The 1,153,433-nt window shown below is 40.9% G+C and overlaps 2 protein-coding genes and 4 pseudogenes across 8 annotated transcripts; 5 read left to right on the plus strand and 1 right to left on the minus strand.

Moving 5' to 3' along the window:
• The first annotated feature begins 103,813 nt into the window (after positions 1-103,813).
• Positions 103,814-162,159, plus strand: LOC149128491 (large ribosomal subunit protein eL15 pseudogene; annotated as a pseudogene).
• Positions 162,160-275,939: 113,780 nt separating this feature from the next.
• On the plus strand, positions 275,940-963,218 carry FAT3 (FAT atypical cadherin 3). Of its 7 annotated transcripts, XM_089312004.1 has the most exons (31): positions 276,521-276,570; positions 366,245-366,326; positions 371,596-371,717; positions 421,869-425,177; positions 593,361-593,675; positions 764,959-765,020; positions 823,914-824,228; positions 826,948-827,158; positions 827,577-827,645; positions 834,892-835,031; positions 853,695-853,970; positions 856,297-856,507; positions 861,370-865,443; positions 869,985-870,181; positions 871,805-871,958; positions 874,113-874,346; positions 902,422-902,811; positions 905,371-905,585; positions 906,948-907,085; positions 907,970-908,113; positions 911,047-911,244; positions 914,066-914,864; positions 925,105-925,239; positions 927,687-927,844; positions 935,223-935,691; positions 948,938-949,091; positions 950,839-951,500; positions 954,439-954,552; positions 956,510-956,569; positions 957,124-957,159; positions 957,780-963,218. In XM_089312004.1, the coding sequence occupies exons 4-31, from the start codon at positions 421,886-421,888 to the stop codon at positions 958,400-958,402; spliced, it is 13,845 nt and encodes a 4,614-aa protein (XP_089168130.1). In that variant the 5' UTR covers positions 276,521-276,570; positions 366,245-366,326; positions 371,596-371,717; positions 421,869-421,885; the 3' UTR covers positions 958,403-963,218. The 7 variants fall into 7 exon arrangements, with proteins under 7 accessions (XP_051706303.3, XP_051706295.3, XP_089168133.1 ...); XM_051850343.3 differs by lacking the exons at positions 366,245-366,326; positions 371,596-371,717 and having other exon boundaries at positions 275,940-276,570; XM_051850335.3 differs by lacking the exons at positions 276,521-276,570; positions 366,245-366,326; positions 371,596-371,717 and adding an exon at positions 275,940-276,467.
• On the plus strand, positions 752,874-753,680 carry LOC149128492 (phosphatidylinositol N-acetylglucosaminyltransferase subunit C-like; annotated as a pseudogene).
• LOC149128493 (U2 spliceosomal RNA) lies at positions 775,256-775,354 on the minus strand (annotated as a pseudogene).
• An 87,592-nt stretch (positions 963,219-1,050,810) lies between the features above and the next one.
• Positions 1,050,811-1,070,356, plus strand: MTNR1B (melatonin receptor 1B). Its single transcript, XM_017344057.4, has 3 exons — positions 1,050,811-1,051,249; positions 1,064,853-1,066,104; positions 1,068,298-1,070,356. The coding sequence occupies exons 1-2, from the start codon at positions 1,050,871-1,050,873 to the stop codon at positions 1,065,722-1,065,724; spliced, it is 1,251 nt and encodes a 416-aa protein (XP_017199546.4). The 5' UTR covers positions 1,050,811-1,050,870; the 3' UTR covers positions 1,065,725-1,066,104; positions 1,068,298-1,070,356.
• A 52,493-nt stretch (positions 1,070,357-1,122,849) lies between these two features.
• On the plus strand, positions 1,122,850-1,123,244 carry LOC149128494 (transmembrane protein 14A pseudogene; annotated as a pseudogene).
• Positions 1,123,245-1,153,433: the final 30,189 nt, after the last annotated feature.

Below are 1,153,433 nucleotides of genomic sequence, written 5' to 3' on the forward strand. Positions count from 1 at the left end.
TGCAAATACCACTGTGAATTTTTTTTAATTTTATTTTTTTTTGTTTTTTTGCTTTTTTGACAGGCAGAGTGGACAGTGAGAGAGAGAGACAGAGAAAAAGGTCTTCCTTTGCTGTTGGTTCACCCTCCAATGGCCGCCGCGGCCAGTGCGCTGTGGCCGGCACACTGAGCTCATCTGATGGCAGGAGTCAGGTACTTCTCCTGGTCTCCCATGGGGTGCAGGGCCCAAGCACTTGGGCCATCCTCCACTGCACTTCCCTCGCCACAGCAGAGAGCTGGCCTGGAAGAGGGGCAACCAGGACAGAATCCGGCGCCCCGACCGGGACTAGAACCCGGTGTGCTGGCGCCGCAAGGCGGAGGGTTAGCCTAGTGAGCCACGGCACTGGCGAAATTTTCTAGTAGATATAATTATCCTTCCATTTCATCAGAACCTCATTGAAATCTTTGTATCCAATAAGGTTAAGAAAAATTTGTTGACATTTATCATCATCCTTCAAATTTTAGCCTTATGCTATTTTCACTAATTTACAGTTCTAGATTATATTTATAATGTTTTAATATAAATGCCATGTATTTTTCTTATTAATCCTAGATTGAATGTTTGGTAAAGAAAAGTACAGCATCATGTCTACATCCTAAGAATCCTGTAGCTAGTAGGTGATTTTTAAAAAGTTGTGAATGAAAGAATGCCTAAAAGAATAAATATTGCTTTCACAACTATTTCAGCTGATTTGAACACCAGGAATTCATCCTGTGGGCAACAAACTATGAGAATGATTAACAAGCAGATAAGAAGACAATTCTAGCAGTTTAATTTAAAAGTAAAAAGTCGGAATCTCCTAAACCTGATAGACCAAGTGGGCATCTCAGAAAGGACTGAGTGCAATACATATTCAGACTGCAGTTTTTTTGAGTATTACTAGCTGTGAAAAAAAATGAAATCCTGTCATTTTCAACAAGATGAATGCAACTGGAAACCGTTACACTTAGTGAAAAAATCCAGTCTCAAAAAGACAGACATCAGGGCCAGCACTGTGGCTTAGCAGGTGAAGCCATCGCCTGTGGTGCCAACATTCCATATTGGAGCCAGTTGGGAGTCCCAGCTGCTCCACTTCTAACCCCGCTCCCTGCTATGGCTTGGGAAAGCAGTAGAAGATGGCTCAAATCCTTGGGCCCCTGCACCCACATGGGAGACCCAGAGGCAGCTCCTGGCTCCTGACTGCGGATTGGCACAGCTTGGCCGTTGCAGCCAACTGGGGAGTGAACAAGCGGATAGAAGACCTCTCTCTCTCCCTGCTTCTCTGTAACTCTGCCTTTCAAATAAATAAATAAATCTTTTATAAAAAAGACAGATATCATATGTTTTCCCTGATCTGGGGTAACATATAGAGTACCTAAAATGTAATGAATTAAAGTGAAATGGACATTTTGAGATTCAATGATTGTTTATAGCCCTTGTTTCTTCTGTTGAGGAACACAGTTTTTTTTTTATATATATATATACTATTTGTTGAACTCTTATTTAGTGTAATGTTAACCTTATGATCATTAAGTAAACTGAAAGTAGATCTCTGTAAAAATCAAGAGTGGGAATGAGAGAGTGAGGAGCATGAGTGGGAGGGAGGGAAGTATTTATGCTCCTAAATCTGTATATGAAATATATGAAACATATAACAAAATTTTAAAAAAAAGAAAAAACAGATTAGAGTTTTTATGGACATAGTATGGGTTCCTTGTTTGTTCTCCTCTCTTCCATCATCTGGGAAAGCATAGATGGGGAATGTCTGGATATGGCATTCTCCCCTAAACGAACCCCTCCGGACAGTACTGGCCATTAATGCTCTTACCTATAGGAGAAGAAAATGACTCCTGTATCTCTTCTCGGCCTTTTGGCTAAGATCAAGTGTAAATGACTGCCGTAATCCAGCAATTAGAACCTTGCTGGGCTAGCTGTATCATTACGTCAAGTCCATGAATTCCCTTTGATAAAGGACAGGCTAGGGGACCTTGGGCTAAGGCAGACAACAAGAGGTTGGGTCCTGCTTTCAGGACTTATCTCTTGATTCGATTGCACACAAATTTATTTTCTTTGAAAATTCTCAATTTCTTTAGCATCTCTTACACACATAAGTTAATATCTATTTAGCTACCTTTTATGCTACTAGAGTAGGTTTTGGTTTTCTCTAGTAGTTCTCTGAAATGGATGGAATGTTTTTATCCCTCAGAATTCATGTGTTGAAATCCTAACTTCCATGATAATATCAGGAATTGGGATCTTTGAGAGGTGAGTAGATAATAAAATACTCTTTTTTATTTATTTTTAAGGAATACAAATTTCATAAGTACAACTTTAGGAATATAGTTATTCTTCCCATCATACCTGCCCTCCCACCCACTAGAAAGAGGTTCCAGAGATGTATCATGCTACTTCCACCATGTGTTTGTACCAAAAGAAAACAGCTGACTATGAGGATAGAGGACCTCCTCACCTACCAAATATATTAGTGTCTTAATCTTGGACTTTTCAGTCCAAATTAAGAAACACATTTAAGTATTTATGAGCTAACTATTCTATGGCATTTTGTTACAGCAGCCTAAAAAACTAACAGACGTATTTTTTAAATAATCACTATATATTATGCTTCTTAATTCCTAATATATAACAGAGATACATAAATATAATCATTTTTGTCAAGATTATCTGAGACACTGTGTCACACTAGAAGTGACCACATTGATTGTTGTTTCTGGTCCTCATAAGGCAACATCTTTGATGTACTGTTGAGCATTACATACCTGTCCATCTCCGATAGTAGAGTGAAAGATCCTGGATAGGGAAATTTGGAAAGAAGCTCAAAGATAGCTATGGCAATTCCCCACAAAGATCACAGCAAGGATGTCCTGGAGGTATAACCTTTGAAGAATGTCATCTTACCACTCAACAGCTTGAAGAGCCAGGACTGTGTTACAGCTATCTCAAATATGTTCCTCACTCTACCCTACTGGTTTAAAAATAATAATAATAAGTAGTTTGGTTCTCCATTATTATACATGTGCTCAAAGAAAGAGTATATATACTTCATAAACTTGTCCGTAATCTACTAGCAGAGTTCTGGGCACCTGTTAGTTGGTATCATCTTAAATGCAAGTAATGAACTAAGGGAAATGACTTCCTTAACTTTATCAGCATAGCTCTGTGCTGAGTCTAGCATTTAAGGCTTTAAAGTATGTTCTGTCTTCATGGAGAACATTTGAGTCAGTGAACGCTTTTCTATAACAATTCTTTAGTAATTGTGTCTGTATGTTAACAAGGAGAGGGGATGACTTACTTTAGTTAAATGCTTTTTCTCCTGACAATAGGAGCTGCTCTATTTTAAGTGTCTGATATTAACATTCATTGAGCACAAACACTGAGTTAGGAACTGTATTGCATATCAACTCCTTCTTGTTCTCAGTTGTTGCACTATATTGGTTACCAGTGGAATAATTTCACAAGTGGCATACTTGCAATATGAATTATGTAAAAACACTGACTTGGGTAAGCCTCAAAATACTCTTATGAAAAAGCAAACTGGCCAGCATCAAGTGTACGTGTTCTGGCACTAAATGTTATTCCTTAGAACCTCTTGAGACTTATTTTCTTTTCTTCTGATTTTCAGCATCTAGTACTGGCTTTGTAGGGACCAGATGCTTTAATATAATATATGCTTTTTAATGATGAACTCATTGTGTTTCTTATTTCAGTACAGCAACCAAGAAACCATCATTATCATTAATAAACTTTGTATTATGCCTCTACTTGCACTACATCATCTAAACCTCCCAAGTGTCATTCGAATTGAGACTTGCTTCAGATGAGGAACCTGAGGCACATTAAGAAGTTGTGATTTTCCAGGTATCATAGTGTTAGTAAATGACATAAATGGAATTTTAACATAAGTAATATGAATTCAAATCTTGCACACTTTACACAACTTTAATAAGCCACAAGAAACACATATTTGTTTTGAGGCCTTGTATGAGAAAGTTGATTTTGCTTTGGAGAACAAGTAAGCACAAAATTGTATGATAAGTAACATTGATTCTCAATAACCTTAGAATTTATTAACAGTGGTAGGAAAAATACAGCATGGCTGTAAATAGCCATGATGCTGTGAAATATGGAATAAATGACACATTAGTCATCTGCTCTAGAAATAAGGTCATGTTTAGCAAAGAATTTGTTTAGAAAGTGTCAAATAAACTGAACAATGTTTGATAAATGTGTACAGAAGCAAGCAAGCAGGATGAAAGTTTAAAGTAAATGAAGTGGTGGAAATCCATGAGGAGTTAAAAATGTTTCAAACTACTATGTAAGGATAGAAAATCCAGGAACATGTGGAGGCAGCTGTGTGTGGTGTGAGGAATCACAATACTCAAGTTGGGTTGGGAAACCCTGAAGAGTAGTGAGAGTTCTTTTGTAACATGTATGGCCCGGTTTGAACAACTCATTGTACCTCTGGATCTCAGTTTTATCATCTATCAGAAGGAACTAATAACAGTCTTCCTGCCTTCATCTCAAGTTTGTAGGAGAATCTCAAAAGGATTATTGATTTCATTGACTAAATGTCAAATAAACCTGAACCATTGTCTACATGGCAGATGTAATGCCAGATGCTAATAGGAGGGCAAAGACAATAAAATATTGCAACCTAGACCTATATAGTCCAGACAACCAGTGCAAACATCCAGTCATTGATTTATCCAATGTTCTTGAGAATCTACCAGGATCTAGCCATTATGCTTTTCAATGGAGATCCTAGGTAAAAAAAAAAAAAAAAAAAAAAAAAGTGTTAGAAAAAAACACAGCTGTAACTGCTATCTTGAGTTGGGTTGGTAATAACTTCCTAGATACAAGCTCTAAAATATAAATACAGATAGGACTAAGAGCCAAAGGGATCACAAAAACAAGACTAGTGTCTGCAAATACTAGCTGATAGAATAAAAATGGAGAGAATGATCCAACATGGGAAGTGAGATACATAGCAGACCCACAGAATGGCAGATGTCCTAAACAGCACTCTGGCCTCAGAATCAGCCCTTAAGGCATGCGGATCTGGCTGAAAAGCCCATGAGAGTATTTCAGGCATGGAAAGCCAAGACACTCTGGAAAAAAAAAAAAAAAAAAAAACCAACAACAACTAAATGAAAGATCTCCGCAAGTGAGATCCCAGTCGAAAGAACGGGTCATCAAAGAAGGAGGTACCTTTCTCTGAAGGGAGGAGAGAACTTCCACTTTGACCATGGCCTTGTCTAAAAATTATCAGAGTCAGTGAACTCAGGGGGCTTCCATAGCCTTGGCAACTCATGACAAGAGCCTAGGTTGATTACTGATGCCATAAACAAGAGTGTCAATTTGTTAAGTCAACAACAGGAGTCACTGTGCACTTACTCCTCATGTAGGATCTTTGTCCTTAGTGTGCTGTACATTGTGATTTAATGCTATAACTAGTACTCAAACAGTATTTTTCACTTTATGTTTCCGTGTGGGAGTAAACTGTTGAAATCTTTACTTAATGTATGCTAAACTGATCTTCTGTATATAAAGAGAAACAAAAATGAATCTTGATGTGAATGGAAGGTTAGAGGGAGTAGGAAAGGGGAGGGTTGCGGGTGGGAGGGACGTTATGGGGGGAAGCCATTGTAATCCATATTCTGTACTTTGGAAATTTATATTCATTAAATAAAAGTTTAAAAAAGATAAATAAATATAAAAATGGGTCTACCAAATGACCCAGTCATCCCTCTCCTGAAAATACACACAAAGGAAATGAAATCAGTATGCAAGTTTTACCTGTACCCCCATATTTATGGCAGCTCAATTCTCAATAGCTAAGACATGAAATCATCCCAAATGTCCTCCAAACTGATGAATAGATATAGAAAATGTGGTATATACACATGATGAAATACTACTCAGCCATAAAAAAGAATGAAATCCTGTTATTTGCAACAAAATGGATGCAACTGGAGACACAGTATGCTTAGTGAAATAAGCCAGACCCAAAATGACAAATATCAAATGTTTTCTCTGATTTGTGGGAGTTCATATATGGAGTACTGAAAAACTTAGCGTAATTCATGACATTGACATCCTAGGATTTGATTTTGTTTACAGTCCTTGTCTATATTCTTGCTGAACAGTGGTCTTTCTATTTTTGACTTTTGAACTCTATATTTCCTGGAGCATTAAGCCTGCAACCACAAAGTAAATTAAAAATGTTACCCCAAAAATTAGAAAAGAAAGAAAGGAAGGAGGGGAGAGGGAAGGAAAGAGGGAAGTACTATTATATTCTTAGAATTGTATCTGTGAGATACATGAAATTTGTTCTCTTTATAATAATAAACTAATTTACATATTATAAATATATGATGCTGGAAGTACAAGATACTGTGAACTTCATCCAACTTACAAACTTCTGTTTTTCAAAGTATTCTATCATAAAAATGAAAAGACAACCCAGATAATGGTGGAGAGTATTTGCAAACCATATATCAGATAAGGGTCTAGCATCTAAATACATACTGAACTCTTATAACTCATAAAATGGTAAGTAACACACTAAAAATAGGCAAATGGTTTGAATAAACATTTGTCTATAGAAGACATGCAAATGATCAAAAAGCATTTGAAAATATTCTCAATGTCATTTGTCATTACTGAAATGCGAATCAAAGTTTCAGTGAGATACCACATCATACCCACTGGGATGACTATAATTAAAAAGATGGAAAATAAAAACTGTTAACAAGGAGGTGGAGTGCCTTAATCCATTTGAACTGCTATAACAATGCCTCACATGTAGCAAGTTTTTTTTTTAACTTTTATTTAATGAATATAAATAGCAAGTTTATAAACACAGAGTAATTCTTTGTTTTCTGGAGACTGAGGAGTCCAAGATCAAATTACTAGCAAATTGAGTACTTGGTGTGGGCCTGTGTTTTCGGTTATGGCATTTTCCCACTCTGTTTTCATAAAATGAAAAAGGAAAGCAAAATCTCTGGGACTTCTTTTAAAATGGCAGAATCCCATTTATGAAGGCTCCAACTCATACACAACCTCATTCAAATAAATAAATAAATCTTTTTAAAAAAGAAAATGTATATTCACACAAAAACATTTGCAAAGATATTTTAGTAGCATTATAAATATCCATCAACTTATGAATGGATAAATAAAACATGAATTTTATTGAGCCATTAAAATAAAACACTGATACACGCTACGATATGGGTGAACCTTGAAGATATTATGCTAATTGAAAGAAGCAAGTCACAAAAGACTATATACTGTATGATCTAATCTAAATGATATGTCCAACATAATAAATTTCATAAAGATATAATATAGAGGGGCCGGCACTGTGACTCATCAGATTAAAGCCCCAGCTTGCAATGCCAGCATCCCATATGGGCACTTGTTCAAGTCTCAGCTCCTCCACTTTTGATCCATCTCCCTGCTAATGTACGTGGAAGGGCAATGAAGGATAGCTTAAGTGGGAGACATGGAAGAAATCCTGGCTTCAGCCTGGCTCAGTCCTGGCTGCTGTGGTCATTTGGGCAATGACTAGAAGAAGGAAGAATATTCCCTTTCTGTCTTTCCTTTTTTCTCTTTCTCTCTGTAACTCTGTCTTTCAAATAAATAAATAAATCTTTTTTTTTTTTTTGAAAAAAAAAAAGAATGTAGAGTAGCATTGCTAGGAACTACAGGGGTAGATGATAGAGACTGATTACTAATGGGCATGGACTTCTTTCTTTTCAGTAGTGAAAATGTTCTGGAATTAAGTAATCAATGATGGTTACAATATCTTGTGAATAATACTAAAGTATACATTTTAAAAGCATGCATTTAATATTATGTGAAATATTTCTCAATAAAAAAAGACAATACACAATCATTCTTAGGCATTTAAAAATTAACAGAAAAGTGATCTCTGTTAAACATAGAAGTAGGAATAAGAGAGGGAGGAGATATGTAGCTCGCCACAGGCTCACTCGGACTTACCTCCAATGGTGGAACTAGAAATGTGCCAGGGGATTTCAACTCAATCTTATCAAGGAGGCATGTACCAATGCCAGTGCACTTGGTAAAGTGATAAGTATAAGTACACAACTGATCAAAAAGGATAGGGTAAGTGTCGAAGAGATTTTACAAACAAGACCAGTGTAAGCAAATAATGAAGGATAGAATTAAAAGGGAGAGAATGATCCTGCAGGGGAGGCAGGACACACAGCAGACTCATAGAATGGAAAACGCCCAAAACAGCACTCTGGCCTCACAATCACCCCTTGGGGCATTTGGATCTGGCTAAAAGGCCCATGAGAGTCTCACAGGCATGGAAAGCCATGACACGTGGCAAAAAACAATCTAAATGAAAGATCCTGGTGAACAAGACCCCAGCGGAAGGAACAGGCCATCTAGGAGGGAGGCACCTTTCTCTGAAGGGAGGAAGAAACCTCCACTGTGATATGGCCTTGACTAAACAAGTTCAGAGTTGGTGAACTCAAGGGGCTTCCATAGCCTAGACAGCCCATGGCATGAGCCTGGTTATTATTTTTTTTTTAAAGGCAAAAGATAACTAACTCTGGCAAGTATGTAGAGAAAGGAACCCTTTTATTCATCATGGGAATGTAACTCATTACAGCCATTGTGGAAACACACTATGAAGAATCTTAAAAAGCCTAAAAGCAGAATTACCATTTGGTCCAACAATCCCATTACTGGATATATAACCAAAAGGAAAAAATTTTTTCTATAGAAGAGACTTCTGCACTCCCATATTTATTGAAGCAGTATTCACAATAGCCAAGAAATGGAAACTCTGTCTTTCAAGTAAATAAATAGATATCTAAAACTAAAAAGCTAAGTCCTCTCTTAGACTTCTGCTATCTACCACCTAATAGCTGTCTGCCAAGTCTGTTTCTTCTCTGTAAAATGGGTACAATAATACCAGCTTTGTATGGATGTAATGAGAATTGAGAGAAACAACACAGAGTATACATTTAACACTAGGCTTAGAACAAAGTTAATGCCAATTAATAGCAGTTATTACCATAGGAAGTGTAAATGAAATACTTATTGATATGAAATTTTGCTGTTTCCTTCCCAAGGGAAATAAGAGAAGTTACTTGGTTAACACACCACAATTTCAAACCTTACAATTTCATTTTTTTTTTAACAGGCAGAGTGGACAATGAGAGAGAGAGAGACAGAGAGAGAGGTCTTCCTTTGCTGTTGATTCACCCTCCAATGGCCGCCGGGGCCAGCACACCACACTGATCCGATGGCAGGAGCCAGGTACTTATCCTGGTCTCCCATGCGGGTGCAGGGCCCAAGGACTTGGGCCATCCTCCACTGCACTCCCTGGCCACAGCAGAGAGCTGGCCTGGAAGAGGGGCAACCGGGACAGAATCCAGCGCCCCGACTGGGACTAGAACCCAGTGTGCCGGCGCCGCAAGGTGGAGGATTAGCCTATTGAGCCGCGGCGCCGGCCGACAATTTCATTTTATTTCCAGTCCCTGTAATATAATGACTTCACGTTTTCTCACTATAGTTTGAATTTGCACTGTGAAAGCTTGAATTTTATCCTAAAATCTACTTGCTGTTCATTGGAGCCTTCACCTCCAGAGGAGCAGTCTTTCTTTCTTTCAGCTTTGCCTTTTTGTCTGGTCTGAATTGAATTTTCATTCCGGACTATCAAATTCATCAGTGTCCAAGCTTTCCTCTGTGGAGGTGAATGCCAAAGTATTACTATGATTCCCTGTCCTGCTCTAATGATTTCAAATGCATTCCAGGTTACAGGGTTATCCCTGTTAAAGGTATTTTTAGAAGGATCTGGTGTTTTGCCAGGAAAAGGTGTATGGTCCAAGTGCCAAAACACATGACAGCAAACATCTGACAGAAATTCAGGCACAAAATATCGGCTGCCAGACTGGCACTTCTGCCAGTGCTAGTGACACTGCACAGATTGGAACTTGACACTGGATAAAGGCTTCTACTTAACCAAGAAAGATTCATGCAGGTGGGGAAACAGCTTCTCTATGCACAGCATCAGGAGTAGTCACATCATCAGAGAAATTTCAGGCAGTAGCCCTATGGAATTGATGTGTAGCAGGAATGTCTTGCTGTCCAAACGTACCCTAGTACGCCAAAGTACTTCAGATAGTGAACTGACTTGCCGTATTTCCCTCATTGGTCTCCAGCTTGTCTGCATAATATTCACACACCAAGGTGAAAAACACCTCACCAGTGCTTTTCCTATGTAGAACAGATGTGTTCTTTCGTTCATGCATTCATTCATTTATTTATTCATCCAGTGAATATTCACTGAGTATTTAGCAGGTGCAAATGATATCAGCTTGAAGCTGAATTTGAATAAACAGGTCTAAAGTAGATGATTGAATTTAATCCTTGTACACTATAAATTCTATCCCATCCCTGTAGCATAAAACTATTTAAAAGAGAAATTCTGGGGAGAAAATGTATCTTACTTCAAGTAAATCATTGAAAGTGGAGATATCGACATTCTGGACATTCTTGAATCTTCCCACGACATGTTACTTAATAAGCTGGCTCTTTAGCATAGAGAAAGGCTGAGACTCTGCATGCACAGTGTGGAAAGTAGCAACATTGAGACCCCAGTGCCTCAAATGAACCCTTGGTCGTGCTAATCTACATACCAGACACCTGGTGGAATCGGTGTCCTATGACTATTTCACACTCTGTGAAATGGGAATGCTGTCACAGGTAAGGCTGGCAGGTACTGGGAAGGCAGGAAGCACTGCTATTTGCATATCTAATGGATTCATTTACAACTGTTAGGTTCTCTTACATGTTTCAGATATCCAGCCAATAATAATGAGATGGGATGTGACAACTAAAACTCTCCAATTTAGCAAGATTCATTTTGCAAAATCATCCCAGAGCATCTGAATCACTGCCTAGCAGAGTAGAACAACATCTGGCAAACAAGCAGTGATGTATTATGATGTTTTTAACACCATATGGCAATATGTCTTCATAGTCACCTGCAGTTTCAAATGAAAACCCATTTTATAACTACCTCAGGAAAATGTAGGAAGGGACAGAGAATCAAGAAATACATTGGAATAATACTATTTGGATACTGAAAGCAGGTGCTGCTAAGTAGTAAAGCAAATGTTGAAATAGCAACACATTATTAAGAAGGTGAAACAAGTCATCTAAAACCTTTAATTAACATGAAATACAACAAACAAAAGACCCATTTATTGAATTATGAGATCATATTACCCAGGCCCAATTAAAAGTGATTAACAGTTACCATGGTCAGCCATAATTAGAATTCTTACCCTTTGATATGAGAAACAAAATTTGAAAGCCAGATAGGAATGTATTAAGTGTTAGGTGAGTTTATATAATTTTTGTTTTTTTTTTTAAAGATTAGATACAGAAATTCTAAAATGTTCCTTCTTCCCTTCATATTAGTTGAGATTACTTTCCATCATTTAAAAAAATAAATTAGGTGGGATGGTTGTGGGTGGGAGGGAGGTTATAGGGGGAAAACCCGCTATAATCCAAAAGTTGTACTTCAGAAATTTATATTTATCAAATAAAAGTTAAAAAATTAAATTTGCAATAATCAAATATATTTACAGGCTTCTGTGTGATATTTCAATACATGTATACAGTGTGAATTGATGAAAACAGGGTAATCAACGTTTCTCTTTCTTTCACATTACCTACAGTTGGAGTCTTGGAGCTTCTTCTACTTGTCACACAATATATACTAGTTTGTGTAAACTATAGTCTTCGCACTAACTGTTTAACATTAGGAACTTACTGACAATGAACTATAGTCTCCCCACTGTCTAACATTAGGAACTCACTTGCCCATTCTCCGGAAAAATGAAAGCGTCCTGAAGAGTTGGGGAAATCTCTCTATCCAGCTATCCTCCACCCATTCTTCTGCACGCTACTGTTTTCCTAAGCCTATTTCTGGTCATCACTATCTCAATGTGATCAGTGTTACCCTGTATCATATCAGCTTGAGGGATGAGGGTAGGAGCAGCAATCAATAAGAGGCACAAAACAATAACTAAACATCAACTGGTACTCCTATGTACTCCCCAGCTCTCCCCTCAGCAATTTTTTGCCTTCCACTCTTTTACTCTCCTACTAGTCATGGCTTCTCTGTACGGGCCTTCTAAAGCAATATGTGCTGCACAACCCACCTGTCCCTAACACAGATGCCAACAGCTCATACCACTTTTATTGTTCCAAATGTGGTATGTGTGATCAGTGGCTCTGACCATTAGATTCCATGGTCAGTTGGCTTCCTATGACTTCACACCCAAGGATCCTATCAGTCTGTCCTATCACCCACGATAGTTTCTTGTTCTCAGCAAACCACATAAATTCACTCCCCTGTCACATTTGTCCTTAGGTCTCAGGAATGACTCTTTGGGGTTGTCTTGCCAGAAAACACAGCTGACCAATATTTCTGCACTCTGACCCTCACCCACTATCTTTAAACCAAGCATAAAAATACTGGTAATCAGGAGTGAGTGTTGTGGTACAGTGGGTTAAGCCCCTACTTTTGATGCATTAAATATCAGAGTGCCAATTCAAATACTAGAAACTCAACTTCTTCTTCTTTTTTAAAGATTTTATTTAATGAATGTAAATTTCATATGTACAACTTTAGGAATATAGTGGTTCTTCTCCAAATTCCCACCCTCCTACTCTGGCTCCTGTCCCACTTCCTACTCCCTCTCCCATCCTATTCTTCATTAAGATTCATCTGTAATTTAACTTTATATACAGAAGACCAACTCCATACTAAGTAAAGATTTCAAGAGTTTGTACACACACACACACCATATAAAGTACTGCTTGAGGACAAGTTTTGCAGTTAATTCTAATAGTATAACTCATTAAAGACTGAGGTCCTACATGAGGAGTAAGTGCACAGTGACTTCTGTTGTTAATTTTACAATTAACATTTTATTTATGATGTCAGTGATCACCTGAGGCTCTTGCCATAAGCTGCCAAAGCTATGGAAGCCTTTTGTGACCACAAACTCAGTCAGTATTTGGACAAGTCCATAGTCAAAGTGGAAGTTCTCTCCTCCCTTCAGAGAAAAGTACATCCTTCTTTGATGGCCACTTCTTTCCACTGGGCTCTCACTCACAGAGATCCTTCATATACAATATTTTTTGCCACAGTATCTTGGCTTTCCATGCCTGAAATGCTTTCATGGGCTTTTCAGCCATATCTGAATGCCTAAAGGGCTGATTCTGAGGTCAGAGTGTTACTTAAAGCGATTGTTGTTCTATGAGTCTACTGTGTGGACTGCTCCCCTTTTTGGACACTCCCTCCTTTTTAATTATGTCTATTATTATTACCAGGCACTTGATGCTCTTTATATGATCACTTGAACAATCAAGATGGCATTTTTACCACCAATTTTATGGAATTTGGAATCCCATGACAAATTTTTAAACTGTATCCTTAGAAGTAAGTCCATAAGACTGTATGCAGAACTATACAGCTTTGCAGTTACAAACTTCCTCTTCCCTCTCTTATTCCCCCTCTTATTTTTTTGCTGGGATCTATTTTCAATTGACTTTATATACATATGATTAACTCTATGTAAGTAAAGAATTCAATATTTAGTATGAAGAAGATAAAAGAAAAAAGATAAGAAATAAAAATTAAAAATTGTTCCTCAACAGTCAAGACAAGGGCTGTTCAAGTCATTGTTTCTCAAAGTGTCAATTTCACTTCTACAGCTTTCGTTTTAGGTGCACTATTAGTTCTCCCAGATCAGGGAGAACAAATGGTATTTGCCGCTTTGGGACTGGTTTATTTCACTAAGTATGGAGTTTTCCAGATTCAGCAACCCAGCTTCTAATCCAGCTTCCTACTAGTACATCCTAGGAAGTAGCGATGATGGTTAAAGGACAGGGGCCCCTGTCACCCACATGTGGAATACTTTAATGGAGTTCCTGATTCCTGGCTTTGGCATGGCCCAGCCCTGGCTGTTGCCACCATTTAAGGAATGAGCCAATGGCTGGAAGATCTCCCTCCATCTCTCTCTCTCTCCGCCCCCCTCCACTTCTCTCCCTCATCCCCATGTGTGTGTGTGTATATCCTTCTTTCTTTTATTCAGCCTTTCAAGTAGATAGAAATAAATAAGTAAACATTTCAAATACCAATACTAGAGGAGTAATAACAATAGTTGTAATTGGCAAGCACTTTATCAAGCACTTTCTATACATGATGTCAATTATTATCTCAATCAATTAGAGATGTTGTAAAGTTTAATAGAGCTAAAAGAGTCAGGACTCTTTTCAAGCCTGATTTACTATAGATACTGTCTTTAATTCATTAATTTCTTCATTTAAAACATGATAGCTTTCAGATAAATTTTAGGCACTCATGGAAACAGATTTTAGAATTGTGAATATGGCAATATATGGCAAGAAATATATATGCATTCTGGATGAGTAACACAGCTTAATTTCTCAATTTCAGGCCTCAATACAATAGAAAACACCTTTTATTTGTGATTATTCATACTTTACAAAAATCTTAGCTCATTTTCTACTCATACCAACTCTGATCTTGGAAGAGCAAAGTAATACTCCTAACACACCAGAGGATCAGAGTCCATGCCAAAGTCTTTAAGTAGAACATGAACTAAGAACTTTTGAGTACTCTGCTCTTTTCAAGATCTACATTATCTTCCTTGTGCCACATGGCAGGCAAAACAGCCACCCCTGTGTGGGTTTTTTAGACTTTATTTTCATATGTTCCCAACACGCATCCTCTGCTACCACCAGAGTAGAGAGACTTTTTTCTATCCTTCCCCACCCCTAGATCTGCAACTTTGTTAATTCCATCTTAGAATGCTCTCTGTCCCACTGATGTTCCCAAATCCCAACACCATGAGTGAAGTCTCTCCTTGACTCTAATGTAGGAGTTTCCTCTCTCCACTTGTATAGGTTATTGTGTGTATCCTTGGGTGGCAGTCATTATAAACTTCTGGTTAATGTGATTGCTGGAATATTCATGTGAACTTAAATAGTGACTGCACTGGCCTCAGTCAGCTGAGATGTTGTCCATGCTGTGAAGACACCTTGCAGTTGGTCCCAAGGCAGTTCATCTTTTCAGAGAATCTCAAACATAACCAAGGCAACATCAGATATGGACAGGGAATCATCTACTGTATCTGAAAAGGAGTGAGTTTTACTTCCTAGGACCATTGTGGAGTGATTAACAACTCCACTGTTTGCTTCTCTCTAAATGTATATCAAATACCAAGTCAGGATGAATGTAGGATTGCAAAGTACCTCACAGTCAATAATCAAGTATGTTAGCTATTACTAGGAGTTCTTTGGTTTTCAATGAAATATTTTTTGACTTTCAATATGATTGATAAGCATACATAAGCCTATATTATTTTGAACCTGATTCATTGCATTATTTACTCTGTAAGATAAGTGTAACACCTGCAAAAGGCTTGCACAAGAACCAACTCAGGCAACTGACTTGTTTCTGGGTTTAACTCCTCAATTTGACTAGCTGAACAAAGTCAATCCGGGTCTTCCACATGGATAGCAGGGAATCTAATTATTAAGCCATCATCACAACCTCCTAGGCTCTGTATTAGCAGGAAGATGGAGTCAATAGCCAAAGGTTATTTTTTTTTTTGAAAGGAAGAGTGAAGAGAGAGAGAGAGAGACAAAGGTCTTCCTTTTGCCATTGATTCACCCTCCAATGGCTGCCACAGTTGGTGCGCTGCAGCCAGCACATCGCGCTGATCCTAAGCCAGGAGCCAGGTGCTTCTCCTGGTCTCCCATGCGGGTGCAGGGCCCAAGCACTTGGGCCATCCTCCACTGCACTCCCAGGCCATAGCAGAGAGCTGGCCTGGAAGAGGGGCAACCGGGACAGAATCCGGCGCCCGACGGGACTAGAACCGGAACCCGGTGTCAGAGGATTAACCTATTGAGCCATGGTGCCAGCTGCAAAGGTTATTTTCAAACTCAGGCACTCCTATATGCATGCAAAATAGGCATCTATAGTGGCAACTCAACCACTTGGCCAACCATTATCTCCATCCATTGTTTCACATTGAAATTTTGTCAAGGGAAGGGCTCAGCTTTTCATCTTTATACCCCTTTGCAGTACCCAGAGAATTTTCCTTTCCCAGAGCAAAATTTGTCATCTGAGGAATTCCAATAATTTTGATTTCTGATCCTTTATTAATGTTTTATTTATGATCAACTGTACATTCCTTTTCCTCGAGATTCACCATATTTTTCTCAGAAAAAAAAAGAGTATTTTGAAGTCATTTGGAGTTTGTATTTTAATCTCCCATTCATGGAGTTTGCCTTCCAGTTGTTTTAATATGTTCTTAAGAAATCTATTTCCTTATGGTTTTATAGCCTTGAAAAACTTTATTCTACATAAAAAACCCTTGATTATTTATTGAGGCTGATTCATATCTATTGAATTTATATTATTTTCTTATCAAAAGAGAATATCCAATTACATTTCAGCCAAATTATTTTCATTTTATTCAAGTTCCACATGATTTATGACCTACATTTTATATTTAGGAAAATTACATTTTGTATAGATCCAATAAACATATTTAGCATGGCTATTTTATACAGCTTACACATCAGAGGTGCTCTGCCAGGTTCTGGCTTTCAATGCTTTTCAGTAGCAGCTGAATATGCTTCCCAGACGGGACTACTGAATGAGCCACATGGTAGACCTCTACCCTTGCACTGAGAGCTCACCTCTGCCTCACATGGATCTATTGGTTATCATGCACAGAACTCTTACTTTTCCTACAGAGTTTAGAGAAAATTTCCACTGAAGCAAATGCAGTGTTTCAAAAGCATACTGCAAAAGTTTTTGTTTTTCTCGCTTGTTTTGCTTTAACTTATTTGTTAATGCAAGCAAATGATAAGTTTTTACACCAAAGGGTATACAAAGAAAAGTGTGCACTATTTCATCTAGTTCTTAGTTCCACACTCTGGAGACAACCATGTTAGTGTTCTTTGTTTACTCTAGAATAGTGGTTTAAAGGAAAAGGGAAAGCTGATAAATGACAATTCAAATCAACTAGTAAATCCACATTTGTGTTTTGAGCACCTACCAGCTTCTAGTACCATACAAGGTTCTGTTGTTGGGTCCCTCCCACTTCACAAAGCTTCTACCTAAGGGGAGTACCACAAGCAGGATGTTAGACCATGGAATAATCGGTGCAAAAATTGTAGAAGTGCCAGGTGCTAGGGGAAAACACAAACTTCCTAGAAATGATAAAATCCCCTACATGGTTCCAGTAGGAAGGATTTTTGTCAGACAAAGAGGAAGGAAACAATCTCTACAGATAACTTTTGCAAAGCCAAGAGTTAAGAGTAAATGTCTAGAAAGTTTCACAAACTGGAAAAAAAAAAAAGGTCAATTTGGTTGAAATTTGTGAGGAAAGAAAGGACAAAGAAAAAGAGACTACAAAGGGAAAAAGTAACTTGGTAGCACATTTGGACTGCCCTTGTTATCATATCATTGAACAAAAAAATTGCATGTGGAATAAGAGAACCAAGTTTGAAATACTGGTTAGTTACCTGAAAACTTCAGTTGCTTCATGTACAGTGGAGAAGAAATCAAATTCGCCTCACAAGGTTATGAAACAATTAAGTCAATTATATAATTCATGTAGGATGCCTAGAATTTCTTCTGGCACATCTTCATGTGGTAAAGCATCACATGTAAAGCTTTGAAGTGCCAGGACACTGATTGCGAGGGAGTCCATTATCCCAAGAAATCTGAGAGGCCATGGTCTGCTGTCTTAGTGGTTCTACCTTAAAGCCTGGGATATGTTTGGAACTCTCCAAAGTGTATGGTAAGGTATTACACTGCCTGCCTCCTAAGGCTGGTATTACTTAAAACATTGCTACTCAATCAAATGAAAACACTATCACACCTGGGAGATGGCAAAACATCTCTATAGCTTGGGAACCAAATAAAGCTCAAATCAAATCTTCTGATTTTCAGAGACATTATATAACTGGCAAATGTTTAATTTTTTAAAGACTGGTTGTAGGCTGGTGCCGCGGTTCACTTGGCTAATCCTCTGCCTGCGGCGCTGGCACCCCGGGTTCTAGTCCTGGTTGGGGCGTCAGATTCTGTCCCGGTTGCTCCTCTTCCAGTCCAGCTCTCTGCTGTGGCCCGGGAAGGCAGTGGAGGATGGCCCAAGTGCTTGGGCCCTGCACCCGCATGGGAGACCAGGAGAAGCACCTGGCTCCTGGCTTTGGATTGGCGCACCGTGCCGGCCATAGCGGCCATTTCGGGGGGGGGGGGGTGAACCGATGGAAAAGGAAGACCCTTCTCTCTGTCTCTCTCTCTCTCACTGTCCATTCTGCCTGTCAAAATAAATGAATAAATAAATAAATAAATAAAGACTGCTTGTATTCTTGCATATTTGCTTCTTGTGTAGAAAGAGAAATAGAGCACTCGAGTTCTTTAAACGGTGATGCTTGGTTTATCATCTTTATTGAGAATTTCTGTGCAGCAACTGGTTTTGTGCAGAAGACTGAAGAATCGCATCGCTATGTACTTTTGCCCTCTAATTACTATTAATTTGCACCAGAGTGCTTACAAAATGAGTGTGAAAAATGAAAATTAAGTAGTAATTAGAGGAGAGGAGACATACTTGTGTGATTTCTGACATCCAGCACAGAATTCCAATAGTAAGGGCAAATTAACTATTTATAGTTCAGGCATCTGATCCACTTTAAACCTATGATGAAAGCAAGGGAAATCCCAGGAGTTAGAATTTTGAGAGTTGAAGAGACAAGACTCTACATTTGAACATATGAACTTGTAGTCAGTCCATAAGTTTTACAATATTAGAACTTTATAACTTCTTTAAATAACCTTGTATGTGTCTTATATGCATATGAAGAAATACGTAGACCTCTTTCTAATGACTGGGTATTGTTTACAGTATGCCAGAATCAATAAGTAGGTGATTTTAACCTTGCTACAGACAGCAATTCCTTCACTTCTTCATTCACTCATTTATCCAAGTCATGGGCATTTCTTGAGCACCTACTAAAAACTTAGGCAAGATACTAGGTCCTGGAGAGTCCACAATAAATCAGACATGATATCTAACTTCAAGAAACTCATAACATAGTGTACCAAGAGCTACAGAAAAAAATTAACCACTACTGCTTTTTTTATAAAGAAAGGGAGGGGAATAATTTGATCAGGTATCGAACATGCTAGATACATGGTTGATCAGGATATAAAAATAATAAAATAGGGGCAGCATTGTGGCATAGTGGGTTAAACTGCTGCCTGTGATGCAGGCATCCCATATGGGTGCCAGTTCAAGATCTGGCTGCTCCACTTTCTATCCAGCTCTCTCCTAATATGTCTGGGAAAGCAGTGGGAATATGCTCTGAGTGCCTGGACCTCTGCACCCATGTGGGAGAACCAGAAGAAGCTCTGGGTTCCTGAATTCAGTCTGGCAAAGCCCCGGCTGTTGCTACATTTGGAGAATGAACCAAAGAATAAGATTCTCTCTCTCTTGCTTTCACTCTCGCTCTCACACTAGCTCTTGCTCTGACACTCACTCTCGCTCTTATACTCACTCTTGCTCTTTGTCTCTCCCTCTCTCTCTCTGTAACTATACCTTTCAAATACATAAAAATAAATCTTTAAAATAAGTAATAAAGTAATTATTAATTCAAATCCTATGCATTTATCAATGCATAGAGATTACTGTAATGTTGACTCTAAATAGAAAATCAAGATCATTACCCACCTAAAACAAAAAGGAAACACTTGATATAGAATAGTATTTAGTGACTCTTACAGTTTCAACCATAGAGTAGATCTAAATTATTTGATAAAAAACATATTAATTTTTAGGTAACAGTATCTTGAGTTTAGTACCCAATATTCAGCCATATGGAATTTTATCCACTGCAACTCTCTTGATCTCTGCAACCCAAAGTTAAGCCCTCTAGGCTGGCGCCGTGGCACAGTAGTTTAATCCTCTGCCTGCAGCACTGGCATCCCATCTGGGTGCCAGTTCTAGTCCTGGCTGCTCCTCTTCCAATCCAGCTCTCTGCTGTGGCCTGGGGAAGTAGTAGAAGATGGCTCAAATGCTTGGACCCTGCACCCGCATGGGAGACCAGGAAGAAGCAAGCTCCCGGCTCCTGGCTTCTGATCAGCATAGCTCTGGCCATTGTGGCCATTTGGGGAGTGAACCAATGGAAGGAACACCTTTCTTTTTGTCCCTCCCTCTCACTCTCTGTAACTCTACCTCTCAAATAAATAAATGAATCTTAAAAACAAACAAACAAACAAACAAAGTTAAGCTCTCTATACATGAGGCTATTGCAAGAGAGGATGCTGCTAAGTTCCAAAGCTGAGGAAGGAGACAAAGAATACCCTCTGAATAAACACAGAGTTATTAAAAATAGAAAGTTAGTATGACAGTAATTAATGCTATCATTTTTTACATAGGACACGATGCTGGGAGTTGCTTACGTGTGCCTCTGGTCACCTGCCTGGAATTCATATTCTGGTGAAACTTAAGTTGCTCTCTACAAACCAGCATATCTTCTGGTAAATTAACAGAAGCAAATAAATAAAATGCATTGCAATAGTTTAGTTTGCAGAAATCCCTTGGCCTGACATTGTGTTGCAACAGGTTAAGCTGCTGTCTGTGATGCCAGCATTCCATATGGGTGCCAGTTCCTGTCCTGGCTGCTCTACATCCGATCCTGTTTCCTGCTAATGGCCTGGAAAACCAGCAGAAGACAGTACAAGTATTTGGGCCCTTGACACCCACATGGGAAACCCAGAAGAAGCTCCAGGCTCCTGGCTTCAGCGTGGCCCAGGCCCTGTTGTTGTGGCTATCTGAGGATTGAACAAGCATATAAAAGATCTCTCTCTCTCTCTCTCTGATCTCTCCCTCTCTCTGTATGTAACTCTGACTTTCAAATAAATACATAAATATTTTTAAAAAGATACATTCCTTTGAGTTTCTTTTAAGAGTACTTTAAAAAAAGATTTATTTTATTTATTTGAAATGCAGAGTTACAGAAAAAAAGGGGAGAGATGGATAAAGCCAGTAGTCTGAAACTCCATCTAGGTCTCCCATGGGGGTGTCAGGGGCCCAGGTATTTGGAACATCTCCCAGTGCTTTACCAGGTGCATTAGCAGGGAGCTGAGTGGAAAGTGGGGCAGCCAGGATTTGATCCTGCACTCATACAAGATACAGGTATCAGAGGCTGCAAGTTAACCCACTGTACCACAATGCAGGGCCCTTAAGAGTCTCTAAAAGCCTCCCCCTCACCTTCTTTAATAAGAATACCTCTTTTCCCAACATGGAAGGAAAAGAAGTTTTGAAGACTCCAAACTAGCCCTTCTTGATAAACCTTTTTTTTTAGGGATGTTCAAGTTCACACTAACCATACATGCTTCATTGAGTAATATACATATTTGAAGTTGTGTTAAAAGTGATTTTATTAACCTTTGCTATACCAGTGTTTTTCAATAAATCTCTCAAGATGATACTTAGGGTTGGATAATTTCTTATTCATATGTTACTATGTAGTGAGTAACATGTAACCAAAATGGGAACTGGAACACATAATTACCTTTTTGTGCAAAAACTTTTATGTAACTAGAAAAGTCAAATATATCATAACAGCATAGGAAAGAATTTGAGACAAATCAGTGGCTTACAGTCTGTCCAAAGGAAGGTGTCTTACAAATTACCCAGATCTCTCATTTTAAATTCAAGGAAAGTTAAACCAAGGTGGTTTAACTTGGGCTACATAGCTCATAGCAAAGATAAAAATAGACCTGTATCTTTTGACCCTGCTTTGTATCACATGCTTAAAGGGTAGTAATGGTTTGGGGATGAAATATTCCCAATCTATCTCTAACATATCTAATATATGATGCTAAATGCCACACATCTAGAAACAGAAATTCAATGATAAGTTCAATAAATGGTGTAGGATGATGAAGCAAGATTATATAAAGAAGGCTATTGTCTTTATGATTATCCTTAAGAGACCTATAAAGTGTATGTTAATGAAAGAGTGAGGATAGTCTAGGTAAAAACCAATTTGGAAATTATATACCAGATAATGTTCTGGGAACTGGAAAACCATGATCAATGAAAACAAGATCTCCACCCTGATACAATCTAACAAGAGTATTTATTTGCACACAATGGATAAAAATCCTGCTTGAAGCAAGGTAGACAAGGGATTATTCAGGGTATTCTGAAATGAGAAGGCATAGGCTCAGAAAAAATGATGTAGAGGTGGTAATGCTTAATCAAGTTTGAAGGACAAGCATTTTTTTAGGAAGAAGGAGAAGGCAAGAAGGCCTTCTTAGCTGAAGAGACTCAAAGTATGAAGATACAGGGTCATGAAAAGACACACATCACTGGGGAACTCCAAGAAACTAGATGTGGAGGTGGACCTTTGGTGCACTGCTTAACATGCTGCTTGGGATGTCCACGTTCCCCATGAGAGTGTCCGGGTTCAAGTCTTAACTCCATCCTACTGGAAAGCCCATCCTTAGAGTGATGCAGCAGATGATGAATCAAGCACTTGGGTCCCTGCCATTTACACGGGAGACTCAAATGGTTTTCAAGTCTCCTGGCTTTGGTCTGGCTCAACCTGGTTGTTATGGGAATTTGGGGAGTGAAACACCAAATCAGAGATCTGTCTCTGTCCATGTACTTCTACATTTCCAATAAATAAAAATGAACACAATTTGCATCAGAAAAGAACATCCATGTGTCTGTGAGGAGATGACAGGAGTGAGGTTGGAGCATGGTGGTCTTTATAGGTGGCAGAAAAGACTTCTAGGAACAAGTGGAAACCCTTTTGCAGATTTTTACTTACTCATTTTTTTTGCTTCCTAATGTTCTAGAATAAGTTCAAGACCTTAAAATGGTTAATATCCTGTAAGGAGAAGGACAGATGGAGGCCAGATCATGATGAGGCTTGTGTACTCCCGTGCTGTGCTTGAACTTAATTCTGAAAAGTATGAGTTACTGTAGCATGTGAAGCATGGAAATTGTTAGATCAGATTTGTATTTTAGAAACGTCAGCTTGGCAGAAAAGTGGAAGATACGTTGGCAGGAAAAGAGATTGGGAACGGAGAATCTAATAAGTAAACTGTGACAATAATCCAGGTTATCAGAGGTAGGACCCAGAGTAAAGCCAGGATACGAAGACGTGAGAGATAAAAGCTACAGGATTTGAAGGACAAGGAAACGTTATGTTCAGCAGGGCTGCAAGGATGAGGAAGAGGGAAGAGAGTGTGCTTTGTTGAATTTCCATGTTTCTTGTTTGAGTGACTGGGAGGAGGCGTTGTCTTTAACTGCAAAATGGGAAGCACTGAACTTATCAACATGTGTGTGGTGGTTGATGCCACAGAGGAGATGGGACTTTCCAAGGAGGATATCCAGTAAAAAGATGGAGTGAGATGTCCTTAAGGAACTAGCATAAAGAGGCAAGGAGAGGATTGTGAAGGGAACTGACAAATATTGTTGGGAGAAAAACCAGAGAAACATAAAACAAAGGGATCAGAGAGATAGGAATAAGGAAAATGTGGTGTGGAAGGAAAAATTGTGAGAATAGCTTAGTTGGAGCAGAGTGTAGGTAATGGGTTTGTAACAGTTCTTTATAGGGCAAAGTCCAGTGGAGAGGGGATGGTAGCCTGTGTGAGGAATTTGTCCAATGTAGAAAACACTGCAGTGCTAGTAATTCAGTACATTTTCTTGGTAGCAGTAATAATGTCTTTTTCTTTTGCCTTATCCCATTTTTAAAGTTCTTTCACAATCATTAATGTTCTCAATGTGTACTCACCATCTCTTCTGGGGAGACAGGGAAGAGCTAATTATCCCTCCTTCACAGATAAGGAAACCAGCTCCCAGAAATAGCTGAATGGTTCAACCTCACTTACATAGCAATTAAGGGCACAGCCAGGACTGGAATTCTGATTCCCTGTGTCTCCATCAAATACTCATTCTAATGTACATCCTGCCAACCCTCAGGCCTTGGAAGCACAGCAGAATGCATGTCTCTCCTGTTACCCAAGGAGGGCCACCACCCCTCTGCCACTCTCCTGAGTCTCCCATGACAGCCAGAAATATGTGAAGCCATAACCCTCATGTGGCTTCTTGAGAGAAATCAAGCAGAACCTCCCCTAATCCCCTGCTCCCCTCTGGCTGCTCTGGATGCTCTCCAGAAAGGCTGAATTTGCAGCCACTGCCGCTGGTTTTCACATCCTGCCTCATGAATGGCAAGGAGCCACCAGGCTGGACATGTGGGGAGCAGTTCTGGTTTAGAACTCAGTTCAGACACACAATTCTGAGGAGTGCAATTAACAAGGTGAAAACAAAGCTCAATTCTTCAACACAGTTCTGCACGGACCAGTTATCACAGCCTTGCCTTGTGGCCACACTCTGAAACCAATTCCTATTTGCTCAAATGCACACCCCTTGCCAAAAAGGTTAGTAGGTAAGGGACTGACAGAAGGTTGTTGCATGCATGGAAATCCATTCCTGCCACAATAAAAATACATAACTTGTTTAAAATGTCAGAACTTTTGGAAGAAATCCACAACACTCTGCCATCAAGAGTTTGACTCTGGGGCTAAAAGCCCTGAGCTGTGATTTCTGAATATTGAAATCACAATGAAATAACTTTAAAAATGTGCAAGAAAGCACTTGGACATTCTGGTTTCTACTCTGTGTCATTCAGAAGCTAATAAATCTGGAGAACCAAATGGATTCTATTCTTGAATCTCCCATTAAACCTTTTAAGATCTTAAAACTACATGCAGTAAGTCCAAATCAATTTCATAAAATAACTAGTAAAATAGAACCAAAATTTTAGCTACAAAGGAAATGGAAAGTATACAAAAATACTAGCTGAAATGCAAGCAACCTTACTCTATGCCCTGACTAACTAGAATAAGACAGCTGTGGAACATGAAGAATCAAAAAAAAAAAAAAAAAGGCACACTGGACATGGTGCCTGCAAGTGTGATAGAGACCCAGGAACAAGCAGAGCAATGGTAAGCAGGAAGTGTGGTGAGGGGATCTTCAAGACAAGGAAACTCACATTGATGTGTTAGGAGTCAGGATAATACAACTGATTTTTATATGCTTCTCAAATGTCAAGGGTTCCTGCTACCTTTAATAGCCTTGGTTCCATTGGATTTCTGAACCAAGCTTAATTAGAACAAAACTAGCATTTTGCCAACTGCCTTACCAGGAGGGTAAGAAATTAAGCTTGAAGTCATAGACCCACCACAACAAATCAGTTTGTTTGAGGACAAAATTGCTGATTCATTCACAGTATACCAATTACTGTTGTTTTGGACCAATCCATATGATTGGGCTTCTATTCTACTTCCTGTTTATGAGTACAGCTTCCTGAAGATCAAGGATCTGAAAACTGCAGCCCCTAGGCTAAATCCTATCCTCAACCTACTTTTGTAAGTAAAGTTTCAAGTCACACCCATTTGCTTAGGTATTGTTTCAAGTTGAGTTTTTGACCTGTGATGATAGAACTGAGTAGTTAGTTATGACAAAGACCAGGTGACCTACAAAACCTAAAGTATTTACCATCTGGTTTGGTAGGAAACAATTTGTCAGTCACTGCTGTAGTGATGAAAACTCTGACCCAAATCCCAGAACATAGATCAAGCACTCTCAGGCACTATGGGTTATTGTACATACTCCCTGCCAGACCTGGTTATCCCATACCTCCAGTCACTCTCTAGGTGGCAGCATTAAATGGAGAGAATGCTGGAACCAACTCCTCTGGAGATAAAACCTAGAACAAATCAAAGTGGATACACTACAAGGCCCAAACTGAGCCATTCCACATCCACAGTGCATACAAGAAAACTCTCCTGGGTTTTGGGAGGATGATCTGAAAGGGCTACATTCATGAACTCCTATCTCAAAGCATGAGATAAAGATGATAGATGGGCATTTATTTTTCTGCCCTTCTCAGTAGCCTTGGCAGCCATCTAGGACCCTTGACTGAAGTCACGGAGTCAGCTAGGCAGCTCTTTCCACAGAACATCTGTCTCCAGTTTCTGAAAATTGCCCCCACCCCTAGCTCCTTGGGCTTGCAGATTGTTATGGCCACCACTATTACTAATTCAGTGAATTGCTCTATCCCTTTTCATTTTCCACATTCTGCCCATATCCTTGTTAATGATTCCTTTATCAAACTCTCCATAATTATCCAGTTTTACACTACCATCTATTTCCTGTTAGAATGCTAACTGGTATGGCAATTGGACTCGGGATCCCAAGAAGCAGACTCGATTATGAGTCACTTACATAACTGAGGACAACATAGACAACTTCCAGCAGCAACAGAAGCTTGTATAATCCACAAAATCTGTGGCAATGAAATCACTCAAATTATCACCAGTATTGTCATGAGGACAAAATGCAGATAGAGGGCAGGCAGGCTACCACACTTAGTTGCCATAATCTCAGAAGAGATTATGGAACCATCTACCTTCTCCTCACAGTGCTAGGAAGCCAAAAGAAAAAAATAGAGAAAAATAAGAAATCGAAAGCTATTCAATTAAGGATACACTGAGGAAAACCATAAAGCTTTAAACAACTTAGAAGGATTTCCCACTTATGAAAATAGTCACAGAGTAGCTGTTACTGACATCCCAGACCTGATGGTAAGAGTAGAAGAAAAGCATTTCAACATAGAGCTAAAGCCCACCAGATCACTTACACACTGGTTTGGAAAAAAACAGGACCTTGAGATGTATCCTAAATCTACTTGTAATATTTTATTGGCAAAAGAGACCTGTTTCCCGCTGTGGAAAACCAGACTTTACCAGTGTGGAAGTTGGGCAATGACTGAAGCTCGGACAGTGCTTCACCAATGGTGCCAATTTTCCTGAGAGCCCCAACACAGCATTGATTATTGCCTGCAGGGCTCAAGTGAAATGGGAGTTAAATTCCAATAGAATCCAGATGGAGAAACACATGGGTTTCTCAGGAATAAGATCGCCTGTATACAGAAAGATTTCTACAACCACACCATTCTCTATCTCCATCAGCTTGCAGCTTATGTTATAGGAGTAAATTCCACATTCAACAAATAGAAGAAAATTTAAGTCATGATCAGCTCTAATTAAATGAGATGTATTTATTTGACCTAATATTTCCACAAATGCATGAGACTGACATTAATTAACGGGTAGGTGGTTTATAGTTAATGAGATAAAAATGCCAGAAATTTCCTGATATGCCTTAGAGGAAAATGACTGTATCAATCATGTATTTATTTTCTATACCTTTTGATGTGTTGACATCTTGCAGTCATGTGGAATGAGTGAGGGACTGCCCTTCCCAAAGATAGCCAATTCCTAGAGACAGCAAACAACTGGCCTAAAACCATGCTGTGATATGGAAACCAGGCATATACCCAGACACGTCCTTTACCAACCCTCATACCATGCCACTATTCCCCCTAGGTTTAAACATCTAAGAGTCAGGTACCTGAAAACTGGGGATGCCCCCCCAATATCCAGTGTCCCTTGAAATTATCCAAATTCTCCAAACCTAAATTTACTCAGCATACCTATCTTTCCTTGATAATTTCTTCCCATGAAATCTATAATCTCTCCTCTGCCTCCTAACTGACGCTGGTTCAGATCCCCTATGTGGCTCTGAAAGACAAGGCATGCCCTCCTTTTTTAAAGAACTGTAAATGATAAACTCTTCTTTCAAGGTAGTTCCATATCTGTCATCTTCCCATGCCTGATTGAAATAAATTCCTGGGTAAATTTTAGAACATCATCTAAAGTCTTAGAGAGTAATAGAATGAATCAATTGTGTGTTCTTTAATCACATAAACTATATTTTACTGAAGGTCCCAGAAGATACTTGTTTTGACTTGAAAGATATTAATGATGGAGAGCAGAGATGATCAGCTTTCACAAAAAGAAACTGTCTTGCTGTCCTCTATGATGGAAATTGCTACACTGAACGGTTTTGAATTCAAAGGGATTAATGGAGTGCTAACCTAGGTCATGACACTTAATTCTCAGAGTAAAATTGAGTGCACCTATAAAATATGGAACAATGCTTATCACAAGTATCTTTTTAAAGATTTATTTATGAATTTACTTGAAAGAGTTACAGAGAGAAAGGAGAGGCAGAGAGGGTGAGAGAAGGAGAGGGAGCTTCCACCTGCTGGTTCACCCTCCAGATGGCCACAATAGCCAAGCTGGACCAGGCCAAAGCCAGGTGCCAGTAACTTCATCCTGGTCTCCCACATGGGTGTCAGGGACCCAAATACCTGAGTTATCTACCATTGCTTTTCCTAGGCCATTAGCAGGAAACTGGATTGAAAGTGGAGCAGTTGGGGCACAAACTGGTGCCCATATGGGATGCTAACATTGCAGGCAGTGGCCTTCACAGCTCTGGCACAATGCCAGCCCCATCAGAAGTATTTTGACCCATAGAGATCTGTTGCAATAGCTAATTGATCACAGGTTTCCTAGGAATAGTATAAATAAGTAGCCCAGTAAAACATAACTTTGCACACATAGAGTTCCAATGGTCAGAAACGTAATTCAAATGTCAGTAGTGAGGATTCACAATGTTTTACACAATTTCCTGATATAAACCAGTTAGGTGGCTGTGTCCATTCAACTAAGGAGGAGTTAAATGGTTTAATGAAGAAGTGGCATGGGGCTGGCGCTGTGGCGCAGCGGGTTGAAGCCCTGGCCTGAAGCACCAGCATCCCATATGGGTGCCGGTTCTAGACCAGGCTGCTCCTCTTCTAATCCAGCTCTCTGCTATGGCCTGGGAAAGCAGTGGAGGATGGCCCAAGTCCTTGGGCCCCTGCACCCACGTGGGAGACCCGGTAAAAGCTCCTGGCTCCTGGCTTCCCATCGGCACAGCTCCGGCCGTTGACGCCATTTGGGGAGTGAACCAGTGGAAGGAAGACCTTTCTCTCTGTCTCTCCCTCTCACTGTCTGTAACTCTACCTCTCAAATAAATAAATAAAATCTTTGAAAAACAGAAAGAAGGGACACTAATTTGAGATTTTTAAAAATTTTATGTACTTTCATTTTATTTGAGAGAAAGAGAGAGAGAGAGAGAATCTTCCACACCCCTCTGGCTCACTCCCAAAACGCCTACAACAGCCAGGCCTGAGCCAGGACAAAGTCAGGAGTCTAAAACTCAAACCAGATTTCTCAGGTAAGGGGCAAGCACCTAAGTACTTTATTCATCATCTGCTGCCTCCCAGGACACATTAACAGGAAACTGAATCAGAAGTGGAGGAGCTGGCATATGAACAAGACACTCTGATATGGCACACAGGCACTCCAGCCAATATTTTAACTCTCCACCTCTCAAATATATTTCTGAATGTTGAATTTTTAGAGAACAAATCAACTCAGTTCTTGGAAACTGATATGCAGTTTTTAACTTAACCCATGTTTTCCCCATCCCTATCACTTTTTAAAAGCAATCAAAACCAAGTGTCCTTAACTTGACATGGAAAAAAGCGTATGTTTGCTACCATGTCTGAGAGCTTTATCAGTTTTCCTGTTTCCTTTCACATAGGTCAAAAGGAACTTCATTATCTTACTAATTCACAGAACACCATGCTGTCAATTATATCAGTGGCATATAGACTTGATAAAGTGATAGTACAGACATATACTTATGGTCAGTAATGATTTCTCAATATATCAAGTAGAAAAACATGTTATAACATAGTTCCTGTATTATAATTTTTTCATAAAGAGTTTATTTTTGAATGGAAATATATATATACAGTAAAGACTTCATAAATGTCATCTTCAGATGTAAACATTTATCCTTTACTTTTTGTATCTTTGAATTTTTAATAACAATTTTATTTCTTTTTTTTTAACTTTTATTTAATGAATATAAATCTCCAAAGTACAGAATATTGATTACAATGACTTCCCCCCCATAACGTCCCTCCAACCCGCAACCCTCCCCTTATCCACTCCCTCTCCCCTTCCATTCATGTCAAGATTCATTTTCGATTCTCTTTATATACAGAAGATCAGTTTAGCATACATTAAGTAAAGATTTCAACAGTTTGCTCCCACACAGAAACATAAAGTGAAAAATACTGTTTGAGTACTAGTTATAGCATTAAATCTCAATGTACAGCACACTAAGGACAAAGATCCTACATGAGGAGTAAGTGCACAGTGACTCCTGTTGTTGACTTAACAAATTGACACTCTTGTTTATGGCATCAGTAATCACCCTAGGCTCTTGTCATGAGCTGCCAAGGCTATGGAAGCCCCCTGGGTTCACTGACTCTGATCATTTTTAGACAAGGCCATGGTCAAAGTGGAAGTTCTCTCCTCCCTTCAGAGAAAGGTACCTCCTTCTTTGATGACCCATTCTTTCCACTGGGATCTCACTCGTGGAGATCTTTTATTTAGGTTTTTTTTCCCCCAGAGTGTCTTGGCTTTCCATGCCTGAAATACTCAATTTTATTTCTAATAAGCATTTTTTAAAAACTAATTCAAATTTAGAAACATGCAAGAAGCACTTTCCAGAACTTGAGTTCAACATTTGAGAAAGACCTGTGTCACAACAGAGAATAAAGAATTTGAATAAGCTTTGTACAACCTCCCTAATGAAATATGTAGGCTAATAACTCATCCTGGAATGAACATACAGTTGATGATTAAATGGATCCTTCCAGGGTAATTGTGGACATTCAGGAGCAGGGATGGAGGAAGGGGCTATGAGTTCTCCTGTCAGAATTTCTAAGGTGGCAGTGAGCATTGGCATGCCACACTCCACATCAGAATGCCCGGATTTAAGTCTGACCCTACTCTACATGCCAGCCACCTGCTGATGAGCACCCTGGGAGGAGGCAGGTTATGGTTAAAGTGGTTGGGTCCTTGCCACCCATCTGGGAGATGCACATTGAGTTGCTGGCTCCTGGCTTTGGCCTGGACCAGCCCCAACTGCTGCAGGCATTTGGGGATGGAGAAATGCTTGGAAGACTTCTCTGTCTGTCTTTGATTCTGTCAATGTATCTCCTTTTTTTCAACTAAATAAGACAAAATTTTTAAAATGGTACAAAGAATTCCTAAGATATGTATACCCACCAGTGTTCCCACAAGGGGAACAGAACCATGAGGAACTGCAAACTCTGAATGAAAATAAGGAATAAAGTACATATGTCTCACAAAGTTAATAACCCCTGCCTCCTGATTAAATATAGAATTCTTTCATCCCACATATACATCTCAACTAATTCAATTTTACTGTGTCAGGCACTGTACTGGATATCATACATAAAAATCTGAACAGAACAGAAAAATTGAACCAGCTCCTGTCTCCATTGAACTTTAATCTAGTAGAATTCAGGACAAAGGACAATTATAATGCACTCAAATGACATGAAGAGAAAGTGAGGTGGTAAAAAAAGGCACAGCATTGGACCTGACCAGTATTATAGTACAGAGGGTTACACTGCTGCTTAGACGACTGCATCCCACATGGGAGTACCTGGTTCAAGTCCTGACTACTCTATGTCCCCAATCCAGTTTCCTCCTAATGTACCTGGGAGGCAAAACATGATGGCCCAAGTACTTGTTCCTGCCATCCATGTGTAAGCTATACAGCACTGGTTGTCACTCTGCCTTTCAAATAAATATTTATGAATGCATTTTAAAAATAGCATAGCATTATTATATGCAGTATTGGATAAATTCTAGAGAAAGGAAACATTTAGTAAAGGATCTGAAGAGTGAATGGGAGTAAATAGTTGTAGTGAGAGGGGAAATAGAAGGTGATGTTGGGGTATAAGAAGTGAGTCTTGTAATTGGAAAAAATTTAAAGTTCTCTAATCAAAGTCTTTTTCTACTATATGTATATTCCCTGTAAGTACTTATGCTTAAATATTTTTAGCAATAGGAAATTGCTTCCTCTCAAAACAGTCAGTTCCATTTTGGACAGCTCTGCATGTTTGAAAGCACTTCCTTAAATAGAGCTGCACATTGCATCTCTACCCACTGACCTTCTACACTTGGAGGTTGTACACAATGAGTCAAATTCCTCTTCCATGTAATATTCTGTCCTGTATTGGAAGTCCATCAACAGATCCTCTGCTCACAACTCCACTAACAGTTCTCTCCTCTTCTTTCTTCATGGTCTAATTTAAAGCTCACTCAAAATCCTAGTGATTGTCCACTAGACATCCTATGAGATGCCAAGTTGCTTCGTAAATATTTAAAAATCAGGAACAATAATGTTGCCAGTGACATGAAAGGGCTAAGGCAAACATATGATTAATTAAATGGGCAGAGTTTCTGACCATGTGGGGCTTATATTCTAGTAGAGAAAAGATTAGATAGACTTATATATAGATGATAAACAGGTAGATAGACTAACATATCATTTTAATTTGTGAATCGTATTACTGGTGGGCATAACGTTTTGTATTTTGTGCATTCCTTGTTCATATCCTTTTTCATTATTCTGAAAGTGTTTTATTCATGTCAAATATTTGTATACTTTGTCACATGACATTAAATTTGTTTCTGCTATATGTTAAAAACAGTTTATCACACAGAAGTATTTGGAAGCCTTAGATTTTATCACTGTAAAACCTATCCTTCATTTTCCTCATACTTTCTGGTTCTGGTTTCCATATAGTTCTTAGAAAATTCTTCCCTATGCTGTCATATAAATATCCATCTATAATTATTTCTGATTCTTCTATTAATTTTAAATACTAATAATATTTATTTATTTATTTATTTTAGTAAATATAGTAAAGTGAGAACCCTTGGCTTTTTTCTCTTAGGAGAACATTCCAATCGTGTCAACAGTATTCTAGCCCCATTTATTTTATTTTATTTATTTTTAAAGATTTATTTATTTATTTGAAAGGCATAGTCACAGAGAGGCAGAGGCAGAGAGAGAAAGAGAGAGAGAGAGAGAGAGAGAGAGAGAGAGATTGAGAGTTCTTCCATCCCCTAGTTTACTCCCCAGATGGTTGCAATGGATGATGCTGTGCCGATCCAAAGCCAGGAGCTAGAAGTTTCTTCCCGGTCTCCCACACAGGTGCAGGGGCCCAAGGACTTTGGCCATCTTCTACTGCTTTCCCAGGCCATAGCAGAGAGCTGGATCAGAAGTGGAGCAGCCAGCTTTACTTTTTACTTGCTATGCCACAGTGCTGCCCCCCCCCCCAATTATTTTAAAACTCCATTGATCCTTCTATTTATCATTGCATCTGAATAGATCACATGTAGATCTAGATTTTTTAAGTATGAAAAACAGACATACAAGAAACTCATTCATCCACAGCTCTATCTGCATAATGGCTGCCTCTTTTAAACGAAGCATATGTGAAGTCTGCCTCTCACTACAAAACCAGGCACCACTCTGCTCCTGTAGGTGAGTGTGGAATTCTGCCATAGAACACTTTCATAATCATCAAGATTGTAACTCTACTGAATATCCATTTAAGCTCCGAAACACCTGGGACCCTAAAAATCTTACTGATATTAATAAGAATGCCAAAACCTTTCGCTACAGTAGCAACACCTGTACATCTGGAGAAAAGTAGCTGGGATTCGGGTGCTACAGCTTGCTCCCACACGGAAGTGGCTGCTCTGAATTTAAGTGGTTCCTGAACAGAGGGAAGGAATCTACAGTTACAGACATGCCAGGGTGCTGATAAATGCAGGTGTCTAATTTAGTTCTACAAAATAAACTAGATAATACGACTAGATAAGAGTTGTAAATTGGTACTTTTTCCTCTTCATTGGTTTATGCGTGTTCCTTATGTATACACCCAGAAGCTACTGCTGTGGTATATTCTTCATCAGGCAGTCACAAAATCAGCACCCTTAATGCAGGTAAAATGCTCCAAGTTCTAGGGAAGCCTCACAAAAAAAAAAAAAAAAAAAAAAAAAAAAAAAAAGCTTGTGGCCCCACCATCACAATCAGCTATCACGTAATGGAAGTGAGGAAACAAATGAGGAAGCAAATGGAAATGCAGACTGTGCCATCAGGATTGGCAGCCCAGGTATCTCCTGCTGTTTTCTAAGCCTGGAAGGATCGCGTGAACCTGGCACTAGTCCCAAACATAAACGACATCTTAAATAACAAATGTCTTAGCAAGATGACTCCAAGAAGCGCATCTTCAGAATTAGGAGCAAAAGAAATTAACTCTGCAGTTGATGGTAAGGAGGAAGGCATGGGAAAAATTGAGAGGAAATAAGAGAGGAAGAAGGAAGGGTAGGAGCACAGGTGGGAAGTATCGCGATGTTCCTGAATCTGTATATATTAAATACATGAAATTTATATATCTTAAATAAAACTGAAAAAAAAAGAAATGCAGGAGCTTTAAATAAGAAATTGCCCTTTGTAATGTGGTGGGCCTCATCCAATAAGTTGAATGTCTGAGTAGCACAAAATGTGTGGCTTTCTCCAGAGGGAATCCCCAGCAGACTTCCACTGGACTTCCTCTGCATCCCTGGCTCTCCTGAGTCTCCAGGCCAGCAACCTTTGGACCAGAACACACCTTCAATGTTCCTGCCGCTTGAGCACACCAGCACACACTGCAGATGTCAAGTTTCCTGTCTCCAAATCTCATGAGCTAATTCCTCATATGAAACCTGCTTCTTTACATGTGCACACCAGGTTGATCCCATTTCTCTGGAGATCTCTGACTAATGCAAAGGTTAATTTTCATTAGGGAAATTTTTAAAAAGTCATCGTACCTCATTACCAATTAGTGATCCACCTCCCTAGCCTCTGGAAAAAAAAAACATACACAAGATACATAAGCTCCATGTAAAAGGCAAAAATAAACAAAAACTCAAATAAAATAAATTCCCTCCTGCTGCAGATATCTGAGCATCTGAAGGGCCCCAGAAAAATCATAGACATGAAAGGGAAGATGTGGAGGAAAGCAATGGGACTGAAGGCAGACTAGCTAGCATTTATTTTCCTTGAGCAACGCCTGAAAGTGGTAAATAAGAAGTAAATGCCTAAGATGCCAGCATTAGTGGACTGTGTTGGAGTCCACAGATCAGAGTGATGTGAGTCACAGGACAGAAAAGTCATAGGTGATCAGTCTGTATTAGAGAGATCACTGGACAAGAACAACAATGCTGAAGAAGCTATGGCATGTACTAGATCTTTATGAAATCATATTTTTAAAAATTAGAGAGTGAAAAAACAACAGTGGGCACTTTAGTAGTCTTACACATGGTGAAATTAGAAAAGAAATTATTTCTTACACTTGCCATTCATGAGATCATGGGTAAATTATGATCCTAATCTATCAAAAACAATGGAAAATAATTCCTACTCAGATAAATAAACATTATTAGTTAGATAAATGTTTCTAGTGCTATAGACTCTAAATATCAGATTCTTTAATTCAGATCCTAATGTTAAAATTCATATCATAGAATTTTCCTTCTAAATATTGCTCTAATTTTGAACTCTGGCCTAAAACACAAGTCATTATGAGATTTTCAACAATCAAATGACTGCCACTTCATGCCTTTCCTGTTGTGAGAGTACCAACAGGCCTGTTTGGTACAGATGAATTTTTCAAAATAAATGAATCACTGGTATCCCTCCAGTCTCGACAGTGCCTCCCCCAAGTTATCTCTCACATTTGGTTGGTCCCTCAGTCCTCTGCATCTCACCTCCACGATGTTCACCTCCATGTTCCTCCCTTTGCTTCATTCCCAAAATAGTTCAAGTCTCCTTATTGCTTGTCTTCACTATGACACTTGGCTCGCAAATAAACCTTTCTGAAGCTTAGGTCAAATGATGCCATCCTGCTACTTCGTCTTCCCTGAAAAATACAGAGATAATATTAAAAAAAAAGATTAAATGAAATAATACCTATAAAAGCTTTCAAAAGTTACCTAGTTACGGCATATGAACACTTGGCTCTCATCATTATTATTTGTAGCATCATAGTCATCATCATTATCATCACCATTGTTATTACAAAGAAAAGAATAAATAAGTCTGTTGCTTAAGGGCCTCTTAGGGCTAGTCTCAGCCTATGTTTTCACCCAAGAAACAAGCAGTGAGGAACTGCCTATCCCACCCTCACCCTGGGACCAGCATTTGATGAAATGGTAAAGTTCCAGGTACCCTAGATATCTAACAACGGTTCCAGGTGTCTGGTAGACAAGCAGGAAGGATGCAGAAGTGTCAGAATTTCTGTACTGAGACACACAACATCTGTGTATTTTTGAATCCCATTTATCATTCTGGTGAAACCTAGTAGCTCTTGCTATTCTGGTGATGAAGCTACAATTGGCTGAGAAGAGGAGGTGGGGCAGCCTTCAGAAAGCCTACACTCATTCATGCCATGGTAGTCTCCCATTCTGTATAGAAACACAACAAATGCAAGCACACACAACAAGCTCCAGGGTCTTTTAACCTGACTTCTGTAGCTCATTATAATGTGGCATTAGACTAGTATTTAACACCTCTCTGTGACTCAAATTTCTCATGATAGAAACTGTATCACAAAGTTTTGTGAAAAATAAATGACTTAATGGCTACAAAGAATAGAAAACAGTTCCTGGCATATGATCAGAACTCAAAAATATCACGTACGACTGCAAGGACTTGTCCCCTGCATCCCCTGCCTCCCAGGGACTGCTGTACTGCTACTGCCTCTTTCCTCATCCTAATTCCGGGCAGTGGGTTCTGTAGCTATCTGATGACTCTTGTCACTGTTGCAGTTTTTAATTTCTGTGTGTCACCGTAAGACTGTCTTCTTCCCCCAAGTAGATTTCATCCTCACTAGAACGGAGATGACACCTGTTTATTTACTTCTGTACACCCACTGACTAACCACTAGAAGAAATTCAGAAAACGTGCTAGAGAATCGAGTAAATTAATGAATAAATCACAAAAAGAAGATAATTCTAAAATATGATGCAATTTTTCTAAATATTGTTTAAACTAGAAGGCCCTCACACAATTAGTATCTCTAATGTTTTTCTCAGAAAATATACAGAATTTATTGAACATTTCTATTACATTTCAAAATTTCTATTCCATGATAACATGTAAGTAGTTTGCCTTTATTAAAAACAAAGGAACAAGGGTAAACATAAGAAATTTAAAACAACCACAATTCAGTAGTCAGAGGTTATTATTATTTATTAGTAATATATATGTGTGTGTGTATATTTTTCTATGGTTTTCAATAAAAAATGGAGAAACCCTGACATTTTAAAAGAAATACACTCCTTGTTATGCTTACTTTATCAGGAACATATTACTCCTCTAATAAAGAATTTAAAATAGGATTTAGTCACTACATTGTATTATTTTTCATGGATGTGTCATAACTTGTTTTCAGAATATTGTAAATCTTTTTCTTTATGGCACTAAAATAAGTTCATGGCTAGCATTCTCTATTTAAAAAATCCTGGAAATTAAAACTTTGTGAATACACTTGATGATTTTCTTGGAATAAATTCTTATATTTGGAAGTGTGGGTCAAAGTGTATGCAAATTTCTAAAGCCTTTGGCACATGCTGCCAAACTGCCCCCAGGAAGGTTGCAATAACTTGTCTCCATCCACAATGCTGAGATGCCTGCTTCTTTGCCCCTGTGGCAACACTGGATATCATCTGCTTTTTAAATTTTTGCTAATTTGATAAATAAATATTATCTCCATGCATAACTTGGAATTCTTTAATAAATGTGGCCAAATATTTTTTCTGATGTTTATTGGGATCCATGGATTTTTTTTTTTTTTTTGGTAAATTAATTCTATTCTTCTCTTGATGATGCAAGGTTTCAGTTAAGAATGTGAAGTAATTTTTTAAGATGAAGGGGATGTGGAGGTGTTTCTCCATACTCTCAATAGTTTAGCATGAACTTTCAGATTTTCTGTTTCTGCTCATTTTAGGACAAGAGAAGGGGTGTAGGAGGGGTGCTCAACCTCACAGAACCATCAGCACACAAAACACCGAGGGGCCTACTTGCCGAAATCAAGGGGGGAATCTCGCCAGTCCATCACACTGTCTCTCCGTCAGCCACATTGGGCGCCAGATGTTGCTGTGGATTCGTTCTGAGAGGAGAAGTGTGGTGGAGGCAAGAGTCGTGGAGTCACCAGACACCGGGAATCAGGTGAAAGTGGGCTAGTGACGAGCAGATCACAGACTCGTTTATTTCAGTTGGTACAGTAGCTTATGTAGTTGAGGCAGCCAATCTGGTCAAGGGGCGGTTTATGCCCTAACCAATCACTGCCTGTTGCCAGGCAGGCTCCTTTGCCAGGTGGGTTCCATCACCATTTCCTGAATAACTGAGGCTCGCTCACCAGCGCCATCTAGGCACGGCCTTATTATTCCACCGCATCTCTTAACTGTGCATCAGCTATCATTTCTTTCTACAGCCCTTACGTATTGCCACCAGTTCATTGTACTTCCTTTTTCATATATTATTTCTAGTTTTCCACCTGCTAAAATCACAAATTAAAAATTAGAAAAAAAAAACAAGCTTAAGACAGTAGCAAATGAATAGAAATGTCCCACATAATGATGTTTGAAACATTCAATTGTAGGGTCAGCACTATGGCACAGCAGATTAAAGCCCCATCCTGCAGTACTGGCATCCCATATGGGCACCAGTTGAAGTCCCTGCTGCTCCGTTTCCAATCCAGCTCCTTTCTAATGTGCCTGGGAAAGCAGCAGAGGATGGCCCAAGTCCTTGGGCCCTTTCACCCGTGTGGGAGACCTGGAAGAAGCTGCTGGCTCCTACCTTCTGATCGGCTCAGCTCCATCGTTGCAGCCATTTGGAGAGTGAACCAGCAGAGGGAAGACATCTCTCTCTGTCTCTACGTCTCTCTGTAACTCTTTCAAATAAATTTTTTTTAAAAAAAAAAATTCAGTTGCAACAACTATTCTGGTAGTTGAGTATAACAAAAGAAAATTTGTAGAACTGCTATCATGGAAAATAAAATTTGTATCAGTTCAGTTTAAAAATCAGAAAAAATAGCAAGATATTCAACTTTGTTAAAATCTTGCCAACAAAATGTAAAATGATTCTGAAATTAACTCAGGAAACCCAACTGCTGCCCAGGCCTCACTGTGACCTGCTTCTTGGTGCTGATGGTGCCGCAGAAAATGCACGTGGCCAGGTAAATTCTTCTGAATGAATAAGAAGTACTGGGTTTGCATTTGTATCTTCCTTGTCTAATGGAAACTATCTAGGGTTCTGAAACACTGAAATCTCTGAGAAATTTTGTCAGTCCACAATTGTTGGGAAACAAGTACCAATTAGAACCAAAAAGCCCTGAGAATCCCCTGGCAGCTTTTCCACAAGAACATTCTGGCCAGCCAGGGAAAATCAGAATAGCTCCTGTCTGCCTCATCATGGGCTCAGATTAGCAAGAAGAAAAAAAGTTCTCAGGAGGTCTTACCACTAAATTTAGTCACTGACTTTCAGACACCTTCACTGCATAAATAGGCTAAGCCAGATTGTTCCAAAAGCTTCTGAAAAAGAAAGTCAGATAAACTGTAACAAACTTGAAAATGAGCCAGAAGGATTAATAGAAGCTGTTTCATTGCTGTCTTGTTTCTCTTTCTAATTAATATTTATGTGCACATATTCCAAAGACACTGGTGTTTGCTTAAGAATACACTATTGCAATATTGTAGGCTACAGCTGTTTTTGCAATAAGCATTCATTGAGCAGCCTAAAATTGACAGATTAATACTCTGGTAATTAAATTTCCTAAATGGGAGGAGCTATTTCTCCCCCCCAAAAATGGGGAGGGGGCACTAACAACAATAGGTGGAGAAATATCATAGATCTTGAAATGCCAAAAGGACTTTTGGGAATCAGAAGCATGTTAAATTTCTCTTCTCAAAGCACTGTTATGGGATGAAGACTCCTCAGGGTGAGTTCTTGTTTTCCAGGGGCAGGACAGACTTGAGGGTCAGGAGGGACAGGAGAAGCAGGTAGAGTAAGCAGTTGTGAAAAGTCAATGCCCTTTTTGAGAACCAAGTTTGTGCTGCTAGCAATTGCTGAATATATTTACAGTGGTTTTATTATCACAGCTCCACTACATTGATCAATCCCATTATCAAGAAGTTTCATTCATACCAATGAGTCATGAAGCAGGAGGGTTTTGACGCAGCAGCAAGAATTCAGAAGGGTCAGGAGCATCCTGTGGATTGCAGTGCCTCTAACAATAACACAGGGAAGTTATCCGAGGACTTCTGTGCCAGAAAAACCCCTAGGAAATCCATTGTGGTTTATGGTGAAGATCCAATGTCACCCAGACACCTGAAAACCAATAACCTTTCTAGCTGTCTGCTGGCAAAGCTACATTTGGCTACAATCCTCAACCGAATTCCAGCATTTTTGTTATTTAACATTTATATAAATCTTAGTACTTTCCAAGTGCTCTGAAGTCATTGATTAGTTATTAGCCCACTCATGATGGATGAGCACATAGTTCCTAAATTACACTCTGCACCAAGCGACGCAGACCAAATGAATCAGTAACTCCCTCTCCCTCTCCCGTTCTCCATCATCTTCCTCCCTGCCCCACCCCCAGTTGCACGCATTCATTTTGGTCTGATCCACTCTCAGCCTGATGAGGAAGCTCTCCATCATGGCAAACCTGGGCTCCCAGAGCCTGTGACTCTGTCCACCCAAAAGACTTCCCCCAGCTGCAACTTGATGCTGAACAGTAAAGTCCCGTCTATCACCAGGCCTGTCAGTCACACGTCTCTTGTTGGATGTTACAGTTTGGTGTCTTTTGCCCTCCCAGACTCCAATAGCTGGGAACAGATAGTGCTGTAACTGCTTGTTTATTAATAAAACATTTGCCTCCCTTAACACAAGCAGTAAGTAATTCGAAGTGACATTGCTGTTATGTTCACAGCTATTTCTCAGTACCACTGAGAAATGTATATATTTGTCTCTGTTTTGGGAAAGTCAACTTTACACCTTTAGTTTTTTTGTTAAAGGCACACATCACCCTTTGTAGTTTGCCTGCCTTTTCAGCTGCATGTTTTGGTTTGTGCCATGTCTGTAGGTAACTGTCACTAGAGATACTTGGGGTAAGCAGAAGAGAAATATTGAGCATTTTGAAATCTTACCAGAGGCACTGTGCCATCTTTTCCTCTCTTTCAAATGATACTTTTAATTGCATACAGATTCCAAAATCTGGTGGAAGTATTTGTTTTGTTACATACCCTGAGTGATCTTTGATATGATCTCACTCTTTGTCTGAAAGTTGGTTTAATATCAACTTTGCAGTTGCTTACAGCAGCATCGAGGGAACACACCGGCTCCAATGCCACCACTGGGTCTCAACAATCAGACCCATTTCAGACATGTGGCATCTCCTCCAGGTTTCACTTCTTGCCTCCAATTCAACAATTACTTTGTATGAAAGTGTAAGGCTTTAATTGCTCCCCCTTTGCTGGCTAACACCAAGAGTAATAATTCAAAGAAGCATTCTTGCAGTATCCCCACTGATTCCAATTAATTTGCATTCATGAGGGTCTTACTTCCTGGTATCCTGACTAATTGCTTATACCCAGTCTTCACTTGAATTAGGAAAAAAAAAAAAACTTGTAAGGAAAACATCATCAATGTTTTCTGTTTGAATTTTTTTTAGCATACTTGAAGCTTCTGAATGCTCTTTTCCCAGAGGGATTTCAGACCAAAGGGATCGTCCTTAAAGCAGAGATCAGTTGCATCCATAATATTCCTGGTAACGTGTGCATTAGTAATGCTGTCAACTAATTAGCCTGGGCTATACAGCAGGAGCAAATCTTGTTGCTTCAACTGCACACCAAATAACCATCTTTGCTCCTTCGAGAAAACTGATTAACCTTTATCTCCCAATTTAAGAGTCTAGAATAATGTTACAAACAATTACCTCTTGAATCAATCATAATTAGTTCACTTGTTTGTAGTGAAATAATACCTTGAAATTCTAAAATTCAGATATTTATTAATTTGCTAAAATATTTATTGAGTACTCACTATTTGTCAGGAATGGACTAGATTTTGGGGTTGTCAGAAAATTGATGAAGCAAGTAGTAAATGGTCTATGGCAATAGATTTACAGAGGGAATAATCAGAGAAATGGCTGGTAAGCAGAATAATGGCATATAAAGGTTATACTCTAACCCCACAATGAAGAGATAGTAGTGTCTTAGTGAATATGTTGCTTTATTTGACATGGATGCTTTTCAAATGTGTTCAAGCTTACAGCCTTGAGATGATTATCCTGGATCCAATCTGTAAATAAAAGTCTTTTAAAACTGGAAACCTTCCCTAACTGCATTGCAAAAGAGATACAATGATGGATCAGGATCAGAGAGATGCTGTATTATTAGCTCTAAAGAAGGAAAAGGGGACCTTTAAAAGCTGGAAAAGGTAGGAAAGCCAGTTCTTTCAGGGAACCTCCAGAAATAAGTAATGACACTCTATATACCTTCATGTCATCATGGCAACAGCAGAAAGCAATCTTGGAGTTTTCTGGATTTAAAGAACACCTGTACTGTTAGCTGTGCAATTTGAGCATTTTGATCTTCTCAGTGCCTCAGTTTCTTTATCTACATTAGAGATGTTTCCTTTACTGGCTCATGATGAGAGGAACAGTGAGGACCATGCCAGAAAGTCATGAACATTCAGTGAATATTACTGAATGTATTACTGAAACACAACTCTGGAAGTCATCTCTACCAAGTCAGAAACACATTTAGTATAATGTGTTTATCTATGTTAGAGATGTTATAAATAAATGTCTTGTGCAGACATAGAACCACACATGTTTCAAGTAGCCAACAGAAGTGTAGAGATGATTTAGGAATGGGAGAAGAGGACCCTACCAACCATGAATTCAATAGAGAATATGCTACAAAAATGTGCCTGATTAAGGCACATGATAGCTTTTCTCATTACACCATAGCTCTTGAGATATTCCATTGCTTGTGCCAGGGCCACCACTATTTATCAGAGACTACAATCTATATCCGGCTGCATTCCTGAGCACCTACCAGAGTTAAAGCACACATCTAACTACATAGTGTTACTGGTTCCTCTCCATTCATATCAATTCTGTCAGTAGTGAAGATGCAACTGAGGCAGCACTACAGAGAATCCATAATAAAGAAAGTGATCTGGATGTCCCAATGACTTATATGGTTCTCCTGACATTGGTCGACAGTCTCACAAACTAAGAGCAGAAGTCTGGTGAAATGAAAATATAAGCCCACAGAAAACAGATTTTTAGTTAATTAAAGAGCCTTTTCATTGGCAGAAAACTTAGTGGTTACTGGGCTCAACCTATTATGGATAAGGCAGGAATGGAAGGAGGGAGCAGTTCACGCGGTTCGAGGAAGACTGGTGAATCTCCAAGGGACGCAAGCTGGTGACAATATTTTAGCATGGCTTTCCATAAGGTGTACATTGAAGATTAATAGCTAAAACCTCATAAAGATCATATATTTTAGTTACCCATGAAACTCAATTGTTATGAAAATTTTCTCAAATGGAATGTACTATTTATAAGGAATAAGAAGTAGAATCTTCAAACAGAAGAAAGATTACAGAAAATATTCTTGAATGTGTAAGAGAAGATGAGGTCATACAAAAGATAATTTCCAAAGTTAAAATTGGATGTTACTTTGAATATATCCTTAGCCTTTTGAGATTATACACCTAGAAAAGAACCTTTTTGAATAAGAGGTTAACCTAGTGAGATATATACTTAAGAACAACAAGGAACTTTAAGTACTCTTTAAATTTCCCACTGATTTAATGTTAAGTCCTAAAAGAAAAACTGGCTAGTTTCTTGATATTTTAAAACATACTAGAGTTCTAGCAAAAATGTTTTAAGCTCCACTGGAAAGAAGAAAATAATCAAAATTGGCCAAATAAAGCAGCACAGTTTTGCTGGAGAAATACCATCCTAGAGGCTGGAAAATAAACTCTTTAAGGAAGAACAAATAAATTTTGCTTTTTAAAGAGGCATTAATTATGCAGCTCAAATGCTTCAAGTATGTATCTTCTCTTTAGATCAAATACTTTTTACAGAATCTCTTCTGTGACCTTCACAAAAGAGCTGTCTGAAATCTCCTTTCCCAATAGTTTCCATGCTCCCAGCACAGAAATAAAAGTCTTGTCTTTCTGTTTATTAAATCTCTTCTTCTCACTTCAACTTTCATCCAAGAAACCCCCAATCTGGAAAGTCATTTATTTTTCCTGGCGGCAAGACATTATATATCTTTGTGACTTTGATTAAACTCCTTCACTTCCAAAATTAGTATAAAACTACCTATTCCTGAATGATTTTAGTTCTCCTCCAGTCCCTCCACATATTTTAAAGTGTTAGTATGAAATACCCTATGAAGTCATTTTATTTAGTCAATGTGCAATTCATGTACCCAAACTATGAGCTTCCACCATTCTTGCCACTGATAATTGGACTTGTACACAGCCGATTTCCAAGACACTGTCTCAAGAACAATTTCTTCTGACCCAGCTCTGTTCTACTTATTTTTTTAATATTAAAGGTTTGTTTATTTATTTGAAAGGCAAAGTGACATAAGAGGGAAAGAGACAGAGAGAGACCTTCATCCACTGGTTCAGTCCACAAAGGGACACAACAGCCAAGACTGTGCCAGATCCAAGCCAAGAGCCAGGAACTCCATCTTGTTCTCCTACATTTGTCACAGTGGCCCAAGTACTTCGATTACCTTCTGCTGTCTTCCTGGGTGCATTAACAGGAAGCTAGATCAGAAGAATAGTGAAGTCTTAAGCCAGCACTTTGATACAGGACGCCATATCCCAAGCAGCAGCTTAACCCATTGTGCATAATATCATCACCCCTGTTTCCTTTCTTGACACACCACCACTAACTGCCTTTGTTGATAAAAGTCACTGTTTTGATGTACTCAGGGTCATTACCAGTTATCATGGTTATGATCACCAACTCCAGCCTCAGAAGAGAAGATAGAGCTATTCCTTTTGAAAATATTGCCATTAAAAAATTAAAGCAAAGAATAAGATATGACGGTAGAAGTATGGCCATGAGGCAGGATAGGGTGGAAAGTATCATTATGCTCTTAAATCTGCAAATGTGAAACATATGAAATTTTTTCACCTTATATAAATAAAGTTATATAAAAATATTGTTCCAAATGCACAACATTCCCTTTTCTTTAATTTCTTATACAATATGAAAGACCAACCTATAACTTATAATGGAAGATCTAGGAATAATGGAATACAAATAAATAAGGCAAAGAATGGTTTTCGGCAAAATTGCATGAGTGCAGATAGCTCCTGATGTCTCCTAGCAGCAATATCCCTGCCTCCCTGTGACTGCCTCCCTGTAGCCAAACGTTCATTCCTATTTTTTTCATTTTACTTTTATCCTTTTACCCAGGGAAGGGCAAAAGCTTTTCCCTTAGTTCACCATGAAATCTGTATCTTAAGATGACACTTTTTATGTTAATATGCTCTTCCTTCCAGAACAATTAGATAATAAATTGAGGCTGGTCCTTCAGGATTTTAAGACAATTATGGAAAATCTCAAATCTTTGTATTTTTCAAGATGTGTTATCATGCTGTAAAGTCTAATTGACAGGTAAAAGTGGTGTTGCAAAACCAACTCCTCATTACTGAATTCATAACTTGGGCCTCTTGTTAAACACATCACACAGACTCAAGTTGATACACAGTAAAGATCCAAGTATGACAGTGGTTATCCCAGGTTTGTGAACAAACTTAATGTACAAATCACATTGGGCTCCACCCTACCATGGAAGATATTCTTTCTAATAATATGCAGATAAATACTGAGTGGTTTGAATTTCCTCTATCTGTACATATCAATCACATGTATGTTTTTATGGCAAAACAGAACAAAAATTAACATTCAGAAATTATATGAATTTTTAGACCTATGCAAGAGACAAAGTAGAAGATAAACTTTTTCAGTCACAGGAAAGAATAAGTTGCCTTCTGAAAATCCATCAGCTTTTTAAACACATTATTCAGCAGCATATATCAAAGCCAGAATGGAAAAGTGGAAATGGAGCTAAAATTTGATGAAAGCCAAGTGTATAGGAGTGAAATTGACATTTTGAGATACAATGACTGTTTACAGCCCTTGCCTCTACAGTTGAAGAACAGTGTTTTCCTATCATTATTATTATTTGTTGAACACTTTACTCAGCATATGGTTAATTTTATGAGTGTAAAGCAACTAAAAGTAGATCACTGTAAAAATTAAGAGAGAGGAAGGAAGAGAAAGGGTAAGAGCATGGTGGGAAGGAAGAGGGGTGGGAAATATACTATGATCCTAAATCTGTATAAGAAATACATGAAATTTGTTTACCTTACAATAAAATCAAAAATTAATAAAGAAAAAAAGGGGTAAACTTTTTTACATAAGTTATCTAATTTAATCATAACAACAAACACTTGAAAGCTAAGCCCTCTTTTCCCCCCTGTGATGGATTTTATCTTCGGACTATGTCACTGTGGATTAGTAGAATGTCTGCTCTTTCAGTGATTACCCTGAGGCATGTGTTTGGTGTGGCCATAAAGCTCTGTACAGTGTTCAGGGTGAGGGGAATGTCCAAAGTAACACCCAAAATGGGTGTGGTAAATCTCTCCTTTTTTTTTTTATCAGAAGGTAGGATTAATCTGCTCTGTTGGCATAGCCTTATGTTCCTCTCCACTCCTCCAAGAGACCAATACCTGGTCACTACCCCACAGTGGGTATAATATTTGTTCACACCACCACAGAACCACACAAAGGATCTTTGCAGTCCTCAGCATAAGTACAGATCCTGCAGCAATGACCCTCACCAGGGAATCAGAGAACCCCAAACATGTGGAGCTGTCCACAGTGACTACCCAAAGACCCAGCCACACCCTGCACCCTCACACACAGCCACAGTGTTTTCACAGTCCCAGCACACAAAGCTCCCACAGTCAGCCTCCTGTCAATCCTTGTCTCCACTTGACTGGTTGCTGGACATGTGGACACAAGCTGGTGCAGCTGTTATGTATGTCCAAAATGGCACCTGCCCTCTCTTGGCTAGTTTTAGGACACTAGTGCCGGATGGTTGGGGAGAGACAAACATGCCATCTTTTTCCTTCCTCTAGGTTGGCAGGTACACTGACATCCACAGGGCTCCAAGACATACTCAGCCAGGCTCTTCCCACAGCTTTATCTCCAATGGCTTGGGCTACTGCAGTCTGGTCTGATTTTATTCTTCAAAGCTGGTGCTGAGGCTCTTGGCCGCTGGAGTCCTGAGCTGTGCATGTCCACACCCTCCACAAAGGTTCACAGTTTCCCTGTAATTTGCATGGAGTTTCTTCAGCTGTTTTCTACCTAACTGTTCCCTGAGGGGGAAAAGTAAAACAAGTATCTCCACAAATGCCCAAAAATAAACACAGCAACTGAAGAAACAAGAATAAGGAAGACAACATGATGCCTCTAGAGGAACACAACACTTCAATACTAGAATGTGAAAATGAAGAAATGCTGAAAACAGAATTCAAAAAATTGATCATATGATAACTTAGAAGTACTCAGAAGCAAATCCATGAATTAAAGAAATCCATACATGACATGAATGAACATTTTTCCCATGAGATTGAGATTTTAAAGAGAAATCAAAATGAAATATAGGAAATGAAGAAGTCAACAGAACAAATAAAAAATGTGATGGAAAGCCTTATCAACAGACTTAGTGAGGTAGGCAAAAGAATATCCAGGTTAGAAGACAAATCTCTGGAAATTTTACAGGCAGACCAAAAATAAAAAATGAAAAGGGAAGAAATTGGAAAACTAAAACACAAACAGTGTTGGAGATTTATAGGATAGAATCAAATGACCCAACATATGGATCTTAGGAGTTCCTAAAGGTGTGGAAAGAGAGAATGGATTAAAAGGTGTTTTTAATGAAATAATTACAGAAAACTTCCCTGATTTGTAGAAAGAAAGGGATGTTCAAGTACAGGAAGCATATAGAATTCCTAATAGACATGACCAGAAAAGCTCCTCACCACGACACACTGGCAAACTCTCCACAGTAAGACAGAATGAAAAGATTCTTAAGTGTGCAGGAGAGAAATGCCAGATTACTTTCAAAGGATCTCCAATTAGGCTCACAGCTGGCTTCTCATCAGAAACCCTACAGGCTAGGAGAGAATGACGAGATATATTCCAAGTCTTAAGAGGAAAAACTGTCAACCCATAATATTGCATCCTGCAAAGCTCTCATTTATGAATGAAGGTGAAATAAAAACCTTCCATAACAAACAGGAATTGAAAGAATTTGTCACCACTCATCCAATCTTACAAAAGATGCTTAAGGATGTGCTATACATAGAAACATGGTCATCACTATGAAAGAAGGTAAAGATAGAAAATCTCCCAATAAAAGTACAAAGTAAATCCAAAGTAAACAATAGGGATATTTATGGAAAAATGGCAGGGAAATTGAACTTACTCTGGTTTTTCTTCTGTAGTTCCTTAGATTTCAGAATATCCTGACACTGGGAATCTAGCCATGTATTAAGGCAATGTTTTTGAATCTTTTTAAAAAGAAGAAATTTATTACATTGGTACATCTTTTTTTTGTCCTTCTCTTATTAAATACCATTTGGTGCTTCCAGTGTTAAGTCTTAGTTCTTATGTCTTTGGGCAGAAGAGTGTATCAGTTTTCTTAAATGAATTTTCCCTGCCTTTGAAGATCAGTCCACAAGTGTGTTGTTGGCGCAAAAGAAATACTTGGGTTTGCATTACTTGACTACTTGAAAACTGAAATTGATAAGATACACTATGTAATGGATTAAGTTTTTGTTTCTGGATAAAATTAGAAATGAAATAAAGATTTGAACTACTTTAAAGGATGAAAATAATGATAGTGCTTATAAGCACTGAGAACCCTTTTGTGTCTGAGGCGTCCAAAATTCAAGTGTTTACTAGATTTTTCTCCTGAAATCCTGCTCTTCTTTTCTTTGCTTCGTGTATTTGCTCTTACTATTGATGTGAAAGAGCAGGGTTAAAGTGTCATTATACCTGTGTTCATTATGAATCCCATAGCTTTTCTAGTTAGAAAAGAAATAGTGCCAAAAATACTCATAGTGTCATTTTTGTTCATATTTTACCCACTAATGGTATTTTAGATATCTTTAATCATTTAATAAGAAGTCTATAAAAATTTGAAACATTACATATTGTATTTGAATTTGTTAGTGAAGAGTAAGAAAAAGAACTAGCTTATTTAGACTATAGATGTTCCATGAGTTAAATTTTAACATTTTTAATAAAGGAACTCTCAGAGATAGGTTGAGACCCAATGGTATCCATAAAACTAGCTCCTGTGACGTAGGAAGAAGCAGCAGAGGACATGTGAGGGCATTTACTTGTAAGGTTGCAGATGTGGTGTGTTCATATACTTAAATACAGGTAGTGACACACTGACATTTTTGTTGCCAATAATCTGGAGAAGTGTCCTGAATTTATCTGTACTAAATTAACTAAATTAATGGAATCTACAAAGAAGAAATTTTATGACTATACTGTATTTGGGAGCCTTTGTACAGCTAGGTAAAGTTTCCCTGATACAAAATATTTGGATTTTTAAAATTCACTATTATAAGGAAGAAGACACTGCATTATTCCCTATGTTTTAATGATAATTTGTGGCCGGTGCCGCTGCTCAATAGGCTAATCCTCTGCCTGCGGTGCTGGCACCCCAGGTTCTAGTCCCTGTCAGGGCACCAGATTCTGTCCCGGTTGCCCCTCTTCCAGGCCAGCTCTCTGCTGTGGCCCGGGAGTGCAGTGGAGGATGGCCCAAGTCCTTGGGCCCTGCACCCGCATGGGAGACCAAGAGAAGCACCTGGCTCCTGACATCGGATCAGCGCAGTGTGCCGGCCACAGTGCGCCGGCCGCAGCAGCCATTGGAGGGTGAACCAATGGCAAAGGAAGACCTTTCTCTCTGTCTCTCTCTCTCACTGTCCACTCTGCCTGTCAAAATAAATAAATAAATAAATAAATAATAACTTGCTTATTGAGTTTCAGAAGAAAAAAATATGAAAGGAGTAATTTTCACTGCATTAGCTATAATGTGAAATTAGCAAGTCCTAGCATAAAGCTTAAATCCCTGCTTCTTAAATATGAACCAAAGTAGTCTAATGCTGCTTTGTATTTACTGTAAATGCTACAAATAGTCTCAGCATTGAACACGTATTGATACCTCTCAAATGAATGTAAGCTCTGATGTAGGTGTTTCGATATGCCTCAGAAAATATCTGCGTGTCTGCAAATTTGTTAATCTGCTTGATAATGAAGATACTTCCTTTTTTTTTTTCTGTTGTTGTTCCATATTTCCATGTTTAAATTTGATTTTTTACATGTTTACTACTGTTATTTTAAGTACAATTTGTTCAATGGTTAAAATGGACTTGTTAGTAAAGAAATTTAACAACAGCCTCATTCATGGGACTGCCTAAGTAAAAACTACATTTTGTGCTCTATGTTCATACACTTTTAATTATCTGTAACTCTGTTTAAATATAGATGATGATGTTTAGGTTTTATTTTTATTTAATAAGGATTTTTATCATTGAATAAATGAAGAACTGTATCTTTTTGAATATATTTATATTCTATAAACAAAAATTGGTGGAAACAATAAAAAAAGAAAGAAATAAAAAAGTAAGTTCTGTTATTCTAAATTTAATGAATAAGAAGAATGAGATTCATAAAGAATATTCAACTTGGAAAGTGTCATGGAATTAGTAAATAGAAAAGTTTAGATTATTTAAAACTTCTCCTTGGCAGCAATGACTGTGGTCTGTCTTTAAAACATCTACTAAGTTGTAAACATTAAGTGAAATTGAGATCGGGGTAACTATTTTAAATTTTTTGTAAAATAAATCTTTATTTGTTTATTTATTTTGCAGAATTTCCGTGGCCACAGATAACTTGAGCTTCCATGTGATGTGGTTCCATAAGGGATGCTTCATTAGCTCCTGTTGTAAGTGAGGAAATGGCCTGAAGGTTGATGAGGGCTTGCTCTCCAAGAGAAGAAGAACGAATTGCAAAATGAAAATGTCCAGGTTGTTTGGTACATCAACATTAGTGAAAACAGAACCTACTGTTGTCTGATTTCCTGACAATTGACTAGAATTTTAGAATTACAAACACCATATAGTTGCTAAGAGCTCCTATTTGAGTTCATAAATCCTGTGAGACCCCTGCCAGTGAGGTACATATGAATGATATTTATTATGTACACTTTATAGGTGAGGAATCTGTAAGGTGAGGAATCAATAAGGGACAAGAATCAAATCCAGCATTGTCCAATTCCACGTTATGAGAATTTTACTCCACCTTACAGAATCAGAGATTTCAGGCACCGTTTACAATTTGATATGGTCAAGAACAGGAGAGTGTACATGTATCTGAAAGAAAAATTCACTTATGAAGCCGAATGATCAGTGGTGCAGCACACAAGTCAGTGTACCATGAACAGATTTTTCCAGGGGCATTTCAGGACAGGAAGGCTTACTGGTTTGTCAGTTAATAGACCCTAGGATCATTTATCTCCTGGGAGTGGAGCAGTAATACCAGTATGGGTAGCACACTAAAGAAACAGAAACAAAAAAGTTATGTTAAAAATTAGAGGAAAATATATAAACCAAAGCAACGAGACCAGTAACATAAAACTTTCGTTTCTGAGGAAACTTTTTCCCAAATGCTAATGGATGAATATATAAAATATTAAATATGAAGCAATAAATATTAAATTCAAAAAGCAAGAAATCCTGTATAATTTACAAAAGGAAAACACTACCACCAACAAATAAGTGTATTGCACCAACAAATAAGTGTATTGTGCTATGTCTTTACTGTCACTATGTAGTCAAGAATTACTTGATTTAATATTTTTAAATAAACATATTTTGGGGCATTACTCTTATCAATCTGGCTAACAGGCTTAAAAAATGGATCCTTCAAATAATTTGTCAGAAGGAAGAGCATATTACAATTGGCTTAGGAAATGATTTAGATACTTTAAAATGATATGGTTGCTTTCAGTTATATCCTTGATTTAGTGCTAAAGATAGAAGAGTATGTAAAGGAAAGAGAAACAAAGCAAAACCTATACAAGTATTCATTGGACGTTTCTTTTAAATATGAGGGGTAAATGCATATTACAAAAAACTTACACATGGATTTTTAAAAAATTTTAGCCAAACAAACTTATCTTTTTTGATCCAGGAATTTAGCCTAGTGGTTCAGTCACCCATGCCTCATAACATAGTTCCTGGTTCAATTCTTAGCTCTGGTTTCTGATTCCAGCTTTCCTACAATTGCAGATCCTAGATGGCAGCAGTGATAGCACAAGTTAGGTTACTTCTGCCCTTTATGGTTGACTTGTATTTTAGTTCCAGCTGGTGACTCTGGTCCCAGTCCAGCCCTGGCCATTGTGAGCACTCAGAAATTGAACCAGAAGATGGTATCTCTCTCTCTCTCTTTCTCTCTCTCTATCACTCTTGCTCTCACTCTTTCTATTTACCTATCTATCTCTACCTCTCCCCTCTCAAATATATTTTTTAAAATAAGTTAGTTTATCTTTTAGTTCCATTTCCCATGAGTGTTCTAAGGTAATCTCATACACATCAAAAGAAGAGGGGATGAGAAAATAATTAAGGTTAAAAGTTCAAAAAGCCTAAAACGTGTCTCAATTGTTTCTGTCCTTAACAGTCACAATGAACAAGTGAACAAGTTTTCCTGTGTTAGGTTGCAACACATTCTAGCCATTGCGTGGCTTGATCCTTGTTAACACATGAGAAAATCTTCAACAAAAAATGAAGATGGTTATGTAGTCTGGTAATAAGAGAGAAAGTATCTGAATTTAGAAAAAAATGTTTGTATCATCTATGAAAAAATTCAGCCACAAATATTTCTAAGCAACAGTTATGTGTCATTGTACACACCATGCGAATCTGCACAGCCTTTGACTGATGTTGAATTCTCTACCCTGTAACTCCAGCTCACAAATAATTAAGGGCACATGAGGTGAATTTGAATTTTTAAGAGGACTAACTGACATTTCTACCATCAAGAATAGTATTTTGAAGGAGTCCCCTTTCCTACAATGATGGATTAACTGGTACCAGACTTACCTTCCTGCCATAAACAAACGTTTCGTAAATTATGTGGGGCTATGGGTGTCAGACATTGGCCAACAGCATGACTCTGGAATCCCAGAGGAGTAAGCTCCAGGAACTCTACTGCTGTTTTTCTGGATAGGGAAAATTTCCCAACCACCACACCAAGAAATAGAACCCAAGAACAGCTGAGCTAAGGAGTAAAAGATCAGCATCAAGCTTCCCAAAGCACTTGGAAGCTGTAGCACAGATTACCACAGAGGAGGAAGTTGTAATGCGGGAGACAGCAGGATAACATGGGAAGGCCAAGGTGAATGGTGCTACAGAGTGGAAACACTTTGTTATTACCTTGATAGGGTAACTGAAAGACCAGAATTACCATACGTCACTATGTAAAACCATATTTCAGTGGGAAGTTGCCCTCCACCTGCCTTTACAACAACCGGAGCCTCAGTAGAATGAATGGCACCTTCCAGGATGGAATAGGCTTCCAGAACAAAATTTAGGGCTTATAAAAGAAGACAATATACCCCCAACTCTCTGAAAGGTATATTATTTTCAATGTCCAGCATAATTTTTAAAACATTCTAGACATATAAAAATGCAGAAAAATATGGTCCATAATCAAAAAGAAAAAACTCAAAGTAAAAAAGTACTGAAAGATCCCAGATGTTAGAATTAGTAGAGTTATCGTAAAGCAGGTATTATATATGTTGAAAATTTTAAATAAAAATATAGTGTTCATAAATTTTCTGATAGGGAAGCTGTTCTGGGAAATGGAAAATGTTTTGTAAATCTGGTTAGAAATACTAACTTGGAAAATTTCTGCTATAGTTGGAATGGATTTTTGCTCCTACCCGAATTCTGTGTTGGGATTATCTGTCCCTTAAATTCATCTGCTGAATTCTGATCCTTAATGCAATGGTATTAAGATGTGATGATAATAGAGATCAGAGTTGTGTTTGTGTGAGGAAAACTTTGTATTTCCATTCTAAAGGAATATTCTAAAATACTAACAGGAATGATCTCTTTCTGGATTTACACTTTTTTCAGGATTGAACTCTGTGCCCAAAATCTGTGCATATCTTCTTACATAAATTATGGGAGGGTAGAAGGGAGGGTGGGACATATCATTATGTTTAAAACTATATATATGCAATGTCTCTTTATATAAAAAATAATTAATCTTTTAAAAAATAGTATCTTTTAAATGTAAAGGAACCTAAGATAATCACAAAGAAAAAAGAATATTACCCATAATCCTGTCATGCACAGGTAATTATTTAAATTTTTATATATATATGTATCTTTCCATAAGTTTTCATACTATAAATAACATTCCATGGCCTTTTCATTTTAAACTTTAGCAGTGTTTAAAGCATTTTGCATAAATAAATGTGCTCTGTTTCAGCATTTTAAAATGGTTACATAGTATAAATATCACTGAATTAAAGGTTCATTTAGATATACAAAATACGTAAATGTATTTAAAATTTCTACTGTTGAATTCTCCCACTGAAGATTAAACTTTTAATTTTGCCAATTGAAAGCACCACCATGTTTGTATTTAAAATATTCACTTCAGGATAATTTCTTTCAGGATTTCTTCCCATATCTCTTGGATACTCCTTCCCAGGCTGCTGTCTCAGTGCTCTGATGATACTCTTGTGGAATTAAGTGAGGGACATCTGGGTCTTATGATGTAACATGCGTGTTTTCAGGATTCACTAGATTGCTGATTACCATGACTGGTCAATGGTTGTCCTCCCCCAGTGTCTGATATCAGGTATGGGAAGTTCTGTCTGATCTTTTCAAAGGCGCACTATGGTCCAGAGGTGAGGACTGTGGATATTGCCCTTTAAGTCCTTGCAGTTAATCTTTTTGTCTGCAATCAAGTCTCTCACCATTTGTAAATAATATATAAAATACTAACCCTCTGAGTTGAAAATCTGATTGTTAATTTTGAAGTGAAATTATTTGAAACCCAAAGCAATGATGTCATGCTCATTTTCTTTCCAGAGTCAATAAGCTCAATCTGAAGGCCTACTGGTAATGGTAAAGGATTGTAGGACCAGGACCAACCAAGAAGGAAAAATACATTATGCCAAACATCAAAACAGATTCCGGTTCCAATAACATTCCACAGAATCCATGCCCCCAAATGTGTTTTATCTCTCTCCTACTGTTGCACATTTAGGTTGCTGCTCATTTTCTTTTTTCATTATCTTTTTACCTAAAAGGGGAATTTTCAAAAGACTCGAGAGCAGGGCTTCTAGAGAGACAATACAAAGATATGGGTAGACAAACAAGCCAGTGTCGTCACAGAATCCTTTTCCTGTGGACGACTCACTGGCCTTGCCCTTGGAACCTTGATTTGCTGCACAATGAAGAATTCAGAGTAGAAATATATTCTTCGGTATTCCATCAGAACTTCTTCTAACAAGCTCTTCAGTGCCCTGATACATGGCCTCATTTCCTCAGATACAATCCTTATAATGTCATGGCAACCCCAGTCAGCAGTTCTCTATATGAGGAAAAAAATAGATTTACAATCCACAGTGACTTACCATTTTTAATAAACTAAATGCCAGGCATGGACTCAATAGGTGTTTTTGAAGACATTTAAATCATTTACACTTCTTCTTATTGAAGACCTATTATCTATTGAACATACCCTTACCCTACTCACCACACCTTATCCATCACTAAGTCATGTAAAATCTGCCTCCAAATTCCTTCTCAGGTCTTGTGTACTGCTCTTCATATCCAGATCCATTATGCTGGTGTCAGTTACATCTGTTTCTTCCTTGAATTCTATACATTCTGATGACAGTTTTGGTAGCTTTGGGATTCGCAAGGAGGGAAGGCCTGTACTTCCGGGAATGGAAAGTTCCTACCTATACTTTCAGGGAAGAAAAGTCCTTGTCAAGGTCCCTGCGGGTGCCTAAAGGTCAACCAATGAGGACCAGACCTGCCTCAACCTTTAACCCCCATGCCCTGAATCTATAAAAGGAGCACTCCCAATCTCTGACACGCGACTTCCCCGGCCAGCACTCTGTTGCTCTGTTGGGACCGGGGAACCTCGCCCGGGAGCAGAACCCCAATAAAAGCCTGTGACTTAGTCAATTCATCTGCCTGGGAAGATTTGTTATGTGCCGGACACCTCGCAGATGGTGCCGAAACCCGGGAGCTGAGGTTAGAAGATTTGTTACGCGCCAGACACCTTGCAAGTAGTTTTTCTTCTTAGACCCTACAGCCTTTACGTAGCAGCTAATCACCTTATAAACACAAAACAGAAGCTCCTCCTATTCTGTTTAAACACTCAGTGCTGTAAAAAAATGCAAATAACCTATCTAGAAAGGCAGTGAGTGATCTGACTTCTGCCTTCCACAATTCATGTCATATCCCCTTTGGAAATAATTTCTCAAGTCAAATATGGTTCCTTTCTGTTCCTTAAACAGTGAGAGCTCTTTGCTGCCTTTGGAACTTTACATGTGTTTTCTCTTCCACCTGGATTCCTCTTCTTGCTGACACCATAGTAGACTTCTTCCCATCCTCAAGTCTAACATCAAATGTCACCTCCTTAGAGTGGCCTTCCTTTGCTAATACTATCAATGACTCCCAAGAAATTCTTGTACTTCTCTCATATTCATCACCATCCAAAGTTATTTTTGTTGGTTTTGCTCCTCATTGGTTATTTGCATCTGTTTCCAATCAAGACTTTAAGGTCTCTAAGGAAATGCACTTTGATGTGTTCATTCCTATATACCTAGTGCCTACCTGCAACTTGACACATAAAGGTATCTTATGTAAATAGATATATGTTAAATGAATGCATTAATTACTTTGTTTGGTTCTCAAAGTGCCATAATTCTCAATGTGGGCTCACTGACCAGAGGCATCAGCATACTCTTGGAACATATTAGCAATATAACTCATGGACAACACCTCCACCAGACCTACTCAGTCAGAAATTCTGGGTGTCCTAGCCATCTGTACTTTAGAAAGTCCTCCAGTTATAATTAATATTTTTTATCTCCCCCACTTTGCAAATTAAGAAACCAAGAGGGGTTGAATAATGGTTCAAGCTAGACCTGGACCTCCGAACCATGCTGCTGTAGGGCTCAAAAATTTAAATAGCAGTAGAATAAAGTGTCTGCCTTCATGATCCACACAATGTGCCAAACATTTGGATAGATAATTGTAAATCTATGGGAAAATGTCTACTGTTTAGACTTTTTACAAGTTTCTAAGGGAGCATTGGGGCAAGACAGTAAAAGTCTGCCTGGAAGGATGACAGCAGTTTAAATCATACTTCATTACAGGTGTGCCTTTCATAACAGGTGATAATGAGCTTAACAGAAAAGGAACAGTGTGGGCCATTCCACTTACTTTGAAACCGTGGCTGAGCTGAATTGGGGAAGTGACAGAATTTGAAAGACCGTAAGATGCGCCAGACTCTAAGTGACCCTGAGCTACACTGACTTGGTCTACAATGACAAAACATCCAATGCAGGGGGCTTACACACAGACACTCTTTTTCTCAAAGTTCTGGAGGCTGAGATATCCAAGATCAAGGTGCTGGCTAATTCAATTCCTTCTCAGATAGTTTTACTGGCTTGCAGATGACCTCCTTCTCACTATGTCCACACACACCTTTTCCCCTGGGTGGGCATACATATGGGGAGAGAGAGAGAGAGAGAAAGATAAAGAGAGATATACTTTCGTGTACAAGGCCACCAATCCTAGCAGATTAGGACCTCAACCTTTTGACTTCATTTAAATGTAATTGCACACTGATAGTCTTAACTCCAGACATTGTAGTATTGTAGGTTAGGGCTTCAACATATGAGTTTGGAAAAGACATAATTCAGTCCACAGAGTTCTAACCCTAGCCCCCAAATCAGTGTCCTTTTTGCATGCAAATAGAAATATTATACCCCAGCAAATCCAAATGTCTCGACCCATTGCAGAATCAACTCTACTGAGTAAAGACACCCTGAGGCAAAATTCTTGTCTATCTGTGAAGCTATCATATACTTCCAAATTACATACTTCCAAATTATATTGGTGGACTTTCCAACTTGAACCCTGTAGATTGGCCCCAACAAAGAGGGGAGTCAAGAAGAAATGTCATTCCATCACCAATGAGAATGCATCATCACCATTACCAAATGTGGCTATGGAGTGGGCTGCAAGAAGTGTAAACTTGAGGTACTTAGAGAAATTCATATATTTACCATGAAGAAGGGGGATATTCTGTATGTATACATTGATATCAGGCCCAACAAAGCTGTATGAGCCAAAAGGATAGGACTATCTCATGCTGTATCCATGTGAGGTTGTCCAGAAAAGCATAATGAGAATAAAGATTCAAGAAACAAGTTCTCTACTTCATTTTCCGTGTATCCATCAGCATTTTCAAAAATCCATTGGTATTCAATGTGAATGAGTATTAACTTAATTTTCAAAGTTATCAAAGCACAAAAAAACGTATGGATGGAGGAGAGAGAGCTCCAAGATGGCGGAATAGGGAGGGAGCACACTGATACTCCGGGAAAAGATAGTTTAATAAAAGTGGAGATACTATAGTCTCAGGGAAGAGTTAGGGAAAATACTGCAGAGGAAACTCTTCTGGAACTAGTGGGACATGGTGGACCTATGTGGAGGGCATGGGTGCCCATGGAAAGGGAGGTGAAGTGAAACCACAGTAGCCAGTGACACTGGCAGAAAAGCAGCAGGAAGAGTCTAGAGGGAACGAGGCTTGAAGCCACATGGGGGAAAGTTCACCAGCCTAACTAGAGGAGAGAAAAAAAAAATAAAAGGGACCAGTACAGACATGATTCTCTCTCTCCACTCACTGCACAAAGGTGGGGAAAACATTACAGCAGGCACTATTTGGGATATACCTAACAGCTGTGCCAGCTCAGTGCTGTGCCTGCCCTCAGTCAAGCAGAAAAACCTGACTCTGGTGGGGAGAAATAACAGGAGGTTAAGCCCTAGTGAATGTGTGGAGCTTATGAACTGGGACTGTGAAAAAAAAAAACAAAAAACTGAGGGTGTGTGGGAGAACTCATGGTGTGCCTGAGACATACTCTCAGTGGGAGACTCCACAAACTCAGTAACCTTGACAACCCAGTGGGAGACACTGCAGGGGAATCTGAGCTTACACTGAGGAATGCACAGATCCGTTGTGTGGTCCTTGGGACAGAGCAGACGAATATTATACCCACTGGGACTAGTGCTCAGGCACTGATTGCATTCAAGGAGAATAGATCAGCTGAGCAGAATTACTTCCTTTCTGAATAGAGAGAGAGAAAGAGAGAGAGAGAGAGAGAGAGAGAGAGATTTACCACACCAAACCTGGGTGTGTCAAATTTGGCAAACCCTTAACCCTGAAGAACAGAACTGAACAGAGCTCGCTGGCCACATTCACCACAAGCCTCTAGAGTTCACCAAAAGCAGAGAGTCCACTTAATCTAGATTCATAGTATAATGAGAAAAGCCATGACAGCAAGTAAAAAAAAAAAAAGAAGAAGAAGAAACCAAAGAATATCTCCACAATGCCAAACAGCAAACACAGAAACCGAGGAAACAAGAACAAGGAAGACATTATTATGCCCCCAAATGAACATGACAATCCAATACAAGATTATGAAGATGATGACATAGAAGAAATGCAAGATACAGGTTTCAAAAAATTTATGATAAGAACATTTAGAAGTTGTCAAAAACAAATTCATGAACTACAGAAATCCATACTGGACAGGATAGAAAATCTCTCATGAAAATTAAATTTTAAGGAGGAATCAAAATGAAATGAAGAATTTAGTAGGACGTAAAATTGTGATATTGAACAGAAATCCAAATGAAATGAAGAAATCAATGGAACAAATGACAAACACATTTGAGAGCCTTAAAAAGAGATGTCAGTGAGATAGAAGAGAGAATATTGGACATAGAAGACAGAGCACAGGAAAGTATACAGTCAAAACAAAGAAAAGAAGAGGAAATTAGAAATCTAAAAAATATTGTTGGGAATCTACAGGATACTATTAAAAAAACCAACATTCGGGTTCTAGGAGTTCCTGAAGGCATGGAGAGAGAGAAAGGATTAGAAGGTCTTTTTAGTGAGATACTAGCAGAGAACTTCCCGGGTTTGGAGAAGGACAGAGATATCCAAGTACAGGAAGCTCATAGAACCCCAGTAAACATGACCAAAAGAGATCCTCACCACGATATGTTGTAATCAAAGTCATCACAGTGAAACATAAAGAAAAGATTCTAAAATGTGCAAGAAAGAAATGTCAGATTACTCTCAGAGGATCTCCAATTAGACTCACAGCAGACTTCTCATCAGAAACCCTACAAGCTAGAAAGGAATGGCGAGACATAGCCCAGGTACTAAGAGAGAAAAACTGCCAGCCCAGAATACTACATCCTGCAAAGCTCTCATTTGTGAATGAAGGTGAAATAAAGACTTTTCATAGCAAACAGAAATTGAGAGGATTTGTCACCACTTTTCCATCCCTGCAAAAGATGCTTAAAGATGTGTTACACACAGAAACACAAAAACACGGTCATCAATATGAAAGAAGGTAAAGGAAGGAAACCTCCCAGTAAAAGATCACAGGAAGCTCAAAGCATATATTAGAAAATATCTTTGGGAAAATGGCAGGGCAAAGTTACTACTTATCAATAGTCACATTGAATGGTAATGGCATCAACTCTCCAGGTAAAAGTACAGACTAGCTGAATGGATTAAGGGACAAAACCCATCTATTTGCTACTTGCAAGAAACACATCTTTCCAACAAAGATGCATGCAGACTGAAAGTGAAAGGTTGGTAAAAGATATTTCATGCCAACAGAAACCAAAAAAGAGCTGGTGTAGCCATCTTAATATCAGACAAAATAAACTTTAACACGAAAACTGTTAAGAGAGACAAAGAGGGGACTCTGCGGCCAGGGGCCACGTCAGGGCTCAGCCCCCGGGGCCGCACGTGCAGTGGGCCTGGGGTCCCAGGGACTCCAGGATGGAAGGGCGCTTGGGATGCTGAGCCCCAGGTTGGGGGCGATGGCAGATTAATTCAACAGGAAGTTGTAACTATTATAAATGCATATGCACCTAATTACAGGGCACCGGTTTATTTAAAAATATGTTAAGGTACTTAAAGGGAGACATAGACTCCAATACAATAGTATTTGGGGGACTTCGATACTCCAAATTCAGAAATAGACAGATCAACTGGACAGAAGATCAACAAGTAAATAACAGATTTTTTTTTATTTAATGAGCATAAATTTCCAAATACAGCTTATGGATAACAATAGCTTCCTCCCTCCTGTAACTTCCCTCCCACCCACAACGCTCCCCTCTCCCACTCCCTCTCCCCTTCCCCTTCACATCACGATTAATTTTCAATTATCTTTATATACAGAAGATCAATTTAGCATATGTTAAGTAAAGATTTCCACATTTTGCTCCCACACAGAAACACAAAGTGTAAAATACTATTTGAGTACTAGTTATAGCATTAATTAAACACCTAAGAGTAATTGTGTATTAATTACAGAGTTCAACCAATAGTTTTAAGTAGAATATAAAATGCATCATTTGTATTGTTGTGGCTTCCCCCCCGGCCTCCCTCCCTCCCGTGGCCCTCCCCTCATCCACTCCCTCTCCCATCCCACCCTTCATCATGTTTCAATTTTCAATTACCTTCATATACTGAAGATCAACTTAGTATATACTAAGCAGGGATTTCAACAGGTTGCACTCACACAACCGAACCAGGTATAGGGTATTGTTTGACTAGTAGTGTTGTTTTTGAGTTTCATAGTTAAATATATTAAGGACAGAGATCCTGCATGGGGAGCATGAACCCAGTGACTCCCATTGTTGATTTAACAATTGGCACTCTTATTTATGATGTCAGCAATCACCCGAGACTCTTTGCTATGAGCTGTCTAGGCTATGGAAGCCCCTTGAGTTCACCAACTCTGAATTTGTTTAGTCAAGGCCATATCACAGTGGAGGTTCCTTCCTCCCTTCAGAGAAAGGCGCCTCTCTCCTTGATGGCCTGATCCTTCTGCTGGGGGGTTGTTCACCAGGATCCTTCATTTAGATTGTTTTTTTGCCACCGTGTCATGGCTTTCCATGCCTGTGAGACTCTCATGGACCTTTTAGTCAGATCCGAATGTCCCAAGGGTTGATTCTGAGGCAGGAGTGCATTTGCCATTCTATGAGTCTGCTGTGTGTCCTGATTCCCCCGCAGGATCATTCTCTCCCTTTTGATTCTATCTTTCATTATTTGCTTACACTGGCCTTATTTGTGTAATCTCTTCGACACTTACCCTATCTTTTTGATCAGTTGTGTATTTATATTTGTCACTTTACCAAGTGTGCTGGCATTGGTACCTGCCGCCTTGGTAAGGTTGAGTTGAAATCCCCTGGCACATTTCTAGTTGCACCATTGGAGGTAGGTCTGAGTGAGTATGTGCCATCCTATATATCTCCTCCCTCTCTTATTCCCACTCTTATGTTTCACAGAAATCAATTTTCTATTAATTTTTAAACGCTTAAGAATGGTTGTGCATTGATTGCAGAGTTCAACCAGTGGTCTTGTGTAGAGCAAACCGAGCAGCAACAACAACAACAAAAATACTAAAGGAACAAAATAGTAAGTTGTTCCTCAACAGTCTAGACAAGGGCTGCTCATGTCATTGTCTCTCATAGTGTCCATTTCACTTCAATGGGTATCATTTTCGGTGCTCGTTTAGTTGCCATCAATCAGGGAGAACATGTGATATTTGTCCCTTTTGGACTGGCTTATTTCACTCAGCATGATGTTTTCCAGCTTCCTCCATTTTGTTGTAAATGCCAGGATTTCATTGTTTTTTACTGCTGTATAGTGTTCCATAGAGTACATATTCCAGAGTTTCTTTATCCAGTCATCCGTTGATGGACATTTAGGTTGATTCCACATCTTAGCTATTGTGAATTGAGCTGCAACAAATATTGAGGTGCAAATGGCTTTTTTCACCCCTTTAATTCCATTTGGGTATATTCCAAGGAGTGGGATGGCTGGGTCCTGTGGTAGTGCTATATTCAGGTTTCTGAGGATTCTCCAGACTGTGTTCCATAGTGGCTTTACCAGTTTGCATTCCCACCAACAGTGGATTAGTGTCCCTTTTTCTCCATATCCTCGCCAGCATCTGTTGTTGGTTGATTTCTGTATGTAAGCCAATCTAACCAGAGTGAGGTGGTATCTCATTGTGGTTTTGATCTGCATTTCCCTGATGGCTAAGGATCCTGAGCATTTTTTCATGTGTCTGTTGGCCATTTGGATTTCCTCTTTTGAAAAATGTCTGTTAAGGTCCTTGGCCCATTTTTTATTGGGTTGTTTGTTTTGATTCTGTGGTGTTTTTTGATCATTGTGTAGATTCTAGTTGTTAATCCTTTATCTGTTGTGTGGTTTGCGAATAACGTCTCCCATTCTGTTGGTTGCCTCTTCACTTTCCTGACTGTTTCCTTTGCTGTTAAGAAACTCTTCAATTTGAGGTAATCCCATTTGTTTATTTTACCTTTGATTACCCGTGCCTGTGGGGTCTTCTCCAGGAATTCTTCGCCTATTCTGATATCTTGAAGGGTTTCCCCTATGCTCTCAATTAGTTTCATGGTGTCGTGGCGCATCTCTAGTTCTTTGATCCATGTTGAGTGGATTTTTGTATAAGGTGTAAGGTAGGGGTCTTGCTTCATACTGCGACATGTGGATATCCAGTTTTCCCAGCACCATTTGTTGAAGAGGCTGTCCTTGTTCCAGGGATTGGTTTTAGGTCCTTTGTTGAATATGAGTTGGTTATAGATGTTTGGATTGATCTCCGGTGTTTCTATTATGTTCTATTGGTCTATCCATCTGTTTTTGTACCAGTACCAGGCTGTTTTGCTTATAACTGCCCAGTAGTATGCCTTGAAGTCTGGAATTGTGATGCCTCCGGCCTTGTTTTTATTGTTAAGGATTGCTTAACTATTCTGGGTCTCCTGTTTCTCCATATGAATTTCGTTTTTTCTAGGTCTTTGAAGAATGACTTTGGTATTTTGATTGGTATTGCATTGAACTTGTAAATTGCTTTTGGGAGAATGGACATTTTGATGATATTGATTCTTCCAAACCATGAGCATGGCAGGTTTTTCCATTTTTTTGAGTCGTCTTCTATTTCTTTCTTTAGTGTTTTGTAATTTTCATCATAGAGGTCTTTGACCTCCTTGGTTAAATTTATTCCAAGGTACTTTATTGTTTTTGTGGCTATTGTAAATGGGATTGATCTTAGTAGTTCTTCCTCGGCCCTGGCATTGTCTGTGTACACAAAGGCTGTTGATTTCTGAGCGTTGACTTTGTATCCTGCTACTTTACCAAACTCTTCTATGAGTTCCAGTAGTCTCTTATAGGTAAATAGCAGATTTAATTGACACTATAGCCCAAATGGATCTAACAGATATCTATAGAACTTTTCATCCTACTCTTAAAGAATTTACATTCTTCTCAGCAATACATGGAACCTAATCTAGGACTGAGCACATATTAGGCCATAAAGCAAGTCTCAGGAAATTCAAAAGTATTGCAATCATACCATGCGGTGTCTCAGACCACAGTGGAATGAAGCTGGAAATTAGCAACTCAGGAATCCCTAGAGCATATGCAAACAGATGGAGATTGAACAATATGCTCCTGAATGAACACTGAGTCATAGAAGAAATGAAAAGAGAAATCAAAAACTTTCTGCAAGTAAATGAGGATAACAACACAACATACCAAAACTTATGGGATACACAAAAGCAGTGTTCAGAGGAAAGTTTATAGCAATAGGTGCCTACATCAAGAAATTGGAAGGGCACCAAAAAATTAGCTTTCAATGCATGTCAAGGATCTAGAAAAACTGCAGCAAACCAGACCCAACTCTAGTAGGAGAAGAGAAATAATTAAAATCAGAGAAGAAATCAACAGAATTGAATCATAAAAAAAATTTCATAATATCAGCCAAACAAAGAGCTGTTTTTTTTTTAATAAACTAAATTGACACCCCATTGGCCCAACTAACAAAAGAACAGACCCAAATCAATAAAATCAGACAGGAAAAAGGGAATGTAACAACAAACACCACAGAAATAAAAGTCATAAGAAATTACTACAAAGAGTTCTATTCCAGCAAATAGGGAAATCTATCAGAAATGGATAGATTCCTGGACACATGCAATCTACCTAAATTGAACCATGAAGACATGGAAAACCTAAAGAGACCCATAACTGAGATAGAAATTCAATCAGTATTAAAGTCCCTCCTAACAAAGAAAAGCCCAGGACCGGATGGATTCACTGCTGAATTCTACCAGACATTTAAATAAGAAGTAACTCCAATGCTTCTCAAAAAATTCAGAACAATCAAAAAAGAGGAAATCCTCCCAAATTCTTTCTATGAAGCCAGTATCACCTTAATCCCTAAGCCAGAGAAAGATGCAGCATTGAAAGAAAATTATAGACCAATATCCCTGATGAACATAGACACAAAAATCCTCAATAAAATTCTCGCCACTAGAATGCAACAACACATCAGAAAGATCATCCACCCAGACCAAGTGTCTATTCAACAAATGGTGCTGGGAAAACTGGATTTTCATGTGCAGAAGCATGAAGCAAGACCCCTACATTACACCATACACAAAAATGCACTCAACACTGATTAAAGATCTAAATCTATGACCCAACACCATCAAATTATTAGAGAACATTGGAGAAACTCTGCAAGATATAGGTACCGGCAATGACTTCTTGGAAAATACCCCAGAAGTACAGGCAGTCAAAGCCAAAATTAACATTTGGGATTGCATCAAATTGAGAAGTTTCTGTACTGCAAAAGAAACAGTCAGGAAAGTGAAGAGGCAACCAACAGAATGGGAAAAAATATTTGCAAACTATGCAACAGATAACAGATTATTAACCAGATCTTCAAAGAGATCAAGAAACTCCACAACATCAAAACAAACAACCCACTTTTAGTATTTTTTTTGTTCTACTTAATACTATTGGTTGAACTCTGTAATTAACACACAATTATTCTTAGGCATTTAAATTTAACTGAAAAGTGATCCCTGTTAAATATGAGTGGGAATAAGAGAGGGAGGAGATGTACAATTTGGGACTAGCTCAATCGGACTTGCCCCAAATGGTATTGTTAGAAACATGCCCGCCGGCACCGTGGCTCAATAGGCTAATCCTCTGCCTTGTGGCGCCAGCACACCGGGTTCTAGTTCTGGTCAGGGCACCGGATCCTGTCCCGGTTGCCCCTCTTCCAGGCCAGCTCTCTGCTATGGCCCGGGAGTGCAGTGGAGGATGGCCCAAGTCCTTGGGCCCTGGACCCGCATGGGAGACCAGGAGAAGCACCTGGCTCCTGGCTTCGGATCAGCACGATGCGCTGGCCGCAGCGTGCTGGCCATTGGAGGGTGAACCAACAGCAAAAAGGAAGACCTTTCTCTCTGTCTCTCTCTCTCACTGTCCACTCTGCCTGTCAAAAAAAAAAAGTTTAAAAAAAAGTTTAAAAAAAAAAAGAAACATGCCTGGGGATTCCAACTCAATCCCATCAAGGTGGCATGTACCAATGCCATCTCACTAGTCCCAGTGATCAATTTCAATTCACAATTGATCACACTGATAGGTCTAAGAGTCAAAGGGATCACACAAACAAGACTAGTGTCTGTGAATACTAACTGATAGAATTAAAAAGGAGAGAACGATCCAACATGGGAAGTGAGATACACAGCAGATGACTCATAGAATGACAGATGTCCTAAATAGCACTCTGGCCTCAGAATCAGCCCTTAAGGCATTCAGATCCAGCTAAAAATCCCATGAGAGTATTTCAGGCATGGAAAGCCAAGACACTCTGGCAAAAAAGAAAAAAAAAGAAGAAAATACCTAAATGAAAGATCTCTGAGTGAGATCCCAGTGAAAAGAACGGCCATCAAAGAAGGAGGTACCTTTCTCTGAAGGGAGGAGAGAACTTCCACTTTGACTATGCCCTTGTCTAAATAAGATCAGAGTTGGTGAACTCAAAAGGCTTCCATAGCCTTGGCAACTCATGACAAGAGCCTAGGGTGATTACTGATGCCAAAAACAAGAGTGCCAATTGTTAAATCAACAACAGGAGTCACTGTCTACTTACATCTCCATTTAGGATCTCTGTCCTTAATGTGCTGTACCATGTGAGTCAATGGTATAACTAGTAATCAAACTGTACTTTACACTTTGTGTTTCTGTGTGGGTGCAAATTGTTGAAATCTTTACTAAATATATACTAAATTGATCTTCTGTATATAAAGATAATTGAAAATGAATCTTGATGTGAATGGAATGGAAGTGGGAGCGGGAGATGGGAGGGTTGTGGGTGGGAGGGAATTTATTGGAGGGGGGGCAATGTAATCCAAAAGTTGTACTTTGGAAATTTATATTTATTAAATAAAAGTTTAAAAAAGTTATCACAGCACAAAAGAAAAAAATTTGCAGTTGTGGGACATGATAGGATAGATTCCTATGCAAAATTATTAAGTAGGATAAAAGAAAGACTATGGATTTAAAGCAAGACAAAATACTGCTAGGGCAAACACTATTAGTTATTAGGGCTCAAGAATACTCTACTTTGACTTGATGTCTTACCTTTCAAGTCCACTGTGGCAACAGAATCATCCTCTTGTCTCTGCAGGAGCAGCCCTAACCTCGCCTGGGTGAGGTACTACCACTACTGCTCTCTGTAACAGCATTGCCCACACAACTCTCTGTAGTGACTCTATCCTCTACAACTGAGAAGAACACAGTCTTGACCCAGAGCCTGTGATGGAAGTAATAGCCCTGATCCTGAATTCTCTTGGAGGCATTTTTGCCCTTTCCTTGAAAAATAGCGCATATTCACAGCTTAATAGCTCCTTGGTATGTTCTTGTAAAAGCTAAGAAATGCAACAGCCTTCCTTCATCCCACTTTCTCTGTCCACATGTGTTCACACTATTATTGTTGCTGCTGGCATAATATCATGTCCATTTATAACTTCTACTGATAAACATAATAGATAATTTTTATATGGACTAATTGGCTACACTACTGGTGTTCTCTCTGGAGTAAAAATCCTCATTTACTACACTATGGCCAGTCTGAGAATTAAAAAAAATTAAAGTTCTCTTTTCCTTAATAATTCTTTCTCAATTTATCCTACTCCATTCAAATTTACCAAAAGCATTCAGGAGGAATCAAGCTGCTTCTTCAACACTTAACATATAAATCTCTTATATTAAAATCCAATTTCATTGCTTATGAGTTCTATCCTCCACAAAACAATGTAGTACAAATCAGCCACGTTTTTTGCCACCTTATAACAGGAATTACCCCTCATACAGCTTCCAATTAACATGTCCTTCATTTGTGTCTGAGACCTCAGCAGAGGCTTGTTTATGTCCATATTTGTGTTCATGGAAATATAAGGTTTTTTCTAACAGCCACATAAAAACTCTTTGGCTTCTAATTTATCATTACTCAGTTCCAAAGCCACTTCTACATTTCTAATCATTTGCTATATCAGCACCTCTAATTCCCTGTATGAAATTCTATTCTGGTCTACTAGGGTTGCCAAAAAAACATACAATAAGCTTAATGTGGCCTAAGCAATATGAATTTATTTCTTACAGTTCTGATGGCTGTGAGATACAGGATCATGGTGACAACAAGGTAGCTTCCATTCTTGGTCTTCTCTTGGCATGCAGGAAAGCATCTTCTTGTTGAGTCCTCACATAGCAGGGGACAAAGGAAAAGAGGAAAGAGATTGCATAAGCTTTTCTTAAAAGACCAATACCAGAAAATTAGGAATCCACCCTTGTGACTTTATTTAACCTAAATTATCACCTGAAGACTACATCTCCAAATACAGTTAATATTGAGTGTTAGATATTCTACATTTGCATTTCAAAAGGATACAATTCAGCACATAACCAATAAGGAATTGTTGATTTTAGTAAAAAGGCAACCACAATGATTCTTTTCCTATTCCCTCTCAGCAAGGATATACTATTTAAATTCTTAAAAGTTGGTTCAATATAATTCTAAATAAATAATGAGGCAGCAATGGAGTCATGACTACTCTCGCCGAACTGAAGTTTAGAGCAAATTTCCCCCTAGGGAACTTGTCAGAGGCACCTTCACACTCTTAGTCACTTGGATTCTGCACTGACTTCTCTATACTTTTTTTAAAATCATACTCTACCCTTCATTGGGAACTATGTTGTATTTGGGAATTAAGCATAATTAAACATCATTTCATAAAACAATCTGCAACTGATGATAAAGGGAAGTGACCATTCTAAATTATGTGACCTTTGTATAATGAGGAAGCTTGTGGGGACTGACTTTCCCAAATGCATTGGTCATAAATTAGGAATTTTTTCATGGAGTCATGGATTGTTATTTTAAAATGCGTGTATAAAAATTACATGTACTTTGCAAATAATTTGACAGGTACCTGCAATTATATGGCAAACTTTTAACTGTTTGTTCTTAGTTTTTTTAAAAAAAACTTTTATTTAGTAAATATAATTTTCCAAAGTACAGTTTATGGATTACAATGGCTCCCCCCCCATAACTTCCCTCCCATCCGTACCCATCCCATCTCCCACTCCCTCTCCCATTCAATTAACATCAAGATCCATTTTCAATTATCTTTATATACAGAAGATCAGTTTAGTATATATTAAGTAAAGATTTCATCAGTTTGCACCCACACAGAACATAAAGTGTAAAATACTATTTGAGTACTAGTTATAGCATTAATTCACATTGGACAACACATTAAGGACAGAGATCCCACATGAGGAGTAAGTACACAGTGACTCCTGTTGTTCACTTAACAATTTGACACTCTTGTTTATGGCGTCAGAAATCTCCCAAGGCTCTTGTCATGAGTTTCCAAGGCTATGGAAGCCTCTTGAGTTCACCAACTCTGATCTTATTTAGACAAGGTCATAGTCAAAGTGGAAGTTCTCTCCCTTCAGAGAAAGGTACCTCCTCCTTTGATGGCCCTTTCTTTCCACCAGGATCTCACCCACAGAGACTTTCATCTAGGTTGTTTTTTTTTTGTTTTGTTTTGTTTTGTTTTGTTTTGTCAGAGTGTCTTGGCTTTCCATGCCTAAAATACTCTCATGGGCTCTTCAGCCAGATCCAAATGTCTTCAGGGCTGATTCTGAGGCCAGAGTGCTGTTTAGGATATCTGCCATTCTATGAGTCTGCTGTGTATCCCACTTCCCATGTTGGATTGTTCTCTCCCTTTTTTATTCTATCAGTTAGTATTCACAGACACTAGTCTTGTTTGTGTGATCCCTTTGACTCTTAGACCTATCAGTGTGATCAATTGTGAATTGAAATTGATTACTTGGACTAGTGAGATGGCATTGATACATGCCATCTTGATGGGATTGAATTGGAATCCCCAGGCATATTTCTAACTCCACCACTTGGGGCAAGTCCAATGGAGCATGTCCCAAATTGTACATCTCCTCCCTCTCTTATTCCCACTCTTATATTTAACAGGGATCACTTTTCAGTTAAATTTCAATTTGCTTGGAGTTTTCATCATGAAAGGGTGTTGAATTTTATTGAATGCTTTCTCTGCATCTATTGAGATAATCATATGATTTTTCTTCTGAAGTCTGTTAATGTGGTGGATCACATTCATTAATTTGTGAACATTGAACATCCCTGCATACCAGGGAATAAATCCCACCTGATCTGGGTGGATGATTTTTCTGATGTGTTGTTGTATTCTATTGGCCAGAATTTTATTGAGGATTTTTGTGTCTATGTTCATCAGGGATATTGGTCTGTAATTTTCTTTCAATGTCGCATCTTTCTCTGGCTTAGGGATTAAGGTGATACTGGCTTCATAGAATTCGGGAGGATTTCCTCCTTTTCTATTATTCTGAATAGTTTGAGGAGCATTGGAGTTATTTCTTCTTTAAATGTCTGGTAGAATTCAGCAGTGAATCCATCTGGTCCTGGGCTTTTCTTTGTTGGGAGGGCCTTTATTACTGTTTCAATTTCTGTCTCAGTTATGGGTCTGTTTAGGTTTTCTGTGTCTTCATGGTTCAATTTAGGTAGATTGCATGTGTCCAGGAATCTATCCATTCTGATAGATTTCCCTGTTTGCTGGCATACAAGTCCTTGTAGTAATTTCTGATGATTCTTTTTATTTCTGTGGTATCTGTTGTTATGTTTCCTTTTTCATCTCTGATTTTATTGATTTGGGTCTTTTCTCTTCTTTTTTTAGTTAGTTGGGCCAATGGGGTGTCAATTTTGTTTATTTTTTCAAAAAAACAGCTACTAGTTTTGCTGATTTTTTGTAATTTTTTTGATTCAATCCTATTGATTTCTTCTCTGATTTTAATTATTTCTCTTCTCCTACCAGATTTGGGTCTGGTTTGCTGCAGATTTTCTAGATCCTTGAGATGAACTAAAAGCTCATCTATTTGGTGCCTTTCCAATTTCTTGATGTAGGCACCTATTGCTATAAACTTTCCTCTGAACACTGCTTTTGTGTATCCCATAAGTTTTGGTATGTTGTGCTGTTATCCTCATTTACTTCCAGAAAGTTTTTGATTTCTCTTTTCATTTCTTCTATGACCCATTGTTCATTCAGGAGCATGTTGTTCAATCTCCATCTGTTTGCATATGCTCTAGGGATTCCTGAGTTGCTAATTTCCAGCTTCATTCCTCTATGGTCTGAGAAACTGCATCGTATGATTCTAATTCTTTTGAATTTCCTGAGACTTGCTTTATGGCCTAGTATGTGCTCAGTCCTAGAGTAGGTTCCATGTGCTGCTGAGAAGAATGTAAATTCTTTAAGTGTAGGTTGAAAAGTTCTATAGATATCTGTTAGATCCATTTGGGCTATGGTGTCATTTAAATCTACTGTATCCTTGTTGATCTTCTGTCCAGTTTATCTGTCTATTTCTGAGAGTGGAGTATTGAAGTCCCCCAGTACTATTGTATTGGAGTCTAAGTCTCCCTTTAAGTCCCTTAACAAATCTTTTAAATAAACCGGTGCCCTGTAATTAGGTGCATATACATTAATAATCATTATAACTTCCTGTTGAATTGATCCCTTAATCATTATATAGTGCCCCTCTTTGTCTCTCTTACAGTTTTTGTGTTAAAGTTTATGTTGTCCGATATTAAGATGGCTATGCCCACTCTTTTTTCATTTCTGTTGGCTTGGTGTATCTTTTTCCAGCATTTCCTTTCGGTCTATATGCATATTTGTTGGAAAGATGTGTTTCTTGTAAGCAGCAAATAGATGGGTTTTGTTCCTTAACCCAATCAGCCAGTCTGTATCTTTTACCTTGAGAGTTGATGCCATTAACATTCAATGTGACTATTGATAAGTAGTAACTTTGCCCTGCCATTTTACCAAAGATATTTTCTAATATATGCTTTGAACTTCCGGTGATCATTTGCTGTGAGGTTTCCTTCCTTTACCTTCTTTCACATTGATGACCTTGTTTCTGTGTTTCTGTGTGTAACGCAACCTTAAGCATCTTTTGCAGGGCTGGACAAGTGGCGACAAATTCTTTCAATTTCTGTTTCCTATGAAAGGTCTTTATTTCACCTTCATTCACAAATGAGAGCTTTGCAGCATATAATATTCTGGGCTGGCAGTTTTTCTTAGTACCTGGGCTATGTCTCGCCATTCCTTTCTAGCTTGTAGGGTTTCTGATGAGAAGTCTGCTGTGAGTCTAATTGGAGATCCTCTGAGAGTAATCTGACATTTCTTTCTTGCACATTTTAGGATCTTTTCTTTATGTTTCACTGTGGTGACTTCGTGGTGAGGATCTCTTTTGGTCATGTTTAATGGAGTTCTATGAGCTTCCTGTACTTGGATATCTCTGTCCTTCTCCAAACCCGGGAAGTTCTCTGCTAGTAACTCACTAAAAAGACCTTCTAATCCTTTCTCTCTCTCCATGCCTTCAGGAACTCCTAGAACCCGAATGTTGTTTTTTTTTTAATAGTATCCTGTAGATTCCCAACAATATTTTTTAGATTTCTAATTGCTTCTTCTTTTCTTTGTTTTGACTGTATACTTTCCTGTGCTCTGTCTTCTATGTCCGATATTCTCTCTTCTGCTTCACTGGCCGTATTTTAAAGGCTCTCTAATGTGTTTTTCATTTGATCTATTGAGTTCTTCAATTCATTTTGATTTCTCTTCACTATCACACTTTCCTGTTCTGCTAGTTTCTGCATTTCATTTTGATTCCTCCTTAAGATTTCATTTTCATGAAAGAGATTTTCTATCCTGTCCAATTAGGATTTATGTAGTTCAAGCATTTGTTTTTGAAAACTTCTAAATGTTCTTATCATAAATTTTTTGAAATCTGTATCTTGCATTTCTTCCATCTCATCATCTTCATAATCTTGGCTTGGGGTGTCTTGTTCATTTGGGGTGTCATAATGTCTTCCTTGTTCTTGTTTCCTTGGTTTCTGCACTTGTTGCTTGGCATTGTGGAGGCATTCTTTGGATTCTTCTTCCCTCGCTGTGGTGTTTTTTTCTCTTTATACTATGACTGTATTAATGGAGTGTCTGCTTTTGGAGGAGCCTTAGAGGGTTGAGATGGGTGTGGCCAGAGAGCTCTGTTTGGTTCCTCAGGGTTAAAGGTGTGCCAAAGGTGACATTCCCAGGTTAGGTGTGATAAATCTCACTCTCTTTCTTTCTTCTTTTTTGAATCAGAAGGGAAGTAATTCTGCACAGCTGAGTGGAATTGAAGGTAGTCAGCTTCCGATCTCTGGCTGCTGTGGGTATAACATTTGCCTGCTCATTTCCAAGGACCACACAGGGAATCTGTTCTGCCCTCAGTGTGGGCTCAAATTCTCCTGCCGTCTCTCACTGGATTGCCAAGGTTACCAAATTGGAGCGTCTCTGGAGAGTACTCACATGAACTCCGTGATTTCTCTCACCCACCGTTTCTTTTTTCACAGTCTCAGTTCATTAGCTCCACACATTCACTAGGTCCTAATTTACTGTTATTTCACCTTCCCCCTCCCCAGAGTCAGGTTTTTCTGTTTGGCTGTGGGCGGGCACAGCCCTGAGGTTGTGCAGCTTTTACATATGATCAAAATGGTGCCTGCTCTTTGCCTTGCTCACCTTTGAGAGGTGAACAGAGAGAGAGAAACTTGTGTTCATACTGGTCCCTTTTTTTTTCTCTCTCTCCTCTAGTTAGCCTGGTGAACTTTCCCCCACGGGACTTCAAGCCTCGTTCCCTCTAGGCTCCTCCTTCTGCTTTCCTGCCAGTGTCTCAGGCTATTGAGGTTTGGCTCACCTCGTGTTCCAGTGCTGGTGTATAGATTCTGCCACTGTTGTCCCAAGCTGTGGGCTCCCACTCCCTCCATGCAGGTCTACTGTGAATCACTAGTTCCAGAAGAGTTTCCTCTGCTGTTTCTTCCCCAACTCTTCCTTGAAACTGCAGTATCTTCACTTTTATTAAACTGTATCTTCCCGGACTACCAGTGTGCTCCTTTCCTATTCCACCATCTTGCCTGAAAAATCTGTTCTTAGTTCTTAATATGCAAATTCATTCTATGTATGAAGCGTCTTATACTCTGAACATTTGAGAAATAACACATTATCCAGAAAATTTCTTGAAAAAATTCTGGAAAAATTCTACACACACAAAGATTTTAATGTGAGGTATTTTAATGTAGTCCTCATCAACCACAGATCTCTTTGTTGCATCATGAGTATGACTCTATGTGAATTGTGAAAAAGAATCACATCACTGGATATGAGTAAGACCATCTGATTTATGGAGATTCAATTCAGTCATAAATAGAAAACAATATATGAATGAGTCAGGTACTCAGAATTGCATCACAAATTGGAACACAACTATGAAACTACATAAAAAGTCAAACAAGTTTAACTTTTAAATGCTGCAAAATGTGTGATTCATTAAGGCCTATCATCTTCCAGAAGACATTCTTCAGGCTCAAGCTGAGTTACAATAATAGCATGCTCCCAAACTGAGCATCATGAACTTTGCAATCATTTTGCAATTGGAAATTCTTTGGAAATTTGCTGTTAAAATTGATTCCTTCCTCTATTTTTCCATGTCACCTACACAACTTGAAAGCAAATACAGACTTACTGGAAAAGATGGTATATTGTAATTTTGATTTTCAAATGTATACACTCAATTAAGTGGAAGTGTACCAACTGATTAAAATTGACTCTTTTGGGTTTTTTTCCCTCTAAATTTAAAATGAATCTAACATAAGTTTTGAAAAATACTGATAGATCTGAAAGACTTTGACTGTTCCCAGGGCAGGAAATGGGAAATGTACAAATTCAAGAATCGAGCAGGAACCCTTCTGTTTCCCTGTTAGTGTCTTTCTTTTAATCCTAAACTTATAGTGTGGAATTTAACTAAATCTAAGATGCCACTAGTTAATTTACACACCTCACCCCATTGTGTTCATTGAATGTACTGGATCTCGCCTGATCCTCTGGGCTATTCTGCTTCTCCTCCTGCCATGTTCAGAGTCTACAGCTGTTCCCTGGTTATAAGGATGTGGTTAATATCTAGCTCTATGCTTTCCAATGCAAAGAGCCAGATTCCATTGTGTTCACTGTGGTGGCATCTCCTCAACCCCAGCTCACAAAGTCAATCCACCCAGATGCCCATAGGCCTTCTCTTCACGAGAATTTTCCTGAAGAGATCAATAACACAACCCAGAAGTGGGGTTTTAGTTGTTTTAGCCCATGAGAAATAGGTTATATGAAGGAAATTGTTCACAATTCCACTACACACATCTAAATATTCCTCAATAAAACGGTTCCATGTAGATTTGGTAGACCCACACTATCTGAACTGGAAGTGGCTGGTTCTCTTGTGAAGAAGCTATGACCTGATTGATAATTTATCTCCCATCTTGTTTCTCTGCTTTCCTGACTCATTCTCCCTTTGCACCTCTCTTCAGGATTGAAGCTGTTACCTCTCTCCAGTCCCCGTTACAAAGCATCAGTATGAATTCTTCATCTCAAGCTCTATTTTTTAGCTAATATGGCTGGACACAATGGTTTTAAGTGAATTCTCAGTTCAGATATGTTATAATGCACTGATGCTTCTAAAGCTAATGTCAGGCATTGTGCTGAGCATGCTGCAAATTATTGTTTGATTCCCCATTGTCTCTATTTGACGTAGGTAGAGTTTATGTGACTTGTCCGAGATTGTAGACGATTAGTTGACACAGTCAGATGAGAACCCAGTTGTGTGTGTGTCTTATGCAAAATCACAGGCTTTAATATCTACACAATACCTTCCATGCCCTCTTTTTCATCGACATTACTGATTCAGCTTAATTCTAGAAAAAAACAGTCAGTGTGTGGCCACTGGGCCCCTCACTTGCTTAAAATACCTATTTTAAAAATGTATTTGTGGGCCGGCACCACGGCTCAATAGGCTAATCCTCCACAAGTGGCGCCAGCACCCCAGGTTCTAGTCCCGGTCGGGGTGCTGGATTCTGTCCCAGTTGCCCCTCTTCCAGTCCAGCTCTCTGCTGTGGCCCGGGAGTGCAGTGGAGGATGGCCCAAGTCCTTGGACCCTGCACCTGCATGAGAGACCAGGAGAAGCATCTGGCTCCTGGCTTCGAAACAGCGTGGATCAGTGCACTGGCCACAGCGGCCATTGGAGGATGAACCAACGGCAAAGGAAGACCTTTCTCCCTGTCTCTCTCTCTCTCACTGTCCACTCTACCTGTCAAAAAATGTATTTGTGGGGGCCAGTGCTGTGGTACAGCAGGTTAACGGCCTGGCCTGAAGTGCCAGCATCCCATATGGGTGCTGGTTCGAGACCCGGCTGCTCCACTTGTGATCTCTCTCTCTGCTGTGGCCTGGGAAAGCAGTAGAAGATGGCCCAAGTCCTTGGATCCCTGCACCCACGTGGGATACCCAGAAGAAGCTCCTGGCTCATTGTCGGAGCTGGGCTGATACAAAGCCAGGAGCTAGGAGCTTCTTCCAGGTCTCCCACATGGGTGCAAGGGCCTAAGCACTTGGGTCTTCTTCCAATGCATTCCCAGGCACATTAGCAAGGAACTGGATAAGAAGTGGAACAACTGGGAATTGAACCAGCACCCATATGGGATGCCTGCTCTACAGGTAGCAGCTTTACCCATTATGCCACAGGGCTGGCCTTTATCATAATTCTTGCAATTACTCACCTCAGTCAATTATTCAGACTCTGGAGAACAATTTGTACATTTATTATTACACTATAAAGGGGCTGGTAAAGCATCATAAGTAATCCATTATCAAAAACAATCTATGATTTCAAGATATAGCTGATACAATTAACTATCTGATTATCTTACTCCAATAAATATTTGGGATCTCAACTTTTTTTTAAAGATTTATTTATTTATTTGAAAGTCAGAGTTCCACAGAGAGAGGAGAGGTAGAGAGAAAGGGAGAGTGGTCTTCCATCCAGTGGCTCACTCCTCAATTGGCCACAATGGCTGGAACTGCACCGATCCGAAGCCAGGAGCTTCTTCCTGGTCTCCCAAATGGGTGCAGGAGCCCAAGGACTTGGGCCATCTTCTACTGCTTTCCAGGCCACAGCAGAGAGATAGATCACAAGTGGAGCAGCCGGGTCTCAAACCAGCGCCCATATGGGATGCCGGCGCTTCAGGCTGGGGCTCAGATCTCAACTTTTTAAAAGCAGTTATTAATTCCTTAGGACAGCCATGAGCACTGGATCAACCACTTTCAGACTGTTGACTTTAGCCTCATACACAGATTCCTAAATGCCAACTGGCATTTCACTGTTTCACTGCCAACTGGCATTTAAGTGTGTATGCAACGCTGGTGGGCTCATGTGAAGCCTTCTACAGAAACTGATTTTTTCCTATACAGGATAAGATTATTTCTTCACATCAAAACCAGTAGGGAAATGGAAATAATTCCCTGAAAGATAGATCTGCTTTCCTTTATTTTTTAACTATTAAGTTATTTCAGTCTGATTAAATGATGTATGGAGTTGTGGAATGAGATGTCCCAGCAATAAAACTCCACACCCTGCAGGTCACTCTCCCATCAAACTAACAACCTTGATTTCCAACATTACAGAAAAATCCAGGGAAGGTAGGCTACAGAAATTGGGGAAAGGGGAATAGCAGGATAAGCATAATAGGTTTTTTCTAATGACACTAGATTTATATCTTGAATAATACGGTACTTGACTTAGCCTCCAGAGCCAAAAATAGCATAAGCTTATTTTGCTTGCCTATTATAACTCCAAATCTAATTTATCATCCTTTAGCAAGACTCCAAGGTCTTTTTCACTATCACAGCTTTCCAGGTTTTTCTAAGCCATTTAATATCTGTGTTTTACATTATTTTGTCCCATATGTATCAGGTTGCATTTGCCCAGACTGAATCTTTTTCTATTGGTTGCTGTTGCTGATACTGACCTTTTCAGACTCCCTCTTATGACTTTTCCAGAAAGAGCCCTCACCACACTCCAGTACAAAGCCTGTCTCATTTTTGATACAGTGCAATGTGTTTGCTGACCAGTGACCCTGTATAATAATAAGTATAATAGCAATTCAGCCTCCATATGCATACTAAAATAATCCAGATCCCTGGGCACCTATCACACACACTGAAATGCACCCCAGGCTATTTTCTTCTAAAGGCATGCATGGATATACACTCTGGAATGAGTTCTTTGCCAAACCATAAGGATTATCAGGAATTGCAGTACTCAGTTAACAATCATTGACCTTGCAGACACATTAACCTGAAAAAATAAAGTGACTTTATTATAAGTTCCAAAATCCTGAAATTAAATATGCAGCATCTTCTAATTCAGGTTTTGAGTCTCAAAGTTTTAATCTTGGATACAAATAAGCATTGACTTAAATACTTGCTTCCCATTTCAAACCAAATATTAACTATATAATCCCCTTAAAAGTCAAGTGATATACTGAATACAATAATCCATAAGAAAAATAGAATTATCCAAGTGATCTGACAGGCTAGAACTCTGAAAATTACAATGGATATAGTGTCTTCCAATTGTAGAAATGTGTTTGCCTGCTCTGACATTTTCTGATTGGTAGGCATCTTGACGGGTGGAAAACAGTATCATTCAAGGGGGAAACTCCATGACTAGCATTCACTCATGAACCTCCTACCTTGCTAGGCAAGTCAATTCTTCTCTTGTCTGCATTTTCACTAGTAACTGCAGGGTGAAGCCAGGCCATTTTAAGAATAGATAATAATGTGGTATTTTGCAATGTATTTTAAATCTATTGAATTCTGCAATAACTCAGTAAGGTAAGACTGGATAATAATTTTTCTTATACATAACCAGTAAAATCAAAAGTAACTTCAAGAACATAGGTATATTATCTTTTTAAATAAAGTATCTGTATTTTTGTGAAACAAATTTTATATCTTTAAATAATATTGTAACTAGAGTGTGACCAATTCTCATTGTATAGAAATACATTTTAACTTTCAAATACTTCCACTCCCAAAACTTCTAATGTAAAACTCTTACCATAACTATTTTATTGGAGACTTGTTAAGCAACAAGAGCCAATACACTAGACATCTATTTTATTTCTATTAATAACGATGAAAATCCTTTATCCTATCTGTGAATTAGATAAAATGAGACCAATTAACCTGTCAGAGTCATAGTATATATGTCACAATTCTAATATATAATGCTAAAACTAAACTTTTATATTTTGCATTGAGTCATTGTATAGTCCCTTTATAGAATAATACTTAAGAGACCTAAAAACTTCAGTAAAGAGAGACAAAAACATGCCACTGTTGTTGCTATGAAACTTTAAAGTTAGGTGCAATGGAAGGCAATTGGCTTCGATTTAATCTACTTCTTTCCAGGTAGTATATCATGTATATGAGAGCAGTTATGAGGGATTCTCCATGACATTTCAACTCATGTCATTAATTTTACCTTAAACACTAAAGAAATACTGTAATCAGAATCTCCAAGTCTATCACAATTTTACAATGGCAGAGTAGAAAGCTCCAAGTGGGTGAGTGACTTGCTGATGACCACTGAAGTTTCAGTAAGCACAGGATCTGTGCTGTGGCTGGACTCCTGGGCATATCCTCATAAAAGTACTAAATGTCAACTTTAACCTGTTAGCTGTGTGTTAATGAGGCAAATAACACTGAAGGCTTTCTGATACTTACCTTTGTAATGCTTGCTGAAGGGCTTATCACCGAACTTAACAAGAACAAATTCTGGACTGTCTAAACACCTAGCCTAAGACTAGCCTAGAAAGTAGCAGGCCCAAATGTAATGAAAACTCCAGTGGTTTGAATTTGGAAAGATTAAACTAGGATTCCAGTTCCGTTGTCTGCTTTAACCCCTAAATCTCTTGATTTGCTCATCTGTAAATTAGGATTATTGTGAAAAGCACCAGAAATGTGGTTATGTACTGAATTTAGTTGTACTCCATCATTCATTTTTATCCAACTGGAGTCTTCACAAGATGAAATTTTATGTGATAATAATACATTTTAACAGTAGCCCTCATCATAGACCCCATGTTAGGATGATGAGGAGAGTTAAAAAAATATATATCTGTGCCCCAACACCAGAGGTTTAGAGTGGTTGGATTTGGAGTGGAATTGGGCATTGGGCATTGGGTTTTGTATAAGCTCCCCAGGTCATTCTAATGTGCAGCTAATGTTAAAAGTTAGTTAATGAATCCTTGTAGACAATAAGCATCACCACGTTGTAAAGCATTAATACTCACAACTTTACATGGTAATGCTTTTGTTTTGCTCAAGAAGAAATTATGACTCCATTAGATAACTTTTAAAAAGTCACACAAGTAGGAAATGGGTTGTAAGCCCCTGTTAGTAGCTAACAGCTAATGCCATGAAGTCACAGACCATGTGTATGACACTATGAGTCACATTCTCTGTTTCTCTGAATTGTTAGCATCACATTCACACTACAGTGTAAACAACAATACTTTGTTCCTAAAAGGAGCTAAGCTAGACAACAGGAATCAAATCACAGGCCAACTATAATTTGGCAGTGCCAAAATTTTCTGCTGTTTAAACAGCAGAGACCTATACAGAAGTAGAATGCATCCCAGTCTTTTGCATGTTTCTCTGACTCTATTTGCTGATCACCTTTGCCTGCCGCCTCATTCCTCATTCAACCACATTGCCAAATGGATCAATGGAAAATTACAACTTGGAATCACTCAGTGTCACTCCAAATGTGCTTGGCAGGAGGGAGGGCAGGGTGGAGGGAGTTGGTGGTAAATGAGATTGAATGACAAGCAGAAGCCTTGTCAGAGAGACTCAGAACAGGGAGACAATTGATTAATGCCCAACTCCAGCAGGAAGCTGAGGGTGGAAGACATATTGTCTGACACAGTGCAATAGGTCCCCATTATTTTCATCACCTCCCATTTAGCATCTAAGTCTCTCAGGGGTTCACTCTAGTTATTGGCCCTTGTCTAACATAGAGTGCAGTCAGCGGAAAATTTTAAGTATTCAGCCACATTCAGGAAAAATCTGAACTTCCTCTCAAGAGATTTTCTCTGACTTTCTATGACTTTAGACCCCCATTATAAGACTGAATTAGAAACTTTCTAAGAGACAAAGGGCTACATCAGTAACCTTAGAACAGTTAGGTTGGACATTAAGCCCTGGGTAACCCAAGCTTCCTTGTCATTAACATTTGTATCCATCATTCATTCTTCAGAGGAAGACTCTGATCCATCAGAGAGAGAATTTCATTGGAAGACTGACATTCTTATATTGGTAAAATCAGCACAACTTAGTAAAATGAGAGGAAGGTGCACATTCCAGCTGACTGCATTGTATGCCTGTGAACTTGAGCAAGTCCTTTAAACTCACATAAATTGAAGATTAAGTGACTTCCCCCCAGGGTTGTTGGAGAAGCAAATGGACTAATGTATAAGACGGTCCTTACAAAGCACTTGCCATCATAAAGATTAGCTGCTGTCTCCTGCAGCTGCAGAGAATCTGTACCTGTAGTTAAATTAAAAGTCCCTGCTGCCAACCACACTGAAGCAGGCAGCACAGAGAAACCCAGCTGAGAAGCAGCCTCCACACAGATCAATGGAGACTATTGAAAGCACCTACCCTGGCGACTTTCACTTTAAGGCTCTATTTGAAAGCATCATAGGTTTTCTCATTTGTGTGCCATTGTTTCCCTGGGTCCAAACCACAGAGTTCTTCAGTGATCCTCGGTTTTAGCAATTGCAGAGAATGACTCTTAGTTGCTCTCTAGAACCTATGCAAAATTAAATCTTGCATATGCTACATATATTCATAACTCACATTATACAATTCCTAACACACCATCAAAAATTGGTGAAAACCCATCAAGCCATTTTTACAAGCTGTGGGAATTGTCAAGGATATAGGAAACTAATCAGTTTGATTAGCATTCAGTTAATCTTTTTTTTTTGAGATTTTTATTGATTTATTTGAAAGGCATTGTTACTGAGAGAAAGAGAAAGAGAGAGAGAGAGATCCTCCATCTGCTTGTTCACTCACCAAATGGCCAGAATGACTGGGGCTGGGCCAGGCGAAAGCCAGATAGGAGCTTAATCTGGGTCTCCCAAGTGGCTGCAGGGGCCCAAGCACTTGGGCGATCTACCACTGTTTTCCCAGGCACATTAGCAGAGAGTTGGATTAGAAGTGGAGCAGCTATGATTTGAAGCGGTGCCCATATGGGATGCCGGAGCTGCAGACTGTGGCTTAACTCACTCTGCCGCAGCACCAGCCCCAATATTCAGTTAGTCTTAATAGGCTTAGTTGATGATGCTATGGTACACATTATGCTGTGTGCTAGAAATATAACAGGACATATTTCCAAACTTATGGATACCCAATATAGTGGGGAATACTTACAAAAGAGGTAAGTTCATTTACTAAGGCATGTTCTAGATTGATGCTTATCCTAGATGCTACGGGAATACTTTGATGGGTGTAAAATATTAAGAGAGACAAGTGGTTTGCTTGGATTAACAAGTTTTGACTGATCTATTTTTTAATCCTAGGGTGAATCTAAGCACATGATATAAATATACAGGTACTTGTAAAATCTGGGAAAGTTATACTTTTATAAAATTGTAGGCATTTCTTTGCTCTTTCAGTCATTCATTCAATATTAATACCAAGGATCCACTAAGTGCTAGATGGTGTGCTAAGATTTGAAGGTAAACAGAAATGCAACATATTCTTTGCCTTCAGTGCCTTACTCTCTAAGGAAAAAGGAAAGCATGTGGTGGAATAGATGCAACACAGTGTGATAAATTGAATAATAAACAAATATACAAAGCATGTTGTTGGCCCAAAGAATTTTCAGATTGAGACTTCTTTTGTTGGTCAGGAAAAACATCATTGACAAAGAAACATTGAACTGAGTTCTCAGAGGCCCCAGATAAGGTGGAGTAGAGCCCAGAAGAGGAGGGACAGGGAACAACACATTGAAGGCAGAGAAACAGAGTCACACAGTATTCCCCAGGGAATGAGAGCCGCCATTCCAAGACAACTTACTTCCCCTCAACCCTCATCCCTGTGTGGCATGTTCACTGAGTATATGACAGCATGTCTCTCACACAAAACCTAGGAAATGATCCTGAGCATTAAAACATGAGTGATTGTGTCCCTGTTTGACCTGGCTTGTCACGTAACTGAATATGTCTCATTCCCCTTTTGAGTCTCCCTGGCTAATGGTCTCAGTTGTCCCCAACTACTCAACATCTCAAGCTTTAAACAAAGTTATTTTTTAATAGATTGGAAAATGAAACCCAGAGAAACCTGAGTATGTAAGTAGTTGGTGACAGAAAGATTAGAATCCCAGGCTCCTGACTTTTAAGGCAATACTTTTTTTACCATGCCGAGGCAATGAGACTGGAGTGCAAATGAGATACTGGACATTCTCAGTTCACCCTTCTCAGTCCACCTTCTGCCCTGCTCCCCTCTGTTCTCTGCAAAGAGCTGATTTCTATAGACTGTGTTAACCATACCTGTCTGATTCTTGGCTTCCCATCGGCCTCAGTGGGTCGTAGAGAAAAGACCAGAAGAGAAAGGGAGGCAGAGGTGAGGGTATTTACCCTCCTTTACCCTGCTTTCCCCCTTCTTGGGGATTTTCCTCTGGCAAAGGCCATAGCCCTTGTGCAGTGGCCCTCTGCGGGGGACTCAGATAAAGTGCCGGGAACTACACCTTCCGATGACACTTCAGACCTGGCAGTGCTTATGATTCCTCAAGACAGCAAGTGCAACAATGCTTATATTCGTTTCTTTTTGCTGTCCCACTATCGCCATGAAATTGGGTAGCTTAAAATAGCAGTAATTTATGGTCTCACCATTTTAGAGGTCAGCAGTCTTAAACTCAGGTGTCAGCAGGACAGCACTCCCTCCACAGGCTGTAGAAGAAAGTGCATTTCTTGCTTTTTACAGCTTTTAACAAATGCCTGCATTCCATGGTTTGAAACCACATCACAGGTATCTCTGCCTCCATCTTCACATTGCTACCTCCTCTTCAGTGCTCTCTCCCTTTGCAGCTTTCTTGCAAGGACACTTGTGAAGGCATTTAGGAGTCACTTGATTAATTGCAGATAGTTTCTGTATCTCAAAATCCTTAATTACATCTGATACCATACAATATATTAGAAGCACTATTTACAGTTCCGGGAATCAGGACATGGACACAGGCATTGGGAAGGCTACCATTCAACCCACTACAGTGCTACCCTAGTCTGTTAGTTTCCCTTAGCTCTCCATTCCCTATTCAAAATAGTGCCTTAACTAGACACTTGTAATTACTCTCTTTCATTGTGCCATCATTTTTACTTAATCTACTGTAAATATTCTTTGGCTAACCTTGTGGCATTGATGCGAGTATGGGTATAGGAAAACAGAATTAAAATAACGTACCTGTTCAGTAATCAATTTTATTTAACAGCAAATTCAAAATATGACTTTTCTATTTAAAAACATAGGAATTATGTGAAATATATGTGACTTTTAGAGATAAGACATAATTTGAAGGAAATAAATTTTCCAGTGAAAGTCATTTTTGGGGGCCAGTGCTGTGGCACAGCAGGTTGAAGACCTAGCCTGAAGTTTCAGCATCCCACATGGGTGCAGGTTCTAGTGTCAGCTGCTCCTCTTCCGATCCAGCTCTCTGCTGTGACCTGGGAAAGCAGTAGAAGATGGCCCAAGTCCTTGGACCCCTGCACCCACTTGGGAGACCAGGAAGAAGCTCCTGGATCCTGGCTTTGGATCAGTGCAGCTCTGGCCGTTGCGGCCACCTGGGGAGTGAACCAGTGGATGGAAGACCTCTCTCTCTGTCTCTACCTCTCTCTTTTCCTTTGTCTTTCAAGTAAATAAAATAAATCTTTTTTTAAAAAAAGTCATTTTTAGCTATACTTTCTATTGCTTTCATCGAAACCTAAAACAACTTGACTCTTCTCTGCTATAAGATTAGAGTGTACCCTAGGATAGCTCACCTTCAATTTTTGGTATATTTGCTGGTTTTAATGATTAGTTTACATGTTTGTAGGGTTTTGTCCATGAAAAATAGGGGTTTTATAGTTCTGATCCTTTTCCCTTGGGGACTAAAAAACTCATTTCACCCCTTTCTCTGCTTTAACTGCTTGTGCAGTGAGTAAGATGATCAGGTTGGGTAATGAGGCTATTTTGGTCATATTGATGAGATTTTCAGTACTGGATCATGGGAACACTTTCATTAAAGGGAATCTGGATAAGTAGTCATTCTACTGTTATAGTCAGAGCTCTGGTTTCCAGATGATGAGTAAAAGGCAAAAGTGAATGACTTACAATTTAGACGACAAGTGACAACAAAAGTCATATGTTTGCAAAATCCAACAATTTTGGATTGGCCTCCATGCCAAGAAGACATTACAAAAGAATCATAAAACAATACATTATCTCCCCTAACATACACTTCAGTCACCTAACTTTGCAATTTTCAGTACCTAATTTTGCCATTTCTGACTCTTTCTTCTTTGGCATGTCTCACATGTAATCCATCAGAAAATCTTGTTAGATCCACATTAAAAAAACAAATCCAGAATCCAGATACTGCTTACAAGCTTCCTGAGCTACATTCACTCTGTATGATTCCAGAGCATACAAAAAAAAAAAAAAAAAAAAAAAAAAAAAACCACTGCTGCTTCTGCTCTTCACTCTATAGATGATTTTAAATACAGCCAAGAGGTCTTTCAAAAATAGGAACTGGATCATGTTCCTCTGATGAAAATCTTCCAGTGGCTATCCACATCACTCCTAGCAAATGCCAAAAACCTTGAAATGGTTTTCAAAGTCTCCACTCAGTGTTTCTCAGTGAGGTGGTGATGCAATGAAGGAGGCCTTTGTAAAATCCTTCAGGACCTGGCTGGCACCCAGAGTGCCACTCCTCTGCTGCAAGATAGCCTGCCGTGAGTGGATGTCCTGCACACTGAAGAATCCCCGTGCCTCCTGCATGACTTCCTGCTATCCTTTCTGGAAACTATGCATTGCTGCATTTGATCTTTATCAAGAATTGTTCTTTTAACAAAGTTGTATCCACAATGGCAATGAAACTTATGATAGTTGAGTCACTACTATATCACAGCTTCAGCCATCTACATTTTTATATCAAATTTATGGTGATTCTGACTAAAAGTGAAGCTTTTGATTCCTTCATTATTTCTTTTGGTGTAATCAAACACTAGTTTACATATTTCTATTAATTTCTGACATACATTACTATTAGGGGGTTAAGTTATTCTAAATTATGTATATAAATAGATCATGTTATCTATGAATTGCAGGTAAGGATAACACAATAGGTATCACAAAATATTTGTTATGGAATGGGTTGTTATGTCTGACAGGTGATTTATCTGCCCTGTGTAATTTGTAGTGTCTACAAGACCCTATCCCTTTCACCTGCAGTAGTCTCCTTACATAGGGGCTTAGCACTGGCTTTTTTTTTCTGCTTAGAATGCTCTCTTCTCATATATTCTCATGAGTATTTGAGTTATTTCATTTTTTAATATTTATTATTTTAATTGAAAGAGTCACAGATGGATCACTCCCCAGATGACTACAACCGCCAAGGCTGGGCCAGAATGAAGCCTGGAGCCAGCAACTCTATCCAAGCCTCCCACACGGGTGGCAGGGACTCAAGCATTTGAGTCAACAACTGCTACTTCCCAGGTATACAAGCAGGGAGCTGGATCAAAAGCTGAGTAGCCAGGACTCAATCAGGCACTCCAATTTGGAATACATTCATCCCAAGCCGTGGCCTATCCTGCTGCTCTACAAGGCCTGCCCCTGAGTTACTTCAAGTTTCTGCATAAACATTAAGTGGGCAGCGAGGACTTTCCTGACAACCCTTTATAAAAGTGCAACCTCCTATTCTAGGAATCTCCCTACCCCATTTTACTCCACCCTAGCACTCATCACCCAGCTGAGAATCTCTGTGTCACCCGATACACATTTGATCATCATCTCTCTCTCCCTTGTGCAGAGTCAAAGTTTTTTTCTTCTATCAGTGCTTAGACCACAGCTGGCACATAGCAAGCATTTACTATGTGTTTGTTGAGCAAAACTATTGCTCTTCATATTGCTTTAAAATATTGACTTAAAGCTAAAAAATATCTTACAATCAGTGATGTAGGCAGGGAGGTAGCGAGAGAAAAGGAAGTGAGGACTACCAGCAACTGCACTGTAGCCCCACTTGCACCACTCAAGCCCCACCCTCTTCCACACAAACACAGCTGCTGGAGTTTCGCCACCTAGAAATAACCAACATGGCTGCAGGATGGGTTCCAGGACAACAATTAAAATTACCATGCCCACACTCCTATTATGCACACGATGCTGTGACACATCTGAGATTTCCAAAAAAAGTGTGAAAATGGCTAATTCAAATCCTGACCAAGACTCCACTCCCGATAAAGGTGGAGCCCTCAGACACCTCCTGTCCTATAAAAACACCACCCCAGACTGTTAATTGCAGCTCTTTCTCATGAGATTGCCAGCACGTCATCTGAAGTGTATGCTTACCCTCTGCTTTTAAATAGATTTGCTTCCCTGCTCACTTGTGTCTATGTCTCCTTGAATTCTTTCTTGAATGGAGATAAGAACTAAGACCAAGCCTAGCCAGGGCCCACCCTCTCAACACACATACACACACACACACATTTATTTAGGAACTCTTTATTGTTTGCTACATGGTCTTATTTTTTATAGTATCCTGATCTTATTTCATGAACATATTTTCATGACTCTAAAGATGTTAATGGTATTTTTATTTGTGTTGTAATAATTTCATCTTGCATTTTCTGTAACTGGCACTATGCAATGAAGAGTTACGTGTACCCACCATTTTCTGTCCCAGGCCTCAGGATTTCACCTTTCTGTGCTTGTCATGCCATCTCCCCTCTCTGATTCCATTCAGCCAACATCACTAGTTTATTTTGGATATAAACTATATAGAGGGATACATCGCTCCTTATAAAGAATTTCAAATAAATCTGTCTCACACACACATTTTATTTTAACTCCTTGGTGCTTAGTACTACAAATCCATCACTGTACAAGTTTGTGGGGTAGATCATGGCGTTTCTCACAGGTGTCACAGTCTGCAAACATTTACTTTAATTTTCCTCTCTGTCGTGAATTGACTTATCATTCTTCCATTCGTCACAGAGCTGCATGGAAGACAATGTTTGTGCTTTGTCTTTCGATCTCCTTGTTTGGGGGTGATCTATAAATAGCAGGGAAAAAGTAAAGTCTTTACTCCACGATTTTGAAATCACTTGTCTTTTATGATGATGTATAAGATAGAAAATGGGGAGATTTTGTTTTCATTTTTATATCATCAAATACTGTTTTTCTTGGTTTCTTCTGCTGTCTAATTCACTTGACATAATATTCTTTGAGTGGCCAATGTGTGTTAAATGATGATTGGACACTAGGATAAGTCAGGTAGACACAGCCTCTGCTTCCATATGGGATTTACTGCAATGTGGAGACGGGCACCAACTTGAAGTCACATGTGAGGAACGTTCAGAATGCTATGCAATCATTCTGAAAGGTACTTATCACAACTTAAAGTATTAGAAATGATGACTAAGCTGGCTTAATGCATCAGGTTTTGAGGTTGGGGTTTGGGACAGGTGTAGAAAGGAGAAATAGACCATCCAGAGGAAGCAAGAGCAAACCAAAGCAGCAGGCAGGACCTAGCCCAGGATTTTCAAGGATCTGAGAGAAGTCCACTAGTGAGGAAACACAGACAGGGTCAGAAAAATGATTCTGGATAAGAATAAGAAATAGGACGAGATCATATTTGACTCTCAGATATTAGTCTAAAAGTACCAGGAAGTCATCACTCCAACCAAGGATTAGCTATTTGGTCATGTGTGTTACCTTATATGTGTGTACATGTGTTCATTTAATATTAAATGCTAAATATAATTAATTAATCTTAATTCACAGGGGTTCTATTTTTATATAGGATTGGGGCGGGGTGGGAGGAATGTGCCTATCTCGATTTTCTTTTCCAAACAGAAAAATTTTCAACATTTACAATGCCTCTTCAGCCACATATAAATTGTTACATAAACTCAAGTTGCCTCTGAATTATCTATTCTATTTCACTGATCTCTCCTACTATTCTTACACTAATTCACAAGATTTAAATCATTCTGATTCTCAAATATCTGCTCACACTGGCAGATCAATTTCTTTCTAATTACTCTCATTCAGCATTGAATTGAATTAGAAAAATCTTGATGAATTTATATTACTCCACCAGAAGATTTTAAGTCTACATATACAGTAAAATTTCTATTTTCTGATCAATTTCAGAAAATGTAAAGAGCAACTCATGTCAAAGAACCATCTCATTTTTAGATAATAGCAACAGGAACAAGCACTTGTTCGACACTTAGCACTCTACAAAGTGATCTGTATGCACCAGCTAGTGTAGCGGCCCTCTCCCTGCTTGGCAGTCTTCCCATGTCCCAGTCCCAGTCAAGTCTCCCCATGGAGACAAGTTCTTTAACTATCTCCAATTTTCAGTTGAAGAAACTAAGGCTTAGATAGATTAGTTAATTCACCCATAAAAGGTCACCTGGTCAACAAGAGATAAAATCTGATGATCTTTCTTTTTTCATATAAATGTACTCTATAGTGCATATCAATTTTCTATTCCCAATACCCTAGAAGCCATGTGTTTAAGTTTCCATTACTGCCCTTACAGTGCTCATTTGCATTCATGTGTTTTTTCATGTCTCCTGCCACACCTGAGAGGACAGACCCTTTATTCATGTCTATGTGCCGATATATAATACAGTGATTTCATTGTCACCAGGCAAACACTTGTTGAATGAATTAACTGTTTACTTTTGCTTAAACTGTACCAGAAGACTGAACAATTAAGACTGGAAGTCAAAGGCGGGCATAATAAACAGTAAGAACAAGAAATGCAATACCTTCTATACAATCTTACTAATTGATTGGTCTAATACAAGCAGTTATGGCTCCTGCTTTACCTCATAAAGAATGAACATTAGACCAATGGAAAAGCATCTTGGAATCAGTACATGTGTGTCTCCACAGCCCAAACCCCAGACGCAAAAGACCTTACATTGTGACAGCTCACCTCTGTCTAATGCTAGAAATATTTCAACATTGGCAGCTGCAGACTTGGAGTTTATTTAAGTTTAAATTCTGGGTAATGATACACCCTTCATATATTAGCTGGTGCCCTACACAGAGGTAACCCCAAATGAGAAAGAAATACATTGTCTTCATAGTTTCAATGGTGTTTTATAAAATTTCCATCACTTAGCAACCAGAGCTACTTTATCCTCCCTTCAAGTTCCATTGCTATCCTATTAAAACCAATAATCAGTTTCAATATCTCAGAAAATCTCCATCAACTCAATTGATATTTGAGATGAAACTAAAAGCTGAAATCATATTTATTTATAAGCATGTTTCGTCTTCAATTTAGAACAGCAGAACAAGCTAAGTAGCTTTCTTTTGAAAGAGATGTCAATTTTTCATGCTGCCAGGTATTCTATATTATATATTCTTATTAGAAATGTACTAAACATGTACTAAATGGCTGTTAGTGTGGGGTGCACAGTGGAGGATACCAAGATGAATAAGACAATGCACTTGTATATGGGATTTGTAACCTTAAGGGAAATGAAAACACAGGAAAAAAATTAAATTAAATTATAACAGGATAAGGAATTTTAAAAAATATGAATAAAAATTTGTGACAAAAGTGTTCTTGTCAGCTTGGTAGCAGAGTAAAGGCTTCACAAGAAAGATCCCCTGCATCAACAACAGGTGGCTAAAAATTTGGCTAGCAGATGTGAGGGTAAATTTTTTTGATGACTAGATAGAGAGGAGAGAGAAAGAGAGAGAGAAGGAGAGAGAGAATCTTCCATCTATCTGCTGGTTTACTCCCCCAAATACCCACAGCAGCTAGGGCTGGGCCAGGCAGAAGCCAGGAGCCAGGAACTCCATCAGAGTCTCTCACATGGGTAGCAGTTTTTCAGGTACTTGAGCAATCATATGCTGATTCCCAGACACATGAACAAAGAGCTGGATTGGAAGCAGAGCATCTAGGACTCAAACTGGCACTCTAATATGAGATAAAGGCATCCCAAAGGGACACTTAACCTGAGGCAGCGGAGCCTATCTCTAGATATCAACTTAATCAAAGCATTAGCTAATTGTTATTAAACAGATGTCATGTGCCGCACACTGTGCTAAAAGCTTTATGTGGATTTTCTCATTCCACAAACAACCCTTTATGAAAAATACTTTGATTCATTTCATAAAAGCCTCGTGACTGAATACCATGTCCCAGCTATTGTTCTGATTGGTAACATCACCCTTAAAGATGAACAAGTTGGGACTTAGAGGATCAGGACAATTAGGATTGGAACTCAAACAATCTGCAGGCTGACAGAAGCACTCTCCATTACTAACTCTCACAGAGAAGCATTCTAAATCTGGCTGTCCAATCTGGGAGCCACTAGTCACATGTGGTGACTGAACACTTGACATCTGCTGGTCTGAGCTGAAATGTTCTGACTGGAAGTGTAAAAGCACACCAGATGTTAAAAGCTTAATGCATTGTTAAAGCTCATTTCTTCCAGTATTCTATTTTTTTAACGTGATGAGTAGAAATTTAAAATTTCAAATGTGGCTTACATCATGGTTTTATGGAACTGCCCTAGAGTTGACAAAAGTGAGTACAGGGATGCCTACAAGATGACTGCATTGCAACCTGGTGAGGGGATGGGATTGTGTACAGAGCTGTACAATACAATCCAAGGCAGCACTGCCAGAGTGGGGTGCATAAATGCTGGTTTTATTTAATGAGTCCACAGGAGACAGCATTTTCTTCTGACTAGGATAATTGGGTAACTCTCTTGTCTCGGTTATAATTGAATTTTCATAGCATTCTAAATCCAAATATTTTTTCTAACCCATGGGTTATCATGGAAATATGAAGAATCCCGAAAGCTTAAAGGAAACATCTGATTACGAATTCTGATGGCTCAATCAAGACTGAAAATAAAATAGATCAACAAAATTCATGGCAACTCCATAACCCAGTTAGTTCAGAACTAATAAGTAGCAAATTTCCTTCATCTAGAAAATTTCTTCAGAGACTACCCAAACTAAGACTAAGAGATTATGATCATCATTGCCCTAGAGGGTCCATTTTGCCTTCTCTGTGCACACATTACAGATTATAATGATAGGGAGAGAACTGAACAAAGGTAAAAATGGGTACAAGATGGAAAGTGGGGGAAAGCAAGTACTCTGAAAAATCCACAATTTCAGCTAAGTAGCCTCTGAAAATTAACTACATCCACATATTTCTATTGGGACTTTTCTGGCTTTTTATTTTTTATTAATTTAAAGATTCCCAATCTATTTTATGAACCAGCAGGATGTTTTGAAATATAAAGAAAGCTGTTGGCCATTTGAATTTTTCCTGGCTTTGTCCAGCTCCAATTTCAAGTTTACCTCATTCTCTCAATTGTTATGGACTACTTACTCTTTGACAACTCAAAGAACCAGATGTGTTTCAAACCAAGAGGCCAAATTCTTCTCCTGAGAATTCTCCTCCACGGGAATTCCTATAAAAGGTACTATAAAAAGTGAATCTTCCTGGCAGCATTTTGAAGGAGAGCTCTTTACGCCACATGGCATCAAGTTACCTGGAGACTGCTCAGCGTTTATGGTTCCTGAGCCATAATTTTCAAATGCAAATGTGATACAAGCAAGACCACTTGAGACGTGAGAACATATTGAGATGTCATTGTAATTACATAGGACTCAGACCTGGACAGCAAGCCAGGACTATGTACATGCATGGGTGGTTTGCTTCCAGCTAGCTCATCTCCTCAACTCCCAGAGGTCTAGACAAAAACACAGACAAACCAAAGCAGCATGAGTACTTTCTAGAATTGTAAACACTGACAACAAACCCTCCGAGTGTGAGCCAACACACTCTCTACCATATGCCAGGCACACCACTAACTTCAGTTCTTGCAACAGTGCTAATTAAAAATTATTACTTTCCATTTTAAAAATTAAGAAGCTGTGGTCCACATTGTGGCATAATAGGTAAAGCTGTTACCTGCAATGACACTATCCCATATGGATGATGGTTTGGGTCTCAGCTGCTCCACTTTTGATCCAGCTCCCTGCTAATTTGCATGGGAAAGCAGAAGAAGACAGTCTGAGTGTTTGGACCCAGACACCCAAGTGGAAAAACTGGAAGAAGCTCTGGCTCCTGCTGTTATCTGGCCCAGCCCTGGCCATTGTAGCCATTTGGAGAGTGAACCAGGGGTTGGAAAATCTCTGACTATCCCTCTCACTCTGTATCTTCAACTTTCAAATAAAAAAGATAATAATTAAGAAACTGAAATACAAAATGACTAGGAACCATAGAATGAGTTAAAATATTTTATTGTTTTTTTTTTTTATAAAAAGATTTATTTATTTATTTGAAAGAGTTACACAGAGAAAGAAGGAAAGGCAGAGAGAGAGGGAGAGAGGTCTACCATCTACTGATTCACTCCCCAGTTGGCCCCAATGGCTGGAGCTGCGCCGATCCAAAGCCAGGAGCCAGGAGCTTCTTCCTGGTCTCTCACGCAGGTGCAGGGGCCCAAGGGCTTGGGCCATTTTCTACTGTTCTTCCAAGCCATAGCAAAAAGCTGGATCAGAAGTGGAACAGCCAGAACTCAAACTGGTGCCCATATGGGATGCCAGCACAGCAGGCGGTAGCTTTACCCACTACACCACAGTGTCAGCCCCAAAATGTTTTCTTTTAAAAATGTAAAATTGTATGCTATCTTTCATTTTGCAAGGCAATTTTATATAATTGATCAAATTAAGACATGGGTTAGTTATGTTTCCTATCTTTTGAATGGGTCAATGGTAACAATCCACCATAATATCTGGTTCTTAAGAGGTTACATGCAGTCCTTTATTTAATTTAAATGCTTTATTTTGTTTAATTCACTTAATTCTACTGAGGGTTTGCAATGACTAGACAAGTTAAATAACCCCTCTGGGCCCCCATTCTCCATCTACAAATAAGGGTAGTAACACCAACCATGTACCGACACCTGGAGTTGCTGAAATGAAATAACGCATCTGAAAACACTATTGCTAGGTGCTATATTAGTGTGATTTTACAGGTAAGCATGGGAGCTGATGAAGAGTTACAGAATCCAGGACCTTGTTTGATTTCTTCTCTTAACCCATAAAAAAGACGAGTGAAGTGAAACTGAACACTTCATTCTCTTGTTTTTCTTTCAGTTACCCACAAACTTGGGATGTGTTTCTTTTAGTTAATTCATCCTGACACTCAGAGCTTCTTTCCAAGGAAAGATGATGGCAGGGCTCATCCCAGAACCTACTACCTGCAGGAATGTTTCTAGAGCAGAGGGTGACTACTGAATGGGCAGCTTTGGGTTACTTCGCAGAAATCCCCCAGGTATTGTTTTCAGGACAGCTCCATTCTACAAGTAGGGTCAGAGAGTAAAGTGAAGCCCTCACAGGTAAATATTGAACCAGGTGTTAAAACACCACCAGACACCATACATAAATAGCAGCTGCTAGATGGAATGTGGAGACCTCATCACCTGGCAACTGCTCCAAATAAGGCTTCCCCTTGAGAGATGGTAGGAGAAAGAAAATCAAACATCCATGGTGTGTGGCCAGCCTTCCATGTCTGCACACATCGAATCTTCCTCAAAAATGCAAAAGGGGTTACTTAAGGACTATTAGCAAATGGCAAGGCCGTGGGATGGGAGTGTTGTTCTTCTGAAATAGGAAGTAGGAACGGAGTAGGTCAAACTCTTTTCTGCACTTCCAATCTTTCTATAATTCTTTGTTCAGCAATATCATTGGGGAAACTTTTCCTGATATGGCTCAGATTTTCATCATGTAAAGTTTGTACCAATGTCACACATATAGGAGAGAAATCGAGGAATTAGCATTTATCGAACGCCTACCATGTGCCATATCATGTGCTAGCTGGTTACCTCCCATTGTCTCATTTGATTCTCACAAGAACTTCACAGTTACTCTGAAACCGAGACTTGGAGTTATGCTCAGACTACAGCAAGTCAGAATTCAAATCCAAATCTCTGTTTTTCCAAAACCCCATATTCTTTCCACTTTACCATGATCCGACATTGTCTCAGTAGTAGCTATAACTAATTGAACTTTCGTTCATCTATCATGAAATACATGATATGAAGGGCCAACATTGTGAAGCAGCAGGTTAGGCCTCTGCCTGAAATGACAGCACCCCATATGGATGCCAGTTCGAGACCCAGCAGCACCACTTCCAATCCAGCTCCCTGTTAATGCATTTGGGAAAGCAGCAGAAGACGGCCCTAGTCAATGGGCCTCTACACCCATGAGGGCGACCCAAGAGAAGTCCTGAGCTCCTGGCTTCAGCCTGGCTCAGCCACAGCTATTTGGGGAGTGAACCAGCAGATGGAAGATATCTATCTCTCTCTCTCTCTCCTCTCTCCTCTCTCCTCTCTCCTCTCTCCTCTCTCCTCTCTCCTCTCTCCTCTCTCCTCTCTCTCTGGCTCTTCTCCTCTCTGTGTAACTCTGCCTTTCAATTAAATAAAAAATAAATTTTATAAAAAAGAAATACATGATATGAGACCTGAACTAGGATCTTGAGCTGAGCCCTGTTAAACCATGATCTCTGGTCCCCTAAAAGTTTGCTCTAGCATGACTCAGGTGTCTATTTACTCTATTTTGTTTGTATCCAAACAGGGTTTCAGGTGTAAATCCTGTAAATCTATGGATATAGAAGACTATTGCTTAAAGGGTGGTAAAAAAAATTCTTTAATTTTAACAATGAAAAAACTGAGATACTAAAGGTATTAAGAATATTGATTTGGGGTCACATTCTTAGTAGAAGATAAGAACAGAGCCCAGGGCTATGTCTATATCTGGATACTTTAATATTGTGTGTGGTATCATCTAAAAGCCATAGGAATAAGTGGAATAAATCTATACACACATACAAGAGATCTTCAGTTTATGGAAAATTCACAAAAAATGTTGTGTGTGTATGTGTGTGTGTGTGTGTGTGTGTTTGGGTATCTCCCATCAGATGTTAATTGTTTTTACTGTTTCCATCTAAAGGGAAGACTTATTAAGCATAATTCATAACAGGAAAAAGCCAAAAACATAAACTCAAGTGATCTGGATTTAAATTCATTTGCTTTGTGATTTTTTTCCTGGACAAACTTTTGTTGTAACCTGCAAGTCTCCCTCCCAGGCTGCCTCATAGCTCTCCTCAGACCCAACGCAAGGCAGGCTGACCACATCTTGTACTTTGAGGTGGGGGAGCATCCTCACCTTTGGCCTCTGCCCCAGGACACCAGATCTGCTGTAGAATTAGAATTTGTAAACCTGTACCAGGATCAGGGCTAACATCCCACCAGTTGGCTCTGGCCAAGATGCAGGGTCTGGGCAGCTCCTAAGACTCCGTGGGAGCCCCAGAGTTCATGGACAGGAGGTACTGCCACAACCCTCTGCTTAGGACTCAGGAAATAGGGGTGAGAAACACCAAAACCCTGCGGAGGTATCTACTGGGGAGAGTAGAGCTTAACTGGGAGAAGGCAGAGAGCCAGGCAAGATTTCCTCTGGCCTCTCTCCTTGGGGGCAGTGCTGCTAGTCCCCTTGGCCTAACCCAGAGCCAGGGCCCCCTTGCATTCACACTGGCCAATAGGAAGCAAAAGCAGTGAAAACAAACTTAGTTGTCAGGAAAAAAACAACAAAACAACCCTAAATATTAAAAAGTAAACTTCACACTGAAGTCACTGAGCCAGCAGTGAACTGAGGGGACCTTGATTGCAGACGCAGCACCCACCTACCCCCATCCTATCTCTCCAAGCCCTGGGGTCCCCAAAGACAGGCAGAGGGAGCAGTGGGGCTGGGTCTGTCCCTTCCCAAGAGGCAGCAGCCAGGGAAACAAAGGCTAGGGTATAGGCATCAGGGTGTCCCAGCCCAGAGTGCCTTTCTGGATAAAGAAGGAGCACTGTGGCGAGGAAAGAACGCAAGCCAGCACTCAGGGTCAGGCACAATGATCCCTGCCGAGGGGCTGAGTGTGAGGGGCCAGAATGGGGCATGGTGGGGAGCTGGATACAGGGGGCCAAGGCTCTGCAGGTACTTTTGCTCGGCCCCTGATCAGCATCTGGACTCTTCCTGGGCAGTGAATTAGCCCGTGACCTCCCCTCCCTAATTGAATCTACCAGGTCAGCTCAGGCCACACTGCCCAGCCCAGGACCAGAGGTCAGGTGAGTTCCCACAAGGCCTCACCCCAGGCCGGGGGCAGAGCACCTGCTCCCAGAGTGGGTGACTGAAGGATGCAGTCGAGGACTGTCAGGAGAGCCTTTGAGGGCCCAAGGCTGAGAGCAGCACCTGCAGGCCATGCAGGGGCCCTGAGGACTGGACCAGCTCACCCCCCTGGTTAGACAGATGCACCTGATTCTTCACTGGTGGCACACCCAGCTGGCTTCCATACCTGCTGCTTCCAGAGGCAGGCAGGTCTGGAGCCAGGCCAGCTCCCTTGGTAGATGCTGGAGCAAATAGCCAGGCTCAAGAGTGGTGCACCACAGCAGAGCCTTCTCTGTTCACACCAGGGTCCCTGTCAGCAGCCACCAGGACCACGGCTGAGTGCATGTGTGCTTGTCAGACCACAGTTCAGGCTTCTGGGGGCGCACCCAGTCCCCAGAATCCCCTTAGAACAGGGCATGCTGGAACCGGCAAGCCTGAGCTGTATCTGAGTCTCACTTGTAGAGTTCTCAGAGGCCAGCATCTCCTGGAGTTGCAATTCCCCAAAGCCATTCTACTCAGCTCTCAGGACCAGCTTTGACCATGATTTCCACAGGATCAGGCCCCAGTCTTTTCAGGGCTGGGCCTGACAGCAGGACCTGGGGCTTCTATCCCCCAGAATCAGGAGCCCTGATGACTTTGGGGCAGGCCCTCCCTCTCCTGGTCATGGCCAGGCCCTGCCCTCAGCACCCTTATCTCCTGCCCATACCTTTAGTCCAACTGCATGAAGGGGCTGCAGGGGAGGCCCACTGGGTGCTGAGACCTCCAGGCAGAGCAGCAGTGGTGTGACCTGCGGTCAGGATCTGGGCTGGCAGGAGTGACTGAAGGGTCAGAGAGGGGTTGTTCTTCCAGAGGGCATTCATTCTCGTTGGGCTGAAGGGCTCTGGTAGATGGGGCAGGACCAGATGGTTCCCAGGATGCATGGCCACCAGTGGCTATTCCATCTCGCTCACCACCAAGCACAGGTGGTCGAAGCTGGCCCACAACTTATAAGCACAAGCCCAGGCCCCGACAAAACACACATCAAAGGTGAGCCCCTCAGCAGCCTCCATCAGCTCCACCTTCAGCCCTCCAGGATAACGAGGCCCAGGAGCTGGCGCCTGGCATGGTCATTGAAGTAGAAGAGTGTGTTGTGCACGGCAGGAACCAGTGATGCTGGGAGGCCACAGGAGCACACCCTGCTTGTGCCAGAAGCCAGCGTGGTCTACCTGCTCATCACACGTGGTGTCAAAGGCTAGGTAGTGTTCGTTCAGCTTCATGGCACTGAGCCTGGGGCCTGGCAGACTTTCAGAGCCTCCTAGGCCTCTGCTCTCCTAGACTGTGCCCTATGCCCACATCCAGGCTTGGGTCCCTCTGCTCCAGGCTCAAATATTGATTCTACAGGCCCTGGGCTGGGTGACTGCAGGCAAGCTTTTAGTTGTTCTGGATCTCTCCTTCTTTGTGTCCTGTTTACCAGCTCTCGGGCAGAGAGTGTGGTGTGAATTCCTAGCCAAGTAATAGGTGCTCAGACACCTCAATCAAAGAAGTCGGAAAAGCAGGTGCTGGGATTGAGCCCCACTGCCTGTAAGTCCCCTGGCTGTGGGTGTGGAAGAAAGGTTGTGATCAGCCAGGCTCACCGCGCTGATGTAGGTTGTCCACAAGACTGGAGGCACAGAGCTGGGGGCTGGCCCAGCCATGGCACAGGATGCGCTTGGTGGCCATGGAGGCCTTGTTTTATTTGCTATTTGTGGTCTTGAAGAACCTATTTAACACCTTGAAATTTTGGTTTCCTTTTACATAAAGTGGGAATGTTGATGATTTTTTAAGATTTCCTGATATAATGCAGAAAAAATACCTGGTACATAGTAACCACAATTCAACTTCAGTTCATTCCTCTTACAAATTTGAGAAAGGAAGTGATGGCATTAATGTAGTGGTGAATAATATTTTTTCAGCACACTTAAATTCTAGAACTATGTGTGCAAACTTAAGGGAAAAACCTCACGACTACAAGTTTTAGACTGGTAAACAAAAACAACTACCCAGTAACTACTACACATAAAAATGTAAAACCATTCTGGTGAAAGTAGCAATGGTTATCCCACTACACTGTCACCTGCATATTAGTATTGAGTCTTATTTTATTTATTTATTTTTTTTGACAGGCAGAGTTAGACAGTGAGAGAGAGAGAGAAACAGAGAGAAAGGTCTTCCTTTTCCGTTGGTTCACCCTGCAATGGCCGCTGCGGCCGGCACGCTGCAGCCTGCGCACCGCGCTGATCCGAAGCCAGGAGCCAGGTGCTTCTCCCTGTCTCCTATGCAGGTGCAGGGCCCAAGGACCTGGGCCATCCTCCACTGCACTCCCGGGCCACATCAGAGAGCTGGACTGGAAGAGGAGCAACCGGGACAGAATCCGGCACCCCAACGGGGACTAGAACCTGGTGTGCCAGCGCCGCAGGCAGAGGATTAGCCTCGTGAGCCGCAGCACCGGCCAATATTGAGTCTTAATACACATCAATTTCTTTTTTTAATTTTCCTAAATGTGCTCACCAGGTGGATGTCTAAACTGATATATACCAGATATGTCTTCCTTTGGCACCAGTTTGACATTACACTCTGCCTTTTCCTTTTTGCAACAATAAAATTTCAATTTTATTTCAATCAACCTATACCATGTCCCTAAAACAATGTATATACTTGGATGTAGCAAAACTAAATGGTACTAATTAAAGGCAGCAGCACACCTATGAAAGCAACCAGTGCCTAGCTATGAATGAGGCAATGGTGTGCAAGTGACCTGCAAGATCAGCCTGCTAGTGGGTCCAGATTCATCAAGACTGAGAAATCTATAGAAGCCACTCCACCCAGAATTTAGAAGTCTGTTTGAGTCCTAGCTACCCAGGATGGAATTTAGGAAATGTCCCAGTATCTCACTTTCTACTTCCTTCAGATATGAATGACATCTTACTGTCTACAAATCAGTATAGTACTCCAAAAATGAAATCTTTTAAGGATGACTTTAAGAATTAAGTTTTTAATTATATAGATTATGTCTCTAATATTGTCTTCTTCGTACAGAATCTCTGCATTTGACTCACAGAAAGTGGCAGGTCATTCTTTGCCATCTAGGATATTAGTTCAAATCTGTCATTGCAGATAACGACAGGCAATTGTCTCCAACTGTGTGCTCTGTTTGTTGGTTTTAATTGAGTGTACACTGAGCAAATATTCATTGTCAGGGAACTAACTCCACTTGATCTCCCTGGCATTTCCAGCAGTGAGAATGAAGATAAAGAGAGGGTGACGGGAGGAAGGGAGGGCAAGAAGAAAGAGGGGGAAAAAGAAAATTAAGCTCTTCTCACCTGCCAAGATTCAAAAAATTCTGAATGTCATCAGTAAGGATACTAGAATTGAAATGGAAAGGTTGGCCCACACTTTATAAAGGTGTCTACAGGCCACTTTATGAAGACATGGTTTCTTGCCTTACTCTGCCTCACCTGTGCCCACCCACTTGGGATACATCCTAAAAGGCTCCCTCCCAGAGAACTTAGCATTAAAGAAATCCTCTCTACTTGTATGTCAGACCTCATTATTGGGTTTCTTTATTTTTTCCTGTGATCAGGTTATACATCTTGTATTCTTATCCTAGAATTTGAGTTCACATCCTTTCCAGGATTAAATCCCTGCACCTCCAAAATTATCAACTAATGAATCATTTATTTAAAGAACAAAATAGAGTTATCCATATGAGTTGAACATCATGTAAAATAAACCTTTGTACCTTATTTTGACCCTCACAAAATCAGTTGAAGACAGGTATAATTATCTTCGTACTGTAGAGAATACGGAAGCTTAAAGGGATCACTTAGGAGTAGTAGGTAGGACAATGGGATTTGGAATAGTTTTCCACTCTAGAAACTAATTTGTTTTTAACTGCACACCACAGTACCTCCCTTATTCCTGCCTTTCTGGGAATCTTAATGTAGCACTGCATGGAGACAACAAAATAAAGAGCACATGAACTTGATGACAGGTGCATGTAAACCATGTCACATTAGCAGGGGAAGAAACAATTCATTCTTCCTAGTGAGCCTGTGGAAGGCTGCTTTTTAAGAGGAAATTGAAAGAAGAGGAGGAAGAAACATGAGGATGGGATTTCAGGAAAAAGGAGATGCACAAACATCCAGTAGTAATTGAAGGTCAGAATTAAGGTGTTTGGTTTCTATGTGGTTCCTACGTTCTTACGTGGCAATGGAAGAAGCAAGAATGATGTTGGATACTGATTAGAGAATGATTTCAACATTGCTTTCAGAAAGGGAGGATTTTAGTAAAAACTCTCTTTGCTCAGTTTAGAAGACAGATGAGAGCCAAGAGAAAGCCAAAGCAGAGGAGCTTTTAAAACACATACTAGGGGCCGGCGCTGTGGCACAGTGGGTTAATGCCCTCGTCTGAGGTGCCAGCATTCCATATGGGCACCGGTTCGAGACCCGGCTGCTCCACTTCCTATCCAGATCTCTGCTATGGCCTGGGAAAGCAGTGGAAGATGGCCCAAGTCCTTGGGCCCCTGCACCTGTGTGGGAGACCCAGAGGAGGCTCCTGGCTCCTGGCTTTGGATTGGCACAGCTCCCACCGTTGCGGCCAGTTGGAGAGTGAACCAGTGGATGGAAGACCTCTCTCTCTCTCTCTCTCTCTCTCTCTCTCTGCCTCTCCTATCTCTGTGTAACTCTTTCAAACAAATAAATAAATCCAAAAAAAAATGCACACTCAGGTTGCAAAGCCTGATTTGATCTGTTGTGGGAGAGTAGAGGAAAGACAGTTTGGATATTAGATTTGAAGTTCTGTAATTGATGGCCAGTTGAGTTAAAAGGATTGAGGGTGAAGCATAGTTGAAGTTTCTAATTGGTCAATAGTACCAGAAAAGTCACTTCCCTCAAACTAAAAGGTTTACATCTTGAAGCACTGAAAGAGTAGAATAAGAGAAAGTACCATATAACCACATAACATTCTTAGGAAATGTGTAAACTCATGAGCAGCTACTCTAAAGAAGTGCTTCTCAAAATTAGTATGCACCCAAATCATTTGCAAAAATTATTCAAATGTGTATTCTGGTTTGATGGTGCTGATGTGAGGTCTAACATTCTGTATTTCTAATAAACTTCTAGTGATGCTGATGCAGATGTTGGCCCAAGGCCACACCTTGCAGGACAAAAAGATTTCAAGGCTTTTATACAGATGAGGTAGACGTTTTATGCATCAAGAAACAAAATAGGAATGGAGGGTTTGGGGGTGTAAAGGGGTAGAATTCAATCTTTTCTTCTGAAGATGCTCTGTAGAGACTAGCCAAGGCTTCTAGTGTCCTGACTGCTACCTGTGGAGGCCATCTTGGCAGCTCTTCCTGGGGGTCTTTCCAATGGATGAGATGAAAGAAAGAGCTCCTGGTGACTGCAGAACTATTTCCATCACAGCCAAGAATGTTGACCTTCTATAAAATAGAGGGTCCCTTGGCCTCTTCCTTCGTCAAGACTCAAATACTCACACTGGAGGTGGAGATGAAAACATTTAGCAGTAGGTTCCCTGAAGGTATGCTGAAAATATACCCCAGGGATCTTTACCTAAAATTTAATAATTATTGTTTGACAAGTGGTTGGAGTAATGGATGGAACATTCCATAAATCCTATTTCCTCTTTACTTGCCCATGGCTATCTCCTTATGTTAGTTTAGAGGGGGTTATTTTTAAGTATTGTTTTTTCTTATTTTTATTTTGTTTGAAAGGCAGAGGTACAGACAGAGAGGGAGAGACAGACAGAGAAATCAGACATCTGTTGGTTCACTCTGGAATTGGCTGCAATGGCCAGGACTATGCAAGGCCAAAGCCAGGACCTTGGAGATTGTTCTGCATCATCCATGTGGGTGAAGGGGCCCAAGCACTAGGGCCATCTTGCTGCTTTCCCAGGTGCATTAGCAGGGAGTTGGGTTGGAAGTGGAGCATCTGAGAATTGAACCTGCACCCATATGGGATGCCGGTATCACAGGCGGTGGCTGAACCTACTATGCCACAATGCCATCCCCTTAGAGTTATTCTTGTTGTTATTGTTTGTTGGTTTGTTCCATTTTAACCTGGTTTCTTACAAAGGTATCTAATAAAAATTAGACTCCTTAAATGTGTCATTTCTATAAAATTAACAGCTCCAAATATTGAAGAGAACCTTTAAAATTAGCTTAGTGCTTCTATATTGATATTCAGCTAAGTGATTGACTGCACTTTGCTTGAATATCTCCAGTGCTGGTCAGCTCAGCACCACTCAAGAGATCACACTACACCTTCATAAAGCAATTTTGGGAATTTTAATTTATGTTATCCCAAGCTGGATTCATGAATCTTTCAATGATTGGTCATTGTTTCACAAAGAAAATTGTAACCACTCTCCCAAATAGTAGTTCTGTAAATGTTGCAGACAACTACTACGGTCTTGTAGAGCCCTCGTGTATCCAGGTTAAAAATTCTTTGTTCTTGTAACTGTTCCTCATATAAAATGAATTCAAATCTCTTCTGTACCTGATAACCTGTACCCTAAAAATGCTCCACTTTCCTCTTAAACCGTGATGTTCTCAATCAAAGGTAAAACTCCCAGTAGGACTCTGAGTAGCTTAGACTAACATAGGCCTTCAATTCATCATTTTTGTCACCATAACATATCTTGAGACCACACTACAGACTCAGGAAGAGAAAATGAATATGGGTCCACAGGGAGAAAGAGAGAATGAGGAGATGGACCTGAGATTAGTAAAACAGCTCCAAATCTTACTAGCTATCTGAACAAGTTCTTTAATCTTCCTAAACTGAACATTTTTTTATTTTTTTTAACTTTTATTTAATGATTATAAATTTCCAAAGTACAGCTTATAGATTACAACGGCTTCCCCCCCATAACATCCCTCCCACCCACAACCCTCCCTTTTCCCACTCCCTCTCCCCTTCCATTCACATCAAGATTCATTTTTGATTCTCTTTATATACAGAATATCAGTTTAGCATACATTAAGTAAAGATTTCAATAGCTTGCTCCCACACAGAAACATAAAGTGAAAAATACTGTTTAAGTACTAGTTATAGCATTAAATCTCAATGTACAGCACACTAAGGACAAAGATCCTACATGAGGAGTAAGTGCACAGTGACTCCTCTTGTTGACTTAACAAATTGACACTCTTGTTTATGGCCTCAGTAATCACCCTAGGCTCTTGTCATGAGCTGCCAAGGCTATGGAAGCCCCCTGAGTTCACCGACTCTGATCATATTTAGACTTGATCAGCCCTCATCCTGACTGTTGATGAGCAACTTAATATGTTATCCCTCTTAGTATTTTTGTTTGTTTGTTCTACTTAATACTTTTGGTTGAATACTGTAATCAATACACAATTATTCTTAAGTGCTGAAACTAAACTGAAAAGTGATTGCTATTAAATATTTTTATTTTTTGACAGGCAGAGTGGACAGTGAGAGAGAGAGAAAGGTCTTCCTTTGCCGCTGGTTCACCCTCCAATGGCCAGCATGCTGCGGCCGGCGCACCGCGCTGATCCGATGGCAGGAGCCAGGTACTTATCCTGGTCTCCCATGGGGTGCAGGGCCCAAGCACTTGGGCCATCCTCCACTGCACTCCCTGGCCACAGCAGAGAGCTGGCCTGGAAGAAGGGCAACCAGGACAGAATCCGGCGCCCCGATCGGGACTAGAACCCGGTGTGCTGGCGCCACAAGGCAGAGGATTAGCCTAGTGAGCCGCGGCGCCGGCCCCTAAGCTGAACATTTCAATCTACAAAATGACAAAAGTTAAACTTAGAAACTAAGGATGGACCTGAGATCCACAAATAAAATATGCAAAGACCCTGACATTACCTGACACAGAGTAAACATTCATAATTATTATTAATTTTGAAATTTTGCAAGACATATTTCTCTTCAATCTATATAACGGATAAAAATTTCTAAATCCTTTCATTTATCACATTTTACTAGCATAATTATTTTACTGTGAAACTAGTGACAAAAATCAATTTAGCTTTAGCTTTATACATTTATTTCTTTCAAATGTTAAACTGTTGCTTCAGTGTTCGGTGAGTTCTTTATGGATAATTGTGGATCCAAATATTTTAAATGCTCTTCTTAAATTATTATCAGATATAAATTCTGGTGTTTTTTTGTTTTTTGTTTTTTTTTTTTTTTTTTTTTTTTTTTTTTTTTTTTTTTTTTTTTTTTGGTTTGACAGTGAGAGAAGAGAGAGACAGAGAGAAAAGTCTTCCTTCCTTCCATTGGTTCACTCCCCAAATAGCCACCACGGCCGGAACTACACGGATCTGAAGGCAGGAGCCAGGTGCCTCTTCCTGGTCTCCCACCAGGTTCCCTATGGGTTCAGGGGCCCAAGCACTTGGGCCATCCTCCACTGCCCTCCCTGGCCACAGCAGAGAGCTGGACTGGAAGAGGAGCAACAGAGACTAGAACCCGGCGCCAATATGGGATGCCAATGCCGCAGGCAAAGGGTTAACCAAATGAGCCACGGTTCTGGCCCCTAAGATAAAAATTCTGATAAGCATCATGTTCTGATTTAAAATATCATGCTTAAAATGTAAGAAAAATAATAGAAAAGGGAACATGGACACAGTGCCCCCTATACACACACACACAGGTTTGAAGACAAGTCTGGTGGCTCTAGAAGAGTCATAGTTCAAGTGTTCATCCTTTGAATCTAGCCCTCAACCTTTCTGTGGATTAATTTATTTATACTAAATCATCTCACTTTTTTCACCCAGTCACAAAAATGTCACGAGAGACTAACTTCATGTTGAAATCCAAATATGTGCTATGTATGCCTGAGTCACCAAAAGGAAATGATTCTAACAAGTGCGGCTTGTGTTTTATGAACCCAAGAGTCTAACAGTCATGACTGCTTCCTTCTCCAAATACTTGTAAAATCTCTTCCTAACAGTCCATTTTCAGTTCTTGCTCAGAATCCCAAAAAGCAAGTTCTGTGTCATTAATTTGAAATAAGAAAAATGATTTCACATATCCTTTTAACAGAATTTCTAATCTAGCAAGATATTCTTCAAACACATTTTACAGACAGACTTATTCTAGAATGATGCTCGATTTAAAAAGGTATTTTATAAGTTTTTCAAATAAGCTTGGGAATGGCTAAAAAGCTATGAATGTTTTGGTGAGTCTAAATCAACATTATGAAAGACTCTAAGAATTCTTGTAAACAAATGAATTTCCTTTTTTATTTATATAAAGGAAAAAATTCATGTCTTCCATATATACTTTTTAAGAATATAGTGATACTACCCTCTTTACCCTCCCTCCCTCGCTTTCACCCTACCTCCACCTTTCTTTCTTGTTTCTCTGTTAATTTTTACAATGATATATTTTCTTTTTTAAGATTTATTTATTTATATGAAATTTAAAGCTACACTGAGAGAGAAGGAGAGGCAGAGAGAGAGAGAGAGAGAGGTCTTCCATCCACTGCTTCACTCCCCAATTGGCTGCAATAGCCGGAGCTACACAGATCCAAAGCCAGGAGTCAGGAACTTCATCCGGGTTTTCACACATGGGTGCAGAGGCCCAATGACTTGTGCCATCTTCTACTGCTTCCCTAGGCCATAGTAGAGAGCTAAATTGGAAGTGGAGGAGCTGGGACTTCAACTGGTGCATATATGGGGTGCCAATACTGCAGGCAGCAGCTTTACCCACTATGCCACAGTGCCGGCCCCTACAATGACATATTTTCAAGCTTGCAACTTCTCAATATGTTGGGCCTCAAAATTATACTTTGTAGGTTCCATATGGATGCATCCTTAGATTTCTTATTTAATTTTATTTGGTTAGTTCACATACTGTAAAATTTCAAAGTATTTAGATTAATTGAGACTTGTCTTATGGGCTAACAAATAGTATATCTTGGTAACTATTTGTCACATAATTACAAAGAGTACATATTCTGCCCATGTTGGATGCAGTGCTCTATACATGTTAAGTCAAGTTATTTCTGATTTGATCTCTATTTTGTATTCATAGATGCTGAGAAAGAACTTTGAGATCTCCAAATATAATTGTACTTTAAATCTGCTTCATTTTCAGCTCTGTCAGTATTTGCATCATATATTTTGAAGCTCTTTTATTAAGAGTGTTGAGATGTGTTCTGTCTTAATGATGATCTATCTTCTTAATCATTAGGAAAATCCCCTCTTTATCATGAGTAATGTGCTCCATTTTTGAAAATACTTATTCTGATACGAATATAAGCTATTTTTTATGCTTTTGTTTCATATTTGCTTTTCCATTAGTTTAACTTAAAGTAACATGTAGGTTCGTATTTAACTGGATTTTATTGCATATAATATTTTTAATCCTGTGTAATGATGTCTTTTTAAATTTTCATTAATGTAAAGAAAACAGATTTCATATATTTCATAGCTACAATTCTAAGAAGATAACCATACTTCCTTCCTTTCCTCCTTCAATCCCCATCCTTCATTCTTTTTTCCCTTTAGTTTTAGCAATAGCATAATTTCAATTTACTTTATACTCACAGGCTTAATGCACCACTAATCATAATGTTCAACAAGTAAAATGTAGAAAGATCATTGTTCCACAGATGTACATAAGGCCTTAAAACAATAATAAAATCATAAGATGTCAGTTTCATTTTTACACTTTGTTGTATTCTATATTAACTACCACATATCAGAGAAAACATGATATTTGTCTTTCAAAGACTGGCTTATTTCACAAAGCATAATGGTCTTCAGGTGCACCCATTTTGTAGCAAAAAACAGGATTTTATTCTTTTTAATATGTCTGAATAGTGTTCCATTGTGTTTATGTATGTGTGTGAGTATATATAATATATATAACATTTAACATATAATATATATAATATATACATATATTTTATATATAAGGTTTTATGTACACACTTATTAGTGGATAGATATTTGGGTTGATTCCATATGTTAGCTATTGTGAATGTAGCTGCAATTAACATGGGGATACAAATAATATTTTCACATTATGATTTAACTTCATTTGGGTAAATTCTCAGGAGTAGGATGGCTTGGTTATATGGCAGATCTATTTTGAGATTTCTGTGGAATCTCCATACTATCTTCTATAATGGTTGATCTAGTTTACATTCCCATCAACAGTGTCTTAGGGTAGCTTTTTTTTCCACCTCTTCACCTCACCAGCATGCATTATTTTATGATTTTTGAATGATAATCATTCTAACTGGAGTGAAGTGAAATCTTATTGTGGTTTTATTATGAATTTCCATGATGTCTGGTGATATTGAACATTTTTTCATGTATTTTGGCCATTTGTATTTTTTTTTTTTTACAGGCAGAGTGGACAGTGAGAGAGAGAGACAGAGAGAAAGGTCTTTTTCCGTTGGTTCACCCCCGCAGTGGCCGCTGCAGCCTGCACGCTGCGGCAGGCGCACCATGCTGATCCGAAGCCAGGAGCCAGGTGCTTCTCCTGGTCTCCCATTCAGGTGCAGGGCCCAAGGACTTGGGCCATCCTCCACTGCACTCCCGGGCCACATCAGAGAGCTGGACTGGAAGAGGAGCAACCGGGACAGAATCTGGCGCCCCGACCGGGACTAGAACCTGGTGTGCCAGTGCCGCAGGCAGAGGATTAGCCTATTGAGCCATGGCGCCGGCCTATATTTCTTTTCTTTTTTTCAAATATTTATTTATTAATTTGAAAGTCAGAGTTACACAGAGAGAGGAGAGGAAGAGAGAGAGAGAGGGAGAGAGAGAGAGAGAGAGTTCCTTCATCTAATGGTTCACTCCCTAATTGACCGCAAGGGCCAGAGCTGCACCCATCTGAAGCCAGGAACCAGGAGCTTCTCCCAGGTCTCCCACGGGGGTGCAGGGGCCCAAGAATTTGGGCCATCTTCCACTGCTTTCTTCGGCTATAGCAGAGAGCTGAATCAGAAGTGAAGCAGCTGGGTCTTGAACCCGCCCCCATATGGGATGCCCGCGCTTCAGGCGTGGGCATTAACCCACTATGCCACCACACCGGCCCTAGGCCATTTGTGTTCCATCGTTTGAAAAATGCCTGTTAATATCCTTTCCCCATTTCTTAACTGGATTCCTTGTTTGTTGTTTAGTTTTGAGTTCTTTATAGATCCTGGGTATAATCCTTTATCAGATACCTGATTTGTAAATATTTTCCCCCATTCTGTCAGTTACCTTTTCATTTTGTTGATTGTTTCCTTGGCTGTGCAGAAAGCTTCAATGTAATCCCATTTATCTATTTTTGCTTTTATTATCTGTGTTGCTGGGGCCTTTTCCAAGAGGTCTTTGCCTATGTCAATATCTTGTATAGTTTCCTCCATGTTTTCCTCTAGTATTTCTTGGTATCACATCATAGATTTAGATCCCTGATGCGTTGTGAGTTGATTTTTGTATAAGGTAAGGGAGAGGTCTTGTTGCATATTTCTGCATGTGGAGATTTAATTTCCCCAGCACCATTTGTTGAAGAGACTTTCCTGTCTCCAGACATTCATTTTATCGTATTTGTCAAAGATTAGTTGATTATAGATGTGTAGATTAATTTATGGGGTTTCTAATCTGTTCCGATGGTCTACACGTCTATTGTTGCATTAGTATCAGGATGTTTTGATTAAAGCTGCTCTGTAGTGTGTCTTAAAACTCGATATTCTTATGCCTCTGGCTTTTTGTCATTTAATATTGTTTTAGCTATTTGGGGTCTCTTTGTTTCCATATGAATTTCATAATCATTTTTTTTCTAGAATTGAGAAGAATGTCCTTGGTATTTTGACTGAGATCATATTGACAATTAGATGATATTAATTCTTCCTATTCACAATCATGGAAAATTTTCCCATTTTTTGTGTTTTTTTTTTTCTATTTCTTCCTTTAATGTTTCTTAATTTTCATTGTAGATATCTTTCACATCTTTTGTTAAACATATTCCAAAGTATTTAATTTTTCGGTAGTTGTTGTAAATGGTACTGATCTTACAATTTCTTTCTTAGCCACGGAATTGTTTGTTTACAAATGTCATTTTTTGTGTGTGGTGATTTTATAACCAGAAACTTTGCCAAACTCTCTCATGAGTTCCAATAGTCTGTTTTCATTCCCCTATTTATAGGATCATGTCATCTGCAAACAGGGATAATTTGACTTCCCCCTTTCCAATTTGTATCCCTTTGATTTTCTGTTCTTGCCTAATGGCTCCAACTAAAACTTCCAGAGTTTTATTGAATGGCGATGGTGAAAGTAGGCATCTTTGCCAGGTTCTTGATTTAGTGGAAATGCTTCCAGCTTTTCCCAATTCAACATGATGCTGGTTGTGGATTTGTCATATATAGCTTTGATTGTGTTGAGAGATGTTCCTTCTATACTCATTTTGCTTAAGGTCTTTATCATGAAAAGATATTGTATTTTACCAAATTCCTCCTCTGTTCAAATAATCGTGTGGTTTTTATTTGTCAATTTGATGCTTCACATTGATTGATTTGCATACGGTGAACCATCCCTGCATCCTTAGGATAAATTCCAGTTGGTCCAGATGCATGATAATTTTGATGCGTTATTGCATTCTGTTAGTTAGTGTCTTGTTGAGGATCTTTATATCTATGCTCATCAGGGATATGGGTCTATAGTCCTTTTACTTCATTGTATCTTTATCTAGTTTGGAACTAATGCAATTAAGTACTCATAAGATGGAATTTGGGAGGATTTCCTACCTTTCAATTGTTTGAATAGTTTAAGAATTCAGAGTAGTTCTTTTTTAAAAGTTTGGTAGAATTCAGCAGTGAAATCATTTTTAAAAGGAATACTTAGACAATATATGTTTAATGTAATTATCAACATGATTAATTTTAATTGATATTTGTTTTCCACTTATCTCTTCTATTTTTAATTCCTTTTTCTATTTTTTCTGCCTTCTTTTAGTTTAAGTGAATTCTTTATGATTTCATTATATTTGGAGGGTTTATTAGCTATGTAATTTTATTTTAAAGTAGATGATCTAAGGTTATATATGCATCTTTAACTTACAAAGTAAAATGCAACTTCACATAAAATGTAAAAATTTGACAACATGTTTTCATTTCTTCCTTCTGCTTTTTTGTGCTAACACTTTAATATATTTTATTTATACTTGTGTAATAAGTTCCAAAGGATATTATAATTATTTTTGCTGTTAACAGTCAGTTATCATTTAAAGAAAAAGGAAGAAAATTCATTAATGCTTATCATTTCTTCTGCTTTTTGTTCTTTTGTGTAGATCTATGGTTCCATCTGGTATTGTTTTCCTTCTGTCTGAAGAATTTCCTTTAATATTTTTTTCTAGTGTAGATCTGTCAGCAATGGATTCTGTCAGCCTTTGTTTTCTGGAAAAAGTCTTTATTTTGCTCTCATTTTTAAAATGTGATTTTGTTGGATATAGATTTCAAGGCTGAAAAATGTTTCCTCTAATCACTTTTAAACTAAGATAATCGAAAATGAATCTTGATGTGAATGGAAGGGGAGAGGGAGTGGGAAAGGGGAGGGTGGTGGGTGGGAGGGACGGTATGGGGGGGAAAGCCATTGTAACCCATGAGACGTACTTTGGAAATTTATATTCATTAAATAAAAGATTAAAAAAAAATAAAAAAAAAAAAGAAAAGAAAAGAACAACAACAAAAAAAAAAAAAGATTTAAAAATCTACCCTGAAGATGTAAAATGGTTCAGTATTTTCTTAAGTGTACTTCATTTAATAAAAATAATTTTAATCATATTTAGTATGAAATAAAATGTTAATTGTGTAATAAATTTGTGAAATAACCAATAAAAAAAAATATCTATTGTTCTCTGACTCACATTGTTTTGCATAAAATTCTGAGGAACTTCTTAATCTTTTTCCATCTTTCTATAAAATTTTCTTTCTTTTTGTGTTTAGTCTGGTTATAGGTGATTGAAATTCTTGTAGGCATGTATATATAACTTACTTCAGATTCTCACTCTCCAACAAAGTACTATAAAGTAAGGAGTGACATATTTTTCTCACATTTTTCCCTGCTGCCTCCTGGGTTTCAATTGTACATTGACCAGCAGGTCACAGAACTTCTCTTCAATTTTTTTTTTTTCCTGCTCTGTGCTTCAGTTTGGATATTTCTGTTGCTAGGATTTCTAACTCAGCAAACTTTTCTTCTGTGAAATCTAATCTTTTGCAAGTTGACCCAGTGAATTTTGCATTTCACAACTAAATAAGACCACTATGTCCTATTTGCCTTGTGCCCTCCTTGCCACGGTTTATAAATTGGTTCCAGAAAGAAAGTTAAAGCACTTGATGAAGGCACATCCTCACATTCTCCCTTTCTTGGGGATCATATACTTATATAGCTGCTTTGTCAAAAAACAATGGTTTCATGCATTTTCTCAGTGTAATTGAAGTTTACATTATAAAGACAAATCCCCTATCAGTTTCTGCTTCATGATTAGAAGCAGAAACCTTCTGTGTAATTTGGGTAATGCTGAACTAGAGAATTTACGTAGATGCTTTGGGAGTTTTCTGTATTTCTGCTACTCCTACTTTCCGGTAATTTATTAGAGGGTGATAAATATTCATAGGAATTTTTAAAATGCAAAGTTTATGCCATAAATTGGTATTTAATGGCCAGGAGACAAATGGCATGTATATCATTTGAGGAGGAAAACACTTAAATTAAGTCAAAATATTTTAAATATAGCTGATCCAGGAGACACAAATAGTAAGATCATATTGCATTTAATTTATCAGAAATTCTTACTCAGTTATTAAAGAAATTATTCTTGTGAGTTCCTTAATTAAAACAGTTAAGTCAGCCATCCAAGAGATCACCCAGTATTAGAACTGAAAGAAATATGTGCATCATCCTTTACAACCCTCACATTTCACAACTTTGGAAAGGAGAGTCAGAGAAATTAGGGAACTTTTTCATCCAGACAAACAGCATAGCCTACAATTGGAAGAGCCAATGCTTCCTAACTCCCAGCCCCTTGTATCACACACTGTTCACTTTCACCTCAGAATTCATGGTACTGATGAAAGAATAATCAATGTAAACCAATAAAGTGTTATCTCTCTAAGAATTAGAATTAATTTCAATTATCTTTATGCTGTATTTTCCTTAAATTGTTAATTAAACAAATATTAGATTAAATTCTAGTACATATTGCATTCTTTACAGCCAATTACAACTTCTACAAAAATTAAACAGTGAAACATTGGTGCAAAGGAAGTGGGAAAGGGATATATCTTTTTGAAACCATTTGTTTCATCTTTTCATTCTTTAGCACTTTGCAATGTTACATTAAGCTAAAGTCAAAAAAAAAAAAACTGTTATTGTTTGAGCCAATGGAGAGTTTGTATGGAATCACATTTTTTTGAAAAAAACCCATGTCCTTATAAAACATCTGATCCCCTCAAGAGGCCGCTCAAAGTTTTATTTTTATGATTTTACTTATAAAGCATTTAAAGAAACAATTCATCTAAGATATCTACATAGTTGAGTAGAATCTTCAACAAGCTTGGTTAGAGCGATTAAATAGTGTCCTAAATGATGTTTAAACAATTTATAATTAGTGATTATAAAAGAAGCTTATAATTTCCATCACTTATTTCAATGAGCCTTGACTAATATCTGAAATACAGAAAATAACAAATCCTGGCAAGGATGTAGAGAAAAGAGAACACTTATACACTATTGGTGGGAATGTAAATTAGTTCTGACACTGTGGAAAACAGTATGGGGATGTCTTTTAAAACTAGAAATAGACTTGCCATATTATCCACCAATACCACTTCTGGGTGTGTAGCCAAAAGACATGAATACATTGTATCATGTTTTAGAAGCACTGTTCCCAACATCCGAAACATGGAATCAACCAAGATGTCCACCATCAGATGAATGGAAAAAGAAAATATGGTACATGTATTAAACAGAATCTTATTCAGCTATAAAAAGAATGATACCTTATCATAGCAAAATGAATGCAGCTGAAGGACATCGTGTTGAGTGAAATAAGCTAGATACAGAAAGACAAATACCACACTCTCTCCCTTATATGTAGAAGTTAAAATTAAAATTAAAAAAGAAAAAGCAATAAAAAAGCCAAAAAGAGAGAAAGAAATGACTATGTATACCAGTATTGATGCAAATAGTTTTGTTGAACTTTGTTTTATATTTTTGTCAAACCAATGCTTAAGAATGTTATACTACTATAGTTTTAATGACCTTTGATGATCTTATTTTTTTTTTAATTTGATTTAAATTATGCAAGTTTCATGTATTTCATATATACAAATTAGGAACATAGTGCTACTTCCCACTCTATCCTCCCTCCAGCCCATGCTCCAACCCTTCTTCCTCCTTCTCCCATTCCCACTCTTATTTTTACAAAGATCTATTTTCAGTTCACTCAATGATCATAAAGTTAACCACACAGTAAGTAAAAGAGTTCAACAAATAGTATGAAATAAAATCTCTTCCTCAAAGGAAAAGACAGGGCTACAATCATCAAATCTCAAAATGTCCACTTCACTCCAATACATTACATTTTAGGTACTCTATTATTGATTACCTCAGATCAGGGAAAACATATGATATCTGTCTTTTTGGTACTGGCTTATTTCACTAAGTATATTGGTTTCCAATTGTGACCATCTTATTGCAAAATATAGGATTTCATTTTTTATAGCTGAGTAGTAATCCCTAGTGTATACATACATCCTAATTTCTTTATCCAGTTAACAGCTAATGGACATTTGGGTTGATTCCATATCTTAGCTATTGTGAATTGTGCTGAAATGAACATGGGAGTACAAAAAAACTCTTGTATACACTGATTTTTTTGTTTGTTTGTTTGGGTAAGTTCTCAGGAATGGGATGGCTGGATCATATGCTAAGTGGATATTCAGATTTCTGATGTATTGCCATACTGTATCCCACAGTGAGTACACCAGTTTACAATCCAACCAACAGTGGATTAGGGTACCTTTTTCTCCACATCCTTGCCAGCATTTGTTGTTTGTTGATTTGTGTTATGAATGCCATTCTAATGGGAGTGAGGTGAAATATCATTGTGGTTTTGATTTGCATTTCCCTGATGACTAGTGATCCTGAGCATTCTTTCAAGTGTCTGCTGGCCATTTGAATTTCTTTTTTGAAAAAAGATTTATTTATTTATTTGAAAGAAAGAGCTACAGAGAGGCAGAAGCAGAGAGAGTGGTCTTCCATCCACTGGTTCACTCCCCTGATGGCCACAACGACAGGAACTGTGCCCATCTGAAGCCAGGATCCAGCAGCTTCCTCCTGGTCTTCCCACATGGGTTCAGGGGCTTAAGGACCAGGGACATCCTCCACTACTTTCCCAGGCCATGGCAGAGAGCTGGATATGAAGTGGAGCAGCCGGGTCTCAAGTCAGCACCCATGTGGGATGCTGGCACAGCAGGTAGCGGCTTTACCTGCTCTTCACTTTATAGCTAAGTAAACTGATAGTCAAGGACTCTAAGTAACTTGACCAAAATGAAACAACTAGCTAAGCACAGTAAGGATACAAATCTATCTGTGCTTATCTCCAAAACCTGTGTTATTTACTAGGTTCTATATGCTTCATGACAATAGTTACTATTTGTTTAACACAGGCCTGTGTCAGGCTTTGCACTACGCACTTCACAAATATCCTGTAATTTAATTCTCATTGTGACCCAATTATAAATAATGTTGTTATCACCAGTTTTCAAACAAGAGGTCTGAGGCTCTGCAAATATAAGACACTCATTCAAAGCCACATAAAGGAAATTAGTAGTGAGAGGAAACAACCAGATCCATCTGGTTTATCAGTCTTTCTGCCACATCACGCTGTTGAAGGAGAATGTAATGGGGCCCCAAAATTGCACATCAACATAACATTCCTTTGCTATCCATGAATGGGAACTTGTATTTTCTGTTTAAGAATTTTTGGTGACAAGGTGCTCACTATTCCATGATCTGGTACACTTTCCAGTTGGATATTCTAGTAGTAAGGAATGTATTTATTCTGATTCAAAATTGCCCTTATTTAAACTTATTTTGGGGATTCTATTGTTTGTTTCCCAAAGAGCAACAAAATGTTTTCTCTGACTTTTCCACAGCACAGCTATCTGAGTATTTCATTCCTTTCCAACTCTTTAGTTTACATCTACTATGTGCTATACAGTGGCCGAGAAGCTACAGATATAATAGTGAGAACACAGACACAATATCACATAGCTTACTAATAAACTAATGAAATAATTATACAAATTGAAACACAACTACAAAATATGGTAATTAACGTATTAAGGAAAAATATAAAGGTTGTGAGAAGTGCATTTTAGGGGAACTTAGTGTACATTGCGTTGTGATGACGTCCTGGAAGGCTTCCCAAAGATAGGATATTTAAAGACTGAGTAGACGTTAATAAGGCAAAGATTAAGTTAATAGCAATTTCAGTGAAGATTTAGTAATAAGAAAAGCACATGGAAGTCTTTGAGGCTGGAGAAAGCACAGGACCTTTCAGCCACAAAAGGAAACACAATGAGGTTAAGCAAAAAGAACAACTGAGAGGTTCAATTCAGATAAGTTCACAGAGGAATGCAGGATGTGGATCAGGCATGAAGCTCCTTACCTGCCAGGGTAACAATTTTGATCTTCAGTAACAAGTAAATTTGGCACACAGATCTTGGTCTCTGATACTGTTTTCCAACAAGAGGAATCAAAGCTCCTTGGCTATAGTGATATCAGAGAATGACCCCCTAAAATCTATACAAAAATGTGGCCCCTTAAAGTTCTCTAGAAACTCCATCTGGGATGCCACATATGCTAGCGGAATTTGGGGTGCCATACGATATCACCATATGCTTACTAATAAATCCCCAATATTAATAAGACTGAGAGGATTCTTGCCTAATATTTAGAGAAGAATTCTAAATACCGGCATCCATAAATGAGGCAGCATGGTGCATTTTAGGCTTGGCTAAGGTATCAGGTGGGGTTTGAGGTCACACAGGGCATGGTGAAGCCGTGGTCTTCCAGCTCAGAAACGTAATTTATTTTAACCTATATGGCTGCCTACTTCAATAGTAGTAGAATAAGAAATATAAAATGGCCGGTGCCGTGGCTCAATAGGCTAATCCTCTGCCTTGTGGCGCCGGCACACTGGGTTCTAGTCCCGGTCAGGGCGCCGGATTCAGTCCCGGTTGCCCCTCTTCCAGGCCAGCTCTCTGATGTGGCCAGGGAGTACAGTGGAGGATGGCCCAAGTGCTTGAGCCCTGCACCCGCATGGGAGACCAGGAGAAGCACCTGGCTCCTGCCTTCGGATCAGCGCGGTGCACCGGCTGCAGCGCACCAGCCATGGTGGTCATTGGAGGGTGAACCAACGGCAAAGGAAGACCTTTCTCTCTGTCTCTCTCACTATCCACTCTGCCTGTCAAAAAAAGAAAAAGAAAGAAAGAAAGAAATATAAAAGGTGAATTTATAATATAACATGATGTCAGACAGTAAGAAAGTGCTAAAAGAAATTTTTAAAAATATGGAAAAATAATGTTGGGACTATGTCAAAAGGACACAGGAGGCAACTGAAAGAATTTGAATAAAACAAAAAATAAAGTGCTATTGGATTATAACTCACAGTATAAAATAAGTATCCATGAGTCTATGTTCATACAAATAAATGATTTAGTCAATACAGAAATGAGAGAAACTAAAACATCTCCCTATGCACAAGAATTCCAAATAATTTATGTAAATGCTCTGCCCTCAAGAAGATAAAACATAATTCCCATTCTGCAAGTATGTGCTATACATAATGACATCCTTCCAAAGGGATCAGTAGGGAAAAGAAACAAGATATTTTTGAAGTAGAAAACTGACAAACACTATCGCGTCCAGGTGACTGAAGTCAGCATTGACAGACATAAATCGTATTGACGATATGTGCTTTGACATGACATGATTAGAAGGATACTTAACATTGTGATCTTCACAAAAATCCATATCCCCCACCTAATCAGGAGAAAAAGATCAGACCAATCCCAACAGAGGGCCATTTTACACCTTGTTGACTTTAAGTCCCAACCTTTCCCCTCTCCTTGATTTTCTCAAGGGGAATTTCTTCCCACCTGAAAAGACTGTCCATTCAGCTCTAACTTCCTCAGCTTCCCTCTCTCTGTCCCGGCAGGACCACCCTCCCTTACAACTGTTCTCATCCTGCTCACATGCTTGCTCTCTCCAACATCTTCTCATCTTCTCATCTTTCCCAAGAAGGAAACTCTCCAGGAGTTTTCACTGCCACCATTCCCCACCCCTCAAGGTTATTTGAGAGTCCTCTCATTTCCTGAATGTCTTGTCTCCTTATCTTTTCTCATGATCTCTCTCTCTCTTCTCTCTCTCTCTTTCTTTTTCTACTTCACACTATTCTACATTCACTTCTCCACTTGGCCTTCAAGCTTTTCTTCATCCTAAAGAACAAGTTTTGGTCAAAGTACACTTCTGATTGTCAAACAGTGATATTCACTTCATTAATAATTTATATGTTATTTTGTTTGCTAAGCAATTTTTTTCAAATATGAATATAAGCAAAGAGGAAATATGATAATAAAGCAAATAACATACTGGCATTGAAAATGTGAGAACCACAAGCTGAGATGCTCTATAGCTGCATCTCAGATTGCATGTTCCATAATTCAACGCTAACTTATTCATTTGTCTTTCCAGAGCTTCTGGACAGGGACATTGCTACAGAGCTTACATCATCCTGTCTCCTATTTTATTAGGTTGTTGACTTGTCTAAAATTTTCCTGAATGAAGCTTTCCTATTATATTTATCTTTAACATATGATCTGATGTTAATTAGTCATTATAGAAAAAAGGATGAACTTTGTTCCAAGGTATCTTTTACTATTAACTTTTTTTTTTTTTTGACAGGCAGAGTGGACAGTGAGAGAGAGAGAGAGACAGAGAGAAAGGTCTTCCTTTGCCGTTGGTTCACCCTCCAATGGCTGCTGTGGCCGGTGCGCTGCGGCCAGCGCACCGTGTTGATCCAATGGCAGGAGCCAGGTACTTATCCTGGTCTCCCATGGGGTGCAGGGCCCAAGCACTTGGGCCATCCTCCACTGCACTCCCTGGCCACAGCAGAGAGCTGGCCTGGAAGAGGGGCAACCGGGACAGAATCCGGCGCCCTGACCGGGACTAGAACCCAGTGTGCCGGCGCCGCAAGGCGGAGGATTAGCCTATGGAGCCGCGGCGCCGGCTACTATTAACTTTTAATTTTAAATATTTTATTCCTAAAAGGATTTGAGATTTTTCTCTTCTTATTACAAAATATAAAGAAATAAAATTGAGCACAGCCCAAAGACCTAGATGATATAGAAAATCACCCTCGCAATCCATTTGATATAGATTCTACAAGCTACCCAGGTAGGTTCTTGAGAGCAGGACCTATTTTGCTTTATCTTTTGTGCAGTGCCTAAGTCAATCGGAATTCATGGCAAATAAATCAAGGATGAAAGCTATGCAACTGATGGATACAGACAGTTGAGACTCCTATCATCTATTTTCAGCTGCAGAATTGCATAGATAGCCTTTGGCCTCAAACATGGGGCTTTGAAAGTTAAATTCTTAAACCTCAAAATCAGAAATGATACATGCACACTTAGCCGGTTTCAAATGATTTTTCTTAGGGTAATGACCACAGAAGAACAAAGTATTGCTTTTTACTGAGCAGAATAAATAAATAGCCTAGAATCTCAGTGAGTTCTATACAAATATGACAAAACACATTCTATCCATTCTTCAAACTTCTTTGCTTCCAAATAGTTGTATTTGTATTCCTCTTTAATTAGAGCTGCTGGTTTTTCATAGTTGCTTAATTAATTTTAGAGAATATCAATTTTCAATGCCTTTAGGAAAGTGGTTGCAATTATAGGGCCAATCTGTTAGAAAAAGTAAAAAGAGGCCAAAATATTTTAATAGCAAAGTTACTGGGAACAAAGGATGAATATAATAAGTTATAGGCATACTCAATAATTAGTCTTTCTATTAGCTATGTTTTACAAGAGTTTCTCTAAGAATTTAACTTGAAACTCTTATATGCAAGGGATAGGTATGCAATTTAGCACACAAGTAGTTGTATGGTCTACTTTAGTGGTCATTTGTAGATACCATAGTGAAGGTAAAGCATTGCCCATGCTATGGCAGATCAGACACTTAGCACAAGTAGTAGATAGGTCAACCTTATCCACAGGGACCCAGTCCATGCTGTTGAACTCTTTCATAGTTCTCATTTGTGCCACCCCAACTGCTCCCTTGTTGACCCATTGTGCAATCCTGGGGTGACTAAAGACAGAAACTGGCCTGCATCACCCAAGCCATCTGACTTTTCAATGCTTTTCTGTAATATAAACTCTCTATATTAGTTATTTATTGCTTCTTAACAAACTAACTCGAAAACCTGGCATAATAAAACAGTGTGTGTGTATTATGTCAAAGTTTCTGTAGGTGAGGTATTCAAGCATATTTTTTCTTGGTCCTCTGCTTAAAGCAAAACATCAACAAGGTGTCATTCAGGGCTGCAGTCATATCCAAAAACTCCATGGGAAAAGGCTCTGCGTCTAAGCTCAGATAGTTGTTGGCAGGATTCATTTCCTTGCAGTGACATTAACTTACCTTTGCCACAATATACTGATTGAACATAGTAGCTAGGCCATATCATAATTAAGGAGGAAGATTATACAGGGTATGGATTATAGGAGACAGTGGTCATTTGGGATAATCTTAGAATACGCGTACCAAAGTACCCATTCACACACATGTTTCCCAGCTCTCCCTGACTCTTCTCTTCCAATATGGCTCCTCCAGGCTCTTGAGCAACAAGCTAAGACATTTGACATTGCTCAGGAATCTGTGTGTCATCAGCCTTACCTCTGATCGTCTTCCAGAGAAAGTGGATGACTAGATGACTCTTCAAAGCTCTGCACACTGGAAGGATTTCCCCTCACTGTTCTCTTTCACCTCTGAGTAGAGTTGTCATATAGAACACTCTATTAGCTCACACTAACATGTTAAGCCAATATATTCATGTGCTAAGCCTAGTTTTTGTCTTGACTTTTCAGTTTAGTTTTGGTTTTAAAAGTGCATTTATTACACTATTCCTAGTTTCAAATGACATGTTTTAACTATGGATGTATGGATAGTAAATCTAAACCAATAAAAGTGTAATCATTTGTGACTACCTCCCAGAAAAAAACAAATACTTGTGTGTGTGCATGTATATGTGTGCATACATGTTTGTGTGTGTGTGTGTGTGTGTGTATGGAGAAAGAGAGAGAGAGTTGGGTCTGGTATTTGATTTGACCTCTGCTGCTGCTGTTTAAAGATACAGGCAGGAGACATAACCTCCTGGGTCATAGACCAAGAATTTTGTAATTCAAGCAGCCTGAACATCTACATAGTATACATATTTGCATAGCTCCCCTTGTGCTCAAGTCCCATGGGAATAATTTGGCAAGCTTAAGTTTTTTCCATTTCTATCAGGTGAACAGAGAACCTACCCCCACCAAAGATGAGTATGAGCTGAAGTTGAGAAAAGGAGTGGTGCTATAACAGGTGTAGGTAACTTGGTATTCTGGGATACTCATTCAGGTAAATGACCATGTCTTCCAGACTTGATTAGATCTGATTTCTATTGTACAGTTTCCTTCATATAATGAGTTCTTCCTATGTCTTCCCAAATATGTGACTTGTATGATCTGACAATACTCTTGATGGATAATTCCAGTTGTATAGTCACTTGATGGTCCATGGTCAGGAATTTAGTCACTGTTAAGAACCAAAGCCCTTTGAATAGTGATTAGATATGCTACAAAAGGAATGCCCTTGTTCTAGAGCTTTGATAATCTGCACTAAACCTAGTTAATTAACTAAGTTAATATTTAACTTTCTCATTAAAGGCAGATGTCTTTTTTTAAAAATGTATTTATTTATTTGAAAGTCAGAGTTATACAGAGAGAGAAGGAAAGGCAGAGAGAGAAAGAGAGAGGTCTTCCATCCACTGGTTCACTCCTCAGTTGGCCACAACTGCTGGAGCTGAACTGATTCAAAGCCAGTAGCCCGGAGCTTCTTCTGGGTCTCCCACACAGGTGCAGGGACCCAAGAACTTGGGCCATCTTCTACTGCTTTCCCAGGCCATAGCAGAGAGCTGGATCGGAAGTGGAGCATATGGGATGCCAGCACTGCAGGTGGTGGCTTTACAGGCTACACTTGTCTGCCGGCCCCATAAAGGCAGATGTCTTTAGCACCAATGTATCCATTCAGTCTTATTGTCCAAGAGGCAGAACAACACACCACAGTCTCAATTTGTTTCAAAGCATCAGTTTTTCTGAATCTGACTCAAAACTGCCAGATGTCGCTGTCACATTATAAATAGGTTTGAGCAGTATTTTTAATGGTAGTATAAGGTATTTCCAGGCTGGTATTGTGGCATGGTGGATAAAGCTGCTGCCTGCAGTGCTGGCATCTCATATGGGTGCCGGTTCAAGTCTCAGCTGCTCTACTTCCAATCCAGCTCTCTGATATGGCCTGAAAAGTGGTAGAAGATGGCCCAAGTCCTTGAGCCCCTGAACCCCATGTGGGAGACCCAAAAGAAGTTCCCGGCTCCTGGCTTCAGATAGACCCAGCTCCGACTGTTGTGGCCATTTGGGGAGTGAACCAGTGGATGGGTCTCTCTCTCACTCTCTCTCTCTCTTTCTGTAACTCTTTCAAATAAATAAATAAATCTTTTAAAACAAAGCTATTTCCAAAAATGTCACACACGTCTATATTTTATTCTTTTTTTTCTTTTTTTTTTATTTTTTATTTTTGACAGGCAGAGTGGACAGTGAGAGAGAGAGAGAGACAGAGAGAAAGGTCTTCCTTTGCCGTTGGTTCACCCTCCAATGGCTGCCGCGGCCAGCGCGCTGCGGCCGGCGCACCGCACTGATCTGATGGCAGGAGCCGGGTACTTATCCTGGTCTCCCATGGGGTGCAGAGCCCAAGCACTTGGGCCATCCTCCACTGCACTCCCTGGCCACAGCAGCGAGCTGGCCTGGAAGAGGGGCAACCGGGACAGAATCCGGCGCCCCGACCAGGACTAGAACCCGGTGTGCCGGCGCCGCAAGGCAGAGGATTAGCCTAGTGAGCCGCGGTGCCGGCCTATATTTTATTCTTAATGGTTGTAGTTACATATGTGAAATTCATGTCTTTAATTTTTAAAATAATTTCCTTATATGTCCTAGACTACTTTATCAATAAGCAAGCCTCTTAAACACTGTAAGGTTATCTTGCATGCTCTGGTACCTTTCCTGGGAGCTCATACATGTGTTTGCTACTTTCTACTCACTGTATCAGATTGATTTGATATCATCAATATAGTAGACCAGGGAAATGCTGGGTTGGAATGCACATGAATGGCAAATGTCAAAGGGAGACAGTCAATTCTGTGGAGATAGTCTCTAATCCTAAAATACTTTAACTTGGGAAAAGAGAAATATAAAAAGCAAGTAACAATAGATTTTATGCAGTATTTGTCAAATTTGTAGCTGGGACAAAAATTATATTAGTTTAAAGGAAGGCAAGTGCATTATAAATTGGATGGTTATATAACACAACACATAGACCCAGACTTGCATATTGGCTTGGACACTAATGAGTGTATTTTTTATACACACACACACACACACATATTTCAAAGAATTTCCAAATCAGCAGGAGGAGTCTACTACACATCTATGCAGAAATATAGGCATGTAAAAAGTTTGCCAGGCTCATTATCTGCTTTTCTGTTTCACCCTGGATGCTATTAGTGGAAAGGAAGCAGTTTCATGTATACACTAATTTTATGGATCTGCGAGAGGTTCACCTTACATTCACTCTCACATTCTATTGGCTTGAACTCAGTCAAAGAGCAAAGCTAACTATAATCAAAGTTAAGAAATGTGTTTTAGCTACATGGTCGATTACACAATTAGCAGGACCAGTTCAAAATGGAAATATGGGGACCTATTTTCAAAAAGCAAGAAGAACTGCATTGTTGTCAAACATGGTAACATAAAAATATTTTACCTTCTTCTACGGTCTCCTTTATTTGTCACATAGTTTTTTTCTTATTACTGGCACTGAATGTCATTTTAAGTAGAGAATTAAAATTTTAAACTACCAGCATAAATTCTGCTATTCATCTTTATGTTGTGCAATGTCAGCATTAAATGGGAAAAAAGTATTTGATTCATAAGTGGAATCATTAAAATTCAAATTTTGCATCATAGCTTGCATATGTATACATATTTTTTCTTAACAGAACAGTGGACACAAAACTGTATGGAATGAGTCAACTATCAACTATTTTTATTTCACCTCTTGATACAGTACAGTCTGCCAACACTCTCTATGTTTAGCTTAATAAGGAAGAACTGAAAGATAAAGTCTTTATATGCATCATGTTCAGTGACACTTATTACACAATACAGGGAAGGAACATAGGAAAGGATATAATGGAATTTCCTAGAACATTAATTTCTGCTCTCAACACAAGTTCGGGTTGGAAGGGAAAGCCTGATCTCTCAAGGTGATCAGTAACCACACTCCTTTAATCACAGACATAACCCACCTACTTTGTCCTTGAGCTGAGTTCCACATACCTGGATACATCAGAATTGTGTACTCAAGAGACACTGAAAACACAATGTGTGAATAGTGCAGCCAGAAACAATAGACAATTAAATGACGTGTAATCTCTCTGATCCAACACATGTTCTACTGTGCCATTGGATTTCACTTACAAGACGAAAAATAAAATTAGTGAGATGTTTTAGGATGGTGACAGAGAGAATCAAACAAGCACAGGTGCCTTTGAGCACACTGCACTTGCATGGGTTGTACACTCACAAGGTCAGCCTTGTCTAGTTGTGTGTCCAGAAAGATGTTAAGAAAAATTTCATCTTATGAAGTGAAAGCTCTATGTAATAGTTGATGCCTGAGAAAATCCCAGTATGTAAATCATTCCCATCCTTTATTTATTTGCCATTTACAATTATGGAAGTCATACATTTAATGTACGTTAGATATACAACCATTGCAGGAATTGTCTCTAACTTGCAAAACTCTGAAAACATTCACATTCCTAACTACAGATGAGAATCTGAGATTCATAGATATTATGAGGTTTCTCAGAGCCACCAAGCCATCAAAATTAGTCAATGTCCATTTCACTATAAACTCTTGCTCTTTGTACTGACCTATCCATGCCATATACATTGCCAATAACCAAATTAAATCATTTTTCAAGATCTTTTCATTACCAACAGCATTCACATTATCTTCATTATCTTCATCATTTGTTTCCTGTATATAAATGGTCAAAGACAACCCCAATTACGGGACGTTTGGTCTAATGAAAATGATTCCTTTCTATTATCACAGTAAGTATTCATCAATTGTTTAACTCTTCCAAGTGTTGAAAAACTTATTTATTCTCAGATAGATATTCCATTAACAGAAAGCTCTCATCAAAGTAAATTCAAAGCAAATTAAGTGCAAAAAAATTTTAGACTGTACATTTTCAAGTCATAAAACACTATTCCAAAGTAACATTAAGCTAAGGAAACACTATATTTTCAGGAACACCTATGCAATAATATTGTTTGAGGGACATGGAAAATTCTTGTTCTTCTATTCATATCAGTGATATCCAGTGCAATAAGTTCCCAATGAGAGAACAGCCCGGCTGGCAGACAGCTGGGGTACAGGTGAAGGAGCTGCAAAGGCAGTAGTCTCTTGCCTTTCATGTCCTGCCTTTTGATGGGTTTGTGAGACACAATGTGAGAAACAGAAAAGAGCAGAGAGGAGGGTCTGAAAGGCATCTGGATTCGAATCTCAGTTCCTCAGCTCATTCTGTGTCTCACTATCCACGTGCAGCTGGAGTAGAAACGAGCTGCACCTGGGCTCTGCTTCCTCATCTGGAGATGAGGAAAGTTTCATGATCTTGACATAATCATTAGGTGCACCAGATGGAGTCAGACAAGTTGATATACATGAGTCATCTTTATAAATAACAAGGTGCTACCAAAATATAGATGTCATCATGACCTCCAGTACTTAAACCCTGTGAATAAATGTGAAAATAAACTGTAAATGGGAGATACTGACTAAAAGCAGTGCCAAGAGAGAAGAAGAATGAAAAAAAGTGGATGACTGAAGTTGGGAAAGCAAACAATAGACAAAGAGGACAGCTGTTCTGCACTCTGCTTTATTAACATCATTGTAGGCAGTATTGCTAAATGCTATTGGAAATTTTGTGAAGTAGTAGAAAAGATAGTTCTGATCTTAATGAGGGATTCTACTTCAAATTTGATAACAGAAGACCTCAGCTTCTTGGTTACCTGACTTGTCCTGTGATTGTGGTCAATGATACAATCAATTTGACCTTCTTTTCCTCATCTTTAAAATGGGAATGATAAACATCTATATTCCTGAATTGTTAATGAAAATTAATTCAGAAACCATCTGGGAAGATATATTATGAATATGTTGGCTATTACTGTGTTTCTGTTGATAAGCACAGATGGGCTGGTAAAAATATTGACAGGGAAACAATTCGGGTAGGCTAGGCAAGGACTGCAAGGCTGTGCTATTACCAAATGATATCTGATGCATGAACCAGGGAGAAGCAGAGCCATGATCAGAATAAAGAATCTTTGAGAAATCATATTTATCTTCCTGTGCAAGTACAGTTAAGATTTTGGACTTGAGCTCAAGGGGAGAGAAGGGAGAAAGAGGAAGAGGAAGAAAAATAGAGAGCAAGAGAGCTAATGCCATCAGGCTGTGTTCCAGAATTTCAGATTCCAAATATACACTTGGAAGTCCTCATCTTTGTTTGACAAATACAGCCATAAACCTAAAACAGGAGAGTCAAACAAAATTAAAAACTAGATGACTGTTCTGTAATGAGAAGAGATATTTTTCCATTTTTAGATCTTAAAGCCTTGAACATTGCAATCTTGCCTAAGAATATTAATACAAGGATACAATTCAGGTAGAGAGATGGTGATTTCAGTTATACTTGTTTTTTTACCCTTTAAATTCCTTTCAGATCAAGTTCTTGGACTTTTGTTTCCCCCTGGTGCTAATTCAGAGTATTTAAACTCAGGGGATTTTGCTTATTTGTTCATTGCCATAGCATTCTTTGTTTCTCTGTAAAAAGCATTCTTATTTACTTTGGTATAATTGGCTTTTTAACCCCATGTGCTCCTGATGGACCATAAATAATGACATCATTACTTTTTAGAGAGGAAGATTCAAGTTTGCTCAGTAAGATATTGAGTGAATTGACAAAAGAATTGAAAAATTGGGTATAATTGACTTATTTAGTAGTGTTATCTGATGAGGCTGTGATTAACTCTTCCTGCCTGGATTTCCCAAGAATTCTCCTGCTTTAAGGCACTTCTAACAGTGGTTTCACAAATGTTCCTATGAGGTTTTGAGTAAACTCATATACTTCCACTACACAATTTACTTGCTTAAGTTAACCAGAATAGGTTTATGTTGCTTACAACCAAAACAAACAAAAAAATGCAATGATAGACTAATCTGGTAGTGCTGAAAAGCTGTTATCCCAGTCAACTATAAGACTTGTAAGAACAAGTATTATTCTAATTTATTTTCCCATTGTACTATTCACACAGCAGAAAATCTGTAACTAAAATTATCCATCTTTACAAGGCATGAATTCCAGATGTTCTTGTTTCACAGATGAAAGAATATTCTTTGGTGGCATTTAATAGACCAGTTGAACACAGTCCAATATATCTATTTTTTAGCCTCTGTTTTTGATGTCATATCTAAGAAATCACATTATAATTTGAAGTATGAACTTTTTTTACATTTTCTTTTAGAGTTTTATAGTTTTAGGTCACATGTTCAGTTATTTCATCCATTTTGAGTTAATTTTTGTATATTACATAAGGTCACAAATGGAAATTTAAGGTCTAATATACAGGTAACTATAGTAACAACATTGTAGTGTATACTGAAAATTTGCTGATAAAAGAGATTTTAAATATTCCCATCACAACAAAAAAAAAGCCATGTAAAGTGATGGATACATTACTTAGATTTATTGTGGTAGTAATTTCACATTGTATATATAAATAAAATCATCATGTGTACACATTAAATTTATGTAATTTTTGTTGATTTAAAACAAAATGAAGAAAAAAGTTAGATATTTTGTAATAAAGAAAAAACACTTAAACATAGATGCTATTATAGCTATTATATAAGAAAACTGGCACTCTTTAGTAAAATTTCTGACAAAGTTTGTCTATTGAATCAGGATCGTTAAGTAGGAAGGAATACTGTATTGGCAGTTGAGATAGTTCTTCAGGCATGGATAAGGAAACATGGGTTTGGTAAGTGTGGCTTTGACACTTTCCCATAAACTTTATAAGAATCTAAGGTGCCCTTCTAGCACTCAAGTCCTGCCTTCTCTTTATCCTTCAAGGTCTACTCTCCGGATTTCAGACAAGCCATCACCAAGGCAAGTACTAGGAAACAACATTTATGGAGCACTTGATGTGTGCAGGAAATTTTATTATCTCCCTTAATAGCATTTGAAAAGTTTGTTCTTATCTGCTAAAGACATGACTGCAAGTGCATTAAAACAAAGAACTCAAGGATTAAAAACAACTTTCAAGCCTATTTATTCCTTCCCTCATATATTCATTTGTTCTTGATTTTTGGTTAAAAAAAAAAAAACTTAGCACCAACTATGCCCCAGGTACCATGTTGAAATTTAGAAATACAGCTATTAAGAAGCCCAAAGAAAACATAAATTCTAATGTGGATGGTAGAGATTATGCAATGATTCATAAATATAAAAAATATTGACAATGGTAATTGCAAATATCATATTTTTGTGCAAATACTTGAGTAAAAAATCTTGTGCCTATATCTCATAGTATTCTATTCATGAGGTCTGTCCACACTCTGTTTCTATCATTTATTATGGATATAATTGAAAGTGAAGCCATAGTATTAGGAATTTTTACTGGGTCAGAGACCAGATGGTACAAATAAGCAGGAGGAACCAGACCACCAGACCACTGTGTCTCCTAGAATATCCAGTTACAATTCAACTCAATAATCCCTTATTTTCATCATGTCTCTCATCAAAAGATGACTTCCCACTGAAAGTTCAATCAAAACAAATATTGAAGTGTGTCTCTATGCTAACTGCACCCCGAGCCACAGGTGTCACTGTGTGGATGGCTAACACGTCACCTGGTTCCCTCCATTTGGCACCCTGACTTTGTCCACACTCTTCAGTCGCCATCTCAGGCACTAAAAGGTGTCCTAATCTTGTATTTTAAAGCAGATGTAAATCCACAATGGAGGTAGCCTATGGTTTCATGAAGGCGTTTTCCTGAGATAGATGGCAAAACTTGCTTTTTATAGAGGTTTTGATTTTTTTAAAATCAGCATTTGGTTTTGTTTTTGTTCCTCTTTCTTTTCCCGGCAATTTCTGTATTTGTTTTATTTCATTTTTCAGTGTGGGGTAGGCTTTTTCTCAGAAGGCTGGCAGGCAACTCCAGGAGGCAGTGTCCTTCAACATTTTCCTGATGCCAATCCCACAGGGGATTGTCAATTTAGAAAGGACGGCAAATTCAAACTGAGCCAGATGACTCATTTGATCAGAAAATGAATACGCTAAACCCAACTGCTCTGCATCTCAGCTGAGAATGGGGAAAGTGAATGGTCTGTGAGGAAAGCATTTGCAGACAATGGAAAGATATCTAAAGTGGATCAACAGGACAGACACACCCATACTTCATGTTTTCCGACACACACAGACACTTTAGCACCACAATGGCTTGTATTCAAAAGATGTCAAGCTAATGAAAGCTTTCCTCAGACTTTTTGAAATATCTCTCTAATGAGAAATTAAAGCTAAAAGAGCGATAGTTATCAGAGAGATTTTCCCCCCTACTTTCTTTTGATTGGGAAACAAAATCCCTGAATACTCTTTTGTGACTGGACTTACTGACCATTTCTGGAGGCCTGGAGGAATTTCTTTATGCAGTCATTTAGAAGACTTGATTCAGGTGGGAAAGGTTGGGAGGTGTCAGCTAATTCATCTTTCCCCAGAGAGAGTTCAAAAGGAAGAAGAGAGTGAACACTGATAGGCAACACACAGGAAGTGCTATTTGCTGGGTTCAGAGGTGGTCTTACTTTGTCAATATCCTATTTTCATTTATTGAGCAACTGCACTCCACAAGGCACCTGCTCAAACATTGACCCAACTGAGATTTCAGCTCCTAAATCATAAAAAAAATGAGGCAGAAAGCAAAGGCACAGAAAGATGAGAACATGAGAATCCAATCTACCTAATCATGCAGGATTAGGTAAGCTACAGAGACCAGCCTTTCGTCTGTTTCCTGAAGAAGTAAGAAGCATAAATGACCTAGTTTGGAAATGCAGCAATTCAAAATTCAAGTTACTTTTCTTCCAAGTAGATAAGCTGACTACCACACAGCAGCCTGATCTGTGCAAATGTAACTCATTAAAATTCAAATTTATACATACTCACAGAATACATTTAAGATTTGGAGGCCTCTTGTCGTTGAATCAGTGGTATGACCTAGTGTCTGAGGCCCACTTTGCAACCAGGATAGACCCTGGCTGTCTCATTAATCATTGTGTCCCCATACCTGAAACACAAAACACAGTGCCTAAAACACAAAACACTTTCAAAAAAATATAAGATAAATGAAGAAAAGACAGAAAATAAAAGCCAACAAACCTAAAGCTATTATCGGTACGTGTTCTGTGACACTGACTTCAATTTGATTAGAACTCTGGCCACTTCTTCAAGTTTGACTTTCCTTTTCATTTAATTTGATAGACTAGAAGTTCAAATACCAAAAGATGTTTTTCTTTGTTTTAGATGAAGGCTGGGGGCACAGACCATGGAAATCATATTGGGTCCTTCCAGCATGACAAGAGCTTCTCCTAATTTTTGTCTGCATATCATCCCCTCTCGCCACCCTAAGGGTATAGACATACTCATGTTTCTAAGAGGAAGAACATTGTATAAGGACATAGCAATCAGACTCTGGAGCAAATATATCCATGCACCAAAGCAATAAGAAGGGGTGTTCTGGCCATCTGTCTTTTTCCCTGCTTTTGCACTGAAAGGAAGCATCTGTTCTACAAGCCTTAGGAAATGAGGTAAGTCCCATAGATTGTTTCCCTTCTTTCTCATCTGTATCCCCTACCTGAATTCTCCCTGCCATGCATTTTCTTTCTTTCATGCTATCTTTAATTCCTTTCTTTGTTTGTTCTTTTCTAAAAGTTTCATTTGTTTATGTTTCTCAAAGTCAGAGAAAGAGAGAGATGAGAGAGAGACAGAGAGGATTGGATATACCCAATGTGCTAAGTCATCCCCAAATCCCACAAAAGCTACGGCTGGGCCAGGCCAAAACCAGGATCCAGGAATTCAGCCTCAGAGGGACTCCCACATGGGTGGTAGGGACCTGACTACTTGAGCCATCATCTTCTGCCTCCCAGAGTGGCCATTATGAGGAAACTGGAATTGGGGACAAGGCCAGGACTCCAACCCAAGCATGCTAAGGTGGAATGCAGGTGTCCTAAGCAGCATCTTAACCTCTGTGCCAGATGTGTGCCCCAGTGGTCTTTCCTTTCCTTCTCATGGCGAGAGTGGTGAATTCCCCTTGTTCACACAATACTCTCCTCTAGGAGGCTCTGAAGCAGAGGCTGATGCGGCTCTTCCTCTAGATCTCTGTTGCTTGTCCCATGTAAGCTGTTTGACCTGTTTAGATCTATTTATTTATTTATTTTGACAGGCAGAGCAGACAGTGAGAGAGAGAGAGACAGAGAGAAAGGTCTTCCTTTGCCGTTGGTTCACCCTCCAATGGCCTCCGCGGCCTGCGTGCTGCGGCCGGCACACCACACTGATCCAAAGCCAGGAGCCAGGTGCTTCTCCTGGTCTCCCATGTGGGTGCAGGGCCCAAGGACTTGGGCCATCCTCCACTGCACTCCCGGGCCACAGCAGAGAGCTGGCCTGGAAGAGGGGCAACTGGGACAGAATCCGGTGCCCCGACCGGGACTAGAACCTGGTGTGCTGGCGCCGCAAGGCAGAGGATTAGCCTAGTGAGCCCCGGCCCCGTTTAGATCTAAGTGTGGATGGGGTTCAGCAGTTCTCCTCCAGATGCCACTTAGATTACCTGAAAGCTCTCCTACACAAAAATTCCTGTCCCTAGGCTGCCATCCCAGCATGCTGTCCTCCCACCTAGCCCAATAAGCTCTCATTCCTTCACTGAGGCAATGCTAAAAGGATCAGCAATAAAAGGCCAGTTCTGTCTATGACAGAAATGATTGCTTTTTTTATTTTTAATTTTTACTTATATAAAGGGAACAAATTTCATATATACAGCTTTAAGAACAGAATGATGCTTCCCACCCTACTCTCCCTCCCTCCCTCCGCCTTCCTTTCTTATTTTACTCTTAATGTTTGCAAATGACACATTTTCAATTTACTTTATAATCACAAACTTAACCCTCAACTAAATAAAATATTCAACAAGTCATAAGTAGAAAAACCACCATTCCTCAGGAGTATAGACAAGGGCTATAAACAATAATCACATCTCAAAATGTCAAATTTGCTCATATACATTACATTATTTTGTATTCTGGTTTATTGTCAATCAGTATAGTGCAGTGATAAAAAACATAAACTGTGAGCTCACACTGTGGAATTTCTTTTTTTTTTTTTTTTTTTTTTTTTTTTTTTTTTTTTTTTTTTTTTTGGGCAGGCAGAGTTAGACAGTGAGAGAGAGAGAGACAGAGAGAAAGGTCTTCCTTCCGTTGGTTCACCCCCAAGATGGCCACTACGGCCAGCGGGCTGCACCCATCGGAAGCCAAGAGCCAGGCGCTTCCTCCTGGTCTCCCATGAGGGTACAGGGCTCAAGCACCTGGGCCATCCTCCACTGCCTTCCCAGGCCACAGCAGAGAGCTGAACTGGAAGAGGAGCAACCGGAACAAAATCCGGCACCCTGACCGGGACTAGAACCCGGGGTGCCAGTGCCACAGGTGGAGGATAAGCCTAGTGAGCTGCAGCACCAGCCCACACTGTGGAATTTCTATCTCAAGTCCTTCATTTACCAGCTTTCAGACCCTGAACAAGTTACTCCTCTCTGTCCCTTAATTTTATTATCTTTAAAAATAGGTTTAACTATAATACCTATCACCTATGGTTGCTGTAATGACTGAATGAGGATAGATACACAATTAATATATATCTATATATCAATGTACATGAATTTATACATAGAATAATAATTGGCACATAGTATTCAAGATGCCTTCCCTATCATTGTTATTATGTAGAGCTTTAGAGTATTAAGTACAAGGCAGGGAAATCACATGAAACCTAAGAACCAAGGTAATCCAGAAGGTCAGGCCTATCAATCAAATAGTAAAAATAAATCATATATTTTCAACAGGACATCAGTCTCTCAATAATTAGACAGTTGGTTAAGTGCCAAAGAGCTCACAGGGATTTAGGGTCAATAAACAGGTTAACATGCACAATGCTTGACACAAAAAGCTTGCAAAAAAATTAGCTATCTTTTTTCATCATCTTCGTTGCGTGGTCAGGAAGTCCATAGTGATAAGACAAACTTTACTTTGTGTTTTCGCAGTGTGGGTTCATAAAGGGCAAGAAGACTCCTTCTACCCTGAAAACAGCTATGATAAAGCATACTGGGGTTCTACTTTCAGAGGGCTCGCAGCATCCTTGTCTGCGGTTGGAAAGCACAAATATGTTTTTGCACAGTAATCATACCACTGTCATTTGGCATTCTGTGGTGCAGCCCCATGACAGTCATTTGCAGTGCAAATTCGAGTCACATCCCAGCAATTTTGCTATCACTCTTAGTGTAAAGTCACCTTGCAGGTTTCCTCTATGAGGCTATGATAATTTTTCAACTTTATTGCTAAGCTGATTTGTTTTCCATTTGCTTATTGATGAATTTTGCTGTTAACCAAAAGTATTTGTTTAGTGATAGTAATAAGTCCAGGGAATCTTTACAGGACAAACCTTATGAACCAGCAGGAAAAACTAATGGGAATCCAGCTCTCATTGTTCATTCTGCGGCTACTGTTCCAGGCACTTCTCCATTTATTCTACTGATAAGAATGGCAAGCTCACAACAAAGTCATAGAGAGTGAAAAACAATACATCTGTGCCCATTATTTATTCATGCCAAACCACATAGATGACAAATACTAACCATTACCACCAGAGTGGTAATCTTTTATGGTAATTGTGCCTTTGCTTTCTTTACCACTGACCTCCACGGTTGCTACATGCAGCAAACAAATGGTGGTTTGCTAATTAGTTATCAGTGACTCCTCCTCCTTAAATGTGGGTCCAGAGAAAATAGTGTCTGACTGTATCTATATTGATGCAATAAAATACACAGATGATGGAATTCAGCCCAAACTATAATCTACATAAATGAATGTGTTCTACATGCAAGTCAACATAGATGTCATAGATGTGTTGTCATGGTTTATATCTTAGGTTTCTAAAGTTTATTTAGGATTAAACTGATATAATCATATTTAGGAATTACTCCAAATAGTATGTTTAAAAATTTTGATGCTTTTTGTCCCTCCAAAAATACTTACTATTTTTTTTGACAGGCAGAGTTAGACAGTGAGAGAGAGAGAGAGAAAAGTCTTCCTTCCATTGGTTCATTCCCCAAATGCATGCTGCGGCTGGTGCACTGCGCCGATCCGAAGCCAGGAGCCAAGTGCTTCACCATGCGGGTGCAGGGGCCCAAGCACCCAGGCCATCCTCCACTGCCCTCTCAGGCCACAGCGGAGAGTTGGACTGGAAGAGGAACAGCTGGGACTAGAACTAGGCACCCATAAGGGATGCCGGTGCCAGAGGCAGAGGATTAACCAAGTGAGCCATGGCGCTGGCCCCTTTGCCTCTTAAATAAAAAGAAAAATAAGTAAATGTTAAAAATATTTCCTGGGCCGGCGCCGTGGCTCACTAGGCTAATCCTCCGCCTAGCGGCGCCGGCACACCGGGTTCTAGTCCCGGTCGGGGCACCGGATTCTGTCCCGGTTGCCCATCTTCCAGGCCAGCTCTCTGCTGTGGCCAGGGAGTGCAGTGGAGGATGGCCCAGGTGCTTGGGCCCTGCACCCCATGGGAGACCAGGAAAAGCACCTGGCTCCTGGCTCCTGCCATCGGATCAGCGTGGTGCGCCGGCCGCAGCGCGCCGGCCGCGGCGGCCATTGGAGGGTGAACCAACGGCAAAGGAAGACCTTTCTCTCTGTCTCTCTCTCTCACTGTCCACTCTGCCTGTCAAAAAAAAAAAAATATATTTCCTGCTTCATAAATTTATCATTATTGTATAAATGTGATATTATTATATGTGATTAATTAAATTAAATTAATTAAATGTGATATTGTTATATATTTAGTACATTATTTCCTTTACACTAATATGACTTTTATAAAAAATAGATATCATCTTCATATCAGTTATATATCTTGTTTCTCAAAAGTATTATTTAGCAACATTGGTGAGGAAATCATAAAAATGATTACCTACACAAGGGTAGCCATTTCAGTTCTGACTTTTGCCATTGTTTAAAGCAGAACAGTGTGGACTGCATCTCTGGATGGGTAGGCACTCCTAGGACCTATGGCAGCATTCTGGTGAGGGACACTTGGAGAATCCTTTTATCAAGAAGTTATAGATTGCAGCAGGAGATGAGGGGACAAAGTGCAGAGGGCAGCATGAGGAGAAAGGTAGAACTGAACAATAATTTGACAAAAAGAAAACCAAGGTACTCCTGCTCATTACACAGATTCCCATGCTAGAAAAGATTAGAAAAGTTTCTGTATAATGATGGAACAATTAGAATGAGTTTAAGGCAGCCTTGTTATTTATGATTGAGCAAGGTCAACCTGATTAAGTCTCTTCCATTATTTATAAGTTTATATGTGATTATTGTAAATTCTAGGTGTTTTGTATGTTATAATAAAATTCGTGGTAATGTTATTTTGGGCCCTCATGATGCAGCTGTTTACCCCAAAATTTTAGTCACTAAACCAAAAATACACACAATATGCTCTGACATTAATCAAGGCAGAGCAAAATAAGCTTTGGCATGCTAATTATTTTTTTAAAAAACATAGGATAATGAAAAGCATAGTCATTTTTATTCTTTGTCCTTTAATGGTGGAAAACAATTTTTAAAGTAGTTTACATCACACTCTTTGCTTGAATTTGTTGACATGCTGCTTTTGGTGGCCACTTATAATTAAGCACACAACTCCTATGATTAATCTCAATGTGGTGAAATGAGTCAATTGTTAAATCAGATATAGTCATGAAATGTAGGAATAAGCAATGAAGGAGCATACACCTCTAAATTTGCCTAACATTTTCACATCAATAGGGGAGTTTGTTTATTGCATCTATTTCAGACACATAAGAATTTGATTAAACTATCAACCACCATGGAACAAATATCAACACAAGAAACCATGACCTAACTGTATTATGAATTTTAAACCAGAGATAAAAGTTGTTCTCTAAGTCACTCATATTCACTGGTTTCATTTCCCAAAAAGTCAGCAACTATATTAGAAGTGAGATATTCTCCAGCAACACAGGTAAGGGAGACTAATCCCTGATGTATTACCAATTTTTGTCAGCATCATCTAAAATACAATTTAATAACAATGCAAAGATTTAGTTAAAGAAGATCAGAAGTTGAAGGAAGGAAGGGAGGTTACATTGAAAGATAGGGCAAAAGTTTTCATAATTCCTTCCTAGCAGATGAAAGATGAATCCAGATTCAGAGCCTTGACCTTGTAATCCCACCTGTTCTCTGACTGCAAAGGAGAGGAGCTGTGGGTGTGTGTATGAGGGACAGGGATAATTCAGAGGAACAGTTAGTGCTGCCATAAGGGAGCCCACGCTGTCAGTTTCCCTTAAGTTAGCTCTAAATAGTCTCTAGAATGTGCTGGTAGCTCAAAGACCCATTACTGGATCCGGAGCCTTTCTCACGGTACCTGAGAACAGAGTGTGGAAACGAGGTTATCCATCAGTCTTCCTGTTTAAGTTATATATGTAGTTATGATCATTCAGAGGTGGAGCAATACTGGAAGATGAAAGTCTAGTGGGGGGGGGCAGCAGGGCAGCATTTGGAGCAGTGTTTAAGCCATTCTTTATGACACTCGCATACCTTATCGGAGAGCCTGGGTTTAAGTCCCAACATTTGACTGATGTTCACCCTGCTAATGTGTACCCTGGGATCAGCAGGTGATGACCCACTTGGCTGAGTCCTTGCCCCCCACACAAGGGACCCTGGTTTTTAGTTCTCAGCTCCTAGCTTCCGCCTGATGCATTCCTGGTTACAGCAGGCATTTAAGGTGTGAACCAAAGATGGGAGAGCTCTATCTGTCTCTCTGCCTTTCAATTAAATAAATAAATGCAAATTTTAAGAATAGAACAGCAAGTTCTGTATTTGCCATTGTGAGCAATAGGATGTCATCTTTATGGAATATGCTAAGTAGGTTCTCACTTCTCATGTCTCAGGCATACTGCTCTCTCATCCTGCCATACCCATAGGATGTATGAGTTCTGTCTTATTTACTGCCTTATACTCAAAATTGATTGATCTCTTGCTAAGAAAACAATGGATAGCTAACTGAAAAGAAAAGACAGGATTGTCATTTTATGAAATGATACTACCAAATCACAGCTGCAAGAATCTTGTTTGCCATTAATCTAGCAACAGGATCACACATCTCACTGCTCCACACATTTGTTCTATATACTTGGTACTGCAGCCACGCCTTACTCAGACACGTGTACTTATCTTTATCTCCCAGACTTTGCTCCTGCTGGGTGCTGGTCCTTTGCCAGATGCCCTCCCTGTGCCTCTTCTCCATCTGGCAAATTCACAGTCTTGCCTTCCTGTCTAGCTTGGGTATCTAACCAGGCTGGTCCTCCTTCTATGCTCCAAAGTATTTGCACACACAAACTCTTCAACTGCCTTAGCATGCTGCATTCTGACTTACTGAATGTATTCATGTGTTCTTTTGATTATGAATTCCACCACAAAAGAGATCTTGATACAAAGACAAATCAATTCATGCAAAAATATCTTCAACAGAGCTATCTTTCAATAGCTCTGGTCTTTCTTTAATTAAAGTAGGTGTAACTTGGGGGAAAGAGAAGGAATTAATATTCCTGTCTTCTTTAGAGACCCTTTTCTTAACAATGAACAAACCATGCTAGGTTCTCAGTCTACCACAGTATGAGAGTAGCACAATAGCCCATTAAATAGATTGGTCACCTGTGGTGTTGAAACCACATTAATACTCACAGGGGAACTCAGAGATTCAATTTATTTTGAAGGACACTGTGCAATGGAAATAAGGGTTACAGACTAGCTATATCATTCACTCTGGGCAGGTAATTAGAGGTATAATAGGTATCTGTACAGGACTGGTATCTGTAACAGTAACCTAAGGATGAAGTCCCAGTCCTTTGTCAAACAGAATATTTAACTTTGTGTTCGTGGCATGCAGGATTGGCTAACAAAAATGTGTAACTATTTAAGAACTGCTACAAAATCAAATGAAAATTCACAGTATTTTTTCATCCCTTTAATATTCCATATCGTCCTTTCTAGGTAAATAAGCTAAGAGAAACTTTTCTGTAATTTATGGAGCTTTAAAAGAGCTGAACTAACACAAAACAGAGCAGTTATATATCAGATTGCAATGAAAATAAACTAGGGAAAGTCAGAGATCTATAATCTTCATGAAAACACATGGTTTGTTTTTTTTTTTTTCCTCTCTGCTGATATGCTCATGGAAAAATCCCACTTAAAACAGGATCCCTATAACCAGCAAGCTTGTGGATGGGTTGCAGTTGCAGTCTTTTTTTTTTTTGTTGTTGTTTTTGTTGTTTTTTTTTTTTTTTTTGGACAGGCAAAGTGGACAGTGAGAGAGAGAGACAGAGAGAAAGGTCTTCCTTTGCCATTGGTTCACCCTCCAATGAGCGCCACGGCCAGCGCGCTGCAGCTGGTGCACCACACTCATCCAATGTCAGGAGCCAGGTACCTATCCTGGTCTCCCATGGGGTGCAGGGCCCAAGGACTTGGGCCATCCTCCACTGCACTCCCGGGCCACAGCAGAGAGCTGGCCTGGAAGAGGGGCAACCGGGACAGAATCCGGTGCCCCGACCGGGACTAGAACCTGGTGCGCTGACGTCGCAAGGCAGAGGATTAGCCTAGTGAGCCACGGCGCCGGCTGGGTTGCAGTCTTCTTAGCAATCATTAAGGTCCATATGCTTCCTCACAGCTGCTCCTTACATTGATTTTTTTCATTGCTAGGAAAAATAATGCATTGGAGGAAGAGACTTTGTTCCATGAAATTGTAATGTACAAAAACCCAGAAAAGAACCATTCAGAACTGGGTCAAAAGTTCTCTTAGAGTTAAAGGGATCACGCAAAGAAGACTAGTGTCTGTGAATACTAACTGATAGAATAAAAAAGGGAGAGAACAATCCAACATGGGAAGTGGGATACACAGCAGACTCATAGAATGGCAGATGTCCTAAACAGCACTCTGGCCTCAGAATCAGCCCTGAAGGCATTCAGATCTGGCTGAAGAGCCCATGAGAGTATTTTAGGCATGGAAAGCCAAGACACTCTGGGAAAAAAGAAAAAAAAAAAAAAAGGACCTAAATGAAATATATCTGTGAATGAGATCCCAGTAGAAAGAATGGGCCATCAAAGAAGGAAGTACCTTTCTCTGAAGGGAGGAGAGAACTTCCACTTTGACTATGACCTTGTCTAAATAAGATCGAAGTCAGCAAACTCAAGAGGCTTCCATAGCCTTGGCAACTCATGACTAGAGCCTTGGGAAATTTCTGACGCCATAAACAAGAGTGTCAAACTGTTAAGTGAACAACAGGAGTCACTGTGTACTTACTCCTCATGTGTGATCTCTGTCATTAATGTGTTGTCCAATGTGAATTAATGCTATAACTAGTACTCAAACAATATTTTACACTTTATGTTCTGTGTGGGTGCAAACTGATGAAATCTTTACTTAATATATACTAAATCGATCTTCTGTATATAAAGATAATTGAAAATGAATCTTGATATGAATGGAATGGGAGAGGGAGTGGGAGATGGGAGGGGTGCAGGTGGGAAGTTATGGGGGGGGAAAGCCATTGTAATCCATGAACTGTACTTTGGAAAATTATATTTACTAAATAAAAGTTTTTAAAAAAAGTTCTCTTAAGTACGTAATATACAGATCCAGAAGAGCTGTCCATGTTAACAATCTGTGATTCCACTCTCTCCAGTGTCTCTTAAATCCACTGCATTCAGAATCTTGCTCTGAACCTCCCTCATTCTTCTCAAACTCACCATGACTCCCACATCACTAAACCCAATACCCACTTCTCAGTCCTCATCCTAGGAATCTACAACAGTATTTAACACAGCTGCCTCACATTCCCACTGATGTTCTACCCCCACTCACTGGTATTTCCACCTCCTTTTCTAGATCATCCTTTTCTCCAGCCTTTTATATGGGAGAACTCCAGAGCTCAGTTTTTGCTCACCATCCCTCTGCTTGATAAACTCACCTAGCCATGGTCCTGTAAGTACCATGTTCATGCCAGTGAGTCTGAAACATATACCTCCAACATAGACTCCTCAAAGTCCAGTCTCACCCTCCACTACTCACCTCAACATCTCCACTCACATGTGTACACAAAAATGTCAAACCTAACATATCAGCAACTGAATTTGTTCTGATCTTCTCCTTTGAGCTAATTTTAAGTGTTCTCTTTTGCTGTTCATAACAATGTCATCTGTCTAGTTGTTTAGGCTACATATTACAGGTATGCTTGACTAATTTCTTCTCCAGACTCCCACATCCACTTCTTCAGCCCATTCTTTGGGCTCTACCTTCAAAATATCAATCCAAAGAAGCAATCATTTCAGAAATATCCATGGGAAGAAACCACAGTTTTCTACATCAAAATATGCATATAATGTAAGCATCACTCCATGCCCATCATCACATGGACCTCTGTACCATGTAAGATCCCATTGAACAAACTGCATCTGCCATCTGAGACAATCATGCCTGTGACCATGCAAAACAAAAGAACACTCTTTGAGCTTAATGTCTGCTTTAATTTTTTCAAAATATCTTTATTCTATAGTTATCATAATTAATTCAATATTAGAAAGTAGCTTGTATTTCCATCCCCCTCCCCACAGAAGAACATACTACTATTACTTTGGCATTCCATGGAGTCTTTTAATCCAATTGAAAGTATGGGAGAGTAATCAAAGACATACCACTTTTAGCTTAATGTGCCTGCATAATAATTAGTAAGAAAGAAATCATTGATTACCACTGTTAATGATTGCATATTTCTTGTTTTTATTTTTTCTATCTAATGATAAAATGCATATTTATACTCTAAAGCAAACATGTTACTCTTTTTCTCTGTGTGCGTAAGACACATTTTAGATCAGACAGGGTTGCAACACTGAAAATAGTGAATATTAACACATTTGTCTCCATATTCTATATAAAGAATATAGTAAATGAACTTAGCAACACTCATCCTTTGCATTTATTAATCTATTTAACAAACATGTTTTAAATAAATATAATGTACCAGGTACTTTGCTAAGAACTGGTGATTCAATTGTGATCAATGCAAATATACTCTGCTGCTAAGTACAACTCAAAAATCTAAGGGATAGTTACAGACAGAAAAATGGATCATTATACCACCATGATCTACCTGTTACCTATTGAGATGGGTGAAGAATGGAGTTTCACAGAAACACAAAGGAGGGAGACCAAGTATCAAATCAGCAACAGCCTATTAGAGAAAGTTACTTTCAAAATATGATCTGAGTGATAACTAGGAAGAACCGGCTTATTAGGGAGGGAGAATAATGTTTTAGTTAGAAGAAATATCTTGTGCAAAAGACCCAGAATTGAAACAACACAGTCTTTAAAATCCTAGAGGTTTAAAGTATTCAAAGAAGAAAGGGGTACTGAGAAAATGAAACTGAAGATAAACTAGGACCAATATAAGCCATGGCAAAGAAACCTCACTGTATACTAAAAACAACAGAGAAAACTTAGGCATGAAGGTAAACAATCAAATGTGTGTTTCAGAAAGATCACCCTCACTGTTTTGTAAAGAAAATAATAACAACGAAACAAGATTGGAAGCAGGAAAACAGAGAGCAGTTGGCATAATCTTAGAAATCATGGTAGTCTAAACTAGGACAATGAGACTAGGCAGAGGAAAGTGATTAAAAAAAAAAAAAAAAACAAACTCCTACAAATTTTAATCATTGCCAAACAGAAGTTTAGCAGCACTGGAGATCGTAAATTTTAACAACACATTCGCTCAAACCTGTTGAGCATGTATTATTAAAGTATGCAAACCATCATCTGGAAAATAAGACTCCAAGATATTAATTGAATTAATTAAGGTCACACAGATAATTGCTGGCATATCTGAGTCTAATATAGGTCTTCTAGTCCAGTGATTACAGTTCAATATTTTATATGTAAAAATGCTCCAGTTACCTCAATAAAATGAATTCACACCCACTCATCTAAAATGTTACTGAAGTAAGGTTATGAACCACATGTTTAAAATGAGCTTAATTCTGATCCTTAAAATTCACATTTTAGAAATGTAATTTGGCTGAGCACCTTCTCCCAAATAGTTGAAGTCCCTTTGAATTAGTCTGTACATACAATTTCATCTTCAACCAAGAATAGACTAATACTGTCTGCCAGAGGCTGCCTCTGGCCATGCCAGTCAATTGTTAGCACCATTAGCAGACAAATTTATCACACGCATTAACCTGCTGCCTTGAATAGAAGGTTACTGAAATAATGACTAGGAGTATCAAAATCATGAATAAAATATGGGAATCAGTACTGCAAGTTCTGATAAAGTTCTCTTATCAAGCCTATAGACTACATGTGCTTTCAAATATGGTGGGCACTTCCACCTTGAGTGATATAGATACATTATAATGCTCATTTTAAAAAGGGTAGAAGAGCAGATTAGCACCTTAGGTTGGATTCTGTTAACGTTGTTATCAGTTAGATCCAAATAAAATGTGTTATTTTTTAGTGTGTGTTTTCTCAGAGTTCTCAGCTGTGAAAATGGAGGTGTCTTGTGGAGCAGAAGATATTAAAAAGTGAAGATAAAATAGGTCTTCCAGGAGGCAAAAAGAATATGGCAAATGAAGAGAATATTTGGTTAAAATGAATTTTTTCTTAATGCAGAGATATATTATTAGCTTGCTTAGAGAGAGTGAGCACGGAAAATACAAAGTACATTTGCCCTGCTCGTGTGTGATGGGTAGAGGAAAAAGGTGTGGCATTGTCCCACAAAAGGAGAAAGTCTGTATGTTTAGACTTCTGATTTGGCTTCTCTAGATAAGCTTTAATGAAGCCACAAATATTTTTAAGTGGTCCTGCTGACTCCTTACATATTCATTCATAATCTAAGCACTTCAGAGAAGCTGACAACTTTTAAAAGCCTTACTGCTGGGGCTGGTGTTGTAGCTCAGAGGGTAAAGGCTCTGCCTGCAATGCTTGCATCCCATCTGAGTGCGGATTCATATGGCCGCTGAGCTTCTCATCCATCTACCTGCTCACATGCCTGGAAAGGCAGCAGATAATGGCCCAAGTACTTGGTCCCCTGACACCCACATGGGAAATCTGCACTGATTCCAGACTTCCGGATTCAGCATAGCCCAGCTGCAGCCATTGCAACCATTTAGGGAGTGAACTAGCCAATAGAGCATCTCTCTCTCTCTCTCTCTCTCTCTCTCTCTCTAATTTTGCCTTTCAAATAAATCTAAAAAAAAAAAAAACAAACAATAAGTCTTACTGAGAAGGTTCAAATTAAGCAGACCTGACTGCCTGCTGTCTGTTTTGTGCTCAGGCTCTGTCATGAGGGTCAGCTTTGAGTCTGCTTGATCTCCAGAGCAACTCGGCGTGTTTGTGGAACTTGATAGGGAACCACAGTCTGTGCTTGAAGGCAAGGGCTTGGTTGTTTTTAATTACAGGTAAAGAAAACTTTCACTAATTCTTTACTTATTTGAAGGTGTGATTTTTCACCTTTGAATCAATATCTTTGTATCAGGCAGGTAAAATCATCATTTGTACAACACGGTGAAGAGTAATCTTTACATTTCTTACAGGAACTCAGTGCTTTCAAGTCCTTTAAAGTACCAGTTTACAGAGAAATTGGAATGGCAGTAGCTCAGAGAGGAAGGCCCAGCCTATTATTAGGTGCTTCCTAACATTAGACAGTGAAGGAATGTTTGTTCCTTCTCACATCTGCCTCAAAAGTGTAGACCTTAAAAATTCTATCTCCTCCTTATATTTCAGGAAGGATTCATTTCAATCCTCTAAGAGTAGTTTCATCTTTTCTTCCATACCTAATTATTTAAAATCTTTCAGTGAATCTTTACAGCATTGCTAACAAGTAGGGTTAGTTATCTTCATCCTGAGGTATTTACTCCTTCAACAAGTGTTTATTCAGTACCAGCTCTGCTGGAGGTGACACTATCAATAATGGGTGACACTGGAATTATTAACAAATCTGATGTTGGATGTTTTCATCAGACCAACTTGTATGGCAATCTCCTTAGTTTAGTAACTTTATGAATTAGGCAAGTTTCCTAAATTTTTTGAAACTCAATTTCTGCATCTATACAATGGGGTTAACAATAGGACCCACTGCACTCCCTGTAAGATAACTCATGTGAAGAGTGCTGGTGTTGGCTTTAGGCTAAAAGCGCTGTGCATTTCCCTTTACTCTAATCGGAGAGGATATATCGGGATCAGACTCAACATCTTCTAGTCACTTAGCCATCAAGTGGAGTCACCCAGTAAAATTTAAAGGCCATTATGTCTGGCTTGATCTGGTTCTCTTTAATTTTTACCTGGCATCTATGTAGGAAAAAACTCAGGGTTTGCTTGGTTTTGCTCTTATTCTCTGTCTCTCTCACTCTCTCTCTGTCTCCCCACCCTACCACTACCACTACCACCACCTTTCCACATTTTTCTGAATTCCTTGGCAAAAGGAGGTGAAGGAGCTAGACTAGACTAGCTCTGGTCACTGGTGAAACCATCTGTCTTTTTCTGTCTCTACTACCACTTCCTGTTCCTGGCAAATTTGTTCTGGCTGGCCTTTCCTCCCACTAACAGGAAAGAGAATAAGCTCTGGTTTGAGTTTGGGAAAAGTTGGAAATGCTGATCTTGCATCTCTTTCCTTCTGGAAGATTTTATCCTAAATAGTTCAAGGGGGAAATAGCCCTTTGGATTAGCTAGTGGGCCAGTATAACTTGCTAGACCGAAGTCCTGAGAAATAGAGTTATTTCAACAGGCTTCAATTTCTTTTTGCATGGACTAACCTTAGGCGCTTCATATCAAGGAAGCAAGGCTGAACAAAAGCAAAACAGTGTGTCTGTCTTAGGCCATTTTGTACTGCTACAATAGAATACTTAAGACTAGATAAATCAAACTCATTTGGCTCACAATTTTGGAGGCTGAGAAGTCCAAGAGCATGACACCAGCATCTGGTGGAAGCCTTCAAGCTGTGTCATCCCATGGTGGAGGCCAGAAGGGAAAGAGAGGGTCAAAGAAAGACAGCAAAAAGAGGCTGAACTCACTATTAAAACAACCCATGCTTGAGACAACTGAAGCTCGCCAATACTAATAACACTAAGCCATTCCTTAAGGCAGAACTCTCATGGCGTAATCATTGCTTATTATCCCTACCTCCTGAATCTTTGTAAGTGGAGATTCATTTTCTAATGCATGAAATTTTTCCAACACATTCATATAAAAACAGCTATCACAATACTCTTCTATTATTATCTCAATATATGTTATAGTCACTAACAAACTATTTTTCTCCTAGTCCCAGTTTCTGTAATGTGGAGCAAAGCCTTAGTGGTTTAGTTTATCTATGTGTTTATGATTTTAATGACTGCTCCTTTTATAGAATCAACATTGTATAAAAACAAACTAATTTTAAATGCCTCTTCCAGGTTAATATGTAGTTGCTAACCTATACCATACCAAGGAAATGTCTTCCTGAGTAATTCTTTAAAATGGCACTTCATTTTGTAAAGTTTTATGTATTTGAAAGGGTGAAAGAGAGAGAGAGAACGAGAGTGAGAGTGAGAGAGGTGTCATTCATCTGCTGATTCACTCCCCAACTAGCAATATTTGCAATAGCTCTGGTTAGGCTAGGCTAAATCCAGAGGACTAGAACTCCCTTTAGAATTCTCATGTGGATACTGGGGACCCAAATACCTAATCCATTAACTACTGCCTCCCAGGGTGCACATTAGCAGGAATCTAGATTTGATGCAGAGGCAGGACTTGATCCAAAGCACTCTGATACAGAATGTGGGCATCCCAAGTAGCAGCTTAACACTAAGCCACTATGCTCATCCACTGTCTATAATTTTATCTCATTGTAAAAATATTACACTTTTGTAATATACATTCAGACCTTTCACTAATTTACACTGGCCTTTCTCCTAGTCAACCCTAAATGTTGTTATTTTTGACTCACAGGCTTTCTTTTAACCTTTATTTATTTCAATCCCAGACTCTGTTTTATTATCCCTAAAACAGGAGTGATGGAACAAGGTTTATTTCCTAGCACATGGAATTCTCTAAATAAAAAATGCTGTGTTCCAATAAAATGCTTTACAGTAAGGGTGTAATGTGACTGAATGAAGCATGGAGAAATAGTCACACACTTAGAGCTTGAGTAAACAAAATAACACAGACATTTCAGTTAAAATTACCTTCTCATTACAGAAACTCTGCTGACATAAGCTCTGTTCCAATTGTGGAAAACTTGATTTTATAATCAAGTATTAGCCTTATGGGTTTTCCCAGCAAGCTGTAAGATTTCATAGTATCATTTTTAGCTATATAATCAAATGGCCATAACCCAAGATAGGCAAGTGGCTTTAAGTGGCACTCCTGATACAAAATCTTTCTAAATTATTGCTTCTTTTAAATATACAAACTCTGGAAACAAAGGAGACTTGAGGGATAGGATCTAACCAGATGAATAAAAGATCCAAATATTGTCATAAAGATAAAGTCATTGAAATGCTTGATTTACAGGCATAGTGATCTATGATTGAAACATCTTTTAATTCAGCAAGCATTTATTAAGTGCTTACAACATGACAGCCTGGAACTAAGTTACACTCAAGAGTTACAGGAGCAAATTATCCATGACTCCAGTCAGCAGGCATTGCTAAGTTAGTGGACATCATTACACTTGTATACTACATTGGGGCTGGAATAAGTACTCATTGTCTACACATGAAGCTCGAGAGTAAGCTGCACTCAGTTCAGGGCGATTTTGTACCATGAGTTACATATTTCCAAACACACTTTCCTGGGTAGCAAAAGAACAGATGCATTGAAATATGAGGAACCAACATTTATTGACTACCTGGAGCATCATATGCATCATTTCATTAATTTTTCTAGCAGGCCTAAGAGGCAAGACATTATTATCCTTCTATGGGTAAAGTGATCCAGGCCCTGTGCCTAACAATTGTCTCGCTTCTCCTGCTATTTCTATATGGCAGTCCTGTGATGCATGCCCAGATAGGTTTGTTTCCAAAGCTTGGTTCCTTCTGCTGCTCCTCATACCTTCCAATATGGGTGGGGAAGTCAGGCTTGATCTGAATCTTGTCGGGAGGGGAGCCCTTACTTCTGTTTCAGAGAATGCACATGGTACATGGGTCAAATTGGCTGCAAAGAAAACAGCCAAGTAACCCACTTGGCTCAAAAAAAAAAAAAAAAAAAAAAAAAAAAAAAAAAAAAAGCAGGATCCTGGCACCACTCAATATACATAAATAGATGGCTGATGATGCATGGACCATGTTTCCTAATTTGCCATCCTTTCTTGCCCAGAATGTTGCAACATACAAGAAAAGGTCTGAGGGGCCCGTGCTGTGGTGCAGCAGGTTAATGCCCTGGCCTGAAGCACCGGCATCCCATATGGGTGCCGGTTCTAGTCCCGGCTGCTCCTCTTCCAATCCAGCTCTCTGCCGTGGCCTGGGAAAGCAGTAGAAGATGGCCCAAGTCCTTGGGCACCTGCACCCGCATGGGAGACCCAGAAAAAGCTCCTGGCTCCTGGCTTCGGATCAATGTAGCTCCAGCCACTGTGGCCATCTGGGTAGTGAACCATCAGATGGAAGACCTCTCTCTCTGTCTCTACCTCTCTCTGTAACTCTGCCTGTAAAATAAATAAAATAAATCTTTTTTAAAAATGAAAGAAAAGTTCTGATATGCAAAAGGGCAAAAAATGGCAATAACAGTTATATACTATATTGTCTATTACAACAGTCATAATAGATTAAATAGTGCATCTTTACTGTTAGCCCAAATATAAGCACTGGCTCCATGTCTGGTTCCTTGGCAAAAGCTTGGCAACTGACAATGATTTCACACAATAGAGTCTTGATATTTGTTGAAAGAAAGAATGAATTATTACATAAGTGATAGAAAGAAGCACACAGAAAACATCTACCTCAATACAAATTGCAAGCCATGTTTTTCTTTCTTAGTCCAGTGACCCAAGATCAGTGATTGGGCTTGTGAGAAAGCCTTTGGCTCTGATGCACAAGCTCCAATTTACTTCCTTACAGACATCCACTCTCATCTGCATCTTCTTGTAATTTCTCTATTGCTCAGCTGTAGCACCTGCTTAAAGGGCACCCTTGATTCTTACCTTAGAACTTAAATGCCCAGCAGTTGTAAGAATTCTCGGAAAGCTCTTCTGTATTTTTTTATAAGGAGACAGAGCTTTCTCTCAAGGCATGTCTAGTCTACAAATCAGCATAGGTAAATAAATAATGGTGCAATCTCTCAGAATCTTCAGCCCTGTCTGTTCCTGGGAATCAATCTAATTACCACTAGGAGTGCTCGATTCGGCAGTACATATACTAATTACCACTGGGAAGAAGCAAATAAGAACTCTTCAAATGACCTTCCCTGTGTGAATGAGTACAGAGAGAGAGGTAAGGGGAATGAAACAGGTAGGGTGCTTCAGCGTCAGAAAAGCCATTCGTGTGCATTACAGGAGTTTTTGCATTAGCTTCACTGTGGTCATAGGAGGTTAAAAGATAAAAGCGAGCATATCTGGGAGGTAGTATGAAGTGGAAAGAACCTGGGCTTTGATGACTTACAACTTGGGTTCAAATTCTACCTCTGATAGCAGCTTTGCCATTTGACCACGGACAGGTTATTTCACTTCTCTGGATTTAAGTGAACTCATTCATCAACATGAATCATGGCAATACCTTTGTGGGTTATGGTAAGACTTAACTGGATAGAACTATGAAATCAAAATCAAAAGTACTTCGTTCCTAATAAAAACCTCACAGACATTAGAATCTTTCATTTCTCTCCCTTCAAAAAGAGGGAAACATCATTGCTGAGATGTTCCTTAATTTGGGGGTTTTCTGCTCCCTATTTGCTGAGAATCAGTTTTGTCATTATTGCTAAATCCAGAACTAATAATCAAGTCATAACATTTAAGGAAACTTTTCTGATAATCTATTAGAGACCTTGCTCATCTTGTCCTGACTACATCAAAAATACTGTCAGAAAAAGCCCTTACCACAAAGCAAATACCATTATCATTAAGATTTTCAATGATCTGTATGTGAAATTGGTCACAGTAGCCACAGCATCCATGTAGAGAGCACACTATCAAGAAGGCAGAGTTTCCTGATAATTGGGAATGTGGATTTTGGAAATCTCACTCACCTACCAACTAACTGCATTTTTCTGGGCAATTTATCTTTCTTCTTTAAGCTTTGGTCACCATACTTATTGGTGTAATGTGAGAATAGGGACAGGGTTTACTTCATGGGATTGTTGTGAAGACTAAATGAGATATATATAAGACAGGCATTAGAGTAACATCCACTCTGTGGTACATGCTCAGTACTTGTTAACTTTTAATGCTATTTAGTTGATACTACAGACACCTAATTTAATAATTTGGATCCACTGCAGTTGAGGCCACTACAATTCAGAGAAGTTAAGGAATTTTCCCAGCCTCCCATACTGTCTTTTTTTCTTTATTGATTGTGCTCCTTCCATTAGGTAACTTCTTCAAAACTGTCCAGAGCAGATAGTCAACTGCAGAATGAAAAGAGCACCCAAGTAGGAGCTGTGAGACAAAGTTTAAGCAGTGATTACTCCACTTATGGCTGCATACATGGCAACTCTCTTCACCACTCTGCAAATGAGAAGGTTTGACAAGGTGTCTGCTCAGGTCCCTGCTGGCTCTGACACGTGGATTTCATGTGACAGGCTTAGAGGCTAGAAGCAGCACACACATCCCCAGGGACCTGTGTAGGCCTAATTGATAGTGATGACATTACTGGGATCTTCACCCTGCTTCCTTTGTTGTTCCACACAAGGATGGCCCTGTCAACCCTCTTCCCACAGGGAATGGAATGAGGTTCTCATTAGAATTCAACTTCCTCATCTGGAAAAGCATATTTCCAAACAACAATCAGGTTTCCATATGTAGCAAAGAGCCATTCATTTCCTCTTTTTGCTTCCTTTGATTTTTCATCTTCAGTCTGGGTTGTCACAAGTTGGGCTTCCTTGGATATGTTCAGGTTATTGCCAATAGAAAGAATCACAATAGCCAGGGACATAAATATTAAAATCATATATATCATTGTGAATCCTAATTCTAAGGGTAGATTTAGATTACATTGATTCCGAGGAGTGGTTCTCATTTAATACTAAGATTAAAATGTAAAAGTAGTATTAGATAAACTATTTAAACTAAAATGCTGATAATCTCAACATACAGGTAACCTGTATTATTTATTGCCTTATAGTATTTAACTATGTGTCATACACTATGCTAAGAACTTCGTAAGACCCATATTTAATTTTCACAGCACCTGATTATTCCTGAACTGCTAATAACTTCATTTTATATATAGGAAAACTGAGAGAGAAAGACAGACAAAGAGAAAGAGAGCTTCCATCCACTGTTTCACTATCCAAATGGTCCCAATGGCTAGCGCTGGGCCAGACCAAAGCCAGGAGCCAAGAGCTTCTTCCAGCTATCCCACATGGATGCAGGGACTTGGAGCCTTCTGCTGCTTTCCCAAGCACATTAGCAGGGAGCTGGGTCAGAGGTGGAGAAGCCAGATTCAAAGCAGCACTCATATGGGATGCTGGTGTCACAGCACTCAGCTCAGTCTGTTAAGCCACAGCGCCGGCCTCAAACATATGTTTCTTAAAGCAGAAGATGACTTTATCTGAAAGGCTGCAGGAGCTGGCTCACAGCACTGAAAGTTCCTGAGGCAGCCAGTGGCGCTATGCAGTCTGTACAACTGGATGGCGAGAAGCACGGCCATATTCTTTATAAAGCCATTGGTTTAGAGCCCTTTTTCTGTCCCCTGTTAATTTTCTTGAGCAGACAATAAAACTTAACAGAAGAGAGGTCAGTAATGCCAAGGTTTCAGACGGCAACTGCTGAAAGACAAACTCCCTCTCAGCTGAATTCACTTACACACAGATTACGCTTAAACACTGGTCATTATGCAGGCCTAGATAAGATTTCCAGATGTGCACATATGGGATACTGCATGTTAGAAGACCGGACTGAACTGTGTTTTCTCTGATGATGGATGATCTCTTCACCTGTGGATTAACTCTCCGGGAAGATAGGGACCATCATGTCTGGTCACCACAGGGCTAATCCCCAGGTCTGAGGCATATGTGAGGCTCCCATCCCAGCTAAGGCAAGACCCTCATCCATCAGTGAAAGGAAATCTTTAGTTCTTTAGTGCTGTAAGTTACTTAGGAGACTTGGAATGTAGGAGAGTGGGGTGGCTAGAATTCTGGATCAAAATCTAGAGTTCTCTCTTCTTGTGCATACTCTAAATCATTCAGGGTATAAAACGCTGCCCCTTTATCTCCTCTGCTACTTTTTTTCACTAATAAAAATGGAGTTGTGATAGTGATACCTGTGTCTAATTATAGCAAGGGAAAGGATTATGTAACACAGTTCAGTCAAGATGGTTAAAGCACTTTCAAAATACAGTTCAGCCATCTTCTCAAGCTTCTCCCATACTCATAAGCCAATTTCTGAATGCTAAAATTATTTTAACAGGCACAGAGCATGGTACATTAATAAATGATCAAAGAGGGTGCATTTTCTAATGTCCCTTTGGCCTCCATAAAGAAACAAGCAAATATTCCATTAACCACAAGCCATGAAGTCATTTTTTAAACTTGAAAGGTATTTCCCCCATCTCATGCTGAAGGTGGGTCACAAGGATTGCTTAGTTTATGCACTTGAAAACTGGCTTCTTAAAGAAAAAGGTTGCAATGGATTATTTATGAATAGGCGTAAATTATGTAGTGATTTCATTGAGATTTCTGGGACTTCTATGAAGTAGAATGTCCCCTGTGGTGGCCACATCTCATTTAATCCATCCATTTCATCTTTTCCTCCACTTCAGAGACTTCCCATATTTTAAGGCTCACTTTGAAACAATAGTTCATTTTGAAATGTAATTTAGAAATATATTTATTATGTGTTCTTGTGTAGCACAAAACACTGCCTTATGAAAAAAAAAAAGAAATCTATGCAGTACACATGAAAAGGAAACTGTACTTGGGAATAATCATTCATGATAAGAAGATATGTGTGTAGGGGGGCTAATAATATCAGACAAATGGCATTAAGCAAGAACAATGAGGAAAAGTGAAAAATAATAGACTAAATCAAGCTATGTGCAGCATCATTCTTTCTGTAGTTGCATAAATTCTCCTATCTCCACTAGCAAGGATGGAAGCAAGTTTAGTTCCATTTTACCAGGTAAATATTCAAGAACATAGAGTTAAATCACACACCATTCCCACAAAAATGAATCACTTGCAGAATAAACATCAGAAATCTACAAAAAGTATTATTTTCATAGATGAACTTCCATAGGGAAAGGACTCTCTGATGAAACAGGTAATCCAAATATATGAATGGGTGAATGAATGAATATTTGCATCCATTGAATTGCCTTCTTATTCCCACATTCCAATCCTTCAAAAATGTTTCAAATCCTATCTCCATTGGAAACTCTGGTTTATCTCAACCTGAAATAGTTTCATTGATATTCTTCTTTATGAATAAACTATTTGTAGTAATTTTCACTGCTCTGTGCAATTCTCTTATAATTGTTAACTTTATTTGTCAAGTTGACTGAGCTATGGGACAACAGATTGAAAATTATTTCTGGGCAGTTCTATCAATGTGTTGTTTCCAGATGAGATAAGCAATTGAATCCGTGGACATGGTAAACTGCCTTCCTTTTGTGGATAGGACTCAGACTGGATTTACGACACTGGCTTTCCTGGGTCCTCATATTTCTGACTGCAGATCATGGGACTTCAAGCTTCCTTAGTCGTATGAAACCATTCCTCATAAAAAATATCTTTTAATCTATCATTTAAAAAAGTATTATTTTCCAGCTGCAGAGTTATAAGACGTGAATGACTGGGTCTCTTTTTTGACCACATTCCAAGAAACACTTCCATATAAACAGTTAAATGAATTTGCATAGTTAAACTCTATGTTTACGTATGTTTATCATTACCTGATCACACAAGCAGTATCTAAAGAGGTAATATTGCAAAAATATGTCCATTAAGCATTTTATTACAAGTTTTGGAAATGACTTCAATAATTATCAAAAGATTACATTCACTCAGTAAAACGCCAAGTAGAAACTTAAAATATCTTGAGATTGGGGCCAGCACTGTGACATAGCAGGTAAAGCTGGCATCCCATATGGGTGCCAGTTCCAGACCCTGCTGCTCCACTTCCTATCCAGCTCTCCGCTATGGCCTGGAAAAGCAGTAGAAGATGGCCCAAGTCCTTGGACCCCGATAACCCATGTGGAAGACCTGGAAGAAGCTCCTGGCTCCTGGCTTCAGATTGGCACAGCTCTGGCAGTTGCAGCCAATTGGGGAGTGAACCACTGGATGGAATACCTCTCTCCCTCTTTGGTTCTACCTATCTCTATAACTATGTCTTTCAAATAAATAAAAATAAATCTTTTAAAAAATATATCATGAGATGAAAATCTTTATTGACATAGAAAAATGTTCTTATATTGTTGAAAGAAAACTAGATATCAAAATAGCACTTAAGTTGTGATATTTATAAAGAAGAATTATGAAAAACCCTGGCAGATCATGCACAAAATTTTAACAGTATTTATCTTTAGTGGTAGAATTATGACCAATTTTTTCATTTCTCTATAAATTTACGTGATTTCTAACAGTAATATATTATTTACTATGTTTGAAATAAGAGGAAAATCACTTTTTGAAATATAAAAAAAATACTTTATAGAGAGGACACGCCTTGTATACCAATTAAATGATGTGGGGGATTCTAGGGATTTTGTTCTAGAACTTCACAAGTTTTGCACTGGTTAAATATGTACTTATGGCTTTGATGCCCTGGCTATCAACTCAAAAAGGAAAAGATCAGGATTTTCAAAGGCCTCCTCCTTAATTTTCAAAATACACATGATACATAAAATGAGGAAAATTTGATGTGGAGATCTTCATAAATCTACAATTCAAAGCGTTCATGTTCAGAAGTCATCAAGAGATGCCACATAAGGCTTTGAGGTTATTATCATTCAATGTCTAAGCTGGTTCAATTGTTTAGCTTAGTTCAACCAATATTTATTAAATATGTAATAAATGCCAGCATGTGCCTAGTGAATGGCGGGGGAGGGGATCAGGGGATCAATAAGACAATGTGCTTCAAACTCCATTGTGAAGGCTGTGTGTAATGCAGAAAAGCATAGGCTCCTATGTTAATTCAGAAAATGGGTCTAAATGCACTGGGGGTTATGAGAGTAGAGTAAGGTTCGCTCTAGCTGATAGTTTGCTACTAGTGTAGTTATGTGATAGAGCTTGAAGTCAAAGACAAATAGAATTGACATCAAATGTTATTTTCTTTCTTTCAAATGTGCTGGCTCCCACTCATGCTATCATGACCAAGCATAATTCTTCCTGTAGTTAAATTACTTAAAGAACAAATAGAGAATGGAAGAAAGAGAAGTCACAAAACAGAATTGTGAGGACACCAATATTTAAAATAATAAAGGGAAGAAAGTCCCAAAAAGAAAACGATAACAAGTCAGTTATGGTTTTATAGACCTGAGTTCAGGATTTGGTCAGGGCTTATTGTCACAGAAAGCAGTGACATAAGAACCAACTCTCCACTGGAGGCAGCAAATGGGATGGAGCAAATTGGAAACCACTGGTGGTCTAGAAAAAGGCTTTTCCATGGAGAATTTTAATGAAAGGCAAATTATTACAGGTCGGGGAATAAATGAGAAAGAGATGATAACTTAGAAGTGAAGGGAAAGAGAGGAAGCAAGAAATAGAGAATTGGTAGTCAGGGTCAAGGGAGAATTTTCCTCATGATTTTTACCTTATACTTGTGGAGGAGTAGGAATATTTTAGTCTGAGAGAGGAGGAATAGCAGACATTGAGGAAACAGAGCAAGGGAACAACAGAGGAAATCAGATCTTGGGGTACAAGAAGTGCCCAAGCAGAGATTGTAGGATTAGCTTGGGGCTGCCTTCTTCTGAAATGAGAACAATGTAAAGAAAGGCGGTTGAGATAAATAAGACTCTTCCACATTGTAAGAATTAATCGCCTCTGAAAGCTATGTGGATTATGCTGTGCTCAACAGACCCTTGGGCTTAAAGATTACTTAAAAAACCAACAAAAAAGAGATTCTAGCATTAAAATATTTTAAAGTCTATAACATATTTAAATAAATTTGTTCAATCATTTTTCCATCCAGAATATTATTCTATTACTCTAATGGAAGAATCAAGAAGTAACATATCATCTCTCTCATAAACCCTGCTGATCTTTAAAAAAAAAAAAAACAGAAATTTTCTGAGGCCAAAACAACAATTAAAATCATAAATATGTATTGCTACATCAAGTCAAACAATTGGAAACTCATTAAGAATATTTTAGTCACCTCATTACTTCTGTGACATGGTTGTGTAGAAATAATATAAACTCTTCTCAGCTTACGTTGAAATAAAGCACTTGACAAAACAAGTCAGTTTTTGTTTTGTTGTGTTTTTTTCCCAAGGTAAAAGCTAAAAGACTTGGGTACTTCCTAAGGGATAAACCTTTCAACAAGGAAATAGGATGAGGAAAGGCATATGGACGCAATGACATTTTGGTTTAATTATTGAGAACACTGTACAAACAAGTGTTGTTAACAACAAAACAAGTCTACTACCAGGTTGCTGTAAACAGATAAATGAAAAATGCCACCCACAGATGATACCTCTAATGTAGAATGCTAAAAGTGGCCTTTTCAGGCTTCACAATTAACTTGGTTGCTGGAGATTCACTTAGAGCTGTCTTCACCTTGCTGATGCACAAGCTTCCCCGAAGGACTTGGGATGGACAGCCCTACATCTGCATTGCAGCAACTATCAAGGAAGTGGGTGGAGTCGTGCATACAAACATCACCCCTCTCTTCATCTCACTTCTCTCTCCCCACCCTGCCCACTCTAGGCTGGCCATCAGTCTTTCTTTCCAGCCCCAACCACAGGAGAAAAAGGAGTAGCTTTCCAAAATAACAAATACATATTCTTGCTAGAGTTTCAGTTGTTAGCTTTGCAGTGTGCTACATCACGTTATACCATCGGCCTCCAGTCTGGTGCAACAAGATGTATTTTCAGAGTCAATAGGTAATGGAAACAATGTGAATAAGGCTTTGCTTCACATTCACCTGAGAAATAAGGAAGGTTTCTCGCCTCTGCAAACCCAACAGTGTCACTGCCACCAATCACCAGTACACTCAGCCAGGGCAGAGCGAGGAAAGTTTTCTAGGAGATGAGTGGTTAATATTGCACTGTGCACACTGCCAGCAGAGATGAAGGTTGTTTGCTCTCATTGATTTTCCTTTACAAAATTGCCAGTGCTTTCAGTCCAAGAATGGTTTAATAAACATGCTTATTTAAAAACTGTTATAACCTTAGAAAATATATTCTGTGTATGTTAAAAACACATTTGGCCACTCATCATGCTTCTTTTTATAGCAGAACAAACACAAAAGGTAACTTACCCCTGACCAGACCAGGAAAAGTTTTTTTGAATATAAAAAGGCTTTCAAGAGTTAAATATCACTGCCTCCTAGGGCCAAAAGCCAAAAGTGGGTGAAGAAAGATTTTAGCTTCAAATGTAAAGAAAAAAAGTAGTGCATGTGTCAGGTAGGGGTCACAGAAATGATTTTATTCCATAGCCAATGTCACTGAAGTGACTGATGGCAAAGATAGGACCTCTGTCCTAAGATGATTTAAGACCCAACGTTAGCAGAAGCCTGGGTCCTTCTATCCATCCTGTCTCTGCTCTATCTTCCCCTTACACCCGTGCCCAGGACACCTCAGACAATCTGCCCAGCAAGTGATCATCACTCCTGAGACAGATAATAGACACCCTGAGCCCAGTATCTTTTCAGAACACTGAAGAGAAGTCAGAGGAAATCTGAACAATGTCCAGCATGTGTCCATTCATTCACTTTTTCAGTTGACAGTCTCAAAATGTTTATCAAATAACTTATGAGCTTGATGCAACTCAGAATAGAGTGAGGGTTACAAAAGGTAAATAGCTCATATTGCTGAACAATGTGATCACTGCAGGAATAGCAGCTTTGGGGGATGGATGAACAATGGGAGTTATAAGAGCCAGAATCATGTTGGTTTGGTTCATCACTGTTTACCAGCACCTCGCAGATTCCCTAGAACCTGGGAGATACCCAACACACAACACTGAATAAGTGTAAAGCAACCTCATAAGTGTGCTAGGCACTTCGTGAAGTGGGGAAACAACAGTGATAATGGACACCACTGCCACCTTGGTAGGGCTTACCACTCAGTGGGATCATGGGGTACCAACCCAAAAAATAGTTCAGAGACATTGAGTGCTCAGTTCTATGGGATCCGTGTTAATCTTGGATGGAGTGGAAGTGGGAATGTTAGCAGAAAGAGCTAAATTTGAACTTAGATCTGAGTCATAAATGACTGAACTGAACCAAGGAAAAGTCCTGATGTGAGAGAGAATATGGAGCAATCAGGGAACTGGTCCAAGTGGCTATAGGGCAGAAAGGCAGAAATGGACCCAGAGCATGCAGTATACATGCAATAAATGTTTCAAATGAACAAATGAGTGAACAGGTAACCAATTACATAATCTCCCAGGATTCCAGCCATTTCCTCATCCAACAATACTCAATAAAATCCCACATATTTATTTATTCTGCCATCTTCTAGTTTGCTTTTTTAAAATCCAAGTTTAAGGAAAGTGGGGAACTTTGATGGGAAAAAAAATTAACAAACAAAACAAAAACAGGGCCACCTTCTCCAAGACATGCAAACCACTATGGGAGAGAAGTGAATGCAGAGCCAGGGCCAACAATTCATGCACACACAAAAAGCAGAGTGTTCTGTACTTCAACCAACATTTATTGGGAAAACATTTAAGCAAATTTATTTTTTACATTAATTTTACTTTTTGAAAGACAGGGTTATGGAGAAATGTATGGACAGTGACGGGAGGGGATGGAGGGGGGTCTTCCATCTTCTCATTCATTCCCTCCCCAAATTGCCTTAATGGCGGAGCTGAGTTGATCCAGAGCTGAGCTTATCCAAAACCAGGAACCAGGAGCTTCTTCTAGGTCTCCCACTTGGGTGCAGGGATGCAAGGGCTTGGACTATCCACCACTGCTTTCCCAGGCTTATTAGCAGGTAGCTGGATTGGAAATGCAGCAGCTGGGACTTCAATCAACACCCATAAGGGATGCTGGCCCTGCAGGCCAGGGCTTTAACCCACTGAGCCACAGTACAGGCCCCTAAGCAAAGTCATATAACTGTTCACTGTTCAGTTCAACTAATAGGTTCCAAGCATCTGCTTTCTGTTGGCACTTGCTAGATATTCCGTTATATATATATGAATATGAGTATGAATATAAGGACTTCAATCAACACCCATAAGGGATGCTGGCCCTGCAGGCCAGGGCTTTAACCCACTGAGCCACAGTACAGGCCCCTAAGCAAAGTCATATAACTGTTCACTGTTCAGTTCAACTAATAGGTTCCAAGCACCTGCTTTCTGTTGGCACTTGTTAGATATTCCGTTATATATATATGAATATGAGTATGAATATAAGTATAAAATAAAGTTGTTCTTGTTTCAAAGCAACTCAGAATAGAGTGAGAGTCACAACAAGTAAATAGCTCCTCTTTGCAGGACAATGTGATCACTGCAGGAACAGTATTTGGAGGTATGAATGGGCAATGGACATCCTAAAACCCAGAACTGGTGGTATTGTTTATTACTGTTCACCAACAGATCACAGATTCCCTAAGACCTGGGAGATACTCAATATAAAGTACTGAATAAATATAAAACAACTTCATAGGTGTGCTAGGCACTTTGTGAGGTGGTTCCATATGCATCATCTTATTTAGTCCTCACAACAGTCATAAAAGATAGCCATTATTACTGTCATTGTTAAAGGAGCAGAAAGATTATGTTACGTCGCATTAAGTCCTGAAACTTGAGTCCTATGCAGGTCCATTTTTGAGATTAGTGATTCTCCACTGGGGCAGTTTTACCCCCAGAGGAATATTTGACAATGTCTGGAGACACTTCTGTTTGTCACAAATTGTGGATAGAAACCAGAAGGGCTGCTGAACATCCTACAAGGCACAGAACAGCCACAACCAACAACGAGTTACCAGGCTGAAAACAGTGATAGTGCCCAAAGTGAGAAATCTCTCTTTACACTCTCTTCTGTCTTTGCAAAAATAATTGTTCCTTTCTGCCTGCTGGCAGCCATCAGGTAAGCCAAGACATATATATCCAGGAGCTATGGAGAAAGAACTAGCGGGAAGCGATACACTTTCTCCTGAGGGTCAACTGCTGGCAGTGCTACCAGTTCTCCTCCTGCCCAGGGTGGACTCCCTCACCCAGCCCAACAAGCTGCACAGACTGGGATACAAAGCCACGGAAGGTTATGTCATGTATAGGGTTCATGTGTGCCCAGTTCCTAAGGGTATAACCTACGGCAAGCCTCTGCATCATGGAGTGAACCAGCTAAAGTTTGCACTAAGGCTTCAGTCTCTTGCCAAGGAACCAGCTGGGTGTTACTGTGGAGCTCTGAGTGTCCTGAGTTCTTACTGCATGGGTGAAGATTCCACATACAAATTCTTTGAGGTTATCTCACTGATCCATTTCATAAAACTATCAGAAGAAATCCTGACATACAGTGCATCATCAAACAGTCCACGAGCACAGGGAAATGTGTGGGCTAACATCTGCAAGATGTAAAAGTCGTGGTCTTAGAAAGGGCCACAAGTTCCACCACACTACTTAGGGGTTCTCATTGTGCAGCCTGGAGAAGGCACAATACCCTTCAGCTGCACTGTTACTGCTAATACAGATAATGTTCGTAAAATTCATGCCTAATAAACCATTTAGGACAGTCAAAAAAAAAGAAAAATAATTGTTTTGCATCCCCACAGCAGCACAAATTAATGCCTTGCAGAGAATTATGCAACCATTAAATGGTGACTTTTTTGTCAAATTTATTCTTATTCTCACTGCAAAAATACTTTGTAGCACAAAGTAGATACCCAGTTATCATGTATTCTTATTGCATTGAAATTGGTTAGTTATTTGATAAAAGGGGTTTAGTGTCTTCCAAGTTGAAGAGTACAGGACATACTATCAAGGCAAAGTGGTTTACAGTAGCCCAAGGTCTTGTCTGGAGTGAGACATTTTCTCAATGTCAGAGATAACCAGGATTATAGGAAATTATAACTACAAATAGACTCAAAATGTTGTGTCCTAAAAAAATCATAGCTCTAGAATCAACATGGTCTCCATGGAAGAATAAACTCCATTTACACTGCAGATTAAAAAGACATTTTTCTTTTTTTAAGATTTATTTATTTATTTGAAAGTGAGAGTTACACAGAGAGAGGAGAGGCAGAGAGAGAGAGAGAGAGAGGTCTTCCATCCACTGGTTCACTCCTCAATTGGCCACAGCAACTGGAGCTGTGCTGATCCGAAACCAAGAGCTTCTTCTGGGTTTCCCATGTGGGTGCAGGGGCCCGAGGACTTGGGCCATGTTCTACCGCTTTCCCAAGCCATAGCAGAGAGCTGGATCAGAAGTGGAGCAGCTGGGTCTCGAACCAGTGCCCATATGGGATGCTGGCGCTTCAGGCCAGGGCATTAACCCACTGCGCCACAGTGCTGGCCCCCTAAAAAGACATTTTTCAGCTCCCCATTTCTCCTACCTCACAGTCCCTGGTCACAACCCTTCTAATATCTATTTCTTCGAGTTTGACTTACTTATTTACAATAATTTTTAAAGGTAACCACAAAACAGCCCAACTTCCTAAAAATTTAATTAATTAATTAAAAATTTATTCTATTTATTTGAAAAGCAGAGAAATAGAGATCTCCCATCTGCTAGCCCACCCCCCAAAGACCCAAAACACACAGAGCTGGGCCAGGCCAGAACTAAGAGCAACAAACTCAATCCAAGCATCTTATGTCAGTGGCAGAGAATCAACGCTTTGTGCCATCACCTCCTGCTCTCCAAGGTGCACATTAGCAAGAAGCTGGAATGGAGTGCAGAGACAGCGCTTGAACTCAGTCATTTTGATATGGATTGTGGACATCCCAAGCAGTATATAACCCACTACAACAAAGGCCCACCCTGAGACTCAATTTTTTTAATTCCACATGTAAGTGAGAAATACAGTGCTTGTCTTTCTGTGATTGCTTACTTCACTGAACATAATGTTCTCTAGGTTCATATGTGTTGTCACAGATGGCAGAATGCTTTCTTTGTTAAGGCAGAATAATATGCCTTTATATACTTACTGCATTTTCATTACCCATTGATGGATATGTACAATGCTTCCATATCTTCAGTTGACAGATTGTGAAGCTATTGTAAGCAATGCTTCAGTTAACATGGGAGTGCATATTCACACAATGTACATTTTAATATATGTATGTACAATATAACTGGGGAAATGCATTCCAACAAATTGGTACAGCCACTTTGGAAACAGTTTGGCAATCCCTTGAAAATTTAAACACAGAGTTATCATATCATCCAGTAATTTTGCCCAGGGGTACATACCAAGAGAATTAAAAACATATGTCTACACAGCTATTTTTACATAAAGATTTATAGCAGAACTATTCATAAGTTAAAAAATTGTAAAGTACTCCAAATATCATTTGATAAGTAGGTAAGAAAAATGTGGCAAATCCATACCAGCAGAACATTATTAAGCCATGGGACGGTAAAAGTTACCATACATGCTATAATATGGATGAACTTGAAAGCATTATGCTAAATGAAAGAAGCCAGACAAAAATGCCACATAGTATATACATGTATTTATATGAAATCTCCAAATAGGCAAAACCATAGATACAGAAATAGATGCATAGTTGCCAGGGGCTGTGGGAAGAGGGACTGGGGAGTGGCTACTCATGGGAGAATACTAATTGTGGGGTGATGCAAATGTCCTAAAATTAGATAGTGGTTTATGTTGCACAACTTCATGAATATACCAGAACCACTAAACTGTACACTTGGAAAGGATACCTTTTATGGTATATGTTAGGATATACTAACAACTTCCATATCATTCTTAGCTCTTTGAAGTGTTTTGTTTGTTTATCTTTAAATAGATAACAGTGATTCCAAATCCATTTTTGACTTTGTGATTGAAGATTACTGTTTCTGAAGGTAACTTTGCCTGCCCCATGGAGTTGCATTCCTTAAAGGACCTTTCCCACCCTCATTCTCAGAATAGGCTATTCCTCTCACTTCCTCAAGGCTCCCACCCTCAGGGATGTCATCCCTGTGAGCTGCCCTAAGGGTGTCACAGGACCAGACCAGATAGAACTGAAAGCTGAGAGGTGAAGACCCTATGCTGTTTGATCAAAAATCATTATTAAACCACTGCCTAGAGAGTGAAAGTACCTGTTTTTTTTTCTTGTGTCATCTATGTTGAAATCTTTTCAAGATTACCAGGGAAACTATATTTTGAAAAACTACATCTATTCTCAAAGTCCAATCACTTCTAATCCTTCAGCATTTCCATCCTGGTGTTTATTAACTATATTAGTAGGGAGAACTTTAAAGATTAAATTGTAAAGGACACTAAGATGCCATTCCCACTCACTATTTCTTACAAACCAGTGGTCTCTCTTATACCTTTGCCAACCAGTACCTGCCAAGGAAGGGAGGAAGCAGTCATGCACTTTTTGATTTTTCCTAAGTTCCTTTTCTGAGCCCAGAATAGTCAATCCTTTAAGACATTCAGCAGAAAAAGGAAAGACTAATGCAGAGAAGATAGTGGGTTCTGAAATTCTAACTTCCACATCAAAAATATTGACAATGAGCACATCACGCAATGGGTAGCACCATGATGCCACCTGGAGCACTCGAGTCCTTCCTACACTGCAGGGATCATTGACGCCTGGAGGTGTCAGAGGCTCAACTTGTCATGAAAATACAGAATTCTGGCCAGCGCTGCGGCTCAATAGGCTAATCCTCTGCCTGTGGCGCTGGCACACCGGGTACTAGTCCCAGTTGGGGCACTGGATTCTGTCCCGGTTGCCCCTCTTCCAGGCCAGCTCTCTGCTGTGGCCCGAGAGTGCAGTGGAGGATGGCCCAAGTCCTTGGCCCTGCACCCGCATGGGAGACCGGGAGAAGCACCTGGCTTGTGGCTTTGGATCAGTGCAGGTGCGCCAGCCGAAGCGGCCATTGGAGGGTGAACCAACAGTAAAGGAAGACCTTTCTCTCTGTCTCTCTCTCTCTCTCTCTCTCACTATCCACTCTGCCTATAAATAAATAAGAAAATACAGAATTCTTTGAAAGGAGGGCTGAACATGAAATTTCAAATCTCACCCCAAAAGTAATTATCTAGCCAATATCTTCATAATACCAGAATGAGAAACTCACTACATGGGAGTAAAGTAACTTAAACTTTCTTCCCTGCTTTAGGATTAATGCAACCAGGTAACCTTTTGTAGCAGTAGTTAAGATGCCATGCGAGACCACATCCAATATCAGCATCCCTGCATTTTACTCCTGAAACTGCTTGTGATTCTGGGTTCCTGCTAATGCTCACCTTTGGAGGCAGCAGGTAATGACTCAAATACTTCCATCCCTGTCACTCACAAGGGTCGTCCAAACTGAGTTCCAGGATCCTGACTTCAACCTTGCCCAGCTATGGCATTCAGAAAGTAAACTAGAAGATGAAAGAATTATCCACATTTAAGATAAATTAAAGCATCCAGCAATGTGGTGCCGTGGGTTAAACCACTACTTGAGAAACCATTATCATGTATCAGAATGCCAATTTGATTCCCAAATGCTCCACTTCCAACCCAGCTTCCTGCTAATGTGCCCAGAAAAGCAGCTGATTACACTCAAAGTGCCTGGACCCCTGCCACCTACATTTGACACCCTATTGAAATTCCTGGCTCTTGGCTTTGTCCTGGCCCAGCGCCAGCCAATGGAGCCACTTCAGGATTAAACCAATGGATAGATCTCTCTGTTTCACCCTCTCTTTCTGTTACTCTGTCTTTCAAATAAGTAAATAAATCTTTAAAAGAAATAAGATATAAGTAAAATAAAATTATAAACATAGAGCATGTTTTCATCTAAAGTTTAATTGTAATTTTAATTTTATCACTTACCAATTATGTAATCAATATTATACCTTGTTATTATTCCCCACTCTCCCTTTCAATCATATTCCCATCTTCCCTCTCAGAAGAAGTGGTGGACCATGTAGAAAAGTCAGAAATTTTGTGTTGACTTTCTGCCCACTTCAAGTCTGTAATAGGGCCAGTGCTGTGGCTTTGCAGGTAAAGCCACCACCAGCAGTGCTGGCATCCCATATGGGCGCCCATTCAAGTCCTGGATACTCCACTTCCAATCCAGCTCTCTGCTATGGACTGTGAAAGTAGTAGAAGATGGTTCAAGTCCTTGGGACCCTGCACCCACATGGAAGACCCAAAAGAAGTTCCTGGCTCCTGGCTCTGAATTGGCTCAGCTCCGGCCACTGCAGCCATATGGGGAGTGAACCAGCAGGGCAGTGAACCAGAAGACCTGCCTCTCTGTCTGTCTCTCTCCCTCTCTGCCTCTGCCTCTCTGTAACTCTGCCTTTCAAATAAATAAATAAATAAATCTTTTTTTAAAAAGTCTCCAAATAATAGAGCAGGGCAACTGATTAGTAAACACTAGCGATTACCATACATCCTTAAGAAAATCAGATAGGGAGCTTGCCTCCATCTAAATCTATTCCAAGAAAGAGAAGGCCAGGTTGCACTGTGTAATTTAACTGCCACCATTCAGAAGACTGAATGCAATCTGGTCACTGCCCTTGAGAAGGAGGCCTTAAGCAAATAAGAGGCAGAGCACGCATGAACATACAGAGGAGAGTCTGAGCTATGGCATCAACTCTTTCACTGTGTTTCAAGATTTCATTTAGGTTTAGGGGGGATATTTTTCCCTAATCATATGCTATATTATAGATTAATGAGTGGAAGAGAAGGAAAGAAAAATCCATTTAATATTTATTGAGTAACTATAAAGTGCCAGATTCTATGTCAAGGTAGATTACAACCAAGTCCTTACCAAGGCAACAACTAAAACCAGAAGGTAGAACTGAAGCTAGATATTGAGGCACAAGCCAAGAATCTACTCTACTATTGAAGCATTCTCCAGCCCTCATCACTACCAGAGTATCAGTCAGACTAACCTGTGTCAGTAACCAATATCCTACTTGAATCTCTCATTTTAAAGCCCAAAACAAGCAGTGCAGCTTATGAAAGTTTCCCAGTACAATCCTAATTCTGAGATGGAGGAAACCAAGAGAAATTATTTCAACAAAATGAAGCAAAGACTCCCCAAAACTCACAAGTAGCCACTCCTTGAATGCAGCAAGTGCAGCACCATAGCATGGCTCACTATTCTGTCTCTGGGACAGTCTATGCTCTGTAAGTCATTCAGTGAAAATGTTTTGTGTTTTACTGTGCCAGGCACAAAGTAGGCACTTGATTATAAGCAAAAATTTGTCTCTGTGTTATGGAGTTAGTTCTTTTTCAAGAAAGTTTGGAGCGTACAGCTATCTCTGAGAATTGAGATGTTGCCGGGTACTTCAATAGAGTCTAAACAAGCTGACAATACAACCTAAAGGAAAAGATCAATTTCTACTGCAGCAATCCAGTAAGCTTTCCCCCAAGCTCACCCTTAAGAAAGGCCTAAGTAGGGTACAAGGTCATTATTTGTAGAAAACATAGCATTAATGTCATAAAAGTGTTTGAGAAGTTATGAAGTTTTGTAGATTACTTGATTATGAAGAACATACCTTGTCATTGAATAAAACCACTGTTAGAGTACACCAGATTATGTTAGCAAGCTTGGCAGCTGTCATATTTTGATTAGTGTTAACACTGATACTGAAAAATGTAGAATGGATTCACCGGGGAATGAGAAGTCAACAATGTCCTTGAACAATGTCTTAATATTAACAATACTATATTCTTTTCTTTTTTTAAATATTTATTTATTTATTTATTTGAAAGTCAGAGTTACACAAAAAGAGGAGAAGCAGAGAGAGAGATGTCTTCCGTCTGATGGTTCACTCCCCAGATGGCCACGCTGATCCGAAGCCAGGAACCAGGAGCTTCTTCTGGGTCTCCCACATAGGCTCAGGGGCCCAAGGACTTGGGCCATCTTCTACTGCTTTCCCAGGCCATAGCAGAGAGCTGGATTGGAAGAGGAGCAGCCGGGACTATAACTGGTGCCCAGGATGCCAGAGCTTCATGCCAGGGCGTTAACCCACTGAGCCACAGCGCCAGCCCCAAACAATACTATTTTCAAAGAGCAATTATGAGCTGGGAGAACCTGGACTGACTGGCCATGTGAAGTGATTTTCAGCTGAGTTTGGATACAAATTCAGCAACTAACAATATTAATGTTAATCCTAGCAAAGGCTAAACCTTTCCCTCAAAGGTGAGTAAAGATGAAAAGGCAGCAGAGCCGAGGGCACATTTTTAGCAACATCTTAAAATCTGGTTTATCCAACAATTAAATAGTACATTTGATAGTAAGGTTTGATTAAGAACATTTTGAATACTATATATATATATTTTTTTGAATACTATGTATATTATATATATATATATAATTTCTCAGGAGATCTTAAAAAGCTCCCAAAGGTTTTGCTTAAAATTTGTTGGTCAAAGTTTTTCTTAATGAGGTTGATACAGACAACCGAAGATAGGAGTGTTTAGAAAAAGAATGGAAAAGAGAAGATCAATGGAATGCTGTAATAATAACTAATTTTATTGGAGCATGTAATTACTTTTATATGCAATATTCCACTTAAAATTTACTTACAAAGTCAAAGCTTACTTGGTCTTCTTTGAGGAAACTATGTGAATGAACTATGTGTGAGAAACTATGTTGATTATGACTCACAGCTTCAAAACTGTAGAGCTGAGACATATCCATCCGAAACAGTATTTAAAATCCCAACACAGGATAGCTCCTGACATATAGTAAATACTTAATGAAAATATTGAACTACTTTATTAAATTCTTGAAATTTTATTAAACCATGTTAATCCCAGGTCCTAGATACAACATATATTCAAAGAATATTTTTCTAATTTTTGCACATAAAAATTGATGTATTATTCTGTATTCTAAGTTCAGTTGGGAATATGTCTTGCTCAAATTCATGGAGAGCCAGGAAATGCATCTGATTCATCTTTATATGTATCACAAGATGTACAAAATAGTGCCCACCACAGAGAAGAGATTTGGCAAACATATGACGAATGAGTGAATGGATGAATGAGTAAATGAGTAACATTTGCTAAGTCATCTCTTCTTTTCAGCGCAGGTAAATTTCAACAAATTTTCATGAAACACCCAAGGCATATAATTGGCTCAGAGTTCTCAATCAGATAATTCCTTCCATTTTCTTTTCTGATGAGAATCTTTATTGGATGTTACTTAATATAATCAGTACATTCATACTTTCTTTATAAAAGCCCAGAGGCTCTAAGGTAGCAGGTTTTGTTAATTAAATTAAATCAAATAATAATGATTTTTAATTTCCTAAAATCAGGATCATCGAGCATGTGAGAAGCATTATTTGACACATTTTTATGATGTTCTTATTTTTATGTTAACAGATTTATGGGTGGGCTGTTTCTACTCAAGACCTAAAAAAGTCTCATTTTTACTCTCACACCAATTTATCCCTCTCCCACCAACTTATCCCTCTGTTTAAAATTATGCCATCAATATAGTATTCCTTTGAGTCAACAGGGTTCCCTTTCAAAATGCAAATAAACCTTGTCAGGGAAAGCAAAATATCATGAGATTTATCATTTTGCTTTTGTCTTTTTCTGCACAGGGGAAAAAAACAAGCAAATATTTATTCAGCAACATCTATATAGTAGGGTTGTACTAGGGACTTAAAATTCATCATCTCATTTAAAATTCACAACTCTATGAAGTATTTCTTTAAAGGTGAGACATCAAGGCCAGCTCTTTGGCTTAGTAGGTAAAGCTGCTGCCATGGGCACCATTTCAGTGGGACTCTACTCCCAATCCAGCTCCCTGCTAATGCACTTGGGAAAACAGCAGCGAATGGCCCAAGCGTGTGTGTATCCTCTCTCTCTCTCTCTCACACACACACACACACACTCAGCCTTTCAAATATATAAATAAATCTTTTTAAAAAGTAAAAAAAAAAAAAAAAAAAAAAAAACTTTGTCTCTCTCCCTCTCAGTGTCCACTCTGCCTGTCTTTCTGTCCAAAAAAAAAAAAGTAAAAAAAAAAATTTAAAGGTGAGATCCCTAAAACTCAAAGAAGGTAGATAAAATGGACAATAGAGAACAGCTGAACTGGGGTGTTGGATTTGTTTTTTTCTGACTTGGTAGTTCTTTCTACTCTATTGTGCTACCTTCTCTCTTTTATATGTGCCATTTCACTTAATTTTCACTTAGAATACAAGAATGACATAGTAAGCCTATACCAGAGCCTATAACAAGAGACTGAACTTCTGGTGGACACCTGGGGTGATTGAAAGGATTCCAGGAGAAAGAGAGATAGTTCGTTATGGGAGCAGCACTGTAGCATAGCAGGCAAAGCGACTATCTGCAGTGCCGGCACCCCATATGGGCGCCAGTTCAAGTCCTGGCTGCTCCACTTCTGATGCAACTCTCTGCTATGTCCTGGGAACGCAGTAGAAAATGGCTCAAGTCCTTGGAACCCTGAACTCATGTGGGAGACCCAGAAGAAGCTCCTGTCTCTTGGCTTCAGATCAGTGCAGCTCCAGCCATTGTAGCTATCTGGGGAGTGAACTAGCAGATGGAAGACCTCTCTCTCTCTCTCTCTCTCTCTCTACTTCTGCCTCTCTATAAACTCTGCCTTTCAAATAAATAAATAAATCTTTAAAGAGAGAGAGAGAAAGAGATGGTTACAAGATTCCCTGGCCATAGAATACCATAGGTCAACTTTCTTTATGGGATGTCTGAAGGTTGGTTAGTAGCAGCAGATGCTTGCTGACAAGTCTCATTCTTTATGTATATAATAAGTCAGAAAATGAAAAAATATATATGATAAGATATTGCATTTTTAACCTAGTTCTTTGTGAAGAATCATATTTGAGGGATCTCCCCAAAATTTTAACACATTTACACACCATTGATTCTGAAATATTCAGAGGTCTATGATGTAGATTGTGAAGGTAGAATGGAAAATTATTCAGCCATACGAAAGTTGTACCAACATTTCAACCTGACTCAGAAACAAAGACTTCTTAACCTCATTCAGAATGATATGTGACATATAGTCTGAGCCTTACAATCAAACATGCCCCCAAGAGAGTGGCCTGCATAAAACTTGCAAGATATTAGAGCTACTTGTTCAGCTTTAGTGCCTTTTCTGAAATGGGCTCAATCAGCCTGCATTTCTCCCAGTTGCAATTTTTTGGCAGCGTTTCACTTTCAATTTTACAAAATTCACTTTGGAAAAACTGTGATTTTATATTTTTCAGTGTAAATTAATTCTTCACTCTTATTTTTTTGTGGTTATCAATAATAATTATAGGATTGGAATGGGGGAATGTTAAGTAGCTAGCAAAGTTAGCAAGTTTAAAGAGCAACAATATCTAGATAAAAACAACATGAAATTTTATCTTGGGTTTATATTTTATATCTGAAGGAATTGCTTCTGCCCAAGTCCTCCTACAATCTACCCCTACGAGTGGGAAATGGCTCCAGTGAAACATGTACATCATTTTGTGGTAAAGCCATTGTGAGCTGCTGCTTACAGAGACACCACAGGGTCAATATTGCAGGGCATTCTCGTGCACTATATTATTGTTAACATCCTGCTGGCTAGCATTCAGATTTTCATTTAATTGTATTCTCATTTAAAATGTCTGCTGCACTTGTAGCCCACTTGATAAGTATTAGCTACTTACCTTTTATTATGTACATTTATCAACAATGAAAACTTTAGAAAAATTTTTGCAGAGATGCAGACATCATAAATCATGAGATGATAACATCTCACATGAAAAGAAAGTCTTCAATAAAACCAACCCAGTGTTGTAAATATTGAATTTACCAGCAATGCCATATCCCTATGGAGGCTGGACAATAGGCCATGTCTTAAATGGCAAAAGGGATGAGCTCCCTTCTTTATCTGTATTCACTTTTCCTTTTATTTCATTCCTGGGAAAGAGAAATGCCAGAGGAGAGGCTTAAAACAGATTAGCCTGTGAGTACTGTATATAGGCTATTACATCATAACTGTCTTTGAAAACTCTCAAACAGCTGACCTGTTTATATTACAAGACAGGGTCAATTTCCATTCTAGCGACTCTTTTGATGTTTGTGAATACTAATGCTCTCCCCAGAATACTGGCTTTAGAATAACAGCAATTGAACCATTCAGCCTTCTCTGATGCAATCTTTCTGCAGCTAGATAGGATTCTATACATGGATTTCATTGAGCCACACAGCTTGGCATGATCAAAAGCTTTGCTGGAGCCGTCAGTAAATGATGTTTCAAATAATATAGTCATGCTGATGCCTACAGTTTCTACTCTAGACACTGAGACTGTGTGTGTGTGTGTATGTGTGTGAGTGTGCGTACATGTATAACACAAAGCCACAATATTGCTGCTGTTGGAACTCAGTATGATTAAACATCAAAATGATACAACAGGGTCATTTTCTTGGCAAATGTCTGAGTAAACAAAAGAGCTGTACAGCTACAGAAAATATTATACAAACTGTGTGGCTTTAGTGCAAGCAAAACACTGGTTTGACTTAAACTTCCACATTTTGCCAACTGTGGGAACTCAAGCAATTTACTTGACCTAGGCCCTTGATGCCTTATTTCTAAAATGGAGATGACATCATGAGCTTCTCAAGCTTATAAAGCAGAATAGCATACAACAGCAAAATAACAACAATCATAATGGTCAACATTTCCTGGAAAATTCACGTTTTCAAGACAATTTATGACCATTATCTCAAACTATTCTTCATACCAGTCTCATGAAGTCAGCACTATATTTATTCCATTCTACATATAAAGAAACTGAGACTTAGAAATAAGATGTTCATCAATGAATAAATGGTTTTCCATACATACCCATTCCCCTTAAGATAAACCGAACAAGCAAGTTATTATTTTCTGCATGTGTAGACCTGAGCGATTGCAGGCTCCTTAATAAAGAGACTGACTCTTCCACTCAACATTTTATCTTTGAACATCAGCATTGGAAATTTCTTTAGAGTTTGTGCAGTCCCAAGCCTCAAAGTAAGAATTCAGATATTGTCATCCCTGATCACCATCCTCTTCACCACCTTTCAGCACCAAAGATCTCCACCTCACAAATAAGTCTATTCCAGAGTCAGAGAATGCTCCTTGTTAGGAATGGACTTTAATCTGTTCCATGCATACTCGACCCCTCAGCTCTCAGGAGCTGAAAATATCTGCCCTTCAGTTATTGAAAAATAGTCTTATTTCCCCTAGATGTTCTCAGGGCTGAGCACCACTGACGCCCCAACTGCTGCTCACTAATTGCTATCACATTCTCCAAACGCATCTCCATTTTTCAGTATTCTCCTCAAATATGACAACCACTTTCTAGCCTTAATAAGCCTGCATTCTCTTTGTATTGTGCTTTTTAATTGAAAGTAATTGGTAGTAGTAGCTATTTTGGAGATTTATTTTTTAAAAATTCAACTCTTCATTTCTAGAATAATCTACACAGATTCCAAATATTCTTCTCTCCATGACTTAGTCTTCTATTGGAAGCTTCACTGCCACTTCCACTTGCACCAGAGAGGTCTTGCTATTCAGAGGGAGGCAAATTATGAATTATTTAAATTGTATTTAAATACCTTTCCAGAGTTTAATCTTCCTCAGCCAGCTGGGCACCAAATGTCTGATAGCTTCAGTGTTGTACTGGCAGGTGAATCAGACAGAGACTTCCAATGGAAATACTGACTCTAAAAGCTTAATCACTGAAATTATTATTTGCTCCCTTTAGGGCAGGTAGGGGACCTGAATTAAAGACATTTTCTTGCAAAGTAAGGGATTCTTTTTTATGGCAATGGTCCCATGGTTCAAATTGATTAAAATTTTATAGTATTTTTTATTCCACTTTGAGATAGTAGAATATTTCAGTTCTGTTATTATCTGGTCTTACTCATATTACTGTGAGTACTTTTGTGTATCAATTCTTCATCTATGGAATGGGTATAATATCTATCTAAACAAGTGTGCTCTGATAATTAAGCAAAATATTTTATATGAGAATATAAATATTTTAATATAATTACCAGTGGGAAGGAGAAGGGGCCATGAGGTAAGAGAAAGATGTGGCAGAAAGAAGAGGAGGAAATTAATATACCAGAAGGGGACAGTCAATCATTTTCTTTGCAACAAGTTAATTTACTCATGAACAATGTATTGTATGTGTATGGTTATTTTGCTTTTATCTATACCTTTTAATGAACCTTAAAACAGTCCTGCGATTCATGTCGATCCATGCCACCATACAAAAAAAGTCCACTTGCCACTTTACAAGCATGGAAAGAGAGGCTGGAAGAGATTAAGTATCAAATCCCTATGATCACTGAACCCAATGAGACAAAGCTAGACAAATTATACACCAAGCTTCAGCTTCAGTTATATTTTCCATAAGATTCCAATAATAACAGCTATTTTTCAGCCAGTGGTCACAGGAGAAACTATATACATAGAGATACATATGTATAGCTTACACTATCTATCTATATAGATTGATTGATAGACACTTAGGAACATATATAGATACAGATACATAAAAACAGAGACTAAAGAATGGGCACACAGTTGTGGGGAGGAGCAAGTCTGAAATCCCTAAGGCCAGCCAATAGGCTGGAAATTCATACAGAATTTCTGTGCTACTGTCTTGAGCAGAATTTTTCTTCCCCAGGAAGCTTGGTTTTTCTCTTAAGTCATTAAATTGATTGGTTTAGGTGCATTCACATTATTGAGGATAGACTTTTACTTAAAGTCAACTAATTATAAATGTTCATCACATCTACAAAATGTCCTCACAGCAACATTTAGACTAGTGTTGGTCCAAAGAAATGGGTACCATGTCCTAGACAAGTCCGCACATAAAATTACCTACCGCAATAACTTATAGAGTGTTTGTTAGATGTAAAAGAATTATTATGTGTGTGGCTCAAAATAGTGAGAGCTGGTAATAAGCATAGGGCAATCTGGGAATCAATGAGTTGCTTAAGATACACACAGAGTATCAGGACAGAATTCCCAAGAGAAGACATGTTTCAAAAAGTCCACTTGCCACTGCCTAGTGTCCACAGTCAGAGATGGGTTCAGGCATAGAAGGCCTAAAACATCTACATTTTGGAAGTCCTTCTTTAATAAAAAGTAAGTATAGAGGTGAATATTTATGTATAATGAAAAAGAATCACAATAATTACAAACATAAAGCAAATGAAAAATTACACAATTACAATTTGAAGAACCATGACTCATTCTTTCTTTTGTTCTCTTAAATTTACTTATTAAAGAATGGTGAAAAATCACAAGTTAATATATGAAAGAATTGTGAATAAGACAAACACTGTACTCAAAAACCATTTGGCATGGAGTGAAAAATTGCAAAAATATTTGTTTCAAGCTATACTCAAGGTAGTAACTTACTAAGAAAGAGAGATGTATTTTGAATGGCAGTAATGAATAGACTTCAAGACTATTTGGTAATCCAGTTAATAGAAAGGAGCAATTCATATGACATTAGCAAAATATTTTAATTCTTGTTGATTTGATACTTCAATTAGAAAGACATATCATTAACTTTCTGGATTTTGTAATGCATGAGTACTATCAGATTATTTTTGGGGGGGGAACAGACAGAGTGGACAGTGAGAGAGAGTGACAGAGAGAAAGGTCTTCCTTTTCCGTTGGTTCACCCCACAATGGCCGCTGCGGCCGGCACATCGCGTTGATCTGAAGCCAGGAGCCAGGTGCTTCTCCTGGTCTCCCACGCAAGTGCAGGGCCCAAGCACTTGGGCCATCCTCCACTGCCTTCCCGGGCCACAGCAGAGAACTGGATTGGAAGAGGAGCAACCGGGATAGAATCAGATGCCCTGACCAGGACTAGAATCTAGTGTGCCGGCGCCGCAAGGTGGAGGATTAGCCTATTGAGCCGCGGTGCCGGCCAGCTATCAGCTTTTAATCTTGTATTTTTGAAATTGAATTCACTGAATTATTGAGAATCTTCCAGACAGGAGAGAAATGCTTTTACCAAGTATCAGAAAGAAATGAATTCTCTGCTTACAATTTTGTATGCATGATGTTCAGAAGAATTCTCCATAGATCAGTTTCTGGCTGCATACATATTAAACCTCCCTCTCTTCCACTACCCATGTGCTTCCAGTGATGGGTCATGGTTATGTGGGATGTGCTCTTATTACAAGGTAACTTCCAGTCCTGAATTTTTGCTTCATACCTCTTGAGTCAGCAATGAGCAACAAGAATATTCTTGGAAATTGTCCCTGCATCAAGATGACTAGCAATAATTTAACCTCACAGAGAACTGACTGTGAACCACATGTCTCTGACCCACCACATGCAAATTCTCCAGCAAGTCCATTACCTGTTGCCACCCCTGTCCAACACAGGGTGGAGAAAAATGAACTACTAATAGTAGCACAGTCCTCTACCTAAGTTCACCCATAATGACATAAAAGGCAACTTTTATGGCTCTCCTCAGATTTCTGGGATCCTGATCACTTTATCCTGCTGCCATAGAAAAATCACTGGGAAAATCTGGAAAGCTCTGCCTCCTCAAGCCAAATAGTTCATTCTGATCATCCCTAACTCCTCACATTAACAACTTCTGGACTCTTATGAACTTTCATGTAACAGGATTTGAGATTTGAAATCTATACATGGGACAAATTATAACCAGTTGCAGACAGGATAAAGGGGGGAAGCAGAAGATAAATTTCCTCTGCCTTGCTCCCACTGATGGTCAGACTGCAGGTACTGTACTGTTTGTCTGGAGACATCCTACAAGGTTGTGCTGTTGTGCCTAGCAATTGTAGGTCCTTATGCCATAGTGACAGCACAGCACTACACCCTATGGCATGATTTTTCTAATTGCTTCTCTCGTTTTTTCATTCCCAACATCTAGAAGGGCATCTCCCAAAGAAGGCACTAGCAATTAATCACTTTCTCAGCCTCTGTATTTTATAGAAATTAGGCTAAGACTGATACCATTAATATTGCTATTCTCCCTCTTAAACATGAGGAAATTGAGAGTCAAAGAGGATAAGTAATACTTCCAAGGTGTCATAGCTGAGTGAAAAACTCAAGATGTCAAATAAGGATTTTGTTTCTCAGCTACAAAGTCTACATTTTCTTTTGTTCCTTCTATATCATGCGGCTTCCTTAAGAAGTGTAGGACCTAGGAAAATTGAAAAACAGGGCTCTACTCCTAACTGCACCAGTGAATTAAATAAATAACTACTGGTGATTTAATACAAGTGGCAATGTGATAATATTAATAAGTATTCAACAATAATAATTTCATTTTACATAATAATAGCTAACAGTTATTGAGTCCTTAGCATGTGCCAGGCTCCTTTTAAAGTAATTTATATGTGCTAATTTAATTTCTTTAATTTTCATTCAGCCTTATACTATATTTATTTATTTACTTTTTACTTATTGGAAAAGGAAATCCCAAGAGAAATTTCTCATTCAGTGATTCACTCCCCCACATGCCTGCCAATCACTGGGTTTGAGTCAGGGTGAAGCCAGGATTCTAGAACTCAAGCCAATTGGCAGGGATACAAGTTCCTGAACAATTATCACCTGCTGCCCTCAATGTTGCACATTAGCAGAAAGCTGGAATTGGCATCAGAGTCAAAGAGATGCAGGTAACCCAAGCAGTTTCTTAATTGCTGTGTCAAACTCCCACCCCCAACCTCATAGTATAAGTAGCATTATCAGTACTGTATGGGTGAGGATAGACGGCACAGAAGACTTAAAACCAAAGTTTCCACAGATATTAAGTGGTGGAGTCTTTGTATGCCTCATTTTTCTTGCCTTTTAAATGTGGACGTAATTCCTCTCGTTTCAAACTTACAACATTCTTAATCAAATCAATGAGGAATGTAAAATACATGAGCTCCATGATAGGCCACTGTTGATTTGCCCCTGGACAAACTAATCACAATTCGGCTCTGATGACTCCCTGATTGGTTCATGTAGAATATCTCATTAGCATACACCTCAACCAATCAGATGAACTTCCTTGTTTAGAAACCTGTAAAAATCCAAGTCAAGCAGACCTGACATACAGCCAATTTTAACTCTCAGCTTTGAATCCTGGCCTTGTTCTTTTCCCTACGTCTCAGAAACCAGTCAAATTCCTTTATATCATATTTTACATATCAGCTGCATAACTAAAGAGCACATAGTACAATGCTCTCTAAATGGTAGCATTAAACATTGTGGGCTGTACTTGAAATGAAATTATTTCTCAATTGTATCCTAAAATTCATGATTTTGTTTTGATGTCAGTTGCTATAGTTTATTTCTAAAAACTGAAAATGTAACACTCAGCTAACATATAAGTTGTAAAGTTTTATGAAGATAGAGACTGCTCCTTTTCTCTAAAGTCTGCTTTATCTGATAGTATCATAAGCACACCTGCTTTTTTTTTAGATTGATTTATTTATTTGAAAGTCAGAGTTACACAGAGAGAGGAGAGGCAGAAAGAGAGAGAGAGCTCTTCCATCCGATGGTTCACTCCACAATTGGCCACAACAGCCGGAACTGCACCCATCCAGAGCCAGGAGCCAGGAGCTTCTTCCAGGTCTCCCACATGGGTGCAGGGGCCCAAGGACTTGGGCCATCTTCTACTGCTTTCCCAGGACATAGCAAAGAGCTGGATCGGAAGTGGAGCAGCCAGGTTTCAAACCGGTGCCCATATGGGATGCTGGCACTTCAGGCCAGGGTGTTAACCTGCTGCACCACAGCACCTGCCCTACACCTGCTTTTTAAAAACTTGTTGGTTGGCCAGCACCATGGCTCAATAGGCTAATCCTGCGCCTTGCAGCGCTGGCACACCGGGTTCTAGTCCCGGTCGGGGTGCCAGATTCTGTCCCGGTTGTCCCCCTTCCAGGCCAGCTCTCTGCTGTGGCCAGAGAGTGCAGTGGAGGATGGCCCAAGTCCTTGGGCCCTGCACCCCATGGGAGACCAGGAGAAGTACCTGGCTCCTGCCATCGGATCAGCACGGTGCGCCCGCCGCAGCGCGCCAGCTGCGGCGGCCATTGGAGGGTGAACCAACGGCAAGGAAGGAAGACCTTTCTCTCTGTCTCTCTCTCTCACTGTCCACTCTGCCTGTCAAAAAAATAAATAAAAATAAATAAATAAAAACTTGTTGGCATAGTGTAACTTTTTCCATTCTTTCACTTTGAACCTACCTATGCTGTTGTATTTGAAGTGAGTTGCTTGTAGACATCATAAAATGAGATCATGTTTTTATCCACTTTGGCAATCCTTGTCTTTTAATTGGTATATTTAGATCATTTACAGTTGTTGATAATGATAAGGCTTACATCTGCCACAGTATTTGTTTTTTTCTTTGTTTACTCTGTCCTTCATCCTATTGTTTCCCTTTTTTATGGGTTGTGTAAACATTTTTTAGGATTCCTTTGTGATTTGTAGTATTTTTTTAATCTCACTATTTGTTTTCTTAGTAGCCTCTTGCTATTGCAACTTATGTTCTACTAATGTCCATATTTTATCACTTCAAGTGAAGTATATAGATTTATTTCGATATAGGTCTCTTTGTTCTTTCGATGTTGTAAATATACAGGTGGTCTTTAATTGACAATGATTTCCTTTCTGATTTTTCAACTTTGCAGTACTACAAAAGTACACCCATACAGCAATGTTTTCTAATTTTCAGTATGTTATTCAATGAATTACAAAAGCTGTTCAATACTTTTAATCAAATACACTTTGTCGTAGATTATTTTACCCAACTATAAGTTAATGTAAATATTTTGAACATGTTTAAGGTAGGTTAGGCTAAGCTATAGTATTTGATAAATTTGGTGTAGTAAGCATATTTTGCCTTATGATATTTTCAACTTATTTTCAAGGTAAGGGTAGAGGCTGTCACTGAGCCTCAGTGGAACCAACATGGTAAAGAAATCAGAGTACTCCCTGCTTCTTCTGGATGAATGCTAGAAGAGAGAGTTCCATTCAGTCTGCAAGCACCATCTGGTGAGAGTTGGAATGCTACCCACCTGCCTCTTCGAGGCAGCTTAGTTGGCCCAGCTGACATCAACCAATGGTGAACTAGGCATACAATGTCTATTTCTACAGGGTGGGAAATGGAATGCCATATTATCTAATATTTAGTCAGCTGAAAGTCTTAGAAACATATGGTATGTTTTTATTTTCAATTGATGTTTGGCTGGATTAGGGTAGATCTTGCCAAAAAGGTTCTATGTTGTATGGTACTTTTTTTGTAGTCTCTTTTTCTAATGGTAAAATTCCTGTCTTGGAGATTTTTCTCTGTGCCTTTTAGTGATTCTGGCTTGAAGCCTTGTGCAACACCTTATCAACTTACCACCACAGTGTTCTTTCTGTTCCTTGAGTCTTGATATCCGTAGGAACTTCACCTTTTCTTTCCATCTTTCAGACTTGCTAGGCTAATTTGTTTTGTCAAAGTTGTTTAGTCAAAGGAGGGAGAATCTGGGAAGAATAGTGCTATTCCATCTTGCCTGACCTCTAAAGACCATTCCTTGTTCTGAAAGTTTGTGTACATTAAGAGACTATCTAGCATGCATTAGACATTTCAATAAATATTTAACCTATGAATGATAGAGTTACAAATGCAAAGATGAATATAGTACACTCCTTTCCTATAGTAGTTCAGATCTGAATTCTTTCCAGTCAAAATTCACATTCTAGATCTATAAGTAATCAGCTTGTGCAATGTCTTAAACGCTTTAAGATTTATTATCTATAAGATATATATTCTAACCATTCCTGTTGGGAGTAAGTGATCTTACCCAACCCTGAGGCTTCTTTCTATGTCAAAATTGCTTCTTTACCAGGATAAGCCTGGCCTAGCTCTCTAACTTCCTTCACTCCACACCTGGCAAGTGGAATGATCTACCTGATCAGTGAGTTTGGAAGAATAAGTTGAGTGTGCATATTGAAATTGTAAGTTCAATATACAAATTATCCATACAGGTGCCAATAGCACTGGACAGGATCATGTCTCTCACCACAGCATCAGAACCTCCCCTGTAGGATCAAGACATAATGCTTGTCTCAACCAAACATTTTATTTCAAAAGAGAAGAAGATGACAAACTCTTCATACCTGGCACCAGCATCCCCTATGGGCACCAGGTTCTAGTCCCAGTTGTTCCTCTTCCAGTCCAGTGCTCTGCTGTGGCCCGGGAAGGCAATGGAGGATGGCCCAAGTGCTTGGGCACCTGCACCCACATGGGAGACCAGGAGGAAGCACCTGGCTCCTGGCTTCAGATCAGCATAGTTCTGGCATAGCGGCCATTTGGGGGGTGAACCAATGGAAGGAAGACCTTTCTCTCTGCCTCTCTCTCTCACTGTCTAGCTCTGTCAAATAAAAAAAAATAGTTTATAAACTTCTACCTCTCCCAATTCACTGTAAGTTCCTTTAAACTAGCAATAAATCATTTAAAAAATACTTCTGGAGAACTGACCAAGGGCCACAAATTGCGTTATACAATGACAAATATGTTAAGATGTCTACCAGCATAGCACATAGTCTATTTGGAAAATTGGAAATATAAATAGTAATAGGCAAATAACTTCTTAAATGCCATAACAAAAATATGAAAAGTATGGTGAATTGACCCAAAAGTGTAGAACAGATATAAACTTTGACACACATTAACAAATTCAACAGAGCTACTCCCCACTTACCCCCCAAAAAGCCATGGGAATTAATTGTAGTAATAACCTCAATATTATAGATATTAGATTAGATAAAGGGCTAAGTGCTTTATATACATGTATTTCTTAATTATCACAGTAACACATTAAGGTTGGCATTTTCCTACCTTCATTATATGCTAGAGAGAACTAAAGCACAAAGGAGTGAAGCAGGTTTCCCAGGATCACATAGGTAGCTAACAATGGGCGTACCTATCATCGAAGGTATCATTTTAACCACTCAGACACACTGCCTGTTGTGCCAATGAAGACATTGTAGCTTAGTTTTATTCATTTTTGCATGCCCAGTACTTTACAGCATTTCTGGCAAATGTCAAGAATTTAACAACTATTATGAGATTAAAAAAAAAAAAAAAAAAGAGGGAAGAAACACAGAAAGGGAGATTCTCTGACTTAGAAAAAAAATCATCAGCCAGAAAAACAGAATGATATATGCATGTGGCTTTTGTGATAGTGGTAGGACAATTGTCACCAGGAAGCAGTCATTGAAGGACAACATATTTGCAAATATTTAGCATTCTGGTTTGACTTGAAAAGGGTATCCTGCATATACAGCTGCTTTCACTTTTGGACATGTGTTTGGTCTATAAATAATAGCAGTGTGGTATAGTGATGGTTCTGAGGCTATGCATAGAAATTATTCCTGGGTTCCTTATCTCACCCCCAAGCATCCCAGATTTCTGTGCCTAAGTCTACATCACAAAATAAAGATGTTCTATGCTATTCAACCCTGGACAGAGAGTTGGGACAACATAGACCCTCATCAGAGGAATGATGGAAAGCTTGGAGATTAATAACAATGGTCAATGCTTGATTTTCATTAAGTAAAAAAAAGTGTTAACTCCATGGAGCCATATTTTATTTATGATTTGCACTTTTAGTTCAAATTAATTAAAAGTTTTAACGCCAATTAGAATTAATTAATTTTCAGAAACATTGTAGTATTTTGGTTATTTTTAATTATCTTTCCTCTCCCATATATTATATTAAATTATTCTCGTGTGTGCCTGTCTGACGTCCTGGATATTCACACTGTATTGGCAAAAGATGAGTTTTTGTTTTATTTTGTTTTAAATGTCTTCATCCCCTGTTGTCTGCATAATGAGGATATAAAATGATGCATGAAATCACTCAGTAAGTGACTGAGAAAAGGATGAGTAAAGTAATCTTTAAATATTCAATTTGTCCTCATACCTCCCAATGTAGACTATTAGGAGGCTGAGTATTTTACTCAGAAATGAATGTAGGACTTAACGTGCCCTCAGCTCCTTCCTTCGCCACCTTCTCCAATCAATCCATTCAATCTTCTGAACCCATTTCCTGCACATCACCTTCAAAACAGGAGATTGGGCTGCATATTTTCTAAAGCTATGTTTTCTCGCACGGTATCCTCTATTCACAAAACTCTGTTTATATTTAAATTGGTTAACCTTAAGTTATATTAAATATTCAATACTTCATTCACACATGTGCCATTTTACAGGCTCCATAGCCTCACATGCCGACAGCTACTGCAGGGGTAGTACAGATGAACAACACTTCTGTCTTCACAGAAAGCTCCCACAGATGGTGCTGTTCAAACCACCCCGTTCAGCCCTCAGCTCTTATGGTCACAACTTCATTGAGAGGCTGGTTTACACTTCTCTCATATACATCTATGTTTTAAAATGCACAGAGATGCCTGTTACAATTTTTCAGAGTAACCTGGAGGCAGACGCAGAACTGGTAAGAAATGTCTAGGGAGCTATTGATAAAAGAACAGACTGATGGAAGTGTCTGGGAATGACTGGGTTCCACATGTGAATCAGCTCTCTCTAGGACCTGTGTTACTTGAGCAATTACATATCTAGGGTTAGATGATTTACATTCTAATGAGGTTGAGGGGTCAGGTCAAAGAACAGTGCATCACTCCATTCTTCTCCTGCAATGTGAGAGAGTGAGTGTGAATCATTTATATTTTCCCATAAATATTTATAGCAGGTAATATTTATGTATAGATATATGTATATATTTACTCTATGTATATCGTTAACATTCATCTACATTAGATTTGAAAGACTTAATGTTTACAGGCTGCAACAACTGTTGTGCGACTAGAAATCACTTTGAAGGAAGGAGTGTTGGGAGGATGCCCTTGCTGAGGCAGAGCTGCCAGGGGTGAGCAGCCTGCAAACAATATGCCTTTTCCCGAGTCGTGTTTTTTCTACCCTCCCATCATTGGTATTGAAACTGTCACTGTGGCTCTGTGGAACTGTCTGCGTAGTTCATCATGGTGTCCCCATGATTGTCAGGATGCTCACTCCCATCGCTTCCCTTGTGGGAATAAACCATAGAATTTCTTGCTATCCACTCACTTGAAAACCACTTTGATGGGAAAAAAATGCTTTGCTGAAATAGGTTGGTTTTCAACATTGCTTTATCTGTATCAAATGGAAATATTGCTTCATTTACTGTGAATTTATTGAATGCTGACTGCTTACCGTACCCTAGGTTTATTGGACCAAAAAGCTTACTTGATCATGAAGATACTCCATAAGGGCAGTATTAGTAACATACCCATTTGAGAGATAAGGCTATTGAAGCTGTGATAAGTATCTTTTCCAAGATCACACAAGGTAACTTTCAAGATTCTGATTCAACATAAAACACACCATTTTAAAGACATTAGAAAAGTGGGTGAATCGGAATAGAGGAAAGAGGCTCTGGTGTTGTACATCTTTGTGATTTATGTGTGCGACAGAACTGCCATTGTCTAGGGACACTTGCCTAATGTGGAAAGGCCATTCGTGCCCTGAACTTGACACTGACTCTATAGTGTGTGTTCCTGCTGTTATTTCCCCGTGGACATGTTCATTTTTCAACCACGGTCTTCCTCCTTAGTTCTAAAACTGGTACTGTGCACAGTGGCAGAGCAGAACACAGGTTTGTAGATTGGTGAATTCCCTGTGCACATTCCTTAATTTCCTCAGCTTTCATTTTCACACCCCTAGAAAGAGGCAGTGGCAGACACCTAGGGAGAACAACTGAGCACAGGACTCTCTCTGGTTTCAGATAATACTATTCACAAAGACAAAAGCCTGGATAATTTAACAAATGCAGGTACAAGCAGTCAGTTCAGCCTACCAGGGGCAGGAAAAATAGATTACAGTGTCAACTTAATCAATGGTTCATCACTGCACTTTTTCAGTGTTTGAACCTTATTAGGATTGAGGCTGCATTGCCTGGCTGAAAATCAATCTGGAATTTTTCAAACAGCTCCAAACTGCAGAAATACAATTGCAAATAATTGATAACTTTTCAAAGGGCCTTGGGAAAATCCGGACAAACATAAGCGAGGCTGGTTCATGGATGTCTCCGACTGGGGCTTAGGGGTTGGAAAAGAGCAAGAAGAAGTCAGCAGAGTGCATGGTACAGGCAAATTAACTGAACTCAGTGTCTTGGGTCACTTTTGAAGATGCAGTGACTGATTCAGTGGTATGAAGGTTAGGCTCTCTCAATATAAAAACTGACTTTAGGCTAAGATTGGAGTAACAGATCTCTTACAAGAATCATTTAATTTCTTGCTGAACCTGACTAAGCATCAGAAATGGCTCCAGGGATGTTATGGATTGCCAGGATGGAGGAAAAGGGACAAAGTGACAATGAGACATGAGATGACCTAACAGAGGGGTGAAAGAGAGTCTTTTTTTATGATTTAGTTATTCAGTTGAAAGGCAGAGTTGCATACACAGAGAGAGAGAGAGAGACAGAGACAGAGACAGAGAGAAACAGAGACAAAGAGATCTTCTATCCTATTTGCTAGTTCACTCCTCACATGACCACAACAGCCAGAGCTTGATCAATCTGAAGCCAGAAGCTAGGAGCCAGGAGCTTCCGCCAGGCTCCAACATGCTTACAGTTGGACCATCTTCCACAGCTTTCCCAGTTGCATTAGCAGGGAGCTAGATCAAAAGTGGAACAATGGAACTTGAACCACTGCCTATATAGGATGCTAGTGCTACAGACTGCAGCTTTACCTGGTATACCGCAGAGCCAGGTCTGAGGGACAGTCTTACAGAACTTAGCTGAACCCAAGTGTGTAGGCTCAGTTAGGCTATAACTAAATATATGACATAATGTTCAATGTAGGCATTGGGTGAAGAGCCTCTAAAGTTATGAGACATAGGAATTACAATATAGTTTATAGGCTCACAAGTGTTAGAAAAGAGAAATGCTTGCATGTGGACCTTCAAAATCAGTGAGATTAAATCCAAGCCCCATCATTTAAGTACAGAAAATGATATTTAAATTCTTTGAGTTTCAATTTCACAACTGTTAATAATTCCAACAATTCCGGAATTCACCACTCAGCCTTGTTGATAAGGTGAATAGAAATAATTGAATTCTGAAAGCCATTATTGGCATATAATGTATTCTCAAATGGTAGGCTTCAATGTTACCATTATTGGAAAAGCAAATATAGGATTTTGGTGTATTCATTGTTAGGGGTTGAATTGTATATCTGCCAAAACATGTATGTTGAAGCTCTAACCCCTAATGTCTGAAAATGTGACCATATTTGAAAATAGGCTTTTTGTAGTTGTAATCAAGTTCACATAGTGTCATCAGAGTAAGTCTTAAACCTATCTGGCTTATGTCATTATAAGAGGAGGAAAACACATAGATATGCACAAAGAACAGATGAGACAGGGACATACAGAGAAAAGATGACCATGAAACCAAAGATAAAGATTGAGTTACCCAGCCTAGAGCCAACAAATGCATGAGGATAAAAGAAGCCAGAAGATCCAAGAAAGGACCATCTCATGAGATCTCTGAAGGGAGGGTGGTCTGGCTAACACAATGATTACAGACTCTGGCCTCCAGAACTGTGAGAAAACAAATTTCAGTTATTTTAAGCCAGCCTGTTTGAGGTATTTTTTTAGAGCAGACACAAGAAACTAATACAGTCATAATTCTCAGCCAGGAAAATCTCTCCACTTAACCAGGAGTCTATTAATTGTCTATCAGCTAAAAGTGCTTTGGTTCACTAGGAAAGTATGCAAAAATACAGGAAGAATGTTGTATCTTGCTGATGCAAAAAGTATTTTGGTTAAGCCTGTTAACTTGGATTGCCATAACAAAATACTATGGACTGGATGAAATTTATTTTCTCACAGTCTTTGAGGCTGGAAGTCCAATATCTGTGAAAGAGGGGTGAGGTTCTGGTGAACATGATCTTTCCTTTGGTGGAAGGCTATGGACAAAGAGAGAGGAAGTTCTCTGGTGTTCTTATTCTTCCTTTTTAAATTTTATTTAAGGTATACAAATCTTATGTATTGCATGTATACAGATTTAGGAACACAGTGATGTTCTCTCCACCCTACCCTCCCTCTTGCCCACAATCCCACCCTTTCCTCCTCCTTCATCTCCTATTCCATCTCTTAATTTTTCAATGATCTAGTTTCAGTTTATTTTATACTCATAAGATTAATCCTACACTAAGTAAGGAATTCAACAAATAGTAAGAAGAAAAAAAACACTTTTCTTTAACAGTAGAGACAAGGGCTGTAAATAATCGTGGACGCGCAAAATGTCAATTTCACTACTATATATTACATTTTTGGTACTCTATTAATTACCACAAATCAGGGAAAATATTTGTATCTGTCTTTTGGGGACTGGCTTGTTTCACTAAGTATAATGGCTTCCAGTTGCATCCATTTTGTTTCAAAAGACAGGAATTCATTTTTTTTATGGCTGAGTAGTATTCCATAGGGTATAAATATCATAACTTCTTTGTCCAGTCATTAGTTGATGGACATCTGGGTTGATTACATATCTTAGCTATTGTGAATTGAGCTGCAATGAATATGGGGTACAAATAACTCTTCATGTGCTAACTTCACTTCATTTGGGTAAGTTCTGAGGAGTGTGATTTCTGGGTCATATATTAGATCTATTTACAGATTTCTGAGGAATCTCCATATTGTCTTCCACAATGGCTATACTAGTTTTCATTAATGGATTAGGGTACATTTCCCCCCACATCTTCACCAGCATTTATTGTTTGTAGATTTCTGTATGGGAGTCATTCTAACTGGAGTGAGGTGAAACCTTGTTTTCTTAGAAGGGCATTAATCTCTTCCTATAAGTGACTAGTATCCCATTCTCATGACCTCATCTAACTCTAAATACAAACCTAAACCTATCTCCCAATATCATCAAATTGTGAGTTAGGGCTTAAAAGCATGAATTTGGAAGAGAAATATTTAGTTCACAAAATATGTGCTAAACTAGCAAGCTGTGTATCATCACTTTCTCTCCCAATTATACTATGAAATAAACTCAATGAATTTCAAATAACTTTGGTGGAGAGGGACATAATATTCCAGGGATGAGTAAGACATACTCCTGTGTCCCCTTCCCCTAGTCATCTTACTAATGGGAGAGATTGGTTGGTAAAAGGACTTTCTGATATAATGTGGTAGGTGCAGGGCTTGGGGGAGCCCCAGGAGCAGGAGAAATGAATCTTCATGTGGGAGGCCACTGAGCTAAGTAACCATGTCTCATTGTTTTTACCCATGATAGAGCCTAGAATCCTGTAGTTGGTACCTAATAAATACTTGAAGAAATGAGTGAATAAATAAATGAAGCATATTGTCATTAAACAGAACACCTAAAATCTTAACTGAGTTCAAATGTATTCTATATCAAGATCCCACTATAACATTCTGAAGCATGGACTGATGTAATGAAGGTAACATATTGGAGAAAACACTGAACTAGAAATTTGAAGAGTAGGTTTTAGTGCTGACTACCTTTAACTAGCCCTGGGACCCTGAGTAGGGGACTGAAGGATACTCATTTATTTAAGAGTGAAGGGATCACACAGCTCTAGCCAGGTCTAAAACTGTGATTATGCAATTCCCTCCCTGAATCCTGTCTAAAAACCCTAATACCATTTGAAATGTTAAAGGGAATTCTTTAATCACTTTAAGGTGGTAACCCCTAAATGGGTCAAAATAATCCAAATAATTGTCACAAAATAAACATTTGTTGAATCAAAAGAATAGTATTCATTTAACTACAGTGAAATGTCATCCTAGAAGCCAGATAATGATATATACACATATTTATGTCTTTATATAAAGGGATACATATAGCTACACACACATAAATTTTTAAATACTAAACTGTATTTTCCCCAAGAAATTTTCTAAAGGAGTCTTCAAACTTTTTAACCTGAGTGCTCTATTTCCACAGTCTCCAATTACTATCATTCTAAGGCAAGAAATTCCATCTAATGCTTTCAGTGCTTGGCTCTTATATCTGAACCATGTGGTTGTTGTAGTTGACAGACCCAAAAAATAGCTTTTACTCCCCCTTAGAATTTAGAAAGTCTAAATAAAGTTTATACTTTATGTCCAGTTTCTTGAGAAGTCAGTCTGTTTTGTAAGTCTCTTTGCATTCAAGTCCTTTTCTTTTTTTTTTTTTACTTTTATTTAGTAAATATAAATTTCCAAAGTACAGTTTATGGATTACAATGGCTTCCCCCCATAATTTCCCTCCCACTCGCACCCCTCCCATCTCCCGCTCCCTCTCCCATTCCATATACATCAAGATTCATTTTCAATTATCTTTATATACAGAAGATCAATGTAGTATATATTAAGTAAAGATTTCATCAGTTTGCACCCACACAGAACATAAAGTGTAAAATACTGTTTCAGTACTAGTTATAGCATTATTTCACATTGGACAACACATTAATGACAGAGATCCCACATGAGGAGTAAGTAAACAGTGACTCCTGTTGTTGACTTAACAATTGACACTCTTGTTTACGGCGTCAGAAATCTCCCTGGGCTCTAGTTGCCAAGGCTATGGAAGCCTTTTGAGTTCACTGACTTTGATCTTATTCTGACAGGGTCATAGTCAAAGTGGAAGTTCTCTCCTCCCTTCAGAGAAAGGTACCTCCTTCTTAAATGGCCCTGTTCTTTCCACTGGGATTTCACTCGCAGAGATCTTCCTTTTAGGTCTTCTTATTTTTTTCCCAGAGTGTCTTGGCTTTCCATTCCTAAAATACTCTCATGGGCTCTTCAGCCAGATGTGAATGCCTTCAGGGCTGATTCTGAGGCCAGAGTGCTATTTAGGACATCTGCCATTCTATGAGTCTGCTGTGTATCCCGCTTCCCATGATGGATCGTTCTCTCCCTTTTTGATTCTATCAGTTAGTATTAGCAGACACTAGTCTTGTTTGTGTGATCCCTTTGACTGTTAGACCTATCAGTGTGATCAATTGTGAACTGAAATTGATCACTGGGACTAGTGAGATGGCATTGGCACATGCCATCTTGATGGGATTGTATTGGAATCCCCTGGCAAGTTTCTAACTCCACCATTTGGGGCAAGTCCGATTGAGCATGTCCCAAATTGTACATCTCCTCCCTGTCTTATTTCCATTCTTATATTTAACAGGAATCACTTTTCCATTAAAATTTAAACACCTAAGAATAATTGTGTGCTAATTACAGAGTTCAACCAATAGTACTAGAACAAAAAAAAAATACTAAAAGGGATAAAGTATTACATTGTACATCAATAGTCAGAACAAGGGCTGATCAAGTCACTGTTTCTCATAGTGTCCATTTCACTTCAACAGGTTTCCCCTTTGGTGCTCAGTTAGTTGTCGCCAATCAGGGAGAACATATGATATTTGTCCCTTTGGGACTGGCTGAATTCACTCAGCATTCAAGTCCTTTTCTGTGCCATTCAGGTTCCCTTCTGACCATCTTCTACATCCTAAAGAGATAATAGAATTTAATTGTAAAAAGGAAATGTCAATCCAAGCCTTGTCTACTCTCTGATACAAATATTCACAGAATCTTAATGATAAAGTGCCCATAATTTAATCCAACCTCATTTTACAGATAAATGATCAGTTTTAGAGGAATGAAGCAATTACCCATGGTCATTCAACTAACCACAAGTAGAGCTGAGATTACAGCCAGATCTCCTCACATTGAGCACACAACCTCTCCATGAAACCATGCAGCCTAATTGCTTTGTTTATTTCTGTCTTTTGCATAATTTGGCTCATGAATATAGACAATCTCAGATCTCTGCCATCCATCCTATCTGTCTACCTCAGGGACTTTTTCAAACTTTTTCTATTATGGGCAATATAGTAAATTCTTTAGGTTTTGAAGCCCCTGTGGTCTTTTGTGTTATCTACTCAACCTGCCATTATAGTACAAAATCAGCCATATACAATATGTAACCAAATACATGTGCCTATATTCCAATAAAACTTTATGAAAACAGAAAGTGAGCCTGATTTTGCCAGTGGGCCATGGTATGGCTAAGTTCTATATTTTCTGCTCCTCATACTAGAAGCCTATTTCTTCTGCCTGTCAGGGATATGAATTAATATATAGTCTTTCTAGCCAGCACCGTGGCTCAATAGGCTAATCCTCCGCCTTGTGGCGCCGGCACACCAGGTTCTAGTCCCGGTCAGGGCACCAGATTCTGTCCCGATTGCCCCTCTTCCAGTCCAGCTCTCTGCTGTGGCCCGGGAGTACAGTGGAGGATGGCCCAAGTGCTTGGGCCCTGCACTTGCATGGGAGACCAGGAGAAGCACCTGGCTCCTGCCTTCAGATCAGCGCGATGCGCCGGCCGCGGTGGCCATTGGAGGTTGAACCAATGGCAAAAGGAAGACCTTTCTCTCTGTCTCTCTCTCTCTCTCACTGTCCACTCTGCCTCTCAAAAAAAAAAAAAAAAAGATACAGTCTTTCTTCCCTTACTGTAACATATGATTCTGTCAATTTAACACAGGGGCTCAACAAAAGTCTAATGAACACCTAGTTTATGGAAAAAGAGTAAAATTAACTGTACTACTAGTATTTTATCTATTAAAATTCCTTGCATGTCTCAGTTAACATTACCAGACAAAGTACTTTAGGTATATGTCTTTCATTATCCTATTAAAATCTCTTATTACTGCTAAGATATGTAAGACTCTGCAGATCTAAGAAACTCATTCAAAGGCACAAAGCTAGAAAGTCCTACTGCTGGAATTTTAATACAAATCTACTTTGCTCTTGCCAACGTCATCTACTGACATCTTGAGATTATGAGTGGTTTGGTTTCTTGTTATAAAGAAAGCATAGCTTTATACTTGAGTCCAAATTACCTGTGTTAGTGCAATGGTTGCATCAATCTATTCTTCCACCTTTGCTACTTTGTTTGGCATTCATATGTGTCCACAAAGCAGTAAATTACTTGAGCTATTGAAACAAAGAACAGAAAATCATGGTTGTATATTAGTCTAGGTTCACAAAGAAGTTGATAGAAAATACAAATATATGGGTATGCATGTGTGTGTTTGTACATCTGTGTGTACTACAGTGATCTGCCTAACAAAACACAATTTCAGGCACTGCTACTCATACAAGCAAGATTTTGGATTGGAGGCTAAGGACTTCAGCTATTTAGCATAATTAGGGCCACCACCCTGAATATTGGTCCTTATCCATACTCCTTTAACAAAAAAAAGAGAGAACTTGGGTAAACCTTTAAAGCTCCTTCTGGCTCAAATAGTCTAGTTAATCAGTTTACAAGGAAGTTTAAATGCTACACAAGCAGCCTTTATGGGCTTTGGAATTCTTTCATGAATTATTCCTGCTCCACAGTGTCTTATTTCAAATAGTTCTAGAAACTAAAAATCAATGACGAGCCCACAACTTGTATGCAAGGGATGCACATGCATGAATGTGATACATATATGTAGACATTTTCCCAACAGTATAATATCTTGGTTAATAGCACGGACTTGGGTGTCAAACAACCCTAGTGCCCTACCGTGACTTGATCACTTATAACTGCATGCCTCCTGCAAAGGGAGCATTTAACTAGACTGGACAATGGATCTTTCCTAGATAAGATTTGAAAAGAGGAGGACTTTAAGGGCTCAATGTAGTAAAACATTGAAGCACTGGTGACTATGGGGGAAATGTCAGGTCCAAATACATCTTAAAAGAAAAGGAAATTAATACAATGGCAGTGAGTTTCTTGTCTATGGAAGAATTCACATACAGCTAGACAGTAACTTTTTGAAAGTTATGAAAAGGGAATTCAGGTACCTGTTAAGGATGTTTCTGAATCTGAAATTCTGTGACCCATGGAAGAATGAAAGTTATACACTTGCTCATCTCATCTCTGAAAAAAAAAATAAAATATAGAATAGTCTAAGGGTCATTTAGATATAGATTCACTGTCTTAGAGGATCATGAAGAACACTTAGCAAGGCCTTTGAGCATCCTTCAAGGATATTATCTTCCTGCCTTATTTCACTAAGTATAATAATTTCTAGTTGCATCCACCCTGTTGCAAAGACAGGATTTCACTCCCTTTTATGGCTGTGCAGTATTTCATAACATATATATATATATATATATACACACACACCATAACTTCTTTATCCAGTCATCAGTTGATGGACATCTGAGTTGATTCCATATCTTAGCTATTGTGAATTAAGCTGAAATAAACATGGGGTACAGGTAACTCTTTCATATGCTGATTTCATTTCATTTCATTTGGGTAAATTCCAAGGAGTGGGACATTTGGGTCATATGTTAGATCTATTTACAGAATTCTGAGGAATGACCATACAGTCTTCCACAATGGTTGTACTTACAATCGCACCAGCAGTGGATTAGGGTACTCATCAGCATTTATTGCTTTTTTAAAATTTCTGTATGATAGTCATTACAACTGGAATGTTGTAAAATCTCATTGTATTTTTATTTGCATTTCCCTGATGGCTAGTGATGCTGAGCATTTTTTCATGTGTCTATAGGACATTTGAATTTCATTCTTTGAAAAATGTCTGCTCAAGTTCTCTGCCCATTTCATAACTTGATTTTTTTGTTGTTGTTAAGTTTCTTGAGCTCTTATAGATTCTGGATATTAGTCCTTTATTAGTTGCATAGTTTTCAAATTGTTTCTCCCATTCTGTTGGTTGCCTCTTTGTGTTTCCTTTGCAGTGCAGAAGCTTCTTAGCTTGATGTGAGAGTGAGAGTGTGGGTGGGAGGGAGGGTAGAATGGGAAGTATTGTTATGCTCCTGAATCTGTATATATGAAATAAATGAAATTTGTTCACCTTATATAAATTTAAAAATTAAGAAAATAAATGTGTGCCAAGATGTTGCAATGTAAGAGGTTGAAAAAATGAAAGCATAAGAGTTAATTTATCCCTACTACATCATGCCTTATCATTCTTTCCCTTGATATTTTAGCTGTTCTCCTATTGTGTAAAGAACTATGCTACCAAAGACTTAAGATGTGAGTGCTGTAGAGAGTGTTATGTAGGGTTCCCTAAAAATTTATTCAACTGATTTATTCAGGAAGTATTCCCGGAAATAGAGAATGAATGAGATAGGATAAATTAGGAGAAGAACAATCAAATAGTCTCAGCTAGACAGTATTTTCATTCTAATGTCGCAGGAAAGCTCTAAATAACACATTGTACAGACTCAGTCCCAGCCTGTGGCAAGTGGGTTAGCCTTTTAAATTACTATGCCAATGAGTCTTCAACTGAAGATTTCCCTAAAGCAGGAAGGGAAAGAACAGATAGTCTTGCAGGTGAGACGGCTCTTTTTCAGACTATTGCAGTTCTCCAAAGAAGGGGACACCTGTGCATTATCTTAGCCAAGATCACCAGCAGGAGAGTTATGAGTACACAGGTTGACTAAAGGATTTGGGCCAGACATCAGCGGAATCCATAGTAACTTCACTTCTTCCAGATATAGCTTCTTCATAATTATGAAAAATTCATATTTCTCAGAGAATTTACATGAATATGATTAATCTGGATGAAATTTCCTGCTACTGGTGCCATTAAGGCATAACTGATATAATCACAAACTTCTAATGTCATTTTAGAAATAACTTTTCTTGGACCAAGATTTTCACGAATCTATATGAAGTATCTGGTGGTTTGCTCCAAATTTTTAGCCCTAAATTATCTGAAACCCTGGATATTATGTTCTTACTAGGCCAGGCTTGCTGTTTTCCAATTTTCAGTTACAAATGGGATGCTATTGCCAAGAAATGCCAAGGTGAATTATAATTGTGCTAAATATATTCCTCCTTGACTTTATCATGTGGAAGCAATCCTTCTACTTCATAATAATCAGGTCAAGTATTGCTGGCACTTTTTAACTTTTTTGCTTTGGTTGACAACCAACTAATTTGAAAATGGCTAGCACGATCATGTGACATTCATAGGTTTAGGTTTGTAATATTTTTATTGTATCCTCTGGCATAAACATCCCCTTCTTGGGCTTGGAACCTCTAAACCTATGTATGGATTTGAAAAATTTTTGCACCAAAATGGCTTTTAATTCTGTCCCACATGGTACTATTGTTGCATGTATAGGCAATATAAATCAATTGAGAAGTTTGTGTAACTGATTTGGATGTTTACACTATCACTTAACATGATCCATTGGTTTTGGTAGGCCTCAGAATGACAAAGGGTATGATGGAAATCACCAATCCTAAGGTCAGTAAGTTTTCCTGTTTTTGTTTATTTAAGGAGACAGTTTTGGTGATTTCATCTTGGCCTTTCTTAGAATAGTCTTTACTGTACATAACAAGGAACCAGTGTAAGGGTTCTGTTAACTGTTAAGCATGCCTCTTCCAATTTTTTGTTTGGAAACATAGATGAAGACATGGATTTGTGACATTAGTGTACCCACATATTCTCTAAGACCACTGTATCTTCAGACTATCAGACAGATCATGGTGGTACAAATCAATATAAACTTAAGCCAAAAGCTACAGAAGCTCTCAAAAGATTTAGAATTTATGTATTCCCCTTTTCAAACTGTATACATACTCAAGGAAATAGCAATTAGGGAAGAGCCACAGGAATTATTATTAAATACACTTGCCATAACATGTCAGAGTCCTTCACTATGGGGACCAGCCTCTTTAGCTGATGGCCTCTGAGACTGGAATATTCTCAGGTACAGAAACTACGTAGGATATTATGGCTTCCATTAGGGCAGTTAACCTCAGCCTTTTGTTCACTGATTTGTAGTCTCTTAAGTAAATCTATTAAGAAGAGAAAGGAAGAAAGGAGGGAAGAAAGGAAGGAAGAAAAGAAAGGAAAAAAAGGAAAGAAAGAATGAAGGAAGGGAGGAACAGAAGAAAGGAAAATATATTCTTAGAGTTGTACTTATCAACTACATTGAATCCTTTAAAAACTAAGAAACAAGAAATAAATTTGTAAAAATAAATATATTTTAGCTCCTTATTTCACTCATTTATGAAATCCATGTTCAACAAACCATATCCATATGCAATCCTGGGCGAGGTCCCACCTTACCCCTGGCTGACTTCCAACTTGGTTACCCATGACAGTAATTACATCTCCTTGTATCTGATTGTTAGGTGCTATCACCTGTCCTCTGTCATGATTCCATCATCTTGCTGCAAGCACAGAGACCAGTTCTGTAACAGAATCTTCTATTCTCAGCCTTAGTCTGTACAGAAGAGTGACTAAGATCTTATCAATGATATCAGAGCTTCACTTACCAACACATTCCTTATTAGCCAGTCAATGAGGTATCTTCTCGGATTTCCTGAGGAACATCATCATTTGTTGACTTTTCAAGTCTTTTGTAGTTGTCCAATTCCAGCACACCTAGTTCTTTGAACATTTTATTCCTCCCTCCACAGTTTGCCACAGAAATTCTGGCATTCTGTTTTGTTTAATGTGGACCACTGCTTATTTCCAACGGTGGGAAAAAAGAGCATCCCAACACTCTGAGTACCTGCCAAGGCACTAAATCCTGTGTCACTGCCCCTTGTTTCATTTTGGACTCTATCCTGAGGAGCTATTCACAAATACACTTGTAGTCCTCAATTCCTAACAATACATATTAGCACTGTCCTGAAGCTATTCCTGCATATAGTCCCTCTCCTAACTTTGTATGAGAGCTGGATTATATTTTAATTTGGCCCTGGTTATGCATATGGGGACAAGAGTAGTTAGGGAAGGTTCTGTGTTATCTTGAAAGGTACCTGAACCATTTAAGGTTTTCATGGTCTTCAAGCAAGGGCCAGGATGGCAGTACTCTGTCTCCAATAAAGTGAAAGAAGTTACCTCTTTTAGCCAAAGGATTCAGAGGAATTTGGAGACTCAAGGTTCTCAAGGACATCCACTAGGTTTCATTATTGCAGGTCTCAGAATCCCATGTCTTTTTATGAGACAGAGAAGTCTTGATTTTGGCACAGAAGTCTTACATGGGCTGAGATTTCAACTTTCTCTGAACCTTAAGCTCTCTTCTAGTTATGTCTGTTCCCAATTTTCATATGTGCTTCCTCAGCAGACAAGGACTGTTTTTTAAAAACTTCCCAGGAAATACTTTGCCGCTCACTTTACTTTAAATCGCTGATAGCTATGTCTGAGACTCATTTTCTGCTGTGCATGATTCAGTGGCGCTTAGGACAGCTACCTCATTCTGTAATCCTTGTAGTTGCTGTTTCCTCATACATGTCCAACATCCAAGATATTGCATCAGCTAGTACATCTCTTCCACATGTAGTCTATCCCAGTTCAACTCAGGCAAACATCTTGGCAACTGCACTGCCACTGCACGCCAGAGACTATCAAGACCCCACTTAACACCAGTAATGGAATTCTCATCACCATCCTGCCAGTGAATGATCCTGTGCCAGTTTCCTATCCCAGGACCATTTGTAGTACCAGCTGCCCCATATCTTGAAGCAGAGCCTGAAAGGGAAAATAGAAGTGCTCTCAAGAGAATGACAGCAATAGAAGCAGGGTTGGGGACACACAAATGCTAAGCAAGAACGTGACCTCAGTTGAAGACAAGCTTTGATTTGATCCCACAGGCACAGTGAAGCGCACAAACAATGCAGTCAACTTCACCTCCAGGCAAGTGGGCTGGCCTTTTACAGACCTGTGCTAGTCTGTCATTATCTAAAATGTGCAGTAGGTAAACAGAAGGAGCACAGCAGTGACCACTCTAATTTGCCCAATAGGTAATTCTGTAGAGCCAGGGCAGCTGTTAATTGGAATAATATAATCCTCACTACAGCTGGTAGAATTGGTGTACAGCAGATAAGGGGAATCTGGCTGAGCCCCAACAGCATCCATTATACAGGACAGTAGGATTCTGTTCAACTAAATTTCAAAGCTTCTAATAGAATTAGCTATTTATTAGCATATTACTAATAAAATAATTGATTTTAAGTTAATTGAGTCATCACCAGCAAGGTTGAAGTCCTTTTCACTAGAGATGCAATCTGTTCTGGCTGGTCATTTGGAACTGGCAAGTCGTAAGTGCAGCTGGACTTTAAGTTCCGTCCCACATTCAAGAGAGAAATACCATATTTCAGTGGAGAAGAAAAGACATGAGTCGTGGATTAGGAAAGAAAATGTGTTGAGAGGAGACAGAAGGATATCAAAGAAGAGCATATTTTTCTGGAATCATCAATCACGGACAGGTTTGAGGGTGCTTATGAACCCTTGAAATGTTATATTAAATTGTGTTTGAATGCGAGAGAACATCTTAGCAATAAATTAGTTCATATTTTCTTTTAATATCATCAGAAGGGTCTGTGCTATAAGCATATATTAAGAACACAGTGATTAGGGAGTCCTTCTTAGAGAAGTGGAAATTCCTCACTGGGTACTTCTACGTATCAGGGCTGGGCTTCCCTTGCACTGTTTTGAATAAGTGTTGACTGAATTTCTCTGAGAGAATGAAATAAGAACAACAGAGAATAGTCTATTTTTTCATAGAGCTAATAAGTTTTAGACTGAAAATTTTCAAGATTATAACGCTGACAGAGATAAGGAGATCAAAGTGACTCAAGAGATTTCATTTGTGCTAAATCTGAAATAGGGTCACGCCTGGTGACTGCTACCACAACATAATAACCCATCCCTTTGCCATATATATTTTAACTCTGACTTCAGGGGGAGAAAGCTCAAATTTGGGAAGAAAATTACAAGGGGGATGAGGAAGAATTGCCTTAGAGAACAGAAAAATCCCACTGTATAGGTCACACATTTCTCTGGAATCCAATATATCTCCACTCTGGGTCTATAGCTCACGGGAAGAGGAAAAGACGTGCAGTTCTTCTTCCTCACTCAGCAGCCCCACTGCATAACTCAGCAATGAGCCTGGATCTGACCTGCAGGACATGCCCTTCTGTGGTTTTTATGATGACAGCCTTGATTTGGTTTATTGGATTGACTCTCAAAAAAGACTTTGTGATTCATCTAAACGATTTCCTCATTTTCCCAATAAATAAGCTGAGGTTCACAGTAAAGAAGTGTCATGTTCAAGCATGGCTGAAGTGAACTTAGTCACAGATAATATTGTTCAGAACTGAGAGCAAAGATCCTGCAGCCACATTGCCTGGGACTAAATCCCGTGTCTGCTGTTTACTTCACTGCAGGTTATGGGATTTGCAGCAAGCTGAGTAACTTCACAGTTCACTCACGTGTAAAATGGGAATAATGATCCTGCAGAACCCTAGTGCATGACATTGCTTAGCACAGGTATACTATACAGTAAGAACTCAGTTAATATTAGCTCCATTGTTGTTATTTAAACATAGATCAGCTGACTCCAAAGCAGAAAAATGTCTGCTCAGATCCTTTGATCTCTTTTAAAATTGAGTTATTTGGAATTTCCTATTACTTGAGTTCTTAATCTACTTTAAATACTAATCCCTTATGAGATTTATGATTTGCAAATATTTCCTCCCACTTGGTAAGTTGTCTCTTGACTCTCTTCATTGCTTTCTTGGTTATGCAAATGCTTTATTTAATACAATTCTATTTATATACTTGATTTCATTGCCTATGCTTTTAGAGTCTTAAACAACAACAACAAAACCTTGCCCTTGGGACACTGTGGCACAGTGCATTCAAATACTCCTGGCAATATCAGTATCGGTTTTTGAAGCACCAGTTAAAGTCTTCGCTGCTCTACTTCTGATCCAACTCCCTGTTAATAGGCCTGGGAAAGCAGCAGAAAATGGCCCAAGTACCTGGGATCTTACCACCTATATGGGAGTCCTGAATAGAGCTCTGGACTCCTAGCTTTAGCCTATTCCAGTCTCATCTGTTGTGACCATTTGGGGAAACCAGCAGATGGAAGATTTCTCTGCTTTCTCTGTCTCTCCCTCTCTTTCTCTGTCACTCTGTCTGTTATTAAATAAACAAATAAATAAATATTTTTTTTGAATTTCCCAGACCAATTTCAAGAAGTTTTATCCTATCTTTTCTTTTAGATGTCTTTTATTTTCATGTCTTAGTTTAAGTCATTAATCCATTTTGAATTAATGTCTGTGTGTAATGTAAGGTAAAGGTCAATTTCACCCTCTGCAGGTGGCTATTGGGATTTCACAGTACTATTTATTATAGTCCTTTCCCCATTGTATATTCTTGGCATTCTTGTTGAAGACAAGTTGATCATAGATATGTAGATTTATTTATGGGCTCTTTCTGGGTATAATTGGTCTCTGTGTCTGTTTCTGTGCTAGTAGTATACTGTTTTGAGTAATGTATATTTGTAATGTAAATTGATATCAGGAAGCATGTTGTCTCCAGCTTTGTAATTCTTGCTCAAGATTATTTTGGCTACTAGGTATCTTTTGTGTTTCACATGAAATTTTTTATTGTTTTTCAATTTTTGTGAAAATATTAACAAAATTTTTTTAGGGTTTTCATTGAATCTGAAAATTTATTTGTGCACTATGACCATGGTAACAATATCAATATTTCCCCAATCCATGAACGTGGGGTAGCTTTCCATTTATTTATGTCTATTTTGACTTTTTTCATCAAAATCTTATAGTCTTTGCTATACTGATCATTCACCGTCCTTGATAAATGTATGCCTAACCATTTTACTATACTAGATGTAATTGTAAATGAATTATTTTTCTTAATTTCTTTTTTCAGAGAGTTTCTTGTTGCTATGTGGAAATACAACTGATTTTTGTTTGTTGACTTCTGTATATTGCCATGACTATATTTGTTAATTTGTTCTAACTGTGCTTCAGTGGAATAATCAGTGTTTTCTATATATCGTATAAGTCACATCAACACAAAAGAGAGACAATTTCACTTATTTGCAATTTGAGTACTTTTTTTTATTGCCTAGTTGCTCTGGCTAGGACTTCCAGGTCTATGGTAAATAAAAGTGGTAAGGGTGATCATCCTTTTCTTTTTTCTAATCTTAGAGGGAGAGCTTTAAAATTTTCATCATCTAGTATGATGCTCACTATGGCCTTATAATATATGGCCTTTATTGTGTTGAGGTACATAACATCTCTAATTTGTTGAAATATTTTATCATGAAAGGTTGTTGAATTTTTTCATGTGTTCTTTCTGTATTTATTGAGATGATCATATGTTTTTGTCCATTGTATTAATATGATAATATATATTATATGGAGATATTCAAGATGTTCATTCCTCTCAAGATGTAGGAAGTATTCAGCAATTGTTTCTTTTTTTTTCCAAAGTACAGCTTATGGATTACAACGGCTTCCCCCCCATAATGTCCCTCCCAACCGCAACCCTCCCCTTTCCCACTCCCTCTCCCCTTCCATTCACATCAAGATTCATTTTCGATTCTCTTTATATACAGAAGATCAGTTTAGCATACATTAAGTAAAGATTTCAACAGTTTGCTCCCACACAGAAACATAAGTGAAAAATACTGTTTGAGTACTAGTTATAGCATTAAATCTCAATGTACAGCACACTAAGGACAGAGATCCTACATGAGGAGTAAGTGCACAGTGACTCCTGTTGTTGACTTAACAAATTGACACTCTTGTTTATGGCCTCAGTAATCACCCTAGGCTCTTGTCATGAGCTGCCAAGGCTATGGAAGCCCCCTGGGTTCACCCACTCTGATCATATTTAGACAAGGCCATGGTCAAAGTGAAAGTTCTCTCCTCCCTTTAGAGAAAGGTACCTCCTTCTTTGATGACCCATTCTTTCCACTGGGATCTCACTCACGGAGATCTTTCATTTAGTTTTTTTTTTTTTTTCCCCCAGAGTGTCTTGGCTTTCCATGCCTGAAATACTCTCATGGACTTTTCAGCTGGATCCACATGCCTTAAGGGCTGATTCTGAGGCCAGAGTGCTGTTTAGGACATCTGCCATTCTATGGGTCTGCTGTGTATCTCACTTCCCATGTTGGATCGTTCTCTCCCTTTTTTATTCTATCAGCTAGTATTTGCAGACGCTATTCTTGTTTATGTGATCCCTTTGGTTCTTAGTCCTATCATTATGATCAATTGTGAACAGAAATTGATCAGCGGGACTAGTGAGATGGCATTGGTACATGCCACCTTGATGGGATTGAATTGGAATCCCCTGGTATGTTTCTAACTCTACCATTTGAGGTAAGTCAGCTTGAGCATGTCCCGAATTGCATATCTCTTCCCTCTCTATTCCCACTCTTATATTATAAGCAATTGTTTCTTTAAATAAACTTTCTCTCCCTCTCTCTTTCTCCTTCTCTATCTTTCTATCTCCCCTTCCTCCTCACCCCTCTCCCTCTCCCTCTTTCTCTGACCTCTTTCTTAGACTCCTGTAAAGCACACAATGGTTTCCTGATGGTATCTCATTAACTCTAGCGCATTTCTTTATTTTTTTAATTCTCCTTTCTTTTTTCTCCTCTAATTGTATGATTCGAAATGACTGTTTTTTCAATTCTCACATTCATTTTTCTGGTTAATTGAATCTGCTGTCAAAATTCTCTATTTAACTTTTCATTTCTGTCATTAGATTCTTTAGCTCCAGAACTTCTTTTTCTAATTTCTCTTTGTTCAACTTATTTTGTTCTTGTGTTGTATCCTAATTTCATTATTTGTCTCTTTATTCTCTTGCAACTATTCAAGTTTCATTAAGACCATTATTTTTAATTTTATGTCAAGAAATTCATAAATCTCAATTTTGTTGTGCTTACTTACTGGAAAATTAATGTATTCCTTTATTTTTCATTCCTTTATTTTTCATATTCCTTGAATTTTTAGTTTTGTATCTTTGCATTTGAAGAACAATGGTTCTTTTTTTGATTGACCTCGGGAGAGAATGAGCTTTATCAGTCAGCTTGTCTAGAAATTCCTGGGGTCTCTCAGACCTTTTCTATGGATAAACTTCCTCCACTGTTTTTAATCCACAGTGTAGGGGGAAGTTTTAGGATTGATGCCTTCTCTTAATCTTAAAAAACCCAGATGGATGTTGGTTGCAAGTCACTTATTTTCCCTGACTTAATGCCCAGAACTGGTTACAATTAAGTGCCTTCCTCCAATCCAACAAAATCAAACTAGCTGTGTGTGTATGTGTGGGTGTGTGTGTGTGCACACATATATGTGTTTATATGTGATCTATAGAGGCTTGCACATGGCAGTTTTGATGTTGTGGGAGGGAGCATGCATTACTGGGGCATGCATGGTTTAGTTGGGTGGTAGAGCCACAAGTGATATACTCAGCTAGGTCCATTGATATACCCCTTGGTGGAATTATAAAGCAGTTAGTAGAAACCATGCCCTGCTTTTTGTGAACCCCACCCTTTTTCCTTATGCTTAGTTGCCTCTACACTGTTAAGTCATAATGATCTGCTCAGTGCTCTGAGTGAGGTAGAAAAAAAATAAAGAAAGTTGGCCTCTTTGAAGCAGATCACATGGCAGGGGGAGTTAGCCTCTCTCTGATCTCCTGCTTTCCCAAATGAGTGAAATTGGAGGCAGACAGGGAGCTTCCTTGCCTGTGAGCTGGGATACAATGAGAGAAGGGTGACATCAATAAGGTAAGAGTATTCTTTTTATCCTCTTCAATGTATTTATTCTCATATTTTTATCCAAAAGAACTCAGGGATCTCTTTTCTGAACTCCTAGGCTCTTGTTTGTGGACAGGTGTGAAAATAGTATTTGCAAGGTGTTGTAATGATACAGTGAGTTAAGCTGCTGCTTGGGACAACCCCAATCCACACCAGAGTGCTGGTTGAAGTCCTGGCTACTTTGCTTCCTTCTGATGTACCTGGGAGACAGCACAAGATGGACAAATTACCTACATGGAAGATTCAGATGAGTTCCAGGCTCTTGGCAGGAATTTGAGAATGCTAGTGGATGGAAGACATCTCCCACTCTCCCTCATTCTCTCTCCCTCTCTCCCTCTCTCCCTCTTTCTCTCTCCCACTTCCCCCATTCTTCTCGCACTCCTCTTTCTGTTTAATTTCAATTAAATAAATAATAGTAGAGCTTCCGTGAAGTAATGACAGCTGAAAATTCTGTCACCTTGAAGACTTTTTCAATGTTTTACATGATAAATCACATATAATTTCCACAAAGAAAAATCTGAAGGGGAAAATATTAACATACTCAACCTCTGGATGAATATATTTAGGCTCAAAGCAGTGAAGTAATTCGCCCAAAGACATTCAGCTGTTAAAGGATGGATGAGATGGGATTCAAATTGAAATCCAGGTCCTGAGCTTAAGCTCTTAAACACCATACTAAAAAGACAAGCTAATAAACTTTATAAAGCTGAAGTAAGGGCCAACAACAAAAAAGCCCACTTCTATAAATACAAAACAATTTTACAACATATGAATGGAGCTCAGTAGATGGGCTTTGCCTGGCCTGAATTACATTACCAGAAAAAAATAAAATATTTTTAGTTTATGGTTTTGTCATCTTCACATATGGATACTGTCTCCATTTCAAAGTTTTACTGAGGAATCTGAAGCGATTTATGATCAAGTTTACCTAAGTATTTATACCTCAGCTAGAATACACCACTTAAAAAAAAGAAAAAAAATGGCTTCTAAAGACAATGACCCTCATCCCTGGGTATTCTAGAAAGGAAATTAAAATAACATTTCAATGGAAAAATTTGAATTTATAATCTTGTGTATTTCAATCTGTTCTTTTGGAGCTTGGCAGTATTACAGATTTATAGGCACCTTCTTTAAGGAAAATACTGTTGGAAATCTGACTGGATTATTTTTACATAGCCATTCTCATACTGGCCCTATTTAGAAGAGGGTAATCTTGAGGAACATTTATCTCTATTTTAGCTTAAAAACAAATCAGAATAATTTCCCTTCTCCCAGAGAAAAAGTTTTCAATGCATTTTAATAAGGCTCAAACTGTCCTCCCATGTACTTTCCCTCCAGTTTTCCAATTTTAATTGTCTCTAGATCTTGGCATCTTGATGCCATGGATAGGAACTGTGGCTCTATTCTTTCAGTCTCCCCCACCTCCTTCCTCATATGTTCACTGAAATAGGCTTAGCAGCCATCTGCATCTCTATGTGGAGGCAGGCTAAATGTCACCCTCCTGTTGGCTTGACAGAAGAGAGCTCAGTAAGACCTGCTGCTCTTGCACCCAAACTGCCATGGCCCTTGCTTTGTTGGGTTGTTTTTTTTTTATTATCATTATTAATATTTTAGCACTTCAGTTGCATGTGCTGGAAAAGCACTTTTGTCTTGGTAGGGAGCAAAAGATAATCTCAAGTCCAGAGAGTTTCTCTCATAGATAGAGTACTGCCACTTAAATATGAATAAAGACTACAGTCTCACTAACTCTTCTCTGTTGGGGGGTTAGAGGGACTAAGAGTTCATTTTAAAATTTAAGAAAGGCAATAGAGAAAGGGGGAGAAATATAGATGGAATAAAATATTGAGTACAAGAAAAGAATGGGAGGACATGATAATGGAAAAAGCTAAGATAGAGAAGGCAGAAAAGAAAGTAATAATTGTGAAGAAGGATGATGACAGAAGACAAGGATGTAGGGCCTATGCTTAGTATTGAGTTTCCAATGTTAAGTAAACATAAGTAGAAAGGAAATAGTGGTAAGAGGAGACAGGAAGGAAAGAAGAATGAAATGATGGTATCTGTCATGCCTACTATGTATCAGGCATGTGTTTGGGGCTTATGATATCCACTTCCATCCCATCTTCACCACAAGCAGACTAAGTAGGTATGAAGAGAGTTAGGCATAGAAGATTTTCAAAGTTACCTAAATTTCAAAGCTAATAGCATAATCACAATTTGTTTAACACCTTTTGAAGAGACGCCATATGCTGTGCCAGTTGTTCAAATAAGAGATACACCGTCCCTACTCTCCAGAACATCACCATAAATTAGAACAGATTTATTTGACAACAGGTGGAAGTCTAAACTCAGGTTGACTTCACAGAGCTCACAATCTGGAACAATCTGTACAATGGAAACTGGCCTCTGAGTTTCAAGATCCAATTAAGAGGTAAGGTTCATTTTGGGTTGTATGGAGTTGTTCTATGTTGTTCACACTGTTAATGGAAGCTCCTTAGATGTAGAGTTTGTGTATTACCTCAAACTGGAGGGTTTATCTGAGGTGACTGTTTCCCATACTTGGGAAAGTCATTCTTGAACATATTTGGCTCACAGTATTAGACCTCAAAAGACTCTCAGTCTTGTCATGTGAAAATGAAGAAATAGTTAAGAATGGCTGAATCTAAAGGAATAGGAAAGAATCAGATAGACAAGCAAAGATTGTAAATTTTTGCAAGTATTTTAGATTTTAACCTAAATATAAAAAGAAGCCATATCATATTTTAATCAGGGAAATTCTGTGACCTAATTGTGTGTTCGGAGGTGACTTAGGATGGTGGAGAGAAGGGCAGATGAACCACTAAGGAAATGAGAGACTATTTGGCAAAGCAATTTAGAAATCTAGGTAATAAAAATACGTGACTGGAACTGGGCAGTAACAGTGGAGATGAAGTGAAGAGGTTCAGATTCATAACAGTGATGTGGTCAATGGGACTATCTGATCACTCAGATGTGCGGGGAGAGAACAGAAATGGAGGATGATTTTTGTTTCTAGTTTGGAAAACATAGTGGAAAATGGTGTATTTACCAAGACCTGAAAGAGTGGTTAAGAAAAGAATTTTCCATTGTTGTTGTTAAGCAGTGATTGGCATGTAGAAACAGTAATTTTCTCTTGGACTTTTTAGTTTGAAATGCATGTTAAATACACAATTGGAGAAAACTAGTAGGCAGTTAGACATGCAAGTCAAAATTTAACTGGAAAATCTGGAAAGAGGCACAAATTGTGAAGTTTTCAGCATACGCATGAATGGCGGTATAGACAGACAAAAGGGGAGACCAAGACCTAAGGCACGATGTACCCCAACATCTAATAGGCCAAAAGAGTAAAAGGAACAAGTTCAAGTTCAGAAAGGATCACTTTTTCTTGCTGAGAGGTAAGAAGAAAATTAGGAAATTTTGGTGTCAAAAAGAAAGAAAAAGAAAAGAGAGTGTTCTTCTAGGAAAGGAGTGGTCAGAGTGAGCTATATACTGCTAAGAAGTTCTGGAAAACGAGAGCAAGAGATAGCCATTAAATTGGTCCCAGATAGAGATCACTGGTGATATTGAGAGGGGCAGTTTCAGTGGAGTGCTTATTTTGGAAATATGATTAGAACAGTATGAGCAAGGAAACAAGGGAGAATTAGAAGCAAATAAAATTAAATCAGAAGATTAAAAAATCTGTAAAGGGGCTAGAGCAGGTGGACATTTTGCACAGCAGTTAAGATGCTGCTTGCAATGTCCCCGTACTCTATCATAATGCCTGGGTTCAAGTCCCAACTCTGCTCCTGACTCTGCTAATGCGCATCCAGGAGGGCAGCCATGATGGTCAAGTCTCTAACATCCACGTGAAAGACTTCGATTGAGTTCTTGGCTCCTTTCTTCAGCCCGGCCCAGCCTGTTATTCAGACACTAAGGGTGTGACCCAGCAGATGGGAGATCAGTGTCTGTCACTGTCTGTCTCTCCCTCTCTCAATTTCTCTGTCTGATTGTCAAATATATAATGCATAAAAAAGGAGCAGAGTTTAGAGATGAAACCACAATTAAGAGAGTATTTTTTTCTCCCCTCACAGTGCAGAAGGTGTTGAATTAGGTTTCCTTGAGATGAGAATACATGTGCAAGTAATTTGTGGTGAAAGCATTCCCAGATGAGCCAGCATTGTGGTGCTGAGATTAAGCTACTGCTTACAATGTCTACCTTTCATATTGGAGCAATGGTTCAAGTCTTGGTTTGTCTGCTTCCAATCTAGCTCCCTGCTAATGTGCCTGGGAAGACAGCAGAAGACGGCCAAGTATTTGGAGCTCTGTCACCTGTGGGAGATCTGGATGCAGTTTCTAGTTTCCGGCTTTGGCCTAACATTGACTGGGCTGTTAGAGCCACTTGGGGAGTGAATCAGCAGATGGAATCTCTCTCTCTCTCTCTCTCTCTCTCTCTCTCTCATTCTAACTCTGCCTTTCAAATAAATGAATAAATCTTGGAAAAAGAAATAAAAGAAAGCATTCCCAGGAATACTAATAAGGGAGGGCTGGGAACAGGATGAGATGAGAGGAAATCCAACAAGGATAAGATCCTTGGAAAAGTCCTGCTGGGAGTAGCACCAGCCTGATTCCTGGAAGAAATTAAACAGTGTGAGATACTCTCACAGCTTTCCTGACCAGAGGCAGAGGGAGCTGGGCTCTCACAACCCTGCCTTCTCCCCACCCTAAAAGCATATTCCAGGTATTTCTGGATTCCTAAGAGGACTTTAGAAGAACAAAGTTCAAAGGAAACAGAGGGGGTCTCAGAAGAACACAGGATAAGGGACTGATCTCCTTTCCCGAAAGGAACTTCAGGGAAGACATGACATATCCCCTCCCAGGCCACTCTGTCCTCCTATGTAACGAAGATTTTCATTTCAAAGATATTTACTGAAGACATAGTACGTGTTTGCAATGAATTTGCACTGCCATATAGGTGGGTTTGCCGAAAGGCATGGTTTTGGGGGGTCTCGCTATACCAGGCTGTGTGATTATCTTAATGCGAATGTAATTACATGCAGTCCAAAAATGAAAATTTGCAAGGATCAAAGTGCTTTAATCATGACTTTAATACCCATTCACAGTTTACCTCTTTTAACCTCAAGCCCTGAGTACTTACCTGCTGTTTAGTTTTTTTGTTTTTTTTTTCTTTTTAAAAAGTGATTTTCTTCCTGCCTTTGTCCAGAAATAAAGATTTTAGAATTCAAACTCTGATGACAATTTAGTTGTTGGCATGAGAGAGATAATGGATTCCTTCTCTCCCACTGTTCTATTGATGAACGAAGAGCATAGCTAACACCCACAACTTGCAGGAAAAAGACAAGAGGATTATGCAGTCCAATTTCATACACCCCTGCTTTAAGTCATTTTGGGTGACAACAAAAACACATATTCAATCTTCAGTGTAGCCTATCCTCTTTGGTACTTAAACTGCAGAGATAAGACATAATCTGCTTTTGAAAAGCTAAACAAAATCCAAAGATAATGCAGAAACATGTACTCTCAGCAGACATCAATCTAGAACTATGTTTATCCATTCTCATTTCTGTCCTTTATAAATTGCTCATTAGCATTCACTCTGGAATACTGTGACATAAAGTTTTCTTAATCTCACTGTTTGGTACTTCCTTTCTTTTCCCTAGCCAGAACTGATGGTATATTTTAAAATTTTGTTTTCTTGAACAAAGAAACAAAGAGTGATAATACCCCCAAAAGAGTCCTAGACCACCTTGAGACCCAGCTCTATAATGTTGCTTAGTATTTAGGGTAAGAGAGTAGGCATGCTTCCTGAACAGGTGCAGATCTGCTCCCTCTGTCAGTTTCTTCAGACATTCTCAAGGTAGCCTTATGTGACTGTCTATTTCATTGCAAGGAGGTATAGCAACATCAGAGGTGTAAGAGTCAGTCAAGGACTCTGGCAAAAGATCTCTGTGAGTGAGATCTCAGTGGAAAGAACAGGTCTTCAAAGAAGGAGGTACCTTTCTCTGAAGGGAGGAGAGAACCTCCACTTTGACTATGACCTTGTCTAAACAAGATAAGAATCGGAGAACTCAGAGGGCTTCCATAGCCTTGGAAACTCATGACTGGAGCATAGGGAGATTACTGATGCCACAGGCAGGAGTGTCAATTGGTAAAGTCAACAACAGGAGTCACTGTGCACTTACTCCTCATGTAGGATCTCTGTCCTTAATGTGCTGTGCATTGAGATTTAATGCTATAACGAGTACTCAAACAATATATTTCACTTTGTGTTTCTATGGGGGTGCAAACTGTTGAAATCCTTACTTAATGCATACTAAACTGATCCTCTGTAAAAAAAAAAAAAAAAGAAACTATCAACTCCCAACTTGACTCTCACTGGGATTAAACAGGACAATAGGTCTGATCTGATTTCATCATCATTTAAAAAAAATCATCTATTATTTTTCACTTTATGTTTCTGTGTGGGAGCAAACTGTTGAAATCCTTACTTAATGTATACTAAGCTGATCTTCTGTATATTAAGATAATCGAAAATGAATCTTGATGTGAATGGAAGGGGAGAGGGAGTGGGAAAGGGGAGGGTTGTGGGTGGGAGGGACGGTATGGGGGGGAAGCCATTGTAATCCATAATTCGTACTTTGGAAATTTATATTCATTAAATAAAAAAAAAAAAAGAATTTAAACTGCAAAAAAAAAAAAAAAAAAAAAAGAGTCAGTCAAGGGTGGCGTAGAGAAAACTCTGAGCCAGCATTGGTCAAAGCTGGAACGTAAAGTCTCCTCCACCCAGCAGCATCCTGGAATTCTTTCTGTAATGCTGTGATGTACCCATACTGGCCCCAGTCCAGGAATGAGGCATGCATCGCATTGCTGCCCACTGTGCTGGCAACTGTATTCCTTTCCTAAACTGCAAAAACAAAATACCTCACAATGGCTGACTTCAACAACAGAAATTTGTTTTCTCAAAGCTCTGGAGGCTAGAAACCCAAAACTAAAATGTTGGCACTGTTTGCTCCTTAGGAGGGTTGTGAGAGCTGAGTGTCTGTGAGCTGAACATCCACTCCATACATCTCTTCTAATTTCTGTCACCTCAGGCATTCCCTGGCTTATAACAAGCAATCTCCCACGACTTCATAATATCTTCCCTCCACACGTAGCTGTTTCTATGCCCAGATTTCTCCCTTTTAGTAGGAACACTGCTCATATTGGATGAGGGCCTAACCTGTCGAGCTCCTAAATTGAATCACCAGCAAAGACCTTTTCCCAAATAGGTACACATGACAGATGCTGCAAGTTAGGACTTCAACATCTTTTGGAGGTGGCACAATTCAGCCCACGACAACAACTGAGAGCTCACAGATAAAAACCCTCTGGATGCTACTGTCAGCTAAAGAGAGCCAGCTCTCCCAAGCTGCCCTTTCCTGTGTCAACTGCATCCTCCGAGTGGTCAATGAGGGAAAAAAAAGGCCTAGACTGCCAGCCCTGATTCGGAAAAATTCTGAAGGATTATCTCAGTTCCAAATCTCCCTATGATTCGCAGCGATCTCGCATGGTCTTTATTCTCTTACTTCTCCTAAGGCTGGAGGACATACCATAATAAACTTCCTGCATGCGAATACCCAGGCCAGCCTCTGGTTCCCCAGTCATACCACTTGTAGCAGTGCTTCTCTAAGCTTGTCCTGTGTAAGGTGTTGCCATGTCCTGCCCTCTGAGAGCTTCTCCAACATCAGAAATAGGATCCAGTGTAGAAAGAAAAGCTTGGCTCACACAAGACCTGCGTTTCCTGCCTCCACATTACTTGTTCTTCTCTCTCATCCCCACCAATGATCACATCCTTCTTCCTCATCAAAACTTATTCTAGAATGAATAAATAAAGACAAATTATTGTCAAAGCTGACCTTGAGCTACACATTTTATATGCAGGCTCATTTAATTCTCCCAACAATCCTATTGCCTTCGTGGTGCAATCAGAGACACAAAATTTCTAAGAGGATCAATTATCAAGGGCCTATAATTCTTGTTTTTGATAGCTCCAGCAAGATTAGGATCCAAGTCTTTTGACTGAAAATTCTGTGCTCTTTCTACCACACCATTGGCTCCCAGACCTACATTATATAGGCCCAGTGAATTTTTTTGAAAGTTGGCATACACAAATAGAGTTAGTAATTTTGGATTTTCGTCAGAAACATTAAAAAGTAAAAACTTCAATCTACTAACACTCTCATTTCATAAGAAACGGGGCATTTAAATCCAGGAAATGTAGCAAATCTCAAAATAGAGAATCAGCACTTAAAATTAAATGAATTTAGTTTCATGGGACTTACCATATTGTCCTTCATTTTATTCATTTTGCCACAAAGCGGTGTACATTTTTAAAGATTTAAGATTTTAGAATTAATTACAATCATAAAATACAGCTTGGAAATCATCTCTAAGAGGTCTAGGTTTTATTCACACGGAAGTGTAAATGACCTTTTAGAAAAGTTATTTAGCAAAATATTTTGAGTGTTATGGAAGTTGTATCTAAGTTAATTTAGATATGATCAAACATAACTCCAGGCTACAAGGGAATGCTACATTTCAAGGAACAAAGTGAAACCAAAAGGAAATAATATTTTATAACTTAGCTATTTTCTTTCCCCAGATCCCAAAACTCTCTCAGAACTCAAGAGCTGGCAGCGGTCCAGTCTTCAATCAGAAGATTTTGCTTTGACCCTATCCATTTCTATTTGAATTCCTTTTAAAAGTTACCTTCAACAATTCTTATTCCACCATGTTAACTCTGACAGAGAACAAAGGTCAGAATTCACATTGATAACGGAAAGCTTGTAAAATGCCAGATCAGAATTGGAAATGGATACACTCTATAATGTTTGTTGCACAGGGTTTCTAATTATTGGGAGAAGTATAATGAGCTAATATATTCAGTAGTGGCAACAACTGTCTTGTGCAGGAACACTGACTTACCTTTATAAGCATTTTTTATCCAGAGGGCTCCCAAAGCACCTCAGAGATGGCATAAAGATCAGCAGCCTGCCAGTAAAAGGCGCATGCCTTCGGGTGAAAACTCTCATGTCTGAGGTTTTATTAGTGCACAGAGCACACTGCAGTATTAACTTGGGTGAGGCTCTAATTCCCCAAGTATTACAGATTTAGAACTGACGTGAGATTTCGTTTGAAGAACAGAGTATTTTAAGAAGGCTGAGTGCAATTTTGAAGTGGCAATCATTCCTTACAGGCAGCTTGTCATCATCGAAAGAATGAAGCCTCAGGAGTTCATCAGAGCTGGGTCTGACTCCGAACTCCACTGCTTTTCCAGCGGAGTAACTGGGAACGCAGCCCACTTCCTCTTTGCAAAAGTGGGGATGATAATGGTGCCTCCTCGGGAGCTTGCTGTAAAAACGGAATGAAAGATTGCACCCAGGAAGTGATAGCTGTTGTTATTATTTTGTCTGTGGAATGGAGATAGTGTGGATTTGAAAGTGTTGTCAGATTAATAAAAATGACAGTGAGAAACGTTTAGTGAGGAGTTATGTGACAAGGAATGTGTTCAGTGCTTTACATGCATTATCTCATTGTGTCCTCACAATAAATGCAGTTTCACATATTTAGAAATCGGGTCATAAGAGAGAAAATTACTTAGCCAGGGTAGCTGCACAGTTAGCAAGTGCATAGTGTTTAAGTGCATGGATAGGACCAAACAAATGATATTTAGTTAATGTCATTAGAGAATGTCTTGGAATGCCTTCATCTTTCATTGCTTTTTCCAAGCTGCCCTACTGCTGAACAATCCTATCAGCTCTCACTGCCAGTAAAAAAGCCATATGACCACAAGGTTCGCCTTAAACTTCTTCCCACTTATCTTTCCAACTTGATCTTTTCCCTTCGTTCCAAGCAGAAGGGTCTACACATTGTTGCCAAGCATGAGATAAATATTATCTCTACATCTATGGTAGAAAAAAAAGAGCATTGCACACATTGCACAACTTGGAGCAATCTAATGCCTATTATCATTTCAAATTCTAGGATTGATATCACCTCCAACTTCTGGACAGCTCCTGTTGGCCTATTATCTAGGTCCTGCTTCCAAAGCTTGATATCCCCAGCAGACTATGCTGGACTCTCAGCACTTGCTGGCAATTCTGTGTGCGTCTAAATGTCTTCAAATAAATTCTCTTTTGCCCAAGTGATCAAGAGCATTTATGTTGATTTTAATTATACAGCGCATGGCTTACTTGGTTAATTCTCCGCCTGTGGTGCCGGCATCCCATATGGGCGCCGGGTTCTAGTCCTAGTTGCTCCTCTTCCAGTCCAGCTCTCTGCTGTAGCCTGGGAAGGCAGTGGAGGATGGCCCAAGTGCTTGGGCCCTGCACCCACATGGGAGACCAGGAGGAAGCACCTGGCTCCTGGCTTCGGATCGTCGCAGCACTGACCATGGAGGCCATTTGGGGGGTGAACCAATGGAAGGAAAACCTTTCTCTCTGTCTCTCTCTCTCACTGTCTATAACTCTACCTGTCATATATATATATATATGTATATATACATACATATATATACATATATAGATATATAGATATATAGATATACAACTCTAACTCAAACACAATTTTCCCTTCAGCCTTTACTCTCCCTTCCTTTCCTTGGACACTTTCATTCTTCACACCCTCTAAATTTTCCCCAATTAAATTGTAAGATCTTTTAAAGCAGAGATCATGTATTATAATTTTTACATGCCTCTCCAAAGGCCTGGGATAGTTTCTTGAATAAAACATATGTGATTTGGGGCCTGGGATAGTTTCTTGAATAAAACATATGTGATTTGGGGCCAGTGCCGTGGCTCACTTGGTTAATCCTCCCCCTGTGCTGCTGGCATCCTATATGGGTGCCGGGTTCTAGTCCCGGTTGCTCCTCTTCCAGTCCTGCTCTCTGTTGTGGTCCAGGAGTGCAGTAGAGGATGGCCCAAGTGCTTGGGCCCCTGCACCCGCATGGGAGACCAGGAGGAAGCTCCTGGCTCCTGGCTTCAGATCGACGTAGTTCCAGCCATAGCTGCCACTTGGGGAGTGAACCAATGGAAGGAAGACCTTTCTCTCTCTCTCTCTCTCTCTCTCTCTCTCTCTCACTGTCTAACTCTGTCAAATAAATTAAAAAAAATATATGTGATTTGGTTGGGTAATTCACTACCCCCAGGGGTTCAAGGTCACCTTTCTGGCCTCAGTATAAATTGTCCCTAACATCCTGACATCAAACTAGTTCTGGAATTTTCCAAATCATTAGTAAACTTTTACCAAATGAAACTAAACTGTGATGGACAGGAAGCATCCCTGTCTGTAACATTTCCCTGATGCTGTTGCTTATTAAAGATTGCAGCCCTATGAACATCTGCTTAACCACAAAAAAACAAATTACTACAGATTAACTTGATTTCTGATCTTCCTCAATAAAAATTTTAGACTCCAGTACTCATCAAAGCATTTTTAAGTCCCACACTGCCACTGCAGAACACAAACTCACCCCTTTTCCTATGCTCAGGTGGTGATGGTTGGGCTTGAGTCACAGGCCCTCTCTGCAGCTCACCAGCCTCCATTCAGTGCCATGCTCATTATACAAAGTATGTACTCTTGGGTACCAATGCTGATTTTTATGAGTGGAAAGAATGTTGATAAACCAAGTGAATTTACTATGAATCCTATGAATCTTGCCTTTCTAATTACCATATGAAAAACACACCAAAATCATATTACAAAAATATTTTTAATCTTCCTTTTGCAATTTCATATTACTTTAAAAGTAATTTCACATATACTTTAGAAGTATCTATTTCTACAGAAAGAGATTTCAGAACACCTGGTACAAGGATTTGAATCTAAGCTATTGAATTTTGATCCTGTTTGTATAGCTCAAATCCTCAGACCTTTCTCCAGAGAGTTTGGAACATATACCAAGTAGGTACAAACATAATAAGTGTAACTCAGTCTTGGACAAAAATTTTGAAAATGTTCAGTAAATTTTAGTGTAATAAAAATATCTTTCCTTCTTAATTCTTGTCTCTTCACTCTTTAGTCCCTGGGAACTTTAAAAATGGGGGTGTACATATATGCAAATACTGATAACCTTCAAGATTGGACTTAAGGATTGACAAGGAAAATTGTGCTCAAACCTGAAGCAATCTCAGTGATGGTTTTTCCTTGCAGGTAACATTTCTTCTTTGATATTGTAAAAGAATTCATCTCGGGGTTACATTAAGAATAAACAAATTATCTTCTAGAGATCTTAATGCTAGAACTCAGACAGTGAGTGACACAATTTAGATTTCATATGAAGTCTGTCTCCATCAAGAATTCCTTAGACAACCAAGTACTACTTTTAGAGCTCTTATTCTCTCCAGCACAATTGAAAGTGTCATATGCACAAAAAAGCCAAAGTTTAATCATAAGAAAACAATGTGACGATGTCTTGCCTTCCTTCTTTATCTGACTACTTCACTGCTTATTACTATTATTATTTATAATAAGCATTCTGTACCAGTAAAACATTCACAGAACTCTTTATCTATAAGCTGCTTCTCAACCCTTGCATGAGAGGAATCCATTATATACCTATTTTATTAACAGTAAAACAAAGACTGAGGCTTAATATAACTTGCTACTTCTAAAATTCTTTCATTTAACAGAAAGAAATTAGAATCAATATTTTTTGCCACACATTAACACCCTGAAATACTACAAGATACAACATGCGCATGAAAAATCCACCAATTTATTGAGGTTATGTTGTTGACAAATAACCTCAAAGATGCTTCCCTGAGTCCACAGCTTTTTCTCTTCAATTTTATCAAGGAGAACAAATGTTAACATTGTACCTAGCCTTATCTTAAGCCTCTCTGAACAATTGCTTGAAAATGCTGCTTTTAATTGTGAAATTTAAAGTCATTTGTGACAGAAACCTTGTTTTATTCAGAACGATGGAGCAGTCTAGCTGTGAAACCAACTCAGCTGTCAATATATCACTCATCACAATACAGAAAACACACAGTGTCTCTGGCAGCTCAGTAATGCATGGGTGCAATTCCAAAATAAGACATTTATCAATTGCTTGTTCCTAAAACCCAAAATGCTAAAAGCAGAACTACAAGGTATTTTCAAATGTTTGTGGAAAATGTCTATCATGAAAAAACTTTGCATGATTTTCAAAAATTTCCTACCAAAATAAATGTATCTTTTGATTTCATTTTCTAAAGACTTCTTGACATATCCTGGTGCTGGGTGATTCTACCCCTTAAAAATAAAAAAATTTTAAAAATGGTGTTAGCTCATCATTTCTTTAAACACAAACAGTTGAAAGAGAGAGAAGAAAAGAAGAAAGACAGGTGTGGCTTTGGATATCTGTTGCACACCCAGTGCCAGTGATCACCTTCCTCCTGCAAGAGATTATGTACCTAAGCATCTAACATAGCGTGTGGCTTGCAGACAGTAATCAGTAGGCGATAAAGCATTAACAGAAAGAGGAAGGGGCAGTACTGTGGTACAGCAGATTAAGCCCTGGTTTATGACAGCAGCGTCCCATATCAGAGCAGCAGTTCAAGTCGCAGCTACCCCAGTTCTGATCCACCTCCCTGCTAATGCGTCTGGAAAAGCAGCATAACAGCTTCTGCTGGGGCCTACTTAGGCCCTTGCCACCCAAGTGAGAGACCAGTATGGAATTCTTGGCTCCTGGCTTCAGCCTCAGCCAGATCTGGATGTTATGGCCATTTGGGGAGTGAACTAATAGAATGGAAATTTATTCCCTCTCTCTCTCTCTCTCTCTCCCCCTCTCTCCATTGCTCCCTTCCTCTGTCTTACTGCCTTTCAGATAAATAATTCTTTTAAAAGATGAAAAAGTCAATGAATTTCTCCTCTAATTGGCATTTGACTGGTGTAAATGCAATAGGCATTTTTTTTTCTTCTTGTCCTCTGTTTATTTCTAGAAGACTTGCTGTGCTGACTGAGTTATAGTAAGGCCCTCTGTTGTCTCTAATTTACCCATATGCTTTAAACCATGTAAGCAATATATTATATAGTTTTTTAAAGACAGAAAAGAGTCATTTTTGGAATTGTGATGGAAGTAGAGAATCATGTCAGCTCACAACCTTATGTTCCTCGTCCTATTCCCAATGTAGAAGAACAAGGCTACCCAATAGCCACTGTCCACCAAGAAACTCCTGCAGAAGATCCAGTGATCAGCCATAGGGATGGCCCTGCCTGGATGCTTGCTACATGGTAGCCCTGTAAGATTTCCTGGCAAGCATACAGGACTTCAGAGTAGACACAACTTACAGCAGGTGCAGCCTTTGATGACTCCACTGGCTTTTCCAGTGGTGGGAGAAACAGAGTTGTACTGATGGGTATCAAGGGATCACTCTGACTAATAAATGTAGTGACAACTGTGGGCATTAGTGCCACACTGACCGGCCTTTAGGAAGGACTCAGACCTTCACAGTGGGCTCGGTCACCACTTCCTAAGTTTGCTGGCCGCTCCTTGCTGCAGCTATTCCCTTGGACACAGGAGCTTTTCCTTATTGTTGTCTCCCCTGAAACCTAGGAAAAAGGGCTAAGAGCTTAATAGCTTTTCCTATACTCAACTAGAGAAATATAGTAAACTATAACAATCTTCTGCTTGAGTAATATTGACCAATGTAAAGAAACCTGGTTTTTTCTTCTATTCTTTTCATGTCAAGGCACATCCATTAAATGGCCCTAATTTTGGCCTTTATGACTTCCATTATTCTTTACTTCTAATTAAGATCAAAATGATCCTTTGTAGGAATATTCTTGATATACAGACTGGCATATACATTACTTTTTCTGATCCTTTAGTTTAAATAATTGCAAATAGAACATTAATATTAGACATATATAGCATTTTTCCATTCAGTTAATAATGAGCAGTTTTGTAAATGCCAGTGATTAGCAAGGCAGAGCTGCCTACTGCGCTTAAGGAGACAAAAATCTATCTTCAGGATATTAAAAGGATTCAATGCTTTTGCCAACCTAAATTCTTCTAAAAGGAGAAAGCGTCACAACCAGTAGGAATTCAGCAGTGTTTAACTGATGGTGAAGAATCATCAGTCCCTCATGGAACTGACCCAGTATTCCAGAAATGTCACTATAAGTGCAGACTCCTTTTTAAGCTTCTCTTATCAAAGTGAAACTTCACCTCAACATATTGGCTGCAATGTGCACACAGGTCCCTTACCTAAAAGTGTAGACACGCACCTTGCAGCATGCTGAAGACACAAATCCTGGCATTGTTTCAGCTGCACATTTCAATGTGGCATTATAGTTCCATACAGGGGGAGAAACAAAAAACTCTTGATTGTACCAGAGACCACCAAAAGCCTACAAATCATGAACAATTGATCATGTTCCACATTGATCCCAAGACTCGAAGTTACTTAAAGAAAAAGCAAGGGCCTTCATTGTGCTCCATGTGGGGACTCAGCAGTCTCAGGTCCCAGGTGTCTCAGGCTTAGATGTCTACAGTAGCTTCAATTAGAAATTGCCCTAGGCTTCCAAAAGGACTCCATGAGTTGAAATCAGCTGAAGCCCAACTCTCCAGTTTGTCACCTAGAGTAGGCCTATTGCTGTGCTCAAATGCTCCCATAGCTCTTATCTTCTTAATGCACATTCCCTCTATGCTTCAGGAACTTTACGCATGGTGGGATTTTCCTAGACAGACAGACACACACACACACACACACACATACACACATGTGCACACACCCATGCATGCACATGCACATGCTTGCACACAGACACACATATACACTTTATCACCAGGGAAATTCTTAATTATCCTGAAAAGCATGTACCAAATTTTGATTCCTCTATATCAAAATCTCAGGGACAGCATGCCCCTGTACAGTATTCACTTTTCCAATTAGAAATTCCGCATGCTATATTGTAATGTGACCCTCTCCACATACATAAAGGTTCTCCAGCTAGACAGTAAAATCCTCAAGGCAGGAAGTGGAGCCTATTTACCTTTTATCCTTAAAGCCTCACAAGGTGCTTAGAGCTCAGCAAGTATGTATGAAATATTGAATGAATAAATGCATGAGTGAAAAAAGCAAAACTCTCCCATCCAAGATTATTTCATAGCCCTGTGACCCCAATGGTTATCTATCCAGACAACCATTTTCTTTTTTGGGGGGCGGGGGACTTTTTTTTTTTTGACAGGCAGAGTTAGACAATGAGAGAGAGAGAGACAGAGAGAAAGGTCTTCCTTCCATTGGTTCACCCCCTAAATGGCCGTTATGGCCGGCGCGCTGCGCTGATCCAAAGCCAGGAGCCAGGTGCTTCCTCCTGGTCTCCCATGGGAGTGCAGGGCCCAAACACTTGGGCCATCCTCCACTGCTTTCCCGGGCCACAGCAGAGAGCTGGACTGGAAGAGGAGCAACTGGGACTAGAACCTGGGGTACTAGCGCCGCAGGTGGTGGATTAGCCTAGTGAGCCACGGCGCCGGCCCCAGACAACCATTTTCAAGTAGAACTACATTCACTTTAGATCTGGAGCTAATCTTGAGAACATCAGACTCTGTGAGACTTTGAGATGTCAGCCTTAAGTTTTTAAAATTATAGCTAAATATAAATTAATAGAGATATGGATGTGGATATAAAAATAGATACAGATCTAGGTATGGATATGGATATGATATAGATATTCCAAGAAGCTCTGGAGGGTTTGGGAGAGTCTGAAATTCAAGGAAAAGAAATGTTCCATCTCTGGCACAATCTCAAGGACCGAGGGCTGAGACTTCTTAATGAAGTGCTAACAAAGCGTTAGCTTAAGACCAGAATGTTGTTAATTTGCACACTTCTTGGTTAATAATGTTAAAATGGGATTTCACAGATGCTAAATCTTGTTCATTTTATGGAGCTAAAATGCCTGTTAATGTTATGGATTCTGTCTCTTAGTACAGAATAGTCTAGTAAATTAAAACATTCATTTCCTTACTGCAAAATGGTTATAATTCTAAATTTCAAACAATACATTACTTAATTGTTTTCAGAAACTTAAAGACTCGATGGCCTAGAATTTCAGAGACAACATCTTTTTCCTAAGACTTTGAGATTTTTTAAACTGAAGAAAAAATTAATAACCAATAGGCCCAAAGTAACCACAGAAGCATCAAGGCATTAAGTGGCACTGGTCAGATTGTATCACTGTATTTTGGAAGAGTAATTACCTTCTGAAGTATACTCCATCAGTAAAGTTATTTGCATAGTAAGTACACATAAGGTAATTGCCGTTTGACTTCCTCAACATTTTCCAGAAGATGTTCTCTTGTTCCATGTCCACACCTACTTCCCTAGTTTAAATTTTTATCTTGTCTCTTCTGGAGCACTCCCACGCTCTGTAACTTCACTATTTTCTCTTTTGAATCCATTCTCCAATCTGTTATCGGTGATTTATCTAAAATCCAAACATATTTCCTGATGTGAAGCCATCCAATGATGGCTTATAGGACACATTACTTATAGGACAGGTTCATATGGCAATAAAGAAGTGACCCTGTATATCTTTCAGTCTCATCTCCAATGATCCCATGTATTATTTTTATTTTTTCAAAGATTGATTTAACACCCAAATTCCACATGGGTGCTGGTGAAGTCTGGCTGCTCTACTTCCAACCTAGCTCCCTGCTAATATGCCTGAGAAAGCAGAGGAAGGTGGCCCAAGTTCATAGTCCCCGAACTCACATGAGAGACCTGAAAGAAGCTCCTTGCTCTTGGCTTACAGTCAGCCCAACTGCAGCCGTTGGGGCCATTTGGGAGGTGAACCAGCAGATGAAAGATTCTCTCTCTCTCTCCCTCTCTCCCCCCACCTGTTTCTCTCTCTCTCCTCGTCTCTGTCTCTCTTTCCGTAACTCTGGCTTTCAAATAAAATAAGATTTATTTATTATTTATTTGAAAGGCAGAGTGAGCAGGAGGTGGGGAGGAGAAAAGAGAGAAAGATTAATCTTCCATCTGCTGGTTCATTTCCCAATTGACTGTAACAGCCAGGACTGGGCCAGGCTGAAGCCAAGATCTTGAAACTCCGTCCTGTCTTTTAATATGGATGCCAGGGGCCCAAGCACCTGTGCCATCATCTGCTACTTTCCCAGGTGCATTAGAGGGAGCTGGATTGGAAGCAGAGCAGTCAGGACTCAAACTAGCATGCCAGTATGATATGCCAGCACTGCAAATGGCTGTTTAACCCACTGTACCACAATGCCAGAGCTGTTGTTTGTCCACCAAACACTGAGCTCTGTGAAGGCATGAGCTGTTTTATTTATCCTCCAACCTAACACATTGCCTGGCAGATAGTTAAATGAGTAAAAGAATGGAGACATTATCAATCACTTGTTACTACTCTTAAGAAAAGAATGCATTCAATTCTTAGGCCACAGTGGCTGGATGAAGTTCTACCACCTGCTTTTGTGTCATTCTTCTCTCCACTGTTCATTTATTTCACTAATTCTCATAATTATGCTTTCCTCTTCCCTTGTCTTAGAGTTTATAAAACTAATTCCAGAAATTAATGACTTAAAGATGGTTTTCATTACTTTTGTTTTTACAGCTCTAAACACTTAATTTTCTACTGGATATAGCAATTCAAGATTATAAGGCTGAGGGCCAGTGTTGTGGCATAGTGGGTTAAGCCACCACTTGTGACACTGACACCCCATATCAGAGTGCTGGTTCAAATCTCAGCTGCTCTGTTTCCAATTCAGCTTCCTGATAATGTTGTTGGGAAGGCAGAAGAAGGCAGCTCAAGTACATGGTTCCCAAGCCACCGATGTGGGAGATCAAGATAGAGTTTCTAGCTCCTGCCTTTGGACTAGCCCTTGCCCAGCTATTGAACTAGAAAATAGAAGATATCTCTCTCTCTTTCTCTGCCTCTCTCTCTCTCTCCCCCCCCCACACCCTTCTCCTGCTTTTACAAATAAATAAATATTGAAAGAGATGGAAAAGGATAATAAACACACTCTGCCTTCACCTTCCTAGTATACTTTCTAACTTAAATATTACCTGAACGATGTCCCCAACTGAGCAGAAATAATTGCCCCATGCATGAATTTTGGCATTATACTAATGTACAAGGACCTGAAATACAGCAGTGAATAGTGTATTATCTTATTTTCATTGGAACATGTGAAAATAGTTGTAATTCAGTTGTGCACCAGAGTTAGTTTTGGAGCTGGAGTCTCAAAGACAGGGAGTTCAGGTGAACAACTGATCTCCACCAGCAGTCAGTACCCACATTGCTGTAACACTGCACCGCCTGCTCTGCCTTATGCCCAACAGAGGAAGGCCCATCAGTGTCCCAGAAATGATCAGTAGATGTGTTTAAGCTCTTCAACCACAAAACAAAAAAGCAAACTGCTGGCACTGCCTTCACAGAGTAGCCTGTTAGGAGGACCTGCAATTCTCAGGATAGAATTTCAGATGACTCAAGTGAGAGGCACCTCCTCAAATTCCTGACTGTGCTCCTTTAGAAGAGAAAATGATCAAGCCCTGGCTCAACTTTGATTCATAGATCAGAACAGCAGTTCCCTTAAGATTCATGAAAGTGTTGACAACTAAGCCACTGCTTGGAAAAGACCAAGGTAACCAGCGCCGCAGCTCACTAGGCTAATCCTCCGCCTGCAGCGCCAGTACCCCAGGTTCTAGTCCCAGTTGGGGCACTGGATTCTGTCCCAATTGCTCCTCTTCCAGTCCTGCTCTTTGCTATGGCCCGGGAAGGCAGTGGAGGATGGTCTGGCTCCTGGCTTTGGATCGGCGCGGTGCACCGGCCGCAGCACACCGGCCACAGTGGCCATTGTGGGGTGAACCAACAGAAAAAAGGAAAACCTTTCTCTCTGTCTCTCTCTCATTGTTCATTCTGCCTGTCAAAAAAAAAAAAAAAAAAAAAAAAAACCACCAAGGTAAATTTCTTAAGTCTGTTAACCAACTAGTTAACCTAATCCTGAAGAAACTTGGGACAGATACATGAAGTTCTTTCATGTATTTACACATTTATTCACTTAATAGATATTTATGAAAAGACCTCAGAGTATGAGGAAATGAGGTAGAAAATGGGGAGACAATTATTAATAAGACAAAGCCTCTACCCTCAAAGGTCTACCACTTACCAGTTCAAGCAATCTGAAAATTATAATAGAATATTCCAAGTGCACAGGATGCCGTGTGACTCTAGGAATGGAAAATAACCCACGCCTGGGGTATCATAAAAGCTTCTCTGTCAAGGTAATCTCTACATTCAATCTTGAATGAATAAGAGAAGGATTTATGGACTGACTTCCATTTGCCCTTGCAATGTCCAAATGTCTCAAATCTCCTTTGATACCCCTGTGTATCCATTATGCTGAAATGCGGGGAATCTTCTCCTGAAACAAAGGGAGACAATTTGCAGAAGCAGAGAATGGGGTTCTCTCTCCGTGCAGTCTTGCTAAATGAATACCAGTCCCAGTTGTATTGGTTACAGAGTAGATAAAAATATGGAAATGCTTTATTATTGTAAAATTATTAATGAATATATTCTTCATACAAACCACACTCCTCTTTATCTAAACTTGTGAGGCACAAAAATTTCTGTCTTAATCCTGGAAATCTTTACCTATATTTGCCTAATTGAATGAGCCAGTAACAATGAGGACAAAATTATATATTTATAACTTTACCAACTGTATTGATTTAACCAACTTTATTGGTTCTGAAATGAAGAGTTGTTAGATACATTATGTTTTTCTATAGAAAGACTTTAGTATTATTTCTTATTTTTAACCACAGCTTAATAATCATACATATGAATTTAAAAATACTTTAGTGAACAGTTGTCATTGTTAACAGTACAAAATCTCCTATAATGTACTATCAATATTTTCTTTTTGTGATGGGCCCTTAAATTGTTGAAATTAAATAGCTATCAATATTGTTGTCTTGTGGTTAAAATGCCACCTGGGTTGCCTGCATCCGATATTGGAGTGCCTGGATTCAAGTATTGACTCTGCTCTTGATTCCAGTTTCCTGTTAATGCACACCTTGGAAATAACTTGGTGATGGTCCAAGTAGTTGGGTCCCTGATACTGAAGTATAGAGACCCAGATAGAATTCTCAGCTCCTGGCTTCAGCCCGGTTCAGCCCTGGTGCTGTGGACATTTTCAGAGTAAACCAGCAAATGGGAAGTCTCTCTCTCTCTCCTTTCCTCTCTTCCCATCTCCTCCTGGCTCTCAATAACAGTAAATAAGTTTTTAAATCTGTCAAAAGAATCACATATATGGTATTGGGGTAAGTTTCATTTTTCAATTTGAACATTTCAGAACTTGGACTCTTTTTTTGTAGTAATGAAAACCGTAATAAAGATGGAGGCCATGACACCAAATTTTAATTCTACTATAGGATTCAAAAGAATATAACATATTTCCCATTTCTGGAAAGTTTTTTTGTTACAGAAGACAGATAATTATAAAGAAATATTATATTAACTAAGATTCCAGGTGTAACATTGCATTTAAAACTAAGCCCATATGTTATTACCATAATCTCCCTTTTCCATGGGTATCAGAAATATTGTGTATGAGAGCTGTAACACCATCAGCAAAAGAAAACATAAAAATAAATGAGCAGATAATTATGATGACACCAGTTTAATCTCTCCATTAAAGGGCACCCTCATTGGCATATTTCCAGTTATGAGTCAAATAAGTGAACAAGGTGACTGCCTTTAAATTTCTGAAGTATTTTCTGTGTGCTAAATCTTAGAATTATGAATTCTTCAAAGAAGAATCATAAAAAAGGCATGGGACCATCTACAAGAGTAACACAAGTTATATGAAATAGATTTAAAAGAAATCAGGTACTCTCTATATGACCAGGCCATGGTCTCGGAAAACATAGGTTGACATCAGAGCAACTAGCTGAATGTGAAAATAAAATATTATTTATGGAAATACACAAATTTTCATAGCATGCAGTGGGATTGTCAGCAATTTAATCTGTAATTGATAGAACAGAAATAAATGGCAGAAGCAATAACCTAAGGTAAGATCATGTGATTAGATTATTTTACCAGCCTAGTCAATGCATACAACTTATTGTAAACCACTGGGATCCAGGAAATCAGTAGATGAGAGTTCTAGTGATGCCTTTAGTATTAGCTGCAACCTTCAGAAACATACTTCATGTCTGCAACATGAAGATGACACTTGCCTTTGGGCACCATAAGGCATTTAAGGGTGCAGCCAAGGACTTCTTGCAAGCACTTGAGAAAAGTCAGAGTTCTTTCATTAGGGAAAGAACAACTTTACCAAAAGATACTACTACTTCCCAAGCTCCTACTAAAATGGGTTGGTCTTCTGATTCATCTTTGTTGTGAACACTCTTAACTTGCATAGCAAATGATGACTGCCTACCTCATGTCTGATGCCTAAAACATATGGAATGGCTGCACCCAGGGCAATTGCAAGAGAGTTCCATTATGAATTGTTTGCGATGTAGCACCTGCCAGGGACTACTTTAAGATATTAAGACATTAGATGCTTGAAAAGAACAGTCTAATGAGGATGTTAAAATATTCATCTTTCTAGATTATAACACTTTAAGTTAAATCTTCAGGAAGCAACATACCTGAATCAAATTAACACAGTTCTCCATATAAATGCCTTCACTGATTGATGATATGAGGTTTTACCCTGAGCCTTTACAAAGAGTCGATATGAAAACTGTCTCATCAGTATTTCTGCTGTTTTTTGTGAAACTGTTGTCAGGTTGTGTCCACCATGCTGGCAAATATTGGTTTTTTTAAAGGAGTCCACAGAAAATCACTTCACTTCATTCCAAGAAAAGGATTGATTCGGTCTGCAAACTGTATGCTTTCTTTTATCTGCAGTGAACACAATTTAATGTTAACATTAATTTAATTAGCTTTCCCTTTCACCTTAGATAGCAGGAAACTAGGAACTAGATTCACATACTCCTTAGAAATTAACTCGCCTTAGGTTATGGTACTATGTTCATAGTGGGGGTTATTTTATTTCCACATAGTTTCTACTATTACAATCATCAAAATCCATTTTGTGTGTTTAATGTAGAAGCTGCTTTCTATTTTTTCCAAATTCTATAGGAATATAAATGAGGACAAGCAGAAAAGGAAACAAAATTCATTAAACATTTACTTTGCACAGGTAGTTTACATATATAGCCTTAGGGATTTAGATAACACGATGTCTTGGTTTAAATGAGATTCAGGCACATCAAGTGTATTTCAACTAATTCTTTCTGTTTTTGTCCAAGGTACATGCTTCCATTTAAGGTATAATGTATAACTATCATACAGGACTTCTTAACTGCTATAATCTTGTTATGAGCTTGATTATAAAGTTAACTGAATAATTAACTTAGTACCTATTCCCCTTTGCAGTATTGTGAAAAAATAAAACTAAGGAAATGAAAGCACTTTGAAAAATTGTAAAATGGTTTACAAATATGAGGTGTTTGATTATCTGTTGTTCTCCTATACTTCCAGTTGCAAGGTTTGAATCATTATATGAAAACTTGATGGTACAATGTAAATATGAAATTCTAAATCTTGAATGTTCCACTATTCACTCTATTAGTACTCTCAACAATGACTTTCAACCAACTGGAAAGCCAAACCCAGTTTAGATAAAAGTCCTTGGATGTGAAATATTTTATATGAGTTCATCCAAAAATGACCTTCTAAAATAAACTTCAGTTCATAAAATTTCTGTTCTGGTAAATAAATTATTCCTACAGCACATATATAGTATCTTCCTGCAAGCCAACTGAAGCCATTCACCTGGAAATCCTACAATGGTCCTCTGACCCACAAACAGATATATTCTCCGTGTGTGTCAAAAAAAAAAAAAAAAAAGCGGGCTAAAGAAACTTCCTTTCCTGTGTCCTGAGAAACAGCCTCTGACTTGATGAAATGATCAACCTTCTCTAAACACAGACAAGAATTGTCTCTTCACTCTTTATCCCAGCCCAAATCCTCAGCCAATATTAAATGCAACCTCATCAGACTTGATTCTATTTCATTAATAAGTTTCATTCCCTGCTCTCATTCCAGTTCTTTATCCTTCCAGAAAATGACTTTTGCTATTGGAACTCTTGATGCTAATTATGTTTCTCACTTGGTGTGTGAGTCTTAGTTCCCTTAGCTTGTCAGCAAGAAAATATTTGAAAATATACTGCCTTTAAAAGCCTGAGAATTCTTCCAAGCCTCAACTACAAGCATCATACAATGAAAACATCACTATATTGAAAAGATGTTGGTGCTGTTAACTATTAAAAAGACAAACAACTCAGGAAGCAGACTGCAGGACTGGGTGCTATTTAAATAAAGCCTCATTCTTTCAGGAAAATACTACAGAAACTGTTGACTGAATATTTTTTCTATCCTATTTTTAGCTTAATGAATTGCAATAATATCCTCATCTAACCTTTGAACATACTTTATCATTACTGGTTGTGGGAATGAGGGTTTTTTCTAATCTCATTTTTCTATGTATTATCAGGGGTCCTTGGGCAGCATCTAAATCATGTGGTTAGAAATGTCATGTAGGCTTCTGGTGCCATATAAGTCATAAATACAAATGAAATAATAACAACACATGGCTTTTGGAACCAGGATAACAGTACTTTTCCAGTGAGTCACAGGGTTAGAGTAGTGGCAGAAAGAAACGTTTAGACTACAAAGATGAGAAGGGCCATCACTTTCCGAGAGGAGTAGCACTGAACCCACAGACCAACTGAGTGTCAGTCCAGGAAGTGTGGTGACTCCTTCAAAGCCATGGGGAACACAGAAAAAGTAGCCAATGAGCAAAGAAGCTGGTGAGTGTGCTTGTCAGGTTCCCTGGAATTGGAGCCTAAGGCAGAGATCAGGGATGTAACTGGTGACAGAGGGAGGGGAGCAGAACATCAAATAGAGAACCCAGAAAGGACTTGGTTCCGGTGAAAGCCATCCTTGGCCTGATGCTTTCCAGATAAGTGAGGCTCTAGAAAAGCAGTCAGCACACTTTGTGTGTGTGTGAGGGCTTGCACCTCTGCCATGGCAGCATGAAAACAGTTAATAGACAATCAAATAAATTAGCCTGGCTCTGCTCCAAAACAAAAACAGTGTGCTTAGTTTGATGATTTTCTGACTCCTTCTCCAGAGTGCAAATCACATCCCAGAGTTTCCACCTCCCTCTAACCACAGGGGCAGGGAGTTTGGGCTGCTGTGTCCTGTATCAGTCAGTCACCAGCTGTGACAACGGGGCGGGCGTGGCATCTAACCTCCCAGGCAATGTGGTCACCATCATTTGCACATGGTGTCAAACTTCTCTGTGAATCAGAGTCCCATAGAAAGCCTATTAAAACAGATTTCTGCACCACAGCCAAAGAGAATCTGATTCAGTCGTTCTAGGATGGGGCCTGAGAATTTGCAGTCTAGCAAGTGTCCAGGTGATACTCATGCTTCTCATTTTTAAGTCACTCTGAAATCACTGAGCTCAGATAATTCTCTGGATTAAGCGGAACCTATGGGCTTTGTTGAGCCTTAGTGGCCTAGAGGCCAGATGTACTGGCCTGGGAAAGGAATCTAAGCAGGGCATCAATACCATCCAGAAACCAAGTGGCTGCATGGAAAAATGTGGATTTTAAAAATGTTCATTCATACCACACTCTATTTTTTGTGACACTGCTCAATTTTGAACTGTCCTTCTTGCCTAATGTACTCTGATCCAGCTGCTTCTTAATATTTAGATATGTCCTTCTGAGCACGTATGCTCATTTCTTCTTCCATTCCTTGGTATGCACCGGCATACGAATCTTTGTTAGGTACTAATCTCCTTGAGAGCACAGACCTTGTGTTTTCCTAATTTTATAACTAACACTACCAAGAGTGGAGAATTCCATATACTTCATCGCTTCTCTGAATCAATATTTCCCCAGGGAAAGTGAAACTGGTATCGCTGAGAAAGTAAGTGCTCTTTTATTTAGTTCTTCTCATAATTTTGTTCTTCCTCTCTATTTCTGTTATCATAAAATACATTCCCAAACAATTGACATTAACAGTGTAAACAGCGAATCTCTCCATAAACTTATCCTCTAACATATTATAGCCCCTTGTTAATTCCTTCCCATGAGCACTCTAATTCTGTTTCATGGAGTTGTGGTAAGGAGATCAAAACAGGGGAAAAAAGAATAATCTCAAAGTGTGCCTTATGAAGTCAGCTCTCTGAGGCTCTTATAATTTAAGGACAAAAAAATAGATTACTGCGTCCTGGACCGTGTACCTAAAAACTGACTTCATCTTTCCTAACAATCTTGAAGAAAATGCAGAAAAAATGTGGCTTGCTACTGTGACTAGTTAACTAGATCGGCTTTTTTTTAAGAGTAAAATTATGTTTACCTAAAAAATAATGTTATTTCTATTCAGTGGTCAGATATAGCACACACAGAGTAAGCCAAGGAATAACTCTCAATTGGTATGCACTGGGTTTTGGAGACTGAGGAGATGAATAAAATGAGATGTAGCATACCACATAGATGGAAGCAATACAAGCTACAGGAGCAATCTCAGGCCAAAATATTTTAGGAAGCTCTTGAAGTCAAAAGTCAAACAAATGAAGTAATAACATCAAAAGAGAGAAGAGGAGGTGGAACGTAAGCTATAGAAGAAGCCAAAACCCATGTTTAAAAGAAATAGATGGGGTTAGAACATGAGCTCATTTAAAAAGGAAGGCTAAACACATGGACATACATGATAACAAAAAGGAAGGAAGATAAACACGAATGATGTGTGATGCTTTCCATGTTTAAAAGGTATAGGGGCATACATTAAAAATCAAGGCAAAGTTTTTATTTAGTGAGATCAAATGTTAGCATAAATGCCGTACAACCTGGCAACAATTCTAGATATATGTTATAGAAACCCACTAACATTAACTGACAGATGTGGGCAAAAGTGTTCAAAATGGGGGTGTTTGTAAAAATAAATAACTAGAAACAACCCAAATGCCCATTTATAAAAGAAGAGATAAATTGTGGTATCTCTGTTTAGTGAAATATTATACAATGGGGGAATGAACTTTAACTACATATGACAACATGAATGAATTTTAACAATTTAATGATGGGGGCCAGCATTGTGGCGCAGCAGGTTAGCTTCCACCTGTATAGGCACCAATTTGAGTCCTGGCTGCTTCACTTCCGATACAGCTCCCTGCTAATATCCATGGGAAAGCAGTGGAAGATGGTCCAAGTGCTTGTGCCACTGCATCCACATGAGAGACCCAGAAGCAGCCCTGGGATCCTAGTTTTGGTCTGGCCCAGCCCTGGCCACTATGGTCATTTGAGGAGTGAACCAGTGGATGGAATATCTCTCTCTCTCTCTCACACACACACACACTTCTTTGTCACTCTGTCTCTCTTTCTCTCTCTCTCACTTCTCTGTCACACCGTCTCTCTTTCTCTCTCTCTGCCTCTCTGACTTTCCACTTCTCTCTGTACCTCTGCCTTTCAAATAAACTTAAGAAAAACACTATAAATATAAATATGTGTGTGTGTAAAATGTTGGGTGAAAAACGTAAGTCATATAAATCCTATTTAACTCTAGAAAACTGCAAGAGAATGTTGTTCCATACTAATAATAAGTGAAAAGAACACATAAATACATAATCATAACATTTTTTGGAACCCATCAGGGAGATAAGGTCATAAGGCAACCATGCGAACTGAATTCCAAAGAGATTAGACCTTCCAAGGATAGACAAGACACAGAGATTATTTTACCTTTGTCAGAGCACAAGAGAAATAAGGAAGCCACTGTAGAAGGTGAGAAGAAATTAGCTAATATTTTCATAAGTTGCTAATGGCCAAATGTGGGCTAGCAAATATATTCAGAATAACTAAGGGTCTCAGACATGAGGGTAGTTCATACTCACACACAAGTTCTTCTCCAGGAATTTTGAGTAGACACTCTCAGGAAAAGTTATAGGACTTAAACACTAGTGAGAAGTCCCTTCTATGGTGTCAGGTTGCAGTAGGTGAGCTTCTGCTTAGATTCAAGCACAAAGCAACATCCACTCCCCTAGACCCTCCTCTCATTAAAATCAGAGGCCTTAAGCCACTTGAGGAGAGACAGCAAATCTTACCACTGCCAGAGTCAACAGGCAAAGTCAAGAAGTAGAACAGATCTGCCTTTGGAGTACCAGCATGACACAGTCTTTCTGTTTTGGAGAAGAGAAGAAACGAAGTTGCCTTTCCTGGGGAAGAAAAAGGAAAACCTGTACATCCCAGCAACCTGCTCTAATACAAAGAAGACGTCTTGCCCAAGATGTTGAGCTAGGCAATGGATATACAATTATGAATAAGACGCCATACTTAACTTTGAATAGCTTACAGCATGGTGGGCAAGTCCACTGTCAAGTCTCTTGAAAATAATACTTTGACTTTGATTTAAAATCACCCGAGGATGGGGATCAGAAGGGTGGAAAGAGAGAGAGAGGTATTTGGACAGACGGAGTAGGATCAGGTACAGATGAAACAAGGTTGGCCATGTATTGACAATTTTTGAATCTATGTGATGGGTTCAAATGTTCATTAAACTATTCTTTCACATTTGTATATGTTAGAAATTTGTTCTAAAAAAGAATTTATTCTGTTTTTATTTAAAAGACATCTTGTTTACTGCCTTCAAATAAACAGGAGGATGAGAAATTGGTAAACATTTAAATCAACAGTGAAAATACTGGGTAACAGCTTCATTTTGCAAATTTTTGACAAGCTAGGACAAAAGTTTAAATTTTAAAAAAAGAAAAATGCAATACAAAGGCAAGAAAAAAGAAAAAAAGACATGCAAGTTAGAAAGGAAAGCAGAAAACTGTCTCTATTTGTAAATGCCATGATTTTCTATGTAGAAAATTTCCAAGAACCTAAAAATGCTATTAAAACTAATTAGCGAGTGTATCCAGGTTAAAGAATGGAAGATCATTATAATAATCAATCATATTTCCATGTACCAGCAGTGAATAATCATACATCTGAATTTTTGAAGGGCCATTTTTAATAGCTCCAAATAGATTCAGGATAGTTATATATAAATCATATGAAATAAGCACAGGTTATGTATGTTAAAAACTTCTAAAACATTAAGGAAATCAAAGAAAACCTAAATAAATGGACAGACTTATGAGTTCACAAATCAGAATATTCAATATTGTTAACATCAGTTTTTCACAAACTGAGCTATAGATTCAACATAATGCCAACAAAATTTTCAGAAGGATTATTATTTTTCTTTTGACAGGCAGAGTGGACAGTAAGAGAGAGAGAGAGACAGAGAGAAAGGTCTTCCTTTTCCATTGGTTCACCCCCCAAATGGCCACTACGGCCGGCACACTGCACCAATCAGGATTATTTTTAGAAATCAAAAAACTATTTTTTAATTTATATAGGAAGTCAAAAGAATTGGAATAGTGAAAACAATTTTTTTAAAAAGAAGAACACACTTGAAAGTTTTACATTACCTGATTTCCAAACTTACTAAAAAACTACAGAAGCCAGACCTCTGGAGAAAGAAACCATAGGTATATAAAGAAATGGAATTTGAAGAAAGTCAGAAATATACCCATACATATACTACAAATTAACATTTTGTAAAGGCTCAGAGGCAACTCAATGGAGAAAGGTTTTTGTAGCAAATGATGATCCCACAATTGGATAACAATAGGAAAAACTTTAATAAACCTTAAAGCATTCTTTCCACTCTATAAAAACATTAACTAAATGGACAGTAAATTGAAAAATTTAAAGCTGTAAGAATTCTAGGAAGAAATTCTAGAAGAAAAAAATAAGAGAAAATCTTTGTCTTCTTGAATTAATGAATTATTAGATATAACATCCAGAGTGCAGTCCAGAAAAGAGAAGATTTGACAAACTGTATGTACTTGAAATAAGAAGGTCTACTTTTCAAAAGACAATGCCAGCAGAATCAAAAGAAAAGCCACTGGCTTATGCTGCGGCACAGTACGGTTAAGTCTCCACCTGAGGTGCCAGCATCGCATATGGGTGCTGGTTTGAGTTCTGACTGCTCCACTTCCAATCTGGCTCTCTGCTATGGCCTGGGAAAGCAGTAGAAGATGGCCCAAGTTCTGCACCCATGTGGGAAACCCGGAAGAAGATCCTGGCTCCTGGCTTCAGATCGACATAGCTCTGGCCATTGCAGCCATCTGGGGAGTAAACCAGTGGATGGAAGACCTCTCTTCTCTCTCTGCCTCTGCCTCTCTGTAACTCTGACATTCAAATAAACAAAATCTTAAAAAAAAAAAAAAAAAAAAAAAAAGAAGTACCCATGTAGAAGAACTATGAGAACTAATAATTAGTTCAATGCAAATAAACACTTTTGGGTGTGGTCGAACAAAAGGCCTATTCAAATCTATTAAGATATACAAAGTTCAGAATTAAGGATGAGAGTTGTACCCTGTTGTTCTGTAGTACTGAGATCAGATCTGGGGCAGTAACTCAGTACCAGACCAGACAGTAAGTAGATACAAACCAAATACCACTCCAGCCCATGTGAATCCACCACATGGCCATTCACCACAAAAGGTATTCAAACAGAGGTGAATTTTGAGTGACTTTATGAAGTCAGAATGTAGGAATTGGGCTTGTTTTTACATCCAAATCAACATCAATAAAAACACCTGCACTAGACCAATAACTTTATAGGCATGAGAATAAGCAATGAACAAAGTAGACGTATTTCCAGTGAAGCCAAGATCTGGTTGAAGTTGGAAAATTAAACATCTTTTCCATAATCTCTACAAATAAGATAGAATTGCAGAGAGCAGAACCTCCTGACTTATTTTAATTATGTCAGGAAACCTTAAAGTAGACATGATCATGAAAAGTCAGCCAAATTCTAATTGAATGCTTGTGCTGTAATTCACTTCTTGTTTTGGTCTGTTCTGTTCTGTGTTTGTATCTTGGATACTAAATCTGGACTTTCTCAGCATGCTCACTTCTTACCTTGAACCTCTCTCCAATTAGTATTTAAAATGCTGTGACTACCAAAGCAGAGACAAGCAGTTTATCATATACCTTTGCTTTTACTGAATCTCATTATATGCTTGATGGCATGTAGAACAAAAACCTAATAATGGTCTTGTTCCATAGCTTTGGCATTCCAAGTAGAAGCTTTTTCCACTCTATAACACATTTGTCATATTGCACAATGATTAACTTTATACATCTGGCCATGACTTTCCCTTGCAAATGCACATCTCTTTGTTAATAATTTCTTAATCACTTAGAATTTATTATAATTCATTTATCAACTAATTAGCTCACCTGCATTTATCAAGTGACTACTATGTGCCACTTAAACCACTAGGGTTTCAGGTACCAAAACATAATTGTTTCACAAAATGGGAAAAATTATTTTGTTTTAGTAGCTCAGACCACTGGAAAATGTATTGGTGATTTCATCTTCAAGCTGATAGCTTTTTCTTTTTCAAGCTGATAACCAACACACAAATATTTAATTCACAGTAGGTAAACCTACATTTCACATGACACACACACACACACACACACAAGTAAAACACTTGTTCCTCACTTTTTCTCGTGGATATCCATTTTAGTTTTTTTTAAAAAAAAAAACACCTCATTTGTGAAGGTTTCTCCAACTTTCTTTTTCTTTTTATTTTTATTTGTTTGACAGGCAGAGTTAGACAGTGAGAGAGAGAGAGACAGCGAGAAAGGTCTTCCTTCCGTTGGTTCACTCCCTAAATGGCTCCTATGGCTGGCACGCTGCGCCAATCCGAAGCCAGGAGCCATGTGCTTCCTCCTGGTCTCCCATGCGGGTGCAGGACCCAAGTACTTGGGCCATCCTCCACTTTCCCAGGCCACAGCAGAGAGCTGTACTGGAAGAGGGGCAGCCGGGTCAGAACCGGAGCCCCAACCGTGACTAGAACCCAGAGTGCCAGTGCTGCAGGTGGAGGATTAGCCTAGTGAGCCACTGGCGCCGGCCCACCTTGACTCTTAAATAGTACACCTTGACTCTTAAATGATCAGTGATCCTACCATTTATTTCCCCTCTCCTCACTCACAGAGAATGTTCCTACTATCAGTGCCAAATGGGTGTATTTGTGTTTCACCCTGTATATTGTTAGCTTGTACAATACTTCTTTTCTTCATCTTTGGACCATGATTTCTGGTATAATTTTTGTTTGGTTTCATTTTCTCAGTGATCTGTCATTGTCTTTCTTTTTTTCTTCACAAAAATAATAATATTTTTCACTAATATTGCTGATTTCCCACCCTCCAATTGTTCCCTCTATTGTCAGTTATATACCCCATTCTCTTTCATAAGGCCTTTTTCACAGAGTCTTCTGAAATTCTTGCAATTTACAACATTTGTTTTCTAGACTTATAACAAAAGTTGTCATTACAGGGTATATCTATCATTCTCTCAGCTCAGTCCCACAATTTCTTGATGTTGTTCTCCTTTGTTGGTTTTCAATAACATTTTTCTGGAGTCCAGTTTTTAGGAAGAGTGCATGGAAGTGTGGTGTGAAGGACCTACACTGTGAATGTATGAAGAGATTTTTAATTTTCCCCAAAAATACTGTGTCTGAGATTGGCATTCTAGAATCCCAAGTTTATCCTGTAGAATAAATAATACTAAAGGCATCTTTCTGTGGTCATCTTAAGTCAGTGTTGTTAAGAATTTCTGCCCACTTGATTCCCCTACGACTGTAGGTAACCTGTTTTGATTTTTCTCTCTCCAGAAGCTTTAAATAACTTCTCTTTTTGTTTGACATTTTGAATTTCATGGTGATTTATCTCAATGTGTCAGTCAGGATCCCAATAGGAATAGTCAGCATATTCAAATCAATTAAGGCATTAAGTGAGATTGAGCACGGAGTTTATTTATAAAGGCATTGGGATGGGAACAGTAGCAGAACCACCCAGAGTGATGAGAATGCCATCACGTGGGATTCGTAATTGCAGAGCTGCTCCCAATTCTAAGCCTAAAGGGACGTGGAAGCATGGACTCACTAGAACCTGGAAAGAGGGAGCCACCCACAGAAGACCACTTCAGGAAGAACAGTCACCTGTGTTTGAAGAGCACGGTCAGCCTGAGGGGATGCCATAAAGGAGAAAGGAAATCGACACCCCCCACCTGCCCTTCTGCCTCCCTCCCATCACTAAGCACAGTGTCCTGTGGACAAACCCACCCGAGGACTCAGAGGATGAAGACCAGATGGTGTCCTCTACGCACGTTAGGAAGTGGTGAGCAACAGGGAGTGAAGGCAGAGGGACAAAGAGAAGGGAGCCAATGTACGCTTTATGGCCTATTTCATCTGTCTTGCTCGGTACTGAATGGGTTCTTCCAATCAAAAGGCTTCTCTCAGCTTAGCTCTGGGGAGGTTTGTTCTATTTTTTTCTAACTCCCTCCCCTTCCCATCCAACCTCGTTCTTCCCTTTGTACTCTGAACTCTTTTCTTTCTCCTTCGGCAACACTTTATTTTTTTGTTGTTGTCACCAAACTAAACTTCAGGAATACAAATTCCTTAATATCTTGTCTACAAAGGCAACCAGCACAGTAGCTTGAATACAAATGGCCCTAAGAAAAATGTTTTCTAAATTGAATCAAGTGTAAACAGTTTTCACTTTAGGAGTGGATGCTGCATAATGTTTGAACCATGACCATAAGTATTTAGAAGGAAAGGCCTGCAGTAGTAATATGTACAAACTGTATTTTAATTCTGAATTTACTTTCAATTTGATATTAACATTGGCTCACAAAAGAATCATGGGTGATTTGTTAGATGCTTGAATTAGAATGAGAAATGATTATATAATTATTAATTTAAAATGCACATAACACTTAAATCTTTACTAAAGAGGTAATAAAGAACTAATAAATTATTGAATTTACACTTCATTTGAAATAAACTTTAAATATTTTAAAGACCCTACTGGGATTTTGTAGTACAATTTAAACTAACATGATGCAATCTGTGAGTAGAATCCTTTATTATTACACTTTGCTATTTGAAATCTTGAGTTCTTTCATTGGCAACAGATATTTAGAAACCAATCAAGTTGTTTTTGCCTGATAACAGTAGATCATGTAATTCCTCCCAATCCAAGGTTTGTATTCTAATATCACCCCTCATGCATTGAGAGCAATCAGTCATATTATTATCTCTGAATCCCAAATTCCTTACTTGCAAAGTAGCTCAGATGACAATTAATTGTGAAATTATGAAAAATACCTTGGTGTCAATTCTGTCAGTCACCTCTCCTTTTGGATTTGCCCTCACACATGTAACTGTTTAATAGAAAAGACAGACAATTAAGTAAAGGAATTACTTAAATCAGAAAAAAAAATATAGTGAGGATATGACTGGAGATGTTTGGAAGATTGAGTACAGAAAACAAAGGAAGCGGTTTTAGGAGGGCAGATCATAATAATGAATATGGGCTGGCGCCGTGGCTCAATAGGCTAATCCTCCACCTTGCGGCGCCGGCACACCGGGTTCTAGACCCGGTCGGGGTGCCGGATTCTGTCCCGGTTGCCCCTCTTCCAGGCCAGCTCTCTGCTATGGCCAGGGAGTGCAGTGGAGGATGGCCCAAGTGCTTGGGCCCTGCACCCCATGGGAGACCAGGATAAGCACCTGGCTCCTGCCTTTGGATCAGCATGATGCACTGGCCGCAGCGCTCCGGCCACAGCGGCCATTGGGGGGTGAACCAACGGCAAAGGAAGACCTTTCTCTCTGTCTCTCTCTCTCTCACTGTCCACTCTGCCTGTCAAAAAAAAAAAATAATAATGAATATTACGAGTGGACTAGGATGGAAACATCGCGTTGGAGGCATATGGAACACCAAGTGTGTGGCATGTAGTTAGTGCTCAAAACAGGTAGCAAATATTATTCAGGTGCCTACTAGAGTGATGGGCATAAAGGTAAGTCATAGAACAAATAAACAAGGCTCATAGGGCAGTGCTGGCACCTCTGTCCTCTGACAAATCATATGATCTGTTCTTCCCTTGAAGTGAGTTGAAATCTCAGTCTCCAAAGCTTATCCACCCACTCTTAATATAATATGTGCACACACGCATGCATACACAGAAAAATATAAACTAGTTACCATCAGTCCAAAAATGTTCTTGCTTTAGTAATGAATATCCCATTTCAGTATGATAAAGTTAGTCAAAATTAAAGCTTCTGTGAGCTACTTCTTTCCTCCCCTCTCCACTCCCTGGGCTATGTAGGTTCCTCCAGAGTAGAAGCCAAGGAAGAGAAAAGGCATAGAGAAGACATAGGGGCAGTGCACTGATGTAAACTACAATACTAATAGTAGGCTTAACTGACAATGTTAATCTACGTTTGGTTTCTGCTGGATTTGGAGCAAGTGTAAAACTAAGTCTCTTTGGATCTGGGGTTTTCATGGACAGCATCATTACTGGCATCTTTCACTTGAGTCCCTGTAACCAAATCAATGCCTCATCTGCCTGGTGCCTTAAATTCCCCCACCTGAATCTATTTCCAATAGCCTCTCCTTTTAGGGGCTCATCACCCTTCCTTTTTGGAAACAACCATTTAAAAACAGGTCTGGCACATTTGGGTTCTTGATTGGTCTATACCTCCTACTCTGGTAGCTGTCATTCCCTCAAACAATCTTGGATTCAGATTTCTCACACTCCATCTCTCTTCACTCCTTATGGACATGAATAACCACAGTCTCCTAAACGTAGGTCTGTCTAGGTTGACCTAGAGCTTCAGAAGCATAGGACAGGTTCTACTGGTGGTGGCTTTGAGGCTCTTCTCACCCAATGTGGGATGAATGTGGATGGAGTGGGGAGTGAAATGAGTGAAAATGCCACAATATTCCAAATATATTCTCTAATTGCCACCTATAAATTCTTTTAAAGGCGAGTGTTTAAAAACTGGAGTTTAAAACCTCTTTGCAAATTCAACACATTTACTCACAGAAGGACATTTGCACCTGCTGATTTGGGGTCTCATCCAAAACTAATTCAGGAATGGTCCTTTTTTTTTTTTTTTTTTTTTTTTATTTTTTATTTTTTATTTTTTTTTTGACAGGCAGAGTGGACAGTGAGAGAGAGAGACAGAGAGAAAGGTCTTCCTTTGCCGTTGGTTCACCCTCCAATGGCCGCCGCGGCCAGCGTGCTGCGGCCGGCGCACCGCGCTGATCCGATGGCAGGAGCCAGGAGCCAGGTGCTTTTCCTGGTCTCCCATGGGGTGCAGGGCCCAAGCACCTGGGCCATCCTCCACTGCACTCCCTGGCCACAGCAGAGGGCTGGCCTGGAAGAGGGGCAACCGGGACAGAATCCGGCGCCCCGACCGGGACTAGAACCCGGTGTGCCGGCGCCGCTAGGCGGAGGATTAGTCTAGTGAGCCGCGGCGCCGGCCAGGAATGGTCCTTTTTAAACATACTATAACTCTTAGACTCAATAAATAATATTCTGCCAGTAATTTGAGTGGGAGATGATTCCAATATGATGTAAAATAAGCAGACACTAGGGAATAAAGTGTCAAAAAGATAAAAATATTGTAAGGCACTGGTACTAAGGATTGCCCCTATTGGGGAAAATTGAAATAAATAATAAAACTTACAATACTAAATAAAGTAACAATAGTTACCAGTTAGAATTTATTGTATTCAACCACAATGTCAAGCATTTAATAAATAGGATCTTTTTTGAACCTTAAGCAACATTATGAATTAAATATTATTGTCTTAAAATTCACAAAAAGAAAACAAGGCTGGGAGAGGCTGAACAGCTTTTCCAAAGTCATGGTTTTATATGTGTAAGTTATAAAATCCTTGTATAATGATGTATAAGGATTGAAAGTCCTCCTGTAAAGACATTTTGGGATATTGTTAAATGGACGATTTGAATTCGTAAGACCCAAATGGCCATCAAAAGCCAAGATTCTGGAGCCTGTGCTGTAGGTCAGGTAAAAAACAGCAATCATTTGAGTAACTAAATCATTTCTACTTATGTGAGGGTACTTTAAAAATGTTTATAAAAAGTAATTAAAAAATAAGTAATACACATGTTCATGAACTTTTTAAAGACCACTCATGTTTATGTCATCACATTGTAAAATATTCATTTGTAGAAAAGAAACTAAAAGTATCTTCAGAGACTTCATAAGGTAGATCTTCTAAGATATAATTTCAATATAAGTTGAACCATGTAACTGGATTTTCCCCAATTTAACCCCTAGCCTTTTTTTCTGGTTTAAGGAAAAACCATTTTTAATAAGCAGGAAAAAATCAAATATCAGGCTTTTCCTACAATTCATATGGTGTCCTTGTAGAATTTCCTGACACGATATGTCTCTGATGATTCAGTGTGATTTGACAGAAGTCCCTTTGAATGCTATTCTTGCATCTATGTTATAGTTCCCAAAGCTCTTTTGTTTCTTGGCTATCTTGTTGCCTGTCATATATGCTTTAATTTGCTTTCTGAGGCTTTAAATTTACCTTTTATGTTAGTCATCTGGAAAGAATATAAGTAGTGAGATCAACCTCACAGCACCACACGTGAAAATACCAAATACCAAATATGATTAAATAAAAGCATTCTTAACCTTTTACTCATCACTGCCAAGCACCCACCAATCCCCAAAGCCAGCTCCTCCTCTACTCTTATTTGAACAATGAAGATCAATAAATACAACTCACAGGGGTAATGCCTCTGACAGGTGTTCAAATCCATTCCAGTTCCTTCCTCCTGAGTCCTCAAACCCCTCCATCAAATCACATCAGTATCCTGCCAACTTTAACAACAACAGATATCTCCGCTCTCTACCACCCTGTCCCAACCACCAGCATCTCCCCAGCCTCCAAAGTGACTCCTTCTAGGTTTGTTCTGGCTCCTAGTGCAATCCAGCGTCCAAGTAACAGCTACAAAAGGCTTTTGAAAATGCATTCTATCATACCTCTGTTAAAAACCTTCATAGACTTCCTCCTACATGCTAGACAAAAATTAATTTTATAATGACCTAAAACATCCTATATGATCTTCCCTCTAAAAACTATTCCAAGCCTTTGCTGAACTTTCCTCTCAGCTTGTATCCCAGTTTGTAAGTATTTGAGTTCTTGGTGTTAAATTTGTCTCTCCTAGCAGACTGTAAATTACATGAAGGCAGACAGTGATCATTTTATTCATCACTTATCATTCCCTGCAGCAAAACACCTGGCAGGCAAATTCTCCATACATTTTTGTTAAATTAATGCAAGAAGGCGGGCGCGCCACGGCTCACTAGGCTAATCCTCCACCTTGCGGCGCCAGCACACCGGGTTCTAGTCCCAGTCGGAGCGCCGGATTCTGTCCCGGTTGCCCCTCTTCCAGGCCAGCTTTCTGCTGTGGCCAGGGAGTGCAGTTGAGGATGGCCCAAGTCCTTGGGCCCTGCACCCGCATGGGATACCAGGAGAAGCACCTGGCTCCTGGCTTCGGATCAGTGCGGTGAGCTGGTCGCAGCGCGCCGGCCACAGCGGCCATTGGGGGGTGAACCAACGGCAAAGGAAGACCTTTCTCTCCGTCTCTCTCTCTCTCACTGTCCACTCTGCCTGTCAAAAAAAAAAAATTAATTAACTCTAGCAAAAATTACTATAATGAGTAGGAAATATTTGTCACATGCAGCCAGTAAAATTAAAACAGACATAATAGAGAAATATTTATAATATATTGTATGAGAAAAAAATAGGTAATATTATATAAAATACATAATTATATGGAATATAATGCATATAACACAATGATTCATATAACATTTAGAATATGTACATGTTGTACATAAACATTTACAACATGATTCAGTCCATTAGAATGTGGAGTAGGCTTGTTTACATACATTTTCAATCTGATTTTGTCCATATAAAGGAGATCTATTTTAAAATTTATAAGCAGATCCTGCCTTCTGAAGTGGAAATCAGTTTGTCCTAAGAGTAGATGATCTCTGAGTCTCAAGGGTTGTTTTGATATCCATTTTGTCCATATGGCTAGAACAAAAATCATTCTCTGAAATGGGAAGATGTGTGGAGTTTAACCATTCTGCAGGTTAGTGAATTTGTCTTCAATGTAAGTAGAGTTATATCTCTAGATTTTGTTTCCTTTTTGGAAAAACTCTCTGGAGCCTGCCCTTTTCCTTCCTCACCATGGGTAGCAGAGGTGGAAATGATCTTTCAAAGAAGCTGGGACTTGAACACTTTGTAGAGGCAAGGCCTAGGAACTGGTATGCTGAAGCCAGGTTATGATGGCTCCATTAGGAAATTTTTAAGGATTTTACTAGATAATTGCTAAATTCAGGCATTATTAAAATTAAATTATATAATTATAACATTTAAATAAATTTTGTTCAAAATAAAGAAAAAAATCCCAGAACTCACCATTCCTTAAACATAATGCTGTACTTTACTATCATATTTATTGTTGAAGTTATTTAGATTTCTTATGTCTTTATAATAGAAATACTATATAATAGCAAAATATCTCTTCTTAATTCTATGTTTGGTTAAGCCATGATGGTTATATTTTTAATTTTTAATTTATTTGCTTTCATTTTGTTTGACAGGTATATAGTGAGAGGGAGAGAGGGTGAACCAGGGCTGGGTAAGGCTGAAACTTGGAGACTGAGATTCAATCTAATTCTCCCACATGTGTGGCAGGGACCCAAATCCTTTAGCCATCATCTTCTGCCTCCCAGATGGTGCACTGGCAGGAAGATGGATCAAAAGTAGAGTAGCTATGACTCAGATCAGGGACTCTGATATGGGATGTGGGCACCCCAACTAGTGACTTCACCACTGCACAAAATGCCCACACTGATGATCGTATTTTGTAGCAACTACAGTAAAACAGGACTTTATTTATTGTTTTATTGATTTTCCAGACTTAGAAAAATAATGCAGAAGATGTTGATTCCTATTAAACTTTAAAATATTATATGTCTATGTCTAATACATTATGGATAGCATGACATACTACAAAAATATCCTTTTAGTGTTCAAAAACTAATATTCAAGTTGGCAAACAAGTTGTTGTCACTGATGAGTGAGTAAATATCTGACATGTTTCTTTTGTTTAACTTTTGCTATACTCTTCAGTGTAAATATCGACCAGTATTTATGTAGGATTCATACTTGTCAATTGCAATCATACGTTGTCCATAGGCACTCAAGATCAGCAAATCAATGATCTTATAAAAATTGAATGCTATACAGATTTTACCATGAAAAGCATGTACGTTTTATAATTATTGTAAATCATGTGTTACATATCCTGTTAGTAAAATAATATATAAATTATATAGAATTATTGATATATTAGTACATACACGTTGTTTCCTGGAGATCCCATTGTTGAATCAGCGCATCACCATGTGTAGGCTACTTGGTGAAGAATGGAATAGTGAAACATTAGTGAGACATTAATATGCTCTTCATGCAAGAGTAAATGAGGCCTCTAACTACTTGTATTTGTAAATTAAAAATGAGAGTAAACCCTGAATCCTGGTACTACCAGGCACATCTGTGTTACATATTTGTAAAATATATATGCATGTAGACAAGGACGAGGTAGTAATGTATATCATGAAGTATAGTTTATAAACAAGTTTTACCTTTACCTTAAATATCTTTTATTATCTTGAAAATATATAAAACATAATAAGTACATGATTTAAAGAAAAGTAATTTTGTCCAATGCATTAATAATACACAAGTTCAAAAGATTTGAAATCTAGCTCTCAGCTTGTGACTAGCATGGGTTAAAGAGTTTGGCTTCATTAATTCTGCTTTTTTCTCAAAAGAGTGAAATAGCAACCTGGCTCACCAGGTAGCCTTGAGGAATAAGCAATACAGTGGCTTGTCAGCTTGATCTCTTAAAAGAGTGATAAATTGAAAAAAGAATACTCTACATTATAGGGACACTAGAGGTAAAGCTAAACTATACTTAAATATATTGTTTCTTTGGTGGTTAACAGACATCCTTTATCAAATCCAATGCTATGAAATACCTAACATCTCTCTCTGGACAACTCTTCATTAATTCTCCTAAGTGTCATTTCCATCATTAACTTGGAAAAGTAAGAAATATATTCTAATCAGAGTGTTAGTTATAGAAAGTGCTTTATTTCCTAACTTGGCAAACCTTGTAAAGCAAATGCTTTGCACTCTATAACAACAAAGATGCAAAGATATTTATTCTATAAGGCTGAAAGTGACCAGCAAAATTCCCAGAAATGCCACTGGATGATATGAGGTCCTAAGACTGACCCTGATACCTGGGAGGTTTCTTCTATTGTAACAACACTTGATTTCTCATGTAAAATTTTATATAAGTTGATGATAATATTTAAAGATAATTGCTGTGTTAGATAAGGATAGAAATTGACAGTATGACAGGTAAAAGAGGGTTGCAATTTGCAGGAAAAAACAAGTATTTATTTTAATAAGTGGCCTTGTTTAAATCTCATTATTTTTTGTTACCTTCAATTGGTGTCAAGTTGAGATCAATATCTCATCCCTACCTAACAGGACTCCTGTAAGAATTAAGTGATGCATAAAGTGCTTAGAACAGTCACAAAATTCACATTATAAATATGTTGCTATTGTACTATTATTCATGTTGACTATAAAAATTTGACTTCCACTCAGTGCCTATCTGGTGATGTATTTCCAGGGTACATTCATTATATCTTAAGTCTGTCATTCCATCTCCTTTAGTGGTGTTTGCTTTTCTAACTACTTTCTTGTTGCTTTAGCCAGTCTTCTTCATGATTCCTTGGCTGCCTCATGGAAAGCAGGGGTAGATATCTAGTCCAGGAGAGGCATCTAGCTAGTAGATCTCCTAGGTCTTGGTTCAATTAAAATTTATAAATTCCAATGATGATTGTGATTGCTTCTCAGGATTTTGTCTCATTGTTTTGTATGGAATGTTATTTCTGATCATTTCATTTTATTTCTTTACGTATTGTTCTTAGTAGTAAATATAGAACATTTTTTCTACTTGGTGTATTTTTGTAAGTGGCCATTATCTTTCAGTTATGGAATTAAGAAGAGTCTGAAAGATTAAGTCAAAGTTGTCATTGAAAGTTACATATTTCATCCAAAGCTTCCATTGAGAAACTCACTCATCTCAAATCAAACCCAAATAATGGGCGTCTTTTTGTGTTTTTCTTGTTTTTAATCCATTTGCCCTTCCTGTCATGGGAGTGGTTAAGTGACATAGGCTGGTCAAAGTACCTTGTCATTCTGGATACTGCATGACCCAATGGTGAGCATGTGATCAATATAATGCTGATCACTGTTCTTTGGAGGTTAATTTGGATGATAGGAGAAAAGCCACTCTCTTAGCACTTAAAGCCTAGAATCAGTTTAGTCACCACATGGAGAAGTCCTCACCAGAGAATTTAGTGTATTCTAATTAAATAAAGCAATATTTTGCATTTGTTGTATACAGGACACATGCCAGGCATAGTGCCTGATACTTCAAAGTTATTTGATCTTTGCAACATTGTTTTGAGATAGGCATTGTATTCCATTTGTTGATGCAAAATTCAACACTCAGGAAAGTTAAGTTATTTGGCCAATGCTACATCACCCTTAAATGGCAGAGCCGGACGACTCTGTGTCACACACCATGGTGATAAATAACCCCTGTGGAACTGAAAATCATCCAGTATCTGAAACAACCTTCTTTCCCCCAATGAAGAGGATGAGTGTTCCTGTGGTGAGGGCTGAATTGGTATATGACTAGACTGCTATTATAAAATATCATAGCCGGGGCACTTTGTAAACAACAGAAATTTATTTGTATGAGGCTACCAAGCTCATTCATAAGAGCTCAATTATCATGATCTAATCACCTCCTAAAAAGTGGTGGTGAGGTTTGGAGGCAGAGTTTATAAATATTCAGATAATAGCAGCTGGAAAAAAAGCCACGTCTGCCCTTGTTTCTGCTTAGTGGAGACACACTACTACCTTGAAATGCACCCACTTAGTGGCCGTGATGAGAGCTGTCACACCTGGCCTCTGATTGCCAGGCTGCTTCACCAGCTATGCATGGACAGGGAGCAGAGCCTGAATGTTGCTTACAAAGGTTTAAAGCCAATCCATGCTAGTAGGAATTCCCTGTGTCTTTCAAACAGTGGGTCAAATTCAGATTGACAGTTATTTTGGTGTCGTGCATGATGAGCTCCTTCTGTGCCTTGGAGTAAAAAAAATTAAAAAAAAGAATACGAGAAAGCTGCAGACTGTGCCCTCTGGAAGTTGCCAGTTCAATGGTCAAAAGAGTCATGCAAATAAAGAAAAGGGAAGGAAAAAAAAAAAAAAAACAGTCACTGGAAACTGCAGCCGGTGCTCTGATTGAGTTATAAGCTGCCTGGGGTTTTCCAGGAAGCTGAGATGAATTCCACTTCTATTCTGATTGCTGATGTCATTCTATTGATTTAATGTATCCTGACATAAGAATGATTGGATTCTCTTCCAATGAGTTCTTCAAAGTGTAAAAATAATTTCGTTTGTACACACACACGCACATATACCCACCCCTAAACCTCCCATCTTTTGTTCATCTTTCTTCTCTTCATGATGCAAATTATTCGTGACATTACTTTGTCTGAAACCCTGCTTACTGTGCTTCCTATCCTTGCAGGGCATTTCTGAAGACACAGGACTGAAATCAACCAGTGGAGAGCTTTGCCCTGTTCCGGGCTGCAGCTCCAGGCAAGCCTTGACTGTAGAGTGTGGCAGTGAGGTAAGTGATTTAAACCGTATTTTTCCATCCAAAAGGAAGGATCATTCTTTTTTCTCTGTTCAGTGTTCCTTTTAAAAGCACTTTTCTTTGGGCTCCCTCCTACTCTCTTTGGTATTTTGTCCCTTTCCAACATAACTCACTGTCCTCTCCCCATTTCTCATTTTCCTGATCTGTTACCATACAGTATTGAGGCCTTATTTCTGTTACCAATAGAGGTGCAGTGTAGGACAAGCAAGAGCAAGACAAATTCCTCCTAGCTCTTTTTTTTTAAAGATTTATTTATTTATTTGGTAAAAGTACAGTGAGAGAGAGACAGAGAGAAAGATCTTCCTTCCATTGGTTCACTCCCCAAATGGCCACAACGGCTGGAGCTGGGCCCATCCAAAGCCAGGAGCCAGGAGCTTCTTCCTGGTCTCCCATGTGGGTGCAGGGGCCTAAGTGCTTGGACCATCTTCTGCTGCTTTCCCAGGCCACAGTAGAGAGCTAGACTGGAAGAGGAGCAGCTGGGACTAGAACCAGCACCCATATGGGATGCGGGCACCACAGGCAGAGGATTAACCTAGTGCGCCACTGCGCCAGCCCCCTCCTAGCTCTTAATACAACATGCATGCTGACCATGGTGGCTCTGGACCAGTGCTGCTCCTTGGTCTAAACTTTCCTAGGAAACCCTGAACTCCTGCGAGCAATAACAGCATTTGTCACAGGTCATTCACTGTGGTAAATAGAGTAAATCATCTTGGGTGACCCATTAAGTGATCCTTTCGGACAGTATCTCCATTTGCAGATGAGGACTCCATAAATATTAAAGAGATGCTTCTTACTTAAGGTCACAGAGCAACTGACAACATTTACACTCATACCTGTTTTCCAGTTCCAAAGCCTGCATTTTTAATATTATTTCTTCCTAAGGGATATACTAGAAATTTGGACTCAGAGGGCCTGAGTTAAAACCTCTGTTCAGGGGCCTGCTCTGTAGCATAGCAGGTAAAGCTGCTCCTTGCAGTGTCGGTATGCTATATGGGTGCCAGTTTGAGTCCCAGATGCTCCACTTCCAATCCAGCTCTCTGCTACAGCCTGGGAAAGCAGTAGAAGATGGCCCAAGTACTTGGGCCCCTGCGCCCGCGTGGGAGACCCAAAAGAAGCTGCAGGATCCTGGCTTCAGATCGGCCCAGCTCCAGCCATTGGGGCTATTAGGGGAGTAAACCAGTGGATGGAAGCCCTCCCTCTCTGCCTCTCCCACCTTCTCTGCAACTCTGCCTTTCAAATAAATAAGTAAATAAAAACAAACAAAAAAACCCATCTCTATTCAACTACTTATCTGCACTGTGGGCTTGGATATAATTCACTTTCTCAGTCACCACACCCTCCCTCTAAACAACCTGCACGTCTTAGAGTCTGCCTTGTCCTCGTTGACCTTGTTCCTTCTGCCTGGAATGCCCTCCCATGCCAGCCGTGAGCGGCTAAGGATCACCCCCACTTCAGCCTCAACCCTGATGTCCTCTAATATAGGTTGCTGCCCCCTCAGGTAAATGCCCATCTTCTACACTCACTTTGTCAAATGTCTCATCAGAATGCCCTGCAAGCTCTATTTTTTTGGCATGGTCTCCACATTTATTCAATATTTGCATCCTATCAGGGAACCACATTTGAGTACATAGAATACATATTTATGTATTTATGTAAAATTTGCAGCACTATTTTCTGATATATAATGTATAGTATAAAAATACAGAAAATTTCAAAAAAATGTATATGGAGTTTTATAGAAATGATGTTAATATCAGAAAACTATAATATCTTCAGATATCCATTCTTGTCAATAGTTTAGGGCAAATTGTCTACTTGGGGGGATGCCTATTATTAACAGAGTGGTGATAATTCAGCATTTTAAATAGATAATTCGATGTTATATTTTTAGGTGAGTCATCAATAGATCTGATTAGAATGGCATTGGTCTTCATAATGTGGCTGACAATATATCTGGCTTGCCATTTTTACTAGTATTATTAGTATTATCTTCTATCCATTCTTTACTTGAAAGGATTTTTCCAAGCTGTTTCTCCATTTTGTGAGACATAGATGTCCATAAATCCACTTAACAGACACCCGTATGACATGGCACACACAATAAAGGACAGTAAATAAGTAAATAAAAGAAACTTCCTTCTCCCTTGCGGGTTGTAGAACTGCTGCTATTCCAAAGTCAACTTCCACCCCCTCTGCTCTCCAAGAGACAGCCTGTGGGTCCATGGAGGCCCATGCAGCAACAATTGTGATGGCCTCATGTATTTCCCTTTTTGGATGAAAGAAAAATGAGTAAGAAAGGTAAGTGAGATTTATCATTTTGTGTGATGATCCGTAGCACCTGCACCCAACATTTGAAGAGCAGTGCTCTAGACAAATTCCTAGAGGGCAAGGACTGTGTTCTCCTTATTGTTCTTTTTTAATTCAATCTGGAAGATTTTCTTTTTAAATAATAAATAGACAAAATTTTAAGCTATTTTACCCTTATCACTTAATCCTCTCAGGAAAAGTAGAAGGTACATATCTCTATTATCTCTGATTCATAGAGAAAAAATGAGTCATAAAGGAGTTCAATTTTCTAATATCACATAGTTAGTGGTAGAGCTAGGATTTGAACCCAAGTATTAGACTATCTGATCCCATAGTCTTCTCAACAATTTTATTCTTCCTTAATAATATATATGCTCTATGAACACAGGTACATAATATGAAAAATAGCAGCAATGGATAAATCCAGCCACAATCATACCACAATACTCTCAATCTCATTTTTCCTGCATTTCACCCTGTGCAGCATTTATCACCTTCTAACACATCATAGAATTCAATTGACTTATGTATTAAATGTATTCTATCTCTCCCCAACTAGATTTCAGAAAAACAGGGTTATTCATCAATTTTATTAATTGCTGTACCCTTAGTGCTTAGAATACTTAAAAGTATTAGTTGAATGAGTGAAAAAATTCATGGATGGATGTATAGATGCAGCACGGTGAGTGAGGTAAGCAGACTAATGGCTTAGCACATCATAATCCCAAGACACAGTGAATGTTATCTTATGTAGCCAAAGGGATTTTGCAGACATGATTGTTAAGTATCTTCAGAAGGGGGAATTATCCTGGATTAGCTGGTGAGCCCAAAGTAACCAATCACAGTGATCTTTGTGAGAGAAAGTAGAAGGCGTGAGTCAAGGAGATACAAACACAAAAGCATATGACAGAGTGATGCAGTTGCTAAGGGGAAGACATGAGACAAGAAACATTGGAAGCCACTAGAAGCTGCAAATACAAAGAAAAGATTCTACCCTATAGTATCCAGTAGAAAGGCAGCCTTGCCTACACAATGATGTTAGTTCACTGCGATTTCTGACCTCTAGAACAGTAAATGATGAATTTGTATCATTTATTCCACTAAGTTTGTGGTGACTTGTTATAGAAGCAATAGGAAACTAATACAATGAGAAGATAGAGGGCAGTAGGAGGTTAAGACAAGGCAACCACTAAGGCCAGATAGTGTCATTTAGGCCATTCTTAGGACTTCAGATTCTACTCCACATGATATGGCAGCCACTGGAGCTTAAAGCACAAAAGCACATGATCAAATTTATATTTTGAAAGGCTCCTATGCAAGATGTTGGGTGAAAGATTAACAGGCTGAGGCGGGGGGTGGGAATAGAGTATAAGGTGCAGTGTTGAGTGAGGTATGGGCAAGATGGAACTGGCCACTGATCAAAACAATTGAAATTATCCTCACAAGAAATAATCATTTGACCCAAGTTGGTAGCAGTGCAGAAGGGGAGACATATCAAATATTGGAAACATTTTCAAGATGGAGCCTACAGTATTTGCTGATGGATTGGAATATAATATAAAATACTAGAAGGAGTCAAACAAAATGTCGAAGTTCAGCCTGGGCAACAGGAAGTACAGAGTTGCTGTAAATAAACTGAGGAATGTCTTCCAGGTAGGTTTGGGGTGAGTGCACTGAGGTGTGGTGGAGATCAAGAATTCAGTTAGAATATGTTAAAGTTATCATTTGCAAAGGCAGCTGTTTGTCATCATCCTAAACAAAATTGAACTTACTGCTATCATTTTCTGATTTTTGTAATTTTGTTTTTTTTTTAAACTTTTATTTAATGCATATAAATTTCCAAAGTACAACTTATGGATTACAATGGCTTCCCCCCCATACCGTCCCTCCCACCCACAACCCTCCCCTTTCCCACTCCCTCTCCCCTTCCATTCACATCAAGATTCATTTTTGATTATCTTAATATACAGAAGATCAGCTTAGTATACATCAAGTATGGATTTCAACAGTTTGCTCCTACACAGAAACATAAAGTGAAAAATAATAGATGATTTTTTTTAAATGATGATGAAATCAGATCAGACCTATTGTCATGTTTAATCCCAGTGAGAGTCAAGTTGGGAATTGATAATTTCTTTTTTTTTTTTTTTTACAGAGGATCAGTTTAGTATGCATTAAGTAAGGATTTCAACAGTTTGCACCCCCATAGAAACACAAAGTGAAATATATTGTTTGAGTACTCGTTATAGCATTAAATTTTTTTTTTGACAGGCAGAGTGGACAGTGAGAGAGAGTGAGAGAGACAGAGAGAAAGGTCTTCCTTTGCCGTTGGTTCACCCTCCAATGGCCGCCGCGGCCAGCGCTGCAGCCGGCGCACCACGCTGATCCAATGGCAGGAGCCAGGTACTTATCCTGGTCTCCCATGGGGTGCAGGGCCAAGGACTTGGGCCATCCTCCACTGCACTCCCTGGCCGCAGCTGAGAGCTGGCCTGGAAGAGGGGCAACCGGGACAGAATCCGGCACCCCAACCGGGACTAGAACCCGGTGTGCTGGCGCCACAGGGGGGAGGATTAGCCTAGTGAGCCGTGGCGCCAGCGCCGGCCCTGATTTTTGTAATTTTCAACAACCATGTTTTTCCTGGGTGATGGTTGTCTTCCCAACCTGCCTTCTTTGTGAAGTGGTGCATTTTTTACTGTACCTCTTTTAAATCTCCCTGATAATTTGGAAGTCTTAGGTTAGATGTTTATTCCTTACTGTGGGGAACTGAAGAGAACATAGAAAATTCTAAGATATTTATAAACACGTCTGAGAATGTCTTACTTAATATTTTCATTCTTTCCTAAACAACTCAAGGAACTTGGTATGTTTTATATTTTACGTATTCACTGAAGGCCTCTGAAATTGCCACAGCTGATTTTCCTTATTATATTGTTACCTAGAGTTTTTCTCTTATTGTGAAAGACAACAAAACAAAATTAATTTCACCAAAATTACAAATTTCCCTACATTTTATCTGTGTCTGCTCATTTTCCTTTCCTCTGTTTCTTACTCATCCTTCCTTTCTTCTAACTTCGCTTTTCTGTTTTCTGTAGTGATTTTTTATGAGACTCTGAAGGTGATAAACTCATAGTGATTCTATATCTGTACATATATCTTTTTGCCTTTATTCTTAAATGATAGTCTCTCTGGGGTATATAAATCATATAGACAGTTACTTTTCTGTATAACTTTAAGTTATTGTTCCATCAGACTTCCAGTGAATAGTTTAGCCGACAAAAAGCTTCTACTTCAGTTTTGTTACTGTTCCTGGTAGATACTCTGTCTTCTGTCTTTGGTAGTTTTTAGTATATTATTTTCATCCTTAAAGTTGTATGTAGGTGTGTATTTTTGTTTGTATTCATCTTTGTCATTCAAAGTTCGCTTCTGATCTGAGGGCCCTGGTCATTTTTCTGTTATAGAAAATTTCTCCCCATCATTTCCCCAGGTATGGCCTGGAAAGTATCACTCCAGGGCTCCGTTCTCCCCCTGAATCCATACATGTTGTACAACTTGAGCTGGTAGCTCAGAGTTTACACAACAGACTTGTTTCCCTCCATTCTCTTAGTCCCTTTGTCTAAAATTGCTATTAGGCATATTCTGGTGCCTTCCAATCTATCCTCAATCTATCTATCATTTATCTGTTTTCTTGTATTCATTTTGTTATTATGAATATCACATATACAAAAGAATGCTACTATGTAAGTAACATATACTTTATCAGTAGTCATACATTGATAGTCTGTTCAAAAACTTTTACCTAGTATAATTTTTCCCAACTTTAACGCCTTTTCCCACAATAATGTGGATTTTGTGTGGAAGTTCCTTATTTTTCTTCGTAGTTTCACTACATTTTCATGCATCCCCAAAGTTATTAGTTTTAGAACATTTTAAAAATGTATATAAATGATATGCTGTATATATTCTTCTATTTCATGATTTTTCACTTGACATAATGACTTTGACATGTATCTTTCATAACTTTTGTTTATTCATTCTCACTACTGTATATTGCTTCATAATAAATGTATCACAGTTTATCTCTTTGGGTCAATATGCTGTTGCAAATAATGTTGCAAAAGTCTGCTAGTGAATATGCATAGGATTTTTTTCAAAGGTATACACTTTATAATTACAATATTCACACTAGTATTGTATAAGAATCTCAGTGATCTAGGGGGACCTGTTCTGATGTGATAGGTTAAGCCTCTACTTAAGATGCCTGTATCCCCTATCTGAGTGCCTGGGATTGAGTCCTGCCTCTACTTATGATCCAGCTTGGGAGGCAACGTGAATGTGCACCATGGGAGGCAGCAGAGAATGGCTCAAATACTTGGGTTCCTACCACCCACACGGCAGAACTCTTTGGAGTTCTTGACTCTTAGCTTCAGCAGGGTCCAGCCCCAACTGTTATGGACATTTGGAGAGTAAACCAGTGTATGGAAGTTCAATCTCTCTCTCTCTCTCTCTCTCTCTTTCTCTCTCTCTCCTCCCACTCCTTCCTTCCCTCTCTTTCTACGTCTCTCCCTCTGTTGCCTCTGTTGTTCTGTTTCAGATAAATAAAAATAAATACATAAATTTAAATTTACAAAATAACTCCAGTGATCTATATATCCTTACTCACATTTAATATGTCACTTGAATTTTTGCTAATATGATGGGTGTGAAATCATGTAAGGGTCTGGGGAAAATAGAATGAACAGATAAGCTTATTTTGGTGGAAGAAATTTGAAATCCATACATTTGTATGTTTTGCATTTCCTTCATTACGACTGAAGCTGACATCCATTCATATACATATTCTTTGCAGCTTTATTTGATGAAATGCCTGTTAATGTCTTTTTACTGTGTTTCTACTAAGGTTTTTAAGAAGTTGATTTGTGAGAATTTTCATTGATTTGGAAGAGTTCTCTATATATTTTCATATATCTTTTTATTGACCTGTAAATATCTTTCCTCTAACAGATCTTTATATAATATTCTCAGTTTTAGACTTATGTAGATTTGCTGCATTTTTTTTTTTTTTTTTGCTTCATGGCTTTCCAGCTTTTAAATACTGTCTTTAAATTTTAAAACAAGCTTTTAATTCCAATAATTTTTTGAATCTTATTATACTGGCTACGATCTCCAACATAATGTTCAAGAGCATTCGTGATAGTGGAATCTTTTTCTATGTCATATTTTAAAAAGAATGTTGTTAATATTTTACCATAAAGAATTATATAGGAAAAAAGTAAAAAAAAATTATATAGAATATTATTTTTAAATATCTAATTATTTTGGTTTATTTCTACCTTGTTTAAAAACGCTTTCTGATTTTCTTTTTAATGGTGATATTTAATAATTTATTTCTTAAAAAAACAAGCATACTCATTATATCGTCTTCACTCACATTCTTCAATCTATTTACTCTGTGTTCAGCTCATTCTTTCTTTGTGAACTTTTTGAACTTCCTTCCCTAGTTCATTTGTTTTCAAATGTGCATTGGATTTGGGGAACTGCAGATTTATCTTGATAGAAATGTTTCGAATTCTCTCTCCCTTTCTCCATCTTTTCCTTCCCTTTCGTCCTGTTCTCTCTCCATACAGGATTGCCACAAGGTTTAAAGTAGTCAGGTCTGACTCTTGCCTTTGGGTTTTGTATTTTTCAGTTAGTTTTGTGCCATCTGAGTTAGTACCTTGAGAAATGTCTCATGGTTAGACAGGAGTGTGTGGGTGGAAAAAAGATCTCACAACTGCCATTCCCCCTAGTCTGAGTGGCTTTTGCCTAAGGGTAGATTTTGGGTGAGAAGTCAGGTACTTCATAATTGGAAGGAGGTTGTGAACGCCAGACTTAGGAAGGAAGTCACTGGGCCTTGGGATGGAGGAATTCTGTATTGGGTGGCGTATGCCAGATCTCTAAGCTAAAATAAAATGAGATGCTTTGTGTGAAAGAATTCACAAACATGCAATCCTAAACTTGCAATATGGAGTTTCAGAATCAGGCAATGTGCTTAACCTCTCTTTGATCTGGTCTCCCCAAACACAAATCCTGAGGTAGAAATTTTCTGCTTTTCATAACCCCATAGCATGTATTAACAGTTGGTTAAGGGTGTCGGTGAAACACTTTCAACCTACTGGAGGAGAAAAGGGCAGCTCTGTGTATATTAATTTTTAAGTGATTTCATATTGATATTACCAGTAAAAGATTCAAAATATTATTTTATGAGTCCTTCTGATTGAGGTGTTTATTGCACATGCTTCACAACTTGGTTATTATATTGCTTTTCTTTAACTTTATTTTTCTCATATGTAATTTAAACAATTTAATAGTAGAACTTGGTTAGGAAAGGCACTAAAACTCCCATTCCCTTTGTTACACATGATAAAACTTAAATATCCAAGGAGAAATATATTTTAAATATATTTGTATTCACCATAAGGCAAAGTTTTGTCTCTACTCCCTCTTTGAACCTGAGAAGAATTTGCATATAACAGATGACTTTGGGGTGGCCATTTTGAATGGTGGCTGCTCTAAGACTCTAAGTAGAGTCATATCAAACCCCACCATACCCGTCAACTTATTGCACAATATATATTTGGCTGAAAAAATGATCTTTTGTAATACATAAAAATAAATGCACTCATTAAGGGGCCAGATGCTATGGAAATAATTCTGCTCAGTTTGAAGGTGGTTTCATGAACCACAATTTTCAGGAATGAGAATTTATTTCTGATCAAATGAAAATAATCAAAATCAAAACAGTTCTAAAGACAAAAGGAAGGTTGATGTGAATATTCTCAGAAAGATGCATTTCCTAATAGGAGGTGGCAGTTATAATAGGAGCCCACAAAATTTTTGTCATTTATAAATAGATTATTTACATTCTTTCCTGAATCCAAATACCATACTGTGATTTGTATCAAACAGTTCAAAGGCTATGAATCCTGATAAAATTTAACTAGGAGTTATTGTACTTACTTCATTATAATAAAAAATCCCTTTTATTGCTTAAGGATCTGTCCACGTTCATTTTAACCCTGATTTCTGCAGGTTTTTCATCTCACTATATAACCATGTAAAGTGTTAGATTCGACATAAATTCTTTGGAGGTGTAAGTTTGTACCAATTTTTTCACTTCCTTAATCATTTTCACATATTTTACAGTCATTTCTACACAATAAATCAATTTGATATGAAGATCAGAATATTCTAATCACTTGGGTTTCAAAAAAGGTAATATTTCCATTCTATATTGAATTACTAATTTATTGGGTTTAAAGTCCAGAAGCTGGCATTTAGTAATATCTTCTGATATTACTATTTTCAGGTAGTGTGTATCATTTGATCCTTAACACAGTCTTACAAAGCAGAAATCCTACCTCCATTTTTATCAGCAAGAAAAGGAAGTCTCAGAGAAGTTAACAGACTTGCCCAAGGTCACAGAGTAAGCAAGTGGAATATACAGGATGCAGGGATGCCAAACTCCATGATGCCCACACCTTAACCTGTGTCTTAACTGCATTAGGAAGAAGCTGGAGTCAGGAGTCAGAGGTAGGATCTGAACTTGGGCATTCCAATGTGAGATGTGGTCATCCCAATCAGGGCCTTAGCCACTGACAAACACCCATCCCTTTCCTTATTAAGGAGGAAACCAAGTCATTCACATTAGATCAGAACCCACCCTAATAACCTCATTTTGAAGATCCTATTTCCAAATATGTTTACACTCTGAGGTACTGGAGCCTAGCATTTCAACAGATCTTGTCCAGGGAGAGGGCAGTCCCAGTTCAACACGTAATATTGAGTTAAAGCTGAAAGGGTAGTTTGAGAACTACTGTGAAGAACCATTCATTCAAAAAATATTATCACATATCTCAAACCAGACATTTTGCAGGAGAAACAAATGGTTTCTACTCACAAGGACTTCAAAGTTATTTGAGTTATAATACAACAGATTTAGTTTGTGGAAACAGAAAGCGCATTGTACCAGGAAATGCTCTTTAATTCATCATTCCACACTTGGTGGTTTAAAGCAACAATCATTTATTACTGTTCATGCATCTAAGGGTCAATTGAGGGCCAACTGATGCAATCTGGGCTTATCAGGATAGGTTCTGCTGTGTCTTCCACCCTCCTCATCACAGACAAATCCAGGGCGTGTTCTTCTCATGACAATGTCAAAGAAGCAAGAGAGAAAATGGAAATAACAAGGGATATTACGTTTGCTCACACATAGTTGGTCAAGGTTAAGCTCAAGATTTAAAGGGAACAACTGTAAAATCACAAGTCATGGGAAGCAAATACAGTGAAAGGTAAAGATTTGGGAGTAATCTTCATATGGATTTGTACTGATAGCTCTAAGATAGATAATATACTTATCTATATCCTAACATAACACACACACAACCTTTATATATAACCCTAATGTTAATATCAAATATATGGTATGTTATGATTTAATGTCAAAACTCTTCTTTCAGTACTTCTCCTCTTTTCTACTTGCCCTTAATTTGTTGTCTAAGAAGGGAAAAGCTGATATTAAGGTTAAATGATAAGGACTGATGATGGTATAATATAGTATCTTCCCAGAAACACATTGAGAGCTTCTGCCTAACTTGGTGGTAGGTATTGTTTAATCTAACACAACAAAGTAATAACAGAATTTCAGGTATCTGTAACAAATATTTGGGTTGGCAAATCTTACTGCCTGGCAGGGACAGCCACATAATTTACCCATATGTAAAGGAACTGCAATGCTAGGGTATATCAAAGATGTTTCTGTATTCATTTCTCCTTATCAATCATCACGAATGGATGGTAATATCAAGGGCTGTCAGGATTCCTTATAGGAATGTGAACAAAGTCTGAAGCTGGAGACCATGTTTCTCTCTATGCTCTGCCAACACCTTAATACTGCAAGCACGCACTCAGTGCTCTACCCATCCCCATCATTACTGTCATCCATCTCATCCTCCCTCTAGAGAATCTACACTCAGCCTCACTGACATAGCATCTCCCACACATCTAAGTGTGAAGCCATCCCTGAGCTTCTAGTGGTAATTGAATTATATCACAAATCCTACACCTGTATAAATGCAAGGCTCTGACTGCCATTGTGTTCCATCAGGCAGATGCATACATTTGCTATTATGGAAGTAAAAATTAAAAGGAGGAATAAATGACTCTTTAGGTTCATTCTTAATAGCTAGGACATTTGTCTCTAATTTTATTTATGCTTAAGTTTGTTTATTTATTTATTTGAGATGCAGATAGAGAGAGAGAGAGAGAAATGAGAGAGAGAGGAAGACAGAGAGGCAGCTCCCATTCACTAGTTCACTCCCCAGATGTCTGCAACAATCAGGACTGGCTTGAGCTGAAACCAAGAGACAGGAATTCAAACTAGGTATTCCTCCTGAGTGGCAGGGACCTAATTACATGAGGATCTGCTTAGCAAAAAGCTGGAGTCAAGATCCAGAGCTGGAACCAGGTACTAAAGCAAGGTCTTCCAATGTGGGACACTGGAGTACCTTGTCATTGCCCACCTCCAATTTTAAGAGTAGAGCATTATCATAGACAATTGATAATTTTCTGTAGAAAATTGTGGAAAGGCACAAAGTACAACCACCTATAATATCTTCACCCAGAGATAACTATAGTTGACATTTACTGTTTTTCTTGACTATTGCTCTTATATATAGGTAAATATAATGTATATAATACACAAAGTGAGATCACAGAAAATAGATATCCTACTTTTTATTTACCCTTAGTATTGTAGGCATTAACCCAGATAATTTCATTAGATATTCTTTAGGAATGCAATTTTTATGGCTTCAGGGTACTACAGCAAATAGATCAATACATACTCACACATTTCATTTTTCAAGTATGTTTGGATGTATGTATGTTTGCTTTTATTTGAAAGGCACAGAGAGATATCTCCCATCCACTGGTTAACTCTCCAAATGCCCATGAAAGCCAGGGTTGGCCAGCCTGAAGCCAGGAATTCGATCTAGAGCCCCCATGTGGGTGGCAGGGACCAAAGCTTTTGAGCTATCAAGCTCCTGTCTCCTGGTTTTGGCTTTGCCCAGTCCTGGGCTGTTGTGGCCATTTGGTGAGTGAACCAGTTGATGAAAGATGTCTCTCCATTTCTCTATCTCTGTCTCTCTTTTGCTATCTTTTTCAGATAAAATACATACATCCATATTTTTTGTAAAAATGGAGAACAAAGGGAAAGACACAGGGAAGGAAGGAGAAAAAATACAGGAAAGCCACAGGACTGTCCAATAAGCTGTAAAATCAGAATCAGAAGATCACACAGAGGAAGATGGATGGAAGGGATTTTATCCGTGTGTACCCATCTCCTGTTGAACATAAATTCACTCACGTGGTGCTAATTCTCTGCCCTTTTGAGTGCCACGTGCACATACACCATGAGCAGTCCTTGACCACTGACCTGAAGCAAGGGACTGTCCATCTGGGTCTGCTTGAAGTAGGAAGAGCTGGTGCCCAGTGACATCCAGAAATAGGGCAGGTGTGCCTGATGTGGGGCAAAAGAGATGTCCAATTCAATGTCTTGTTTACCCTAGGTCTACACCTCCATATTCTAAAACTGAAACAAAAAAAAATACATGTTGTTTAAAAGAAATATTTTATTGTTAGTCTTGCAACATTAGGAGATAAACAGAAATAAAAGAGAAGAAATCCAAGGGGCTGAGTTGGTATCATATCCTAGTAGGACAGTCACAGGTATCCACTTTATTTTCCTTCAAAATCAACCTAAAAATAAGTGCTCTGGGATGACTTTATTTATTTCCCACAAAGGAGCATTGTTTGTTTGATACTCTCATGGTATTTTTGTGTTCTCCTCCTACTTCACTCTGCTTGACAGAATAGCAGGTAGATTCTCAACTGAATAGACTACAGATTCCTAATAATGACTATTTAATCATATATAAGTATGGCTGTGTATGTGTGTGTATGTGTGTGCCTACTCAAAATTGTGAAACAATTTAGAGCAAAATTTAGAGCTAGGGGAGCTTTATTTCAATATATAAATAATATAAAACTCTCATTCTTTAAATAGCAATGTTTTGGGAATATCAGTAGACATATAAACTAATCAGATATGGCAGTATGTCCGATAATAAGGTAGCACAAGTATTCACATGTTTTATCCAACAAATACTGCATGATTTTATCATGCTTAGCATGACTAAAACAAATAAGAACCAGATATCACCGATTATTTCAAAAATTTTACTGTAGAAGAAAGAACACTCTACATTTGATGCAGGCTGTAAGTGTGTGTGTGTGTGTGTGTGTGTTCATAACAACCCTGGGAAATGGAGGCTAAGGCTCCAGTCTCTGGATTAGGATAGAGGTAGTTTCAAATTTGGTTTTCCCACTATTGGTAGGGTAAAGATGGAATTCCAAACCTCACTTATGACTAAAAATTAATAATAATAATAATATGACAAAATGAACTTTGTTGGGTTGCTATGAGAATAAGATAAAATCATCATGCATGTAAAGCAGTTGCTACATTGTCAAGAATATAGTAACAACAAATTTTAGCTGTTCTTATATTATTCTGATTTCATGGTGAGTTTAAATACATTGTTTAGAATCACATGTCACAGCCAGGGCTACAATTATTGTCTGTCTTCCTCTCTAGTGATATTTCCTCTGAGGCCCAACACTGAAGAGAATGGATGCTAGTTCCAGACTTTCAACCCTGACATCTAGCAAGCAATCTGCATATAATGGATAGTCAATAAATACTGTTGAATAACTAACTGGTGGCAGACTCTAAGTCAGATTATAGAGTTGCTAATGTATAATAAAAATAAAATGTGCTTCAGTGCTTTGCCTGGCATTGCTTTAGAGAGTATTAAAGAAATCAAACCGTTTGTTCTTTTGGTCAACCATCTGGTGATAAGAATTTTAGGTACTCAGACTGTGAACAAATCCTTCAAGGGTACATTTTGCTTTATCACAGTTGAGCTGAGCACCAAGCTGTTTAGGGGATAACTCAAGTTCCTAATGTCTTATCAGATGAAAACCAGGGGGGACTGGCTGAGGATAGGAAAGGCTTTTTGGTTCTGGCTGAGGGGTTATCTGTGGCAGAGATGCCTCTTGTGATCCTTGCATCTGGGAAAGGGGAGACTGCTCCTGGATCACTAGCATCTAACTCACTGGTCTATGACAAGCATGCTAAGCCCACACAGGCACTGAAAATTTCAAGTTACTGAAGCCCAAGCAAATTAGAACAAAATGATAGAGGATTCCTTGCCAAAGATCCGTGGGATGGAAGCTATATTCTGAAATGTAAACCCATGCTTGTTCTACAAAAATGAATGGTTCCAGCAAAGTATGCAGATGCACGTTTTCTATTTCATTACCTGATTATTATTATTATTATAGTGAAGATTCTAGTCACCATCTAATGAGCATAGGCCATGTGCCAGGCACTGGACATGCATTACCTCATATAATTCTCCCAATTCTCCTGTATGCATGAGGAATTAGAGCTCAGAGTATGGGTTTTGTCACTTTTGCTCACCTCTACACCCTAGTGCCTAAGACAGTGCCTAGTAGAATAAGTTCTTAGCAGTCTTTACTGGAGGATAACTATTACCATTCAAACCTGAAACTCAGGTTTAAGAAATGGATGACTTGAATCTAAAGCCCAGATCCATGGGTTCCCAATCTTTCCCTTGGCCATTGCACTAGTTGCTGTTATCAGTTTCAAGGCAGAGTCCATGCCCCCATCATTAGTTACCAATAACACTGTCTTCCTTTTGCATTTATCAACTAAACATCCTCTGGTCTCTTAGCATGATGTTCAGATACTGTGACATAGCATTACAGGGCTTATAAAATTTGGCCTCCAAATTCTTACTTTGCACCAGAGTTCTCACAGAAAAGCTCTAACCCAGCACTCTCATTATCCCTTGGGTTGGTTTTGTGCATTTCCGCCCTCTAAATCACTTCCCTTATATGTCTTTTGAGATGACCAAGTCATTCTGCTCAACCATCTGATTTCCCTCCAATCCTTCAGTATTTAACACAATTGCACATCTTTTATAAATTTTTCCATGTCAGCATGAAGTAATTTCTCACTTTCCATAAATTTCAAAATATCTCATCATATGCCCCTTTCTCTAGGGTATTAAACAGTGTCCTTCACAATTACAGGAATTCGCTGAAAATATAACATATAACACAACTAAAGTGACACATAATGAGAGCAAGGATCATGACCAGAGCAACCTTGTACCAGTCCCCATGTTCAGCACTGTGTCTAGCACATAAGAATTAGAATGATTAATGAAGCTAAGTCTTCTAGGAAAAGCTAGCTAGATGTATGAGATTATTGATTTAGCATAAAAGAAAGCTCTAAAACTCACATTTTGATACTGGAAAATGTCTCTTACTTTTTCTCTTTCTTTGCTCCTGGCTTTTACCTACTGGGAGAGTCCTTGTGTATCCCTGTTGCAGGTCAGAAACCTCCAATGCTGGGATGCACCTGGCTGAGAGATAAATCCAGAGTCAGTCACAGCAGCCAGGATGGGTTGGAGTCCCAAGATCATGGCCATCATTTCAAACTGGCTCCATTCAGAAGCTAGGACTTTTGAGTGACAAATTTTTCTTCAAGATTACTGCTGACGGTGTTTCTGATTTCAACAGGTACCACCAAAAATGTCAAATCAAATTAGGAACTGGCATTGTGAAAAGACAGACTTAGGAAAGATAACTATCAACTCTTACTAATGAAAGAACTTCTTATGTTATACTTCTTGTATTTAGGATGGAAGTATTATTCAGACTAAGCATTACTACTTTAAATTAATCAATTGCATGGAAAATGCAAATTTAACTGCAAAATGTACACCATGCTACAGAAGAGGTAGAGGAGATGTCATCTCCTTTTTGCTTTGGCATATACCATGACAATAAGTAAATAAAAAAGAAAAAAATAATAAAAAGCTGCCTAAGTCCATTCTGAGAAGGACTGTTTCTATTTCACTTAGAATAAGGGAATGGTTTGTGCTGAGTAATTTCCCATCAGCAGCTGTTCCTATTCTCAGAGGAAACCAGGTGCTCAAGAGAAAATATTATTTGGAAAAAACCAACAACCTGGGATTCTTCAGGAACCAGATTGGATCCTCAGTACCATATAGAGCAGAGACAGATTTGAAATACTAGTAGCTGATTGGGAAATGTTTTTCAAATAGTAGTTCACTTTTTTGAAAATTGGTTTTCTTTTTTCTGTACAGTTATCAAAGCAGGTTGGGGACTTAGAGATACCCTAAAAAGGACAGTCACTCTGAAAAAGAAATAAATGTATATATTACCCTGACTAGAAGCTGACACTATTAACTCATCTTCCAGGTCCTGCACTGGTGAGTGAATGTAACTAGAGTAGGATGCAAGCTGCCTGATGTAGGAGCTATGTCATATTAACCTCTAGGCTCTCTGCTTCTGGAACATCACGAGCTCTCAAGACTGTTTGCACAATGGGTTTACGCTTGTACAAGTAAATACATAGCTAATAAACCAATAATAGTCATGGTCTTTTTTCTATAAAAGCTGTTATTGAGTGAATTAGTTCCAGGTCATCAGAACTTCTTTTTTTTTTTTTTTTTTTGTTAACTATCGCAGATAATACAAAAATATAGAATAATTAAAACCTAGTATTCCCTGAATTTTCTGTAGCTTCCAAATATTCTAACCATGAGGAGCTAAAAGTAAATCTGTTTACTCAGAGTGTTCCATTGGGAACCTCTTCCCAACTAAATTCACAGAACAAAGGCTGTGGTATGAACAACACTCTGTTACCTTCAGGAGCTGGACGATGCCTGACAGATTTGCAGGATATTTTCACACTGCTCCTGCCCATGCATTGGCTTCCGAGAGCACTGCTTCAATACTTTGCAATGCCATTACTGTCACTTCCAAACAAGCTCAGATATAAGTACTGAGAAATGAAATTTTCTTCAGACATTTCTTCGACTAAGCCTTCCAACTCTGGAGGATGGAAGGCTCTATCAGGTGAATCAATTTTGTCTTAAAAGCAAATAAAAAGTTATTGGCACCAGGTTTCAAATATCTCATGGGAAGTAATACTTGAGCATGACTAAAAAAAATTAAGTTTCTGATTTGGGGCACAATTTGATGAAAAAGAAAATACTTTCCACGTAACTCTGTAAGCATTCTTTTCATTTTCCAAGTGCTTAATCCTTGTAAGTAATCTGATTACTTCTTATTACTGACTAGGATGCTTGTAATTACTTGCCTCAAAATTCCTGTTTCAAGGTTTCAGAAATAAAGCGTGCCCCTGTGTATAGGAGGGCAACAATGTTCATAAGGTGCAATTTCAGCCCATACCCATGCAAAACTGCACTTGCCAGGAAATGTGAGGATAAGCAAAAAGAATTTATCCCAGTGAGTTAATTCCCTTCTACTATGGTTCTATATGGGTAGATGCTTCCTAATGTACTTGACAGTGTATCCCAGTGTTTTTGCCACTCCTGAGTCAGATGTCAGTAGCATAAAATCATAGGAACCAGGGTGTGAAAGAAAGAAACCTGCCAGTTGGTCTGAGTAGATGCAGATATGGGCTGTGTCCTCTCAGTGTCTCTTTTGCTCTCTTCAGCAGGTATCTAGCTGGCTCCATTTTGAGCAAAAGAGTAGACAACACATTTAGCTGTGAATGGGTGTTGCCTCCAGCAGGGCCTACCTAAGCAAAATGAATTGCCTAATTGGAGCAATTACCTGGCCATTCAAACCCAAATACTCACCCCATTGGGAAGCAGGGAGGATAAATTGGAGTTTTCTGCCAAATTAGTCAGATTAACTGGGTTGAAAGGGTGTCCAACTTTTGGCTTCAAGGACAAAGTATAAATGTCCACCTGAAAACCCAATTCTGTCAGGAAGACCTCTGTCGGTGGTTCTCAAATTTTTGCAAGTAGCAGAATTCGAATCATGGCTCATTGAAATGCAAATTTATGGACTGTACCCCAGGATTTGATTCACTAGGTCTGGCCTAAGACTTGGTATTTCTAGCAAGTTCCCAACTGGCAGAGATGCTGCAGCATGAGGGGCTGTGTTTTGAGAACCACTGCTTTAGACTTTCCTCTTAGGAAATGTAAGGCAATGTAGGACTTCTTATGGTAACCCCATTATCTGCCATCTCCTGAAAATCCAAACAAATGACACTGGATTATTTTTATTCATTCAACAGGCACTCAGAATGGATTAAATATGGCCCTAAATATGGGCCTGGCACTGTGGCATAGTGTGTAAAGCTGCCGCCTGCAGTGCCAGCATCCCATATGGGTGCTGGTTCAAGACCTGGCTGCTCCACTTCCTATCCAGCTCTCTGCTATGGCCTGGGAAGGCAGTAGAAGATGACCCAACTCCTTGGGCCCCTGCACCTGTGTGGGAAACCTGGAAGAAACTCCTGGCTCCTGGCTTCAAATTAGCACAGCTCCAGCCATTGTGGCCATCTCTCTCTCTCTCTCTCTCTCTCTCTCTCTGCCTCTGCCTCACTGTACCTCTGCCTTTCAAATAAGTAATAAATAAATCTTTAAAAAAAAAAAAGACCTAAGTCTACGATCCAATACCATCAAGTTACTAGAGAACTTTGGGAAAGCCTGCAAGACATTGGCATAGGCAAAAACTTCTCAGAAAAGACCCCAGAGAAATAAACAATCAAACCCAAAATGAACAAATGGGATTACATCAAATTGAGAATGCTCTGTACTATAAAAGAAACACTCAGAAAAGTGAAGAGGCAACCAACAGAATGGGAGAAATTATTTGCAAACTATGCACGTGATAAAGGATTAATAAACAGAATATATGAAAAGATCAAGAAACTCAACAACAACAAGACAAACAACCCAGTTAAGAAATGGGCAAAGGACTTAAACCACCATTTTTCAAAAGAGGAAATCCAAATGGCCAATAGGCACATGAAAAAATGCCATCAGGGAAATGCAAATCAAAACCACAATGAAGTTTCATCTCACTCTTGTTAGAATGGCTTTCATACAGAAATCAACAAACTACAAATACTGGAAAGGTTGTGGAAGAAAAAGTTACCCTAACCCACTGCTGGTGGGAATGTAAACTGCTAAAGCCACTATGGAAGACAGCAGAGAGAAACCTCAGAAACCTGAATATAGGCCTACCATTTGACTCAGTCATCCCACTCCTGGGAATTTACCCAAGGGAAATGAAATCAGTACATCAAAGAGTTAGCTGTACCCCCATGTTTATGCAGCTCAATTCACAATAGCAAAGACATGGAATCAACCCAAATGCCAGTCAACTGAAGACTGGATAAAGAAACTATGGGATATGTATACTATGGAAAATTACACAGCAGTAAAAAAAAAAATGAAATCCAGTCATTTGCAACAAGATGGATGAATCTGGAAAACATCATACTTAATGAAATAAGCCAGTCCCAAAGGGACAAATACTATATGTTCTTGCTGACCTGTGATAACTAATAGAGCACCTAAAAGGCAATCCGTAGAAGTGAAATTGACATTTTGAGAAGCAGTGACTTCAACAGCCCTTGTATTGACTGTTAAGGAATATTTTTAAACTATTTTTTGAACTCTTTACTTAACATAGAGTTAATAATATGTGTATAAAGTCAATGTAAAATAGATCTTGGTAAAAATAAGAGTGAGAATAAGAGAGGGAGGAGGAAGAGGAATGGGAGTGTGGATGGAAGGTAGGCATAGTGGGAAGTACCACCATGAGCCTAAAGTTGTAATTATGAAGTGTATGAAGTTTGTAACTGTTAAAAAAAAAAAAAAAAAAAAGAGGCCCCAAGTCTGGTAGGGAGATAGACTCAAAACATGTGAGGATGAGAATAAAGCACTGTGAGAGTTGATGCCACAGAGACAAAGGAGAACACCAAAACTCCACCCACTAATGGTCATCAGGTGCCCCTCCCAGGCTTGATGGGGTAGCAAATAATTGAAAACAAGGGTGTTAAGGTTGCAAGATGTGTCAGTATTATGAGTCTAAGGGCAAGGCTACACCAATGGGTAAGTTTCCTGTGTCAAGAACCATTTATACCACAATGCTGTCCAATACCAGCATTCTGCTCAAAGTGATTTTTCAGCATATAAGTGACTTGATGTCAATGCTTAGTACTCACAACTATGTATAATAACCACCACCCCCAACCATGGCAAAATATACTGAGAGAAGAAGCTTGCTTCAAATTGACTCCTAAATCAGAGCCAAAGGAAACCATCTTTCAACCACCAAAAATCTGGTTTGAATTTGGACTGGTAGATTTTTTTTTGTAATTTTGTAATTTTAATTAGTTTTTTTAACAGATTCAATGTGATTTGTATATACAATTCTAAGAACATAATGATATGCCCTTCCTCTCTCCCTCTCTCCTTCCCTCCCCCTCTCTCTCCTACCTTTTCTCCCTTTCTTTCTTATTTCTTTTTTTTTCATTTTTCAGATATTTTACATCTACATTATAGTACAAAGGCTTAATACTTCACCAAATAAGAAGTTTAACAAGTAAGAAGCAAAAAGACCCTAGTTTAGAGGGATTATAGATAAAAGCTATAAACAATAATTAAATGGAAAAATGACCATTTCAACCACACACAGTAAATTTTAAAGTAATCACAGATCTTTAAAACTATAGTAGTACAACATTCTTAACCATTGGTTTGACAAAAGTATAAAGCAAAGTTTTAAAAAACTATATTTGCAGCAATACTTATACACACATTTCTTTTTTTTCTCTCCTTTGTTTTTTTTAAATTTTAACTCCCACATATAGGGGAGAACATGCAGTATTTGTCTTTCTGGATCTAGACTGATAGATCTTGAAATAACAATAATGAAAAAAAACACACCTGAATCCTATTATCAACTTATTGAACCTGCTACACCTTCATAATCGGATTTTTCACTTCACTGAAAGTCAACTGTATTTGGTAACTAGTTATTTTCAGGTCTACAAAGTTACCAGATATAAAAACAGATTAGTTTCTTCCAGTTTATTCTGGACGGCAACCACTGGAAGTAAGGTACTTGTTCACAGTACCAATTTTTTTTTTTTTTTGTAAACATTTTGAGTCATTTTACTTTCGAAAAATTGTATTGACAGTTATGGCTAACATTTGGCCTGGTGAAATGAAATACTTTACCCAAAGCATTCAAAACATTAATGAATTAAAAATGAAAAAGATATTGATATGCCTTAATTCAAGGCAATATGTAAACATTTATTTATTTTTTTGACAGGCAGAGTGGACAGTGAAAGAGAGAGAGACAGAGAGAAAGGTCTTCCTTTGCTGTTGGTTCAACACCCAGTGGCCGCCGCGGCTGGCACGCTTCGGCTGGCATACCGCGCTGATCCGAAGCCAGGAGCCAGGTGCTTCTCCTGGTCTCCTATGCGGGTGCAGGGCCCAAGCACTTGGGCCATCCTCCACTGCCTTCCTGGGCCACAGCAGAGAACTGGACTGGAAGAGGAGCAACTGGGACAGAATCCAGACTAGAACCCGGGATGCCGAGGAGAGGCAGAAGGAGAGAGAGAGAGAGAGAGAGAGAGAGAGAGAGAGAGATATCTTCCATCTGATGGTTCACTCCCCAACTGGCCTCAATAGCCGGAGCTGCGCTGATCTGAAGCCAGGAGCCAGGAGTTTCTTCCGGGTCTCCCACGCGGGTGCAGGGGCTCAATGACTTGGGCCATCGTCTACAGCTTTCCCAGGCCATAGCAGAGAGCTGGATGGGAAGTGGAGCAGCTAGGTCTTGAACTGGCACCCATATGGGATACTGGCGCTTCAGGCCAGGGCGTTAACCCGCCACACCACAGCGCCAGCCTCACCACATATTTTTATTAGCCATATTTCCAGCACATAGCAAAGCAATGTCTATATAATATTTGAACCAAAGTGAATGATGGAATGAATAAAAAAATCCTATAGTCTAAAGACTATAGGATTGTGTTAAAAATTAATGTATGGAATTACATTTATTAGTCTCTGGGTAGCCATAGAGAAGGGGGAACAGTAGCCAAAGGCAGAGATGTAAAAAGAATTTCCCAATAGGCACAGTTTGCAGGTAGGACAACTAACCTGGTGAAAACTAAATGGTTGGGTGTGTCTTAGTTCAGTTGCAGTTGCAAAATAAGAGGGACCAGAATTGACCAGCCTTATGTCAGTAAAGTGGCAAAGAAGACCAGGTTAAAATACAAGTAATGAGGTACCAAGAATGGACAGGTGGGATAGGTGTGCACAGCACACACGAGGAATCCAGCAAGGAAAAGTCAGTCTGTTTTTTAGTATTACTATATAACTGCAATTTTTAAAACATCAGTGACAAAATATTCCTCCATAACAAGATCTTTTTGGGTCTAAGTTCCAAAAAAAATCATGCAGTTACTGTTGATTTTTAATTACACATGGGCAAATTCCAAATTAGCACATTTTAATTACTTACGCCTTAATAAACCTTGGAGTCTAAGTGGGAGTAATCCCAACAACTTCTAAATGTGCTCAACTACTACAGTGTTTGTTTTCATCATTAATTGTTTTCATCATTAATTCTTAAGCATTTTGAATTTTCCAAGTTTGTTTCACATATAGTTTGTGTTTCCAGTTCCTACAATACTAGATAGTCCTCTATCCAAACATTAGACTCAAGAAAGTAATGCTTGCACAATAACTAAACAGATAAGGGGATAGATTTGGAGACGTGGATTAAATTTTCTCCTGCACAAAATTTTGCTTAACCTGGTTTCTATGGAGGGACTTCAGAAGAACATGGAAACTACAGAAAATTCATGTCTTCTTTAAAAATGGCTCCATAGGTTTAATAAAAGGGGGTCTGTGACCCAAAACCCACACAGAACCACTGAGATGGAGTAAATGTAATGTCTTTTGCATATCCTACATTTACATGGTTTTATTATCCTACATTTACATGGTACCATAATACACAGAACAAAATGAAAAAAACATTTTCCATAAAAATATTTGAATTAAAAATATAGTCATATATGACATACATATTATGTGTGTTATTTCAGGGCAGCTGTTGCGGCACAGCAAGTTAAATCACCCTTTGGGATTCCTACATATCATACCCGTGTGCCTGAGACTGAGTCCTGCCTCTGCCTCAAATGCAGGTGCCTGGCTGAAGATGATGGCCCCTGGGTTCCTGCCACCCACTTGGAGGACCTGAACGAAGTTCTTGGCTCCTGGCTTAGGCATGAGCCAGCATGGCTGCCACAGTAGATGGGAGGTCTTTCCCTCTGTGTGTCTATGCCTCTCTGTTACTCTGCCTTTGAAATAAATAAGTCTTTTTTAAAAGTGAATGTGAAATCTAATGTTAGTAATGAAGAACAAGGAGCACATAAATAACTGTTCTCGTCCACAAGTGGGCCCTTTATATAAGTTCTGTGGGTTGTGTGGTATTAAATATCTGGAACATCATCATCTTGCTGTTATTTGAACAAAAGTTTAACTTTTAATAGCTACATAGATAATACAATGTAATCCTAGATCTAGAATTAAAATCATAGAATTTTACCATGGAAGTTATACTACTGGAGCCTGAACTTTTTTCTGACTTCTAGCAATTACTTTAAGCTTAGAAGATATAAAATAATTGCCTAAATGGCTAGTTTCTAAAAGAATTATAATAGCTAAAATTTTTGAACACATGATTTTATGAGTCATCTCATTTATTTTTACAATAATCTCTCAGAAATTTACCATTATAGGTTCTATATTACATAGGAAGGAACTAGGGCCCTGAGGAATTAGGTAACTTATCCTAGATAATGCAGCTTTCAAGTGGAAAGTAGATCGAGGTAGACTCTCTAGAACATGTCAACTAAAATACCACACTACAGTGACTCCCAGTAGTAACAGAATTGGACTTCATCTGTTTTATTAAAGAACTTTCCTACAATTGTATAAGAGTCACCTGGCCTTCAGTGAAATACTTCCAGGGAAGGAAGTAACCTTCCTCAACAGCCCATGCTGGTAACACATTCTTCTTTCAATAAAATGATTATTGAATGCTTATGGCAGGGTAACAACCAAACACTGCCTCAAGTGTCACTCTGGACAAGTTCTTCCCTGGTCACCAGTTCTAGGAACTCTGAATGGGATTAATGTGAACAGATTGAGGTAGAATATAGTTGGTTACAAGGAGATAACTCATATTTAATACACACACACATAAACATACATTCATATATGTGATCAATTCTATACATATAAATTATATGATCAATTCTATGCATATAAATTATATAGGTAGTTCATATGTATTATGACTAAAGGACATTTTGAAAAATCATTACTGGATGTAAATATTTCAAATTGATAGGTGTCTTAGTCTGGAATTGCCAACAACTACAGCATGATGCAAGGACTTACTGAAAATACTTTATTGAGGAGTGTGCTCCCAGGGAGGGATGGAACAGGGAAGTCTGGACAACCAGTACAAGGATGTGTTAGCAATCTGGCACTACTTTGGGAGAATGGCTGCTTCATTCATTATGCCAACCCAAGGCACCAGCATTTGGTGCAGCACCAGGATGCCCCTATCCTGCACTGGAGCTCCTGACTTCCTGGATCAATTCCTGATTGCTGCTTCCTGATAATGATCCTGTTGGGATGCAGTGGAGATAACTCAGGTGGTGGATCCCTTCTACCCATGTGGGAAACCTCAACTGATTTCCCAGTTTCCAGCTTTGGTCTGGCCCAGCCCTGACTGTAGTGGGCATTTAGGGGGTAAACCGGTGGATAGGAGATTCATTCTGTATCGCTGTCTCCTCCTGTTCCCCCCCCCCTTTTTTTTTTTTTTGCTCTCTCTCTCTCTGCCTTTCAAACTGATGAGAGAGAGAATCTGAGAAGCTAAGCTGGACGCACATTTTTACGATCCTCTGATTACAGAGAGAGGAGAGCAATTTATCCAAGCACTTTGTTTTCCATTGGTTGAGGACTTACCATGGAGTTTTACTCTCTCACACTTGTTCTAGTTCACACCAAAGCATCAACCAAGAAGCCTCTGGATGGGAGGCAAGATGCAAGAGAGGCCTGGAGCAAGGCACTGTTGATTACACTCATACAAAGCTTGTTGGAGCCCACTTAGAACTGGTGGTCTCTGCTATGGCTAAAAGGGACACGTAAGGAGCAGAGGGTGTGAAGGGGCACATGGGAGGTGTGATAAGGCAAGTGAATGATTTTATTATTGTGTGCAGTTGTTCATGTTTTGTCTTTTCTTGGGTGGACTTTTATGTCTTGTATATCATATTAATTGGGTCTAGCAGAAGATCCTCAAGCTTCCATTCATTCTATGAACGTTTATTGAATAATTACTTGTGTCCAGCATTAGAGGTTAGGAATGTAAACAAGAGAAACAGATTCTCTGCTGTCATAAAGCTATCAACTCTACCATCCATAGTACTGCTGCATAGTAGGCAGTTTTTAAATAAATAAAATGGACTTCTAATACGATCATGGTTATTAGCACAATGCCTATCTGTTACGACCAAAGGGATATCTCACTAGATAAACCACTCTGCTTTTCTTTGCAGGAAGTCTCTTACCCATGTGGCTGTAAATGCTCATGTCTGCCCTGGGAGTAGAGTCTGTTTGCTTTATTATCTATGCACTGCCGAGGGATGGGAGGCTGAAATCTGGACAGATTTTTGTACTTATCTGTAAGGCACCTCTGAGGCATAGGAGAACATTTAGGGGAACTGAAATCCAGGAGCATCAGCAGCGGCCACTCCTTCCCCTACTCACCTGGCAGCCTTCCCAGGCAGAAGGTGGAAGACGCTGTCTCACTGCCAACACTGCTTCCTTGAGCATCCCAGTGGCCAAACAACCACCAGCTGACTCTACCCCAAGTGCCTGGTTTCAGCAGCCAACTTGTTTCAGCACTCTCACAGAAGCACTCGGGTGGGAAATACATTGATTCATTAAAATCTGACGGAAAGTTAGCTGCATTGTGTCCGTCACATGGAACATGCCATACCGAGGACATGTTTATGTGGCAATAAACTTCTAATGCTTTAGAAAGCTGCTAACTGAACAAAAATGAAATCAGAATAAAATTATCCAAAGGACAACAGTTTGGAGAGCAGGTGTCAGTTTTTTTCTGGCCCTGTTAGTGGTTCCCTTCACTTCAGATCCATCTTCTGGCCTTCGTGACAATGAAGCCCTTGGTAACATCATGCTTATTACCCCCAAATTAGCTGATGTATGGGGAGCTGTCACTGCTCCTTAGTATTCCCATTAAACTCTCAGGGTGGAGTGACCAGAGCATGCTCGGTGCTTTATGGGGCAGTCAACGCACCGAGGCTGCTGGAGGCTTTCAAGGGAAACTTTCCACTGGCAGGGAGGGATGGGGGCCTTTGTGAAGCTGCATCCAGAGCAGAAGTCCTAGGTTGGGAGCCTGGAAGCCAGAAAGGTAAACTCACTGTGCTCTTCAAAGGGCTTGTTCTAGTGACTGAGCACAAAGCCCCTCATATCAACTTCTACTTTCCTTCCAAAAAGAGAATGTCACGGTGCGCCAAAAGGAGCGAGTTCCCCTGGGGACGAGATCTGCAGGCCTGGCACGCCTCTCCCTCCATGCCAATGGTAAGTGTTGAGGGAGAAACCGCCTGGGAGAGAGCATCCAAGGCAAAGCGCTGGCTTGCACGCCTGCTTTGGAGACAGATGTGAGTTGCCGCGTGGGTGCTGCAGGGGGGAAGGAGGGTGTCAAGTCTGCCTCTGTGCCAGGAGGGGAAGGCGGAAGTGCGAGGATACACAGACAGGGTGGGGTGGCGTGGGGTAGGGTGGGGGCATGAGGATGGGCCCAAGCTGCAGCAGCATAGGATGGGGACAGGGATGCGCACAGCGCGATCAAGGAGTCCCAGGACTTGCGTGGATGGTGAAGACAGACCGAAAGGTGGGCCTTGTAAGTCAAGCCCCAAACCAATCACCATGCCCCTTCAAAGTACCACTACTCCAAGTAGGAGGCTAAGGAGGGAAGAGGATGCACACCCTGTTAACCTCTTTTGTTTAATGCCTTCTGCCACAAGGTACTGGGAGGATACCAGGATCCAAGTATGTGTGGGGACTAGTAGCCTTGTGTGGGAAGCAAGAGGCACCCCACTTGATGATTTAATATCCACCCTACAAATTAGACTTTGGACCTCAGGTGCAACACGTTAACCTCGTGGCGCCTCAGTTTCCTCGTCTGTCCTAAGGGAGGAACACGTTCTCTGCCCGGGGCTGCGGCGTGAGCGAGCTCGGGGAAGCCGGCAGCACGCTCCTCCAGCAACAAGAAGGCACGCTGGTGCGATCCTCCGGCCCCGAGAGAGGGCTGCGGGGAGACTCGCGCTCTAAAATTAGCCCAGCTCCAGGCCCCGCGCCGGGAGCGCCCTCCCGCTCGCCGCGCCGCCCCCGCAGCCCCCTCCCGCCCGCCCCCGCTCCCCCGTGCGGCGCTCAGAGATCCCGAGTCATCCCCGACGCCGAGGCTTCTCTCCCCCTCGCCCCTTTCGCTCGCGGTTCGGGAGGAGGAGACAGCGAGGGAGAGCAAGAGGGGGAGACGAGAGAGAAAGAGAGAGAGAGAGAGAGTGGGGCTTGGCCGCGCGTCGGCGCCGGCTGCGATGGGGAGCCCCGAGCAGCTAGTCGGCGGCGTGCAGTAGCGGCGGCGGCGGCTCAGAGCAGACGCGGGAGCACGCTCTCCTCCCGGAAGGCTGCGCTGGGATCTGGATGCGGACTGGGATCTCGCGCCCCCGGCCCTCTCCTCCCGCGGCCGTTCTCCTCCTCCCGCCTCCGCCTGCCGATCTGCCGCGGCGGCGGCGGCGTCCCGAGCGCCTCTCTCCGCGATCCCAGTCCCGGGGAGCGCGCGCAGGCACTGCGGCGGAGGCGACCGTGTGGCCCGGCTCGCCCTAGGCGAGAGCACCTAGAGAGGAAGACCACGGGAGAAGCGCCAGGTGGAGCCGTGGATCGCCAGCTGAGGCAAGGGTGCGTGGGGGCTTGTTAGCGCGATTATTTAGCTGCCTGGTGCGCCGGCCGAAGCGCGCCTGCCCAAGCACAGCCCCAGCTCCAGGTGTAAATGGGCTGCGAGGTGGGTTCCGGGAAGCATGAGCCGGCACAGCGCGTGGGGGAAACTTTTCACCTTGTTAAGTTCCAGCTTCGGTACCGCCCGGAGCTGGGGGCCGCCGCCGCTACCAGCAGAAAGGGCGGGAGGCTCGGCCCTGCGGCAGGAGCCCAGAGGTTGACACGGAGAGTTGGCTAAGTTTGGAGCTGAGGATTTGGGGCGGGGGTGCAAGAGAGCTTGGAGGTGGAAGCACCCATCCCTGCAGGACGCCTCCCGGAACTCGGGCCACCCGCCCGCGGCAGGTGGATGAGAAGGTCTAGGCAAGGAGCCTGCTTGGGAGTCGGTGCTTGCCGGGCGCAGTGGGTATGTTCAGATATCAGTGGAAGCACTTGGGCGACGCGAAGGCGCAAGTTGGGTTGTCTCCGGGCACCGAGAGGAGTAGGGAGCCCCGTCTCCCCTTTAGGAAGGGGAGAAGGTTCCCACGCGGTCTGTGGTCCTTTCCCCGTGCCCGACTCCGTCCTCCAGCGGCCGTGGGCAGGGTGTGATGCATTGAGTTTGGCAGCGGCTCTCAGACTGGGGCGACAGCCGTTAGAGAGTGGTCAGGAGGAGAGGCTGTTCCTGCTGTCTTGACAGAGGGAAACGCAATGCTTTGGGAAAGGGCTTGTTTTTTGGCGGGCGTGCGGGATGGCTGCGGCTCTTTGAAAAGAAAGCAGCGTGGTCTGACCGTCCCGGAGGGTGCGAAGCAGCCTTCTCCATGTCGGGGTGGAAAGGCGAGGGCGCACTGGCTCCGCGCTCAGCGATCCTTCCCTGGGAGGCACTGGGTGCACCCCTAGCTGGGACCAGTGTGTGTGCAAGTCTAGGGTGTTGGAACCGGGTGAGGGGAGAGGTTGGGAGGGTCTCAGGAGCGCAGCGGAGGAGGTAGCTAAGGGGGGGTTGGACCGGCTTGGCTGTGCTCGGCGCGACTGGAGCGTGAGGATTCCGCCAGTGGGGGTCGCTGAGCTAAAGTGCATCTGGCCCCAGAGCCTGCGGGAAGTGGCGAGCCCGGGTATTTTTAGCAGTGCTGTGGTCTGAATTCTCCCCTCCGCTCTCTCGGACTTGGGTCGCGTGTGCTTTCCGAAATGGTTAAACATTAGCCACGATTAAGCTTCGCCGAAAGCAACTTTTATTCACTTTTTGCAGCACGCTCGTGGGCGGGGGTGAGCTGGAGGCAAGGAAGCGGGGGTGGCGGGAGTTTGGCTGCAAGCTAAGGGGCCACTTGTATAGCCTGCAAGGAGAGGCGGGGTGGGGGTGTTCCTCGGGTGTGTGCGCTAGCGGTGGCATCCTGAGGCTGCAGCTCGGCACAGGCTTGATGGGGGCAAGCCAGGCGGAGCAGGGGATGGGCAGCTTGTGTGTGCGCAGGGGAAGAGGCTGCGAGGAACCGGCGCCGTCCCCGGGGCTGGGGGAGGGTACGGACAGGAGAGGTTCCCCTGAGCGTGGGCGGCGGGTGGCCCTGGCCCGCGGGTGTCTGGCCAGCTGCGCGCGCCGACTAGACTCGGCTTCGCATTGGGCCAACCTGCAGCAGCCACTGCCGGAGGGAGGGAGAGACCGGGACAGTACTAATGATTCCAGAGAGTCTTTTCTCCTCCTCTCCCCTCCTCCCACTCCTCCCCGCCCCCAGACTCCGGCGCGTTTGTTTCCAAGTTGGATCCCACTTCCATTTACAAGTGTCAGACAAACCGCGCGAACCTCCCCCACTCGCCCGGGCCTCAGCCAGACGACCGAGGGCGCGCGGGAAGGGGGGAGGGGCGAGCTGTCTGGGTAGCGCCTAGTGCGATGCGACGCTCCCACGGGGGGCGACACTGGCTTGGGCTTCTCCGTGTGAGGCCCTGATGTTTAAAAGACACCCATGAGCGAACAAAACCCAAACCTCTCCTGGCCACTTGTCTTCCACCGCTTTTTCTCCTCGCCTCGGACATATTAATTTTCCGGGCCCGACGTTTGTCTTTTCAAAGGCGAGTCGGGGTGGTGGGAGGAAGGGGGCGGGGGGAGCGGGCCGACCAGTTCATCACGGTGGATTTGTGCTCCTGGCTTTGTTGCTAGGATTAGATTCTCTGGTTGCATCGGGGCCGAGTTAAAATAAATGCGAAAAAGACTGCAGAGGACTTTGCCCTGATCAAGGAGGCAGAGTCAGGTGGTGGAAGAGGGAAGCCCGCCATCTAGGAATTGAGGACCAAGACGCACGCCCGCCCGCATCCCGGTATCGATCAGAGAGCCCAGCGTTCGCCTCCTCAGGCTTGCGCAGAACAACTTTTCACGTTTATCGAACCGGTGCTAGCATGATCTTCTAGTGTGATTGGGGTGGTTTGAATAAAAGGAAGAGACAGGAGGGTGAAGAGAATGAAATTCTGCAGAATTCTAGAAATTGCACAGACGGAGCCGATTGCTTCTGCTTTTAAGTTCTGATTCCTAAATTGGAGCAGTTGAACAGTGAGAATAAAGAACAGCCGAGAAAAGGAGGGCGCCAAGAGACAAAGACCAAAAAAATGCATAATAACTTAAAGCGCTTTGATGTGCTTTCTATCTAATAGAGTTGGAATGGGGGAAGGGTTTTTTAAAAACATTTTTACAACAAGTAAAGTTGTCTTTTAAAATTAAACCGAATGCTGGCATTCAGTCATCATTCTCTGTTGTTGCCTGCTTGGAACTTAGAGTATGCAATATGCTGAGGCCAGTTTCTCTGGATGTGAAGTTCCCAGAACTGTCCAGTTATGATGTCTTCATAGCTGAACCACACCAAGAACTCCACGTGAAAGGCAGCTGGCTCAGATCAGAAATCGGTCAGCTGCTCCGTAGGTTCGTTTCTTGTCTGCAGGATTTTCATGACCAGTATCAGTTCACCAGTGACTGGCTATGAAGCTTTCTTTCTTTGTTTCAAATGTTATTCTGATCCTTGGCAGTCATTTTGGATATAGTATTAATAGTCAGAACCTAGTTTGTCTCTTCCATAGCAATTAAAGTTGTGCTGAGCTACCCAGAAATGAAATGAGTAGCAATAAACAGAGTGGATGCCCACTGACCTGTATAGTGTATGATTATTTTGCTAGCCCACAGCCTTATGTAAAACAGGGACTTTTCATGCAGCCCACATAACATTTTTGATGTGTCAGGTTGTGTTATCCCTGCTTGCTTCATACGCTGCAGAATGACCTACTCTAATTTAGCTGATGAATTACGTCAAATAGAAAGAAGTAGGCAATTACCAGTAAGGAGAGGGTGTTTAGTCATTACCAGCTGGTCTGAGGAGCATTCGCCATGGGTGGCTGTTGTGTGGTTATGCTACCTTAATAACTCACAACACAAAATGACCATATGACTTCATCTTTCTGGGTGTGGATCTGGGTATGACATGTCTGTGTATCTACATGTGTCCAGTTGACAGCAGTGTTGGCTTTTCCCTCCTGAGCAGGAAGGAAAATGGTAACAGTGGCCATGTTTGTTCCACTGTGGGTCATTCCCAGGTCTTTTGTTTCTGCAGAGCACAGAATAGGATCACCTGATGGGATCAGATGGGCCAGTCCATTTTGATTGATTTCCTTTGATTGCTTAGGAAGGACTATTGATGAATTGTTGTCTGCTGATTGTGACAAACAGCAGAGTTGGAATGAAAATTTTAAAAGAAAGAAATCTGACGACAGACATGGAAGACTTGTGTCCTGGCTCATTCCTTCCTGAAGATAGGCAAGCCTCCTATTCCCACAGATTTACATAGCCTGAAAGGTATTAAAGAAACATAGCTCCTGTATAGCTTACTCACCTTATCGGTAAGGTGTTCTGCAATGCAATTTTTTGTTTTAATTTTATTTGAGATGTAGAATTACAGGCTGAGAGGGAGAGACAGAAAGGTCTTCCTTCCATTGATCTGAAGCCAGGAGCCAGGTGCTTCTTCCCAGTCTCCCATGTGGGTGCAGGGACCCAAGGGCTTGGACCATCATCTGCTGCTTTCCCAGGCCACAGCAGAGAGCTGGATTGGAAGAAGAGCAGCCGGGACTAGAACTGGTGCCCATATGGGATGCCTGTGCCACAGTTGGAAGATTAACCTGCACCACGGCGCAGGCCCTTCTGCAATGTTAATTTTGATCTCTAATTGCTGAGTATGTAATTAGCAGAATTTTCCTACACAATTGTGAGGATTGCATCTGTATTTTATAGCCTGGCTTTTGAGGATTACCAGAGGGTGATACCTTCCTCTGGGAAAACTCTGGAAGTAACTATCTTGTCTGTGTGTTGGTCAATTTGATTCTATAGGCTTGTCAAATTTATTTGTTCTTCTGTTACTTGCAGAGTAGCTACACATTCAGTATGATTTTCCCCTTGTATTTGTTTTAATTATTTATTTGTTTATTTTGACAGAGTTAGAGACAGAAAGGTCTTCCTTCCATTGGTTCACCCTCCAAATGGCCAGGAGCCAGGTGCTTCTTCCTGGTCTCCCATGTGGATGCAGGACCCAAGGACTTGGGCCATCCTCCGTTGCCTTCCTGGGCCACAGCAGAGAGCTGGACTGGAAGAGGAGCAACTGGGACAGAATCCGGCGCCCCAACTGGGACTAAAACCTGAGTGCTGGGGCCGCAGGCAGAGGATTACCCTAGTGAGCCCCAGTGTAGGCCCTACCCTTGTATTTTTAACATTGTTTTGCCTTCCACAAATTTCTTTCCAAGAATAATTTTAGGATAGCTTATCTTTTATGAATTTCAGCTCAATGCCACGCATCAGATTTATTGAACATTTTTGACACATGGCTAGTGGCTTTGAGCCAGTTTCTGGCCAACCAAAATAAGCTATCAGTTATATCTAACAGTGACAGATTACCCATTTTGGTAGTTCAAATTGGAGTAGCATTTCCAGGTTAATCTTTACCTCAACCTATTTTATGATTGAGGTTTTTGTTTTTTCCCTGTTAAGTGGGAGGGATGAACATTTGAGAATGGGGGATAGATCATTGGCCTAGCCTGTTAAAAGGCTGGTTAGGACTCACACATTCCACATTCCTGGGTTCCATACCTGACTTTGTTCCCACATCCAGCTTCCTGCTAATGAGTATCCAGGGTGAAAGTAGATGAAGACTCAAGTAGTTGGGTTCCCGCTGTGCACCTGGGAGTTCCTACTCCTGACGCAGCAAGAGGTGGTGTTGAGGGCATTGAGTGAACCAGTGGATGTCTGCCTGTTCTCTTTGCATGTCTGCCCCTCTGCCTCCTGGGATTAAAAAAAAAATTAAGAATGAATGTACTAACATGATCAGAATATTTTAGTACTTAATACTCAAGTTCTTTATACAAGCAAAGTGTTACTTGTTTCACTGGGAAGATACATGTCAATGTGGAGACTCCAGGGGAAGTCTGGGAGTTGCTGGACAGCGCGTTGTGGGGATGTTGCCTTCCTAGGGCAGAAAATTCATACAGGTGACCTGAAAAGGATCCTTGAGAAAACTGTTGTATTACTCCTCAGTATGCTTTCAGTTTCAATTCTGTGAATCATAGACCCTGTTTAATTAAAATTTCCTTAACTCTTAAACATGTCTTTAAATTGCCACTTTTTTCCAAATTAAAAAAAATTGATTTATTTGAAAGGCAGAAAAAGATCATCCATCTGCTGGTTCACTCCACAGATGGCCACAACTGCCAGATCTGGCCTAGGACTAAGCCAGGAGCCAGGAACTCTCCATCCTGGTCTCTATAGGTGGCAGAGGCCCAAGGACTTGGGCCATCTTCCATTGCCTTCCTGGGCACTTTAACAGGAAGCTGGATCAGAAGTGGACCAGATTGGATACTGATACCACAAGCATCAGCTTAACTTGCTGTACCACAATGCCAGCACCCCACATGGAATTCAAGGTCATTTCTCTCTCACTAAATGTTCATTTCTTTTGAAGTTCACTTCACAACTATTTGCTGAGTCAGTTTGTCTTTTACAAGGCAGTAAGCAGGATTCAAAGTGAAATATATCCATTGCTATTGTGCATTTATTGTTTTGCTGGGGTGATGGGGGGTACCCAGGTGTGTACTGCAGAAAACAGATGGAAGTATTTATTTATGATAGAACAATGTCTCTGAGCAGAGAGAGAAGAATAGGAGCTACAGCAAAGTTTTAGGAGGAGTCTAAACTGATTATGACCCAGTTTAATAGTTCTTAGGGAATCTTTAATGTTAAGACATACAATTCATTCTTTCATTTCTTTAGAGACTCAGAACACTCACTTTTGGTTGAGTGTATTCACAAGACAGGCCACATTTGATGTTGATGTAATTCAGTGGTTTCAGAAGGCTGTAGAATTTCAGACTCTTATTTCATTATCTTGTTCTCCAAACCCCCAGTTCAAACAGGGCTTTTAGGCTTTGTGACTATGTCTGGGAGCCTGCGTGCAGGTGCATCTGGTGGATTCTTAGTTCTTTGCCTTCCTATGCTTGATGCTTACTTACGAATCTCAAGGTGAGCTTTGTCATATATTCTGAGGTGTTCCGTCCTTTCAGAATGTAGTACTTAGATCTGTTGCTTGTTTTAAAACATGAAGATAGTCAAGTAAATGGTGTACCAAGTAATGGTAGCCTTCAGCCTGTGGATAAAAGGGCTAGAATTTTTACCTTGAATATTCACCATGACTTGTTTGTTTTTGCTTTGCAGGGCAATTGCAAATAATATTTTAGTTATCCTTTTTTTTGAGGTGTTGGAGAAAAGCATACCTCTTGAATGAGGTACAGATATGAAAGGATAATAAAGTGCAGTTGTAACTTCAGGATTTCAATTACATTGAATTCCCAACAATGATAAAAATCAAGACTTCCAGTACCATGGAAGGCTAAAAAGAAAGCACTTTCAGCAGCCACTAATGTCTCACATTTTGAAATAAACTAAATTATTAATATTTCTAAATATCACTGAACATCACTTATTTGTAAACATCTGAAAGCATGCCAAGTCATACAGATTAAAGCTAGTGACAAGTGTGCTTAATGCTAGTGTAAATGTCAGGTATTTTCTATTGTATGAACCCTGTGTGTGCATGTGGGTTAGCTTTAAAAGCAGAATGAGGCTATATCTTAGGAAGAGGAGTGGATTGATCTTTTCTGAAATGAGAGCATCTATTAAACATTCTGTTGTCTCAAAGTCTTAAGTAGGTGATGAATATTTTGGACATGTGAAGTCTATTTTTAAATCTGGCTTGAAATTATCAGTTTGGCTCTGAGTGACTAAATGATGGCAGTTGCTGTGAGGGGTTGAGAGTTGTGTTGTGTGATTCACGTGGCATGGTCCCATGCCTGGCTGGGTTTTGTAGCTATGGTTTTGTCAGATTGGCTTAGCTGTAGAAACACCTCACTGCAAAGAAATGTACACATGAAAGTGGGCCAATTGCAGACGCCTTTAACATTGCTCCTGTTGTGGATGGAGTAGAGGTGAATCTTTCCCAAACTTAACATAATGTTTGAGAATAACAGTTTCAATCAGATGAGTCAGAATTCAGAAGTGTGTGGTAATCTCCCTTGAGAATTTGGTACCTATCTGATAGGACTGTAAAGGCATTTCAGAATGTCAATTAAATGGAAAAATATGCCTGGAATTGAATATAATTAAGAAATGTTGAAGCCTGGTGTCTACATATGCAGACACTGTGTAAGATGGTTTAATTAGTGAACATGGATTGGGATTTATTGACAGAAGTTTTCTTTCTCATGGCGTGTTTCACTCATTAAAAGCTCATAATGTCTTGGATTGTTTTAGTTGTTGGAACTTGACCGTTTGCCATTTTGTGCTTCTTGACTTCAGCACTGTGTGCTTTTAAAATTTTTTTTTTCTTTGCTCTGGGACAGAGTAGGATGATGTTTTCTTCTGTTTCATAGCTATTCCCATGGAGCGAATGCATGGTTTCAGTACTTTGTATTTCCCAATCCTTGTTTTGCAGAAGTACTAATATTATAGTGAAATTTATGCTCTAGCAATCTAGAAGTAATTTGTGAGTAATTTCATCTTTAAAACTGGTTTTATATTTACCTGATGACATAATTTATGCTTAAATTCACATTTCTCTGAATCCTGTATAGTTTTGTGGTTGGTGGTTTCGCATACAAATCTTTTTAATTCTTGATTGTTGGGTTGAAAAAGTTTCCAATAATACAGAAGATTGGAAAATTCTTTCTTAATATCCCTGTTGTGGGATATATTTCTTTTTAACTGCATTTTAGATTATAAGTGCTTGAAAGTACTGCAATTAGTAGAAATAACTTGGGAATGTTGACAGGTGAGGAAGAGAGAAACATGGTTCACTGACTCCTTAAGGATTTGTCAGAACCTGTTTACAATTTAAATTTGGGCTGTCTCCCATACTGGTATTAATTTGAATAGCTGGTTTTATAAGATTCCTCAGTTCCTCATCTTCATAGGTATGGTCTCTAGCTAGGAGCTGTTTAAAGTAATCTAGCATTCCATCTTTCCTGTAGACACAGCAGATCATTCACAGTCTGGTTAAACTAAGTACACATTACATTGTTAGCCTCTAAAAGCATTTGCTGGGCTCTTCAAGTCCATGCTGTCGGCAAAAGTGTATTGAGTGCTCTTACTACCTTGGACTAATTTTTGCCTATGGTATATTAAATGTTGCTTGACCCTGCAAAAGCTAACTTTTTCAGCTGGATGGTATTTTCTTAAATAGGCATAAAGGAGATCATAATGTGTGTGTGGTGTGAAATCACTAACACGGTGAATGAAGTCATTGCATCTGCTTGGAAGTCCCTGGATTAACAAAAGACAGGAAAACCTTACATTTAGATTCACGAGACAACTACTCTGAGGAAATTGGACAATCTAGGTAATTGAGCAGGAAATGGAAAATAAAAACATGTTGCCAGATCAATTTCCTAGATCTTGAATTACCAATAATTAGATAATTTTTTCACATGGAAGTGTAGATACTATATGTGTAATTACTTGCATTACTTTATTCCCAAATTGTATTCAGCAGTGCATGCATTCTATTCAGTTTGCACTTTATATATTTTTGTTACATAGGTAGAATTAATAACATACTATACCTCCTCTCCAAAGAGATGGGGAAATTCAGGTATTTTAGGAGATTAACCACTTTCATATAGCTCATCAATGGTTATTATGATTATTAAAGTGAGTAAGCTGGGGCTGGCACTGTGGCATAGTAGGTTAAGCCTCCACTGGCAGAGCTGGCATGACACAGCGGCTCAAGTTTGTGTCTTAACTGCTCCACTTCTGATTCAGCTCCCTGCTGATGTGCCTGGGAAGACAGTGGAAGATGGCTTAAGTGCTTGGGCCTCTGCACCCCTGTGAGAGACCTAGAGGAAGCTCCTGGCTTCAGACCTGCACAGCTCCAGCCATTGCAGCCATTTGGGGAGAGAAACAGTAGATGGAAGACCTGTGTCTCTCCCTCTCTATAACTCTGCCTTTCTAATAAATAATTAAATATTTCTTTAAGAGCAATCTAGGCTTATTCACTTTTTAAAACTATATATATATAATCATGTGATAGGAAAGGTTTATTGTCAGATGGGGGAAGCCTGAGAGGCGAGGGCAAGAGAGAGATCAGGAGAGAGGGCACCTGTGTTGAAAGCAGGTCCTGTTATACTTTTGCAAGGGGTAGGGAAATAGCAAATTCCATTAGGGTTGGGGTGGAGCTGACACCTGTCGTTGGGCCATGGGGTCACCTGGCTTCTAGCAATGGTGGTTGAGGGGCTAGAGCCTAGGATGGTGTTGCGGTGTAGATCACGCCATAGATAAGACTGCAGCATTTTACTAATATTCCCCCACTTTTCTTTTTTATAAAGAAAGTGTTGTATGGGATTCCATCAATCCCAAAAGTCCAGGAGGGGTGGAGGGACAAAGATCTATCTTTAAAGCTACTTCCTACTGACTTGGGGGCGATCACTCAAACTACAATCTCCTGGGTGGGGAGACGAGTATATCCCTGTATTCCATTACCTAGCTGGCCTGCGAGGAGAGCTGGCCAGGTAAAGGCAGGTGGCATCTCTAACAGGAAATTTCAGTTCTGCTTATAATATTGCTTGACCCTACTTGGCAATCCTCTCATCAGTGGTGGTTACTTTGGAAGCTGGGCCGAGTGAAGGGCTTTTCAACTTAGAGCGAACAAGATCTGTGGCTCTGTCCTGGGACCCTTCAACTCCAGAAGGGCAGTTCTGTTTCCAGTGAACCAACTCTTGGCTGGCAGAACGGCCAGGGCTCTTCATAATCTGACTTCTGCTGAAGCCCTGGCTTCCCACATCGAAAACCAATGCAGTGGACTGGCCTGTTGGGTCTCCTGGATGGCAGATCACTGTGTAAAGCAGCCATTAATTGGCCTGCCATCTATCTTTACATACCTCTGATGCCTGGTTTTCTCTTCCTCTGGTTTGTGTTAAAGCAGACCAGAGGAAACCTTTAGGAGGATGCAAGTCAAGGGGGTGATCAAGTCCCATTTCTTAATCTTTGGTGACCCAAACCAGAAGTCTACAGTCACAGGTATAATCTGATAGTGGTTTTTCTCTGAGTTAGTGCCATTGAGAAAAGCTTTCTCTGCCTTTGTTTGGTCTGAAAGATTCTGCTTGTTTACTTTGCCCATGGCGAAGTAAATCTAGGCGTGAAATAATTTAAGCTTTCATCTTGGTTATGCTATTACTATAGAAAAATGTTAGCTATCACTTTTATAAAGCCTAAAGATCAAATTGTACATCCTGGAGAGTCCTTCAGTATAGAGCCATTTCCCACCTCGAAGAGAATAGAGAAATGAGGGAATAAGTCGGGCTTAGAGTAGAGTAATGAGGGAGCCAGTCAGGCTTCTCATATTGATTATTGACAACAGCAATATCAAATGAAAACATAGTAAGCAATTTTAACTGTTAAATAACAACTTATGAGAACATTTACTAGAAGGTCCAATGCCTTCTATAAATTTTAAGACAACACATGTATTTGGAAATGTCTCAGATATCTAACAGTGTAACCTGTTTGACCAACAAACTCAAACACAAACATGTAAATGACTTAAACATTTTTAGTTTTTCTACAAATTTAAAACATTGGATACAGAGATTCAGGTCACATGAACCAAAATGTATCTTTGATTAATTTTAGCAGTTTAAATTTATGAGCAATATTTTATCTATAAGCCAGTTAAAATGGTTCTCAAATTTTCCCATGTAGATGTACAATATGTGTACATGTGTGACATAACACACAAGATAGAATGATAAAGCAGTTTCAGTAATAGCTTCTTAAAATTTTTAACTGTTTTTAAAATTACCAATTGATTCGAATTACTTTCTGCTATTAGTAACCTCGATTAACCATACTTTCAGTTGGAACCTGTAGTGCCTTATTGGCTTTATCTGCTTACAGAGCCATCTCAAAGTACTGAATACAATAGAAGTCACCGGAAAAAATTCTTCAGAACCTATAAGAAGACACAGTTAAACACAGAACCAACAGTGTTTTAGCTGTACGAGCAGTCGATCTAATTTTTAGCGTTTGGTGGATAACAAACTGTGGATGACAAAAGACTTTCAATAGCCATGTTTTAAAATTATAAACTCGTTAACCAACAAAAAGAGGCATTTGCTTATTTCACATAGTATTTTGAAAGCACCTGTAGGATTTTATAAAACATTTAACCTTTTTAGGCCTCTGGCCCTTTCTCATTGAGATAACCATCATGTCTGATAACAACACAAGATCATTAGACTTTTTAAACTTTTGCACACTTGTATCAGTAGCATTTATCATAACAAAATGCTCAGGCAGCTGCCGGACAGGTCCCAAGGGTGACCATGGGCTAGGGGCCGATGTGCCAGGGACAGGAAGTCCACTGGAGATTGTTCACCATTATGTTAGGTTTAACGGGAGAGGCCATCCACCAGAGCAGGTTGGCAAGCCTCCAGAGATTCCTGAGGAGGAGAATCTGATAGGTGATAGAATAAAGGGCAATTAGAGAAAATGCAATATATCTGAAATAGTAATTAACCTGGTAAGCCTGTTGAGTTGAAGGGCCAGTAGTCTTGATCATTCTTTCACATAGGCTGGGAGAGAGATATATCTCAGGGTAATGTGAACACTGCTGGGTAGAGGGCTTTAGGGCCCTCTTGGTGCAGGGTGGGAGAGATGCCACGGTGGCTAGGTTAGGGGGGAGGTTTAGGAAAAGAGAGGCAGTTTTAGATTTGGCTGTTAACTCAGAGCTAATGACAAAATATCTAGGAAATGCTCCCTAATGGGACTAGTCTCTAGGCATTGAGGAGACCTGGTGAGTTCAGCTTGATGTTCAGTTACAAAGTGGGGACAAAACCCATCAAAAGATCTGATTATCCTGTCTGGCTTGCTCATAAAAGAGCCATCTAAAGGGTGGGATAGGTGACTTGAGAGCTCAGGAGGATGGACTGCAGCTTCCTTGCTATTCTTACGGTAAAATTAGGACAGGAAGGGGAGGGGCAAGGGATGATGGCATGGAGAGGGCCCACTCCCAAGCTTGCCTTTGCCTCTCTGAGAGGAGAGTGTTCGGATCATAGGTAAGGCAGGGGGAATAGGCTTTGGACAAGGGCTGGTTCTGAGATAAGGTTGAAATTCCTGGGCAGGAGGGGGACGAACAGTGAGACAGTGAGAGTCAGAACTGTGAACATAGAAGAAAGGGGTTTGGCTTTTTAGGGAGAGCTTTGGAAGTTAAGAGAACTTGAGCCAGAGAAGGTTTAGAGCTGGGGTAGGAGAAAGCGTAGACAAAGGAGATTTTCCTCCACTTTCCTGAACACTCAGAGAAGTGATAAAGTTCTTGAATAGTGTTAGGGTCAAACATGGACTGGTTGTTGAGGGAGGAGACAACAGAGGAGGGATGGGTGGAATGCTGGATGGAGAAGTTCCCCTGGTGACCCGTGGAGTCAGACTGGTGGATATGGGGTATCCCCAAGGTCATGGCTGATGGGGAGGGTACTGGAACAGAGTGGGGGTTGTCACCCACGTACCCAACAGAGCCCAAGGCATAGAGCCAGTGGAAAGGCAGAAGGCCCTTGGAAGGCATAAAGCCCATGGGAGTTTGTGGTGCCTGTACCAGGACTTCAAGATGAAGCAGAGTGGAACCACAACCCATGGTAGAGGTTGCTGTGAGAGAATTCCCCGTTCCCCATCTTACCTCAAGATTTTGAATGGCTGATTTGTGGATGAAGATCACAGAGCATTTAGTGGCATGGAAGGAGGTCTGAGGATGTGTTTTGTGGTTGGCATAAATCTAGGACCCCAGAGCAGCTCAGATCCCAAGGAGAGAGCAAGATCAATGGAAGAGCCTGGATCTAAGTCACGGCACCAATGTAAGGCACCACAGAACACACCAAACACCAGAGATAGAGGAAAGGTTTATTGGCAGGGGTGGAGGGGAGGAAAGGGCGAGAGGGTAAGAGAGAGATCAGGAGAGAGGGGCAAAAGATATATTTTTAAATGTTGAGATTAGATCATATTTTTCAGAGCAAATAACAGTCATTCAATGAGGGGAACATACACTAAGCAGGTTGGTGACAAAATCTTTTATAAATAGTATTCTTAATTTCTGTCTTATGTGGTTTTTTTATGTTGAATCTCTTGAAGTGAGACAAGACTTATGCATTTTGAACGTGCATTTTTCTTTCAAGTTTATGATAAAAGAGTTTGATGTTCTCCCTCAATATACAACTTGAAGCTACCTCGGAGGGAAACCTGAGAGAGAAAACATTAGAGTTGGAGAAGACTGAAATGTCCACATCTTTTATGGAGAAGTTGGAGACGTGTTAAGGTTTAAGAATTTCCAGAGAGTTGGGCCAGGCTAGTTCAACCCAGAAATATACCTCTGACAATAGCAGTCCTTCGGTGAAGATACTAAATACTCAGCCCTGTTCAGTCTCTGGAGCATCCTGAGAAGCAATTTCAATTTTAGGGCTTCTTGCCTCCCAGGCTGCCTCCTGCCTTTTGTTCTCCTGGTGCTTGTTAGTCTCTCTATGGCTCCCCACCCTCCCTAGCTCCTGTTGTCAGTGGTGGGAACCCTGTATCACTTTGAATACTTTAAACCTTACCTGTTAGGTTGCTTCTTCATCCTCTGCACCCTGGTACTCACAACAGTTTGTATTACTATCACAATACCATTACTATGTACCTTTTAATAGAATTACTTGTGAGTGTAGCTTTCCTTCAAAGACCATTGTTCCCAGGAGTCAGTGGTATAACATGTTAACCTTTGGTCTTCCACTCTTACTAGTACTACATCTTGCAGTGTTTAATATTTAAAATAGAGTGACCATATTTGCGTCCAGCTTGGGTAGTGATTGTTGGCTTTCTTAGCATCTGTGACCAAATATCAATATACATTCTGGTGAGGTGTCGAGACTACATTATGATTCTGGTAATGGGGGATGTGGTATAGTAGAGGTGGCCATTTTCTACTTGAAGGAGAGGTCCTCCAGATGGATACAGCCAGGTTCTTGATTGGTTGGTTTGTCTTTAAGTTCTTGATGAGTGTGGTAAAGACACAAAGTATGCAGAACATATTCTTATGTCTGGTTACCTTTCTGTATCTTTCGAGAAAGACCTGATAGAGGAACTACTTACCTAATGGTACATTCTCATGCATTTTGAGGTTCACAGTCAAAGGTAAAATAGGTTGGAAGATAAGGGCATGTATTGGTGTCACACTCTTTGTCAAGGAACCACGAAACGTTACTTCAAGGGTCTCTGGAGTCTTTCTGATCTATTTTCAAAAATCAAGTCATCTGTTAACACCTGTGCTGTTACTGTTACACTAAGTTGAATACAAGGTTCCTTATAAGTGATTGAGACATTCCAGTGTATTCTCAGACAAGGAGGTCCCAAGGGGTGTCACTCACCCTATTCTGATCATTGTGGGCTAGAGAATCTTGCTTTAAGGACCAGATGTAGAGTTTACAGTACATAATAAATGCTGCCTGTATATAAATAAATGTGTGAAGTTACCTGGCAGTCAATACTAGAGTAGATGAAAATGCAAGACTTTACACATTGCGAATCCTCCTTCCCTTTCTTTCACTTACACTGCACTCTATGCATTATTTGAGGGGCAGGCTAGTAAAATCAGCATGCGAAAGTGTGTGTGTGTCTTGGGAATGTCATTTTACAAAAATGTTCAATAACTTTCTAGAATGAATAGAAATTGGGAAAGCTGAGCCTGTCTTTTAGACACTTTGTCATTTGAGCTTAACAAACAAAATCTCATTAACACCAAATCCATGGGAGCATGAGAAATGTGTAATGCTCTTAATTTCTTATTAAGTGATCAGTGTTTATTGAAAATTGGCTTGAAGGTACACTGATCATAATTCATACTATTGAGTTTAGGTGAGTCTGGATCCCTGAGTCTTTCCTAGGCTTAGAATTTGCTTACAGTTCAGTATTGGCATAATGGATAGGAAGAAGGATATCTTATTTCTGGAAGGCTTTACTGAAATAAGATAATGAGTTAGACTTGGGAAATCTCTTTGTCATGCTCTTGTGCTTTTTAGGTTTGTGTGATTGTTTCAGGCCTTTATTTCTCCAGGCATACTTTGTACGTGTCTGTAAGCAGATGAGAAGGAGAACAAGGGCACACAGGGGCTGGTAGAGGCAAATGTAAATCCCATTTTTTCCCTATTAACTCGTGAGGCCTGCTGGGCAGCAGCAGGCCTTACCAGGCATTTAATTGTGTGCTAGGTAAGGCTGGCACAACTCCAGCATCATGGTGAAGAAAGAATTACACTAATCAGCTGGGATATACTGCATATATTGATTAGAGTTGGATTTTGTTATGCAAAAAAAAAAATCCTTATAAATAGTGGGAAAGTAATTGAGAGTAATTAAAAAGGCAGAGAGTTAATTCACAGTCCTTTAGATGAAAGGGCATTTTGATCCTTTGCTTCCATGCAGATTTCCGGGCAGGCTGGAGCAGCCTGTGAGTGCTGAGTCTAAATAGTATGATCAATGTTACCACTCAACTGGAAAGAAAGTAAATGGGCAGGCTGTGTAGATGATGCTCTGCTGACCACTTTCCAGCAGTTTCTTGTTGGTGACCTTCTACTGATGGTGGAAGTCTCCTTTGTTTGGGTTTAGACCTTTGCACTTTTTCTCTGGGATTCTCTAATCCCTTTTCTAATTGATATCCCTGAGGAAAGCTGAGTTGGGATCCTGGTATGCTAGTAAACTCTGGAGATGTTAAGCTACACTGTAGTTACTTGAAAATCTCGCATGGATTGACATTGTTTTTCTGATGGGAAACATTTCATTGTTATGGCTAATGCAGAAAATATGTCATCTGTGGGAGACCTGGATTGAATTTTAGGCTCCTGACTTTGGCCTCAACCCAACTTCTACTGTAGCCAGCGTTTGAGAGTGAACCAGTGGATGAGAATTCTGTCTCTGTCTCTCCTTCCCTCTCCCCTTCTTTTTCTGTCTCTGCCTCCCAAACAAAAACTTAAAATAATTATGTTGACTTTACAGTCTGTTCCATGATAAGCTTGTTTAAATTCAAAATAGTTTCTATTCTTAGTAATGAAGTTAAAATTTCTTGCTGAAATAATTTTTTTTAATTTATTGATTTTATTTGAAAAGAAGAGACAGACATGGTGGGTAGTAGAGAGGGGAAAAAAAGAGGGAGATGTCTCCCATCCTGGTTTACTTCCCAGTAGCCTGTGACAAGACTGGGATAGGCCAAAGCCAGGAACTCAGTCTGTGTCTCCCACGTAGGAAGAAGGTACCCAACTATTTGAGCCTTCACCTGCTGCCTCCCAGAGTACACATTAGGAGGAGGATGTAATTGGAAAGAGCCTTGAAGAACTTCTATTTATTTATCTATATTTATCTATCCATCCAACAGGTAGAGTTGTAGACAGTGAGAGAGAGAGACAGACAGAAAGGTCTTCCATCCGATGGTTCACCCCCCAAATGGCCACAATGGCCAGAGCTATGCCAATCCGAAGCCAGGAGCCAGGTGCCTCTTCCTGGTCTCCCATGCTGGTGCAGGGGCCCAAGCATTTGGGCCATCCTCCACTACTTTCCTGGGCCACAGCAGAGAGCTGGACTGGAAGAGGAGCAACTGGGACTAGAACCCGATGCCCATATGGGATGCCGGCGCCAAAGGCAGAGGATTCACCTAGCGTGCCAAGGTGCTGGCCCAGGGCAACTTCTTAACCACTACGTCAAGCACCTGCCTCTGAAATCTTTAAGTAACTGAACCACTTAACAGTTGCTCCAAGTGTATCCACAACACCTCTGGAACTTCCAGATATGGAATCATAAATAATAGATGGCATTCTGATTGGAAAGGTAGACTTAGCATATCTTGAAATTTTGTTTCTAAGAAACATAATTTTCTTCTATTTTTTAAAGATTTATTTATTTATTTGAAATAGTTACACAGAGGTCTTCCATATGATGGTTCACCCCAATTGGCCACAATTGCTGGAGCTGTGCTGATCTGAAGCCAGGAGCTAGAAGCTTCTTCCAGGTCTCCTGCGTGGGTGCAAGGGCCCAAGGACTTGGGCCATCTTCTGCTTTCCCAGGCCACAGCAGAGAGCTGTATAGGAAGTGGAACAGCCGGGTCTCAAAGCGGCGCCCATATGGGATGCTGGCGCTTCAGGCCAGGGCAATAACCTGCTGTGCCACAGTGCCAGCCCCAAAACATGGTTTTCAAAATTTAGATCATGTGTTTATTCAGGAACTCACCTAGGTATGCTAGAGATGGAGGACTCAACTTCTGATTTCATCTTTATCCAGGAGCTTTAGGAACCATTGTTCTAACTGCTGTTGATCCAATTTTCAGAAACTCATGCAGGACTATACTGACCTGAATTATTTGAATAAGAACAGTGATAGCAATTGTCGCTCCCCCTCTTCGTGGAGGAACGACACTAAACCCTGCCTAGGCTTCCTATCCGAGTCACGGCACCATTATGTCGCTCCCCGTCTTCGTGGAGGAACGACACAGGACCCTGCGTTGTTCTTTTGCCTGCTCGGCCCTCCCCGGGTTTGCTGCTGGTTCTTCCCGGGTTGGCTACTGTCCCTTCCACCTCTGTGGAAGGGCGGTTCCCCCTGCCACATTCCCCACTTCCGCGGGGGAGCGGCACACCGCCAGCCGGCTCTCTCGGGGGCTGCACAGGTGTTCCTTCAGATAGATGTTCCTGGTGCATGTTGTCTCTCTCCTCCTTTATAGTCCTCTTCCACCAATCCCAACTCTGCTACCCACACGCCGAGTACACTGCTCTCCTCCAATCAGGAGCAGGTCCTGCTGTTTATTGGTTGAACTGGAGGCAGCTGTGTAGAAGCTGTTTCCTCCTCTCCCAGCACCATATTGTGGGAGAGCAGATGCATAGAATAAGTCTTAATTCCAGTAACTTAGTCTAGTCCGAGTTGCTCCCAGTTGCTCCCCACAGAACCCCCTTTCTTTTTATTTTTGGCGTTGATAACGCACCTGTCTTCAGTGCCCCGCGGCACACACTCTGCTCTGCTTGCTGGAGTTGCCCACAGGTGCTTACAAGCCCTACCAATCAGGCAAACCGAGTCCGGGTCCTCTCTTCGCCATGTTGTGAGGAGGTTTTTAGGCGCTGATGCGTGCCTGAGTTCGGTGCCCTGCAGCGCATGCTCTGCTCTGCTAGAACTGCCTGCAGGTGCTTACAAGCCCTACCAATCAGGCAAACCGAATCCGAGCCTTCTCATTGCCGTATTGTGGGGAGACTTATTGGTGTTGATGACGTGCCTGTCTTCGGTGACCTGCAGCCGCCCACAGGTGCTTATCATCTTACTAATCAGGCAGACCGAATCCAAGCCCTCTCATTGCCATGTTGTGGGGAGGCCTTATTTTTCTCTATTTATCTCCGGGCATTCCTATTTCTCCTATTTTACTTCTATCTGCCAGCATTCCTATTTCTCTCATTTTACTTCTAAACTTCTGTTTCTCTTATCCCCGTGGCTTCCCGGTGCCCGCCCCGAGGCTGCTTCTCGGTGTCCGCCCCGCGGCGGCTTCCCGGCTCTGCGCCGCTTTCCGGCTTCGCGCGCTCCGCGGTCTCTGCCCTTCGCACCCGCACCATGGCCTTCCTGCTAGCCCCGCGTTTCCTATTCGCGCCCCGTGTGCTCTCCCCGTTTGTGCCCCGCGCGCTCTCTCTGCACGCGGCGGCTTCCGCGAGTCACACAGCCTAGCTCACGTTTTTCCCCCACCGGTATTCAGTCTAAGTTCCCCGGGCTAACCTGGCGAAATCAACCTAGCTTACATCTGCGCCTTTCGATTTGGCTTCCCATCTTTTGCTCCCCGGGCTAATCTGACGGATTCCAACCTGGCGGCCCACGTCTCTGCCTCTGGTTCCAGATTTTCGCCTTTTGCTCCCCGGGCTAACTTGAAGAATTTCAAGCTAGCTTACGTCTCCGCCTTGGCCTGCCCCCACGGCTTCATCCTCCCTAACATTTTTCTCTACCCGGTGTGTTTCCTAACTTTTCTTCCAACAATATTCCTCCCTCATTTCTCCTGGCTTCTCCCCACAGTCCGTATCCGAGTCTAAGTTTCTTCTTGCTTTCACTTTCAATCCTAACTTCTTTCCCACAGTCCGTATCCGAGTCTATGCCTAGGCTTTCAATAGCTTCTTCCGGCACCTTTTCCATCTGGCTTTTCCCTAGGCTCTTTGCTAGTCTCTCTCTCCGGTATTTTCCCACTTCTTCCCGTTTCTTCCCTCCTGGGTTTCCTATCCGAGTCACGGCACCATTATGTCGCTCCCCCTCTTCGTGGAGGAACGACACAGGACCCTGCGTTGTTCTTTTGCCTGCTTGGCCCTCCCCGGGTTTGCTACTGGTTCTTCCTGGGTTGGCTACCATCCCTTCCACCTCCATGGAAGGGCGGTTCCCCCTGCCACTTTTCCCCACTTCCAGGGGGAGCGGCACACCGCCAGCCGGCTCTCTCGGGGGCTGCACAGGTGTTCCTTCAGATAGATGTTTCTGGTGCATGCCGTCTCTCTCCTCCTTTATAGTCCTCTTCCACCAATCCCAACTCTGCTACCCACACGCCGAGTACGCTGCTCTCCTCCAATCAGGAGCAGGTCCTGCTGTTTATTGGTTGAACTGGAGGCAGCTGTGTAGAAGCTGTTTCCTCCTCTCCCAGCGCCATATTGTGGGAGAGCAGATGCATAGAATAAGTCTTAATTCCAGTAACTTAGTCTAGTCCGAGTTGCTCCCAGTTGCTCCCCACAAGCAATGACAAATAATGTGCATGTGGTTAATTACAGAAAACCTTGATTATGCAAATTGTACTTTAGGATGAATAAAGTTTATGGAAGTAACTTAAAGAATATGCATAAAGAATCCTGAAAAAATAAATGATTCCAAACTTTCCAATGCTCAGCTGGAGCTGAATTCATAGGTGAGTATTACAAAGGAATTCTTGACAATAATAGTAACTTGTATTTGCTTTGAACTTTACTATTTACAGTTTCAATCTTTTTTTGCATTTATTAGTAACAACTACTGTCAATGAGAACTTGATGTGTATTAGCTGGCTTATCTCTAGAAGTGCTATTGGGCAGATACTATTGTCAATGAAGATACTGCCAATGAAGATATTGAGGCTCATAGCTAATGAATGACTCGCCCAAGGTGATACCATTCAGGGAGTGTCAGATTCAGGATCTTAACCTGGATTTATCTAAATCTACAGCCTGTACCTCTTACTCCTGGGAGCACCTTTCTTTCCTTACTGGAGTGCTGAGCTTCTGGCATGTGTCCAGTGTTATTCAGTTACTGTGATCCTGCACTGATGCTGGAGAATCATTTAGCTTCTTTAGACTACAGTAACCCTTAAAATGCCTGCCAGTGCATGGCAAATATGGTTTCATTTTGTAAGGTATGAAAAGTTTCCTCAACCTCCTAGGGTTTCTGGACAGGTCTGAAATAAAATTGATAATGGGAGGTGGCACTGTGACATAGCAGGTAAAGCCATTGCCCTCAGTGCCAGCATCCCATATGGGCTCCGGTTCAAGTCTTGGCTGCTCTACTTCTGATCCAGTTCTCTGCTATGGCCTGGGAAAGCAGTGGAAGATGGCCCAAGTGTTTGGGCCCCTGCACCTGCATGGGAGACGTGGAGGAAGCTCCTGGTTTTAGATTGGCACAGCTCCGGCTGGTGCAGTCATTTGGAGAGTTAACCAGCAAATGGAAGAACTAACTCTTTCTCTGCCTCTCTGTAACTCTGCCTTTCAAATAAATGAATCTTAATCTGTCATTATCAGTTTTTTTTTTTTTTTAAATAGAAAGATCTACGTAATATCAGAGCCTTCAGAAGTGAAGATTAAAAGACCCAGGGAAAGCTGTTTCTTAAAGACTTATTTTAATTATTTGAAAGAGTTAGAGGGAGTGATTGATCTTCCATCTGCTGGTTTGCTCCCCAAATGGCTACAATGACCAGGGCTGGGCCAGGCTGAATCCAGGTGTTTTTTCTGGGTCTCTCATGTTGGTGCAGGGGCCCAAGCCATTGAGACATCCTCCACTTTTTTTTTTAAGATTTATTTTATTTATTTGAAAGTTACTGAGAGAGGTTGAAGGAGGTCTTCCATCTGTTGGTTTACTCCCCAGATGGTAGCAACAGGCTAGAGTTGCACCGATCCGAAGCCAGGAGCCTCTTCCAGGTCTCCCACATGGGTGCAGGGTTCTAAGGACTTGGGCCATCTTCTGCTGCCCTCCCAGGCCATAGCAGAGAGCTGGATCAGAAGAGGAGCAGCCAGGTCTTGAAGCAGCACCCAGATGGGATGCTGGGGCTTTAACCTGCAGCACCACAGCACTGGCCCCCTCCACTGCTTTTACAGGCTATTAGCAGGGAACTGGATCAAAAGTGGAGCAGCTGGGACTTGAACCAGTGCCCATATGAGACACCAGGATGGTATGCGAGAGCTTTACCCATAATGGCACAATTCGGGACCCAAATCTGACTATTTTATGCATGGGTTCAGTGAAGATAGACAGCCATGTAGAAATGCAGTTGGACACATAGGCTTGATCTAATCGTAGTAAACTGAGGAGAAAGCACAACAAACCTTGTCTGTGTAGCATTGCTTCCTTCTGCTTGTAGAATGAGAATCTTATGATCTACTTTCAGACAAGGTAGGCAAGAAGACTGCTTAATGACCGCCTCCTACAGAACGGCTGGGCAAGGTTAGAGTAAGATTTCTACTTACTAGGATTTTCCTTGGGAAAGGGAGTTCTGGTTTCTTTGAATTGTGGGGTGGAGGAGTGCAGATGAAAGGGGAGAAGGTCAGGAAGATCTCACTTCTGAGGACTTTTGGATTTCCTTCCATTCAACGTGTTCAGTATGCCAATACACCATATTTTGAAATAGCATGTTCTGGGCCTGCATAACTTTTTTTTTTTTTTTTTTTTTTTGGACGGGCAGAATTAGATAAAGGTCTTCCTTCCATTGGTTCACCCCCCCTCCCCAAATGGCTGCCACAGTCGCACTGCGCCGATCCAAAGCCAGGAGCCAGGTGCTTCCCCCTGGTCTCTCATGCGGGTACAGGGCCCAAGGACCTGGGCCATCCTCCTCTGCATTCCCAGGCCACAGCAGAGAGCTGGACTGGAAGAGGAGCAACCAGGACTAGAACCCTGAGGTCCGGCGCCAGAGGCGGAGGATTAGCCTAGTGAGCCATGGTGCCGGCCTGCGTCTAAGATCTGCATGTGCACTCCAGTTAGCAGGAAGCAAATTGAATGCCCCCAGAGATTGAGTGTGCCCCCTGTTGGACATGACTTTTCCTTTTCAGGCTGTTTGAAGACAGAACTACAATGAGAAAGTTAACCAGGGTCCCCTTTTTACTCTGCTTGAGTAACTGGCCACCTGCTAGAAATAACTTCAGAACTGCTCTTGATCCATCTTGTTTTACCCCTATAAGATTCTTGGTGACTGTCGTGCCACCATTCTCCATGGCTGAGAGGCTGAATCAAGAAATCAGAAATGTACTGTTTCCTGATGTTGGCTTCTGAGCTGAATGTAAATAAAAAGATGGGAGATAAAATGTAGAAAATTGCATTAGCTTGATTAGGGTCTTATTTGCATAAAAGAGTCTTTGAATCACAATTACCCTCTGGCTTTGGACCCTGCTTTTTTTTTTTTTTTTCTATTATCCAGTCCAAGGTCATTACTAAAAGGCTTCCTGTTTCATGGAAGAAGACTTATTGAAATATTAATTTCATTGCCCAAAGTAAATTCATGATGTCTGCTGAATAACTTGAAGTCTGTCAAAATCACTAAGGTAAAAGTTATTCTTTATGCTTTCAGAAAGGAAGTTTAGGAATTTGAGCAATAGGCAGCTAAAAGTTCATTTTCCTTTTGCTGTCTTTATAGCAAAAGTGAATAAATATCTTTATGTTCTTTGGTAATTACTGCAGTGAGACAAGCATAACTGTCTTAGTAGTTTAAGGCATCATGGAGAAGGCTTTTTGTTGTTTTTCATTGCATTGCACTGTGACTCGGTTTGAAGTCTAAATTTGATGTAAAAGGCTTGGAGAGAAATGAACTTGTGACATTTGCAGCTTGGGAACATTTCTTTTCTTTTTTTTTTTTTTTAAAGTCGAGGGTGAATACTCAAGATTTTATCAAATGTATTTTCAGTTTGTAAGTACTTGTAATATAGAACTTGACTTACAATGCTGTTTTTCCTTGTTCTTCAACTTTGTATGCGTAATTTAATCCAGTGTATTAAAAGTTGGATTCTTCAATGGCAGAGGTAAAAGCCCCCACTCTCCCTCCCCTAGTATTACCTAATGATGATAATACTTGTAAATGCAGTTTCTTAAGACAGTAAATCCGAAACTGTAATTGAAGGCTTTTGCATAAATATAGACAACAGCCTAAAGCTGTAACAGATGTACTTTGAGAGAGTTTGGCTCATTTTATTGATATATTGGTTTGCCTGTTGTAAGTAGATGAGCATAATTCTTGGTCTCAAATAGCATGAATCAGTTGACAAAAGCTAGCAACTTACTTACTTGGTCTTACATTGGGAAATATCCCTTGAAAGTTATTTTTGCTTTTCAGCTGCTTTTGCTCAAAGACTGACTCAGTGGCTCTTTTTTGCAAATCTCTTTTCTAGTCTATTTTATAACATGCATCAGGCCCTCCCCCATGCTGGAACCATTTCTGTTTTTACTTGAAAAACCAGTTTGCTTAATGTCACAACAAAATAAAGCATGGATTAGAAACAGCATTGCAGTTTCAGACTTAATGCCTTTGTGACATCTCGTTGCTATGCAAATGAGATTCAAGAAGGTCATCCTGTTAGCAGTTGCTGTAGCCCTGGTATCTACTTGATATTCCTTGGCCAAACTTGCTAAGCATTCATGACTGAGCTAGCCTAGGTGTTTAACTCTTTATTGGCTTCCAACCTGCTATATGAGGCTGCTAAGCCTGACAGTTCCTTCTCTAGTGGGTGGTTTTCTTTTCTGGGACCTCTATGCAAATTTTTTTCTGCTTCTCAGCACTCTGGGTACCTTAGAAAAGCAAAAACTCCTATTGCAAGATCCGCTTGTTTTTATGCCAAGTTAGTGTTGGGAAAGCTCATTTTGTGATACGTTTCTTTTGCTGTCGCAAGTATTTTTATCATTGCTAAATACTGTATTTTTAAATAGATGTTTTATTCAGTCACATCTGTGATGAGTTCTTTGAGATTTCATAGAAAAATGCAAGTCTGCTGGTAAATGTTCATGTAATACTTAAAATTAAATTGTCTGAAATTCAAATTTGATTTCATCTGATTTAGCAGATGTGTTAATAGTAAGTAGTTGCTGAAAGTGGAAGAATCTGATTTTAATTCAGTAGGAACTAATGGCCTTAATGAATATAGATTATTGCTGGGGTTTTGTTTGCTTAGTTAAAGGGTGTTTTTTGATTATGTTTTTCTCCCCTGTTCTGATAGTTTTAAAAATATATGTACATAGCTATTCAGGTATGAGCCTGCTCTGAAATAATTGCAGCTTGTTGTGTCTTTTGCAGTTTGAGAAAGTGGCCACGGCCATATTTTATATAGTTTACTCATTAAATAATTATTCTCTTAGTGTTAATTCAGTCCAGTATATAGTGCAGATACAGAGTTGCCTAAACACTGAGTTTACACTGATATTTTGGCCAATATAACTGCTAACTCAAGGAAGGCACACCTTACACTTGGTGTGAGAAATCTTAAGAACTGGGAAAAAGAACATGCACCTCACACCAAATTCTAGTCGCCTACACATTGAGAACTAGAATGATGACATTGATGGCAGAGGTGATTTGAGCAACTATTTGTGTTTGACACTGAGAATTCTAGGATGAGAGGTTGATTCTTTTTTCAAGGATCAAGAAGGCATCTCTAGATTCATGTATTGAATCAAACAGAAAAATCTTCAAAGATGCTACTTTGGCCTTTTATAAGCCAATACTTTTCTGAAAATGTCTTAGCTATTATTGGTGTGAAGGACTCTGCAGACATCCGATAAAGGCAGGTTATCATGAATTTGGCTGAGAGAGGCATTCTTTTATAATTTTGATGAAGAACATTAGAAAACTAGTGAGAAGACAGCAGATGAGTATTTGAATGACCGGTTAAGTGTGACTTTCACATGAAAGGCTTAGAATCATCTTTTGTGTGTAGTTTCCCACCTTCTACCATTTATGACTGACAAATATCCACAGGACCTGATATACAGCAGGAGCCAGCTGGATGCTAAGAGGGTCAAAGAGAAATAAAACAGTTTTTGATCTCAAAAGGGCTTAACATCTGGGAGTGAGATAAGGCCTACGGGCAATGATTGAGAAGTAGAAAGCAGTATTGCTGTAGCACGTGCGCTCTGCTTATTCAAACACAAAAATATCTTTCTGTACGAGTGGGAATTGGTTTCCCATTTGAATCTTAAGGTCACCTGAGGAAGCATGATTCCTATTCAGTGATGGCATTTGCTGATATTGGCTTAGAAGCAATGCTCAGTCCCTATAACTACTTCTTGAGGAGTCAAAGTTCTCAACTTGTTGATCCTGATCTGTCCTGGAAATGATTAGTTATCCAAGGAACCACTAGAAGTGAATCTTAACTTAATTCAGTGGTATATTCTAGGTGGGAAAATATGTAATATTTGGAGGAATACTTTTTTTTGACAGGAAGAGTTAGAGAGAAAGGTCTTCCTTCTGTTGGTTCACCCCCAGATGGCCGCTGCGGCTGGCATGTTGTGGCCGGCGCGCTGCGCCAATCCGAAGCCAGGAGCCAGGTGCTTCTTCCTGGTCTCCCATGGTGTGCAGGGCCCAAGGACTTGGGCCATCCTCCACTGCCTTCCTGGGCCACAGCAGAGAGCTGGACTGGAAGAGGAGCAACCGGGACAGAATCCGGCGCCCCAACTGGGACTAGAACCCAGGGTGCAGGCGCCGCAGGCGGAGGAATAGCCAAGTGAGCCATGGCACCGGCCAAGGAGGAATACGTTTTAAAATGTGAAATACTTTAAAGTCTTGCCAGTTACCTTCTTAGAGACAACATAATTTATGCACTGTAAGATTGCAAAATTCTAATATTATTTTATGCATACAAACCATTTATTAATTTGAAAGGCAGAGCAACATAGGCAGAGAGAGGGAGATTTTCATCTGCTGATTCACTCTCCAAAAGGCCACATGAGCCAAGTCTGGGAAGGGCAAAGCCAGGGGCCAGGACTTCCATCCTGGCCTTCCATGTAGGGGACATGGGCCCAAGTATTTGGACTATTTTCCACTGCCCTACAATGGCATATCAGGAAGCTGGATGGGAACCAGAGAAGCCAGGACTTGCACTGGCACACTGATAGGGTATGTCAGAGTCCCAAGTGGCAACTTAACTGGCTTGTGCCAAAACACTGGTCTCAACATTAGAAATTTAAACTCAAAAAATGGCTGTATCAAGTTGCAGATTGTCCTGAGGACTGCCATCTGCATTTCCTGGTGGTCCTTCTTTTTCCACCTGAACCAGATGGTGAGTGGAAGAACTGTAGAATTGAAATCAACTTAGATTTTTCAAATGAAAAAGGAGACAAAAGTATGCATTAGCTAAAGTGTGATAGTCCGAATTTCATTTGTTTCTGCTGCTTGTTTCCATTACCACAGATGATTCAATTGGATGTGTTCAGGCGTGGGTGAATTATAGTGGCACTAAGTTTTCTTTTGGAGCATTTGGGGAAACTTTTAAAAATGAGTTTGCTCAGTTAGATAGAAATGTTCTTTGCCAAAGGCTTGACTTTGTTTTTTTTATGCCTTGCTTTCTGTTCTAGGAAATTGTCTTTTTCCTAAAGAGAAAACTGTCAAAAAAAAAAAAAAAAAAAACTTTAAAGAAAAATTAGTTAAATATTTTGCATGCTACCCAATCAATTGTTTTAGAAATCTACTTTCTCTCAGTTAAAAGGATACTGATTTTCTTCTCACTGTTGACAGCAGTGTTTGCAAATATACCATTGAAGATTGCTTCCTGGATCTTCATCCTGCTAATAGGGGAAAGTGCTACCAGATGAGTGGCAGTGCTTGGGTTTGTGGTCTGGAGTCAGTACCATAAGCCAAGACATTTAACTGTAGATCCAGATTCCAAGCCATGAAATTTTCATTGGGTATCATTTTTATTAAAATAATAAAGATATAAGTTTAAATATAGGTGTCTCTGAGTATTTTTAATACCTTTCTATTCCATAATTATTCATATGCCAATCTTTTTCTTATACATGCATTTGATTAGACTGTGCCTCTCCACCTACCACTCTCCCATCATTCCAGAGTCAAAATCTCTTGCTCTCACTCTGTTTCTCTTTGGATGTTTAGAAGGGACCTGTAAGGTAACTTACCTCAAAGATATTATAGCTGTCAGCTGACATAAGGGAAGAGGGAGGTTTTAGGAATGTGAGATTTTGAGATTATCATTATTTTACACTGTATTTATTGGCTCTATATTTAAATTTTGTGATTTTTTTTTCCTATAGAAACCCTTTTAGTGCTCATTTTATTACTCCTGCATGGGATTATAGATTCAGTAAAAAGTGTTAGACTCCTAACTGAATTTTAATTTCAAATAAATGTTTCATAATTCTTTAGCATAAGCATGTACCAAATATTGCATGAGACATTTCTACCTGGTAACCTAATCCCTGTACAGATCACAGCTTGTTCTTGTAAAGAGTGTAGAGATAAGGGTTACAGAATGACTGAATGAGCCTCCAGGTGGAAATGTATACTTCAGAGTGTGGTACAGCCTGATTTAAGAGTCACCATCTCTGTACAATTTGGGACATGCTCAAGCTGACTTGCCCCAAATGGTAGAGTTAGAAACATACCAGGGGACTCCAATTCAATCCCATCAAGGTGGTATGTACCAATGCCATCTCACTAGTCCAAGTCATCAATTTCAGTTCACAATTGATCATAATGAAAGGACTAAGAGTCAAAGGGAGCACATAAACAAGTCTAGTACCTGCTAATACTAACTGATAGAATAAATAAAGGGGAGAGTGATCCAACATGGGAAGCGAGATACTCAGCAGACTCATAGAATGGCAGATGTCCTAAACAGCACTCTGGCCTCAGAATCGGCCCTAAAGGCATTCGGATCTGGCTGAAAAGCCCATGAGAGTATTTCAGGCATGGAAAGCCAAGACACTCTGGCAAAAAAAGAAAAAAAAAAAAAACCTAAATGAAAGATCTGAGTGAGATCCCAGTGGAAAGAACAGGTCTTCAAAGAAGGAGGTACCTTTCTCTGAAGGGAGGAGAGAACCTCCACTTTGACTATGACCTTGTCTAAACAAGATAAGAGTCGGAGAACTCAAGGGGCTTCCATAGCCTTGGAAACTCATGACTGGAGCATAGGGAGATTACTGATGCCATAGACAGGAGTGTCAATTGGTAAAGTCAACAACAGGAGTCACTGTGCACTTACTCCTCATGTAGGATCTCTGTCCTTAATGTGCTGTGCATTGAGATTTAATGCTATAACAAGTACTCAAACAGTATATTTCACTTTGTGTTTCTATGGGGGTGCAAACTGTTGAAATCTTAATGTATACTAAACTGATCTTCTGTAAAAAAAAAAAAAAGAAATTATCAATTCCCAACTTGACTCTCACTGGGATTAAACATGACAATAGGTCTGATCTTATTTCATCATCATTTAAAAAATCATTTATTATTTTTCACTTTGTTTCTGTGTGGGAGCAAACTGTTGAAATCTTTACTTAATGTATGCTAAACTGATCTTCTGTATATAAAGAGAATCGAAAATGAATCTTGATGTGAATGGAAGGGGAGAGGGAGTGGGAAAGGGGAGGGTTGCACGTGGGAGGGACGTTATGGGGGGAAGCCATTGTAATCCATAAGTCGTACTTTGGAAATTTATATTCATTAAATAAAAGTTAAAGATAAAAAAAAAGTCACCATCTCTTTTGTAGATTGTACTAGATGCTCTGACGGTAGTCTAGGGTGATTGTGTAGACCAGCAGTTCTCAGGGTTACCTCCAGAATTGCCTGGAGGATTTAAAATGTACATTCGTGTGACCTACCTTACAACTTCTAAGTGGACTTAGGTGGGGCACAGGAGTTGTGTTTCTTGCAAGTTCCCTGGCAATATCAATGCAGCTAGTTTGGGACAACCCTTTGGGACCCACTGTGTAGACTCTCTAAGGAGAGATTGGCACATATTTTCTTTAAAGGGCTAGAGAAAAGTATTTTAGGCTTTGGTGGTACTAGCCCTGTTTCTACTGCTCACTGCTATTTTGATAGCTCAGAAGCAGCCCTGGATGATAATATAAATGAAGGAATATGGCACTGTTTCAGTACAATTTGATTTGTAAAAACTGACCACTGGCCAGTTATGGCCCATGGGCCAGGATTTCCAACCTATTCCCTAGAGGGAGAAATTATGAGTTGAGGATGGTTGAACTATGGGAATGTCCAAGTTTAAGGATTCGTCGGAGAAAAAGCAGTCAGGGCTGTGGTAGAAGACCCAGACTATGGGAGTATCACCGCAGCCAAAAGCTCGGATTTTTTTTTTTTTCAGTGAAAACATGAATGAAAGCACGTGTCCACCTCATCTGCTGTTGCAGAGTGATTAAGGATGCAGGAGTGGATGAATGCTGAAAGAGACCATTGGATTTGGCAGTTAGGCCATAATGACTGCCCGTTCTCTGAGCAGTTTCAATGGAGTGGTGGGAAGGGATGCCTGCCAGATGGCACTGGGCTGAGTGAAGGAGGAGGTGGAGGCAACAAGTATTGAATACCCTGTCGCAAAATTTGGCAGTGAAGGAAAGGAGGAGGTTGGGATGGATGTTCCTGGAGAAAGCTGGGTCCTGTAAGGGTTTTTGAGAATAGGAGGAAAACAAGTATGTTTGTAGGTAGAGAGGAAGGAAATGATAGAAACAGGAGCCTGGATTGCAAACACGTGGCTTCCTAAAAAATGGGATCCTATGAGTACAGACTGAGAAGGGAGAAGATGAAAATATAGAAAAGTAGATAATTAAGAAAATTTCTGCAAAGTGACAGGATGAGAAGAGATTAAGAGGGCTTATCCACGTTGCATCTTTGACTGGAGAGCTACTGCCTCTCAAATAAAGTAAAAGTGGGGTAAGGATCACTCAACCGGTGTAAGGAGCTGGAGGAGCAGGAGAAGGAAAGTAAGGGTGTTCCCAATTGATGAAGCAGGCAGCTAGCCTAGAGTAAAGCGATCGTAAGAAAGGTCAGGATTCTAAGGCAGTTGATGAAGATTTGGGGTAGGTGATGTGGTGGTGAGTGTACCGAATGCAAATGCAGTTTTCCAGGCAGCTGTGTTGGGATTGGAACTCATGCATCATACAGTTATGTGGAAGTTCCTGCAGTCCATAAAAACCTGGGAACTGTAGGCAGCAAAACACAAGAGATATTCAGAATTGCAGGTCATCAAGAGATGGGGCTCAAAGGACATATAAAGTGAAAGCATTTAAGATGTCCATGAATGAGAATATTAAGGAAAACTAAATGGAAAAAGAAATGAAACCAAGGCTGGAACATTTGTCACAGGTTTAAGACAGGAATGTTGCTGAATATAAAGACAGGATTGAGAGGGAGCGGAAGGAGTAGGGGAGGTAGATGGATTGGAATTGTAGGCCAGAATTTAAGAACTGTGGCAATTTGAAAGAAATTGTGTAGCTGTGAAATTAGGCTACTGAAGTGGAGTTTAGGTGAGTGTTGTCAGCAATGGAGAGGAACGTGTTGGATAAGATAGCTGGGCTGATCATGAAGTCACAAAAGATGATCTAAGGAGGAAAATGTGGTTCTTGCCATATCAGGGAGACCTGACTCTCTATCTGCCTGAGCCTTTTGTACATGGCTGAGCCTTGAAAACCCATCTTTTCTTAATGTTGGTAGGGTCCCTCTCCTTTTCTCCCTCCCTCCTTCCCTCCTTTCTCCTCCCTCTTCCCTCCTTTCTCTGTTCCCTCTTCCCTCCTTTCTCTGTTCCCTCTTCCCTCCTTTCTCCTCCTCCCTCTTCCCTCCTTTCTCCTCCTCCCTCTTCCCTCCTTTCTCCTCCTCCCTCTTCCCTCCTTTCTCCTCCCTCTTCCCTCCTTTCTCCTCCCTCTTCCCCTCTTCCCCTCTTCCCCTCTTCCCCTCTTCCCCTCTTCCCCTCTTCCCCTCTTCCCCTCTTCCCCTCTTCCCCTCTTCCCCTCTTCCCCTCTTCCCCTCTTCCCCTCTTCCCCTCTTCCCCTCTGCTTCTGCCCTTGATCTGCATGATACACCACTTCTGTGACTGCTGCAGTAAGTCAACACACATTACCGCAGTAAGAAACAACGAAATCCAGTCATTTGCAACAAAATGGAGGAATCTGGAACACATCATGCTGAGTGAAGTAAGCCAGTCCCAAAGGGACAAATACCATATGTTCGCCCTGATCGGTGACAACTGACTGAACACCAAAAAGGAAACCTATTGAAGTGAAATGGACATTATGAGAAATGGTGACTTGATCAGCATAGCCCTGACTGTTAATGAACAACTTAATACATTATCCCTCTTAGTAGTTTTTTATGTCTGTTCTACTTAATATGACTGGTTTTGGTTTAATTCTGTAATTAATACACAGTTATTCTTAAGTGTTGAAATTTAACTGAAATGTGATCCCTGTTAAAATAAGAGTGGGAATAAGAGAGGGAAGAGATGTACAATTTGGGACATGCTCAAGCTGACTTGCCCCAAATGGTAGAGTTAGAAAAATACCAGGGGACTCCAATTTAATCCCATCAAGATGGTATGTACCAATGCCATCTCACTAGTCCAAGTGATCAATTTCAGTTCACAATTGATCATAATGAAAGGACTAAGAGTCAAAGGGAGCACATAAACAAGTCTAGTACCTGCTAATACTAACCGATAGAATAAATAAAGGGGAGAGTGATCCAACATGGGAAGCGAGATACTCAGCAGACTCATAGAATGGCAGATGTCCTAAACAGCACTCTGGCCTCAGAATCAGCCCTAAAGGCATGCAGATCTGGCTGAAAAGCCCATGAGAGTATTTCAGGCATGGAAAGCCAAGACACTCTGGCAAAAAAAGAAAAAAAAAAACCTAAATGAAAGATCTCTGAGTGAGATCCCAGTGGAAAGAACAGGTCTTCAAAGAAGGAAGTACCTTTCTCTGAAGGGAGGAGAGAACCTCCACTTTGACTATGACCTTGTCTAAACCAGATAAGAGTCGGAGAACTCAAGGGGCTTCCATAGCCTTGGAAACTCATGACTGGTGCATAGGGAGATTACTGATGCCATAAACAGGAGTGTCAATTTGTAAAGTGAACAACAGGAGTCACTGTGCACTTACTCCTCATGTAGGATCTCTGTCCTTAATGTGCTGTACATTGAGATTTAATGCTATAACGAGTACTCAAACAGTATATTTCACTTTGTGTTTCTATGGAGGTGCAAACTGTTGAAATCTTTACTTAATGTATACTAAACTGATCTTCTGTAAAAAAAAAAAAAAAAAAAAAAAAAAAGAAAGAAATTATCAATTCCCAACTTGACTCTCACTGGGATTAAACATGACAATAGGTCTGATCTGATTTCATCATCATTTAAAAAATCATTTATTATTTTTCACTTTATGTTTCTGTGTGGGAGCAAACTGTTGAAATCTTTACTTAATATACAGAAGATCAGTTTAGCATACATTAAGAGAATCGAAAATGAATCTTGATGTGAATGGAAGGGGAGAGGGAGTGGGAAAGGGGAGGGTTGCAGGTGGGAGGGACGTTATGGGGGGAAGCCATTGTAATCCATAAGCCGTACTTTGGAAATTTATATTCATTAAATAAAAGTTAAAAAAAAAAACATTTTTCACTCTCTCCTCCTCTTCTCCCAACTGGTAGAAATTGGAGAGGTGTCGTTCCCTGTCTTCGTGGAGGAACGACACAGGACCCTGCGCTGTTCTTTTCGTCTGCTCGGCCCTCCCCGGGTTTGCTGCTGGTTCTTCCCGGGTTGGCTACCGACCCTTCCACCTCCGTGGAAGGGCGGTTCCCCCTGCCACTTTCCCCACTTTGGCGGGGGAGCGGCACACCGCCGGCCAGCTCTCTCGGGGGCTGCACAGGTGTTCCTTCAGATAGATGTTCCCCCTAGATGTTCCTGGTGCATGTTGTCTCTCTCCTCCTTTATAGTCCTCTTCCACCAATCCCAACTCTGCTACCCACACGCCGAGTACGCTGCTCTCCTCCAATCAGGAACAGGTCCTACAGTTTATTGGTTGAACTGGAGGCAGCTGCGTAGAAGCTGTTTCTCCCTTCTCAGCGCCATATTGTGGGAGAGCAGATGCATAGAATAAGTCTTAATTCCAGTAACTTAGTCTAGTCCGGGTTGCTCCCCACAGAGAGGTTTCAGGTACTGCAGTGTCTGTGTTGGCTATCTGATCATCTGAGACTATCCTTCTGTATTGGAATCATTTTCATTGTCCAGGCTCCCCCATCCAACTGAGCATTATCAGTTGTTACAGTTGCTTAACGTTCTGGTGGCTCCATTCACTTATGACTTCTTGGAGAAGACTGCCTGCTGTTAAAAGTTTGGGTTCCCCTGTCATCTGTATTCAAGCTTCAGATTTCAGACTACGTTCTAAAGATGAACTAGACCCCTTTCTTCTAAAAGTTCATGTCACTAAAAATTTTAGTGAATTAGGTAGGAATAAAAATGTAAGATGTGGGGCCAGTGCCATGGCACAGAAGGTTGATCCTCTGCCTGCGGTGCCAGCATCCCATGTGGGTGCCAGTTCTGGTCCAGGGTGCTCCTCTTCCAATCCAGCTCTCTGCTATGACCTGGGAAAGCGGTGGAAGACGGCCTAAGTGCTTGGGCCCTGCACCTGCATGGGAGACCGGGAAGAAGTGTCTGGCTTTGGATCGGCACAGCTCCGGCCATTGCGGCCAACTGGGGAGTGAACCAATGGGAGAAAGACCTTTCTCTCTCTCTGTCACTGTCTGTAACTCTGCCTCTCAAAATCTTTTTTTTTTTTTTTAAAAAAGTAAGATGTAAGAAGAGTTTAAATAGTGGTTAATGGCCCAGTGCTGTGGCATAGCAGGTAAAGTTGCCCCCTATGGTGCCATAGCATTCCCCTGTGGGCACCAGTTCAAGTCTCAGATGCTCCATCTCCAATCCAGCTCCCTGCTAATGGCCTGGGAAAGCAGCAGAAGATGGCCCAAGTACTTGGGCCCCTGCACTCATGTGGGAGACCCAAAGGAAGATCTTGACTCCTGGCTTCAGCCTGGCCCAGCCCCTTTCAAATAAATAAATTGTAAAATAAATAAAACGGTTAAAGTGCTTTCACTACAGAGGCTCTGTCTTTTGAAAGGAGCATTTCCCCGTTACCTCAGCCCTTTCTTTCATCCCTCCCTCTCTGCCTCCCCTTATGACCATTTTCTTTCAACAGCAAAAGAGGACTCCAATTCCTCTTTATCACAGAAATTTTTTGTAGGAATGGTTCAATTTATATCTTACACTCATGTATCAGTTGAAAAATCAGAAGATATAAATTTGGAAGAGTGTAACATTTTTAGCATTTGGATCAACACATGGAATTGCCAAAGGATAGATGTAAATATGGAAGCTAATGAGTGTTGGAGGAAGATTAAGATACCTGTCTGATGTTATGAAGACTACATTTTACTGAAATGCCTGCAAGTTTACCTATGACTGTCTGGGCAGAATAATTGACACTGTACTTGACATGTATTGAGAGTCAAATCATTAAGAGTAAATTTAAAATTTTTTATTTTCCTTTAAAGCTCTACCCCAGCATTGTTTATAATTTCATCGTGGAAAACATTAGATGTTAGAAATAATTGATGGGAATGGTATTTGTAATTTAAGCATAGGCACTCAAAACTGTTACTATGTTAAAATAATGCATTCATACACATTTTAGTAAGGCACAGAGTTTGGTGTTAAAATGATCTGTACTGGATAGACATTTCCTCAGGGGCAGAATAAATTTCAACAGCATAAGCACATTAATGATCCCCAAAAGATAGAGGAATCAGAACTTTAGGGCTGAAAGCAATTTAAGAGTGCATCTGGATTAATCTTTTCTTACAGATGTACTGAGATTCAGAGAGGGTGAATGGGTTGCTTAGTATCAGATAATTAGGGAAGGAATCCAATATCCTGAAAGTTGAATTTTGTGTTCCATCACATTGACTGTTTAGATGGAAGCATTTCAGCATGTTCATCTTTTCAAGTGAATTTTAAAGTTGTGGCCATTTTGGAAGACTTTTTTTGTGGTTTAGAAGTAAGTCAAAGTTTGTTCATTTTGCTCCTGAGATATGGGGGCATTTTGACAGGTGTGTCACTGTGGAAGCAAATGTTTCCACCTCAGATGAACTTGCAGGGAGTAACCCGGATGGAAATGATGATCAGAAGGGGAGTGGGAGATGCAACAAGGCAGCCTGTGTGTTGGTACAGGGCCACCACCTGTGACTCAGAACTGAAAACGCAGAGAGGCACGTGCAGTCTGAAATGTCTCTCACTCATCAGTCAGGGTTTATCAGACTTGGAGGTCTTAGTAAGTGAACTGAAGGCTTTCAATCCAGGCATGTCAGTAATTGCCATCGACCAAGTGTCTGTCACACCTGCCTGCTTTTCTTTCTTTTTCTCTTTACTTCATTACATATTGATTGACTTCTTGGGTTTTACAAGTTCATAAATCACCTTCCTTTTAGAAGCTTCTTGGCTTTTGTGTGTGTAGACTGAGAATACTGGGAAAGATTGATACTTGAATCATAGTAACAAAGAACTTCATCTTCCCTTCAGCTTCATATGCAAGAGCAAAGCATCCAAAGGCAATGTCATTCTGAGGAAACAGATTGAAAGCACAAACACCTTATGAAAACGGCAGTGCTAGCAGCCGCCCTCCTGGGTCTGATGGGGGTGCTCGCCTTGCGTGCCTGGAAGCCATTGGAGAGAGCTGGAGAGCCTTTATGGCCAAGTAGAGGGTTTAATATTAATTACAGAATGAGATGCCATTTTGGAAAATAACTGCAGATTTTATTACCTGAATACAAAGCCATAATTCTGGTATAAGACAGAACAGGTTTGAATCTGACTTGGGGGAGGGTACATTTTATATTACCTACAGGAGGAGAATAGATGAGATGGCACCTGTATTCTCCTACGAACTACTGATTGAGTAAATCCTAGGAACTGGAGTTTGCTTTTATTGTAAAAGATTCATAATTCTCTGTTATGGATGTTTTTGATTCTGGTTATATACTTGAATCCCAAGTCATGAATTTCTTAAGGAGCCAAAATGGTAAATATAGAAACTCTGAATGGATTTTTCCCTATTTGTAGCATCTAAATGTTTTTGATTTTAATATAAACCAATTATATGACATTCTAAAATCTTGCTTTATAGTTGGCTCTTAAAACATTCATTTCTTGCTGTTTATGAATATAAACTGGTACATGAATACTGAAGGGTAGTTTTCTTTTTATTTCCAAGCACTTTTGATTATAATATAAAACAATTATAGGGCACTTTTTACAGAAAGGCCTATGCATTTGTTCAATATTAATGACCACTGTCCTTTTAAATAACGAGTGAGTCTATTTTTTAGGTTGGTTGTTCGGTATTAGCAACAAAAATTTTGTATTCCAGGCAGTCTTTAACAGCTGATTTAATCTGGAGATATTTGGTCATTCCTTTCTGAATTAATTTAATTTCTGACAGCCAGTTTAATACATCAAAAGGGAAAAAGAAAGCAAAACTGCATTTGAGGAGGTCTGTAATTAATAGAGCTGACTTCTGAAGAATGGTTAAACCTCACATGTGAGAAGTGGCTTACACTGAAGGCAGAGTGCTTTGAAAGAGGAAAACGGCCGAGGTTTGAGAAGGGGGTCTCTGAACCAATTTCCACTTTAGTGATTCAGAACCATTGCTTTTGTTTTCCCTGTGAGGATGAGGCAGGAGGAGGACGAGATGCGTTCTGGGAATAGCTGTCACTTCTTAATGGAGTTCGCAAACATCGTTTATAGGCATAAGTGTGTCTTTTGCACCATTTTAGTAAAATGACATTCATTCTCACAATGTTGCTACAGAAAATCAAATCAACAAAGTGATGTGATAAAGATAGCCATGTTTACTGTGGATCAAATTCTTCTGTGCATGTGGTGTTTTCTTGAGACAGTTTTAGTAAATAAACATTTAGAGAAATCCTTTAAAGCAGAATAAAATTTCAAGCAATTCAGTGGTGATACACATGACCATTATTTAAAAGCTGGCTATGTGCAGATACTATGCTAAATACTACCCAGACAGGATCCTGTAAGTCTTGTCACCTCTGAGGTAGGTGGGTGTCCATCTTTCTGAAGGAGGTTTTGCACTCCTTGATGGCTCCACACAAAAGTGGTGGAGCTAAGCTTGTTGGAGACTGATATATATAACTGTGGCATATATCATGTTCTATTAGCTGAATGCATCCATTTGTCTTAATTTCTTTAGGAACAATTAGAATGTAACATTTAGACAAAAAATGAAGTGTTTAATTCATAAAAATAATTGAAAATGTCCAAATGAAATCACCTCATAATTTTTTTATACCAGATTTTTTCCCATATCCTGGTTTCCTTATCTTCTATAGTAATCTGTTCATAGAATTCAAGTTGATGTTGGTATCAGTGGTAGTAGAACTCTAAATTTAAAAATAAAAATTCTGGGAAGAGACTCAATTATATTTCATATTTATGAGTGACTTTTTGAATTACTTCATTGAATAAATGAGAAATTAGTTTGCCCACATTGTACCAGACTTTCTTAAGCCTTCTAGAATACAAGACAGATAAGGTCTCTCATGAAGATTATATATATATATATATGTATATATATTGTGTATATATTTAGAAAATACAAATAATAAATAAAGGTGATCTAATTTACTTTCATCCCCTATTTTGAATTACCCATGCTTCATAAACTTCCTAGAAAGAGCATACGCTAAAACTGCTGTTGGTTTATTTGGAAAACTACATCTTCTATGTTGGGTTGATGAGATTGAAAGTTGCACATAAATAACCTCTAGGTTACTCTTTAGAGATGTTGAGGTTAACTGGGGTTTGGTTTCCAACAGTTACTAATACATGATTAGTAAGGCTCAAGGGGCCTTTAGCAGGTCCAAGTGTGTCAAGAACTCAGAAGCCAGTTGGGCAGGTGGTACGGCTACAGAGATGCCAGGGATTAAGAACAACACAACTGAGAGAAATGGAGTGCCAGAGAAGGGGATACAGGAAGCAGTTTAGTAGCTTCTGACTTAGAGATGAGAACATGGAGATCCTAATTAGCATGATTCCATCAGTATGTATTGTATCTGTGTGTAGAAATACTATACTGTACTCCAGTAATGAGTGCACACTTAGTACACTAAAATCAAAAATGATAAAAAGATTTTTTAAAAATATTTATTTGAAAGAGTTACACAGAAGAGAGGCCGAGAGATGTCTTCCATATGATGGTTCACTCCCCAATAGGCCCCAACGGCCAGAGTGTGCCGATCCGAAGCCAGGAGCTTCTTTCAGTCTCTCAGGTGGCTGCAGGGGCCCAAGGACTCAGTCCATCACCTACTGCTTTCCCAAGCCATAACAGAGAGCTGGATGGGAAGTGGAGAAGCTGGGTCACTAACCGGAGCTCATATGGGATGCTGGCGCTTCAGGCCAGGATGTTAACCTGCTGTGCCACAGCGCCAGCCCGAAATGATAAAAGGATTCTAGCAGCTTTACCTGACTCCAGACTTCTGCATAATACTTGGAATGGAAAACTTTTCTACTCCGCTGTGTATCTGATCTAGGCAGGGTTAGTGAAATGGAGCCAGATGAGTGAAGCCCTTTAGGCTCAATTGTCTTTTGTCTGTGACCATCTCACAACACTAAACAACTGTATTTCCCCAAAATGGCATGCTTAAACAGCTGCAAAGCAAGAGCTGTAGCTTCCAGACTTTCTCTGAAATCCTCTCACATCTAGGAGAGAACAATATTTCTATAAATCACATCAGCAGAGAACCTCAGATAATTTACTTGGCTGAAAGCCCTACACTGGAATGGAGTACCTTTTCCTTCCCTTCCCAGAGCCATAGCCTGTCCACCTCTCTGATGATTCTAACAATTATGAGCCAGAGGGAAAGGCATTTCCTAACCTGTGGTTCTTAGACCTAGTTGTGCATAAGAATCAAGGGAACTCTTAAAGACAGATTCCCAGGTTCCAGTAACTTTGACCACTTAACATGGCAAAGAATAATCAAGTAAGTTCAGGTAAACTTTCCTCCACTAGCAGTGAGACAAATTATTTCTCTATGAACTCCCATCAGCAAAAGTACTGGGAAGTCTAATGGCACCAGCCCCCACGTCTTCCTGCTTTGTACAAGTTTTCCCCAGGGATTGACTGTCACACTGAGGCCATGAAAGAACGCTGGGTACACCCTGCTCCTTGTCATTCTTGCCAGGCTTGCTTTTCCTCACTGCTTTGGACCTGAAACAGGGTTTACCAGGGTCACTCACCTCTCTCCCATTGCCCACAGGCAGCCCTTCAGGGTACCTTTTCTTTGCTTTTGGAGGCTTAGTTAGGACCCTCAGAAGTTTGCAAAAGAATTTTTTAAAAATTTTGTTATTCAAGTTTCATGTATTTTATATATACAGATTTACAAACATAGTGATACTTCCCACCCTACCTCACACTCACTCCAACCCTTCCTCTTCCTCCTCCTCCCATTCCCACTCTTGATTTTTAGAGATCTTTTTTAGTTTACTTAATGATCATTGAGTTAACTCTAAGAGTTCAAATAGTACAAAGGAAAAAATCATTCCTCAATGGAAGAGACAGGGACTATAAACATCAAATCTCAAAATGTCCATTTGACTCAAAAACATTACATTTTAGATACTCTATTAGTTACCCAAGATCAGGGAAAACGTATGGTATCTTTTTTGGACTGGCTTATTTCACTTAGTATAATAGTTTCCAGTTGCGTCCACCTTCTTTCAATTTTTTTATACCTGAGTAGTACTCCATAGTGTATATATAAAAATTTTTTCGTTTAATCCAGTCAACAGCTGATGGATGTTAGGGTTGATACCATATCTTACCTGTTGTGAATTGAGCTGCAGTGAACGTGGGGGTACAGATAACTCTTTCATATGCTGATTTCTTTTGGTCTGGGTAAATTCCCAGGAGTGGGATGGCTGGGTCATGGCAGGTCTATATTCCGATTTCTGAGGTATCTCCATACTGTCTTCCACAGTGGTTGCACCAGTTTACATTTCCACTAACAGTGAATTAGGGTACCTTTTTCCACGCCATCCTTGCCAGACACCCTTGCCAGCATTCGTTGTTTTGATTTCTCTGAGAGCCATTCTAACCTGAGAAAGGTGAAACCTCCGTATGGTTTTGATTTGCATTTCCCTGGTGGCTAATGATCCTGAGCATTTTTTCAAGTGTTTGCTGGCCATTTGAATTTCCTCTCTTGACAAATGTCCAAGTCCTTCACCCGTTTCTTCATTGGATTGTTTTGTTGTTCAATTTCTTGAGCTTATTATAGACTCAGAGTTATTAACCCTTTATCAGTTGCATGGTTTGCAAGGAATTTTGTTGCAATGCTGAAGCCAATTCACCTTCCCTGTTGCTGAGTGGAACTGGGCAATATCTGTGTATCTACTCAGAGTGAACCAAGTCCAGCACCCAGTGAGGCCTCCCCTTCTCCCTCACCTCTTGAGGGAGGAGGGGCTTCTCCTTCCTTTCTTTCCTGTGCACTGTGGATGTGGTTCCTCCTGTTGGTGCTATTTTCAGTTGATGTGTCCTCCCCTTGGTGTATTTAAACATGGCATGGAAAACCCTAGCTTTCTAGTTGTCAGCATTATCCTTTGTTCCTAATATCATTTGCTTTCTCCTTTGGTTTCTGCTCAGTTTTTCCTCCATGGACTGGGACTTGGATTTGCCAAGGTCACTTCAGACATATTTATTGGCCCTGTGGTAAGGAAACCAACTGGAAAGCTTACGGATAGCTATTCAGTACTTTGGATTTATAGAGTGCGTTTCTTCACAGTAACTCAGTTTTCGTTTAATGTGAAATAATACTATTCGTAGTCAGAATTGTAACCATGATTTAGCAATGTATTTTCTCTGTAGTATTTTTTAAAAGGCAACCTTGAAGAAAGGCAGCCTCTGTTAGAAGTTTGTTGACTACAGAAATGTCCAAGGTAGATCATCCAGGATGAAAGCAGAATCTGCTAGGAGAAAGGGGCTCAGTGCTTCAGTCTTCCAGCAAAAGATTTCCACTGTTTCACTTTTGATGAATTCTACACTTAGAAAACGACATTGTAGATTCTGGGATTTAATTCACTTGTTTTCAGATACCTGAACTAATTCAAACAAGTTACCGGAAGTTCTCTAAACCTTTATAGTGATGGTACCTGACCTATACATGGAAATACTCCCTGGAAGCTCTAAACTCAAAAGTTCCCTGGTTGCTTGGAAAGGGAGTTTCACACTCTGATTTAAGAATTTTTTATTCCCTTATTTTCATTTTTGAAAGACCAAAAGAAATCTTCCATCTGCTGTTTCACTGCCAAAATGCCCTCAATGGCCAGGGCTTAGTCGTGCTGAAGCTAGGAGCCCATAACCCAGTCTGAGCCTCCAAGGTGGGTGGCAGGGACCCAGGTACTTGATCCACCATTAGCCTGCAGCTCAGGGCATGCATTAATAGGAACCTGGGTTGAAAGTGGAGGCACTAGGACTCAAACCAGTCTCTGTTAAGGGATGCAAGTGTCCCAAGCAGCATCTTAACCACTGCATCAAGTTCCTGCTCCAGGAGTTTCTATGTTATTCTCTGTCCTTTCTACCTAGTATGCTGAACTTCTTGCTGGGAGATGGTGGAAGCAAAATACAAACCATCAACTCTGCCTTCTCTCTGTCATTAAATGATACAACCTCTTCCACACCAAGGGCTTTTTCTCATCTAAATATGGACTTTGAAACAAGATGAAAGAAATGCTGACATCCTGAGTAATCTTGCGAGAGGATCCAAGATCTTTAATTAATCAGAGATAAGTTTTATTTACTAGACTGTTTAAATCTTTCTAAAATGCATTAATATAGTTTTAAGAACAAAGTAAAGGAAAAGTTTCGAATCATTTAAGACCATACTGAATGCAAATAATTACCGTATCCACTGAGCATTTGAGAACTTTAGATGTTGTTTATGAAAACTTGCAAATCAAAGGCAGGAAGGGATCCTCCATAAATTCCAAGGTAATATCAGATGCTAAGCTAGAAGGTAGAGAAGCAATTGAGATTTTAGGGCTGGGGAAAGCATTTATTTACACATTACCATATTGGATCTTTGTAGGTTCTCTTCTAACACCTAGGAACCAGAGGAAGTCAGAGTGATTGGGAAGATTGGCATTGGGAAACACAGTCGGAAGCCATCTTGTATTATTTTTCAAAAATCATCAGCAATTTCCTGAACAGTCCACTGGGCAGGAATTGGACGTCCAGGTTTTATAGAAACAAATACAGTGGCCACTTTGCTTTTGTAGATGCTATTGCTGAAGTTAACCAAGTCCCCATCCCTGACACCAAATGTCTGTGTTCCCTTATTCTCCAGCCCGGTTCGGGTGCCTCTGCTTTGTCCGTACAAAGACCTCTTCATGGGATTGTCACGTTTGTCCTGGTTTTATTTAATTGGTTACATACTTATTAATTTTAGTTTTAAAATTATATGTAGTTATTTTAATTTTTATTTTTAGGGCTTTTAAACATTTTCATTAGCACACAGACTTTTTTGGGCAGATAGAGCAGGTTTTTTTCATTATTGGACCCTGCTTCCTAGTACAGTTCCCGCCATTTGGTAGGGGTTCAATTTAAAAATGTGTATTGAACAAGTGAAAGAGAATTAATGTGTCACTCCAGAAAACAGACTTCTACATGGTTATCGGTGGAGAAAATCAAGGAAGCAGTCTAATGGAGTGGTTAGGAGCAGATTTGAGGACTGAGTCTAGCTATGCTACTCCTCAGCTGGTAGGATGTTGGGAATTCTCCTAACTTCTCTGTACCCCAGTGTCCTTTTGCAAAAGAGGTGGCAGCAATAACACCTACCTAGCCTGTAGACTTTTTTTTTAAATTATGTATTTATTTGTAAGAGCTGCAGAAAGAGAGGGAGATATCTTCCATTCACTGGTTCACTCCCCAGATGGCCACCATGGCACAATGGTCAGGACTGAGCTAGGCTGAAGCCAGGAGCTTCATTTGGGCCTCCAACATGGGTGTCAGGGCCCAAGTACTTGGGCCATCTGCTGCTGCTTTTCCCCCAGCCATTAGCAGGGAGCTGGATTGGAAGTGGAACAGTGGGGACAAAAACTGGTGCCTAAAATGCTGTCTCCACACCCCCCAACCCCACCCCATAGATCTTGTTGACTGTCAGATGGGATCTGACACATAGTGGTTGTTCCATATTTGAGGGGAAGGGTTTATATGGAAGAACTTGATCGATAAGTAAGTAAGGGAAAAGCTGCACTGTCACTCATATTTCAAACTGTCACTAGTTAGTACCAGTGCTTTTGCTATGACAAAGATGCCAGGAGGGGGTGAAACCATGTAAAGCATTCACTGTCCAAATAGCTGACATGTGGAGGTGATATTATCCCTCATTACAGAAAAAAATAAGGAAAACTAGAATATTTAGTTTTGACGCAAAAATAACTTCTTGTGAAAACTGTTCTAAAAAGTGCAAAAAAGCTACCATTCTATCCAGATAAGAAATTTTGCAACTAAATGACACTGAGATTCTTCGGATGTTTGTTTCACTTCTTTTCCCTTCCACCATGAAAGGAGTTAGTATCCATCAGTTGGCAATAGAAATGCTGTTGGTCAGGTATGGAGTAGGGTATGGAGTTTCAGGCAGAAGTGAATATGTGGTATAGACCACCTTATGAATTCACATTTCAGTTCCTTCAGCAACAGAGGAATTGCTGTAGGTTGAGAATTCAAGAAAGTGAGTAGAAGACCAAAAGAAGAACTACACATCATTTGGCATGTGTGACTATGAACCTTTCCGAATCCAAGGTGCCCTGGTGGTTCTGTGAGGTATAATGGTGATTTAAAAGTTTGTGTTAACATTAGTCTTTGTCACGGAGTTAATTTGGGCCAGAGCATATTTTGGGTTAGGCATTTAATATATATTGTGTCAAGTTCATCACAATTCTATGGTTAAATATCCTTTGCTCATTTATGTCAAGAAATTATAGCTAACAAGTTGCGGAGGCAGGATGTGAACCCAGATCTGCCCTGATCCCAAGACTGTCTACTCTTGACCACACTTAGGCTGTAAATCATATAACCTGAGCCCTCGAGAAAGTTTGGATTCCTTGTAACACTATAACACTAGTCACGGGTCCTAGGGTAGTGGGCAAACTTTACTCCTCCCTCTTTCTGTTTTTTGTGTTTTGTGTTTAACAATTGCATTGATTTAGAAGAATTCCAGTTAAACCTTCTTGTCCTGGCTCAGATGTTATCACTTCTTTTGAGAATGACAAAACGAATAAAGTAAATGCCCGTGTGTTAAGACTTGTGGGAGAGCAGCTACCATCAGACTAACTCAGAAATGCCTGAAATACTGACGTGGTCTTTTCCATTTGTGCTTAGGATTGTCTTGCCCCCATGCAAAAAGCAGAGATCCTGATTTTAATGACTGTTTGCAGTTTCAGCTTGGGTCCTGTTATAAAGTTTACATTTAAAGCTTTACCGTGGTACCAGGTTCAGGCTAAATTTGAAAGTAGCTGTGGGGGAGAGGACTTTAACATTTCCCCAGGGAAGTGGACTGGAAAATTGCTGGAGAGTAAACTGTAGGGAACAATCTTGAATTGGTCTCTTGGGCTGGACATAATTACCTAATGGATTTTCCATCTCAAAATTTTAGGAAGGAAAAATTGCTTTAAAATAACAACAAAAAAGTGAAACTCACAACTTCTTTTTTTTTCTCTTTAGGATTATAAACTCAAGCCCTTTCATTGATCTTTTGAAGAATGAGAGTGTCCTTGGGGTAGGGACAAGCAAAGGGAAGGCGTGGAAGAGAAGATGAGATGCATTGTGGTTAAGGCGGGTGTGTGCCGTAGCAGTTAAGATAGGATGCCATTATCTATTTTGGAGGGCCTGGGATTAGGTCCCAGCTTTGGTCCTGATTCCAGCTTCCTCTCATGCATATCCTGGGAGGCAGAAGCAGAAGATGGCTCAAGGAATCAGGCCACAGCCATCCAAGTGGGAGACTAGATTGAATTCCCAGTCCTCAGCTTTGGCCTGAGTCAGGCTGTTGCAGTCATTTGGGTAATCAACCAATGGATAGGAACTCTGTCATTCATTCATTCATTCTCTCTCTCGCTCTCCTCCCCTCCCCCTCTCTCCCCGTGTGTGTGTGTGTGTGTGCGTGTGTGTGTTTCTGCCTCTTGAATTGATAAGTAAATAAACAAGCTAAAGTTGTATGATTAAAAACACAAACAGAAATTATGTAGCTCTGTTTCCCTCCTCTAAATCATTAGCAATTGCTGAAATTCAGCTCCTTTTAAGATTATTTGGGTGCAGCTGGAACTGTATTTTAATGAGCAGTATAACCTAATTAAGATTGAACATTTTATTTTTCCATGGGCTCTGAAGGTATTTGTTGAGTGGCTTAGCTGTTTGCATAACAGGATTTCCCAAAGAGGCCCATTATGCAATCAGTTTTTCACCCAGAACACCCACATCCATATTCTCCCTCTTGCTTAGAAGGCTTTGGGACTACAAACATTAAACCCAGTTCTCCCCAACCCCCTGGCTATATCCCAGTGCACTTCATATTTAAGTGTGATGTGTGATTATTCATGATTCCTCAGGAATGGCAAAACCTCTACTTGTTCTACCTCTGTTTTATGATTGGCTGATGTGTGTCAGGCCATGCTTGGCCTTGGGAATGAATATGTAGAGGTATTCAGCCTCTATCACCCCAAATACATTGATCTAGAGTAATAAGAGCAAGTGCTTGCTATATATCTGACATGTACAGTTGGTACACATGTGAGGGAGGCACTGGCACATTGCTTTCTTGAGGGGTGGAAGTCATTTAAAGGAGAAACAAATACCAGGCATAGAATGGTAAGAGCTCTAAGGGATTGAAGTGCTATGACATTCAGCCTTGAGGGATCATGGGAGAGACGGGAGAGGCCACCTGAATTAGCTGCCGAGAAGGGATGTTCCCAGTGAGTACAGAAGCACAGGGCAGTTCCAGGGCTGGGGAGCACAGGGTTCCTGGCAGAGGACTGTTCCTGGCTTCAATTGATTGGAGTTTGGGTTGTGTAGAGGATGTTAGTGAGAGAGAACATTGAAACCAGCTTGTTTTGGTTGTCAGGCTTCCCTGAAGAGAACTGGAAAAGTCTCTTAGCATTCACTGTGAGAACCTGGGTAAGGATGGAGTTACATGGAGGCTGCCTGGATAGGAGGGACATGAGAACTGGGGCAGGTGAGTTAGGATGAGTGTTAAAAATAGGTGGACCTTGGGGCTGGCACTGTGGCACAGCAGGTTAACTCCCTGGTCTGAAGTGCTGGCATCCCATATGGGTGCCAGTGCTAGTCCTGGCTGCTCCTCTTCCCATCCAGCTCTCTTCTATGGCCTGGGAAAGCAGTAGAAGATGGCCCAAGTCCTTGGGCCCCTGCACCCATGTGGGAGACCCAGAAGAGGCTCCTGGCTTCGGATCGGCACAGCTCTGGCCATTGGGGCCAACTGGGGAGTGAACGATTGGGTGGAAGACCCCCTTCTCTCTCTCTCTCTCTCTCTCTCTCTCTCTCTCTGCCTCTCCTCTCTCTGTATAACTCTGACTTTCAAAAAAAAAAAAAAAACCTTTTTTTTATTTTTTAAAAAACAGGTGGACCTCAAGCAAGGGGAATGGATAGGAGGACCTGAGACAAGGGTCATTCTACAATGTGAATGTGGAGAATGAGTACCAACATTTTAACCACTGATTCAATGTTATAGGAAAAGACAAAGGATTAGAAGTTGGATGGAAACAAGAAAGAGAGTCATGTCAGAAGAGAGAAAAGTGGTTGGGACACGCATATGAGGGGGGTGTTGCTGGGAAGGAAAAGAGCTGTGGCCAGGATGGCTGTCCTCCTGATTCAGATCTGACATTTCTTACCAATAACTGTGAATAAGTTGCTCTATTTTCCTGTGATTCATTATTGCAAATGCTAGTTGTAGAAGAGAGAGAAAATAGTTCAAGAAGGTCTGGGAATCTAAGAACAGGAAATTTCAGTTTGGAAATCTTCTGACCTTTGTCCTGCTGCATAGGACTTAAGACACTTGACATTCAAAGAGGAAAATCATAATTTAAATGAATAGCAGAAGGGTATGTTAATTAGTTGGTGAAGATGCAGAAGACTCTCCTTACCCACTTAAGGTGGAAATAATTTGGGGCAGCACCTACACTGGCCATGATTATGATTAAAGCTAAATTGTGCAATGGGTATTACATAGGAAGTGGGTTGAGATGGGTATTACATAGGAAGTGGGTAGACCACATTGATGGACTTTTAGAGATTCCAAACAAGAGAAGAAACCATACCTTCAGGTTCCTGTTTTACCTTGCTACTTAGTAAATGTCCCAAGAAGAATCCAGCTGTAGAGCGACTGGCACTCAGAACTCAGCCCTGCAGAAAGAACTGAAATCCTTGTCCACAACTAAAGTCTTGCAAATAATCGTACGGTTTCTAAGTTACTTGAAATGTTGGCTTGAAGTGAATTGAAAATGAACCCAATCTGCTCCCGAAAACCAATGGCTGGAACATTCCTAAATGCTGAAGGGAGCCTAAATGATTTCCCCAGCTTTCAGAGGAGGAGGTTTTCCACCTGCCTTCATTGCCTCTTCCTTATTGGTGTTTTTCCAGTGGGGGTGGAGAGCAGAGATGTGGCTGATGTCTGTAAGATGGGACTGGAGTTTACCCTGAAGTCTTCTAAGGATTACACAGTTTTATTTACCAGGGTGAGGATCTGTTACATCCTGAGCAGCTGCTATTTTTGAGGCAGGAAAATGAAGCTGAGGAGCTTTGTACAGCTGTCATGCAGAATTCTAAGCAGTCATTTGATAAAACCTGTCAGCGTGACCTGGTTTTTTGGGCAGATGCTGCCTTTGGCTGTAGCCTCTTCCCTCTTAGCCCTCTTTTTCATCACTTTTGTTTTTGTTTCCTCTTCAAAATGTTCCAGATTTAGTAGCTTAGAAGTCATGTTGGGTTGTGTGTGTGTGCATACACGTGTGCATGCTTTAAGAGTATTTGGGTACCTGAACGCAGATACTCATTTGTCTTCCAGCAGTCATGTTAATTAAAAAAAAAAAAAAAAAAACCCAGACTCTGGAAATTTTATCCTACAGGGAAAAGAGGAGAAATCCTTACCAGCTTTCTTATTTGTTTATAAGAGTGGTAGGGCATGAAATTGGAACAGATGGCATAAAAATAGCTAGACTTATCTCCTTTAAGTGCATTTTGCTAACAATTTCTGTAAATCCTTATGAATTCCACATACAATGGTTCTTTAAGGAACTTTAAGGCCCTGTGTGTAAATGTGTCAGTGGAACAAGCCCTCATCCAGGTAGGTTGTAGGAAATGGGCCATGAACTAATTCAGGATCCATGATCTAGACCAGGAAGCTAATTTTCTCCATTGTAAAGTTAATACATCACCTAGTCTCTTGTCTATCTTGAAGTTCAGACAGTGTCGTAATCATCTTCGGCTATACTTGAAGGGTGGGCTATATGTTGTAGATGACCTCTCTTTGGAAAGTTAAAAATTGACTTTAAAACATTCTTTAATAGAAGAGTTGGTGCAGTTTTGAGAATTGCAAGCTGTGACTGTGTGAACCAACATATAGGACATCAGATAGACAGCTAAATAACTTAAGTAGTGGGTATCCTATTCACTTTTTTCTGCAGATACTAAATAGTATGAATAGCTGGGAAAAATTATTATATCATTATCTGTGGGTAGTGTGTTGATAATTTATTATGGGGAAGAGTGACTGAAAAAGAAAGCTGTATCATAATTCATATTTAAAAAATACTGTGACAGGATACCACTTCAGATGAGTGTTGTTCCCATAAATCCCAATTCCTGTACTCTGGGGAATTTTGAAAAGTGTACTTTGTTGCAAAGTTATTTTAATTTCCTCATGGAAGCAATTTTACAATATGAGGAGGAATTTAAGTAAGAAAGCCATTTAATTTGTTCATAAGCTTAAGTGGAAGGTATATATCTATACCCAGGGTAAAGATATCTTAAAACAGCTCTTCCCCAACTTACAGCCTCAGACTAGAATGTATAGCTGATGTGTATTGTCTGCTGATTGCATGAATTAAAATTTAATTCTTTGTTAGGATTAAAAGGGTCTCATGCTCAGAAGGATTGGATTATTCTCTAAGGTAATACATCTTATAAACAGTGCTTAAATTTTATGTTGCACTGTATTTTTGCCTTTTGACTTTTATTTATAGAATTTATGCTAAAAAATCTTAACGTGTGACATTTTAGCTCAGAACTACAAATTGGATCCAGTTTAGGATAGCATTTAGTCTGAGTCTTGTAAATCCAAAGCTTTGTATTTTTCCAACCCTGGGTAGCTGTGTACCTTATATATTAAAATACTTGATTTTTTTCAAAAGATTTCTTGGGGTCAGCACAGTAGCTCACTTGGTTAATCCTCCGCCTGCAGTGCTGGCATCCCATATGGTTGCTGGATTCTAGTCCTGGTTGCTCCTCTTCCAGTCCAGCTCTCTGCTGTGGCCCAGGTGGGCAGTGGAGGATGGCCCAAGGGCTTGGGCCCCTGCACCAACATGGGAGACCAGGAAGAGGCACCTGGCTCCTGGCTTCGGATTGACGCAGCGCCGGCCGTGGCGGCCATTTGAGGGGTGAACCAACGGAAGGAAGACCTTTCTCTCTCTCTCTCTCTCTCTCTCTCTCTCTATAACTCTACCTGTCAACCTGTCAAATAAAAAATTTCTTTTTAAAATTCTAATGGTGCTACAACTAAGAGTTATGTGCAATATGGTCGAAACTCCAAACAAACTCCAAACAAGTAGTTTCGTGACCTGCCCATGTTATCTGGATAAGGGACTGTCATTCATTTCATTATTTTTAAAGATTCCTTGAATTCATGCCTTCTGATTAATTATACATTTATATCAATCTTATCCTCATTTAAATCTATCCTCTTCCACTTGCATTCTGGGTTGCCTTATGTCTGTATTGTTTGTTTTCAATATGCATTTACTTCTCTGCTTTCAAATGCTTAGATCTCAAAAAAATGGAGTCTGGCATTCTTTTGCTTCCATGTGATGTAAGAAAAGCTTTCGTAAAGGCAGCCATGTTACATTAGCTTGGGCTTGCCACAGCAGCGTCTGAAGAGATGGAATAGTGGTGAGCACCTCCTAAGAAGTAGCACTTAGTCGGAAATCCTGTTGACTAGCTCAGGAAATAGCAGACCTCTTCAGCTGCCCTTGATCAGTGATGGCTGCCTGTCTGGGGCGTTAATGGCCTTCAGAATTCTTGATCTTCCTTCTCATATATTTTCTTGTAAGTAGCTATCTCATTTCAGAAGCAGTTTCAGCGAATCTTTTGAGGACTGGGTACAAAAAGCAAGAATATCCTCACCTTTTTTGAGTTCAATAGAGTCACTTGACCTGTTAGACTTTTCCTGTCCCCCAGGGAAACCTTAGCCCTGAATTGAAGACTCAATCTTTTGATCATGAGATACTTGTAAGGAATCCTTGGCTTGGTCCTTGTTAAAATTCAGAAAAGAGCATCAGTCCCTGTAATGAGACTTCCAGGATCTCAGGGAATTAAATTTTTTTCCTCATCCTGTGGAATTTTTGCTAGACCTTTAAGAAATAAGGTACAGCAGGACGTATTCCAAGTAATTTAAATAAAGTGAATGGAAACAAGGTTTGCTTTGATAATTACGGAGGAGTTTTGTTCTTGCCCTTTTGAGAAAACTAGATCTCACATGGGATTGCAGTGAGACCAGGGTTAGGACACTGTTCACAGACAAAACGATAGGGTGACACTCTCTTTGTCTCTGAATCTACAACTGGCTGAAATGCAAGTGATTTTAAATGTTTCTGAAGGGTGTTTGTCAGTGCCATCACATAAGTAAAAGAAAAATAAATGTAGAACACCAGCAATAATTACTGTGGTCAAGATGGCCATGCTGAAGTGTTACTATCTACCCCTGTTGACTTGCAATTATATCTTTAAATTTCCTCTCCTTTTCTTTCTTTACTATGTAGCTAGATGCTAGAGCCCGCATTTTTTTTTTCCTGAAAAGTAGAATAATGACTATACCTACCTTAAAGTCCTTGGTGACTTGTTCCCAGTGTCCAGAGCTCAAGGCTGAAAAAATGACAACTTGTATATTTGGATGTTTTTGTCTGAGTACAGACAACATTCACTGTGCACTACTATTCTCATGTTTCTGTCCATTTTTTTTTCCAATTCATTTAACCTGGTTTGCCTCAGATGCCTCACAGTCTGGAATTATACAGCTCGTGTTTGCCCTTATGCCACATTAGATAGTTGTAAATAGGTAATTGATTTCTTGAAAAGGGTTCATATCATCATCCCTGTGGGAGCAAAAACTGTATCTCTGATTTATGAAGATTTTAAGAAGTTTGTGAAAAGCTGTTCATTTTTCTCTGAAATTTCCTTTCTGATGTGAAGATGGGCTCTTCTGAATAAAATTCTAAAATATTGTTGATAAAATAAATGTGTTTGAATGTAAGTATACATGCATATACATATAATTTTAACTTAATTCTAAATGTTGAAAAATGAATAAATTATGGATAATTTCCCTCTATATTATCTGTCAGAGTTGATCATCTCTTACATTGTGTTGCTTTTATTCATTTTTTTCTCTTCTTGACTTTGCTTTTCTGGCTACATTTCTAGAGCATCAAAAAGCAGAGATCTGAATTTTACATTAGTAGCTTATAAAGCAAAAGAAAGCTGATGTATGAGAGGCTTTTAAAAACTGGGGACAAATGAAATTAAAAAGTAATGTGCGTTTTCCATGAATTTTTGAAGCTGCTCTTTCACTGAACGGTTCCTGAGTTCCAGGTGTTGTGCTAAAGATGTGATGCTCAGAATTTCTTCAAGGTAGATATCGTTACCCCTATGTAACAGATTGAGAAAGTGGGCTGCAGAGTAGTTGGGTCACTGTATGCCCAATGAGTGTTGGGGTGATGTGTGGGTTGGGGAGAACAGGATATTCAAGAAAATGATTGAGACCAGCATCATGTGTTCAGAGAACTCATAACTTGTAAGTATGAAGATAACTGACATAAAAAGGTAGAGTATGATTTGGACCAGTAGTTATGTTGGAGTTACCACCAAATCCAAAATCTCATTTTGATTTACCATTATGCCTCTTCTATTGTGCATCCTCGATGTCATTTTGTGGACTCTGGCTAATTTAATGATAGAAATGGTAAATACCAGAATCAGAATAGCATGATATTTTGCTTGTCTGGGGCTTAAGCCCAAGGACCTAGCTTCTGATGCTAATGCTTGCTTTAGATTTTTATCTATAGCACTTTGTGACTCAACTCGGAACCTTGTTTACTCCTTAAGCACCTTTCAGGAAAGTGGGGCTTCCTGCTTTGGTTACTGTGGGTGAAAAACAGAATGTGAATGGTTATCTGCAGTGTGAGATTGTATTGGAATGGTTAAATTGTATAATCGTGGGTTGTTTTAAGGACATTAAAGTCACTTCTGCCCCTTGTCCTCTGGAGAAAACAGTACATTTAGAGGGAATTTGACCAGTGATTCAGAATGACCGCTATTACATACCATATACTTAGTGTGGGTTAATCCAGGTTGCTATAACAGTGGAAATATTTTCCTTTTCTCTGGACTATAAACATGTGAATTCTGACTATTCCTTAAGTTTGCACCTCATATTTTTGTTTTCTGCCTTAAAGCTACACAAATACGTGGAGAAGATATAAGCCATACATCTTCTGAGTTATGCCATTGATTTTTCTCTTTCATTCCCAGCTCTTCTTGCAGGTCCTAGAACTTTCCTCAGCTGTCTGTAGGCCGCTCAGACATCTGTCCTGACAGACAGACATGGCAAGACATCGGACATCTTCCCTTATGTGTGTTATAAATGGAAGGCTAACACAAGTTTATTTTAACTGGGATTTGAAATCTGAATTTTTGGGTCAGGAGGATTCCTGGTCAGAGATACTCCCTTGTTCCTCTTTATATTGTAAGGACTTAAGGCTACATATATCCTGTGGGCTAGGATATATCTATGGGAGGCTTTCTTGGCACCCAGAAGGAAAAAAAAAAACTGCTGAGTCAATCTCTTCATGTTGGTTATGTTCCATGGGACTGGCTGTGCGAGTTAAGGGGACCACTTATGAGTTGGCTGTAGATGGCTCAGCTATTTTTGAGTTACCTCAATCCTGAAGCACTGTATTTGGAAAAATAAGAAACCTTATTGCCTCCTGCTCAACTAGGCTAAGAACACTTTTTTTTTCCAGAGATGAAAAAGAACTAATAGCCGGCTCCGCGGCTCACTAGGCTAATCCTCCGCCTTGCGGCGCCGGCACACGGGGTTCTAGTCCCAGTCAGGGAGCTGGATTCTGTCCCGGTTGCCCCTCTTCCAGGCCAGCTCTCTGCTGTGGCCAGGGAGTGCAGTGGAGGATGGCCCAGGTGCTTGGGCCATGCACCCCATGGGAGACCAGGAGAAACCTGGCTCCTGCCTTCGGAACAGCGCGGTGCGCTGGTCGCAGTGCGCCGGCCGTGGCGGCCATTGGAGGGTGAACCAACGGCAAAGGAAGACCTTTCTCTCTGTCTCTCTCTCTCACTGTCCACTCTGCCTGTCAAAAAAAAAAAAAAAAAAAAAAAAAAAACAACTAATAAAACTCTATTCTCTCCATAGTGCCTTCTCTTCTCTCCTCCTCCCTCAAATCCCCAATATTGACTGATTGCCAGGAACTGTGTTGGGAGGTGTGGATTAAGTAGTGTATGAGGCAGACTTCTTTTTCTGTCTTCCTAGAGTCCCAGTCTTCTGGGGACAAATGCAGTGTGGTACTAAACCTTCCATGGGAGGGCAAAGTGAACTCCAGGGTCGCAGGTGCTGGGAAAGTCTTGTGGGGGATAGCTGAGGTTGGACGCCTCAGGCTGCTCGGGCTGTTGTAACGTGAATCAGAGTTTATAACAAATTTATTTCTCACAATTTTTGAAAGCTGAGAAATCCTAGATCAAGGCTGCAGCAGATTTGGTATCAGATGAGGGCACATTTCCTGGCTCATAGATGGCACCTTTTTGCTGTGTTCTCTCATCTCTGGAGTCTGTCTCAAGGGCACTAATCCTACTATTTTTTTTTTTTCTGCTTTTTTTTTTTTTTTTAAACTTTTATTTAATGCATATAATTTTCCAAAGTACGACTTATGGATTACAATGGCTTCCCCCCCATACCGTCCCTCCCACCCACAACCCTCCCCTTTCCCACTCCCTCTCCCCTTCCATTCACATAAAGATTCATTTTTGATTATCTTAATATACAGAAGATCAGCTTAGTATACATTAAGTAAGGATTTCAACAGTTTGCTCCCACACAGAAACATAAAGTGAAAAATAATAGATGATTTTTTTTAAATGATGATGAAATCAGATCAGACCTATTGTCCTGTATAATCCCAGTGAGAGTCAAGTTGGGAATTGATAATTTCTTTTTTTTTTTTTTTTTTTTTTTTTTTTTTTACAGAGGATCAGTTTAGTATGCATTAAGTAAGGATTTCAACAGTTTGCACCCCCATAGAAACACAAAGTGAAATATATTGTTTGAGTACTCGTTATAGCATTAAATCTCAATGTACAGCACATTAAGGATAGAGATCCTACATGAGGAGTAAGTGCACAGTGACTCCTGTTGTTGACTTTACCAATTGACACTCCTGTCTATGGCATCAGTAATCTCCCTATGCTCCAGTCATGAGTTTCCAAGGCTATGGAAGCCCTCTGAGTTCTCCGACTCTTCTCTTGTTTAGACAAGGTCATAGTCAAAGTGGAGGTTCTCTCCTCCCTTCAGAGAAAGGTACCTCCTTCTTTGATGACCTGTTCTTTCCACTGGGATCTCACTCGCAGAGATCTTTTGCCAGAGTGTCTTGGCTTTCCATGCCTGAAATACTCTCATGAGCTTTTCAGCCAGCTCCGAATGCCTTTAGGGCTGATTCTGAGGCCAGAGTGCTATTTAGGACATCTGCCATTCTATGAGTCTGCTGAGTATCTCACTTCCCATGTTGGATCACTCTCCCCTTTATTTACTCCATCAGTTAGCTTTAGCAGGTACTAGACTTGTCTATGTGCTCCCTTTGACTAATCCTACTATTAAAGCTCCACCCTCAAGTCTCAGCTACCTTCCAAAGACGCCATCTGCTGGTATCATCACCTTTGGGGGTAGATTTCAATCATGAATTCTGGGGGAACAAAAACTTTGCAGTCTTAGCATTGGGGAAAGGACGGGAGGTGCAAGAGGCTTCTTTTTTCTTCTTCCTCCCTATTTCCTTCTCTTTCCTCCATCATTTCTTCCTGTTTTTTGCATGTAATTTGAGCATTTGTTCCAACTAAAATTATGGATCCAATAACCACTTTTTATTATTAAGCATAGGATGTCATTTATAATATTTTCCAACAAGTCTTTAACTCAGGAGATTTATCTCTGGTCCTAAATGGCTCTTTTAGAGGAATACCGATGGGTTTTTCATTAAGAGACAAGGATAATAAATAAGCTACATTTCTGTTTCAGAATTCATTGAAGTAACTCTGAGCAATTCATACTGTTTATTTCATTCTCTGATGTGAGAACCTGGCCTCACCATGAAAAATTACATCCAAATATCCTTAAAACTGCCTTTTCTCTTTATTATGTGCAAAAGCTAAAGAAGTGTCTTCAACACCCAAATGTTATTTATTCTGTGTTTGACACGAACAAATCCCCCTTGATAAAGTGTCATTAGGGAAGCATACTGAGCTGTGTGGCCTTGGTTGATAGGTACTTTTCAGCTTTTATTGCTGTCTGTGTCAGAAAATTAAGTGTAATCTAGGGTGCTTTCATTCTTAACTCTAGTGGGTGTATTTTATATTAGGGAACTTGCTACAACATTTTGCCTTAGAGAAATGTGTGTCCATTTCCACACTAACAGCCTCAGCCGTCTCAGTCTGCAGTGACTGTGGCCTGAGAGCTTTCGTGCCCACCCTTAGCTGGAAGCCCTCGGTGGAGCATGGGCCGCAGTGGTTTTCAGAGACTTGCCTTCCTAGTTAGGCTTTGCAGACAGAGGGAATGGATCTTCTGTTTCCAGGGGTGGTGGCCGCTTGTCAGAAGTCTAAGTGAAATGCCGTCTGAAAATGTGGTGTGCTTCCTGGGGTGCCTTCCCCTGATTTCCCGTGGTGATACGCATTCTCTCTGATGTAGGCTCCCTGATTGCCCGTTAACCCTGCCATATCACTCACGGAGCTGCATTCCATGAGCAGCGACCCATTAGCCCGTGTCTGTGTACCACCCTGTGCTGGCATAAATATTCTGGAAGAACTTGGGACTTTGCCACTACTCCAGGCTGGTGTGTAAGGCATGAAAGGCTGCCTGCCTGAGATGCCTTGTCTCTTTCAGCTATAGCTCCCTAAATCCCCACCCTGCTAACTCCCATACCTACTCACTGATTGAAAACGCTTCCTGGAAAAGAAACCTATTTGCAGATTTAACATAGCGTTATTCAGGATGGAAAAAACAAATGGGACTGAAGAGAAATCCTTATTACATGTTCTTGTACTCCTCAACAGGGTAGAGATTGCTAAGGGCAAGCACATTCCTTCTTGTTCTCAAAGAATTTCTCAGTAAATGCAGAAACTTCCTACCAGAAATGTAATTAGTTAATTAGCTGTAATTAGTTAAATGTAAGAAGAGAATGATGGATGTAATTTAACTGGGGAAAAGAGGAATGAAACCACAAGAGCTGTCAGTTCCCTGAGTAGCCTGGAAGATGCAGAGTTTGGCAGAGGGTTCTTGGGCTAAGAGTGACAGCTTGGAAACAACTACTTTTAGTAAGCAACAACTACAGAGTTTGGGTATATGGAAAAAAAAGTGGTGGTGACAGGAAATGGTAAGAAATAGATCTGTCAATTGGATCTCTTGCCTCTTGTCTCGGTTTTGGTGTACTCTCATTAAGTTGCTGAAACATACTTTTACCTGGAAGTATATTAAAATAAAAATCTTTGATTCTGTTCTCATTCAGAAGCTGTTGGTGAGAATTATTTACAGATATTCCTCTTTCAGTCTAGCATCTTGATATTCTTGAGCAGTCTGAGTCTGTGAAAGCCCTTTATGGGACTATGAAAGTCTGTGTTCTTTGGAGGATGACATATATGAACACTTAGGTTCTGGGGAATTGGGTCTCCACATTGATTGAAGTACTTCGTCCTCATGCACCTATTCAGCTCACTGAAAATTGAGGTCTTCTTTCCTACAGTGTACATTAATAGCATTGTAGGCTTTCAGAGTGATAAGGGAATTTTGTTTTCTTCAAGTCCCTCATCAAAAAACCAAACACATGCACACACACGCGCGCACACACATGCACACATACACAAATGAGTAAGGAGGAAACAAGGGCAAGGAAAGCAAACATTAGTTCTGTTTTCAAACTGAAAACTGAGTACTGTGACATTTGATCTCAGCCCTGAAAAGTAGCTACCATCCCCATTTCAAGTGGGGAAGCTGTATTCAGAGAGGTTAAGGAGCTTGCTCAGGGAACTACAGCAAGAGACAGATGGGTTTAGAAATCTAGATCTGTCTAGGGCGATGCACATATTCTTACCTCTTGCCCAAGTTGAGGCCCTTCATTAAGTTAGTGACAGAGAGAATGGACTGAGACCCAGGGACCTTAACTCCACTAAATGATCTTTCCAAAACATGATACTGTTAAACTTGGAAATATTTGAGCATGTATGCCAATTGTAAAAGAGATGAGTAATGAATTTCTTAATTTTTTAAAATGTAAGAATTTTTTTTGAGGCTGTAATTTCAAAATCTCTCTCTCTCTTTCTCTCCCCCCTCCCTCCACCTCCTGGTTTGGCTTCTTACATAGAAGCTAATTGAGCTTTCAGACGCATCACTAACTTAATTTTAATCTCTGGTTGCTCTTCTGTATTTATTTCCTTTCCGTCCAGATGATCAGTATGCAATTGTGGTTAACCTGATTAATGTTTTACATATTTCCCCAGGCATTCGTGGAGAATTGACTAAAATATAAGTTACCTTTGGCTTCAAAACACTTCTGATTGGCATTTAAAACATGCACAAAATATACCCCTTGGTAAGTGCTGTTCCAACTTAACAATTTTTTCTTCCTTTTAAGGAAAAAGGAAGAAAAAAAGTGGAGATACATGCAAAGAAGGGTTTTGATTATAGTAAAGAGAAACTATGGTTTGAAACCATTATTTTTTTCCATTTTACCCGGCATGGGAAAAAATTAAAGGATGGATGTATTCAGGTGTTTTTCATATGATGAGTTGGAATGGAATGCAGAATCAGCCCTTTTCTCTTCTTCTCAGAACAAAAATATCACCACATCTTAAATTTCCTTGGGTCAAAACACTGTTTTGAATTATTCAACAGTTTGAACTGGTGGAATTAGAGGATTCATTAGACTGAAGGTCAGAAGTTAAGTTAAAAACATTTCCTTACAGTTACGATATGATTCACAGTGTTGACAGATTCCAAAAGGCTGCGGGAGCTGAGCGATGCATGATCCTAATGAGCTAGAAGCATTCTTTCTTCTGGCCAGCTAGCCCCCTAATCAATCAGAAGTGCACTGATTCAAATCACGAAGTCTATATTCAGACATACAAGCAAGGACTCCTGTGTTTTGTGTAAGATGCCCACTGGTTCTTTTCACAAAATATTTAGATGAGAGTGAAAAATGATCTTATTGATTTTCGTTTTCCTGGTTTTATCCACATCCCATGAAAAAATGCGTCTGGGTCACTTAATTTGAACAAGCAGCACTTTTTGCTCTTAGATTGATCTTTAGGTTATTGTTGGAAGAGTCTGTGGCTGAAAGCCGTTAGGTGGAAACCGTATTAAAAGAGAATTTCTTGTTAGTAGAGATAGAAAAAGAACAATAACTATCCTTTGTATGTCCAGAGTTCCAGATTCTTGGGCAGTAAGATAATGGCCCACCTTCTTCCTAATTCATTTGTATGTAGAGAGTACTGACGTTGGGTATCAACATTTTAGAAATGGGAATATGTGATTTTTTTTATTCAGAGCCTGAGAGCTCCATTCTTTTGAGACCAATCTAGCCTCTTCCCATTTTGCAGTTGATCAGAAAATTTGGGCTCAGGAAGTGTTCTATATTATGTTCTCTTGTACACCCCAAAAATTCATTTCTTACTGTCTGCTGAAGCTCACTTCTTTAAGATGCATTAAGTTATTACTTTGGATACTTCAACAGTAATTCATGGTAAAGCCATCTGAGGAATAAGATGTTCACTTACTGCCTTGGCTGTGGCTGCTGCCCTCTCCATTAGGGCTCGCTCTCTCTAGCAGATTGATGTGTTCTTCTTGATCTGCAGTTGAAGATTCTAAGCTGCCAGAGGGGATGAGGTCTGTCAGCACTTGGCACATCTGGCTGCTTCCTCCTCCTCAAAACCCCTTTCTTGTGGGCTTTGCTCACATTAGCCTGCTCTGGTGCTGTTTGCTTCTCACTGGTCTGTTCTTCTTGACTACCTTTATTGATCCTCCCACCAAACTCTAAATATTAAGGGTGCTTCAGAACTTGAACTTAGGGCTTCTTCTGTCTTTACCTACAATATTCTGTCCCACCTCTAGTGATCTTACCTGATCCATTGGTCGTAAATACCATCTGTGTACTGATTATTCTTAAGTTTATATATCCAACTAGATTCCCACCTAGATATCCAAGACATGAGATACACACAAGGTAAAAGGAAATAACTATCCCACCTCTAAATTTACTTTTACCCTAGGCTTTCTAGTGTCTGTAAATGGCACCAGCATCCAAGTCATTTCTTATGGGAACAGGGGCCCGAGTGTTCACTGCAAAATCCAAGTACTGGAGCAGATGTCTGCGAGAGCGGACTCTGGAGAGCTGGTGATGCTGTTTCTCCCATTGCATGTGGGTTGCACGGCTCTGCTCAATTTGTGAAAATCCACCAAGTTGCACACTTAAAATCTTTGCTTTTTTTGTGCATACCCTTCTTCAATAAAAAGTTTGCATAAACTATAAAAAAGATAGGAGTCAGCAGATACGAGACAATAAAATTTCTTAGGCCAGAAATCTCAGCCATCCTCCATTCCTCTTTCCCTCATTTCCTACATCCAAACCATTAAGCAAATCTTATGTTTTCCTTTCAAAGTATGTCCCACACCAGACCACTTCTAACCATCTCAGTCATTGCAACCCTTCTGGAAGCCATCAGTCTCTTTGCCCTGTGCTCCTGTAGCAGCTTCTACACCTTGTCTCCAGTCCTGCACTCTTCCAGTCCACCCTCCACGCTGAGTCAGAGTGTTCATGAAACCACATCACTGCCTTCTTAATAACTGTCCATGGCTTCTTATGGAGATCTGTGTAACATTTAGATTCCTTCCCATAGCTGCCTCACTGATTTTATCTCCCTCTACTAAATCCATGGTTCTCTTTGCCCAGTTAACCTTCTCTTTACCTTACTACCCCTCGCCCACCCCAGATGTTCCTGGGTCTCTTGGCCTTTGTCTCAGCTGCTCTTCTGCTTCCTTTTTGTCCAGGTCTTCCCTGCGCTGCTCTTCTCTGTCTTCACCTTTGACTCACCACCTCCCAACCCCCAGCAACCTTTCCTGACCCACCTGGCCAAAGCAGTTCCTTCTCTGCTATCCTTTCTTAGGATGATTTTGTCTTATTTTGGTGGCAGCACATTTTAGCACTTCAAATGACCCGTGTTTAGGGGTCTTCAAAATGTTCATGCACAAGGGGTATTATTAGAAAACTGGGCATAGATTTTTATTTTTTTCCATTAAATTTTTTTAAAAAAATTGAAAGGCAGAGTTAGAGAGGCAGAGAGATTGGGGCGGGGGGAAGAGGTCTTCCATCCATTGGTTCACTCCCTAAATCGCTGCAATGGCTGGAACTGGCCAATCTGAAGATAGGAGCTTCTTCTGGGTCTCCCACACAGGTGCAAGGGCCCAAGGACTTGAGCCATCTTCTACTGCTTTCCCAGGCCAGAGCAAAGAGTTGGATGGAAGCAGGGCAGCCAGTACTTGAACCAATGACCATAAGGGATGCCAACACTGCAGGCAGCAGCTGTACCCACTATGCCACAGTGCTGGCCCTATAAACTTATCTTTTTAATTCCATTTTTCCACAAACCTTTTGAAGTGCCCTTGTATATCCACCACAAGACTTAAGGATCTTGGTGGTAGAAAATCTGTATATTCATTGTTCTACCTGCAGTGCCCAGAAGAGCGTGTGGCATACAGTAGCTGCTAAATACATACTGGTTGCCTGAATGACATTTGATGCTTTGCATTTGCCTTTCCATTTCTGCAGCTCTTTTGATTTATCTTTTAAAGAGAGAGGTAACAATTCCCTTTGATATGCTGCACTGAGCAAATTGGGTTTGCCCCATTCATCTGAAGAAGCTATGCTGCCAGGTACCATTAATCTTTTCAATGTAACTTGGCATAACTTGGCTTTTTCTGCCTTCTTCTAGATACCCATTTTGGAAGTTGGTTTATTTTATGTTGCAATACTGTTGTCCCATTTTTCAACCTGTGTATGACAGCTCTTGGAAGAACACTATACTGCTTCTTTCACTTCTTTCTTAGGTTGGGAGTGGTTTGCTATGCAACTGCACATTTTCCATCATATGGCTGAGTAAGAATTTATATGAGCTCTTCCACGTAGTCCTTTTCCTCTTACTCCTCTGGAATTGCAGAAGGAAAGCTCCTTAGCTTAGTTATCAGAGTTCACGGTTATTGATGCTGTCTTAAAGTTCACACATCAGATATAGTCATGTTGGTGAGAAGGAGCAGTGAAGCCACCATGAGGTTCTGGAGGGTAAATCGGTATATATGGGAGGTTACCAGTGTCTGTGGTACCCTGCATGTATGGGAATCCCAATTGGCTGGGATTGGGAAATCAAGCAAGGTAAAAGTCTAGCATATGGGACTGGTTGGGCTATGCCATCTTTCTGGTTAAGTATTCCTGTTCTAGCATGAACGTTGTATTCCAGTGGCATAGGTAAACCACCTCAGAGTTCCTAAAAAGTGTATGAAATTTTGTGAGTTATTGAGCAGTGGTGGTAATGGGTATGCTGGGGGGGGGGGGGGACAGGATAGTCTGGAAGTTAAATTAGATATATATCATGTGTTCAAGTTGCTGCTAGTTGGTTAACATGAAAATAACAGATATAAAAGTGTATGATTTAGACCAGAAAAACAGAAATGCGATGGGTGTTTAAAAGGGGGTAGGGAATCACATGTGAGTGAGAGGGAGGATAGGAGACAGTGAAGAGAAAGTTGCATGGAAATGGTGCAGTTTGACAGAAATGTGTGCTATAGGGCGAGTCAAACTGGAGAAAAGGTGTCCCAAATGACTAGAGTATTAAAGGAGGGGATCCTCAGGTCTTCCCAAGGTCTCCTGGACATCCCAGTAAGGGAAATGTTTGCCGGGGAAGCCAAAGTAAGATCTGCTGCACCAAAGTATTCATCCCACTGGCAGACGGCGATCTGGCCATGAGCCTTGCCAAGTTTTGTGTCAGAAACAAAGCATGGGCTGGCACCGTGGCTCACTAGGTTAATCCTCCACCTGCAGCGCCGGCATCCCATATGAGCATCGATTCTAGTCCCAGCTGCTCCTCTTCCAGTCCTGCTCTCCGTTGTGCCTGGGAAGGCAGTGGAGGATGGCCCAAGTGCTTGGGTCCTGCACCCGCATGAGAGACCCGGAAGAAACACTTGGCTCCTGGCTTCGGATGGGTGTAGCTCCATCCGTAGTGGCCATTTGGGGGTGAACCAGTGGAAGGAAGGCCTTTCTCTGTCTCTCTGTCTATAACTCTACCTGTCAAATAAATAATAAACAAAAAAAATCAGGAAGCTCACACCATGGGTCCCAGAAGGTTGGGTTTCCCACAGTTAGATGCTCTTGTGTCATCTTGTACTGTTTGCTGGTGATGGATACTTCCTGTACCATTACTTACATCATATGTTTTTCTTCAAATCTTCTATTTTCCTTAAGTACATCTAATTCTACCCTAAACAGTGGTATCTGAAATCTTGACTCTGAACCAGTTATATGTGCTCCCAAATTATATGCCACCTGCATTCGTTTCATGTAACTTATACAAGTGATGCCATATCTGCTTACAGAAAACCTGAATTTCCGCCTTTAAAGTCGTCTCAGATTTTAGAAAAAATAAAATTATTTCTTCAACATCTTTGTAGCCATCCCATTAGGTCTGTCCTCCCCCTCAGATCACTCTCCTGCTTCTGATATTCCCCGCTCTAGATTCTGTAGCATTCTCCACCCGAAGGGATTGTAGAGGACATAATGAAAAAGATATTGGGTATTTTAGGATTTGAAGTGCAATGAAAGGAAATTACTGCACACTGAATCGCCATTTAATGGAAGATGGTGATATCGATCTGGTAATGTTTCCTGCGGTCTTAGTTGTAATAACTGTATAATATCATGCACTTCATCAAAATAATTTAAAAGCTGGCAAATGAAGTTGTTATGGAGCCTCTGAGAAAAATGAAATGAAAGTCAGAGGGTATAGAAGATGGTAAGGGGGGAAGAAGAAGAGAAAAGTCTGTAGAACTAAATTGAGGGAAGACCATGAGGTTTGGAAGCCAGAATAGATTTCTGAGGACTAAACTAATGTCTCCAGTGTTGTCTTGGGGCACTGATTCTGTGGGACCCTGTTATTCTACAGAGAGAATACATAGTAAAGCTCCTACCACCTCATGTGCTTTCCCTGACTTATGTCTGTGCTGACATAAGTTAGCAAGTCAATTTGCTTGATTTGTAGATCATGATTATGTTTATTAGAACATTTCTGGTATAATAAACTGACTTTATGAGGGGTCTGTTATCAGCAGGTTGCAAGTTTAATGCAGAACTCAACACATTGATTTTTATAGCCCATAATGAAGCGCCTGATATTACCAAAAATGTAATGAAAATTATGATGGTATTCCTCAGCTTCCTTATTAAAAAAATCAGGTCTCAATATTTCTGAAACTTTCATTATTACTTTAATCAGTTATCCTTCTTTGGTAGGGAAGTTCTTGAACTTTCACCCGTCAGTATTATTTTTTCACTGTTTTCTTCATGTGCATAATCCAGAATATGACTGGACAAGTGATGGAGCATACTTAAAGGATATTCTCCTTCTTAGAGAAAATAAGCAGTGCTTATATATATATAGCCTTCTTAATTTGGTCTTCAATTAAAAATCTCTACTAAGTCACTAATGTTTGATTTTTGCATGAGTGACTAAAAAGCGGGTGTTCTAAAATTAAATAGTAAAAATACATTGTAAATGATAGGTTTTTTTTTAAATGATAGGTTTAAATTTACAGTCCCAGATTTTTGAGCACTGTAGTGGCATTAATTGGTGGGACACTTCAGGTTTATTTTCAAATCTTACCATCTGTAAATGTGATATGTCAATTATAAAAGATTCCTAAATAATTAAACTGGTGCCTTTTATTCTAGAAAATATTTTGGCCAAGAATATTACACATATATTTAAACCTTTAAAAATTTTAAGCCTTTAAAATAAAATTATAAAAATTTAATATTCTGGCCGGCGCCGCAGCTCAATAGGCTAATCCTCCGCCTAGCGGTGCCGGCCCACCGGGTTCTAGTCCTGGTCGGGGTGCCGGATTCTGTCCCGGTTGCCCCTCTTCCAGGCCAGCTCTCTGCTATGGCCCGGGAGTGCAGTGGAGGATGGCCCAAGTCCTTGGGCCCTGCACCCACATGGGAGACCAGGAGAAGCACCTGGCTCCTGCCATCCAATCAGCGCGGTCGCTGGCCGCAGTGCGCGGCCGCGGCGGCCATTGGAGGGTGAACCGTCCGCAAAGGAAGACCTTTCTCTCTCTCACTCTCACTCTCCACTCTGCCTGTAAAAATAAACTAAACTAAAATTAAATTAAAAATTTAATATCCCATTATATTTCTGTTCTTTTACCATTTTAGGAGCAGAACTATAATAACATTTATCTTAATATCTTAATAACCCAAATTTACCCATTTTTTGAAACCCAGAGGAAAGTAATGCTAAATTCTTGACTTTCCCTCTGACTCCATGGGCATTCTATTTGTCCAACCTTTCTTATATGTTTGTTTTGTTGAGTTTGCTTCTGTGGGTGTTAGCATACAGTGCTTTTCACAGATGTGGCGAACCCTTAGATTCCTATAAAAGAACAGCAGCTTTTGTAAATGTGTTTTGACAAGAGATTTTTTTTTTAACTTTTATTTAATGAATATAAATTTCCAAAGTACGATTTATGGGTTACAATGGCTTCCCCCCCATACCGTCCCTCCCACCCACAGCCCTCCCCTTTCCCACTCCCTCTCCCCTTCCATTCACATCAAGATTCATTTTCGATTATCTTAATATACAGAAGATCAGCTTAGTATACATTAAGTAAGGATTTCAACAGTTTGCTCCCACACAGAAACATAAAGTGAGGAATAATAGATGATTTTTTTTAAATGATGATGAAATCAGATCAGACCTATTGTCATGTTTAATCCCAGTGAGAGTCAAGTTGGGAGTTGATAATTTTTTTTTTTTTTAACAGAGGATCAGTTTAGTATGCATTAAGTAAAGATTTCAACAGTTTGCACCCCCATAGAAACACAAAGTGAAATATATTGTTTGAGTACTCGTTATAGCATTAAATCTCAATGCACAGCACATTAGGACAGAGATCCTACATGAGGAGTAAGTGCACAGTGACTCCTGTTGTTGACTTTACCAATTGACACTCCTGTCTATGGCATCAGTAATCTCCCTATGCTCCAGTCATGAGTTCCCAAGGCTATGGAAGCCCTCTGAGTTCTCCGATTCTTATCTTGTTTAGACAAGGTCATAGTCAAAGTGGAGGTTCTCTCCTCCCTTCAGAGAAAGGTACCTCCTTCTTTGAAGACCTGTTCTTTCCACTGAGATCTCACTCACAGAGATCTTTTGCCAGAGTGTCTTGGCTTTCCATGCCTGAAATACTCTCATGGGCTTTTCAGCCAGATCCGAATGCCTTTAGGGCTGATTCTGAGGCCAGAGTGCTATTTAGGACATCTGCCATTCTATGAGTCTGCTGGGTATCTCACTTCCCATGTTGGATCACTCTCCCCTTTATTTATTCTATCGGTTAGTGTTAGCAGGTACTAGACTTGTTTATGTGCTCCCTTTGACTCTTAGTCCTTTCATTATGATCAATTGTGAACTGAAATTGATCACTTGGAATAGTGAGATGGCATTGGTACATGCCACCTTGATGGGATTAAATTGGAGTACCCTGGTATGTTTCCATGCTCAAGCTGACTTGCCCCAAATGGTAGAGTTGAAGACGAGATTTTTTTTTAAAGGCCCATTTCCATGTATACATGATGACTTCTGTATTTTAGTTATGTTTGCTGAGTATTGAATGCAACGTGAATAAACAATAACAAGGAACTTTCACTGTGTGTGCCATGAACTCTAAGCCCTTGACTGCAGTCTTCCCAGGTAACACACTGAAAACAGGTACTCCCATCCTATAATTTTTGGCCACACCCTCATCTCCTTATCTCATACCACACTAGGGCCATAGTCCTTTCCAAGATTTCTTCATCATTTTCCCTTTCTCCCAAACAGTCGCTCTGTTTTGCCATGGTAATTTCCTAATTGTAGCCATTTTCAACCCTTAACTCCTTCTCTGTGTCAAATCCAACCTCTTGTGTTTGAATTCCAAATGCATGATAATGGGCTTCAATCTCTGTGTTCAACCCTACTTTCCTCAAGGGAAAGGTCCTTCTGTTCATCTGTGGTTCGTTCTATCAGTCGACAAACACATCGTGCTTACTGTTATGTGCATGGCATTAGTTAGGCCCTCTCTTCTCCCAGCTGGACTGTGACCTGAGGATACATAGTTTGGTTTAAATATCTGTCGGGACTGACTTGGCCGCTGTCCATGGTGTGATCAACCCCAGTATGTGACTTGGGCTCTCCCACTGACTGCTGCTCAAACTGTCATCTCCTCCACAGGTGCAGAGAATAAAGTGTAGGTCAGTTTGGAGACAGAGCTCCAAGGTGTTGTTCACATTATCTGTCAGGGGTATGAAATGTTGACAAAGGGAAAATTTGGAGAGACCCTGAATAGAGCATTTGACATTAGGGACAAGTAGAATTGCTTTAGCATTTACATCACATGCAAGCTAACCTCTCCCTTTTAAATGGGAGGGGGCCATTAATAGTTATCCCTCATCCAGGGTAACTTAGAAATCAGTCACCACATCTTGCAGGCTGAAGTAGCTTAATATCCCTTATATGTATTTCTTTTTTGACTAATTAGAATAGTAACTCTGTTTAATTTTTTGAACTCCTAGTATTTGTCTTTTACTTTTCTAAGTGCTTTGCATGTCTTAGCTTAGCAAGTTATCACATTTTTGAGGAGATGATCCTTTTTTTCTATCTCCCAGTAAACGGATAACGGAGATTAAGCAGTTTCTCAAAGTAGGTGTTTAGCACAGCAGTAAAGATGCCTGCATCCCGCATCAGAATACCTGGGTTCCAATTCCAGCCTCTGGTTCCTGGCTATGGCTTCCCACCAATACAGATGCTGGGAGGTAGTGGTGATGGCTTCAGTAGTTGTGTTCCTGCCTCCTATGGGGAGATGTGAATTCCACTTCCAGCTTCCATCTGTAGAATCCTGCCCAGTCCTAGCTGTTGCAGACTTTTAGGGAGTACACCAGCAGATAATAGTTCTGTGTCTCTGTGCCTCTCAAGTTAATAAAACTTTTATATGGATAATTAGCATTGATTTTTTTTTTCCTTTATTTGAAAGGCAGAGGGAGAGAATGAATGAAAACTTCCTGTCAGTTTACTAGCCAATGAATGCAACAGCCCAGGCTGGGTCAGGCCAAAGCCAAGAGCCAGGAGCTTCATCTAGGTCTCCAATGTGGGTGGCAGGGCAGGGGGCTAAGTACTTGGGCAGTCTTCCATTGCTCTCCCAGGTGCATTGGCAGGGAGCTAGATGGGAAGTGGAGCAGCTGGGACTCAAACTGGCAGTCACTTGGGATGCCAGCATCACAGGCAGTGGCTTAATCTGCTGTGCTGCAATGCTGGCTCGCTCAAATTAAATTTTTTAAAAAGAATATTTCTCAAGGAACATGGTAAGTTAGAAGTAGAGACAATTGGAAATGAATCTTGAGCCCCAGTCTATTGAATCATTATTGTTAATTGGCAAGTTTTTTTTTTTCAAGGAAAATATTTTTTCCTAAAAATAAGGGTTTATAACTCATCTTTTTTTCTTACTGATCTTACACAGAATCAGACATCTATAGATAAAGCTGACCATAGTCTTTACCCAGTACTATAGCTTCCTTCCACGGAAGAAATAACATTCCCATTTTGCTGAAGGATACAAGACATGAGTGGAGGTTCTCCTGATACACGATTAGCTTTTACATTATATCTCATAAATGTAATATTGCAGAAGCCACCATAGCAATTATGAACATTGGGTGTAGGAGAGAAAATGATTTAGAGATCTGGATACAATCATTTGAAATACTTTTTTTTAAACGTTCAGAAGATTTTGTGAGCAAATTGAAGAAGTACACTTTTCTCTGACACTTAGAAAGTGTCACTTAAATATAGCAGAGATAATTTCAATTTATCACAGAAATTATGTTTTTGCAAAAATTAAAGGATGGAGAGGGTTTGAGGGATGGAGGAAAGGAGGGAAGTATGGTTATCTTAGAATTGGATCTATGAAATACATGAAATCTGTTCCCCTTATATTAATAAAAACTTAAAAAGAAAGCAGTATTTTTTTAACTTTTATTTAATGATTATAAATTGCCAAAGTACAGCTTATGGATTACAATGCCCCCCCCCATAACGTCCCTCCCACCCACAACCCTCCCATCTCCCAATCCCTCTCCCATTCCATTCACATCAAGATTCATTTTCAATTATCTTTATATACAGAAGATTGATTCAGTATATATTAAGTAAAGATTTCAACAGTTTGCACCCACACAGAAACATAAAGTGTAAAATACTGTTTGAGTACTAGTTATAGCATTAATTCACATTGAACAAAACATTAAGGACAGAGATCCCACATGAGGAGTAAGTACACAGTGACTCCTGTCGTTGACTTAATAAACTGACACTCTTGTTTATGGCGTCAGTAATCTCCCTAGGCTCTTGTCATGAGTTGCCAAGGCTATGGAAGCCCTTTGTTTTGCCGACTCCGATCTTATTTAGACAAGGTCATAGTCAAAGTGGAAGTTCTCTCCTCCCTTCAGAGAAAGGTACCTCCTTTGTTCTTTCCACTGGGATCTCACTCGCAGAGATCTTTCATTTAGGTTTTTTTTTTTTTTTTTTTTTTTTGTTTGTTTGTTTGTTTTTTTGCCAGCATGTCTTGGCTTTCCATGCCTAAAATACTCTCATGGGCTCTTCAGCCAGATCTGAATGCCTTAAGTGCTGATTCCGAGGCCAGAGTGCTGTTTAGGACATCTACCATTCTATGAGTCTGCTTTGTATCCTGCTTCCCGTGTTGGATCGTTCTCTCCCTTTTTGATTCTGTCAGTTAGTATTAGCAGACACTAGTCTTGTTTGTGTGATCCCTTTGACTCTTAGACCTATCAGTTGATCAATTGTGAACTGAAATTGATCACTTGGACTAGTGAGATGGCATTGGTACATGCCACCTTGATGGGATTAAATTGGAGTCCCCTGGTATGTTTCTAACTCTACCATTTGGGGTAAGTCAGCTTGAGCATGTCCCAAATTGTACCTCTCTCCCTCTCTTATTACTACTCTTATATTTAACAGGGATCACTTTTCAGTTAAATTTAAACACCTAAGAATAATTGTGTTTTAATTACAGAGTTCAACCAATAGTACTAAGTAGAACAAAAAAAATACCAAAAGGGATAAAGTGTTAAGTTGTACATGAACAGTCAGGACAAGGGCTGATCAAGTCACTGTTTCTCATAGTGTCCCTTTCACTTCAACAGGTTTCCTTTTTGGTAAGAAAGCAGTCATTAATGAGAATGGGAGCATTAAACGTGTCAGAATCCCTTTTTATACATTACTGTTGTCCTCTGGTCATTTGTTCTTCCAACTATTGCAGTAGTCCTCAAAGGGGTCTGTTTTGTCCCAAGTATCCCTATCTGTTGTTGCTACCAGCATGGACTTTCTAAGTCACAAATATTATCATTTTCTTCTTTTCCTTAGAGTATCTCATGGGTTCTCCCCATTTACTCTGTGATGGAGTTAAATCTCCATAACTGAGCTCTCAAGGCTGTTGGTTTCAGCCCTGTCTCTTAAGCTTCACTTCTGTCTGCCACTCCCTTACCCCCAACATGCACACCCATTTGCTTTAGCTCTCACCAGATCTGTTGGCATTCCTGGAGGTTGTCATGCTGTTTCATGTCCATGTTGTTTCATACAGACGATTCCTTGTGTCACACTGTTCTGTTTCCACAGTATTTTATTCACATTTGTTCTTTAAAGCTCAAGCCTATTTACAAAACAGTATGTTTTCCTTGACTTCATAATTCCACTTTAAGAACCTCTTTTAATGGATCAAATATTTATGTGCAAATGCGTTTATTGCTACCAATAACACTAAAAATGCTGTACTTGAAGCAATTAAATATCTAACTTTAAGGGAATGAAGTAGTAAATATTGTGTGATAGTGTATTGCTGTTGGATTTATATTTTCATAGATTTTTATGACATCAAAGAAAAACATAAGTGAAAAGAGTAGTAAATATTAGATCTGCATACACACATACACATATTCCCATTTATGTGTTTTTTGTGTCTGTAACAATGCTTAACAGAAAGGGAAATAAAGATTGTAAAAGATCGTTTGAAGGAAATATATTAACATTAATAGAAGCATTTTGGGTGATAGTATGATGGGTTTTTACTTTTTCTTATAATTAGATTTTTTTGAAAGTTGCTACAGTATGGATGTATTTTATGATCAAGAAAAAAATTTTAATTAAACACATGCAAATGAGTTCAAGGATCCGCCTGCCTGGAAAGCTTCCCACGAACTCCCCTGCTGATTTGGACGCCTCTTTGCATTTCCGCAGGCCCAGTGCTCAACTTTGCTTGTGCCTTTGTGGCACTGAATGCTGATCACTGATTTATTCATCTCTCCCCAGTCTTAGACTATGATACCCTTAAGTGCAGGCATGAATCTTACATGATGTTTCCTCAGAGCCTAGGACAGTAACTGTTCTATGGTGAGTGCCACAAAGGCAATTAATGAATAAACTGGAATGAAGCCTCTCCCAGAGTCAGGCAGCCACCCTAGTCATTCTCTGCTTGCCTGTGTGATACTGTTAGCCCTGGAGAGAGCTGGGTCTTGGAGGGAAGACTGCATGTTGAGATCATCCTCTCCTAAAACATTGACCTTGAGTTCTCATATTCAGGGGTGCTAATTTTCTTTTTTTTTTTTTTTTTTTTTTTTTTTTTTTTTTTTTTTTTGACAGGCAGAGTGGACAGTGAGAGAGAGAGACAGAGAGAGAAAGGTCTTCCTTTGCCGTTGGTTCACCCTCCAATGGCCGCCGCTGCAGCCGGCGCACCGTGCTGATCCTGGCAGGAGCCAGGAGCCAGGTGCTTTTTCCTGGTCTCCCATGGGGTGCAGGGCCCAAGCACCTGGGCCATCCTCCACTGCACTCCCTGGCCATAGCAGAGAGCTGGCCTGGAAGAGGGGCAACCGGGACAGAATCCGGCGCCCCAACCGGGACTAGAACCCGGTGTGCCGGCGCCGCAAGGTGGAGGATTAGCCTATTGAGCCACGGCGCCGGCTTAGGGGTGCTAATTTTCAAACCCCGCTCTGTTCCATCTGACTTGGACCAACCGTGTTCCTTCTTTAAGGTCTGTTTCAAGTTCCATGAACTCCTTGGGGCCCTTCCTGATGTTTCTAATCTGATCTGTGGAATTTAAAATCTCTGTCAGGATTTATTGTCTCCTGCCTGTGGTGGCCATTTTGTCTGCATTGTATTTTTGCGTAAGAGTTTAAGGACTGAATAATTCTCCAGTGTATACCATAGATCAAAATGACATTATACATCCTAAGAATATACAATTATTCCTTTCTCTAGTTACATTTATTGAGTTTTTTTTTTTAGAAGGCTTTAAGGACCCTACATGTACAAAGCAGGTCTTGTATAGAATTCAGTCCTTAACAGCACATATGGTATTTTTAAATACATAGTGGATGCCTTGTAAATGATTGTTACTTGTGTCATTCATTCTGATTTATGAATTTTTTTCACTTGGGCCTGCTCTGCGATGGTTATTTAAAGTTTTCCTTTTGCTTTCTTGGATTTTCATCTCTCTGATCCTTTTTCTCTTTTGTCCTGCAGTAATCATCACCATCAGACATACTGGTTGTTTGTAACAATAAGTAACTAGTGGAGATGACGGAGTCTTGTCCATGGCTATATTCCCAGAGCCCATGACTGTATCTGTTACATAAAAGGTGTTCAGTATTTGTAGCACGAATGCTGAAGGATGAATAAATTCAGTTCCATTCACCTCAAGAAGCAGGGACCAACTATATACTCTTTAGAAAGGCATCGTGGAAAGAATTTCTGATAACCCAAAGATGACAAAGTGTGGCTTCTGGTCTACGGTGTGGTTTTTCAGCCTCTTGAGACACAATCTATAGATAAGATACAAAGCATGGACTTTGATAAGTACAGTGCTAAAAGTACTGACAGCATCTGGTTGGGGGGAGGGTCAGGAGTAGAAGACATGATCACCACTAAATGTATCTATGAAGCCCTGTTGGAAGAAGTGAAATGTGAACCAACTCTTTAAACATGGGTAAAAACTGAGAGTAGAACCTAAAATAGTATGGCCTATAGGGATGACTGGATGAAATACAAAGTAAATGATGATGGGGTGAAGAGAAGACAATAAAGAGCTTATTTGTCTTAGTTGAAGGGAAATATATGGGAGAGGTTAGTAGAGGAAAAGATCTGGAATTTTATGTAAGGACAGGAGGCAGACCTGTGGGTACTGAGCAAGGTACTAATGTAGTCTTAGGAAAGGCAATGAATAGCTGGAGTTAGAAGGAGGCCAGGGAACAGAGAGATTAGGTGGGAGTCTTGTGGAATTCACCTACTGTGAATTGATTAAGGGCTTGAATTGGGTGAGCATATCATAGAACCAGAATATTAATTCTTTGTCTGGTTCTGCATAGAAAGCATACCTTAATCTGTGCTCAGCATTAACTTTTTCTGTGAAGGCACGTAATCCCAGCAGTGTAGGAAACCTCAATAACCTTCTGACTCTATCTTTTATCCATTTCATTTGCTGAAAAATTTATAATCTGATTTAAATTGTACAAAATAAAGCTTTGAGATAAGCGTGCTTGCTTGATAGATTAGAAAGCTAGAGGCTGAATAATTTCTTCACAGCCACATAACAAGAGCTAGGAGGCTAGCACTGGAACGTGGTGTTTGGTATGCTCTCTCCTGTACAAATCCTCTCCAGTGCTCTGTCTGCAGCCCAGCTCAATTCTCTGAATATCTGTCAAAATCTTCCTCCATTACTGTGTGTTCTTTAGGAAAAAAAATACCACTAGCCATATTATTTCCATTAAAGCAAAATCATATCTGAGATTTCCTTATCAGTGACAAGCCTTGCTCATGGCTTGGGAGGCTTTCAAGGTTTTTCACTTGACATGTAGGTTGGAGCATAATAAAGTTCACCAGTCAAAATTTTTGACACCAAATTGCTACCTTGAGAATTAAACCTTAAATCATTTTCTGAGGCATCTGAAGGTACTGCAGCAGTGAAGTAAGCCTAGTTCCTATCGAGACACAAGCTCTGACATCCCCCAGATTTTCTACCCATTAGTCTACACGGTTTGGGTTTCAGAGGTTTTTTAGCTAGCAGTTCAGTGAATGCCCAAAGAGTTGAATCCAGTTTCTTTTGCAATTTATAGTTAATGATGGCCTATTCACTTGAATAGGCTTCTGGTTCCACCTTCAATTCAGGAACAACCAAGCAATTTACTTCTTGTATCCCTTCTCCATGGGACTGGAATAACATGTCTTCATGGTTTCTGGGAGCATTTGTTAAAGTCGCCTGCGCGTAAAATGAGATCCACAGGGTGAATTCGATAGTCATTAATTTATTCATAGATGTATTTCCCTAATTCCCACACTATTTATTATGCAACTCCACCTTGAGAGGGTTGAACCAGACATTGATCTGGGCTTCAAGAACCTTAAAATCTAGAAGGAAGGATAAAACACCTTTTTCTGGAAGCTTTTGCCGACTTTGCCCAAGCAGGTGGTATTCTTTCTTTAGGAATTCATTAACTCCTTTTTCCCTTTGTATTGACTTTCTATATGTGTCTTTGAGTTTCCTGAGGGAGTGGAACAAATTGTAATCATCACTACCTCTACCTCTACAGTACCAAGCCTAGCACAGGAGGGACGTTCAATAAATGTGTGATTTATAAATAGTTGAGCAAGATGGGCACAAAAGCAAGTGCACATCCGATTGGAGGTTGGTAAAGGAAGAGGTATTTGAGCTGACTGTTATGGATGAATGAAAAAAACAGAGGGAAGGCATTACAGCAATGAACGTAGTAGATCAAACATATGGAAGTGGAAAAGTGTAAGGCCTCTGTGAACTGTAGGGAGTCATTCCAATTGGAAGGGATATAGGGTTCTCAGAGTTCCCAGAGGAGGAAAATGGAAATAATTTTGGAAAAAGGAGCTTGGGGTCTAGTACTTGTTTTGTAGAAGAGGCAGTAAATAATTAATGCCATAATTGCTCACTAGATGTGGCTCCAATTCTGGAAACTGAGTTATTTTATGTTTCATGGTGGAAAATGTGGAGTCCGAAAGGGACTATCATGTTGCTAGAGATTAGAGCCTGGAAAATCCTTCATGGAGCACTGGACCAAGTAGGAATAGGGTGGGAAAAGTGCCTGCCTTCAGTGGCCTGTCACCAAGCAGCCAGGGCTCTGGAAATGGGCCTGTTCCACCTGAGGTTCTTGCTTGTTGAATTCATCTGTCAGTCTTGGGGCTTACTGTGTTTGAACAAGCCTTGGGTTAGAACTTTCTGATGAATTTGAGCGCTAGGAGGCTTTTGTGGCTCTTCCCCTTAGCTCTCTTGCATGCTTCCAACATAGTACCTCAAATACTGGCCTAGGAATGCTCTGGGGTCAGTGTTCTCCAGGAGGTGGTTGGGACGGGATGGTGCTTCTGAGTTCCCCCAGAACTGAGTGCAGTGCTGGCTCCGGGCAGTTCCTCTGTAAATACCCTCTGAGTGGGGCGGAACTGCTGAAAAATAGCCAATGATACTGTTACCTCAGGGATGTCAGAAACAGGAGTTCTCATCTGGAGTGAGGTGCTTACAGTTCATGGGTGAAAGAATCTCCTGTGAAGAAATGACATTACATATATGGCATTTCTGCTTCCTTTATGCAATGGGAATGGAACTATAGGATACTGGGTTGTGATATTTGTAGTTGTCTGAGATATGGATTTGGGAGTATTCATAAAAGCTGAGGTTGCATACTGAAGGTAGAAGACTGATATGTTCTGTTTCTAATAATGGAGAAATGAGAGAATTCAGAGTATGTAAGATAGCTATGCAGGTGCTGCTTATGAGTTATGTGTGTACAGCTACAGCTGACCTTAGGAAAACACACAGTCTATTTGCTTTTTGTTAGCCACTTGTGGGCATTTAGTTTTTTTTTTTTCTTAAGATTTATTTACTTGAAAGAGTTACAGAGAGGAGAGGCGGGGTGGGGGAGGTCTTCCATTCGCTAGTCCACTCCCCAGTTGGCTGCAATGGCTGGAGTTGTGCCAATCTGAAGCCAGGAGCCAAGAGCTTCTTCTGGGTCTCCCACATAGGTTCAAGGGCCCAAGGACTTGGGCCATCCTCTACTGCTTTCCCAGACCATAGCAGAGAGCTGGATGGGAAGTGAAGCAGCCGGGACTTGAACCGGTGTCCATATGGGATGCTAGCACTGCAGACGGTGGCTTAACCCACTATGCCACAGTGCAGGCCCCAAGCATTCAGTTTTTATAAAGGACAAGCTAGTATCCATTAATGTGAAATTGAGAATATTATTTTGCCAAAAATTGGGCTTTCTATAGTGGAAGTAAATTGAATACATGGTGCAAACTTCTGTGCGTGTGTAGGAATGAGAAAGAGCTAGGATACTGGTCAGAAGTAATGGCCATTACAGGTTGTCAAGTGCTGAAAATATCTGTTCAGGGGAACGCTTCCACTTCTTGCAGCTCCAGTGCGGCTTGACTGAGGAGTGGCTATCTCATCATCTGTGTAACATCTGGGCACAGGCAGTTAGATCTTTTCTGCTTTTCTGAAATAAACTATCTCAGCCAAATCTGAAAATTTGAACTGTATGCTTAGGGAAAAGCAATCATACGACGGATGAGTCTTATGTCTGGTCCTTTTGTGCATGCTCTGTTTTGTCTCATAAGTATTTGTCTATTTTAAATTCAGTGCCAAAATTAAAGAAAACGACTCTTTCATCACTTACGCATTTGTGCACGCGTGTTGAACTGAGGCATGAGGTGGTAGAAATGGAAATGAGCTTATTTGGAGGAGTTCGTCTGTTTTGTTTTCTAGAATGTTCCACCTTACTTCCCTGCCCCTCCTGGCAGGATCACGGGGTGTGGAGGGCAGGATGGCAGGCAGTGGGTAAGCAGCTTGGCAGCATCCTTGAGTACCACTGCTAATGCTCTTCCCTAAGACAAAAGCATTGGCACAGACCGCTGCTTAACAACAGCGTGACGCCCCCCCTCTCTGGAGATGGACTGTCTTCTCTTTTGTGTTGGCCTGAGGCATTAGTTCAGATGGTTTCTAATGGGAAACTCTCCCCGGTTTTGGCAGTGAGGATACACATTGCTGGGGATGTTCTGTCATTCTAGTGGCTGATTTATTGCGGAGACTCACTGTGCCGTGTCTATGTATGGGAAGGATTCAGGGTTCAAGTCTTTATTATTGACTTCTAGGCAGACGATTCCTCTGGTGACTGAATCAGTCCAGGCATGTTGATTTTCGTATCACAAAGTCTAGATAATCTAGTTGCTAGGTTAGTGGGGAATGGATGTAGTGCTGAGATCCTGGGAATAGCTTTGAGAACCTTTTTACTTACACTCATAGAGGGAACTCACTCTTCACTTGGTCTTTTATGCAGTCAGCAAGCACAGAGAGCAACTGAGTGGAGTGGATCGTATGATTCAAATATGGATTGTGTTTCTGGTGTAGCTGTTTCTCTGAATGACCACACTTGAATTAGCAAGTCTCGGATAACTAGTTTGTTTAGAAACGTCTCACATTTTCCTTGTTTTAATAATACGTACTACACTTAGGGCATGGTTATGGGCATCTTACCACAGTGATATCATGAGAGTAAACACTTGAGCTGCTGCCAGCCGTCTTTTGGTTATGCACTGAGAGCTCATTTGCCTTTTGCTATTAAGGCTTGTGGCATCTGTTAGGGAAAAGCTGCTCCTGGTGGTTTGGACTGCATTAGGGGGTGCTGCCTGAAGTAGTCAATGAATCAAACTGTGACTTCAAGTTGGCTCGTCACTCCCTCTTGAGCAAAAGATAATATGTGGAGAATTCTGATTATAGCTCCAATCTTCAGGCTTAAGAAGCTGCCCTTTGAGCTTGCTCTGTAAATAGTGATTAGTTGCAAACCTTCAATTTGGGTCCTCCACTACCCAGAATGGTGCCTGGGTACTGAAGAAAGGTGCTTTTCCCACTGCAGAAGCACTTTAAACAGTGGTTTCTTTTGCAGGGAGTCTCAGAGAGGTTTCCTATTGTTCAAATGGGTGTTTAAAGTGCTTTGCAGGTGTATCTTAGAGAATAGAGGTATTTATTTTTAATGAGAAGAACTGAAGAATAAAACAATCACAGCCTTGGAGAATTGCAGATCAAAGCTTTTTACATTATAAAACAAATGAAGGCCTCCATCCTAGGAGCTAGCAAATTCATTAATTTTTAATAGATGAATGAGCTATAAATGGTAATTTAATTCTTTGGGGAGAGGATCCTTTAAGTGGTGTTTAGAAATCTACATACTTAGGTGGATTGGAGTGAAAAACCTGCTGTGACATCCAAGGTAGTAAATGTACAGTGCAGTTGAAAAGCTTGTTCAGATGCACTGTGGGTTCTTTATCGCTGTTCTGTTCTTGCCTTGGGTATGGCATACTATTTTGTACTCTAGCTATATTTAGCTGTTCTTTTGGAGCTGGGTTTCCCACCTTGCTGTTTAAATTAGGAATACCACTGTCAAGATGTAGAGTTGTATACAAGAATAGCAAGTAAATCCCAAACCTTTCAAATCTCCTATTCCATGTTTTTCCTAATAGATCAAGATCTCCCTTTACCCTTCCAAATACTTGGGCTCCTCCTCAAGTGACCCCATTGGGTGGTTTATTTTACTCTTTGGCTAGCAGCTCTAATATTTATTTTTTAATTATATGTAAGTTATACAGGTTCCATGCATTTCATTTATACAGATTTAGGAACATAGTGATACTACCCAACTTACTCTCCCTCCCACCCACACTCCAACTCGTCTTCCTCCTCCCACTCCCATCCCCATTATTTATTTTTACAAACATCTACTTTCAGTTTACTTAATGATCATAAGGTTAATTCTAAGAGTTCAACAAATAGTATGAAGAAAAAAAAAACTGTCCCTCAACTGAAGAGAGAAGGACAGTAAACAATCAAATATCAAAATATCCATTTCATGCCAATGCATTACATTTAGGTACTCTATTAATTACCCCAGATCAGGGAAAAACATGATCTGTCTTTTTGGAGACTGACTTATTTCACTAAGCATAATGGTTTCCAGTTTCATCCATTTTGTTGCAAAAGACAGGATTTCATTTTTTTAGCTGAGTAGTACTCCATAGTGTATATATACCACAATTTCTTTATCCAGCCATAAGTTGATGGAAGTTGAGTTGATTCCATATCTTAGCTATTGTGACTTGAGCTGCAATGAACATGGGGGTATAGATAACTCTTTCATATGCTGATTTCTTTTGGCTTGGGTAAATTGCCAGGAATTGGATGGCTAGATTGTATGGTAGGTCTGCATTCAGCCTTCTGAGGTACCTCCACTATGTCTTCCATAGTGGCTAGACCAGTTTACATTGAAAAAGCATGTTCTGTTCCCCAAATGATAATCATGTCCATAAGAGAGCCAGTCTGCTCAAAAGTGCCATAGGTCCATGCGGTAGCTGTTCCAGAAATGTGTCTGCTATGAACTGAACTCATTGGATTGGTCAGGCAGTTGGATTCAGTGATGTTTGTTAATGTGAGTTTAGAGTCATTTTAAAGGCACAGAAAAATTTGAGAACAAATCAGTTGTGCGCGATGTAAGTATGTATATGAACGGATGCATTTGTAAGATAGAAGGCACTGCTGTGATGAGAAATGCATTATGGGAAAAAAGAATTGTGAAATCAAGAATGTTGAAGCAGGTTCATCCACAGATGATGGGGTCAAGAAAATACGGTATATACATAGAGTGGAATGCTATTCAACCTTTCAAAAGAAGTAGATTCTGTAATATATGACAACATGGATAAATTTTGAGCATATTATTCAGTGAAAAAGCAGTCACAGAAAAACTTAAAATTGCTAAGTTCATAGAATAAAAGTGTGGGTTGGTGATTGCTAGAGGTTTGAGGACAGGTGGAATAGGGAGTTACTAATCAGAGTGGGTTTCAGTTAAGCAAGATTAGTAAGTTCTAGAGATCTGATCTACCTATGTTGTGGACACCAATGAAATATCAACTGATTCTATATTCGGCTTTAGAAATGAGGAAACTTTGGTTCATAGTGATTAAGGCCTTGAGTCTTAAACAAATCAGTATCTGAGTCTCGATCATTTCCAGTGTGTTAACTGTGCATGTGGGTGCTGACATAGTTAAGTATTTCCTTGTCTTAAATTCTTTCCTGGAATAAGGCATCATATATCTGAATGACTGAGTTTACGAATGTGCTGCATGCTTTAACTTGTTAATTCTTACCAACTTATCTGCATTATAAATCTACATGTTTGTCTTTTTTCCCCTCTCTTCTCCATCTATAAGTTTAGAGTTGCACGAAGATCAGAACCTTGTTTGTCGCTCCCCCTCTTCATGGAGGAGCAACACAGGACCCTGCGCTGTTCTTTTTGTCTGCTCGGCCCTCCCCGGGTTTGCTGCTGGTTCTTCCCGGGTTGGCTACTATCCCTTCCACCTCCGTGGAAGGGCAGTTCCCCCTGGCCGCATTCCCCACTTCCGCAGGGGAGCGGCACACCGCCGGCCGGTTCTCTCGGGGGCTGCACGGGTTCCCTTAGATGTTCCCCATAGATGTTCCCGGTGCATGCCGTCTCTCTCCTCCTTTATAGTCCTCCTCCGCCAATCCCAACTCGGCTGAGTACGCTGCTCTCCAATCAGGAGCAAGTCCTACAGTTAATTGGTTGAACTGGAGGCAGCTGTGCGGAAGCTGTTTACTTCTCTCCCAGCGCCATATTGTGGGAGATCAGATGCATAGAATAAGTCCTAATTCGAGCAACTTAGTCTAGTCCGGATTGCTCCCCACAGATCCCCCTTTCTTTTTATTTTTTGGCGTTGATACGCGCCTGTCTTCGGTGTCCCGCGGCACACACTCTGCTCTACTTGCTAGAGTTGCCACAGGCTCTTACAAGTCCTATCAATCAGGAAAACCGAATCCGGGTCCTCTCTTCGCCATGTTGTGAGGAGGTTTTTAGGCGCTGATGCGTGCCTGTATTCGGTGCCCTGCAGCGCATGCTCTGCTCTGCCTGCAGGGGACTTACAAGACCTATCAGGCAAACCGAATCCAAGCCTTCTCATTGCCTTATTGTGGGGGAGACTTATTAGTGTTGGTTCGTGCCTATCTTCGGTGACCTGCAGCTCATACTCTGGTCGAGCTTTGCTGGCGCTTACCGCCTTAAATCAGGCAGACCGAATCCAAGCCTTCTAATTGGCATGTTGAGGGGAGGCCTTATTTTTCTCTAGTTCTCTATCTCCGGGCATTTCTATTTCTCCCATTTTACTTCTGTCTGCCAACATTCCTATTTCTCTTTTACTTCTAAACTTCTGTTTCTCTTATCCCCGCAGCTTTCCGGCACCTCGCCCCGCCGGCGGGTTCCCGGCTCTGCGCCGCTTCAGCCCGCGCGCCTCTCTCATCTGCGCAGCTTCCCGGCTTTGCGCGGCTCGGCTTTGCGCGCTCCGCGGTCTCCACGCTTAACCCTTTCGCGTCTGAACCACGGCCTACGCCAGCGTTCCCTATCTATTCACGCCCCGTGCTCTCTCTGCACGCGGCGGCTTCCGCGAGTAACACAGCGTAGCTTGCGTCTCCGCCACTAGGATTCAATCTAAGTTCCCCGGGCTAGCCTGGCGAAATCAACCCAGCGTACGTCTCCGCCCCACGATTTGGCTTCCCGTCCTTTGCTCCCCGGGCTAATCAGACGGATCCCAACCTGGCTCACGTTTCAGCTTCTGGCTTCAACTTTTCGCCCCCTATTCCCGGGCTAACTTGAGAATCCCAAAGTGGCTTTCGTTTCCGCCTTGGCCTGCCCCCCGCGGCTTCAATTTCCCTAACACTTTTCTCTACCCGGTATGTTTCCCTAAGTTTTCTTCCAACAATATTCCTCCCTCATTTCTCCTGGCCTCTCCCCACAGTCCGCGTCCGAGTCTGTTTGTTCTAGCTTTCACTTTCGCTTTCGACCTTAGAGATTTCTCCCAGCTTCCCCCCGTAGTCCGTATCCGAGTCTATGCCTAGGCTTTCAATAGCTTCTTCCGGCACCCTTTTTCGTCCGGCTTTTCCCTAGGCTGTTTACTAGTCTCTTTCTCCGGTAATTTCCCTAGGCTCTTTGCTAGTTTCTCTCTCCGATATTTTCCCAGTTCTTCCCGTTTCTTCCCTCCTAAGTTTGCTATCCGTCCTAAGTTTCCTATCCGTCCTAGGTTTTCTATCCGAGTCAGGTTTCCTATCCGAGTCACGGCACCATTATGTCGCTCCCCCTCTTCGTGGAGGAACGACACAGAGTCCTGCCTAGGCTTCATATCCGAGTCACGGCACCATTATGTCGCTCCCCCTCTTCGTGGAGGAGCAACACAGGACCCTGCGCTGTTCTTTTTGTCTGCTCGGCCCTCCCCGGGTTTGCTGCTGGTTCTTCCCGGGTTGGCTACTATCCCTTCCACCTCCGTGGAAGGGCAGTTCCCCCTGGCCGCATTCCCCACTTCCGCAGGGGAGCGGCACACCGCCGGCCGGTTCTCTCGGGGGCTGCACGGGTTCCCTTAGATGTTCCCCATAGATGTTCCCGGTGCATGCCGTCTCTCTCCTCCTTTATAGTCCTCCTCCGCCAATCCCAACTCGGCTGAGTACGCTGCTCTCCAATCAGGAGCAAGTCCTACAGTTAATTGGTTGAACTGGAGGCAGCTGTGCGGAAGCTGTTTACTTCTCTCCCAGCGCCATATTGTGGGAGAGCAGATGCATAGAATAAGTCCTAATTCGAGCAACTTAGTCTAGTCCGGATTGCTCCCCACACTTGTTTAAACTCAAATAAGCATGCAGCATTTAAAATTCTGTCATGTGCCTATAAGTATTCAAAAATGTTGCTAGGGAATGTGCTTCGTAAATGAAACAGAGGCATTTTTATTTTCCAGTTTGTTGGACCTCACTTGGTTAGCTCTTGAGCGAGGGGCAGCTGTCTCTTAGCTAGCAGGAAGAAAGCATTCCCGTGACGCTGCCTCCATCTCTGTTGCTTGTGACCGTGCGGACAGCTCTGCTTCTGAACTGCTGGAACCTGCACAGCAATCTGCTGTGTGCTTCAGGCCTTGCTTGAGGGGCTATGCCTCAGCTGGGGTCAGGCGTTAGTGCAGAGGGATTCAGGGCTGAGAAAACAATCAAAGATATCCCTGTTGTGGTCCATCCAAGAGTACGTGTGCTCCAAATTATCTTTTTGGTGGTTTTGATCACATACCGTGGCTGGCAGTTCAGGAACTTCTAGTTTTTGAAGGGTTCATCTTCTGGGGTCAGAAGTCCAGTGCTTATCCAGGTTTGGGGGATCTCCTTTCCTTGCCTCTAACCAGTCTTTTAGTTTCCTTATACTCCAGGCTTTAGTGTAACTCATGGTGGCTCCACATCCTGAACAGGATCTTTAAAGGTGTCTTTAAAAGGTATCTAAAATGATGTCTCAGAATGGATTGCTGGCTCTTTGTGCATTAGATGCTGCTTCTGCCATCTTACTTTTCCAGTCTAAATGACAGCTCCATTATTCTGGAAGGATAATGCCAGGACTTGATGTCTCCAGGTTGGATACACACACACACACAATCTTCTATTTCCAATATTGCACCAAGTCCTGTTAGCCCTGTCTTCAGAATATATCCAGAATAATTTACTTTATGTTGGGACAAGCTTAGTCCAAGTCCTATCTCTCTAGGATTATTAGAGTAGAAGTTTGTTTTTAAAGATTTATTTATCTATTTGAAAGAATCACACAGATTGAGAAAGATCGATTGATCCTCCATCCTCTGACTCACTCCTCAGCTGGCTTCATGTGAATCTCCTGTATGAGTGCATGAGCCCAAGCACTTGGGCCATCCTCTGCAGCCTTCCCAGGAACACCAGCAGGGAGTCAGATCAGAAGTGGAGCAGCCAGGACTTGAACCAGCACCTCCATGGGAACCAGCATGGCAAACAGCAGCCCAACCCACTGTGCCACAGGGCCAGCCCCTGCGATAGACCTTTTTTATTTTTTAAGATTTATTTTATTTATTTGAAAGATTTACAGAGGCAGAGAGAGAGAGAGAGAGAGCTTCCATTCCACTGGTTCACTCCCCAAATGACCACAATGGCCAGAGCTGAGCTGATCTGAAGCCAGGAGACAGGAACTTCTTCGGGGACTCCCACATGGGTGCAGGGGCCCAAGGACTTGGGCTGTTTTCTGCTTTCCCAGACCATAGCAGAGAGCTGGATTGGAAGTGGAGCAGCCAAGACTGAAACCAGCACCCATAGGGGATGCCGGTGCTGCAGGCTAGGGCTTTAACCTGCTACGCCACAGCGCCAGCCTGTAATAGACTTTTTTTTTTTTTTTTTTTTTGACAGGCAGAGTGGACAGTGAGAGAGAGAGAGAGAGAGAAAGGTCTTCCTTTGCCGTTGGTTCACCCTCCAATGGCCGCCGTGGCCAGCGCGCTGCAGCCGGCGCACAGCGCTGATCCGATGGCAGGAGCCAGGTACTTATCCTGGTCTCCCATGGGGTGCAGGGCCCAAGCACTTGGGCCATCCTCCACTGCACTCCCTGGGCACAGCAGAGAGCTGGCCTGGAAGAGGGGCAACCGGGACAGAATCCAGCGCTCCGACCGGGACTAGAACCCGGTGTGCCGGCGCCGCTAGGCAGAGGATTAGCCTAGTGAGCAGCGGCGCCGGCCTGTAATAGACTTCTAACTGGTCAGCTTGCTTCTCCCATTCTTTGTTGTTCGCAACACATCAGCTCCATAATATTGTTAAACATTTCTCCTCTGTTCAAAACACTAATGGGTGTCTAACTCAGAGTAAACATCACAAAGGCACCACCTCATCTGGTCCCTCGTTGCTCTGTGACTTTATATTTATATTTATATTATAATTTATATTATATATATTTATATTATAATTTATATTATATATATATTATATTTATATTTGTTGACTTGCCACACGGTCTTCTCTTGTTCCTGTAGCGTTCCAAGCCTGCTCCCCATTGTGGTCTTTGCTGCAACCGTGTCCTCTTCCCCTCTGTCTGCAGAGCTCACTCCCTCACCTCCTTCAGGTCTGTCGTTGCGTGTCCTTTGTTCAGTGCCACCTTGCTAAGTACCCTATGGAACACTGCCTGCCTGCGCCCCTCTCCTGCCTTCTTTCCATAGACCCTGGCATCATTTGAAATTCATATATTTTAGTTATTGTCTTCATTTCTTTTCTGTCTCCCTTCAATGGAATGTAGACTCCTTGGGGACAAAGTATATTACCTCTTTTTTTTCTGGGCCTGTGTCACTGGCTCCTTAATGGTGCCTGTCCTATAATATGCCATCAGTAGATTGAATCAATGAATGGATGCCGTTCAGCAAAATCTGCTGTTTCATGGCCCAGAGGTTCTGTTTTCTGGGGTGTTAATATTTAATAAGAGGTGTTCCAAGCTCACTGGCAAGAGCAATGGATTGGGGTTTATAAAGCTTTCTTCAGCTGCACACTACCTTATAACAAAATTATTTCTTCTCTAACAGGGAAGCATTTCGTGTCATCATAATGATTATATTATAAATAATAACTTAAGAAACGGATTTGCTGCCATGTATGAGAAGCTGGGTGCTCTCCAATTATTAGTTTAAGGACCAACTACAGCAAAAATATCTTAATGCTCATTGAGTATTTACTACAGATTATACTGTGCTAAATGCTTTTTTTTTTTTTTTTGTTTTTTATTTTTTTGACAGGCAGAGTGGACAGTGAGAGAGAGAGACAGAGAGAAAGGTCTTCCTTTGCCGTTGGTTCACCCTCCAATGGCCGCCGCGGCCAGTGCGCTGCGGCCGGCGCACCGCGCTGATCCGATGGCAGGAGCCAGGAGCCAGGTGCTTTTCCTGGTCTCCCATGGGGTGCAGGGCCCAAGCACCTGGGCCATCCTCCACTGCACTCCCTGGCCACAGCAGAGGGCTGGCCTGGAAGAGGGGCAACCGGGACAGAATCCGGCGCCCCGACCGGGACTAGAACCCGGTGTGCCGGCGCCGCTAGGCGGAGGATTAGCCTAGTGAGCCGCGGCGCCGGCCACTAAATGCTTTTTTAACACACACACACACACACACACAGGCCCCTCACCCCTACCCCACCCCCACCCTGGGAGTTAGGTGGGTGTTTTCTCCATTTTCCAAATCAGGTCTCTGGGGGTGTAAAGAGCTTAAGCAACCTGTCGAATTTAAAGATTAGTAGGTGGCAGAGTCAGGATGCTGACCCACAGGTGCCTAAGGCACTGTACTGTGTTGGAGAGGTTGACTGTTAAACATGTCCACTGATGCTCTTTCGAGCGGGACAGGTGCTTCCTGCTTGCTTTGGTTGCGAGCCTGGCACTTGTACTTAGAAAATCAAGCCAGGCTGGGAGAGCAAAGGGCAAAGTGAGATGATTACACATCACTTCTTCAAGCTGCATCTAATTCCTCCCCTCCGCCGTGGGGCCTGGCTCTGTGCTTCAGGCTGTGGAGGGGGGGAATGTTAGTTGAACGCTCAATGGAAAGGGGAATCCAGAGTCTCTGTCTCAGACAGAGGTGGTGCGTGTATTTCTGCTCTGCTAGGCCTGACCCGCAGAGAAAACCCCAAATCTACTCTGAGCGCCAACACTGGAGGACTTCACAGTGAGCATGGGTGTCGGGGATTTACAGCACTTCTCTTAGCCTTGGTGCTGCAGCCATTGGAAAGAGTTCTGTTCCCCAACACGTGGGTCCCTTTCTCACGCGGCATCGTTGCACGCTCTGCTCCCCATCCTGTTACCCTAGCTCTCTACTTTGCTCTGGAGAGCTTCACCTGCACTTCAGCGTTCAGCCTAGAAAGGAACACAGTTGAAAACTCAGTTAATTTTTCCAAAGAAAAGTGAGGACAGTTCACAACATCACAGTTTGCTTTTACGTTTGTAGTTTATTTGCCAAAACGAACTATTAATTTATGAAAGTAGTAGTGCTACATTTGGATACTAGCATATGAAAGTATGGTTAATCCTTCAATCCCTTATCTAATGCAAAGCAAAATTAGGGTATGAATTCTGAACAAGAATAGTTATTAACAGACATCGATGGCCTGTAATCAAAGCTCAGCCTGTTGGTTAAGCATAATCTTAGACTAATGAAAAACATGGGAATCATCTTTTTAAAGACACAAATGCTAAGTGTGTGTCTTGAGCATAAGTGTGTGACTATCTTAAGCATTATTATCCTTAGGGAGAAAAGGCGTTAAGTTACTTTTTAATGAATCCAGATGTCTAGAACTGAATTTTTCCTAGAATCACCTCCAGCAGCAGTTTCAAGCTGAAGCTGTTGAACAATGACCACGGGGATGGTAAGGGAGGTGAGACAGCTGCTTTTGTCTGTAAGGAAATTTAATTTGTGTGACACTTGCCTTCTGTCTTCCAGAAAATTAGCATGTATAGTTTTAAAACACAGAATGGAGATACTACAGTGTTTATTACCCAAATCCAGTTTATGTCCCTGCATATCTGTGTGACTGACTACACACAGAAATGTTTAGATTGCACTGCATGTAGCAAATTCCACTACCTGAAATAATCCTTTTATTTAAAATGGGTGTTTAAGTGTGGGACACAGTAGGAAGGCAGATAATGGAGTTTATTGAGAGTTGGCATGCATGGGCTAAGATGCATGCATTGTGTAAAAATTGGCATTTCCTGCTAGACACTGGCATTAGAGGTGATTTAAGGACAGAATGATGGGGATGTGGTATCTTAAAACACTTCTGGATTAAGTAAGCTCTCAATTTCCTGGAGTGATGGAGAACAGCAAGGTGGGGCCATGGCAGGTGATCTCCCAAAGGCTTTTTTGGTTGCTCAAGATTGGGCAGAAGGGACTGGCATTGTGGCATAACAGATAAAAACACTGCCTGCAATACCAGTGTCCCATTTGGGTGCCACTTTGAGTCTCAGCTGTTCTACTTCCAATCCATCTCCCTGCTAATGTGCCTGGGAAAACAGCAGAAGATGATTCAAGTGCTTGGGCCCCTGCACCCACGTGGGAGACCTGGAAGAAGCTTCTGGCTTTCACCTGGCCCAGCCCTCACCTTTGTGGTTATTTGACGAGTGAACCAGCAAATGGAAGATTTCTCTTTCTGGGTCTCTCCCCTCACTGCCTCTAACTGTTCTTTCAAATAAGTAAAATATATCTTAAATTCTGCCTTCCAGCTCCTGCCCACTTTTTTATTTAAGGAGAGGTTGTGGAGAGGGGGATGAGGTTCCCACTTGCTCTAAGTCATGTTCTCCTCTCTGTTCCTGCTGGAGGGAGGTTTTATTATGATATCAGTGGGCAGAATATTAGTCTTTTGATTTTGAAGAGTGAGTAGCCTTCAATTTTTTCGTTGCCCTTAATTTAAATTTAATTCAATAATTATTGGAGATTTATATACAAATATAAGCTAGAAAATTATTATCCTGCCCATGTACATATAACACTGATAGATGGCCCTTGCTATCATTATGAAGTAGGCCTGCAGATATTACATATATAACTTTTTCTTTGTCTAATTTAAATATAGTGTAACGTTCTCCTGATTGGTTTTCTCAGCTGAGCAATTAAGTAATAAAAGCCACATTGGGTAGAGAGGGGACTCAGAAAGGATTAGGAGTCCTTCTAGTCCTTACTGTCATTGGAGATGAGACCATCAGAGCACATAGGCGGGATCCTCAGCTCTCCTTATAATCATAAAGCACCAGAGCCTCATGCTCATGCAGCCCTTTAATTATTCAGATGTCTCTGACTCTTACGGTATCACAGGAGTAGATAAAGGAGGTTTTATCTTGTCCATATGAGAAATGAGGGAATGAGATATTTGGCTATAGCCACTTGCCCACAAGTACATAGTTGGAGAGAGAGCATATTTCTAATGCAGCAGCTTCACCACCACATTATTAAATCCGTCAATTTCTTGTTGTCTTAGTCAGCTTAAGCTGCCATAACAAAATACAGACTGGGTGACTTACATAATATGCATTTACTCATGGTTCTGTAGGTTAGGAAACGCAAGATCAAGCTTTTGGCCAGTTTTATTTCTGATAAGGGCTCTTTTCCTGTCTTACAGACAACTGCTTTCTAGGTTTGTCCCAACACAGCCTTTGGTACATGCATGTGGAAAGAGAGAATGTGCTCTGATGTCTGTTCTGGTAAGGACACTAATGCATTCAGATTAGGGCCTCACCTTTATGACCTCATTTAACCTGAATTATTACCATATAGGCCCCCTCTCCAAATACAGCCACACTAGGGTTTTGGGTTGCAGCATATGAATTTTGGAAAAAACACATCCAGTTCCTAACATTTGTCCAACAATCATCATTCGGTGCCTATTGTTGTATTGCTAAGGAACCAAAGAGGTAGAGATGTAGATGTAAGCAATTGCCATATCATGCTCTAGGGGAGACAAGTTGAACCTGCATAGGTCCATAAGTTAGAGAAAGCAACCATTGGGAAGTGACATGTGAATCATGCCTTGAAAGGCAAATAGGTGTCAGAGGAGGGGCAGCCACCAAGGGTTGACTCTATTGAGTCTATTTTTGCAGAATTTGTTTTGCCTTATCTTGTTCTATATAACTTTATTTTGCTACATTATAGGAAATTTTGTAAGCTGTGTAAATCCTCCACTCCATCCCTTTATTTGTAAAAGTAGGATATGAATAAAAGAAATAGAAAACCTGGCATCAGAGTTGTCGTGATGTTAATTTCAGGCAGGTGTTCCTGTTTCCCTCTTCCAAGTCTTATTTCTGTAAAGAGGTAGTTGCAAGGTTTGGTACTGCTTAGGTAATCTTTATCAATCCCCACTGATCTCTTCTAGTAGCTTCCTTGCTTTATTTAGTGGCCATAGGCATGGGTTCTTCTCTAAGTGTCTGATCATCTCGTCAGGTGCAAACCTGAAACCTCAACGTGACTGCTAAGGAAAAGACAGCAGATTTTCTGTGAAATGTATTTCTCATGTCACTATCCATTTACTCATTCAATTCACATTTACTGAGCCTATGCTATTTGCCATTTTAGGTAAAACTAGTAAGTATGCAGCAAAATTAAATAATTCTTTACCTTGAGATGCATGTAGGCTAGTGCAGTGGTGAAAAGTACTGTTTAGCTTCTACACAGAGTTGTTTCACAGAGGCTGCTCAGAGCACCTATAGAAGAGGTTTCTGAGGCTCAGCTAGGAGGCTGCACTGGATTAGTAGGGGCCACCATGGGTCATGGTTAAGGAGTTATGAGAAAAGGAGGTAGTGACATGGAAATGGCATACTTTCCATCCTGGGCTGGGCCATGTCCAAATACAGTACTCTCACTGAATTAAGGATGCAGGATGAAAAAAAGCATCATCTTCCAAGGAGAGAAAATACCAGTCTCCAATGATGATAAGTTATTTTGGTTTTAAGTTTTGGTGAAAATACACTTTGATCCTTTGAAACTTTTTCTCTCATGATTTTTCTTCCTTGTCCTCCTTAAAATTTGGGTTACAGTTGGGAAATTGTTCTGTTCCTGAGTGAGCAATCCATCATCAGCAGAGATTTATTAGTGTGCTTCTGCAAAAGCCTGGGATGAAGCTAGCTGCTTTGCTGACTGTGGAAACAGGGGGCTTCAGATAAGTAATTCTTTTTCTTACATGCCCAATAGAATCAGCTTGGATGCTCTGAAAAACTCAGGATCCACCCCAGACCATAGAAACTGTGGGTAGCATGCAGACATCAGATTTCAATTTGCAGCCTTGAAGAATGACTGTCTTATGGAAACAAGTGCAGCCTCCACCGGATTTTGGTTGGTCAGATGGTTGGTCTGATACAGCTGTCCATGGTTAACATACGGGATGGGACATGGGAGGAGAAAGCCACATTAGTTTCTCCTGGGTCAGGAGTCACTGGGGAAACAGCATGGACAGATAGACACAACCAAGTTTTTCTTGTCCAGTTCTAGCCTCTCAAACTTTCTGCTATACCTGGAATAAAAAGCCTAGAATTGTCCCTATAATTCCCACATAGTCTCTGGGAAGTAATATAGACTTGAGGTAAGAAGCACATGGTTAAGACCATAGACTTTGGCATTAGAAAAAAGAAAATCAAATTCTGAGCAAGTGTGTGGCCTTCAGGAAATTACTTAATGTTATCATGGCTTGGTTTCTATCTGGAAATTGATGTATGATACATGCATGTAATGAGTGTTTGTTGGTTGCACAACGAGCAAACACTTTATCTTCCTGGGTGACGAGGGGAATACTCAGTAAACATTGGCTCTCATGGAACCTGTATAGCTAGTGTGGTGGTCAACCACAGATAGTGGGCTATTGTTGCCACCACAGTACTACCAATGCTGGGGTATCACCATCCACCTGATAACTGAGGAGTAGGAGACAAAGTCAGGAAGCTACTCATGACCAAATTCATGTTAGGTCCAACTGGTCTGGATTCATGTGTCTCAGAAGTTTTTAACATGTAATAAATGTTGAAAGGCACTGCAAACAAGCCCATAGTAAGATGGGAGCTGATCTCAATGGTCAGCCTGCCTTTTCCACCTCATCCATATCCTTCCTATTTTCTGAGATGGTGCCTGAATGAATGTTGCATTGCCCAGGCAGCTGCTCTCATTGATAATTGGTAAAAGTTTCCATGCCACAGCTTTCACTAGATAGGAGAACTGACCTCCCTCCCTGATTTGAATGTATCTCTTGTGCTGTTAGACAATACAGTGACACACAGCAGTGAGCACCGAGTGATTCCTATATTTGATTTTGCTAATGAAAGTCTCACTGTGCACCAAATCACTCAAACTTCAAACAATGAACAAAATTATACCTTAAACTTTATCTTACTTATACCCTGTCCTGTAGTAACAGACAAAGCAGTTCATGAAAGGAAGAGGAGGAACAACAAAATTAAATTGTTCATCCCAAGTACTGGAATGTTGGAGTTGGCACAATTCAGTTCCTGGACACAGGCTTCTGCTTCATGAAGCTCTCCTTCAATTCCTGTCTTTGTCCAGATCCTGCAAGGTCTTGTCTCCTAGTGGTTCACTGACTACTTGATGCCAATTTTTCTCTTATGGAAATTATTTGTGCACATTTCTATAAGCTTCTGGGGGGGAGGTCTCGTGTTATTTCTTTTATTCTCCTTAATAGCTAACACGGAGCCTTTACTATAGGCAACATTTGCGAGCTAAATGGATACATGCTTTTGAACAATCACAAGAAATGAACACATTCCATCAAGATTCACTCTTATTCTGACCATAAAATGACACCTGCCATCTATTTTTTTTTAGGTATTTAATTGCAATGCCGATATTCAGACCATTCAGACTCCCTTTAAGAATTTTTTTTTTTTGATGCCTAATCCATTCTCTTGAGAAAACCCTTGGTCAAGAGCAGTGAAGAATTTCCACCATTAATTTTCCCTCCAAATCCACTCCTTTTTCTAAGTGTGCATTTGCAAACGTATTGTTTTCTGTGTTCTCCGGTTTCTGAGTGTAGTTATCATTTAGAATTCCCCCACCTGCTTCCAGATGTCAAAGGTGGGGGGGATTACTCTTGAGAGCTCATCAATTCTGCTTCAGTGGATGCTGGGAGGATGTATGATGGATAATTTTGCCTGCAAATTCTCTTTTGAAATCTTAAATTGTCCACAATCTATGGCAACTCTTACTTTATTAACTCAGTGGAGAAGGTAGGATGGCAGTAATTTGAGTAAGAAATTCTGTCCAGCAGAAGCTGGACATAATAGACAAGCATTTGTCTTCCGGATGGAAAGCTCTGTTTAGAAGAATAAGCTTGTTTCTGTGAGCAAAACAAGGAAATGGGGGTGGTGAAGACATCCAGGATAAGACAAGTGGTGATTGACAGCCCAGCTGGTGGAGATGGGTAATTGGAAATTCATGGCACATAAATCTCCCAGTACTTATCTTGAAGCACAGGAAGAGAGGAGATCTGAGTGGGGGAACATTTAACTCTTTCAAAGGGATCTAATAATATAGCAGATCTTTGAGTTCTTCATTTTAACTTTAATTAAATTACGGTTTTCTGTCTTGCAGAGATAAATGCACTCTGCGTAAGGAAATGACTGTGCCTTATACATGGTACTGTGCAAAACTGTTTGGAGAAGTTATTTGGTTGTTTACTTAGAGTATGGAGTCCTTTCCCATGAGTCCCATATCTTCAGAGAACAATTGTTTCCCTTATTCTTTATGGGCTCTGGTTTCTTTATGTACAGAACTCTTTTATGTTCTTAAGTTTTGAATTTTCAAACTAGTGTTTAAAAATGAGGTATGATTCAGATCATTAGTAAGTTGAATTAAAAACAGCATATAATGGAAGGTACTATCGTCATACTTTTCTGATGGTTTGCATCTTTGACTGAACATCACTGAGCTAAACAACCACGTTTCATTATCTTCTTCATAATAGATAGCCCGTATTACTAAAGATCACTGAATTACTTCTAATATTTTTCCAAGCCAGACAACTCAATTCAGCCTAAATAATGAAACATTTTCAATATCAGCAAAGTTGAATGTCATCAACTTGTCAGAATGTGAGTGAGACTGGAAATTCACCGAATCTGATGGAAGGGCTTCCTGACTCCTTTCTGAATATGGGGGGTGGATCTCTTCAAGGAGTGAATCTGTGTCATCAGCAGGGCTATCACAGTCTCTGTCTTTTATTTATTGAAGTTCAGAATATTTATCTAATCTTGACGCCCTGTGTGTGTGAAGATTTGTGGCCACATCTGTGTTATTTCTGGCTGGCAAAGTGCTGCATCTGTTGCCATGCCAGAGTTCCTGCTGGTGAACAGAACTACACAGTAGGAAGCTGGCTTCAGAGCTTCCATGAGCATCATGCCCTAACATCTGGCTGATGTCAGCAAAGGGAGTAGAGATCAGAGAGGTACACTCGAGTACAAAGACAGAAACGATGGTGGGATGCAAGGTGTATTAATCTGAGGGAATGCATTGAGCTGCGGAAATACTCAGCACCTGTGTTGATCATCCTGGAAGTATGCGAGAAAGTCGAGGTATGTATCCTGATGCCTTGGAGTTGCAAGACTTAGGTTGTCCTATTAGTCATCCCAGGAACTGATCTGGTTACCTGGGTTAGGCTAGATCTTTAGGTGGGATGAAAGCATTGAACTACATAATAGGATGCAGTAGAAACAAAGATGCCATAAACTTTCTTACTTATTCCAAATAATTAAGCCCACTCTGATTCTAATATGTGATTTGTGTTATCTCACATAATGTTCTTTGCCATGCACACAATGAATACATAAGGATTGACTTAATTCATTGTGGAACAAGGTGATGGCAGAGGAGTGGGTCGCAGAGAATGGGTAAAGATTTATACTTAACAATCACAGCAGAAAACCTTTAGCAGAAGTGATTATCAAGCTTTTAAAACCATGTTTCATGTCTTCAAAGGCACTACAATTAATATATGTCCCAGTGAAGGAAACAAAAGGCACATCTTCATTTAAACAACATCAGCCACAGCTGTCAGAGCTATCAATATGGGCTTTCCAAGTAAGACTTCCGGGTCACTGGTAAGTTACATTGACTTTAGTTGCCTGAAGATTAGTTGTAAGCTATAAAGCCTTTGGTGACCTCCATAACCACAGTCCAGACCTTCAGCCTGCCACATCCCAGCCTTCATGAGCTGCCGTTGTCCTTTCTCTCTACTCCTCATCAACGGATATTAACTCACTTTGAGTGGTGGGGATGGTTCAGATACTCTACAATCTAAGTGAGTTTCGTGTTAGAGAATGTACGTTCTAATGACGGAGAGAGCCTGAAACTCATGTAATCAGATACTTGTAAGTTATAAGAGCAATTTAGACACAGTGCCTGTTCAGGCCACAGATGTGTCACACACATTCATGCCACTGTTCCTTTGCTCATTGCCTTTCCTATGCTTAGAACTGTGTTTTTATTTTATTAAGATTATTTATTTGAAAGGCAGAGTTAAGAGGAGAGACAGAGATCTTCCACCTGCTGGTTCACTACCCAAATGACCACAACTCCTGAAGGTAGACCCATTCAAAATCGGGAGCCAGGAACTTCTCCCAGGTCTCCCACATAGGTGCAGGGGCCCCAGTACTTGGGCCACCTTCTTCTGCTTTCCTAGGCACAATAGCAGGGGTCTGGATTGGAAGTAGAACAGTCAGGAGTTGAACAGGTGCCCATATGGGATGCTGGTGCTGCAGGCTGTGACTTTACCTGCTATGCCACAGTGCTGGCCCTGGAACTGTGGTTTTTTTTATTTTATTTTTTTATTTTATTTATTTTTTGACAGGCAGAGTGGACAGTGAGAGACAGAAAGGTCTTTCTTTGCCGTTGGTTCACCCTCCAATGGCCACCGTGGCCGGCGCACCGTGCTGATCCGAAGGCAGGAGCCAGGTGCTTCTCCTGGTCTCCCATGGGGTGCAGGGCCCAAGCACTTGGGCCATCCTCCACTGCCCTCCCAGGCCACAGCAGAGAGCTGGCTTGGAGGAGGGGCAACTGGGACAGAATCCAGCGCCCTGACCGGGACTAGAACCTGGTGTGCTGGCGCCGCAAGGTGGAGGATTAGCCTAGTGAGCCACGGTGCCGGCCGGAACTGTGTTTTTAATATGTCCTGCACTGAAACCCAACTCCCAACTCTTCAATCAAGTTCAGGCTTACAGGTCACTTCTACAGACCCTTTTCTGTTGGCAATCACTTGGGAGTTTGCGTGTGTACTTGCTATGGCACTGGGTCTCTGGTCCCCACTGGACCATGAGAACTTCAAAGGCAGAATATTGGTCTTGCCCACCTTTGAAGAGCAGGGATGCCCTGACAGTTTACCAGACTGCAGCCAGGCTGCTAGGCCAGATACTTGGAGATTGCTCTGCCCTGAGACTGTGGAATGGATGACTTGCTCTTGGAGAGGTCTTTCTGACTACCTTATCTAAAATTCATCTTTCATTTAAGTCTCTTATCACTTTGTCAGGGTGGGTTGCCTGTAAGTAGCACAGGTTACCGTGTGACATCCCATATTGTCATCTATTGCTATTCAGTGTAAGCTCTTAAGGTGGAGATCTTGTCTGTCTCGTTCCCTGCTTATAACCTGCAACTAGAACAGTGCCTGGCCCCGCAAGACCTTTGGTATGTATTCGTCAAATATGTGAGTGACATTTGCTTTCCTTTTTATCTGCTTGTGTTTGCAGTCTAACACATCTTTTTAACTATTAAAAGCAGAGGCCTTCACAGCTTTTCATAGTGTTTTCTGCTCTCTGTGGGGTTGTTTCAGTTGCTCTGGTACCTTGAAGATAATGGCAGCAGGGTGGCATTTTGCTTTGCCACGTTTGGCTCCATGCAGTTGACCTTTCACAGAATTTTCCTCAGCAGATGTTGCACAGAAAATGAGCTCTTTCTGAATCGCGGAGGCTCAGACCCTCCACTCGTGTGCTCTTGGTGTCTGCCAGCCTGGGGTCAGGGTTTGGCTTCTGATCTCCTTTGCCTTTCACAGCTGTTTGTCTCTGTCGAGTCAGCTGGCTCATGCTGATAGAGGAGTTACATTTGAGAGGGAAGAGAGATGACTTTTTCTTCTTTCTTTTTTGATTGCTGACAGCTCCGCAGGGAGTAAGGCTAGGAGAGAGGGTATTACAATGGATAAGCCTGTGGCTGGGAAATCCTGGAGCACCATCCTAGGGAGTATCCCAGTGCAGTGGATTGGAGGTCACCTGGCTGGAGGCAGCTGGTAGCATCTCTCTCTTCCTCTCTGAGACCTAATTTTCCTTTTTCTCAAAAGGAAGCAAGGGGAGAGGAAACAAAATGCTCCAAATCTAGGTCCACAGCTCTCTGCCAACAAATCGTTTGTATACTTTGTCGTCGTCTTTGTAGTCTAGAGGTAGGTGATGGAGGCAGGGGTGCAGAACCAGCTGATGGCAATCCAGCACTACTGTGTTGAACACACGTTACCCATTAGTCCTGGAAGAACCAGTTATCATTGTTTTTTCTCTGTTGCAAGTGAGCTTAGAATTTCACAGTTGTTCAGGGTAGTATTGCAAGGAGTGGATCTCAGCTATTGAAGTGCCCTATGTCATAACCAGATCACCTTTGTATGTCTTAGAGTGGATCTATTACTTTGTGATAGATGTTTGTTTAGAGTAATCTACAAGCGCAAGGTTTCATATCGTTCCCTACCTCTTTCCAAAAGAACCCTAAAAAAAACCTCTTGATTCATTTTATATACTAACTGTGCAGCCGATCCCAGAATTCCGCTGGCATGATCCTAATGAACGAACGTCAGGGACTAAAAGAGAAAGAGTGATTGCAAGTGTTCTGCAGCACAGTGGAGGGATTGTAGTTCATGATCACTTGTTACGCATTTTATGGAGAGCTAGGAGAGAAGAGCTTAGAGCACCCAAATATGAAGTGATGACAAGGAGATGGGATTGTAAATTACCATGATTTGCTTGGTGCACATTGTGTGAGTATGAATTTACTGAAGTAGCACACTTTACCCCACAGATATCTGCAATAGTGAACTGTTAAAATCTAAAAAGTTCAAGATGGAAATACTAAATAACCTGATTTGATCACTTTACATTGTACATATGTTTCTAATTATCACACTGTACCCCATAAATAATTACAATTAAAAAATTTGAAAAGATTGAGGGGTTAACCCCTCCAGTCTCTGATTCAGAACTTGGAATGTGTGCCTGCATGTGTGTGTGCACACACACACACTGTCATGCACTCGTGTACACGCATACTCACTCATTACACATCATGACCCTCTCCACCATAAGGAGAACATGATTGCCTTGTGTTTCAGTGGTGATTATTAGCATAAGTGGCAGAAACTGCCTTACAAAAGATGCAAAGTATTTCTCTAAGAAGTTTTAAAATAGCACCGGGTAATAATATTCAAGCCTCCTGGTGAGTTTGTGTCAGAGAAACTGAAAATTCTAAGGAAAAAAAAATAGCCTTTGTCTGTAGCAGGGCTACAATAATGAACTAAACTAGCATTTAGTCAACTGAAAAAACTCTGGCAGTATATTGTGCCAGCGTAAATTGTAATTTTCCTAACCTTTTCTCGTGTTAAGCTTGCAATTCAAAAGGTTATTTTATTTTCTATTTCTTTCAGCATTGGCTCTACTGAATTGTATATTAAGTTTAATTTTGGGAAAAGAAAAATTGCTAAAATCAAGTGGTAGTAATCACCTCTTTGTGGAATGTTATCTAACTTCTCTGGTTATATAGAACATTCTGTGTTTACAAACAATCTCTACATTGAAAGCATATTTTTAACACCTGCAGAAAAATCTGAACAGACTCTTGGTTCTACTTTGAGTAATAGTCTCAACTTGGAATTTATTAGTATAATCACTGTTTTTATTAATCATTTAACAGTTATGTGGTGTTGATTAATTTTCTCACAGTGTTATGTTAATAAGATTTCCAGGAAGGGAAAGAAGTCATTTCTTGTATGTGGATTTAGTTTAATTTTATTCACCAAAGTGGTATTTACTTAGTAACAACTATAGAAACCAGAACAGATTCAGGCTTTGTCATCTTCCATGTTAGTGCCTAGCTGCTGAATAGCGTGGGCGCTTGTGAGAAACAGGTTGGTGGAACTATTCAGGGGTGTGAGTCATGAGGATATGCTCCGACCCTGTTAGTGTTTGCAGTTTGGATCAAAGACATTCGATGTCTACCGCAGTGTGATGTGTCCAGGGATGCTTGGTTGATACTGATTAATGAGGAGGATGGAGGATTGAGGGCCCCTGTACAATTTTGAGTCTGTGCTGCTTTTTTTTTTTTTTTACAGGCAGAGTGGACAGTGAGAGAGAGAGAGACAGAGAGAAAGGTCTTCCTTTGCTGTTGGTTCACTCTCCAATGGCCGCTGCGGCCTGCGCGCTGTGGCCGGCGCACCACGCTGATCCAAAGGCAGGAGCCAGGTGTTTATCCTGGTCTCCCATGGGGTGCAGGGCCCAAGCACTTGGGCCATCCTCCACTGTACTCCCGGGCCACAGCAGAGAGCTGGCCTGGAAGAGGGGCAACCGGGACAGAATCCGGCTCCCTGACTGGGACTAGAACCTGGTGTGCCAGCGCTGCAGGCGGAGGATTAGCCTATTGAGCCACGGTGCCGGCCTGTGCTGCCTTCTAAATGCACATAAGGAATCCCCCGCAAGTTGAAACTTTAGTTGGTTTTCTAAGATATTTATTTTTAAATTTAGCGGGATCATTTAGAATCAAACCATGGGCCCTCATTTTAAAATGCTGCTGCACTGCTTTCTTAAAAAAAATTTAAAATTCATTTTTTGACAGACAGAGTTAGAGAGAGAGAGAGAGAGGGGTCTTTCTTCCCTTAGTTCTCCCCCCAAATGGCCGCTATGGCCAGCAGTGTGCCAATCTGAAGCCAGGAGCCAGGCGCTTCCTCCTGGTCTCCAATGCGGGTGCAGGGCCCAAGTACTAGGGCCATCCTCCACTGCACTCCTGGGCCACAGCAGAGAGCTGGACTGGAAGAGGAGCAACCAGGACAGAACCGGCGCCCCAACCGGGACTAGAACCCGGAGTGCTGGCGCCACAGGCAGAGGATTAGCTTCTTGAGCCCTGGCGCTGGCCTAATTCATTTTTTAAAACTTTTTTTTATTAAATACAAGTTTCATGTATTTCATGTATAAGATTTAGGAATATAGTGCTACTTCCCCACCTTATCTTCTCTCCCTCCCACCCATGCTCCAACTCTTTCCTCCTCCCTTTCCTTTTCCTACTCTTAATTTGCCTTTTCCTCTGATGTATGGTGACGGATTGCTTTTTGTCAAAAAGGATACTACATAGCAGCCATCACTACCTTTCTGTCCTTGAGGTTGGGAGCATCTTGTGAACATCTTTAGAAATCGTCCGGTTTTCTAACTTAAAAGTAGCACACAACAATAATAAAACACATAAGCAAATTTTTGAAAGCACCATCTGCATATTTAATGCTTTTAGGGATTAACTAGACTTATCACTTAGGATTTGAAGAATTGAGGCCTATCCTCTCAACCAAGGGATAGGTATTGCTTCAGTATTTTTCTCAAGTCTGGAAGGTGTTTGAAATTCTGCCCGTGAAAATGAACCAAAGAATAATACATTTATTATTTAGCTGAGAGTCCTGTAACATACCTCAGGTGCTAAACTATCTTAACTTTTTTCCTTTGTGAAATATTTGTAGCTTGGGATGAATAGAGAAATGATAACATCCTAATAGGTGGGTGGAATCATCTCATCACCTTATTTCTTTTTGAATGGCAGTTTAGCAGCTAATGCTGCAAGCCTTGAGAAAGTATTAAAAGCCTGTTTAGTTGCTATTTAGAGAGTTTTAGACCCAAATAATTAATATAGAAACCTGTTTCATCAGTTGTGTTTTATAGAAAGATTTCAGATTGTGGACACCCATGGGGTAATTAACAGAATAGAATCATCTGTTGATTAAATCGTAGAATCATCAGTGTTAACTTTCTGTCATTGTTTATATAGTTGTTCAAGATGTTAATATCCAGGAACTCTGTTGTCAATTTTCCAGCTTTTTTTGGGGAGAGGGGTTAAATTTGAAATTGCTTTAAAAAGAAAAAGCAAAACGGTTTTCTTTAGGAGATACTAAGCTTTACTCATTAATTCCCGCATGCCCTTTCTCTGCACACAGTGAACCTAAGAAAAGCACCCATAGACTTCCATTTGATGTTATTGTGTTACTCAAATATTTGGCATAAATGGTTTTAGCTTCTTCAGGTTACCCTCTGCTCCCGTCATCCCCAATAAGGAAACAGATCCACAGTTCTACTGTGGGGGATGGGGCAAAACACAGCTTTTCCCTGTACCTGGTCTTTCTGTGTGCTGCTTCTGGCACAGTCCCAGTGATAGGAGAGCCAGGCTTACTGTGAAGTCGTTGTAGCTTAAGTTTTGGAATCCTTGACCATGGTGGGATTCTTCCAATGTCCTCATCTTAATTTTGAATCCATAATTTTGGGTTCCTCTCCTAGAGACGGCCCTGCAAAAGGAATTAAGCATCAGGCCCCACCACACCTGGATCTGCTGCTCATAGGGACGACTTTGCTTGAGGCAGCCCTGTCCAAGGCAGCACAGCCTGTGTACATCCTGGCTCATTTTCAAAACAGCGAAGAAGAAAACAACACCATGTTGAAGCCAAAATAGGATATTTTGGATGTTTCCCTTTGTTTAATTTGGCTCACTACGTGGCAAGGCAGACATACAATAAATGAAACACAAGTACATGCAAATGCAAAGCTTTCTTGTAAGCAGAGAGAAATTGAGTACGCTTAGTGGGAAGATCAGCATTGCCTCATGCAGCAGATGAGGAGTGCACACACTTTGGAACACACTTTGGATCCTTGCAAGGATCACTCTGCCTTGAAACTGCCGCTGAAAAGGCCAGCTGATCCTTGTGACCATGGTTCCTCTGCTATGGCCACCAGTCCACCGAAACATCCCACTGCACTGTGTCTCTCAGATGAGCTCACAGCCCAAGGTTCTTCAACATTTGATTCTAAAATACCAGACCTCACAAGGGGTGGCAAACTAGTCTCCTGTAGAAGTCTGTGTTAAATAAAACACGGGATCAAGCCAAGGAGCATGAGATTTGGAATGGTGTTGACAGCCCCTCATTCCTGTCACTTTATTTTATTCCTCCTCAGCTTGTGTCATTGCCTAAAAATTATTTAAACACAGGCTTTCCTATTCTGTGATTTAACTCTTTAGAACCTTTGGTTGCACATGGGAATTAGTGATCACTTTTTTTTTTTTTATGACTGTTGTAAACTGAGCTTTTTCTGTTGGAAATTTGATCTTTAGTAACTTTATCAGAGGGATTTTTTTGGTTAAATGTAAACCTAGACATTGTAGCTCTGAACTTATTGTGAACAATTTTTTTTCTGGTTTTACACTTTTGAAATCAGAAAATTAGAACTACAATACCAGAAACCTGGCACTGACTTTGAAGTTGCCACAACTCTTATCTCCTGATACTACAGTTGTCTGTGTATGTGTGCTGGTGGTGGGGCATACAGTTTTGGGAAATGTTTGTTCTTGCTACTTTGTTGCACAGGATGGTTGAATATCTGTGCTTACAGGGTAGCCTGAAGACAGGATGTAGCAGTGGCTTGAAATCAAACTGTTTGCACTAGGAATGAACTGCCATGAAATGAATAGCTGTTGGGAAATCGTCACTTGGAAAAATAAGTTTTTTAACGACAAGCTTAAATATACCAGTGCTGTTTTGGTTTTATCTCTTGGATATGGAGAGAAGAAATCAGTTGTTTGGTAGTGAAATGAAATCAGAACCAGAGAAAGAATATAATTTTTTAAAAGATTTTATTTATGTATTTGAGAAGTAGAGTTACAGACAGAGGGATAGAAAAGGACCTTTCACAGAGAAAGGTCTTCCATCCACTGGTTCATTCCCAAAGTGGTCGCTGTTTCTGGAGCCAGGCTAATCCGAAGCCAGGAGCCAGGAGCTGCTTCCAGGTCTCCCATGTGGGTGCAGGGCCCAAGGACTTGGGCCATCCTCCACTGCTTTCCCAGGCCATAGCAGAGAGCCACAAGAGGAACAGCTGGGACACAAACTGCTGCCCATAAGGGGTGCTGGTGGCCCAGGTTGAGGCTTAGCCTACTGTGCCACTGCACTGGCCCAGAGAAAGAATATCATTTTTAAGGAAGACTTAATGACTGTAAAGTTAACTGAGAATCAAGTTATGTTTACCAGAGTTCTGTAAAATGTGTCTGAGTCAGTCATTTGCCCAAACACCAGAGCTATATGATGAAGAACCCTGAAGTCATGAGATTCCCCTGTATGTTTCACCCAGAAAGGCTCCCCAGTAAAACTACGTGCTGGCATCAGAGAAGCAGGGTGCAGGAGCGAGGATTTCACTGACTTCAAAACTCCGTTAGATCTGAGGTTCTTAAATACGTTCAACCAGGTCTTGCACTTCCTATCCTTGCTTAATGTCTGATACGTGTGTGTGTGTGTGTGTGGCTACTCCCTCCCACCTGACTTTGGCTGTCACTCTACAAAAGAAATAAAAAGCAGCAGACCCAGTTTCCAGGCTGTTTTGTTTTATGGAGATGCTAAAAGGCAGCTTATTTCATATTGATCATACCAGGGAGCTAGCCAAGTATGGTGTTAATTGGGTCCTCTGGAATCCTACACCCCTGGGACTGAGAGCTTTCTAGAAAGGAGAGGAATAAACCCACAAGCTGCATAAAAATGAAATCCAGGAGCCCACAATAATCCCACGTGCTGATTGCTGGTGACTGGCCCAGTTCATTTTGTATCCAGTTTGCTTATTTCAATTAGCTTGTTTTGTGTTGGTTCCCTCACACCCCACTTTCCTGCAAAACTGTGAAGCCTTGTTTTGAAAACTGCTGCCCCAGAGTGCACGGGCTTGGCAGTCTTGGCCTCATTGTTCTAATGCTCATTCCATATGTGGGTCACATCCTTGCTCTCTCCCCACCCCCACCCCCAAGCCCTCCAGCCATGCCCCCTTCCCTTCCTTGTCCATATATTGGTGTGTGTTTCTCTCTCGCACACGCGTGGACATGTGCTCACTTTTCTCCTGTTAGGAGGCAGAGGTAGGGCAGATTCTTTGAGGAGCTTGCAAGCAGGGCCATTGAAATTTACAAAGCTGGTAGCTGTGCATTTAGTTTATGGTAAACACCACTTCACCTTCATGAAAGCAGTTATTCTGTTCTTCTCCCTTTTTCCTACATCCCACCCCTTCCTTGCCCCTTTCCCTTCTCTTCTTCCAGGACAAAGGGTTTTTTTTAATTTCTTTTTTTTTTTTTTTTTTTTTTAAAGAAACTAAGATTGCTGCTTTGTGCAGCCCTTTCTTGTTACCGTGGCAGCGGGTGTCTCAGACAGTGAATGAAGGATGCAGCAGGCAGGCTGGAGTTTGGTTGTGCAGTTCTTTGGAGATTGCAGAAGTCTGAGAAATGTGCATTGCAGGCATGCCTGCTGAGTTTATTATGCAGGTTATCTGTCACTTATTCTGACTAAAAGGTAAGGGCTTCTGTAATTTGTTGCTACAAAGAATTGGTGCATTGTTCTCTTTCTAAGACTTCCAACTAATTGGCTCTTAAGGGAAGATTGGAATGAGAGTTTTTGCTTGACTTTTGTAACTTGTTAGATCTTCTTTTTAATATCTGAAGGATAAATATTCTTGCCAATCTATGGCTATTGGTGGAATATCTATTTTACTTGTTTTTAAAGAAAAAAAGTCTTTGAGTTTCATGACTTTCTTTCATTTAAAACTTTTCATTTACCAGTGAGGGAGAGAAGTGGTGTATGTGTAATCAACATTTTCAATGATTTCTGTAAACTTTATGAATAGGAGTTGTAATCTTACACTAAGATAAGAATGTTTTAATTCAGAAGATTGCATTTTTACCAATTGAAAATCATAGAGCATTTTACTAATCAGAGTGAGAAAAGTTAGACACCATTTAAATAGAGTAGTAATGTTTGTATTGATTAGTCAGTTCCTCTTGTGTCGGTAAATACATGTTGATAAATATAAATCACCAATTAAACTTCTTGTTGTTCTGTGTGTTTAGAGGAAATTTTTGTGTGTTAAGAATTTCAGTGTGAATATAGGCGAGAAGAATTTTAGTAAAGTATTAGAAAGGCATGTAAATCTTAAGGTTATGTTTTTAAATTTACCTATTGATTGAAACAACAATGTCAAGTACTTATTATTGCCTTGAAAAACTTATTTTTGGTTGAGAAACATAATTTCAAAAAGCTAATCACTATGGAATTTGTGCTTGGAAACCAACTGAGATTTATTGAAAAAAAAATGGTTACATCTTATTTTCTTAAGGGCTGGTGATTTACAAGGGCTCTGGTAGCAGTCTAGGAAGTATTTTATTGGGAATGGAGATCCCTTTAAAGATATTTTCTTTTATGGCTACTACTCAGGGCTTGTGATGTGTGTTGCAATCTAGCTCTATTTATCAATCTGTCTCCTGAGCCATAAATGAAGGAAAGGTGTATGTTTGGATACCCAATTTAAGTCAACCTATTCTGTTTATTACCTCATAGAATTTTGTCCATGTGGGAAATGTTTCCACCACAAAGATTGATGCATCTAGTTAAACAACCTGGTGGTGTTAGTAAAACTAACTAGGTTTCTCTAATGATTAGACTTTAAGGAAATGAAAGGATCTAGATATTGAAAAGAGGATGCAATCTGTAAGAGGGAAAAGTTTTCTTTCTTTGACCTTGGCATACAACTTCATATTGCAACTGTTGGAAACTGAGTAGATGAAGTAGGACTCAGATTTTAGAGCCTGTTTCTCTTCGGCACCTGACCCTCACCTCCATCCTCTGTCATCTAGTGTCTTTCTCATCAAGTCTCCTGGTTTCCTTGTTGTGTCAGCAGGAGGGCTGCACCTTCCTTTCAAAATCAGTGTGGGGTGGCCTAGAGCAGCACTCACCTGTGAGTACTTGAAGGTTTTTTCCCTTCTGTGTTTTATCACAAAGCACTCCTACTGTTTAATAAAAAGAAAAATTAACAAGGAAAAAAACTCAGATATTTCTGTAACATATTCAATTTTTCTTCTATGTTTTTAAACTTTGTTACCTTTCCAAACTTTGAATTTAATGCATCCCTTCCATAAAATCTAGCAGTTTTATGATACTCCCCCATATACTGCATTAGCTGTCAACCTACGGGTGTTCAAAGGACTTAACCTGTAGAGTATTTAAATAATGCAGATTCCAGGTGCCACCCCCTGCGAGTCTGATTCTGAAAGTCTTCATTAGAGCCTGGTCCATGGTAGGTGTTCAGTAATATTTGCTGAATGTTAAATACTGATAGATTTTCCAAGTAGACTGATGGGTTCTGTTGGATAAAGCTTATGGTAAAATCTTTTCCTCTATCATTGAATTTGGGGGAAAAAAGGCAGTTTTTTACTTCTGTCCTTCCTACAAATATTTGGGGAAAAATAGGGCTTCTTTGTCAGGGTTTTTTGAAATTCTGCAAGTAAATAAATCAATTTAAAGGGCTAATAGAATCTGTTGGTCATTTTTCCACCACTAAATACAGATAGTAACTTCTGTATCATTAATGCTAGTAACAACCATTATAGAAGTGACTGAACATCTCTGCATAACTCCCATGAACCTCAAAATGGAGAGAAACCAGCAAGTGGAGAACATTTTCTTTATATAAACACATGTTTTGGATGATACTTCTTACTTAGTAGTAGTGTATGTTTTGGACAGTAATCTTCTAGGACACTTACACTCAATCAGGTGAAGCACTACAGCCATGGACTTGGAATGGGTCCATGACTTACATACTTGGTTTTTCCCACTGTAGTTTCTCTCCTCTTGTACCTTAGCTACTTTAGATTGAGAAAGTATGAGTCTCTGAGGCTATAGGAGCAAGCCCCTGGGGAAAAAACAAAACAAAAAATAAAATGATGCTCATGTCTTAATAGTATCTATAGAATGAAGATTTCATTTCAAATAGATGATCCTCATGTCCTTCTCAGCTCTCTAATCTCTGCATTAATTGTTATTTCTTTGAAGAGTCTCAGTAGAGTCAGTTCTGCTACAACACTTGTTTTGAAACTGTGAATTTATTGCAAAGCAATGGATGTATTAAAGACAAACATAAAGCAAATGTGTGTTTGCTTACATGTGATTTCCTTCAAGAGAAACCCTAGGTGAGTGTGGGAAAACTAAAGCCAAACACAACAGAAGAATGCCGTAAATGCACCAGGTATTAGGAGTCACACCCACTGATGCTGCACTTTCCCTTCAGTCCAGCACACCTGTTCCCAACCTCTTCACAGTAGCTCACAGACCACTTCCTTCACACACCCACTTCACAGCAAACTCTAGGTTGTTTGTGAGCTGCATGCCTTATTTACTGAGGTAATGATTTATAACTAAAACATTTAACACACTCATATCTTGGCTATCATTTATTAGGTTCCTGTGTATTTTAACATGTTGCTGATAAGGTTTTTGATTATTGTATCCTAAACCCCAGTTACCCCGGAAGCCACTTGGTTTTTTTGCATGTTTTTTTGCAGAGCACCAAGAATTTGAGGAACACATATACATTGGCTGAGCACCAAGAATTTGAGAATATATATACATTGTTTGAGCAGAGCTGACTATAATCAAATTTGCTATGGTAAAATTCTTAAAGGCTTCAGACTGAAGATATTTAGCATATTCCAGCTTTGTTTTCTGAATATGCAGTCCACTTAGCTGACTTTTTCCTGCTGCATGTTTTCTCAGTGGTGCTACAGGATTACCTCAGAGGAATCCTTCTTCAGCCTTCAGACCTTGGGGACAATTGTGTGACATTACAATTGTGTGAAGTCCTCTGGGAGATTCTCAGATATCTGGTCAAGTCCTAGGATAAAGAAAGTTTGTTGTGTGGGTACAAACTGTTGAAATCTTTACTTAGTATATACTAAATTGATCTTCTATGTATAAAGATAATTGAAAATGAATCTTGATATGAATGGGATGGGAGAGGGAGCGGGTGATGGGTTGGTTGCGGGTGGGAGGGAAATTATGGGGGGAAAAAGCCACTGTAATCCAAAAGCTGTACTTTGGAAATATATATTTATTAAATAAAAGTTAAAATAAACTCAAAAGTTTGTTGTTTTGGGCAATTAATAATTAAGGTCATTGCAGCACATATTTTAACAGATTCTGAAGGTTAGATAAGATGATGTCCTGTTTTTGCAAGCATAAAACTTTACCAGACAAATCAAAATTTGATTATTTTCTTCAGTTATAAAAACTGCCAACTCTTCAAGTATGGAAACAAGGAAGCATGCTGACCTGATTTGGTTGAAGGGAGAGGGGATTTTAATCTTCCATAGTAGTAGAGAGATGAGTGTGGACTGCAGGTGTGATGGTGTTCAGTGTCTGCTCCTTGTAGGTCTGCAGTGGGACTTTGGCTTTTGCTCCTGATTTCCCTCAGGGATCTGACATTTGGCCACAGTAGTTAGTTTTCTGGTGTCCTCTTGCCATTCCCTACAGTGTTAGTGTTTATTCCATCACTGATCTTGTCCTCCAGAACTTTGCAGAACTTCTGCAGATCATGAAATACTATTGGATTGCAGTTTGGAGCTGGGATTGCAGGCTTTGGTTTTGCTAAGGCCCTCAGCTGGTTTCTAGCTGAGTTATCCATCAAACCAACAGTTAAACTCTTCTGTTCTCATTTGTCAAGTAGAGCTCTTCTCCACTTTTTCACTAAGATTTTCTTCCCAAATAGGGATCACATGAAAGCTTCCTGGGTACAGTCCTGGTAGTTAGGGAAGGTCATATGACCATGCCCATCTCTCAGTCACGTGGTTGTGATGCCATGTGTATTATGCACATGTAACATGTTTTTTTTTTTTTTTTTGACAGGAGGAGTTAGAGACAGAGAGAAAGGTCTTCTTTCCACTGGTTCACCCCCTAAATGGCCGCTAGGGCCGGTGCACCTCACTGATCCGAAGCCAGGAGCCAGGTGATTCCTCCTGGTCTCCCATGCGGGTGCAGGGCCCAAGCACTTGGGCCATCCTCTACTGCACTCCAGGGCCACAGCAGAGAGCTGGACTGGAAGAGGAGCAACCGGGACTAGAACTCGGTGCCCATATGGGATGCCGGCGCTGCAGGTGGAGGATTAGCCAAGTGAGCCGCAGCGCCAGCCCTAACATGGTTTTTACTCTTAAATATACGTAGTCTAATTTATTAGTAAAATTCTGGTTGAAGAATGGGAGCCTAAGAAATGATGTTGAGATACATAAAAATCAAGCGGGAGCCTAAAAACGATCTTGCTAATAACTTTGTCATTATTCTGGGCAGATTTTCAAAATGAGATGATCAAGGTTCTGATGCAGTACATCAGGGGCTAAAAATATACACTGCCTTTTCTGTCCAGTTTGGCTCTTCATTTAATTACAATTATTCATACCCACTGTATTTGTCAAGAGGTACTTGAAAATCAAACCCTGACATTGTGAAAATTAATACATTTACATGTATTGAAGTTGTTGAAGCATATGCAGATATTTCAACTATCAGCTCACAAAGTTTGTTCATTTTTGACATAATGCACTCAAAGTGCATTTTAATATGTGCTTGATTCTAAACAAAACTTGAGGTAATGTTTAAAAATTTTTAAATTGTAGACAGATCATGATTTTTCTTAGATAAGTAATGCATGTTGTTTAAATGGGGGAGGTTAAAATTTGTCTTCATGCATAATGAATACTATTAAAATTGTCTTAAATGAACTTTGTGATAAAATCATTAATAATGTATTGATTTCAATTGAAATGCTTTGTTTTAAATCCTTTATCATATACCCTGCAAAAAGATGAAATCATTAAGCAATTCCCTAAGGGATTTCTAGTGATTTTTACATTATTGTAAAGTTAGAAAAAAGGCTTCTCAAGCAAAACAGTGAATCTCTGAGATATAAGGCTGAAAGATCTACAAGCCCTCTGGAATTTACAGTTCTCTAATACACCTTGAACAAAGCAGAATTAGGAGAACAAGGCAGGTAGGAAGAGGAGATTACCTAGGAGCTGTAAAAGAGATGTTCCTCTTGGAGTCCAGTAAATACAGAAGATTTCACTTAGCTGGAAAGAGTGAGGTTTAAATACTCAGACAAAACCTGTGTCCAGAGTTAACATGTTGGTTGGCAGCGGTGTGATTGTTCTTAAATATATAAAAAATGCCTATTAATTAGCTATTTTGATGAAAAGAAAACTAATTTAAACATGTTTTCTTTTTCTGTTGACAATGGTGGTCTCGATACCATGCCAAAAATATACTCCCAGCTCTGCGTGTTATCATTTTGAACTTGGGATGGTTTACCTCATGAGTACATCTCCATTTATGACTTTTGTTAGTCTTGGCAAAGTATACAACCAAACTGCTGATCTATTTTCTAATGTCTCAGCAAAATTAAGCTGGAAAAATGCATGCAAAAGTAAATTACTGCTGGAATCTGAATGCCCACCTTTTTCTTTAGTTAAGGAAAATTATTAAATACAGTTTTGCAGCTTTATAATCAACTGTAGTTTCTTTGATCATAGGTCTAGATGAGGGAAAGTACGTAAGAACACAGCTTAACTGTGTGCTAAGCTGTATAAACTTTAATAGCCACACAGTGATTTCTCACGTAATAATTTCCTAGATTCCAATCTTTCTCCACTCTGGAGCCAGCCTTGATGGGAAATGGAAGACCCATGGTTTAAATTGAGCAAAGAAGGAATTAGCAAGTCGTGTTGAAAGCATGTTCCACAGAATATGTAGCCTGTGCCACTGAGGAGGTGGCAAATGAGGAACCTGAGACCTCATGACTAATGATCGTGAAACTTGACATGGCATTAGACACTTTACAACAGGAGCATATACTGCTTAGGGCTACTACCAAATATTAGAGTGAGACCATATAAATGAAAGAGAATAACAAAGAAAACCATGAGCATTCATAATTAGAAAGTGTTCCTTCCTTTTCCCCTAAACGTGAGATTTAAGTAAAAACTCTTCCTTTCCTTTAATTCTATTCTTTGTTCTCAGGACTGGTTTTTTTTTTTTCCCCCAGTTGAAGTTAATTTTTGCATACAGCTGAGGGATCAAAGGTGGGCAATTTTGCATCAAACCCAAAGGATTTTGTGGCTTGTGCTGTGTTAGCATCACAAAGGAGAGTTGCCTGATGGTGCTATCTAAGATAACCTTGCAAAATAGGCAGGGCTGGCTTGATGGGGAGAGGAGATTCTTTGGGAACCTCGCAAACAGGGGAGTCTGTATAGGACAATGAATAATAAAGCCATGCTCTTCGATATTGCTGAATATCACATTCTGCTTCTGGGTTGGGGTGAATCTATCGTAAGTAACTGACTTCTTTATTGTCTGTATATGCTCAACACTAAATGGTGACTTCGTGTATGTTTTGGTGCTCACAGCTTTTTCAGAGTCCTGTTGCTTTCTTCAGACTAGAATTAAGCTTTATAGAGGGCACATGGGGGTAAAGGGAGTTCCTCTGGCCAGGACCAGGAGACAGGGTCTTGGGTGCTGTTGCTGCTCAGAATCCACCTGAGTGAAGTTTTCCCAAAATGTCCTCACTGTTGTCAGTCTTTGATTAGCTTTATCAGTCTTTAAACTGTGGTGCCTTGATTCCAGTAGTCTATATTTTTTGCTTTGCATTTTTTCAGTACCAAGGCTCCCACCTGTGAGGGAGGTGAGCGTACAATGTCATGTCGGAGGTTGAGATGCTTTACTCTTTAGCAGGGATTGTCTTTACTCTGAGCATTTTTTTCTTTTTTAACTTTTATTTAGTAAATATAAATTTCCAAAGTACAGCTTTTGGATTACAGTGGCTTTTCCCCCCCATAATTTCCCTCCCACTCGCACCCCTCCCATCTCCCGCTCCCTCTCCCATTCCATTCACATCAAGATTCATTTTCAATTATCTTTATATAGAGAAGATCGATTTAGTATATATGAAGTAAAGATTTCATCAGTTTGCACCCACACAGAACATAAAGTGTAAAATGCTCTTTCAGTACTAGTTATAGTATTAATTCACATTGGACAACACACTAAGGACAGATCCCACATGAGAAGTAAGTACACAGTGACCCCTGTTGTTGGCTTAACAATTTGACACTCTTGTTCATGGCGTCAGAAATCTCCCTGGGCTCTAGTCATGAGTTGCCAAGGCTATGGAAGCCTTTTGAATTTGCCGACTTCGATCTTATTCCGACAAGGTCATAGTCAAAGTGGAAGTTCTCTCCTCCCTTCAGAGAAAGGTACCTCCTCCTTTGATGGCCCCATTCTTTCCACTGGGATCTCACTTGCAGAGATCTTACATTTATGTCGTCGCCGTCGGTTTTTTTTTTTTTTTTTTTTTTTTTTTGCCAGAGTGTCTTGGGTTTCCATGCCTAAAATACTCTCAGGGGCTCTTGAGCCAGATTCGAGTGCCTTAAGGGCTGATCCTGAGGCCAGAGTGCTGTTTAGGACATCTGCCATTCTATGAGTCTGCTGTGTATCCCGCTTCCCATGTTGGATTGTTCTCACTCTGAGCATTTTTTTGTAAAATGTTTTGCAAATGCAAGCTCACATGGTATCTCTATCATCTCATAGCACCGATATAGACAGGTGGTGCGGCAACCTCCACACTCGACATCCCATTCTAATAGTGACCATGTGGTGAAGCAGGAAGCGATGGTCTTCTCTGAGATTGCAGAAAAGTACAAGTTATCAATCCCTAGGAATGAGGATAGGATCTTCTCTGCTTTCAGCCTTTTCTTTTCGCTTAGTCATTGCAAAACATTCTCCCATTTTTACAGCTTTATTAGTAGTACTGTTTGTCCTGGGGATTAGCAATAATAGTCTTTTTAAACTAAGTGATATATGTTATGTAGGAGAAATGGAGAGTTTATAGGGTGCATTTGCACATGGTTCTGACAGAAGAATCCCCTCCTTTACAGATTATTTAACCCTAATTACCAGTTTCCCCTTTGTACTATCGACTCTGGGAAGACAGGTTCCTTGAAGAAAAACTCCAGTTATATGGAAATAAAGTCCCTTGCTCATTGTAGTTACTTGGAATTGCTATATCCGTAAGGGTAAAATCATTGTTTATCTTAAATATATTCAACAGTATTGACCAATCCAGAGGTCTTTCCTGAATGAATACAAGTGGTACGAAATTTCAGTTGAAGTTTAATGTTTGGGGAAGATTCTGAGGAACCAAAGGGCTTAAATATTATTATTGGCTCAGTCCAGGAAGAGGGGATTGTGGAATAGGCAGGACCTGCAAATAAGATGCTAACTACTACAACTGCATCACCACAAAAATGCATGTACTTAATGTGAATTCATTCCTTAATTCATTTACAACTATTTATAGAGTACATCCTATGTGCTGGCACCACTACAGCAGTGAACAATACAAATGTCATTTTCTCATAAAATCGTCATTCCTAGTGGGAGAACTTGATCAAATGTGTGTGCACGCACGTACACACACACACATACTCTCGCTCTTCATCTATAAGGAAAATCCAAGTGTTTATTGGATAGCTGTGAAACAGACTAGACAATAAAATATCAATCATGTATCTTTTCCCCCAAGTGACTACAGTGTTTCATAATTGAGGTGTAAAATATCTTAAAAGCTTTCCTCTGGCAAGTATGGTAATTTCTATTAATGCTCGAATAGACTGAAATAGACGAAGTTGGCATTATGGAATGAGTCAGTGTGACAAATCTTGAGTGAAACATGTACAACAGGTAATACGTAGCCATCAAAATGCACATATTAGTGGAGTTCTTACATTTTTGGTTGCCTGAGACTTCAGGCAATGATAAACCAATAAACTTTAGGCAATGATAAAAGTGCTTCAATTCATGTTTTTTATTTAAATATTTTTTCATTTATTCAAAAGGTAGAGATATTACATCCGCTAGTTCACTTCCAAAAAGGCTGCCTGAGTCTCTGACATGGGTGCAGGGACCCAAGCACTTGGGCCATCCTCTGTGTCTTCCCAGGCACATCAGCAGGGAGCTGGGTCAGAAATGGAGCAACCAGGTCTCAAACTGGTGCCCATGTGGGATGCCAGCACTGCAGGTGGTGGGTTCACCCACCACAGCACCGGCTCCAATTCATATTTTTTAAAAAAATATTTCTAGACTCTTTGAATCCCTCCTTGTATTTAGCGAGCATAATAGTATGAATCTTCCTTCCATCAGCTCCAGCAACATTCATTCATTTTACACTCAGTGCAGGGCATTGCTGATAGAAAAATGAGTAATACATAGTCACTACCCTTAAGGAGCTTACAAGATTGGGAATTGGAGGTATTATGGGAATCTGCTTCGGAAAGTCATTTTTCTCTTTTATAGCTCTGTAGATGTGTGTGTATAGGGGAGATAGGGGACATTAAGCTATGAATACGAACCACACTGTATATATTCAGGGAGTCCTTTCCTAATGAGCATATACTGTAGATTTGTCTGCTAGTAACATTTACTGTTCCTGATCAGGTAGGAGGAAGATTCAAAAGGTTCGTTGCAAATACATGTTATCTTGTAATTTAATGGTTTTTTTTGCATTCCCTCCCCCTGTATAAGTAAAAATGAAATTCTGAGATTTTAAAGGTTCAGAAAATGCTGAATGTACCAGTGTTCCACAAAGTATATTCAATAGAATAATGTGCATGGAGCAAGTAGGGGCATGGATGGTTAAGAAGTTTGTCATACACTGGGCTCAGGGAAATTGGCAAACTTTGATGCATGCTTTTCTCTAACCTTTGATTGGCTGATCTGTATTGTGAATCTCTGACATGGGTGCTAGCAGGAGTTCCCAAATTAAGCATCATAATCACAGAATCTTAGGGCTCATAGATTCCTTGAATCAAAATTCTGGCAATGGAAGCAGTTTTCATTTAAAACACATTTCAGAGATTGATAGAGAGCCTTAGCCTGAGTTACTTTGGGGCAGAGGTAGTCTGCTTCAGTACTGGTCCCAGGTTCTACTGATGCAGAAAGCAGCCCTCCTCAATGTATTTAACAGCAGAACTCCTCGTTTCAGAAATGCACGTTGACATTTGTGGAACTCAGTTTGGAAAATGCTGCCTCACACATTCTCTTATTAAAGGCTTAAAGAAAAAATGATAGTTAACAGGTTTATTGGTTTAGGTCTTGATATTTGAGTTGTTATATATTTTGTGTGTGCTGGTTCAGATAGCACTGAAGATCAAGCCCATGTTTCTGAGCCCACATTGATGAGTTATTGATTATGTTTAAAGTAGTTCTTCACTTATGTTATTCTCGTGCCTTTTTAATTTTTTTCCACTGACATTTCCACAAAAGCTGGATGTCACGTGGAGTAACTTTGTTCTCTCACTTTGCTGGAGAATAATGCTTGAAAGCTGTTGGACTGCTGAAGACCAAATCCTTCAAGACTGGAAATCACATAATTAGAGTGTATTTCATATGGTCATGACATGAAACAGGTGAACCTTTCAGGACACAAGAAAGTGAAAGTATTTTTAAAATATCTTGTACATTTGTAGGACTAGATTATTATGCTGAGGGGTGTTACAGTGGTGTAATTAAAGGGACATAGTTGGATAAAAATTCACTGGTCCTGAAAAGATGGTGATTTTCTCAGGAAAAAAGGCAAAACCTCTCCAAAGAGGCTTAACTTTCTCCTTTTAAACACATCAGTGCCACTGGTCAGAACAAAGCTGTTAGCTGGGCTTGGGCAGCTACATGGCATTTTCACGGTAGTCTTGGAAGCAATGAGTCTTGAGTGGAGATAATAGTCCATAAGGGTAACCCTGGCCACAGCCTTTGGCATCAGATGGATCTAAATGCAGCCTTCTTTTTACTGCGTGTGTCCTGTGTGGGAAGCTCATTTTTATAAACAGCTATTTGAGCTCTGTTTACTCACTCTGTTCACTTAAAGGAATGTGGTAAAGACTGCATGTCAGGAACTTTGAGATTACTGGTATATGAATGGGCTTTGAAACTCTGGACAGTTACCACTGAAAACTTTAATTGCTGAAACACGGATTCTAGTTAGGTGTAGACCTTGTTTCAAGGTCCAAAGTAAGATTTGAATAGAAGATGGCAAGTACCATCCCAGTGCATGAATGGTGGTGGCCTCTTAGCCATTTCATGGCTGTGACAATTGATCTAAAAGTACAGTGAAGAACAGACCAATTACTGCTGAAGTTCCTGCAAGCTGGAACTCTGTAGGTTCGCCTGAGGCCTTCGCTGAAGACTGACACCAGGAATTGGAGGATGATTCTAGCAGAGATATTCTTGGAACAGGACCTTTAATCTGGTAACATTTAAAACCTATTTCAAACATGTTAGGCAAATTATGTCAAGTCTCTGGGGGGATGTCTCTGGAATTGGAACATTCTCTGGGGAGCCTTTTTTGACATTTGGAGCAGGTAAGAGTCTAGAGCTTGTAAAGTTATTAAGGTGCAATTATGACAAGCTTGACTTGATCCATTCTGATTTGCCTGCCAACCTTGACAGCTCCAAACAGCTGGTGGGGAAGTGAAGGCACTTCTCTGGCTTCTTAAACTATAAATGGTGAAAATATTCTGCCTGTGGCTAGAGCCACATGAAAGAAACTTACTTACTAAGGAAATGTAGACGGCCCCGAGGTTGATGGTTGCTGTTAAGTTGGATATCTTGGCCCTACCAGCAGTGACTCCCTAAGTGTACAGAACAGATATAATAGTTTTTCTTTTCTTGCTTTCCTTTATCTTCCTCATCTTTTTTTGTTGTTGTTCACATTTTAATTAAAGATGTTTTCTCATTCTGACAGGTCACACCTTACCTCAGCTTTTGATTGACATGTGGCTAAAATTATGTCTCTGATTTTGAGATGCAGGATGGTGGCTCATCTGACACAGGTTGAGTGACAGATTAAGGGTCATCCTTTGTGCAATGTATGCATTGCTGAATGCATGCTTAAGCACTCATAGCTTAGGGTCTGGCTTCCAACTTTAATAAGCATGTTAGTACAATAGTTTAAAGCAGACAGTACATCTTGAGTAGGGAACGTAATGTTGCTGGCAAGCAGCACAGAGCACTGGGACCACAGAGACTCCTTCAGGACATAATTATGCCACGCAGAATATAGAGTGCAGCTTTGAAGCCTCAGTTTCCTGATCTGCTTACCTGTGCAAGTGCCTAATTGAACCTTCCTCATAGGGTTGTATTAAGGAGAAATGAGACAGTGCATTTTAAACACTGAGTAGTATCAGGTACTCAGGAAGTAGTTTCTAGTTGTTACTGTGATTACTGTGTGGAGTCAACAGCACTAGCATAAAATACATGCTTTATTTGATTTTAGAGGACAGGAATCTTGGAGTCTATCACCTTACATGATAAATGCTATGAATATGAAAGGGGAATAGGCTTTCTAAATTAATGCATCTCTGCTCCCAGGAAATTATCTTATCCTGCTGACTTTGACTATGACTGAAAACAAAACAAAGAGATTGGGACTTGTAAGCATCAGCAGACTTTAGATTACTAGCAGACTCACATTTTTTAGTTTTTCATATTCCTTAATTTCTCATTTTACTTTTGCTAAGTTCAAAGATTTTCCTCCTTTAGTGATGCATAAATATATTTTATCAAGTGAATTATTTTAAAATAAGTTAGAAAATATACTGATCTTAAATGCATGTGGCAACAAGTAATACAAAGTCCAAATATGGCAGCTTGAGTATATAGATTTTTCTTTCTGACTCTACAAGGAGTCCAGAGGTGGGTGGTTGCTGGCTTTGGTTCAGGGTTTCAGCAGAATGAGAGCCAGGTTTCTGTGATTTTGTTAGGTTTTCCTTGTGGTTTGTTGTTTGTTTTTAACCATATGGTTAGAGTATGGTTGATCTACTCTGCACATCACATCTCCATTTAAGACAGGGCAAGGGAAAGCAGTGGGAACTATTTTGCCTCCCATCTGATAGCTAGAAAACAAAATGTTCCACACACTCTTCTCCCTGTCCTTATTTTTGATAGTTCCATGGGCCTGAGCTGAATTCATCCTAGCCACAAAGATGATCAACAATGCTCATCACTTGGGTTGCACATATTTTCTCTCTAAATAGTTTATTTAAGTAACATCAAGGTAGTGAATATTGGGTTGATAAAAAGTATACGACATTATACGCTCCAGTCTAGTTTTGTACAAGTTACCTTTTGAGTTAGAGGAATTAATAGCAGGAAATGGTTGATTGTAATCATTCTAAGCCTATTTCATGTGAACTGAACATATTAAATGTCTGGATTATTTGTTAGAATGGACAACAAAGAATAGATTTAAACCAGCTACCTGTATACTCCAAACCCCACCCTTTGCTTTAAGTAAGCATCTCTTCCATCAGGAAGCTTATAGTTGATGGTGATAAATTGGATATGATGTTGGACTATATTTATTCATGGCTGGCTCCCCAGCAAAGGGCATCCAAACCAATAAGCTTGAAGCTGTTACTCCTGACCCACAATACTGGGACCAGGTACAGCCTCCTGGTGTGTTCTTGCATAGTCCTCAGGATCTTAATTCCCCCAACCCCTTCAACAAATACTGCAGGCTTATTTCCTATTAGCTATTTCCCACCAAGATTCAGAAAATAGGACCCAGATAGACTCAATTATTATCCAGGTTATTAAGTCAAAGTTTAATAATTCTCTAATAGGTTTAGTGACTAAAGCTTTCTTGAATTACCATTCACTGGCCTGGCACAAAGTAGGTAGCTGCTTTCTTACCCTAGTATTGCAGTTGGAGAGCAGACTTCAAGTTTCCTTTCTTGTACTCTCGTCATTTGTAAGGAGAAATTGGCATAAGAAAAACTTTAAAATATTCCTTATACAATGTAGATACCTTTTAAGTAATATTTGCTAAAAGATATGGAGTTGCTTTTGCTTATTATGCAACTTGTTACTGACATTCTCTTTCTTTATTCTTCATAGAAAAAAGAAGACTTCTGTAGGCATCCCATTAAAAAGCACCTCAGCTGAATGGAAGGTTTCTTTTTATTTTTTTTCTACTTGCAAAGCAAGGAGTCAGAAGTATGGAATCAGAGAATTCAAGTTTCTTTATAGTTCAAGCACAGTGAAGGGAATGGACAGAAATAGGTCATATTGTGTTTGAAAGACCACGACTTCTCAGGCATGCTTAGACTCTGATGGATTCTTATTTTGGGAGAGAGTATTTTGGGAAATTTGGAAACCAAGGATTATAGTGTACAGTAGCCTGTAAAACATTTTAAAAACACTAGTCTGCATACTTTTCTAGTAAATTGTCAAATTAGCAGTTTTCTTTAATCACTTGTCAAAGACGAGAGAATGTGTTTCCCCAAGATGATTAGAGGGTGGGTTAAATACATGGCTCTGGCTGCCTGTAGCTTTGAATGGTTTTCAGACATCACTAACTTCCTAAATGTTTAGGTAAAGGAGACAGTGGTGGTGACCCTCTCAGAGGCCAAGAGCCCTGAGTCCTTGCTACAGGAATTGCTAGTAACCAGCCCATCAGCAGTGACTTTGAGGAAGACATTTAACCTAATAGAGTTCTGACCAATAAAACAAAGCCTGTTTGGCCTCTTCAATTTGTCAGAGTATGTTCTCACTTTAAAGTGTTTAATTTCAAGATAACCTGGGAATTTGTGGGTCATTGCTCTGGGCCTAAAAAGTCACTAACCATGAGAAGAGATGGAAGCTTCCAGGAGTCCTTTTGCCACCTTTGTTTTTCCCATTTCCCACAGAAGACACTGGTGGTGGTACCTGGAAGGCTGTGGTTCTCAGTTTGCAGATCAGTTCTGGGACTAGCGTGAGCGCCACTTCCTGTCTTGTTCTTGCTGCCCTTCAGTTTAGGATTTGGATATGTTACTCCCTCTGCATCTCTTCTGAGTTCTGCCTGGACATTCTTCAGACCTGCCCTCATGTTTCTAAATGCTGCTCCTTACCTACCTCTCATCGATTTATCCACTCTCCTAGCAGAAAACCGAATTTAGCTCTTTGACAGATCATTTGGTTAAAACAGTGGACATTATGGTGACAGATGGTACAGGACTTCAGGGGTATTTGCATTTTTAGCATCTTGTACCCTGAAAATTCTCTCTTTCTAGAGAAGATCAGAATAATAGCCTATATACCACTTTCATCTTATGCAAGAAAGCTTTCATGTTTCTCATCAAATTTATAATAATCCTCATATAAGTGGTATCATCTAGGTTTTTCATTGCATTTTGTTAACAGCTCAGACTCAAGTTGAGCAGAAATCGTTCAGGGTCATCTTGATAGAACAAGAACTTGCATTCCAGTTTCTCCTCTGGTGCTGTGGCTTCCGTAAGAACCACCACATTACAAGTGCCACATTAAGCTTCTCATCTGCTTTTACCCTGTTGGATCAAGTATGCTGGCTACTTGACAGTTGTGTTTTCAAGGGGCATGCTGACTTTAAAAACTGGCTGCCAGATTGGATGCAACTCTGTCAGCTGTGGGCTCAGGTTTGCAGTAGTAAAACAGGTACTACCACCTTTTAAACGTGCATCATCTGGGCCTGGCGCTGTGGCACAGCAAGTTAATGTCCTGGCCTCAAGCACCAGCATCCCATATGGGTGCCAGTTCTAGTCCTGCCTGCTCCTCTTCCAATCCAGTTCTCTGTTGTGGCCTAGGAAATCAGTAGAAGATGGCCCAAGTCCTTGGGCCCCTGCACCTGTGTGGGAGACCCAGAAGAAGCTCCTGGCTTCGGATTGGCACAGCTCCGGCTGTTTTGGCCAACTGGGAAGTGAGCCAACACATGGAAGACCTCTCTGTCTCTACCTCTTTCTGTAACTCCATCTTTCAAATAAAATAAATCTTTAAAAAAAAGTGCATCTTTAACAGGTGAATTCAGTGAATACAGAGTTGATATCGTTTGGCTGAAAGACATGGGAATACTTTATAGCATGGCTTGGGCAGTTGTTTACTTGGTGATAGAAGTAGGGTAATATGACTTGAGGATAACTGAGTGGAATCAGGAACAGTACAGGGCCATCACCTGCTATGGTTCTTTAAAAGATTGTATTTAAATGGTTGTTTGAAAATCTTCAAAGAATAAAGAATACGAAATGAATGTAAAGTGTGTACTGTTCCATTCAAATTTGTCTTTTGGGTTATTTGGCTAATCTTCTAGAGTATACATCAATCAAATACATGTATGAACAAATTTTAAAGAATGATTCTTAGTTGCTTTGCTTACCCCGTCCCCCAGCCTCTGTTAGTTTTCCCTATTGGTAAAAGTGAGATACTGCTAGAGTTTATCTGTAGTTTGTGTGTGGCCTCCAACGTTCCTCTTGCTGGAAGCTTTGTCCTCAGTGTGGCAGTGTTGAGGCAGTGGTAACCTTAAAGAGCCCCATGGAAGGTTAGTGGGTCATGGGAGTTGACCTTCATGGATGGGTCAATTTTGTTTTGCTGGAGTGAGTTAGGTCTCATAAGAGTTGATTGCTGTGAGAGCTGGTTGGTCCTTCTTGCTTGCTCAAACACATACTGATTCTGCCCATTCCCTTCTCCATTGCTCTGCCATGTTGAAATGCAGCCAGATGGCAGGGCATGTTCTTTGGACTTTCCAGCCATCTGAATTGAGACAAATAAACCCCTGTTTCTTTATACATTACCCAGTATCAGATATTCTGTTAGAGCTGCATAAAATGGATTGAGTGTAGACTTACCTGATTCTCCTAAATGAGTGCATAACAGTCCACTGGATGGTTCCCTGGAGGTGTTTACCCTTTCCCTACTGAAGGGCGTTTAAGTGTTTATCAGTTCATCACTGGTATACATAAACTTCCAAAAATGCATTATGAGACTATTTTGGAAGATAAACATGAAGTGATGAAATTGTAGGGTCAAAAAATGTATTCCATTTAAAGTATTAATAAAGGCTGCCTATTTACTCTGCAAGTCTTATCCCAGATTACTAGCAATATTTGAGTGAACCCTGTTCATCAAATTGGACAATGTCAATTTGGTTTGCTATTCCAATAAACAGGAAATAGGCTGTAGACTGAATTTATATTTCCCTGGTCGTATGGTTGTTTGCATATATATATATATGCATATATATATATGTTTGCATATATATATATATGCAAAAACACAAAACATCCTGTATGTTTATATGTTTATATACCCTGTATGTTATATATCCTGTATGTTTATATACATACAGGATGTTTTGTGTTTTTGTCCTTTTCTTAAAGATTTTTGATTATTTTTTTAAAAATTTGTTTTTATTTGAAAGACAGTTACAAAGAAAGGGAGAGATAGAGTGAGTTCTTCCATCTGGTGGTTCCCTCCCCAAATAGCTGCAATGGCTAGGGTTGGGCCAGGCCTAAGCCAGGAGCCAGGAGATTTTTCCAGGTCTCCCATGTGGATGCAGGGGCCCAAGGACTCGGGCCATCTTGTGCTGCTTTCCCAGGCACATTGGCAGGAAACTGGATCAGAAATGGAGCAACTGGGACTCAAACCACTGCCCATTTGGAATGACAGCATTGCGGGTGGCAGCTTAATCCATAATGCCACAACCTGGCCCCACTGTCGTCGTTTTTTCTGCTATTTATGTTGTCATCTGTAAAAGGCTAGTTCATAATCTTGTTCTAAACTTGTTCTAATAATCCTGTTTTGAACTATTTGTTGTCCTCTTGATAGTAATAGCTATTCATTAAAACTATTAACTTTTTTATGCATGTAGGAAATTTTTCTTCCTGGTTTGTTTTTTCTGTTTTGATTTTGATTACAGCATCTCTGTGGCTCAGAGTGTTCAGATTTATATATATTCAAGTCTGATAGTCCTTTTCTTCTGGCTTCTGAGTATCATGTCATGATTAAGGAAGACTACTCCCCTGCCAAGATTATATAAATACAATCAAATATGTTTCTAGGAAGTTTAGAGGTTTTTCTTTATTTTTGTGTTTAGATTTCCGATTTGCATAAGAGTCCATGTAGATTTCCAATTGTGCTTTGAAGTTCTCTATTTGACAAATTGTTTAGGAAAGAAAATAAAATTTCATCAAAAACCAAAGTGAACTCTTGGTGTAGTTCAGGATTTGGAAAACAATTCAGGGTAGAATTTGTGAGCCAAATCACGCACAGAGTGCTGGTGTCCCCTGAGGCAGTTTTGCCACCAAGATCATAGAAGCTGCAAAGTAGGGAATGTTGCTTTTTTTTTTAAGTCCATCAAGATGCGCTTCTGGACCAAGCCACTAGTGTTTGGTGGCTTAGGAGAGAGATAATGGATCAACTATTTGAATTGATTTCTGAGAATATAGTGTAAGAGAACAGATTTGCAAAAGGAAGCATCTTGAGATTAAGTGGGAGGTTTAGTGGAATACATAAAAGACCCACATTAAGGCTGGACTTAAGAATTTGTATTTCATTTAAACAACCAATAAGGAGACACAGATATCCGAGGTGCAGAATAAGAAGCCAGCAGAATTCATGAAAGATGTTCAAATAATATGAGCTCAGAAACATTCAAAGATCATTAAATTGGAGAATTGCTTATAGAGGTAATGAAGCCAGAAAAAAATGCATGCAGAAGGGATTCAACCTCAGTAAGTCATTCTTAGAAAAACAACCATATTTTAGGAGGATGGTGGGCTGCAAGACAATTGAAGATCTTTTGATCTATTGTGAGATCCCTGAAAATGCCTTTAGGTCCATGAAAGTGAGCAAAAATGAAAATTAGGCTGTGAGGGATGTGGTCATTGCAAAGGTAGGAGATGAGATCAGCAAGAGGGTTCTCAGCTCAGTCCCTGGCCATGCTTTTCCTTGGTGAGAGTGGACAACCACACATGACAGCTTGGCATGCCACAGAGGTCATTCAAAACTTCTCCAAAGACATTTCCCAGGATTAAATGTTCACTAAACCAATTATAACTTAAATCTACTGAAGAAAAACACAAACCCTGATGCTGGGTTAATAATGTTTGGCTTCTCTGTCTTGAGGCATAGCTGAGGTTATTTAATTATTTTATTTATGCCATGGTTTCAATGTGTCTCCCAAAGTTCTTGTCTTGGAGACTTAATCTCCTGGTTTGTTTGGAGATAGTATTCAGCAGTGAGGTGGTGGGGAGGCATTTAGGGTTAAATGAGGTCATGGGAGTAGGACCCCTGTGATGGGATTAGTGACTTGTAAAAGGCAGAAGAGCCTGAGCTTGAATGCCCTGGGGTTGTGTGGCCCTGTGCTGCCCCCACCATGTTGTCACACAGCAAGGTGGCCCTGTTAGAATGCCAGCACTACAGCACTGGACTTCCCAGCCTCTAGAACCAAGAGCCAAATAAACATTAGTGGTCCATAAATGACCCAGTCTCTGGTATTCTGTTACAGCAACATAAAATGGGCCAGTACATTTGGCGTCTTGAGTAATCCAGGCTGCTGTGAACCAGCAGTCTGGGACTGTTGGTCCTTGCTCTGGGCTGTCTGAATGGATCGACTTGCCCAAATCCCTGAACTGCATTGAGCTTCAGCTTCTACATCTGGAAAAAAAAATGCCCCCTTCAAACAGTTGCTGAGAAGACAAAACTAGCTGTGTATTTAAATATTTCCTGAATAATTTTTAAAACCTTATGAGGATGGCAGAGATTATAAAATATATTGGTGCTATGAATGATTGTGAGCCTGTTTTTGAGGATTTCTTTCTGATATGCATCATGTTTCTTCTGATGTCAGTAAAACTTCCACTTGCTTCATTGTATCCTGAGGTACTTGGCATTATAAATAATCTTTGTCAGAATCATGGTATTAGAAGGGGGATTTGAATTGCATTTTACACACAGTAGAGAAAGGTGTGATAAATTGAGCTTTTCTAGGGCAAAGATCACATCATCTACTGTTTTATCTCCCAGTGTCCTGTTGGCAGGTGCTAATCTCCTGGAGGGCACCCAGTAGAGGTTTGTTGATGCCCCAGATGAATGGGCCATGCTCCAGGTTCAGCTGGGTTACAAATGTCCTTGTTAGAATCTCTTAGTGCCTCTGTATTGCTTCTTTACCTGCCCAGATTAAAATTCTGGGATTTCAAATGGGTCAAAAACTCTCCCACCTCTTGATCTGAGGGCATAAAGGGTGGGTAGAGATGGACACTGGACATCCATCCACTGCCTTTGTCTATATTGTCAACTACCTGCCACAAAGACCTGTGACTGCTCACTTCCTTAAAGCTCACATTTCCAAAAACCTGACCTTAGAGAAATTTATGGGAAACAGATCTTTGCAGGCAATTCCTGGACAGGCATTAGTCTGTCTCCTTTCTGCATTCATACATCTCTAAGAGTTGTTTGCACCAAACACATTCTTGACAGTTAAAACCTTGAGCCAGCTGAGCCCTAAGGATTCAAGGAGTTGCTGGGGGAAAAGCTGCCTGTGTAAGCTAGCTTGTTTTAACATCAACTCCTGAAAGTTGGGGGCCACTTAAATTCTTCCTGTTAAGCTGCTGTTGCTGGGCACCTATCTTTCTTTGTTCCTTGTCTGAGACAGCAAATAGAGGGTGATGGTTGCGCAAGCACCCGGCTCCTTTGTGATAGCCTGGGAGCTTCATGCAAAGGATTATGCACAGGTTGCAAAAGAGAGGCTACTATGGAATGCAAAAAAACAAAAAACAAAAAACAAAAAATTGTCAAAACAAAAAATAAGTCACAACAACCGAACCTCTCCCTCCCATGCTAGCTTGTTAGATTTTTCCAGCTTTAGCCCAGCAGTTTCTGCAGCAACAATAAACTGTCAAGGAGAATTGAAACTTGCATACTGGGTGATAACCTAGGATGCTCTTACCTGTCCCTGATGACCTTGGGCCTCATTTAAACATTTTTCACAGTAGCTAGAAATATGTTATTACAAGTATTAAAAAATGGCTTTGACCTTTTAATGTTTTTAAGTGAACTTTGCAAGCCTTTAGAAAAAGACAAGAGACAAGTTCCAAAACAGTTTACATGTAGCAGAAAGAGAACTCAAAAAGTAGGAGACCCTAATTCTCTTAAGACCCAGATGCCATTCAGACCTTCAGATTCCTTAAATATGGAAAGATGATGCTATACCTCCCATATGGAAGTGAAAATAAAATGCTAATTTTTTGAAATGTCACAAGACTATGTTGAAAAAATAGTTCATTTCTAGATTTACTTTTGTTGTAAATATTTATTTGAAAGAGAGATGAGAGATGAGAGAGAGAGGCAGACAGAGACATCTCCCACTTGCTGTTCATTCTCAATTCTTTCAATACCAGGCTTAAGCCTGGAGTTAGTAATGAGGAACTCATTTGAAGTCTCCCAATGAGTGGCAGGGGCCCAAGTACCTGAGCCATTATCTGCTGTATTTTAGGGTGTGCTAGAATTGGGAGCAGAGCTGAGACTTGAACTCAGGTACTATTATGTGGGATGCATGTGATCCAAGAGGTGTATTAACTGCTTTGCCACCTGGCTGTCTGTATTTCTAACTTTTCTGATGGCAGAATTTGGCACGGATTCCTGGAAGCTACCCTCTCTACCGATGTCCACGTTTGTTCACTTATTGGGGATGCAGCACAACTATCTTAGCTCTATTGTCCTCTGCTTTTTGACTCTGAGCTGGAAATGTTTTCTCTTGTGTTCAGCTTCCAAAGTGGTACAATGAAAGATGCAACGTTTTAAATTTTAGAGTGCTTTCAGATACACGATTTCTGTGCAGGAGGAGCAAGGTCAGCAGAGTGTAGATGTTCTGCACATAGGATAAACAGGAATGCTACTCACATCTTTGGCTCCATGGCCAGTTTCTTCAGCTCTGCTGCATGCTTTGGGTTTATTGCAATCTCTGAGGACACAGCACTGGGTAATGGGCAAAAATAAGCAAAATGAATGGAGTATTTTATTGCTTCATTGCTATTTATTTGTGTAAATACTCATTTGAATGTTGCTATTGTGGCTCCAAAATGTGTAATTGTTTTATTATTGAGAACATTAGTACTTTGGAAAGAAAGGCTTTAAATATCTGATAAACACAGCAAATATTGAATAATGTGAAGTATTTTAATGAGTTTCCATTGACTTTAGTTTGCAAATTATGGTAATTGGAGTAAAGGGAGGGATTTCTTTTTAGGGAAACTGACAGGAGTATGGGGTGTTTGTGTGCATGTAAGTAAAACAAGTACAGCTACATTTATAGCTGTTCAGATATTGTTATTGAATGCTACACACAACTGTGCAAATCCTTAAGAAAATAAAAGCTGTAAAGAAACACTTTATCATGTCAAATGGAATCTATACTTAGGCTGAAAACTTATCTCAACTAGTGCTCCTATCTCTAAGATGTAGGATCAAGAGTAATTGAACATTATTTAGCACTCTTCTTGCACAGTTAAACATTATCTATGGTTGAATGGGTAATGAGATGTTGTGCACATAAGGTATGCTCGCTTCCTTTTTTTCTTTAACAAGAGTTCTGCTGAAACCTCTCTCAGATATTAAACGTCCTTTTCTGATCTGAATAAATATTTTCTCTTCAGGTAGGTCATATATTACAGTTTGTTTAACAAAATAAAGGCTTGTGGCAGAGGAATATGAAATGTAGATAATGGTAACATGGCACTGGACGTAAATCCCAGGGCAGGTGCACGGTGCTTTTTTAGTGAAAAAACCTTCCTATCAAATAGCCAGACATGGTGCTTTAGAAGCAGCTGACCTTCTTTCTAACCAGACTGGCTGTAAAGCACATCCTTGCTGCTCTGCCTTCGCAGACTTAGATGCTCCAGGACTGAGATGCTCATTCTCTTGTCTTTGCTATGTGAAAGTCGCAACGTAATGGAATCTAGAGTGAGTGGAAAACTAGATTTATACCTGGCTTTTAAAAGAATAGAGTTCTTCATTCTCTCTTTGTGAAGCTCATTTTTTTTATTTGACATAGTTACAGGGAGAGGGAGAGGTAGGAAAGAGGGACACAGCTTTCCATCTGCTGGTTCAGTACGCAAAGAGCCGCAATGGCCAGGGCTGGGGCAGGTGGCAGCCATCAGTCAGGAATTCCATCTAGGTTTCCCACGTGGGTGGCAAGAGCCCAAGCACTTGGGTCATCTTCTGTTCTCCCAGGCTCATTAGCAGGGAGCTGGATCAGAAGTGGAGAAGCTGGAACTCGAACTGGCACTTATATGGGATGCCAGCATTAGGGTGGCTGTGCCGCAGCACTAGCCCCAAGCTTCAATCATTTTTAAAATCAATTGACTAAAGGTAGTATTGGCATGGAAAGGGGACTTTATATGTGCCCAACTATTACATTAAACAACAATATATAGAAACTACTGAATCTGGGATGAACTGACTTGATGAAGGACTGTGATGTTTTTAGTAGATGGCTGTTTCCCAGCCTAATGTTCCTTTCAAATCTCTCTGCCTTGGTCTGTCTGCTTCTCTCCATCATATCCCACACACATTCACTACCAAAGATTTAACTTTCTTGAAGCACACTTCTATCATGATTCCTTCCTGATGAGTGAGGGCGGGGTGGGGGGGATTCCAGCGTGGCCTCTAGGTCAAGGTTCAAGATCATCTTCTGTCCTGGTGCTTCCTGCAGTCCGGCAAGCTACCTCACTCATTGCTCCTCAGGCATGTCTTGCACTTTTTCACAACTGTGTTGTTGGTTCCTTTGCTCCCTCTGGAGTTGGAACCAGAAAGGTTTCAGTTAATTATTAGAATTCTTTTTGTCCTCTGTGACACATCTCATATGAGAGGATGATAACATGGTGTAAGGGCCTGAGCATTGATGCCTTATGTATTCAGATTGGAATTAGAGTGCTCGTATGTGAAGGAGAACACAGGCAAGGACCTGAAACTCTTTAAACCTCATTGTCATCTGTAACATAGAGATGATGGTATCTCATGAGTGTATGCTATGGAAAACAAAATGCTATACATGAGGGATATATGACCACAATGCCTGGTGTCTGGTTGGCACTCAGTAAGGTATACTTTTTTCAACACTTGTTCCATGAGATTGCTCTGTTTTCATGTTCCCACACAGCAACTTGTCCCCACTCTGTTTTCACAGTGCTTTGTGTGCCTACCCTCTAGCAGCTCCCGTGTTTCATTGGCATTTTTTCCTTCTCTTAAGCTCCTTGTTGTTGATATCTGGTAGGTGTTTCACAAACATTGGTTGCATTAAGTTGAATTGCAGAACCAATACACTTAATGACAGTGGGGTTTAAATGATTTCAGCATGAAAAAATGGGAATTTTAGATAATTGATGGTTCCTAGGTCTTGCCAAGGATCCTAGCATCAGGGTTATATAGTCCAGTACATGGAAATTGAGCTGAAAATCTGCAGAATAGAAGGCCAGCTACTTATGTTGCAAGTGCTCTGCAAGTGGGGAAGATTAAAGTGGCCGAATAGCCAATTGAAGGTTACTCAGCTAGTGTGGAATTCCACATAGAACCACAGCAAGCTGTTTAGTCTTCAGCACCTCTGTTCTGTATCACACCCTTTGCAAAATTGTAAATATTTAATGTAATAGTGATTCTTGCAAATTTTAGATTTCATTATGCCATATTAGCAATATTATTTCCTTATTGTAATTAGTGGTTTACCTGTAACATTGAGATTCTAGTGTAAAAGTGTCAAGGATTCAAGGACGGGGCAGCTGGCACTGGAACTGTGAGCAGGTGGGAGGCGTGGTGACTAATCGGTGTGTAGTGTAAGCATCACTCTGCCCCTCCACCTTGCCTTGCCTTCTCTTCTCTTCTGGGTGTAGGTGTTTTCTCTGGGAATCGCCTTATCTGCCACAGAGTTTGAGACTTCAAGATCTGGAAGTTAATCGTAATTCTAGTGTTGAAGTACCAAGCAGCAAGACTGTGCCAGTTTCTTTTAAGCTCTAATCATGTTCAAATTACCATCCTTCCTACTCTGCCTTGTAACTGTAAGTCTTAATTTAAAGGCTTATTTTTTTTCTCCATCGAGACAGGGGCAAGACATCTCTGAAAGACGGACAAGATGTTTGGGCTTCTTCCTAGTTACGTCTCACCCACGTGACCTACAAAGCATTAATACTCTTCCTAAAGCCTCTCTTTAATTATGAGCCTCCTGAACCCTCCCGATTAAAAAATAAATAAAATCTACAAGGGAGATAAACTTTCATGTTGTTCCCAGTAATGCAGATTGCGTTAGGTCAGAGAATGGAGGGTGAAAGCACAGCAGTTGATCAATTTTCTGTTTACAGATTTGTTCTCTTTTAAAGTGAAATGATGAAGAAAGGAGAGGAATAACTTACCAGGGGAAACACCATTATATTTGGTAGAGTTTTGAAATTAAGAGAAACTTATGTTTAGTATTAATTAACTTTGGCTAAAACGGTGCCTTGTGACTGTTGTTGGGATTCACTTTTATCAAGATCAGTTACACACTTTCAAAAAATAACAGCGGCTCACTAGGCTAATCCTCTGCCTTGCGGCGCCAGCACACCGGGTTCTAGTCCCAGTTGGGGTGCCGGATTCTGTCCCGGTTGCCCCTCTTCCAGGCCAGCTCTCTGCTGTGGCCTGGGAGTGCAGTGGAGGATGGCCCAAGTGCTTGGGCCCTGCACCCCATGGGAGACCAGGATAAGCACCTGGCTCCTGCCATCGGATCAGCGCGGTGCGCCAGCTGCAGCGCGCCGGCTGCTGCGACCATTGGAGGGTGAACCAACGGCAAAGGAAGACCTTTCTCTCTGTCTCTGTCTCTCTCACTGTCCACTCTGCCTGTCAAAAAAAAAAAAAAAAAAAAAAAAGACTCTTTTTCCTTCCTTATTCCTGCTTTTAATTTCAACCATGTAGAGGGAGTATTGAGGAATGACTCTGCCCATGAGTTTAAGAGCTTGTCCTACATGTGAGTAATGGCACTCACATCTCACTTAGGATTCTGTCCCTGGTAGACTGTGAAGGCACCACCTTGAGGAGTGAAGATAACTGCCTCAATTTGAAAAGGCTTTGAAACAGCCCCAGGCCAGGGTTTGTGGAACCTGTTCAGAGCTCCTCTCTTGTGGCTGTGAAGAGCTGACTCAGATAAGAATTGGTCACAATTAAATTAGGTTTATGTGAGGGATGTCAAGCTTGAGGGACTGCACTGTATGTTCACAGTGGATTAGGCTTTGGAAATTCTTCACTGGAAGAGACTTGGTTTCCAGGCTCTTGAAGAACTCGGCATCTAATAGGAAGGAGAAACATCTGGCACATCGAATGTCTGATGATGCCACAGAGGCAGATTTAGACCCATAACCATCTCTGTCACCTGCTTCCTGTGAGTATCTTGCTCTCATTTTGTGTGTTGGATCTGTCATCTGTTGGTCTACATGAGGAACCTAATTACTTGTTTTTGTTTTAAAAGGAAAAGGAATCCCCTCAATGTCTTTCCCTCCTTATTTAGACAGTGAATGTATGCCAAATTCTCAAAGCCTCTCCGATTGAAGGTTTCACTGTCTGCCTTTTATTGGGGTTAACTGGTTGATTATGGCTTTGTTTACAGACCATGGGAGTTTCCAGTCAGTGGGATGAGGGACAGAAGGTGATGTATTATTATTACTGTGTACTTCCTTGAGCCTGAGTCAGGTAATTGTTTGGAATCATGTAGTCTGTAGTAACTGTTTTCCTCCATCCTGAGAAAAAAAAAAAAAAAAAAAAAGGTGGTTCTGGTGCAAAAGTCAAACGCTGAAAAGTATCAACCTTGCAGGAAGTGAATTTTTTTAAATTGTGGTAAATAATACACAATTAAGTGTGTTATCTATTTTTAGTTCAATGCTGTTAAGTGTATTCAAAATGTTTTGCTAGATTTTCAGGTAGTTCTGGTCCAGAATCAAGGTGACAAATTGTGTCATATAAATCATAAGCATGTTATAAAAATGAAATGAAATTAAAATTGAATCAGTCACTTTAAAACCAAATAACCAGTAATTACTTGATCACAAAACCAAGCAACACTAAACTACAAAGTAATGTTTCTTGACGGTTTCTTAGTGAAATGTTGAAGCCAAGTAAGCTCTTGAGTAGGAGAAGCAGTGTTGCAGAATATTTGGCTTTCATCTAATATTTGGCATTCATCTAAGATTCCATGAGAGTATAATATACAGGCATACTTTTCAAATTCCCAAAATAATTTCAAAATGTAATAGTGTTATAACTATTTTTGGTCTGGAGCTGGGCTCTCATCCCAGTGCTGCACTCAACTCTGAGCTCCAGCATTGGACTTCCACGGCAAGGCTACAGATCTAAACCAAACCTGAGGTTCCTACCTCTCAACATCCCTAACTCTAGAAACACAATCTGCAAGTTATCTAGATGATACAGCAGTCATCCGCAAGCTATGGCAATGTGGCAAATGCTTATTCTGTGTTAGCTATTACTATTATTATTTCCCAAATCACATATTTTTTAACTACCTAGTATTTGATCTTGCAGACTCTATGTGAAGTAAATGATAGGTGGTAGACACCCAAATTTCTGGTTAAGGACATTTATTCCATGCAATTTTTACTAATTAAAGTACTTGTTCTTCTAAAAGCATATAAGTAATGGAAAAGTGTTATAATATCCACTGAGAATGAGAGCCAACATTTTTTTTTTGACATGGGAAATAACGGTTGTTGAAGACAGTAGTATAGACTAATAGTAGATTTTTGAAGCTCAGAACTTGCAGTGCTCTGTGTGCAGACTTTTCTGTTCAGTTCTTTATTAATATCATTTACTTTTGCCCTGTAGCCTTGCTGATAACACTTGGACACTGAAAGGCAAACTTCTGCGCTTATATTTATAGTGGCTGAATGACATTTGCTCATGGTGGTCAAATCACTAGGCTTCTTTTTTTTAGTTAGAATAGGAACTGGGAAAGCCATGTTAAACACAGCAATAGAAATTTATTCTAAAGCAAAATTCAGATTTGAACCCCTTGGGTGGAATATAGTTTGGTAAAGGTTAAACAAACCTTCTCTTACTCTTATGGGATTTTAAAATAAATTTCATCTAAATTCTTGTCAGCTTCCCTGTACAGCTGTCCCTAAACATCTGCTGTGGATGCTCAAAACCACTCCTTCCCCCTTTCCTGGTTTACATATGCTTGTGTAAACTATTTATTTGTAATATGTAATTAGTGGCAAAGTGTATACTTGGTTTTTAACTACATATACTCATGGGTGGACTAAAGGAAAACTATCTACTTAACTGTGGGGAATGAGTCAACTTAATTTAAGGATTGTTGGAGCAACACTTCCATTCACTTTCCAGCAACTGTTGATATTAAGGGGTGTTTTAAAATCTGTTTAAGTTACTGTAGCTTGGGGTAGAATTGTGGGAGTTGTGCTCAGTTTCTCAATCCAGGGTAGTGTTTGACAGCTACTACCTTATAAACCAGGCTGCAGGGTAAAATTACTCCCCCAAAGTCATGGAAAAGTGAGGCCACTTGAATACTTGGGAGGCTGTGGTCTTAGTAGTTATGCAGAGAAAATTATGTAAACCTCTGGAGCCTTGGCTCTGTGTTGACCTGGAAAGATCGATCTTCCAGGGTCTTGATTTTGTTGGCAGAATAAATGCTTCTGTAGAGAGTGAGATCCAAGTCAGGTTGGTTGAAAAGTGGAGAACATTAGTCCCCAGGAGCAAATGGGGATTCTAGCTGTCAGGGTGACTGATGGCTTTGCCACATGTGAATGCTTCCTGTAGAAGCCGGGTCAAATAGTCTGCCACCGAGGGGTAGAGGGCTCCCTTCATTCTCTGCAGAACCCAGTCAGGTTCACATTGTGGGATAAAAAGTCATTCTGGCCATCACAGAAGGGAACCCAATTTTTAACTCCAGCTTCCTAGAGCTTACATCACCAGGGGCATTCTCCCAGGAAGATCTCAACAGCAGAAGTGCTCAGTGCACTACTATTGCTAAGCAACCATTCTTCTTGGAATTGTTTTTTATAATTTTTGGCTCTATCCTTCTCAGTATAGCTGCACCAGTTTCTCTAATCAGAGTTTCCTAATCTTAGCACGACTGAGATTTTAAGGAAGTTAAATCTTTTTGTGGAGGCTGTCCTGTGTGCAACATTTAGCAATGTGCCTGACCTGTACCCACTAGATGCCAGTAGCACCCTTCTCATTGTGGCAACAAAAAATTCCTGTTGTGATTGTCAGATATTCCCTGAGGGACAGAATTTCCCTGATTGCAGGAACAATCTCCATGAGGCTTATATTTTCTTGGAGTTTTATAACATACTTAAAGGTTATCCAACAACAGATATTTAGTGAATAACCTTTATGTGCCAAGCAGTATGTTTGGAATAGGGCAACAACAATGTACATCTGAGACAGTCTTTACTTTCCTGTAATTTATAGTCAAGTTGGGATGGCAGATATAAAATAGTCTTAGTAAAATGTCACTAGAATTGTATTGTTACAAAGGAAATTCTCTGAGTGTTTTGAGGACAACACAGAGGGACACAGATAGTTGGAAATTTTAGGGATATAGAGGTGGAGATGAATGTATGCATGTGTTTGCATGTTGGGAAATTGGGAAGAGGAAGAGGATTGAACTTAGGGGAAACACATGCAAAGCACCTGGGACAGGAGGTGCTCTGCCAGGAAGAGAAGAGAGACAGGTGTGCCTAGAAATCAGAGGGTTTGAGACGAGGCCAGAAAAAAAGAGCCAGATGTGGTAGAACCTTCTCAACTGGGTTAACGACTCTAGTCTTTATAATGCATTAAGTATGTGGCTGGTTGGTTGCACCAGGAATGCAATGGTGGAGGCAAGAGTGGGTGTTTAAAGCTAGTGAGGATCTTTACACAAAGCACCTGTGTCTGGAGGTTTGCGCTATTCCATCTCCGAGGTCCTGGATTGCAACTCGTCAAATTCCTATATATAATTCTTTTAACCTGGTATACTTGATTGATTTCTCACTTCAAGTTTTAATTTCCAAAAATGTTATCAGAGTTCCCAGGAGAGGGGATTGGGGAAGCAAAACAAGTGCGTATCCTTGGTAATGGACCTTTATTGCAAGGATACAGTGTGTCCCAGGAAGTCCTTTCCCTAGTCCACCCATGCTTGGCTTTAATTCTTAGAAAATTAAGATGTGCAGCAGGAGTCTTGGAGATCCAGAAAAGCCATTCAATATCTCTTAGGGTGAGCTCCATTGACCTACATTGTTCGTCTTTAGTTTTCCAGAGAGAATCTTCTTCCCTTGGCATGCACTCTGGGGATGCCTTTATGGGGCAGCATCTTGTTTGGCCTTGGTGTTGTCACACCTTGTCTGTTCATGGCTGCTTTGTGATAGCAACCTGTCTTGGAGCTAGTATCTCAGGCTGGATGTTACTTATGCTGAAAATAACTAGCCAGGGGTTCTTAGACAACTTCTTCAAGCTGTATCTACAAAAGTGTCTACAGTTCGGCCACTTGCCTGCCACAAAGGAAGTATGTTTGAAATGAGTGTAGAAGAGGAAGATCCAGCTGACTGACTATTCTGCAGGCTTGAGGCTTTCAGGTGAGATGAAGGGTAGTTGAGAGCTGCCTGTGCTGATGTGTTCTAGGAAGATGGGGTTGTCTCGCATGGGAACTGAACTGCTCACCTGGGTATCATTAGTGCTGAGTACTAATACAGGCAGTGCCAGCATAAATACATCAGTCGGTAACAAATAACGTTAATGCAGAACAGGGGAGAACTGAGGGTACCATATTTGCATTTTTCCTTGTTTACTGAGATACACTTTCAGCGATAGCAATGTGAAGAGATGAGACTGACAAGATTTCTGGGTTGTCAGCAAGCTTGCAGACTGCCTTCTTGACCATCATGCAAGGTATCTTAAATCCTGCCTGCTTCCAAATCATCTTTGTCTCCTCCCATGTTACAATTTCTGTGTCTCTCTCTCCATGGTGGACTCTTCCTTCCATATATTATATGATTTTTCTCCTCTTCCCTTTTTTAAAAGTATCAGGATTACTGTCAAAGATTGAAGTATCAGCCATTAATGTCTTGCACAGTTTTTCTCCTTCCCCTACCTGGCAACACAGGTATTGCCCCTTCCAGGCAACCTGGTATTGTTGTTTGAACTGGGTGTGCTTCTCTTCCCCACTGGATTCCTGTAGCAGTTTTACATTGTTTAGCTACTGCGTGGGGAGTCATTGACAGTGCTTTATATTCTAAGAGTGACGTGTAGCCACAGAAACAGGCACTTTCATAACAGCCCTCCGCAGTCTGTAGAGTCTTTGTCCAGGGCGAGCCCTGTGAAACCTGGGAAGAAGTGGAATTGAATTATAGTATATTCTCTCAGAAGTGCTCCCTCAACTTCAGGATGTTTCATCACTGATCACGTTTTCCTTGGAGTTTCAGCTCTCGGGAAAAGGAACCCCAGAAACCCCAGTACCTCACTCACTTGGCAGAGCTCTGAGTGCCCAAGCCCTCCTGACAGCATGCACTGGCTTTTGGCTTGCCCTGCGTGACCTCAGCTTTCTCAGCAGGGAAAGGGTGCAGTGTGAAAGCTGCCTCACTCTGCCTTCCTCACTGCAGGCTTTACCACGCAGACACCCTTCCTTGAAGGAGATGCATTTCTAAAAGGGAGTGGCAATGGGGATGGTGAGTGTGAACTTGTGGACATATGGCAGAGGGCAGGAATATGACAGAGCAGTAAGTGTCCACTGGATCCAGAGTGCAAGCAGAGACTCTGAACACCTTTCCTCCACAAGCCACTACTGGAACTAGCACTGCTTAAAGGTCCTACTCACTCTTAGGCAGCTATTCCAAAGTAAAGGCTGGCACTGCACTTTAACTTAAGCATATAAGAATACTAATATATTTACCCGGCACCCCAGAGAAATATTAAAATCATGCATTTTTCTGGAACCTTTGCCCAGACAGCCAAGCATAGGAGCAAATTATATCCTCTCTCTCTCACTCTCTCTCTCTCTTACACAATGATGAATTTCTTTCTCCAGAGAGAGAAGTGATTTTTAAAAGGCTTGAACAACATGCTAATCTTTCCTTCTGATAGCCCCTGGTTGAATTACCCCTGCATTTGAAGCATTTACTGATGAAATGATACTTGACATTAACCAGTGTTGTATGGAAATATTCCCAGCACCTGGGGAGAAAATAAAGGAGGGTATTCATAACACTGCCGCTGTGTGGCTGGATCTTCCATTTTTCTCAGAACCAACTTGAATTACACTTGCTTCATGCTGACTGACTTTTCTCCTGAGAGACCACTTTCAGACAACAGGAAGATTTGCACCACTGGAAAAAGGCAGAATTTACAGTATTATTCTAATGAAAAGGGTACGGTTTGGGTAATGGTCTGCCTGGCTAGTTGGCAGAATTGACTGTGGGCTTTGGTTTGAGATTTTTTTTCATTGTGCAGAATGACAGAAGGTGATATTATATCCTTGTCGGTCAGATATTATTCTTTTAAAGCTTTGCTTAGATGGAGGGTTCACAGTATATAAGCAGGAACTTCCAGAGAGGGGTGCAATATGAACGTAGCTTTAGGTTTTGCACCTCAGGGTATTTCCTGGCCTTTGACTAAGTAAAAATATGTAATAGAACTTATGAAATAGGATGCATGATTATCAAGTATTAATAAAGCTCTTCCCTTTGTGTAGCTCACAGAACTCTGCAAATTCTCTACTAGTTTCATTGTTATTGGGAAAAGACAAATAGCAGAGCAAACTGCAACAGTTATTTCATTGTTCAGTTACAATATGACAAGTGTTAGAAGTGTTATCTTCAGGGATAACTCAGTTTAGTTATAAGGAAAACTATTTCCCCATGCTATGATGTAGGGAGAATAATGACCTAATCTCACGAACCCTAGGATTACACCCACCTGCAGAGCTTTCCAGGTTGACATTTGAGCTACAATGCGTAGCTGTCTGAGCTGTAATATGTAGTTTAGACTCAACCAGTATTTCCCGAACTGTATTCCACAAAACACTCTTCTGTATGCACTGTAGATGTGTGTGTGTGTATGTGTTGTCAGCTGAAGGAGTGCTGATGGTAATGGAGGGGGTGATTCATGATCAGATAAATTTTAGAAATTGTGTATATTGTAGCCCTAGGAATCACAACTGCATAGTAGGCTTGTGAATGCAGCACATGTTTGTGAAATCCTGACTGTGCACCATGAAATGTTTGAAAGTGAAAATTTATTACAGATATACAATGTTATTTTGTATGGCGATAACAAAGTAGGACAAGTTTATAGATTACTAAGAATTGAAGATAGAGAAAGTTTGTATTGGAGTATATTAAAGCTCCAAATTAATTAAATCTTTACTTTTGTTCAACCAGTGTTTCATAAAGAGGCTTCTAGTTGCACACCTAGTCACATCTAATGAATTAGTGTCATGGGATGCAGTTTGGGAAATGGTGGGTTAGCCATTTCCCCCACAGTCTCCAAATGTTATGATTATAATCCTTGACTTGTCTGACACTCATTTTCATCTTCTTGGAGTAAGCTTCAGAGTTAGGGTGTGTTGACTAGCCCAGTTACGTTGAAACAATTGAATTTTGCCTTTTCAAGTTGTTGGATACTAAAAAAAAAAAAAAAAAAAAAGGCTTAAGAATTTCCTGTAGGGAGATTATGGTTCACTATGTAGTTCAAAGACACACGGAAGCACGAGGAAGTAAGTGCTTTTGGAAAAGCTCATGGCGACAAGTACAGTGGCTCTGAAAGTGTCGTCGCAGGGCCAGCATGGTGTCCTAGGGCATTCTCAGAATTGTCAACTCTCGGCCCCAGCCCAGACTCACAGAGTCAGAAGCTCCCGGGTGAATGGAGCCGTGCAGTTGTGCCACCCTCTGTAGCTCAAGAGTTCAGCTGTGCAGGTGGAGCTCTCGTGCCAGTGGGGAGACTCTGTGATGGCTCTGTAGAGTAGGTGGGAGGCAGTCTAGTGAAACCTTAGAGAGTAAAACTTGTAGATGTGGTAGATGTGGGTGAGTAGAGACCTGAAGTCCTAAAGGAGGCAAGAGTAAAGTGAGAGTCAAATTCACAGTGGAGAGCGAAGGTCCAGTTTTAGCTTTTTTATTGCCGAGCTGTATGACCTTGTCCAAATCACTTAGCTCCTCTCAGTCTTTCCTCGGTGGTGTAAAGCAAGGGCATAGGATGACACGGTTGTAGGATCCTTTGGACTGTAAAACTCAGGGACTTCACATGGCTTTGTTCAACGTGTGGTTTTATAACCTGAGTAATGGCATGACATGAGTCATTTGTGATCCAAATACTTAGTGTACTATTGTATATACTCTGTAGCTACAGTGGCTTATGTAAAACTAATACACACACACACACACACACAGAATGAACATTTTTTTTTTCCTTTTCAGGCAGTCATTAGCCAGAGAATGAAACTTCATTCCCAAGTGTGTCATACAGACAGTCTATAACCGATTCCAGGAGCAAGGACCCAGAACATGAAGTAGTGCCAAGAGGATGGTAATTTGAGCAGTATCACAAGAGGCTCCTCTAGGAGATGGGGCTTAGCAGCATCTGGCTGCTCTGGGACCCACCATCGTACAGGGAACTCATGGTCACACTCCTCAGGAATTAAATGCCGCTCCGAGGACTAGCTCCCCAGGGCAACTTTGCTAAGTTGCAGAGTACAAGAGGGAGTTGGAATCAATTACATAGCTGTGGTAACAGCCCTTGACCCTTGTCACACGCGTAGAACCCCTCTGAGACAGTGCACTGCCGCCTCCACCCTCAGCCTCTGACAGGAGTTGGGGATCTGTGGAAGGGTGGCTTTCATATTTGTGAGAGTCCCCTTAGATCCTTTATACTTAACCCAGTTTCTACTAGTTTTCCATTTTGTGCATGTACTTCTGAACACACTTACTGTGTGTCAGATGCTATGGGGAGCCTTGCACACAGTGAGAATTCTTACAATCCCCGTTTTAAAGATATGGAAATGGAGACTTAATAAGCTTAAAATAGTAGCCTCAGGACAACCAGCTATTAAGCAGCAAAGCCTGCGTTCAAAAATCCACCTTAGTTAATGATAGCAGTAGCTAATGATCGCATATTTATATGCCATAAGCAGTTTTATGTGCTTTATATTTATTAATTCACATCCTAATAAGTAGGTGACATTGCTCTATCTTAAAGAAGAAGGAGCTAAAGCACAGAGAGGTTATATAAATTACCAAAGTTTGCACAGCTAGTAAATGACAGAGCTGGGATTCCAACTCCCACACTCCAGTAACCACTGCATATCCTGCCTTTGTGTTGGTGAGGGGTGTGAACTTCACACAGTATGTGGTGACCTTCAAGTTACAGTTCAAACACAGGTCATCTTGATGAAGACCATCTGTAAGGGAAGACTTATCATCTATCACCTTTGTTTCACAACCTATCATAGCACATTTCCTGAGAACCCTCCCTGTCATGTTAAAAACAAATTATAGGACAGGAAGAGATGGAGTGAAAATAGAATATTTTTCGAAGATGCCTTCTTGACTGTTCAGAAGGCTCAGCTATTTAAGGGGGCAGTTAATGGTGGCAGAACACAGATTCGCAGCTGGCCAAGGCAGGCGCAGGCACTGATAGTGTCCGGGCTATCCCAGAGACTGCCCGCTGGTTGTTACTCCCTGCCCCTACCCCCAGGTCATTGGCACTTGTTCAAGTTGGGAAGAATGAGGTCTGCATGCCTTTTGAGGCCCCCACTAAGACCATCCTCAGAGCAAGAAGGACCAGATGGGGAGGCCTACCAGGAGAGCCCCTGAGAGAAAGGTCTCTGAGACTGGTGGCTTGATGGTCTCTTTGGAGATAACAAACATTACTGATTATGGTACTCAGTCATAGGAGATAGACTCAGAGGTTGGGAACTAAGTGCTTTCTTTAAAATATTCCAGAAGCAGTAAAATAAATCAATGTGCAGAACATCTAAAACATCATAACTATCATATGGGCTTCACAAATAGCTTAGCCTCAATATGGAAAAAAGCAATATTCTTGAAGAAAATAAACCAAAACAGTTGTTTTAGCATGCTAAAAAAAGCCCAAATATTATTTTAGTATTTGCAAAATTTTATAATATTCCTAACTTTTAGCACTGCTTTATTTCCTAAATCAATGGAAAAACTGTAAGATTTTGAAATAATTTGTGACAGATAGGGCTTTTATTTTTCTTTTGCAAAAATAAAGATACAAAAGCCTTACGAGGTATTTCAGTTCCAACAACTGAAGCTGACAATCTTAGCACTGCTTAGTTTTTTTGTTTTTTTTTTTTTTTTTTTGGCATTAAATTCAAATTTCAGTACACAATAATACTACTCCATTTTCCATTTAAGCTTTGTTTGATGCATTTTCTGTTTACATTTAAGACCACTGATTCTGGTGTATAAGAAAGAACTTCAGTGATGTATCTTGCTGAAAGGAGAACTCAATATGCAGAAGTACCAATTTTCAAATAGTTAAATTGAATGATGCTTTTTCATATTATGACAGCATCCTTTGCTTTGAAAGATTCACAGAAGGATTTGTAAAAGTTACTACGCCCTGGGGGCACTTAAATGATTTCTTAGAAACAATTAACTACCTAGAAGAAGGAGTAGCACCAGCGAGAGTAATAAGGTGTCAGAATGTGAAGATTGCTCCGCAAGGATGACAAACCACAGCTTTAAAGTTGTTCTGTACCTCAGTGAAAACTAATTTGATTGTCACACGTGTGGGTTTGGCAGTAGCTCTGAATCTGAGCTGGTGATAGGGAAATGTTTTCATCTTCTATGGGCCTCAGTTTCCTCATCTGTAACCTTAGGGGATCAGGCTGGATGATCTTTACGGCTCCTTTGGGCCTGTATAATGTCTTCATTCTGTTCTGCGGAGTGAGACGTGCTTATTTTGGGGATTTGGAAGGTTCCCTGAGAGGCTCCTGTGTCTCTGGTTACATCTATGTTTAATGCTCTCTGCTCAGCAGGTTGCTATTGTTTGCCACCTGCGTGGCAGCACTGGACCCTGGGAATGGGATGACGCACAAATGCAGCTCCCCTGGGCAGCGTTTCTTCAGCAGGCAGCAGGGTGGGGATTGGAAGGCAGACTAAGAAAAAATTCAGAAAAGTCGCTTCTACCTTTGTGGAGATTTTGCTCTCTGGTGTTCATGGAGTGTGGACTCCTTGGACAAAGTACCAGCAGAAGCGCTCTCATATGCAGTATCCTCAGCTGCAAATAGTGGGAAATGAGGCAGAACTGGACTTTGTATTTCCCTGGAGGACTAGGGGAGTAGCCACAGTGTGTTACTTTGAGAGAGTGTAGCATGGCCTTTGCATTCCCTCTTCAGAGCCTCATCACCCTCCACCTTGCTCGCAGTGAACCAGAAAATCCTGCACTGCTTTTCAGCATTTTTAGATAATGATATACAAGTCTGTTGAAGCATATGGAGTATTTCTAGAGTTCTTGCTAGTTAGCATCCGTGATCACTAACAAGAAGCCTGGTGCACCCATATCCCTGCTGAGTGTGTGCTGCAAAACAGGTGCCTCCAATCACACCAGTACTGTGAGGTTCTCTACTCTCTGAATTTGAATGTCTGAACCTGCTGCATCCAGTGCATAGTTTTCCTACCAAAGATTCCTCCGAAGTGACCTGCAGCCCACTGGTGTCTCTCTCTGAACCTCGTGAGTAAGGCAACGAACCGCCGTCTGACTCGGTCCTGGTGCTGGTTCTCTGAGCCAGTAGCTATATTCTACCTCTTCCATGGGGTTAGCATGTGAGCAGTTTCCTAAGGACAGATTGTCTAGAACTGCATGTGAAATTAACTGTCATACAATGCTATCCCCTCTCTCTACTTTGCAGTTCTTGTGTCAGTTCTGCCTATAAAAAATCCCTCTATGAAACCTGGGCTTTTTTTTTCCTATCTGCTATTCATGAGTTTCTAGGTATTTCAGCAAATAAGAGCTGTGTGTTTCATCTGAGTTAGAACCAAACAAATGCGTGTCCAAGGCTTTGCTTTATCAGAGTATCCTATAGAGTAGAGTTGCATAGAATTGGAGCATGGGGGGTTGTGACTTTGTGCATACAGAGACAGCCTGAGTTCTGCTCCATTCTACAGTGAGGAAGATGAGGTCTGATGTTTTCTCTACTGTATGGCTATAGTAATACAGGCTTTGATAAACTTGGATATGAAACAGTTGTATAAACAAAAGCGATTTATGCTATTTTAAGATGTTGAATTTCTATAGGATATTTTTTAAGCTTGCATTCAGTAATTGGACTTAATTTAAAATCAGAAAGGAGATAAACAGGGAGAGGTACTGGATGGGTTTTATGCTTTTTAATTAACAATAATATATAATAATTAGCTCAATAGAATTAAAATATGACAGGTGCCTCTAGGAGCCTTAGTTATTTCCTTGTTTACAAATAATTTAAAGAGAAAATATTGATATAAGAGTTAGAATGCTCAGGGTGTAAGATCCTGTTTTGCTGCTTACCAACTGGGGGATATAGCTTGAGACAGTATGCCACCCATGTAGATTAACTCCTCTAGACCTCATTTTTCTAATATACAGTTGGGAAAAATAATATGTATATTAGGTTTGTTTTGAAGATTAAATATAACAAAGTAGAAAACTAGTTAATACATTGCCTAAGTTCTTGGGTGACTGCAAAATGATAACATTTCGCAATGTGCCTCAGCTCCTCAGATGCTGTAGAAGTGGAAGAGAAGGAGACTGTCGGGGGCTGTAGAGTATGGCTTGTTTTAAGAATTCATATTTAGGGATTTCCAAAATCTGAGCCATCAGGATGTATATAAATTTAACTGTACCTTGATAAATAGCCTCTTCCCTGAGTTCCGCCCCATTTAAAATACTTGATAGATTTTTACTGGTGACAATAGGAAAGTGTTTTTAATCTTTTAATATGCGTGGTCATAAAACTGGCAAGTGATGAAATTTCATAGTCACTCATGAACATAAATGCAAGTGCCTCTTATAATCCCTTAAATTTTTCTTGAAAGAAATCTCTTCTCTCCTTTAGGATGAGGTGTGCAGTCCAGCAATGGATGTAGATTAGGTCATGCCGCTCCTTAGGGACTGTCCCCTCTCTGGTGTCTGTGATACTTTGCTCATTCTCATGTCATTGGATGATGTTTGTATATTAACTAAAGTAAGTAGGATAAAAGATGGTAATATTTTCAGTATTTCTCTAAGAGATTATAGTTATATAAGGAAGTATATAACCATTGATGAACATTGTTCATGGGAAACAAATTAGCAAATGCAAATATACCCCCAAATCTCACAATACAGTTAATCTACTTTAAACATAAAGGTGAAATTATACTTACAGATGTTTAAATAATAATACCATACCCCATATGCTGTTTGGTGACCTTTGGTTTTGTTTAGCATTACATCTCTTTTTTTAAAGATGTATTTATTTATTTATTTGAAAGAGTTACAGAGAGATAGAGAGAAAGATACACACACACACACACACACACACAGAGGTGGATCTTCCATTAACTGGTTTACTCCCCCAATGGCTGCAACAGTGAGGGTGGGTCAGGCTGAAGCAAGGAGCTTCATCTGGCCAAACTCTTGGACCATCTTCCAGTGCTTTTCCCAGGCCATTAACAGGGAGCTAGATTGGAGGTGGAGTGGCTGAACATGAACCAGCACCCATAGGGGATGCTGGTCATGCAGGTGGCAGTTTCACCCACTACAACACAATACTGGCCCCAGTAATACATCTTACTGCATCTGAAAATACATATATTTTTATAATTTCCATTGACTGCATAATATTGTATAAATGTATGATGAATTGTTTGATTCTCTGTTGATAGACATTTAGTATGTTTTCTGTTTTTTTTTTTTAAAGTATGCTATAATGAACACTTGCCTAAATATCTTTATAATAATTAACTTGTAGAGAATTCTAAGTCAAAGGTAAATGCACTAAAGGTCTCTAAGACTTATTTCTAAATTGACCTTCAGAATGTAAGAAGCCTCACATCAACAGTGTAAAAGTGTCATTTGAAAACATTCAAACAAGATAAGATTAAACCCTCATGATTGTGAATTCTATATTATCTAGTAGTGGTAAGGTTTCTCATTTTTTCCCAGTATTGATGTTTTATTAAAAAGATTTTATATGAAGTTTTCAAGAAGCTCAGCTTCATGACAGTTATTTCTTATTCCATCTGCCCCTCTCTTCCAGGCTAATTTATCTTTTTTCTCTTTTCTTCCCCTCCAGGATGGAAGTATGATGTGATGGATATAATTATGGGACACTGTGTGGGTACACGGCCTCCTCCTCCTTGCCTCGTCCTCCTGCTCCTCAAGCTTTTGGCCACTGTCTCCCAGGGGCTGCCAGGGACTGGAGCCCTGGGCTTCCACTTCACACATTCCATTTACAATGCTACAGTGTATGAGAACTCCGCAGCAAGGACCTACGTGAACAGCCAGAGTAGAATGGGCATCACCCTCATAGATCTGTCCTGGGATATCAAATACAGAATAGTGTCTGGAGATGAGGAAGGCTTTTTCAAAGCAGAGGAAGTCGTCATTGCAGATTTCTGTTTTCTCAGAATAAGAACTAAAGGTGGCAATTCTGCCATACTGAATAGGGAAATTCAGGACAATTATTTATTGATAGTAAAAGGTTCTGTCAGAGGAGAGGATTTGGAAGCATGGACCAAAGTGAATATACAGGTCTTAGATATGAATGATCTGAGACCTCTGTTTTCACCCACAACATACTCTGTTACCATAGCAGAGAGCACACCTCTAAGGACTAGCGTTGCTCAAGTGACAGCAACAGATGCAGATATTGGGTCCAATGGGGAATTCTACTACTACTTTAAAAACAAAGTTGATCTCTTCTCAGTTCACCCCACAAGTGGTGTCATCTCTTTAAGTGGACGATTAAATTATGATGAAAAGAATAGGTATGATCTGGAAATTTTGGCTGTGGACCGGGGAATGAAACTCTACGGAAACAATGGAGTGAGCAGTACTGCAAAGCTTTATGTTCACATTGAACGCATAAATGAACATGCTCCAACCATCCATGTGGTCACTCACATACCTTTCTCATTGGACAAAGAACCGACATATGCAGTGGTAACTGTCGATGACCTAGATGAGGGAGCCAATGGAGAGATTGAGTCTGTCTCTATTGTGGCTGGCGACCCTTTAGACCAGTTCTTCCTGGCTAAGGAAGGAAAGTGGATGAATGAGTACAAGATTAAGGAGAGGAAGCAGGTTGACTGGGAGAGCTTTTTCTATGGCTACAATCTCACCCTTCAAGCAAAAGACAAAGGGTCACCTCAGAAGTTTTCAGCATTAAAGATGGTCCATATTGCCAACCCCAGAAGAGACACTGTCCCAGTTAGGTTTGAAAAAGAAGAATATGATGTGAGCATAAGCGAGTTTTCCCCTCCTGGTGTCATGGTTGCTATAGTAAAATTAATTCCTGAGCCTCCAGATGTGGAATACAAATTATCTCCTGGTGAGGATGCAGAGTACTTCAAAATTAACCCTCGATCAGGGCTGATTGTCACAGCTCAGCCACTGAATACCGTTAAGAAGGAAGTTTATAAATTGGAGGTGAAGAACAAGGAAGGAGATTTAAAAGCGCAGGTAACCATTGGCATAGAAGATGCAAATGACCACACCCCAGAGTTTCAGCAGCCATTGTACGATGCTTTTGTAAATGAAAGTGTTCCTGTGGGAACCAGTGTTCTGATGGTTTCAGCTTACGATAAAGATAAAGGAGAAAATGGGTATATCACCTATAGTATTGCCAGCTTGAATTTGTTACCATTTGCCATTAACCAGTTTACAGGTGTTATTAGCACAACTGAAGAACTGGATTTTGAATCCTCTCCAGAAACTTACAGATTCATTGTTAGAGCTTCTGACTGGGGTTCACCGTACCGCCATGAAAGTGAGGTAAATGTGACTATTCGAATAGGTAATGTTAATGACAACAGCCCCCTCTTTGAGAAAGTGGCTTGCCAGGGAGTTATTTCATATGACTTTCCAGTTGGTGGTCACATCACAGCTGTCTCAGCAATCGATATTGATGAACTTGAACTTGTAAAGTACAAAATCATTTCTGGCAATGACCTTGGTTTCTTTTACTTAAACCCAGACTCTGGTGTTTTGCAGCTTAAAAAATCACTTGTGAACTCCGGCATTAAAAATGGTAATTTTGCCCTGAGAATTACAGCAACTGATGGAGAGAATTTTGCAGACCCCATGGCTATTAACATTTCAATTCTCCATGGGAAAGTGTCTTCAAAGAGCTTCAGTTGCAGAGAAACTCGTGTGGCTCAAAAGCTGGCAGAGAAACTACTCATTAAGGCAAAAGCAAATGGGAAACTGAATCTGGAAGATGGATTTCTTGACTTTTATTCCATTAACAGGCAAGGACCACATTTTGACAAGTCTTTTCCTTCTGATGTGGCTGTGAAGGAGGATATGCCAGTTGGTGCTAACATTCTGAAGATTAAAGCCTATGATGCCGACTCTGGCTTCAATGGAAAGGTGCTATTTACAATCTCTGATGGAAATACAGATAGTTGCTTTAACATTGACATGGAGACAGGGCAACTTAAAGTCCTCATGCCCATGGATCGAGAGCACACAGACCTCTATCTCCTTAATATCACCATCTATGACTTAGGGAATCCACAGAAATCTTCATGGAGGTTGTTGACCATCAATGTGGAGGATGCTAATGACAATAACCCAGTTTTTCTTCAGGACAGTTACTCTGTGAATATTCTGGAAAGTTCAGGCATTGGTACTGAGATTATTCAAGTGGAAGCCAGAGACAAAGACTTGGGTTCTAACGGAGAAGTGACTTACTCAGTCTTGACGGATACACAGCAGTTTGCTATTAACAGCTCAACTGGAATCATTTATGTAGCTGACCAGTTGGACCGGGAATCCAAAGCAAACTATTCTTTAAAAATAGAAGCCAGAGACAAGGCAGAAAGTGGTCAGCAGCTGTTTTCAGTTGTTACTCTTAAGGTTTTCTTGGATGATGTCAATGATTGCTCCCCCACGTTTATTCCCAGTAGCTATAGTGTGAAAGTTCTTGAAGATCTCCCTGTTGGCACTGTCATTGCTTGGTTGGAGACTCATGATCCAGATCTTGGATTGGGGGGTCAAGTACGCTATTCTTTGGTCAATGACTATAATGGGAGATTTGAAATAGATAAAGCAAGTGGTGCCATCCGCTTGAGCAAAGAGCTAGACTATGAAAAACAGCAGTTCTATAACCTCACAGTTCGGGCCAAAGACAAAGGGCGGCCTGTCTCTCTGTCATCTGTTTCCTTTGTTGAAGTAGAAGTAGTGGATGTCAATGAAAATCTCCACACCCCCTATTTCCCGGACTTTGCTGTCGTTGGATCTGTAAAAGAAAACTCACGCATTGGAACAAGTGTGCTACAGGTGACTGCTCAAGACGAAGACTCTGGGAGGGATGGAGAGATCCAGTACTCCATCAGGGATGGCAGCGGGCTTGGAAGGTTCAATATAGATGATGAAAGTGGTAAGTTTAATATTTTATGCTGCAGATGTTACCTCTCTTAAATCATCAAAATTGCAAAAGGGATATGGTGATTATAAAATAGAGTGATAAATGATACTGCATTTGGTATAGAGATGGCTCAAGTTAAAGCTTTTTCTTAGAATGTGTTGGCTTGTAAGATCTGTTCATACAATAAGACCCATGCTCTCCAATGGGCATTTCACTTTAGTTTTGTTTTTTTTTTTCTTGCTCAGCTATACTGCTACCAGGTTGTCTCTTGATAAGCATAAGTAATTGTAATTTCTGATGATTGTACTTCTGACCCTTACAAAATGAAGGGCTCTGATAAAGTAAATTAGATTTGAATTGGCTTTAAATTAGAGGTGTGAAATGGATTTTCAAATGGATCTTATAGAATAGAAAGCTTTTCCTTTACATTAGGGCTCTGCTGAAGAGGTATTGAATTAGTTTCTTGGGCTTTCATGGTTCATAGATACATCTGACTCATGAATGATGGGTATTTGCGCTGTATATGTGCCACTAATGTACAGATATGTGTTTTCAGAAATGTTATTTTAGTAGGATAGAGGAGACTTGAGAATTTTATTAATAGTTGATTATAATATTGTATTTGTAAGAATTGTTTTATAGAACACTTTAAAATATGGAGAAAATTGTCCAAATATTCATTTTTCTCTTATTTATGCTCCATCGTAGACACAGACATAAATTTTTTTTGAATTCTCATTGTCATTATTTCTCTGTAAATGTGCTTGTGTCTGAATACATGCAGGTGTGTGTGCACATGGGTCTGGACACATGCATATGTGTGTTCCTATAATAGCACAATGCATTGAGATTTCTAGTTTAATGATGTCATTAAATGGAAATCTCAAGAGAGGGGCTGTGTCTTCTCTATTTGTGTAGGTGATGTTAGAACTTTCAGGGCATATTTATTAGATAAATTTCTAAAAATTCATAGAATGTTTATTTTTTACCATTTACGCATATTTTAAATATTTCATAAAATATTTAAAAGTCTTAACAATTCAATCAGTTCTTTGTGGTTTGAATATGTAGCATCTTTTTTAAATTAAGTGTACAAATTTAATGTGTGTCATATATACAGATTCAGCTTTTCTTTAGTCAGCTTAGGTTGCTATAACCAAAGCGAAAGACTGGGTGGCTTAAATAGCAGACATGTGTTGATTATAGTTCTGGAGCCTGCAGTGCTGTTGTCTGAGATCAGATGGCAGTGTGGTTATGGTGAAGGTCTTATGCAGGGCTTGCCGAGTGACCACATTTTATTGTGTCCTCACATGGTGGCTTTGGTCTCTCCTCTTATGAGAGGAGGGTTCACCTTCAAGACTTTATCTATATGTAATCACTTCCAAGTACCAGCACACTGGAGGTTAGGGTTTCAACACATGAGTTTTGGAAGGACACAAACCTTCGGTCCATGCCAGGCCCCGTGATGACGGTGATTAGAACAGGTAGCAGGAAGTTGTCATTTTAGAGGTACTGTTCATCAGTAACATTAGAAAAAAATGTTTGAAAAGCTGTATTGAATATTGACTAGGAAAATAAGACTGGGGCCATTGTTGTGGTATAGTATGCTAAGCCAGTGCCTCCAGTGCTGGGATCCTATTTGGGTGCCAGTTCCGGACCCAGCTGCTCCACTTCCAATCTAGCTCACTGCTAATGCACCTGGAAGGGCAGCAAGCATGGACCAAGTGCTTGGGCCCCTGCAGCCACGTGAGAGACCAGCAGGACACTCCAGGCTCTTTATTGATTTTGGCCTGACACAACCCCTGCCATTGTGGCCATCTGGGGAGTGAACCAGCAGATGGATGATCTGTTTTTCTCCCTCTCTCTTTCTATAACTCTGCCTTTCAAATAAAAAAAACTTAAAATCAAAACTGCCGGCGCCGTGGCTCACTAGGCTAATCCTCCGCCTTGCGGCGCCGGCATACCGGGTTCTAGTCCCGGTCGGGGCGCCGGATTCTGTCCCGGTTGCCAGCTCTCTGCTGTGGCCAGGGAGTGCAGTGGAGGATGGCCCAAGTGCTTGGGCCCTGCACCCCATGGGAGACCAGGAGAAGTACCTGGCTCCTGCCATCGGATCAGCGTGGTGTGCCGGCCATTGGAGGGTGAACCAACGGCAAGGGAAGACCTTTCTCTCTGTCTCTCTCTCTCACTGTCCACTCTGCCTGTCAAAAAAAAAAAAAAAAAAAAAAAAAAAAACTGAAGGCACCAACTCAAATTTAAGCTGCAATATTTTATCCATTGGCTCTAATTATAGCTAGGGTAAATTTCAAAATTGGTTTCCAAAACCATAATGAAAGAAAATGTCAACATCAGGAAAACTCAGTCCTGAGTTAGGCACATACTGTATTTTATTGTTACTTCATAATTTGGTTGGAATGTATTGTACCTTTGAAGTACAAAATGAGAAAGGGAGAGTTAACCTTTAATGAGTGCCTATTCCATACTGCTACCTCGAATAAAAAGACCTCATCAAGTACTTACAATGTGCAAGACACTGTACAAAGGGTTTTATAATCAGGTATTATTTAAATGTCCCAACAGCCACATGGGGAAGGACTAATAATTATGAGCTCATATGAACTCATATATAACATAATTATGAACTCATAATATGAACCTCATGACCGAGGTTTACAGAAGATAGGAAACTTGGAGCCAGCTTTCAAACTTAGTCCTGAGGACCTACAGTACACTGTGCTATCCCTCCTTTAAAGATAAGTAATGGATTTCCTTGCATAATTACAAGTACACTTAAATTTGATCTAAAATCTCAGGGTGATAAAGTGTTAAACAGATTTCAAAGTTCTTAGAATCATGGACCCATTGACTGATGACAGTGACCACTGATCATCCTTTCATTTTTTTAAAAGATTTATTTATTTATTTTTAAAGATTTCATTTATTTATTTGAGAGGTAGAGTTACAGACAGTGAGAGGGAGAGAGAGAGAAAGGTCTTCCTTCTGTTGGTTCACTCCCCAGATGGCCACAGCAGCTTTAGCTGCGGTGACCTGAAGCCAGGAGCCAGGTGCTTCTCTGTCTCCCATGCGAGTGCAGGGGTCCAAGCACTTGGACCATCTTGTACTACTTTTCCAGGCCATAGCGGAGAGCAGGATTGGAAGAGGAGCAGCCAGGACTAGAACCAGTACCCTTATGGGATGCCGGCCCTGCAGGTGGCAGCTTTACCTGCTATGCCACAGTGCTGGCCCCATACTGATCATTCTTTCTATTTTCTTTGTAGTCTCATTGTTTATGTGATGCTCCAGCTGGGGAACTTAGCTTGGCAACTCGATTAGATGTGGGTAGATAGGTCAGTAGGAAGAGGTTGTGCTGAATCATTAACCACCATTATCTGAATGACTGCACCAAGCCACATTGAGTTATTTTTGTTGAGAAGTTGAATCTTGGTCTTGCACCTGGATAAAGTGAGAAACAGGAGCAGTTCAGTGAGAGTGGCCTAGATTTTGCCCCTATGTGCCATGTTATTTGTTTTTACCTTGGGTGTTATTTTAGAAACAGTATGTATAGTTTCATGTGATGATAAAACTGCTCCCAGAATTCTTGACTCCAAGAATTTGATATCCTTTGCCTCTGTTGAAACAACTCATTGCCCTACATTTGTTCTGCTACATTCTGAATTACAGAAAATACATTTCGTCACTGATGATAATAATGACACTTAGTTTTGACATTCCTTGCTGCCTTACAAAGCTCTTTCCTTATAAACCTTAACTCCCTTGAGTGAAAAAGTGGCTCAGTGAATCGTGTAAGGTCACATTTACATTAGAGGATGTAAACAGGACCAGAACCCACATTTCCTCAGTGGTAACCCATTGCTCTTCCATTTGCTTTCAGTGCATATGTTTCTGATTTACCTCCCCAGAGGATGTTTTAATTTTTAAAACTACAGTTACATTTCCCTTGCCTCATTATATTTTCAGCTTCCTTCACGTAGAAAAGAAAACAAGGTTTTTTCCTCTACTGTAGGGAGAGGAAAAGGCTTGAACTTCTTGATGTTTTTGATATAGTTTAGGATTTCCTTATAATAATGTTCTTAATTGGGCAGGTGTTAAGTATAGTTTGGGACACCCCCATTATGTATCAGATTGCCTGGATTTGATTCCCACCTCTGCTCTTTTTTTTTTTTTTTTTTTTTTTTTTTTTTTTTTTTTTTTGACAGGCAGAGTGGAGAGAGACAGAGAGAAAGGTCTTCCTTTGCCGTTGGTTCACCCTCCAATGGCTGCCGTGGCTGACACGCTGCGGCCGGCGCACCGCGCTGATCTGATGGCAGGAGCCAGGTACTTATCCTGGTCTCCCATGGGGTGCAGGGCCCAGTTTATTAATGTATTCCCTGAGAGACAGCAGGTGATGATTCAAGTATTTGGGTCTCTGCTACCCATGTGAAAGGCATGGATTGGATTCCTGTATCCTGAGCGTTTGGGGGGTGAACCAGCAGATGGAAGTGTATATGAGCTCGTCTGTTTCCCTCTCTAAAATTAAATAATTTAAAAATGATAACCATCTTTCTTCCTTCTCCCTTCCTAACTACTACTTGAAGATTTTAGCCTTCAAGCCCAAGAAGCTAAAAAGGAACGATTGTCTAGACTTGTGCCACAGTGATGCTAGGGTTGAAGAGAAGTTTGGAAATTGTATGTTCAACAAGAGAATTGTCCTCTTGGTACTGCTGGGTTCACACTACTGTTGAAAGATCATCAATTGTTTGCCTCCCACTGTTAAATATCATGGTTTACGCTGCTGGCAGAATGATGGCCAGTTAGCCCTGCAGACTCTGTCACCTTCACTTGATCTGTGGGCAGAAAGTAGATTTTTATTTTCAAAACCTTTTGGTTAGCAGCCATAGGTTACTCAATGACTTGTATTGAGTAGCAGTCCTCAAACTTACAGTGCTCAGGAATCACCCCCAGAGTTTGTTAACACTGATGCCAAGGCTACATTCCCACAGAATTCTGATTCACTAGGTCTGGAGTGGGAGCCCAGGGACCTTCACGTAAGCACTCCTGTGCTTAGTGGCTTAGAAATACTAAAAAAAAAAAAAAAAAAAAAAGAAAGAAAAGAAATACTATGCTGCATTCCCAAACCAGATTGTATCTTTTCTTTAAAGTCTCAGAAGTTGAGTTCTTGCCTTAGATAAATTTCTTTTCTAGTCAAATTTTACAATCCAAATAAATCTTTTGTTACTCCCTAGTGGTAACATTTTCTGAATGCCTTTTCTATAGATCAAAAATCTTTTTCTGTGCTTCAGTAATTGCAAGTGCTCCTGTTTTGTGCAGGTGTACATGTTGGGATTAGTTAATGCTTTTAGAACTTCATGCTCTTGACTTTTTTGGAGCTCAGTGAACAAAACCACACATTTGACATACTTTAGCTTGCACAAGCATTTAATAAATGTTTAACAATGATCATGTAAATGGATTAACTGGGCACCTACTGTAGATTTGATTGCAATTTAAATCACTAGTCTGGAAGATACCAACTAATAATTTTTTCTTCACAAAGAATGCATTCTTTTACTCTGACAAAACAGGGATTCATATTTGTGACTACTCAGAGGTTTTAGAAAGCACATTGTGTATTTCAAACTGCAGTTTTCTACTAGATGCTTTTGTAAGCTCCAGACTTGAGCCATGATCTCACTATTTTATTTACCTGAGGTTTGTTATAAAGAAATATTTAATTGAGATGAAGAGTTTCTAGTTTAGAATGTTAATAATCATGGATAATTGGGGAAGATACTGTGCCATCCCTTATTAATTGTTATTTCTTCCATTTATCAACTTGGATGCCAGGCACTGTGATAGGTGATTTCTAGATACTGTTAGTAGAGTAGTCCATGGAGGAAGAGTTAACTGAGGCTTGCCCAATCAGGGTGATGTATCCGGTAGCTATCAGGGATGTGGTTTGAACTCCACTGAATTGGACCCTGAATCTTATGTTACTTCCACTTTTTTATTCTAGCATGCCTTTACTACCTTGTTAATATGGATTAGTCAGATTGTTCTTTATTATTGCTCCATAAAAAAATTCACAAAATTTTAATGGCTAATGGAAACATTTTTTCCTTGCTTAGGAGTCTGGGAGAACAGGTGGAAGCAACATTGTTGCAGGTAGTTGGTTGACTTGTGATCTAGCACACACCTGGTCCCACGCTGGGGTGTGGTGTTCCTAATGTGGAGGGCAGGAGATAGTGAAGACTTGCAGGCGCTCTAAAAGTCTCTGCCTGCAGGGCCCATATACCCTTAGAGCAGGTCTCAGGGCTAAGCTCAACATCAATGTGGAACACAAGAGCATTCTCTTTGCTATGGTCTGTTGATGACTCCATCCCCCGCAATTCTTATGTTGGAACCGGTACCCACTGTAGTAATATTCAGATGTGGGACTTTGGAAAGTAAGTCATGAGGGTCCCACCTTTCTGAATGGGATTGTTGCCCTTAGGAAAGAGGCTTTGGTGAACTCCCTTGTCCTTGTCCTGCCTGTAAGGTGTTTTCTATGAGGAATGGGCTCTCACTAGACAGTCTGCTGGCATGTTGGTCTTAGGCTTCCCAACCGCCAATTGTGAACAAGAAAGTTCTGTTGTTTATAGATTACTCAGTATAAGGTATTTTATTATAGTTCTAAAATAGAGACCCTCTTTTAAGAAGGGAAGGGGAGATGAATAATTACTGAATAACAGGATGGTCAGACATGGTGTATGACAACCTTCACTGTTATCTTCATTATCTGACCTTAACTGATCACTTCACATATGTGAAGCACTAAGCCCAGGCACTATGACACAGAGCGTCAGGTGTAAGACACGGGGTACTCCATAGTGGGACGTTTGTCAGTCTGTCAGAGACTGACAGAGAGGTCAGAATGCAGCTGTGGCAGTCACAGCAGTGGTTATCATTGAGTACTGTTCGTGTGCCAGGCGCTATGCAAAATGTTCTTTACAGATGGTGTCACTCCATCATTCCAGGACATGGAGATAGTTATTTCTTTACTTTCATGCATGTGCTTTTATCTTAGGAGGAGCTTGCATGCACAGTGCAGATGCATGTACATGGATCTTTCTTTGTATTGCTCCAGCAAGCATTTCTCCAGTTTCTCTGAGCAGACAGTGGTTTCTTTATTCCAGGTGTTTTGATAGGAGACCTAATGTACACTCAGATTCAATGAGACACCCCAAAGAGATGTCTCAGGCATGTTAATTACTATAAAATGAATGCCTACTTTTTATAAACAGATTATTCCAACCACAAATAAATATAACTTTGTAATCACGCTCGATGTTCACTAGTTCTCTCCCTGTTGCCTCTCCAGATCCCCTCAAGGTCCTTTCTGCTCTGTGACCAAGAGGCTGACATCCTTGGTTAGTGGGCTTTTTCGCTTTCTGACATCTGTTGATTCTGCCAGTGAGAACTCAGGGAGAAGACTTGGGTCAGGGTGGTTACCCCACTTGCTCTCCCCCACATTGGTTACTGTGGATTGGCCGCCTCCCTTGACTGCAGGTAATGTTCCTGCTGTGGCCAACCCTGGGGTACTGCATCACTGTTTGTCTAATTTTACTTTGCCTAAACTCTGCCACACCTTGGTTTGTTAGATAATCCTCAGTTACCCAGTTTGAATAAGCCCTTTGTTTTCTGCCAGGATCCTGACTGATAAAACATTTTTCTTACGTAGATATTTCTAAGACAGATTTTAAGTTGAAAAATATTTCTAAGACTGATGTTTTCCAGCAATTCCTATTAATTCCTGATTCTGTAAAATGGTTCTGATGCATTGGCACGTTTTACTGGCACCCTGAAGAAACATTAGAGAAATAAGCTTTCATTTTAAAAGGCAAGAAAGTGAAGGCAGAGTACTGTATCTCCCCATCAAATGTATGCTGTCCACATCTTTTCTGTCACTAAAGGACAACTTCTACTTTGCTTAAGACCCCGTCCCACCAGACATAAGAAAAAGGGGGTTCAGCTGGATGGTAGGGGATCAGAATCTTTCAAGCTCACAAACACTGTGATGCTGGATTTTGTTTGTCTGCAGTTAGAAGGATTCATTTTAGCTGGTGGCCAAAGAAGGAATGAAGACATAGAACTGATAGCATTGGTTTAGTTAGTGCTACTGAAGAGCTGTTGACCAGCTGCTGCCAGTGCCCAGACAAGTATTGCTTACCTGTAGTCACTGATCATCAGATGGTCAAGAGCAGGTGAGTGAAAGCCCAGACGGGACAAAGCTGTGCTATGAGGAAACAGGAGGTGCTCTTTGTCACTTCAGTAAACCTGGCCCCATCCCAGTCATACAAAGAGGTGGTCTCCACAGTAGCATGCCTCTTGCATACTATAATGTAAACTTCCTTTCTCATATTCAGAAGCACCAGGGTCTTATTTATCCTGTGGACTGTTGTTAATCTTCCTAGCTTCTTTCTCTCCAACTTGCCTGGTAACTCCTCTTTGACATGTTGAGGAGGAAGACAGATGTTATTTGGCGGCTTTGGTGTAATTCATGACAAATCTGGACTAAATGGTGTTTGCTGTCCTCATTCTTTTTTGTGAGATATGTATTTTTTTTTTTTACCCCCCACCCATCTAAATCAAAAGAAACTCATTGAATTTTGGCCCAGGCTTGCCCTTAAATTTTCCCCTTGGGGCCAGAGCAAGCGAAGGAAAGAAATGAAGTTATGATCAAGTGACAGCAGAAAGTTTTCTTGGCTCTAGACTTTTTGTCCGTAATTATTCAAGAGAGAAATAATGCTTCCCAGAGGAGCTGTAAACACTGTACAGCATTCTGATGAACATGGTAGTGGTCATGCAAGCCTGGTGGGAGAGAGGATGAGAAGCTTCTGGAAAATAATGAACAGCATGTTTTCATTACTGTTTTCAGCAGGTGCCGCCTTCTTGACCTTTCCTTAACTGTTGGCTGAAGACAATTTAGGTCTTCAGAGACGATTATTGGTTCAGATCTGTAATTACATCTGCATTGTGTATCCAGCTTGAGCTGCTATTGTCCCTGTGTAACTCGTGAATGATAAAAAAAAATCACAGCCATAAAGAAGCCAAATAGGGTGGCAAGTCAGGCATCTGGGAACTTGTGTGGTCTTTTCTCTCTAAGTAGTCCTCCTTTCATAATTAATGATAGATAATTTCAGTGGCTAACTGGCCTTTCAGGTCAATGTCTTCATTTTACCTGTGCTAATTGATTCTCTATTGTTTATATTTCTTAATTAACAAAGAGTAAAATTTCAGAAGCAATGTAAGCAGAGGTTAGAAAAATTACCAAATGATTGTTTCATATATTAGTGGTCCTCCAGGAGGTAGGAGGAGAAATTTATTGCCCTCCATGACTTTGGATAGCTTGTATCTCATTTCAGTCTTCTAAAAATGGTTCTTTAGAGGTATTTTGTATGCGCATTGAAGGATACTTTCATTTATCATTACTGTTGGAAGAATTATAGAGTTTGATAAATATTTATGTGATGCTACTACATTCACAATGTTTCATTGAAAAGAAAATGAAATGAAAATGAAAATGGGCTGTAGTCTGTATTTTTAGCTTGCCAGGTTTTATGAAAGCATGTTCTATCGGCAGATAGAATCTACAAAAAGTTGTGTGCAGGATTCAGTTCAATTTATATTAAATTCTGGGCAATGGTATACAAATTATTGACTATAATAGAACTCTTCAGATTTTCCCATTGGACATTGTAGAATTTAGTGGCTCCTCTGGGCCACTCTCTGTGATTAAATTCACAGATTTTCATTTGCATAGCATAGTTAATATTCTAGTTGCTTTTAAAAAAGCAATACAGTGTTGAGAATAATACTGAGTAAAATAACATGTCGAATGTAGGACGTCTTGAGCTAAAGAGTTTATAAAATTTGAGATAAATTTGAGATCTATACACATAGAAGCACATTAAAAGATACTGTGGGAAAAAATGAACTTTATGGTCTACCCTCAAAATCGATATGATAGAGTTTAAACCATTTTCATGTTTTTTCCTCCACTTCCTTCTTTAAAAATCTGCCTCCTCCCTCCCGCCTGGCATTGCTGCTTTTTTCTAGTCCTTTGCCTCGTCCTTCCTCATTCCCATCTTTCCTGCATCTGATCTCTGAGGGTGAAGGGCTTTACATGGAAGAGGCTGTATAGAAGATTAAGTTAAGGACTGGCAGACAGAAAAGCATGCAATTGCAAACCATGTTGATATGTAAGTGACATAACACAAATGAGTGTCTTCTGCTAGCCATTCATCATCTTTATCATGGGCTCCACATCGCCTTTTGGCATTGTGAGACGATTTTTACAAATTCCAGTTGGAGACAAGACAGTATGAAAGATAGCCAGAGCATTAAAGTCAGTTGATGACATACAGGCAAGGCTTAATTATCAAAAAAATGGCTAATCCCAGAGATGAATCCCAGTTTTGTGGAGCTTGGTGCTCATACGATCCTAGGTAACTGCTTTGAGCAAAAGAATAGGAGGTGACAATAACAAAAGTGTGTCTTGGTTGAGAAGTAGGGAAAATCACAGTAACATTAATTTAAAAGTCAGCAAATCAGATTTCACGTAACTCAGAAAAAACTGCTTGTATTGATGAAATATCTGACACAACCCTCAAATGCGTATTTTCCTGAAGCTTTTGGTTTGACTGACTGCTTGTAGGCTAACAATTCTGTAATCATGGCTGTGCAAAGATGTTGAAGTATTTCTTCGGGGGAGTTGGTTGAAATTTGTATTATTGAGAGTCCCTGCATGTTTCTCCAGAGTCACAACTTGGTGTTGTAATGCTGTGTTAATTTTCAGCATTGATGTCAAATCTAGGAAAGAAAAAATACACCTCTATCAAGTTTCTAATATGAGCTGTTGCCCAGATTTTTCTCAATAATTTTGCCACAGATTTGTGCTCCATCAACAATGAAAAAACTTCCAGTAATGTCTACTTCACTGAATCTGATCAATTACAGACAGACATTGTAGAGTGTTTTTAATTTGTATGCTGCATTATCTGGGAGAGATCTTCCATTAAGACTCTGTAAGTGACAACCAAATCTTTGAGTTTTAAATTTTCACGTCCAGTGATCGAGGGATTTTTCACAGATCAGCTTCTGGCCCTGTCTTTGGTGCCTTGTTTCTCCCCCATCCTTGCCACAGTGCAGGTGCAGCCACAACAGAATGTCGTCACATAAATGATACAAGTCCTGGTCACTCTGTGCTATAATGCTAGGATTCTTGGTGCAATGAGGAGTAGGAGTATTTTTGGAAGCTATTCCTATACTGCGAGGGCTAACAGTTTGGATGGGGAATTGATGATGATTCACATAAATGCTAGCACTAAATGCAAACAAATTTATCCTCAATTCATTTATCCCTTAGACAAATCCCCAAATTGCCTGTGGTCACTCTGGGTGATGTGGACTGTGAAGGTGGAGGGGAAAACCAGAGAAGTTTTGAATCATTGTCATTAAGATACAGCACTTTTAAAACAGTTACCCAAATCAGAGGTGTGACCCAGTGAACCATTGCCAGGATTCTGCTTGGAACTTGAAAGCCTCTACTTTGATAATTTTGTGTTAAAAATGCATCTGTGCAGCTGTGTTCGTAAGTGAACTTTTTTTTCTGAAAGAAGTCTTCAAGATAACAAGAGGGAGAGTGTCTGAAATAAGCCAGGCAACAAGTCTTGTCTGGATTTGAAGACTGGTACTAGTGACATCTAGACCAGGTCTCAGATTTTTGGCACGCTTGTGTGTGACTGAACCAACAGGCAAACAGTATGGAGGACCTAAGATCAAGGTTTCACCTGGCTCCTTAATGTCTGTCTCAAGGAGATACTCTGGGTATTCTATAGCCAAAGCAGCTCTTCAAGAGTAAGAAATCTGCAAATTCAAGAAGCACAGGGGCCAGTGCTGTGGCTCAATGGGTTAAAGCCCCAGGCTGCAGTGCTGGCATCCCTTATGGGCACCAGTTCAAGTCCCAGCTGCTCCTCTTCCCATCTAGCCCTCTGCTATGGCCTGGGAAAGCAGTAGAAGATGGCCCAAGTGCTTGTACCCCTGCAGCCAGGTGGGAGTCCCACAAGAAGCTCCTGGCTTTGGATCAGCTCAGCTCTGGCCGTTGTGGTCATTTGGGGCATGATCCTTTCTCTCTCTCTAGCTGTACTGCTTTCTGTAACTTTTTCTTTCAAATAATAAAATCTTTTTTTTAAGATTTATTTTATTTGAAAGAGTCAAAGAGAGAAGGAGAGACAGAGAGGTCTTCCATTCGCTGGTTCACTCCCCGATTGGCCTCAGCGGCAGGGGCTGTGCCGATCTGAAGCCAGGAGCTTCCTCTAGGTCTTCTCATTTGGCTGCAGGGGCCCAAGTACCTGGGCCATTTTCCACTGCTTTCCCAGGCCATAGCACAGAGGTGGATCAGAAGTGGAACAGCCGGGTCTTGAACTGGGCCCATATGGGATGCCGGCATTGCAGGTGGTAGCTTTACCTGCTATGCCATAGTGCCGGCCCCAAATATTTAAACAAACAAACAAACAAAAAAACAGATCCTTGGGCTCACTGCCTTTTTTGGAGGGCCACTGTCTTTTATAATGTCTGTTTGGGAGTTCACTAGAGATAATATGCCAGTATCCTGGAAGCTAATGAAAAGGGCCTTTGAGAACTGTGTTAATATTTTTTTCAGAGTTCTTTTACTTAGATTATTAGTATTCTAAAAGTATAATGTGGCAATTTCTCCTGAATCCTAAGGATTTTAACTTAACTATTTTTTTGACAGAGTTAGAGAGAAAGGTCTTCCTTCCGTTGGTTCACCCCCCAAGTGGCTGCTGCGGCCAGCGCACTGTGCCTATCCAAAGCCAGGAGCCAGGTGCTTCCTCCTGGTCTCCCATGTGGGTGCAGGGCCCAAGCACTTGGCCCATCCTCTACTGCCTTCCTGGGCCACAGCAGAGAGCTGGACTGGAAGAGGAACAACCGGGACAGAATCTGGTGCCCCAACTGGGACTAGAACCTGGAGTGCTGTCGCCACAGGCAGAGGATTAGCCAAGTGAGCTGCAGTGCCAGCCACTATATTTTTTTTAATTCTTGGAAAGCCAGGAGCTCTGTTTGGTCTCCCATATATGTGGCCAGGGTCCAGATACTTGGCATCTTCTGCATTCCCAGGCATATTAGTAGGAAGCTGGATAGGCAGCAGAGCAGCTGGGACTTAGAGTTGGTGTCGTTAGAACTTACTATAAATAATAATTCAGTTATGTGCATGTTAGCACATCTTTTAATTGATGATTTCTGTTCCTATGGGCCACTGGGTTTTGTAGGACGATTCTGGTTTCATTGATGGGCACCCAGATAATACATTATGATCAGTAAAAACCAGCATTTCTTTGAAGTCAGATTTGGTAGGGAATTCTATATTTGGTGCATTTAGATATGAGGCCCTGAGATCCTGAATGGGGTTTCTGTGGAGATGGGAAGGAAGGCTAGTCTCTTTATTTTGTGTTGTTGGCCTTCTGTTCTTGGATGCATCACACATCTCTCCCCACACCTGAGATGCATTTCCTTGTTGCATCGTGAGTTACCTCTAATGAAATATTTATACCTAACAAAGTATAAATAAATTATAACTAATAATGACATAACAGACTGAATGAGCTTTGAAATGAAAGCACAGTGAAAAAATATTAGAGAACCAGTTTCTAAAATACTGCTCTAGATGCCAGTATATCAGGTGTATTCTTTCTTGTATCTGACTGGCATTTATCATAATACAGCAATAAACAACCAGAAATGGAGTGAGTGAGAGTTCTGTTTATGGTCACTAAATTTTTCTGTTTCACAGTTAGGATAATACAGCCATGAATGGATGTTAATGAGATGCAATATTCTATATTCCACAGGCATACACCATGACTGAAAAGTGAGTAATAATATTTTAGTTAATTTGGAATTTCATACTTGTTACGATTTACTAAAGAACCAGGATGTAAGCAAAAATTGCTATTGGGAGCCTTTTCAGTTACCTTTAGAAAGAATTTGCACTAATCTACAGTATCTTGTGTGTTTACACAGATCCTGTGTATTTCTACTTTGCACATAATTCTAATAACACAGACTTGAAGATAGATCAACCTACAATATTTTAGAAATGGAAAAGCAGAGATGTTGCCTCGGTTGGCAGGCTGACAACAGTGAGAAAGACCCTGCTAACCAGGCAGCAAGAGAAACAGATAGCTAACTCCATTTGTGTATTTACTACCTGGTATATATTAAATAGTAGCTTATTTACTTTTCACAAAAAAAATTTAAAAAATAGATATTCCTGTTATCTATGTCTTGCAGATGAAAAAAAAGAAGCTTGATTTTTAAATTTCTCGTTCGAGGTTCCATAGCTCATGCCAGAGCTGGGATTTGAATGAGGTGGGTGAGCAGCAGTGCCTGAGTGCTTAACCAGGTCGTTCAGACACTTCCTATAGAAACAGCCCTGAGCACCTCCTGCAGGGTTCAAGTCCAAAGGGAGCTCATCACTTCATTACCACACAGTGCAGTAGCCAATCATTGTGGGGAAGGGTCAGAATCATTGTCATGGCCCGGGTTCCCTGGAAAACGGGGTCTGCAGGAAAAGTCTCAGTACAGGATAATGTTTTATTAAGCGTACAATCCCAGGGGAGCACGAGTGAGGAAAAAGGCAAGTCGGGCTGCACAGAAGAGACACCAGATATAAATTGGTTGCAATTAAATTGGTCAGTGCTTCGTAACACTGAGGCTGCAGGTCTCCAAGGAGGCCTCGGAGAACCCCTGCTTCTTGAACCACGCAGCCTGGATGTGCGTGGCAGGACAAGCCGTTTCTTTGCTGGCTGTTTCCCATGTCTGGCCTCTTGCTGCTCCAACCTGCCACACAGGGCATTGACTCAACAGAACTCAGGGTTTGTGACTGGTGCACCTGGGTGTGTGGGGAAGCTGCTGCTTTTGTGGGTTCAGTGTTTCCCCATTACAATAGCCCTTTGTCAGTGAGTGCTGTCGGGGAGCTTCTGCCTCTGTCTCTGCAGCCCTGGAGGCTGATTGGGATTCTTGGAAGGAAGCAGGGGAACCAGTGCAAGTTGAGGCCACTTCGGAGCAGACTGGGCCGAGCAGATCCTGGTGGTGTATGAACTGCGTCTGGGCAAGGAATTACATTTTGAGAGAGAGAAAAAAAAAAAGAAAACGGACAAATCAAAATAAAATGCCTACAATTATCTGCCTGCCCTGGGTGATTACTCAACTACTTGGAAAACACAACACAAAATGACACATTTCCCAAAGTTTGGGCAGAATGCTTAGAACTACAAGGGAAAAACCACTTTGCATTCTGTTTAAGATGAGAGGTCTAGAAAGATACACACATGCGCACCTGTGCTTTCATAAGATGATTTCACTTCCCAGATGCCTGCAATACCCTGCTCAGGCTGGGCTGAAACCAGAACCTGGGAACTCAATCCAGGTCTCCAGATGAGTGGCAGGAACCCAGCTAGTTGGGCCATTACCACTGCCTCTGCATTAGCAGGAAGCTAGAATCAGGAGCTGGATGTAACACCTGAACGAGCATCTTAACTTCTAGGCAAAATACCCACCCAACTTTGTATTCTTTGGCTGATGGAGGCACACCATCTTTTTGTAGTCCTCCTTTTTTTTCTTTTTTTCTATTGACAGGTAGAGTTAGTGAGAGAGACAGAGAGAAAAGTCCTCCCCTTCCATTAGTTCACCCTCCAAATGGCTGCTACGGCCAGCGCGCTGTGCCGATCTGAAGCCAGGAGCCAGGTGCTTCCTCCTGGTCTCCCATGCAGGTGAAGGGCCCAAGCACTTGGGCCATCCTCCACTGCCTTCCTGGACCACAGCTGAGAGCTGGACTGGAAAAGGACCAACCTAGACAGAATCCGGCACCCCAACTGGGACCAGAATCCCGGGGTGCTAGCGCCGCAGGCAGAGGATTAGCCTAGTGAGCCGCAGCGCTGGCCTGTATTCCTCCTTTCTTGCAATCATCTACAAACAGTGCTGTTTCCTCCAGTGTATGTTCATGAAATGGAATGGAATGGAAGTGGAAGAGGGGCTGGCTTGTGAGGATTTGAGAGAGCTTCATCTTCTGAGCTTTCCTGTGATCTTTCCTAGTCACAATATTCCTCCTCCTCCTCCCTCTGCTTCTCTTCCACACTGTCACCACATTATCTAGCACGAGACAGCTTTCTGCCAGGTGTTCTGCAAGGTGTGGCACATGCTTAAGCTCGTTCATACCTCAGATTAACATTAAGGAGTAGGTGCTCCTATTACCCCAGATTTATGGACATAAGAATGTTTTTTAGAGAAGTCGAATAGTGTTTGCAAGTTCTCAAAGCTAGGTAGTGATAGAGCCATGATTTCAACTCGGCCTCATCTAACTCCAAAACTGTTTCTCTCGTCCGAACCACATGTTGAGCCTTGGGTCCTCTTAAAACAGTGCAAATCCCCTCCTCCATATACATCCCATTTTCTCCTCTCTTTGTTGACAGGAGCTGAAAGGGAATTACCTGTATCATAGTATATACAATGCTATAATGACCTCTAATACTAAGAATTTGTAATATAAAATAGTATGTAGTACATGTGCTCTATAGTCTGCCATTAGCATATATGATATGTATTATGTCTGTTACATATTAGTCATGTGTGTTCCTAACTTTGTTCTATGCACTGAGTTAAAATAATCCAAATCAACAGAAATCTATCTATGCAATGTGTATGTTAGTGTTCTCCATAGAGACTCAAAAAAATAGAATACAGAGGCATACATTGAGACATGAGAGAGGATGTATTAGGGGATCTCAGGAGATTATGAAGGCAGAGAAGCCCCATGATAGACTTTCTGCAAGGGGAAGAACCCGGGGGGCTGATGGTGTGGCTCAGTGTAAGTCCAAAGGTGTTAGAACCAGGAAAACCTGTGATGTAACTCAGTCCTTGGCAAAAAGCCCGAGTCTCTGGAGGCAGGGTGGGTGCCAGAACAAGTCTTAGAACCCAAGGGCCAGAGAACCTGTAATTCTGATGTCCAAGGGCAAGAGAAAAATGGTGTCTCCACTCTTAGAGGGAGAATTCACCTTTTCGATTCTTTTCGAGATCCCCAGCTGACTGGGCGGTTCCTACTCACATCGGGTGAGCGCAGATCTTTCTTGCTCAGCACACTGACTCAAAGGCCAGGTGCCGTCAGAAACAGGCTCACAGACACTCCCAGAAATAATACTTACTGTCTGAGTATCCTTTAACCCAGTCACCAATGACCACACATGCACCATAGCTAAATTACTAATTTTCAAATCGAGTAATATACTTCCTGATAACATTATAATCAATTGTTTTTTAAATCTTTGATTTTTCATTGGAGTCCGTAGAGGCCAGTGCCTAGAGAGTTGTTTGAGCAAAATTAGACCCAAAGTGACTTTGCCATGGTCTGACAGCTGCTCTTGGTACAGCCAGCTGAGCCTTTATCTTGGGACTTGTAACAAGGCTGCTCATTTGCTCAAAACTAACTTGATCATTTAGAAGGTGTTTTGATGTGTTAGGTTGTCTTTGTTAGCTGTGTTTATTAGTAAGTTCTAGAGTTACTAATGTGGCTGCAAGTAAATATCATGTTTACTCTGATGCCAGAGTTGACTATGTTTGTGCTTTGTTCTTAAATTTTGAATATTGGTGTAATCATCACTTTTAGTACTTTGTTTTCCTTATTTGAGAGAGGCAGGCAGAGAGCTCCCATCTACTGGTTCACTCCCCCAGATGCAATGCAATGACTAGGACTGGGCCAGGCTGAAGCCATGAGCCAGGAACTCAGTCTGGCTGTCCCATATGAATGCCTCCCAGAGTCTGCCTTAGCAGGAAGCTGGAGTAGGTAGCTGAGCCAAGAATCAAGCTCAGGCACTCTGAAATGTGTCTTAACACCTAGGTTGCCTGCTCCCTGTATGATATTTTATGATACTTTACCACTTAATAGTTGACATTTTGTTGTTTCCTGACCTAAAAAACCCTCATGTGAACATCTGAAACAAAGATGAAAGCACATTTTTAAAAACCATGCATCTTCAGATTTCGGTTACAGAATTCTTTAAATTGTCATAAACATGTGCAAACACTTCTTTTCCCAAAATGGTTTTTCTTCCACCCTGCAGTTATTATGTTTTTTTTTTTTTGCTAAGAAAAATGAACTCAATATTAAAACACTAGACATTAAAATCAGAGAGAGTAATGTTAGAGAATATTAGAGAGCCTTGCAAAGCACCAACAAATACAGAACACCCTCCTTGTGGCTGCAGGCAGTGAGTATTAAAAAGTCACCCCTCTGTGCTTCAGTGGCTGTGTCACTTTGCTAGGATGGGAGGAGAGAGAAAGACTTCTGCACCATTTTTTAAATTTGTTTTTTGTGGGTTTTGTTTTTGTTTTTTTTTCTTTTTTTTTTTTTTTTTTGGTTTCCCCAGCTGTGAGGTTGAGTTTCTAGCTCCTTCACAAAATTAAATTGTTTGCTTTGTGTAATATCAGCTCTCGTTTCAGGCAGACCTCAGAGTGATGGTAGGAAAACAACCGGTGTGGGGAACAAGAGCAAATGTGCTGTTGGTCAATAGAATCATTCTGTGGACCTGAAATGCTCACTTAATATGGAATTTGGTAACCAGCTTTGTGTTGATGATCTGTCACTCTTCAGACGACATCTCTCTGTTGCCAGGGAGTATTTCCTAGTCTGCTCATGGGATTCTTAACTAAGATGTTGGAAGCAGCAGTCCTGCCTGTTTTGGCTTCCAGTTGGAAGGTGAACAAAGGAGAGAAGGCCACTGTCCCTCTCAGCCAGCTCCTACTCTTTCTTGTCTCTGATAGCAAGAGTGCTTTTGTTTTCTTGGATGTTTGTTGTTGTCTCCTGTACTCATGTTTCTGAGTCTCTGTGGCTTGGCAAATCTCGCACAGACATGTGAGCCCCAAATAATTATAGTGAAAAATACAGAAAACATTGAGCAAGAAGCTCTTGGATTTCCATAAGTAAGCACATATATTCCAAGAGCTCATGGGTGAAAATTGCTTTTATTTAATGAGTTGCTTTTATCACAAGGTAATGATTATGTCTAGGACATAAATACAGTATAAATTTTTTTCAGTGGACGTTAAAAAGATGATTCTCAATTGGAGGCAGCTTTTTAAAGGGCTTAAGGATATTGAGGTATAAATTTTCAAACCAAGCCTCAGCATTCTGGATGTGGGTGAATAAGAGGTGAGTGAAACCCATCAAGGTCTCCAAGATGAGAACAAACGTGTATGACCACAGCCGTGGTTTCATATAGCAACTTGAAGAAGGGCATATAATGATGCAAAGTCTGAGGGTTTTAAAAGTATTATTGTATGCCTTGGGTTATTGACAGAGGTTCCCTTTATATAAACAAATTGAAGTGCAGGAAGTTAAGTGACTTTGCCCAGATAATATTTTCAACACGTGTCATGCTGCTGCTTTTTGTGCTGTATGAATGTATAATTTTAACAGATAGTAATTTAAATAGGAGTGCTCTCCAAGTCTTGACTTTTCCTTTTAGGAATATTCGACTAGGAATAGGAGTTCTTGTGAGTAAACCTAATTTTTAGAATTATTTTTAAAAGATAAAACTGTGTTGGGGGCACCACCGTGGCGCAGTAGGTTAATCCTTCACCTGCAGCGCTGGCATCCTATATGGGCGCCTGTTCTATGCTGTCTGCTCCTCTTCCAATCCAGCTCTCTTCTGTGGCCTGGGAAAGCAGTAGAAAATGGCCCAAGTGCTTGGGCCCCTGCATCCACGTTGGGGACCAGTAAAGAAGTACCGGGCTCCTGGCTTTAGATCAACGCAGCTCTGGTCGTTGCGGCCACCTGGAGAGTGAACCAACAGAAGCAAGACCTTTCTCTCTGTCTCTCCCTCTCACTGTCTGTAACTCTCTCAAATAAATAAAAAAATCTTAAAAAAAAAGATAAAGCTATGTTCAACATATCCTTGAGAAATAAAACCTGTTGTCCAGTCCCTGAGTCATGTTCCGATTCTATGTTCTACATTCTGTGTTTGGATTCTGTCTCTCTGACAGCAAGTGATGAAACTTATCCAGCTGATCTTCATACTGCAAAAATATCTCACTCTATGTTCCCCTTTAGCTCTGTAGGCTCAGCTGGTTTCATTAGGATTTGCCAAGCAGTCCCAGCTTGAACACACACTGGCAATGTTTTCGTTGGTTCAGCCTAAGTTGTATATTTGTCTTCCTTCTACTTGATTTTAATCTCCTTGAAGGCAGGCTTTATTTCTCTTTTTTCTTTCAAGATTTCTGTGTTTATTTGAAAGGCAGAGTAACAGAGAGGGGTAGTGACATAGAGATTTTTCTCTGCTGATTCACTTCCAAAATTGCCAGAACATCAAGGTCTGGGTTGTGCTGGAGCCAGGAATTTCATCCTGATCTCCCACATAGATGACAAGAACACTAGTATTGGGCCATCTTCTGTTGCCATCCCAGGCATATTAGCAAGCAGTTTGATGGGAAGTGTGGGGCAGCTGGTACTCAAATCTGTACTCTGACATAGGATGGCAACATCACAAGCAGCAGCTTAACCCACTGTGCTACAACTGCAGCCCCAGGATTCATTTCTAATGTTCCATCATATACTGTGCCTGTCTCAGTCAGAGCCTGGATAATCTCAATATTCAGGAGGTTTTTTGGAAGGTGAGGAAGGAAGAAGGGCATGGGTGGGCTTAACATATGCAGTGGCAGGCCAGTGTCTGTGTCCAGTTCCTTTCCAAAGGTTGAATTAGAAGAAGAAGTTGTTCTTACTGGACATTAGCTTCACCTTTGATTATGTGAGAATCTGTTGCTGTATCTTTTATGGTCTATGGCTCTGAATAATCTAGGTGTCAATAAAAAAATTAAAAAAAAACTGAGACATCAAGGAGCTTTGAAGCAATTGATTACAGATTCTGGAGTCCTGTCATTTTTTTCTCTAGCAATTTAAAAATGATAATAGCTCACTTTCTAAAATATTTGACTTTTCAGTAACATTCACTGTGTCTCACTGATGTCAGCAAGGATTTTGGCTTCTATTTATGGCTTCTTTCTCCATACTCCAATAGAGCCAACAAAACATCGATGTATCTGCTCATCACTTTTTTGAAAAGTGAGTTGCTCAGATTTCCAGTGTTTTCTTGTCACCTGACATGTTCTGCTCTCATGTATTTCGAGTTCTCTTGGCCACTTCTTAGACTGATACTTTTTGTGTTTCTATTATCTGGAAAAACTGTATCCTCAAGATAGATACTTTATTAATTTTCTCCTCTTTTTCATTAGAGCCTCATAAAACTTTTATTGGTGACTGCATCTTGCCAAGCACTTGCATAGTCTTGCCTCCCTTCAGCAGGTGCTCTCTCATAACCTGGTTGCAACTTTGGGTTCATTTCAGCCTTCAGTTTTTTATTAGGCATTCTATATTTCTTCAGCTGTGCCAAAGCCTTTGATTTTCACCACCTCCTTAGATTTGTTTTTTTAAAATAACTTCATCCTCGATTCCTCCAACTTTTATTTTATAGGCATTGATCTCTTTTGGTATTTCTTCGCAAAAGTTATTTAGTACTTGTCTTAGTCCAAGTACTTAGCAACAAAAATTGGGCTGCTATACTAGAATTCCGTAAGTGGAGTAGCTTATAAGCAACAGAAATATTTATTTCACCTTTCTGGAGACTGGGAAGATTAATAAGCTAGCTCTGGCTGATTTTCTTATTTTCTGGTGGTGGTGTCTACTGGTGTTTTGTTTTATTTTTGTTAATATTTATTCAAGAGGCAGAGTTACAGACAGAAGGAGAGACAGAAAACTCTTCCATCTACTGCTTCACTCCCCAAATGACTAGAGCTAGGCCAGTCCAAAGCCAGGATCCATGAGCCTTTTCTGGGTGTCTCATGTGGGTTCAAGGGGCCAAGCACTTGAGCCATCCTCTACTTCTTTCCCAGACCATCAGCAGGGAGCTGGATTGGATGTGGAGCAGCCAGGACTCAAACCAGTATCCATATGGGATGGTGTTTTTACATGGTGAGACAGCTGACAATATTTTTGGGGAGGCCTATTTAATAAGGATACTAATTTCATTCATGAAAACACTACCCTAATAATCTCATCACCTGCCTAAGATTCTGCTTTCTAATGTCCACCTTGGGTGTCAGGATTTTAACATACAAGTGTATTTCAAAAACTTTCTGGAAAAATGACATTTAAGTTCATTTTGGTGAAAAATATTGAAATCCATACATAGGAAGGGGTCTTCAAAAGTTCATGAAAACCATGTATGATGAAAGAACTATGCATGGCTTTGAAAATTTTTTGCACTAAAATAAACTTACCCTATAATTCCATTTTCCATTAATTTTTTTGAAGTTCCTTTGTATGGATTCGGGTAAGGGGAGATAAAATCATTGAGATCATAGCAATGTTTTCCAATTTAGTCATGACCTCTGCCAAGTTCCATATGTTTTCTGTAGGCAACATTATTCTGACTTCTTGACCTCATTAAAATATTCTTTCTTCTTTGAGCTTGGGAAAAAAAATAGTTTTAAGCTTGCTTCACAACCAATTTCATTGTATGTGCTGAGTTCTATCATTATAGCACAGAGCTCAATGCCTGGATTCCCTATATTTCTATTTCAACCTTTCACATTCCAGAAGACATTCATAAATTTGAAAGACAAAAGTGATAAATTTTCAAACATTTCCACATTTACAAAGCTATAGCTTCATTTTTGTCCTGACAGGTAGATAAGCTACTTTTGATGAGGTTAACCTATTTGATGGGACCAGGACAAAGGTCCCATGTTCATGGACCAGGGGTCATATTCTTGCTGTCACTAGGAAGTTGTAATGCTATTGGTAACCTGACTGAGGCAGATGATTCTGTACTTGCATCCGTAAAAATCACCTATGGGTGGGGTGGGGGGAGGCCTTAAACCTTGAACTTGGGATAGTTCATTTTCTGATAGCTGGGGACTTCTATGAACAAATGAGGGACAGGTTTGCAGGTCATCTCCTGGCACCTGCAATTGTTCACAACTTAGAATCTTAAGGGGCATGATGAAAAATAGCAGAAGTACTAAGGGGGAAAATTCTGTTTTAAATGTTGGATTTGAGTCTTATGCCTCTGGCTGTTTCAGAATTGCTAAAAATGACTAGAACAGGGTCTTTGGAGCAAAAGAATTGGAGAAAGAAGCTGAACATGGAATCAGAGAAGGGGCTGTAAGATTGACGTCCAGCCTGTGGCTGTGAGGTTAGGAGAGGTCAAAGACCAGCATAAAGGAAGTAGTTAGGTCATGAACAGGAGGAACATTTGGCGGAAATAACCGTGAGAGACAAAAGGGATGGTGCTATTAAACAATAGCATGATGATGTGGTTGAATCAGAATGCCATCCAATAATCAAATTCCTGTGTGTGTGTGTGTGTGTATTTTAAGGAAGGAATGAAATGCCACAGGAGTGGTTCTACTCTCAGGATAATTGGTGTTAAACTTTGCAGCTGAGATTTTATGTATGGAAGGTTAAATTTGAAAACAATGTGAGTGCACCTGTCACTTGGAGTGAGTGTCTTACCTTCACAGTCCCCATTTGCAGTTGACCTTTGGCAGGGACTGCCTGTCGCCGATGCCTGGAATGAGCGGCTTGAACCTGGCACATGAAATTCCACTCGCTCTGTGGCTCCCAGTCCTTTGTGGAGTTTAATCAGTCCTGCATGCCCCTGTCTTCCTCCTCTGTCAAGACTCAGCCATCTGCTTGATCTGTCAACTGCAGTTTGTGCAGCTGTTTCTTTTCCTCCTTTTGAACACCCCCAAAGAAACCACGTTGCCCGTACTCTGTCATGGGAAGTAGTGCCCACGTGATGCTTGCAGTAACCCCAGGAGGCATAATTATCTACACTTCAGAGATAGGAATACACATCCATATAATTTAGCTTTCCTCGTGGAGCTGAGGCAAAACTCAGCTCCTCTAGCCCTCAGGCCAACTGTCTTTTGAGAGATTACCTCTTGGTGACACTTTGCTCTCTGGTTTAAGAATGAGAATGCTTGTGTACATTGAGGGAGATGTGGGGTCACATTTTCATGAGTGGCTCCTGGAATCCAGACTCCCACCCCGTAGAGGCATACTCTCCATTGACTTCTGCTGATGGAATGATATCTTTAGAGAAACATTAGAATTGCCCTGTTTTTGTTTTATTGAAGTACAACTCACATACTGTAATGTGCTTCATTTTAAAGTATACTAATTCAGCAGCATTTACTGTATTCTCCATGTGGCATAACCCTGCCTCTACATGGTACCCAGGAATTCTCAGAACCATACTAAGAAAATCCTGTACCTATTCAGTCATTGCTCATTCTCCCTCCCTAGGCCCATGGCAACCAACAGTCTGTTTTCTGTCTTCTGTTTTCTTCCTTTTTTGTTTCATCAGAATAGAGTATGGCCGTATAAAAGAATGGGAAGCAACATGCTTCAATTATTCCAATATTAAAAGAAAAAGTAGGATCTTAGGAACTGGGACTTTTTTCTGTTATAAATCCAGAGGTTGGATTTTAAGAATATAACTGCATTTTGCTTTGTCTGCCCTCTAATAATGGAAAAAAACATTGGTTTTTTAGAGCAATCTTGACATGACTTTGAAGAATGAATAGATTTTTTTTTTACTTTACACAAATAACCAGGTAGCCGAAGCATTAATTTAATTAATGAATTATCTTATTTACATTTTAAGCTGATTTTTAGTGTTTGACTCATCTTAGTAATTATCTGGAGGGAAATATTGGAAATGTGTGGGTTTCTACTGCATTACCACATGCCACTTCATTTCTCAAACAGGGAAATATTTTTGAGATGCTGATTGAATATTCATTATAGGAAGATAAGTGCACCTGATATTAAGAGAGGAAAACAGAAGGTGCTGCATTTTTCTCAAACACTGACGGTTAGTTTTTGTCTTTTCAGCAGATTTTTGCTTCAGCAGATTTCATTGGTTCTTCACTGAAGCATTGAGGTTACTTTCAGAGGGCTAAATTCATAAAATGCCAGGATACCAAGGAGAAAATTGTACTCTTTGGCTCAGATCAGTTGGATATTATGTTAGGAGACAGAGGTTTTGTGAAAATGCCTCATGTGAAAAGGCAGGGGCTGATTTCTTCCTTTGATTCCAGATCTTAATATCAACTTCTAGTATTTAGTGATAAAAAGACATGGCTTCACATGTATTTTTAATTTCCTCAAGTTTGAAAGTTGCATGAGACTTAAACTGGCCCTTAGAAGTGGATTTCAGAGTTGGTATGTAAAATATAAAAAAACACAGAAACTCCTAGTGGGGGTATGGACTGGAGTGTCTATTTACTTGACTCCTTGTTCAACGTTTTGTGCCGTTTTCATCTGGGAAATCTGGTTGTTGTGAAACTGACCAAACTAATAGAGTTACCTGCTGATGGAATTACCTGATGTGTCTCCCAGGAAGGCACTGGCACTGAACCTTTCTTTTACTTAGGGAAGACAGGCTTTAGTTCCTGCCTTGCAGGGAGCCCCCTAAGGGTTGAGCTGCAACATTCCTCTTCCTGCCTGGGGGTCACTGGCCCCTGCCTCCCCAGGGGCCAGTAATCTTTCCCCACCATATAGTGCCTGTCAGTCTCACCTTGAATTTATTTCAAGAGATGTTCCTTAGTCTTCCCTTGAGTTCAAAGCAAAAAACTTTCTGGACATTTCTTTCCTCCTTCAGGTTGTACTAATTTTGAGGGAGCCAGAGTTTAATGGTCTTTTTTATGTGTGTATAGAGAAGGATGCTCACAGACACGCTGACTTAGAAGTCAGGATCTACCCTTTCACATGGTTCAGGTATTTCATTTTTTTTTTTTTTTAATTATTTATTTGAAAGGAAGAGTGACAGAGTGAACGGGAGAGACAGAGAAAGAGGGATTTTCTATCTGCTGGTTCACTCCCCAAATGGCTGAAGTCAGGAGGCTAGAACTCCATCTGGGTCTCCCATGTGGGTGGTAGGGACCCAAATATTTGGACCATCTTCTGCTTTCTCAGGTGCACTAGTAGGGAGCTGGATGGGGAAGCTGAGCAGACAGGACTTGAACTGGCACTCCAATGTGGGATGTTTATGGTGGCTTACATTGCTGTGCCACAACCCTGACCCCAGTTCTTGTATTTCAAGGGGGGGGGGACAAGAAGGGAGGGAGGGAGGGAGGGAGGGAGGGAGGAAGGGAGGGAGGGAGGGAGGGAGAGAGAGAGAGAGAGAGAGAGAGAGGAAAATAAGATGAAAAAGGCGGGAAAACACGGTTTAATAATTCTATACGATACCTTTTCCTGCTGATCCAAAGATACAAATTTAACACAAGTTTCTGAAGTGATTTCACCTGGTGCCCTCCAATTATAAGGCATACTTCACAGCAGACATTACTGCTTACCAAAAATACTACGTGCATTTTACAAAGAGAAGTTCCCACCCCACAGGAATATGTACAGACCTAAGTAAGTGTAAGTCACTAGTGCCAGCCTCCTCCTCTATGTTGGGAAGGGAGTAGTAGGGCATTAACTTGGAAGCAGTGATTTGGGGGAGGGACATTTTCCTGTACAACTCTGGAAGGCTTCAAACCTGTCTCTCATGTTGTCAATCAAAGTCACACCCCCTTCCTCCCATCACATCGAGGTGGTCCAGAGAAGTCTGTTCCTCCTGTGTTCTGGGGAAGAAACAGGTAGGTGAGCTGCTGCCCTTCAATAGGGCAGTTCTTAGAGCACATTTGAATGACAAAGCTGTATTCCTCAGCTGGTGTATTCCTAGCATAGGGGGTGAAAGTTGAAGGAATAGGTTTGTCTTGAATTCTGACCCCCAAACCACAGAAGTCTGACCCATAGCCCATTTAAACTAATTCTCCCCAAGCCCTCTGCCCCACAATGTGGTGATTCATTGTGAAAATCTGAAGATAACCAAATTTCCCCACATGCAGAAGCCAGAGTGCTCAGTGTCAGAGATTTCACACGCTGCTATCATTCCTGGAGGACTGAGAGCCAAAAGGTCCTGCTGATAGTCTTCCTGATGTACAGATGAAAAAGAGGGGAAGAAAAACTAATTACATTCAAATGGAATTTAAAGAAGACTAATCGGTGCAGGGGAAGAGAACCAGAGCTGTGTACAGATGTGCCGAAATGTAGGAGAATCAGTATTGGCTTTGGAAGGAGGAGTGGGGCGCCTCCTCTCCAGCTAATTAAAACGGGCTTATCTGTGAATTTAGTTATTCATAAGGCTTGCTTCCACTGAGCTGCTGATTTTCTAAAAGGATGGGAAGGCTGGGTTTCTGCAAATGTGGGTCAGCCGTGTGATTGAGTGACCCAGATTCCTGCAGACACTCAGAAGAAAGAGCAAAGAGAGAGGATCTGCCAACTGGATCCAAGCTACACAGCCCAGCACGGGTGCACCTGGTGCCTACTCTATAGGCCAAAGGCAGAGCTTGGACTTAAATGTTTTCACTTAGAAATCATATCAGAATATTCTTCCTTAGAAAAACAAAAGGGCAATACTAGCCACCAGGTCTTTCTATTTTCAGTTATATGTCCTTCTAAAATCTGGAGGAGACCTTTTAAGCATTTAAATCATGGTACATCATCATGGGATGTGGCTGTGGATTAGCTGGCACCACAAGAAGTGGAACTGATGTCCCCAAGTGTCCATCAGTGTTGAGTCTGGACTCATGCTGGTTTTGGACAGCTCATCTCATTAGCACATTATTATCTCTCTGCACGTTTTCTCTATAACGTAGCAAGTGTCTTCATTGCATAGACAATCAGTTTTTCTGTTATAAATTACATTAAAGATTACATGATTTCCTGTTGAAAAATCACACAATATGGTTATACAAAAAATAAAAAGTGAGAAATCTCATCCTTCCTACCACTACTCAGCAATAATCGTTATTATTTTGAAGCAGTGAGCAAGAGGCACTTTTGCTGCCTGGTTGGAAATGATTGCTCTGCGGCTTCTCAGCTGTGGGATTTAGCAAATTATCGATCTCGTTGTATTTCAGTTTTCTCATTGGTAAAATATGCCTTGAAACACTTAAAAGACTTGGAACATAGTGAACGTTCAGTGAATATTTGTTGGAAAAGACATTCAATGATGCTCAGGCAAAACATTTCCCATGTGATATGAAGCTGTTTATGTATCTAGCCCTTAGTCCATTGCTATACTAAAAATCTAATGGAACTTGTATAAGCATGAGCAGTGGGCATTTTATGAGTGTGAGTTATTATTGTCTGGCATATTATTAGTATTTATTAGATGTTTGTGCAATGAATGAATGTTACACACTGCCTATGAATAGTTTAAACTTGAGAGCAAGACAAGATTCATGACACAAGCCACTTAGTGCCCAGTTTGAGGGGAGAGTTCCCTAGGGACTGTTGTACTGGGAGTCGTGTTGGTGTGTTCACTTCATGAAGCTGCTCCCATGACAGCTTGAGTGATACTGGGTAATTGACCTCAGACCAGATCCTAGATCATCCCACCACAAATGGGGAATATATCACGGTTTCCTTCATTCGTCTTTTTCTTCCCTTGTCGACAAGCATTTCCTGAGGGCTTACTGAGTGGCAGGAGCTATGTCAGATTATGAAGATTCAAAGATATTTGTAGAGGCCATTGTCTCTTGAGGGAGACCTGTTGCTCAGTGGGGGATTGAGGAGAGTGAGCAAGCTGGGAGGATGCACACCTACCATAGACCTATGTAGTGAGGGAACTGGGTTGCAGAGGAGGTATGAAAACTCTTCCCTAAGTTTGATGGTAAATGGGAGTAGCTGTACCTGAATGAGTGGTTTTAAGCCAGACGTGACATGATTGGAATGACAATTTTGAGTGCTACATGAAAGCCATGTGCCTGGGCTTGGGGCTGGACTGGAGTCAGGAAGACTAATTGTAGGAAATTCAGAAATAAGGGCCTGGGGACAAGCATTTTTCACAGTGGCTAAGATGTCACTTGGGACATCTACATCCCATATCAGAATACCTGGGCTTGATTTCCAGCTCAGCTCCTGACTTCACTTCCTGCTAGCACACGCTCCGGCAGTTAGAAGGTGATAGGTCAAGTAACTGAATTCCTACCCTCCATGTGGCAGACCTGGATGGCCTGGCTCAGCCCTTGCTGTTTTGGGCATTTGGGGAGAGTGAACCAGCAGATCGGAGATATTCTCATTCTCTCTCTCTCTCTCTCTCTCTCTCTCTCTCTCTCTTTCTCTCCCCTTCTCAAATAAAATAAACAAATGAAAAGTTTAAAGAATGAAATAAGGGACTGGAGTAAGAGTGGGAGAGCAGTAATGAAGTGAAGGGACCAATTAAGATATTAAGGAGGGAGAAGTCCCAGATTTTGGCAACAGATAGATATATCTGTAACTATGTGTGGCTAGTGGGAGGGCAAGTGATTAAAAAGGAATTAATGGTTCTCAAGTGTGTGACTTGATGTGACTCTATGTGAAATGGTGAGACCTTTTGATCAGATTGAAACTGTAGAAGAGAGAGTAATGTTAAGGTGGGAAGATGATGTCCAAATGGATTTTGGTGAGCTGCTGACACATAAGATAGAGTTTCCAAGTAGAAGTGGCACTGAGAGGCAGCTGCTACGGAGACAAAGTTAGAAAGCAAGGATGTCGTCATGTGTTTGCTCTTCATATTGTATCAGTGCATCTCTCTTGATTTCTCCTCAGTAAGTAGCTTCAGGAGCTACCAGCTTACATTAAATTCTGTCTTCCAAGAGTAATTGTCCTGTCCATAAAGAACCATGGTATGTTGTTCTTATTTTAAACCCAGTACAAAGATCTTTGCTGGCCAAGGGACTTAATCTTATCAACAAATTTCCATTTTTGGGCTTTTTGCCAGGCTATTTGAAGCAGCACTTAAAAGAAGTAGATTAGTACTGACTATGGTTTTTGATGTTTTCTCCAAGCTGATAAAGTAATGAAAATGTTATGGTTTCAGCACGGTTTTGTGAATGTGTCACAATTATTTCTCTGCTGTTTTTAAAGTAAATGAAGTTAAATTCTTCGAGAAACTGTGTCCTCACCTTGCAGCCATGTCTCTCTCTGTCTAGTCCTGCCCACTACATTGTCATTTTATTTTTTTAACTTTTATTTAGTAAATATAAATTTCCAAAGTACAGCTTATGGATTACAATGGCTTTTTCCACCCCATAACTTCCCTCCCAACTCCCGCTCCCTCTCCCATTCCATTCACATCAAGATTCATTTTCAATTATCTTTATATACATTATGTCACTTTAAGTACAGGGGAGAAGCCTTCTCATCACCGGACGCTCACTGAGGGGTTTAGAAGGCAGTACTTGCTCATTGGCTTTCCAGCACTTCATGCCTTTGGTCAAAATAGCTCCTGCAAGAACAGTAATAAAGAGGGGACATCGCTATGGCTAAGCGGGTATAGTTGTGGACTGCAGGGCCAGCATCCCATATGGGCACCAGTTTGCGTCCTGGCTGCTCCACTTCCTATTCAGCTCCCTGCTAGTTTGCCTGGGAAAGCAGCAGAAGATGGCCAAAATACTTGGGCCCCTGCACCCACAAAGGGCACCCAGAAGAAGCTCCTGGCTTCAGACCAGCCCAGTTCTGGCTGTTGTGGCCATTTCAAGTATGAACCAGTATATAGAAGCCTTTCTCTCACACACTCTCTCTCTCTCTAACACTTTCAAACAAATTATTTTTTTAAAAAAATGATAAAGAGGCAATGTTCAGAAAGAAAGGTAAAGCATGGCCACAGTGTATTTCTTAATTGTTCTGTCATTGTAGATTTCAGACGTAGAAGATAAATAATTGGGTTTATGTTTCCACGACATCTTTTAAGACATATTATTATGTACTAGGTATTATTAGATTGAGTTTCTTGGGATGGGGTGAGAATAAGGAACTGCCTATGTGTGTATATAGTCTCAAAGAACAGGCATGGTAGTTCTGACCTGGACAATCTTATCAACCTCCTAGGGAAGATGGGTTTCCAAAGAAATAAATACGAAACAGTGAGAAAACTGCTGTAATCACACTATGGGACTTCAGATCGTAACAGCCTGGAGACAGCAAGGAAAGTCTTTCTTGAGGATTGCTTTCTAGGCAGTGTACACTCGGGTCTGTCTTGTTTGAACAGAACGGCAGCCTTGTCGAAGGCCGTTTACCTCCCCTGCAGTGAACTAACTTTCCATTTATCTGTGCCTCCAGTGTGTTACCTTGGCTTTGTAGCGTAGTTTCTTGGGTATGACTCTTTGTTCCTCCACTCTGCTGTAGCATCTTTAGGCCAAGACCTCTGTTTGTTCAGCTTTCTTTCCCCAGCCATGCCCAGCAAAAACAGTGAGGTATGCATTCCCACATTTCATTCTCAGAAAAGTACTATAACATGATGTTTTCGGCCCTATTTTTTCCACTTAAGAAAACTGATATTCAGAGTCTTAAAAATTTTTTTCAGTATATCTTGATGAGTCTGGGCAGTTTTACGAAAATAGCATAGAATTGGTGGCATTATAAATAAAGATTTATTTCTCACCATTTTGGAGATTTGTAAGGCCAAGACCTGCAAGATCAGGCGAGGGCTTACTTCCTACTTGTAGACAGCTGAGAACAAGAGGGAGAAGAGAGCAAGCTCTACCCTGTGTCCTCGTGTGCTCTACCTCGTGACCTCATGACCACCCAAAGCCCTCCACCAACGCTAATGTCATCATGTTGGGGATTAGGGTTTCAACATGAATTCACGGACACAGTACAATATCACTAGTTCAGCAAGAATCAAGTCAAGATCCATATTTTTATGACTTTAACTCTGAGGCTTTTTTTTTTTTTTTTTACTAAACTACCTATTTGCTTGTATTCTCATGCGTATTTGGAGATGAGTATATAATTATATCTCTGTAAACTCTTGGTAAAAATGGATCAATATTTATATAGGAGTTCCTACTGCCTTAGTTTGGGCTTCCAAGAATTTGAATTCTGTGAGTTTTTTTTTTTTTTTTTTAAGGGGAACCCTGATGGGAGCATCAGGAAAGGAAAGCAGCTTCTAAAGGACATGTTATTTGTTATTTACAACAGAGGAGAAAGTCTGAGAAATGATATAAAACACAGTTCAGAATTTCTCCATTCAAGGGATGAGGGAACTGGGGTAGTGAGGTACTGTGTCCATCCAGTCTTTGATGAAGGGTTCCTGGGGGCTGGAGATCTTAGTGCCCTGCCACATTCAGCCTGTGATGAGATGGCAGAATGGCCTTAATTCATTAAAAAACATTCAAGACTATAAATGCAGCAGGAAGTCATCCAAAGCATTCTGAATTGCTAAGGTCACAGAGATGTCAGCTAGGCACTGAGAGTGTGTCCTATCCCTAACCCTGCCTTGCGTGGATCCCGGGTCCTAGCAGACTTTCTTGGGAACACAGATTTTTGCCCACAAGAGATCTAACAGTGGTAGCTACCATTCTCTTACTGGGCATTGGCTTAACTATTCATGAACACTTCTACTCAGTGTTTACAGCCTCACAAGGTAGGCTGCTATTATTCTTGCTTTAAAGAAGAGAAAATAGTGGACAAATTTAAGATCGAGTTTGGGAAAAAGGAGATACATGGAATAAATGTTAAATAAAAATAGATTTAAATATTAAAGACTAATGGTATTGGAAATACCTTAAGGCAGAACAGACACAGTTGCCAAATGCATGGTATATAACAATAACTACCGTTTATTGGGTGGAATGGATGTGACATATTCTTAGTGAAACTCTTTATAATAATTTCATCTTCACAGTAGCAGTTAGAAGTGAGGACAATTACTTCTGCTTTTACTGATAATAAAATGGAGACATAGAAGTTAATTACTGGTAATCGCATATGAATAAGTGTCAGATTAAGTGTCAGATCTGTCTCTTTCTAGTGCTCATTCTGCCAACTACATAATCTGGAATTATACAGTGCAACACCTGGAGGTATTAAAGTGAGTTTTTGCTTTCTACACAGTCTTATGCTTGTTTTTTTCCAAGCAGCCGGTGGTCTCCCTATTACCTTGTATAAAATCAGGGGCATTCTAGGCAGGGAGCAGAATAAGAGGGAGGCATGTCCATAGAAAAACCAAAAAAGACTACTTTTTTTAACTTCCAAATAGGCTTTTGAAGCTCACATCAAAAAAAATGACAGTTTTAAAAGCAGAGTTTCTGATCTTAAGAGCCAGGTTTTGTTGGGAGAAGAAAAGCCTCCTGAAATAAAAATTGAAGGTCTCTAAAAAGCCAAGAATAGAGTTTATGCCCTGATAGATTGGAGAGAGACCAGAGAAAGATCTAAAAGCTTCCCTTATGCCTCTCCCAACCCCCTACAATCCTCCCAAGACAAACGTAGCACCCTGAGGCCAGCAGAGAGAGAGAGTGAGACAGGGCTTGCTCAGGGAACAGGCCTCAGGCTGTAGAGATTGGACTAGTCTTGGGCTTCTCTTTCAAGGAGAAAAGCAAAGCCAAGTAGAGGTTCTTTGCCCAACACCAGCCATGGCGATCTGTGGGACCTCAGCCAAAACCCTACTCTCATACACCTTTGGAATGAGCACTGTAAGTCACCTGCATCTAGGAGCCATGATGGCTGCCCATCAGGCCTTCCATCGCTGGCTGGCTGTGTACAGCATCTGTAATGCCCACCTGAGTCAGTGTCCCCTCCCTACACTTTAAACCTCTAAGCCAGGTATGAATTACTCAGTTCGGGCACTTCCCCTCAAAAAACTTGTTTGTTTATTTGAAAGGCAGGGTGAATGAGCAAGCATGTGAGTGAGAGATCGATCGATCTTACATCTGCTGTTTCACTCCCCAAATGACTGTAAGAGCCAGGGCTGAGCCAGGCTGAAGCCTGGAGTCAGGAATTCCATCTGGGTCTTCCACCTGGGTGACAAAGGTTGGACCATCATCACCCAATGCCTTCCCAGGTGCATTAGCAGGAAGCTGGATTGGAAGATGAGTGGCCAGGACTTGAACTAGCACCCTGATATGGTGCTACATAGCCCATATGCTACACCTCTGGGTATTCCCCTTTTTGTGTCTCAAGATACTGGAAGCCCTGTAAATGAAACCCAATTCCTTTTTTTAAGATTTATTTATTTGAAAGATTTACACAAAGAAGGAGAGGCAGGAAGAGATGTCCTCCATCCGCTGGTTCACTTTTCGATTGGCCTCAATGGCCAGAGCTGTGCTGAGCCAAAGCCAGGAGCTTCCTCTGGGTCTCCCACATGGGTGCAAGGGCCCAAGAACTTGGGCTTTCTTCTGCTGCCTTCCCAGGCCGTAGCAGAGAGCTGGATTGGAAGTGGAACAGCTGAGTCTCGAACTGGAACCCATATGGGATGCCGGCACTGCAGGCTGTAGCTTAACCTGCTATGCCACAGTACGGGCCCCGAAACGCAGTTCTTATCAGGTATGACTGATTGTGTTCCCAAAGAAGTGCAGAGTACTGTAAGATGGCTTCCGGAGACGGGTGGGATGCAAGCAGGATCGTGGTGAATAGAAAGGAATGAGGGATGAGAGAAGCCTTCAAGTCAGGGGGACAGAGTGAACAAAAGCACAATTGAGAACAATTATAGTTGGTGTTTTGGAAATATCTAAATCTGCTGGGTAAGCTTTGGGGCCAGAATCTGACATGGGGTGTCTTAAGTGCCACATTAGAGTTCTGACTTCAATTTGTGAATATTGGGAAGGTATTGAAGCCTTCTTTCATTGGTCAATTTTTATAATGCTTTGATGAAATCCTCTAGCATTTCACAAAGATACAGGTCTCAGTTAATATTCAGGAACAGCTCCAGAGAGGCTAACTCCTTTTAGCCAAAGGCTACATAACTGGGAAGGAGTGGCACTCTGGCAGAATTTGTATTTACATCTGCAGGAGACACAAAGGTGAGCTCTTCCAACTCTTCCAAGCTGCCCTTCCCCACCTCTGACAATGCTGGGGTCAAGAGCAGCCAGACTCCAGTTGGTGTCCAGTGGGCAGAATGTTGAAGATGCGTTCCTGTAACTTGCCAATCAGTGTGTTCCTACCACCACCAACCTTGCCAGAGTTTTTTTTTAATCTGGTTATTCCCAGGTTGTGTGGCCCCTTGTTCTAATTTCTGCCTTCACTGAAAGTGAAATCACTGTCAGTCACCCATGAACTTGGACCCCAGGGTTGTAGGGAGAGACTTCTTTATCTCAATATCTTACTTCCTAGATCTGTACTTTGTAAATTCTCACTTCTTCAGAGTTACTTCATTCCTGCGTTAAGGATAGATGATTTGTATGCTTTCCTCTGGGTTCTTTTTTTGTATGTGGTTTATGTCTGTATCCTGTGAGCTCATTAATTTGTCTACTTTTCATTCAGTTAATGACAAATGTGGGCTATGCAAATGTTTGACATTCAAAACAGACAGCTAGGCAGTTTTGTGCTTTTAGAACATTTATTCGTCCTGACATAGAGATTTGTCTAAATTAGCATGACAGTGACCATGTTTCCTTACATTTGCACCTGTCCTTTCTGGGGTTCTTCTTGGCACCTCAGAGTTAGCAATGGGATATGTTAACTTCAACAGTCCTTTGAGGTGGACAGGGCAAGTGTCCTAGTGATCTTTTCACAGATGAGGTATTCACAGCACACATAAGTTACAGTGTTGTCAGTGGAGTAGTGACTGTTGCTGGAAACACTCACCTCTGGCCATTCTGTTATCCTTTAGAATCCCACTCAGGTGGAAGTAACTTAGACTTCTGTCATTAGGTGCCCAGCTCCCTCCCTCTCCCCTCCCCCTCCCCCTCCCCCTCTCCCCACTACATTCTAGCCAAATTGAGCCATGTGTTCCAGATGTTCTTTCCTCCAAACTTCTGCAAGTGTTGTTATTGTTGATAATAAAAATAGCAACAATGATAGCTATGATATGATAGTTAGGTGCTGCACTCTTTACTCATATTTTCTCATTTAGTATTAATGTTTTCCAACTTGTGACATGAAGAATTAAGGATGGGAGAATTTGATGAACCAGGACACATTTCTGTCTGCCCCTCCTGCCTTGGCTGTGCTTCCTCTCTCGCCACCTAACTCTTCACATTGATCCTTAGGACTCAACATATCCACCTCTCCTCTCCAGAACTCCACTACATTTCCAGTCTGTATTGAGCATCTCCAGCACCCTGTGTCTTTGTTGCAGCACTTTGCACACTCTCCTGTGTTAGCTGAATCACCTGACTAGGCTAACCCCTTTACTAATGACAGAGATCACCACGTCTATTGTGTTCAGTTTCGTGTCCTCAGGCTGAATTCAGTGCTGCAGCCTCATTGCTTAGTAAAGATAGAGCGAATGACTGCGGATTACTTGGCAGTTATGGATGGAGAATGTCCCCCAGGACCCATCAGCTATTTTGAGGTCGTGACTCTTGAAGACCCTCCTTTCCTAGCCTATAGCAGATGATCAACACATATTTGTTGACTGACTGAGTCTGATGAAGATGGGTCTGAACAACTTGTGACAGGGAGCCTTGGGGACATGGCAGTGCCTCAGACTGCCAGGGGGGTTTGGGGATGGAGATCAGGTGTGAGAGAAGGTAAGCGTTGGGGGTGGAGGGCTGTCCCTGAGTCCACCTCTAAGTTGGTAACGGGCCATCATTTCTTTGGTCTTTGTGTGTTTGATGGGAGGCCAATGGTGGCTTCCTGGTTTCTGAGTGGAAGCTAAACAGTTATGCAAGCAAAGAACAAAATAGCTCTCTAGTTGTTACTTCTCTTCCAGCTGGCTTTATATCAGTTGAGACAGATGAAAGACACCTGTGAAAGGCAGCGCTTACCTGATTGAGGGTGCACCAGCGTGTGTGTGTGTGTGTGTGTGTGTCCCCACACTCATTCAGGTCTGTCTGGGGCGTTGGGAGGGTTGTGTTTTGCCACCAGCCTCTCCGAAAGGCATTGCTGTCATCACAGTGAAACATGTGGCATCAGAACCATTTGGATGTCTGTGCCACGGCAGCATCTGCTGACGCTCTGAGACTTTTCTGCCAGGATGGTGCCTGCCAAACCATCCGAACCATATGTTCTCATCAGCGGGAAGACTCACATCCCAAGTTTTTCAGGGGCGAGGCATCATAGATCAACGACTGACGTCTCGATCCAGATAAGCACAGCTAGTGTTTGGCTTCGCTAACAGAGGAGAGAGGAACAGGATGCTTTGCAATTTGGGTGTGGGAAACAATAGGTATTAAAAGGAATGCTGAATTTACTTCGGATCCACAATAATTGATAGTGTAATTAATGGATTAATTAATTACATCGAGTGTTGTATTTTTCCAAGGCCTAATCTGTTGGCTCATTGTTAGGGAGAAGCATCATTAAACAGAGTAACATGTAGGGCTTCACTCAGAAGCAGTTGTTTTCCTAAGGGGCAGGTGCACATCTTAACTTGTGTTTGGAGAAGATTGCACTTCTCCTTGGCACTGACAGGGATTTTATGTGCTGCTAACTTCATATCTTTCAATATCTCAAGAATTGCTTTTGTTTGCTTTCTATTTATTGCAGATGGGTATGTTTTATTTCCCACCCCTCTTCCTCTAAAAAACGGGATAAGACTGAAGGGTAAGGACCACATACTCTATTTTATTCCTTTCTGCTGTTAGGAAGCTACTATAGCACTAATCACTGAGGAGGTATTTGATAAGCTATTCAATAGAAGAATAGTATTGGCAATTAAGATTTATTTGGGAGGCGTTATAAGCCACTGACATAAGAATTCAAAATTTGTTTGAATGGTTTTCTATAAAGAATAAGAATTAAGGCAGAAAACTCATTTTTTGAATTATATCCATAAGCTTTCCAATTTCTTGAACAGTCTATAATTAATAGGAAAAATACATTCGTGTAATATATATGCCATAGAGTATTTGTACCTACCCAAGCAGATGAAGGCTATTAGAACTTTTAAAAGGGGTAAACATTTTTTAGTTTCCTATTCCTTCATAACATTTTAAAATAAAACTTAGTAAATATGTGCACAATTCAGCCTCTTTTCAGGCAGGGATGCCCATTTTGTTTTCTGTCTTGCCCCTTGGCTACAGAGTACTTGGCGCATGGTAGCTATTAAATATTTGCTGAATCAGTGATTGTACCTGGAATCCTTTATAACCCAGCTGAGAGTAGTGTATAGTAATCATTTTCTTGCTTAATGCTGCAGTGTCCCTTTATTTATTTATTTGACAGGCAGAGTGGACAGTGAGAGAGAGACAGAGAGAAAGGTCTTCCTTTGCCGTTGGTGCACCCTCCAATGGCCGCCGCGGCCAGCGCGCTGCGGCCGGTGCACCAAGCTGATCCGATGGCAGGAGCCAGGTGCTTATCCTGGTCTCCCATGGGGTGCAGGGCCCAAGCACTTGGGCCATCCTCCACTGCACTCCCTGGCCACAGCAGAGAGCTGGCCTGGAAGAGGGGCAACCGGGACAGAATCCGGCACCCCGACCGGGACTAGAACCCGGTGTGCCGGCTCCGCAAGGCGGAGGATTAGCCTAGTGAGCCGCGGCGCCGGCTTGCAGTGTCCCTTTAGTACTGGCTTCTAGGATTCATCTCAGGTATGAGAATCTACTAATACTCAAGTCCCCTAAATAAAATGTCCTAGTATTTTTGTATATTCAACGGTATCCTGCTATACATTTTAAAGTATCTCTAGATTTTGTATAATACCCAATGCCATGTAAATGCTATGTAAATAGTTGTTACACTTTATTGTTTATGGGATGACAACAGGAAAGAATGCATCTACACATTCAGTACAGATGCGTTTGTTCCAAATGTGTTCATCAGTGTTTGGTTGACTCTCAGGCTATGGAACCCAGTTGCACTAGTTACAGTGATTTCAGGAGTACTAAAAACTCTTTACTACAGTTTTCACAGATATATTCCCTCCCTACCTTTTACTGGTTCCTTGTTTTTTTCTCTATAAGGTAAACGAGTTGAGGTTTAAAAAGACACTGAATTGATTGACACTATTGACATCACTAAGCACTTGGAGTCTTACCTGTCACAAAGTGGATATTCCACACAGTACCGTGTGGTCAGGCCAATCTTCATCCCAGCTTTCTCTGCCCAGAGTCTAGCACGCCCCCCCCCCCACCCCGCCTTTACCACCTTTCCCACTGTTCTACAAATACACTCTCCTTGTTTTCATGCCTTCCTTTGCCTCCTTGCTTTGCATCAATTTGACCCAGATTTAACGGCACCATTTTTTGATGTCTCCCTCACGCATCTTTGGGTCCTTATTCCTCCATAGGTGTTACTGTTTTTGTCTTGTTTTTTAAGCTCAATGTGGTCTTTCCCAAAATCACTTTTTTTCTTTCTTTTTCCCCCAAAGAAACCTTTTATTTAAGGCATACAAACTTCATGCATTTCATAAGTACAGCTTTAGGAATAGTGATTCTTCCCACCATACTTGCCCTTCCACCCACCCTTCCTCCTCCTCCCCTCCACTCCCAGTCCCATTCTCCACTAAGATCTATTTTCTATTAACTTTATATATAGAAGGCCAACTCTGTACTAAGTAAAGAGTTCAATTTTCATGAAAAAAAAAAATAAACTGTTCCTCAACTGTGGAGACAAGGTCTGTTCAAAGTCATTACATCTTGAAGTTAATCTCATTTCTCTCTCTCTTTTTTCAGAACCTTAATTAACTTTAAAGAAGCACCCAGGAATGATACACCTTTTGTGAGCACTTAGACATAATTATAATACAACTCTTTGAGGACAGAAGTTCTGCATGGGTAGTTAGTGCACAGTGACTCTTGTTAATTTAACAATTAACACTCTTATGTATGATGTCAGTGATCACCCGAGGCTCTTGACATGAGCTGCCTTGGCTGTGGAAGCCTTTTGAATCCACAAACTCCGTCAGTATTTAGACAAGGCCGTAAGCACAGTGGAAGTTCTCTCCTCATGGGTGTTACTGTTTAACTATTAGCACTGTCGTGTGCACTGGTCTGAATGTTTGTGTCTTTAGAGGAAGCTAGCTCTTTCACCTTTGCAGCCTTCCCCATGTCCCTTCCTCCACAGCGGTCCCACCCTGACGCCTACTCTGTCCCCAGCATACTTGAGACACTAAAAGGTTTGCAGAAAGAAAAGGTGGTAGCTTCCCTCATGTACAAGGGTAGCTGTCAATGGAAGTTGCATTGAATAAATTTGAGAGGAATGGGAATGGTGCATATCCATGATGCAGGCGTTTTACAGTGTTAATCCTCAGAAGCTGAGACATGAGTCTGATGACAAAATAACTTTATTCTGAGGAATCAGATGTGGAGCTACTGACTGTACGGTTAAAATGTGAATCCTTGCAAACCACAGTTTGTTGTCTGATCTAAGCCTTTCTTGTCTTGCTTGTTGCTGTCTTCCTGTTTTATGTGTGGGTGGTGTGTAGCAGCCAGAGACGCAAAAGAGAAAGGGGAATCCAGTAGCTTTCGTCCAGCCTGGCCATGGGAAATCCAGTTTATTTATGTGGATAACATCATGGAGTGGTTTGCTGCCAGTGGAAATTAGCTGTTGGGGTGTGTTAAGAAGCAGGTTTTTTTTTTTTTTTTTTTTTTAATTTATTTCACAGGTAGAGTTATAGACAGTGAGGGAAGGAGACATAGAGAAAGGTCTTCCTTCCATTGCTTCGCTCCCCAAATTTCTTGTCCCATCCCGGAGATGGAGAATGGCCAGTGGACCCTGCTAAAGTGTTGTGCCAAAGCGGGCAGCTCAGGAGCACCACATCCTGGTTTACCCATCTTGCCTTCCTGTTCTCAGTAGCAGACTGTCTCTCCCTTTGTGCTCTTGGCCACGCACCTTAATAAATAAATGAAACTTGGGAATCATTCAGCTTTTCTCTAATAATGATAGTATGATACCATGTTGTAGGAATTTCGTGCCACTTAATCTGTGTCACCTGTGTGCTCTACTCCAGACTGTAGCAAGGCTAAAACTGTTTACAAAGTGCTTTTTGGTTTGGCCTTTATTTAAAAAAAAAATTAACAGGGAGTTTTTGGGGGATTGAGGCATTAAGCAGTACATTTGCCCAGATTTTAAAAGTTAATTTCTAAGGGATGGGAAGATCTTGTTTATGGTACATGAAGGAAGCTTAAATGGAATTAGTTTAATTGTGTAAGAATATTAGGCAATCTTCAGCCGTCTGCTGTCAACAGTGTATGGGTCCCTTAAGGTCCGCTTTTCCATTATTCTGATTTTCTCCCTGTCTGGATGGAGTGCTCGGTATCATTAACATGCCTCACATAGTTTCTCTGGAAGCTTGGGCTGGGCTAAATCATTTTTACTTATGCAAAGTGGATTGGCTAAAGCTTTTTTCTAAATACCTGCCAAAATCAGCTATTTTTGTTTTCTCTTGCAAGAGACACATGGTCAGACTCCAAGTGGATCACTAGCCTACCAACAGCTCTATTTAACTCTTGCCACCCTCCTTCCCAGAAAAGCACCCTCTCCTTTGGAGCTTCCTTTCATCTCCCCCGCCACAAAGACCCCACCTCTTTTCCTTCCTAGAATTTTCTTCCTTTCTCGTGTTTCAAGAGGATTGCCCAGATAGCTATCAGTGACAATCTATTTGCCCTTGTTGTGGAACACTGTTTGACAAACTTCTTTGGATCACAGTCCACAACAGGAATTATGTTTTATATTACAAGCCAGAATACACACACTTAAACATACATGCACGTGTGTGTACAAGCGCTGTAAAGACTTTATTTTATGGGTTTCCTAGGACTTCCACAATAGTGTTCAAACTCTAGATGGCTTCCAAAATAGAAATATGTGGTCTCATAGTTCTGGACATGGGGAGGCTGAAATCAAGGTATCTGAGGGTCATACTCACTCTGAAAGGACTAGGAGAGAGTCCTTTCTTGTCTCTTCCGAGTTTCTGGTGGTCAGCAGCATTCCTCAGGGTTCCGTAGCTTGTAGATGTGCCACCCTAGTCACACTGTGAGTTCACATCCTCTTTACTCTTTGCATGTCTGTCTCTGTACCCACATTTCCTCTTTTATGAAGAACATCAGTTGAATTAGATTTGGGTCCATCTCTGTGACTTCATTTGTAACTTAATTGCTTCTGTAAAGACTGTTTCCTAACAAGTTTGCATTCTGGTGTGTGTCAGAGTCAGGAATACCTACTCACATAGCACTACAACATTTGCTTTTTGGGGAGACCCAATTCAATTTATAACAGTTAATCCTTAAACAATGCCATATGTCTATTGTGTTGTTTTTTTAGAAAATATTGGTTGTTTTTCACTAAGTCAATTTCATATCTGTTTGAAATATTGTTTAAGGGGCTTGGTGTTCTAACACAGCTCGTTAAGCTTCCACTTGCCATGCTGGCAGGCCATATGCGAGTGCTGGTTTGAGTCCCAGCTGCTCCACTTCTGATCCAGCATCCTGCTAATACACCTGGGAAAGCAGTGGATGATGGCTCAAGTACTTGGGTCCCTGCTACCCACTTGGGAGATCTGGCTGGAGCTCCTGGTTTCAACCAGGCTCAGGCATGGCAGTTGAGGACATTTAAAGAATAAATCAACAGTTGAAAGATTCTCTCTCTCTGTCTCTGTCTCTCCCTCCCTCCACTCCTCTTTCCCTCCTCTTTCCCTCTTCCCCTCTTCCTCCCTCCCCACAAACACATTCTGCCTTTCAAATAAATAAGTCAATCTTTTCTTTTTTAAAAAAATATTTATTTATTTATTGAAAGGCAGAGTTAGAGAGAGGTCTTCCATTTGCTCCCCAAATGGCTGCAATGGCTGGAGCTGAGCCTGTCTGAATCCAGGGACTTCTTCCAGGTCTCCCACTTGGGTACAGGGGCCCAAGGACTTGGGCCATCCTCTACTTCCTTCCCAGGCTATAGCCTATAGTGTCGCTCCCCCTCTTCGTGGAGGAACGACACTAAACCCTGCCTAGGCTTCGTATCCGAGTCACGGCACCATTATGTTGCTCCCCTCTTCATGGAGGAACGACACAGGACCCTGCGCTGTTCTTTTGTCTGCTCGGCCCTTCCCGGGTTTGCTGCTGGTTCTTCCCGGGTTGGCTGCTGTCCCTCCACCTCCGTGGAGGGGCAGGCCCCCCTGCCACTTTCCCCACTTCTGCAGGGGAGCGGCACACCGCCGGCCGGCTCTCTCGGGGGCTGCTCAGGTGTTCCTTCAGATAGATGTTCCTGGTGCATGTTGGCTCTCTCCTCCTTTATAGTCCTCTTCCGCCAATCCCAACTCTGCTACCCACACGCCAAGTACGCTGCTCTCCTCCAATCAGGAGCAGGATCAACTCCTGCAGGTCATCACTCAAGTTGGCGAGAGGCAGCTGCATAGAAGCTGTTTCCTCCTCTCCCAGCGCCATATTGTGGGAGAGCAGATGCATAGAATAAGTCTTAATTCGAGTAACAGTCTAGTCCGAGTTGCTCCCCACACTATAGCTAGATGGGAAGTGGAGCAGCCAGAACTTAAACCAGTGCCCATATGGGATGCTAGCACTGCAGGTGGCAGATTTACCTGCTACACCACAGCTCCAGCCCCAATTTGTCAATCTTAAAAAAAAAAAAATGAAAATAATGGTTAAGATAATTGTTAGAGTTTAAATCCTGGCTTCTCTGATTTTCACTTTCTTAAAATATATACACCTACATTACATAATTTTAGTGAATACCAAGAAAATATGAGAAATACATAGTAAGTTAAAATAGTCAAAATGACCAGAAAATTATGAACATTAGTTCAGTAAAATACCAAAAGATCAGCCTTTAATATCTGATATGATCAGGACTTCTAATTAGTTATTAGTAAAAAAAAAAAAAAAGGCAGTGAAACCATAGGACTATTAATTATATGCACATAGGCAAGCATACCTTAAAAGCTATATGTTACTCACTTATTTTGCTGTAGTTATGTAAGAGAATTTTGCTTTTTTTTTTTTTTTTTGATGAGAGTGCCATGGTTGACATTTCATGTTATCTTTCTTACCGAAAGCCCATATCATCTACAGTTTCAGCTTGAAGGTTTCTTAAAGTGGAACAAAAATTAAAGACAAAAAAAAAACTGAATGTAGAAGTCTAGGTTTTCTCAACTGATGCAGGAAATAGGGAACTATTTTTCAGTAATGTTTTGCAATTGTCTTATTCACCTCTGATTGATATAAAAAAAAGGATTCCATTCAAATTAATTTGTTTCTGTTTACACTCATTTTTTTTTGACTTATGAAATCTTTTTACTTGAATTATAAAATATTGTTAACATGCCAGAGGATTCCAATACAATCCCATCAAGGGGGCATGTACCAGTGCCATCTCACTAGTCCAAGTGATCAATTTCAATTCACAATTGATCACACTGATAGGTCTAAGAGTCAAAGGGATCACACAAACAAGACTAGTGCCTGCTAATACTAACTGATAGAATCAAAAAGGGAGAGAACGATCCATCATGGAAAGCGGAATACACAGCAGACTCATAGAATGGCAGATGTCCTAAATAGCACTCTGGCCTCAGAATCAGCCCTTAAGGCATTCGGATCTGGCTGAAGAGCCCATGAGAGTATTTTAGGCATGGAAAGCCAAGACACTCTGGGAAAAACAAAACAAAACAAAACAAAAAACCTAAATGAAAGATCTCTGCGAGTGAGATCCCAGTGGAAAGAACAGGCCATCAAAGAAGAAGGCACCTTTCTCTGAAGGGAGGAGAGAACTTCTACTTTGACTATGACCTTGTCTAAATAATATTGATGTCCGTGAACTCAAAAGGCTTCCATAGCCTTGGCAACTCATGACAAGAGCCTAGGGAAATTTCTGACGCCATAAACAAGAGTGTCAATTTGTTAAGTCAACAATAGGAGTGTCTGTGTACTTACTCCTCATGTAGGAACTCTGTCCTTAAGGTGTTGTCCAATGTGAATTAATGCCATAACTAGTACTCAAACAGTATTTTACTCTTTATGTTCTGTGTGGGTGCAAACTGATGAAATCTTTACTTAATATATACTAAGTTGATCTTCTATATGTAAAGATAATTGAAAATGAATCTTGATGTGAATGGAATGGGAGTGGGAGCAGGAAAGGGGAGGGTTGCGGGTGGTAGGGAAGTTATGGGGGGGAAAGCCATTGTAATCCATAAGCTATACTTTGGAAATTTATATTTACTAAATAAAAGTTAAAAAGAGAGCACAAAATTGCTATAAAGGAAAAAAAATAAGTTTTCATAGTTTGGGCCATGGCTGATACGTAAGTGAGGTATTGTCAGTGAAAGCAGAAGAGGAGGTGCTCTGGGGAAATGCCTGCTGGTCATGGCCCTTCGATGTGACCATGTCCATGGGTTCACATTTTGCATAGGGATGTGAGAACCACAGCTGTTTTAGTGAGCTGGTTGAGTCAGTGGGTGAAGGAAGCTTGTATACTTTGGCAACCACTCACACAAACTGGGCCTCAGCTATGGACAGCCTAGGTGGTTTAACAGACTGATTTCTGCAGCTCTCCCCATCTATGTCTCCAGCATACAAGCAGTGTATGTGACTGGGGAAACAGATCTGGCCAACAGGAGGTACATGAAGAGCAAAACAGTACAGAGAAAGGGGCCTATTGAGTGAGTTTCTGTGTGTCTGCTGTGCCTCGAGAATGCTCTCCGTATGGAATTGAAATATATGTTCTTATGTAGGGGTGGTTCTTACCCAGTATCTCTGAAATTGTCAGAAAAATAATATGCATCTTTTCTGCTGATGTAGGTAAACTTTAGATGTCAATATTTTCATGTAGTAACATGAGTTTAAGCTGAACTTAAAAAGGCAGATGTGTAACTTCATTTTCTATTTATTATGAGATGTCAAGTGGTGATTTACTCACATGGTGATGGCATACCAAAAAATTCCATAGGAGGCTTCAGCCTGGCTTGGAGCAACTGTGAGCCACTGTGTCTATAAGCATCTTATGCTGGCACCACTTACCCACGGAAGGAAGATGCTTCTGATTGATTGTGTTCTTGTAAGTGTTTTCTCAGCAGATCACAGTCCTCCACGAGTAGGCATACTGCTCAGAAGATGCCAGCATTGTATGTGAGCCAGATGATGAAAAAATGCGAAATAACAGTGTCTGGAATGACAACTGTGGTGGATTGACAACAGATAGTCCTGTCATCTCCCAATCCCCCAGATAAGTGCATCTCTTGGTTTTTGTGCATTTTCTTCAGGCCAGTGAAGAAGGCACATTCTATATGACACCCCCTTCAAAAGAAACTGAGCCTTAGACATTGAAATGCTAGGTAAGTAATAACCCACCCACCCATACAGAAGGAAAACACGTACAGAAATTAAGTAGAACATATAATAAAATAATGAAATTAATTGATGTGATCCATAAATAAAAGGAAACAATTCCTGCAAATCATCAGAATTAGGATCCAGATATTCCTACCACCTTTTGACATCTGGTGGTGATAAAAGAGTACATAATTTCAGGTTTAGTAGAAATTAAGATTTTTTTATTTTTTATTTTATTTTTTTTTATTTTTTGACAGAGTGGACACAGAGAGAGACAGAGAAAGGTCTTCCTTTGCCGTTGGTTCACCCTCCAACAGCTGCCGTGGCTGGTGCGCTGCGGCTGGCATGCTGCGCTGATCCGAAGCCAGGAGCCAGGTACTTCTCCTGGTCTCCCTTGCGGGTGCAGGGCCCAAGCACTTGGACCATCCTCCACTGCACTCCCGGGCCACAGCAGAGAGCTGGCCTGGAAGAGGGGCAACCGGGACAGAATCCGGCGCCCAGACAGGGACTAGAACCTGGTGTGCCGGTGCCGCAAGGTGGAGGATTAGCCTATTGAGCTGCGGTGCCGGCCTAGAAATTAAGATTTATATGTGTATGTGCACAACTGACCAAAAGAAATAGGAGAAATAGAAACCTGAAAAGATTAAAACCATATAGCTTCCTACTAATGTGGCTGCAAAGGCAGAAGAGGATGGCCTAAGAACTTGAGCCCCTGCCACCCACGTAGAAGACCTGGATAGAATTTGGACTCCTGGCTGCAGAATGGCTCAGCCTTGATGATTATGACCATTTGGGAAGAGAACTAGCAGATAGAAGATCTGTTTGTCTCTTCCTGTCTGTAACTCTGCCTTTCGGTTAAATAAATAAATCCTAAAAAAACAAACAAACAAACAAACAACAATAAAACCACAGAGATGGAGACTGTTGACAGGTAAAAGGTTTGGATGTTGTTAAACTCATCATTACAAGAAAGAAACAAATGGGCAAACTGGAAATTGATGTTTCTTGAAATTTAATTACCTGGAACAGAAACTGCCAGATGCCATAAGGTGATAGGGATATTTTGATGATAACTTTGTTGAATTACTGGAGACTAGTGAGAGGTTGAATACCTCCCAGGGACCACTATCCACAGGGGTCCCGTCACTTTTGCAGGTGTTCCTATTGGAACCCTACCAGGCGCTCAGAGGGAAGACTCAAGAAAGCTGCGGTCATAGCCCTGGAACAGGAGTTGGAGTGGGGCAGTCATAAGTAAACCATCCTAGATTCTTGTCCCGACAAATGTATTGACTCCAGGGGGACGAACTTCTCCAGAGCACAGTCCCAATATAGAATGTCAGTTGGGAAATGGGGACCAGGCCCCTCTCTGGCACCTTCCAGTCTTCCTTTCTCAGCATGTTGGTAAACTAGTACATGAAAGGCACAGTCAGTAGGGCACTGAGCTTCAGGAAAATAGACTGGTGTTGTAGGAGACAGGCAGAAATAAAGAGGCACTCCTGGAAATGAAGAGAAAATACTTCTAAATTTTATTTCATTTTTTTAGAAAACTTATTTAATAAATATGAATTTTGAAAGTACAATTTTTGGATTATAGCAGTTTTTCCCCCCATAACCACCCTCCCACCCGCAAACCATCCCATCTCCTACTCCCTTTCCTATCTCATTCTTCATTAATTAATTTTTAATTATCTTTATATACAGAAGATCAACTTAGTATATACTAAGTAAAGATTTCAACAGTTTGCACCCACACAGAAACAAAAAGTATAAAGTACTGTTTGAAGACTAGTTTTACCGTTAATTCTCATAGTACAACACATTAAGGATGAAGATCCTACATGGGGAGTAGGTGCACAGTGACTCCTGTTGTTGATTTAACAATTGACACTCTTCTTTATAATGTCAGTAATTACCCGAGGCTCCTGTCATGAGCTGCCAAGGCTATGGAAGCCTCTTGGGTTCACAAACTCTGACCTTATTTAGACAAGGCCTTAATCAAAGTTCTTCCCTCCCTTCTAAATTTCAGATCTACACCTCTGAATCACATGGTCAGGAAAAATCAGAATTCATTAGCCTATTTGACAATGCCCTCCTCCCCCACACAATAACAAGCCCCCTGGAATAAAAGTGGTGGAATTTAGCCAAAAAACAAAAAAAAAACAAAAAAAAACTGCAAGGTGGACACTGTTTCTGAGGGAAGCTCTAAAGCTAGGAGTGGAGGAGCAAAGAATTCAATCTAAGAATTAGGAAGCTTTGCTAGCAATAGCTACAATAAATCTCAAACACAGTTTATCTCAGATTAACACACATTCTCATGCTAAAGGACGATGTGCTTCAGTACCCATTGTTCTATACAACATCTCACTTTCAGCAAGAAAGAACAGTGCATACAAGGAGGCTAGAAGAACAGCACAGAAGTGTGATGATATAAAGCCGTCCTCAGAACCAGACTCTCATGCAACACAGATTTTGAAATTATCAGAAAATGTGAAGTGATTATGGATAATATATTGAATATACTAGTGAAGAATTATACAGTATACAAGTGCATATGGGTATAGCAAGCAGAAATATCGGGGCTCTAGAAAAGAATAAAAAGGAAATGTTCAAAGTAAAATATATAGTAGCCAACATACAGAATACTTTGAACAGGCTCATAGATAGGCATAACACATTCAGGCAAAATGAATAAATAAATCAGTGAACTTGAAAATAAGTCAACAAAACTGAGATGTAAAGAAAAAAGGGATGAGAAAAAAAGGGACAAACAGAACATCCAAGAAATGTAGGATTATGTACAAGATATAATATTTATATAATTAGAACACTAGAAAGAAGAACAGGTAGAAGAATTAGTTGAAGTAATATTGGTCAAGAACTTTCCCAAATTAATGATAGTTAAAAAATTCTAGGTCTGTGAGCTTGGAGAACACCAAACAAGGTAAATATGAACAACAGCAGCAGCAAAATACAGCAAAATCTCCATACCTAGATGTATAATATTTAAACTGCAGAGAACCAAAGAGAAAATCTTGAAGTAGCCTGGGTGTGTTAATCTCTGTAATGAAATGCTTGAGGCAAGCTAACTTTATAAAAGAAAAGGGGTTTATCTTAGCTCCTAGTTCTGGAGGTTCATAGTCCATGGGTTTGACCTCTGATTTTGATGGTATTCTGCTGGCAGAGTCCCAAGGTGCCACTGAGCATCACGTCACTAGAAAAAGAAAGGGCCTATGTCTGTCTGTTACAGAGCTTCTAGGATTCACTCATGGAGACTTCACCCTAGACCTAATCCAATTAATCACTTCCCCCAGAGCCCTATTGTAAGCACCCTAACTATAGTCCCTGCCTTCTTAGTACCATTAACATAGGTCTTAGGGACTTATCTCCTAGGTTTGGAAGAATAGATATTCAAACCATCACAGGAGGTGAGGACCATAAGTGGAATCAGAAGTCAAAACTGTCCTACTATTCCTTCCCACCACCTCTGCCCAAATATGACTCCTTCATTAACAAGATGAGTTTTACAGGCAAGTTTTTCTAACTTTTAAGAGATCTGTAATTTCTATTTTGTGCAAAGTCTCCAAGGAGTTTAAATAAGAAAAAACAAGTGGAATAGAAGCAAATGCCACCATTTGTTTTATAAAGCTAATCTTTTCACCAAATTGAGATCAGCACAGGATAAGAAAACTGTAAGCAATTCTCACTTGCAACTCAATCTGTGTGACCTCTTAAGTAAAATATTAACCGAATTCAACAGTGTGATCTAAAAGCTATGTTATGTCCAAGCAGCATTTATTCCAGGAGATAGTTCAGTATTAAGAAATCTGTCAATTCAAAAAACTGATAAGCAGATTGAAGAGGTAAAGTAACTGACACAATCACAGAACATTTAATTGGTAGTGCTATAGTTTCACCTTGCACACCCAGAGCCCAAGCTCTTCTGTATTCTGTTTCTGAGGATAGGCCAAAAAAAAAAAAAAAAAAAAAAAAAAAGTGTGGGGGAGGGGGGAAGTGGGACAAACGCAGCTGTAATGACAAGTTGTGGTCTCTGAGTAAGATGTCTGATTGCATTGATTTTTGTGGGTTTTATTTATTTCTCTATTTTACCTAATATTCTGAGTTCCTACCCTCAGTGTCTTCACAAACTGTTCAGTCTGCTTCCAGCTGACTTGCTGTGTTTCCCTGATTGAGTCTTACTCCCTCCTACTCATAAAAAGGAAAGTTTGCCTTTGTGGTATAGAGAAAGTCCTCAGATACAGTGAATTAAATATAGATCTTTGCAATATGTGATTTTGTACCAGGTGGATGTTGAAGACCATAAACACAACGGGTTTAGAAGCAAGAACCAGGTGTGGGATTGAGAAAGGTAAAAGAGTTAGACTTGAGCTGGGTGTTGAAATATGTCATTGCCATTTGCACAGGTAGAATTGACTTGAACAGGCATTGCGGGGCCAAGGCCACTGCATTGTTAAAGGCCCAGAGGTAGAAATACGTATTATGATGTCCTGGCCAGTACGTTCCATCTGGAGAGAAGGGTTTATATTGAAGCATGGTAGAAAAGAAGTGTAGTAAAATTTTGTTATGGACTTTGTTCTGTAAAGAAAAACAAGTAAAGATTTTGGAACATTGATCCATGAGTTCATCTATTAGTTCTTCATTCAGCAAGTATCAAACATGTTTTCCAGGCCAGTCCCTATACTACCACTCCAAGTCCAAGTATTAAAACTTTATAGCTAAGACAGATGTGTGTCTAACTAAAATACATCGTGACAGGTGCTGTACTGTGGAATGTGCAGCTAGTTCTGGCTGGCCCAGCAAAAGGAATGGTGATCAATCTGTCAGGCAGGAGGAAGAATAACAGAGCTAGGAGAATATAACCCCAAGTAAACCACCCTGGATAATCCCAAGTAGAGGCGGCGTCTTTGTCAGATTCCCAGCACTAACTTTCCCTGAGAATTCAGTGGAAGTTGGAGATGTTCTGTTGCACCCTAACCCTGTTGTGTAAAAGCCATGATGTCAGAGCCCAGTTTGGTGAGGGAATGAAGCTGGCCTACTGGCAGTTGCTGCAGGACACCTGTGATAGTAAATTGTAGGTGTCACCTTGACCAGGCTTTGTGGTATCCAGAAACGCTATTTCTGGATGTGCCTGTGAGCATGTCTCTGAAAGACATCAGCTTTTGTATCTGTGGGTTGAATAAAGAAGATTGCCCTCAGCCGTGTGGGTGGGCGACACCCAGTCCACTGAGGGCCCACACCAAAGAGAATAGCAGAGGAAGGGAAAATTGGTTCTCTCTGAGCTGGGCCATCCATCTGCTCCTGCACTTGAACATGGGAGCTTCTGGTTCTCAGGCTTTCAGACTCGCACAGGGACTTACACTGTGGACTGCACCGGTTCTCAAACCTTTGGGTCTGCACTGGTTCCACCCTCCTGGCTTTTGTAGGCCTTCACTGGCAGAGAACAGATTGGGGACTCCTCAGCCTCCGTAGTGGCGTGAGCCAACCCATCCTCATAAATCCCCTTTCTGCATTTAACTGCAGAGCCCTGACTGACATAGCATCCCTTCCTGTGTGTTCTCAGTGGCCATTCCTCCTCCACGGAGCGTTCCTGTTTGACAGATGCCCCATCCCATGTGCAAGTGCACCAACCTGTTGGAGGTTGCCCTTTCTTGGTGTTCTAGAGGAGCGAAGGGTTTGTTGAGAGTGTACTGGCAAGCATTGTTAGAACAGCACCTGTTGATATGAAATTCATTGTGAAACAGTCTTTCTTAGACCCTGACCACAGAGATTTACTGTTCATCCAGAATTTGCTATAGTGTGATGGCAACTAATACTCTTCCCGGTGGCATCTAAGGGTGGCATTTACACAAGCCTCTTGTTTATACACGAAGATCTGTTCCTCAATGGGAAAGCTTGTAGAAAAGTGTATATTGAAGGAAATGGGAGTAAAGAGATGAGGAACAAGAGTAGATAATGATTTTGTGACCTTAGGCAATTTGTAGAAATTTAAAATTTTCAATGACTGGTGTCATTGTATTTTGTTTTTAACAAAATTGCTTTGCTTTCATCTTTTCCTTGATTTTCTTGTTAGATCTGTGAACATTTTGAAACTAAATATTTCAAGACACAGTCGTGAAATTTCAAATATGTCTCTGTATTGTAAAGCTTTACAAAAGGCTGAATTCCTTGGCTCATGAGTGCACATTGCCTCAGTCCGGCAGTACTGTTTGTGGATCTTTCATAATCCTCTCTAGGAATTCAGTTGTTATTTTTTTTAATCTGGAAATAGCAGATTCTTTAAAGGGAGGCTCTTTCAACACTTGAGGCACACTTTCCATGACTTTGTCTTACTACTCCTATTGAGATTGTCTTGTTCTCTGAAAAATAAGCTACTTTGGGAGTTGCTAGTCTAGAGACTTAGATATATTTTATTTCTGATTTGTTGTGTTATCATAGGCCCTTGTAAAGCCATATTTTAATAGCAGTTTTTATGCTTCCTCATTAATTATAATTGTGACACACAGGAATCCTTAAAAAATCCTTCATAACTAAGTGTCCCTTTCTTAAGTGTTCCTTTCTTAAATATGTTAGTGCCTCCTAAATTGGAGTAACCAAGGGAGATGGTGTTCTCACTTTGCTGAACATGATCTGCTATCTTCACTCAGTGACCATGGATCACTTTGTTGGCCCAAGGCTGTACAGACAGCAGTGGACTTCCAGAATTGTTTCCGAAGGGAGAGGTAACTTACACGGATCCTTCCTATAAGGTGCTGGGTGTGAGGCTGGCCTGGAGGAATGTTTTGGTTCTCATCGCTTTCCATGAATGAGGAACAGCAAATCATAGCAGCTCCCCAGTGAGCAGCTTTGAGCTGCTTGTTGGGAAATCTCCAGTGTGGGTCAGGTGGATGAGTCCTCATAGGCAGGGTAGTCTCTCTGGGTTTGTCATTTTTTCCTTATCAGCTGAAGAATCCATCGTGCAGAACCTCATGGCAACTTGCTCTGCTCAGGCTTAAACTGGGTGAGGAAAGCTAAGACTTCTTTAGGAGATAATGCAAGAGAGTAGGAGGGGCAGACTGAGAGAAAGAGAGATGACTAGCAACAGTTGAGATTTTTTTTCTGAGAAAAAGCCATCTGTTGGAGTAAATATCGATTGCCAGATGATATTTTAGGATCTGGGGATACAGCGGTGAGAAGGCATAGTGAGCACAGTTTGGGTAAAACTTCTTGTAGTTCTGCTTTGTCATTTCATCCATCCCCAAAGCACCTAGAACACTGCCTACCACATAACGGGTGCTTGCTAAGTATTTGCGGAATACCGTCAATTTACCATATATCAGTGATGTGTCTTCTAAGATTTCAGCACCTGTACCATAGCTTTGCTTCATGCATTAACTGTAGTTTGTATAATTCATGGTTGATTTGAGAGGAAATGCCCTTGATTACAGAAATACAACCAGTCAGGACTGATCAGTCTGAAATCTAATGTAAGCACCTAATTTAATGAGTAGAGAAAAAATTACCCAAACAAGAGGGTGTGTAATTATGCTAAATTTCATGACTTCAGGGTCATAAATGGATTTTTCTTGATGTTCCTCTGACATGAATTAATTCTTCTTGTTGCTGACTGTTAAGCAGCAGCTTGCAGGGTCCTTTATAATAAGAGGGCATTAATTCCTGTTAAATTAGGATGCGCTTCCTGCAGAATTATACATTTCATTTATATGGATGTCGCTAATAAGGATATAAGAGACCAGGAAAATCCGAAAGAAGCTTTTGCTGCAGATGGGGTGGGGATGACCTTTCCCATCTCATGGAGCAAACTGATGGGAAGAGCTCTGGAGCGGGCATGTCCATCTGCTGGGGCTGCTGTAACGGAATGTAACACAGCAGGTGACTTCCTGACCGAAGTGTCTCTTCTCCCAGTTCTTGAGGCTGGTAATTCAAGGGCAAGGTACCAGCAGGATTCAGTTTCTGGTGAGGACTGTCTTCCTGGTTTGCAGGTTTGTTGAGTGCTTTGTCCTCACAAAGGTTTCCTTTGCTTTCTTCTTTCTTTTTTTGTTTTTGGATACTGAGAAGAGAGTGTGTACAAGTGAGCAAGAGAGCTCTCTGGTATTTCTTGTTATAAAGACACTCTGTGAGATTGGAACCTCACCCTTATGCCCTCACTTAACTGTAATCACCTCCATGTAGGCTCCAAATGCAGTCACACTGGGGTTAGGACTTCAGCATGATTGGGGGAGGGGCAGCAATTCAGTCTGTAGCTTCTGGTTTGCTCTTCAGTTCTGTTTCCACCCAGCCACTTGACTTCTGGCCAGTTGCTTAGGCTCCTAGAGACATACACTCCCATAGTTATACCAGGGGAGTACCAATCACAGCCTGCATAGGGATCACAGTGAATTCAATGGTGTATGAAAGACCTCACGCAGGCAGGGCACCAAGTGGACCCTCACCAAATGCCAACCCTCCGCCTCCTCCCTTGTTCCGTTTTGTCATCCTTTGCCTGAATAGGCTGGGTTTGTAATTTGCTGGGACATTGTTGATACTGTTGCCCCTCTCTGTGATTAGTGGATCATATTCCAAGAGGGCAGAAAAATGTTCAGAAGCGTAGCTCAAATCTGGGATGTATGGTTATCTAGGTAAGCGGTGATGTTGAGAAAATGAAAGGATTAGTAAATGCATTAATTCCTATGGAAATTATGGCATAGTGAAGCTAGGAAAGGCATTTTTAATGATTTGAATAAATGAGAGAGTGACCTTATTTCTATTCTTTCAAATTATGGGATTAGGTAAAGGGTTTGCTTTGATGAGAAAATAAAATGGAATAATTTTCATCAGAATTTCATTTTAAAATTATGCCCATCTTTAAATATTTTCCTTTAATAATCCTGTCAACCATTAATGAATTAAACATTATGTATAGAAGTGTTTTTATTTCCTATGCTGCAAATAAGTCTCATGGGAAAAGATTCTACATCTTTGCTGGGCTTTCTTCTTGCAGGTTTTGAAATTAATTTCCTCTGGCCAAGTGTTGTATGTAATTCTTATTCATGATTTTAGTACACATGTTAATAAATGTCACCATAGTGTATTTGCTTTCTTTATTAACCTGAATTAATGAAGCTTTCATATACATATAAATAAATACATATAATATGGACGTCAGTATAGCCGAAACATCAGCACTTTTAAAGGAATATGCATACATTTCTCTTCCTTTGAACTTAAGAACATTTTATCTGGTGTCTTGTTGCGTTCCAGTAGGTTTTTGTTAAATACGCTGCTTGTGCCCTTTGTAGTGAGCTTTCTAATGAGCTAGTAACAGTTCTCCACTACAGCTTTTCTGTGGAATCTCCTCAACTCAGCCAATGCATCTTTCATTCATTCGGCCATGGAGCAGTTGTCAGTTGCTACAATTTAGTGTGGCAGGAGGGAGGGAAAAGAGCTGTACTTTAAAGTGCTGTCGAATTATTATCATTTTTTGGTTGCAGTCCTTATGTTTGGTATTCAAAAGAAGCCCTTTATTTTAGGGCGTTGAGTACAAAATTAGATCAGTTCCATATGATAATGAACATATTTCACTGTTACGAGCCAGTCTGATTGCAGGGGAGTGCTTACAGCCCGGGGTTGCTCCTCCTTGTGCTTCCCAGATGGAGTGAACTCGTATTTTTTATTTCCTTTTGTGTTTTACCAGCCTCAAACAGCGTTCCATAGCGGTGGTTGGGATAACAGAGCTTTAATTTTTCTGACTAGAGTATAGTGGAATGGACATAATCTTTGTGACTGCTGCATTGTTCTGGTGCATTGGTTTATCTACTCATTTGCAAGAAGAGGTAAACAGAAGCGTGCATTGTTTTATCCCGAAAAAAGAAGGAAAAATTGCATGGACAAAAACCCAATCGAAATGTAGGGGATAAAAAAAGTAGTTCTGTTTTCAGACTTCTCTTACCTGAGGGTCTTTTCGTGATTACGACTTTATTGCTCTGTGTGTGGTGGCTGGTGATGTTTTTATCTGATGTACTGCAGCTGTGAGATTCCACAAATCCAGAAATCCTTTGTGCTATGTTCTGCCCTGCCTGCCTTACCTGCATGCTAATTCCATTAGGTGGCCACTTAAAAGTTCACTGTATTTGTGTGTTTTGTCCTTTGTGTGTGTGTGAGAAAGAAAAATCACTCTGGGACTGAGTTGGGGGCAGGTGGAGCTTTAGCCATGCTCTGTGCCATCTTGGGAGATGACGATGTGGTGCGCCAGTGCTGGCCATACAGTCTGACAAATACCTTTGTTGAGTCATCTTTAGTTCACTTCAAGCCCAGTGGATTTTCCCTAGTGGTCACTTGAAGGGGTCTTATTTTGCTGCTCTAAATGATTGTGTCATTTTTTGCTTTTTGTTCTTAGCCACTAAGTAAACTTAGTAGCTGGTGGATGAGAGGGCGAGTTTACTGAATAATTTTCCAGCTCACTTTCTGCCCAGACTTCAGCAGCAACCATCATGATTTCAGGCATGCCAGGTCCTTATTTGTGCATTGACCCGCCTGGCCTTCCTGCCAGAACCAGGCAAAATAAACAATAAATAAAAAATATGGCTCTTTTCCTGCCATTTTCTTGGAATATAGTCTTGGGAACTTATGCCAAACCTCTACTCTAATGAGGAAAAATAAGCCTTATGGGAAGGAAATTTTTGTATAAATCATACTATATTTTATTTATTTCAAACATTAGATACAGTGGGTATATGGGATAATTTTCTATGTATTGAACAGAAATTTTTAAGGTTATAGAATCATTTAAGCTAGGAAATAGGGCAAAGAAACACATGACAAATTATAAAATCAGGAAAAATCTCTAAACAAGCTAGTTTGAGCCTTTGGTAAGTGGTAAAAGCTGTGTTTCTTGAGCTCCCCAAGTTAGTGGCACTGTGCTAAGCACTGTAGAAACTCCACAGTGTACTCTAAACAATATCTAACCATAAAAATATCATGATGTGAGGGTAATGTCAAATGCCCAGAGAGAAGAGATGCATTTTTTGAGAGGTAAGAGTAGGGAGAGATTGTACTGGTTCCTTGTTTCTGAAGGAGTCTGCAGACCAAGTGCCTGCTAGCAACGTGATTTCATGGTCTTCACTTGAACTAACTATGGATATTGGGCCCAGAAATCTGTATTCCAATAAGCCCTCTGTTGATGAAAAATCAGCATTTTGACAGTGCTCGCTAAAATTTGAGGATTGCCTCTGTTCAGTGTAGACGGGGAGAATCCAGGGGTTCCTGGAAGAGGTGGTGTTGAAGTTGGGTTGGAGGAGCTGGCAGAATGTAAGTAGTACGGCAGCAAGGAAAGTTCTCAAAGTCCTTAAGCCGCTGCCTGGTTAAAGGCCTCTAACTCCTAGAATGAAAGATTTATTTTCTATTTAATCTAAATTCGTCGTCCTTTCTCATAAGGCTGTTTCCTCTGTTTTCATTCTCAGTGGAATTGTGAATCACAGTGATCATATTTTGTGTAATAGCCTTTGCTATATTTCAAGGAATATATTAAGTTCCCCACAGTCTTGTTCCCCAGGCTAATTAATCCTCATTCGGCAGCCTTTTCTCTTACCTTCCAACCTTTTCATCATTTTCATTGCTCTTGTCTGGGCTTTCCCCAAATTTCCATATTTCTTCAAAGTTACAGAAGCCCAAGCTAAACCTGGTACCATGTTGAGACCTTTGCCTCTGCAGATAGTGTGAATGAGAATCTTGGCTCCCACATGTTCGTTTTCTTTGTGTTTACCCAAATAAGTAGCAGAATATAGGGTAATATTTCCAGCATGAAGCCCTCAGATTCATGGGGGATTGGAGATTGTTAACATGGGAACCCTAGATCTCTACAGGTGCCAACCATCATATGGAGATTCAGGAACCATCATGGTTTCAACATGGAGCATTACTTTTTCCTAATACATTGATATGTAATAGGAATTAGTAAAATTCGAAATCTCTTCTATCATGTTTTCTTAACAAGGAGTAAAAGTCCAACTATAATGGTGAGATTCTACACTTTTTTTTTTTTAATGTAAGACTTTAAGAACAGTTTTGGGTTCACAGCAAAACTGGGAGGAATGCAGAGATTTCCCAGCTACCCCTGTTTTCATACCTGCTTAGCCTCTTCCATTATCAGCATGTACCTACAGAATAGTACTTCTATTTCAGAAGAGGAAAACTGTACTCATGCATCATACCCGGCCTCCACAGTTTACCTTAGAGACCAGCTACTCTTACTTTGTACACTCAGTAGATTTGGACAATGTATAATATCGTGTATCCACCCTTAGAGTATGCTACAGAGTAAATTTGCTGCACTAAGAATCTTCTTTGTGTCAACTATTGATTTTTTCTCCAACTCTGAATCCCTAACTACCACTATTTTTTTACTAGTTCCACAATTTTGCCTTTTTCGTATTGTCATATAAATGGGGGTAGACTCTGTAAAGTTTTTAACATCAACAAAGGTGCCCCATATTTTGAAAACATATCTGTTGAAGCGTTAAGCCAGATGGTGGATGTGGTGGCCCATCCTCGTCTGTCCAGGAAGGATGTCATCCATTGTTCATGAAACTGACTGTGGTGATAGAGGGTCACTGTGTGTATTAGAGCGTAGTAAACATTTAGCACATAGCAGTCACTATTTGTCTGCATTGACTCTTTTTTTTTTATTTTTTTATTTTTTATTTTTTTTTATCTTTTATTTAATGAATATAAATTTCCAAAGTACGTCTCATGGGTTACAATGGCTTTCCCCCCCATACCGTCCCTCCCACCCACCACCCTCCCCTTTCCCACTCCCTCTCCCCTTCCATTCACATCAAGATTCATTTTCGATTATCTTAGTATACAGAAGATCAGCTTAGTATACCTTAAGTAAGGATTTCAACAGTTTGTTCCCACACAGAAACATAAAGTGAAAAATAATAGATGATTTTTTTTTAAATGATGATGAAATCAGATCAGACCTATTGTCATGTTTAATCCCAGTGAGAGTCAAGTTGGGAATTGATAGTTTCTTTTCTTTTTTTTTTTTTTTTAACAGAAGATCAGTTTAGTGTACATTAAGTAAAGATTTCAACAGTTTGCACCCCCATAGAAACACAAAGTGAAATATACTGTTTGAGTACTCGTTATAGCATTAAGCCTCAGTGTACAGCACATTAAGGACAGAGATCCTACATGAGGAGTAAGTGCACAGTGACTCCTGTTGTTGACTTTACAAATTGACACTCTTGTTTATGGCCTTAGTAATCACCCTAGGCTCTTGTCATGAGTTTCCAAGGCTATGGAAGCCCCTTGAGTTCTCCGACTCTTATCTTGTTTAGACAAGGTCATAGTCAAAGTGGAGGTTCTCTCCTCCCTTCAGAGAAAGGCACCTCCCTCTTTGAAGACCTGTTCTTTCCACTGGGATCTCACTCACAGAGATCTTTTTGCCAGAGTGTCTTGGCTTTCCATGCCTGAAATACTCTCATGGGCTTTTCAGCCAGATCCGAGTGCCTTTAGGGCTGATTCTGAGGCCAGAGTGCTATTTAGGACATCTGCCATTCTATGAGTCTGCTGAGTATCTCACTTCCCATGTTGGATCACTCTCCCCTTTATTTATTCTATCGGTTAGTGTTAGCAGATACTAGACTTGTTTATGTGCTCCCTTTGACTCTTAGTCCTTTCATTATGATCAATTGTGAACTGAAATTGATCACTTGGAATAGTGAGATGGCATTGGCACATGCCACCTTGATGGGATTGAATTGGAATCCCCTAGTATGTTTCCAACTCTACCAATTGGGGCAAGTCAGCCCGAGCATGCCCCAAATTATACATCTCTTCCCTCTCTTATTCCCACTTTTATGTTTAACAGGGATCACATTTCAGTTAATTTTCAACACTTAAGAATAACTGTGTGATAATTACAGAATTAAACCAGTCATATTAAGTAGAACAGACAAAAAAAAAATACTATGAGGGATAATGTATTAAGTTGTCCATTAGCAGTCAGGGCTATGCTGATCAAGTCACCATTTCTCATAGTGTCCATTTCACTTCAGGAGGTTTCCTTTTTGGTGTTCAGTCAGTTGTCACCGATCAGGGAGAACATATGGTATTTGTCCCTTTGGGACTGGCTTACTTCACTCAGCATGATGTGTTCCAGATTCCTCCATTTTGTTGCAAATGACTGGATTTCGTTGTTTCTTACTGCGGTATAGTATTCTAAAGAATACATATCCCATAATTTCTTTATCCAGTCTACCATTGATGGGCATTTAGGTTGGTTCCAGGTCTTGGCTATTGTGAATTGTGCTGCAATAAACATTAGGGTGCAGACCGCTTTTTTCTTTATCAATTTAAACTCCTTTGGGTAAATTCCAAGGAGTGGGATGGCTGGGTCGAACGGTAGGGTTATATTCAGGTTTCTGAGGAATCTCCAGACTGATTTTCATAGTGGCTTAACCAGTTTGCATGCATTGACTCTTTTGTTGCCTTTGCTGCCTTTCAAACCACCGTGATCATTTGTTCTACAATCCCTAATGTATTTAAGTAGCATTTCTCAAATGGGGCCACATTTTTCTCCAAGTACACTTCTGTGTTCTTACCACTTTCTTGCATTTATGTTCTTGGGTGTAGGGAATGGAGGAAAGGTTCAGTTCTGAGAATTTCCTCTGTCTGAGTTGGCCTTCTCTATGAAGATCCTTGCCATGAGGCCCCTTCATACTCTATTGAATGTCTAGAATTTCAGCTTTTCCTGTTTAAACTAAAAGCAATAAAAAAGGAAATACTATGGGATGCATTTGGTGAACTGTATAAGTTGAAATTTAAGTCACTTTCATATATAATCATTTGAGTTTTCACCAAGAACATTATTTCCATGTAGGGTGACAGGCAAGAGAGGAGAATTTCTGATCCAGGAGTGTTTGAACATGTTGAAGACTAAATAAATGTTTTTAACAGACCTGAGATGAAGGCATGGCTGGGCTTGGCGGGTGTGCTCGTGAGGGAGATGTAGTTTCACTGGCCCATTAGCCCCCTAAGTCTGGGAGCTGTTCGTATTTGTTAGTGATGTTAATACAGGTTATCCCTTCAGTGGTTGCTGTAGAAGCAGGTGATAGCCACACCCACCTTCTCTGTCTGCTTTGCATTTTGTGTGAGGTCAGCAAGTGCTGGCTATGATCAGCTATCTTTGCTCCTTTGATGGAGGTAATGTGCCTTTCTTAGGATGTCTTCTTATTCTGCATGCTGGAATGGATTACTTATCCTGTCATTACTGTTTGCCTTCTGTTGACGGGCTTTGATTTGAGCATTCTTGCATACACCAGAATTCACCTATCTAAAAGCGATCTGAGAGAGATCATCCCTCCACCTTATCCCCACTTCATTACCAAGGAACCAGGATACCTTGTGAAGCCAAAACATCTCTAGAAACCATGGGACAAGTGAGAATTTGATGGAGAACCAGAAAAATGCCCGATGGATTTGGTAATCTGGTCAGTATAGGATGCTTGAAGTTGACTAGGAAGTTAGACATCTCAGCTAGTTTGCTTTTTGTGTGTCCCAGACATTGGTACCTTTCACCTGCAAAATAAAATGTAGTTACTTTCATAGAATTTTTAAGTTTAGTCTGTCATTTATTCTTTTTTAGAACTATTGAGTAATTTTTTTATTTCTCTGCTACCTCTTGGCCTAGGAGAAATACAGCACATGGGACTTGGCTGATTTTATTTTTTGGAAACTTACTCAACAAAGCTGTATATAATAAAATGATAATTTTCTCAGCGGGAGAACAAAACACTATCCTCCCACAAATGGATTTAAAAAATTTAAAGAATACAGTTACTTAAATAATTTTGGCATGCATGTTAATATTTTTGCAGTTACATCTCTGTTTCAGAACATTATGAATTGAAAAATATAAAGTTTTTTTTTTTTCTCCTGGTGTGCTGGAGGGAAAAAGATTTTGCTGCCAATTTCAGTATGAATAGCCATGGTGCCTGTTTAACTTGTTCTTTTTGTAAGTTATGAGTTAGAATAATCCTGCCAGTTCATAATTAAAAATGGGTTCTCATTTGATCTAATTTATTCAGCAGTGAGTGCTGATGGCATTGCACAGAGTGATCAGCCTCTTCCTTGGTTGCATGCCTTGGGTATTGCATTCCTAGATGTTTGAGTGTTGTTGCCATGTCTGAATCAGGATGGGCATGGAATCAAAATCCTTGGAGTGGGAACAGATGCCTCAGGCCATTCACTAATCTCTTCTCCTACTTTACTAGAGCAGCGGAATTGTATTTCATTCACTTCATGTTAGACACAATTTCAAGATGGGGCCACATCAGACCATACTCTTCCTCCCTGCTTTGAATGTCAGTGACTATGCTTTAGGAAGACATTCGTTCATCATAGTTGAAAAAAGAACATATGTAATGTCAGAAAGGAGCAGAAAAATTGGTAGGTATAATTCCATGTGCTGACAGATGGTTCAAAGCATCTGAAGTACAGAGCTAATTTGGAGGGTGGTGTTCCCTTGACACTGCTGGCTTTGCAAGGTCCACCTTGGCCCATGAATTTGGCTTTGCTATAGCCTCTACCACTTTGAAGGTGAGAAAGGGTGTGAATCACCATATCACAAAAAGTACCAGTCTTCTAGGGTAAGAATTGTTCACTTTATTTTAAACCACATTCCTTGCAGTTCAGAATCAATGAGCTCTACACATTTGGATGGGACCCTTTAAAGTCTTTTTTTTTTTTTAAACAAACAAACTTCCCATGTTAACATTAATGATGATTTATATGACCCTCCAGTTAGTATCTTCTATTTATTGTTTTCTAATTGGGAAAATGGATGTGCTCTTCTCCCAAGTTCACATGAGAAGCCACTGAGAAAGCTCCCCTTCAGGTTCAGAATATGACTATGTTTTGCCAGTTCCCAACACTGACTTGCTCTTAGATATAAGCCAGTTCAAGTAGACAGTTTTCACCAGTACCCAGAAATCATTTTAGCATTCTACCCCCACAGACTGGGCCTGATGAATGAGATGTTAGTGGAGTGAGATACCTGTGACAGTAGGTGCCAACCAAGAGGACAAGCATATAAAGAAATGGACAACTTTGAGCTGATGCCTCCTCTAATGCCCTTGGCAGATGCAGATCTGTCCACACCCTGCTGAGAAAGATGAATGTGCTTGGCCTTTGCTTGGAGCACAGGACGGGCAGCAGGACAGATGCTGGCGGTTAGACTGTCTGGAAGCACTCGGCCAAGGCAGCTTGGATGGATGCCTTGGGAAATACCACTTAGGACAAAACTGGGGCCAGAACAGGGGACTCAAAGATAAAGAGGGTACCAAGGCAACTGTTTGATTCTGTAGGCTCTGTCTTTGGAGTCAATATATTTTTAGTCATTACTGTTTTTGCACAACCTGCTATTTTGAATAGTTCATAAGAATCTAGGGTTATGTTTTTGTTGAGTTCCTACTTTAAAAATGCTAACATATTATCCAAATTATTTCTAAATCACAGCTGTGGGAAAGAGTTCACTTAGCTGCTAACAGGATTGTGTTTCTCATTAGATAATGAAACTCATTCCAGGGATTTGATTTTAAATTGTATAAACCCTAAAACTCAACACAGGAAAAAAAAAATACATTTTGGTACCTCTTAGATACTACACTGGGTTCTGAGAATACCAAAATGAGAAGTGAAAAAAGTTAAATAACTTCCTTCTTTACGCAAAAAAGGAAAAAAAAAAAAAAACCAACCATATATTTTTTTTTTTTTTCATATAAACCCTAGACATCCCTTAGACTCTCTGCCTTGCCATGTTCTGGTTGTTATTCCTCAAGTGTGACCTTGCATGCCAAGTCATCAGAAGCGCATTTTTGGCAAAAGCACCACTTATAGAAGGTCTTCCTTGCTATGCTTGAAGTTCCCTCGCACCCTGTGGAGTGCTGATCAACTGTGAGCTGCTGAGGGTGTTCATTCCTGTTCATGGTGACACATGCATAACTTAGGCTGCTTAGCAAATCTGTGTGGCTTCTTTACAGAATCAGGTTCTGTTTCCAAGCTTTGTGTTGTGTTGTTTTTGGAGGGGACATACCTTCTTTGGAATTGCCTTAGGTGGGACGTGTAAGTAACAGAGATAGAGCCCATCCCCTTAAGATGCTTTCAGTCTTTGAAAGATGAAGTCATCTATTGGTCTGTTGTAGCTTTTAGGAAAGCATTGGGTCTGCAGAGAAAACACTCTCCTGGTATCTGGACCTCCAACCAAACATCAGTCTGCGCTTTAAAAATTGCAAACAAAGCAAAGGAGTTTTCAGCAGAGGCTTTGACCTTTCCCTGGCCCCCTCCCAATCAGACTCTTGACATATTTTATGAATGACAGCCCTTCCCCACAGGCTCCTTACTTCCCAACCTCCAGTTAATATTGCATGTTAGATTATTAGCATCTCTAAGAAAACCTCTTCAGAGACCATTGTCACCTTTAAGATTCGATTTTCCTTATGTAAGTGTTCTAATTATAAAACAACTTCCATGAAAGTTTCATCTTCCTGTTGCTGGTGACTTAAAACAAATTTTTAAGATACAGGTGGAAAGAAAGCTAAAGGGAAGGAGGTGGGGAAAGAGAAGGAAGGGGAGAAAGAGGGCTGGTTCGGTACCCAGATGTTCACAGTGGCCGTCTGGACGGGTCTGGGTCCATCTGAAGCCAGAAGCTGGGAACTCAGCCCAGGTCTGCTGCAGGGATGGCAGGGATCTAAGTGCTTGATTGGTCATTGCTGCCTCTAAGGGTGCTCATTAGCAGGAAGCTGGAACTGGGAGCAGAGCTGGGACCACAGGCACTACAGTTTGGGATGTGGGCATGATAACCAGTGACTCAATTCATAGGTCAAGTGCCCACCCTGGTGGTTAACTGTTTTTAAAGTATTTATTTATGTGAAAGGCAGAGAAGTGGAGGGGGTGATAGAGCTATTCCATTCACTGGTTCCTTCCCCAAATGGCTGCAACACTAGGTCTGGGCCTGGTGGAAGCCAGGAGCCAGGAACTCCCCCATCCTGGTGTCCCACATGGGTGGCAGGGGCTCAAGCACTTGTGCCATCTTTTATTGCCCTCCAAGGCACATTAGCAGGAAGCTGGATCAGAAGTCATATAGTCAGGACTCAAACCAGCACTCCAGTGTGGAATACTGGGGTTGCATGTGGCAGTTTAGCCCACTGTGCCACCACACTGGCCCCGAGTGTTAGCTTTCTTTTTTAATGTTTCATGGTATGCTCTGGTGCTATTTTCTACTTTATATAGCTTCCTTAAATGTGATTTAAAGAACTTCTATGTTTCTTAACAGACATGGCTTCCAGGCAATCTTGTTATAAGGTTGCAGTTGACTGGCAACTGATGTATATAATATAGGACAGCCCATAGGGCTCTATTTTTTTTTTTTTTTTTGTTAATTCTAATGTAGGATGTCTAGAGCATAAAGTTAGAGGCTTGAAAATACTGAAGATCTCCATGAGGATTAATTGTAACATATAAAGCAGAGATAGGAGGAGGATGTCATATTTCTCTTAAACTTCTCATTTCTTTAATCCCTAGCTGTGTTACAATAGTGTTTATCTTTGTGATTGGATTCGTAAGATGGTGGAAGAATTTTGAATTTCCACTCTCTGCCTTCCAATACTCTATATTTATTACTGGTGTTGCTATTGTATATTTGTTCATCTCCAGCTGTGTACCTGTCACTAGAGCCAGGGCCTCTGACCATTCTTGAAGCAGGTAAGTGAGAATCTGGAGCTAGTGAGTCCATTTTGGTTACACTTTTTCATTTATCTGAGATACGTCATACCATCCCTCAAGCTAAGTGACAGCATCACAGCCTGTTGGGATATGTGACATCTTTGGAGACTAACATCTTGCAGTCCTTAAAGAAGGCAGGCAGCGTGGTTTATGTGAAAGATGATTTCCCTGAGGGCATCAAAAGCAGGAGAAACACAGCAATACCAGGGAGAGTTTAATCCCATTCATGTCTCTGTAGGTGAGCTGGAATCACCAGGCTGACACTTGACTTTGTAAATAGAGTATTCATGGGACACAGCTTTGGCGAGGCAAGGACAGAATGTAATAGCTTATGAGTTGACTCACAAATTCTGAAACAGTCACTGTTGGACCCTCTTCAGAAGAAGCTTCCTAATCCCTACCTTAGAGTATTACTGGGACTTAATATTTACTAGGTCTGCTGAAATGATAATTGTAAATCATATGATAAGTCCGTAATCATGGTTTCTGCTTCCACAGAAGTGGCTGAACTTTTTTTTTTTTTTTCTGCTCAGGGAGAGAGAAGAGGCTGGGCAAAAAAATGTAGCTGGCTAGCTACAGCCAGTCTTACTTCAGGGAGACATCCTGGCACTTCTGTTCTTGATCCCATCCGATTTAAGATCGAGTAGCATTCCACATCAGAGCACGGTCCTGAAGGATTCCATAATGGCAAAAGATGTGGCTGAATGAACTGTGACTCAGCTTTTTCAGCTCTTACATGAGGGTTCAGGGTGGAGAGAATTACCTAGCACAGCTAAGGCTTCACTAATAATAGGCATTCTACAAATTCCAGGACTTTGGCATTTGACTCAATAAATCTTTACTGCCTTTCAATTTTTTTAAAGGAATATACAAACAGATAAAACGCACTTACAAACCCAGCTGGCTTGTTTTAAGCTCCCAAAGGAGCACTTTATTCCCAATTACACTATTTTCCTTTTTATCAAATTGCTGAGAAACAGTAACTCAATTGATATAAATGATTTCTATCACACACAGCCTTTAAGACTAGTAATCAGTTTATTATGCTCAGTCATAACGATGGCATTTTGCTTCTATGAATGTATTTTCAGCAGTGTTCCTGAGGTACTCAGTTTGACTTCATTTATTAACTTTCTCATTTTGCATTAACTGATGTTTTCCTGTCTCAGATAATTCTCCTGCCTGTTGATCCTGCATAATTCAGTGGAAATGTGTCTTTCATAAGAACAAATACACATTATTTAAGGTTGGGTTAAGGTAACTATTTGGATAACTCCCAAATAATAATTCTTTAGTTTTTGTTTTATTCAAATTTCACTTTTAATGTTTCATTGTCACTTGCATATCACTTTAATTGTATTAATTTTGGTGGCTTGCTATTTAATATGTTCTGCTGAGACCCTAAACATGAAGATGAGCCCTTCTTCCCCTCCCCGCTACACTTTAGCTAAGAAGATATGACCCCATTTTCATTTATTCAGTTCTGTTGTTAGCAAAAATTATTAGAAAAGATGTGTATTAATAGATTTATATTTGATGTGTTTCAGTCTTTTTCAGCCTGTTTCTGAGCAATCTAGGCCTGCACAAGGCATCTGAATTATTTTTTTAGCTTCCTCCTGTTTTATTGGCAAGTGACCATGTGTATGGTAATTGAACAATTGTGTGCTTACATGAGTGTATGAAATTTGCATGAGCAACTTTTGGAGATTGGAAAATTTTGTCTCTAAGCAGACTTGACGAGAAATCATTCTAAAATACTGTCTTATGGTTAAAATACGTTTTCCGTTTTACTGAGTGACAATATACCTCAAAATATTGAGGGTTTGTTTCCCATTCCTCTTGGCCATGTCTTGTGTTTCTTCCTTTTGAAGCCTGAGGCATATCTCTGTATGTGGGGGGGTAAGAGAAAGGAGGGGAATCATCAGCTGAGCGCCCGGCAGGAGGCCAGGTGGCCATCGTCACAGCTTCTCTCCTTGAGCTGCTGTATCCCTCCCTGTTGGACACATGAGACAGTATTTCGATAGAAATAACCTTTTTCTGAGTCACCTACCAAGTGTGATAAAACAGAGTTTGGAACTCGGTTTGAAGAGTACAAAAGGCTGAGGGCTGTTCCTCATGCCCTTCTGCCCATCTGCCCATCAGTAAGGAAACGTCTACGGCATGGTTCATCTGATGGTGTGGTCAAGTTTAAATAGGCCATCAAGAGAGACATCTAGTCTTTGCCAGAGTCAATCGCAAAAACGACCTTGAAGCTATGCCACTTACTCAGCCATTGAGAATATCATGAGAAAGCCCTCTGAAGTGGTTCAAGTTGGAATGGGACTTTAAAGAGAGGGATCCAGTCAGGGGACGTGGGTTGGAAGAGGTCGAGAGACAGTCCCTTTTGAGGAAGGGTATGGGTGACCAGAGGCTAGGAGCAGGAGGTGATGGTGTAGGCGTAGGGGAACATCCTGTTGGCCACAGAAGTGTGTGTGGTGAGAAGAACAAAAAGGCTGAGTAGGAGGCTGAGACTGGGATATAGAGCCTGCAGGTTGAGCGTGGATTGTAACTTTATTCTGTTTGCTGTAAAGAGCTGCTGGGACATAGTGGCAGGGAAAATTTTGCCTAGTACTATCCTGAAACAGGCTATTTGTGGATGTTGATTGCCTGGCCAGTGGTCAGACCAAGACACTATGGGTCCTTCTGCAAGCAAAATTCGTAAGATTAGAGGTAAATCAAACTAGAGGTAGCAGAACCCAATACATTGCTAATGCTACGCATTCTCCCCCTTCTCTCTCTGTATCACTTTATAGAAAACTCAGCATACACTAAAGGAAAAAACATTCTAGAATCATATTCCTATTTGTTACACCGGCACTAATATTGTTGTTTCAATATTTAGGAAGAATAATAACAAAGGCTGAATGCAGTAGAAAAAGTAAAATCTCTGAGACACAAGCTTCTTGCTTCCTCTTCTGCAGTCTTCCGTGTGCCCTGAGACAATAATTAGCACTCCATGCTGGACAGTCCTGAGTTCCTCTAAGCCAGTGTATTTCAAACTGAGTTATGACCTGGCCATGGATCATGCCATGATATTAGTGGGTTGCAAAGAGCATTTGAAAGGACACATAATAAAATATGAAACAGCCCATTGCATTGCACATCATGAGGGTCAGTTTTGTCTTGCAACATAAAATATGTTTCTCACTGTGAGACTGAGAAATTTGAAAAAACCATAAGTGAAGGGACCTCATTATTTTGGAGCATCATAAATCTGTCTTTAGCTCTGCATGTAAGGTGATTGTACAATTTGTCATCCAAACCAGGGTGCGATTCAAAGGGAAAGGGGTATCTCTTTTAATTATACCACAACAACAAATGAAAACTGGACTGCCTCAAGCTGATTAGGAGATTTGGTCACTCTGCTGTGTTAGGCATGGTTTTGTAGGCAATATTTATACACTTGAAGCTACTTCAAATATATTGCAGAAAAATGCAGGCAAGGCATAACTTTATTTTAGTATGAACACTTTTTTGAAATCATTCTTTTTTTTTTTTTTTTTTTTTGACAGACAGAGTGGACAGTGAGAGAGAGAAACAGAGAGAAAGGTCTTCCTTTGCCGTTGGTTCACCCTCCAATGGCCGCCATGGCCGGCGCGCTGCGGCTGCCGCACCGTGCTGATCCGATGGCAGGAGCCAGGTACTTTCCCTGGTCTCCCATGGGGTGCAGGGCCCAAGCACTTGGGCCATCCTCCACTGCACTCCCAGGCCACAGCAGAGAGCTGGCCTGGAAGAGGGGCAACCGGGACAGAATCCGGCGCCCCGACCGGGACTAGAACCCGGTGTGCCGGCGCCGCAAGGCGGAGGATTAGCCTAGTGAGCCACGGCGCCGGCCCTGAAATCATTCTTCTTTGGAGAACTTTGCACTTAGGGCCTTGGACCAAAAGGATGAATTCTACCTATATCATAAGCCACAATCTGCAACTGGCGCCGAGGCTCAATAGGCTAATCCTCCGCCTGTGGCGCCGGCACACCGGGTTCTGGTCCGGTAGGGGCGTCGGATTCTGTCCCGGTTGCCCCTCTTCCAGGCCAGCTCTCTGCTGTGGCCCAGGAGTGCAGTGGAGGGTGGCCCAAGTGCTTGGGCCCTGCACCCCATGGGAGACCAGGATAAGCACCTGGCTCCTGCCTTCGGATCAGCGCGGTGTGCCAGCCGCAGCGCACCAGCTGCGGCGGCCGTTGGAGGGTGAACCAACGGCAAAGGAAGACCTTTTTCTCTGTCTCTCTCACTGTCCACTCTGCCTGTCAAAATAAATAAATAAATAAAATCCACAATCTGCTTTACTCAAAGACCACTGATTGCAAAAGTTAATACATAGTATAGAGAGACAGAGAGAAAGGTCTTCCTTTGCCATTGGTTCACCCTCCAACAACAGCGTCAATTTGTTAAGTCAACAACAGGAGTCACTGTGCACTTACTCCTCATGTAGGATCTCTGTCCTTAATGTGCTGTACATTGTGATTTAATGCTATAACTAGTACTCAAAGAGTATTTTTCACTTTGTGTTTCTATGTGGGTGCAAACTGTTGAAATCTTTACTTAATATATGCTAAACTTATCTTCTGTATATAAAGAGAATTGAAAATGAATCTTGATGTGAATGGAAGGGGAGAGAGAGTGGGAAAGGGGAGGGTTGCGGGTGGGAGGGAAGTTATGTTGGGGGAAGCCATTGTAATCCATAAGCTGTACTTTGGAAATTTATATTCATTAAATAAAAGTTAAAAAAATACCGTGTAAAAAATCCTTCATCACAACGTCTAACCTGGGGTTTGACTAAATACCTGCACACTGCAGCCTAGCCAAGTTGTCTTATAAAATTGATTATCACACCATTTTAGGAGTACAAGTGGAAGATGAACACAGCTATGAATATTTTTCTTTTGTTTTCAGAAGCTTGTGCAAAGGCTGAGTCATTTGTTGTGGTTGTTTTGGTCTTGTGAACCCTAGCTAGGATGATGAAGAAAGACTGTTCTGAGCCATCTTAGAATCTCACAATGATAGCTGTTTACGTCATTTCTGACAGTCAACATGTAATAAGGGCTCACGTTTTAAGTACTTCCCTTTACTCTTCAAAATGTATGCTCTGTGGTGTAGCAGGTTAAACGGCTTCCTGTAATGCTGGTATCCCATATGAGCTTTGGTTCCAGTCCAACCTGCTCCACTTCAGATCCAGCTCCCTGCTGATGTACCCGAGAGGGTAACAGAAGATGATTCAGATCCTTCGGCCCCTGCACTCACATGGGAGACCAGGAGGAGACTCCTAGCCTAGCTGCAGCTATTGTAGCCATTTGGAAAGTGAACCAGCAGAAGGAATATATCTCCTCCCACCCCTCTCTATAACTCTTCCTTTTAAATAAATAGATCTTTATTAAATTTTTTTTAAAATTTTTTTATTTAGTAAATATAAATTTCCAATGTACAGTTTATGGATTACAATGGCTTCGCCCCCCTCCATAATTTCCCTCCTACTCACACCCCTCCCATCTCCCGCTCCCTCTCCCATTCCATTCACATCAAGATTCATTTTCAATTATCTTTATATACAGAAGATTGATTTAGTATATATTAAGTAAAGATTTCATCAGTTTGCACCCACACAGAACATAAAGTGTAAAATACTGTTTGAATATTAGTTATAGCATTATTTCACATTGGACAACACATTAAGGACAGATCCCACATGAGAAGTAAGTACACAGTGACTCCTGTTGTTGACTTAAGAATTTGACACTCTTGTTTAAGGCATCAGTAATCTCTCTAGGCTCTAGTCATGAGTTTCCAAGGCTATGGAAGCCTTTGGAGTTTGCCGACTTAAGTCTTATTCCGACAGGGTCATAGTCAAAGTGGAAGTTCTCTCCTCCCTTCAGAGAAAGGTACCTTCTTCTTTGATGGCCCGTTCTTTCCACTGGGATCTCACTCGCAGAGATCTTTCATTTAGGTGGTGGTGTTTTTTTTTTTTTGCCAGAGTGTCTTGGCTTTCCATGCCTAAAATACTCTCAAGGGCTCTTCAGCCATATCCAAATGCCTTCAGGGCTGATTCTGAGGCCAGAGTGCTATTTAGGACATCTGCCATTCTATGAGTCTACTGTGTATCCCGCTTCCCATGTTGGATGGTTCTCTCCCTTTTGATTCTATCAGTTAGTATTAGCAGACACTAGTCTTTTTTGTGTGATCCCTTTGACTCTTAGACCTATTAGTGTGATAATTGTGAACTGAAATTGATCACTTGGGCTAGTGAGATGGCATTGGTACATGCCACCTTGATGGGATTGTATTGGAATCCCCTGGCACATTTCTAACTCCACCATTTGGGGAAAGTCCAATAAATTAACAGGAGTCATTGTGTACTAACTTGCCATGCAGGACCTCTGCCCCCAGAGAGTTGTATTATAATTATGTCTAAGTGTTCACAAAAGATGCATCATTCTTGGGTGCTTCTTTAAAGTTAATTAATTTTCTAAAAAAAAAAGAAATGAAATTAACTTCAAGATACAATGACTTTGAATGGCCCTTGTCTTAACTGTTGGGGAACAGGTTCTTTGTGTCTCTGCCCACCCCACCCCCCATGCAAATTGTTGAACTCTTTACTTACTATAGAGTTGGTCTTCTGTGTATAAAGTTAATCAAAAATGGATCTTAGTAGAGAATGGGATTGGGAATAGGAGAGGAAGGAGGAAGAGAGGTGGGAGGGTGAATATGGTAGTAAGAATCTCTATATTCCTAAAGTTGTACTTATGAAATACGTGAAGTTTGTATGCCTTAAATAAAAGGTTTCTTTGATAAAAAATTAGAGGGAAAGATGGGGTCAGTCATTATAGTTTAATGTGAAATTGCTTAATAAGTCAGTGTCTCTTGCCTCCCAATTCAAATAAAACAAAACTCCTTTCTGCTTTAAAAAATAAATAAAAATCTGCTTTAACCTAGGCTGCAAAAGGGGAGTAGATTTTTAACAAGTGTCAGTGTTCAAGGAAGGAGGACACAGAGTTAGAGAATGGAGGGTCTTAATGGGAACACTGGGAGTAGTCCAGCTTGGCTCTGCTGTGTAATGCACGGATGCAAGTAGTGAGAGGCCAAGGATTTGAAACCTAATCTGTCAGTGTTGAAAGCCAAGACATGAAATCTGAACTTCAATTACTAGTCTGAGGAACAGAATGGAGGTCTCTAAAAGACCTTAATTGATGAGAGTCAGAGACAGAAAACGGAGACATGGAGATGATTACTCATGGGCTCAGGGAGTCTAATTGGATCATGATGTACAAGAGGAGAACCCACCTTTGTAGAAGTACAAGCATGTAAGGTACTCTCCTGGCAGTTGTTGAAAATTTGAAAATGAGCCTCTGTTTGGCCCAGCAATTCTGATTTTAGAAAATTTTGAGGGGGACCGACCTTGTGGTACAGCAGTTTAATCTACTGCCTGGGATGCTGGCATCGCTTATGAGTACTGGGTTCATTTCCCAGCTGCTCCACTTCCAATCCAGCTCCCTGTCAATGCACCTTGGAAAGCAACAGAAGATGGACGAAGTGCTTGGGCCCTGCACTCATGTGGGAGACCCAAGTGGATTTCTAGACTGCTGGCTTCAGCCTGGCTCATCCCTGCCGATTGTGGCTAGTTGGGGAGTGAACCAGTGGATAGAAAATCTTTCTCTCCCACTCTCTGTAACTCTGGTTTTCAAGTAACTAAAATTTTTAAAAATCGAGGAAACAATGGTTTAAAACTAGGGATAAGTTAACTATCTAATAATCTGGGCTTGTTTAAATGAATGTGTTAAATAAATAGCAAGAATTTTAAAAAGCAATTTAATGACAGTTTTAAGGAATTTCAGACTATCTAGCCATTACAGATGATATCATTTATCAACATAGATCATGAAGCTATTGCTGAAATATTAGATAGCATGAACCTAGTATCTATGTGGGAGGGCTTATCTTTATTATTCATAAAATTCTAGAAAAAATATAAATGAAATGTATACAATGGTTCTTTGGGTGGTGATGTCATAGGTGATTCTTTATATTGTAGTAAAATATATAAAAAATTTATAATTTAATCATTTTAAAATATGTAATTTTGTATATTTAGGTTCATTGATGTTACTGTCAACCATCACCACTATCACTAGCACATGAGTAATTGTTTTCTTTATTCTTTATGCTTCAGTGAATTGTTTGAACTTAAAATTTTGTAACCAAAACACAATTTTAATTAAATACAGAGTAAAGATTCCAGACTAACCAGGATATTATTGCTATGATGTAGGAAATTATAATAACCCACTCCTATCTATAGTTTTGCTCCTTGTAGTTTCAGTTACCTATGGTCAGTTTTGGCCCAAAAATATTAGATGGAAAATCCTAAAAACAAATAGTTCATACATATTTAATTGGAAGCCATCATTCATTCTGAGTAGCATATCAAATGTTGCATTGTCCTGTTCTGTCCTGCCCAGCACGTGCCTCATCCTTTGTCCAGTTGTACTCACACTGTTATCCAGTGTATACACTGTTAGTCACTCGGTAGCTGTCTCCATCGTCAGATTGACTGTCACAGTATCTTGGTGCTTGTATTCAAGTAACCCTTATTTTGCTTAAAGATGTCCAAAGAGCACAAGAATAGTGATGCTGGCAAATCATATGTGCCAAAAGGAAATCTTAAAATATTTCCTTTAACGGAAAGGTAAAGTTCATTATAGGTATGTATATATAGGAAAAAGCAGAGTGTATTTAAGATTTGGGATGATCAGTTTCAGGCATCCACAGTGATTCTTGGAAATACCTGGCAGGTAAGAAGGACTGCTCTACAAGTTGATTCAAGATCATATTAGTTGCAGTGGAAGTGAAGAATTGAGAAAAGACCTAAGGTACCTAATCTTTTTATTTATAGTGTTTCATCCCACTGGAGTAGTGATATTTTCCCCAAAATATCATTTTGGGACTCCACATTGACAGTATCAGATTTAGAAGCTTCTGGGATCTGCTGCTCAACAAATAGATTGTAGTGCCATCTAAATTTTGGGTAAACCGCCAGATCCATAGTCCAGCCTGCTGTTTACGCAGTCATTCCGACTTTAGAAACCAGGGCACTCAGGTCCGGTTAAGGTTCCATGTGTGAGAACATAAAGCAAAAGCCTATGTGTTGGCACGTCAGTGCCCTGGATGTGCTGTATGCTCTGATATCCAGTCCCTTCACTTGTAGGAGCAATTGTTGCACAAGCAAAATGCCTTAAAGCAGTTACAGAGTTACAGAAAAAGATCTTTCACCCTCTAATATTCTCCAAATGGCAACGATGATTGAAGCTGAGCCCTCAGGAACCCAGGGGCCTGGAACCCCTTCCTGGTCTCCCTTGCAGGCAGCAGGGGCCCGAGCATTCAGGCCATCTTCCACACATTGCATTAACAGATAGCCTGATAGGAAGTGGAACAGGTAAGATTCAGACTGGAGTTCACGTGGGATGCCAGGCCACAGGTGATGGTTTAACCTGCTGTGCCACAATGCCAGCCCCAGAGCCAGCAAAGTTCTTTGCAATAGGAAGACTTCAGCATCTCTAATCTAAAACAGAAAATTCAGAATTTTTAAAGCATTTTTCTCTCTGTAAATAGGTACATTTATAATGCAACATGAAAGCCAGCTCTCCTTGTATGATAAGAAGACAAATTCTACCAGGAAGTATTCTTCAAGAAGAAACACATGGCTTTATTTTGGGCCATTTCTAGCATTCACCTTTTTTACAGTGACTTTTAAGGGATGTCCATGACATGCAAGCACAGTTGCATGAATGAACATGACATTGTATATTCCCTTCCAGAAGCTCCAGATTTAGTTCCTGGATTATAGTAGAAGTAAATACTACTGAAAATATTCTTATACAAGACCTGATGAATTGTGCATTCAAGACAGTCCATGGTTCTCTGGATGGGTGGAGTTCTTCCTGGGTGGTGGTCTGGTATTGTGAGAGAGAAGGTTGACAGTGAGCCTTGGAGGGAGGATGATTTTGACAAGGCGACATACATGAAAGGTGTGTTCTGGATGAGGAGAGTACTGGGCAGGACTGGAGATGCACAGGATGACATTTGGTTAATGTCTTATCTTGGGTTCCCCAAAAGGAGAATTGGAGGCAAAGATGGAATGCAATTAGCTTATATTAGGGACAGTCCAAAAGAAGCATTAGTAAGGGTGTAAGGAAGTGATGCCGGGAATGGAAAGAAGCCAGTGAAGGGTTTGTTATGGATCCAGAGGCCACTGGAGCTCAGTGCTACTGGGAAGTTGTGATAAACAGTTTGTAACATACTGCAGATTTATCCCAACTGACAGACAAGGAAGCTCATACCCACCACTCTCTCACCATCTTTGATTCCTGGAGTGTTCACTCTGGCCCTTCCAGCTTGCCCTGTGTAAGCAGAGTGCCTCTGAGTTCTGTGTGTTCAGTCAGAGCCTTTAACCCGTGCAGAAGAAAGGGAATAAAATGTTGAGAGTAGCCTCCTCTCAGTGAGTGGTGGAGGCATCAGTCAGAGTAACTGGGAAGAAAAAGGACAGAGAAAATAGAATTGCATGTGTTGTTTGGGAGTCAATGAAAAGAGTTTCACTAAGAAGGGGAAATGGAAATGTTTTACTGAACAAAAGGAAGTCAAGACTGTACTTTAAAATCTCATTTCTCCAAATATGTGTTAACCCAAGTGGTATAATGATTTGTCCCAGTAGGTTGATTCTGGTTCTGGCTATACTGTTATTTAGATGTGGGACCTCAAGTACATCTCTTAACCTCTCTCTGTCTCCAGCTCTGTTGTGTGAAATGGGCCATGTTTCTGTTCTCCTGTAGCACTAAGATGAAATTTGTATGAGTTCAAAGATGTGGTATGACTGCTACCTTACTACTTGTCATTTATTGAGTTCATAAGTGTATTGCATGTTAAACAGAGAGGTAATCTAATTTCACAGTTAAATAAAGTGCTAATTTAAATTACTTTTGAAATTAAAATGTTAATGGAATACATTTACCGGGTCTAATAAATGAACTCTCAAGCATTCTCCCTTCCCCCACCCATTTTCTGAATCCTTCACTGTGTTGGTCTCTCTCTGCTTCTCTTCTTCCACTCATCTTGGGCTCACAAACTATTTTCTTTTTTTAATGTTGGATTACTTTTATCCATTGCTGTTTTGGCATCAGAAATTATATCCATTCACCTGACATAGAGTTTTACATGGAGCATGTGTTTGAAAGATTAATATAAGCAGTTGCTTCTGGAACAATTTAATCTTGCTTTCCATAGTAATAAAAAATGAATAATCAAAAGCAGTAAATTGTGTCTGGGAGATAATAAATACTTCTTAAAGAATTTTAGCCCTGACTGTGAGTTATAGCTAACCCCCACATTGGGAGGGGTGAATATGACCTATTGGAACTCCGTGGTGTGTGCCAGCCTTTAATATCAGTCCACAGCTGCTTGATTCATTTCATCGCTCCCTATCACAACCCAGAGAATCTGCTGTCTGTCTTGCTGATTTAAAACTAAAAATTGCATCCCATGTCAATTAGGGGAGTGTGTTTAAATGGACGTAAAACAATGTCGCTCTTTTTCTGCCTCTTGGCCAATATACAAATCTAAGTAGACCTAGGTCAGAATTTAAAATATAAATGGGAATAGCCTGAATTAATTCTGAATTCAGCTGCCATAGACAGGAAGCTTCTCAGGTGGTGTTATCAACAGAGCCTCGACTGTGAAAAACCTCTGGAAACATCGTGCAAAGGCTTATCCGTCCTTCAACTACACACTTTCTACAGATGCATTTATGATCCAGAGGTTACCAAAGAAAGGAGTTGTTTTAGAAATCAGTGTATTTTTCTAATGAGACATTCCATGAGGCAGGGAACCCTGAAATAAATGATAGGCTTCCTTTTTAGATGATAGACTCAGGAAAAAATATATATTTATATTTTTATATATAGCATTGTTACTGATGTGTAATATTTATGCATAGTTGTGGTATGCAGGATGACAATATGATACTTGCATATAGTGTGTAATGATAAAACCAGGGCAATTAGCATTTCCATCTTCTTAAACATTGATCATTTTTATGTATTGGGAACATTTAAACTTTTCTTTCCTATTTTGAAGTGTATCACAGATTGCTGTAGACTGTAGTTGCCCTATCTTGCTATGGAGCACCAGAACCAATTTCTCCTGTGTAACTGTATTTTGGCACCCTTATTCATCCAGTCTCAGTCTCCACCCTCACCCTGCAACTTGTCCCAGTCCACTATTTCACTCTCTTCTATGAGGTTTTTTTTTTAAGCTTCCACAAATGAGTGAGAATGTAAGGTGTTTATCTTTCTGTGCCTGGTGTCTTTCAGTTAACATGAGATCCTTCAGCTCAATCCCCAACTGATGGAATTGACAGCACTTCATTCTTTTTATGCAAATAATATTCCACAGTATATCTTTCATCTGTTCATCCATCGATGGACATTTTGCTAGATTTCAAAGTTGGCTGTTGTGTTTATGTTGCAATAAATGTGGTAATGAAATTGTCTCATCTACCGATTTTATTTCCTTTGGATATATATCCAGAGTGGGATTACTGGATCATTTGGTGGTAAACAATATAATCATCTTAACAGATCCAGATAAAAGCTTTGGATGAGACTCAATATTCCTATGTGATGAAAACCCCTAACAATTAGGAATATAAGGAACATATCTTGACATTATAAACATTCTTTATGACAAACCCACAGACAGCACCATACTGAAAAGGAAAAATCTCAAACTGTTTCTTCTAATATCTGGAACAAGATCCAGGGTATCCTGTTTGACCAGTCCTGTTCAGCAAAGTATTGATATCTTAGCAAGAGCAGTTAGACAAGAGAAAGAAGTAAATGGCATCCAAATTGGAAAGAAAATAGAATTGAACCCCCATGGTTCCAATTGCTAAATAATAAAAATGAGTACGTAAATAAGAAAATAAGTCTATAAATAAATAAAATGCATTTCTACCATCTCTATCTTGAAGAAATTTTAAGATTACTCGGCAGATGTAGACAATGTACTTTACAAAGTAGCTGTAAGTCACAAACGCCAAGAATTTCCTGAAAAACAGACTGCAGGGGACTCGAGACATGGCTGAAGTCAGTATCTTTCACTGTACACTTGCGTTTCATGTGTTTTTGTGCTTTTATAGATGCTTGCTCCTCTAGTGCCCTGGGAGGCCTTATTTTTATACTATTGAACATGAACCAAAAAAAAAAAAAAATCATAACGTGTCCTCCTTCACTGATGAAAGCCCACTGGGAATTGTCTACATCTATATAGTAAAAAGGAGCCCAAAATGCATCTCTAAAAAACTAAAGTTCCGTTTTTTTCCATGCTACCTATGACTTGAGGCATATGAACTGAGATGTTTGACTTCCACAAACCTCAGCAAACTAAAATAGAGATAAAACTGTCCTTCTCTTTTATTTCCTAAAGATGGTATCAATCAGAGATGAAGCGGTGCATGACATACATAAGCCTTCTGACAACTTGGCACTGGTAGGCAAACACAAATAAGGGGTGGTCTGTTAATCCATCTGACAAAGGTTAACTCTTTGGATATGTCTGTGATTCTGTTGTACTTGTAAACACAGCTAGGTAAAAAGTTTAGTCAAGAAATAGTTGTGCGTTTCCTACTTTTTCTCAAGTTTGTGCTTTCAGATCGAGAGGTGCAGTTTTGAAATCTTTAAACACTTGTAGAGAAAAATCAAGGGAGCAAGCCAGTCTTAGGGAGAGGAGAGGCTCTTCCTAGTTTATTGTTTCTAAAAATAAGGTCTCCTAATTTGGCCCAGCTGTTGGGGAGCAGAGATGGGCTGTGCGTAGCTGGAAGTCCCCAAGTGCAGGCTGCACTTGCTGTCAAGTCCGCCCGGAGCTCCTGAGAAGATTCCTGGCATGTGTGTCTGGTGCTAACAACTTAACACAGCTCACTTTTTAAAACCTCTTTTTATAGAAATATTCAGGTTCTCCTGAATGCCTTTGAACATTGGCCAGGTTGTGGTTTAAGCCCTTGACATGGCCATGAGGACAGAAGTTGAAAACTAAAGGTGAATAACCATGTGGTATCTCACACATGAGAACTGCCCAGTTAATTTTTCAAGTCACACAGCCGGTCTGGAAGGAAGCATGCATTTTATTTTCATTCTAAACATGATATTTTGAGATTATTTCCTGAAGCACTTTTGCAAGAAACCAATCCATTCTGTATGGAAAGACAGCTATTTCTCAGTGGGCTGTTCGCTTTTAATCACGGGTCTCAAATTGCCATACTGTTGTGGTGGTGTAATAATGATGAGAAGGATAAAGAGGAGTCCAAAAACAAGCCCTCGAGATTGCTTATTTTTTATCACTAACAAAGTGATTCTGTATGTTGGTGTCTAATAGGACATGTGAGACCCCCCAGTAAAATAGTTGATGTTGCACATGAGGAAACTCTAGTTTTATTTGGATTATTCTCTTTGCATGATACAGCTTAAAAGTGGCAGAGGTAGAGTTTGTACATCTAGATGAAGGTCTAGCTCTTTTTTCTACAAAATGGTTGATTCCATGTCTGCCTTCATACCTCTACATAAACAACTAGGGTTTTGTGGTTCATATAAATGGAGGATATGACCTGTTGTGGTTGTGCTTCCGTGCTCATCTTTCTTTCCTGGGGTGCCTCCTTCTGAGTTTTACCTTGCAAAGGTGCTGTGCCCATTAGGAGTTAGTCCAGTTACTTGGCTAATTGAGAATCTGAGTCCCCAGAAGGTAAATCACACAGTTCTGAAATAAAAGACCTCAAATTTGAACCCAGGCCTCTGGGATGTTATTTTTGCTATTATATTGATTAACTAATCTTTTCAACAATTGCTAAACAATGTGAAGTTTAGGAACTAATTATTTTTAAAAAGCCTCAGACCAACGTCCTCTACATAAGTGCTCTATAGATATGTTATAAATAAAAGAAATAGAATGTGGTGTAATGAGATGGAACAGTACAACATGGGGAATTGCCAAAGCCCATCTTCTGGTGGGGGAAAGGTTTACTAAGCCCCCAAGAAGAAAAATACTTTAATGATATTAATAAATATTGGGCAAGTAATACAAAATACAGTTTATTATTTTCCCAGTGGTACACTGATTTTCAGCAGTGGGTGAATCAGGTTTACTGACGGAAGTTATAGACAAATGCTCAGGACATCTGATAGTGACAGGTGTCAGGGCACATGCCCTTCCCTGTCTCAAAGACACCTTGATAGGAAATTAACAGAAACTGCATTTGAAGTATAAACACTCCACTCTTTCAAGGACTTCTGTCTTAGAAAAGTTTCCATCACCGAGGGGGACACAGCCTGGAGGAGAGGCCGCAGAAGAAACTAATTCTACCGATAATTTGATTTCAGCCTTCTAGCCTCCAAAACTGTGAGAAAATAAAAGATGTTGTTAGGACAGCCCTGGCAAGCTAACACACTGTGTTAAGTCAGTCTCTCTCCAAACTGGCTGTGTTTTAGAATTGCTTTAGGAATGATTTTCAACACTCTCTGCGCTCAGGGCACCATCCCCGAGCAGTAGAATCAGAGTCTCTGGGGATGGCCCTTGGTGGCTGCGTTTTTCAAAGCTTCCTAGGAGATTCTGATGCAGTTTGGGTTGAGAATCACTGGTTTGCATTGCCCTCTCAGGAGAGTTTCCCAGGAGGGAAAACAAATCTTCCATCCCCTCTCTGCCTTGTTAAGGCTGCATTATAGAGCAGAGTGAGCCTTCCCACATGGATCAGCAGTGCCCATCCTGGCCGATCCTAAGTCATCTGAAGATGTATTTAAAAATACAAAATCCGAAGTGGGTCTTTGTGATACTTAAGGTGCCACATGGGAAGCCTGCATCCCACATCAGAGCAACTGGTTCTAGTCCTACCCTGTTCCAATACAGCATCCTGCTGATGCGCACACCTTGGGAGGCAGCAAGTGGTGGCTTAAATGCTAGGGTCCCTGCCACCCACATGGGAGACTCATTTTGAGTTCCAGGCTCCTGACTCTGGCCTGGGTTATGTTGTTGGGAAATAAAACAGTGGATGGAAGATCCTTGTCCTCTTTGCCTTTCAAATGCATTGAAAATAAATTTAAAATTTTAGAAATACAAATTCACAGAAATTCTAATTCTGTGAATCTTTGAAGCTCTAAGGAGGAGGGTAGGGGTTTCTGTGTTTAGACAGTCTATAAATGAGCCCAATGACATTGTAGAATATATCATGAGTGGCCTAATATTTTTATGTTTGGGTATGTTTGTACATGTGCTTCTACATATGTTTGGATGTATTTTCTTCCATAAGGAACAATTACCTGTAAATCCACCAAGGTGGATTTCTCTTTCTTGCTCTCTTTCTGGTCTGTGATAGTTTCTTTAGGGTTTTTCTTCATTTTACTTTTCAGTGATGAGAATGTTAAGGGTGGTGGAAGTGATTTTTAACAAGTAGGTATGGAATTTCACAGTTTGGTGTTTTTGTAGTAATGACCTGTGTTAATCAGCCTTCTGTCTTTCTAAAACCTGCTATTAGGGCAAAAGGTCTGATGCTAACAAATAATGATTACAATTGAAGTGTAAATTGAACTCCTAATTCATGTCTTTGCTAATCATCCCTCTTTATGAATACTATGATCAGCCTCTTTGGGGAATTTATCTGCTGTGGGCAGTTGTATATACTTGCATTCATTAACGTAAAGTCATTGATCTCCAGCCAAAATAGACTAAGATTACATTGGAAGATAATAAAAAGGCTATGGAAAGGTAAACTAGATCAGAACTCCCGAGTGTCCTACATTCTAGGTGGTTGAGTGCATACTCACAAAACAGCCCTCTGAGATCTGTTACTGTCCGGTTTTACAGATAAATTATGGACAGGTGAGAGCCTCAAGTAACTCACCCAGTGTTACTGGTCTGGAAAGTGGCAAAGGCAGTCTGATCCCCAAGCCCATGCTTTTGATAACTATTACTCTCTACTGACCCAATGGATCCCCATTAACTCCTCCGTAAGTTCTTTTCTAAGATTGTTTTGTTCTCTTTGGGCCCTAATTCTAGTAGGGCAGGCTTTTGGGTTCTCTAACCAATATGAAGTTAGAACAAGCTTCTCAATTAAAAAAAATTAAAGCCAGAAATTATGAAATAGGCATTTCTGGGTAATTGGTCCCTTTACCCAATTTTTCTTCTTTTCACTTACAAAAAAGCCATCCTAATATCTTCTTAATTACAGTGAATTTTGTGTACTATATCTTTTCTTGCATTAAATTGTAAAAGTATCCATAAGCTCATAGACTATATTCATATCTATTCCTAATATGAAAACATTTTTAGTTTTAGCCTAGGATTTTAGTCTAGGATTTTCTAGTGTTAGAAATGCTGGCATCTTTGTATATGATAAATGGAGATATGTATCTTTATATTTGGTTTTTCAGCTATGAAAACATTTTCTGTGGTTCAGATAGTCATCAAAGGAAACAGCTGCAAATGGTGCTTTGAGACGATGGACTTGAATTTGGTCTTATGTCTGTGCATTTCCAGTGTTATCTTAAAGTCACCTGAATTGGAAGTTTTTGGTTGATTATCCTGTTTAAAATTTATCTCTAAGTCTGCAGAAGTTGGCACGCTGCAGAGCGAATTAAGTAGCCAAGAAATGTTGCCTGAATGCAGCCTAATAATTATGACTAAAATATCCCCTAACTACATGAAAATGATACCCACTTATGTGTGCCTCCGTACAATGGCACTTCAGAACGTTCACGAATAAATGGAATTAAGTTTATATAAAAAATTTTGTAAATCCATTCATAGTTTTTCATAATGTATTTTCAATTAACTTTTTGAGACTCCTTGAAAATAAAATTTCAAAATTTTTTGCACTAAAATGAACTTTCAGTTCTGTTTTTCTTTGAACGTGTGAATGTGTGAATGTGTGAGTATGTGTGTGCAAATGCAGTGGTTCAAGCACACATTTCAGAGCTAGGCTGACCTGTACTAAAATCCTTGTTCTGCTGTTCACTCCCTGAGCCACCTTAGGGAAGTCACTTCTCTAGTCTCAACTTTGCTTTCTGCATATGAAAGACAATAATACCCACTTACAGGTGAAGATGCATCCTGTTAAAGGTGGAGTGCTTCAAGCTGAGCTGTTCTGGACCACTCAGTGCCCAGTAACAGCTTGACAGCAGTGCAGTATCAAACAGCTAGTGCTCATTGTTAAAAATTCCATAATTCACTTGTCTCAAGCTAAATTTATAGCAATTGCACACATTTAAGGTAACGCCTTTATATACGAGGGCAATGAGAGTGAGAGCACAGAATGAAATTTCCCTTGTCTCCTTTGGGAAAAGGAAGCAATGTCTTTGGCTGAATCTGGTTGGAGTGTCCTCTGTGTGCTAAGGTTGCCTTATGTGCATTACCAGAACAAGCAACTTCATGTGAACATAGCCACTAACTACTGTCAGCCAGGGCTAGCAGTCAGGGGTGTGGAAATGTTTTTAGAAGTGGAAATAAAAGAACCAGAATGGCTGCTGTCTTTGAACTAGGTTAATCCCATACCCAGCAGGAGGAGCTTAGGCCAAGCCAGAAAGGTGGATGTTGAATAAAAACCTGAAAACACAGTGAGAAGAAGGGAGGGTCCAGAATTAATTTCAATTTGACCTTAAGTTTTTAAAAGTCATTCAGCAGCTGAGGGGGAAGGGGTGTGTGGAAGGCAGCAGAGTAAAGTTGCTCTGAGATCAGATGGCCTAGGTTCACTTACTAGTTGGGTGACCTTAGATGAGTCTTTTTGGTTTTCTGTGTCCAGTTCCCTGAATTATAAAGTAGAAATGAAAATAGCAATTGTCTTCTAGGATAGTTGTGACAATGAAGTAAATATATGTATAGAAGTATTCAGGATAATATATGGCAAAAAAAAGGGGGGGGGGGCATTCAATAAATGTTGGCTATGAACATCTACCTACTCCAAGGACACTTGCTCAGTTTTGCCCTCTCCGAAGTCTTCTGCCTGCCCTGATTTCTGTCATGATTTAACCTGGACTTATGTGAATTTCCATTTTAGAGGTGACACCAGTTTCTGGTTTTCTGGGGACAGATAAATGTATGACATGAATTATAGGTCCTGAGCCTGTGCCGTCATTAAACTATGTCATAGAAATAGTTGATTCATATGTGAAGAGCTACTTATCATCATCACTAATCTTTCAGATGTAAAATCTGTACCAAAATAGGCATGGTTAACACAGGACACATTTGTAAGCAGAACACACATTCTAAACAGTGTAGCATTTTCTGAAATTAGAACCTGAATTAGTTTTTTAGTATTTGCTCAGGATTCTCATTACATGTCTTGTCCTCTGTGATAAACTCCTTCTAACCACAGCTGGAGACCTTGGTAGCTCTGGACCCCCCTGCCCTTCATGGCTGTATTGTCCTTGTTGCCTGCTGGAAGTGTACTGGGAAGATAGAACGGGAATCTTCCTGCTTCCTCTTCCTTGCTGTTTTGTGTTCATAATCTCGAGGCTTGTCAATAAGCCCAGTTTAGAGACCCTGATCTTTGAATTCTACATTAGGCTGACCGTGCTGTTACTCCAGAGTGAACCAAAGGCTTAGAGGTGGTGCTCTCCAGGTAATTCCAAAGGGCAGCATGGGGCTGCTCACGTGCCAGCCTCTGTCTTAAGTTGTGGAACGTATATAACTGGTCCAAGATGCTGGGCCATGTGGGTCGTGAATTCAGCAGGGAGTACCAGATGCCCATTGTGCCAGCCTTTAGTGAAATCTCAGGATGTGGCTCAGTTTGGGCAGTTTTAGATGTCCCCTCATTTACCCCTCACCACATCCTCCTTCCCACTTTGCAGAATGTTTGGATACCTGAGTGAGGTCCTAAAAGAGCCTCACTGCCCCCTGCCTGAGTTCTGAACAAGTTAAGAAATAAAACAAAAGATCAGAGAGAGGCCAAACGATCATCAAAATATCTAACAGTGTGGCCCTGCTGTTACAAATGAATTAAATGATCCAGTTGGGAGAGTGGCCTGGAGTAAGTTTAGTGAAAATACAACATCATGAAAGTCAGTATAGGGTATAATTCAGATGAGGAAGCTGAGGCACAGAAAAATTGAGTAACTTTCAAGAGGCTTCACAACTCCATAGCTGTGGAGTTGAACATTGGATACAGTGTTTGCACCTTGGAGCCTTTCTCCAAACTGAAAAACTGGACTATGACATAAGAAGCGGCTTCCTTTGTCTTTAGATTCAGAATCTCAGGGACTTGACTCGTTTCTCATCCAGTTTATAGCCACATGTCTCTAAATGCTGCTGCTAGATTCACTTACTAGTTGAGTATCCAAATTTTCTTTGAATTTTTTGAGTATTTGCATTTGCTAGTCGCTCTCTGAGAGTTGGGCTGCTTTTTCCACAGCAGAGGCCACTCCTTTGTTTCCTCTGAAACGGACATGGACTTGGTTCAGTGAAGCCTGTGCCTTCCTTCCACACTCCATCTCTTGTCCTCCTGTTACCACCTCTTTAGCCAGAGGCAAATGCTGCTGCAGCACCAACAGGCTGTGTCAATGATATAAATACCCACTGCCCAACCTCACAGTGCTCGGCACTGGCAGGCCAGCTGAGGTCCCGCTCATTGCCTTGAGGATTTGCTAAAAATAAATCTCCTTTCACATGTGGTTCACATGATGTTTGATATTTCAGATTCTTAATTGCATTTTTAAACTTTTTTGGATTGCTAGACTGCATCCTCTTGGAGACAGTGGGTGCAACCTTCCTGTAGGTGTGCAAAGAGCTTCAGAGTGTATTCATGATAAGAGGTCTGATTCTTTGGGGTTGTATGTAAGGGGAGGGCGGCATTTGTGCGCACACTTCCCATGAGGAGAATTCATGGAAGAGCTTTATGAATGAGCTAGAAAGAGAGACTGAAAGAGACATAGTTTCACAGCCTCTGGTTCCTACAAGGCATTAGGAACCACTCACAGTTGGAAATAATTAGGGCCAGCCAGATTTGCAGTATGTGGAAAAGTAGGAGCAAAGAGGTAAATCTTTTTTTTTTTTAATTTTTTTTATCTTTGACAGGCAGAGTGGACAGTGAGAGAGAGAGAGACAGAGAGAAAGGTCTTCCTTTTGCCGTTGGTTCACCCTCCAATGGCCACCGCGGCTGGCGTGTCGCGCTGATCCGAAGCCAGGAGCCAGGTGCTTCTCCTGGTCTTCCATGTGGGTGTAGGGCCTGAGCATTTGGGCCATCCTCCACTGCACTCCCTGGCCACAGCAGAGAGCTGGCCTGGAAGAGGGGCAATGGGGACAGAATCCGGCGCCCTGACCGGGACTAGAACCTGGTGTGCTGGCGCCGCTAGGTGGAGGATTAGCCTGTTGAGCCGCGGTGCCGGCCAAGAGGGAAATCTTGTAACTAGAGTTAGATGTGGAAATTTAGAATTGTATCTCCTTCAAGTGAATTGAAAGATATGTTCCCAAAACCATGAAATACCAAAGATTACCTAACTCTTCCATAGTAATTTTAATTTTTGAAAATTTATTAGATGGCCAGCGCCACAGCTCACTAGGCTAATCCTCCGCCTTGCGGCGCCGGCACACCGGGTTCTAGTCCCGGTCGGGGCGCTGGATTCTGTCCCAGTTGCCCCTCCTCCAGGCCAGCTCTCTGCTGTGGCCAGGGAGTGCAGTGGAGGATGGCCCAAGTGCTTGGGCCCTGCATCCCATGGGAGACCAGGAGAAGCACCTGGCTCCTGCCATCGGATCAGCGTGGTGCGCCGCAGTGCGCCGGCCAAGGTGGCCATTTGGAGGGTGCACCAACGGCAAAGGAAGACCTTTCTCTCTGTCTGTCTCTCTCTCACTGTCCACTCTGCCTGTAAAAAAAAAAAAAAATTATTAGAACTCTCCCATCTACTGGTTCACTCTTCAAATGCCCATAATGGTTGTGCTGGACTGGGCTGGGCAGATGAACGCTGGGAACTCCATCTGGGTCTCCTATGTGGGTGGAGAAAGCCAATGACTTGTCCCACCCATGCTGCCTTCCAGAATCCACATTAGCAGGTAACTGGAATCAGAGCCATGGTTAAGCACTGAAACCAGGTACTCTGCTGTGGGATGTAGGAATCCTAAACTGGTATCCCCTTTAAAAAATTATTTATTAATTTGCAAGAAAGATGAATATGAATATGAGTGAGTATCAGTCTTCCAACTACTAGTTGACTTCTCAAATGGCCACAACAGCCAGTTCTCTGCCAAGCCAAATCCAGGAGCCTTGGACTCCGATCTGATCTCCCAGATGAGTGGCAGAGTCTCCGGTACTTGGGACATTTTCTGCTGCCTTCTCAGAATGCATTAGCAGGAAGCCGGATCGGAAGTGGAGACTTGAACCTGCTTAACACTGGCATACTGACTGGTATATTCACTGCTAGGCTAAACGCCCATACTGTCTTACATGGTAGTTTTAGAATCCTGAAATCACCTTTGCCCGTGTGGCTGTGATAAACTGATATCTGTGTTCCCTATCTATTAACGAGATAGATTTGCGTGTGCTTAGGAGCTAGTGCTTTACTATGGTCCAGTTGAGTAGCATTATTGAAAATCCTGTTGAACTTTGTTTTTCCAAAGTTGGAGTCCTCAAGAAATAAAGTTTTCAAAGAGAATTGTGATCCTTACTGGTCAGTTTCTTGAAATATTCACCTTAGAGATAGTTTTTGCAGAGACTGTAGAGCAGTTATTTTTCAGAATTCTACAAAGCAATTCTTTTTCTATGTTTTCCTCTTTCCCTCATGAGAGAAGCCTCAGTAGATGAGCGGAAGGTTTAAGTGGTTTTGCAAAGTGATTGCTCAGGCTCTGGCCTGTCTGAAAGTGGCAGCTTTGAGGGACCTTGGAAATGGAAATGCCCCTTTCCACTAGGAGTTTCCCACCCCTTTGTGGGGAAGACGTGTTTATGATTTATGACCAGGTTCATTGCTGGGTCACTGTGGGGGAACTTGTCCTGAGAGGTTTAATTTGGGTTGTGGAACTAGTGAAGCCCCAGCACAGCTCTGCAGATAAGGTTGTAACCAGCCTTCCAGAACAAGTCCTGTCTTTGATTCCCTTGAGCTAGCGGTATTCTTTGGACTGTCAAGCTGGCACCTTTGGATATTTCTATGACCTTGCAAATTAGAATAATTAAGTTTCCTCTGGCACAGCGGGACTTGATATGCGTAATTAACAGCAGCCAGGGTTCCCTGGGGACCAAATTTATGAAAGACATTAAAGAAGGAAAGAAGCAAACCTTTTTGAATGTGGGGAAGTGAACATTAGTTATGTGAGTGTGATAGTAAGTGGATGTTTCTTATGTGCACGTAGATAGTTCCTTGAAATTTAATAATGCGTTTTCTCTTTATTTTTCTTGGTAGCTCATATCATGTAAAACAAGGGAAGTGAATAATAGGCAACTGAACTAATGAACAAGGACAAGAACTACAGTAACTTTATTGCAGCAAAAATAATTTTTAGCCCACAATACTTGTATATGTGCATTTTGTGTTTCTAAGCTGTGACAGCTTAGTATGAGTTACCCACTTTTTAGGCATTCACTATGTGAATAACAAATGTTTGTGAATGCATGTCTTTTTAAATTCTTCTTCAAACAACTCTGATCTTACTTCCATTATACTGTCTGAAATTTTCTTTAGGGGTTTATAGTTAGATAGGCTGATGGAGAGAGAGAGAGAAGCTGTTTATTGATTACTCTAAGAGGTATTGGTATTCCCATTCAGCCATGGGAGTTAGAAGAGCAAACTACAGATATACACCCAGCTAAGGAGTGTTAGTGTTCTGTTCTGTAAACACTCTCTGCTGTTGAGCGCTCTTGTGATGATATATTCTTCCTCTGGACTTTCTTTCTGGATTTTATTTTGTGTTGTTGGAACTGATGCCAAAAAGTACACAAGTGATTGTGTCTTACTTCATGGAATACCATGCTACCTGCAGAGTCATGGATTTTACAGATACTTCCAAGGAAATGATCAGTAATCCAGCAACCCAGCAGAGCATTAGAGATTAGCTGGAGTCCTTTGGTGTCATAAAGGATGTCGTTTCTAACACTTGGGAGGGTGTCCTTCCATAATGCAGGGGTGGTAGTCGGTAGAGCATGTGGCAGGAAAGAAGTTTTACACAGATCGTGGAAGGGTTGTTAAGAATGATGAGAGGAGGGGCTGGCGCTGGCCTGAGGCACTGGCATCCCACATGCACCAGTTTGAGACCTGGCTGTTCCTCTTCCAATCCAGCTCTCTGCTATGGCCTGGGAAAGCAGTGGGGGATGGCCCAAGTCCTTGGGCCTCTGCACCCATGTGAGAGACCCAGAAGAGGCACAGCTCCGGCCTTTGCGGCCAATTGGGGAATGAACCATCAGATGGAAGAACTCTCTCTGCCTCTCCTTTTTCTGTATAACTCTGACTTTCAAATAAATAAATTAAAAAAAAAAAAAAAGAATGATGATGGGAACACATCGTCATAGGGATGGTGCTGCCTTACCTTGCATAACAGAATTTAGTGAGAAATGCAGAGGGTGAATATTAGTCTGATGGAAATGACTAATGAGGTGGGGACAGGGGTTGGGTGTCCTGCAAATACCCATCACTTTCACATCCTGACTTTTGCTCTTGATCTCTACTCACCAACACTCTCATCCTTGACAATAATCTCCTCTTCTCTCCCCAAATGAATCAGTATTGAGAGGATTTGAATGTTAAGAAATTAACCAAAATATGTTCTCAGGGCCTAGAGTCAATGAATAAGTCATAGCAAGATGAATTATTGTTCCAATGATACGTTTCCTGATGTTCAATAAAACCAAATTATATAAGTTAAATATTCATCATGCATCATTACCAAGTCCTAAAAGTCAGGCTAAATGGTCTGCTCCCCTATCTTTGAGTCTTTTCATCAGTAGTCCAAAAATCTCTAACTCAAAGTACTACAAAGTTTCATTTTACTTATCTAGATTTGCAGTAAAAACTGCAACTACTTCCCAAAAAATTCTCTGGGGGGCGGGGAAGGAAGAAAAGTGTGTGTGTGTGTGGTGTATGTATACATACATACATACATATAGGATCTAATGTATTTAAGAATCACTATGGGGCTGGCATTGTGGCACAGGGAGTTAGACCATGGCCTACAGCGCTAGCATCCCATAAGGCAATGGTTTCTGCTGCACTGCTCCACTTCTGATCTAGCTCCCTGCCAAAGTGCCTCTAATGTCAAATTTGTCCAATGGGGTATGAACACAGTTGGTACAAGCCTTTACGTCAATGAAATCAACAGGAAGGGATCCAGAAACCTCATATGCCTCACAGGATAAAATTTAATTTTATTTATATTAGACTTTTTGAGTTCACTGCTGTGTGTTGCAAACTTTATAGGCATGTGGGATACATAAACACACACACACACACACACACACACACACACACCTGTACCTATCAGGGTTTTATATATAGAGAGAGACTAACTCATTAGATGGAAGTTTTTATACTGGACTTCTAAGGCCAGAAAAATTTCAGATGCAAAAGTTTAGTTGAAGTAAAGATGTGTACATATCTGAATTGGGAATAGTAATCCACTAATAGTAATAGTTAACCTTTACTTCATATTTTCCATGTGCCCTGCCTTGTGTAAAATGCACTGTGTCTTTTAATCCTTATGAATCTGTGAATGCCTCATTAGACAGATGAGGAAATAAGGTTTAGGTTACTTAGGGAAGCTGAGCAAGGTTCCACAGTCATTGGTGGTATATAGTGTAAGAGTCCATACACTTCTAGAACAGAGGGTTCCTTTAAGACTCTGCAACCCTTGGGGATCAACTGAAACTAGGCACAGGCAGGGTGGTTTGGCTGTAGATGGATGATGAATTCCTTAGGGGAATAGCCCTATCTGTGACACTAGGATGATTCCAAATATTTTCTTTAATTCTACTAATGTAAAGATCATAACATTTCAGTTTTTAAAAATTTGAGGAAAGCCTGAACCTAGAGAGTCAAGATCGTGCCCTGGGTCTAGCTTCAGTTTACCCACAGCTTGCAGTTTTAACATGATGACTCTCTCTGTTCTCAGAAATTGTGTCTCTGACAAGCTCCTGCTGCAGTCACTTCATTAATCTTACTCTACCAGGACACCTGTTCACTACTGTGCAGTGTCGGCTGATATCATACGGTAATTATGTTGTTAATTCATGGGCTGATGTTTTCCAGGCTGAAGCATGGCTTCCTGTAGGTAGTGATCTGGGAAATCAAATCAAGGAGGCAAAGGAAACCTTGAAAATTGTCTGTTTCTACTACCTTGCTTATCTGACATGACTTTGGGCAGAAAGAATGCCGTTTGTTGAGTATGTTCTTTTTCATAGACCCACTGCTCAGCAGTCATGCTGTTAGTTGGATGGTGATATAAAACATGGTTTCCTGAGTGAGATTCAACTGGATGTGAATCCTAGCTCCGCTCCTTACTTGGGGATCTTGAAGTTGCTTTATTCCCAATGTTCTTATTTGCATGATTGGAATAATAATAGAACCAGCAGCAGACACAAAACCTTAGCCCCATAAACAATAAATTTCATTGCTATTATTTAGAAAATATGTGCTGATGCCTCTGTTTTACTGAGAAACAGGGAAAAGTTTCTTGGAGGGCATGTTAGTCTAGTTTAGTTTTTATTGACGAAAGTAAATAAATAGGTGGAGATAAGATAGAAAAGTTCTCCAGATGGGTGAACATGCAGCATGTGTGGTCTGCGTGACTGTGATCCTTGAGCCCTGAGAATCTGCAAATGGTATTTTCTGCTTTTCAGTTCTACGTGATGTGATATCTGAAGGACTGCACCAGAATTTTGGCTCAACTACTTAGCTGAGTGACCTTGAGCAAGTTCTTTACTTGGTTTCTTTTAAAAGTGCAGATGATAATAGCATGTACCTCACTGTGACAATTTAACAAGTAAAACAGACTACTGAACTAGTTGCTGGGCTAGTAAATGCCCAGGAGCAATTAGCTAATATTTGTTATAATAAAATTATTACTTATAAAGATTAGAAGGTCACTGGGAAGGCAAACTTAGCACATGAAATGAGAAGTAACCTGTGATTCACTGTCACGTGTGTGGTATAATATACAGTCAAGGGGAGTAATTTCCAGCATTCTTGCTTATAATAACTTCCTCATTCCTTCTACTGTTAGACATAAAACAAAATGGGAAAGAAACGTTTTGTTTTCTGATGATAAAGGCAATGAATGGACAGTATGGACATTAGAAAATCATATAAAGTGATAAAGAGATAACTGTTGTTAGTTCCTTGATAGATTAGCTTGTCATACCTTTCTCTTTGTGCACACATATATTGATTGCTTAAAAATGGATACAGTTTGCAACATATCTTTGAACCTAATAGGTCCAAATTTATTAACAAATGTTTCTCAATTTTAAAATAATTAAATGCTATTTCATTATGTGAATGCACTATAATTAATTCAGGTAGTTTAATTAAGGGGTTTCCCATTTGTGTGTACATGATATGGTAAGCAGCCCTATGATGAGCTGTTTTAATCCTAGATGGTTACGCAGACTGTTCTAGTGTTTGGTTATACTTACTCCTGAGTAAAGAGCAGGTCATGAGTCTGTAGTTGGGTGGTAGGGGTCAAGGCGAGGCTGCTGTCCATCCTATTCCTGGGCAGGAGAGGATATAGCAATAAGACACTCTAAAATAAAGGGCAAGTGGGGTATAAAATGTGAGATGTGAGAAAACAGGTAAAATAGTAAGGAAAAAAATGATGTGTTGATGACTAGCAAGCACCTGCAGTTAGCAGCAGAAGCCTTTACTGGAGTTCCAGCCCTGGGAGCCTCTCCTGTGAACCTCTGCCTGAGCAGAGCAACAGGGCAGCTTTGTGACCTGGGGTAGCCAGGAAACACTCTTGAAGCAGTTGTTTGGGGAAGTAAGCAAAAATCAAAGGGTAGGGAGGAAATGTAAGCGAGTCTCAGATGGGGAAATGGCATGTATGGTTTGTGTTGTTAGGTATGGAATAGCTCGGGTTCTGGCCTCTTGTACCTCCAGAAAGGAGAGACAGAAAAAGAATACAGAGGCTGACCTCATGACATGTTGCTTTGTTGGAAGCAAAGAGGTTGGCGACAGTCTGTTCTTGAGAAGAGACTATGAACCGGGCGTGTTTAGAACTCAGGTTTTTACCTAGTTAAGGAGAGAATTTGCCACCGGGGGTTGGAGGGTGAATGGTAGAAGGCAGCTAGTGGAAAACTGGGGACTCTGAACAGGGAACTTTCCTCTTATCTGTTTTATAGTTGCCCTGTTCAGTTTATCTGCTTTGCCATTTGCATTTCAAGGAGTTGAGAAGGGCCTGATTAGGCACCAAGGATCTCAACAAAAGGGAGGAAATGGGACAGGGGTAGGAGTGCGGCAAGGGGAAGCTAGAAATATCTGTGTGTGTGTGTGTGTGTGTGTGTGTGAGAGAGAGAGAGAGAGAGAGAGAGAGAGCACACGGGCGCGAGGGAAAGGAATTACTCAGGGGAGCTGTGGGTGGCTTTGCAATGCAAAGGGAGTTCTGGCCCACTCTAATTGTCTAGAGAAAGGAGGAAGAAAAATTAATGAACACCAGTAGATATCTTTGCCTTTAATAAAAATTACCATATCCATTGGGGCCTATGTTGTGGCCTAGTTGGTAAAGCCCCCACCTGTGACATTGGCATTCCATGTGGGCTCCAGTTTATGTTCCAGCTGCTCCACTTCTGATCCAGCTCCATGCTAATGGCATGAGTAAACAACAGAAGATGGCCCAAGTGTTTGGACCCCTGCCCCTAGGTGGGAGACCTGGATGAAGCTTCTAGCTCCTGGCTTTTGCCTGGTCCAGCCCTGGCCATTGCAGCCATCTAGGGAGTGAACCAGCAGATGGAGGACAGCTCGCCCGCCCCATCTTTCTTGCTCTCTGTAACTCTGACTTTATGAAAACAAAAAAAAAATCTTTAAAAAATTACCATATCCGTATCAGTCTGTTACCGGAGAATGCAAGGGTTCTTCTTCGCGCAAGAAAGAATTCAGGCGTGAGACAGAGTAAGTGGAAAGCAAATAGCAAGGTTTATTAGGGCAGGGACATCCGTAAGAACGGATGGGTACCTCTCCAGACAGAATCTGAGATAGAGTGCCCAGTTGCTCAGCCTGGGGAAGAGTAAGGTTACATGGTTGAGTGGAGAGAATATACCTGGGCAGGCCAGGCGGGCAGCTCAGAAGAGAGGCAGAGGGCTGAGTGCACAGTCCCATTGAGGCTGAGGGTTTTTAAGGGGATGGGTCTTGCCTCCCCACCGTTGCTCCTCCTGGAACAAAAGACTTTTTGGATGTAAATTCGAAAAATTCCTATCTGAGTTTTCCCCCTGAAGTTATCAGACAGAGGGAAGCCTGGCTGGCTTCGCCCTGCCTTAGAGGAGCCTTAGAGGAAGGATGGTTACCGGGTAGAAGGGGCAGGGCGTTTGAAGTGCAGATAATGGGCTGCACCTGGAAGGTTATCAGGATGACTTTGAGATGAGGATGCTGGACCTAGATGTCAACTCCTTAGGGCCTTTGTCACACATACATAAGCTCATATCTGACTTCCTACCTAACAAGTCTAGACTGCCAAAGTCAGACTGCATTTAGTATAATCATGCATAAACATAAACTACAGTGTCTTGGACCAGTGGGTCTTGTTTAGGACAGCAACCCACCTAAGTCTCACCTGGCTGCTGCTGAGAAGGTAGCATCCCTTTCCTCTTCAAAGCCTCCTGCTTAGGACCAGAAGAAAACCTCTGGTTTTCCACAACACATCACCTTTTGTTAGCTGGTTTACATTTGTTATTATTATTATTACATGCTATGTCAAACACACAAACCCTTAGCTATGATGAGACTGTGGTATTGCAGGTCAGTTGTTTGACATATTTTAACTAATGGAGTGTTATGTTTTTCACTCTCAGTACTTGAGGCCTGGGCAGAACCACACAGAGCTCGCTGATAAATGATAAACACCATCATGCCCATTTGTCTAGATTTGGAAGCACTGAATCCCTTGCTTGTTCAACGTTCTGACATTTATTTGTACTCTTCCCCATGCGTATGGAGGTTTAAATAGCTGTACTTGTCATGGAAACATTTTCTTTAAATTTCCAGAACCTGTAACATGTATTTTTCTCTGCTACTTAACTCAGTAGGGAAGAATGTTTGTATTAGAATGAGGTCAAGCTTGTTTTCTGTAATTTGCCATGAAACTCAGAGAATTACAGTGCTCTTATCTGGACCCCCTTATTTCTGCAAGTCCTGTGCGCAGCCAACAGCAAGATCACCTTTCTGCACCCGTGTCCCTCTCCTGTGCTGTTCCCAAGGTGATGTGGGACACACTAATTGCAGTTTTAGGAATAAATGGCTTGTCATTAGCTCTCCCAAAGATGTTTCTCGTGGTGGGCTTTTACGCCGTGTGCTGTTCTGTGGAAAGAAACCTCCAAGAAGCATCACAATTTTGTTTGATTGGAGCAGGCTGTGGGGCAAGGATGGGACCAACCGTTCAAACACCAGGGGCCTGGCTCTGTGATTTGTGTCGGTGTTTGTCCGTTGCCTTCATTTGACAGGACTGACTAGCCAGCATTGTGCATGCCTCCTGAGGGTCCTGCACAGGTGCAGCACTTGAATTTATGTAACGTTTGTGACTTTATTATAATGTACTAAGAACAATTACATTTCCTCGTATCAAACTGCTGACAACTTTGAGATGCAGACGCCTTCTGTGCTAATCCCCTGACCTTTTCGGCGTCATGTTCCACTGGGTTTTTGGTGGTAGAAGGACCCTGTGGGAGCACAGCCCAGGAAGGGAAGATGCTTGCATCGTGCTGCCCCCAGCACTTGTGAACACAGCAGGACGCCCCTCCCTCAGTGTGCTGTCAGAGAGCTGGAGGGCCTGTGCATCCAAGCCTCTAAGGAGTTCCAGGTGGCCCTCAGAGCTGCTCCTGTGGTGCCCAGGAGGCTGAGGCCACAGAGTGGTGGGAAGAGTGAAGCGATTCAATGCCTCGCTCTGCTCCTTGCCAGTTCTACAGCTTGGGTAAGTCTCAACACATCCTTCAGCCTTAGAATCCTCTTCCACGTTGTAGAAACGGTACTACTTGTGTCCCTACCTTCTGGGCTGCTGTGGGCTCCATTAAATGAGCTCCTTTTTCCTTCAAACTCTCCCCACTATATTGCCTGTTCTTGGAAGAGGAGGTGTTCAAAGTATGTAACGCTAAGGTAGATGTAAAGTACTACAGGTATAGTGTTGGTCAAAGTTTTCAAGTTTCAGAACAGGTTAGAGTCTGATTTTTTTTTTTTGTTCATTTGAAGGTAGAGAAAATTCCTCACTTGCTTAATTGGGGGAGCAGCCAATAGTGGTTTGATGTCAGGATACATCCTGTCTGACCAAACATGAAACCTGGGTTTCCCTGGGGCCCAAGAATGGGGATCTGGCTGTGGTATGACATGATGTGTTTTGCCATGGCTTCAGATGCTAGTTGATCTTTCACTTTGCATGCTTTATCTGCATGCCTGGACCTCCTTCAAAGTATAATACTGAGCTAGAGAAGCTATGAATAGTGCAAGTACAGAAAAAAAAAAAAGAGTGTTTTCCTTTGTTTTGTCTTTGGCCTAGAGTTTAAAACTGCCAGGGACCTGTTTATTAGCCAGCTTTAAAAAGCAGCTGTTCTCTGTCTCCTTGCTGCATCCAGGAATGCCTGCCTTGGACATTTGGGCTCAGCTTAATGTTAGACGATGCTGTGTAGGGTGAGTCCTGGGGAATGGATTGTGCGTCTTTCAGAGGTTAGAGAAATGGAAACATAAATATTGAATCCCCATATTAAAGAGAGGGTAGATAATTAAGCTCTTGTCTGGTCCCTGGCAGCTTGTTGATGTGTTTTTATTTTCTAGTGAATGAGTGATGTTCTTCAAAGGGGGGTGCCATCTGGGAAATCAGGTCTCTGCTGAAGCGTAGCAGTGATCCCTGCGTCGCCGTGTTCTGCACAGGTCCAGCACTCACCCGCAGACGGACGGCGGGGATGGACTAATTATGCAGCTGTCAGAATCCCACAAATGAATGGACTGGGAGTGCTGCTTCCTTGTCTGTGACAGCGCTTGTTGATTTGATCTCAGTTTTTTGAGAGTGATATTTTAGCAGGCAAGAGAGCGTTTGTGTGAAATTGAAAACTTTCTGAAAACAGTGTTAAAAATTGTATTTGTACATGTGTGTGGCCCAATGAAACAGAGCTCGCTGCCAGCACAAAGCCACCAGTGCTTGCAAGACAAATGGATGAAATTGAACCTCATCCTGTGACGGAGTGACCTTCATAACATGCAGAAACCTACTCACTGCATACATACAGCACATGCACCCGCCACTCTCCTGTCATTAGATAACTGTCATGGATGTTGCACAGTCGAAGTATAATTATGTTGTGGACGTGTATTGGGAAACTTCTTGATATAGGATATTTCTCTGATTAGGAGAGGAGAGTCTACTCTTAAATAGACCATCACCACTGCCCTTCAGATAGGATGTGAAATCATGAAATAATCTAGAACACAAATGGGAGGTCCTTTTTATGCTGAGCTGTGTGAACCAGCAAAGTATTTGAAAGGCTGTACTGTGCCTGCCTGTATTGGAGCCTATGGTCAAAGGAAAAGTCAGTGTACAGAACTTATTTTTATGTGAAATACTGATAATTTATCATGGATTTCATCCATTTTTTAAATTTTTTAAAATTATTTACCTAGATAATGAGTTTGTGGCATTCTTTGAAATTTTATGCCTGAGGTTAGTGCCTGATTTGTCCCATCCTAGACTCAGCCCCATTGAAGGGGGTCCTTTGCAGTTCTCTGTAGGAAGAAAAGGGAGAGACAGGAGCTTTTCCCTTATTGTGCCTGCTGCCCAGAGACTCCGCTCTCCTTTCCGCTAGCCTGGCTAAAGGATGGCAACTGAACCAGACATAGTCCCCACATTCATGGAGTTAATGGTCTGGAAATAGCAATCAACAAAATCAAATTAAACATGTTTATAGAAATCAAAGTAAGCACATTCATAATTTGATTCTTACAAAATGCGAAGCACTGAAAAATTTGCATCATGACGTCACAAAGAGAACCTTCCTTAAATGCTGGAGCAGTCACACAGATGAGATGACATTTCAGTTGTAACCTGGAAAGAAGCCATCCACAATACCAGATGAGGAGAAAGCACTCCAAGTAAAGCACCCTGTGTGGGTGGCGAGCCAAGGCTAGGAAAAGATTGGCTGCTCCAGTAAATGAGTGTTAAGTAGGGCAGTGATGGAGTAAGGGAAGTGAGGGCTAGAGTCAGAGCAGCGGCCAGATTCCTGGGGCCTTTGAAGGGAAAGGTCTGAAGTCCAAATGGACTTGATGGTGTTGAGGGCACCATGGAGTGGCTCTCCCTAACCCACCCCCCTTGCTGTGCCTACAGCTGCCTCTATTAGCACACTCATATCAGTGTAGTAAATGCTTGGCTGTGTGTTTGAAGGCACTCTGGCTTTTTTTTTTTTTTTTTTTGGAATAGAAAACAGCCATCTGCCAAAAAAAAGAGATGTAGGAATCAGGAAAGCATTTTTTTTTTCTATTTCCACAGGGAGTCTTAGAATCAGAAACCCATAGTCTGAACATATGAGTCTTTTTCTGGTGTGTATGTTTTTCTCAGCTAATTCTCTTTCTCCTTGGCTTATGAAAAAGATGGCAGCCAATTTCACCCTTAAAGGAAATTTTTACCTGGAGTGTTAAGGATTTTGAAGAACTGGCAGAGGCAGGTGACCCTAACATGAGCAAATGACAAGGGCAAGAGTGGGAACACTCAGAGAACTTCTCCCAAAGCAGAGTCCGCTCCCTTCCTTGGTCTTCAGTGAAGCCCATGTTGTTTTGTACTGTTTCACCCAAGCACGTGCTTTCTCTTCTGCTGAAGTGTCAATATCTAAATGATTAATTAGCTTTCATCTTTTAATTTTCTGATGTAATGAGTGATTTTCCTTCGTCAATGCTTTTTATTACCAATTGTGTTTTAGACTGGGATTCTACTAAAATGTCAGAGGCTAATAAAAGAGTGTTTGTCTTATTCCCTAGCCAACAGAACTTGCAACGCTTTGCTCTTTTCTGTCTCAGAGAAAAAGACCACTTTCTTGCAGCCATCTCACTTGTTCTCTGGGCTTCTCTTATGCCCTTTCTTCTTCTGCAGTGGGCTGAGAGCTGTGCTAAGCATCAGGATGCCCATGCCTCACACCTGGTGTGGAGGCATCCGCCCTTGCTGATGTGTAGGGGCTAGCAGAAGGTGCTTCCTGGTGCTTTGAAAGCTTGGTAGGGTGTGGTTTATTGTCTGGATATTTTGGGAAGTTTCACAGAGGAGCAAATATTTGTGCCCACATTTGAAAGATGCCCTTACAATGTGTGATACTGATCACGTTTATATACCACTGGCTAAAGACAGTCTTTGGAATGCTCTCATTTTATATCAATCTTTTGTATTCAATTTTTTTTCATTGACATGTAATAGTTGCACTTTTTAATGGGGTTCTATGCAATGTATCAGTCTTTTCTGAACAAATGAGTGGCAGATACTCTACCATATGATTGAATCAGTTAAGAGTTCATTAGGAGAGAATGTAGCATAGTTAAGATTACTGGTTCTCGAACAAGACAACCTATGTATTGATTCCAGTTCTAATATCCTCTACACTTTAGGTTCCTTGTGTGTAGATTTGGGATGGGACCTCAGAGTTCCTGGAAAAATAAATAATTCATGAAAAGCACTACTTAGTAACTGGCAAGTTGTCTATGTTCAATAAGTGGTAGCCATTTTTGTTAGTATCAGATTTGACTTTGGGGGTTTACAAATACTATTTCTTCAGTTTCCTTGAGGCCCACTCAGTCAACTTTTCTGGATAACTTTTGAATCTGTTTCTAACAAGTACCCCAGGTTGTGCTTACATGAGCAGTCAGGTACACATATCTGCCCCAAGGCTTGTCAACTACAGCACTGCGAAGGGTAAATATCTGGACTTCAAAGATGGAAAAATGTGCATGTCACTGGCTATTCTCAACCCTTTCCTGTGTGAATTTGGATGTTTACCTTATTTTCCTGAGCTTCTGCTTCCTAACTTGTCAGAGAGACATAGTATTCTTAGAGGCTTAGAGTGACACTACATGACTGTGGTACTGCGATGGATGCCAGATGATTAGCATATGGTTAGCTACTTTGTAAAGTAAGACAGCTGATCTCACAGGCATGCGCCAGACCCTGGGTCAGGTGCTGGGGATGTGAAGGCACCAGACTTCTTCATGTTGCAGTCACAAGTGTAAAGGGTGAGACTAGGGGCCGGCACTGTGGCGCAGCAGGTTAAAGCCCTGGCCTGAAGCGCCAGCATCCCGTATGGGCGCCAGTTCTAGTCCCAGCTGCTCTTCTTCTGATCCGGCTCTCTGCTGTGGCCTGGGATAACAGTAGAAGATGGCCCAAGTCCTTGGGCCCCTGCACCCACGTGGGAGACTCGGAGGAAGCTCCTGGATCTTGGCTTCGGATTGGCACAGCTCCGGCTGTTGCGGCCATCTGGGGAGTGAACCAGCGGGTGGAAGACCTCTCTCTCTGTCTCTACCTCTCTCTGTAGAAATATCTAAAGACAGATGTCCTATCCCATGTGAACTTAATTTTCCAAGGCAACATCCCTGATTCTTGTATAGAATGATTTGGGACCTTCCAGTGTCTACACTAGACTCCTGTTATCAGGGTTACTTGCAGCCACAAAGGAAGCTTAGAGAATGGCCATCATGGTGTGGGTGCCCCAGCGGAAGTGTTTATAGGGCCCCTTAAAAAGCATGTGTGGGAGGCCGGTGCTTTAGCGCAGTGGGTTAAAGCCCGGCCTGCAGTGCCAGCATTCTGTAAGCACACTGGTTTATGTCCCGGCTGTTTCTCTTCTGATCCAGTGCTCGCTATGGCCTGGGAAAGCATCTAATAATCATACATTGAGCAGTAATACTGGGGTGTATGGATTATATAATTGTTGAAGACTATTGAAAGGAAGAGTAGGAAGATAATTGCTTCATACTGTGCTTAAAATAAGCCACTCCTTCATTTAAGACTCCAGTTTCTGTTTCAAAGGTGTTTCTTTGGAAGGTTGAAGTATTTCTAGCGCATAAAGCTCATCTGGCTTCACTGTGCCTATAATAAATAAAATGCTCTGGGACCTGTTAGAGAGGACAATGCCATTTATACTCTGAGAGCTAATGGGATGGCCAAAGCATACATTTGATAAGCTTTGTCATCTTTTTGTCTGCAGATCATAGACCTTGCATTTTAATTTACTATACATAATGCTTTCTTAATGAGTTCCAGTGGATGGCCATTGAAACATGCTGGAGCAGCTGCCGACGTGATTATGGGGGGTGAGGGTAGCAGTTATTTGATTTACGCAATATGCAGTTAGGGTAACTAATATTTGCAGCCAGGGTACAATAACGGCAAAGGAAAATACTTCAGTATTACTGTGGATAGGAGAAAGGTGCTAAATCAATTTATTTTTCCCGTACGTGTGAAAACTACTAATTGCAAGCTAATGGAATTGCATTTTAAATATTGAGTGTCTTGCTGGAGTATGGTTTGCTTTATGCCAGAAAGTTCATATTAAGCCAATGCAATTATCAGAATTATTTTTTAAGTGAAAATTGAGTTGAAGCTTCCTAGCACTGATTTTGGCTATGTTATAAAGCATTGCCTTAAAAAATAAATCATGGTTTCGAGGAAGAGAAGAGTATAGATTAGAGATAATTCCTGAGAGTAAAACATGAACAAAGTCACACACAGAATCATCATAATCTCAGACAGTATTTGTAGGGTTTTAGTGTTAATAAATTTTAAAAAGCACTTTCATATATATCAACTCATTCAATTCTCTTAACAGTCCTTATAGTAGATATTAACCCATCTTCCATATGGAGAAACCAGTGATTTAGTTGCTTAATTAAATTATCCAAATTAGAAAATGATCAAACTGATTTAAACTTTGAATTGCTGACTCTAAACTTCTTGTTTAGGAATATTACCTGTCCTAATACCTTCAGACATTGTTGTCTCAGTAAGTCAAGTTATCAAAGTATTTGTGGAGGGGTGCTGTGGCGTGGCGGGTAAAGCCACCACCTGCAGTACCGGCATCCCATATGGATGCCAGTTCAAGTCCCAGCTGCTCGACCATAGCTCTTTACAATGGCCTGGGAAAGCAGTAGAAGATTGCTCAAGTCCTTGGGCCTCTGCAGCCACATGGGCGACCAGAAAGAAGCTTCTGGCATGAGATCGGCCCAGCTCTGGCAGTTGTGTCCATTTAGGGAATGAGCCAGTGGATGGAAGACATTCTCTCTCTCTGTCTCTGTCTCTCTGTAACTCTGCCTTTCAAATAAATAAATCTTAAGAAAATAGAAATAAAGCCATCCAAGACCTAAAATTCAGCAGTGCATATAAATAAGAATAAAATGATTTCTGGGTGTTGAGTTACTAGATTGTAGGTCTTATCTCTGAAAATATTCAAATCTACCACTTCTACAATCAGCATCTCCATTGACCCTAAAGACGGGGCTTGGCCCAATTGTCAAACCTTTGCCTCTTTTGCTTCCTTTCCTGATGACTTTTGAAAGGGGACCCTTTTGTTATTAGTACATTGCTTCTCCCATGAATCCTTCCTTTCCTTGGGTTAATCAGAAGAGTTGTGATTCCAGCTTCAGCTCCTACTCAAGATTATCTCCACCACCAGTCCTCCAATGCCCTTATTTCCAGGCCTGTACATAACTTAAGCAGTCATGTCTATATTTGTACAGGCCGCATTAGTTGTATGCCTGTTTCTGGTGTTGGTCTGTTGTGCATTGCCAGTCCCTAAGATTGTGCTCTGTACAGCACCCAGAATGGACCACTCGGTTGTGGTGAAATGAGAAGACCATGCAAAGAAGGCCACTGGCAAGCAAGTGTCAGTTACTCAGGAATGGCTTCGGAAACCACCTGGGAAACCACCTGGCAAACCACCTGGCAACAGAGCCTGCCTGGCAACAGGCTGTGATTGGTTAGGACATAAACCGCCCCTTGACTGGATTGGCTGCCTCAGCAATACAAGCTGCTATACCAACTGAAATAAATGAGTCTGCGGGTTGCTAGCCTCTGGCCCACTTTTACCCAACTCTCGGGCTTGGTGTGGTGACTCCGTGCCTCTTGCCCCCACTGTGCTCCTCCTCTCAGAGCGAATCCACAGCAACACTTGGTGATGAGTGCTGGTGAGGGCTGAGCTTACACCATGCCCTTCTGACCTGGAGGAAGCAGCATCACTGTTTCTCAACATTTACCTAAAATCTTTCTGCACCTCTAGGCTGCAGCATTAACTTCCTACTTTTACTCTGTTAGAAGAAAGGAAAAGATAAATATTAATGCAGTAGTCTAAAACCTCTGGGACTAGATGTGTTTCAGAATTCAGAATTTCCCAGAATTTTCAGAAGGCAGTGGGCACAGGACATAGGACATAAGGAGTCACACGCATAATATATACCTGACATTCTCAACAGAGTCTTGTAATCAGATACTTTAATATTTCAGTGGCAAAACATATGGAGAGTCACATAAGTGAGTTGAGGGTAATAACCTCACATAGGGCCAGGTCAGGTTTAATCATTAAATGGCTTCTGGTTGGATCAGATTTATAGTTCAATGAGTTTTCAGAGCATTGGGGATTTTAGAATTATTAGTAGAGATTCTAGCCCTGTTGTAACCAAAGCTTCACTATGTAAGGTAACTTAACCATGGTATGTGTCTTGTTACAGGAATTTTACTTTTGATGCTCTAGACAAAGGTGCACATTTATATAAAATAAAGTTTATCAAATGGTAGCATGGCTGGCCTTTCCTGGTGCTTTATAAACCTAAAACCCAAAAGAAGCTTTAGAATGTTCTCTTGTCTTATATGACTTTTCTTTCTTTTCTTTTTTTAAAGATTTATTTATTTATTTGAAAGGCAGAGATACAGAGAGGCAGAGGCAGAGAGAGGTCTTCCATCTGCCAGTTCACTCCCCAGATGGCCACAACGTCCAGAGCTGGGCCAATCTGAAGCCAGGAGTCCAGCACCCATATGGGTTGGCAGCGTAGCAGTGTATGTATATATACACACATATCCCCTTATATAACCTTTCTTGCAGCATCTTTAATGCACTGGCTGTCAGTATATTCTTAAGATAGATGTACTTCTCTTCTGTTTTCCTCTGAGAAATTGAAGCAGTGTTATCACAAGGCACATTGTGATTGGGCCACACAGAACACAATCTTAGGGACTGGCAATACACAACAGACCAACACCAGAAACAAGCATACAGCTATCACAGGCAGGGATTGGAGGGTGCAGGCTGTTGTAGAGGCCCTGTGCCAGTCTCTCTAAATCACTTTATTTCCCTGATCACATTCCTAAATGTGAAACCACAGCTGAGCTTTCAAGGTGTCTTGCTATCCCAAAGTCATTTTCAGACATATTCTGAATTTTAGAGCCAAATAATAACTTCTCAGTATGGTTTCATTGTCTGTCAGGGTCATAACTTAACGAACCATAGGGCTGATCAAGGTCATTGTATATGTTAGTGATGATTACAAGAGAAAAGGCACGCATGTGGGATCTTGATTGTTTCATTCGAAAACCCAAAATCATTCAGGAACTCATAAATTAGCCCTGTTTAATGTTTATGAAGATAATTAGGGAAAGATTGCTTCAAAGTAATAACTGCTGTAAAAATGAGACCTTTTTAAAACCCTGATTTATAAAGCACTTATTTGCCTTCAAGAATTTTGGGGGCTGATTTATAAGCTGATTCACCATCTGTCTCTTCTTGGCAAAACAAAGGCAAACTGGTTGGATACTATTTTAGAAGCTAGATTAAAATATTAATGGTATATTTTATATGAGCAAGAAATATGGGGGAACTCATTTTCCTTTGACCATGTGTGACTCCTCTTTTTTTATAAAGTATCTTTGAAAATGTTCCACTTTTACTCAAAAAAAAAACAGACTCTGAGTAGGAAAAGTAAAGCTTGAAAATAAATGGTGTTATTAACAGACTTTTAATCAAATCTTCCCTAGTTTTGTTTTGTTTGCATGTTGTAGCAGTTAAATGCCTGAGACATATCATCCAGGATGTGCCAGTTCCACCAGGGGAAGGAGCTGCTACATTTGTGTGATTAGTGTTGTCTACCGGCCTGTCACACCTAACACTTGTTTTCATTATCTCTGAAGTTCCAACAGCCACATGGGGCTTATAGTCTATTATTATTCCCATTCTATGATGAGGAATTTGAGGCTGAAGAAGTTGCATCTGCCCAAGACTGTCCAAATCTGAAGGAAGTTCTTTCTTCTATTCCACAGTTGACCTCAGTTCTTTCAGTTTTGCATAATTACAAGCAAGTGTCTCGTAAAGCAAAGACAACTATTGCAAGTGGTCCAGACTGTCAGACCATGGGGTCAAGGTGCTTTGGAATCAGTCTGCTTCTTCTGAGTTTATATCTGAGTTGATACAGCATATTTGCCTTATTTTATAACTACTCAGAATCCATTATAGCTGTGTTTTCTACTTAGCTCTGCCTTAAATCCCCTTAACTGTCCTGAAATGTTAGCATGAGCATAGAGACCACATGCCCACCCTATGCCTGGGGTACAAATTGCCTTTCCCATCTCTTGTCTGTTTGTCTTAATTGCCTCATCTGTCTTACTTAGATTGTGAGTCCTTTGGGAAACACCAAGCTCTGCTGTATATGGAATCCACAGAACTTCTCTGGTTATTATTTTCCATTAGGTGAGACAGCAGTGATCCAAGGGTGATCATTTGTGTCTGTGTGTGTGTATGTGGGTTTGGCTGGAATGTCTGGCATTGGAGACAGAAGTCCTGTATGTGAATACACACTGGTCTTATTTGTAGCTTTCAGTGCTGCTTGCAATCTAGTGCTTTTACACATTCTCTTAGATTCAGTTTTCTCCTGATAAAGTTCTAAAAGAGCCTTCCCATTAAGTTTATATCGGTAACTTTTAAAAAAAAGTCTTTTACATTTTTTATAAAAATTTTCAAAAAACACCTAGCAATAAAAAGAAGAAAATATATGCGTAATCCCGTAAAGTAGCAATCATTGAATTTGTCATATTTTTTCTTGAGAATTTTTGCAACCTGCTACATTCAATATATTTTAAACATTTATTTATACATTAAACATTTAGTTTTAATGTCTTCAGTACATTTTATGAATATCCAATCCCTTTTTCCTGGGGAATATAATATTTTTATGGCTATTCATTGCTTATAATATTTAGAAACAGTGCTTTAATGAGCATCTTGGAAACCTAAACCTTTTGTACATTTTCATTAATGTTTTGGTTTTTGTTTCTGAATATCTTTGAGTCTTAATACATGGCATTAATTTATTTTCTCTAAAAATTTTAACAAAGTATTGATATTGACATGTAAAAAGAAACTAGACAAATTTTGCAAAAAAAATTCAATAGAAACAAGGGCCAGTAAACATGAAAAGATGCTCATCTTCACTAAGAATCAGGGAAACAAAATTACAAGAACCGTTTCATGCCCATCAGATTGACAAAGATTAAATTTGGCCACAGCCAAGTGCATGTGAGCCTGTGAGGCAACAGAAACTTATCCATGAATGAAAAGAGGGTGACGTTCTTCCTACAGCTTTGGAGTCAGTTTGACAACATCTAGCCAAGGACATTTGAAAATGTACTTACACTTATTAGCACCTCAGAAGTCTCTGAAGTGCTTGAAAGTTTATTACAACATTGCTCCTTAACAACAAGAAGCTAGGAATAACTTAAAAGTCGTTCTGTGGAATGGATGTTTAGCTTACTAGTAAAGATGTCCACTTCCTGTATTGGAGTACATTGGTTCTATGCCTGGCTCTGACTCCTGACTCCAGCTTCCTGCTAAAACTGACCCTGGGAGGCAGTAGTGATGGCTGAGGTAATTGGACTCCTGCCACCCTTGTGGGAGACCTGGATTGAGTCCTAGGTTCCTGGCTTCTGCTTGGCCCAGTCTTAGCTGTTGCAAGTATTTGGTGAATGAGCTGTCTCTGAGGGCATTTGGGAATGAGTGTTGGGTCTGTCTCTTTGTCTCTTCTACCTCTCAAAAATCCATCTTGAACATGTAGTGTGGTGTTTTTATGCAATTGAATTCTGTACATCTGTGAATGAATGAGCCATGAATTTTTGTATGTAATATATAATATACAATATTTTATAATATTTAAATGTTATGTATTATTTGAGGTATGTCACATGTAGTAAATGTATTAAAAAGCATGCATGAAAATGAGAAATTTGGAGCAGGTATTGTGGTGCCACAGGTTTAAATTATGTGGGAAGGCCATGTCCTGTATCAAGGGCCAGTCTGAGTCCCAGCTACTCCACTTCCAGTTCAGCTTTATGCCAATGTATTCTTGGAGGCAGGAGATGATGGCTCAAATAATCGGGTCCCTACCACTCACATGAGAAACCCAGATGAGATTCTGGGCTCCTGGCTACAAACTGGCCCAGCTGCGGCTGTTGCAGGCATTTGGGTAGTGAACCAGCAGATGGAAATGTGCACACTCTTTGTTGCTCTTTCAGAAGCATAAATAGGCTTTTTTAAAATGAGGATTGCTGGGAACGTGATGGTGATAATGTGTGGAGGGAAATAAATGGGTAGGGCTGTATAAGGGTTTCAGTTTCATCTGTAGAGTTTCAGCTCTGAAGCTAAATGGGTAGTACATGGGCATGTATTACACTTTTGAGTGTTCCGATTGTCATTTCCTCCTACCCTTGCCAACACTGACTGCCCTGTTTCTCATGGCTATGTGAGAACCTTGTGTTCCTAATTTAATTTTGAATGTTTTTTCTTCTAATCATTCTAGATTTGACCTACCTGGTAGATCCACTCTCTTAATAGTCTTTCCAATATAACCTACAAGCATTTTGAACATACTGACAAGGTCCATGGGTATGTTCTAAGGCAGTGGAATAGGTTATTCTCCATAAAATTCTCCCTGACCCGTGGAGACATCCAAGTTGTTTCCAGCTACGGTAATAATTCAAGTTAACCCATGTTTTCGAATGTGTACGAGGTGCAGCATGCAGTGCTGTGAGCTCCCAGTGCAGCTGAATTCTCTACATAAAGCACCCTTCACTGTCAGAATTCTCCTGTCAGTATGAGCACATGTTAACTGCCATTGCAGCTGCCTGCCTACCACCCCTGGTTCACTTCCACTTTGCCTAGCTCACTCATGTCCACTGAGTGAATCCTTCCAGAGGTGCTGCGTGGTGTTCAGCTCCTTAGACTGGCTTCGTGACCTTGTATGATCTAAGTCCTTTGCGCTGGATTCCAGCTCCCACACTCTGCACGTGCATGTAGTTCTAAGAAGGCTGCTTGTTCCTCCATCTGTTTGCAACTTTCAGTTTGTTCTTCTGCATTCTCCTAATTTTCTTCTCTCCTTTATCTGCTTGGTAAACCCCACTTATCCTTTAAGACTTAGCTTAAGTGGAGATTCCTGGGGAAAGTCTTCCCTGAGTGTCAGCCTCTCCAGTGTGCTCACACGCGTGTGTCATTGTGTGTGCACAGTGGCCCTCAGTTGTGACTCTCGGTTTGTGTATCTATCTCCCTAATTAGGCTTATAAGCTTCTTAGAGTCAGGGATTCTGTTCTTCATATTTGTATACTTAATTGGCACTGTACTTACCATAGAGCAGGCACTCAGTAAATGTTTGGTATTTTAATTGGAATTAACAATGTTCTCAGTTTTGTCTGTGTTGGGTTTAGTGGCTTGAGAAATCCTCCATTTCCAATGCATGGGGAGAGAGAGAGGGAGGGAGAAAAATGGGAATAGAGAAAAAGATGAAATCAACCAACTGTAATGTTAAATTTTCACTCCTTCTGTCTTTTATCATTTCACCTTTCTTCTTTTTTGAGTGGACCTGTTTTGAGTGGATTACAATTATTTTGAAGTTTTATTCAATCATAGGATTTGGAATGTCAATTAACTTCACCTACAAAATTAATAAACACATGCTTGATCCTTTCATTTTAATCATCAGTTCAGATGGAAAAACAATATTGAATTTTAGGACTTAGTCCTGAGAGAAAGCCTGGTAAATCTCTCCAAGTGCTTGTGAGACATTTGTTTCCTTGGGTTTTGCATTTAAGTATTAACTCCTAAAGCCAGAAATCTCACAAATCATGTGCTTTATACCTTGTAGACGGAAGATAAGAGGAATTCAGTCAACACATCCTCTCACAGAGAACACTATATGGACACAGACTGGCAAGAAACCTGGACTGCTACTTTTTTCCACATAATTATAGGACTATAGCATTCCTACAGTCCAAGCCCAGATGATGCTGGTGCGTTGTGTGTTGAAAAACTGTAGAATCACCCCCTCAGGCCTTGTTTGGAAGTTTGGAAATAGCTATCACTTGAGGCTGCCTTCAGGATACTTCTGCTGCCAACATGCCTGAGAAGCCACAAATATTGCATAGAAGTCGTTTTTTAATTTTTTAATTTTTTATTTTTATTTTTTGACAGGCAGAGTGGACAGTGAGAGAGAGAGACAGAGAGAAAGGTCTTCCTTTTGCCGTTGGTTCACACTCCAATGGCCGCCGCGGCCAGCACGTTGTGGGCGGTGCATCGCACTGATCTGAAGCCAGGAGCCAGGTGCTTCTCCTGGTCTCCCATGGGGTGCAAGGCCCAAGCACTTGGGCCATTTTCCACTGCACTCCCGGGCCACAGCAGAGAGCTGGCCTGGAAGAGGGGCAACCAGGACAAAATCCGGCACCCCGACCAGGACTAGAACCCCGTGTGCCGGCACTGCAGGCGGAGGATTAGCCTATTGAGCCGCAGCACCAGCCTGCATAGAAGTCTTATCATCTGGTACTGTTAAATCAAATTGGAGAATTTAACATCAAATTGTCAGAGGATAAAGATGAGTCTTCTTTTCCTTTGAGATGAAAGAAATTCTCCCCCATTGCCCCTATGGTCTCTTACCAACCCTGTGCTGGTTTCAAGTGTGGTGTCATTTTGCATACAGGGCCTCTGGGACAACACAGCAGGTAACAGTAATCACTCTGCTAATGAGTAATTGGGCCATGACAGATTTCTCCTTCAGAAATTTATTAGCTGGAGCAGATACAATATATGAGAAGGCACATATAAAATATAAAAATAATAGTCAATTCCCATAAAAGTCTCAAGCCACTAAACCCAAAATTCTGGACTTGGGAATAGTAGGATGTGCATGGATTCAACCTCAACTGTTCAGAATCCATATACTGCATGTGTCCTGTGTGCTGGGTGTCCAGGGGTGAAGGAAACAGATGCATCTCAGTCCTAAAGAGTTCAGAGTGCAGTGAGGTCGAGTAAGAGGCTCTAGGCAGTGAAGATGGGGCATGAAAAGGAGACTCCAAGTGCCCAGGACAGAAGCTGACTACAGGGATATCGAAGCCCATTCAGGATGTTCTGAGATGGAAATCAGAAACCAAAAACTAAACACTGAAGCTTGAGTGGTAGTTACCAGGAAAAGAGGTTAAGGGAAGAGTGTTTCTTTGGATTTGGCTAATGCCAAGGGTAAAGGCTGAAACCAGATCAGTGACAAAGAGAATTAAGAAAAGCTGGACAATGGAGAAAATACTGGACAAAATTAAAAATATGCTGCACTGTCTTTCTAACTTCTTGTTCCTCATGGATTCTGTTCATGCTTTGCTCTCTTTGGAAAAACACAAACCATACTCTCTAAATGCCAGCCTGCCCTTGGCAGGCCCCATGGGAAAGCACCTTCCCCAGACATTCACTTGTCTGTGTATTTCTCACTTCTCTGTACCCCACTGGACAGAAGTGGCTGTCATAGTTCTTATCACTTTGGGTCTTGATTGAAGGGTATTTGTGTTTGCCCCTCAGCATCTTCAATGCAAGGGCCTTCACTGTGGGACTTGCGTTGTTTCTGTATTTTCTGGGGTCCTGATCTTCCTTAGTTCTCAAGTCTAGAGATTCTGATATTCTAATAGTGTGTCTTTGTTCATCCTTGTGCTGCTTTTAGTGACTTCTCCTTAGCCATGCTACTCATCTCCTGGCACAAAACACCAGATACCAGATATTTTGTTCAGGCTGTCTATTTTTTGTCCTGGGTCACTGATGAACAATTGATGTGGATGTATCCTGGGATACTGCGCTGGGCTCTTTCATTGTGTTAGCCCAGGGTCAGAGAAAAGGTGAACCCTTCAGAAAGAGCTTCCATATACATGTAAACAGCTGATGAGATGCCGTCCACCACCAGGATAAAGTCATGACATTCTCTTATGCATAGACTTGACAAAATACCAACATTCATTGTTATTCAACAGTTAATTGTTGACCAAAGAAAGGCAAAAACAAACAACAAAGAAGCAAACACACAGCATCAGCGGAACAAGAAACAGGAGAATATTCCAAATTCTTGGAGTTTTGATTATCATTAGTTCATTTACTTATAAGCATGTGTTTGGAGCATAATATTTTAAATCTGAAATTCAGGTTCAGAATAGTCATCATCAAATATAAATTGAATTTTTTAGGGAGTCACTTCAAGTCCTCATAAAAAGGCTTTATAGAGAGAGTAGGTCATAAAATCAGGTGAAAAGGAAGAAATTAAACACCAGAGGTTAATGTGAAGCAAAAGAAGAAGGTTAAGTGATTTACGAGATAACTCAGAGAAATCAACCCCCTTTCAAGGTTCATGTGTCAAATGGACGTACTGGGCTGGCCAGCATTAAGTGAATAAAAGAGCAGGAATGCACGAGTGTTGTGAGAGATCACGTGGCGAGTGTGGGAAATGCCTCCCGGGCTAGGTGAGTGGGCAGTAAACACTGAAAGCATGATTTGGAATGCACGTAACAAGTGGGCGGATTTGGGGACAGGCATTGTGGTGCAGCAAGTTCAGTTGACCCTTGGGAAGCCTGCATCCCACATCAGAGTGCTGGTTTGAGTCCTGCCTGCTCCACTTCCAGTCCAGCTCCCGGCTAATGCACCTGGGAAACAGCACATGGTGGCTCAAGTACTTGAGTCTGAGCCACCCTTGTAGGAGACCTGGATGGTGTTTCGGGTTCCTGGCTATAGCCTGCCCTAGTGCTGGCTGTTGAGGCCTTTTGGGGAATAAACCACTAAGACATCTCTCTTTCTCCCTCTCTCTCTCTTAAATAAAATTTAAAAAAAGAAAACAGATATATTTTAAATATTGTAGAAGCCACTAGAAAGCAATGACCAGATGTAGATGTTAGAATGGTGGTATCAATTATTTGTGTAGCTCCGTTTCAAAATTTTTCGCACAAGCCATAAAAGTACATTTGGGTCATAACAAAAATTTTTGTTTCTTCCCTCCTTGGACTACTATCTCTCCTAATGGAGGCAGGGAGAAATCTTGGAATTGTATTGGACTTATCAGCAGACTGGCAACAACAATACCCACTCCATACACTTACACATGCAGAAGGCACAAAATAAGACAGTAAATGAGATAAAGCAGAAAGTGCAGAGTGTGTGATTTCAGAAGTTTTCTTGGGAGTGGTATGGAAGACACATAAATGCATTTTCTCTGTCAAAACCTGGTTAGGGGTTTGGGTGGCGGGTACTGATCTCTGTGAGAATGGAACGCGAACATCTACTCTTGGGAAACTCATAAGCTTTATATACTAGGATACTCAAAGAACTTGGCTTAGGGGAGAGTCCCAGCATGAAGGGAGAAGGGAAGCTCACGTGGACTCATGTGTGCCAGGTATCTTCAGCATTCTGCATTAGAGGATCAATGAGAAGAAAGCAGAACCTAGGGTCTCAAACTGACTAAACTTCTTCCAGAAAGTATAGAAAGTTGTCCATATTAGATACATGTCCTGTGATTTTTTTCTATACTTGTTTCTTTTGCAGCCTTGGCTACCACATGAAGCCTTATTTTGGGCAGCCGACTGTTTAATGCTGTTCAGAGAAGGGGGCAATGGAAAGTGTAAATAGTGTACTTTAATTGTGTTGAAAAATCCTCCATATGCTACCTTTTAGTTTCTGAATACCTGATGGGAAGTTCACTAATGAACTTTATTAGCGAATCCAAGGGGAGCATAATTGGTCTTTCATTTATTATTTTTAATTGAGACTGTCTGACAGCTTTATTTAAAAAACTTCCCTGCAAAAGAGAATGGGGATTTCTATGGTAACGTGAGACCATTTGTTCTGTTTAACATACGACGATGTGGAATCCACTATTTTGTAGTTTCTGGTGTGAAGTGTATTTTTGTCCATGGCCTCATACCTTGTGTAGGTGGCAAATACAGGATTCTAAAAATACAAACTGTCAGACTCCTAGTTCAGTGAATTGAATAAATGGGTACAAAATGCTCCATGCAATCTAAACCCCCAAATTGTGTCTTTCTTCTGTCTTCTGGATAATTCTTATCCCTTTCCTTCTGTAAGCCTTTGTTCTTACAGACACGTCTATAAGTTTTCTACTGTGTTCTTTTTATAGCACTACTTATTATCTCACTGGAATCCACTGCCTACTCACTGCTTACATATGCGTGTCCTCTAGCACTTTGTTTATTATCACACTTATTTATTTGATTATTTATGCTCAGGCATCAGGTTCTTCGTGAAGGCAGAAAATGTTATTCAGCTTTGTAACTCTTACGCTTAACACAGCTGGACGCAACTCTTGAGCTACCCAGCAAATGTACAGGGTTGGCCCTGTTCAAGGTTCACTGAATTTTTCTCTGTTTGTATTAGGACATGAGATCAGTTAGACAGCCCAGGCTCTGTGAGTCATAATCAGCCTTGACCTTGCCTGACTTACAGGAGCATGCTCTGGGAGGTCTGTCAGAATGGCAGCATGGCAAGAGTCCGGGAAACCATGTGGCTCATTAGAAGTCAGTAGTGTTGTCCCAAGTCATAGCCTTCAGTGTAGAAGTCAGCAGGCCTCATACACTTGATAGTAAGCTAGAAAGGCTCATTATGCTCCTGAAATATCCTTGGGGAAAAACTACAACATGGAGAAGTTACTTAAGGTAGCTAGCCGTAGGTTAAATGCTGGGTATGAGAGGCCAAGCACTTTCAATAGTGGATAGTGAGAGAGAGAGAAAGGTCTTCCTTTGCCGTTGGTTCACCCTCCAATGGCCGCCACGGCCGGCGCGCTGCGGCCGGCGCACCGCGCTGATCCGATGGCAGGAGCCAGGTACTTATCCTGGTCTCCCATGGGGTGTAGGGCCCAAGTACTTGGGCCATCCTCCACTGCACTCCCTGGCCACAGCAGAGAGCTGGCCTGGAAGAGGGGCAACCGGGAAAGAATCCGGCGCCCTGAACGGGACTAGAACCTGGGGCGTCGGTGCCGCTAGGTGGAGGATTAGTCTATTGAGCCGCAGTGCCGGCCGAGGCCAAGCACTTTCAATATTCAACATATTTATTTTGAAGCTAACATCTATAGCCAGTAACCAAATTCATCACTTTGACTCTCTTGAGCCAGTTTTTCTCTTGATGTAGGTGACAGCATGATTTTCTCAGTCACCCAAACTTGATTTATGGGAGTCATTTTGTGTTTTGAATTAGTGACTCCAAAAGGAACACATTTTTAAGTCTCTTCTTGAGCTCAAACATTCTGTAGACTTAACTGCAGCATGATGTTGGTGTCCATCTATCTCCCAGTTCTATCAACACTGTTCTGCAGGTCAGCTGGCCCTTGTCACTACATATTAAAACTTACACAATGAGGCCCTGACTTCCTTACTGAGGAGGTAGCTTGGGAATCTTGTCTGTTTGCATATACTAGGTTAGGGCTATGAGGATGTCCCTTAACTTATGGAACCACAGGGTTTTGTTTTTTTCCATTGAAAAATGAGGTTAAGGGGCCAGAGTTGTGACGCAGCGGGTTATGCCTCCACTTGCAATGTGAGAACTTGTATTGGAGTGCCAGTTCAAGTCCAGGCTGCTCTGCTTCTGACCCATTTCCCTGCTATTGTGCCTGGGAAAGCAGTGGAAGGTCGCTCACATATTTAGGACCCTGCCAAGCATGTGGGAGAGTAGGGTGGAGTTTCTAACTTCTGGCTGCAGCCTGGCCCATGGCCGGTTGTTGCACACATTTGGGGGAGTGAACCAGCAAATGGAGGATTTCTTTCTGTTTGTGTATCTCCCTTTCTCTGTTACTCTGTCATTCAAACAAATATTTTTTAAAAAGAAAAGGAAAATAAGGTTAATAATTGTATCTAGTTCATGGACATACTGAGACTATTAAATTGGATATGTTGGGAAACCAATGAAAAGCTCACATTTAAAAGAAAGATACTAGCATTGATGCTAACATACCAGCGAATGCTGATTTGACAAGACACAGATGAAAATAGTTATTCAGATGCAGGTGCAGTTTTCTTTTAATGTCATTTCTGTTCTTTAGGTAATAAAAAATATTAAGTAATTGACTTTAGATTTTGTAATTTTTTTCCCTGAGTTCCTGCTAGATTTCGTATTCTAGTAGTTAATGTATTTTCAGTGAAATGTAAAAATGTTCCCGTTCTCTTTGACCAGTATTAATTTCTTGAGATCTTACAGCTTCTCACTTGAATCCTGTAGCTGTCATACATCTCTGGTATAAGTAACATTTGATTTCTGAAGTGTGTAGACCATCTCTTCATATTTTCAAGATGTAATTTTACATTTCTGCATTCTAAGACCAGTTTGACCATAATTCTAGACGCACGCTTTTAATTCATGTACCTACACATGTGACCTTTGTGAACAGAAATTTGCATGTGTAATCTGTGTTTACTTGTAACTTTCTGGTTATATACTGCTTATATCTGTGGATTCAAGTTACTGAAGTGAATACCAATAAAAAAAAGCCCCAAAACAAAAGAAAATAGTTATTTGAAAAATAAGCTATTTTATGTATAGATTTCACAGAAATGCAAACTTATTATTTCACACATAACAATGCTACATAATTCATATTTTAAAGATTCATTCATTTGTTTATTTCAAAGGTAGAGTTTTGAGAGAGAGAGAGAGAGAGAGAGACACACACACACACAGAGGTCTTCCATCCTCTGCTTCATTCCCCAGATGGCCCCAACAGCCATGAGTAGGTCAGGCAGAAGCCAGGAACTCTGCATGGGTATTGTATGTGGGTGGAAGGGACCAAGTACCTGAGCCATCATCCACTACTTCCCAAGCACATTAGTAGGGAGCTGTATTATAATTGAAGTAGCCAGGATTCAAACTGATCTGGGATATGGGAGTCCCAAGGGTGGGGGTGATAACCCTCTGAGCCACAACACCCACCCCATTGCTACACTGTTGACTTCCTGCTAACCCTTCTGGGTTGTTAGCTATTTTATATACTGTTTCTCTTTTACTTTATTCCCCTAGGAAGATGTAAACTACTTAAGAGAAGAAACCTAATAGTCTACTTCTATTCATATGTAACATGTGAACTAGCTGAACTTGACAATTTTAGGTTGCTTTTGACCTCCAAAAATGACAGTCTTTGTTAGTCCAGCCAAATAATAGTCAGTGTGCTCTGATGGCTTGATTGACAGTTAAAAATATGTGTTTTAAATCCTTCTCATTTACTTTTAGTGGGAAGAATTTCCCTTGAGGAAAATGGTTTACTCTGTTTGGTTATAAAAATACTCTCAAATATTATAGGACTGTATTTAACTCATCATTTGAGCTTTAAAAATTATGTTGCTTTGCTTTTGTTCTTCTTGTCAGCAAGGGAACCTGCCATTCTCAATTTTGTGATAAACAGATACACACACATCACAGAAAAGAGCACCGTAAAAGACAAAGGAAAAAACATAGTCTAGATGTTTCGTTAGTGGCGAGTGACGTAACTTTGGGCAAGTCATTTGTGTCTCCAAGTCCTCATCTTTTCAGTAACTGCTTAGGGTAGGTGGCTTCCACAGCCCCTGCCATCAGTAGGAGTCCTCAGTTTGTGTTAAGCTCCCTAAAAAGTTGAGAAGCAGCATGTGGCCCACAGGTTAAGGTGGCACTTGGGATGCTAGCGTCCCACATTGGAGTGCCTGGGGTTTGAATCCTGGCTGTGCTTCAGATCAGTGCCTGCTGATGTGTGCCTGGGAGGCAGCAGGTGATAGCTCAACTGACTGGATCTCTGCCACCCACATGGGAGACAGGCACTGAGTGCCAGCCTCCTGGGTTCAGCCTAGTGCAGCCCTTGCTACTGCAGGCCTTTCGGAAGTGAACAAGTGGATGAAAGATCACTCGTTGTGCCTTTCAAAGAAATAAAAACTTAAAAATACAAACTTGAGAAATTTTCATGATAATTTATTTCTCATAACAATAGAGAAAACTTGTTTTCTTGGACTTCTCTTGCTGTGCCAAATTGCCTTTTTATTGTAAAGGAATATTCATCCCTTAATGCTGAAAACTTCCTTCTTGCTGGGTAAGTGAATTTTTTTCATCCAATTGTTCCTGCTAGAGGCAGTTCCTGGTGGGCAGGGAGCAGTATAATGGCCTGAGCTGTGTGATTCACTGGCTCAGATCCTCTGCCTACTCTAACAGGCAGGCACTATCACAGCTGTGGGGCTTGCCCAGGGGAAGACGGGACAGAGGAGCATAGCTCTGGACTTTCCTGCAACTGAAGGAGAAGGCAGAGGTTATAATCACTTTTGTACTCTTCATCTTGAACAATACCTACAGTTTCTGAGTGTGCTTTTATAGCTGTTATAATACTTTAAACATTTTTGAGTACTTATTGTGTGTCAAGCTTTTGTGAGACTTATATCAGATAGTCTCACCTTGAGATGTAGGATGTGCTAAAGGAAAATGTTTGGCTGCCTTGGAAGCATTTGTAGACAATACTTTACTTCCTATTGCACACACAGTAAGGGTGTGGAGCCATGTATTGAAATAAGGACAGCATGGCAAAGATGAGAAGATGATGGGGAAACTATGGCCAGGCCAAGCAGGACTCTTTAAGACTCTCAAAGGAAGCAGGAAATTATCCACCTCTGTTAGAAATTTTACTCACCCAAACAACCTTCGGAGATAAACAGAAAAGGTACCATAGTTCCTGTGTTATGAATTTTATGAATCACCAAAATGCAGCTAAGATGCTCAGTGACTTATCCTTGCTCATGGGCCAAATAGGATGGATTACAGAATTTCAGAACTGTTCTACTTTCGATACCTTCATTCAGTCATTCACTCACTTAGCAAGTACTTATGAGTATTTACTATGTGCCTTTGGTGTAAGGACTAAAGTTAAGGCTTAATAATATGTGCTGCTTTAATATCTAATAAAATTAGAAAGGTTTAATTGACTTAACTGCAAATTCCTCTTCCTTCCGCTTTTTTGGAGAGGGAGAGCCAAGCATCCCTCTTTATAAAGGGACTGGGTGAAATCCCTTCTCGTTCCAGATTAGCTGTTTTCAGTTCCCTGCCAACCTGCAGAATTAGAGAAACAAGCAAATCTTGTCATTCCATGAGAACCAGAGGACAGTCTGTCCTCTTTGAACCACAAAGCCTACCTCCTCTTCCCCTGGTTGCTCTCTCTTCTTAAGTACAATCACTGTGTGTCCTGGTATGACATGCAGTATTCTTTGCTAGACTGTGCATGAGTGTAACTGAGGATCTATGTCTGTCAATCGCAGCTGTCTAGGGTTAGTGTCACGAGGTCATCTGTACTCACGCTTCCAGGGTTAGAATCTCTCTCCAACCAACACAGTGAGTAAGAATCAACTGCAACAGTGCAATAGATGTAAACTTTAACCAGAAGAAGTTCGAAGATTCAATGTGTGTTTTGGCACTGGCTGTCTGTGACCCTTGAATTAATAGACCAAATTAGTACTGGAGCTTTTGCTCTAAAATTAAGGAAAACATTTGCATTAAAGAGCTCCCAATACCAAAATTGCACTAGTGAGTACTATTTTTTTTAATATAACTTGTAGAGTGAAAGGCAAGAGGAACAGTGACATTGTATTCCACTACATGAAATAAATTTCCTCTCAGAGTACCAAGATGAAGTCTGTGATCCTACAGAAGTCCTCTTTCCTTAGCAGTACGATGCATGTGGCTTTTCCCAAATCAGAGAGGCTCCTGGGCTCATGAAAAAAAAGAAAGCAGTACACATTTTGCTGTGATTGTAGGTGAATGTAAAAGCTTAGTTATAAATACAAGGGAAGTTGTCTAGTTGCTGATTTTGACTTTAGCAAAATCTTTTCATTGACTGCTGTATAACCAAACCCATAATTAAATTAATCGTATGGAGTGAAATCAAGATTTCATGGATAAGTCAGTAAGGGAAGACACTTAAGGAAGTGCCTGTAAGACATGTGCTGTACAAATGAAGCTGAGGAAACTGCAGTGATAGATATCTTATTTTGTTCATTTGTATAAATGACAGAATACAGTTGCAAAGAGTTTTTTTCCTGAAAAAGATGATGAAGATTATGTTCTTGTATGCGAAGCTGAACTGTTGATCAGGAAGAAAGATGTGGATTTCCAATATAATCTTTGCTTCATTCCTCTATTTGCTGTGTTGATGTCAATGTAAATACACTTTGCAAGGAAAATTGGAATCATGCTGCTTCCGCCTTGTGCTCACCCTAATCAAAATGCCTGGAGAATAGCAATAGTTAAGTTATATATAACATGAAAAAATGTTTTTGTGACTAATATCTACCTATTCTTATTGTATATTGGGATACTAGTAATGTTTCTAGCTTTGCATTATTAGTTCAGAAATCAAATCCCCTATCTATGTGTAGGGGGGTGGTGGAGGAACAATGTTGAGGTTATAGGAAAAACAAAAATCCAAGGGAGTAATGTATTACCTGTATCAGAACAGGTGTGTGTTCCTCTGGTGTATTTTATTTATAAAAATTTTAATGAATGAATGAATTTTATTAGAAATCTACCATCTGCTGGTTCACTCCCAAAATGCCCACAAACAATATCTGAGGCTGAGCTAGGCTGTCACCCAGAACCAAGAACTCAGTCTGGATCTCCATGTGAGTAGCAGGACCTAAATGCTTGAATGTGACTTGTTGCTTCTCAGGGTATGCGTTAGCAGGAAGTTGGAGCCCAGAATGAAACTGGGGATCCAGGCTGTCTGATATGGAATGTGGGCATCCCAGTGGGCATGTTTACTGCTATGCCAAACACCTGCTCCTTGTTTAGAAATATTTTTGGAGAGTGTTTCTAGTTGAAGGTGGATTTGGATGTGTTTTTTGCTTGGTGTTATCCAAAGAAAGATATAAAGTAATATTGCATTGGATCAGGTAATTTGCCAGAATTTTTAAAAGCAAACTGACTAATGAAATGGATCAACATCTAAAATACCAGCATTTTCTGTTTGCAGCTCTGGTTTTATTTATTAATACTCTTCATGATTCTCTACTTTGTGCGATTTCAGAACATAGAGGCTTTAAGCTGTTGACCAGAAATCAGAAAAAGATCACATATTTAAGTCTGTGGACAGTAGGACACCATGCTGTGAACAGACTACTGGGAATAAGAATATTTTTGAAAAGCTCCACCATCCTAAAATCTGCTACTTTAAAATGATAATAAGATCATTACAAGATCATTACATTTTGTGGAAATACATGCATGCACAAACTGTAATTTAGAAAATGAAATTTTCATTTATTTTTATTCTGCAGAGAACACTTTTTAATAATTGGGTAAAATTTTCAGATATTTTGAAAATGTATTTTATTTGTTTGCTCAGAGCAATGAAATGGTACTTTTGTGTTATGTTACTTGGTCTTTTTTACAGAAGTATCGTTTGGACATCTGCTCTGACAGTACACGTGGATCTCATTCATTTTAATATAATAAGTATGCATTCTACCAGGAACGCTGCTTTTGTTAGTAAACATTGGGATTGTTTTCCATTTTTCATCATTTGCAACATTACTACAGTGAATTGTCTTTTCCACTTAGGGGAATATCTCTGAATTATTCTTGTAGTAGACATGATGGATTTAATAGTAATAGCAGTGGCTGTCGGAACATTTGGGTCTTTATTGCAGGGCAGGTCTGCCACAGGTCATATTCTCTTTTAGTTCTTACAATGACCTGTTAGCTGGCTTATTTTATGTGTACTCATTTTACTGCTGATAAAACTAAGTCTGAAAGAGATTAAATAGCTGCCCGATGTGACCTAGCCTGACTTTCCAACCTGTCAGGTTCTTCTGGCTCCCATGACCATGCCTGTACCACATTATAATTCTTCCATCCACATACATGTCTTTCCTCAGTTGAATTTCTTTTATTCTTTTTTTTTGGACAGGCAGAGTGGACAGTGAGAGAGAGAGAGAGAGAGAAAGGTCTTCCTTTTGCCGTTGGTTCACCCTCCAATGGCCGCCGCGGCCGGCACACTGCAGCTGGTGCATAGCGCTGATCCGATGGCAGGAGCCAGGTGCTTCTCCTGGTCTCCCATGGGGTGCAGGGCCCAAGCACTTGGGCCATCCTCCACTGCGCTCCCGGGCCACAGCAGAGGGCTGGCCTGGAAGAGGGGCAACCGGGACAGAATCCGGTGCCCCGACCGGGACTAGAACCCGGTGTGCTGGTGCCGCAAGGCAGAGGATTAGCCTATTGAGCCACGGCACCGGCCGAATTTCTTTTATTCTTAAAGACTGATTAATTTTTTGCTTGAAAGAATTGGTGGGGGAGGGCGAGGGTGAGAGAGAGAGATTGAGATTGAAAATGAGAAAAGGAAATATCTTCCATCTGTTGCTTCAGTCTCCAAATGGCCACAATAGCTGGGGCTGGAACTGGGGCTGAACCGGGGCTGGACTGGGCCTGAGGCTGGGGCTGGGCCAGGCTGAAGCCAGCAGCCTGGAACTCCATCTGGATCTCCCATATGGGTGGTAGGGACTCAAGAACTTGGCCCTTATCTGCTGATTTCTAGACACATTAACAGGGAGATGTATTAGAAGCAGAGCTTTGATATGGCATGCAGGCATCCCAAGCAGTGGTTAACTGACAGCAACCATGATAACCATCCCTTTGTAGAATCCTCTTAGCTTGGCAGTCCTGGCAGTCTGATCCAGAAACCTATATAACATCTCTTTTTACCCTTGTTTGGGAACCAGGACTAATTGGCCTATCTCTTACTTATTATACTTGGACCTTCCTCAACAGCTCATCAGCCTCCATCACTAAAGCTGAAGACTGCCTAAATCTGGAGAGCAAGATAGAGAAGGTTCCCTCTGGGTTTCCTGGATTTGGAATGACTTTGCTGTCATCAAACAGATCCCAGCTGACCAGCAGTCTCAGAAGCAGTCACAAAGAGCCAGTATCATCATAAATCATGGCAGAAATCAAAGACTGCATGTGAAATATGGAAAGGGTCATAGGTGCTCTTTGGTGGTTTAAATTACACCAGCAAAGCAGCTAAATAAACAGACTTGGAGATGTTGGCATTGGCATTTGGTAAAACTCACTGCAGAAACAACCAGCACAGTGCTGCTGTTTGGACAAGCTAAAATTGTGCAAATGTGCAGGTCCTATCTTCTGTGCATGGGCTCTGGGAACCCAGGGAGGTGTACATTTGGAGTTTTTTACAGCCCATCATAAAACAATTCCTTTCATAATATTTCCTTCTTTCCCCATCAAACCCTTCTTTTTCTGGCTTTTTCTTCCCTTTTGTTTCTGAACAAAATTATCTTCTAACATTTCATTATGTGGCTTTCCCTACCCGACCACAAAATTTCTGAGTTGGGATCCTTTCTTTCTTACTTTTCATTCTCACCTGTGTTTTCATCTATTCTTCTTCCTTGCTTCCATCCAAATTTATTTTAAATCTCTCTAAGGTTAAAATTGGATAATGGAAGGCGATAATGACAGTGCATCCATTTTATCTTATGTAAATTACTGAACCACAGGGGGAAAATAATTTAATCTGAAATCCATAAGAGGATTGGGTGTTTAGCCTAGTGGTTAAGGTGCTGGTTAAGAAGTCTGCAACTCATATCAGAGTTCCTGGGTTTGAGACCCTCCTTCAGCTCCTGACTCTAGTTTCATGCTAATGCAAACCTTGGGAGGCAGTAGTGACTGCTCAAATAATTGGGTTCCCCTCACCCCTGTGAAAGAACTGGATGCTGTTTCTAGCTTCTGGATTTACTATTGATTCAGTCCCTGGCCTTCAGAGATGTTTGGGGAGTGAACAATGGATGGGATCCTTCTCTGTTTTTCCCTCTTTCAGATAAACAAACAAGAATTCTTGAAAGCAAACCCACAGATTATTATATATAAGTTCTATTAGAAGCACTGAGTCCCTTTTGCTCTTTTTGTGTAGAGCAGTAACTGTAAATTTCAACCTGTGTGTTCACTTCTACACTACATCCTCAGCTAATAACCACCATTAATAATATTCTGAAATCAGACTCCTGGGTTGCTAGAGTGTAATTGTAGTGCATCTGTAGATAAACTGAATTTATTTGTTCATAAAGAAGTTAATTGGACTAGTAATTTTTGAGAGATGCCATTGGAGATGTGTGTGTAGTAAGAATATGTGAATGAATGTTCATATCCGTATTTGTACAGTCTAACAGCTTAGTGTATAATTTCTGGAAAACATTATTTTATTTAAAGGCTATAGTTAACTATATATGTGGGCACCTAGAAGGAAAATAGTTCACTTTTAATATTCAGTAATTTCAAATGAAGCAGTTCTACAAATTATAAATGAATTTTTGCATGTGTCATGGTAGGCAATAGTGTAGCAAAAACAGAGCATTTTTAATTCCCTTGGATCCTATTGTGTTTATATTTGTGTCCACTACTTGCTGCTTGAAACTGTGGCCCATAGTAGATTTAAAAAAAAAAAAAAAAAACCTGCAGATTGAAGAATTTTGCTCGTTTCACTTCATTTGCCTATTGGCATATTGCATATTGGCTGAAGTGTCCCAGATACCCTGAGCTTTGGTCTTCAAATTCATGCTTCTTTAAAGACAGAAAGAAAACCAGACTGAAGCTATTATTTACACTGTTGAAATAATTGGACCACATATTGATAGACTGGCTTATTTTAATCAGCTTAATGAGGACACCATACCCAATAGATTGCATGGCATTCAAGGAACCTGATCATGAAATTAGTGGCTGAACAACTAATTGTATGATCATATGTGTGTGTGTGTAAGTGTATATATGTATGTGTGTGTGAGTGAAAACATTTCTACCCCAGTCAGCACACACACAGGGACACAAATACAGTTACAAACTCATATGTACTAAGTATGAAGAGAATTCTTAGTCAACTGCTAGAGAAAACCAGAAAGGCGTGGAAATGATTCTCAATTGCAAAGAACAAAACCCTAGCTTTTATGTGCCTTAAGAATTGTACTATATGAAAGTAACCCCTAATTATTTGATGACAGGACTTCTAATTGGTTAACTTGCCAATTGCAACCTTATGAAAAGCCTGTAAATCCATTTCTCAATTGATACTATTCATGAATAGGTAATTCTGAGCATGTTCTGCATGCAAGGAATAGAAAAGAATAAATCCACAGACTGGATTTCATACAGTGTTGTCGTACTTGAACAAAGAAGATTCAGGTTTGCACCATCTACTGTAGGTAAGAGATAGGGGAAAGATATGGATAATTTCCATGAATTTCTCTAAGGACTCATCCGTGAAATAGAGGAGAGTCTGTTTTTTTGGTAGACTCATCTTTGTTTTGCTTTAATTTGCTCTCAGAATAAAGCACTCTAGAATTGTCCTTTGGGGGGCTGTTACTAAGGATTGGTTAGTTACTTTATTGACTGTGTATTAACACTCCCTGAACTCCGTGTTCTGCCTGTTTCTTTACTAAATTATGCTTTCCAGCATAGGCAGATGGTAGTGCCTGTTCGGAGGGATATTTTGGTGTGCTTCATTACATGATTCTGCTATTTGTTGGGGTCATACCCACCTTGTATTTCAGTCCTCAATAATGAGAAATCAAATCACAAAGTATAGGAAAGGGACTCGGGATTTTATTTTATTTGTTCATCCACGCCTTTGTGTATTCTACCAGCCTTTATTAAGCACTTTCTCAGTGTCAGATACTGTAATTGAGTACAATTTTTTAAAACCCCAGGCTTTCTGTCCTCTCTTTGCCCGAATGACACCATTTGGAGCTGCAAATCCAATGGCTACAAGAATTTTCTCTTTTCTTTGTCTGTTGTATCTCATCTCTGTTCTCCAAGTCTGTTTCACTTCTGCATGGCCAGAAATTCATTTAAGTGAGCAAAACAGCTTTTTTTTCCCCACAAAGATGGATTTTGATTCCTACCTTTCTGGGCCCTGAGTTTGAAATTGGGTTTTTCTTGGGGATTACCCAGAGCATTCCCAGTGTGCCGCTCTCTTCTGATTTTTACTATCAGTCATTTTCTTAAGTGAAATGCTGTTCTCAAATATTGGAAATACTCACTTCGACTGGATAAGAGGAGGGGGACACAAGAACACAGAGGGTAAGAGAAGAGAAATATTTTAAAAAGTTATCAGAGCTGATCTTCTGTATATTAAGATAATCGAAAATCTTGATGTGAATGGAAGGGGAGAGGGAGTGGGAAAGGGGAGGGTTGTGGGTGGGAGGGACGGTATGGGGGGGAAGCCATTGTAATCCATAAATCGTACTTTGGAAATTTATATTCATTAAACAAAAGTTAAAAAAAAAGTTATCAGCTCTTTCAAAAGAAGCTTTTCACCCTTATGCAGGATGGTGCAGCTGAAAAGTATTTATATAATCTAATAGAGCTATGTTTAGCTCCCAGTCCTTTTTGTCTGATCTTCTATATATGTCCTATGTACATAGGCTAGACTAGTGGTCTCGAACTTGAGCATGCATCAGAGTCATCTGCAAAGCTTGCTAAAGTGAGGAATGTTGGGTCTCTGGTAGGCAGCCTCTAAGGAGGCTCCTAACATTCTCCTTTTGGTCTTCATATTTTGGTATGATCCCCACCCCTGTGCAAGGGATCTGTGTCTTGCATCTAACATAGCAATGGTGTTGGGATGTCAGTGTCATGATTACAGTATATCTAGGACTTAGTTCTGGAGACTCTGCTGGTTGGATGCAATAACCAGCCACGTTGAGGAAGCTCAGGTGGCAAAGAACCGTGCACAGAGAACCAGAGCAACCTCCATACAACCACCAGCAAGAAGTGGGGGCTCTCAGTTCCACAACCACAAATGACAGCCTCTCAGGTTGAGCCTGCGGATGATAACATGGTCTGGCTGGCCTTATGATTGCTGCTCTCATGGATCATGAGGAGGGGATGCAGCTAAGCAGCACCCAGACCCCTGCCCTCTGGAACTGTGAAGCAAAAATGTATTTTGTTTTAAGTTGCCAGGACGGTGGTGATGTGTTAGACAGCAGGAAATCAGTGACACCCCTCATTGAGTTCTGACTCAGTAGATTTGGTGCAAAAATTTTCAATTATGTGAAGGACCCACAGGTCAGTGATGCTGCTAGCCCAGGATGACCCTTTAAGGACCACTGACTCCAATCTGGACAATTGCATTATATCCTCTGGTTGTCTCCAGACCCCATCCTGAAAATCCATCTTTCATTTTCTACACTGTGGCCAGAGAATTTCTCAGAACACAAATTGTATGCTACTGCTTACTAAAAGCTTTTTAGCAACCTTCCATTGCTGTAAAACAAAAACCCAAATCAGTGCCTAGTATGCAAGGTGTGCAAGGCTGTAGCTGCCCTCACTCCAACTCCCAGGCACACAGCCCTTCTTTTAGTCCCCCAGCTTCCAGCCTCTGCCTGGAACCACCCCCGTGCCACTTTTGTATGAACTTGTGACCTCCTGTGGATGCACTCATGCTCACCTTTCAGCTTCAGTGTTACCTTCTCAGCAAAACCTGTTCCCACTCAGCCTGGAGGAGCAGTATTTGTTACATGCCGACTTGGGTGAGGAATCCATCTGCCTGGCTTTGAATCTCACTCCACCACCTATCAGCTGTGGGATTATGGACACAAGTGTTGACCTTTCTGTGTCTTGATTTCTCCATTAGAAAAATTAATGTCTTCCACGCTGAAATTGTGTGATGGTGACAGGTTGCTTTACCAATTTAGAAGGAGCAAATGAGTTGGATGCCAGGAACCATGTCCAGTATGTGCTATGCTCTCAACAAATAGTGGTGGTGTTTGCTTTATGGTGTGACTAATACTCAGGATCTTCCATTTTCCCTGTATTCCTTTATTTTACTCCTGGAAATTCTGTCTTTGTTGGTGTGAATGTCTATCTCCCAGACAGATTATAAGCCCCACAAAAGTAAGAACCAAGTCCAGTCTTGCTTCTCATGCTAACCCTACTGTTTGGTGCCTGTTCCACATGGACTATCAAGGAATTACACTACACATTTGATGATGAATTGGGGGTAACAGGGTAGGATCGCAGTCTGGCAGATCTATTCTCAGATAAGCAAATGTTCTTAACACCGGGGTGGAATGCGGTTTCCCCTGCATTTTGTCCCTAACTGCTCCAGTCTTTTCATCCTACGCCCCATCAGCCAGGTTGTGGTGAGGTCATATGGAGAGTGTATTAAGCTTCCCCTTGGTCTGGGATTCCGGTGGAGTCTGTGCCATCAGGCAGAGTTTGTTTTTGTGGTGGAACATTGAGGAAAGGTAGTCAGATAATTATACTCGTGTCAGCCAGTTGAGCATATTTTGATCTTGAGACTTTCCTTCTTTCTTTAATGTCTTTCCAAATTTATAAATTCTACCAGGTGCTAGTAGGACATTACTGCTCTAAACCAAACTGTATCAGATTCTCTGAGATCAAGAACTCTGTGTCCAGAACACAGATACTCTGTCAGGGCTGGTCAGCATGCTGGAAAACGCATTGTGACATAGTTCTTTTGTGGCGGCCTAGAGAATAGCTCAGTTCCCTTCTTGATTTCTAGAGAGAAATGTGTTTTGTACTTTTCTTCTTTCTCCCAGGAGCAACAAAAGAGGCCTCCCAGAAGAGTGGAGTCTGTAAGGTTCTCTGGAGATGTTTTCCCTTCCTACCCTATTTCATTAACCTTCCTTCGGAAACTCCTTTTGACTGTCTGGTTTTAATTAAGAGTTTCTGCGTGGAGTTATTAAAGAGCCCATCTCTACCCTTGGCTTCTTCCTGCATCTGATTTGGGCTGAATGTATACATTTTTTTGAGAATTAATTATAATTGCTTTTGACAAAAGAAATAGCTCTCTTTATGTCTGCAAATCCTTAATGCTGGCTTACATGCAACTAATGATGATAGCCATCGACATAATCATTTCTAATGGCCTCTGCTGTCTACCTAGTTTTGCATATTGGAATGTAATTCGAATTTCAGCAAGACTGGGACTGAATGGCTCTTTGTTCTGCACTTAAAATATTACTTCAGTGTTCACTGGAGAGAAGTTTGTTATTGCAAAGTGAATTTGAGTCTCTACTTTCCATCTCTGGGAGCATGGGTGGCTCTTTAGTTCTCTTAGGCTGTCTTTCCTTCCTCACCTACCATTTTCCTGGTAAAGACCATCAGAAGGTAGCATGTGTGCAGAAGGACTCCGTAAACAAAGTATTCTTTACCTGTGGTTACTGTTTATCTTGATTTTTTTTAATTTGATAGATGTCAGAGATCTTCCATCCACCACTTCAGTCCCCAGTGAGGGTCAGACTGAAGCCCAGAGTTAGAAGCTGAGTCCAGGCCTCCCACATGGGTGGGAGGAACCCAGTCACCTGCACCATCACTGCTGCCTTCCAGGGTCTATATCAGCAGTCAGCCAGAAACAGGAGTCAGAGCAGGGTGCTGACTGCAGCCTTGATGTAGGATTGGGCATCTTAACCAGTCTTTACTAGGCTGGATGCCCACTCTTACTTGTGATTACTAATTCTTTTTATTTTTAACCTAGAAGCCTTTTGTTTAAGGAATACCAACAGTGCATTTTATAGATACAAATTTAGGAACATGGTGATTCTTCCCACCCTATGCTCTCTCCCACCTGCATTTCCACCCTTCTTCCTCCTCCCTCTCCTATTCCCATTCTTATTTTTTTACTAAGATCTATTTTCAATTATCTTTATACACATAATATTAACCCTACACTAAGTAAAGAGTACAACAAATACTATAAAAAAAACGGTTCCTCAACTAATTCTAATTTAAATTATCCTCCCAAGGAATTTTCTAATCTATTTTTCTGCCACATTCAGAGAAAAAAAATAAAATCATTTTTAATTAGTGATTCTTTAATCAAACACTAACTCCTAGAATAGTTTAATACTTGCAGTTTATAAAACATTTGTACAATTTATAAAGCATTTGCTCCCATATTAATCTGTTCCTTGCCTCCAGTAGGGCAGGGGAAGATAATTTTACTAGGCATCCAGATGTATATATTTCACTTGCTCCAGAAACCTTGTGAGGTAGCACAAATTACAAATTACCTTCCCTTTTCAGATAAGAAAATTTGGGATCAAGGTCCAAGGTCATACAGTATGAACTTTGATCTTGAAAATGCATCATTCTCTTGACCTCCCATGCATAATTTTTTTTATTTTTTGACAGGCAGAGTGGACAGTGAGAGAGAGAGAGACAGAGAGAAAGGTCTTCCTTTTGCCATTGGTTCACCCTCCAATGGCTGCTGTGGCCAGCGCTCTGCGGCCGGCGCACCGCGCTGATCCAAAACCAGGAGCCAGGTGCTTCTCCTGGTCTCCCATGGGGTGCAGGGCCCAAGCACTTGGGCCATCCTCCACTGCACTCCCGGGCCATAGCAGAGAGCTGGCCTGGAAGAGGGGCAACCGGGACAGAATTGGGCGCCCCGACCGGGACTAGAACCCGGTGTGCCCGCGCCTCAGGCGGAGGATTAGCCTAGTGAGCCGCGGCGCCGGCCCCTCCCATGCATAATTTTCTTCTGAGAGGAAACTTGTAAATGAAACTACAAGGGCCCTTGATTTTCCAGAATGGACCACTGTGAACATTGTCTTGTTATGTCTCAACCTTCTCCTCTGTTAGCAGAGAAACATGGGATTAGAAGGGACCTTCAGTGAGCTTTTTTCTCTGCATAGGACTAAGGCAGAATAATCTTAACAGTGGCACAGACCTGGTACTAAAATATTTTAGGTCAGTGTCTCTCAACTTGTGATTGCCTCTCCCCCACTGCTGCCACGGAGATGTTGGACCATGTCTAAAGTCACGGTTTTGTCCCAAGTGGCCAGGTGCTGCTGGCGTCTAATGAGTTGAAACCAGGGATGCTGCTCAGTGTATATAATACACAGGGTTCCCCTAACTCTCACAACAAAGAATTAGACCATTCAGCATGTCAATAGTGCTGAGTTGAGGAACGTTGTACTAGTTGGTGGAGTTGGGGAATGCTTTCTGGAGAAGGTGGCACCGATAGTGGAGTTAAAAATATATATAAAAATGCTTCAGGCAGACAAGGGAGGGAAAGGGCTTTCCAAACAAAGACTGCAGAAAGATGCAGGCTGGAAGTAGTGCTTCGAATGTAGGGATTTCTCAGCTCTGTGGCCTGGCTGTCACTTCTTGGGAGAAGTCGCGGGATGACACTAGAGGAGTGTTTTGTTATTTTTCACCAACAGTAATTTCCATGAAGAGTTGAATTAGAAATTTCTTAGTTCCCGAGGGTAATTGTTTCTGCCAGACAGTCTGTGAACATCATCGGCAGTTCTTAGAAGAATCCTGCAGGGCCTGCTTTAAGGTGGTACAGGCAACAGTCAAGTCCAGCTGTGGCTCCTCACAGACCTGTGCACCTTGCTCCTCAGTGGGCACCGGCAAGGACGGAACCACATGGAGGTGACGCTCCATCCTGAGCTGAATACCTTTTTCCTAGCTTTGGTATCATTAACCTCTGAATCCACGTTTCTTGCATGGTTTATACTCCAGAAAAGTTTGAAGGGACAGAAGTGAGGTTCAGCATGTTCTTAGGGACTGATACAGGGCTGTGGACTTCTTGCCAATAAAATTGGTTTTCCCTAGGTGAAATGGAACCAATTTATAATCATCTGTCATCCTCCCTGTCTATGCATTCCATATCTGTAGATTCAACCAACCACGACTCAAAAATATTTTTAAAAATCACATTTGTACTTAACCTGTAATGGTTATTTTCTCTTTCTGTTACTCCCTAAACAATATGATACAACAATTGTCGACATACATTTACATCATATTAGGTATTATAAGGAATCTAGATATAACTTAAAAAGGATGTGCATAGGCTATAGGTAAATAGGTATAAGGGACTTAAGCATCCAAGGATATTGGTATCTCCAGGGGTCCCAAAGCTAATTCTGAAAGTATAACGAGGATCAGCTCTCTGTGTGCTCATAGTAAAAGATCGCCCTCCTTTGTATCATACCACAGCTTTAATTTGGCTAAAATAAATCCTGTTTAATTAATCTACTCAAACATATTTATTTATACACACATATTCATATATGTATATCTCTGTGTGTGTGTGTGTGCTGCAACCCTTAATTTGAACCCTGACTTTGACAGTTGCTTGCTGTGTGACTTCTGTAAGGTACAATTTCCACATCTCTGAATTGGAGATCATAAACCCAGCAAGGTTGTATTCAGGGTTAGAGATAGAATGCAGAGAATCTAAATATATGGTGGTGCATATGTTAAATAAGAGGTATTAGTTATAAGCTTCATTATTGCTGTTAGGCCACAGTGATGACAGTATGCAGAGCTTGGTGATCTGGGGTTTGGAGGACATGAAGTTTGATAAGATGCATTCTGCCTTTTGGAGCTCATACTAAGAGCCCCCCATCTCCAGCCCACAATGACTGCTGATACGACATAGCCTTGCCATCTAAATGTGATACCAACCCATAGACAACACCATCAGCCTGAGCTTTGTGACCTTGGGTAAGTTATTTAACTTCTCTGAACATCAGGTGATTTGCAAGAATTAAATAGAACTAAACATTTGAAATTCTTGGCACATAGTAGATGCTACACAAATGCCAGTCCCCTTCTCCCCGCGGCAGTCATCATCAAGATGTTCTGTGGAATTTATTGTTGGATAAAACAAATGAGGTTAAATAAAAGTCAGAGGTGAAAAAAGGGGGAATTACAGAGTTTCTGTTTTGTTCAGCTTTGTTTTAACTTTTTTTTTAATTTACTGATATTCATCCCTCTCTCAAATGCAAGTGGATTTCAGCTTACTTGCTCTTTGTTATTCTCCATACTCATTTTTCGACTTTCATCTCCCATAGATGGATTTGACCTTGGATAGAGATGTCTCCACCCTGCCTGCAGCTTTTTGCAGGGTTGTGTACTCTCCGTGCAGTCTCAGCATGGGTTCCCAGAATTAGTCCTCTAGCTTAGTCAGTTCTGCCCTGGCCTCTTGGGCAGGCTCACATTAGACCTCCAGGGAGTCAGCAGAATTTCCCCTTGTGTGCCAAGAACTCTTGCCTGCTTTGGATCTCAGCTTCACTCTGAGCTGCAGACCCTGGGTTCTTGTTGTGTCATTCCGACTCTAACTCCGTAGAGTTCCCTTGACCACGATGGAACTTTACCTAGACTTCAGTATCCTAAGTGAGCTTTCCCTCAGTCCTTTGCTGTTTTTTGAATATGCTAATACTTCATCTCTTCTGATTTTGTTGCTCTTATAGTCTCAAGAATGGGCTTGTAAGTTCCTTTCAGGCCTCATCTGAGAGTCCTTTGCTTCCTCCCACATAGCACTAGTTGTCATCTTAATCATGACAGTTACATTGCATTGTTTCCATTTGTGTCCCCAGCACGATTTTGAGTTCTTCAGGCAGAGAAAAGTGAATCTTTACCAAGTCTCTTAGGATGTTCCCTGATGCATATATAATTTTTTTAAATTGATACATATTTTTTTCTTTTATTTATTTGACAGGTAGAGTTATAAACAGAGACAGAGAGGGAGAGAGAGAGACAGAGAGAGAGAGAGAGAGAGAGAGAGAGAGAGAGAGAAGGGTCTTCCCTCCATTGGTTCACTCCCCAAATGGCCGCAACGGCTGGTGCTGTGCCGATCTGAAGCCAGGAGCCAGGTGCTTCTTCCTGGTCTCTCATGTGGGTGCAGGGGCCCAAGCACTTGGGCCATCCTCCACTGCTTTCCCAGGCCACAGCAGAGACCTGGATGAGAAGAGGAACAGCCAAGACCAGAACTGGCACCCATATGGGATACCAATGCCGCAGACATTGGATTAACCTACTGTGCCACAGCGCCAGCTCCTCTAATGCATATATAATTAAGGAGATATGGAAGAAAGCAAAAGGACTTAAGGCATGCTAAAAGACCATGGCAGAAATGCAACCATACCTAGATCAGTGATCCTGGGAGTTAACCATATGGCAAGTAAAGATGTGGGGGACTCAGAGGTGTGGGGGAGGTGTGGGGGACTCAGAGGCTGAGCAGAAATTAGCAATGGGCTAATTTCTAGAATGGCTTGGAGAATGAACGAGCAGCTGCTACACAGGGCTGGGACAAAACATTATTCTGTAACTCAGTATCTCTGTGAAAACCTGCAGGTTCTTTATGTTCTCTCATCCTGTTTCTAACTTTTGGTTAAAATGGACTTTGTTTATCTACTTGGAGATGATTCATTTGGGCCATAACAGGTACTTAACAAGATATCGGTACCGTTGACCCCAAGACTGATGGCATGCATACATACTCCAATGTGGGAATGAATTCAGGTTGTCCCCTGTCTGTATCTGTCCCATTGTATTTGGATACCATAGCTTCTACTCTTATTGTTGACATCATCATAAGTTTTTTAAAGATTAACTTACTATTTTGAAAGAGTCACAGGGGAGGGGGGAGGGAAAGACAGACCCAGACCATCACAGAGAGGGAGATCTTCCATCTGTTAATTCACTTCTTAGATGGCTGCAATGGCTGTGGCTGGGCCAGGCCAAACCCAGGTATCAGGAGCTTCCTCCGGATCTCTCACATGGGTGTCAGGAGCCCAAGTGCTTGTGCCATCTTCCTCTGTGTTCCCCAGACCACTAGTAGGGAACTGGACAGGATGTGGAGCAACTGGAACACAAACTGGCACCCATATGGGATGCCAGCATTGCTGGCAGCAGCTTTACCTACTATGCCACAATGCTGATCTCTATCATAATTAATAATATGCATTTTTATGCCAAACATTATGGTAGGTACTTTATGTACATCTTCTAATTTAATTTTTTCAATAATCCTGTAATTCATACATATTCCATAGATAAAGAAATTATTCAAGAATGTAAGCAACTTGTTCAATATTTCCCATAATAATGGGATTTAAAACCAAGCCATGCTATTGCAAAATCTGCAGTCTTTGCCAGTGTTTCACAATGATGCTTCCAGGATTCTGGTGTCTTTTATATAAAATGTATAAAAAAACATTTCCTACCTTACAAAACCTTGCATTTCAAGGCCCCAAGTCTCAACCACCCAGGAATAGATAGACCATAGGACCAATTAGTCCCAACACGTTAATAACCTTAATACATGTGTTATCTCCCTAATTGATATGACTGGACATTACTTAGGGGCAGCGTGAAAACTGGTTTAGAAAATGGTTTTTATTTTTTATGTCTTTCTTTAAAGTGCTCAGGTCAACAGAAATGTATGCCTATTTGTATCTTAAAAAAAATCAAAACCTAGCATTTTCCCCTTCTAGACTGTAATTTCCACAAGGATAGGTAACATCTTCTGTTTCATAACAAATTATTGTATTTGCCTAGCAAATTATACTTTCAAAGTGCTTTTGTAAACCCTCTTGTTTGATCTACATAGCAACCCAGCCAGGTAGGCAGGGCAAAGGACATTATTCTTTATGAATTAATGAGATGGCGGAAGTGCTTAGCAAGAGTTAACGAAGGTCACACAGTTAATTAGTGACAGAACTGGTGCTGAAATCCAGGTCTCTGTGCTCAGCAGGCATCTCCCAAATGCCTATTTCAGTGGGATTGGACAGCTGCAACAATTTGTACACAATGAAATTTTCAACAAATGTTGACTGGCTGATTTGGCTCCAAACAATTGAAGATATTTTTCACTATGATTTTCATTGCTTCCCTAAAGTAGCTTAGGAGCTTGTAATCTCTAGTTTTCTGGTGTTCAGGAGAGACACGAAGAACAAACCACTGATCCATTTTGAAAGTTGTTTTCATAAATGTCTAGAAAGTTTGCAGAGCAGAGAATTTCACTCACTCACTGGCTGAAACAATTTCTGCTCTCTCCAGTCCTGGCTGGGAATGATCACCCTGACTGTGGTCAAATGGAAGCCAGCTTCATGTTGGAGAGGACACTCATCCAACTCCGGTGACTTTTGAGACGTTACAGCCATTAGAAGGTCCTGGGAGAGTAATAAAACTATGTGCACAGTGTACTATGTTTTCAGATCCTTGATAGACTATTTTAATGGAGTTCTTTGTAGTATGAGCCACAGTGGTTGTGGATGGTTTTTGGTCGTTAGCTCTTAGCTATGTGAACCCAAATCACATCAGCTGGTTTAAATCAGAGTTGCAGAGACGTTTCCAAGTGTTAGCTATTTATCCTGGTAATCTGTAAAATCTTCATTAGACGTGCATTTTCTCTGGTGTTGATCCATCCAAAAGATGAGCACTGACAATTTTCAGTGCATATATTTAGGGACTGTTGATTGTTAAATCTGTTGTGTGGAGTGTGGGTGAAGGCCTGGGTTAGGATCACTCTGCCAGCACATTACCACCCTGTCAGCTGTCCCACCTACTGGGCAGACATCTAATAAAAGCCAGTGGGTTTTATAGATTATGTAGCATTTTGCTTAAAGAGTATCCGGGCTAAATGAAGGTTTTGCCCATGATCCTACCCCTAGTGGTTGGCACATAGCAGTCAGTAAATATTTGTTGCATGAATACATTGTAATGCCATATTGTCTCCATCTGCTCCCTCTACCTCTCCACCTCACCCACTGCTACTGCTCCCATCCTTGGCGTCTAACCTGGACTTTATTGCTTCTTGGAAAAAATCTCTTCTCTCATAGCCCTCTCTCCAACCTTATTCATCCTGGGAACCATGATCATACTATTTTCTTTTATGGGATATTCTATGGCACCCTCCAGGTCAGAGCTAAGAGTGGCCCTGTTTGTGCCTCTCTTCCCCCTGCACTTCATGGTGGCAAGCCTGACGTAGCTCTAAGTGCTTCCAGGCTGCAAGTAGGAGCTCAGGGCCTCTGTCCTGCTCTCACAGTGCTGCCTCTAGGGCACTGGTGAGCACACCAAAGACTCTTGCTAGCTCCTAGTTGGGTTGAATGAAGGAGGAACTACCACATGCATCCCAGAGGTGTTAGACTGGCAGGTTGCTTTACGAAAGGAGGAAGGGGATTGTACATGACAGCCAGAGAGTAGAGTTTGAAGAGATTCTGTGGGCCACAATAGAGCACTCCCTGAAGACGGCACACGAGATCTTTGAAGCATTAGAAATGATGCCTGGCATCTGGGGTGATGATGTCATGCTTTACCGTCTTGGCAGTGATTACTTGAATACCTAGCATGCAGCAGGTTGGTTTTTTCCTTTGCTGCTTCACTGGGATCAAGGGTGTCTCTCATTAATGCGGACTTTAGTGATGGGGTTCCATAACATTTGTGTAGATTTTATCTGAAACTTGATGGCCTAAGTCCATTTCTCTGGTACTGGTTTCCTATCTAATGTTGCATTCCATCAATCTGTACCATAGGGACATTTTCTCAATTTCTGTGTCCCCCTCCCTTTAGCCATTTCACCGTATCAGAGAAAGGACAAGAGCCATCTCCCTAGTGCCTGGCACTTAAGGTCTGAGCCATTTTTGTTACGTAGTAAATCTGTGTTGGGAGGAATGTTTTTGCCTTTTAAATACCACCAGCAGGTGCATAAGGAAGAGCTTAGGGTTGGAAAATATTTTTTATAGGAGGAATTTTATGCAAATAAAAACTGAAGTCAAAGCAGTACTTGTGCACTCATTTCTCTCAAGTCTCCTAATCCTCTTGGAAAGTAGGTAAAATCTTCATCCCAGTCTTATGAAGGAGGAAACTGGATGTGAAGAAATCTCATAGTTGGCTGCAGGTCACATAGCTACTGAGCGACACTGTCAGACCTTGACCCAAGTCTCTCTCTGGATTTTATAATATGACATCATCTTGTAATTGAGGTGACACCACTTAAATTAGTCAGAAACTATCAATCAAGAGGACAAGGGTACTACATAAAAGAATGCAGCTTCTGGTCCTTTTTGTAAGGTCTTGCATACAAGCAAGAGGTGAATAAGAGGGCTTTTCTAAGTTTCTTCTCTCTTCAGCTCTGCAGCTGGATGCCACATTGGGTGTGGTGTTTTATATTTCTAATAGAGGAGGTATACTTATGAAGGAGACAGGATTCAGTTTTAAGATCCCTTTCACTATCTTTTAAGTTTACTTAACTGGTATTTCTGAGTAGTCCCCATTGTGCCAGGTGCAGTATGCCAAGTCCTGGGGGTAGAGCTGTGTGGCAGGGAAAGACAAGCCTGCTCCTGCCTTTACAGAACCTCTCTTCTACCATTTTATTTATTTTTATTTTTATTTTTTTGACAGGCAGAGTGGACAGTGAGAGAGAGAGACAGAGAGAAAGGTCTTCCTTTTGCCGTTGGTTCACCCTCCAATGGCCGCCGCTGCAGCCGGCGCACCGCGCTGATCCGATGGCAGGAGCCAGGATCCAGGTGCTTTTCCTGGTCTCCCATGGGGTGCAGGGCCCAAGCACCTGGGCCATCCTCCACTGCACTCCCTGGCCATAGCAGAGAGCTGGCCTGGAAGAGGGGCAACCGGGACAGAATCCGGCGCCCTGACCGGGACTAGAACCCGGTGTGCCGGCGCCGCAAGGTGGAGGATTAACCTATTGAGCCACGGCGCCGGCCTTCTTCTACCATTTTATCTACTACTACTGCCTGGCTCTTAAATATAGCTTCTCATATGTGTAGCAGAGTCGTTTGTACTGCTTCTTTTGCATTTACATTGCATTTGTCTCTGTTAGTGCTGTTTTGGTATATTCTTTAAGAGACATTTATTGAAGACCTGCTATGTTCTGGGCACCGTTGATCCAGAGGAAGTTACTATATGACTTCTGACCTGGAGTAAATTTATTAAACGAGAAACTATTGTATAGATGGCAAGTGCTTCATTAGTGGTATGAGACATTTGTTTTGGAGATTCAGATGAAGTGATTAATGCTAGTTGGAGGAATTGGAAAAGAAATTGAGCCAGTCTCCATAAGGTGTGTCTTGATGCTATCATTCAAGTTCATTTCCTGTATGGTAGCTTGGAATCATTTATTTTATTATACATAAAGTGCAAGTGTCATTTTGCTATTTAAATGTTAATTATAGATGATAGCTATATGAAACATTACTAAATAGTACCCATAAGAATGTACTTTTAGTATTTATGGATTTAACATCAATGATTCTGACTTTTTAAGAACAACTTTACCATTGCCTAATATGAACAATGCTAATTTTGTCAGAATCTGATTTTTACCCCCTGGCTTTTGGATGCCACATGGAAGAAAAGGATTTGTAGAGATGATGATCCTGGTTGTTGGCCCTGCTTGCACATCTGTGCCTAGCTTTCTTGTTCTCTGGATCATCTTCAACCAATCTATGTGTGAACAAAGTCTTGATGGCTTTGTAGGAAATGAACAGCATCTGAGAGATTAAAACTTAGAGAACATAGAAAGTCAGTAAGTTCATTTGTGGTAGAATATGCACAAGAAAAGTGCCCTATCTCAGAAAATGATAGCACAGAACTGTAAACGTCCATGACAGCATTTGAGACTTGGAATGTTAATGCAGGGCTTCTATTCCCGTTATGAATGTCAGGATCTGATAGATGTAAGATTTTCTGATACTCAGATTTGCCTGTACTGAAGACTGAGTGATATGCTAGTAATAATAAGGGTGACTAATGTAAAATTCAATTGCTTTTAAGTCTCCTTGGGGTCTCATATTCCACTCTGGGCAGAATAAGAAGATACCTGTAATGCCATAGATGCTTATTCAAGATTTGTTGACAGGAATTAAAAAGGCTCATTGACATTAAAATGCTAAGACTCTTGACACACTTTATTTATTTATTTATTTATTTGCTTTAAGGATCAATGCCCAAAGATTTGTAATGGTCCTCCCAGTATCACTTTAGATTAAGTTTTTATATAATTTTATTTTATCTAAGATAAAGTCATAGGTAATCTTATTTATAAGGTTTTCTTTTCTTCTAGGCATAGATTTATGTGGGAGATTAAAAATACCCATATTTAGAAGATAGCATTCATGCTCTAAAATTCCGGCCAACATGATTATGCTGATTCTAGAAGAAATTTGAAGGCAGAAGAATAAGAAGAAATATTTCAAAATCATGACATCCATTAACTTACATTCAGTGCCTGATGTGCATTTTCCTTTATATTTCTGTCTCTTGCTCCTTGTAACCATCCTCCCTCGAAGTTTCTCTCTTATCAGAACAAAGTAGTAAGAGGTGATTTTTTTCAAGCCAGATGTGACAGAACACACATCATCATTCAAGAATGAGGCTTTTGAGTAGGTAACAGTGTAATCGGTTTTGCCAGCAGCAGAATGTGCAATCCTATTAGAGACTGGGGAAAGGGGAAGTATCACCTTAATTTACCTCCAGGCTATAGAGCAATAATCTGCGATACTTTAGGGCTGCTTGTGTAAAGATACTTCAATCACACAGTAAAAACATTCTTAGTCTTCTGCCTGTTACAGATTAGGAAAGACTCTCATAAGTTAATAAATGAAATTTATCCAGCATAGTCTGGCAATCATGATGTGCTATTTTTTAATCTTTGTCAGCATTAAATCTGTTAAAGAAATTTCACAGGTTACAATGAGATCAATTTTTCTCTACATTCCCTTGTTCATTTCAAGAAAAATATTGATGATGACTTTTGTAAGAGAAGGATAGTGCACAAAAAAGAATTGCTCCGAAATTAGGGAAGTCAGAGATTTTTTTCCAGAACCTTCAGATAAAAACTGCTTTCTATTGTCTTGTACCTTTGGGACTGAACTCATTATAGTAACCATCAAGCTAGAAAGTCTTCAGCTGGGGGTATTTCTCATGTTTGCTTTCTGGCTGTATGGGGAATGTGATCTTTAATTAGTTCAGGTTGTAAAATATTGCAGCAAATTTCCTTAGCATACTTTGCTTTGTCATCTAGGTCAGAAAATGCAATTCTGTTTTAATTGTGGCTGAGCTATTGTCTTAGACTGGTATTCCTAGAGTGCCTTTTACCAATTAATGGTAATATACTACTGGGAAATCACGTTGCCTTGTGGAAGTCTGTAAATAGCAATGCCCTAATAGGCTGTCTATTAATAGTAATACAGAGTCAGGGACCTAATGCCATTAAATGGTGGTATTCATGTGTGAAAGCCTTCTAGTAACTACTTTAAGGGATTTCAACAGCCAACACTGTGTGTGTGTGTGTGTGTGTGTGTGAGAGAGAGAGAGAGAGAGAGAGAGAGAGAGGGAGAGAGAACAAGCACATCCCTGTTGTCTTCTCTCTTTGTCTGTTGGGCTCTCTTCTAATATGAATTTCCATTTTCTGTCAACTCTGTGATGGATTGGGTTCAGGGAAGCAACATGTGCCAGTCATTGCCTTTGAACCTGTACTTCAGATGTGTGGCATTTCATTTCCTCTCCTGCCTCTTGGCTTATCATTAATTCTAGCAGGAGATTTTGACATGTGCAAATTAATAATCATTCAGTCCAAATGAATATGGTGACCCCTGTGCCCACATGATGTACTAAAAGGAGAAGAATGCAGTGCTCATGAACTCAAGGAGCTTACAGTTTAATGAGAGGAACAGAAATGCGCTCGCATGTGTGTGTGTATTCCTGCCTGTCTCTAACAGGCTGTGAACTTATTATTTCATGTAACCACATGATTTTTATATTTGCATGTGATAGACTCCTGAAAATAATAGTTAATTTATGAAAGACAGAATTAAGAATTGAATTGACCTCTCTGGGCTTAAAACCTGGGCCAGAAGCAAGGCAAGAAAATATTATAGGGATAGGAATAAGTTGATATGAAAAATACCTTGTTTTACGTGATGATAATCTGAAAATGATGCAGAGTATATGGTAGTTCTTAGCAAGCCTCATGCAGCCTCCAAGGACCGTAATGTGCAGGATTGGTTTTAGATAAACCAGTTCTATGCTGTGTTGTGGGCAGACCATGCATGTTAGGAGAATTGTATTAAGAGATATTTTCAGGCTGAATATTATCTAAAAGAAGATAAATGGCTTAGGGAGGGAGTGGGTATCAAGCATCTCATTAGAATAATGTCAAAAAATCATGGGAATGTTAAATCTAGAGAAGGAAAGACAGGAAATTTATTCATGCATTGTCTTAAGATGCATAAAGTGGAAGGGCTAGATACATATTTTGTGCAGTGTCAGTGGGTGGAAAGTGTAGGTAGGTGAATATGTGGACAAGAGATGAGAAAGAACTTCCTATCAGTCACAACCACTGTAGAGCACAAAGACTTGAGGAGTAATAAGCTCATGAGTATTGGGCCTTCAAATCCAGACCCAAAGGATGCTTAACATTGAGGCCCTCCACAGGTGGACATTTGGATTTGATGACTCTCCATGATGAGTTTCTCAAGATATGTCAAATTAATATGGATGCAACTTCCTAGCAATATGACCTCGAAGGAGTTACTTAAACTTCCAAACCTGTTTCCTTATCTCCAAATAGGTCTAACATAGTGCCTGTAATTAAAGATAGTGTAGAAAGCCATCAAAAAAGGTAACTCCAGGGTTGTAGTCTTACGCATCTACTCTGCTTTCTTGATGTTCATCTGAAAAGTGAGCTTGGTATCAGTTAATGGAATCCTGATGATGTAGCTCAGGTCACATCCATCAGTGGTTCTAGCCAGGGTTCCAGTTAGCCAACTGTCAAGAGATAGCAGTTTCAATCAGATGTACCCATCTACTTTGTTTAGTTCTGTTCACAGAATTTGCTCATAGAATTTGAAAAGTAATATTTGATTATTACAATTTAGGAATGTACCGTCATAAAATCCAAGAACAAAAACAAGAATAGTCATTTTTAAGTAACACCAATGGTAATCATTGGTAATATGAAAGAATGCTTATTTGCCAGGTACTATGAATATTTTATGAAATAGGGGCCAGCCTAATGCACATCCTGGGAGGTAGAAGGTAATGGTCTGAGTATCTGGGCCCTAAAGTACCTGTGGGAGATTTTGATTGGGTTCCTGTTTCTCTGCTTCAACCTGGCCCAGCTCCAGCTCTTGCAAGAATTTGGGGAATGAACTATGGATGAGATTCTCTCTCTCTTTCTCTCTCTCCCTATCAAATAAATACATAATTAATTAAAAATTAAACCAGAACAGACATTTAGCCTAGTAGTTATGATGTCTCCATCCAAAAAATAAAAGTACCTACATCCCAAATTAGAGTGCCTGGGTTCAAGTCCAAGCTCCAACTCCAGACTCCAGCTTTCAGTCACTGCTGGAGGCAGCAATAATGGCTGAAATACTGATGCTCCCACCACCCACTTGAGAGAGGAGACGTGGACTGACTTCCTTGCTCTGGCTTTAGCCTGACCTGTCCCTGCCATTGCAGAAATTTGAGAGTGATGGGAGCTCTCTTCATCTCCCTCTCTTAGCTAATAAATGTAAAAACTTTAAAAGGTATTTGCTATATAAAAGATGTTGTTGATACTTTTTCACAATGACTTGCTGTATTGATCTGTTTGTCTGTTTATGTGATTATTCCACAAATGTTTTTTAAATACCTACTATGTGTGAAGGTAAATCCTTTTCTTATTGTAATTGCAACTGTTTTATGCTACAGTAGTAACAAAAGTACAAAAGTAATTCCCCTCTGGCTCAATGTTTTATTTTAAACTTTTTTTTTTTTAAGATTTATTTATTTATGTGAGATGTAGAGTCACAGAAACAGAGGGAGAGACAGGGAGACAGAGGTCTTCCGTCTGCTGGTTCCCTCCCCAAATGGCCACAATGGCTGGAGCTGGGCCGATCTGAAGCCAGGAGCCAGGAGCCTCTTCGAGGTCTCCCACACAGGTCCAGGGGCCCAAGCCCTTGAGACATCTTCCACTGATTTTCTAGGCCTATAGCAGGAAGCTGGATTGGAAGTGGAGAAGCTGGGATTCGAACCGGTACCCATGTGAGATGCAGGCACCACAGGCAGAGGCTTAACCTACGCCACAGCACTGGTCCCTAAAAAACTGATTTTCTGCTCTGGTATCGTTTTAGTCCTCTAGATGAATTTTGGAATTATATTTTCTAGTTTCAGTGAAAGAATTCCACTGGAATTTTTTTTATTTTTTTTTTTTATTTTTTTATTTTTTTTGACAGGCAGAGTGGACAGTGAGAGAGAGAGAAACAGAGAGAAAGGTCTTCCTTTGCCGTTGGTTCACCCTCCAATGGCCGCCGCGGCTGGCGCGCTACGGCCGGCGCACCGCGCTGTTCCGATGGCAGGAGCCAGGAGCCAGGTGCTTTTCCTGGTCTCCCATGGGGTGCAGGGCCCAAGCACCTGGGCCATCCTCCACTGCACTCCCTGGCCACAGCAGAGGGCTGGCCTGGAAGAGGGGCAACCGGGACAGAATCCGGCGCCCCGACCGGGACTAGAACCCGGTGTGCCGGCGCCGCTAGGCGGAGGATTAGCCTAGTGAGCCGCGGCGCCGGCCTTCCACTGGAATTTTAAAGTGGAATTGCACTGTTCTGTAGAGCAGTTTGGGGCGACCTGATAGATTTACCACAGGAAATTTCTTCATTTGGGAAGATGGCATATGGTTCTTCATTTATTCAGATCTTTTTAAAAAATATTTATTTACTTATTTGAAAGGTAGAGTTATATGGAGAGAGAGAGAGAGAGACAAACAGACAGACAGACAGGAGAGGGAGATCTTCTATCCGCTGATTTACTCCCCAAACGATTGCCACGGCTGAAGCTGGGCCAGGCTGGAGCCAAGAGCCAGGAGTTTCTTCCAGGTTTCTCACAAGGGTGCAGGGGTCTAAGGATTTGGCCCATCTTCCAATGCTTTCCCAGGCTATTAGCAGGTAGCTGGATCAGAAGCGGAGAAGCCAGGATTCGAACCTATATGGTTCCTATATGGTTCTTATATGGCACCTATATAGGATGCCAGCACTGTAGGCAGCAGCTTTACCAATTATGCCACAGTGTTGGGCCCTCAGATCCTTCCTTTTGTATGTCCTCAATAAAGTTTGTTCCTGTGTATTTTGTTATTAATTAAATCATCACTTTTTCTAACAACAAAAAAAGGACCAGTGCTGTGGCTTTGCAGGTTAAGCTTCCACCCATGTTGCCTATATCCCATATGGGCATTGGTTTGAGTCCTGGCTGTTCTACTTCCAGTTCAGCTCCCTGCTAATGTGCCTGGGAAAGCAATGGAAGATGGCCCAAGTCCTTGAGCCTCTGCACCCAGGTGGGAGATCTGGAAGAAGCTCTGGGCTCCTGGCTTTAGAGGCCCCTTTGCAGCCATTGGGGGAGTGAACCAGAGGATGGACCTCCACCTCTGCCTCTCTGTAAGTCTGCCTTTTGAATAAATAAGTAAATCTTTTTAAAGAAGACAAATGAGATTTGCTATCATTACTGTAATGAGTGCATTATTTTAAACCTTAGCAACTCTGCATGGTATAGCATCCCTGTTTTATAGACAGAGAAACAGGTACTTAGAGAAATTGTTACCTTCACATGGGCACAGCATTCAATGAACAACAGAAACAAAATTAGGATCTGTCGCTGAACTTTCACTCTGTATCCTGATTCCAGAAACTCTTTTCTCTCTCACTTGCTCGCTCTCCCTCTCCTTTCTGTTTCCCTACTCTCTCTCTCTTTCCACTCTCTACTCTGCTACTCCTCTTCCCCTCATTTTCTCTCTCACATGTTTTTCAAAGCAGTGTTAATCCATCCAACATATAGCACATGCTGATTTTTCCATTTGATTGTACTTCATTATAAAAAAAAAGGTACATAGGTCAGATAGATTCCATTGATTTTGCATTTCATTAAGTGATCATTGCTAATTGTAATTTTAAAACAAAGCACCCTGGCTTTTTCTTCCTGTAGGAATAAAATGTCTCAATAAAATTGGGTGGGTTACAGTACACATTATGTAATAGGATTTGCTTCTGGCTCTTGTGAGATGGTCCCAGGAAGTGGTATCATTTCATAGTGGCAGAGGTTATGGTGAAGGAGAGGTACATTATATGAATTACATTGTCCAAATGAATAACTGCTGTCATCTAAATTCAAAGAGATACATTGTTCCAACTGAGAGTCCTAAGTGACTTGAACATTTCCATCAGAGATTGTGAATTATTATGTAATGGACGCTAAATAGTTGTAGTTTTTCATTTTAGCACAGCTATCACTGTCAGGCCCAGATCATATACCAAAGACAAGTTGTGCCATGGAAAATATGGTGTGCGAGCCAGAAGACCGCCCAGAGTCTGTGAAGGAGCCAGACTTCTTGGGAGGTCAGTGCTCAGACCGGGGCATTCAGGGAGCAGGTCTAACTTGATTTAGTGGTATTTTCCACTCATCTTTTTTTGGATGGTTCCCAGCTACTACTATGCCTATTTGTTTAAGCAGCATTTGAAACCTCTCTGGTCTCTGTTCTTGACTCAGGGCTGATAGCAGAAACAGAAGTAGGGCATTCCAGAGGCCTGTAGGTTGTGAACAACTGTTACTTAGGAGTTTAATATCATTTCTCGGCAGGAAAATTTGCAAATGGCAGATTAACTCTACCCCCTAAAAATAAAGCATTTTTATAGCTGATTTCAAAATTCTGTGTCGGCAGTGTCTTTGAAGTACTCCTTTAATTGGTTATGAATAAATAAATTACACTTTAGCTTCCCTATCCTCTCCATAATTCCTCTTTCTACAAGAATAGTGGAATAGTGGTGGATTTTATGATCTTCCCGACAAGATTTACCTGTTGGCATGTTCCCTGGCAGAACATCTCTGTGTGTAGCTGCGGTTCCGGAGTTTCTGTTCTATTTAATACACATTCACTGACTGATAGGTGTGTCAGATCGGGGAGGACAGAAGAGGAAGAAAACTTTGCTCTTCTTTAAGACACTCATTAGAGAGGCAGACCTACAAAGAATGCTGCAGGATGGTGTATTCAACACTGTAATAATGGCCAATGCGTGACCAAGTCTGCTTTGGAGATTAGTGACTCCACAAAGCAGAAAGTGTTCTGTTTTTGTCTTGGAGTACCTGTTTGCATACTCTCTGTACCCTGGGTCACCTACTCTCACTTAAGCTGTTCACACACGTTTTTTAGTAATGACATGTAAAGAAAAAATTATTTTCTGCTGAATTTTGACAGTAGTCCAGATAGCATGCTATTGCTAAGAAAAAGTTGCTAAAATAGTGATTTGTGATTGTGTGCACATTACCTGTTTCACATGGGCAGTCCTTGATAGATTAATGTTTTTACAAAGGGAGGAAAATCAGCATGATTATTCATTCCTTTCTTGAGGCAACTGCATAGCAGTTTATTCACAGATCTCTATAATTCCTTCTAAAGCCCACTATGACCCATATTGCTGTTTACATACATTACAATCACTAAGCACATTTAAATGTAGAAATTTTAAAGCAACTTAAATTATCTGCATAGAAGCATCAGGTAACAGACCAGTCTTAACAGACTCCCCTTTTCCTGTACTTTTCCTTTCTTAGTGTAATTAACAACTACCAAATATGCAAGCAGTGTCCATAGGTACACTGAACTCTTTTAATGATGGAAACAAGATGAGAATTTTTTTTTTTACTTGTAAAAGCCTGGTCTGAAAGACTGAGTTAGAATTTATATGTGGCTTGTCAGTATCTGTGGAGGTGTGACAGAGCAAGTGGGCACGTTTCATCTCAGTTACAATAGAAGATGAATCTGAGGTGGAGTGTATGTGTCAGAGGTTAGAGTCATTTAATGGGGTGCAATGCGAATGGAAATTGGAAAACAATCCAAGAAATCTATAGAAGATGAGAACTGAAGAAGCTCAATTAGAGAAAAACAGTACTGTTTCCTCCTTTTGGACACTGGTTTCTTTGTGCTGTTACAGCAGCTAATTAGGTTATAAGTGGAGAAACAAAGAGTTTAATATTTTCATTGCAAAAAATTAAAGTGATTTGGAAGATTTCATTCTAATATGAGAATACAAACAAACATGCACACACACACACACACACTATAACCTAATCAACACATCCTGGTTATGTAAGTATGACATTTTCTGTATGATTCTGGTAATACTTTTCAATAGAAAATGCAGTTTGGTGAGATTTAATCTAAAAAGATGAAACAAAAACCTAGAAGTTATGGAGGGTGCTTTTCTCATGGTAAGCTTTTATAAACTTGTCATAATAAATGTAGTCATGAGTTTTTAGTTGAAGGGAACAACAGTATTAACTTAGATCCAAATCCATCTTCCTTTGTCTGGTTTACTTCCATCACCTGCAATGTTATGTCAAGGGAACAAATTCAGCTGTTTTGGCGAAGGCAGCTTCTGTATCACATGCGCAGTTATCTGTGCAACCCCCGTGAGAATTTTTCTGGGTAAACATGAAATCAGCTGTGGAAGTCAGAGTGCATTCACTTGAGAAGCAGAAGCATGCTGTGTGCTTTCGTTGTTTTATTAGGAAGCTACTCGGGGCTATTACTCCTTGTGGAGTAGTAACTTAGAGATTTGTATCTAGGTGCATATAGGTTTACTTAGAATTTTCATATTCTGATATGGGAAAAATGAGGGAAAGTGACCAAAGTATTTCTTATGGTTTGGAGAAAAAAGCCTCTTGAAAGGAAGATTGCCTGAAAGTTTCTTTCAGCTAAGGAGCCCTTTGAGTCGATCGGTTCTGCTTCTAAAAGTCCGTTTTGTGCTACCCACCCTGCATGGAGCAGATAGATGCATGCGCTATTGTGCCTACATGGGTATAGGAAACCCCTCCTAAACGTCTGTTTGAATCACTACTGTGGGGAGCAACTCAGACTAGACTAAGTTACTGGAATTAAGACTTATTCTATGCATCTGCTCTCCCACAATATGGCGCTGGGAGAGGAGTAAACAACTTCTACGCAGCTGCCTCCAGTTCAACCAATAACCTGAAGGAGCTGATCCTGCTCCTGATTGGAGGAGAGCAGTGTACTCGGCGTGTGGGTAGCAGAGTTGGGATTGGTGGAAGAGGACTATAAAGGAGGAGAGAGACAACATGCACCAGAAACATCTAAGGGGAACATCCGGATAACACCTGAGCAGCCCCCGAGAGAGCCGGCCGGCGGTGTGCCGCTCCCCCGCGGAAGTGGGGAAAGTGGCAGGGGGAGCCACCCTTCCACGGAGGTGGAGGGGTCGGCAGCCAACCCGGGAAGGACCAGCAGCAAACCCGGGAAGGGGCGAGCAGACAAAAGAACAGCACAGGGTCCTGTGTCGTTCCTCCGTGAAGAGGGGGAGCGACACACTACAGTTTAGGAACTCTTTTTTTTTTTTTTTTTTAAGTCTGACTTCCTTAAAGAGAAAAGCCTTTTCTAAGCAAAAGAAGAGAAATTCATATTCCCAGTGCAAATGATCAAGGACCCCAGATACTGTATGTGCATACATAGATAGTGTCAGTAGTAAATACATCTAAAAATAGGGCTGAAGCTCAGGTAATATCAAACAGCACACCCACCTTGAAATATTCTTGCTTACAGAACTAAAGGTTATGTTGTGAAATGTCATTTAAAAGTTCTAGGGGAGTGAGCATTTAGCTGAGCAGTTTTAAGATGCCTTCTCTCATATTGGAGTGCCTGGGTTCTAGTCCTGGCTCTGGCTCCTGACTCCAGCTTGTAGCCAGTGCAGATCTTGGGAAGCAGTAGCAATGGCTCAAGTAATTTGATTCTTGCTGAGAAACCTGGACTCAGTTCCAAGCTCCTGGCTCCAACCTCAGCCCAGCTCCTGGTGTGATAGGCATTTAGGGAGTGAGCAAGTAAATGGGAACTCATGCATTCTCACTCTCTACCTCTCAAATAAATGAAGAAAATCTTAAAAATCTAAAAAATGAAGATAAAAATCATCTGACAACACTTTCATCACTGAAGCATTTGCTTTTCTGAACAAAATTTAGTTTAATCGAAATATGACTTACAGAAAATTTTTCTTCCTGGGAAAATTTTCAACATAATCTCTCTGTGTTTGGTGTTACCACAAAGCATGAAATTTTGTCACTGAATCCAATGGTTAAAATACAAAAAAGAATTGTTTAAAGTTGTTAATTCATAATTTGTTAATTCATAAAGGTTACCTGTTTAGGTATTAAATTAGAATGTGTGCTTTTCCTCTGACAAACAATACAAATCTTATAAATATTTAGTCAAGCTGTGATCAGCAACTTGGGGTGCCAGTATAATTGGTGCAAACTTTCTGGAAGGCAGTTTAATCAAGATCATTTAATAATGTGTATACCCCTGGGGCCATATGGCATAGTGAGTAGAGCTGCCACCTATAACGTCAGCATCCCATATCGGCTCCAGTTCATGTCCAGGTTGCTCCATTTCCAGTCTAGCTCCCTGCTAATGGCTTGGGAAAAGTAGCAGATGATGGCCCAACTGCTTGGGCCCCTGCCACCCATGAGAGACATTCCAAAGAAGCTCCTAGCTCCTGGCTTCAGTGTGGCCCAGCCCTGACCATTGTGGCATCTGGGGAGTAAACCAGTGGATGGAAGACCTCTCGGCCATCTCTCCTGAACTCTGTAACTATGACTTTCAAATAAAAAATTAAATATTTTTTACAAAGTATAAACCCTTTGACCCACCAATCCAAGTTCTGGGAACTTGAACTAGGGAATAATTTTTAAAAATTCAGATACAAGCTTGTTCAAAGCATGAATTATGATTATGAAAAAATATTTTAAAATAAGCTAACAAGAATGACTTCACTGAATAAATAAGAACCATCATATGAGTATTTCAGCAGCCATTTATTGAACATCTAGTTGTGCCAGCTGATGCTCTAGGCCATCCAACGGTGACAAAGCAAGAAATTCTTGCACATAAGGAGTTTGCATTTTTGTTGTTGGGGTATCAGGAAACTGACCAGTATTATAGTCATTAAGAATAAATCAGGCCGGCGCCGTGGCTCAATAGGCTAATCCTCCACCTTGCGGCGCCGGCACACCGGGTTCTAGTCCTGGTCGGGGCGCCGGATTCTGTCCCGATTGCCCCTCTTCCAGGCCAGCTCTCTGCTGTGGCCCGGGAGTGCAGTGGAGGATGGCCCAAGTGCTTGGGCCCTGCACCCCATGGGAGACCAGGAGAAGCACTTGGCTCCTGGCTTCGGATAAGTGCGGTGCGCTGGCAGCAGCACGCCAGCCGCGGCAGCCATTGGAGGGTGAACCAACGGTAAAGGAAGACCTTTCTCTCTGTCTCTCTCTCTCACTGTCCACTCGGCCTGTCAAAAAAAAAATCATATAGAACTGTCATTATTAGTGTGTAAAAATATTCAGTATGCTAGGGTGAGGATTCAGGTTAAAATAATAGCAAGCAAAGGCAGTACACCAAGGATATACAGTTATTATCTCTGGACAATGAGATAATAGAACTTTTTAAAAGCTTGCTTATGTTTCGTAATTTTCTATACAATGAACTATTAAGCATTTTTAGCACAAAGATTTAATTGGTAGCCAATTTGAATGCTCCAAATTTTCTTGCTAGGCAAAAGATTGTTGTATAGGTCTATCTACTATTTACTTATCTACTATCTATTTATCTCTGTAAATCACATTAAAAAAAAACAAAAAACAAAAAACAAGAAACTTGAGTTTCCTTCAGGTAGCTTTTCCCTTGACAGCCATTGCTGTTGGAGCATGTCTCTGGATATCAAATCAGATTCTTTGTGCTGAAGTTGATGCTCATTTTTTCTTCTCAAGAGATAGAATCCAGTCACACTCTTCATGCCACAACCATCCCATTTTCAGACACTTAACACCAGCTGCTTCTTAACCTTATTTAGTATATTGTCTGGCAGTATTTCTTCCACGGTTCTAGGACTCAACTTGGCTCTATAATTGGGCAATCTGGATCATTGTTCTGTGTGTGGTGGGTGTGCAGATTAGCACAGACCACAGAAAGGATTTGAGGTTGGCAATAATCTGGTTTACAGGGGGGAAACCTGAGTGAAAGCTGCATAGGTCACTCCTAGCCTGGGCTGCTGTCAGATACCTGTTTTTGGGCTACTGTTGCCCTATACCAGCTACATAGACTATAATAAATATACAGAGATCAGGTGTGCATTTTGAATCCTCTAAAAGCTGATTCCAAAGCATTTATCTTTATACATTATAGAATACTACTTAGCTGTAAGAAAGAACGAAATCCTGTCTTTTGCTACAAAATGGGTGCAACTGGAAACTACTTTACTTAGTGAAATAAACCAGTCCCTAAAAGACAAATACCATATGTTTTCCCTGATCTGTGGTAACTAATAAAGTATAAAAAATATAATGTATATGAATGGAATTAACAGTTTGAGATTTCATTATTATTTATAACCCTTGTCTCCACTGTTGAGGAACAGTGTGTTTTTTTTCCTTCTCACTGTTTGTTGAATTATTTAATTAGTGGAGGGTTAAGCTTATGATCACAAAAAATAAACTGAAAGTATGGTATTGTGAAAATTAAAAGAAATAATAAGAAAGGAGGGAAGAGTGTGGGAGAATACTGAGTATAGGGTGGAAAGTATCATTGTGCTGCTACATCTGTATGTATGTAATACATGAAATTTGTTCACTTTAGATTAAAAAAATTATAAAAGAAAATCAAGTGGCAGTTGTGTTTTCTCAGCCTACAGAACTTCATGGTTAAGGAAGCTTTTGAGCACAGGGCTCAGTTTCAGAATTCTTGGGTCCCATACAGACAAGAAGAGCTGTCCATTTTCATTAGCTCCAAAGAAAAGCTTGAATCCAGGCTGCAGCCCCTTGCCTTAGTCTTATGTGTGGCTCCTCTGCTTTGAGCCCCGTGAAATAACATGGACTGAAGGAGGCTTGCATTTCAGTACATCATTGTTCCCAGCAAACTGTGGTGTGGGTTTTTCTTCTCCTTCTGCAGAAATAAAAGCTGTCCAATCAATGGGTGTTGGCAGGAAGAGCAGGGAACAAAGCAAAAGGGAAAGTGTCCAGGGAGAATGGGATTCTGTGGGGGAGCCCACTGAGAGTGCCTTGTTGGTGCTTAGTCTGGGGGTCTGGAGGTGTTGATTCTGAGTGCCTGCAGGGTGTACTTGTGGGACAGGCTGTGTTTTAGTGCAAGATAAGTTCATCTGATGTCTTTATTAAGCTGCATCTTTGTGTTAAAGCTTAGGGATACTAGCATGACGCTATCTGCATTTGGAGAGGCAGATGGGCAGCCCCAAACTGGAGATGCCTCCTATACATAGGGAGAGTTGTATTTTCGAGTCTATTAATTCCACATACCCATCAGAGAAGTTGAACATCAGTTCCGGGTTTTTTTTTTTTTTTACATTATTCAAAATTGCATTCATCTTTAACAAATAGAAAGCAAGACTTCTGAAAAAAAGGTTTACAATTAGATATAAAATACTTAAGAAAATACTCAACATTCATAATGGACATTTTTTTGAAAAATAAGTTTTGCTAATGCAGCTTAGAAACAAAAGCGTATTTACAACTACAGTTTAATAAACCAGACTGTTAATGACAATCCTCCCTCAAGATGGACAGTTAGCATTGCCGAGTAAGATTTACATACACATGCTTTATAAATAATGGTAAACTTGATTCAACTAGGTAGAAGTTCAGCTACCATATGGCTTCCCTGACTGACACCATCCATGTATGCTTGCTTGCCCAAAGTCCCCAAACCATTTTAATTAAGCGTATTTCAATGAAGTACAGAACCTAAGTAAGTGCTATGAAATTCTGAACAAGAAGTCTTTATTGTGGCGATTATTTCCAGCAAGATATTTGAAACAGTCTACCCTCATTCTCTTTTGTATGGGGATCACAAAAGAGCAAACCATCTAGTTGACTTAAGTTTTGTTTTTTCTAGTGGAGTTCATCCTCGGGATGCTTGTGTTTCAAGAGCCAGCCATCCCACCTTGCCTGAATTTACCAAATGTTAATAATGCTATCCTTCGTTTATATTATTCTGCATTTATAAAGTTCCAAATTTCCAGCTGCCACCCCAGGATAGAGAAAAGCAAGACAAAAATATTCCGTAGCTGCGGGGAGCTCACAGAGGAAACATAGAGCAATGAAAATAAAGAACAAGATAAAAAGCAGAAGAGGCTGGCCCTAGCCCTAGCTGGCTGAGTGAGAGAGTTCTCTCAGAATCCTGTTTTACTAGTCCTGGTTGCTCCTCTTCCAGGCCAGCTCTCTTCTGTGGCCCTGGAGTGCAGTGGAGGATGGCCAAGTGTTCAGGTTCCTGCACCTGCATGGGAGACCAGGAAGAAGCACCTGGCTCCTGGCTTCAGATTGGCGCAGTGCCAGCCGTAGCGGCCATTTGGGTAGTGAACCAACAGAAGGAAAACCTTTCTGTCTGTCTCTCTCACTGTCTATAACTCTACCTGTCAAATAAAAAAAGAATCCTCTTTGAGCCAAAAGAAACAGAGAAGGTAATCTGAGGGGATAGAGACAGAAGGAGCAGTCTGTGTAGATGTGCACAAAAGCTAAAGAATGAGGATATTACAGGGAGAGTTCTCCAATTTGCATGATCTCAAGCCAGTCCAACATCTGAAAATCTTCTGAGAAGATACAAAAATGGATTCAGAAAAATGCGTTGCAACAACTTTTAAAAAATGATGAAAATATTGAATTTTCTATTACCAAGAACTGATACAAGTACAGTTTGAGGACCGAGGAGCTTACAGATTTAAAATTGCCTTCATTTTGTGACAATGGGTGCATATGGGCAGCTTTAGTTATATACTTCACATGATGAAAAGAGAGCATGACTTCTATTCCGTGTTCCACAATCCAGGCCTGACTTTGTCATTTGATTAGCTAAACAACTTGCTCAAAATTCTCTATTTTCAAAGTGTATAAAGAATGTATTTATGTCAAAGATATGATGTGTAAGGTATATATGAGTATATGCACAGATAATATGTAGAGCCTGAAGTTCATTTGAAGCATAATAAGATTTTCTCTGTCCAGCACTTCCCTGCTGGTCTCGGTTCACACTTGTCAGCTCACTCCAGTTGTGCCATTTATTTCAGACTGGTAGCAGCTATAGGTATGACACCAGAAGTGCATGGAGTGACCCTCGTTGGTCCTGTGTGGATAGGACCTCCATCTTCCTTCATTATTACCACACTCTGTGCAGAACAATGATCCCTGTTAAGCACCAAGAACCTGACACAAGTTCAAGATGCATAGAGAAAGGAAGAAAAATAGTATCAAGACTTGACCTCTTTTGTCTGTGGAGCCTGTGAAAGATGTCTGTGAGTTTTTAGAAATGAAATAATCCATTTAAAAATGTACTGGACACATTAACATGGGGGGGGGAATTCGTGGGGATTGTGTGGGGACTCTATTTCTTTGTCTCTTCCTGTGAATCTGTAATTATTTTGAAATAGAAGGCTAAAAATAAACTTTACTGAGAATTGGGAGTTCATATTTTAAATGATTAGAAATGATTAAATATATCATGCAGAAGTAAATAAACTCTCTTAGGAACATCTACAAAAATAGGCCATCAAGCCATTCTTAAATTTTCTTGTTTGTTATGGTAATCTTCGCAAGGTAATTTTGATCGTATTTTAACCCCCAAACCATTGCCTGTACCCTCTGGGGACAGGTTGTTTGAGCTCTTGTAGTCTTTGGGGTGTCATTCTTTGAGAGCAGGATGTCGTTTGAATGTGGCACATGGCATAGGGGATATGGCTAGAAGGTAGATGAGTCAGATACCCACAGGGAGCATTCATCTGATCAGGAACAGCTCCAGACGTTTTCCCTTTCATCTCAAAAAATGTTTACAGCTGATTCAATGAGCACAATGTACATATATTTTTCTAATATTTGTGAATAAAAAGGAACAATTATGGCTAGTATGTGCTACATGCTGGGATCAACTAATTCAAGTTCAAGCTGTGCACAGTTCTGCAACAACAAATAAATAAACTCTGTGTATCTGCTTATACAATTAAATATTAAGATGCCTTAAGAATTCTGCATTGTTACTGCCTCTATTATACAGCAAATAAATATGGAACAGGAAAAGAATAATTTTTAAACAAAAGCAGATCTAAAAAATTCAGACATGTTTTAAAATTCCAACTATGTATTTCTAAAGAAATGACAAGTTCCTATTTAGCAGCATCATTTGGGTATCTCAACTGAGAAGTGCAGGGGTGGCTGACATGAGAAGGGCAGTATGCATTCCCAACTGGGGTAATCACTTGAGTCTTTTTCACTGGGAGGCACTCCTTGGAACATGAAGCTCACTGTGAATGGGTTATCCTAATTGATGTTGTTAATCTACCCCCATTCAGTGTGTACTTGTGAATGGAAAAAGGTCGTATCTTACTGACTCAGTCACAGAGATCAGGCTGAAGAAGGAACTAGATGCCTGTGTGGCACACGGGGAAGAATTTTTAGCTAGAGAAGAGAGAGTCATCCTCTCATACTTCAAGAGCTGCCTAGGTGAATGGTTGTTTGCAGGTTTGTTCTGTTTTGTTCTAGAGGTACAGGTAAAAATAGCAGGTGCAATTATGGAGCCTAACTGTTTGCCTCAATGTACAGAACCCTGCACTCAATGGAACTGCCTAGTGGTGGTGAAAGCTCCACCTGACTCATCCGGAGCTGGATGCTGGCTCAGGGACACCACGGTGGGAGGGATACTTTCATCAGGGGTCAGTTGCACCTGGCATGTGTTGCAGTCCCCTGTAGGTCAGATTGAATGAGGCTGGCTTATCTCTTCAGTGGTGTAAACTTGCCTGCTGCTGATTTGGTGTCGTGAACACATATTTTTTGAGTGTCAGCCATGTGCAGCACTGTTGTTGGCAGTGAAACTAGAGCAGTTACGCGAGCAGAGGTCTGGCCTTTATAGAACCTATTTTCTATTAGCAGGCAGATGGAAGGAGACACCTTTCTGGGGATGCCTACTGCAGGACTATGCTGGGTAGTGGACCAAGGATAAATTCTGCATATCTTTGTAAATCAAAACAGATTCTCTTTGAAGGGCATCAGTAATGCTTTTTCTTTTACAGTCGTGTTCTAAAGGTAAATGCCAAAGAAAACCAAGAAATATCTTTTTTATGATACGTATACTCCATGTGGAAAACCCTCATAAGAAAGTATAATAATAACTGAAAGTTGTTTTCACTGTTCATATACTTCTCTATCAGAGGTGAGTGGTGGTGGGGGGACTTCTTTGGACCAGAAATTCTTAGGTGGATTTTATATCTACATACATTAAGCAGACAATATAGTTTTGATTAATAACTGGTCTCAAGTCTGACATACCATAGTTTGAAGAATGGATCTTAAATTTAATACTCAGGGATCATTGATAATTTACTTAACCCAATCTGTTTTCTTATCTTTAAAATGGAGACAAAAATAGCCACTACCTCAAGAGTACATGTATTAAGAAATATTTACTGAATGAGAGATTGAGAAACTTTAATGTAAATTCATTTATTGGATTTATTAGACACATAGTGATTAAATACTGATTGGGTGTAGAAACAAAAGTAAGGGCAAGCAGTTGTCAAACTATTTGAGGATGATGTGATCATCTATATAGAAAACCTTGTGGAATGTACATATATAGAGATTTTATATATATATATATATATATATATATATATATATATATTCATCTATATATAAAACCCTAGGACTGATAAGCAAATTTCAGGGTAGAAGATCAACATACAGAAATCAATTTCATATATTGACAACAAGAAACAAATTTTAAAGACAATTTTGAGACAGTGTTGTGGTATAGCAAGTTTAGCTGCTGCTTGGGATGCCTGCATCCCATACTGGAGTGCCTATTTTGAATCCTAGCTATTCCACATCCAAACCAACTTCTTCATAATTTGCCAGAGAGGCAATGGATGATAGCCCAAGTACTTGAGTTTCTGTCACCCACATGGGAGATCCAGATGGAGCTCCTGGCTCCTAGCTTTAGCTTGACCTCTCTCTGGCTGTTACAGACATTTGAGAAGTGAAACAGCAGATGGAAAATCTCTCTCTCTCTCTCTTTTCTTCCTTCTCTCCCTCCCTCTACCTTTCTTTGTCTTCTTCCTTTCTCTTTGTCACTCTTTTAAATAAATAAATATTTTAAACAAAATATGATATTTTTAATAGTATCAAAAATAAGACAATTTTATGGAAAAATTGACAACAAATGTGCAAGATGTATATTCTGCAACTATAAAACATTGCTTAAATAAAAAGATGAATGGAGAGAAATGCCATGTTATGTATCAAAATACTCAAAGTTGTTAAGATGTTAATTCTATGCCAATTGATCTATAAATTCAATGCAATCCCAGTCAAAATCCTAATGGGCTTCCTGAATTTCTTTTGGATTTTAAAAGTGATTCCACATTTCATATGGAAACACAAAGGATCTGAAATAATGCAAACAACATTGTGAAAGAACAAAGTTGAAGACTTACACCTTCTCATTTCAAGACTGATAAAGCTGAATTAATCAAGACTGGGGCAAAGATCAGTGGAACAGAATGGAGGGCTCACAAATAGATCCATGCATATGTAGTCAGAGGTGTTTTTTTTTTTTTTTTTAAGATTTTTTTTGACAGAGAGAGAGAGAGAGAACGAGAGAAAGATTGAGACAGAGATCGAGAGAGATCTTCTATATGCTGATTCACTCCCCAAAAGGCTGCAATGGCTGGGGCTGGGCCGGGCTGAAGCCAGGAGCTTCTTGCAGGTATTCCACATGGGTGCAGATGCCCAAGTACTTGAGCCATTTGCAGAGAGCTGCAAAGGAAGTGGAGTAGCTGGGACTTGAATCGGTGCCCACATGGGGTCCCAGCACTGCAGGTGAAGCATTAACCTTCTACACCACAGTGCCAGCCCCAGTCAGTGGTTTTTGATGGAAGTACAAAGGCAGATCAGTAGAGAAAGGGCTGTTTTCAGCAAATGGCTGTAATAGTAAACATCTACATGCCAAAAAATCAACATGGAGCCATACATTGAACCATATTCTAAACCTAAAATGGATCACATATAGCACCTAACACAACAAAAGCATGATCTGTAAAAGAAACAATTGGCTGTCATCAAAACGTATTTTCTTCACTGAATTAGACCATCTACATGCCAATATACCCTTCTTTCTGCATCTTATGATCATTGTTGTCAAATCCACATTTTGTGATACTCATATTCTGGTTTTCAAGAATATATATATATATATATGTTGATATATCTACATGTGAAATGAATAAGGCAAAATATTAAAAATTGTTAAATCTTAAACTGGTTCTAGGAGCACAAAGAAAGAAATGTCATTGTACATGATAAATGTGTCTAATTATTAATATTTTTAATTTAAAATGTTTAAATTTATGTTCTTCAAATTCACTAGAAGCCACAGACTGGAGAAAATATTTGCAAATCACATATGTGATAAGCAACATTTATCTAGAACATGTAAAGAGCTCTCAAAGCTTAAAAAAAAACCCATTTTTAAAACATAAATCATTTGAACACCTAAGGAAGATAACTCAGATGAAAGATGAGCCTTTTAAAGATGCTCAACATTATCAGGAAGATACAAATTAAAATTATAATGATATACCCTTACAGATTCATTGACGTGTCTAAAATTAAGGCAACCAGCCCTGCCAACTTAAACTCAATTGAAGACATGGAGCAACTGGAACTTGGCACATATATTGCAAGTAGGAATATAAAAACCATGCAAACATACACCCACAATGTGATAGAGCTATTCTAAGTATTACTCAGGACTAATGAAAGTATCCGTCTCATGAAAATTGTATGTAAGTGTCCTTAGCAACTTTATTTGTAATAGCAAAATGCTAAAGTAACCCAAATGTCCATGCACAGGTCAACGTTGTTTTTTTTTTTAACTTTTATTTAATGAATATGAATTTCTAAAGTACGACTTATGGATTACAATGGCTTCCCCCCCATACCGTCCCTCCCACCCACAACCCTCCCCTTTCCCACTCTCTCTCCCCTTCCATTCACATCAAGATCCATTTTCAATTATCTTAACATACAGAAGATCAGCCTAGCACACATTAAGTAAGGATTTCAACAGTTTGCTCCCACACAGAAACATAAAGTGAAAAATAATAGATGATTTTTTTTAAATGATGATGAAATCAGATCAGACCTATTGTCATGTTTAATCCCAGTGAGAGTCAAGTTGGGAGTTGATAATTTCTTTTTTTTTTTTTTTTTTTTTTTTTTTTTTACAGAGGATCAGTTTAGTATGCATTAAGTAAAGATTTCGACAGTTTGCACCCCCATAGAAACACAAAGTGAAATATATTGTTTGAGTACTCGTTATAGCATTAAATCTCAATGCACAGCACATTAAGGACAGAGATCCTACATGAGGAGTAAGTGCACAGTGACTCCTGTTGTTGGCTTTACCAATTGACACTCCTGTCTATGGCATCAGTAATCTCCCTATGCTCCAGTCATGAGTTTCCAAGGCTATGGAAGCCCTCTGAGTTCTCCGACTCTTATCTTGTTTAGACAAGGTCATAGTCAAAGTGGAGGTTCTCTCCTCCCTTCAGAGAAAGGTACCTCCTTCTTTGAAGACCTGTTCTTTCCACTGGGATCTCACTCACAGAGATCTTTTTGCCAGAGTGTCTTGGCTTTCCATGCTGCACAGGTCAACGTTTTAAAAACTGTGATGTATCCACACGATAGAATATTACTAAGAAATGATCTAATGTCATATACACAATAGTGTGGACTCATCCCTAAATAATTATTCTGAGTGAAAAAATAAAACAGAAGAAAAGGAATATATATTGTATGATTTAAGCTCTATAAGACTATAGAAAATACAAAGTAATTTGTAGCAGTAGAAGGCTAATATGTGGCTGCATAGAGGTACACAGAGTGTGTTGTAAGGAATTAAAATTTAGAAGGATGCGGCCAGTGCTGTGTCGCAGCAGGTTAAGCCACTGTCTGCGGTGCTGGCATTCCATATGAGCACTGGTTAGAGTCCCAGCTGTTCCACTTCTGATCCAGCCCCCTACTAATGTAACAGCAGAGGACAACCTGTCGCTCCCCCTCTTCGTGGAGGAACAACACAGGACCCTGCGCTGTTCTTTCGTCTGCTCGGCCCTCCCCGGGTTTGCTGCTGGTTCTTCCCGGGTTGGCTGGTTGGCTACTGTCCCTTCCACCTCTGTGGAAGGGCGGTTCCCCCTGGCCACTTTCCCCACTTCCGCAGGGGAATGGCACACCGCCGGCCGGCTCTCTCGGGGGCTGCACAGGTGTTCCCTTAAATGTTCCCCTTAGATGTTCCTGGTGCATGCCGTCTCTCTCCTCCTTTATAGTCCTCCTCCACCAATCCCAACTCGGCTGCCCACATGCCGAGTACGCTGCTCTCCTCCAATCAGGAGCAAGTCCTACAGTTTATTGGCTGAACTGGAGGCAGCTGTGTAGAAGCTGTTTTCTTCTCTCCCAGCACCATATTGTGGGAGAGCAGATGCATAGAATAAGTCCCAATTCCAGTAACTTAGTCCAGTCCGGATTGCTCCCCACAGATCCCCCTTTCTTTTTATTTTTGGCGTTGATACGCGCCTGTCTTCGGTGCCCCGTGGCACACACTCTGCTCTGCTTGCTAGAGTTGCCACAGGTTCTTACAAGTCCTATCAATCAGGCAAACCGAATCCGGGTCCTCTCTTCGCCATGTTGTGAGGAGGTTTTTAGGCGCTGATGCGTGCCTGTCTTCGGTGACCTGCGGCTCATACTCTGGTCGAGCCGCCTGCTGGTGCTTACCGCCTTAATCAGGCAGACCGAATCCAAGCTCTCTCATTGCCATGTTGTGGGGTGACTTATTGGTGTTGATAACGTGCCTATCTTCGGTGACCTGCAGCTCACACTCTGGTTGAGCTGCCCGCTGGTGCTTACCGCCTTACTAATCAGGCAGACCGAATCCAAGCTCTCTCATTGCGGTATTGTGGGGAGACTATTGATGTTAATAACGTGCCCGTCTTCGGTGACCTGCGGTGCATAAGCTGCTAGCCGCCTGCAGGTGCTCATCGCCTCACTAATCAGGCAGACCGAATCCAAGCCTTCTCATTGCAGTATTGTGGGGAGGCCTTTCTATTTCTCTATTTCTCTATCTCCGGGCATTCCTATTTCTCCCATTTTACTTCTGTCTGCCAACATTCCTATTTCTCTCATTTTACTTCTAAACTTCTGTTTCTCATCCCTGCGGCTTCCCGGTGCCCGCCCCGAGGCTGCTTCTCGGCGGCTTCCCGGCTGAGCCGCTTCAGCCCGCGCCTCTCTCATCTGCGCGGCTCGGCTTTGCGCGCACACTCCGCAGTCTCGCACTAGCCCAGCGTTCCCTATCTACTTGTGCCCCGCACGCTCTCTCTGCGCACGGCAGCCTCCACGAGTCACACAGCGTAGCTTACGTCTCCGCCACTAGCATTCAATCTAAGTTCCCCGGGCTAACCTGGCGAATTCAACCCAGCTCACGTTTCCGCTTCTGGTTTCAATTCTTCGCCCCCCATTCCCGGGCTAACTTGAGAATCCCAAAGTGGCTTTCGTCTCCGCCTCGGCCTGCCCCCCGTGGCTTCAATTTCCCTAACATTTTTCTCTACCCGGTACGTTTCCCCAAGCTTTCCTCCAACAATACTCCTCCCTCATTTCTCCTGGCTTCTCCCCACAGTCCGCATCCGAGTCTGTTTGTTCTAGCTTTCACTTTCGCTTTCGACCTTAGAGATTTCTCCCAGCTTCCCCCCATAGTCCGTATCTGAGTCTATGCCTAGGCTTTCAATAGCTTCTTCCGGCACCTTTTTCGTCCGGCTTTTCCCTAGGCTGTTTGCTAGTCTCTCTCTCCGATATTTTCCCATTTCTTCCCGTTTCTTCCCTCCTAAGTTTCCTATCCGAGTCATGGCACCATTATGTCGCTCCCCATCTTCGTGGAGGAACGACACAGGACCCTGCGCTGTTCTTTCGTCTGCTCGGCCCTCCCCGGGTTTGCTGCTGGTTCTTCCCGGGTTGGCTACTGTCCCTTCCACCTCCGTGGAAGGGCGGTTCCCCCTGCCACATTCCCCACTTCCGCAGGGGAGCGGCACACCGCCGGCCGGCTCTCTCGGGGGCTGCACAGGTGTTCCCCTTAGATGTTCCCCTTAGATGTTCCCCTTAGATGTTCCTGGTGCATGCCGTCTCTCTCCTCCTTTATAGTCCTCCTCTGCCAATCCCAACTCGGCTGCCCACACGCCGAGTACGCTGCTCTCCTCCAATCAGGAGCAAGTCCTACAGTTTATTGGCTGAACTGGAGGCAGCTGTGTAGAAGCTGCTTTCTTCTCTCCCAGCACCATATTGTGGGAGAGCAGATGCATAGAATAAGTCTTAATTCCAGTAACAGTATAGTCCAAGTTGCTCCCCACACAACCCAAGTGCTTGGGCTTCTGCATCCACACTGGAAACCCTGATGAAGCTTCTGGCTTTGGCTTGGCCACTGCAGCCATTTGGGGAGTGAACCAGCAGATGAAAAAAAAAATTTTTTTTCTCTCTCTCTCCCTCTTGTCTCTTTCTCTCTCTCCTGTCTCTCTCTCTCTCATTTCTGTCTCTCCTTATCTTACTATAACTTTCAAATAAGTAAATAAATCTTTAAAATATTTAGAAAGATGGGGCAGGTATTTGGTACAATGTTAACATGCCTCTTGCTTTGACCACACCCCGTATCAGATGGCTCAGTTTCTGTCCTGGCTCCTTTGCTTTTGATCCAGCTCCTTCCTAATCTGTATCCTAGGGAGCAGATGATGGTTCAAGTACTTTGGTCCCTGCCACCCATATGGGAAATCCATACTGAGTTCCAGGTTCCTGGCTTCAGCTTGGCCTTGCCCTGGCCGTTCTAGGCATTTGGGGAGCAAAGCAGTGGATAGAAGATTGTTGTATCTCTCCTTCTTCTCTATTTCTGTCTCCCTCCCTCCTTTTCAAATAAAATGAAAATAAATGAATGTGAATTTTTAAAAATAAAAATGGAATGCAGGATACTTTGGGGGATACTAGATATGTTATCTTGATTGTGGTGATGGTTTGATGCATATCCAAATTTACCAAATTGTTTGCAGTTTTTTATATGTTAAATAATTAATATTTGAAAAGCAGTGAAAAATGCGACAGTTGTCACAAAGCTTAGGCGTCATGATGTGTGATTTTGACAATTGCTGGCTAGCCTCAGCAGTGATTTTTGCTCAGAAGAGGTCATGTTTCAAGTTGTAACCACATACAGTGTGATTAGCTATGGAAGCGTAGATGGAAGCAAGAAAATCATAATGCTGGACGTTGGTGGTGTTAATATGGAGCCTTGTGTGAATCTTATAATAATTAACACATTTCAGACTCATCCATTTCATTTTGTCCTCAAATTTTTTGATCATGAATCTTACGCCTGAACACTCATTTGCACTTCTAGATACTGAGTAAACATAGCCATAGACGTACTTTATTTTAATAATTGCAATTTTTAAGGAATGTGTTTGATCTTTCATTTAAAAGAGTGTAAAACCCCACCACTATATTTTAATTTGCCTTTCATCCAAGGACTGCTCAAAATAATTCAATTTCCAAGGCTTGTGATGTAGCATCTTCCAGTTTGACAGATGGAAGGAAAAAGAGTTAAATGACTTCCAAGGATCACAAAGCAATATTGTGACTGTAAGTCTGTGTGTGTGTGCTTGCCCCTGTGTGAGTGTGCAAATATGTGTATAGTAAGTGAGGCAGGCAAGGTGACAAACAAGAACTGTTTCTTTGAGTTTGTTACTTATTGCGTTATGTTTCCTCTTTAGTGATTTTACTCTGCTGTTCCCTTCCAAATGCCCAAGTACTTTTATATGAAAGTGTCATATAATATGATATGTCTCCTCAGACTCAGGCATACACTGAAACTCTGTTAACAGTTAATGGGTTTGTGATAATGATTGAGTTAGTATAATTGAGTGTCTTTGGGAAATGATTGGATTGGATATGCCTCATGTTCATATCATTCTGGCATTACATGGAGAGACCACATGGAAGGCAGGTGATGCGAGACCCCCCACCCCCCATGTCGTTTCTGCTTCCTGGTTTGCCATGTAATCATCTTGACTCCTTCTACCTCAGCAGATGCCTGGACAGTTGAGGCTGTTTCATTTGAAATTGTGAACCTTCAAATTATACTAAACTTTTTCCTTCCTAAGAAATTCCTATCTAGTATCTTAGTTAAAATAATGAAAAACTGACTCCTACGTCATGGGCAGATCACAAAGAATAAACAGGAATACCATATGACCAAAGAAGAAAAAGGGGAAAAAAAAAAAAAAAAACAATGTGACAGCCCATGACAAACTCCTCACCTTTCAAGATTCTCCTCTGTTTTGGAATGTGCTTACTATTTATAAATCTTGTGATGTTGCTTTTGAGGCACTCGGCTTCTATTCTTTGGCAAGAATTTTACCAAACTCTTTGCATGCTTTTAATGATCATTACAACACTGAAAAATGTCTAAGAAAACTAGGTTTGCTTTGATTGAACCCCTTGTTGAGGGTCAAATAGGTAGCGAGTAATATATTCTAAATTTGTAACTGGGATATTGAGGCAGAGAAGTTAGGGTTCTTCTCCAGTTAGCTGAGCAAATTACCCACTTGGGGCCTAAGCTATAAAAGATTATGAAGTTTATATTAAAGGGAAGCCATGTTACAAGCAACCTAGAATGTTATGACTCCTCAGTGATGCTGTTTTCCTTTCCTCCCACCATCTTCTGGTTCTAGATTCTTTGCCCTTATCCTAGGTCAGGCAAAACTCGGTCCTCTTGGCTGTTGGCTCTGCTATATCACCTCATTAGTACAGACCTTCTGATTAGAAATCTGCCTTCATGGAAGGATTGGGAGTCTCTTGAGGATGGAGGACAGAGACACTCTTGCTTATCTCTCTTCCTCCATGTCCAGCACAGAGTCCAGTAGATACTGGATGTGTCTCACTCAATGTCTGTAGATCTGCTTTTGTAACCTGTATCCCCCACCCCTGCTCATTTCTGTCTGATCTATGTTTGCATTCCAGAGACTGCTTGATTCCCTGTCACTTCTCCACTCTTTGACTTGCAGAGTTCTGTCTCCCTTGGGTGGCAGCACCTTTCCTGTCTGTGTGGTGGGTGGTTCTTGACCGCTCTGGATGCTCCATGAAACTGGGCCTGGTTCCTGTACTTATATGTGCTCACACCTGCCCAGGTCTCCAGCCTTCAGAATCCTTTTTGTACTTTAACATCATGTTGACATTCTATTCTGACTCAACCCAATTGATAACACTGTTACTATTCTTTCAATCAAGGAAAACACATGACTGTCTTTATAGTCATAAGTCACATCTTGTTTCCTTCCTGTTCTATTATCTGGTGCCTCTTCATCTAATTTCATGTGGGCATTTCTATTCTGCCTCGCAGGCATCACCCAAGATTCTACAGTAGCTCCTGTGTTTACCTATTTCTGTGGAAGGTAATTAAAGTTGTGTTTTGGCACATGGCATATCCTATGCTGCATTCTTTGGTGAATAACTTTTGGGGCTGAAACTTTGACAGCAACTGGGTTATATTCCTTCAAATATTTTAGCTATTCTGGGTTTTAGGCAACTTTGAATATTCCAATCTTTTTTGATTCGATGCCTTCCTAAGTCTTAGCTGCTGTATGTGGCATTTTGCTTATACAGGGATTATAGGTCAAATTATGTGCCTAATTTAGACGGAAGTTCAACAGGAATACTGAGGATAGAGGAATCAGGGCGAAAATCAAGAACTGCTTGTTGACCATTTCCAGTGATGTCTTTTATGGTGTGGGGATTTACATGAATTCCACACACTCCATGAGTATGCACACCCCGTTTACTTTTAGTGTTTTTATAAACTGAATCCCAAGAGTTTTGGCATCACTTTGGACATTGTTTCTGACCTTGTCCCTACCGTACATTTCTGCAGCCTGGTGATTTGGGTGAGAGCTACGAAGATATATGAGAGTACTGTATTTTCTCTTTGGCTTCTCTGGCAGACATCTAATTTCCTGGTTGGCACTTGTTTCAACTGTAAAATAGGAAAGGTGTGAGAGAACACACCAGGCATTGTTGCACTCCTATTTTAAAATGACTGGATATGAGCACCTCCCAAAGAGCCTCAGAGTTTTCCTTAGAGTCCTCTCTGGAGTTCCTGAGGAAGACCGAGCCCAGTCAGGAAATCTCATTGTGCAGTAACTGATACTTGATGTGCAGAGAAGTAGGGTGAAAGAAGCTTACATACTTGCAGGCAAAATATTTTCTTTTCCTACAGGTAAAAGATCTTTAAAAAGTCTTTCTCACTCTTTGTGAATAAACAGATGAAATAATTTACCCCACAGCAGCTTTTTGTTGCAAAGAAAATCAATTCAATACCTGATCATTTGGAGGTGTTGATTTGATATTGCAACAATTTCCCATGTAGCATGGGAACTGTTTTGACACCCAGCCCACTCTTTTTCTGTTCCCCCATATTGTCTCCTTTGTGTGTATGCATGTGTGTGATGTCTGCCTCCAAAATTCAAATAAAGTATTTGTGAATGTGATTATACTTCAAAAACAGAACTATTTAATATATATGGCCCTGCATAAAATCATTTCTGTTATGCCAAGAGTCATTTTAATTTAATCTTATCATTTTTTTTTTCCTATATGCCAAGACTATTTAGTGTGGCCCTCTGGAATTTGGGGTTTTTTACTTAATGTCTCCTTATTTTGCTGTAGCATTCATGTTCTCTATTTCCTTTTTTAGGGGTCATCACTGCTGCAGACATTCTTGATCGAGAGACAACGGGGTCATACTGGCTGACAGTGTATGCCACAGACCGGGGCGTGGTTCCACTCTATTCTACCATTGAGGTCTACATTGAAGTTGAAGACGTGAATGACAATGCCCCACTGACCTCAGAACCTATTTATTATCCTGTTGTCATGGAAAATTCTCCCAAGGATGTATCTGTCATTCAGATCCAAGCTGAAGATCCAGATTCCAGCTCCAATGAAAAACTGACATACAGGATTACAAGTGGGAACCCTCAGAATTTTTTTGCCATGAATATCAAAACAGGTAAGAGTATGACTTTTTCAATTGGTAGTTTAGCTTTTAAATTCATTAGCCTGATACTTACTATACACATTTATTTAGAGAATAGTGTCTTCCTTTCTGAATAGTGTCTTTCCTTTCTGAAAAGGTGAACATTCAGTATGTTTGGTATGTTTTATTTTCACCTGACACAGGTGAAGTGATCCCACAAAAATCTGAGACTTTTCTCTGAAAGCTATATATTTGCTTTACTTGTGGTAATAAGAATGTGATTTCAAAGCTCCTGGGAGAGCCAACTACCCCCTTCTCCTTCTTGGGAGACAGTATCCTGTCCTGTGCTGAGGTCTTTAGGTAGGCTGGCTTTGCGACACCTTTGTGACTGGGAACTTCTCCCTTGCTTGGTCTAACTGAATCCCAGAAATGATCTGCTTAAAGCCTTAACTTTAAGCCCCAGAATGTTTTGCAATTCCTGTACTATCCATTAAGGAAGTGTTAACACTTCAAAAAAAAAAAAAACAACAAACTTCCAGTGTGTTAGTCTTTGTAAAAAAGACTAAAATCTTTGATCTGTTGCTCAAAGATTTTCTAGAGATATAATAAAAACTTTGTTTGTTGTTGGAAGGGTCAGAAGTACCTAAAGACCAAAGGGCTATGGTTTGCTGACTGCATTCTGAGACAAGGACCTACGTGGGACAAATGATTTGCAGAGTCATTGTTAGAGATTCATTACTTGTGATTTCCTCTTTTAGAGCTGACTCAGAGTTGCAATGGTTGGGACCTCCAAGCACTGTGTTTTAGAATGCTGTAAATTACTTTTACCTTGGTCAAGTGAGTTGATACCAGTCAATAGTTAGGCTAGGTTGGTTTTGTTGATAGTATTTTTGGTGTGGACAGTCTCAGATTCCAGTAGAACTACTGATATAGTTTTCTGTGTTTATTAAAGTAGAAAGATATGTCTGACCTCAAGTATTTCTTAAATGTCAGGCTCCCACTAACTTAATTTGAAGAGAATGCCAGGTTTTTTTTTTTTTTCATTTTAAAAAGTTTATTAATATAAAGGCAACAGATTTGTGCATTCCATAGGTACAATCCCAAGAAGACAGCCACACTTCTCTCACTCCACTGCTTCCCCACACCATCCTTTTCCCTCTCTTCATCAGTCTTTCAGTAACTATTGGTTTTCTCTAATGGTGAGTCACTCATTTTGATTAGCAAACTTCTGCATTCTAACAGTATTGCATTAGGATTTGACTTGTGCTTGTTTATAACACAAAGGGAGGTCTGATGGAGACCTGCATATGTGGATGAGCGGACTCTGCAGTTTGGAACCTGGTCCAACCTTTTGGAACTGTATTAAGTGGGAGAAGTGCCACCCAAAGAATGAACCCCTGCCCTGTGCTAGGAAGCCCCTCCTCATTCACTTTCTCCTACCACAGAGCTCTGAGGAAGGTGACAACAGGGAAAAACATTTGAACATTGTGCACATTCAAGAGGCCCAGTGGTAGGGGAGGAGGGAGAGAGGGTAGGAGAGAACAAAGACAGATAGTGTCCCATCAAAGTTGACACAACTGCTGCAGAAGGGCGGTTTTTCAGCGAATCTCTTGGACCACTTTGCATTGAAAATGAAGAAAGAGGAACAGCCAGAAGAAAGAATTGGAGTTGGATGTGAAATTGGACTGCCCTTTACATGCATAGAAGAATATGTACTCTTATGTAACTGGAGCTTCCTTTTGCATAGCTCTTAAAAGTTTGCACATGAATTTTAAAGAAGCCCAGTATTATCACAGTTGGGCATATGCTGCATAGTAACAGCCTTAATCATATTCATAGTCTCTCTATTTCCATAGTTTTTAAAAACATTCTTGCCAAGAATGACATTTTTGTCTGATTGTCTAATTGTCTGAAAAAAAAAATACACAATATTTCTGGCTGATGTTGTGGAGCAGCAGGACTAGCTGCCACTTGGAACGGCAGAGTGTCAGTTAAAATCCTCACTTCTCCACTTAGGATCTAGCTTCCTGATAATGCACCTGGGAAGGCAGCAGAAGATGTCCCAAGTATTTGGCCTCCAGCCACCCGTGTGGGAGACCAGGACAGAGTTCTTGGTGGCCTGACTGGAGCTCCTGGCTCCTGACTTTGGCCTGGCCCAGCCCTGGCTTTTGCAGCCACTTGGGGAGTGATTCAGCAGATGAAAGATCTCTCTCTGTCTCTGTCTCTGTCTTTCCCACTCTGTCTGTTGCTGTATCTTTCAAATAAATAAAGCTTAAAAAAATTACACAGCAAATTCTATAGTTCTCATGCAAATAAGAAAATAGTAGACTTGATTTATCCATGTATTCAGTCACTAGGCTCTTATTGTGTCTGTTAGTTTTCAAACAAGCTCTTATCAGTAGAGTTATAAACTTAAGGTATGGTCCAAGCCTTTGAAGAGCTCAGAGTACCATGAAATTAAAAGGATGATGAACAAATATGTATTGTGTGTTAAAATAATGAAATGGTTGTGATGGGTTAGTGAACACGATGGTTAGAGAGTACTTCATGGAAGAAGTAACACTTGGGCTTAGAGGTCCTGGATTTTAAATCCTTGTTTTGCATGTCTTAACTAGAACACACCGTGGGTCACAACAGAGAGAGCAGACTAAATGGCACAGTGCTGACCTCATGAGCTTTGTAACCTTGAGCAGGTTATTAAATCTCCCTGAAATCCATTTGCCAGTGAGAAAGCAGGTTGCCAGGAATCTGGGAGTCCTAATGTAAAATGTTTAACGCATGCTTAGTGGATTGAACTCCTGCAACAGAAGTTGATATTCCATCTTGACTGCTTTACCCCAACATGACATGTCATTTAATCTCTGTGGACCTCAGTTTCTTATCTGGAAAAGGAGAATGACCTTACTTATCCACCAAGGTTGCTCATGAAGAATGAATGTTAAGTGTTTGAAGGCTGTTGGTAAACTACAAAGTGATATAAGAATCCTGTTATTACTATGCCTAATATCAATGAAATTTGAAGAACTGAAGCCTAGTGATATTCTTACTAAGCATATTGCTGTAAGTATCACAGTGTTTGCACAGAAAGCTTAAACTAGCTCAATGAACTCTCTCATAGAAGCTGTAATATTTGGCATTTCTTGTCTCTCTCAAGTCATTTGTCTGAAATAGTCCCATCAATATAACATTTCTTAAAAATAAAGCAAGAGATGAAGCTTACCACTATTTTTAGGCAAGATGTATGCTTTAGAAATTTTCAAATGCCCGTTAAATCTGAAAAATTGACCTTTTGTGCCTTCCTCTGCAGTAGAGCTGAAATATATAGTTTTGTTTTGTTTTGGTAATGTACCACATAATAAAGGTTAAAACAATTAATGCAAACTCAAATGAAGTCAGTAATTATGGTCTACAGCTTCTAGCAGATAACAGATGTCATGTTCCCAAACCAAACATGGAGAAGAAAAATTTCTATTTGAACATTCTGTTCCCTACCCAAAGAACCATTTGGTTTTTTTCTACCAGACCTAGAATTACTTAGAATCAATAGTCTGTGGACTTTTCACAGTAGTTCCTGTAGATTCAAAAGAAAAACAAAAGCTGTAATTCTGTGAGGTCTTAATCAAGAGGATGTTTGATTGATTCCAGGCACAGCAGTTGAATTCAATCAAATACAGCTTTAGGTAGTAAGAGATGCCTACGCACATGTTGAGGAGGAGATGCCAACACATTAATGTTCACTTGTCTCTTTCCTGGTGGTAGGAGCTTTGCTTCCTTACAGAACTTGCAGAGAGATTCAGGCTGACCACTCAGTTGTCATGCAGGCTGGATTGAGCAACAAGGGTGGGAAGTTGTTTTAGAGCTTCAGAATGTGTGTTTTAGGTTTGTCCATAGCATGGAAACCACTTAGTGCTGGGTCAGCATGCCAGGATTCAGTACAGCACTCAATCAGTATCAGCTACCAGTATGGTCATTCCATATTCCCCGCAGGAAAGAATTTTGTGCAAAGTGCAAGCAGACTGCCTCCACTCTGCTGTCTTTTGGGGAAGGCATACTTGGTGAAAGGCCTTGCCTTACTGTTTATAGGAACCTTCAATTCAGTTTTATAAAGTGCATTGTATGTTGCTGTTGTTCTACATTCCAGGTGCTGATGAGTGATACAATAGAAGTATACATATGCTTGTGTACTCACATAATTTTGTCTCATGGGAAATATAGGACAATCACACATACGATATACTTGTAAGGCCACCGTTCATTAAAAATGAACACTTTAACTCTATGGACAATAAGCTGTGGTTATAGACCAGGTATGTGCCATGAGGAATGGGTTGATTAGCAGAGAGCGAGTGAGCCATATGACTACCTGGGGAATATAAACTAGTTAAGTCAAACTTGAAAGCCCATCCATAGCTACTTGAGATAGTTTTCAGAGGTATAGTAACATCAGAAAGAGAATTTTTCAGGAGTAATAAATGTCTGGAGTGTTATAAATATTAGAAATAGCAAATAGGCACATCTCTTTTATTTTGCAGTCTGATGATATCTTCCATCTGCTGGTTCACTCCCCAAATGGCTGCAATAGCCAGAAGCCAGGAACTCCATCCAGGGCTCCCACAATAGAGGCTGGGGCCCTAGTCCTTGAGTCATCTTATGCTGCTTTATCAGGTGTACTACCAGGGAACTGGATCAGGGGTGGTGTAGCCAGATCTTGAACTGTCACTCCAGTGTGGGATGCTGGCCCCATAGCACTGGCTTAAATCACTCTACCGCACCAGTTGCCCTGAAGTCCATTTCTTTTTTTTTTTTTTTTTTTTTTTTTTGGGCCAGGCAGAGTGGACAGTGAGAAAGAGAGAGAGAGAAAGGTCTTCCTTTTTCCGTTGGTTCACCCCACAATGTCTGCTGCGGTGGGTGCGCTGCAGCTGGTGCACCACGCTGATCCAAAGCCAGGAGCCAGGTGCTTCTCCTGGTCTCCCATGCAGGTGCAGGGCCCAAGCACTTGGGCCATCCTCCACTGCACTCCCGGGCCACAGCAGAGAGCTGGCCTGGAAGAGGGGCACCCGGGAAAGAATCCGGCGCCTGGACCGGGACACCGGGACTAGAACCCGGTGTGCCGGCGCCGCAGGCGGAGGATTAGCCTATTGAGCCGCGGCACCGGCCACTGAAGTCCATTTCTTAGAAGAATTATTTTAGCGGGAGAACTATACATAAGCAAGATCCTTTGCTCTTTTCCTTTGCTTCTGCGCTTGTGGTATTGAGTATGTATCTACAAAAGGGATCCTTGCTCAGTAGATCTTCAAGGTTTCATTATCCAGAGTATGGGCTTTGTAAATTCCTTTCTGCAGTTGTGGTGTCTCCCTTTGACCCAAGCTCTGTTCACTCCACCTGAGCACTTTAGGGTACACCTGAGTAAGGGGCCTTTATGTGTAGATGGACTACCCGCCCCCTTCCCAGGTGATTAGAGAGGAAGGAACCTTCTTCCAAAGTGTATCTGCTGCAGGAAACCTTGAATTCTACTTTTATCAATTGATTCCTCTGGGTGTAGACTTTCTTTTCTATTATAACAAGCACAGATATCTTATTAAAATATTGGGTCTCCTTTGTTTATTAATCTACTTCAAATAATAGCACGCCATCACTCTTACCTTACATGGCTGGAGTGTTGAGAGTTGACTGGAAGTTAAAAGTGCTCTCCCTACCCATCCCCAGTCAACTTTGATATTTTTGTTTATACTGCCTGTTTTATGAAGTTGAGAAAATGGATAATCCTTTCTCTAATTGTCCATAAGAAAAATATCACAGATTCATAAGGTGCATAAGATGTGTGGTTAATTAAAAAAAAAATAATAACTCCGGATTATGCAATTTTAGATAGACTTGTGTTACTTCCAAATATTATAAAATCAAGCAGAATGTGTTGCTAAGTGGGGTTCAGACCTACTTTAATAATAAGCAAACATTATTCAATTTTAGTATATCATTGTTCAAAAAGTGAATGATTATAAGATAGCTCAAAAATTATAATTTGAGGTTTCTGGGGCAAACTGAGCTTTGTGTTTATGCACCACTCTGTTTAGTGATAATCTGCTTAAGCAATCATCTTTTCCAGGAAAACAGAAGGAAACCTTACTTTACAGAAATTTAAAGAAACAAATAGAAACAAGATGAGGGACATGAGTGAAAACTTTGGAGTTTGTTGTTCAGTGTGAACATTGGACATTTCTTGTCACTGTTATTCCTTGGATAGGCTGGAGTGCCATTGCGTGCTTGGGGATGGGTAGGAATAGATGCCAGATGAGCTGATATTCATAAGTACAGACAAAAAGCAGATAAGGTAACAAATGAGTTTGTAGAAAACTGTAAATCACCCTTGCTTACTTCTTTCAGCCATGAAAGGAGGCCTTGTCCTATAGAACATTAAATTGTGTTCATTTAATCCAACAAGTCCAGTAGAACAAATCGGGCTCATGCAGATTTATCACAGGGGTTATTTAAATTCAGCAGTGACCTTTGCATCCATGTGAATGTGCTCCAAATGAACAAGGACAAAGGGAACTTTTCTGCACTGTCATATCCCTGGGGATGCTGTACAGGTCCCCATTGGACCAACTCACAACCATGGGCTAGTGGTGGATGGTGGCTGCAAGGGTGCAGAGGGCTTGTTTGAGGCAGTGGGCATCCAGAGAGGGAGAGCACGCTGTCTCCCAGAGTGGACTCTTTCTGATTTCCTGTGGCTTGGGTTAGTTTGGATGCATGTTGTGATGTAAATACCAGTTTCAGAGTTTCTGAACTCCAGTATGGTTGACCTTCTGGGTCAGATCATTCTTTGTTGTGGGGCATCATTGGTCTCCCTGAGATGCCAGTAACACCTGCCCTGACACGTTGTCAAACATCCCTTGGTGGGGGACATTGTCCCTATTGAGAACTACTGAACTCATCTGGAATAACTTATAATACCCCATTTCACGCAAGCCTGTACAAAATGGATGACTAGCTGTGAGGGTGTGATTATATTGTTATCTAAAAATATGCATACGACTACATGCATATACAAATGTATATACATATAATAATAAACAAAAGGGGGTAAGAATCCAGAGCTACCTCTCCCTTCCCTCTGAAGCCAGGTTCTTTGTATTTTAAAGGTCCTTTGAATACTTGAATTCAAACCTATTAAGAAAAAGAACAAAACAATAACAAAACTTCAAACAGAATAAATGTGGAAGAAGTTATTGTTTTCTTGAATCCTTAGTGTTTGGAGAGGATTTGGCTGGTAACAAAATTCTCATCAGAGTACATTTTGAGCAGCTTTCTCCAAAACGCAGCATGAAGGGATTATTTTGAGAGTTCCAGGGTTTATTCCCTTGAAATGCTTAAGCAGCTCCAAATCCTGTTCTTGCTTAATGTCAGCCTTCTGACAGATAAACATATGGATTGTTTCATCCCTGGAGTAAAGGTGGGTGAGAGAGGGGATAAAAGTCTCTTTGACCTCGGTTAGGGATTCTGCAGTCATGTATCTACATTAAGGGTCCCTAAGGGCTTTGGCATTCCTTGCCAGTATGAGGTGCTCATTTACAAGCCTCGGGGAGGCTGCATGACTCCTGGGGACTTAGACCAGTGTTCAAGTTCCCCACCTTCAGGCACATGGTGGAATTCTGAAGACTTCAGCAACATGGGAGCTAGGGCCACCATGATTAATATAAAGGAATTGGCCCCCAAATTCAATTGAGTTCAAAGGACAGGGCTGCTAAATAGGCAATAGCATGTGTTGCACCCCATTTATGAGAAACAGGTACAAATTTTCTCACTAATATGATTGCTACTTGTACAAGTATTCCTAGGTGCTGTTTCATTCTGAAACTGAGTAAAGGTAAAGATGGGAGGCTTTGGCAACAGGAAGAGAGAGATGAGCTGGCAGAAACCTAATGTTGAGAGCATAAGGGAAAGGATGCAATGGCCATGGCTGGGTACCCACCCTGGCTGTAGAGGTCGGGGTGGGGCCGTGGGGGGAGAGGTGTTGCGTGCTGGTCATTCCGTGAGGCCAGTGGTGTGGCTCCACCTCCTGGGCTGCTCTGTGTCCCACTGACCCACCAAGGAGAGGCAGGGATGAGGGCTGGTTTTTCTGCAGAGCCTGCCTTGCCCCTGGAGCTCAGCTGTGGGGTTCACTGCTGCTGGAAATGACTGAGAATTATTTGGGAGGGTGATAGAGTCACGTAAATAAAGCAGATGATGGAGTTGTACTTATGTATAAAAAAAGATTGATTAAGGTCATAAATTTCCCTTTTATTTCTTCTATCTGGGTGTTATTTTCACAGCAGTAATTTACTGCATTGGTTTATTACTTTCTTCTGTTCTGAGGGAAAGAGTGAATTTTAATAGAAACCACTACCCGCCTCTCTGCATTCTTGGATTCCTCTGTAAGGGAGATTCCTAGATACAACCAGGGTATGTAGCCACTTCCTCTTGATGGGAAGAGGAGCCTTAACTCTGAGCACATCTCTGCTCAGTGCCTGAGTCACGGCGATCCATTCACGTTTTAGCTCCTTTAGCAATCATCCAAATCTTGGGAGTAAACTGGGGCTTGGGGTGCACAGGTGGCTTTCCCAAGATCATCCAGCTTGTCATTGCAGGACAAGGATTTGTCTCATGGCCCTAGTTTTAAGGAAGCTGCTGTCAAATTTGAAAGATGAGAACAATTGTTTGGAGCTCAGGGAAATCATTTGGATGGTAGTGTGGGGACTGTTTTCACAGATGTGTTAGGGATTGAACTATGTCCCACCAAAATATAGGTTGAAGCCCCAACTCCCACCCCATACCTATGAATATGACCTTATTTGGGGCACAGGAAGGTCAGAGAGACCTTCTACCTTGTGTGATTTTTGCAGTTTTCTTCAGCTAAGGTGCCGTGGTTTGGGTTATCATGTGCATCTCCAAGTTGCACCTCGTGTTGCTTTCCTGGAACCGCTGTGATGAAGCACCAGATGCTGGGCTGGCTTACGAAAAAAAAAAAAAAAAAAAAAAAAAAAAAAAAAACACAACTCTCTCGTATAGTTCTGGACGCTGAATGTCCATACGTGTCAGATCCACTGCTCCCTCCGAAAGGAGGATTCCCCCTCTCTCTTGCTAGTTTCTGGCGGTTGCTGGAAATCCTTGGCATTTTTGACTATGTCTTCTCCCTCAACTCTTTCTTCATCTCACACCTCTTGCTGGGATTCAGGACATGATACATGGAGGTTAATACAATTTTATTTCATAGGGTTTTGACCATCTACCACATTGACCATGACATATGGGCTCATCTGGTAACTGAGATGCAGCTGATGAGTGAACTGGAAGAAAGCCCAGGAGGGAGCCCTCTCTCAGGCTCTCCTTAACTTTAAATATTTCTACTTCCCAGGGATAAAGTAGTGTGACGCCTTGAAAAGAGCTCTGATAGTAGTAATTGGGTTATCCAGACTTTGTCCGGTCCCTGCCACTAACTGCTTCTGTTACTCACCAAGTTTTCATCATTTCTCTAGGCCTGGGAATCTTCACCCGTACCTCAGAGTTGGAATGAGAATCAAAACTGTTACCACCTGACATACGTGCTGCTACTTTACTTCCTGTTCATTGATTGTAGCAGCCTTTTGTCCTCTGCCCACACTTGGCATCCCCTGCCAGCCAACACTGATGGGGAACTGGTATGAGAAGTGATTTTTATTTGCCATTGAGGGCGCTGAGGCCAAATGTTCATCTGACAGTGGTTGAGTCTATAAATTCAGCAGCTTTGAAGAGAAGCAGGAAGGGGCTGATGAGAGGCAGTGGAGAAGTCCAGTCCAGCAGGTCTTGATGGCCAGAGGAGAGACGAGCCTGAGAGTCGAAGACAGTCTTCAGGCTGTAGTGAAAACCATTGCCAAGACAGAAACCACATTGAAAACACAGGACATACACAACCCTGGCGATATCTGCGGAGCCCACAGTCACAACCCCTTTATTCTAGGACTGACCCCCAACCCTTCCTTTCTGTTTCATTCCATTTGACTGGGTTGAACTGTGGCAAAGTTTCTCTCGTTCAGGAATCTGTTATTGAGATTCAGGTATAAATGCTGGCTGCAGTAGGAGTATTATAAACCTGAGAGCCATCGCATTCCTGTGTGCATGAACAAGTAAGAGAGGCAGGCAGGCAGGCAGAGAAACTGATGGGCTTGATCCTGAAGGTTTTCCAATGTCTGATCCAGGCATTCATGAGTGTCAACTGTGGTCTCTGTTCTGAGGATCTCTAATATATCCTGTTCCTAATACATAATCTTGCCATTGAAATTAGAAATAGCTTTCTCTTGGGGATGGTGCTGTGGCACAGTGGCTTAAAAACCCCCGACTGCAGCTCCAGCATCCCATTTGGACATCGGTTCGAGTCTCGGCTGCTCTACTTCCAATACAGCTCTCTGCTAAAACAGCTGGGAAAGCAGCAGAGGATGGCCCAAGTGCATGGGCCCCTGCACCGTGTGGGAGACCTGGAAGAAGCTGCTGGCTTTGGCCAGGCCCAGCCCCCGTTGTGGCAGACATTTGAGGAGTGAACCAGTAGATGGAAGACCTCTCCCTCCCTCCCTCCCTCCCTCCCTCTGTCCCCCTCTCTCTCTCTGTAACTTTGCCTTTCAAACAAATAATGGATTGTTAGCATGGACAGCAAGCTAGGATGGAGGCTTGAGAGAAGAGGCTTCCCCTAATGTCACTTGTGGTACAAGGTCTTACCGAGTCTAAGAAGACTAGATTGGCAATTAGGTGAGAGTTCAGTGAAAGATATTGGTCTTTGTAGCCCATGTTGTTGTGGAGTTTTCATCTACATTACTTGGATGTTGGCCTTTGCTTTTTGTCTTTCATTTATAAAATTCTGTAGGCCACAACCTAAAATAGAATGATCTTCAGCATGTGCTTGAGTTAAGCCCAGTTTCTGTCTGCTAGGAGTTCTTAGATGGATATTTACTTGCTGGTTTGTATCTTTTCTATAGTGTTCCATAGGAAGATTTGCCAAAAGTTAGGTTAGAAGTGAATTACTCTATTTCAGACAACTCTGCTTATCTTTTACCTGTTGAAGAAGCAGCATGGTGATCTCATGTCTTTTCAGAAATTCACCCTGTGAAACCCACTCATTATGTCCATTAGAAGGGTGTGATCACCTTGATGGGAAGTGTACCTCACATTCTAGCCATATGGATTTCTTAACTTCTTGTAATTAACGTTCTCCATCAGGAAATAGAGGTGCTAATTGAGTTTTTGCAAGGCTAAATGAGCTATTGTGTTTTATAAAGCACTTAGCATAGCCTTGTACATATGAAGTGCTCAAGGAATTTTATTAGAGCTATTACTAAATGCATTCGAAATTATTGTCCTTCAACAGAAGAAACCATTCTTGAAGACTGATACAATCAGTGTGGCTAACTGTCTTGAAACTCTGAGGTGGTATATACTACACGATCATGTTTTATGAAGGTCTACAGTGGGGGCTGGGGTGGGGAAGGCTCCAAGTTCATGGAAAAATGGAATTCAAAGAGAGCACCAGGCACTGTGTTAGCCACAGAGGGTATACAGGAATAAAGCAGTGACCCAGCCCTTAAGCTCTACAACCCAGAGTTATATCAGCGAGTGATCACTTGCTGATGCTGTCACACAGCTTTAAAAAGAGATTAAGTAAATAATATTACATTTTTAAATGGGATTTTTCTGGTCATAATAGATGGTTATAATATTTATTGGTTGTTTTAGAAAGGAAGGCCTCTAAGAACATGAGTGAGGAGATGTGAAATAAATCCATCACTTTAGAAACAGACTATTACGGGCAGAAAATGCTGAGACGTTGCCAGTGCACCATTTTTAAATATGTTGCCATTACAGATACTTCAGTTAAGCCAGACAAATCCAATTTTACCTCCTACCACTTAAGTAAATTTTCCCTTCACTGTAACATTTCCTGTTTTATAAAGACATACTTCATCTCTGCCGTGTACATGCTAAATTGTTCATTTTTTACCTAGTTAAATTGTTTTCTATCATGGTTAGAAATGCTTTCTTCTGAAGAAATGATGTTCATTTACAGGAAATAAGGATGTTTATTAAAATGGTTGATTAGGAGACTGGATTTAGATATATTTCTGTCATTTTCGTATTTAAATATTTCTAGTACACAATGAAATGATGTGCGGTGTGAAGTGGGCTTTGATGATCAGAGTCTCAAAATTCTTGCTTTTGTATTTAATTCAGTATGCTTGGTGGAATTATATTTGTGTACGTATGTGTAAGAATATGTGAGCTGTTTTTGGTAGATTTTTGTCAATGGTTTGCTTGGCCAGAATAGCTAGTAAATGGCTTAAATTATTTGGTGCTTTCGTCCCACTCTGACTTAATAAGCCTTTATGGATTTTGGATTCTGTGCAGGGGAGGAATACAGAGGAACAGGAAACTTCTCAGGCCTAAAATAAACGTGCTGTTTAAAAGACAGACGCACTACAGTGGAGGAAAGCCTGTGTTTGAGGGTGAACCACACACTTGTTATCGAAGCTGAATTATGGAATTTTAGTCATGTCTGATATCTTCCAAGACGGAACTATAAAGTGTTTTTGAGATAACTGAAGTTTGTGTGTAAACAAATTAACCAAAAAGGATTTTTTTCCCTGGATTTCTTTACAGAGTGTACAAAATGTGTCCTTCCATGTTCAATAGTCTACTGAGCATAATGATGCAGGCGGGGCTGGCCTCTTGGGCCTGGAACCTGTCTGTTCGCTCAGGGCCCTGTGCTTACAGAGGCCATATGCTGGCATCAGCTCTGCTCTCTGTCTGGAGTTTCCCTGTGATGTTTGAAGAAGGGGCCCGACGTTTTCATTTTGCCCACCATGGATACCAGGTTTTGACTGGAGCTGTCAGTCATTGCGTGGGGCCGTCAGTCATTGCGTGGGGCCATCCAGGCAGTACTGTTTTGGTGTCCTCCCTTGAGCTCAGCTTGCCAGCCCACTTCTGTCTGTACCCAGTGTGCCTTGCTCTTCCTGGGCTCTGTCCTCTGATTGGCTGCTTCTCCTCTGCTGAGACATCCTATAAATAAGGTATTCAAATAGTAAGTAGGCTGAGAATCGCTAGACCCTGAAGGGTAACCTTGAAGACTCTGCACAGAGTGACGGGCAGCCACGTGGGTAGCCAGTCTTCACAGCATTTAATTCTGGCATCAGAGGCTGGTGTTCCTGAAGTGGCTTTAGAAACTCGGGTGGAACCATACAGCTCTGACACATCTCTAATAGCAGAATGTTGTTGTAAACAAACTCTTTGTAAATTAAAAACGTTATCTCAAAAAATAATGCTAAGTTCAAAAAAATATAAACTCCCTTTTAAAAACATTAAAGAAGATGTTTCTTTTCATTGCAGTGCTTTTACCTAAATTGTATAAATTACCAAGTTTGTGCTGTTGACTATGACAAAACCTTTGGGATTCCAATAATCTCTGTGTCTTCAGATTGTTCCTGTACCTTCCCAGTACTGCCGTGCTCTTGGTCGGTGTCCTCTGGTGCTACAGTGAACCATGGCCAACATTTCTGACATAGATCATAGATGCTGAGTGTTCCATGTCCTCCCACAGCTATATTTCTCACTTGCCCACATAGACTCCTTTGAGCTAAATTGCAGTTGGAAGTATCTCTCTTCAGTGATTGCTAGTTTTCTTCATTTTTTTCCCCAATATTGAAACTGCAACAGGATACCAATCAGGTAGATGTCTGTTGTTATTTTAGCCTATTCCTAGTATAGGGTATGTAGTATAGGATATGTGCTGGCATTTGTATCACAATGAAGCAAGATTCCTCAAAGTGGGGAAAGGGTTTTTTTTTTTTTTTAATATTTATTTACTGGTATATTCTTTTGGCATTGCTTATTGAGCACCTGCTATGTCTCAGGCACTGTGGTAGACACTGGAGTACTGTGAGAATTAAGAAGATAGTCCACCCAAAGATGGGACTTTATACATGTCAGATATTCTAACAAAATGCTGAATGAATGAATGGATACAGGCTGTGGGTAACAGGTATCATTAATACAGCTCAGGTATTTCTGTATTCCTCTTTGGAACAAAAGGTGCTTATTCCTTTCTGAAAATCTAATCAAGGCTGAAATTTCTTGACTAATTGCATTTGTCTAAACTTCCGCTTGACATCTGTACTATTTTCAAAATGTCATCTCTGGATTCTCTTGCCTCTGAGGAATGCAAAGAAATTTAATACTGACATTGTTTGCAGGTTGTCAGAATGCACACAGTACTGGCGATTTCATAAGTGTTCGTAAATAAAATGAAGAAGTCCTTATCTCTTTGTAAATTAGTTTATCCTCAGTAATCCAAGCACTTTGGGAATTGCTACATTAATTTTGTGCCAGGTCTTAACATTAACGGAAATGTTAAAGGCTTCAGCATGGTTAAAACAATATCACGATGCCCTTCTGCTGTGGCACTGTCTACTATGTTTGATTTGACATGGGGTGGAGCAAAGAAGGTAACTATTTGGGAAACACCATTTACTTTCATAAATTTGAGAAATACAGGAGCTGGTCTTTGTTAATAGAAATCATAACAGTAATTATAGTTATGGTTATAATTTAAATGATGCCTCACAATATTAGGACACTTGCATACTTTATTTTTGATAGATTGATTTTACAAGAAGAAAACATACAGCCTATAGAAAAGTTTTGGAGTTAGAAATTTTGTACCCCAGAATCCAGTGAAACAGGCAAATCAGTTACTAGATCACCACATTTGCAGCCTTTGTTTTTGAGAAAGGTCAGGACTGACAGGTAAAGAGGTTAATTGTGATAAAGTCAGGGCTGGAGTTTTACCAGTATTATTCTGAACAAAAGCAGTGGGTTGTGTGACTTCTGAGTTTAGTCTGTTTCATTAACTGATCATAAATAAGTGGAATACACCATTTGCAAGCTTCTGATCATGGCTTGATGATATTCCTGTGCCTTGATTTGTATATTAATTTTGAGTTACTCATCAAACAACTGTGAGAACCCTACTGTATGTCAGGCTCTGTGCTGTGTTCTGGATCCCTCATATAGGGCAGGTCTGTCTGTCAGGACACAGTTTTCTGCTGATTTGGTTGACGCTTTTGTGGTTCTTCCTTTCAGTTTTTTCTTTTTTTTTAATTGATGCCCATTGAACAGTAGCCCCTTGTCCTTTATAGCTTTGATTTCCCCCACTAGCTAGGTTCTGTATGAAAACTAGAACAACTGTAAACCAACACTTCAGTGCGCTTGGGGATCTACTCTGTGTGTGAACCCTGTGGTCAGCCCTTTTATGCAGAAAGAATCTCAGATGGTTCTGTCTGGGCGTAGAGTATCGTTCAATATTAAAATGCTCACATTTCTAAAAGGATGTTGACGGGTAGACGCTCTTCTCCTTTCAAAGGTAAGTGCTGAATAACCAGTTTGTTACGAATGCTATTCAAATGTGCCTGGGACAAACTGTCATCACCTGCTTCGCTTAACCCAGCGAATAGATTGCACTGTGAAAGCCAGATTTTCAGCAGGGTTAACCCTGGCGTGCATGTCCCACAGCCTTGCTATTAAGCAGGAAAGCTCAGAATTGACAGAGACTCCAGGTGCTATCTTCCAGGGGCCAGGAAACAGTGACAGGCTGCCTGTGTCCTTGGAAGGAAATTTGTGGTCAAGCAGCACCAGGATTTGTGTGGTTAAGTGCTGTTTTACCAGGTTTGGAGGTACCTGTGTGCCAGACGCTGTGTTAAGGGCTTGAATATTCACAGCAGTCCGGAAGTATGTGCTGTAATGTTCATTGCTTTTATAGGTGCTTGGAAGAGGCAGCCATTGTGGCACAGCAGGTTAAGTCACCTGTTGGGATGCCCACATCCCATACCTGAGTGCCAGTTTGAGTCCTGGCTCCTCTGCTTCTAATCCAGTTCCCTGCTAATGTGCCTTGGAGGCAGCGAGCCCAAGTACTTGGGTTCCTGTCACCCATCTGGAAGACCCAGAGGAAGTTCTGGTTTCTGTCCCTGTGCCTTTCAATTAAATAAATACATCATTAAGAAGAGAAATTCAGTGTGTGTCATTCAAAGCCTTGCTGCTTTCCTCAGCCTCTGAGGACAGATCTGATTTGCTCCCTTTCTGTTCTCTCCACATTGTCCTGCTATAACCTCTCTGTCCTCACAGCCCTCCTATGCCACCTGAGCACTCTTATACTCTAGGACTGTTGCACCTGCTATTCCTGCTGCCTGAAACTCTTCCCTTGATAGCCATGTGGCTGGCTAGTCAGCTCACTTTTGGGCCTCCCTCAGTGTCACCCTCTAACATGGCCTTGCTTGGTCACCCCATCTATTATTGCAATTCCCAGTTCTTCCTATAGCCTTTACTATTTTATTTCTCTCTTTAGCACTCTTCTGTATCTGACAAAGTATATCTGTTGCCTATTAATTCAGTCTATGTTTTTCCATTTATATTAGAATGGAAGCTTCATGAAGACAGGGTTTTGGTCTGTTTGTTCACCATTGCACATCCTGCCTTGAACACTGACTATCCTGTAGAATGGATTTAGTAAATTTTTGAATGAATACATAAATGAAAGGATACTTAATGACAAAATAATTTGCCAGCATTCTTATATTTTTTAAAGATTTATTCTTTATTTGAAAGGCAGAGTTACAGACAGAGTAGATGAGACAGAGTTCTTCCAACCACTGGTTCACGTCCCAGATGGCTTCAACAGTTGGAGCTGAACTGTGCCAAGGCCAGGAGCCTGAAGCCTCTCCTGGGTCTGCCACATAGTTCAGGGGCCCAAGACTTGAGCCATCTTCTGCTGCATTTCCCAGGCCATTAGCAGGGAGCTGTATCAAAAGTGGAGCATCTGGGACTCCAACCAGCACCCATATGGAATGCCAGGCTTAACCGGCTATACTGCAGTGCTGACCCCCGGAGTTCTTATTTTCAAAAAAATGTAACAAATAATGGGGTCCAAATTTGTACTCTGTCAGAGACCTTGCACTAACCTTCCAAACCTAGGACTCACGGAGTAAGATTGGAACTTGCTGGTAAGCCTGAGTAGGTGTTAAGTTGGTAAATGAGAGAAAAGGCAAGGTGTACAGGGTTGGGGCACCCAATCACAGCCCTTTGCCCGCTGGCCTGGATTATTTGGAAATTTGACTTCCCAAGTATGTATTTAAAGGCAGCCACTTCCCCTTTTCAGCAGGGGTTTTTTGATGCAATACACCAAAGTTTTTTCAGATTCACCTTTGAACACATTACCAAATAACCTTTCTATCTGATAGTTGCATGTGCTGGGCATTTAAGAAACTAAGCTTTTGAGCCCGGAAGCATTCACAGCTCAGAGAAATAGTCATCCCCCACCCCAGACTCTTCCCTCCACGTGCTTGTTAGATTTTTCCATACGTTGTTTATCGTAACTCTTCCCTGTGGTTGAAGATAACAGATTTTTGCTTTTAATTCAAGAAATGTCGTCTGCTGTAATGTTTTGCAACATGACACTTTCCAAGTTTCAAAGTGCCAGTGTGTTTTCTGATTGTGTTTTTGCATGTGAAACTGGAGGAATGGCGAGATCCCCACAGTGGCAGTGTGCACATACATCTCTGCCCTCCCTGCCCTGTCAGTGCGTTTATGCAAACTAAAGAATTTCTTTGTCATTGTAATTTAAATTCAGAAGGAGTCTATTTGTATGGTAATCATCAGCTAAGGAAAACAGTGTTCCATTTCTCTCTGGGATTTGTTTTCTGACATCTTCACATTCCCCAGTACTTTAACCTGGCAACAGCAATATTAACAGCAGTTCCTCCTCTGTATTCTAACATGTAGAACAGTGCCCAACAGATTAATACATGATGCAGAGAACCAGGGATGAAGGGAGTTTGGGGCCGTCATTAATTTTGCTTTCATACACCATATGCTGCTGTTTCCTGATCTTAACTGAAATTAGGAGTTTTCAGTATTTTTTTTAAAGATTGCGCCCAGTGAAGCACAGGCAGCATTTCCCTTCTTTTAAAGATTGAGCTTCGACAAGGGGGTGCAGGTGGATGATGTGCTCATCATTTGGATTCAGTATTTTTCAACAGAGCTTTTTTGTTTTGTTTTTTTCTTATGAGGAAGAAGATCCCCCTAGGATCCCTGTCAGGAAGGAGTTCCTACACTCACTGCTCATCTGGCTTGCCCTGAGCAGAGGAAAGCTGTATAAAGAGACTGCTCTTCCAATTTCCGTGATTACTGCACGTTCTTGTCTTAAGTGAGAGTCGTGAGGCTAGGGGTTATGTCGTCAATCACACCCAGTGACACTTGCTTGTTCACAAAACGAACTCAATTAGATTAATTTCCCTGGGTGATCCTGTTAGAGGAGGTGATTCAGCTGACACCACAGGCCTCTGTGGATCAAGGGTCTTATGCTCAGATGTCCAGCCGGGCAGATAGGTAACATTGGGGAATGAAAAGTGGCTGGTCAGAGAGCCCCTCCTCTATGGGAAGCAGGGCATTGGCTGTGTAGTTCCAGCCAGAAGCTTTACTGTAATCCAGTAAAGGTGGCCAAATGGGCAGTCTAAAAGGGGGCAGCTGCTGTTTAGTCCCCCCAAAATAATTGAATCTGAAATGTTACATGGGGCCGGCACTGTGGTGTAGTGGATAAAGCCATCGCTGCAGTGCTGGCATCTCATGTGGACACCAGTTCGAGTCCCAACTGTTCCTCTTCAGATCTAGCTCTCTGCTATGGCCTGGGAAAGCAGTGGAAGATGGCCCAAGTCTTTGGACTCCTGCATCCACATGGGAAACCCGGGGGAAGCTCCTGCCTTCCTGGCTTCAGATCAGCTCAGCTTCAGCTGTTATGGCCTTTTGGGGAGTGAACCAGTAGATGGGAGACCATATGGGATGCCAGCACTGCAGGCGGCCTAACACCTACCAAACATCTGTAACTCTTTCAGCCATAGTTATTTGCTTAGGTTCTTCTGGTTAAGTACAAGGCACTCTTGCTATTTTTGTCTTGAATTGTCTTTCTCTTCTCTACAAGGAAAAGAGCAAGAGACAAAGAAAACTGCTTAAACATGGAAAGTTCATGACTTTTCCTGAATCTGATGGTAGTAGGTTTTCAAAATTTTTGGGTCCTCATAGCCATTTCCGAAGATATATTTTTTATTTATTTGAGAGACACAGATAAAGTGCTTCTATCCACTGGTTCACTCCCCAAATGCCAACAACAGAAGCTGGAAGCCGAGAACTCAATCTCAGTCTTCTATGTGGGTGGGAGAGACCCCATTACTTGAGCCATCAGTGCTTCCTACCAGGGTCTGCATTAGCAAAAAGCTGGCATCAGGAGCCAGAACCAGGTATTGAGTCCTGGTATTTGGATGTGCAATGCAGGTGTCTTAATTACCAGGCTAATGCCTGCCCATGTGTGTAATTATTAAACAGTTGGTACAAAAGACTCAACACACAGATTCTTGGCAAGTTCCCTGGAAACCTACACCAGTGTAACTTTCACGAAATCTCCTCAGTAAGAGATCTTTCACAGAAGGCTTTTTGTTTTTGTTTTTAGAATGGAAGGGAAAAAAGGGAGGGATGTTTTTATTCCTACGAGAATAGTATTTTAAAGAATTTAAATGGAAGCTTTTCTTAAATTAAAAGGTTGGCTATTGATGTGGAATTTAGAATACAATAATGGGGTGAGAAAAGTTGGCATTTGCAATATTTATTGGCCAACAACAATGGCTGTTGAGTATGAGTATCAAAAGTATATTCTCTCATTTAGTGTATTAAGACAGTTGTTTAATAAAGAGTCTGGCTAATTAGCCTAACACGAACATAATGGTAACTGTCTGGTTCTAAGGCTTTGTAAGCCTGAAAATGCCATTACAGATGACTTCTTTTATTTGCAGAAGAGTTCCAAGTGCCTAAAACTGTTGTCATTATCCCTTCATCTGAGAAAGATAATAGATACTATTGGATACTCTGTTCTTCATAGACTCCTTAATGTTTTTGTTATCTTAGATATTTTCCCCACTATGAGGACATTTTCATTTAAGATAAACTGTAGCCAATATTTTGGTACATGTAGGAGACCATCTACTATAATAGAATATTTCAAATCAAGAAACCCATTCAAAATGTTTTCTGCTGTTTTAATCACAAAGGGGCCATTTAATTTCAAATGTTGGAAATTAAGGCTTTTTTATTGTTTTTTACTCACCATCAGGCTATCCCTGAGTAGCTGCCTCTTCTCATCAGTTATATGGCCTCAGTGATGTGGAAGATGGATTTTAGAGTGGGACTCAGATAATGGTAGGACAAAATACGTGAGAATGTTACGACTTCAGCATTTAGTGAAGGTAGTGATGATAATGATGATGGCAACAAATTATACCTTGGTATATTTTCTAAGCATATTTAATATCTTTTACTTTATTCTTGTTATAACACACTGAAGTATGTGGTATTATATGATCACTCTCAATTTATCATTGAGGAGCCTGAGGTTCAGGATTGTAACCTCAGTGTTGCCAGTGTTGTTCAGTTTGTAAATAGCAGGGTCAGTTCTCAAGGCCAGGTTCATTGACTGCAGATCCTGTGTTTTTCTAATACATCACAGAGAGATAAATGATAGCCGAAATATTTTAGTAATAGGAACTGCTGCACACCTACAGTCTCATTTCATTTCATTCCAACAAGCCAGAGGAGGATATTATGACTAGCTGTGTTTTATAGGCAAGAACACTAAGGCTCAGAGAATTTTAGGAATGCGCCCAAATCACACAGTTTGTAAATGTAAGAGTTGGGATTAATCCCAGCTCTGCTATACTCAGACCTTCTAGAGTGCTCTATTGCATTTGACCAGAAAGTGGGGGAACCTTCAGAAATTAAAAGCCAAATTTTTTAAAATTACCTTATATGGTATTTAGCAGAAAATGCTAAGGAATTAAGCCATAAAAGGTATGCCAACATGTCTATTTTTGAATTCTTCAAACATTTCCAACAGGAGCTTTTTTCCAGTTGTGTGAGCACTGAGCACTGTGTACTGTGTGAGCATCCAGCTTAAATGAGTAGACCATTGGCCAAGAGAAAAGCTGGCAGTCTGCTTTCTGGGGTTCTGTAGGTGATCTGTAGTTAGTGTGCTATTAATTTTGTCCTATGATTTATTTTGCAAAGGAAACATGTACCTGCAAATGTAAATATGCGTGCTTACACACACACACACACACACACACACACACACGCACACCCCTGGCTGGAGAATCGGGATCTTTTCAAGGGGAATTTTCAGCCCTCTTTGTAAAGTTGTGCTCTGTGATTTCCTTTGCATTAGGCAGTGATGACCACTGGGAGTGTTGGCCAAATCCTCTTCCCTGCTGACCTGAGTAGCCTCTCTGCAGAGTCCCCTGCTAAGACAGAAATTCACAAACAATAGGTGGCCATTGCCAGCAATTTGAGCACAGCAGTCCTGGTGGCTGGCAGCAGTTACCAGCAATTGGCAAGCTATTACCCAAATTCCCTGCCAAGAGAAAGGAGGACTTTTGGAATTACCTTGTTCCTTCACCTGGTTGCCACATTTGTCTCTTTAAAAAAAAAATAGGCTTTGTGTGTGGAAGCATGCCTCTTTGTAACTTTCATGCTGAAACTGTCCATGGCATGGGCTTGTTTCTATCAGGTTCTTGGCAAACTGAGCACCCTGTTATAAAGAAATTCAGTCACTGGGTATGAGATTTGATCCAAAAGTACTCATCTTCATATTTTACTGGAAACTTGATTTTAATTAATAAGAGGAACAATTGTAAATGTGTCAACACAGTGTCTATCCATGCATGAAGTGGTGAGGCATACCTGTTTTCTTGTCAATACAAGTATGGAATCAAAGGGATTCAGGGTTAATGTAACAGCTTCCCCTCGTAAAGAAACTGAGACATACAGATTTAATTGATTTTCATAAGCTCATGATCCTAATTTAAATCTTTTTTGTTCATTGACTTCCTGCTATGTATAGAATGGGATGGTGTTGAGGAAATTAAGAATTTAAAGTATTTCATAGATGAAATCCTTATATTTATGTAAGATAAACAATAATGTAAGTGTTTATTTAGGTTTTTGTTATCCTAACTGATTCTTGGGAAGAAAAGGGTTTATTTTTGCTTACAGTTTGGAGGTTCATCTCCATCTTTAATCCATAACCATTAATGTAAGACTTCAGGGTTCAAATAGCTGCATGAACTTGCTGAACCAAGACCTGTTTAGCCCATAACAATCAGTGTAGTATAATTTAGAAATAAAATGTTACTATGGATAGTAGTTGCTCTGATAGTTGAAAATAAGGAGAGCTCAATGTGAAAAGACCACAGAAAGTGGAGCATCTGAGCTCATTCTCTTTCTTACTGACTCAACAATGATGTACCTACCACGTGTTTACTATGTGCCGGGCGCTGCCTGAAATTTGAGGATAACCAGGCAAGCAAGCTGTCATCATGGAGCATACGGTCCAGTGGGACACAGAGATAAATAAAAAAGGATGGTACAGTGATAAGAGGATTAGACAGGATTCCATGGGTTGAGGAGCACTGAACCCAATTGTAGGAATCTGGGGATGGGTTGTGTAGGACATACAAAGTAGTCTCAAGGTTCCTAGCTGAGATCCATGTAACAAAAGACATATTACCAAGACAAAAGCCAATAAATTGAATCTCATAAGACTTCCATGTAGCGTGAAAGACTTCAGGAGTGAAGACCTAAGGAGAGAGAGGTTTGATGAAGAGTGGATGATTATGTAGAAGTATGATTGGACAAGGTGGGAACGATAAAATGGTAATTAAGGGGAGGGTTTAGCATAGCTTGTCTGTTCAGTCTTCTTGGTGTCCCTGTATGACCCACCTTCCTTCCTTCCTTTTTTTTTTTTTTTTTACAGATAGAGTTAGACAGTGAGAGAGAGAGGGAGACAGAGAGAAAGGTCTTCCTTCCGTTGGTTCACCCCTGAAATGGCTGCTATGGCCGTAGCTGCACCGATCCAAAGCCAGGAGCCAGGTGTTTCTTCCTGGTCTCCCATGCAGGTGCAGGGCCCAAGCACTTGGGTCCTCCTCCACTACCTTCCCGGGCCACAGCAGAGAGCTGGACTGGAAGAGGAGCAACAGGGACTAGACCCGGCGCCCATATGGGATTCCAGCGCCGCAGGCGGAGGATTAACCAAATGAGCCATGGCGCTGGCCCTGACCTTTCTTTCAAGAGTAGGGCAGAACACCAGTTGCATGAGGGTCTTCAGAGGTGAAAGGAGGGAGAAAGTCAGGGAGTTTCCTTCGTAGGTTTTATGACCTGCTTTAGAGAAGGTGAGAGCTATTGTTTTCTTCATTTCCAAAGACAGCATTTCTTGCGCTGCATCAGTTGTACATATATAGATATTTCTGGGAGAGGACCAACATGACAAGGAAGAATTCATGGGATGACTGGAGGAGCCATGTGCTGAGCACCTGCTGTTCACTTAGCCTGCAGTGTCTGTTCTACTTCCCTAGCCATGTTAAGTGTGTACATTATTAAATGGGGTTAACTGACTGGCCCAAGGCCACATAGCAACAGATAAAGCAACAGGATTCTAACTTAAGTCTATATCATGCAGAGCTGTACCCTTAAGAAACCACTTATGGAATAAGATATTAATTAAAATTTAAAACAAGGCTACTTAAGCAAACATGTGTCTGCAGACAGTGTAGCATTCAGAATGGAACCCTGGGGTGGATGAACACTTTTAGGCTCTTTTTTTTTTTTTTTTTTAAGATTTTATTTATTTGAGAGGTAGAGCTACAGACAGAGGGAGAGACAGGGAAGAAAGGTCTTCCTTCTGCTGATTTACTCCCCAAATCGCTGCAACGGCCAGAGCCGGGACGCTCCAAAACCAAGAGCCAGGAGCTTCTTCCAGGTCTCCCACACAGTTGCAGAGGCCCAAGCACTTCTGCTTTCCCAGGCGATATGCAGAGAGCTGGATCACAAGTGAACCAGCCGGGACTCAAACCAGCACCCATATGGGAGGCTGCCACTGCAGACAGAGGTTTAACCTACAACACCACAGCGCTGGCCCCACTTTTAGGTACTTTTAGGCAGCACTGTCTTTTAGACCCACCTTCAGTGTGTCCTTAATTTGCTAGTAGCTCACAGTGGGGCTTTGTGGGCTCCTGTCCTCCCTCAACAGCAGCCCAGCACCTTAGCACCTCAGTTGCACCACTTCTGGCCTGTGTGGTCCATGCTCATCCTGCTCATTGATGGTACCTGCTCTGTGAATCAGCTCTTACATTCTGCTCCTCTTTGCTGTTCTTCAGCCCCTCCCCATGCTGGGGATTTCCCCTACCTTGGTACTTGAGCGTGACCCAACCATTGGAATCTGAACATCCAAGGCCCAGATGAGGCTGAATCTCAGAGAAAGTGCTTGTACCTGTCCACCATCATTCTCTGTATCCCTGATCTGAGTCCTCTGGGCCAGGGCTGAGCCCTTCGGTGCTATGCAGCAACTAGGGGTGAGGAAATACCTTTTTATTTTGAAGATATATTTATTTATTTGAAAAGCAGAGTTACAAAGAGGGAGGGAGGGAAAGAGGAAGAGGGATAGGGAGGGAGAGGAGAGAGGGAGGGAGGGAGAAGAGAGATCTTCCATTCTCTGGTTCACTCCCTAAAAGGCCACAATGGCTGGAGCTGTGCCCATCTGAAGCCAGGAGGCAGGAGCTTCTTCTGGGTCTCCTGTGTGGGTGCAGGAGACCCAAGCACTTGGGCCATCTTTTGCTTTCCCAGGCCATAGCAGAGAGCTGGATTGGAAATAGAGCAGCTGGGACTCATACTGACACCCAAATGGGATGCTAGCACTACAGGCTGCGCCTTTACCCTCTAAGCCATGGCGTAGGCCCCAGGCAATACCTTCAGTATCAGCAGCTCTCTTCATCCTTCTTGCCTGTGGGTCATTCTCTTTCAGAACATGCATTTTCTAGGACATTTAAAATCTCTCTTCTCTGGGAAAACTGTTCTGTGAGTGCCCACCAACCTCTGCTACGGTTAACCCTTAAGCTGATTCTCCTGGCCACCCATCTCATTGCAACTTGGGCCCAGGTGATCTTTGTTCCTTTCCAGGTTGTGTGTGTGTCTGTGTCTACATTCTCTCATCAGTAACTGGTTCTTCAACCCTTTTGCTGAAATATAATGGATAGACACACAAACCATGAATAAATAACAGATAAACACAGGGTCCACAGAACCTGCAGTCCAACTTCCCATATTTTGCATCAACTCCCAATATTACAGAAACAGAAGACAATTCAGGGACTTTTCTCCTTATTTTTGTTTATTTGAAAGGCAGTATTACAAAGAGAAAAACAGAATGCCAGTGAGAGATCTTCGATCTGTTGGTTCACTCCCCAAATGGCCACAATAGCCAGGACTGGTTCAGGCTAAAGCTGCAAACCTAGAATTCCATCCCATGTGGGTGGCAGAGGCCCAAGCATTTGGACCATAATCTGCTGCTTTCCCAAGTGCATTAGCAGAGAGTTGGATAAGAAGCGGAGCAACTGGGACTTGAACCAGCATTCTAGCAGGGGATACTGTCATTGCAAGCAGTCACAACACTGCTATGTCACAACACTGGCCCCAGGAGCTTTTCTTCTTTTATAATTCTGGATTGCCTTAGAATACTCAAGGAAGCTATTTCTTAATGAAGCTGCTGCACTTGATCCAGTTATTGTGTGAGACATTTTGGGCTTATTTGTTGAATAGTGAAACATCTTTAGAATAAATTTTAAATTGCTCACCTAGCTAAGGTATGTTGCTGTTCAGTATTTTTGTCAGGTGCCACTTTTTTCAAACTTCAATGTTGTTTTTAACTATCAAGTAAGAATAGTGTGTGACAAACCCAATAAGAGTAAGACAAGACTGTCTTTATGTTTATCAGAGCAAATAATACTTTATCTCAGAGCAGGCTTCCTGCCTTTGGTATGCTCAAAAAATTAATTTGACTGTTTATGATGTTATTTAATTTTCAATAATTATTGAAGCATATATAACCACAATCATCTATGTAGTAGGCAGATGGATCAGCAATTGTGCATGTAATTAGAAATAAGCCTTGAAATACAAAAGTAGATTTTAATATTCAGCATCTAAGAATTGCTAACATTACAAATTACCCTTACCCTCGGGTTGCAGGCAGGGAGGTAAAGATTTAAATGTGAGTATTCAAATGAAAAATTCAGTCTTCTCAGTGGTTGTGGAATCAGTAGAAAATCATGGACAAGTCACATGAAGGAATGTTCTTTCTTCCTTTAACATAAAAAGGTGATATATTTATAGATTGTAACTTGAGGAATTAAATTATGAATAATATAAATTGCTGCATCTCTTTAAAATAAAAGTCACATACTCATGTGAAAAAATTGAATGAGAATCATATAGGTAAGTACCATTTCACCTTGAAGAGAAACTAAAATATTCTGTCTTTTAAAAATAAAGAATGAGGGCCAGTGCTGTGGTGTAGAGGGTAAAGCTGCAGCCTGCTGTGCTGGCATCCCATATGTGCACGAGTTCGAGTCCTGGCTGCTCCACTTCTGATCCAGCTCTCTGCTATGGCTGGGAAAGCAGTGGAAAATGGCCCAAGTCCTGGGGCCCCTGCACCCACATGGGAGACTTAAAAAAGCTCCTGGCTCCTGGCTTCAGATTGGCACAGCTCTGGCTATTGCAGCCATTTGGGGATGGAAGACCTCTCCCTCCCTCCCTCCCTCCCTCCCTCCCTCCCTCCCTCTCTCTCTCTCTCTCTCTCTCTCTCTGCCTCTGCCTCTGCCTCTGCCTCTTTGTAGCTCTTTCAAATAAATAAATAAATCTTTTAAAAAATAAAGAATGGATCTCATGATTCCTATTGTCAATAAATACAAGTATAGTACTTCATTTCTTGTATATATAGAGAAAAAAAGGAAGAATCATATGATTAAATGAATTCTGGTTTTACATGAGTGAATTCTGGATTTGAGTTCACAGTCTGCTATGTGTAAGATAAGTATGTAAAAGCAAAGCTCCTGATCTTAAAATCTCAGGATTTGTTGTTATTTTATCTGTAGTAGCTATTGTTTTTCTAAGACTCTAATAATATCTTAATAAACATTTACTTACAAAAGATAAGGAAAAAGGGATTAGAACTGTAGAATATAATAGAGTGACAGAAATGGAAAGATGAAAAGAAAAATAGATTGAGAAGAATAAGAACACTGATTCGTTTCTTGTCCTTCCTAAAGACAAAAAACACAACCCTGGTTTGCAATGAATAATATCACCACCTCATGGCCTTTTATAATAGTGCTGCTAAAAATTAACATTCCAGTTGTATTTTTGCAACTGCAAGCCTCACCTCTTTGAATTGAATTGAATTGAAACTGTCTTCTTGAAGCAATGAGACAGATGTTCAGTGTATCATAAATGCTTCTAGAGTTCTCACTTTGAGTCAAGAGCTTTGTGCCATACAAAGATGAATGAGACACTGCACTCCACTCTACTCTGCAAGCATACAAGTCCAGAAGTAGATCCTTGGCCTTTCTTCCATGCCAGGCCTTGTATCACCCATTGCCCATGCATGCTGGTTACAAGTCAAGAGGCATTTCCTTTCCTTATGAAAAGCCATGGCCCCATATGTCATGTCTGTCTTTGCCAGTCTCATTGCTAGCCATGTGCACTGCTTGTCTTTGGGGGAAAATGTGAAACAACTTCTCCACAGTTTGTAATTCTGCCCTGTCCGTTTCACGGAAACCTCTAATTTCCTCTGGGATTACGTAGCTGGTAGCACCTTTATATTTGTTTTGTCTGACCATGCTAATTCACTAGTATTTTAGAACGACAGTTTGTTCTACCACAGAGAGATAGTTTTAAATCATAACAAAAGCTTTGAGGGCACACACATGCACACATACACAAGCTTCACATTTTTCCCATGGTATCTAGAACTAGGTGATGGTTCAGGTTGAAAATTTGCAGAGATCCTGCAAACCCAGATGCATGTTCTTTTCCTGGCAAACGGGATGACTTGATGAGAAGGTTCTGAGATTTGTGCTGCTACCAGGACCGTGTACTGTTGCATTAACAACTTAAGTAGCTGAGTGCAAAATGTGAAAATATGCTTCCTTTGGTTATGGTTAGAAATAATCTTCTACAACTTTACATTGGAAATGACTTGAACTGCATGCCATAAAATTAGTTTTAAATAGAAATGGGAAGCTGTGGTTGTTTGATGATGTTTTCCTTTTATATCAAGCCAAGTGCCCTCTGGGATAACATTTTGTGTACCTTTAACTCCTGGGCCAGATCTGGGTTTTCTTTAAGGCTTGTATTGGTTTGTTCATTCAAGCGTGTCTAGGCCACCTTCTGGTCAGTTCCTTTTCAGCAAACTCCCAGAGCTGAGCTGAGCAGAGAGGCTGTTCACTTATCGCTGCCCCTTTGTGCCTTGTGTCTGAGCAAAAAAAAAAAAAAAGGAAAGCAGTGGCCTGTGCTGACTAATCCTGGCAGCCACACTTCCTCCTCAAGCCTGGGCCAGAGTGGCTCAGCTCAGTCACTGGCAGAAGCAGCAATATTCAGAGATGATTTCTAAGATGTTTGTGCCTTATGTGTTTAATAAAAAATACGCAAACATGCACTACGACACTTACACTCTAACCTTGCGTCTTGTCACCACTGTCTTTAGGCTGGTTATGAGAGTATACTTGGTGTTTCCACCTGGTTTTTCTACTACTGGCTTGTCACCAGGCAAATTAAGCATAAATTCAGAAAGCCTCAGTATTCTCATTTTTGTGAAAAGATTTATGTATTTATTTGAAAGACAGAGTTACAGAGAAGGAGAGAGAGAGAGAGAGAGAGAGATCGAGAGAGATCAAGAGAGAGAGAGAGATCTTCCATCCACTGGTTCACTCACCAGATGACCACAACTGCCAGAGCTGGACCGATCCGGAGCCAGGAGCCAGGAGCCAGGAGCTTCTTCTGGGTGCAGGGGCCCAAGGACTTGGGCCATCTTCTGCTGCTTTCCCAGGCCATAGCAGAGAGCTGGATCAGAAGTGGAGCAGCTAGGACTTGAACCAGTGCCCATATGGAATGTCAGCACTGCAGGTGGTAGCTTTACCCACTGCACCACAGTGCCGGCCCCAGTATTCTCATTTTTTAAATGAGGCTAGTGATAGTACTGTTTGGGCTAGGTTATAGTGAGAATGATGTGGCTCATTCATGCACAGTGGAAAATAATGAGTGCCTGACAAATGTTAGCTACAATCACTGTTGTTTTTATGAGACTACCCATAGCCAGTTCAGGACTGCAGAGGAATACTCTTTTCTGGGAATCATCTCATTTAGAGATTGTTCTATTATGAATAACATGGAGTAAATGTAACATATGCAATATTTTGTTGTTGTCAGTGCCTCTCAGATGTTTCCCTGCAAAGCATATGCTCTGCACCTAGCCTACCATCATCTTTTCTATCCTTGCCCTCACATTGATCTCCAGAGCCCACAAGGCCTCCATGGAGGATTACCATAAGCCCATCATTTTAATCCAAGCCATCTTCTCTACTTTCTAGCTCATTTCTATGCCAAAGCTATCATGCTTTCATCAGGTTCTGCCTCTGAAACTGAATTCCCACAACCCTTTGACCTTCTTTCCCTGTTCATCTTTCTGCCCATTGAAAAGCCATGGTTATTTAGTCATTCAATAATATATTCATCCTCTAATTCCAAAAACGTCTAGTAAAACCCAACTCTCAGCGTGGTACTATCCGAGGTGCTGGAATATAACAAAGAACAAGAATATACTGAATTTCCCCACCTAAAGTGTCATGCTATAACTTTGGGTCAGTGCAATCCTTGGTTTTAACTGCTGTTTATAGCCTGTGAAGCCCCATTAGAGAAAAGATGACATCATTGCTAAACAACTCAATTACAGATTAGTCCTTCACAAATACCCCATGATTGGCCCAAACGTAGCAGTTATTACATCCCAAGATGTAACTTCCCATTTCCTTCTCTAAAATTAGGTCTAATCTGAATTCCTGACACTGTCAATGTGGCTGTGCCCATGATCCAAACTTGAGCTACAGAGGTATTCAATTAATATTTGTTGAACTCACATCAGTTGATTTATTTTTCATTTTACCTTTATAACTAGTCTCTACCTGCTGCTTGGCAAATCAGTTTTTCTTAGTTTTCAGTTTTCCCTTATGGCCCATCTCACTCCTCTGGTTTCTGTTTCAAACATTCTTACTTACCTGTACCTGCACTCCTTCACCTTCCGGTTCTGCGGAAGAATTTTGCTCTGGTTGTCCTTGAGGATGTTGACGCCTTCTTACCTGAGCTCTCTGGTCTTCTCATTAAGTGGCTTCTACCATCACAGTAGTTCATGGCCATCTTTTTTTATTATTATTTTTGACAGGCAGAGTGGACAGTGAGAGAGAGAGAGACAGAGAGAAAGGTCTTCCTTTGCCGTTGGTTCACCCTCCAATGGTCACTGTGGCCGGTGCGCTGCAACCAGCGCATGGTGCTGATCCGAAGCCAGGAGCCAGGTGCTTCTCCTGGTCTCCCATGTGGGTGCAAGGCCCAAGGACTTGGGCCATCCTCCACTGCACTCCCGGGCCATAGCAGAGAGCTAGCCTGGAAGAGGGGCAACAGGGACAGACGGCGCCCCGACCTGGACTAGAACCCAGTGTGCCAGTGCTGCAGGCGGAGGATTAGCCTAGTGAGCCGCAGCACCAGCCTAGTTCATGGCCATTTTATTATGGGAAGAAACAGGAGAGATCTCTGCTGTCTTCTCCATCAGTCCAATGATGGACAGCACAGGCTCAAAGGAGGTTGGTTAAATCTCTTCAGAAGGACCTGTCCAGAACACTTACCTCAAATGGAATAAAGGTCTTCTTGGGTATGTACTTTATTTTCTTTTAATTTTAGTTATTTACATTGTATTTGAAATAGAGGCAAGAGAGAGAGAGAATGAATATGAACTGAGGAATGAATGAGAAAGAATGCATTTTCTATCCACTCATTCACTTGTTAAATACTTGCCACAGTGAGGGCTGGGCCAGGCTGAAACCAGGAACCCTGAACTCCATCCAGGTCACTCTGATGGGTAGCAGGGACGCAAGTACATAGTCATCTTCTGCTGCCTCCTAGGGTGCACATTAGTAGGAAGTTGGGTCACAAGCAATGTAACTTGGGTTAGAACCAGATACCTTGTTATGGGATGTGAGTATCCCAAGTGGTGACCCAAATGTGCCAAACACTCACCTTGCCTAATACATTTTGTATTTTTGTATCTGTACTACTGTGACCAACTATCAAGCCACAAGTCAGTCGGTTTCTTTCCTCTTTAATCCTAGCCCCCGAGCTCCTTAGCCTTGGCCCTGCTAAGATGAGATTAATCTGTTCTTGATAAACTGTGGTGTCAGATGCCTCGGTCTTACAAGACCCAGCCACAGCATGGAGGTAGCCTGCAGCTCTCTGCCCCGTGACTGTAGGGTGCCTCTCTAATGTCCTGATGCAACTTACATTTAGCAAGGCTGTTCTGGTTTGGGAGGAAAATAAAATCCAACAGTGCTTTACAATGTCCTGAAATCTTGGCCTAGAAATATTGTAAATTTAATAAGGAAAATAAAAGAGCTCATCATCTATTCCTGGGGTATAGATTCACCATGACTGTCTTTGACAAAATGTGAAAGTTTCATAGGCCTGAAAGCTCTTTCCATGTATTTTATAGGTCCTAGTTTAGAGTGGCTTCTATTATTTGGCCTGGGTAGATGTCTCATGCTATCATAGTCAGGCATTTTCTGCTAGACCTAGGCTTGAGAGAAATGCTTAGAAATATAAATCACCCATTAAAGTGTCTCCTTCTCCAGGAAGGGCCTGAGCTTGCCGGGTCTGAATGAGACCAGTCCCCAGGAGACGGGAGGATGTTTTCTCTCCTTTTGGAGGCACTTGGTTATCAGGGTGCTTATTCTAGGAATCATAATTACAAACCACTAATAGGAATTTATTTTAATAACTCCAGAAAATGTTTGTTTAGGTAAAAGGGAATTTTTCTTTCCTGAAGATAAGCTCTTGCCTAGCCAGCATTAAATTACCTTTCAAATAGTCTCTCAGAAGCCAGCGTGAGTGTAATGTGTAATACACTCATGTGCAAGTGGTGTGTGTGCGTGCATGTGTGTTTAATCTTCTGAGTCCTTCAAGCCTGCTTTTGTATTTTGAGGGTTATTTCTAGTAGGAGATGAGCCTGTCCAATTTATCTCTGGCACTGAGCAAGCCCTATTTGTCTCTGGCATGCAGCAGGCTTAGCTCATCTGGTGCCGTCTCTGGTTATCACGCTACTCAGCAGGGGTAATTTGTTTTGTTTTACTTCTGTCCCGAAAGGTAATTAATAATACAGAGGCAAAATTGTTTGTGTAGTGTTTTTATATTTTTGATTATCCAAAGAAATATTTTTCCAGAGCCTTTCCAAATAGCTGCTCTGCACCTGGCTGGAAAGCTGCTCTCCTCGGCAGCAAAGCTAACACTTGGAAAACTTCCAGGTGTCCAGCCTTGACACCTGCATGCCCCACCAAGCCCCATTTAGTGGGGGTCAAGGAGGATTTGGGAGGGAATTAATATCTGCGGATGGCCGTTGGCGCATACTAACACTGAACCAGAACAGTTTTCTGGCCTCTGCCGTGGTTTGAAGAAATCCTTCTGATCACAATTTCAATTGCATGCTAGGCGTTTTTCTCAGTTCTTTCTATACATCTTACTTAATCTTTACAACAACCAAAACAATCTCTTCTGTTATTCTGTTTCAGAAGCAAGTAAATTGAGAGTTATGGTGACCGAATGTTTAAAATCCACTTTTACATTTTGAGAGTAATTTCTCCTAACCCTGAGACCTAATTCATTACCCCAGAAGTATTTCTGGAAACTCATTGGCCTTGGGCCTGGACCTGTAGGTTGGGATTGCGGCTGACTGTAAGCACCTGCTCCTCCTACAGCAGCAGTTGGCGTTCTGCACATGTTTGTGGTTGGCAGAGACAGTTTGGGCCACTGAACCCAGGAAATCTGTGATTTTGATTTACACTTGCTTATTGGCCAATGATGTTAACTATCTTCTCATGAGCTGCTTGGGCTGTTAGTATTTCATCTTGCTTTTTTTAAAATTTGAATTTATTTACTTTCTGATGGTACTTTATGTTAATGTGATATTAATACAAGCAGACAGAGTCAGTGTAGTTCAGAGATATAATTCTAAGAATACAATGATATTTCCTGCCTTCATGCTTTCATCCTTTCTCCCCACCTCTCCCCTTCCCTCCCCTCTTCTCCCCTCTTCCTTAGTTTTTGAGACAAAATATTTTTAATTAAAACTACATTACAGTCCAGGGCTTGAATATCTAAATTGTTTGCCCATTTTTAAATTTGGTTAGTTTATTTTTGTTATTGAGTTGTAAGGGTTCTTTATACAGTAAGAGATCTTTATATATTCTACATACAAGTCTGTTATCAGAGTTACGATTTGCAAATATTTGAGTTGTTTCACTTAAAATTAAAAACTATTATACAGAACACTGTTAATTTTTATAAAGTCCAATTTATTGTTTTTCTTTGTTTTGTGTTGCTTCGGTGTCTGAGAACCTAAATCAAAGGTCACAAAAATTTACAGCTAATTTTTCCTGAATTACTTTACATTGTCCAAAAATAATTGTCTTTTTATGGTCACACACTCCAGTTCTAGGCTTCTGGAATTTTTTGAAAAAACTCTTTATTCTGTGCATGATCATTAGAACTTCTGTCATTCAGTTTTAGGCTGGGGCTATAAACAAGTCTAGTACCTGCTAACACTAACCGATAGAATAAATAAAGGGGAGAGTGATCCAACATGGGAAGTGAGATACTCAGCAGACTCATAGAATGGCAGATGTCCTAAATAGCACTCTGGCCTCAGAATCAGCCCTAAAGGCATTCGGATCTGGCTGAAAAGCCCATGAGAGTATTTCAGGCATGGAAAGCCAAGACACTCTGGCAAAAGATCTCTGTGAGTGAGATCCCAGTGGAAAGAACAGGTCTTCAAAGAAGGAGGTACCTTTCTCTGAAGGGAGGAGAGAACCTCCACTTTGACTATGACCTTGTCTAAACAAGATAAGAGTCGGAGAACTCAGAGGGCTTCCATAGCCTTGGAAACTCATGACTGGAGCATAGGGAGATTACTGATGCCATAGACAGGAGTGTCAATTGGTAAAGTCAACAACAGGAGTCACTGTGCACTTACACCTCATGTAGGATCTCTGTCCTTAATGTGCTGTGCATTGAGATTTAATGCTATAACGAGTACTCAAACAATATATTTCACTTTGTGTTTCTATGGGGGTGCAAACTGTTGCAATCTTTACTTAATGCATACTAAACTGATCTTCTGTAAAAAAAAAAAAAAAAAAAGAAATTATCAATTCCCAACTTGACTCTCACTGGGATTAAACATGACAATAGGTCTGATCTGATTTCATCATCATTAAAAAAAATCATCTATTATTTTTCACTTTATGTTTCTGTGTGGGAGCAAACTGTTGAAATCCTTACTTAATGTATACTAAGCTGATCTTCTGTATATTAAGATAATTGAAAATGAATCTTGATGTGAATGGAAGGGGAGAGGGAGTGGGAGAGGGGAGGGTTGTGGGTGGGAGGGACGGTATGGGGGGGAAGCCATTGTAATCCATAAGTCGTACTTTGGAAATTTATATTCATTAAATAAAAGTTAAAAAAAATATAAAAAAAATTAAAAAAAGATCTCATTTTTCATGTCAAACATCATTTGGGTTTATGACAAGTACTGGGGGACCTCTGTATATTGTGCCTTTGTGGTTATTCATTGGTCATAGTTGAGTCATGTATTTAATCCCCTGTGTTTTATCTATTCTGATGTTTCTTTTCTATTGTTACATTGTGCTCACAGAGTGGTTTTAAATAGTATTCTTGCAGAAATACTGGGATATTTACTCCAAAAACTTTTCCTATTTTAAGCATTCAGAAAAGGAAGAGTTATTATCAATGTGCTCCTGCTTATATTATCAGCTTCTTTGACAGAATATTTAAAATGTGAGTTAAAGTTGGTTAGGCAGAAATTATCTGTGGTAAAGAAAATTTCTCCTTCAGTTACTTAATAGCCTGTGTGAGGAACTTGCAAGGAAAATTCTCCACACTTCACCAGTGTTCTCATCACTCCAGAACCTGGTGTATACAGCATGGCTGACTCTTTTATAGCTATTCTACTTTAGTTTTGAAAGTGTCTCTGATGTTTCTACTTCTTGTGTGTTTGTTTACCTAAAAAAATTCCATTATGGTACCTTTATCTACCTTATGTATTAATAATGTTCAAAAAGCTCCTTAAAGGAAAATGTGATATTTATACAAAGAAAATCAATTACATATTTGTTTAATATCCATAAAATTCCCAGCAAAGCCTAAGATAGTAAAAGTTCCTTAGAATGCTAAAATTTACTTCTCTACATACACGACTTTATCCAACTCCATAAAAATCTTCTTTCTCATAGTTCTTTTGAATTTCTTCTCTCTCTCTCTCTCTCTCTGCAGAAGGGATGCTGATTTGTTTCAAACAGGCATCATCCATTTGTTAATTTCAAACAATAAACCTAAGTGCCTTTTTACTCTTGAAGGAGTGTTTGGTGATTTTCGCCATAGTAACGCCTGTACTGACACTAAATGTTGTATGTAGGTTGCCTGGTGGCCTGAGGCAGGTGTTATATTCTGCCCTGCCATGTTTTCTGGATGCTTTCTCCTCCTCACAGTGAAAGCCACTAAACTCTGTCCTGAGTCTGCTTTCTGTAACTGTTCCATTAGCCAGCCCTTCTATAGCCAACTTTCACATATGTATAGGAACCAGAACTTGAATATTTACATTCATATGTGATGTGTATATACAGCTACCCATATATGAGGTAGTCACCTATACCATACAGACAGGAAATTCCTTATGGAAACTGTCCTGTTCTCTTTCTCCCTCCCTCCTCCTACTCCTTCCCTCCCTTTTGCATGTCATGTATTTTCCAGGATAAATCTTTGTGTGGAGAAGACCAAAATAAATTGTTTTTAAATCAGTGTTCTCCCAGTTACTTTAATGTAAATTATTTAACCTTGCTGAGCCTCAGTTCTCATATCTGTAAAATGAATATATTATCTCCCAGTTTGTATTAGTCAGGTATATTAGTAAACCTTTCATGATTTTAACAAAAATACCCAAGAGAAGCTTCTTGAGAAAGAAAAGGCTGATTTAAGCCTATAGTTTAGAGGTTGCAATTTAGAATTGAGTGGTACCATAAACCAGTGTCTCATGACTGTGTCTGTTGTAGGCTGGACACGGTGAGTACAGAGGAATTTTCACATGGTGAGCTGGGAGAGACAGCACTTGGGCAGAACTTGAACTTGAATAATCAATCCTCTAATCAGAACCACCCTGAGGACAACCCCTCCTCATGGCGTCCCACCAGACCCATCACTCAGACACCATAAGTAGATGAAGTCTCCACCCTTAATCCATCAGCCCTTAACATTAAGACAGCAGAACTTAAATATCTTGCATGAGTTTAGGGGAGACTTTGAGTACAGATCCTGCTGTACTCAAAACACAATTATCCAGAGAAGCGGAATCTATACTATATAAATGTATATATGAGGAGATTTGTTATGAGAATTATCTCACACAATTCTGGGGGTCAGAATTTCCCATGAATTGGCCAAGAGCAACTAAGGATGCAACTCAGCTCAAGTCTGAAGACCTTAAAGGTGGAGGGTCAGGGCATAGCACTTACCTGTGTAAGTCCTGGAGTATGAAGACCTAATGAATTCTGAAATACTAGGACAGGAGAATGTGGATATCCCAATCCAAGAAGAGAGATACTGTGCTCCTCCTCCACGTTTTTGTTCTATTCAGGCCCTAAGTGGATTAGATGATGCACACTTGTGAGGGTGGATCCTCATTACTAATCTAATGGTTCAAATGCTTAGCTCCTCCATAAACAACCTCATAACCATACCCAGAAATAATATTTTGCCGACTCTCAGGGCATCCCTTAGCCCAGGAAACTTGATGCTTCAAATTCATTGTTACCCAGTGCTACAGTGAATATGAATTGAAAAGATTTTTTTTAACTTTTATTTAATGAATATAAATTTCCAAAGTACGACTTATGGATTACAATGGCTTCCCCCCCATACCGTCCCTCCCACCCACAACCCTCCCCTCTCCCACTCCCTCTCCCCTTCCATTCACATCAAGATTCATTTTCGATTCTCTTAATATACAGAAGATCAGCTTAGTATACATTAAGTAAGGATTTCAACAGTTTGCTCCCACACAGAAACATAAAGTGAAAAATAATAGATGATTTTTTTTAATGATGATGAAATCAGATCAGACCTATTGTCATGTTTAATCCCAGTGAGAGTCAAGTTGGGAGTTGATAATTTCTTTTTTTTTTTTTTTTTTACAGAGGATCAGTTTAGTATGCATTAAGTAAAGATTGCAACAGTTTGCACCCCCATAGAAACACAAAGTGAAATATATTGTTTGAGTACTCGTTATAGCATTAAATCTCAATGCACAGCACATTAAGGACAGAGATCCTACATGAGGTGTAAGTGCACAGTGACTCCTGTTGTTGACTTTACCAATTGACACTCCTGTCTATGGCATCAGTAATCTCCCTATGCTCCAGTCATGAGTTTCCAAGGCTATGGAAGCCCCTTGAGTTCTCCGACTCTTATCTTGTTTAGACAAGGTCATAGTCAAAGTGGAGGTTCTCTCCTCCCTTCAGAGAAAGGTACCTCCTTCTTTGAAGACCTGTTCTTTCCACTGGGATCTCACTCACAGAGATCTTTTGCCAGAGTGTCTTGGCTTTCCATGCCTGAAATACTCTCATGGGCTTTTCAGCCAGATCCGAATGCCTTTAGGGCTGATTCTGAGGCCAGAGTGCTATTTAGGACATCTGCCATTCTATGAGTCTGCTGAGTATCTCACTTCCCATGTTGGATCACTCTCCCCTTTATTTAATCTATCGGTTAGTGTTAGCAGGTACTAGACTTGTTTTTGTGCTCCCTTTGACTCTTAGTCCTTTCATTATGATCAATTGTGAACTGAAATTGATCACTTGGAGTAGTGAGATGGCATTGGTACATGCCACCTTGATGGGATTGAATTGGAGTCCCCTGGTATGTTTCTAACTCTACCATTTGGGGCAAGTCAGCTTGAGCATGTCCCAAATTGTACATCTCTTCCCTCTCTTATTCCCACTGAATTGAAAAGATTTTTTATGAGTCGATTTGGGTAGATTTGCCAAGAGCTGGAAAATGGGGTGTCTGCCTCTTGTTTCTGCGCTATCTTCCACTCCCCAATTTGTCTTTTCCAAGTCCAGTGTTATCTGCAGAGTAATTGATCAACAGCATTTTCTGACTGGTTTCTGGATAGCTACTTAATTAACTAAATATTAAGAGAATTCTCTGTATATAATATGGACTGTGTAGAAGCCACTATAATATGTGAGTAAGAGGGAAGGCCTGTGAGTGATTATAGCAGCTTGCTCTCTCTCCAAATAGTCTCCTAACCATTTGGTCATGTACTCCTCATGAACAGGCACACTTGAGCATTTTGTAATTGGTGGAAAAATAGATTTATATCAATCAACTTCAAAAACTTAAAGATTATCCAAATATATTATGGGTATTGATATTTGTTAATAGAAAAAGTCTCAAGGTTAAATTTTAGCCAAGAAATATAAACAAGAATTGGCAGCATAAAAAAAAATAACTTGTTTTAATGAAGAAATTCTTGAGACTGAATTTCCCTCCACCTTACCTAGTTTGAAACCCCACTTAAATATCTACCCCACTCAGTTTACAAATATCTATTGACTTTGTCTGCTAGATTGTCTGACATTATTCTAGAATACAGCAAGGAATCAATCTCTATGACCTCAGCCCTTTTGCAGGTCAGCCTGTTTATAGCAGATCAGCGGTGCGGGGCAATCAGAATATATTTTGCAGTTTCTAAATATATTTATTTTAGGCTCTCTGTGGAAAAAAATCAGAAGAATAAATTTTGCTAATGTCTGATAAACAGATTGACATTGACATGGTTCTTTTACCCAAGAGTTAAATGGTGACCCACTAGATGTGGATTTGCTTTCTGGAAGGCTTCATCAGATACTGAGAAAGTGGACTATTAAGCATGTTTTTTTGTGTGTGCATATGTTTTATAGTGAGCAAAGAAATTATTTGTGTATGACAGTGCTTCACAGAGATTGATGCTAGCAAAAGAGATGGAAAGTAAGTCCTTAATAGAAACAAATGTACAAAACTGTAACAAATGAACATTGTGATTAGCCTGATTATAATACAGCCTTTCAAACCTCGTGTCCCTCCATTCTGTTGGGGTGATGTCCACACTGCTTGGCCTGCCACACACGGCCTTCACTCTCCTGTCCTGGCGTCTTCTGTAGTCTTGTTAACGTCTTCTTGATGTTTGTACATGTCCAAGAGTGTCATCCTCACACTTTCACCTGACAGTTCCCAACCTGTCCTTCAAAACTCTGCTGAAGGGTCATCCCCCCTGTGAAGTCTTCCCAGATGTTTCCGGACAGGTATTCACGCTGTGTTCTGACCCCAGTGACATCTTCCTATGGATGCCTGTCAACCCTCAGCTCACTGTATTTTAATTACCTTTACTTCTTTCTATCCCTCACTGGACTGTAGACTAGTAACAGCACCCCGTCCTCAGGAAAACTAGAGCGGTTTTGCATTGGGGGCCATTCTAGTACAGTTTAATATTTGGGCATTGAAAGATCTTCTCTCCCACTAGGCATATTGTAAGTTATCACATGTCTGACCTCCATTGTGTAGATTCCCAAGCCCTCCATTTGTAAGTAAAAGCTCTAAGGCCTGCAGCATAGCCTCCCATCCAAGAGTGGGTATCACTCAGCCAGGGAGGAATCCTTGTCCACTGCCCTGTGACCTTACACTAATTAAAACCGTGCCTTGGTTTCCTTTTCTGTAAAATGAAGATAGGCACACCTGTTTCATGACATGGTAAAGCATGCACAGCACTTACAGCATCCAGTACATGCTGGCTATTGTGATTAAAATGCACTCTATGCAATTACACCCAAGTACCTGCAACCTTCAGTTAATGTAGAGCTGACTTACCAGGCTTTGAATAAGCTCGATAATGTAGACAGGAGGAGGCAACTTCTTCTTTTTTTAAGATTTATTTATTTGAAAGGCAGAATTATGGAGAGAAGGAAAGACACACAGTGAGAGATATCTTTTATCCCCTGGTTTGCTACCCCCCTCAAACTACTGCAGTGCCTGGTCTGAGCCTGGGCCAGGCCAAAGCTGGAAGCCTAAAACTCCATCCAGGTCTCCCATGTGTGTGGCAGGGGCTCAAGTACTTAAGTCATCTTCCATTGCTTGTGCAGCCACATTAGCAGGGAGCTGGATCAAAAGTGAAGCATCTGGGACTCAACACGGGGCTTATATGGGATGCCATCATCACAGGTGGCAGCTTAGCTGGCTGGGCCACAACCTTGGACCCAGAAGGAGGACATTTCAAGCCTCCCCCCCCCCAAAAAAAAAGAAAGAATGAAGATGGAAACAGTACATCACAACTACTGTTGCCAGGTTTCTCCCTCCCAAGAGAAATTGCTGTTTGGTTGATTTCCTGTTGTAATCGTGAGACATTTAGAAACACTGCTGCTCCTGAATTTTCGCTTTTGTTGTTCTTACTGTTGTTTTCCCCAAGAGAATCTGTTTTCCACATATCCCACTGAATTCATGAGAAATTTAGTGGGTACATTTGCTCTCAATTAAAGTCTTCCCCTTTAATTTTATCATTCTGCATATTTAATAAAGCTACAATATTGGCTGCCTTCACTGAGAGCCTGGTGTATGCAATGGGAATTGCAAACCCTTCCCATCTCAGTGGCTCAGCACAGTAATTGGGGAGGAAAGTGATTTCCAGCGGCTCATGCTTCAGAGCTACAACTCTGAGTGCTTTATCTCACTGCAGGCTCCGTTGTCAGCCTGTGATACGTTATTGCTCTCTTTTGTCTGACTGTATGTGTTCTTTTAAATGTCTCTGTCTGACGGCAAGGTCTCTGGAATCCAGTTTTGGCTGGCAGTGAGAACTATGGTCAGTGTTTATGTCCAGTTGCTTTGGCACCACATAGTAAAATTGAGCAAGATTTGTTGAGCGATGGACAAGGTGATTATGTGCAGTGGTTGGCAAATGTGCAAGACTATGAGTGATTGAAACTGCATTTACTCCTTAGCCTTCCGTTTGCTGATGGTGCTTTCTAGCATCAGCCCTGTGGTAATGGTGAGTGCACATTTTGTGTCTCCCCTCCACATGGTGGGAGGGAAGAAGACAGGCCCAATCCTTGGTCATCCCCTGTGCTGACACAGAGAGCAGCTTCAGCATCCATTAAGTACTCAGGAAATGTGGACTGTGGGAGAGGATCTAGGTACCGTGTTGGGTGATCATTAGAGTTGTTATCTTGAGAAATTTTGATGAAGTTTTGACTATGAAAATTCACAAATATATGCGAAAAGAAAATAGTATGTTTAACCCCGTGTACCTATCATCCAGATTCAGTGCCTTCCATCCCTGTCTAGTCACTTACCTGCAGATAATTTAATAAATTAAATAAATAAATACATGGCCTAATTTTCATTGTCAGCCTTCAAAGGCATGTTTACTACAAGTAAGCTCTCCATGGCATTTATAATGCCTCTGGTTGGAAGAAGCACAGTTGCTATCTGTACCATTTTGACCATACAGAACCAGGCGTTCCTTGTTCGGTTGCTAGTGGAGCAAGGTATGATTTCAGCGTCAGAACCTGGAAGCCTGTTCATTCATTCCTTCCTTCAGTCTTCATTCAGTAAACAAGTGTGAAAGTATCTCTGCCCATGGAGTTGCTCTGAGGATGAAATGCCTGTCAGCTGGGGAATGTTCAGTAAAGCTTATTGATTACCACCTTACAGTTACCAGTTCCAGAGACTATGCTGAATGCAAAGATTAGCATGCGTGCACACACACACACACACACGCCTTTTTAGAACTCTCCAGCTAGAGCGTCAGGATCCTTTTGGATTCCATCACGAGAGCCTAGTAGTAAAGAATGAAAGAGGAGAGAAGAGGTAAAGATGCAGAGCAGGAAAAGAGTACTATGTGTAGTTGTGGGCTGGCTCCTCAAGTCTCCCTTGCCCCTTAAGGTGGAGATCTAACCTGTGCTGCTCAGTGAGGGGCATGGGCAGCCAGCCAGGAGAGGGAAGGATGGGCCTTGGTTGCCTCCTGGGCTCAGAGAATCAGTTATGGGGTAGCATTTCCAACACTTACCATCCAGCAGGCTCCTCCCTGCTGTGGGGGAGATCTTTGCACCCTGTTTGCCCTACTGAAATGTCACTGTTTAATACAAGGGCTCTCACCACCTGTTGGTTGCACCTCACTTCTGTTTGTAAATTTTGCTGTGAATTAAGATACATTTTGTAAAATATCACCCTCGGCCTAAAATGTGAATATGTGATCCCGTTGTAAACTCACTTATCTGTCTTTTGTATAAGCCTGGGAAGACTAGTATAGCTGCTCTCACTTTATTCTGTACAGCTAAGTTCTCTCTGCTTCTCTTTTACAGCTTAGCTCTTTTCTGGCTGTCAGTTTTCTTTCTCTGTAAATCTCACTTTTCCTGTGCTTGCTACTTCCCTACTCAGCTTCTTTCTGCATTTCCTTTCTCACCACCCTTTTTCCTGTTTTTTTCCAGATTTGTTTTGGGGTAACTATGAATGGGTATTCAGAGATTTAGCCTTTTGTAAGCTGAGGAACATCTGAGGACTTCAGCATTTGCCTGTCACATACTTGAGGCTAGAAGCGGAACCTGGTGCCTCATCCTGGAATCAGCATTTGTCTCTTGCAGCCCTAACAGGTGTTGACAAGATACTCTTTTCTGCATTCAGACACGTGAGCTGTGTGCCCCTGCATGCCCAGAGCTAGTGGCTTCCGTGAGTGTGTAGGAGACAACAGCTTCTCCCCTCACCACCTAGTGTATGTTGTGAGATATTGTGCCCCTAAGAGACATTTAAGTGTATCTTATACTGAGTGATCTTATTGGGGGTTTACAATTTAAGGATACTGTTTGCTTAAGTAACAATATCATTCTGTCAACAAGCTTCACCAGTAATTTTTATGCTCAAAAGCTGATGGATTCTGAAATGAGATTCAGCCTGAAGCCAGGCGGGATGAAATAACCCTGAGCATCTGACGACAAAAATAAAATGAAATAAGCGCTACGGATCGTTCAGTATTTTTCTCACCCACACACTAAATGTCAAGGGATATTTTAAAGAAAGGTGCTCCTGTGTTACTAAGAGAGGTTATTACTATCTGACTATGGATTTTTTTTTTTTAAAAATCCATCAATCCTGCAGCCTTCATGATCCAGTGAAATGAAATATAACATGTGGCAATGCATCCTTAGAACCATGAACATGTCAAAAAAGATGTAAAAATTAAAATCTCTCAGGAATGAAGGAATTAAAATGACTATATACCATGAGGTACTGTCAACTAGTTAACTAATAACTGAAATAGCTAATTACCAAATGAGTAAGTGTTCCTTGTACAGCCTGTTCAGTTACCATGACAACAAAACCATTAATCTTCCATAATATACATTGAATTTTTCCTATTTAAAATTTAAGCATTTGATTTCCTCATGAGTTAACTGACAAGCATGCAATATCTTGCTAACCAAATTAAAGAAACTGATACCATGTAAAGATGGTGCATAAAATCCAAGTGATAAAAGAGAAGTCACATTGTGAAAATTATATCCATGTTGAAACTGAGAAATGCTGTGGTTTGATTAGGCAACAATGGTAAATTGTACAAAACTGGGGCTGTTTTATCTTCTTGCCTACATTTCATTTCCTTTAATTTCCCCTCTACTTTCCTTATCTCTTCAACTGTGTTAATTTAGCAAATTAGGATGTTCCAGGACCTAGACAGGTACCAAAGACAGAAAGATGAAAAAGGACATTCATGTATCTCAGAAGCCAACAAACTAGTGGGGAATCATCATCTACATTACTGTCTTGGGTCATAAAGGCTTACGTGAACAAACATGGGAGGACCCTGTGGGAGTGACTGGTGAATTGTAGTACCTAAAAGATAAGTCCAAGTCCTAAGCCCTGGTATCATAGAATAGAACCTTGTTTGGAACAAGTTCTGTGCAAACCATATTTAATTATGGTAAGGATCTTCAGATTGTATCATACTAGAATTTAAGGGGAGCACTAAACCAATGATGAGTATCCTAAGAAGCAGAGAAAGAGGAGGTTGAGAGAGCAGCAAGCCATGTGAAGGTGATGGCAGGGGACTGGAATCACACAGCTGTAGCCAACGGTTCTCAGCAGCTGCCAGAAGCTGGGAGAGAGAGAGCCTGGGACGGATTCCCTCACAGACTCTCATTGCATTGCCAACCAACCCTACCGACATCTTGATTTTGAGCTTCTGGCCTTCAGAATTGTAAGAGCAAAACTGCTTGCTGTTTTGAGCCATTCAGTTTGTGGCCATTTGTTATGGCAGCCCTAGGAAACTAATATACCAGTTAATTTAAAAAACCAATAAAGAAAATTGAAATCACCTCCAATAGAGGGTCTCCATTCAGCCACAACACACTTGCCTCTCAAGGCAAGTTTAATAAAAGAGCAAGCATTTATTTTCACAAAGCTGACATGCCTTAAAACATCCCAAGGGCTTTAAGCAAGAAGAGAAATTTGATTTATGTCTCTGCTGGTTGAAAATGATGTAGCAGTGGGTGAGGCTGCTTGGCAGAGTGCAGTGTCACACAGTTGTTAGGAGCATCATGATTTTTGGTGTCCACAGTTAAATATCTGAGATAATGCAGTGTGAGAAGAGGAAATAAAATCTCACTCCAAACTCCCTGTTCCCACACAAGGGATTTGAAACATGTTCCTGGCCCCTGCCAGAGACGATAGAGGTACCTCTACCAATGACATGGTCCCCTCCAATCTCAGTGAACTCAAAACCTTGTCCTAATAGCTGGCTCATGAGATAGCCCATGTCCTCCACCACGTGTTCCAGAATCTGGGGTCTCACTTTGCAGGACTTCTTTCACTATTGTTGAAGCTGGGTATAATAATATCCACCATAGGAGACGCTACTTACCAGAATCCATAACGGTGAGAAGGCAGTGCTATTTCTGCTCCACGGCTGATTTGGTTGATTTGTTTTTTCTAACACAACCTGTAAATTATGAAACAGATATTCTTTTTTTTTTTTTTCCCCTCTTGCTTTAGTGGCTTTGAGGTTGAGCCAGATCATCGTGAACTACTAGTGAATGTGTTGGGCCTTTGGCACACCCCTGTACTCTGTCTTTAGAACCAAGAGCTGATAGTTGTAGAGTGTTGCTGCATTTCAGACACTGTGCACGGCATTGAACATATATGTCTGGTTTTAGATCTTACAGCAACTCTGTAAGGTGCTCTCGTAAAACAAAGATATTTAAAAACATCTTGGTCTTGCCCTTTAGTTATATTCAAATGTGTCATATTTGGTTTGAGGTTTACATACTCATTATTAGTATAGTATACTAATTATTAGTCTAATAATAGCTGTCATATATGAAAGAATAAATTGGGAGTTTAAACATGTGTGGTGATCCTAAGTATAACCTCTGCCAAGATAGGTGATTGTTTAGACCTGGAAGTGGATTCTATAACTCATATGAAAATCTCAGAGTCATTTCTTAAGAAAGGAATTCAGGTTCTTAAAGGGTGAAACCTAAGCAGGAGCAGTCTCTTGGCAGGTGCCTGCTTTGTCACAGAGCTGCCTCCCTGGCGATTAGGGGCCCTACTCAATTAATTCCTGGAGAACATTTAGTTATTTGGTTGGGGTTCAGTTACTTGTTGGTCCCCAACCTTAACAAGGCCTTGCCTATGTCATTAAATAGCTTCTTGCAGTGAGGTCTTTGGGACCTTATTTTTACAAACAGGTGGATTATATCCTGTGTAAATTTATAAATCTTTATGCCAAGAGGAGAGTTCATATTTCTGTGCTATAGATGATGTATTCATTCCCAAATAGATGTGTATGTTTTCAGTACAGTCTTGAAACACTTTTCTACCATTGCCAAATTGATTCAAATTCTAGCCTCTGTGATCAAATGCTAAAACCTAGATTTGGGCCAAGCACTTTAAGTTTGCACATTCTGTGAACAGCACTTGTTAAAGTCAGCAGCAACTTCAAGGCAAAGTTTCCAATCAATCGGGCCTTTGTCACATAGAAGAGGCAGAAAGAACAATTCTTTCTTTCCTGCAGAAGGTAAAAGAACAGCTTTCTTTAAAGAAAAAAAGAAAGCTTCCTTCTCTAACTTAGATTTTGCTTCTGATAACCACAAAGAAAAGAAAGCCAGTGTATTCGTTAGGCTGAAAGTTTTAATTTCATTAAAAAAAGAAAGTTACTTTAGAAAAAAATTTAGATTGCAGTGAAATTCTTGCAGGCAGGCTGCATACGGCTCAGCAAAGAAATTCACAGGGTATCAGGGTATCTGGAGGTACCTAGTCGATTTATATATATATTTGTATATATATGTATATGTACATTTTTTATATTTTATGCTTATATATATATACATATTTTTCTTTTTGTGGTAGACAGTTTTTGATGGTTTTATTTTTTCTGTGCCCTGTGAGAAAAAGGAAGGAGACTGACACAGGTATTTCACATGCCCCCTCACACACCTGTGCCTACCTCAGTGCATGAAGGGACATAAAAACGTTCATAGAAAATGGAATTGAAATATGTTTATTTTGGTGCAAGCATTTTTGAAATCCATGTGGAAACTTTCGTAGTGCACATTTTCCATGAAATTTTTGAAGAGCCCCTGTGTGCTTGAATTTCCAAAATTTTCACCAACATAAACTTATGATTATTTATTTATTTATTTGAAAGTGTTACATGGAGAGACAGAGAGAGGTCTTCCTTCTGCTGGTTCACTCCCCAAATGGCTGCAACAGCCAGGGCTGGGCCAGGTGAAAGACAGAAGCCAGGAGCTTCTTCTGGTAGCATCTTCCAACATCAGTGCAGGGACCCAAACACTTGAGCCATCTTCTGCTGGTTTCCCAGGCACATCAGCAGGGAGTGGACAGGAAGTGGAGCAGTCATGTCTCAAACCGGCACCCATATGGGATGCCAGCATCACAGGTAGCAACTTTACTTGCTATGCCACAACACTGGCCCCAATAGACTTACCTTGTAATTCCATTTTCCATAGCTTTTCAAAGTGCCTTGTGTATATATGAAGAGACTTCAAAAACGTTCATGTTAAAATGAAATTGAAAGGTAATATGAATTTTTCCATGAATGGTTTGAAGATCTGTGTGTGTGTGTGTATGTGTGTGTGTGTGGAGAGAGGGGCAGTGGAGAAAGAGAGCATGTGAGTGCCAAAGAAGAAAAAGTTCAGAAACAGAAAGAGAAAGATAGAGAAATACTTAACTGGAGAATCCACGCACTGAAAAGTAAATTGCTTGCAGGCTATATTACATATACATATATATATATGCACATAAATATTTCATATATATATGAAATACATCTACAGATATTTATGGTATTGTTATTGAATGCAGTGTGATGAGACTCTTAGCTAATAGCGGTCTTCTTTAGTGTTGTACTTAAAAATTGTGTGCAGGCTAATAAATTATTGACTCAAAGAAATACTGAAATAATCCCTAGAAAATAAGCTTTGGGTTTTGAATTACAAGGTTTAGAAAAAACATGTTTTGACCGACACAGGCTAGTAGTATTCATAGAATTACTTTGTTCTGTTTGTTTAATAGATAGTGAGCATGTTGGATATTTTTGAGTAACTATGCAATGCACTAAAAATGAGGGTGCTTGAAAATGGTTTGCCCATTTGTAGTGACCTCTTCTGCAGCCAGCTGGGAAACGCTCTTGTTGACTTCCTGATTTGCCCCATGGGTCACCTATTGTTGGCATGGCCAATGTGCCAAACAGAAACCCAGAGAGCAAAAGTGATCTTCCTGGAAGCTGTACATGTCAGAAGCTGTGACCCAGGTCTTCAGACTGCAACCCACGTGGGCCATCCACTGGGCCATGTTGCCCCCAGTGCAGTTCCCCTGAAAATGTTCCTCTTTTGATAATGGAGTGCAAATTTGAGAGCATTATTACGCAGTGCTGCCTTCCGGCTGCATTAGGCTGCAGAGATCCTGGAGAAAGCAGCCCAGTCCCAGGCTCTGTTTTACTAGTCTCCTTACCTTAATCATGTAATCTTCCTAGACCTCACTTTCCCTGTTTATAAAATAAGGGGTAGTAAAAGCTTCCATCTCTCAGGGATGAGTGTTTTAAGGACACATTAGATCACTTAAGAGAGGGGCTTTATGCTCTTTAGAAGAAAAGTACACAGCAAAGTAACATTTTTCACCATAATTGTCCAATATATCATAAAAACCAATGCTAGAAAGGTAATTAAGTATCTGGCTTTGACGGAGGAGTTGAAAGGAATGAAAAACTGATGAAAATAAAAATGGTTATCTTGATGGAATGGTATTACCTTATAAGAGCATTTCTGAGTCACTAATTCACTAAAACAGTTCTTTATTAAAATCAAGATTAGTATCTGTAGCTCTACTAATTGTGTTGTAAGCCAAAATCCAGATTAATCTGGGAGTAAAATTTGTAACAAAAGATCAGTGGCCTGTTCTTAATAAACTGCTTTCTCAGGATCCTATAACAAATGAGACATTTGGGTAAGACCAGGAATGGATCAGAGAAAATGATTCAAGAATTAGAAAACAGAACCTTGCAAGGGAAAGGTTGGAGGAACAGAATGAAGTAGAAGATAAGGCTGCAAGATGAGAGTACTTTCAGAGGCAGATGGTGACTGGAGAACAGAATGAAAAAAATTGGTTTAAATTATGACTGGCAGATTATAGGCAGTGCCCAAGGGAGACCCTGATGCTTCTGAGAGTTGTAAGCTACTGGAATGCACTATTGATTGAATTTATGAAATCTCTTTTTTTCCGGAGATATATTCAATAATAGGCCACGTTTCCATCTCAGCAAATTGCTGGAGGCTGTGGATAAAAGGGTACATTCTATCATACATTGTGGCTATGCCCTAAGATAATTAAATTTGGGGAGAGAGTACTTCAGTTTGTGAAGTCTATCACTAGAAGAGCTGTGATATTTCAGCACCCCAGTCAGACACCACTGGACATATTAAGTAAAGGCCTGTGTTCCACCTTAAAAAATATATAATTATTGTTTCCCATAGCTACCGAGTTCTGACTACCTTACCATTGGCATCAGAGAAATCACTACATAATCAGCACCTGTTAGGACAAAATATTGGTGCTTATAAGATTAAACTGTATAGGACCTTATGAAACACCTCTGTATCCTAAGTGGGAAAGAGAATTAGACACCTTCTTCAGTGATTTCTAAAGTTTATGAAAAGTAGTCATTATATAGCATCTGAGTTTTTCAAAATACAGAATGCACAGCCAACATAATTTGGCATAGACCAGAGAATGACATAAACGTACTTGTTCAGGGCCCATAATACACCCATTCACCACTTAAGTTGCTTAAGGCATGTAAAACATCATGGGCAGTAATCTTTTTTCTTATTTTAGTTAAGATAGTATGGAAAAAATAAGCTTTTGTTTGTGTCAAGAAAAATAATAGGATGATTAATGACTTATGTCTTATTGAAACTCTCACTATACATCTTAACTTCATTATTTCTTTCTTTTTAAAGATTTATTTACTTATTTGAAAGAATTACAGTGAGGCAGAGGCAGAGAGACTTCTTGCAACCACTGGTTCACTCCCCAATTGGCCGCAATGGCTGGAGCTGCGCTGATCCAAAACCAGGAGCCAAGAGTTTCTCCCGGGTCTCCCACGCATGTGCAGGGGCCCAAGGACTTGGGCCATCTTCTGCTTTCCCAGGTGATAGCAGAGAGCTGAATAGGAGGTGGAGCAGCCTGGACTTGAACTGGCATCCATATGGGATGGCAGCACTGCAGGCAGCAGCTTTACCTGCTACGCCACAGCTCTGCCCCTCCATCATTTCTTTCTGCCAACTACAGCACATCTTTACTTGCATCCTTTAAGACTCTTAGGTTCAATGTGTTAGCCAATGTCCTATTTCCTCCAGAGACGCTACCATGATTTTTGGAGGTCCTCTGTGTTTGAAACATTCTCTCCTTCCTGCTCAATGTGCCTGTAAAAATCCTACTCGTTTTTTAAACTCTGAATCAGAAAGCCTTCATCCAGTTTCCTCGATTTGTTACAACTAGTTGCCACCTTGGATGCACCTTGGATGCATAATTTTTTCATGCCCTCTCTTGGGTGCTTATCAGAATCTGATTTTTATGTTATGGTTCTCTGTTTTATCCTTTATCTTTCTCATATTGATCAGGAACGTTCTTGAATGCATTAATGTCTTTATCCTTGTCTGCTCTGCAAAACCGGCTTTTCTTATGCACGTTGGGTACTTACTAAATGTTGAATTGGCTTCCCCTCTTGTTTTCTCTTCACCTGGAATCTGGTTTCATGGCCTTGGACTCAGTGTTTCTGTCCACTTTCACTTTTGCCCTCACGATCTGCATTTTTCTTGGTAATTTCTGGCTGAATTCCTTTCCCAGCTACCTCAGCTGAGCTGGCCTGGCTTCTTTGGCAGTCTCAACTTCTCCTGCCAAGCTTTGGGAGCCCTATTCAAACCTCACAGCTCTAAGTTGGCAGCTGAAGGAACTTTTTCAACCACTGCTTTCTTCCTTCTGTTCCACATCCCCATGTTTGCTTTGGGGTTCCTAGTTTCTGACTTATTTCCACATACTTGGTTTTGGCCCCTGTGGCTATAATTCTGTCATATCATTACCCAAGCTTGGACAGCACTCTGCTTTGTGTTCCATTTCAATAATGCCTAGGAATTGGCTCCTGGCTCTACTTTCCCAGCATTTGTTACAGCCCAAATGCAAACCTGGCCCTTGTCCTTCACCATCCCATGTCCATGTACTCTAGACCCCAGTAGGGTACAGAACTTTTTTTAAAAAAAATTTATTTATTTCACTTGAAAGTCAGAGTTACACAGAGAGAGGAGAGGCAGAGAGAGAGATCAATCTTCCATCCGCTGGTTCACTCACCAGATGGCCACAGAGGTCATAGTTGGGCCAATCTGAAGCCAGAAGCCAGGAGCTTCTTCCAGGTCTCCTATGCAGGTGCAGAGGCCCAAGGACTTGGGCCATCTTCTACTGCTTTTCCAGGCCATAGCAGAGAGCTGAATCAGAAGAGGAGCAGCCAGGATGCCAGCCGGCGCCCATATTGGATGCCGGCACTGCAGGCGGCAGCTTTACCCACTATGCCATATGCCACGGTGCCATCCCCAGGTACAGAGCTTTAACTGTCCTACTTGTAGGGGATGGAATCATAACTCCTGTATTCCTGGTAAGTCAGCAGCATCCACGATCCTCCGTAATCTACTCTTGCCCTGTCTAAACAAGGTGCCTTTCCCTGTCCCATTAAGCTAACCTATCCTTGTTGAGTCTTGAGGACGAGTCATCTGTTCTTGGGGTTTTTGCTTTCGCTGAGGTGGTACCTCATGAGAATGTCCTCCTCCTTCATCCCATTTTCTCATAACCTTTCATTTAGATCCCAGATCAAGGTCTGGTTACTTTGAGCTATTTTTCTGTGACAATTTAAGCTACCTGATTTCAGCTGACTCTTTTCCAAACAATGCTTAATATGTTGACCTTCACTTACTGTTACTGTTTGTTCCAGCAGCGGGCCTCTCCCTTTACCAGCTATCCTAGAAAATTCTCCCAAGGGGGAGACCCTGTCCTAGTCTTCTTACTTGTCCATGACATCTGTAACTTTCACAGAGAATATGTGTGTTTTTACGCACATATGTGTGATCTATGTGCCAGCTTGATACTAAGTCTTGGCAAGAATTATTTAATTTAACCTACACAAAAAGGTTTTTTAAATAAAATATGGCAAATCTGATAATATCCTAACATTATCCTAAAAATTGTGTATCTCAGGTTCATATTTAGTTGAACATCCTGTATTTTACCTTTCAGGGCCTTCTCAAGAGATAGATACATATTTCTTTCTTTTTTTTTTTTTTTTTTTTTTTGAGGATATCCAGGGCTTTATTTTGTAATGCAGAGGCCATACCGTGGCACCAACCCCACTTCCCACCCTGCACTTCTTAAATGTTTATCACTCTAGGAGACCCAGCAATCCCCTTCATGACCTTTTGAAGATCATTGAACTGGAAAATTATACCCTTATTTCTCTTAAACAGATCAATAGCATTACTTACAGAATTCATTTTAATAGATAGCAAAAGTTATACTAAAATTTTCACTAAACTAGCTTTATATATTCCTTGCTTCAATTTCATTGGTAAACAAGTCACAATAGCTTCTGGCTCTCATTTTCTAGGTGCTCACAATGTCCTTATCTTTCTCTGGATCTCCTGCCTGTCTCTTGATACCTCGTGTTACTCTCTGTTCAGATTTACCCTCCACAGAGTCTGCACCAGGCTTGAGATCAGTCTTTCTGGATCTCAAACTCATGAACTCTGTATTTTCAGTTCCTCCTTTCTGATTCTTCATGGATTCTTCTCAAGAGATAGATACATATTTCATCATATGTTTTACAAATGAGGAAACCAAGACTCAGACATTGAATAATTTGCCCAGAGCTAGACTTCAGATTAAATCTGTTGGTGTATAAAGGCATGTGTTCTCTCTAAGTAACAGCTTAGCTTAGTCAATGTGAAATAGTGTGATGATGTGTTCCATGACATGACACTTTTGCAGGATAACCTAAATTCCACCTGTTTTAAAGGAGTGAATTATGTAACCTCTGTATCATTTTTGAATCTTCTGGTGATAAGATAGATATATTCAATAGTTGGAAAATTTAGTACTCTGAATATTATTTTAAGTAAAAATGATCCTCTCAAGCATTGAGGCAAAATGTAGGTCCAAAACATAGCCATTGTAAGGTTTGTAGGCAGCAGTATAGATAAAATATTCTGTACTTGGTAAAACACCCTTTAAATACTCCTTTACCAGCTGTGTGTTTCATTTAATATATTTCCCTGTAAATATTGGTTCCCTTTATTATACTGCTATTACAAGAAAATCATATTAGCACTTTACAGAATATTTTTCCAAAAAAATCACCATCTCTTAAAATTACATTAAATTAAATTTAATTCAGCCTCCCTTGTCTAAAGGAAACTCTCTCTGCATTTAGTGGATCTAATTAGCATTAGACAGACCTTTCCCATTGGAGGAAGGGACTTGGACTATTTCCCTTGAATAGAGAAATGTGTTTTCCTATTAGTGAAGAACAGAGAAAATTGTAGGGACTTTACATGCTTCCTGAGTCTTCCTCTCCTTTCTGCTGGGTGAAGACACATGTTTGATGGAAAGCCTTGCACTGGGCTGGTCGATGGAAGCCAGACTCAATGGAAACAGTGGTCTGTAGCCTCTCAAACTAAGGCACTAATATATTAGCTCAGAGAAGATCTACGTAAGGCAAGATTGGACTCATCTGTGCCCTCAGGATCCTTAGCACAAGTGCAGCGTGGAAATAAGTCTTTCTTGGCCTTCTTTCCTCCCATTCTGATCTTTTCTGTCTTCACTGTTCTCTTGATGACCTCTGGTCTGAAAAGGTTCTCATTTCCTCCTGTTCTGTCTCTGAAGCTCCAAAAAGACTCCTCCCACTTCATGCCCTTCAGTTTCATGCTACACCCTCCTTGTCATGATTGTTGGCATTGATGGAGTAGCTGTTCTGTCTAAAGTAGTGTACCTAAAAACGGAACAACTCCTAGTAGTTCTTTTCATAGGAAAGCATTTTAAAAGTGAGGTTACCTAATTCTAGTTGCCTATTGAAAGCCAGAAAGATAGGAAATGCTTTACTTGAGGCATGTAGATTAGAAAGTTTAAAGTTCCTATTGCTATTCAACAAAGAAAAATGCAAATTCTTGTGGCAAGGCAAAGATTGTCCTTAGATAGCACAGGGTTTAAATTCTAGCTCTGCCCCCTTGCTATCTGGGTGACCTCAAACAAGTTTCCATATACTCTTTGATTCTCTTGTTCTTTGTCTACAAATTGCATTAAAATAGCTCCACCTTTCTGTAATTTGTAAAAGATGGAGGAACTTATATGGCTTGGCTAGTTTTGACTCTTTGTCAATGGTAGCTAGTACTGTTGTATTTATTAATGTGGTGGCTGAGGCCAGTGGCACCATTCATGCCATCAGCCGTTTTCCCACGGCTCCCTCAGCTCCCTCACAGGGCACAATATATTTTCTGTGACAACAATGTTGGTCATTATAGTGGTCCTTGCATTCTGTAAAGACCCATTCTGTGTATTTGTAATCATTTTTAAAAAATGGTTTTAACTATCATTCATGGAGCTTTGAAGTGGTTTTTGTAGTGCGAAAAGCTTTCTTTGTGACTTGACATTTACCAAAGTCAGTTCCTGAAAGACTGAGAAACGCATTTGGGAGCTTTTTTTTTTTCTTCCTTATCATGATGTTGCCCAAATGCTCCTGAACCTGTTTGTACAGCCTGAGGTGAGAGCATGTGTTCCTTTGTGACCACATTAATGCTGCCTGTTTTTGAAACAGTGAAGTCCAGAATAAGAAGCAGAGGCTGAAACGGGGTCCTTGATGGGCAGTTGACAAGCTGGTGGCAATGGTAGACAGGAAGTGAAGAATGCACATGTTTTAATTCTTTGGTAATCTGTGATCTGCACAGATGTCTGTGCGGTAACTGTTTATACATGAGAATGTTTCTTTAGGGACCACTTCATTTTCTAAACATGCTGAGGAGCATTTTCAGAGATGGAAAAAAATGTAAAAAAAGAAAAAAAAAGACTGATTGGAAAATTAAGTCATTATCTCAGCTGGAGGGCAGTATTTTGCCTTGAGCTGTGTTTTGAATAGCCTGTGGATTTACTTAGGTTATTTGAGCTAGAAATTTGTAATTTAAAATGATATCCCTTTGTATTTATGTAGGAGCTTTCATTTTAGAAATGCTAACTACTGGAAGAAATACCTTATCTTACATCCCTTGGGAAGTGAAAAGATAGAAATGATAATAGCAGCCATTGACAATGAGTTATTGGAGAAATAATTAATATTTGCAAATCCTTTATATCTAAGATAACCTAGATTTTATTGTTAGGATGTGGGCATTCTATAGAAAAGAGAGACTGGGGAACAGGAAGGAGTCAGAGCTGGATATGATAATGAGTTTCATTTTCAGTGTTTAGATGTTGTTGACTGTCAATTTAATTTTGTGCTGTTTTTCCCTAGTTTGCTTCATCAGCATTCCTGCCAGGTAAAAAGCTTGGCTGAGCTCATTTGTACTTGAAAATGGTTGTCTCATGAGAGACATCTCTTATGGTATCACTTTAAGGAGTGAGCTTATGATCGTCTATACAGAAATAATATAAGTCAACAACGTAAAGGATACTACAAAGTAGCAAGCGCTCTAAATACTTTACATATATAAATGTACTAACCTTATGGCAGTCCCATAAGACAAGTGCATGATTCCTGTTTTAAAGATGGGGCAAGCAGAGGCACTGAGAGGCAAATTGGCCCACTTGCTATCACTAATAGCAACTGATTTCAAGATTCAGACCCAGCAGTTTTGATTTCAGAGTCCAAGCTCTTAGCTGTTATTCTTTGCTGTATCTTTTCTCCTGTCCTCCTTTCGCCTCCACCTCCTCCTGTGGCTCCTCTTTCTATTCTTTCTTTTCCTTATTTTCTGTGGAAATGCACCATACCCATTGCTACTAAAGGAAATTCCTTCCTTCCTTCCTTTTCCTGCCTGCCTTCTGCAGTCAGAACTATGCATGCCAAAGTGAAGTGGGGGGTGGGTTGGGCCCACTCAAGGAAGGATCCTAAGCCTGGTGGCCCAGAGAGGTCGAAGCAGGAGGGAGGAAGGTCCAGGGAGGATCTATGGTTGTCCTTGTCAGAAGTTGAGGTTGGTGATGTGATGGATATCTAGCAAATAAGTTGGTGAATAATGGACACTGTTTGTTTGTTTGTTTCCCTTTTGAGGAAAAACAAAAATGCTAGGGTGACTCCTGATATTGAGTTGGAATTAAGAGATTTTGTTGTGATTTCAAGGTATGTATTTGGTCATATACATAAGCATGGAAGCAAGGGTGGGCACATGTGTGTATGCCCACATTTGTAGCAAAGACATTTCTTAGCTCTGGGTGAGAAGACCTGAAATAATGGTGGTACTTGAGAGGCAGTGAGTGTCCTGAGATCTCAGCCAACAGAACTCAAGCATGACAAGGCTCCAGGGGGGACTGAAGAGTGTCTTCCCAAATGAGGCCGACTCACAGACTTTGGCCCACCAGTGCCATTTGCAGTCCTGGATTAGATTTTCACTGAAGAGAAACATATCAGGATAGTTAAACTTTTTTTTAAAGACTTTATTTATTTGAAAGTCAGAGTTACACAGAGAGAAGGAGAGGCAGAGAGAGAGAGAGAGAGAGAGAGAGAGAGGTCTTTGATCTGCTTGTTCACTCCCCAAATGGCCACAATGGCTGGAGCTGCACTGATCTGAAGCCAGGAGCTTCTTCCTGGTCTCTCATGTGGGCGCAGGGGCCCAAGGACTTGGACCATCTTCTACTGTTTTCCCAGGCCATAGCAAAGAGGTGGATGGAAAGTGGAGCCACTGGGACTTGAACCAGTACCCATATGGGATGCCGGCACCACAGGTGGAGGATTAACCTCCTGTGCCACAGAGCTGGCCTCCAGGCTGGTTAAACTTTCAGAGCAGTTTCTGTGTAGCAGGTATGAAGAGTTCTTTGTACTCTTCTTGAAAATTTTCTTTGAGCTCAAACATATTTTAAAAGGAACATTTAAAGAAAAATAATCATATTAATGGCCAGAATAATAGTTGTCTTGTTACTCTCTAGTTCTTTTTGTCTATAAATTAAAAATTCTGGAATTCAGCCAAATCCCCAGAATCAGAAATGAGGAAACTCCACTAATCATGGATAGAAAAGTCTCTGTTAATTGCATAGAATGAGTCTGAATAATGGCAATATTTTATACTTTCTTTTGAGAACATGCCTCGCTTCACTGAAATACCATTCTTGTAAGAAAGTGGCTACATTTCAGCAACCTGTTTCTCTGCATCACTTTTAGAAAGTAACGTTTCTCAAAGATGCTAAATGGGAAGGGTTTTAGGACATCGGTGCTAGGTCATTGAGGGAAATTTGCTTTCTTTGGGAAGAATTTCAAATGTGAGAGGCAGAGCAGAAATGAAATGTACAAAGCTACACAACAGGTTTCCGATTAGTACATGTTTGCTTGGACTAGTAGCCACGAGAACTTTCTTACAGGTCATTTTCTCTTTTCTCACTTCTTCCAGAGATGACTGACTATAACTATTATGTTTTCTATAGATTTTAGAATTTGTTTAATTTGGCTCACTTTAATAATCCTCTTGTATTCACATGAATTCCATAAACTCTCTTCAGGATCTGTGAACCAGGAACTTTGCTCTGTGGAAAGTGAGTCCCTAATCCTATTAAACAGTTTATTGGTCCAATGTCATTACAGAAGGCCCATGTACCACCTTTTCTGATGTGTCCCATGGCCAGGATCAGGCTGCTTTTCTATTGTTTAGCCATCATTTAAATGGCACTGTTTTTCTTGTCCCCAAGAAGTAGACTTACAGGTCAAAGGAAGGCACATTTTGAAACCTTTGATAAATGTTTCCAGGTGATCTGTAGTTGCCTAGACTAAGATGCCCTCCACCCATTAATATAAAAAATACTGCAGGGTTGCATATCTAACTTGCTAAAATAAAATCCTGAGTTTGAATATTGCACTCTGTTGCCAGAATGGTTAATCTCTTTGCCCAGACCACACCAAGGTGCTTGAAAACATAGGATCCTTATACCCTCAGGGGGGCTTCAGAGAAAATGGGATGTAAGCTGTGGCCTCCCAAGAGTAAGGTAGAGGGCTGAGGTGCAATGTGGTCTTCCTTCATTTTCATTATAGAAAAACTTGGCCCTTCATACCAAGTCTTTGATTTGTTTACCTTTCGTTAGGAGATAGGCCTAAAATTGTAGGAAAAATCATCACCCTTTCCATCATAAGCACTTTTCTGACCTTATCTAAAACCACATCTGAACAAGGGACACATTTGTTCAATTTTCCTAAACAGTGGCGTTGGAAAAACTTTGGCCAGCCGCACCAATTAATAACCCTCCACATATTGCAAGTCTGTTGTACAATCCCTCCTTGCTTCTCAGGGTCTCCTGAAAATCTCCAGGTCTTCAGGCAGTCAGCCTCCCACCTTGCTTCCCCCTCAATCTAATAACCATGTGGATCGGAAAATCTCCGTGTTCTGTGCTTTCCCAACAGGGTTATGCTCAGGACTTGGAGAGCCTGCATACTTGGAACTGCAGTGCCTTTTTTCCCTCCACCATTTACCTTGCATCTGTTTTTAGAACATCGGTGTTTCTAAAGATGGCCTCTGTTGCTAATCCTCTTTGATGCCATTTTGGCACGACATACACATTTTTCATTTGCTTTGTGCAATCAGATGCTGTTCCAGGGCAAAGATGAAATGTTTTCTTTTTCCAGTAACTTGCAAGTGTGGTGCATCCATTAACTCCAGTTACACATGTAACAGAGTGTACTGTTGTTATTGGCAGTGACCTCACTGATTAATTACAGGCTGACCCTCTTGTCAAGTTCCTACTGATTTTACTTCCTGAGTAATTAGTTCCAATGTGGCTTATGCAGTTGGAGTAAAGGAGACTCACAATAATAGTGCTGCTTTGGAACACTCTCAGTTTTACTGACATCAAGGAACAGAACACTCCACAGAGGAAAGTGAGTCTTTATTCTGTCATAGATGGAAAGGGTTAAAAGGCTTATAGCTGACCATTCAATAAATCAAGGATATCCATGAGCTGGAATAAGAAAGTCAGCCATTATTTTATTAGACATCAGCCAAATGGGTTTGGGTACAGTTAAGATAAGCCAAAGATCCATGGAACAGGAGAGCATATTTCCCACAGAATTTGATTATCCATAGCCTGGTCCCTGTTCGAAATTTAGATGGGGAGGTAAAATCCAGCACCTACTAATAGGATGGAGGTGGATTTATGTTATGAAATTAATGAGGAGTTGAAATCATTTGATTACAAAATTAATCTGTCATTAAAAAACACTCTTGAAGCCTAATAAAGATAGTTTATTTCTCTTTAATGTCATGTGTCTGAAGTGACAGTCTGAGTGTGGATGGGAGGCTCAATTCTGTGCAGTGAACAGAAGACTGTTATGTCTCCATCTTGGAATCCTATCATCTCCTTGGGGATGGGTCACTGGTGCCATGTTTCAGCTCATAGAGAAGAGAAGAAGAATCCCAGGGCACACATCCTGATTTTTAGTTTGGAGATGACCTGGAAATTGTGGTCCATTGGCCTAAACTAGCCTCACGGAGCTGTAGAGAAAACTGGGAAGTGTTAGGTGGCTTCCAGCTAGTTGACCATGCTATCCCATTACCATGAAAGGAGACAACACATATTGGTAAGCCAGTGGCATTCTCCACCACAGACTCATTTGCTTTGACACTTCTCCTTCACTACTAAATAACTTTTAAAAGAGAGCATATGACTAGCACGTAAAGGTACTCAATATGTTTGTTGAATGAATTTGTTCAGATATGAAGGAATCTAGCAAACTCCAGTTTACAGATTCTAATAAGTCCTGACCATGCCTAAGCATGTGCCGTCTAGCCACAGTGCTCCTGCCTAATTTAATCATGCTGCTAACTTAAGCCTAAACTTAGTTTCTTGCTCATCAAAATAGATGTAATGTCTTTGCTTTATTCGAGTAAGCTTTTCTTCTTGAATGGGTTTTTGATGCCCTTGCTTTCCCTCTCCCTCTCTCTCTCCCTCTCTCTGGCCACATAAATATCATTTCTTCCCCTCAGATCTCAATAACAGAGATATGACATGTATAACTGAAGCCTAATTGAGGCTATTCATATTGTGAGGCTGCTGTCTACCTCTATATCAAGCACCGTTTGTCACAAAGGGATGCTTAAATACAGGAAATCAATCTTGTACCAACAGCAAGCACGTGGAACTCCAGCCTGCTACATCAAACCAATGTAAGTGCATGTCTGCTTGCTCATCGTTAGCCCAAATGACCTCAGTTAAATGTCAGTAGATTTTTACATGGGAACAAACTTCTCTCTCTCTCTACTTCACCTTTCTCTTCACTCATTTCTTATGTATCATTTAATATTATTTCACTAACTCCTTTTTAAGGTTCAGCTGCAATTCAGTTTCATGTGCAATTCTGGACTGGAGAAGGTGAAAGCTGACACATCAAAGGGTTTTAGTGCAGAGAACACACTTCTAAGTGGAATAATCTAGTGACGAACGGCATACTCTACAAGTACAGGGAAAGGAGATTAATTCAAAATGAGAAGATCCGATGAAGATCTTGAGAGGAGGAAGATTTGAAGTTGGCCTCGAACCTTAGCTGGCACATATTGTAAGAAGACTGTGCCTAGCAGGAGGAGGTATTAATACTACTATCAAACCTAAAAATAGCCAACTGCGTATAAAAACATTAAAGGGAAGAATCCTAGAAAATTAATGTTTATTTATTCATAGAACTGTTCTCCAGGTTGCTGTAATCTCCCAGTTTGGTCAGGTGCAAGAGCTTCAATGAGCAGGAGCTTATTGCTTATTCATCATATGCTGTGCATGGTTTATTGATGTAGAAGGACAAAAATAAAGGAGACATATGTAGCAGGCATTGGTGGCTTTTTACCTACATCCTTACTTTTCTGCATCTTTTGTTAACCAGTATTTTAGTATATGTTGTCAGGTAAGCCAGGATTTTGATACAGAGTCTAAATGATACTCAATTGATTATAAAGGAAAATAGGGTAGAAAATGGGAAAGAATCTACACAGGTCCATTTTCACTACTGGTCAGGCAATTCAAATGCAAGCCCAATTAGTTGGACTACTGTGTGTGTTCTCAGTCACATTGCAAAGAAAGGCAAGCCAGTGGTCTGGACAGTTTATGAGGGGGGAATTTCTGAAATGCTAATGCAAATGCAAGACTCTATGAAGGAATTCTATTACCAAGTGAAATGTAAATTTATCTGCCTTAAGAACAATGCAATAAAATCCATTTGAAGTACTTTTCATGGCCTTCTGGCTTTGAAACTATGGCTTTGGTGACCTCATATCCTCTTAGGCTGAAGTTTAATATCCCTCTTTTTTAAATATGAGCTAGCTAAACTTGTTGCCTAATGGGCCCCTGCACTTGCCACAAATCGTTGGGTCTCTTCAGTACAGGCCTTAAGTATTATGTATGTAGCATATACATTTAGGGGCAGTGATTTTGGAAGTATTCAGGAACACTGTGAAATGTATTCATATATTCCCATCAATCCAGAGAATGTGTTAGTTTAAAACAACAGCCACATTAACAAAAACAGAAGCATAGCAGACAGAACACGTAATATGTTAATTACATCATTCTTAATCTCCTGATTTTGCTTATAATGCTATCTTTTCAGAAAGAGTTTTCATGTCAAATGCAGTTTCACTGTTGCAGAGACTAGTAGGAATACCAAGTCAATTTTTGTTAAATTATAAGCATACCAGCTGTTTTACAAAGCTTATGACAGGAGCTTAAAATATTTTTACTCCCAAAAAAGCATTGAATTTTATCATTTTAGCTGCAGGCAGAATAACAAGCATCTAGCTTCTGACACATGAATTTTTGCAAAAGAAAATGAGCATTTTCTATCTCCAGTTCTTTGGACCTATCTTAACAGTAGTTAAATTCCGAATTTATCCTGTGTTCATTCTTGGGCTTTAAGGATACAGAGTAAATAAGACACAATTCCATTAGTCCCGTGGCAAAGAAGCATGTACCATTTCTTAAACTTGTCTGGTCATGATTGTTTTGTAAACAACCATATCACCCAGCGATAAGCCATGAATCCTCGAATTCATTTTATAAGAGTGAGAACTAAGTTTTAATGCTAGGCCAGTGTTGTGGTATAGCCCATAAAACAGCCACTCGTGGTGCAGGCATCCCACATGGGTACCAGCTCCTGCTCCAGCTGTTCTACTTCAGATCCAGATCCCTGCAAATGGCCTGGGAAAAGCAGTGGAAGATGACCCAATATTTTGGGCCCCTACCACCCATGTGGGAGACCCGGAAGAAGCTCTTGGCTCCTCAAGTTGGCATGGCCATTGCAGCCTTCTGGGAAGTGGACTGGCAGATGGAAGATCTCTGTCTCTCCCTTTCAGTAACTCTGACTTTCAAGTAAGTAAGTTAATCTTTTTTTTTTTTTAAATTATAGTTATAAGAAAATTGTCCATTTGAGCACTGATAACAGTCTGATACTAAGAAATTATATTTCTTTAGGTATTGTGACTATTTTGTTTTTCTGGACTTTATTTTTCTGTTAATTAGGGTAAAATAGGCAAATAAGACAATAATACAAATTTATAACATCAAATTTCCCATCTTAACCAACTTCGAGTATACAATTCAGGAGTGTTAAGTACAGTCAGATTGCTCTATAACCAATCTCTGGAAGACTTCCATTTGCAAGACTGACGCTCTATGCATTGAACAACTCCTAAGCCTTTACTCCTTCAGTTACCTGGCAACCACTTTCTGTCTCTAAACACTTGGCTAATGTAAATGTCTTATGTTATTGGAATCATATAGTATTTGTCTTTTTTTGTGAGTGGCTTATTGAACTGAGCATGATATCCAAAATGTTATATTCTGTGATTTTATTTATTAAACTATTTAAAAACTGTAGCACAAAAGACACCTCAAAAACTTTAACATCTTAATCACTTCTAAGTGTATGGCTCAGTAGTGTACATTAGTACAGGAATGACTATATCCTTTTATAGCTGCTTATTTCACTAATTCTAATATTAAGATTCATCCCTGTTGTAGTATGTATCAGAATTTCCTTCCCTTTAAAGGCTGAATAATATTCAGTTATATATACCACATTTGTTTATCTGGCCTTCTATTGAAAATCGTGTGAGCTGTTTTTACCTTTTGGCGATTATGAATAATGCTGCTGTGAACATGGGAGTACGGGCTCTGTGTTTCTGCTTTCAGTCATGTTGGATATATACCCAGAAGTGGAATTTCAGAACCATATGGTAATTCTGTTGATAAACTGCAAACTCTTTTCCATAGCAGCTGTACCATTTCACATTCTCACCGACAGTGCACAAGGTTACAACTGTTTCGCTACACACTCACCACACCTGTTGTTTTCTGTTCCTTTTTTTTCCCCCTCAATAGTGGCCATCCTAGGGGATGTAGATTCAGAGCTAGCCTGCACCTGGCTCTAAGAGTATTTTCTTTATAGTCAATTGACTAGGTAATAATTTTCTGTTGGCATCAGCTAAGGATCTGTGCACTCTGTATCTCCCACGTTCTAGACTGGTAACTAACATATGGGTAACTAACATGCAATGTTGACTCTGTTGCAAGATTTAGCATTCTTTGTCCCAAGTCTTCACTAAAGAGGAGTTTCAAGATTATGAGCAGATTTTATTTAAACAATCTTTATTAACCTATTGTTGGAATACATGGCCCTATAAGAAATGATTCAGTTCCCTGACAAGGCCAGGAAACTCTGTTGAAGAAAAAAAAAATAAAAGTTGGTATGATAGATGTTTGTTAATAAAGCATCATTTTAGTCACATATGTTTCCACTTCTAGTTTGTGATACCAGAAATAAGATATCCCTGCTCTACTTTGCACACACACCCTTAACCTTGACTCTCTTTTCCCCCATTTGTAAGCAGTGATATCTGTTAAGGTGGCTGGGGCTCCCGACCAGAACTGAAAAGAATCTTGATTCAGGATTCAAGAGGCTGGCAGAGTGTACACTGCACTATTTGAATACCTGTCTTTTAACTTTTGCTGCATAAGAGAAGGATTTGATTTAGTCTCCCTTGTTTCTCAGATCTTCTGATCCATGAAATAATGGCCATTTCTCACCACCATGTATGAATTTCCTTATTACCTTAGGCATCTGTTCATGTATTGAATCAACTAGCCACACATCGATTGAACACGTATTTTCAATACATAGTTTGTGCCAGGCAGTGTGTTGGATGCAGGTGGAAAAGACAAATGAGTCTCTGAACTTAGGGCACTTAGGTTCCATTGGTATCTATGCATTATTCACAAGTCAGAGGCTCTTATTCTAAGGACTGTCCGCACATTTTGCAATAGTCTCATGGATTACCATAAAACTTAGCCTCCCTTTTCTTCCCCAGCCTTGATATTTGCTGCCAGAACCCACAGTATGCTTCAGAGTGCTTTCTCTTTTGGTAGTGCTTTCAAATGAACATGAGGTGAATTGCCTATAGGAAAAAAAATATATATATATAGTACAGTTCAGAATAGAATACAAGATTACCAAAGCATACATATTAAAATGCTCATTCAGTATATATACAAATGTGTGTGCATGTAACCTTGTAATTCCTTTGGAAATTGACATAAGAATTCACTTGATTTTCACATGTACCCTATATGAATTATGTGCACTCTTTTTTTCCCCAAGGCCTAATTTCCCTTAATAACATGAAATCTTCTGTGTCAGGAATGATAGAATTTGGCCAGGATGCGAACCTCTTGGCTGAATCTGACTTCAGTACTGCATGAGTTCAGAAGAGGGTGGTATAGGTGGATTCTTCCATGAGGAGTCCCCATCCCCGTCCCAGCTGCCCTGACACCTTTCTTCCCCAGCCTGTGTGTCCCTGTGGCTTCACCTTAGTCTGCATTTCTGAGCAGGCTGGAATCTGTTGAATTGAGTACAAGGATGTGGGCAACTGAACAAAAAGTGTTTTATTTATTTCCTGACAGGCTTTTAGCAGGCTGTGGTTACAATGGGAGAGCAATGCATTCTGTCCACAAACACAAATTGCTTTTCTTTCTGAACATTATGGTGCTACTTCCTGGCCTAGGAGTCCTCTGGTTGTTGAATTTGGTCTTTAGTTTGTTGGCCTATGAACTAAGAAAGAAAAGAACAAGACTTTTGTAAGCCATGTAATAAAGTAATAATTAAGTCCTTTATAAAGGAAAGCTTATTCCCACATCTTATTCCAAGATACAGCACATGCTTTCTCATTAGGAAACATTTTCAGTTTTCATTAGTAGTGTATCAGGTGTTAGAATGAATAAATATGACCGCTAACGTAGGGCTTCACCTTTTGCACACACAGGCAAGTCCTTAAATGCCATGAATGCTATACGGTAACAGTGTTGGCCGTACTCCTGCTGCCATGCTAAACTGCTCAGGATTCATGATCCTCAGACAGGAAGGTGTGATTGACAGCTGCCTTTTCTTGACTAGCCTAGAACAAGAGAAAGCTGTGGGCAGTGTTTGTGTTTGTGGCTCAGAAAAAAGTAGAATTGGGGTAACAAACAGAGAGCAAGCTGGTGTGAGGTTTATGGGAGTGATACCCCAGGGTGTCCTAATCAATACACAGTTCACACAGAATAACTACTTTGTTGGTAAGAAATAGACACACTTTCACAGATAATTCTCCCTTCAAGAATTCTTGAAGAGTGCCTACCTTTGTGAGGTAGGTAGATCATTGTGAGCCCTTCGCCATTGAGTAACCTTAGACCCTGACTCTGCCAAATCCCATATTCTTAAGAGCACCACCACTAACTCCAGAATTTTCAGGGGTTTGGGGGAATGGTCTAATTAGGAAGGATTCGAGGGACTCCAGCTGCATTTGCAGTCTCAACATGATTTCTTTCCGATTGCATTTACATTCAAGGTGCCTCAAGGTTATGGGTGCCATGCTGTGATGAAGCTGTCATTCAGATTGGATAGTCTTCAGACACGTTGTTCCAATACAAGAAGCCACCACCTGTTCAGTTTATGATAAGAGGGAGAAAACCATCTCTCTGTTGGCCCACTCGGGCAAGGATGGTGCAAGTGAGTGATCCGTGGACACAGTGAGGATGAACATCATTCTCTATTCTGTCCAATAAGATACCCTGCTCTTTGGTATCCAGTTATCTGACCAACAGATTCCCTTCTTACTGGCTATGTTTACCATGATTTTTTGACTTAATATTATACATCAGGCTTCAATTCTGTCAGACATCGAGCTTATTATAGTACCCTTGAGTGCTGGTACCCAGGTCCCCTCAACAAGGCCAAGTGAGTACTCGTGAATTTGATTGCGATTACCATACAACTCTCTCCTAGTAAGCCCACCCGTTTATTATTGAGATTTGTGAATTTCTTTCCCCATACTCTTTTCATTTGCTACTTCGATAATCAACATTGGAGTAGATTTTATTCTCTTCACTTTCTACTTTAACTCTTCTTCTCCTCTGGGCCTGTTCCTTATTTCATCACTTTTATCACCTCCACACTGTCATTATTCTTTCTTTTTACACCGGTATTAGTGCACCTTCTGGCATATACTGATAGTTTATAAATATTTTCATTAAATAGCAGAATTGTTCATTAAAATATATCTGATGCTGGGGCTGATGTTGTGGTGTAATGGATTATGCCACCGCCTGAAATTCCAGCATCCCATGTGGGTACCAATTTGAGTCCCAGCTGCTCCACTTCAAATCCAGGCCCCTGCTAATATGCCTGGGAAAGCCGTGGAAGATGACCCAAGTACTTGGGCCTCTGCACCCAAGTGGGAGACCCAGAGATGAAGCTCCTGGCTTCATTGTGGCCCAGCCCTGGACTAGCCATTGTAGCCATATGGGAAGTGGAGTGATAGATGAAAGGTACATCTCTATCTCTCTCTTTCTGTGTAACTCTGCCTTTCAGGTAAATAATCATTAAAATATAGTACAAATATATATGTGTGTGTATATCTATCTATATATCTATATATCAGTATCTATATCTGATGTCACCAGTAACTGGTATGTTCTCTTTGGAAATGACTCTTTAGCTATAGCTTAATGCAGGAATCTTCTCTTACAGTACATTAAGCTATAGCTTAACCGGTCATTATCCATCATTTTTTCAAACTAACCTAATACCTCCACTTCTATCAATTATTGTGCACATATAATAATAAGCATTATCTAAATTTCACAAAAAAACCTTAGGACATCATTATTCCCAATTTACAGCTGAGCAAATGAAAATGCAGGGTTTAAGTCTTTTGCCCAAATTCATATATCTGGTCAAATGGTAGTGTTGGCCTCTGTGATACTAGCCAAGATGGCCAGTGTGCATTATGGAAACCTCTTCATAGATGGAAAGTTACTGGCTTTTGAAAGCTCTTTGGCCCATTTTTCAAGCAATTTTTTCTCAGCTGCTTGTTTGCATGAAGAACAGGAGTAAGACTTGGTTTGGTATTTTCAGGAGAGAGTGCCAAAGTTGTTGACCCATAGTACATTCTGAGAACTGAAGGATTTTTACTCAGAAATGGCTCCTATTACATATTATTGATAACAGGATACAAAAGTAAATGACCCAGGGATGCGTGACTAGCCTCAATTGTAAAACTAACTTCAACATGTCAGACCAATATGAATTAAAATGAGAAAAGCTTTTGGGAAAATGGCTGAAATATTAAAGTAGAAAAATGCATCCATCACCCATGAGAATACAAATGGTCTCATTCATTCAAAAGATCTGTATTTCATTTTGAGTTTCTTAAGAGAACAGTCTCCACAGGATATATTTTTCTTTGAAACTTGTAGTTGGAGAATAATTTTGAAATCCATATTGAAGAATCTGATGAGGCCTGGTGAATGACCAAACATGTGAATTTGTGTAAAACTGAACCAGTTTTTTTGTCTTTAAAATAGTTTCTTAGGTATGAGAAGGACATGGTTTTGTCTGTCTGTGGTATCTGTTGTTTGTCTTGAAGCCATCACATACTCGGGCATGCAGGGCTTTCTACATAAACGTTTCTACAGGGTTTAGAAGACGTTTGAACTTCACAAAATCTTATGGAGGAGCAAGTGTGAGTGTGTTTATTATCAGTGATGGAGAAAACCGAAACTCAGGAAGGTTATGTGATTTTCAAGAAAGGCTAGAAAATGGCAGGAAGGATGGAAACCAGATCTAGGGAGGTATAATGGCATGACCGTAAATGGGGAGACTTCAGAGTTCTACAGTTTGGAGTTGAGGCCTGACACTCCTGTTTACCAACTGCAGAACCTTGTACAGCTACTAAGCTCTCTATCCCTGTTTCTTCTGCTGCATTAGGAGAGGTGATAAAGAACTATTCAGACTGCTGTGAAGATTAAGTGAGGTGGGGACTGGCATTTGGTGCCGTGGTTAAGATGTTGATTGGGATGTCAGAGCGCCTGAGCATCAAAATAATCTCATTTCCAATTCCAGCTTCCAGCTTCCAGCTAATGCACACTCTGGGAGGCAGCAGGTAATGGCTCTTGTACTTTGGCCACTGCCACTCATGTGGGAGACCAGGACTGAATTCAGGTTCCTGACTTTGGCCTGGTCCAGGCTGTTGTTGGTATTTGGGAAGTGAATAAGTGGGTAGAAGATTCTCTCTCTCTCTCCCTCTCCCCCTCTCCCTCTCCCCCTTTCGCTCTCCCCTTTTCTCCCTCTCCCCCTCTCCCTCATTCCTTCCACCCCTCCTTTCACGCCTCCTCTATTTCTTTGTCCTTCAAATAAGTAAAAAACAAATAAGTTGTTTTTTAAAAGATTAAGAGAGGTAATGATCAAAAGTACTCAACCCAGTTCCTAGCAGAAGAATAAATCCTCAGTAACTGTCAGCTCCTCTGGTAATTGTAACTCCCATCCTGTGTGCTTTTCTTCACACCACCCTAATCTTGCTGGTCATACAGGGAGCATCTGTAATCCTTTGGACCGAGAACAGATCATTGCTACTTTCAACCTCTCTGTTTGGTGTTACTATCCAGGAGCATGTCTTTCTTGCACAAGGGAATAGGTTTCACATCCTAGGATGAAAATAAAAAGAAAGCCTTAGAAGTTCGAGTAAGTCACATCATTACCTCAACCAAGTATCAGAGCAAACCGTTGTCCCTCAGCAACATGAACTGCTAATTGCAGAGATTAAAGATCATATTCTAGGCTTGTCTCCCCCAGAAAAACCTATCTACTAGTAAAAATTATGTGACCAACAATGTGCTAGGCATATGGCAAAAATATCTTAACTTGCTTACCTGTTCTAATCAGGGAAGAGGCACCTCAACACACAAGGAAGAAATCTACACAGTGAAACCCATACCTTAAAATATTTATATGTCAATGAACTTCTTATGATAAACTTTTGTAACATATATGATCTTTTCCTGTCCCTTTTAAAACTGATCATGATTAAACTAAAACGTTAAGTAATGGCTGCAGGTCATCAATAAAAATGTCATTATCACACTGTGCTGTAATGCGTTGGCTTTTATGACACCATGGCAATGTTGAGGTAGATATATGGTTGGTCTTCACCGTGAAATGCTATCTTTTCTACACACATCTGTACCTTTTGACTCCTACTGTCATTTTTTTTTTCTTTTTAGCCTCCTTACCCCTTCCTCTTAGCTGTCACATCTTGTTGTTAGAGCCTGCTTCTAACAGTCCTGTTTTCCCCCTGTAATTCCTCCATTGTAATCCTCTGTTGTGAGTTGAGAAGCTGTAAAGTCACAGTTGCTAAAATTGTGCCTAAAATATGAGTACTGGGCTCTTAGTGAGACACAGGTGGCCTCTCCTCTGAGTTAAGTACATGAACTTCTGGTTATTACTGACTTGCATCTGCATTTTAGATGGTCAAGATTTCTATACTCAAGAAAGTTAAAAACCTGTTGAGAAAGAAATCAAACAGAACAAGTCTATCTGTGATAAAGAGCTTAGTCCAGGGGTTGTATTGTGGTACAATGTGAAAGGTCATCCACTTAGGACTTCTGCCTCCCATATCTGAGTACCTAGAATCAAGTCCTACCTCTACTTCCAGTCCAACTTCTTGCTGATACATCTGGGAAGCAGCGGGTGAGAGCCCAGGTACTTGTTTCCTGACATACATGTGGGAGACTTGGAGTTCCTGGCTCCTGGCTTTGGCCAGGTCTAGCTCTAGCTGTTTTGGGCATTTGAGGAGTAAACCAGCAAATGAAATTCTGTCTATCTTTATTTCTCCAAACTCTGTAACTCCTTCAAATAAATGAATGAATGAATGAATGTTTAAAGTGCTAAGTCCAGATAGTAGATGCATTAGAAGTTTAGATTATTTGAGACCATTACAAAAAAGCTTCATAGAATAAAAGCAACTTAAGCTAGATCACAAAGAACTTCTGCGACTTGCATATTCACTTATTCATTTATTAATTTATTCAGTAAATACTTAGTGTCTGCTATGTGCATGATTGTGTTATAGGTGCACAAGACATACTAAATAAGCTAAGCAAGGTTTTTGATTACATGAAGCATACACTGTACTGAGAGTAGAAAGATCATAAACAAATAAGTCAGAAAGAAAACATTTCACAGAGTGAAAACTGCTGTCCAAAAGATGTCAGAAAAATAGAAAAGAGAATGATAGAAGTTGATAGAGTAGAGCATGAGGGTCTGCTTAGTAGTTAGTGGTTGGGGAAGGCACAGTAGAGGTGAGCTTCTAAGTAGATGATAGTTGAATGATGAGATGAATCTAGCCATGGGAAACATGGAGAAACAGTTTCTGTAAAGGGAACAGAAGTTCAAAAGCCTTGAGGCTGAAGCAAGCTTAGCAAATTCAAGAACCAGAGAGAAGGCCTCAGAGACAAGAGCCAAGGAGTGGGCAGAAATGCCATCAGAGAGGGAGGTAGGATTGATGCACATAGGAACATAGATTTTAATGTAAGTGCAACAGGAAGCCATGAGATTTTAAGTGGTGAGCCAACTGTTGTTGAACAGTATGAACCAACTGTTTTCTAAAAGGTCCTCTGGCTTCTATGAGAAGAAAGTAAAGTGGCAGCAGGGGTGCAGGTCAGAGTAAAGATGGACAATTAGAGCATATGTGTCATGCAGGCATCCTCTTGTAAGAGAGCATAGCGTGCAAGGGTTATATGCATGCATGCATGATGTGGGGAGATAGTCTGATAGGGAGGAAGGGAAAGATGAATGATATCATGTTGGAAGGAGGGACATAAATTACATAAAGAACAAACTTTTATTGCCAAGAGGGCTATTTCTCTGTCCTTCTGCGAAGGAACTTGGAATTCGTATTCACACCATTAATTCCAAAGCTTGATTGCCTCTGGAAATTCCCATAAAAGAAATAACAGCACTGCCAGCTCCTGACTGCACAATGTTAGTACTTCAAATACACTGGCATGTGCACCCTGTTGATGTGGGGGGTTGGAAGACTGAAGATTTCAGCCAGGAATTTACAATACACACAGATCTGCTTCTCTCCCAGTAAGATTAATAATAGTTGAGGTTTATTGAGTCGGTACTGTGTGCTAGGCATAGTTCTAAGTGCTTACATGGATTACCTTTTGAAATTGCCATATTCTTTTTTTAAGCCAACTTTGCAAGTAGGGAGACAGGTACAGATTAGACAGTTAGCTTGTGCAAAGTGACTTATACATAAGAGGTGGTGCCAAGATTTGAACCCAGGGGTTTGACTTCAGAGCCCATGTTACGAATAGCTGTATACCCCACCAACATCTTTGGCTGATGCCGTATTTCTGCAAACATCTTCTTGGATACAAGTAGTGCCAAAGCACGCAGGGGATCTGAGTGACTCAGATGAGCATCCCACTCGGTGCCTCTGGAAAGGGCTTACAATTCAGCCTGATGCCATTCTGCTTGTGTCCTTTGTTATTGAGTAGCTACTGTTATTCACTCCAGCTCAAACGTGGCTTCTTTCTCAGTAGACAGATAATAGCTATTTATTATTGGGATAATTCCAAAAAAAAAGTAAAGTAGAGCAAGCTTTCCAAGTACTGTGAACAGAAGATTTGGTGGACACAGGGTTGGTTAATTTTCATTCCATTTATTTGTTGGCCCTGTGAGACGTCAGCCTAAAAATAAAAGTAATCATCCTGGCAGCATCTAGGTACTTTTCAACAAAGATTTAATAGCCCCATCTACATGAACGGTTCATATTGCAAAGACTTCATTACTTGCAGTATACATACTGTGAGTCAGAGTGATAAATCAATTAACTCAAACTTTGCTAACCAGAATAAATGTTCAGAAGTCATGTTGTGATGGCTTATGTTTTTCAAGTAATTCCTGAAGTTTGGTAAGCCCCACTGGGCTTCCAAGTCATTAGTGAGAACTACAGGCTTCTCCAGCTCTGTGCTGCTGTCCAGACTGCCTCTTACAGCAGTTATTCCTGTCCTGTGCTGCCCTGGGAAAAGCATTTTGATAACAACTCCTGCTTCTTTTCAAGAGACTAGATTGTACATAAATAAGTTAAGCTAAAAGACCTGAACTCACAAAATTCTAAATGGGACAATAATGAACTATATTTGCAATTTCTAAGGTTAATTGCTTGACCATATCAATAAGAGATTTTTGTTTTTTAATTAGATTCCTATGTGATAAAATTTTGTATTAGAGCCCTGTATTGCCTAAATTTCTGCAAGATATTAGAAACTCAGAAGTTCTGCATTTCTATGATGCCATAGACTCAATTTAGATCATTAGATATTCAGGTTTATACCATTTAATTCTCCCCTTAGTGGGATCTCATTTTGTTCCACTTATTTTTTCATGCCCACATGTCAACTATATCTTTGAATTGTCAGAACACTTATTCTCAGAGTTTATATACAATAGATATCTATTCAATATTTATATTAAATAGCTCTGAGCAGTTTTCCAGGCTGTACTTAAGTAACCAGCATTGAAAATATAGTACAGGTTGAGTCCCTTTATCAGAAATGCTTGATGCTTCAGATTTGTTTTTTTTTTTTTTTTTGGGGGGGGGGGGGTTGGGTAGGTTTGGGATATTTGCATAGACATTACATTGAGCATTCCTAATCTGAAAATCTGAAATCTAAAATACTCTGTAATCTGAAACTTTTTGACCATATCATGTTCACTCAAATTAGGGTTTCAGATTTTCAGGTATGAGAGGCTAAACATATAACAAACACACAAGGGATTCTTCTAAAATACACTTTTTAAAATTTTTATTACTATAAATATAACAGATTTCAAGTATTATATAGATCAAATTCTAAGATAACCATATTTGTCTCCTTCCTTTTTTCTTTTTTTAATTTTGCAATAACTTTTTTATTTCCTATATACAGTTTTAAGAGCATAATGATACTTCCGACCTGACCCGCCCTCCCTTCCTCCTTCTTTTCTTATTTTTCTTTTAATTTTTACAATGATATATTTTGAATTTTCTTTATGATCACAAGCCTAACACTCCACCAAATAAAGAATTCAACAAGTAGTAAAAAAAAACACTATTTGCACTCTGGCCTCAGAATCAGCCCTTAAGGCATTCAGATATAGCTAAAAAGCCCATGAGAGTATTTTAGGCATGGAAAGCCAAGGCACTCTGGCAAAAAAAAAAAAAAACAAACAAACAAAAAAACACCTAAATGAAAGATCTCTGTGAGTGAGATCTCAGCAGAAAGAACGGGCCATCAAAGAAGGAGGTACCTTTCTCTCAAGGGAGGAGAGAACTTCCACTTTGACTATGACCTTGTCTAAATAAGATTGGAGTCTGCGAACTCAAAAGGTTTCCATAGTCTTGGCAACCCATGACAAGAGCCTAGGGTGATTACTGACACCATAAACAAGAGTGTCAATTGTTAAATCAACAAGAGGAGTCACTGTACACTTACTCCCCATGTACGATCTCTGTCCTTAATGTGTTGTACTATGTGAATTAAAGATATAACTAGTCTTCAAACAGTACTTTATACTTTGTGTTTCTGTGTGGGTGCAAACTGTTGAGATCTTTAAATTGATCTTCTATATATAAAGATAATTGAAAATGAATCTTGATGTGAATGGGATGGGAGAGGGAGCAGGAGATGGGATGGTTGTGGGTGGTAGGGGAGTTATGGGGGGAAAAACGCCACTGTAATCCATACGCTGTACTTTGGAAATTTGTATTTATTAAATAAAAGTTTAAAAAAAGCACTGTTTCTCAAGAGTGTAGACAAAGGCTATAAATAATAATTAAATCTCAAAATGTCAACTTTACTTTTCTTCTTCAATTTTTAGCCATGCCAGGATCTCTGTTTTCATACCCACTGGATTTTCTTTCTTAAAAACAGAGATACTAATTTCATCTTACCCTTAATCCTCAGTCTAAAATATCCTCCCAGCTACTTAAATTCAAAGTGCTGCGATATGCTTCAGACTTTTCTTGTGAGGAGGCCAATGCAGTTTTCATTTTCATGGAAATGGATGTCTTATTTCTTTGGCATTCTGTTGAGGTTCTCCTCAGTGCTTGCTTGAGATCAAGACTTCTGCTTTGGTCTGTTGAATGTCTGGTAGCTGTCTTATGTTCCCAACCAGAAGGACTGCTTCTTGAGTCCCTATCTCACATAGGAACACTATTGAACATAGTGAAAATTTCAAACAATGCTTTCTAAAACACCAATATTTATAAATTTTTACCAACTTGTTGCATACAGATGATACCCTTCTCTTTCAAAAATTATATATTCAATGGCACAAAGACTGAGAGAGAGACATAGAGACTGAAAGATAGAGATGGCCTACTGGCTCATGTCTGCAATGGATGAGTGTGTGTCGGGCTGAAACCAGGAGCTGGGAACTCAATCTAAGTCTTCTACATGGGAAGCAGAGACCCAACTATTTGAACCATCACTTGATGCCTACTAGGGAATGTATTAACAGGAAGCTAGAATTGGGAGTGGAGCTGGCACTTGAATGCGGCCACTCTAACATGGGATGCCACTGTCCCAATTGGCATCTTAACATTTAGGCTCACTATTCACCTTGGTTTTCTTTTCTTTCTTTTTTTTTTATTATCAATTTGTGCTCTGGGAATGCAGATTCACTTTAAAAACTTAATTATATTTAATTAGTCTTTAATATCTTCTGTATCTACAGTACTTAGGCTGAGAATCTTGAAGAAATTAATGATGCAAGAATTGTGCTTTCTGCAAGTCATTAGTCTGTATTCCTCTCTGGGTAAGACTATAGCCTCTAGGCCCATAGTCTTTCCCTTGGGCCAAATCTTGCATTGCTTTATGATCCTAGCACTGTTCCAAAGAGAGAATTGCCTTCCTCTACTTGAAACTTACATGGGGATTTTGGCAGTCCCTGCTCTTTAGTAATCCACCCTAATGTGTATACCCATCTCCTATCACCTTACTCTGTTCCCAGCAGGAACTTTGAACTCTGGGTTCAAATAGATACTAGCTGAATGCTTATGAGCAAATTATTTAACCACTTTATACTTGGTTTACTGCATCTGAAAATGTAATGCCTCCTGTGCAGTGTTAATAAAGATGAAAATGTAGTGAATGTGTAAAGCACTAGGTGCAGTTCTAGGGTAGGTGCTTTGCTCAGTGCATAAAGCTCAAAACAGACCCTGCTGTTGGAAAGCCTTCCCCAGTGCCCCAGCATCGTTGTTCCGTTCCTCTTCCTGCACTCAGGCTCTCAGCCTCTGACTCTCTATAAAGCAGAAGCATGAATTTTGTCTTAAACACACCACCTAATCTGACAGACAGGAAGGGCCTGGCCAATACTTATTAACTGTTATCTAAGTGGCAAAAGCAATCCTCCCTCCTCCTGCCGAGGGCACTGATCGGCAGCGTGTGTGCTGGAGTAGGCCATCATGGAGCGCCACAGGGGGTGACCAGGCTTCTCTCAGGTCAAGGGTGGACTTTACAGTGACTGAGGCCACAGATACGTACCAATCACCAGCTCTCAAGGAACAGAAATGGATGAGACAGACGTCATCTCTACCCTCAGACAAGTTATTTTTTGGTGGGGAAAAAGCCTATAAACACAGATGTGCACACACACACACACACACATACGCATATATAACGAGAAGAAAACAAAAGTGTGTCCTGAGAATCAGTATGGGAAAGAGGGACTCTCCATTGAAAGGTGAAAATGGCATAATCACAGTTGAGACCACTTACAGGTATTGTATATTCTTATAGGCATCACAAAAGTAAACCTTGCAAAAATCACCATGAAACTAATGTAATAAAATAGCTGTGACTTTCCCCCCTGCCCTGTTGCAAATGAGAAAACTAAAATTTAGGCAAAATAATTCGTACACGGGCCGGCGCCGTGGCTCAATAGGCTAATCCTCCACCTTGCGGCGCCGGCAGACCGGGTTCTAGTCCCGGTTGGGGCGCCGGATTCTGTCCCGGTTGCCCCTCTTCCAGGCCAGCTCTCTGCTATGGCCAGGGAGTGCAGTGGAGGATGGCCCAGGTGCTTGGGCCCTGCACCCCATGGGAGACCAGGAAAAGCACCTGGCTCCTGGCTCCTGCCAGGATCAGCGCGGTGCGCCGGCTGCAGCGGCGGCCATTGGAGGGTGAACCAACGGCAAAGGAAGACCTTTCTCTCTGTCTCTCTCTCTCACTGTCCACTCTGCCTGTCAAAAAAAAAAAAAAAAAAAAAAAAAAAAAAAAAAATTCGTACACATGTTATCCCCTACTAAGTGGCAGAGCTGGGACCACTGCCAAGAGTATCCAGAGCCTTTGCCTATGGTTCAGGGACCAATTTGTCCCACACCTTGCTCGGGTCCCTCTTCTAGATGGTTTGCAAGCATCAGATCTCAGGATGGGTGGCCAGCCAGGGAAGCATACTTGAATGGGATGGACAGTAAGTCCGGTGAACACAGAATGTCATCCTGTGACCAAAAGCTCATGTTCTCTCCTCATTTACAAGCTGAATGAGTTGGTGGTGTGATAAATCCTCTGCTTTTTCCCCTCATTAGACCGTCAACAACTGGTGACTAACTCCCTGTCTTTCCTTCCTTCATGGTTTATACTTAATTCTGTGAAGTCAAGAAAGCATCATAATGGTTTTTTTAAAGATTTATTTTATTTATTTGAAAGACGGAGATACAGAGAAAGGTAGAGACAGAGAGAGGTCTTCATCTGCTGGTTCACTCCCCAAGTGGCTGCAACGGCCGGAGCTGCACCTATCCAAAGCCAGGAGCTTCTTCTGGGTCTCGCACATGGGTGCAGGGGCCCAAGGACTTGGGCCATCTTCTACTGCTGTACCAGGCCATAGCAGAGAGCTGGATCAGAAGAGGAGCAGCAGGGACTAGAACCGGCGCCCATATGGGATGCCAGTGCTTCAAGCCAAGATGTTAACCCGCTGTGCCACGCTGGTCCCTCATAGTGTTTCCTCAATCAAACTACTTACAAGATTTATGTTATTGCAGGGTTTGTGCTTCATAACTCAGTTCCAAGAGTCTCCTAATGAGGTTTTATTTTATTTTTAATTGCTATACAGAAAATGCTGTCCTCATTTGGGATGAAGCCATACCCTCGCTTCCAGGCTTATCCAGTTTGCAAGTGTATCTCCTTCTGTTATAGGAGTGCAGCACGTGTGACCTTCTACACAGTGGAAGCTTCCCATGGTCAGGGATCTGATACCAGCCAGACATAGGATTTGGGCATTGGCTGGAGGAGCTCAGACATGCAGGAGACGTGCTCTGCTCTCGGCTGCTGCTGCCCTCCCACCTCTTTTCCCACTCACTGATGAGCAAATGTCTCACTTGCTGTAGATGATAATAGCAATAATAAGAGCACTTTCATTTGTTGAGTGCTGTCTCTGTGTCAGTTCATTCTGCTAACTGCTTTATATGCATGGTTTAATTTAATTCTCACCACTCTTTGCTGAGTTCACTATTATTAAATCACATCTCCGAGCTGAGGAAACACAGATGAAAGTGGTCAACTGATTTGCTTAAGACACACAGTCAGGAAACTGTGGAACTAGGACTGAAACCCTGCTCTGTCTGAATCCCAAGTCTACTTCTTAATCAATTTGTTTGGGCTTTGGAACGGAGAAGGGTGGGTCGCACCCATACTGGACTGCAGTATCCTGTCATTTGCCTCGCTGCCCATCTGAGATATACATTGGGGGACAAGTGACCCTAACACGTTGTTAGATTCCAGAAGAATTTTAGCAATTGCTTGTTGCCTCATTCTCTATTCCCAGTCACCTCACCATTAGTAACAGAGAGGCACCGCCAACCACCACAAACCACTGGTGTCTCTAGTTTTCCTCTTAGTCTTCTATCCTCACGTTTGCACTTTTGGCTGAAAGGTCCCAATTGCAAACTGAATCTCCTGTGTTGCTGAGCTGTTTTTGTTGCTGATCAATAACATTCTCACTGGAACTTTCCGTGTCATGTAATTTCCTTTGTACTCTCATCTTTCTGTGTACCACCCTGGAAAGTGAGGAAGTGTGGCCGCGGAAAGAGGGAAATGAACTGCCTGAAGTCAGGCAACTAGCCGACTTAATCTTCCCACTATTTGACTAAAGAAACATGTCAAAAATTACAGTGCTGTTTGGAAATTAACTTGAAGAGAAATTCTAATACTGCATTTGGTTAGTAGTAGAATATCTCGTCTCTTTGGGGAACTCCATCTTCTTTCTCCCCACTGTTATTAAACCAGCTTTAAAACAAATGTTTAGGAATTTCTTGTGTATATGAAGGGATTATTATTGTTTTGCTGTTCAGTCTTAAAACAAATTAGTCAAGCAGAACTATTTTTTAAACGTGTAGTTAACAGTAAGATAAACAACTCAATTGTTGAGCAGCCTCTTAAATACCATGTTACTAAAATTGTTGTCATATTTCATGTACTCTACTATTACAATATTTTTTCATATAAGTCACATTATTTAATCATACGATTATTACTTTTTCCTCATTTAACTTCAAAATTCAAAAGGCAAGAATTTATTTCTTCTGCTTATTTATTTTTGAGTCCTGTTCTCTATGAACCTTTGATAATACTGGCTTCCTCCTTCCATACTCCTAATTTTCTTTGTCTTGATAAGACTTTTAGCCAACATCTCTCATATCTACCTACATTTCCTTAGATGTGTTGTCAAGTAAATAACATGTCTTTTATTTTTTTGAACACTTATTTTTTCTGCCTTAAAATGAAATACTACAAATACCATGACATCTAACACTGTGGCTGAGATTTTTAAGTGTGTTCAGGAAATTAAAAACTGACATCCCTGTAGGAACCACAAGATAATGATACACGGATGATAAGTGTAACAAATTCACATATATCTGAAAGAGCTGAGTCATCACTGCCTTTTGCTGTGAACAAATACCAATTCCCTGACCTTAGAATCTTCAAACGTTAAGTTAATGCATTTTATTTCCATTTCCAGTGAGTTGTTTGAGGCAGTATTACACACATGAGTTCTGATGGGTTTTATATTACCAGGATATTGATACTTGCCAACGCTCAGTTAATTTACTTTTCATTTTCAACCCCTTATGGAATGATATGCTGTTAGTTGTTACTTTTCAATCTTGTGTTCACGCTTTCACATTGCAATTACTCAGCTTTTAATAGAAAGCTAAATGGAAAAATCCTGCTTGAGTGTGAAATATGTGAATTTTCAGGTTACATATTTTCTGCCTCTTTCTTCTTCTTGTACCATACCTCAAAACTTCTATCAGCCTATCTCCTGTCTCCTGACAGCATAATGAAGCAGGATATAGCATTTAGAATTGGCTAGCTGATTGCATAGCAGTATTCCTGGGTAATTATGCCTTTGAGAATCAGAGAATTGATAAGAACCTGATAGCTGAGATAATGCTCTCCATGAAAATGTAGTCCCCAGTTCAGCAATAAAAAAATAAATAAAGCCTCTGTATCCAACACAGCAGTATTTTGCAGCAGCAATCAATGCCTAAGGAACAGCATCTCTGTCAAGGAGGGTGAGGGTGACAGTAACTGCAATAAGTCAGAGAACATTCAAAAAGCTTCCCCTTCTCAGGAGTCTGCAGGAAAAACTTGGGAAGCAAACCCAGCAAGGCCCACCTTTCAGGAGACTACATCATCTTGGCAGGAAGCAGGCAAGGAAGAGCATTTAGATAAATTAGATTCTTTCTCAGAGACACTTGCTAATTTTGCAATTTTTGTAGGTGTGGTTTATAAATGCTGTCGTTTATGAATTCAGCTCTTTTGTTTTCTTTATATTCTGAGTAGTGTATCCTTGTGCATTTACATTGTTGCTTTCTTCTTGATACTTATTTGTGATTGTTGAACAAATAACTAGATTATTTGATTATTGGAGCTCTAATGAAGTACGTATACCTTCTGCTCCATGGCATCTCTATTTCATGTCCTTAGCAGAACTGAACTTTCTAAAGCTAATTATTTTATTTATTTGAAAGACAAAGAGAGATATCTTTCATCTGCTGGTTCACTCCACAAATATCTGCTACAGCCAGATGTGGGCAAGGGCAAGGCCAGGAGTCAGGAACTCAATGTGGGTCTCTCACAATGGTGATAGGGACCCAAGTATTTGAGCCATAATCTGCCTTCTCCCAGGGCGTCATTAGCAGAAAGTTGGATTGGAAGTAGGCCTGGGACTTGATCCCAGCCACGCTGATACTGGATGCACAAATCCCAAGTGGTGGCTTAACCTGCTGCATCACAATGCCTACCCAGAAATGAATGTCTAAGTAATCCCTTGAGAATAACAAAACGCTTACTGAACTCAAAATGGGAGTGAGAGGGTTTCTGGTTATTAATTAGTATGAATAGAGATTAAAACCTGTTTGGAATTTGCAGGAAATTGTACGTGTTTTGTACATGTGACAGTGTATACACACTTGGTGTGATGGACACAAATCTTCATAATTTGCATTTTATATACATACTGCCAAATTCCTGGGTGGAATCTGAATTTAGACTTGTTTTATGAATTTTTGAAAAAACCAAGTCCACCAAAAGCTTATTGTAGCTCAGGTACTGTTTAAGCAGATGAAAGTGGCAGACAAAATTGTATAAGAGTATTTTGGCATCAAAGCTTATTTTGCTGTTAGGAAAAAAGACCCTAAAGATCAAATATGAAAGTAAAAACCAACAACTGTCAGGACTGTAAGAAATACAAATTGTTCATCTTGTAAATAACAGTAAACAGGAAGGATACTGTGTGTGTGTGTGTGTGTGTCTGCAATTGAAGCATATTTCCTCGTGATATTGTCTCAGTTGTGCTCTACAAATGGGCCTGGAAGCCATATCATTTATTATCGTTTTGTAGGGTTCAGACAATGGATAATTGACATCGAACTACTTGAAATAGGCCGACTAAAGCTGTCTTTCCTTGTTAGTCAGTGAAACAAAGATTTATTTATGAGCTTTGAAACTTTGTCAATAATTCTAGAAATAAATTCCCATTCAGGCTTTTCACTTTTCCACATAAATGGTGCACAAAGCATTTTTAAGCTGATTCATTTTTAACTTTTTCCTTCATTTACTACGAACTTGAATAAGTTGATATTAAGTGAAAATTTGAGGAAATTTAATTATTGAATGATCTGACATTTAGCATTGCTTCGGTATAAAAGATTTGCTAACTGAATTAAATGATTTAATCAGTAGTAAAAGACATATGAGAAGAATTATTTCACCCTTTCAGGACATATTTATTGAAGACAAAGTTTATGTACCAGTTTCTATAAGGCACAAACTTTCCTTAAAGACATTGTTTTTGGTATTCTTTAGATACCAGTGGGACTTTGAAGAGTAATTCTGAGCTAGACCAGAACACAGATTTGTGTTATCTGTGAAAATGATACCATTTACTTATGCCATAACTTACTTTTTTTTTTAAATAATAAGATGTACTCCTTTTAAAATACTCTGTGATTTTTACATTATGTGTGTGGTTCAGTCCAGTATTTTCCTTCTCAGACTTTTCACTGTTTTTTTGTTTCTTCATCATTTCCTACTCAGTTTCAGGCTTCAGTTCTCTTCCTTTTACCTTTTCAGTGCCAGTTTAAGTCTTCTGACCCCAAGGGCTTTCCTTGGCATCTTAGAGCAGTTTGGTCTCCTTGTATGATGTCAAAGCACTGTGTGTTTCTTTTTAACACTTACAATTGAAATTATATAATTAAAGTGATTTCTTCCTTTCGTTGCTCTGCTACGAGCTTCATAGAACAGAAGCCATGTCTTTCCTGTTCGCTGACAGTGCCTTGCAGAAAGAATGATTAAAGACAAGACCGTGGCAGGCTTCAGTCCTCTGCCTCGTTCTTATGAGATGCTCTTGTCTGCACACATTAAGTTAGTGTTTATAGAACAGTATTTCCAAATGCAGAATTAAGGGTGGAGTAAACCAAGTTTCCTTCTTTAACATGGAATATATCTAACGTGCTGTTCTGTTGCCCTCCTGCCCCTTTGCCTCTGATCTTCAAACCCATTTTTTCTCTGGTTCAGGGAAGTTCTTAAACAACAAACAGGAAGATTATTGAGTGACTGTCTTTCTTTTTCTTGATCTGCTCCAGTGGTGTAGGAATAATGCAGGGAGGGGGAGATCAAGTCACAGTGCTCTCAACAGAAGTTGTTTACAAAGTACTGTGAAAAACCAAAAAGGCTAAGCATCTGTGCACCTAATAAGGAAATCAATAAGTAGTTGAGAATGTGTAAGGAAATTTGACTGGCACATATGTTACCATAGGGTAACTCTGGAAAAGTGTCTTAACCTTTCTGTGCCTCAGTGTCTTTGTTTTCAACATGAGGAAAACCAGACTTACCCAGTAGATTTTATTTTAAAGATTAAAAGGGATAAGGTTGTACTGTGTTGCTCAATCAGCACATTACTAGGCACACAGTGAGCACAATTAATCATAGCTCTTTCATTCTTTTTCCGTATTTCAAGTTAACCCAGAACCATAACATCCCTGTGTTTCTTTCCCTTTTGAGTTCCTCCAGTGTTCTTCTGTACTAAACCATTTCCGTTTCCTACCAAGCCTTTTTGCTCTTTGTCCTGGAATCACCATAGACAGAGCAATTGTTTGCTTATCTCCCCCTTATCTCTTCGCACACCGACTCAGGGCCCACATCTAATAATGAGAATGATGAGAATCCAGTTTGTCAGGTCCACTAATGGGATTTTTTCTCATTTAGAAGAATAAGAGAAAGTTGGAGAATATAACAGGGTTTTGAGTTATGCTTCATTTGGGAACATAAATAGACACAGCAAGTAAGAAACACTAGAAGAGAGAAAAGCAGATTTCTCGTGTCTGAATACAGCCAGGATTTAGATGCAGTTCTGTCAGACGTCCTTTCTTAATGTGAGGATTGAATTGATAAAGATGGATTAGAAATAGCACTGATCATATTGGAGAGGAGATGGTGTTCTGTCCAATTTCAGAAAGACACAAGAGGCTGCTAACTTTAATTCGAGTATGGGTATTGTGTGTGCTGTAACACATAATTGAATTAGATGTTCAAATAAGTGCTGAGTGAAGTTCACAGTTGGAAGAGATGGCACCTTGGGAGAGACCTAATGATGCTTGCTGAAACATACTGGCATTGAAGTAGGACATTAAGGATGGAGGAAGTTTTCTGAGGTGTACATAGAACCATGAAAGAACACTGCAGATCAGGAAGTGAGGGGAGCAAAGGCACAAGGGTGGGGAGCTGTGTGAGAAGTGGTCATATTTCCATTAAGCATGGATATAATCTTTGCATCTGTTGAGAGGGAAAGACGGAGTAACAAGCCTTCAAAAGCAGGATGCGATCAGAGTTAACCTTACTCACCACACTGGAAATATCTCCTGAATCTGGAGTCGTTGATTTTCTTTACTTGGAAGTCATGGCTCTGGTAGACTCAAGGGTCACCTTCAGTTTCCTGCAGATCCGTTCTATAGACTCTGCACGCCCAGTCCTTCTGTTCTGTCTGCTTTAGTCTGGTTTAGAATAATACCTCATGGCCTTCATGATAGGGAGATTTTTGAACTCCCAGGATGAAGTCACACTGTTGTGATTTAGTTTCTTCATTCTCCTCACTTAAGACATTAGAAACCATTCTAGCTATTCAGTCTAGGACTTACGAAAACTTCAGAGTTCATCTTCAAACACCTTTTTTGAGGGTGCGAATATTGAACTTGTTATTAATTTAAAACAATGAACTGAGTTTAAAAATAGCACACTTACCCTCTAAACCAGCTGTGAATTAATTTTAAAAGTAATGAGAGGGGAAAAGAGATTCTAAAGAACTCTTCTCTTAATCAGTGTTATTTAGCATTTGTTTTTAAAGTCACGTGAGCACATAGGTACTTAATTTAATTGCCCACCTACATTGCTTTCTCCTTACTCCTTTGGGATCACTCTGTAAACCTCACCTGCTGGCCTCTGTTTGGGAATTGGCCCAGGAAAATGAGGCAGCTGCTCCCCCAGGAGCTGTCCTCATGTAACTATCAGACAACTTTACTAGGAAATTGGTAATTGGTATTCTGAACATAAAATCAGCAATGCTCTGTATGCTTTATTAGTTTGCTTGTTCTGTGAAGGGCACAATTCAGTGATTTTTGTAAAGTCACAGCATTGGGCGCTCAGCCCCACCATCAAGTTTATTTACTACCCCCAAAAGGAAGCATCATACTTATCATCAGTAACTCTGCATTTTCTTCTAAACCTTCTAGCATTATTTTCCAAGACTGTTTTGGTTATTTTGTCCTTTATGTTTCTATGTGTGTCTGCAGATCAACATGCTAGTTCTTTAACTTAAAGCCAGTTAATGGGGCCGGCGCTGTGGCCCAGTGGGTTAATACCTTGGCCTGAAGTACCCGTATCCTATATGGGCATTGGTTCTGGTCCCAGCTGCTCCACTTCTGATCCAGCTCTCTGCTATGGCCTGGGAAAGCAATAGAGGATGGCCCAAGTCCTTGGGCCCCTACACCCACGTGGGAGACCTGGAGGAAGCTCCTGGCTCCTGGCTTTGGATAGGAGCAGCTCCGGCCATTGCGGCCAATTGGGAGTGAACCATCTTATGGAAGATCTCTCTCTCCCCCCTCCCCCCTCCCCTCCCCTCCTCTCCTCTTCTCTCCCCTCCCCTCCCTCTGTGTGTAACTCTGACTTTCAAATAAATAAATGAAGCTTTAAAAAAAAAAAAAAGCCAGTTACTGTGTTTAATCTTTGGATAAATTTGAGGACTATTTCAATTTTTTTTTTTTTTTTGACAGGTAGAGTAGACAGTGAGAGAGAGAGACAGAGAGAAAGGTCTTCCTTTGCCGTTGGTTCACCCTCCAATGGCCGCCGCAGCTGGTGTGCTGCGGCCGGTGCACCGCGCTGATCCCATGGCAGGAGCCAGGTATTTATCCTGGTCTCCCATAGGTGCAGGGCCCAAGTACTTGAGCCATCCTCCACTGCACTCCCTGGCCACAGCAGAGAGCTGGCCTGGAAGAGGGGCAACCGGGACAGAATCCAGTGCCCCAACCGGGACTAGAACCCGGTGTGCCGGCACCGCAAGGCGGAGGATTAGCCTAGTGAGCTGCGGCACCGGCTCGGAATATTTCAATCTTAAAAATATTTCATCTTCTGATCTATAAACATGGATGTCTTTCCACTGATGTGTTATCTTTAAATTCTTTCAACAATATTTGGTAGTTTTAAGAGTACAATTCATGTACGTATTCAATTCCTAAAGAATCATTAGCTTTTGAAACAGGATTGCTTTTTTTTTGACAGTATTTTTTATTTTTGAATTAATATGATTGTACATTCTTATGGTGTGCAGTGCAGCATTTCAGTATATACACATAGTGTAAACTGATCAGACCAGACATTACCCTTTCCATTCCTGTATTTTGTGTTGGGAACCTGCCACTCCCTCTCCTCCAGTTCTTAATACAGGACATGGTACATTATTCTGTGAACCGTGTTACCATCTTCCTCATGCTGCATAGCACCTGCACATGTTAGGTCCATCAGAATGCATTTCTGTGCCCATTTCCCAATGTCCCTGACCCCACCTACTTCACCCTTCCCCATCTCTATCCTCCAGTAATCACTATTTAATGTTCATAGAGACTATTATATTTTATAACTATCTTCATTGCTATAAATGTGCATACGAATACAATGGTTGTTTGAATATTGAGTAACCCTGTAACCTTGCTGAAGCTCTTAACTCCAATATTGTTTGAATGCTCTTTAATGCTTTGTTCATACAAAATCATTTCTACCTTTTCTACAAATAGGCATTGTTGTAGTTCTTTTTTTCTAACCCAAATGTCTTTTATTTCTTTTTCTTGCCCAACTGCCCTACCTAGAACCTCCAGTACAAATTTGAGTAGAAGTTGTGAGAGTGTATGTCTTTATTTTATTGTTTATCTCAGAAAAATATTCAGTTTTTTTATCACTATATAATTATTTTTTTAAACTTTTATTTAATGAATATAAATTTCCAAAGTACAGCTTATGGATTACAATGGCTTCCCCCTCATACCATCCCTCCCACCTGCAACCTGGTGTGCCGGCGCCGCAAGGAGGAGGGTTAGCCTAGTGAGCCGCGGCGCCGGCCTGTTCATGTTTTAATTCTGGAAGAAGTGATGCATTATATCAGTCTAGCAGGATGATTGTGTGTTTTTTTCCTTTATTCTACTGAAACTGAATATTAATAAGATTTTCAAGTATTCAGCAAACTTCATATTTCTGAGAAAAACCCCATTGCAAAAACCTTTTTAAATTTTGCTGGATTAAATTGTATGTATTGGTAATTCTTGTCTACTTATTCCTAAGAGATATGGGTCTTTAATCTGTTTTTCCTAGAATGATTTTGATATTTAGGTGATACTGTCTTATAGAATGAGCTGGGTAATTTTCTCTTCTTCCTCACATTTTGAAAGTTTTGTGAAGAATTAGTATTAATTCATTTTTATTTTATTATTTATTTGAAAGACTTACACAGAGAGAGGCAGAGAGAGAGAGGGAGAGGGAGAGAGAGAGAGAGAAAGTTCTTTTATCTGCTGGTTCACTCACCAACTGGCCACAATGGCCAGAGCTGTGCTGATCCGAAGCCAGAAGCCAGGAGCAGCTTCTGGGTCTGCCACATGGGTGCAGAGGCCCAAAGACTTGGGCCATCTTCTACTGCTTTCCCAGGCCATAGCAGAGAGCTGGATCAGAAGTGGAGCAGCCTGGACTGGAAGCAGCACCCGTATGGGATGCCGGCACTGCAGGTGGCAGCTTTACCCACTATGCCACAGCGCTGGCCCCAATTCATTTTTAAATTTCGTAGAATTCATCAGTGAAAGCATCTGGGATTGGGATTTATTTGTGGGAAGATATTTTGTTTTTAATTAATGACTCTATTCTATACTTGTAATAAACTTACCCAGATTGTTTATTTCTTCTTGGGTTAGTTTGGGCAGTTCCCATCTAGGAATTTTTCCATTGCTGCTATGCTTTCTAATTTGTATAAATATAATTATTCATAAAACTCTCCTAAATCTTTGTGTAAGATTGATAGAAAACCACCCACTTTTAGTCCTGATTTTAAATTTTGTATTTTCTCTTTTACTTAGTCACTATAGCTATTTTTTCAATTCTGTTGATCTGTTCAAAGAAAACAACTTTAAGTTTTATTGATTTTTCTCCCTGTCTTATTTCACGGATTGTCACCACCCTATGTGTTATTTCCTTCTTTCTACTGTTTTCAGGTTAGTGTGCCTTTTACTAGCTTCTTAAGTTAGAAGTTGAAATTATGAAAATTTTTTTCTATTTTTTAATATAGTAATGTAACACTGAATTTCCTGATAGGTACTGCTTTAACTACATTCCATGAGTTTTAGTATGTTGTGCCTTTATTTTAATTTATCCCATGATAGTTGTAATTTCTCTTGTTATTTCAGTCTATGTAGTCCCATGAGTTATTCAAGAATGTTTGGGTTTTGATTTTCATAGATGTGAGAATTTCCAAACTTTCCTTCTGCTATTGATTTCTGTTTCCACTGTGGTAAGGGACCATAGTAGGTATGAAGTCAGTTGTTTTTAAATTAATTGAGACTTGTTTTATGGTCTATTATATGGTCTATCCTGAAGAATTTTCTTTGTGCACTTGAGAAAAATATAAAAGCATCTTGATTTATGATGGATTATATCCTGAAAATCTCATCCTAAGTAAAAAATCATAAGCAAAAAAATGAATTTAATACTTCAATAAACTAATCACAAAGTCTGAAAACTATAGCTTGACCCATAATAAGCCCAGATTCTCCTCAATTTATGCTGAGATTATAGCTTGGTAAACTCCTTAAACTATAGGTACACTGTAACTGATGCCGTCGTAAGTTGGAGACTGTTTATTGTGTTGTCCCTGGGTGGAGTGTTATGTAGATGTTCCTTTGGTCTACTTGTTTTCTTATGGCATACTTATTGGATGGAGTATGTGCTTTGATGAAGAAATCTTAACAGTATAAATTTCACACTGCTTTAGGTCCCATGCTTTATTTTTTAACTTGTCTTCCTAGTAGTTTCTTATAGCAAAAAAATACTTAGCCATTTTACCAAATTACATTGAAAATATCTCCCAAGTAGGGAAATAGTTGTTTTCCTTTTTCAGCATATTCTCATTGACTGCTAATTTTCTATTATTTTAAAAAATCTTTTGCAATTTGGTTTCAGTTGACAATTCTCTCTGGTTTCATTCCTATTTAACTTTTAAAATAGTTGCTTTCTCCAGCATTGCCTTTTTTCAGGCTGTTTTAATGGAATGGTCATAAAGCCATAGCTTGGCTGGCTTAAAGAACAAATATTTATTTCAGTTTTGGAAGTGGAAAAGCCAAAATCAAGGAGTTGGGGGATCTGGGGTCTGATGAGAAGCCCCCTGGGTTTGCAGATGGCTGTCTCACTGTCTCCTTACGTGGCATGATACAGAGGGAAGAACAAGCTCTCCCATTTATCTTATGTGGACACTGATTCCACCAGGAGGCCTGTACCCTCATGACTTCGTTACCTCCTAATTACCAAAGGCCCCGCTGCCTAATATTGTCATGTTCAGATTAAGGTTTCAACATATGAATTTGAGGGGCCACAACATGCAGTCCATATAATCACCTGTTTTTATATTTCTTTGTTTATTTGAAATTCAGAGTCACAGATAGAGAGATGGAGAGACACACAGAGAGATGTTCCATCTGCTGGTTCACTCTCCAGATGGCCACATTGGCTGGGGCTGGGCCAGGCCAAAGCCAGGATGCAGGAGCTTCATTCTGGTCTCACAAGGGAGCAGGGGCTATCTGCTGCTGCTTTTCCCAGGCTATGAGCAGGGAGCTGGATCAGAGTTGGAGCATCAGGGACATGAACCAATGCCTACATGGGATGCGAGCATCCCAGGCAACAGCTTTACCCACTATGCCACAGCTCTGGCCCCATTACTTCCTATTTTGATTGCAGAATTTAGCTGCCTTTATCCTTATCAGAATGCTTCCTCACAAATCATCTAATACAGTTCAGTGTGCTCTGAGTTCATCAGGGAATTAAGAGCATCCAAACACCCAGAGAAATGGAGACAGTGGAATTCTTTTTTCCCCTCAACTTCTGCATTAGACAAAGTTGCTTTTAAAAAATTATTTATTTATTTGAAAGGATCAGCGAGCGAGAGAGAAAGGGCTTCCATCCACTGGTTCACTCCCCACATGGCTGAAAAGTCAGAGCTGGCCTCATCTGAAGCCGGATCTCCCATGTGAATAGCAGGGACGCAAGTACTTGGGTCATCTCTGCTTTCCCAGGTGTATTAGCAGAGAGATGAATCAGAAGTGGTACAGCTGGGACTTGAACTGGCACCTATATGACATGCTGGCAACCAAGGCAGCAGCTTTGTGCACTATGCCACAGTGCCACCCTGAGAAAAAATGTTTTAAGGTCTTTAAGAATGATTCTTTCCAGGTGGACAAAATCTCTGGCACTTCTTATGTATATGTAAGGCTTATATTTCATTCCCAGATTGTCCTCCTTGTAATGCTGAAGTTCTTCTAAATAGATCCATTCTCTTGGGGTGATGGAAAGAACCAAGTGTTCTCTAGGAGTGCTTGGTGTAAGCTTCCTGTGTGATCTGGCTCATTCCTCCAGACACTGCTGCAACACCATTAGCTTCCCCAGTAGCTGTGGCTCAGGGTCTTGTTCCTTTTACTGTTAATGATCAGGATTGTTCTTCTACTTGTGCTATAAAGGCTTGTCTGTAAAACATCCTGTACCTTGCATGTTTGTGATCTCTAAGGTCTGTTCCTTACATCAATTGAGTTTATGTGATTAGAATTCTGTGTGCCTCTAAAAAAATTCAACCTCAAAGAATATCTAAGTGTGGTTTCTCGTGCTTTGCTGGGTGGATACTCTCTATCAGAAATTCTTCAAGTGCTTGTTTGGAAAATAGATTTGGGCACAGTAGCTCTAGGTTGCAACCCAGGAATCTGCTTTCTAATGCACCAACAGGTAAGATCCACTGATTTATGGCTTGTTGAGTACATACTCAGAGGTATGTAAGGATTCTTGTTCTCACTATTATCCCCTAGTTAATTTTCCCCCAGAACCTTAAACAATTATTAGAATGTAATTATGAAACAGTTCTTGAGATTAATGCAGTTAATTAATCTCTTATTAGTGCAGTTACTTTTTGAATTGAGTTATTTGTTGAGCATTGATAATATCGCCTACTAACCCCTCACAATTTGTTGGAGTTAGTAGAATGCATAAAACATCAAGTATTTGCATATGAAAAAAGAGAGAGAGGATGAGATCATTGTTGAGTAAGATTTGTGAATCCATCATTTCTGCTTCCTCAGCCTTGACTCCTGAGAGTATCTGAGGTTTTCCCTTGTGGTAAGAAGCAGGCATGCTATGCTTGTTTATATATCAACTTTCTAGCTGAAGCATCACACATCAGAAGTCGCGCATGATCTGTTTTCATGAGAATTAGGAAGAAGGAGTAGAAAATTAGCTAAAAGGAGGGGTGAAAGAGTTTTTCAATTATGAGGTCACATAGAGTTCTTGGGTGAGCCCTAAGTCTCATGGTGAAGCCAGCAAGTTAATAGAAAACAAAGTTTCAATCTTCCTGGATGATGTTTTCCTTCCCTGGGACCCCCATAAGACACTTGGCTACAAAAGCAGCCTCACGCCTGCTTCTGCTGTGTGAACAGCTCCCTCTTAAAGAATTATGACACTGTTCCTGGGTGGTTCCATGACAGTATATCAGTCACTGAAGCCCAGATCCCCCATAAGGGCCTCCTACCAAGTTAGGATTCAAGGCACCTCCCACAATGAGAATGACCGCAGTGATGTCTTTGAGGGTCTGTCACTCCCTGCTCTTGAAATGCTTGGTGTTTTGCCCTGATGTCATCTATAAAACTTAGAAAAGAACTCAAATTCAGAAAGTTTCTATCATGCCAACACTCATTAGTTCCTTATAACAGCTCAGTCCTAACTAAATATTGCAAAAGAAGAATGTATGCTTCCTCTAGTGATCTGTGAACTTACTGAAGACAGCATCTTAGTCTTACTCATTTTAGCATTTTCAGTCTTCCACACACTACCCTACCTTCCTTGCCCTGACTCCATGCCGTACATAATGTACAACACACAGCAGTACTCAGACTATATACATGCTCATTGGAATTGCACTGAATCGACTTGAAGGACTGGTCTTAAATCACATGAAGTAGCAGAGAATATGTTGATTTGTAATTTTGCTTTTAAGTACCAGAAAAAAAATACAAGAAAGGTATATCATTGTTGTATGAGAGTGAGATAATTAATTTTTATTACCTGCATTAAAAAGGGGTACTAAATTGGAAAAAAGATTAGAAATGGCAATAGATTCTTACAATTATAACATTTAGGGTGTTGTAGAATTTGTATTGCCTGCTTTTAAATATTAAAATTTTTTACCTCATATAACTGACATTTATAAAATTGTTACTGTGTGCTGGGTGTGATACTAGATACAAAAGCAAGAATGCACAGACAAGGACCAGCACTGTGGCATAGTGAATAAAGCTGCCACCTGCAGTGCTGGCATCCCATATAGGCAGGTTTGAGTCCTGGCTGCACCAATTCTGATCCTGTTCTCTCTGTGACCTGGGAGGGCAATAGAACATGGCCCAAGTCCTTGGGCCCCTGCACTTGCATCAGAGACCTGGAAGAAGCTACTGGCTTCGGATCGGTGCAGCTCTGGCCATTGCAGCCCATTGGGGAGTGAACCAGTGGATGGAAGACCTCTCTCTCTGCCTCTGCCTCTCTCTCTGTTCCTCTGCCTTTCAAATAAAGAAATCGTGTAAAAAATGTACAAATAAAACATGGCCTATGTTCCTAAGGAGATTGTGACAAGACGCTGTCACAGTGTATTACTATATTTACTCTATAGTAGATCTTGTGAAAGCCATGAAGACATGCTATAAGAGCAGTTTGGAAAGGAACTCAAGCCTACTTGGGTAGGGGGAACCTTCCCTGTGACAGCCCTGAAGGTAACAACACCTGATTGTGGTTGTGCAGTGATTTTCCAGGTGCAGAGCAAGGGGAAAGCCATTCTCTTGTGGAAGTAGTAGCGTGAACACAAGCATGGGCAGCACCTAGCTGGTTTCATGAACCAGGGAAGTCTGGAACTTTGGGTTAGAGGGAGTAGAGACTTGCTGGAGCAGATCTTAAAGAGCCTGACATGTTTAGGCTGAGGACACTTTCTCTAACCTAATGCGAGGAGGCACACATGAATGGCTGGGAGCAGATTTACAATATAGAAACACTACCTTGGCAAATAGCACCTTTAGAATTGGAAAGGGGCAGAATTCAAGGGCCTGTGGTGGTGATTCAGGTGAAAGATTATCGTGACCTTCATTACACTCTAGTGATGGGGTAAAGAGAAGTAAATGGACCCTGAAAAGATTAAGTAGATATAATCAGTGGGGCCGTAGACAGCTTGACCATAGATTGAGAGAGAGGGGAGAGGGGAGAGGGAGAGAGGGAGGAAAGAAACATCAGACTTTGGCTTGGTATGTGTTTTGGTTTGCCAGAGCTGCTGTAAAAAGTCCCACAAACTGAGTTAACCAGTTGAAATGTGTTATTTACAGTTCTGGAGGCTAGAAGTCTAAAGACTAACGCTGCAGACATCCTTTCTGAGGGCTGTGAGGGTGGGTCTGTTTGTTGTTGTTGTTTTTGTTGTTTGACAGGCAGAGTGGACAGTGAGAGAGAGAGACAGAGAGAAAGGTCTTCCTTTTGCCATTGGTTCACCCTCCAGTGGCCGCCGCAGCCAGTGTGCTGCAGACAGTGCACTGTGGCCAGTTTACCATGCTGATCCAAAGCCAGGAGCCAAGTGCTTCTCCTGGTCTCCCATGCGGGTGCAGGGCCAAGCACTTGGGCCATCCTCCACTGCACTCCTGCGCCACAGCAGAGAGCTGGCCTGGAAGAGGGGCAACCAGGACAGAATCCGGCTCCCTGACTGGGACTAGAACCCGGTGTGCCGGCGCCTCAGGCAGAGGATTAGCCTATTGAGCTGAAGCGCCAGCTGTGGGTCTGTTTAAGACCTATTTCCTTGGTTGCATATGGCCATCTTTTTTCTACTACCTCTCATGTCATCTTCCCTCGAAATTCTCTCTCGGTACCCAAATTTCCCCATTTTATAAGAGCACAGTCATATTGGGTTAGGGACAACTTTAATGACCTCATTTTCTCTGTGAAGACCAAATAGGACAGCCTTCAGCCTGTGGCTGTGTTGGGGTAGGGGCCATTCCCCAAGACAGAGAAAAGAAGGAAATATGATGGATACAGGGCAAGAGGATGAGATTGTTTTCAAGCTGTGCTGCTCATGTTGAATTTTTCTTAAATATATGTCAGTATTTTGACCCCATAAGCTGCTTGTTTTTGTGACTTTTCTGTTATACCTACGCAGCACCTTTGTTTGTGTGTTCATCTTGCTTTATGGGCTTAGGCTCTCAGAGTGCATAAGGGAGTGAGCCTGTGGAGAAACCATGGCTGCCTGGCTTAGACACAGGCTGTCAGATACCATAGCATCAAAGCCATTCTACTTGGATGACGTTAATCTGTCTTTCAGTGCTCCTCCCCAAGACAGTGGCTTTCATCACTGAGAGTGACACCTGAGGCCAACAAAACCAGCCTCTAGAAGCTCTCTACAATCATATTGTCAGCCAAAGTCCATAACAAAACTCAGACCTGGCAACGCAGAGAGCAAAGTTGTTGCTGTCAATTTTAGCAGCTAAATATACTCAGATATCATGCTGATGACTAAAGTTGTCATTGGCTGTGACTATTTGTTGCTCTGAGGTAAATTAGGGTGAGTAGATTGTCATCCCCCAGGTCAGTAAACCAAGTATCTGTCCTTTACTTATTAAAAAAAAAAAAAGTAGTCAATATTGACCAAATGCTGAGACACGCTTAGCTAACCCTAGCCCCGATATTCCTTTCCTTTGTCACTTTGAAACGTTGGTCCTGTTGAAGGTGAAGATGAATTGTAACCCAGAGAGTAGAGTAACATTGGGCAGAGGGACTTCCTGGGTTTAATTAAAATACAGAAATTGATGAGCATTATAGGTGACTTGCCAAATTGCCTGACAAAATGATGTCCACAGATAACTCCTTGTTTTCAGAGAAATGCAAGGAAGTAGCCAGAGCTTTGAAGTGAACCAAACAAATGACATCCTAATGGAGGATTATCTGGGAGATGTCTGAAGTTTGGAAAATGACCAAATATTACTCTGGAAAACTCCTTTTATTATAGTTCCTGGAGCAGACCCAAAACCTGACTTTGGATTTATTTAAGGCTGCTTTCTCCCCAGTTTAGACAAGGCATTTGAATTATGTTCCCCTGAATTATTATTATTGAGAGTTCATTTTAAAGAAATACAATTGGATAATAGTTTTAAAACTTGAGATTTAATTTGGCAGCCTGATTTAATCTGATGATTTAATCAGGGAATGTAGCTAGGACTTTTTAGGTTAGAAAGATCAAGAAAGAATTTAATGCATTATTTTTAGCTAAGAATTGAATGCATGATTTTTAAAGGTAAAAAAGAGAGATTTGAAATTGACGTGACATTTCCCAATTTGTTTCACTCTTCAAAAATAGAACGAAATGCTTTTCTTAGTGAGTTCATTTATACATGACTCAAGAGACTCCTGTTTCTGACAGTTGCGTGGGTCCTTTTGGGGGCCATTAATTACATGCCAGAAGACACTGAAGTATCTCCAGAATGAGTACGGGTAAGGAGTAGTTCTAAAGTGTTTTCTGGATGCAGAATTGAAGAGAGTTTTCATGAGGAATGGGAGTGATTGTGAAAATGTTTGGATTTTCTCCCTACAAGAACAAAGGGTTAAGGAAAGCCTCGAATAAATGGGATAGTTGTCAGGGCTGATACTGTCTGCTCCATTGGCTCTGCCAGCAATCAAGTTTGCTTATTTCACTTTCTGTGAACTGCACATGCTGCTTGCTCTGCCATGGAGGAAGCCCAATCATCTCAGTAAGAGTGACTTAATACAGATACTCTATTCATTCATTCATTCATTCATTCATTTGCATTTAAAAGCCTGAAAGAGACAGAGCTCTTACATCTGCTGATTTACGCTTCAAAATCCTGGAGTCCTAAACTCAGTCTAGATCCCCTACATGAGTGGCAGGGACCCCAAGTACTTGAGCAGTCACCTGTTGTCTTGCAGGTGTGCATTAGCAGTTAGCTGGATTGGAAGTGGAGCTGTGACTTGATATCAGATGTGGGCATCCCTAGGTGCATCTTAACTTCCATGCCAAACACTCTTTCTGTAACAGTACGTTTAATTCACTTGCTGATATAAATATGAAAAAAGAAGCAGATGTTGATATAGGCATAGACTTTCTCACTCAGTGAATTTTAATGAGCCCGCAAATCTCCATTTATTAGTTTTGGATAGTCTACTGATGTCTTAGTTTTCAAAGGTCTTCAGAGCAAATTAAATGTAGTTAAATCACTGGGGTCTTCTTTGATAAGTGTGTAGCTCCTGTTAACATTAATGAGTGTTTGTCATAAATTAATGAGAGAACTCTTTATATAAAGGTTACTAAGAAAAAAGGAGTGATTTCATGTGAGTAAGGTTGATGACTTGATTCATGGGTGAAAATTCTACTGCACCAGAGAAGAAACATACAACCAAGCAGATATTACTTTGTGCTGGACTGGGGAGGGGCCAAAAAGCAACTGCATCCTCTGCCTAAGAGTTCATAACCTGTAGGGGTGTCTTTTGTGAAAGTGTTCACTGGGATTTAAGCTTTTCTCATTTAATGTGATTCCTAAATTTGTTGGAAGTTACATCTAGATGAGGACAGGGAGAGGGGAAATGATAGGGGATAGAGATGCCCACTTAGGAAAATAATTTATTGTTAATTACTAACAAAGGTTAGGTTATAGGGGTTCTGAGATAGGGAGAAGCTCTGGGTTGAGAGCCAAGGGATGACCCTGATTCTGATATCACCTCCTGAAACGACTAGACTTGGCCAGATTCTCTTGAAGTCTAACGGTCCGTGATTAAGGAGTAGAGAGCCAAATGTGCATGCCATTGATAAATATGGTGACAGCATGATAAGGATGGTTGACATTAATCATGGAAGGATTACAAGAAAAAAAATACAGTATGAACAGCTCTGTGAGCAAGGCAGTACATAGAAGTACAGAGCCCAGGGAACAGAATGTGGGACTTTGAGAGTGGGAGACAGACCCAAATAACAGCTTGCCACTTACTGTGTGAACTGTGGGAAGATTATTCACCAGCATGATTTCCTCACTTAACACACAGGACAATGCAATTGTCTTACTGAGATGAAGAACATTAGTGATTGGGCTTCCTCCATGGCAGAGCAAGCAGCATGTGCAGTTCACAGAAAGTGAAATAAGCAAACTTGATTGCTGGCAGAGCCAATGGAGCAGACAGTATCAGCCCTGACAACTATCCCATTTATTCTAGGCTTTCCTTAACCCTTTGTTCTTGTAGGGAGAAAATCCAAATGCAATTCCTTGATAGGGCATTACATGTAATATCTGCCCACGGTGAGCCATCAGTGATGGGGCCTTTACTACTGAGTTGTGCACATGTGGACTGACTCACTAGCATGTTTAGCTAACATCACCCCAAGTCATGGTTTAAATAATGCTTAGGATGTAAATTTTATATTATGTTCACTAGTAGAGCTTGCAATTTTGAAGAAATCTTGCTGGATTCCCCTCATAAGGGGATTTTTATAATGCTGATTATCTACTTGTAATTTATCTGGTTTATTACCTTTATTCAGCTTCTGTTCTTTGGAGTTTCCTTAAAGTGGAGCAAACCTGAGAGCTTACTAATATCTTGCACATTCACATTCACTCTCTTTTGTGAGCTGCAGTGATGATATGTGATGATTGACTTGAGGAAAAATGCCTCTGTCCTCCCCTCTTGAAATCTTAAACCAGAGGAAGCTTTTCTTCCAGTGATTATTCTCATAGGTTGAATGGTCTTTAAATTGCAATTGACAGAGTACTTAGTGAAATGCTATATTTAGGAACTATTGTGTACCTATGTCTATTATCTGTGTTTCCTTTTCTTCTCCACAAAGCGGTGTCTCCATGGAAAAAGCGCATTTGTTGCTTAGGAGATTGTCATTCTTGTCTTCTTGCTTACCCTTCCCATTTAGCCCAAGACGAGTTTGTAATAGCATTCACAGTTGCTCTGGAGACTGTTACAATGTCATGTGTGTAGAACTATACTTACCACCCAGATCTTTTGAAGCAAGAAGGGTGCATGCACATGCACACATGTGCATAAGCATACAGGGGCGCACGCACACACACACACACACACTGCAGGAATGCCTCCATGAAACAATCCCATCATAGACTTTTTGAAAGCAAAAGTGCAACAGTCTATGTTTTTCATAATTTAATGGAATTTATATTCTGCTCTTAGGCTGGCTTCTCAGTCATTCAGGATTAAAATAGTGACAAGAGAAAAGAAGAAAGTACAACTTTCCTTACATAAGATACCGCCTCAAGATGCAGTATTCAGTACCAGGGCCAATTACTTTGTAGCATTATACCCAGAGCTTTCTCCACAAGCTGATCATTCTTTATTAATCAACGTAATGGGAAATGAATCAAGATCCAGTGGTTGTGGGAGAATTCAGTTACTCATAAATAAGTTAGAAATTTCATTTTGCAAGCAGAAAATGAAAGGAGAAGTAACTAGCACGTTATTCAGTTCTGTGTTTCCAGCAACTAGCATCTGCAGGGTCCTCTGTCTCTCCTGGCACCATGACCTCCTCTTCCTCTTCTCCAACACCCTCCTGTGAATATGCCCACGTGTCTTGATCCCATCCCCAGTGTTGTGAAAGAGCAGTCTACCATTCCCAATCCAACTGCACATCAGAGTCACCAGGGGAGCCTGCTAAAATGCAGGTTCCTACACTTCCTGGTCAGAGACTTTGGCTCAGAAGGGACCGAATATGGCCCAGATCTCTGCTTGGTGGCAAGCTCCCTGGGTGATTCTGGTGTGCTGTTGGGTGTCAGAACACTAATCTGTACTCATTGCTTCTCATTTCCTCTCATTATTTACACATCAACTCTTCTCAGTGTGGCTTCCACCCTTCTCAGGCCAGTGAAACTGCTTATGCCAGGATCATCATGGCCCTGCCCAATGGCTGAATGCAGTATCCTTTTGGTCCACTGTAGAGCAGTGTGTATCACTGGCTACTCCCACTACGGAAATCTCTCCTCTTTGACACCTGTGACACTATGCTCTCCCAATCATTGCCCCAGTGACAAATTCTTCTTGATGTGCTTTGTGAATTCCAATTCCTTATCCTGCCCCTTAAAGGTTGATTTTTCCCACAAGATACTATGCTCAGCCCTCTAATCGTATTTCCCTATAGACTCTTAGCAGTCTCAGCCATCTATTTGCTAAGCTTCAGATTCATCAACATTTCTGCTGCTGGGTAGATAAGCCTGGGTGTCTTACAAGCTCCCAGGGCTCAGCTTGTCCCATACAGAACACAGTGTCTTGTTCCTAAACTTTCCTCAGTGTGTTTTTCCTTAGCAGAGATCCTGCTGTCGACCAAGCTAAAAATTTGAATCCACTGTTGCCTGATTTTCCTCACTTCCAATAGTAAACAATTACCAAGCTTTCTAAGTTTTTTCCTTATTTTTAAAATTTTCCTTATTTCTCAATTGTTTAGTTGAGTCAGAGACACAGAGCCCTCATCTGCTAGTTACGCCTCAAATGCCACAGTATCCAGGGCTGAAATAGCCAAGCAAGGAGCCAGAAACTCAAAACATGCCTTCCATGTCGGTGGCAGGAACTCAGCTACTTAGGCCATTATAGCTCCCCTCAGAGTCTGCATTAGCAGGAAGCTGGAGTCAGGAACAGAGCCAGGTATCAAATCCAGCCACTCTTTTCTAGGACAGAGGCATCTCAATTGGCCGCTGAATCACACAGTCACTCCCTAAATACTTTGTAATGTGTGTTTTGCTCTGTGTCCCAGCTCCAAGTCCTCATCACCGCTTGCTGCAGTCTTCTAATCAGTTCTCCCAGGTATCTACCAGAAATTTATCTTCCTGTTGGATGAACCCATAGTGCAATGATTCATTCCACAAAGTTAGAAAATATGGCTTCTTGATGCTGTATTCTCAGCATCTAGCTGAATGCCTGGCAGGTGATCAATAGAGTTAAATAAATGAAAGCATGAGCCATCTGGCACATGACTTCTTTGGAAATTCTTACAGATCAAACATGTAAAAGCATTGAGCTTAAGGGCCAGAGAGTTTAAAATCCAGATTTTTTAAACTTTTATTTAATAAATATGAATTTCCAAAGTACAACTTTTGGATTACAGTGGCTCCCCCCCCCCCCCATAACTTCCCTCCCACCCGCAACCCTCCCATCTCCCACAACCTCTCCCATCCCATTCACATCAAGATTCATTTTCAATTATCTTTATATACAGAAGATCAATTTAGTATATATTAAGTAAAGATTTCATCAGTTTGCACCCACACAAACAAAAAGTATAAAGTACTGTTTGAAGACTAGTTATATCATTAATTTACATTGTACAACACATTAAGGACAGAGATCCTACATGAGGAGTAAGTGCACAGTGACTCCTTTTGTTGATTTAACAATTGACACTCTTGTTTATGGTGTCAGTAATCACCCTAGGCTCTTGTCATGAATTGCCAAGGCTATGGAAGCCTTTTGAGTTTGCGGACTCCGATCTTATTTAGACAAGGTCATAGTCAAAGTGGAAGTTCTCTCCTCCCTTCAGAGAAAGGTACCTCCTTCTTTGATGGCCCATTCTTTCTACTGGGATCTCACAGAGATCTTTGATTTAGTGTTTTTTTTTTTTTTTGCCAAGGTGTCTTGGTTTTCCATGCCTAAAATACTCTCATGGGCTCTTCAGCCAGATCTGAATGCCTTAAGGGCTGATTCTGAGGCCAGAGTGCTGTTTAGGACATCTGCCATTCTAAAATCCAAATTGCTAACAACCATCTTGGTATTGGTTTTGAAAATTTTGCAGTTTTTTTCATGTCTTCAGAACCAAACTAGATCAGCTGGAATCTTTCCTGACACTGGAATATCTGGCTATTTTGTTTAGAGGTGACCTTTCTCTTGTTTCATTGCTATGAATCTTAACTTCTTAATGACTTACACAGAGCTGTATATTCCTCCTTACTGCTTCAGATTCGTGCTGAATGATGGGCATTTGTCAATGTGCTTTGGGTCTTCTCTGTCACACAGGTTTACCATGGCAGTCTCAAGGCTGGGTCTCTGTTTCCCTGTTAGAAAGTTGAGAAAGTAGCAGTAGTTGCTACAGTAAAATGTTGTTGTGGAATTAAGGCCTATGATTCTTTTTTTCTTATGTATACTATGCACTAGCAGAAGCATAGCTCAGAATAGCAAATGCTTGTCCAGTCAGACAATAACTTGGAAGAGTTGAGAATTTCTTTCTCCTTCTTTGACTTTATGAAAGCTACCGAGCATCCCTCTGACTCTGTATCTTCCTCTGTAAACCTGCCAGGTTTTCTTGCCCTTTGCTGGATAGCTGCATCATGTATAAGCAGTATTTGTAGTATCTTGGAGGAAAGATGTCAAATTAAATAAGAGGTTATTAGTGTTGCCATGGATGATATGTGACACTTGAAAGCCTATATTTATAGTTCCTGTTTTAGGATTATATTTGCAGTATTTTCTTTGCTTCAGTCACTTTTTATGAAAGATCAGCAACCTAGAACATCTATGTGAAGACTTGTAGGATAGTTCATTGTGTAACCTTCCATGTAGAAAATACAGCCATTACAGCAAGACCTTGACTGCCCAAGCTAATGAGGACTAGGGCTTCTATGGATAATTTAAACCTACAGATAAAATAAAAATCTTGAGTCACCTGGTATTTTTATCTTCTGCTGTCAAACCAGCAGTCATTTGAATTTCACATCCTCTTCCTTCCAGTACACTATCATGAAGGGTGCTAATGAGAATCAAAAGAGCCAAGAGGCAGGCGGGTTACTGGGGAAGGAGCTGTAGGAAGGGGATGAGCCAAAGCAACAACATGATAATCAACTCCTGAAAATTTGAAGCAAAAAAAAAAAAAATCACATTACACTGGCCTCGATTGTTACTGAAGATAGTCACTTCTATTCTCTAGGCATGAAGAACTCCCCACCTTGTGGCTAGGTCCTGTTCAGCAGGACATGGGTAAGGAGAAGTTGAGAAGGTAAATGAGACAGGGTTGTATACAAATTCCTATAGTAGAGCAGGGCTCAAGAGCAGCATCACAAGGGGAATGCCATGTGCTGCAGGTATAGCAGCAGGAAGCAGAGAGGCATTGATGGGGTTTCACCTTCTGGTTGCTACCTTTGTTCTTCCAGTTTTCACTGTGTTTCTATAATCCGAGGTTGGTTCATATTCTACATCATTAGTTAGACAAGAAGTACTAGTTAGACAAGAAGTACCTGTCTTTCTTTTCAAGTTTTTGGAGAAGCACTTCTTAAGAGCACACAGGAGCAGAGGGCAGTTATCAACACTGCCTCTAACAAAGTGTCTCTAATTCCCAGTATGTTTTCCCTATTTGTACCTACTACCTTTGTTGATATTAATTAAGTGAAATCTTTATATTATGAGGTGCTATTTTCATTTGGTAAGTTGCCTGTGTTTCTTGATTTTTCTTTCATTCTTTAATACTTTATGACACATGTGAAAGACTAAATGTTACCACCTCTATTTACTTGTACATAAGAGGCTTCACGAACAAAAGGCACTCCTCACTTACAGGTGGATACAATTGAGAGATTTTTAATCCTTTAGGGGTCAACAGCTGTAAATATAGAAGAAGAACTTTCCCAGCATTGGTATAAGGGAGTTCCAAGTGAGCTCAGGCAGCTGCTCTCTATCTGATGGGTGTTTCTAGAAAGAAGTACATTTTATGATTGTGTTTTCCAAGCAAACATCAGCCAAATAGGTAGTCAGAGAGTGACTTTAGCAACATTATTTTGTTTGCCCAAAAAATCAGGAAGATTCCCCTGTAAACTCTACTAACCATGAGACTGTTGAATGGTTCTCTCTTGTGTCATTCATTCTCTGTATTCTCAAATTCAGAAGACCGACATGGGAAAAAGAACAAAAGTTTGGGTGTGAGGGTAAAAGGCAGTGAACTCTCCCTTTAACAATACACTGAACAGAAAACCATGTTCCAATTGGAAAGCTCTTGCTCCTCTGGCTGCTTACTGGTCTTGGAAGTAAAAGGTGGAAGGAGAAGTGTATCACTTAGTTTCTTCTCTCAAGGTGCTTTTACTAAGGTAGAAACAGATGCACCAGCATGCGGCATTTATGCATGTGCCTTTTCAGTCCTTATGACCTGGAGATAAGGCCTCTCTGACAACTGCTCAGTAGGATTCTGATGTAATTGGCCTTCTTAACTACAGAAACCTTGCACAGCTGAGGACAGATTCAGAAGTGCAGATATACCAATGATTTTTCGCCTTTTTCTTTGGCCACTTTGGACACCAGCCTATTCACTCTATCTCTTGGGAACCCAAATTCCCCTTTGGTAATCTGTTTCCCTGACAGTCCTCATGGTCAGCAGAAAACTTGTATTGTCAAGGAGTGTATCCATTATGTCTCATTTAAATCTCTCGAGTGTTGAACTTTTTCTCCTACCTGCCCTCCAGTTGCTAAGTTATATCAGGGACTCCTCTTCTATCAGTGAGAAATCTGTTATTACCTTGTCCACAATCCATCTTCCAGGAGCAGTAGGGAATGGCTGGTTAGAATTCTATTCATGGGCCGGCGCCACGGCTCCACAGGCTAATCCTCTGCCTTGCGGCGCCGGCACAGCAGGTTCAAGTCCCAGTAGGAGCGCTGGATTCTGTCCCAGTTGCCCCTCTTCCTGGCCAGCTCTCTGCTGTGGCCCGGGAGTGCAGTGGAGGATGGCCCAAGTGCTTGGGCCCTGCACCCGCATGGGAGACCAGGAGAAGCACCTGGCTCCTGGCTGCGGATCAGCGCTGTGCGCTGGCCGCAGCATGCCAGCCGCTGCAGCCATTGGAGGGTGAACCAACGGTAAAGGAAGACCTTTCTCTCTGTCTCTCTCTCTCACTGTCCACTCTGCCTGTCAAATATTAAAAAAAAAAAAAAAAAGAATTCCATTCATAATATCCCCTAGACTGAAGGTTACTAAGACACCTCCATGTTCTCTTCTGTTAGCTGAATAGTATTTTGCTCCTTTTATCTTTCTTCATAATTTCATATTGTAATCATTGAACCATGACTACTGCTCATCTACTGCAGAGAGCAGAGTGCAGGTCTTCTTACAGGACCTTGGCAGGTGGGGTAAGTGAGTGAGACCATCTACAGGATCTCTCATGGCCAGTCATGCAAACTCTAAGGGCCCGGTACCGCACACGGTACAGGTATGAGATGATCAGTGCTATGGACTGAATATTTATGTCTCCCCGAATTCATGTTGCTGGAATAAGCGTTTGGCGCAGTAGTTAGGATACCTGAATTCTATATCGGAGTCCTGGGTGTGATCCCTGGCTCTTCTCCTGATTCCTGCTTCCTGCCAGTGCAGACCTTGGGGGCAGCAGTGATGGCTTGAATGACTGAGTTCCTGGTATCCACATGGGAAATCTAGGTTGAGTTCCTGGCTTTTGTTTCACCCCAGCCTGGAGCCATTGCAGGCATTTTGAGGAGTCAACCAATATATGGGAGTATTCTCTCATCCCCATTCTCTCCCTTTCTCTCCCTCTTTCTCCCTTTCTCTCCTTTTCTCTCTCTGTCTCTCTCTCCGTCCCACCTGCCCTCCCTCCCTCCATGCTCTCTCTCCCCTTCTTCTTCTCCATTCTCCTTCTCCATACAATAATTGTTTTAAAAAATTCACATACTGAAAATCTTAATCCCCAGTGTGTGATTATTTAGAGATGAGGCCTCTGAGAAAGTAATTAAGGTGACTTGATGTCATGGTGTGCGTTGTAGGGGTGGGTAGAAAGGGCTTTTCCAGTAGAATTAGTGTCCAAATAGGAAGAAACACTAGATCTCCCTCCCTGCCCCCATGAGCACACACAAAGCAAAGACCAAATAAAGTCATAACAAGAAAGTGGTCATCTACACACCAGGAAGAGGGTCCGTATGCTGGCACCTTGATATTAGATTTTGAGCTCCAGAGCTGTGAGAACATTAGTTTCCAGTTTAAGCTGTCCGATCTGTAGTCTGTTGTTAGGGCAGCTCAATACACCAATACAAGCCATTGCTGAGAAGCCACTGTGCTGCTTCTCTGTGTCTTCTTGTTCATCGTGAGGTTTGCAGCTTCATGAGCACCCTGCGTTACTCAGACTAGTTTTCCTTTCTCTCATTCTGACCTGCTGTCCCACAGAATAGTTAAGACAAGTTTTCAACATGACATCTTTGTGTTACAGACACTGAGAAACTCATTTCATAGAAGAGTTTATTAAACCAGTCTTTTATTGTATGCTGTAGTTTTCTACTGGGATTGATTTAATCTGTAGCGTATTCAACTATAATAAGAAGCTGTATCATGAGGGCATTCTGGTATATTATTAAAATATCAGAAGTCACGGTCTGATGAGGTCTTCAGTATTATGTTTTAATTATATATGGAGAAAAAGAGTTCTTAGCCTTCAACTCGGGGTATAATTTTTAAAAAATTATTGAAATTGACTTTGAAGCACCTTCTAGCCAATTTTTCAACAGTAAATTCCCCAGAATGCCTGCTGTTTTCTCTCTAATTTTTGACATTATTATCTTTCTGGAAACAGAACTGCTATTTAACTCAGCTAGCTCTGAACAGAAACTGATTATTCTCTTTTGATGTAACTGGAGTGACTTAAATACTTACAGTCTTTTGTGTTAAGGGAAGATTAAAGCATAGGAGAAAAGTGCTCTTACAGCTCAAAATAAATATTTTAATATGAAGTGGCTATAATTTCTTTACAAAAAGCATTTGGAGTCATTGGTGCTTAGTAGCAGCTTCAGAATAGAGTCCGCAGTTCCTGCAGGGTCCTCTGTTCCTACAAGAAGCAAAGGTGTGCTTTGACTTTGGTTATGCTGCGTGACTAGACAGAAGAAGATGCTGAGGCTAAGTTACAACGTGGGCTCTTCTTTCTGTAAGTCAGAAACCTGTCATTACCTTATTCACAGTCTGTATTCCAGTCATAGCTCTTCATAGATCTTCAGAAGTGACAATTCTTTTCAGTCATTCCATCTCCTTACAAGACTTACTGAATCAGAGACAAGAATATGTTGAGAAATCTAGTCATCGTAACAGTTGGACAGCGAGTTCTAGCATTTATATAAATATCAAGGACATCTTTGGACATTTACTAATCTCTAAGAAACCAAGATTCAACAATAAAGGAGAAATCAGTGTGCTTCTGAAAATAATGTCAGCAAGGTTCTTAGCAACTGTTGTCGTTTCAGTTGAATAGGATAGTTTAGAATTTACTGAAGACCTTCCTATACTGATCTTGAGACTTCCTGACCATTCCTTTTGCTTAGGTCAGCAGTGCAAACTAGATTACTCAGTAAGCCTGTTTCTGATGACAGCCCAGCTGTTTCCTTCTCAGTGTTAGTCTCAACCATTTTGTTCTTCAGATAAATTAGTGATAAATCCCAAGAGGGTTTCAGTTACCTTGGCTGCACACATCAGCATTACCCATGACTTTGGGGCAGATCTTGCTTCTGCTCTCCACTTGGACATCTGGGCATCACTGCAGACTCAGCCTGGGAGTCTCAGAATTCCTCATACTCCTCTAACTTTCCATTTTTGACTTTTAGCATTCACAAGATCAGTCCATAAACCACATCAAATCTTTACTGAGCTAATATTTCTTGCCAGGAATTATGCCGTGAGAACCAGGATCACATTGAGAAGAGGGGCACAAAAATACATGGAAGGGAAAAGACAGTCCCTAGCTCATATAGCCTACAGCCTGTTTGGGGCCATGAGCTGTGCAAGAGAGAGAAAATGAGTGATTGAAAAATGGATGTTGCACCCAATAGTGGCTTAAGAAAAAGTACAAGACTTCTTGTGTGCCTCCTCTTCTCAGAGCCCTGTATCTGATTTACAGATGCCCAGACCTGTTCGTAGAAGAGAAAATGGCTTAAGAGAGATGGCCAACAGAGATCAGAAACGTGGAATCCTATTTTAATAACATTTGTTTCACTCAAAACAAAATAAAAGCATTGAAACTTGTTTCTTCTCTTGCTGAAAAAAGTAAGCTCCCTATTACATTTGCAATGAGGTATCACAAAGAATAATAATGATGGGAAATTTCTCTCATTAATGGTGCTATAGTCATGAATACAATCCTGTCAGAAAGACTTGACCAACTGCAACACAGTATTCTTTAAGATAGATGTATTTATTTATTTAAATGTAAAGGCAGAAAGAGTAAGATGTATCCTCTGATTCACTCCCCAAATCACTGCAACAGCTAGCACTGGGGCAGGCTGAAGCCAGGAATCTGGAACTCCGACCAAGTGTGCCATGTGGATAGCAGAGACCCAAGTACTTGTGCCATCATCTGTTGCCTCCCAGGGTGCTCAATAGCAGGAATCTGGATTAGAAGCAAAGCCAAGACTTGAACCCAAAGTGCCCTTTCCTATATGGGATGCAAGTGTCCCAAGCAGCATCTTAAATGTTTTATTTTGATTTATTTTATTCAATTGAAAGAGCGACAGAAGAGGAGATGGAGATGGAGAAAGGGAATAGAGTGGAGGAGAGAGACAGAGAAAGAATCAAAGAAGGAGACAGAGGAAAGATCTTTACTCCCCAATTGCCCACACTACAAAGGCTGGACTAGACTGAAGCCAGGAGCCTGGAACTCATCCGTGCTCCCATGTTGGTGGCAGAGACTCAAATACCTAAGCCATCATCTACTACCTCCCCTGGTGCACATTTGTAAGAAAACTGTATCAGAAGCAGAGTGGGGACTCAAACTCAGGTACTCCAAAATGGGATGCATTTATTCCATGCAGTGTTTTATTTCCACACCATCACACCTGCCCCCACAGTTTGATTTTCACAGAGAATCTGGGTAACCTGTTGGTTGGCATGAATATGTAGAAAGAGCCGTAGGTACTTTGTGAATGTCCAACTCCATGTCATTATGAAAATTTCCCAAGAAAACAAGCAGTAGCTGTGAACCGTGAAATCTGTTTTTCCTTGCTGAACTTCTGAATATTTTCTATCCTATGGAAATGATTCTGACTCTATCATGTTCTGGATAATGACATCTCCTCATTATACAGGGCCTTTTGTTTTTTTGAAATAAATGAACTAGTTATGTCAGTCATACGGAGTTCCCAGAAATAAATTGGACTCTCAGCAAAAGCTGCATGTTTGACTCTTACCTTCTCTATTCCTCAATACCCTGCACATACTTCCCTCAGATTGTAGGCATTGTTGAGGTTTGGGAAGCCCAGGTGCTTCATGTTATGTTTGGTGCATACTCTGGGATGGATTACAGCCATGTGGATATATGAATCTGACCATATGTATTTTATTGACTTCACTTTGCAATAAATAGAACTCTAAAATGTTTTTCAAAAAGGTTGAGGGATCCTAATTAGATGGGGGAAGATGAATTTTATCTATCAGATTAAGCTATATTAAGTAACATGGAGATCAAATAGGAATGTGTGTGCAAGCATTTGCATTCCCTAACTCATAGGTCTTTTCATGATCTATTGAACATGATCTTGACCCAAATGCAGTAAAGTAGTCAGAGGCATGTTAAGACCTTTTCTTTTCCTTAGATCTCTTTGCTGTTGTTTCCACATTAGCTTGTGTGAGCTAAGGTCTCAAGTATATCCCATTGGCTTGTCAGTTTTGATAGCATCTCTCTTATTCTTGCTTTATCTCTAAGGAAATTTAAGCAACGTTGTATCATAAATTCGGATGTTTTGACTCCAGATGTTGTATATGGGGAAATAATATTTGCTGTTGTCTTTAAAGCTAAATGACTATGAGTTCTGACATGTGGTTCCTTCCACTTCTTTCTACATGTTTGGACCCTCTGGTGGATTTCACAATTGAGTCAGAAACTTATCAGCATGCCTCATAGCAAATGTCAGTGCCAGTAATAGTTTTCAGAAGTTATAAAGACATTGTGATGCGAATTTTACTTTTGTGGTCTGTATTCTTCAAGGAGTAAGTGAAATGTGACCAGTTGTGTGGGGGCATAACTAACTTCCATTACTTGCCAATCCCTTGTTCTGAAATCTCAACATAGTGATGCTAGTCAAGGTTCAGACTTATAATGGTACTTGTTTACTGATGTATCATTAGGCCTTAAGAGCTTCTACTAGTCTGATACAAGCCATGCCTAACCGAGACCCATCCACCAGCATAATCAGCACCTTTTAGTACCCATGTACCCACATTTCTCCAGGTTGATGCACCAATGACTAATTATAATGCTGTAAGTACATTAATGCTAACACAGAGAGGCAAGAACACAGATGAGTCAGTCTACCACCCAGACTGAGGCCCCTCCTACTTACAAATTATCCACCGACACGTTCCTTCATCTGTGAATCAGTATAGGCATGAGGGGGTGGGGGTTAATGACCGTAACAGCTTTTAAGGATCTCAGGAATACTTAGTATCTGCCACTCTAGGGCAAAGTTCCTCAAAACAATTTAATGTCTGCCATTCTCCTTTTGGTGGGTAGCAACTGAGCCTAATTTCTGTAAGTCCAGTAAATTATCCTGTGAGGCACCTGCGTGCTGAGAGAGCTGGTGCCTCTGCACAGCTCAGGGAGGGTCACTGAGTCATGAAGTTCCCTACAAAGAGCACAGCAATGGTGTTGCCAAAAAAAAAAAAAATCCTCCTCCCCCCCTCTCCCTCCCCCTCATCCTACTCCCCTTCTCCCCCACCCTGCTCCCCCTCTCCCCCCACCTCCTCCTCCTCCTCCTCTATCTCTGTCTCTCTCTGTCTCTCTCACTATCCCCCAGTCTATCCCTAACCCGCCTGGTTTGTGATGTAATGTCTGAGCATGGTGCTTGACAATATATCTGAGCGCAGACACATCAGAAAATGTGTAAGGGTTGCGCAGACACAGCATCAGAAACGTGTAAGACTTGTGTGCCTCTGGCTAACCATTGAGGAGGCTGACCTGAGGGGCTGTGTGGGCCTTAGGCATGTCCGTCTGTCTTTCGTAGTGTGTTTATTTATAGGAAGAATGCATTGTTGAGAATGGCCACTTAGTCTCATGTGCTATGTGGGTTATACTCACACTTAGCTGTTTTTCAAGTGTATTTTCTAGACTGGAAATCTTTTTTAAATCATCTACAGGAAAGGCCTGGGTCTGTACTCAGGTTCATGAGTTTGGCATTGGAGGTGTCTTTTGCCAGTGCCAGACTAGGTTCATAAACATGTCTGCACGCTCCACCTCCACATCCCCTCACACTCCACCTCCACATCCATTTCCCCTATTCTTCCATCCAAACCTTCCAGTTCCTGGGAACATTTGTTTAGAATTGTGATTTTTTTTCTGTCATTTTTATCTCTTCAAATGTATTGGGGCCGAGAATTTGGAGAGGCTGTATCAGTATCCAGTAACCAATTTTGAGGACATAAGAGAATCCCATAACATATTATAGGTTCTGCTTGCCTCCCAGGCCTGCTGTATATGGCTTGGAATCAGGAGCTTGGAGCCCAACAGCTGGCCGAAGAAACCTATCACTCCTATTCATTATAAGGGTAGTCACCTCATCATACTGAACAAGCCGCTCGCTTTTTTATGTGAAAAGCAGATACTGAATAGTGATAGATTCCTCAGAGGATTTTTGTATGGATTGCTTTAAAAAGATAAGGCACATAAATGGTTTAACCTGTTGCCTGAATCATAAGAAATGTTTGGCAGTTATTAATTATGACCATTGTAACTTATTGCTGTTAGAAGACCAGGTTAGAAACATGAGAAAATTTTGCTCTAAATGCATACATATAAAAAAAGGACGTAGAAATGGTATCTGAGCTGTTACTGCAAGTTTCATGCTGAATATCCCTTTAAATACCGAGCACACAGTACCTTTGCCTTTGGATACATACTTTGTTAATGCAGATAGAGCAAATTCTTTCAGATGGCCCAAGCTGGCCTCATATCCAATGATTCTGTGTAAGAGATCACTTTGTGTTGTTTTCTTTTTACTTAATTCCCATTCAATGGGCTCCAGGGTCATTGTTTCTTTCCCTCATGTCAAAGCACAATTGTTGAATGTGGTTAGTCCACCATGCAACATAAAATCCAATGATTGTTGAATGTGGTTTTGTGTCTCATCATGCAACCCAGGGTGATAAAAGAATTTAAATCCCACATGGAAAACAAATGTTTTCCATGTACTCATTCTCCCTCTCCCTCTTTACACACACATAGATACAAACACACACGTTTACATTTACAGGAATACTTCAAAAAGTTCATGGAAAATAGAATGAAAAGGTAAGTTTTAATATGGTGCAAAAAAGTTTGAAGTCCATCCATCCAAGAGGGTATTCAAAAGTTCATAGAAATGAACATTATGGAAAACTTGTGGATGAATTTCAGAATATTTTGTACCAAACTAATACACTTATTTTAATTCCATTTTCCCACATCCTCCTTCATATATATGTATTTATGTAATAAGTATTAAACATCTGGATTTTGTGAACATGCTCTGCTAATTTATTAGTTTCTAAGAGTTATCATAACAAGTTACCACAAACTTGAAGCCTTAAGACATCAGAAACTTATTCTTTCATGAACCCAAAGGCCAACTGTCTGAAATCAAGGTCAGCAGGGCTATGCTTCCCGAAGACTGCAGGAAAGGGTTCTTCCTTGCTTTCTGCGGTTTCTGGTGGCTCCAGAAACTCCTTGGTGTGGGTTACACCACTCCAACCTCTGCCTCCATCTTCACATGGCCTTCCCCTTGTTCTAAATTCTCTTCTGCCTTTCTCTTATAAGGACACCTGTTATTGGATTTAGATTCCACTCAGATAATCCAGAATGATCTCATCTAAAGATCCTTTACCTAATTCTATCAGCAAAGATCCTTCTTTCCTAATGAGGTCACATTCATAGCTTCTGAAGGTTAGGACAGACTTGCCTTTTGGAAAACTGTCATTCAATCCACTACATACACTTTAAACCCATCTTGTTTATTTTGCCATTTCTGTTCAATTTGGAATGAGGTTTGTAACTGTAAAACTCAAATTTAATGATGGTTAATAGCTGAAAATTGCATTCATATACTAAGTCCTACTGGAATTCTGAGGTGTGCGTAGCATGAGGCTAAAGCAGTCCCAAGGTACACTTCTTGGAGCCGTTTGAGGAAGACTGAATTCTTATGAAAGGCACTTCTCCAGCCTTCACCATCCATCCTTCCCCAGATGACACCAGCTGTGGTAGATCATGAGATTCACGACTCTGAAAAGGAGACTTATGAATCTCCCCTAGAACTGTCTTTGTAAAACCTGACCCAAGACAACTGTGGGTACAGGTGGGGGAAATGTTCCTGCTGGATCTGCCTTGGCCTCAAGCCTCACCCATTTTGCCATCTTCCCAGTGTGCTATGATTGCATTTGGGCCCCAAGTACCATAACTCAGAAACACCCTCATGTGGGGAGCATGGCCACCCCACCCTTTAGTTGGCATCAGTAGAGCCTGGCAAGTTGGCAGGGTCACTCAGGAGCAGGACACAGCACTGATACAATTTCACATTTTGACCTCCAGTAGAAAACTGGACTGTCATCTCAGTTATTTTCTGGACCCCACTTAGCTGGCAGAAAGCCCACTGTGCTAAGCAGATATTGAAAGGATTTTGGATTTCTTCCTAACCGGAGAATTCAGACTACATTTAAATCAGCAACAAAGTATGATAATGAAGAGATGGTGGCTAATATTTTTGTCTCTTTACATCCTTAAGGGAAGACAGTGAAGCACTACTGCCTGTTTGAGTATTGACTAAGCATCTCTGTGGAGCACAGGGAGATGACTTCTCACAGCTCACCCCTTGGGAAATAGCAAACTGTGTCATCACTGGAAAACCCCTCTGGCCTCCTCCCCGGCGTTTTGCCAGCAGCAAGCTTTCCCCAACACCAAGATTTCTGGGACATTCTCATAATCAGGACTCTTAAGAAATCTTCCCCTTCTTTGCAGAGTACTATAAAACTCAGAGGCAATTCTAATGGAGGGAGGAGTGAGCTAACCCTTACTCTGTGCCAGGTGTTTTTGCATCTCATCTCCTTGGATTCTCTTAGCGGTCCTGTGAGGAGGTATGAATGAATACACAAAGCCGAATACATGAGTTCAACCTCAGGAAGCTTATGTTTGGCTTGCAGTTGCTATACACCCACAGATAGAAGGATCTGTTAGGAAGCCAAGTCCTAAAGCAGTTATGCTACTTGATGAAGCTTACCTGGACTAGGCTGAGACTGAAACCTGTGCCTGCTAACTAAAACCCACTGCTGTCTTGGCTACACCAGGTTGCTGGAGAATGCAGATATCTTGCTCCTGACCTGATTCAGTTCCTCTCCCCTGGGCTTTGGAATGGCATTCTTGGGAGCTGAGGGACAGTCAAGGTTCCAGGCAGCCTGATTCAGCCGAACAGCCTACTCAGAAACCTCTGCCATGTCCTGTCCTGGTACTCAACCTTCCACTCTGAGGTTTTGGCCAAAGTCCCCATCTGACAGGGCAGAGTGTGAAAAATTTGTGTATTTCTAGTGAGAAGATGTGCATATCAGTCCTGCATAGGCATCTTACTTGCCGTATAGCTTTGGCAAGTCCTTTAATATCCCTGGCCTCTCCTTTGCACCTGTACATATATACAAGCAACCTCTTTGGCTTCCAACAAGAAGGATTATGAAGGATAAGATACACTGTAACCTATAACACTGTTGTACACATAGTGAGGTGCCATTACAAAAAGACACAGGAGGCAGTGCCTTTCATTCCAAATCCCGAATGGTGATCACTGCCTGTTAGCACCCCAGACTGTAAGAGAAACCTCCGCAGCAGATTCAGCTACTGCTTAGCTCATACGTTCCAGATCCCCAGTACTGCTCTAAGCACTTTGGCTCCAGGACAGCATTGGGTGGATTCTCAGATGCCATTTCTGATTGGAATCTGACAATATCAGTAAGGTCAGTGTCGCTGACATCCGAACTTGCGCAAATTGCTTCCCTAATGTGTCTCACTAAGTAGACACCTAGTAAATATGTGTTGAGAGGATGAAAGAATGAACTCAAGCCTGCAGGATTCTCCGTACACTGCGAGGTTATTGCTGTCATCTCAGGATAAAGTGCTGACTTTGCATCCATCCCTGTTCATGCCTGGGCACCTGTGCTCCAGCCTCCTGGGGCAGCCTCGGCAGTCTTCCCAGTTGAGGGCTCAGGGGGCAGCCCCTGATCCACTTTTCTGTGACTCAGGCCAGGGTGGGCACCTCTGAAGCTTGCTTGCATTGACATACAGAGTGTCTGTAGAAGTGTCTCCCTGGTACGGAGCATCCCTCTCTTCCTGCTCATCATCATTTTGAATTGTCCCTCTATCAACTGTTTTTGGAACTTGTCCCTGGGACCTGTGAGCATGGTGGTAAATATTTAAGTGTCAAGCAGACAAGCATTCTTGACCTCCTCACTAGGGGGTGCTGAGGAAGAGGCGTTTCTGATACCTGTCACTGTCCATGTCTATTCCAGCCAGGGAAGACACACGTGTGCCCCTGATAAGTCTAATCTTTGGATTCAGGCCTAAAATAAAGTGATTCCTTCCTAACACCCCTTCTCACGTCCTTCTCACCGGAGATAGATTTTGATGAGTTCTCTTTTCTGAGTTCACTGGTGCCCGTGATTACCTCCCCTTCGCTTTGCAGTACAGAGATGTTGTTACCATGTGATTTGCCTGTCCCGAGGCCATAAAACCCATAAAGATATGTACCAGGCTTGTTATGTGCACTGCTACGTTTTCATAGCTTCTCCCCAGCCTGGGGAGTGCATGTGGGCGGCAGAGTCAGAAGTTAATTGAAATGGCTGCCACATCCTATCTTGCAGAGGGTCCTCTCTCTAACATGCGTGACTGGTTATGTCTCCATGTCGAAATTCTTCTCTTTTGCTGTGCAAAGCATAAGTGGAAATATAAAGACTCAGCAAATAGGGACTTTCTTCTTGATTGGAGTGACAGTGTGACAGAGGCAAGACTTGTAGAAGTACTTCTGTGCCTGTCAGCACTTTGCTCTAACACAGTGAACCCTTTTTAAAAAAGTGTTGTTTTTTTTTTTTTTTAATAATCCTCGTGCACTTTATTTACTTCAGTCTGTGTTAAGAAGTTTTCTGAGTAGATGGCAAAGACCAGTTCTTAAAATGTGTGAATACCAAATGTAAGATAAAAAACGTAATTGCAGTTTAGACTTCAGATTTATTTGAAAAGGGGATAATGATAGTAATTACCCAGTTTGAGTTTTGTAGAAGGCTAATTAGATCCCCAAAGCATTTGTATGCACAAGGAAAACCATAAATACAAAAGACCATCTGGTCCTTATCAGCTTACAACACTAACACTGTCTGTAATTATTTTTTCTATATTGTTTTGATGTTGACATTTTATGGAGCAATATGTTCTACACTGGTTAAGGGATAACCTACATGTCTGAAAAGCTAGGGGTTTGCCCGCATTTTCCTAATAAAAGTTTTAGGGCTCCACGGAGCAAAGGAGATGGTACTTTTCAGAGACCCAGGTAAACATCTTCTCATCGTACCCATTGTACCAGAAATGTGTTGTTGATAAACTTCTCTGGCTTATCTGACCTGCCTTGTTAGTAAGTTGGTCTTCCAAAAGCTTGGATTCAGCGAAGTTTTGTGTTTGTTGTTGCATGTATTTTATTTCGTTCTGTGAAGGAAAATTCAGACTGACACATAGAGCTGATGTTTCTGCACAGAAGTGTGCCTGCCTTGTCACTTTCTGCAGTCAGCACGTGCCTGCTAATTCACGTATTACCAGAAGTAATGCTACTTGTTCCCATGTTCACTGTCTGTCTCCCCTATTCAAATGCCAGCTAAATGAGGGCCAGGATTTTGTCTCATTCATTGCATTGGTTCTCTGGCTCCTACAACATTGCCTGGTACATGTTGGGTATTCCACAAGTATGTGTTTAAGTGAATAAATAAACAAACTTTTAGTTTCTGAATGATTACAATTGCTTTTCTGTCAGTTGTTGCATAGAAAACCATCCCAAAGTTTAACATCTTAAAATACCCAACATTTCATTTGATCTCAAGATTTTGTGCAAATTCTAGGAGGAATCAGCTGAGAGTTCATTTGTTCTGCGTGGTTTTGATGGAAGTCAGTTGGTGGTGTCCTGCTGGCAAGTGAACTGATCTAGAGGGTCCAGGACAGCTGTATTTTACGCTTCTCAGGACAGGGAAGGAGAGAAGACTGGGCTCAGCTAGGGGTGTTGATCATAATGCTGCTTGTGACCTCTTCTGTGGCTTACAGTTTCTGTAATATGGCGACACGGTGTTCTGAGAGGCTAAGACAGAGCTCATCACTTGTTGGAGAGGTTAAACCTGAGATTGGCATAGCATTATTACCACCATATTCTGTTGGTGGAGCACATCACTAGGCCTGGCTGAGATTCCTTGGGAAGGCAACTACACTTTGCCTGTCAACAGAAGCAGAAAAAACAAAGTGGTATCTTTAGTCTGTCAAACAATGTAAACCAAGGGAAAGCCATATTTATTGAAAATGCCTAAAATAACATTTATAAGAGAATATTAAGTTCCACACACATAAATATAAAATGAATGTAGAGTAAGAAAATCAGCATATGGGGGCCAGTGCTGTGGCATAGCAGGTAAAGCCATTGCCTGCAGTGCTGGCATGCTATACGTGTGCTAGTTCAGGTCCTGGCTGCTGCATTTCCAGTCCAGCTCCCTGCTATGGCCAGGGGGAGCAGTGAAAGAGGGCCTATATCTTTGTGCCCATGTACCCATGTGAGAGACCCAGAAGAAGCTCCAGGCTCCTGGCTTCAGATCGGTACAGCTCTGGCTGTTGTAGCCATCTGGAGAGTGAACCGGTGGATGGAAGACCTCTCTCTCTCTGCCTCTGCCTCTCTGTAACTCTGCCTTTGAAATAAATGAATAAATCTTTTTTAAAAAGAAAGAAAAGAATATCAGCATGAGGGAGGAAGCCTTCATCAAGTCTGCCTGTGAGTTTTAAGCTAATTCTGGAAGAAAGGATAAAGTTTGAAAGCATGAACATCATGGAGCAGGGTCTGCCCAAAGAAATAGACCATTTGCTTAAAGATGGTGAGAAGCCAGGATTGCCAACATTGGTAATTTTTGGAAAGGCACTGTATCAAACAATAATTCCAACTACATTTTCTTTGAAATGCTAATTGCCTCATTTCTTTTAGATTTCATTGTGAGAATTACATTCCAGCATCATGAAAAGCCTTGGCATAGCTTTGTTAGTTCTGTTCTGCTATCTTCTTTCTGATAATAACCAGGACAATTCTTATTTTCGTTTTCCCATTGGCTTCTGGGAGACTCAGACCCAAAATGGAAACTCAGACATTCTGTTGAGCCTTTTGTTTGGCATTTTTGAAACATCTTCTTTTCTTCTATGCGAATGATTTACTTTGTTTTTTATTTTGCTATTTTGTTATATGAACATTTGCTTTAATCTACCTCAAACATTCTTTCACAAAATCAATTGGGCAAATATGTACTGAGTGCTTAATGTACATGCTAGTCCCTAGAGTAATAAAAAGGGATATGTGAATAATTGTGAGCAAATCAAACACATTATTATTGTATTCTTACTTAGAAATACCATATGAGTATAGTTTGGTTTGGGATCCAGGTGCAGGAGGATGTTAAGGACAACACAGCAATGTGACAAACAGACTTACAGTGAGGTAATTGCTAGAATGAAGTCCCTGGTCCTAACTGGAAAGCCCTACATCAGTATGACACGGTATTTCAAACTGATAACAGCATGTCCTTTTCTCAAGGAGTGAAGTATTTCACAAATATTTTTCTCTAAATTGTCCCCTCCCTAGAGAGTAGATCAGAATTCTTACAACATTTTGTAGTCTAGTAGTATTGTTAGCCCAACATGAACAACATCGTCTATGAGGAGTCTGGGAGATGTGGGGATGGGTAAGATACAATTTGTCCTTCCATTGAGCTTATAGTGTGGTAGGGTCAGCAATACTTTGGTTTATTAGCAATCAGCAGCCTGTCAAGTAAATTGTGTTTCCCGCATTGTGTTTCCTCTGACCTTCTTCACAAGGAGCATTGGTAATAGTAGACATTTGCCTTCTGTTTAATGGCAGAAGATTGTTCCAGCATAAGCAGAGTTTCTTAATAAATGTCAAGTATATAGAATAGCAGATCATTAAAGGAAAGGACATGTGCTTATTTCCTATGTTATCCGTTCACCTTTTGAAAAAAATATGTGTCCAGTGTTATTTCACTAATAGGCATGATTTTATTTGGCTGTTTTCACTCCTTAGGAATAGAATAGCTTAATGGGGATTTCAGCAGAAATTCACCTGGCCATCTACCTTGAAAATGAAAGTAGTCAAGAGACTAAGAACACTGGAAGTAGATTCTGAAGGTTTGTTTTGTCATTCTATGTTCTGGCAAGGGTTGTGGTGGGTGGGGTAGGAAAGATGGCAAAGTACTTTTTGGGGTATAATTAGCAGATAAGTCAAGTTGCTGTGTTTTATTTAAGAAGAATGAGACTTTCTGCAGAGAAGGTACATGAGGATGGTCATCTAAAGAGACACTATACTCACTGACATCAATAAAATTCAGACAAGTCAAGTTAATCATTTGTGTATGAACACACCTTTGATGGCTCTTAACTTGGACTGTGTTGGGTGCCTTGGAGAGCTGTACAGACCACATCAGGATTGAGTTACTCATTCTTCCTGCTGACAACCAGTAACTCTAAATTGATTCCATCTGTGGGAATAGCTGTCAGGTGAAAAAAGCCACCTTGCCCTCTCCAGGAACAGTTTATGTGTGTGTTAAGGACTGCCTGTCTCAAGGTAGACTAGTACTGTCTGGCCATCCCACCTAAAGCTCCTCCTGGATCAGCTCAGGCCTTGGTTGCCATTCAGTTCCTCCCTCCACCCAGTCCTAATCCATTGATAGCCTGAACCTGTTGATACCTGAACCTGATAAACCTGCATACTAGTCTCCATGTTGGTCTAGCTCCTGGGGCAGGGATCTGAGCCCAACACATGGACCATCTACAAAACTGTGTCCTAGGAACACGATTCGACAAGCAATTTTTGCAGATTACTTGTGGCTTGTATGAATATGCATATTTAAATAAGACCTATGGAGACCAAAGCTCTCAGAAAACAGCAGAATCACCAGGGAGTACTGCAGAGTATCACTGGGTATCTTCCTGCAGAAACAAGCAATGCCATTCCTTCTCTCTATTTCCCCTCTATTTCCATACTTTTTCTCCGCAGCCCTGTTTTGGGTTACTCCGCCTCCATTTGTCTTGATAACTCAGCTTCATGTACCTGCCCAGTGAGGCATAAATGGTGATATTTCTCTTTTATATCTAGCATGTGGCAAAGTGTCTGAGGGCATGATAAAACAGGTCTCACCCTGGATTGTGATGAAGACCAGCATTTCTCACTAATTATAAAGAATATAGGATTCCTGGATCTATTGATTTCCATTAACCTTGTGTGGGGATATGAATCTTAAAATGGAAGTCCCTGGCTATAGATACCTCCAGATAGTGTTTTATAGCAAGACTGTAGAGAGTACCATACAAATCAGCTTTTGATGCTTGACTTAAGGTTTTATGACTTAAAGAATTGCTTGCACTTTATCCACAAATGTTTCCCAGCCATCTTATGCAGTACTGGCCTGACTATGGGAAAAGCTACTATCAAGATAAATGTAGCACTGTAGAGTTCTCCTGAAACTGGCTCCTCCCTTCTTTCACTCCCTTTGTTTTACTCTTATTGAGGATGTGTCTCTTTATCTTATTGCCAGTAGGTTCCTGCTCTAGAAGTCTATATCACTCATGTTATGTAGGAGAAAACCTTCCAAAAATCCCATAGCCTAGTTTCTTGGCTGAGTATTTGCCTAAACTCTGGTCTCAGTGGGCTGAGATATGGATATTAGGTGCTTAGATATTAGAGATCACATTGAAATCCTAAATGTGTCTTCCTTTCATTATCTTTCTCGCTCCTCCTGCAAGCACTTGTTAAACATTCTGTATCTTCATACTGAAGATATACTCCCATATATATTCCCATGTATACTCCCATATACTCTGTCCCTTTTTCCAATTTATTTATCCCTTTATACTATACTACCATTCCGAAAAGGCTGCTTGGTTCTTGTCTTTGGATACAGAGATGAGCAGGTTTCAACCTGGGAGTGGCCAAATATTAGAGAACAGTGTCAGATCTAGACTGAGCTGTTTAAAATGTCATTTTCTGCCATTAAAATTGGGTGCATTCCTTTCTAAGTATCAGAAAGTTGGTATTTGCTTTTCCTCCCAGATATCATCAGAAGACTGCTGGTATTCAGAGGGGGGTTAGTGGCTGATTTTGACAGATAATGTTCCAGCCTGTGGTAGAGACTATCTATCTATTCCTTCTGCTTTGTAAGACCTTTCTGGTAACTTGGGTTTTCCACATACAGCAGTTGTCCCCTGTGTGTGGGTGATTTCCTGGCAAATCTTAATATTCAGTGTTCTTTCTTCTCGTCTCCCTGCATACCTGTCATGTTTGCAGTCATCACTACACATGACCTTCCTCATTTTAACATGTAGCTATTACCAAGTTCATGTGCTTTGTTTATTTGAATACATATGGAGTAGTGGCTCATTAGCACAAAACGGAAACTTTTAAATCAGACAGCCCTAGGCAGGGGACAGGCTGGTAGAAATTCTGCCCCCCTTCCCCCCATAAATCTATTACTTGCAGTGCTTGCTGGTTTCTGTGTTGTAAATACTCCCATTGTGGCTAATTTCAAGCTACCAAAGTAAAATAACTGGACACAGACTTCTAAAAAGATAAGAGCACAGTTGGTTCTCATGAGCTGATACCAGACACCATCAGCTCCAGGACTGAGCCTAGGATCCATCCTTTGTTAACCTTGGGAAAATTACTTGTATTCTCTGAGCCTTAGCTTTTTCATGTCTGGAATAGGGTTAATATGAAAATATTTTCCCTAAAGGGCTGGTGTGGGAATTAAATGATATTTATATATAGCACTTAGCTGTATATGAAATGTCACTTAATTGATAAACCATAATTGGTAACCAGCCAATAAGAATAGTTAATGTGCTAGTATTAGATAGCCTAATTCATCAGTAATCCAGCTTTCTCCCTAGAGCAGTTATTATTTCTGATGAAATTCACAGTATCAACCAACCCAGCTTGTGATGTTGCCTTCAGTTGTGGAGTAGCTTGGCCTCCATTTGTTTAGGAATGCACTTGACCATCCAACTGGAGCTGGGAGCCCTGATAGTCTTCTAAATTTCCCCATCCTATTTACTTAATTACTAAGTGGCAGCTGTTCACAAGACAATATGCCTTGCTAAATATTGGGCGGATTGATATCTGGACAGGTCTGTTATTCAGTTTATAATGTAGTAAACCAAGACAAGCATGTGTAGAAATAACAGAATTAGGGAGATGGCTAGGCTGAGGTAAGTTGGGAAACACCATGAGTGCTGTGGACAACTCTTCCAAAAGGACTCTTTGGGCTCAGTCAACACCGCAGCTTCAGGGCCAGGCAATAAATGGGACATGCTTTCCTGGTGTGTGAATCCTTCTTGATTGTGGAACAAAAAGGCCCATTGGCCTGCAAATCTCTTCTGGGGTTATGCATACACTACAGCCTCATTGGGGAAGTTTTTAATCTCTTATGAATTGAAACTTTTTTTAAAATTTTGTCTCAGAATAAAACCACATGCTCCTTAAACAGTTGTTTCTTGGTTAGTCAAGAGTCACAGGTGCACAACACATTGAACTGATGCTGGGGCCAGCACCGTGGCTCACTTGGTTAATCCTCCACCTGCAGCACCAGGTTCTAATACCAGTTGCTCCTCTTCCAGTCCAGCTCTCTGCTGTGGCCTGGGAAGGCAGTGGAGGATGGCCCAAGTGCTTGGGCCCCTGCACCTACATGGGAGACCAGGAAGAAGCACCTGGCTCCTGGCTTCAAATTGGCACAGCGCCGGCCATAGCAGTCATTTGGGGAGTGAACCAATGGAAGGAAGACCTGTCTCTCTCTTTCTCTCTCTCTCTCTCACTGTCTATAACTCTACCTGTCAAAAAAAAAAAAAAAAAAAAAAAAAAAAAAAAAAAAAACCTTAAAAAGAAATTGATGCTGCTGATAAGTGCAGACTCCTCTGCTCAAAGAGTGGATGGTGCCTTGTGTGCTTCTAGATTTCCCAGCATTTTCTCCAGCCTGTTTGACCTCTTTTGAATTCTGTGAGGAATGTGAACCTATCAGGTTAGCGTTTGTCTCCCTCAGGCAATGCCAAAGCTCTACTGGTCAAAATTTTACTCTCCAATTCTTTAACATCTGAGGATTCACATGGTGTGACTGATGTCAAGGTCATGCTTTTGGAGATCAATTTGATGATTTGCATAAACTACTTATCTGTCTGTCTCCCCATCTGGACTTTAGATAGCAAATACTTTTTGAGATTCAGTGTTAGATGCCCAGTCCCTGCAAGAGAGCTGACATAATAGAACATCTAAATTCACTTGTACCCCTTAGGGTAACCCTATAGGGAGGTACTGATTTGATGCCTTTTGTATACATATGGAAACACAGTATTTGGGATGAGCAGAGGCAGTGCAAAGGTGCTCAGGAGAGTGACAGCCTTTTTTAGTGTATGTGCTAGTGTTATGGTCTGCATCTTCCATTCAGATATAAAATTGGGGAGATACTCCTGGAAGGCGCTTCCACCTCTTAGGCTCTGGCTCCGGCTCCTTTGTTTTTGCGCTGCATTTGGCCCACACTATGCTTAAAATTCCATTTTCTGCTTATCAAAAAAAAAAAGTGTATTCCCTTCAACATCTACTAAAATGTTTCTCTTCCCAGGAGCCTAATTTAATCCCAAAGCCTTCAGGGTTCTGTTCAGTAAAGGTTGTCAAATCAGTTTTCTACTTTCCAAAAATGTACTAAAATATAAATGTGTTGGAACATACAGAAATCCCTTTATTAAAGCAATTGGTTGTTCTGACTATATTAGGAAACAATGTATGGTTCACCATAGCTATTTTTGTTTTAAATTAAAATTGGTTTTTATTTATTAGAAAGACAGGGAAGGAAGAATGCAGATGTCTTGCATCTGATGGTTCATTCCTCAAATGCCCTTGATAACTGGGGATGGACTAAACAAAAGCCTGGAACTCATGGGCCAGACAGAAGCCAGGAGCCCAGAACTCAAACCATTTCTCTTATATGGGTGACAGAAACCCAAGTACTTGAGCTATCACTTTCTACCTCCCAGTTTATGTGTTAGCATGAGGCTGAGATTGGATCTGGGACTCAATCAGGCACTGTGATATGGGATATAAGCTTCCCAGACTGTGTCTTATCTGCTGCACCAAACGCCCACCCTCCCTGTAGATCCTAAATGATTATGTTCCTGTTTCTATGTATTGCAGTTGGAAAGTTCACTTCCTATTAGTATTTTTTCCTATTCTGAACCTAACAAATTACATTTTCTCTTTTTGGCTATCAAAGTATGATCATAATTAGCATTAATTCTTGAATGAATTTTAAATATATCCACTTTCCTATTTTTTTCAATAGAATAGATTATTTGTGCTGCCTCTGAAACAATGTCTCTTAAGGTTCTAGAAAAAATGAATCCTACACATGATGTGTAGCACTTAGAGTGCTCCATAAAGCCCAGGGGAATATTGAAATCCCTTTAAACCTGTTGATCTTTAGTTTTAAAATTTGATTATAAATTACTGAATCTCCTCATTGTAAGGGACTGTTCAGTTTTTATCCTGAAGCATATGTTCACATTATTTGTGAGATAATTCTTTGCAAGTGATAGGAGAAATCCACTGACTTAAGGGATTTAACATATTACACCAAGGGCAGTGTTTAAGAAATAAGCTAATAGGAAGCTAATTAATTATGCATTTCCTCCAGAATCCCAACCAACTTTTCGATGTGGTTCTCATTATGTTTTTGCCTTTTCACTTCAAGATATAACCAGAATAAGTGTGAATCTGAGGCACAGATACATAGATGATTCCCAAAACTGTACCACCAGCCTGTATGCTCAAATTTGATCTTTACATTGGTGTTCGATTTGTTCAACATAAGATGCATAAAACAAAACTCTTGATTTCAATATTTTTGATCCACATACACCTGCAGAAATTTGCTCCTCCATGTTTATTTCCCATCTCCATAATGGTGCTATCTTTTTCCTAGCTATCCAGGCCAAAATGAAAAATACAATAACGATAAATTAATATAAAATAAATTGAAAAATTATGAGTCCTAGTCCCAGTTGGGCACCATATTCTGTCCCAGTTGCTCCTCTTCCAGTCCAGCTCTCTGCTGTGGCCTGGGAAGGCAGTGAAGGATGGCCCAAGTGCTTGGCCCTGCACCCGCATGGGAGACCAGAAAGAAGCACCTGGCTCCTGGCTTCGGATCGGCGCAGCATGAACCAATGGAAAAGGAAGACCTTTCTCTCTGTCTCTCTCTCTCTCTCACTGTATAACTCTGCCTGTCAAAAAATAAATAAAAAATTTTAAAAATGATGAGTCATCATTATTTATCATTCTCACACCTCACTTCACAGCCATAAGTACACTTGGCGTATCCCTAGCCACTGTGCTCTCCACTGTTAAAGCCCTGGTCCAGCAGTCTTCTTCTGACACCCAAATGACTGCATTGCCAGCAGGTCCCTCTGCTTCTATTCCTGTTTCCTACTAGAGTTTCCATGTAGAAGCCAAAATATCTTTTTAAAGGTTAGTTTCTGAAAGGCATAGAAGTAGAGAGATCTACCACCTGCTGGTTCATTCCCCCAAATGCTTGCAACAGCCTAAGCTGAACTCGGGCAAAGCTAGGAGCCAAGAACTCAATATGGGTGTCCCACATGAGTGGCAGGAATAGAACTACTTGACCTATCATTGCTGCCTCCCGTGGTGCATATTAACAGGAAGCTGGAATCAGGAGCAGAGTTAAGACTTGAACCAGCACTCATGGTTATCCTCTTAGGATCTATTATCTTAGGCTGTGGGTATCCCAAGCAGCAACTTAACCACTAAACAAATGCCTACCCTAAAGCTGATATCTTAGAAGCATACATAGGATCGTAACGGTTCCTTATTTATCAACATCCAATTGATTTTTATTAAAAAAATTAAAATCCAAATTGCTTAATATCTTATATGCTATCATCAAGTCACTTCCTAACCTCAATCTTCATGTAGTATAGTCACCAAATTCTTTCAATACCTCCTGCAAGTTCCCATCTCAAAGCATAGGCAACTCCTCACTGTATAAAGGTCTCTCCAAGATTTCTTCAGGTTTGCCTTCTGCTCACATGACACTTCCTTAAGTGAGGCCTTCCATAGGTTTCTTACGAAACACTTCCTCACCACATTTGCATACTCATTCAGCACATTTTCATTATCTTGCTGTATTCTCTTCTTGGTATTTATCAGTAGCTAAAGAAAATAAACAAATGAATACATACAATTGTCATATCTCAAGAGAGCACAATTATTTTGAGAGAGGGGGGTGCAACAACAGGATCAGTTTTGTTAATCTTTTTATCCCCAGAACTTAGAGCAACACCTGGCACTTTATAAGCAGTAAATATTGATGAATGAATGAATGACTGTGATCAAATGAGTGCAGGAATGTTGACACTATCACTCTGCAACCATGGACATACTGTTTTTTTTTTTTTTTTGAAAGATTAATTAATTTATTTATTTGAAAGTCAGAATTACACAGAGAGAGAGAAGGAGAGGCAGAGAGAGAGAGGTGTGTTCCATCTGCTGGTTCACTCCCCAGTTGGCCTCAACAACTGAAGCTGTGCAGATCCAAAGTCAGGAACCAGGAGCCTCTTCCGGATACCCGACTTGGGTGCAGGGGCCCAAGGGCTTGGGCTATCTTCCATTGCCTTCCCAGGCCACAGCAGAGAGCTGGACTAGAAGTGGAGCAGCCAGAACTCAAACTGGGGCCCACATGGGATGCCAGCACTACAGGTGGCAGATTTACCACTACGCTACAGCACCTGCCCCAGACATATTGTTTTAATTCCTCTATATTTATTTATTTACCTGTCATTCAGATTGGTTGTCAGGGCAAAGGATAATAATTACATAAAACTCTCAGTAGAGTAAGCAGTAGTAAGTGTTCATTATCACTGTTGGTATTTCTCTGTACGTATTTTTTTTCTCTTTGCCCTGTCTACCTTCTCCAGAATATTTAGGCTCAGCCCTCCATTAAGGTGCCCAAGAAACCTTCCTTGGCCAAACTGGCTAGAAGTACCCTCTTCTGATTCTGACCTCCCAGTGTGTTTGCCCTAAACGTGGCACTTACCCTTTCTGTACCAAGCATTGTACTGGATATAGATGTATTTATTTTTGTAGATTCTCATTGCTTTCTGAAACTTTGCTGGAAGTTCCTTGATGGCTGATCTGTTTCTGGTTCAGCTTTGTAACGTAACGTTGCCCAGCACCTCACATGTGGTCCTCTTTTCATTATTATGTGATGAATTAAGGAACAAATCATCCTACATGAATCTTAGGCTACTTGATGCACTAAATTCATCCCATCTTGTAAATCACTGCATTTCTCATGAGGGATGGGACTGTGAGGTGCTTGGGATCTTTGTTTACCACACTGGCAGAAACCCACAGACCTCTGTGTTTTGGGCTTATCGACCTCTAAAAACAGGTTGTTTGACCCATAATTGACTTAAGCCATTGACATTTCTCCTTTTGACATATGTTCCTGCTAGTAACTTTGGCCACCAGATCATCTTGGGTGTAGAAACAAAATTATACTGCATTCAGTGCTATAAATGTGGGGCCTGGAGGTTGAATTTCTGTTTGTTGAAACTGTGGGATACAGATACTGTTAATAACTAACTGTTGATGAATTTACTTTGATTCGTTAAAACCCATGCTAGTGCTGATCTAGTGACTTACAGGCTTAGAACTGAGTCCTGCACTGGGCTAGGTCCATTGGCCTCCAGAGTGTAGATGCTTCCTTTTCTATTCCATTATTTACACCTGAAAACCTTGCATTTTTCTCCACTGTATTTGTTTTATAACCCTAGCTGCCTATTTATTGCATAGCACCCTCTTGACAGAGCCAAACCACCAGGTCCAAATGTAAAATTTCCACTTTGATGACCTGGACCATCATTAGTTCTCCTTTTATTCTTTTCTTTTTTTTGCCATCCCAGTAATGGATTCTCAAATTTAAAATTACCCCCTAATTTAGAGCAACTGTAGTTTTGCTAATTACTTTAAATGGTTTCTGTGTAAAAAAATAGTTAGCATTAATGGCATTTGGGGGGTGTTTAAGAGTGAGTTACATTCATTAATTAGCTAATTAATATAGCATTCTGGGTGGAGGACTTCATCAGCTTGGATTCCATTTTATCAATGGAAGAACTGGGCCAGATTTACTCAGACCTGCCTCTTGCAGCACTGTATTTTATAACTGTTGGCTAGTTCCCTCTCTCCTGTGCTCATTGTATGACAGTTTCTGTCCCTGTAATCACCGGACTTGGAGGTTGCAGTGTGTAGGAATGTGTGTGGCGTTCAGACAAGTAGCCTAGAGAGTATAGCTGTGACACAAAGGAATACTTACTGATCAGTGCCAAAAATGAAACTGGAGAAGAACTTATTCTATACAAGGAGAGGGTTTGTTGAGGCCAGAGTTTATGTTTCCATAGAAAAGTCATGTAGATAGGTATTTTTTCAGATCACTGTGTGTGATGCACAGCTGTTTTCAGAGGCATTATGCAAGATCCCATACCAGTCCCAGAATGCAATTGGACTGATCTCCTATTACACTTGAGTGGCTGACTAGCCCCAGAATACATCTCCTGCAGTATGTCTAGTTGTCTGTCCAATAAAGTAAAGTGAGCAAAAGGGCAAATGTGTTTCATGCTTCCTGGGTGACAGTTTGCTGGCTGAAGTTCTTTTGAATCCACAGTATCTGATTACTCTGTGTATTGTGGGCATCTAAGAAGGAAGCAGTGGGTCACCTGTAGACCATGAGGTATCCAACTTTATGGGATGATCGTAAGTCATCACAGAGTACAGATGAGCTGCTTCAATGGGACTGTGAAAGGAGATGGCCTCACTTTTCCAAATGATGGCAGTAAACTGGAAAATGCTGTGGAATCCACATATCCTCTTTGAAACTCTCCCAGATGAATCACAAAGAATTTTATCATTTAATCAAGTAGGAATAGCTATCAAATTTTCAGAGGACAGAGATGAAAGTGAAACTGAATACTTTCAAATATTGCATCAGGATTTGGGGAAACTTCAGACAGCAAGAATAAATTCATGGTATCTAAATTAGTGGAAGACAGATACAAATTTAATGTATGGCTCCAAAGGCTCTGCTCTGTAAGTTTCAAACAAAAAATCTATAGAGGATGTAATGTGCCCAGCACATTTTTGGTAGTCAGACAATATCTGGAATTTTATGGCCACTTCTGAATTGCATTGACCAGTAGTCTACAATGGCAATACGATAGGAATCATATGTAATTTTAAATTTTCTACTAGTTACATTAAAAAAGTAAAGTAAAACTAGGGGCTGGTGCTGTGTGCATACAGTTAAGGTGCCACCTGCAATGATGGCATCCAAGAGGAGCACCAGTTCCAAGTCCTGACTATTCTACTTCCTATTCAGATCTCTGCTAATGCACTTGGGAAAGCAGAGGAAGACAGCCCCAGTGCTTGGGTAGCTGAAACCCATATGGGAGACTAGGATGAAGCTCTAGGCTTCTGACTTTAGCATGGCTCAACCCCGGCTGCTGTGGCCATTTGGAGAAAGAACCAAGAGAAGGAGGCACTCTGTTTTTCTCTCTCTTTCTGTCACTCTGTCACTAACTGTTTTCAAATAAATAAGTAAATCTTTTGTTCTTATTAAAAGAGTTGAGAATGGGCAAAATCAATTTTTATTTAACTCAATATACAGCAAATTTCATATGTAATAAATATAAAATATTAACATCCTTTTTGTATAAAATATTTTACATCCTTTTTGATACTGACTTTGAAGTCCAGTGTGTGTTTTATACTAACAACACATCTCAATTTGGATGCTGTTTTCATCAGGAATTCTTTATCTATATTTAGATGTCATCAAATTTACAGTTGAAACAAAAGATTCACATATCCAAGTTGGTCCAAACATATATGAATGTTTGCCAAAGACATAATATCATTTTTTTAAAGTTTGAAAAGTGAAATTTAAAAGTTCCTTTAGTTACACTGCACTGTATCCATTTCATACATTCAGTATCCACTTGAATCCAGTGGCTGCTAGACTCGGAGTCATTAACAGTGTGGTCACCAAGGGGAGGGAGGGTCTCAATGACCAGAGTTTTGGGCGGAACAGCTAGAGTTGTTTGATATCTCTTGGGAACAGTGGCAGGAGGCGGGACTGGATGTCCTCTAACTTGCTCTGAGTGCATCCTGTTTTTGAGAACCTGGATCCAGTAGTCTTGCCATTTTGCCTTCCTGCCTTCCCAGAGGCTGACAACTTGGTGCTGACTTAAGAAATCAAAGCCTGAGCAATTTTATTATTTTTGTATAGCTAATATGCTCTCTGTTTCCTCCAAAAGTGTGCATGCTTTAGCTTCCCTAAGACCATAGCCATTTTCTGAATAAATTCTTTTGCAAAGACAGCTGGCTCAGCATGCTCCATCAAACTAGTATAAGACTTGTGAAATGATCTGTATGTGCCTTGTGAGTAAAAGTTCCAAAAAGTGCTGCCCTTCGTGCCTTGTCCATTGTTGTCATCCTCCCTCTTCTCCTCTTCCTCCTCCTCATCATTACAAGTGTTATCACTCTGCTATGTCGCTCCCCCATTCGCGGAGGAACGACACCAGACCCTGCGATGTTCCCTTGCCCGGCCCTTCCTGGGTTTGCTGCCGGCCCCCAACTCGCGGAGGAACGACGCCGACCCGGGTTAGCTGCCAGCCCCTCCACCCCCGTGGAGGGGTGGCACACCCCGCCCCCCGCTTTCCCCGCTTCCGCGGAGGAGCAGCACACCGCCAGCCGGCTCTCTCGGGGGCTGCTCAGATGTTCCTCAGGTGTTCCTCGGTGCATGCTGTCTCTCTCCTCCTTTATAGTCCTCTTCACCCAATCCATGCTCTGCTGCCCACACGCCGAGCACGCTGCTCTCCTCCAATCAGGAGCAGGATCAGCTCCTGCAGTTTATTGGTCGAACTGGAGGCAGCTGCGTAGAAGTTGTTTGGTCTCTCTCTCAGCGCCATATTGTGGGAGATCAGATGCATAGAATAAGTCTTAATTCCAGTAACTTAGTCTAGTCTCAGTTGCTCCCCACACTGCTACCCCCTTCAGTCCATCAAAACCTAAGTAACCGGGGTGGGCATTGTGGCACAGCACACTAATCAGCTTCTTCAGATGTCCATATCCCATATTGAAGAGTCAGTTCAGGTGCTGGCCTCTCTGCTTCTAATGCAGTCCCCTACTAATGCACCTGGGGAGCAGTGGATTGTGGCTTGAATATGAGCCCTCTGTTGCATGTGAGAGACCCAGATGGAGGTCTTGGCTCCTAGCTTCAGCCTGGTGCTGGCCCAGCTGTTGTGGGCATTTGAGGTGTGAACCAGTGGATGGAAGATCTCTATTATTCTCACCATCTCTTTCTCTCTGCCTTTCAAACAAGTATGTATATTTAGAAAGCCTTACTATCCAGTTGCAGGCCTCTGTTTTGGGACAGGGTAAACTAGATTTTTGTACCATATCTCAAAGGTATGAAATTTTTGGGAAAAAAATGAAACAAAACTAAAACATGATAGGCATAACCCTCCCAGAGAGAAAGATGGTCACCTTTTCCCTGCCTCTTTTGTAACCATTGTGAATAATGTACCTGTTCACACAGGTTAGCCAGGTCCTCCTAATCACTCAGCAGGGCTCAGAAGGAAACTCAAGTAGGGGCTGACTCCAATGCCCGTGTTATTTCTGCCATTCATCGCTTTTGAAAAGTAAATCCCAGAGAATTCAAAAATAAAGCAAGTCCTCACTATACCGTGACTGTTACGTGATTGTTGAGTTTCTACAGCCAAATGAGAGTGCTAGTCATTAGCCTAGAGATCTCAAGGGAAAACTACTTTCCCACCCTTTTGTCCTTTTGGTGTAAATGCATGGCTCCTGAACATCAAATAGGATTCTTCTTTCACTTCCTTTTTCAGAAATGAACTCACAGGTGTTATGAGTTTCCTCACACTTCCTCATAAGTATCCTTAGGTTACAGATGGAAAATTCAGGAAGTTTCTGAGAATAAAAATAGGTGGTAGGGTGGGAACATTTGGGTTTGTTGTTTGTGTGTGTGTGTGTGTGTGTGTGTGTGAAATAATATCTCAATGGGCTGTTGCTTAGTTCAGACCTCCTGTTACAAATCCTAGAGCATAATCAAAAAACAAAGGTGGCACTGATGATGGAGGATGGCCTTGTTCAGAGCATGAGTGCAGAGTGCTGATTTGCAATGAGGAAAGAATGCACACAGCATAGAGGGGCCGTGCAGGGGAGATGAGGCAGCACCTGCTGGAGCAGCTCAGGGAGCCAACTGCAACTCCTGCACCTGTGGACACTAAACCTAGGAGAACGCTGTTCTGATACAGTAACTCCATGAGGTAAAATGTGCTAACAGAAGAAAAAAAGGGGGGGTGGTTTGCAACCTCAGCCAAGATTCAGAGCTCTTTTTGGGGAGTTCCACCCAGCCGCATGATGGAAACATGGCTGTACTTTCAGGAAGCTGATGGAAGAAACTTAAGAGGGGAATTAGGGAAGACTTGAGGTAACAATGATGTATACCACTTAAGTTTCATTTTGTTTTGTTTTCTTTACCCAATGAACTTTAGTGAGCTCCATGCAAATATGAGCACAATAGGAACTTAAATAACTCATTGACTTTCTGGCAATATTTATTTGTGTATGGTAAACTATTTGAACATTTAATCAAAGAGTAACTTGCTGATTTGAAACATATGCACATTCTTGGTGGGATGCCGGGGAGTGATAGGGAGTGTTTAAGGGTAGCTTCAAATGCTTGAAAGAAATGATTTCCCAAATTGATTCTGGAGTCCCCATGAACAAAGACACTAAAGAATGTCTCAGTATCACAACATCCTAGAAAGTGCTGAGGTGGTGGTAGAGGGCAGCAAGGGGCGAGGTGAGGAGATCGACAGGCATTATCATGGTCAGGTTCAGAGCAGAGGTCTGTCCACTGAGATACACAAAAGCAGTAACCAGTCATGCTTGTCCTGCATGACATGCTATTCTTGCTAATGAAGCCTTGTTTTAAGAATGATGGAGAGGTGTCCGTGGTGGCAAATTTTGAGAGTGGTTTTAATTAGTCTAAGAGCTACGGTGAAGCCAAGGGGAAAACAGGGAACTGAGGACTGGGTTTCTCATGATGTAATTTCGTTGTGGTCCTGAGGAGGAGGAGTAACCTGGGTTTCCTGGCTTTAAGACAGAAGTAAATCATAGATTCAGCTGTCACTGACCCTAGGGCTGAAAGGCTTTCATCATAGAGCTCTCAATTAAAATCTGCAGTCACAAGTACATAGACTAATCTTGTTCTAGATTCTGTCTTTAAAAGCAACAGCTGTCTTCACAGCAGGATCTTAAACATATAGGGACAATGGAACTTAGTGTTGTATCAAAGACCTAGTAAAATTTAATCTTCTAAAAAAACCTGTATTTTACCTCTATCTATTGCCATGTGTTTATTTATTTTTTTAATCTGGGAAATTTACTATAAAAATATTTTACTGTGGGGGAGGAATAATCACAGGACTAAACCAAAAATATGTTGATTGGTATTGGAAGTGGCTCAGAGCCCAAGAGGAGCCAGTGAGGGTGGGAAATGAGGAGGGTGATAGGGAGTGTTGAGAGGAGGAGGCTGGCTCCCTATGGAGGGCCAGTGAAATAAGGCAGCACTGATTGTGTTCATCCCAAATACACCATTATAGTGGAGTACGGGATTCACGGAAATAAATGTTAAAGGACTAAACTTGAGACAACGTCATCACGTGAACGGGAGAGAAAGGTGTGTGGTCTTATGAACCCAGGCCATGGCTCATGATGTGTCCAGAACTGCTCCCACAGCTCCGAGAGGAGATGCCATTACCATATGCAGCAGAGGCCTGACACGAATTCAGTTCCAAGATCCACATCTTGCCTCCGAAGACCCCCTCGAGTCATGACGACAGTTTCACACTTGGACTCTGAGACATAATGGATGAGTATTAAATTATGCGTTGGCCAGTGCTTTTTATCCTTAACAGTCTTCCATGATGCACTCATATCTTCTTTTCTTTTTCTTATAAAGTGTGTTGACACATGTCCACTCACATAAATAAACATTCCTGTCACCACTGATCTGTTTGGAAGCATCAAAAAATTCATGTAGAGCAGTGAGGGATTCATTTGTCTCTAGAAACTGAAAAAGTGGATGTTTCAGAAGGAAGTGGAGAGAGGGGGAAGAGATGTTTTACAAATTATCAATAAATCAGCATCTGATTTTTAACTAAAATAAGCACTGGTTATTTATATAGTCCAGGTGGAAAATGTGAGAAAGGAATTGCAAGATGGAAAGATACAAAGAATCTTTGTGTGTGTGTGTGTGTGTGTGTGTGTGTTTTTGAAAGCCAGAGGATCTTGAAGCAAATGTAAGATGCATGCCTCACACGTGTGTGAATGTGGGTGATTATTATACAGAAAAGTGACCTTCTTGGTAGATGAGCAGATCTGTGTTTTTTCTACTGCTATATTAATGTTGCTACTACTGTTATTGTAATTATTAGAAAACAACATGCACAAGCAGACCAGCATATAGAAGGAACTGTATTTTATAAACCGAAATCCAAAGCCATCTCCATTTATGCTGACACTCAGAATTCAAATTACTAATGGCCTGTCAACTTATGTAGAGGGAGAATGGGGCATTGTATACCAGGAGCAGGCATAGGTGTGGTGTTAGTCTTGCAAACACAGCAGTAACAGGGTAGGGAGCATCTTCTTCCCTGTTTGTGCTTCCCAGATTCCTGGGTTATAAGAGAATTTACAGAGAAAAGGCTACCTCCACTCTGAGGTCCGCTCTTCATTAACATGATTCTAGAGTAATTCCTTTAAATATTTATTTTTTCTTTATTTGGAGGCAGAGAGAGACAGAGGGAAAGAGTTCTTCCACCCACGGAATGCCTGCAACTACAAGGGCTGGGCCAGGAAGTAGCAAGGAGCCTGGAATTCAATCCAGGTCTCCCATGTAGGTGACAGGGACTCAAGTGCTTGAGCCATCTCCTGCTGTTCTCTAGGATGCTTATTAGCTGGAAGCTGGGTCAGAAGTGGAGTGGTTGGGACTTGAACTGAGGCACTCTGATCTGGAACGCAGGCATCCCAACCAGGGTCTTAGCCTTTGTGCCAAATTCTCAACCTCAAGTGATTTCTTTATACTTAGAAGGTCAAGTTGCATTGTTTTCTTGGAAGATATTAAGCTGTCGACAGCTGAGGTTACAGCCTGAATTTAGCTAGAGTCCCAGATGCCTGTGTCTTTATGCAGGAAACAGTAATCATTTTAAAAGATACAGAGTAACATAAACATCATAAACTCACAATTAAATTGCCAAAGCAAATATACTTTCCTCCTTTTTGTGCCCTACACCTGGAAGTCTCGACACCCCAGACTGAGCAGGAAGGGTCATGACAAGTAGAAAAGCTGGATGAACACCAAAGAAAAAGGAAGGACTAATCTTTGCAATTTTGTCAGTTCACTTAGTCATTTGTCATGTTTCATCACATCATGTTGAGTTCTCTGTTCCCCTCTGGGACCTGACTGATCAGTTCTGATGCTTTTAGCTGCTGATGTGATAGGAAGACTCCGTGCTCTCATAAACAGAGCAAAGGGTGTGTTATACGCTCTCAGCCCAAGGAACCAATTCCACTCAGCACTCCTTTGTTTAGCATATCCTTTGAGGATATTCCTGCTCCTAATAAACTCCCAGACCAAGGCAGGAGAACAGCCTGTGACCACAGTGATGGGGGCAGGCTGGAGGAGTAACCCCTAGAGGACCATGAGATTGTTTACTACTGAGGGAGTCCTGAGCACATTGTCAAGGGCAAATTGGCATTTGGAATGAAACCTGAGATGGGCCATTCAGTGGAGTAAAGGTGGCAGAAAGGGATTTCTAAGTTGAGGAGACAAATACCAAGCTATGCATTCAGGGAATGTTGGGTGGTTTCCTTTTTCTTAGGAACTTCCAGTTTGCGAGAAATAAAGATGGGAAGAGAGGTTGAAAGTAGATCACAGAGTGCTTTGAAGACCAGACAAGGGTTTGCACCTCATCCTATGGGCAGTGGAGAAGCTCATGGAGGTTATTAGTCAGTGACACGTTCAGAGACACAGCCTAGGAGAAGTTAGCTGATGACTGACTGCCAAATACAACTGCTCTCTCCCCACCTACATTTTCTCCTGTGCTGGAGATTTAAATAACCAACTGCCTCTTGAGCAGTGGTTCCATCTGGATTTCTCATGCCCCAGAGTTCTACATCTAAACTTATTCTCCCTTGTTGAGAAATAGTATGTCCACCTACTCAGTTAGTCAAACTAAAAAAAAATGGGAATAAAATACACATTTCATCATTCTAAAATGCCCTGCCTCCCACTTCTCACCTCAAGCCAGTCATCATATCTGACAGATTCTAATTTCCACTTCCTGAGCCTGCCCATTTCCTCTTACTCACTGCTGTCCTACTTTCTTAAAGCCCACATCAGCCAATTCAGCTCTGTTTTTTTCTTTGCAACCCAGTCTTTGTATGACTGTTGCTTATTATTTGAAAATAGAGATAAGCTCAGGTAACTTGAGATTCTAATGTCATCCCTGACTCTCTGCTGCCAAAGGATAAACCTTGCTCTTCAGAGTACCATAAAAGAACCATCATAATTTGTCTTTCTCGACCTCTTCTTCTTCCTTCAAATCTATACACCTAACATACACAGGCCTTACTAACACACACACCATAGCTGGGCTTACGTTTTTCAGATGCATAGGCTTGTTTGCATCTCCACACTTTTAAATAAAAATGCATGCTCAGCATGGCTTATCCTTTCCCTGCTTGGAAAACTCGTATTCCTCCTTGAAAACCCAACTGGATTCTTTCTTTTGTTCTCCTTTCATAGTGATTGGCTCACTACTTTGTGCTTCAGTAGCTCTTGTCACATAAAGTGGTGAGTTTGGCATTTTCTGTTTATTGCATTATAATAAGCTATTTGTTCTATGGTCTTCTCCCACCACTATGTGAGCTACTTGAAGGCAGTGACAGATCTTAGTTCTTCTGTCACTTGATACTAAGACGAGAATACTCAAATGTGCAGACTGAATAAGAATGGAGATGACTGCCATCAGAATCTGAATGTGGGATTGATTATTGACATGCCATTTCTTAACCAGGCTCTCCACTCTCTTTTACTTTTTTTTAATCCTTCTGAGAAATGAGATAATATAGATAAATCATTGAACACAATGTCCTTGCAAGTGTATAATTTCCAACACATATAAAAATGTCTCAAATGATCATTTATATCTTTCTAAATAATAATAATTACCAGTGCAGCCTATGAAAGGGGACATGAAATAGGTAATGAGTTTGATGTCTACTTTCTTCCCAGAATTTTAAACATTAAACTGATTTCTTATCTTCCTTGCATGATGTACTCAAATATTAAATGGTTTATTTGAAATTTGACATGGGTGCTTTAATAAATCCCTCTTCCCTTACTCTTGCCTTCCCATCCTGTCCCCTCCACTTCCAGCACAGACAGGTGGGTTATTTGTTTGGGATTGTGTTTGCAGCATTGGTGTAATAAAGAAGGAGCAGTGTTCATATGGTCCTACGTTTGGTCTGAAACCCCTAACCTAAGGCTTCCCAGCAAGATGTCACATTTGTCTCATTTGTCATCCAGACAGTTGTACTACAGATTTGTGCTCAAACTCCTCCAAGAGCTTGTTAGGTCATTTTTATCCAATTGTGTCCTACAGTCAAAATAATTTTAATACTGTGAGACAGAAGACGTTAAACAAGTCTCTGTTTACCTAAAAAATAAGGATTCCTTCAGATCCTCCTACAGATGCATGTTGGCATTTGGTTTAAATGCCACGGCCTGTGCTGGCTGACCTTACATTGTCTCTGTAGTGCACTTGCCAGAGATGAACGGTTGACCAGATGCCTCTCTCAACGTGATGCTGTCAAGTACAGAAGAATGATTTCAGTGAAAATAACAGATTTTTAAAATTTAATAAGTACTGACTGGAGTTGTGTTCATCTTATTCTGCTGACAGCAAAGTTTCTCTTACTAATTAATAAGAATAAAAAAATGCCCAAAATAGGAAAAACAAGAGCTAGCAATAGCTCTGTTTCTCAAAGAGCTCCTGAGAGTAGTTCTCCTACTTTTTTTTTTTTTTTTAACTTCCATGAATTGAGTTGTAAATGAATTGGTATTACTTCATTTGCTTGTCACTGAGGCCCGAAAATTTAAGGGAATGACCACAGAGCAGACAAATATGAACTTTGTCTTCCTCATTTCGTGGTCTGAATACCAGGCTCCGTGAACATGGATTCTTTTGACTTTCATGGTTCTCCCCCCTTTCTTCTCCTCCAGGGTCCCTTGATAGCCACTGTGTTTACATTCTTGGGTAGCTGATGGTACCCAAGCCTGGTACAATGACGGCAACATTATCTGTGTGGAGAGATGATACCAGTTCCTCTCATTTGGTTTTCCTTTTCTTCCAGTTGGAAATTGCGAGCGCTCTGTTTTATTTCCCCCTGTTTGGCACTCTGTTCAGAAATACCTTCTTGTTCCATTTGATGTAAATTTAATGATTATTACCTGTTGGCAGCACCTCTAATAGTTATAAAAGTAGTGAACTAGGAACACCGAGCTTGAAAGGAGTCAGAATAAAACATGTGTTTGATGATTTAAATGATAAAGATGTTAAGTGGCAAGGAAGCAGATACTATTTGATAATTTATCCAGATGTTTATTTCTAATCCATAGTTAGGGATCGTTTTGAAGGACATTTAATATGTATCTCTAGGGCCGAGCTGCTGGTGTATTTGCTCTGCTGAAGTGAGGGACAGCAGTCTGGCACAGCACTGGAGTGGGGAGTAAGGGGAGCGGGGGAGGGCTGAGTCACACTGCACTTTAATAACTGACCACACCAGACCAACTCAAGGCAACAGCATGAAGCAGAGGCAGGGAGGTTATCCTGGGCCAGCCTGAACACAGCCTACATCCTGTCTCCTCACATACCATTGACTTGAGTCTGTCACGTGGTCACCTCCAGCTGCAGTGAAACTTGGGAAGTCTAGTACAGCTGTGCAGCCAGGAAGAAGAGGAAACCAGTCGTGGTGGCAAGCTAGCTGTCTCCTCCGGGCACAGGACCCAGACTCAGATAGAACATTCTAGGGGTCAGTTTATTCTCCTATAAGATGAAGGGTGATGCCTAATATTTGTGATGCCAACTTGGTAGTAGATTTGGTTCTGCTACACCATATGCAGTTAATTCTTGGAGGACTTATCCAGCCTTTTTTTTTTTTTAATTTAAAAACTGGCTTGATATGAGCTATGTACGTTAGTTTTGCACAAAAGAGCATTCTGTGTGATCTCTTTTCTGTTCCCCTTGCCAGGGATGAGAAAAGGCTTCTATAGCTCTTCTACAGCTCTTCTACAGCCCTTTCTACCCTTTCCCCTCTCCTACTTAACCCCAGCAGGCTCAGAAACAAAACACGAAGAGAACATCACCACCCTACCATCACGCCTCCCCTCCAAGGTAATTTTGAACACAGGCCAAGTCCCTTGAGGATAGAGGCCAAGCATTTTGGCAGATCCCTTTGGAAGTTTGAGCTGGAGTGCTGACAGTTGAGACCTTAGTGAATGGGCCTGCAGAGGAGCCAGTGCTGATTAACGACACACACACAAGCTGCCCAAAGAATGTTGGCTTTCGCTGGGGCGGTGATGTAATCCCTAGCAACAGGTGGCAGCCCCCTTTCTCCGAGCCCTCCTTGCAGAGGTCCTAGTGTTCCCAGTCATGAATGAGGAACAATAAGGCATCCACGGGGTTAACTGCCACTTTCACTCACTCCTTTGTAGAGTTGGGGCCTTTCCCATAGAAATGTCATTGGCTTGAACTGATTTCTGTTTTTTCTGCTGCCCAAATGTCAGACTCTCATATAAAAGTGGATCATGAGCAACTTTCGCCACTGAGGCCTTTTCAATGGCAGCAAAATGATGTGTGTGTTTTCCTTGTACAAACAGAGGTGAACCTGTCTCGGGGAAGGGTAGAAGGCTATGAGCCTGCCCTGGCTCCCCACTAGGAATGATCATCAGAGCAGCATGAAACCTGCATTGCCTGTTGGGTTTATATTTTACTCTTTCAAAAAAAATCTCTGGTATAGGAGCAGAGGATGTCTTTACGACTCAATGGCAGGACAACAAAATTATGAGTTTTTTTTTTTTTTTTATAGGAAGTTGCCAAATTGCTACCTCTGATAATTGCCAGTATCAGGATTGAGGTTGCCAAATGTGACCTAAATTGATTGCTCCTGATTCTGTTATGCCAATAAGATAGCCTTTTTAGAAATGCACATTCTCAGTGCTTTCTATGTAATTGGCACAGAACATGAAAGACACAAAGTAAAATAAAAGATTTAGGATAGCAAGGTGGGCCTGGGAATCTGTTTTTACAATGATCCAGGTGATTCTGATACACAATGGTCCAGGGCTCTTGACAGATTCTCCTTGTAGAAACTGAGAGTACTGTGGGGGTGGAGAAATAATACTGGGCTCACATGATGTGGGTTTGGGTTTGGATTTGATGACCTATAAGCATTGTGATCTCAGTCAAGGTATATAACTTTCCTGAGCCTCACTTTCCATTATCTATAAAAATGAGTAAAACAATGCATTTCTCCGGAGCTGTCATGAGATTCAGCATTAATGTGTGTCAGGCTCCTACCAGCAGGCCTGAAATAATTTAAACTGCTTAGTAAACAGGTCTGTCTTTATTCTAGGCTTATCCATTACATGTCAAGGGTGGACCAGATGACTTCTAAGCACTCTGGCATTGCTATAAACTTTCAGGGTGGGTGTGTCCAGCCAGAATTCACAGTTCCCCAACAAGGAAAGAACTCCCTTTCCTATGGCCCAGGGTAAAATTGGAAGCCATAAGCTAAGCAGGGCACTTAGGTTACAGCACCAACAGCGGCCTGTGGAAGACACAGCTGACTTTGGTGACTTGCGTTTACCTGATTAGCGGGGCCTTGTAAAGCACCTCTGAAGACATCTTTTGCAGTGCCATCAGCCATGCCTTAGCTTATTTACAGTTTCAGCCTATTCTGTCATCTAAGGTAAAGCATCTGATTTGACTCTTGACATCTTTTTAAATTTTTTTATTTATATAAGGTGAACAGGATTCATGTATTTCATATATACAGATTTAAGAGCATAACAATACTTCCCATCCTGCCCTCCCTCCTGCTCTCACTCTCACCCTCCCTTCTCCTTCCTTATTTTTCTTTCAGTTTTTACAACGATGTACATTCAGTTTATTTTATAAACACAACCTTAACCCTCCACCAAATAAAGAATGTAACAAGTAGTAAACAGAAAAACCACCGTTCTTCAAGGGTATCAACAAGGGCTATAAACAATAATCAAATCTCAAAATATTACTCATATACATTTTCTGTGCTCTATATTTTATCACAAAACACGGAAAATTATGATATTTGTCTTTTGGGACTGGCTTATTTCACTAAGGGTAATGGTTTCTAGTTGCATCCATTTTTTTTTTATTTTTTTTTTATTTATTTTTTTTGACAGGCAGAGTAGACAGTGAGAGAGAGAGACAGAGAGAAAAGTCTTCCTTTGCCGTCGATTCACCCTCCAATGGCTGCCGTGGCCAGCGTGCTGTGGCTGGCGCACCGCACTGATCCAATGTCAGGAGCCAGGTACTTATCCTGGTCTCCCATGGGGTGCAGGGCCCAAGCACTTGGGCCATCCTCCACTGCACTCCCGGGCCACAGCAGAGAGCTGGCCAGGAAGAGGGGCAACCGGGACAGAATCCGGCACCCCGACCGGGACTAGAACCCAGTGTGCCAGCGCCGCAAGGCGGAGGATTAGCCTAGTGAGCCAGGGTACCGGCCTGCATCCATTTTGTTAAAAAAAGTCAGAATTTCACTCTTTTGTGGCTGAGTAGTATTCCATTGTATGTATGTTAAATTTTATCCAGTCATCAGCTAATGGACATCTGGGTTGATTCCGTATCTTAGCTATTGTGAGTTGAGCTGCAATAAACAGGGAGGTACAGATAACTCTTTCATATGCTGATTTCATTTTGTTTGGGTAAATTCCCAGGAATGGGCTGGCTGGGTCATATGGCAGATCTATTTTCAAATCTGAGGAATCTCCATACTGTCTTTCACAGTGTCTGTACTAGTTTACATTCTACATTGAGGTTTTACCTTGCCCCAGTTACAATGGCTATCATCCAAAAATCAAAAAATAAATGCTGGTGATGATGTGGGGAAATCAAGGTCCTTAATATACTGTTGGAACTGTAGACTCTTAACATCTTTTTTTTTTTTAAGATTTATTTATTTATTTGAAAGTCAGAGTTAGAGAGAGAGAGGGGAGTGGCAGAGAGAGAGAGAAGTCTTCCATCCACTGGTTCACTTCTCAATTGGCTGCAATGGCTGGAGCTGCACCAGTCTAAAGCCAGGAGATAGGAGCTTCTTCCGGGTCTTCCATGCAGGTGCAGGGGCCCAAGGACTTGAGCCATCTTCTGCTTTCTCAGGCCATAGCAGAGAGCGGGATCAGAAGTGGAGCAGCCGGGACATAAACCGGCACCCATATGGGATGCTGGCACTACAGGCAGCAGCTTTACCTGCTTCGCCACAGCGCCGGCCCCAACACTTGACATTTTAAGTGATAACTTTCTTTTTACTTGTAGAATGTGTTCACCCTTCAGATCTTGGATTTGCTTTCAGAGAGACCCCAGCTCCAAAGTGTTTTTTGTGATGTTATCTGGTACCTTAATACTTTACAAAATCCACATAGTGGAGCTATTGTACAAATTGCAGAAATAATTCATACCATTTGCAAGAACATGAGAATATCATCAGTAAGACAGTCCCCTTTTTGATTTCATGGGCCTGCCTTTGTTGCATCATTATCTTTATGAACACACAAATTTTTGGTCTTCTCCTGCCTGTTGCTTCCAGATGTGGTCTGCCCTATACAGAATCTACTTGGAGCACATAAATTACCATTTCCTCAGTACTTTTCCTGTCTTTGTTTATGGCCCATGTGGGCAAATGCTCCATTTTTCCCTTCTAGGATGGGATAAGGTCGGTGAGCCATTGTATTGAGAGGCTGGGTAGCCTTTCCAAGGTTTTAGGGACATGTGCTTCTGAGATAGACACCACCAGCTTCCAGTTCTAGTCCAGTCAGTTACTAACTCCAGGCCTCAGAGCTATCATGTAATGTCTGAACCTCTGTTTCTGATCCATAGAATGGGAACAGTCATTCCAGCCTCACAGTGTGGAAGATGACATGAGAGCATATAAATGGAGCAGCTGTTATTTCTGTTGTGCAAAATAGGCAACATAGACGGTAGCAAGAAAGTGGCTCAGAGGTCAAAGGTCGAGTTTTGACACAACTGGCCATAACAACAGAGGATCTGTCTTTAACCAATTTGTGTCTGTTTTTTTAAGCTGTCAAAAGGCATGGTATTTTCTCTCATATGGATGCCACAGTGGTGTTTCCTGACTAACATAAAAGTAGTGTCATTTTCATTAATACTCTCATTATCTCTTTTGGTGCTGACCAGAGATTGCATCTATTTCTGGTGACCTGGCACATACTTTATAAACATGCTGTGGAGGCATGGACAGCCCCTATTGTTTGTTTAAATAAGTATATTTCTGATTAATACCTTTTGGTTGAAGTTACTGTCCTGCATTCTGGGACGTTCTGTAACATCAGACCTCACCTTCACATATTTCAGATGACTCCATGCTGTTCCACACCAAAACCAGGGTCGTGCCCAGTGCAGTTAGACAGAATCCCTGTGTGCCTTTTCTACATACGGATCTGCAACCAGATTACATGGTTCTTTATTAATGAAACACTGCAAATAGCATCCTTTTAGAGGATCCTCAGATTTCCTGTGGGAGGAAGCACTTTGTTAATGAGCTGAGCTGTCTTGTTTGGGGGGATGTGTTGTGTTGACATATCAGGTATCCTTTTGAGCCAGCTTGCCTGGTGCCTGGGAATTGGGGCCAGACACTGTTTCATGACACGAATTTCCTGAATTCTGTTGCCTGAAATCTTCTGTAGCAAAGTGGAGAGTAGATTATTTACACTCTGATAACATCTGCAGAAGAAATGGCTTGAATTTCAAAAGAGAAAAAGCATTTTATAAATGGGTCACACCTGTGCTGGGGAAGTGAGACAGGTTAGGGTGGACAAATTGTCTGGACACAAAAACACTCTGTGTCTAGCCGGAGCTTTCTCACAACACGAGAGGAAGGAGCAGGAAGCCAGATTCCCATGCTAATAATCAATCATGTCACTCCTTTCCTCAGAAACCCTTAAGTAGCTTTCCATTGCTGTAAAAATGAATTAAAAAAAAAAGGCCTAAGCCCAACATAGAAAGCTCCTGCAGCCCCTCCATCTTCATCCCATTGCTCCCTGGCTCATGCTTCCAAAGACACACTGCCCCTTGCACAGTCCACTACCACAGAGTTCCTCCCGGCCTCTGGTTGTTACCACTTGCTGGTTACTCTCTAGAATGTTTTCCCATTCTCAGGTTGAATAATGTGTCCCATCCCCCAGTCTCCCCTTTAAGGTCTTATGCAGACTGCCCGCCCCCTTCTGCCATAATGTTAAGTTTGGTTCCCTTTTATCCTTTGTATTTAATTTATTAGTTTTCCTTCAGAGCGCTCAGTGTAGTTTCAAGCCTATGTTATGTGCTTATTTGTTTAATGTGTGTCATTCCCAGTGGACTATAAATTCCATGAAGGCAAGGATTGAATATGCTTTTCTCTCCATGGTGTCCCCTGTACATGAGAGTAAAGTGCTTACATAATAATAGTGGCTTATTAATTAACTTTTGGAATGAATTAATGAATGAGGTCTTCTGCATGGTTTACTGCTAGGCAAATGGAACAAAATATACAAGTGGCCTTTAATTGTTGTGAAAGTAGAAATTAAAAAGTAAATTATTCCTGGCAAAAAATTCTCAAATCCATGTCTAGTTTTTTTTCCCATAATGTGCATTTTCCATGAACTTTTTGAAGGCCCCTCAGATAATGGGCATCTTCTCCTCCCCAGACCTATCTGTCTAGTCACGGTTTACAGGACATGGTAGGCTGAGATCACTATCACATTGGAAAGGTCTTTTTAGACAAGACTGTCCAGATGGAACATGGTCTGAAACCTGCCCTTCCCACCATGTTGAAAATCTAACATTTTTATAGCGGAAGTAGACTTTGCAATGTTGCCAAACACTGGAAACCTTGAAGTGAATACTGCTGAAGACTCTGTGGTTTGCAGAGATTGTCACATGTGATGGGAAAGTCTCTGGCAGCCACATTGTCATTTTGTCCATGGGAACAAACATCCCAGGCAGAATGCGAGCTGGTCTCAGTACCAATTTGGACCACAGAAAAAAGAAATTATCAACCATAATGGTGGTCCTTACCTTTGCCTCCTGATCTGACCAGATACATAGAATAGGGAGATTATTTAGAAGAGGGTGACCATAACATGTGATCTGAAATTCTGAAATCAGAACTTAGGCATTTATCCTGGAAATACAAAAAAGTGTGATGTTTGTATTAAGTATTCAAACAAGTGCTTTACCAAAAAGGATTAGGTTTTCCCTTGTTCTGCTGGAGGCCCAGTAGGTAAACATTATAGAAATACATATTTCAGTTGCTATGTGGAGGAACTTATGATTCCAACTTTGGATTCAGAAGTGAGGGAAGACCCTTCATGGAGCCGTGAGGAGAATTCAGGCAGAGGTTGATTGACTACTGTAGGAATATTACAAAACTGATTTGTATGCTGATTCTTAGATGAATTATAAGATTCTTCCCAACTCTAGTAATTATGCTTGTTCTATATGGGGTCATTATTTAAAATTCTTTCAGTTTGATTTGACTTTTGATTTATGCTATTTTCCTTTTGGTCCTTGGGATCAGAACATCAGGCTAATTTTCCATATTGATTAAAAAAGGAATTAAATTTAAAATTATTTCCTCAACTTTATAAGACCAATTTATACTCTGCAAAGAAATCATCAAGCTACCAAACTTTTCCATGTGTTATTTTAATTTATTTTTAAATACCCAACAATGCCCAATTAAGTAAGTGTTAATGAATACCTACTATAGGTATTCATCTGTCAACCTAAATTGAGTGGCAGAGGATTCACTCATCCTAGATATAAGTGTCATGGTAGATCATGAGCATATCTGGGTCAGATGGGGAGAGAACAAGGATCTTTTAAGCTAAAATGAGGAAGGTTGCCTACATTGTTCTGAAACAGTTATCCTTGGATACGAGGATCAGTAACAAAGCTAACATCAGTCTGAAGTTGACCAGGCAGTTGCCCAGTAGACATCCTTGTAGATATCTCCCTACCCCACCCCGCACTGTGGCAAGGCTTTGGAGGCCTTTGTGTGAGGTTGTGGTTGCAGTAGAGACTTTTGTGTGTTCATTTGTTTAGTCAGGCAAATATGCATGACAGCCCTCTTCCATGACCTCCCAAATCTTACTTTGTTATGAGTTCAATAAGTGACTCCATTTTTTTATTTTGAAAACTTTCACACAACGAATCTCTATTGCATACTTACTATGGGCTACACTGTATTTGGTATTGGAAACAAAGTCCTTGTCTTTAGAAAAGTCACTGTCAGGTTCAGACAAGTACATCACCAATAATAGGTGCTTCCTTGTGGAGCTACATAAATGCAAAGAAGACTATGTAAGTTATCCTGGCTGAGAATGGGGATTAAGGAGACTTCTAAGTAGAGGGTAGCTTATATGTGTCCATATGCGAAGAAGGATGAGTTGTGTTTTCTTTCCCAGAAAGTTTGCAATTAAGGTACCTAAATGTTCACGGGGTGCTAAGCTAGTTCCTTAGGTACTGTACTGTCATCTTATTTTCTTAGATATGACATTATCACTATTTTTTTTTTGACAGGCAGAGTGGACAGTGAGAGATAGAGAGACAGAGGAAAAGGTCTTCCTTTGCCATTGGTTCACCCTCCAATGGCCGCCGTGGCCGGTGTGCTGCGGCTGGTGCACCGCGCTGATCCAATGGCAGGAGCCAGGTACTTATCCTGGTCTCCCATAGGTGCAGGGCCCAAGTACTTGGGCCATCCTCCACTGCACTCCCTGGCCACAGCAGAGAGCTGGCCTGGAAGAGGGGCAACCGGGACAGAATCCAGCGCCCTGACCAGGACTAGAACCCGGTGTGCTGGCGCCGCAAGGCGGAGGATTAGCCTAGTGAGCAACAAGAAAGAACATTCCAGGGAAACTGAAATAAGATGGTCCCAAATATAAAGATGGCTAGGAAATGAGGTGAGTGAAGAGTTCTCCTCAACTTGTCCTGGTTTATTCAGTTTACTGATAGGAACACTTCTTATGATACAGACAAGGTGCTGGGTGTGAGGGCAAAAGGAAGAAGAATTTGGAGATGTGCAGGATGGAGTATTGGGATATTGGTGTCTCTTATAACCATGAGCTCCTGACATGTAGGAAAAAGAGATAAAGGAAGAGCTTTATGGTGTGCACTATGGTATACGAGAAGCATGGGTCCCATTGCAAAATATTGAGAAACTGAGGTCAATATGTTATGATGCCCCTGACCCCAACCCTGCCTCTTGGTCCTTAATGATGTTATTTTATGTTTCTTCTTAAAGGCACAAAACTGTCTAGAAAAAATATACATAAATGGAATTTGGGAAGGAGTAGGATAAATGAGTTCTGTTCATTAAGATGTCTTCATAATTAGGATCTCCTCTGAGAATTAGAACTGCTGAGTCGTGCTTTTTGTTGCCCCTCTGGAATGGATCACCCTCTGACTCAGTTTTCTTATCATTTTAATGGTATAAGAATGCCTGTTACCTTCATAATCTGAAAAGGTGTCCTGAGGATTCATTTCCTACACGTTCAGTAGTCAGGAAATTTAATTCTCGAGCAGGAAGCATTGAGAGTTATTCTCTTTGTTGTTCTTGAGAAACATTTATTATCTGTTTTCTGTACTGAGGATCCAATGAGTAGTGAGAAAAACATCCTCTTAGGTTCAGAGAGAATCTCATCTGTGCAGTTGCAGAAAGAAAACAATTCTAAATGTGTTTGCTAGGTCATTTGAGAATCTGTGCTTTGTGACTGCTTAGTGGTGAACTCGGTCTAGAAGCACCTAACGTCCATCTCAACAGCACTTAAACTTAGAACTCAATGGGTAGCAATTAGGAGAAATTTAAAGCATACACAGGAGGCTCCAAAAGTAAATATTTCTCTGGGCAGATGTGTTATAGCCGAATTAACTGGGTGTTTGTGCAACTGCAATGAATCGGAGAGATAACAGTCTTTACAGCCTGTAGATGTAGCCTGTGATTTCAAAATACAAGTGGTGTTAAATGTTCCCAGTAGAGGTTCAGACAGTTTGCTAAGCAAACCATTGCTGCTGCCAGGTTATAATCATGCTGCCTTAGGTTATTTGTCCAATTCTAAGTAATGAGGTTCCCATCACCCTCCATTTGAGGTGTGTTTATCTTACGAGAACTTGGGTCAAATTGAACTTAAATTTCACTTGATGGTATTCTCTGTTAAAAACAATTCTGAGAGAAGTGAAACACAAGATTCATTTCTCTTACACTATTTCTTGTTTAAGGGTTTTGCAGGAGAAAAGATGATCTCCCCTTTTAGATTGATTGGGTAATTTGGGGTGATTACTCCAGTCTCACACTTTAACAGGGGAGTTGCAAAGAGGATCTTGCAGCCTGGATGCTCTGCTATTTTCTGTTTTCATTCTGAGGCCATTGACAGAAGAGACCTCTTGTGAGATCCTGGTCCACATGGTAATAACCAGGGAGGAGGTGATAAGTGTAGAAGTGGAAGCCATAAAATGAACCACTGAATGCCTGCAAAGCAGCATACAGAAAGTATCTGTTTCGGGTTGTGATAATTGTTGTTACCTTTGTTCTAATACTGTGCACTTCACCAAGATGAAGACTATTCCAAAAGGGAACCGGTTTAGTTTTTGCCCAACTGAATCAAGGGTAAAGCATGTATTCAGATACACTCATCACCTAAAATGTCTAACCTTCATGCTAGATATTTTATATAGTTTATATTTCCAATAAGTGCATGAGATTGTATCATTCCCCACCTAACAGATAAGGAAAAAGAGTCTCTCCGATGTCACACAGCAAGTAGAGAAAGGCTTGGACTGGAACTCTGTCTGATTCTGTTCATCTTAGCTTAAATATGGCTGAGATTTGCATGACTGTCACAAAGACAGTTCACACTCAAGGACATGAAATGGTAGGAATCACATCCAAAGAGTCACTCTTGAAAATTTTCTGAAGAAGATAAAGATCCCTAGTGCTTAGCCTGGTAGTATTTAATTTCAATACATTCTTGTTGAGTGATTTAATGAACGAGATGAAATTTATACTGGGTTTTGAAATGGTTAAGAGTGAGAAGAAGTGGATCTTAGTCAAAATGGGATGGACTTTTAATCATAGACTGGCTAGAGATCTTATTGTGTATTCTTTTTGTTAAGATTTATTTATTTGAGGGGCCAGCGTTGTGCCACAGTGGGTTAATCCTCGGCCTGTGGTGCTGGCATCCCATATGGGCGTCGGTTCTGGCTAGTCCTGGCTGCTGCTGCTCCTCTTCCAATCTAGCTCTCTGTTATGGCCTGGGAAAGCAGTAGAAAATAGCCCAAGTCCTTGGGCCCCTGAACCCAAGTGGGAGACCTAGAGAAAGTTCCTGGCTCCTGGCTTTGGATCGGCACAGCTCCGGCCATTGCGGCTATTTGGGGAGTGAACCAGTGGAAGGGACACCTTTCTCTCTGTCTCTCACTCTCATCGTATGTAACTCTATCTCTCAAATAAATACATAAAATCTTAAAAAAAAAAAAAAAGCTTTATTTGAAAGGTAGAGTTACAGAGAGAGAGGGGTTTTGCATCTGCTGGTTCACTCTCCAAATGGCTGCAATGGCTGGGGCTGGGTCATGCTGAAGCCAGGAGGCAGGAGATTCTTCTGGGTCTCCCACATGGGTGCAGAGGCCCAAGGATCTCAGCCATCTTCCAACACTTTCCCAGGCATATTAACAGGGAGCTGGATCAGAAGTGGAGCAGCAGAGACTTGAACTGATGCCCATATGGGATACTGGCACTGCAGATAGTGGCTTAACCCACTGTGCCACAGTGCCAGGCTCTTGCATATTCTTTTCATTCACATTTCTATATTTAGCACTGAAATTTTTTTCTGAAAGTAATATTTTTATTTGAAATAATTTTATTTGAAAGTGGGCTTATTTGGACTTTGTCATTGCCATCCAAATTATATTTATTGCAACACCACCTACAGGCTCAGTACAAAGGGGAGTTGGACTAGAAAGGAAGGCTGGGGTCTTAACAAAAGGCTCTGATTATCAAGTTGAGTGAGGACTTTAATCAGTAGGGTACTAAAGACCTGGTGGCAGGAGCCGGCACTGTGGCATAGCAGGTAAAGCCACCACTGCAGTGCCAGCATCCCATATGGGTGCTGGTTCGAGTCTCAGCTGCTCCACTTCCAATCCAGCTCTCTGTTATGGCCTGGGGAAGCAGTAGAAGATGGCCCAAGTTCTTGGGCCCCTGCACCTACATGGGAGACCTGGAAGAAGCTCCTGGCTCCTGGCTTCAGATTGGCATAGCTTCGGCCATTGCAGCCATCTAAGGAGTGAACAGGCAGATGGGAGACCCTCCCTCCCCCTCCGCCTCCCCCTCCGCCTCTGCGACCCCCTGCCTCTCCTTCTCTCTGTGTGTCACTCTGACTTTCAAGTAAATAAATAAATCTTAAAAAAAAAAAATAAAGACCCATTGGCAAGGATGTCATGAATGATGATCAGTGGACTATCTGTGTGGTTACAGTAATTACTACTACTCCTAGTGGTCATGTGACTTGCATAAGATCATAGAGTATTTAAGAGGAGAAACATGGATGTAAATTTCCATTCTCTGAACTCTGGGTCCTTTTCCATTATCTTCCACAGCAGACTTTCTTACCAAAAGCCTTACAAGCTCTTACCAAAAACTGGGGCCAAGCGGAAGAAAAGAGACAACTAGAAGCTTCAAACCCCGGCTTGCCAAGACCAACCAAGTTTATGTGGATAAATTTGATAATTTATGACTGATTCCCCTTACTCTGAAGTTCTTCCTATTCCATTCTCACATAAAGGTTATTCCTGCCTTAAGATTTTGTCCTTGATCGTGCAAACATCTGGGAAAAGCATGAGAGGGAAGGATATTGGCCAAACAAAAGGGGTTTATAGGCATATGTAAGTGATGCTTGCCCAGAGGAGTAGAGAGCTGCTCTGATGATTTCATTTGCAGTAGGTGAAAATGAACTTTGAGATATGAAACCAGCCCTTTGACCCAAATGAGATAAGATCTTTTCATCTTCACACTGACCTCTTTTGTCTGAGGGCAGAAATTATATCCATCTCCTTGGAATTTCCTGCCCACACGATGCCGATCTTGAAGCCTGGGATCAAGCTTCCAATAATGACTTTTCCTGATAGTTGGCCCCATAAGATTTCTGATTTTTTTTTTGTAATGAGGATAGCAAATTCCAAGGTTTTTCTGAATGTATTCCAAGTTCTCTATCTTCAAATTAATAATTTCAGTGATTTGTATTTATAGCTGGATAACTGTGAAACTATAATAGTTATATATATTTAACAACTATATAGAGGAAAAGCAAAGAACACAGTGAGTACTTGGTATACTGTGTATTGTGCACATTTCATCCCATTTTATATTTTTCATGGTGCCTGTAGGTAGCAATGAGCTTTCTCAGTGTGTTGGTAATACAAGAACTGAAGCTGAAAGAATTGTAATCAAAGTCATTTAGCTGGGAACACTAGGAGGCTTGGAACTAAACTCAGACCTTTCCTACTCCTGTTGACTGTCTTCCAGGTTAATACCCTGATGGAGAACATCCAGACCCTTTTAGAACTTCAGGACAAGAGTAAAAGATGGTACTGAAAATATTACCTGTGAAAAGTCAAAATAGGACAAAAAATATGTAAACTTTTAAGTGCAAAGACAGGGGGACTATAGAAAGTTCACAAGTATCTTTCAAAGAGGCATTCATTCTTTACTCAGCAGATTTCTTTTTTTTTTTTTTTTTTTTTTTTTTTTTTTTTTTTGACAGGCAGAGTGGACAGTGAGAGAGAGAGACAGAGAGAGAAAGGTCTTCCTTTGCCGCTGGTTCACCCTCCAATGGCCGCCGCTGCAGCCGGCGCACCGCGCTGATCCTGGCAGGAGCCAGGAGCCAGGTGCTTTTCCTGGTCTCCCATGGGGTGCAGGGCCCAAGCACCTGGGCCATCCTCCACTGCACTCCCTGGCCATAGCAGAGAGCTGGCCTGGAAGAGGGGCAACCGGGACAGAATCCGGCGCCCCAACCGGGACTAGAACCCGGTGTGCCGGCGCCGCAAGGTGGAGGATTAGCCTATTGAGCCACGGCGCCGGCTCTACTCAGCAGATTTCTATCAAGGATCTACTGTGACACAGCACTTCTCTGCGCTGCGGATGTGACAGTGCATAGGACAGAGAGGGAGCACTTGCGTCTCAGGGCTCATGTCCTAGGGAAGTATGCAGACAGTAGGAAGTGGACATATATTCAAAGTGGTTGATTCCAGTCAAACAGGATGGGAAGAAAGTGAAACAAGGGGTGAGGGAGACTCTGGGTGTGCCGACCAGAGAAGGAAGGGATCTCAGGAGCTCACATCTGAACTGAGGTCTGTTTGATAAAGGGAGAATTAACTACACAGACACCTGGTTGAGGAAGGCGGGAAGAACAACATTGACCAAGGGAAGGTCAGGAACAAAGGCTTAAGGCAGGGATGAAGAAGAAATACGGAGTAGCTGGAAGCTGGGGACGAATTGCCAATACTTTGGTGACTGGAATGTATGTTAGGTATCAAGACTTCGCTTTTAAAAGAAAGAGGTTATCAAGAGATTGAATCAGAGGAGGGCAGAACCTGAAGGAGAGCCCCTCAGAAAGAACTAACAAAAAAATCACAGTGGTGAAGGCCTTGGACAGAGTTCTTAGAGAAACCCTTTGGGTCCACTTCAGTTACTGGGGTCCCCACAGGACGTTTAATTCAGTTGATCCTATAACAACTCCTTCAGACAAAAACACTGCCCACATATCTAATTTGCACTTTCCTTGAAGCCATATTGGAGTGGGAGGGAGGAACATGGGACCCCAAACCTACTATGGAGCAAAAACGATATGCAGACTCCATCTGAAACAGATTTGAAGGAAATGAAACAATGGGATAGAATAGGAATACAGGGTGAAGATGGGAAAATCATTCCCATACATTTTCAAATATTTTGGATAAACCATGAAGTAATTTTTTATAGGTCATGGAATATAAGAATTAAAATAAAGGATTCTTGTATCCTTGTGTCCTCATGGTTAAAAATAAAGATTTCTATGTCAGACAACTTGATAGAGTTTTAAATCTGCTCTTTACTAATTGCAAATCCTTCAGCAAGTCACTTAGCCTTTGCAATCTCCTCATCTGTAAAATGGAGATAATAATAGTATTTAGCAATTTAGAATTGTTATGGGAATTAAATGGAATTTTGCATGTAAAATACTCAGCATACCACACCTGCAATGTAGAGACTAATCAGAAAATGACATTAGTTTTTCGCTGCATTAGAAGGAGACCATGGAGAGCTTTTAGAAACATGTGATTATGTGACAAAGACAAAGAGAAGTCATAAAGCAATTCGAGTCCTCTTGAACAGAGGTGTTACCCTTTTGGAGCTAAGCACTGTGCAAATGAATTTGATAAATAGTTGCTCCTTCTGACTCTTTTTTAATGTTTTTTTAATTTTTTGACAGGCAGAGTGGACAGTGAGAGAGAGAAAGGTCTTCCTTTGCCATTAGTTCACCCTCCAATGGCCGCCGCAGCCGGCACACTGCGGCCAGTGCACCGTGCTGATCCGATGGCAGGAGCCAGGTACTTATCCTGGTCTCCCATGGGATGCAGGGCCCAAGCACTTGGGTCATCCTCCACTGCACTCCCGGGCCACAGCAGAGAGCTGGCCTGGAAGAGGGGCAACCGGGACAGAATCCAGAATCCAGCACCCCGACCGGGACTAGAACCCGGTGTGCCGGCGCCACAAGGCGGAGGATTAGCCTAGTGAGCTGCGGCGCCAGCCTCCTCTCTGACTCTTAACCTTTCTCATCTGCAAATCAAAGTAGACACCAGGGCACAGTACAGGACATTCTCACGTGGGGACAGCCTTGGAAATCTGTTGGAAAAGTCACAGAGACCCAGCATTTGGTTGGAATCTAAAACTAGGGGGACCAAGCATCCCAGTTTTCCCTATACTGAGGGATTTCCTGGGACATGAGGCTAAAACTTTCATGTAAGAAATAGGACAGTGTTGGGCAAACTGGAATGGCTGGTCACTAAGAGGTGTGCTGCTGCCAAGAGAAGGCAGGCTTGTGGGAGAAAGCTCTGTTGGAATAGTATCTCACTGCTGCTCTGGTCTCATCCCGACCCACTGCTTCGTCAGGATCAGGTACTTCCTTCTAGTGTGACCTATGCCTGTCAGGGGACTTTCCCCTTGTCGCCCACAATGCTGTTCCTTGTAAAAGCACACCCACATTAAAAGTTAAGAAAGCCCCTACAGAGCTGACTTACTGTACACTTGCAAGGAGAAAGGTATCATTTTCCTTCCATTCCAGATATTTATATATATGCACACACAACAATATATAAAACAAAATTCCAAAGCTTCCTTTAAGATCTCCTAAAGTGAATTGAAGACAGGTCAGGTGTCCTTTTTGCCTGTGTGTTTTTCCCATCATATTAGATACGATGTGTCTCCTTGTCTACCTGGCAAACTTGCACCCATTCTAACCCAACAGAACTTGCACCCCAGGTGTTGTTAAAGGCTGATGCCTGTCTGCCCCCATATAATCTCTATGATTCTACCAGAGCCTGCATTCATATAGGTATAGCTATTCACTGCCCTTTCCCCATTCTTCATTCCTTGAAAGTCAAGTACTCCAATGCCAACCCAGTGGTGGGTGGGGTCCACATTGTAGTTCACACTGTATCAAAAACCCAGAGCTACGCCAGAAAAGGCCAGAGCCCACATTGGTTGATGAGACTGTGGAACATATCCTGCCTGCCTCTGTCCTTTTTAAAGCTTCAATTTGCTAATGCAAAACCCTTCCCACAACTTTCTTTTCTGCGTAAAGAATGAAGCCTGTTCATATAATTCCAAACTTGAGCTGAGCTAGCTTGAGACCCAGGTTTTCTAGTGTCAAGGCATTAATGTAACTCCAAAGAATTAAAATTACAGTAAAAGTGAATAATCTTGTTGAGTGGATGCTAAACCGGGTGCCAGTTCCATGACATGTAGCTTCGACATATACAAGTACTAATTATCCCCTAATTACAACCACAGTAGCATTGAACTCGTTTTCACTGAGAATGAAGAACTGACATAGTGTTGTGAATGGTTTACACATTCATTCTCAGCCTTGGTGACAGCCGTTTGTTCAGAAGATAGTGAATTTCTCAGAGTGTGAACAAAAAAGACGAACATTTCTTTTAATCTGATGGCATGTTTGTGTTGCCAGTTGGTTTATAAATGGATACTTCTTGTGTACCTTACCTGTTGTGGCTCTTTAGTCCTTAAAAGAGAATACTACTAAAAATGTTAAATAAATGCTTCTGGCCTCACGGCTGACTGCATGGGAGAGGATGGAGGTCAATCTTGGGAAGATGAGTAAAGGAGTACAGAAGGAGAGGCAGAGGGACCCAGGCGTGGTTGCCCAGCAGACCCACCACCAGCTGCACGCCTTAACTCTAAACTTGCCAGGGGCCATGCCACTTCAGTTCTTCTGTCAAAACTCCCAGCCCTGAAACAGGAGGGGAACTTGAATTAACCTTCAACCTCCACCATGGTAATGAGTAAAGAAGAGCCAAGAAAATAATTATACTAAACTGCCTATGGGCACAAATTGAGCAGTCAGACAGACCCAGCTCCTTATAGTATAGTAATTTGTAAATGAAACCTATTTGTTGATTTTTTTGAATAAATGTGGAATATTCAAGATCCAGTAAGAGATTCTGCAGCTGCTTTCTGGGCTGCTCACCTACCACTCCCAGTCTCACAGATACAGTACCTGCTGCTCTCTGCTTTCTTCCCCAGCTTATCTAACTCTTACCATGATTCTCTAAGGTGACTGTGCTTTTGTTAATTGCTTTTGTCTTTTTCTGGATAAGAAACTAAAATCTCTCCCCACTCACCCTTTTGGTTAGACGTGGTTGATGGACACCGTTAGTACAGTCCTTGCTAGATTCTTGGTAGCGTTTTGGAAGGAGTAATTCTTCAGGCTCCAGGTAGGGCATGTGACCCTGTGAGGTCCGGGGCTCATCCTCCATTTTGAGGTTTACCAGGGAGAGCTTTGTGAGTTCAGACTCACTTGAGTTTTACAAGCTTACCCTTCCTGTTTTCTTTCCCTCCCAACTCTTTCTTTCTTTTTTTTTTTTTTTAAGATTTATTTATTTATTTGAAAGTTAGAGTTACACAGAGAGAGGAGAGGTAGAGAGAGAGAGAGGTCTTCCATCCATTGGTTCACTTCCCAATTGGCCACAATGGCCAGAGCTGCACCTATCTGAAGCCAGGAGCCAGGAGCTGCCTCTGGGTCTCCTACGTGGGTGCAGGGGCCCAAGGACTTGGGCCAGCTTCCACTGCTATCCCAGGCCATAGTAGAGAGCTGGATCAGAAGTGGAACAGCCAGGTCTCGAACTGGGCCCATATGGGATGCCAGCACTTCAGGCCAGAGCGTTAACCCGCTGAGCCACATTGCCGTCCCCCCCCCACACTTTTTCAATGTGTTTATGGAAATGAAATATGGGCAGAGCCCTCTCTGACTGGTTACCAGTTCCTGCTTCTATGTGACAGATTTGTAGATAAATAATATAATTTAGTTAAACAAAAAGCAAAAGCAAAAGAGAAATAAAATGCATATTAGATAGAGTCAAGAAAAACTTGTTAGTGTTGGCAACCTGCCATTTCCCCCCACTAACCTCAATTAACCACAGACTGCAGGCTCTGACATATGATACAAAAAAGCATGGCTTTTTATGAACCTGTAACATTTTTTGTTAAAAACCCAAAACAATAATTATCACAGTACATAATTCCATTTGGAATTTATTTGGAAGCTTTCCCCAAAAGTCAAGAAGGCTTTACAAGCCATAATACAAATGCTAAATGAATATTCCCACATATATGGACCATTACTTGCCTTGGATGGTGGTATGTGTGTGTACATGGACACACACATATTTTATTAGCCTTATATAATTTTTATCTCATTATTCAATTGATTATATATTGTTATAGTTTATTCATTCAGTAGATCAATATTGATTGATCCCTCTTCATATACCTAGCACTATGTTAAGCATGAGAGACTGACCTCTTTAAAGGTATTCCTTTAATAAACCTTAAATGAATAAAAGCATGGTTGCCCTGGAGAGGTCACAGTCTATTGAACAAAACAAACATGCAAACAGCATACAAAATGATGCAATGGAATTGTTCATAAATTCTCTACAAAAGCATAGAAGAAAAGAACCTTTCTTCTCTGAATTAATTCAGTATTTCTTCTGAGGAATTATATGTGATTCTTGCCCTCTTATTTACATTTACTTTCATATAGGAAAAAAATCTCATCTTACCCTTAGTGAGAAGGAGGCTATTTGCACGGTGTTGATAAATTGATTAAAGTCAAATTTCATCATTTTTCCATAGATGGTACTTCTTCACAAAGAATAAACTATGAAATAATATTAATGCAGACCCTTAACAAGGAGGATTTTTATGAAATATTTGTTTGTTGATTGATTGGCATGAAAGGCATAGTGAAAGAGAGAGCGACACAGAGAGATCTTCCATCCACTGGTTCACTCCCCCAAATTGCTACAACAGCCAGGACCATGTCAGGCTGAAGCTGGGAGGCAGAAACTACATTTGAGCCTCCCACGTGGGTGACAGATTCAACTACTTGAGCCATCATCCACTGGCTTCCCAGAGCATTAGCAGGAAGCTGGATTGGAAGTGGAGCAGCAGGGACCTTAACCAGCACACAGTGATATCAGATGCAGGTGTCCACAGTGTCAACTTAACCCACTGCACTGCAGTGCACTCCTGTGAGGAGGATTTTATGGCAATTGAAAATGTGGGTTCTAGAACATTTCAAGAACCACATGTTTAATGTTTTCAAATAAATACATAAAGTTAATGCTACTATTAACATAGTGTTGCCCAACAGAAGACCTGCTTGGACAGACTAATGAATACTTACATAGGTTACATAGGCTGTTTGCAATTCAAACATCAAAGTGGTGGTTGCTAGAGTACTCTGCAAATGATTTGTCTTGAGTATATTAACTATTCCCCTGAAACCTTTGTATCCTACTAATGTACCTAGATAGTACAAAGGTAAACTTCAACCAGTTATGAAACTACTCCACGTTCTTAGAGATGGCAAATGAAAGATGATGTGATTTTATAATGCATATATAAATTTAGGACAAAAGGAAAGGTTTTAACCATGTGAAAATTAACTGGAAAATGTGTGGGTTTTTTTTAGAATGCATTATCAGTCTTCTGATAACGTTCAAGGTTCTCTATAACAAGTGATATTTTCCCCAGATTTTTAAAAATTTGGTTTCAAAACATTGCTGTAACCTAAAAGGTCTTGTATAAATTATAGAGCACAAATGATCTTAAGGAATTGTATAGCTACAAAGCACACATACATTTTCAAGACTTTACACATTCTTGGAGTAATTTGCACTTTATCCACCCTCCTGATTGTATCTGTCACATGAAAACAGATGTAGAAACAAATTATTCGCAGTGAAATGATTTCTAAGGCAAGTGCAGTGGCTGTTTTCACACCTCTATAGTGTGACAGGAATTAGAGAACTCTATAGTGTTCATTTGAACAAACAACTTCAACTTTTAGTTATCTGGTTATTAAATTTTCAGACATTGTTGGGGTGACTAGAGACAATAAAATTTTTTAGAGATGGTACTTCTTTGCAAAGAATAGACAGTGAAATACTATTAGAGACTCCAAGATTTTCTTTTTGAATATAGTCAGAAGTAGTACCCAAGTGCTCTTACAGTTATTAATAAAAATAAAATAGAATTCACTGCTTTTTATAGATGCTGTTTCTGCTTTTCATATCAAATCTGCTAAGTATAACACACCATGCTAGATACTTCATTGGGATTATTTCTAACAAAGCCAACGGGAAACTTGATACTAACCCCATTTCCTATATGACAAACCGAGATTAGAGACATTATGTAAATTCTCTGTGTGTGTACTACAAAGGGGCAGATGTTTGGCACAGCAGTTAAGATGCCACTTGGGCTGCCCTGGCCATGTAGCTCTAGGAACTTGTGGGCAGGCGGGTCCCCTGTGGGCAGTATTTCCTGGGCCTCCTCCTCCTCTGTGATTCCTTGCTGGCCCAAGGCTGGGTGAGGGGTGGGGGCCAGCAGGGGTCCCAGAGGGAGAGTAGGGCACCCCTGGGGACACCCTGCCCTCCCCTACCCTAGCTGACGCTGGTTCAGTCCCCAACCCTGCTGGCATGCATTGCACTTTTTGGTACTGTGGACCCTTTTGCCCAGCTGGCAGCGTGAGATGCCCGAGCTGCATTGGTGGTGGTGGTGTGGGGGGGGTGGGGGCGGGCTCCCAGGGTAATAGGCTTGGAAAACAAAACCTATCATGATCTTCATGGAAGAAATAAGGAACTTGATTGTGTTGTCCTGCCCAGAGAACAAAATCATCTTTACAGACCTAGCCTGGGTTGCTGCCTTTGAAAATATGTAGAGGTCAGTAGAATGTCAACCATAGCACAGCATGGAATTTCCAGAGAGGTCTGTCTTCCAAACCTCATAAAGAACAAGAACACATGGACTTTTGCAAGGGAGATTGAACTGGCCTGAGTGAAGGAGAGAATAATGTGTGCCCAACCTGTAACTAACACCAAGGAGGTCAGGTGGCCGAAGGTCTTAAATGAGGGACAGCCTTTCCCTGGTAACTGTGTGGACCAGAGGTTCCTGGAAGAGCTCCGGAAAAATATCTATGCTCAGAAATACCAATATTGGGCTGTAGTATTTGAGTCCAGTGTCGTGGTACAGCAGCTCTGTAGTGTCTATGTTTTTTTGTTTATTTGGTGGTATATGGACGAGAGTCTTCTGGCACCTCACTGGCTTTTTGGGACTGGCATGGCTTCTCCATTGATTGGGTACATTTTTTCAGTCTCATTGATGGAGGTGAAGGGTAGAAGAAGAGTGGGCAGACCCAGTGAGCTGACCTGAGGATGGCTCTGGTTTTCATTACTTTCACTTATGGTTCTTCCCCAGTGCTAAAGACCCTTACAGGATCTGTCAGCCCTGTCATCATCTATGCCATGTCAGTCTTCATGCTCTTAAGCCACCTCATCTTCTTTGACTATGGTGCCAGTGCTGCCATTGTGTCCAGCACGCTGTCCTTGAACCTGGCCATCTTCACTTCCGTCTACCTAGCCTCATGCCTTCGCCAGTCCTTACATGCCTTCATCATGGTGACATTTGCCATCTAGATTTTTGCCTTGTGACCCATGTTGCAGAAAACTCTGAAGGCATGTACCCCCAGCAGTTATGTGGGGGTCACATTGCTCTTGCAGTTTCAGCCTTGGGAGCCTGCTGTCCATTAGGGTCATGGGAGCCATTTCATGTCTCTGCCCTTTATACCTCATTCGCTTGCAGCTTTTTTTTTTTTTTTAAAGATTTATTTATTCGAAAGTCAGAGTTACACAGAGAGAGGAGAGGCAGAGAGAGAGAGATGTCTTCCATCCGATGGTTCACTCCCCCAGATGGCCACAGTGGCCAGAGCTGCGCCGATCCAAAGCCAGGAGCTTCCTCCGGGTCTCCCACGCGGGTTCAGGGGCCCAAGGACTTGGACTTGGATTGTTAAAGCAAGTTAACAGACTAGCCTTCTAACAAATAAAAAAAAATTGAAGGAAAAATTCCATTCTTGGAGCAGCAGACTGATGGGGAAGAGAACAGAGTTCAAAAGAAAAACAGAAGCAAAGGCATGGGTAGTGAAAGTACTTGTCCGTTGTGTCATTTTGTGGATGAAAAAGCTTCCTGCAGCCCTCTTGAAGTATTGCCTCTCATTTACTATTCAGTGTAACAAATGAAGTGGTGTTTCTATTCAAACAGTAACAGCACACACACACATTCACAAAAGATGCTACTTGAGAAGCCCACATCCCGTATCTGAGAGTGCCTGGATTTGGGTATCTGATCCAGCGTCCTGCAGATGTGCACCCTGGGAGACAGCAGGTGATGGCTCCAGGCCTTGGGTTCCTACCACTCACGTAGCAGACTCAGATTGAGATCCAGGCTCCTGACTTCACCCAGCTCCTGCCTTTGCAGACATTTTGGGAGTGAACAGCAATGGGAGGTCTGTTTCCCTCTCTCTCACTCTCCTCCCTCACCCCCTCTTTCTGTGTCTTTCATCATTCCACCAAATAATTAAAGAAAAAAAAAATAAGTGGCAGACTCAGGATTTAAACCCAAGTTTACCTTTCACTTTAAGCTTCTGTTTCGTTAATTTCACGTGGAGATTTGACATTTTCACTTTTTTCTCTAAATACCTTAGAACCTTACCCACCATTAAAGGCTAGTACAGATGTAACATACCTTTTCCAGTTGCACAATTCAGCATTACTCTTTCTGTCTCTAGGACACTCAGCATTCTCTTGGGTGATCACATCTTGTGCTCTGATTATCCCAGTACTTAATGTCTCTCCCTCACTGAACTGTGAGTTTCCTGAGGGCAGACATGGGGCTTTATTGTTGTGTCTTCTTGGCTCTTCCCAAGGTGCTTCACACCAGATAAGCTTCTGTGGGGGAAAGAGAAGCATCACCGTGCAGGTGGTGTTCTATGCCTCACTCTTGACAGAATGCTAGACTCACCTGGGAGATTTTTAAATCCCTATGCCAAGGCCCAAAACCATACCAAATAATTGAGAGTCTCTGGGTGTGGGATTCTGCCATTAGTATTTTTAAAAACTTTCCAGATGATTCCGGTGCACAATGAAGATTAAAAAGTAACAATGATCTAAAACCAGACTATTCAAAATGTAGTGTATATACAAGTTACCTAGACTGGAGGAGCCTGCATTTTCAAATGTTCCATTTTGTTTAAAAGGCAGAGAAAGAGATGGAGAACGAAAGAAAATGAATGAATGAATGAATGAATGAATGAATCAGTCTTCCATCTGCTGTCTGACTCACTCCCCAAATGCCCACAACAACCAAGGCTGGGCCACACTGAAATCAGGATTCAGGAATTTCATTCAGGTCTCCCACATGGAGGGTAGAGACCCAAGTTCTGAGCTATCACCTTCTGCCTTCTGGGGTGCACATTAGCAGGAAGTTGGATAGGAAGCTGAGTACCTAGGACTCAAGCTAGGTACTCTGATATGGGCTGCAAGCTTCCCAAGCAGCAACCTCACTGATTACTGCAGTCCCGCATTCCTAACCGTCTTCCAGGTAGAGCTCACCATGCTAATCCATGTAAGAGTCTGAGAAGCAAGGGTGAATATCATTCTGTCAACAACATTTAACAACTCCTGATGAAGGGTCGCTTATCAATATGAGTCTTTCAACAAATTACCTACCCTATGAGCATCAGTTTCCTATTCTGGCAGATGACAGGGTGAGTACTTTCACTACTACTCCTTTTTGTTGTCCAAGTAATTAGAAATATTGGAGAGGGTTCTTAGGATGGGAAGGAAACGAGGTTATACTACTGAACACATATGCTGCTCTAGGCACCATTCTTGGAGCTGACAACAAGAGTAATAGTATTTGGACAATTTGGATATGCCAGGAACCAAGCTAAGGATTTTAACTTTATTATTTAATAAGTTTTATTTTACAGATGAGGAAGCTGAAAATTAGTGAAGCTAAGTAACTGGCCCACAGACACACAGCTGCCCGTGTGGGAGTGGGATGGCAAGCTGGGCAAGCTGATGCCAAAGCCTGCGTCCTGGTTAGTACACGGCGAGCCAGTGCCCCACAATGCTTCCCAGGCTAGATTATCACTAATGCCCATCTATATAGTGGATTTTGGTCTGCCAGCCACTTCTGCTGTCTTACTTTGATCATCCAATATTGAGAATTATACCCCAAACAAAAAGTCTTGGCAGAAAGCGGAAGGAAGAGATATGTGCCAATTGCACATCTGAACACACACATCAGTGCTATGTGAACAGCGGCACCTAAAGATGGCATCATTTCATACGACATCCTTAATATTGGTTCACCATCTGCAGCTTAATTTCTCTGAAGAAATCCAATATGGCATTCAAAGTTTAGCAAAAATAGCCTAGAGACTTCTTCAGGTGCATAAATGCCGGCTCATCTAGGCCAAATCAGAAGGCAGAGCCCAAGGGCTCAGTGTGATTGGGAGGGAGAGCCGTGGGGATTAGTGATGAGGAGAGGAATTGTGGAAAGAACAGATGGGACTGGGAAGTATCCAGGCATTCTGGCAAAATGAAGTGCGCATGCAGCATCTCTGGTACTAACTGCATGTGTGTGTGTGTGTGCATGTGTCCACGTGTGCGTGTGTGTGTGCGTGCGCGCATATATGGGATTTGGCAAGACCACTGGGTATAGAAGAGAATTAGATGGAGGAGAAGGCTTTGGAAATATTCTGCATGCATCGTCTTCATTACTTCTCTTGTTGGCTCCACCTTATCTTTCACTCTGATGACAGTTGCCTTAACCCAGATGCCCCTCATTGATCCAGTCTGTAATGAGTGATCCAACTAGGGAGCAGGGCTTACCGGTGAGCCTCAGAACTCTCCTCCAGCTTCTGGGCATCTCCATCTGTCCACTAGGCCTGAAGGGACGATGCAAAGTGTATGCCAGCCTTGACTCTCTCCTTCATAAGCTGGCTTCTTCCCTCTGCTGCCTTAGCAGCTATAGAATCCCGAGTCCAAAGGGGAAACTGTTTCTGGCCGAAAAATACTGCCTGAGATTTTCTTGCTGCTAAGGCTGAATTGGGAAATGCCATCCATTGGCTTTCAAAGATGGAAAATGAAGTGTATCTGTTACAGAAAACCAACAGCTATGAACCACGTTTGACCCACAGCATCTTGATACTTTGGTTTAAAATGCACCCTCACTTTTGCGGTTGTAAAGCTTCCATTAGTATCTTGAAAATCACTATTTATAAAGAAAATTCCCAGTTGCTGGCTATGCTCCATTGATGGTTTCCCCTGTCAAATTTTCTTAAGAAAATTTAATAGCAGCACTGTGTGCTCAATCGAGCAGCTCCAAATCTTTACACCTGATGAGACAGCCCTTACTTAGGAAGCATGCCTGATGGGGCCCATTTCCAGAATCATTTTTAACCCCTCATTACTGATGTAGCTCTTGCATGTTTTTTTCTTTTGGGTTACTCTTCTCTTTTCAAATTAAGATCATACTGTCTAACAACACATATAGTTTTTTTTTAAAAAAAACAGACTTGATACATGTCTTAACTTTAATTTTCCTTATAATTCTGAAATTTGCACTTACTATATGTCCATTACATTTTTCTTCTGTGCAGAGCCCTGTCACCACATGTCAATACCACAGGGAACATGTTAATCTCTTTAATTGTCTGAAAAGAAAAGTGAAAAAAGTATATTCTGCGTGGCAGGATCTTGTGGAGCAGATAATATATGTGGGACTAACCAGAATGGGTGTGTGTGTTTTTCCTATTTTGAAGCACACACTTACAATTAACTGAGATTTTAACTTTCCTCCTTTTAAGACTTATGCATGTGGATTATTTTTTGTTGTTGTCTATTTCATGGGTAAAATACGCCAAACCACAGAACCTCTTGTTCCTCTTTGAGTGAACTGCCCACGTCCTGTACCACTGGCCCAGGGACCATTGAGTGAGGCCAGGTGAGGGAGCAGGAAAAGAAGTAGAAGAATTTTCTTGGAATGCTTTTTATTCTATTGTGGACTCTTGACAATGAAAAGAGGCTTTAGGCTATTCCTAGATGAGGATGCTGAGGCCTATGAAACGATGAGATCAACTGTAATTTCACACCAGTTACCGACAGAGCCAGTACTGGAACACAAGTCTCCTGGCTCCCAAGCAGGTGACTTTGCCAACCCTTGCATCTTCTGCTGGGCAGGCAGTGACAGAACTGTGGAATTAAATTCCCTGGTTTGAATTCTTCCAGAGTCTTTGGTGACCTTGAGCAAATTGTTTAACTCAGTTTCTTCCTATAAATTGAGTAAAAGTAATAGTTCATATTTCTCTGAAGTTTTAGGATTAAAGGAAGAATTAGAATTGGAGTGATGACATATATTAAATCTGTTCAAAGGAACAATGGAGGTGGATATTAGCACAGTGGTTAAAGTGCCACTTGGGATGGCCTGCATCCCATTTTGGAGTGCCTGGGTTTGAGTTCCAGCTCCACTGTCCATTCCAGCTTCCTGCTGATGTACACCTTGTAACCTAGAGATGATGGCTAAAGTACTTGGGATTCTGCCACCCACATGGGAGATACAGACTGAGTCCCTAGCTTTTTGCTTCAGCCTGACCCAGTTCTGAATGCTGTAGACATTTGAGGAGTAAACCAGAGGATGGAAGATCAATCTCTCCTTCTATCCTTCCTTCCCTTCTTCCTTCCCTCTCTCACTCTCTTTCTCTCTTTGTGTATATGGCTTTCTGTGTCCCTTTGCCTTTCAAATAAAATGAAAATAAATTATTAAATAAAAATAACTTTAAAAAGAACAAAGTAATATATGCTCTTATATTAGGTAGTATCTGAACTGTTGTCAGCATCTATGATACGATGTACGTTGACTGTATTAAATATTCCCTGGAACATTGTACTGAACAAATGCTGGATATTACTACATTATTATTTCCCCATCTTTCCTTATAAGTTAGGTAGAAATCAAGATATCCTATGGATTGACCACAAAGCCCCTGTGCATAAGATTTCATATGAAAAGTCTAGTCAACAACTCAAAATGTACTTCCCCCTCAAAAAAAAAAAAAAAAAAACCATCATGAATTTCACTAATGACCTCTAATATAATGGGGAAACACTAGGATTGTCCAATGAATGGAGGAGATCATTTATAACACTTTAAACGATACTGAGTGTTAGAGAAAACTGCATCCAAATCACCCTCACTCAGATTGTTACTTGGTACCCACAATGGGCCAGTTCTGTTTTAAACACCAGGAACACAAGATGAGTAGGATCTAGTCACTTTTTAACTTGTGTCTTAAAAGAAGAATGACTCTAATAAATAATTCAAGTAAAATGTTTGTGGTTGTAAAGAGCAGGATTTAGTATTCATATATTCTGCAAAGGTGGAGGGTGCTGATCTAGGTTCTTGGACTGAAGTAGTAGCTACCCCAGTCTCTGCCTTTCTGAAACTGTGATCTATAGGAAGACAGACAATAGACGAATCACGTGCAGTGTAGCAGAGGAGGAAGGGCTAAGCAGGTTCACTGAGAAGATGGACTTCCAGAACCATCTGGAAGGATGATGAGGGGCTTACCAGGTGGCTGACGGTAGGCACACAGGAATGCTAAGCAGAGGAAATGGGATATATGAAACACAGAGAGAGGGGGCCCTAATTGTAGCTTGCAGGGCTGCTAATTCTACTTAGATGTTTTAAACACCAAACCCAGCTTCCAACAGTCTTGGAGAATTACGCTGAAACAGCTAAGACCTGCACTGCTTCAAGTAGCACTTAAAGACAATGTGAATGTCGTGGCAGTGGATGACACAGGACTGAGGACACCCATGGGGACGAGAATCAGGAAGAAGAGGCCATCCTCAAAAGTGTCACTTCTCTGACCGTAACTACTCAGAACGTTTTGAGCAGGCAGCCACATTTTTGTGCTCGGGCTGCATCTCAGAGATTGTTAGAGTCTAGTCTCCACAACAAAAATCAAAAGCAGCCATTTTTAAAGTAATTGCATGGTTCCAGCCATGTGCTCCCCTCCCCCTTTTATTGAGTATCAGTCACTTAGGACTGGCGTGATTCCTCTCCTAAATTGGAGGTTTGCGTATGCAATTATATCAAATGATGTGTTTGTTTATATCTTCAAACCACATTCAAGCTTGCCTATGATTTTTCTTTGAAATTCAATTTCATCATGTCAGTCCCCAACTTACTGTCCCCAGTGGGTCTACAGTTACATGTGTGACGTCCACGCCTCTCACTTGCATGGATTATAGAATGGGATTGCCTGCCACACAAATGAGTCAGAAAGGTTGAAGAGGGAGGTTGCTTTGTTTTACCATCTTCCCTGTCCTCAGGCCAAAGGCATTCAGCTGAAGCAAAGTTGTTAAAAATGAAGGTGCAGTGCTGGTGATTTTAACTAATTTCTCTGGATGGTGAAGGCTGGCTCACTGCATTCCTAGCCCACTCTAAATATTAACAGTGCTGGAGAGGGCATTATGGAACAGAGTTAAGCTTCCACTGGGGCCACATGCAAACCATATCAGAGCACCTGCACGGAGTCCCAGCTACTCTGCTTCTGATCCAACTTCCTGCTAATGTGCCTAGGAGACAGCAGATGATGCCTCAGGTACTTGAGTACTTACCACCTGTATGGGAGACCCAGATGGAATTCCCGGCTCCTGACTTAAGCCTGGCTTGGCCCGGCCCTGGCTGTAATGGGCATTTGAGGAATGAACCAGCAAGTAGAAGACCTCTCTGTTTCTCCCTCTTTCTCTCTCTGTTTCAAACAAAAAAATCTTTTTAAAAAATGTTCTTGATTCCCATGGATGAAGATGATCACTGTACTCATCCAACTCCCTCACTTAGTGCCTGATTACTTTACTAATTATTCATATATTCATTCATTCATTCATTCATGTATTTCTAAGCATCTGCCTATTCTAAACGCGAAAGACATTTTAAAACTTAAAAGGTATATCTACCTTTTAGAGATGTCAGCGATGACAATTTGAACAGGTGGAATTAATTAAATTACCTAGAGTTCTGAGTCCTGGCTATAGATCTGTTTCTGTAACCCTGATCACAGTTCTTTGATTTATGGGGAAAATGTCATCTGGCTTAATACGTTTGATGGCCTTCAAAGGTGGCTGTCCACAGAACCTCCCCTTCACTGACGCATGCACCTGGCACTACTCAGAGCTGGGTTCTGTGTCCCTTCCCCTGACTCCTGACTGCCATTCCTGACAGGCCTCAACCAACAGAATGGGGGTGAAAGGTTCCCCTGGGCCTCACTGTTAAGACTGGCAGTTTCCCCCTTTGCTCTCTTGGAACCAACCCAGCTACCCTGCTGTATGGGGCTCTGGGCTGCCCTGCTGAAGAGGAAGGCCACAAGGGAGGGGCCTTGCAGATGAGCTATTGTGCAGAAAAGGAAGACTTCTGAGGAAAATCTGTAATGCCTCAGCCATGAGCCAGCACCCTGACCACCAGATACAGTCAGCCCCTGCCCCCTGAAGGCACCACCCCCAGCAGAGGAACTGCCGAGACAGCTGACAGCACTAGGAGTAATAATAAATCATTATTATGACCCAAAAAAATACCCTAAAAAAGCAGGAGCTATGATTTCTGCAGAATCTGTAACTGTTTTATTGATATGTAATTTGTATACAATAACATTCACCCATTTAAGGTACAGGATTTGATTTTTCAGAATATGTATTTATAGAATTCTGCAATCATTATCATAATCTGTGAGTTTGGAATATTTTCATGATCCCCCCACAAGAAACCTTGCACCCCTGAGCAGATGCTCTGCATCCTCCACCCCTCCTCATCTGTCTTCCTCTTTGACTTCAATTTCTTTTCCTTACCTTTTACCTTATGTCTATGAAAATAAAGGTGGTAGGAGCCCAGGGGGGGCCAAAGCCAGTAGAGATTTTTCTGTATCTTTCCCCCAGGAGCAGAACCTGCTTGGCTTTCTTGCAGGTCCTGGTCTATTGATGTGTGTGTTCTTTCAGACTCTTCAAGGAGCCTGCCCTGTATATATGATGGAACTTCAGGAAGTTCATGGAAAATGCAGTGAAAAGTGAAGCTGATTTTGATGCAAAAATATTAAAATCCATGTATATGCACAGTCTTTAAACAGTTCATGAAAGTGCATAGCATGAATAAGAACACATGGGGATTTCAAAAAAAATTTGCACCACAATAAACTTACTTTAACTGCATTTTCCATGAACTTTGTATAGTTGCCCACCTATGTGAAAACCAATGTGGAATGATAAAGGGTTCTGGGTAAACGTGTGGAGATGGAAGGAGACCACACTGTTTCCCCAGTCGCACGTGGGTACTGTGAAAACTGAGTGGATTCCCTAAGGAATTGCCCTCAGAACCATCAGGGGAGAAGTTCACCTCTTCCCTGTGCACAGTCACACCCCAGGGGTCAGCAGCCCCGTGACCTTGGTGCAGGGGAGCTGCAGTGACAGCAGGGTTCTCAGAAGGGCAGAGGGCAGAGGGCAAAGGGCACCTGATCTTTTGTGCCTAAAGAGCAGCTGGGTGGAGGCCCACAGGCCTTTCATTCCTTTATAGCCCCAGTGTAACAAGCATTCCTGCTCTTTGTGACCTCCAACAGAGGATGCCCCACCGCAGAGGGAGTGATCCTTGGTGAAAGCCTCTCCCGCCAGCCGCTCCTCACTTGGGAAGAGCCTCTGTGACATATGACCTTGTCACATAGAATGGCCTGAAAATGAAGGTGTCAGGTGGAGTGTTAAGCACCTCCTGCTACAACCCCAAAGACCCTTAATAATGGAAGTCACAAAGCTGTGTGCCCTTGTATTCCTTATCACCCCCACCCACAAGGACACTCACACATCTCCATCTCTCCCTCGCCTGCCCTCTACACCCCATACGTGCACACACTGAGCCCAGGGGTTGGATCCAAATGCTAGAGCAGCTCTGTTATTTCATTCTGGGCAAAAAAAAAAGTTAATAAAAAGTCATAGTGCGATTCCACAAAGGATAGAGGAATTAGATGGCACCTTCCTCTCAGAATCAGAGGCTGGTTCAGGCCTCATCAAAGAAAATTAGCATGAGGTAAATGAGGGTGGAATGGAGGGACAGGATCCGTGTTTGTTAAGTTCCCAGGGGATCCCTGTGGGCAGTTGGGAGCTCTCACTTGAAAACTCTGGCTGGCAGCCTTCTCTCCACCATCTCTGATGATACTTCACCTTCATCCAGACTGCCTGGCATCCACCCATTCACTGAATGAATGGAACTGTCACACACACCTTGGCTGCCCACTCACAAGACAACAGCCTCCTAAAAACACATTCTAAGATTTGAATATAATTGGTCCCTTCCATGGCCAATTTTGATAACACCATCAATGAGTTTCTGTTCTGTGTTTCAGGTAGGCAACTAGCTCAGCACCAAAGCTTCGGGATGGAAGGGCAGGCTCATTTCTGTGAAGTAACCCGTCAGTCTGTCTGCTAAGAAAATACAGACATGGGAACAGAGGATGGTAGTACGGGGCAGAGTATATTGGTTCCTTATCAGATGGGCACTGAGCTGTATTAAAAGGGGTCGGTGAAGGCTAAGACTGGAACTAAATTTGAAAAAATGTGTGTGTTGAATATAGATGAAAACAGTATGTTGAACATTTCATAATTGCTAAGAGAATAAACTTCAAAGTTCTCACCATAATAAAGTGCTGATTCATAGATACGTTAATTCAACGTAATAATCCTTTATGGTACACACAAATCACAGGAGCACTCTGTACCCCATACAAAACGTATATATCCGTAAATTGGCCATTGACAATACAAAGATTTAAAAAGGGAAAATGCGTGGGTGACACAGGGTGGGCCATATTCATTGCAGAGTGAATGCATGGATAGGCAATCCTTTGTGTGAGGGAAACATGGCTTTCCCTTCCCGGGAGAGCATACAGGTGGAGGGGAGCAGGGCCACCCCATGGGGAGTCATGTAACTGGGACTGGGGTATTAGTTTGAAGGTTTGGGGGAGTATTCATTCTCCTTTGGCCCCTTTGGCTTTCCGTGAAATCCATGTGCCTCCGCCCACCACTTGTGCCTCCGCCCACCACTTGTGCCTCAGGCAGATCCTTGAGGTCCTGCAGACCTGGGTGAATTCCTTTTCCTGCTTTCATGCACTTTGCCAGCTTTTTGTATGATTTTTCTCTGTGTTTGTCCTTACCAGTCAGAACATGCCATGAAAACTTCCCAGCCCATATTCTCTTCAGGGATGTTGTGGAATCAAGAAGTTGAAAATAAACTTGACCTTGTAATTGCCCATTTGACAGTCAGAATAATAAAACCCACAAAGGACAAATCACAAACTGGTGCAGTATCCTGGGAAACCTTGAACTTTGGTCTTCTCTTTCCTTCTTTTTTGTTTTTGTTTTTGTTTTTAGTCTCAAAGGGATGATTCATTTAGGAGAAATTCAGTTGGAAGCAAAGCTAGATATTTTCCATGTGGAACTTATTTTGTATAAAGGTTTAAACACATAAGATGACAGAATGAAATCTTTGTACAAGAGTTATTAAATTTGAAATAATTATGTATACAAGTAGTTATTACAGGAATAATCTTCTTTGTCAAGGATAACAAAAAATTATATAAGCATATAAAAGTTAAATAAGAAAGTGCTGTTTCATAGCCTGAATCTAATCAGCATCAACAGCCTATTAATTGTTCAAGAACTCTAAAGTCTTTAATGAGGTTCCCACTGTAGAATTTCAGTCATATGTAAATGAATCATTGAAACTCCTCATTATCAGAAAAACAATGGTGCTTTAGTGAGTTTTACATCCCCAAAGTGATTACAATACCTCAACTGTGGTAAGCAGAAGGGAAACAATTGTTTCAAGTTTTCTTCATAAATTTGGTTCAGGAATGATTTCTGAGACCATTTGATTGTCATGGGAGATTGAAGAGTTACCATTGCCCATGCTTTTCCTTTAAGCAGAATTGTTTGCCACACTCAGTACACTACTTGCCCCACATATTTAAAAGTCAAATATTCTGATTTCTACACAGGTCTGATAACAACAACTTCAAGGAAGCTGGATCGAGAACAGCAGGCAGAACATTTTCTGGAGGTAAGCCCATGGAGGTGTTCGTTAAAACTGACTTTTACTAAACTTCTGTAACCTTTGACATAAACAGGAGCTTAATGTGTTTGAACAGCCGGTTTGGAAATTGAGACATTTCTCTGGGGCTAATTGGTCTGGATTTGGGAGGTTTCTGATATATTCCGCTCATGATTCTTCTGTGTGTAAGGGTGACAGAGCAACCTTTGTGCTTTGCCCATCATAGGCATAGGTGTGAACATCTCTGGCGGGGTCTGTAATCGAAGAGAAAGTCCAGGGCCAGAGCCACTGTGGCCCCGCTGTGAGAAGGGGAGAACAGCAGTGCTGCAGGTAGAGTGACAGGCATCCCTGGGCGGAAGCCCGGCGCCCTCCCCTTTGTTTCTTTTGCTGGGGAGAAGGCTGAGGAGGAGAAGGTTGCTGCTTGATTCACTGCTCAAGATAACTATTTCTGAAGCCATAAAATGTTCTCCTATAATTCATTAAGAAACAGCAGCAATATAAACTCAAAGAGCATTATTTCTGGAGATGAGAAGAAAAGCACCATGAGGCAGAGGGTGAGAGAGTAGACGTGAGAGAGCCGTGCAGCCATCTTCGCCACGTGTGTCGTGTGTCCTTGATGAGCTTGAAGTCTGGGTGTGTGTTTGATGCTGTGATTTAAGTACAACCATGTGACGTGGACTGGATGGCAGTGCTCACTAGTTAGGGCTTGGTTAAGAGTCTACGATGTGTCTATGCTTCCAGAATGATCTTTGAGCCCCTAAAAAAACACTTAACCTCAGTCCACTGCTTCTCCTGACAAACCCACATTTGCACACACTTTGAAGCAAGCACTTCAAATCTTACGATGCAGTCTCTTGTGGTGGCCTCCTTTAAACCTGTTTGCCAATAATGACTTATGTAAAGGACACTAGACTGGGAGTCAGCACTCCTGAGGCTTGGAGCTCCCTAATATGATTTGCTTGACTCTTGGGTAATGCTGTTCCATTGCCCTGTACCTACAGTTTCTCCTGCTGTGAAATGTAGCAAAGAATTACTATTCCATATAGCCCAAAGAATCGCTATGAAGATCAAACCTTACATTTTGAATCAGAATATTTTTAAAACTCTGAAAGCATTATGCTTAATAAAGGATCATCATCATTATTATCATGTAGCACTATGATAATCCTTTTATAACATTGCTATCATCTCATAAAGATAAAAGACTCCAGGCTGCCAAAAAATAATTACAATAATTCTTTTTTCAAAATTATATTAATAAGCTGCAGTACCTAACTGGTCCAGAATTAGAGCAGATTCACCAGAAGAACAACACCTTATATTACATTTATGTGCTCTTTCTTTCCGGAAGTTGAGTCTGGGACACGTAGGGAGCCTGTGTTCTCAGATAGTTGAACCCATTACCTCCCAGCAGGAGGAAGGAATGCTTTCTCATTAGCTGGGACATCTGGCTGAGATCACTTACTGCTTTGTCCCTGCAAGGTAGTGTCCTCAGGAGGTGCTTTGTGCGGTATGCCTGTTTACAGGGTGGATCCCTAGTAGGGAAAAAAGGCAAGAGTGTTTGCCAGGTACATGAACGCCCCTCCCCAGAGCATCCTTAGTGGTTTCACCTCCTTCACAGACTTAACATAAGTATGCTGAATGGTATGTACTTTGGAATAACACAGATTGGGATCTATGTCAATTTTCCATACTTGGTATAATCTACACAGTGAGTAGGGGAGCATAGCCATTGACAAAATTACAGGGTTGTTGGGAAATTGAACTATAAAATATATGCAGCACTTTCAGCCCAGGCTCTAATGCTAAATAGGTGCTCATTGAGGTATAGGTAAAATTGTTTGGATTTTAGTCACTATCACATTAGTGATGTAATATCTCAACCCTTGTAAAGATATAACTTCATCTTCACACTGCAGAAGGAGCCCCAGGTTGCAACCATGAGCCTCAGCCTGTATGCTAGGGATTGCCTTACATCCAGGGAACAAAGAGTTAGCAGGAAGCTTGGAGAGGCACATCACAAATGAAAAGCTGCTATAACATAGGAGTGAGCTCTGTGGGGACACTAAGAGATGTGAATGTGACAGTGCCTGAAAGTGGGGATGTGATAGGCGGTGTAGGAGATGGCATTTGGTCACGTGATGCCAGGACTCTGTTCAAGAAGCAGAACCACAGCCATTGTAAGGACATATATAAGAGTAGAATGCGGATGATGAGAAATCAAGTTCGGAAAACAAATGGGAGGTGGGGGCCGGGCTGTGGAGGAGATTCTGATGTTTTCTCCAGAGTGCAATGGAAAGCCATTAAGCAGGGGTGACAAATCTGATTACCATTGTAGTGACAATGTTGGGCTGGGGCAAAGCACCCATGGCAGTGGGGAGAATGTGAGGAACTTCTGTAGAGATCCAGTTGAGAGAGGACGGGAGGTCAAGAAGGGATCTGTCTAATGCAGATGCCATCATCATTCCAGCCAACAGGAAGCAAACCAGCTGCTCTAAAGTGTGCAAAGTGGAGGCTGTTAACGCTGTAGGTCATCTGAGTCCCACCAGCTTGTCCTCACACATAGCACCTCATTGCTCTACCTAGATCCCAAAAGTGTACAACACATATGCTGTCACGTGTGTCAAATGTCCTGCTCAGGCTTCCAAACCCAGCTGAATCTCAATCCTTGCATTCTCTCTCCCTCTCCCTCTCCCTCTCCCTCTCCCCCTCCTCCTCCCTCTCCTCCTCCTACTCTCTCCCTCTCTCTCTCTCTATTCCTCCCCCACACTCTCTCTCCCTCTCTTTCTCCTTCTCTTTCTCCTCTCCCTTCTTCCCTCCCTCCATCCTTTCCTCTTTGTCTCCCTCTTTCAAATCCCAGCCACATTGTATTTGTTTTATATAACAGTCCTGCAAGACTTTGAACAACCTTCATTTTTTTTCTGAGTGGATCATGAAAGGAATATTGCTTTAATTTAACCTCACAAAAAATGAGTGATATAATATCCTTGAGAATGCAGAATAGAATCCTCTGTTGTACACAGATTTCTGTATCTGCTGATATGTTTTGTGATTTGTAAGGGCTGGGTGTGGGTAATTAGCCTCCTGGAGAGTGTTTAATTGCCAAGATAACCTTATGCTCCTCTTAAACTCATGTTAACCTTCTGACTCTATTTCATATCTCTCCTTCCCAATAAAATAAAGTTGACTCTTCTTGAAAGGGCCCATTTAGAAGCTGACCCAGAAGGTACACTTCTGAATAAGTAACCAGGAGGGCATGAAAGACTAGTTTGTAGTTTGCTCTTCCCATGATAGTTCACTTTAATTGCACATTGTATGTACATTGATTTACGGTATGTAGTTTGTGTACAGGCTGTAATAGTTTTTGATTCTGCAGAGCATTTGCCTTAAATCTATGACTGTAAAAGGAGAGTTGTCATTATCAGAATCCAAAGGACTTGCTAAAGCAACAGGAGCAGCAGAGAACTGCATGCAAATTCACAAGTACAAGCTTATACTTCTTTGTGAATTCCAAGTGTTAACTCTTGACTGGTTTGGGAGTCTGTTATGTGAAAATATTGGCTTGATCTTCTCTCCCTATATATAAAATGCAAAAATACTTGGTTTTCAGATTATTGAAAATCACATACATTTCTTGTTAGCCACTTATGATTAGCGAGGAGGTTGCCTCACACACATGCAGACCTGATGATGGACAAGTGAACGAAATAGTCAGCATTCAAGCTTAGTGGTTGTGACTTTAGCCCTGGTGACTACTTCATCAGAGAACACATCTCTGAAATAGAGATTAATTGCTTTACCCCTGCCTTATGGTATAATTAGTTGCATATATTGTTTTCTCAACTACTTAATTAGCTGATTAAGCTTCCCATTGGCATGAAATTTGACTTTTCATGATAGTGCATAGAGGTAGTATGTGAAAGCTTGGAGGTTAATTTCAAACAGGCCTGAGGTTATGTGTGGTGCTGTTCACACAGTTTAGACAAACTGTTCACATCCTCATCTGTAAAATGAGGATAGCAATTCCTACCAAAGGGTTGACATAAGAATGCAATGAAATGACAGCTAGAATATACTCAGAATGTCATCTGTTAGGCAGGACAAGTTCCATCAATAGTGGGACTGTGGTCAGCACAGGCTGTGTTGGGGTCTTTGTATTCAGAGCATCTGGTTCTGTATCCAGAAAGCAGTGGACACCGATAAATGCTGCATCAGTGAATGATTACTCTCAGGAAACTTTATCTCATCCTTAAATGAGATCATGGAGAGGGCACTTTGAGCGCATAAGACAGATCACAAGTTTAGAGACAGGAAGAAGGAATGTTGCACCTCTTTCCATCTTTATGAGCTTTTCCAAGTTAAATTAGCTTCTATCTGTTTGCTTATCTATGAAACAGGGTTTGTAATAATACCTACTCCATGGATAACCTGTAGAGAGGGAGTGGCATGCATGGACCCACAACCCTGTTTTCCTTCACTCTTTCTCATCCCCCTTTTCTCCCCTTGTCCTCAACAGATAAATTGCCAGTTCCCTTTCTTTCCCTTTGCCAGCTCCCATACTTTAAATGGTTTATAGCAGTTTTATGATTCTAAAAAGATACAGCTACCTAAATAATCCTACAGTCCTGGCTTAATTATGTGTGAATCTTTATCTTGCTTGCTGAAGGAGTATTATTTTGCCTCCCTTTTGATCTTAAAATGCTCATCTGTTCAGGGCGGGTTGGTTCTGATAAAAGTCTCCTAGAGAGAACAGAGAGTATTTTATTTGCAAATCAAACAAGATGACAAGGCCCAGTAACCAGTATAAAGACAGCAGATGAGAGATGATGTTGTATGTGTGCATATAACTTGGAACAGCCTAGAGATTGTGGTCAGATTTTATAGAGAAGTAGGTGTAAATATCAAAACACATTATAGAGGAGTACGCGAGAGCTGTAGGCATGTATATTATTTAGTATCTGTGCTTTTAACACACTCATCCATCTTCCACTGTAAGGTACAACTCATGTGTCTGTTTCTCCGTCCTGTCTGAAATCCTCACCTTTTTTATAGTTTTATTTTCTAAGGAAAAAATACTGCTGTTCAGTAAGTTTTTATAGCATTTCCTCCTGCCTTAGGATGCAAATTGATTTCTTCAGTGAGTGTACATCCTTAGTGGTTTCTTAGTTTGGTGAGAAACATCTGCTTTTGAAATGATGACAGTTCCTGGTGGAGAGGAATTGGAGGCCAATCTCAATCCATTAAGCAGTCCATATTTTCATGATTTAACTCCAAGAGAAATGGAATTTTCCCTCATTAGGCTCTTCTTTTGGCCGCCCTTAAGAAACTGCATGAGGTATCCAAAAAAAAAAAAAAGCGGTGCACCCATGCATGGGAACAGCAGCACGTACCAGTGTCAGCCTGAGGAGGGACATCACCACCACTCTTGTCTAGCTCCCAGGAGAGTGTTGCATACAACTGTGGCCAGTAACCGCCAGGTAACAAGCCTGCTGACGGCCCTCCAGCCTCTCCTCCCATTCTGTCTCTGTGACTACCCCTCCGTGGGCCTTAGTGTTCATATTCTTGCTGTATCAGCTTCAATCCATTAATGGAAATTCACTCTTTCTGGGTTTTCTTCCTTTTTTAAGAGCTTTATCAAATGCCTCTTCTGGGTCCTGCATTGGGCCAGGTACCAAGGTTATGCTATTGGAGCTAGCAGGCTTTTTCCACCAGACATTTTTGTCTATTAGGGTAGGAAGCTCTGAAGATTATGTAAGGAGATAATTTGGTTAACAGCCATCTTGTAATCAAAAGGCTGTTTTTCACCCATATCATCCAAACTGTTTCCTTCCAATTATACAGATGGATAAAGAGACCTAGAAAGGAGGAAAGGCCCAACATCATACAACCTCTTCATTGGAAAGTCTTGGGTTTAGGTCTTCATCTTTTCCTAGAACAGAGATGGTCCTTAACACCTGTCAGCACATTGCAATGTGGCAAATTCTATCATCTGTTCCCAATCTGGTTGTATAGTACCAGATGGACCAGGTGTCAGCTCAGTGCACCCTCAGGGATCAGTGTCTACCCATCGAAAAGGAGGCTTCCTTTTATGCTCTTTCATTGTCTAGCCATCACCCTTTCAGCTCTGTCTCAGAGGCTAGGAATCTGCCCTTTCCTGCTGGCCCCACTCTAGACAGCTCGCTCTGCTTCCTGAGCTCCAAGCCAGAGTCTGCACTTCAGACCCCAGCATAGACTCTGGCAAGGAATGCCTGTAGAGCAGGTGCTGTGGACTGACTGATGTACCTCCAGAATTCACGTTACATGCCAGCACCTCCGACTGTGACTGTATTTGGAGATAGGGTCTTTAAAGAGGTCACTCAGTTTGAATGCAGTCATTAGGGTAGCCCCTAATCTAATCTGACGGTGTCCCTGTAAGGAAAGGAAATTTAGACACAGACAGGTAGAGCGGAAGGCGACCTGAAGCTGCAGAGAAGACAGTCATCCACAGGCCAAGGAGAAAGGCCTCCTAAGAAACCATCCTGCCAATGGCTTGATCTTAGACTTCCAGCCTCCAGAATCAGGGAAAGAAAAAGTCCCATGATGTAAGCCACTCTGTCTGGGCGACTTTGCTGTGGCACCTGTAGCAAACCAAGTAGCCATACCGCCATTTCCTGGCCTGCCCGAGGCCCTGCTGACCCAACCATCTCACAAAGCTACCAACATGCATCAGACCTAACAAAGGGACTGGGACAACTACAGTTAAACCACGAGAGAATAAAGCTTCCATGTAAGCACACTCATTTCCATCCTTCCTGTGTCACGGAAAATGCATCTCCCAACTTAGACTTCTGCACAGACGGCACCCTCGTGGCTCCTGCCTGCCTCCCAGCCCCGTGTCCTGGGGTCTCATTCCTCTACCCTGTTCAGCAGGTGTTTTTCAACCCACGCTCCCAGAAATCCCAGACTTTTACCCACAAGAGTCATTCCTGCCCAGGAACGAACCCCTCCCAGCAGTACATTTCACCATACCAGTCAGCGGTGGCCTTTGGTACTCCAAGTTCAGATAAACAAGGAGTATTGGTGGCGGTGACCATGGCAGTGGAGATGGCAGAGGCAGTGTCCATGATAATGGTGGTTTGCCCATAGGGTGAGAGTGCAACTTGCCATTCATAATCCTACGGAATATTCCAGGTTGGTGTAGACTCAAGAATGTTCCTTTTTGACATCATCCCAGCCTTGTGAATGGCTGCTGCACCACTTAACTTTCCCAGTTGACCAAAGACTAAATATTGAATCGAACACAAGCAAAATTTTCAAAGCAAAATATTAAGTTTCAGAGTTAGTACCTTCAAAATAGAGACTGTAAGGTGCCCACAGGGCCAGACAGGTAATTCAGAGAGGATCATTTCTGCAGGAAGCTGGGGACAGGAGTGGTGGAAGGTTGATGTGGTGGGTTTCTCCTGCCCCTTCTATACAGGTTCAGTCAGCAGCAGGTAGAGAAGTAGGCTGCACCAATAGCATCAGAAAGCCTTTTTGTTTTCCCTAAAAAAAAAAAAAAATCAGATTTGCATGCCAAGTCTCCCTTTATCAAATGCTTAAAACTCCACTTTTTAAAACCAGTAGAAGGCAATGAGCCTCTGTTTTGTAACATTTGATACAAAGGAATATTTCTTTTCCTACCTGCCTTATAATTTGCCATCCTCTCACAAAAAAGTAATTCACACATTTTGTAGAATGGAATTAGTTTTTATTTTCACTCCGCATGCTTTCTAAATAGGCCCATAAAAAATAAGACAGGATCCCATGTCTGTGTCTTAAGAGATGCTGTGAGATGGGAACTGATGGCATGTGGGTACCTGGTTAGGCTCTCAGCCCAGTGCTGTCTTCACACCGCACCAAGGAAGCGAGAGGAGGCTTTGGGCACCTGGATTACATAGAGGTGTGTGGATGTGTTGTCTGTTCTGTTTCTCACTAGCGACAGTTCTTCACTTTACAACCTTGCTTATCTGTGGACCTGGCTAATAATTTGCAGGCACACATTTATACTAGGAGATCTGCCTGGAAAGAAGAAAAAAAAAAGTTGATTCCATAAATAACCACCTTTGATTTACCTTTGTGTGAAAAGTTGCATTCATTTTGTTTCCTCTTAAATCTGAACGCTGATTAGTAGAGCCACCGCAGCTGAAACCTGTTCACTTGGAGCTGGGTCGGCCTTCCATGCAGCAGCTCTGTCTGCAAATGGAAATGAGCCGGCTTTGGTGGCTCTGCTCAGCTGCTCTGCACAGGCAGATAATTGCTGCAGGCAGGTCACAGCTTGTTGAGCTGTGCACACAGGCTGTAGGGAGCTGAGGTTCTGCTTTGTTTTCACTTGTGAATGCTTTCCAAATGTGGTGCTAGGTTGCTGCTTCCTGTAAGTCTTCCAGGGCAAGCAACTGTAAAATCCCCGAGGCTTGGTTGGGTTCCTGGGGGAGTGGAGGGTAGGACCTCTTACCCGGAAGGTCTTGTACCAGACAAATGGCTTATCCCTTCTCAAAGAACAGGCTCAGGTTTCTCTGCAAGCTCTGAGCACTCATGAGAACGCCCAGTTGTAAATTACACATCCCAGGAGCCCACCCTGGCTTCTCCCCACCTCATGCCACATGCAAACACTAATTCAAATCCGATCTCGGGGTTGGATGTCAGAGAGAAAACTGTGAGACTCTTAGAGGGAAACCAAGTAAATCTTCACACCTTCATTGATGGAGGCTTGAAGAGGGTGCCCAAGGATGCTGAGCAGTCCAGTGATGCTAAATTGGCACTCCGCTATTCGCTTCTCCAGCTCCTTTCCTTTGTGCTGCCTTCCTAGTTTATTTTGTGCAGCACGCTCTCAGAGCCATGGAATGACCTGTCCAGTCCAATTTCAGCTGGGCCCTTCAGAAGCCCATACCTAACATCAGACAGGGATGACCCAGTTGAGCTCCTGGAGTCTATCTGTGGGAAAATAAAGAAATACAGCAGCCGCAGACTCAAAACATGAGATGCAACTCCAGGGCCCCTATTAATAATGGGGAAAAACTGCTGTGGTTTGCTTCCTGACGACACCAGGCAGCTTTGTTCAAATAAGCTGTTGTTGCAAGACCTCTCTAGTCACTTGCTTTTGTGGCAGACCGGGGGCTACCAACCTCATTTATTTTGTGGCAAGACTCGTTTAGTGAAATTCTGAGGAGTTTGTCAGCATAAGGATGCAGAGAAAAATAAGTCAAGAGGGCTTTAGATGTCTGAGCCAAGGAAAATAGATAGCATGTTGGGACAAATATCATCAGTTCCTTCAAAATTGGAAAAACCTATAATAACCCTGGCAATTTTATTTTTGGAACGCAGTACCCCATGTGTTTTGTATGGTTATTCGATCTGACTCAGTGAAAAGTAAATATCTCCAATGTAACAATGTCCTAATTTTATATTCTTTATAAAGTTTTTGCCGGAGTAAGCTTGTACTGTATGTACAGGTTAAGATGGCCAAAACACAGGAGGACCTGGCCACTCAGTAACTGTGTGTCCCTGGGCAAGTTTTTAATCTAAACCTCAGTCTCCTCAAATGTAAAATGGGGACAGTAACGAGACCTTCTTTAGGGTTGAGTGAGGATTGGGGGTGTTGCAGGTGCACTGCACATATTAAGTGTTTAATATAGGTCAGCTGTTATGATTAGAAGCTTATTGTGGCTCCTTCTGAATCAGCCTTCTTGTGACAGAGTTCAGAATACTTGGGACATTATGTTATGCATTATATTCATATGGATGGCTCATAGCAACTGAATATACTCATGGTGCTTTAGTAACATAGTCTCACATGTGCCTAGAGAAGTTTCTGTAGCATGGTATGAACTCAAATAATTCCTTCCTTCCTTTTCTGAAGAAGAGCCCAAAGTTTCAGGGATTTGTCAGCTTCTATTTGCCGACACCCAATTAAATGAACTGTGGCCACATAAGTAACAATAACTCATTCTCCTAAGCAGGTTAATGAATCAACTCTGGGGCTAGTGTGTCTGTGACGATCTCTGGAGCTCCTGGCTGGACCTGCAGTCCCCCTTCCTTTCTAAGCCAGAAGCTGAGATGGTGACCAAGCCATCCAAGGCTCAGATGGCAGAGTGCAGCACTCTCAGGAATCTAGTAGCTCAATAAATTAGTGCGTCTGGAGACTAGAATGGGACAGACAGCTCATTTCTCCAGGTCAGCCATATCCAGACCCATCCAGCCTTGTCCCTAAGCCCTGAGCTTTTCCTCAGAATCATTACCCTTTTAATGTCTCAGATTGTATGCAGTTGTTATTAAACCAATAACAACAGATACTATACTTGATGTTAACCAAAAGGCCAAGAAGCTAATATGTGTATAGTAGTTAATGCAGTAAGTGTGTTTAGTATTTAAACACCTAATGGGACTTTTTGCTGCTTCATTCTGATGTCATTATCTCAAAATTGTGTAGAAATAATAAATTGAATAAAGGATTCAGGAGTGTTCTCAGTAGAGGTAGTGCATAGCATGGCTGATATCCAGCAACAGATACCATGACTCAGGTACCACCTGCCTTTAGAGCATCCTCAGCCCTGTTAGCAACCTGCAAGATGAGCTCCGTGGAGATTGCACATCCCCTCCCTTCCTGCGTGTAGCTTTGGGTGCAGGTCATCCTAAGGGGAGGTCACAGTGAAGGATGACCTTCTTTATAACCCCAGCACCTAGAATGGTGTTAGGTGGCATAGTAGGCATTCAGTGAATGTTGGCTGCAGTTATGCTTGAACTTCAGGTAATCCATAAAATAGTTAATCCATGCTCCTCAGGGTAGAGGTCTGTACTGCCCAGAGAGCCACAGAAAGTAAGCTGAGCATGCAGAGGGTCCTAGGCTAGCAGAAGCTGTCAAGGTATCCCTGGGTGCTGGCTGACAGGCAGGATGGTGGAGGGCTTCATCCTATTGCATCCCAGTCTGCAAAGCAGCTACTTAGCAGCTCACAATTAGAGCCAAAAAACAGTTTCTAAATCAATTTTATCTACCTGAAATCTGTCATTCCTGGGAGGTCATAAACATATTATTCAGAAGGAGATCTTAGATTTGTCAGTAAGTACCTAGTTGTAACTCCTGACATGCCACCATGCACATTTTTAAAGATTTATTTTATTTAAAAGGCAGCTTACAGAGAGACAGAGCGGGGTGGGGAGTGGGGGGAAGACAGATCTTCCATCTGCTGGTTCCCCAAATGGCTGCAAAAGCTGAGGCTGGACCAGGCTAAAGCGAAGAGCCAGGAGATCCATCTGGTCTCCTTTGTGGGTGCAGGTATCCAAGCATATGGGCTGTCTTCCATTGCTTTTCCAGGTGCATTAGCAGGGAGCTGGATTAAAAGTGGGATAGCAAGGACTCAAACTGGCACCCGTGGGGTTCGCCAATGTTCCAGGCAATGTCTTAACCTGCTATGCCATACTTTGAAATCCTAAAAATTAGACATGGGGCACAACTTTGTGCTGATCTATACTTTGCATTATGTAGCTAAGACAAAATCTGCTTTGGGGCACCTACTTTCAAATAATATAGGAAAAGGTCCATATTTTCAAAAATGTGAAGTACTCAGAAGTTATCCTCTTCTTTTTTAAGATTTACTTACTTATTTGTAAGGCAGATTACAGAGAGGCAGAGGCAGAGAGAGAGAGAGAGAGAGGTGTCTTCTATCCTCTGGTTCACTCCCCAAATGGCCACAACAGCTGGACTGTGCCAATCTGAAGCCAGAAGCCAGGAGCTTCCTCCAGGTCTCCACACAGGTGCAAGGGCCCAAGGACTGGGGCCATCCACTACTGCTTTCCCAGGACAAAGCAGAGAGCTGGATCAGAAGTGGAGCAGCCAGGACTTGAACTGGTGCCCATATGGGATGCCAGCACTGCAGGCAGAGGCTTTACCCACTATGCCACAGCGCTGGCCCCTCATCAGTTACCCTCTTAAGAAACTTCAGGAAGACAGAGCCTTTTATACATGGTTACCAGTACCCACCAAGTAGAGGGCTTCTGACCCATCCAGAGTTTCTTCAGACTTTCTCTCTATAGAGAGGGACTTAATTTGTTTTATTGTTTTTATATTGAATGCTATAAAAACTACTTTTGGCCCTATAGAATACCAGATAGCTGTTTTATCTCCCTGGTATATAGCAGGCTCCTTGTAACTGACTGTGTATGGCAAGGTTTCCTATTTACATTTTGTGTCATTACCATCTAAAGGCCTAAGGACCTCTTCTCACATGGTAAAGGTGGAGAAAGGTTTCAGTTACAGGCTTGCTGGCAGGGAGCTGTAGAAGCAGCAGACAGATTCACGTGTTTTTCAGATCTACAGACATGCTTGCTTAGTTCAGCTAGAGAGCATTTTTTTTTAATTTAGCAATTTTACAACAGGGGATGTTGTTCCATCTCTATCTGTGGTAACCAGGGCGTGCTTGCTCCATCTCTGGATGAATAATTACAAAGCTCTCTGTGCAATGCTGTGACAGACCCATGATGTGTGTTTTGATACATGCACAAAACCTTTTGCCTGTCTTCAAAAATGATGCTTCCAGGAGCAAGTCATTTAAAAGTTACTATCCTACTATAAGGACATCAGCACATAGGGAAAAGTGAAGTCAGTGTCTCATGTGTTAATGCATATGAGGGGTCTTCAACAAGTTCATGGAAAATGTGGATTATGAAGAAAATCTGCAAACTTCCAAATGTTTGTACACCAAAATAAGCTTATCTTTTAATTCCGTGTTCTACTACACTTCAGTTAAAGGAAGAAAATTAGGTTATTCCAAAACTCTTTTTTTAGAAGCTGCATAGTGTTTATGAAATTATTTGTTTGTAAATGCAATTATTCTCATTGTACAACTATTTAAAATATGTAACTATGATATAACTGAAATATAATAAAAGAAATATAAAAATAAGCAAGAAAAATTTAAGAATAATTTTCCTTGAGCAATAGTGATTACCATTTTATTTGGAATATCTCAGAAATTTATTTTTATATTTTAAATTTTTATATATCTTATATTACACATATATTACATATAATCCTTCATAAAAAGATGGCAATAGTGCTCTACATAGTGTTTTTAACCATTTTTATTAACTTACTTTGAACATTTTCCATATTAATAAAATCATATTCAGTATGGGTTTTTTAGTTGCATGAGATCTCATTGAATAGAAGTATTTGATGGAGTCTGCAGTGACCTTAAATATGTGAGCAATCATCATTTTTTCCAGAGAACTGGATGGATACATCCCATGTGCCCATATCCCCTGTTCACATTTCTGTGATGTAGATCTGTGCCCACTTTGGAATCATTTCCTTACCCTCCCTACTGCCTGTGGATCTGCAGAGAAGACTCTAGACATTATCTAATTTAGGGGACTGTTTCAAAAATTTGACTAGCCTCCACACAAATATAAGCAAAAAATTCCTCTCTTGGCTGGAGTTGTAACACTGCTTTATAACATTCACTCTTTGAATGAAGTTATTGAATGTAGGAAAAATTTTATATAAATATCTTGAAACATTTGGAAACAAATTACTGCATATTAACTCATATCATTGGGAAAACTATATCAGAATCCCAAACAGGCAACCTAAATATGTAATAAGCATCTGAGCCATTTACCCACAAATAGGAACTACTACCTCTCTTCCAATGTAGAATAATACTCTTACTACATTTTCTCATTGAAGAAGAAATGACATGTTGTAAGCATCTTTGCACAGAAGCACACATAAATCCTACAAAATCATGAAATTTCAGAGCTAAATCATACCTTAGAAATCATACTCGCAAGAGGAGCTATTTAAGTCCCAAATGAAAGATCTGGGCAAATATTTGCCAAATGTGGGCATGCGAGTGATATCCACATTTGGCATAGCTGTCTGCATTCCCTCCTGGTGACAAATTGTAGTCTAAAAAGAGGGAAAGGAGCCAAACCAGACTAGCTGGGGCTTGACATGTCTTTGAGAGGGCACAAATGCCTTCCTGTGTTTAAAAACAAGGTCTCATCAGATGCTGCAAGTAGAACCAGCTGAGGGAAGAGCAACCCTCTACTCCCTGCGCATGGTGCCCATCAGCTGTGGCTGGATGCCACTTTCATACAAACTAGAAATGTGGTTTTCAGTGATGGAGGGCAGGAAAAATAATATGTTGCTATGAAATAACTCTTTTAGGGGAAAAAAAATTTTAGAGAAATAGGAGTCTTCTTTGAGGCCACATGACTTATGGTTCTTAATTACTGATTTTGTTTTCTTCCTGGTACTGAGTTTATCGTTGTTAGATTCTAAATAAGTACTGGCCAAACTGAATTGCAAATGTGCTTTTACCTCCTCATTTTCATTGTGTTTATATAAAGGAAGGGGAAAATGAATCTCAACCCAACTTTGCAGTTAGTTCCTATCTTGGATAAGCTTTAACTCTCTAGGCTTATACCCAGATATTTCCAAGGATGTAAATAGGGAAACTATACAGACACCTCCTGAATAGAGATCAGTTCAGAGACCATAGAAGTAAGCACTCTCTATGGGGTTGCCAATGGATAAGACAAATATATCTGGACTTCTCAAGAGTTCAACTTTATTGTGTCATCCACAATAGGGTTACTTGTCCCTGGAGTGCATGACTCTCTGCTTCTTAATAAATGCTGTTATACAGAGATGCCTGCATTTCTAAAGACCAGTCTCTGCTTACAATGCTGAAGCCAGCAGGATAGCCAATTTACATATGACATTGCATACTGCTTATCATTTGACACAGGTGTTCAGGCATAAGATCTGACACTGCAGGTTCAGATGGCAAGCTGGTGGAAAGTACAGCTACTGCAAGTGACAAGTAGGTCCAGAGATGGATTCAGGATCTCAGGAATGATAGCTGAATCTTTGAGACTGGAGCTGCCCTGGGTTGTCACAACTGAGATTTGGACTAAAAGTTCAAAACAGCAAAGAATTTTTAGCAAAGGTGAAAACATTGTTCTCACAGCTTTTCCATTCTCTTCTTGATTGTCATAGATATCAGTGGAATCCAGATGTTCCATTATTTTAGCTACCAACTTGGGAAATTACATTGTAGCTACTTTCAAAGTTGTCAGAACACTTAAGACTCAACTATGACAGCTTATAACCCATTTTCTTTAAAGTGCTCAATTTCTTTTTCTTAACCCTGATGAGCCCCCACTTAAATAAAGGATTCTGAAACTCCATTTCTGTATAGGCAAAGTTAGACTTGTGCTCATCCACATGTATATTGGCTCTTATACTCAAATACTGGGTATTTCCTGTTCCTCTATTTGTGTTTAGATTTGTTTAAAAATAGGAAATTTGCTTCATGCTTTGTCTTTAAATAATTGCATTCTTGAAGATTAAATTCTTCTGTGATTCAAGTGTATGTATTTTCAGAAAATTCAAGGGTAGTTATGAAGATTGATATTATTAATTTTAAAAGTTCATATTTTTCCAACTGAGTCAAAACCATACTGGTATGAATAATTATATCATATTTTACAACTATGTATTTAAGGTTTTCTAAAAATCTTAATCTTTAATTTTTAATTGCAAGAGGATGGAGTTCTGCAGTTTAATGCCTAAAACATTCTTACGGTAATTTCAAAACTGGGAAACTTGGCCATAGTTATAAATAGTAACTACAGAAAATTGGCCACTTTCAAATCAAACATAAGTACAGAGAACCTGGAGGATACTTTTGCAAAGAGGATACTATTTCTACCAAATCTATTTGGAGTATTTATTGCTAAAGCAAATGAATGGGAGAGTTCTACGACTGCTATTCCCTGTGTGTGTGTGTGTGTGTGTGTGTGTAGGCTGCTTGTATTATCTGTCTTACAGTACTTAACACCCTATTGAACTCAATAAATGTGCAGTGGTGATAATATTATTGCTCAGAATTCATTTAACACTTTCACATGTTTTGAGAGTCACAATGTTCTGCCTACTAGGTGTAGGGAATTTTAATTTAATACTCATTCTGAGGCTTAAAGCTTGGAAGTGTAATGACCCATGTAAGATAATCCTCTACTCCAGCAGGACATTTTTGGAGCAATGCCATTGAGTTGTCCAAGAATTAATTAAAAACCTGAGAAACCTTACTTCTCACACTTAAATGTGGAGGCTCAGTGTGCTGGCTTTGCTGATCTCTGCCTTCCAAGTCATCTAGGTCATAATTCCTCAACACACACACACACACACACACACACGGATAGAAATAGAGAACATGTGACTAGATGTATGATAATTAAAACACCAAACTACACTCCGTGGCAGAGGTTGGAATAGAACTTCTAAAGCAGGTTCTGTGTTAAGCAGATTCAGTTTGTCCGTCAGCTTAATTCATCTCTCAGAAGACTTTGGAACACCTGACAATTTCCACATATTCTCCCCTCTCAGGTTGCATTGAATGTATCCACAAAAGTTTTGATACCAATAATATTTAGTATCTTTAGTCCAGAGACAATTTCTGGCACAATTGATGAAAAAAATTCTTTTTCTTATATTTTATTTGAGGCTTGCAAGAGTAACTAGCCTACTTTTTATCTGACTTATCAAGAAATGTAATAAAATGTTCTGGGAATATTTGAATTGATAGTAAATCAATGTAAATTATAATTCGTGAGTATACACAAATATTTGGTATGAAATATGGTTAATAGCCCATCACTGATGGAATCAATCATTGTAGACATACACATAAATGTATGCACACATGCTCATGTACAAATAGACATAATTGTAATATTCCCAAGGTTACTCTAAAACAAGCAGTATACCATAGTAACACAGATGAAGCAATAATTAACTAGAGGACATTACATAATAGAATTATGTGCCCAATTGTGAGAAACAACTTGTGTGTGTACTGTAGGATTAAGGGCTGTATTTATGAAGGGAGCTTTATGGAAGAAGAGAGATTTCGCTGGATAAGAAGAGTGGTGTAAAAGAAAGAACACCCGTGACTCAAGCATAACCATAAATAAGGATTGGAGACTGTGATAAGAATAGAATAACTGTCAAAGAAAGTAGGAATGGAGAGCTGTAGAAGAGGGAGACAAAGATAGCTTCAATGACAAACATGAGGAAATATAGCACCACAGGAGGTGTTTGTGCAGAAGAGTGTCATAATGAAAGTCATATGCAAAGATAACCTATTTGGTAAAAAGAGGACTTTGCATTTGGAAAGGAGCTGATATTATCCCAACCAAAGGAGGTAGATCTAGGTGTGCAAGTATTGTTACCCAGCCACAATAACTTAAAGGCAAGGGTAGTTCTCTCCCACACATCACAGAAGCTAGTATTTAGAAGCAGACCTGTAGACATTCTAAGTTTGGTTCACTACGTTTGTATTTCTTCCCTTTAAATGAAGTGATGTGATCATCCTGCCAGCTGCTGCCTGCTTAAATAGCTCCTTCTCATGCACCATGGATTTATGACCCTAGGATTAGTCTTCTGTTGTACTTGGAATTTTTCAGTGAAACAAAAAGTAGCCCTGCGTAAGCATTTTCTGGAAAAAAAGAGAAACATTTTTTAATCATAAACCTACGTGCGTTTTGGTATTTCTCATTTCCATAAACTTCACTCTGGGAACTGCAGTGTTTCTAGCACAGGTGAGCTTGACTTGGGGTCTGTGTATATTAACTTTATTCTTCATTACATGTATACCTGTAGTGAAGTATTTGATACCAAGTATTTGATACTTGTGTTTGATACCAAGACAAAGGCACTTTGTTCACCAGAGCCACTTTGATGAACACATCGTCCCAACCAATTTGTTGTTATGTAGGAATGGAATCTAGAAGGGAAGTTGTTTGGGAAAACAGGAGAGTTTCCCTTTGTGATTGCAATCGTTTTCTGATGTTCTTACAGAGAACAGCAACTGATAGAACATTTGCATAGAAGGAAGAAACCCATTGTTATGGAAAGAGGCTAGTTACAGGTTCAGATTGAGCCAAGTTTGAACAAAGATTCTGCCATATATTGGCTGAGTGATATAAAGTACTACTTATTCTATGAGAGTTTCCATGTCCCAGGTATAAAATGGGCATAAAAAGAACTCTGTTGGGTTATTATAACCACTGTGTATTGGTAGACAGAATCACAGAATGCTTTGCATGTAAGCCACCTACCTTGCTTTGTTAGTCTCCTTGTTGTTGAGGGCAAGAATCCTTCATTGTTCCCAGTACTTAGAACAATCTTAGCATATTCAGTAGGTATTTTGCTTGATATATAAAAAGCAGGATGCATTTTAAAGACCAGGAAAACTTGCAGTATCCCACATCAAACTGCCCTGTTTGCCTTCCAGTGGGGGATCCTAGTTCAGCACTTCCACTAAAGCATTTCTCTGAAGTTGTGAACGTGAAAGTGCTGCACTTCCAAAGGTGCACGGTTTTATCCTATCCCACAGACCTGTCCAGAGCCTCATACTGACTCACCCTCCTACAGAGCAGGTGGTTAGTTGTGTTAGCACAATGTCAGGCTTATCTGGAATGGCTCTGTCACCCACCTGACAAGAGACCGCAGTGTGATACAGCTGTTAGAAATGGCTGCAAATTTTGGACATTGTTTGAGAGGATTATGAACATCTATGGAAGGTTTTTTGTAGACATTTTATGGCAACCTAGGATATACAAGTTCTGTGCTCAGTGTGATGGAAACATAAGGTGAATCAGATTTGGTTCACTTTATCCCAGCCCCCACCTCTTGAAGAGTGGAGAAACCTTTTGTCAGGACAAAATTGCCAGCCATGATCTTCATTGGGTGATTTTTACTCATAATGAAACCAGTAAACTGGTTGAGAGTGACCTGGATTCAGCTAGATCATCACCATGCATGGCAAAAATAGCCACTCAATTTTGGAGCTCTTTCTATTAAGAATTGGAGACTGTTTCCTCACCCTTGGCTCAGGGCTGGCTTAGTGACTGACTGTAACCAGTAGCATGCACTGAGAGGGACATTTTACAGTTTCTCAGGCTTAATCCCAGTGGATCTGGCTTCTGCTCTTACGTACTGTAACCTCAAACAGTGGTCACTTCCAGAGGCAAGTTGGATTTTCTATCCAAACTTTGGTTCAAAGATCAAAACTCTTGACCCCACACATAACCAAGATGTTGTGAAAGGGATTTTTATTCACATTTGAGCTTCCTAGGGAGAGCAGGATAGGCTCCGAAGCAGAAATGGCTTCAGAAAGTAGGAAAGAGAGACAGGCTTTGGGTTCCTTGGGGCTGGACTCAAGCTAGTACTGACATGGCTTGAACTTCCTGCCAGTACCGAAGGAGGGAGTACCTTAGCATACCCACGTAGTGGGCAGAAGGGGGCAGAGTATGGAGGACAGGAAGGCTCTCAGTAATCAGACTAAAAAGTGGAGTCAAGTGTGTTTTTAGGACTTTGTGCTTGAAATCTTTTCAGAAAATTGATTTATTGTATTTTCCTCTACCTTCTCCATCCTCCACCAGTTACAAGCTCAGTAATGACTAGTACAAAGTCTGTATCATTCTGTACTCAATCTCTGAATCTCTCTCTACAGATTAGTGATTAGTACTTAGTGGGTTGTCGGAAAGCATTTGTGTATGAATGAGCTTTTACAAGTGACTATTAGTTTTGCTGTAAGCAATCCTGATAAAGTCCCATCACAGAGCAATTGTGCTGCAAGTAATTCTGCTAATGTTAAGTTTGAGTGACCTGCTTTATTATCTCCTATCAGCTGATACTCCCAGAGGAATGACTAAGAAATATTAGCCTTTGAGTCTTCTCTATGTTGTGAGCTATATCTTTGTATTAAATCAGATTTACCAAAACTTGTATACGTGGGTTGGATCACTGTGGCTTTCCATGGAAATATTTTTATAGTATTGTGTTCTTGATTATTATTGAAGTTGTTAGACTACACAACCACATGTCCCTAGTTTGAGAACACTGTCCTTTATAATGTACTGTTTCCTAGGAAAGATCAGCATAGCAGGCTCCCAGAGTTGGAACTTGGGATATCCTTTCTTCTATTAGATGAGGAGGTTAGCCAACTGTTACAGAATGAACCATTGTTCTAAATCCTAGTAACTTCCCTTGTCTTAGATTACTTCAAGTATTTCTCTCTACCGTACCATAAGCTTTTGTCTTTTTATCATTCCTTTAAATTGATACGTGCATGTGTGTTGGTGGGATGCCTCAAAAAGTTTATGGAAAAATGCAATTAGAAGATAATTTTATTTGGTGCCCCAGATGTTTTAAATACATGCATAGTTTTTCTCATGATATACATCTTTCATACACTGTTTGAAGACTCCACATCTGTGTGTATATGTATGTTAATGTATACACACATACAAAAATATATACACATATATAGAGAGAGATGTATTTCCCCTCCTATAAATCCCCTGTAACCTTCTTTGGAAGTAGGCATGATATTAATGATGAAAATATGGATGCTGGCTGGCGCCGAGGCTCAATAGGCTAATCCTCCACCTAGCGGCGCCGGCACACCGGGTTCTAGTCCCGGTCGGGGCGCCGGATTCTTTCCCGGTTGCCCCTCTTCCAGGCCAGCTCTCTGCTGTGGCCAGGGAGTGCAGTGGAGGATGGCCCAAGTGCTTGGGCCCTGCACCCCATGGGAGACCAGGAGAAGCACCTGGCTCCTGCCTTCGGATCAGCGCGGTGCGCCGGCCACAGCGCGCCAACCTTGGCGGCCATTGGAGGGTGAACCAACGGCAAAAGGAAGACCTTTCTCTCTGTCTCTCTCTCTCTCACTGTCCACTCTGCTTGTCAAAAAAAAAAAAAAAAAAAAAAGGATGCTTCTTTCTCTCAGACACTCTCACTTTTCATGGGCCTTTCTCTGCTCAAGGAAAACATGGCACTTGGGGAAAAGCAGAGAGTAGTTCAGCAAGGTTTCTCCACTAGTTTTGTGTTATTCACCTTGTGTCTCTCATAGCACATTTAAGGGATCACTAAATGTTTGTTGCCTTGCTCCTCTGAATTTTGTTTCCATACCACAGGGACTTGATGAATTCCATTTAAGACCAGGTCTTATAAAATACAGAAATCTGGAATTTGAAGTATATTCACTTCCCAGATATATCCTGGAGGATCTTTTTTGGGTAGAGTAAGAAGTTGTGTTTTAACTGTACTTTCTCAGGGCTTCACACAGTGCCTCACCCCTTGGTCCTGAAAACTATTATGGAATAATTACTGATTGATCTCCAGCAGTACTTTAATATCTTTGAGTTTCTGGGATTGATTATCTTCTTTTACCTAGAGCTTGCTGCACTGAAAATAAGAATTCACCATTGATATAGTTGTTTTTAGCTATAACTTAAAATGCTTTAAACATTGGATCCAGTTAACCTTTACCTTAGGGAATAGATGGGTTCAGTAAGTTGGGCTGTATGATTGGTTTCTATAAATGAATCTATTCTCTTGACTTTTTTTTAACACAATATGCTTTTGTTGAAATACATATCTTAAAATAATGACCTCTGATACATTTTGTGAAGGACCTTTAGTTTGACAGTATTTTACCCTGCCTACAAGAGTGGTAAGAATGTTTTCTGACACTTTGTGAAGTCTTAAGTTGAAAGCAAATCCATTTGTGTATCCTCTTTCCTTCATTCCCGTTTCCAGATCCCACACTGAAGCTTCTGTAGGTTAACTCTTCTGTATCTTCCCAATAGCAACTTTGGTGTATTAATAATCATCTAATTTTTGAATTGTTTAATTTTTTGAATATTTAAATGCTTTATTAAGCTGTCCCAATCTTTCAAACTCAAAATCTGCTAAATAAACACCATAAGCACAAGTGATGTTTGAACTTAATGTTTATTATCCTCTAAGAATTTCTATGCAGTAGTCCAGGATTCCAGATATCAGAGCTTGGTCCTTAAGAGCAAAATGCACTTCATATGTTGTAGTATGGGCACATCAGGCTAATGCAAGAACTATGTAATTACAAAATTAAATGAGAAGCTAAAGGATCTCATCAGATATAAGTAATAGAAAAATATGAAGTTAAAAAGCTGGATCCATTTCAGGGTGATGAGAATGTTCTAGAATGAAATTACAATGATGGTTATACAACTCTGTAAGACAGAAACAGTTTAATTGCACACTTTAAATGAGTGGACTTTATGGTGTGTAGATGATATCTCAATAAAAATGATTTTCTAAAAAGCTGTGTCGTGGTAAAAGAATGAAATAATGGTTTAAATTACCTATACTTATGGAGGCAGCAATCATCTTAATAAACCCTCAGTTGAAACAAATAGTTCTAACATTAAAGGTGTAAACACAACTGCCCTCAGAACTAAGTGAAAGTCAGGCCTCACTGGGTCTCATGAGGTACAAATGCCACATCCTTAAATACTTGTGCCAATCAGTAGGTATTTACTTAGCTCCATTTTGATAGACTGTTCTCCAAGAGCCAAAGGTTTCAAAGGCACACAAAACACAGAGGCACCAGCTACCTATTGCCACATAGCAAAATTTGGTGGCTGAAAAGAGCCATTTCACTTAACTCAGAGTGTATGGTTTTCTGGCTTGTTCTTGTCTGAGCTCACTCAGGTGGTCTCTGCTGGACTTCTTCAAGAGACTGCGGCCAACTGGGGAAAAGACTGCCTGAGTATTGGGGATAGACTCACTCATGTCTGGCAGTTGGCATGGCTTTATGTGAGGTACTTAGCTCTCTCCCATGTGGCCCAATTAACCACATACTGAGTTTCAGTTTCCAAGTACACCAAGAGAAGACACTACTAAGCCCCTTGAGGCTCAACACTGAGTCTTGCACCATGTCACTAGACTATATTTTTTGGCCCAAGCAAGTCACCCAGCTAGCTCAGATTGAAAGGGTAGGGAAATAGAACCTATGCATTGATAGAAGGAGCTTCAAAATTTGGTGGCTTTTGCAATTCACCACAGCAATCTAACTAAATCTGCTTTGGTGCTACCAGTTTCTCTCTTGCATTTTAATTAAACTAAGTCTCATGATGATGATGATTTGGCCTTGGGTACTGGTAAATATGCACATTCATAGTATTACATTTATATTAAACTTTGAATTAATCATTCCACTGAAAGGCAAGAAAAACAGCAAATTTTGCTAAAATTTTTTAAATGTTGCTTTGGGTTTTACCATAGACTTGTCAGGCATAAAGATTGCTTTGTATTTCTAGAATACACACCATTAAATAGGATCCCAAAGCTAAAGGAGTAGGGCAATATAAGATGGGATTAAAATTATGATGTGGCTAGTCAATAGGTAATTGAGAATAGGTAATTGAGGATCAACTCTATTATAACTTATGTTCCAATTCTGGTCATTTACCAGCTACAATTCTTCTCATAGCCATAGGAAAAGTCCAGATATAAACTAAAGAATTCATATGAATATACCAAGAAGCACAAAAATCTCCCAAACATCCTAAACCCTGTTGACTAATGTTAGAAAAGAAGTTGATAAAATCTGTGATCTCAGTTAAGCTCCTCATCAAAAGGTAAGTGGGAAGCAGGTAGTGAGAATTCGCCAAATATGATCTCACAACCTTTTTAAAATGGTGAGATCATCATCCCACTCCCAGTGGTCCCTCCTTTCTCAGAGATGGAGTACACAATGCATTGGGCTAGCCACAAAAACTGCTGTTAACCCCACTGTTGCCAGACATTAGCTGTGTAGAACTAATGACCCATGTCCATAGCCATTACAAATGTTCACAATCCAACTTGGAAAACCATTAGTTTAAGCTCCGATCTCAAACAAAAATCTATCTTCCAACTAACTGAAGCATAGTGTTCATTCTGATTTCTATCCCCAGGTACCTATTTTCTATAAAAGCAGCTCCCTGTGTGATGGTATCAAATTAAATGCCCACTTCCAAGTTATCTGATAGAAGAAAAAAAATCTTCATTAGAAGTTTTCTTTAACCAATTCTACACATACAGAATGTAGTATCTTAAAAGGTGCCTTAAATAGCTCTGGTCTTTCTGTATTCTGTTGCTTTGTATACCACTGAGATTTTTCCAATTAAGTTTTTAGATAAGTGTCTTAGTAGCATTCTAATTTAGGCTGATGTAGATATGTCATATTTTTCTTCAAAACAGACATCCCTTTCCTCTGCTATAATCCTGAGGCCAATACTTTTATGTGCAGACTCCTTGTCAGTGTGTCTGCAGAGCCCAAGGAGGGATAATGGTAAAACTTTGTCAGGGTACCGCTCTGGGAAGACTTTCCAGCTCTCGTTTATCCCTCTACAAATATACTGCTTATTACATTTTTGAAATTTTATGATTTAAAAAACAAATCGATCACTAGCATAACTCTAGCTAGATCACTAAGTCACTTCATTAGATTTCCTAAAGGACTACCTTTGGAGTTTTATAGAATTTTCCTTGGATGGACTGGCTTTAACAGCTTTGACAATTTCTATGAAATTTTAGTTTAAGGTTTTGCTTTTCTGTATTTAGAATAACATTTTAAGGGATACTCAGTTTCTCTAAAAATAAAGGCCACAACTCATCCTTGATCTTGGTATCAGTGTGTTTAATATTCAGAAAGGCACATTTTATCATCAACAGCCAGTTTTAGGTATCCCCCACATTCCTCATAAATATTAATTTGCTGTGAAAGATCCATATCAATAGAAAATAGTGATATTTTGGTTAGTAAATGTTAGAAATAACAATCTTGCTGATATGCCCTTTGGATCATTGGTAAAAGAATGATAAAATGTGTAAAATTCAAAAATTTTATTTAAGAGGCACAGAGCCAGAGAGAGACAGAAAGAACTCCCATCTACTGCTTTACTACTGCAAATGTCCACAATGGGTAAGGCTGAACGCGGCTGAATCTGGGAACTGAGAACTCTAGGTCTCCCACATGTGTGGCAGGGACCTAATTACTTGAGCCATTACCTACTGCCTCCAAGAGTGTGCAATAGCAAGAACCTGGACTTGGAAGCAGAGCTGAGACTTGAACTCAAATACTCAAGTGTGACATGCAGGAATCCCAAGTAATGTCTTAACTGCTACTCCAAATGCCCACCCTCAAAATATTTTAAATGACTTTCAGAGTGTAGAAAAATACTCAGATGTCTAAAAAAAGGCCTTCATATATTAACTGATAGTGTTTAACTAGTGAGTTGTCAGAAACACCAGATTAAGGCTGGTAAATGATTCTGGTTGAAAGTATAAGAATGATCAAACTCCGAATAATAGACAATGACATTAAAAACAAATAAAGAAATCTGAAATAGTCAAAACCATCCCATCCCAAATGGTAAGCTAAGTAGTTATCTAGTGACTGGATATGTAATAAATAAGATTTGTCAATGTGATAGCAATGGGCAGCCAGATTCAACATAAGAAAAAATAGCCCAAAGCAGTAGAAAGGATGAGGTTACTCAAGAGAACAGGACACTATCACATTTATCTTAAATCTATTCAATGTAAATGGAAATCACACTATGGTTCTTAACTCTGAATAAAATGGACATTCACTAAAGTGCTTCTCTTAAGATAAAATGGAACTATAGTCATCTGAAGCTTCCCTAAAAATCTTAAGCAGCTATTAAAACCACCCAATCGAATATGAATTTTCATTAACTTCATAAAGATTTACAAGAAAAAAATGTTTTGGTAAATTTAGCACATTGATTTTTGGGATTGGCTTCTGGCAAGCTGGTTATTTTGTATATTGTTTATTTCAGCACATTGATTTCTAGCAATTTGACTTTCATCTGATATCTGATGCCCTCAGAGAACAAAACTGGGTAATCAAAGACTCATTTAAAAAGAAAAACTGAGTACCAGCAGTCACTGGCTAGGAAGCAGGCAAGTAATTATGTAGCTAGAGTTGCAGTAAGTGTTTAAAAAAAAAAAAAAAAGCAAGGTATGAAATAAGAGTGTCTGAGAGAGGAGGAACTGATAGTGGAGCATTTTTAGTGTTACTTGGGTTTTTTGATTGAAAATTCTGTAAAACAGAAAATTGAGCCTCTGCTAAAACGGACTAGAAGATTAGAGTTGAGCATCACCATGACATGAGGTGTTGGGTGTGATGTGGGTGGGCTGCAGATCAGGGCTCTAGTGTTCATTCACAAAGGGGTCCTTTGTATTTCCTCATATACCCTAGAGATGACTTTGCCTTTGAGTTGACATTGTAAACTTCCCACATGTTGGTATCTTCACCTTACCTATAGACGCCCATCTTCCCTCTGCCTCATGCTCAATGCTCCTGTTACCACTCACCATGGCCACCACTAGTGCTGATCTCCCCAGTGTCATTACCTTGTCTTCTCATGCTTCTTACTCTTGGCAGTTCAGTGTCACTTGCTGTCCCTCTCAGGGTTCTCAGCCTTTGAAAGAATGTACTGGCCAGTTGCAGAACTCCCATGTCTCTGAACCAGTGAATGAACAACTCAAATTCAGTGGGTATGGTCTTTGCACACCCAGGGAGTGTTTATATTGCTGTGATGTTCTAGAACTTCTACTCCCAGATAGTCTTTCTTAGAAATGCAAGGACTACTGCAGTCTAGATTTGATATCACCAATGTTTTTACCTCAACTAATACTGGAAGGCTGTTTATCCGCATTACTAAGAGAAATTCTGAACATTTAGAATTTGTTAAAAAACTAAGTGAAAGGTGAATGTTTGGTGTATTGATAAAGATACCAATTGGCCCGGGGCCGGAGCTGTGGGGTAGCGGTTAAAGCTACTGCCTGAAACGTCAGCATCCCAACTACTTAGGATCCTGCCACCTGTGTGGGAGACTCGGATTCAGCTGCTAGCTCCAATCTGACGCAGCTCTGGCTATTGTGACCATTTAGGGAGTGAACCAGCAGATGGTTTGGTCTCTGTCTCTGTTTCTGTCTCTCCCTCTCACACTATAACTCTTTCAAATAGATAAATAAATCCTTTTTTAAAAAAGGCACCATTCGGAATACCCGTAATGCATATCAGGGTGCCTGAGTTCAAGTCTCAGCACCACTCCAGGTTCCAGCTTCCTGCTCATGCACACCCTGTGCGTCAGTGGGAGACAGTGCAAGTTCTTGGGTCCTACCATCCATATGGGAGGCTCCTGGCCCAGCCCCTGCTCTTGTAGGTTTTTGGCAAGTGAACCAGCAGAGGGAAGATCTCTGTCTCTCTGTCTCTCTACTTCTACCTTTCACATTAAGAAATAGATAAAAATTATGAAAACAAGTGAAAGACTAGACATGAAAGCATGTGCAATATGATTAAGATATACATATATTATAATACAAATATGTAGCATGTAAATAGCTATTTTTTTAAAAAATCAGAGTCAAAAGCATTAAGATAATAACAGTGTTTTCCCTAGCAGTGTTTACAAGGAAATTCAGGCTTCACAAAATCCAGGCTGCTGGAATGAAAGACACTGTCTATGTTTGTTTTTGTTTTTGTCTGTAAATTGAGGCACATTTCTGTCCTAGGGCTTTTATAAAAATAAATTGCTGTGGACATGTGGGCTTAAAACAATAAAAATGTATTCTCTCATAGTTTTGGAGGCCGGAAGTTCAACATCAGTTTCACTGGGCTGAACTAAGGTGTCAGCAGGGCCAGGTTGTCTCTGGAAGCTCCAGGGAAGAATCTACTGCCTGCCTCTTCTAACTTTGGGTGGCTGCCAGCATCTTTGACATGTGGCCACATAATTCCATCTCTGCTCCTCTCTCCTATGTGTCTGTCTTACGAGGACATTTGTCATGTCATCCAGGGCCCAGCAGGCTAATCTAGGATGAGCTCTTCAATTCAAGATCCTTGACTTAATCTGTAAAGATCATTTTTCCAGATAAGGTAATATTTGCAGGTTCTAGAGATTTGGATTTGATGTCTTTGGGCCATTGTTATGTCACTACATGGAGTTGTCATTGTTTTTTGTTGAGGTTCACAGAAGAGAACCCCAAGCTTCCTTTATTCTGAAGTTAGGGTATTTTGTAGTCTTGGTTTGCTTCACAATGTAAGTTTTTGTTTGTTTCCCCTGATTGTGTTAGCTGATATGCTTGATTGTCCTGGCAGAGTATCAGGTACCAGTGTTGCTCTCAATTGTACACTTTAAAGCAAACTGACTGGAAAATGCGGAGTACTCAATAATTGTTGTTATCACTACATGCAGGAAAACAGACAGAAGTTCTGAAAAAGAAAACACTGAGATAATAATGGTGGTTGGGTGCCTGGAAGAATCAGTTATATTACTTTTTTTAAAAGATTTATTTTATTTTTTGGAAGACAAAGTTACAGAGAGAGGTAGAAACAGAGAGAGGCCTTCCATCCGCTGGTTCACTCCCCAGACGGCCGCAATGGCCGGCGCTGCACCCATCCGGAGCCAGGAGCTTCTTCTGGGTCTCTCATGCAGGTGCAGGGGCCCAAGGACTTGGGCCATCTTCTACTGCTATTCCAGGCCACAGCAGAGAGCTGGATTGAAAGAGGAGCAACCGGGACTAGAACCGGCGCCCATATGGGATACTAGCACTTCAGGCCAGGGCTTTAACCCACTGTGCCATAGCGCTGGCCCCTCAATTATATTACTTTTAAAATGAAAACTAAATTAAAAATTGTTAAACATGTATTTAATCTGAATACTCTTGAGACTGTTATAGGATTCACAGTGAATCCTTTACATAGAATCTATGAGATCCTAGTTATCTCTGGGTAATGGTGTTGAGTGATTTTTTTGTATTTTTATGTTTTCATGATTGTCATACATCCAAATGCATTTATATAAAATGGATTACAATTCATGTATTCTGTTGTTCTTTAGAGTAAAAATTACTTTTATATTCATTATCTCACTTAGGTTTCCTTAAGTTAAACATCATTTCTGCAATGGGAAGATGAAGATGCTTAGGTCAGAGGGATGTAATACTGTTGCAGGAAAGCTAGCAAGATGAATCCGAGTTTGTGTTGTGGTGTCAATGACTGGGAGAGTAGAAGAAGTGAAGTTTTATTTAAGTAAGAAGAAGAGAAGCCCTGAACAGTAGGATCAGAGGGAATGGTAGAAAGAAAGACCAAGCAAGCCACTGTGGTCTCACAGTCCATGGGTATTTGTTCCTTATCTCCAAGGAACAAATAGTAGTTACATATTAGTTACTGTGAAGGTGGGGTGGGGGGCAGTCTTAAGGAGCCCTTTCTATCTTGTTTTTAAGTAAACCTAGATCTTGTCATGGAAACCTAGATCTTGTCATCACTGATAAATATTTGTTACAAGAGGCTTCCATGCTGTTCTGTTTATTGTTGGGAAAGTTCTACAGTTTGTACCTGCAGGCAGGGAGCTGTGGGATGGCATTAGTCTGGTCTGTTTCTAGTCCCGAGCTCACTCGTTTTAAGGCTGTATGTAGTAAAGGAAAGAAAAGAAACCCAAGCCTTTATTTTTTGACTCCAAAAGTATTTTTAATTTGCTTTTGCTAGAAGAAGCTGTTGTTCATCCAGTTCCAGTCTCCTTGTGGAATCCTTAGAAGTTTCTGAATCTGTTTATTAATGTATTAATTAAAATTCTGTTGAAGCTCATAAAAATAATTTCCAGACATTTCTGAGATATGCCCATTTACATGTTCAGTATGTCTCATTAAATCTAATAAAAGACAGTTTTCAATAATGTAGATTTTTAAAAGTAATAATTATGCCTCCCTAACTTTATTGTGTTATGCCCAAGAACTAATGTAATTTCTCTAAGATGAACAGAATAGGTTCCTTCCATGACAGTTCATCCTGAAGTATGAGATTTGGCTCAAAGTTGATTTGTGTTTGGGTTGTCTCCCTGGGCCCCCTCCAATTTGCAGTTACTGACTCAAAATCATTCCAAATGTTTGTGGTACCTTAAAATGTCCTTTTGGCCCCACATTCTTGCTCATCATTCTACAATTTGGCATTACTAAGACGTTAATTGCTGTTTTGCTCTTCAGTTACTCATCAAACTTGCAATGTTTCAGAAACATTGCATAAATCATTGGTCCTTTACTGTGGCCATATTGGGCCCCAGGGGGCCTTTGGTAGTGTCTGGGGGTTTTTGGTTTTTTTGTTTATTGGTTTTGTTGCAATAGAAAAGGGTGGACATATAGTGGCTGGGAGCTAAAGGTGCTGCCAAACACCTTCAAATGCATGAGATAGCCCTTCAATAAGGAATTATATGACAAATCATTGATAGTGTCCAGACTGAAACTGACATAGATCAACAGCACCTGTCCTTTAGTTTCATCTTGCAGTGTTCTGAGCTCTCCTCCCACTGAAGAGAATGGAGGTATAGGCTTTACAAAGTATGTACCTAAAGTGGAAGCCACCATCTTTGGAGAGATCCATAGTCACTCTTGCTTCTCCTTCCTGGTAACCTTTGCATAACAAGTGGTTTTTATGCCATCTCAAGTCTAGGGTAATGTAGGTGAATTGCTCTCTAGTGGCATAAGGATTCTTGTGAGGCCTTAGATTCTTTTAGAACAAAAGAAATTAGGGCAATAAGAGGTCCCTTTTCCCCAAGAAACACTTGAATGTGGCTTCATCTGTATACTTCCTTTATATCTGTGGTATAACAGGTTTTGTTTGTGTTGTTATTTAATGTTGTAAAGGTGGTGCTTTGGTCTCTTCAGTAAATTAAATTGTGGCGTAATGCCAAGTACCTAGCATAGTAGCAGCACATAAAAATCAGTTAATAAACATTTGCTGAGTGGATGACTTTAATTATATTGTTTAGACTTTTGTGTTCAGTAATGGATCATAAATTCCAGTAGCCTATAGTTTCCCATCACCTTTCTCACAATTACTCTGCCTCTGTCTTCTGTTTTACTTCTTTTTTTCTGGTTATATTTTTGCCATCTGGGAAACTTAAATTGTATCAATTTAATTAATTCATCAGTTTACTTATTCTTATGTTAGGTGCTGGTAGAATTGGCAGAAATGCATAAAGTCTTTCAAGAATGTGAAGAAAAATTTGAGTAGCAGAAGTATGTAATTCAGCTATAATGAAGAATGGCTGATTGCCCTAAGAATCTATCAATCTCAAGATAAATATAGAATTTGAGTCATAGAGGAGGAGCTTGTGGAAATGAAATGACTCAGTCTCTGATCTTGAAAGTTGGATGAGGTTTGAACAGCTTTGCTTTTTGTTTTGTCCATTACTCATTCATTCAGTAAGCATATTCTGCTATGTGTCTCGGGACTTGAATGAATAAAACATTTACATCCTTGAAAAGTTTGTGGTTTAATGAGAAAAAAAAGCAGTAAATAAGCCTTCTGGGACAGTTTGATAAGTCTCATGTAAGGGACCACAGAGCAGGTATACTTTACCTGGAGGGTGGAGGGCCGTGGAAAAAACAGTTTCCCTGAGAGGTAACCACTGAATTCGATGCTAAAATGATTGACAGGTTCACAGGAAATTGGACAGAGTGTTCCAAACATCCACACAGCAAGCTGGTTGAGGTGGAGATAGATGACAGAGCCTAGGGGCAAGGAGACATGGAGTGAAGAGCAAGACTGGGACAACAGGGACATGGGAAGTGAAGATTGAGGCATGGAGTTGGATGTCAGCAGTGGGCCTTGTTCAGAGTACAGTGAGAAGCCATTGTCAGAGAAAATCACCTAAGAAGTGAATAAAAAAATTCTGTGTTCTAGGAGAGTGGGGGTGAAGAATCAAGTGAACTTGGCATATTCTGGTGTTGCTAGCCCAAGAATGGTATTTGAAAGTACGGGAAATCAATTTGAATAGGTGGGATGAAGCAGGATCATGATGGAATTTGGTAGTCTTGGTGGTGTCTCATAATTAAAACACAATAAAGTGTTTTATCACTGTGGGTACAATGTCTGCGGTGTTTTAACTCCATGTCTACAAGATGAGGAAAAGATGTGAAGCTTGGAAAACAAAACTCTGATGGTTGTTTAATTATCAAACTATAGGGACCAGGCTAGAGAGAACAATTAACACAGAAACTAAGAGACTACTCTTTTAGAAGGAAGAATCAATAGTATAAAAAGGAAAGGGAAGAGCATAAACTCTAAGCCTAGATAAATGAAAGCATGGTGGTCCCTGGGTCCCTGGGTTGAACAGGCGTAGGTAGTCTGAGAGAAGCTGTGAGTAGAATTTGACATGTTACCTTTTAGATATGTGGGAGCCAAAAAGTGAAACTTCCCATTGGGACCTTGGATACATGCAATAAATACTTGGCAAGAAATTGAATACCAAGGTACAGATTTAGAAATCATCTAAATAGAAATGATTATTTTAGGAGTACTTAAATGCTTCTTGATGTTCCTTTTGTCTGTTTTTGAAAGAAGTTTATTTAGTATGTATTAGTTGCATTGGTCTGATATTTGACTAAAAGAGTAGGTTTTATTATACTTCTCTTTGCTGGAAAAGATCTTTTAATAGCTTCTACTTCCTAATATGCAAGGAAGCTCTGGATCTTCAACCACCCTTTTGTCATAATTGGTACTGTTGGAAGCTGGGTGGTGGTTTCTAGCCTCCAAGCACTCTATGAGTGTCTGATATTTGAAAACACAAGGAAAAATGTCACTAGTTTAATTGTGGTAAGATTTCCTACAACCTGGACCCTGTGTATGGGAGTCTACCTGCTTCTTTTTGAAAAGGGGTCACTCTGGAGTGGAGAACGAAGCAAGTAATTCAGTTTATGTCACCTGTGTTGGTGGAATCCCACCTCTTTGAATGCCTATAAGCATCAGGTATTGGAGTAGATATTAAGGATATAAAAAGTTCTTATTAGGGCAAGTCAGAGAGATCTGTACTAAAGACTGGAAAACACCAGAAAGATCAAATGCTGGCCTTACCCAGGCACTAGGGTAAAACATTGCAGTGTAACAACAGGAATTCAAGCCTACGGGCTAAGTAACATTGATTTAGTCAATTAAATGAGATAATGTCACTTGCTCACCTAATAATCATACTCTAAAAATTAGTCAATTAGTCTTTTTTTAAAAAAATGTACTTGTTTTCTTGGAACATTTTCAGGGCCTCAAAGATGAAGAGAAAAAAAATGGTGAGCATTTTTTGGTAGACAGAGGGAAAAAGGAACAAGATATGTATATTCCAAAAAGGAGAAGCAAGGTGTTTGTACAAAAACAGAGACACAGAGTAGGCATAGGTGTACAAGTTAGTTGGAAGATGATACCAAACATGTTGGTGAACAAGAAAACATGTTTGCTTTCCAAAATGATCTGTGAGAATGCAAGCAAGGAGGGGCTTGGGCTACATTGAGCTCGAGAGCAGGTAGAAAGAGACCAATTAGAAAGATATTACCATCATCTAGATGTGAATGAATGGGAGTTTGAATGAAGGGAAAAGATAGAAAAGATGAGTTGTAGAGACTTGGGTAGTAGAACTAATAGATCTAGTGGATAACTAAATACGGCAACTAACAGGCAAGCATTCTAGGATACCACCATGTAGGGGCTCCCAGTGGCATTTGAGCGTGTCATGTCTGACCTAGAGCATGTGTATCTGACCCGCTTGTGCTGAATGATAAACCTGATTTTTCCAGCACCAGTACCCTCTTGATTGTTTGCTTGATACTTTGGAAAGTAGCATTAACACTTTTAGATCACTAGGGGGCTGATCATAGCCACTTCACAATTGTGAAACTGAATTGCAGTTGTGAGAGAATAATCATGCTAATTCACACAGGGGTCTTTAGAAGATATTGTTACTGTCTTTGGACAAAATCATTTACATTAAAGACCATTCTATGAAGCTGGTGTCATGAAAATTATTTATCAAGCTTTTACTTTCAAATACTTAGCCAATCCTGAAATCCACTGAAAACTAGATCCTTAGATGTATATGTGTTAAATGGATGAACACAGACTGTGGACAAGTGGATGATGAGATGGCTAGAGATAGATAGATAGATAGATAGATAGATAGATAGATAGAAAGAAAAAATGGATGGTTAAATGGATGGAGATATATATAGGGAGGGAGGAAGGTAGTAGGTTGGTTGATTAGCAGATAGTGTACTTTTTCCATTAACATGTAAGCGATTCTAAAGGAAAGCTGGTTTACAGTCATTTAGTAAACACAAACCTATACTTAGGAAACATTGGCTACATGCAAAGTGAACACTGTGTTTGATTTTTACACACTACAGTCAAAGCACTTGGGAGACACAGGTGGAATGTTATTTACCTTTGTGTCCCTAGTGCCTATCCTAGTACATAGAAAGTAGTGAGGGCATTTTACATGTTTGCTGAATAGTTAACATGCTATTTCATGTAATTCTGATAAAATCTCTGTGAGTTAGATATTGCTTTTCCCAAATAGCACATATGAATGTTGAAGCATGACCTAAATTTGCCTGTGGTTGTACAAGTCAGCAGTTATGAAGAAATCAAGACTCCCACAGAGTCCTTGCTGGTCTAGAACTGTTATTTCTCTCTTTTTCTCCACTATCATGGTGACAGCTCTTGGAAGGCATTGTATGATCCTACTTGAGTTTCTTAGCTCATCATGGGAGCTAAGTTACTCCTTCAGACCGAAGTCTCCTCATTCCTGGCAGCTGCCTTGTTTATGCTGACTCAGATATTTCATATCAATAGCTGGAGCTGCCCTGTGAGAGGAACAGCAGAGTCCAAGCTGAGCCCAGCCCACCAGCCTCAGGAAATGATCAAGTTAATGGCTGTCATGACCCCAGGCTCGCAAGGCACTCCCCAAGCCCATGTGAGCACCTTTCTGCAGAGCAACTCGTAATTCCTCACTCACACACCACTAGACCATGTTCAGAAAACCATGAAAATGATTCCCATTGATTCGGTAGGACCCAATTACACGGCAGAAGGGTGAAATGAAGTAGAAGAATGGCATTCGCAGGCAGAATTGTTAAGTCACAGAAAATAAACAATGCCAATTGACCCCTGAGGTGTTTGATCAGACCCACATAAGCCTGCAAAGAGAATAAACTAGTTTTAAGGGATCTGCATCTTCTCTTTGAATCTGAGGCCGCTAATCTTAGAAAAGAGTCATAAATATAATGACACCTATACTCTTTGGAAAATGAAAGATTCCTAGTATCTGGGTTATGAAATCCGAATCTGATCCATTTATTTAAAAGAGCCATCACTCAGATGCAATTTCTGTCACATCTAGGGTGGTCTTTTATTTTTTCCTCCTTTCACACATGTAAAAAGGAGATACAATCCTCCCACCCCTGCCCATTTCACTGATGTCTTTAGAAAGCTGGAGCCATACTGATTACAGACCTTTGTTGCCATAAAGAAACAACAAAATGTGGTTAAGGAGAAGAAAGAGCCTTAACTATGAATTCTTTTCCAGTGATGGCTAATTTTTTTTTCCTCTTATACCTTTCCAAAAAGGTGGCAAGGTGACATCTACTTAGAGTGTATTTAATTGTAATTTTCAGAAGACTGAAACAGTAATACCTCACAGAATCCACAGTCACAATTCAAAATGTTTGGAAAAGCAGAAGATGAAGTATACTGTCAGGAGAGGAGGAAGAAATGGAATTGCGAATAATCTGCCTGGCCTACTGATTACACCCTGTAACAAAGAGAATACCAGCCCTTGATTTTAGTCTCTGATTTGCATTCATCTGGGGTCCTTTCATTATGATCTAGGTCTCCCTGGGTAGACATGCTATTTATGGCCTACAGAATAGCAAAGAGCATATTCTTCTGTTATAATGTGATGTCAGATGCAAGTAATTAGATGGCACTTCCTATCTACAGCAATCCAAAGACAGGTGAAGGACCTCAGTCAGAGCATCTTCGAAATCCACAGTTAAAGGGTGTGTGCATGCATATGAGGAGTCAGGGAAATAACATACTGAAGGAATTATGCATGGCTAACAATTTTTTACATGAAAAATAACTTTTAATATTTTCACTTTTTTTTTATTTGAGAGAGACAGACTTACAATCCGTTGGTTCATTCATCAAATGCCTAGGAACTGGAAACCCAGTCTGGGTCTCCCATGCATGTGGGTATTGGGGATACAACTTTTTGCATCTTTACTTGCTGTCTCCCAGAATGTGCATTAGCAGGAAGCTGGAATGGAGGGCAGAGCTAGTACTCAAACCTAGGCACTGCAAAATGGGATGTGGGCATCCTAAGCAATATTTTTTTTGGAAAGGCAGAGTAAGACAGTGAAACAGAGAGAAAGGTCTTCCTTTTTGTTGGTTCGCCCCCCAGATGGCCACTACAGCTGACGTGCTGCAGCCAGCGTGCTGTGCCTATCTGAAGCCAGGAGCCAGGTGCTTCCTCCTGGTCTCCCATGCAGGTGCAGGGCCCAAGCACTTGGGCCATCCTCCGCTGTACTCCTGGGCCACAGCAGAGAGCTGGACTGGAAGAGGAGCAACCGGGACAGAATCCAGCGCCCCAACTGGGACTAGAACCCAGGCACCGGCGCCGCAGGCAGAGATTAGCCAAGTGAGGCATGGCGCTGGCCCTAAGCAATATTTTAAATGCTATACCAAATGCCCATTCCATTTATCTTTTAATTCCGTTTTCTACAAACTGTTTGAGGTACCTACATACAACACCGTGTACTTACATATGAATGTTTATTTTCGATGGAAAACACAATATAGTTGTATGTGAATCACAGACATTGGTGGCCCACCCATTAGATAAGAATTGGCCTTGTTTAACTTTTATTTAGCATTACTAAAAATAAAGTCAGAATTCTCAGCATATACCAGGCAGCTTGTTTTAAGTTAGTAGAATTAATTACTGTAATTTTGGAAGAATAATCTTCATTTTTGTTCAGACAATGCTTTATTCCCATAGCTCATATACACAGAGTCCAAGCGCTTTGTTGGTGCTGGGATTCGTCTAGCTGTGTGGCCATGCTATCAGGAAGCCTCATTCCTCTGCCTGCTGTCGCTGGTGTTGGTCATCCAGACATTGACTCCCCTCCTATTTCTAAGAAAGGTTTTCTGAAACAACCAGAGCTACTGGTTCCCTTCTTCATGTGGACAATATCAGAGGGAAAATAACCTGGTTGTCCTATAATCTGTGACTCTTACTCTAATTTTTTTAAGATTGATTTATTTGAAAGGTGGAGTTACAGAGAGGCAGAGAGAAAAAGAGAGAGAGAACTTCCATCCATTGATTCATTCCCCAAATGGCTGATCTGAAGCCAGAAGCCAGGACCTTCTTCCAGGTCTCCCATGTGGGTGCAAGTGCCCGAGAACTTGGGCCATCTTCTACTGCTTTCCCAGGCCACAGCACAGAGCTGGGTCAGAAGTGGAGCAGCCAGGTTTTAAACTGGTGCCCATAGGAGATGCAGGCACTGCAGATGGAAGCTTTACCACTATGCCACAGCACTAGTCTACTTCTTACATTTAAAGAGGATTTATAAAACTAATAAAACTAATGATCAGGGCCAGCGCTGTGATGCAACTCATTCAAGCCCCAGCCTGCAGCGCCAGCATCCCATATGTGTGCTGGTTCGAGTCCCAGCTGCTCTACTGCTGATCCAGCTCCCTGCAAATGTGCCTGGGAAAGCAGCAGAGGATGGCCCAAGTGCTTGGGCCACTGAATCCATGTGGGAGACCTGGAAGAAGCTCTTGGTTTCTGGCTTTGGAGCAACTCAGCTCTGGCCATTGTGGCCATTTAAGGAGTGAATCAGTGGATGGAAGACTCTCTCTCTCTCTCTCTCTCTCTCTCTCTCTCTGCCTCTACCTGTCTCTGTAACTGTCTTTCAAATAAATAAAATAAGTATTTAAAAAATGATCTTTCCTTTATAGAATGTTGTGAGAAGTAAAGGTCTTAAGGATAAACGGAGAATTTGAGAAATTCTACTGACATCCCTCCAAGATAACACAGATGTATCACTCCAGATATATTTTAAAACATACCATTTTATGAGGAAGAATTCCATAGTCACTTTATTAAAAGAATTCCAAGATACAGGTTTACTAGGAGGGATGTTTAATTTCCCAGTAGTAAAGAAACAGTGTTTTCTTAAAATCAGGTTCTCTTGGACACTAGGATGACATTTTAAATGGCACCACAGCATCCATGATCCCATCAGAAACTTTCATACATAGCCCTCATACAAAGTTCCCTCCATTCCTCCATTCTTTCATTGTTTCTTTCTTTAAAAAAGACTTACTTACTTACTTATTTATTATTTGAGAGAGAGCTACAGACAGAGGGAAAGACAGAGAAACATCTTCCATCCACTGGTTCACTCCCCAAATGGCCACAGTGGTATATATGTCTGGAGGGGTGCTGTCCTTCATCCTGGATTTCACAAAGTACAAAGCCTCATGAGAACATGCTGTCACCTCCAGACTGAGCAACTGTAGGCAAAATTTTTGACTTTGTTAGGTCTTTCATTTGCTATCAAATGGGATTAATACTTCTTGACCAATTTTCCCACTCAGGTTGTCAGGAAAATCAGATAGGAAAGTGCTCTGAAGAGATGGCCTCAATATTATCACTGCTGCAAAAACCAGAACTGATGGGCCCCATCTCCCTGTAGTTTTCAGTAATTAATCTGCTTGGCAGCAGACCCACCAAACTAAAAGGAATCAGAAAGAGCACTGGGACTTGAGTGGCTCAGGGATCCTAGATCTGTCCAGGGAGAAGTTGGATGAGGTGACAGGTGGGTTCACACTCAGCCAGTCTTGCATTGCTGTAACTATTGCTCTATCAGATTTTGAAATCAAAATGCCTAGACCTTGGAGAACAGCACTCACCTTCAGCTACTGCCCCAGCAGTTTCCTGATGCCTCATGCAATCTTTTGGTTGTATAGTTTCTGAAGATTTCAAGGAAGGCTTCAGGTATACACGTTGTGATAGTGAGCCAAAACATTGGAGCATGTAAACGGATAACTTTATGATCAATAAATATCTTCTTTTCCTCAATTATCTACTCAAGAATTTTCCTAGTCAAGTGTTGGAGAATTTTATCATAAGCTTCAGTAGAATTTTTTTTTTAATTCTAGTAAGAATCTAACCCATTTGTGAGATTCCTCAGCTTATTCCTCTTGCATGGCTTATTTCTTCTTGCTGTCCTACAAGGCTTTGTAGGACATTATATAGTTTGGTGGGTGATTTTCTCCTACCCTAGTCAAAATTCTCTGACATCCCCATTTGACAAAGCCAGATGGAAGAGAAATGCTTATTCACGAAGTTACATGGGTAAGTCTGAAACCAGATTTTTTTCAAGACAACTGGAGCAAATAACCTCCTATGAGTGTGCACTGTGGTGTTAAATCTCACCAAGTGCTTGGCAGTGTCCACTGCTTCTCACACATCCTGTAATGTGGTTTGGGAATATTTCTCCCAAAGTGCTTTCACCATAAAGTAAAAATAGCTTTGGCTGCCCACTAAGTAGAGTTCTTACAAAGAGACATTCATTATTCATTGCTCACTGCTTTTCAGAGCTGCCCACCAGAGATCTCAGAAGGTTTTGCTCACAGGTACTTGTAAGCTTGACCTTAAGGGAAGAACATTTGGGGAGAAAATGGAGAAAGTAGGACTGTCTTGGCAATGTCATGACCTACTTCACAAACTGAATCGTAAGGTTATATGAGGAGTCTTCAAAAAGTTCATGAAAAATGCACATTATGAAAAATAACTATACATAGACTTCAAAAAATATTTTGTATCAAAATTAAGTTACCTTATGAATTCCATGTTTTTGCCAACTTTTCTGAAGTGCCTTCGCATGCCTGTTAAACAAACACATGGATGACTTTGGCCTGAGTTAATAGAGCTGATCATGGGAGGTCAGCACTGATCATCAAAATAACACACTGAGTGAAGTTCAAGACTGTAAAACACTTTGTGTAAAATCCACTTACCTTGTATTTTCAACTATCAAAGAAACTGAAGCCTTTTGGGGGTGTCTGTCTTTACAAAAGCTTTTCGATGGCTGTGGCTTAACAAAAAGGCTATTTCTAGATTTACAGGTACACAGTTGAGTTATCCTTTTTATTTTTTTTTTTTTATTTTTTATTTTTTTGACAGGCAGAGTGGACAGTGAGAGAGAGAGACAGAGAGAAAGGTCTTCCTTTGCCGTTGGTTCACCCTCCAATGGCTGCCGCGGCCGGCGCGCTGCGGCCGGCGCACCGCGCTGATCCGATGGCAGGAGCCAGGAGCCAGGTGCTTTTCCTGGTCTCCCACGGGGTGCAGGGCCCAAGCACTTGGGCCATCCTCCACTGCACTCCCTGGCCACAGCAGAGAGTTGGCCTGGAAGAGGGGCAACCGGGACAGAATCCGGCGCCCCAACTGGGACTAGAACCCGGTGTGCTGGCGCCGCTAGGCGGAGGATTAGCCTAGTGAGCCGCGGCGCCGGCCTTGAGTTATCCTTTTTAATTGGCTCCTGGGCCAGTGTGACTTTGGTTTGTCATTTATGATTTAGCACTTTTAATGCATTGAGCTTTTGACATAGGCAGAGGGGACAGCAGCCACCACTTTTTTATGTGATTTTGGCTTGATATTAGGGGCTGCCTGGGGCTCAGTTAGCTGTTTGCCTCTACTTGTTGCAAAAGCAAAAGTAAGAAATCATTCAAGGCGTTGAATGGAATTTAAGCAGATGATTGATTGAGAATGGAGTGGATATCTCAACCTATTTTTTTTAAAGATTTATTTTATTTATTTGAAATCCAGGATGACAGAGAGAGGGAGAGATAGAGCAATAGTTATATCCTCTGGGTCACTCTGCACATGGCTGTGACAGCCAAGGCTTGGCCAGGATGCAACTAGAAATCTGGAACTCCATCTGGGGCTTCCATGTGGATGGCAGGGGCCTTAGTACTTGAACCATCATTTGCCATTTTCTTGGGGACATTAGTAGGAGACTAGATTTGAACTGGCGTTCCTATGTGAATGCTGGCATTACAGGCAGTGGCTTAACCCACTGCACCACAAGCTGGCCCCTGTCAACTTTAGAGGAAAATTCCTTTAGGAGGTTATTCATTCCTTAAGTTACTGGATTTCTGAATCCATGTGATTTCATAGTCAAAAGGTAAATGCTATCTTCCCCCTTACTGCAGTGATCACAGCTTTTTAAAATCATGTAAATGCTGAAAAAGAAGACTTCCACTTTCTTTGTTACAGTCATTCTAAATTTTTAAGAACATAACAAAAAGGATACTAGAACACACATGTTTATTACATGATTATTACAATCTTAACATTTTCAGGCTTCTCAGATCACTTTTATATTTTATATTTGTGATTAGTGTCATTTTTGAGATATACAAAATTATTTTGTTGCTAACATTTTTCATGTCTCAGTTTTCTTATCATTGGCATCTGTTGTTTTTTTCATTTATTTTCTTCACTTTTCCTGTCCTGGGCACTGGTAATAGAAAGGTTGAAAGACCCACTTGCTGCCTTCAAAGAACTCACAAGTATGTTGGGGGAGACAGAAGGATAGTTTTATTGTAGGCTCATAGCTCATAGATAGTTTGATGGAAATGAACATAAATTCTAAAGGAACACAGAAGAGGAACGTAGGGTAGACCTGGGTCTGGGAGTCTTTCATGCTCCTAGGAGGGAAGAACTGGTAAATATAGATACACATGGAATAAACCTGCCAACTACAGCTATGTGATGAATACTTCCTAACTGTTGGTTATTGATAACAGTGTCCATCCTGGAATTTGTCTGAATCTGTTTAAGACTTCTGAGCTGATCTTTATTTAAAATTTACATAAACTCCATTTCTAGTGAAGCTAATTAAGACATGTTAGGTATCTAGGATGAACCATTTACTCTGTTAGCAGCTGTATCCTGAGACATATTTCCCTCAGGACTTCAATTTTATTATGTTTGAAGAACAAACATTACCTGTTGTGTGATGACTACCGGAGTACACAGGCCTTTTAATAGCTCAGTTAGTGGGATAATAAATAATGTTTGTAGCCACCAGGATAGCTACCTAATTTGTTAGCATTCTAAGATTCTTGCTATGACTCAGAATTAAAATATACCATTAGAACTAGGGAAACAAAGGAGGACAAATATTTTCTTCACTGACGCAGAGCCTTGTTCCTCATGCCTCCTGTGGGAACCTAAAGAAAATGATGATGTTAATTTAAGCATGTGTTATGAGTTGGGATGTAGTGCTAGATAATGCCAATATGGTGGTTGATAACATGACATTGATAACGTGATAAACTTCCATCCCCTGGAAATTCACAAACTAGCTGAATACAGGGGAGTTAAAGAAGACCAACATATAACAATTAGATGTGTGATTGGGAGCATGTTGATGTAAGAAAACAGTCAAAGCATTAAATGAAGTATTTTATCTGAACGTGGTCTCTGAAAAGCATCAAAAAGGCACAAACAAGCACAGCAGACCTTGGAGGATTTTGTGAGAACTGCAAGAATAAGGGAGTAAAGGGGATTCCATGTAGTGGGAGCCCCAGCAAAGCTGCAAAGGCCTTGAAGTGCATTGCCATGTTGGAACGCATGGACTCTGAGCTCTGTGAGGGAAATGAGCCCATCATGCTTCCCACTGCACACCCAGTGTCTAAAGCTCCTCCCACAGGAAGAGAGCCGTGGTCCCCAGGAGCAAGTTTCTCTCTCCCTATGGTCATGTGGGCACTACACAGGACGCTGGGAGTCAAAGTGATGGGGTCTCATTTACCTGGCACACTTTTAAAAAAAGAATTCTAGTTATATATTTTTATCTGTGGGTGGCTTGGGTAGAGATTTTAGAGACCTCTTAAATAAAGGTACAGAGAGTCGATCTGGCTCCAATGCACAGAACACGAAGTTTAGGCAAAGAATTAAGAATTCAAGTTGGGGGCTCAGTGTTGTTGCACAACTGGTAAAGCTATCGCCTATGAGGCCAACATCCATTATGAGCAGCAGTTTGTGTCCTGGCTGCTCCACTTCCTATTCAGCTCTCTGCCGTGGTGCCCAGGCTAAGCAACAGATGACGGCCCAAGTGTTTGGGCCCCTGCCAGGAGACCTGGATGAAGCTTCTGGCTCCTAGCTTCGGCCTGGATCAGCATTGGTCGTTGTAGCCATCTGGAGAATGAACCAGTGGATAGAAGATTTCCCTCTCTCTGTCTCTGTGTCTCCCACTCTCTATGTAACTCTGACTTTCAAAATAAATAAATAAATCTTAAAAAAAGAATTCATGTTGGGAGAAGTACAGGTGTCTTGGAAACTGGATCCTATTATCCTGTAAATGTCAAGGACTTTAGTGATAGCAAGCAGCATGCAGCTGACCCTTTGAAAGGCATCTAATAGATGCTCATTGGATAGATTTAAACAGCATCTTTCTCTAAAATTCTTCAAACCAATAAATAAATAAATAAAACACTGCATATCATAGGTACTGGCAAATATGTGTTGCATTAAGTGATCTGATTGTGTGGGTGATCAGAATGTTAGGTATTGCACAGATGGAAACTGGGGGCTAAGAATAGCCTAGTGTCAGGGTACAATAACACAAAAGGATCTGTGTGTTAATGCTAAAGAATGTGGACTGCATCCTGTCATAAAATGCTAGCAAAAGTATGTTCCTGAAACTGTCAGACATGAAGCCGGGTTAGTAAGCATCCCTCAGGGTTCTGCCATCAACTAAGTTTGGGAAACACTGGCTTAAACAACATTAAATTGGCTCCTTTGCTCAGTTTTTCTCTGAGGCTTTACTCTGATAATCTGCATTATAATGCTATAAGAGGGGTCCATAGTGTTCTTCAAACATCATAGACCCTCTCATAAGACAAGTGCCATGCAGGCCAGGGTTTCTCTATGATAAATTTTTGAAATCTGCTCCAAGTCTTGAGAAGCCATTGAAGAGCCTGCAGTGGGGGATTGACACAATTTGTACTTCATTTTAGAAGACTGCCAGCTCTCTATTGAATGGAATGAAGTAACTTTGGAGGTATGGAAACAGGTTGAAGACAAGCACAGCAGTTTATGGCAGGAGTTCATAAGGGCTTGACACCAAGTATTAAAAAGGGGCCAAGGAGTCTGACATTTCAGAGGTAAAGCTTGTCAGGGCAGTCGTAGTTATACATACTGTGCCCTGCACAAGGATACTTAGCCAGGGGCCCAGGGCTTCATCCATTCCAAGGAGGCTTCTTTATGCATTCAAACTAGATATATCTCTAATGACAGATAGTGAGAGAGAGCAAGAAAAGTATGCAAAATGACTGATATTTTTAGTCTAAGCAATTATATTTAAAGCTAAAGATGTCTTAATTTTGGGAAACTCTCACTGTTGGTAGACATGTAAATTAGTGTAATCACTATGGAAAACAATATGGAGATTCCTTCAAGATCAAAAAATAGATCTGCCATATGACCCAGCAATCCAACTACTGGGAATATATCTAAAAGAGATGAAATATTCGTGTGAAAGAGATACCTTTACTCACATGGTTATTGCAGCACCATTCACAGTAGCCAAGACATGAAATCAATCAAGGCGTCAATCAATAGACAAATGGATAAAGAAAATTATATAGATCCATATATATAAATGAAATACTATCATTTGAAAATTAGATGGAATTGAAAAATTGTTAAGTTAACCTAGACACACAAAAAGACCAAAACTGAATATTCTCATTCACATGTGAAAGCTTAAAAAAAAAAACAAAAAGACAATGTTGGTCTGAACATAGAACAGTGATCACTGGAAGCTGGAAGGGGTAGAGGACAGAAAGTTAGAGGGACATTGGAGTACAGGCACCAAAAGAGGCAGAAGGAATATATTCCTGTGTCCCACAGCACAGTGGGGTGATATAGTCGAATATCTTCTTACATATTTTCTGGGAAAATAGAGGAGAGGAGCTTGAGGGCTGCCATCATGAAATAATAATGGGAATGGGGACACATTCATTGTCCAGATTTGATCAGTGTACCCTGTATATTTGTTGAGGTGTCATACAAATTAATGAAGAACATAAATATACACAATTATTAAGTTTTAGCCAATAATTTCATTTAGGAAATATTTAAGGAGATGGAGATGCTAACCAACCTAATTTGATCTTTACTATTTGAAAACATTTATTGAGCTATTGTACATTACCCCGTAAATATGTACAATTAAATAATAGTTTTAAAGATACCTTTATTCTTTTTCAAAATTCTGTTAAATATTCTAAAACTATAGTCCCTGAAATCGTGATACCTGGAGAAATAATGAAGAATGTATACCTCTACTTCTCAGAGAAAACTCTGCCAAGAGCCATGGTTTTATCTTTACCACACATTAAAATGTATATACTTCCTCACCACAGAGAATGATACCGAGACCTTGAACCAAGGGTTGCAACCCAAATGCCTACAGAATTCATTCAGGCACTATAAGTGATGAGTGGGGAGGCTAAGTGTTTACCCATTAAACTTGTGGGAATGTTCCTCTTTTACCCAAAGAAATACACTCCCATTTGAATTTAAGTATGCAGTCTTTTCATCCATAGTTTGACAGGAACTTGCGTGGTGAGAATTTCTCTATTCTAAGAAAAACTTCTACACAACAGTGATGATAAATGACGTTTGACGGGAATGCAGTATTAAGACACAGTAAAGACTGGTGGACCAGTTATTGGGTATATTCAGGAGATGCTGAGAATTTAAGCTTTCAGGTGACATCTCTTGTTTCAAGTTTTATACTCCGCTGTATGGGCCACATGAAAACAGGTCACAGCCACCAGATCCTGATCTGTATCTTCCTCCATGTGCACTGCCATACATGCACATGTGCCTGATTTCTTAACTTGGTAAGTTTAGAATTTATATTTTTAGGTAGACAAGGTGTTAAATGACCTGCTAAGATGCTCTGTAAAGCCATGTTGAATAGCCGCTGGAGAGAAGAAAAGCCACGCGTCCCGAGCTAGTAGTTAGAGCAATGTCCTTATTTTTACATTAAATCTTTATTGTGGGAAGAAGGGCCAGAAATTTGGTGTCTGGTGGAGAGGTTCATACCTAAATCCAAATAGGATCATCAGCAGAGCTAAGGCCTGAGAGCCTGCCAGGATAAAAGTAACATGAAGTGTGAAGTCCGGTGCTGTGAAATAGAAGGGAAACCTCCAATATATGTTTTCAATTGTAATTCATACCTGCTGGATTCTGTTTCCCAGAGAGCGGAATGTGGAATAGTACGTAGACTAAGCCCTCGATGTCCAGGGAATTGTGAAATAGTGCAGGGGGATTTAGTCTTGCAGTTAATATGATGTCACATCTTGGTTCATGGGGGAACTTTTTTAATGGCCCACATGTGAGCACATAGATTGGGCCCATCTGTTTCAAAGGGGGAGTTAGCACATGGGTGGTAATCACCATCCTTCCAAAGAAAGTTTGAGGAGGTGTTTAGTTCCTGCTGATAGGGAAGATTAGAATCAAGCAAGTTTTATGAATAGAAAATGATGAGCAGATGAGGCTGCAAGGAAATGGAAATGTGATGAGATTAGTAGTTGATGCATACCTCTCTGCAGGGGAGAAAAAAAAGCCAGAGGAGATGTGAGCTGGGAAATACTTATTTCCTGAAGTGCAAAGAAGAGATATGGGCAACCCTATAATATTGCAGCCGCTGCCCAAGAGAATTGCTCAAGGATCTTCCTAAAAAACCTGCCACTTAGCAGTTACTGTGTCTTCCTTGTCCTGAGATACTGGGATTTACAATGCATTGACCAACAAACACTTAATGAGAGTCAACTATGGGCTAGCAATGAGCTAGACCCCAGAGTCCCTCAGACACTTGTGAGGATCAACACCCTGTTGAAAGAACTTAAGTACTTAAGAGTCTCCAAATGAACTGTGAGCTGATTTTGTCCTGGAGCATCCCAATATTGTGGCATCTTTAGGAGAAGAGAAAGCTCACAAAGAAGAATAATGTGATCCAGTGACCACAAACCCTCGGTTCCTGGCTCCAGAGATCACAGAGTGACTTCTACTTGAGTGTCTGTGGATCACCTTCTTTCCTAAATGAACAGCTTTTTTCAAAAATGAACTTTCTGAAACCACATCCAAGCAAACTCTTACTAGGTGGTTTTATCGAATAGTCTCCTAAAAGATTGGCCATCACAGTGTTTAAGAACATTTTCCTGTTTCCATGCCTTTGCAAATAGCTTTCCCTGTATAGAAGAAAGTAAGCCCCATTCTTTTCAGAAAACTGTTCTGTGCCTTCTGATTTTTTTCCCAAAAGTTTATCTCCCTGTTTCTTTCCCATTTTGTTCCTCCTCTTCTTTTTTCCCTCTACCTCACTCCGTACTTGAATCCTATTAGTCCTGTCTTTCTCCTTTCTTCTCTTCCTCCTACCCTTTATTTCCTTTCATCCTTTGGACATCTTCTTGATTTTAGAAAAAATTTTATCAAATAAGCTGTTCCTTAATTTGGTTCAACAGAGTAGCCATAGAACTCCTGAAACATCTGATTTTAAACTCAGTAACAGGGACAGGTATATTCCACAGTGTTCCCAGACACTAACTGTATCCCTTAACTGTACCAACTAACTAATAACGCAGAGTGAGGAAGGTAGAGACAAAGTAATCGGAACACCTACCCATCTCCTGTTGATTTCATAATGCCAAATTATAGGTCAAATAAGAGAAACTATGTGGAATCAAACTGAGGGCAGATGGCTTAATGCCAGCTTCCTATTGCTTTTCTTCTTGGAGAATGTGGGTTACAGGGCAGGTTAATTTTAGTTCAGTGACTTCACCTTTCAGAAATTTTATCACCAAGTGTTGCTGCTCCTTTGAGATCTACCCTTTAATTTGCTGTTTGCTCAGTGTTTTCTTTCCAGAAATGGCAGTAGGTTCTTGTCTTCCCAGGAATGCAGGAGTCTGAGCTTATAGGCAGAAAGGTCTGAATTCTAGCTCCAGCCTTTTTATCCACTCCTGGGATTTCTTTGAGAAGGTCATTTCTGTGTTTCCTTACCTGTGAAGAAAAGATAAAGTAGCTTTAAAGTTTCCTGTTATCTTTGAAGGATTAAGTATTTAATGTTTGTGAAACATTTTGAAGATAAAAAGTGGACTGTAAACATGAGGTCTACTATAAATGCAGGTTTTTTTTTTTAAGAGCTCAGCCTTCTGGAAAATATCTAAATTAAAACATCTACAATTTTACATGTGAATAACCTAGAATTTAGGAATTCAGGCCTCTTTTAAACCTAAAAATCCAGCTTGGAATTGTGAAACCAATCTCTTTGAAAGATTAAGCTTTTTTCTAGTTGGATGATGTTGGGCTAAGACCTCAGTTTGCTCATCTGTAAAATGAGTGAATTGAACCAGAATTTTGTCTGACTTCCCATTAACTCTGGAGTCCTCTTAACCTCTGGTTGCCCAGTGCTTTCCTGAGTACAATAGCAGCCTATTTGTCTCTAAGTTCTTCAGTGTGCCTGAGGATGAGACGAGGGTAGGAAAACTCACAGCATGTCCCTTCATCCACTTCTGTATGTGTGTGCTGAGCTGGAATGGAAATGCCCAAGCACACATACATGGTAAAAGCTACATTTATCACAACCAGTCTTGTCAGTAAGTAGTGTAAGTAAACAGATACCCTCATCAGAATTAATTTTCCAGAGCCATAACATCTAAAATCCTAACCATGGAGCGTGTGTCCTTCTAGCCATATTATTTTAAAAGTGATCAAATCCAAGAAAAAGTAGCAGACTTACATTATAGTAATTTAACATAGGATTTCCTAGCTTTCATGATGCACATTATGATTACATGTTGATAATGGTAATATTTCTACAGTGCCTTTATATAAAGAGAAGGCCAACCAGAGGTGAGTAGCCTAATGGTCCACCTGCATGAGGTCACTCTCTTCTACCCATGAGCTAAGAAGATCAATATTGTAGCACATCTGAAATGTACCTGCTGCATGTGGTCAAACACTCTTCTTTGGTCTAAATGCCTTTATTGTTAGACATCACCTTAGCCCAGAACCTGTCTGGTAGGTAGGCACTGAAACTTTTGATAATGAGATAGGGAAAGAAGTTACAAATCTCTTTTGAGTTTTGTCTTTTGCTTGGCTTTCAAATCCTGGGGCGCTGAAAGATGTCGCAGCTGTACATTCATTGCAAGGGGGCAGCTTTTAAGTAATCGAGGAGAATAGGAAAAGTGCCCAACAGTCAAAGACGATCCCGATTTTCAAAGGAGTCAAAAGGTTTGATTCTAGAGCCATGACTAAGAGCTTGATGTGGATCCAAAGCCACACAGGGGAGGGGATTTTAAACAGATGGTGAGCAGATGCTTCTACATCAGCTGTGCAGGATAGGGAAAAGAGCAGGAGCTGTGACGATAAATGGATTTGGGTGCAAACCCTTGTTCTGTCACTTTCTGGCTGAGTGGTCCTGCGAAAGTTACTTAACTTCCTAGCCTCACTGTCTCCAGTTGCAGAAGAAAAGTGGCAAGGCCGACAGGGCTCCTATGGAAAAGAGTGACAGTCTTATATAAATCACCAAGTAGAGATTTGTGCAAAACAGGCTTGCAGTAAGTGATATCAACTAAGGATAAGCATCCCTTATCTGAAATCCTTGGGACCACAGTATTTCTGATTTCTTCAGATTCTGGAATATACGTGTATGTGTGTGTGTAAAATGAAATATATATATATATATATATATATATAAATAAAATGAAGTTATCCTGGGGATGGGATCCAAATCTAAATAGGAAATTCACTTCTGTTTCTTATACACATGGCCTGAAGGTAAGTATATACAGTATTTTTAGTGACCCTGTATCTATTGCATGAGGTCATATGTGACATTTTCTAAATTTGGTATCAAAAAGTTTCAGATTTTAGAGCATTTTGTGTTTCAGCTTAAGGATGCTTTACTGAATAACCAGAGGCAGTAGAACCTAATGGTTAGACCAGAGGTCAGCATCTTCCTTGTAGGATCATATTAGTGTAGGGTGAATCTTATGAGTATAAAGTTAACTGAAAATAGGTCTGTAAAAAATAAGAATGGGAATGGGAGAGGGAGGAGAAACAAGGGTTGGGAGTATGGGAGGGAGGGAGGACGGGAAGGCTCACCATGTTCCCAACTTTGTATATTTGAAATGTGTGAAGTTTGCATTCCTTCACTAAAATAAACAAAATTGTAGATGTTTTAGGCTTTGTGGCCCATGTAGTTTCTGTGTCTGCTACTCAGCTATGTTTTTGCAGTAGGAAAGCAGCTGCAGATAATATGTTAATGAAAAAGTGTGGTTAAATCACAGGAAATTTTATTTATAAAAAGCAGCAGCCAGATTTGGCCCTCAGGTTATAGTTTGCTAATCCTTGGTTTATAACAAACTGCCAGGGTTCAAACAAAGTTCTGCACCACACATGATTCATGTAAGTTTTTGACAAGTTCTTTGGTTTCGTTATTTGTCCAATGGGTATACTCTTTCAGGTTGTTGTAAAGATTAAAGAAGGTAAGGCATGGGTTTTGCTTTTAATGCCTGTTAGCTGTGATTGTTATTATTATCCAAACAGCCTAGAATAGGAAGTCAGAATTTCAAATGAAATGACATTTAATAGGGACAAATATAAAATCATGCACTTCAGCCCCCAAAAGGAAACTTCATATTTATAGTTTCTTGCTTTTTACAAGAAAAAAAGCCTAAGCGGTTTAATTCTTTCATGTTGCAGAACTGCAGGACATGGCTGCCACCCAAAGTAAGGTCATGAATTGAATACATACACATGTGTTTTCTCCAGGACAATGGAGGTCGTTTGCACGGATCTAAGCTTGATACGCTATTCTGTCCAGGCCTTCTGCGCATGCGCACTCTGGGAAGCAGCAGAATGTGGCTCAGGTTCAGTCCCTGCCACCCACATGGGATACCCAGACTGAGTTCCCGGTTTCTGGCTCCTGGCTCCTGCCTGGCCTAGCCCTGACTGTTGCAACGATACCAGCAGTTAGATCTCTTTCTGTCTCTTTCTGTATGTTTGTGTATGTGTGCATATGCTCATGCCTTTCAGATAAAAATAAATTTTTAAAAAGAATGAATGTGTTATATGGGAACACATTCTGAAAGAAGTAATCAATGTAATGCATATTGATTATATACAATGAACAACCTGAGAGAGAATTATATGAACTAGAGTTTTTCTAACTCAAAGATTTTAAAATATCCTTAAAAATATTGCAAGTATGTCAGTTTTAAAACATAGTCTCCCAAATTATTGACACTTCTCCGATCTGGAAGTGAGGTCTGTGACTCGGCTTCTAAATCGGAACTCTGGGACCATTGGCCAGTAGAGTTCTGTGCAAGGGATGCTGTGCCAGTTTCAGAACTCAACTTCAGAAACTGGCAGCTGCCACTTTTTGTCCTCAAAGCCATTTGTTCTTAGATCCCAGCTGAGGTCCCAGCCAGTAAGCACCATCGACCATGGGCATGTCCAGTGACTGCAGGTCCAGCCGTCTATGGCTGGCCTTTCGAGGGACTACAAATGCAAACAGCTTCATTCAGCCCATACAACCTTGAGGGGCAACACAAGATTCCAGCTATTTTAAAATGCCAAGTTTTGTGTTACACAGCAATAGATACACTGTATCAATATGGAAGAGAAATTTGGCATTTTCTGTGTACAGTTCCAAAGAGTAAAACTAGTCTGTGGGAAGCTGCAGGCAGTCTAGAATAAGTCCAGGGTTCAGTGTGAAGTAGAGGCTTATGAAGCGTTGGCGAGCATCAGGAGAAAAGTAACCTGTGCCCCATTGGTGGGACAGTATGAAGTTTCCTTGAGAATTTTTATATAGGGGCAGGCATTCAGCCTAGAGGTTAAGATACCAGTTAAGACACCGTGTCCCGTATCAGAGTACCCGGGTCTGGTTCCTATCTCCAGCACCCTGCTAGTGTGGATCCTGTGAGGTAGCAGTGATGGCTCAAATAACTGGGCTCCTGTCACTCACTTGGGAGACACGGATTGAGCTTATGGTGCTGAACTTGGCCCAGTTCCAGCCATTGCCAGTGTTTGAGGAGTGAACCAGCACATAGGACTGCATTTCTCCTCTCCTCTCCTCTCCTCTCCTCTCCTCTCCTCTCCTCTCCTCTCCTCTCCTCTCCTCTCCTCTCCTCTTCTCTTCTCTCCCTCTCTCTCTCCCCTCTCTCTCTCTCCTCTCTCTCTCCCCTCTCTCTCTCTCCCCTCTCTCTCTCCCCTCTCTCTCCCCCTCTCTCTCTCCCCCTCTCTCTCTCCCCCCCTCTCTCCCCCTCTCTCTCTCCCCCACTCACTTCTCTCTCTCCTCTCTCTCCCCCCCCTCTCCCCCTCTCTCTCTCCTCTCTCTCCTCTCTCTCCTCTCTTCTCTCTCCCCTCTCTCTCCTGTGCATGTTGATCTGTCTCTCAAAATACTTTTTGAACTTAGAAATAGAACTACTGTGTGATGTAGTAATCTCACTTCTCAGTAGATGCCCCAAACATTAAATCAGTATGGCAAAGAGTTATCTGCGATTCCCGTGTTGACTGCAGTATTATTCATAAAACCCATGATACAGAATATGCTGAAGTGTCTATCAGTAAATGAGTGGATAAACAAAGTATGGCATACAAGAAATAATAAATGTTTGTGGTGATGGATATACCAATTACCCTGATCTGATTTTTATACATTATATACTTGTACTGAAATGTCATACTGAACACATAAATATGTCAACTAAATTTTTGCTTGTCAAATTTTTTTAAATATCTGTAAAAATAAGTATTGTGTGTATACACAAAGTGATACCACTCAGTCTTAAAAAGGAAAGAAATCATTTCATTTGCAATAACATGAATGAATTTATTGGATATTACATCAAGTGAAATAAGCTAAAAACAAATATGGAATCTTTAAAAAGTCAAACTCATAGAAATATAAAGTAGATTATAGAATAGAAGTAGAAAATAGATTAGGGGTTAGAGGCTGGGAGAAGGGTAGAATGGAGAGATGTTGATCAGAAGATAAAAAATTCCTGTTAGGAAAAATACCTTCGAGAGGTCTATTGTATATCATGATGATTATAGTTAATAATATATTGTTATATACTTGAAATTGCTAGAATAGATTTTAAGTGTTACCACTACCAAAAGAGAGCTAAGTGTGTGAGGCAATATGTAGGTTAATTAATTTAGCCATTGCACCATGAATACATTGCACCATGAAAACATGTTGTATATCATGGATATATATATATATATAATTTTAACTTGTGAACCTGGAAATATTTTTAAAAGTATAACTTTGTGAAAATTGACTCTATCAAGCAACAAATGGTCCACATCATGAGGCACTGAATTCTTACTGAGTTTGACTATGATAGATGTCTGGGACACAGGAAAGGGGTAAATTTGGTAGAAATTCATGTTGGTTGGTTGGTTGGTTGCTTGGTGTGTCTTCCAATTTGTCTCCAAAAGAGTTTTTTTTCTAACCTAACAGGCACTAGATATTTGTTTATTGAAAAAATATTTAATGATTGCATACTACTTTTTAGGCACTTTTGTGGGTGTTAGGGATATATCTGTGAACAAAATAGGTGAAAATACAACCTTTATGGAGCTGGTATTCTAGTAAAAGCAGATATGTAATAAATAAACCATGGAGGTAAAATGTATAATAGATAATGATAAAGTATAATGGACAAATATAAACTGAGATAGGGGATCTGAATCTCTGAAGATGTTTTATAACTTTAAATATAATAACCTGGAGATAGCCATTTCTGATGAATGAATGATTGAAGAGGATGCCATATTTGAACTTTCCAGTAGAAATACTGAATTCATTCTTGGACACTCTTATAATCCCTGAGAATAAGGTGGTGGAAAAGATCCAAGGTCTGTACTCTTCAGGGAGTTTATATACTGCTAGAGAGAAAAAGACAATGAAAATAAATATGACTACATTAGATAATTTCAGTGAGTAAAAAGTATGGTCTTGGCCGGTGCCACGGCTCAATAGGCTAATCCTCCACCTGCGGCACTGGCACCCCAGGTTCTAGTCCTGGTCAGGGCGCCGGATTCTGTCCCAGTTGCTCCTCTTCCAGTCCAGCTCTCTGCTGTGGCCCGGGTTTGCAGTGGAGTATGGCCCAGGTCCTTGGGCCCTGCACCCGCATGGGAGACCAGGAGGAAGCACCTGGTTCCTGGCTTTGGATCAGCGTGGTGTGCCGGCCACAGCACGTGGGTCGCAGCGGCCATTGGGGGGGCGGTGAACCAGCAGAAAAGGAAGACCTTTCTCTCTGTCTGTCTCTCTCACTGTCCACTCTGCCTGTCAAAAAAAAAAAAAAAAAAAAAAAAAGTGTGGTCTTCTACCACCTACCATACCCTGTAATTCTTAGTGTTGATCCAGTTTGGTCCAAAATGCTCTTGCATCTGAAAACAGATTTCTCTCTGTAATTGTGTCATCATAATCCCTGGGCCACTGTTGATTGCCTCTTTTCTGCTTAGCATTCACAGACCACAAGGGCATAAAAAAAATGCACTTCATTGTCCTTTCAGTGTACTATTTGCAGCTCCTTTTGTTAGTTGCTGGCTTTTAGCACCTAAAGAAATTAATCTCTAAGGCTTTTGATTAATTGCCAGGATGCTGATTATTGATCAACAGTGAGAGCAGAAAATCTAGGTTACGATAGATCCATTTCTCTTGCCATATTGAGGCAGAGCAAGAGCACACATGGATCACTCCTAACCATAGCACATTCCTTGGGAGAGGGATGGGGATTTATCTCAGTAATTTTTTTTTCAAACTCCAGTGCTGCTGTTCCTTCCCTATGGATCAATTCCAAGGAGTGGTAGAGGCCTAGGGCATGAAGTACAAGTTTGAGAATCTGTTGGCATCATCAATGATTAATGTGCTAGGTGCAAACATAGCAGGGCAGATGAGTGGGTCCAGAGAAATAATAACGGAAATTAAGACTTCAAGGTTAGTAATGTAGTTCGGTTCAGCAAACATTTATTGAGAGTACACCAGGTTCCAGGAAAAAGATGAAAAAGACAAGGTCCCTGCCTTTGAATACCTCATAGTGTACTGAAGAGGCCAAATACCAGAATAAATCAGTCCAGTAGATTATCAATAAATGTCCACAAGAAAAGCACCATTTGTGAAGTGGCAAAAAATCACTATACATCGTCTTAGAATTGGTAGTGTTCTCAGTGATGTAAATTGAATATAAACCCCAGAGTGCATGGTTAAAACTGTCTGCCTCTACTTAACCCCCATGAACAGAATCAGAGCTAGAAGGACGTGGAATGTCGCATGTTCGTTCCTTATTGAGACTCTTCAGTGTCTGAATGATCTTTTCATTTATGATCTCAAGGAAGAGTTTTAAGGAAACTAATTCTTGATTTAATTCAGCAGCATTTATTTGGCACTTAGAACTGGAATGGGTGCCCAAACACAGTCATGAGTAAGAGACAGTCCCTGACCTCAAGTGGCTCAAGGTCTGGGAGGACTGAATGGGGACCAACAAGTAAAAAGACACATAAAATGCAAGGTTATAATTAGTGTCTTATAATGGTGCCTAAGTGGACTTGGGAACATGGTGAAGGCTCGTGTATCAGACTGCAGGAGGCAGAGAAACCTTCACAGAACCAATGCTGGAAACAAAGCTTCAGAAGTGAGGCGGGTGCACTCCCAGGAGAAGGCTCCATGGATGCCACTGGCTGTGCAGTGGAGGAGAGGTGTAAGAGCATGGCATTCTCCCGGCCACCCAAACTCAGCTTGTGACTGAGGATGGTGTCTGAAATGGACAGTCAGTGTATCAGGGTAATCCAGGCTCGCCAGATGCACAAGGGTCCAGCCCAGTCCTGTCATCAAGGAACCATGATCAGAGGACTGATGTGACTCACTCAGTGGAGGCATCATTCCACCAGACAATGAATACAGGCATAGGAGGAGGTGTGAAGGTAGTGATTTCAGTGTGTCACTCTCGGGGTGTGTTGAAATGTGCAAGAGAAGTCCAGAAAGTGGATTCCTAGTAAAGAGCTGACCATGTTGGTTTGGCTACAATGTGCACGAGATACATTAGAGGATTACTAGCATCTAGGTGGGAAAAGAATGTGTTCGAGGAAATGGAGGATGCCCTCATGGCCTGAGGGAGCAAGGGCACCGGTGCTTGAGGTGCAGTGTAAGATGGGAGATTCTGATCATACCCAGGAGCTTCTTCATGACCCTCTGTAGGTATTATCCTGCCTGCCGGTAGGCAGGCGCCACGAGGGCCGGGTTCATAAGTCTAGGTCTACTCCAAAAGAAAATATTTTTATTGCCGTGGGATTCTCCAGTGAGCTGTGATCTGATGCCAGCAGACTCTCTGCCTCAAAGCCACCTGGCCCTTCTAGAACTCCATCTCAGAATCCATTACAGGGCGTTTGTGGACAATCAACAAGGAGGTGATTTTGTGCACCGTGAGCACAGAGAGAGTTGTCTGGATTTGGAAAAGGCAGCAAAAGCCAGAAAGAGAGGCAGAGGAGTTGAGCAGCCAAGAAAGCAATGTGTTTTGGTCAACACAGTTCACCTGGGAGTCTAATATTTGGATTCAGCCTCAGCAGCGGGACGTGCCTCTTAAGAACTCAGCATGTCCAGGAAATAGCTGAAGAGTCAAAATGCAGCCTTGCCACTTATTGGCCCTGATGTGGTTATTTGTGAAATACAACAAACCAATTGGGAAAATAACTTTGGAAGGAAACTTGATTGATTTTTTTTCAAAGAAAACAAGAGTTCCTATGAAAATATATCTAAGGCTATTAAAACTACTTTCCTATTTGCTTGTAAGAGAAACTTAGCTTGCAGTTCCATTTTGCAGAAAGACTTTGATTTTTCTTTCCCCACATTTCTGGCTTTTTTTTTTTTTCTTCCAGTTATTCCTATAGGTTGCTTTATACGGTTGAAAAAAAATGGCTGACAAGGCACTCTGACTCATTGTTGTTCTTCTCCTGTTGCTGCTGAGTTCGTAGTTATGTTCCTTTCAGCCTCCAAATATGTAATTTGAAGTAATAAACTGTCTTGCTCAACGCAATTATTTAAAGATTAAATATAGGTTCTTCCAGGTTTTGTGGTTAAACAGAACATTAAGAATTGCCGAAAGTTCAACATTCAGCTTTAGCACTTAAAAACAACATGACCTCCAAGCCTCTCTTCTGTAGAATGGAACTAAATAAAGCTGCTCCTAAAGAGAATGTTTTTGGAGAGAGGATAAGATAATGCTTTATAAACTGTCACACCGTCAGCATGTTCAATACTGATATCACTGTGATTAGATTCACCATAATCAACAAGAAAACTATTTACAGTAAGACTCAGACTCCTTATATCGACCATGAGCTTTCTTCATGTGTGCTCTGTTCATTAATCCTCTGTCTGTTAGTTTTCACAAGTAAGATTAGCATGCACAGAAATGGAAAGGGGTATATTTCCCAGAGAGAAAAAAAATTTATGAATGGTAAAAACATTTAGCCATCGAATATACTTAGCAGGAGCCATCTAAATCATGAAGTCTGCATCACAGTTTTCCTTTTGTTCTGCAACAATGTAAAAGTCACAAATTTCATTTGAGATTGTGTGATAGTATGCTGGGGTTCTGGTAACAAAACACCTAGGCTAGATGGCTTAAACAGTAGAAATTTGTTTTTTAGACTTATGGAATGTCTTTGTTCAGGCAGCTACATTGAACTGGGTAATTTACAAACAGAAATTCATTGCCAGTAGTTTTAGAGGCAGGAAAGGCCAAATAAAGGCACCAGCAGAGTCAGCCTCTGGTGAGGTCTTGTTCCCCCTAGATGATGGCACTATCTGTGTCCTTGCAGGGCAAAAGGAACCAACAAATCTGCTTATCCTATTTCACAGAAGCACTGATCCCATTCATAAGGGTTCTGCTCTCATGACCTAATCACCAACTGAAGACCCCACTTAATGCTATTGCACTGGGCATCAAGTTTCAACATAGAAATTTAGGGGTGGGGGTCACATTCAGGTCACAGCACAGAGACCAGGAAACCCAAAGTAAAAGTTCTAGCAGGAACCTGCTGCTGGGAAGGGCTCTCTTTCTGCAGATAGCCATCTTCTTACTGCCACATGGCAGAGGGAGATGGAGATACCTGGTATCTGTTTTTGTTTTGTAAGGATACCAGTTCTATCAAACCAGGGCTCTACCCTTATGACCTCATTCAACCATAATCACTTCTTTAAAGGTTCTATCTCCAGCACATCCAGGGGAGGGTGGTGGAACTTCAACGCCTGAGTTTTGGTGAGACATGATGCAGTTCATAGATAAAAAAAAAAAAAAAATAGGAAAAAGTGACTAAACCAGGTTGGACGTTGACAGCGTTGTCTATGAGTTAGAAGCACCTATGGGTAGCATAGAATAATAGTTAACACTGCATTTTTTTATGTCTGTTGATGGGGGCCATATTTTAGGTCTACTAACTCCATATCAGCTAGTGTATTTTATAAAATCATTCCTAGTTCCTCTCCCTCTCCACACCACAGTGAGCCCTCACTACTGCTTCAATGTCTGTGTCTCCCATACCGGTTGAAACCTAATCCCCAATGTGATGGTGGAGTCTTTGGGAAGTGGCTAGGTTAGGAGGGAGAGTCTCGTGCATGACACTAGTGCCCACACTAAAGAGACTGGAGTGCTAGTTAGCCGCTTCCATCATGTGAGATCATAGCTTGAAAGTGCTATGAGAAACAGGCTGAGCGCTTCAGTGTTTTGATCTCAGAATTCTCAAACTCTAGAACTGTGAGAAGCAACCTCCTGTTGTATGAAAGTCACCCAGTCTGTTAACTTGCTGTAGCTTCCCAAAGAGACAAAAGAGTTCTGCTTCTCTTCTTCACTTTCTTCAAAGATTTCCATTTCTGGATTGGGAGAACTCCTATTTCTATAGGTAAACCATGAAAGTTTAACATTTGATGTCAACCGTGGCAGTAAGAAAAGTTGAGATGCTTTAGTGTACAGAATGGTCCTTTGTGGAGCGAGCAAGGGGAGAAACACTGAGAATAGTTATTCTTTCTGATTGCATCATGCTTTCTGTTTCCCAACCCAGGTGACTGTTACAGATGGTGGTTCCTCTCCCAAACAGTCCACCATTTGGGTGGTGGTCCAGGTTCTGGATGAAAATGACAACAAGCCCCAGTTTCCAGAGAAGGTGTACCAGATCAAGCTGCCGGAACGTGACCGAAAGAAGAGGGGAGAACCAATTTACAGGGCGTTTGCATTTGATAGAGATGAAGGCCCCAATGCAGAAATCTCCTACAGTATCGTGGATGGCAATGATGATGGAAAGTTCTTTATTGACCCTAAAACAGGCATGGTTTCTTCCAGAAAACAGTTCACAGCAGGGAGTTACGACATCCTGACGGTAAGATCTTCTGAACCCCAGCAACACTGCTGGGCAAAGGGGTTACTTTCTTATTTGTGTTTATTATTTAGAGCAATAAATCTTTAATAATGCAGCCTCAAAGCTGTGGAAGGTGAGTCCAGGTGAGAACTCTTGCCTATTTCTGTGATATTCTTAAATAATGAGACGGTTTCCTTTGGTTGTGTCCTGTCAGCAAACGTACCCTGTTTCCAGTCACATGCTCAGCCACAGTTGCCACCGCATCACGTACTCACCATATTTTCTTCAGTCCTAAATCATTCTCAAGGCACTGAACATAGATGCAAACCAAGGGTACTGGAACAGCAAAGAGATTTATCTCCCGCAGCATAGAACATAGCACTCAGTGTGTCCCCAAGACCTCCCAAAGAACTTTTGTAATTGTTGACAACGTGATAGAACATGAATTTCCCTGTGTAAATTGTGAGGTACAAATCACAACTATGTTTATTCAGCAACAAGTGAAAAAAGCTTGAGTAAAAATAGATTATTTAGAAAATCAAAAATTAAAACTAGCAGAGCCATCATCTCAAATAGAAATGGAGCCACAAAGATTGAGGTGCCCCCAGCTCTAGCCACTTTAGACCTGGAATGCCTCTGCTTCTGGTCATCTTTCCAAGTGATGGGCACTTTCTGGAGCCATGACAACTACCAAGAGTTGTCGATATTCACCATCCTTCTCTATCTCTCCAGCCTCCTCTGCTGTTTGCAGTTACCCCTTTATTATTTTAAAGGATAATCTGCATCCTTTGACTTATCTTTTTTTTTAAATTTTTTTTGACAGGAAGAGTGAACAGTGAGAGAGAGAGACAGAGAGAAAGGTCTTCCTTTTGCCGTTGGTTCACCCTCCAATGGCCGCCGTGGCTGGCACGCTGCGGCCGGTGCGTCGCACTGATCCGAAGCCGGGAGCCAGGTGCTTCTCCTGGTCTCCTATGGGGTGCAGGGCCCAAGCACTTGGGCCATCCTCCACTGCACTCCCGGGCCATGGCAGAGAGCTGGCCTGGAAGAGGGGCAACCGGGACATAATCCGGCACCCCAACCAGGACTAGAACCCGGTGTGCCGGCACCACAAGGCGGAGGAATAGCCTATTGAGCCACGGCGCCGGCCAGACTTATCTTTTCATTGCTAAGGAACTGGAGGTCTTTTCCCTGTTCAGTAACACATCCAGAACAGTAGGCAAAGAAAATAAGATAATGAAATCCCAGTCCAGCTGCTACCCTTGACAGATCTGATGGAACATGTGCTGTTGCAGCTGTGTGAGACCTGCCTTTTGGGAGTCCCTGAGGACTGGATGCACTCTAGAGGATACAGTTGATGTCCTGCCCAGAGCCTTTACCACACTGGTCCATCAGTCCCTCAGCTGCTGTGAGTGTTGGCTGCCAAGGGCTCACAGCTGCCTCCTCCTCTACAGAAGCATCCTTGGCTGATTGTTGACCCAAGAGACTGCACTCTCCCTCCCCTAGCCAAGCAGCACACAACCAATGACTGTGACAACAGCATATTAAGATCCAACTCTGTTGTGCAATTACTGATACAGGGCTCCTCATGACATCCGTAGGACATCACTGCATAGTCCCTAACCCCACCCATCCTGATCATTTTACTCCCTTTCTTTTGAGAGCCCTCTCCCAAAGAAAATCACTTGCACTAATGCTTATCCCAGCTCCTGGGGAACCTGACACAGATGTGTTTCTTTAAGGGTTCTCCCTCCTGCAGGGATTCTCTGGGACAGCATGATAACCTATGAACACATAGCATGAGGCTGCTGTAAGTTGGCTCTGTTTTCAAAAGCTACCACTGCTGGCTTATGTGTCCCCAAATGGTACTTTTTAGATGCAATACTGGGAAATTCTTGCAAAATTTTGACTTGTTTTGATCTTTTGGTTTTCTGTTCATTGGACTTTTTGACTCTCTTTTGAGTCTGGGACACCACAGCCGTTCACCTGGACAGCTGGATGAGGACAGTCGCTGTCCCCAGCCCTTGTATCAATCGACTTAGGAGCAGAAAACACTGACAGCAAAGTCCTTAGAGTCATGCTTCCCATGATGCTGCATCCAGGAACCCAGTTTGCCGCTGAGAAAATGCACTTCACTGCTTTGCAGTTGGCATAGCTGACATCCCTCTAAGGCAGTTAGACCAAGGCTGCTGCCTTTCCCAAGCCTGCCCCCATCACTCTTCTGGGGCCCTGTGTGAGTGGAGTGCTTTTCCAGAATCAAGTAGAAGTAAGATCTGCAAAACATGAACACACACACACACACACACACAAACTATTCACATGTCTTTGACACAGAAATAAGGATTCACAGTGTACTTTATTCCTTCTCAAGTATCAACATCAGGGAGGAGATTCAAGGCCATGCCATAAGGAGTTAGATTAGCTGTCCTGCTCGTGTGACTATGCTTCAAGCCCATAAAGCACTGCAAACTGTAAGGGCAACATTTACTCGTCAGAGTTTTCGTATCTATAAATTGGTAGTGATCCAGATTAGCCTCTGATGAACAGGGAGTGAGCATCCCACTTTCCCGACTCAGCTGCCCCTACCCGATCCCTGACCCACTCTCTCCAGGTCTCCACTGTTCTCTTTGCAGACACTGTGATAAGGAGGGACTCTAGTCAACAACATATGACTAACAGATCCAAACTTCCACAGCATCAGCGCTCTAACACATTCTCCTGTGTTCTCTCTGTGTTTGAGTAGATCAAGGCTGTGGACAATGGGCGCCCCCAGAAATCCTCCACGGCCCGCCTTCACATTGAATGGATTAAGAAACCACCTCCTTCACCTATCCCATTGACCTTCGATGAACCATTTTATAACTTCACTGTCATGGAAAGTGACAGAGTAACCGAGATTGTGGGGGTGGTGTCCGTGCAGCCAGCTAACACCCCTCTGTGGTTTGACATAGTTGGTAAGTTTGAATCATCCAGAGCAGTTTGGGGCAATGCAATAATTGACTGTTTGGAGTAACTAGACAACAAATTATTAAATAAATAAAACAACTAATGACTAGTACTAAGATTAAAAATATATAGTGCTGGAATGCAAAAGAGCCAGTAAAATGAATAATCAACCTGTGCTTTCGTTCTGATTCTGTAGCTAAGCTGAACAGAAAGTGCTCTCTGGCTGGATTTTCCATAGTACGTTATGTACTGCAATCTTAATGTCTTTCTGTGTGTCATTTAAATTCTATTGTCACACTTGGCTAATCTCATTTCTAAATGTATTGATGGTACTAGACTTGCTGTCCTTCATTTCTCTCTTTTTCTTCACCTTTTTTCTGCATTCTGTTCTTTTTTTTTTTCTGCTCCCGACTGCCCTGCTTCAAGGTGGCAAGCATGCTCGAGAGATGTTCTATATTCTACAGACAGCTTGTGGGCAGAACTGTTCAACAGAAGGTACCCTTAGTGCAAACACATTTGCTAAAATACAGCTATCCAATCTGCCTTTTACGGGTTTTTTTTTTTTTTTTTTTTTGAAGCAAATTGAATTACATCTTTCATAACTGCCTGTGACAGGCTGAAGTGCAGACACAGATTTCATACATGCCTCTAACAGCTATTGCATTACTCGTGTCCAATGACTCCTTTGTTTGAGGTTTGGGATTTGGGTTGGGGGTGGGTGGTTCTGATTTTTTTCTTTGTTTTTGAGGAATGTGGGCTTTTGTTTTGTCTTGATCTTTTTGTAGGTTGGTCTATTTAACTGGGCCTTTTCCACTTGAAAGTGAAATTAAAATGTATCCTAGCCCCTCTGTTTTGCAGCAGCAATGCCACTTATATACCAAAAAGTTCCATCAGGAGAGTCACCTGGCCACTGTCCATACAAGGAAGGGCAGGAAATGGAACATAGATGTATAGCCAGTAACCGTCCCACACAGGCTGAATAGGGAAAGCAGATGGAAGCATGCAGGATAGACCTTGGAAGCCAAACTTGGAATTCCTTGAAAGCAAGCAAGCAAGCACGCCAGGCTGCAAAAGAAAAGGGCAAAACAACACTATTGCCCTCGACAGACCGGCAGCGAGAGGCACTGGAGAGGAAATGAGTGTGGAGGAAGGGAAAACAAAATAGGCTGTTGCTAAGAGGAGAGGGGAAGAGCATGCGCCGCCAGGACCTGACTCTGGATGGAGCTGTGGCCAGCTTCCCACGCTTCTCAGTGGGAGGCAGGGGATCCAAGAGAGAGCTGGTCTGGGGGAATCATTTCCTTCCACACGTCACTGCCTGAATAGGATGGACAGGAACCTGCCTCTCCTCTCAGGAACAGCTGGGTCTGGGGAAAGCATTTAGATAGATTCTATATCTGTTTTAAGGAAACAAAGAAAAAGGATGCTCCATGCACCACCCACACACCTCCCTCTAAGCCATGATAGAGAGCCCTCTGACCTCCCAAAAAGAAAGGGTTTATTTTCTACATTATTTGTATGGGCTGATAGCAACAAGTCTTTATTTAATTAGCATGAATTTCACTATCCATATCCACCACAGTCTTCATACAAGCTTTCAATTCCCTCTTCATTTTCACTAAATGTATTGGAAATGGAAACTCTTCTGACCCATGAAAGGTATCTGCCCTACTGCATCTTCACAGTAATTTTCAGCTTCTTTCCTAGTGCAAAGAAGGGTTTTAATATTCATCGCTCACTTCTTTCTGCAGCCATTTTCACCACCGCCCCATGGAGAGTCACAGAAACTGCATTTCAGGTTCAGTAGGTGTGCCTGTTGCAGGGCCTTCAGCATCGTGTGCGTCGTGTGCATCTTGTGCAATAGTGATTTGTTTAGAATGGCCCAGAGAAGGATGCACTGGAAACCAAGCAGGCAATAGGAGGCTTGGTGTGCACTGAGTAGTCCTCCTGATGAAGACCTCTAGAGCTGTCTCTCCAGTCGGATGCTTCTTTCACAGAGATTTCACTGTAAATTTGGTAACATCCAGCCAAGCTTCTCTTGCAAATTGAACTTACTGGGCCTGATGCCCAAACAGAACATGATTGGATTTCCATCCGTACATGCAGCAAGCAGCATCTTGAAACACCAACTCTTTATTTCACCACAGAAGTAAAACCCTTTCCCCAGATGCTTGTAGTATTGATCTTCTCTCTCTCCCACCAAATCCCCCTTTTGAAAAATCTTTCCATTCTGTTAGCATCATTTTTTTCCTCATTCTGCTGACAACATCTTTCCTCTTCTCTAAATACCTATTGTTTTCTTTATCATATTCAGATGTTTCATTTTCACTTTAAAGATTTCTTGCTTATTTATCTTTGGCTATGGGAACTCTCATAGGTTTCTTCCTTTCTTCTTTATTTCAACATCTTATTTGGCCAAGATCTCGTAAAAGGAACAGAGAGGGAATAATTCCCCTCAGTGCTTAAGATGCAGCCGTGTACTATAGGGAAATGCTAACAATAAGCCCAAGGCTCGCAATGTGAGCCTGGATCTGAAATGAGGTCTCAGGTGAAGTATAGGTACTCATAGGACTCTTGCAAAGAGAATCAAGTTTGCTTCCATTATAGACCAAGTGCCTTAAGACTCCCGTACAGACACTGAGACACGGATAGCCAGCATGTTGGCCCCGTTGCTCAGAGCCTAGAAATGCTAATGAATTCTCAAGGAGGCAGAAAGAGTGATTCTGTATGCTTTTCCCCCGAGGATAATCTCTTCATTTCTACATTTCCACATCTATCCAGCACTTGTCCAGCTGCGTTTCTTTCCTCCTACTATGATAGCAACTCACCAAAACTGTGTCTGGACCTTGCCCTGAGGATCTGCCAGACGTCTTATGCCACCAAAGAGATCGCTGCTCATAATGTTATACAGCTAGACTCTTCAGCTGCCAGGAACAGAAGTGCTACTTGTAACTAGGTTAAGAAAGCTGTAATTAAAAGGAAACATAATAAAGTTCAACTGTTCTGTGTTTAGACAGCCCAGTGCACAGCATGTTCCCTTTCTGTGTAAAATGGAAAAGAAAATGAAGAGAACAGAAATAACCCATAATCCTTTGTGGCTTTATCACATATCTTCACACTTCTCAGGAGACTATGATTTCAACTCAGCAGCTCCTTGATTTACATACTCTCTAATGTGCACACAGTCTGGTTCACAGTTCAGTTCCTATATATTTATTCTGATGGCAAATTTTGAATTGTAAAGGCTCCATTATGACACACTTCAAACCATTCCTCTTTACCTACAGTTGCTTGGGGGCTGCTGCAGCTGTTTTTGTTGGTTTGTTTTTAGTTTTTCACTTGAGTTTAGACTACAAAAATGGTTTTCTTTGCAGATAGTAAGCACCTAACATGTCTTTATTTGACTTGTCTGGTGATTTGAAAGGAGAAAGACTGTTCTGTGGGAATAATTCTGATGATGACTGCTAGCACACAGCAATTCCTCTGGCAGGAATATCTTTCTGTGCTGCAGATAACCTCAAGGAAATCTTGGCCCTTGGTTTATCACAGGTCCCTGCAGACTTTGGGCTCCTGGCTGCTCCTGCTCATAAGTCCATGCCTTCCTTCTTGAGCTCCGTTCCCACAGGAGCCATTCCTTATTTGGGGTTGAATCAAATAGGCTAGTTAAACTCTCTGATGGCGATAGCAATGGCTTTGTCATCCAACTAGAGTTTGGGCATCTCTGAGTCTTCCCTAAGCAGGAAGCCATACTTGTTCATCACAAAACTCTTAACTGCCCGTCCTAAAAGAAGCCACATCCACTTTCAATACACCTGTTATTCCATCAGGGTGACTGTTACTCAGAGTCATTCAGCTGATGTCCAAATTTCATTTCTCCCATTCTGCCATCTTTTGCTAATTTGATGCCTAGTAGGCCTCTTGTTGTCTGCATAACAACTATCTAGTCCATAGGAGCACACCTGAAGAGCCTTTAAGGAAATAATAAAAAACCCTAGAAGTAATTCATGCATTAATTGTTTTAAGAAACTGAAAACTAGATTCTAGTAAGGACTTTATAGAGCCTTCCTACCACTGTTTCCTCACCTCTTTGTGCCACCTGCCTTCCATGTAAATATCTTTTTCAGCCCTGAGTGCTTGCTTCACTCTAAGAGAGATTATTCATGATCAAACCATAACTGGTATTAACAGTGTTCTTTTAAGTTTGGTGTACATGCCGAACTAGAATGAACAGCTTGTGTATGACTCCCTTAATTCATTGAGATTCAGCAGCCTAGTGTTTTAGAAGCTTCTTGCATAACACTTTTCCCACGGTGACTACTACATTTGGGTTGTTATTTTTATAATGACACGTGGAGTGGGATGGAGTCATATGCTAGAAGAACCAGAAGCTTCCCCAGGGGGAAGCTGTGGGATTTTTCACTATTGGATCTCTTAATAGAGATACCCTGGTGCTTCACATCCACCTTTAAAGAAAAAACTTGACCAAATTGTGGCCCAGTACCCTGCTGCCCAGCTCAGTCAAGCAGTGGCTGCTGGCTCAAAGTATCTTCATTCACGTCCCATTTTTAACGTCTTTTATCAGACTTTCCTATTTGCTATTTTAGCTTTGGAACCCGGTAGAAATCCAGTGTACCACTTCTGCTTTTTGTTTACTCTAGGGCACCTGCCTTGACCAACAATGGTCAAAGGGAAATGTCCCTGATGTGAATTATCTGTTATGTGGGCTGTTCACAACCTCGCTTTTAACCATCTCTGCCGCATCCCCCTGCAGCAATGCTCAGGCTGTGACTTTTCTAATTCCCCACCTTGTTGACAGTCAGACCAGCTCGGCAGTGCCCTCCCTTCTCCTCGCCTTTTGTTGAAGCTCACGCTGCTGCACCAAATACACTCTGGCTTTGCATGTTCTGTTACTGGCTCTGAGGAAGCACACCTTGTTTAAATGGAACGCTGCTAGTGAAAAGGGACTCCTTGCATTTGATATTCTCACCCGGGATGATTCGGACATGGTTTCCTCTGAAAATGAAATCACCTTTCAGGCTAAAAGGGAACCTGAAAAATGAGACCTCGGGGAGAGATACTGAGTCCTTTATGAAATGGGATGCTTAAGTGGTAGGTTATTAAATTGCGGAAGGGTTGATGGTGAACTGCTGGTCTAGATTCTGTATCCCTTGTCAGAAATTCATTTTGAGGCTTAGGGAAGTTTTGTTTTACATGAAATCTTGGTTTAACTAGGAGCAAATGTGCTGGAAATGAGTATCTATCAGAGACTGCTAGCTGTACTGATAGACTAAAAGATATCCCATGGCTCACTCCCCAACACACTTCAACTCTGCTTTTCCAACAGTCTATCTCTCCTACTCCTTTAGATCTTTCTATGGTGAATGAGGGAGACAGTCACACAAATACAGTTACATACCCACATACCTGCACACACACACACACACACACCCCTCAGAGATGACTGTGAAATATGACAATCCCAAAACTGACCAAAAACTGTATTTAATATGAAGAAAGCTTAAGAAGAACCACAAAATCTGCATTTCCTATATAAATTTATGCCACTGAGCAGGTGAAATGGTTGTGTCCTTTATATCAAGCCCTCAGGAAAACACAAGTCTCAGCCAGTGAGAGCACACAGGAGCAGCCCAGTTAAGCAGGAACTGAGACTGGAAACTTATGCTTGCATGTTCTCTAAATGTTATTGTCATATACTTTAGACTCTAACAAACTAAGGTTTTGTAGTTATAATTTCCATTTTATCTTGATCTACAAATACTGACCTTCTAAAATAATTGACAGAGGAGGAAGACTCCTTTCCCCCACGTGCCCTTCCACCAAGAAAATAAGCCGTGCTCAGATTTAAGACAGTAAACAACTTGAAGAAAACATTCTAAAGGTGATTTAGAATGTGATTAAATACCCATCAGAAGCAGTGTGACAAGATGTATTTTATCATTCCTTTGCGTCCTGTGATGCAATTTTAAGACCTTTCTTTGACCCTCTCCATGGAAAAGTGTTGTTGTTTTTTTTTTTTTTAAGGGGGATTGTTTTTGTTTTATTTTTTCACTTTGCAGAATATACCACTTGATAGAAAATGGTTTTACTCTGCTCATTAAGATGGTTATTCTAGACACTGGGACCAGCCTTCCATGTTGATTTCACGTGGCTATTAACATGAAGCATTCCCTTTGAATGAGAAACAGTGACCTTAAGGTTGTTTCCCTTTTTTCCTGGATATCACCTCATTTTTCCTTATCCTAGTCTTCAGAAGATTTTTTTGGATTTAACTTTAGTGCTTCTGAGTAAATCAATTAAAGATATTAATTGGAAGATGAGTCTCTTTTTAGATGAAATTTCTGAAATAATATGTCATCTCCAAGCAATTCTCTGGTATCCCTGTATCTCCATAACTTTAATTAAATGTCAAGGGCAATTATGTTCTCTCCAGCAATTAAATAATTTTAAGTGTATATGACAGCTGCAAGCAATAAGTATCTGAGATATATAACCACTCTTTTTAAAAGTAAACCATATTATTTACTTTATGTCACTATACATCAAATGCTAGTAATTCAGGTAAATTTCTCCTTTCCCTTAAATCAGCTGCCCATCTATAGTTGTAATATCACAAAAATGTATTGTTCATTGATCAACAAAATGAAATGCAAAGATTGTAGGATAAAAGTCAAGATTTCTAAAATATAAAATCAATAAATGCATTACCCCACATACTGTAGTTAAATTACTCTCCACAACCAAAATTAGTTGATTCCATGATATTTCAGACTACATAAATAGAGCTTGTAAATATAAACCGATGTTTAATTAAAATTTTTCAAACATTTATATCATCTTCTGTCCCTCTTAACATCTGTATTTTGGAAATACCTTAAACTGTACCTTGATTCACCAGAATGGAGACATCAGCAGTAATTTCAACAATGCCTATGTTGTTCTAGGCACACCATCCACAGACTGTGTGTTCTCTCTGGTGGAGGGAGAAGAAAGTAAAGTGTTCTAAACTTTATATAAATTGTTCCATACACTGATGTTACACAAGCTGATGCCTTCCTCTACTTCATTCTCAATTCCATTTTGTGAGTCTCCCATAAGCTTCCTACATTTTTTAGGAGAAAAATAATTCCCAGTCAGGAGGGAAGGAAAATTTCTGTTAATATCTCAGCTTGCCAAAGTAGAATTTTTAATATGAAAGTCAGCACTTTTTTGCTTTTACCTATTTTCTAATATTTATGGTCTTATTTCTGACGCTCACTTAAGGGAATCTGAACTCTACCAGCCAAGTGTTTACCATCAGTCCAGGAATAGTGTCTATTCATTGTTATTGATAATAATTAGACTGTTTGCTTAGAATTTAATCTACTTTTGAGAAAAACGAGAGGATCTACAGATTCTTAGCACAGATGCCACAGGGGTGGAAGGGTCATTAGCTTTCTGAATAATTTATGGAGTCAGTTTATGCTTCACTACCCTAACATTACTGCTGAGGTTTTCCTTTGCAATGCATTCTTTTTTTGGAGACATTTGTTATGCACTGTAGAGGCTGTGTTTTGAAATATGAATTAAGTTAGAAATAAAGAAGTCCCATTTCAGATGTACAAAACTGAGCCATAGGGATGCCTGTCAAAAATATTTCTATGTGAGAGACCCTTTTAAAGATTATGCTCAGCACATGTAATAATTTCTCAGATATGCTAATTTCATGTTGTTTCTGTGAAATCAGGGGGGAATTTTGACAGCTCTTTTGACGCAGAGAAAGGTGTTGGGACAATTGTCATCGCAAAACCTTTGGACGCAGAGCAGAGGTCTCTCTATAACATGAGCGTGGAAGTCACCGATGGGACAAATGTTGCTGTCACTCAGGTGAGATGTTAAATTACTACTCGGCCATAAAAAAAAAAAAAGAATGAAATCCTATTTTTTGCAACAAAATGGATGCAGTTAAGCTTAGTGAAATAAGCCATTCCCAAAAAGACAAATATCATCCTTTGTCTCTGATATGTGGTAGTTAATATACAATACAAAAAAATGTATAGGAATGAAACAGACATCTTTAGATTTAATTGTTGTTTTTAGCCCTTGTTTATACTCCCGTGGAACTGTTGTCTTGCCATTTTTTTCTTGTTAAATATTATGGCTAGTGGTGCATTAAACCTATGATTTTAGGGTAGACTGAAATTATGAAAAACTCATTTGAGTGAACAATCTAGGAAAAGGATTCTCTCAATGGTATTAGATAACTTAAGTTACCTCTTTTCTTAATTTGCTCATGCGTGGAAGAGTGATACACATATTCTTCCTGAGCATTTATTATAGATAAATCTCTGACAACACAGTCAACTTCCCTTGAATTTGTAAAGATGAAGATGACCATACCATCTGGGTAAACACTCTGGTATTCTTCACCTCCTTAGATTTTTTTTTTCCTTAAGACTCTATTTATTTATTTGAGAGGGTTACCTAGAGAGGGAGAGACACACAGAGATCTTGCATTTGTTGGATCACTTTCCAAATGGCTGCACTGGTCAGGTATGGGCCAGGCCAAAACCAGAAGCCAAGAGCTTCATCTGGGTCACTCATGTGGGTAGCAGGGGCCCAAGCACTTGGGCCATCTTCCATTGCTTTCAGAGGCTCATTAGTAGGGAACTGGATTGGAAGTGGAGCAGCTGGGACACGAACTGGCACCCATATGGGATGCAGGTGTCACAGATGGGGGGTTAACTTGCTATGCCACAATACTAGCCCCTCCCAGATTTTTTTATTCACAGGAAGTTAAAGCTATAGGATACCCAAGGGTCCAGATTTACTTTGCACAATGAGATCAGCTAAGAAATATGCCCAAGGTCACACAGCCTTAATAAAGAGCAAGAACCAGGATCCAGGTGCCCTGACTCCTCCCATTCCAGCCTCTACACCAGTGGTTCCTTAGTTGTAGGGGGAGGTTAGAAACACTAATGGCTTTTGTCTCTATCCCCAGAAATACTAATCACTTGCAACCAGGGTTGATGACTGCCCTTTATACTCTGCAACTTACATACATATAAAATGCAAGGAGAGGGAAAAAGAGAAAAATCTCTGGGCTTTTCACATGGCTCAGTACATCTTCCTGAGTGATACTAACACAATGTTAGTATTACTATGGGGCAGACTTGCTCTAAATATGAGAAGATTTTGTTTTATTCTTAAGCACCAGAAACCTAGACCAGTCATGAGAGCAAGCCAATATATAAGTGTGTGTTGTAACCCTTCTCCTCTTTCCTGCTATTCCTACATCTCCAAACTAACTGACCAAGGCACTTTTCTCTACTGAGTGTATGTGTCCTCAGATACTTTCTCAACACAATGCTTCAGGTAATGAGAATGAATTTTTTGCCAACCCTGAAGCAAGCATTGATTTATTTTAAATAGAGTGTAAGCTTCCCTGACTATGGTTTTTAAAGGGGGAGAGGTGAGCATTTCATATTTTTGTTGAGCCAACCACCTCATTTCAGTCTATTCATAAGCATAAAATATTAGTATTTGAAAGAAGCAATAGGGTTAATTGTAGTACAACCCTTTATTTTTTTATTAGAGTAAATCCCAGAAAGGGGAGGTGACTTACACAGGATAAGACAACTCGTATGTGACCATTTCTGATCCTGCAAGCTGTGTCCTTTCCCAGAAGCTTGATAAGGCAAGCAGTGTTGATAACAGGACTCCATTTGCTTACATGATCCTGCTTACTCCTGTTGCACTGGCATGATTATTAGTAATACTCCATCCACTAACAAAATTGTCCCAGTGGAGGAAATAAATTGTACAGGCAACCTACTTAAACCACATTAATCAGGGTGCTTTCAAGACTAAAATATAGACACATGGTAGGATCCAGGCTGAGGACCAGTGGAAAGCACACAATTTAAAACTATACCCAAAGACTAACGCAAAGCAACCCACTTGCTGTATATCCAAGTCTTTAGTGCCAATTCACTTTAAGCATGAATTTAAATTAGTTTCTTAAATTAATCCTATCTTAGAATATCCAACATAGACTTTTTAGTGCCCCTTAAAAATATAAGATACAGAGGCCAGCACTATGGTGTAGCAGATAAAACCACTGCCTGCAGTACCCGCATCCCGTATAGATGCCTGATCAAGTCACAGATGTCCACTTATGATCCAACTTACCAAGTTACTGGGAAAGCAGTGGAAGATGACCCAAGTCCTTGGGCCCTTGCATCCACATAGAAGACCTGGAAGAAGCTCTTGGCTTCAGGCTTTGGATCATTCCAGCTCCAGCCATTGCAGCCAATCGGAGAGTGAATCAGCAGATGGAGGATACCACCCCCACCCCTTGTGTCTCTAACTCTGCCTTTCAAATAAATAAATATTTTTTAAAATTACAAGATATATAGCAGTAAAAATGGAATTAAAATATGTTTATTTTAGTTCAAAGACTTGAAATCCATGCAGTTGTTTTTCATAATGCATTTCCCAAGAACTTTTTGATGATTCCTCACATTTTAATAAAATGTAAATAAAGCATTGAACCATATTAATTATCAGACTTTTCTCCAGAGTTTTATAGCAGTGGAATTAAATGGTTTTAAGTGTGCCTAGAATGTTATAGATACTCAATAAATACTTTTAGAATGAGTAACTGAATAGTAGATATTACACATTCAGCACAATATATGTGGCTAGTATGCTGGATCTCCAAAGTGCACACTGATTCACATTCATCAGAAAAGGGAATAGGGGAAGGAAGGGAGCAGGCATTATAGCACAGTGGGTTAAGCCACCACTTGGGATCCCCCCATCCCACAACAGAGCACTGTTTTGAGTTCTGGCTCCTACACTTCCAATCCACCTTCTCCCTAGTGAGCCTGGGAAGGCAGCAGATGATGGCCCATGTTCTTGTGTCCCTGCCACCCATGTGGGAGACCCAGTGAAATTCTAGATTGTTGGCATCAGAATTGGGGAGTCAATCAGTAGACAGAAATCTCTGTGTCTCCTTCTCTCTCTGGCCCTTTGCCTTTCAAATAAATAAATGAATCTTTTAAAAATTATTAGTGAAGCTTTTGTTTTAGAATTTCATTAGGGCCAGATGAGAAATAACTTACCAGTGTTTATTCTACCAATAGTTTGGGAGTTCATCCCATGTCTTAGGAGTTTCGCTGGGTACCTGAGGTTGCAATGATCCGATGTTGAATTCAGATGACTGATATTACTCATTTAAAAAATAATATAAAGCATATATTACAAGACTTGAATGTAAATATGTTTGAATTCCATTCTTGTTGATTTTCTGTCAGACTAATTTAGAGTTATCTCCAGAGCAGTTCAGAAGAAGTTTGAGCATTGGGGTGAACTTGAAGTTCCCTCTTGGCAGAGACAAGCTAAGGAGGTTAATAAAAAGTGTTAAGAGATATTCTTTAGAAAAACATCAAAGTCACTGTGTGTCCCTAGAGTCATAACCTTCTTAAGTGGGAACCAGCAGCTTCCAAAGTAAAAATTTTATGTCATCGTCATTACCATCAAACTTAACTGTGTCTATTGAGCTGTGTTAAGACCTGACTTCCACAGCAACCTCTGAGAACCCGGGCATCTCCCACATTTTCCCAAGCTTCTCAAACTGTGGTGACAGGAATAGTTCTTTGAATTAGTCAAAACCCTTGGTGTCAAGGACATTTTCACAAAAAGACGCTTTTCGAAATAAAAGGCATTCTGGATTTCCAGTCCATGACCCTAGACAACTTAATGATTTCACCATCAAACAGAAACTTTTCACCATGTAGCTAAATAAATGTCCTGTAGCCCAAAAACACCTGTTCAGTGTGCCTTTGGGAACTTTTATCTACTTTGTTCATTTAGAAACATAAAAATGGTATGACACGGGCTTCAAATCAGCCATAAACAATATGTTGAATTTTACTTCACAAATGTCAAATAAATCAGAACCTCCGGGATTCAGTGTCTACATGAAAGCCTTGCCTTCATCTTCAGTTTGGGCCTGTTCTCCCAACTCTCCCAGGGTTCCTGTGCCTCAGAGCTATAATATCTGATGACGAATAAACATCCTTTTCTTTCCTAAGATTCCCTAGTGTGGCTACAGAATGTAAAGAGGCCTTGTGAATTTCAAGTTATAAAGATTCAGAACAACTACATGCAAGAGCAAAGCATCTCAACATTTACACAACCTCTGGGCAAGATGAGCAAGGGCCTCACATAAAGTAGAGAGTATATTGTGAGGGGTATGATTGTAGTTTTTATAATACAGTATTTGACCTTGTGGGCTTTGAAGTAGATAAATCTGTGTTCCAATCCTGACTCTGCCATTCTGAGTCACCTCAAGCAAGTCACTTAATTTCTCTGCATCTCACACTGCTTATCTGTAAAATGGGGGCACCAAACCTGTGTCTTTAGTGTTGTGATGAAAATGACCTGAGTTTATGCGTGCAGAGTATTAGCACGAGGTCTAAATGTAGTCAGTACTTAGATTCACCATGATAATGAAATACCTGAGGCAGGCTAGCCTTATAAAAGATAGCAGTACGTTTTGCTTTATGATTCTGGAGGTTCACAGTCCAAGACTAGGTGGGTTCATTGTTCACTTCTGGTGATGGAGTTCTTGCTGGCAGAGTGTTGAGGTCGCTCAGGGCATCATGTGGGAAGAGGGAGCCCGTGTTTCTGTCTGTCTATGTCTTTTATTATAAAGCTAACAGAATTCAATCATGGGGGCTCTACCCTAATGACTCAATCCCATCTAATTACTTCCCAAATGCTCCACTTCACACACTTTATAATCAGATTCACATCCTTAGTCTGAGCTGCTGTAACGTAGAGATTTGCCCTACAGGTTGTTGTGAGCAATAAAGGAGTACCTGAGACAGAGCTCTGATGAGGAGGATGATCCAGTGGCTGCAGCCAAGGCCTTGAGTGCACAGTTATTCTGGATATTTTTTAACTTGGGGTGGAAATTACAAGACAGGACCTTAAGGTACTTTCAGTGTAGATGGATGAAGGTACAACTTGGGCAGTTTGCCAAGGTTCTGTGACTATATCAGACTGCCAACAATTTGTCAAGGTTGCTGTGACTGTATCAGACTTAAGGTATATTGGTAAGCTTTTCCCAGGTCCTTGTGAGCCATCCCAAAATGGCCACTCTTGGCAGCACTTGGGCAGTCTTCTCTTTTCCTGAAGCCCAGCATCATATTTTAGTGTTTTCTGTGTTCCAAGAATTATCTCATGTTTTTAAAGGCTACTTACATTTTCTGTTCTTATAAAGTCATGGAATAGTTCATGAGCTGGTAAGGGAAGTAGCATTGTTCTGGACCAAAGAATGAACAATGCTCAGGGGAACAATTTTAAACCAGCATCCTTCTTGTCCAGACCACTTATCCACCCTCAAGTCCTGCCTTCTCCAACAGGCCAGGGCAAATTAGGACCTAGTTATGCAAACTAAACTCTTTTTTAAAGATTTATTTATTTATTTATTTGAAAGGCAGAGTTACAGAGAAGCAGAGGCAGAAAGAGAGTGAGCGAGCAAGAGAGAGATCTTCCATCTGCTGGTTCACTCCCCAGATGGCTGCAACAGCCAGAGCTGTGCCATTCCAAAGCCAGAAGCCAGGAGCTTCTTCCAGATCTCCCATATGGGTGCAGAGGCCCAAGGATTTGGGCCATCTTCTACTGAGTTCCCAGGGCTTAGCAGAAAGCTGGATCAGAATTGGAGCAGCCAGGATTCGAATCAGCGGCCATAAAGGATGCCGGCATTGCAGGCAGTGACTTTACCAGCTAAGCCACAGTGCCGGCCCCAAGCTAAACTCTCCAAGATAGATTAAGGTCCTAGAGATACCTGAAGCCTATGAAATTGTTTATAAACTTTGATGTGTATGTGGATTTTTCTATGTCAAAAGTCAGTAGTTTTCATCAGCTGTCCAAATGGCTATGTGGCCTAAAATATGTGAACGCCTTAGCAGTTTTTCATTACTCAGCAACTCTAGTTGGAAATTTAACCTATAATCATCCGTATTTTCTGGTATACTGTTGCTCTGGCTACTAGATGGGCAATTTCCATAGGCTCCCAAAACACTATTATTGTGGGTTAAGAAAGAGGCTAATTGTGTCCGCTGAATGCTTAGATAGCAGACAGGAGGTCAACTTCATTAAGAAAAATATTTTTTTAAAAGAAGGATGGCCTGGGGTGGGGGATAGGAAATGCACACATTCTTTGGCATTTTAGAAGTGTTCTCATGCTGATGTCTTCAAAGCCTAGAGATGAATGGGGATGTCTGGCTAAGGAAGGCAGGATGAACGGTTTGGTTGGTGAAGAGATGAGGAATCACAGGGAGCACTGACTGTCACAAGCAGGTGACAGTATCAGAGACATAGGGGCAGGACTAGGGAGCCAGTATTGTGGTGCAGCTGGTTGAGCCAGAGCTTACAATGCTAATGTGCCTGGGAAAGCAAGAGGTGATGACATAAATATTTGGGTCCCTGCCACCCATGTGGGAGACCTGGATGGAGTTACAGGCTCCTGGTTTTGGACTGGCCATTGCAGCCATTTGAGGAGTTAATCAGTGGATGGAATCAATTTCTCTCTCCCTCTCTCCCCCCCTCCTTCTCCCCTTCTCCCTCTCCTTCTCTGCCTTTAAAATAAATAAATCATATTTTTTTAAAAAAATGAAGAGCAGGACTAATGACTTCCCAATGAGGATGGGGTTGGCATCCTTCCAAAAACAAAAGAGCACTACAAAACCGTTTTAAGTTGGATTCTATTCCCGGTTCCCAGACTGTGGTTTTTACATACATTTTACCATGGAAAGGAACTAGGACTCTTTGCATAAATAGCTAATTCCAGGTTTGGGGAAGGAGCCTGGGGCATCTTGTGTTGCTAGAAGAGACCAGTGGAACCATGTTAAAAGATGATGGGCAGCAACTTGAGTCAGCTTTCCCGGGTCAAAGATGGGATAATTGGAAATCAAAAAAGGTCTTTGGAATAATGACTATAATGGGCTGAACATGTGAAAAAGATGAAATCCTCGTGTTTATATTGATCCTCAAAAACAGTCTCATTTAACTCTGACAGTTATGCTATGAAGCAGGTAGGTAGGTACTATGGCAGGCTGAAGAGTTCTCTTCTGCCTCCTCCAATAAGATGTCCATGTCCCAATCTTTAGAATTTGTGAATATATTGTGTTCTATGGGTAAAGGGCCTTTGTAGATATAATTAGCTTGCAGATCTTAAAATAGAAAGAGGATCCTGGGCTATCAGGTAGGCCTGATCTAATCAAATGCACTTGTAAGCAAATAACTTTCTCCAGTTGGATTCTGAAGTGTAGCAGCAAAAGTAGAAATCAGAGATTTGACGTGTAAGAAGTGAGACAGCACTGTGAGTTTTAATGTGGAGGAGGGACTATTACAAAGAATACAGAGAGCCTTTTAAAGAGCTGAGAGAGGATCCCTGCTAACAGCAAGGAAACAATGACGTGAGTCCTAAACCACAAGGAGCCAAATGTCTAGTCAACCACCTGAGTGAGCTTAGAGCAGATTCAGCTCCAGAGCTTCCAGAAAGAAACGGACCTCTGCCAAGCCCCTTACTTTCAGCCTGACTCTGAAAACAAAAATATGACATAATGAAATAGCACTGCTGTCATCCTCATTTCATAGATTAAAAAAGAGAGGCAAAGCAAGGCTGAGTACATTGAGAGATCATTGGTTCAGACCTAGGCAAGCAGGTTCTTTCAACCTTCACACGATGCAGCCTCTCTTATGAGAGACTAAATCTTTGATATCTGTTCTAAGGCAGGAAAAGAATTTACCTTGCCCTACTAGTAACAGGGGGATGCTTTTCCAAGATGACTGCCTGGGGAACCTGATGCTGCATGTGGGTGTCGGAAAGTCTTAGACAGCCACACAGCCTGGGAAGAGGAAACATATCCCAAACTCGTCACAACCCTTGCATCAGTCCACTGAGTTGTGGGACCCAGAGACACACATTGCTATGGATGGGGTGTTAGGACTTTCAGCAACTATCCTGATGCACGAACCAAAAGCATCCAATCTAATGCATCTCCATAGCAAACTTAAACAGATCAAGAACACAGTTCTTCCAAAGGATCAGTGGATGAAAATACATAGGAATATATAGCACCTGATGCTTGCATATTAAGACCTTACTTGGGGCAGTTGTTTGGCATAGCAGTTAAGCCACCACTTAGGTCATCTGCATTCCATATAGGAGTCCCTGGATTTTAATTCCAGCTCAACTCGCCATTCTAGTTTCTTTCTATCTTTCGTTTTTAAGATTATTTATTTGTTTGAAGGAGTTACAGAAGAGAGGGAGAGAAAGAAGAGAGATCATCCATTCACTGGCTCATTCTCCAGATGGCCACAGTGGCAGAGCTGAGCCAGTCCAAAGCCAGGTGTTTCAACTGTGTCTCCCACATTGGTGGCAGAGATCTAAACACTTGGGTCATCTTCTGTTGCTTTTCCCAGGCCATCGGCAGGAAGCTGAATTAGAAGTGGAGCAGCCAGAATAGGAACCTGCACCCATATGGGATGCCAGCATCTCAGGCAATGGCTTTATCTGCTAAGTCACAAAGCTGAACCCTCCAGCTTCTTGTAATGGGCACCCTGGGAGGCAGTACCTGATGGTAAAAGTACAAGGGTTCCAGCCAACCACATTGAGTTCTGGGATCCTGGCTTTGGCCTGCCCAGTCTCAGCTGTTATGGTATTTGAGGAGTGAAACAGCATATGGAAAATTTCTCTGCCTTTCAAATAGCTAATAAAATACATTTTTAAAAAATTTACTTGATTAACAAGTCTCATTCATAGGTTTCATTTTCCTATAACCTTGGGGTGGTTAAATCAGGAGTATTGCACTTATTTTTCAGTGAAAATTGAGGCACAGACAGTTTGGATGACCTGCCGGGGTGTTCATAGGTAGAGATTCAAATACATGTCTTCCTTCTCAAAAGCATATGCAACCCCAGAAACTTGACACATGTATACATACAAGTGAACGCATTAGAAGAAGCATATACATGGTGTAGCAGCAAGAGCACAGATCCTGAATCAGGTGGCCCAAGTTCAACTCTGTACTTGACTGAATGCTGTCTGTGTTACCAAAGAAGGCATCTAAGTCTTGCTGTGTCTCAATTTCCTCTGCATAGCAAGGATAAAACCTGGCATGTCTCATAGGTTATTGTATGAATGAAAAAGAGAGATTGTGAGAGGGTTCGTGGATCTGTAATATGTGGAACACATACAAGTTTTATTAATAAAGTCTGGTTCTCAGCTAACTTACAATAACATACCTGATAGCTATAAATTATGTGTCTGGCTTTTATTGTTATTCGTGAAAGAAAGCAGAGATAGTCATGGCCAAATAATAATCTGAAAGTTACAGTGATTTGATTTACAGACTCAGGATGTGTGATTTTGTGATTTTAATACTTTTTTTTTATTTGAGTCATGCTTTGAGCCAGCTTTTATTTACATACTCCATTGACAAATCTGACATTAAAACCCTCCTTGTGATAATCTCCAAAATTCTTGTGATAATCCCCACAAAGGCAGTTAATTGAAATTGGCCATAGTCTTTCTGCCACTTAGTCTGCATTCCCTGGGGCTGGAAGGACTGTAACCTGCATTTGTTCTTCCTCCATCTCTAAGTGATGCGTTTTGAATTCATAACTGGCCAACTGCCTTAAAAAGCAGATTATCACACTGAAGATTTGGACTTTGTCTTATCCCTTTCCTCCACCCTAACACATACTTAAAAAGGAGAAAAAGAATTACTTTTTTTTTTTTTTTTTTTTTTTGACAGGCAGAGTGGACAATGAGAGAGACAGAGAAAGGTCTTCCTTTGCCGTTGATTCACCCTCCAATGGCCGCCACGGCCGGCATACCGCGCTGATCCGATGGCAGGAGCCAGGTACTTATCCTGGTCTCCCATGGGGTGCAGGGCCCAAGCACTTGGGCCATCCTCCACTGCACTCCCGGGCCACAGCAGAGAGCTGGCCTGGAAGAGGGTCAACCGGGAAGGAATCCGGCGCCCCGACCGGGACTAGAACCCGGTGTGCTGGCACCGCAGGCGGAGGATTAGCTTAGTGAGACGTGGCGCCAGCCAAGAATTACTTTTACTAAGACTGCTCCATGATTCCATAGATCAAGGGATTCTCACAGGACATCATTCTCACCAAGTGTTTTCTTTTGTCTTCTTTAGTGTCCTTTGCTAATTCTTAGCAGGTGAAAGAGGCAGTAGTGGCCAAAGCTGCTCTGTATATTTAGGTTAGGAGATAATGAGAGCAACTGCAATTGGATATAGGTAAAATAGGACAACAAGCTACTTCTTCAAATATGAGACTTTCTGTTAAAAAAAATTTCTCTACATGTAATAGATCTGTGCCTAACAACTTATAAGGAAATCAATATTTGGTAAGATCGGAGTTGGCGAACTCAAAAGACTTCCATAGCCTTGGCAACTCATGACAAGAGCCTAGGGTGATTACTGACGCCATAAACAAGAGTGTTAATTGTTGTCAACAACAGGAGTCACTGTACAATTACTCCCCATGTAGGATCTCTGTCCTTAACGTGCTGTACAATGTGAATTAAGGCTATAACTAGTACTCAAATGGTACTTTACACTTTGTGTTTCTGTGTGGGTACAAACTGTTGAAATCTTTACTTAATATATACTAAACTGATCTTCTTTATATAAAGATAATTGAAAATAACTCTTGATGTGAATGGGATGGGAGAGGGAGCGGGAGATGGGAGGGTTGTGGGTGGGAGGGAAGTTATGGGGGGGGGAACGCCACTGTAATCCATACACTGTACTTTAGAAATTCATATTTATTAAATAAAAGTTTAAAAAAATCAATATTTGAAAATGAATTCCAATTTTAAAGGCAGCAGAGGACTTTCTATTTCAAATAGTCTCATGATTAATGTTCCTGATAATGGCCATGTCAATTATATATATTTTTAATTAGAATTTGTCTATAGCAGTGTTCAAAATACATGCATATATATTTGCTCACATTTGAGTGTTACATACATTTACTCATAATACTTAATACTTACTCATAATACATAATTACTTAAGTGCTCATTGAAAAAATTTGACAGAATGAAAGTAGAATTGGCTCTGGAGGGCCCAGGTTTAAGCCTGGCCTTGCCATTATAATTTTGGGAATGTCCCTTAATTTCTCTGATTCTCATTTTCATCACTAGGAAATTAAAAATAATAAAGCTGTAAGACATGGCTATGACACAGATTTATAAATTGTAAACCAGGTACAAGCTGACATGATTTTTCTGTTACATATTCAAAAACAAAACTTAAAATCTTAGGAAGAACATAAGAGCATCACCCTTGAGACCACTACTGAAGAATGCTTTAAATATGGTGGAGAAATGCCAGCAGAGGCAGAGCAGGATTGCAGTAATTTACGATTTAATTAGTTCAAGTAAAAGACAGAGCCTTTACCCTATGACTCTTACTGTGGACATTTCATACCATGAGCCTTTGTAAAGCAGGGCTTGGCTTCTGTCCAGAGTTAGCTTAGAGGAGCCTGCGAAACCCAAAGTGTTTGTGGTGGGCAGCATTGAAACCAGCTCTGAAGAGACTTCCTATATTCGGGTTTCCTCCTGCTTTGATTCCATTGTGTTTCTTTGGGCATTTCAATTACCATTTGGAACACAACATCTTTGAGAATTACTTTGCTTTGTTTGTTAGTTCAGGAGCTCACAAATGGCCCCAACTGTGGGAAATAAAAAGCAAATAAGGAGAAGGAAGTCTTTTACAGAGAAATGCTTGTTCTGACTGTAGATTAGGCTCAGGACAAAGCAAGCAGAAAGAGGCAAGCTTTTCAAGAGCACTAAAACTTCTTGAAGGTCACGGCAGGCTTGCTGGCCAAAGGCTTTTTTTTTTTTTTATCCCATGAATATAACTGCTTCTGTGAACACAAATATTTTAGCATCATGACTAAGTTAACTTGAACATTTTGAAATAAAGAATTGACATCCAAACAACCTGGTATGGTTGTACAAAACAGTGGAGATAAAAAACAATACGCAAAACTCTTATCTGCATACTTCTTAATTCTTTTTCTGACAAACTTTAGAGCAAAGCTGATTCTATAGCAAGTTTACACCCAAGGTCAACTTGTCCCGGCATATAGTTGGTAGTACTACTGCCTCCTTTTTTCCTGGGGGAAAAAAAAAAGCATGTCTGTACGAAAGTAAATACTTTTCTGGAATACTCACTAGAGAATCATTACAGCCTTTCCTATCAGCTAAGATTCACAGAAAATCACCAAGCCCACAGCTATGCATCATTGTGCTCTAAGCATCAGTCAATGCTGTTAGACAAAATAAAGCAATTTGTGTCATAAGAATTATAAAGAAAAAGGTAAAGCTACCTGTATTTCCCTGTTGTATAGTCATAAGTCTGAAAACCTCAGAAGAACGAAGAGAAAAACTAGTGCAAATTATAGGAAAATTTGGTTAACAGGTTATGAAGTTAAAATACCGCTTTCAATATGTAACATATACAGTAAAACAGCAAAAATGTTTATTGGGAGAAAATAATCCCATGTTATATTGTGTGTGTATAAACTTTAAAAAGTGTTTAAAACATACCTGAGTAAAATTTACCAGAACAACAAAACAATAAATTTGAACAAATGAAAAAGAGAAGTCTAGGGTTGGAGGACTTATTTTTTTGGTAAGATTTATTTATTTACTTGAAAGAGTTAGAGAGAGAGAGAGAGAGAGAAGAGAGGTCTTTCATCTTCCAGTTCACTCCCCAGTTGACCTCAATGGCCAGAGCTGCGCAGATCTGAAACCAGGAGCTTCTTCCAGGTCTCCTACGTGGGTGTAGGAATCCAAGGACTTGGGCCATCTTCTACTGCCTTCCCAGAGCATAGAAGAGAGCTGGATTGAAAGTGGAGCAGCTGGGGCTCGAACCAGTGCCCTTATGGAATGCTGGTGCTTCAGGCCAGGGCCACAGCACTGGCCTCCCTCTCCCTATATTTTTAGCCTAATCCCAATTTAATATACTATCAAATTTCTGCCAGGTACAATACAATTTGATTATAAGGTTCAATAGGAGGAAGAACCCTGAAGAGCAAAACAGGCGTAAAACATGACTTAAAGCCTGAATAATTAAAGCATTTTGATGTATGAAAATACAGATGAACTTATGGAACAGAACATAAAATCCAGAAACATATTGATTGCATATGTAAATTTAATATGCAATAAAAGCTCCTCAAATCAGTGGAAAGTCATGCTCTTCTTAAAAAGGTCATTGATCTCAATGGAGACTCATGTGGGGAAAAAAACTGGGACTACTCGTATAATACACCAATAAAAATTCCAAATGAAGTACAAATGTAAATGAAAGAAAAGGAAACATTCAAATGCTATTTTTTTTTCCAAAGATGAGGGCAGTAGGCATTTGGCACAGCAGTAAAGACACTGGTTGGGATGCCCATATCCCAGATCAGAATGCTTGGGTTTGAGTTCTCCATCTGCTTCCAATTCAAGCTCTCTGTTACTTCACACCCTGGGAGATGGTAGGTGATAGCTCAAGTATGTGGGTCCTTGCCACAGCTGCAGGAGAACTGGATGGAGTTCAGTCCATTACAGCCATAGCTCTTTTTGATATTTAGGGAGTAAACCAGCAGACTAGAGGACACTCTCTTTCTGTCTCTAGAAAAAAAAAATGAATAAACTTTTAAAATGGGTGTGTTTGTCTATAATTTGGAAATTCTTTCAAGTGTTTGAAACTCTAACATTGAGAAATACTAAGGAAAACAAATTTATGTACTCATGTTTGCAGGGTAAAAATCATTGTGCAAAATATATGAAAAAATTAAAAACATTTGCAATTTATACCACCAAGCTTCCAAAAATGAAACAAAATACCATCTAACTCATAGAAAAGTAAGCTGATACAACTTAAAAAGAAATGCAAATGGCTTTTAAATATAAGGAAAAATTCTCAGCATCATTGGTAATAAGACTAATGCAAATTAAACTACACTAAGATACCATTTCTCCTCTATCACATGGGTAAAAATTTCCAAAAGTCTTAATAGATACCTGTTAGCAAGGCTGCCTGACGGTCATTCTTATATATAGTTATAGGAATGCAAAATGATAAAAATCTGAGGAAGGGAAAAATATGGAAATATCTGACAAAACTATATAAGCACTTGTCCTTTGATACAGCAGTCCCAATTCTAGTCACCAAATATTTACTAGCGTGTATGTGAAAAGATACGGGCACAAGACTCCTCTCTGAACACTCTTCCTAAGAGGAAATATTGAAACATCTTTTTTCAAAAGGTTTACTAATTTGAAAGAGAGATCAATCTTCTGTCCGCTGGTTCACACCCCAGACATCCATAGCATCATGCAGGCCTGGGCCAGGCCTAAGCCAGCAGCCTGGAATTCCATCTGGGTCTCCCATGTGGGTGCAGAGACGTAGCACTTGAGCCATCTTCTGCTGCTTTCACAGGCTCATTAGCCAGGAGGCTGGATCAGAAGTGGAACAGCCAGGACTTAAACTGGCCTCATATGGAATGCCTGTATCACAAGCAACTGCTTGACCTGCTGCACTACAACACCAGCCCTGGACAGATGGGAAACATCTTAAATGAACACCAATAGAAGACTGGTTGAATTAACAGTGATATGTTCACCCATTGAAGTATATCTTTACACTGCTGTGGAATTGTCTTCAGGCTATAGTGTAGGGTTTCTTAACAGAAGTATTAATATTTAGGGTCATATAGTTACTTGTTGTTGGGGCCTGCCCTATACATTGGAGGATGTTTAGCAGTACATCTGATCTGCACCCCGTAGACATCAGGAACGTCTCTCCTTCCAGTTGTGGCGAGCAAAAATGACTCCAGGCTCTGCACATGTTCCCTGGGGGAAAAAATTGCCACCAGATGAGAATCATTGTCTTGTTAATTGCAATTTTAACAATGTTAAGTGAAATAGTATGTGAGGATGTATAGAGTATGTTTTTATTAACAAAATAGATGGGTAAACCATAACATTTAAAATAACTATAGGAGAAGAAGGGAATAAGATGAAAGCAAAAGCTATAGGAGCTAAAGTTCCTTGACTTTTTTTTTTAATTTTTTTTTGTAAACTTGACTCTGGTATCTTTATAAGACAAAATTAAATGTTAGTAAAATTTAAAACTTCAAAGTAAATATGAGTAAACAATCATAAATGTGTATCCTGTTGGTGACTTGTCTGTATAGCGAAGGACTATTCTAAGCACTTCTGATCAGAGTAATTCAACTGTAGGTTCCTAGCTGACCAAATCTAAAAGCAAAATGACTTTTTTGTAATCATAATTGAAAAGTAGTCAAAATAACAATTTTGGTATTAGTATTCTCAGACTTTTGTGCATGTAATTTCAGAAAAAGCAGTAAGTAATTATGATGTCATTGGGTATGAGAAATGACAGCATAGGAGAAAGGAGAAACAAACATAAAAACAAGAATATTAAGTTAAAAGCCTTCATTGCATAATTTTGTCTTAATAGCATAAGAGTTGATGATATACTTAACAAAAAAGAAACCCTTTCCTAACTCTGTCCAGTGAATGAAGTATTATATCCAATCCTGTAGCAAGAAGTCCTAACACTAGATAATAGTCTTTAAGTACTATTTGTAACTTTTTTTTTTAGAAGGGGGCCTTTTGAGGAATGGTGAAATGAGTAATTCAAGGATAGGGTAGAAAAAATGCAAAACAACCCTGGAAAATTACCAGTAGCATCTAAAAAAAAGCAAGGAATCTGTTGAAGAGTAGAATTATGCTTCTATCGAAAGATCTCATGAGCCAACTTGAAGAGATTCCACTGGGCAGTGAAGGCTGTTCATGCATCAGTTAGCTGCAATGCACAAAACATATGATTTATAATTAAATTCATGAGCTCATCTTAACTCTCGAGAAATACTTCGTTGATCACCTTGGGAAGAGCTAAGGAATACACTCATCATTTCAAAATGGTAAAGGGAAAGAAGTTAGTACTCATCCTGCCTTTCCTGTGTGAAGTGCACTTCAGAGTAATGAAGCTGTTGGGAAACTTCCTTTTATAGAACTATTCCAGCTAATAATTGAGGAAGGAGTCATGTAATTGGAACGTTAACATTTGGGATTCTTTGACTCATTAATGATATCATCTATGTAATAATCATCAGTGGCTAGTAAGATCACAGCATTAAGGTGAGAAGCAGATAGTATGTATCTCCAGGAGGAAGATTACTGTATCACTCATGAAGGATTCTTGTCCAAACAAGAATGAAGAAGAAAATGGAAATTGAACCAGAACCCTATCAAGCCTTTCAGCTCAAACTACCAGTTTATAGGAAGTACAGGGAAAATAGACAATGAAACAAAAACAGGGGCATGTAATGAGAAAAATTCAGACTGGGAACTGAAGGGAAAATAGCTCAGATTTGTGAACATCTATTTTAACAACATAAAAAATTGTACAGAAATGGAAAACCTATAAATTGTTAAAGGACATACCAACCAAATGTGGTATTTGGGCCTTGTTTGCACAAACTGGTTAAAATAATTATGATATGAGCCGGCGCCGTGGCTCAATAGGCTAATCCTCCACCTTGCGGCGCCGGCACACCGGGTTCTAGTCCCGGTAGGGGCGCCGGATTCTGTCCCGGTTGCCCCTCTTCCAGGCCAGCTCTCTGCTATGGCCAGGGAGTGCAGTGGAGGATGGCCCAGGTGCTTGGGCCCTGCACCCCATGGGAGACCAGGAAAAAGCACCTGGATCCTGGCTCCTGCCATCGGATCAGCGCGGTGCGCCGGCTGCAGCGGCGGCCATTGGAGGGTGAACCAACGGCAAAAAGGAAGACCTTTCTCTCTGTCTCTCTCTCTCACTGTCCACTCTGCCTGTCAAAAAAAAAAATAATAATAATTATGATATGTACACACATAAAATACAGCACATTAAAAACAAATAGGAACATTAGTTGAATATTTGATATAAAGGAGTTACTGTTTTCTCTGTTTACATGCAACAATGGTGTTGTGTGTGTGCACGCATATGTGTTGTGTTTATACTGAGTCTCCCTATCTTTTAGAGATAAATGCTGCAATCGTATGTTGGATGAGATTTGCTACAAAATATTATGGGGAAGCAAGTGGAGACGAATGGGGGAACAAAGATAAGACCAAATATGCTATTTATTAATTATTATAAAGCTGAATAACGAATATGTGGACATTCATTAAGCTGTTATTTTTTTTAAAGACTTATTTATTTGAAAGACAGCGTTAAGAGGGAGAGACAGAGAAAGGTCTTCCAAATGATAGTACACTCTCCAGATGGCCCCAACAGCCAGAGCTGCACTGACCAGGAGCCAGGAGCTTCTTCCAGGTCTCCTATGTGGGTGCAGGGGCCCAAGCACTTGGGCCATATCCTACTGCTTTCCCAGGCCATTTGCAGAGAGCTGGATCAGAAGAGAAACAATCTGGACACAAATCGGCGCCCATATGGAATGCCGGCACTGCAGGCGGCAGCTTTACCAACTATGCCACGGTGCCAGCCCCAAACTGTTATTTTTTTTAAGATAGATAGATAGATAGATAGATTGATTGATTTATTTGCCAGAGTTATAGAGGCAGAGAGAGGTCTTCCATCCACTGGTTCACTCCCCAAATGGAAACAATGGCTAGAGCTGAGCCAATCTAAAGCCAGGAGCCAGGAGTTTCTTCCGGGTTTCCCATGCGGGTACAGGGGCCCAAGGACTTGGGCCATCTTCTACTGGCTTCCGAGGGCATAGCAGAGAGCTGGATCGGAAGTGGAGCAGCTGGGACTCGAACTGGCACCCATCTGGGATGCTGGCACTGTAGGTAGTGGCTTTACCAGCTATGCCACAGTGCCAGCCCCCAAACTGTTACTTTTATATTTCAAAATTTTTATGCTTTGTGAAAGAAAATAATTTGGAAACTTTGTATTTTAACTGCGGTTCATACCATGTTCTTTGCTAGACCCCTCCCATCTGAAGGACAACCTCGGTATGTGGACACTGCTGTTGAGGAACCCTGATGGCTCTGAGTCCAGCTCTGGTCATCTCCCCCTTTTTTTGACACCTCTTTGTTGTTCTTCACATTCGAAAACTGGCTCCACATAAGGTCATTGTGAGAAGAACATAACAGAAACTTAATAGGAGCTTAACAAACCAGGGTACCTCATGATCATTTCTATTGTGCCTCAAATGATTGTGTGGAATTATGACCTTCAGCTGTTCAATTAATAGTGCGAGTATTGATCCCTTATAGTTTATGTTCCTGCTAATGTGAACTACTGCTTTACTGTCAACCTCTAATCACAGACTGTTTTTAAAAGAGGGCTTCCTGTGTGTTGAGAAAGCTTCTAGAAGAGGATCAAAGGATATAGAGGGAGAACAAGAAGGAAAGGGATGCTTTTATTAGCAATGAGCGAATCAGCATTGGTTATCACTCTTGTCTTCTTTTAACTATAGGTATTTATCAAAGTGCTGGATAATAATGATAATGGCCCAGAATTCTCACAGCCACATTACGATGTGACAATTTCTGAGGATGTGCTTCCAGACACAGAGATATTACAAATCGAAGCCACAGACAGAGACGAGAAGCACAAGCTGAGCTACACTGTCCACAGTAGCATTGACTCCATGAGCATGAGGAAATTCCGGATTGACCCTAACACTGGCGTGCTGTACACTGCAGAGAGACTGGACCATGAGGCCCAGGACAAGCACATTCTCAACATCATGGTAGGAAAAAACTGCTAATTTGCTTTACTGACACTGCCATTATCCATTCAAGTCACACACCTTAGTCCTCAGAAATAAAGGGCTCATAACATTTGCTAAGTGCTGGTAAAGTTGGTCTTTTTACAGCTCGGTTGCATTCATTGTTGCCTTTTCAGGTCAATGAAAAATTACTATTGTTACACAGTGACTATATTTTTGCCAAAGTTAAAAATTGTTTAATTTCTGCAGACAGTGGCTTCTTGGTAAATGCTGTTCACAGGCTGGTTTGAGAGGGAAGAAATAGGCTGGGTACCCAAGCTCTGATATTGGTTTACATCCATAAAATTTTGTTAAAAGAAGTTCTTTGAGAGGTTGATCACAGGTTAATCATTTACTCAACCTATGCAGTGCTCAGTCTCTGGAGGGATTTAGAGATCAGTTTGTTACTTATTATAGCAGCATTGGAGCCAGTGGTGAATACTGGCGCACGAAAGAGATTTCAGAATACACTGAAGCCTGCAGAGTGCTGTCTGAATTTGTGTTCACATGGCCTCCAAATGATGTGGGAGAAATTGCTCTACTTTTAAAGTGCTGTTTGCCAAATTCAGATAATTGAGTGTAGAAACTGATTTTAGAGCCCACAACATGTTTCTTTAACAGCCCCAAGATCATTGCACAGCTACTGCCTATAAGACCCCCTACTGCATTCCTTAAGACTGAACAGGGTGACAGAGGCTTAATCCTAAAAATTGATTGACTTTATACTTAAGATTCTACCAATTCCTAAGCAGCTGAAGGCAGTTTTTCCACCAGCACTACTCTTCTTCACGGGACTGGAAATCTTCCTAGGCAAGAGTAAGTGTGGGTGCCCCCAGCAATGCTTTCCAACCAGGATTCCAGGGAACAGAAGTGACTCATAGAGGTGATCCTTACATCCTGCAGTCTGATCCATTACATCCCTTCATTCCATAGCTCTTTCTGAAGTTCCTACTATGTACCAAGCACTGTTCTGTGGCACAAGACACATTCAGCGAGGACTGACTGGCTTTCAGCATTCCCTAAATGAAGAGTTCAGCTTAGACTTTGGGTATGGCAGGCCATTCTACATTGAAAGAAGTTTATTTTGCATATGTTCTCTTCAATTGAAAAACCCTTGGCTGGTGCTAGCTTCATTGTCACAGTTTTTCTGGTCATTTCTTTTCATTCTTTCCCTAAACACTCAGAATTCAGCTTGGTCACCCCCCACCATTGATCATTTATATAATTGAATATTTATAGTAAACAACTCCTTTGTGTTGCCTTTCTCCAAGCTAATCCATTTGAGTCATTTTGCTCACTCCTTCTAGGTACTATTTCTGAAGACACCTTTCTCTTTGGTGACTCTTCTTGGTGTCCTTTCTGATTTATTCTCAACTGCCTTGTTCAGTTTAAAACTGAACAAGAGGAACCAGTTGATTAGTGCTTGCCAGAGCACTTGGTTGGAGTCAAAGAGTTGATTGTGTATCAGCTTCAGCTATATGCAAATGAGGACATTTTCAAGCTTTCAGGCAAGATTCTTTGGTAAGGTCAAATAGAGAGTCTCCATTTCAGAAATTAGGATTATGATTTGATACATCTTCCCCATGGTAGACTTATATATTTTGGCTCCTAGGTAAAAGTGCTAGACACCACCATCACCATTTAACCACTTCTGCTTGTTGTTGTTTTCCAGGAAAGCTGAATGCTAGGGTGAGTTTTTAGCACCCACTGTGAGAGCAGTTTTGGAGTATGCCATGCTGGCACTTATACCTGAGTGTTAACACCCATCTGTTTACTTGTTTGTATTCTCCATTCCACACTAAGCTTCTTGAGGGGAGGGATTATATCTAATTCACTATTGAACACCAGGGACTCAAGCCAGAGACTTGACAAATAATAAGTGACAGTAAATGTTTGCTGAATGAATAAGTGGCAGTGCTAACATTGTGTTCATTAATTCCATTCTTTGCTTTCCACTTTAGAAGTGCCTCCACCTACCATTATGTTAGTAGCTGTGCACATACTAATCAGGTGAATGTGGCTATGTGAAGGAAGCCAAGGCAAAGTGCTGTGTTTTTGAAAGCAAAGCCAGTTCCAGTCACTGAGTGCAAACCTTATGCTAGACATCAAGCTAAGCAGTAACAATTGGTTTATTCACCAGCAGTTTCTTCTCTTGAAAGAACCACTTATTGAGTACCTACTAGGTGCCCGTGACTGGGTCATGCACTTTATGTGCATAATCACATATTATTTTAACTACCAACACAGCCATGTGAATTCTTTGCAATTCAAGATTTTAGTCCTACTACTTCTTCTATTTTGCCTAAAGGTCAGAGATCAGGAGTTTCCTTATCGAAGAAACTTGGCCCGAGTCATTGTGAACGTGGAAGATGCTAATGATCACAGTCCTTATTTTACCAACCCACTGTATGAAGCATCTGTGTTTGAATCCGCTGCCTTGGGATCAGCTGTTCTGCAAGTGACCGCTCTGGACAAAGACAAAGGGGAAAATGCAGAACTCATATATACCATAGAAGCAGGTGAGAGCTGTCGCACTGCACAGATTTCAGTGTAATGCATGGCATTTGACCCATAGTATTTTTATCACCTTATAAAATTCATATTGTTATCTCTGGAACCTCTCCAAATGAATATTTTGGCCAAGCAACTTTCCTATTTGCGTGATGATAGATAGTATATGAGTGCTTGGCATTTCACTAATGTGTTTCTGTCATTGACAGCAAAGAAAGAGTTTCCTTCATTGTGTTCAATCTCAGATTTTTCTGGAATGGAGAAGAGAGAAGAAATGTGTATTAAATTCAGTGGCTTTTACCCATGGGTCAAGAAGCCATGGCCTCAGATTAAAATGACCAGTCTCCCATCACCTGAGGGCTTCTGGGCTGTTCTGTAAATTGAATCTTACATGTCTTTGTTTACTTGTCAATGGGTGAACTGAGAGCTTAAGAAATTCCTATTTCCTCATAGTTAGTACAAATTCACTTCAATGGAGGCAGTGTGAGTAGTAAAGTAGTTGGTAGATATGGAGTCTGAACTGTCTGCTTAATATGACAGAACAAGAAATACAGGCTCTCTTTTTGTTAAATTTGAGATTTTAAAAAAAATCAATTTTAACATCCATAAGACAAAACCTTAGTTTACTGGTGGTTTGAAGATCAATAACTAGAAAACATTCATGACATAGAGATGAATGTCTCAGCAAGAGAAAATACTGTGACCATAAAAATAACAAATATCCTGGATCTGCTCTATTTTCCTCCCCGTGTTCTGTCCTTTTTGGATATTCAAGCCACATATTTCCAAAATGTTCTGCAACATTATGTCTGTCATGCTTAATGCCAAGTGCAATCTCCTTTCAAGCCAGCGATGGAAAGGCTCCTCTCCCTTCATTTAAATGTAGAGCATTTTTGTGAGTAGTTGAATTAGAATAGGAATGCTAGGATGACAGTTTTAGACTAGAAATTTTAGAAAAAAGCCAACAAACCTCCTAAAAACAGCCCTGTGTTTAATGATTAACCACAACTATTTCCAGTATAAATCACCACATTTTACATGGGGCTTTGCTAAGCTCTCTATCGGAAAAGAAAAAGGTGTTGGCCTGTAACAGCCAGCTGCCCCGAAGAAGTCATCTGTTTTGCCTCTAGGTTTCCATGAGATGTTCTTTGACCATGGCCAATCCTCAGAGATGCTATTTTGCATCTCTTATTTAACACAGGACATTTTTATTATTTAATTATGTAATCCTTGTTCTTTTGGTTCCACAAATAATATAGGGAAGCTTTTCCTAAAAACTGAATGTTTAAATAACATCACAGAAAATATCAGATAAACCAACGAATCAAATTCTCTCTATGGTTCATTCCAATCTTGTGTTTTTTCTTTTCCTTATATTGTTTTATGCATACACATTGTTTTATGTCATAGTAATCATCTAGATAGAAGATTTTATTTCTACTCTTCTTATTTCCTGGACATTTGTGTATCTAGCTGCTTTTTTTATGTGACATTAAGGCTACTAGTTTCACTTTTCTTTGATGGTCAGATAATTTGTAAATCAATTTGGAGATTCTTGAGGAGTAATTTAACTTACCCTGCAGCTGAAAAGACTGTTTGGCTTATCTTTTAAACTCCATGTATTATAGCATGGTGCTCAGTCTTTTCATTAACAACTTAGAAAACAAAAGAGAGGTTATTTCCTTAAAACATCTCTTACAGAGAAGATATGAATTTTCAGAAAACCACAGGAATGATCGATAACTTAGCATGTGCTAAGAAGCCAATGAGAATCACAGCCTGCACTGCCAATTTCCAAAAGCAGGCGGGCCCAGTCACACACAAATATGCCAACAATGGGTCTGGGCCACCCTGCCCAAGCAGGTTTCTTTCCAGGTGATGAAGGAAGAAAGATCCCTGATCCTTCAGCATTTTGAAGCAAATGACAAGTAATCTGTGTAGTTTTACATTTTATTTAACTTCTCTCACAGGCCTCAGATCTGGAAGATTATAGTCTGTTTACTAGTGGGTTATAAATTTCTTATCTCCTGATTGACCGCTAAAGCAACTACTGAAGCTTTTTATGTTGGCCTAGGTTTTAGGCAGAATTTGAGTGAGAGTGCCAGGCCTAACATTTAGTTGGGGTTTGTGTTTGGTGCCAACAGTGGTCTTTGGGCATGACAGGACAAGAGAGATCAGGACTTGTTGAGGTTGATTCGTTCTGAGAGGAGGAGCAACAAGGACTAAGAGTTGAATTAAGATAAGGGGATTTTGAATCCCAAAATGCATACAGATAGAGTGCAAAATCTTTTTTAGATCCACCTCACTGCTCAGTCATTCAACACAGAATCATTTGTGCAGTCACTGTCCTGTGTACCCGATAAATAATGAAGCTTTTGCCCAGTTGCCAAAAGACTGCAAGGAGCCATAGATTCGAAGAGCACTGCAGGGGTTAGTTTCCAAGGATTCAAGTATAGCAGGAGAGCAGAAGCAGGAGGTGGATTCCAAGAGAACTGATCATGATGAAGAAGCAAAGAGGACAAACTGATGAATGAGCACAGCATGGAAGTAGGGAGCTAGCAGGTCAGCAGGCATTGGACGGCAGGGCTGTGAAGTTGCACTTTAGGTCAAAAGCTGGCTCCCATTCATCTCCACCATAATGTATATTGCAAAGTGTGAAAAACTATGCTGGATCTGGCATGATGAGGGAGGATTTCCCTAGAAACTCCACAATGGGCTATGATCATCAGTGAATACCTAGAGACTTGGCCCTGTTGGCATTCATCAGTCAGGGTTGCATGTTGGTCCTGTCACTGGAAGGTGGCCATTGCTTACATGAAACAATCACTGAGTCCCTGAGAGATCTGGAAATCAAAAGTTGCACCAACATGCAATTCCTTGCTGCTATTTAATGAATATTTGAAAGCTTATTCATAAGATCATTGAACTTTTTTGTTGTCATTGCAAAATGGTCATGTTTGGATAATAAAGTAAAAATATCATGTTAAGATCAAAGATAGCATTGTTTAATATTCATATTTTAGGAATCAAAATGACCTCTCTATTAGATATACTTTCTCCTTAAAAGTAAACAGGATCTTATTGAAACATGACCTTTTAGTGCTTAGACATGGAAAGGTTTATTCTGTACTTTCTATAAAAATTTGTACACAGCTACATTTGCTGTATTTTCAATAAACACATAATATAACTGCCCTCTGAATCCTGGTGCCTGTCTCAATGATTTTGACATTTACATGGTCTATATATCTGCCATGCTACATTACTCAAAAAGAAAAATCCAGATAACGTTGAGTAACCAAAGTCTTTAACTTTTGATTTCAAAGAATTTTAAACAAAAAGCATGTATGTTCTTAGAGAAGTGTGAGAAAACAAGATAAAGGAAGGAAATAGTGTCTTGGGGAAGGATGCAGCTCATGGTATCCAGTACTTCTAAGTTTCATGTCACCACCAAACTTCTTTGCATTCTTCCAGTTTTGTCTTCCTCATTCTCTCTCACATTTCACTCATCCCTACCAATCCTCGACCTCAAACCTCTGCATGTTTCAGAGTTTCCAGGTCTTTATAGTGTCATGGCCCATAGCTCTTCCCATGTCAGATATGTGCAAGTGGGCTCCAGGACTCAGTTTCATTAGAGTTATGCCTCAAGTTCTTTGTTGCAATGATGGTCAGATTAGCAACAATTTCCTCCTTCCCCAGAAGCTTCTCAAATGCTTGATGGATAGAATTATAACAGGTTGGAATAACTGCCTTATACATTTTGTGGTTACTTTTTTGTCTATATTTGTCCTGGGACATGAAAGAGAGGATGAGTGAAGGATACAGGGCAGTCAGAAAAACTGGTCACCACATGCAAAGCAAACAGTGACTTAGGGAGAATTCTCCATGTCTGATCAAAACTCCCTCACCAAAGTAGTATTTTGGAGGAAGTCAATTTTAATAAGGTGAGATAGTACCATTTCCAAGAGGCAAATCTTTCTTTAGGATAATAAGAAACTACAACTGGTAACTGCTGAAGACTGATGGCCCCCTTGCAGTTGCTGTGGGTTCAGAGCCCATGATTTTGCTAGGTAAGTCAGATAGTCTGCCGCAGTTGGAAAGTCCAGTTTCTGGAAAGCAATGTGCAGGGAGTGGTGCTGAGAGGAAACTGTATTTTCTGCTTTTGAGGAAGCTTTGTGGTGGAGTTGAGGAAAAGGCCCGTGATACCATTGCAAAAAATGTGACTTTAAAACACAGCAAATTAATCAAATTATAAACTATTTTATAGCCCTTTTTTTTTTGCACTATAGAATCAGGGATTTTGATAACTACTGCTTTACATAAGTTCCATTCCCTTGATAATTTTCTTTGTACAAAAATAATCAAGTCTTAAAGTCTGAAAAAATGTTTACATTATAGTACTCTTGAAACTATTCCTACAGTGCTTTTTATTTTAACATAAAACACAAATCATGGGACTGATTTAGTTACGAATACCTTTCCACAAGTGACATTGGTGTCTGCCAGCCCATTCTCCCCCCTCTTCTCCCAAGGTTAGGTATGAGGAAGACCTACACATTCTTAGCAGAAAAGTCTTTCCTAAATCCTCTATCCTTTCCCATTTTTAATGTATACACTATTATTGTTGGCCTAGATTAAGAAGTCACTGAACTGAAATTGACTGTTTTACTGGAAAACTCATTTCAGTGCTTTTTAATATCCTTGAAAGAGAAGTCTTTTTTTTTTTTCTAGAATTACGTGGAATGAATACAAACAATTGCTTTCTATTTGCCACATTGCAGTAAAGTACCTTTAGATGACAGATTAATATTCTAAACATATTTTAATGATCCATTTGTAACTCATTTCCCTGATGATTTCTATATTTTAGGGAACACTGGGAACACGTTTAAGATTGAACCAGTCCTGGGCATCATCAGTGTTTCCAAAGAACCAGATATGACAACAATGGGTCAGTTTGTTCTGTCAGTCAAAGTCACAGACCAAGGCTCCCCGCCAATGTCTGCCACCGCGATTGTGCGTATTTCTGTCACCATGTCTGATAACTCTCACCCCAAATTTACTCACAAAGACTACCAAGCGGAAGTAAATGAAAATGTTGATATTGGAACATCAGTCATCCTAATCTCTGCCATCAGTCAATCTACCCTTGTTTATGAAGTCAAAGATGGAAACATTGATGGGATCTTTACCATAAATCCATATTCCGGAGTCATCACCACTCGGAGAGCTCCAGATTATGAGCGCACTTCCTCTTATCAACTCACCATTCAGGCCACTAACATGGCAGGAATGGCTTCCAATGCCACCGTCAATATTCAGATCGTTGATGAAAATGATAACGCCCCGGTGTTTCTATTTTCTCAATACTCAGGCAGCCTGAGTGAGGCTGCCCCAGTCAATAGCATTGTCAGGAACTTGGACAACAGCCCGCTGGTGATCCGTGCCACTGATGCTGACAGCAACCGGAATGCTTTGCTTGTGTATCAGATTGTGGAGTCCACAGCCAAGAGGTTCTTCACGGTGGACTCTAGTACAGGTGCCATCAGAACAATTGCCAACCTGGACCATGAAACCATCTCCCATTTTCATTTTCATGTTCATGTGAGAGACAGTGGTAACCCCCAGCTGACTGCAGAGAGTCCTGTTGAAGTCAACATCGAGGTGACAGATGTGAATGATAACCCACCTGTTTTCACTCAGGCTGTGTTTGAGACAGTCTTACTTCTCCCTACCTATGTTGGAGTGGAGGTTCTGAAGGTTAGTGCCACAGACCCCGACTCTGAGGTGCCCCCTGAACTGACATACAGCCTAATGGAAGGCAGCTTGGATCATTTTTTAATTGACTCAAATAGTGGGGTACTCACCATAAAAAACAATAATCTCTCCAAAGATCACTATATGTTGATAGTTAAAGTGTCTGATGGAAAGTTCTACAGTACATCCATGGTCAACATAATGGTTAAAGAAGCCATGGATAGTGGCCTCCAGTTTACACAAAGCTTTTATTCCACCTCCATCTCAGAGAACAACACTAACATAACCAAAGTTGCTATTGTCAATGCAGTTGGAAACCGCCTTAATGAACCCTTAAAATATAGCATCTTAAACCCAGGAAATAAGTTCAAGATAAAATCTACCTCAGGAGTCATTCAGACTACTGGAGTCCCCTTTGACCGTGAAGAACAAGAATTATATGAGTTGGTGGTGGAAGCCAGCCGTGAGCTGGACCATCTTCGTGTGGCTAGGGTGGTGGTCAGGGTTAACATTGAAGACATAAATGACAATTCTCCAGTCTTTGTGGGCCTCCCTTACTATGCTGCTGTGCAAGTTGATGCTGAGCCAGGGACTCTGATATACCGAGTGACAGCCATTGACAAAGATAAAGGTGCAAATGGAGAAGTGACCTATGTCCTGCAGGATGACTATGGCCACTTTGAAATTAACCCCAATTCAGGGAATGTTATTTTAAAAGAAGCATTCAACACTGACTTGTCTAACATTGAATATGGAGTCACCATCCTAGCCAAAGATGGTGGAAAGCCCTCTTTGTCTACATCTGTGGAACTTCCCATCACTATTGTCAACAAAGCCATGCCTGTGTTTGATAAACCCTTTTATACAGCATCCATAAATGAAGATATCAGAATGAACACCCCCATTCTAAGCATTAATGCCACAAGTCCAGAAGGCCAAGGCATCATATATATCATTATTGATGGAGATCCTCTAAAACAGTTTAACATTGACTTTGACACTGGAGTCCTGAAAGTTGTTAGTCCTTTGGATTATGAGGTTACATCTGCTTACAAGTTGACTATAAGAGCCAGTGATGCTTTGACTGGTGCCAGGGCTGAAGTCACTGTTGACTTGCTAATTAATGATGTAAATGACAACCCCCCTATTTTTGATCAGCCCACATACAATACAACATTATCTGAAGCATCTCTCATTGGGACACCTGTTTTACAAGTTGTCTCCACTGATGCAGACTCGGAAAATAATAAAATGGTACATTATCAGATTGTTCAGGATACCTACAACAGCACAGATTATTTTCACATAGATAGTGCAAGTGGCTTAATTCTGACAGCACGCATGCTCGACCATGAGCTAGTACAACACTGCACATTGAAAGTAAGAGCAACAGATAATGGCTTCCCATCGCTGAGCAGTGAGGTTCTGGTTCATATACACATTTCTGACATAAATGACAACCCTCCAGTTTTTAATCAACTCATTTATGAGTCATATGTGAGTGAGTTAGCCCCCCGGGGCCATTTTGTAACCTGTGTTCAAGCCTCTGATGCAGATAGCTCTGACATTGACCGGTTGGATTATAGCATTTTATCGGGGAATGACCGGACAAGCTTTTTGATGGACAGCAAGAGTGGAGTGATCACACTATCCAACCACCGGAAGCAGCGGATGGAGCCTCTTTACAGTCTCAATGTCTCTGTCTCTGATGGGCTGTTCACCAGTACTGCACAGGTGCATATCAGGGTACTTGGGGCTAACTTGTACAGTCCTGCCTTTTCACAAAGCACATATGTAGCAGAGGTGAGAGAGAATGCAGCTGCTGGAACAAAGGTAATTCATGTTCGAGCCACAGACGGGGATCCAGGGACATATGGGCAGATCAGCTACACCATCATCAATGACTTTGCCAAGGATCGATTCCTCATAGACAGCAATGGGCAGGTCATGACAACAGAAAGGCTAGACCGGGAAAATCCTCTGGAAGGAGATGTTAGTATTTTTTTGAGGGCCCTTGATGGTGGAGGGAGAACAACTTTCTGCACCGTGAGGGTGATTGTTGTGGATGAAAATGACAATGCTCCTCAATTCATGACAGTGGAATATAGAGCCAGTGTCAGGGCCGATGTTGGAAGGGGCCACTTGGTCACTCAAGTTCAAGCCATGGATCCCGATGATGGAGTAAATTCAAGGATTACTTATTCCCTCTATAGTGAGGCATCAGTCTCCGTGGCTGACCTCCTGGAAATTGATCCTGACAATGGCTGGATGGTTACAAAGGGCAATTTCAACCAGCTGAAAAATACAGTGCTGTCATTTTTTGTCAAAGCGGTAGATGGGGGAATTCCAGTAAAACACTCCCTCATTCCTGTCTATATCCACGTGTTACCCCCTGAAATATTCTTGCCTTCATTCACCCAGTCTCAGTATTCCTTCACTGTTGCCGAAGACACAGCCATTGGAAGCACAGTGGACACCCTGAGGATTTTGCCCACTCAGAATGTACGATTCAGCACAGTTAATGGGGAACGGCCAGAAAATAACAAAGGGGGTGTTTTCATCATAGAACAGGAAACAGGCATTATCAAGCTTGACAAGCGCCTTGACCATGAAACCAGTCCAGCTTTCCACTTTAAAGTAGCAGCCACAATACCCCTGGATAAGGTAGACATTGTGTTTACTGTGGATGTAGATATCAAGGTATTGGATTTGAATGATAACAAGCCAGTTTTTGAAACGTCAAGCTATGAGACCATCATAATGGAAGGAATGCCCGTTGGCACCAAACTCACACAAGTGAGAGCTATGGATATGGATTGGGGAGCCAACGGGCAGGTCACCTACTCCCTCCACTCAGATTCCCAGCCTGAAAAGGTAATGGAAGCATTCAATATTGACAGCAACACAGGCTGGATCAGTACATTGAAGGACCTGGACCATGAAACAGACCCCATGTTCACCTTCTCCGTGGTGGCCTCTGACCTTGGAGAGGCATTCTCTCTTTCTTCCACGGCTTTGGTCTCTGTAAAGGTGACAGATATAAATGACAATGCACCGGTCTTTGCACATGAAGTGTACCGCGGCAATGTGAAGGAGAGTGACCCACCAGGCGAGGTGGTAGCCGTCCTCAGCACCTGGGACAGAGACACATCTGACATTAATCGGCAAGTGAGCTACCATATTACAGGTAAGTCTCAACAGCCACAGTGTTCACTGTGTGCTCTGCTTTCTCAAGAAAGATGGATGATAACAGTGGGTAAAAGTAGGAGAGAAGAAGGAAGATGCAATGAGGAATTGAGTGTAACAAAGCTTCTCTGGAGTGGAGTAACAGAGTAAAGTGAGTTTACCATGGTTGGGTCTTGGTAGCTAAGCCTTGGTCTGAAGTTCATTGATTTGCCTGCAACATATTACCCACAATGGTACCCCATTCTGTGTCCCTCTTATTTTAAAATGGAGTCCAGCCAAATATCACTGTTGATGAAATGAAAATAACAGCTGTTTTTGGTAGGTAGATATGTTTTTAAATATATTCCCTTTTCCTTTTTGGGGGGAGTGTTAAGAAGAATAATTTCTGGATACCAGTTAGCTTTGCATATAAGCCTCTCCTGATCATAAAAACACACATGCACATTTATGCACAAATTTGAGATCACAGTTTGACATTTTATTTAATAATTTTAAATTATAGCTCAAACTAAGAAATATTTCTTCTGACAACCCAGTTTTTTTGGATCTCATTTATGTCTTTCCAAACAGTAAGTAGCAGTTCAATAGAAAATCCCGGGTAGATAAATGAGGTCTCCAAGAATACATAAAAAAAAAAAAAGTCACCATTGCTCAGAGGGCCACGGGTTTCACATCAGAGAAGAATACCGTTTTCACTGATCAGCGGTTGTTTCTGGCTGTAAGCTGCAAGGGACAGGGATGGTGGACTGGAGGCAGTCTTCCTAAAAACTATTGGGGGAGGGGCTATTAAAAGTAATATTTTGTTATTGTATTCAGAGACAGAACGTAAGCAAAGTGCCAAAAGATTTTAAAGAATCCATCAATACTTGTAGTCAGGTGGCTTTTCCTTTAGAAACACCACATTATTCAGAGTGAAAAATGAATTAATTAGAATGCCCTTAGGACCCAGAATCTGCTTAAGTATGTTAGTGGAAAAGTTAATTAATCACTACAGAAAGGATCCACAGCCGAGCAAATGTGTCAGTGCTTGGGATTGCTTCATTTTTTAGCACTATTCTCCATTTTCTTCACGGAGATGTTTCCTACCATTTTTGATTAAAATACTATATGCATTTTACTGCTTTCTGTTACCAATAATTGTTTTTATTAAGAGGTTTATGAGGGTACTTCTAAAAGTTCTTGGCAAAATGGAACTAAAAGAAGTTTGTTCTGGTGCAAAAAGATCTTGAAATCTATGCATACCTTTTTCATAAAGCATATGTCCCATGAACTTTTTGAAGGCCCCTGGTATTTCTGCAATTAAAACTTAAAAAGATAGTGATGAGGAAAGAAAGGTGAGTGAAGCCTCCTTTTGATTTAGTTGTGTTTAGTTTCAGAAAATAAAAAGCTTCTTGGATATTCTAAGGGGTACTTTCCTATGTGGAAGAGTTGTTAAATGGCCTTAATTATTTATAGATAGTCTGAGTTCTCAATTGATGATTTAAAGGGACCATCCCATTGACTTTACCAAAGTAATGAGCACCGAGTAGCTTAAAGCTACTGTTACTATTAGTGGTGCCAACCACCAACTGATTTTAATTAGATTTAACTTTTGCTCTTGATGTAACACAATTTGCCTGTGCAGCCTTGGATTTACAAAGGACCATTAATCATTTTACGCAACAAAAGAACGGTGTGGGCTTGCCTGCACTGAAAGCATTTAATAAGAGAGGTTAAATCTGTGTGTGCTGAAATAATATTCAGCTGCAGCATAATTGAATCTTAGCCAGTGGTGAAGGAAAGTGATATCCCAGGGTGGACTGGGCCTCCCTAGAGCAAGGTTTCTCAGCCACACATGATTGACAGTTGGGCCTGAATAATTCTGTGTGGTGGAGGCTATCCTTTATAGGGTGTTCAGCTGCAACTGTGGCCTCTACCCACTCGAGTCTAGTAATACACAACCCTCCCATCAATGTAACATTCATCAGTGCCTCCAGACGTTGACAGCTGCCACAGAGAGGGAAGGGCATGATCCTCCCCAGCTGAGAACCACTATGCCAGGAGGAATGGGCAGCCCTCACCTTTTCTGCCCTCTCTCCCAAGTTTGGTCCTGTTTATCCCAAGGATACCCCACAGTCCTGTGGCCAGTGGACTGTGTTCCCTTGCCTCAGAATCAAGAGTGCAGTCGGGCACTCAGAATCTCTTTCCTCAGGGCCGGTGCCATGGTGCATTAGGTTAATCCTCCACCTGCGGCACTGGCATCCCATATGGGTGCTGGTTCTAGTCCCGGCTTCTCCTCTTCCAGTCCAGCTCTCTGCTGTGGCCTGGGAGGGCAGTGGAGGATGGCCCAAGTGCTTGGGCCCTGCACCCGCATGGGAGACCAGGAAGAAGTTTCTGGCTCCTGCTTTGGATCAGCGTAGCTCCGGCCATTGCGGCCAATTGGGGAATGAACCAACGGAAGGAAGACCTTTCTCTCTGTCTCTTTCTCTCACTGTCTAATTCTACCTGTCAAATAAATAAAAAATATTTTTTAAAAAGTTTTAAAAAATTTATTAAAAAACATCTCACTCCTCCTCTCTCAACCTCTCCAATAAGACCATGATTTCTACCCTGTCTTCCCTCTGTGTTCCAAGATCCGTTATAAGAAGGTGAGAAGGCTCTACGTTTAGTGAAGTAGCAGCCTGCACACAGTATGCTTTCCTTGTTTCTTTATTTCTGGTGTTAAAAGATACTCAGGCCCATTCGAAGTTTCAAAAGTTTATTTGAACAAACAGCAGTCCGTGAATTGGCCAGTTATAGATCACAAACTGTACAGTGCTCCACCCACACACCATGTGGGTGTTCTGAGGCAAGACGAAATATTTGATTGGCTAGAGTGGAACAGTAACCTAAAATTCCTGCGTAGAGGTCAATTAGTGGTTTCTGATTTACTAACATTTAAGTTTCATTTTATCATTAGCACTGAGCTGAGCTTTCTTCTGTCTGCTTACGTAGGCGCTCAAGACACTAGAGTCATCTCCAACCTAATGGCCTCCCAATTCTGTTCACTATTATCAATCTTCCCCTTTGGAATGTGAGCTCAACCATGAGAGCAGAGATTTTTGCCAGTTTTGCCCATTAGAATAGCCCTGCTAGCTATAACAGTCCCTGCCCAGAGAAGGGGACAAACACTTGTTGAATGTCCATATATGCAAAATGTGATCTTTCAGCTTGACTCCGGACTTCTTGACATTCGTCTCAGTCTGTCTTAGTGTCTGAAATGACATAATTCCCCCTTAGGAATAAGAAGGTCAAGGTGGTTTTCATCCTCCATCTTCCTTCCTTATTTGGCAATCTGTTCTTATCTCCATATAATTGAGTGATGTGGAAAAGTCATATGGAAAAGTAAAAGTAATAAGTAATACGGACCACTGTCAGTGTTGCAGCATCGTTAGAAGCCGTCCCACTTCCTCTCTTCTCCTTTTCTTCCACTTTCACCAGCTTCACTCGGCTAAATCTCATCTAATTGTAGTACTTATCTTTCAACTGCTCCTTAAATGACCCCTCATTAGGGCCATTTAATACTAATGGGTCTTCCCCTGTCATATAAACTTTTCTCCCCAAACTCCAGTCCTCATGAGAACAACACAGCTGTATGATGAAGGCTTCATTAAAAGATAGCTTAATAGAACTGACTGCCTTTCCTTGATTGCATAATCAACAGCTAATGAAATTGTCTTGGTTACAAGAGCTATAGTGTATTACATCCTCTCTTGAGACTAAGTGGAAAGACAATTGTATCATCCTGAGAAAACGATTGATAGTTCACAGTTTGAATTTGATTGTTCTTAAAGGGAACTAAACAAGAGATCAGCTTCTCTAAGTGGATTTTATTCTCTTGGAAAGTTACTGTTTTACTTTCCATGCAAGTCAAGAATATAAGTACCATGCTTTGTTACCTAAGATTCAAAAGGAATATCAGTTTTTTCTGAGATCATAAATATTGCAATTGGAGGAGCATCTGGATGACCCCACATGGGCCTCACATATAGGTGGACCTCAAGTCAATTCATTGCACATCTTCAAAATCTATTGTGTTTTTATTTTTGCTTAAAAGAATGTAAGTTTATTATTTTACAGCACTGTGGGTGAGAAATCTAATTGGGTTAAAGTCTGGCTGTCAGGGCTGTGTTCTCTCCTTTTGGAAATTATTTTTACAAAGTTTTGGTTAGCATGTGTTGTTTGTACATTTGTATGGGGTGCAATACTTGGACACATATATACGGCATAAATCAAGCAAGCCAAGCAAGTAGCATTTCCATTTCTTTATCTTTTCTTTGCATTTGGTGTCTTCTGAGTGCCTGTCATGCAGTTCTTTATGCAGTATGCAATACATGAATGTGAAATACAGTAACTCCATTGTCCTGTGGAACACTAGAACTTGTGATTCTCTCTGCCTGTGTTTGAGTACCTGTTTTCCAACCTCACTCCCACCCTCTTTCCTCTATCTTCCCCAGACTCTAGAAAGCACTATTCTAAGTTCAGATCCACTATATTTTTTAATGTCCACTTTTGTCCCTGCAGGAGGAAATCCCCGAGGAAGGTTTGCCCTGGGCCTGGTGCAGAGTGAGTGGAAGGTCTATGTGAAGAGACCTCTAGATAGAGAAGAACAAGACATTTATTTCCTCAACATCACAGCCACTGACGGGCTCTTTGTCACGCAGGCCATGGTGGAAGTGACTGTCAGTGATGTGAATGACAATAGCCCAGTGTGTGATCAGGTGAGATGCAGAGACATAGCTCTGTTTTTTCACTATGCTTCCCTAAAGTTAAGTCAGCACCCACTTCACTGTTCTTCATAAGGCTAGGCTGCCTTCTGCTCTTATCTCTGGTAAGTGCCTCAATTGATCATTAGTGAGTAGGAAGTAAAGTCTAGGATAAAATGTTCTAAACATGAAAAGAGGGTAGGTGACAAGACCAGGTACCTAATTTGGGCCTCCTCCAAGCAAGAACAAAAATGAAACAGTAAGTCTTAAAATAAGCAATTTTTTTGTTGGGGAGGGGACACTTGGTGCAGTGGTTAAGCCCCTGCTTGGTATGCCCACATCCCATATCACAGGGCCCAGGTTTGAGTACTGGCTCTACTCTGCATTCCAGCTTTCTGCTAATGCATACCCTGGGAGGCATCAGGTTGTGGCTCAAGTACTTGGGTCCCTGCCACTACATGGGAGACCTGGATTCAGTTCTGTTCTCCTGGCTTTGGCCAGGCCCATCCCTGCCTACAGTGGGTATCTGGGGAATGTTTCCTCAGAAGGGAGGTTGCTTTCTATCTGTGTCTTTTTCTCTCTCTGCCTTTTGAATGAAATGAAATAAATGTAAAATTAAGTAATTCAGATTGGATATCATGAATAGTTCTATCTAAATCACTGGTATGATAAAAAGAAATGGACTACTCTACAGGCTATAATTGGTATAATTTTACACAGCTGATTAGTGGCAACATGGGTATTGAACATAGGTCTCCAGTACTCTCCAAAACATGATGCTAATTCAAGGTCCCAATACACGGTTTTGTTTTCTCACTGAAACTAAAATGCTATGATTTATTTTATACTTACCACATGGAACAAGAAACAGTATATATTTTTAGAGAGGTGTTGCAGGGCCAGAGCTATGGCAGAGTAGGCTAAGCCTCCACTTGTGGTGCTGGCATCTCGTATGTACACTGGTTCGAGTCCTGGCTGCTGCTTTTTTGATCCAGCTCTCAGCTTAAGGCGGGAAAGCAGTGGAAGATGGCCTGGGTGCTTGGGCCCCTGTACCCTGGTGGGAGACCTGGAGGAAGCTCCTGGCTCCTGGATTCAGATCAACTCTGGCCATTTGGGGAGTGAACCAGCAGATGGAAGACCTTTCTCTGTGTCTCTCCCTCTCTCTGTCTGTAACTCTGCCTCTCAAATAAATAAATTTTAAAAAGAGAAAATAGCTTTAATTTATCATGCTAACACCAGATGTTACTATTGGCTTTCTAGAAAATTGAAAAGAGTCCCAAGGATCCATTGGCACTCAACAGAAAAATAGAGCATGGTCATTATGTGATGTGTGTCACGGTTCCACAAGGGCAGTGGCTTTTGTCTGTTTTTCCTTTGTTGTACTTTCAGCATTTCTAGTCATACCTAAGAAATAATAGGTGCTCAATAAATATTGGCTGAGTGAATGGTCTTGTACAGGGGAAGACCATGAAAATATCACATTTCACCTTATATCACCATATGGTTCTGTGGTGAAGGAAAAGTAGCACAAGCTAAATTGTATGCATGAATTTTAAAATAAATCATATGTAATGCTACATATAGCAGTTGTTTTACAAATTACGAGGGATTTAATTGCCTTTCATCACCTTTTCCCAGGTTGCATATACGGCATTATTTCCTGAAGACATTCCATCAAATAAAATCATTCTGAAGGTCAGTGCCAAGGATGCCGATATTGGATCCAATGGAGATATACGATACTCACTCTATGGATCTGGAAACAATGAATTCTTTCTAGATCCAGAAAGTGGTAAGGTGAAATTTATTCTTTGGATAAATGTCATTCTTAGACCGTAAGGGAAGTTAAACCCTCGTATGATGTCCTCACGACTAGGTAGTTTTAGAGCAGAACCTTGATGGGATGCTTGCTCTGGATCTTGAAAGCACTAGGAGCACATGAAATCCAAATATGCTCTGGACCACACAGACTTTCGGTGATTTGTAAAACTCACCTAGACTTCACCTACATCTGTTAGCATCAAGGACGCCGACATCTCTGTTTGTTTCTCATACCTGTGAGTTAAAGCACCTGCTTATAAAAGGTCTGATTGCATGGCAACCTGCATTTCTGATGTAACTCAAGCCAGGTAGCAATGCACAGCAACGAGGGTTTCTTTTTCTTTTTCAGTTTTTTAGTCCCCTTTGAGTCCCTTCCTGATTTTTATTAATGCAACTTGTCTGGTTTTTATCAAACATCCCTGCCTAGTTTCTCCAAAGCTGTGAGCCCTCAGATTTGCTTGCACATTCAGGTAAAATTTACCAAGTGAAAGGTTATGTAAACTCAGTGCAGATGCCTACAGTGAAGGCCAGAGCTAATGAGCAACCCATTTTCTATGGAAGCAAACTATTTTACCATTATGAATTGGATCCTCTAACCAATGACAATTTTAAATAAATATTTAATAACTTGTGTATTTCCAGCAATGTATTAGTCCTGGTGAATAATAACCATAAATTGGTTTCTACCTGCCTCACTTCCCTGTCACTTATATCTTCCCTGGAGGCACTGACATGGCAATATCCATCCTTGTCACCTATATGGTCCTGACGATTGTTTATGTGATAGGTAACATGTGTTGAGTAGTTAGTAAACATAGAACACTTTATGAGGATATATGCAGTATACTCCAAAATAAACAAAACCAACCATACCCAAGAGATGATATAATCTAGTAGGGAACAGGGACAGAGAAGATAATAAGAAAAAGAATTAAATGAGTGTCCTGGAGAAATATAAAGGGAACTATATGTAATACTTTGATGAGAGGAAACTTGTAAGGAAGAGCTAGCACTTGAATGGAGCCAGGGTTCTATCCAACAGTGCAGCTTACAGGGACAGCACTAGCAGAAAATGCAGCCTATCCAGGGAATGCCAGGTAACAAAGTGGCAGGAACACAACTTTAGGCCAGATCAAGGAAGATCTCGACTGTCCCACTGCAAAACCACTGGCTGCTTTCTGAGTAGGAGAGGGAAAGGATCCGATCAGTGCTTGAGGACTGGTTGGCTGTAACAAAGAAATCTTTTAAATTTAGCTGCTTGGCCTAAGTAATGTCTAATACTTTTCCTTTAAGAGTAAGAATTTTATGAGCCATACTTTTTCCACCACATAGAGTTTAATCAGGTTTGTCACTGTAGTTGTTTTCATTATCTATTGAAATTTAAACAACAGTAAAATCTCCATATGGGATCTGGTATCCTGCCCCCAGTACAGCTGTTCCAGTTGTTAAAAGCAGGCAGAGCCTGTCTCCCTGCTGGTTGCTAGACAGCTGCTTCTCCAAGCTCCTCAAGTTTCCCCTGGCTTGAGCCCGCCCACGGCAACCCCCAGCCCTTCCACCACCCAGCATGTAAAGCAGCAGCCTTGGCACAGCACAGCCAGGTTCCTTCAAGACCACATTCACCTAAGGTCAGCCTCTAGGCAGATTATCTTATTTTCCTCTAAAACGAGGGGTATAAGTGTCATATGTAGAAACGAAGAGACTGCCCTGTGGATCTACGGGTGACTGATATCGTTGACCATCAGGGAACTGGAAACATAGCTACATTCTCTATCCTTTGTCAGGAAATAGAGCAGAAATCCACAGGCTGATCTCTTGAGCAGCTCCCAGGAAGATGAAAGAGGTATAGGACTTAGCCAGGTAGCCAGAAGATGGCAGAGGATTTACAAAAGGATTAATTAATTTGAAAGTCATACTGTTGGTTTATTGTTGTATCCAGGATTCTGTAAGTTTCCCCTGATGTCTAAAAAAATTGAATTTGTTCTAGTTTTCAAAGTATGAGGCACTTTGGGTAAAATATCACTGGTCCTTCCTGTACTGGAAATTCTTTAAATAGGTGATTCTCTGTTCTTCAGAGACATACAGTTTTCAAAAAGCCAGACCAGCCATGCTCCTTTTGTTTCCACAGGTGAATTAAAAACCTTTGCTCCGTTGGACCGGGAGAGGGTCCCTGTGTACAATTTGATTGCCAGGGCCACTGATGGGGGTGGCAGATTCTGCCACTCTGATGTCCGCCTGATCCTGGAGGACGTGAATGACAACCCACCTGTATTTTCTTCAGAGCACTACAATGCCTGTGTCTATGAGAACACAGCCACCAAGGCTCTGTTGACCAGGGTTCAAGCCGTGGACCCTGACGTTGGTAAGTCAGTTGCATGGACCAGCATCTCCATGTTCATACACTGGATGTGTTGACTTCCGGTGCTGCCTTTCCTTTAGTTTTATAAAAACCCTCTCATTGGTTCCTATCCCATTTCACCTTGTCTGCTGATACACTTAATATGCATAAGAGAACTCTGCAAGCTGCCCTCCCTCCTGCTTCAAGGATTTGAAGACCAGGTACTATGAATGACTTCACCTCTTAACAAAGAGTTTTGGATTGCATAGCTTGAGATTTTTTTTTCCTAACCTTTCAAAAAAATAATAATAGCTTCCTTACTTGTCGATTCCACCTAAACATAGTTAAAATGCTGTGCTGTGTGGCAAAGAGAATTCTTTTCCATTTAAATGAAGAATTGCCTCACATGCTGCAGCTGAAATACGACAGTCTCAATTTATTGTGGTGGCCCACCGTGCAAAGAACAATTCCTAAATGTAATGCCAGTCCAATGTGGATTTTTCAAACTGCTGTTTTCTAGCGTTTTTGTCACATAGAAGCTAATATTTCCATGCTAAGTCGGGGTGGGGGAGATGAGAAGGAATTAGAATTCAAAGTTGCTGATAAACTTTGTGTTCAAATCCAGTTTACATAATGAGATGATGAGTTACAAAAGACTGGAGTTAATTGCTAGGTGGACCTTCTGAGAATGCACAAGTTATTGAGGTGACTCCATGATGGAATATAAATAGAAAAGGGCATATACCAGCCTCTTGGTTGAGCGTTTTAAAAGCTGTAAATCAGAGAGCTAGGGAATGATGGGGTGTGTCTGCTATGCTAAAGAGGCCTTTATATAATTCAGTGTCTTATGGCTTAATTCTGAATTGAAAGAAAAATTATTGGACTAATGGAAAAGTAAATACATGATAATTAGTGGAAAACAAACGTGGAGCTTAGGATCTGCATATTTCCCCTTAGAGAAATTAGTGGCTACACTTTGAATTATTGCTCGTCTCTCATTAGTATAATTCTCAGGGCTGACAACCAACCTTCTGTAAGTCTGCATATTATAGCACTTCATGAAAAATGGCACACAAGAAAATGTTATTACTGATAAATAATTATGTGATACCTACAAACACTCCTTTTTAAAAGAGATTGAAATCCTTCTCTAGACTTTTGGTGGTAGGATTTGGAGTGGGGAGAAGAGGAGGACACAATTAATGGAAATGATTTTTTAATTTGAAATTTGATTTTCAGAGTGTGTAATTAGGCCATAGAAGAAATTTTTGAAAGCTGAAAGATTGGAATTTTCTTCCTCACTTCCTTTAACAGAAAAATTGGGTATGTTCCATCAAGCTGTTAGAATTGTAATTGGTCCACATGATACTGTTTCAGACAGCACGGGCATGGGCAGAGTATGACATGGCACATCAAGCTGTTTTGCAAGTGATGCTAAAGTGTGTTCATTTAGCTATGTCTTCCTTCACTTCTTTGAAGTCACCTGGCCAGGTTGGGGAGGAAGCAATTTCTGAACTGTGAGCATTTAACAGGCAGACGTGATAAAGACTTTAAAAGACCAAACTGGAGTGAGGACCTAATCAACACCTTGATCTGCTATTCTGCTTATGTTAAGAACTCCAAATAGTGTGTGGTGTTGAGGGTGCTGCTGACAACTAACAGAAAATGTATTCAGCAGACCAGTTGTCTCAATGTCATGAAAATTCTAGCATAAAACACCACATCAGAGTTCATTTCTATTTCCCCAATTTTTGCAAAAAATCTAAGTTAACTTTTAAGAACGAAAGAGCTAAGATAAAGATAAAAAACTAAGATAAAGATAAAAGAGCAAATGAACGCTGCTGAAAAACACAAAATGAACACTGACTGTGTCCCAGGCACCATGCTGAGAAAGTGACTGTGAAGGTCTTGGTCAGGGCTTGCAAGAGCAGGGATTCCAAGAGCAGCTGTGGCAGCCTGAGCTGCCATCAAAGAAATGCTGACATTATTTGGAATCCCTGGGTGTCTGGGACTGGTGGCTCATGACATATTCATTACTGGCCTGAGCAGAACAGTTTCCCAACAGCAACCATTTCTCCATTTTTTGTAAGGAATCTCAGACTAGCGTGAGCTGTGCACTGAGTGGGGAATTTATCCTGGGGTCGAACTGATGCACGATCTGAAAGCTGAGTTTACACACGTGTGGCCATTAAACCAAATCCAGCCCTCTAGTGGCTCTTTAGTTTCGTGTATTCAGTGTTCAGAAAAGTTAGGATGGTGATCAGTATTTCAAAGTCAAATTGTTGGGGCCAGTGCCATGGCTCACTTGGTTAATTCTCCACCTCCAGCACTGGCATCCCATATGGGCACCAGGTTCTAGCCCCTGTTGCTCCTCTTCCAGTCCAGCTCTCTGCTGTGGCCCAGGAAGGCAGTGGAGGATGGCCCAAGTGCTTAGGCCCTGCACCTGCATGGGAGACCAGGAGGAAGCACCTGGCTCCTGGTTTCAGATTGGCGCAGCGCCGGCCGTAGCGGCCATTTAGGGGGTGAACCAACGGAAGGAAGACCTTTCTGTCTCTCTCTCTCTCTCTCACTGTCTAACTCTGCCTGCCAAATAAAAAAAAAAGTCAGATTGTTATTAGAAATTTAGTTTTCCAGCATCTTTTCAAGACCACAGCACCCAGAAGACTGAGTAATCCCAGAGGCACAGATCCCGTGCTGGAAGGAGCTCAAGAGCACCTGCCTTTTCCACGTCGACCACAGCTCTCCCCTCCCTGTTGTGGGCCACTTCACCCACTTTTGTTACCACCTGACCTGTCTGCAGCTCCTTCTCTAAAGTGGCAAGGAAATGTCTTATTTTTGAAGCATGTTATTTTGAAATAATTGAAAGTTCACCAGAAGCTGCAAAAATAAGCAGGAAGGTCCGGTACCCCTTTCACTTTGCCCTTTCACCAATGGCGACACCTTGCCTAACTAGTTTCCTAGTATCAAAACGAGGAGCCGACATAGGCCTGATTCACAGGGCTTACTCAGATTTCAGCATGCACATGCACACGTATGTGTATTTTATGCAATCTTATCTCCTCTGTAGTTTCATATTACCACCAGCTCTTTCATTCATCCTTCTCAATCCCTAGTCCACAACGAACCCTAATCTCCATATCTGTAATTTTCTTGTTTAAAAAATTTTATTCAGATGAAATCATGTAGTCTGTAACTGTAAGAGAGTAGCAGTCTTTTTCACTAGCAAACTTCCCTTGAGAATCACCCAAATTGTCTAATTGGTTTCTGATCCTCATGACAAACATTGGCTCCATATGTGTAAATGACAGAGAGGTTCTGTTCATGAAACCTCTTTTGTTAAGCATATCCCTTTACCTAAAGTTGTGAATTATTTCACCCGTGCCGTGAGCTGAATGTTTGTGTCCCTGCAAGCTTCCTAGTAAAATCTAATCCCCAATGTGTTGATGACATTAAGAGGTGGGCTTGGGGTGGTTGAGTCATTAAGGCAGAGGCCCTGTGAATGGAATTGGTGCCTTTATAAAGAAGGCTGGAGGGGGCCTGTTTGTCCTTTCCACTATATGAGGCAACACAGAGGCAGCATCCTCCAGGAACACACTTCCTGCAGACACTGAATCTGTTGCTGCCTTGATCTTTGACTTGCTAGTCTCATTGCACTAGAGCAGTAAATTGCTGTTCTGCCACAATCCACAGACTATGACAACCTGCATTGGATCACAGTTACATACAAGATCACTATCAGTTGCAAATGAAAAACAAGGATATAGTAATCTGAAATCTGATTCCATAACTTCATGAATCCAAAGCCCTTACCATGACTCACTAAACCCTCATATTCCTGGTTTTCTAAGTTTAAAATGTTGTTTTCAAACAACCTTCTCCTATGAATCATTCATAATGCACTAACATCACTATAAAAATAACTGACCTAGGTCAGGAATAAAATAAAGGTAGAAGACAAGCTAATTTTAACACCCATTTTCTAAGTTCTAAGAAATGTCATGGCAACTGTCTAGATTTTAGCATTTAAGTTTTTACTTTTCCTATAAAATGGTAATAGCTTGAATCACATAAACTAGGAACATGATTTAATGACCCAATATTTATAAAGGTCTAATGCTTTCAGTAAAGGTGAGGAAACCTTTTATTCTATCATCCCTTTGAAATTAATATCCATTATTTAGTCCACTTCTTGGAGGTAGGATTTGTTCTAATGTTTCCAACATTGATTATTTTTTTGAACTAGCAAAGGGAACAAACCAAAGATTTTGTAGCCATTTTAGGCAAAGTGACATGACAATGAAATGCAAATTTATTCTGGAAAGTATCTGATAACCCATGATTTGTGAAAAGGCCAACATTCAGATATTTGAGATTTGAGAGGATATTTCTCCTCTTTGAAGACTGGAGCCTTAAAGCAAGGAATTATTCTAATGGATAACTCCTTTTCTATAAAATATCTCCTGCAATATTTGGAATTTTGAAGGTTTCAGAGAAACTTGGAGCCTCGGAACATATGTTATAATTATTTCCCATTTGATTTAACAATTATTTAATGAGCAGCTAATAGTCACTACTGAAGGAGCTGCAAGAATCTCAAAGGTGAGGAATATGAGTGGCAGGAGATAGTCATTGTAAAGGGGAGGATTCAAGAACACACATATTCTTTACAAAAGGCTGAGCTCCCAAAACTAATAGAGTTTGAACAGCCTGAGATAGGAATGCATTTAGGAAAACAGAGCTTTGACTGTGTAAAGTTGGGGAAGTCTTAGCCCAACTGAATCCCTGGAAGAAAATCATTTGTCTAAGGTAGAAGAGATACAGATGAAACAGGAAAAGTAGACCAGGACTGATTGGGGTTATTCAAGAGGGCCAGGGATCATGTATTTAACTCAAGAGGAAAAAACAAAAACACCTCTGAGTACTTTTGAGAAACTAAATCAATTCTGGGATTGGGAAAGGACTGCCTTGAAACAGCATTTAAAATGGACTGGAAGGCAGCAAACCAGTAGATGAATGAAGTCCCTAGGTGGGGGTTGAGAAACACCACAATGGCTGAAGTGGAGTGGTGGCTTTGGGATTTAAAAGAAAGCAGATGAGAGTCAGATTTAGATTTCAGATGTGAAATCTGTAGGTTTTGATAGGTGATTGGACTGTGGTCAACATTGACTGACAAGTCAAGATTTCAGACTTGGGCACCAGGCAGAAGTGCTGCGGATCAGAAATAGCACAGGTAGGCCGGCACCGTGGCTCACTGGGCTGATCCTCCGCCTTGCGGCGCCGGCACACCGGGTTCTAGTTTCGGCCAGGGCTCCGGATTCTGTCCCGGTTGCCCCTCTTCCAGGCCAGCTCTCTGCTGTGGCCAGGGAGTGCAGTGGAGGATGGCCCAAGTGCTTGGACCCTGCACCCCATGGGAGACCAGGATAAGTACCTGGCTTCTGCCATCGGATCAGCGCGGTGCGCTGGCCGCGGCGGCCATTGGAGGGTGAACCAACGGCAAAAGGAAGACCTTTCTCTCTGTCTCTCTCTCTCACTGTCCACTCTGCCTGTCACAAAAAAAAAAAAAAAATAGCACAGGTAGTATAAAGTACAGCCTGATATAGAAAGAAAGATGGAAACTTGGGGTCACATTGGCAATTAAAGTGAGCACCTCCAGAAAGAAGTCAAGAATAAAGATAAATTTGCTAATCAGGAATAAATGGGTCTTCCCTTCAAGGAGTTTACGGTGGGAATAGGTATAATGCATAAATGAATGTTCCAAACAAATGTAAAAGGTGTAATAGAATCACATCTGAAGAGGTAGGGAGTTTCTAAGGATTCCTCAGATAGAACATGTAAAATGCTAACACAGGTTGTGATAGACATGTGAAAACAAGGGCAATGAATTTTCAGCTGGAGCAACTCAGGAAGTGGTACTAGCATTTATTTGAGTCTGATAGTGAGGCTTGAATTTGGATAGACAGAGAAGGGAACAATGGAGTAGCAAGAGGATCTTATTAGCCAATGTGAACTTGGGAAAGCTAAAATAATATTTTAAAAGTCTCAATGGCTTAGCCCACAAAAGTTTAATTCTTTTCCATGTTAAATGCAGGTTGATGGGGTCCACCCATTGACCTCCAACCTGTCAACCATACCTTCTTGACCTTTGGCTTACAAGGCCACCATGGCAAAAGAAGAGAATGAGGGTGGTATGCCAGCTCTCAGTGACCTCAGCCTGAGCAAGACCCACATTGTCCCATCATTGTCCGCTGCTCAGTGGTCACACAGCCTGACCCACAGCATGGGAAGCTGGGAAGTATAGAGGAGGTCGGGAGCATGTGGGAAGCCCTCATTATCTTTGTTGCAATGATGACAGCAGGAGAGGACAACTGCTCAGTAGGTCTCAAAGAGGGAAGAGAGAGTGACAGTCCTCATAATGGATACTGAAACTCAAAGGAAGAACCTAAAAGGGGGGTGCTGAGGAAAGCCCAACAGGGGTCTCATCTCTGCTTCCAGCCGTCTCAATGCAGTCAGTGCTTCTACCATCTGAGACCAACAGGGCAGCAGATTCTACAGATGTGCAGTGTACCCCATGAGTAGAGTGAATTGCATTAATGGAAAATATGAAAAATGCCAAGTCTTCTGGGATGATGCATTTCTCCCTAAAGTTAGTAGTTAGATTCTCATTTTAACAGATTGATAAAATTTATCTCTTGGCAAAACTTTTCCATGTTGACCCACGTGTGTTTCTGCTGTCCTCAGCATCCTTTACTCTATGCTGACGTTCACTGTTTAATGTAAGCTTGCTACCCGTGTTGGGAATTCACGTACTGCAGCAGATGGATCATCACCCATGTGCTGTGTTCTCGTGGGGCTGGAGTTGGAATGAAGTTGCTTTTCCAAAGCACAGATCTTGCCAGAAGATACGCAGGGCTGGCCCTGTGTCTCAGAGCACCATGTGCTCCAAGTGTGGCTCCGTCTGGAGGAGGAAAGTACTTCTCTGAGAGGAATGTTCACAGAAATAACCACTGAGGGCCGATAGACTGAGAAACGCTCATCAAACCTCTTGAAATGAATCAACCCACTCCTTTCCTGTCTCTTGTGACTCTTCCTTGCCTTTTTTGTCTGCTGCATTTGAGAGCCATACAAAGAGGCCTGGGAAGAAAATTGAGAGGTGAGATAAGTCCACAGTAAAGTGTCCTGTACTAGGTGTGAGAACTCCAGTGAAGAAGCACGTGGAGTGCTCTAGGCTTACAGTTCCTTGTGTCTTCCCAGGATAGAGGCTGAGAAAGTGCTGTTCACACCACGCTGTGAGAATCAGAGATGTCTGCTCATCTCCACCCGAGGCTCCAGACACTCCAGTTAGATGGCCAGAGTAATGCTCCAACTTCCTGTGATGCCATTCGATTTTAAATCTCCCAGGGTCACCTTCTGATCTGAAATACACATTCAACATATGCTCTCTGAAACGCCCCTTTGCAGAGGAGTTGGCTAAATATATCAGGATACTTAAAAGAGTTTATGGAAAATGTATAAAAAGTCTATTTTGGTGCACTAATATTAAAATCCATGTGTGGTGTTTTCATAATATGCTTTTTGCATGAATATTTTGAAGACCCCTCATTTGTAATTTTCACTGAACCCCAAAAGAGAAAGAAGGCACAGCTGCCAGAAGTAAATTCTGAAGCATCTGTTTCCACTGCCTGAGGCACCCACGTGTGAAGAACAGGCTGTGGGGTCTGCAGTCACCACGTGTGTCACAACAGACCTGCGATTATCCTGCCATTTCTTCCTTTTAGGATTTCCTAAGTAGACAGTTTCCTTGAGGCCTCCACTCCAGCTGAGACAGATCTCCTGGTCCTCTCTGGACCATATAGATCAGACCACAGGCCTGTGTCCCCTAAGGAAAGCATCTCCCAGTAACCAAATTGGTCAAGAGGCCACATGGATGTGGGGAGAGCCCTGGGTGACCAGTGCCCTGTGAGCGTGGGCAAGTCTTGACATTCCATTACTTCACTTGCCTCTTCCATAACAGGAGGATGACCGCTAACTTTGCCTACCTCAAAACATCAGTGTCAGCCTTGCCCAAGAATGAATGGAAAAGTGCTTTGGCAGCGTCAGGCTATGTCTTTCCTTGGAGTTAGATCTCCCTGTTCTGAGCTGCAATAGCACCCCTGGCTGTCCCAACACAGACATGATGGCGTGACTCTTCTCTGCCAGTCTTGAACCTTCCTCGGCCAGGTTGGTGCTTCATAAGAACTTTAAATGTTAATAATCATAATATGGCTGTTAACATCTACTTCTGGGCTTCTGCTCCATGCCAGGCACTGTGCCAAGTGCTTTTGACACATTATTTCCAATTCGCATAATGAAATATGCAACTTGGCAAATTTTTTGTTCTGCTTAATATGGTAATAAACTCTGAAGGGTTAAGTAACTTGCCCTGCCCTCCAAGCTAGTTGGGAACAGGGCTGCAGACATTAAAGCAGGGCCCACGAGAGGGCTGCTGGACAGATACCTAGCTAACAGTGATGCTGTGGTCTAGGGCAATGGTTCTCAAAAAGCAGTCCCTGGACCACAGTATCAATATTAACGAAGGCCCAGTTGGAAATGAAAATTCTGGAAAAGAGAACCTGGACTAGTGATGCCAAAACTCTGGTGAGTCTCAGAATCAGTTCAGGGACTTGTTGAAACAAGTTGCTGCACTGCTGCCCTAGAACTTCAGACTCAGTGTGTCTAGGATTGGACTTGATAATTTCACACTACTTGCCTGGCAGTGTTGATGCTGGTACCCCCCCACACCACAGGTTGAGAACCACAGTTGCTAAAGATCCTTAATGTGTTGTATCATGAACATCCTGGCAGTTTGGTGACACCTACAGATAGCTTCTCAAAATAATGTTGTATGACTCATAAGCTAAAATACAAAAGCTTTCAAATAAAACCTATTTGTTCTTTACATTGTTATATAGTAACATGAACTTCTTCTTTAACACATTAAATGGAAAGATCTTCCACAGTAGCTCCGCTAACTTCCATATCTTGAAGTAGTAGTAAGTAGAGATGTGTACAACAACCATAATGTCAAAATACCTGATTACCACTGGTTACAAAATCATAGGTATTTCTCTTATTACAGTGATTGTTGCCTATGTTAAGAATTGAATTCAGGAGCCGGCGCAGTGGCTCACTTGGTTAATCCTCTGCCTATGGCGCTGGCATCCCATATGGGCGCCAGGTTCTTGTCCCGGTTGCTCCTCTTCCAGTCCAGCTCTCTGCTGTGGCCTGGGAGGGCAGTGGAGGATGGCCCAAGTGCTTGGACCCCTGCACCCACGTGGGAGACCAGAAAGAAGCTCCTGGCTCCTGGCTTTGGATCGGCGCAGCACCAGCTGTAGCGGCCATTTGGGGAGTGAACCAACAGAAGGAAGACCTTTCTCTCTGTGTCTCTCTCTCACTGTCTATAACTCTACCTGTCAAATAAAAAAAAAAAAAAAGAATTGAATTCAGGAGCTAGCACTGTGGCGTAGTAGGTTAAGCCTCTGCCTGCAGCCCTGGCATCCCATATGGGTGCTGGTTTGTGTCCCAGCTGCTTCTCTTCGACCCAGCACTCTGCTTGCAGCCTGGGAAGGCAGTGAAGGGTGGCCCAAGTTCTTAGGCCCCTGCACCCACATGGGACACCTGGAGGAAGGTCCTAGCTCCTGGCTTTGGGTGGGCTCAGTTCTGACCCTTGCAGCTATTTGGGGAGTGAACCAGTGGATGGAAGACCTCTGTCTCTTCCTCTCTCTGTGACTCTGCCTCCAAATCTTTAAAATAAATGAATGAAAATGATAAAAAAGATGTCAGTTATGCCCCCAGGATAGTTAAGCAGCCTCTAAGATGGCCCACAATGACCCCAACTTCCTTGTATTCACCCACTTTGTATTGTGTGTAGCCTGAGCTTCAGGACCACTTCTAATGAACAGAACATGGCAGAGTGATATCACTGCTGAATTTTAGTTGTACGAAGACTGGCTTCCATCTCTGACTTCCATAACCAAGTGCTGTAGAATGGCTGGATTAAACAACGGAAATGTATTTTCTCATAGTCCTGGAGGCTGGAAGTCCAAGTTCAGGGTGAGCAGAATTGGGTTCTGGTGACAGCTCTCTTCCTAGCTTTAAGTTGACTGTCTTCTCACGGTGTGTGCACACAGCTTTTTTCTCTGTGTGTGGAGAGAGATAAAAATAGCTATGATTTTTTTTTCCTGACTACAAAATCGTAGCTACAATTCATCTTATATGTGAGATTTTCCTCTTCTTACAAGCATATCAATCCCATAATATTAGAATCCCACTCTACAACCTTATTTATTTTTGAAAATTATTTATTTGAAAGGCCAAGTTAGAGTGGGGCGGGGGGGAAGGGCAGGGAGAGAGAGAGAGAGAGCTAGAGAGAGATCTCTTTCACCCGTTCATTCATTCACTCCACAAATGACGTCAGTGCTTAGGGCTGGGCCAGACTGAAGCCAGAAGACTGGAACTCCTCCCAGTCTCCTATGTAGGTACAGGAGCCCAAGAACCTGGACTGTCGCTCCCCAACTCGCGGAGGAACGACACCGGGCTCTGCACTGTTCTTTTTCCCCCAGCCCTTCCTGGGTTTGCTGCCACCCCCCTGCCCCGCTTCTGCGGAGGGGCGGCACCCCCGCCGCTTTCCCTGCTTCCGCGGAGGAGCGGCACACCGCTGGCCGGCTCTCTCAGGGGTTCCTCAGATGTTCCTGGTGCATGTTGTCTCTCTCCTCCTTTATAGTCCTCTTCCACCAATCCCAACTCTGCGGGCGTTCTCTCCCCACGTGCTGAGCACGCTGCTCTCCTCCAATCAGGAGCAGGATCAGCTCCTGCAGCTCGTTAGTTGAATTGGTGAGGCAGCTGTGTGGAAGTTGTTTATTCCCTCTCAGCGCCATATGGTGGGAGATCAGATGCACAGAATTAGTCCTAGCAGTTCCAGTAATTTAGTCTAGTATCGGTTGCTCCCCACACTGGGCCACCTTCCAGTGCTTCCCCAGGCTCATTATCTGGGAGCTGGATGGAAAGTGGAGCAGCCACGAATGGAACCTGTGCCCATGTTACAACAGGCAGTGGCTTAACCTGCTGTGCCAAAACACTGGCCCCTTAGGACATTTTTTTAACCTCAGTTACTTCCTAAAAGACCTGTCTCCAAATACAAACACATTGCAGGTTAGGGATTTTAAGGGAACACAGTTTAGTCTAAGGCTCTCTTTCTCATTTTCACTTGGGTTGCTTGCCCCAGGGAAAGCAGTTGTAGTATTGTAAGGCAGCCCTGTGGGAGGCCCACATAGCAAGGGGTCAAGGCCTACCAACAACTACAGAAGTGAGGTTGAAAGTAGACCCCCATCTCCACCCCCATTCAAGCCTGTCACCTGTGTGACAATGTGACTGCAACCTCATGAGAAACCCTGAGTCAGAGACAGCAGGCTTAGCCACACCTGGATGCCTGGCTCATAGAAACCAGAGGCTGATAAACATTTGTCGGCTGGCGCCGCGGCTCACTAGGCTAATCCTCCACCTTGCAGCGCCGGCACACCGGGTTCTAGTCCCAGTCGGGGCGCCGGATTCTGTCCTGGTTCCCCCTCTTCCAGGCCAGCTCTCTGCTGTGACCAGGGAGTTCAGTGGAGGATGGCCCAAGTGCTTGGGCCCTGCACCCCATGGGAGACCAGGAGAAGCACCTGGCTCCTGCCATCGGATCAGCGCGGTGCGCCGGCCGCAGCACGCCAGCCACGGCGGCCATTGGAGGGTGAACCAACAGCAAAGGAAGACCTTTCTTTCTGTCTCTCTCTCTCACTGTCCACTCTGCCTGTCAAAAAATAAAAATAAAATAAACATTTGTTGTTTTATGTTGCTAAGTTCTAAGGCAATGTGGTCCAGAGTTATGGAGAACAAGAATCCTGGTACGGGTTACTGGGCATTTTGAATTCTGTCTACAAACCCTTAAGAATCCCCTACTGTGACCTCTGCATCGTCCTTTCACAGGCTCCACTTTCTGAAATCAAACAAGGGCTCCCATGCAGCTCCGTGGCCATCACAAGAGGGCCTCCCCTCAGGAGAGCAGTTCAGCCTCACTGGGAACAGAGCCATTTTGGCATAGGCAGGGCATGAGTGTTGCCCTAACAGCTGTTGGCTACACCTGTGTGTTCATGGACTCTCCCTGGGTACCAGGCCCACTTCCTATGGAAACTGTAGATCTTAGAGTACCACCCCTGGAAAGATCCAGAAACAAAAGTCCAGGCAGAACCCTCCTTTTTCTAAGAAGGAAACTGAGGCCCAGGGACTAATGTGCTCATACCAGATGGCACTTAGCAGCAGGTGAGTCTAAAAGGCAGGCATCAACACCTAAAATCAGTGCTTTTCCATAGTCCGGTAATGCCTACCAGAAAATGTTTCAAGAAGGGTTGTATTCTGATTTCCTCCTTCTGTTAAGTATCACATATTCTATGTTTTTCTGAGTGCCTTAGAAATTGTTACTGCTAAGCCGCATAGGTCAGTGATTTAATGTTTTCTTTTTCTTCCCCAAAGCTCTGTTATTCTCTGAAGTGTTAAATCTTTGAAGGTGGCTGAGGGACTATTAAAATGTCAGTAAAAATTAAATAGTCTTCCCCAAAGACTGAGAGACATGAGTCATTCTCTGGAGGATGTGGTCAAAGTCCTTTATCTGTTGTAGATATCAAAAACTACAATCTCATGTTTAAAGCCTTTCTCCAGAGAGTTCAAAAACTTGTGCATGCACTCGTACTATGGAAAGAACAGACCTTGATGCTCCCTCTTGTAGATGGAGAAACTGAGGTTCAGAAAGGTTAAGTGGCACCCCCCAAGGCATCTGTTAAGAGGAGAGTAATCCCAGCAAAGGGCCCTGGAGCCTCCTTAACCCTCTCCTGAATTCTTCACCTCCTGCCAGTATCACCACACCTCCTGCAGGGCTTGGAGCTGGAAGGCAAGACACAGTGCTTCAGGATGAGAAATTGCTGAATATCCCACTTCCAATACTTACTAGTTGACTAAGTTCATCTTTAATTTATTAATCTGTTACAAAAAGAAAGTTCACGTTCACTTGTTCACTACATGAATGCCCTCAATGCCCAGGGCTAGTCTAGGGTTGGAGCCAGGAGCCAGGAACTCAATCTAGTGGGTGGCAGGTACCCAGTTGGTGGAACCCTCACTGCTGCCTCTTGGTCTGCATTGGCAGGAGGATGGAGAAAAGAAAGAGCTGAGAATCAAGCCCAGGTGCTCTGATGTGGGACTTGGGAGTCTTAACCAACATCTTAACAGCTGGGCTAAATACTCACCCCTTAAATGAGTTCTTCAGCCCCTCTGAACCACTGCTTTCTCTCTGGAAATGTTACCAGCAATTGTGTGCATCAAAATCCTCTGAGCAAATGGGCTAAATAAACAGGCAACAGCTCCTCCTCCAAAACCTGAAAGTTCAGGATAGCACTGGGCTTTTTTCCCCACGAATGAACTACTATGCCTTGCCTGATTTAGGAGTCTTTGCATTTGATAATTACAAGTGATATTTATTAGTACCCATTTTAAAATCCAATTTCTCCCACCCAGGGGTCAAAATAGTAGTTGCCAACTGAAACAGCTGCTTGTTGGTAGAAAGGGGTATCTTAGAGAACAGTTTCAGTAAGTTTGTCTCTGGCTGAGAAGACTGATTTTGAACGGTTGTTCACAGTGGGTTTTTTTTCCCCATGAAAAGCCCCTCAATCACATGCCCTTCACTTACAGATGCCCGGGTGAGGAAGACATCTCTGAGCTGCCGCTGTGGCCAATCAATCCTGCTGCAGTACACAGCAGTGCAGAGGGCGGGTAGAGGGGTGCTTGTGTGGCTGTGGCATTTTCAACCATGCTGGGCGTTTTGCACAGAAAACCCATGAAGCCCCAGCTTTGCCTCCTGCCTCTACAGGACACGTCGAGGCGAGCCTGAGTGTGTTAATCAGCCTTGCCACAGGGTGTTCCCTCTTATTTCACCTGGCAAAGCTTCCCAGACAGGCACAAGTATATGGCTGATCAGCTGCTGGTGAGCTCTTTTAATAATTTCTCACATATCGCAAAACACGTTCCACCCACCCCCACACATGCATCCTCTCCAACTTATTTGTTCTGCTCTTCCTTCTCTCTCTGATAATGTAGCCATTAACGGAGCGCCAGGTTTTAGTTTATTCTGGCTACAGTTGGTTCTAACAGCTCTGATTCCTTGCAGTTGGCTTTGGAAAGAGGTAACTTCAACTATTACCATTCCAAACTTGTGATTCAGCAATCCTGAATGCCTCACCCTTCTCTGAGAACACCTCAGCACTCTTAACTTCACATGTGTTCCTGTTACCTGGGATGTCCCGTCTGCCTATTACTTTTCCACCCTGGTGCTCCTGACACTCCCATCTCTCCTTTATGACTCGATTCAGTTGTTTTTTTACCCCTGTTCACATGTTTGGCTCCTGGGTGATGGGGGGCCCTCTGAACATAGAAGTGCCGGAGACATCCTTCATGTCCTCCCCGGTGCCTGAAATGTGCAGGAGTCCCGAAGTGTTCTTCGGATGGGTGAACTAATCAGTCCGATGGTTTCGCTTAGTGGCCCACATAGGAAATCTTTTGACTGTGATTGTTGGGAGCAGTCCAGCACACAAGTTCTATGGACCAATAAAGATGGAGCTTTAAGTGCTTGTTTGATGAATTAAGGTACTTAACTGTCCCAGGCCAAGCATAGTGTCAAGCCATAGGCAGCTGGAGGAGGTTACATGGAGTAGCACGGCAGCTTCTTTGATAATGCAGAAAGTAGTCTTAGTGATGATGCCAGCCTTAGGAGTGTGCAGCCTGTGTGAACAAATCCCCTTCTTACAGAAACCTGTGCTTGTTTTAACATCGAATTTCTTCTTCTTCTTCTTTTTTTTTTTTTTAAAACAAGGGACCCTGCTTATTCATTTAGCATGGAAACCCATAATTGTGTTGCTCACCCTAAGCAGCAGAGCTACAAACAGATCAACTGGCAAGGCCCTTGGAGATTCTTGGTGCAGTCATCAGGATCTCCCTGATTCTGTGACTGGTGTGTTTCCCTGCCCTCCCCCCTTTTTCTTTTTTCTTGGTTTTAAACAGCCATGGGGCTGCTGCCCCTAGGAGTTGGTTTTCTGCCCATGGGAATGTGCTAGCATTGTCATCATTCACAGGAAAACTTTTAAAAGGTACTAAAAACAGAAGTAATTAGAGATTGTAGTTAAAAGAAATCGCTAACTTAAAAAAGTAATTGCTAATTCCATGGACCTCCTCATAGCAACTTTTTATTTTATTTAATATCATTCAAAGGCATATTTCAAAGACAAAAAAAGAGCAGTCAGTTAAAGCTGTTTCACTAACATGGGGCTTTATTTGCCTTCCACAAAGATGTGAGAAGAATTGTAAGCTAAACATTCCTTTGGACTACTTAAGTATAAAAATTATTTGAAATAACTTCACAATGAGACCTTTGACAATGATATTTTCTAAGCAACATAAATGACTATCTAAGGATATACTAAAATGAGGAATGAAAATATTCAGGGAAAAAAGCCTTCTATAATTATTTCAAATAACACATGTTAAAAAATAAAATTTTGCTGGAAAATAACTTGAAAGATTGACTTCTTCCCCAAATTGATATCAAAGAATTATTTTCCATGTACATGATTTTTATAATAGCTCTTTTACTTGTGACAAACATACTGTGTGTCCTCTCAGGGGTGGGAAAACTTTTATTTGCCAAAGGCCATTTGGTTATGTATATAATATCATTCATGGACCATACAAAATTAACAACTAGCCTGCTGTAGATTTGTAGAATTCAGAGTCCTGCCTGCACTTGCTTTGGAAGGCCCAGACCAAATGATCAGGCCAGCTTTCCCCACACCTGCAGGAGAAGCAGGTTTCAGCCTGTTAACTGTTCTGAGAGAAGTGCTTCTGACAAATGGGCTCACAAACTCGATATTTTTTGAAATTTGTTTTTTTTTTTCCTGTCGATTTGCAAATATATTTCTATATGACATTGTATTGTAGTATTCTGTGTACAAGGGAACCTCAAAAAATTCATGGGAAAATTAAAAAGTCAGTTTTGGGGTGTACAAAAATTTTTGGAAATCCAAATCTGTGCATATATTTTTCATAATAAACATTTTCAAAGAGCTTTTGAAGTATTCTGGAAAATGATATGAACGTACCATAACTTATTTAACCAGTCCTCATTGTGGGAAAATTAGGTATTTACCAGTACTTTTTATAAATGCAGTCTACTTAGATATAACTGTTATATCTAGGAATGGTTTCTTTATATTTTTAAAATTTTTTAAAAAAATTTGTTTATTTGAGAGAAAGAGAGATGTCTTCCATCCATTGGTTTGCTCCCCAAATGACCACAACAGCCGGTGCTGGCCCAGGCTGAAGTCAGGATCCAGGAACTTCTTCTGGGTCTCCCATGTGGATGCAGGGGCCCATGGACTTGGGCCATCTTCTGATTTCCCAGGCCATAGCAGAGAGCTGGATTGGAAGTGGAGCAGCCAGGTCTTGAACTGGCGCCCATATGGGATGCTGGCACTGCAGGTTGTTGCTTAACCTGCTGAGCCACAGCAATGACCCCTTTATTTATATCTTAATAATAATTATTCTTGATCTCTCCACAGTGTACTCTTTCAAAGGTCTTTAATTCTTTTAACATGTGCATTTGCAATGGGCATATCTGTAGCGTTTGTTCACCATCTGCATACATTGTGTTAACATGATCATATACTTGTTTTGGTCTTTTGGTTGTTTCTTCTGAAGTTCAGCATTCATTGCTGTATATTTGCCAGGCTGTGCTCAGCATGATGATGAGTATGGCACAGGTTTTTTTTTTACCAAATAGGCACATTACTCTAGGAGAAGACAGGAGCTACTATAAGTAATGCTAATGCAAAAGTAGAGTCAAAAGTCATATTAAAGGAACAGAGAAGGAATTGATGGAGGAAATTAAGCAAACTGTTCCAGAGGAGAACCTGCAAAAATATGTAGGTTTTGACCAACCAGAGAAAGCAGGGAGAGAGCATTCTGAGGAGAAGGCAAAGTACGGACCCAGCCCTGGCGATAGCAAAATGCCTTGCATCTTCAGGAGTAACTGGAGTAGACAGAACATGATGCCAGTGGAGCAGGAGATGACACTGGAAGCATGGATTGGAACCAGACTGTAAAGGACTAGAATGCCATTCTCAAAAGTTTTGTCTTCATCTAAAAGAAGTGAGAAGTCCGTGACTCTCTGGAGCAGCTGGGCCAGGCCTGGGTCCAGAGTGTAGGAACCTCTGGTATGGTTGGCCAAGAGAGGATCGATGCTGTGAGAGCTGGTGATTAGGAGTCCATTGCAGCCATCTAGGTGAGGGTAATGTGGGCCTCATCTGACTGTGAGTCCTGGCCACAAGACACTTAAGGAATCACTTAGAGGCTGAATCAAAGGATCAACATTCCAATCCATGGAAGAGGGGAAGCTGGATGAAGCCACGCAGGAAACTCTAAACTATCCAGTATAAGTAATTTCTCATCAAATTGCTAAGCTCCTGGAGTGAGGAATGATATCTCTGGGACTCCACATCCCATCATCTCAGTGCCTAGAGTACACAAACAAGCAGGTGGCGCTTGGCAAATCCTTATTAAATGGGAGTATCATAGTGAGTGACTCCTGTGAGAAAGACACCTTCCAGTTCTCAAAACAAATGGTACTGTCTTTTAAGGATAAGGCCATTGCAAAGGAATGCAATGACATATTCAAGAACCAAAGCTTTGTTTATCATTTTTCTTCAAAGGATAATCCTCATGGCTTAAATAAGAGCATGACTTAATCACCCAGCCTGGGTCATAAAGACTGTGAAACCTAAACATGCTTGTGGGATTTCAAGTGCTGATGACTAGACATTAATAAAGGCAGGCTGGGGAAAGTTCAAAAACAAGTTATTAGATTTCCTGGGGCATGAGGTCAGGAACTGACTACACTGGGACATGAGAGAACTTAAAGGGTGACTAAAATGTTGTTCTAAGTCTTGATGAGGACAGTGGTTCCATGAGGACAGTGGTTCTGCAGAATTTTGAAGTTTGACACTTGAAATGCATTTAAATTACTGTAAATTATGATATTTCTATGAGATTCATCTAAACATAAGTGGTTAAAAGTGTTACTAGAATCAGAGGATTGAAATTGTTTCTAGTTATTTCTTCATCAGACACCTACTCCATGTAAATTCAAATGCTTTGATAAAAGGGAGTTTACAGCAATTTGGCACAGCCCACATTTTTTGTGTGCCACCTGTGAGCAAATCCTTTGCAGACATAGTGGTGAATGTCACAGACAAGACCCTGTAGAGAAGAAGCTGCAGCAGCTGCCAACATAAGACACCAACGCAAGCATAAAATAGCTATTGCTGGTTCCTTAAGCTTAAAGAGCCTGATCTCAGGGAGAAAATGGTTTTTTAAAGACCAGGTCAAAAATTATCAGTTGTTTTTTTTCATTTTCTGTTCTGTTCTGTTTTGTTCTGTTCTCAGTGTACTCACTATGACTCTTGCAATTTGCTTTCTGTGCTGACGCTAACACATTTTAGCAATCTCAAATATAAAGCTGAGTTATTATGACACTGGGTTGTTGTTAGCTTTGGGGATTATTTCTCACTAAAATGTAAGAGTCTATGTAAGTATAAGCTGCAAGTATGAATTCTAGACATTTAACCAAGTGGTACGAATTTGCAGTGTTAAACTTGTTTCCCATCCAGAAGATTCCAGTAGCTCATTAACATGATCCAGTTTAATGTGGCTTTTTGCTGGGTTGATGCTGGTCCACACAGGTCCAGATCCAGCAACTTAATGAGCAGCTGAGTGGGCAAGTCCATTGGAAATAGAAATTAAATCAGCTCCATTTGTGTGGCTTGGAATTAAATAGGAGATAATCTCAGACCTAAACTGCCCAGGATTCTGCAATTCTTATGTGTTGTTTTTTAAAGACTATTTATTTATTTGAAAGAGTTACAGAGAGAAAGGGAGACAAAGAGAAAGATCTTCCATCCACTGGTTGACTCCCCAAATGGCTGCAATAGCTGGAGCTGGGCCAGTACAAAGCCAGGAGCCAGGAGCTTCTTCTGGGTCTCTCATGTAGGTATAGGGACCCAAGCACTCGGGCCATCTTACACTGCTTTCCTAGGCATATTACCAGGGAGCTGGATCAGAAGTGGAGCAGCCGGACTCTAACCGGCACCCATATGGGATTCCAGCACTGCAGACCATAGCCTAACCTGCTGTGCTCTAGTGCTGGCCCCAGGATTCTGCAATTCTTATGCAAAGACCCAGGAAAACTAAGGGACTTCGAAGATACACTTGCATAATTTGGGCAGATCATGGGCTACAGGCAAGAGTTCTTATCTTCTAGTGCTAGACCACACTGGCTTCATTTTAAAGCATTTGCAAAAATTAAAGGAAAAGAAAGGAAGGAGGAGGATTGAGGGATAGAGCGGGGGAGGGGAGAAAATATAGCTTCTTAGAACTGTACCTATGAAATCTGTCCTTTTATATTAATAATTTTTAAAAATTTAAACTTATATATACCCCCGTGTCCAAAAAGTCTACCTTCCCTTTCTCTCACTTAGCAATAGAAAGAAAACGATTTAGGAGCCTTCCAAGGGAGAGAATATAGATGTGTCAGGCAGCCCCTCCCAGGATTTCATAGCTTCCCCTGAAAAAATTTTATGTGCTATTTCTTTCCTCCAACCCACTCCACAAAATGCCACTACCTATTACTTCCTTTGAGCAAATAGAGATTTTAATCATTCTCTTTTTACTTGATTTTAATCCTCTGAAGGCCTGCCTGCTCCATTTGCCACAGTTAACGTGCAGAAACTTCACTTGCAATGATAGTCATACTTCTCTCAGTAGCCTGGCATTTCAGCATTTTAAGAAGCTGAGTAGCTCCACACTCATTAAATTAGGCTCAAATTGGAGAAGAGAATTACATACTTAGAAACACAGACACAAAATGATGGATTAATGTTATACCTTGATATAACACATTGTGACATGCAGTAGGAGCATTAGACCAATTAGCAAGCAAGTCTTCTGCTTGGGTTCATCTTTTCAGCTGGGCATGTAGCAAAAGGGATGGCAGTTTGAAGGATGGCATTTATCAAACCCTGTTGGATAGAAAGTTCCCACTGTCCTGACATTACCTGCATTCATTTAATAAAGACTGCACACCATTGCCTGGTAACATGGCAAAGACTCAAGTGCCATACCAAAAGTGCTGTCTCCAAATTGGCATTTATGCTTCTGACTTTATTGCTAAAAATTATTGAAATCCTTTGCAGTCATGTCTAAATTGGATTTCAAATGTGTTCCAAAAATACATTCTGCTCTTTTCTTGAAAGCTAACAAATCAGAAGTGATGCTGTTTAGAGTTTTTTTTTTTTTTTTTTTTGTCTCAAGGCTTCTCCCAACCCCCAACACACACACACACACACACACAAACACACGCACACGCACGTTTTCTTGATGTTGCCTCCATATCAGTCTGTTTGCTAACGGAGAGGAGAGGGGAACAATAAATTTCCCAGCTCCTCCTGGTGTGAATTCCCAAGATACTGTCAGAAACAAAATGTATGGGGAGGTTGGGGGAGCATGGGTCAGCATCTTAGGTGGGGGCTGGTGGAAGCTGGGAGGAATGGTTTTCTGTGAGGGTAAAGCAGAAAAACTGTCACCGAGTTTAAATTAACAGAATCTGCCTGCAGGGGAGCCATGGTCTTTGTGTGGCTGATTAATGTCAGCCTAGTAAACACAGCACTCCAACAACAGGGCTGGCCTGCTGGGCAGGGGCTTGGAGAACAGGGAATCTCCTATTTAGGGGCTCAGAGCCCAGCTGAGAGCCTCTGAACAGAGCTGAAAGAGAAAGTGATAGATCTGGAACACAGGCGATATTTGTAATTAGATCTCTGCTACCTATCCCAGGGAAGAAAGCACAGGTAGCCTGAAAGCACCTTCCCTTCCGACCTTACTGCTGCACAGAGCTGCAGTGTGCAAATCCAACTCCTGTGTCTCCTGACTAAGCTGGCCAAAGTACCACGGCTTTGAAACCAGAGAGTCCGAAATCACCTTCCTCCCTAACTGATCTTTGGACCTGGAGAGGGGAAATGTCCTGAAATCCCCAGGGAGATAGATCAAGGCCTAGGGGCAGCAGGACTTTCCTTGGTGTTCCTCATGCTTGCCTAGAAATGCTGGTGGAACCAGGTGAGTCCATCAGCCCTTGGTTTAGGTCTCGGTGAAATGGATTTTGTGGTTTCCAGCATGTGCTCAGAAGGAAGGCCCTGCATGCATTTCCGGCCTGTTTTTGGTGTGTGTGTGTGTGTGTGTGTGTGTTTTTTGCATGTTGGCAAGAGCAGTGTGCCATATGGCGGGGTGGAAGTTGAATCCATAGGGGACGTGTGTGATTTGAAAACCTAGGTGGTGTATTTGTGTCGATGGCTGCTGTGCTGCCATAAAGGCACTCTTGTGACACTGAGGGAGTATCTCGAGACCATCGTATGAGCCAAGGCAGTTTCCAGAGTACACAACCTATTCTGACACCCAAGCAGGGCTGTTGGTTTCCAGGTGCAGACTTGGTCACCTCTGCAGCCCTGTGTGAATTCACCCCAGGAATTTATGTTGAAGAATTTAATCTTGCAGCCACTCCAGAAATAGCCAGGAAGCATTCTAAAACTTGTGCTCTGGAGCCTGACACAAAGGGGCCACAAGAGAAGAGGAAAGCCTTCTTGTTTATAATCCCAGCACTGATAGAATCAGAGGTTGATGTTTATACATCACAGGGTGGTTGTTTTGAAAGATAAATAAAAGTAAATGATGGAACTTTGCAAAAAATGGACTCTCTGGAATGAAACCAAGAATGAGCTCTCAATGCTGACCTTTTGGTTAAAGCCACATAATGCAATTTATGTCATCCCCTACAGATACATGATTTTATTGGTTTGCTGGGAATTTAGGCTTAAGGGAAATTGCATATTGGGGAAGTAAAATGTTTAACTCTTATTTTTGCCAAGTGCCTGTTCACTTGGTAAGGTGTTAAAATAGAACACACACGCAGTTAGGCTCTCTGTTTTAAGAGCTTATAGTAACAAAAGATGTGTACAGATGATTGTCACAGCTAATGACCCCTGACTAGTGGCTGTCTTCATTTAGAACATTTAGGATCAAAATGGGGTGTTTTCAGCCTACCAAGTTGTTATACTATGCATCTTATAAATCTTAATGAATAAAGCAAAGTAGAGCTTTTTTAAAAAAAATTCTAAATTTAAAGTATACAGATTTCATATATTTCACATATAGAGATTTAACAACATAGTGCTACTTCCCACCCCACCCTCGATCCCTCCCAAGTTCCCATCTGTATTTCTCATTCCTTTCCTATTCCCTCTCTTAATTTTTGATGATCTACTTTATTTTATATTCATAAGATGAACCATACACTAAATAAAGAATTTAACAAATAGCAAGAAGAAAAAAACTGTTCCCCAAGAGTTGACACAAGATTGTTTACAGGGCTGTAAATAATCATTGAATCTCAAAATGTAAATTTCACTCTGATGCATTACATTTTTGGTACTCTGTAGGTTACCACAGATCAGGGAAAACATGTGATATTTCTCTTTTTGTGACTGGTATATTTCACTAAGTGTAATGATTTTCAGTTAGATCCATCTTGTTGCAAAACACAGGATTTCATTCCTTTTTTACAGTTGAGTAGTATTCCATAGTGTATATATGCCATAATATCTTTATCCAGTCATCAGTGGATAGACAACTGGGATGATTCCATATATTAGCTATTGTGAATTGAGCTGAATTAAACATGGTGGTACAGATTACTTTTTCATATGCTGAATTATTTTCATTTGGGTGAATTCCCAGGAGTGGGATGGCTGGATCTGTGGTAGGTCCATATTCAGATTTCTGAGGTATTGCTATACTGTTTTCCACAGTGGCTGCACCAGTTTACATCCCCACCAACAGTGATTAGGGTACATTTTCCCCCACATCTTTATCAGCATTTATTATTTGTTGATTTCTGTATGAGAGCCATTCTAACTGGGATGAGGTAAAACCTCATTGTGGTTTTGATTTGCATTTCTTTTATGGCTAGTGATCCTGAGCATTCTTTCATGTGTCTGTTGGCTATCTGAAATTCCTCTTTTGAAAAATTTCTGTTCAAGCCCTTTGTGCATTTCTTAACTGGATTTATTATTTTGTTATTGTTTCTTGAGCTGTTCATAGAATCTGGATATCAATCCTGTATCAGTTTCATAATTTGCAGTATTTTCTCCCATTCTGTTGGTTGTCTCTTCACTTTGCTGAGTGCTTCATTTGCAGTGCAGAAGCTTTACAGATCAATGTAATCCCATTTCTGCATTTTGGCTTTGATTGCCTGTGCTTCTAGGGTCTTTCCAAGAAGTCTTTGCCTATGTCAATGTCTTGCAGAGTTTCCCCAGTGTTTTCCTCAGTTAATTTGATGGTATTGGGTCATAAATTTAGATCCTGGAGCCTTTGGAGTTGATTTTTGTGTAAGGTGTAAGGTAGGGGTCTTGTTTAATTCTTTTGCATCCCATTTCCCAGCACTATTTGTTGAAGAAACTGTCCTTTCTCTGGGGATTGATGTTAGCTCCTTTGTCAAAGAATAGTTGGTTATAGATGTATGGATTGATTTCTGGAGTTTCTATTCTGTTCCATTTGTCTACTTGTCTATTTTTGTGCCAGTACCAGGTTGTTTTGATTATAACTGCCCTGTAGTATGTCTTCAAATCTGGTATTGTGATGCCTCCAGCTTTGTTTTTATTGTATAAGATTGCTTTAACTATTCTGGTTCTCTTGTATTTCCATATTTCTATTAACATATTTTTTCTATATCTGAGAATGATGTCATTGGTATTTTGATGGGGATAGCATTGAATCTGTAAATTGTATAATGGGACATTTTTATGATGTTAATTCTTCCAATCCAAAAACATGCAAGATTTTTCCATTTTTGTGTCTTCTTCTATTTCTTTCTTTAATATTTTTTAATTTTAATCATAGAGATGATAGTTTTTTTCTTTTAAGACTTGGACTGTGTCTCTCCATTCTCTCCTAGCCTATAGGGTTTGATGCAAAGTAAGCTGAGGGTCTGAAAGTAATCTGGCATTTCTCTCATACACATTTTAGAATTTTTATGTTTTACTGTTTAAAGTTTGACTACAATGTGTCATGGTGAAGGTCTTTTCTGGTCATGTCTATTAGGAGTTCTGTGTGCCTCCTGCATTTGGACATCCCTTTCTTTCTCCAAATTAGGGAAATTTTTTTTATTTCACCAAATAGGCCTTCTAACCCATTCTCTCTATTGACACCTTCAGGAACTCCTAAGACCCATATGTTGGGTTGTTTGATAGTATCCCATAAATCTCCAACTTTTCAAAATTTTTCTAAACTCTTTTTTTGGTCTGAGAAATTTCCATAGATGTGTCTTCTACCTGGATATTCTTTCTTATGCCTCACCATGTCTGTTGTTGGGGATTTCCAGTATATATATTTGACATTGAATTATTCATTTCTAATATTTCCATTTTATTTCTCTTCAAAATCTCAATCTTATGGGAGAATTTTTCTTCTATGTTATATATGGATTTCTTTAACTTGTGAATTTGCTTCTCTTTGCTTCTCAGTAATCCTGATTAATTTTTTAAATTCCATTCCAGATATTTGATCAAACTTATCATCTTCACATCCTAATATTGAAGTGTTTTGTGCTTCCTTGGGGGAGTCCTGTTTTCTTCCTTGTTCTTGTTTCTTGAATTTCTGAATAATAAATAATAATAAATAAATTTTTGTTTATTTTTAGGCATTTATGGAAATACTTGGCTTTCTCCTCTGATGGCTTTTACCTTTGAAATATGCCTCTGTGACTTAGTGGAATGTCTGTTCTTTCAGAGAATACCCAGAGGCATGTGTTGGGTGTGGCCAGGGAGCTCCCCAGGGTGGATTAAGTATCCAGGGTGACACTCAAGTTGGGCATGGTAGATCTCTTCTTTTCAGCAAGAGGAGGGGTCTGTTCACCTTTGTTGGCATAATCACACCCTCACCTCCTCTCTCCCAAGTTGATCAATGCCTGAGGTTAGCCCAAAGTGGGCGCTACACTCAACCATGCTGCATGAACTGCACAGAAGATCTGTGCAGTACTCAGTGTGAGCACAGATCCTGCTGCAGTGACCCAACCCAGACAGTCAGGGAGCTCTGAATGTGTGGTGCCGCACACAGTGACTGCCCAGAGACCCAGCTACACCCTGCTTCCTATCACGCAGTCACAGACTTCCCACAGTTCAGCACACAAGACTCCCACAGTCATAGGATATAGAGGATCCCCTGTACCCGGCTAGCCTGTCCCATCCACAGAGAGATAGAAACGTTCCCAGAGCTAGCCACCTGTGTAAGCTCCACTTTGGCGGTTTGAGCCATGAAGCTTGTGATTTGTTGAGAGGCTGGGGCACTTCACTGTCCTACACGGGTGCCCAGCCCCATTTCAATCCTCCCAGCCAGGCTCAAAGTATCCTCTGGTAGAAATCCTGGATCATACACATGCAGAAGAGCCACTGCAGCCACTACTGATGTCAGAATGGTGCCTTCTCCCTGCTTATTTTCGGGCATGCCCGCAAGAGCTGCCACAGCTGCTACTGATAACACAATGGCACCCTCTCCCAGCTGTTTGCTGGGTGATGTTGTCAGGGGATGCAGAGAGAGAAACATGCCCTTTTTTTTCACTGAGTTATGTGGGTATCCTGCCCCTCCCCCCAAATTTGGTCTCCAGGCTGGACTCAAAGACAATGTACCCTGCCAGGCTCTCCCTCTGCTTATCACCAGTGGCATGGGCTGCACTGTCCTCACCTCACTCCCCAAAGCGGGAGCTTCCTCCAGCTCTCCACGGTCGGGGTCCTGTGTTGTGTCCATGCTCAGTGCTGCTGCATGTCTGCACCTTCCACACTGATCAAGGTGTCCCTCCTCATTCTGTAGAAGTTCCACTGCAGATGTCTCTCCAGCTCTCCCCAGGAATGCACTTCCTCCACTTTTTTGCTATTGTTTTCCCCTAGCCTAATTGAACTTTAGAAACCATTTTTTTTGAAAGGCAGAGTTAGACAGTGAGAGAGACAGAGAAAGGTCTTCCTTCCATTGGTTCACCCCTCAAATGGCCGCTACGGCCAGTGCACTGTGCTGATCCGAAGCCAGGAGCCAGGTGCTTCCTCCTGGTCTTCCATGCAGGTGCAGGGCCCAAGCACTTGGGCCATCCTCCACTGCCTTCCCGGGCCACAGCAGAGAGCTGGACTGGAAGAGGAGCAACTGGGACAGAACCGGCACCCCAACCAGGACTAGAACCCGGTGTGCCAGCGCTGTAGGCAGAGGATTAGCCTAGTGAGTGATGTGCCGGCCCTTTAGAAACCATTTTAAAGTGCTGAGATCACTAGTAAAGATAATTAAATCAATCTTCAGAGCCAGAAGTGGATCCAATCAGCATTCACCAATTTGTTGGTTGCTGATGGACATTGCCTGGCTGGTATTTTAACTACAATATTTTTAACACTAAGATGAAATGATATTTTGGTAACAAAGGGCATGGCTTGAGATAGTAGAGCAGCAGAGTACTCTTGCAGTAGGTCCTCTTACTTCCTGGCTTACTGGCTTACTCTAGCTTACTGGCTCATGGCTTTATCTTTTCCCTCTTCCCTCTGTACTACTGTCTGTGTAAGCTGTCTGTATGTGGATGACCCTCCAATTTACAGCTCCAGCTTGGGCTTGCCTTTGAACTCCAGCTTCTCTAACTTCTTACTTGACATCTCCATGGAAATTCAAAAGCTGATCTCAAACTTAAATTCATCTAAAATGAAGCTTCTGGTCTTTCCTCCACAACCTAGTCTTCCTGCAGCTTTCTAGTTCAGCTAAGGATAACTCCTTCTTTCCAGTTGCTCCGGCCAGAACTGAAACATCTCCTGAATCCTCTCTTTCTCTCACATCCCACATCCTGCCAGGTCTGCAACATGAAAACATTCTTTTCTCACACCTCCAAGTTCCGAACACATCCAGGGCCCCTCAGTTTTCACACCTGTGTACTCAGAATAGCTCTGGAACCCAATCCTTTCTCACCACTTCCAACACTGCCATCTTGTTCAGGTCACCACTATTGCATGTCTGTGTTCCTACAGGAAACTACTCCTGTGCTGCTTGCTTCCTCACTGGCTGCCCTTCAGTTTGTTCACAACATGCAGCTGGATGGCTCCCATTAAAATTTAAGCTACATCCCATCACTCTCTCAGAGCCATCCAGTGTCTTCAACCTCAACACAACAACCTCACAAGGTTAGAACAGAATCTTGAAGAAACACCGAGCTCAGAACCTCTGTCACCTACAATTATTCCTGCCTGGTAGATTCTACGTCAATACGTTTTGATGTAGTTACTAATTAATTTCTGTTTCTGCAACACATCTTTACTCACCTATCAACATCTGAGAATTTTTCTTAAAAGATTTGTGTGTATGTGTGTGCAGGGGCTATATATTAAGAATACCTGACTGTTTCTGATACTTGATGTCAATATTTTCTCAATTTCTTTTTTTTTTTTTATTAGAGTTATAGACAGTGAGAGAGAGAGAGAGAAAAAGGTCTTCCTTCTGTTGGTTCACTCCCCAAATGGCCACCATGGCTGGCGCTATGCCAATCCGAAGCCAGGAGCCAGGTGCCTCCTCCTGGTCTCCCATGCAGGTGCAGGGCCCAAGCACTTCAGCCATCCTCCACTGCCCTCCCAGACCACAGCAGAGAGCTGGACTGGAAGAGGAGCAACCAGGAATAGAACTCGGTGCCCATATGGGATGCCGGCGCCATAGGTGGAGGATTAGCCATGTGAGCCACAGTGCCAGCCCCTCAATTTCTTTACCTTTTAATTTAGTTGTATATTATGTGGCCCTTCACAATTCAGCACAGCCCTAATATTTCAGGGTAGAGTGGTGGTCATTCTTACCTGTTCACCTTCTTGTGTTGTCTCCACAGGTATCAACAGGAAGGTTGTGTATTCCTTAGCAGACTCTGCTAATGGATTCTTCTCCATTGATGGCACATCTGGCATCATTATCCTGGAACAGCCGCTGGACCGAGAGCAGCAATCTTCCTACAACATCAGTGTGCGGGCCACCGACCAGAGTCCAGGACAGTCCCTGTCCTCTCTCGCCACTGTCACCATCACCGTCCTCGACATAAATGACAACCCACCTGTGTTTGAGAGAAGGGACTACCTGGTAACAGTGCCTGAGGACACATCCCCTGGCACCCAAGTCCTGGCTGTTTTTGCCACCAGCAAAGATATTGGCACAAATGCTGAGATAACGTATCTCATTCGGTCTGGGAATGAACAGGGGAAATTTAGAATCAACCCAAAGACAGGTGGGTAAATATAACAGACTGGGAATTCAGGACTTTACTCTGTGCTGCTTATTTCCCTAATGCTCTCAATAGCTTTTGTGATGGCCTCTTTGTTCTCCTTCTTCCTCACTCACAGTAGAAACAAATGTTTTAGTAGCAGAGCTGATGAGCAGACCCCATAGTGCCCTCCACGTTTCTGTAAGGGAGACCCCTGCAGAACATCAAGCTCCTAACTGTTGGGTCACTTGGAAAATTCTTACACTCCAAGTTGGCTCCAGGTTCTCTGGATTAGAGGGCAGCAATGTGGTTCCCCAGTGGGGAGCTGAAATAGTATTTGCATTTCGAGCACAAGGGGTTTATTTGTTTTGCTTTTTCTGTTGTATATGTGTGTGTGCATGGATGTGTGCTCAGATCCTGTGCACATTTGTTGAGAAATTCTTCTGGAGATGAACATCCAGTGGCTACTGTCCACACATAGATATCTACTCTGGTCACTGGGCAGGGCAGTCATTGATCAGGGACGTACACAGTGGCAAGCAGGAGTCCCCAACCCAGAACGCTGAGAGGACTCTTATCAGTCTGGTGCTGTGTTGGACTCTGCTCATGATGTCAGGTTAGAACACAGCCATTTTTCACCAGTCTTTTCAGGCTGTGGGGAAATATGAGCATTACCTAGGGGAGAAGTACCGGTGGTGGGGGGTGGGGACAGAAGAAAAAGAGAACATTCAGGCTTGCTCTTCATCAGTGAGTTCATGAGGCTCTTTGGGTATAAAATGATAATTCAGAAAACAGATTTGTATATTGTATGAAGAGTAAACATACTCACTCTTGTGTTGTCATGGAGTGATTAGATTTCCATTACTAGGCAAGCCTTTTTTGTGGATATTCTCACTCATTTACCGACTCTCCTATGACTAGTCCAGGCAGTTACCACTCTACGGATCTCCTTGCCTTTGAACATCTTTTCCTCATCGTGGAGGACACATGCACCTGTGGAGCAAGTGGCAAGGGGACTCTGTCCTTTGTGATGATATTTGGATGATGTTTATTAAAAACTACCATAATTAGCAACATTCAGCACTGCAAATGACCCAGGTTCCTAGTAAATCATAAAGTATATCTCACATTTTCCAAATGAGAAAAACAGAGCTTCAGGGAGGTTCAATAACTTTGACAATGTCCACCGTTAGAAGTGAATTATCCAGGATCTGAATTCAGATCTTCCTGACTTAGCAATGATGCCCCAACCTCGATACCCTCTATAACACTGCAGTGCTCAGAGAATACAAAAAAAAATGCAGAAGATATAGTCTCACTCTTAGATTTAGGAAGGTGCAAACATTGATGGAGGAATTGCATTGGTGCTTCTCTCAGCAATAACTGTGGTTAAGGTCATTACATGAAATTAAAATGTGTAGAGATATCCCTCATTTAAGTATGTGTTAGCCTGAGCCTGTCTAGTTATGACTGTTGTTTATGAAAACCATGAGAAAATGGTTAAGTATTACTTAAATTTAGCACTGGACAATAAGACACACAATAAGGCACTTGGGATGGGGAGTGGTAAATGGGAAGAAAGAGGCTCTCCTTACAGGTCTGACTTTGTTTCTCACCTTAATAGCCTATTAACAGTCTTAGCGACTAGGGAAGTTCTCTTTCTGAAGCCATGAGTGAACATGACCTTCCCACATGTCCTAATGATTGTTTTTTGGGTGAGAGAAAAATGTACAGGCTTGAGGACTATTCTGCAGGCAGCAAAATCGCCAGCTACAGGTTGTAGAACGCAAAATTGGCTTACATCACTAGAAAGGGTTAGGATGGCAAGGCAATAGTACTCAATGAGTTTCTCTTAGAAGGGGCACCCAGCTAGCAGATTTCACTTATTCTGCTGGCATAATTCAAGCAACTCCATGACATAGGCATTATAATATCTGTTCTATAGTTGTGGACACTAAATACGCACTTAATATTTGGCCACTGGGCTGTCAGATTCCCAAATAGTTTTCCTTTTTCATTATGTCATTATACCTTGAGGTTCTGAAATCTTTGCCCTCTTTGTACCTTAATAGTTTTAGATAGTGCATTGTAACTTGGCAAGGCATCTTTGTGTTAATTCAGTTCAGTTAAGTCTGCAAGTATTTACTTGCTGAAAAGGAGCAGGGTCACACCGTCACAGCCCTCTCCCTACAGCCCATTCTCGAACTTTCTGGGTACACATAAGAATCAGGAGATACTTATGAAGGAATGGTGGTTGGTACCATCCCTCATCACTACTTCCTAGGTACATTAAAGTGAAAAATACCAGATGCTTTCCAGCTGCTTGAGAGATATACAGAAATGGTTACGAAAAAAAAAAAAAAAAAACTTCATTTCTTCAGTGTTATATTTGATGGATAGTTGTGCTTTAACTGACAACATTAATCACACTTCTAGAATGCTTTCAGTACAGCATTAAATAAACAAACTCCTGAATACCTAAAATCCCTTGGCTAGAGATGATGTTATAAATATTGCCGCAATTATGAAATGACTGACCAGTGTTTTTCCTAATCAAATGAAGCCCCCCATTTTTCTTCAAAGGGAGCATTTCTGTCTCTGAAGTCCTGGACTATGAAGTATGTAAAAGGTTTTACCTTGTGGTAGAAGCCAAAGATGGAGGCACCCCAGCTCTCAGCGCCGCGGCCACTGTCAGCATCAACCTCACAGATGTGAATGATAATGCTCCCCAGTTCAGCCAAGATGTCTACAGTGCTGTCATCAGTGAAGATGCCTTGGTGGGAGACTCTGTCATTTTGGTAGGTGCTGGGAGGTAACTAAATGTCTGTGAGCTGTCACTCTCAACAGAGTAAAGAAGGAAGCCAAGTCTACCCAGGACTTTCTTCACACTTGGCCCTTTCAATGCCCATGTGTCCCAAGAATGCTCGTTAGGAACTCATCTTCCAACGGCCCCTTCTCCAATTTCTACCCTAGAATGAGTCAGGTAGATAAACTGATATGGTAAAACAGACTGATAATCACTTTTCTCCCAGGAATGCAAATATTTTGAGGAAGCAAAACTGCCTATGGAATGAACTTCCAATGACGGTTCCTACTAGTTTGGGAACTTAGATGGTAAGTTATTGGATGGCTAGAAGGAAGAAGGTTCTATAGGGTTTTTTTTTTAGATCAGTTGCAAGCACAGTGAATGAATATTGTTAATAATAGTGTACTGTGCATTTCAAAATCACTAGAAGAGTAGATTTAAAATGAGCTCATCACAAAAACAATATGTGGGTGATGGATATGTTAATCAGCTTGATTTAATTATTCTACATTATATTCATAAATCATAACATGACTCTGTAGCCCATAAATATACATATGTAACTAATTTATCAGTTTACAGCAAGAAAGTTATTAGTCGGCTAAGAATAAATAAACTTCCATTTCCCTCGTCAACACACAAAGTGGAACAGGTATGAATGGGAGCAAGTGTTAAGTGGATTGCCACTCTTGTAGGAGCTTTCTGGGAGGAAAACATGCCATGTGTTCTGAGGACTCAGATTTAATTAAACCACACATTACATTTTGCAAACAATTAAGGCCCATCTTTGCCATCCCTAGGGTGGGCAGCTCTCTTCCATCCAACTCCTCTCATGGCCAGTTTCTGCAGCATCAGGTGGCCTGTGGCTACAGCCCTCTAATGTCAACAATGCAATTTTTATCTATCAGATGTGGACTCCCTGGAACTTCTCTCCTTCCCAAGCAGTGCAACACTCTGTCTATTTAAATTCTAACATTACCATCATGTTTGCTGTGTGGCTTCCCTAATATGTAAATGCATAGGTTTAGAGAATGCCTGACTCGGTGGTAGAAACCATTGTTTGCAGATTTGGAATAGAATCAGGAATGCATCTTTATCAGTTAGCATTGCCTTTTATCCTAGTTACAGCATCAGGCCATAGACAGTTAAAAATTAACGTAGAAATAAAAGGGGGGTTCTTGTCCTAGTGCTGCCTCTCTTCAGTCAGCCCATCAACTGTGCCACTGGGGACATCATCACTGCCATTGGTGAACAGAGCCCCTGAGAAAACTTTCATGGCCATGCCCATTTCCCTCTCACATGCCCAATTCCCTCTCACATCGTGTCTTTTCTTTTTTGCTTGTTTTCCATGAAGCTAATAGCAGAAGATGTAGACAGCCAGCCCAATGGACAGATTCATTTTTCCATTGTGAGTGGAGATCGGGACAGTGAGTTTGCTGTGGATCCTGTCTTGGGCCTTGTGAAGGTTAAGAAGAAGTTAGACCGGGAACGGGTAAGCCCCTTTAGACCAGCTCCCTTCTCGCCCACACCTACGCCTTCACTGGAAACCGGGGCATGGGCCCCATGAGTGTAATTCTCAGGTTCTCCATTCTAAATAATTAGAGTAAGCAGGCATGGCCTCGAATGCAATGTGAAGTATCTGGGTCAGACTTTGAAAGAACTTTCTGCCAAGAATAGATGCTGGCAATTTCTTACTTATGCAGACTTGAAAGGAAAGGCAAATATAGATCTTTCTGGATGTTTGAATTTCTATCTCCCCCAAAACAAGGAAGCAGATTTCTTTCAGTGTTGGAATTCTAGAGTCTTGGGTTCATGAGTAACTTTAGCCCTGGGTAAGCAGGAACAAAAGGATTACTGGAAAGTATGTAGATCAAACAGAATAATCCAGAAAATGTCTCTGTCAAAAGTTAAACTAAGTCTCTCTAAATATTGTCTTTATTAACCAAAAGTATGGAAAAGTGTATCATTGTAGTGATGCTAAGAAGAGATAAACTCTACTGCACAACATATCCCCCAAACTTCAGAAATACTGGTACTGATAAATAAAACAGATTAGCAAGAAAACTGTTGAACAGAGACCCATAGTCATCATTCTACTTGGGGAGTGGTTTTGTACCCCAGGAGACTTAGGCAGTGTTTGGAAGGGCAGAAGATGATACTGACTGCTGCTTGACTAAGTCAGGGAAGCTGCTAAGTATCCTACAATGCACAGATCAGCCCCCAACAACAAAGAATTACCCTGCCCCAAATGACACTAGTACAAGGTTGAGAAACCATGGTCTGGAGAAAGGCACCATGTTAACCTATAGTTCCTTTCGGTGTGCACGGAAGGGAGAAGTGCCACACTTCTCTACAGTGACCTCTCTGCCTTGGCAGGTGTCAGGATACTCCCTGCTGGTCCAGGCGGTAGACAGTGGCTTTCCTGCAATGTCATCAACTGCAACTGTCAACATTGATATTTCTGATGTGAATGACAACAGCCCAGTATTTACACCTGCTAACTATACTGCTGTGATTCAGGTAAGCAGATCGTCCCTGCTAGATACTTGTCCTAATGCATTTAGCTTTCTTCCTGTGCTTTTGGTTTATTCATTATGGCTTATTGTTACTATCATTCACTGTTAACTTATCTCATCCTAGGACAGGTATTAAAAGAGCCTGATTTTTCTAACACGCTGAGTAATCAACATTGATGAAGAGCCATTATGGTTGGGTTATTTCCAGTACTGGGTGCTTTATGCATAACTTTTGTTGCCAAAACAATGCCATAATGAGGAATGGTGGGTTTGCTCCACCTTATACTTGAAGGAGTTGAGGGTCTGTGATATTAAGTAGTTCATGCAAGATCATGCAGCTACTGAGTGGCAGAGTCAGGATTTGAATCTTTGTCTGTCTTCTGCAAAGAGGAGGAGGAGGAAGCAAAGGAAGGAAGGAAGGGAGGGAGGGAGGGAGGGAGGGAGAAAGGAAGGAAGGAAGGAAATAAATTTGTATTTCCCTTTTCCACATAATAGGTTGCAATTTTTTGTGATATTCAGGCAGTGGAGGGAGATTGATATGAACCATCTCATCAGTCAAAGGGAGATTGGGCATCAGGATGGAGCTGCTACTCATTAAAATTAATCTTCCATAAGCGATTTGTTTAGCACTTTAAATCCACCTGCTCTTTAAAATTAGACTGCAGGATAGAATAACTTACTGCTGATAATCTGCTAGCAGAGGGAATGACTTTGCCTCTGGTCAGTTTTTTCTTTAGAAACTATTTTATGAGCACAGTACTAGGTGCTGAGCTTCTTCTATTCCACAACATTTCTAGAACCTGGAGGCCCAACTTGAGGAAGGTCAGGAATTCCAGACCAGGAATACTACAGTGTGGAGGACTTAGAGGAGACAGAGGTTGACATACACATTTTGAGTAACCACCAATATTCCAGAGAAATCAGCTCTCCCTGGATACAATTTGGCTCCAAAATTGACTGCAAGGACTCCCAGGCCTGGGCAGAAGTTAATGAGACTGGCCCAGGCCTTAGAGACCCCTTTATTATAAACTGAAGACTTTGAGTATGGCTATCCATAGCCACCCTCCTCCCAGCCCCATGCCACTGAGCTGCCCAGGAATCAGGCTGGGAGGCCTGTTCCTTCCCCAGTGGCAGTTTGAGTTTCCTCTCCTGATGCTTTTTTCAGCAGCTCTGTGTTCTGATTGCTCTCCTACTTCCACAAAGTTTGACCCCAGGGTCTACATCTCCCACCATTCTCTCTCAGCTGTCTCCACAACTGTTGCCCACAATGGTGCTTACTGCTTCTCTGTGCTTCTGTGTGCTCACCCCAAGACAAAATAGGCTTTGCCTATTCAGCGTTCAGTTTTATGACATGCATGCATCAGTTTGATAGGCTGTTTTCAGATGCACCAAAAGAGGCCAGAAGTAAAAGAGCTGAGTGCCTCAGCCCACATGCAGTGGCTGGCCCCCCTCCATGGGGCCAGGCCTGTCTGTGTTGTATTGCACCTTTCTTTCTCAGATGCTGACCCCGAGGGCACACATATTCAATCAATCAATCTCTCTCTCTGACTCTCACTCTCTCGCTCTCTCTCTCCTGCTCTTCGATGAAGGAAACAGCCTTTATAGAGTGAGCAAACAAACCAATAAATCTTCTGTTTTGTGTGGTGCTGAGTACGTTGTCAGTGTGAAACAGTACATCTCTGCTGGGCAGAGGCAGCTCCAGGACTGATTCCAGAAGGGGATGGTGCCCAGTTCTTGATGACCAAAAGGGCACTTGAAAGAATGAGCAGAACAAAAGGGCACTGAGCTCCTTTTATCTTTCTCCTTCAAAAAAAAAAAAAAAAAACAACCCTATCTCCCTTTTCCAAACCTGGAATGGCTTCCTTATCCCAACACATGGTTTTCATAAGCCTAATTCAGCACATAAACCTGGAGTGGGCCTGCCCTCCAAACTGCAGTGTATCACCAGCTCCATCTCGGTGACCCAAACCATTTAATCCTCATGCTGATGTCTTCAGAAGGGCTGAGCTAATAAAACTGACTTGGGGCCTGAGCTGTGGAATCACGCATGTCTAAACAGAGTGGGCCAAAGACACCAATGCCTGAGCTACGGAGGATTTATCACAGCATTTTCAAAGGCAGGATAACCTTTGACTCAGGAGAGAACAACAATGAGTCTTTGTGTTCCCATTTTTGGGAAAACGCAGAGGGATTGTGAAAAATAATGCTCACATAACGGCAACAGGGCTTCCAAAGATTCAAACGAAGTTTAGGATTTACTTTCTCTTCATTCTTAAAATGCAAAGTATTCTTCTCCCTTTCCCTTTCCTAAAGAAACAGCAAAACTGGTTCTGAGGTTAAGTGTTTTATTTCTTTTAACTTTAATTTCCTCTAGAAGTGCGTTTTAGCTTCTCAGTGAAAGAAATTCTAAATATCTAAAATTTTCACAAATGTTTATGCTTAATGAACTAAATTTTTTAAAAAAACTTCCAATAGTATCCCTATTTTCTACCTGAAATGTTCCTTTGTACATTGACTGGGAATTTGCCAGCATGCCCCCAAAAAAGTCCAATGTTGTGATATCATTGGGTCTCAGCAGAATCGTGTTGTGCCAGGTATGAGGAAGCACCTTTCCATCCCAACAGGGCGATGTTGCCTTGGCCTGACCACAGCACAAAGGCTGGTGAGCACCATTTATTCCCAGAACTCTTCAGGAAAACTCAGGGCTTTGCAGCCTGAGGGAATACAAGGAGTCCCCAGCACCGTGCTTGGCATCTATAAACCCACTCAACCCAAGGTCCAAGAGTCCCATCTACAGAGAGCTATCTCATGGGGCAGGTGTGGGGAGGCAGCTGAAAGCCATGTTCTAGCAGAGCACTTCCACCATAATGATGGGAATTTTTAGATATGAGGAGAGAGATAATTTTGTCTTCCTTTTTACTGCACCCTTTTATGCAGGAAAACAGGCCGGTGGGCACCAGCATCTTGCAGCTGCTGGTGACAGACAGAGACTCCTTTCATAACGGGCCTCCCTTCTCCTTCTCTATTTTGTCGGGAAATGAAGAGGAGGAGTTTGTGTTGGATCCTCACGGGGTCCTGCGCTCAGCAGTGGTCTTCCAGCACACAGAGTCTCCAGAATACGTGCTGTGTGTCCAGGTACAGCCTACTTCCCTGTGTGCCTTGTGCTGTCTTTCTCTCCTGCGCTGGCTTCTCTGTCCATTGGCTGTTTTCTCTTTGTTGAACAAGTCAACGTAATTCATTACCATGCAGGAATGTTCCCCTTTTAATCTCAAATTCAATTTCACACCAATAGAAGCCGCCTATGTGTGTGTAATTGAACAGGGAGGAAGGAAAGCACCATTGTTCGGGAAGGGTGTTCCTGTAGAATATCCCCAGCAGATACTCACTGGACTTCAAGCTGTGATCTAAAGATCTTAGAGCTCTAGCAGGCCCCCAAAGATAAATCACTTGCTGCTTTATACCACATATTCCTTACCCACTCACCAGACTTGGGGAAGCTGGCCCCCAGTGTCTTAATCACAGTTAGCTTCGTGGCCTCTGCTGGGTGAGCCTTCCCCTGGGTAGATGGGAACGGACCAGTGAATTAGCTGGCAAAGGCTCCCTCAGAGGATCTCAGTTCTTAAGGCCACTGGCCTGTGTGAAATGAAATGGGACAAAAAGGCAAAAGTGGCAGGCATGCAAAGGGGCTGGGCAAGATCAGGAAATGGGAGAATACCCCTAAGTTCCTGTGTTTGAACTCTGTCAACACCAAGATTTAGATCCCATCAATGAAATGGAATGACTTCTGCTCACAGTTGCCTACTCTGTGGTCAACTGAGATTCATTATACATAGTGGCACTGATAGCATTCTTTATATGTGTACATCACTGAATTCTATATATGACCTCTTTGGATAAGTTAATGACTGCTGTCTCTCAGTATGTCTGTGACTTCAGTTGCCACCACTTCTCCAACAATATTATGTAAATAATTTTATTTCACAGTATAAGTAGGTACTCCATTGCCAGAAGAGATTTGCAGCACCCTCTCACAGAAGCTAGGATAGTCCTTTGAGGATTCTGTCTACTTGTTGGAGAGCAGATACATCATCTTGAGTTTAGAATCTCCATAGAGGCTTCTCTCCTCCAAGTCCTTCATATTAAACCAGCACCAAGGCTGGGTTGTCTTCCTTCATAAGGTCCCTGTGTGCATCAGTTGTATTCCCTTTGCAACTGCCCTTCCTTATCCTACCTTGTCCCATACCCATACTGTATTGCTGCTGGAGCCTCCTTGATGATTCCTGTGGCTTCAGCCTCATTCTCTCCTTATCTGTCCCTACACCACTTCCACTTCCAGATCAGTCATTCCATTATTTCCCTAAACCAGGCATCAGCGAACAATAGCCCCTGTGTCAAATCCCGCCCTCAGCTTTCCTTTATAAATAAAGTTTTATTTGGGCACAGCCTTGCTCATTCATTTTCATATGCTCTATGGCTACTTCTGTGCTGTCAGCACAGAAAGAAGTGGTTGTATTAGAGACCATGCAACCTGAAAAGAAGCCTAAAATATTTATTATCTAGCCCTTTTAAAAAGTTCGCCGATCCCTGCCCTAAACTAAAATTATCTGTGACTTCCCAGGGCTTGGAAGAGGCCCTGCAGGCTGAATACTGACCCTAGACTTTCAAACTTTAGATTTCAGGGTATTTGCACAGACATCAGCCTCCAGTCTTTCTCTGGCACAGGTTCATTACTGTTACTTAACACTCAGCAGCTGTATTCCTTCCTGCCATCTTTCTGGCCTCTGGCATTTGAGTGGGGCAATCCCTGGCCTATAATTCATCACTGTCCTTTTGAGGCTGTCCACAGTTTGACTTCAACCTAATTTGCCAAATCATCTCCTTCTACATTAATTTTGCTATTTCAGCATCTTTGGTTTACCAAATGAAGTGTGTGGTGATGATAAGAAGGAAAACAGCAACAATCACAGGATCTATCACATTCTGTTTTTCTATCGGTTTGTCCTGTGCTAAGTACACTGCAATAACTCTTCCCCTTTTAATCCCACGATGTAAGAACCCAGTGAGGTCAATCCTATTGTTTTAATCATGTTAGATATACCGAAAATTGAAGCTCAGAGAAGGTCAGGAATTTATTCAAAGGCAGACATGCAATGAGTGGCAGAGTCAAGATTCACACTCGGGTCTGAGTGATACCCAGACACCTGCTCTTTTGCAGCCTTCCACATTCCAGTTCCCACCCACCAGCACAGTACAGGCTGTGTGGTCTTAGATTTTCAGACAAATGCCCTGTGGACTCAGTCATGGGAATCAGTCCTTCTCCTGAATCCTCACACCCTAAAGTCTCCTCCATGTATGTGGCAGGTATGAAATAATAAACTATTGTCCAAGTGGTTGTTCCATCAGTTCTTACATGAAGAAGAGGGAAAAAAGGTTTTAAAGGGCTGGCTATTTTTCCCTTTGGTGTACCTTATTTTTATTATAACCCTTACTCTGATGTAATTCCCACTGAAATAATGTTTCTCAAGTGTGCAGAAAGGTGCCATCTGGCCCAGTCAAAAAGAAAGAATCCAACAGAGAACATAGATTCCTTCTCCAATTGAGAATGCCATTTTATGAGTTTTCCCCAGGGTTTCTGTCCAAAATGAAAACAAGCCAATCCGTTGTGTGCATGTTGGAACTTGTGACACCCCATATCCTGCTTTCCTATCCACCTCCAGTGGCTTTATTGTGTTGACACATTTTATTGTCCATAGCAAGGTGCACATATGGGGACTGAAGGTGATAAATCACTCCTGTTACTTAAATTCACCTCCTCAGCATTTTTGACAATCATGGCAGGAGATGGAAGAAAAAGCAAATGTAGTAAAAGATACAGATGTCTGCTATTTATTTTTTTAATTATTAGGGTTTTTTTTTTCCTTCGTTCCTTGTGTTTTCCCCTTTTTGGTTGTTTTAGGCAAAGGACTCAGGAAAACCCCAGCAAGTCTCTCAGTCCTACATCCGTGTGCGGGTCATCGAGGAAAGTATCCACAAGCCCACAGCCATCCCTCTGGAAATTTTCATTGTCACCATGGAGGATGACTTTCCTGGTGGGGTCATTGGGAAGATCCATGCCACAGATCAAGATATGTATGATGTGCTCACGTTTGCCCTGAAATCAGAGCAGAAAAGCTTGTTCAAAGTCAACAGTCATGATGGGAAAATCATTGCCCTGGGAGGCCTTGACAGTGGCAAGTATGTCCTGAATGTGTCTGTGAGTGACGGCCGCTTTCAGGTGCCCATAGATGTGGTTGTGCATGTGGAGCAGCTGGTCCATGAGATGCTACAGAACACCGTCACCATCCGCTTTGAGAATGTGTCCCCCGAGGACTTCGTGGGGCTACACATGCACGGGTTCCGGCGCACCCTGCGGAATGCAGTCCTCACCCAAAAGCAGGACAGCCTGCACATCATCAGCATCCAGCCTGTGGCAGGCACCAACCAGCTGGACATGCTGTTTGCAGTGGAGATGCACAGCAGTGAGTTCTACAAGCCAGCCTACCTGATCCAGAAGCTGTCCAATGCCAGGAGACACCTGGAGAACGTCATGCGTATCTCAGCCATCCTGGAGAAGAACTGCTCAGGGCTGGACTGTCAGGAGCAGCACTGTGAGCAGGGCTTGTCCCTGGATTCCCACGCACTCATGACCTACAGTACAGCTCGCATCAGCTTTGTGTGTCCACGGTTCTACAGGAATGTGCGCTGCACTTGTAATGGTGAGTGCTGCTTAGAAAGCTCCTCCTACCTCCCAGAATATTAGCAGCAGCCTGGATTGCCATTACTGGCATGCATGCATAGAATCACCCAATCAGTTACATTTTAATTGACCACCTACTGTGTGCCCAGTAACTTTGACAGATGCTGAGGCTATATGATTAGATGAGACAAGCTCAGACCTTGCTACCATGTGACTATAGCTTAGTGAGCTGCACAGCCAGGCAAGCCAGTGTCATAAGAATCGTTAAGAGAAGCACAGTCCTATAGGAGGACCCTGTGAGAGGGAAGCTTTCCTAAATGGAATATCCTTTAGGTTGAGATCAAAGTCAAGAAGGAATTCAAAAGGGGGAGGGAGAGTGTTCAAGACCAGGAGCAGCTTGTGTGAGAATGGCTCAAGGGTAAAAGAAGAAGCTACACTCAGGAGATTGAAAGAGCTTTCCCTTTGGCTAGAAGGAGTGGGCAGTGGTGATAAATGAGGCTTGAGAGCAGGTCTAGTAATCACACAAGGGCCATTAGCCAGAATGAAGAATTTAGAAATTATCCCAAGGTGGTGAGAGCCACTGGCTGATCTGAAGTAAAGAAGTAACTGATCAGATCTATCTTCCAACAAAGAGTCCCCTAAGGGGAATGGATGAGAGGGACCAGACCAGAGGCAGGGAAGCAAGTTGGGAGTCTGTTGCAGAGGGTAAAGGCAGGTCGATTTGCTTTAGTGAGAAATGGGGCCCAGATGTCTGGGAGCACAGTCGGGATGGATTCAGCCCTCAGAGCCGTGAGGATGAAGGGGTCCTGTTGGTTGATGAAACTACAGATGCAAACGTTGACCCTCACTGATCAAAGGCCATAGCTACCCAGAATCACACATCCACAGTGGTCAGTGAGAAGCATACTACTTCTTTCCCTTCTTTTGACTTGTGGAAACATAAATTCACTGAGTACTTCTAGGAATATTGTACCCGAAGGGTTTCTGGCAAGCATGAACTTGGTCCAAGGGGACGTTGTCCAGAAGGGAAGCCACTGGTGGAACACCCCTTTAGGTAACTGGGAACAGGCAGGGCCTCTGCCTCCTCCATGCAGTTTGGAGAATGCTTTGATCAGAGAGAAGCCCTAGGGATCACAGCTCCCTCCAAGAGATACTGTGACAGCCTCTAGCAGCCAGAAGCATTGCTGCCACTCACTCTGTAGCACCCAGTGAATTCATCAGCCAGACATAGTGATGTCCAGACCTGTGGAATATGTCAAGTAACAGTAACTCACAGCATACATGCTAGGTACAATGCATTTCTGGCAGATGCCACCAACACACAGGATTTATGAATGCCAGCTGTCCGGGGCCATACCTGGTTGTCTTGTAGGCAAACTGATTTATGTCCCAAAGTTGTGCTAGGGCCTCCATGCAGTGATTCACAGCAGTGCTCATAAGGGGTTCAAGACAAGACACGGCAGACCCTGCAGGAGAAGAATACCAGTTAATTAATCCTCATAGTCGGAAGACTCATTTTTTCAGCAAACATCCGTGGAGGCAGCAATGTCCTAGGCACTGAAGATTCAAAGTGAGAGAGAGACAGCCGCTGCCCTTAGGTGCGGGCTGACTTCAAGTCAGCTTAGCAGCCCTTTGCTGTAGTGATGTTCTAGTCAGTGCTAGAGAGTGATAAAGGACAGTCCCTCCTGTGGCCAAAAAAAAGCTTTCTGTGATGTTTGTACGCAGGAACCACCTAAAGGCTGCATCTCTGTAGATACATCAGTTCATCAAGAAGAAACAGGGAGGGAGGGCTTTGCAGACTTCCCTCAGAGAAAGGATTTAGAAAGATGATTTTTGTTGGGGTTTGGAGGGCTGGGGCTTGCTCACCACTTTGCATAAAACACTAATGTTCTAAACGCAGTAGGTCTCAAGGAGATTTCCCTGCCCAGGACTCCTATCCCCTAATCCTTGTCAACCTTTCTATTCCTGGCAAACGATGAACGCCAAGAGTTTTTGTGATTTGCTCCCAGACAGCCTGAGAGGAGACGTTCTGGGTTTGAAAAGCAAGCGCTTGATCGGTAAGCAAGGATTTCCTTGGCAATGTCAGGCCATGCTTCCAGCCTCCTTTCACCTCCAAGTCATTCTTATAATTAAGCTGTAAAATAGAATTCTCGATTTTAGTGGTAAAAGGAGCTCCAAAGGTCATCTTGCCTAGTCTTGTCTTCAGGAGGTGATGTATGATAATGTCCATTTTATAAATGCAGTATGCAGTATGGCTGTGTGCCTTGCCCAGGGCTACACAGCTGGTGAGAGTGGCATGCTGATTCAATAAAGGGTCCCTTCGGGCCAATGTTTTATTATCTGCATCTTAAGAGCAGGGACTGTTCCATTTTTTATGTGAATTGTTATATCAGTGCTAAGGACTTTATAAGCGTTCCCAGCCTCATCTTCTTGGCAGACTGATAGCCAAGTTCACAGTACACATCCAGTGAGGCAGAGATTCCCTCAGAGTCCTGGGGGGGATTCACTCAAAACTCTGGGCCCCTCACTCAGATATGGACAGCAGATTTAGCATGGAGCCAAGGAGTCCACCTTATAGCCAAAGTGACAACATCAGTAATCAAGAAACTAAACTGAGTAGTCTCATAGCAGGGTGAAAAGGGAAAAAATAATGTGTCCATGTTCAGGAGGGAAGCTCTTAGTTATAATAGGATGGCTCTCTCATTTCTTCAAATGTTTTCTTTTAGATAAAAACACCATGAAGAATTGTTAAGATAAGCATTAGGCATTTTTAGGCATCTTCTCATTTACTGGAAAAGAGTAACTGAATTCAATAGGTATCCTCCTGCCACAGCACACACAGAAACAACTCATATTGGCACTCATCTGTTTACTCTGGAAGGTTACAGATCATTAAGGGACTTTCCCATCATTGGAATAATTAGCATGATAAAGAGTCAGTTGTCCATTCTGAGCTGTGTAGTCATGTTTATAAAGATTTGGCCTTAATATTCTGTCCTCCTCCCAACTTCCCGTTCATCTTTTTCTCATGCAGATTTTTGGGTCCAATTATTATCATTAGCATCTTGAACTAAAATGCTGAGTTGCCCTAACAAAATGAAAGCAGACTTGAGTTCCTAGTGCCAAATAAGCTCATTAAATTCCAGCCACCGTTAGGCACCACATTTGAAGGGAACTTTCAAGAGATACAAAAGTTCTGATGCCATGAGATGATGGCTCCTGGTAGGCTTCAGATGTTCAATGAACTTTGTCACTTTAGTATGAAAGCCTGACCCCAACTTCAAAAAGTGGGGAGTGATAGAGGGCCTCAAGCACCTATGGGGGAAGCGGGAGGAAAGGGAGCTGTGGCAGCATGTGGGACTGTGCTGATCTATGTTTGAAAACTCCCATTGACTTTTCAAAAGTCTGATATATGAATGTATCATATAGGGGACATTTACCCAGGAGAATGGACTCCCAAAAAAACCATCAGAATTCCAGATCAGTGTGTTGATGGGAGTGATGGCAGGGATGGACTCCAGATGCATCAGACATCACACAGAATGGAACTTGGAGCTCCTAGTAAAATGAATGACGTTTTCACCAAGGGTGAGACACTGTGCCAGCTAGAGATGAGAAAGCAGCCATGCTCTGACCCAGAGAGGGAGAGCACTGTCATGTTTACCAATGGTAAACATCCCACACCCAGAATTCATGTGCTTTGCCAAGATTCTTATTTTGGCAAATGCCACTTAGTAATAGACTCCCCGCCTTCATGCATGGCCTACAAGAATTCTGATGACATTTCATCCTGAAGCCTCAGCTTTACGTGGTCCCCCAGAAGCAGAGGGTCTCCTAGAATGGTATTGGCTTGGCTCTACTTTATTCTCTCTATGGGTTCACTAAGGGCTGAGTGCTGTTTCATTCAAGCATCCTCCTGCATCCTGGAGATTAGGGATCTACAGAGAGAGAGATTTCTACTAATGAAAAATAAGCACCTCCAAGTTTGTAGGGGGAACCTGTTTAAGATTCAAGGGATGTCACTGAGGGTTATCCCAAACCACTGGGGTAGATACTGTTGGTTTTTTCTCTCAGTTAGCATTAACAAGCATGAGTCTCAGGTTTTCTCCACTTCTTAAAAAAAGAAAAACCCATCAGAGGGAAGTTATAGGTTTCTTATTGCCTCGCAGAGCCTTCATCATTTTATTTCATTATGCTTATTAGAAGTGCATGACCATAGCCACCCACCAGCAGGCTCTGTTTTCCTGAGCTACTGTGTTCCTCCCAAGGACCTCTCACTGTACCGCCCAGCTCAGCCCGGCTCCTTGCCATCAGCCTGATGCATGATGCTGTTTCATGCTCCTTGGGGATGGGGGATACACTGGGCCTCTTTCAACATGGACCTCCAGCGTCCTCCTAGGGCCTGACGTAAAATGGCATTCAATTAACATCTGAGTGTATGAGCAAGAAAAAGTTCACCCCACATCTCTGGGCCTTCCTGTTTACTGACTGCTCTGCTTAAAATGCTTTCCCTGCCTGGCAAAGATCCATTATGACAAGCTTCATTGCTTCCAATGCCTTTCTTGGACTCGGCCAAGTGGAACTGATAACTTCCTCCTTTATGCTTCCTCTGTGCCTTAATTATACTACCTATAACTCTTTACAGCAAGTATTTGTTTACAGCCAAGGAGCAAAGAAACCTCGGGTATTTGCCTAAGAAAAGAGGATTCAAAGGTCTCATAGCAACTATCCTCAGCTGTCTCAAGATCAGCTATCTCAAGAGGACTTAGGTCAGGTTCTGCGTGACTCTGAAGAGTAGAGCTGGATGACAGGACAAGTAGGTGGATTTGGTGCACTACTGTATAAGGCAGAAGCTCATCTCAGGGCTGACTTGTGGGCTCCTGGCACTGGTGCTCAAACCCTGGCTGAATTACTGTGCCAGGAATATAGCAAGAGGAAGTCTGCAGTTGTGGGGAGGATGGATTGGGTGACTTCCAAGCTTCTTCCAAATCTGGGCAGAAATAAAAAGTGTTGTGGTTAAGGAGTGCTTTGAGTAAAACTGGTGTGATACTGGCTCAGTCATTTATCATCTGTGTGACCTTGAGCAAGGTAACAGATCTTCCAGGTCTTGGTTTTGTTAATTATTCATGGGAGGTAATAGTACCTACTCTTCAGGATTATTGTGAAGGTTAAATGCAATTATATATACATGAAAAAGAGCACAGTAATCAGTCCTGGCTCAGTAAATGCTAGTCGCTATATCTGTTGCTGCTTGGTCTGTGTACTCATTTATGGGACGTCTTGCCTTCATGTCTCCTTGGCCTGGACCACTCCATCCTGGTCACCTACCTAATTCTAGGCATCCTTGTTGATACAGTGAGGTATCAACATAAATCATGAGGCTGAAATTGACTCTAAATAGCAGCATAGTAATCACAGCTAGATACTGATATATTGGCTAAAGACGTAGACTTAATCCAAGGAGCATGGGCATGCTGGAGAGATAGTGAAAGTCATACAGAGCAGGCATTTGGCACAATGGTTAAGATGCCACTTGAGATGCCCACATCCATACTGGAGACCCTGAGCCAAGTCTCAGCTCTGCTCCTGATTCCAGCCTCCTGCTGATAAGCACCCTGGCAGGCTTCAGGTGAGGGAGCAAGTGATTTGTCCCCTACCACAAACACGGGAAGCCTGGATTGAGTTCCTAGCTCCCAGACATTTTGGGGGTGAACCAGTAGTTTCAATTTCCCTCTACCATTCCTCTCCCTTTCTCCTCCTGCCCTCTTCCCCCTCTCCCCTTCTCCCCCTCTCCCTCTCCCATTAAAAGAGTAAAATACATAAATACAACCTTAAGAGGATTTCCCCTTAGGTTCCCTGTGTGTTCCACAACTCTGGAACTTCAGTGAAAGTGAATCATATGTTGTTGATTCTGTAGAAAGTGACCTAAACTTCCAGCTGTGTGAACCTCTGTTCAGAAAATTGCCATATTGTGTGCACATTTCTCCTGGTGTAGAGGCTATGTGGAAAGAACACCTACATCTAAGACAGAGAAGGTGGTGAAGAGGCTGACATGGCTGTGTGTGCCCTGTGATGCTGATGACTAAAAAGCTCCAGGCTTTATTTTATGCCTCCAATGAAAACAGTATTTCCTATCAACTTACAAACCATGAACATGACCCCAAAAGGAGAGCAAGAAAAAGATTACACTTGAGTTCAGGGCTCTGCCATACTGCTGAATCAAACGAGTATCTCCAGTATTGAGACCTTGTAGAAATTTGTTTTTATATATTTTTTTTTCTCTACACTTAATTTCCACAGTTCTGTGACGAATCATAATCACAGTTTTTCAGAAAAGGAATCCAGACACAAAAACCAAGTGGTATGTTCAAGGCCATACAGCAAATAAACCAACCAAGGCCAAGACCCAGATCTGCAGCTTGTTGAAGCAGCACCCTTGCTGTCATACTGCTGCCTTCCCAAGGGCATCTGTAAACGGGGAACCGCGTCTGCTCTGGGTGCTTTTGATTGTGACAGCAGTTAGAAGTGCCTGGTTCCACCCCAGCATGTGATTAGCGGTGTCAGTTGGTTTGATAAAGTGGGACCCTTCTCCCTTCAAGCTCACTCTGGCATCAAATTGATGGGTGCCTGGAGTGGCAGAGCATGGAGGTCTATGAGCCTCCATCCCCCCAAGCTATCATTAAACACAGCACAAGTTCATTAAACCGGGATTATTTAATGATAGTTAATAAGATAAACTTCCTCCCAGAAGCCAATGGGAGTTGAAACTGTTGTCTCCTAACTGATACTCCAGAGTAGATGAGGCACTGCCTGCCTCCAGAGAGGGAAGATATTTAAGGCTCTCAACAATAAAAGGCATATGCATTTCCCTGAAAAGGTGATGGTATAAACATTGATTTCTGAAAACAAGTTAACCCCTCAACACCTAGTGAAAGCTGGATTTTATGTAGCTGAGAACTTAAGGGCTTTGACTGCAAAGAGGTTCATTACCCCCAGCAAAGTGTCCCCAGGACCCAGACCTAGGTACCTCTGAGGCCAAGGGGCACATGACATTGCTCAGGTTTGGCATACAAAGGTCGAGCCCTTCTGACAACATATATTTGTAGAAGGACCTACATTTTCTGCTTATAAAGAAGAAAGAACTGTAGTATTGGAAATGGGGAGCAGATAGTTTTGAGGAACTTGTTTTTCTATAATGAGAAGTCTTTACTGGGAGTAGACTGTGGTTTATGCACATGATCACCTCTGTCCCCAGCTAAGGGAGTGTTGCGTTTACACCAACTAGCAGCCTCTCGTCTGCGTTCATACCACTTTGAGCCACAAGAGACGGCCAGCGTGCCGAGAAAACGCTGGAGTGGAATGTTTGTGCTGAGCATTTCCCAGGCTGGGACTTGGGTACGAGGCCCTGGAGGATTTTCAAGGCATGAAGAGACACATCCTTTGCCAAAAACTGTCCTCTTGTCCCTAAAGAGCCTATAAAAAAAACAAAAAGAACCTATCAAAGCCAGTGCTGCTGAAATGAATATAAATATCCAATATTATGTCTAATAATTACATTATTCTAGAATATACTTATAGAATTTGTATTCATGTATTTTTATATATCCCTTGAGCTACAGTTTTGAGAGTGGGGATTGGACTTAGCATAATCCTGTTAGTGTTTGTGAGTTAATTATATGGGCTGCCATGAGATAGAACACGGGAAATAAGAAAAAGAGCTGTGAGTTTGAGCTCCAGTTGCTGGTATAAATGGCTTTGTGCTTTCATCAAAGTCAGAATTATGGATGAAATATTAAGAAACCCTGTACTAATTACCAAGGTGGGACTGAGGGTCAAAGAAATGCCTAAAACTTGTGAATGCAAGTTGGAAATTACCCAGATGATGTATTTGTTCTGAAGTTCAGTGCCTAGCCCTTATAGCTCTCTTTTAAAAATCATTACCACAATTCCCATAGGAATAAAAGCTTTGCTATCAAATGTCTGAAATTATCTAGTCCTCTTTCCCCCTTTGAAACTGTTTTCAAAACTGAAATTTCAACAGTGCAAAGTTTTTTAATGCAATCATGACATTATAGCAGAACAGACTATAAAATAATATTTAGCACTGATCTCAGCAACACAGAAATTTATAGAGAGGGTATCCTTAGGCTGGCTAAAATAGAAAGGACAGAGGCCTGCCCATGGAATGGAAAGTAGTAGGTTTCTGAAATGCATGGGCTATTGTTTCTGTGTGTAATCCAGAAGTTAAATTCCCTTGATGACCTACGGCTTTGTGATTTATGCATATTGCCACCTCCATGTGGCCAAGGGTGGCGGCATGCTCAGTTTGCATGTTTGAGCATATACTACCAGTCAACATTCAGGAGCACCCCAGAACTGTGCAGGCTGCTGTCAGAGATGAAGCCACAGCTGGAGGCAGCAGGGTCAACTGGTGGAGTCCTGAACTTATTGTGAATAAACTTTAAAGATATGCGTAAGGTTAAGCCACTATCCATGGTTGGCTCATTCTTTTCTTATGCAAAAGATCATACTCTTCAAGCCTGAATTAAAACACTCCCTTCCTTTAGGAAGATGTCTGATATTCTCCCAGGAGACAGAATTGTTTCTCCTCTGATACTCCCATTACTCTTATATATCTGCCAAAGCAAGTTACCTTCTTGTTTTGCAGTCATGTGTTTGCATGTTATTTCCTGGGGAGCAGAAGAAGAGCTGTGAGCTATCATTGCCTTCATCTTTATATGCCCAGGCCTATCACCTTGTTGGTCCTGACGAATTATTGTGTTCAGTGATTTTTTTTTAAGAAAATTGTTAAATGAATTCAATAAGTTATTTGTTGAGCAAATGCACCAAAAGTTATTTAAAAACTGGCTATCAAACCATCTTGAAACAGGTCATGAGATGGTCACACAGCTGTTTTAAGTTCCATAAATATTGATAAATACATGGCAGAGGATAAAGATTTGGGGGAAAAACTGGAAGATATATTTCAGGGCACTTAGGTCTTAGAGAGAACCATTTGTGAGATCATTCTAAATTTTCAGCTAAAAATGCCTTCATCTTACAAGACTTTGTAGGCTGGATTAGTGCCAAGAATGTGTTTCATGACTGAGCTGTAAACCAGTGGAAAATAGGATTTATGAATTCTGAGTTTGCTAGTGCTACTTATGTTGCTCCTCTCAAGGATTATGGGTCTTAAAATATTGATATGTAGTTAGCATTACATTTCTACTTTCTCCCAAAGAAACGACTGTGTCATGGGACAACATACTTAATGACAAGGAAAGAGTTAGTATGGAAAGGAGCATGATCATGGGCCTGGCTGTGCCAAGACATGAGTTGGTGACATCCAGCACATTTTGGCTTCACGAGAAAGAGACTCCTTTAGTCCACTGCTAACCTGTTTTGGGAAATTACTGTTGCAATTGTGGGTTATTTTTCATTTGTGACTCTTTTTTATAATCCTTTCACCACTTCAACTCTTAGCAGATTGAAAGTGGACTAATTACATTTGACATATCCAGGCCCTTTGAACAATGTGCTTCCATCCATGCACTCCTATTTACCCTTACTACAATTCTGACATCATTCACTTGGGTCCTGAATTCTGCCTTAATCATTTAATCTGCTGTCCAGGATTTCCTTCTGAGGGATTAACCTTTCATCTTTCCGTGAACAGCAAGCAGGTAGAAAGGAAGCCTTTCTTTGCCAGGGCTAGTTCTACTTTCTTGATAGCTGTAAGGGCATGTTTACAGCTAATCAATAAAACTGTGTGTAGCAGAAGGGATTAGGAGACAATGAAAATTGTGTTTTCACAACTTAGATTTAGTCATACTTTTCTTTAGAAACGTCATTTTTCTACCTCTAAAATCAATAGCGAACACGTCTTGAGGTCTAGCCCCAAATTTTTCAGAACAAGAGGAGGATGTAGAAGAAATAATAAATCCAAGTGATACATTCAAATGGTCACAAAGATGCAGGAACCCTACTTTAATGAACACTACAACAGCTCTTGCATAGTGCTGTTTCTTCAGCTGAAAGTGAATCAGGTTTAATTGGTTTATTTTAGCCTAGCAGGAGGAGCGTGGTTCACTCTTTGCACCTAACCTGCCTCTGGCAGATACAGGGGTATTTGATGGGCACCTACAACAGCTGAAGCCCATTCAGGTCTTTTTCCTTCTGGGGCAGCCTCTTTGTTACTCAACTCAGAGCCTGTAGAACCCCTTGGTGTACTGATTGTGTGTGTTCCCCCTTTGTCACAGGAGGACTGTGCCCGGGGTCCAACGATCCTTGTGTGGAGAAGCCATGTCCAGGGGACATGCAGTGTGTCGGTTATGAAGCCAGCAGGAGACCCTTCCTCTGCCAGTGTCCACCAGGAAAGCTCGGAGAATGCTCAGGTGCAAAGAGGGGTGAAATGATGAGGGTCTAATTTTATGTTTCTGAAACACTTTCCCTTGAGTAAATTAACACTACCCAAGTCCTCCAGAGAACACTTTTGTCTGCATGCAGCACTTTCCTTGAGAATGGACCCTCACACTGACTTGGGATTTATCACAGCTACAGCCTGTACTAAGGGAAAATGTAAAGACAGAGACTCCTTATACAATGGTGCACTGCTGCATGTGTTTTGAGTGGTGTTATGTGGGTGTAACAGGTGTGAACCTAAGGGAAAATAGAAGGCTGTTGATTGAACAAAGAAGTCACAGTATCTGTGGCACAGCCTGTGATATTCAGGGGGCTGCACAAATGCATAACCACAAAACAGAGATCAACAGAGAATGGAAGTAAGCCAATCCTGTTGACCTTCCATAGAGTAAGCCAAGCCAAGAGCACCAAGCAAGCTGAGTCTCCACTAGGAAGGTATAACTCAAGTTCCAGAAAGAAGAGCCATGTTTTTCTTGACTTAAGGAAAGAAAAAAAAAAAAGCATATAGGTTATTTTAATTCAAATGATCCTCTTTCTCACCATCAATTTCAACACTTCTTTTCAATCACGTATTCTCTACCACTTCTTTCAACTAAAAAGAGTATTGTTCATTTTTAGTACCAATAGAATCCTCTTTTTATTGTAGGGTATATTTATAATATAGATGCTGATACCAATTTTGGAATCCAAAAAATACTTATTGATTGAAAATAATAGTAATTATATTGGGAATAAAAAATCATAATGCCTAATATGTGCAAAGCACTTTGCTACATATTAGGCTTAAAAAATTCAGCCTTTGCAAAGAGAAACACTTTTCATAAAAATGGAAGCTGGGGCGGGTGTTTAATATCTGCCTCCAGCTCCTGCCTCCAGCTTATTGCTAATGTTGACCTGGAAGGCAGCAGTGATGGTTTAAGTAATTGGGGTCCTTCCACCCAAGAGAGACTTGAATTAGTTTGCTAGCTCCTGCTTCAGCTTCAGCCCAGCCCCAGCCATCACAGGTATTTGTAGAGTAAACCTGCAGATGGGAGTGCACTTGCTCGCTTGCTCTCTTGTGTGTTCTATCTCCCTATAAATAAATTAATTGATTTTTAAGTGGAATCCAAAGCTCTTCCCTAGTTGGTTTTAAAAAGAGAGTAGCCCATGAAGTGCAGAGATGACCAGGATGCTTGCCTAAGTCATCTAAAGTTTAGACTTAGAAGAAAATGATGCTACTGCCACACCAATACTCATACTATGCATGCACACAGCAGGTGGATGTGCCAAGTCTCCTGAATTTTGATCTCAATCTCACTTTCTTTTCTTTTCTTTTTTTTTTTTTAATTTATTTGACAGGTAGAGTTATAGACAGTGAGAGAGACAGAGAGAAAGGTCTTCCCTCTGTTGGTTCACTCCCCAAATGGCCACCACAGCCAGTGCTGCGCCGATCTGAAGCCAGGAGCCAGGTGCTTCTTCCTGGTCTCCCATGCGGGTGCAGGGGCCCAAGCATTTGGGCCATCCTCCACTGCCCTCCCAGGCCACAGCAGAGAGCTGGACCAGAAGAGGAGCAGCCAGGACTAGAACCCGGCACCCATATGGGATGCTGGCACTGCAGGTGGAGGATTAATCAAGTCAGCCACGGCGCTGGCCCCTGATGTCACTTTTTGACAATCTCCCTTTTCCTTTCTTTAGAAAGCTGTTTGATTGTCCACTTGATATATTCCCACACTTTCTGCCTTTCACCCCAGGAGGGCAGCTTTTCAACCATTACTTTACTTGTTAAAACTTAAAGTTGGTGGCAAGTTAAAATTTAAAAGAGAGTGAATACACAATTGGGATAGGGTTGGACTAGAGTCCAGGAAGGGAGCATCAAATTTAATATCAGAGAGTGGAATTGTGACTGCACAAAAGTTTCATTTATATGCGTTCCCTTGCAACAACATTACTGCAAATGATATAACTCACCATGTGGCATTTAGATATTTGAGGAATGTGATTCTTATTTTAAAATGCATTGATTGCCTTTCCATTGTTTCATAGAAATAAAAGTCTTGAGTTTCTGAGTGATGAGAGTGGGGAGGCATGAGTGGGTGTCGTAATAACCCAAATTTTGGAAACTGGGAGTTGGGAATTTGGTGACACTAAGAAAATCTAAGTTACGGAATTTACCGAGTTGCCCTTAGAATAAGACAACCAAGATTTTTTGGTGGTTAACTGGTTAAATTTTTTTATATATATATTTTGAAATCAGAGACTCTGATGTGAAATGGGGAACCAATATTTAATCACAAATGGTTCCTCCCCAGCACCTTCATTAACTCCATGTGGTGGTTAACCAGTTTCCTTGGTGGGTGGCGGTTTGGGGGGTGATTTCATGTGTTTCTGCTCATTTCTGGATGTTAAAAATATAAGCATCTTCTTACAATGGTGTTTTCAGGGCATACTTCCCTCAGCTTTGCTGGAAACAGTTACATCAAGTACCGGCTTTCTGAAAACAGCAAAGAAGAGGACTTTAAGCTAGCACTGCGTCTGCGAACCCTGCAAAGCAACGGGATTATAATGTACACAAGAGCAAATCCCTGCATAATTTTGAAGGTACTTAAAATGGGTTATCTTTGCTTGCAGTCAGTTCTCACGTTCATGTTTTGGATCTTGGATTGGGAGCTCTTGAACTTGTTTTGTCTTTCAAGTTCAGAAGACCAGAAGCAACTTTAGGGCAAAGGGAAGCAGCGGCAGAGCTGGGAAGAGTGCCAACGTCCACTTCTTTTTGAAGAGTGAACTTCAAAATTGGCTCGTGGTAGAATGGGCATCTCCCTCTAGAACAGGTTCAAGGGCTGGCCTCCTTGGCTCCATAGTCACTCAACAGCTCATTAGAACATTTCTCCTAATCAGTTCCTCGACAGGGGTGGTCCTTTGAAAGGATTGGCTTTATCCTCTTTCACCATGTGTGTCTGCCCTCACTGAAGGCAACTTTTGTACTTGCTCAGGGAGGAAGTTGATGAACTGAGGTATGGAAGATTCCGTATATCCTATCCTGACCCAGGTGGCCCAATTTTTAATCATTTTCCCAGCATCAGAAACCCTCCTAAGGCAGCCAGATTTCCTGTAGAACAAGCTTGGTGTTTTTATTCATGAAAACAGAACCAACAACAGTAATTGAGTTACTGTTAATAGCTGTTATAGCAATAGCATTGTGTGTACCATTTATTTTTATTATAAAGTTAATATAATGAATTCCTTATATATTGTCATCTACATTTGATCAAGAAGAAGACAACAGTTTAGAATAGCTGAGTCACGTACCCAAGGTTGCACAGCTAGTACGTGCAAGGCCTGGACCCACATCCCAGGGTCTTTCAATATGAGCTCTAATCTCCATGCGGTCTTCAGCTCTCAGTCTTGACACTACAGCTCATTGTGTCAAAAATCACATCCTTGGTATCTGTAACACAGGTTCGTCCTTCTAATAGGGGGAGACTTTGTTTCACCTGATGCCCTTCTCACCAGGCTGTGATGTGAGCCCATGGCACGTGCACTTCAGAAGCAGTCACTCTTCCGTAGAAAGTGCCCATCCAAGTAGAAAGGGCTGGAAATGTGCTTCTTCCCAGGGTTCAGGCTTAGTGGAGACTGGCATGAGCCTTCCTAGCTTCTGTGCTTTTACAGTTTGATAGGTGGCAGGCAGGCTTATGAGGTATCCTAGGCTTTAATCCTGAAGGCAGAAGGCAAAGTGGAGAAATATGGAGGATATTAAATGCCAGTGACTCCTCTTAATTATCACAGGCTTTTTCTTACCCATTTCTGATGCCGCCAGGTAGTTGCCAGAGTGAATAAAAAGGGAGCTGGAGTTTGAAAGTTGGCTGCTTCGGTGGGGAATGTCTCACATTCCTTATCCATTCAACTCAGATGATGATTTTTGGGTCCATGAAGGAAAACAGTGCTTTCAAAAGAAAATAAGGGAAGCACTTTGAGATGCAGTTTTGAGAACAATGCATTCAAATAATGTATTCAGAGTAGAAGAAAAATTGAAAAACCCAAGTCCTGTCTTCATTCCCACTTGATTCCTGAAGCATCTTGCTCTGGGTCAGGAAATGGCTTTCTGAACAGTTCTGAGATGTGAGGGTTTGTGCAGTTGCTGGAGAAGTGTTCTGCTCAGGCAGAGCAGCCAGCTCCTAGAGGCTCTGCTCGCATCTCACAATATTCTTCACTTCTCCTTCAGCTCTAACAGGGCTGCTGGTCACACAATATCCTGAAGACGCAAATCTCTTACATAGTGCTGATTTTGAGAGAGAACAAAAATATTGGGCCTGGATGGCTTGATCCTAATGTGAAGCTTGTCATTTGACACTTCCCTAGCAAATTCCTAAAATGTGCAAATCCCTGGGGAAAGGGGGAAAGAATAATTAAATCTTTTAGGCAGCTCTAGATCCAAAAGTGTATTTCATGAAACAAGCATATTTCTGAAAAATTGCATTTTCTATAAAGTTCTATAAATGGAATTCTAATAAACTAGGGGTAGTTGATATTTGAAGGAACTCTTCCTTCCATTAATCCGTCTGTGGTATGAATAATCAGCCCAATTCTTTCTGTTCTATAAGTTTGCTTTTCATATGTTGGGTTTGCCCAAAGCAGGACCCAGCTGTACTGAACTATTGCAGGTATTTTCCTACAGTCACCAGCAATATCCACTTAGGGGATTTGAATCTGTTTGCTTAACATTTTCGGCCTCATGCAAGATTTAATTTCATTGGCTTTAGGTACAGTATGTGCCCTGTACTTTGGTTCAGTGACTAAGCTGAAGTGCTTTGTTTAAATTGCACCTCTTGGTTGTGTATATTTTCCTAGTCCAAGAACAGTCACTTTAAAGGTACTTATACAATCAGTGGGGTGAACGGCACCCCTTGAAGACCCTTAAAGAATTGCATGAAGACCTTGAGAAGTGAAAATGCTCATGGGTAAAGAGTATGATTGTCTCAGCTGCAATAAAAGGCACTCATTTTTCTGTTCACCATTAATACCTTGTCTTCCAAAAGAGATTCTAGACTTACCATAAACACCCAAATGCAATAAAAATCAAAGCACTATTATGATGTAAAGAAAAGGTTAGGGGCTAACCAATAAAGTAGGGAAGAGTAGAATATCATTATTGAAAAATCTAGATCCAGGGTAACTACTTTAGTTGGGCACAAATCAGAGCACTGAGTTTCCTGGGAGCCAAAGCATCAGGAGAAACAGTGGGATAGATTCTGTGACTCTCCTCACACCTATCAAAGAAACACAGCAGGCCACCAGAAGATATAAGGAGAAATCACAAGAGAGCCAGCTTTTTCTCTGTGTCAGTCTTGGGGCTCCAACATTTTGGTTGTTCACCTAGAAGCATCATGTGTCTTGTCTTTTGGGAAAGTTATAGGTGACACATTGCTTCATTCTGATGATTCTTAGACACAGCTAGCTTGAGATCCCAGTGGAAAAGGGAAGACAGGGGAAGCTCATTTGGCTTGCAAATCAGCCCATTTGGAATGAGGACATGTCCCCAACATAAAGTACAAGAGTAGGAGAGAAACTTTCCAAAATTTGAGACTTGCAAGGACCTATATAGGCATGTCACTGAGAAGAGTTAGCTTATAAGCTTCACAGTTTATAACAATGATAAAATGTCTAATAGTTAACCCAGTACTTTCACATGCATAGATCTTTGATTGCCACTCCTGCGCCACGTGGGTATGAGTGTCTGCTTTTTGCCTGTGAGAGGTTGAGACTCAGAGTGATTCATGGACTTGCTCAAAGCAGTTTCTAGTTAGTAGTGTGGGTCTGTGACAGGGGCCTGCGGGTTGGGGGTACTATAGTAGTTAATGTAGAGATGATCACTTATCCATTCATTTATTCATTCACAACATATTATTTGAGCATTTACTGTGTGCCAGACAGTTGTTAATGGCAGCCTTGAAAATGGACTTTTAAAAAGTCATTTTTTTCCAAAAAATACTTAATCACCCTCTTTCATGTTCAACAATTAAGCTATATTTGCTACAGCCACACACCAGGGATCCGAAGCAGTAAGACTCTGTGCCATAATTTACACACTTTACTGAAAATTCTACTTTCCTACAAATTTGACTTCTTAGTGCTCCTGTTTCTTGTCTTCCAAAACCCTAAGCCACTAAGGATCCAGGTTAAAGCACATCACTGATCTCAAACAATCCTGAGGAGCCTAAATATTTTATGACATTATGGCAGTTCTCTCTGAATTATGCATTTCATCGAACAGATTACCTAGCTGCACCCCACCCCAGCACATCATTTCCATTCCATTGCTATAGACTTTGCCTACTGTTTCAGGCTCATCTCGGTGTGTATTAAAACAGCTTGCCCTCTGATTTGAGAAAGCTTCATTCTCTTCTGAGAGAGAGCTTCTAAAACTAGGTAAACTCTGTTCTGATGAAAAACAGCTAAATGTGATCAGAGTATATTATTCCATATGAGAGGAGATTAGATATGAAAAGAATAAAGTGTTCTTTTCTCTCTCTGACATAATACGCCTATGAAATAGCAAAAGATTATCAACTTTTTACAAGGTAACTCTTGGCATCAGCATGTAAGTTTGTCAAATAAACAAGGATGATGAATTCAGATGATTTTTGTAAGAGACTAAGAATCACACAGGCATCTGGTTTCCTTCATTCAGCAGTGTTGCTACTGTTATTTTTCAACAGAAAAAGATTCTCGTGCTCAGTGCTTGCATGGAATAGTTTTATAGCTCTCAGTTACAGGACGTCCATATGTGTGAGTACAGCAGTCACTCAATCTCCTGGATGAATCTACAACTTGGCTATTATTCCAACAAGCAGGGGGTGAGGGAGGGGACGGAGTAATATATTAATTGAATGGCCAGTTACACAAACTTACATGGATTGCACCCTCACCACCAGATTTTTCCATTATAGACTGGGGACACTATTTTGCAGCCCCGGAGCAAAGCAGCAGATGGACTGCACCAGAGGAAAGTAGTCTCCAAAGTCACATTTGATCATTTTATTACTTACACTAAAATACAAATATGGATATCATCCAGGTGTTGTCATTGGTATGATTTACAGTATCTATGCAGCCCATTTTGTTTGAATGAATGAATGAGCAATAGCATAAGATTACATGTGAAAACTCGGGAAAGAAAATATTTGTGTCCAGCCCTTTTATATTCGTACATTTACACTGCAGAGTAGAGTCTGTAGGCACAGGGTGTATATGATGTAGCTGACTATTCTGTAGTGGATACAGTACCCTTATAAATAAACTACAGCTGGCCGGCGCCACAGCTCAATAGGCTAATCCTCTGCCTGAGGCGCTGGCACACCAGGTTCTAGTCCCGGTCGGGGCACCGGATTCTGTCCCAGTTGCCCCTCTTCCAGTCCAGCTTTCTGCTGTGGCCCGGGAGTGCAGTGGAGGATGGCCCAGGCCCTTGGGCCCTGCACCCGCATGGGAGACCAGGAGAAGCACCTGGCTCCTGGCTTTGCATTAGCGTGGTGCGCCGGCCGTGGCAGCCATTCGAGGGTGAACAAACGGTAAAAGGAAGACCTTTCTCTCTGTCTCTCTCTCTCACTGTCCACTCTGCCTGTCAAAAATAAATAAATAAATAAACAAGCAAACTGCAGCAGAGCCATCCTTCTCAGGTGACCTGGGTGGTACACAACAGACCCTAAGAAACTGTTGTCTGTGGAGAATAGAGAAATACTTAATTGGGAAGCATAACTGGTTCTGTAATGCTTGCTAACCAGTCTATTAGCAGGGAAACATTTTGGAAAGACTGGTCCAGCCTATTTCTGTGAATTCCTTTGATATTTATGCAGCCTCGGCTGTTAGTGACCTACAGGTCTGTGTTGTCCTCTCATTTTGCTTCCTCTTCTTTTTTTTTTCTTTTTTTGTCTCCCAAAAAGTGTCTGCTCTCTGTACAGAACTACCACTGCCTACAGATCAACGAAGGCCAACCCCACCCCCTTGCAGGACTCCGACCCTGCCCCTCATGGGATCCTCTTGCTGGATCATAGATAAAGGCCAGAAAACAAGTTTTTGCCTCACAATTCATGGCTATGAATCTCTTCATAGCCAAATATAAATGTGTTGGCAAGCTAAAAGTTCTCATTCTCAGGATCCTAGAGCCACCTTGCATTTCTGAGAAATGTAGACAAGGGTGGACTACAGAGACTCAGTGGCCAGCCCATCTCCTCAGCAACAGAAAAACTCAGGTCTTTGTGAAAGTCCAGGCCCTGCCTAGCACCTCTGTGCTAGCGAGTATCCTTTAGATTTCATTTTTTCTGTATAATGTACCCTGGAGTTAGCCCACTGTGGGGCAGTTCTTTGCCCCTACTGCCCTAAGTATTCCTTCCCCATGCAGACTGTGGATGGCAGGCTGGTGTCACTGAGGAAGCAGGCAGGGCTCCATTGCAGAACTCGGGGCCTGAAGCTACAAGGATCTACATGATGTGAGCAGCTAACCAGTAGATTCTTCTGTAGAACCCAAGAGCCTTAAATACAAGGGTACTTCAAAAATTTGTGGAAAGTGGAATTGAAGATAAGCTTATCTTGGTACCAAGAAATTCAATTCAAGCAGTTTTTTTTTTTTCAAAAATATCATTTTTCATGAATCTTTGGAAGAATCCTCATATGCATGATTTTCAGGAAAAAAAGAGTTTACACCAAAATAAACTTACCTTTTCATTCCATTTCCCATGAATTTTTGAAGTACCTTTGCACAGCTGTCCCTCAGTGTCCTCCAGGGAATTTCAGGAACCCTCACAGACACCAAAATCTGTGGTTGCTCAAGTTCGTTTTATAAAAATGTCACGGTATTTGCATGCAACCTACACTACCCTCCAATATACTTTAAATGATCACTCGATTACTTACAATGATTAGTATGAGGCAAATGCCAGGTAAATAGTTGCTATACTGGATTATTGAGAGGATTATAGCAAGAACAATGTCTGTGCATGAACAGTACAGATGCAGTTTTTTTTTTTTAATGTATTTCTCATCTGAGTGTGTTTGAATCCATCAGGCAGGCCAGAGCCTGCCGATACAGAGGGCTGAAAGTCTGCGTATGTAAATGCTAAGCAAATGGCCAACCATTTTGTGAGACAACCATTAAGTAAGTGCTGAGCAGCATCTTAAAGGATTAAGAACACATGGGTGTTTGATATAGAGATGCTTCAAAATCTTAAGTATACAGCCATGCACTAGAACATGACGACATGTGGTCAGCAACAAACCACACAGACAATAGTGGTCCCATAAGATTATGCCCCCTGGTGACATTGTAGCTGCCTCAGTCCGTGTAAGCACACTCTACAGTGTCCACCCCATGATGAAATCCCCTAAGGATGTATCCCTGTGGATAAGTGATATGTGACTGTATATGAAGCTGAGAAACAGGAAGTCTTTCTCTCTACCTGGTCTCTTTCTCCCTGTAGCACACTCACATTGCATATTCTGGGAGTGCATATGTGTCTGTGTGGTTACTTGAAGTATATGCCAGCTACACTGTGGTGCTGTAGTTGTGTGGTCTCTACAGTACCCTGCACGCTGCTTAGCACATAGCTGTTCAATAAATATTGAGTTAGCAAAAATCACTCCTGTGGTGAGAATGAGTAAGAAGGACCCAGAGAATAAATACCACTACACACAATACTGCTGTGGATTTTAAAAGGCTGAAGACCCAAAGGATAGGAACAACGTGAAATAGAATTGTGGGTTTCTGAAGCATGCTCATATTACTCATTTGTAAAATATCTGGCACACACTTGCATGACAGCTAATGGGCAGGGGGTGTTAAAAATCAACCAGAGAAGATCTACGGCTGCATAAAAGCAGTGTCCACCTCCGATGAAGCTCCCGGAGTCTTTGGAACAGGCTGGTGGGGAATATAGAGGTGTTGCCGGAGGCCCATCTTCAAACGATCCCTTGTTCCTTCCCCATGCAGATTGTGGATGGCAAGCTGTGGTTCCAGCTGGACTGTGGCAGCGGCCCTGGCATCTTGGGCATCTCGGGCCGTGCTGTCAACGATGGGAGCTGGCACTCCGTCTTCCTGGAGCTCAACCGCAATTTCACCAGCCTGTCCCTGGATGACAGCTATGTGGAGCGGCGCAGGGCGCCCCTCTACTTCCAGACGCTGAGCACCGAGAGTGTCATCTACTTCGGTGCCCTGGTGCAGGCGGACAACATCCGCAGCCTGACAGACACGCGGGTCACGCAGGTGCTCAGTGGCTTCCAGGGCTGCCTGGACTCAGTGGTGCTGAATAACAATGAGCTGCCGCTACAGAACAAACGCAGCAGTTTCGCAGAGGTGGTGGGCCTGACGGAGCTGAAGCTGGGCTGCGTGCTCTACCCGGATGCCTGTGAGCGGAGCCCATGCCAGCATGGTGGCACCTGTGCCGGCCTGCCTTCCGGTGGTGAGTGTGCTTGAGCCTTGGGCATCTTGAGCGGTGCAGGGGAGGGCGGTTGGGGAGAGGGGGCTGGTGTGCAACACACCTGCAGAAGGTCCTATCCTCACAGCCACAACTCAAAGGCTCTCCCAGAATGCGATATTCACAAGGCTGCTCCGGGAGTTTGCCAATTTGCTTTGCAGAAGTCTCAGCTTGCCACCTCAGGAGTGGCCAGTTTAGCCAACTGTAGCATACCATAGGTGCAGTGTGGTGGCCATAGATCAGAGATGGCCAACTCACACCCTTCTGGGCCTCAGCAGCTTGCATGAATAGAATCTCCTTTTAAATACAAGTGTATTTCAAAAAGCTTGTGGAAATAATGGACTTAGGTATGTTTATTTTGGTGAAAAAATGTTGAAATCCACGCAGTTTCCATAATACCCACTTTTCATGAACTTTTGCAATCCTCGTATACATGGATTTTAAAAAAAATTTTGCACCAAAATAACCTTAATTCCATTTTCCACAAACTTTTTGAAGTCCCTGTATATGTGCCCCCATGTGCCAGCTGCATGTCACTGAAGAATGACAACAGTCTGAGTCGGAATGTCCGCATAATCCTTCCCCCAATTGGAATTGCTAACCTGGTACAGACACAGTTTACTCAAAGCTAACAGGGGTGATGGTGAACCTACCACCCCAGGAATAGACGTAGAGTGGAGACGCCTGCAAGCAACCTTTTGAAACGTGTGTAGTAAAAGTAAGTCTACTGGCAGCTCTACAAAGGAGTAGGAAGTCAAGAATAAGGAAAAGGAACTTAAATGAAATCTCAGGACAATAATAGTCAGTGAGGGCATGACACGCTACCTGTAGGTTTCCACTGAAAGGTACATCATGAAAAAGAAAGGAGTAACTCCTTCCCCACCCCCCCCAAAACAAATTTATAGAGGGTTTCTATTGTTTGAGGGGAAAGCCAAGATTATTTAAGTCCTGGGAGTGGAAAGATAAAAGCAGCCCTGAGTTTGCCCAGATGCAGCGTGGATGTTAATGTAAACTAGGTCAGGCATGCTCCTGATTGAAGGCTCGTTCTTCCCAACATCCTGACCACTGACTCCACGTCAGCCCCTGTGCATAGCGGCTCAGCAGTCCTGTGATTAGCGAATTTAAGCCTTCCTCACAAATCACTTAGAGATTCTGCTGTGTGCATTACCATCTCATGTTCATGAAGCCCAACTCCAAATTTAGAGTCCATTTTATTATTAGATTGTTATAAACTGTCCATGAAATGATGCACTGCTGAAATACAGACACCAAAGTTGTTTAGACTTGCATATGTTACTGCCACAATGAGGGCCAAGTACCCTGGGGGGAAATTTCTGCCGTCTCGATTTAAGAAATCTATTTGCTGTTTTTACTGTCTCAGCAGTATATGTAAATAAAGGGTTGTTATGGTGCCATAATTCCCGGATGATGGGCAGTAACTATACTTCAGTGGTTCTATAAACCAGCCCATTATGACAAGTCATGGCCAGCTTTTCACCAGGCAAAACAATTCTGCTAGTGTGAGCCATCTACGATATATAAAAAGAGCATATAATTAAATTGGGTTGAAATAGAACACCACTCCATGTCAAATCTTGGGTACACAGCCACAAATTGTAACATACTTTTAAGGATGGCAGGTCGTTGTTTTAGCTGGCAAAGCTCTGGGCTTCCAAAATGGTTATCTTGAAAAGAATCACTATAGGAAGGAAAAAGACCATGGAATCTTGCTCTTCTGTGTGCATTTAAACTTCATTTCAAACTGCCATGAAATTCTTCAGCTGAGTGTCCAGTCTAAGTGTGTTAATTAAATGACTATCACTCAAGTGAGAAATAGCCGTTTTCTCTATATTGTACAATCTTTTGGTTTGACTAAATCTCAGAATTGAGAACCCACCTGCTGCAAAGTTTCACGTGACCTAAAGAACTTCCCTTCCCTCCCCAGTGGTCCAGCCTTGCTGGGGAGCCCACTCTTTATCCCCTCTGTTCCCCCACTTCCTTCTGTGATTGGACTTGGGAATGGGATTCCACACAGGTATGCTTTATTCCAAGCTGATACAGCCATATTATCAGTTCTGCTATTTTTTTTTTTAAACTTGTGCTTGGGGACTCATGGTTTCCTCAAATGAAGATCTTTGCTGAGATGAAATATCTTTTCTTATCTCCAACCACACAACTCCCTTCTTTCAAGCCCACCACGTCTGTTCAGGTGGCCCAGCAGCAGCAGCTCCTCCGCCAAGGCTGCTCTCAAGCCTAGCCAGGTGGTTCTTATCTCAGAAGCCCCCCAGTTAAAATCCCAGATGGGGCAATCTAAGGCTCTCAAGCACAGTGCTGCTGGGCCAGAGCCAGCAGACTCCTCACCACACAGCAGGAAATCCAAGAAGAGGAATTCTGTGCCTCCTCTGGGGAACAGGAGTCCTCTTCTGATGTATAAGGAAGGGCTTAGCAGCCCTCGGTTGGCTCTGAAGCTTCATAGATAGGAGGTGAGAGAATCCATCTGCTTGACCACATTGTCTGTTCATATCAGAGGATTTTTTTTCCTAGGTCCCTGTTCTGTGTCTCCGAATTCTGTAAATTGATGCCAAACTGGGGAGGTGGGGGCAGAAAAAAAAAAATTTGGACTTAATTCATATCCATGAAACTATGTAGCAAATTATAAAGAACTTAAAAAATAAAAACCCCCTAGCTCTGGATAATAGTTTAAAAATGACAAAAAAAATGACAGTAAGACTTTAAAGACAGTAAGTCTTTAATGAAAGAATATGCATGCCTTTAAGAAGTCGCTCTGCTTGTCTAATTACAGGAACAGTCTCGGGCCCCCAGAGCAAAGACTAGGATGCATGTAATACTTAAAGAGGAAATCTGGGCTAGAGAAAATGGAGCAAGGCGCAGAAGGTGTCATTCCTGAGCACAGAAGTTTACTGTTTGAATATCATTCTGCTGTTTAGACCACTTCTATGTGTTGATCTAAAATTTCTGGACACATTTTAACATGACCATCCCCTTGAGCACTGAAGATTGCTAGAGTATTGGTCATTGGCTCTCTTGGTGACAGACTCCACTCTCAAATTGTGGCCATCCTAGCACATTATTCCAGAACATTCAGAATATTTAAAGCAGACAACCCACAGCAAGAAGCATTCCTTTCAGTGCAGCCAGATTCTGTTACAACCACCCCCAAACCCAATCAAACCCTTGGCATGAAGGTCCAAGAAGCCACATCTGCTAGGTTGGAATTCCATAGTCAGCAGATTTGACCATTGTGATAGCTCTGGTTGTCCCAGGAGCAAGCCATGGGAACCCCAGGGAGTCAGAGCCCAGAACACTGACTTGTAATAAGAGCATAAATGTGACTCTAAAAATTGACCACAGAAGGATGGCCTTCTCGTGGTAAAGCCTTAAAATTATATGTATTTCATAAACATGAACTGGAAATAGCAACCACCATGGAGAACTGGCCAGCGCTCATTCTGACCCCTGAAATCTGTAGACCAGTGCAAAGGGAGCAGTTCATGATCATCCATAATCTGAGTAAGGAGTGCAGTCTTTGATGCCTTAGTGTGCTCAGCTTCGGCCCATTCATGGTAAACATAGTTGAGGTTAAGCTATAACTTTGCTCAGCAATGCAGCAAGTCATGCAGTCAGCATGCCAAAAATAGTCATCCTGACAGCTTTATGCCAAACTAGAAGTCCAAATCCTGAAATGAAACATTGGATAAATTTCTAAAGGTAGGGGCTACTGTTCCTTAGACCCTCACTATGTGATCGGTGCTATGGTAAATTCTTACCTTTCAATCCTTATTCACTGGGAAACTTAATTCTCAAAGTGCTACTCAGATCAATTCCCTCCTACATACCCACCCTCATGTCATAGATAAAATAAATGAACCAGAGAGGCTAAATAACCAACCTGGCATCACAAAGCTGGTAAAGTGGTGGAGCCAGGATTTGACCCCAGTGTTTGGGAGCCCCTCCCTGCCCTGCCTGTGTGTTTATTCCTTGCCACTCTGTGTGTGTTCTATGACCCAGCAGCATCAGCATTGTAGAGAATGTCAGAAAAGCAGCATCTCAGAGGCCACCCCAAACCAAGGGAATCAGCATCTGCATTTTAGCAAGCTCCCTTAAGTGATAGCTTGATTGTCCCTTAACATCCCTGAAATATAAAAGCGTCTACACTTTGTGTTTCATATTGCGTATGGTGGTTCTCAGACTCTGAGACACATCCGCATCACCTGAGGACCTTATTATGGAAAAGTCCCTTGATGGTTAATACAAAAAGGAAGTGTTTATTTGCCTCTGTCATTTGCTGTCCATATCAGAGGAATCTTTTATCAAGTCACTGAATCGAAATTGCAAATTCCTGAACTTACAAATGCCAAGAAAAGTTCATGGGAAAGAAGCATCAAGCCTACAGAATCAGAATCTATATGGATAGAATTCAGGTATCTCATGTTTTAACAAGCCTCCAGGGTGCTTCTATGCACATCTAACTTTTAGAACCACTGACAATTTGGAATCCACTAATGGCATTTGCTAGAACATGAGTTAGTGAATTCCAGATGACGAGAATAGACATAGAACATTCCGAATCTGAAGGTCAGGTGCACAATCTGCATTTTATAAACTTTTTTTTTAATGTAAAAATGGAGTTTTGTTTATTTGTCAGCATTTTTGGACTCACCATCAAAAATAAAAATAATAATGTCTACCCGCTGCCTCTGAGCCATTGGGAATATTCTGCCTATAAAATTGCATGAAACAAGTTCGTAAACATTGCAGACAATTGGTCATCAAAATGTTTCCTGCAGCAGAGTCCCCTGTGCTACTTTGGGCCATGTTTTGCTGAGTAGTATGTGTCCCTAACTTGTAAAGGTCTGGACAAATTCATCAAACTTTAATTAAGTTTAATTAAGTGCCTGCTCTGTGCCCTGCTCACTGTGGAATTCTGGGTCCACTGCTGTCTGTGACCAGTAGACACCATTTGTATAGCCTCCGTTCTCTCACTGCTGGTTTAAAGGAACTGAACAGGGTTCCCATATGTGCTATATACCCACTAACCCAGTGAGCGCAGATGCATAGAAAGGGAAAAGCCAGACTCAGTGAATATCCTTGTACATAACTTGGGTGAGCTTTTCAGCTTATAGGAAAAAATATGCTTTCCTAAATGACTTCTAAATCTGAGCTCATTTGTTTTGTTTTGTAACTTGGGCAAACCTCATGGTAACAGCATGAATTATTATAGATACTAACAACAAAACTCAAGGCTATCAAGTGGCTTATAGTCAGATACAAAAGAGCATACTGCAAGGTGAGAATTTACTGTGCACCTAATGTTGTTAATACATTAAAAGTTTCCAGATCCTAAAGGAAAATATGAGAGGCCTGGCCTCATGTGCAGTATCTGAATTGTAAGCCAGCTCTTCTGGGGAAAGTTGTAGGTCTCACCTTAAAGGGCTTACATTTTACAAGGGCTAAAGGCATTAAATGTACCTTGCTTGGTAAAAGAAAAGAGTGCCTGAATGTTGAAATAGCAGTAAAGACAGAGGTGGTGATCTGCAGCCAAGTTCACCCCGACATGTCATTAGCCTCTCACATGGCAGTGGCCCACCATTTTTCTCACACCAATTGAGATTCCCATAGACTAGAGGTTTCACTGTTCTCAATATTTGACCTAAAAGTCAAAGTAAAAAAGTTATGGCTTTGAGTTGTTTGGCCCATGAGCACCACCAATATGAAGCTGATTTCAGAACCCACAGTAATTATAATAGTTACAGCAATAAAGCACCTAATATTTGTGGTTCATGAACCCAGAATCCTTATTATAACCCCCCCCATGAAGTGGGCACCATTTATTAGATCAAAATAAGGCAGTTCCTGGAGGTCAGGAACCCATGCGATGACCATACACAGCTGGTAGGTTACAGACACGACTGAACCTTGTACCCAGGGCCTCGCCACCACATCACAGCTACCTCCTGAAGTTCTGTAAGTTCTTGTGGTTTCTAAATGAAATCCGTAATTGAGTAAGCATGGTGGTTGATGCTGACTTCAGGTCCCAAGTGCTGGTTGTGCATTTGTCATTAGATCCACCTTTGTGCAATAAGCAGATGTTTCCTTATCAAGGCAGTTAAACTCAATCAGAATGATGCTCACCTTCCCAGGGGAACAGGCAGAGGATTGAAGCCATTACCTGGATGAAGCAGGTCGGGAAGAGACTAGGAAGTCAAATGAGTAAAAGAGGAATTATCTGGATTACTTACCCTCACGGCCCAAAGTCACTGTATAATTGCTTATGCCATTTATGTGTTGGCATTTAATTGGTTTTGTAATGTTCTTTGAGCAAGGAAAGGAGGAGGCATTTTACATTTTTCTGGATGCAGACTTCAAAACCATCTGTATGTGTTATTACTACAAGGACTATAAACAGGAACACAGCTTTGAGGCAAGGCTTAAATAATATACTCTTCATTTTGCCAGAATTTGAGGGGAAAGAAGCTATGGCATATTTTGTATATGTACTTATAAAAGTTCATGGAATGAAAAGATAAGCCTATCCTGATAGGAAAATTTTTTAAATCCTTGCATAAAAGGAATCAACAAGTTCATGAAAATGCATGCAGTGAAAAACTATGCAAGAATTTTGAAAATGTTGAACCAAAATAAACATTTTCATTCCATTTGCCCATGAGCTTTTTGAAGTGCCCTTGTATTCTATCAATGCTGATAGGGCCATTCCATTTTAAAATCTGGAATCTGGTCTGTGTTCATCTGCCACTCATTGGCTGTGTAACCTTGGAAAGCCATGTTTTTAAGTTTCAGTTTCTTCATCTGTAAAATAGCTATAAGAATAATACTTAAGGCATACAGTTGTAAAATGTTAAGTGAGGTATAGGCACAAACTGTTCTCAGAATCTTTTCATATAGTAACCTACTGTTCTTGTTGATGACTTCCTTATTTGACATTCTCAAGAAAAAAAACTATTATTAATGACTTTGGGATTATCTCTGAATTTTTCTTTTATATTGAGGAAAGTGTTCAGTATTATTTATGATTAGCTTCCTATCTCCTGAAATTCTGCTCCCTTTGTTGTGTTTTGCAGCAACATATGGTAATGCTTTGGAAGACTGCAATTTTATTATACTATTATCTTTATTATTTAATGACTCTCTTTGGTTCCCAGAAGAACCATGTGATACTGTCCATCTCACTGCATCTCCTGTGCTTCTCAGAGAGATACGGGAAGCAACTACAGGTCCCTCCTTATTCTCAGCAAGCAATGAGCTCTGGCTCACTGACAAGTTCTCATCCAATGCAGTCTTTTAGAAAGATCTGTGCATCAGAAAGCCTGGGTTCAAGTTCAGACTCGATTAATTTCTAGCCACACTACATATCCTTAGGAAAAAAAAAACCACCTCGCCTTGACAATGCCCCTCGGAACTGGGATGTTAAGGGAGCCTCTTCTTTCTCCTTCACGGGATTACTGTGACCCTTGACAGAAGGACTGAAAGTGATTTTAAAACACTAACACATTAGATCACTTACGGCAGACTTACTGATATTATAAAAATTATTAATAATAGAGCAGATGACAGGATAATGAGACCATAAATTTTGCTTTGTGAGAACAGGTTAATTTTGATAAACAAGCCTTTCATGGAGGCTGAACAATACCTATCACTCTTCTTTTATTAAAAAAAAAAAAACTTATCTGGCTACTTCTTTAAAATACAGTTTCTTTTTTCTCTCATTGTATTCACACAAAAACACCACATTTAATGTTCTGTAAGCAAAATTGCCTCCAAAGGACCTCGGACTCCTTTGCCTGTGGTTTAAGGTCCTAAGAACAGATCCTAGATACACTTCACTTCTCTGTTTGATAAACAGAGAACTCTAGATAGGAAGTGGTTGTTAGAAATATAGTTCAGGACAGCACTGAACAGTTCAGGACTCTTGTGCCCAGACTGCCTCAGTTCAAACCCACAACATCTTTGTGAGCATTAACGATCTCTATCTTTGTTTCCTCCTCTATAAAGTGCTCATAGATTGTGCTTTTTCCATCTTTGTATCCCCAGTGCCTGCCATAGTCTCTATTCCAGGCATGTGCTGGTAAAGTCTCACTAAAAATGAAAGCCTTGATGTGCAGTGTTTGCTGGTCATGTGGTATAAATGCTCCCGCCCTGGCTGATGTCAGAACACCAATGGTTTAATAACTGGCTTGCCACATTCCTGAATATTCAACAGTCATCTCTCATGACCCCTTATGAGCTGGTTCCTGCACACCACCGCCTATTACCCAGGCACTCAATCAGTGTGGATCGGTTAATCAGTCAAGCTGGCTGCAGCATCAAGTAGCACTAGATATTCCACAAAAGATAATGAAAATGACAAAATGCAGAGGGAAGTGTGTGTGAGTAAAATAGTGTGTAAGAGAAGTGCCTCATTTTAAATTCTGATTTTCTGAGGCTCAGAGACATCCAATTGCTTCTCTGCCATCAGATAGGAAATCAGTCCCATGACCCAAGTTAGAATCCAGTTTCCATGATAGTGATTAAAATGGCCCTTATTTCCAGATAGCTCCTCCTTGTACCTCTGCTGTCTTCAGCTGCTTCTGATACAGTTTTACATAAGAGATTGTCAGAGGCCTTGCCAGACAGAAGCTGTGAGTGTGTGTGTGAAGGGGGGAGGGGAGTACCTGTTTTTTTAACATGTTTCCCACCTTGTCTTAGACTACCCCTTCTGGGCCTCCCTGCTCTTCTTGCTGTGCCTCTGTGCCTCCTAGACTCCTGTACTGTGATTGTCCTACTCCTTCCTTTAGTCTAAAACAAGAATCTAATTCATTCTGACAAGCCACTCTTATCTCTAAGTAACATGCCATCCTGACCAAGGACTAACCAGGTGACATAAAGAAGCATTTTCCCCCAATCTTAACCTGCTTTTGGCAATTCCCAATTCCATTAAAGTGAGCGGTGTCCCAGATTGGAAAAAATAACCCAAGTCAGCATAATTTGAAGCAATCATAACTCAGACTACTGCCTCCTGCCCACAGACCTCAGGCTGGCCTTCTTTGGATGGAGTTTGCATAACCAACATCAATTCCTTATGAGTTCCTTGTTTCACTGGCATTGTACTCAGGACTTTTCCACATATGAAGGATCTTCAAAAAGTTAATAGAAGTGCACATTATGAAAAAAACTATGGTTTTCAAAAATTGCTCCAAAATAAATGTATCTTTTAATTCAATTTTTCCATGAACTTTTTAATGTTCCTTCATATGTATGCCTCTCTCTGATCCTCCACCTCTGGTCCTCTAGGTTTTCTGGGGCTAGGGAGGCTGAGGCTACACAGTTCCCACCCCCTTGAGAATGTAGATTTCTCTCTTGCCTTCTGCAACTGCCTTCAAAAGATTAGACTTGCGCTCTCTGGGCCAATGAGCACACACACAATTCTAATGTCCTCCCATATGTGGGAGCTCTTGGCAATGTGGATTCAATAAAACATCCATGAGAGCACAAGCTAGTGCAATCTATAGATTTTTGGCTACCTTATAACTATAGAGCTCAATCTGTAAAGTCCCACATCAGTCACTGACCATTGGTGAGCAGAGATTAGTCCAAGAACTCTTCAGTTAAGAGACATGATGGTTCTTCATAGCATTTTCATTTTTTTAAACTTTTATTTAGTAAATATAATTTTCCAAAGTACAGTTTATGGATTACAATGGCTTCCCCCCCCATAATTTCCCCTCCCAGCCGCACCCCTCTCATCTCCCACTCCCTCTCCCATTCCATTCACATCAAGATTCATTTTCAATTCTCTCTATATACAGAAGATTGATTTAGTATATATTAAGTAAAGATTTCATCAGTTTGCACCCACACAGAACATAAAGTGTTCATAGCATTTTCAAAAAAGCATAGAAATGAGGAATGCCTCAATGGCCGCTTCACTGTAATGGTGGCAGCTTGCAGTCACAACAGCACCATTATGGAAGTCAAGGTATTTTTAATAAATCATGGGCCCACAGGAGGGAGGAGCACTGCAGAGGAGACAACATTAGCAGATGGTACGGAAGAGAGAAGAGGCCCTGAGAGACCTAGATTCTACCTGACAGGAAGGAAAGCTGCAAACTGGATCCCCCCCATACACAGGAATTGGAGGCATTAGTCACTTTGGAAAGGGAGGTGATGGGGAGAAGGTTTTAAATTAAGAATTGGTAGAAAACCCAATCTGGATTCCCACCATCCCCTCTGCACAGCCAGGTCCTCCAGACCATGGCCACGTCTGCCCCTGATGTTGAAAGGCAGTCTCCAGACTGCACTGCGCCAGGTATTTTTCTGCCCTGGGTTAAAGTAAATACATGGTGCTCACTGGGTGCTGAGACCAACCACCACCTCTCCTCCTCAGATCAATACCCCCGGTGTTAGAAACTAGCCCTTCATCCTCCCACTGGGCAGATGAGTAGAAGAGCCACTACTATTCTTGGGGACATTGGTGAACCCAAAGGTAGTGGCTCAGTTTCACAGATGCCAGACGCCACTAATGTGCTTGGAGCTTCCCATTGGGTTTCTGATTTTCCAGGGCCCCTCTCTTCAATATGAGCTGGTAAACAAGGATTACCAGACAACGAAGGAAATATTCGAAGTTGGAACTTAGAACTGAGAATGCATTAAGGTCTCCAGAGACACCAAGGATGTATATATGCATGGAGAGAGACTTAAATTAAGGAACCAGCTCCCATGCTTGTGGTGCCTGTCAAACATGAAATTCATAGGGCAGACCAGCAGGCTAAGTAATTCACGCAAGAGTTGATTTCGCAATCTTGAATTCAAAACCCTCAAAGTAAGCCAGCAGACAGGAAATTCAGGTGAGAATTCTTTTGTGTTACAGTCTTGAGGCAGAATCCTTGAACTGAATGGATAAGGCCCATTCACCTAATGGCGAGTAATGTGCTCTGCTTAAAAGTAACTGATGGCAAATTCTAAGCACGTCTGTAAACATCTTTAGAGCAACCCCTGGACTAGTGTTTGGCCAAATAATTGGGTGTCAAATTAGCAGGCCACCTAGTTTATACATAAAATTAACCATCATATTGATCAAAATACAGAAACAAAAAATTAACTTGGAAGAAAATATGCAAGGAGAAAATATCATAAAATATTAATATCCTGAGAGAATAAATCCTAGTAACAACACAAGAGCAGGATGCTATGTGTGAAAAAAGAATAGCAGTAAATAGATCTTGGACAATGACAACACAATTGCAAATCTCATAAAAAGTTTGAGAAGATGAGAAACACCCTTAGGAGTCCACACAGGACAGTACCTCAAAAAGTTCAAGGCAAAGCGAAATTAAAAGTTCATTTGGGTACAATAATTTTGGAACTCAGGCATAGTTTTCTCATACTTCATATTTTCCATGAACTTTTTGAGGTACCATTTTAATATACAAAGCTAAGATTAGAGGAAGGCCAAGGAGATTGAGTTCCAAACAATAAAAATCCTATAAATATAGAACAGAAAAAAATATCACCATTCAACTAATAAACTTTCCCAGTGATAAAGGACAAGAACTTTCAGATTGCAAGGAGCCACTAAGTATCCAGTACTGGTTGGAAATAAACCCACAATGTACATAATTATGAAACCTCAGAAAATCAGAGCCCTAAAGAAGATCTTCAAAGATGTTGGAAAGAAAAAATAAACAGTTTCCATACATGTTTCAGGAAAGAAAATGACTTTGGAGTTCTCAAAAACAACCTGGAGGCTGGTGCCGCGGCTCACTAGGCTAATCCTCCACTTACGACGCCGGTACCCCAGATTCTAGTCCCAGTTGGGGCGCCGGATTCTGTCCCGGCTGCTGCTCCTCCAGTCCAGCTCTCTGCTGTTGCCCGGGAAGTCAGTGGAGGATAGCCCAAGTGTTTGGGCCCTGCACCCACATGGGAGACCAGGAGGAAGCACCTGGCTTCTGGCTGTGGCTTCAGATAGGTGCAGCATGCTGGCCATAGCGGCCATTTGGAGGGTGAACCAATGGAAGGAAGACCTTTCTGTCTCTCTCTCTCTCTCTCTCTCTCACTGTCTAACTCTGCCTGTCAAAAAAAAAAAGCAACTTGGAGAGGGTTGCTTAGAATTTCTTATGCAACCTGACTCTCATTGAGTTACTTGTAAAGGTTCAACTATGTAAAATCTCACAAAATTTACCTCTAAATTCGTGAGAATCTATAGTAGAATGTGTTCGGGAGTGAATCAGCAAATAGAAAGCCTCTGTCTGTCTCTGTTTCTGTGTATCTTTGCCTTTCAAATGAGTAGAAATACATTTAAACATACTAATCACAAAACAGCAAAATACCATGGAAGAAAATACTGAAATAGTGAAAGTGTGCCTTAATTATGTCTGAGGAAGTATAAATGGGAGGAAGGACTGCTGTTTTACAAAGTCAAACTTATAAAACTACCTGGATCTTTTCTATGTATGTGTATAACTTTAAAAAAACAAAGACCCACAATTTATTTAGAATTAAAGTGGGGGAGAAATATGCTTACTAATTATTCACCCTTTCAATCTCTGTAGATAATGCTGTTTCCTCGTAGACTCATACCTCACCTAATATTCAACATTCTCTTTCTTGGGGCTATGACTACCTATTTATTTATGATGGGTTCATGAAAAGTGAAAAAGATGCATAAATCAGGATGGGAATAGAGGTACTGATTGAAGGCTAGAATTCTTCCATTACTCTGGCATATGTCAATCTGAGGTTCACTTAAATCGACAAATACCCTCATTTTACTGGTTCTCCCCTCACTTCTGCTCCAGGGGAAGTTGTTAGCTCTAGGCTAAGGAGACCAGGAAGAGACTACATGGCACCAGTGGTAATCTCGCCTATCTGGAAACCACCTGCCTTTCACAGTAGTAGTGTGGCGGAGAGAGTGTGTTCCCCCTTCCCTATGCCTTCGGTGGCTCTTATAGTTCTCATTAGCATTCATGCATGTGGTTTATCAGGCGATTTTTATGTGGACAAGCAGGGAGTCCAAACTGTAACTTAGTGTTTGTGTGGCAACAAGTGTTCCAAATATTCAATTTGTTGATCATCTTTGGAATCTGGGCCCTGCCTAAAATATGTTTCAACAAGGAATTAAGGGAGGGTGGTGGGGTACAGGTTACAGCTCAGTCCACACACTCTGAACTTTACCAGTGGCATCCTTGGCTCATGTGGTCCTCTGTTTTCCCAGGCTATCAGTGTACCTGTCTCTCACAGTTCACGGGAAGAAACTGTGAGTCTGAGATTACAGCCTGCTTCCCAAACCCCTGCCGGAATGGGGGATCCTGTGACCCAATAGGAAACACTTTCATCTGTAGCTGTAAAGCCGGGCTCACTGGAGTCACGTAAGTGACATGTGCTGAAGTCTCTCTCTGTGCTAAGTGCTTATGCTGAGAAAACCAAAAAGCAGCTCACTGGGATAAAATATTTACCATTAATAGAACACTTTAAGAGTTCATGTCTGTAGTATATAAAGTGTTTACATGTGATTGATAGGGACTGTCTCTGGGCAGGATGACTAGGTAATTTATATTTTTAACTTTATACTTTGAAAATATTATTATATATTCAGTAATTGAGAATACAGTTCTTTTAAAGAATGACATCTATACCCCTACTACTTTGGGTATAATTATGAAACAGGCACTCTCCATTTCCCTGGAATCCATTCATTGGATTCTACTGCCTCACACTTTATGGTCATTCTGAGAAACTAAAACTTACCTTTCCTATGCAAACCAGGTTTTTTTTTTTTGTCTCCAAAGTGTGAAATTAAAGTATTAGCCAAATGGAAAGGAAATGTTTTAAGTTCCTCGTAAAATATCACTTTCAACTGTCCCCATTCATTTTAGAAGTATATGTAAATATATATACGTGTGTAATCTCAAGCAAGTGATACTCTAATTACAGATCAGTCTTACGTATTCATTAAAGCAAATCTCCTGAGGACTTTACCAGGAAATACTTAGCTGGCTTTGAATCGCTGGATGTAATTTCAAGTAATAAAGATGCATTTACTTTTAAATACTCTGTGATTCTGACTAATTTCCGGCTGACCTGGCCTCAATCTGTTCAAATTAGGGACGTCTGACTACATATAAAAAGGTGGATTACCAAAAATATAGCTGATTGGGCCTTTTCAATGAACATATCCCAACAACTGCTAGCGTAGAAAAAGTGAAGAAGGAAAGAGGGTCTATAATCTCAAATAATGTTGAACTAAGCTATAATGACTTAAATGCTTGCCTTGTAATTATATCAAAGCCAAATATGGCTGTTTTAAAGAGAATAAGATGATTTAATTATTTTTCATTAAAATGCTGGAGTCGTTTCTTCCTAATAGTCTGCATTACCATTAGCTCTTGCCATAAGCATAGACTCTGGGAGATATGTTGCCCTCTCCCCCCCCCCGCATTCCCCAGCTTCCCAGAGGGACCAAAAATTACTGTAACCATTAGAGGAAAATGCCAGAACTAAAGCCGTCCCTCTTAGAAAACCCTATACTGGGCACGTAGGTTCATGGCTCTTTATCTGCCAAGGCTCTGAGGACTAAGAGTTTTCAGTACGTTTGTGGAAAACTAATTTGGTGGCAAAAATCTGTCCAAAACTACTGTGGAGCTCTTCCTTGTCTTAGGGTTTAGTGTGCATATCCCTACGACTACCTGCAGAAACACTGGCCTATCTGTTGTATGATCTGGAGGACCATGGGGTCCTCCAGCAGCCCCAGTTACTCCTGTTGGAGGGCAGTGGTGTTTTACGTAACGCGAGAGGTGTTGTATGTCCTTCTAGAATTGCACAGTTTTGAACTCTGCAACGCCTCTGGCCCTGAGGATTTGAGACCAGCACCCTTCTCCTACCACATTCTTTACACCCCTTATGTGGGAGAGACTGGGTTAACGCCACTGATGACGGCACCGCAGTGGGCCCAGAAATGCCTCAGTCACACCCACCTCCACCCTCACCCATACACCCATTTTTGTCAAGCTTCGTCCTTTCCCTTGAAAGCTTTCTTTACTAAGACAGCGGCTTTTCCTGCGCTCACCTGTGCCTCCGAGTCCTGATGGGTGGGGCTTGTGTGTTCTGTGCGTGCAGGTGCGAGGAGGACGTCAACGAGTGCGAGCGCGAGGAGTGCGAGAACGGCGGCGCCTGCGTCAACGTGTTCGGCTCCTTCCTGTGCAACTGCACGCCGGGCTACGTGGGCCAGTACTGTGCGCTGCGCCCGGTGGTGGTGCCCAACATCCAGGCTGGCCACTCCTACGTGGGCAAGGAGGAGCTCATCGGCATCGCCGTGGTCCTCTTCGTCATCTTCACGCTGGTCGTGCTCTTCATCGTCTTCCGCAAGAAGGTCTTCCGCAAGAACTACTCGCGCAACAACATCACGCTGGTGCAGGATCCCGCCACAGCCGCCCTTCTCAACAAGAGCAATGGCATCCCCTTCCGCAGCCTGCGCGGTGGCGGCGGCGGCGACGGCCGCAACGTCTACCAGGAGGTGGGGCCCCCACAGGTCCCCGTGCGCCCCATGGCCTACACCCCCTGCTTCCAAAGCGACTCCAGGAGCAACCTGGACAAGATCGTGGATGGGATGGGCGGCGAACACCAGGAGATGACCACCTTCCACCCCGAGTCTCCCCGCATTCTGACAGCCAGACGCGGAGTGGTGGTGTGCAGCGTGGCCCCCAACCTGCCGGCCGTGTCGCCCTGCCGCTCGGACTGTGACTCACTGCGGAAGAATGGCTGGGACGCAGGGACTGAGAGTGAGTGGGAAGGAATGGATTGGAGGGAAGAGGCATCCTGCTACCGGGCGCACAGGATTAGGGAAAAGCCAGCCATTCGCTTGGCTGCAATGCAGGGTCCATGGAACAAGGCAGGAGTAGTCTGCCCCAGTGACGGTGTTTCCCTCTCCTTTGAGCTTTACCGGGCAGTATTTGAGTCAGGAGTGCAAAGGCCCTGGGGTGGAAAAGATTGTGTTGAAAAACACCCAGGATGCCAGTGTAGTAGAAGCTTGGTGAACCCCAAGGCAGAGCTGGACGCATTTTCACAGAAACACCATTGCAGGTGTTTAGGCAGGCAAGTGTGAGATCTACATTATAAAACCCTGCCTCTGTCTGATCCTTGAGAGGACAGCGAACAGGACGAGCAGAAAGCCAGTTAGGTGGAGTCTGTGAGCCTCTAGGTGAGAGACAATATTGTTTTCTTCCCCCAGGCATCAGTCAGGATGTGAATAAGGAAGCTCTGTGGTACCCTGTGGCTTTCCATCAGGGTCGGAGGCTTTGCATCCCATCAGCTGCAGTGTTTGGGGTACTACAGGTTTGTGAGGGTTCCAGTTTGTATTGGAGGGAGGTGCAGGATGGAGCTGGAGAGCTTGTGCTGCCATGGAGATAGGGCGCACTCTCATGGAGAGAGAGTGGGCATCCAAGACTGCAGCTGAGATCTCTGGAGAGGGCTTTCCAGAAGCCGGAAGCAGCTTGATCAGTGTAGAGGATGCCCGAGGGTTTACCCAACAGGGGTCTAGAACCATATTTCAGGAGAGAGGTCAGGGCTGCAGGCAAAAGTGTGTAGGTCATGGGCATGCAGGCTGGTGGACTCTGTACCAAGGTGAGCTCACTGAGGAAGAAGACAAAGGAGAAGGTGGTCCTCTCAGACCTCCAAAAGAACCTTAGAGATGCCTGCATATGGGCAGTGGTCATTGAGGGGCAAGCAGGAAGGCAGAGAAACTCCAGCCAACCAGGGGAGGAGGGAAGAAGGAGAGGATAGCCATGCAGAAGCCAAGAGCGTGTCAGCCAGCAAGACCAGCAGTATCAAAACTGTACAACCATCAAGGAGACACAGGCGAAAAGAAAAATCTATGCATACTGAGCTTGACACTTAGATGATTCTTAAGATTTCAAGAGCTTCCCAGTGGAGTCATCCAGGCAGAAGTCAGAGAGCAAGAGTTAAGGTTGCAGTGATTTGTTAAGGCAGAGACAGCCAGTGAATATAAAGCTGTGTGCGGTGTCATCCCCTTAAATTGTCACAGCTGCCCCTTGTGGAAGCTGTTACCAGCCCATCATTTCATGAAGGAACAGTCGGTTTGAACAGGTGAAAGAACTTGCCCGAGGGCCTGTAACCAGCCAGAGGAAGAGACAGGTTCAAGTCTGGTGTGTCAGGCCCCAAAGCCTGTCTTCTGACCAGCGCTGCTGGTAGGAGCTTTGCCAGAGGGGAGAGAGGGGATTTATTAATGATAAAGGCAGCTAAGGATGAGTTCCTTCTATTCTAGTGCTGCCCAATGTGCTGTATGCTGATTCTGTGTTTCTGTAGACTCCTTTATGTATTTTAAGTAGTTGCCCTTAGATTTTCACCATAAATGTGCTCCCTCTCAAATTATCTTGGAATAAGGCTCTATCAGAATATTGTCAATCAACTAACAGCTCTTATTAGTTTAGCAGTGAGAAGGAGAATGGCATATTATGCACAACAGTGCACTGGCCATGGTGGATCATTTCCATCTGTGTTCAGGGCTGAGCTCATGCACACCTTGTGCCTTTCTGAGGCCCGCCTTGGCATGGCTGTTGGGAGGTGAATATCCCCTTGGCATCTCTCTCTGCTTTGTTTGTATCAGCTGTCTATCCAGTTCATCATTTTGCTGTGGCTTCCACTTCTGACAGCAGAGGCCAAGCCACCGTGCCTGCCCCTGCCTTCCCCCTTGGTGGAAGAAGCCGTGATTTCTGTGGCCCTGGAGAGGAACGACTGTTGCCTTCATTCCAAGTCCAGGTCTCTTCGTGCCACCACATTGCATGATGATTTGCAGCTTTTCCTGGTCATCATTTCCTCCCCCACCCATTTCATGATGTGACAGTTTTATTTCCAGAATCCACCTCAGGCAAAAATTCACATTTCCCCCAAAAGTGTTGTTGGGTTTTATTGATGACATTTCCTTCTTTGTCTAGCAAGGCAGAGTTAGATGGTGAGACAATCTCTGGACAACTAATTCATTTTTCATTTGACAACCTCAAGATATGGGCTGTTTTTATTGCTTCCTTTAGTCAATCAAATAAGAAAGTGACTCCTCCGGGGTGTGTGTGTGTGTGTGTGTGTGTGTTGTTCAGACTGCCGTAGTGCAGCAAAGAGGGAATAAGTATGTGGCCAAGAGCGCATCCACACCACAGACTACCCTCCTGCCAGACACAGGGCATGGAGCATTGTCATTCCTAAAAGTGATGTAACACTGCCCCCTAGGCGGCCAAGCCGAAAACTCCACTCGCTCCCTAGAGATGGAAGCCAGGAGAAATGTGATGGCATTCTTCCCTATAAAATATTTATATCCCTATTTTAAAAGTAATCTCATTTAACCTGGTGTTGACACCACCTAGGTTCATGTAAATGATATAAATTAACTGTGAATGGCAAAGAGCAGTGCAGCCACTTCATCCTCCTTTCACTCTTACTCTAAGGAAGGAACAGCTACTTTCTGCTGTCAGCTATTTGGAAGCTCATTTACCATGGGTTAAGGGTTTTGAATCCATAATGTAAATCACTTGATTGACAGACCTTTGCCCCCAGTGGCACAATCAATTTTTTATTATGGAGCTAAATTATTTTCTCTAAGCAAACAGAAAAGTCCTGGGAAGTGAACTAGGTGGAGGCGTGGGGAACAGGACTAGAAATATGCACACAGTAACCAGTGTCATTTCTGCTTTCTCTTTATCCATGAAGGCAAAGGGGTTGATGACCCAGGAGAAGTGACCTGCTTTGCAGGCAGCAATAAAGGCAGCAACTCTGAAGTCCAGTCCCTCAGCTCTTTCCAGTCGGATTCTGGTGATGACAATGGTAAGGGGTCTTCAGATTTGTTCTGTGCAGGTGGAGTCTGGTTTTCTTGGTGCTAGAAAACAGTGTTTATTGGGGGTAGGGGAACGGTATTGCAACTGGCTTCGTTTCATGGGCTTTCTGGTTGACCGCATTGTTGAGTGTCTTTACCAAAGGAGACCCTTATTGAGCTGCAGCCATGAGCAGGCCCGGGTCTGTCAGGGGCTGACAAAGTTCCCTAGAAGCTCCAAGGGTGAGCCCCTTTGATTTGGAACCACCTAATCCCATCTCATAAACAGTGATTTGTCTATTTCTATTAGTTTTGTCAATGATCCCTTCCTCTCCCACTGTTCACCCAGTCTCTCCATCATTGGGAATTAGTTAAGGGACAAAACCAGCTTCCTGTAGTGCCAGTAGTGGCACCCTTATTTAGCTGAATTTCCTTTATAATCTTTTGGGGTAATGGGGTCCTGTGAAGCAGAACCTTAGAAAAATTGCCCAGACGGCCCAAATACTGCACGTGGTTCACAGCCTGCATTGGCATTGTGAGCTACTGTCTCTGCCTCCTGTGAACTCCTGCCTGGAGAGAAGGTACTCACTCACCAGGTTTTCTGAGCTGAGGAAGCAGCTCTGGAGGATGGGTCATTTTCCCCAGGGTGGGGGATGGAGGCAGAAACAGTCATAAAATTGTGAGTATCTGCCATGGACTGATACACCAAGAATACTTCCAAAGAATCAGCCACAGAGACAAGCAGCCCTGCCTGTATGTTTCCCGTAGGTCCTTGCCCCACTTAGCAGCAACTGACAAAAATGAGATGTTTACTAATTTATGTAAGCACTCAGCCTGTATATATTTGCAAAATATTTTCTCTAAAACTGGGCATTTTATACTGAGAAGTACAAAATGGCATAGTTCTCACCTCCAAGGTAAATTTAGGAACAGGTGCCATCTGAGCCCATTGACACAATCATGGATGTAAAATAAGCTACTTCTACCCCCACTGCCCAAATTTCTTCTACCTCCTTCCCCAAAACCTGGCAGTTGGGAACAGTTCAGAAGCCTATTTATCTGCCGGGAAAATGAACTGTAACAGTTGACTTCTTTTGACTTCTCAGAAGGTCAAGGGCACACCCCAACTCTATTTGCCTTGAAGGAGTCGTCTTTGCATTTTACGTGGAGACACTCAGGCGCATACAGGTTCCAAACTCCAGGCAGCAGCTCCAACATTGATATGCAGTGACTGTCCTCATAGACTATCTGTGTGTGCCCTCAGGGTCACACACTTGCTCCCCGTGCTCAACACTGTGGGTTGGCCTCAGCTAACGCAGGTGCAATTAGGAACTTTCAGCAAATTCACTTTACATTTGATCAGCTTTTCACAAACTGCAAGTATCAGGTGTAAGGTAGTCCATGTAGACAGAGAGCTTCACAATTCTCCCTGGTTTAGAGGTCAAACTCGGTTCTGCCCACACCTTTCCTAGTGGGGGCTGAGCCCTGCGTTGTTCTAGGTTGGCTGTCATCATCATAGGAGTGAAGCTATCAACCCTGAAAAGGTTATGCTCCGTCCCTGTCATTGGGTTCTAAGCAGCATGACTGACCAACAAATAATTATCCCTCGGCACAGTGAGATGTTCCTCTGAAAACCTTTGGGAGTTGCTAATGAGAAATTAGCATGAGCTCGATGAGCCACTGCCTCCTTCGATTGATTTTACTGGACCATAAGATGTGAATTTATGACCCAGCCATCCCTGCTGCCCCTGCCTTTCAGCAGAGCTGGCCCAGGATTTGCTGCAGTTTCTCCTAGATAGAAGTACCCACTGACACATTCCCTCAGGGACTGGTTGTGGGGAGGCTTGGGTATTTGCATGCTGTGCCTTGGTGGCTGTTGTGGTAGTGGTTAAAAGAAGTTAACATGTCTTGAAAATACAGAACTAACCTGAAGCTGTCCTTTGCCTCCTGTCTTCTTTTCCTGACCACAAGCATCCATAGTGACTGTCATTCAGCTTGTCAACAATGTAGTTGACACTATTGAGAATGAAGGTATTTACTTTTTTTTTTTCTTCTGTACAATATCCTGGTGTAAAGAGTTACCTTGTAGAAATGATGTCAGCCAGCTAGGAGAAGAGAGGGCATTAACAGGTGGAGTCAAATGAGAATCTGGATTTTTTTTTTTTCCTATGGAGTAAATGTTAAAATTTGGAAAGAAAAATCTAGTGCATGATTCTTTGAATATCGTGTGTGCTCTTTGTATAAAATTCTTTTCAACGTAAGAGTACCAAGTGAGTGTCCAGATGAATATTTAAATTCATTCTTCTATCAATATATATTCATCAAGCACCTACTATGAGCTGGGAATACTTAAGAAATGATTCAATTAGGTAACTCATTAGCAATTTAATAGGATAAAGGCAAGATATAGATGGGATTCATGTCTCCAGTTCCTAAATAACAGTGGAGAGAAACAAAAAAGCCTGAACTTAATCATTTCCTGTAGACCTTTAGAAACATTTTTTGTACCATCTGGAATGTTCTGTTTTGTCTTTTCATGCGTGACTTGGCTTGTCAGTTTTACTTTCCACTTTGTATTCAAACAGTGTCTGTCATGGACCAAGGGCAGAACTACAACCGAGGTGACTGTGCCGCACCCCTAGCATCGCACTGCTGAGTTTGTGCCTACCCTGTCCTTCTCCCTGCCTCCTAAGTTTCTTTTCTCTGAATTTTGCATGTTCCAGGTGTCTTGTGTCTTCAGTGTTGCAGGTGTAAGCTCCACCACCATTCTCCCCCAGCATCATGCCCTGCACGTGAGATTCATACCTTTGCCTGCACATCCTCCCACATCCTGTGTCCCACAGTGCAGTGGGTGAATCTCTCTCTACCTCCCGCTCTGTCTACTGGGAGCATGATGCCATCCTGGTTCTGTACCTAGCATGTGCGTAAGAAGAGGGAGTGATGTAGGGGCAGAGGTACTAGAACTATGCTTCCTCAGCATGTCCCCACTGGCCCCATCACAGCCTAGCTGACAGTGAGTCTGCTGCAATTAGGCACCCCATCACACTTGCCAGTGCCTTTTCTCCCAGGCCAGAGCATGGCTTGCCCCGACAGATCCTTGCAAGGAGCATGTGGCTGACCCTGGCCTCCTCCAGGCTCCAGGATGTTAACAAATTGCATGTCAGGTCCCTTCTCCACTCCTCCTGGCCCTGCCCCAGCTCCCATCCAGAGGAAATTAACTGCCCTGGCTTTCTTCTCACAGCCTATCACTGGGACACCTCTGACTGGATGCCAGGGGCCCGCCTGTCGGACATAGAGGAAGTGCCCAACTACGAGAACCAGGATGTCGGATCTGCACAGCAGGGCAGCACACGCGAGTTGGAAAGCGACTACTACTTGGGCGGCTATGACATCGACAGCGAATACCCACCTCCTCACGAAGAGGAGTTCATGAGTCAGGACCAGCTGCCTCCTCCCCTGCCCGAGGACTTCCCGGACCAATATGAGGCCCTGCCCCCCTCCCAGCCTGTCTCCCTGGCCAGCACGCTGAGCCCAGACTGCAGGAGAAGGCCCCAGTTCCATCCTAGCCAGTACCTCCCTCCTCACCCATTCCCCAATGAAACAGACCTGGTGGGCCCACCTGCCAGCCGTGAATTCAGTACTTTTGCCGTAAGCATGAACCAGGGTGCAGAGGCCACGGGCCCAGCAGACAGCGTGTCTCTGTCCTTGCACAATTCCAGAGGCACCTCCTCCTCGGACGTGTCGGCCAACTGTGGCTTTGACGATTCCGAAGTGGCCGTGAGTGACTACGAGAGCGTGGGAGAGCTCAGCCTCGCCAGCCTTCACCTCCCCTTTGTGGAGACCCAGCACCAGACCCAAGTGTAGAAGACACATCCCGGGAGCTTGGCCCTGCTTGTTCCGAAAGAGTGGAAGGAGACTGGCTGGGCTCGGGTCGTACTGGAGAGTGGTCTGTGCAACAAAAGAGGAAGTAGGGGATTTTTCCACGAGAAATGTCACAAGTCATACTGTCACAAGCAAGCTTGATCCCAATTAGGGGGACAAAACGGCTCAGAAATTGTTTCTGAGGGGCAACTGATAATCCTTGTAGCAGCTGCCTGGGTCGAGGGCTTAGAATGGAAGGATGGGGATTATTTCACCCACTAAGTTATGTCCTAGATCTTGTATGACTTTTTGCAGTATTAAGAACTGGCAACAATCAGAGGGGCATTGTTGCATGTAACCTTGAGCCAAGGAAATGAAAATAATGAGTGTTGGAGAAGTTAGTCCCTTAGGTGAAAGAAATAAGAAACTATTATTATTCAACAAACAAGAAAATGGGCTGAAGCCTTTAAAATCAACTTTTTTTTTCACAAGCTGCCCAATTTTCAGCTATAAAATTAGGTGTAACATTTTAGTATGTTCAGTTATCTTTGTGTTAAGCATCCAATATGATATAGATGGGTTTTATGAGAAAGATATTAGTGAAGAGCCACGTGAGGCTACTTGGGCTCTGGTTTGTATGTTGGGGAGAAGGTTAATGTTCAAATATTGGAAAGATTGTGATTATCTGGTTTTGTGTTTTCTGGCAAACATCTCTGGCCATAACCACAATTTTGATATCGCTGATGACATTGGCCCTTTGTTCAAGTACTGTTCTCTAGAATGAGAGATACTTCAAGTTTAAACAGAATTCACAAATTCAGGGGAAAAAAGAGAAAATATGATGCTTTCAAAGTTTTCATCCTGGATAATCACAATTCTTGATAATGAAGATAAAAGGCACATGTTATTCTAAATTGGTAGCACTCTCACTATAAACACAGTTACATTTTAAAGGAGAAAGTAGATTAGTTATTGTGTATAAATTATAATAGTGTGTGTGTCTGGGCGTATGTACAAATATGTGCTTGCACTCATAAGGCTGCTCTGAGAAAAGCAAACGTGAAGGATTTAGGAAATGGACGTGTAGAAAACCCTGCCAGGGAGCATGGCCTCCCTTCCAATTTCTCTGACCTCTGATGTTAGAGAAACACCAAATGCCATATTTTACTCCAATTCAGTTAACTTTATTTTGGTACTACCCTCTATATTAAGGCCAAATTGTGCTTTTTAAAAATGGTATTTTGTTATAATTGTCCAGAACTAATCTCTGTTTGAAAAAAAAGGTGTCATGTTTCGTTACACTCAAGGGTTCTCCTCCCCCTTTGGAGATGTGGGCTTTGGCCATGACTTTCCAACACTGACAGGAGAATCATTCCACTGGAAATCCAGTCATTCACTACTCAACTCAGAGTTGACAAGCTGAGTGACTTTCCTCTTTGGCTTCAATAAGATGATGGCCTGTTCAGTGGCCAGGGTAAGTAAATGCATATTTGCACTATCTGCTTAATGAGCAAATCTGTGTATTCACAGTCTCTGGTGACATATGGCATTAGTGTGTAAAGTGTACTGTCCCGAGTCTGCAAGTCATCCACTCAGCCATGTTTTAGTTATTTCAATGTACTCATTCAATCCACTTCTTTGTAGGAGTCAATGTTTCTGAAAGGTTTTTTTTTTTAATCCTTTATTCCCATACTTCCCTGAGTAAATGAATACATCTCACAGGTATCCTTTCTCTTCCTGTCTCTTGGTCAGAACTACTCGTGGAAGGCATTGTCCATACTGTGGTCTTGAGATAAATGAATTTCACTAAGACTGATTTTGCAAATAGTCTGGTATTTTTCTTATGCAAGAAGCACATTTGCAAGGATTGCATTGAAAATGACAAACTAATGGTCTAGAATAGAATCACCGCTATGCTTTTAATAATGCAGTGACATAAAAACCATCAAAGTAAAACCAACAATTCATTTCTTGCCCCCAGGAAATATTAGAATGAGATTAACGCTGATGTGTCACTGTTGCTTACACAGCATTTCTTTGAGGGAAAAATGCCTGCCTGACACACTAGTGAAGGAATAAATAGATCCTAGTGCAGTTGAGAAATCACCGAAGAAAAGTGTGCCCACCCTTCGCTCTGACCTATATAAAATACCTCTTTCTTCAAGATATCTTCTTCCCTTGATTTTCTGCAAAATAGCTCTACAGCTAAATACATATTAGACAATCATGTGTTGTGTTTTGATTCATTATCTTTAAACATATGATACCTCTTCTGGTTTGCAGTCAGGCCATGGATGGAAGGTAGGAGGGATAACCATTGACTCAAAGAACTGAAAAGTCCTTAAGATTTGGTTAATCCAACCCTCATATTTTATAAAAAGGAAAACATGTCCAGAGAGGGAGAGATGATTTCCCAGGCTCACATAGGAAGTAAGTAGCTGAGCAAAGACTAGACCTATCCATCTATCCAATCTCCTTTCTGTAGTACAGTGATTACCACTCTACTACCTTGAGAGGGCAGCCACTTGCTTGTGATGGGCCCTTGGTCTTCCCACCTTCCATTCTTTGCAATATGCAAGAAATCTCATGGAGAAAATTTCTCTGGAAGCCTCATAAGCTCATGTTTCTTGGCAGCCCTCTAGGAAGGGTGTAGTTACAGAATTCACACATTTCTTTGGACATTTACCAAAATGTTGCTTTTGCCAAATGAATGTTGCTAAAATGAGGGTGGAATGATAATTACAGAAGTGAACTCAGACCAGTCATCAATTGTAGTGGAATGGGTGATAATAGTACCTGCTAGGTACATGTCTGATTTTGGTTTTTTCCTTCACATCAATACCGGCTGATGTTTTCCCGGCCATTTTTCCACTGTAGTGAAACATGTGGAACATATTTAAACTAATTAGAAGCTTTCCTTTTTTTTTTTCCTAACATGTACCTGCAAGCCATTTTCCACTACCTGTTATAGGCACTTTACTTGCATTGCACACATTCTGGTCAGGTTGTTGGTTTGTGGGGCAGCAGAAAGTGAATAATGGAATTACTTCCTTCATTCCCTTTCCTTTGTTGGTATTGTGCTGCTGATGTCCATTCCATGCCAGCTTTCCATGTAGCCATGCACCACGCGTTCATGAAATGCTGTTGTAAAAGATAATGTGAAGAGTAGGTCAAATCTATGCATTGGAGGTACAACACAACAGATAGTCAGTGTGAAGTCCTTGAAAGGGAATTTATTCCTGGGATTTATCTGGAATAGCCCCTTGGCAATCACCTGTACGGCCTGGGAAGAAAGAAAGGAGGCGTTGTATGATCTTTGGCTCCCTCCTGCCTCCTACTTTCCTTCTATCCCAACTGCACCCCATGAGTGCTGTGTCTGAATCATCAAAGTCAGGGGAACTGAGAAAAGAGACCATTAAAATAAATCACACAAGATCCAAAAAACAATTTCCTATGAATTCACCCAGGAAGAGGTAGTGTTCGTTGTGCATGGACTGTCCAGATGGGTGTCTGGCCTCTTCACTCTGCTGCCCTCTCAGTGCAGATGTTGCTAACGTGGCTGGGCTTTTAGGGTTTCAGTTTTTGGTTTCCACCCATGGGAAATGGAGATACAAAGAGGCATTTCTTAAATGTCATCATTTTGTGTGGTCTATGAGAAGATGGTTATGTGTTTTTGCTGGTTTGTGCCCTGCAATGTTCAACTGCACATTATTCTGATGGAAACCTGCAATGTCTTTGAGCTTCTGCTTGTACAATGCTGAAGTTTAAAGTCATTATTTGTGGGTTTAGCATCAGGTAGTATTTAGCCAACTGGCTAAGAGATAGGAAAAGAATAAGGTATTTCTTTCCCTATGTAATAATGAAAAGCAATAATTACAAATATATAATAATACACAAAGGCCATAATTAGTCTCTTCCAGTGTTTAGGATGCACTAGAGGATTGCATAGACATGTGGAGTGTGTTTGGACCCATTAGTCTGTACAGTAGTACCCTTTCAGCAAGCAAATACCTGAATTGCTACTATTTAACAGTTTTCTGAGCCCATACTACTGCATTTGGGGAGTGACAAATGTGTTTGGAAATGGAAGCAGTTCTTTTTAAGCACTGTATTGGAGAGATTGTCTTGTACATTTACCTGTTGCAAACAGGCTGGTTTGTAAAAGATGTATGTTTTGGTGTTTAAAATGTTTATAAAATTGTATATATAAATGGTTTCGATTTTCCAGGCTTTTGTAGATACTATCTTTGATGCCTATCAGGATGCTTTAATTTGGAGGGTCGAATATAATTCTAAGTCATTCACGCTGTTGGTCTGCAAATCCTTGAGGTAACTACACATACATAAAAAAATGGATTTTAGGTTTGAAAATAATGTTTTTTGATAATTTCAAAATGTACTGTAATTTTCCTTTGGTGTTGTATTCATTGACATTTTTAAAAACAAATTTTTTTCCAATGGTTAAGTACCTGATTTGTTTGTGATTTCAGAGTGAGAATGAAGCCTATCATTTCTTCACTCACCTGCACACTCACCTAAACTTGCACACACATCACACACCAAACTTTATGCAAGGGGAAAGCTGACACTGAAAGTGGCATCTTACCCCTCCAGGAGATGAATTGTTCCTGCATAGATTGCTGTTGGTAGTATTCAGTCTTGTGGTCTTTTTCTAAAAAAAGAAAGAAAAACAAAGCAACAAAAACAAAAAATAAAAAGATAGCCAAAAAATAATAAATCAACAGTGTACAGGTTTGTAACTGCCAAAATTTGAAGGTTAAACAAGTTTTCAAGTAAAAAGAAAAAATGAAGCAAGAAATTGTGTTGACTTTTTTTTCTATTAACATGTATTATACATTTCATGGTGTATGGTGCAACATTCCAATACATGTTTACCAGTGTTCAGTGATCAAGGTAGGCAATTCTCATAATAAGCATTTCAATTTCCTTGTCTTTTCTTTATGGTTGGACCTACCAACTCCTCTTATATAGTTCCTTACACAGAATATGATACTGTATTGTGAACTAGAATCACCCCCAGTACTGTGGGACACTAGAAGCCCCTACTTTTATCCTCCCTCTCCACCTCCCAACCTCTGGTAAGCACCATTCTAAGTTCAGATGGACCTTTTTTTTAAACCCCACATGAGAGAGAGCATGCCTCAATTCCTTTTAAGTATTTCCTTTGGTTTATCTTTCATTAACTCCTGGTATGGCCATTCAGTAGGACATGGTACAAAGGCCAGTCAAAGCCCTCTAGGCCAGGTTGACTCAAAGATAGCGGTCTAAGGCGTGCCCTCTCTGATTTAATGGGGATATTCTTGTGTTTCTGTGGTTTCCACCATCCCCTGCCCCCAAGAACGTCTTACCTCCAGGGAGACTGATTCTTACATAAGTTCTGACTGGAAACATATTTTACAGTATTTTTTCCTGATGAGAAGTCCAGCTACTCTGCTTGTGTGATCCAGCTTCCTGCTAATGCATCTGGGAAGGGAGTGAATAATGGCACAGTTGGCACTTGACTTTTCTTCTCTTCCAAAAACTCCAGAAATTTTTCTATACACAGTACAACTCAGTTAAAATGTACATTGTACGTGAAGAGTCAGGGTGGGTGGAATGGAACTCACACTGATAATTTGAAGAGGAAATGAAATCACAAGTTATTCTGAGACTAAGAATAACACTGGAAGAAGAGGGGTGCCCTCTCCCTTACCTTTGCGAGAGGGAGGCAGAGGCTTGAGGTCTGCGCACCAGGAAATAAAGGCCCTTAGAGTGGGCCACGCCAACCAGCAGCAAAACTCCATCTGCCTCACCTGGACCAGGATCCTAGAGCAGAGGAGCCACTCCCCAGGGAATAGTCACAGCTAGACAGTCTCCTTCTCCTTGCTTGAAATCCTTGTTGATTGCAACAGCTCAATTTGGCAGGGCTCACTGCCTCCTGGCTACTTCTCCATCCACCCCAGTGTTGTGCAGGTTAATGTTTGACAACCACAGAACCAGGAGAGTGCCAATTTGTTGTATTTTTCCAATTCCTTGGTGCAAATACTCCTGGGCTGGCTGATTTCAATCCATCCAGGCACTAGATACTGGCTCATGGGAGCCAACTCCAGCACAGTTCTCCCCTACTGCTCCATAAATTGATTGAGGACAGAGTACTGTATTTGTTATATTTGTATCCCAGATTCCCAGTGTATATCTGGTGCTCATGAAACATTTGTAGTTGAAAAATTCATGTCTCCAGCTAAATCACTTTGTCTTCCTAAATCCTTCCTCATTTTGACAAATTTAGCAACTTCAGTGAGAAGGATTTCAAGAGAAGCAAGTGTTGACTTTCAACCCCATAGCACAATGATGTGTTCATGAATTGAGCAATAAGAAAATATTGATGTCTTTCATGTGGCCACCCCTAGCAGAAAGAGAATTAGTTTAAATCTCTATCCATACCTCAAAAATGGTAGAGAAACCCATAGATGTCAATTAAGAAACTGCACTGGTCTCCTAGGGGAAGGGGAAAAGGAAATAGGCCTGTCCTCACTGACTGCTGTTTCTGCAGGATAAAAGGACTGGCTTCTAGCTTGGAGATAATTCACTCTGGAAAGGTCACTATTTCCCTGCCCCCTGGCTGGGGTTCCCAAGACCATGCCCAGGTTTGATGACTCACAGGATTCACAAGACTTAGCATATGGTCATACTCACAGCTGTGATCTTTTACAACAAAAGGATACTAAGCAGAATCAGTGAAAGGAAAAGGTGTTGGGGCATAGTCAAACCAGACAAGCTTCCAAGGATCCTTTCCCCTTGGAGTCACAGAGAAGGTGCTCTAGTCTCCCCCAGCTCTAGTAGCCCATATGTGAAACATTGCCTACTAGGGATCCACTGGAGATTATAGGCTTTTTGGGGGACTACTCGGGCTGGCAGCCTCTGCCTCAATGCACTGAAATTCCAGATCCCTAGAAGGAAAGTAGTTGTTTAACATAAGTGAAACCATTTGCACAGCTTAGAATAAGCCACTCTCAGTCAGTTCTGGAAATGGTAGGAACTCTCCTGACATCCAAGTCCCCAGTCACCACTCAAGAGTTAACTGTGTAAACAGGCCTTTTCAAGAATAGCAGACAGGTTTTCTGTGCACAGTCTCTCTAAAATTTCTACCAAAATGACACTCCTTTATTTGCCCAAACTTAGCAGTTTTTTTTTTTGTTTGTTTGTTTGTTTTTCAATGTATGCTATAGGCTCACATAGGCCTACTCCTTTGCAAGTTTTTCTCCATGGAAGGGTCTGGCAGTTCACAATTTGCTGCCAAAAGCTTCCTGAATGAATGCAAGCTGGTCAATAAAATGATTCTGTCAAATCAGTAACAGGTGCAAAAATTATCTTCTCCAGTCACTAGTTTGGAATAACTGGCAGTTTTGGTAAATATCAGTTTTCAACACAGATATGCAGCTCAAAGCGTCTGGGCCCATTTTTCAAAATTCTTCCATTTTTGTGCATTCACCTTTAAAATTTGAATTATTTTTCAGCCAATTATGTCTACTTTATAATGATCTCAAATATTTGGATCAACATATCTATATAGCAATAAATGATATCTTGGAACAAGCTGGCACAAAAATTAAAATAACCTAACAGAGAGGAACAAGTGGTTTAAAAATAGAAAAATTTGGAACATTTTGTGAAATGTTCCTTTAACTTTTTGTGCTGTTATTTTTGTTTCTTTTTCTTCTTTCCAAAGCAATGCAAGATCATTACAAAATATAAAAATGAGGAAAGGCCCCAAAGGTGTCATAAAAAACCACTACCTATGTCTTCAATGGTGATAACCAATATTTTATCAGAATATATGCTTTCAAGCCATTTTCTATGTAGATAGATACTGGACATGTGTTTTACTAAAAGGAGAATACTTATACTTTTGGGAATAACTTACTTCAAATAATAGATGACTTTCTCACAAAAACATAGGAACAATACAATGTCATGCAAAGAAAAACATGAAGGTCCCCTTGACTCTGCATCATCTTTCTCACACTACTTCCAATCTCACTAAAAAAAGGATAACTTCTTTAAAAATATCAGAGGCATTTTAAACCCCCCATATTCAAATTATCCTCTCAGCAAGTTGTTGCTCCCCGTCTTCGTGGAGGAACGACACAGGACCCTGCGCTGTTCTTCTGTCTGCTCGGCCCTTCCCGGGTTTGCTGCTGGTTCTTCCTGGGTTGGCTACCGACCCTTCCACCTCCGTGGAAGGGCGGTTCCCCCTGGCCACTTTCCCCACTTCCGCGGGGGAGCGGTACACCGTCGGCCGGCTCTCTCGGGGGCTGCACAGGTGTTCCTTCAGATAGATGTTCCCCTTAGATGTTCCTGGTGCATGTTGTCTCTCTCCTCCTTTATAGTCCTCTTCCACCAATCCCAACTCTGCTACCCACACGCCGAGTACACTGCTCTCCTCCAATCAGGAGTAGGCCCTACAGTTTATTGGTTGAACTGGAGGCAGCTGTGTAGAAGCTGTTTCTCCCTTCTCAGCGCCATATTGTGGGAGAGCAGATGCATAGAATAAGTATTAATTCCAGTAACTTAGTCTAGTCCGAGTTGCTCCCCACACAAGTGCCTTTCTGTGGTTGTCCTCATTTATTTGTCATGTGTTCTTACCCATCAGTCCCTCACTGGTGGCACTCCACAAGATTCACCCAGCTCTCCCATGTGTCTTTCTCGGTTTGGGGGCAATCCTGCAGCTTTGCAAGATGTGCCCTTTCATTGTCAATCATATGCATTGAGCTGGCACTAAGTTTACGAAGCCCCCAGGCAGCAAGAGCAACACAGACTTTGATGCAAGCCTTCCATGCTAAGCAGGAGGAGGTCTAAGAATGGAGACTACAAGTACGTTTTTGAGTTTTCAGTTCACTGGTGAATATTTTCTTGGCACGACTACTTTTGCTTCTCAGTCTTATAATTTGAGAGGTTAAAATAAGAAAGACTATGGAAAATTCATATGTTGGCATCCTTAGGATGCACTTTGAACAGTAATTAGATGGTGAGAGCAGAGCCCATATGAGTGGGACTCGTTCCTTTGTAAACAGGACCCCAGAGAACTCACTTGTCTAAAATACCATGCTTGTGTGCTGATCTCAGACTTCCAGACTCTGGAAACATGGGAAATACAATTCTGCTGTGTAGAAGCCTAACAGCCCACGGTAGTTTGTTATGTCAGCCTGGGACAATGTCAAAGTGCACTTGCACTGATGGGAGGGAGTTATATAACAGCATCTTGTTTCACAAATGGCCCTGAAACTTGCCGAGTTCACTTAATGATGTCTTGGACATCTTCATGGGCCAGTGCTGTATTCTTTTTAATGACTGTGTTTACTATTATGGTCATTCCATAATTTATTGAATCACACTCTGTTTTATGTTTTGGTGTTACAAACATGCTCCTATGAATATTCTGGTACAGCTGTGTACATGTGTTAGGGTTTCTTTCTGAAAATAGAAATTTTAGGTCAAAGGACATATCCGTTTTTAAGTGTTAGGCCTTAAAAATTGTTTCCCCTCAAAATAATCCCACCTCTGGTTACAAATACTTTGTAATAACCTATATAACTTTCCCCACCCAGGGCATGGAGCTGATTCTGTGGAAGACATGCTACTCGTCTAAGACATGCTCAGGAGATTCTGGGTTGGGGACTGTTGTGGTTCCTTGCTGCTACCATGCGACTTGGCCCTCTAAGCCTCAACTTCTATAAACATTGTCACCTGTACTACCTCTTTATGCCTGTCCAGGACAGCTGCACAGAGGAAGGCCAGATGCTGACAGGCAGACCATCAAGAACCTGTTGTCTGAAGCAGCAAATGCCTAGCTCTCTGGCCATACATTTAGACAGGAAGGTTCAAGAAATACAGACCTTGCCAAGAAAATACAGGCAGATTCTGCGGAGTTTGAATGCTGAGGCACTGAGAATGTTAGCCAATGTCAGAACAATCAGAATTTTACAACCTTTAGCCTTGATATTGTTCATCTCCACAAAATAGAAAAACACAAAGGAATCATAGAACATTAATTTCCATATGAGCTTTCATCAGTTGAAATGGAAGGGGAACACTGACAGGATGTAGAGTTAAGGCCCTCAAAGTGGTCCATAGAACAGCAGTATCAACCTCACCAGGGAGCTCTCTAGAAATACAGATTCCCAGAAGCACTGGATCAGAATCTGCAGGTTAACAAGGCTCAAGGCAACTCATTGGCGTGGTAACAACTGGGAAGCACGGCGTTAGATTTTTGTCCTGGACTTGATACTTGCCAGCCATGTGAACTTGGGCAAGATACTTCATCTACAAGATAGATTGATTTTAAGGCAACAACACAATTCATTCAAAGATCATAATACACATATGCACAAATCAGAGCACTCAAATGATAGACGCATTATAGTTTTCCTGATTTTCCTCTAGGCTCTATTTTGTAGAATGGACTTTAATCATTTCCAGGCATCCCATCTAGTCTGGCAGCTGGAGGAACAGTTCAATTAATAATGATTAAAATAAATGAAAAAAGAAAAAATAAGGAAACATACTAGGAGTTAAAGCTCAGACGTTTTCTGAGAAAGTCTTTGTAGCCTTATCCAGCACCTCGAGTGTTTTGCACAGATAGGAGGCCCAGGGCTTTGATGCGGTTGCATATCCATATTGAGGCGTATCATCTCTCCCACCCCGTTTTCATTAGAGAGTTAGTCATTCTCTAATGAAGTCAAGGCTCTGATCAATTTTCGAAGCCACTTCTGAAGGCAGAGATTTTAGGACTGTATCATTGCTGCGACCCAGAAAACAGCAGCTTTTAAGTAGGTCACAGAGGAATTCGGTGACAGGTGAGGGGATAGTAATGTGGAGAAGACTAACTGTTGGGACACTTTTTCTAAATGGTAGGAAATTGCCTTTGAGAGGAATGAGATTAAAATGACCACGAGGGCAGCAGCAACTTCAGGGACCAAACCAAAATTCAGTGATGAGATTTACTGTGTAAATAATTCACCCAGCACAGAAAAAATGACTTAGGATGAGCTCTGAACATAAAGGGACTTTTTCATGTCTCAGAATATAATTAATTAAGAATTCAGGATACAAGGTAATTAGAGAAGCTGTAGCCTAGAGGCATATTGCTGAATTATTCTCACAATTCTTAACAATGAGAAAATTTAATTTTCTGGTTATGTAGCATAGATTTCAAATTTGGGTAATATAAAAAGCAATGTCCATACAGTATAGTCAGCAAATTAAATTCTTTCTTTTGATTTGGATTTTCCAATGAAAATAAGGAGCAAGTAATCAAACCTCAATCATAGAAATGATTGTAGGAACTGAAAAATGCTTGAATTAAAAATGTGCAAATTGTAATTGAATCTCATGTCTTCCACAACACCAAGTCGCCACTGTTGCTCCCTCAGTAATTACTGTATATGTGCGTGTATGTATTTCATTATTTAATGTTAGGTGTGAGAACAAGAGGAAATGAATGTAATATATATATATATATATGTATGTATATTACACCCTTTTTTTTTTTAAAGATTTATTCACTTACTTGAAAGTTACACAGAGAGAGAAGGAGAGGCAGAGAGAGGTCTTCCATCCGATGGTTCACTCCCCGATTGGCTGCAATGGCCAGAACTGCGCCGATCTGAAGCCAGGAGCCAGGAGCTTCCTCCAGGACTCCTACAAAGGGCTTGGGCCATCTTCTACTGCTTTCCCAGGCCGTAGTAGAGAGCTAGATGGGAAGTGGAGCACCCAGGACTCAAACCGGCACCCATATGGGATGCCAACACTTCAGGCTAGGGTGTTAATCTGCTCCACAGCGCTGGCCACCACCCTCTTTTTTTGACAGGTAGAGTTCGAAAACATTTTAGTCTCCAGTTGGTAGTCATGTGGTTAAAAATTAAGAACTAAATTCACTTTTTAATGAACTCATTGCTCATACATTTGCTACAACCTACTGGACTTACTGAATTACCTATTTTTCACATTATTTTACGTATTCCTTACATGAATATTCCCAAGTATTCTTGGGTTGCTTTTTATTAATTTATCAGTTGTCTCGAGTGCATTTTCAAGACAATCACAATGACTTTCCAGTAGCTGTTGCCTCTTTCTACATCTATTCATCTATAAAATCCTTACTTCAGTTGTACTATCAACATTTCCAAGGGCCCCACCTGAGAGTATAGCTTTGGTTTCAGAGAGATGTTTAGATCTGACTCCATCTGCTCTAAGTTGCATTGAGTCCCACAAAAATACACATTAAATCCTAACTTCCAGTGACTGTGAATGTAAACTTATTTGGAAATAGGTTCTTGGCAACTACAATCAAGTTTAAAATGAAGTTGCATTTGCCGGTACCGTGGCTCAATAGGCTAATCCTCCGCCTGCGGCACCAGCACCCCAGGTTCTAGTCCCGGTCAGGGTGCTGGATTCTGTCCCCATTGCCCCTCTTCCAGGCCAGCTCTCTGCCGTGGCCTGGGAGTGCAGTCGAGGATGGCCCAAGTGCTTGGGCCCCGCACCCCATGGGAGACCAGGAGAAGCACCTGGCTCCTGCCTTCGGATCAGCACGGTGCACTGGCCGCAGCACACTGGCCGCGGTGGCCATTAGAGGGTGAACCAATGGCAAAAGACCTTTCTCTCTGTCTCTCTCTCTGTCCACTCTGCCTGTCAAAAAAAAAAAAATGAAGTTGCATTTGATAAGATACAAAATGACCATTGGGCTTACAGGAAGAGGAGAGGCATCACAGACAGGGAGAACACAGCATGGAGATAGAGGCAGACATCAGGTGATGTATCCCCAAGGCAAAGCAATACCAGGGATTGTTGGCTATCACCAGACACCGAGCGAAGCACAGAATAGATTCTCCCTCAGAATCCCCAGAAGAAGCAATAGTTCCGACACCTGTATTTCAGAATTATAGCTTCCAGAACTATGAGACAATACATTTCCTATCCAGAACCACTCAGGTTGTGATATTTTGTTATGGCAGCTCTAGAAAATTAATACTTCTCACTTGTGAGAGTTTCTGAATAGTAGGTTTATAAACAATATTTACTACCTCAGAGAATCAATGTGCTGGTAAAATGAGATAATGCTGCTTACTGGTTCTTAGGATGGTCCCTGGAACTTGCTAAGATTCTAGTTTCTCGGCTGGCACCATGGCTCACTAGGCTAATCCTCTGCCTGTGGCGCCAGCACCCCGGGTTCTAGTCCCGGTGGGGGCGCCGGGTTCTGTCCTGGTTGCTCCTCTTCCAGTCCAGCTCTCTGCTGTGGCCCTGGAGTGCAGTGGAGGATGGCCCAGGTCCTTGGGCCCTGAACCCGCATGGGAGACCAGGAGGAAGCACCTGACTCCTTGGTTAGGAATGCCGCAGCACACCGGCTATAGCGCCATTTGGGGGTTGAACCAATGGAAAAGGAAGACCTTTCTCTCTGTCGCTCTCTCTCGCTAACTCTGCCTGTAAAAAAAAAAAAAAAAGATTCTAGTTTCTCTTCAGCTCAAGTAGCCTGGAAGCAAGATAGACAAGCTCAAAAAAAGTGACCTCCTCAGGATAAAGGATCTCATTGGTGCTTCTGTTTTGACTGACAAGTACCAAGAGCAATACTGCACAAGCTTGCAATGGGGGCAGAGGGGGAAGGAGGGAAGAACTCCCCACAATTTCTACCCTAAAAGTCCCTGGTTTTATTTTCTAGTATTACTTTATAGTCTTGTTCATTTGCCCATCCTTCTTTCATATTTATAATCACAGTATAGACATCTTATATTCTGTGTTTTTTTTTTTTTTTTGCTCTGTAAATTTTACATATTTCTCTTGCTTCTATGAAGTCATCAACATTAAGCTTTAACGGTTGCCTTCTTTATATTTGAGGGCCATAAATGAGCTCATGGATAATGAAGCTTTCTATGTAGAGAGTTGAAGGGAGGGTAAGAAAAGGGAATCTTCAATCTTCTGGGGCTGACAGAGCGTCTCTGCCCCTTTCCCTGGGACATCCTTGGATCATGGGCCTGCTGTGTTCCAGAATAAGAACCCTTGGAGATGGGGATGCTGTCAAGAGGCTAGGGCACAAAAAGATTACACACTTAGATTATACATATAGATTACACACTTTAAATCCGAAGAGTAAAGGCAAACTAAAATCCATGTGCCCTTTGGTCACAAGAAAGGGATATTTCCCAAATCTTCGTACCTTTATCTCCAGAGACAACTTCCATGTTTTTAATGAGGACATTCATGAAAAAGCTGTTTTGCAGAACAAGCACACTCTGATTTCATGCCCATTTGGACTGGCTGAAAAAGGCTGTGGCGCTCTCAAACACGTTTCTTTTAGTGTGCCCCTGGTACAACCATAGGTTCAGCCTTAGGGTCCACGCAAAAGCAGCACCCTTTCTCAGAGAGTGAAACTAGAGCACTACACTACATGTTCCTTGTATCACTTGGGGTTCTCCAAAGAAACAGAGCCAATAGTACAATGACACTTGAGAAAGTTTGGGAAAATTGAATTAAAGGATACATTTAATTGAGTCCAATCAAATTTTGAAATCCATGCACAGCTACTTCACAATATTGCATTTTTCACCAACTTTTTAATGAGCCTCCCATATCTATATATGCAGAGATTTATTTTAAAGAATTGGCTCAGGCAATTGTGGTGGCTTGGAGAGTTCAAAATCTGATAAAGTTAACAGGTAGGCTGTCGACTCAGGGTAGAGTTACCCTGGAAGTGTGCTGACGGAATTCTTCCCTGCTTCTAGAGGTCTTTGTTCTAAAAAGCCTTCACTGATTCAGTGATACCCATGTAATGCAGGGTAATCTGCTGTACTCAAAGTCAGCCAGTTTAAATGTCAATCTCATCAAAAATAAACCTCTACAAAATGATGTTTGACCAAATATCTGGCCAAGTTGACAAACTGAGCTAATCAACACAATCTTAAAGGGCAGAAACCACTCTCATTAGTGCTGGGGGGTGGTGATCTGTGTTCTTCATATACTGTAATTTTAACTACAAAAAGATTACACACTTCGATTATACATATAGATTATACATTTTAAATCAGAAGACTAAAAGCAAACTAAAATCTATCCTCAACTTATTTCCAAGAGACACAGCGAATACATTATTTTTATTTTTAAATTTATTTGACAGAGAGAGACAATGATATATAGAGAGATAGAGAGCGCGCCTATCCACTGGTTTATACCCCAGATGTGTACAATGGTTGAGATAGGGCTGGGCTGAGGCTAGAAGCTCAATCCAGGTCTCCCAAGTGGGTGGTAGGTGTCAACTACTTGAGCCGTCACTGCTGCCTCCCAGAGTCTGTATCAGCAGGAAGTTAGGAGTCAGAACTGGGCGTCAAGCCCAGACACTCCAATGCAGGCACACCAGCCAACAGCTTAACCACCCTCAGACCCAGGTAATATTTTGATGAAAAATCTTATGGTCTTTTTTCCCTATTACATACATAAGCAATCCAATTTACAAATACGAGATCTGATTGTGTGTACTGTTCTGAAACTTGTCCTTTTTTTTTTCTTTTTCACTTCACGGGAATCCCCAGACATCTTTTCATCATCAGCACATGTCTAGCAGCCACAGTACATTCCACTGCATGGAATGACCACAATTTATTTAATAATCACCTCATTGAGATAAAAATATGTATAGTTATCATGATTTCCAGTTTTGGACTATCAATAACAATTCATAAATGAGCATTTTTAGCAATGTTGTCAAAGTATTTTGGGTGGTGAATATCCAATGGTAAAATTATTAGATAAAATGATATACCCATTCTAAATGTCGCCAAATATTATCAAATTAATAGGTGCTTAAGAAATGTTTGTTGAGTCGATTTAAAAGACAGAATTCTAAAGCCAAGACAACTAATAAAAAGGGAGAGAGAAACTGAAGGAGTAGGGGAAAACCAAGATTAAGAAAGTGGGGAGAATATTTTAATCCCAGTTTGCATGCTGCTCTATCGCTGCTTTACACAATACACTGGATTGATAAGTGGGCAAAATTATTCCCATGAAGTTAGTTCCACAAAAGCACAGCTCTGTTTTGTCACTCATATAACCCAAGCTCCTAGGAAAGAGCCCACAGCAAAGAAGATGCCGGATAAAACCTGAGTAAATGAGTGTATAAAAACCAGGACTCATTGAGGTTCAGTTAAATAAGATATGAAAAGTATCTTGCATATCGTATGCACTCAGTGCCTGCTAGCTGCCATAATCATACAGCAGCTACTGAATTGAGCGGCTTACAGTATCTGTTCAAAATAGCAGACTGTATGTAAGATTATAAATAATCTGCTTATAAGAACAGATACTACTAGATCTTGCTGATGGCGAGCATTGGAACAGTAAAGAAACCCCAATTTGCTGTGTCCAAAGCAAATGCCTTCCCACTCCCCCACATGGAGCACCCTTGACTGAGAATAGTACTACTCTAGAGATAGGGTGCAAGTCTGTGCAGGAACTGAAATTCATACAAGAATAGAGCCAGTTAACTGCCAGCAGCACATTAAGGTGTAAGCAAGGCAAGGGGGTCATACAAGATTTAAGCCTGGCCTCGGGCCATATTTTCACTCAGCCTGTGGTTTGCTTGTGGTATGAAGCAGGAGGAGGAAACACAAATGTTTTCCTCTGAAGAATTTCCTCTTAACAATGTACAGACCAGTTTCCATCATGGTATTGAAAGAAAGTGGCATGAATGCTATGTAGGTTCTGCCACATACTCTGTAAGTGTGGCAATTATACCATTTTGGATAATTGTCTTGTAATTGCTGCTGTGATTTAAAATCTAATGTTATCCTCCAATTGTTCTGATGTCTTTTCATGAATAATGCAATGGTCCCATGAGCCCTCTGCCAGTTTCTCATTTAGATTGGCCCTGTGTTTGAGTTATGCACCATTGTCCTATGCACCATTGTCTCACAAAACTAATGTGGCAGAGACAATGCAGCAAATAATTAGGACTTGGCTAATTATGGGCAATGGGAATGTGAGCAAGTAAGGTATGAAGCTTTCTGCTGGAAATGTTTCCAACCCTCTTTGCCCTTTAAGTAAACAGGAGTTGGGGCAGATTTTTATTTGAGAATCTTAGCCTGTTCTTATCTGTTTGTGCCGGACATAATTTTCTGTCTGGTGTGGTAGATTTTTCTTTTCAGAACAGAAGGAAAACAGATTTTTCCATGGGGTGACTTTTCTCAGTTGTATTATGTTGTCATCACCAAATGTAAACAGCTCTGTAAACATGAGCTGATATATCTCCCTACAAGGCCGAAATACCAATTGTTCCTGTGAATGGGCAATGGCAGCCTGGATTTTTGTTTCTAGCATCTGGGACTTGCTTTAATGGGGCAAGAAGGAATCAATTACATCCAGACAGAAGGCAATACAGTCATTTTAGAATCTCAGTTTAGCTTCTACCCACGGAAAGGGCCATCATTCATTCATTTGCCAATGACCCAGATACCATCATTTCTGGGCCCTCCCATACTCTGGCCCTGTGAAAGTGGCATGGGTGGGGTGGGGTTCCCCAACCCACCTGGCAGCCAATGGAACGATAAGGTCTCATATGACCATAGTGTTCTTTTTGCGTGAAGGCCCAAGTTAACTCTATGGGAAAGCTCACAGCTTTCACTTCTCAGAGAAAGGAAACTCACCCGAGCACACCCTATGGCACCTCTCTGCCCTCAGGGCCACATCAAGACTTGCTAGCTTGACATCAAGGCCCTTCAGTGACTTGCCCTTCTGTTCATACTCCCCACTGCAAGGTAACCCTATTGCCCTCTCTGCTGACTCCCATCTGGCCCACACCTGAAAGTCTGTTGTCTCCATCATGCGTATTAGAAAAGACTTCAGCGGTGAAATGAGTAGAGTTCAAGACATGAGGGTTGAATAGAATAATCATATAAGCATCTTCCTAGATGCATGGGTGAGCTCTGCAACGTTGGCCCTTTAAAATAGCAGCTAAGGCCTAATATCACTATCCTGTTGAGTCATTGTTACAGGACTGTTCCCCTGCCAGAATGCTGGCTGAAGGATACTGCCTAGACACTGCCACCTGCCTCTTTCATGCTCATCAGAGACAGAAAGGACAGGGTGCTGAGACTATCTATATGGCACACACATGACCCTTTTGCAATTCCTAATAAAAGTACAAGAGTACTTAAAATGTTCTTGGAAAATGGGTTTAAAAGTTTATTTTGGTATTAGATGTTTTGATATCCATACACATGGACAGTGTTCAAAAGTTCATGGAGAAATGATTATGAAAAAAATATACTGTACAGGTTTCAAAGTTTACCTTTTCATTCTACTTTTCTATGAAATTTTAAAGTACCTTCATAGGTAGAAGCATTCAGTCTGATATTTGCTTCCATCGAACCACTTTATAGAAGGGGGGTAGGGATGGGAGAATTTAACAAGAGAAGGTCTCCAATATTTGGCAAAAAAAAAAAAAAAAAAAAAGAATTGTTATTGACCAAGGTGGTTTATATCATTTGCAGCATTATGTTAAGGACTAAAAAATGGGGCGATGGGCCAGCAGACATTGGCTTCATGACCCTTGAGAAGCTGGCCACAAAGTCCTCTTCTCAGATAAAAGCCCAGAACTCACAAGAATTAGTCTGCACTATTATATCCATATTGTACTACAAAAATGCAGGCAATCCTAGCAGCTCTCTTTATATGCAATACTGCACAGAAATGCTCTTGGAGTTTCTAATGAGACAAGATCACCCACTTAGGAAACATTTTATGTTATATTCATTGGAATAAGTGTTTTTGAGTTCTCACTCCAATGAGAAATGACTGAGTAGAGACGTCACTTGGAGAATTAACTCTAATATTTTAAGTTTTCTGTTCAAATATAATTTTTTTTGACAAGCAGAGTGGACAGTGAGAGAGAGACAGAGAGAAAGGTCTTCCTTTTTTCCGTTGGTTCACCCCACAATGGCCACTCTGGCGGCGCGCTGTGGCCGGCGCACTGCGCTGATCTGAAGCCTGGAGCCAGGTGCCTCTCCTGGTCTCCCTTGCCTGTGCAGGGCCCAAGGACTTGGGCCATCCTCCACTGCACTCCCGGGCCACAGCAGAGAGCTGGACTGGAAGAGGAGCAAACGGGACAGAATCCGGTGCCCCAACCAGAACTAGAACCCGGTGTGCCGGCACCTCAGGAGGAGGATTAGCCTATTGAGCCACAGCACCGGCCTCAAGTATAATTTTAAATTATTCCTAAAACACCCATATCACAATAAGTTTCAATAATTAAGAGTAAGTTTAGGTGATCCTTTTGACACTTATCCCTATCTTTATGATCAGTTATGCACTTAAACTGATCACTTTAGTAAGATGGCATTGATGCCTGCCAACTTAATGGGACTTAGAGTCCATGAAAAGTTTTTATCTTTACTCTTAGGGTCAAGTCTGATAGAATGTGTGCCGAACTGTACATCTTCTCCCTCTTTTATTCCCACTCTTATTTTTAATAGGGATCAAGTTTCAATCGGCTTTAAACACTTAAGACTAATTCTGTGTTAAATAAAGAGTTCAGTCAATGGTATTAAGTAGAAAAATAAAATAGCAAAAAGAATTAAATAGTAAGCTGTTCCTCAACAGTAAGGACAAGGGCTGATCAAGACTGCTTCTCATAGTGTCTATTTCACTTCTACAGGTATCCTTTTAGGTGTTCAGTTTGTTGTCACAGATCAGGGAGAACATATGATATTGTCCCTTTGGGACCAAATGTCTGCCAATAATAATAGATGGAATTAAAAAGGAGAGAATGATCCAACATGGGAAGCAGGACACACAACAGACTCACAGAATGACAAATGCCCTAAACAGCACTCCGGCTTCAGAATCAGCCCTTAAGGCATTTAGATCTGGCTAAAAAGCCCAAGAGAGCATTTCAGGCATGGAAAACCAAGACACTGTGGCAAAAAATGACCCACATAAAAGAGCTCTGTGAGATCCCAGTGGAAAGAAGGGGCCATCAAAGAAGGAAGTACCTTTCTCTGAAAGGAGGATAGAGCTTCTACTTTGATCAAGGCTCTGTCTAAATAATGTCAGAGTCTGTAGACTCAAGAGGCTTCCATAGCCTTGACAGCTCATGACAAGAGACTTGGGTGATTTCTGACGTCGTAAGAGTGTCAATTGTTAAATCAACAACAGGAATAACTGTGCACTTACTCCCCATGTAAGACCTCTGTCCTTAATGTGTTGTACTATGAGAATTAATGGTAAAACTAGTCTTCAAACAATACTTTATACTTTGTGTGTTTGTGTGGGTGGAAACTGTTGAAATCTTTACTTAGTATAGACTTGATTTTCTGTATGTAACTAAAAATGAATATTAATGAAGAATGGGATGGGAGAGGGAGTAGGAGGTGGGATGGAAGTAGGGGTGGGAGGGCGGGTATGGGGGGAGGAACTGCTATAATCCAAAAGCTGTACCTACGAAATTTATATTTATTAAATAAAAGCTTTCTAAAAAAGTGAATAAAACAACTTCCTTGATGCTAGTAAAAAAAGGAGTAAATTAGAATTCAGTCATTCACGTATGTCAGCAAATATTCACTTGCTACTCATCAAATGCTTATTGAGTATGTATGAACAATCCAAATATTTCCTGGTTAGATGTTTAGTTCCCTAAGCATTTTTTAAAAAAGCTGCATCTGTGATTTATGTAAGTCTAAATAAAGTGTTTCGGACAAGCCCCAGAAAGGAAGTGGGAAATAGGTAAGTGTTCTGCCTTCTATTTTTACCACAGTCCCTTGCACCTGCCGGCTCCCCCATATAGGCTGGGTGGCCTTTGACAGCATTGACAGGCCTAAGGTGCTCCAAAAGTTGGTTCAGGTCCCAGTAGGCAGTGATTCATGCTGACAACAGCTGGAATCTGACAGGCTTACCAGAACCAGAGACAGGTGAGCCTCTTGAAGCCTGGCCTGGTGACAGCTCTGATATGTCATTCTGCTATCATTTCTAGGTTTGTGTTGGGTCTGAGGTTTCCCAGGAGATTTGCACTTGAGAAGGAACCGACACGACAGGCAGGAATAGGTAATATTATTGATCAGTGAGGAAAGCCAGCCACTGTACTCTTGGTCTAAGTTCAGGATCTCAGGAATGAGCAGGAAGTCATTGTATCCTGTTAGTTCCGAAAGGATTCTCCCAGAAATTGATCCATTTCATAGTCAGAATTCTCAATATTTGCACCTTGGTAGCCTTTCCAATAGAAAACTGATGGCAATGGTGCAATTGATGAATTTGCCCTCTGTGGTTACAGGGTCTATGTTCACGTATTGACACTTCCCAGCAGGTACCCAGGGAAAAGGAATGCTACTTTCATGTAGATTTACTCCCATGATTATGTCAGCCTTGATCTCCCCCAAAACTCCAGGCCATGTCTAAACTCCAGCTTCTTTCTTTAGCAGACTATTCATGTCCACTTCTCATCATAGAGGCTGCATCCTTCTAATTCCTCAGGCCCCACACTTAGGTATCACTGTTGGCTTCCCTTCCTCATACACCACATCTGATCTTTAAAAATTTCTGTCAGCTCTACCTACAAAACATACTTGTGACCACTTGTAACTACCCCTCTGATCCAAGTCACCATGTTGCTTTGACTGGTGCAACAGCCTTCCTTTCTCTCTGGGCTTTGCATCCTTCTTCAATGATTTCCATCTTTCCTAATTTCTCTCCTTGTTTCCTCCTGCACTACCATCTGATATTTGCCTTCTGTCTCCACTCACAAAAAAGTCCATGGGGTCAGAACAGCATCTGGAACATGGTAAGTGCCAATATTTGATGGATGAATGCATAAAAAATACTTCAGGCATATGCAGAATGGGCACAGAATCTAGCTTATTAAGCTCATGAGTAGTTATCCTGTTGCATCCATTAATGGGAACAAAGGCTACATCCATTGACTCCTTACATCCCAGGTGTGTTAACTTTAGACTTAACATGCTGTGCATCAGCTTCTGGGCCCACACTTCCAATGAACTATTTAGAGTCCCCACCACACTCTGTTGACAGTAATCTTTGGCATTTACTGTTATGTAAGATTTTTGAATGGCATAAGTAGAAATCACAAATACAGCACTGTTGGGTTAACCTATGTGCACTGAGATTTTATTCCTATCCGTGCTATGGTGAATACGCTTTTCACATCTCCAAACAATCCAGCCACCTCACAGGGAAGACAGGGCAGAGAGAAATGAGAGAAAATGTTGGCTAGAACCTTGGCTAGGAGAATGAGGTAGAGGACCCTGAATACCCTTTTTAAGCCTTTATTTTCTTGGAGGCAGGTTTTGTGCTACTTGGGATTCCCACACCCCATATCAGAGTGCTAGCTTTAGTATTAGCTCCTCTGCTTCCAATCCAGCATTTGTTTAATGCATCTCAGAAGGCAGCAGATTATGACCAAGTGCTTCGGCTCTTAACACCCACATAGGATATATAGATGGAGTTTCAGACTCCTGGCTTTGGCTTGGCCCAGCCCTAGCTGTGGCAGGCATTTGGGGGAATAGAACAGCAGATGAAAGATTCCTTCCTTCCTCCCTTCCTCCCCCCGACTCCTCCTTCTCTGTTGCTCTACTTATAATCAGATGAAAATTAAAAAGAAATAAACATTATTTATTATTCCTAAAGTTCCCCAGCTATCTCATGCTTCCTCTCTCCTTGGGAGAAACCTTGACAGTCAAATTTTACTAATGCGATTTGGTAAGTATATAGAACATTTACCTATCTGAGCAAGAGCTAAGGGAACTGCAGGGGGCAAGCCTCATCCCTTGCTGTGCTTTGCTGATGACCTGGTGACCTTATTGGCAATGGAGGATTCTTGTTTAAAGCCTTGTTGATTCCAATTTCTACTGATTGTCTCATGTCCCACATTGCAGAATGGTCTGGAAGGAGGATAAAGAATGAGATATCTGGGAAGCACCAGAGAAGGAGACCTACTTAGCCAGCCTGTGCCTCAGTTGCAGATGGAAGATTATGCTGTCTTTCCAGGACGTAGTAGCAATTCCTATCTTACTTAGAGACATGTACACAGAGAAGGTCTCTATACACTGGGCATTTCTGGGGATCATCTATAAAAGAGCTGTATCACCAGACTTCAGGACGTTGGGGTTGTCCTCCAGCTTCTTATTTGAGTGTTAGTCATTCTTTTCCTTCAATTCAGCACATTTGCAGGAGATATGGACTATATGACAGTCCAGCACTGGGGAGTAGCCAGTGTGGTTCTGCCTAGGGTGGTTTAAGACTATTACCTGACAGGGGCTCAGGATAGAATTAGAGACTGAGAGCAGCAATGATTTTGCCATATGATCTGAGGCAAAATTTACAAATTTGGGTCCTCAGACTAAATCATTTAAGAGACTGAGAGAGAGTGAACTTCCATCAGCTGGTTACCTCGCCAACAGCAGGAGATAGTGGGGGAAACACTGAATACAGAAGCCAGAAACTCAATCCAGGCCTTCCATGTAGGTGGCAGGAAATCCCAGGTGCACATTAGCAGAAAACTGGAGCCAACAGCTGACAACACAATCTAGGTCTCCCACATTATTGAAAATGACTTGATGGGGCCAGCGCCGTGGCTCACTTGGTTAGTTCTCCGCCTGTGGTGCCAGCATCCCATATGGGTGCCGGGTTCTAGTCCCAGTTGCTCCTCTTCCAGTCCAGCTCTCTGCTGTAGCCTGGGAGGGCAGTGGAGGATGTCCCAGGTGCTTGGGCCCTGCACCCGCATGGGAGACCAGGAAGAAGCAACTGGCTCCTGGCTTCATAGTGGCCATTTGGGGAGTGAACCAATGGAAGGAAGACCTTTTTCCCTGTCTCTATCTCTCTCACTATTTGTAACTCTACTTGTCAAATAAAAAAAAAAAAAAAAAAAGAAAGTGACCTGATTACTTCAGCCATTGCTGTACCTTCCAGGGTTTACACTAGCAGGAATCTGGAGACAAGAGCCAGAACTGGGTATCAAACCCAGGTACTCTGAAATGGAACACAGGCATCTTACCCAGTAGGCCAAACACTTACTTTCCCACTCCTAATTCTTAAATCACCATTTCCTACCTTCGTCCCTAATAAACTGAGAAACCAGAAGGTCAGAGAAGTAAGGTTTCCTTAGGAAACATCTTATTCTTCCATTCCCCATTGTACAGAAGAACTGAAGGCTTAAAGAGATAAAGAATGTTCCAAAGTTTCTGTAAATTCTTGTTCCCCCCAGTCAGCCCCATTTCCTCATCCAGTTACCTGAGAGAGAGAGAGAGAGAAAGAGAGAAAGAAAGAAGGCAGAGCTGTTGAGCTCATTCATTCTTTGCATGAGCTTAGCTCTGGCCCTGGGAGCCTTGGATGCAAATATGAGTGACACAGTCCCTGTCTCTGAGGGGCTGACATGCTGGTGGGAGAGGCAGGTGACTATAAAGCAACTTTCCATTTAGTGGATGAATAATACAAGTTATGAATGAGGCACATTTAAGGATTCCCAGGTGCATGGGGAGGTAAGGAAGGCTTCAGAGAGGGGAAGCTGTATCTGGTCTTCAAGATAAGTGAGCATCTCAGAGCCAGCGAGAGGGAGCTGCCTGCCAGGCAGAGGAAGCAGAGGAGCAGTCCTGCCTTCCGTTTTCCTGGAGGGCAGGGAATGGGGTGGGATAAAATAGAGCCACATGAAGAACATGAAGAGGCAGACAAGACTCATTACACTTAACTCCTTAGGTTTAATTTTTCTACACTATAAATCTAACTCTATAATTCCTCTGCTTAAATTCTTGCCTACCCTTCATCACCCTTGGCAGGAGGAGTAGGGGAGAGTGTTTTACTCAGTTCATTGTGTGGTGAGAAGCGAGGGAGGCAAGTAAAACTGGGGGCAGGGAGCCCCTCGGGAGGCAGCACGGCGTCCTGGAAGGACTGATAAAGCCTGAGCCAGGCAGTACAGGAGAGCATATGTAGAAAGCAGTAGCAGAGAAGAGAGGGGACGGCCCAGCACAAGTGAGAGCACATGTGCCATCAGGAGGGGAATATGCCTCAGAAAGCCCCTCACTGTGGGCCCCAGGGAGCTCCATTGTCCTCTAGACAAGGGTGGAAATCTAGGTCCCTTCCTGACTGTGCAGGCTATCTTCTAAGCAAAGCCTCTCTCAGGGTCTGAAATTCCCCAGTGTTTTGTTTGTTTTTAGCTGACATTTTAATAATTATACATATTGATGGGGTATGGTGATGATAATTCAATACCTGCATACAATGTGTAGTAATCAAATCAGAGTAATCAGCAGTTCATTTTCCTTAATCACTATTTCTTTGCATTAGGAAGCTTCTAACTCCTTTCTAGCAGTTCTGTATAAAATATATTGAAAGAGCATGGACTATAGTCAACTTGCTGTACTGTAGAGCACTAAAACTTGTTCCCCCTGTCTAGCTGTATTTTGGTGCCTCTTAAACAGCCTTGAAATTTCCCAGTTTCACCATGATATTAGAACACCCACTTGGGGTTTCGGCCTCTATGAAATAACACAAAGCTAAATTAAGTTTGTAGGACAGTTCACGTTGGAGTCAGGTAGACAGAAGTTAAATCCTGCTCCCTCTCTTGACTGCCTGAACTTAACATCTCTGCAGTTTAGTTTCCTTATCTTTAAAATGGGGATGAAACTAGCCTCCCATCTTGCAGGAGAATTACATGAGATCCTTCCCTTGCATGCACAGTGCCTGATCAGTAACTGACCTCTATTATTGTCTTGTCTTCCCCCGTCTTAGGTTGCTGGACATCACTCACTATGATGTCAAGTGCTCACACAAATGAAATGATTCACCCAAGGTCACAGAATAAATTAATGAAGAAAGACGATGACACGTCTCTGTCTATAGGTTTCTGACCTTCCTCTGAGACAGACTTGTCTCCTCATTAAGAATTATTACACTTCTTCCATTTGAGGCGTTTACATAGCATCTCTATGGTCTTGGCTAGCTCAGAACTGAAGGAATAATCAAAATTAAGAGGTTTTCTGACATTGAAGTAAGCTGTAGGGTAAGTGTTCTTGATAGAAAGACTTTTCCTATCTAGTATAATTGGCTGTTGCTAGGGAAATATCCCATTATTTACACATTTGAAGGGGTCTGGCAATTCTTCATCATTTTATTAGAAATCATATTTACTATTCATAAATGTAAAGCCACCAGAGTTTCTGGAGTGGGACAGTTAATAATAAGAAATGAATCTGCAGTGACTATAATGCAGGCTTCACACAGGATAAAATATAATCATTTAGAATGACAAGCACAATACAATGAGAAGTCACTAAGATAAATGGAGTTACATGGTCAAGATGCGCTTGTTGGGCAACTTCATAAATACGAGCAGGTTTTCCAGTCAAAACCAAGTAGAGAGTGTCCATTCCTTATTATTGAACAGGGCACGGTACCTCAAACTCCTTCAGACATCTACACCTCAAAGTCTTATGTTAAATTAATGGATTACCACTCATGCTTGATGGATGAGGTGGGGACTTGATCTAATTATGGCAGTTAGAGGTGGGCCCAGCAGGAGTTCATTAGGTCGCTAGGTATCTGCCCTTGGTAGGTAATTCTTGTGAGGTAATTCTTGTGGTTATTTCAGCAGAGCTCTGCCTAGCTTCTCTCTCTGCTTCCTGGATCACCATATGATCATCCCTCTGTACATGCTCCACCATCGCAAGCCTCCACCTGGCTCCAGATTAATGGGGCTGCCTGATCTTAAACTGTGAACCTCTAAACTATGAGCCAAGATAAACCTTTTCCTTCCCAAGAAGCTCCTGTCAGGTACTTTAGTAAAGGGAACAAAAGGCTGCATAACACATTCCTAAAGCACTAGATAATGTAACCAGTGTTGGCATAGGGAGTAGCCAAATCTATGAATTAATTTAACTACCTAGATAAGTAGTATTCCAAATCCTTTGTGAGTTATATAGTTAGGGAGCAGCAGTATAGCTGTTAGATTTCTCTATTTATCCAAGTGTCTAGACACAATGAATCATGTACATTGAGTCTTACAGCAGCACCAATCTACTTTAAAAGAAACAGAAAAAAACAAACTGCAGTTAGCAATGGAGGATCTTAAAGATATGACACTTTATATGGAGAAAAGCCTTAGCACTTTGTCAAGAAAGCCACAGTACTTTGCTGTTCTTAAGCCATGCCAATAAAACTCATTTAAAAATTTTTTTGAAAAGAAGATAGAGATAATCAGAAATAAAAGGGCTTCCATCCACTTGTTCACTTGCTGCAATGACAGGGGCTGGGATGGGCCATGGCTGGGAGCCAGGCACTTAATCCAGAGCTCCTGCTTGGTGTCAGGAACCCAGGTACATGAGCCATCATTGCTGCCTTCCAGGGTGTGCATTATCTGGAAGCTAGGTTCTGTAGCCAAAGCCAGTAATCAAATCTAGGCGATTTGATATGGGGTTATGAGTGTCTTAACCAACATCTTAACCACTAGGCCAAATGCCTGCCCCAATAGCACCAAAAAACTTGTAGAATTGCTTGCATTGTAAACCTATCATCTGTAACCCAAAACATCCCCTTGGGGTAAGGGTTGTGGCATAGCAGGTTAAGCTACCTCCTGCAACACCAGCATCCCATATGGGCAACAATTTCAGTCCCTGATGCTGTGCTTCTGACCCAGCACTCTGATAATGCACCTGGGAAAGCAGCAGAGAATATCCCAAGTACTTGGATCCCCACCACCCATGTGGCAGATCAGAATGAAACTCCTGGCTTCAGCCTTGCCCAGCCCTGGCCTTTGTGGCCACTTAGGGAGCGAACCAGTTGGATAGAAGTTGTCTCCATTTCTGCTGTTCTCTCGCTGTAATTCTGCCTTTCAAATAAATGAACAAATCTTTAAAAAGAAAAATACCTTTTGATGTTTAGATTATTGGTATCTCTTATCAGAAGTTAGCTTAAGAAGAATAAGTGGAAACCATTTTTCTGATTCCTGTGCTAACCAAGCTTCTCTTATTCTAATTTAGAACAGTTAAAGAACTATTTGAGTTAGTTCATCTCTGTTCCAAGTGTGTGACCCAACAGGGAACCTGACTTTCCCAGAGTTTTCTCATCTGAAAAAGAAGATACTCAGTTTGCAGAAGAGACAGGAAAGTGAATCCTAAGTAGAAAGGAGCTTTTCTTTGCAACAAATATGTATGGTGCATCTTTCACTTGGTAGTCTTGTTGCATAAAACAGATAGTGATATATTCTCTCCCTGGGTAAAACAGCCTAGGTGGAAAACAAGGACAGGGTCACCCATACTGCATCTTGGAAGCTAAAGGAGATAATGGACTTAATATTTCAATAACCCTAAGTTAGTGATTTCTGCTCAAATAGATCTTGCTTGGGGGATGGAGACAAATAGAGAGGGCCCTGTCTTTTTTTTTTTTTTTTTTACAGGCAGAGTGGACAGTGAGAGAGAGAGACAGAGAGAAAGGTCTTCCTTTTGCCATTGGTTCACCCTCCAATGGCCACCACGGCCGGCGCACCGCGCTGATCCAATGGCAGGAGCCAGGTGCTTCTCCTGGTCTCCCATGGGGTGCAGGGCCCAAAGACTTGGGCCATCCTCCACTGCACTCCTGGGCCACAGCAGAGAGCTGGCCTGGAAGAGGGGCAACCGGGAAAGAATCCGGCGCCCCGACCGGGACTAGAACCTGGTGTGCCAGCGCCGCAAGGCGGAGGATTAGCCTAGTGAGCCATGGCGCCGGCTCTGTCTTTTATATTCTATATTTATGTTCTATGTTCTATATTCAGTTTAAGGGAGCCACATCTGTGTGGGAAATCCTGGTAAAGCCCTGGTGAAATGGGAAGATTTGCCTCTGAACAACTGTTTCCTGTTGTGACTGAGGCCCCACTCCAATTCTGGGGGAGGGCATTTTCACCTGACTTCCATTTTATAGATGGTTCAGGGAAATAAAATGTAGGCACCAGAGCTGGAATTTTAACTGAAAAAAAAAAAGATGTGCCCCTTTCTGAACGCTTCCTACACACAACTCTCTTACCACAGCTAGGACAGGTTATCTCTTTAGCAGACCTCTGGGCATCACTCTCACACAGCATCTGAAACTTGGATATGGAAACTGAGACTTAAGCAAGTCATATTCAATCTGACATGAGTGCATATACATTTATGTGCCAAGAAGAGTGAAAAAAGGATCAGTGCCTCTAGAAAATCTCAGGCCAGCAAGGGTTGTCTCTTCAACAAATGGTGTTAGGAAAATTGGATCTCTGTGCATAGAAGTATGAATCAAAATCCATACCTTATGCTTTACACAAAAATCAACTCTAAATGGATCAAGAACTCAATGTCATCAAATTACTAGAGCTGAACATTGTGGAAACTCTGCACGATATTGAAATAGGCAAGCACTTCTTGGAAAAGACCCCATAAGCTTATGTAATAAAAGCAAAAATAGACCAATGGGATAACACCAAGTTAAGAAGCTTCTGTACTTCAAAGGAAACACTCACCAAATAAAGAGGCAACTGACAGAATAGAGGAAAATATTTGCTAACTGTGCAACTTATAAAGGACTAATATCCAGAATCTATAAAGAGCTCAAGAAACTCAACAACAAAACAATCTAGTTAGGAAATGGCAAAGGACTTGAAAAGGTATTTTTTAAAAGAGGAAATTCAAATGGCCAACAGAAAACTGACAAATGCTCAGGATCATTATCCGTTAGAGAAATGCAAATCCAAACCACAATGAGTTTTCACCTCACCCCAGATAGAATGGCTCTCATACAGAAATCAAAACACAGTAAATACTAATCTACTCTTGGATTCCATTGTGGAAGACAGTATGTGGATTCCTCAGAAAATTAATACAGAACTACCGTATGACTCAGCCATCTCACTCCTGGCAATTTAACCAAATAAAATGAAATCAGCATGTCAAAGAGTGATTTGTACTCCCATAATCATTGCAGCTCAATTCACCATAGCTAAAATTCAAAATCAAGCCAGATGTCCATTAAGTGAAGACTAGATAAAGTAATTACAGTATATATGCACTATGGAATACTATTCAGCCATAAAAAAGAATGAAATCATGTTTTTTGCAACAAAATGGATGCAACTATAAACCATTATACTTAATAAACTAAGCCAGTCCCAAAAAGACAAATACCATATGCATTCCCTGATCTGTGCTAATAGAGTACAAAAAAATAATGTATAATTATTTGCACTGCAATCTGTACAAAATTATTCCTGAGCATAAACTGTTGAAAGGGAATGGCTTAAAGTCTAAATGAACTAAATTATTATCTTGTAACCATACAGATAATATTTGGGTGTAACATTGTCATTTGTTCTATTTCATCGAGAGAACTTATAAGTGACTAATTGACCAAAAATTTTATATGCGTGAAATGGTCATTTTTTCCATTAAATCAGTGGTTAAACAAGTTGTGTATATTCCTTCTAAACTAGGTATTTTGCTTTTTAGTTGTTAAGCTTCTTATTCAGTGAAGATTTAGCCTTTTTACAGTAATGAAAATTTAAAATGTCAAAACTTAAAGAAAAAGTCAGACAGGTAGAATCAAGGAGGCTGAGAGAGAGGGAGGAAGGGACAGTGGAAGGGAATATCATTATGTTCTTAGACTTATATGTATAAATCATATCGACTCTGTTAAAAATTAAAATTAGAAATAGAAAAGAAGAAGCTAATTGAATACAATACCAACCTATGATTATATAAGAAAGAGGTGTTGAAATGAAGATGAAGTACATAACATGTATTTATCTATAAAAGCTCAGGGTTTGAAATTTTCCCTGGTTAGAATTAACTGATCTCATCAAGCAATATAAATCGTCTCAAAGTAAGACTTTTACCTTCTTGTCAAGTTCTTCTAACTTCATTTCCATAATGGCATGGTTAGTAGTTTTCAGTCACACCCAGTTACTGAACATCAATAGTGTACCACACACCATGAATTCAAAGATAAATAAGATTTCATCTCAGCCATCCAGGAGTTGGCTTCCTAAATGTGAGTTTATGCTGCTCCTTCTCCTTCTTCAATATTTGTTGACATCTGTTCCCCAGGACACCTTCTGAGCAGTTACTTGATCAATGCCTGTCTTAGGTCTCTGTGCATGACTTACTGCTCTTGGAGAGCAAGGATTATGAACATTATCTCACCAGCACAGCCCTAGTGCCCAGCAGAGCTTCTGATACAAGTAGACATTGGTACTGGTTTGATAGTGTCACCCCGAAATTCATATCCTTCCAGAACCTGAGAATGTGACCCTATTTTCTTTACCAATTTTTGTTTTGTATATTTAAAACTCTTCTGAAATAAAAAGTTTTTCAAAAAATATCTTAAGAGTTCTTTCTGAGGCACTGTGACTGGCCATGTCAAAGATGGTAGCTATAACACTAGATTGGGTTTCTGAGTGACTACAAAGAGTGGAACCCCAGATACCAACCCACCAGGACCAGTAGTATGTAAATAAGAACACAATCTATTGTTTTAAGTAGCTGAGATTTGGAGGGGGGCTATTTATTACCATGACACAACATAGTGCAATCTAATTCAAGAAAACAAATAGATGGAATGTATACATATAATTGCATATCATCTTAGTATAAACCTAAATACAACAGCATTATAGGTCTGAAAGAATATTATAAAACTATTCATAAAAATTATCTCTAGTGAATGGAAAAGGGAGATTTTAACATTCTTACAATTCTTTATGGCCTTTTAAAACTGTGCATATAATGTTACTTTAAAAATAATTTCTAAAAATAAGACTTCCACAACCATGAAAAAAAAAAGAAAAAGAAATCTGAGATGTCAATGGACCTGCCCATTCATTCAAGCAGCAATAGGGAAAGTACCTATTTCCAATTGTAACTTCTTTCTTGTGTAGCATGTGATGGAGGAGAAATCAGACAGCAGATATATCCCATATTTATGAATATCCTCCCTTCCATCAATTCCAGACAACCGAGTTCATGTTTGTCTCTCCTTTCTCTCTGTGTGACTTTGGATAACCCAATGATACTTTGTATTACAAAGCTTTATACCCATAGAACAGTGCTGATAACTACTCTTGTCCTTCCCTTCTACCAGTGGATAATGGGATGGAACCAAAACTGCAGGGTAGACGAGGAATCCTCAGAGCAGCTACACTCAAAGTGAGCAGACATTTGGAGCCCTAAACTTAACTCTGCAGTGCTGGCAAAAACAGCTGTTATTTCCAGAGCACTAGAGGGAACCATGATTATATAATATTACCTGGGATTCCCGATCATTGAAGCTCAAGGATAATGATAGACTCACTGATGTTTCCAAGGATCCATCCATGCCATTCACACCGATTTCAAACAAACACATTCCATTAGTGAAGATGGAATGAAATGCTCAGATGTCAATGAAGTGTCAACTTACTAGGTAATATATAAAGCACCTTATACACACGAACTCATATTGTTAGCCTGTGAGCACAGACATGCTTTGTGAATACCTTGGCTTGCTTTGCAAATCATTTTATTTAGTATGCTGAGAGATAATAGACACAGAAAACACTAGATGATACCACTGGGGGGGGGCATAGAGTTGCCTCTATATCATGTGAGCAGCTAAAACATGATCTTGAGAAATGTACTACTGTACTGTGCTTACAATTTAACTGTTAGCTACCATTTGTGGATATTATACATACTTGTAAATTGTTTTGCAATCACTTTATAGCTGCTCTGAGAGATAATTAAAGCAAAACCAGTTTAAATGAAGCTACTCAAAGGGACAAAGTTGTTGTGCCAATAATGTACTATATAAATGCAAACTATCAGAATTCCTATTACAATGAAAACTTCTTATATCATTTTGTTCATGGAATTCACAAGTAAATATTATAATAGTTCTGATTTGTAAAACACTTTTCTCCCCCAAAAATGAACATGCCTATCCATGCATTATTTAACAGATCTTCCTAACTTACTATTCTTCTCAGACCCTACAATTGCTCAGCTCAAAATAGATACTCAGTGTATGACAACTGAATGAATGAATGAGGTTACATTTTAAGAAACTCCATTAGTACCCTTCCTTCAGAGAATGCTGATTGTGGAAGAGGGGATGGTAGTCATGAAATGGAAAAGGTCACAGCATTTGGAGAGACACTGAGGAGTTCCAAAGACTTGGCAAAAATAGAAGGAACAAGAACAGAAGAAAGCGGGGAGGAGACTGGCCAGGTGAGTCGAAGCTATCATCAGCATATGGAAGAAATCAAGTTTTCTCCCTTAGAAAATAAAACTGTGAAAAAGAAAATATGATGGGAAAATTCACTTGCAATTGCGAAGTTAATGTTCTGGAGAAATAACCCCAACTGAGCTATAATCCATACATTTTAAGTACCTCAGAAGTCAATAAAATTGTAATCTCAGGAGAGTATCTTCATTAGCATGGGTAAAGCTGAAGCCTCAGTAATGATGTGAACACAGCAATCCACACTTTAGGTTCTATAGAAACCCAGTTTACAGAAAGAAAGCTTATATCTCTAATCTCAACAAATCTGTAAATCCAAAAATGGTCTTTAGCAACTTTCCTCTGTTAAATAGGTCTTGAAAAATGGAGAAGCCAATCTTGGTAATGGAGAAAACAATTCTACTTTAAAATCATTTTTAAACGAGATAAGATATGAAAAGCCTCTTATCATACTGACACACACATAATTGCTCAATAAATGGTAAGTGTTAGAATAGAATCATTATTTAAAATTGCACATGCAATAGAAAGGATAGAAGTAAATTAGACCTCTCTCATACCCCAATTCTAAATCAAAGTACGTGAATCAGAATCCTCCCAAGTTGGAGACAGAGACAGTTCACATGGGAGTCCCTGATGCAAAGAGAACTCATGTGAGAAAACCAGCCCCAAAGGTAGGAAGGTCACTGCTGTTTTAATGGGTCACAGTTAGGGAAAGGCCATTGGTCCAAATCTTGGGAAGAAAGAGCAGCAGGTGAAAAATGGAGATTTGCCGCAACAAATGAAAGACACTGACATGAAGCCACACACATTTGGAAGTTATCATCAAAGTATATGTCAGTGTGGAAGTAAAGACACCACTGAGCCTGGAATAAAGTCGCTACCTGCTACTTCAGTGCAGGAGGTGGCAAACTGGCCTGCCTCTGCTGCGATACAGCTGATGTACAAAGAATGGTTTCTGCATTTTGAAATGACTGAAGAAATTAAAGAAAGAATAATCCTTTATGGTGTATGAAAATCAGACATTCAAATGTCTGTGGCCATAAGCAAAGCTGTATTGGAATACAGCCACACCATCTTGTTTACAGACATAGATGGCTGCTTGGAGGTTGCACCCACAGGGTTCAGTGGCTATGAGTGGCCCACTAAGCCTAATAGTAAATATCTGGACTTTTACAGAAGTTCTCCCTGGTTTAGATCACTGTGATTTTTAGCTTTTATTATTCATTCAACCTTCTTTCTATCCAGGCACTAAGAAGACTGGCAAGGAACAAGACACAACTAAGCAGAGATGGATTCCAAAGGCAAGGGAGTGCCATGAAGGAGTCCATGAAGAAGTAAAGAACTGGGGTGGGGTTGGGAGGCTCTGTGATGGCTTCAGGAAACAGGTTAACAACCATCTGGTTCTCACACATGTCAGCCACACAATCAGGGCTGCCAGGCAATCTGCTATCACTATTTTGCAGATGAAGATAAGAAGCTCCTAGAGGCCAGAGGCTTGCTTTAAGTCGACTGGGAAAGCAGGGTAAGTGCGAGGGTTCCAGGCTTCCAGTTGCAGGCCCATGAGACCCACAGAAGCAAGCTGACAACAAGGAAGAACTGTCATGCAACATGGTAGAAGCTGTGGGGAGAAGCTTCTGCAGGTGAAGATCATATTTTGTTGTGGAGACAGTTCCTAGAGGCAAACTCCACATGCTTGCTGGGGAAAGACCAGTGTGATTTCAGAATGACCATCTAAGATGGCAATGGCAATTGCTTTTTTATTTTTTATTTGACAGGCAGAGTGGACAGTAAGAGAGAGAGAGAGAGACAGACAGACAGACAGAAAGATCTTCCTTTACCGTTGGTTCACCCTCCAATGGCCGCTGCGGCCTGCGCTGGGCGGCCAGCACACCACGCTGATCCGAAGCCAGGAGTCAGGTGCTTCCCCTGGTCTCCCATGCGGGTGCAGGGCCCAAGGACTTGGGCCATCCTCCACTGCACTCCCGGGCCATAGCAGAGAGCGGGACTGGAAGAGGGGCAACCTGGACAGAATCCAGTGCCCTGACCGGGACTAGAACCTGGTGTGCCGGCACCGCAGGCAGAGGATTAGCCTAGTGAGCCACAGCGCCGGCTGGCAATTGCTTTCTGCATTGCAAGGTGCTATCCTGAAAGCTTTGTGCTGTTTGTATTTTAGGAGAACTGATGCCAAAGCCTGGATTTTGTTACCTTCTTTGGAAACGCTGGGAATATCCCAAGTTTGTAGTCTGGTTTATTTCTACCACTCTGGTTTGGGAAGCATCCATGGAAGCCTGGAAGGGAAAGGGTTGTCCTCTTAAGTTTAGTCATTTTTCAACCATTTTTTATTTGCTTTGTTTTAACAAATGTGTTAAATGTCTACCATGTGTTAGGAAATTTTAGATTACATCATTTCAATAAATTATGGTAACTAGTCAATGGCAATTTTGCTGAGCCTATAAATGCTTCATTTTATTCTCATAACAACCCTGCAAAATAAAGGTTTATAAATTTGTAAGTGGAAGAAGAAATGGCAATTGATGTTGGTTGAGTGCCAGTTACAAAATGCAGCAAATTTGCTATTTTTTTGTGATAATGAAAAATGCTGCAGAGAATAACACTGAAATTAAAAAAGTTTCTATTGTGCAAGCATATTTATCTGAAATTTTAATTAACATTGAAACTGCCCAGATTCCCCCAGTGACCTCTGAATGTCTCTGAGCATGAGTGTATGTTAATATGCTGCATTGACCCATGGGAATGACACCATTTTCCCCACACACAGAGCAGAACCTGAGCATCTTTTGAAAATATGTAGCTCGGGGCATAACTGTTCTAGGGACTTCATAACCTTGAGCAGAAGCCCAATTCTTCCTCCCTTCCTTGTTCCCTCCTCATTCTCATAATCTCTGCCTCTGGGGGGTCCTTCTTGGAGCTGCTACCAGTGATCCTATGGCCCAGGATTAGGAGGCAGGGTGCTCTACTTGCACGATGGGATTTGTGTCTTCCTATCCTAACAGTGGAAATTCACTCGGGTGGAACTGGAGCATTTTCAGAGAGTAAATATTCTTACTAATTAAAGTTTACAGCATGTGCCTCTGAAAAATGCACCTTTAAGAAGCTGAATTTATTTTCCCATTCAAGACACTTGGTGTCATGATCAGTAAATGAAAATCCAATAACTTTCTTTACCATGAGATGCTTTGTCTTTTCTCTGCATCCCTATAAACCTTAAGAGGAAATTGAATGCAAAACTTGGATGAAATACTTCCCAGCGGGGGGATTAATCATCCTGCTGACTAAACTCCAAGTTTAATTCCTGATTATTTCTCATCCCTTGCAAAGGCAACTTGGCATAATGGAGTATGGCCCTGACACCCCTAGATCCTGGCTCAGACGCCAAAATCTCTCAAGGTTTGATAACAAGAGAGGTACCTCCCAAAGCACAGGCTTTCTGGGAAATCAGCTCCGTGACTTACAAGCTGTGTGACCTGGAGCAAGTTACCTAGCTTCTCTGAGCCCTAGTTTTCCCTCTGTAAAATGGGAACAATAGCAGTACCTACCCAATAGGATTGTCAATATCCAATGAATTAATCCATATAATGGGCTTTAAACAATTCTGAATATAGTGCCCTATAAATTCTAGTTATTATTACTTATACTATTTGAACTACAGAAATGGAGCATTCAAGTAAGAACTGCCCTAAGGAGAATATATGTCAACCTCCAGAGACAGAGTATACATTCAGAATCTGGGTCTCTACTTTAAATAAAATGCACTTGCTGTCCTGGGGATTTATTTACATCAACCATCTATTTCTTTCATCCAGTCATTCCATGCTGCAAACACTGAGATACAAGATAAACCTACTTGTTTATTTATTCATTCATTCAATAAACACTCAATATCATTTTCTGGGCTAGGATACAAATGGAGGTCCTCACAGCATGTATCTAAACATTTAATAATTATAAATCAAGGTAAAAGTCGTTATATAAAATGCTTTATCCTACTTTGACAAGTTCACTTTCAGGATGGCCTCAAAGCCCAGATTAGAATTCAGAATTCTTAGAACTCTGAGAGGTCTGTGCCCAGATGTAGCAGTGCAAAGATTGCTGGCATCAGCCCCATTGCTCATGCCTGACACCTGCTGTTCCTACCCAGGTTCAGTTCTGTATCCCAAATCCTTGCATATAGGTGTGTGGAGCCCTAGCTTGCACGTCCAAGTTGCATTCACAGCTTTACCCCCACCACTCCACGGGCAAACCTCAGGCCTCACAATATTTGCAGATGGCATCACCCACCCTGTAGGAAGGGAGGAGCAGGACCCAGGCAGGGTCCTCCTTGTTTGGGTCCAAGATCAGTACCAATTGTTAAGCCTCTTCTTTGTGTCCACAAAGTCCTCAAAACTGGAGATATTATGGTAAGTAGATAGATACAGTATGGAGTTTATATGATACGTGTTCAACAACTCTATATGAGTAATGGATTCTAGCTGTGATGATGCCATGAGATAAAACTCAGTAGTAATATGGTATGTGGGGATGTGTGGAGGGCGTTCTGGCCTTATCTAGAGAATGGGGAGGTTTTCCTGGGAAAGCTGCAAAACTAAGGCCTCTAGGATACGAAAGGTAAAGAGGATGTGAGACAACCTTCTAGGCAAAAGGAGTGCCATGTGCAAAGTTGCACAGGTGGTAACAAACCAGAGAAAATGAACACTTTTTGAGTAAAGAGAAAAAATGAGAGGCTGTGGGTGAGACTGAAGAAGTAGGAAGAGGCAAAATACTTTAGGAGTGATACAAATGTTTTTTCTGTCAAGGGTATGATCTGATGAAGCCTGCATTTTTTTTTAAGATTTATTTTATTTATTTGAAAGAGTTACGGAGGGACGGAGGGAGGGAGGGAGGGAGGAGAGAGAGAGAGTCTTTCATCTGCTGGTTCACTCCCCAGTTGGCCGCAACAGCCAGAGCTGAGTCGATCCAAAACCAGGAGCCAGGAGCCTCCTCTGGGTCTCCCATGTAGGTGCAGGGGCCCAAGGACTTGGGCAACCCTCCACTGCCTTCCCAGGCTATAGCAGAGAGCTGGATCGGAAGAGGAGCAGCTGGTACTATAACCAGTACCCATATGGGATGCTGGCACTACAGGCCAGGGACTTAACCCACTGTGCCACAGTGCCAGCCCCAAAGCCTGCATTTTCAAAAAGGACTGGGGTGAAGGGTCACAGGAGTCAGGGTCACTTGAGTCCAGTTGGGAGGCTAAGACAAACCTGATTGTGGCTTTAGAGAGAATGCAGAAAGGAGTGGATGAGTGCAAGATGTGGAGCCCAGTGAGTGTGAAAGTGAAACAGGAGTAACTGTTACAGGTGGACCTCCAAGAGCTTGGCATGGCAACTGAATGGGTGATGGAACATGCTGGGTAGGGGCAAGACAAGCTGTGTTTGAGGTGACTATGAGAAAGCCAAATGGACATAGCGAGAAGGAGCTCAGAGAAGATGCCTGGGCTGAGCTGTCAATGATTAGATGGCTGACGAAGAGGAAATATAGTCACTCAAGTCATGTCTCACTCCAGGACTCAACCTATGGAGAAGCAGCCAGGGTTACTGAGCCCTGTGCTTTCTACATTGTAGAGTCAGAGTCCCTGACTTCTATCACCCTGAATGAAGCCAGCACCCTCCCTGTTCTCCAAACAGCAGTCAGAGTGGTCACATTAAAACACAACATCAGGGGGTGGCGTAGAGTGTTGAGCCTCCACCTGCAGTGCTGGAATCTCATATGGGTGCCTATTTGAGTCCCAGCTGCTCCACTCCTGATCCAGTTCCCTGCTGACATACCTGGGAAGGCAGCAGAGGATGGCAGAAGTGCTTGGGCCCCTGCACACATGTGGGAGACCCAGAAAAAGCTCCTGGCTTCAGATTGGATTAATCCTGATTGTGTGGCCATTTGGGGAGTGAACCAGAAGATGAAAGACCTCTCTGTCTCTACCTCTCTCTCCATAATTTTAATAAATAAAAAAAATTAAAAATAATAAGGAAATAAAATAGAACATTGGCTCATGTTTAACCTTGACTCAAAACCTTCTGAGAGACTCCAGCTTACTCACAGTGGCCACAAGGCCCCACACAATTCAGCACACACACTCCTGTGGCAATCACCCCTTTGGTCTTTTTTTTTTTTTTTTGACAGAGTGGACAGTGAGAGAGAGACAGAGAGACAGAGAGAAAGGTCTTCCTTTTCCATTGGTTCACCCCTCAATGGCCGCTGCTGATCCGAAGCCAGGAGCCAGGTGCTTCTCTTGGTCTCCCATGCGGGTGCAGGGCCCAAGCACTTGGGCCTTCCTCCACTGCCTTCCCGGGCCACAGCAGAGAGCTGGCCTGGAAGAGGGGCAACCGGGATGAATCCAGCGCCCCGATTGGGACTAGAACCCCGGGGTGCTGGCGCTGCAGGCGGAGGATTAGCCTATTGAGCCATGGCACCAGCCAACCCCTTTGGTCTTACTGCCAACTTTTCACCCTCTCATCGCTGTAGCAAGGCCTTTGCACTGGATCATCTTGCTGTCTGGATGCAGAGCTTGCTTCCTTAGCTCCATATCTGTTTTCTAATTACACGATTGAAACCCATTTGCACCTTACCACTATACTGTGGGCTTCATGAAGGCATAGATTTTTATCTTTCTGTTCTTCATTGCTATTTCCCAATACCTAGGAAAGTGTCTTTCACATCCTTTAACTTTAATAAAACATAATTACTGGATTGAAAAAAATGAATGGAGAAATTAAAAATCCCAGTAGAGTAATAACTTGACAAATGAAGCTGAGATAATAACCCAATTAAGAAAAATGATGCCAGTAAGAGGTATTTTTAAAAGAAGCAAGTGATCAGCTCTCATTGAAGGTGAAGTAAAACAAAAAAAGACTGAAATGTTCCTTATGAACCTATTGCACTCTTGTATTTTTTAAAAGATTTATTTATTTATTTATTTGAAAGACAGAGTTACAGAGTCAGAAGCAGAAGCAGAGGCAGAGAGAATGAGAAAAGAAAGAGAAAAAGAGAAAGAGAGTGAGAGAGCAAGGGAGATCTTCCATCAGCTGGTTCACTTCCCAGATGGCTGCAATAATCATCCAAAGCCAGAAGCTCCAGGTCTCCCATGTGGGTGCAGGGGCCCAAGGACCTGGGCCATATTCCACTGCTTTCCTGGGCCATAGCAGAGAGCTGGATTAGAAGTGGAACAGCGGGTCTTGAACTAGTACCCACAGAGGCTGCCAGCACCACAGGCATTGGCCTTAGCCACTATGCCACAGCGCCGGCTCCTGCACTCTTGTTGATGAGCTGGTAAACTGTATAAAGGCAGCCTTCTGCTTGTGATACATTCCCAATGATAGACAGTGTCTGCAGTGTAGTAAATGCCGAAACATTTACCTTGAGCTTACTGATAAACTGAAATAGCTCAAGATAAATGAGATAGAGATCATTCATTGGTGACTATGGAATGGGGATGGGAGGATCACAAGAGGGCTAAGGCAGGTGAGAGAAAGAGAAATAAAGTACCTCGAGTTCGGAAAACTCTGAAGAGAACTGTTAGTGAAGGAGACGAAAGAGATAAGGCAGTTGCTAGGAGAGATGTGGGGTCAAAGAAGGTTTTTATCAGGTTTTCAAGATGGAAGAAACAGGGGCCAGTGCTGTGGCATAGAGGGTTGAGCCTCTACCTGCAGCGCCAGCATCCCATATGGGTGCTAGTTTGAGTCCTGGCTGCCCCACTTCTGATCCAGCTCCCTACTGGTACATTTGGGAAAGCAGTGGAGGATGGCCCAAATGCTTGGGCCCCTACACCCACATTGGAGACCCAGAGGAAGCTCCTGACTCCCAGCTTTGGCTTGGCCCAGCCCCAGCCATTGCAGGCATTTGGGGAGAGAGCCAGTGGATGGAAGATTGATCAATCAATCTCTCTCTTTCCCTCTCTCTTTATGACTTTCAAATAAATAATCTTTAAAATAAAAGATGGAAGAAACAGAGCTGTATGCTAATTAAAACTAGTGGAGAGAGAGAAAGATGTGGGAGATTTATGAGAAAGCAGGAAAATCAGTACAATGTAGATTTCTTAATGTCTCATGTGGGACCCAGATGTTACATTAGAATAGGACGTTATTCCCCTAGAACAGGCAATACTGAGGGGACAGCACAATGGTAGGTTAGCATGTAGAAACTACAGGCATTTCCTCTGATGTTTCTCTCTTCTCTGATAATGGTAGAGAGACTATGGGTGGGAAAGTGTGAGGGAGAGAGAGTTGGAGCTTTGAAAGAAAAGAAGACTGAAAAGTTTGAACAGAATAGCAGATTGGGTGGTGGTGGAGTTAGTAGATGTGACATTGTGATACAATAAAAAGAACGTATTTTGGTTTTCATTCTCCCATGCATCCCCACTACGACCCTCAGAATCCTCAAAATGATACTTTTTGTATGCTTAAGGGATGACTTCCTACTGGGGGCTCCTGTAGCTTCATTACAGGAACTGGTTGCCAGGGGAAGCAAGCAAGTACTTACAGGGTTGGAACTTTCATCCCCTTGCCAACTTGCAGGGAGGACAATGGGACTAAAGGTTGAGTTTACCATCAATGCCCAATGGCATGATAATTGTGCCTAAATGATGGCACCTCCATAAAAAAAAGGATGGGGTTGCTTAACACATGGGAGTATCTGGAGTGTTGTATGCCCACAGAAGACATGGAGGATCTGCACCCCTTACCAGAAACCTATCCCTATGCACCACTTCTTCTAGCAGTTCATCTATATTCTCTGTCATGTCTTTTGTAATAAACTAGTAAACAAGAATGTGAGGTTCACTGGTTCTTTTTTCTTTTCGGTTTTTTTTTTTTTTTTGGACAGGCAGAGTTAGACAGTGAGAGAGAGACAGAGAGAAAGGTCTTCCTTCCATTGGTTCATCCCCCAAATGGCCGCCACAGCCAGTGTGCAGCGCTTGTCGGAAGCCAGGAGCCAGGTGCTTCTTTCTGGTCTTCCATGCGGGTGCAGGGCCCAAGCACTTGGGCCCTCCTCCACTGCTTTCCCAGGCCACAGCAGAGAGCTGGACTGGAAGAGGAACAACCGGGACTAGAACCCAGGGTGCTGGCGCCACAGGCGGAGGATTAGCCAAGTGAGCCATGGCGCTGGCCAAGGTTCACTGGTTCTTTGAGCCATTCTAACAAATGGTTGAACTCAAAGAGGAGGTTGCAGGAACCCATGATTTATAGCCACTTAATCAGAAATACAGGTCACAACCTTGCATTTGCAATTGACATCTGACCTGGGGTGGCGAGGTAGTCTTGTGGGACTAAGCCCTTAACTGTCATGTCTGCCCTAACTTTGTGATAATTACTATGAGAATTAAATTGGAAGATTGCTGATTAGATTTCTTAGATTATTGGATAACAGCTTATGTGGAAAACCTACACATTTAGTGTCCAAGGTGAATTAACAGAATAAAGAAAACAGAGATTTTCCCTATTCAGTGATAAGATGCTAGGTGGGTCCCAAGTGTGAAAGCCTCTGGTTACTAAATCAAAGAGCTCAAAACAAATATAGGAGTGTGGGTCAGGGGTCAAAATTCTATGAACCCCAATTTTATTACCCATTCAGAGAAAATTATCTTTGTGCTTTGTTTTATAATTCTCTTGGAAGGTATTAGAGCAATGATGTTAGCTTTCAATGGCACCTTAAGGTAAATGAGAGATGGAGATCCAAAACGGCTGAATAGGGAAACACAATGATGTGCTGATTCTGACCACAGGAAGATAACAGATAATAAGGGGAGAAACTGTAATCCCAGAGTACAGTTGGAGACAAGTTTGCAGTGAAAATTCTACAAAATGAAGAGAGATGCCCATGGAATAGTAGGGACAGTACAGTCACAGGGCAGCCAGCAGGAAACCACCAGTGACTACCACAGTGAGGGCCTGGAGGGGATGCTATTTTCCTGGAGCCAGGCACCTGGCAACCAGCAGGGAAGAAACAACATCTTAGTAAGGCAAGTAGAAGCTGCCACGGCCTGTGTGCCACTGGGGATTTTATCAGAGGGATAAATCCATGATCCCCACTGACACTGAGTCTGGCTAGGAGGGTTGGCGGTGGGCAGGGCACCCACTCAGGCCCACAAAGTGCTCCCTTCTACCTGCTCTATTAAGGTGCCTGGACTCAACTTGCCAAAGTGGAGCAACAACCAAACCCTATCACTTAGACAGCTGGCTCTGGGACAGGGGAGGCTTATGGGGCTGAAAGTAGATCCTACACTTCCTGTGACTATGGGAGACCTGTAGCCTTTGACCGTGGGAACTTTGCACACATGACAGGGCGTGTGATTGTGTGTGGCTGGGTCTTTGGGCAATCACTATGTCTGGTTTCAGAGGTTTATGGTTCCACATTCACACTAAGCACACAGATCCTTTGTGCAATTCATGAGCCTGTATGGGTGAAGTGTCTAGGCACTGAGGGCTCACCCTGTGTAGCTGGATCACCTTGGTATAGAGGGGCTGACACTATGATTATGCCAGCTGGTGTGATCATGCCTTCCCTTCTGCTGAAAATAGAGGCAATCCACCATGCCGAACTTGGGTGTCACCATGGACTACTGTCCCACACTCAAGCACTAGCAAGAGCTGCCTGGCCCCACCCAACATATGTCCCTGGATATCCACTGAAGGAGCAATTACTCCACTAAGTAATAAAGGCATACTTCAAAGATAAAAGACATTAGAGAAGAAAAACCAAGAAGTGATTATCTAAGTGCCTAAAAATAGATGTAGAAATAATAAAAAAAAAAAACATGAACAAGGAAGAAAATATTATGCCTCAAAAGGAACACAGTAACACTTCAATATTAGAATGTGAGGACAGACTGATGAAATACCTGAAAAAGAATTCCAAAGAATTATCATAAGATTACTCAAAAACACAGAGAAGCAAATACATGAGTTAAAGAAATCCATACATGATCTAGATGAAAAAATTCTGCCAGGACATAGAGATATTGAAGAGAAATCAAACTGATATATTAAAATTTTCATTTCTGATATTTCAAACAAAAATACAGTGAGAAGCTTTAAAAATATTCTTGTGTGAGGCAAAAGAAAGAATATCTGAACTAGAAGACAAATATTTGGAAATACCTCAAAGAAAAAAAGGAAAATATTGGCCGGCACCATGGCTCACTTGGCTAATCCTCTGCCTGTGGCACCAGCACCCCAGGTTCTAGTCCCAGTTGGGGCACCAGGTTCTGTCCCGGTTGCTCCTCTTCCAGTCCAGCTCTCTGCTGTGGCCCGGGAGTGCAGTGGAGGATGGCCCAAGTGCTTGGGCCCTGCACCCACATGGAAGACCAGGAAGAAGCACCTGGATCCTGGCTTCTGACCAGCGCTGCACACCGGCTGTGGCGGCCATTTTGGGGGTGAACCAACGGAAGGAAGAAACTCTCTCTGTCTAACTCTGTCTGTCAAAAAAAAAAAAAAAAAAAGAAAATATTAGAAAAGCCAAAAATAGTGTTCCAGCTTTATAAGATACTATCAAATGACCAACCATATGTCTCTTAGGAGGTTCATAAGGTGTGGAAAGAAAGAATGGATTAGAATACCCATTTAGTGAAACAAGTAGGAAAATTCCCTAATTTAGAGAAAGAACGGGAAAACTAAATGCAGTAAGCACATATAACTCCTAAAAGAGATGACCAGAAATAAAACTGATCACTTTGACTAGTGAGATGGCATTGGTACATGCCACCTTGATGGAATTGAATTGGAATCCCCTGGCACGTTTCTAACTCTACCATTAGGGGTAAGTCCAAGTGAGCATGTGCCAAACTGTACATCTCCTCCCTCTCTTATTCTCATTCTTATGTTTAACATAGATCACTTTTCAGTTAAATTTAAATGCCTAAGAATAATTGTGTGTTAATTAAAGAGCTCAACCAATGCCATTAAGTAGAACAAAAAAATACTAAAAGGAATAAAGTAGTAAGTTGTTCCTGGATGGTCAGGACAAGGGCTGATCAAGTCACTGTTTCTCATAGTGTCCATTTCACTTCAACAGGTTTCCTTGTAGTGCTCGGTCAGTTGTCACTGATCAGGGAGAACATATGATATTTGTCCCTTTGGGACTGGCTTAATTCATTCAGCATGATGTTTTCCAGATTCCTTCATTTTATTGCAAATGACTGGATTTCATTGTTTTTGACTGCTGTAGAGTATTCTATAGAGTACATACCCCATAATTTCTTTATCCAGTCTCCTGTTGATGGTCATTGAGGTTGATTCCATGTCTTAACTATTGTGAACTGAGCTGCAATAAACATTGAAGTGCAGACAGCTCTTTTATTTGCCAATTTAATTTCCTTTGGGTAAATTCCAAGGAGTGGGATGGCTGGGTTGTAGGGTAGGGTTATATTCAGGTTTCTGAGGAATCTCCAAACTGACTTCCATAGTGGCTTTACCAGTTTACATTCCCACCAACAGTAAGTTAGTGTCTCTTTTTCCCCACATCCTCGCCAGCATCTGTTGTTGGTAGATTTCTGTATGTGAGCCATCTAACCAGGGTGAGGTGAAACCTCAATTTGGTTTTGATTTGCATTTCCCTGATGGCTAGTGATAATTGGTCATAATGATAGGATTCAGTGTCAAAGGTATCACATAAACAGGACTAGTGTCTGCTAATACTATCTGATAGAATTAAAAAGGAGAGAACAATCCAACATGAGAAGCAGGATACACAGCAGACTCATAGAACAGCAGATGTCCTAAACAGCACTCTGGCCTCAGAATCAGCCCTTAAGGCATTTGGCTCTGGCTAAAAAGCCCATGAGAGTATTTCAGGCATAGAAATTCAAGACACTCTGGCAAAAAAAAAAAAAAAATGACCTAAATGAAAGATCTCTGTGAGTGAGATCCCAGTGGAAAAAAAGGGCCATCAAAGAAGGAGGTACCTCTCTCTGAAGGGAGGAGAGAACTTCCACTTTGACTATGCCCTTGTCTAAATAAGATCAGAGTTGGTGAACTCAAGAGGCTTCCACAGCCTTGGCAGCTCACGACAAGAGCATTCGGTGGTTACTGATGTCATAAATAAGAATGTCAATCGTGAAATCAACTATGGGAGTCACTGTGCACTTACTTCCCATGCAGGATCTCTGTCCTTAATGTGTTGTACTATGTGAATTAATGGTATAACTAGTAATCAAACAGTACTTTAGACTTTGTGTTTCTGCGTGGGCTCAGTCTGTTGAAATCTTTACTTAGTATATACTAAGTTGATCTTCTATATATAAAGATAATTAAAAATAATCTTGATGAATGGGATGGGAAAGAGAGTGGGAGATGGGATGGTTGTGTGTTTGATGGAGGTTATGGGGGGGAAATGCCACTATAATCCAAAAGCTGTGCTTTGGAAATTTATATTTATTAAATAAAAGTTAAAAAATAAAAAAGAGATGATCAGAAAAGAGTTTCACCACATCACATTGTAGACAAACTTTTAAAATTATAACAAAGTAAATATTCTAAAATGGGCACAAGGGAAACACCAAATTACCTTCAGAAGATCTCCAATTAGACAGCTAATTTCTCACCAAAAACCCTACAGTCTAGGAGAGAATAGAGAGACATAGTCTAACTCCTAAAAGAAAAAAAAAAAACTGTCAACCTAGAATACTGAATGTTACAAAACTCTCATTTATAAATGAAGGTGAAATAAAGACCTTCCAAAATGAACAGAAATTAAGATTTTGTCACTTCTCATCTAGACTTACAAATAACACTTAAGGATATGCTACACATAGAAACAGAGAAAGATAGTTACCAACATGAAAGAATGAGAAGGTAGAAAATCTCCTAGTGCAAGTACAATGGAAATACAAAAGAAATAATAGGAATACTTATGGAAAAATATTAGGGCCAAGTTATTCCTTATCAATAGTCACCTTGAATGTAAATGGCCTAAACTGTCCAATTAAAAGACACAGGCTAGCTGAGTGCATTAAAAAACAAGAACTATCTATTTGTCACATAAAAGAAACACAACTCACCAACAAAGATACACACAGATTGACATTGAAAGGGTGGAAAAAAGATATTCCATGCTAATAGAAAGCAAAAATGAACAGGAATAGCCATCCTAATATTAGACAAAATAGACATGAACACAAAAACTGTTAAAAGATACAAAGAAAGTCGTTAAATAAGGATTAGGGGATCAATTCAACAGAAGATATGAGTATAGTAAATGTATATGTACCCAATGCTAGGGAACCTAGCTATTCAAAACAAATGTTGGCTGGCGCTGTGGCTCAATAGGCTAATCCTCCACCTAGTGGCACTGGCACACCGGGTTCTAGTCCCGGTCGGGGCACCGGATTCTTTCCCGGTTGCCCCTCTTCCAGGCCAGCTCTCTGCTGTGGCCCGGGAAGGTAGTGGAGGATGGCCCAAGTGCTTGGGCCCTGCACTCCATGGGAGACCAGGAGAAGCAACTGGCTCCTGCCTTCGGATCAGCACGGTGCGCCGGCTGCAATGCACCAGCCATGGTGGCCATTGGAGGGTGAACCAATGGCAAAGGAAGACCTTTCTCTCTGTCTCTCTCAGTATCCACTCTGCCTGTCAAAAAAAATGTCAATGATCTAAAGAGAGACATAGGCTCCAAATAAAATATAATGGGGGGACTTCAGAATCCCCTTTCATGAATGGATAGGTCAACTAGACAAAAAAATCAACAAAGAAACAACAGAACTAATATATACTATGGACCAAATTGATCTAATTGATATCTACAGAACATTTCATCCCACAGCTGCAGAATAGACATTCTTTTCATCAGTGCATAGAATGTTCCCTAGGAAAGATCATACACTAATCTATCAAGCAAGTATCAAAATTCAAAAACAATTCAAATTATATCATGTATCTTTTCTGACCACAATGGAATGATTATGGAAATGAACAACTTAAGAAACTCCAGAAAATATGCAAACACATGGAGATTGAACAAGATGCTCCTGAATGAACACTGCATTATAGAAAATTTCAAAGGGAAACCAAAAAATTCCTGGAAATATATGAAGTTGTCAACACAACATATTAAAACTTATGAGATACAGCAAAAGCAGTGTTAAGAGGAAAGTTTGTAGCAATTAGTGCCTATAGCAAGAAATTGGAAATGCATCAAATAAATAATCCAATAATACATCTCAAGGACCTAGAAAAACAACAACAAACCAAATCCAAAATTAGAATACAAATATTAAAATTAGAGAATAAACAAAACTGAAAAAAATGATACAAAATAGCAGCGAAATGATGAGCCAGTTTTTTGAAAAAATTTAGAATTGATACACCTTTGGCCCAAAAAAAACAAAAAAGGGGAGGAGGAAAGAAGATCCAAATTAATAAAATCAGATGAAAAAGGAGATGTTACAATGAATACTGCAAAAAAAATGAATCATCAGGAATTACTACAACAAGCTATATGCCAACACACTAGAAAGTCTAGAAAAATGGATAGATTCTTGGATACACATAATCTACCAAAACTGAATCATGAAAACATAGAAAAAAATAGACCAATAACTGAAACCCTCCCAACAAAGAAATGCCCCAGATGAGATGACTTCATTACTGAAATCTACTAGACTTTTAAAGAATAACTAATTCTAATTGTTCTCAAACTATTCAAAATGATTAAAAGGAAGAGAATCCTCCCAGACTCCTTCTATGAGGCCCACTTCACTATAACTCTAAAACCAGAAAAAGATACAATAACGAGAAATATAGATCAATGACCCTAATAAGCATAGATGCCAAAATATTCAACAAAATGCTAGCTAATTGAATCCAACAAAACATTAGAAAGACCATTCACCAGATCAAGTGCAATTTATCCCTGGTATGCAGGGATTGTTCAACATGAGAAAACTGTTAATTTGTGGTACACAACATTAACAAACTGAAAAACAAAAACCATATAATTGTCTCAATAGATTCAGGAAAAGCATTTGATAAAATACAACATGTTTTAATAATAAAAACCTTAAGCAAATTGGGTATAGAAGGAATGTTCCTCAACACAGTCAAGACAATATATTACAAACCCATAGCCAGCATTATATTGAAAGGGGAAAAGCTGGGAGCTTTTCCACTAAGATATAGAAGCATTCAGGTTGCCTACTTCTACCTTTGCTATTAAATATAGTTCTCTAAGTTTTAGCCAGTGCCATTAGGCAAGAAAAAGAAATAAATGCATAAAAAATTGGAAAAGAGCAAGTAAAACTCCTTGTTTGTAGATGACATGGCTATATATAGGGGAATCAATAGTTGGAACCCTTAAGAGTTTGGTAAAGTTACAGTATATAAAATCAACAGACAGACATCAGTAGCTTTTGTATGAACAGACAATGCCATGGTTTAGAAAGAACTTGTAACATCAGTCCCATTCAGAATAGCTATTAAAAACCCTAAATACACTGGAATAAATTTAACAATGGATGTGACAGGGCTCTACAATGAAAATCACAAAACATTAAATAAATGGAAAAAGACACAAAAAAGGAAGAATCTTCCATGTTTGGGGATTGGAAGAATTAATATCTTCAAAATGTTCATACTACCCAAAGCAATTTACAGATTCAGTGAAAAGACAATAAAAATATCAAAGCCATTCATTTCAGGTCTAGATAAAATAATGCTAAAATTCATACGGAAACACAGAGAACCAAATAGCTAAAGCAATTGTAAACAACAAAAACAAAGTTGGAGGCATCACTATTTCAGATTTCAAGATATACTATAGGTCAGTTATAATCAAAACAGCCTTTTATCAGTGCAAAAGTAGACATATAGACCAATGGAGCAGAAAACAACCTTCCGAAATTAATCCATGCATTTCCAACCAATTAATATTTGAAAGTGATCTAAAAATCAATCCCTGGAATAAAGACAATCTATTCAACAAATGGTGCTAGGAAAATTGGATTTTCAGAAGCACAAAATAAGACCTTACACCTTATATAAAAATCAACTCACAATGGATCAAGGATCTAAATCTATGACCTGATATCCTCAAATTACTAGAGGAAAACTCAAAGAAAGTAAGCAAGACCTAGGTATAGACATCAACTTCTTAAAAAAGATCCTACAAGCATATGTAATCAAAGCAAAAATAACAAATGGGATTACTTCAAGCTAAGAAGCTTCTACACTGCAAAGGAAGCACTTAACAAAGTGAAGAGGCAAATGACATAATGGGAGAAATTATTTGAAAACTATGCAACCTATAAAGGATTAATATCCAATATCTCTAAAGAGCTCAAGAATCTTAACAACAAAACAAACAACCCAGCTAAGAAATGGGTAAAGGACATAAACAGGCTTCCAAGGATGAAGCACAAATAGTCAAGAGAGACATGAAAAAAAATCCTTAGGATTACTAGCTATCAGAGAAATACAAGGCTTCACTTCACCCCAGTTAGAATGGCTGTCATACAGAAATCAACAAACAATAAATGTGGGTGAGGATGTGGGGGAAAATGTACCCTAATCCACTGTTAGTAGAAATGTCAACTAGTACAACCATTATGAATGACAGTATGGAGATATCTCAGAAAACTGAAAATATATTTACCAGCCATCCCATTCCTGGGAATTTACCCAAAGTAAAATCAGCATATGAAAGAGTTATCTGTACCCCCATCTTTATTGCTGAACAATTCACAATAGCTAAGATATGGAATCAACCCAGATGCCCACCAACTGATGACTGGATAAAGAAAATATAGTATATAACAAACTATGGAATATTATTCAACCATAAAAAGATGAAATGTTGTTGCAACAAAATGGATGCAACTAGAAACCACTATGCTTAGAGAAATAAGACAGTCCCCAAAAGACAAATATTATGTTTTCTCTGACACGTGGTAGTTAATATAGAATACAAAAAATGTGTAAGAACAAAATGGACATCTGTGATTTGATTGATTTTAGCCCTTGTTTATACTCCTATGATCCTTCTACTTTTTATTTGAATCTTATGGTTAGTTGTATATTAAACCTATGCTTATAAAGTGGACTGAAATTACATTTTTGCAAAAATTAAAAAAGGAGGGGGAATGAGGGAGAGAAAGAAGGAACGATGGAAGTATGGCTAAGTATAAAATATGTGAAATCTGTTCTCTTTCTATTAATAAAAAATAACCACACAAAAAACATAGATGGAAGTATTATCTTATCCCAGATAGAAATCTGATCACTGTCAATAGGCATGGGTCTTCCGACATTTCCCAACCTCTCCAGTAACCAATAATGAATTACTTGTATTTCCTGATGGAAGGAGCCCTGTAAGCCTCTGCTTTCCAAACTGTGAAGAAGACATAAGCCCAGCCAATTGCACACAATACTCTGTGGAGTCCTCACCTCTCTTTGCAACAGCCACTGTTTGGAGTGCATCTTATGCTCATTTTATCTTCCCCACTCTCAGGGAGAAGATTATTTTCATGCTTATCTGACTGATAAGGAAACTGAGGCACAAATATTTTGAGGAACTTGCCCTGCCCACTCAACTGGCGAGAGTCAAGCCAGTGTGACTGCAGGGTTGGTGTTCTTGCACAGGCACTGCAGCTGTTCAGACACCAGTGAGACTTACCACCTACTGAGGCCTGCACGCCTTATGTAACCATTACATGTAGTTACCACAATAAGCTGCAGTGTCATTATCACAGCTCTCTCCCTAAGGTTAAGCTGCTTATCCAAGACTGCAGAGCCACTCGGTGGCAGAGCTGGGCATAAGCCAAGGATTATTGGCTTTCAGAGCCTGATCTTTCCCAAGATGTCAAGGTGCCCTATTAAAATAAGGTAGCACATGGAAAATACTTGGTCGCTCATAAAACAATGCACTACCAATGGTGTTGCCATCCTTAGTAGTTCTGGATTTCTGCCAAAGTCAGAACCTTGTGTTGCTTTTACAGAAAAGAAAGCTGAGTTTCAGGGCAACCAGTTAATTTTTCAATATCATACAGATGGGAAAGAGGAGGGCTGGGATTGAACCAGGTCTCCCTGGCCCCATGGTGGCCACTGTGGTCTTTATGCCCATCAAACTAGAGGCCTTTCACTTCACAGGTAATAGGTAAGGTGCTTTCTATAAAAGATGGTGTATTACTCCAGAGTTGACATTTTTCAGAGATTTGAATGAAAAACCATTCTATGTTAAACATAATGACACACAAGTATAGCAAAATGGAGCATTCATGCGAGTCTTTATAAGAAAAGACTTCAAAACTATTTTTGGTTACTGCAGCATAAGACCATCTCTCCAGGTCACCAGGGAGACAAGTTTGTCCTCTACACATGAGTAGGTACACGGTGATGCCCAAGAACCTCCTCGAACATCGTGCTGCCATTCCTAAGCCATGTACTCTTTACTCCTGCACCCCTCACCAGTGGAGTATGAATCCTGCCCAAAATCTAGGGGATAGAGCTCATAAGAAGGCAGTGAGTTCTGAGAATATTTTGCTTTATAATAAAAAGATGTTACTACCTCTTTGTACCAAATTCATTTGTTCTGAAATCTCTTTAGAAAACAAATTATAATAAAATGTGTTCCTTCACTAAGTCTCTAACTCACCTCAAATTTCTCTAGATAAACAGATTTTTATCCATACCTGTGAATGTTTCAACATTCATCTTTAGTTAGAAACTGGGTTCTAGCCTAAAGTCTCTTTAACTTGTTCTGTGACCTCGGGCCAAGCACACAGCTGCCCTGGGCTTCAGTTACTCACTTGTAGGAGAAGGGAATAGATAACCATTAAGGTGTCTTTCCAGTCTGACACAGTCTGAGACTCAGGATCTAAGAATATGATGTGTTCATTGTTCAGAACAATACAGGGCATCACAAGCTTACTATTTGTTGAATGAATGAATGTCATTGTTTCATGTGTTGGAAATTCAACCCTCAGATTTATACATTGATGGCATTTGGAGGTCAGGTCTTCTGGAGGTAGTTTGGACTAGGTAAGGTCTCAGAGTGGGTTCCCTATGATGACTTTATATGAAGAGGAAGCAAGACCCAAGCTGTCGCACATTTTCTCTTTCTCAGCACACGATTCCCTCTGCCATGTGGTGACACAGCCAGGAGAGCCTTACCAGAAGCCAAGCAGATACTGTGATCCTGCCCTCGGACTTTGCAGCCTCCAGAATGATAAGCTAAATAAACTTGCATTCTTTTATAAATTGCTCAGCCTGTGGCATTCAGTTATAGTAAAGGAAACGGACCAAGGCACCCCTCAACCACCTGCCTTACAGAATCAGGGAAAAAAAAAGTCAAAACATCCTGACAGCTGATAGGGAGGAAACCGGCACTGGGTTGACGATTGTCCCCATCTCCACCCTCTCAGAGCCCAGAGCTGGGTTGAACTTTTCGGTTGTTTTGAGGCTAGTGGGCAGGCCACACTGGAGTGGTCTCATTGTATTGGGCTCTAGCAGGCCCCCAGCTCCAAAAGGCCGAGATTAACATATCAGTGGAACAGGACCCTTACCTTCTAGCTGTTGCAATGCCAGTTGCAACCTGCCTTGGATGTGAGTAACACTGCTCAGAACATGGTGTGAAAGGCAGGTGTTTTATTTCTGTGTGTGTTGTTTAAGCCCCCTGGAGACATTGTGTTGCGTTTTCAGTCTCAGTGGAAGCTCCAGAGGTGCTGAGGCACTTCCTTTCCTTCTCCCCTACCCATGGCATCACCGCATGTAGTTTCCCTTCTCTACCACTGGGGGTCACAAGTGCACACAGTAATGCTCCCCCTTTAAAAAAAAAATAAGTTTCCTTTTGTAAATGAGATTTGCACCTTACTGAAGCAAGATCACTTTGCTCCTTCATTGATGAAGACTCAGCAAGGGGAAAGGGCAGGGACTGGTGTGGTGGTAGAATGGGGTCTGTTTCCAAAGGTGAGAGAGGGTCTCCCCTCAGAGAAGCTATTACCTCCCTACTGCTGACACTGGGGTGGGCACATGTGCATACTAAGGCAGGTGTGGGGCAGTGGGCACCCACAGGCTAAATAGCCTTCACAGGTATTGCCAGTAGGCAGCCAGAGCCAAGAATCACTGACTTAGCATGAGGCCATCTTTACTTATTTTAGGGACATAACCCATCTTTTCCCCACCATAGTTACATGATTCACCTCATCACATGGATTTTCTAAAAAGGTCTGCTTTACTTGAACTAATCTTGTTAGCCAACTTAATTAGAATGTCTTTTGTATAATAAAACTGATGAGTTTAACAATTGCAAGTCAAGAGAATCTACCCATAAAACAGTGATTTTCGTGAGAGAAAGAAAGGTGCTCTAAGCTCGGTGTACTGCAAAGTCCATGCATGTGGCCAGAATGATGAGTGACTGAGGCTTGGAAAGCAGGTACTGTATCACATCTTTCTCCACGAGGCTGCACACCTCTGTGCTTATCTTTGCATTCTCCATGCCTGGTGCAGCTCCTGGACCGCTGTCAACTCACGGCTTGTGCTAGAGGGAAGCAGAGAGACAACGAGGAAACAAGGGATGATGGAAGAGAGAAAACATGGGAGGCATGAGTAGGAAGAAGGCGAAAGTGGCTGATGGCTGCCTGTGATTCCCACCCTCCGGTGTCCATGCCTCTGTTAGATAAGATTTGTAGACTCATCTTCTGCACTAGGCTCCAGCAGACCAGAGCAAACCAGAATGCAGTCACTCATCTTAGTTGCCCATTGATCAAACTGAGCTGCAAAATGAGCCAGTTTTCAAAAAAGAAAATGAAAAATCCAACGGATTGACAGCTACCAAATGAAAGTTTACATCAGCGGCATGGAAAGGAAGTCCTCTCAACTTTAACTCTATAAGGAAGTGACTCTGACATAAACAATCCACTTCTTTTTTTTTTTAATCTTTTATTTAATGAATATAAATTTCCAAAGTACGACTCATGGATTACAATGGCTTCCCCCCCCCATACCGTCCCTCCCACCCACAACCCTCCCCTTTCCCACTCCCTCTCCCCTTCCATTCACATCACGATTCATTTTCGATTATCTTAATATACAGAAGATCAGCTTAGTATACCTTAAGTAAGGATTTCAACAGTTTGCTCCCACACAGAAACATAAAGTGAAAAATAATAGATGATTTTTTTTTAAATGATGATGAAATCAGATCAGACCTATTGTCATGTTTAATCCCAGTGAGAGTCAAGTTGGGAATTGATAATTTCTTTTTTTTTTTAACAGAAGATCAGTTTAGTGTACATTAAGTAAAGATTTCAATCGTTTGCACCCCCATAGAAACACAAAGTGAAATATACTGTTTGAGTACTCGTTATAGCATTAAGCCTCAGTGTACAGCACGTTAAGGACAGAGATCCTACATGAGTAGTAAGTGCATAGTGACTCTTGTTGTTGACTTTACAAATTGACACTCCTGTTTATGGCATCAGTAATCTCCCTATGCACCAGTTATGAGTTTCCAAGGCTATGGAAGCCCCTTGAGTTCTCCGACTCTTATCTTGTTTAGATTTAGACAAGGTCATAGTCAAAGTGGAGGTTCTCTCCTCTCTTCAGAGAAAGGCACCTCCCTCTTTGAAGACCTGTTCTTTCCACTGGGATCTCACTCACAGAGATCTTTTTGCCAGAGTGTCTTGGTTTTCCATGCCTGAAATACTCTCATGGGCTTTTCAGCCAGATCCGAGTGCCTTTAGGGCTGATTCTGAGGCCAGAGTGCTATTTAGGACATCCGCCATTCTATGAGTCTGCTGAGTATCTCACTTCCCATGTTGGATCACTCTCCCCTTTATTTATTCTATCGGTTGGTGTTAGCAGATACTAGACTTGTTTATGTGCTCCCTTTGACTCTTAGTCCTTTCATTATGATCAATTGTGAACTGAAATTGATCACTTGGAATAGTGAGATGGCATTGGTACATGCCACCTTGATGGGATTGAATTGGAATCCCCTGGTATGTTTCCAACTCTACCAATTGGGGCAAGTCAGCCCGAGCATGCCCCAAATTATACATCTCTTCCCTCTCTTATTCCCACTCTTATGTTTAACAAGGATCACATTTCAGTTAATTTTCAACACTTAAGAATAACTGTGTGATAATTACAGAATTAAACCAGTCATATTAGGTAGAACAGACAAAAAAAAAATACTATGAGGGATAATGTATTAAGTTGTCCATTAGCAGTCAGGTCTATGCTGATCAAGTCACCATTTCTCATAGTGTCCATTTCACTTCAGGAGGTTTCCTTTTTGGTGTTCAGTGAGTTGTCACCGATCAGGGAGAACATATGGTATTTGTCCCTTTGGGACTGGCTTACTTCACTCAGCATGATGTTTTCCAGATTCCTCCATTTTGTTGCAAATGACTGGATTTCGTTGTTTCTTACTGCGGTATAGGACTCTAAAGAATACATATCCCATAATTTCTTTATCCAGTCTACCGTTGATGGGCATTTAGGTTGGTTCCAGGTCTTGGCTATTGTGAATTGTGCTGCAATAAACATTAGGGTGCAGACCGCTTTTTTGTTTATCAATTTAAACTCCTTTGGGTAAATTCCAAGGAGTGGGATGGCTGGGTCGAACGGTAGGGTTATATTCAGGTTTCTGAGGAATCTCCAGACTGATTTCCATAGTGGCTTGACCAGTTTGCATTCCCACCAACAGTGGGTTAGTGTCCCTTTTTCCCCACATCCTCGACAGCATCTGTTGTTGGTAGGTTTCTGTATGTGAGCCATTCTAACCGGGGTGAGGTGAAACCTCATTGTGGTTTTGATTTGCATTTCCCTGATTGCTAGTGACCTTGAACATTTTTTCATGTGCCTGTTGGCCATTTGGATTTCCTCTTTTGAAAAATGTCTATTGAAGTCCTTGGCCCATCTCTTAAGTGGCTTGTTGGTTTTGTTTTTGTGGAGTTTCTTGATCTCTTTGTAGATTCTGGTTATTAACCCTTTGTCTGTTGCATAGTTTGCAAATATTTTTTCCCATTCTGTCGGTTGTCTCTTCACTCTCCTGACTGTTTCTTTTGCAGTACAGAAACTTCTCAATTTGATGCAATCCCAATAGTTGATTTTGGCTTTGACTGTGCCTCCCGGGTCTTTTCCAGAAATTCTTTGCCTGTGCCAATATCTTGAAGGGTTTCTCCAATGTTCTCTAATAACTTAATGGTGTCAGGATGTAGATTTAGGTCTTTAATCCACGTTGAGTGGATTTTTGTGTAAGCTGAAAGGTTGGGGTCTTGCTTCATGCTTCTGCATGTGGAAATCCAGTTTTCCCAGCACCATTTATTGATTAGACTGTCCTTGCTCCAGGAATTAGTTTTAGATCCTTGATCAAATATAAGTTGGCTGTAGATGTTTGGATTGATTTCTGGTGTTTCAATTCTGTTCCATTGGTCTATCCATCTGTTTCTGTACCAGTACCATGCTGTTTTGATTACAACTGCCCTGTAGTATGTCCTGAAGTCTGGTATTGTGATGCCTCCGGCTTTGTTTTTGTTGTACAAGATTGCTTTAGCTATTCGAGGTCTCTTGTGCCTCCATATGAATTTCAGCATCATTTTTTCTAGATCTGCGAAGAATGTCTTTGGTATCTTGATTGGGATTGCATTGAATCTATAAATTGCTTTTGGGAGAATGGACATTTTGATGATGTTGATTCTTCCAATCCATGAGCATGGAAGATGTTTCCATTTCTTGGTATCCTCTTCTATTTCTTTCTTTAAGGTTTTGTAATTTTCATTGTAGAGATCTTTAACGTCCTTGGTTAAGTTTATTCCAAGGTATTTGATTGTTTTTGTAGCTATTGTGAATGGGATTGATCTTAGCAGTTCTTTCTCAGTCATGGCATTGCTTGTGTATACAAAGGCTGTTGATTTTTGTGCATTGATTTTATATCCTGCCACTTTGCCAAACTCCTCTATGAGTTCCAATAGTCTCTTAGTAGAGTTCTTTGGATCCTCTAAGTACAGAATCATATCGTCTGCAAAGAGGGATAGTTTGACTTCTTCCTTATTGATTTGTATTCCTTTGATTTCTTTTTCTTGTCTGATGGCTCTGGCTAAAACTTCCAGAACTATGTTAAATAGCAGTGGTGAGAGTGGGCATCCCTGCCTGGTGCCAGATTTCAGTGGAAATGCTTCCAACTTTTCCCCATTCAATAGGATGCTGGCTGTGGGTTTTTTATAAATTGCTTTGATTATATTGAGGAATGTTCCTTCTATACCCAATTTGCTTAGAGTTTTCATCATGAAAGGGTGTTGAATTTTATCAAATGCTTTCTCTGCATCTATTGAGATAATCATATGGTTTTTCTTCTGCAGTCTGTTAATGTGGTGAATCACATTGATTGATTTGCGAATGTTGAACCATCCCTGCATACCAGGGATGAATCCCACTTGGTCTGGGTGGATGATTTTCCTGATGTGTTGTTGTATTCTATTGGCCAGAATTTTATTGAGGATTTTTGCGTCTATGTTCATCAGGGATATTGGTCTGTAATTTTCTTTCAGTGCTGCATCTTTCTCTGGCTTAGGGATTAAGGTGATGCTGGCTTCATAGAAAGAATTTGGGAGGATTCCCTCTTTTTCGATTGTTCTGAATAGTTTGAGAAGAAATGGGATTAGTTCTTCTTTAAATGTCTGGTAGAATTCAGCAGTGAATCCATCTGGTCCTGGGCTTTTCTTTGTTGGGAGAGCCTTTATTACTGTTTCAATTTCTGTTTCAGTTATGGGTCTATTTAGGTTTTCGATGTCTTCATGGTTCAATTTAGGTAGATTGCATGTGTCCAGGAATCTATCCATTTCTGATAGGTTTTCCTGTTTGCTGGCATACAGGTCCTTGTAGTAATTTCTGATGATTCTTTTTATTTCTGTGGTGTCTGTTGTTATGTTTCCTTTTTCATCTCTGATTTTATTGATTTGGGTCTTTTCTCTTCTTTTTTTAGTTAGTTGGGCCAATGGGGTGTCAATTTTGTTTATTTTTTCAAAAAACCAGCTTCTCGCTTGGCTGATTTTTTGTAATGTTTTTTTTGGATTCAATCCTGTTAATTTCTTCTCTGGTTTTAATTATTTCTCTTCTCCTACTAGATTTGGGTTTGGTTTGCTGCAGTTTTTCTAGGTCCTTGAGGTGCGCTGAAAGCTCATTTATTTGGTACCTTTCCAATTTCTTGATATAGGCACCTATTGCTATAAATTTGCCTCTCAATACTGCTTTTGCTGTATCCCATAAGTTTTGATATGTTGTGTTGTTGTCTTCATTTACTTCCAGAAAGTTTTTGATTTCTCTTTTGATTTCTTGAATGACCCAGTGTTCATTCAGGAGCATGTTGTTCAGTCTCCATGTGTTTGCATACTTTCTGTGGTTTCCTGAGTTGCTAATTTCCAGCTTCATTCCACTGTGGTCTGAGAAGCTGCATGGTATGATTCTAATTCTTTTAAATTTGCTGAGACTTGCTTTATGGCCTAGTATGTGATCAATCCTAGAGAAGGTTCCATGCACTGCTGAGAAGAATGTGAAGTCTGTAGATGTAGGGTTGAAAGTTCTGTAGATATCTGTTAGATCCATTTGGGCAATAGTGTCAATTAAATCTGCTGTTTCCTTGTTGATCTTCTGTCCGGATGATCTGTCTATTTCTGAGAGTGGAGTGTTAAAGTCCCCCAGTACTATTGTATTGGAATCTAAATCTCCCTTTAAGTCCCTTAACATATCTTTTAAATAGACCGGTGCCCTGTAATTAGGTGCATATACATTTATAATAGTTACATCTTCCTGTTGAATTGAACCCTTAATCATTATATAGTGTCCCTCTTTGTCTCTCTTAACAGTTTTTGTATTAAAGTTTATTTTGTCTGATATTAATATGGCTACATCTGCTTTTTTTTGGTTTCTGTTGGCATGGAATATCTTTTTCCAACCTTTCACTTTCAGTCTGCATGCCTCTTTGTTAGAGAGATGTGTTTCTTGTAGGCAACAAATAGTTGGGTTGTGTTCTGTGAGCCAGTCAGCCAAACGGTGTCTTTTAACTGAAGAATTCAGACCATTAATGTTCAATGTGACTATTGATACGTAGTGACTTTGCCCTGCCATTTTCCCGGAAATATTTTCTAGTATATGCTTTGAGCTTCCCATGCTCTTTTACTGGTAGGTGTTCTTCCTTTCCCTTCTTTCATATTGATGGCCGTGTTTCTGTGTTTCTGAGTGTAGCACATCTTTAAGTATCTTTTGCAGGGCCGGACGAGTGGCCACAAAGTCTTTCAATTTCTGTTTGCTATGAAAGGTCTTTATTTCACCTTCATTCACAAATGAGAGCTTGGCAGGATATAATATTCTGGGCTGGCAATTTTTCTCTCTTAGCACCTGTGCTATGTCTCGCCACTCCCTCCTAGCCTGTAGTGTTTCTGATGAGAAGTCAGCTGTGAGTCTGATTGGAGATCCTCTGAGAGTAATCTGACATTTCTCTCTTGCACATTTTAGGATCTTTTCTTTATGTTTCACTGTGGTAAGTTTAATTACCACGTGTCGTGGTGAGGATCTCTTTTGGTCATGTTTATTGGGGGTTCTATGAGCTTCCTGTACTAGGATATCTCTGTCCTTCTCCAAACCTGGAAAGTTCTCTGCTAGTATCTCACTAAAAAGGCCTTCTAATCCCTTCTCTCTCTCCATGCCCTCAGGAACTCCTAGAACCTGAATGTTGGTTTTTTTAATAGTATCCTGTAGATTCCCAACAATATTTTTTAGATTTCTAATTTCCTCTTCTTTTCTTTGGTTTGACTGTATGTTTTCCTGTGCTCTATCTTCTAAGTCCGATATTCTCTCTTCTGCTTCACCCATTCTGTTTTTAAGGCTCTCTAATGTGTTTGCCATTTGATCTATTGAGTTCTTCATTTCATTTTGATTTCTCTTCACTATAACACTTTCCTGTTCTACTAGTTTCTGAGTTTCATTTTGACTCTTCCTTAAAATTTCATTTTCACGAGAGAGATTTTCAATCTTGTCCATTAAGGATTTCTGTAGTTCAAGGATTTGCTTTTGAAAACTTCTAAATGTTCTTATCATAAATTTTTTTGAAATCCGTATCTTGCATTTCTTCTATCTCATCATCTTCATACTCTTGGCTTGGGGCGTTTTGCTTATTTGGAGGCATCATAGTGTCATTGTTGATCTTGTTACCTCAATTTCTGTGTTTGTTACTCGGCATAGTTAATTCTTCTTGCGTCACTGTGTGTGTTTTTTTTTTTTTTTATACTGTGTCCGTGTTAAGTGGACTGCCTGCTGTTGGAGGAGCCTTGGAGGCTTGAGATGGGTGCGGCCTGAGAGCTCTGCCTGGTTCTTCCTGGTTAAGGGTGCGCAAAGGTGACACCCTCAGGTTATGCATGGTAAATCTCTCTCTTTTTATTTATTTATGTATTTTATTTATTCAGGGGGTAAGTAACACCGCATGGCAGGGCTGTGCAGAATTGATGGTATTTAGCTTCCAGTCTTTGGCTCCTCTGGACTCCCACTGGGTTGCCTAGGCTACTGAATTGTAGTGACTCAGTTCCTTAGCTCTCCCCCATTGATATGTAAATCCAGAGAGCAGGCCTGCTCTTTGTCTCTTGGGAATTCTTCAAGCCTTGCAGCCTTGTAACCTTTGCAAGGTTTGGGGGAAGAGAAACCCCAAAGCTTTTTTTTTTCCTTCTTTCCGGTAGTGAGTTTGCTGCACTTTCCGGCCCCCCTCTAGATTCTGACCCCCGTTTCCCCACCAATGTCTCGGGTTATTGAGCTCACCTCCCCTTCCAGCGCCGATGTGTGGACTCAGAGCCCTGAGCGTCCCAAGTCTCCCCGCTGTTGTCTGTGTGGCACGCACTCCCCTTCGAGCACTGGCGCGCAGACCCTGGGGCTTCCGCGGCTCGGTCCTGCGACTTGGCTTCCACGCGGTGGGCTACCTTGTTCTCCCAGTAGGTCCTCCAATTCACGTCCACTCCATCCAGAAGGGTTTCCCCTGCAATATTTTCCTGGTTCTTTTTTCTGCGGCTACCGTAACTCCCTTTTTATTAAACTAAATTTTCCCGGACTATCGGTGCGCGCCCTCACTATTCCGCCATCTTGGCTCCGCCCCACAATCCACTTCTTGTTCTCAGCTTCTGCTCTCCCCTGCCTTTTGCTGTCTTGTGAAGCCAACGTCCTATGCTCAGCTCATCCTAAGATTCCTTCTGTTTTATAGTATATGGTTCTTGCCCAACTCTAGAAAAGATACTTCGATCTTCAGGCTAGATTTGTTGTCGTTCTTTTGATCTCTTCCCCTTACTTTATGTGCAGACCTAGTGACTCACATCAGAAATAGAGATTGGTCACTTCCTTATGAGAAGGTTGCAGCTCCTGTCTTGCACACTGTTTCTTGTGCGCTGTTTTGGGTTGAGGGAAGCCAGCTGTCAAGTTGTGAACTTCTCTATGAAAAGATCCATGTGTAAAGGAACTGACATCTTAGGCCAGCCAATAGAGAAGACCTGAACCATGGCCAACATGTCTCCCCCGATGTAGTCCTTATGAAAACCATGTATCAGAGTTCTCCACCAAGCCACCCCTCAATTCCTGACCCACAGAAACTATGAGAAGGCAAAGGTTGTTTGCAGGTGCTTATTTCGTGATAAAAATGTAAGTCATACAGATCTTGGTATGTGGAAGTAGGTGTGGCTGTAACAGATACTTAAAAATAAAGATGTTGGGGCTGGCGCTGTGGCACAGTGGGTTAATGCCCTGGCCTGAAGCACTAGCATTCCATATGGGCACCGGTTCTAGTCCTGGCTGCTCCACTTCCAATCCAGCTCTCTGCTGTGACCTGGGAAAGTATTAGAAGATGGCACAAGTGCTTGGGCCCCTGCACCCACATGGGAGATCCAGAAGAAGCTCCTGGTTCCTGGCTTCAGATAGGTGCAGCGCCAGCTCTAGTGGCCATTTGGGGAGTGAACCATCGAATGGAAGACCTCTCTCCCTCTCTGCCTCTCCTCTCTCTGTGTAACTCTGACTTTCAAATAAATAAATAAATCTTTAAAAAAAATAAAGATGTGGAGGCAGTTGATTGCAGCCTGAAAAGATTGAAGAGAGGGTTTGAACAAGCCTAACCTGTCTTGGACACAAACCTGGGCTTTGAAGTCACTGCTTTTAATTATATTTCAATTCATCTCAGAAAATGCATATGTTTTGCACATAAGAAAGAATCTTTATGCAAATGTATGTCTTCCTCTTTATCAACCAGAGCAGTTACTGCTTTTTATGTTTTTAAACATCAGTCTTCTACTTCTGTAGTTACCCAACACATATTTAAGTTTCCTGTGTGTGCTGCTTCTGTAATTATCCCGCAAATATTTAAGTTCCCTGTATATGCCAGGTACCATGCCAGATGTGGGCAAGATAAAGATGAATAAAATAGGTTCTGCCCTTGAGAACATAATCTAGTCAAGATTTTTACATTTGTTTTTATCTTTGTTCTAAAAGCTGGCCCCTGGTTGACAGTCTAGCATCTGAGGGCTACAAGTACTGATTCTACTGAAAGCTATGGTTGTTCCAAAAGTCTCAACACCCTTCACAATGTGGGCCTATTGGAGTGCAGTGTTTACACTGAAGGTCTTTTCTCAGGAGTCATTTCTCCAGCCTGATACCATGATGGGATGGCCGCAGGATTGCATCCAAGGGTGGGACAGGTCCACTGGAGTATCTTAAGTGTGTTTTCTCCACACCACATATGACCCAAGGACAGTTTACAAAAATTTGCAGACCTCCAGGAAGTAGAACTGGGCTGGGGGTAAGAAGACAGAGGTTCAAGTTTCCCCTATGCCTTTGGCCAAGTCATTTGAGTGCATCACTAGGATTTTCTGTACTCGAGAGCATCAGTAGAAATAGAGAAAGAGGCCAGCAGGCTTATCATGAATGTAACATACGTAACTATAGGTGACAATGTCTTGAAACAATGTTTTGCTGCTTATATGTATAGTTTTAATCTTGCAGTATTTATGGGGAATAATTATAATCTCCCTCGTTTTTCCTGGCATGATTTTGTGTTTTGGAAACCTCACAGTGTTACAGAGAAAGACTGCCCATTAGCCACTAAAATGTTACAGATTGGACAGCAAACCACTAACACTGTAAAGCGTGTGAAGGCCTCTTGCCCATTTCTTCCCGTCGAGACCCAGCAGGGCACAGCATCTTCTGTCTTCCTTCTTCTCCTCACCGTTGTAGAGATGGGAGCTAAAATTCATTTGACCAAATAAAACAGAGAGGTAGCATTTAAAGTTAGCAAGGAAATGGGAAAATGTGCTTTCATACTCCTACAACTTGCTATAATCTTTTAAGAGCACCACTTCACTGTGCTTATCAAAAGTTTAAGTGTACATAGTCCTTGACTCCTGACAAAGTCCACTTCTGGGAATTATTTATACAAAAGCTACTAACATATATTATGTAGAAAGACAGATAGTCGATGCAATGCTCTTTAGAAAAATGCAAACGAGGAGGGTGCCAAGATGGCAGCTGAAGAAGAGGCCTGGCAACCTCTTCCCTGCAGATGCCAATATGAAGAGCTGTGCACACCCCAGTCACCTTCACAATAGCTACAGGAGCCAGGGCAGAGACCACAGTGCCTTGTGTTGCTATAAGAAGAAGGAAACTTGCCTTGAAGAAGGCAAGAAGGGAAGAATGGCCCATGTCTCTCCTCCCCCAGCTCTGAGCAACACTTCATGGAGAGATGCTTCCTGCTTGGGAGAGGAACAGGGAAGGGAATCTCAGTGCCAGGCCCACTGCAGGAAAATTCAGTCAGACTGAGTCTTCTCCCTCCCTAGCACCCAGGACCCAAGACCCAGACCTGTGGAGTGAATACTGGGAGCTTGCATGGTGGCTCTGCCACCCCTTTCCCAACCTCCAGCAGAAAGCAAGACTCTTAGGACCATGCTTCAGAGCTCAGGGCCATACCTCCCACATCAAGATCAGCACCTGATAAAGCTCCAAAGCCTCTATCCCCACCCCCCACCCCGGCCAGGTGCTGCTGACTGAGCTGCTAGACTTGTCTGGCATCAGATGGAGACCTGTACTCTGCAAGCTGGGACTTACTTTGGCGAGAGTCTGCTTGGCTGACTTTGCAGGGATGTATGACTGCAGGGCCTGGAGAGGCTGCCTTCATCACTCTCCTCCAACCCTGAGAAGACAGCAAGGTGCCACAGGACTGTGACTTGGGGCCAGTGCAGGGCCAGTAATTGAAACAAGTATCAATGAGAAAAGGAAATCCTTGCACACTGTCCTTGGGAAGGTAAATTAGTGTGGCCACTGTGGAAAACAGTATCAATGGCTCTCAAAAAACTAAAGATAGAGTTATTATGTGATCCAGCAATCTCACTCCTGGATATATAACTGAAGGAGCTGAAATCCATCTGTTAAATGACATCTCTACTCTCATGTGTATTGCAACAGTATTCACAGCAGCCAAGGAATGGTAATAATAATGCGTCACCCACTGATGAAGAAAACTCACTCTACATATGGAATATTCAGTCATAGAAAGGATGAAATATTGTTATTGCAACATGGATGAAATGAGGTCATTATATTAACTAAGTCAAGCACAGAAAGGCAAATTTCACCTCATTCCACTCATATGTAGAGTCTAAAATCAGGTGTTCTCAAAGAAGTTAGGAGTATAATGGTGGATACTATAGGCTGGGAGGAAGGATGGGGAAAATTAACAGGTACTGGGTTATAAGTAGATAGCAAGAAGTCCTGGAGTTCTATCTCTCAGTAGGGTGACTACAAATAATGTTAATATACTCTATTTCCTTGCTTTTGAATTTGGACATTACACAATAGATACGTGTAAGAAAACATGACATAGAGGAGAGCGGCAAGATGGCGGAATAGGAAGGGAGCACACTGATAATCCGGGAAGAGACAGTTTAATAAAAGTAAAGATACTGCCAGCACCGCGGCTCACTAGGCTAACCCTCCGCCTTGCGGCGCCAGCACACCAGGTTCTAGTCCCAGTCGGGGCACAGGATTCTGTCCCAGTTGCCCCTCTTCCAGGCCAGCTCTCTGCTGTGGCCTGGGAGTGCAGTGGAAGATGGCCCAAGTACTTGGGCCCTGCACCCCATGGGAGACCAGGAGAAGCACCTGGCTCCCACCATCGGATCAGCGCGGTGCGCCAGCCCCAGCGCGCTGGCCGTGGCGGCGATTGGATGGTGAACCAACAGCAAAAGGAAGACCTTCCTCTCTGTCTCTCTCTCTCACTGTCCACTCTGCCTGTCAAAAAAAAAAAAAAAAGTGGAGATACTGCAGGTTCAAGGAAGAGTATGGGAAGAAACAGCAAAGGAAACTCTTCCAGAACTAGTGATTCACAGTGGACCTGCGTGGAGAGTGTGGGAGCCCATGGTTCGGGACACCAGCGGCAGAATCAATGCACCAGCGCTGGAACACAAGGTGAGCTGAACCTCAATAGCCCGAGACACTGGCGGGCAAGCGGAAAGAGGAGACTAGAGGAAACGAGGCTTGAAACCCCATGGGGAAAAGTTCACCAGGCTAACTAGAAGAGAGAGGAAAAATTAAAAAAAAAAAGTGACTGATACGGACACGAGTTTCTCTCTCTCCACTTACCTCTCTTGCGAGCAAGACAAAGAGCAGGTGCCATTTTGGACATACGTCATAAGCGGGGCAACCTCCAGGCTGCACCCGCCCTCAGCCAAGCAGAAAAACCTGACTCTGGGGGTGGGGTGGGGTGAAATAACAGAAGATTGGTACCTAATAAATTTGTGGTGCTAATGAACTGAGACTGTGAAAAAAGAGACGGTGGGTGAGAGAACTCACAGAATTCACTTGAGTACTCTCCACAGACACTACAATTCGGTAATCTTGGCAACCCAGTGGGAGACTGCAGGAGAATTTGAGCCCACACTGAGGGCAGAACAGATTCCCTGTGTGGTCCTTTGGAAAGAGCTTCTGATCTATGGATCCTGTGGGTATATCATTCGCCTGCTAACTACCTTCAATTCCACTCAGCTGTGCGGAATTACTTCCCTTTTGAATCAAAAAAAGAAAGAAAGATTTACCACGCCTAACCTAGGAGTATCACCTTTGGCACACCCTTAATCCTGAGGAACCAAACAGAGCTTTCAGCCCACACCCATCTCAAGCCTCTAAGACTCCATCAAAAGCAGACAGTCCACTTAATATAGTCATAGTTTAACAAGAAAAAAACACCACAGTGAGGGAAGAAGAATCCAAAGAACATCTCCACAATGCCAAGCAACAAACACAGAAACCAAGGAAACAAGAACAAGGAAGACATTATGACACCCCCAAATGAACAAGACACCCCAAGCCAAGATTATGAAGATGATGAGATGGAAGAAATACAAGGTACCAATTTCAAAAAATTTATGATAAGAACAATTAGAAGTTTTCAAAAACAAATGCTTGAGCTATGGAAATCCTTACTGGACAGGATAGAAAATCTCCTTCGAGAAAATGAAATCTTAAGGAGGAATCAAAATGAAATGCAGAAACTAGTAGAACAGGAAAGTGTGATAGTGAAGAGAAATCAAAATGAAATGAAGAACTCAATAGATCAAATGGCAAACACATTAGAGAGCCTTAAAAACAGAGTCAGTGAAACAGAAGAGAGAATATCAGTCTTAGAAGACAGAGAACAGGAAAGGATACAGTCAAGCCAAAGAAAAGAAGAGGAAATTAGAAATCTAAAAAATATTGTTGGGAATCTACAGGATACTATTAAAAAAACCAACATTCAGGTTCTAGGAGTTCCTGAGGGCATGGAGAGAGAGAAGGGATTAGAAGGCCTTTTTAGTGAGATACTAGCAGAGAACTTCCCGGGTTTGGAGAAGGACAGACATCCTAGTACAGGAAGCTCATAGAACCCCTAGTAAACATGACCAAAAGAGATCCTCACCACGACATGTTGTAATCAAACTCTCCACAGTGAAACATAAAAGAAAAGATCCTAAAATGTGCAAGAGAGAAATGTCAGATTATTCTCAGAGGATCTTCAATTAGACTCACAGCTGACTTCTCATCAGAAACACTACAGGCTAGAAGGGAATGGCGAGACTTAGCCCAGGTACTAATAGAGAAAAACTGCCAGCCCAGAATATTATATCCTGCCAAGCTCTCATTTGTGAATGAAGATGAAATAAAGACCTTTCATAGCAAACAGAAATTGAAAGAATTTGTCGCCACTCATCCAGCCCTGCAAAAGATTCTTAAAGATGTGTTTCACACAGAAACACAGAAACACGGTCATCAATATGAAAGAAGGTAAAGGAAGGAAACCTCACAGCAAAAGATGACAGAAAGTTCAAAGCATACATTAGAAAGTATCTTTGGCAAATGGCAGGGCAAAGTTACTACTTATCAATAGTCACATTGAACGTTCATGGTTTGAACTGTCCAGTTAAAAGACACAGATTGGCTGATTGGGTTAAGGAACAAAACCCATCTATTTGCTGCTTACAAGAAACACATCTTTCCAACAAAATGCATACAGACTGAAAGTGAAAGTCTGGAAAAAGATATACCATGCCAACAGAAATGAAAAAAGAACAGGTGTAGCCAACTTAATATCAGACAGCATAAACTTTAACACAAAAACTGTTAAGAGAGACAAAGAGGGGCACTATATAATGATTAAGGGATCAATTCAACAGGTAGATATAATGATTATCAATGTATATGAACCTAATTACAGGGCACCGGTTTATTTAAAAGATTTGTTAAGGGACTTACAGGGAGACTTAGACTCCAATACAATAGTACTGGGGAACTTCAATACTCCACTCTCAGAAATAGAGAGATCAACAGGACAGAAGGTCAACAGAGAGACAGTAGATTTAAATGACACTATAGCCCAAATGGATCTAACAGATATCTACAGAACTTTTCATCCTACACATAAAGAATTTACATTTTTCTCAGCAGTACATGGAACCTTCTCTAGGACTGACCATATACTAGGCCATAAAGTAAGTCTCAGCAAATTCAAAAGAATTAGAATCATACAATGCAGCTTCTCAGACCATAGAGGAATGAAGTTAGAAATTAGCAACTCAGGAATCCCTAGAGCATATCCAAACACATGGAAATTGAACAACATGCTCCTGAATGAACAATGGGTCATAGAAGAAATCAAAAGAGAAATCAAAAACTTTCTGTAAGTAAATGAGGATAACAGCATAACATACCAAAACTTATGGGATACAGCAAAAACAGTGCTAAGAGGAAAGTTTATATCAATAGGCGTCTACATCAAGAAATTGGAAAGGCACCGAATAGATGAGCTTTCAATTCATCTCAAGGATCTAGAAAATCTGCAACAAACCAGACCCAAATCTAGTAGGAGAAGATAAATAATTAAAATCAGAGAAGAAATTAACAGGATTGAATCCAAAAAGCATTACAAAAAATAAGCCAAATGAGGATCTGTTTTCTGAAAAAAATAAACAAAATTGACACCCCATTGGCCCAACTAACTAAAAAAAGAAAAGACCAAAATCTATAAAATCAGAGATGAAAAAGGAAACATAACAACAGACACCACAGAAATAAAAAGAATCATCAGAAATTACTACAAGGACTTGTATGCCAGCAAACAGGGAAATCTATCAGAAATGGATAGATTCCTGGACACATGCAACCTACCTAAATTGAACCATGAAGACATAGAAAACCTAAACAGACCCATAACTGAAACAGAAATTGAAACAGTAATAAAGGCCCTCCCAACAAAGAAAAGCCCAGGACCAGATGGATTCACTGCTGAATTCTACCAGACATTTAAAGAAGAACTAACACTAATTCTTCTCAAACTATTCAGAACAATCGAAAAAGAGGGAATCCTCCCAAATTCTTTCTATGAAGCCAGCATCACACTAATTCCTAAGCTGGAAAAAGATGCAGCATTGAAAGAGAATTACAGACCAATATTCCTGATGAACATAGATGCAAAAATCCTCAATAAAATTCTGGCCAATAGAATGCAACAACACATCAGAAAGATCATCCACCCAGACCAAGTGGGATTTATCCCTGGTATGCAGGGATGGTTCAATGTGCGCAAGACAATCAATGTGATACACCACATTAACAAACTGCTGAAAAAAAAACCATATGATTATCTTAATAGATGCAGAGAAAGCATTTGATACAATACAACACGCTTTCATGATTAAAATTCAAAGCAAATTGGGTATGGAAGGAACATTCCTCAGTACAATCAAAGCAATTTATGAAAAACCCACGGCCAACATCCTATTGAATGGGGAAAAGTTGGAAGCATTTCCTCTGAGATCTGCTACCAGACCGGAATGCCCACTCTCACCACTGCTATTCAATATAGTTCTGGAAGTTTTAGCCAGAGCCATTAGGCAAGAAAAAATAAATTAAAGAGATACAAATTGGGAAGGAAGAACTCAAACTATCCCTCTTTGCAGATGATAGGATTCTTTATTTAGGGGATCCAAAGAACTCTACTAAGAGACTATTGGAACTCATAGAAGAGTTTGGCAAAGTAGCAGGATACAAAAATCAATGCACAAAAATCAACAGCCTTTGTATACACAGGCAACGCCACAGCTGAGGAAGAACTGCTAAGATTAATCCCATTCACAATAGCCACACAAACAATCAAATACCTTGGAATAAACTTAACCAAGGACGTTAAAGATCTCTACAATGAAAATTACAAAACCTTAAAGAAAGAAATAGAAGAGGATACCAAAAATAAAAAAATCTTCCATGCTCATGGGTTGGAAGAATCAATATCATCAAAATGTCCATTCTCCCCAAAGAAATTTATACATTCAATGCAATAGCAGTCAAGATACCGAAGACCTTCTTCTCAAATCTGGAAAAAATGATGCAGAAATTCATATGGAGACACAGGAGACCTCGAATAACTAAAGCCATCTTGTACAACAAAAACAAAGCCGGAGGCATCACAATACCAGATTTCAGGACATACCACAGGGCAGTTGTTATCAAAACAGCATGGTACTGGTACAGAAACAGATGGATAGACCAATGGAACAGAATTGAAACACCAGAAATCAACCCAAACATCTACAGCCAACTTATATTTGATCAAGGATCCAAAACCAATCCCTGGAGTAAGGACAGTCTATTCAATAAATGGTGCTGGGAAAACTGGATTTCCACATGCAGAATCATGAAGCAAGACCCCAACCTTTCAGCTTACACAAAAATCCACTCAACGTGGATTAAAGACTTAAATCTATGACCTGACACCACCAAATGATTAGAGAACATTGGAGAAACCCTTCAAGATATTGGCACAGGCAAAGAATTTCTGGAAATGACCCGGGAGGCACAGACAGTCAAAGCCAAAATCAACTATTGGGATTCCATCAAATTGAGAAGTTTCTGTACTGCAAAAGAAACAGTCAGGAAAGTGAAGAGGCAACCAACAGAATGGGAAAAATATTTGCAAACTATGCAACAGATAAAGGGTTGATAACCAGAATCTACAAGGAAATCAAGAAACTCCACAACATCAAAACAAACAACCCACTTAAGAGATGGGCCAAGGACCTCAATAGACATTTTTCAAAAGAGGAAATCCAAAGGGCTAACAGACACATGAAAAAAATGTTCAAGATCACTAGCCATCAGGGAAATGCAAATCAAAACCACAATGAGGTTTCACCTCACCCTGGTTAGAGTGGCTCACATTCAGAAATCTACCAACAATAGATGCTGGAGAGGATGTGGAGAATAAGGGACGCTAACCCACCATTGGTGGGAATGCAAACTGGTCAAGCCACTATGGAAGTCAGTCTGGAGATTCCTCAGAAACCTGCATATAACCCTACCATACAACCCAGCCATCCCACTCCTTGGAATTTACCCAAAGGAAATGAAATTGGCAAATAAAAGAGCTGTCTGCACTTCAATATTTATTGCAGCTCAATTCACAATAGCTAAGGCCTGGAACCAACCCAAATGCCCATCAACAGTAGACTGGATAAAGAAATTATGGGATATGTACTCTATAGAATACTCTACAGCAGTCAAAAACGATGAAACCCGGTCATTTGCAAGAAGATGGAGGAATCTGGAAAATACTATGCTGAGTGAATTAAGCCAGCCCCAAAGGGTCAAATATCATATGTTCTCCCTGATCGGTGACAAGTAACTGAGCACCAAAGGGGAAACCTATTGAAGTGAAATGGACACTATGAGAAACAGTGACTTGATCAGCCCTTGTCCTGACTGTTGATGTACAATGTAATACTTTACCCATTTTAGTATTTTTTTTTTGTTCTAGTACTATTGGTTGAACTCTGTAATTAACACCCAATTATTCTTAACTGAAAAGTGATCCCTGTTAAATATAAGAGTAGGAATAAGAGAGAGAGGAGATGTACAATTTGGGACATGCTCAATTGGACTTGCCCCAAATGGTGGAGTTAGAAACATGCCAGGGGATTCCAATACAATCCCATCAAGGTGGCATGTACCAATGCCATCTAACTAGTCCAAGTGACCAATTTCAGTTCACAATTGATCACACTGATATGTCTAAGAGTCAAAGGGATCACACAAACAAGACTAGTGTCTGCTAACACTAACTGATAGAATCAAAATGGAGAGAATGATACACAGCAGACTCATAGAATGGCAGATGTCCTAAATAGCACTCTGGCCTCAGAATTAGCCCTTAAGGCATTTGGATCTAGCTGAAGAGCCCATGAGAGTATTTTAGGCATGGAAAGCCAAGACACTGTGGAAAAGAAAAAAAAACCAAACAACAACAAAAAACAAAACAACAAACCAACCTAAATGAAAGATCTCTGTGGGTGAGATCCCAGTGGAAAGAATGGGGCCATCAAAGACGGAGGTACCTTTCTCTGAAGGGAGGAGGGAACTTCCACTTTGACTATGACCCTGTTGGAATAAGATCGAAGTCGGCGAACTCAAAAGGATTTCATAGCCTTGGCAACTCATGACTAGAGCCTAGGGAGATTACTGATGCCATAAACAAAAATGTCAAATTGTTAATTCAATAACAGGAGTCACTGTGTACTTACTTCTCATGTGGGATCTGTCCTTATTGTGTTGTCCAATGTGAAGTAATGCTATAACTAGTACTGAAACAGTATTTTACACTTTGTGTTTGTGTGGGTGCAAACTGATGAAATCTTTACTTAATATATACTAAATCAATCTTCTGTATATAAAGATAATTGAAAACGAATCTTGATGTGAATGGAATGGGAGAGGGAGTGGGAGATGGGAGAGGTGAGAGTGGGAGGGAAATTATGGGGGGGAGAGCCATTGTAATCCATAAACTGTGCTTTGGAAATTTATATTTACTAAATAAATGTTAAAAAAGAAAAAGACATAGAAAAAGTATGTATATGTATGGGGTACTATGTGTTAATATTTAAAAAATATAAAATAATGCCAAATAGGAAGAAATGTAAGTACCATGGGGCTGTTTATTATGGTACATTAATACTACATAGTCATTCAAAAGAATTCAATAGATCTCTGCATATTGATGTTAAAAAATATCTCTAAGACTAAAAAACAGAAAACAAAAAACATTTCACCATTCCTTTTCCTCATTAAGTATGTCAGTGTTCTTTGACTTCTGGGTCAAGCACTGGTATAGGTGCAGAGGATACATCAAAAAATAATCTGGGTAAAATCTCTGCCTTATGGAGTTTACACACTAGTTGCAGATTAATGTATAGATCATTTAGGTTAAAAACAATCACATATGTAAATTTTTATAAACATGCAGGAATTGATTTGAAGGATTTAAGTATGAATCTGATAGGTAGGTCTCTACTATTTTGGGCTTTCCATGGGCAGAAAAGACCCTCTTGGTAAGAGTGACAGCATGAGCTCAGAGGCAGCTATATGGGCAGCCAGTTGCCCTGACTACAGGAATGTGTCCTGGGACATGAGGCAAAATTTGCATCAGGCAGCTGTGGACCAGTAGAAAGAATCCTAAATGGTTATTTTTCTCCTTCTATACCTGACTTTCATGTACAAATAAGTCATCATTGAAGATATCCACAATTCATGAGAGCTCTATGAGATCACAGCCTGTGTCTCATGTTAGAGTAGCATTTGCTTCAAATTTATATTTAAAAATGAAGCTGTTTCTTCATTTGTAAAATGGGAAACTTCTGCTTCCAAGGGCCATGGGGATTCAATCAAAGAGCACAAATGAAAGAGTTTTGCCATCTGTAAGACATGAAAATATAAAATATGCCTGTTTCCAACATGGGGACAGATTGATGAAGCAGTGGAAGTTTCCAGCAGGTTTCAGATAGAGTTCTCAAAGCCTACTGTTGAGAGAGCAGGGACTGGCAGCTGGGAGACTGGTCAAGGTCTGCTGTAATATAGAAGTAAGAGGTGTTGAAGGGCCTGGCATTGGGGATGTACTGAAAAGATCAGGGTAAAGGAGGGGTTGAGGGGAGGGAGACAGCCATGGTGGCTCTGAGGTTCAAGTCTGAGTGGGAGGATAACCATGCCATGAAACTAAACTGGCACTTTATTTATTCTGCAGTGTTGATTATGCAGTACCTAGCTTTAGTAATTATCAATTTGCAACCAATTCATCAATACTCCTACCCATCTCCATCCCCCACATTGACCTACCCTGACTTATTTTGAAGCAAATCTCAGATGAAACATTTCATCTGTAAATATTTAATATTTTAATATGTATCACTAAAAGACAGAGACATTTTTAGATCAATAGCAAGAATACCATTTTCACACCTCAAAAAGTATCAACAATTCTTTATTATTTTGTTCACAAGGCCTAACTACTCTAAGGCTGATGATGTCAATCTTAAGTAAAGAGTTTATGTATGCTCTTTAGTAATACTCCCACCCAAAGTAAAGACCAACCCAAAACAATGTATTTGCAAATCTGTGTACGGTTTCTACCTTGTTACCAGGAGGAGACAAACAAGAAACAAGTAAAGAGATTGGTGAACTAGGCAACTGCAGGTACCACTCAGTGCCAAGAGCAAAGTGATGCAGGGTGATGTGTTGGTGCTCTCTAGAGAAGGAGGTAACTTCCTGTCTTCAGAAGTAGCAGCCTCATGCAGAGATGGGAATGTTGGCAGGTGGACAGCAAGAGCAGAGGCCAGCTAATGCGCTGAATAAAAGGAGAGAGGGGAACATGGGCAGGAGATGAGGTCAGATCCTTCAGCTATTAGAAGAGCCTGGAGTTTCTTAGGGTGAAGGGAAACCATTGGAAAGTTCTGAGCAGGAAAATTAGCAGACATATAGTTTTCAAAAACAGTCATGGCCACTGTGTTGAAAACAAGTTGGAGGCAGGTCAGGTAGGAACAGAGGGACTAGTCAGAGGCTTTTGCAATGGTTGTCCTATATCCTCTGGGGTGGAAGTAGCAAAATGGAGAGAACTGGATGACTATGGGGGGTCTTTAAGGTTAAGGAAAATCAAGCAGGGCTGGGGCTGGGGCTGTGTTTGGATAGGACTTGTCTCCCAAAGGTTCCATATTAGAGGCTTAGTTCACACAGCAGTGGAAACAGGAAGAGATGGTTTGCACTGGGGGACCCCAAGGCCGTTGTTAGCATTGTCCTTGGAAGGGACTGGTGAACTCCAGCCTCCCTTCTCTGGCTTCCTGTCTGGTGACATGATCTTCCCCTCATACACATGTTCTCATCATAGACTCTGCCATTATACATCTGCCATTAGACTCTCAACAAAGGGCAAACACATGGAGTTGCCTAGTCTTGGGCTTTCAGTCTCTAAAACAGTGAGCTAAATAAACCTCTTTTATTTATACTGTCAGCCTGCCTCAGGCATTTCATTATAGCAGCAAAAATCCCCAGACCAATAGAGATAAATGTGGTAAATTCACATATATCATTAGAGATGAGGTGCTAGTAAACCGGCTTGAGGTGTGGTGTGAGGGATATTTAACAATGCTCATCAAGATAGCTGGTAGGCCTGCACTTTGGGAGACACTCTGCTTTCAGGAGCCTTGTCTCCTGCAAGTCACCTTATCTGGGGAGTTCATACCCTAGTATGTTGTCTATGACAATATTACAGTTACGCTCATCCATGCCTAACTTCCTTCACAGAGGTATACCCCTTCACTCCAAGAAAAATATGCCAGAGTTAATGCCTTAAGGAATTATGAGTCTTTAGTTCTTTTCATTTAAGAACCAGAGAGAAAAATTAACAGATTTCCCATCTACTGATTCACTCCCAAAATCCTTCCAATAGCCAAGGTCAGGCCAAAGTCAGGTTCCAGGAATTTAATCCAAGCAGGTCCTCCATGTGGGTGATAGGGACTCAACTACTCAAGTTATCACCTGATGCTCCCCAGAAAGCTGGACTCAGAAGCAGAGCTCAGACATGATTCCAGGCACTCTGGTATGCAATGTGGGCATCCCAAGCAGCATGCAACCACTAGGCCAAATGCCTGCTCCTGAGTCTTCAGTTTTGAGAAAATAACTCCTCTTCATGAGAGTATTAGTCTGTTTTCAGTTACCATGATGAAGTACCCCAGGCTGGGTAACTTAAAAAGAAGAGATTTATCTAGTTCACAGTTTGGGAAGGTGACAGTCCAAACAGCATGTCCGTAGCTCTGACAAGGGCCTCACAGCAGATGTCATCATTGTAGGAACACATGTGAAAGTAGATTACTTGGCAAGACTGGGGTCCCATGAGCATTACCATAATCCCTTTCAAGAGAACACCCCAATTACCTAATGACCTCACACAAGGTCCTACTCTTAAAGGTCCCACCTCCATGTTACATCACCACACAGAGAAGTAAGTTCCCCACACATGAACCCTCAGAGAGAGACACTAAACTCACATGCAAACCATAGCAACCAATCTTCAAGACTTAGACTAAAATAGGTAGGACATGAATTGGAAGGAACTGGAGTCAAGTCTGGTTCTGGCTGTTTTCTTTCAATGCCTCCCTCCACCTAGAGTCTCAGTGTTGAAGAGGTAAGCAGTGAAGAGTAGCTGTGATCAGGGACAGAGTGATAGATGGCGATCAGAGTTTTCACTCATCAGAAAAATATGTGCATTCAGTCAAGCAGTTTGTTAAGCATTTACTATATGCACAGTACTCTGTCAGGCACTAATGGAGCAAAAAAGAGAAGCAGAATGTATATTCTATCCCCAAACTATTTTGATCTAATGAGGGAGAGGATGTATGTTTATTAGGAGCCAGTAGAGAATATAAAATAAAGTTGAAGTAGACTACAGAGAGAGGTAGTAGAAGACGAAGTAAACTCTAGGTGCAGGCAATAACGAGAGCATAAAAGAGGATATTAAATAAAGGTAAAGTAGGCTGCAGAGAGGTAGCATAAATAAGGGAAATGAACGTGTCTCCAGAGATACTTGAGGAGTACATATACCTGGTGCTCCCAACCCTAACATTATCCCTTCAGCTTAGCCTCAGAATTCTGTTTTCCCCCAGAAGCATCAATTTTCTTAGAAAAGGATAGTTTTAACTATCATGTTTTCTATGCCAAAAAAATCTGGACAGATGTTGTGGCAGTGAATTTTTCCTCCTTAATTCTTAAAATTATTTACATGAAAAGATTTCCAAAGCCATAAGAATTAGATCACAGTTGACTATCCAATTAGCAAACTATTGATAAAGGTACAATTAAGTATGCTGGAAAATCTGAAATGGGTATTCTATATTATTTGCTGCTCTGTCAATGCTTTCCCTGTCCCACCTTGGCCTGTCAGAATCCAGCCTTTTCTCTTTGAGAAAAGGGACCCAAGCTCAGGAATTTAATAGATTATATATCAATTGGATCACAGCACTATAGCTGTTTATTTCTGACACAGACTTAGTTTATAACAACCCAGTAACTGGGACTCCTTTGCCATAGTTTATTGATAGAGTATTGCTGAGATATGTTTGGAATAGCTCCTGTATTTCCAGTATTTTAGAGGATTAGGGACTAACTAGTCAAAAAAGGCACTGACAAAGGGCTCCTTCTGGGCCACAGCAGGAAAAAAAGGATGGAGAATGTGGTAGAGCAGGCATTGCACAGTGAGGCTGCTTAGGAGGATTTATTCCATTCTTTCCAGTCTTTTGGGAGTTTCAGGGTGCATACCACACATCCAACTTTAGTACCATGAGAAACTGAAAAAGCATTCAGTTAAATGGACTCACAAATACAGATGCTTACAAGGAGAAGGGGGCAGGATCAACAAATTAGTGGTCAGAGCAAAGAACATTGTCTTACTTTCTTATGTTTGAAATAGTTCACTTTTCTACTCACTATAATAAAATACAATCATGAAGACAACGACAGTTGATTTGACTTTGTTATCAAGAATACAATGGGGAGTGGTTGGAACTGCAGTGTCCTAGAGTGCAGGCCCCCTGTAAGGGTAGTGGGAGTGGCAGTCCCTATTACGTTCTGACTATAGGCAGAGCAGACACACTGGATCTCCAATTTTTCACAGAAACCAGATGTCCATATTATTATGTGAGTTCTTCATATTCTCTTTTTTTTTTTTTTTTTGACAGGCAGAGTGGACAGTGAGAGAGAGAGACAGAGAGAGAAAGGTCTTCCTTTTGCTGTTGGTTCACCATCCAATCACCGCCGCTGCCGGCGGGCTGTGGCCGGCGCCCCGCGCTGATCCGATGGCAGGAGCCAGGAGCCAGGTGCTTTTCCTGGTCTCCCATGGGGTGCAGGGCCCAAGCACTTGGGCCATCCTCCACTGCACTCCCTGGCCACAGCAGAGAGCTGGCCTGGAAGAAGGGCAACCGGGACAGAATCCGGCGCCCCGACCGGGACTAGAACCCGGTGTGCCGGCGCCGCTAGGCGGAGGATTAGCCTAGTGAGCCGATGCGCCTGCCCTAGTTCTTCATATTCTCTACTGTTAGCATCCCATTAAAATACAAAAACAGTACTCATGAGTCATAATTCTATGGCCAAATTTGGTTTCATTCCCTAAAGGCATAGACTCTGCCCTTCAGTTTAAGACATACATGCAAACTTACTATTTAAATAATATCTCTGGCATGCAATACCTATTTGGCATATGTTCAATGTCTTCTTTTTCTCATAAGACAAAATTTGTGTGTCAGGAAAAAAATATCACTTTCTATATCACTCTTACTCATTTCTAAGGAAGGTGAATTCCCTCCCTTTTGTTGTAGACAGAGAACAAATAAAAGCAGCACAGATTATTTGTTTTGCTGAGGATGGTGATGAGTAAGAAGTTCAGTAGAAAACTACATTTCTATGTTCAAGAATTGATTAACAAACAAAAAAAAAGAATATAAAAAGGAAGAGGAAGATTAGGGCACAGGGAAAATAGCAGGAGAGAGAGATTCAGAGTAGTTGCTGATAGAATAGGAACTTTATAAAAAGGAAGGGGCAGTAAAATATTTTGCTATGTCTAAGACCTTTAAAAAGAACTCACGGTGGTCTTCCACTTGTTTGTAGTCATACATGCATTTCTGTAAGAATGAGCCTAGTGAGCTAGCTTGGACTGTGCAACAATGAATGGTCATAAGTAAAGGTTATGCTAGGGTTTGAATAGGATTTGGCTCCTGAACTCATGCAGGTGCTTAACCCCCAAAGTCATAAGTTGATGGTGTAAGCCCACCACAAAACATACCAAACACTGGAGTTAAGGGAAAGGTTTATTGTCAGGTTGAGGAAGCCCAATGGACCTGCGATAGAGGGCAAGAGAGTAGGCGAAAGTAGAATCAAGAGAGAGAGCGCACATGTAGGGGAAGCAGGTCCTATTATAACTTTGCAGGGGGCAGGGAAATAGGAGCAGCAAGTCCAGTTAGGGTAGGGGTGGAACTGATACCTGTGGTTGGGCCATATAAGTGGTGAGGGCTTCTAGCAATAGTGGTGGGGGCTAGAGCCAAGGATGGTGTTGGGGCATAGATTGTACCATAGATAAGACTGCACCATTTTACTAACAAATGGTACCAAGAGAGTTGAAACAGTTAAATTATGGTGTTTAGGAGGCAGGCCTACCTGGGGGTCCTTAGATCATTGGTGAGTGCACCCTTATAAGGTAATCCTCATGAGATTGATTATAAAAGTCAAGTTGGCTACTCTGCTTTGCTTCTTAGCTTGCTATGTGATCATGTCTCCACAGACTCTCTGGCCTCACCAGTTGGCTGAACCAGTGACTGATGACTGATCTTGGATGTGAATCTCCAAAGCCATGCACCAAAATAAACTTACTTCCTTCAAAAGTAGCTTCTCTCATATTTTGTGATAGTGACAAAAAACTAATACAGAAAGTTGGTACCATTAGAGATGTTTCTACTATAACTATACCTGAAGATGTAGAGAAATCTTTGGAAGTGGTTTTCTAGAAAGGAATGGAGGAGTATGGAGGAAAAGGCAAAACAATAACAAAACAAAACAAAATCCTTAGGAATGCTATAAACAGAGCCTTATGGGTGATTCTGGTGAGGACTTAGCAGGCCAGAAGGCTGATAAGACTGTGGCCAGTAAAGGTCTTAGTGAAAAGGACTCAGACAGAAACCAAGATTCTACTGGGAATTAGACTCAAGGCCATACATGTTCCAACATGGCAAATAACCTGGCTGTATTGTATCTTTGTCCTGAGACTTTGTGGAAGGCTGAACCTAAAGACAGGATATTAGTTCATTTGACAGAAATTTCAACAGAACAAAGCATTCAGGCTGCAGCATGGGTATTATTATCTACTTTGAGTCACAGTATAGTAAGAATCAGGGGCAAAAATAAGCAGAGCAGAAAGATTTGGAAAAATTGCAACCTTGTCTAAGAAGTAAGGATGAGAAAGCAAGAAATAAGGTAGAGAAACCACTGGCAAAAGAGATTAGTGCAAGAAAAAAGAAGCCATATGATAGGACCAGATGATGGGAGAGACTTCAAAAGCATTTCTGAGATCCTTGATGCTGCCCCTCCCATCAGGGGCCCTGAAGCCTAGAAGGGCAGACTTGTTTGACAAAATCCCAAGGAACTTTCTGAGCACTTGCCAAAAACCACCTTGTGGTTTGTTTCTCTGTGTTCAACTGGCAAAGCACTCCAGGTGGCAGCTATGGTTCAAGTGGCCTCAGGTATGGCTCTTTATGGCAGTAGACCTGGTGGTGTTGAAGTAAACATGAAGCTGATTTTACAGGTGTGAAGAATGGAAGAGTTTTTGGAGTCATGGAAGTTTCCACCAAGCTTTCAAAGAAAAAACCCACACAACTGTAGCCCCTGCATGGAAGCCGTTGATAGGGCGAAGCCTATTGAAGCTGTGGTAGAGAATCCAAAAAGGTAGAAGTACTAGCAACATGAAGCCAAGGAAAACTCCAGAAGTGTGACAGGCAAGGCTTGGGAAGCCACCAACATCAGCATGCAGACTTGGAGAGCAGTTATGTGGGCAAAGAACAGAGGCATGGAGGCATAGCAGTGTCAAGACCACTTGGATTTCAAACGATGACTAGGACAAGTTGGAGGCCTCTGCAGGAATTTTTGCAGAGGTGGAGCCATTGCAGAGACCCTGCCATGGCAATGCCTACTGAGACTATAGAGACCAGGCTCCAACCTGTGAGAACTGAGGCATGAGCTGGGACCAGAAAAGCCTTAGGAGCAAGGCTGCTCAAGTCCTTGGAGACTCACCCAACTCAGTGTGGTCAGTGTGCTGAACCTGAAGCACCAGGATTTAATACTTACATTTTGGACTGTTTCTCATGTTTAAATACATTCATTTTATTTGTTTCAAAGGCATAGTGACAGAAAGGAGGCTGGAGATTGGTGAGAAAGAGAGAGGGAATGAGGGAGATATCTTCCTTCCACTCATTCACTCCCCTGATAGCTCAACAGTTGGGGGTGAGGGGCACGCCAAACCCAGGAACCAAGAACTCCATTTGCTGCATGTGTGGCAGGGGCCCAAGTAGTTGTGCCACCCTCCCTGCTAATGTGTCTGGGAAGGCAGGAAGTTGGATAGGAAACAGAGCAGCTGGGACTCAACCTAGCACTGACATAAGGGATGCTGGTGTTGCAAGTAGTGGCTTAACATGTTACACCACAATGCCAGCCCCCTATTACTCTTTTGCATTTTCTTGCCTCTCCCTCTGGAATTAAAATGTAGAATCTTGGAATTATAGGCTTACAGCTGAGAGAGTTTGCTTTGAATCTCATGTAAGACTTTGGAATTTTGCATTAATATTTGACTAGGTTAAGACTTGGGAATTGTTGGTACTGTAATAATTTTATGTCATACGTGATAGTAACATGAGTTTTAGGGAGTCAGGCATGAAATTCTAAGCTTCAAATAGACTATGGCTCCCAAACTCATACAGAATTTTCACTCCCAAGCCATAAGTTAATGGTACTAAGAATGTGGAAACTTAGTCAAATCATAGTGTTTAGGAAGTGGGCCTGGTGTGAGGTCATTGGGAGTATGCCTAAGAAGACAGTTCTTGCAGGAGGGTTGCTAAAAAAGCCGAGTTAGGCCTAGCTACTCTGTCTGCTTCCTGATTTGCCCTGTCATCATTCCTCCACGTATGGTCTGGCCTGACCAGGTAGCCAATGTAACAGGGTCAATTGATGTTTCACTATTAACCTCCAAAACTCTGATTGAAAATAAATCTTCTGCCTTCATAAGTAGCTTCTTTTAGGTATTTTGTTACAGAGATTAAAAAAAAGCTGACAAATGCAATGACAAATGAATGTTGGCTGCATTTTTACCAATGACGAGTGGGACGAACTCAAGGTCTTACAATCGAGTAAGTCATTTAACCATAAAGAAATACCATGAAGATTCTAGGTCCTAGAACTGACTGTTACAGAGAAAAGAGAAAGTTTGTTGAAAGGTGAGGGTAGAAGGTAGGAGGAGATGAAGGTTTGCCTAGTGCATCCTATCCTGGCAAGCGTATGGAGATAGGAGATATATACAGAAGCTTTATGATTAGTATATGGCTCCTTCTCATGTTAGAAGAGAGATTCTGGGTCATCATCAACTGTAGCTCATTTCAGTTCTGGCCAAGGCTACAGCCTTGGTGTGTCCAATGTCTGTAGGTAAGACTCTCATTACCATGTCCTTAGAGACCAGACTATCAAACTATCAGACACAGTAGCTATAACATTCCAATTTTAGAATAACCCATTAAAGAATGAACAAAATGCCAAACAAAATTAAATAAATAGCTTAAGTGAAATGTAAAGAAAGAAAAATAAGTCATTTTTATGTAGGCAATGGGCACTGGCAGCCACACTGATGTTAACAGACAAAATTTTAACACACTTAAAGATCTTAATTGGCTTCTATTTGCTATTCTGGAATTGTACAACAATTTGCTCTGTAAAATAGAGTGAGTGTTCTGAGAAGCTGAACAGAGGAGGTTGGCTGTATAGACAGGAAAGGACTGAAGAAAGTAGAATGGAGAACAAAAGCAGGTTGTTCATTTCTGAGTTAGTTTCCTTGTAAATGTTAAGGCACAAGGCACCTCCTTATCATGCTGGCTACAACTTTCCCATCTGGGATTTGGCTATTATCTGCCTCTCCCTCCTGGTTTCTCAGAAGGTCAGATAAGCAACTTAGTTTTGAGTTGGTGGTGTGGAACTTCAGTAAGAATAAGTCCATTTTGATTTGGTCTGTTGGGGCTACTACAGGAACTTGGTCCAAACCAATAACCTCCTGCACATTCTATTTAACATTGGCTATAGTTTACATGCCTGCAGAAAGTGGGTCCTGGCATTAAATATGGGAGCTGCCCAGTTCTACTGCTCATGAGTCAGCTACCTATGTGAGCTGGTGTCAATCAGTCCAAACTCAGACTGCAAAAGTAAAAACTACTTTAGTCACGAATCTTAAGAATTGCAATATGGGAGATCCAGGTTCAGAGAGCATAGAATCAGTGTTTTGAGGAAGGGAGGAAAAGCAGACTCTTACAAGGGATACTGAATGTTGAGAAGGAACAGGGGCTGTGTGAAGGATAGAAAATAGAGAAAAGGATGCACAAACAGAATGGAAAGGTCTACAAATCCAGAATCTGATAACCTTGAGATGCCTTTTTTTTATTTGACAGGTAGAGTTATAGACAGTGAGAGAGAGACAGAGAGAGAAAGGCCTTCCTTCCATTGGTTCACTCCCCAAATGGCTGCCATTGCCAGTGCTGTGACGATCCGAAGCCAGGAGCCAGGTGCCTCCTCCTGGTCTCCCATGCGGGTGCAGGGGCCCAAGCACTTGGGCCATCCTCCACTGCCTTCCCAGGCCACAGCAGAGAGCTGGACTGAAAGAAGAGCAACCAGTACTAGAACCTGGCACCCATATGAGATGCTGGTGCCACAGGCGGAGGATTAACCAAGTGAGCCACAGTGCCGGCCCCCTTGAGATGCATCTTGATTCTCTGGGCACAATGTAATTGGTCATTCCACATGTCTGTGTGATAGGTGGAGGGGACCAAAGTTCACATTTCCGGGCAGCAACTAGAATGGTTAATCTGAGATTAGTCTGAGAGCTAATGCATGTAATGACAAGCAGCTTGGCTTTCTATGTCTAATCCATGTCTTCAGTGCCTCGGGAGGTTTATCTGGAATGGCAACACTAGGGCCATATTATCAAGGGCTGCTTCTCCACACAAAGGAATAGACTCAAATAGTAAACAAACCCTAAACTTGGATGTAGGCACTAGTTCTAGCCTAGGACAGGCCAAGCCTTGGCAACTTATTTTGGCTCACTGGTTAAATAACCACAGAGATAACCCAGAGTGATTCACTCTTGTTTAAAATTCTGTCCCCAGGCTGGGTTTCCCATTCAGTACTTTGGAGGAAGAGGTGCAAGAGTACTGAATGTGACCCTTCTGGATTAATAACACCCAGTGTAGTGGAAGAGGTTTGGTCTACCAGTGGTCTTGGGAATAGATGAAACTTCAAGAATGAGTGGTTACATATCCCATTCCGTCCAGCTAAGGTCCCAAGACGACAAGCCAGTACTTTCTGCCACATAAGCACCTGAATTGCATTGTTCCTGATAGGATGTTGCTTGCCCAATAGCCTCCCCTCACACCCAGCTCTTAAAGACAAGCATTAAGTTTCCAAAAGTTATTGTTCTGTAGAAGTCAAAATCATCACCCTGTTGCTGCGGTCCTTTCACTTGAAAATTTTTGCTTATGATTTTTGCATTATAATTTATCTTTATAAGGAAAACAATTCTATTCTGGTAAACTATTAACTATTTTAAAAAAAGGAACTTCCAATTCAACAAAACAATAATTTTAACTATAAAATTATATATAAATGTATATTTGCTAAGTTTTATATAATAGATAACATATTATATACACACACATACTTGCAAAGCAATCCCTTCTAGATAGTATGTGATAATAGAGAAACAACAACCTGGGCTTACTCAGGGTTCGGTATATCCCGAGGGATGGGTCAGGCCCTTCTGCTTGAACACTGAGCTGTTAGATTAGATTCAAAACTGAAATAACCAGGACAGTGACTCTAACTCTGTTTCCCCTGAAGGGAAAAAAAAGTCATAAAATGTAAATATCATGCAAGCAGCAGTGGACAGAATTTGCCTGCTCTGACCCTGCCCAGCCAGCCTGCCCATAGGATCACTTGACTTTTTTTCTGCCGTTGGCATGTGCTGGAAAATATAGGGAGAATGCCCAGAAAGTGGGCACTGTAGCTTTGCTTTATATTTGCTCTTTTCTTGTAGAATATCCCTCTTTCCAGACAATTATTCACTTTGGGAAAACACTGGAGCAGCTTCATGATCCTAGGCAGTGAGGTGTTTTTGTCCATATTCTATGAAAACCATCATTTTCAAAGCTGCCAGAAGGAACCATTGGAGTCTGATTCCCAGAGTTCAATTTCCCCATTGTCACTGAGCTTCCCTGTCCTTCTCTTAAGATGGGAAACTAGTCCAGAGATTTTAACATTCTTCGATGCAAGAACAAAAGAGCACCAGGTTTTGCATTCCAATCCTCACTCTGAGACCACTAGCAAGGCAACCTGGGCCAAGTCTCTTAACCTCTCTAAATTTCAGTTTTTTCACAGCACATAGTAAGAATAGCCATGTCATAGACATATACGGATAAAACAATGATAACAGAAATCCTATATGTCTTGTATGTCTGATAAAAAAATAAACACTCAGTATTAGAGGAGGCTGCTATAGTTACTGCTTGTAACGTTATTAGAGGGGTACCCGGTTTTTTTCAGCCATTTTGCAAGCTGATTGCCAAGTGAAAATTTTCTTTATACTTTCTATACTTTGAGTATTTCATGTGGAGAGAGGAAAAGCTATAGCACATTTAACAAAAGCAATGGGTTCTATTGGACAGTTTCTATTTATCAGCCCCTAAACCTGGCAAGCTACTTATCTCTGACAGTGTATCTCCTCCTTCTCTGGTTGGACCAATAATTCTCTTCCCTCACAGTGTCCTTGTTGAAACCGGTTTGGAAAATATTTCAAGTACTGTCTGAAGTGAAGATATTATTGTCAGGATACAAAAAGCTGAGCTTCTATGGGAAGATACCAATTTGAATTTTAACTTGGGATAAGTGTAAGGAAAATGAGTCCTGCTCATGTTTGTAATTCCAGGACACTCTGTAGGTGTTCAAAATGTTGATTTATTTTGTTGAGAAATCTGCTAGGAATCTTGAAACTTTCACCTGTCTCTCTTTCCCTTCCTTTCCCTGGCATTTGATTTTTTTTTCTCCCATCAAACTTCATTTCACTGTTGTCAGCAGCTATTGGTTTTGCTTATTGTGAAAATAATCCTCTTTCCTTAAGAAGGCATCAGCCTGGAGCACTGGAAGCAATTGTCGCTCTTCTACATGTGGATGTCAATGCAAGAACTGCTCCCTGCAGTAGAAATGCTGTCTTTTGGATAGTGTGTTAGGCTGTTTCCTATTACTCTAATGAGATAGTACAAGTAGGTATTTTATCAAGAAAAGATGTTTATTTAGCTCATAGTTTTGGAGGTTTAAGGGCATGATACTGGCCTCAGCTCAGCTCTTATGAAAAACTTGTGATGAGTGGCATCACAATGGTGGAAGAGACCCCATTGCATGATAGGATGTTAGAAAAAAAGTTGGGTCCCCTAAGAACTATCTGCTGAATCCCTTCCACAGACATGACCTAGCCAGTCAACTCCCCTAGGCTCCCCTTCTTAAAGGTAGCACCAACCTTACCATCACCATACTGAGCACCAAAGGGGCACACTGAAACCACGTCCAAACTATAACAGAAAGGACTCTGGAAAAAGAACTCAGTGTGAGATGCAAGTCTGTGACAAACCCTTCAACAACTTCCTCTGTGCTTGAGATCAAGTTCAGAATCCTCAGCCTGGCTTTGGGAGCCTACATGCCCACTTCCCCGATCTCACCCCGAGCCCACTCCTTCTAGGTTGTTTTCTCAGTTCTTTGAATGTGAAATTTTTTTCTCTGAAACATGGGCATCACTCTCCATTACTCAGGTCTCAGCTCCAATCTCCTCACCAACAGGGACTTTCTCACTAAATTTACTTCAGTCCGTTTTCTTGATAGTGAGGTAGATTCTGTTTTAGCTGAGGATGTATGACTCCCAGGGCATTTTCACCCTCCCTAGCAACCACCATCTTTCTTTTAAATAGGTATTATTTGGGGTGGGTGTTCGGCTCAGCAGATAAGATACCACTTGGGATGCCCATATCAGAGTTCACATTTAAACTCCTCTTCGGATCCAGCTTTCTGCCATTGTGCACCAAAAGCAGATGATGACTTAAGTCCCTGTTTCCCTGCCACCCATGTTGCAGATCTGGAATGAGTTCTTGGTTCGTGGCTCCAGCCTGGCCCAACCCTGGCAGTTGTGAACATCTGGGGAGTGAACCAGTATATAGAAGGCTTCCCACCCTGTTTCCCACAATCTGCCTCTCTGCCTTTCAAACAAAATGAAAATAAAAGATTTTTAAATAATAGACTTCCCTTCATTGTTTGAAGCAGTTTTAGGTTCATAGAAAAACTGACTGAAAAATATAGAGTTCCTACATAGCCCTTATTCATCACAAGCACAGCCACCTCCACTATCGACCTCCTGCAACAAATGGTACACTTCTTGCAAGTCAAAGGTCCTACATTGACATATCACTGTCACCTAACGTCATAGTTTACATTGAGGTTCACTCTTGGTGTGGTACAGTCTATGGGTGATACATACTGACACAAACTCACCATTACAGTATTATACAGAAGAGTCTCACTGCCCTAAAAATCCTCCAAGCTCTGTCTGTTCCATCCTCTTTCTCAAACTCCTGTTAATTACTGATCTTTTTACTTTCTCCATGGTTTCATCTACAGGAATGCCATATAGTTGGAATCATATGCTATGTGACCCTTTCAAAAAATGGACTTTTTACATTGATTCATATGCATATGGGGTTCCTCTATGTCTTTTGATGGATTAATAGCTCATTTCTTTTTAGTCTGAATGATACTCCATTGTCTGGATCCATTTACCTATTGAAGAACATCTCAATGGCTTCCAAGTGTAAAAATTGTGAATAAACCTGTTAGAAATGTCTGTGTGCAGGATTTTTATGGACATAAATCTACAGCTGAATCAGAAATAAAAAGTAGGATTGTTGCATTGTATATTTGAGTCTTGTATGGGTATGTTTGGTCTCTTAAGAAAAGACTGCCAAGGGGCTGCTGCTATGGCATAGTGGCTAAAGCCACCATCTGCAGTGCCGGCATTCCATATGGGTGCCGGTTTGAGTCGCTGAGGCTCTTCTTCCTATCTGGCTCTCTGCTATGGCCTGGGAAAGCAGTAGAAGATGGCCCAAGTCCTTGGGCCCCTGCACCCACATGGGAGACCTAGAAGAAGCTCTTGGCTCCGGATCAGTGCAGCTCCAGCCGTTGCAGCCATCTGGGGAGTGAACCAGTGGATGGAAGACCTCTCTTTCTGTGTGAACTCTGACAAGGAAGGAAGGGAGGAAGAGAGGGAGGGAGGACTGCCAAACTGTCTTCCAAAGTGGCTGTCCCATTCCCCAGCCCTGTGAAGGCACAGCCTGGGAGGCAGGGCCAGGATGCAGCACTGACTTCTTAGGCAGAGGTGTTTTCTAATTCCTGGTGCCTAGGGGTCTTGAGATTACATTGCTATGCATACAGGCAAGGTGAACTATGGCAATGAAAATGTAGTACAGGGCAAATTCCTCTGTTTCCGGCTCATTTAACCAAATGTGCCTGAGCTAAGTCTGTGTCTGGACTGAGGCAACTCAGACTGTATTCAACTCTCCTAGGGCTGCTTTAGTACACAGCAGTCCCAGTACAGTCTGCGCATGGAAGACCAGGAAACCCTGGCTTCTCCTTCTTCCTGGAAAAGCCCCCCAACCCTCACACTGCCCTGAGTGTCTCTCTCCTCTTGCTCACTCCTCCCTGACAGACCCCTGGGCATCCTGCTTCATTCAGTGGGCATGTTCCCCGCAACCAGCGATTCCTTGTCCCTCACCACCTTAACGTCCACCCCTCAAGGCTCAGTTTCCTGACCTTCACATCTCTAACAACTTTCTCTTCCACCATCTTCAAGCCACCCATGCCTGTAATAACCCTCAGAAATCTCAGCTTCAAACAACTCATTCGTTCAATACCACAGCTTTTTAAAAATTCACTCACCACATGTCTGCAGGACTTCGCATCCCTTGTTTCTTGCTCTTTCTCAGCCCATCAGTCTCTCTGTTTTTCCGCCATTTCTTTCACTGAACCCCCGGGCCCACCTTCCCCTCCTACCTTTGCACTTTCTCTTGTTGTTTACTCCTCCCCCGTACCCGTCAGTCACGACTGAAGCCCACTCTGCCTTTTCTGTGCCTACCCTGAGCAACTCCAGCTGCTGATCAACGATCACGGACTAGGCTGACTGGTTTCAATGAAAGCTATGATCTTCAACTGCCCGGGAACACGCTCCTGACACACCTGCTGTGCTTTCCTTTCGAACACTCCGGATTTCTGAAATGACATTTCATACCTTCTCTTGTCTTCAATCCTCCCACCCTCTCTTCCCCTGAATCCTGGCTAATGAGGCAACCTCAAATTCTGTGAGGTATCCAAGCAGAAGTGAGAGAAAGATTCTCTCTTCTCCTCACACCATCTAGAGACATTCTAAATCTGCACCTGGCTTCTGCTCCCTTCCTATTTTAAGGAGTAAGCCTCTCTCCTCTAACAATAGCATTCCCTCCTTGGGCTCTGCATGGGCTCACCTATCTTAGGGGCTCATTCTGATTGCTATCCACTCCATCTGCATCATCAGTCTCTCCTTCTCCACCATACCCTTCCTTTTTTTTTTTATTTTTTGAGGGGAATCGAATAGTATATTTCACAAGAAATAACACATAAAATAACACCCTAGAAATTACATTGTGCTCCTTTTCAGTCAGTCTCCACCCCATTGGCAGCCGTTGTTCTGATTTTTATCACCATAGGTAATTGTTTTCCCGATTTTGTGCACCATAACAATAGAATCTTGCAGCATGCATTCTTTGGTATCTGGCTTCTTTTGTTCTAACATGTGATGTTGTTTAGATTAATCTATGGTGTTATATGTATCAGCATATCAATAGTTCCTTAAATTTATTTGAGAGAGAAAAATACCTTCTGGTTCACTTTCCTAATGTCTGCAATGGCAGGACCAGTGGGGCTGGAGCTGGAACTCACATGTGAGAGGCTGGGACCCAGTAATGGCACCATCACTGCCGCCTCCTTGGGTCTGCATTGGAAGGGGGCTGGAATCAGGAGTGGATCTGGGTATCAAAGCCAGGTACTCTCATATGGGATGCAAGTGTCTTAACTGTAAGCCAAATACCCAGCACTATATCAGTAATTTTCCCTGCTGAGTAATAGTATGCTCTGTCGATGCACCACAGTCTGTTCACCCATTCTTCTGCTGGTGGAGATTTGCGCTGTTTCTAGTTTGGACCACTATCAATAAGTCTGCTCTGGACATTCTTATACAAGGCTTTCTTTGTTAAGGTTATTTTCATTTTAATTTGGAATCTGCGGCCCTATGATGGGTAAATGTTTAAATTTATAGGGAACTAGCAAGCATTTGTAGCTGTTTGCATTCTCATAAAAGCAATGTAAAGGGGGCCAGCACCGTGGCTCACTTCGCACTGGCATCCCATATGGACATCGGGTTCTAGTCCCAGTTGCTCCTCCTCCAGTCCAGCTCTCTGCTGTGGCCTAATAAGGCAGTGGAGGATGGCCCAAGTGCTTGGGCGCCTGCACCCGTGTGGGAGACCAGGAAGAAGCACCTGGCTCCTGGCTTTGGATCAGCATAGCTCTGGCTGTAGCGGCCATTTAGGGGGTGAACCAATGGAAGGAGGACATTTCTCTCTGTCTCTCTCACTATCTAACTCTCTGTCAAAAAAAAAAAAAAAAGGCAATGTAAGACCTTTTGGTTGCCTCACTTCCTCCACTAATTTAGGATTAATAGTCATTTTGATTTTAGTGATGCTAAAGGGGGTTTAGGACAGTGCTTGGCATAAAATTAGCCCCCAAAAGAGGTTGGCTATTATTACCAGAGTGAGTGCTCAAATACTTCGAATAAAGGACACTTGAGTTCCTTCTTTCCTGGAATCATGCCTCTCACTCTTCTTGTCCCAATCCTTCCAAATGCCACATAACAACCCTGAGTATTGACCATACATCTAGGTGCTATGCTTCAATAGGTATTCTCAAAGCTGTTAAACTATTGGCTTTATGAAGAAGACCTGGCAGAGATCTCACCGTCACCTGCTACTATACACAGCAAGGGCACAACAAATTGCACCTGTTCTGCTGCTTCTGCAGCTACCTAGAGTATAGCATTCTATCCTATTTTGGGGGTCCATCTCCACACCCCAGGAGTTAGGTTCCCTTGGGCCCCTGGGGGTCTCAAACTTTGCCTTCTGACAAAGGCCAGCATGTCCCCACCACCTGAACTGGGTGTCCACACTTGGGCACAGCTGCTTTGGGGGACGCTAGGAAGGAAATCGGGCTTGGCGGTGCACTAAGGAATAAAGGCCAGACACGCTCTAGGGGCCGAGCCAGGCACGTGCTGCGCTCCAGGTGGCAGCGCCCGCGGCGCAATCCTAGCTGTTCTGGAGCGCGCGGCTGAGGGATGCACTCTCTTCCGCAGCGCCTGCATCCCAAGTCCTCCTCCCGTTCAAGTGTTTTTCCCCGCCCCCTGCCCACGCTTAATTAATGATCTCCTCCAGGTCCCTTCGCACTGGACTCCTTCCTCGACCGCGCGGGCTGGGCTGGGCAGAGTGTGGCGGGAGCGCTGGGCTCAGCACTGCGCGCCCTGCGGCGATCCCCGGTGGTACGGCGGCCTGCGCGCGCGGCGCGGGAGGGTGCATGATGCCGGAGAACGGCTCCTTTGCCAATTGCTGCGAGCCCGGTGGGCGGCCCGTGCGCCCGGGCTGGTCGGGAGCTGGCAGCACACGACCCTCCGGGATCCCCCGCCCTCCCTGGGTGGCACCCACGTTGTCCACCGTGCTCATCGTCACCACCACGGTGGACGTCGTAGGCAACCTTCTGGTCATCCTCTCGGTACTCAGGAACCGCAAGCTCCGGAACGCAGGTGAGCGCCCACGCTGCGGGATCGGCCCTTCCCTGCCTTCTGGTCTGGACCTTGACCCCGTGACCCACCGCCTTTTGCTAGGGGGTCCTGAGCGCTGCTTCCCTTTCACTCCAACCTAGTTCCGAAGTTTGGCTCTGTGATCAAAAGTTAGGGTGAGTTCGGCCTTTTCTGATGTGGGGCGGTTCTGGCGCCAGCTGCTCGCAGCTACCTGGGACGCGCTTGGCACTTCAGCGTCCACGTGAATTGGGCCAAGTTTCTCCTGCGCGCTTTTTGGCAGGGGTGCTGGTGCTGTGGGATCTCCCAGTTGTGCCCTTCCAGATGGTGCCCACAGAAATTCCACGACCCTCGACACACCTCTCCCTTCCCTTCCCTGTGGCTTCACACAGTAGGTGCTTAGAAAATACTTGCTGAGAGATCGAGGGCAAGTATTCTTCCAGTGGGCATTGTGTCAGAAATTTAGACACAGGTCAGCTGGACACTTGTTCCCAAAGGAGAGGGCGTGCAGACAGAAATCTCAGGCTCTGCTTGGACTGAACGAACTTGCTTTGAGAATGTGGTCTTTTCTGAAGACAGGCAATTCGTGGCATTACTGTGAAAATTAAGTTTAGCTAAACCCCGTGGCCTGAAAATGACACCCGCCTCCCCGGGTTTCTAATCCACTCTTATTTCAATTGCACCATAGACAGGTTTGCAAGAGCAAAAACTCAGAGGGAAGAAGGATCTGAATTCAGGTCCGGACAGCTCACTGGAGCATGCTGGCCATTTCACCCTGGTGAAAAGCTCAGTGACCATTGGTTAATTTTGTCATTTTACAGTCTGTATCTTAAGGGGTAACCCAAATATTAGTATGAATTAAAATGGAGAGAGGGCAGCAAATCAATTGTAATGCTTAAAAATGCTTTTCTATGTGGCTGGACCATTCAGAAAGGCTACTTTTCATAAATGATTGTATTTGTGTGTGTGTGTGTGTGGTTCTGTGACTTGAGAATTTTTATCTAAAAAACAAGTCAACAGAAATACAAGCTTCTATCAAATGGAAACATTAACATTAAGAGGAGGTAAGCTTTGAGACCCGAGAATATCCATAGCAGTAGCTGATATTATCTGGAATGCCCTTCTGAAGAGCAGGTTTGTGTTGGAAAACTATGTAATATTTTTGATCATGTTGTCCCTTTGCAGCAGCCACAACATTCATTTCCTGTTCAAGGAGGCAGAAGAAAGGCAGCCACAGGCTGGCTTCCCTGTGGGAGGGATGGGCCCCAGGTTCTGACCATGACCTCCTGCATCCCCGGCTCACTGTGTGTGGAGAGCACCTGCATTCTGGCTGCCTGCGCAGCAATCTGGGTGGCCAACCACAAGAAAGGTGGCTGCGAGAGCTTCAGGCTGCCTCCTTGTGCCTGAGGGAGACCAGCACCCCCGCCTCCACCCTACCATGGCTGGCAGGTCCCACAGAAACGGTATTGATCCGAGCTGGGCTGAGGCATGAACGACTTACATTGCTGGCATGTCCTCCATGCTGTCCTCCCTACCTCTTGACATGCCTGCCACAGACTAGCACTGTAAAGAAACTTTCACACCATATCTATACGACATTTATCCCTGCCATGTTGGTGGTTGTAGCAGTCATGCAATATAACCAGTTTTTATATGACCTTCAGTTTTATTGATAACAGTCATGAAAGATCACAGCATTGACTTAATCTATATGAGTGAGATTTCAAAAGGTGCCTAGAAAGCTACAACACTTTTAATGGCACCCATTCCACTCTGAATCAGGCTTTCTCTTACTGAGGAATTTGGCTTTACCCTAAGAAATATTTATCCTGTACCTTTCTGTTCTTTGGCTTCTCAGTTCATCAGTATTAAGAAATTAGGTTTTTCTGGCCGGCGCCGCGGCTCACTAGGCTAATCCTCCGCCTAGCGGCGCCGGCACACCGGGTTCTAGTCCCGGTCGGGGCACCGGATTCTGTCCCGGTTGCCCCTCTTCCAGGCCAGCCCTCTGCTGTGGCCAGGGAGTGCAGTGGAGGATGGCCCAGGTGCTTGGGCCCTGCACCCCATGGGAGACCAGGAAAAGCACCTGACTCCTGGCTCCTGCCATCGGATCAGCGCGGTGCGCCGGCCGCAGCGCGCCGGCCGCGGCGGCCATTGGAGGGTGAACCAACGGCAAAGGAAGACCTTTCTCTCTGTCTCTCTCTCACTGTCCACTCTGCCTGTCAAAAAAAAAAAAAAAAAAAGAAATTAGGTTTTTCTTTGAGGTAGACAATGCCCATGAGGAAAGCTATGTTAAAATGATGACCACCTTATTTAGAACATTTTAAGTCATTAGTAAAACTCCCCCTTTGTTTGGTTTTAAAAGGGAGGTTTTGTCTGTTTACTGTGCCCATGCAAAGTAGATCTAGCTGTGGAAGCGTAATTGAAGCTCTCATTTTGGCTATGCTATTATTACAGAAAAGTGTTAGCCACCCCTTTTATAAGGTCTGAAGATCAAATTGTACATTCTAGAGAGTCCTTCAGAATAGAATTAGTTAGCCATCTTGAAGAAAATAGAGAAATGAGGGAACAAGTCAGGCTTCCCAGATTGCTTACTAACAATAACAAAATCAAATGAAGACTTAGCAAACAATTTTAACTGTTAAATAACAACTTATGAAAGCATTTACCTGAAGGTCCAATGCCTTCTATAAATTTTAAGGTAAGAGTTCACGTATTTGAAAACATCATTTAAACATCTAACACAAGCGTAACTTGTTTGACCAGCAAACCCAAAAACAAACATACCTGTGACTACAGATTTCTAGTTTAGGCTACCAAGGATTAAGGACAGAGCACCTCCTTGACTTGCATTCTCTTAAAGATTTCCTCTGATCTGTTTTAACAAAAACCAGGAGGAAGAGGAAGCTAGGCTGCAGAAGCAATGTAAACATAGGTGGCAGGCCAATTAAGATTTGCCATCAAGTAGACCAAACAGGCCAGTGAGCTTCATTGCTTTATATGGAAAGCTAGGGCTTCGGCAAAAGTCAGCTTTTGAAGGGCCCTGGCAGCTCTGCCAGCCAAGAGTTGGATCACTGGAAATGGACCTGCCCCGGAGTCGAAGGGCTCCAGGCTGGATCGAGAGACCTTTTTTGCTCTAAGCTGAAAAGCCCTTCACTCGGGCCAGCTTCCAAAGTAACCACTGCTGTCGTGGGGATGGACAAGTAGGGCCTACAACATTGCAGGCAGAACTGTATATTAATTAATAATTTTTTTAACTTTTATTTAATGAATATAAATTTCCAAAGTACAGCTTATGGAGTACAATGGATTCCTCCCCCCCCACCATAACGTCCCTCCCACCCACAACCCTCCCCTTTCCTTTTCCCTCTCCCCTTCCATTCACATCAAGATTCATTTTGGTTTCTCTTTATATACAGAAGATCAGTTTAGCATATATTAAGTAAAGATTTCAACAGTTTGCACCCACATAGAAACACAAAGTGAAAAATACTGTTTGAGTACTGGTTATAGCATTAAATAACAATGTACAGCACATTAAGGACAGATATCCTACATGAGGAGTAAGTGCACAGTGGCTCCTGTTGTTGACTTAACAAATTGACACTCTTGTTTATGGCATCAGTAATCACCCTAGGCTCTTGTCATGAGTTTCCAAGGCTATGGAAGACTTTTGAGTTCACCGACTCTGATTAATAAATGTTTTCCTTTTAGAAATGCAACCTACCTTCTCTTCAAGCCAGCTCTCCTCCCAGGTCAGCTAGGTAATGGAAGTCAACAGCGTGCCTCCCTTATAATGTACCACATGTAAAGCAATATCAATAGGTCTGAACATCATAACTGACAAGGCCTTGAGGCCCACCTGATTATTTTCAAGCCCTTTCTGTCAGTTTCCATTTGCCTCTCAATGAAAACAACTTGCTCATGGTTCAGACACCTTTCTTAGGGCCTCTAATAATGACTCTGTCCTCGGCTTTAGATCCTATGGGTTTAAACTGCTTGCTAGATTTGTTTTCTCCAGACTCAAAAAAGTAAAATTCTAGGTGGCCATGCACATGAAACCTCCCATAGAAGCAGGTTCTGCGAGCTGGCACTGCAGCCCCCTGGAGAAGCCACCTCCTGCTGGAACCCTGTCTTGACTCCCCTTCCCAAAGATGCCCCTTTCAGCATGAAGCAGCCAGAAGGATCATCACCCAGTTCTCCCAACAGAAGTTAGAGTTTCAGTCTTTGGGAGGTGGGATGTGAAGAGTCAAATGGGTAATAGGTAATCAATGTGGTAGAAATTTGGAATAGCAAGGTGCCTGCTCCCCCCAGAAGGTTAGCTTTAGCAGAACAAAGTATCCTGCTTCCTTAGGAATCTCAAAATTCACAAATTTACCATGGAAATAGCAAGGGAGTGGTGATTTCTCATCTGCCCTTATGGATGATTTTTTAATCATAAGGGAGCCAGACAGGATGGAGAATTGTAAATCAGGTCTTTTGTTGAGTCTGTCTCCACCTTGTTGATAGACAGTTTGGTTCCCAAGATTGTATTTAAAAACCCAAATACTATAGGACCTTTTGGGTTCTTTCCTTCTCTCAAAAGCCCCCTCTATGCCGCTCCAGCTGGAGGTCTTTGATTCTAGTAAATCCTTTTAAATCTCAATAAATATAGCAAATTAGGATGCTGATGTTGAAAATACATATCTCTCCAGTAGCCAAGGTGCATAGCCATATTGAGGTTACAGTGTGTCTCCTAAGAGGCACCGTATCCTTCACGTGATGATTCCACACCCGGGTCTCTGTCATTCACAGCAGAAGTGGCACACAGTAAGACTGACAGGGGGCAGGCCTGACCTTAGAAGGTAAGGCCAGAAGTGTTTCACAGTTGGCTGCATTCTCAGAGCTTGCCACAGCACACGGTGCTGGGCTGCAGCCTCACACCTGCCAGTGTGCTACCTGGGGGACCGTGCCACACTTGGGACTCTCCTGAGAGCACTTGAGGACTTTTGCTCGCGCCCACCACTGCCACTCTCACCCTTGGTCTCAACCTCACCAATTTTTATCCCTTGTATTTTTGATCTCTTGCCACCCTCCCCCTTCTGGAACCTTCCTCCATCAGGTTCTCTCTCTTTCTTCTGTATTTTTCATCCTGTGTCTCTTTCTTCTCAGACTGTGCACATATAAACACCCCCAAAGTCTTCTGTTTTAAAAGGAAAATAGGGCCTGCGATGCAGCTCAATAGGCTAATCCTCCACCTGCGGCGCCGGCACACCGGGTTCTAGTCCCAGTTGGGGCGCCGGATTCTGTCCTGGTTGCCCCTCTTGCAGGCCAGCTCTCTGCTGTGGCCCGGGAGTGCAGTGGAGGATGGCCCAAGTGTTTGGGCCCTGCACCTGCGTGGGAGACCAGGAGAAGCACCTGGCTCCTGGCTTTGGATCAGTGTGGTGTGCTGGCCATAGCGGCCATTTGGGGGGGGTGAACCAATGGAAAAGGAAGACCTTTCTCTCTCTCTCTATCTCTCCCTCTCTCTCACTGTCCACTCTGCCTGTCAAAAAAAAAAAAAAAAAAAAGGAAGAATAAAAGTATCTTTCCCTGGCTTGTGTACCCTGCCCAGCTCCTGTCCCCTCACCTCTCTTCCCCATCTCGGACAGGTGACATCTACATGGAGCTCTCTGCATGCACCGATTCTGCCTCTGCCTCGGCAAGTCCCCCTCCCTCCGCAGTCCTCTGGGTCTGCCCTGCATGCTGTGGGCGAGTCTAACAGTGACTCGCTCCTTGGGGCTGTCCTTCCCCTCAGCTCACCTGGTGCTGGACCCTGAATCTCCTTCCTCTCTTCCTCTCCCAGGTACCTGAACCCTGGGAGGGATCATTGCCCCCTTTTCTTTCATTCCTCGAATCCCATTGATTTTGCCTCATAGTGTTGCTCAAGTTCCCCTCTCGTATAGCACCAGTTTCCACCCTCGCCATCTCCGGATCAAACTCTGTCCGTGGTGTCCACATAGCTTCCCCTGGTCCCTGCCCTAGTCACTGTCACCCCTGTCTCCAGGGACTCCAGAGCCCAGCCCGCCTCACTCCCCTCTCCCATGCCACATCGAGAGGCTGCACTCCCCAAGCCATCCCTGCTCTCTGAAGCACTCTCTTATCCTAAGGGGGTCCTTGGCCTCCTCTGCCTCTGTCTCCTCTGTATCTGCTCCTCCTTCATACCCTGCCCCATCTCCCCAACAGGGTTGTTGGTGTCTGTTATCCACAGCACCAGGAAAGGTCTGGTTGCCTGCCCCCAGCACAGCACCCCCTTCCTGGCTTTGTTGTAACCTGTCTCTCTCCCTGCTGGCCTGCACACTTGCTTAGAGTAGAGGCTTCTATTCCGTCTTTGTCCACAGAGCCAGGCACACAGTAGGAGCTGAATGCCCCTCCAGGGAAGCAAATTGAAAGTGGACAGAATACCAGGAAAGCAGTGGGACAGAAAGAATTAATGTGGCTTCGTGAGGCGGGGCAGACTCAGTAACACTCTCGGCACTGCACATGTAATCAGTGGAGCTTGTTTTTGGGGAACTGGATCCCTTGGGGTACTGAAAGCCCCAAGTACACCTCGCTTTTGTTCTCAAAAATGGACTAGTGACATCTTTGTGCAAAAATGTGCCTGCCATCTGATTGTCCCCATGTGGCCAAAGCTCTTTGGCGGGCTCCAGCTGCACTGTGGTTCTCTGAAACTGTGTCCCAGCCATGCCCCTCAGGGAGTCTGTCTCTTGCTGGTCTGGCCTGAGGGTGCCACCTTTAAGCTGCCTGTAAAATGTGACTCTCTTGCAAGTATTATGTGCACCATCTATCTGGGGTGGGGAATTCCAGCCCACAAAATCATTTGGTGTGGCCCTACAAAGGCAACTGCAGGCAGGACTCAAAATCCAATAAATCTATAGCAGGCTAATTTATAAGCTGAAAATTTTATATGGCACACAAATGATGTTATAAATATCCAATTGGCCTTTGGCAGAAAAAAAGGTTCCCTACCTGTTAGCCAGTCAGCCACAGGAGGAACATGTTGCTACCGTAATATCCCAGTAGTGTCCCTTAGCAAAGGCGGAAGCGCGGCAGCCTCACTGACCCCTGGCTCTGCAGGCACAGCCACCCTAGACACCTCAGTAATGACAGCTGTCATCCAACAATAGATTTTAGGGTTTCAACTGGGATAAGGTGTTGGGAAGTGATCACATTGGCATTTCTAGGGTGTTTCAATGATTTGGAGAGGAGGAGGAAATGAAATATTTGACATTGGGACTGGCCAGGAAAACATGGAGGATCCACTTACTGATGATTTTCCTTCAGCACCCAGCAGTGCTCAGAGTCTGCAACATCTCTTATCCACAACTTACACCTGCCTGAGAGGTTCCCAGGGGAATCTCCTCCCTGTGCATTCCCATTTGGATTACAGAAGAGCCTGCAGTGTAGCCCCTTCCCTTGCCTCTTCTCTTCCCGTTTGTTGACCGAGGACGTGAATGATGTCTAAATAAGCAAGATGGTCCTGGATAAAGGCTTTTGGAAAGACTGGAGGGAAGATTTTGCTAAAAATGTTATTTATTTGAGAGGTAGAGAAATAGAAAGAGATAAATCCCATCCATGGGTTCCCTCCCCAAATGTCCTCAGTGACTGGTTGGGCTGGGATCCAGGAACCAGTGCTAGGTAGTGAACCCAGTTACTGTGATGTGAGATACAGGCATCTTAACCAATAAGCTAAACACTCACTCTGTGGAGGGAAATCCTTAATAGACCCTCAGTCCTCATCTTCCAGGAGTTGGAGGGTATGATGTATCCCATGCATCCAGGCTTTATCGTACTGTAGACCACTCATTGAGATGTCACTTGCTGTCAGGTATCTTTTGACTTGCTTAGTGTGCTAGGTTTGGAGAGAGCTTGTTATCAGCCAAAGACCAAACCTTGGACTCCCTTCCAAATGTTTCCTGAGCCATCCAACTTCATGTTTTGGCTGTGAATACTTCATTGTCTCTTTACCAAGCAAAAATGAACACCTTTTAAATCCCATAATTATGACTTTAGCTGCATAATCAGTAAAGCTCTTAATCCTCTTTAATTCCTCCCATGGAGCTCTCAATAGCCCAGGGGTATAAAACTTTCAGGTTCAACTGCCTTTATTTCCAAAATTTGATACTGTATTCAGATGTAGTATTTCCCAAAACTCAGAAAATACTGAGTACTGCCATTCAGAAGTGTAATAATTTAAAAACAGTTACTGCAAAGGAGTTAAAGGGAGTTGGAAAGTAAAGTCCCAGTTCTTCAGCAGTGTAGAATCAGAGGGGATATCCTCCCTTCTTCATTGTCTTCCTCCTGTACTACAGCCGTGTGCCACATAGCAACCTTTCAGTCAGTGAGGGACTGTGTGTGAAAGTGTGCATCATTTAGCCCAGGTATGTAGTACGCTATACCACTAGGTTTGTGAAAGTATACGCTCCAGTGTCCACACAGCAACAAAATCACCTAGTGATGAATTTCTGGCAACAAATCCCTGTCATCAAGCAACACGTGACTGTCCTTACATCTTATTTCACAGGGATCCTATTCCAACATTATGCTTTCAGGGCAACTAATAATTGTTAAAAATAGTAAATAATAGCTAACATTACTAAGTCTGTGCACCAGATACAATCTTTCTTTCTCAAGAGAGAGAAGAAGGGAAAAAAACCTCCCCTATCTCCTAACAAAGTATTCTACTCCATCTCTCACCTTGTCATGGACAAAGCCGATGGAGAGAACAAGCTACAGGGCAAACTTTACCCTCCAACCCTCTACATAATGTTCCCTGAAAATGTCACTTCTGAACTCCTAACTGCCAATTCCAATGGGCACTTTCCTGTTCTTTCTCACTTTTGTGGATGACCAAGAAACTCCCTATACCCTTGCTGTTAACCCCCTTGGTATTTCGTTTCCTGGTTTTTCCTTCTCATTCTTCTCTGTTCTCTCATAGCTGTGAGCAGTTCACATTATCTGGGTGCCTGTTTTTTATTTATCAATAAAATGTAAATCCTGCTATCCCCCTAAAAGTATTCTTAAAGTAAACAAGTAAATCCACTTATATATCTGCATAATATCTATCTTAAGGGGCTATATAAATTGTTGTTACTATTAAGTGCAATGAAAGTAATCAAATTCTACCCATAAGAGTTTCTATGTGATCTCTTTTGATGGTTATAGAATGTTTTGTGACAGTATCTTGGCTGTTTTTGTAAGTAGATGTTTCTTATACTCTTAAATGTATGTCTCCTAGTGACTGAGATATCTGTCATCTTTGTGTGTACACTATTCATCTATTTGGTAGTCTTTTTCAGTGTTAATTAAAGCAAAGAAGACTTCAGTTCAGCCCTTGTATGATTCATCCACATACTCTAGGGTTTTCATAAATAATATGAATTTGGAAGAAGACAATCTCCACTCAAAGAATTGGAGAATCCAATTAGGAGCTTATGTTAAATGCATTATTTTACTATTTGTAAGGAAATCACATTTTTAATAAATTATCTATTCAATTATTTCAAAATTGCCTATGCCTAGAACATAACTAATTAGAACATCTCACTTTCACTCGAAGATTGTTATTCTTATTGCTCAAAGCCTTACTTATATAAAATCCTATTTGATCCTGGGGTGGAGGCGGTTGTGTTTCAAGGGCCTTGGTGAGTTTGGCACTGCCTGACCAACCCTATCCTTTGCCACTGTGTGCAGCCCCAGGACAACCTAGGAATCCCCCACTGTTCTCACCACCTTGTTCTGGGCTCACTCTCAGCTCTCACCACTTTGAATGGATGCACTTTCTGTGTCTATTTCCACAAAAGCACTCTTGGTATCTCAATGGCCAGGGCCATGCCTTTCATCCACCCCTGGGACCTACCCAACTGTGGTAGGCACTGAATAAATGTATTAGACATTTAAACAGATAAAGGGATGGAAGAAGACCTCAAGGCCAAAGACGTTTAACCCTGTCAGAAGTAATAGATCATTATTAAATTCCCTCTCATAACCCTCTCTGCATCTTGTTTTTTTAATAATTTAATTGTCTTCTTCATGAGACAATGAGCTTTGTAAGAGGGGAGGCATGTCTGTCTTACTTACCATGGTTCCCTAAATCCCTGGTACACAAAGCCAGGGCCTAGACATACAGAAATTTGTTGAGTGAATGACTCAATGGATATCTATTTTTACAAATCCTTTTAGCTCAGTGACTGGGGAAAACTTAAGTCCAACTACATTCTTCAGATCTCAAGGAGCAGAAAGGGATAGAGATAACTTTGCCTTTCAGAGTTTCTCTGTCTGATGAAGCCTAGATAGCTAAGCACTTGCTGGCTCTTTCATTAATGCCCAGATGCTCATTGAGACATTTATTTCCCAGGAAGGAGGAAGGAGGAAAAGAGGATTGTGGAATGTGTGTGTGTGTGTGTGTGTGTGTGTGTGAGAGAGAGAGAGAGAGAGAGAGAGAGAGAGAAAGAGAGAGGGAGGGAGAGAGAGAGAGAGCATGTGCTTTGTGTTCGAGCACTGGAAGGGGATTCCAAACTAGTGAACAAAGCCTCCTCCCACTAATACACCCTGTCTGGATGGAAGCAGATGGAAATGAATCAAGAAAGGACTTGTGATATAAATATTTATTAGACGCTCCTGCATAGGGTGACAAGCAATGTTGTGTGCATACTGATTCATTTCTTCTCTGTTTGGGGAAAAAGTGAATGGAGAACTGGATCTCCTCTTGACTGTCATCCAGATAGGACCTAGCTTGTTACAGATAGAAGACAAAACAAGAATTTTATTCCCTTAATTTGGAATTATGCCAAGAAAGCCAGGCGACAGTAGGATGTCTCAGCAGATGAATCTACAGCAGGAACTGGTTGATTTTGCCCTTTCAGGAACACCTGTAGGAAACGGGGCGAGTAATTGAATAACTAATAACTTTCCATGTGGAGCAGGATGTGTTTTTCCTCACTATGCACAAGCTGTCTGCAGCCTTTAGGGCATTATTAGGGGATGAGCCACATGAAGGCGGCAGAGTCTGCCTTGGCTTTCCCAGGAAAACATCTGGCTGTGCTGGCACTGGTTCCCAGAAGCTCTTGACTTTTCTCTGCTCGTATTCGTAAGTGCCAAGAGTCTGTTTGCTGCTCAACCGGGAGCCCAGAGGGCCCTGCGAGGACCACTCTTCCTGTGTTGGAAAAAATGATTTTCTTCATAGAAACAGCCGTGTGGGATGCGTTGTGGGAGGGAGAAGGGGGGTTCTAAAAGAAAGGGGGAAACTGCTGTAGTGCAACACTTGGTGAATGAAGCAAACAGCGTTGGGGACGGAGTCAGTGTGGTTTTAGGATGCAAGTGCCTGAGAAGCAGAGGCTGTGCTTTCTTCCCTGGAACTCTGGCACAGAACATGCCTGCAGCATTTTAATTGATGACTGCATGGTTTCCTGAGCCTCTCTCTGGCTGACTGAACTTGATGATGCTGGAGAAGGCTCCATTCTGAAATGAAAGGCAGTTCAGGAAGTCTGTGAATGTGTAGGCTGAGCTGTAGGCCCCCAAGAGGCTGTGAGACAGGGAGTGTTGACATCCCCTCCCCAGTCCACAGGACTGAGCCTCTGTGCCACTTGCCGGGTGTGTCTGTCAATGTGGCCACACGGCAGGGAGTGGAGGCCCTGAACGAACATACAGGAAACACATGGTTTCCACTCCCAAAACCCTTCCGTAAAAATGAAAAAATGCTCTGATATACATAGTGAAATAGTTACTATAGTCAAGCAAATTAATATATTCATCATGTAACCATTATCTTTTTTGCAGCAAGAACAGCTTAGACCTGCTCTCTTGCGAAAATCTTGAGTTCAGTGCAATATTAGTAACAATAGCCCTCCTGTTGTACATTAGATCTCTTGACATGTTCATCTTACCTGTCTGTAATTTTGTATTCTTTGATCTCCATCTCCCCATTTCCCCTCCTGACCAGTTACCCCTGGTAACTGCCATTTTATTCTGTTTCTATGTGTTCAATTTTTTTCCAGTTTCCTCACATACATTAAATCATGTGATACATTTCTTTATGTGCCTGGCCTATTTCACTCAGCAAAATGTCTTCCAATTTCTATGTTGTGGCAAATATTAGGATCTACTCTTTTTAAGGCTGAATTGTAATTCAATTTGGATATACATAACACAATTTCTTTATCCAGTCATCTGAATTAGGTAATTTCCATGGCTTGAATTTTGTGAACAGTGCTTCAATACATGTGGGAGGGCAATTACCTCAACAAGTGTCTTATTTCTTTGCTTTGCATGTATTCCCAAGACTGCTGTATTCTCATGGAGATGCCACCTCATGCTTGTTAGAATTATCAAGAAGACAATAATGAGTGGTGGAAAAGCTGTGAGGAAAAGGGAACTCTTGCATATGGCTGGTGGAAATGTCAAGTGATGTGGCCATTATGGAAAACAATATGGAGGTTACCTTTTAAAACTTAAATTTGGTCAGGCATTTGATGCAGCAGTCAGGATGCTGCTTGGTACATCAGAGTGGATGGATTTGAGTCCCCATCTATTTCTAATCCAGCTTCTTGCTAATGTGTACTTTGGGTGGTTCTGGGCTTTGGTCTGGCCCAAATCTGACTGCTGCAGACATTTTATGAGTCAATCAGCAAATGGAAGATATATATCTAGCTCCCTATCTATTTCTTTCTTTCTCTGCCTTCCCAATAAAAAATGAGATAAAAATCCAAAAAAAAAAATGAAAAATGCAATTCACATTTAGGAAAATTGTTTAAAGACACTTAGAAAGAAGCCTTGGGCAGCTCCGTGGCTCACTAGGCTAATCCTCCGCCTGTGGCGCCAGCACACCGGGTTCTAGTCCGGTCGGGGCACCGGATTCTGTCCCGGCTACCCCTCTTCCAGGCCAGCTCTCCGCTATGGCCTGGGAGTGCAGTGGAGGATGGCCCAAGTGCTTGGGCCCTGCACCCCATGGGAGACCAGGATAAACACCTGGCTCCTGCCTTCAGATCAGCGCGGTGCGCTGGCCGCAGTGCACTGGCCGCAGCGGCCATTGGAGGGTGAACCAACAGAAAAGGAAGACCTTTCTCTCTGTCTCTCTCTCTCACTGTCCACTCAGCCTGTCCAAAAAAAAAAAAAAAAAAAAAAAAAGAAGAAGAAGAAGCCTTTTATTCAGTGGAGAAAAGATGCAAAAGGAGACTGAGGTGTGCAGGGGGATGAGTCAGGGCATGGGAATGGGCTAATAGTCATTGTGAACCCACATCCCCCACTTTCAGGCTCTCCTTGATCCTGGCCAAGCCCCGGAGCATCTGTGCATATCATGGAGGCACATCTGTGCCTACTCTGTCCCCAAGCATTCGCCTCATTATTTAACTCTCACAGTTATATGAGAAGAAAAATATCACTATTCACATTTTACAAATGAGAAAAACGAGGATCTGAGAGCCTGAATAACCTGCCTTAGCCACTACTGAGCAGCAAAAATACATCTTGAGTCCTCAACTCTGTGTCTCTGAAAGCCATTCAGATTCCATTCTCAATGCTAAAAGTTACTTCCTGAAAACTAAGATGTTCTAAAGTAGAAATGGTGCTGACTCTCACTCCTTATTTCCTGCTGCAGGTAATTTGTTCTTGGTGAGTCTGGCATTGGCTGACCTGGTGGTGGCCTTGTACCCCTACCCGCTAATCCTTGTGGCCATCTTCCACAATGGCTGGGCCCTGGGAGAGGCGCATTGCAAGGCCAGCGCCTTTGTGATGGGCCTGAGTGTCATTGGCTCTGTCTTCAACATCACTGCCATTGCCATTAACCGTTACTGCTACATCTGCCACAGCGTGGCCTACCACCGGCTCTGTGGGTACTGGCATGCCTCCCTCTACATTGGCCTCATCTGGCTGCTCACCCTGGTGGCCTTGATGCCCAACTTCTTCGTGGGATCCCTGGAGTATGACCCGCGTATCTACTCCTGCACCTTCATCCAGACAGCCAGTGCCTGGTACACAGCGGCAGTAGTGGTCATCCACTTCCTCCTCCCCATCACTGTGGTGACCTTCTGTTACCTGCGCATCTGGGTGCTGGTGTTCCGGGCCCGCAGGAAAGCCAAGTCGGAGAGCAAGCTGCGCCTGAAACCCAGCGATGTGCGGAGCTTCCTCACCATGTTTGCTGTGTTTGTGATCTTTGCCATCTGCTGGGCCCCACTTAACTGCATTGGCCTCGCTGTGGCCATCAACCCAGAAGAAATGGCTCCCCAGGTCCCAGAGGGGCTTTTTGTCACCAGCTACTTCTTAGCTTATTTCAACAGCTGCCTTAACGCCATCATCTATGGGCTCCTGAACCAGAACTTTCGCCGGGAGTACAAGAGGATCCTCTCAGCCCTCTGGAACCCACTGCACTGCTTTTCGGATGTTTCCAAGGGCAGCCACACCGAGGGCCCGCTGAGCCAGGCTTCCCCTGCTGTTCATGGCACACACCCTGTCCAGGCAGATTCCCAGTAGCCTGGATCCAAGGTACACCAACCCAGCGACAAACTCATGGAATGGTGGGAGTGAATCTGCTGCCACCACGCTGACCTGTTCCATGACTGGTGGAACTCACTCCTGTGGACAAGGCCATCAGCACCCTTGGCTCCGGCTGGTCCGGGGGTGCCCACATTACCTGGCATAAACTCAGTGGTGTGTTAGGAGCTTGCACATTCAAGACCAGGCAAGGAGCAGAATGAGTGATGGTCTGGGGCAGAAGTGACCAGTTCCTTCCTGTGGACTGCACCTCATCCTGCTCTGACCGCCTCACTGCTTCTCCCTTTCCCCTCAGAGATGGTAGAAATGCATGGCTTCTGTCAGCAAGGATGGAAGAGCGAGGTCTGCAGAGCTGGAAGGTGGGTAGCTCTGTAGGGGCTTTGGGACTGGGCGGGTACACAGGCAAGCATTGCATTTATGCCCTCCCCCACTGACCCACCCTACACACACACCCCAACCACACACTGTATGCATACCCCTAAACCCCACACCACAAACACTACCCACTCACACCTACCGTACTAAAAATACTATACACACATGCATATCACACATGTACTTGTACTATGTGCACATGTACCACACCAAAGACATACCACAGTAAACACATACCACACCACAATGCACACATATACCTACATATCATATCACACACTATCAACACACACACACACCATACATACACCATACCACACACAAATACCAAACTGTACACTGCCCACACCACACATATACCACACCAAAAACACTCCATACACACATACTGTACATGTACTATAATACAGTCATACCACACTACACACATACCACATCACAAACTGCATACACACACACAAACTACACATCATACCACAAACACTATACACTGCCACCATACTACACACTATGTACACAACGCATATGTATACATATACCACACTACACACCCACCATGCTACACTGCACATGCCACATACACATAGTATACATGGCACACACATACCACAAGCACACCACACATGTACACCCACCTCTCACACACATGCCTCCAGCTCACAAGCACACTACACACACACATATGCACACACACTTCAGGCATGTGTACAAAGTCTGCATCACTTCTATTCCAGGTTCTACCAGTTACAAATTCTCTGACACAGGACAAGTCCCTGAGTTCCTCACTCCCCAGTTTATAATATTAAAATGGGGATTCTGCTATTAAAAGCATCTGGTGGGCTAATATATCTGATGAGCCAAGGCTGGTGCTCACACATGTCTCACATTCAGTGATCATGAGTTTTGGTTGGTAAAATGAAATATACTATTGAGGAAGTAAAGAAACCAAACACCAAGGTAAGAAGAGAGGAGAGATTGGGCATGGAGGTGTGGGAGGGGAGAAAGGGAAGCTCCTCCCCAATTCCTTTCTTAGGGTTGTAGAGGCTCTAGGTCTTCTTTTAGCACCAGCAGCTTTAACTCCCTTCTTCACAATGCCCAGTGTCCTTTGAGGACCAGAGCAGGCAGGGGAAGAAAACACCATATTCTCTCCCCTGGAGAGGTCATTGCTCATGAACAAGTAGTCACTAGCATCTATTGGGTGTTTTCATTGAATAAAACACTGTGGTAAGGGCTGCATGTGTATTTTCACATTTCATCCTCTCAAAACTCTCAGAAATAAATATGATTCTCCATTTTAATAGTAAGAAACTGAAACCCCAAGAAGTGCAAGGATTGCCTGAGTTCACTGAGCTGCTGAGCTCAGACCTAGATGGGGAGCCTGATTCTGTCTGGCAGCAGCACCATACCTCTATGTCCCTTCATCCCCCCAGGTATGTGGCAGGAACAGAGTGCAGCAGGGTAACAGCCCCAGGTTAACAAGGTGCCTGGGGGCCAGCAGGAGACTCCAAGTGTAGACCTCTTGGCATTAGGCCGGACCTTCTCCATTCCTTGTAATGTGAGGAATCTGGGCTAGGTGCTGTGCTCAGTCACCTGTTCACCTGAGAGCCTCTTAAACATGCACATTCCCTGGCCTTCAACAGCAATCTGGAGAAGGCACTGGGTATCTGATTGTGACACCAGAGGTCCTTGAGCAAATGTTAGGGATGTAGATGTCACAACCCTGGTTATTGCAACGTTAGGATCCAGCCACTGAGTATGGAGGATCCCACTAACAGAGGCTCTCTGGTTCATACCTCGTACCTAGACAGAAGCACAGGAGTCTCAAGACTTCTTGAGCTGTGGCAACACTTTGGCCTTTGGGCAGAGCCTGAGGCTGACCTGATCAGGCACGTGTGCCCTGTTTTTGCTGTTTCTTCCCCACAGGTACCACAGAGATTTGCCTCTGACTCTGAATAGAGAAGGAAAAGAGGCCATCGATTTCTTGTCAACAGAGTGAATCTCACATCTTCCCCTTTTCCCTCTCTTTTAGTGCTGAGCTAAGTGCATGGCATGTGCTTGATGAATAGCGATTGAAGCAAGAGAATTCTCTTCACTTGCCCGGGGCCCATATGTGTCACCTGCTTTGCCATGAATCAGCACTGACAGCCACTAACTGGGACTCTTTCTTATGTCTACAGGTTTTTGCTGATGAATCAGGAACTAAGAGGATGAAAAAAAGTGGAGAAAGGCCACAAATTGGGTGATGTATATACTCAGATGGAATGGCCTCATGTTGCAGGCCTTAATTTTAAATAAAGATGATTTTGGTAAAATTGTGTGAGAACTGTATCTCAAATCTACCTCTTTGACCCTGGACAATCTGATCAAAGGGGCCACTGGGCTACCTGCCTCAGAACCCTGCAGCTTTGAATTCTCTATGAAGCCCCCAGCCAGCAAAAAGCTCATGTCCAGGTCCAAATTTCTGACTAGGTTGACAAATCTGGGGTGGTCTAATGCCTGGGCTCACCCATCAGGGTCACTGGATCAGGCATGAAGCTGTCTGTCCGTATCTCTCTGTGTTCCTGTCTGCCATAGCATGAAGCTGTTTGTCTCTCCGTGTCTCTGTCTCAGTCTCTCTCTCTCACTCACACACACACACACACTCCTTGTGCTTTCCTATCTGTTTCTTCTCGGTTTCCTTTGCCTACTTCTGAAATTGCACATGGGGCTGCCTCTAGGATTGCCTTTTACTCCATAGGTATAACTCAAATCTAAGCATGCACATCAGAATTTTACTAAGGGAACACTTGAAAAGTCCAAGATCACAAGTGGGATTCAGATCATCCATATAGTTTGAGATTGTTCCTCAGGTTATTTGCATCTATGGACCTGGATGAGAACAAGGTTCTGTGAATGCCTTCAGTCACCTTCATTCCCAGGGTTATGGTTACCTTCTCCACCTGTAGATCCCCATTACCTAGCAGTTCCTAAGCACTCACTATATGCTGGACACTGCTATGGAGTTTATGATAATCAATGATCAGGTTTAATTCCCACAATTCTGTTGGGAGGCACTGCAGTTTCCCCCCAATTTATAAAAAAACTGAGACAGAGGGAGGTTATGTAATTTGCTGGTGGTCATATAGCTACTAAGTGGGGAACCAGACTCTGATATCATGTGGTCTGACTACAGAGCCGTACTCTTAGCTGTTGGTTGTACTGTCGTCCTCAGACTCACATATCCACAAATGGAATTGCTAAGTCACATGGTAGTTTTAACTTTTGGAGCCACCTGCATTTCCATAGCAGCTGCACCAGTTACATTGCCACCAACAGTACGAAAGTGTTCTAATGTCTCAACATCCTTGTCAATGCTTGTTGGTGATTTTAGTTTTTGTTTGTTTTTGGATTTAATAATGGCCATGCTAATAGGTGTGTGTGCTCATCCCATTGTAGTTTTGATTTGCATTTCACTAATGATTGGTGTTGTTGAAAATTGTTTCATGTTCCTGTTGCCAATTTGTAGGTCTTCTTTACAGAAATGTTTAGTCACTTCTTCTCTACATTGAATGTTTGTCTCCACAAAATTCATATGTTGATACCTAGTCCCTGATATGATGGTATTTGGAAATGGAGCCTTTGGGAGGTGATTATATCATGGAAGAAGTACCCAAAGAAGACCCCCAAAGATGTCACTGCCCTTTCCATCATGTAAGCTTATAGCAAGAAGACTGTCATCTGTGATCAAGAAGTGGCCTCACTAGACATTAAAATCTGCTGGTGCTTTGATCTTGGACTTCTCAGCCTCCACAAATGTGAGAAATAAATTTCTGCTGCTCATAACTTACCCAGTGTAAGATATTTTGTTCTAGCAGCCTTAAGTGGACTACAACAGAGCTCCCTCTCTGTTCATTCATAAAACTGGGTTATTTGTTGTTGCATTTGTTGCAGTTGAGATGAAAAAGTTCCTCATATATGAGGGTGCTTTCAACAAGTTCATGGGAAATGGAACTTCAAGTTTATTTTGGTGGAAAAAATTGAAATCCACAGTTTTTTAAAAAAAACATATGCATTTTCCATGACATTTTTTAAAACACCTGGAACATTACAGACATTAACCCCTTATCAGTCATGTGGCTTGCAAATTCCATAGGCTGCTTATTCTCATTGTCAAGAAGCTTTTTAATTCCATGCAGTCCTACTTGTCTATTTTTTCTTTTGTTGTCTGTGCTTTTGGTGTCATGGACAATAAATCATTGCCAAGACCAATGTCATGAAGCTTGTCCTCTGTTTTCTTCCAAGAGCTTTCAGTTGAAGGTCTTATTTTTAAATTTTCAACCAACATTTGAGTAGTTGTTTATGTGGCTATTCAATTTCACAACATCATTTAAAGAGGCTTTCCTTTCCCCTTGCATACTTTTGGCACCCTTGTTGCATCAGCAATAGAAGAAAATTACCTCAATTTAATGAAATAAAAGTCATATATGCCAAGCCCACATCTACTATCACACTCAACAGTGAGAACCTGAAAGCTTTTCCTCTAAGATCAGGACTGAGAGAAGGGTGACCACTCTTGCTATTTCTGTTGAGCATAGCACTAGAAGTCCTAGCCAGAACAATCAACTAAGAGAAAGAAAAGACATCCTTATTCCAAAGGAATGTGTACAATTATCTCTATTCATAGAGGACATGATCTTATATGCAGAAAACCTTAAAGACTCCAATAGAAAAAAAAAAAAGCCTGTTAGAATTAATGAACAACTTCAGGGAAGTTGTAGAATAAAAAATTCAAATGCATTTCTATATATACTATACACATATATACTAAAAATGGCAATCTTAAAATGAAATTAAGAAAATCACAGTTACACTATCCCCAAAAAGAATATGAATAAATTTAACCAAAGAGATAAAGACATATACACTGAAAACTGTAAAATAAATTAACGAAGATAGGATCCTAATAGGAAAGATAAACAATATTGGCACTGGGGGATTTTAGTATAGAAAGGAAATCTAATTAAAAATGGTAATGTTGAAGTGAAAACTGTGTTGCCAGATAAGAGAAATTAATTTCACAGACCTAACAGAAAATTGGATACAGCAGAGGAAAAGTTACAAAGCAAACTAAGCAAAGTGAAAAGGAGTATGGACAAAAATCTGGAATTAAACAGGGGCAAGATTCTACAAGTCCTATCCCGGTGGAGTCACACAGGAGACAATTACTCCATCAATGAATTAGTACAAAACATGTAAAGTTTTGTCCACCATGGAAACTTGCCTGAACCTAGGGGTCCAAGATTTGTATTATGAGGTCACCCTTTGTCTATAATTTTCCAAAATCCTAGAATTCTGGGAAGAAAACATATTTATTATAAATCTCTGATTTGCAAAAACATTGTAAGTACAGTGGCTCACTTATCAGGGAATGGTGGGAATCCTCCAGAAACCCAAGTTCCTAGAAATTAGCCAAGCCCACCTTCAAAGCAGGTCATTATAAGTTAGCAGTTCTAACCTAGAAATAGCAGGTCTGCTATTGTTAACTGTTTCTGCACATTTCCTAAGAATAAATCTCATATAAACCTCTCCATGGGTCAAGAAAACTCACAAGGGAAATAATATATTTTGAACTGAATGATAATGTAAAAGTGATGTATCAAAATTTGAAAAATACAAGTGAATCAATGCTTAAATTCATGACTTTAAGAACCCATATTATAAAATTAAAACTATATGAAATCAAGAATCTCTGTTTGCACCCCTAGAAAGGCTAAGAAAAAGACAGTGAAATACAGGAAGATAAACAACAACAAATGTCAGGAATTAAAGATGAGCTATCAATATAAACTCTAAAGACATTAAAATATAATAATTGATTTTTATGAACAACTTTGTTTTGATTGAACAACTTAGACATGATGGAAAATTTCTGAGAGCCATGGATTAGCAAAACTGAGTGAGGGGAAAACAGAAAAAGTTTACTTAGTGCTACATATGTGAAACAAAGAATCTGTAATGAAATCTCTTTCCAGGAAGAAAACTATTGCCCCTCTTAGTTTCATTGTGAATTCTATCAAATGTTTAAGAAAGAAATAATAACTTTACACACTTGGAGAATAGAGGAAGCACCTGTCAATACATTTTGTATCTAGTATTATGTCTTAATAAAAAAAATTACAAACCATTATCCCTCATTAAACAGATGCAAAAATACATAATAGTTATGCAACCGATAAAGGTTTAATAACCAGAATCTACAAAGAGATCAAGAAACTCCACAACAACAAAAGAAACAACCCACTTAAGAGATGGGCCAAGGACCTCAATAGACATTTTTCAAAAGAGGAAATCCAAATGGCCAATAGACACATGAAAAAATGTTCAGGATCACTAGCAATCAGGGAAACGCAAATCAAAACCACAATGAGGTTTCACCTCACCCTAGTTAGAATGGCTCACATACAGAAATCTACCAACAACAGATGCTGGCAAGGATGTGAGGAAAAGGGGACACTAATCCAATGTTGGTAGGAATGTAATCTGGTTAAGCCACTATGGAAGACAGTTTGGAGATTCCTCTGGAACCTGAATATAGCCCTACCACATGACCCAGCCATCCCACTCCTTGGAATTTACCCAAAGGAAATTAAATTGGCAAATAAAAGAGCTGTCTGTACCTCAATGTTTATTGCAGCTCAATTTACAATAGCTAAGACATGGAATCAACCTCAGTGCCCACCAATAGAAGACTGGATAAAGAAAGTATGGAACATGTGCTCTATAGAATACTATACAGCAGTTAAAAAAATGAAATCCAGTCATTTACAACAAAATGGAGGAATCTGGAAAACATCATGCTGAATGAAACAAGCCAATCCTAAAGTGACAAATATCATTTGTTCTCTCTGATTGGTGACAATTAACTGAGCACCTAAAAGGAAACCTGTTGAAGTGAAATGGACACCATGAGAAACAGTGACTTGATCAGCCCTTGTCCTGACTGTCTAGGAACAACTTATTATTTTATTCCTTTTAGTATTTTTTTGTTTTACTTAATAACATTGGTTGAACTCTTTAATTAACACACAATTATTCTTAGGTGTTTAAATTTAACTGAAGAGTGATCCCTGTTAAATATAAGAGTAGGAATAAGAGAGGGAGGAGATGTACAGTTCGGCACATGCTCACTCAGACTTATCCCTAATGGTAGAGTTAGAAACGTGCCAGGGGATTCCAATTCAATCCCATCAAGGTGGCATGCACCAGGACATCTTACTAATCAAAGTGATCAGTTTAAGTTCATAACTGATCATAATGATACGATTAAGTGTCAAAGGGATCACATAAACAAGACTAGCATCTGCTAATACTAACTGATAGAATTAAAAAGGAGAGAACAGTCCAACATGGGAAGCAGGATACACAGCAGACTCATAGAATGGCAGATGTCCTAAACAGCACTCTGGCCTCAGAATCAGCCCTTAAAGCATTCGTATCTGGCTAAAGAGCCCATGAGAGTTTCTCAGGCATGGAAACCCAAGGCACTCTGGCAAAAAAAAAAAAAAAAAAAAAAAAACACCTAAATGAAAGATCTCTGTGGGTGAGATCCCAGCAGAAAGAATGGGCCATCAAAGAAGGAGGCACCTTTCTTGAAGGGAGGAGAGAACTTCCACTTTGACTATGGTCTTGTCTAAGTAAGATCAGACTTTGTGATATCAAGAGGCTTTGGTAGCCTTGGCAGCTCATGACAAGAGCCTCGGTGGTTACTGATGTCATAAATAAGAGTGTTAATTGCTAAATCAACAACGGGAGTCACTGTGCACCTACTCCCCATGTAGGATCTCTGTCCTTAATGTGTTGTACTATGTGAATTAATGGTAAAACTTGTCTTCAAACAGTACTTTATACTTTGTGTGTCTGTGTGGGTGCAATCTGTTGAAATCTTTACTTAGTATATACTAAATTGATCTTCTGAATATAAAGATAATTGAAAATGAATCTTGATGTGAATGTGATGGGAGAGGGAGTGGGAGATGGAATGTTTGAGGGTGGGAGGGAGGTTATGGGGGAGGGAAGTCAGTGTAATCCAAAAGTTGTACTGTGGAAATTTGTATTTATTAAATAAAAGTCGCACAAAAATAAAAGATAGGTCCAAAAATACATAATAGTATATTAGAAAACTAACTCCAAAATATAGACTCAAAGAAGAACAGTTTAAAATGTCTTTCTTCATAGCATTTATGTGTATGTTTAAGTGTGTGCATGTGTTTGTGTGCAGTCTGTGAGAAAAGATTTATAGAGAGAAACAAAATATAGAACCTCTTTCACAATGCAGAAATCATTGTTCAGTATGCATTTTGATATATAAGTAGGAATATTGTGATTAAAATAAAATAAAAAACGAAATATCATTACTCAGAAAAAATAGGGTCATTACCTAGATAAGCCAACAAAAATCATAAGGAAAACTAATAAGAGAGTTCAGCAAGGATGCTGGATACCAAAGTATCAATAGCAATAACTTAAAAGCAATAATCTAGAAAATGTAGTTCTAAAAATTAAGATACTACTCAGAATAGCACCAATAGATGAATTAGAAACAGCTACCTCTAGGCTTTTTCATGCTATGTCAGATTTCATCAAAATTAAAATTCCTGCTCATTACAAGGTATTACTAAAAAATGAAAGGACAAACTACAAATCATGAAACATTCACAAAGGATTCATATCCAGAACATATGAGTTTATAGAATACATACAACTCAAATGTGAAAAGACAAACAACACAACAAAACTGGACAGAAGAAAATGATAAATCTTGACCCAAACTTCACTTCTTCTATGAAAATTATGTCAAAGTGGATAATAAACTTAAATATAAGATGTAAAACTATAAAAATTTGAGCAAAAAAAAGAACATGTTTTTATACATAGGGCTAGGGAAAGAGTTATTCAGCTTCAAACCAAAAGCAGGATTCATGAAAGAAAAGAAATTATAAATTAAGCCTCATCAAAATATAAAAGTTTTGCTCTATGAAAGACCTTGTCAAGAGGATGAAAAGGCAAGTTATGACTGGGAGAAAATATTTGCAAACCATACATGCAGCAAAAGACTAGTAACTAGGACACATTAAAGGACACATTAAAGTTTTCATACAAAATGAATGAACCTGGAGAACAGGTTCTGCAGCGGAATAAGTTAGTCCAGAATGACAAATACTGTGCAACTCTACTTACTTGAAATATCTAGAATAGTCACATTCATGCCTGCATCCCATATCTGAATTTCTGGGTTTGAGTTCTGTCTCTACACCTGATTCTGGCTTTCTACTAATGTGCACCCTGGGAAGCAGCAGTTGGTGGCTCAAGTACTTGATTCCTACCACCCATGTGGGAGACCTGGACTGATTTCCACTTGACCCAGCCCTTATATTTGTAGTGTAAACCAGTAGATGAGGCTCGCTCTCTCCCCTGCCTTGTGTTTCAAATAAGTAATGTAATTTTAATTTTTAAAATTTTGTATTATATGTGTTTTAACAAAATAAAAGCCAATTTAAAACTAAAATTTAAAAATCAAGGCAAAAAGCCGTTTTATACATCTGATTTAAACAGAAGGAAATCTAATTGTCAATTAGAACATGATATTTAAGCCAAGCAGTATATATAGGATATACAAATGGCAGATAAAGAAGCAAAAAAGATGTCTGACATCATTAGCCATTAGGAAAATGAAAATTAAAGCCAAAATGAGATATCATAACATGCCCATCAGAATGGCTAAAATTAAAAATAGTCACACCAGATGTTGTTGAGTATGCAGAGAGAATGTGTGGATCTTCACAGCTGCTGGCGAGGCAGACTAAGGGGAGTCATATACAGTTGGTCTGACATGAACCTGGGCAGACAGGTGAGGTCTGGGAACCTCCCCAAGGACACAACATTTTGCATTGCATGGCGAGGAGTTCTCTCCCTGCATTTTTTTTAAACTTTTTTTTCATTTGTTTTTTAAGGAATACAAATTTCATAAGTACAACTTTAGGAATATAGTTATTCTTCCCACCATACCTGCCCTCCCACCCACACTCCAACCCCTCCTCCTCCTCCTTTTCCTCCCTCTCCCCCTCCCAGTCCCATTCTCCATTAAGATTCATTTTCAATAACTTTGTACACAGAAGACAACTCTATGCTAAATAAAGATGTCAACAATTTGCACACATGCACACACACAAACTGTTTGAAAACAAATATTACAGTTAAGTCTCATAATACAATTCTTGAGGACAGAGGTCCTGCATGGGGAGTAAATGCACAGTGACTCCTGTTATTAATAATTAACATTATTATGTATGACGTCAGTGATCACCCAAGGCTCTTGACATGAGGTGCTTAGGATATGGAAGCCTTTTGAGTCCACAAACTCCTTCAGTATTTAGACATGGCCATAAACAAAGTGGAAGTTCTCTCCTCCCCTTTTTAAATGCCAAACTGTACAGTGGAGAACAGATTAGTGGTTGTAGAGTTTAGGAAAGGGTTGGAAAAGGTCAGAAGGATGTGGTGACTTTATAAGAACAACCTGAGGGATCCTTGGGGATGGAACTTCTCTGTATCCTGGCTGGATGGCAGAGACAAGAACTTGTTACAAACTTTTATAAAACTAAACACACATATATGCAGAAATAAATATATATTTATATATTATATAAATAAATATATAAATATTTATAGATTATATGTTTACTATATAATATATAATAATATATAGTTTATATTATATATAATTAATATTATATAATATATATTTATATAAATAAATATATAACATTGAAAATCTGAATGACATGGGGGTAGACTATGCTAGTGTCAACATCCAGGCTGTGATAGTGTACTATCATTTTATAAGATTTATTGTTGAGATAAATCATGCAAATGGTCCATAGGATGTCTATTTTTAAACAATTTTTTACTACTGCATATGAATCTAACATTATCTGAGAAAATTTTTATAATATTTGACTATAGGCAAAAGATATATAAATGGATTATAAAATAGGAAAAGATGCTCAATATGATTAATCATCAAGGAAACAATCATAATTATATCACAATTTGTGCCTTCTAGCGTGTCTAAAATCAAAAAGCCCAATAGATGATACTGATAAGTATGTGGGACAAGTAGAGCGTTCATGCATTATTGGTTAGAGTATAAAATTATGTAATCATTTTGGAGAGTGCTTGGCAGTTTCTAAATAGCTGAGTCTTAAGACTTCCTAGGTATTTATGCAAGAGAAAGGAAAACATGTCCACACAAAGACTTGGCCCAGATTTTCATGCCAGCTTTTTCATAATCACCAAACACTTAACCCAAATGTTCATTAATAGGAGAATAAAGGTGGGAAGCAGAGAGGGGGATGGAGAAAGTGAATATCATTATGTTCTTAGAACTGTATCTATAAATCACATTGAGTCTGTTAAAAAACTAAATGTTAAAATGAAAAAATTTAAAAAGTTGATCTCATAAAAAATAGGAGAATGAATAGATAGCTTTGTACTTTACACTTTCCTAATTTCTTTCTTTAATTTTTCTAATTGGTACTCTGGGGTACCTGTTTCTTTTTTCTTCTTCCTCTTCTTTCATCTTCATTTGAGAAAAAAGCGTCGACATCAGCACCCCGAGCGAAGCAGCTGCAAGGATGCTCAGGAAGGCTGAATTTTAACCAGACACCCAGCACACACAGGCAACTTAAGTTCAGCACTGCCAGGACCACACACAACACCAAGGCAGCAATCAGCAGAATTTGAACTGAGCCATAGAATCCTTGTTTTGGTAGAATATAAATTAGAGGTGTGGAATATCTGGTCCACGGCCCCTACAAGACCTGAGAAACAGAGGCTGCATTCCAAATTCAATAAACTTGCCACAGGCTAATTTAAGTTGATAATTTTGTACAGGTCTCCCTCTGCCCCCCATGAAGTTATAAAGATGGTCACTGGGGGGGAGGGGGACCTTCATCTCTGAAGCCATGCACTTTTTTTTTATTCTATTAACAAGATTCCACAGTTCAGAAAAACTATGTAGCTGGTTTGGGAATCTGGCATATTTTCTTGGGATACAATTTACTAGTATTAAATCTTTATATTTTCATGATAGATTCAAATTTTGAAAATAGTCAAAATAACTCAAAGAGAAATCAAGTGTATGTATTTATTAAAGAAAGAGGAGTGGGTCTCAATCCTGGCCACACATTAGGGTCACCTCAGAAGCCTGAAAAAGTTATGAATACCCAGGTTTTCTGACACAATTGGCTTATGGTGGGCCAGTCATCAGTATTTTGTTGAGGCTTCTCAGAAGGTAATAACATGCAGCCAAGGTGAAATCCATGGTTAGGATTTGAACTTGACTTTTCTGTGTGGTCTATAGACTGACTTATAAAAACAGTTCCCAAAAGGATGTCTCCACACACTCCCCAGGGTCATAGTGCTTTACAAACCAGAGCGTGGCCACTCAAGAGGGTTGTGTTGAAATGCAGCACACATTTGGATGTAAGAATTTTACTGTGCTTTTTTTTTTAACTTTTATTTAATGAATATAGATTTCCAAAGTACAGCATATGGACTACATTGGCTTCCCCCACCCCCCCCCCATGACTTCCTTCCCACCTGCAACCCTCCCCTTTCCCGCTCTCTCTCCCCTTCCATTCATATCAAGATTCATTTTCAATTTTCTTTGTATACAGAAGATCAGTTTAGTATACATTAAGTAAAGATTTCAACAGTTTGCACCCACATAGAAACACAAAGTGAAATATACTGTTTGAGTACTCATTATAGCATTAAATCTCAATGTACAGCACATTAAGGACAGAGATCCTACATGAGGAGTAAGTGCACAGTGACTCCTGTTGTTGACTTTACAAATTGACACTCCTGTTTATGGTATCAGTAATCTCCTTATGCTCCAGTCATGAGTTTCCAAGGCTATGGAAGCCTTTTGAGTTCTCTGACTCTTATCTTGTTTAGACACGGTCATAGTCAAAGTGGAGGTTCTCTCTTCCCTTCAGAGAAAGGTACCTCCTTCTTTGAAGACCTGTTCTTTCCACTGGGATCTCACTCACAGAGATCTTTCATTTAGTGTTTTTTTTTGTTTGTTTTTTTTTTTTTTTTTTTTTTTGTTTTGTTTTGCCAGAGTGTCTTGGCTTTCCATGCCTGAAATACTTTCATGGGCTTTCCAGCCGGATCCGAATGCCTTTAGAATTTTACTGTGCTTTCAAACAAACATGTGTCTACTTATATTACATACCCAAAGGAGGGAAAATAAATGTAAAAAATCTAGTTTCCTGACTTAATTTCCATAGCATATCTGTTTTAGCTAAATGTACAATTTTTAAGAATGCATTTATATTTTCCTAAAGCAATCTAAGCAAAATTATTTTTTGTTTTTGTTTCAACTTGTGGCAGTGAAAACAAGATAAGAAGCACCTATATAAATATATATAAAAGGTATAACTGGAGAATAAATATCAATTAGATTCTCTGATTCTTCCTTTTGGAAAACCATATAGACAAATTGTACTCAAATCTGACGTGCATTAATAGTCCATTGGTGCAATTTATTTCATGGTAGTGTGTTAAAAGCTTGGAATTTGATGAGCTACTTGAAATGTTCTTGGATCAGAGCAAAATGTGCATAACAGCTAATATCCCTGCAGCTTAGGTCAGCAATGAATCTATTGAAATGAAGCAGTCCCCCAATGACCTAGTTCAAGTGGCCACTGTGCACAGGCAAACAACAGGCCCTACCTGAGAGAGGTTTTCAACAGTCCCCGCAGGTGATTTGCTGTGTGCCAAGCCAACTGCCACACTGCAGTTCTTCTGTGCACTGGCTTACCTGTGCTTCCCATTGTGTACAATGTCAGAAAGGAGAGAGAATTAAAGACAGGGTGGTACACGGTCCTTACCCTCTGGGCAGTTCTTGGTCCCTTGAGAATGGACAGTAGAAGCAGAAAGTTACTTTTCTTTTTGAAGCATTCATAATAGATACTGAGAGTTTTGGTCTCCAGTCTCACTTGTGGTTGAGAGAGGCAGGCAGGATGACAGGGATGGAGAAGGCAAGGAGTAGGAGAACCACAGGGACAGTCACGTGGTCATTTATCATTCGTTGAGTACATGCTGTGGGTCACACCCTGAACAATTTAAACCCATCAGCTGTTCTGTTATCTCCATGTGTTAGTGATTATCACCTCTTCTTGGATGAAAAAAAAAAAAAGAAATACCAGGTCAGTAACTTGTCTAAATTTATGTATGAAATCACCCTAGCTGAGTTCATGTGGAAGAATAGAAGGCTATCTACAAGCCTAAGTTTCCCTGTCTATAAAACAAAGCAATCACTTCTGCACACCACTGCAGAGTTGGTGTTAGCCTAGCCAAGGAAGACAAGCATGCACATGACTGCTGAAAATATGGCAGTATCTTCAAAAACCCCACTGTATCCGTGTTTCACAATGTGCCTATTTGGCAAACAGAATGACATTGGTGTCAAGTTTGGTTGCCGCCATGCAAACATTTTTTTTTTTTTCCTTCAAAATGTCCCAAACGTCATTTCATTAGCCAATCAGAAGTACCAGAGGAGGCTCTTTCTCACAGAGAATTCCCTAATTACTCTTTAAAAGCCACAGGAGCACTAAACTCTTCTAATTGCACGTGGAGGTTAAAAAGAAAAGCAGAACCTTAATGTTCGACCAAGTTGCAATGACAGCCCATTGCCCCATGGTTTGAGCCTGCACGCTGTTGATGATGGATGCATTCTAAGGAGCACTTGACTACAGCAAAGAAATTAATCTTGATATGGGCATGAAAGTTCCCCAGCCCTCATGTTTCTTAGGCTATTTATTTTCTTTGGTATGCATTGCAAATTACATCATTTTTTCTTTATACCACGAAGAAAAATTATAGCACATTCCTCAGCTAGTGCAACCCATTACACATGAGAGTAGCCACTGCATATACTCACACAGCATCACTCAAGTGAACAAAGTCCTTTCTGGATCAGGAGAAGCAAACAGATGGGATGCAGTACCACTGCAAAGACGCCTACCAGCCAAGGCTTTCTGTCAGCAGCTCAGGGTCTCAGGCTGCAATGAGCCCTACAGCCTTGGCAAGCATTTGCTCTTTCTCTGGCTGAAATGGAAGATTTAGATAAGGTGACCAAATACTTTGTGAAATGAAAGGAGGCACTTTTAATCAAGTAAGAACATCAGCTATAAATTAGACTGTACAGTTCACTGGGACATATGGTCTCCTTAAGTATAAGGAAAATTCACTGACACAAGGTGCTATTGGATGAGTTATTTTGGGTCTCCCTCACCAAATTCATATCTTGAAACACTAATCCTAGGGTTATTGTATTTGGAGGTGAAATTTTTGAGTAGTAATTAGGTCATGAGAGTAGTCTAGTAAATGAGATTAGTGCCCTTGGAAGAAGAGGCCAGAGAGCAAGCTCTTTTTCAGCCATGTGAGAGTATAGCAAGAAAACAGCAATCTGGAAGTGGGCAATGGAACCAAACTAGATGTTGGACCTGCCAGTGCCTTGAACTTGAACTTCCCAACCTGCATAACTGTGAGAAACAAATTTCCATTGTCTAAGCCACCCAATGGTATTTGGTTGAGCAGCCAAACAGTAGGCATTTCTTAGGGCTGCATAGAGGATTAAATGGCTATGTGCAGTCAAGTGTCTGGTACACAGTGATTGCTCAACAAGTCTTTGCCCCATTCCTAGAACTTCACATCGAAGGAGGGGGAAACTGCAGTAGGCAAGACTGAGAGGAAACCAGTGTACTGTGCATTCTATTTTGAAACCAGGGCCATTTTTTAAAACCATGCTGAGAACACAGCTTTGAAAGCCACTTTTTAAGAAAGCAAAATCTAAAATACACTAAACCTTAAGATTGTACACTGACTTATAATTTAGTTTTATTCAAAGACATGGGTTGAATGTACCCTTGTAAATTACATGCTTCCTCTTAACTTGGAGGTCAGCCTCTGGCCACAGTGTTCTCACAGCTCTGCATCCATCAAGGGCTCTGGGTTTGATCAGACCTCAGTACAGTATGAAGGGATCACAAGTGATTTTGGACTCAGAGGCTAATAAATGTTCTAGAAATAGACACGGAGGATCAGGCTCAGCAGAAGGTTCACTCATTAGAGATCAGCAACTAGGATTGGGTGGTGACATGTTACAGTGTATGTGAGAGGGTTTAAAAATTTCACCAAAAATGGAATTAAAGATGAAAATAAAATATAAACTTTATAGCTCAACATAAACTCCATCATGATACTTCTGTAAGAAATGATACCTCCATTTAGTCTATCTCTAAAGAAGAGAGGGTCCTGGGGTCCTGGGTATTTAACCTTGTATTGCAGACTTTTTTTTTCCCTTTTTGCATTATTCTCTAAAAATATAGGTGCCCTATAAAGACTTTTTTTTCAAATTAGGAAACAAAAGGAGCCAAAACAGGACTGTAAAGTAGATGCCTAATGATTTCCCATTAAACTCTCAGAAAATTGCCCTTGTTTGAAGAGAATGAGCAAGACAACTTTTGTGGTAGAAATGGATTCTCTGGTGAAGATTTCCTGGGCATTTTTCTGCTAAAACTTTGTTTAACTTTATCAAGACACTCTTATGAGAATCTTCTAAAAATTCTGAAAATGTGCACTGCAAAAAACTATTCAAGGATTTCTGCAAGCCTTTTGAAGTACTCTCACATATTTGGAGAGAGTCCAGAACTTCTGATCATGTTCTAACATAGAATAAGGTCAGATTCACCCACTTTCCAGGAATTCATGAGTGGGTATCACCCACCACAAGACTGAAAGGTCCTAGGAGAGAATTAGACAGGAAATCTCAAGCTAAATTGAATGGGACACACATTAGTCAGGTTTGCTTCTTCTAATTTTTCTTTTTTAAAGAAAGGTTTATTTATTTGAAAGGCAGAGTTACAGAGAGGCAGAGGCAGAGGCAGAGAGCACGCATAAGAGAGGTCTTCCACCCACTGGTTCACTCCCCAAATGGCCTCAACGGCCAGAGCTGGGTCGATCTGAAGCCAGGAGCCTGGAGCTTCCTCCAGGTCTCCCATGTGGGTGCAGGGCCAAGGACTTGGGCCATCTTCCACTTCTTTCCCAGGCTCATCAGCAGGGAGCTGGATCAGAATTGGAGCAGCCAGGACACGAACCAATGCCCATATGGGATGTCAGCACTGCAGGCATTTATCTGGTACATCACAGCGCTGGCCCCCTCTAATTTTTCTGAAAATGGCCTTGCTATTTCTTACAGTATGTGGTTGTTATGGTGTTGGGAGGCAAGGGCAGGGAGTAGAGTGTGAAGTATGATTCAATCACAAAATGCAGCAAGGTAAAAATGTTTATAGGATGTCTGTACTGACTTAACCTGGTTTGAACCTGAAGACATCCACGATGAGCCCTAAAAGCTCTAGGACATTTCTCTTCCCTCTCATGCCTTGATGTTTCTCCAGTGTCCACAGGCACCGCGAATCAGTCCTCCTGCACCTGACTCCTTTTTCTCTCATGTGATGATTTTTTTCTTTTATGTTTCTGTCTTCCTTCAAAGCAGTCTTGTTTCTGTCACTATCACTCTGGCAATCCATTGATCTTTTCCTACTTATGGCTAACTTTTAATTAGCAACAGAGTAATGGCATCAAATAAGAAATATGTCTCAGTACCAGTAGGCTATCACCTGTTTTCCATCAGTAGCACATCCAAACCTGAACCCCACAATAGCTGAGATATGGAATCAACCCAGATGTCCATCAACTGACGACTGGATAAAAGAAATGATGGTGTATATACACTATGGAATACTACACAGTGGTTTAAAAAAATTGGAATCCTACCGTTTGCTACAAAATGGATGCGACTGGAAACCATTATGAGTAGCGAAACAAGCCAGTTCCCAAAAGACAAATTTCATATGTTTTCTCTGATCTGTGGTAACTAATAGAGTACAAAACAAGCAATGTATATGAGTAAAATTGGCATTTTGAGAATTGATTATTGTTTACAGTTTTTGTCTCTATTATTGAGGAACTATGTCTTTTTCTTCTTATTATTTTTTGAATTCTTTACTTAGTGGAGGCTTAAGCTTATGATTAGTAAATAAACTGAAAGTATGTCATTGTAAAAATTAAAAGAATAAGAAAGGAAGGAGGAGGGAGGGTAGATGCTCCTAGATCTGTATATATGAAATACACGAAATATGTTCACCTTGTATAAATATTAACAAGAGTTGGAACTGATTATTGAAAGAAAGTCAAAAATTGGAATTTCAAACTAAGCAATGTCTCAGGAAGGACTTAATCTTCTGAACTTCAACCACTCATAAGAAACGTGTCCATCGGTGCTGTGATCCAGCTTCATGTAACGCCAGCAGCATTAACATCAACCACTAGGGTGACCAAAAGTTCCAGTTTGTTTGCAACTTAAAGTCCTGAGTCCTCAGAAGGCCTTGAGTCTTGGTCAAACTAGGATGGTTGGTGACTCTTATTACAACACAATTTAGATAACATTGATATACATAAGGGTTTTGCTTTCCACGGGCAACATGAAGTCCACATATAGGCAGTCTCCAACAGGGCAGCTACTTAAGTGTGTCTTGAAGAATGTTCTGTCATCTCTCTCTGCTGTTCTTAGCCTGTGTCACTTCATGGTTGCAGGATGGTTTATCTTCTTCCAGTTTCACAAACATGTTCCAGGCAAAACAAAACAAAATAAAAAACAGATGGGGGAAGAACAACTAGAAAAATTATGTAGCAGAGACCAGCCTACTTGGCCACCTTTCAAACGTTTTCTGGAAGCAGGCATTTGGCACAGTGATCAAGATGCTGCTTAGGATATCCACATCGCACATCAGAGTAACTGAGTTCGAGTCCTGGCTCTGCTTCTGATTCCATCTTCTGTTAATGCACACCATAGGAGGTGGCAGATAATAGCACCATAGTTAGGTTCCTGTCACCAGTGTGGGAGGTTTGGATTGAGTTCCAGGCTCCTTACTTCAGCCTTGCTCTAGCCCTGGCTTTTGGAGGCATTTGGGGAGTGAGCCAGGGTCTCTACCTCTCAAATAAATTTTTAAAAATCTTTGTGAACCCTACCTAGTGAGTTGCCTACACCTCCTTGGTCCATCCTCCATGACAAAGCATCCTGGAAGACTAACAATTTGATGTGTGCCCATCGTCACCCCATTCAAAATCAGATTGCATTGCTAAGGAAGACAGCTTCCTTTCTAAAAGAGGAATTAACAGTCTATGCCACGGGAATTAAGGAAAATGACCACTAAAACATATCTCAGAATGGTGGCACTGTGATATTTCAAGTTTCAAAAACTCTTTAGAGATGCTATGATATCCATCAGTCTTCTTCTAAGGAGTGGAGGGGCATGCATCACCCTGAGAGAAGTTTCAGAACCTAAGAATTCTTGTCCCACTCAATAAGAGATGGCCTGGATACCCGCTTATAGCCTGGCCCTACAAACTCTACTGGGTTTAGGGAGTTGTATCCCTAGCAACAGCAGATTAGAAATAGCAAGGTAGAAGAGGAGGGGCTTTTTGAATGACCCATACTGGTACTAGAATAAAACGAGGCTAAAAACATAAAAACAAAAGAAGAGCACACCCTGTGAATTCTTTTTCCATTGAGGAGAATGTCATCCTAAATTAACTCTATCACCGCAGTTATTAGGAACATGAACTTCTGAAGAACTTTCACAGGCCACATTTTAATCTTCCCTGACACTGGTAACTATCTCATTTCTCTTACAGATTCACAGTAAGACAAAAGGGTGAATAAATATCCCCCAAACATTCCACCCAATGTATAAAAGGCACAGGGAAAAAGAAGACAGATTTAACAACAGGAAAAGATGGTCTTAGAATGCCTGAGCTGGGAGCTTTGTGGTGTGAAATCCACATGTGAGTTTTAGAGTGCAAAAGACACAAAAGGAATCATTAAGCACTTTGAAAGGAACTGGAAGAAGGCTGTTTTGAAAAGCCACATATGATTCTAAATCACAACAGAGAGATCTTATTTTTAGAATTTTGCCTTAAGGGAAAAATGTTAGAATTTCACATTCCCTTTCACTTCTTCTTCAGTGCTTTGGGAATCATTGAAAAGATTTTTACCATGAGCAGCTTGTGCCCCAGTGACAGGCAAGGCACAGTGTTGGGGTCTTTGCATGAAGCCCAGCTGGCTACCTCAGCGTCTACCCTGAGGAGCTCACAGTCCAGAAGCAGCAATAATCCAAATCCAGCTCTGGTAAGAGGCAAAGCAAGGGTGGTAATAATAAGGGTACACAAGAGGAGTTCAGAGGAGGAGGCAGCCTCACACAGGGCAGGAAAGAATGTCTCCAGCAGCGAGGCAATGGGAAATCGCAGTCTCTGAGAACACCAGGGTTTAAGAGCAGCACAGCAGGCTGCTTTCGTGCAGGCAAAGCAGCTGGAGACGTTTATATTTGTGGACCTCAGCTGCCACTGATGCTGGTCAACTCCATAGAAGATGAGGAGGAAGCCTCTTGATCAAACTTCGGATTGTTAGATCTGCGGGGGAAGGGGGGTCAGGGGGAACCCAACATTGAGCACCCAAGGAGAGGAGGTCAAGGCAGGTCCATAGGTCCACGTTTGGTTCTGGGCTCTGTGTCCAAGTGGTTTAAGATAGGTCTTTCATTATGGGTAACAACTGGAATTGGATATTTAAGTGAGGAGACCTCAAAAAGTTCATGAAGAAAGGTATTATAAGATAAAAATTTAAAACACAAAAGTTATTTATCAACATGAGCTCCATCAAGCTCAAGACATTATCAGCCATTTTGTTCAACCTTAAAGAACTGAGGGTCCTGGGAATTAAACCACATTAAGGTGTCTGAAGAAAAATGGGTGCCCTTTGAAGATCTGAAAACAGTAAACAGTCAGAAAGAGGCTAACAGGTCTGAAAGGTGCACGCCTAAGGATTTCCATTTGGAACTCTCACAAAATTGCCCTTTTTTGATTAGAGGAATGGGCGGGAGCATTGTTGTATCGGAGAGGGACTCTCTGGTGAAGGTTTCCTGGTTGTTCTTCTGCCAGTGCTTTGTCTAACTACCTCAAACACTCTCCTAAGAAGCAGATGTTGTTGTTGCTTGGGCCTCCAGAATGTCACCTAGCAAAATGCCTTGAGCATCCTGTAAGACACTGTTGCCATGACCTTTGCACTTTTGCTTTGACTGGAACATTTCCGCCTCTTGATAGCCATTGCATTCACAGCGCTTCTTCTACAGGGTCATGCCAGAAAAGCCAGGTTTCATCTCCTGTTCCAATGCTTAGGACCTTGGTCCCACTTGTTTCAAATTCCATTGAAAATTCTGTTCTTGTCTGCAGCTGATCTAAGCACAATGGGTTTGTACTCACTGACTGGGAGTTTGCTTAACTAAGTTTTCAGTTAGAATTATGTAAGCTGGACCACTGGAGTTATCTGTGGTGTTGGTTATCATTTCTGCTGTTCATAACTGAGCCTCTTGGGTTAGGGTGTGAACAAGATGAATTTTTCCCTCACAAATTGGTGTGGATGGTCTGCCTCTATGGGTTTCATCTTCAACATCATCACATTTCTTTTTAAAATGAGTTATCCATTTGTACACTGCTAATTTCTCTGAGGCATTGTCTCCAAAAACTGCTCCTAAAGCAACAGTAACTCACCATTCCTCCATCAACTTGATGCTTATTCTTGCTTCACGTTAGCGGTTTGTGCTCTAATAGGGGTTCTTTTCAAACTGATGTCTCATCTTTCTTAGAGTCTCAATCTACACCTCATTCAAAAACTTTTTGAAATCTATGCACAACTTTTTCCTCATAAGCATTTTCCATGAACAAGTGGAAGAAGACTCCTTATGCACACTCTATTGCTTGGTTCACTCTATTATCAATAAAAAAATATATTCCTGAACGATTACCAGTGTATGTGTGAATTAACTACTTTTTCTCATGCAGCTTGAAGAGCAAGCAGAACACTTATCTATTGTATGATGTATGAACATCTAAATTTATGCCTACTGTTAGCCTGGATGTCGTAATAAACCCCTGTCTCTGTGGCTCTAATCTCACTCCTTTCTAATTTATTTTCCACATTCTTACTAAAGTGACTTTTCCAAAATGTAAGAATTGTAAGTTCATCCTCCAGTGAAATCCTTCTCATGCCTCTTCATGTTACGTTCAAGAGAACTTCATGGTTTTTACTTCACTTGTCTCCCCACGGAATCCTCTGGTGCTCCAGTCACTGGCTAAGGTCTCAGTGCTACAGGCTGATGTGAGGCCTGCCCCTTGTCAGGGCTGGCTGTGCTAGGCAGCCTGGCCCGCCTTTTTCACTTGGGGAGCTCGTGTTTGTACTGTAGGACCCAAGTTGTTTCCATTCCCCTTCTTTTAGTTCATCTATTCCCCCTTTGGCTCACCACTCTCTCTTACACTTACCTTTATCATACTTTTTTTTTAAATTTTTTTTTGAAAGGCAGAGTGGACAGTGAGAGAGAGAGAGAGACAGAGAGAAAGGTCTTCCTTTTCCATTGGTTCACCCCACAATGGCCACTGTGGCCAGCAAGCTGCTGCCGACGCACTGCACTGATCCGAAGCCAGGAGCCAGGTGCTTCTCCTGGTCTCCCATGCAGGTGCAGGGCCCAAGGACTTGGGCCATCCTCCACTGCACTCCCGGGCCACAGCAGAGAGCTGGACAGGAAGAGGGGCAACCAGGACAGAATCCGGCGCCCCAACCAGACTAGAACCCCGGGTTGCCAGCACTGCAGGCGGAGGATTAGCCTATTGAGCCGTGGCACCGGCCTATCATACTTTTTAAACATGTAATTGTTTACATGTGTCTGTCCTTAGTAAGGCTATAAATGTTTTCAGGGCAAGAATTGTGTCTTCACTATTTTGTCTTTTCTGTACTTAATAGAGTGTATACAACATAGAGTAAGTGTGCAGTAGGTATAAACGGAATGATTATATGCACAAACAACTCCTGAGAAGTTTTGTGACAGCTATTGGGAGCAGAATCTGAAGAAACAATCTTTTAAATTGTTCTCAAATTTCAGGCTCACACAATATGTTCCTTGTGCTTCTATGAAAACTAGTGCATATCCACAAAGACCAATATACAAATTCTCTTTTAAAATTTTCTGAGCACTGCACTTGTAGTCACTAGTGTGATACAAATATAAATCAAGGGTAACCACATTCTCTTAGCGTGCAAGGAACCATTTCAGCCTGGTATCACATAAAGCACACTGCAAAAAAATAGAAGCAGATCAGTGGAACAGAAACAAGTCCAAAGACAGAGCCATATATATTGGGAATGGAGCATTTAAAAATTGTATCACAAATCAGTGAGGAAAGAACATAATGTCCAATAAATCGTACTTATTTTTGGAGAAAATGAAGTAAAATGCCTTATTCATACCATACTAAATATGAATTACAGAACTAAACATATAAATGAAACTATGAAAGTACTAGAAGGAAATATAGAACATTTTTATGAGTTGGAGGCACAGAAGGGCTTTCAAAGAATAGTATGAGATCCAAAGACCTTAAAGGAAAATAATCAAAAACTGTGACTATGTATAACTTCCAAACTATTACTTAGCAAAATATGGTATGAATAAAGTCTAAAAACAGAATGGAATAAAATGCTTGCAACATATAAGAAAAGGTAATATCTAAATTATAGCTTATGAAATTTTTACAATGTAAACTGTAAATTAGCCAAATAGGCAGTTCTCAGAGAAAAAAAAAGCCAAACAGAAAAGCTACTCAACCAAAAATCAAAGAAATACCATTTAATATATCATTCTCATTCACCAGGTTGGCAATCTCATAAAAGATTGAAGATACATACTCAATGTCAGCAAGAGTATGAATACCATCATTCATTATTACAGAAATATGTTTTTTAAAATTTTTGGGAAATAATTGTTTTAGTGTTCACCAAATTTTAAATTTGTTTGCATAGCAAGTTAAGCTGCTGCTTGTGGTGCTGGCATCTCATATGGGCACTATTTCATGTCCTGCCTGCTCCACTTCCAATCCAGCTCCCTGCTAATGTGCCTAGGAAAACAGCAGAAGATGGTCCAAGTCCTTGGACCCCTACACTCATTTGAGAGTCCACAAAGAGGCTCCTGGCCTCAGCTTAGCCCAGCCCTGGCCATTGTAGCCACTTGGGGCACGAATTAGCAGATGGTAGATCTTTTTTCTCTCTCTGTCTCTCCCTCTCTCTGTGTAGTTCTGCCTTCCAAATAAATAAATAAAATTTTTAAAAAATTTTGGCCTTGTCTAAATATGATCAGAGTCGGTGAACTCAGGGGGCTTCCATAGCCTTGGCAGCTCATGACCAGAGCCTAGGGTGATTACTGATGCCATAAACAAGAGTGTCAAATTGTTAAGTCAACAACAGCAGCCACTGTGCACTTACTCCTCATGTAGGATCTCTGTCCTTAGTGTGCTGTACATTGAGATTTAATGCTATAACTAGTACTCAAAGAGTATTTTTCACTTTATGTTTCTGTGTGGGAGCAAACTGTTGAAATCTTTGCTTAATGTATGCTAAACTGATTTTTTCTGTATATAAAGAGATACGAAAATGAATCTTGATGTGAATGGAAGGGGAGAGGGAGTGGGAAAGGGGAGGGTTGCGGGTGGGAGGGACGTTATGGGGGGGAAGCCATTGTAATCCATAAAACATAGCGATTTAACTTGTGAAAATGTTTGTACCTCATTATTTGTAGTGCTAAAATATTAATCCATTTAAGTATACAGTGCCAGGATCATGTCTCAATAGAAGACAGTACCTAAATACTACAGAATATTATGCAGGTGCTCAAAAGTATGACATACATTTACATACTAACAAGTAATTGTGCCTATCATATAGGGTTAATGAAAACAAACACACAATGGAGAGATCATATACAATATGGTACCATTTCCCTAAAAATCATGGTGTGGCTGCTCTCCACTAATAATGAAATGTACATTATCTGGAAGGACAGAACTTCACTATGTTTGACACATTTCAACAAAGTCAATGGGACAAATTCCACTTTACATCTCACTACAACTATGTATTGATTTTGAGAAAAACAGCAAATTAATGAGAAATATTAAATAATCAGAGGGTGAGAAGTATGTATTAAAACGACTTGGGTACCAAATTACCCAACTACTTTGAATGATCTGGCCTTGTTTTTAGTAGTTTGTAGGACTGGCAGGACACTTCCTTGAGAAATCAAGCACTGTGCTAGAAACGCTGCCTAACTTTGGCTTTGTTAGGACTGAGGTTTATTAACAGCGGCATCATCATTCCTCCCATTACTGAAACAAGATTGGAGCCACTAAAGTCCACACTTTCTGTCTGGTCATAGGACGTAAAAGTTTAGATATCACTTATATTTAAAATCTTGCCTTTTAACATTACTCAAAGAAGCTAAATATGTTCTTTTTAGAAAAAATATTAATTTTTGTTTCTGTGTTATAGCTTTTAACTGCATCTCAGAGAAGTATAATTTTGGGTGGGTATTCATTATATTTCTGAAATGTTTACTACTCTGACACAAAGATTTAAATGACTGGTGATTATTGATTTTACGGAAATTTCAGAGAATTTTTAATATCATTAACTATTTAAATATTTTGTTTTGTTTTCTGACATACTCTGATAAAAAGCAGCAAACCATTGCTGGGTGGCATTCTTGGAGTATGTTTGCTTATTTATAGTTGGCTCCTTTGGCAGAACAGAGGAAGATTGTCAGAACACAAGGAGAAGCTCCTGAGGACATACAACCTTTACTCATGGAGAATGGCAAGGCCACACTTAGAGACTCATAACCAAGGCAGACTTAGTTTTAGAACAGTGGTAGGATATGATTCACACATGACAGGACTACTGACTAGTAGTGTGGTGCAGGGACACGTCTACGTTGGAGGGTCAAATTTCCTTAGCTCATGCTAAGACTGCAGTCAGGAGGGAGAACAGGCGTGCGTTGGTGCCTTTCATGGTAGATGAGAAAATGCTAGCACCATTGACCACTTGGTCAGCTCTCCAAAGCTATACATCTTTGCTTTAGACCATGAATCAAGAGTAGGAATCTGCAACATAAACTATAGAAATACTAGAAAAGTATTTACTAAATGCAAGGGCTTCAGAATTTCTAATATACTCCTTGGAATAGACTTCCTATCTTGAGGGTTGATTAGGAATAGAGAGAGTCTTAGATTACACACATCTCCACATCAGGCCTGAGTTCATTAATCCTGGACTCTCCTAAGCCAGAATCTACTTATAAGTGATGGAGTAGCAAGCAAAAATGATGAAACACAAATGCCATCTTAGATTTATGACTTCCTTTATCAATAAAGGTAAGGACTCCAGGATATTCAGAATTCTATGTTTTATCTGATGCATGGGACTAGATTAAATGTTGAATTACAGGCTAGCTGAAGGTGGAATTAATTAATGTCAGTTCTCATATAAATTGCTTATGATAAGAAACAATGAAATTAAGGTAAGTAGATGTGATACATCATCATTCCTCTTCATTTAACCCTGCTGTTCAGTGAGCCAGGAAGAAGACCCACTGCATATGTGAGAAAAATGGGCAGAGTTTGTGATAAATCCTCATTCATTTCCTTTTCAAAGTAGTCAGGAGATGCTTCCTTAAACCTAACATTCACATACAGTGCACAAACTGTCCCAGTCTTTCACTTCAAAGTAATACCTGGTTTGTTGTGTTCAGCAATAGTATGACCCTTTAGCTTAGCAATTTAGTTTAGCAAATTAGCAAGGAAATTTATCAATGATGGGAAAATAAATTTATAATATCTGGAATACATGACAAGAGTGAGGATTTGATGTTTTGGATTTTGTCCACATGAATTTAGAGGTCAAATCAGACTAAATCCAGGAAGAACAGAGTTAGATCTGAGGATCAGACCTATGATCTTTTTCCGGTCACCCTGTACCTGCTGTCTGCTTGGAATCAGGACTCAATGGCCAAGTTGAGATGGAACTTGGGCGGAAGTTCTAGTTTGGCAGGGCTATATCCAAGTATGCAAAAGAGGACAAAGTGGTAAGGAGGGAAAAATTACCTGAAACTGAAGATCTCTAGTGTACTGTTTATGTAACCCACTGAAATTAAACCCCAGGTTTTTTTTTTTAATTTCTTAAATAAGAACATATGTGTTAGACTCCATGTTGGGTGCTGAGGGCATCAGGTGAATACATCAAGAATCCTACCTTGGAGAGATGAATACAGTGACAGACACCTAAACAAATGATGGAGAAGGTGCAATGATAGAGAAAGGACAAAATGCTATGGGAGCATTTCATGTGCTTATGTAATTGTGGTTCTATTTAGAAACTGACCTGGCAGGGCTGCAGAGTAGATGAGAGGTCACTTCTCAGAGAGAAAAGCACGTGAGAGGCAGAGGGAACTACAAGAGCTAAGGCATTAAGGCCTGAAATATATGCTCTGATATTTTTATCTACCAGATTATCAATTATTTAAAAATGTATATGATCTTGTATGGGCACCAGTGTTGTACACAAGCCCTCCCATGTGTTTCTGGTTAAAATATAAATTGGCATGAGTGCTTATTGAGGCAAATTTTGCAAATCTCCCGGATTACAAATGCATCATTGTTTAACCCAGCAATTTCTTTTTGAGGAAGTTGTCCTAGAGATCTTTCACCCTTTTACAATAGTGTGTTAATCATGGCTGCATCATTTTTGATTAAAAAAAAAGGTAGGAAATACAAATATATGTCACAGGAAATTGGCAAAATAAATTTGAGTGCAGTTTTACAATTTAATCATTAGATGGAGAATGGGAAGTATGGGAGGTAATTATTTGTGTGGTTAACATGGACAAAATATAATAAATATAAATATTGGATAATTGGTATGATTAATTTAGATGTCCACTTGATTGGGGTAAGGGATGCCCAGTTAACTGGTAAAACATTATTTCTGGGCGTGTCTGTGTAGATGTTTCTAGAGGAGTTTAGCATGTGAATCAGCAAACTGAGTATAAAACATAACTCCTCACCAGTGCGGGTGGATATCATCCGGCAGGGGTTTGGATGACACAAAAAGGCAGAGGAAAGGTGAATTCTCTCTCTCCTAGGGCTGGGACACTTATCTTCTCCTGCCCTTGAATGGCAGAATTCCAGTTTTATTAGCCTTCAGACCCCTTGATTAATATCAATGACCCCTCCCCAATTTCTCAAGTCTTCAGCCTTGGACTGAAAGCTTCACCGTTGGTTCCCTCAGCTCTTGAGTCTTAGACACAGATGAGATGGCACCACCAACTTCCTGGTTCCCCATCTTACAGTTAACATATCTTGGGACTTCTTGACCTCCCATAACAAATCCCATTGTATATCTATCTCTCTATAAACTATCAGTTCTGTTTGTCTGGAGAACCCTGTCTAGTTCAGAAATGTATGCATCAAATGTCTCTTAAAAGAGCATGAGTGAGAGGCAGGACACAGACAGAAGAGTGGACAGGAATTCTCTATATTCTCTCTCTATATATAATTCACTATATTCCTTTTGAATGCAACCATTTTACTTGTCAGCCACAGTTAGATAACTTTTTAAAACATAAAGCTTCTTTGGAGATGAGTCTGTTATGATTGCTGTTAAATGACAATGTTCAAGCAAGCTAAATTTACCAAAACTTATTTGAGCAAAGGATGACTCGTGAATTGGACAGCACTCAAAACCAAGAGAGGTTCAGGGAGCTCTATCCAGCAATGGGGGCAGGCAGCATTTGTAGACAGAAAAAGGAAGTGGTATGCAGAAACAGTTCATTGGTTGTGGTTTAACATTTGCCTTGTTTGGGCATGATATGATGAAGCATCTTGCCATATAGAAAACATGGTCTGATCCGGTGAGGGTCTGTGATTGCCTGAAACTCAGCTGCTGTGACGGCTGAGACTCTGCTATTTGAGGTATACTGTTAGTTAGATTGTAACTTGTTTATTTAGTATAGCAGTCTGATATGTAGAGATTCAAAGGACAGAGGTAGCTTTGGACAAAATTTCATTCAATATATCACTGCAGATAAGGAAGCGGTGAACATGTTGGGCAAGTGGCATTGTGGAAGATGAGTCCCAGAAGGGTGTGAGGTAAAGGTATTTTTACCCCAAGAAGAGGAGAGGTGGTGTGAAACTGCTGTGGTGGTGGTGAAACCACTGGCCTTTGTGATGGAGACACCCGACTTTAGAATTGCATCTCCACCACCCTGTGGCCATCTGTGGCTTAGAGAAATCTATTACAAGTTTTCAATCTGCACTTACCTCTCAGGTAAGGTGGCTTGTGGATAGTGCCTGGCCCAGTTCTAGGCACAGTAGGCTTTGAAATAAATCCCTCCCTCCTTGCTTTTACTTTTTTCCTTTCTCTATGCCCTGATATTGGTCAAAGACAATGTCTGAGTAGGTCATTCTCCAGTGATCTGGCTCAGCTGGGTAACAGAAAGTTCACTGAGACAGACTTGAAAGAAACGGATGGGGGATTGAACTCCACAGGACCCAGTGCTTTCCCATGTTTTCTGTTCTGTAATAAGAAAGGGCAGTTAAAAAAACGAGGCATATCATTCCAATTACTTATTCACCAGGGGATACATCTCCAGAGTTCCATGCAATGCAGAGGGAGGTCTCATGAATCAATATGGCACAGAGAAGAGGCATTGAAAATGAAATTGAATGTGAGAGGATAATCCTGCACACAGAAGTGAATTCAGATCAGCCCAGGCAATTCCATTCAACGTGCTCCTGCCGTCAGGAAACATCATAACTCTGTACTTTACCTCCTTCGTGGAGTGACTGAGTGATAGAGCAAAGCTCAAGATGTCATTGGAGAAGTTTATTATTATGGTGGAGGAAAGAAGGGAAGTGTTGGTTAAGAATGCAAGGTCCTTTCTGAGGAACAATGGAGACCATACATTTGGACTCTCAGGACCCAAAGCCCTGGTGCTGACATTGCCTGAGGGCTGAAGGGAATCCCTAAAAATATCCTAAGGTAGTAAAGTGGGTAAATGAGTCTCCCAGGGACTACTTTATTTTGATGAGAGGTGATATTTTGGTTTCTGCATTTTTAAAGATAGATTTATTTATTTATTATTTGAAAGGCAGAGTTACAGAGAGAGAGGGAAAGATAGAGATCTTCCATCTGCTGGTTCATTCTGCAAATGGCTACAATGGCTAGAGCTGAGCCAGGTCTAAGCCAGGAGCTTCATGCAGGTCTCCCACAGAAGTTCAGGGGCCCAGGTACTTGGACCATCTTCTGTTGCTTTCCTAGGTGCATAAGCAAGGAGCTGGATTGGAAGTGGAGCAGCCAATATTTTAATCCACACTCATGGGATGCTGGCACCACAAGCAAAGGCTTAACCCACTACGCCATAACAGTGATCCAAGTTTCTGCATTTTTATAAACTGGAAAATACCTCTCTGCTTCTTGCATTTTCTTTCCTCTTTTTTGTTCTTTTATTAAATACATATTTTATTAAGTCCCTACTGTTTGATCCTTATCCCATGGTATTTCTGCCTAGTATAGTCCTCTCCCATGCTGAACAGAGATGACCTGTGTAAATAACAAGATAATGTAGAATTGACTGTGAATGGCTTCCGAGGCTAGGTCATAAATGATACTGTAGCTTTCACCATGTGCCCTCATGGATCACTGGACCTGGAGGGAGCTAATCCCTTCATCAGGAGGAAGATGTGTCAGCCGTCCTATGGAGTTATGTGCTGCTAAGGAAGAGAGATCTCCTGCCAACATCCAGAACCATCTTTTCAGTCACATGAGGCAGCCTTTCGAAACCTGCATCCTCCAGTGACCTACTGAATGAAACCTCATGAGACCCAAGTAGGAACTGCAGAGCTAAGCCACTCCCCCATTCCTAACCCATAGAAATTGTGAGCTAATAAATAATTATAGTTGTGTTTAACCACTAACATTTGAAGTAATCAATTATACAGTAATAGACAACTAATATATCACAAAAGAAAAAATAACAAAGGAATATTCTGTGTTAAAGGAGACTAAAAGAACATGAAAATGAAAAGTAATGTATAAATCTTCAGTGGATTCTGGAACTGACAGATGACTGACAGGCCATTTGAGGTACTATCAGAAAAATTTGGACATTTTTGAGTCCATGTTGAAATTTTTTCAGGGTGACATTGGTATTATGGTATTATAGTGAGTTACACACTGTGCTCTTGGGAGATGCAAGCTGGAGTAGTTAAGAGTAAAATGTTATGATGTGTTTATTATCTAATGTTTTCAAATATAAGTGTGTAGAGATAAAGCAGATGTGGTCAAAATCCTGGTGAAGATTATGTGTTTATTATTCTATTCTTTTTATTTTTCTATATATTTTAATTGTTTTGAAATAAAAATTTAGAAGGAATATGCATATAGTGCAGGCAGTAATTACCACCCAAGAATTTACCTTAGTGATAGAATTAGCAATAAGCACAAAGATTTTTAACAATAAGAATTAACATTGTCTTTTTTACAGTAGTCAAAACCCAATTTTCACATAGATGTCTTTATACCATTCTTTATATTTTAGATATATTTAAAATATGCTCGCAAAATTCAATTGTCAGCTAAGTATTCCATAAACAGAAGAATCATTAAGTTGCAATAATATCATAGAATACTATTCCAGCATTAAAAATGATATTGAAGATGGATAACTATGGTTATAAGAAACCCTATTGTCAAGTGTATAAAAGGCACATGAGAAATCATAGAGGTACTAGGATCTTACTTTGAAGAAAACAAATATATGGAAAAAACATCTCATAGATAATTCCACAAGAGATTCCACTGAGGACCTAGTTCTGGATCAAAGGATTTTTTTCCTTCTATGTATTTGTCTGCATTTTCTAATTTTCTTCAATGAATATGCATGGACCTTATCACAAATAAAGGGATAAGGAGGCATTTTTCTTGATTTCAAAAGATAGGCATGCTGTTTTATTTGGGGCACATAGGCAAATGGTGGGCAAATTGGCTGGTACCCTCCAAGGAGCAATCAGGTTAACCTCTCCTGTAGAAGACATTGGCTATAAAGTGAATCTTGTTGAAGGAAGGATCTACTGTTGTCGAATGAGTAGTTACTAGGTTAATTAACCCTAATCTGTACTTAATCTGGACCATAAAGTTCAGTCACTCATAGGTACTTGCTCCAAACTACTGCCCCAGATGCTGCTGTGTCTGAAAGATGCCCTCCTCTAAGACTGAAGTGCTTTTCCATCCACTCACATTTGATTGTCCTAGAAGGTCAGGTCTTTCCATGTTCGGGAGAAGGCACTGAGATCAGTCAGGTAGGAAGGGAGATGGGTCTCTGTTCTATGGAGGCTAATGGTGTAGAAGGCAGATGGGCTGTCTATGTAGACCTGGGTGCAAATCCTGACCTTGCCATTGACAGATCAAATAGCAGCGGGAAAGTTACCCGATTTTCCTGAATCTTCTTACCAGTAAAATAAAAACACAAGTAGCTAATTAGATTATTATGAAAATGAAAGTACTGGGAGATTATAGGCAGTAAATAAATTTTAGCTTTCTACTCTTAGTCTTTAGTTCTTCTAAAGTTCTTCTAAAGTACAGTTTCCCTTAACAGAAACACTCCCAGCCTGGGGGAAAGGACTCTCATTTATGATGAGATAGGTTAACCACAGAAAAGGGAAGTTCATTGCTGTTCAACATAGTCACAGTTTGTGTTCCTATGGGGGGGCTCATGAATTCCAGCATGAACATATGCTGCTGCCATTTGCTTGCAGCAGAAGTCAACTGGAAGCCAGGGGCCCAGCTGTTCTGGGGCATTTATCAGTTAAGTAGCCAAGCTGTGGAATGTGAGGAGCACATGCAAGGCTGGCTTTGAAGCAGGCACAGGCAAGCAGCAATCGCAGATGGCAAACAGGAGTCAACAGACTTTCTACCCCATTCAGAGCCTTAAAATACCATTAACACCAGCATTTAAATGCACAGATTATTTCACAAGGAGAATTCTGAGAGACTGCCAGCTCTGCATTTTGGGACTCTCAGAGGCCCATGAGGAGACCATCCAGGGGATGCTGTCTGTGGAACAGGTGGGTGTGGAGGAGGGTGTGCTAGTTGACAGATCCACTGAGATTTTCCCTTACTTGCTTTCTGGGTGGTAAGTACTCACAGGAGGCTGCAGGCTATGCAAGCAATGACCCAGGATTTTGTTCAACTTGCCAAGAGTAATAGTGCATGGGATGGAGAGGCGATTGTAAGACACAGTCTTCTTCTGTGGGCTTCTGAGTCAGAGCCAAGCTAATAGTCTGAGACGAGATATAAATCAATGGGAACAGATGAGTTTAAAAGCAAGCAGGTTGGGGAATTCCAGACGACTGACATGTGAGACTATCACAGGGATGGAGGGAAGATGAACTTGGAGGAATTAGTCATAATTCAGATCTGAGCAGGGTTTGGCTGGGCCAACAAGAGAGCATTGTTCATTTTAATGCTCCTAATGTGGTACCCGACTCGTGATAGCTACTCACCAAATTCTATTCAATGAATAGGTTATTTAGTGGGTCCAAAAAATTAAGACCAACTCTATGCTTCTCATCAGACCTGGTGAAAGGAACTACAATAGAAAAACTCTCATCCCTTCAGACATAAAGAAAGAAATCAAAAGAATTAGTTCTAATTAGTTCTATCCTTTTTTTCTGTGAATTAGGACCTATCCTTAATCTTTCCAGATAAAATTTGATTAAAAAATTGTTTTGGTCACATCTATTTTTTTATTCCTGATTTTTTTAAACTCTTATTTAATAAATATAAATTTCCAAAGTACAGCTTTTGGATTACAGTGGCTTTTTCCCCCCATAACTTCCCTCGCACCCGCAATCCTCCCATGTCCTGCTCCCTCTCCCATCCCATTCACATTTCATTTTCAATTATCATTATGTACAGAAGATCAATTCAGTACATATCAAGTAAAGATTTTAACAGTTTGCACCCACTCAGAAACACAAAGTGTAAAGTACTGTTTGATTACTAGTTATACCATTGATTCACATAGTACAACACATTAAGGACAGAGATCCTACATGGGAGTAAGTGCACAGTGACTCCTGAAGTTGATTTAACAGTTGGCACTCTTGTTGGTGGCATCAGTAATCACCCTAGGCTCTTGTCATGAGTTTCCAAGGCTATGGAAGCCTCTGATCTTATTAGACAAGGCCATAGTCAAAGTAGAAGTTCTCTCCTCCCTTCAGAGAAAGGTACCTCCCCCTTTGATGGCCCATTCTTTCCACTGGGATCTCACCCACAGAGATCTTTCATTTAGGTGTTTTTGTTTTTGTGGTTTGTTTGTTTGTTTGTTTGTTTTTTGCCAGAGTGTCTTGGTTTTCCATGCCTGAAATACTCTCATAGGCTTTTTAGCCGGATCCGAATGCCTTAGGGGCTGATTCTGAGGCCAGAGTGCTGTTTAGGACATCTGCCATTCTATGAGTCTGCTGTGTATCTCACTTCCCATGTTGTATCATTCTCTTCTTTTTAATTCTGTCAGTTAGTATTAGCAGACACTAGTCTTGTTTATGTGATCCCTTTGACACTTAATCCTATCATTATGATCAATTATGAATTGAAACTGATCACTTTGACTAGTGAGATGGCATTGGTACATGCCACCTTGATGGGATTGAATTGGAATCCCCAGGCATGTTTTTAACTCTACCGTTTGGGTCAAGTCCAGTTGAACATGTGCCAAACTGTACATCTCCTCCCTCTCTTATTCCCACTCTTATATTTAACAGGGATCACTTTTCAGTTAAATTTAAACACCTAAGAATAATTGTGTGTTAATTAAAGAGTTCAGCCAATAGTATTAAGTAGAACAAAAAATACTAAAAGGGATAAAATATTAAGTTGTTTTTTGATAAATATTGTATACTTGGATAATTATGGTCTACAACATGTTCTTTTGATAGCATGTAGACATGAAATGGCTAAATAAAGCTAATTAATGTATGTATGACATAAAACACTTATTTTTTTACTCTTGAGAACACTTAAAATCTCTGAGCGATTCTCCATTATGCAATATATTAACTATAGTCTACATAATCCAAAATATCACTGGTCCTCCTCAGCAATAAATTGTGCCAAAGAATTCTGAGGAGGATCAGAGCTTTCCCAGGATGTGTGCTCAATGGGAGAAAGAGATGGTTTAAGGAAAAGAGGACCAGAGTGGGGCAACCTAGCAAACGCCTTCTAGTTCCTGCACTGGGGATTTTGAACTACCGGGAGGAAGGTGGAGGAGCTCTTGCATGCAAACACTGCCACACAGAAACTGCTCAGAGAGGAAAGCCACTGTTCCTGGGGTCTTATGACTGACACATTGGGCATTTGCTTTAGACTGAAATCTCCTAGTTTCCTCACAAGATCACCTTTGGCTAAAGGGTTTGCAGGAGGTGAACCTGTCAATGGACAAGGGAGACAGGTTTGGACAGGGAGCACTGACTCCATCAGCTTCTCCTCCTCCAACTTTTACATTTAGTTTTGCTTTACTTTTCTCTTTGTTTTCGACCCAATTTTAAGTTGGAAAATAAAATTATAATAAGATGATGTTATCTTATTAGATTTGATTCATCTCTCCAACATGTCTAATCTTTCTAGATGCTAGCTATGCAGTCAAATTTACTATTTACTGAGAATCAATTCACTATTGATTCACTATTTACTGAGAATCAATTCCATGGCAGGTGTTTTGTATGTTGCCTCAATTTTCATAACAAGCCCAAAAGTATCATCATCCCCACTTTACCACTCAGGAAACCAAGGCCCAGCAGTGACTTGGTCAAGACAACATGCTAATTTGTACATGAGTAGAGAGAATTTGCAACCAGAATTTTGGTTTTATTCCCAAGAACCTGACACCCTCAGAGTGTGATACACTGCATTAGCAAATCTGTTGAGTCTCTCTTGGACTTCACCCAGTCACTGATAAAAATATTGAGCCTGATTCCAAGGCCTGGACCCAGGATCAAGTCCTGCCACCCATACATTTCTTCTGGGTCACCTTTTTAGCTTAGAGGCAAATGTCTCAGTATCCTGGAGCTATGCTGTCAGGATAGATGATTCTCAACTGACTAGAAGGGTATCATGGGATTCATAAAGGGTCTTGCCCAACAGAGGTGCAGATGCCGCTGATCTTCCTTATCTAGGGTCCAATCTAAGTCCTTTATTAAAGAAGTAAACTGGATTTGTCTGCTATGATTTGTTGCTTAAAGAAACCATGCTGAGACCCATGGTTCTCATTTCTTTTTCCAGATTGGTATCTGTTCCCTTCTTTCCTCATCATTCCCTCCCTTCCTGCTATTCTTACCTTGTTTTACTAAGGATTTGAAGTGTCATAAAAGAGAGACATATAATACATGCTAAATCACAAGGAAGAACTATCAAGCAGCATCAAGGAGTTTATTCTGAATATGAAGACTGGCCAGAGGCAAAAAATAGAACCCAATTATACAGACTGTAAAATTGTCATAGTTGATGGAATTAACCCTAAAGCCATTTCCAAGCAGTGTATAAAAATTTTTGAAACAGTATGTTAAATAATTCTTATCAAAACCAAAAAAAAAAAAAGTTAATGCTTTGCTTTCGATTTTGTTCTAGAAAAGAATGTTCACATCTGTCTTAGTAAGTGTACTAAAATTAAATCTATTTGCTCACAGTCAATCCTTCTCAAAGATCTCATTTGGGGTTTATTTCATCCTTACCTCTTGGAGTCTTGAAAATTAACTTTCTTCCTCTTTGTGAAGACAGAAATTAATTCACTTCGGGTACTTTCAACAACTTGTACAAGTCCCCTGGGAGGTTGAGAGGGCTACTTGAAATCAAACAGGAAATTTCCTGGAAGCACAAAAAAGAGTCTTTTTGTCCGTCTTCTGTTCCCATTTCTACAACAACTCAAAAAATGCAACAAATTTGAGCATCTGCGATATGTGGGATTAAGTGATAAGATCAATCTTTAAATGTCTTTAAGAAACTTAAAGCAAACTATGTTACCATGGCATTTCACAGAGAAAACAAATTTGTTGAAATAAATATTTGGAGATCTCAAGCTTCAGGCTATTTATTGCACTTCTCAGCAAATAAGATAGAGAATGTCAGGGCATATTTTCATTTGGCTGACCACAGGAGCACAGTGAAAAGAAAGCACCATTAGGGGATGATAAATGTGGCAAAGGTCACATTTACATTTAAAATATTGCTTGCTCTGCTTCTTTCCAGTTATGAAATATAACATACAAAATTATGCATAAAATACATATATGATACATGGAAACTGCACAAATAATTATGCAGCTACTGCTTTAGTCAAGAAAGTGAATATTGTCAACATTTCCCATCATAAGGCCCTGCACCCCACAGAGTTAACCACTACCCTGTATTTTACAATAATAATTTCTTTGACTTTCTTCATTATTTTATGACCAGGGCACATAACCTAAATATGGTCATCTCTTAACTATAGAGGATTCATTCCAGGACTCCTGAGAATAGCAAAATCAGTGAATATTCAAGCACTTCATATAAAATGGCATAGTATTAGCCTATAACTGTGCATTTCTTCTGATATACTTTAAATCATTTCCAGATTACTTAAAATATCTATCCATTGTAAATGTTATATAAATAGCTATTATACTGTACTATTTGGTGAAAAGTTACAAGAATCTGTACATGTGTAGTAGAGACAGAATTTTTTTCCCAAATATTTTCAATCTGTGGTTGGTTGCATCTGTGCAGGCAGAACCCTTGGATTTGAAGGACTATAAAATTGTCTCATTTCATCTGTTTCTACTTGCTTTTAAGGAATCATATTGTGTGTGTTCTTTTATACTACTAATATACATGTATCCTCGTCCATGTGTGTCTGAGTTTTGCTAATGCTCCTGGGAAAACAGCAGAGGATGGGGCCATGTGGATCACTGCACCCACATGGGAGTCATGGAAGAAGCTCCTGGCTCCTAGCTTGAGACCAGCTCAGCTCCAGCCATTGTTGCCATCTGGGGAGTGAACCAGCAGATGGAAGATTGGTCTCTCCTGCTCTTCCTCTCTAATTAGGTCTTTCAAATAAATAAATAGTATTTTAAAATAATAGTCTTCTTTTCTGTTGGACCACTTTCTCAGCTCTCTTTTCAATCATTTCAGACTTCAGCAATTTCCATAAGATTTTGAGTATCATCTTGTTGAATCACACAAAAATCCTGTTGGAGATTTCACTACCAACAACAGATGCTGGCGAGGATGTGGGGAAAAAGGGACACTAACCCACTGTTGGTGGGAATGCAAACTGGTCAAGCCACTATGGAAGTCAGTCTGGAGATTCCTCAGAAACCTGAATATAACCCTACCGTTCGACTCAGCCATCCCACTCCTTGGAATTTACCCAAAGGAATTTAAATTGGCAAACAAAAAAGTGGTCTGCACCCTAATGTTTATTGCAGCACAATTCACAATAGCCAAGACCTGGAACCAACCTAAATGCCCATCAACGGTAGACTGGATAAAGAAATTATGGGATATGTACTCTTTAGAATACTATACTGCAGTAAGAAACAATGAAATCCAGTCATTTGCAACAAAATGGAGGAATCTGGAACACATCATGCTGAGTGAAGTAAGCCAGTCCCAAAGGGACAAATACCATATGTTCTCCCTGATCGGTGACAACTCACTGAACACCAAAAAGGAAACCTGTTGAAGTGAAATGGACACTATGAGAAACAGTGACTTGATCACCATAGCCCTGACTGTTAATGAACAACTTAATACATTATCCCTCTTAGTAGTTTTTTTTTGTCTGTTCTACTTAATATGACTGGTTTAATTCTATAATTAATACACAGTTATTCTTAAGTGTTGAAAATTAACTGAAATGTGATCCCTGTTAAACCTAAGAGTGGGAATAAGAGAGGGAAGAGATGTATAATTTGGGACATGCTCAAGCTGACTTGCCCCAAATGGTAGAGTTAGAAACATACCAGGGGATTCCAATTCAATCCCATCAAGGTGGCATGTACCAATGCCATCTCACTAGTCCAAGTGATCAATTTCAGTTCACAATTGATCATAATGAAAGGACTAAGAGTCAAAGGGAGCACATAAACAAGTCTAGTACCTGCTAATACTAACCGATAGAATAAATAAAGGGGAGAGTGATCCAACATGGGAAGTGAGATACTCAGCAGACTCATAGAATGGCAGATGTCCTAAATAGCACTCTGGCCTCAGAATCAGCCCTAAAGGCATGCGGATCCGGCTGAAATGCCCATGAGAGTATTTCAGGCATGGAAAGCCAAGACACTCTGGCAAAAAAAAAAAAAAAAAAAAAAAAAAAAAAAAAAAAAAACCACCTAAATGAAAGATCTCTGTGAGTGAGATCCCAGTGGAAAGAACAGGTCTTCAATGAAGGAGGTACCTTTCTCTGAAGGGAGGAGAGAACCTCCACTTTGACTATGACCTTGTCTAAACAAGATAAGAGTCGGAGAACTCAAGGGGCTTCCATAGCCTTGGAAACTCATGACTGGTGCATAGGGAGATTACTGATGCCATAAACAGGAGTGTCAATTTGTAAAGTCAACAACAGGAGTCACTGTGCACTTACTCCTCATGTAGGATCTCTGTCCTTAATGTGCTGTACACTGAGGCTTAATGCTATAACGAGTACTCAAACAGTATATTTCACTTTGTGTTTCTATGGGGGTGCAAACTGTTGAAAGCTTTACTTAATGTATACTAAACTGATCTTCTGTAAAAAAAAAAAAAAAAAAAAAAAAAAAAAAAAAAAAGAAGAAATTCTCAATTCCCAACTTGACTCTCACTGGGATTAAACATGACAATAGGTCTGATCTGATTTCATCATCATTTAAAAAATCATCTATTATTTTTCACTTTATGTTTCTGTGTGGGAGCAAACTGTTGAAATCTTTACTTAATGTATACTAAACTGATCTTCTATATATTAAGAGAATCGAAAATGAATCTTGATGTGAATGGAAGGGGAGAGGGAGTGGGAAAGGGGAGGGTTGCGGGTGGGAGGGACGGTATGGGGGGGAAGCCATTGTAATCCATAAGTCATACTTTGGAAATTTATATTCATTAAATAAAAGTTAAAATAAATCCTGTTGGAGATTTCATGGAAATTTCAATCATCTCAAGATAAATTTGGAAAAAATTTACATCTCAACAGTATTGTCTTTGAATCTGTGATTACAGTTTTTTTACAATTTATTTCTGTTTGCTTTAATTTCTTCCACTAACATTTTGTTCTTCTCTGTAAGGTCTTGAAAATATTTTATTAGATTTATTCAAGATAGTTGATATTTTTGAAGGAGGTAATCCTATAAAAGTGAGTTCTTCAACATCCTTTGTAACTGAGACAGACATGCGTGAGCGAGGCTTCACAGAGCCGGCTCACCCACGTGAGATTTTAATTTAGAAGGGAGCCTCTGGAGGATGGCCGCCCCAGATGGAGACCATTTTCCTGGTGAGCGCTGTGGCAGAATCACTCAGCCTTGGAAGGAGTCCCAGAGCAGAACGGGCTTCAGTGGGGGCAGTAGTGGTTGAATCTGTTTCTTTTTCAGGGAAAAAGGCTATATAATCTTAACCAAGCTTTCTGGAAACTTATCATCAACATAAACTACCCAATATCCAAAGTCAGTTCTGTTGTTTGCTACCCAGAACGCTTATTCTTTTGTAAACAGAGCAGGTTTAAATGTAATGTTGTGGGTAATATGTAGAAATGTAACTCCTTTTCATATATTGATTTTTTATACTGTAATCTTTATAGACTCATCAATTTCATTATACTTTTTAATAAATGGATTATCAAGTAATAATCCTATTTTTCCTTTCCAATTCTTACACTTTTTCTTTCCCCTCCTCATTCTCTTCCTTCCTCCTCATCTTCCTCATTCTCCTTTATCTTCCTCTCTCTCTCTTTTTTCTCTATTATATAGAATTTGCCTTTGGAATCACATGGGGCTTGAGTTTTCTCTCTGGGAAATACTTTTTCTACCTGTCTTAATATTTTAGATGGTTTCCATTCTGTCCAGTCAGATTTGATAAACTGCATTTACTGTAAGCATTTATCTATTTCATAAAAATGTATTACACTAAAATTATTTATAACATCATCTCACCATATTTTAATATATACATCATCTGTAATAATGCACTTTTCTGTTCTATTTATCATTTGTATCTTCTCATTTTTTTAATTTAATGAATCTTGCAAGAAAAATTTTAGTATAATATTTCCAGTGTTTGTATTTTTAGAAGGGAAGTTGGTCCAAATAATGCTTTATCCATAATTATATTTCATTTTTTTATCTTTATTTATTTTGCTGTTTCAGAGGCAGAGAGACAGAGGCAGATAAACAGAAAGCTATTAGTTGGTTTAATCCCCAAATGCCAGCAAAAGCCATCACTGGACCCAGCTAGAGTGAGAAGCTGAGAACCCAATACAGGTATCCCACATAGGTGGCAGGGACTCAACTAGTTGGGCCATCACCTTCTGCCTCCCAGGATGTACATTAGCAAAAAGCTGGAATTGGGAATGGAGCTAGAACTCAAATGTAGGCCCTCCAAAATGGGATGCAGGCATACTGATTGCCAATTTAACCACTAGGCCAAATGCCCACCCCGCATTTTAAATGACTACTGATATAGGCTTATTCTGTTTTATGTTGCTAGAACAAAATACCGGATGCTGAGTACTTTATAACAGGATTAATTCGGCTCATGCTTCTGGTGGCTAAAGAGTCCAAACAACATAGTGCAAGTGTGTGAGCATTCTAAGAGAATCCCTCCTCTGTGTTGCAAGCAAAAGAAGAAAGGGAACATGCCACATGCAGAAAGAGGACTCAGAGAGGTGCCCTTAAAACAACCCACTGCTGTGGGAAACGGCCTGGTTCTCCAAGAACTACATCGATGTCTTCTGAGGATGATGCCTCCAGTGACCTGACTACTCTCCACTCAGCCCTACCTCCTCTAGGTTCTACCACTTCAGTATTGCCACACTGGGGACCAAGTTTCCAGCACATGAACTTTTAGGGGGACAAACCACATCTAAACCATAGCAGTTCCATACATATCTCTCCCTCTGTGTCCCATCAGTAGTTCCAGGACAGTGAGAAGCTGGTTGATGGTTCTCCAAGTTACTCAGCTATTCAACTACAAACATTCCATTTACTTTCACAGGACTAGAAACAGTAACTATGTAGCTGCTATAACCACAAAACTTGTTTAACATTTATTTTAGGAAAATTCATTTGTTCACGTAAAGATTTAAATATATTTGTTAAAGAAAGTTGATTTTGCTTTCATACCTTATATGTACTATGTTTTGAGTGAACTAACTCATAACTCTAACTCACAAGCCTAATATTAGCTAATCCACTACTCTATATATACTGAGTGGTTTTTGCCATTGTGAAGAAATAATCAGATCTAGTGAAGGTTTTTCTCTCTGTGGTCTTCTTAAAGTAAACAACACCTCTTAGCAGATCGAGTTCGAACATAATATTAAGATTCTTCTCCTTGAAGTTCAAGTACTTCTGAATACTGGGTGACATAGAATAAACAAGACATGCAGGGCTCCTGACCCCATGGAGCTGACATTCTGAAGCAGGGGTTGGCCAACAACTAGCTGCAAGCAAATGTACTCTGTCTGCCCTTGTCAGCTGCCTGGATGTCCTAACTAAAGTGACCTTGAAACCACATGTGAAAATGGCATCTCTCAACCTATTCTTTGAATGACAGAAAGGAGTCAGAGACTACCCACCATCAATGAGAGGAAAAATTCTCTTGAATAAGTCCTCTCCATTTCAGCAATATGGACACACACAGAGTTCTGGATGATGTATGATATGAGACTATGCTAGGATAAGATACAGCAAGAAGCAATGGCAAGAATCAGGTTTTGAAGAAAGAATAATAAATGTGTATAAAACACTGAATTCCATATACCACAGAGAAGACCTAAATGGAGCTCAATTAGAAATTCCTGGTGGAAGAGAATAGAGCTGGAGTTGTCATGATTCTAAAGGTAATTAAAGGGACAAATATTTAGCCTAGCAATAAAGACACAGGTTGAGAAGCACTGTGTTCCATATAGGAGTACCTGGGTTGGATTCTTAGCTCCAGCTACCGACTCTAGATTCCTGCAGAATCGGGGAGGCAGCGGGTGATGACTTATGTCCTTGGGTCCCTGTCATCTATGTGAGGGATCCAGATTGAGTTCTGAGCTTACTGGCTTTGCCCCAAACCCAGCCCAGTCACTGCAGGCATTTGAAGAATGCAACATGGATGGGAGCTCACTCTCTCTCTCTTTCTCTCTTGCTTTCTATCGCTCCATCTTAAATAAAAATAAATAATTAAAAGTAATTAGAGTTGTTCATGAATAGGATGGCCCAGAAAGCATTTGAACATTTCTTTTCTCTTCAGGCATAAAACTGATGGTCAGAGACTCATTCTAGTGTTCCAGTTCTTTAATTGTGAAGCAGTCATCTTTTCTGAAGTGCGTTTTTTGTTACTCTATGAACTGTAATAAAAGTTGTACCTTTCTCTTTGGGAAATGTGGAGTGACTTTTTCCTTTCATTACCAGGCCCTGAAGCAAACAGGTGCAGGGTGGCCTCTGCTCTTGCTTCCTAGTAAATGAATACTAATGAGAATAACTGCCCTTCAAACTACAGAGGATGCGATCAGTCAGCAACTACTTTGCCTCAAGACTGATCAGGAATCTGATTATGATTTCCATCAAATTTAGGAAAATATTGTCCCTGGGGGACTTTGGCTGTTGGAATGAAACTGTCAGGTAAATAAAACTTCCTGAACAATGCAATCTGGACTTTTTTTGGCTTGTTTGATTTGATGCATGAGTTTGAGGGTAAGATGAGTGATGTTAGTAGTCAGTGCAGTACCCATCCCTCTAACTCTTAAATGCAGCTACATCCCTCCATTTCAGTTGCTATACAGGTCACTAAGGAAAGCCTTGTGTCACATAATGCAATTGAACCCCAAAGTTCTTATGTTGCAAGTGCACCTGAGCCAATTTTGTCATTCAGTGGTTGTTATGTTCTTCGAGGACTATCAGTAGCCCCTGTTGATCAGCAGAGATGGAGGCCACAGGGCTCCTCACTCTCAAATGGCAAATTTCAATAAAAGCAGATCTCTGAGAAAATTTTACTATAGTACAACAATTAATAGCATGCAGGCACAGAACAGTCAGGCAACCTGTTGCTGTGGGCTTGGTGCAATCCCGCATTCCATCCTTAGATACTTCAACAAGAACCTATCTGGAAACTTCAATCTCAGACTGGTTCCATGATCTCCAGAAGCCATTTAGTCAGGATATGGTCCTCCTGTAAGTGGGAGAAAATAGGACCAAAGAGAATCCTAGACTGGGGGCACCCCTCTGAAGGTGTTAGGCTGCAGTGTTTGCTCAATTCTTATACCTCCTTTATGAAAAGTAATTCTCCAAACTCACATCTAGGATAATATCCATTCGTTAGTAAAAAAAAATATTTCTTTACTGCAGATTCGTATATTTGAAGGATTTGCCATCCACATCTGGAGTGTGGATTCCTGATTTTTTTTTTCCAAATGCCAACCAACCTCATTATAGATCAAGGTTATCCTGCACATGGACTTATACCATACTATTCAAGCTAAATTATTTTAAAATAGATTGCCATATATAAAATACAATGTTCTCTGTTTTTTCAAAAGTATAATGCAAGGTGTCCAGTGTGTAACAATTCTTCCCAGGCAGACGAATCAATTAATTCACAAGCTTTTATTGGGATTCCACCCCCGGGCGAGGTTCCCAGTCCCAACAGAGCAACAGAGCGAGGGCCGGGGAAGTCGCGCATCAGAGGTTGGGAGGGCTCCTTTTATAGATACAGGATGTGGGGGTTAAAGATTGAGGCAGGTCTGATCCTCTTTGGTTGACCTTTAGGCACCCACAGGGACCTTGACAAGGACTTTTCTTCACCGGAAGTACAGGTAGGGACTCTCCATTCCCGGAAGTATAGGCCTTTTCTCCTTGTGGATCCCAAAACTACCATATAAATCTTCACAAAGTCATACTCATAGTTCCCACCACTATCTTAGGTGATTTGGACCATTGTTGACAGCACAAAAAAGCACCTCCTGAGGATTTCCAAGAGGGAAGAATAGTGACAAGACTGTTAAACTCATGTGGGGCAAAATATTTTAAAAGAGGAGAAAAGTACATGCTTAAGATAAAGTCATAGGAAATCTGCAATAGGAAACTCAGTTAAAACAATAGAGATAGTCCAGGCCCACATTGATAGAGCAAATACTCATGAAAAAAAAAAAAAAAAAACGCAGAAGCTTAGACATGAGGAGGAGAACGCTGGACCCAGCAGACCAGGTGAGAGGGGAATCCATGGGCCCATGGCACTGTGGATAGCAGTGGAAGGGAGAGCTCGGTGAACTGCTTTTGAAGCTATACACAAGCCCCCTGGGACAGCAAAGGCAGGTAGAGAAAACTAACTAACTAAGGAGATGGTGCACCTCTCTCCTCTTCCTCCCCATGCAACATTTTTTTTTTTTTTTGTCACAGGCAAGTAGCTGCCACCCTCACCTCCCATGTCCATGCCCAGCAATAGCAGAGGTCACCTCACTCCCCCCACCCCCACCCGAACAGTGAAGGCCACAACAATTCAAAAGAATTTCTGCCCCATCCGCACAAAAGCTGCACCATGCCAGCTGTACTGCGCCAGTTGCCCAGCATCAGGAGCGGAGGGGAAGCCCCGCCTGTGGAAATCTCCTACACGCCCACCCCCATGGAGAAGTGAGCAAGGCTCAAGTGGGTAGGGGTTCTGCTCACCCGTGATGCACAGACCTAACCCGAGGAATAAAACCCACCCTGGAGCTGAGTCTGAGAAAACAGTGATTGCATAAGAGGAGACACAGTGTGGCCAGGCCCTGAGCAACTGCAGAGTGCTTCCCCACACCCTGAGCTCCTTGGTTACCTAGGGCAGTTCATCATAGAGGGAAAGACTCCACAAATCAAATGTGCAGCTCATTAAGCAGCAAATGAGTGTTAAGCACACCAGGGACTGATAGCGGGGCATATCACAGCTGGGAGGAAAAGGGAGGGTCACACTATCAGAGGTGACCATTCCCCATCCAGATAATCAGATGAGAGCTACCAAGTCCAATGAAGGTTTTACCTTGGATACTTGCTCTACCCTGGAATACTGAACAGAGCAACCTGGCCACACCCAGCACACATCTCTTGGTATTCACTGAAATTACAGACGTCCCAGTAAGCCACAGAGACACAAAGATAAAAGCTACCATACAATAAAAAAAAGTACAGAAATGCTGAAAAACAAAGGAAAAAACTTAAGTAAGAATAAGGAAGACATTATAAGCCCCCAAAAGGAACACTACAACATTTCAGTATTAGAAGGTGAAGATAAAGAGATTTACGAAACACCAGAAATGGAATTCAGAAAACTAATCATCAGATTACTTAGAAGCAATCAGAAGCAAATTCACAAACTAAAGAAAACTATACATTATATGAATGAAAATTTTCCCATGAAATTGTGATATTAAAGAGAAATCAGAATGAAATACTAAAAATGAAGGATTCAATAGCTCAAATAAAAAATGCGGTGGAAAGTCTTAACAACAGAGTAGGTGAGGCAGAAGAAAGAATATCTGAACTAGAAAATATATCTCTGGAAATTTTACAGTCAGACTAAAAACAAGAAGAAATTAGAAAACCAAAAAACACTTAGAAATCTACAAGATATTATCAAACAATCCAACATACAGGTCCTAAGGAGTTCCCAAAGGCATGGAAACAGAGAAAGGATTGCAAGGCCTTTTTAATGAAATAATAACAGAAAACTTCCCCAATTTGGAGAAAGAGAGGGACATCCAAGTACAGGAAGCACATTGTACTCCCAATAGATATGACCAGAAAAGATCTTCAACAGGACACATTGTAGTAAAACTCTCCACAGTAAAACATAAAGAAAAGATTCTAAAATGTGCACAAGAGAAACACCCAATTACATTCAGAGGAACCTCAATTAGACTCACAGTGGACTTCTGATCAGAAATCGTACAGGCTAGGGGAGAAAGGTGAGATATATTTCAAGTCTTAAGAGAACAATAACTGTCCATCCAGATTACTGTAACCAGCAAAGTTCTCATTTATGAATGAAGGTGAAATAAAGACCTCCATAACAAACAGAAATTGAAAGAATTTGTCACTACCTACCCAGGATGTGCTACACACAGAAACATAGGAGACTCTGCCTATGGGATGGCCATTGCTTGCTACACTCCCTCCAAGATCTTCAGACAAAGCTAATCTCTTTCTTTTTTATTAATGCCAGCCTGTGATATTGCATCCTACTAATGCAAAATAGACTAATTCAGATTCCTAAAACAAAGCATTCCATGAGCATGCAAACCACTCAGGATCTCTGAAGGAAGGCACTTGAATCTACAAATCAAGCACAGCATTCCACCAATTTTCTTCTCAAATCACAGAAACTATTTCATGGGAAGGATTAAACGAATTCCTAGGAGATTCATTTCTGCTATCCCAAGTACTATTTTTTATCCAGTCATTTTTGAGGACTAATAATTATAATCAGTACATTTTGTCAACAATATAGAAGCAGTCTTTGTCATTATAGGAGAATAGCACTCTTTAATTTTGAAAAAAAACAAAACAAAACAAAACAAAACAATGTATAAAGGTTTGCCTGCATGGTCATGGGCAGGATAATTAGGAAAGTATGTCCTATTATCTATCACTTAACAAGGGAATAAGGTTATCAGCATAATCAGTCATGCTAACAGTCAGATGTTGATCTCCACTACATTTAAGAAAGAAACTTTTGGGGAAGGATATCTCTGGAAAAAGAAAACTGAAATGGCATACCCCCCAGGAAGCAGCTGGTGACCTTGGAGAATTAGAATGGGGGCATTCTGATGTGTTGACATGACTCAAACCCTTCAGTATTTCTCAGACCGTGCCTCCGGAGCCCTTTCCTAACAATCTAGAACACAGGCACAAAGATCGACTGCTTATATAGTAATTGGCCTAGTTATTATAAAGAGAGATGCCTGTCAATTTATGTTTTGTTTCTCCCCTTAGTGGTGGGTGGGAGTTAATCTGAATCCATTCTTTTTCTCTTTGCATTAGAAACTGAATGCATGGCCCACTGCATACGCTGCCAAGTCACCCCAACTAATCCATGAACTTGGGAGTGAGTATCAGACAGTTTTTATACTTTGGAATAATATGTGAGGAGGAAAAGCAGTGGGAGATTTGTGGCTCTCTTGCAATCTATGTGTCCACTTGCACATACAGGACAAGGTAAATGAAAATGCCTTATTGTTAAGGTTAGTGGTGGAATATATTTAGAATTGGTTGTGCATACTTCACAACAAGTAATCTAAGCTCTTGTCCTAAAAGCACATTTGCCAATGCTCTAGGTCATGGTGATGGTTGGTTGTTACTGGAGTCTGAGAGAGACTGCAATAAAAACAGAGAATCAGATGCCAAAACCACCCCTGTTGCTCCCTTCACCCACAGAGAGTCTGATAATAGTCAGACATAGTGCCATAGGCATGCATTATCATAAGAAATGTTATAATTTCAAATATGTGATTTTGTAGACAATAATACTTGTGTAGGTTGGCTGAAACAAACAAAAATAGAAAGCCACCTTGGGATTAACACTGCAAGGCTGCCATGTCTTGGAGGAAAAGCTAACTTACAGGGACAGAACTGATGCTAGACACCCAGATTTTTAAGCCTTGGACAGGTGATAAGGTACAGTGTTCAGGGGAAATGTGCCCAACAGCCCTGAAGGTGTGATTGAGGCAGAGCTGCTGGCTATTTATGTGCATGAAGGTACCTCAAAAAGTATGTGAAAAAATAGGATTAAGTTTATTCGGTGCAAAACTATTGAAATATATAGAATTTTAGAATATGCATTTGCTACAAACTGTGATCCTCTCTGTATGTGTATCCACATACACATATTTGAGAAGCTTTAAAATGTTCATAGACATTCATTCTCTTGTAATGCCGTTTCTCTGTGAATTTTTGAAGCTCTCTATGCTTCAGCCTTCTGTGCCTTGAACGGGGAAGGCCCTCTGAACAGCAAAGATCATGCACCCAGGGAGGCTTGCCAAGCCCCCTGAGATGGGCTGGGGAGCATAGGACATTGTCTGAACAGTGAGAATCCAGGAAAGAAGCCAAGGCTCTGGGGGATGAGTCAGTAGCCACAAGTAATGACGGGGAGGTGTCTTTTTGTTTTGTTTTGTTTTTTAAAGATGGATTGATTGATTTGAGGGCTTGTTTGGAGGCTCTAGCAGAGGAGCACAGCTACTTGTATACTCTTGACCAAAGACTGGTCCTCCCTCTAGTGGGGAAAGTCATCCTCTTTGACCAAGCGTGCAGCTTTGGGAGGGATGCTCATGGACCAGGAAGGGGACATCTGCCTAGCCAGTCTGATCAGCTGACTCAACCCCAGTGATCAGTGTGGTGAGCAGGGTAGCAGCCAGATCACCCTCACATCCAATTTATTTATTTGAAAGTCAGAGTTGGAGATACAGAGGCAGAGACAGAGAGAGAGAGAGATCTTCCACTTGCTGGTTCACTCCCCAAATGGCCACAATGGCCAGAGCTAGGCCTGTCCAAAGACAGAAGCCTCCTCCACGTCTCCCATGCGGGTGCCGGGGCCCATGCACTTAGGTCATCTTCTGCTGCTTTCCCAGGTACATGAGCAGGGACCTGGATCAGAAATGGAGCAGCCAGGACTCAAACCAGCATTCATAGGGGATGCTGACACTGCAGGAGCACCAGCCCCTGATGGGGAGGATTTAAATTTTTTGTTAAAGAAGCTGAAAATTCCAATGTGAATTTTTTTAGTGCTAAATATGACCACAAATTTGGTTTTGGGAACCCAAACCAGACACTCTTTCTTACAGAACCCCGAAGCAGAGGCTCGTGGGAAAGCTAAGTCCAGATACTTCCACCCAGCTCTGGGTGTGAGGAGGCGGTGTGAGCAGCCTATATTCCTTGAATGAGGCCAGCCTGCTGTGCAAGCCCTCATGGTCGAGTAGAGCAAAGTCTGGCAAGCATGGGTAGAGGATGAGAACAAGAATAAATGGGGGCAGAGTGCATGAAGAGTTAAAAGTCTGTTGTTCATGCAGAGGCAATACGCTGCGGCAACAGCACCTTGTGTGCTCTAAGCACGTGGAGGTGCACGCGTGTGTTGGCACAGCTCTTAACTCCCAGAGAAAGGAAGGAGGTCGCAGGTGCAGCCAGGGGGCCCTTCACAAGGCCCTTTCCTTTCAGAAAAGATGGCACAGAGAGATGGGGACTCATCTGGGGAACATTTGGAGGCAGCTATTAGAGTGACCATGAAAATGGGAACACTATTTCTGGGAGGTCAGCAATGCCCCCAGAAGGTTTTTATCCTTTTATACTCTGGTCATTATGACAGCATGACAAATATGAGGATGCAGCTCGGCTGACTCAGATCTGTAGCAAATGTCATGTAACTTCTAAGAATAAGCACTGAAGCAATTGTGAATGTATTTCTCTAGCAGCTGTCCATCATCCCAGCGTGCGTGAGAAGTGGCTAAGCATCTCTCCTTGTCCTTGGCTCCTTCAGGGCAGCACAATGGAAAGACAACAGCACCCAGATTCACTTTCAAGGAAAGACATAGAGTGGTGAGTGCTTTTATTGTGTTTTCTCAAAATGATATGAAAGTGAAGTTTGTCAAAAATCAACTCAGAGGCGGGCGCTCTGACCTAGCATATATAGAGGCACTGTCTGTGACTACAGAAGAACATATGGGCGCCAGTTCATGTTCCAGCTGCTCTGTTTCCAATCCAGCTCCCTGCTCATGGCCTAGGAAAAGCAGCAGAAGATGGCCCAAATACTTGGCCTTCTGACACCAATGTGGGAGACCAGGATTAAGCTCCTGGTTCCTGGCTTCAACATGGCCCAGCCCTGGCCACCGCAGTCTTTGGGGAGTTAACAAGTGGGTGGAAGAGGTCTCTCTCTTTCTCTGTGTCTCCTTCTCTCTAACTCCTTCAAATAAATGAATAAATCTTTCTTTAAAAAAATCAAGTCAAATCAAACTTTAAAATTGCTGTTTGTTGTGCATACAAAAGAACAGCTGGGTAGCTGGGAGACTTGAACTCCAAAGCGGTAATAGGCCCAGCTTATAGTACTCACAGCACAGTTTGTAAAGCACAGATAGAGAAGGAAGGAATTTTAACCTTTTCATGATTGGCTGCTAAACATTCACATCCTTTTGCAGACAAGTATAAGCGTACTTCAGAAGGTTCATGAAAAATATGGCCGGCGCCGCGGCTCACTAGGCTAATCCTCTGCCTAGCGGCGCCGGCACACCGGGTTCTAGTCCCGGTCGGGGCGCCGGATTCTGTCCCGGTTGCCCCTCTTCCAGGCCAGCTCTCTGCTGTGGCCAGGGAGTGCAGTGGAGGATGGCCCAAGTGCTTGGGCCCTGCACCCCATGGGAGACCAGGAAAAGCACCTGGCTCCTGGCTCCTGCCATCAGATCAGCGCAGTGCGCCGGCCACGGCGGCCATTGGAGGGTGAACCAATGGCAAAGGAAGACCTTTCTCTCTGTCTCTCTCTCTCACTGTCCACTCTGCCTGTCAAAAAAAAAAAAAAAAAAAGGTTCATGAAAAATAAAATATAATATTATTTTGGCGAAAAATGTTTTGAAATCCAGGCATAGATCCTTTTTTAAAAATATACGTTTTCCATTAACATTCTGAAGACCTCATGCAGAGCTGTTTAAGCTGATATTTCTGCAGCTGATTGGTTTAATTTCACCAACTCCTGATGACAACACAAAATGTATCCTCTGTGTGTTTCATTTAGGATCAGAGGTATTGTTTTGTTACAGGGAGCTCAGCATAAGTGGATTTACGATTTCTAGGCAGTTGGCCTCAAAACATATCTGGACTGCACCTCCATTTTCATTTTTCCTTACCAGTTACCCACTCTGGGTCATCCTCTCAGTCAGACCGAGAGTATGATCAATTCCTTAGCATTACACACAGTCACATATTTTGTTTTCTGCAGGCTTTGGTAGATAATACAGCCGAATCTCAGTAGGCTCTTTCAATGATTCTTGTCCCTGAGTATCTATTATTCAGTCATCACAGAGCCTATCTGAGAGTCCGGGACATTTTTTTTTCTGTGCCATTTACAGTTTATTTTTCTTCTAAACCAAAGCTTAGCTTAGAAACATATTCAACCTTAATGTGCTTAGTAAGTCGTTCAGGACCTTTTATAAACAGTTAAGGCTCTTCAGGACGGTAGATGAAAAGGACATCATTGGTGTGACTACTAAGAGGAAAAACCCAGAGCTTAAAAAATACCCCAGGTAGTAATCGTATGTGAAGGGGAGAAAAATATCATTTCTTTTCTCAATCTTCTAAGTTCTTAGCTGGGAAGAATATCCTGCTACCAAAGGCAAATTAATAAGAGACAAAACAAACAAACAAGTGATTGTATTATAGAGTGTACATCACATGAGAGAAAAGTCAGAATAGTAACATTTAATGTACTATCAAGAAAATAACTCTCTCAAAGCAGTGTAGGACTCTGTCTTAAATAGTCTTCTGATGAGGAATAACAAGTCTCAGAGTGACAAGATGGAGGAATAAGAAGTTCCAGGCTTCCAGGGCAGGAAATCTGGGAGAAGGTAGTAACATGTGAGCTCCAGGCCCTCAGGTGTCTGATGGCACCATCTCTGGACTGGCAGGCGGCTGACTCCAGGAAGGGAAGATTTACCTCTCTGGCTTTAGGCAAGACAGAGGGGAAATGGTAGGAAGACGTTTCATTTGGGTGAATCTCTGTTCTCCCATCAGGCAAAGGAAAGGAGGAGGTCCTCTTGCATATCAATTGCCTGAAGCAAAAAACAAACATGCACGCACTGTAATGACTGAGGGAGAAATATCCTGGGTTCCTTCACACATATTGATTGCAATAGGTAGAGGGCTGTTTTGAAGGACGAATATCTCTGTGTCTGGCTCCCTCAAATACTTTGAATGTACGGGGTACACTGGGCTACTCACCTCTTGTTCCAATGATGCCCGAGGGAGCGCTTCAGGACCCACGTTAATATTCAAACACATTCATCACTGCTCTGTTCAAGGCCTCTTATCACCACAGCCCAGTGTTTTAGAACGAGTGCAGTACAGCAGACAAGGACTTGGTGAGAGACGGTTCTGAGCCTGAGGCCCCAGGAAGGACGCTGTACACCCCGTCTCACTCATCCCACTCTGCATCTTCATTCCTTGAAGCTAAACACATTATACAGGCCTCGGGTGTGCTGAGGAATGAGGGACACATTCTCCATTTGAAAAAACAAAAATGTATGAACATCAGAAAACCGTAGATCTCCCTTGTCAGGTACAAGATGTCTACATCTCAGTCAGACAATGCCATCTGAAAGAGGAGAGATTTCACAGTGGTGTGAGAAGTAGAAGTTGTCTGATCCATAGACAATTGTGGTACAGCTACAGGAAGAAGGTATAGACTGAGTACAGTTACTCTGCTATTCTTTAAAAAGGTCCCTCAGATGACCTGGTCTACCTTTCAAATATATGCACAGTGAGAATGACTCCCTCGGGAGGCATGCAATTCTCTCCTCTTCCTCCCCACCCCCACTCCACCCCCCAACTGCTGTGTGCGTGACTGGGCTGTAACCATCACTACCTGCATGCTGACTTTGTTACTCCCCAGTGGCCACTTCCACATGGGAGCATCATTCTACCTGGTCATCAAGGGCTGAGGTCTCCAGCCTGGAGTGCCTGGAGGATATTCCAGGAGTGCCACGAGGACACTGGCTGTGACCAATGGAGCCAGAGTGAATTTAATGTGTTTTCTCCATAGTTTCCATGCCTGCTTCAAAGAGGACGGTCACAGTGGTGACGGCATTGGAACTACCTATTTGCACCAGGCCTGTGGTCACTCCCCTTCTCTCCAGAGCCTCCCTTTGGGACTAGTTTGTCAAGGTAGCATGATTTCCTGTTGCTTCTGGAGCCCAAGGATTGCTCTTTTGGAGGAAGGAATAGATATTGTTTGCTGACCACCAATAGATCAAAGATGCGTGATCGGGCCCGATGTTTCCAGTACAAGTTTAGAATACTTTCAGGAGCAAGAAGAAATACATACACAGATTTATTATAATTTTTCAGACACTCAAAAACATGATTTTTATCTTGACAAGGCCAAACTGTACATGTGTCTTTTTCTGTTCTTCTCCCAAGGGTTGGCAGAAAGCTAATATTTATGCTCCACTGCTCTCAGGCTAAGATCTGCCAACCGACTCCTCTAAGATTATAAAACCATAGCAGGCACTCGGTGTGCTGACGGAGTACACATCATCCTGAAAAGTGCTGATAAAATTCCAGAGATTGGTGAAGTCTGACATTTTAAAGACATTCCCACAGATTCTTCTGATGAAACGTTCACCAATTCCACTATAAGCAGGAGGCTCCAATTTCCCAGCCAGTGTGAGAATACCAGACAGTAAACAAAGTATACTGAGAGTTATTGCTTTGAAAGTAGTAGCTTTGAACCTCCTGCATATTTGCAAGATTGCTGCTGGTGGGGTAAAATTGAACTGTGATTGAACCTTTCCAATACCATGTTAGCAAGATGTCTGGAAGCTTGGAGCCATCAGTTTTCACCTTGCTAGATATGTCCTCTTGAAAATTCGGAGGTAATAAGGTGGCTTCAGTTGGTTGCAAGGATGTTGAGGGCCCCACATGCACTAGAGCCAGCATCCTCTGAGCCAGGGTCCCTGCAGCATGCATTACAGCATCTTAGCATGCCTGGACCCGAGATCATCAGCATCCCAGTGGAAAGCTGGGCCCCTTCTCTAGGTAATTACCCTGGTGAACATTCTAGTGAACTCTCATCACACTGAGAGCTTATTTCTGCAGGCCTCAAACATTATAGCTCTAAGACATGGTGCTGCTCAAGATAATGGTATCACACCGAACACGAGAAGAGCAGCAAAGTCAATTTTCACCAGGTAAAGGCCTCTAGGTTCGATTATTTCAAAAATGGGAACATGAATCCTCACGCTCTGTTGTGAAACAGCAGGCCATCATTTGTGATAAAGACAGGGAGGGATAAAGAGAAAAGTGAAAAAGGAACGCTGCAAGGTGGCTCTATCTGTGTGATGATTATGGCTTTAAAGTATGTCCTTCAGGCTGCTCAATCCTTAGGAGGCAGTAACATACCAGCTAGGACCTTTAATTCTGGGAAGATTTTTGTGTGGATGACACAACTAGGAAGAAATGGAAATGCATACGATGTTATTACCCAGAAATTGCCAGTGAGCGGCACCACTTCCCGTGCTTCTGATCTATGGCAGCCTCCCTGCAGTGCTGAATAATGAGAGCAGCAGTTCTATGCACCTGTCGGTGTAGACAGCAGAGAAGATCAGAACAGCCTGCACCAGGTATTTCCTACCAACATCACATTCCTTGACCCTACTCAATATATTCTGACCAGGTCCAGTGACACCACAATATCAATATGATCACAAAACACCTAAGTATTTTTGCCACCTGCCCGAAGCAAATCACAGACATTTGCATAGGTCAGATCAATATATTCTACCCATACATGTTTCCTCCTGGAAGTCTTCCAGGGTACTACTTAGCTGCCCTTACAGAGTACTCCAAGTACATTAAACACACCTTACTCTCCTTGACATATTGCCTCCTTCACAAACTCCCATGGAGAGCAGGTGTCTTGCACCCAGCTAGCTGGCTCTGAGTGTCTCAAGGAAGTGTTCATTCTGGGAAGCTGAAAGGAAGATCATCTCACAGCAACCTGTGGCCACATACGTTTTAACTGTGCACTCTCGGCAATGTCAGATGCTGCACTAAGGAAACTGGATCTACTGGGTACAAATAATCTAGGTCTTGCAATCTCATGGATTACCCTTAGCATTTTGAAGGCTATAAGCTGTCTGTTGACCCAAACGAGATTTGCATTTTAAACAAAGGTGGGCATGGCATGGTACATCAGGAAGATTCCTCAAATGCTAGCAAAGTCCCTCTGGTTCTTAGACTTTTGACCACTTGGCAGTGTAATATAATAAGAAGTTATATCTTGGGAAACACATGACAGAACACATGAAGAACGTGCAGCTACTTCTCCTACAGAGGAAAATATTATTTCACACACCCCCCCTTCTGGAATAGACCTATGTTGTTCAATACACCAGCCAAATGGGGCCACTGAGCACTTGAAATGTGGCTGGTCTAAAATGAGAAATGCTACAAGAGGAAAATAGAAGGATATTTTAAAAATCTCATGGAAAGTATAATTAAAAGATAAGATTATCTTGGTGAAGAAATTTAAATGTACACATATAAACAGTCTTCAAAAAAATTTGTAAAAAACACATATCATGGGAAAAAAAAAAAAAAAAACTATGCATGGCTGTGAATCAGTGGCCCCAAGTCAAAGGCAGGAGAGTGAGGAGGAACGTGATCAGAGACATCCTCCAGGGTTCAGAATTGCAACCTCGCCAATGGACCTGGTTGGTTTTGGTTATGCAGCTCTTGTGAAGTTCAGGAGCGTTTGGGGATATAAGCAGAGAGGTAGTGTTCCATTTTTGATTGTTAGCCTTTTTGCTGGATTTTTGGCTGGCCAAGGCACTAATCATGTCTCCAGTGACAAATGAGATTTAAAACTGTTATTATTTACAACTTTTGTCCCTGCCACCATAATGGGTTTGAGACTTAAGAGGTCTAAAAAAATAACACCTGCTGGATTGGCTGCAGTGTGAGCCGCATGATGGTCCTGAGACTTGTCTATTGCTGCTGTGAGCATTCTGAGGAGCTGAAAACTATATGTAAATTTCACTGTGGAATGTTGTGTTATTTTATGCTAGAAACAGAAGCAATGGGGTCACCTCTACTATAAACACTAGTTTGAGGTGTGTGTGTTTTTTTTTAACAAATTCTTTTGTAATTGCCAAGTACTGTTTTTATTAAAGGCATTCAACGAATTTTTAAAAAGAAAGAAAAAAATCAAAGCATGCTTTTCAAAATCTTTTTGCACCAAAAAAATGTATTTTTATTCCATTCTTTCCATGAATTTCTTGACCTATTCTTGCACACACCAGCTTTCAAAAATGTAAGCATATTTCTTGTGTTATTACTGACCTAGATTGCTTTGCCATGAAACCTGACACAGGCAAGGGCCAACCCAAGCCAATCCCACGCTGGCCTCACCAGGCTCACAGGGTCTTCTGAGTAGAAAAGCTATACGCTATGGGGACACGGAAGGTATGCAGCCTGCCAAATGAATTCCTCCTGAATCTGAGGAAATAAAAGATGATCCTGATGTTGAATGAGTGCAGCTACTAACAAGAGAAAAGTTTGGCTTATTTTGTAAAAGGAAAGAACATTTGTATGCACCCTAGTTTACTACTTAAGAAACCAAGTGAAATCAGTTTCTTACTGTATTAGGTATGGAAGTTATGGGTATGAAGAAAAGGCAAAAAATTCCTCATAACAGGTCTTCAAAGAAGGAGGTACCTTTCTCTGAAGGGAGGAGAGAACCTCCACTTTGACTATGACCTTGTCTAAACAAGAGAAGAGTCGGAGAACTCAGAGGGCTTCCATAGCCTTGGAAACTCATGACTGGTGCATAGGGAGATTACTGATGCCATAAACAGGAGTGTCAATTTGTAAAGTCAACAACAGGAGTCACTGTGCACTTACTCCTCATGTAGGATCTCTGTCCTTAATGTGCTGTACATTGAGGTTTAATGCTATAACGAGTACTCAAACAGTATATTTCACTTTGTGTTTCTATGGGGGTGCAAACTGTTGAAAGCTTTACTTAATGTATACTAAACTGATCTTCTGTAAAAAAAAAAAAAAAAAAAAAAAAGAGAAGAAATTCTCAATTCCCAACTTGACTCTCACTGGGATTAAACATGACAATAGGTCTGATCTGATTTCATCATTATTTAAAAAAATCATCTATTATTTTTCACTTTATGTTTCTGTGTGGGAGCAAACTGTTGAAATCTTTACTTAATGTATGCTAAACTGATCTTCTGTATATAAAGAGAATTGAAAATGAATCCTCATGTGAATGGAAGGGGAGAGGGAATGGGAAAGGGGAGGGTTGCAGGTGGGAGGGACATTATGGGGGGTAAGCCATTGTAATCCATAAGCCGTACTTTGGAAATTTATATTCATTAAATAAAAGTTAAAAAAAAATTCCTCATAAACAAACACAAAAGCAGTGAAATACCATGAGTGAGTTTATGGCTGACAGATTATAATTTTGTTCATTGCAACAGTTGATGGAATCCTGCAGGGGACAGATGTCTGTAGAGCACAGAAGATGAGCAGTAGCAGTGTACGGTTGCCTGCCCCAGCACCAGTTGTTTTAGAAATAACCAGCTTGTCATTTAGACAGAGGAAGGGAGAACACATTTTTGCTTCCTGGCTAAGCAAATAAGAATACTTGTCAGTGCTCACATAAGAAGTGAAACTATAAAACCACTATACAAGAACAGGCATCTGGGGCAGCAGTTTGGATTTTGCTTAGGAATTGTGTATCCCATGTCAGAGTGCCTGGGTTCAGCTCCTGACTGTGCTTCAGATTCCTGCTTTCTGCTGATGCCTACCCTGGGAAGCAGCCTATGATAGCTCATGTACTTGGGTCCTGGGCACCCATGTAGGAGATCCAGGTTCAGTTCCTGACTCTTGCTTCCCATAGGTACAGCCTCAGCCATTAGAGGTATTTCAGAAGTGAGCCAGTGGAGGCCAGCACTGTGGTGCAGTGGGTTAAAGTCCTGCCCTGAGGCGCTGGCATCCCACATGGGCGCCAGCTGCTCCACTTCCAATCCAGCTCTCTGCTATGGCCTGGGAAAAGCAGTAGAAGATGCCCCAACTCCTTGGGCTCCTGCATCCACGTGGTTGACCCAGAAGAAGCTCCTGGCTTAATCAGTAGATGGGGTTGATGAATAGGTCAACCACAGTCCCTCTAGACGGATCTGCCTTCCTAATTTTGCAAGATGCAAAGAAAAGATCATTATTACTAGTTACACAGAATTCAGGAAGGGAAACCATACACTCTTGGAGGCTGGCCTTCTTGACTGATGCTTTTCTAAAGGCACAAACAAGGGGAATTCGAAGAGTTTGTGGAAAATGGAATTAAATGATAAGTTTATTTTGGTGCAAAAAATTTTTGAGACTTATGCATAGTTTATTCAGGATACGCATTTTCCACAAACTTCTTAAAGATCTCTCCTTTTATATATATGGATTATCTCAAAAAGGCATATCTCTGACTTGTTTTGTTCTTTTGAGCTGTAATTTTTTTTAAACTTTTATTTAATGAACATAAATTTCCAAAGTACAGAATATGGATTACAATGGCTTCCCCCCCATAACGTCCCTCCCACCTGCAACCCTCCCCTTTCCCACTCCCTCACCCCTTCCATTCACATCAAGATTCATTTTCGATTCTCTTTATATACAGAAGATCAGTTTAACATACATTAAGTAAAGATTTCAACAGTTTGCTCCCACACAGAAACATAAAGTGAAAAATACTGTTTGAGTACTAGTTATAGCATTAAATCTCAATGTACAGCACACTAAGGACAAAGATCCTACATGAGGAGTAAATGCACAGTGACTCCTGTTGTCGACTTAACAAATTGACACTCTTGTTTATGGCCTCAGTAATCACCCTAGGCTCTTGTCATGAGCTGCCAAGGCTATGGAAGCCCCCTGAGTTCACCGACTCTGATAATTTTTAGACAAGGCCATGGTCAAAGTGGAAGTTCTTTCCTCCCTTCAGAGAAAGGTACCTCCTTCTTTGATGACCCATTCTTTCCACTGGGATCTCACTCACGGAGATCTTTCATTTAGTGTTTTTTTTTTTTTTTTTTTTTTTTTTTTTTTTTTTTTTTTTTTTTTTGCCAGAGTGTCTTGGCTTTCCATGCCTGAAATACTCTCATGGGCATTTCAGCCGGATCCGCATGCCTTAAGGGCTGATTCTGAGGCCAGAGTGCTGTTTAGGACATCTGCCATTCTATGGGTCTGCTGTGTATCTCACTTCCCATGTTGGATCATTCTATCCCTTTTTTCTTCTATCAGCTAGTATTTGCAGACACTATTCTTGTTTATGTGATCCCTTTGGTTCTTAGTCCTATCATTATGATCAATTGTGAACAGAAATTGATCACTGGGACTAGTGAGATGGCATTGGTACATGCCACCTTGATGGGATTGAATTGGAATCCCCTGGTATGTTTCTAACTCTACCGTTTGAGGTAAGTCATTGAGCTGTAATATTTTTAAAAGTCACCATCTCTCTTTTTAGGGGAAGTTGTTTGTGTTTTTGAAATGTTCTGAAAAATGTCTATGGGTTGATGGTGTGGCCCTACATGTGTGCCTTGTGATGCTGAGTAGTCACTTTTTTCTTTTGCTGATGTATTGTTTGAGGTGTCTACATTTTTTGAAGTTTGCTCCTGAGTTTCCTATAGCAATCCTGTTACTTTTTTGATTGATCTGTTTCTTGAATCACTTTTTAACATTTCACAACACATTCACAGTCATACTTTGTAACTCATGTGAGGTCTAGACACATCAACATTTCTTTCAAAAAAGATATGATCTTTCTTTTTTTACCCCATTTTTTGCATTTCATTTTATTAAATTTTCACTACTTTTTAAAATTTATATAAAGGGAACAAATTTCATGTATTTCATATATACAATTTTAAGAACATAATGCTATTTCCCACACTATCTTCCCTCACTCTCTTCCTCCCAACCTCCTTCCTTCATGTCTTACTTTTCTTTTAATTTTTACAATGATATACTATTATTTTACTTTATAATCATAGACTTAACCCTCATCTAAATAAAGAATATCCTTTCAAAATTACTGGAGCTTCCTCCCCACCTTCGTCTTAATTTGCACTGAAGCTCTATAAAGTTGTATTCATTTCAAACTAACATGAATCCTTTTAATCTTGCTACAGCTTCCAATTCCTGCCTTTGAAAAATCATTGTTTCTCTCACATGTTCCTCGTCTCTCTCTCAAAAAGCACAGGTGCACCATCACAATTAGAATTAGTAAAGGAGACAAGGTTTTCTATCTAATGTTGACCGAGATGTTCTAGTCAGTGCAATAAGGCAAGGGAAATATATACAAGGTGTACAGATTGGAAAGAAAAAGTAAAACTTCTGTTATTTGCAGATGAAATTATTGTTTATAGAGAAAAATCAGGAGTGGTCATTTAACCTAATAGTTAAAACACCCATGTCCCCAAAAGACAAATGCCGTATGTTTTCCCTGATCTATAGTAACTAGTAAAGTAGCTAAAATGTAATCTACAGGAGTGAAATTGACATTTTAAGATTTGAGGATTGTTTACAGCCCTTGTCTCCACTGTTGAGGACCAGTGTTTTTTCATACTATTTGTTGAACTCTTTAATTCGTGTATGGTTCATCTTAAGAGTACAAAGTTCAATGAAAGTAGAATGGTTAAAGGAGAGGGAGAAGGAAGAAGGGTGGGCACATGGGAGGGAGGGTAAGGTGCAAAGTATCACTATGTTCTTGAATTTGTATATAGGAAATATGTGAAGCTTATATACCTTCAGCAAATTTTTTTTTATTTTTATTTTTTTGACAGGCATAGTTAGACAGTGAGAGAGAGAGACAGAGAGAAAGGTCTTTCTTCCGTTGGTTCACCTCCCAAATGGCTGCTATGGCCGGCGTGCTATGCCGATCTGAAGCCAGGAGCCAGGTGCTTCCTCCTCCTCTCCCACCCGGGTGCAGGGCCCAAGCATCTGGGCCATCCTCCACTGCCTTCCTGGGCCACAGCAGACAGCTGGACTGGAAGAGGAGCAGCTGGGACAGAACCGGTGCCCCAGCCAGGACTAGAACCCGGAGTAGCAGGGCCACAGGTGGAGGATTAGCCTAGTGAGCCGCAGCGGCAGCTAAGCAAAATTTTTAAAATGACTAAAAACACACACACACAAAACTGTGTCACACATCAGAGTGCCTGGGCTCAATTTCCAGCTCTGGCTTCTGATTCCAACTTCCCATTAATGAAGACCTTTGGAGACAGTGGTGGTGGCTCAAGTAATTGGGTTCCTATACCAACGTGGGAGACCTGGATTGAATTTCCCAGCTTTGATCCTGGCCTAGCTCCAGTCATTGTGGGCATTTGGAGAATGAAGCAGCAGATGAGTTTTTTTTTTTTTTTTTTTTTTTTTTTTTTTTTTTTTTGCAGGCAGAGTGGACAGTGAGAGAGAGAGACAGAGAGAAATGTCTTCCTTTGCCGTTGGTTCACCCTCCAATGGCCACTGCAGCTGGTGCACTGTGGAAAAGAACACTCATCTGGCTGGCGCCGCGGCTCACTAGGCTAATCCTCTGCCTTGCGGCACCTGCACACCGGGTTCTAGTCCCGGTCGGGGCACCGGATTCTGTCCTGGTTGCCCCTCTTCCAGGCCAGCTCTCTGCTGTGGCCAGGGAGTGCAGTGGAGGATGGCCCAAGTCCTTGGGCCCTGCACCCCATGGGAGACCAGGAGAAGTACCTGGCTCCTGCCATCGGATCAGCGCGGTGGGATTAGAGAGATAGACTATGTTCATGGATTAGAAGATTCAAAATTGTTAAGTTGTTAAGTACTTGCAAATTAATCTACACATTTCATACAACCTCAATTAAAATTCTAGATTTTTCCTGAAAAAATAAAAAGTTTATTCTAAAATATTTATATAAATGCAAGGATCAATAATTTAGAATAAAAAAGAAAAAGACTTAGTAATTAGGTTACAAAATTTACTATCAAGCTATAGTAATTGAAAGTATGGATTGATAACAGAGCAGAAAAACAGATCAATTAAATGTAATGGAATAGGGTTCAGAAACTGTTCTACAAAAATTCAAGAGAAAAGGACAGTCTTTTAATTAAATGATGCTAGAGAAATTGTATTTTCATATTCTAAAAATAATTCAATCTATTTTTCACACTGTATACAACAGGAAGATGTCACTATAATAGATGTATAATCACCCAAATAGAAGGTACCTTGCTATTTAAAGGAAATGTTAATGGAACTAAAGGGAGATATAGACTCAAATGCCATAGTAACAGATGACTTTAATACCTCACTCTCAGCAATGGACAGATCACACAGACAGAGTGTCTACAAGGAAACAGCAAAGTTAATAGACACTATAGACCAAATGGACCTAATGGATATCTACAGAATCTTTCACCCTGCAGTGGCAGAATACACATTCTTCCCATCAGTGCATGGAACTTTCTCTAGGATAGACCATATGATTGGCCACAAAACAAATCTCTGTTAATTCAAAAAAATCAAAATCATACTATGCATCTACTCTGACCACAATAGAATAAAACAAAATCAACAACTCAAGAGTCTCTAGATGATATGCAAACACAAGGAAACTGAACAACATGCTCCTGAATGAACAGTGGTTCATAGAAGAAATAAAAAAAAAATAGAAATCAAAAAAGTTCTGGAAACAAATGAAGATGATAATACATCATATCAAAACTTAAGAGATAAGTAAAAGCGATGTTAAGAGGGAAGTTTATAGCAATCAGTACCTACATGAAGAAACTGGAAAAGTACCAAATAAATGAGCTATCAATGCATCTCAAGGACCTAGAAAATCAAAAACAAACCAAACACAAAATTAGTAAGATGTAATAAAATCAGAGAAGAAATAAACAAAATTGAAATACAAAATATATAAAAGATCTGTGGAATGAAGAGTTGTTTTTTTGAAAAAATAAACAACATTGATACACCTTTGGTGCAACTACCCACAAAAAAAGATCCAAATCAACAAAATCAGAGATGACAAAGGAAATGTAACAACAGACTCCACAGAAATAAAAAGAATCATCAGAAAATATTACAAAGAGCTGTAGGCCAACAAATTAGGAAACCTAGAAGAAATGGATAGATTTCTAGAAACATAAAATCTACCAAAATTGAGTCTTGAAGATAATAGAAAACCTAAACAGATGAATAACCCAGATGGAGACTGAATCAGTAATAAAGATCCTCCCCACAAAGAAAAGCCCAGGACCGGATGGCTTCACTACTGAATTCTACCAGACATTTAAAGAAGAACTAATTCCAATTAATTTTTCTCAAGCTATTCAAAACAATTGAAAAGTAGGGAATCCCAGTGAGAGTCAAGTTGGGAGTTGATAGTTTCTTTTCTTTTTTTTTTTTTTTTTTTTACAGAGGATCAGTTTAGTATGCATTAAGTAAAGATTTCAACAGTTTGCACCCCCATAGAAACACAAAGTGAAATATACTGTTTGAGTACTCGTTATAGCATTAAGCCTCAGTGTACAGCACATTAAGGACAGAGATCCTACATGAGGAGTAAGTGCACAGTGACTCCTGTTGTTGACTTTACCAATTGACACTCCTGTCTATGGCATCAGTAATCTCCCTATGCTCCAGTCATGAGTTTCCAAGGCTATGGAAGCCCCTTGAGTTCTCCGACTCTTATCTTGTTTAGACAAGGTCATAGTCAAAGTGGAGGTTCTCTCCTCCCTTCAGAGAAAGGTACCTCCTTCTTTGAAGACCTGTTCTTTCCACTGGGATCTCACTCACAGAGATCTTTTGCCAGAGTGTCTTGGCTTTCCATGCCTGAAATACTCTCATGGGCTTTTCAGCCAGATCTGAATGCCTTTAGGGCTGATTCTGAGGCCAGAGTGCTATTTAGGGCATCTGCCATTCTATGAGTCTGCTGAGTATCTCACTTCCCATGTTGGATCACTCTCCCCTTTATTTATTCTATCGGTTAGTGTTAGCAGGTACTAGACTTGCTTATGTGCTCCCTTTGACTCTTAGTCCTTTCATTATGATCAATTGCGAACTGAAATTGATCACTTGGACTAGTGAGATGGCATTGCATTAAAAAAAATCATCTATTATTTTTCACTTTATGTTTCTGTGTGGGAGCAAACTGTTGAAATCCTTACTTAATGTATACTAAGCTGATCTTCTGTATATTAAGATAATCGAAAATGAATCTTGATGTGAATGGAAGGGGAGAGGGAGTGGGAAAGGGGAGGGTTGTGGGTGGGAGGGACGGTATGGGGGGGAAGCCATAGTAATCCATTATTCGTACTTTGGAAACGTATATTCATTAAATAAAAGTTAAAAAAAAAAAAAGAAAAGAAAAGTAGGGAATCCTCCCAAACTCCTTCTATGAAGCCTGCATCACCTTAATGATGCCAACCTGAAAATGATACAACAGAGAAAGAGAACTATAGACCAATATCCCTAATGAATATATATGCAAAAATCATCAACAAAATATTACCGGATCAAATCCAACAACAAATCAGAAAGATATTCACCTGGACCGAGTGGGATTTATCCCCAGTATTCAAGGATGGTTCAACATTTGCAAAGCAATTAATGTGATACATCACATTAACAAACTGAAGAACATAAATTATATGATTATCTCAATAGATGTAGAACAATTTAATAAAATATAACATCCTTTCATGATGAAAACCTTAAGCAAAATGGATATAAAAGGAACATTCCTCAACACAGTCAAGGCAATATGTTACAATCCCATGGCTAGCATCCTACTGAATGGGGAAAAGCTGGAAACATTCCCCATAAGATCCAGAAGCAGACAAGGATGCCCACTCTCACCATTGTTATTTAATAGTCCTGGAAGTTTTAGCCACAGCCATTGGGCAAGAAAAGGAAACCAAAGGAATACAAAATGAAAAAGAGGAAGATAAACCATCCTCATTTGCAGATGACATGATTCTATATATAGGGGATCCAAAAAATTCCACTGAGAGATTATTGGAACTCATAAAAGAGTTCAGTAAAGTGGCAGGATATAAAATCAACACACAAAAATCAACAGCCTTTGTAAACACAATGTCATGGCTGAGGAAAAACTTTCAGGATCAGTCCAATTCACAATAGCTCCAAAAACAATTATATACCTTGGTATAAATTTAGCCAAGGATGTCAAAAATCTCTGTAGTGAAAATTACAAAACATTTAAGAAAGAAATAGAAAACACTAAAAAATGGAAAAGTCTTCCATGTTCATGGATTGTAAGAATCGACATCATCAAAATGTCCATACTACAAAAAGCAATTTATAGATTGAATGAAGTTCCAATCAAAATACCAACATTCTTTGCAGATATAGGGTAAACTATTCTGAAATTCACATGGGAACACAAGAGATCCCAAATAGCTAAAACAATATTATACAACAAAAACAAAGCCAGCGACATCACAATACCTCACAAGACATCACAAGACACACCATATGGCAGTTAATAATCAAAACAGCCTGGTACTGGAAAAAAAAGACTTGTAGAACAATGAAACAGAATAGAAACTCTATAAATCAATCCATGTATCTACAACATGGTATCAACTTATAACATAACATACATACATACTTAACATACTTACAACATAAGTATCAACTTATCATTGATAAAGGAGCTAAAATCAGTTCGTGGAGCAAGGACAGTCTCTTAAAAAAATGATGCTGGGGAAATTGGATCTCCAAGTACAGAAGTATGAAACTAGATTCCTACCTTACACCTTATACAAAAATCCATTCAAAATGGATCAAAGACCTAAATCTATAACATGATACCACCAAATCATTAAAGAACATGGGGGAAACTCTACAAGACATTGGCATAAGCAAAGACCTCTTGGAAAATACTCCAGAAGCACAGTCAATAAAAGCCAAAATTGACAAATGGGATTGCATCAAGCTGAGAAGCTTCTGCATTGCAAAATAAACACTCAGTACAGTAAAGAGACAACTGACAGAATAGGAGAAAATATTTTCAAACTACACAAATGATAAAGGATTAACATCCAGCAAAAAATAAAAATCTCAAGAAATTCAACAACAGTAAAATAAACAATCCAGTGAAGAAACGGACAAAGGACTTAAACAGGCATTTTTCAAAGAGGAAATTCAAATGGCCAACAGACACTTGTGAAAAAGCTCAGGATCACTAGCCATCAGGGAAATGCAAATCAAAACCATAATGAGGTTTTACCTCACTCTAGTTAGAATGGTCCTCATACATAAATCAACAAACAACAAACACTGGTGAGGATATGGGAAAAAAGGTACCCTGACCACCACTTAGGGAATGTAAACTCGTGCAATTACTGTGGAAAACACTGTTGAGATATCTCAGAAATCTGAATAAAGACCTAATATGATCAAGCCATACCACTCCTGAGAATTTATCCAAACCAAAAGAAGTCAGTATATGAAAGAGTTATCTGTTAACCCCATATTCATTGTAGCACAATTCACAATACCTAAGATATGGAATTAACCCAGATGTCCATCAACTTTTGACTGGATAAATTATGGTATATACACACTATGGAGTACTTCTCAGCAGTTAAAAAATTTAAATCCTGTCTTTTGTAACAAGGTGGTCACAACCATTATACTTAGTGAAATAAGCCAGTCCCAAAAAGACAGATATCATATGTTTTCCCTGATCTTATGCAACTAATAGAATATCTGAAATGTAATATATTGGAGTGAAATAGACATTTTGAGAATAGATTATTGTTGATAGCCCTTGTCTCTTCAACTGAGGAACAGTGTTATGTTTTATTTTATTTTGCTTTCTTCCTCTTCATCCTATTTGTTGAATTCCTTTATTAGTAGAGTTAACTGTATGATAATTTAGTATACTGAAAATAGATCAAAGTTAAGAATGGGAATCCAAGAAGGAGGGAGAGGAAGGGTTGGAATGTGGGTGGGAGAGAGTGTTAGGGGGAAGTCCTACTATGTTCCTAAAACTGTAAATATGAAATATATGAAACTTATATAACTTAAACAAAATTTTTAAAAATAACCATAAAAGATTTATTTCAATTGAATTTCATTAAGATTAAAAATGTCGTTCGTTCCTTGAAAAGCACCACTTAGAAAGTAAAAAGGCAGCAATTTACTGGAAAAGTATTTGCAATAATTATATCTAACAAAGGGCTCACAAATCAATAAGGAAAAGACAAAGATCTCAATATTAAAAATAGGGCAGGGGCCAGCACTGTGGCATAGCAGGAAAAGCCACCACCTGCAGTGTTAGCATGCCATATGGGCACCAACTGGAGTCCTGGCTGCTCTACCTCCAATCTAGTTCTCTGCTATGGCCTGGGAAAGTAGTAGAAGATGACCAAGTTCTTGGGCCCCTGCACCTGCGTGGGAGACCCTGAAGAAGCTCCTGGCTCCTGGCTTCAGATCAGCTCAATTCCAGTCATTACAGACTTTTGGAGAGTGAACCAGTAGATGGAAGACTCTCTCTCTCTCTCTCTTTCAATCTCTCTCATTCTGCCTCTGCCTCTCTGTAACTCTGCCTTTCAAATAAATAAGTAAATAAATCTTTCAAAAGAGGGCAAAGATTTAAGCTTTCTACAAAAATATCCAAATGGCCAACAAATAAATGAAAAGAGGTCTAGTCTCATTTCTTTTAAGACAATGCAAGTTAAAAACACAACAAAACACACCACACATCCATCATAATCACTAAAACTAAAAAGACTAAGAATTTCAGGTATCAATGTAAGAGCAACTGGAATTCTCATTCATTGCTGGATCAAGTTTAATTAGACAAACCAATTTTGGGAAACACTTTTATAGTATTTATAATGCCTAACATCCAAAAGAAATAACATATGTTCATCAAAAGACATAATCAAGGTTGCTAATAGTAACGTATTCATTATTTCCCCAAACTGGAAACAATCAGGGAGGGGAAAACTGTATATATTCATCCAATGGAATATTGTGCATGATGAAAACAGGAAGAACTATATACAACAAAGTGGATCAACTTCACAAGTAAGCCTAACATAAATGAGCACATACAACATTATCCCACCTATATGGGGGTCAAGAATGGGCAGAATTAATGACTAAAGAAGTCAGAAGTCAGTGAGTTGGGGAGGTACTTCTCTCAAAAGGAGAATTCACGTCTGTGAATGCTGTTCTACCTCTGGACTTCTGGTAAGATGTCAATCAGATTGATTCAAACTCAGAAACTACAAAGGTAAAGGCAATTTTTTTTTGGAGAGTGTCTTAGGAGTTGAAATTTGGGAGCCATATGTTCAATAAGCTCTCAATCAGGAGTCAGAAAAAGAGGGAGAATATAAGGGGTATTTAATATTGAGGAGAAAAGGGGCTACATTGCCGATAAAAGATAAAGGAATGGATAAGTAGAATGGGAATGTCTGTAAAACAGTGTTCAATAATTTCTTAATATATATCGTGAGCCTTTGGGTACAAGGGTAACTGCCCAGTCCTTCCTGATGCCAGTGGTTAAAGGGTAGAGGTGACAAAGTCCAGTTTCCTAGACTTGAGGTGTGCAAAATTCCTGCTCCCTTAATAGCTTCCTAACTCTTTTGAAAGGCCCTTTCAATATCATTTGTCTTTTATTTTCACATTGGGAGTCGACAGTCTTTTGTTACCTACAGCCAAAGACATTTTAGTTGACACTGAGCTCCCCATCCACCTCTCTAGACTGGTGACTCTAAATCTTCATATTAGATTCTAGCCAAGCCAGCTCTTACACTCCTCATACTTATTTTTTCTTTATTTCTCACCTGGGGCCTTTGCTTGTGCCTTGCTCTTTTTCTGGAATATAATACACCCCTCCTCACCTCCCTTACTGCACAATACCTAGTAATTCACTCAGAGAAATTTCTAGAGCCTCAGACTAGGTCTGGCTCCCTCTTACCCTCTCTCCTAGCACCTTGTACAGCTCTTTACCCTCCTTATCACATCCAAATTTTGAGGCAAGAGTCTGCTTTTTGGCACATACACACCTTCTCAAGCTGTAGTCGTGTATACAAAGAATTGTATCCTCAGGGTGAACCATGAGGTGTCCAACAAGATTACTCTCCTTTCACATTTGATCTTTCTTTTCACATTTGATCTTTCTCTTCACCCCTAAATTATTCCAATTATTACTTGAGGGCTGAGATATATTTTATCAGGTTCCTCATAAATACTAAGATTATCTCTCTATTGCTCTTGATACTGTTGGAGGAATCACCCACCCTGTGATGGAGGATAGGTTCTGACTGCAGGTGAGCATGACTTCCTCATAGCCTTGAGCATTTTACCCAGTTTCCACCACACTGTGCATTTTCACCCCAGTCCACTGCTAAAGGATAGCTACCTCTGAGGCACCACCTTGGTGAATGCTATTGTCTGAATGTGTTACCCCAAGTCTCATATGCTGTAACCCGAATCCCAAAGGTGGGGTATTAGGAGGTTGGTCCATTCAGAAGCAAATGGGTCGCTTAAGATTATATTGAGATTAGTGCTCTTACAAACTTATGGGTTTTTTTTTTTTTTTAATAAGACTTATTTACTTGTTGGAAAGGCAGAGAAAGAGAGAGAGCAAGAAAGCATGTTTCTGTATGCTGGTTCACTCCTCAAATGGCCACAACAGCCTGGTCGAATCCAAGAGCCAGGAACTCCACCCTGGTCTCCCATGTGGGTGGCAGTGACACAGGTATTTGGGCCATTTTGTGCTACATTCCCAGGTGCATTCACAAGAAGCTGGATCAGAAGTGCAGTAGTTGGGCCTCCAATATGGGATGCCCATAACTCAAACACCATCTTAACCTGCTGCACTGCAAAGCTGGCACTGATTTGTGCCCTTATTAAAGACCCGAGAGAGCTAGCTAGTCCCTTCCAGTATGTGAGGATACAGCAAGAAGGTGTTGGTCCATGCAGAAGTAGATCCTAGCCAGACACCTAATCTGCAGGCACCTTGATCTTAGATTTCTCAGCCTACAGACTGTGGGAAATAAATTTGTTTCCCAAAGCCACCTATCTTAGGGGATTTTATATTAGTAGTCTAAACGCACTGAGAAAGCAGGCTTAGCAGTCTGAGCATTATTTGCAAATTTAAGCCAATAGACAAACGATGGAGCTGGCACACTGACAAGACCTTGAACCTGGTCCCTAAAAGGGCAGCTCCGTAAGGCTGCCCACAGCAGACAAGGCAGCATTTTTGTTTTTGCTTTCTGTTTTATTTTTCAACTTGCTGCATGACGTCCTCAATTCCATAGCTCTCAAAACCATCCTATTCCAGGCATCCCCTCTCTGGCCATCCCTCCATTTTCTCTTGAAGTTTGCTCCCTCTATAATTTCAAGCTGCATTATCTCCCTAATTGAACACTACTTCTTATCTCCCCAGACTATTGTTCTGTTCCTGCCTCAAAACTCCCACAGGCCTCACAGGCCAACTCATTCCTTAACCAGTCTGCCAGCCTCTAACATAACAGCTTTTCCCTCGATCTTTGCACAGTCCACAGAGTCTCCCAGTTAGAAGAGATAACAGAATATGCATTCTACATTTGTCCCTGGAGGAAAGACTGTATGAGCAAATTACATTAATTTCCTTGTTGGTACTCAAAGGCTTCAGTCATTTTAAAAAGAAAGGAAGTTTGGTTGTGATTATAGATGCAGGAAGTGTTCTTGCTTCTGCAACCCCGAAGTCTCTTATTAAAATGATAAGTCCTCAGCCCCGTAAAATGATATGCCACTCTGGGCTGACATAAGGAACGTTGTTTCTGAATAATGCATAACACAAGCATGTTTACCTCTGACTTTGGTCCTGAGACTGTTCTGTTCTTCCTCGGTTTAAGAAGCTGCTTTTTCTCTCTCGAAGTCTTTGCTGCACTCCTGAAGATATTTTCTACTCAATGCTTGATTCTCTGATTCCCTTGAGGGATAGGCCATTGTGCTAAGGACTCTCCAGGACCTTGAACAGCAGGGAGACGGGAGAAATGAGTTCCATCCCTGGCTCAGACCTGCACTTCAGTTGGTAACTGTCCTCTCTGACCTTGATTTCTCTGCTGTAGAATGGTGATGATTATGTAAGGAAACTTCAAAAATTCATGGAATGTGGCATTGAAGCATAACTTTATTTTGCTGCAAAATTTTTTGAAATCGGTGAAATTTTTTCACAACATGCATTTTTGGTGAACTTTTTGAAGACCTCTGTGTACTTACAGTGCCTACTCCTCAGGCTGTTGAGTGAGGGGAAAGGACACTGTTACGTAGATGTCACTGTATTCCTGTCCTACAAGCCTGCAGCAGGCTTTGGGGGCAGGGGAATGTGATCTGAACACCTGAAAGCTGCCTTGTATGGAACAAAGATGCCAGTGCTTGAAGCTCCCTTTCTGCTCTATTTAAAGAGCTCTGGGCACCCCTCTGCAGTCCTTGGGCCCAACTGAAACTGGCAAAGGTGAGCGTGGCAAGCCACTGCTGTGTGACAGACACCACCAGGAGACACGGATCCTGCACACAGACACACCCCTGTGGAAAGTCTATGGCAGACTCAATTTCTCTGTATGATTTTTAAATGTTGGAGTATCTCAGGGCTCTCCTTTAATTTTCCATCTTACTCCTTCTGTATGTGTTCATCCCCTCCTGTGACTTCAAATACCATCCTATGTAGGTGACCTCCACAGCTACATCTTCTACTCAGACCACTGAGCTCCAGACTTGACAAAGAAATTAACTAAGCATGTCTCCTTGTAGGATATCTAGTAGCCTCTGAAACTCAATGCATCTGCAACCAAGCTCCTTCTCCTTTGCCTCATTTCTGTATTTCTGCTCGTCCATTCATCTTCTTCACCCCCATAAAGGCACCACTCTCCGCCTAGCCACTCTCCTCCTGCTTTTTCAGTTTATTCAGAGAACCCGTTCCATCCGAAACAGGTTCCTTTGTATCTTTTTCCTGAATCTCTGAGTTAGCATGCCTGGCAACAGTAGGCACTTCATCAAAAATGCTTATATAGGGGTATGTATTTAGTCCAGAAGACAAGGTCCCCTTCAAGACGCCTGTGTTCCATATCAGAGTGGCTGGGTTTGATACCTAGCTCAGGCTTCTAACTAATCCAAACCCTGGGATGCATGGTTGATGGTTCAAGTAACTGGGCCCCTGCCACTATGCAGGAGACTTGGATTGAGTTCCTGGCCACTTCATTCAGCCTGTCCCAGTCGCAGTCATTGTGGGCAGTTCGGGAGTGAAGCAGAGGATGGAAACCACGTCTGTATGTCTCTACCTCTTTCTTCCTGTGTCTCTCAATCAAATATAAGTTTTAAAATGTAAGAAAAGTTTATATAGATGGTAAGTACACACAGAGGGAAGTTTCTTTTGGCTAGGGGAGGAGTAGCAGGCTCCACATGGTGGGGCATTAGAACTGCAAAGCACAAGCATGCTGGAGCCAAGTGTCAGGTTTTCAGTATATAAACCAATTGCTAAATATAGCCATTATTAAGAATTAAAGTTATAGTCTATATTACAGATAAAGGTAATAAATATTCAGTGCTAACCATTTCTTAATTCCTTTTACTATTACTCATGTTCTTCTAATTGTTGAATTTGACTGTATCTGATCATGGAAATGCTTTCTAATGGTGACTGCTGCTCATCTCATCCCAGTTCTACATTCAGTCACATGGTATGGATGGAAAATGGACATAGTGGGTATATATACTTTATGCAAATCAACAACTGCACCGTACCTACATTTGCTTGTTTTCTGGAGAGTTGGTAGTAAAATATTTACTAGCACACTTCACATTCCATGTAAAAGGTGTCCTAGAAGGATGCTGCAGATCATACACATATAGTGATGGGGGAAGACTCTAAAGGAAGAAATGGCATTTGTATGGAGAAAGAGAGAGACAGAGAGAGAGAGAGAAAGGGAAGGAGATGGTGAAAATTGAAGAGCAGGGGTTTTTTTATTCTATAGATAATTGAGCACTACTGAAATAATTTCAGTGGCCATAAGATGTGATGAAATCATATAGTAAATGCTCAGTGAATACCCAAGGAATGAAATGAAAGTACCTTGGGTCGAGTGAGGACTATTCATAGTTATTCACATGCTTCACCAAGTCTGTAAAGATTCTGCAATATTATTCTGAGCGTATGAGCTAAGGGTGCTCACTAGACAGAAAAATTATTCTTTCCAGCTAAAATTTCCTTCTCTAGATTTTTGTGAGCTGCATGAATTTAACGGAACCTGCAATTAGGCTGTAGACTGAAGGTCCCTCGGCCCCGAATAGAGAAAAACTCATGCAAAAATTAAGGCAAAATGTGGAGGAAGGATGAACAGTTGGATGAAAGTTTAACATGATTAGCAGTGTTCACAGGCAAAACAAAAAAAGTCATCATGATTTTACTGTCAATAAACCTGTTAACATAGCCTCTCCACTGACCTGAAAAGGTGAGCAAATGTAGTTTTCAGTATATTTACTTAAGGGTATGATTCTTGCCACAGTTGAGGCTCATTAGCAGCAGCTAAAGGTAATTAGAGAGCTAATTAAAACAGAGTAATGAAGTGGCTCAGCATGAATGATTCAGTACCCTTTGTTGCCCATTCAGTGGTGCTCTTTGTGTCTCACTGTGGTTGAGGGAGGACCATGTGTTCTGCAAAATACAAAGATGTTTGCCAGTTTTAATGTTAAAAATCATAATTATTAACATATAGTCTGGAGAAGAAGAAAAACTTGTTACATAACCCCTTAGAAAAAGTGAACAATGAATCCAACTGTGTGAGTGGTATGTGGACCCAAGTGATCAATTGGCAGTTCTCAATATGAAGACAAAGGTATATGGTAAATCACGTAAATAGTAAAGGGAAAGTGAGGAGACCTCAACAATGACAGAAGTAGGGTTGCTAAAGAAAAAGGAAAATGCCAACTTTCACAAACAGCATGATCCCTCTTCCCAGAAGGATAGGTTCACTCTCAAATCTCAGGAGTTTTTTTTGTTTGTTTGTTTGTTTGTTTGTTTGTTTTGCAGGCAGAGTGGACAGTGAGAGAGAGAAACAGAAAGAGAGAGAGAGAAAGGTCTTCCTTTGCCGCTGGTTCACCCTCCAATGGCCGCCGCAGCTGGTGCGCTGCGGCCAGTGCACCGCACTGATCCGAAGGCAGGAGCCAGGTGCTTCTCCTGGTCTCCTCTGGGGTGTAGGGCCTAAGCACTTGGGCCATCCTCCACTGCACTCCCTGGCCACAGCAGAGAGCTGGCCTGGAAAAGGGGCAACCAGGACAGAATCCGGCGCCCCGACTGGGACTAGAACCCGGTGTGCCGGCGCCGCAAGGTGGCAAATCTCAGTAGATTTGAACAGAGTGGATTACGGGGAGGATGACTAGAGCAAAGGTTTCCAGGTCAGACCCTGTTTTCTTTTACTGAGATACTAAGAAACTCTTCATTGTTTTTCCTTGAGGCTATTTGGTAACATTGACACTGCCTGGTAAAAAATGACTATATGGCAATTTTTTTTTTCCTGAAGTGAGAAGTGTGGTAGAGAAAATTATATCATTAATAATTAAAAACTGCTTTCCCAGGTGGATTATTAGGGAGCTGGCTCAGAAGTGGAGCAGCCGGGACCGATGCTCGGTATTGCAGGCGGCAGCTTGTTGCATCATAACTTCAGCCCCAAAAGTAACATTTTTGTCATCTTTTTTTTATTCTGCTGTCACTCTGATCTGAATTCTCCAACATTTGTTGTTCTTTCTCTTTCTCCATTTTCTTCTCTCTCCATCCATAGGCCCTGAAATATTTGAGATAATCCAACTTTTGACAGATATTTGCTTATAATACAGACAGGACAATTCTAGGCACTGGGGACACAGTCATAGACAAACTGAATTCACTGCCCCCATGGAGTCTCCCCACTAACAGGAAAAGACAGGTGCAAAACAAACAAAACAACTTATACAGTGTTTGCAAAAATTACTACAGAAGATATTGGAATCTTAGATTCTGAAAAGAAAGAATCTTAGAAATTTAGATTCTGAGTTAACTTAAGTAAGCATTTTTTCTAGTGGGTTTATTTTTCACTTGCAGAAACCTAATGCAAGCAAGTGTTCATGAACTTATTCCAGGGAAGTCACAGGGTTTGTTGGTGGCAGAGTTGAATCCTCAACTTCATCTCCTGACTCCTCTTTAAGCATCCTCTCCATTCTTTTAAAATAAGAAAGCTCTCAAGAAACTCATATATTATAGTCTTGACCATGATCACAATATTTTAATAATAATTCTGTGGAGCTATTTGAATGAGATTGGGTATGGTTTTCAAAGCCCAAGTGACTTGGCAAGCCATCTCTAGTTTGGTGAGAGTGATTGATTTCCTGTGAAAACCATTGCTCTGGAAGGTCCCTGGGTCCCTGGAGGAGAAGTGACTTTAGAAGGCAGGACCCTGGAAATGTAGTGATGTCTGCTGCGCCCCTACTGTGATCTGAAGTTATTCTGAATCTGAACTGTTAATTGTGTGAAAATATTGATTGACAGGACAGATGATGCAGGCATACATCCTGAAGGGACCTCTCCTCCTCAGTATGATGAAAGATGATTTAGATCTCTGTCGGAAGCCACCTGAACGGAGAATCACAGTTGGCATTCCCTCTCTGAGTCAGTGGTTCTCACCATGCCTGCAGGGTTTGGGATGTGCAACTTAGTAATGAAGGATAAGAAGGAAACAGGGTCCAACCTGGAAACCTTTGCTCTTGTCATCCTCATGCTTGGAATGCTCCCCTTAATCCATTCTGTCTAAATCTACTCATTCTTCTAGACTCTCCTTCTCCATGCTCTGCCCAGACTATTCCAGTCTTCACAGAACTCTCCCCATGCTCAGTTAAGGTATCTTAGACAGTTCTTGCTTTTATACGTCAGATTTAAGATTTTATTTTATTTCTTTGAGAGGAAGAGTTACAGAGAGAGGGAGAGACAGAAAGGTCTTGCATCTGCGGGTTCACTACCCAAATGGCCACAGTGGCTGGAGCTGGGCAGATGTGAAGCCAGGAGCTTCCTCCAGGTTTCCCATGTGGGTGCAGGAGCCCAAGCACTTGGGCTGTCTTCCATTGCTTACCCAGGCACATTAGCAGAGATCTGGACTGGAAGAGGAGCAGCTGGGACATGAACCAGTGCTCATATGAGATGTCAGTACTTCAGGAGAAGGCTTAGCCTACTATGTCACAGTGCTGGCCCCAAAGCCAGGTTTTCTTAATATTAGCTGTGTTAATATTTTGAGTCATACAGTCATGTTTTCCTGTGCATTGTAGGAAGTTAAGCTGTGTCTCTGGCCTCTAACCACTAGATGCCAGTAGCACTGCCCTCATGCCATGACAATCAAAAATATTTCCAGGAGGGGCTGGCATGGTGGCACAGTAGGTTAAATCTCTGCTTGTGATACCAGGGACCAATTTCAGAGTGCTGGATGAGTCCTGGTTATGCTTCCAATCCAGCTTCCTGTTAATGCTCCTGGGAATGCAGCAGAAGATGGCCCAATTCTTGGTCCCTGCCACTCATATGGGAAACTGGATGGAGTTCCTGGCTTCTGGCCTTGTCCTGGCCCACATCTGGCTGTTGCAGCCATTTGGGGAACGATCCAGCAGATTGAAAACCCCTCTTGCCTGTGTGCACTGTCTCTCCCTGCTGCTATGCCTTCCAAATAAGTAAATTAACAAGTCTTTAAAAATATATATCTTCAGAAATTGCCCAATGTGCCCTGGGTTGAAGACCACCAATTTAAACCCTCCTGCATTTATCAATAGCAGTAGCAGTACTAGTGAATTGAGGTTTACATACTAGGGATTTTGCCAACTCCTTTACATACACCATCCCACTTGAGCCTCAAATGAGGAATATCAGATAAGGAATGCCAGTCCCATTTTGTATATGGGAAAACTAGGGCTAGAAGAGGTTACTTGACTTCCTCTAGTCCACCGAGCTAGAAAGTTTACAACCTTATGTGAACCAATCCTTCTAGTCCAGAGCCGGTTCTCAGAACTACCACTCTGCAGAGTCTGACCTCCATTCCTAGATTCCTAGCAGAGTCACCAGAAATGTAGCTCCTTCTCTCTGCCAGAGACAGTTCCTTTCGGAAGCAGTTTTCCAAAACTTCCAGAGACAGACTTACTCTACTCCTCAGACACCCTAACATTGCTCAGTCGGTACCCACTCCTCAGAGGACCGGATCTCAGTCTTCAGGGTCACTCTGCTAAACACAGAAATGCCAGACCCGGCTAAGGAGCAGCCGTCCCAGAGATCTGAGTTACAGCTTAGCAAGGGCCCTTCCTCCAGCTACTTAGCTTTAGTAATTCCAAGCTTTCCACTTCGTGGCCCCAGCCCAGGGTTCTAGTTGCTTTCTGCATTTGCTACTTCTGTGATACCTTACTGTTCTCCTTTGAATTTTTATTTACCTAGTAAACAATTTATATTTATATCTAGCTAACATTCCCTTGTGTTAAATTCTCTTCTTACAAAATACCTGACGTATTTCTATCTCTTGGCTGGACCTAGTCCAATACAGTTGCTCCCTAGCACTTAATGAAGGTTCGTTACTAAACACTCTTAGATACGAAGTTCAGAAGTGACCTTATTTATCATACAGAACTCAGACAACTATTTTATTTGTATTCAGTTCTTTGTGCCTCCTGGGAATTGGGACACTGATTAAGAATGTAGCATATCTTTCATTGATGTTGGAGTCATAGGGAAAAATCGAGATTATGGTGCAAACAATGATGGAAATGATTTAGCATCAACTTTGATCTTACTTTTTGTGGGCCTTGGAACATGCAGGAAATGGGCAACAGAGTCCATATGAGATGAGCTTTTTAAACAAGTACAATTCAAGCAGCAATGAACTGTTGGAAAGAAATTAAACTCAAGTAGGAGAACAGCAATTCCTTGGGAGACTTCAGGACTCCAGGGAATCTCTTCAAGAAAGGAAACCAGTGGGGAACAGAGTGCAGGGTGATAAAGCCCATGGGTCCATTTTGATTAACACATGTTAGGATGTGAACAGTAATGAGTTCTACTCACAGAAGAAAGCACACTTCATGCTTCTATCCCTGGTGTAGGAGTTTTAATATCCTACCCACAAACGGTTTTAATGAGTACATCCTGAGTACAGCCCAAATGTCTGAGGGCTTTCAATCACACAGACACCTCTGTAGCAATCTCCAAGTTGATTCAAAAGGCCAACCATAGGTCCAATGTGTCCTAAATTCTTTGAGCCATTTTCTAGCACTCTTCCAGCGATTTCCATAATTTCCTGCAGGACTTCAAATCATGAACAAGAGAACTTGATGCTTACATAGACAGAGCCAGCTCCCTGAGGTGTAACCCCAGCCCCTCTGACTGCAGTCACTGGATCCCTGTGGTCCTGGCAGAGATTGAATTCCTGCCAGGGGCTCCTTCCTACTTCAACAACTACTCAGACTCCCATAGAGATCCTGATTCTCCGGGAAAAAAAAATTAGTAATAGCTTCTGGGTGAATTAACCAAGGTTTCCCCATAAATCTTCCCAATACTTCTATAATATTTCTTTCTTTTCTGTGGCCTGTGACAGCTACAAGGTTTCAGCATGTACAACTTCACAAGTCTCCCAGACATGTCTGGGCTCCTATACTAAGGGTTTTTAGGATGTCCTTGCTAATTTGAAATTTATGCATAAATCCTGTTAAGAATTATTAAATAGGCAAATGAAAATTATGGTCTAGGGGGAAAAAACTGAGATTCTTATACTGATTTTATTACCAATAAGCTCTGAAAACTTCATCAAGCTGCCTGACCTTCATCAATCACCTCACAGTTGTAAAAGGGGGGAAATAGTATTATAAAAATCCTGTCTTCTTCCTTGGAAAATGGATGCTTCTAGAACTGGGGTAGGAAATATCAAGAAATGTCTGGAGCACCTTGAAGTGTAAGGAATAAAGTGTCCCCCTGAAAAATCAACTGATAAAAAACATATGTTGATGGGGGTGTCATATTTTGATGGGGGTGTGATATGTGATATGTTGATGGGGGTGTGACAAGCGACACAGGAGCACTGAAAGGATTTCCAATGGCCAAACTTGGAACAATTTGAGCAAAATAAATAAATAAATAAACCAGTATTGGGTTATAACCCAAAGTATAAAATAAGTACTCATTAGTCCACATGAACAAATAATAAAGAACAGATGTCTGCTGCCTAAGAAATCCAAATCTGCCTGCAAAGTAGACATACTTTGCACCCCTTAGGGATGGGACGTCCTTCCCAAGACTGAGGATGGATGAAGAAGAGTGGCTTTGCAGTGTGGAGATACTTGACAAACACTGCCTCAGTCAGGGGATCAAGGCCAGTCTCCAAAGGATAAATCATGCTGCCTGGGGAGCAGGCAATGGAAATGGAACTTTACTTCAGTTTTCTTCCTCCCAAGAACAAATAGCCTTGATCAAATCCTGAGAAAACCAGACAAATTTTAAGTGAGAAGAATCCTTCAAAGTTCATGACTAGTGCTCCCCCAAACTAGCAAGGTGAGAATTCTGAGAAACTGTTGCAGCCAAGAGGGATCTGAGGAGTCAGGGCATCTGACTGGGGTTCTGGGTGGGATCTCAGGACAGAAAATATGCTAAAACCTGAAAAACATGAGTAAGCTATGTATTTTAATTAATATATTATCTGTAGTATTTCATTACTGTAACAAATGTGCCATACAGTAAGATGTTAGGTGAACTTGGGTTGGAGGGGCTAAAGAAACCCTGTTTATGATTTTCTCATTTTTTTCTATAACTTAAAACAGTTTTTTAAAATAAAATTTATCTTTATATATACAGAGGAGATTCAGAAGTCACACCCCTACACACACACACACACACACACACATTATCTTGCCTTCTGGAAATTCAGAAAGGCAATATGCCTTTGAAGGTAAAGAAAACAAACCTTGCCTTCTGGAAATCTGGGAAAGGCAGTGCGCCTTACTTTATTGCTTTTGAATGTAAAGAAAAACAAATACTGTTAATTTCATACCCAGTATTCATTCTTCTTTCCTTCTCCACCAACACCCAATTTTGTTAGGGATGTCATAACACCCAGCTAAGTTGCTTTCTTCCCCAGGTTCCCCTGCCTCTAGGAGTGGCTACTTCCCCACTTCTTTCTGCCCAGACCTAAGATACAGGCTTAACATGACGCATCCATCTTTCAAAGGAACAAGCCACCCACTGTGCCTGATGGAATGAAAATAGAGAAATGATTAGATTCCGTTTGCCTTTAAGAACCTGGCTGGCTCATCTCTCTCTAGCTCCAGATTTCTTTTCCTGTGAGGCAATGATAGTAATAACCTTCTGCAGTGAGGGAGGGGAAAGAGAGAATGGAATAAGACTATTCAGTTGTATTCCTGTTATGTGCAACCAGTTGTGTCATCCAAAATGATATAGGCTGGATTTGATCATATCAAAACAATTGGTCCATTCACTTTAGCCCAAATAAAACACCAATCAGCACTACACCAAAAACCATTGACTAAGTGGAAGAAACAAATCTGTTGTGTTGGACAGGTATTGCATGATGTCTTGTTAGTTCAGCCTTTGGTCTATCTGTGCTATACTCTGGCCCAATGGCATGGGATGGGTTGGGAGTCAGTGTCTTAAAGAGCTTTCCTTTACTTTCATGGATTTATCAGTGGATAAAAAAAATGCAGTAGAGAGCACCATGCAATCACTAGGCACTCCACATTTCTTCCATTTTTCTGTTCTTACAAGAGGCTTATAATACATCTGTCTTTCTTATAATGAGACTCCTTTTCTGAGGTTCCAGGAAGTTCAGAACAAAATTTATTTTGATTACATTAACCATCCTATTCCTGTAAATTGGTAATAGTCTTTTTTCCATATCATTCTTTTTTTCTATTCTAATTTTATTATCCTTTTTTAAAGTCTTCTATTATGAACTACTTTAAAATCCTTTTACAGCATAGATGGAATATAAATACCACATTTCCATGCACACATAGTTTGGTTAAGATTACATAATAAGTTGAGATAGCTTCCGTCCTTTTTCAAGGGCTGAACAAAAATTACTATGCTGTGCGAATTCTCCTTTATACCATCTGTTCTTTCATGTTTGTAATTCAGGAGACAGGATTGTAGACTTCTCCAGAAGTGATGAAAGTGAGATGGTTGGATGGTTCCCCACAGAGCTGAGCTCCAAGATTTTTTGTGTGATTTTTCTAGAGAACAAACGTACACCAATGTCATTAAATGGCATTTATTTTCCCAACTCAGGAATAAATCGACTACATCACTATTTTTTGATAACAAAACTGTCAAATATGGTTTCAAGTTTCTTTTGGTCTCTTTTCTATGTTTCTTTTTTATTAGTATTCACTGTTTTGCTCTTTAAAACTGAAAATCAAACCTTGATAATATCTGAGACCCTTGACATAGCCAACTAACTTTAAAAAATATAAGAGAAGTAAAAAGAAACATTTCCACAAGAAACCCAAAGGTACTGAATGCTAATATTAAATCATCTCCATTTTCCTTCTGATAGAAAGTTAATGTTTCAGTTTTCCAGTAATATAAGAGCTATTTTTTTTTCACTGCTAGCATCTGTGTTAAAAACTTTACATCCACAATCCATTTAATTCCTATACTAAGCCCATGAAGTATTAAAAAAGAGTAAAATAATGTCTTTGAAGGAGGAAAATTCACAATCTAAAACAGGAATGTGCCTTTCAGAAGGAACCATCTATGTCCTCGTGAAGGCTCTTGGTGTACACAGGCTCTGCTATAAAGACCTTATTCAGGGCTGACCAAGCAGCTGAATCCAAAGTTGGAAATCCAAAATTAGAAATCTTGAACCCACTTTCTGACACCAGTGGGATCAAATTGGTTATACCATTTTCTCTGCCAAGTTGACACCTAACTGTCATGGCATCCTCCTGGTTAAGGCGAACTGAAGAAAACTTTTGTATTGTTGAACTGTTTTATTAGGGGCAGGCATTGTGGTCCAGTGGGCCATGCCGCTAGCTGGGATGCTCACATACCATATCAGAGTGCCTGGGATTGAATCCTACTTCTGCTTCCCATACAGCTTCCTGTTAATGTATACACTAGGGGCCAGCAGATGATAGCCAAATTACTTGGATTCCTGCTGCCCACAAGGTAGACCTGAATGAAGTTCTAGGCTCCTGGCTTTGGCCTGGCCCAAAATGGCTGTTGTTCATTTGGAGAATGAACCTATGGATGGAAAATCAAAATCTCTCTCTTTCTCTCTTTCTCCCCCACCATTATTCTGCCTTCCAAGTAAATAAACTTAAAAATTGTGTTATTAAAAAATCTTCCCTTGTCCATGTTTGACTAGCTGTCATGATTTTTAGAACATGTTTTCATTAATACAGAATGTCATTAATAAGCTGTGTATATTACCAATGATTTCAGTTGTAGCTAAATGTTAAGTTAATATATTGAGCATTCTTTTTTTTCTTTTGTCTGTTTCTAATGTTATCTTTTATTTCCTGCCTGAAGCAGGAAAACCTGTCTCTGGCTAAAAGAGAAAAAAATTATATTTTAAAGACTTGATCATCTATCAAATTGAATAATGGCAATGAATAATAACTCTGAGAGCTGACATTTAAGTTAGGTCTGTTTTAATGATGTAAATACATTAATTCATTTAATTCTCACAACGACCATAGGAGTGAATTGCTACTATAATCCCCATTATATGCATGAAGTAACCAAGGCACAAAGATGTGCTTAAATATCTTTTCCAAGATAATAGATAAAGGAGTGAAACTTCAAAGGATGTGGATCTATAACCTGTTTACTCTTAGCACAATGATATACAACTTACACTAATTAATTACATTCATTTCCACCAGCAATGACTACCTAGAAAATATTGCAATAGCAACCAAAACTATATAAGGATTGAAGTAAGAAAACAAATCACAAAACACCTGTGGAGAAAGTGTCTTGAGGTTAATTCTACTTAAAAAATGAAAGGGGGCCAGTATTGTGGCACAGCAGCTAAAGATGCCACTTACAATATTGGCGTCACATGTAAGTAAGAGTGATGGTTTGAGCCCTAGCTGCTCCACTTCCAATCCAGCTTCCTGCTAATGAGCCCAAGAAGGCATTGGGTGATAGCCCAGGTACTTGGATTCCTGATACCCACATGAGAGATCTAAATGATATCCCTGGCTCTTGGCTTCCCCCTGGCCCAGCCCTGGCTATTGCAAGCATTTGGGGAGTGAACTAGCAGATCGAAGGCATCTCTCTCTCCTTCTCTTCCCCCTCACTGTCACTCTGTATCTCAAATAAATAAATTTTAAGGAAAAAAGAAAAGATAATGCTCGATAATACTAGCTGTCACTATTTTTTGTGTAGGACTTAGCCTTTATGTATTGGTAATATGACCTTGCACAAGATTAAATTTGTATGAACTTCAATTTCCTCATCCATAAGGATCTAATGAATAGCAAATACCTTAGTGTTGCTATGAGAATTAGGTGAGATAATGAGGAAAATCATACAGTGTCTAGGACCTGGCAAATGGGAGCAAGTCTACTGAGATTGATTACCCTTCTTCTCAAGGAAAAGACAGTGTATTACTTTTCTTATAAGTCTGTTAATCTAGTGATCCCCACATTTGGCAATTTCAGGCACCCACATGTTTCCTCTTTGTCCGCGTACTGATGTCCCAGGGCTGCCACTGCAAAGTGTTACAAACTGGGCCACTTGGTAACAGACATCTGCAGTCTCCCAGTCCTGAAGCACAGGAGTCTGGAGTCAAGGTGTTGGCAGGGTTGGCTCCTTCTGAAGCCTGTGAGGGAGCATTTGCTCCATGCTTCTCTCCTGGCTTCCCATAGCCCTGGGCACTCCTTAACTTGTGGGTGGCTTTCTCCCTGTGTCTTCACATAGTCATCCTCTCACCTGTATCTGTCTCTATGTCCAAATTTCCCCTTATAATAAAAAAAAAAGCCCTCATATTGGAATAGGGCCCTCCCTAGTAATCCCACTGCAATTTGATTACCTCTATAAAGTCCCCATTTCCAAATATGGTTACATTCTGAGGTCCTAAGGATTAGGTCTTCAACTTCTTATTTGGAGAGGACACATCTCAACTCACAACAGTTTGATTGCTTTTTTTAAAAAAATGACACATGATGATTAGTCACCAGATTTTTTATCTTTTGCCAAGCCAGATCTTAAAAACAAAATAACTGCCACCTCTGAAGTCTACCATTGCATGCAAATAACTTTTAATGCTTAAAAACAGGAGAATTGTATTGCCGCAGAGCAGCAGGCTTCTCACCACGTGTTCTGCAAAAAGCGCCTTGGGTGGAAGTGGAGGAGACAGAGCTGCTTTGGGTTCTGGGCCATTCTTCCACTAAGATCAGATAGTCTCTGTTTTTTATTTATTCCACACCCTGGGAGTTCTGAGAAAGATTTTCTAAGAAAATCAGGGTATATCTTACAAAACCAGCCAGAAAACACCCTGAATGCCAACTGCTCTAGGGTACCTGCATGAAGCTCACTAAATTCTTCTTGAGTCATTTGTCTCATATCCTTACTTTATGCTATTTCTGTCTTAGTATACCAAAAGAAAATTTTCCTTTTAATGTGCTTGTCAGTGCATCTACTACATCAGCACACCTTACTCTGTCCTCTCATTCCACTATGGCCAAATTCTTCCAATGAAGAAGTTTCGGGTTACTTCAGTTTACCTCTTGGAAGACTTTCAGAGGGCAGAGTTTAAGTTTATTCTGGATGGTTTCTAAACTGTTGTTTCTAGGCCATCTCCAAAATGGAGAATAAGGGCTCCATTGTCAGATTTTCTGTATGAAAGAAAGCATTCATGGCCGGCACCTCAACTCACTTGGCTAATCCTCCACCTGCGGCGCTGGTACCCTGGGTCTAGTCCTGGTTGGGGCGCCAGATTCTGTCCTGGTTGCTCCTCTTCCAGTCCAGCTCTCTACTGTGGCCCAGGAAGGATCCATGCTTGGGTCCTGCACCTGCATAGGAGACCAGGAGGAAGCACCTGGCTCCTGGCTTCGGATTGGCGCAGCGCACCAGCTGTAGCAGCCATTTGGGGGGTGAACCAATGGAAGGAAGACCTTTCTCTCTGTCTCTCTCTTTCTCACTGTCTAACTCTGCCTGTCAAAAAAAAAAAGAAAGAAAGAAAGAAAGCATTCATTGACCTGTTCACCTCTTACTACTTTGTATCTCTCTTTCTCTCTTTGTACTTTTGTGCTTTGCTTATTTAGACTGTGTGTCTGTGTCCTCCAAAATCCACATGCTGAAATCTTAAACCTCAGTCCATGGGACTAGGCATAGGGTCTCTAGGAGATGTTAGGTCATAAGCATGGAGCCCTCATAAATGGTACAGGTCCCCTTATAAGAAGAGGCACCAGGGTACACTTCCCCCACCCCCACACACAACCACCCTTTTCTGCTAAGATTCAATGAGAAACTGACCATCTGCCAAGCAGGAAACGGGCCAGACAGTGGATCTCTGAAGTTTCCAGCCTCCAAAACTGTGAGAAATGAATGTTCATTACTGAGGCCACCCAGTCTATGTTACAGTAGCTGGAAATAATGGGCTTTAAACTCTCCAGAAAAAAAAGTGCTGCCAAATGACCACCCCATTCAACTATCATTTCAGACTGATATCATCAGACTGTCTCAATCATTCACTTTCAAAATGCATGGCCATTCCCTTCTCCCCACTTAATTTTCTTCTTTCTGCTGATTACTATTTTTCATTTGTGAACCATGTAAGTACTTCACCCGAAGAAAAGATCTGCTACTTGAGGCTGGCTTAAGACATCTATTTCCTATCCTTTGATATTAGTGATATTACTGGTTTGACTGTACAGAAGGCATATTTTATTTTTTTAAGAAAAGTATTTATTTGAAAAACTGAGAAATGGGGAAAACAGAGAGAGAAAGAGAGAAAGAGAGAGAGAGAGAGAAAGAGAGAGAGAGAGAGAGAGATTGAGTGCTGGGCTAGGGCAAAGCCAAGAGCCAGGAATTCCATCTGGGCCTCCCACGTGGATGTTAGGAACCCAAGTACTTTGGCCCTTATCTTCTGCCTCCCAGGTGCATTAGCAGAAAGTTGGATTGGAAGGAGAGGAGCTGGGACTGGAATCAGTGTTCTGACATGGGATATGGGCATTCTCAAGTGGTGACTTAACCTACTATACGATAATGCAGTACTCTATTTATGT

The sequence above is a fragment of the Oryctolagus cuniculus genome, chromosome 1, assembly GCF_051225735.1.
Source record: "Oryctolagus cuniculus isolate XC-2025 breed Fujian yellow rabbit chromosome 1, ASM5122573v1, whole genome shotgun sequence".
Taxonomy (NCBI): Eukaryota; Metazoa; Chordata; class Mammalia; order Lagomorpha; family Leporidae; genus Oryctolagus; species Oryctolagus cuniculus.

Bases quoted from the DNA above. Each gene is read 5' to 3' on its own strand.
- FAT3 (XM_051850343.3), top strand. From the start codon at position 421,886: ATGGATATAATTATGGGACACTGTGTGGGTACACGGCCTCCTCCTCCT. The intron at 908,114-911,046 runs GTAAGCAGATCG...CCTTTTATGCAG, and splicing joins ACTATACTGCTGTGATTCAG to GAAAACAGGCCGGTGGGCAC. The intron at 935,692-948,937 runs GTGAGTGTGCTT...CTGTTTTCCCAG, and splicing joins TGCCGGCCTGCCTTCCGGTG to GCTATCAGTGTACCTGTCTC.
- MTNR1B (XM_017344057.4), top strand. From the start codon at position 1,050,871: ATGATCTCCTCCAGGTCCCTTCGCACTGGACTCCTTCCTCGACCGCGC. The intron at 1,051,250-1,064,852 runs GTGAGCGCCCAC...TTCCTGCTGCAG, and splicing joins CCGCAAGCTCCGGAACGCAG to GTAATTTGTTCTTGGTGAGT.